The sequence below is a fragment of the Dendrobates tinctorius genome, unplaced genomic scaffold (genome assembly GCF_039654945.1).
Source record: "Dendrobates tinctorius isolate UK_male_01 unplaced genomic scaffold, ASM3965494v1 ptg000003l, whole genome shotgun sequence".
Lineage (NCBI taxonomy): Eukaryota > Metazoa > Chordata > Amphibia > Anura > Dendrobatidae > Dendrobates > Dendrobates tinctorius.
The window spans coordinates 97,369,082-98,344,256 of NW_027361671.1; the positions used below are offsets into that span (position 1 = coordinate 97,369,082).

Genomic DNA, 975,175 nt, shown 5'->3' on the forward strand with positions numbered 1-975,175 from the left:
TGATGCTGTGAGTAATTTAGAGTCACCAGTTATGTAAGTGAAGTCAAAGGTTCTGTGTTACACAAACTCAGAATGGTCACGGGTAAAGTTATGTTTCCTTTTTTTAATGGAAACACTGTAATTTCGATATAGTTTGTAGCAGTCTTGCTAAAAAAAATTCACAATCCTTGTCATTCTTGAAATTTTTTAATACCTTCAATGTTTTCCTTAAGAGCCTCTGAATAAGATTCCAGAGACTTTTTCTCTTGGACAAGAAGCAATCATTTAAAGTAAATAGCATTTAAGTAGCCACTTTCTCCCATTTGGCAACAATTGAGATGTGCATGATCTCCTAGAAAGGTAATGTTAATTGTCATACTCTTAAGGCCCCGTTACACGCATCAATGTCCCAGCGATCCCACCAACGATCCGACGTGCATGGGTTCGCTGGGGCATAGTTAGCTGATAGCTGGTGAGCTGTCACATAGACAGACCCACCAGCGATCAGGACCAGGGAGCAAGCTGGTATCCAAGGTAATCAAGGGGTATCTAAGAGCCACGCGGCTCTTAGATACCCGCTGTTTACATTGGAAACCAGCTCCCAGCGTCGCTGATTGTTGGTCTCTCGCTGTCACACACAGCAATGTGTGCTGGCCAGCGGGAGACCAACGATCAAAAAATGGCCCAGGACGTTCAAGCACGATCAGCGATACCCGGCAGGGGGGCCAGTCGCTGATACATGTCACACACAGCGATATTGCTGGCGAGATCTTTGTGACATCACAAAATCAGCGATCTCGCTGTGTGTCACGGGACCTTTAGGGATAATGTTATGCTTTATATAATTGTCTAAACATCTCCCCCCATCTGAGAACCACACATCTGTATTGGTATTTTTTTTTTTTATAAGAACCCTGCCATATCCTACAGATCAAAAGTATAAAAAAATTAGATCACTAAGGTGTCTCCAATAATTATTGCATAAATTCATTGCATATTTCGACTGATGCAATATTAAGCAACATCAGATTGTTTTGATCACCTTTATAAATAAGGTCCATGGCTGGCAAATGTGCTCCAGTTTCCTAATTTCCTAACTTTATACATGGCATTGGGTGAGTGGAGGGCAGGGAATGAGGAGGTGTATGGCTTTCATTTTGTACAAGAAGGTGGGGCTCAAGATGTACAACATCAAGCAATAAACAGACTGTTGACTTTGACTTTCAGGGGGGGCAAGATGTAATTATTAATACTGTATATTCTCGACATTGTACATGTGGTAGGCCGAATCCTGACTTTTGCTATGAGAACCCTCTAATCTTTTCTATTTAATATCATGTTACAATAAAATTTACATTTAATGAGTACATTGAAGATGTAACATTATTGAAATTGTTTTTTCTCTTCATAATTGCCTCCTTGGAGTTTCTATCTCCATGTGTTGTGTCAAGATTTATAATTCCTAAGTGATTTCATTTTTGGATTTGACATTGAGTTGACTATTATTATCTTTCTTGTGTTTTTCACAGGAGACATTGACTATTATAAGTGTTTCTAGTATTGTGAGTTTAGTTAGCCTTAGAATCATAGAATCATAGAATCATAGAATGGTAGAGTTGGAAGGGACCTCCTGGGCCATCTGGTCCAACCCCCTGCTCAAAGCAGGATTCGCTAAATCATCCCAGTCAGATGTCTGTCCAGCCTCTGTTTGAAGACTTCCATTGAAGGAGAACTCACCACTTCTCGTGGCAGCCTGTTCCACTCATTGATCACTCTAACTGTCAAAAAGTTTTTTCTAATATCTAATCTGTGTCTCCTCCCATTCAGCTTCATCCCATTGCTTCTAGTCTTTCCTTGTGCAAATGAGAATAAAGTTGATCCTTCTACAATGTGACAGCCCTTTAGATATTTGTAGACAGCTATTAAGTCTCCTCTCAGTCTTCTCTTTTGCAAACTAAACATTCCCAAATCCTGCAACCTTTCCTCATAAGACAGGGTTTGCAGACCGGTCACCATTCTGGTCGCTCTTTTCTGAACTTGCTCCAGTTTGTTGATGTCTTTTTTAAAATGTAGTGCCCAAAATTGGACACAATATTCCAGATGAGGTCTGACCAAAGAGGAGTAGAGGGAAATAATTACTTCACGTGATCTAGACTGTATGCTTCTGTTAATACATCCTAGAATTGCATTTGCCTTTTTTGCTGCTGCATCACACTGTTGACTCATATTCAGTCTGTGATCTATTAGTATACCCAAGTCTTTTTCACATGTGCTGTCACTTAGCCCTATTCCTCCCATTCTATATATGCTTTTTTCATTTTTATTGCCCAGATGTAGTACTTTGCATTTCTCCCTGTCTTTTGCCTTACCTTCTGTCTTCTCATACCAGTCTTTTAGCCATAGTGATAAGTAATGTGACTTTCAGGACCAGGACTTGTGTAGTCTGAATTCTATATACACCACTCCTCACTACACTGTTTCCTTATATTTATAGTTAGAGTTGAGCGAAACGTGTCGGTCATATTCAAAAGTCGCCGACTTTCGCTGAAGTCAGGTTTCATGGAACAAAACCCGACCATAGCGTGAGGTTGGCCAAGAGGTCGGTGACCAGAGCGCCAAAGTTGCGTTTCAAAATATGCTTCCAGTGCCCTTTTTCAGCCAATGATGGAGGACGCACAATGTTGGCCCACGCGATGACAAAGGCATCGGTCACCACCATCTTTGAGAAGGGCAAGCAAGTGATTGGCTGGCTTTTTGTGGCATCACAGGGGCTATAAAAGGGCGTGAACGCCGACCGCCATATTACTTATGGCGATCTTACCATAGGGAGAGCTGCTGCTGCTGCTGATTCTGTAGGAAGAGCGTTAGGCATGGAAGAAGAACCAAAAAACTGCTTATGCTGTTAGCGATTTCCACTTACAACACAACACTTTGTGTGCAGTGACAGGGGAGGCTCTATTTTTGTGCATCAGCTCTGTTGGTTATTAGGCTGTCTTATAAGGCTCCCTGATGGCTGCATTGCTGTTTGCACACTGCTGTGCAAACTGCTTTTTTAAAAGCAAAAATACTTTTCTTCATCTTTTCTGCACAGGTACCAATGGTTCATTTTTCCACCCTGTTGTGTGTGCACTGTGCAGCAGTCCTGCTTATTAGGCTGCCTGCGTCCATACTAGCACTGAGAGCATCATTGTCACCGTCCTCAAATCTCTAGTGAGATCCAAAATCTCACCAATCCTATAGAAACCCTCCATCTTGTCATATACCATCCAATTTCAGCCTGTTACATTGAGGTGTAATCTTTCCTGGGCCAGAGACAATAGTTCTGCATCCTCAAATCTATAGTGAGATCCAAATTCTCACCAATCCTATAGACACCCTCCACCTTGTCATACACCATCCAATTTCAGCCTGTTACATTGAGGTGTAATCTCTACTGGGCCAGAGACAATAGTTCTGCGTCCTCAAATCTATAGTGAGATTCAAATTCTCACCAATCCTATAGACACCCTACACCTTGTCATACACCACCCAATTTCAGTCTGTTACATTAAGGTGTAATCTCTACTGGGCCAGAGACAATAGTTCTGCGTCCTCAAATCTATAGTGAGATTCAAATTCTCACCAATCCTATAGACACACTCCACCTTGTCATTCACCATCCAATTTCAGCCTGATACATTGAGGTGTAATCTCTACTGGGCCTGAAACAATAGTTGAGCGTCCTCAAATCTACAGTAAGATTCAAATTCTCACCAATCCTATAGACACACTCCACCTTGTCATTCACCATCCAATTTCAGCCTGTTACATTGAGGTGTAATCTCTACTGGGCCTGAGACAATAGTTGAGCATGCACAAATCTATAGTGAGATTCAAATTCTCACCAATCCTATAGACACCCTACACCTTGTCATACACCATCCAATTTCAGTCTGTTACATTGAGGTGTAATCTCTACTGGGCCAGAGACAATAGTTCTGCATCCTCAAATCTATAGTGAGATTCAAAATCTCACCAATCCTATAGACACACTCCACCTTGTCATTCACCATCCAATTTCAGCCTGTTACATTGAGGTGTAATCTCTACTGGGCCTGAAACAATAGTTGAGCGTCCTCAAATCTACAGTGAGATTCAAATTCTCACCAATCCTATAGACACACTCCACCTTGTCATTCACCATCCAATTTCAGCCTGTTACATTGAGGTGTAATCTCTACTGGGCCTGAGACAATAGTTGAGCATGCACAAATCTATAGTGAGATTCAAATTCTCACCAATCCTATAGACACCCTACACCTTGTCATACACCATCCAATTTCAGTCTGTTACATTGAGGTGTAATCTCTACTGGGCCAGAGACAATAGTTCTGCATCCTCAAATCTATAGTGAGATTCAAAATCTCACCAATCCTATAGACACACTCCACCTTGTCATTCACCATCCAATTTCAGCCTGTTACATTGAGGTGTAATCTCTACTGGGCCTGAAACAATAGTTGAGCGTCCTCAAATCTACAGTGAGATTCAAATTCTCACCAATCCTATAGACACACTCCACCTTGTCATTCACCATCCAATTTCAGCCTGTTACATTGAGGTGTAATCTCTACTGGGCCTGAGACAATAGTTGAGCATGCACAAATCTATAGTGAGATTCAAATTCTCACCAATCCTATAGACACCCTACACATTGTCATACACCATCCAATTTCAGTCTGTTACATTGAGGTGTAATCTCTACTGGGCCTGAGACAATAGTTCAGCATCCTCAAATCTCTAGTGAGATTCAAATTCGCACCAATAGTAGATACACCTTCTACCTTGTTTTACAGTACCATATAGCTGGTGGTATTTTGGGTACATTTCACAAAAATGAGCAAGTATGGTGGAAGATGCCATGGAAGAGGGCGGGGGTTGCCAGCTGTTCCCAATAGTGGTGGTGGTGGTGTTTCATCTGTTGGTAGTGGCAAAAGCACAATAGCACCTAAGGCAGAAGGTGTTGAGCCTGTGTCATCGTCTGGCTCCACAAGGCCTCGAAGGCTCTCTTTTCTGGGAGTAGGTAAACCACTTTTAAAGCCGGAGATTCAGGAACAAGTTTTGGCTTACATTGCTGACACAGCCTCCAGCTCTCTCGCCTCCTCTTCTGAAGTTTCAAAAAATAAAAGCACTGAGTCGTCATTGGAGGCTCCTGGTCAGGAACAACACCTTTCCTTGTGTCCTTCACCCCTACCAAAAGTGAAAGATGTGGCAGGCCACACTACCGATTACTCCATGGAGCTCTTTTCACATACCATGCCTGGGTTAGCAAGTCAAATCATGAATTCCCCAGTCCAAGATGAATATGACATGGAGTGCACTGATGCACAGCCACTGCTAGATTTTTCTGCTGGTACATTCAGTCAGAGCACTACATTGTCCTCGCAGTGTACTGAGGCAGAATCAGACCCTGATGAAACTCAGGTGCCCCTTCCCGCATACTATACCACCTTACAGGGTGACACAGAGGAAGGTGCACATGAAATTGAAGAGGAGGTGATGGATGACCCAGTTGTTGACCCAGATTGGCATCCATTAGGGGAAGAGGGTGCCGCTGCCAATAGCTCAGAAGAGGAGGAGGAGTATCCGCAGCAGGCAACGACATCGCAACAGCTGTTATCTGGCAGGACCGTAGCAGTCCAAAAACATGTTACAAAAAACAAAAGAGTTGCAGGACAGCTTGGCCAGACAGTCAAATTAGCACAGCGTGCAAGGTCTCAAAATGTCTTCCATAGTAGGAAGAGTACCAGGAGGAAAAACAGAGCATGCAGTAAAATTTATATCAAGTTTTATTTAAGTAAAGTACTACTGTACTTTACTTAAATAAAACTTGATATAAGTAGGAAGAGTGCAGTTGTGGCACTTTTTTGAACAAAATCCTAATGATCAGGCAAAAGTTATCTGTAAGAAGTGCGCAAAGACCTTTAGCCGAGGGAAACATCTGAGAAATTTGAATACCAGTTGCATGCTTAGACATTTAACCACCATGCACTTGCAAGCGTTGACGGACTACTAGTGATGGGCGAGTCCTAAATTACTCGGAATCGCTTGACTCTAGCGAGTCCGAGCCCGGGACTCGCTACTCGTTGCGAATCTAGCGAGTCCAATGTTAATGAATGGGGAAGCGAGTCTTAGCGAGTAATGTGCGATTTACAAATCGCAGATGTGTCTCGGAAAGCGCTTGCATTGGCGATTTGTAAACCCCACTCGCAACAGTTTGTTGCTGCTGTGTCCGAGTTCAAACTCGCATTTGTTTGTCTTATTTAGCGCCGATGAGGTGAGGGAAGCGATTTTCTCTAGCACACACCATGCTTTGAGCAAACAGGAAATAATCCGAGTCGAGTTGACATACGCACACACACACAGAGCAATACAGAGCAATCATGGCCCGTGTCACTGTCAACACGCTGCAGTTGATTGATCTGGTGGAGGCTCGGCCCCTGCTTTGGCTCCCCACTGACCCTGCCTATGGGCATAACATCCAGCGGACTACAGCCTGGAGGGAGATCGCTCAAGTGATGTTCCCTGCACTGCTACGGCCACGACCTCGTCCCTTTGCAACCTCTTTTTTGGGAAATTGTGGTTTTTGTGACATTGTTGACAAATGCACAGTCACCGAGATGGAGTTAGGTGGTGCTGTAGGCGTCACTTGCTGGCGGGGTAAGTGTGTGTGCTGACACCTAGCAGTGAAGCTGCACACTAGTCCCTGCACTGTGCACTGCACTGTAAGGCTTGATCCTCCCTGCCTGCCTGCCTACAGTCTACACAGTACTCCTCTGTCCTCCTGGTAGCTCTCAGAAGAGCTGTTTGGGTTTAATATAAGGAATATTGAAGTTTCCCTACACTAACTGACAATCCCTATGATCTTCTCAAGCATCTACCTCACCCTGCTCTATCTCAGATCTCTCAGGAATGTAGAGGAAATGGCGGTGGAAAAGGCTTATATACAGCCTCGCCTCTCATACATGACATAGGCATCACGATGGACAGAAGCCAATCATAGTCCTGCCACAACCAACATTACTGAATATGATTGGCTAACATGCTTGTCCATCTAAAAAAGTTTTCTGACCTAACACGCTAGGCTGTCTCGGAAGCTTTGTAGGAACATAATAGATTCTATATTTGCGAGTCCCGAATCCAGTATACAGGACTCGGGATTCGTAGACTCGCTCAGACTCGCTCACAATCGCTGTGTGTTGACATAGGCTGTCTTGGAAACTTAAATCCTACAAACAATACGGAGATAAAGACCGCAAATAGAGTAAAAAAGTCACTTTATTGTAACAGACTCTTTAGACAAAATGTACAAAATACAGACAAAGAACAAATTGCTCATACAGGGCTCATATGTGGTAACCGCTACTAACACCCTATATATAACAGAATGGGTGATAAGAGATGAAGCAAAGAATCTCAAAGAGAGCCATTCATTATATAGTATATAGGCCCTCACTATGAGAAAACAGAGCTAACACACTCCAAATAGAAAAATAATGTGTAGATAAATAAATGGAGACAAAGTCATACCCATATGTATCTGTAGGTGAGCGCGGCACTAAGGAGAGCAGCCCCGACACGCGTTTCGCGTGGGCTTCCTCGGGGAAACACGAAACGCGCGTCAGGGCTGCTCTCCTTAGTGCCGCGCTCACCTACAGATACATATGGGTGTGACTTTGTCTCCATTTATTTATCTACACATTATTTTTCTATTTGGAGTGTGTTAGCTCTGTTTTCTCATAGTGAGGGCCTATATACTATATAATGAATGGCTCTCTTTGAGATTCTTTGCTTCATCTCTTATCACCCATTCTGTTATATATAGGGTGTTAGTAGCGGTTACCACATATGAGCCCTGTATGAGCAATTCGTTCTTTGTCTGTATTTTGTACATTTTGTCTAAAGAGTCTGTTACAATAAAGTGACTTTTTTACTCTATTTGCGGTCTTTATCTCCGTATTGTTTGTAGGATTTATATTATTGTGGAGGTTCCGTAGTTATTTATATATCCTCAATGAAGGCATATTTGCCTATATGAGTGATGGGTGTGTTTCAGTGGTATATATTCTCATGTCTTGGAAACTTGTAGGAACATAACAGATTCTATATTTGCGAGTCCCGAATCCAGTATACAGGACTCGGAATCGTAGACTCGCTCAGACTCGCTCAGACTCGCTGTTGACAGCGATGTGATATAGCGAGTCTAGCGAGTGAGAAAAAAACTCTGACAAAACACGCCCCCTGAGGAAGAGGACGAAACGCGCGTCGGGGAGTGGGACACGCGGCTACAGACATCCATGTAAGCATGTGGCGTTAATATTGTTTTCCCTGATTGTGGGTTAGCATTATCTGCACACACATTTATTGATTTAGTAGTGCTTTTAGGCTATGTATTTAGTCAGGGCACGCACATTGATTGTGTTGCAAGGAATGCTACCCAGTGGCATCAGTATTTTGTAGGCAGAATGGCCTTGTGATATTCATGCGATGGTGTTCATGAGAAGCCTTTTTTCTTTATACTCACAATAATTGTGATGTGAGTTGATTGTTCATTTTTTGGCTTTCCTCATGATATATATATATTTTTTCATACTTGATGTTAATATCCACCTATTTTACTATTAGCATGTATTTCTACAGATTGTTCTATCTACATTGATTTTCTGGATGCATATAGCAATTGTCGTGTCCTTTAACTGAGGTTATCCACGGTTTTGTTTTTACATGTTTTAATAAAATATATGGTTTTTATATATATGTTTAGTGCTTTTTCTGTGTCGGGGTTATTTATACTACCCATGGGACGGACGGGATTTTGCATTGCTGATATGGCACTTGAAAATTATTTGTTGGATTTCATGTTGATTTAATGTCTTAGAAACTTGTAGGAACATAACAGATTCTATATTTGCGAGTCCCGAATCCAGTATACAGGACTCGGAATCGTAGACTCGCTCAGACTCGCTCAGACTCGCTCAGACTCGCTGTTGACAGCGATGTGATATAGCGAGTCTAGCGAGTGAGAAAAAAAACTCTGACAAAACTAGGATTGCCATTGACTTGCATTGGACTCGTTACTGTGCGAGTAATCACTGGGAGACTCGCCGAGTAACGAGTCCAGCGAGTCCCTTACTATTCGCCGAGTAACGAGTCCTAGCGAGTAGACTCGCCCATCCCTACGGACTACCAAACCTCACGTACCACATGTGCACCTGCTCCGAATGAAGGTAGTCAGCAACGCTACATCTCTTCCCCCTCTGTAAGCCCACCGGTTAGCACACCACCAGCAGCAAATGTCGAGGTGTCGTCGCAAGGGCAAAGCAGTCATGGAATCACAATGTTATTGCTACGAAAGACTGAATCTAGGCCATCAACAACACCATCAACACTATCACCATCACCAACCCTCTCTCAGTCCGCCATGTCCACCGCTAGTTCCACCATATGTAGCTCTCAAGTCCAGCTCACCCTACCAGAGACTCTAAGTAGGACAAGAAAGTACTCATCCTCTCATCCACGTGCACTGGCTTTGAACGCCCACATTGCCAAACTAATCTCGTTAGAGATGATGCTCTACCGGTTGGTTGAAAGCAAAGCTTTCCACGAGCTCATGGCCTACGCAGTACCATGCTATGACCTACCCAGTCGGCACTTCTTTTTGCGAAAAGCCATCCCAGCCCTCCACGTGCATGTGAAAGACTGCATTGTCCATGCATTCAAGCAATCAGTGAGTGGAAAGGTGCACCTCACAACAGATGCATGGTCCAGTAGGCATGACCAGGGCCGTTACGTGTCCATCACTGCGCACTGGGTTAATGTGGTCGATGCAGGGTCCACAGGTAACAGCGGCGGTGGGACAGTGGCAGCCATAGCCCTTTCAAAACTCAGACACATACCTTGCCTGGCACACACCTTGAACCTGGTGGTGCAGTGCTTCCTCAATAATTATCCGGAGTTAACAGCCTTGCTCCATAAGGTGCGAAGACTGTGCTCGCATATCCGTCAGTCACCCGTACACTCCAGTCGTATGCAGAAGCTGCAGCGATTGCTCCACCTTCCCAAGCACCACCTAATTATTGACATTGCAACAAGGTGGAACTCCACCCTGCACATGGTTGAGAGGCTGTGCGAACAGAGGCAGGCTGTAATTCATTTGTGGGAGGATACATGGGCAGGCAGTTTTCAGGCAGACATGGAGTTGTCTGGTGTTATAATAATTGTAATAAAGTCCTTTCTTTTGTGTGCATGGGTGTATGTGCATATATTTATACCCATGCGTGTATGTACTGTATATATGAGTGTGTATGTATATATATATGTATGTATATATGTATCTATGCACATGACTGCATATATGCCATTTATTTTTGCTTAAGACTTTGAAACTCTTTTCAGCTGACTATTGTAAAGACATGGGTGTTACTTTTGGGCGTTACTTTTTGTGAACGTTAGCTGGCTTTCCTTGCCTTGCGTGACTTCTCTGGTAACGTAGATAAGGATTTCTAACAAGCTAAGCATATTCCATGTACTCTTTTCTGCAAACGCAATATGTTTCAACACCCTTTCGGCTTTGCTATTTAAGCTCTTAAGAATATGTATTGAGTTAGACAGAGGACGGCCCACACCTGGTGTGGCCGTCATTCTCTCTCCATGCCGGCATGACCAAATAAAGAAGCATCTTACTTATTCAGGTCTGGACGATTTCTAATTGGAAGACTGAAAATCCCTTGACATTTTGGTGCGTTGGCCGGGAATCCAACACCTTTCCCTCACCGGTGAGTACTGTAAACCGTGCACGGGGGAGTCTGGAACTCCTTAAGTAAGTCCTCCGCCTTGACATTAGGCGTCACCAGGGGCATTAAACAGTTATCCCGGTCTGAGGGAAAGTGACGGATTTCATATAGTCTAAGGATCTCTAGGAATCGTCTGTATCTGAATACAGGTAAGAACATTTAATAATTTTCTTTATTTTCGGTAACCTTGTTAATCCAGTATGAATGTTATTCTTGGAATTGAATGGGAACTGTGATTGTAGACTTTTCCAATTGGGTTTTGTGAGAGGCTCCTGTAAATTGGAAGTTTACATGCAATTGGAGTTATAAGAACTCCTGTAAATTGCTAAGCTCCATAGTGTATGGGGTTTGTTTGTTCTTGTAAAATATTCCGAAGAATAATAGTAATCTTTATTTTTTTTTTTTTATTTTTGAATGGGATGAATGTTATTTTAGGAATTGAATAGGGAACTGGTAGACTTTTCCAATTGGGGTTAGTGAGAGGCTCCTGTATGTTGGAGGTTTACATGCAATTGGAGTTATAATAACTCCTGTAAGTTGCGAAGCTCCATAGATTTGGGGTTTGTTTGTTCTTTTAAGATATTCCTCTGAATAACAATAATCTTTATTCTTTATTTTTTGAATGGGTACAAAGCCAGTGTGAGAAGGCTACTGTGGAATAAAAAACTCCGTGTGCACGTTAAATTGATCTAGATGGGAGAATCGAGGGAGATTCTCGTTAGATTAACCCCTTAATGACAGCCAATATATCTTTTTACTGACCTGAGATATAAGAGAATATCATCCCCACACAGGTGACGATCCAGCAGCTGTTGGCTGTCCACTATAGCTGACAACTTGCTGTATCCTGCTATACTACTTTGCAATAATTCCTGAAAATCACCTGAAGGGTTAATAAACTACCTGACAGAAGTTTTCAATATGTCAGGGGGTGCGGTTTAAAAAAAAAAAAAAAAAAAGGCTACTAAGGGGTTAAGGAATCCGGTATAAGATGAATTTTTGCCGGTATTCTGTTTTGTCTTCTGTACTTTGTTGAATGTTGTTTTCTGTTAAGTGTGCTGTTTTGTCTGTCTTTTAAAATTACATAGAACTAAAACGCCATAAATATATGTTTTATGGTACACATGAGACTCCTTGAATGTTATCTTGAGTGAATGTATGAGGATTGCAATATAAAATCCTGACTGTATTAGGGAGTCCAGTAGGCGTGGTCAACAGTCATGTGTGGACTGGAGACAAATCATAGGTTATTATAGTGGTATAAATCACCTAGGTACACGTCACCTGATCCCCATAGAGAATATTCTATGTAGTTTTGTTATATGTTTTTCTTTTAATAACACAGAGTGACTGAACCATCCTCGTTTCACTGAGGAGAGTCTGCACCTGTGGTGCTCTGAATACCTGATATTAAGAACAGGAACGTCTCTGTATATAAAGAGGCGGTGTCATTGGACTTTATCTCAGCACTTCAGGAATAGCAGTACGAGGGAACTTTACTCTCCTGTCTTATATGTTCTTGTCTGATAATACATGTCTCTGTGTACGTGTGTCTGTCCAGTCTCTAACTGTGGAAGCTGTTGTACATTGTGAGTATATGTATCTGTCATATCAGTGACCATAGTCCTTGGGAACTTTCATGTTTGTTACACTGTGTTGTCACACTCATCCTTACAGGCCTTCATTGGACGGAGGTGGCAAGATATAGAGATACAAGCTGGTAAATATCTAGGACATAGTGTAATCAGTGAGGATTATTTAGACCCTGGATATTAGTAACAGTAATTGTATTGTTGCTATTTTATCTTCTTGTTGACTTATGAATTTCACTGATATTTGTAAAACTTCTTATAAGTGGGTAAAAATCCATTGTGCTCCAGGGTTTATATTGTGTATAGTCCTTATTTTGTTGTTTGTCTTTTTGTGTTTAAGAATTTTATGTAACATCATTATGGGACTTTATCCCATAGATATATATTTTAAGATCTTGTCCTCATTGTAAGGCAGGATTGTTATTGACCATTTCATCTGATGGCTGGAAAGTTATTAAGATTGTACCAAGAGGGTATCCCTGGAATGAGACTGAATATGGTCCTTTTTTATCAGGTACCCAGAGAGAACAGTCTTCAGATCAGATGTGCAATGTGTCCTTATTGGTAACTTATAGGCCTAACTCTTATATATTATGACAAATAGAAAGTAAAGATTGTATATCCCTGACATTGTCTTTTTAGTCTTGACAAACAAGGAGTAGGCACCACCCAGAGCACACAGTCCTGAGATGGGGAGATAAGCTGTTAACATGAGGATTGTTGTGGAATGTGGTTGTGGTTTTGAGATAAGAAGGGGTCACTAGAAGAGCTGAGTCTGTCTTTTGACAGCTGGGTTGTATTTTATGATAAACTTAGTTTCATAAAATGTGAAAATTTGGTACAAGAAAGGTGTAATGAGAGGAAATATTTAATTTGGTTAAAGTAGAAATACATTTATAAAACACTGTATTTCCAGAAGTAACCGTCCTTGTGGGAAGCCATGAGGTCACTTTTCTTGTTGATTCAGGAGCCACTAGAACCTTAGTACATCCAGAAGAGATACCTACTATTGGACTGTCTGCTGCCTGCACTATGGTAAAAGGAGCAAGTGGTAAGACACAGAGAACCATTGTCTACTCCTGTGGAGACACCGGGCCCTCAGCACAGGTAAAAGTGCAATTACACAAATTATATTATCAGCTGTGTGGGAGGGATATGATGCAAGCCCTGAGCCCGGGAATAATTCCTACTGCTGCAGGACTATAGGTGAAATCCATGGCTGAGACAATGGTGCTCCAGAGGTATGGAGAATCTAAATATTATTACAGTCTAGATCTAATAACTGCAGGACCATCCTTTATTACCGAGTCCTTCATGAAGGAAGCAATAGGTAAAGGTATACAAATTTAGCTATTCACATACCTGAACGACTACACTGCACAATGTACTATAGGTATTTATGGGTCCTGATGTAAAATATGAGAATTTTCATGCTCTAGATTGTTCTTTGCACACCATATACTGGTATTATAAAGGGAACTGTGCCATCAGTTGTAAACTGTCAGAACAAATTAAATTGTTGTTTTTTGCTTTTTAGAGGCACCGAGCCACATGTTTCCCTCTCCAGATGTAAAGGTAGATCATGGAAATTCCTTGGTGATTTTGTTGGAGTGTAAAGAAAGTAAAGATGGGAGGTTTTGGGTGATGGCTTATTTTACAATGCCAGACTGCAGGCATGTTTACAAGTGGGACACCATTTCTAAATCCAGTGTCCACCTGCAGCGAGGCAGGGGAACGAGTGAGAAATGCTGATCCTCTCTTGGAATTAGAGGAAGAATTGACCACATACCCAGAATCATTGTGGTCCTCATGACCTGCAGATATGGGATTGATAATAAGGGTGATTATATCCTGTCCAGCTCACCTTGTAACACGGCCTTGTTTCCAGTAGGGATGGCACCCCCATCTGTAAACGAGGCTGTGATAACAAGAGCCGCCACAGTGCCAGACCCCCATACTCTGCTGAATGGCTGTAGGCCGGAACATAAGGTCTTTCCAGTGATATCAGTAATGTCTTCTTCGGCATCCTGGTACATCCAGATAGCCAGGTTTGGTTTGTATTCACATATAAGGGGAGCAGGTATACATTCACCAGTATCCTACAAGGGTACTGTGAATCACCTACTATTGTTTTCCAGGTAAAATTGGCTAACCTAGCTCAATGTGAGTCACCAGAAGACAGCCAGATGCTCTTATATGTGGATGACATGTTATTGGCATTAAAATAAAAAAAATAAAAAATTGGTAACAAAAGGGGTTATCTTTAAAGATGACCTATATGTATAAACTGCCCATTAACCTCCTAAGATATGTCACAGTATTGAGCCATGGCATAAGCTATGTCTCAACAGGAGGGATGGTAGAGATCATATCTTACGTAGTTATGATGTATGGCTTTACTAACTATTAAAAATTTTTTGTTTAATCTGCATTATTTGTGCAAAAAATAATTCCTAATGGAATCTGAGACCAGAGAGAGGACAATGTCCTCACCCTGAATACTTATTCCAACACATTTGTATGGATTTTATTGAACAAGTGTGAGGGAAAAAGTCCGGCCTTGTTATTATGGATGCTTTCAGCAGGTGGATTGAAGCTGTCCACCCTGATGCATTAATGGTACCGAAGGCCCTTCTAAAGGAAATCATACACAGATTTGGGGTTCCAGAAAATATATAGTAAACTAAGTAATGTTATTATTACCTAAAACATTGTCAATTGAGTTGGGAAACCACTGTGCCTGTCATCCTCAGTCAGCCGGACTGGTTGAAAGACCCAGTGCGATCTTGAAAAATAGGTTGACAAAGACCATGCAGGAAACAGGAAAGATTGGTTGCACTGTCTCCTATTGATTGTACTAAATATGTATGTCACACGGACATCGGTAGTGCTGACAGCCTTTGAAGTCATATATGGGAGATCTTTTCTGTTACCTCAGCTAAAATCCTTTAGAGGGATAGATGAGGAAGGTGATTGTACATTAGCAGAATATATGGCTAAGATATTAACTCACAAAGAAGTTGCTACTCGTAGTTTTGTTCCAGGAAACCCACTAACAAAACCTGAGATCGTGAAACCTGCAGACTGGGTCCTTGTGAAGGTGATAAAGAAGAGACACCAGCACCATCCTAAGTGGGAAGGTCCTTACCAAGTCCGTTGGACTTCTCCTACTGTGGTCAAGATTGCTGAGCGCAGCTCCTGGGTCCATCTCTCATACTGTAAACTTATCAGACAGGTAGGGACAGAGTAGGATCTGAATTGCTTGTCAAAGTCCAGCTACAAAGGGAGGTTTTCAATAAGCGAAAGCTAGTCTCAAACTGGTGAAGTCTCCCATTCATTCCCCTACCCGGACAAGACGGTCAGATCTAGCATGTGTACATCAGGGTTAGTCACAGGTATATTCTTCGTGACCATAGTGATGGGAGATTGGAGGGTAATAGACCCAGCAGGAGAGGGAAGTCCAGGGTGGTAGAATGGTTTCAGATTTAGGACTTTAAATCCTACTTTTGAAATCGGGCAGGAGGCCGCCATGTTAGTGGATTTCTGTCTGTTGTATAAATGATGCAGAAATAGGGAACAAGCTGTGAAACTAGCCGAGTCTGATAAGTATGTTTGTGTTATGAGCTCTAATAGCAGAGGGGATGGATGTGTGTGACTAGTGTAAAGCAGCATGGACTGCTTTTTTTATACACTGCCCCTATTGGACAAACAATCAGCAGATTTGGGTTCCAGTATCATCTCTATGCTGATGACACCCAATTATACACTTCTTCCCCTGACATCACCCCTACCCTAATTCAAAATACCAAGGATTGTCTGTCTGCTGTCTCTAGCATCATGTCCTCCCTCTATCTGAAACTAAATCTCTCTAAAACTGAACTTCTTGTGTTTCTCCCCTCTACTAACCTCACTCTACCTAACATCGAAATAACCCTGGAGGGTTCAACCATAACTCCCAAGCAGCATGCCCGCTGTCTTGGGGTCATATTCGACACTGAACTTTCCTTTACTCCGTACATCCGATCACTCAGTCGCTCTTGTCACCTGCATCTTAAAAACATCTCCAGAATCCGACCTTTTCTCACCTTTGAAACTGCTAAGACTCTTACTGTCGCTCTTATTCATTCTCGTCTGGACTACTGCAACTCTCTTCTGATCGGTCTCCCTCTTACCAAACTTTCTCCTCTCCAATCCATCTTGAATGCGGCAGCCAGGGTCATATTTCTGTCCAGCCGCTTCACCGATGCCTCCATCTTGTGCCAGTCATTACACTGGCTACCTATTCGCTACAGGGTCCAGTATAAACTCATCTCTCTCACCCACAAAGCTCTCCACTGTTCTGCACCGCCTTATATCTCCTCTCTCATCTCTGTCTATCGCCCTACAGGTGCCCTCCGTTCTACAAATGACCTAAGACTAACATCCCCCGTAATCCGAACCTCGCACCTCCGTCTCCAAGACTTCTCTCGTGCTGCTCCAGCTCTCTGGAATGCACTTCCCCAGACGATCAGACTGATACCTAGCCCTGACCTATTCAAGCGCGCTTTGAAAACCCATCTCTTCAAAGAAGCCTATCACATCAACTACTCAGCAAGCTAACTTTGCCCTGTTCCCTCCTTCCAAATATTATTCTGAATCTGCACCCTACTATTCATCTGTCTCCACACCCTTCATGCACATGATAACTGCACCTGATACTTGTCTATTGCACTTAAACACACGGGCTGATGACCGGATCATGCAGCTTTATATGAAAATCCCTATTATAATTGCCAGACCTGAATTAACAAGCATTTCTCACCTACTGTGTCCCCCCATTTCCTTGTAGATTGTAAGCTTGCGAGCAGGGACCTCACTCCTAATGTCATTGTTTGAATTGTCTTAACTTGTATTGAATTTATTGTCTGTACATGTCCCCGCTTAATTGTAAAGTGCTGCGGAATATGTTGGCGCTATATAAATAAAAATTATTATTATTATTATGGACAATTGCAGCCCAAGAATAAAATAAAGAAGCATCTTACTTATTCAGGTCTGGACGATTTCTAATTGGAAGACTGAAACTCCCTTGACATCTGGTGTGCAGTGGTCGAAGCTGAAAGACCTCTGTAAAGTCCTTCAGTGTTTTGAGGAATGCACACGGCTGGTAAGCGCACGCGACGCCATCATAAGCATGAGCAACCCACTTATGCGTCTGCTCATGCAAAGTTTGACGCACATTAAGGAGCAGGTGTCTGCAGCCGAGGAGGAAGAGGAGGAGGGAAGCCTTGATGACAGTCAGCCATTTTCTGGTCAGGGAAGTCTCGTGGATGAGGTAGAGCAAGAAGAGGAAGAGGAGTATGATGGGGATTATTATTTCTCCCCTAAGTCTTCTCTTTTCTAGAGTAAATAGACCAAATTTTGATAACCTTTCTGGGTATTGTAATGAACCAACTCCATTTATCAATTTAGTAGCCCACCTTTGAACTCTTTCAAGTTCAGTAATGTCTTTCTTGAGCACCAGCGTCCAAAATTGCACACAATACTCCAAGTGTGGCCTGACGAGTGATTTGTACAGAGGGAGAATTATGTTTTCATCTCGTGTCCCCAGACCTCTTCTAATGCATCCCATGACCCTATTTGCTTTGGTGGCAGCTGCCTGGCACTGGGCACTCCAATTTAGCTTCTCATTGACTATGATGCCTAAGTCTTTTTCCATGTCTGATTTCCCCAGCAGTTTCCCATTTAGTAAGTAATTGTAGCATTTGTTTCTCCTTCCCATGTGCATAAACTTACACTTATCTGTGTTAAACCTCATTTGCCATTTTTAAAGCCCAATTCTCCAATTTACTCAAATCTGTCTGTAGTTGCAAACTGTCCTCCTTTGTGTTAGCTACCTTACATAGTTTTGTATCATCTGCAAATTATATTTTACTGTGTAAGCCATCCACTAGATCATTAATAAATATATTAAATAATAGGGGGCCCAATACAGAACCATGTGGTACCCCACTAGTAACCCTGACCCAATCTGAGTATGAACCATTAATAACCACTCTTTGTTTTCTATCACTAAGCCAGCAACCTACCCATCTACAAATATTTTCCCCTAGCCCAAACTTTCTCATCTTACTTACCAATCTTTTATGTGGGACAGTGTCAAATGCTTTAGAGAAGTCGAGATAAATGACATCCAATGATTCTCCTTTGTCCATTTGAGAGCTTACATCCTCATAGAAGCTGATCAGGTTAGTTTGACAGGAGCGATCCTTCATAAATCCATGTTGATATGGAGTTAAACATTTATTATTAGCTCAAACAATTTAGATTCTGAAATATGGAATGGTGTATGGCCCACAGTATTAGCAGAAAGGATTTAGATTAAAAAATGTGGACTCCTGGGTGGTCCACACAATTAGCATAAAGGATTCAGATTCTGATATGTGGCCCACACTATTAGCAGAAAGTATTTAAATTCTGAAATGTGTCCTGGTGTACAGAACACACTATAAGCACAGATGATTTAGATTCTGAAATGTGGACTCCTGGCTGGAACTCAATATGAGCACAAATGATTTAGATTCTGACATGTGGCCTGGTGTATAGCTCACACTATTAGCACAAACAATTTAGATTATGAAATGTGGCCTGGTGTACGGCCCACAGAAAGGATTTTGATTCAGAAATGTGGTTTGGTGTCTGGCCTACACTATTAGCACAGGTGATTTGGATTCTGAAATGTGACCTCCTGGCTGGACCACAATATTAGCACAAATTATTTAGATTATGAATTGTAGCCTTTTGTATGGCCCATGCTGTTATAAAAAAATAGATTCTGAAATGTGTAATCCAGGCTGGACCACATTATTCGCAGAAACGATTCAGATTCTGAAATGTGGCCTGGTGTATGGCCCACACTATTAGCAGAAAGGATTTAGATTCAGAAATGTGGACTCATGGGTGGACCACATCATAAGCAGAAAGGATTTAGGATCTGAAATGTGGCCTAGTGTCTCGTCCACATTACTAGCACAAACAATTTAGATTCTGAAATGTGACTTGGTGTATGGCCCACAGTATTAGCAGAAAAGATTTCGATTCTTAAATGTGGCAAGGTGTCAGGCCCACACTATTAGCTAAAACTATTTAGATTCTTAAATAGGGCCTGGTATATGGCCCTCACTATTAGCACAAACAATTTAGATTATGAAATGTGGCCTGGTCTCTGGCCCACACTATTAGCACAGACAATTTAGATTCTGAAATGTGGCTTAGTGTATGGCCCACAGTATTAACAGAAAAGATTTAGATTCTGAAATGTGGCATGGTGTCGGGCCCCCACTATTAGCTCAAACTATTTAGATTCTTAAATAAGGCCTGGTGTATGGCCCACACTATTAGCAGAAAGAATTTAGATTCTGAAATGTGGCTGGGTCTCTGGCCCACACTATAAGCACAGACAATTTAGATTCTGAAATGTGGACTCCTAGCTGGACCACAATATTAGCAAAATTCTTTGGATTCTGAAATGCGGCCATTTGTATGACCCATACTATTAGCAGAAAGGATTTAGATTAGGAAATGTGGACTCCTGGATATTAGCACAAATTATTTAGATTATGAAATATGGCCTGGTGTATGACCTACACTATTATAAAACAAACAAAATTAGATTCTGAAATGTGCTCTCCTGGCTGGACCACATTATGCCCATATCATTAGCAGAAAGGATTTGAATGATGAGCGAGCATGCTCGCCACTACTCAGTACTCGCCAGAGCATCTCAGTGCTCGAGATGCTCAGATCTCGACGAGTATTTCCAGGGTTGCTCGGTGGGAGCTCGAGTCCCCTCCCTGAATGTTTGGTGCTCTATAGACAGCCAATGAACATGCAGGGATTGTCTGCCACACACTGTAATGCAGCAGCCATGTTGGTTGTGACATTACAGTGATTGGATGGCCACACAGCATCATCAGGTCTACATCAGACCTGGCACTGCCATGCTCTTCACAGTCTACTCTGGAATCAGGCAGTGTAGGGAGAGTTGCTGCTGAGCTAGGGAGAGATTTGCTTGTTTCTTAGTTAGTGTAGGTTTATCACACTAAATTCTACACATATCCATCTCAACTAACTGTCCTTCTGAAGACTATTCCAGCTGCATAGATATCAGTGCTAGGCAGGCAAGCAGTGTAAGTAGCAGACTGCAGTGCATATAGCAAGAGGGTCCATTCCAGTTGTGTCTGCTGCTGCTTTTACAGATATTTCTAGACAGCTCCATGTATCAGGAGCCAGAAATAATTTTTTTGAGATCTTATTCCTGATTATTTGCTTAAAAAGCAATCCAGAGAACACCGTTTTTCTGCTCCATTTGCTTGTTGGCACTGCAGAATACAGCCAGATCCTTTGCATATTACAGTGCTAAAAATCCATCAATTTAAAACTGTGGTTTGTCTATCATACGGATCACATATGCTCAAAATTCTGCCATTTCTGGCCTCCATTTAAATTTTGTTGCAGTGTGTTAGCAAAGTTATTGGCACCAATTTCCTGTTAAAAATAGTTACTTACAGGCCAGCTATTTATAACTGTGGTATATTCATCACACGGATCCCAAATAAGTTTGCTCCTAATTCAACAATTTGTAATGAACGTGGAAAATATTGTCCTCCATTTAAAATGGGCAAGGCGCATGGCAAGGGATGGGGAACTGGATGTGATGGTGATGGTAATGGTGCATGCAGAGGCCGAGGCCAAGCTGAAATTCTGTCACAACAAACACCCTCATCTCCTCGCCCGACCTTCCTGTTCCAATAACTAGGGGATCGCAGCACATCACTATTGAACCCAAAGCAGTGTCAAAAGGTTGTTGGTTGGATAATGCTTCCAGTCACTTTTCCACCACCACAACCAACCTGTCTTTCACATGGTCAAGTCTCAGTGAGTCTGGACCGCATATTCCTCACCCTGATCCTCTTTCCTCCCACCATGCCAAGTGCCAGGAGACAACTGATCCAACACTTGGACACTCCGAAGAGCTGTTCGCTTTTCCATTTATAGATTCGGGCCTCTCGCCCGGTCCACTTCAAGTGGGGCAAGTGCCCAAATATTTGAGCAGCCACGCGTCATGGAGGAGACCATGGAAACATGTGACAAGAAGTGAACGATGATGAGACACAATTGCCAGAAAGTCAGGAGGAGGACAAGGGTGCAGAAGTGGAAGACGAGGTGGTGGATGATATAGTAACTGACCCAACCTGGCAGGAGGACATGCAGAGCAAGGAGAGCAGTACACAGAGGGAGGGAGGTGTAGCACCCCAACAGGCAAGAAGAATCAGTGTGGTGGCCGCAGACAGAAGGCAGGCAACCATTCCTCGTAATACCAACACGACGGAAGTTGTCAGTACAACTGTTAGGTTTTCCCGAGTATGGTTGTTTTTTAAAGACTCTGCAATAACCCCCAAAAGGCCATTTGTATGACCTGACAAGACAACATCAGCAGGGGTAACAAAACTACCAGCCTGACCTTCACCAGCGTGATCAGGCACATGGCAGCAAAGCACCTGACTTTGTGGGCCGAACCCCAGGGTCCAGGAACAGTGTCTGCGGGTGACACCACTGCTTCTTCTGCTGTTGTGCATGCAAGCCAATCCCCTGTCCATGCTGCATGCAAAGATGCCTCCTGCCCTGCACCTGTCATTGCACACACTCAAATAACACCATCTTCAAGCACGTCCATGTCCTTGTCCCAGCGCAGCGTTCAGTTGTCCATACCCCAGTAATTGGAATGCAAGCTCAAATACGCAGCAAACGCCCCACAGGCCACACTACTAAATTCCCATATTTCATGACTGCTTGTCCTCAAAATGTTGCCTTTTAGGCTCATGGAGATGGAAGCTTTCCTCAACCTGATGGCGGCGACTGTCCCTTGGTACTCGACCCCCAGCCACTACTATTTTTCCCGGTGTGCCATACCCGCATTGTACAAGCACATGTCCCACAACATTAGCCGTACCCTCAACAATGCAGTTACTGGGAAAGTCCACTGTTGTGAGTTCATTTTCCCCTCCGTCACTGAGGCCTGGTGAACTCCCTATTCTAGTGAAGGAAGGTAGTGAGCCTGATTATCAGGCACCTGGGACTAATGAAGACGATTGGCTGAGTGGAGTCACTGACTGGATTTAAGGCAGCCTACGCCCTTTCTGCCCTGCGGGTGATTTCTCTGTGGACTCTTGGACACCAGTCTGATTCCTGCTCTCCTAAAGCTAAGTTTTCTGTTTTGCCTTTTTGCATTTAAGATTTGTTTTTGTTTTTCTTGCTTTTTGGATTCTGCCACTCCCTGCTGGAGTGTGCAGTGTTCCGTTAGCTCTGTCTTCTGAAAGTACCTGAGTGCTGATTTAGTTTTTGAAGCTTAGTTGCTTCAGGGCCATTTTTATATCAGCTTGTTGGCTTTTGTCTCTGATAGGGTTTTGGCAGATTGCAGACAGCAGCCTTCCTATCCGTTCCTATCTAGGTAGTTTTTGGGCCCCGTCTTTGCTCAGCCTGTCTTTCTGTCTGTGTAAGTGTTTTCATCTTGCTTCACCGTCATTATATGTGGGGGGCTGCCTATTGCTTTGGGGTCTGCTCTGGGGCAGTTAGATTTCCCCTTTCCTTCTTTAGGCCTATGTATCTCTCCGGCTGTGATCGAGGGGTCTAGGTCATCGTAGGAACCCCCCACGGCTACTGCTAGTTGTGTTGATAGGTTCAGGAGTCTGCAATCTGATAGTTGCCAACTTCTCTGGTTTTCTGGACTTAGCTAGCATTTCTGTTTTTGCCTCCTACGGTGACTCAATCATAACAGAATCACCCGCCAAACCGCAGATCCTGGGGTACTCAATAGCAGGAAAGAATTGTGTTTAAAAAAAAATAAAAAAAAAAGGAGTGTGTATATTCTTTCCTCTATATCTCTGAGGCCGTAGGGGGAATTTTTTTTTCTCTCAATGGAGATAAAGCAAGTGTCTGATCGTGTGGAGCAGCTCGCTGCTGAAGTGCGAGGAATTTCCGCCTATCTTGCTCGTTCACATGCTGTTGAACCAAAGATCCCCACACCTGATGTATTTTTTGGGGATCAATCTAAATTTTTGAGTTTCAAAAATAATTGTAAATTATTTTTTGCTTTGAAGCCTAACTCGTCAGGGAGCCCCGCGCAGCAGGTTAAAATTGTCATCTCTTTGCTGCTCGGCGATCCCCAGGATTGGGCATTTTCTTTGAAACCAGATGATCCTATTCTGACTAATGTGAATGCATTTTTTCAAGCCTTGGGGTTGCTGTACGACGAACCTAATGCTATTGATCAGGCTGAAAAGACCCTGTTAGCATTGAACCAGGGTCGAGAATCTGCAGAGTTGTACTGTCAAAAGTTCCGAAAGTGGGCGGTCCTTACTACCTGGAATGATAGTGCCTTGGCTGCTCTCTTTCGGAAGGGTTTGTCAGAAGCCGTAAAAGATACTATGGTGGGATTTCCTGTTCACTCTGGTCTGGATGATTCTATGTCTTTAGCCATTCAGGTTGATCGGCGTTTACGTGAACGTAGGATGACACGAGAGGTGTTGCCACCGGTTGAACAGACGTCTGAACCTATGCAATGTGATAGAGTTTTGTCTAAGGCGCAACGTCAGGAATTCAGAAGGCGCAATAAGCTGTGTTTTTTTTGTGGAGATGCCTCACATATTATTTCTGTTTGTCCTAAACGTGAGAAACGCTTTGCACACACGTTTTCTGTCGGTGGGGTTCAGCCTAAGTTTCTTTTGGCGATTACTCTGATCTGTTCTCTGTCCACATTTTCCGCCAAGGCTTTTGTGGATTCGGGAGCAGCGCTAAACCTAATGGACTTGGATTTTGCTAAACATTGTGGATTTCCGTTGACACCTCTGAAGACGCCTATCCCTTTGAGGGGGATTGATGCTACCCCGCTGGCTAAAAATAAACCTCAGTTTTGGACCCAGTTGGTCATGCGGGTCACCCCAGACCACCAAGAAAATTGCAGATTTTTGGTGTTGCATGGTCTGCATGATGCCGTTGTTCTGGGGTTTCCCTGGTTGCAGATTCATAATCCAGTTTTGGATTGGTAGTCTGTGTCTGTGGTGAGTTGGGGTTGCCGGTGTACCTTTAGTGAGGCTCCGGTTTTTTCCACCTCTCCTCAGTCGCATGAGGTTCCTGACTATTTGGCGGACTTCTATGATGTATTTAGTGAGAATGAGTCTGTGTCCTTGCCTCCTCATAGAAGTTATGACTGTGCAATTGAACTAAGCCCGGGGTGTAAATTTCCTAAGGGTCGGCTCTTCAATTTATCTGTACCCGAGCACGAGGCTATGCGGTCCTATATTAAGGAGGCGTTGGAGAAGGGTCATATTAGACCATCCTCTTCACCCTTAGGTGCCGTTTTTTTTTTTGTGGCCAAGAAGGATGGTTCTTTAAGGCCTTGTATTGATTATCGTGCCCTCAATAAAATTACTATTAAATATCAGTATCCGTTACCCCTGATTTCGGATCTATTCTCCAGAGTTAAAGGTGCTTGCTGGTTTACCAAGCTTGACCTCAGGGGGGCGTATAATCTTATTCGCATTAAGCATGGGGATGAATGGAAGACGGCGTTTAATACTCCGGAGGGACATTTTGAGTACCTGGTGATGCCTTTTGGGCTCACTAATGCCCCTTCTGTCTTCCAGTGCTTCATGAACGATATTTTCCGAGACTTTGTCGATAAATTTTTGATTATCTATCTGGACGATATTTTGATCTTCTCCAAGGATTGGGATGCTCATGTGGAACATATTCGGACTGTGTTCCGGATCTTGAGAGAGAATTCTCTGTATGTCAAAGGATCAAAATGCCTTTTTGGAGTACAGAGGATTTCTTTTTTGGGATTTATTTTGTCTCCGTCAACTATTGAAATGGACCCGGCCAAGGTACAGGCCATTTATGATTGGGTTCAGCCCACTTCTTTGAAGGCCCTCCAGAAGTTTTTGGGTTTTGCTAATTTTTATCGGAAATTTATAGCAAAATTTTCTAGTATTGCCAAACCATTGACTGACCTGACCAGGAAGGGTGCGGATGTGTTGAATTGGTCTCCGGAGGCGGTTGCTTCCTTTCAGGAGCTGAAGCGTAGATTTACCTCCGCCCCGGTTCTGCGGCAACCTGATGTCTCACTCCCGTTTCAGGTACAGGTGGATGCTTCTGAGATTGGTGCAGGAGCAGTGTTGTCCCAAAAGGATCCGGTAACATCTAAAATGAATCCCTGTGCTTTCTTTTCCCGAAAGTTCTCTTCATCTGAACGTAACTATGATGTGGGGAATCGGGAACTGTTGGCCATGAAATGGGCATTTGACGAGTGGAGACATTGGTTGGAGGGAGCCAAACATCAAGTTGTGGTCCTCACTGACCACAAAAATTTGATTTACCTAGAGTCGGCTAAACGCTTGAACCCTAGACAGGCTAGGTGGGCCTTGTTTTTTACACGTTTTGATTTTGTGGTCTCTTTCCTTCCTGGAACTAAGAATGTCAAGGCAGACGCCCTCTCTAGGAGTTTCTTTGCTGATTCTCCTATGGTGACCAAGCCTGCTACCATCTTAGGCGAAGGGGTAGTTCTTTCTGCCATCTCGCCCGATTTGAGACTTGCTCTGCAAGAGTTCCAGGAGGACAAACCTGAGCGTTGCCCCAGTGGAAAGTTGTATGTTCCTGACCAGTGGAAGAAGAGAGTGATGTCTGAAGTTCATTGCTCTGCATTGGCTGGTCATCCGGGTGTTTTTGGTACTAGAGATCTGGTGAGTCGCTCTTTTTGGTGGCCCACCTTGTCTCATGATGTCAGGAATTTTGTGCAGTCCTGTGGGACTTGCTCCCGGTCTAAATCTTGTTCTCGCTCTAGTGGGTTGTTGATGCCTTTGCCGGTCCCCAGGAGGCCATGGACCCATATTTCAATGGATTTCATCTCTGATATGCCGGTCTCTCAAAGAATGACTGTTATTTGGGTGATTTGTGATAGGTTCTCTAAGATGGTTCATCTTGTACCACTCCCTAAGTTCCCATCTTCCTCTGAGTTGGTGCCCCTGTTTTTGCAACAGGTGGTTCGCTTGCACGGGATTCCTGAGAACATTGTATCTGACAGAGGAGTTCAATTTGTGTCTAAATTTTGGAGGACGTTCTGTTCCAAGTTGGGAATTCAGTTGTCCTTCTCCTCTGCTTTTCACCCTCAGACCAATGGGCAGACAGAGAGAACAAACCAGACCTTGGAGTCGTATTTGAGATGTTTTATTTCCGCTGATCAGGATGATTGGGTTTCATATTTGCCCTTGGCCGAATTTGCTTTAAATAATAGAGCTAGTTCTGCCACTTTGATGTCACCTTTTTTTTGTAACTTTGGGTTTCATCCTCGATTTTCTTCAGGGCAGGTGGAGCCCTCTGCCTGCCCAGGTGTTGACACAGTGGTGGAGAGAATGCACCAGATCTGGGACCAAGTGGTGGATAAGTTATCTCTCTTCCAGGAAAAGGCCCAGCGGTTTTCCAATCGACATAGGACCATTGGTCCCCAGTTTAAGATTGGTGATATGGTGTGGTTATCATCAAAAAATATTGCTATGAAGGTGGCTTCTCCTAAGTTTAAGCCTAGATTTATTGGACCTTACATGATTTTGGAGATTATTAATCCGGTCTCTTTTCGTTTGGCTCTTCCTGTCACATTTAAGATCCATAATGTGTTCCATAAGTCCTTGTTGAAGAGGTTTGTTGAGCCAGTTGTGCCTGAGGTGGCACCTCCGGACCCTGTATTGGTTGAAGGTAACTTGGAATATGAGGTAGAGAAAATTCTGGATTCCCGTCTGGCTAGACTGAGACTCCAGTATTTGGTTAAGTGGAAGGGTTATGGTCAGGAGGATAATTCCTGGGTCTCTGCCTCTGATATTCATGCCAAAAGATTGATGCGTGCCTTTCATCGGGCTCACCCTGATCGCCCTGGTAGCGTTGTTGAGGGTTCGGTGACCCCTCCTCAAGGGGGGTACTGTTGTGAGTTCATTTTCCCCTCCGTCACTGAGGCCTGGTGAACTCCCTATTCTAGTGAAGGAAGGTAGTGAGCCTGATTATCAGGCACCTGGGACTAATGAAGACGATTGGCTGAGTGGAGTCACTGACTGGATTTAAGGCAGCCTACGCCCTTTCTGCCCTGCGGGTGATTTCTCTGTGGACTCTTGGACACCAGTCTGATTCCTGCTCTCCTAAAGCTAAGTTTTCTGTTTTGCCTTTTTGCATTTAAGATTTGTTTTTGTTTTTCTTGCTTTTTGGATTCTGCCACTCCCTGCTGGAGTGTGCAGTGTTCCGTTAGCTCTGTCTTCTGAAAGTACCTGAGTGCTGATTTAGTTTTTGAAGCTTAGTTGCTTCAGGGCCATTTTTATATCAGCTTGTTGGCTTTTGTCTCTGATAGGGTTTTGGCAGATTGCAGACAGCAGCCTTCCTATCCGTTCCTATCTAGGTAGTTTTTGGGCCCCGTCTTTGCTCAGCCTGTCTTTCTGTCTGTGTAAGTGTTTTCATCTTGCTTCACCGTCATTATATGTGGGGGGCTGCCTATTGCTTTGGGGTCTGCTCTGGGGCAGTTAGATTTCCCCTTTCCTTCTTTAGGCCTATGTATCTCTCCGGCTGTGATCGAGGGGTCTAGGTCATCGTAGGAACCCCCACGGCTACTGCTAGTTGTGTTGATAGGTTCAGGGGTCTGCAATCTGATAGTTGCCAACTTCTCTGGTTTTCTGGACTTAGCTAGCATTTCTGTTTTTGCCTCCTACGGTGACTCAATCATAACAGTCCACCTAACCATTGACACGTGGACAAGTGCTTGTGGGCAGGGAATCTCTCTGACCCAGTCGGACCTTGGGATTGAGCACATCCTCCCGACACCGAGGATTGCAGGCCCCAGGTTAGTCAAGGTTTCCCCCACAGTCTACAGCTTCAGCACCTCATCCTCCTCCTTCTCTTCAGCCTCCATCTCCGAAATGACCACATCAGTCACAAGCTGTAATATCTGCAGCACTGCCTCAGCCCAGTGGCTACAGGCTGTGCTGAAGCTAATATGCTTAGGTGACACAATGCTGAAGAGTTAACAAAACAGAAAATAGAAAACTGTCATCTGGTCCAAATTGTATTAAAAATATATAGATACTTTATTAAATACAATCAAAGAAACAGGCTTAAAAAGGTAGAAGAAACCACAATGCATATGTGCAGTTGCAAACACAGGACCTACAGTTGTGGCCAAAAGTATTGACACCCCTGCAATTCTGTCAGATAATACTCAGTTTCTTCCTGAAAATGATTGCAAACACAAATTCTTTGGTATTATTATCTTCATTTAATTTGTCTTAAATGAAAAAACACAAACAGAATTGTCCTAAAGCCAAATTGGATATCATTCCACACCAAACATAAAAAAGAGGGTGGACAAAAGTATTGGCACTGTTCAAAAAATCATGTGATGCTTCTCTAATTTGTGTAATTAACAACACCTGTAACTTACCTGTGGCACCTAACAGGTGTTGGCAATAACTAATCACACTTGCAGCCAATTGACATGGATTAAAGTTGACTCAACCTCTGTCCTGTGTCATTGTGTGCACCACATTGAGCATGGAGAAAAGAAAGAAGACCAAAGAACTGTCTGAGGACTTGAGAAACCAAATTGTGAGGAAGCATGAGCAATCTCAAGGCTACAAGTCCATCTCCAAAGACCTGAATGTTCCTGTGTCTACCGTGCGCAGTGTCATCAAGAAGTTTAAAGCCCATGGCACTGTGGCTAACCTCCCTAGATGTGGACGGAAAAGAAAAATTGACAAGAGATTTCAACGCAAGATTGTGCGGATGTTGGATAAAGAACCTCGATTAACATCCAAACAAGTTCAAGCTGCCCTGCAGTCCGAGGGTGCAACAGTGTCAACCCGTACTATCCGTCGGCGCCTGAATGAAAAGGGACTGTATGGTAGGAGACCCAGGAAGACCCCACTTCTTACCCCGAGACATAAAAAAGCCAGGCTGGAGTTTACCAAAACTTACCTGGAAAAAGCCTAAAATGTTTTGGAAGAATGTTCTCTGGTCAGATGAGACAAAAGTAGAGCTTTTTGGGCAAAGGCATCAACATAGAGTTTACAGGAGAAAAAAGAGGCATTCAAAGAAAAGAACACGGTCCCTACAGTCAAACATGGCGGAGGTTCCCTGATGTTTTCGGGTTGCTTTGCTGCCTCTGGCACTGGACTGCTTGACCGTGTGCATGGCATTATGAAGTCTGAAGACTACCAACAAATTTTGCAGCATAATGTAGGGCCCAGTGTGAGAAAGCTTCCAGCAGGACAATGACCCAAAACACACTTCAAAAAGCACAAGAAAATGGTTTGAGAGAACGCACTGGAGACTTCTAAGGTGGACAGCAATGAGTCCAGACCTGAATCCCATAGAACACCTGTGGAGAGATCTAAAAATGGCAGTTTGGAGAAGGCACCCTTCAAATATCAGGGACCTGGAGCAGTTTGCCAAAGAAGAATGGTCTAAAATTCCAGCAGAGCATTGTAAGAAACTCATTGATGGTTACCAGAAGCGGTTGGTCGCAGTTATTTTGGCTAAAGGTTGTGCAACCAAGTATTAGGCTGAGGGTGCCAATACTTTTGTCTGGCCCATTTTTGGAGTTTTGTGTGAAATGATCAATGTTTTGCTTTTTGCTTCATTCTCTTTTGTGTTTTTTCATTTAAGACAAATTAAATGAAGATAATAATACCAAAGAAATTGTGTTTGCAATCATTTTCAGGAAGAAACTGAGTATTATCTGCCAACATTGCAGAAGTGTCAATACCTTTGGCCACAACTGTAGTTGTGTTGATGTACCAGTTATAAGGCATTATATCAAATCATAGTGGTAAAAGACCATATACAGTATAAGACTGCTGTAGTATATTCTCCACAGAAAAATAGTGCATCAATATTATATTAAATTATTATATATAGATCACTATCAAGGCTCCCCCAACAGTAAAAGGTATAGATAGACAAAGCAATCACACAGCAGTTATGCATATGCAAATTCAATTTCTAATAAGCATACCAATGGATATCCTGTGGACCACCAGGGAAGCAAAGAGGGGGGAGAGAAGAAAAAGCACACCCACGTCACCCCGCGTTTCGGCAAAGCCTTCGTCAGGTGGCGTACAATGGTGAGGTGTTTAAAAAGGGGCCAGAACCAATCAATATCAACCCGGAAGTGACCAGATGATGGTTTTCTTTTTTCTGTTTTGTTATTTGTAATTTTGGCGATCAGTCCCTGATTTTGTCCGGTACTTGGGTATCATAATGGAGTTTTTTGATATTCAATTTATTAATTACTAATAATGATACCACTATCTTTGTTGAGCTACTTTCTCAATGCTGAAGAGTTGTGGACAGCTCTGAAAGAGCAGGCAGGTCTGTGGCTGACACCGCTTATTCCCGAGGCCGACAGGTTTACTAAAATGGGGCATGTCACGATCCAGGTTGGATCTGACAGAGTAAATGCACAAAGTAACCTTTTTTTCCCTTGGCTGTGTGCCAAGGGTGGTTTTGTCCCCGGTGGCCATTAGGGTCATTGCACTGTGGTGATTTCAGTTGTAGTTTTCCCCCCGGTGGCCATTAGGGTCATTGCACTTTGGTCACCTTAGTTTGTGCACGTAATTAGGTATCAGGTGTGGTAGCTCTATAAGAGAGTACCAGGTGTGTTAATCACTGTTGGTGATAAAGTATTCATTTGCAAGCAAGCCTGGGTGAAGAATGGAGCTAAATGAGAGTCACGGGCAGCTCAGTGAGATTCCTGGAGTGTCAGCTATGGTGTCTGCAAGGAGTGCTGGCATGGCGTGGTGGAGTCGCAGTTATGGTGTCAGCAAGGAGTTCGTGCATGGATTGGTGGAGTGGCCGCTGCGGTGTAGAGCTGCACTCAAAATGCTGGACTTGGTTGCTGAGAGCTGGACTCAAGCATGCTGGACTTTGTGGCAGAAAAGCTGGACTCATTTGCGGGACTCTGTTTCTGGACAGCTGCACGCAGGTGTGGACTCTGTCTGCTCCAAGGCTGCACTATGATGCTGAGAAGGTCCGTTTCTGGACAGCGCACCCAGATGTTGGACACGGTGGAGGAAAAGATGCACGCAGGTGGTGGGCTCTGTTGCTGGGAGCATAAGCAACAGAGTAAAGCTAAGTGGTGTTCCCCTGTTTTGTCACTTTTCCTTATGTGTGTTTAGTGCAGTGGTGGGATTAGTTTCCGCACCGACCAGTTCCCTAGTGAGGGTTTAGGTGCAGGGCGAGTCAGGGTTTGGAGGTTCCTGATTGTTGCCCGGTGTGAAACTGGCCTAGGGAATGCTAGGAGTGTAGAGACACTGACTCAGGGGAGTGCAGGAGGTCTCCACTTCCCCATTCCCTATCGCAGGGCCACCATTGTTATTGTTACCCAGGTTTTCCCTATTCCCCCTGTCTTATTGTATTAGTTACCGGCCTGTGGGCTGCGTCACATAGGACAATTACACATGCCGCGTCCTGTTGTATCAGTTACCGGCCTGCAGGCCATGTCACTCAGAACGGGGCACGTGACAGGGCAGTACCAGAAGGCCCTTGTAACAGAATTATTAAAAAAATTCCCATCTGAAAACGCTGGCAGCAAACGTTACAGTTCGTTGGACAACCAAGGAGTACAGGCGAGAGAGACACAACTCCAATCCAGCAGAGGCAAGGGTAGAGTTGTGAGAGAGTTTTCTCAGACCCTCCCAACGCACAGGCCCTGAGGTGCGTGGTACTCTCACAAGGAGTGCCAAGTTTGGGAAGATGCTGAGGGAGTACCTTGCTGACCATACCAACGTCCTCTGTGATTCCTCTGTGCCTTATAATTATTTGGTATCCAAGCTGGACACGTGGCATGAACTGGCTCTCTATGCCTTAGAGATCTTGGCCTCCTCTGCCGCTAGCGTTTTGTCAGAGCGGGTTTTTAGTGCCACTGGGGGAATTATAACTGATAAGCACATCCGCTTGTCAACTGAAAATGCTGACAGGCTGACTCTTATAAAAACGAATAAGGGCTGGATTGGGCCAGACTTCTCAACACCACCGAATGATAGCAGCGTAACATAAACTCAAATCCAGTGTCTATTTTTGGAAGGTCTATTCCCATGCACCTCTTCACACCCACACATGGGTATATGCTTTCTGATTTTGGCTATTTGTTGTTGTCCTCCTCCTTCTCCTCATACTCATTCTCCACCACCATGTCACCAGGGTGACCGTTGTCCGTGATGCAACACCCACATAATTTTTTTAAAATGTGTTTATTATGCCCCAAAAAAATATTATACAGTATGTTCATATATACCCCCAGGGGTAAATTTTTGTCAGCCCATACACTTAGAGCATGGGCATTACAAGTATAGGCGACCAGCTCCTTTCTAATGGGAACATTTTTTTATGAGGTCCTCCTCCCCGTCTCTTCCAAGGGACAATGGAGTGTCTACAAATTTTTGGCAGCCCTTGCATTCACTGCATAGGCAAACACTATGAGAGACTCATTTCCTAATAATGGGAACATTATTTTCAGGAGGCGCTCCTGTACGTCTTTTCAAAGGGGTATTGGGGTGCGTCCAAATTTTAGGCAGCCCTTGCATTCACTGCATAGGCAAACACTATGGGAGACCCGCTTCCTAAGAATGGGAACATTTTTTCATGAGGCCCTCCTGTACGTCTCGTGAAATGGGTATTGGAGTGCGCCCTAATTTTTGCCTGCCCAGCCACCCAATGCATAGGCAATAACAGTATAGGACACCCACTTTTTTTATAATGGCCCTTTAAGAATAGTAATGCCGACTGATGATCCTATAAAAATAAGCTTTGTGACTTTAAGAGTTACACCTTCATAAATGAAGCAAGATGTGTCTGATGATCTGTAACACACCAAATGGCCAGCTAAGATTGTTAAATTCTACAATGACATTTCCCAGTAAATGCATTTGTATTGGTTGAAAGCAATGGTAACGTTGCAAAATGTATCAAAAACGCTACGTGTGAACATAGCCAAAGTGGTGGAGGAGCATTTTTTTGGAGATCATTTCTTTTGCGTTACATACAAATTATTACCCTGGAAAGGATGTCCCTTAACATATTACTCTATAAAATTCATTTTGTTTTTGTTTTTGTACGTTTTACTGTGTGCCTGTAACAGTGGCGTCACGTTCTGATAACATTGGTCACAGCAGTGATGTAGGAGTCAGAAATGCTTCCGGGGCATTCCCTATGATGTTCCCATGTCGTTTGTGCACTGTCCCCATACATTTCCGATGTTTTGATACCCTAGAAAGATCTCCGGGGGGGGACACTGCAAAACAGCTTGGATTTCCCGTAGACTAACATTGGGCTTGTTGCTTGAGTCGTGTACCCTAGTATTCCAATTTGCTCGACCCGAGCAATGAGCACCTGAACATTTTAGTGTTTGCTCATCACTAGTGATGTTCTTTCTGATGGACACTTTTCCCCTTTTTTCCATCAGCCCCAGACCACCATGAAGACCTCTTCCAGCCATGACTTTTCTGTAGAGTTTACAACAAAAATACATTTGACTTTTTATATTTACAGCACTATTCATACTGTCAACCCAATGCTAAGGGTGCTGCCATCCATCTTCTTCATACTGGACCGTCTTTGTGGCATGGTTACAGTAAGCCTATTAGTACCCCAGATAATAATGCACACACATCTCTTCAAAGGGGCATTGGAGTGCCTCCAAATTTTTGGCAGCCCTTTCATTCACTGCATAGGCAAACACTATGGGAGACCCACTGTTTAATAATGGGAACAGCAAAGCAGAGCCGACTGATGGCTCTCTATGAATAGTGAGTGCCGACTGCTGGCCCTTTAAGAATAGTAAAGGTTGCCTGTTGGCCCTATAAAAATAGGCTTTGTGACTTTCAGAGTCCCTCCTTCATATATGAAACAGGATGTGTCTGATGATGTGTCACACACCACATGGCCAGATAAGGTAGTAAAATGTTAAACTGACATTTCCCAGTGAATGCATTTGTCTTGTTTGAAAGCAATGCTAAAGTTCAAAAACGCATCAAAATCACTACGAGTGAACATAGCCCAAGGTGTGGGGGAGCATTTTTGTTTTTGGCTATTTTTCCGTATATGCAAGTCATTACCCTGGAAAGGATGTTTCTTAATATATTTACCAGTAAAATCCATTTTGGTTTCATTTTTGTATATTTTATTATGGCGCAAGACTCTCATTGTTCACAGCAGTGACTTGGGAGTCAGAAATGATTCCAGGGGTCTTCCCCATGCTGTTCTCATGTCACTTGAGCACTGCTCCCATCGATTTCTGCAATTTCTAGTCCCTCTGCAGACCGGCAGGGGGGCCGCCGGAAAAATGCTCGAGTTTCCCATAGACTTACTGTACATTGGTAGAGCATCCGAGCATTCCAAATTGCTTGACCCGAGCAATGAGCACCTGAGCATTTTAGTGCTTGCCCATCACTAACTGAAATGTGGCCTGGTGTATGGCCCACATTATTGGCACGAATGAGTTAGATTCTGAAATGTGGCCTTGTCTCTGGCCCACACTATTAGCACAGACGATGTAGATTCTGAAATGTGGACTCCTGGCTGGACCACAATATTAGCAAAATTCTTTGGATTCTGAAATGCGGCCTTGTGTATGACCCATACTATTAGCAGAAAGGATTTAAATTAGGAAATGTGGACTCCTGGATAGTCCACCCTATTAACACAAAGGATTCAGATTCTGAAATGTGGCTTTGTCTATGGCCTATACTATTAGCACAGATGATTTAGATTCTGAAATGAGGCCTGGTCTCTGACTTTTACTACTAGCACAGATTATTTAGATTTTGCAATGTGGACTCCTGGCTGGACCACAATATTCACAGAAATTATTTAGATTCAGAAATGTGGCTTCCTGGCTGGACCACAATATTAGTAGAAATTATTTAGATTCTGAAATGTGGCCTACTGTATGGCCCACACCATTATCAGAAAGGATTTGAATTAGGAAATGTGGACTCCTGGGTGGACCACACTGTTAGCAAAAAGGATTTAGAATCTGAAATGTGGCCTGTTGTCTGGCCCAAACTATTAATGTCATGATCTGATGGCTGTATTCTGTTTGGAGTGTTTAGGGATAATCCGGATAGCCTCCTTTTGCCTTCTCTGAGGCTTTTTATAGCCTCCTTGTGGGGCCATGCTTTGTCGGTTATACTTTTGCCCTCGGCTGAGTGTATCGACCCTGGTGTGTGTGTGTCTGTGCCTTGTGCCTGTGTTCTAGCTTGCTTGTGTGGTTCTGACCCGGTTCTGTCCCTCATTGTGATTTTGCCTTCTGATTCTGTACTGTGTATCTGCTTCTCTGGTTTTCTGACTCCTGCTTCATCCTTGACTATTCCTGCTGACCTACTCCTAGTGTACTGTGTTTGCCTGACCTCGGCTTGTCTTGGATTATGCTTGCTCCTTGTGCTCCGTCATTTCCCTGGTGTCCGGTGGTACCTTTTCTCCCTTCTCTGCTCCGGGGTCTCTGTAGCGTCCCACAGTCATCTCCAGCAGCAGAGCACTTGGCCCCGCCTCTTTCCTCTCTGACCCACGGTCACGTGTTGCACGTCCTGTCAGCGCTCTCACTACCTGGCGCTCTGCCTACCCCAGCCCTGCTCCACCGCTGCCACCTCGCCCAGCTCCCGGACGCTGTGAGTACTATTGTTACAGGCCGCCAGGGGCTCCTTGCTGTCATTGTCAGGTCTGCTGCAACCGCAGGTGAGTGCTCACCTGGCGGTTTCCCCTGACAAGTAACACAAATTTTTTAGATTCTGAAATATTGCTCGGTGTATGATCCACACTATTAGCAGAAAGGATATTGATTCAGAAATGTGCCCTGATTAGTGTTGAGCATTCCGATACCGCAAGTATCGGGTATCGGCCGATATTCGCGGTATCGGAATTCCGATACTGTGTTCCGATTCTTTTAGCATATCGAATACCAGAATCGGAAGTTCCCATAATGCTATCAGCCAGTTTGATTTGATTCAGCCAATGAGGAATCCTCAGAAGTGTGGGCACATCCTGTTAGGCATTTAGACATGTTAACTAATGGCATGGCTGTGATTGACTGCTGAAATGATGTCATGATGAACTATAAAAGCCGCTGCCGCCATTTAGGATTCACTCTGCTGTGAATTCAGTTAGGGACAGGCTGCTGTTCAAGACTCTGAGGACAGTTAGAGATAGCGATTTTCCAAATAATATTGTGCTTTACCCAGGCTACATTATCAATCAGTGTAGCTTTCTTTTGCCTTGCAGCGCTGTTCACAGCTGTCTGCAAGGTCTGTGTGAGTGCAGCTCACGCTGTGTATTGTGTCCTGCAGCCACCTCTGGTTGTAGGCAGCTCAGCGTGCGTCACTGCCTCATACATATTTTTCTTTTATTGCTGCTCATTTTTCATTAATTCTCGTATTAGTGTGCATCCATCCGTATCCATATACATTGGTTGCAAACCCTATAGGAGTAGACAGCGGAGGCTTTATGCAGCCTTTCAGTGCTAGTGCCCAGTTATCTGCACTGTTCACGGCTGTCTGAGAGGTCTCTGTGTGTGAGTGCAGCTCATGTTGTAGTGTGTCCTGCAGCCACCTCTGGTTATAGACCGCTCAGCGTGCGTCACTGCCTCTTACATAGTCCTTTTTTGTTATTTTGTAGCTCATTTTTCATGATTTTTTGCTCCTATTGGTGTGCTTCCATCCTTATCCATCTACATTGGTTGGTTGCAAATACTATATAGGAGTAGATAGAGGAGCCTTTTTTCTGGCTTGTGCCCTACAGCTGCAGCCAGATTAGAATTAGCCTATTTTTTGGAGCCTCATCTATTGCATTGTAGGTTACCTTCCTGCATTGTAATAGCTCCAAAGAGTTTGCGATACTATCGCTTTCGCATCTTTGGTCACATCCTTTTTGTTTTTTTGAAAAAAAACACGTAAATAAAGTTTACCAAACACTCCACTTGACAGTTGTGTAGGCCACATTAGCTCATATTAAAGTGCAGTCTCTACACTTTATAAAATTAATGTTTCTTATACCTGTTAGCAGCTGTTCAGGAAAAAGCACACTAAGCCCCCCTTTGTACTTTTCTGCCTATCTTTATCAGTCTACCAAGATGAAGAAGGCAGGGAGTAAGGCACGTGGTCGTGGGCGTGGAGTTGCAGCAAGGAGAGGATGTGGGGATTCAGCAGAGAGAGGACGTGGGGATTCTGTGCCTGCTGCGGGCACCAGTGTCTCAGCATCCCCCAGTTTTACCAGGCAACAGTCCTTTATGCGCAACTTTGTAGGACCTCGCCGTACCCCACTGCTGCGGGACGAACAAATTGAAGCCGTTGTCGGATGGATGGCAGCTAACGCATTGACTTCAATTACTTCCACATACTCTCAGTGCCAGAGCACTGAAGAGCAACCATCTGTCTCTTCACCACCTGCCAAATTGCCCAGGCAGTCAGAGAGCCCCGTACAGGAGCCATCTCATTCTCTACTTCTGTTCTCTGAATCTGTTGGCTTGGAAAGAGGGGGCCAGCCAAGCAGCATTCTAGAATGTGAAGAAGAGGGAGTATGCAGTGATGCGCAACTGCTTTGTCCCTCTGAATCTGAAGAGGCGGGTGGGCCAGTGCCTATGGTCAGTGTTGTGAGTTCATTTTCCCCTTCGTCACTGAGGTCTGGTGAACTCCCTATTCTGGTAAAGGAAGGTAATGAGCCTGATTATCAGGCACCTGAGCCTAATGATGATGACTGGCTGAGTGGAGTCACTGACTGGATATAAGGCTGCCGACGCCCTTCTGCCCTGCAGGTGATTTCTCTGTGGACTTCTAGGACACCAGTCTGATTCCTGCTCCTCTAAAGCTAAGTTTTCTGCTTTGCCTTTTTGCATTTGTGTTTTGTTTTTTGTTTGCCTTGCTGGATTCTGCCATTCCCTGCTGGGGTAAGCTGAATCTCCTTTTGCCTGTTGCTCTGTCTTCAGAATATTCCTGAGTACTGACATAGTCTTTTTGAAGCCTACCATCTTCAGGGCCTTTTTCACTGTCAGTCTGTTGGCTCTTATTTTCATAGGGTTTTTCACGGATTGCAGACAGCAGCCTTCCTGTCCTTTCCTATCTAGTTAGCTTGGGCCCCGTCTTTGCTCAGTCTATCTTTCTGTCTGTGTTGTGTTCTTTCTTCTTGCTTCACCGTCATTATATGTGGGGGGCTGCCTTTTGCTTTGGGGTTTGCTCTGGGGCAGTTTAGATTTCCCTTTCTGTCTTTAGGCTATCTAGTCCTCCGGCTGTGATCGAGGGGTCTAGGGCATCACAGGAACCCCCCACGGCTACTGCTAGTTGTGTTGATAGGTCCAGGGGTCTGCAATCCGATAGCTGCCAACCTCTCTGGTTTTCTGGACTTAGCTTGCATTTCTGTTTTTGCCTCCTACGGTGACTCAATCATAACAGAATCACCCGCCATACCGCAGATCCTAGGGTACTCAATAGCAGGAAAGAATTGTGTTTAAAAAAAAAAAAAAAGAGTGTGTATATTCTTTCCTCTATACCTCTGAGGCCGTAGGGGGAATTTTTTTTTCTCTCAATGGAGATAAAACAATTGTCTGATCGTGTGGAGCAGCTCGCTGCGGAAGTGGGGGTAATTTCCGCCTACCTTGCTCGTTCACATGCTGTTGAACCAAAGATCCCTATTCCTGATGTATTTTTTGGGGATCGATCTAAATTTTTGAGTATCAAAAATAATTGTAAATTATTTTTTGCCTTGAAGCCTAACTCGTCAGGGAACTCCGCGCAGCAGGTTAAAATTGTCATCTCTTTGCTGCGTGGCGATCCCCAGGATTGGGCGTTTTCTTTGAAACCAGATGATCCTATTCTGACTAATGTGAACGCATTCTTTCAAGCCTTGGGGTTGTTGTATGACGAACCTAATGCTGTTGATCAGGCTGAAAAGACCCTTTTGGCATTGAACCAGGGTCGAGATTCTGCAGAGTTGTACTGTCAAAAGTTCCGAAAGTGGGCGGTCCTTACTACCTGGAATGATAATGCCTTGGCTGCTCTCTTTCGGAAGGGGTTGTCAGAAGCTGTAAAAGATACTATGGTGGGATTTCCTGTTCCCTCTGGTCTGGTTGATTCTATGTCATTAGCCATTCAGGTTGATCGGCATTTATGTGAACGCAGGATTGCAAGATGTATTTTTGCCACCAGTTGAACAGACGTCTGAACCTATGCAATGTGATAGAGTTTTATCTAAGGCGCAACGCCAGGAGTTCAGAAGGCGTAATAAGCTGTGCTTTTTCTGTGGAGATGCCTCACATATTATTTTTGTTTGTCCTAAACGAGAGAAACGCTTTGCACACACGTTTTCTGTTGGTGGTGTTCAACCTAAGTTTCTTCTGGCAATTACTCTGATCTGCTCCCTGTCCACATTTTCCGCCAAGGCTTTTGTGGATTCGGGAGCAGCGCTAAATCTAATGGACTTGGATTTTGCTAAACGTTGTGGATTTCCGATGACACCTCTGCAGACGCCTATCCCTTTGAGGGGGATTGATGCTACTCCTTTGGCGAAAAATAAACCTCAGTTTTGGACCCAGGTGATCATGCGGGTCGCCCCAGACCATCAAGAAAATTGCAGATTTTTGGTGTTGCATGGTCTGCATGATGCCGTTGTTCTGGGGTTTTCCTGGTTGCAAATTCATAATCCAGTTTTGGATTGGAAATCTGTGTCTGTGGTGAATTGGGGTTGTCGGTGTGCCTTTAGTGAGGCTCCGGTTTTTTCCACCTCTCCTCAGTCGCATGATGTTCCTGACTATTTGGCGGACTTTTATGATGTATTTAGTGAGAATGAGTATGCGTCCTTGCCTCCTCATAGGAGTTATGACTGTGCAATTGAACTGAGCCCGGGGTGTAAATTTCCCAAGGGTCGGCTCTTCAATTTATCTGTACCCGAGCACAAGGCTATGCGGTCCTATATTAAGGAGGCGTTGGAGAAGGGTCATATTAGACCATCCTCTTCACCCTTAGGTGCCGGTTTTTTTTTTGTGGCCAAAAAGGATGGTTCTTTAAGGCCTTGTATTGATTATCGTGCCCTCAACAAAATTACTATTAAATATCAGTATCCGTTACCCCTGATTTCGGATCTATTCTCTAGAGTTAGAGGTGCTTGCTGGTTTACCAAGCTTGACCTCAGGGGGGCGTATAATCTTATCCGCATTAAACAGGGGGATGAATGGAAGACGGCGTTTAATACTCCGGAGGGACATTTTGAGTACCTGGTGATGCCTTTTGGGCTCACTAATGCCCCTTCTGTCTTCCAGTGCTTCATGAACGATATTTTCCGAGACTTTGTCGATAAATTTTTGATTATCTATCTGGATGATATTTTGATCTTCTCCAAGGATTGGGATTCTCATGTGGAACATATTCGGACTGTGTTCCGGATCTTGAGGGAGAATTCCCTGTATGTCAAAGGATCGAAATGCCTTTTTGGAGTACAGAGGATTTCATTTTTGGGATTTATTTTGTCTTCGTCAACTATTGAAATGGATCCGGCCAAGGTGCAGGCCTTTTATGATTGGGTTCAGCCCACTTCTTTGAAGGTCCTCCAGAAGTTTTTGGGTTTTGCTAATTTTTATCGGAAATTTATAGCAAAATTTTCGAGTATTGCCAAGCCATTGACTGATCTGACTAAGAAGGGTGCTGATGTGTTGAATTGGTCTCCGGAGGCTGTTGCTTCCTTTCAGGAGCTGAAGCGAAGATTTACCTCCGCCCCGGTTTTGCGGCAACCTGATGTCTCACTCCCATTCCAGGTAGAGGTGGATGCTTCTGAGATTGGTGCAGGAGCTGTTTTGTCCCAAAAGGATCCTGTAACATCTAAAATGAATCCCTGTGCTTTCTTTTCCCGAAAGTTCTCTCCATCTGAACGTAACTATGATGTGGGGCATCGGGAACTGTTGGCCATGAAATGGGCATTTGAGGAGTGGAGACATTGGTTGGAGGGAGCTAAACATCAAGTTGTGGTCCTCACTGACCACAAGAATTTGATTTATCTAGAGTCGGCTAAACGCTTGAACCCTAGACAGGCTAGGTGGGCCTTGTTTTTTGCACGTTTTGATTTTGTGGTCTCTTTTCTTCCTGGAAAAAAGAATGTCAAGGCAGACTCCCTCTCTAGAAGCTTCTTTGCTGATTCTCCTGTGGTGACCAAGCCTGCTACCATCTTAGGCGAAGGGGTAGTTCTTTCTGCCATCTCGCCCGATTTGAGACTTGCTCTGCAAGAGTTCCAGGAGGACAAACCTGAGCGTTGTCTCAGTGGGAAGTTGTATGTTCCTGACCAGTGGAAGAAGAGAGTGATGTCTGAAGTTCATTGCTCTGCATTGGCTGGTCATCCAGATAATTTTGGTACTAGAGATCTGGTGAGTCGCTCTTTTTGGTGGCCCACCTTGTCTCATGATGTCAGGAATTTTGTGCAGTCCTGTGGGACTTGCTCCCGGTCTAAATCTTGTTCTCGCTCTAGTGGGTTGTTGATGCCTTTGCCGGTCCCCAGGAGGCCATGGACCCATATTTCAATGGATTTCATCTCTGATATGCCGGTCTCTCAAAGAATGACTGTTATTTGGGTGATTTGTGATAGGTTCTCTAAGATGATTCATCTTGTACCACTCCCTAAGTTGCCATCTTCCTCTGAGTTGGTGCCCCTGTTTTTGCAACAGGTGGTTCGCTTGCACGGGATTCCTGAGAACATTGTATCTGACAGAGGAGTTCAGTTTGTGTCTAGATTTTGGAGGACTTTCTGTTCCAAGCTGGGAATCCAGTTGTCCTTCTCCTCTGCTTTTCACCCTCAGACTAATGGGCAGACAGAGAGAACAAACCAGACCTTGGAGTCGTATTTGAGATGTTTTATTTCCGCTGATCAGGATGATTGGGTTTCATTTTTGCCCTTGGCCGAATTTGCTTTAAATAATAGAGCTAGTTCTGCCACTTTGATGTCACCTTTTTTTTGTAACTTTGGGTTTCATCCTCGATTTTCTTCAGGGCAGGTGGAGCCTTCTGCCTGCCCAGGTGTTGACACTGTGGTGGAGAGAATGCACCAGATCTGGGACCAAGTGGTGGATAAGTTATCTCTCTCCCAGGAAAAGGCCCAGCGGTTTTCCAATCGACATAGGACCATTGGTCCCCAGTTTAAGATTGGTGATATGGTGTGGTTATCATCAAAAAATATTGCTATGAAGGTGACTTCTCCTAAGTTTAAGCCTAGATTTATTGGACCTTACAAGATTTTGGAGATTATTAATCCGGTCTCTTTTCATTTGGCTCTTCCTGTCACATTTAAAATCCATAATGTGTTCCATAAGCCCTTGTTGAAGAGGTTTGTTGAACCAGTTGTTCCTGGGGTTGCACCTCCGGACCCTGTATTGGTTGAAGGTAACATGGAATATGAGGTAGAGAAAATACTGGATTCCCGTCTGGCTAGACGGAGACTCCAGTATTTGGTTAAGTGGAAGGGTTATGGTCAGGAGGATAATTCCTGGATCTCTGCCTCTGATATTCATGCCAAAAGATTGGTGCGTGCCTTTCATCGGGCTCACCCTGATCGCCCTGGTGGCATGGTTGTGGGTTCGGTGACCCCTCCTCAAGGGGGAGGTTCTGTTGTGAGTTCATTTTCCCCTTCGTCACTGAGGTCTGGTGAACTCCCTATTCTGGTAAAGGAAGGTAATGAGCCTGATTATCAGGCACCTGAGCCTAATGATGATGACAGGCTGAGTGGAGTCACTGACTGGATATAAGGCTGCCGACGCCCTTCTGCCCTGCGGGTGATTTCTCTGTGGACTTCTAGGACACCAGTCTGATTCCTGCTCCTCTAAAGCTAAGTTTTCTGCTTTGCCTTTTTGCATTTGTGTTTTGTTTTTTGTTTGCCTTGCTGGATTCTGCCATTCCCTGCTGGGGTGAGCTGAATCTCCTTTTGCCTGTTGCTCTGTCTTCAGAATATTCCTGAGTACTGACATAGTCTTTTTGAAGCCTAGCGTCTTCAGGGCCTTTCTCACTGTCAGTCTGTTGGCTCTTATTTTCATAGGGTTTTTCATGGATTGCAGACAGCAGCCTTCCTGTCCTTTCCTACCTAGTTAGCTTGGGCCCCGTCTTTGCTCAGTCTATCTTTCTGTCTGTGTTGTGTTCTTTCTTCTTGCTTCACCGTCATTATATGTGGGGGGCTGCCTTTTGCTTTGGGGTCTGCTCTGGGGCAGTTTAGATTTCCCTTTCTGTCTTTAGGCTATCTAGTCCTCCGGCTGTGATCGAGGAGTCTAGGGCATCGCAGGAACCCCTCACGGCTACTGCTAGTTGTGTTGATAGGTTCATGGGTCTGCAATCCGATAGCTGCCAACCTCTCTGGCTTTCTGGACTTAGCTTGCATTTCTGTTTTTGCCTCCTACGGTGACTCAATCATAACAGGTCAGCACACCTCAGTACCCATGAGATGATGAGACTCAGGTGCCACTTTCTGGTGCGTACGGTGCTGCCGAGACTACCCAGGAGAAGCAGGTGTTTGAAGAGGGGAGTGTAGATGATGAGGTCCTTGACCCATCATGGCGTGAGGAACAGGAAGGGGGTGGGAGCAGTTCTGAGGAAGAGATTCCCCGAATTGCCAAAACAGGAGGGAGAGGGAGGGGGCAGACTTGGTTGCCTGTAGCCTCCACTTCAGCACCCGTTAGGAGCATTCCTCTTCCAAAAGCCAAAACGGGTGCTCCCAGTGTGTGGTCCTTTTTTGACACAGTTTCAGATGACATTTGCTTTGTCAAATGCAAGCTGTGTCATCAGAAAGTGAAAAGAGGGAAAAGTGCCAGCAACCTCAATGCCACAAATATGTGGAAACATGTGCGGCTCAAGCATGTGGTGGAGTTACAAAGACACACTGAAGATGTAGGCCAACCTACAGCACCACCTACCACTTCTTTAGCTCATGTTGTAGCCTCTTCCTCCAGCTCACACACAGCTGGTTCGGCTTCCTCACAGGATCGCCATGGAAGAACCTTTGGCACTGTTGTCCAGAGACCCAGTGACATTCCAGCCACAGCACCACATTCCCTGTCATCCTCACACTCTACAGCCATGGGTAGCACAGGCATGGGAGAAAAGGAGGGCATACTCGGCAAACCATCTCCGAGCACAGGCTCTGAATGCTGGCATTGCCAAACTACTGGCCCTTGAAATGCTCTCATTCAGGCTGGTGGAGACTGACACCTTCGTAAATTCATGGCATTGGCAGTCCCACAATACACCGTGCCCAGCCACTTTTATTTCAGCAGGTAAGCCGTCCCTGCCCAGCAAAAGCATGTGGAGGGAAAAATTAAACATGCGCTACTAAACGCCATCAGTAGCAAGGTCCACCTGACCACCGATGCGTGGTCCAGTAACCATGGACAGGGACGATACCTTTCCCTCACTGCCCATTGGGTCAATGTTGTGGAGCCGGGTACAGATCTTGAGAGTGGCGCTGTACGTGTTCTGCCAACTCCAAGGATTGCAGGAATCCAGTCTGTACACATTGACTCCTCCTCATACTCCAGTTCCTCAGAATCAGCACTGCAGGAGCCTGTTACGACCGATATGAGCACAGCTGTGGCCAAACGTCAACAGGCCATACTGAAATTAATTTCTTTGGGGAATCGAAGCCACACAGTGCAGGAGCTCTGGAATGCCATCAAGCAGGAGAGCGACGTGTGGTTTGTGCCAGCGAATCTCCAGCCAGGCTTGGTAGTGTGTGACAATGGCCGAAATCTGTTGGCAGCTCTGGGCCTAGGCAACCTCACACACATCCCATGTCTGGCACATGTGCTCAACTTGGTTGTGCAGAGCTTTCTGAGGGACTATCCGGATCTTGATGCACTGCTGCACAAGGTCCGCATAGAGTGCGCTCACTTGCGACGTTCCAGCATGGCAAGATCGCGCATTGCAGCTCTGCAGCGCCGATTCCGCCTTCCGGAACATCGCATCATATGTGACCTACCCACCAGGTGGAATTCAATGTTACATATGTTGGAGCGGTTGTGTGAGCAGCAGGCAGCAGTAATGGAGTACCAGCTGCATCAGGCACAAACAATTCGCACTGTGCGCCAGTCACACTTCAGCACCACTGAGTGGGCCTCTATGAAGGACATCTGCCTTGTTTTGCGTGCCTTCGATGATTCCATACAGATGGCGAGTGCAGATGATGCACTAGTCAGCATGACTGTCCCCTTTATCTGCCTGCTTCAAAAAACACTGCAAGTACTAAGGGAGGAGGTTTTGGAAGAGTTGGAGGATGAGGAGTCACAAATGCCATCTGCTTCTGGACAGTCTGCGCAACGTGGTTCCTCACAAAGGCCTAGGCAGGGGACACTTTGTGAGGAGGATGAGGAGGAGTCAATGGAGGAGGAAGACAACTCTCCAGAAGAGGGAGGTACACAATGCTCTAGTAGTCAGTATGTACAGCGAGGGTGGGGTGATGCAGAGCAGGCAGAGATGACGCCTCAAGCAGGGGACACCGTTTCTTGGGCAGTTGGGAGTCTGAAGCACATGGTTGATTTCATGCTGCAGTGCCTGAGAAACGACTGCCGCATCGCCCACATTCTCAACACGGCTGATTATTGGGTGTACAGCCTCCTAGATCCTCGCTACTGGGACAACTTACAAAGCCTCATAATACAATTGAACCGGGAGCGTAAAATGCGGGAGAACCAAGACACACTGTGCATTCCATCATGTTCTCCATTCCACCCGAGAGCATTGCTGCTAGTGCTTTACAAAGCAGCTCTGTGCGGCGAGGCAGTGGAGGAAGCTCTGCACAAAGAGGGAGCAGAGGCAGCGCCTCAGCACAAGGCAAGACCAGTATGGCCCAAATGTGGCAAAGTTTTGTGTGCCCGCACAAATGTCTACACCATCACAGACGGCTCCAGTCAGCAGGAGGCAACGTTTCTGTCAGATGGTGACGGACTACATGTCTTGCCCTGTCAGTGAACTCCTAGACGGCTCTTCCCCCTTCAAGTTTTGGGTCTCTAAGCTGGATACATGGCCAGAGCTCAGCCAGTATGCATTGGAGGTGCTGGCTTGCCCTGCTGCCAGTGTATTATTGGAACGCGTCTTTAGTGCCGCAGGTGGTGTACTAACAGACCGTCGCATGCAACTATCCTCCGATAACGTTGACCGGCTTACTTTTCTGAAAATGAACAAGGCCTGGAGCATGCCGGAATTTGCCAGTCCTCTTCTAGAATAAATAATTGTTTGGCAACAGTATCCAGGTCTCCTGTTGTGTTCATGTTTCTACCACCTGAACTGGAATCCCTGGGCTCCAACACCGCCAGTTGTTGCTCAGAAGTGCTGTCTGCACAGAGAAAAACACATGCTTCAGTGTTAGTGGGGTTCAGTAACGTCAGCTGCTCCCCTGCTGTGTGTCCGGCAATATCTCCTGCTCCCTCCACATTAACCCCGCATCAGATATTAAACTTGCTCCACGTAGGCCTCAGCCTACACTATGATTGATCCTGGGCTCCAACTCTGCCAGTTGTTGCTCAGAAGTGCTGTCTGCACAGAAAAAAACACTAGCCCCTGTGTTAGTGAGGTTCAGTAACGCCAGCTGCTCCCCTGCTGTGTGTACGGCAATATCTCATGCTCCCTCCACATTCACCCTGCATCAGATATTAAACTTGCTCCAAGTAGGCCTCAGCCTACACCATGATTGATCCTGGGTGCCAACACTGCCAGTTGTTGCTCAGAAGTATCGTCTGCACAGAAAAAAACACTATCTCCTGTGTCAGTGGGGTTCAGTAACGTCAGCTGCTCCCTTGCTGTGTGTCCGGCAATATCTCCTGCTCCCTCCAAAATCACACTACATCAGATTTTAAACTTGCTCCAAGTAGGCCTCAGCCTACACCATGATTGATCCTGGGCTCCAACACCGCCAGTTGTTGCTCAGAAGTTCCGTCTGCACAGAAAAAAACACTAGCTCCTGTGTTAGTGGGGTTCAGTAACGCCAGCTGCTCCCCTGCTGTGTGTACGGCAATATCTCCTGCTCCCTCCACATTCACCCCGCATCAGATATTAAACTTGCCCAAGTAGGCCTCAGCCTACACCATGATTGATCCTGGGTTCCAACACTGCCAGTTGCTGCTCAGAAGTGCCATCTGCACACAGAAAAACACATACTTCAGTGTTAGTGGGGTTAAGTAACGTCAGCTGCTCCCCTGCTGTGTGTCCGGCAATGTCTCCTGCTGCCTCCACATTCAAACTACATCACATATAAAACTTGCTGCAATTAGGCCTCAGCCTGCTTCATGATTGACACTGGGCTCCAACTTCGCCAGTTGTTGCTCGGAAGTGCTGTCTGCACAGAGAAAAACACATGCTCCAGTGTTAGTGGGGTTCAGTAATGCCAGCTGCTCCCCTACTGTGTGTCCAGCAATGTCTCCTGCTGCCTCCACATTTACACTAGTACTGATTTTTAACCATGCTCCAATTAGGCCTCTGGCTCCACTGTCTCTAGTATTTACCCTGTCCTCCAACACTGCCAGTTGCTGCTCAGAAGTGCCGTCTGCACAATCAACACTTGTTCCTGTGTTACTGGGGCTCAGTAACGTCAGTTGATCCCCTGATGTGTGTCCGGCAATGTCTCCTGCTCTGTCCACATTCCCACTACTATTGGACTAGTAGTGGACAGAGCAGGAGACATTGCCGGTAGTGCCATTGGCTCTTGTTCCTTCTGCTGCCCCTCCGGGTTCCAGCACCATCAGCTGGTTCTCGGTAGTGTCTTTGGCACGGGTACTCCCTCCTGCCCAGCCTGGGTCCAGCACGCCTGCTGTTTCCGGGTAGTGTCCACATCACTTTGCCACCAATACGTTGTCCTGTCGTGTTGCGGTCGGGTTAGCCGAGTCTATGGTGCCTCCAGTTTAGGTGCTTCCTATGTGGGCTGCGGGTTCTGGTAATAAAGGCTGGTTCCGTAGTGCCAATAGGACAAGCACCCCCTGTAAGGACTGTGGGTTTCGGTAACTGCGGCAGGCTCGCGGCCTTGCAACTTTGTTTTTCATGGGTACCTTCTGCTACCCATCCAGGTTCCAGTATGGTCAGCTGGTTCTCGGCAGTGCCTTTGGCTTAGGTGCCTCCTTCTTGGTATCCGAGGTCCAGCAACGTCTGCTGGTCCTTGGTAGTGCTTTCTAGCACAGGTACCTCCTGCTTAGTAACCGTGTTCCAGCACCGTCAGCTGGTCCACGGTTGTGCCATTGGCTCTTGTTCCTTCTGCTGCCCCTTCGGGTTCCAGCACCATCATCTGGTACTCGCTAGTTCCATTAGCTCTTGCAGCTTCTGCTACCCATCCGGGTTCCAGCACCGTCAGCTGGTTCTCGGTAGTGCCTTTGGCTGAGGTGCCTCCTTCTCGGTATCCGAGTTCCAGCAGCGTCTGCTGGTCCTTGGTAGTGCTTTCTAGCACAGGTACCTCCTGCTTAGTAACCGTGTTCCAGCACCGTCAGCTGGTCCATGGTTGTGCCATTGGCTCTTGTTCTTTCTGCTACCCATCCGGGTTCCAGTACCGTCAGCTGGTTCTCGGCAGTTCCTCAGCCTTCTTGTACCTTCTGCTACTTTTCCAAGTTCAAGCTTTTGGAAATGGTTTTTGGTTATCACTCTGGATCTCCCTGATGACGACCCTGAAGACGACGACCCTGAAGTCCACCCCGAAGAAGATGACGACCACGAAAACGATGACCCTGAAGACGATGACCCAGAAGACCACCCCGAAGAAGACCAAAAAGATGACCCTGAAGAAGATGACCAAGAGGACAAAAAACATGAAGACAACCACCAAGATACAGAACAACAAGAGACAGAAGACCAAGAAGCAGAAGAACAAAAAGCAGAAGAACCAAAAGCAGAAGAACATTAAGCATAAGACTAAAAATCAGAGCAAAAGATATTATCTAAATTATAAGCAGAAGAAAACTAAGCAGTGTATGGCAGTGAGTCCGTTCCTCCTCGTGGTACCCCTGGAAAATGCTTGCTGCTGCAGGCCAAACTGAACGCAGACAAATCCTGTTGTAAATCTTTTTTGACAGGCAGAACGGAAGGTGTAATCTTCAAACTTTTATAGATAACAACTACAGGAATGCCTGTCACAAATAAGAATATGATGAAGAAGAAGAATAGGAAGAAGATGAAGAAGTAGAATATGAAGAAGAATAATACTTGAATAAGAAGAATATGAAGAATGTAAAAAAAAGAATAATAGGAAGAAGGTGAAGAAGAAGAAGATGAATAAGGTGAAGAAGTTGATAAAAAAGATGCTGCTGCTGCTGAGGATCATGAAGGAGAAAGTGTGGGAGAAGTAAAAAAGAAGGTGAAGAGCATGGAAGTAGTGAAACATACATATCTGACAAAATATATAAAAGGTTAACATAGTCAATATCTTTGTAACTCCGAACATCTTTAAAAAAAAAATTTATTCCTGCTATTCCATTTGATTGGGCTAAACCTCTATGCCTTTAATGTCTCCTCCACCTCCCCCAATACATTCTACATTATTCTTAGTTGTTTTTCTTCATGTAGAATTAACCTACAAGGAAAGAAAGGGTTTTTTTTAATTCCGATATTTCTGTCCCATTGACTTGCATTGGTTTCCGGTATCGGAATCGGCGATACCCGATACTTTCTGGGTATTGGTCCGATCCAATCCAATCCGAAACGATATTTCACGATATCGGATGGTATCGCTCAACGCTAGCCCTGATGTATGACCCACACTATTAGCACAAACAATTTTGATTCTGAAATGTGGCCTGGTATATGACCCACTCTATTAGCACAAATGATTTAGATTCTGAAATGTGGGCTGGTATATGGCCCACACTATTTGCAGAAAGGATTTATATTCTGAAATGTTGACTCCTGGCTGAGCTACACTATTAGCACAAACGATTTAGATTCTAAAATGTGGCCTGCTGTATTGCCCACATTACTAGCAGAAAGGATTTAGATTCTCAAATGTGGCCTGGTGTGTGGCCCCCACTATTAGCACACATTGTTTAGATTCTGAAATATGGTCTAGTCTCTGGCCCTAACCATAAGCACAAACAATTTAGATTCTGAAATGTGGCCTGTTATATGGACCACACTATTAGCAGAAAGGATTTAGATTTGGAAATGTGGCCTGGTGTCTGACCTCTCCCCATACCCTCCCCTCATCAAACAAGTTCCCCCCTGCTCTTCATACAGCACCACTAGCATAGCCACAGTCCTAACAAAAGCATTAGGGGAAACACAATTTACTGAGCTTTGGCCGGATTTTGACAATTTTCAGAAAAAATGCTTGGGGATCCAAATACGAATCCAAATATGCAATGTTTATGCTGAATTTGAGACTGGCAAAGGTTTTCCGAACAAGTTCGTTCATCACTATTTAAGAATTGCTCACTTGGAAAAAGTAAATTGACCAGCAATATGAGCAAGACTCATGTTATCCTCCTGATAATAATGTCATAATCATAATTCAAATAACTTAGCCAAGTTCCCAGGTAGTGTTCGGGCACTGTCATTAATTTATTTATTGCCATCATCACTAGCATCATCTTCATTTACCGCTTTCAGTATTATTTCTTCTCTTCCTCTGCTGTGTTGTCAGTTAATTCATATTTCCTAGTTAACATCTGGTTAAGTCATCTGTTTGGAAACTCAACTCACACTTGTCCAAATTCAAGACAATTGCTGCAATAACACACTTATTGAACTGTTTTTTAGAAAAATGTTAGCATGTTCTCAGCATCAATGGTGGATAAGTGTTCTTCATTAATGCTGTCTTGGAAGTTGCACTCCACTGTCAATATCATCATTGCCCCATCAATTACGACTGGGCACAATATATACTGTACCTCAACAGCATAAGGCAGAATAATGTATCAACTGTCATACTCAATAGCTCTTAGTTAACCCCTTTACTCCCAAGGGTGGTTTGCATGTTAATGTCTGGGCCAATTTTTACAATTCTGACCACTGTCCATTTATGAGGTAATAACTCTGGAACGCTTTCATGGATCCCGGTAATTCTGACATTGTTTTCTCATGATATATAGTACTTCATGGTAGTGGTAACATTTCATTTATATAACTTGCGTTTATTTGTGAAAAAAACGGAAATTTGGCGAAAATTTTGAAAATTTTGCAATTTTCCAACTTTGAATTTTTATGCTTTTAAATCACAGAGATATGGCACTCAAAAAACTTAATAAGTAACATCTCCCACATGTCTACTTTACATCAGCACAATTTGGGGACCAAATTTTTTTGTTAGGAAGTTATAAGGGTTAAAAGTTGACCTGTGAATTCTCATTTTTACAACACCATTTTATTTTTAGGGACCACATCACATTTAAAGTCACTTTGAGGGGTCTATACTGATAGAAAATACCCAAAAGTGACACCATTCTAAAAACTGCACCCCTCAAGGTGCTCAAAACCACATTCAGGAAGCTTATTAACCCTTCAGGTGCTTCACAGGAATTTTTTGAATGTTTAAAAAAAATGAACATTTAACATTTTTTCACAAAAAAATTACTTCAGGTTCAATTTTTTTATTTTATCAAGGGTAACAGGAGAAATTGGACTACAAAAGTTATTGTGCAATTTGTCCGGAGTACGCTGATACCTGATATGTGGGGGGGAGCCACTGTTTTGGCGCATGGCAGAGCTTGGAAGGGAAGGAATGCCGTTTGACTTTTTCATTGCAAAATTGGCTGGAATTCAGATCGGATGTCATGTCAAGTTTGGAGAGCTCCTGATGTGCCTAAACAGTGGAAACCCCCCCACAAGTGACCCCATATTGGAAACTAGACCCCCAAGGAACTTATCTAGATATGTGGTGAGCACTTTGAACCCCAAGGGCTTCACAGAAGTTTATAACGTACAGTCGTACAATTAAAAAATCATATTTTTCCCACAAAAATGATCTTTTCATCTCCAATTTTTATTTTTCCAAGGGAAACAGGACCCCAAAAGTTATTGTGCAATTTGTCCTGAGTACGCTGATACTCCACATGTGGGGGTAATCCACTATTTGGGCACATGGCAGAGCTTGGAAGGGAAGCAGCGCCATTTGACTTTTTTGGCTGGAATTGAGATCGGACGCCATGTCGCGTTTGGAAAGCCCCTGATGTGCCAAAACAGTGGAAACCCCCCAATTCTAACTCCAACCCTAACCCCAGCACACCCCTAACCCTAACCCTTGCCCTAATGGGAAAATGGAAATAAATACTTTTTTTTATTTTATTATTTTTCCCTAACTAAGGGGGGTGATAAAGGGGGGTTTGATATACTATTTATGGTGGGTTTTTATATTTGGCAGCTGTTGCACGCTAAAACACGCTTTTTATTGTAAAATAGTTTATGCATCACCACATTTTGAGAGCTATAATTTTTCCATATTTTGACCCACCGAGTCATGCGAGGTCTTATTTTTTGCAGGACAACTTGTCGTTTTTATTGGTACCATTTTCGGGCATGTGACAATTTTATATAAAAAATAATTATTTTTGCATCGCTTTATTCTGCGAGCTATAACTTTTTTATTTTTTTGCTGATGATGCTGTGTGGCAGCTCGTTTTTTGCGGGACAAGATGACGTTTTCAGCGGTACCATGTTTATTTATATCCGTCTTTTTGATCGCGCGTTTGTTCGGCGGTATGATGATAAAACATTATTTTTTGCATCGTTTTTTATTTTTATTTTTTAAGGGGTTCAATAAAGGGGTTAACTAGTGGGACAGTTTTATAGGGTGAGTCACTACAGACGCGGCGATACCAAATATTTGTACTTTTATTGTTTGTTTTTTTATTTTCAAATAATGAATTTATTAGGGAATCTATTTTTTTTTTTATTTATTTAGCGATTTTTTTATAAATTATTTTTACACTTTTTTTCAACTTTACTACACTGTCCCAGGGGGGACAGCACTGTCATGTGATAGATCACGGATCTGTCACATCACAGATCGCTGTGACAGATCAGTGATCTGACACAGGCGCTGCACAGGCTTCCTCATGCCTGCGCTCTGCAGGCAGTGAGGAAGCCAACTCCCTGCAGACCCCCGAAGGTCCCCATCGCCATATTGGATCTGGGGACCTGCAGGGAAGGAGGCCCCCAGAGCAGCGCAGCACATCGCGCTGCTCCGGGGGTCTCAGGGAAGCACGGAGGGAGCCCCCTCCCTGCGCGCTTCTCTCCTATGCCACCGGTACACTGCAATCATGTTTGATCGCAGTGTGCCGGGGGTTAATGTGTCAGGGGGAGGTCCGTGACCACTCCTGACACATAGTGCCAGGTGTCAGCTGTGATAATCAGCTGACACCTGGCCGCGATCAGCGGCGCTCCCCCCCATGAGCGCCGCTGATCGCGCTAGACGTACTATTCCATCCTTGGGACTTAGGTCCCAGGTCACATGGACGGAATGGTATGTCTAATGTAGGAAAGGTGTTAACTACAACTGACCTGCTTAAGTAGCATACTGTATGCTCACTGTATGGCATCAGATAAACTAGACCATGTGTTACCTCGATATCCACCATTGGCAGGTACAGTAATGAGGGTCACGTACCGCTTACTGCAATCCTTCAACAATGGCTCAAACAAGCTAAGGAATTTTACTTTGGGGCTTTGGTGAAAAAAAATAAACAAAAATTCATAGACTACCATGACTACAATTTTCTTTACCATGATCCTCATTTTAAAAAAATCTGTATTTTTGTATATCAACTGGGGTGAATTACTCAGATAGGACCTTGGGTAACATTTGGCCCTTGTGCAAGGCTTAACAAAAAAGACTAACATTTTTTTCAATCTACAATTTAGACTTCTATGACCATCATGATCCTCATTATTTACTAAAATTAAGGGTTTTGGTGCATTTTCTTATGTGATTTTACCTCCTGGTTCCTCCATCTAGATCTGAGACCCCTGATAAGATTGTTGTTGTAGTGTTATTTTATTCACGTGTATAGGATATAGTCCTAGAAGACCTCGCAGTGTCCCTTTTCAGAGCACTTGGTGGTAAAGTTAGTGAATGTGAATTTCAAAACATTTGCTTATTTCTGCTTTCACTTATAAAACAGAAATGCCAGGTTAATTATTTTTCAATTATATTTTCTCATAAGTGATGCAGTGTATGGATATTTATTTCCTTTTCCTATTGATACAGTATCAGGAATTTATATAAAGATCTAGCACATATTTCCTTCCTTGTTTCTGCATGGATGATGCTGAACTGGAAATCAGCAAATGTATATCCTGATAATAATGAGGCTGTGTCTCTACTGACTGAAAATAGTGGATCTACTGATAATGGATTTGGCAGCTCATTATTTTCCGAAGACGATATGTTAGAAGATATGTTTGTTTTACTATTTGTATTTCTTGCGGCTTCCTGTTTTCTTGACTGGAATAACAATGTGGCATATTGCCAAGCACATGAATTGTAATAGTGAAAATTAGATATTATTTATTTAGAATAACTGTGTGATTTTGTGACATTTTGATACTGACTCTCTAAGGGGCTCATTTACCAAGACAATGATTTCTTCCATCCTTGTCAAAGTAGTATCTTCTTTTCACAAGGTCAGATTATCATCACTGCATTGATAACACCAACTTATTAACCAAACAACTTGCTATAACATTCTCTTTGGAAGCAGAAGAACTAATGTTTAATAATGATATGACTAAGCCCACTGCTATTCAAATTGAAATCTGTGTCTCCATTGGATTTAAAGGAGTTGCCTGTTTCTGATGACCTCCTTATTGGTAGAATGGTTCTATACCATTAAATGATCTCATGAAGTTTTACTGCTTACACTTTTAGTAATCAGCTATAATCGGTTGGCATCTAAATGAGCAGAGGAGAAATTAAGCATTACGTCAAGCCCACTGACATCAGAAGTCCTTTCATGTATTGTTCAGACTTGCTGGGTCTTCCTAAGGCAGAGTCCCATTCTTGTTCTGGCTAATACATAGTAGTCCATAAAATTTTGGACCTATGACATAAAAAAAATAAATATTTATTATACATGAGCAATATGCCGATTTTGCTGAATTTTCCCAAATGACTTGAATTGTGGTGTATAAATTTGCTGCAAATCAATTCACTGAAAGCCCTCTAATAGTGCGGAAAATACGTGTATTACACCTTTGAGGTCTTGTAGGTGTGTAGTAAACCTGTTTTGAGTTCTGTAATGCAAACAAAGCCTTACAAATGTCCAAATAACTTCATTTTGTCAGGTTAGGGAAAAACATAGTAATGAGTGGTAACCAGCAGCATATTTAACTACATACTGCAGTTTCAGACTATTTATATTGTTAAAATGGTCCAAAAATGTTCCCTTTTGGGGGCAATTGCCTTTCTTGCTGTTTTTTACATATAAGCATTGCAAATGGAAGAAGCGTTGTCTTTTTCACATTGGAAGTATCCCTGTTTTGAGAGTAGAGCTTTGTTCTTATGGATCACCCCCAGGGCTGTGGGGTTTACTCGGTACAGTGCCGGTGTGATGCAGCAGAGGTGTAATAGCTCTCCACAGAAAGAGCTGTAGTCCCAGGGCAGTTGTAGTAGATGTTGAGGTAGATGGTGTAGTGTTCAGGCACAGAGATGTAGCAGTGCTGAGTAGGTTGACACAGGAAGAATTCAGAGACAAAGTTGAATGCAGTTCTAAAGCTTTACTCATGTTTCTGTCATACACAGGTGCCTGCTTCAGTGCCGCATCCTCCAGGTGAGGGGCTCAGCAATTTCCAGGCAAGAGGAGTACACCCTTCCAGCACTCCCTTCCGCGTGCCTTTTCTGAACGTCTCCTTACTAGCGCTAATCTGAAGTACTTGCAGTTATGAATTACACTCAAGTTCCTCTTTCTTGCTGTTACTTAGAACTCCACTCGCATGACAGGTAGCTGTAGCCTACTTCAGGGATGCCTTACTATCATGTCCTGGTTCACACATGTTACTACTGTGTCATGGAGTCTTAGGTGAGAATAAAGTGGTCACAACTTCTATTCCTCTGGATTCAGCTGTAGAACCATTAACTTTCACACAGCCTCGGATACCGGCGCCCGGCCTTTGGTGCATAAACTTAGGAATGACTCTGCTCTAGCTCCAATCCCAGCTCTATCTCCACACGTTCTGTCCTTTCCTTTCTATCCTTCTGAAGAACTGATCTTTCTCTTCCTTTCCTTGCAAGCAGCTCCAGCTCACAGGAGGCTGCTGCATATACGTCCGCTCACTCCATCCCTCTCTGGGGAACTACTTAACTTCCTGTTAGTTTTCCCCCTCTTTAGTGCATCCTAAGCTCCACCCACCTCCCAGCACCCTTCATGAACCAAGCAGGGGTCATAGAGGTTGCCCTGTTGTTCTAAGGTTTCCGTGCTGGGTGCAGGTGCTGGAGTCTGGTCCGGTGTCTCCATCTTACCTGGTAGTGAGGCACCACACCTCAGGAGGAGGTGCAGTACCTCTGTGGCGACTGAAGCCTCAGGGATGCCACATACCCCCTGTTAAAAGCAGCACATCTGCGGGCTGTAACAAGTAAGAAAGACAAAGGTATTAATGGAACATATAAAAATTATTTTAGACAGATCTGTTAACAATTATTAGAAAACATCTTCTCCTACAGAGAGGCTCTTTTACTTTAACGGTGCTTAACATAATTTAACACATTACTTTTATTATGCTAATATTATCCTATATATTATTACTATTTCAAAGTGCTATCATCTTCACCTTGTTATTCACTTTCACCATATCAAAAACTCCTTTGGTGACAACCGCCAGTCTAAGGTTCGCCACCTGCTTTAAACATTCTTTATACCATACTTCTATTCACACGTTAGGACTTCTATAACATTTTCTACTAAAAGTGCTTTCAGATACTCACGGTCATATCATATGACACGTCAAATGGTGCCTACTACCAAAATGTATCAATATTCCTATATGTAGCATAATATTACAGTTATATTATCGCTTTTATTATTACATCCAAAAAGACTTATTTATTAAGTGAAGTAGATGGTAGATACTGTTCCAGCCAGTATCTTCAAATGTCCTAGATGTGTGGAGGACCCACTCAAACCTCCAACAGTGGTCCTGGGTAGGCTGCAGGACATCCCTGGTTTCCCTTTAGACCATGTCTTTGGCCCCACCCAACGGGTTTTGCTTCAGGTCTATTGTTGTGATGAAATGATTATTGCTTACTGTCCTAAAAGGCACAAGTAAAACCAAGGGAAATCACCTAAACAGGCGCTGAACTATATACAATAAGAGTGTCCGGATCACACACTGTTCACGATCTCTGAGTCTGTGCCTAATTATTTGAAAAGGAACTGGAAAACTGGAAACTGGAAAACATTTTATGAAATACCCTCCTGGGTAAACTATGTACATTATTAGTGCAAGTTCTGTTCAATTTTTCCTGATTAATGTCACTTCTTAAGGACTGGAAGCATCTGGCTTTTATCGCCTCGAGGGTAAAACTTGGCGTGGTTTTCTTGCTGGGATACAGGAGACTTGCATTCTCCTTGAGTGTTTGTTGTAATGCCTCACTCAATTGGGCTGCAGAAAAGGCTGCCGACTGTGGCACTACAATAGCAGCTTGTTGTGGAATAGCAGCAGGTGACACCGCTGCTGTTGGTGGCTCAGGTGCCTTACCCACCACTGGGTTAACCATGGAAACAACTGCAGTTATGGTTGAGGCTGTGGTGCTTGTGATTGCCCCCTGGTGTTCGGACACATCTATCAGTTTTAGTGCTCCCTGGTGGGCAGACGATATTTTTGGTTTTGGCGCCCCCTTTTGTTCCTGCGGGGCTGTCAATTTGGCGGGAATCCAGCAGACATGAAGAGCATACCATCCCCTGTCTCCAGGATGGTGGGTGAAGGAGACGTATTGCCCCTCAAACAGGTCATGCTCTGGGTGCCCGTGGATTAAGTATGATTCTACATCCCGCCAGTTGACAAAGAGATCAGGACCCCTCCTGGAGTTCTGAATGAAGTCAAACCCCGGTCGGTGTCAAAACCGATGACTTGGCCCCATCCCATAGGGTCGCAGCATTCCAGCTGTTTCCTCTGGACCTGCCTCTTGTGGACGAGGTCCTGTTCCACCAGGGTCCACTTCTGCCTTTGGTGCTCCCTCTCCTACTGCTCAAACTGGAGTACCTGCCTGCGGCAGATCTCCTCTGTGGACAGAGGGAACCCCCTGACTTCATCTCCCTACACTTCTTCACTGAGGAATGCCAGCCTGCTGCACGTGGTGGAAGGTGGCTTTGGTATGGGAGCAGGTTCCAGAATACTCCCCGGGCACGATTTTGCGGTCCCAGGCGACGTCTAGGACAACCTGGCTGAATTTTGGGGTTGGTGGCATCCCAATGGGGCCTAGCAGGGCTTCCCATGTCCCAAGGGCGGCGGTCATACCTGCTCCTCCAGGGCCGCGGTGATCCTCATCAGCCTTCGGTGACAGGGAGACTGGTTCAGCAGCGGGTACCGGTGATGATGGTTCCGGAGATGTGCAGGTGGGTGCCGGTGGTGAGGGTACCAGGATGGTGGACTCCTCCTGAGCAGCCTGTCTTTTCTGCATGAGCAGAGCCTGTTTCTGCTGTAAGCTCCTGTGCTGCTCTTCCACTTCTCTCTCCAGCTGCACCAGGTCGAGATCTGCTGAGGGGCTGGAGCCTGATTCCATGGTATCGGGAGAAGCTGACATCTCTCCACCGCGCTCCACAGGCCTCCTGCTTCTCTCCATCATGGCATCCTGGTACTGTGTCTTCTTATTTGCTCCTTTTCCCACTGCGGAGCTTCTCTCCACCCCCTGGGGGCAGTGTCTTTTTCCTTTGCCACCATACCAGGCTAGGATCCAGACCCCTCTCTGGGTCGGCCATGACGCAGTTGCATAGAAATACAGGCAGGGGAGGTTCATGTCGTTTCGCGCTCTTTCTTGGGTGCTGCCCACACCTCATGGGACCGCCATAGCTGCCATCTTTACAGTCAAAATCACAGTCCAATTCACAATTCAATAAATCTGTTCCTTTGCACATTTTAAGTTTGGCATTACACAAATCAATCAAATCTTCGGCACACAGGACCCGGTGGCACCGGACTTCATTATCCTGTTCGTGACACCAAAATGGATCAGCCCCAGGGCTGTGGGTTTTACTCGGTACTGGGCCGGTGTCTTAGAGGGGAAGTGTTGCGGTGGCAGTGACCCAGTCCGTGGCCCTGAGTGTCCATGTAAACTATGAGGATTGATAAAGTTTATGTGTAGATAAGTTTGTGATGCCACCTGTGGTATCTGGTCAGAAGGGGACCAGCGCTGCAGTGCAGATTCTCTGGGACAGATGGTGTGATGCAGCAGAGTTGTAATAGCTCTCCACAGGCAGAGCTGTAGTCCCAGGGCAGTTGTAGTAGATGTTGAGGTAGATGGTGTAGTGTTCAGGCACAGAGATGCAGCAGTGCTGGGTAGGTTGACACAGGAAGAAGGCAGAGACACAGTTGAATGCAGTTCCAAAGCTTTACTCACATTTCTGTCATACACAAGTGCCCGCTTCAGTGCCGCGTCCTCCAGGTGAGTGGCTCAGCCAACTCCCAGGCAAGAGGAGTACATCCTTCCAGCACTCCCTTCCATGTGCCTTTTCTGAATGTCTCCTTACTAGCGCTAATCTGAAGTACTTGCAGTTATGAATTACACTCAAGTTCCTCTTTCTTGCTGTTACTTAGAACTCCACTCGCATGACAGGTAGCTGTAGCCTACTTCAGGGACTTCTTACAATCATGTCCAGGCTTACACATGTTGCTACTGTGTCGTGGAGTCTTAGGTGGGAAAAAAGTGGTCACAGCGTCTATTCCTCCGGTTTCTGCTGCAGAACCATTAGCATTCACACTGCCTCAGATACCAGCGCCCGGCCTTTTGTGCATAAACTTAGTGCAAGATAGCGCTTGTTATTCAGGTTGGGGATACTCGCTAGGCAGCCGATAAATCAGGTCTGGCACAGGTTTCTCAACATAACTCAGTCCATTCGGTTTATTATGCAGCATAAACCATCAACAGCAACAGAAAGTTCATATCAACACAGCATAACATCCAAGGCAGAGCTCCACTCTGTTAATCCTGTGGTCACACAGGCTTTGTTATGTCCGGTACGCAGGCTCTCTAGCCACACAATTATATCCCCTATCCGGGTTACCTCATAGCTGCTGCTCAGTCCTGAAGTTCATTCCCTCTCCTGGGAACTCTCAGACACATGCAACCAAGATAGTGTCCCCACGTGCACTCAGGAAGGCAGACACATCTTCCTGCAGTCGGTCTCACGAGACCTTCCATACGGACCAATCGGGTCCAAGCATTAACTCATGTGACCTACCTTGGTCACCTTATATGGTCCGTAGCCACGCCCACAGGATCACATGGCTATGAGCTCATCACAGGTCCTACTACCAGTCATACACGTACGCTTTACTTTGGGCACTTTAGACACACGCCCCTGGGTGGATTTGTAGGTGATTGGTGCCACCCATCTCACCAATCTCCTGAAGGCTTCTCCCTAACACATTGGAACAGAACATCAGCAGTAGCACTGCTGATCAGCACATAATCAAGCCTTCATCCCAAGGCCACCCACCTTGGGATACATAACGGTCCTTTAGCACCCTACTCCTGTTACAACGCTGGATGCGCCTGTACACCCATCCTGGGACACCCATACAGCGCCCCCTAGCGGACACAGTGGTCACTACACCACATAAGGAATGAGCTCTGCTCTAGCTCCAATCCCAGCTCTCCCTCCACACGTTCTGTCCTTTTCTTTCTATCCTTCTGAAGAACTTATCTTTCTCTTTCTTTCCATGCAAGCAGCTCCAGCTCACAGGAAGCTGCTGCATATACGTCCTCTCACTCCATCCCTCTCTGGGGAACTACTTAACTTTCTGTCAGTTTTCCCCCTCTTTAGTGCAACCTAAGCTCCACCCACCTACCAGCACCCTTCATGAACCAAGCAGGGGTCATAGAGAGTGCCCTGCTGTTCTAAGGTTTCCGTGCTGGGTGCAGGTGCTTGAGTCTGGTCAGGTGTTTCCATCTTACCTGATAGTGAGGCACCACACCTCAGGAGGAGGAGCAGTACCTCTGTGGTGACTGAACCTTCAGGGGTGCCAGACTTATCTAAATGAATTAACAATATCTTATTCACAAGTCATCCAAACATTATCCATTTATTTATAGAAATAAAACAGATGTTTTGTTTTAACATGAATAAGTAATGGCTTCTCTACATTGTTTGGAAAATGTAACCCTTTTTGGGACAGACAACAGCTTTATTATTCAGAAAATGATTAAGCAATTACAAAGGCTTTTTTCAAGCTGTCCAAAGATGTTTTTAAACTGAAAGAAAGCTTGTCACCAAGACTTTTCAAAAATTAGCCCTATTTGGGGGGATGTTTTAGGTTTGCGTACTTTCAAGAGAGTATGTTTCACATTAGCAGGACAGAATACACTACACACCACAGTCTGGCAGGAGAAGAAGCAGTATGGTTGAAAGCAGGGAGGCCTCAGGCAGTGTGGAGTCAGCAATGGCACCCCAAGCAGCAGCAACAGTAATACAGCATAGATGACATGATGGAAAGGGAGTAAATGCTTGCTGATGAAGGGTGATTGGCTCTTGCAACGGTAGAACAGAGTAGAAGATAGCCATACCATCTGCTTGCCGATCATTGTCTAATAAAATTATTGGCATCAGACAAAGAGGAATGAAAGCTGTTAGATTTTCCATGCTTGCTTTAGATAACCTGGTACACTTGGGTATGACAAAGCCACCAACCATGCTAAATACCCTCTCTAATATTATACTAGAGGCTGGACATGACAATACACCTAAACTGTGCTATTCCTTGCCGTTTGTCCAATCAGTAGACAAAGAAGTCCATGATATCAGAGCTCTATGTTTTCAGTAAACATATGACTGAACATGGATGTTCTCTGCTTGCTGAAGTGCATCTATTTTTTCCAAGGGCAGATAAAACATCTCATCCATCATGTCAAATGTACTATAAACAGAAGCTACAACGAAAACACCAAAGAGTTATACGATAGCCAGCACAGCAATTTTATATATACTAAATATGAACAGTCTCATATATCAAAAACCAAGTGGTATGTTATGCTGGCTGACTAAATGGACAGATTAAGGGCACCAGGACAGTCGGAAAAATACCAACAGCACAAAAGAAGAGACAGAAACCGACCATAAGTCCCAAGAATATAATATATAGTTTATTGATATGACAGGGAGATTAATAGTGAAGAAAAAAAATCAATGTGTAGATAAAAATCAGTATATGCTGAAACAGGGTGCTACTATCCAGATAAAATGACAAACCAATATTGTTAATGTGCTAAAAATACTGTGCAACGTAACATCATGTGCATAAAAAATGTAACCAGCAAGAGTATAAATATCGTGCAAATGTAAACAATGTGCACATTGCAAAAGTAAAGTGCAAGTGCTAAAGGACACACACTACACAAAGACCAGAGCAAAAAAATGTAATAAAAGTGGAAAGGATACAGAGCCAAAGTTGTATAATAACTTACAATGGAAAATGCTCCTGGTCTCCTGGATAGGCACCCTCCCCAACACGCGTTTCGTTACATTTTTTATGCCCACGTTGTTACGTTGCATATACTGATTTTTATCTACACATTGAATCATAGAATCATAGAATCGTAGAGTTGGAAGGGACCTCCTGGGCCATCTGGTCCAACCCCCTGCTCAAAGCAGGATTCGCTAAATCATCCCAGTCAGATGTCTGTCCAGCCTCTGTTTGAAGACTTCCATTGAAGGAGAACTCACCACTTCTCGTGGCAGCCTGTTCCACTCATTGATCACTCTAACTGTCAAAAAGTTTTTTCTAATATCTAATCTGTGTCTCCTCCCATTCAGTTTCATCCCATTGCTTCTAGTCTTTCCTTGTGCAAATGAGAATAAAGTTGATCCTTCTACAATGTGACAGCCCTTTAGATATTTGTAGACAGCTATTAAGTCTCCTCTCAGTCTTCTCTTTTGCAAACTAAACATTCCCAAATCCTGCAACCTTTCCTCATAAGACAGGGTTTGCAGACCGGTCACCATTCTGGTCGCTCTTTTCTGAACTTGCTCCAGTTTGTTGATGTCTTTTTTAAAATGTGGTGCCCAAAACTGGACACAATATTCCAGATGAGGTCTGACCAAAGAGGAGTAGAGGGAAATAATGACTTCACGTGATCTAGACTGTATGCTTCTGTTAATACATCCTAGAATTGCATTTGCCTTTTTTGCTGCTGCATCACACTGTTGACTCATATTCAGTCTGTGATCTATTAGTATACCCAAGTCTTTTTCACATGTGCTGTCACTTAGCCCTATTCCTCCCATTCTATATATGCTTTTTCCATTTTTATTGCCCAGATGTAGTACTTTGCATTTCTCCCTGTTAAAAACCATTCTGTTAGTTGCTGCCCACTTCTCCAGTTTATTTAAATCTTTTTGAATCCTCTCTCTCTCTTCTCTAGTATTAGCTATCCCTCCTAGCTTTGTGTCATCAGCAAATTTAATCAGTTTACCCTCAATTCCTTCATCTAAATCGTTGATAAAGATGATTTTTTCTTCATTATTAATCTCCCTGTCATATCAATAAACTATATATTATATTTATGGGACTCATGATCTGTTTTTGTCTCTTTTTTAGTGCTGTTTATAAACTGTAGCTGTTGCTGATATTTTGGGTACTTGTCAATGAGAAGTTGAGCAGAACAGTGCTGAATCCCAGAAAGAGATGCAATTGGTGAGTATATTGACACACTCACACTACACACCATATACATACAGTATATACACATTTCATGAAAAGATATATTAACCCCTTTCTGACATCTGACGCACTATCCCATCCACAGTACCCGGGCCCGTATGACCGTGGACGGGATAGTACGTTGAGATCTTTAATGCGATACTGTGACTTAAGTCACGGTGATCGCATTAAAATTCCGATGCCATTTCATCTTAGGGAAGATGGCGTCAGCCTCCCGGGCTGCGATCCCGCCCCCCGGTCTGCAGAGCGCTGTGATTGGCTGTTCAATTCTGAACAGCCAGTCGCAGCATTTCTCATTGTTTCAGCCATTCAGATTGGCTGAAACAATGAGGTCCTAGGCTAGGATCGGAGAACCAATGTACTCGATCCTAGAGCCGGTGCCTGGCACCAGCAAAAAGCCCCCGGATTGGCGAAATCGCCGATCTAATTGATCATGCCAATCGCAGGGCACAGCGGCGGTAAATCGCTGCTGTGCCCTGCCAGTACCAGACCGGATCGGTGCTGTATTAGCACCGATCCTAGCCCGGAGCCTGGTGCAGGCCCAGCAGGGCCTGCAGGAGCTGGTTGGCGTGATCGATGTTATCGTCGATCGCACCAATCACAGGGCACAACTGCTATCACGCTGTGACCGCTCTGTGCCCTGCTGGTGACCTGGCCGTGACCTGCATAGGAATCGGAGCTGTGATGGTCACCAGGGCGCCTGCAGGGATTGGTGGGAGCGTTGTAATCATTCGATCCCACCAATGACAGGTCACAGCAGCGATGTGACCACTTTGTGACCTGTCTCTGACCTGAAGGTGACCTGTCTGACATCTCTGCAGGGGTCCTCACTGTATCTGAGGATTCCTGCAGAGAGGTCAGATGCAGCAAGAGCTCCTGTGCTGGGTGTACTGGTGCCATGGCAACCTGTAGCATCACAATCCCTGCAGAAACAAGAAGAGAGAAGAAAGAAAAAAGAACACTACAACTGTTTTACCTGATCCCTCATCCCCTGCCCAATCTATCTTCACCCCAATCTATCTTCATCCCCCAATCCCCCCATCCCCCTTCCCCCTCTTTTTACCCCCCTTCATCCCCTTATTTTGCGCCGCCTCCGTGCGCAGCCGCCGAGCGTTGATCGGTTACGCAGTCACTTATCAAAGCTTGTGCCTGCCGTTTTTCATTTTTTTCACCCCCCTTTATGCCACCTAACTAAAACCCTAACTGTTATTCCCTGCCCAATCTCTCTTCATCCACCCCTATCCCCCTTCCCCCTCTTTTTACCCCCTCCACCCTCCCTTTTGCGCTGCCTCCGTGCACAGCCGCCTAGCGTTGATCGGTGACGCAGTTCACCAATCAACACTCGTGCTCGCTTTTTTTTCCTTAGCCCCCTTTGTGCCACCTCCGCACACAAATCCCACAGCCGCAAAACTTGGATAAGTGACGCATGTCACTTATCAAAGCTTGTGCCTGCCGTTTTTCATTTTTTTCACCCCTCTTTGTGCCAGATAACTACAACCCTAACTGTTGATCCCTGCCTGATCTCTCTTCATCCACCCCAATCCCCCTTCCTCCTCTTTTTACCCCCTCAACCCTCCCTTTTGTGCCGCCTCCATGCACAGCCGCCGAGTGTTGATTGGTGACGCAGTTCACCGATCAACACTCGTGCTCGCTTTTTTTTCCTTAGCCCCCTTTGCACCACCTCCGCACACACATCCTGCAGCCGCAAAACTTGGATAAGTGACGCATGTCACTTATCAAAGCTTGTGCCTGTCATTTTTCATTTTTTTCACCCCCCTTTGTGCCACCTAACTACACCCCTAACTGTTGATCCCTGCCCAATCTCTCTTCATCCACCCCAATCCCCCATCCCCCTTTCTTTTCCCCCTCCACTACCCTTTGTGCAGCCATTGAGCATTGATTGGTGACACAGTTCACCGATCAACACTCATGCTCACTTTTTTTATCAGCCCCCTTAGCGCCAACTCTGCAGCTGCCAAACTTTGATAAGTGACACAGTTCACTTATCAGAGTTTGTGCCTGCCGTTTTCCTTTTTTTTCACCTTCCCCTTGCGCCACCCCTGTGCCCACATACAGCTGCTGCCGAACTTTGATAAGTAAAACAGTTCACTTATCAGCGCTCGTGCCGGCTGTTTTAGACACTTTTATTCTTGCCACCTCCGTGCGCACATCCAGCAGCCTAATTTTGATAAGTGACACGCAGTTCACTGATCAGAGCTAGGGCCTGCTGTTTTAGACTTTTTTTCCACAGCTTTTTCTTTACAAAATAGTCTGTACCAATCACTACCCCCCACTCATACACATACAGTTTTCAATAAAGTACACCCAAGCACCATATTCACACAAAAATGTCATCAAATTCATCCCAACAGCGATTTTCAATGGAGGAGGCATATTCTTTACTTGCCTCCGACACTGATAGCGAGGAAGAGGATCCCACTTTTCTTTATTTTTCTGATTCTTCATTCTCTTCCTCTTCCCCCTCCTCATCTTCCTCCTCGGGTCCTGTGGAACCGCCACGCAGATGCTACAGGACAGAAGATGAGGCAGCACCCACCATGTCCACAGCTGACCCAGCGCTCGCCGTATGGACCTTGCCCCCTGAAAATTACGAGGCACTGATTCCTGATTTTGTGGCAGAATCAGGAATCAAGTTTGACACCACCGGCCTCACAGAAATTAGCTTTTTCAAAGTCTACTAATTTGTACGCTCGTCAATTTTTGGAACAAAACCCACGTTCATCATTTTCAAACTGGTCTCCTGTAGACACAGTTGAAATGATGCAGTTTTGGGGCCTGGTCCTCCATATGGGGATCCTGAAGGAGCCCGAACTTCAGTGTTCCAAATGGTCATGGTCCAAATGCGTTTTGTGGCCATCCTCAAATTTCTGTATTATACTGATAATGCACAGTGTCCCGCACGAGATGACCCCAACTTTGACCGTCTTTTGAAAGTTCGGCCGGTCATCGAACACTTCAACAAAAAGTTTGCTGAAGTGTACGAGCCCTAAAGGGACATCTGCGTGGATGAGCCCTTGGTTCATTTCAAGAGAAGGATGTGATTCCGTCAATACCTGCCCAGTAAGAGGGCCAGGTACGGAATCAAACTCTATAAGCTGTGTGAGAGTACCTCAGGGTACACCTACAGGTTTAGAGTGTACGAAGGGAAGGACACCAGGATTGAACCCCCTGAGTGTCCTCCTTTCCTGGGAGTGAGTGGGAAAATTGTGTGGGATTTGGTGCACCCACTGCTGGATAAAGGTTATCACCTCTACACTGATAACTTTTATACCAGCGTCCCACTCTACAAATCCCTCTCTGAGCGAGGTACCGCAGCCTGCGGTAATGTCCGCAAAAATCAGAGAGGCCTCCCGACGATGCTACTTGGGCAGATGCTCCGAAAAGGTGAGAGCAGAGCCCAATGTAGTGACCACCTGCTGGTGGTCAAGTACAAGGACAAAAGGGATGTCCTTCTCTTGACCACCATACACAGTGATGCCAGCGCCCTCTACACTGTACGGGGTACCTCTACACAGGTCAGCAAACCTGACTGTGTACTGGGGTACAATAAAAACATGGGGGGGGTGTTGATCTCTCCGATCAACTCCTTCAACTGTACAATGCTTTGAGGAAGGCCAAGGTGTTGTGAGTTCATTTTCTAGTCTACCAGTTGTGAGTGGGCCCCAGTGCTTCTGGAACTGAAGGTGCTCGTATTGTACCAGGTCAGCATTTTCCGGGGGTGGTCCCGCCAACCCAAAAGAAAAGGTAAACAGCAAAAAAGGTGTCGAGTGTGTTACAAAAAGGGAATACGTAGGGACACCATTTCTCAATGTGACACCTGCCCCGAAAAACCTGACCTCTGTATGAAGGATTGCTTCAAATTTTACCACACTTCCATGCACTACTAATTTACTTTACCGGAAACATTAGATTAGTTGGGGGCACAACTAGATTTGTTCTTTGGGGGTCTAGTATCCAAAATGAGGTCACATGTGTTTTTTTTCCTGTTTAGGCACATCAGGAGCTCTACAAACAGAATATGATGCCCGCAGACCATCAAAGTCTGCATTCCAAAACATCACTACTTCCCTTTCGAGCCCTGACGTGTGCCTTTCGAGCCCTGACATGTGGGGTACCAGCGCACTCAGGACAAATTGGACAACAACTATTGGGGTCCAATTTCTCCTGTTACCATTGGGAAAATTAAAAATTGGGGACTGAAAGATCATTTTTGTGGGAACAAAATAGGATTTTATATTTTCACGCCTGGGCATTATAATCTTTAGTGAAACACTTGGGGGTTCAAAGCTCTCACCACACATCTAAATAAGTTCCTTAGGGGGTCTAGTTTCCAAAATGGGGTCACTTGTGGGGGGCTTGTACTGTTGCACATCAGGGGCTTTGCAAACGGAACATGATGCCGGCAGACCATTCCATCAAAGTCTGCATTCCAAAACATCATCACTTCCCTTTCGAGCCACGACGTGTGCCCAAACAGTAGTTTTCTCCCACATGTGGGGTATCAGTGTACTCAGGACAAATTGGACAACAACTTTTGGGGTCCAATTTCTCCTGTTACCCTTGGAAAAATTAAAAATTGGGGACTAAGAAATCATTTTTGTGGGAACAAAATAGGATTTTATATTTTCACGCCCGGGCATTATAATCTTTAGTGAAACACTTGGGGGTTCAAAGTTCTCACCTTACATCTAGATAAGTTCCTTAGGGGGTCTAGTTCCAAAATGGCATCACTTGTGGGGGGTTTATACTGTTTAGGCACATCAGGGGCTCTGCAAACAGAACATGACGCCAGCAGACCATTCCTTCAAAGTCTACATTACAAAACGTCATAACTTCCCTTTCGAGCCCCGACGTGTGCCCAAACTGGAGTTTTCTCCCACATGTGGGGTATCAGCGTACTCAAGACAAATTGGACAACAACTTTTGGGGTCCAACTTCCCCAGTTACCCTTGGGAAAATTAAAAATTGGAGACTAAGATATCATTTATGTGGAAAAAAAATTATTAATTTTTCTTCACGCCCGGGCATTATAAACTTTATCGAAACACTTGGGGGTTCAAAGTGCTCACAACACATCTAGATAAGTTCCTTAGGAGGTCTAGTTTCCAAAATGGGGTCACTTGTGGAGGGTTTCCACTGTTTAGGCACATCAGGTGCTCATCAAACGCGACATGGCATCCGATCTCAATTCCAGCCAATTTTAGGTTGAAAAAGTCAAACGGCGTTCCTTCCCTTCTGAGCCCTGCCATATGCCTAAACAGTGGTTCCCCCCACATATTGGGTATCAGCGTACTCAGGACAAATTAGACAACCGGGGGGGGCAGTCGCTGATGAGTGCCACACACAGCGAGATCGCTAACGAGAGGGCTGTGGCGTCACAAAATCAGCGATCTCGCTGTGTGTGATGGGGCCTTTAGATTTCCAAATGAAATTTACTTTCATCTGAAAACAACACCTTGGACCACTGAGCAACAGTCCAGTTCTTTTTCTCCTTGGCTCATGTAAGACGATTCAGGTGTTGTTTATTGGTCATGAGTGGTTTGACACAAGAAATGTGACACCTGTAGCCCCAGTCTTGGATACATCTGTGTGTGGTGACTCTTGAACCTATGACTCCAGCAGCAGTCCACTCCTTGTGAATCTCCCCAATTTTTGAATGACCTTTCCTTAACAATACTTTCAAGGCTGAGCTTATCCCAGTTGTTTGTGCACCTTTTTCAACCATTCTTTTTCCTTCCACTCAGCTTTCCATAAATATGCTTGGATACAGCACTCTGTGAACAGCCAGCTTCTTTAGCAATTACCTTTTGTGACTTACCCTCCTTGTGATGCATGTTAATGACTGTCTTCTTGACATCTGTCAAGTCAGCAGTCTTCCTGATGATTGTGGAGCCTACTGAAACAGACTAAGGGACCTTTTTAAATAGGTCATCAAAATCATATTGTTGGCGTTCAATACCCAACATCCCCTCAGATCAGTTATTTTCTATTCATTTACAGACATATTTAATTACTAGAAATAACTGTATTATTATTATCACTAGTGAAGTCTTTAAAATCAAACATATATATTTTTCTGCTTAAAAAAGCACATTATGTAGTGCTATGGTGAAAAAGATGGCAATTATGATACAATTTTAGCATAAATTAGTTCAAGCTTAAAATTGAAAATGTCAGTGATGTCAAGGGGTGTAAATCGGATAGTTTCTCATATAGTAAGTTTATACCAGAAAGTGTCACTCTGAGTTATTAGTCATAAAGTATGCATTTTTATCTGACAGAATATTTTTTCAGAACCAGGGCTCTTTGAGCTTAAAATAATTGGATTTTAATAACTTAGAGGTAAAATGAATATGCTAAAAAAGCTTTTTTTATTTTAGTTTAGCTTTTTTTTATTTATTTATTTATTTATTTACTTTTTTTATTTATTGAAGATATTGACCCCTTCATCACCCTAGTCTGTTTTCACCTTCATAACCTGGCCAAATATTACAATTCTGACCAGTTTTAATTTATGTGTTAAAAACGCTGGAACAATGTAATGGATCACAGTGATAGTGGTAAAATTTGTCTGACATGACTTGCATTTATTCGTGAAAATATAGAAAATTTGGTGAAAATTTATAAACTTTCACAATTTTCAAACTTTTATTTCTTATGCTTTTAAACCAGAGAGATATGTCACACAAAATAGTTAACAAATAACATTTATCACATGTCCCCTTTACATGTGTATCATTTTTTAAACATAAGGTTTTTTTTTGTTAGGAAGTTAGAAGGTTTAAAAGTTGATCACTAGTGATGAGTAAGTATACTCATTGCTCGGGTTTTCCCGAGCATGCTCGGTTGACCTCCGAGCATTTTGGCGTGCTCGGAGGTTTACTTTTTGTCGAAGTAGCTGCTAATAGACAGCCTGAATACATGTGGGGATTCCCTAACAAACAGGCATTCCTCACATGTATTCAACCTGTCCAGCAGCCACAAGTCATGCAGCTGCGTCGACACAAACTAAATCTCCGAGCACGCCAGAATACTCGGAGGACACCCAAGCAGGTTGTGAAAGTTTATAAATTTTTGCCAAATTTTCTATATCGTATACTCGCTCATCACTATTGATCACCAATTTCTCATTTTTCCAACAAAATGTACAAACCATTTTTTTGAGGAACTACATCACATTTGAAGTGATTTTAATGGGCCTATATGACAGAAAATACCCAAAAGTTACACCATTCAAAAACTGCACCCTTTAAAGTCCTCAAAACCACATTCAATAAGCTTATTAGCCCTTCAGGTTCTTCACAGGAATTAAAGCAATGCGGATGGAAAAAATGAGCATTTTATTTTTTTCACAAAATTGTACTTTAGCCCAAAATTTTCATTTTTCACAATGGAAGGGAAAATGGACTTCTAACTGGGTTGTAAAATTTCTCCTGAGTATGCTGATACCCTATATGTGGGGGAAAACTACAGTTTAGGCACATAACAGGCCTCAGAAAGCAAGGAGTGACGTTTGACTTTTTGAACTAAAAAATGTCTGGAATCGAGAACAGATGCCATGTCGCATTAGGAGAGCACCTGATGTGCCTAAGCAGTGGAAACATCTCACAAGTGGCCCCATTTAAGAAGCTGCACCACTCAAGGAATTTATCTAGATGTGTGGTGAGCACCTTGAGCCCCAAGGTGCTTCACAGAATTTTACAACATTGAACCCAAAAAAGGAAAAATCATATTTTTCCCACAAAAGTGTTATTTTAACCGCAAATGTTGCATTTTCACAAGACTAACAGGATAAATTCACCAAAAATTTGTTGTGCAATTTCTCCTGAGTATGTCCTTAGCCCATATGTGTTGGAAAACCACAGTTTGGGCACATGGCAGGGAGGGAAAGGAGCGCCATTTGACTTTTGGAGTACAAATGTGTCTGGCATAGATACTGGATGTTGTATCACATTGGAGAACCCCTGATGCACCTAAACAGTGGAAACCCCCCACAAGTGCCCCCATTTTGGAAATTTGGAAACTAGACACCTCAAGGAATTTACCTAGATATGTCGTGAGTACCTTGAACCCCCAGATGCTTCACAGAAGTTTATAACAAAGAGCTGTGAAAATAAAAAAATCTAATTTTTCTCCATAAAAATTCGTTTAGCTAGCTTTTTTATTTTCAAGAGTAGCAGAAGAATATGGATGCCAAAATTAATTGTGCAAATTCTCCTGAGAATGCTTGTACCCCATATGGGGGAGAAAACTACTGTTTGGGTGCACGGGAGGGCTCGGAAAGGAAGGAGTGATATTTTGTACAGCAGACCCTGATGGCATGGCCTGTGGGCATCATGTTGCATTTGGAGAGAGCCTAAATGGTGGAAACCACTCACAAGGACAACATCTGCAAGGAGTTTGTATGTTGTCCCCGTGTTTGCGTGGGTTTCCTCTTGGTACTCTGGTTTCCTCCCACATTCCAAAGACATACTGATAGGGAATTTAGATTGTGAGCCCCATCGGGGACAGTGATGATAATGTGTGCAAACTGTAAAGAGCTGCGGAATATGTTAGCGCTATACAAAAATAAAGATTATTATTATTATTATTATTATTATTATTATTATAATTAAGTGACCCCATTTTGGAAACTAGACTCCTCAAGGAATATTAATAACCACAATCTCATAGAATGCAATAGGGGCAAAAAAACGCCAAAAATTAATATGAATACACACAACCCCAGATATTACCAAGGGAAAAGATCTAGATGTGTAGTGAACACCTTGAAATAATAGCTGCATCACATAATTTTACATTGAATTGTGAAAATTAAAAAAAATAGATTTTCCCCACAAAACTGTTGTTTGAGCTCCAAATTTTTTTCATTTTCACAAGTATAGCAAAATTGGTTGTGCAATTTCTCTTGAGTACACCAATACACCAAATGTGGTCAAAAACTACTTTTGAAGGAAAGTGCAGAGCTCAGAAGAGAAGAAATGCCATATTGAAATTAAAATTTTGCTAAAATGTTTTGAGAGTGCCATGTCACATTGGCAGTACCCCTGAGGTTCCAAGCCAGCAGAAACCCCCATAAGTGAATCATTCTACAAACTACAGTGCCTTGCGAAAGTATTTGGCTCCCTGGAACTTTTCACCCTTTTCCCACATATCATGCTTCAAGCATAAAGATACCAAATGTAAATTTTTGGTGAAGAATCAACAACAAGTGAGACACAATTGTGAACTTGAACGAAATTTATTGGTTATTTTAAATTTTTGTGGAAATTCAAAAACTGAAAAGTGGGGTGTGCAATATTATTTGGCCCCTTTAACTTAATACTTTGTTGCGCCACCTTTTGCTGCAATTACAACTGCAAGTCACTTGGGGTATGTCTATCATTTTTGTACATCGAGAGACTGAAACTCTTGCCCATTCTTCCTTGGCAAACAGCTCAAGCTCAGTAAGGCTTGTTGGATATCGTTTGTGAACAGCAGATTTCAGGTCTTTCCACAGATTGTCAATTGGATTCAGGTCTGGATTTTGACGTGGCCATTCTAACACCTGGATGCGTTTATTTGTGAACCATTCCAATGTAGATTTTGCTTTATGTCATTGTCTTGTTGGAAGACAAATCTCTGTCCCAGTCTCAGGTTTGTTGCAGACTCCAACAGGTTTTCTTCAAGAATGGTCCTGTATTTGGCTCCATCCATCTTCCCATCAATTTTAACTATCTTCCCTGTCCCTGCTGACGAAAAGCAGGCCCAAGCCATGATGATGACACCACCATGTTTGACTTTGGTGATGGTGTGTTCAGGGTGATGAGCTGTGTTGCCTTTACGCCAAACATATCATTTGGCATTGTTGCCAAAAAGTTTGATTTTGGTTTCATCTGACCAGAGCACCTTCTTCCACATGTTTGGTGTGTCTCCCAGGTGGCTTGTTGCAAACTTTAATCAACACTTTTTATGGATATCTTTGAGAAATGGCTTCATGCCACTTTTCCATAAAGGCCAGATTTGTGCAGTGTACGACTGATTGTTGTCCTATGGACAGACTGTCCAACCTCAGCTGTAGATCTCTGCAGTTCATACAGAGTGATCATGGGCCTCTTCGCTGCATCTCTAATCAGTCTTCTTGTTTGAGATGAAAGCGGGACAGCCGGGATTTGGTAGATTTGCAGTGGTATGATACTCCTTCCATTTCAATATGATCGCTTGCACAGGGCTTCTTGGGATGTTTAAAGTTTTGGAAATAATTTTGTATCCAAATCTGGCTTTAAACTTCTCCACAACAGTATCATGGACCTGCCTGTTGTGTTCCTTGGTCTTCATGATGCTCTGTGCTTCAAACAGAACCCTGAGACTATCACAGAGCAGGTGCATTTATACAGAGACTTGATTACACACAGGTGGATTATATTTATCATCATTAGTCATTTAGAACAACATTGGATCATTCAGAGATCCACGATGAACTTCTGGAGTGAGTTTGCAGCACTGAAAGTAAAGGGGCCGAATAATATTGTATGCCCCACTTTTCAGTTTTTGAATTTACACAAAAATTTAAAATAACCAATACATTTTGTTCAACTTCACAATTGTGTTCTACTTGTTGTTGATTCTTCACCAAAAATTTACATTTGGTATCTTTATGTTTGAAGCATGATATGTGGGAAAAGGTTGAAAAGTTCGAGGGAACCAAATACTTTTGCAACGCACTGTACACTCTCGATAAATTCATGTAGGGGTGCAATCAGCATGTTGACAGTATGGTAACAGTAAAGAAAGAATAATTATTTTTCACACTAAAATGAGTTTATAGCCCCATGGTCTATTAGCAAAAAAAAACTCTCAGTTTGTTGTGCAATTTATCCTGAATGCGTCGATATACTACATGTAATTGGGAACTACTTTCCAGGCACAGTGCAAAGCTCAGAAAGAAATGAGAGCCATAATTTAATGCAGATTTTACTCTTATGGTTTGTGGGTGCCTTGACCCACTGGAAGACTCCCTGAGGTTCCATAGCAGCAGAACCCTACATAAGTGATCCCATCTTAAAAACTATACCTCTCAATGAATTAATGTCATGAGTGTGTCACACCAATCTGGGAGATCTGGGTGAAGAAGATTACTGCGTATTGTGAATTGCAGATCTTCTGTGTGTTTGGATCCCATTTTAAATTAACTTGGTTTCCTTTAGTGCTGAAGAGCTTAATGCTTTATATGTTGGTCAGAAACATGCAGCTCCATTTCAGCTGCTTCTGATCTGGTCATTAATGTGTCCTATAATAACTGTGAAGATGCTCTCTGTCCGTCAGTGTAAGCTTTGCTTTCTTGCACTTAGGAGACGCTAAGCTAAATAGGAGTTTGCTGTGGCTATTGGAAATTCGTCTTCCTGTGCTGTGTGCTAAAGCTAAGTAGTTGAAGTTTGGAGTTGAAGTTGTGGTGTTCTGTAGGTTGCTGTTGTACGTGTGTGTTTATCTCCTGTTCCCTTTTCCCATTTAGTTTATTCCTCCCTGTCCCTATCCTATTCCCTATTGTGCTTTTGTATGATAGAGGTTTTCTATTATCCCTGTTTTGTCTTTGTGTTTGGTTTACCTTTCATTTCTGTCTCATGCCTCATGTGGTGAGGGAGGGACAGATTAGGATTTTTACGGGAGCATAGTAAAGTCAAAGACTCAGACCTCTCTCTCTACCTTGAAGAGTACTCCTTGGACACAGATAGTATCACAGCTCCATGGACAGTTTGAGGCTCCTCTTCCTTAATGAAGACCATCACAGAATGACATTTTCACCAGACAAAACATTTTGTATCTTGGTATGGAACCCATTATAGTCCTTGCCAAATAAATGCAGGATCTGTTGCTTGATATCATGGGTTTGTCAGAGGCTGCAAACAGTCGCACTGCATCTGGTTGCAGAATATCTCAGTGGTTGACCTTGCAGAATAGTGGCCACCTCCCCTGGTCTTAATGGTGCCACCTGTATCTGGGTGTTTATAACTCCAAACTACCTGTTTTGAGTTGTGGGCGTGATTTCCTATTTGCAATTCTCTACTGAAGTTTTGAGCTGTAGCAGTCTGCTAGCATCCTCTTGGAGCTTATCGTCAGGATCACACAAGTCTGCTCAGCAATAGGTGTGGTACCTATATAGGGACGGAAGGACAGACAGGGTGTTTGGTTCCCCTTCCCTTATCCCTTTGTGTTGCACTTAGTCTATCCTACACTGTGCATGACTTTAACACCTGCCAATCACATTTGCAAAAGAAAAAAACACTTTTTTTTGCTTTTTTTCTGTGTGGGTTTTTCTTATCTTTTGCTGGGTTAATAGATCCTGTTCCTGTGCAGGCAGAGAAGCTGTGAAGGTTGTCACTGGAGGTGACAGAGCTTCTTTCTGAGGTTCAGCAGCAATGGCAGCGGTTTCAGGCTCCTATTGTGGGGGACGTTACAGGTAGATGGGTCCAGCTTGAACCCAAAATTGCCCTTTCAGACAGGTTTTCTGGGGAAAGGGACAAGTATTTTGTGTTTAAAGAGGCATGCAAATTGTACTTTAAACTTCATCCTTACTACTGGGTTGATGCTCAGTTTGCTAGAACTCAAGGGCTCATTTGCAATGCTTTAGCTAAGCCCAATTTCATCTTTGCCATTGACTCAGCATCACTCATGCACAAAGCTTTCACTCACATTGTACATAATGTTAGACTGAGAGTGGGGTCGGTTCATTGTGAAGTAATTCCTTGCTATGTCTTGGACACTCTTCCCACTCCAATTGTATTGGGTTTACCATGGTTGGTGAAAAACAATCCATTGGTGGATTGGCAAGCCAGGGAGGTAATTGAGTGAGGGGATTACTGCCAGGAGAATTGTTCAAATATTTCCTTTTCTTCAGTCTCTAACTTTACCTGTCTTTTTGTCTGGGCTTGAGGACATTTTTTTCTGAGAGGGGGTGTCAGGATTTGTCTTCTCATCAAGAGTATGACTGTCCTGTTAATTTTGCTCCCGGAGCTAAGCTGCCATAATCAAGTCTGTATAATCTTTCCGATCCTGAGAGACAAGCCATGAAGAATTTCATTGCAGAAAGTCTGGAGAAGGGACACATCAGACCTTTATCTTTGCCCTTGATGGCAGGGTTCTTCTTTGTGAAGAAAAAAGATGGCGTCCCTGTTTAGATTTCCAGGAATTAGATCAAATTTCCATCCAATATCCATAACCTCTTCCTCTGATTCTGGATCTGTTCAGCCAGGTCATGGGAGCTAAGGTGTTCTCCAAGTTGGATTTAAGGGGGACCTACAACATAGTTAGAATCAGAGAAGGGAATGAATGCAAAACGGCATTCTACAGCCCTGAGGGTTACTTCGAAAGTCTGGTCATGCATTTCAATCTGACCAATTCACCTACGATATTCTAGCATTTCATTAACAAAATTTTCCATCATTTGGTGGGTAGGTTTGTGGTGAATAGTGATGAGCAAATGTGCTCGCCACTACTCGGTAATCACCCGAGTATCACTGTACTTGGTGCACTCGGCAAGCATCTGCATTTCTGGGATTAGTCAGCGGGAACTCGGGTCTCCACCCAGCATTTTTGGCAGACTTTAGAGACCCAATCACTCTGCAGGGATTGTCTGCCAGGCTATGAAATGCCGCAGCAAACTTAGTTGTGGTCGTGCAGTGATTGGCTGGCCACACAGCATAATCAGGTATATAAGAGACTGGACGCCGCCCTGCTTGGCGCATTCAGCTCCTGATTGAGAGAGTATATTGAGAGCAGCTGCCAAGATAGGGTCAGAATTGGGGATTTCTTAGTTAGTGTGGAGTCTACCATCCTAAATACTCACATCCAGCTAAACCAACGGTCCTTCTAAGGACTAATTCTGGAGTATATAGGTTCCAGTGTTAGGCAGGCAGAGGAGTGTATGTTGCTGTATACACATCAGTGCAAGGCCTGCAGGCACTGTATGTGTGTATATAGATCATTGCATACATCAAAAGGGTCCATTCCCGTCCTGTGTTCTGGTGCTGCTGCTTCTACCTGTGTGATATATTAGCCGTATATAGCTAGACCCTGATGTAGTTGGAATACAGGCCACACATTTTTTGTTCTGGTATCTCCGTGTTAGCTCATATCTGTGCATGCTCAAAGTTTGGCCAGTTTACAGCTGTTTTCTTTCTTTTGCCTGGCTGTCACTTTTGGTTTAATACAGCAGTCTTTAGCCAAAAAAAAATACAGGCCACACATTTATTGGTGTGGTATCTCCGTAGTAGCTCATAATTGTGTGTGCTCAAAGTTTGGCCAGTTTACGACTGTTTTTTTTTTTTTGCCTGGCTGTCACTTTTGGTTAAATATAGCAGTAAGTAGCCAAAAAAATACAGGCCGCACATTTTTGGGTGTGGTATCTCCGTATAGCTCGTAACTGTGCGTGCTCAAAGTTTGGCCAGTTTACGGCTGTTTTTTTTTGCCTGGCTGTCGCTTTTGGTTAATTACAGCAGTATTTATCCCAAAAAATACAGACCACACATTTTTTGGTGTTGTATCTCCGTTCCAGCTCATATCTCTGCGTGCTCAAAGTTTGGCCAGTTTGCGGCTGTTTTCTTTTTTTTTTTGCCTGGCTGTCACTTTTGGTTAAATACAGCAGTATTTAGCCCCCCAAAAAATATAGGCCACACATTTTTTGGTGTGGTATCTCATTTTTCCAGCTCATATCTGTGCATGCTCAAAGTTTGGCCAGTTTACGGCTGTTTTTTTTTTTGCCTGGCTGTCACTTTTGGTTAAATATAGTACAGTACAGTTTGGTTAAATAAATAATAAACCATTATTGAACTACTACTATATCTTGGAATTTTATCATTCGGGCAGCGCGGAGAAAAATCCACATCCTCTCCTGCAGTGTACTGTATTGTATAGTCGGTGACCGATCTGTGGTTCTGCTGCAGCCTATCCTCACTACAAGTGCTTTGACCACCTAATGCCAGGTGAGCAGTTATTTAAAAAAAATTGCTGTTTTATTGTTGGGTAAGACCCTATTTGTGCTTTGTGTCTCCCTTGCCTATGTACTTTTGGTTAACTACAGCAGTATTTAGGCAAAAAAATATACAGGTCACACATTTTTTGGTCTGGTATCTCCATGCCAGCTCATATCTGTGCATGCTTAAAGTTTTGCGAGTTTATGGTGGTTTTCTTTTTTTGTCCTGGGTGAAACTGTACTTATATACAGCACTATTTAGCCAAAAAATAAAAAAATTTAATACAGTCTGTTATCTCAGGCTGAGGCCTGGTGTATTTGTGTGGGAAAAATCTTTGCTTCGCAGGCATACTGTACGTTGGATAGTTCTGTCGGCTAGCCTTGATTTACTCATTATTTTTGGCTTTCAAAAGTGAACACAAAACCTTCAAAGAAATTAATACAGTCTGTTATCTCAGGCTGAGGCCTGGTGTAACTGTGTTGGAAAAATCTTTGCTTTGCAGGCATACTGATCACATATAATTTTTCTCCAAATAAATCCATTTGTATTGAGCTTTTCAAATATTTCAGTAGTCCATTTAAAATGGGCAAGGCAAGGTGCAAGGGACAGGGAAGTGGACGTGATGCTGATGGTGCATGCAGAGGACGAGGCCGTGGCCAAGCTGAAAGTGGGCCACAGCAAAAACCCACATCTTTGCGCTCGACCTGTCCTAGTTTCTAAGGGACCACACCACACCACTATTGAAGCCAGAGCAGTGTGAAACGGTTGTTGGTTGGATAGCGGATAATGCTTCCAGTCACTTAGCCACCACCACCACCATGTCTTCCACACAGTCAAGTCTGAGTAGCCGTGAGTGTGGACCGGATAACACTCACCCTGATCCTCCTTCCTCCCACCATGCCGAGTGCCCTGAGACAACTGACCCCACACTCGGACACTCCAAAGAGTTGTTCAGTTTTCCATTTGGAGATTTGTGACTCTCGCCCGCTCCACTTGAAGCGGAATAAGATGATATTCCATGTAGTGATGGACAAATCTTTGAGCAGCCACGGTCACAAGAGGTGGACGATGAGGAGACACAATTGCCGGAAAGTCAGGAGGAGGAGCAGGGTGCGGATGTGGAAGATGAGGTGGTGGATGACATAGTGACTGACTCAACCTGGCAGGAGGACATGCAGAGCAAGGACAGCAGCACACATGGGGAAGGAGGCATATCAACCAAACAGGCAGGAGGAAGCAGTGTGGTGGCCACAGACAGAAGGCGTGCATCCGTTCCCCGTAACACCAATAGGACGGAAATTGCCATTCCAACTGTTAAATCTTCCCAAGTCTGGTTATTTTTTAAAGACTCTGCCAATAACCCCAAACAGGCCATTTGCAGAACTTGCCATGCCCGCATCAGCAGGGGTAGCAAAACTACCAGCTTGACCACCACCAGCATGATTAGGTACATGGCAGCAAAGCACCTGACTTTGTGAGCCGAACCCCAGGCTTCAAGAACACTGTCTGCAGGTGACAACACTGCTTCTTCCACTGTTTTGTGTACAAGCCAATCCCCAGTTCACCGTGCCTGTGAAGATGCCTCGGACCCTGCAACTGTTGTTGCCCATAGTCAACCAGCACCATCATCAAGCCCGTCTAAGTCCTTGTCCCAGCCCAGCCTTCAGTTGTCTATACCCCAGTCATTGGAACGCAAGCGGAAATACGCAGCCAATGCCCCACAGGCCACAGTACTTAATTCACACATTTTTCGACTGCTTGCGCTCAATAGGTTGCCTTTTAGGCTCGTTGAGATGGAAGCTTTCTGCAACCTGATGGCGGTGGCCGTCCCAAGGTACTCGGTCCCCAGTCGCCACTATTTCTCCCATTGTGCTGTACCAGCATTACACCAGCATGTGTCTCACAACATTACCTGTGCCCTCAACAATGCTGTTACTGGGAAAGTCCACCTAACCACGGACATGTGAACAAGTGCTTGTGGGCAGGGATGGTACATCTCACTGATGGCACACTGGGTTAACATAGTGGAAGCTGGGACCCAGTCAGACCTTTGGATGGAACACATCCTCCCCACGCCGAGGATAGCGGGCCTTACATCAATCAGTGTTGCCCCCATAGTCTACAGCTCCTGCACCTCCTCCTCTTCTTCAGCCTCCATCTCTGAAATTAACACATCTGTCAGAAGCTGGAAGCACTGCAGCACTGCCTCAGCCAAGTGGCAACAGGCTGTTCTGAAGCTAATCTGCATAGGTGACAAACCATACAATGCAGAAGAGTTGTGGACCGCGCTGAAAGAGCAGTCAGATATTTGGATGCCATCGCTGAACCTACAGCCAAGCATGGTCTTGTGTGACAATGGCCGGAACCTGGTGATGGCTCTGAGGCAAGGTGAGCTCACATAGGTACCTTGCCTGGCCCTTGTGCTTAACATCGTGGTTCAATGTTTTCTCAAAAACTACCCAGAGCTGCTGGGTATGCTAGTGAAAGTACACCATCTGTCCATTTTAGAAAGTCAGCTACAGCTTCTGCTTCCCTTGCCAAGCTTCAGCAGCGTTTGCAGCTTCCAGGTCACCGACTGGTGTGTGATGTCCCCAAGCGTTGGAACTCTACATTGCATATGTTGCAAAGGATTTGTGAGCAGAAGAGGGCTGTTGTTGACTACCAGCATCAACAAGGCCATCGATATTCAGTTCAGGCTCGACACATAAGACCTCAGGAGTGGACATGGATGTCAGACATATGTACCATCCTCCAAAACTTTGAGGTCTCCACCAAGATGGTGAGCAGTGATGATACCATAATTAGCGTCATCATCCCGCTTCTCAGCATTCTTAAAACCTCTCTGCTCACAATTAAAGAGGATGCATTGCTGGCAGAGCACGAGGACATGGAGCAAGGAACCATACAGGGTGATTACACTCAGCCCAGCCTCATGTCGCCGCAACATGGATTGGTAGAAAATGAGGAGGAGGAGGAAGAACAGGAGCTACTTTCATGTGCTATAGATGGTACTAAAAGCACAGCTGTCATACTGTCTGTTCAGCGGGGATGGCCTGAGGACAGGGAGGAGGAGGATGAGGAGGAGGACAGCATGGTCAGTCGTGGTAAAGACACGGAAGTCTTGCCTGTTAGCAGTCTGGCATGCATGGCTGACTTTTTGTTGCACTGCATTTCCTGTGACCCTCGCATTATAAAAATTTTCGGTGACACTCATTGCTAGTTGATGGCACTTCTAGATCCATGCTACAAGGAGAACTTTCAATCTCTTCTTCCAGAGGCAGAGAGGTGTACAAAAATGTTGCTGTACTAGGGGGCCCTTTTAGCGGTTCTATAGAAAAAATTCCCATGTGAGAACGCTGGCAGCAGACGTCAGAGTTTGTTGTACATCCAAGGAGTCCAAGCGAGAGAGTCAGAAATACAATCCAGCTGAGGCAGGGGAACAATGGCAAAGTTCTAGGACTGTTTTCTCAGACCCTTCCATCGTGACGCCACAGAGGCAAGGGGTGCTGTCCCAAGAAGTGCAATGTTTGGGAAGATGGTGAGGTAGTACCTTGCAGATCGTACAAACGTCCTCCGAGATTCCTCTGTGCCTTTTAATTATTGGGTAACCAAGCTGGACATGTGGCATGAACTGGCTCTCTAAGCTTTGGAGGTCCTGGTCTGACATGCTACTAGCGTTCTGTCAGAGCGGGTTTTTACTGCCACTAGTGGAATTACAACAGATACAGTGGGGAAAAAAAGTATTTAGTCAGTCAGCAATAGTGCAAGTTCCACCACTTAAAAAGATGAGTGGCGTCTGTAATTTACATCATAGGTAGACCTCAACTATGGGAGACAAACTGAGAAAAAAATCCAGAAAATCACATTGTCTGTTTTTTTTTTCATTTTATTTGCATATTATGGTGGAAAATAAGTATTTGGTCAGAAACAAAATTTCATCTCAATACTTTGTGATATATCCTTTGTTGGCAATGACAGAGGTCAAACGTTTTCTGTAAGTCTTCACAAGGTTGCCACACACTGTTGTTGGTATGTTGGCCCATTCCTCCATGCAGATCTCCTCTAGAGCAGTGATGTTTTTGGCTTTTCGCTTGGCAACACGGACTTTCAACTCCCTCCAAAGGTTTTCTATAGGGTTGAGATCTGGAGACTGGCTAGGCCACTCCAGGACCTTGAAATGCTTCTTACGAAGCCACTCCTTCGTTGCCCTGGCGGTGTGCTTTGGATCATTGTCATGTTGAAAGACCCAGCCACGTTTCATCTTCAATGCCCTTGCTGATGGAAGGAGGTTTGCACTCAAAATCTCACGATACATGGCCCCATTCATTCCTTCATGTACCCGGATCAGTCGTCCTGGCCCCTTTGCAGAGAAACAGCCCCAAAGCATGATGTTTCCACCACCATGCTTTACAGTAGGTATGGTGTTTGATGGATGCAACTCAGTATTCTTTTTCCTCCAAACACGACAAGTTGTGTTTCTACCAAACAGTTCCAGTTTGGTTTCATCAGACCATAGGACATTCTCCCAAAACTCCTCTGGATCATCCAAATGCTCTCTAGCAAACTTCAGACCGGCCCAGACATGTACAGGCTTAAGCAGTGGGACACGTCTGGCACTGCAGGATCTGAGTCCATGGTGGCGTAGTGTGTTACTTATGGTAGGCCTTGTTACATTGGTCCCAGCTCTCTGCAGTTCATTCACTAGGTCCCCCCGCATGGTTCTGGGATTTTTGCTCACCGTTCTTGTGATCATTCTGACCCCACGGGGTGGGATTTTGCATGGAGCACCAGATCGAGGGAGATTATCAGTGGTCTTGTATGTCTTCCATTTTCTAATTATTGCTCCCACAGTTGATTTCTTCACTCCAAGCTGGTTGGCTATTGCAGATTCAGTCTTCCCAGTCTGGTGCAGGGCTACAATTTTGTTTCTGGTGTCCTTTGACAGCTCTTTGGTCTTCACCATAGTGGAGTTTGGAGTCAGACTGTTTGAGGGTGTGCACAGGTGTCTTTTTATACTGATAACAGGTTTAAACAGGTGCCATTACTACAGGTAATGAGTGGAGGAAAGAGGAGACTCTTAAAGAAGAAGTTACAGGTCTATGAGAGCCAGAAATCTTTATTGCTTGTTTCTGACCAAATACTTATTTTCCACCATAATATGCAAATAAAATGAAAAAAAAACAGACTATGTGATTTTCTGGATTTTTTTTTCTCAGTTTGTCTCCCATAGTTGAGGTCTACCTATGATGTAAATTACAGACGCCTCTCATCTTTTTAAGTGGTGGAACTTGCACTATTGCTGACTGACTAAATACTTTTTTTCCCCACTGTAAGTGCATCTGCCTGTCAACTAACAATGCTCACAGGCTGACTCTAAATAAATAAGGGCTGGATTGGGGAAGACTTATGTACACCACCGAAGGAAAACAGAGAAACATAACCTGAAATACATTGTCTTTTTTTTGTGGAGGTGTATTCCCATGCACCTCTTCACAACCACACATGGCTATCCGCTTCATGATTTGGTCTGTTTGGTGTTATCTTCCTCCTTATCCTCATCCTCATCATCCACAGCCAGTAGAACACCAGGGTGAATGTATTCCATGATGTAAAAGTGAAAAATTTCTTGGCAAGGGTGTTTTTATGATGCCCGTTACTAATTTGAAAACAAAACAAATGTTACTCCCCCAGAGGGAACTGTCATAAAACTGAGATGTATGTATATTCTTCCCATTTATTATTATATTTACCATTTTTCCGATCTGGGGAACCACCTCTTATGACCTAGTGTGTACCTCTCCAATACAAAAATAGTGAAATCCTATCTCTGAGCTGTTGCTAGGGACAAACATATCTCGTTGAACATTTTCTGGCTTCTTATCTATGAACCTGTGTTCGCCCCCTCCCTTTTGTTATTTTTTTTCATAGGAGGATTCACATTTTTTATTTATTTGTTTGATTTCAGTATGATTTATCATTATGTCTCCTCATTCTCCGCCACTAGATGACCAGGGTTAAAGGGAAGGTGGCATCAAAAAATTTTGTTTTCAGTAATTGAAAAAATGTAGAAAATTAATGTTTACATTTTCTTAAAGAATATTATCATTTGTTTATAATTTAGTAAAATATGAAAAATAATTTAAAAAAGTTTGGCATTTCTACTTTTTAACACTAGGGGGAGCAGCTACTGAAATTTGACACAAAAACCTAGTGTACATGTGGGCTGAGTCTGCTGGCATGGGTGTGATGTCACTCCTCTCCGCCCCAGCTTCTGGCATAACAGATTCTGTGATAGAGGATAAGTGGAGCTCAGCAGATAGCACTGGGCTACAGTAAAATGGCCCCCAGCCATACCTACAGCAGTGAATTGTGCAGCCCACAGGGGCGTGCCCAGTTCACTGCTAATGTGGCTGCAATGTTAGAGATAGGGTCGGCATCCGACCACTGTTTCTTATGTCCAGGGACTGCCATATTTGCAGACTTTATGTGTCACGTACAGATCTGCAAATCAAGATGTAGCGTCCAGTGACTACATTAAAACATTATTACAAAAAAATAAATCCTAGTTAGTACAACATTTGCTGAAACAGCATGTTTTGTTACTTACTTTTTTTGCAAATATAAAATTGTGGCACCTTCCCTTCAACGTGTTCTGTGCTGCTACCGGCAGTCCAATTTTTGGCAAGGGTGTCTATGATGCCCATAGTATAATTTTAAAAAATTTACCCCCCCATGAGGAAATGTTTGTCATCCCATGCACTGCGTGTATGGGCGTTACAAGTCTAGGAGACCTACTCCTTTACATTGGGCCCAGCTTTTGCTGAGGCCTTCAACAACGTCTCCTCATTCTCCGCCACTAGATGATCAAGTTAACGTGTTCTGTGCTGATACAGGCAGTCCAATTTTTGGCAAGGGTCTCAATGATGCCCATAGTATATTTTGAAAAAATGTACCCCCCATGGGGAAATGTTTGTCAGCCCATGCACTGAGTATATGGGCTGTTGTGAGTTCATTTTCCCCTTCACTACTGAGGCCTGAGGAACTCCCTCTTCTGGTAAAGAAAGGTAGTGAGCCTGATTATCAAACACCTGAGTCTGATGATGATGACTGGCTGAGTGGAGTTACTGACTGGATATAAGGCTGCCGACGCCCTTCTGCCCTGCGGGTGATTTCTCTGCGGGATCCTTGGAGACCAGTCTGAATTCCTGCTCCTCTAAAGCTAAGTTTTCTGCTCGGCCTTTTGCATTTGTGCTTAGACTTTGTTTTGCTTTGTTTTTCTGGATTTCTGCCATTCCCTGCTGGGGTGTGCTGAATTCCTTTAGCTCTGTCTTCTGAAAATACCTGATTGCTGATTTAGTTTTTGAAGCCTAGCTGCTTCAGGGTCTTTTTCATATGAGCTTGTTGGCTTATGTCTTTGATAGGGTTTTGGCAGATTGCAGACAGCAACCTTCCTTTCCTGTTCTGTTCAGCTAGCTTGGGCCCCATCGTTTGCTCAGCCTATCTTTCTATCTGTGTGAGTGTTTTTTCATCTTGCTTCACCGTCATTATATGTTGGGGGCTGCCTTTTACTTTGGGGTCTGCTCTGGGGTAGCTTAGATTTCCTTTTCTGTCTTTAGGCTATTTAGCGCTCCGGCTGTGATCGAGGGGTCTAGGGCATCGTAGGAACCCCCCACGGCTACTGCTACTTGTGTTGTTAGGTTCAGGGGTCTGCAATCTGATAGTTGCCAACTTCTCTGGTTTTCTGGACGTAGCTTCTATTTTTGTGTCTGCCTCCTACGGTGACTCAATCATAACAGAATCACCCGCCATACCGCAGATCCTAGGGTACTCAATAGCAGGAAAGAATTGTAAAAAAAAAAAAAAGTGTGTATATTTTTTCCTCTATATCTCTGAGGCCGTAGGGGGAATTTTTTTTTTCTCTCAATGGAGATAAAGCAATTGTCTGATCGTGTGGAGCAGCTCGCTGCGGAAGTGCGGGGAATTTCCGCCTACCTTGCTCATTCACATGCTGCTGAACCAAAGATTCCTACACCTGATGTATTTTTTGGGGATCGGTCTAAATTTTTGAATTTCAAAAATAATTGTACATTATTTTTTGCCTTGAAGCCTAACTCGTCAGGGAGCTCCGCGCAGCATGTTAAAATTGTCATCTCTTTGCTGCGTGGCGATCCCCAGGATTGGGCGTTTTCTTTGAAACCAGATGATCCTATTCTGACTAATGTGAACGCATTTTTTCAGGCCTTGGGGTTGTTGTATGACGAACCTAATGCCATTGATCAGGCTGAAAAGACCCTGCTGGCATTGAACCAGGGTCGTGATTCTGAAGATTCACCTCCGCCCCGGTTTTGCGGCAACCTGATGTCTCACTTCCGTTCCAGGTAGAGGTGGATGCTTCTGAGATTGGTGTAGGAGCTGTTTTGTCCCAAAAGGATCCTGTAACATCTAAAATGAATCCCTATGCTTTCTTTTCCCGAAAGTTCTCTCCATCTGAACGTAAGTATGATGTGGGGAATCGGGAACTGTTGGCCATGAAATGGGCATTTGAGGAGTGGAGACATTGGTTGGAGGGAGCTAAGCATCAAGTCGTGGTCCTCACTGACCACAAGAATTTGATTTACCTAGAGTCGGCTAAGCACTTGAACCCTAGACAGGCTAGGTGGGCCTTGTTTTTTACACGTTATGATTTTGTGGTTTCTTTTCTTCCTGGAACTAAGAATGTCAAGGCAGACGCCCTCTCTTGGAGCTTCTTTGCTGATTCTCCTGTGGTGACCAAGCCTGCTACCATCTTAGGCGAAGGGGTAGTTCTTTCTGCCATCTCGCCCGATTTGAGACGTGCTCTGGAAGAGTTCCAGGAGGACAAACCTGAGCGTTGTCCCAGTGGAAAGTTGTATGTTCCTGACCAGTGGAAGAAGAGAGTGATGTCTGAAGTTCATTGCTCTGCTTTGGCTGGTCATCCAGGTATTTTTGGTACTAGAGATCTGGTGAGTCGGTCTTTTTGGTGGCCCTCCTTGTCTCGTGATGTCAGGAATTTTGTGCAGTCCTGTGGGACGTGCTCCCGTTCTAAATCGTGTTCTCGCTCTAGTGGGTTGTTGATGCCTTTGCCTGTCCCCAAGAGGCCATGGACCCATATTTCAATGGATTTCATCTCTGATATGCCTGTCTCTCAAAGGATGACTGTTATTTGGGTGATTTGTGATAGGTTCTCTAAGATGGTTCATCTTGTACCACTCCCTAAGTTGCCATCTTCCTCTGAGTTGGTGCCCCTGTTTTTACAACAGGTGGTTCGCTTGCACGGGATTCCTGAGAACATTGTATCTGACAGAGGAGTCCAGTTTGTGTCTAGGTTTTGGAGAACTTTCTGTTCCAAGCTGGGAATTCAGTTGTCCTTCTCCTCTGCTTTTCACCCTCAGACCAATGGGCAGACAGAGAGAACAAACCAGACCTTGGAGTCATATTTGAGATGTTTTATTTCTGCTGATCAGGATGATTGGGTTTCATTTTTGCCCTTGGCCGAATTTGCTTTAAATAATAGAGCTAGTTCTGCCACTTTGATGTCACCTTTTTTTTGTAACTTTGGGTTTCATCCTCGATTTTCTTCAGGGCAGGTGGAGCCCTCTGCCTGCCCAGGTGTTGACACTGTGGTGGAGAGAATGCACCAGATCTGGGACCAAGTGGTGGATAAGTTATCTCTCTCCCAGGAAAAGGCCCAGCGGTTTTCCAACCGACATAGGACCATTGGTCCCCAGTTTAAGGTTGGTGATATGGTGTGGTTATCATCAAAAAATATTGCTATGAAGGTGGCTTCTCCTAAGTTTAAGCCTAGATTTATTGGACCTTACAAGATTTTGGAGATTATTAATCCGGTCTCTTTTCGTTTGGCTCTTCCTGTCACATTTAAAATCCATAATGTGTTCCATAAATCTTTGTTGAAGAGGTTTGTTGAACCTGTTGTTCTGGGGGTGGCACCTCCAGACCCTGTATTGGTTGAAGGTAACATGGAATATGAGGTAGAGAAAGTACTGGATTCCCGTCTGGCTAGATGGAGACTCCAGTATTTGGTTAAGTGGAAGGGTTATGATCAGGAGGATAATTCCTAGGTCTCTGCCTCTGATATTCATGCCAAAAGATTGGTGCGTTCCTTTCATCGGGCTCACCCTGTTCGCCCTGGTGGGGTGGTTGAGGGTTCGGTGACCCCTCCTCAAGGGGGAGGTACTGTTGTGAGTTCATTTTCCCCTTCACTACTGAGGCCCGAGGAACTCCCTCTTCTGGTAAAGAAAGGTAGTGAGCCTGATTATCAAACACCTGAGTCTGATGATGATGACTGGCTGAGTGGAGTTACTGACTGGATATAAGGCTGCCGACGCCCTTCTGCCCTGCGGGTGATTTCTCTGTGGGATCCTTGGAGACCAGTCTGAATTCCTGCTCCTCTAAAGCTAAGTTTTCTGCTCGGCCTTTTGCATTTGTGCTTAGACTTTGTTTTGCTTTGTTTTTCTGGATTTCTGCCATTCCCTGCTGGGGTGTGCTGAATTCCTTTAGCTCTGTCTTCTGAAAATACCTGAGTGCTGATTTAGTTTTTGAAGCCTAGCTGCTTCAGGGTCTTTTTCATATCAGCTTGTTGGCTTATGTCTTTGATAGGGTTTTGGCAGATTGCAGACAGCAACCTTCCTTTCCTGTTCTGTTTAGCTAGCTTGGGCCCCATCGTTTGCTCAGCCTATCTTTCTATCTGTGTGAGTGTTTTTTCATCTTGCTTCACCGTCATTATATGTTGGGGGCTGCCTTTTACTTTGGGGTCTGCTCTGAGGCAGTTTAGATTTCCTTTTCTGTCTTTAGGCTATTTAGCGCTCCGGCTGTGATCGAGGGGTCTAGGGCATCGTAGGAACCCCCCACGGCTACTGCTAATTGTGTTGTTAGGTTCAGGGGTCTGCAATCTGATAGTTGCCAACTTCTCTGGTTTTCTGGATGTAGCTTCTATTTTTGTGTCTGCCTCCTACGGTGACTCAATCATAACAGGTGAGGATGTTACCTTTAGTGGCCATTCAAACCCATTTGTGTCAACTTCTGTGCTTGTTATCAGGCCAAAATCACCAGGGTATGTAAACTTTTGATCAGGGTTGTCATTATGATTTAAAAAGAGAAAACATAGTAGTTTGACAATAAATGGCTTCACCCAACCACTAACCATGACTGGAGAAAAAGTTTTGGTTTTATCATTTATATTCTCTGTAACAACTGTAGGGTACAACTTTCAAGCTAAATTTCTGGCATAAAGCCAGAAGTCTTATGTGTATGTCCAAACTAAAGAATTTTGCACTTGAAATAATAGGATAGAAGCAGAAGTGGACATACTCCTTAAATTTAGAGGGCCAAACAGAGCTGATTGTGAGACACACCTCTTTGTTTTGTTAGAGGAACTAAGTGCAAGCAGCCACAGGCAAGCTTGTGATGAAGCCATAGCACTCTGCAAAGGAAGGGCTACCACACCTCAGTTAAGGTACCGTTACACTAAGTGACGCACCAGCGTTCCTGGCAAAGAGACGACCTGGTAAGGCTCGCTGGTGCATCGCTACATGGTCGCTACATGGCCGTCAAACAGGCAGATTTACCAAACGATGCAGCAACGATCCAGCGATCCGTATAATGACCTCGGAGGTCATTGGTATCTTGTCACACAGCAGCGATTTTGACGACTTCCACCTACCTCCATGATTTCTGAGTCGCTAGCAAGGTCGCTCGTCGGTGTCAAACACAGCGATGCGCGCTGGCCAGTGGGACACCAGTGATCAAAAAATGGCCCAGGACATTCCAGCACGATCAGCGACATCGCAGCGGGGGCCTGGTCACCGCTATGTGTCACATGTAGCAAGATCGCTGGTGAGGTCACTGTTGCATCACAAAATCGCTGACACTTCAGCGATCTCGCTAACGATCTCGTTTTGTGTGACGGGGCCTTTATAAAATGTGCCCCACTAGAATACTGACTGGTGTAATTAATGAGACTGGTCATGAAATAGGTTGAACTATCAAAAAAAAACGGCTTAAAAAAGACATTTGAAATAACATTTGGTTTTAAAAAATAATTCAGGGTGACAAGTTGCTCCACAGCTGAAATACAACGTCTCATATTTGTATTTTGTAAGGTAAGTGTCACACTGCAGCTATGCAGGTAGCTGCAAGCTCCACTAGATGGAAATAGAGTGGAAGGAGGACAGAACGTCTGCAAGAGCAGGCCTGCAGCACTGCAGTGAGGCTACCACCAGGTGTCAGCAGAGTAGTCAAACAAGCCAAGTCAAAACCTAGACTGTCATGCAGTACAAAGGGAAAACACAAGCACAGAGTCAGTGGAGCACCAGAGGGTCAATACCACTCCAGGCAGAAGTACTAGAAGCAAAAGACAAAGTCAGGTCAGAGCCAAGGCTGCGACAAACACCGGGAAATCCAAAAACAAGGGAAACACTCAGATAGGATGAGCATGGAGGATTGAACATACATGGGCTAAGTCAGAAAGTGCAGCAGGACAAATCAGGGTATTACCAGAGTCAGCTACTCACGCCGTAGGGAGAAAATATGACTGACATCCCCTGCAGGATGCAGCTGGAAGAAATAGCAGACATGAACCCAAAACAAGGCAAGGCAAACTTTACCCCTGACATGATCAGACTGGGAAAGGGGCAGACAGGACTCAAAACCCAGACTGGATCATGACAATAAGGCCAGGATACAGCTCCTCCAGCAGCCTATCGATTGTTGCAATCTGAATTCATCAAAAAGAAAAATATTTTTCAGGGTACTGGCATAACTTCACATACAGACAGTGGCAGTGTCCTTTAGAGGCATGTCCTCTCACTAGAGGATTAACACATAATTTAGAATGTCTCCCTAGATCCAGTATGAGTCTAAGAAGCTCACCAGATCTCCTGGTGGACACAAAGGCACATTCAAGAAATCAGGCCAGCAAGTACACCTCTGCTTCGAATATAGCCCACAAAATGGAGCTGGTCCAGTAATATGAACTTAGTGGGGTTGTTTTTATAGGGTTGGGATTGAAGAGGCCCTTAAAGGGAGTCTGTCACCTTTTTTTTTTACTATGAGCTGCCGCCACTGACATCAGGGGCTTATGTATAGCATTCTGTAATGCTGTAGACAAGCCCCCGATGTAACCTGAAAGATAAGAAAAAAGAGTTAGATTATACTCACCCCAGAGTTCGGTCCGGTCTGATGGGTGTCACCGTCCGGTCCAGCGCCTCCCATCTTCATATGATGCCGTCCTCTTCTTTCCTTTCCATTGCAGCTCCTGGGCAGGCACACTGCTCTGCCCTGTTGAGCAGAGTACTGCAGTGCACAGGCGCCAGGAGAGGTACAGTGCCTGCACACTGCAGTATTCTGCTCTGCCCTCATCTGCACAGGAGCGACAATAGGAAGGAAAGAAGAGGACGTCACCGTTAGAAGATGGGAGGCGCCGGATCACAACACCCATCGGACCCAGACCGGACCGCCCCCCGGTGAGTATATTTTTCTTATCTTTCAGGTTACATTGGGGGCTTATGGACAGCATTACAGAATGCTGTAGATAAGACCCTGATGTCAGTAGCGGCAGCTCATAGTCGAAAAAAAAAGGGTGACAGATTCCCTTTAAAGGGAAACTGTCATGTGAAAAAAACTCTTAACCTGCAGATATTGAGTTAATCTGCTAATTAACTTTTTCCTTCCAGCAGTCTTGAGCTTTCAGTGATAGAGGCACAGCTGGCTCAGTTTTAGTCACTTCTCAGCATATAGTGAGCAATGGCTGTAACCATACCTCCGACACTGACTGAAAGCCGACTCTGTACTGATGCACCACTGTCAGTCAGTATCGGGGTGTGGTTATTGTAGCCACTCACTAGATACAGAGCAGTGACTGAAGCTGCATCTCGATGACTGAAAACAGCTGGCTTTCAAGGGGAGTGAAGTCAAGTTCCACCCAGGACCTGGGCTTTCAGTGTGGTGGTCATATGGCTTCAGAACTCTATTAACCTGCAGATTAACCTCATATATACTGGTTAATTGCATTTTTTGACATAACAGGTTCCCTTGGCGAACAGACAACACAATATCACATATACCGTAGATTGCTCACGGATTGCATACGGATGGCATACGGGCCATCGTACAGATTAAAATGATTTGTTTTTTCAAGGTGAAACTCTGAACAATGTTTTATATGCTTGTGTGAACCTACCATTATGAGAAGTATATGGAGACATCATAGCAGATACTCTCCACTCACTGGTTTAGAGAAATGAAAATTAAGCAAAGCCTATAGAGGGAAAAAATTAATAAATTAAAGATACAAGTTATTAATTGGCTGAAAATTGAATCATTTCTCATGTACTCACATGACTATTCTGAAAAGTTACCTGAAATAACAAGTACACTTTAAATGTATCATATTTATTATTCAACAATAGTAACCTCAGTGCTATTTTTTTTTTGTATCTGCATTAAAAAGAGATTTAGTGACAATAAACCTCCTGTATCTCAGCATCTGCAATTTAAGGTAAGATTATAATTGCATGCCAATCTATATTCTGTTGGAAAGAGAGATGGAAGAACAAAAGCGGAGATTAGAAAATCCAGAGTTGTTTAGAGATGATACAAAAATCTGAAAAAAATCATGAATTTAATTAGCAATTACTGTCCTTGGGGGATGAATAATGTACGAAGGTACAGGATAATAGGGAATTTGAAAGTACTTCATTCTTTTGTATGAACATTTTTATACGGAAACCAACATTTCTAAACAGTTGATTTTCCCACTGTAATGCAATTCAAATTCACTGAAAACAGAATGGGAAAGATACTTCATTTTAGTGCTTTAATAATGGATTTTCCAATTACAGAAAAAAAAATGACATTAAAATACAAGAGTATCTGTGCTGTGATCCAGCCGTTCTATAAAGAATTTAGAAGTCAATACATAATTTTTCAACAAGGAAAGTTTATTCACTCTTCTGTGAAATCGGTTTGATTTTTTTTTGCTCTACGTTTAATGCATATTATGCATTTTGATGTAATTCAATTATACTGTACTGAGGTTTTTGAACATAAACCTTACTTGTAAGTTTTCCAGCCTAAGATATTTTAGAGACATATCAATAAATATATGATAATAGTACAAGACAATACATACATAAAACTAGTGATATAATAAAACCTAAGATGAAAACAAAATGATAACATGCCCAATAGTAAGTAAATAAATAGTAATAGTACACATAAATAACATAGAGTACTATGATGGCATTGTTATGCACAAAAAAAGCGTGAAAATCATTCCACAGCAACAAGGTGTACCCAGTTGGGATGGTTTTATCTCTAGAATTAAACCATTCCATGTGTCAGCAGACCTTAATATTAAAGGAGCAGAGCAGAACCCAGACCCAACTGTTCAGACACCTGCCATGGAAAGCCATATAGATAAAATGCCCATCTCAAGTAGGGAGTCCAAAGTACAAAAAACTGAAGCAAAACAAAAGACTTGAGCTGGAATATATGTTGGTATAAGTGCAGTGAGTAGGTGTACATTCACACTGTGGCCAATTAATAGACAAAACCTATGATAAAAACTAAATCATCAAATACCCTGTACTAAGTAAATAATTATTTTTAATAGTACCTGTATAGAACATAGGGTACTTAGTTGACACTTTTTATTAAAGAAACGTAAAATCCATCCATACAACACACATGATGAATGTGTGATTATACTGCTTTTATGCTAAGCATCATTTTGGTAATGATGCTGCTCCCCAAAGGCCCAGTGGATCAACAACATGACACAATACTGGTATTGTAGTTTCTCTTGACAGAAGAAATTTTCCATGAAAAGTAGGCGCACAGACAGAGTTAAATAAGATATTGTGTACCTTATGATAACATTGCTCCAACTGCAACTGCTGATGCATCAACCTCCACTGCCTTCTGTAATTAGGTGAATATTGATGTTTTTTTCTGCATATGACCAAGAAAGCAATGGTTAAACAGAACGTGTTAATCAGACCCTTGGGTAATATCGTCAGAGTTAGTTTTACTGATGCTAAGTTTGAGAAGCTGGGGCATCTTCAGTTGGCTGAGTCTGCAATTTAAAATTAATATCAAGAATCCATCAAAACTTCTCTTTTTTCTGTAATCTTTGGTATCGCTCTCATTTTACATCTTCTTTAATATCTCAGTTGCATACTTTGGAGGCTAAAGCTCCCGTCTCACATAGCGAGATCGCTGAAGCGTCACCGATTTTGTGATGCAACAGCGATCTCGCTACATGTGACACGCAGCAGTGACCGGCCACCCGCTGGATATCGCAGATCATGCTCGAATGTCCTGGCCCATTTTTTCATCGTGGCTTCCCGCTGGCCAGCGCGCATCGCTGTGTTTGACGCCGACGAGCGACCTCGTTGGCAACGCTGAACTCAGGGACGCAGGCGGGAATCGTCAGAAAAGTTGCTGTGTGACAAGGAACCAACAACCGCCGAGGTCGTTATATGGATCGCCGGATTGTTGCTGCATCGCTGAAGAGATCTGCCTGTTTGGCAGCTTACTAGCGACCATGTAGCGAAGCACCAGCGATCCTTACCAGGTCGTATCGCTGTCGGGATCCCTGGTGCGTCGCTATGTGAAACGGAACCCTATCAATCTGTGGACAGGTTAAAGCTTATATTGTCTTAGACTAGATAGAACTTGAGAGAAGTACAGAGTAACCGACCTCATTTACTAAAAGGAAACATAATAGTGGCCTTATCTTTGAAGCTGTGGAAAATGTTTGGTCCTTAATCTTGTAGCTTTCCATCTGAAATTCCCATCTTTTCAGGTACTTAATGTTTTCCCTGTTCAAAATGTATTACTTGACTGTTCACCCTGTAAGAGATTCTCCTCTTTTTGTTATTATTAGAAACAACTTGGAATATGAAGTGCAAAAAATTCCTGTTTCCGATATGGGTGGAGGATCCATACTTTATCTGGTTCACTGAAAAGGTTATTGTTCAGAGGAAAAACTTAGGATTTTGGATAGTAACATCAATGCGGACAACCTGATAAGGAAGTTTCATCAATCTTTTCCTAATGACCATGGAGCAATATCACTGTATGGCAGAGATGTTGGGATACTCTTGTAGTTAGGACTTGTGGTGCTGTCCAGCTACACAAAATAGGTGTTGTGAGTTCATTTTTCCCTTCACCATTGAGGTCTGATGAACTCCCTCCTCTAGTGAAGGAAGGTAGTGAGACTGATTACCAAACACCTGGGCAGCTAGATGATGACTGGGCGGCTGGAATTGAGGACTGGATATAAGGCTGCCGACGCCCTTCTTCCTGGCTGGTGATTTTCCTGCTGGATTCTTGGAGACCAGTCTTATTCCCCCATCATTTGCTCAACCTATCTTTCTATCTGAGTTAGTGTTTTCATCTTGCTTCACCGTCATTATATGTTGGGGGCTGCCTATTGCTTTGGGGTCTGCTCTGGGGCAGTTTAGTTTTTCCCCTTTCTGTCTTTAGGCTATATAGTTCTCCGGCTGTGATCGAGGGGTCTAGGGCACCGTAGGAACCCCCCGCGGCTACTGCTAGTTGTTGTGGATAGGTTCAGGGGTCTGCAATCCGATAGCTGCCAACCTCTCTGGTTTTTCTGGACTTAGCTGGTATTTTGTTTTTTCCTCCTTCGGTGACTCATCATAACAGAATCACCAGCCATACCGCAGATCCTAGGGTACTCAACAGCAGGAGAGAATTGTAAAAAAAAAAAAGTGTCAGAATTTTTTTTTTTTTTTGTGTGCATATTTTTTCCTCTATATCTCTGAGGCCGTAGGGGGAATTTTTCTCTCAATGGAGGTGAAGCAATTGTCTGATCGTGTGGAGCAGCTCGCTGCTGAAGTGCAGGGAATTTCCGCCTATCTTGCTCATTCACATGCTGCTGAACCAAAGATTCCTTCTCCTGATGTATTTTTGGGGGATCGGTCTAAATTCTTGAATTTCAAGAATAATTGTAAATTATTTTTTGCCTTGAAGCCTAACTCATCTTGGAACTCCGCGCAGCAGGTTAAAATTGTCATCTCTTTGCTGCGCGGCGATCCCCAGGATTGGACGTTTTCCCTGATGATCCTATTCTGAATAATGTGAACGCATTTTTTCAAGCCTTGGGGTTGTTGTATGATGAACCTAATGCTATTGATCAGGCTGAAAAGACCCTGTTGGCATTAAGCCAGGGTCGGGATTCGGCAGAGTTGTACTGTCAAAAATTCCGAAAGTGGGCGGTCCTTACTACCTGGAATGATGGTGCCTTGGCAGCCCTCTTTCGGAAGGGTTTGTCAGAAACTGTAAAAGATACTATGGTGGGATTTCCTGTTCCCTCTGGTCTTGACAATTCTATGTCATTAGCCATTCAAGTTGATCGGCGTTTACGTGAACGCAAAACTACACGAGAGATGTTACCACCTGTTGAACAAATGTCTGAACCTATGCAATGTGATAGAGTTTTGTCTAGTGCGCAACGTCAGGAGTTCAGAAGGCGTAATAAGCTGTGGTTTTTTTGTGGAGATGCCTCGCATATTATTTCTGTCTGCCCTAAACGAGAGAAACGCTGTGCACACACGTTTTCTGTGGGTGGTGTTCAACGTAAGTTTCTTCTGGCAATTACTCTGATCTGCTCCCTGTCCACATTTTCCGCCAAGGCTTTTGTGGATTCAGGAGCAGCTCTGAACCTGATGGACTTGGATTTTGCTAAACGTTGTGGATTTCCTATGACACCTCTGCGGACGCCTATCCCTTTGAGGGGTATTGATGCTACTCCTTTGGTGAAGAATAAACCTCAGTTTTGGACCCAGGTGGTAATGCGGGTCGCCCCAGACCATCAAGAAAATTGCAGATTTTTGGTGTTGCATAATTTGCATGATACCATTGTTCTGGGGTTTCCCTGGTTGCAAATCCATAATCCAGTTCTGGATTGGAAATCTTTGTCTGTGGTGAGTTGGGCTTGTCGGTGTGCCCTTGGTGATGCTCCTGTTTTCTCCACCTCTCCCCAGTCACATGATGTTCCTGACCATTTGGCTGATTTTTATGATGTATTTAGTGAGAATGAGTCTGCGTCTTTGCCTCCTCATAGGAGTTATGACTGTGCTATTGAGCTGAACCCGGGGTGTAAATTCCCCAAGGGTCGGCTTTTCAATTTATCTGTACCCGAGCACGAGGCTATGCGATCCTATATTAAGGAGGCATTGGAGAAGGGTCATATTAGACCATCCTCTTCACCCTTAGGTGCTGGGTTTTTTTTCGTGGCTAAAAAGGATGGTTCATTAAGGCCTTGTATTGACTATCGTGCCCTCAACAAAATTACTGTTAAATATCAGTATCCGTTACCCCTGATTTCTGATCTATTCTCCAGAGTTAAAGGTGCTTGCTGGTTTACCAAGCTTGACCTCAGGGGGGCGTATAATCTTATTCGCATTAAGCATGGGGATGAATGGAAGACGGCGTTTAATACTCCGGAGGGACATTTTGAGTACCTGGTGATGCCTTTTGGACTCACTAATGCCCCTTCTGTCTTCCAGTGCTTCATGAACGATATATTCCGAGACTTTGTGGATACATTTTTGATTATCTATCTGGATGATATTTTGATCTTCTCCAAGAATTGGGACTCTCATGTGGAACATGTTCGGACTGTGTTCCGGATTTTGAGGGAGAATTCCCTGTATGTCAAGGGATCGAAATGCCTTTTTGGGGTACAGAGGATTTCATTTTTGGGATTTATTTTGTCTCCGTCAACTATTGAAATGGACCCGGCCAAGGTGCAAGCCATTTATGATTGGGTTCAGCCCACTTCTTTGAAGGCCCTCCAGAAGTTTTTGGGTTTTGCTAATTTTTATCGGAAATTTATACCTAATTTTTCTGGTATTGCCAAGCCATTGATGGATTTGACTAGGAAGGGTGCTGATGTGCTGAATTGGTCTCCGGAGGCTGTTTCTTCCTTTCAGGAGCTGAAGCGAAGATTCACTTCTGCTCCGGTTTTGCGGCAACCTGATGTCTCACTCCCGTTTCTGGTGGAGGTGGACGCTTCTGAGATTGGTGCAGGAGCGGTGTTGTCCCAAAAAGATCCTGTGACATCTAAAATGAATCCTTGTGCTTTCTTTTCCCGAAAGTTCTCCCCATCCGAACGTAACTATGATGTGGGGAATCGGGAACTGTTGGCCATGAAATGGGCATTTGAGGAGTGGAGACATTGGTTGGAGGGAGCCAAACACCAAGTCGTGGTCCTTACTGACCACAAGAATTTGATTTATCTGGAGTCGGCCAAGCGCTTGAATCCTAGACAGGCTAGGTGGGCCTTGTTTTTCACACGTTTTGATTTTGTGGTCTCTTTTCTTCCGGGCACTAAGAATGTCAAGGCAGACGCCATCTCTAGGAGTTTCCTTGCTGATTTCCCTGTTGTGACTAAGCCTGCTACCATCTTAGGCGAGGGGGTAGTTCTTTCTGCCATCTTGCCCGATTTGAGACGTGCTCTGGAAGAGTTTCAGGAGGACAAACCTGAGCATTGTCCCAGTGGAAAGTTGTATGTTCCTGACCAGTGGAGGAAGAGAGTGATGTCTGAAGTTCATTGCTCTGCATTGGCTGGTCATCCAGGTATTTTTGGTACTAGAGATCTGGTGAGTCGATCTTTTTGGTGGCCCGCCTTGTCTCGTGATGTCAGGAATTTTGTGCAGTCCTGTGGGACTTGCTCCCGGTCTAAACCTTGTTCTCGCTCTAGTGGCTTGTTGATGCCTTTGCCGGTGCCCAGGAGGCCATGGACCCATATTTCAATGGATTTTATCTCTGATATGCCTGTCTCTCAGAGAATGACTGTTATTTGGGTGATTTGTGATAGATTCTCTAAGATGGTCCATCTTGTACCACTCCCTAAGTTGCCATCTTCCTCTGAGTTGGTGCCCTTGTTTTTGCAACAGGTGGTTCGCTTGCACGGGATTCCTGAGAACATTATATCTGACAGAGGAGTTCAGTTTGTGTCTAGATTTTGGAGGACTTTCTGTTCCAAGCTGGGAATTCAGTTGTCCTTCTCCTCTGCGTTTCACCCTCAGACCAATGGGCAGACGGAGAGAACAAACCAGACTTTGGAGTCGTATTTGAGATGTTTTATTTCTGCAGATCAGGATGATTGGGTTTCATTTTTGCCCTTGGCCGAATTTGCTTTAAATAATAGAGCTAGTTCTGCCACTTTGATGTCACCTATTTTTTGTAATTTTGGGTTTCATCCTCGATTTTCTTCAGGGAGGTGGAGCCTTCTGCCTGTCCAGGTGTTGACACTGTGGTGGAGAGAATGCACCAGATCTGGGACCAAGTGGTGGATAAGTTATCTCTCTCCCAGGAAAAGGCCCAGCGGTTTTCCAACCGACATAGGACCATTGGTCCCCAGTTTAAGGTGGGTGATATGGTTTGGTTGTCATCAAAAAATATCGCTATGAAGGTGGCTTCTCCTAAGTTTAAGCCTAGATTTATTGGACCTTATAAGATTTTGGAGATTATTAATCCGGTCTCTTTTCGGTTGGCTCTTCCTGTCAAATTTAAAATTCATAATGTGTTTCATAAGTCCTTGTTGAATAGGTTTGTTGAACCAGTAGTTCCTGTGGTGGCACCTCCTGGCCCTATATTGGTTGAAGGTAACATGGAATATGAGGTAGAGAAGATACTGGATTCCCGTCTGGCTAGACGGAGACTCCAGTATTTGGTTAAGTGGAAGGGTTATGGTCAGGAGTAGAGTTGAGCGAAACGGGTCGAAAAAATTCAAAAGTCGCCGACTTTTGGCAAAGTCGGGTTTCATGAAACGAAACCCGACCCTAGGATGAGGTCGGCCACAAGGTCGGCGACTTACGCGCCAAAGTCGCGTTTCAAAAGTTTGTTTTGCGCTCTTTTTCAGCCAATCAGGATCCACGGACACTGTGGGCAACGTGATGACATAGGCACGGGTCACCACCATCTTTCAGAAGGGCATGCAAGTGATTGGCTTGCTTTGGTGGGCGTCACAGGGGGTATAAAAGGGCGTGCACGCCGACCGCCATCTTACTTCTGCCGATCTTAGTATAGGGAGAGGTTGCTGCTGATTCTGTAGGGAGAGCGTTAGGCAGGGAAGAAGACAAAAAAACTGCTTCTGCTGCTAGCGATTTGGCCTGCACAACACACAAGTCACTGTGTGTGCAGTGCAAGGGGAGGCTATATTGTGGTGTATCAGTGGTGTTGGTTGTTGGGCTGCCTTCTAAGGCTTCCTGACACGCTGGCATTGCTGTTTACCCACTGCTCCGCAAACTGCTTTTTTAAAAGCAATCCAATCTCCCTTATCCTCTCGTCACTTTGGTCACAGGCAGCTGTGCCATCGAGCGTGTCACATAGCGCTCAGATATCAGTGGGCCGCACACAATCCACAAGTGTCCAGTGTCCAAAAGTGTACGCAGAGATTCAAAATCTCCATTATCCTCTCGTCACTTTGGTCACAGGCAGCTGTGCCATCGAGCGTGTCACATAGCGCTCAGATATCAGTGGGCCGCACACAATCCACAAGTGTCCAGTGTCCAAAAGTGTACGCAGAGATTCAAAATCTCCATTATCCTCTCGTCACTTTGGTCACAGGCAGCTGTGCCATCGAGCGTGTCACATAGCGCTCAGATATCAGTGGGCCGCACACAATCCACAAGTGTACAGTGTCCAAAAGTGTACGCAGAGATTCAAAATCTCCATTATCCTCTCGTCACTTTGGTCACAGGCAGCTGTGCCATCGAGCGTGTCACATAGCGCTCAGATATCAGTGGGCCGCACACAATCCACAAGTGTCCACTGTCCACAAGTGTACGCAGAGATTCAAAATCTCCATTATCCTCTCGTCACTTTGGTCACAGGCAGCTTTGCCATCGAGCGTGTCACATAGCGCTCAGATATCAGTGGGCCGCACACAATCCACAAGTGTCCACTGTCCACAAGTGTACGCAGAGATTCAAAATCTCCATTATCCTCTCGTCACTTTGGTCACAGGCAGCTGTGCCATCGAGCGTGTCACATAGCGCTCAGATATCAGTGGGCCGCACACAATCCACAAGTGTCCACTGTCCACAAGTGTACGCAGAGATTCAAAATCTCCATTATCCTCTCGTCACTTTGGTCACAGGCAGCTGTGCCATCGAGCGTGTCACATAGCGCTCAGATATCAGTGGGCCGCACACAATCCACAAGTGTCCACTGTCCACAAGTGTACGCAGAGATTCAAAATCTCCATTATCCTCTCGTCACTTTGGTCACAGGCAGCTGTGCCATCGAGCGTGTCACATAGCGCTCAGATATCAGTGGGCCGCACACAATCCACAAGTGTCCAGTGTCCAAATGTGTACGCAGAGATTCAAAATCTCCATTATCCTCTCGTCACTTTGGTCACAGGCAGCTGTGCCATCGAGCGTGTCACATAGCGCTCAGATATCAGTGGGCCGCACACAATCCACAAGTGTCCACTGTCCACAAGTGTACGCAGAGATTCAAAATCTCCATTATCCTCTCGTCACTTTGGTCACAGGCAGCTGTGCCATCGAGCGTGTCACATAGCGCTCAGATATCAGTGGGCCGCACACAATCCACAAGTGTCCACTGTCCACAAGTGTACGCAGAGATTCAAAATCTCCATTATCCTCTCGTCACTTTGGTCACAGGCAGCTGTGCCATCGAGCGTGTCACATAGCGCTCAGATATCAGTGGGCCGCACACAATCCACAAGTGTCCACTGTCCACAAGTGTACGCAGAGATGAGATTCAAAATCTCCATTATCCTCTCGTCACTTTGGTCACAGGCAGCTGTGCCATCGAGCGTGTCACATAGCGCTCAGATATCAGTGGGCCGCACACAATCCACAAGTGTCCACTGTCCACAAGTGTACGCAGAGATTCAAAATCTCCATTATCCTCTCGTCACTTTGGTCACAGGCAGCTGTGCCATCGAGCGTGTCACATAGCGCTCAGATATCAGTGGGCCGCACACAATCCACAAGTGTCCAGTGTCCAAAAGTGTACGCAGAGATTCAAAATCTCCATTATCCTCTCGTCACTTTGGTCACAGGCAGCTGTGCCATCGAGCGTGTCACATAGCGCTCAGATATCAGTGGGCCGCACACAATCCACAAGTGTCCACTGTCCACAAGTGTACGCAGAGATTCAAAATCTCCATTATCCTCTCGTCACTTTGGTCACAGGCAGCTGTGCCATCGAGCGTGTCACATAGCGCTCAGATATCAGTGGGCCGCACACAATCCACAAGTGTCCAGTGTCCAAAAGTGTACGCAGAGATTCAAAATCTCCATTATCCTCTCGTCACTTTGGTCACAGGCAGCTGTGCCATCGAGCGTGTCACATAGCGCTCAGATATCAGTGGGCCGCACACAATCCACAAGTGTCCACTGTCCACAAGTGTACACAGAGATTCAAAATCTCCATTATCCTCTCGTCACTTTGGTCACAGGCAGCTGTGCCATCGAGCGTGTCACATAGCGCTCAGATATCAGTGGGCCGCACACAATCCACAAGTGTCCACTGTCCACAAGTGTACGCAGAGATTCAAAATCTCCATTATCCTCTCGTCACTTTGGTCACAGGCAGCTGTGCCATCGAGTGTGTCACATAGCGCTCAGATATCAGTGGGCCGCACACAATCCACAAGTGTCCAGTGTCCAAAAGTGTACGCAGAGATTCAAAATCTCCATTATCCTCTCGTCACTTTGGTCACAGGCAGCTGTGCCATCGAGCGTGTCACATAGCGCTCAGATATCAGTGGGCCGCACACAATCCACAAGTGTCCACTGTCCACAAGTGTACGCAGAGATTCAAAATCTCCATTATCCTCTCGTCACTTTGGTCACAGGCAGCTGTGCCATCGAGCGTGTCACATAGCGCTCAGATATCAGTGGGCCGCACACAATCCACAAGTGTCCACTGTCCACAAGTGTACGCAGAGATTCAAAATCTCCATTATCCTCTCGTCACTTTGGTCACAGGCAGCTGTGCCATCGAGCGTGTCACATAGCGCTCAGATATCAGTGGGCCGCACACAATCCACAAGTGTCCACTGTCCACAAGTGTACGCAGAGATTCAAAATCTCCATTATCCTCTCGTCACTTTGGTCACAGGCAGCTGTGCCATCGAGCGTGTCACATAGCGCTCAGATATCAGTGGGCCGCACACAATCCACAAGTGTCCAGTGTCCAAAAGTGTACGCAGAGATTCAAAATCTCCATTATCCTCTCGTCACTTTGGTCACAGGCAGCTGTGCCATCGAGCGTGTCACATAGCGCTCAGATATCAGTGGGCCGCACACAATCCACAAGTGTCCACTGTCCACAAGTGTACGCAGAGATTCAAAATCTCCATTATCCTCTCGTCACTTTGGTCACAGGCAGCTGTGCCATCGAGCGTGTCACATAGCGCTCAGATATCAGTGGGCCACACACAATCCACAAGTGTCCAGTGTCCAAAAGTGTACGCAGAGATTCAAAATCTCCATTATCCTCTCGTCACTTTGGTCACAGGCAGCTGTGCCATCGAGCGTGTCACATAGCGCTCAGATATCAGTGGGCCGCACACAATCCACAAGTGTCCACTGTCCACAAGTGTGTGCAGAAATTCTAAAACTCCCCTGTCCTATAGACACCTTGTACCTTGTTTTACATTACTATATAGTTTGTTGGATTTTGTCTACATTTCTACCAAAAATGAGGAAGGCTGGTGGAAGAGGCCGTGGAATTGGGCGGGGGTTGGCAGCTGGTAATGATGGTGTTGGTGGTGGATCTGATGGTAGTGGCAAGAGCAAAATAGGACCAAATGCAGGAGGTGCTGACCCTGCGTCATCGTCTGTCTACATAAGGCCTCGAACGCTTAGTTTTCTAGGAGTTGGCAAACCGCTTTTAAAGGCAGAGCATCAGGAAAAAGTTTTGTCTTACATTGCTGACTCAGCCTCCAGCTCTATCGCCTCCTCTTCTTCAGTTGTAAAAAGTAAAAGCACTGAGTTGTCATTGGAGGCTCATGTTCATGAACCACACCTTTCCTTGTGTCCTTCACCCCAACCAAGATTGAAGGATGACGCAGGCCATACTACTGATTACTCCATGGAGCTGTTTTCACATACCATGCCTGGATTATCAAGTCAAATGGTGAATTACCCAGGCCAAGATGAATCTGACATGGAGTGCACTGATGCACAGCCGCTGATGGATGATTCTGCTGGTACATTCACTCAGAGCACTACATTGTCCTCGCAGTGTACAGAGCCAGATTTTGACCCTGATAAGACTCAGGTGCCCCTTCCCGCACACTATACCACCATACACGGTGACACAGAGAAAGGTGCACATGACATAGAAGAGGAGGTGATGGATGACCCAGTTGTTGACCCAGATTGGCATCCATTGGGGGAAGAGGGTGCTGCTTCCAATAGCTCAGATGAGGAGCATCCACAGCAGACATCGACATCGCAACAGCTGTTATCTGGCAGGCCCGGAGCACTCCAAAGACAGGTTCCAAACATCAAAAGAGTTGCTGGACAGCTTGTCCAGAGGGTCAAAAGATCACAGCGTGCTAGGCCGCAAAATGTCTGCCAAAGTCGGAAGAGTGTAGTGTGGCAGTTTTTTGAACAAAATCCTCATGATCAGGCCAAGGTTATCTGTAAGAAGTGTGCAAAGACCTTTAGCCGAGGGAAAAATCTGAAAAATTTGAATACCAGTTGCATGCTTAGACATTTAACCAGCATGCACTTGCAAGCGTGGACACAACACCAAACCTCAAGTGCCACATGTGCAACTGATCACAACGAAGGTAGTCAGCAACGCTACATTGTTTCCCCCACTGTAAGCACACCGGTTAGCACAGCAGCAAATGTTGAGGTGTCGTTGCAAGACCACAGCAGTCAGGGAATCCCACTGTTATATCAACGAAAGACTGATTCTAGGCCATCAGAAAGAACATCAACTCCATCACCATCATCAACCCTCTCTCAGTCCGCCCAGTCCACCGCTACTTCCACCATATGCAGCTCTCAAGTCCAGCTCACCCTCCCAGACACTATGAGTAGGTCAAGAAAGTACTCAGTCTCTCATCCGCGTACACTGGGTTTGAACGCCCACATTGCCAAACTAATCTCGTTTGAGATGATGCCCTTTCGGTTGGTGGAAAGCACAGCTTTCCGCGAACTCATGGCCTATGCAGTACCACGCTATGACCTACCCAGTCGCCACTTCTTCTCTCGCAAAGCCATCCCAGCCCTCCACCATCATGTGAAAGACCGCATTGTCCATGCACTCAAGCAGTCAGTGAGCGGAAAGGTGCACCTCACAACTGATGCATGGTCCAGTCGGCATGGCCAGGGCCGTTACGTGTCCATCACTGCGCACTGGGTTAATGTGGTGGATGCAGGGTCCACAGGGGACAGCGGTGGTGGGACAGTGCTGCCTAGCCCACGGTCTAGGAAACAGTTGGCTGTAGGCGTTCGACCCTCCTCCTCCTCCAGAAGCGACAGCTCGTCCACAGAGCGCAGTCGTACGAGCACTCCATCTGCAGCTGCCACTGTTGCACACGATGTGTCCCCCTATCGAGCAGCTAGTGGAAAGCGTCAGCAGGCTGTGTTGCAGATGATGTGTTTGGGCGACAGACACACCGCCGAGGTGCTGGCCGAGTACTTGAAGCGACAAACTGAGTCATGGCTGGGCAGTGTACATCTTGAGGCAGGCAAGGTAGTTAGTGATAACGGCCGTAATTTTGTGGCAGCCATAGCCCTTTCAAAACTCAGCCACATACCTTGCTTGGCTCACACCTTGAACCTGGTGGTGCAGTGCTTCCTCAAAAATTATCCGGAGTTAACAGCCCTGCTCCAGAAGGTGCGAAGACTGTGCGCGCACATCCGCCGGTCGCCTGTACACTCCGTTCGTATGCAGAAGCTGCAGCGATTGCTCCACCTTCCCAACCACCGCCTCATTATCGACATTGCAACAAGGTGGAACTCCACCCTGCACATGGTGGAGCGGCTGTGCGAGCAGAGGCAGGCCATAATGCATTTGTGGGAGGATACACGGCCAGGCACTTTGAGAGCAGACATGGAGTTGACAGGCGTGCAGTGGTCGAAGCTGAAAGACCTTTGTAAAGTCCTTCAGTGTTTTGAGAAATGCACACGGCTGGTAAGCGCAGACGATGCCATCCTAAGCATGAGCATCCCACTTATGCGTCTGCTCATGCAAACTTTGACGCACCTTAAGGAGCAGGCGTCTGCAGCCAATGTTGATGAGGAGGAAGAGGAGGAGGGAATCCTTGATGACATTCAGCCATTGTCTGCTCAGGGACCTCTCCTGGACGAGGTGGAGGAAGAAGAGGAGGAGGAGGATGATGGGGATGATTACTTAGGGGAGGAGGATGCATCTCGTGGGGCAAGTGAAAATGTTGGCGTGGCAAGGTCTGGTACAGGGTTTGTACGTGACTGGAGGGATGTGGATTTGCCAGAAAGTGCTCCTCCACCCAGCACTCGCAGTGCATCATTGACACCGGGAACATTGGCCCACATGTCAGATTATGCCTTGCGGATCCTAAAAAGGGACCCCCGCATTGCCAAAATGATGAACGATGACGACTACTGGTTGGCCAGCATCCTGGATCCACGCTATAAAGGCAAATTACAAAACATCATGCCACAGGAGAACCTTGACCTAATATTGGCTAATAAACAAGCAACTCTGGTAAATCGGTTGCTTGAGGCATTCCCAGCACACAGCAGCGGTGATGGTTCTCACACGAGCCGTACGGGCCGGGGGCAGCTTGGCAGAGGTGTTCGTGGTGCACACAGCAGAAGTGGCGTTGGAGACAGGGGTTTCATGACAATGTTGTGGACTGATTTTTCAAATACCGCTCACACAACTGGTAATACTGCATCGATGGAAGGTGACAGGAGACAGCAGTTGTCAACTATGGTTACAAACTACTTTTCCTCCCATATCGATGTTCTCCCACACAGGTCATTCCCCTTTGACTATTGGGCCGCTAAACTGGACACCTGGCCTGAATTGGCCCAATATGCCTTACAGGAGCTCGCTTGCCCAGCTGCAAGTGTGCTATCGGAAAGAGTCTTCAGTGCAGCTGGATCAATCCTGACAGAAAAAAGGACCCGTCTGTCAACCCAAAATGTGGATGATCTAACCTTCATTAAAATGAACCACGCATGGGTTTCCAAGGATTTTGTCCCACCTTCCCCTGATGACACATAGGGTGACAGAAAAATGGCTTGCTTTGGTCCACCTCTTCCTGGTACTTCACCTATTTCGCCTTTTGCATCAGTTGAATGTCCAACATCAACATATGCCACTTTCTAAAACTCCCTAACTGTGCTGCCTCCCCCCCATGGCCGGGGTCACCACCTAGCGCACGACACCGTGCGAGTGCCGTTGCCCTGGACAGGTGGGTAGGCCGACTCTTGGGCGCGGGCACTGGCACAGGGTCCCTCATAGTGCAATCAAGTGTCTCTGACGGTGGTGGTGCACACCCGCCGTCAGACACACCGCTGTACTATGAGGGGCCCAGTGCCAGTACCGACGCCCACGAGTGGGCCCCCCTTGCTTGGCCAGGGCCCCAGCATTTGCAATCTTTACCTCTCCCTGCTCCTCCGCTGTGTTATCTGGGCCGTCAAATCCATACTGTGCCTGACACCGTCTGAGCCTGCCTCCTGATGTATAGACATATATTTTGAATGTGTACGCTATCCATACATGTTATCCGGGGATACGTTACCCCTTCTAAACTTTGTGCAATGACGTGCAATCCATACTGGGCCTAACACCGTCTGAGCCTGCCTCATGCTGTATCGACATATATTTTGAATGTGTACGCTATCCATACATGTTATCCGGGGATACGGTACCCCTTCTAACCTTTGTGCAATGACGTGCAATCCATACTGGGCCTAACACCGTCTGAGCCTGCCTCATGCTGTATAGACATATATTTTGAATGTGTACGCTATCCATACATGTTATCCAGGGATACGGTACCCTTTCTAACCTTTGTGCAATCACGTGCAATCCATACTGGGCCTAACACCGTCTGAGCCTGCCTCATGCTGTATAGACATATATTTTGAATGTGTACGCTATCCATACATGTTATTCGGGGATACGGTACCCCTTCTAACCTTTGTGCAATGACGTGCAATCCATACTGGGCCTAACACCGTCTGAGCCTGCCTCATGCTGTATAGACATATATTTTGAATGTGTACGCTATCCATACATGTTATCCGGGGATACGGTACCCCTTCTAACCTTTGTGCAATGACGTGCAATCCATACTGGGCCTAACACCGTCTGAGCCTGCCTCATGCTGTATAGACATATATTTTGAATGTGTACGCTATCCATACATGTTATCCGGGGATACGGTACCCCTTCTAACCTTTGTGCAATGACGTGCAATCCATACTGGGCCTAACACCGTCTGAGCCTGCCTCATGCTGTATAGACATATATTTTGAATGTGTACGCTATCCATACATGTTATCCAGGGATACGGTACCCTTTCTAACCTTTGTGCAATCACGTGCAATCCATACTGGGCGTGAGAACGGCTGGCGAGCTGTTAAGCAAGCTACAGCACCTGTCCAGACAAGTACAGGGATTCCCTAGCGAGGAGACTTATTTGATTGTTTTCTATGTTGGGACAGCAATTTTTGGGGAGCACTATACTCTGGAGAATGATAGATGGGGCCCACCATACACTGGAACATTCCAAAGGTGGACATCAGACACTGGAGCAGCATTTACAGGGCCCATTATACACTAGAGCATTAGAAATGGGGCCCATTATGTTTGGAGCATTATTTGGGCCCATAAGACAGTGGAGCTTCATCCATGGGGACCAACATATACTGTAGCACTATGTGGAGCTCATCATATACTGTTTCAAACATTATATGGGACCAATGATTTTGTATGGAGAAATAGATGGGCCTCGTCATGAGATGTAAAAAGTGAGGTATTTTTCATTGTACTATACCGCTATTTCTCTGCCGTATCGGAGCATGATGAGTTGTGGTATGTGTTAAAGGGGCGCTCTTTCGCCCAGGGCACATGAAAACCTGCAGCCAGCCCTCCCCCCCCACAAATTTAGCCAAATAACCCCCATTTTTCAGTGCGTAACTTGTATTATGAAGTTAATTAAGGTTGACAAGCTTAAGTAAGAAGAATTGATGCTTTTGGCATTCAAATGGGCACTGTAGGTGTGTTTCCTGTCCTCCTCTCACTGCCGACTTTTATTCCCCATTGACTTACATTGGGTTTCGTGTTTCGGGACGACCCCGACTTTTCCCTATAATCGGACGATCTTGCTCGACCCGACTTTTGGAAAAGTCGGGTTTCACGAAACGAAACGCGACCCTAAAAAAGCAAAAGTCGCTCAACTCTAGTCAGGAGGATAATTCCTGGGTCTCTGCCTCTGATATTCATGCCGAAAGATTGGTGCGTGCCTTTCATCGGGCTCACCCGGATCGCACTGGTGGCATGGATTAGGGTTCGGTGACCCCTCCTCAAGGGGGAGGTACTGTTGTGAGTTCATTTTTCCCTTCACCATTGAGGTCTGATGAACTCCCTCCTCTAGTGAAGGAAGGTAGTGAGACTGATTACCAAACACCTGGGCAGCTAGATGATGACTGGGCGGCTGGAATTGAGGACTGGATATAAGGCTGCCGACGCCCTTCTTCCTGGCTGGTGATTTTCCTGCTGGATTCTTGGAGACCAGTCTTATTCCCCCATCATTTGCTCAACCTATCTTTCTATCTGAGTTAGTGTTTTCATCTTGCTTCACCGTCATTATATGTTGGGGGCTGCCTATTGCTTTGGGGTCTGCTCTGGGGCAGTTTAGTTTTTCCCCTTTCTGTCTTTAGGCTATATAGTTCTCCGGCTGTGATCGAGGGGTCTAGGGCACCGTAGGAACCCCCCACGGCTACTGCTAGTTGTTGTGGATAGGTTCAGGGGTCTGCAATCCGATAGCTGCCAACCTCTCTGGTTTTTCTGGACTTAGCTGGTATTTTGTTTTTTCCTCCTTCGGTGACTCATCATAACAGAATCACCAGCCATACCGCAGATCCTAGGGTACTCAACAGCAGGAGAGAATTGTAAAAAAAAATAAAAAAGTGTCAGAATTTTTTTTTTTTGTGTGCATATTTTTTCCTCTATATCTCTGAGGCCGTAGGGGGAATTTTTCTCTCAATGGAGATGAAGCAATTGTCTGATCGTGTGGAGCAGCTCGCTGCTGAAGTGCAGGGAATTTCCGCCTATCTTGCTCATTCACATGCTGCTGAACCAAAGATTCCTTCTCCTGATGTATTTTTGGGGGATCGGTCTAAATTCTTGAATTTCAAGAATAATTGTAAATTATTTTTTGCCTTGAAGCCTAACTCGTCTTGGAACTCCGCTCAGCAGGTTAAAGTTGTCATCTCTTTGCTGCGCGGCGATCCCCAGGATTGGACGTTTTCCCTGATGATCCTATTCTGAATAATGTGAACGCATTTTTTCAAGCCTTGGGGTTGTTGTATGATGAACCTAATGCTATTGATCAGGCTGAAAAGACCCTGTTGGCATTAAGCCAGGGTCGGGATTCGGCAGAGTTGTACTGTCAAAAATTCCGAAAGTGGGCGGTCCTTACTACCTGGAATGATGGTGCCTTGGCAGCCCTCTTTCGGAAGGGTTTGTCAGAAACTGTAAAAGATACTATGGTGGGATTTCCTGTTCCCTCTGGTCTTGACAATTCTATGTCATTAGCCATTCAAGTTGATCGGCGTTTTCGTGAACGCAAAACTACACGAGAGATGTTACCACCTGTTGAACAAATGTCTGAACCTATGCAATGTGATAGAGTTTTGTCTAGGGCGCAACGTCAGGAGTTCAGAAGGCGTAATAAGCTGTGGTTTTTTTGTGGAGATGCCTCGCATATTATTTCTGTCTGCCCTAAACGAGAGAAACGCTGTGCACACACGTTTTCTGTGGGTGGTGTTCAACGTAAGTTTCTTCTGGCAATTACTCTGATCTGCTCCCTGTCCACATTTTCCGCCAAGGCTTTTGTGGATTCAGGAGCAGCTCTGAACCTGATGGACTTGGATTTTGCTAAACGTTGTGGATTTCCTATGACACCTCTGCGGACGCCTATCCCTTTGAGGGGTATTGATGCTACTCCTTTGGTGAAGAATAAACCTCAGTTTTGGACCCAGGTGGTAATGCGGGTCGCCCCAGACCATCAAGAAAATTGCAGATTTTTGGTGTTGCATAATTTGCATGATACCATTGTTCTGGGGTTTCCCTGGTTGCAAATCCATAATCCAGTTCTGGATTGGAAATCTTTGTCTGTGGTGAGTTGGGCTTGTCGGTGTGCCCTTGGTGATGCTCCTGTTTTCTCCACCTCTCCCCAGTCACATGATGTTCCTGACCATTTGGCTGATTTTTATGATGTATTTAGTGAGAATGAGTCTGCGTCTTTGCCTCCTCATAGGAGTTATGACTGTGCTATTGAGCTGAACCCGGGGTGTAAATTCCCCAAGGGTCGGCTTTTCAATTTATCTGTACCCGAGCACGAGGCTATGCGATCCTATATTAAGGAGGCATTGGAGAAGGGTCATATTAGACCATCCTCTTCACCCTTAGGTGCTGGGTTTTTTTTCGTGGCTAAAAAGGATGGTTCATTAAGGCCTTGTATTGACTATCGTGCCCTCAACAAAATTACTGTTAAATATCAGTATCCGTTACCCCTGATTTCTGATCTATTCTCCAGAGTTAAAGGTGCTTGCTGGTTTACCAAGCTTGACCTCAGGGGGGCGTATAATCTTATTCGCATTAAGCATGGGGATGAATGGAAGACGGCGTTTAATACTCCGGAGGGACATTTTGAGTACCTGGTGATGCCTTTTGGACTCACTAATGCCCCTTCTGTCTTCCAGTGCTTCATGAACGATATATTCCGAGACTTTGTGGATACATTTTTGATTATCTATCTGGATGATATTTTGATCTTCTCCAAGAATTGGGACTCTCATGTGGAACATGTTCGGATTGTGTTCCGGATTTTGAGGGAGAATTCCCTGTATGTCAAGGGATCAAAATGCCTTTTTGGGGTACAGAGGATTTCATTTTTGGGATTTATTTTGTCTCCGTCAACTATTGAAATGGACCCGGCCAAGGTGCAGGCCATTTATGATTGGGTTCAGCCCACTTCTTTGAAGGCCCTCCAGAAGTTTTTGGGTTTTGCTAATTTTTATCGGAAATTTATACCTAATTTTTCTGGTATTGCCAAGCCATTGACGGATTTGACTAGGAAGGGTGCTGATGTGCTGAATTGGTCTCCGGAGGCTGTTTCTTCCTTTCAGGAGCTGAAGCGAAGATTCACTTCTGCTCCGGTTTTGCGGCAACCTGATGTCTCACTCCCGTTTCTGGTGGAGGTGGACGCTTCTGAGATTGGTGCAGGAGCGGTGTTGTCCCAAAAAGATCCTGTGACATCTAAAATGAATCCTTGTGCTTTCTTTTCCCGAAAGTTCTCCCCATCCGAACGTAACTATGATGTGGGGAATCGGGAACTGTTGGCCATGAAATGGGCATTTGAGGAGTGGAGACATTGGTTGGAGGGAGCCAAACACCAAGTCGTGGTCTTTACTGACCACAAGAATTTGATTTACCTGGAGTCGGCCAAGCGCTTGAATCCTAGACAGGCTAGGTGGGCCTTGTTTTTCACACGTTTTGATTTTGTGGTCTCTTTTCTTCCGGGCACTAAGAATGTCAAGGCAGACGCCATCTCTAGGAGTTTCCTTGCTGATTTCCCTGTTGTGACTAAGCCTGCTACCATCTTAGGTGAGGGGGTAGTTCTTTCTGCCATCTTGCCCGATTTGAGACGTGCTCTGGAAGAGTTTCAGGAGGACAAACCTGAGCATTGTCCCAGTGGAAAGTTGTATGTTCCTGACCAGTGGAGGAAGAGAGTGATGTCTGAAGTTCATTGCTCTGCATTGGCTGGTCATCCAGGTATTTTTGGTACTAGAGATCTGGTGAGTCGATCTTTTTGGTGGCCCGCCTTGTCTCGTGATGTCAGGAATTTTGTGCAGTCCTATGGGACTTGCTCCCGGTCTAAACCTTGTTCTCGCTCTAGTGGCTTGTTGATGCCTTTGCCGGTGCCCAGGAGGCCATGGACCCATATTTCAATGGATTTTATCTCTGATATGCCTGTCTCTCAGAGAATGACTGTTATTTGGGTGATTTGTGATAGATTCTCTAAGATGGTCCATCTTGTACCACTCCCTAAGTTGCCATCTTCCTCTGAGTTGGTGCCCTTGTTTTTGCAACAGGTGGTTCGCTTGCACGGGATTCCTGAGAACATTGTATCTGACAGAGGAGTTCAGTTTGTGTCTAGATTTTGGAGGACTTTCTGTTCCAAGCTGGGAATTCAGTTGTCCTTCTCCTCTGCGTTTCACCCTCAGACCAATGGGCAGACGGAGAGAACAAACCAGACTTTGGAGTCGTATTTGAGATGTTTTATTTCTGCCGATCAGGATGATTGGGTTTCATTTTTGCCCTTGGCCGAATTTGCTTTAAATAATAGAGCTAGTTCTGCCACTTTGATGTCACCTTTTTTTTGTAACTTTGGGTTTCATCCTCGATTTTCTTCAGGGCAGGTGGAGCCTTCTGCCTGCCCAGGTGTTGACACTGTGGTGGAGAGAATGCACCAGATCTGGGACCAAGTGGTGGATAAGTTACCTCTCCCAGGAAAAGGCCCAGCGGTTTTCCAACCGACATAGGACCATTGGTCCCCAGTTTAAGGTGGGTGATATGGTTTGGTTGTCATCAAAAAATATCGCTATGAAGGTGGCTTCTCCTAAGTTTAAGCCTAGATTTATTGGACCTTACAAGATTTTGGAGATTATTAATCCGGTCTCTTTTCGGTTGGCTCTTCCTGTCACATTTAAAATTCATAATGTGTTTCATAAGTCCTTGTTGAAGAGGTTTGTTGAACCAGTAGTTCCTGTGGTGGCACCTCCTGGCCCTATATTGGTTGAAGGTAACATGGAATATGAGGTAGAGAAGATACTGGATTCCCGTCTGGCTAGACGGAGACTCCAGTATTTGGTTAAGTGGAAGGGTTATGGTCAGGAGGATAATTCCTGGGTCTCTGCCTCTGATATTCATGCCGAAAGATTGGTGCGTGCCTTTCATCGGGCTCACCCGGATCGCACTGGTGGCATGGATTAGGGTTCGGTGACCCCTCCTCAAGGGGGAGGTACTGTTGTGAGTTCATTTTTCCCTTCACCATTGAGGTCTGATGAACTCCCTCCTCTAGTGAAGGAAGGTAGTGAGACTGATTACCAAACACCTGGGCAGCTAGATGATGACTGGGCGGCTGGAATTGAGGACTGGATATAAGGCTGCCGACGCCCTTCTTCCTGGCTGGTGATTTTCCTGCTGGATTCTTGGAGACCAGTCTTATTCCTGCATCTCAAAGCTAAGTTTCTCTGCTCTGCTCTTCAGTTTTGTTTTTGTTTTACCTTGTTTTTTGGGAGTTCTGCCATCCCCGGCCGGGGGTGAGCTGAATTCCATTTTTGTCTCTGATCTGTTGATATTTTGCTCTGTCTTCAGAATATACCTGAGTGCTGATATAGTCTTTTGAAACCTAGCGACTTCAGGGCCTGTTTTTCCTATCAGTCGGTTGGCTCATTTTGATAGGGTTTTTGCGGATGGCAGACAGCTGCTTTCCTATCCTGTCCTATGTAGTTAGCTTGGGCCCCATCATTTGCTCAACCTATCTTTCTATCTGAGTTAGTGTTTTCATCTTGCTTCACCGTCATTATATGTTGGGGGCTGCCTATTGCTTTGGGGTCTGCTCTGGGGCAGTTTAGTTTTTCCCCTTTCTGTCTTTAGGCTATATAGTTCTCCGGCTGTGATCGAGGGGTCTAGGGCACCGTAGGAACCCCCCACGGCTACTGCTAGTTGTTGTGGATAGGTTCAGGGGTCTGCAATCCGATAGCTGACAACCTCTCTGGTTTTTCTGGACTTAGCTGGTATTTTGTTTTTTCCTCCTTCGGTGACTCATCATAACAATAGGTATAATATCCTGAAACTCATCAAGTATAATTATTTCCCTGCTGTTGCTAATTGGGGAATTCCACACCCTTTTTAAACTCTGAGCATACTGTTAAAAGTTGCCAATTACTGTGCTACGGTGGTATTCTTCTGTTGTGTTCATCCTGTTTTTCACTCAGCTTAAGATCCTATCTACATATATCTTCATGATCTCCCCTGATTTTATCATAGTTTGCCTCTCTTTTTGCTTAACTGACCTTGTGGTATCTGACCACAGTTATACCTCTGACTTTGGTCTTGTCTTCTTATTCTGTCCCCAGTTTTGTCCGTTCTGTTACAGACTTGACTAGTTTAACTATTATTGCCTATGGCTTGCTCCTCCAGCCAGCATGGACTCCATGGGCACAACCCAGGGCAACTCATTGTAAGTCTAGAACCCTGTATAGTGGATAAGGAGTGAAGGTAGGAGTTCATCTCGAATCTGCCAGGCAGAGCGGCTAGCATCAAGTCTGATGAGGTAGCATTTGTGAGCAGACTGCCTCATACATACTTTACATCATGCAAGGTTTTTGTATCTTTTTTCATCAGTTGAAAGTTACTTTGGTTTTCCTATGTTTTACTGTGCATTTATATGGTGTACAGTACTTTAACCCCTTTACCCCCAAGGGTGGTTTGCATGTTAACCCTCCATCAGGAACAATATTCGCACTAACTCGTAATGGAACAATGTGCCTGTCAAGCACAGGCTAGAAAAATGCCTAGAATATCTAATTTTCTCAATTTCAGTGATCTAAAAGTAATCAGAGACCTTCATAGGGATGTAATAAAAGAGACTACACATTATCAGGTGCAAAACAAACCCATTTACTCAACATAAAAGTAATAACTTTGATATACACAAATTTCAAAACTCCCACCAAATAGCCCCCAATGATATCAAGTAACGGTTATTAAAAAGAGAACATTTTGGCACAAAAACATTTTTTAGGCACCTAGAATAATATTACACACAGAATTAATCTGAATTAGATCCTGAAGGTTCCCCAGAAAAAACACATTTGCAAAGCAAAGAGCAAGAATTGCAATACATTTTTGCATGTGTCAGGCAGATTGCATGATGACATTTGAGACATTCATAATTAGAAAGCCTTCTGTTCCCGCTTTCCATGGTGCAGCTGGTGCATCTCCTTCTTTTGGGAGGTGGTACAGGTGTTGGATTTTCAGTATCAATATTTGGGCGGAATCTTTTGAGCCTAACTTGAAGGCCAGAGGGGATACCGATGGTTTTCATACTTCTCCTGCGTAGCTCTCCAAGCATTAGTTCATGGGCCAATTTTTTCAGGTACATTCGTCTACGGAGAGGTTCAAGCTGTTCTTCAAGGTAAATGATTTGTGAATTTATACCACCCAAATTTAGCATAGCGAAAAATATGACCATTGGCCAGCGCTTGGTGTTTCTGCTGACGCTGAAAGTTGAGCACATCTGATCAGCTGTATCAACACCCCCTTTGGTTTCATTATAAAATGTAATAATCTCTGGTTTTTGTTGTGCTTCAGATTTAGGATCGATGGCATCATCATTATGAAGCGTTGAGAGAAGAAGTACATTTTTTTTTTTGCGTGGTACATAGGAAACCAAAACCTTTCCATCATGGAATGCAAACATACTGCTGTACTGTTTTCTCCCTGTCACAGTAACAAGCTGTGGCGGCAATTCTTTTTAAATTTTTCTTACAGTTCACATATGAAAGCTTCTGCGTTTTTAGATAATCAATAAGATCACAATTTGAAAACCAATTATCAGCAGTTATATTGCGACCTGATCCAAATAAGGGCTCAGACATTCTTTTCACAACATCAGTGGGTTTGTTGCTGACACAGTAAGGACCATCTGGCTGTTTTCCAGCATAAATTTCAATGTTGTATGTGTAGGTCTTACTGGCATGAACAAGGGCATACATTTTTATTCCGTATTTGTTAGGTTTTGATGGTATGTATTGACGAAATGCGCATCTGCCACGAAAACCAGGGAGCATTTCGTCAATTGTGACATTTGCCCCAGGGCGATAGTTTATCTTACAGTTTTCCACAAATTTTTGGAATACATCGCGAATTGGAGCAAGCCGGTCATATGTTTTACGTTCGGTTCGGGTAGTTCTGTCATCAAACCGAAGGCAACAAATTAGAATCTTGAATCTTTTTAGAGACATAACAAGGCTAAAATTTTCAATTCCATCACTTTCTATACCCCAAAGTTCCTCCAAACTTTGCCGATTTGCCCTATAAGCTCCTGCAAGGTATAATAATCCAAAAAATGCACGCAGTTTGATTTCATCCATGGGCTTCAGGATTCTGTCACAGATGAACTTGTGCTTTATATTGTCTATATATCGATTAGTGTATATGACAATAGAGTCCAGAATGTCATCCGTGAAAAAAGTATTCCAGCATTCAGCTGCATTTTTTGCATTACGTGCTGTTCCCATAACTGCAGGAAGGTGAGTGATAATATTATGAGGTTCCATACGTTTTTTTATGGGTGGATTCTTGTTCCATTTGTTTTTTATATCTTTTCCCATATAATATGATTCTATATCTTCCTCCTCATCACTGTCACCATCTTGCTCTGTTTCAGAATTTAGTTCACAGACTTCCACCTCATCATGAGAATCAATCTCACTTTCTTCAAAATCCTCATTCATTGTGGGGTCTGCATCATCATCATCATCTAACAGCATGTTTCCCACTTCCTCAACATGATGGGGTTTTGAAAGATCATACATTTTCTTCTCCATTTCAGAAGATAATCTGAAGCAAGAGAGAGAATATGCATTAGGGAACAATGTGCCTGAGAAGCACACTTTCATTTGTAAGAAAATCTGCCTTATTTATATGAAATATCCACAAACCTTTCTCTATCCATTCATAAAACAAGCTAAATAAACAATAGTAATGACTAAAAACATTACATACCAACCTTATAAAGTGTGATGTGTTCGGGACCAATGAGCCTGAGAAGCCAGCACAGCTATATCTTCCTTCCTGAAGCTCTGCAGACCAACTGTGGTATCAGGTTTCACACAGCAGCTAGAGCCAGGAGACTATCTAGAGGGAGGGGGTTTCCTGAAAATCTGGTGAGAAGGGAGAAATGAAAGTAGAAGAGCTGCGCCTGTCAGATCCATTGTTCCTGATGGAGGGTTAATGACCTGGCCAATTTTTACAATTCTGACCGTCACTTTATGAGGTAATAACTCTGGAATGCTTACATTGATCCTCGTGATTCTGACATTGTTTTCTCGTGGCATAATTTTCTTCATGATAGTGGTAAAATTTCTTTGACATGACGTTTATTTGTGAAAAAATGGAAATTGGGCAAAAATTTTGAAAATTTCACAATTTTCCATTCATGCCCTTAAAACAGAGAAATATGTCACACAAAATAGCTAATAAATAACATTTCCCACATGTCTACTTCACATCAGCCCAATTTTGGAACAAAATTTTTTTTTGTTAGGAAGTTATAAGGGTTAAAAGTTAAACAGCGATTTCTCATTTTTACAACACCATTTTTTTTAGGGACCACATCACATTTGAAGTCACTTTGAGGAGTCTATATGATACAAAATGCCCAAAAGTGATAACATTCTAAAAATTGCACCCCTCAAGGTGCTCAAAACCACATTCAAGAAGTTTATTAACCCTTTATGTGCTTCACAGGAATATTTGGAATGTTTAAACAAATGAGCATTTAACTTTTGTTCACAAAAAATTTACTTCAGATTCAATTTGTTTTATTTTACCAAGGTTAAAAAGAGAAAATGGACCCCAAAAGTTGTTGTACAATTTGTCCTGAGTATGCTGATACCCAATAAATGCAGGTAAACCACTGTTTGGGCGCATGGCAGAGCTCGCAAGGGAAGGAGCGCCGTTTGACTTTTCAATGCAAAATTGACTGGAAATGAGATCGGACGCCATGTCACATTTTGAGAGCCCCTGATGTGCCTAAACAGTGGAAAACCCCCACAAGTGACACCATTTTGGAAAGTAGACCCCCTAAGGAATTTATCTAGATGTGTGGTGAGCACTTTGAACCCCCAAGTGCTTCAAAGAAGTTTGCAATGTAGAGCCGTAAAATTAAAACATCATATTTTTTCACAAAAATTATATTTTAACCCCCAATTTTTTATTTTTCCAAGGGTAACAGGAGAAATTGGACCCAAAAAGTTTTTGTGCAGTTTGTCCTGAGTATGCTGATACCCCATATGTGGGAGTACACCACTGTTTGGGCACATGGCAGATCTCGGAAGGGAAGGAGCACCGTTTGACATTTTCAATGCAGAATTGGCTGGAATTGAGATCAGACGCATGTCGGGTTTGGAGAGCCTAAACAGTGGAAACCCCCCCAATTCTAACTCCAACTCAAACAGCAAAACACCCCTAACCCTAAGCCCAAAACTAACCATATCCGTAACCACAAACCTAACCCTAACACACCCCTAAACCTAATCCCAACCCAACCCTAATCCCAACCCTATCTGTAACCTTAACTTTAGCCCCAACCCTAACTCTAACTTAAGCCCAAACCCTAACCCTAATGGGAAAATGGAAATACTTTTTTTTTATTTTATTATTTTTCCCTAATTAAGGGGGTGATAAAGGGGGGTTTGATTTACTATTTATAGCGGGTTTTTAGAGCAGGTTTTTATGTTTGGCAGCTGTCACACTCTAAAAGATGCCTTATATTGCAAAAAATAGTTTTTGCATCACCACATTTTGAGAGCCATAATTTTTCCATATTTTGGCCCACAGCATCATGTGAGGTCTTGTTTTTGCGGAACGAGTTGATGTTTTTATTGGCACCATTTTCAGGCACATGACATTTTTTTATCGCTTTTTATTCCCATTTTTGGGAGGCAGAATCAACAAAAACCAGCAATACATTAATATCTTTTGAGGGGTCATCTATACTGTTCCGCGTGTGGTAAAATTGATAAAGCAGTTTTATTCTTTGGATCAGTACGATGACAGATAGATCAGAGGCCTGACGGAGATACCAGACAGTTCAATATGTAGCCTGTATTTTTTTTTTTTACCCCAAAATAGTGTATAGAACTAGTGTAACAGACAGCAAATACAGTGGAATGGAAGCTTGAAATGCCACAATTTGTAGCCCACAGATAGATCAGGCATCTGACGAAGATACCAGACTGTTCAATATGTGGCCTGTATTTTTTTATTTCCTACCCCAAAATAGTGTATAGACCTAGGGTAACAGATGGCAAATAGAGTGGAATGGAGGCCTGAAATGCCACAATTTGTAGTCCACATATAGATCAGGCATCTGGCGGAGATACCAGACTGTTCAATATGTGGCCTATATTTTTTTTGTTTGCCCAGTTAAATTGGGTCAATAAGTAGGCTAAGACATAACAAAAAAATTCTATGGAGGCCTGAAATGGCACAATTTTGAGCGCAATGATATGTGATGCGTGTGGCGGACAAAACACGGTATAAAATATCTGCCCTGTAGCTAAATAATTTTTTGGCAGCTAAGTATTTTTTGGGCAGCAAAATGGTGTCAAGAAATTCTATAAAACACTCCAAAAAATTTAACAGTACCACAAAAATAGCAGAAATTTTTGTGCACTCAGATGTGATGGCTGGGATGGGCAACTGTCATGAACTCATTTTCTGCTCCACCAGTTGAGAGTTCCCCTTCCGTTCTCCCTTTGGTGGTGACAGGAGGTAGTGTGGTTGGTTTAAGTGGTAGTGATCTGCCACCTGATAAGGAAGATAACGATTGGATCTCTGGAGTATCAGACCTGATATAAGACAGCCGACGCCCTATCTTGGTGCTGGTGATTCAGTCTGCTTCTTAGTTCCTGGACTTCAGCTCTCTTCCAGTCTTCTCAAGTTAAGTTTGTTTTTTGCTAATGTTCACACTTGCGCTTGTTGGTCAATTCAGTTTTTTGTGTAATCAGCCTGCCCCTGCTGGGGCTATGCTGAAATTCCACTCCTATTAATCAGTATTTGCCAATCTGCTTTTTGTCCCTTATTAGATTGGCCTCTTTTTTGTTCTGTCTCAGAATATTTCAGAGTGCTGATATAGGTTAAGAAGTCTAGTGACTTCAGGGTTAATTTTGCTATCAGAAGTGTTGGACATTACTTTTGTAGGTTGTTTTTGGCAGATTGCAGACAGTGTCTTTCCTTTTCTGTCCTTTTTAGTTAGCCGGGCCCCATCGTTTGCTCAGCCTATTTTCCTGCCTTTGTTTGTATTTTCATCTTGCTTCACCGTCAATACATGTGGGGGGCTGTCTTTCCTTTGGGGTCTGCTCTGGGGCAGTTAGTTTTCCTCTTTTCCTGCTTTAGGCTTATGTAGTTCTCCGGTTGTGACGAGGCATCTAGGACCAACGTAGGAACGCTCCACGACTGCTGCTAGTTGTGCGGGTAAGATCAGGTGTCTGCAATCTGCATAGTTACCAACTTCTCTGGTTTTCTGAGACTTAGCTTGTTGTTTTTTTTTCCTCCTCGGTTTCCCATTCATAACAGAATCACCAGCCATACCGCACATTCTAGGGTACTCAAAAGCAGGAAAGAATTGTTAGAGAAAGAAGAAAAAAGTGTCAGAATTTTTTTTTTATTATTCTGTATTTTTTCCTCTTTCTCTGGGGCCGTAGGAGGATATTTTTCCTAATGGAGATTAAGCAACTGTCTGATCGTGTGGAGCAGCTTGCTGCTGAAGTACAGGGAATTTCCACCTACCTTATTCAGTTACATGCTGTTGAACCCAGGATTCCTACTACTGATGTGTTTTCTGGGGATTGGTCTAAATTTCTGAATTTTAAGAATAATTGTAAATTATTTCTTGCTTTGAAGCCTAACTCATTGGGGAGCTCTGTGCAGCAGGTTAAAATTGTCATCTCCTTGCTGCGCAGCGATCCCCAAGATTGGGCTTTTTCTCTGACACCTGAAAATCCTATTCTGACTAATGTGGATGCATTTTTTCAGGCCTTGGGGTTGTTGTATGATGAACCTAATTCCGTTGATCAAGCTGAGAGAACCCTGTTGGCATTAAACCAGGGTCAGGATCCTGCAGAGTTGTACTGTCAAAAATTCCGAAAGTGGGCGGTCCTTACTACATGGAATGATTGGCAGCTCTCTTTCGGAAAGGTTTGTCAGAGACCGTAAAAGATGTTATGGTGGGATTTCCTGTTCCCTCTGGTCTGGATGGCTCTATGTCATTAGCCATTCAAGTTGATCGGCGTTTAGGTGAATATAAAACTACACAGGAGGCGCTGCCACCTTTTGAACAAATGTCTGAACCTATGCAATGTGATGGGGTTTTGTCTAGGGCGCAACATCGGGAGTTTAGAAGGCGTAATAAGCTGTGTTTTTTCTGTCTTCCCTAAACGAGAGAAACGTTTTGCACACACATTTGCTGTGGGCAGTATACAACCTAAGTTTCTTTTGGCAATTACTCTGATCTGCTCCTTGTCCACATTTTCCACTAAGGCTTTTGTGGATTCAGGAGCAGCTCTGAATCTGATGGATTTGGACTTTGCTAAACGTTGTGGTTTGTCCATGACGCCTCTGCAGACGCCCATTCCTTTGAGGGGTATTGATGCCACTCCTTTGGCGGAGAATAAACCTCAGTTTTGGACTCAGGTGATAATGCGAGTTGCCCCAGACCACCAAGAAAATTGTAAATTTTTGGTGCTGCATAATTTGCATGATACTATTGTTCTGGGGTTCCCCTGGTTGCAAACTCATAACCCAGTTTTGGATTGGAAATCTGTGTCTGTGGTGAGTTGGGGTTGTCAGTGTGTTCTTAGGGACGCTCCTGTTATCTCCACCTCTCCTCAGTCTCATGATATCCCTGATTATCTGGCCGATTTCTCTGATGTTTTTAGTGAGAGTAAGTCCTCCTTATAGGAGTTATGACTGTGCAATTGAGTTGATGCCTAATGTAAATTTCCCAAGGGTCGGCTTTTCAACTTATCTGTACACGAACATGATGCTATGCGATCCTATATTAAGGAGTTGTTGGAGAAGGGTCATATTAGACCATCCTCATCACCGTTAGGCGCTGTTTTTTTTTGTGGCCAAGAAAGATGGTTCATTAAGACCGTGTATTGATTATCGTTCCCTTAACAAGATGACGGTTAAATATCAGTACCCGTTACCTCTGTTGTCTGATTTATTCTCCAGAGTTAAGAGTGCCTGCTGGTTTACTAAGCTTGACCTCAGGGGGGCGTATAATCTTAATTGCATCAAGCGCGGGGATGAATGGAAGACAGCGTTTAATACTCCGGAGGGACATTTTGAGTACCTGGTGATGCCTTTTGGGCTCTCTAATGCCCCTTCTGTTTTCCAATCCTTTATGAATGATATTTTCCGAGACTTTGTGGATAAGTTTTTGATCATCTATCTGGATGATATTTTGATCTTTTCTAGTGATTAGGATTCCCATGTGGAACATGTCCGGACTGTGTTCCGATTTTGAGTGAGAATTCCCTGTTTGTTAAGGGATCGGAGTGCCTCTTTGGTGTACAGAGGATTTCATTTTTGGGATTTATCTTGTCTCCATCGACTATTGAAATAGATCCGGCCAAGGTACAGGCCATTTATGATTGGGTTCAGACTACTTCTTTGAAGGCTCTCCAGAATTTTCTAATTTCTATCGTAAATTTATAGGTAATTTTTCTAGTATTGTCAAACCACTGACTGACCTGACCAAGGAGGGAGCTGATGTGCTGAATTGGTCTCCTGAGGCTGTCTCAGCATTTCAGGAGCTTAAGCGGAGATTTACTTCAGCTCCAGTTTTACGGCAACCTGATGTCTCACTTCCATTTCAAGTGGAGGTGGACACTTCTGAGATTGGTGCAGGAGCTGTGTTGTCCCAAAAAGACCCTGTGACTTCTAAGATGAATCCCTGTGCCTTCTTTTCTCCAAAGTTTTCCCCATCTGAACGCAACTATGACGTGGGGAATCGGGAATTGTTGGCCATGAAATGGGCATTTGAGGAGTGGAGACATTGGTTGGAGGGAGCTAGACATCAATTTGTGGTTCTCACCGATCACAAGAATCTGATTTATCTGGAGTCGACCAAACGCTTAAATCCTAGACAGGCTAGATGGGCCTTGTTTTTCACGCATTTTAATTTTGTGGTCTCTTTTCTTCCGGACACTTAGAATGTTAAGGCAGACCCCCTTTCTAGGAGTTTCTTTGCTGATTCTCTTAATGTGACCGAGCCTACTACTATCCTCGGTGAGGGGGTAGTTCTTTCTGCCATTTTGCCCGATTTGAGACGTGCCCTGGAGGAATTTCAGGAGGATAAACCTGAGCGTTGCCCTATGGGAAGATTGTATGTTCCTGACCAGTCGAGAAATAGAGTGATGTCTGAAGTCCATTGCTCCGCATTGGCTGGTGATCCGGGTATTTTTGGTACCAGAGATTTGGTGAGTCGGTCGTTTTGGTGGCCTGCCTTATCTCGTGATGTCAGGAAGTTTGTACAGTCCTGTGGGACTTGTTCTTGGTCTAAACCCTGTTCTCATTCTAGTGGGTTGCTGATGCCCCTGCCGGTGCCCAAGAGGCCATGGACCCATATCTCAATGGATTTTATTTCTGATCTTCCTGTGTCTCAGTGAATGACTGTTATCTGGGTGATTTGTGATAGATTTTCGAAGATGGTCCATCTTGTACCACTCCCAAAGTTGCCATCTTCTGCTGAGTTGGTGCCCTTGTTTTTACAACAGGTGGTTCGGTTACATGGGATTCCTGAGAACATTGTGTCCGACAGAGGAGTCCAGTTTGTTTCCAGATTCTGGAAAGCCTTTTGATCCAATCTGGGAATTCAGTTATCCTTCTCCTCCGCGTTTCATCCCCAGACCAATGGGCAGACTGAGAGAACAAACCAGACCCTGGAGTCTTATTTAAGATGTTTTATATCTGCTGATCAAGATGATTGGGTCTCATTTTTGCTCTTGGCTGATTTTGCGCTGAACAATAGAGCTAGTTCTGCCACTCTGATGTCACCCTTTTTCTGTAATTTTGGGTTTCATCCTCGATTCTCTTCAGGGCAAGTGGAATCTTCATCCTGCCCAGGTGTGGACACTGTGGTTGTGAGAATGCAGCAGATATGGGACCAAGTGGTGGATAAGTTGTCACTCTCTCAGGAAAAGGCCCAGCGTTTTTCCAACCGGCGTAGGACCATTGGTCCCCGGTTTAAAGTGGGTGATATGGTTTGGCTGTCATCTAAGAATATTCCTATGAAGGTTGCATCTCCAAAATTTAAGCCAAGATTTATTGGACCTTATAAGATTTTGGAGATTCTTAATCCTGTTTCATTTCCATTGGCTCTTCCAGTTACGTTCAAAATCCATAACGTATTTCACAAGTCACTGTTGAAGAGGTTTGTTGAGCCAGTAGTTCCTGTGGCAGCACCTCCTGATCCTGTGTTGGTTAAAGGCAATATGGAATATGAGGTAGAGAAAATATTGGATTCTCGTTTGGTTAGAGGGAGACTCCAGTATTTGGTCAAATGGAAGGGTTATGGCCAGGAGGATAATTCTTGGGTCTCTGCCTCTGATATTCATGCCAATAAATTGGTTCGTGCTTTTCACCGGGCCCATCCTGATCGGCCTGGTGGCATGGATGAGGGTTCGGTGACCCCTCCTCAAGGGGGGGTACTGTTATGAACTCATTTTCTGCTCCACCAGTTGAGAGTTCCCCTTCCGTTCTCCCTCTGGTGGTGACAGGAGGTCGTGCGGTTGATTTAAGTGGTAGTGATCTGCCACCTGATAAGGAAGATAAAGATTGGATCTCTGGAGAATCAGACTGGATATAAGACAGACGACGTCCTATCCAGGTGCTGGTGATTCAGTCTGCTTCTCAGGTCCTGGACTACAGCTCTCTTCCAGTCTTCTCAAGTTAAGTTTGTTTTTTGCTAAAGTTCACACTTGCGCTTGTTGGTCAATTCAGTTTTTTGTGTAATCAGCCTGCCCCTGCTGGGGCTATGCTGAAATTCCACTCCTATTAATCAGTATTTGCCAATCTGCTTTTTGTCTGTCCCTTATTAGATTGGCCTCTTTTTTGCTCTGTCTCAGAATATTTCAGAGTGCTGATATAGGTTAAGAAGTCTAGTGACTTCAGGGTTAATTTTGCTATCAGAAGTGTTGGACATTATTTTTGTAGGTTGTTTTTGGCAGATTGCAGACAGTGCCTTTCCTCTTCTGTCCTTTTTAGTTAGCCGGGCCCCATCGTTTGCGAAGCCTATTTTCCTGCCTTTGTTTGTATTTTCATCTTGTTTCACCGTCAATACATGTGGGGGGCTGTCTTTCCTTTGGGGTCTGCTCTGGGGCAGTTAGTTTTCCTCTTTTCCTGCTTTAGGCTTATGTAGTTCTCCGGTTGTGACGAGGTGTCTAGGACCAACGTAGGAACGCTCCACGACTGCTGCTAGTTGTGCGGGTAAGATCAGGGATCTGCAATCTGCATAGTTACCAACTTCTCTGGTTTTCTGAGACATAGCTTGTTGTGTTTTTTTCCTCCTCGGTTTCCCATTCATAACAGGCAACCCTGTTTAAAATATCTGGATTTTCACGCAGTACTATGAGAAGGATATGGCTGTATTCTGCAGTGACAACAAGCAAATGGAAAAAAAGGGGGCTCTGGATTGCTTTGGAATAAAATAATCAGGATTAAGATGCCAAAAAAATTGTTCATGGCCACTGATACCTGGGGCTAGGTATATATGGTCAATATATGTAATAGGCAGCAGCAGAAGACAGTAATGGAATGGACCCTCTTGATGCATGGAATGATGTCTGCCTGCTGCAACACTTACTGCTCCTTCGGTGTCCAGCCATCCGGTACCCCAGGCCTCCGTTAGTCAGTACCTTCCTTACCTGCAGCTGTCCTCTTAGGGTCACCCCCCCTCTCTGGGTATCCGTTCTTTCCTCAAGCTCATCCTTCCTCCGTCCTCTCCTGAGCTGCTCTCTCTTTTCTCTCTCCTCCTGGGTATCTGCCCTGCCCCTGGGACTCTCCTTTTTATCTCCTCCCTCTGGAAATCCCCTTCCCAGTCCCGTGACTCCGTCCACCATGACTGTGGTTTTCCTAGCCTAAAGCTGTTATTGAGTCCTTTTCTCCTACTCTCGGTCTCCATCTTGTGGCCAAAACCCAGTACTACATCGTCCTGTACTACTCCAGCTGTTTTCCTATACTGTACATATATAATAAAGCATAGTGCACATCATCTTTTACATATTCTTTCCACATCAGACAAGTCCATAGGTCAGTCCACCCTCCTACAGCATTACAGTGCATGGCAGACAATCCCTGCATGCTCTAAAGAGCGTCAAACAAGCAGGGTGGGGATAAGAGCTCCCACCGAATAATCCCAGAAATTCTCTGTGCTCGCCGAGTACCACGAATACAGCGATACTTGGCCAAGTACAAAGTAGTGGCAAGCATGCTCGCTCATCACTACTCGGAATGAAACTCAGATAACTATAGTTCTTACAAGTTGGAATTGTTGACGTTAGTATGGGCGATGACAGAGAAGTTCGCCAAGTACCTGTCAGGATCTGAAATCTTGGTACGCACTGACAACAATCCTCTGGCCCACCTAAAAAATGTGAAACGGGGGGCCTTGGAGCAAAGATGGGTGGCTCATATGGCGAAATACCAATATAAGATTGCGTATCAAAAAGGAGCTGAGAATACACATGCCAATGCTCTATCTAGAGTGATGCACAAGTGACCTGGATGTGACTGGGGTGAAGAGTTGGAGGCAGAAGGAATCCCAGGGTTCAGGAACCTCGCCAGGATGTTGGTGGCGACGCAGGTACAGGTCAAAGAGGCATCGGGAAAACACCTGTTGGGATGACCTCGAGATGACTGGGTGCAGCTTCAACAGGAAGATAGTGAACTCGCTCAGCTGAGACAGTCTCCCCAGCCGAAGTGAGAGAGAGAGCCCTGTCCTCAGGAATGCTGCAGTTTCTCTGGCAGTGGAAGAGGCTCAAATTGGAAGATGATTTGCTGTATCGGAAAGTACAGTTGGTACGGGATTTGGGAGTCACCTGGCAAGTGGTGATCCCAGAGAAAACCAAAAGCTAAAAAAAAATATCCTAAAATAAAAAAGTAAAAAATAAATTGCAAAAATTGCATGACGGTAGTAATAATATGCATTTACATTTTGCATACACATTAATTTTTCAGCTCAGACCTGGTTTCTCATTTAGTTCATTGTGTATTCTGCGTGTGACCGCCCTGTTGGAAAATCCATCCTGTGTGGCGCCCCTGAGGGTTCAGTCGCCACAGAGGTACTGCACCTCCTCCTGATTTGTGGTACCCCACCATCCAGGTAAGGTGGAGGCACCTGACCACACTCCACACTTGCATCCCACACAACATAGTAGTGTAGCAAAGCACTCTTTGGTGGCTCCCTGCTTGGAACACGAAGCATGCTGGAAGGTGGGTGGAGCTTAGTCTGCACCAAAAGATTGGGAAGAGTTTAGGATTTAGTCAGTCTGACAGAGGAGTGAGTCTAACAGGGTCAGAAGGAGAGAGAAGATCCCCGGAGTGGGATCGACGAATGAAGTGCTGCAGCAGACCTCAGTGACCTGGGTCTGCTGGCACAGGAAGGAGACATTGATGGAAAGCCTGACTCTTTATAAGAAAGATAGTTTTGTACGGAACGTAAGGAGGAAAAGAGGACTGAGGATTAGGGTTAGAGCAGAACCCTTCTCAAGTTGACAGCGCAAGGCCGGGGTCCGGTCCCCGATGTTGTATGGATACTAATGGTCCTGCAGCAGACACCGTAGTAATAGAAGTTGTCACCACTTTATTCCCACACAAGACTTGGGGGCACAACAGCAACGTGAGTGAGCCGGGACTTGGTAGCAAGGAGTCCCCGAAGCAGGCTACAGCTGTCTGCCGTACAAGCAGAGTTCATAGGAACATCTGACAGGAGGAATTCCAGTGTAACTCAGTACTGAGAGGACTTCACTATAGGCGCAAAAAGGGAGACATTCAGAAAAGGCACATGTTGGCGGAGGGTTGGAAGGGAGTACTTCATCTTGCCTGGAGATTGGCAGAGCTCCTGACCCGGATGACATGGCATGGATGTGGACACCTGTACCATCACAGACTGTGAGTAAAGCTTTGGAGCTACATGCCCTGGTGTCCTCCGCTTATTCCTGCGCCAACACACTCCGCACTGCTACATCTCTGTGCCTGGCACTGCGTCATCAACGTCTCTCCCCTATCTCTTCATCTACACTGACCTGGGACTACTGTACATTCTTTTGATCAAAATTATGTTTACTAAATACCCTTAATATTATTACTACCATCATGCAATTTTTGCAATTTATTTTTTACTTTTTTATTTTAGGATATTTGTATTTTGTTTTTGGCTTTCTCTGTGTAAAGGTCATGTGTTTATATGCATTTACATTTTGCATACACGTTAATTTAATTTTTCAGCTCAGACCTAGTTTCTCAAGTGGTGCTCCCAGAAAAGTTGATCAGTGAGGTGGCCACGAAAGCTCATGCCAGAGAGGCTCACTGTGGCCTGGAGAAGACATTTCAGTGGTTGCAGAAGCTGGTTTTTCATCCCTGTTTGAAGACTGCAGTGGAAGAGGTCTGTCGACAATGTCGAAGTTGTGAATTAGCTAAACCTCCAGAACAGAGAACCCCTATGCAGAAAATTGTGACCTTTGCTCCCCTGGAATTGTTAGTGATCGATTACTTGACCACGGGTTCCGCTCATCTCAGATACGAACATTGTCTCGTGATGACCGACTACTTCAGAAAGTTTGCTGTGGTGACCCTGACCCGGAACCAGAGATTTCATCCGAGTGTACAGGTGTCCAAAAAGGATCCATTCTGATCAAGGCGCTTGCTTCTAAGGTCGAGTGATGGAGGAGCCCCACCACCTGTATCTGATTGAAAAGTCCCTATCATCCGCAGGGGAATGGAGCCTGCGAGCGTTTTAACTGGATGCTGATTCAGATGTTGAGAACATTGTAAGAAGACAGGAAAGTCCGTTGGCCTGAGTATATAGCTGAGTTGGTCTGGGTGTACAACAACCGAGTGCACAGCACCACCGGATGCACACCATACACCCTGCTGTTCGGCTGAAAAGGATGAGAGATTACCGAGCTGGAGTTAAACCCAGTGGAGGACTACCAACGGATGGGGATGACCACCTAGGTCCATGAACATCGACATCATTTATAGATTCTACATCGATTGCTACAGACCAAGTTTCTGGAACTTGAGCATCATAAGATGACACCCCTGCGAGGGACAGCTCTCCAGGCTGGAGACCGAGTATTGGATCAAGTCAAGCAACCACGAGGTAAGTTAGAGCATCGACAGGAAAAAGCTCTGTATTGGGTGAAACACCTAATTGTATCTAATGGTCCCGTCTATGAAGTTCAGCCTGAAAAGGAGGAAGGGGCCACTACCCGATTAGACCACTGAAGCATGCTACATCCTTGCCAGTCACGAGATCCCAAAAAAGAAGAGAGTGTCATGTGTCCCCAAAATGCCCACTCCTGTGGCCTTCGATTGCGATGAAGAAGAACTATCTGCCTCATCCTCTGACTTGGACGGTGCGCTACCCACCAGCCGAGGAGAAGTGCGAGAACTTGAAACTCCCAAGATAGCTGCTTCATTGTATTCGGACCCATAGCCATCCTTGATCACTTAACCTGATTTGCGCCGCACAGAACAAACGACAGCTGGAATACCTCCCAATCGTTATGAACAAGACCAATTTATTTGTCGGCGGATCATTCAAGAGATGGAGGAGTGTCAATGTCTACTGCAAGAACTCTCGTCCGTGGAATGGCGAGCTAAAGCAGAGGTGGGGCGTTAGGAGGAAGACCGGGCTACGACTACCTGTACTGAGCCAGGTCCAGAACTGTTGAGGCTGCCTCCCATGTTGCCTGGGTGAAGTAATGAGGGACAGGACCAATATCATGACCCAGGTAGGAGGAGCGATATAAAAACAAACACATGCGCAGCGGCGGGGTTTTTGGAGCCAACAGACAGCACGCAGCATGGTGAGCAGCATGCTCCGTCTCCTGAGCACTGGTGCTGCGGCAGGCTGCGATTGCCAGCTTCCATTGCCACCAACGATAGCATAAGAGAGAGGTGCCGAGCACCTAGAGACTGTGAGTACTGCACCCGTGCGGAGGAGAGAAGGCCTAGTACCGGACATTCGTTTGTGGCCTTACCTGTCATCTGTGCTACGCCAGCCCATGGTTAACTCCGAGATTATTGCGGGCCTGGTTTGCTTTGACCGCACAAATGCATGGACTAGGGGCTCAGCGGAAGGTACCGGAGACCGACCACTGCCACCAGAAGATGGATCATTGTTTGAAGGAACCCCTCGGTGGACATCTTTCTGGCCATGGCCGGTGCTACAACCCCTGCGGGATCATCTGCGGAGGAGGAACATAAAGGACACAATAAGTTTGACAACTGGACTGCTGTAATTCTACACTTGTTGTTTCTGTTATCTACCCTTTAACCATTTTTTTCCCTGTGAGGAGTTTAATACCCTGTTGGATTAAACCTTAAAAAATTTTAACCCTTGCTCTGCCTCTTGTTTGTCACTGCTACCTGCTTACACTGTCACCAGGAATAATGTTGTTAACCCGCAAATATGAGGTTAATCTGCCGGTTAACAGCGCTATGATGCTCTCTGGTGGCTACACCAAATGGGATGAAACTGAATGGGAGGAGACACAGATTAGATATTAGAAAAAACTTTTTGACAGTTAGAGTGATCAATGAGTGGAACAAGCTGCCATGAGAAGTGGTGAGTTCTCCTTCAATGGATGTCTTCAAACAGAGGCTGGACAGACATCTGACTGGGATGATTTAGCGAATCCTGCTTTGAGCAGGGGGTTGGACCAGATGGCCCAGGAGGTCCCTTCCAACTCTACGATTCTATGATTCTATGATTCTACACGCATCCAAATGCAGCCTAATGCAGCAGGGAGAAAATGACATTTATTCTCCCTGCCTGTATTCGGTATTCAGTCATAGGGGCAAGGCGGCGCCTGTTTAGTCACTGCTTTGGCCGTTGTAACTGCGCCTCCGGCCCTGACTCAGTGTAGAGCCAGTTAATCCCATATCTGCTGGTTAGCAAAGTTATTCCTGGTGACAGGTTGCCTTTAAATGCCAATAACTCCTCTAACTTCCCATGCTAAACTGCAAATAGTTAATTTCCTTGTTAAAAGGAAACATGTCAGCCATTGAAGTGAATGGGAATGTAATTGTCTCTCCTCTATGCTACTTTAAAGAGAACCTGTCAGCACGATTTTGTAATGTGAAGTAAAGACATGGCTATAATGGCGCTGTAATCCACATTAAAATGATACCCTTATGAAGAAGTCAGCTTTGTGGTTCTACTTCAATTAACATTTGAGCTTTTCTACTAATTAGATTTCGGTGCACAGGGGCTGGACTGTGCTCTGGGTCTTCTCCGCCTGCCTCTGTTCTGTGAATGACAGGCCACTGTGAGATTTCAGAGAATACAGGTCATTCACAGACCAGCAGCAGGTGGAAGGGTCAGAGACCCAATGGACAGTCCGGCCCTATGCATGGAAACCTAATTAGCAGAAATCTTGGTGTTTAAAGAAGAACAATAAAGTGGATTTCTTCACCAAAGGTATCAATGTAATCAGTATAACCACTACAGCCGTGGCTTTACATTACATTACAAAATTGCACTGAAGGCTCTCTTTAAAGCTGTGTATGTATTTGTACTTAAAATGAATCTTAAAGCTTCCTCAGTCCCTCCAAACTGCCGCCATGTGTTTATTGCTAAGATTATATCCTTATATGCCAAAATTAAATGTTATAACTGCAGTGGGAAGATGCCAATTAGTGGGTGACTTGTAGTAGGGGCATCATTTACTCACAGTGGGCATGATAACAAGATTTGTTAGAGCATCATCACCCTTGGCTCTTTGCAAGTATCTGCCTCCCTTATAATGCACCATAAGCTGACTGTTCACACCATGGCTTCATTGTCGTAGTGCATATACCAAGGATTGTTGCCCTGATGTACAACTCAGTCAGACGAAAGATTTGCAGCGTTGGCTGTAATGGCTGACTAAGTTCTTTAATCACAACTGTATCTATGGGAATATGCAGTGTGCTGATGAAGCCAGAGGTTGGTAACTCAGCGGATTGCAGGCCCCTGATCCTAACACCACAACTAGCAGTAGCCGTGGAGCGATGCTACGATGCCCTAGATGCCTCGGCACAGCCGGAGAACTAACTAAGCCTAAAGCCAGAAAGGTGAAATTTAAAATGCCCCGGAGCAGATCCCCAAAGGAATAGACAGCCCCCAAACATATATTGTCAGTGAGACAAGATGAGACACAAACATAGGCAGAAAATAGACTGAGCAAATGATGGAGCCCAAACTGTCTAGACAGGACAGGACAGAAAAGATACTGTCTGCAATCACACAAACACCCTAAAAAATCCAAAATATCTCCAACCAGGAATGTTATGAATGGGAAACCGAGGAGGAAAAAAAGACAACAAGCTAAGTCTCAGAAAACCAGAGAAGATGGTATCTATGCAGATTGCAGATCCCTGATCTTAACCGCACAACTAGCAGCAGTCGTGGAGCGTTCCTACGTTGGTCCTAGACGCCTCATCACAACCGGAGAACTACATAAGCCTAAAGCAGGAAAAGAGGAAAACTAACTGCCCCAGAGCAGACCCCAAAGGAAAGACAGCCCACCACATGTATTGACGGTGAAACAAGATGAAAATACAAACAAAGGCAGGAAAATAGGCTGAGCAAACGATGGGGCCCGGCTAACTAAAAAGGACAGAAAAGGAAAGACACTGTCTGCAATCTGCCAAAAACAACCTACAATAATATTGTCCAACACTTCTGATAGCAAAATTAAACCTGAGGTCACTAGACTTCTAAACCTATATCAGCACTCTGAAATATTCTGAGACAGAGCAAAAAAGAGGCCAATCTAATATGGGACAAAAAGCAGATTGGCAAATACTGATTAATAGGAGTGGAATTTCAGCATAGCCCCAGAAGGGGCAGGCTGATTACACAAAGAACTGAATTGACCAACAGGCACAAGTGTGAGCAATAGCAAAAAACAAACTTAACTTGAGAAGACTGAAAGAGAGCTGAAGTTCAGGACCTGAGAAGCAGACTGAATCAGCAGCACCCGGATAGGGCGTCGGCTGTCTTATATCCAGTCTGATACTCCAGAGATCCAATCATTATCTTCCTCATCAGGTGGCAGATCACTACCACTTAAACCAACCGCACTACCTCCTGTCACCACCAGAGGGAGAACGGAAGGGGAACTCTCAACTGGTGGAGCAGAAAATGAGTTCATGACACAGGAATTAATCCGCACAGCAAGAAAATGCATTCATTGTGCACATGCCTGTGTGAACTGCCGCCTAAGAGTGCGTGCAGTATAAGAAGTTCTCCATAGACAGGGGTGCAACTCCAAAGCAATAGGCACAACAACTTCACCAAAAAAGAAATACAAATGGCACTCACCGGTTAAAATCTTCTTTATTCTATTTCTTTAAAACATCGGCATAGGGAGGATGGGAGCAGGAGTGGAGATGACGACAGCTGTTTCGCGCTGCAGTGGCGCTTCTACTGGTCTCAGAGAGGAGTGAACCCAGTCTCACCTCTTAACAGAGGGAGACAATCCAACCCCACCCCCACTGCTTCAACACATATGCAGCAATTATCAGTGACAGTTAAAGTATTTTAGAAAAACAAATAAAAAAAACACATATACAATCATGAAAGCTTATTATAGGAAAACAGACATATCCAATCTCTCATTTAGACCAGCAGATTCTTGTGTCCGAATGCGCATGATCCATATGGCCTCTCTTTTCAATAGAAGTTTTTGTAAATCTCCCCCTTGTGCTGGAAGAGACACCCTTTCCAGGCCAACAAAAGAAAGTACCTCTGGATTTCCTCCATGAGATTCCCTGACATGCTTAATTAGGCGTGGGACACCTTTACCTGATCCAACCGAATTATAATGCTCCCTAAATCTCACATATAGGGGGCGAATGGTCTTACCGATGTAAAAAGCTTTACAACAACATAAAACAACATAAACCACGTGAATTGTTTTGCAGGTGATAAAATCCTTAACAACATGAGACACTCCCCCGATGCACAGTGTTCTATCTACAATATGGTAACTACAGAATGGACAATGTCCACACTTAAAATTACCATGTGAAACACTCTTGCTTAACCAATTGCTTCGTTCCTTCACCATCCGTTTTTTTACTACTATGCCACCCAAGGTAGTACCCCGTCAGACTATTCTGGTCTAATAATTCTCTCAAATCTTATTTGGAAGCAGGTAGAGTCCCACGAGGCTTAAGGATTTTTAAAGAGGCATCACATTTTAGAGATGACCCATTATTTTTGGCTGAATGGCAAAAAATATTTTTGGAATTTTCAGAAAAATTACTGAAATTGGTTTATGAGTTTAATATGAAAAGCTACACTCAATTAGAGCTGGATATCAAAAAAGCAAGGACGAGGTCAAATCTAGACTAATGGATCCACAGTGGTTATCCCTGCATAATAAAATGGACACAAAATTGATTACCATTCAGGCGAATGTGAAACAGGTCAAAAGGGACAAGTTTATCCGTGATAAAGGTGATTATGATTCCAACCGCATTTTTTCATGGAATAAAAATAAGAATGAACATGAGAATGGGAAACCACAAAGGTTCTTTCATTATAAGAGAAATAATAAGAAATATGGTGGAAAGAAATCTAGGAATGAATATCTGACTACAGAGCCTGACTCGAGCGCGCAAGAAGAATCCCTCATTTCACCAGGCTATTCAGAAAAGACTTATGCTAATGCAGCAGATTCCGCTTCGGCGCCCCCTTTAGGCGGAGAACGCGCAGAGGGGGGAAGGGAAGAAGGCGCAGGATGCCAGTGGAAAAGGAAACTTGTGTCTTGGAGGCAGAAACAGCAATAGACTCTTGCGATAACATGGTGTTGAATTTAACTGATCATGCTCTGAATAGCTCACATGTGTCTGTTCTTTCAAAGGGATTGGGCTTTTGTGTTTCAGAAGCGTTTAATTTTGTGGACTTTAAAATAGATCTCTTTAAAGCTATGCGAAAAATTCATTTACACAAATCATTTGCTTCAGGTGTTTCAGAGGTAACAGCATTAGAAGGAGAGAGTCCATGTCAGGTGGGCCCCTTGGGGTTTCTTGCTGGCACTAATTCACTGGCCGATGTTAGGGAGGATGCCCAGGTTTTGTGCAATCTGACTGCTCCAGAATTGGCTCATTCTGCAGATTCAGATCCCTTGAAACCCTTTACAGGAGGTGTACCGTCCACTTTCATGCCCCAGGTGGTCCCTGGGAATGTTATCGATTTATTTGAAACGCAGGTGTTGAGGATGTTGAGTCCATTGTATATCCGACCGCTCCGCCCAATCTGTCGGCCTCGGCAAGATGTGCCCTCAGATTGGTCTGATGTGGTCGTGAGGAACACTGATAAGGGTGGTAATATAGTCCTATTAAAAAGAGAGTAGTATATGATGGAGGCTATGAGATAGTTATCTGACACGTCTACTTATTTAAAATTGGCACAGGACCAGACGATTAGGTATAAGAATGAATTGCGGAGTTTTTTACGGAAAAATGTGGAATTAGGCGTGCTGTCTAAGAAAAAGGCTGAAAGGTTATTACTGGAGTTCCCACGCCGCCCCCATTGGTATTATATTCCAAAGGTGCATAAATCCCCTATTGCTCCACCAGGACGCCCCATTGTGTCAGGGATTGGATCCCTCACAGAACCATTGCCACAATACATGGATTGTTGTTGCGCCCCGTATTGCAAGATATCCCTTCCTACATCAAAGACACTGATGAATTTTTGGGGGCGCTTAGAGGCATTGTATGGCAAACAGGCTTCTCTTTGGTGTCGATTGATGTAGAAAGCCTATACACGAGGATCTCCCAGGATCTAGGTATTGTGGTTTTGAGGAGGATTTTGGGGTCTTTAAAGAGAAGTGACAGTTTTGTCAATTTTGTATGTGAAGGGGTTGATTTTGTTTTAAAACACAATGCATTTAAGTTTGAAGACACATGGTTTTTACAATGCACTGGGACCGCGATGGGAACTCTGGTTGCTTGTACTTTCACGAACCTATTTTTAGCTGTGTTGGAGGAGGACTATGTGTACAATGTGGGGAACAATTTTCTGAGACATATGAGACTTTTTGTGTGCTATGTGGACGATATATTCATGATATGGGACGGACCCCGTGAATCATTTGATGAATTTGTCCAGTGCCTAAATAAGTCCAATGGCATGAATATGTCGCTCACGTCTAGATATGGAGGTCTTAACCTCGATTTTTTTGGATGTACAGATCAGTGTTGTAGATGGTGAGTTGCAGACCAAGGTATTTCGTAAACCCTCTGCCACAAATGCCGTTCTGCGGTTTGATAGCTTCCATTCAAATCATGTAAAACGGTCTCTCCCTTATAGCCAATTATTAAGATTGAAGAGAATTAATAATACCCAGGAAGGTTATAATCAGCAAGCAGAGGAATTATGTGATAGGTTCCGTTGTAGGGGCTATCCTAATGGTCTTCTTAATGAGGCTAAGGCTAGGGCTGATCAGGCAGGAGGTCGCAATCGTAGTCCCGCCTGTGGATCTGATTCGTTTTTTGCTTCAAATTTGGCCCTATGGATCGGGTTATACGATCTGCCATTCGCAGGAATTGGCATATTTTGGAGTGTGATAAGGATATCGTAGAGGTGGCAGCAAGGGGTACCATTATTTCTAATAGACAGGGGACTACCTTGGGTGACATAGTTGTAAAAAAAATGGATGGTGAAGCAACGAAGTAATTGGTTAAGCAAGAGTGTTCCACATGGTAATTTTAAGTGTGGACATTGTCCATTCTGTAGTTACCATATTGTAGATAGAAAACTGTGCATCGGGGGAGTGTCTCATGTTGATAAGGATTTTATCACCTGCAAAACAACTCACGTGGTTTATGTTGTTTTATGTTGTTGTAAAGCTTTTTACATCGGTAAGACCATTCGCCCCCTATATGTGAGATTTAGGGAGCATTATAATTCGGTTGGATCAGGTAAAGGTGTCCCACGCCTAATTAAGCATGTCAGGGAACCTCATGGAGGAAATCCAGAGGTACTTTCTTTTGCTGGCCTGGAAAGGGTGTCTCTTCCAGCACAAGGGGGAGATTTACATAAACTTCTATTGAAAAGAGAGGCCATATAGATCATGCGCACTTGGGCACAAGAATCTGCTGGTCTAAATGAGAGATTGGATATGTCTGTTTTCCTATAATAAGCTTTCATGATTGTATATGTGTTTTATTATTTGTTTTTCTAAAATATTTTAACTATCACTGATAATTGCTGCATATGTGTTGAAGCAGTGGGGGTGGGGTTTAATTGTCTCCCTCTGTTAAGAGTTGAGACTGGGCTCACTCCCCTCTGAGACCAGCAGAAGCGCCACTGCAGCACGAAACAGCTGTCGTCATCTCCACTCCTGCTCCCATCCTCCCTATGCCGATGTTTTAAAGAAATAGAATAAAGAAGATTTTAACCGGTGAGTGCCATCTGTATTTCTATTTTGGTGAAATTGTTGACCCTAAAAAATCCAACACATCTGATATACAAAAAACCTGAGGCCACATGACCTCACCCCCGCTAGATCAGCACTCTGGTGTGAACTTGAAGCAAAGCAAAAGATATTAATATAGCAGGGGACTGAAGAAACTGGCACAAGCTGTAACATATGGAGCGGGGCCCAGCGCTGCCCCCAGCAGGGAGTAATCTGAACCCTCGCAACCAAGCAGAAAGCAAAAACAAGGCACAACCAGATTAGGTGCAAAAGATTAGCAAAAGAGTCACTTAACTGAACCATGCAGATCAGGCAGGAGACTGAAGATCTCAAAATGCACAAGGAGGAAATCACCGGCCACCACTAAGGGAAGCCTGCTCACTTATATGCTTCCAGCCAGTAATCCCAGATTCCCAATCATCATCGTCAGGTGGCAAACTTCCATCAGACTGGCCAACTCCACTACGCCCAGTAACCACCAGAGGGAGCTCCAGCTCAGAAGACTGAGCAAGGGAATTCATAACACCAGTCTGCACAAACCTAGTTTGCTGCGCATTGTTAGGGAGGTGTAGATTGCAAAGACCCGTGATGCTGCTCTTGTAAAACATGCTTTTGCACCAAAAAAGGTGTGATTACAGTATTTGGCTAGTTTCACATTTGCGGTTGAGTGTGCAGCGTATCGTCTGCAATCGCAAATGCATGCAAAAACACATGCAAACGTATGCTAATGCCTTTGTGGTTGCATTCGATAGGACACTGCTTTTTCCACTGGAATTTCCTGGACACAAGCCACGCCCAATGGACGTGTCCTATGTAAATTCTGGTTTACGCTTGCACACACAAGTGCAAAGCGTACTCATGTCGTTGCGTACCCTTGCGATCTCACTGACAGTAATGCTTTTTTTACGCACTTCATCCACAGTCATCGGATGACTGCGGATATTTGACTCCGCAAAAAATGCAGCATGATGCGTTCGCCGCGCCTCGCTGCACACCGTGAAATGACGCAACCATACGCAAATGCAGGTGAACGCATGAAAACGCATGTCCCTGCGTACACCATGTTAAAGATAGGTACCCGTGACGCATGCGGATGTATGCGGATGAAACGCTGCAAACACAACTGCAAATGTGAAACCTGCCTTAGTAGGATGAATAGTTTGGGGAAAATAGCGATGCTACAACAAGTCATCAGCAAATTAGCATATCAGTTCACCACTCCTGTTATAAAATAGATTTTTGGCTTATGAAAAAAATCGATAAGACATTACAAAGGGCTTGTTTATTAGGAAGGGTATAATGCTAGCAATAAATAAATGTTGATGGCTTGAGGAGCCTGAGAAAGCCGTCAGGTCCAGCTGAATAGAAATAATCTTTTAAAATTATATGCACACAGCTGTTCTGGTTTAATTTTTGCTGCATCTTATCTTTTTTAATTATCTTTTGCTCCCCAAATTTTTTTTGCTATTCAGTTTAATTTCAGGCAAAAAGAAAAGATATAATGAGTTTGCTAATGGCTTTATATAAGTACCTGCTGGGCTTAAAATTGTGAGGCCTCTCTTGGGCTGACTCTAGATGACTGTCAAGAAATGCTGAGCAGAATTAATAGATGAAACAAATAGTCCCTTGTTTGTACTGTGTTTTAGGAACCTGAAGGTCTTTGTTCAGGTGTGGATGTGTGCACTTTGTTCCTAAGGGCAAATTGTCTGCATGGGGTCTAACTAATGAACTCTTTTACTAGATAATCCAGTTCTAATCTAGGACAGGGTAAACAAGTGACAGTGGGAGTCTCATTTTGTAGTCATGAGTTCATTGCAAGCATCAGTAACAGTAGCATTTGGTGTTAGTTGATGCAGTGCACAATTCATTCCAAATGCATAATTAAGTTCTTCTATTTTTCAGAAGGTGAAAAACATTCTCCACAACTTCAATCAACCCAGTCAGTGACAAGAAAATAATTTGCAATGCAAATCAGTCTCTCCATTATTGCTCTTAAAGAGGACCAATCAGCTCATTTTGAAATGTTTGTTTTAGTAAAAATTGCATTAAATAAAATAAAACCGTTTTGGAGCTTTTTTTTAGAACTTTGCTTTATACCATTGCCCTATTATTTATCCTGAATCTTTATCTAAAAAATTTACAACTGAGGGTTACAGCTGTGGGTGTGACATTGTATAGACTGACACTGTGCAATCATTGTGGCCAGGTGGGACTATGTAGGGACACACCCTTCACCATTTGACAGTAACCTGACACCTCACTGTGATGGCAGTCCATTTTAGTTTGATTAAGATATATTTGAACTATTTTTTTTTAAGTTGATGATTAGTCCAATCAACAGTGAGGAGGGGATGAAGTAGTCCATAAATGGAGAAAGAAGCATAATTCTAACATTTTTTTTTATAAAGGTTTCTGACATTTGCCTGTACTATCGATTTATACAAAGATTGCTGTGTTACGCACCTAGCCTGGATCCTTGGTTTACTCCACTCATCCTGGTCCGCTTAACTCTGCAGTGCTCTATGCCGCGCTTTGCAGCTGGACCAGCATGCTCCCATGTGAGCATCAGTCCAGGCCTATATGAGGCTCACTGAGACACACCATTGTGTCTTGGTATTTCATTAAGACTTCTGTGCTTCTCGACCTTGATTTGCTACTCAATTTCTCCTTGTCCTCCACCTGCCTGCGGTTTCCTGGTGTCCTCTGCCTGCTTGCGGTTTTCTGATATCTTCCTGCCTGTCTGCTGTTTCCTGACATCCTCTGCCTGCCCGTGGCTTCCTGAAGTCCTCTGCCTGCCTGCGCTTTCCGGCCGTCCACCTGCCTGCCTTCTCAAAATACTGGTTGTCATTTGTAACTTGATTTTCATAAGCTGTCTTGTTGTTATTGATAAATATGTTAGCATAATGGTGGTTAATGTGTTTTTCTTAACCATTAACTTATATCAACAACTTTGGAGATAAGTGGCCCTAGATGACCCTGTTTAAATACATGATTTTGCACCACTCTGTTGGGAAATATTTATGCTGTGTATGTCAAAGGGCGACAACAAGTAGTTGTTGTGTGAATTGTTTGTTATCAAGATTTTTTTTCAGCATGTAACAATCATGTATTGAATTGGTATTGTTAGATATTGGATTCTATAACAAAGTTTGCGAATGATAAGGGTGGACACATTGGTAGTTATTACAAAAGTTACAATCAAAAAGGTTTATCTTTGGCAACTGCTTTAATTTTAGATTTACGAATTTACGAATAAATGGCCATTTTCACATTTTGGGTGGAAGTTTCCTAATGTCAGTTTGTTATTACTACGAGTACATCAGTAAAGTGTGCATGAAAAGACAATGTCATGGTGTTACTCCAATCTGGAGCCTTTGCTTACAGTATCAAATTTGTTGTATAATGTCACAGTGCCATTATAGCATAGACGTTGAATAATTGGCGAATAACATTTTAACACTTTTTTTCTTTTATTCATGGGTCAGGTAGCTGTTCAAGCAACACAATAATTTAATTCAAGGCTGGCATTGGGACTGACAATATCTTGTTAGTTCTGCAGCAAAATAATTGTTACTGTCTATTTGAAATGTGACTTAGAACAATGAGGAGAAAATGTAGGCTGTGATTATAATGTTATTTTAATTCAGATGTTACTATTTATTGAGGGGGAAAAGCAACAGCCAAGTGCTTCTCATACAGAATTAGATACAACAGTTGTAGGCAAATCAAAATAAGGGCTCATTCAGACAACAGTATTTATCTTCTGCATTTGTTCCCTAACTATCTGTATAGTTCTAGTTCTATTAAAGTTAGTCAATTACTGAATGCATACACCATTTTGTCTTGTTGTTCATCCATTCACCTACCATATTTTTTAAAAGGCAGTGTGACATGCAGAAATAGTGCTAACTGCTGTTGCTTCAAAAGCATCAAGCAACTAGGGGGGTTAACACAGTAACAGGAGACAGGGAGTGGTTAGCAGAGCCCCAGGGGGATTGTGGGAAACTTGTTTACATTCTGGCAGCATCCCAAAGGGATGAGTGGTGTATGATCTGTCTCTTAAATACGTTCAGGAAATTGAACCATAGGGACACAGGATTCAATTACAGAGTGGAGCTGGGCTACCCCTATGCTGCTACTGGAGAAAGTCTATCAGGAGCAGGAAGATAAGTACCATAAGAAGTTGTGTTACAGGGATAATCTCCCTAAGCAAACCCTCCCCCTCCTCCATCTCACTGTGCTAGAAGGAATACTGTGCACTGCTGTGCCTTTGTAGAGTCTTAGAATCATAGAATCATAGAATCAAAGAGTTGGAAGGGACCTCCTGGGCCATCTGGTCCAGCCCCCTGTTCAAAGCAGGATTCGCTAAATCATCCCAGACAGATGTCTGTCCAGCCTCTGTTTGAAGACTTCCATTGGATGAGAACTCACCACTTCTCGTGGCAGCCTGTTCCACTCATTGATCACTCTAACTGTCAAAAAGTTTTTTCTAATATCTAATCTGTGTCTACTCCCATTCAGTTTCATCCCATTGCTTCTAGTCTTTCCTTGTGCAAATGAGAATAAAGATGATCCTTCTACAATGTGACAGCCCTTTAGATATTTGTAGACAGCTATTAAGTCTCCTCTCAGTCTTCTCTTTTGCAAGCTAAACATTCCCAAATCATGCAACCTTTCCTCATAAGACAGGGTTTGCAGACCGGTCACCATTCTGGTCGCTCTTTTCTGAACTTGCTCCAGTTTGTTGATGTCTTTTTTAAAATGTGGTGCCCAAAACTGGACACAGTATTCCAGATGAGGTCTGACCAAAGAGGAGTAGAGGGCAATAATGACTTCACGTGATCTAGACTGTATGCTTCTATTAATACATCCTAGAATTGCATTTGCCTTTTTTGCTGCTGCATCACACTGTTGACTCATATTCAGTCTGTGATCTTTTAGTATACCCAAGTCTCTTTCACATGTGCTGTCGCTTAGCCCTATTCCTCCCATTCTGTATATGCTTTTTTCATTTTTATTGCCCAGATGTAGTACTTTGCATTTTTCCCTGTTAAAAACCATTCTGTTAGTTGTTGCCCACTGCTCCAGTTTATTTATATTTTTTTGAATCCTCTCTCTCTTCTCTAGTATTAGCTATCCCTTCTAGCTTTGTGTCATCAGCAAATTTAATCAGTTTACCTTCAATTCCTTCATCTAAATCGTTGATAAAGATGTTGAATAATACAGGGCCCAGGACAGAGCCCTGTGGTACCCCACTTGAGACATTCTTCCAACTGGATGTGCAGCCATTTACGACCACTCTTTGGGTCCAATCTCTAAGCCAGTTATGAATCCACCTATCAGTTGCCTTGTCCATTCCATACCTAGTCATTTTTTCAATAAGGATTGTGTGAGATACTTTGTCAAATTCTTTGCTGAAATCAAGATATACTATATCTACAGCATTTCCCTGATCCACCCAATCAGTGATTCCGTCATAGAAGGAAATTAAGTTAGTCTGACTTGACTTATTAGTTACAAACCCAGGCTGACTCTGTTTAATCACTTCATTCTTATCCAGGTACTGACATACATGTTGTTTAATAATTTGTTCAAAGATCTTTCCTGGTATAGAAGTCAGACTCACCGGCTTATAGTTGCCTGGGTCCACCTTCCCCTTTCTGGAGATAGGAACAACATTTGCTCTTTTCCAGTCTTCTGGGACTTCTCCTGTTCTCCAAGAATTTTCAAAGATTATGGAGAGGGGTTCAAAAATTTCTTCTGCTATCTCCTTCAGTACTCTGGGGTGTAATTCATCTGGACCTGGAGACTTGAATTCATTTAGATTAGCTAAGTGTTTCCTCACTAGCTTTCTGTTTATAGATATCCTGGATTCTTCTATTCCCTTAATAGGACAGTGAAGAACAGTTGATGTTACATTTCCTTTTTGAGAGAAAACAGATGTAAAATAGGAATTTAAAAGTTCAGCCTTCTCAACATTCTGTCTTACCATTTCATAATTTTCATCCTGTAAAAATCCTATAGCATCTATGTCTTTTCTTTTACTTTTGACATATCCCCAAAATCCTTTATTATTGCTTTTGACGTCTCTTGCAAGCCTCAATTCATTGTCAGCTTTAGATAATCTGATTTGTGCCCTACAGGTTCTGCAGACAGCATTATATTCTTCTTTAGATATGCCTCCCTCTTTCCATTTCTTTTTTTCTTTTTAGCATGTGCTTATGTTCTTTGTTCATCCATCCTGGTTTCCTTAAATGCTTCCTATTCTTCCCTCTTTTTGGAAATGTTAACAATTGTGTTTGAGAATTTTATTTTTCAAGATATCCCAGCCTTCCTGGACATTTTTGTCTTTATGGATATCCAGCCATTGGATCCCTCCAATTCTCTTTCTGAGTCCCTTAAAATCTGCCTTAAGAGACTTGAATTGTACTGAATATGATGTGACATTAAACTAGACTGTTCATGTTCATGAGGACTCTATTAGTTGTATCTGTGTGAGCAAGAGGATCCATCTTGTGACTGAGGAAGCTGCAGTATATGGTTGCCTTGAGTAACGGTTTCCCCAGAGTTCCAAAGAATTCATGAGACCTGTTCTGCCCCTATCTGAACCTAGCGGCATGCACATAACAGCAGTATGCTTTATTACAAAACATTTATCAGTATGGAAATCAACAAAATAAAATATTGGCTAAATTCTGAAGAAATACTGACATTATAAAACTTCTATATATAATCTATAAGTATTATTTTTATGTAAAATAAGTATCACATACATAATTCAATATGTATTGAATTCTGAATGAGCTTTAAGGCCTCATTCACATATCTATTTTTCACATATGAGTTCTGTCCTTGGTTTTCACAGATAGCGTATGTAGTTATCTGTGAAGGGGAAAAAAAAGGTATTCAGCTCAACATTAGACGAATTTCTGTGGCTTTGGGTGTGGACTCCAGGATGGTGCTCGGAAAAAGCGGCTATGGTAATCAAATAAAAAGTTCCAGCAACAAACATCCAAATCAGATTGTCGAATAGACGTTAAAACTTCATCTTTATTGCAATGCCTTTAAAAACATACTTGTTGTGAATTATCTTACTTCTGGGCCGGGGCTCCTTCTGGTGGTTACTGTGGGTAGTGGAGCTGGCTGGATTGACAGACGTCTGCCACCTGACGATGATGATTGAAAATCTGGGGTTATTGATTGGGACTATTTAAGTGAGCAGGCTTCCCTCAATTGTTGCTGGTGATTAGTTCTTCCTGTGCAACTTGAGGTCTGCTGTCTCCTACCTGATCCTGCATTTTTCAGTTAAGTTGTCTATTTGCTAATCCTTTGCATCTGATCTGGTTTTGCCTCTTTCTGCTTTGCTGTGCGTGTTCAGGGTGCTCCCTGCTGGGGATGTGCTTGCCCCCTCGACATATGTTACAGCTTGTGTCAATTTGTTCAGTCCCCTGTTATATTAGTCTCTTTTGCTTTAAGTCCCCGTTACATACTGCGATATCGCTAGCAATATCGCTGTAAAGTCACCGATTTTGTGACGTTGCAGGGATATTGCTAGCGATATCGCTGCATGTGATACTTACCTCCGACCGGCTCCCCCGCTGGTTATCGCTGGTCGCGCGAGAAGCTGCTGGACCATTCCTCGTCGGCCACTTCCTGCGGTGCTTCCTGTGGCGCCGACGAGCGATGCGTGGAGCCGGGCGGGAGGACGCAGGATCGCCGCGTCTGACAGGTAAGTAGCGATCCCCGTCCCCTACGATGTCGCTGGTGGGATCTGCCTGTGTGGCAGCTCACTAGCGACCACCTAGCGATGCACCAGCGATCCTGACCGCGTCATATCGCTGGTCGGGATCGCTGGTGCATCGCTAGGTGTAACGGTACCCTTAGACAGTTTGGGCCCCACCATTTGCTCAGTCTATTTTCTGCCTGTGTTTGTCCCTCATCTGGTCTCACCGACAATATATGTTTGGGGGCTATTTCTTTGGGGTTCTACTCCAGGGCAGTTTAGATTTCACCTTTCTTGCTTTAGGCCTAATTAGTTCCCCGTCTGTGTCGAGGCATCTAGGGCATCGTAGGTACGCTCCATGGCTACTGTTAGTTGTGTTGTTAGGTTTAGGGGTCTACAATTCGCTAAGTGACCAACCTTTCTGGTTTACTGGTGGCCTAGCCTATTCCTGCCATCCTCCTCTGTGACCTGTTCATAACACATACTGTTAAAATTGTAAATCCAGGGGATTACGCGTTTCGAACAAAAATGTTTTAAGTCATAGCCATGTCTATGACTAAGAACATTTTTGCTGGAAATGCGTAATCCCCTGGATTTACAATTTTAACAGTATGTTTTTAAAGGCATTGCAATAAAGATGAAGTTTTAACGTCTATTCAACAATCTGATTTGGATGTTTGTTGCTGGAACTTTTTTGTTTAGTCATTACAGTCTACAGGTTGTTCACATGTCCATGTTAGCCTGTAGTCACTTTATCTGCAAAAAAAAAGCCTAAACATGGAGACACGGATGAAAGTAACTTGTACAACTCTATGTGTCTGTGAAAATAATGGACAGCACATGGATGGCATCCGTGTACAGCATGTGTGCTGTCTGTGATTAACATTGTATGTACATTTGTGCTCAAAAGTTTATATACCCTAGCAGATGTTTGCTTTCTTGGCCTTTTTTTCAGAGAATATGAATGATAATACCAAAATTTTTTCTTCACTCATGGGTAGTGCTTTGAGAAGCCACTTACTATCAAACTCAAACTACTGTTTTCTCTGTTTAAATCATAATGACAACCCAAAACATCCAAATGACCCTGATCAAAAGGTCAAATACCACATTTCTTAACACCGTGTATTGCCCCCTCTAAAATCAATGACAGCTTGAAGTCTTTTGTGATAGTTGTGGATGAGGTTCTTTATTTTCTCAGAAGGTAAAGCTGCCCACTCTCCTTGGCAAAAAACCTCCAATTCCTGTAAATTCCTGGGCTGTCTAGCATGAACTGTGCACTTGAGAGCTCCCCAGAGTGGCTCAATGATATTGAGGTCAGGAGACTGAGAAGGCCTCTCCAGAACCTTTATTTTGTTCTGCTGTAGCCAATGACAGGTCGACTTGGCCTTGTGTTTTGGATCGCTGTCATGTTGGAAAGTGCAAGTACATCCCATGCGCAGCTTCCGGGCTGATGATTGCAAATTTACCTTCAGTATTTGCTGATAACGTGCTGCATTCATCTTTCCTTCAACTTTGACCAAGTTTCCTGTGCCTTTGTAGCTCACACATGCCTAAAACATCAGCGACCCACCTCCGTGCTTTACAGTAGGAATGGTGTTCCTTTCATCATAGGCCTTGTTGACCTCTCTCCAAATGTAATGTTTATGGTTGTGGCCAAAAAGTTCAATTTTGGACTCATCACTCCAGATTACCTTGTTCCAGAAGTTTTAAGGCTTCTCTCTGTGCTGTTTTGCATATTGTAGGTGAGAAACTTTGTGGCATTTGTGCAGTAATGGCTTTCCTCTGGCGACTCAACCATGCAGCCCATTTTTCATCAAATGTCTCCTTATTGTGCATCTTGAAACAGCCACATCACTAGTTTTCAGAGAGTCCAGACTTTCAGCTGATGTTATTTGTGGGTTTTCTTTGCATCCCGAACATTTTTCCTGGCAGTTGTGGATAATATTTTTGTTGGTCTACCTGACTGTAGTTTTGTTTTTACAGAGCCCCTGATTTTCCATTTATAAATCGCAGTTTGAACTCTGCTGACTGGCATTATTAATTCCTTGGATATCTTTTTGTATCCCTTTCCTGTTTTATACAGTTCAAGTACCTTTTCCCGTAGATTCGTTGACAATTCTTTTGCTTTCCCCATGACTCACAATCCAGAAGCATCAGTGGCTGGATGAAAGATGCAAGAGTCTGTCTGGATTCCACCAAAGTCACTCAGCTTTTATGCACACACACTGATTACAAGCAAACAGGTCACAGGTGAGGATGTTACCTTTAGTAGCCATTCAAACCCATTTGTGTCAACTTTTGTGCATGTCATCAGGACAAAATCACCAGGGTATATGAAGTTTTTATCAGGGTCATTTGGATGTTTTGGGTTGTCATTATGATTTAAAAAGATAGTAGTTTGACAATAAATGGCTTCACCCAACCACGAACCATGAGTAGAGAAAAAGTGTTGGTGTTATCATTCATATTCTCAGAAAAAAGGTTAAGAAAGCAACAGTTCTGCAGGGGTTTCAATATCATGGAAGAAAACATTGGGAATTTAAATCTCTAATTAACATCAATAGTGATTAATAAATAACAAATTCTTGGTTCAAATTGTAAAAGTACAATAAATCTTTATTAATATTTAGAAAACCAGGCAAATACAAATATAAATATAATCACAAATTACAAAAAAAATGGTAAAACCAGGCAGGCAATAAGACATCCGTGAGGCGGCACGATGGGCAAGTCAAAGCATGCAGTAAGGGACAACAGTATAACGGGTATAGTTTTGGATAAATTATTCAAGTGAATGTAACATAATACCAGCTGAGCAGGCCCTACTATTAAACAAGGTGTCCAATTACTATAACAATAGTAATGTGTAATGCTAGAACAACCCTGTAGTAAATTGATCAGGCCAGAAAGCCTCACTAGGGCTTAATATCCCCAGACTCACCCAAACCCTGATAACATCAGAGCAGTAAAAAGAAAGTCCTCTTACACATGATCAAAAAGTGCCCACATGTCGCACCCAAGCCCCAAGCTGCCGGGGTATATATACTTTTAAGCACTACTGTATGGTATACTGAGACCATCATGAGAAGAATCTGGTGTCCAACCCAAGTTCTAGAAATGAAATGGTCCATAATTGGAAAATATGAATGCAAACAAAAATCCACTTAAAAATGTAAGCGCTGAAAGGGACCTTAAGGGTCATCGTGTCCAACCCCCTGGTCAATGCAGGATTCACTAAACCATCTCAGACAGGTGTCTGTTCAGCCTCTGTTTGAAGACTTCCATTGAAAAAGAGCTCAACACCTCTCATAGCAGCCTGTTCCACTCATCGATCACCCTCACTGTCAAAAATTTATTCCAATATCTAATCAGTATCTTCTCCCTTTAAGTTCCATTCTACTGCTTTTTATGTTTCCATGTGGAATTAAGAATAAGAATGATCCTTCTACACTGTGACATTTCTTCAGATAATTGTAGACAGCTATTACCGTATTTTTGGACTATAAGACGCACTTTTTCCCCAAAATTTTGCCCAGATGTAGAATCTTGCATTTCTCCCTGTTAAACACCATTATTATCCTTCTCAATCCTTAATTTAGCTTCTCTAGTGTTAGCTATTTCTCCTCGCTTTGACTCATCTGCCAATTTGATTAGTTCACCTTCAGTTCCCTTATCTAGATCTTTTATAAAAATGTTTAACAACACTGGGGCCTGGACAGAGCCTTGTGGTACGCCACTTGAAACACTTCCAATTGGATGTGCAACCATTTATCACCACTCTTTGAGTACAATCACTGAGCCAATTATGAATTCACCTAACCATAGCCTTGCTATTCCCATAATTGGTAATTGTGTGATGGTGTAGAATTCACATCTACGACCACCACGCTCTCCAATTGACATCTCTGGGAATGCATCCGAAATGTCAAAATCTCTAGCTTCAGTTATAGAAAATGTATGGGCTCCTTTTAAACGTCGTCGTCCAACCAGTTCAGTATTAGAAGGTGAGGGCTTAGGCCTCTTTCACACTTCCGGTTTTGACAATCAGTCAAGATCCGCCAATTTTGAAAAAAAACGAATCTGCCATTTTTCTTTGCGGATCCGTTTTTTTCCCCATTGACTTTCATTATTGGCGGATCCTGACTTATTGCCGTCCGTTGCATCCGTTTTTTTGAGGATCCGCCACAATATTAGTGTCCGTGAACATCCTCAAAGATTTCTAAACGGAACTTGCAACGTTTTTTTGCCCGGCGGATCCTCCAGACACAGAATTAACCCCAAAATCTGTCTGGGTGCCGGAGAAAAAAATTTCTCTCTCTCTCTCTCTCCTTCCTGGCCAGCGTTTCCTTTAAATTTCCTCATTTTCAGGATCCGTCTAAAAACGGATCCTGTGCCATCCGTTCACATCAGTTGAGAACGGATCCGCTTGTCTGCCTTTTTGGCGGATTGTAACTGATGCAAATAACTGAAGTGTGAAAGAGGCCTTATCAGAATCCTGCCAAGGAACACCAGGCTTCAGTAGTTGCGAGTCCTGTCCCCGTGATCTTCAACGTTATCTTCCTATGGCTTTTCCAGACATTAGTTAGCCTTCGTAATACAGAGACAGAGTACAATACAGAGTACAACTCCAACAAAGAGCACAGAATGACAAATGTGCAAAAATACCTTGCAGTAAGACATATGACAGTAGTCACCAAGTGCTGATAAAAGGTAGTAACAAATACAGGGTATTTAGTCAATACTTTTTTTGCAAAAAAATGTATGCCAAGCTGCTCCACCTCATCAAGGTAACCCGTATTGAAGCAGTCCCTATCTAATGTATTTAAAACCTGAACATATGAAGTGTCTAAATGAGCAGGATTAAGACAGGCGCTTTCTAGTATGGGCACATGGTGCAAGACAGTTCCTTATGTGCATGTCACACAAGAGAGGGGTGGAGTCTCTCAAATCATGCATAAGCACGAAAAAAACTGGATTAAAAGCACACATGTGACATGCACAAATGTGAACAAGTCTGTTCACACCACCCTGACTGAAACACAAACATAAGGAGCTGTCTTACACCACGTGCCCATACTAGAAAGCGCCTGTCTTTATCCTGCTCATTTAGACACTGTTCATATGTTCAGGTTTTAAACACATTAGATAGGGACTGCTTCAATACGGGTTACCTTGACGAGGTGGAGCAGCTTGGCATACATTTTTTTGCAAAAAAAGTATCGACTAAATACCCTGTATTTGTTATTACCTTTTATCAGCACTTGCTGACTACTGTCATATGTCTTACTGCAAGGTATTTTTGCACATTTGTCATTCTGTGCTCTTTGTTTGTGTTTCAGTCAGGGTGGTGTGAACATTGTCCAACAGACAAAAAAAGAAAACCACCATAAACTGGCCAAACTTTGAGAACACACAGATATTAGCTGGCATGGAGATTCCACAACAAAAAGTGTGGCCTGTATTTCAATTACACCTGGGACTAGCTATATATGGCTAATATATCCTACAGATAGCAGCAGCACCAGAACACAGGAAGGGAATGGGCCCTCTTGATGTATGCAATGATCTATATACACACATACAGTGCCTGCAGGTCTTGCATTGATGTGTATACAGCGACGTACATTACCCTGCCTACCTAACACTGGAACCATTATACTTTGGAATTATTCCTTAGAAGGACTGTTGCTTTATCTGGATGTGAGTAATTTGGGATGGTAGACCCCACACTAACTAATAAATCTGACCCTGTATCGGCAGCAGCTCTCCCCACACTATCTCAATTTGGAGCAGAATGTGCCGAGCAGGGTGGCATCTGGTCTCTTATACCCCTGATGATGCTGTGTGGCCAGCCAATCACTGCATGACCACAACAAAGATCACTGCGGAGTTTCATTGCCTGGCAGACAATCCCTGCAGCATGATTGAGTCTCTAAAGTCCACCAAAAATGCTGGATGGAGACCCAAGTTCCCACCAAGTAATCCCGGAAATGCTCGGTGCTCGCCGAGTACCGTGATACTCGGGCAAGTAACGAGTAGTGGTGAGTAAGTTCGCTCATCATTAAGTTTTACATGTTCTTGGGTACATTTCGGTGATATATATATAACTAGGAAAAAGCAGTGAGAAATTTGTCTGGTTCAATCACTCATCCATACAGTTTTATGTGCTTTGTGTTACATTTTACTGTTATATAAAGCGCCCCAAAAAAATGAAATTTGTTTATTGATTCAATTGCTGATCCATACAGTATTACGTACTTTCTGTTACATTTTGTTGTTCATAAAAGTAAAAAAAAACCTTGAAAAAATATTTAAGAATTCAATTATTCATCCATACACTGTAATGTGGTTCTGGTTACATTTTGCTGGTATATTAAACTCACAAAACCATTCCAAAACTTTTAAAGGATTCAATTAGTAATCCATGCACTCTAACATGGTTCCTGTTACATTTCGCTGGTATATTAAACTCACAAAAAGCCTTCAAAACTGTTTTATGGATTCAATGATTCATGCATACAAATTAACATGCTTTGTGTAAAACTATGGTAGGTTAAAAAAAATTTAAAACTACTTGGCTTGGTACAGTTTACAAAATATTGTTGTTTATGAAATTGACTATTGTCATATACACTGTAGAACCTGCTTTATGTGAAATTTTGTTGGTTTGAATTAAAAAACAAAACTGGCCTGTGACATGTGTACACTTTCTTAAAATTTTAATGAGGCTTTCCACTTGTTGCCTTCAAACGTTCATAGATGACCCTGCTTGTAGTTTTTGGCAGGCTTTGCACTGTCCAGAACTTTTATGAGTGGAGAAGTACCACAACTATACTTTGCTCACAATATTTGAATGAGGTACTACAATTGGTGCCTTCAAGGCTGCATGGATGACCTTTCTTCTAATTTTTGGCAGGCTTTGCACTGTGCAGAACTTTTATGAGGGTATGAACACCACAACTATATTTTGCTTACAATATTTGAATGAGGTACTACATTTTGTGCCTTCAAGGTTGTATGGATGATCCCACTTTTAATTTTTGTCAGGCTTTGCACTGTGCAGAGCTTCCATGAGTGTAGGAGTATCACAGTTATACTTTGCTCACAATATTTGAATGAGGCACTACAACTGGTACCTTCAATATTATATGGATGACCCTGATTGTAATTTTTGGAAGGCTTTGCGCTCAGTGCATAGCCTTTATGAGTCTAGGAATACTGCTACATGACAATTTGAACAGAATGTGTATGAGGCCCTCCGTTTTGTCTAATACAGGGTGATAAGAGTCTTTCTTACATCACATTTTTTGTCAGCTCTTGTTTCCTTCATAAATTACACTGATATTTCAAATTTTTTACAAAAAAATTTTAATTTTGGTTTACTTAAAATATATATTTTTAAAATCCTTTATAAATGTTGCCTTATATAAAATTCATTATACAGGAAAGAAGGTTTCTTAACCATTTTTTTCCTGTAAACTCCAATTTCTTGTCAATTTTGATTTTTTTTGTCAGTCCTTAAAGAAGAGTTAAAGTGTGACACCATTGTTCTCAGCAGCGATTTGGGAGTCTGAGATGCTTTCAACAGTCTTCCACATCATGTTTTCCTTCCATTCAGCATTCTTTCCATCCATTTCAACATTATCACAGCATCCCAATCCTCTTTATAGGGTCTGCTAGAAAAATGCTTGGATTTCCCATTGACTCCTATTATACTCTTTACTCGAAACAAGCATTCGAGCATTAGAAATTGCTCGGTTCGAGTAACTCACATCCAATCATTTTAGTGCTTGCTCCCTCAAATAATTACATATTACATACATTAAATAAAACAAACAGACTGGTACAGAGGGGAGAGAACCCTGCCCTCATATGCATACAATCTACAGAGTCATGGGGAATGAGACATTAGGTAGGGAGTTGCACCAGCTCATATTGCATTGAGGTGGCTACAGAGATATTACAGACTGTTGACTTTCCTGAAGATATGAGTTTTGAGATTGTGTCTGAAGGTTCAGTGTGGGAGTAATTGTGTAAGATGGCATCTAAAGAGTGAAGACAATTACACTTGATTAGTGACTGAATTCCAGAAGATGTGAAATTCTCAGGAAAAATCATGGAAGTGATTGGGTTATAAACATATGCCAGCGTAGGACTGTAGGAGAAAAGGTGGTTTTCTGAGACCTGAAGATTACATGTGTGTCAGCATTGAGAGATCAATTTGGAAATGGAGGATTGGCAAAGGACCAGTTAAGACAGCCACAGAAATGCCAAAAGTGAGAATATTATTTTTTTTATTATATCTATAGTATCAAATCCCCAGAAAAATCTGTAGATTTGCCACTATGGATGTCCTTGTAACTTTTGATGAAATTGATGTGGAAATTTGCTACTTGTGAGTCTACCCTTACATAACCTAGTTTTTTGGTATTCATTCATTAAGAAAAATGATGAACAATTAAATAAAGCAATCTTTGAAGTTTTGTAGTTTTTCATAGGAACTAATATGGAAAAGCAAGGCGAGAGGCATCTAAACCTTATTTAAATAAAACAGTAACTGAAATTAACCACTTAATGACTGCATGATGCTGATAAGTGTATTTCCACATTTGCTGAATATGTTCTAAATTCTAGCCATGATTTGAAGATGCATCTTGGGATACCCGAGCTATGGAGAGTCATGCATGAAATAACATGCATTAACACAAAACTAATCTGTATGGAGAGTTCAAATATCCATTTCCTTTTCATTTCAAGGTTGTCTTTGCTTGATCAAAAGTCCAATTCCCTTTTCCCCTAAGTCTTTCTATTACAGAAGGGTGATGTAGCTGATCTGATTTGAATCAAACTATAATTGAAGAAAACTTTTTGTTTCATGGGATACATGTCTGTTCCTGAAACAATTCTTATGATATCCACACCCCGAAAACCCACTTAAGCTGGATTGTATTGGGGTTAAAAAATGAGCAGTGGTATATATTAAAAATAATGTGCCATTTTCTCCCCTAGTGAAACTTGCTCAAGATTCATTAGCAGACTAAGTCCTCTGCTAGGGGTTGTTTAAATATAAAATTGTGTAGATCTATTACAAGTAGAAATAGATTACAATATTAATACACTTTAGTTCTAATAGTGGAACATGACTACATGGATTCTTGATACTCTTAAAGGGATTAGCTGCAGCCTAGACTTCCTCTTCATGTTGAGTTTGTCCGAAGGCGGGGACAGTGATGGCAGCGCTGATTGGGCGCCGGGCATCATCTGTCATTCCCCTGCATCTCAGCTTCAGGACTGTGAGTGCCAACACCACGGGAAGGGTGCTGGCACAGGAGGTGAGTATAGGTTTTATTATTTTATTGGGGCCGAACATTTAGTTTAAGAAGGGGTTGTCCTAGTAGTGGATAGAGATGGGCAAATATTTTAATGTTCAGTTAGATTACGATTAATTGCCGATTTTGCAATATTCACTGATTAACTTATCAAATATTCACTGAACATAACCGAACGCCATTGGAGGCAATGGGAGGCAAAAACAAACTCATACACAGCACCTTCAAATGAGCACAGAAGCTTCCAAAACACATCAAATTAGGAGCAAACACCAGGAAAGTAGCCTCAATTGACCCACAGTACAAATTTTAGAATGGCACAGCAGCAATCAGCCATGCATGGGGTATGAGGGTCTGGGTCAGCATTTACAGCTTTGAATTGAACTTCAAATTAAGATGAGGTGAGTGAGGCATTGGTGTAGGCCTTCTATGCTGAGAGCCTTGATACCATATGCAATAGCTCAACCTGCTTTGATGCTCAGCCACACTCAGGTGGCACAAATATCAGTTTCATAGACTACTGCTGTCAGAAAAATATAAGGCTCATAACATGGGTAGTTGACTCAAAGATAGTGGAGACCTGCCAGTCTCGGAGGCCTACTACTACAGGCAACAACATGAAGGAGACCCAATCAGGATTCACCACATTTTCAAAAATTAGTGGCAGACACCAGCAAAGTGGCACCAATTTAACCAAAGTAGAAATAGTATAGAATCATAGAATCATAGAATCGTAGAGTTGGAAGGGACCTCCTGGGCCATCTGGTCCAACCCCCTGCTCAAAGCAGGATTCGCTAAATCATCCCAGTCAGATGTCTGTCCAGCCTCTGTTTGAAGACTTCCATTGAAGGAGAACTCACCACTTCTCGTGGCAGCCTGTTCCACTCATTGATCACTCTAACTGTCAAAAAGTTTTTTCTAATATCTAATCTGTGTCTCCTCCCATTCAGTTTCATCCCATTGCTTCTAGTCTTTCCTTGTGCAAATGAGAATAAAGTTGATCCTTCTACAATGTGACAGCCCTTTAGATATTTGTAGACAGCTATTAAGTCTCCTCTCAGTCTTCTCTTTTGCAAACTAAACATTCCCAAATCCTGCAACCTTTCCTCATAAGACAGGGTTTGCAGACCGGTCACCATTCTGGTCGCTCTTTTCTGAACTTGCTCCAGTTTGTTGATGTCTTTTTTAAAATGTGGTGCCCAAAACTGGACACAATATTCCAGATGAGGTCTGACCAAAGAGGAGTAGAGGGAAATAATGACTTCACGTGATCTAGACTGTATGCTTCTGTTAATACATCCTAGAATTGCATTTGCTTTTTTGCTGCTGCATCACACTGTTGACTCATATTCAGTCTGTGATCTATTAGTATACCCAAGTCTTTTTCACATGTGCTGTCACTTAGCCCTATTCCTCCCATTCTATATATGTTTTTTCCATTTTTATTGCCCAGATGTAGCACTTTGCATTTCTCCCTGTTAAAAACCATTCTGTTAGTTGCTGCCCACTTCTCCAGTTTATTTAAATCTTTTTGAATCCTCTCTCTCTCTTCTCTAGTATTAGCTATCCCTCCTAGCTTTGTGTCATCAGCAAATTTAATCAGTTTACCCTCAATTCCTTCATCTAAATCGTTGATAAAGATGTTGAACAATACAGGGCCCAGGACAGAGCCCTGTGGTACCCCACTTGAGACATTCTTCCAACTGGATGTGCAGCCATTTACGACCACTCTTTGGGTCCGATCACTAAGCCAGTTATGAATCCACCTAACAGTTGCCTTGTCCATTCCATACTTAATCATTTTTTCAATAAGGATTGTATGAGAGACTTTGTCAAATGCTTTGCTGAAGTCAAGATATACTATATCTACAGCATTTCCTTGATCCACCCAATCAGTGATACCGTCATAGAAGGAAATTAAGTTAGTCTGACATGACTTATTAGTTACAAACCCATGCTGACTCTGTTTAATCACTTCATTCTTATCCAGGTATTGACATACATGTTGTTTAATAATTTGTTCAAAGATCTTTCCTGGTATAGAAGTCAGACTCACCGGCCTATAGTTGCCTGGGTCCACCTTCTTCCCCTTTTTGAAGATAGGAACAACATTTGCTCTTCTCCAGTCTTCTGGCACTTCTCCTGTTCTCCAAGAATTTTCAAAGATTATAGAGAGGGGTTCAAAAATTTCTTCTGCTATCTCCTTCAGTACTCTGGGGTGTAATTCATCTGGACCTGGAGACTTGAATTCATTTAGGCTAGCTAAGTGTTTCCTCACTATCTTTCTGTTTATAGATATCCTGGATTCTTCTATTCCCTTAATAGGACAGTGAATAACAGTTGATGTTACATTTCCTTTCTGAGAGAAAACAGATGCAAAATAGGAATTTAAAAGTTCAGCCTTCTCAACATCCTGTCTTACCATTTCATCATTTTCATCCTGTAAAAATCCTATAGCATCTTTGACTTTTCTTTTACTTTTGACATATCCCCAAAATCCTTTATTATTGCTTTTGACATCTCTTGCAAGCCTCAATTCATTTTCAGCTTTAGATAATCTGATTTGTGCCCTGCAGGTTCTGCAGACAGCATTATATTCTTCTTTAGATATGCCTCCCTCTTTCCATTTTATAAACATTTTTTTCTTCCTTTTTAGCATGTGCTTAAGTTCTGTGTTCATCCATCCTGGTTTCCTTAACTGCTTCCTATTCTTCCCTCTTTTCGGAATTGTTAACAACTGTGCTTTGAGAATTTCATTTTTCAAGATTTCCCATCCTTCCTGGACATTTTTGTCTTTAAGGATATCCAGCCATTGGATCCCTCCAATTCTCTTTCTGAATCCCTTAAAATCTGCCTTTCTGAAATCTAACCTTGATGTCTGAGTCTTCACAGGTCTTCCGCCTCTAGTTATCCAAAATTCTAAAATAGCATGGTCGCTACCTCCTAGGGTCCCAGCCACTTTTACCTCCTCAACCATTTCCTCCCTGTTTATAAGGATTAGATCCAAGGTAGCAGTTCCCCTTGTTTTCTCCCTTACCTTTTGGAAGATAAAGTTGTCAGCAAGAGAGGATAAGAATTTCCTTGACCTGTTAGTTTTGCCTGAGAGAGATTCCCAACAAATGTCTGGATAGTTGAAATCTCCCATGACAACTATGTCATATTTTTTGGAGAACTTGGCCATTTGATGCATAAAGAGTTCATCCATAGCTTCAGCTTGCACAGGCGGCCTGTAGTAAATGCCTACAATGGTGTCCTTTCCATTGTTCTGTCCTTGTATTCTTACCCAAACAGTTTCCACAGAACTCCCAGTCTCTGAAGCTTCAATCTCTGTGCAGATATACACGTTTCTAACATACAATGCGACACCCCCTCCTCGTTTATCAAGTCTGTTTCTTGCAAATAAGTTGTATCCTTCTAGTCTTGTATTCCAATCATGAGTATTGTCCCACCAAGTTTCAGTGATTCCAATGACATCATATTTCTTTTCCTGTGTTAGTAGTTCCAATTCTCCTTGTTTGTTGCCCATGCTTTGTGCATTAGTATAGAAACATTTTAGTTTGTGATTGGTTTCTCTTTCTCCAATATTTTTATTAATTAGATTCTTTCGTCTTTGTTCTTCCTTTCCACTTCTAATAGCAGAGTTCTCAATAGCATTTGTCAGGTGTATGGCTTTTTCTGGTCTTTTGCTTCCCTTCCCATGTTGTTCTAGTTTAAAGCTCTCCTTACAAGGGACTGACACCTTTTCAACTACAGCCAACCCAGCAGATGGAAACCCAATCAGGAGTGTTCACATTTCCAAAAATTAGTGGCAGAAACTAACAAAGTTGCATCAATTTCACCATGGTAGAAATAGTATAATGGGGAGAAACATCTCTTCCACTACAGGCACCCCAGCAGATGAAGACCTAATCAGGAGTCTCCAGATTTCAAAAAATTAGTGGCAGACACCAACAAAGTGGCATCAATTTCTCCATAGTAGAAATAGTAAAATGGGAACTGACACCTCTTCCACTACAGCTAACTCAGCAGATGGAGACTCAATCAGGAGTCTTCAAATTTAAAATAATTAGTGGCAGACACCACCAAAGTGGCATGAATTTCACCAAAGTAAAAATAGGGGAGCAACATCTCTTCCACTACAGCCAACCCAGCAGATGTAGACCCAGCCAAGAATGTTCACATTTCCACAAATTAGTGTTAACATCTGCAGCAGCAGCAACAGCGGGCATAGAAGCCCCACTAAAGATATCACAGACTGCAACTACACAAGATCAGTGTAGTACACTAAAAACTACAATATCACCTAGTCTGAACAGTCTGTTATTAAGGTGCAAAGTCCTTGGAAATCCATGACTTGCTCATCTTGATGAAAGTTAGGCAGTCTATATTTTCAAGGGACAGTGTATCTTGGTAGTAAATATATATACTACTTACTGTAAGTAAAAGGAGGTTAAACAATGTGAGGTCAGGTCCAGGAAATGGCGCAACATGACAAAGGGAAGTCAGAGAGGAAGTCCAATACATGAGCCAAGGTCAGGAGAGACAACACAGATTACAGGGAGCAGGCACAAGCAAAGTCAGGTCACAAGCAAAGGCTCTGAGTCCGGGAGGAGAATCAAGTCAAGCTGGGTCATGCACAGAGCGCAGAGGGATCAATATTCCACAGGCAACAGCAAGTATACGATTGACACTCGGGGATGGAACCGGCATACTTAAGTAAAAGCCTAACTAAGGAAAATGAACACGGGTGATTGCATCACAGACCCAGCACAGACTGACAGCCCCGTCACAAAGTAACAAAATGACAGAAACAGAGTGGAAATCAAGACAGTCGGCTGCACTTATCTGTCAGGACACCATCAGCAGTGCTGAAGACACATTCTGAGAGAACGCTGGCTGCCAGTAATGATAAAACCTACAGGGCTTGAAAGACGAGCTCCGGTCACTCATATATTTTTGAAGAACAAAATGTAAAACTCTCCCTGATGGTATTGATATTGAGTTCTAGATACTACTGCACCAGCCTCTCCAGTCGTTCTCGATGTGTCAGACTTGTACTCTGTTGTGCTAGTGCATGAGCTGGTGTAAAAAATGCGTTAAAGGACTGACAGAAATTAGTTCTGCCACTTACACTACTTCTGGTGCTGCTAATGTTTTGGCCTTGACGAATTGATGTGCCGGAGGTTGGAAGTCTACTGTACAGCTGCAATGCACACTTGGTGCCTCATTGCTGTCATGGGTAAAACCTGTCTTAAGATTGTGTAAATCCATGTTTTAATACAGCATTGTGGGTCCATTTCAAGGGTGGGAAGCATCTGGCAAAATTTACTCTTATAACGTGTATCTAATAGAGTGGCAACCAGTAGTCAGCACTATTTCAAATTTCAAATCATAACTATACGAGAATCATTTTGCAGAGAGTGCAGCAAGAGGCACTCATTTGTCAGGTTCAACTGACCAAGTGAGAGTTATTTTCTGACTGTGGCAATAAATACTGAGATTGACAACAATGACCCCTACACTGTGTACAGCTGTACTCTTCAGATCAATTACCGTTTTACAGCTTTTTATATTGTGTTGTAATCCATACTGAGCCTGAGAGCGTCTGTGTCTGATTCCTGAAATATCTAAGGAGATTTAGAATGTTTAAACTATAATATATATACCTGCTATCTGATGATACTGTACACTTTTTCTACTTTTTATATTCTTGTCTAATCCATACTGAGCCTGTGAGCGTCTCTGTGTGACTGATGGTATATATAGGGAGATTGACAATCATGCTTTGACTGTATAGAGCTGTACGCTTTTGATACAGTACCATATATCTGATGTTATTTTGGGTTCATTTTCTGAAAGATTTTGAAGTTTGGTGGAAAAGGCCGCGAACGTGGGCACGGGGGGCCAGCTGGTGCTGATGGTGGTGGTGCATCTGTTGATAGTGGCAAAAGCACAATAGCAGCTAAGGCAGGAGGTGTTGAGCCTGCATCATGGTCTAGCTCCGGAACACCTGGAAGGCTACCTTTTCTGGGAGTAGGTTAACCGCTTTTAAATCCGGAGCATCAGGAACTAGTTTTGGCTTACATTGCCGAAACAGACTCCAGCAAATATGCCCTCTTCTGAAGTTTCAAAAAATGCAAGCACTGAGTCGTCAAGTGCTGGCTCCTGGTCTGGAAGAACCCCTTTCCTTGTGTCCTTCACCCCCACCAAAAGTGAATGATGCAGCATGCCACACTTCACATTAGTCCATGTAGCTCTTTCTATCATACCATGCCTGGTTATCAAGTCAAATCGTGAATTCCCCAGTCCAAGATGAATCTGACATGGAGTGTGGGCGGCCAGCCAGGGCAGTGGGGTTAATCGGTACCGGGCCGGTGTCTCAGAGGGATGTGTCACATTGGTGGTGATGATGACCCGTTCCGTGGCCCTGGGCATCCATGCAAATAACGTATATAGGTGAATGATACATGACGCCACCTGTGGTTTCTGATCAGATTGACCCACGCTGCAGTGTCGCTTCTCTGGAACAGATGTTGTGGTGCAGCTAAGATGTAGAAGCCCTGCACAGGTAGGGCCGTAGTCGCAGGGCAGATGAAAGAGTTGGTAGATGGTGTGCAGTGCAGGATGTAGCAGAGCCGTGCACCAGGCGCAGGAGAAAGATGACAGACACAGTCGTGCAGTTCCTTTACCTATACTTGGTAAGTGCCGTCCAGGACCCAGAGTACAGATGGAGAAGGAGTTGGTCAGCCTGGAAGCAAATTTGGAATTCTCTCTCTGCAGATAGGTAGTGTGGCCTCCGTTATAGCATCATCTGAGGTACTCGCAGTACTGAGTTCACTGAAGTTCCCCCTGTTGACTCTCTTTTGGAACTTTCTCGTATGGCAGGCAGCCATAGCCTTTTCCTTCTGGCTCACACACGTCGCTGCTGGGGCCTCCGAGCCTTAGTTGGGAACAGAGCATTTACAGCTGCTACTTCCTCCGGTTTCTGCTGCAGGACCGTCAGTGTCCCTACAAACTCGGAGACCGGGATCCCGACCATGCGCTCCAGCTAGGATTGAGCCTTAACTCTGCTCATCCTCCAGCTCCCCTTCTCATGCCCACACACTTCCCCTTCCCTTCACAGACTGCCCTAACTTACCTCCTCCCGACCACAGAGAGCAGCTCCTCAGCAGTCAGGTTCAGAGGTCTCCCTGCTGACCTGGAGTGGGAACTGTGTTGTGTGTTGGTTCAACTGCTAGAGAGATCCTTCGCTGCTCCCAAGCATGACATCACACTCCCTAGGAGGAAGGTAATGCCACTGTGGCGACCGTACACCTTGGGGCGCCACAAGTGCACTGATGCCCAGCCACTGCTAGATGATTCTGCTGGTACATTGACCCAGACCACTACATTCCCCTCACACTCTACACGGCCAGAATCTGACCCTTATGAAACTCAGGTTCCCCTTCCCACATACTATACCACCTTACACGATGACAAAGAGGAAGGTGCAGATGAAAGTGCAGATTCCTTGAGCAGGTGGGGGGGCATACTCATGGGCGACGGCACTGGCACAGGGCCCCTCATAGTATGCAAAAGTGTCTCTGCCGGTGGGAGGGCCCGCCGTCAGACACACTCCCACCCCCACCCGCCGTCAGACACACTGCCGCACTATGAGGGGCCCTGTGCCAGTGCCATCGTCAATGAGTGGGCCCCCCCTGCTTGCTCAGGATTACAGCACTTGCAAATTTGAAATACTTACCTCCCCCTGCTCCACCGCAGTGACATCTTCCGCATTTCCTGACAGTGACATTCTGGTCAGAGAGCACGATGACATCACGTCTGTACGCCCTCTGCCTAAACAGTCCAAGTGCAGTGAGAAGGAAGATGGGGACGACGAGGAGTCCAGACTAGTACAGGGATCCCCTAGCGAGGAGACTTATTTAATTGTTTTCAATGTTGGGACAGCTATTTTTGGGGAACACTATACTCTGGAGAATGATATATGAGGCCCACCATACACTGGAGCATTCCAAAGGTGGACATCAGACACTTGAGCAGCATTTACAGGGCCCATTATGCACTGGAGCATTAGAAATGGGGCCCATTAAATATGGAGCATTATTTGGGCCCATAACACAGTGGAGCTTCATCCATGGGGACCTACATATTCTGTAGTATTATGTGGAGCTCATCATATACTGTTTCAAACATTATATGGGACCAATGATTCTGTATGGAGAAATACATGGGCCTCATAACTCTGTATAGCGCACTATGCGGTGGCCATAATACTGTATGGAGTAATATACTGTCCGTTTTTGGAGCTATTGGAGAATTTAAAATGGATATCAGTCATGAGATGTAAGAAGTGAAGTATTTTTCATTGTACTATACCGCTATTTCTCTGCCATATCAGAGGATCATGAATTGTGGCATGTGTTAAAAGAGCCCAGTGACACTCTTTGGCCCAGGGCCCACGAAAATCTGAAGCCAGCCCTACCCCCCCACAACTTTAGCCAAATAACCGCCAGTTTTCAATGCCTAACTATTATTATAAAGTAAATTAAGGTTGACAAGCTTAAGTAGTAAGAATTGATGTTTTTGGCTTTAAAATGGGCACTGTAGGTGTGTTTCCTGTCCTCCACTCCCTGCCGACCTTGGTTCCCCATTGACTTGCATTGGGTTTCGTGTTTCAGTCGGCCTTCGACTTTTCACGCTAATCGGCTGATTTCGTTCGGCCCGACTTTTGAGAAAGTCAGGTTTCATGAAACCCGACTCGACCCGAAAAACGGCAAAGTCGCTCATCTCTAGTAATTAGGTGTTTGATCCCTGCATGGCTATAGCAGGTGTTGAGGTATAATTTAGATGTGCATGTACTATTGTGTTTCTACTGTTGTTGAGCTGGTGTGAGTTACTAGATATAAATTGTATTACATTGGAATATTCCGGATATACTCGAGTATAAGCCGACCCGAGTATAAGCCGACCCCCCTAATTTTCCCACAAAAAACTGGGAAAACTTATTGACTCGAGTATAAGCCTAGGGTGGAGAATGCAGCAGCTACTGGTGAATTTAAAAAATAAAAATAGATACCAATAAAAGTAAAATTAACTGAGACATCAGTAGGTTAAACGTTTTTTAATATCCATATTGAATCAGGAGCCCCATAAGATGCTCCATACAAAATACACCCCATATAATGCTGCACAAAAGTTAATAATGGCCCCATAAGATGCTCCATAGAATAATATGCCCCATATGCTGCTCCATAAAGGTTATGGCCCCATAAGTTGTTCCATAGATTATGCCCCCATAAGATGCTCCATAGATAATGCCCCCATAAGATGCTCCATAGATAATGCCCCCATAAGATGCTCCATAGATTATGCCCCCATATGCTTCCCCCATAAGATGCTCCATAGATTATGCCCCCATATGCTGCCCCCATAGGATGCTCCATAGATTATGCCCCTATACGCTGCCCCCATAAGATGCTCCATAGATTATGCCCCAATATGCTGCCTCCATAAGATGCTCCATAGATTATGCCCCAATATGCTGCCCCTATAAGATGCTCCATAGATTATGTCCCCATATGATGCTCCATAGATTATGCCCCCATAAGCTGCCCCCATAAGATGCTCCAAAGATTATGACCCAATATGCTGCCCCAATAAGATGCTCCATAGATTATGCCCCCATATGCTACCGCTATAAGATGCTCCATAGATTATGCCCCTATACGCTGCCCCCATAAGCTGCTCCATAGATTATGCCCCAATATGCTGCCTCCATAAGATGCTCCATAGATTATGCCCCAATATGCTGCCCCTATAAGATGCTCCATAGATTATGCCCCCATAAGCTGCCCCCATAAGATGCTCCAAAGATTATGACCCAATATGCTGCCCCAATAAGATGCTCCATAGGTTATGCCCCCATATGATGCTCCATAGATTATGCCCCCATATGCTACCCCTATAAGATGCTCCATAGATTATGCCCCCATATGATGCTCCATAGATTATGCCCCCATATGCTGCCCCCATAAAATGCTCCAAAGATTATGACCCAATATGCTGCCCCAATAAGATGCTCCATAGATTATGCCCCCATATGCTACCCCTATAAGATGCTCCATAGATTATGCCCCTATACGCTGCCCCCATAAGATGCTCCATAGATTATGCCCCAATATGCTGCCTCCATAAGATGCTCCATAGATTATGCCCCAATATGCTGCCCCTATAAGATGCTCCATAGATTATGCCCCCATAAGCTGCCCCCATAAGATGCTCCAAAGATTATGACCCAATATGCTGCCCCAATAAGATGCTCCATAGGTTATGCCCCCATATGATGCTCCATAGATTATGCCCCCATATGCTACCCCTATAAGATGCTCCATAGATTATGCCCCATATGATGCTCCATAGATTATGCCCCCATATGCTGCCCCCATAAAATGCTCCATAGATTATGCCCTCATATGCTGCCCCCATAAGATGCTCCATAGATTATGCCCCCATGTGCTGCAGCTGCTGCATTTAAAAATAAAAAAATTACACTCACCTCTCCATTGCTTGGGGCCAGGTGCCGGTGTCACTTCTGGCACCTGAGATTCACCTGTCGGGGGTCCATCGCTGCTTTCTGCTGTCTGGCATGTCATCTGTCAGTGACGTTCAGACTGCAGGGGGCGTGGCGTGCACTAACCACGTCACCGTGCCCTCTGCTGTCTGAACGTCACTGACAGATGATGTGCCAGACAGCATCAAGCAGTGATGGACCCTTGACAGGTGAATATCGCTATACTTACCCGGCCTGGTGTGGTCTCTGCAGCGCCGTTCTCCCGCGGTCTCCCTTCCTGCCTTCAGCTGTCATGTGGTACCACTCATTAAACTCATGAATATGCGCATATTCATGAGTTTAATGAGCGGTACCATGTGACCACTGAAGGAAGGAAGGAAGGGAGATCGCTGAGAAGCTGGGGCTGCAGAGACTGCGCTAGGATGGGTAAGTATGACTTGACACCCCGCCCCCTCCCCCTCCGACCCCCTGGTGTACATGACTCAGATGGGCTGAAAATGCAAAAAAAATGGGCTGAAAATCTCGGCTTATATTCGAGTATATACGGTAATGGTTTACATTCTTGGTGTTGCTGCTATTATTATCACATAAGATGGTAATAATGTAATAATTCCCTCTTCTTTGTCCTTGAACCTTTCTTTTGTTTGTATTAATCTTTTTAATTATGTCTCAATAAAATCATGCTTTTAATGTTCATGGTACTTCACTTCATTTACCTATACAATAATAGGGGTGAATAGGGTTTTTACTATCAATGTTGGCCTTCAGCCACATGGAAAATCCAGCTTGGAATTAAACGGACTGCAACACTACCATCTGTAGTCTGTTTCAAAACACCAAAACCCAGAGCAGGTTTTCCCTAAACCTGCCTTGGACAACTCGCATGTCCAAGACCTATACTCACTTTAGTCTGCATGCATTGCAAACACAGCCTGTGACTGCAATGCCTTCTCATGGCCTCAATACACCTCCGTGCGCATCCTGGGGGAAACATACAGTGACCCTCACATGTAACACCAGTCATTGCCTCACTATATATACACTGTGTATATATATGTATATATCTATATATACACACATATATACTGTATGTTGTTGAAGCTGTGTGAGAGCTTGTGAGCTGATGGGTTTAATGTTATTAACCGCTTCCTGACCACCAATGGTAGATTAACGTCGGAGCTTACTGGGCTTTGTGCAGCCCTGACGTTTATCTACTGTCAGCGGTTTTGTGCCTCCATGTACTTATAACGCAGGGATCCCGGTGCACAATGAATGCTGTGACCCCTGACCTCATTGAGACCTGATTGGTTCAGGTCCTGATGATGTCAGCATCACAGCAGCTTATGAGAGAGATCGCTGGGAAAGCTTGTTGTAGCAAGGAGCCTTCCCAGCAATCTGACTCATAGTAACGCTGCTCTTCAGAGGAGAAACAGTGTGACAAGCGCTGCTGGCAACAGCTGTGCCAGGCAGCGATCTTGTCACACAGTAATGCTGCTTCTCCTCTGATCTCCTGTCAGTGCAATATCAGAGGAGAAACAGTGTGACAAGTGCTGCTGGCAACAGCTGTGCCAGTCAGTGAGCTTTTCACAAAATAAAAAAGCAGGTACACAGGTTAGGGCTAGGGTTAGTGTTAGAGTTACTGTTAGGGTTAGGATTAATGTTAGGGTTAGGGTTAGGATTATTGTTAGGGCTAGAGTTAGTGCTATAGTTAGGGTTAGGATTACTGTTAGGGCTAGGGTTAGTGCTATAGTTAGGGTTAGGGTTAGTGCTATAGTTAGGGTTACTGTTAGGGTTACTGTTAGTGACCCCTGATCCTGTCCACACAACTAGCAGTAGCCGTGGAGCGTACCTACAATGATCCTAGATGCCTTGGCACAGCCGGAGAGCTAACTAAGCCTAAAGCAAGAAAGGGGTAATCTAAACTGCCCCAGAGCAGACCCCAAAGGAATAGATAGCCCCCAAACATATATTGTCAGTGAGACAAGATGAAAACACAAACGCAGGCAGAAAAATAGACTGAGCAAACGATGGGGCCCACACTAACTAGACAGAACAGGAAAGGAAAGACACTGTCTGCAATCACGCAAAAAACCCTGCAAAAAGTCCAACATGTCTGATGCACAAAAAATACTGAAGTCGCACAACTTCACCCCCACTATATCAGCACTCTGGTATATTCTGAAAGCAAAGCAAAAAGAGACCAATATAACAGGGGACAAAACAAACTGGTACAAGCAGTAACATATAGGCTGTGATTCAGCACAGCCCCAGCCGGAGCTGGCTGACCCACACAAAGCAGAGATAGACAAAACCAGATCAAATGGAAACAGAATAGCAAATGAACCACTTAGCTGAACCATGCAGGGACAGAGCGGGAGACATCAGACCTCAGAAGGCACAGGAAGAAAATCACCAGCAGGAATAGAGGTAGTCAGCTGTTTTAAAGCCCAATCAGAAGCCCCAGATCTCCAATCGTCTTCCTCATTATCAGGTGGCAAGCCTCTGTCAATCAGATCAGCTCCACTACCTCCAGTAACCACCAGAGGGAGCCCAGAAAGAGAACTCGCAACCCCTCTGTCAATCCGACCAGCTCCACCACCCACAGCAACCACCAGAGGGAAGCCAGAGAGAGAACTCACAAAAGTTAGGGTTATTGTTAGGCTAAAGTTAGGGTTTGGGTTAGGCTAAAAGTAGGGTTATTGTTAGGCTAAAGTTAGGCTTATTGTTTGGCTAAAGTTGGGATTAGGCTAAAGTTGGGGTTAGGCTAAAGTTAGGGCTAAGGTTAGGCTAAAGTTAGGGTTAGGGTTGGGGTTAAAGCTTGAGTTAGGATTGAGGCTAAAATTAGGGTTAGAGTTGGGGCTAGGGTTAGGGTTGGGATTAGGGTTAGGGGTGTGTTGGTGTTAGGGTTGTGGTTAGGGTTATGGTTGAAATTAGGGTTAGAGGTGTGTTGGTGTTAGGTTTGTAGTTAGGGTTATGGTTAGGGTTGAGATTAGGATTAGAGATATGTTGGGGTTAGGGTTGGAATTAGAATTGGGGGTTTTCCCTGTTTAGGCACATTAGGGGCTCTGCAACAAGATGCCCACAGACCATTCCATCAAAGTCTGCATTCCAAAACCGAGCTCCTTCCCTTCCGAGCTCTGCCATTCACCCAAACAGTGGTTCCCCCCACATATGGGATATCAGCATACTCAGGACAAATTGGACAACAACATTTGGGGTACAATTTATCCTGTTACCCTTGTGAAAATAAAAAATTGGGGACTAAAATATCATTTTTGTGAAAAAAAATGCTTTTTTTATTTTCATGGCTATACATTATAAACGTTAGTGGAACACTTGGAGGTTCAAAGTGCTCACCACACATCTAGATAAGTTCCATGGGTGGTCTAGTTTCCAAAAGGGCATCACTTGTGGGGGTTTCCACTGTTTAGGCACATCAGGGGCTCTCCAAACGCGAAGTGGCATCCAATCTCAATTTCAGCCAATTCTGCATTAAAAAAGTCATACGGCGCTCCTTCCTTTCAGAGCTCTGCCATGTGCCCAGTGGTTTACCCCCACATACAGGGTATCGGCGTATTCGAGAGAAATTGCACAGAAAATATTGTGGTTAATTTTCTCTTTTTACACTTGTGAAATTTAAAAAAAATTGGTTCTGAAGTAAAATGCTTGTGAAAAAAGTTAAATGTTTATTTTTTCCTTCCACATTCCATTCATTCATGTGAAGCACCTGAAGGGTTAATAAACTTCTTGAATATGGTTTTGAGTACCTTGAGGGGTGCAGTTTTTAGAATGGTGTCACTTTTGGGTATTTTCTGTGATTTTGACCCCCCAAACTCACTTCAAATGTGAGGTGGTCCCTAAAAAAATGGTTTTGTAAATTTTGTTATAAAAATGAGAAATCGCTGGTCAACTTTTAACCCTTACAACTTTCTAACAAAAAAAATCTTTGTTTCCAAAATTGTGCAGATGTAAAGTAGACGTGGGATCTGTTATTTATTAATATTTTGGTTGACCATCCTCTAGAGATGCAGAGCTACCAAAAATAGTTCACATATATATATATATATATATATATATATATATATATATATATGAACTATGAAAAAATTGAAGTTCATTAAACTTGTAAAAATGTCCTTCAAGAGCAAAATGTAGAACTTTTACAATTCTTTTAGCAGCCTCAAAAAACATAGGAAAGTACTAACATCAACTTAGTGTTAAGTCATTGTGAACAAAAACTTATTTGCATAGGGCACGAACAGCTATAATTAATTACCTATTGAACAATTCAAAACCAAATTATAGGAGCCACCAGAAAGTCAAGGAATCACCTGCTACATTACAAAGTTAAAGAAGAAAATAACCGGGTGCCTTTAGTAGTCACCTACAACCCAAATCTGGAAGTTCTAAGGGGAGCTGCAAGGAAATTACAACCTTTACTACAAAAAGATGCCCGATTACAATCCATTTTTCTAGACCCCGCACTACTGTGTTTTAGGCAGCCCCCAAATCGAAGTAGTATCATTGTCAGAAGCTTGCTGGCCTCTCCATCAGCTACAGGAACCTTTCCTTGCAACCAGAAAAAGTGTAAAACCTGTCCATTTATAATGACCACGGACAAGACAAAGATCCCCAACTCACATCAGGACTACAAGATCCCAGCTACTTTCAGATGCATCACATCTAATGTGGTGTACTTAATTATTTGTACTAAATGTCCCACTGGGGGTCTGTATGTGGGGTAGACCAGGCAAAAACTAAGAACAAGTATGAATTCTCATCGCCACACAATAAGAGAAAAAAGAATAGCTCTACCTGTGGCAAAACACTTTTGTATGCCTGATCACAGCACCATGGACATGAAATTACTGGTATTGAAAGGTAACGTCACATCTCAGAGAGCTAAAAAAGTCTGGGAGTACAAACTCATGATGACCTTTGACACTCTCAGTGCAGGAATGAATGTGTCGAATGGATTCATATCCTTTTACATCAATTAAGGAATTTGCTCCTAAGACCATGTGGGGGCATCACAACACATTACCGGACACCAATCAGAGGACAATAAAACTTTCACTCCTTATCTATGAACTGGTCCAATATTTATGGCCATAACTGTCTATCTCTCCTCCATAATGATAGTTCTGCTTCACGTCACTTGTCTTATCTATTGCATTTTTTCTGTGCTGTGTTGTGCATAAATATGTGATTCTTCAGTTTTTGTATTAGTCAATGCCTGATGAAGAGACCTGAGTAATCTCGAAAGCTTGCAATTTGTTAGCATCTTTTCAGTTGGCCATTAAAAGGTATCAACCACTGAGGACCCTATTTTTCTATGGAGATGTAGGCAGAACTGTGCCACATCAGTCTCTGAGGGAGAACTTAAAAAAACATGTATTACTCATGACTTTGTTTTCTCTTCTATTACCAGATGAACAGCAAGATTTATATAGAGAATTTAAATCAAACTAACTGAACGCATGTTATTACACCTCATCAATCATGGTGTCATTTGATGGATATCATAAAAACAGAATGTTTCTTACACCCAACACTGCAGTTTAATATCCTTTGAATTCTATATATAGGTGTTAGCTCTAATTTTCCTTCTAAATGTATTGTTTTTGCCTCCTATATTGTCCAGCTTTATAAATCAAGACTATTTCTAGATTTACCTCTCAAAACCTTCCAGTTTGTCTGCAAATCTAAGTGAAAAAAATTATGCTTTAAATAATAGTAATTACCAAGAAAGTTGCTGAAAATCAAACTATATTTATAGCATAAGCAACAAAAACACACTAATTATACATTTTAAGGCTTTCTCTGGTATAAATAATTTAGATGCTAATGTTATGCAGAGCTCGCCTGCTTCCCCTGGAAAATATATTACAAGTCAAAACTATTTTTATATATTATCCACGTGATATATAATAACACTGTAGACAACTCAAAAGAGGCATCAAGCTTTTGATAATACTATTTATTTGTTTTATTTTGCTTACATCGTTGTTCAGTGCCACACATATATACACTGCATGCTTGTTTTTTACTTATGCACTATGGTATATTTGTAATATAAACGTTATTTCTATGGCTTTTGAAAATTTTCATCTAATGCGCCACTCTTGATTCTATTATATTAAATAAATAAAATTGTTTTATAAGCCCTACATTTTTTCAATCGACAAATCTCATCAATAGACAGTGAGGTCAATTGGTTGTGTTCATCAGGCAAGGGATGTGGCGCTGAAGCATAGCCTCTAGGTCCTGAAATATAGGACCGAATCTCCGTCATTGGGCCTCTGCATGCCACTATTTTGGATGTAAAATGAAATAACTGAGATGCAATTAAAGTGTAGACTTTCAGGTTTAATTAAACGGGTTGAACAAAAATATCCAGTAAAACATTTAAGAATGGCAACCATTTTTCCACAAAACCTCCTCATTGCAGGAGATCAAAAATAACTGGACAAAATAACTTTACCACAAATAAAATTTTAACTTTTAATACTTTGTAAAGAATCCTTTGACTGCTTGAAGTCTGTAAACCATGGAAGTCACCAAACACTTAGTCTCTTCTTTTGTGATTCTTTGATAGGCCTTTATTGCTGTTGACTTCAGTTGTGGCTTGTTATTGGGTCTTTCTTTCTTAAGTTTTGTCTTAAAGGGAAGGTGCCGCAATTTTTTTTTGTATTAAAAATGATTATTTATATAAACAATTATTTTTAATACAAAATTAAACTTTTTAACTTTAATATTTTTTTATTATTTTTTTTGCAGCCACGGGGCGCTGCTATTTTGCTTTGCAGGAGTGTAAGAGACACTTAGACTGTGTGCACACGTCCGGAATTCCCGCGGATTTTATGCGTTTTTGCCTCATTTTTTCGCCGCTAAAACACTGCAAAAATGCATAAAATAAGCAAGTCATTGTATTCAATGGCATTCCGCACATGCTGTGCTAATGCTGCATAGTTTTCCGTGGCAAAATCGCATCGCGGAAAAATACGCAGCAGGGCCCATTCTTTGTGCGGAATTGCGGGAATTCTGCACACATAGGAAAGCATTGTTCCGCTTACTTTCCACATGTGGCTATGGCCACCATGTGCAAAGTAAGTGGAAACTGTGCGGATGGTACCCAGGGTCTAGAGGAGAGGAGATTCTCCTCCAGGCTCTGGGTACCATATCCCTGTAAAAAATATAATTAAAATAAAAAATGTTGCTATTCTCACCTTCCGGCGCCCCACGCAGCGTCCCCAGCTCTCAGCGATGCTCCTGCCAACTCCCGCTCCCAGTGATGCATTGCGACAATGACCTTTGATGACGTTGCGGTCTCACGAGACCACGACGTCATCAAAGGTCATTGTCGCAAGGCATCGCTGGGAACAGGACTTGCTGGGAGCATCACGATGATCGGGAACACTGCGCGGGACACCGGAAGGTGAGAAAAACACCATTTTTTATTTTTTTTATTATTTTTAACTTTATATCTTTCTACTGGTGATGCCGCATAGGCAGCCTCAATAGTAAAAAGTTGGTCACAATCGTCAAATACTATGTTTGACGAGTGTGACCAACCTGTCAATCAGTTTTCTGAGCGATGCTACAGATCGCTTGGAAAACACTAGCATTTTTCAAGTTAATTGCGCTAGCAAAATACTAGTTAAAATGCAGGAAATACATGGGAATTACACATGCGGATTTCTAGCGTATTTCCCGCGGCAGGGAGCAGCGGAATTCTGCAGCATGTGCACATAGCCTTACACTCTGCAAATATGGCTGCCCTGGGCATAGGAGACAGCAGTCACCTGTCGACTCTATAACTTGCATTGAGCAGCTCCTGCTGTGATCTGGGCATGCCCCCCTGGGCTGTCCAGATCACAGCAGAGGGAGGATATTGGCGCCATCTTTCTGGAGTCCACAGTGTATACTGTGAGCTCCACTTTCCTCCTACTGTTTAATTGCAGGAGCATGGTTATAGGAGAAGACCGAGGATGGGAGGCAGGGGGAAGGAGCAGAGCAGGCAGTGAAGTAATTATTGAGGGGGGAGGGGTGAAGAGTCAGCAGCAGCTGACCTGTGAATGCTCCTCTCACTCGCACACATACAGCAGTGAGTTGTCTCAGCTCCTGCAGCTGTGGGGGGTGAGGAGTCTGCACAGCTCAGTCCTATTGTCTGGGATTGTCTGGGTATCAAATCCTCCCATGTATGATACTGACTGCTGAGCCGTGTATCCAATCCCATCCTCTGTGATACTGACTGCTGAGCTGTGTATCTAATCCCACCCTGTGAGATACAGTCTGTTTAACCGTGTATCTAATCCTCTCGTGTGTGATTCTGTATGCTGAGCCGTGTGTCTAATCCCATGCTGTGTGATACTGTCTACTGAGCAGTGTATCTAATCCTCCAATGTGTGATACTGATTGTATTATGTGTGATCTGTATGGAGGTATGTGTGACCTATATGGCAGTATTATGTGTGATCTATATGGTGGTGCAACCTTTCATTTATTGGTATATAACAGTGCCTACTGAATGTTTGCTAAATTTATTTGTTGCATTGAACTCAATACTTACTGCTGTATAGCCATCTTGGGGCCAGTAGAGATGTTATCAGGTGTAAGGCCTTACTAGCATATGGATGTAGCCAGGTCCTGTGCCTTTGATTGTCTAACCTCCCCTGGTGTGCTAGGCAATTGGTAATTTATCCCAAATCAGTTCCCACAATCCCTCTCACCTGATCCTCTACCCAGTCCTATATATTCAGATGCCTTCTAGGGGGGCACGAGTGCGGGTCAGGCATGTGTGCCTCCCTGCAGCATAAGTATCACGGCAGCAAAAGTATCGCGAAAATGCAGTTATTACTACGGCAGTTAGTCTCGACAGGAGTCATGACCCCACACTATCTACCTGTCTCTTTTGGGTATGTCTGCTGAGTAAGCCATTCTTATTACTTGGACCTAGCTTCTCTTAACCTATCTTATTTCTTCACCATGTTTACATATGCCCTCACAGTGTTTGCTCCTTTAGTCCTCACTCTCCTTCGATATCCCCAAACCCCAGCAGCCTCTAACCAAATAATCATCTCCCCTTCCCTCTTTCCTCCCCACCTGACTTCCTCTGCTGAACTGCTCCTCAATGTCAAATCTGTCCGAATGAAACATAAAACAAGCTGCCCACTTTCCTTCTACCATCTGCTCTCCCTTTCTCTGCTTCTCTCACCGCTGGCGACATATCTACCAATCCTGAACCCCCACAGCTCTCACCCCCCACTACTTCCCCTTCCTACCGCTCCCTATCTAATAAGAGCTACCACAATCTTTCCAACTTAAAACCTGTGCCATTGACACCCAACCCCCTGCTCCCTCTCTCGGGTGCACTTTGGAATGCCCGCTCCATATGCAATAAGCTCCATGTGATTCATGACCTCTTTCTCTCTCACAATCTTGCCTTCCTTGGCCTCACAGAAACAATGGCTGACACCCTCTGACACTGCCTCCCCTGCTTCGCTGTGTTATGGCAGCCTCCACTTTACCCACACTCCTCGCCCTGGCAACAGACACGGTGGAGGAGTGGGTCTTCTCCTTTCTTCCAACTGCACCTTCAACCCAATCCCACCTCGTCCCTCCCTAATCCTCCCCTCTTTTGAAGTCCACTCTGTCCGCATCTACTCTCCCTCCAACCTCCAAGTGGCCGTCATATTCCGACCTCTTGGCCCGACCACTGCCTTCATTGACCAATTCTCTACCTGGCTTCTTCACTTTCTTTCAACTGACATCCCCACTATCATCATGGGTGACTTCAACATCCCCACTGATACCCTTCAGTCAGCAGCCTCCAAACTCCTGTCCCTTACTTCATCCTTTGGACTTACTCAGTGGTCCTCCTCAGCCACCCACACAGATGGACACACATTAGACCTGGTCTTCACCCGTCTCTGCTCTCTTTCTAACTTCACCAACTCCCCTCTCCCTCTATCTGATACTCACTTTCTCATCCCTGTCCTCACTTGGCACCCATGTCCAGCAACACGCACACCCCCGCAGAAACCTTGCACACCTAGACACCCATGCGCTCTCTGACTCTATTCTACCACTGGCATCCATATCCTCACTCCATGACACAGACAGTGCCACTGCTTTCTACAATGCCACTCTCGCATCAGCTATTGACACAGTTGCCCCTCTCATTCATGGCAGAATGCGACGTATCAACAGACAACCCTGGCACAATAACACCACTAAAAAGCTCCAGCAAGTGTCAAGGATTGCAGAGCGGCGCTGGAAGAAAACAAATTCGCAAGATGACTTCACCACATTCAAACAGGTAACACTCGATTTCAAATCTGCCCTCACCTCTGCTAAACAGGCCTACTTCACAACCCTCATATCTTCCCTATCTTACAACCCAAAACAGTTATTCAAAACTTTTAACTCCCTCCTCCGCCCACCACTGCCTCCTCCAACCTCCCTCATCTCTGCCGAGGACTTTGCCACACACTTCAAAAACAAGATTGACCAAACAAGGCAAGTCTTCATCACTCAACCACCACAACCCCTTTGTATACCAGACCAATGCCCAAACCCCATAACCTCACTCTCCAACATCACTGAAGGGGAGCTTAATCACCTCTTCTTTAAATCGCACCTCACAACCTGTGCACTTGACCCCATCCCATCCCACCTCCTCCCCAACCTCACCACCACACTTATCCCATCCCTAACCCACCTCTTCAACCTATCACTAACGTCCAGTACCTTCCCTTCTGCTTTCAAGCATGCTGCAATCACGCCTATCCTTAAAAAGCCAACCCTCGACTCAACCGCCATGTCCAGCTATCGCCCAATATCATTGCTTCCATTTGCCTCCAAACTCCTGGAGCAGCATGTCCACGCTGAACTTTCCTCCCACCTATCATCTAACTTGCTCTTTGACAATCTACAATCTGGTTTCCGCCCCCATAACTCCACTGAGACAGCCCTGACCAAAATTACTAACGACCTACTTACAGCTAAATCAAATGGACATTACTCTATACTCCTGCTTCTAGACCTGTCCGCTGCATTTGACACAGTTGACCACTGCCTCCTACTACAGATCCTCTCCTCCTTCGGCATCAAAGGCCTTGCCCTATCCTGGATCTCCTCATACCATTCCAACTGCACATTCAGCGTCTCCCACTCCCACACCACCTCCTCTTCCCACCCTCTCTCTGTTGGAGTCCCTCAAGGCTCTGTTTTAGGACCCCTACTCTTCTCAATCTATATACTTGGTCTGGGGCAACTCAAAGTCCCACGGATTCCACTACCACCTTTATGCTGATGACACTCAGATCTACCTCTCTGGCCCAGACGTCACCTCTCTGCTGTCCAGAATCCCAGCGTGTCTATCAGCCATATCCTCCTTCTCCTCTCGCTTCCTCAAACTCAATGTAGACAAATCTGAGCTCATCATCTTTCCTCCATCTCACAGATCTTCTTTACCCGACCTAGCTACAACAATTAATGACATCACATTTTCCCCAGTACCAGAAGTCCGCTGCCTCGGAGTAACCTTTGACTCTGCCCTGTCCTTCAAACTGCACATCCAAGCTCTTTCAACCTCCTGTCGCCTCCAGCTCAAAAATATTTCCAGAATCAGTCCTTTCCTCAACCCTCAATCTACTAAAATGCTTGTGCATGCCCTCATCATCTCCCGCCTCGACTACTGCAACATCCTTTTCTGTGGTCTCCCTGCTAACACCCTTGCACCTCTCCAGTCCATCCTTAACTCTGCCGCCCAACTAATTCACCTCTCTCCTCGCTACTCCTCCGCTTCTCCACTCTGCAAATCTCTTCACTGTCTCCCATTCCCTCAGCGTATCCAGTTCAAATTACTAATTCTGACCTACAAGGCCATCTATAACCTGTCTCCCCCATATGTCTCTGAACTAATCTCCCGATACCTTCCCTCACGTAATCTCCAGTCCTCCCAAGACCTCCTTCTCTCCTCCACACTTATTCGCTCCTCACCCAACCGCCTCCAAGACTTCTCCCGAATAGCCCCTATTCTCTGGAATTCTTTGCCCCAACAAGTCTGACTATCAACCACATTTGGATCCTTCAGACGGAACCTGAAAACCCACGTCTTCAAGAAAGCCTACAGCCTGCAATGACCCCACTACCTCCTTCTCTCTCACCACTACCGGTGATATCACCTCAACCAACACCGCAACTGCTGCAACCCACCAACCTACTGTCTCCTTCCCCCACCATCCTGTAGCATGTAAGCCCGAAAGGGCAGGGTCCTCTCTCCACTCTGTATCAGTCTGTGATTGTTAGTTTGTTTACTGGAAGTGATGTCTGTAATTTGTATGTAACCCCCTTCTCATGTACAGCACCATGGAATCAATGGTGCTATATAAATAAATAATAATAATAATAATAATAATAATCTATATGGCAGTGTTATGTGTGATCTATATGCCGGTGTTATGTGTGATCTATATGGTAATATTTTGTGTGATCTATATGGCAGAATTATGTGTAATCTATATGGCGATATTATGTGAGAACACTATGGCGGTATTATGTATGAGCTATATGGCAATATTTTGTGTGATCTATATGGCAGTATTATGTGTAATCTATATGGCGGTATTATGTGAGAACACTGGCGATATTATGTGTGATCTATATGGCGGCATTATGTGTGATCTATATGGCGGCATTATGTGTGATCTATATGGCGGCATTATGTGTGATCTATATGGCGGTATTGTGTGTGATCTATATGGCGGTATTTTGCGTGATCTATATGGTGGTATTATGTGAGAACACTAGGGCGATATTATGTGTGATCTATATGGTGGTATTGTATGAGAACTATATGATGGTATTATTTGTGATCTATAAACTGTGTTCCAAATTATTAGGCAAAAAGAGTTTAGGAGTGATAAGGTTAGAATTTTTTTGTTTGTCATTTAAACTCATTGAAGGTGATGTGTGTCAGGGCACTTTATATCACTGAAAGCAATTGCAGATACCTGTACAAATCAGTTTGGCAGGTGTGTCCAAATAAAGGCAAGACAACTTTAAGAAGGCTGTTCCACATTATTAAGCAGCCTACATTTTTTTGCCAAAATGGGAAAGAAAAAGGATGCGTCGGCTGCTGAGAAGCAACAAATTGTGCAGAATTTAGGTCAAGGCATGACTACAATCAACATTGCCAAGACACTTCATCGTGATCATCGCACAATCAAGAAGTATGTAGCTGATTCCCAGCACACACGTGTGCGTGCTGATAAGGAAAAATTGAGGACTCTTTCCAACAGGCAATTGCGTCAGGTTAAAAGAGCAGCTGCAAAAATGCCTTGTCATAGCAGCAGACAAGTTTTTGAAGCTGCTGGTGCCTCCAACATCCCCCGAACAACAAGATGCAGGGTCCTTCAGAGGTTTGCAGCTGTGCGTAAGCCATCCTGTCGACCACCTCTATCCACTGCACACAAGCAGAAACGGCTCCAGTGGGCTAAACGATACATGAAGACTGACTTCCAAACTGTTTTGTTCACTGATGAGTGCCGTGCAACGCTCGATGGTCCAGATGGATGAAGTGGAGGATGGCTGGTTGATGGACACCCCATGAAAACATGGCTAAGGCGCCAACAAGGAGGAGGTGGAGTAATGTTTTGGGCTGGAATCATGGGGAGAGAGATTGTCGGCCCCTTTAGGATCCCTGAAGGGGTAAAGATGAACTCCATAATCTATGTGGAGTTTCTAAAACAGCACTTCCTGCCATGGTTCAAGAGGAAGAACCGTGCTTTCTGCAGCAAGATCATTTTCATGCATGATAATGCATCGTCTCATGCTGCAAATAACACATCTGCATCTCTGGCTGCTATGGGCATAAAAGAGGACAGTGTGGCCACCATCTTCTCCTGACCTCAACCCCATTCAGAACCTCTGGAGCATCATCAAAAGGAGTGTCTATGATGGCGGGAGGCAGTTCACATCTAAGCAACAGCTCTGGGAGGGTATTCTGTCCACATGCAAAACAATTGAAGCACAAACCATCCAAAAACTGACAAATTCAATGGACGAGAGAGTTCAGAAGCTTCTTTCGAACAAGGGGTCCTATGTGCAAATGTAACATCACCTAGAATAAAGTTTTGACTTGAAAACTGTTTGATTTCATTTTGTAATAAGCTGATAATGCTTATAATTTCACAATTGACCATTTTTTTGTTCAAAATAAAAATAAAAAGGTTGAAAACTCTGCTGTGCAATAATAATTTGGAACATGCATTTTGAGTGTTTCTTATTTTTAAAAATATACTGTTTTCATAGGCAGTTTGTTTAAAAACATTGCAATTATACTAGAATATTAGATGACTGGAAAATAACAATGACTGCAATTCATATAGGTATGTTTTGCATAATAGTTTGGAACACAGTGTATGGCGGTATTATATGGGATCTATATGGCGGTATTATGTGTGATCTATATGGCAGTATTATGTGTGATGTATATGACAGTTGTCATACCGCTCTCACCGCATTTCCCCGGAACCGACGACATCACCACTTTCGGCGCCGCAACCGCTTCGGGGCTCCCGTCGGGTGCGCACACGCACATCTCATACTTGATCCTATTGCTGCAACGCTTTGTCTAGGGCGCATGCGCTCACCTCTCTGTCCTGAATGTAGCCGCACCATCTCTATAGTCCTGGAGGACTTGACCCAGAAGTCCCAACACTCATTCCCTATATCAGGTCCCTGATTATTGTTGTGTTTCCTTGCTAGGCAGGCCTGCTTGGCCACTCTCAGTATTCTGGTCCCCTGCCTTGTGCTCTGCCGTGCTTCTTAGTACATGCTTTGCTTCTGTCCTGTGCTCTGTCGTGCTTCTCAGCACACGCTCTGCTTCTACCCTCTGCCCTGCTGTGCTGCCTAGCACACTCTCTGCTTTACCTTGCACTCAGGCGTGCTTCCCAGCACACACCTTACTTTGCCCCATACCCGGGCGTGCTTCTCAGTGCACGCTATACGGACTCCTGTACTTATCGTGCCCCCGCATACACGCCCGGTACTGTCCAGAACCCTGTATACCTCCATGTCCTCGCCCTGCACTATCCATTACCCTGCGTGCTCCCGTATACACACCCTGTACTGTCCTGAACCCTGCGTGCCTCCCTATACTCGCCCTGCACGATCCTATACCCAGTGTGTCCCTGTGTCCGTGCTTTGCACATTCCTGTAACCTGTGTGTTCTCTCCTGCACCTTGCTAGACACACTCTCGCATCTTCTGTGAGCCAGCCACCTGGATCCAGCAGTCATGGTACTTCACCACCGGGGTCTGCCCCTAACACTCCCAGTATAGGGGGTGGTCCTCACTAGGTCAGCTCGCCCTGGGTGGGTTGGTATCGCGACCCAGAGGGTCCACTCCAGGAGTCGTCACCAGGGTCATAACTACAACCGGGGCAGCCAGGGTATTGCCCCGGGGCCCCAACCACCCAAGGGGCCCCAAACTGATGGTAAAAAATTGTATTTTAATACTTTAATTTTTCATAAAATACCCAGCTCCTATATTATTCGAGTTTAAAGTTAATAAAAATAACGAAAAGATCCATGAAAGTGCAAATGTAAATGTTTTTTGTTCGTTTATACTTTAAACGGGGAAACGCTATTTCGCTTAGTAACAGGAGCTCTATGGCAGACAGTAGACTGTTAGCTGATCATGTGGTGTCGCATCAGGTGGTGACTCAGCCAATATTTCAGGCAGCAGCCGCGACGTGACGTGCACTGACATTGAGGTCTTGTTTACCCCAACTGCTGAACTGCTCATTGGCCATTGCTCATCAGTCAGCGGCCAGTGTCGGATCGTCAGTGCAGTCTGTGTCGCATATAGTAGTTGTAGTGCGTGTGTAGGTAGATAGTATTTAGTATTACCATATTTTCTGGCGTATAAGATGACTGGGCATAAAAGACGACCCCCAACTTTTCCAGTTAAAATATAGAGTTTGGAATATACTTGCCGTATAAGACTACCCCTCTTCTACAGTATAATTCCCATTGTGAACCCCACACAGCCTTTCATACAGTATAATGGCCCCTAAATCTCTTCACACTGTATTATGGCCCCCACACAGCCTTAAAGGGACACTGTCATCAGGATTTTGCCATCCCATCTGATAGCAGCATAATGTAGAGATAGAGACCCGGATTCCAGCGATGTGTCACTTACTGAGCTGCTTGCTGTAATTTTAATATAATTACTGTTTTCCCTGCTTCATATTTAGCAGTAAATGAATGTGCTGGACTATTTGATTAGTCCTACAATGTTAATCTCAAACTGATTGAACAGTGTTTTTATGAAAACTACATTGAGCAACCCAGTAAGTGACACTGGTGACAGTGTCCCTTTAAATCGCCCTCCATAAAGTATAAAGGCTTCCTCATAGTCCTTCAAGTATTATCATGCCCCCCACAGAGCCCTCTCAGTATTATAATGGTTTCCACATAGTATAATTGGCTCCGTATATTATAGTGCATCATCCATAGTCACCCATTATAATGCACAATCATAGTGCTCCATATAGTATACTGCAATGTTGTGAACTCATTTTCTGGTCTGCCTCTGGTTTCTGGTGAGGGAGCTGGTTGTGCTGACAGAGGAGTTGTAGGTTCTCTTTCCGGGCTCCATCTGGTGGCGGCAGGAGGTAGTGAAGCTGATCTAATTAACAGAGACCTGCCACCTGATAATGAGGAAGAGGACTGGACATCTGGAGCTCAGAATGGATTTAAGACAGCCGACTCCTTATTCCTATGCTGGTGATTTTTTCCTGCCTCCTGAGGTCTTAGTTTCCAGCTCATTTCCTGCCTTCTCAAGCTAAGTTGTTCTCTGCTTATGTTCTCATTTGATTTGGTTTGGTCTATTCAGTTTTTTGTGCGGTCAGCCAGCCCCGGCTGGGGCTGTGCTGAATTTCCTCTCTAATGTCATTGTATGTGCTAGTTTGCTTTTTGTCCCTTATTAGATTGGCCTCTTTTTGCTCTGTTCTCAGAATATGCCAGAGTGCTGATATAGTAGGAGAAGTCTAGTGACTTCAGGGTATTTTTTGCTATCAGAAGTGTTGGACATTTTTGCAGAGTTTTTTGGCGTGATTGCAGATGGTATCTTTCCTTTCCTGTCCTTTCTAGTTAGTGTGGGCCCCATCGTTTGCTCAGCCTATTTTCCTACCTGTGTTTGTGCTTTCATCTTGTCTCACCGTCAATACATGTGTGGGGGCTGTCTATTCCTTTGAGAGGTGTTGATGCTACTCCTTTGGCGGAGAATAAACCTCAGTTTTGGACCCAGGTGATAATGCGAGTTGCCCCAGACCACCATGAAAATTGCAAATTTTTGGTGCTGCACAATTTGCATGATACTATTGCGCTTGGTTTTCTCTGGTTGCATCTCCAAAGTTCAAGCCAAGATTTATTGGACCTTATAAGATCTTGGAGATTCTTAATCCTGTTTCTTTTCGATTGGCTCTTCCAGTTACGTTTAAGATCCTTAACGTATTTCACAAATATCTGTTCAAGAGGTTTGTTGAGCAAGTAGCTCCTGTGGTGGTGCCTTCTGACCCTGTATTGGTTGAAGGCAATGTGGAATATGAGGTAGAGAAAATATTGGATTCTGGTTTGGCTAGACAGAGACTCCAGTATTTGGTCAAATGGAAGGGTTATGGCCAGGAGGATAATTCTTGGGTCTCTGCCTCTGACATTCATGCCAATAGATTGGTTCGTGCTTTTCACTGGGCCCATCCTGATCGGCCTGGTGGCGTGGATGAGGGTTCGGTGACCCCTCCTTAAGGGGGGTACTGTCGTGAACTCATTTTCTGCTCTGCCTCTGATTTCTGGTGAGGGAGCTGGTTGTGCTGACAGAGGAGTTGTGAGTTCTCTTTCCGGGCTCCCTCTGGTGGTAGCAGGAGGTAGTGAAGCTGATCTAATTAACACAGACCTGCCACCTGATAATGAGGAAGAGGATTGGACATCTGGAGACTCAGAATGGATTTAAGACAGCCGACTCCCTATTCCCATGCTGGTGATTTTTTCCTGCCTCCTGAGGTCTTAGTTTCCAGCTTAGTTCCTGCCTTCTCAAGCTAAGTTGTTCTCTGCTTATGTTCTCATTTGATTTGGTTTGGTCTATTCAGTTTTTTGTGTGGTCATCCAGCCCCGGCTGGGGCTGTGCTGAATTTCCTCTCTTATGTCATTGTATGTGCTAGTTTGCTTTTTGTCCCTTGTTAGATTGGCCTCTTTTTGCTCTCCTCTCAGAATATGCCAGAGTGCTGATATAGTGGGAGAAGTCTAGTGACTTCAGGGTATTTTTTGCTATCAGAAGTGTTGGACATTTATGCAGGGTTTTTTGGCATGATTGCAGACAGTATCTTTCCTGTCCTTTCTAGTTAGTGTGGGCCCCATCGTTTGCTCAGCCTATTTTCCTACCTGTGTTTGTGCTTTCATCTTGTCTCACCATCAACACATGTGTGGGGGCTGTCTACACCTTTGAGGTCTGCTCTGGAGCAGTTTAGATTTCCCCTTTTCTTGCTTTAGGCTTAATTAGTCCTCCGGCTGTGACGAGGCATCTAGAATCATCATAGGTATGCTCCACGGCTGCTGTTAGTTGCGTAGTTAGGATCAGGGGTCTGCAATCCACGTAGTTACCAACCTCTCTGGTTTTCTGTGACTTACCTTGGTCTTGCTTTCCTCCTCGGTGACCCATTCATAACACTGCACCCCCATAGTCCTCCATATACTATAAACATGGAGAGGGGTGATGTGCCAGCATCGTGTGGAGGTGGGTGGAATATGGGGATTGGGATGTGCCAGCACCGTGAGGGTGTAGGTGACATGGAGAGGGATTTGTGCCTGTGTCAAGATGGGGGGTTGGGGGAGTACAGGGGGCAAACTTTCCAGACAGACAATGTCACCCGGAGGACAGGAGACTCTCATTTCAATAATTTCCAGGAGCTCTGCTAGCTGCTAGCTGTCAATGAATGGAAACCTGCTCTGGCCTGGAGAGTCTCATAGCACAAGATTTGTAACAATATGTTAGTCTGGAGATTACAGAGAGTTGGCAAGGCAGGCACAGTGCACACTGTAACAATCTCTCAGCATTGAGAGGAGACAGTCTCAGCAGACACAAATATCTCTGTGACAAACTGTGAGAAGTCCTGCCTCTCTCCAGTCTGCAGGTCTATACTGCTGCGAGGGGGAGGGGAGGATGTCAGGAGGAAGTCTCCATAATCACGCATTCCTCCCGGCTCCGGGTCATGCAGTATCTATCTTCTCAGTGAGTCATCTGCCTCTTGTTTTCAATAATCAGAGCTGTGTACAACCCCCACTCAGTCTCTCCTCACACCCGTGAGGGAGCAATAGTGACTGCTGTACAGGGGTTGTAGTATTTGATGTCTGGCACCTGCTGGGGGAGGCAGAAATGTCAGCTCCAGTCTCTCTCCTCCTGGAGAGAGCGGCTGGACACAGTGCACATATCCTGGGCAGCCGCACTGTCTCTTTGCCAGTAGGAGGCACCCTGCACCTGGCGTATAAGATGACTCCTGACTTCTGAGAAGATTTTCAGGGGTTAAGAAGTAGTCTTATATGCCGGAAAAGTAAAATACGGTACTGTGATTGTGTGTGTTAATAAAACCGTTTATTATTAAACGAATTCGGCTCCAGCCAAGTGGAAATAAAAAAAGAAAGACTGTGAAAAGAAGAAACTTGGAGGCTGAAAAAAGTTTGAAGAACTTAGCAGCATGGCTGGATGTTGAAAACCACTCGACAGGGAATGATATTGAAATCTCACAAAAATTAAATTCAGATACGTAATAACAAGACAACCTTAATAATGATAATGACTCTAAAAAACAAAAATTTAGAGGTGAAGAAGATATAACAGACCCAACCAATGATACACCAAATTTTTGGGAAGATGAAGATTCTGCCTCCTACAATGCTTTTCCTACTGTGATTGAAAATCAAGATAAGAAACGTAGGCTGATAGCGTCTGGTCCAATACAGCCTGGCGGACCATTTCCCAAGGATATCAATCAACAAGGTCGATCTTTTTCAAGTAACTATTATTTTATCAACACAAAGTCAGGGTTGAGGCTTAAAAGAAGTTGGTTATGTTACTCAACAAAATTAGATTGTGTTTACTGCTTGCCATGTTGGCTATTCCCTCAGTCACAGTCGGAAGCACTTGAATACAGAAATCGTGTATTACCTTTTTCAACAACTGGAGTTCGAGACTGGAAGCATATTTCAGAACGTATTTCAGTTCATGAAGCATCCAAAAGCCATACACATGCTTGTGCAGTTTATGAGCAATGGTGGAAACGCGGTACTTTAGAAGGCGTTTTCGACAAAAATGTGGAGAGTGAAAGAAGCTTTTGGCGTAAAGTTCTTGAAAGAATCCTGAATGTGACATTAACACTTGCAACATGTAATCTTGCATTTCGTGGATCTATTGAAAAGTTAGAATAAAGGAAACTTTCTCTCGATAGTTGAGCTTTTGTCAAAATATGACCCAGTACTACAAGAATTGCTTCAGCGTCCGCAAGAGACTGTGAAATACCTCAGTCCTAAAATTCAGAATGCGCTTATTAATCTATTAGCCTTACAAATCAAAGATGAAATTGTAGTTGAGCTTCAAAATTCCTTGTTTTTTTCATTGATCCTAGATACAACCCAGGACATAGCTAAAATTGATCAGATGAGTGAAGTTTACCGGTATGTCAAAATAGTTAATGATGAAGAGGGGAAACCTAATGAAATCAAAATATGTGAAACTTTTGTATCCTTTAGAGAGATAAAAGATCAGTCTGCGCAAGGTCTTGCAAAAGAAATAATAACTTCATTGAAAGAGAAAAACTTAGATTTGACCAAATGTCGGGGACAAGGCTATGATGGTGCTGTAGTCATGAGTGGGGTATACAACGGAGTGCTGCAGCGTATTAAAGAAAAAGCCCCACACGCATAATTTGTGCACTGCGCTGCTCATAACCTTTATTTAGTGTTGAAGGATGCTGTGGAAGAGAACCGAGTGGTGAGCCAGTTTTTTGAAACAATTCAAAGTGTATATTGCTTTTTTGGTAATAGTATTGTTCGCTGGCAAGATTTGAAATCAGTGTACTGCATCGAAGCTCAGCCCGATTCACTGAATTCAAAATCGAAAGTAACACTGAAAACTCTTAATCCAACTCGTTGGTCTGGCAGACAAGATGCAGTGTATGCACTGAAACACAGGTTTTGTGACGTGATGAAAATTCTTACTTGCATAACTTTGACTTCCAAAAAAAGCAAGGAAAGAAATGAAGCAAAGCAGCTAAAGAACAAACTTGAAAGTTTTGATTTTGTATTACATTTGGTTGTGCAGTGTGAAGTCTTAGAGACTCTCAACCTCGTATTGAAATCCTTGCAATATGAAACCATGGACATCTTGTCTGCATATGAGTTATTGGGTAATGCATTGCTAAAGATAACCGAAATGTGTGAAAGGATTTGAAGCACTTGTTTCTGAAGCATCAGATGTGTGTAGTCGATGGGGAAAAAAAAATTAATTTCACCAGAACAGAGTAAGGAAAGTGAAGAAACACTTTGATGAGTTGTTGTCATGTCGGACGCTGTTCACACCACAGCATCCGGCAGGCAGAGGTAGTTCCACCTCCAGCCACTATAGCCTCAGTGGCGCCGGTTTGATCTTCAGGCTCTCGGGGGTTAATCCTGCTGGAGACCAGGTTGGAAGGTTAGTCACGCCCACGGTCTTTAAATAGTCATACTGGCATATGGGCGTCGCCGATTATAGCTTGTGTTTCATACCAAGTGGTTCCGGTCTGGAGTGGAGGTGTTCAAGAGAGAGAGATTCATATCTGGTGTCATATGATCCGTCGTTATCCTTTCTCCTTCCCATATTTGTGTTTAGTTGTGCCCTGTTCACATTACTGTTTATTCCTGTGTGTGTGCGGCGCAGTGCAGTTTAAGTTCTCCCTGTCTGTCATTATTTGTGTGGGAGCTTTGGTGGTGTGACTCCTCACTGGGTGGAGGGTGGAGGGTTAAGTGCAGGGCTGAGCAGGAGATAAGGAAAGGTCGGAGGCTCAGGCATTTGCACCTTCAGCAAAAACCCTGGGTTGAGGGTCAGACAGGGTTTCCCCTAGTAAAAGGGACACCACAGGGGCCCCGGGTATTTCAGCCTTAGTTGAACTAAGCCCCCGTGACATTATAATCGGCCCACATTTTTTCAGGAGTCCATGGATCCATTAGATTCCATAACCCGCCAGTTGGCGGCGCTGTCCATACAGGTCTCCGAGTTGAAAGGGGCAGTTCAGCAGCAGGGCCTGGTAGTAGCAAAGGTGCAAACGGCATCTGCAGGTATCGGTGCAGAGCCGAAGTTTCCGCTGCCAGAACGATTTTCAGGCGATCGCAGCAAATTTGTCGTATTTCGGGAGGCCTGCAAATTATACTTCCGCATGCGGCCAATATCCTCAGGTAATGAGGCCCAGCGAGTAGGGCTGGTGTTGTCATTACTGAGTGGTGACCCCCAAGCATGGGCATTTTCCTTACCAGCTGACTCTGCTACATTTCATTCGGTCGATAATGTTTTTTCTGCCCTTGGGCTCATTTACGATGACCCTGACCGACTGGCTCTAGCGGAATCTAAAATCCGCGCCCTCCGCCAGGGGGAGCGCTTGGCAGAAGACTATTGTTCGGAATTTCGCCACTGGGCTGTAGACACACAGTGGAATGACCCAGCACTGCGGAGCCAGTTTATTCATGGGGTATCAGGGAGGGTGAAACAAGCCCTCCTGATGTATGAGACTCCGGCATCATTGGAGTCTGCCATGAGTTTGGTGATACGTATTGATCGCCGTTTTCGTCAGGGGGCACAGGAGACGCTACCTCTGGGGGAAAACAGAGGTGCAGGTGTGGTTGAAGTAGATGAGTCCCCTGAACCTATGCAGATTGCTGGCGTGGCACAGGTTCAGCCTCGCGCTCCGGGATTCCGGAAGCCCGGAGCATGTTTCTACTGTGGTAAAGGAGGTCATTATGTTAACGTTTGCCCGGTACTACCTAAGAGGGTCACACCGGCGGAAAACTGTTAAGCTCAGAGGGTATGGAGGAGACCCAACTGAGCGTATGCATATCCTCCATGATGGTATCTCAATGTATGCTCCCTGCCAAGGTTATTATCGCCGGCAGAGAGCTACCTATATCAGTGTTTGTGGATAGCGGTTCCGCCACCAATCTCATAGATGAGGAGTTTGCACACACCGCCGGGTTTAAGATCGAAAAACTTCCTCACCCCATACAGGTGGTGACCATTAATGCTGTTCCCCTCCCTCAAGGGGAGATTACTGAGTTTGTGGCAGAGGTGAAACTCCACATTGGGGTCCTACATTCTGAGTTGGTTACATGTAGGGTCCTCCGTAATCTCCCAGCTCAAATGGTCCTGGGTTTTCCATGGCTGTCCAGGCACAACCCGGTAATTGATTGGAAAACTCAGGACATAGTACAATGGAGTGGTTTCTGCCAAGACAATTGCTTGGCCACATGTGTGTCCGCCGTGACGCCCAGCCTGCCGGAGGCTTTGCAGGATTTCGCGGATGTTTTCTCTGAGAAGGGTTGCTCAGAACTGCCTCCACATAGAGCCTATGACTGTGCTATTAGGTTAAAACCCGGGGCCAAATTACCTAAGGCCAGGATGTTTAATATTTCTGGTCCTGAGAGACAAGCTCTGAAAGACTACATCGCGGAGAGTCTGAGCAAAGGTCACATCCGGCCTTCGTCCTCGCCTGTAGCCGCGGGGTTTTTCTTCATTAAGAAGAAAGATGGGGGTTACGCCCGTGTCTGGATTTCCGAGAGTTAAACCAGATTACTATCCGTGATCCCTACCCAATGCCGTTGATCCCGGATTTGTTCAACCAGGTAGCGGGGGCGAAATGGTTTTCCAAGCTGGACCTCAGGGGGGCGTATAACCTCATAAGGGTCCGTCAGGGGGATGAGTGGAAGATGGCGTTTAACACTCCTGAGGGTCATTTTGAGAGTCTGGTTATGCCGTTTGGGTTGACCACCGCGCCTGCCGTTTTCCAACATTTTATTAATGATGTATTTGCTCATGTCCTGGGGAGATTTGTGATTGTATACCTGGATGATATCCTCATTTATTCTAGCGATCGGGACACTTATTTGGAGCATGTTAGGCAGGTGTTACAGTTGCTCCGGGAGAACCAGCTCTATGCTAAGCTGGAAAAATGTTTATTTTTTGTCCAGGAGTTGCCCCTTTTGGGATATATTGTGTCCGCAGCCGGTTTTAAAATGGACACCGCTAAGGTGCAAGCGGTGTTGCAATGGGAGAGGCCGGAGAGTCTGAAAGCACTCCAGCGGTTCCTTGGGTTTGCGAATTATTATAGGAAATTTATAAAACACTTTTCGACTGTCGCCAAGCCGCTCACGGACATGACAAAGAAGGGTGCCGATCTGGCGAACTGGCCTGAGGTGGCTATACGTGCATTTGAGCGTCTGAAGAATAGTTTTGCTTCAGCCCCCATTCTGGTGCAACCAGACGTGTCTAAACCTTTTGTGGTAGAGGTTGATGCATCGGAGGTGGGAGTGGGGGCAGTACTGTCTCAAGGCTCGTCCTTGAGCGAGATGCATCCATGCGCCTACTTCTCCAAGAAGCTGTCGCCGGCCGAACGGAATTATGATATCGGCAACAGGGAGTTGTTGGCCATCAAACTGGCTTTTGAGGAATGGCGACACTTCTTGGAGGGGGCGGCTCACCAGGTCACAGTTATCACCGACCATAAGAATCTGCTCTACCTGGAGTCGGCCAAGCGTCTGTCTCCTAGGCAGGCTCGCTGGGCATTGTTTTTTACTCGTTTCAATTTTCTTGTGACGTACCGTCCCGGGGCTAAAAACACCAAGGCGGATGCTTTGTCTAGGTGTTTTCCGGGGGGAGAACCTCGGGAAGAGCCGGTACCCATCCTCCAGAAAGGGGTAGTGGTCTCGGCTCTCACGACTGAGGTAGAGGCGGAGATTGCCGAGGCCCAAGAGGAGGTACCACCAGGACTTCCCGCCAACAAATCATTTGTACCCCTGCATCTTCGGCCTAAGGTGTTGAAGGAACACCACGATTCGGTACTGGCTGGTCACCCAGGGGTGAAGGGCACCTTAGAGCTGGTATCGCGTCGTTTCTGGTGGCCCAAAATCCGGCAGGACATGGTCTCGTACGTGGCAGCTTGCATCACGTGCGCTAGGGCTAAGTCACCCCGAACCCGTCCTGCTGGCACGCTACAGCCTCTGGGGGTACCCAATAGGCCATGGACAGAAATCTCCATGGATTTTATCACTGACTTGCCAGCCTCGGCAGGGAACACGGTCATCCTGGTGGTGGTTGACCGTTTTTCAAAGATGGCGCATTTTGTGGTGTTGTCCTCTTTGCCCAATGCTAAGACGTTGGCTCAGGTATTTGTGAAGGAGGTGGTCAGACTCCACGGAGTACCGTCTGACATAGTATCTGATAGGGGTACGCAATTTGTGGCGAGGTTTTGGAAAGCTTTTTGCTCTAGGTTGGGGATCAAGTTGTCACATTCATCGGCGTTTCATCCACAGTCTAATGGACAAACTGAGCGCATGAACCAAAATCTAGAACAGTATTTACGATGCTTTGTGTCCGACAACCAGGAGGAGTGGTCTACTTTCCTTCCTCTGGCCGAATTCGCATTAAATAATCACCGCCAAGAGTCATCAGGAGAGTCTCCATTCTTTTGTGTGTACGGTCAACATCCTCAGTTTTGTACCTTACGTCAGGGTGACTCCGGGGGTGTCCCGGAGGAGGATCAGCTAGGAGCCCAATTGTCATCAGTCTGGAGGCGGGTGAAACAGCGTTTGTTGAGCATGAGTGCCAGGTACAAACGGGTGGCTGACAGTAGACGCGTGCCAGGTCCGGACCTGTGTGTGGGTGAATGGGTGTGGTTAGCTACGAAGAACATAAAACTCAAAATCCCATCTTTAAAACTGGGTCCAAGGTTTATTGGGCCTTTTAGGATTTCTGCCATCATTAACCCAGTGGCTTATCGGTTGGAACTTCCTGCGGTGTACAGAATACATAACGTTTTTCACAGGGCTTTATTGAAAAAGGTGGTAGGCTTGGTGGACACGACGCCGATGCCACCTCCAGTCATGGTGGATGGCGAGTTAGAGTTCGAGGTCGCCAAGGTGGTGGACTCTCGAGTAGTGCGCCGTACTCTTCAGTATTTGGTGCACTGGCGGGGGTATGGTCCAGAGGAGAGGTCTTGGGTTCCAGCCTCAGACATACATGCGGATCGGCTGGTCAGTTCTTTTCACCGTCGTCATCCGGACAAGCCGGGTCCTATGAGTCTTGAGGGCCCTGGGGTCCCTCGTAGAAGACGGGGTACTGTCATGTCGGACGCTGTTCACACCACAGCATCCGGCAGGCAGAGGTAGTTCCACCTCCAGCCACTATAGCCTCAGTGGCGCCGGTTTGATCTTCAGGCTCTCGGGGGTTAATCCTGCTGGAGACCAGGTTGGAAGGTTAGTCACGCCCACGGTCTTTAAATAGTCATACTGGCATATGGGCGTTGCCGATTATAGCTTGTGTTTCATACCAAGTGGTTCCGGTCTGGAGTGGAGGTGTTCAAGAGAGAGAGATTCATATCTGGTGTCGTATGATCCGTCGTTATCCTTTCTCCTTCCCATATTTGTGTTTAGTTGTGCCCTGTTCACATTACTGTTTATTCCTGTGTGTGTGCGGCGCAGTGCAGTTTAAGTTCTCCCTGTCTGTCATTATTTGTGTGGGAGCTTTGGTGGTGTGACTCCTCACTGGGTGGAGGGTGGAGGGTTAAGTGCAGGGCTGAGCAGGAGATAAGGAAAGGTCGGAGGCTCAGGCATTTGCACCTTCAGCAAAAACCCTGGGTTGAGGGTCAGACAGGGTTTCCCCTAGTAAAAGGGACACCACAGGGGCCCCGGGTATTTCAGCCTTAGTTGAACTAAGCCCCCGTGACAGTTGTGTGAAGACGAGAAATTAGCAGACCCAAAAACTTGTTTTTGAGTTACTGTGTTCTATCCAATGGTAGACACACTTTGTACTCAACTTCATCGCCGCTTTGAAGGGATGAAAGTTGTTCTTGACTCTTATGAAGTAATACAACCTGATTTTTTGGCCAGTGCAAGTGAAAGAGATATTCACAAAAAAGCTGTTGATTTTGTTAACAAGTTTGCAGATTATGTAACTCCAGTCTTTCCTTCACAGTTATGTTCAGTAAAAAATTAGTTTCAAAAGCAACTGGAAAAAATGAAAAGTGTTAAGGAATTTGCTGATTTCCTAATAGTCGAGCATTCTTCACTTTCATCAAGCTATCCAGACGTTTGCACAGCGTGCATCATGTGTTTGATTGTTCCTGTGACTGTATCTAAAGGGCCTGTTACACATAGCGATATTGCTAGCAATATCGCTGTAACGTCACTGGTTTTTGTGACGCAGCAGCGATATTGCTAGTGATATCGCTATGTCTGATACTTACCTCCGACCGGCTCCCCCGCTGATTATCGCTGATCGCGCGAGAACGGCCTGGGCCCTTTTTCGTCGTCAGCTTCCTGCTGGGCTTCCTGTGGTGCCGACGAGCGACGCGTGGACGCGGGCGGGAGGACGTCAGGATCGCTGCGTCTGACAGGTAAGTAGCGACCCCCGATCCCTGCTATGTCGCTGGTGAGATCTGCCTGTGTGGCAGCTCACTAGCGACCACTTAGCGATGCACCAGCGATCCATATTGTTGTCGGGATCGCTGGTGCATCGCTAAGTGTAACGGTACCCTAAAAGGCTGAAAGATCCTTCTCTAAGCTTAAATTCATAAAAAACTACTTGAGAAGTACTATGGCTCAAGAAAGACTCAGCAGCTTAGCTTTACTTTCAATGATGAGAATGAGAATGATCGAGCTCAACAGATCAACTTTGACAAAGTAATTGATTCGCTTCTCTGAAAGTTAGAAAACAAATGTTTAAGTAGCTGTTTAAAACTGAGCAAACTGGTAACGTTTAAGTAATGTTATATTTAAGTGAACAAAGTATAAATATATTGTTTAAAACTACTTAATATTTAATAAACATATACAATTATTTGAAAATTGTGCAGTATTTGGAATTATTATTCAACTTATAAATTTTTCCAAACATTCACTGAATATTTAACTTCTAAAACTTGCATCATAAACAAAATCTATTAAAGGTCTTGCGGAACGTGGTGAAGCCTGTGTGTTGTATACAACAATGCGTAGCAGGCTTCACCACGTTCCGCACAACCTCTAGTAATTGAAATGTTGAGGGGCCCCACTATGAAGTTTTGCCCCGGGGCCCCGAAGTTTATAGTTACGACACTGGTCGTCACAACGGTATTATGTGAGAACTATATGGCGGTATTATGTGAGAACACTATGGCAGTTTTGTGTGCAAATATAATGGCAGTATTACATGTGACCACTATGGCAGTATTATCTGCAGAAAGGGAAGCCATTCTAGGGTGATTCTGGCGGAGCACCTGCACATGGGTCTGGGGTAATAGAGGGGGCAGCATGACTTCCAATTAGGTGCAGTCAGGGGAGGGCTGGTGAGGCAGATGAAGAGAGGGGTCTCATTTTTATTGTTACTATATGGCTACATTTCCCCCAGCCTGCTTCCCAGCATCAACCCGTTGCCTCGCTTTCACATATCTCCAGGACAGGATGGAGAAGACAAGATCTGAGGAGGGGAATGGGGTCTTTGCATGCAAAGTCTGGATCAGAACAGGTCATCAATCAGCAGAAATGTTTCCTGGATTTCTGTGGAGCAGACAAGCCAACGGTCCATCCATGTGTATAAAACACAGCGCTCTATGTACAATCCCTGGCTGCTCCACACACTGAACAGGGTGCCCCCCATAGACCAGCACACTGCTCTCCTGAAAAATGCTGTGCTGCTGTCACCCTGTTCCCTCCACCATATATCTCCCAGAATCCTTGCTGCCTGCCATCCTCATTGACTGTATTTGTCAGTATAACTTTGCAGTCACAAACAAAATGGAGGCTCACTGTGTTCCTAAATCTCATCTTTTCTTATCCCTTAGCAAACACCCAGAAGGGGAGGAGAGGAGTGACATCACACCCATGTCAACAAACTCAGCCCATATTTACTGCAGGGCAGTAATGTGAGCTAGTTGTACACTAGGTTTTTGTCAAATTTCAGAAGCTGCTCTCCCAAGTGTTTAAAAGTGGAAATACCAAACCTTTTTAAATTATTTTTAATATTTTACTAAATTATAAACAAATGATAATATTTAAGAAAATTTAAACATTAATTCTTTATATTTCAACAGATACCACTGTTTCTGAAGCTGATTCCTCGTGACATATTGTACTTTATGATAGCAGTAAAATTTCTTTGATATGACTTGCATTTATTTGTGAAAAAAATTGAAATTTGGCAAAAAATTTAGAAAATTTTGCAATTTTCCAGCTTTTAATTTTTATGCTCTTAAATCAGAGAGTCATATCGCACAAAATAGTTAATAAATAACATTTCCCACATGTCTACTTTATCAGTACAATTTTGGAACCAAAAGTTTTCTTGTTAGGAAGTTATAAGGGTTAAAAGTTGACCAGCGATTTCTCATTTTTTAACAAATTTTTCAAAACCATTTTTTTAGAGACCACATCACATTTGAAGTGACTTTGAGGGGTGTACATGACAGAAAATATCCAAAAATTACAGCATTCTAAAAAATCACCCCTCATAGTGCTCAAAACCACATTCAAGAAATGTATTAACCCTTCAGGTGCTTCACAGGAATTTTTGGAATGTGGAAGTAAAACATAAACATTTACTTTTCTTTCACACAACTTTTTATTTAGAATTCATTTTTTTTACTTTCGCAAGGGTAACAGGAGAAAATGTACCATAAATTGTGTTGTGCAATTTCTTCTGAGCATTGTGATACCCCATATGTGGGGGAAAACTACTGTTTGGGCGCATGGCAGGGCTTGGAAGGGAAGGAGCGCTATCTGACTTTTTGAATGTAAAATTTGATGGAATAATTAGGGGACGCCATGTCGCGTTTGGAGAGCCCCTGATATGCCTAAACAGAGGAAACCCCCCACAAGTTACACCATTTTGGAAACTAGACCCCTTATGGAACTTATCTAGATGTGTATTGAGCACCTTGAACCCACAGGTGTTTCACAGAAGTTTATAGCGTAGAGCCTTGGAAATAAAAAAAAATCACATTTTTCTCAAATAAATCTTTTTAGCTCCATATTTTTCATTTTCATAAGGGTAACATGAGAAATTGCTTCATACAATTTGTTCTGTGATTTCTCCTGAGTACGCTGATACCCCATATGTTGGGAAAAAACACTGTTTCGGTGCACAGCAGGGCTTTTTATTGCAAAATTTAGTTTTTGGATCACCATATTTTGAGAGCTATCATTTTTTCATATTTTGGCCGACAGAGTCATGTGAGGGCTTGTTTTGTGGGATGAGCTGATGTGTTTATTGGTACCATTTTTGGGCACATGGCATTTTTTGATCGCTTTCTATTCCTGTTTTTGGGAGACAGAATGAACAAAAAAGAGCGGGTCGCTACGGATGCGGCAAAACCAAATATGTGTACTTTTATTGTTTTTTTATTTACACAAATAAAGGTATTTATTGGTATAATATTTTTTTTTCTTTATTTGGGGATTTTTTCTTGTATTTTTACACATTATAATTTTTTTTTTAACTTTATTACATTGTCCCAGTATGGGAAATTGCTATATAATGTCAGATCGCTGATCTGACACTCACCACTGCTGAGTATCAGATCAGCGATCTGACAGGCAGGGATGGAGGCTTCTCAGGTCCTGCTCTCAGCTGGCGCTGAGAAGCCACCTCCCTGCAGGACCCGGGAGGACCTCGCAGCCATCTTGGAGCTGGGGGTCTCCATGGAGACCACTGGAACAACGTGATCGCATCCAGTGGGAGAGCGCACCAAGCCCTGTAATGATTGGGTCACCGAGGAGGAAAGCAAGGCCAAGCTAAGCCACAGAAAACCAGAGAGGTTGGTAACTAAGCGGATTACAGACCCCTGATCCTATCCACACAACTTGCAGTAGCCATGGAGCGTACCTACAATGATCCTAAATGCCTCGACACAGCCGGAGAACTAAATAAGCCTAAAGCAAGAAAGGGGAAATCTAAACTGCCCCAGAGCAGACCCCAAAGGAATAGATAGCCCCCAAACATATATTGTTGGTGAGACAAGATGAAAACACAAACGCAGGTAAAATAGACTGAGCAAACAATGGGGCCCACACTAAATAGACAGGACAGGAAAGGAAAGACTCTGTCTGCAATCACACAAAAAACCCTGCAAAAAATGCCCAACACATCTAATAGAAAAATACTGAAGTCACTAGACTTCGCCCACTATATCAGCACTCTGGTATATTCTGAAAGCAGAGCAAAAAAGAGTCCAATCTAATAAGGGACAAAAACCAATCTGGCACAAACAGTAACATAAGGATGGAAATTCAGCACAGCCCCAGCCGGGCTGGCTGACCACACAAAACTGAAATAGACAAAACCAGATCAAATGTGAACAATAGCAAAAGAACATTTAGCTGAGCATGCAGGGACTGAGATGGAAACCTCAGGAGGCAGGAAAAAATCACCAGCAGGGATAGAGGGAGTCAGCTGTCTTAAATCCAGTCAGAAACTCCAGATCTCCAGTCATCCTCCTCATTATCAGGTGGCAGGCCTCTGCTAATTAGGTCAGCTCCATTACCTCCAGTAACCACCAGAGGGAGCCCGGAAAGAGAACTCGCGACCCCTCTGTCAATATAACCAGCTCCACTACCTTCACTAGTAACCAGAGGTAGGCCAGAAAGCGAATTCACAACAGAGCCCCCTCCCTGTGTGATGCTTCTCTATGCCACTGTCAGTATTGACAGTGGCATCAGAAGGGTTAAATGCACACGATCGGTGCTAGCGGGGTGTCAGCTGTCGTATACTGCTGGCACCTGCACCAGATCACCGCAATGCTCAGCGTGAGGCCACGGTGATCGTGCTGCCATACTAGTACTGCTTCAGGTGGAAATTCAGTTCCTGCAGAGCAGTAATAGTACAGCGAGGGTCGGGAAGGGGTTAATGATACCAACATTCACTGCTGGGTTATTCTGATGCCTAAAAAATGACAGGTTGTAGGGTCGGTGGGCCGGGCTGGGGGGTTGGTCCCTCGATATACCGCACAGTGACGTACAGACACAAGATGATACAGGTTTTGGGTACAACAGGTCCAAGTTTATTCTCTTGCCCTCCGCCTGACGGCCTCCGAAGTACACTGCACTTCAATTCACTTCACTTCACTTATCGGCCCTCCGTTTCCAGGGCCGCTTCCCGCACACCGTACTTTACACCGGGGATGTACATATACGCACCGTCCGCTCTTCACTCTTTGTCGCTCCTGTCAGATCCGTCACTGTGGCCGCCTTAGGCCCGTAAACCAACAGTACTTTTACTGATCAGTCGTGTCTCCCTCAATACGGTATGCTTTACCTCAGTCCCTCGTCTATTCTACGGTACTCTTGTGCCAGGACCACCCCCCTGACTTTCTCTCTCATCAGTCCCCCTGGTTTGGTTTTGCTCACCTTGCACAAACTGTCGTAGTCCTCCTGTCACTTGAGCTCCCCCTGGGGACTGGAACTTTCTGGAACCCTCCTGTCAAATTTATATCATTCCCAGTTCCCTGTAACTCCGCCCCCATGACCAACGATTTCCTAAGCCCTAAGCTGAAGTCAAGTCCTTTGCTCACACTCCTCCCTGCCCTCTAATGGTCAACCCAAGGTACTGCACATCCACTACACTTTCTCAACTGTATCCCCACTGTAGTAACTGACACCTGTCTAAACTGTGCAAACCTTCCTTTCTCTATTCTGACACGTCTGTCCATCCGTCAGGCCACCTTCCCTACAAGGTCTTTGTGGAAGCATGAGATTTCACCATAGGCCAACATCTTTAACCCCCCTTTTCACATTTTTATGAACAGATAATTTTTGTCAAAATTGCTTATCGTAAGTAAACCAAGCAAAACCTCCAAAATTCTTATACGCCTCTAACATGATGTCTAAATGTTGAAATAGACCACAACACTTCTCTGGGACTCTTTCACCAATAATAGAGTTAAAAATTCAAAAGGTTTGAATCCAATTGTGAAAAAATCTTGGGACTCCTCTCCTACGATCATCATCCCTCTCATCATGCTTTTTGTCATGTTTTAAAAATTCTTTAGTAGAAGGTAGAAGAGATAAAATATTAATAAATTCATTCTTCCAGATTTTCTCTTCTACATTCGATGAGAGATGACAACCTAAAGGAGAGACATAGCAAGTCATAGCTTCCTTAAAGCAGGTTTCAATGACACCTTGCGATCTACAGTAAGAGTCACTGCTGAGTACAGTATTACTGTAAGAAACTTGACTGACATTAGGATTGCTAGCAGATTTAGCAAGGGCAACAATCATATAATTAAATACATCACGTAAAAAGGGGTCATTCATGCTAGCATATTGAGAGAGAGGCCCCTCTGTTATCTCACCCATCCTGGATGCCGCTGTCTGTGCTCCTAGGTCTGGCTCTTCTGGAACATCGTCCAATCTTCTTGCTGTAGGGAATTTGTCTGGGTCCATATGTCTTTCTGTGATTTGTCACCCATCAGTACCACAAAGAGGCCCATATTCAGCTGGGTAACTGGCCCTGGAGATTGGTCAGGTCCTGCTGCATCCTGTGATCGCATAACGCTGGTCCTTCCAGCAGATAAACATGGCAATGCTGAAGAAGCCGAACGCCATGAAGTAAAATCCTGAGCCTCTAGCTGGTTGTGGGGGAGAAAATAATTGAAGATGCCCCCTACAGCTCTGGTCCGCGCTGACCCTGTTTTCTGCCTCCTTCTACGTTGCCTGCAGTCATGTTCAAACGGAGAATAGGACACCTGGGGCTTTCGGGTCCTGACTGACATCCTGACTCCTTCCACAGCACCCGACTCTTCCTGTGACTCAGCGCCAGCACCCGTGACAGAAGCAGCTCTCTCTCCTGTTCTCACTTCTTCATTCACAGCTGTTGCCTCTTCTGACAAGCATCTCTGTAGCCATTCTACACCTCCAGCTGTTTGAGACCTCTCCAGGAGATGCTGCAACATGTACTCTATAAACATTCTTCAGTATCCTGTCAGAATGCTAGCGCAGGCACTCTGTCAGGCATTGAATACTGGCCTGACCAGCCTCCCTGCAGCATCCTTCATGTCACTTGGTCCATATAGTTTGGGAAAAGCTGTTTCCAGGTTAGTAACTTCTGCCCAGCAACCTGAACAGTTTTCTCCTGCCATTTTCGTTAACCATTGCAGCTCAAAACAAAGAAAACAACAATTGTTAATACATTTAAAATCAACTTAAAGTTTTAATGTCCTGTAATTCCCATGAACCCCCTTTATCTTACAGATCAGGGGCTAACATTTTCATCATCTCACTGCGATGATTGGTTGTCTTTGTTATCATCATCATCGTTTTCAGTCTGAATGTCAGTTTCAAACCTTGCCTTTGCCTATCTTCCCCTCCTCATCCAACTATTGCTCCTCCTAAGCTTCCAAATCCTGCAGTAAGTAATATGGATTATAAAAATATCTCCAATAGATACTTGGCGGTGATGAATAGTTACAAGTTGCTGCTCTTCCTCCTTCCCCACTTGCCTTCTTGCAAGATAATACGAGGGTGATGACATGTTGATTCCACACATGTCCCTACTGATAAAATTTGTCACCTCTTCAAAGGGTTGTAGGCAACAGGCATCCTTCATTAGCTGCCAATATGAGATTTCAAAATAATCCATGTTACAGTTTGCCTTCTGCATGTTGTAATACGTCACTGCTTTAAGCTGCTCATACAGATGCTGTAACAAGTGATGAATGGACCCGTGGAGGTTTGGGTTCACCAGGTGCACTGAAATAGCAGTAAAATGTTTGGTTGGGGTCTAAACTTGACCTCAAACTTGACCCCAGACTCGAACACTATAGAAGTCAAAGGGGACCTGAACTTCAGGGCTTTAAAATTATTGTAAAATAGTTACAGTCAGGGCTAAGGGCTGCAAAAGGAAACTAAATGGGGGTAAGAGCAGGAAAATTGCCTTTCAAACAAATGTGAATAGGGAAATGGCTTAAAATAACACAAAATTAAAAAAAGAAAAAATAATTTTCGTGACCCAAGAGGCAAAGGTCCAAATGGAGGAGACAGTAGACGTGGTGTATGTGGCAGTGGAGATGGAAGAGGCAGGGAGAAAGGTATCCAACACTGTTTTTGTGGGCTTGTTTTGTTTTTGATAGTGAACTGCCTTAAAAGAACACAGAAATTAAAAGAAGAAATAACAATATAAGACCAGGAGGAGGAGGTTGAGGTAAAGGTGGAGGTTGAGGTGTAAATGGAAGAGGCATAGGAGGAGGATGTAGCTAACACTAGTTTTGTGGGGGGATTTGGTGAGTAATCTGAAAACATGCAGTCTAATAATCTGCTGGCCACTGTGTCTTTATATACAGGCCATATAATACGCTGCACTTTATTGGGTCGAAAAACATTAAGGAGAGCATTAGAGATTAGCTAATACTAAAATGCTCGGGTGTTTTCTGCTCGAACCGAGCAATTACTAATACTTGAATGCTCGTTTCGAGTAACGAGTATAATGGAAATCAATGGGAAAGCAAAGCTTTTTGTTTCGGAAACCCTACAAAGAGGTCTGGGGCCAGCGAAAATGTTCAAATGGATTGGAAAAGTGCTGAATGGAAGGAGAACAGCATGGAGAAGACCTCTGACTCCCAGATCGATGCTGAGAACAGTGGTGTCAAACTTTTACTCCACTTTAATGAGTGTCAATAAAACATTCCAAACCGATGAGAAATTGCATTTTACAGGAAAAAAATGTTAAGAAATTTATTTTTCCTGTATAAGGACTTGTATATAAGGTAAAATTTAAAAAGGATTTAGAAAAAAAAATAATTTAAGTAAACCAAAAATTTTTTTTATTAAATATGAACTTTCAGGTTAATATATGAAGGAAGCTAGAACTGCCAAAAATTTGGGAATCAGAAAGACTCAGATACACCCTTTATTAGACATAAAAGAGGTCCTCATACACATTCTGTTCAAACTAGAAACCACTTTCTAATGACTGTAGTCAGTAAAAACAAGAAGCGATCCAGTAATATTAAAAACCAAATATTTTTTAATAATCCATTAAAAATAGTTAAAGAGCAGTTACAAAAGCAGAAAATGGCCCACCAAGAGAGATGCCAATTAGTCAAAAAACCTAATTATACTTGCTCTTAAACCCCCTATTGTTACAAATGCATAATAAGCATTTGTAGCAATAGGGCCCCCAGAAGAAGCCAATGATGAAACGCGTGTTGGGGTGGGGAGCCGCCACTTGTTTGATCTCCAGGTAGTTATGTAATAATTGCATATATTTCTTGGATGCATACACCCTTCCTTTTGCACTGATAAACTTATTATGCATTTGTAGCAACAGGGGATTTTCTTGTGCCAGGTAATTCTATCACTTGGAAATATTTTACATTTATTGCCTACAGGCTGATATATCTGGTTTAGGATCAAGTATAATTAAGTTTTTTTTACTCTAAGTGGCGTCTCTCATGGTGGGATATTTTCTTCTTTTTTAACTGTTCTTCTGATGGCATTTTTAATGGATTATTAATAAATATTTGGTTTTTAATATTACTTTATCTCTTCTTATTTCTTCTGACTACAGTCATTAGAAAGTGGTTTCTATTGTTAATTTGAAGTGCCAGCTCCGTTTGTATTCTGGACATTGTTGTGCTATTCTGTTCCAACTATCATGTACTCTTAAACTCATAAAGGCTATGCACTTTTGAGGGTTATATCCCAACAAAATGTTCTCCAGACCATGGAATAGTCTATGGATGAGCAATATAGTTATGATACAATTTTGAACAAGTTTCTTGAGGGTTATATACCAACTAAATGTACTCAAGACCATGGACTAGTTTATGTACAAGCAATATAATATCAATAAAATTTCAAGTTTTTTGGAGGCTTATATACACCAACTAAATCTACCCAAGAATATGTAAAAGTCTATGGATGAGCAATATGATACCGATGTTAGGGTTGGGAGATTGCACTTTATTAGTCACTTTATTTAGTGCGATCTCAACCCGGGGTCCACCGTGCAGAGATGTTAACCTGCTTCTAGTGAGCAAAGTCAGAGCAGTGCGGCGAGTAATCAACAAGAACACATGGGGTTAAATGTCACCCTGTGTGGACTGAGTGCAGATTACCCTACTCTGATAGCTTCTCAGAGGGGTGAGCACTGGCCGAGGAATACCAGCTCAGCTAACCGCTGAGTGGCAACAAAAATACAACTAACTAATTCAGCTCTACTGAGTGGCGCAAAAATAAGAGTACCAAGCTCAGCTAACCGCCGAGCAGTGCAAAAAGAGGTGTGTGCTATTTCCCAGAACAAAAGGGTTAAAGCACATGGGTTTGACTGTGCCCTGTAAACAGCCCGTGCTAACTTAACACACGGCCGAGACAGAGTCTCCACCCACACATACAGGACCGTAAATGATCTTAGTGCACTGCCGGGAGCCCCAAAGACCCTTTTATAGACTGCGCTTAAGTCGAGTCACACAGGACCTTGCTCGTAGACCAATCCGGGACTGCCACATCACCGGAGCAGCTGACAACTGACCACCAATGAGAGGTCACCATCTCACGAGCATGCCCAGTAGGGTAATTCCCGGACTTAGCCTCAGGAATGACTGTTCGCCACTGCCTACTGCTAGTTACTATAGCTTAAACTGGAGAGCCAGCAGTAACAAAGTGCACAGCATGAGTCTGAGCAAGATGCTGAGACTGACTTTTCTGCTGATCAGCACCCACTGCAGTCAAAGCTGAATGGAGGACTGCAGAGGGAGAAAAGGCTTGGGATCTACCTTGTACAGATGGAGAATCCCAGCACCTAACAACCAACAATGTTTTTGAGGCTTACATGCAATTGAAATGTACCCAAGAATATGTAAAAGTCTATGGATTAGCAATATAATATCGATTACATTTTTTAACAAATTTTTCGAGGCTTATGTACAATTGAAATTTACCCAAGAATATGTAAAAGTCTATGGATGCGCAATATAATTCTGATACATTTTTTATCATGTTTTTGAGTGTTACCAACGAATTGTATTAAAGAACACGTAATACTGCATGGATGGGCAAAATAATACCAATAAATTTGTGAGCAAGTTTTTTGAGGGTTATATAACAACAAAATATATCCCAGAAGACGGATTAGTGTATGGGTGAGAAATTTAACACAGCAAAAATTTTTAACATTTGTTTAGCGTGTTACATATCATTCAAAATGGACCCTAGAACATGGAATAGTGTTTTGGTGAGAAATATAAATCAGTTAAAATTTGGAACACTTTTTGAGAGTGTTATATATCACAGAAATGTACCCAAGAAAACATAATACTTTATGGCTGCAAAATTTAACCCAGCAAAGTTTGTTATTGCTTTTTCATAGTGTTATATATGACAAAAATGTACCCCAGACCATAGACTAGTGTATGGGTAACAAATGTAATCCAGCAAAATTTTGAAATGCTTTTTTAAAGTGTTATATATCCAAGAAATATAACCCAGACTGCAGAATAGTGTATGGGTAAGAAATATAACCAAGCTAAATGTTTAAACTTTTTTTTGTACTGTTCTACACCACCAAAATGTGACAGAAAGCACAGAGTAATTTATGGATGAGTAATCTAATCTAGAAATCATTTTCAAAGCTTCTTGTGAGTTTTACATTTCACTGTAATGCAATAACACAAGTGTTAAACTATATGGATGATTCATTGAAGCCATAAAACCAGGAAATATTTTTAAAGTGTAGTTAATATATTTATACAGTCCTAAAGGCTTTGCAGAAAGTGCAAAGCCAGGCAAAAAATTACAAGGGGCGCCATCCATAGACTCCTGAAAGGCAACAACTGGCGGGCTTCATTAAAATATTGAATACTACAAACACTATGTGCTGCCGTTATCTGGTGGTGATGAAAATGTGAGCTAAACCAGGTTTTGTTTATTTTCATGAGAGTGATCCTGTCTGCATTCTCTGTTGGCAGGCAAAACTGCCTGTCTTTTATGACCCCCCAGCTGCACTAAAAACCTGCTCAGACAAGACGGTAGCGGCAGGGCAACACAACACCTCCAAGACCTATAGAGGGACAACTCATGCCAGGTGTCCAGCTTTGAAGACCAATAGTTGAAAGTCGCAGCAGAATCCTGCCTCTGATTTGTGTCTCCCTAGCCTCACCTCCTTGGTTGGGCAAAGAAGCTTGCCCCCTGCAGCTAGCTTTGACTGATGGGAATTTTTTCAACATATTTTCCACAATGGCCTTCTAGTATAGCACCCTTTTAGAAGATCTCTCCACCTCAGGAAGAAGAAATGCAAAGTTCTCCTTGTAGCATAGATCTAGCAGGGTGAACAACCAGTACTTTTTCTGCTGAGATAAATAAAAAGCAAGGGTCATGGGAAAGGCATCAGTACAAGTGATGAGTGAGTATACTCGTTAATCGGGTTTCCTTGAGCATGCTCGGGTGTCCTCCGACTATTTTAGCGTCCTCGGAGATTTCATTTTTATCAACGCAGCTGCATGATTTGCTGCTGCTGGACAGGCTGAATACATGTGAGGAATGCCTGTTTGTTAGGAATTCCACACATGCATTCAGGCTGTCTAGCAGCCACAAATCATGCAGCTGTGCCGACAAACACAAAATCTCTGAGCACGCTAAAATACTCAGAGGACACCCGAGCATGAGTAATGAGTATATTCACTCATCACTAATCGGTACATAAAGTCGGCCATATGTTCCTAGCTGCATACAGCCAACACTTCCCTGTCTCCACCATGATGACAACTCTCCTTCTCCTCCTCATCCCTCTCTTCCTCCTCATTTTCATCCTCAGCCCACCCATGTAGTAGAGATGGGATGAAGGTTGTGTGGCTACTAGATTTTGTTGTGCTAGCCACCAGCTCCTGTTCCTCCTCCTCAGCGTCCACCTCCTCATTGTTACCAAATCTGCTCTTAGCAGATGAGATGAGGCTGAGCTGGCTACAATCACTTTGTGTTATGTCTTCCTCCATCCCCACTTGGTCAGCATGCAAAGCTTTATGATTAATTGTGAGCAGCCACTGTTTAAGTAGGCTAAAAAGCAGGATAGCTGTGCTGACTATGGCGTCATCGCCACTCACCATCTTTGTTGAGTCCTCAAGTCTTAGAGAACCAAACAAATGTCAGACATTTATGCCCACTCTTCAGTTATGTGCAGAGGCTGACCAGAATAATGATGGCGATGTTGAAGCTAATACTCAACCAATGGCCTCTTCTGCTCATAAAGCCTCGCCAGCATGTGCACTGTGGAGTTCCCACATGTGGTGACGTCGCACACAAGTGGGTGAGCTGGCACTTGCATGAGCCGCTTGCAGAAATGTGCGCTGATGCGGCATACCTTGACGAGAAGCTCTGGCAAATTTGGGTATGTTTTCAGAAACTGCTGAACTACCAAGTTGAGCACATGTGCCAAGCCTGGTACATGTGTGAGCTTGCCAAGCTTCACAGTCGTTACCAGATTACGACCATTATCACATAAAAGCATGCCTGGTTGGAGGTTCAGCAACAAAAAACACAGATCTGTCTGGTTTGTTATTCCTTTTAATTAGTCTGCCACAATATGCAGTTTGTCTCCTAGACAAATTAGCTTCAGCAGAGCCTATTGACTCTCCACTGAGGCAGTGCTGCAGAGTTTCCAGCTTCCGGCTGATGTGCACAACGTGCTCTAAGATACCACATTGGAAATGGAGGATGAGGAAGAGCAGGTGGGGGTGCAGGAACTGCTATAGGAATGGAGGAAAACCTGATAGAAGTAGGGCCACCTGTTGTGAATTTGCTTTCTGGCCTACCTCTGGTTACTAGTGAAGGTAGTGGAGCTGGTTATATTGACAGAGGGGTTGCGAGTTCTCTCTCTGGGCTCCCTCTGGTGGTTACTGGAGGTTATAAAGCTGATCTGATTAACAGAGGCTTGCTACCTGATAATGAGGAGGACGATTGGAGATCTGGCGTTTCTGACTGGATTTAAGACAGCCGACTCCCTCTATCCCTGCTGGTGATTTTTCCTGCCTCCTGAGGTCTTAGTTTCCAGCTCAGTCCCTGCATGCTCAGCTAAGTGTTCTTTTGCTATTGTTCACATTCAATTTGCTTTTGTCTATTTCAGTTTTGTGTGGTCAGCCAGCTCCGGCTGGGGCTGTGCTGAATCTCCATCCATATGTTACTGCTTGTGCCAGTTTGCTTTTGTCCCTTATTAGATTGGTCTCTTTTTGCTCTGCTTTCAGAATATACCAGAGTGCTGATATAGTGGGCGAAGTCGTGCGACTTCAGTACTTTTCTATCAGATGTGTTGGACATTTTTTGCAGGGTTTTTTGCGTGATTGAAGACAGTGTCTTTCCTTTCCTGTCCTGTCTAGTTAGTGTGGGCCCCATCGCTTGCTCAGTCTACTTTCCTACCTGCGTTTGTGTTTTCATCTTGTCTCACCGACAATATATGTTTGGGGGCTATCTATTCCTTTGGGGTCTGCTCTGGGGCAGTTTAGATTTCCCCTTTCTTGCTTTAGGCTTATTTAGCTCTCTGGCTGTGTCGAGGCATCTAGGATCATCATAGGTACACTCTACAGCTACTGCTAGTTGTGTGGACAGGATCAGGAATCTGCAGTCCACTTAGTTACCAACCTCTCTGGTTTTCTGTGGCTTAGCTTGGTCTTGCTCTCCTCCTCGGTGACCCAATCAGAACAGAATCACCAGCCTAAACCGCAGATTCTAGGGTACTCAAAAGCAGGAGAGAATTGTAAAAAAAAAAAGTGTCAGAATTTTTTTTTATATATATTTTTTCCTCTTTTTCTCTGGGGCCATAGGAGGATTTTTTTTTCTAATGGAGATTAAGCAATTGTCAGATCATGTTGAGCAGCTTGCTGCCGAAGTGCGGGGAATTTCCACCTATCTCGCTCAATCATCTGCTGTTGAACCAAAAATCCCTACTCCTGATGTGTTTTCTGGGGATTGGTCTAAATTTTTGAATTTTAAGAATAATTGTAAACTATTTCTTGCCTTGAAGCCTAACTCATCGGGGAGCTCTGTGCAGCAGGTTAAAATTGTCATCTCCTTGCTGCGTGGTGATCCCCAGGCGGTCCTTACTAAATGGAGTGACGATGCCCTAGCAGCTCTCTTTCGGAAGGGTTAGGCAGAAACCGTAAAAGATGCTATGGTGGGATTTCCTGTTCCCTCTGGTCTTGACGATTCTATGTCATTAGCCATTCAAGTTGATCGGCGTTTTTGTAAACGTAAAACTACACGAGAGGCGTTGCCGCCTTTTGAACGAACGTCTGAACTCATGCAACGTGATAGGGTTTTGTCTAGGGCGCAACATCAGGAGATTAGAAGGCGTAATAAGCTGTGGTTTTTCTGTGGAGATGCCTTTCATACTATTTCTGTCTGCCCTAAATGAGAAAAACATTTTGCGCACACATTTGCCATGGGCAGTGTACAGCCTAAATTTCTTTTGGCAATTACCCTGATCTGCGCCTTGTCTACATTTTCCGCTAAGGGATTTGTAGATTTAGGAGCAGCTTTGAATCTGATGGTTTTAGACTTTGTTAAACGTTGTGGTTTTCCCATGAGACCCCTGTGGACTCCTATCCCTTTGAGGGGTATTGATGCTACTCCTTTGGCAGAGAATAAACCCCAGTTTTGGACCCAGTTGCTAATACGGGTCGCCCCGGACCACCAAGAAAATTGTAAATTTTTGGTGTTGCACAATTTGCATGATACTATTGTTCTGGGTTTTACCTGGTTGCAAACTCATAATCCTGTTTTGGATTGGAAATCTGTGTCTGTGGTGAGTTGGTGTTGTCAGTGAGTTCTTAGTGACACTCCTGTTTTTTCCACCTCTCCCCAGTCTCATGATATTCCTGATTATTTGGCTGATTTTTCTGATGTATTCAGTGAGAGTAAGTGCTTCTTTGCCTCCTCATAGGAGTTATGACTGTGCAATTGAGTTAATGCCCGGGTGTAAATTTCCCAAGGGTCGGCTTTTCAACTTATCGGTACCCGAACATGATGCTATGCGATCTTATATCAAGGAGTCGTTGGAGAAGGGTCATATTATACCATCCTCTTCACCTTTAGGTGCTGGTAATTTTTTTGTGGACAAGAACGATGGTTCATTAAGGCATTGTATTGACTATCGCTCCCTTAACAAAATCACTGTTAAATATCAGCACCCGTTACCCCTGATTTCTGATTTTTTTTCCAGAGTTAAAAGTGCCTGCTGGATTACCAAGCTTGACCTCAGGGGGCGTATAATCTTATTCGCATCAAGCATAGGGATGAATGGAAGAAGGCATTTAATACTCCAGAGGTACATTTTGAGTACCTGGTGATGCCTTTTGGGCTCACTAATGCCCCTTCTGTCTTCCAATCTTTTATGAACAATATTTTCCGGGACTTTGTGGATAAGTTTTTGATCATTTATCTGGATGATATTTTGATCTTTTCCAGTGATTGGGATTCTCATGTGGAACATGTCCGCACTGTGTTCCGGATTCTGAGGGAAAATTCCCTGTATGTTAAGGGATCGAAGTGCCTCTTTGGTGTTATGGTTTGAACAGGGTTCTTACCCTGCACTCACAGGGTTAAGTGTTCATGACCTCTTTCTGGATCTGGGAGGGGTATTTATACTCACTCTTTACCAGGGTTCTCGGTCAGCTATACTGTTGTTCTGGTGTGTCTGACCCCTGGTGTGCGTGTATCTGCGTTGCTTGTTTGCTTCCCGTGTATGACCCAGTCTGTTCCCTCACTCTGTACTCCGTCTCTCGTTTTGGTACTATTGTCTTTTCTGGTTCTGACCTCCTGGCTTGGCTATCGTTACGCCTTTACAGTTTGTCCCTATTGTACCGTCTATTGCCCGTTCGGGTTTTCTGATCTATTGCTACGTCCTGACTATCCATTCTGTCTAACCCTTTGGTACTGTATCGCTATCTTGTGCTTTGACCCCGGCTTCATCTGGTTTCTGTCTCTGTCTATGCCCCTTGGTAACATTGTCCTTTAGTTCCCTTTCTAGGAGTTTCCCTGCAGCTCCTAGCTCTGTGGAGCTTAGGCCATGCCCCCAGCAGTTACGTGCTTCAGGTCCTGATACTCTGAAGCACGCATCATCACCGCTGCTGTCCTGCTCCACAGGTATCTTTGAGCACTGTTTTTGTACTCAGGACACATGCACTGACTCAGTGAGCAAGTGCAGTGCGGGGTTACTGACATTTGGTGTACAGAGGATTTCATTTTTGGGATTCATTTTGTCCCCGTCGGCTATTGAAATGGACTTGGCCAAGGTACAGGCCATTTATGATTGGGTTCAGCCCACTTCTTTGAAGGCTCTTCAGAAGTTTTTGGGTTTTGCTAATTTCTATCGTAAATTTATAAGTAATTTTTCTGGTATTGTCAAACCACTTACTGATCTGACCAAAAAGGGCACTGATGTGGTGAATTGGTCTCCTGAGGCAGTGTCGGCATTTCAGGAGCTTAAGCGGAGATTCTCTTCTGCTCCGGTTCTACGGCAACCTGATGTCTCACTCCCATTTCAGGTGGAGGTAGATGCTTCAGAGATTGGTGCAGGAGCCGTTTTGTCCCAAAAAGATCCGGTGACTTCTAAAATGAATCCCTGTGCCTTCTTTTCTCGAAATTCTCACCACCTGAACGTAACTATGACGTGGGGAATCGGGAATTGTTGGCCATGAAATCGGCATTTGAAGAGTGGAGACATTGGTTGCAGGGAGCTAGACATCAAGTTGTGGTCCTCACCGACCACAAGTATTTGATTTATCTTGAATCAGCCGAACGCTTGAATCCTAGACAGGCTAGATGGGCCTTGTTTTTCACGCGTTTTAATTTTGTGGTCTCTTTTCTTCCAGGCACTAAGAATGTTAAGGCCCTTTCTAGGAGTTTCTTTGTGGATTCTCTTATTGTGACCAAGCCTACTACCATTCTACCATTCTAAATGAGGGGGTAGTTCTTTCCACCATCTCACCCGATTTGAGACGTGCCCTGGAGGAATTTCAGGAGGACAAACCTGAACGTTGCCCTATGGGAAAAATGTATGTCCCTGACCAGTTGAAGAAGAGAGTAATGTCTGAAATTCATTGCTCCACGTTGGCTGGTCATTCAGGTATTTTTGGTACCAGAGATTTGGTGAATCGGTCTTTTTGGTGGTCTGCCTTATCTCGTGATGTCAGGAATTTTGTGCAGTCCTGTGGGACTTGTTCTCGGTCCAAACCCTGTTCTCGTTCTAGTGGGTTGTTGATGCCCCTGCCGGTGCCCAAGAGGCCATGGACCCATATCTCAATGGATTTTATTTCCAATCTTCCTGTCTCTCAGAGAATGACTGTTATCTGGGTGATTTCTGATAGATTTTCTAAGATGATCCATCTTGTACCACTCCCAAAGTTGCCTTCTTCTTCAGAGGTGGTGCCCTTGTTTTTACAACGGGTGGTTCAGTTGCACGGGATTCCTGAGAACATTGTGTCGGACAGAGGAGTTCAGTTTGTTTCCAGATTTTGGAGAGCTTTTTGTTCCAAACTGGGAATTCAGTTATCTTTCTCCTCTGCATTTCATCCTCAGACCAATGGGCCGACTGAGAGAACAAACCAGACTTTGGAGTCCTATTTGAGATGTTTTATATCTGCTGATCAGAATGACTGGGTCTCATTTTTGCCCTTGGTCGAATTCGCGCTAAACAATAGAGCCAGTTCTGCCACTTTGATGTCGCCCTTTTTCTGTAATTTTGGGTTTCATCCTCGATTCTCTTCAGGGCAAGTTGAATCTTCGGCCTGCCCAAGTGTGGACACTGTGGTAGATAGAATGCAGCAGATTTGGGACCAAGTGGTGGATAAGTTGTCCCTCTCTCAGGAAAAAGCCCAACGGTTTTCCAACCGGCATAGGACCATTGGTCCCCGGTTTATAGTGGGTGATATGGTTTGGTTGTCTTCAAAGAATATTCCTATGAAGGTTGCGTCTCCAAAGTTCAAGCCAAGATTCATTGGACCTTATAAGATTTTGGAGATTCTTAATCCTCTTTCTTTTCGATTGGCTCTCCCAGTTACGTTTTACGATCCATAACGTGTTTCATAAATCTCTGTTGAAGAGGTTTGTGGAGCCAGTAGTTCCTATGGCGGCGCCTCCTGACCCTGTATTGGTTAAAGGCAATGTGGAATATGAGGTAGAGAAAATATTGGATTCTTGGTCAAATGGAAGGGTTATGGCCAGGAGGATAAATCTTCTGCTTCTAACATGCATGCCGATAGATTGGTTCATGCTTTTCACCGGGCCCATCCTGATCGGCCTGGTGGCGTGGATGAGGGTTTGGCGACTCCTTCTCAAGGGGGGGTACTGTTGTGAATTCGCTTTCTGGCCTACCTCTGGTTACTAGTGAAGGTAGTGGAGCTGGTTATATTGACAGAGGGGTCGCGAGTTCTCTCCCTGGGCTCCCTCTGGTGGTTACTGGAGGTAATGGAGCTGATCTGATTAACAGAGGCTTGCCACCTGATAATGAGGAGGACGATTGGAGATCTGTAGTTTCTGACTGGATTTAAGACAGCCGACTCCCTCTATCCCTGCTGGTGATTTTTCCTGCCTCCTGAGGTCTTAGTTTCCAGCTCAGTCCCTGCATGCTCAGCTAAGTGTTCCTAGTTGAAAATATCAGCGCAGCCTGTTCCTCCTGTTTACCACGTCCAGGAGGAACAGGCTGCGCTGATATTTTCAACTATTAAGATTTTCCTGCGTTACAGCAGCATTCTGACCATTTGATTACTGGCGTTATCAGTGAATAGCATAAAATGCGCCCTCCTTCAAGCTACTTTTAAACATACTAGCACGTAACTGATGAAGGTCTATATCGACCGAAACGTTTTCTGGTACTACAATAAACTGCCTCACCAAGCATTAAGTTGAGTGCCAGGTTTTCATTTTATCATATATGGTTTGGGAACCTAACTTGGCACCACTACAGTAGTGCACACGGTGTTTTCTACTATCTGAACTTTGCACCGTGGTTCTCCTGCTGTAGCCACTGCACAGCTATGCCAGCCACACATTTCCTGGCTAATCACTGGGTTTTACAGGAAATGTACTTTCCTAAGGGAATGTAAACCGGAAAAAACAACTCTCAAAGTAGGATTAATTTTTTTAAAAATTTGGTGACGGCAAGGAATAGCTTTTTCACTTAGAAAACAGTACTTTTTGTTTCTCCAAAAAGGAGATAATTTTTAGACTGCTTGACAAAAAAAGTTTGTAATTACCTAATCATTTTGTGATTAATTCAATGCTAGTTGAGAAACAGTAACTTCTTCCCTTTTAAAACAGAACACCTTAGCTCCCTAATTAAAGGGATAATTTTTGGACTTCTTGTGCAAATAGCAATCCATTTTCCAATAGGTTGAAGTCACTTGGAAATGAAAAAGGCAGTGTTTGCATAGTGAAGCTCAAAACAGGTCCAATAGACTCCAATGAGAATTCAAAATGTTAAACCCATATTTTAAAAGATAATTAGGAGTTTTTTAATTATGCAAATAAAATTTTAGGGAGCATTTAGCTAAGTGGGCAACATAAAATTTCAAAAGGTCCACTCATCTGTATGTGCTGCGTTACGACCCTAATCAATCTATCATTTATCACCTATTAAATTGATGCAATAAGTGATTAAAGCATCTGACTGGAATATCCCTTTAAACTTTTTGCTGTTTAAGCATTTAATTAATTCTTTATTAAAATATTTTCAATTCACTTGGGAATAGAATGCTGTTTTATATTTTATATCGAATAGAAAATAAACTCTTCTTCCTAAACTACCAGCAAGTTTATTTGGTACAAGCAACCATGTGATTAATTTTGTTTTGCAAAATAAAGACTATAATACTTCTAAACAGAATGAGAAAATGTTTCAATTTAGTTATGGCTAAAACAGTATTCCATCATGATAATACCTACTGTTTGCTGGTATTTCCATGTACTTCTTTTAAGAAATGAGACTCATGAGACTAAAAGAAGTAAGTTCAAAATTATCTTAAACTATCAAAGTGTAGCATAAAAAAGCAATAAAAATGCAGTACTATTCATGATACATAGATAAAGGTAAAGGCGAGGACTCTCCAATTTAATTAAAATATTTATTATTAAAATGTATTTATGCATTATTTAAATAGAATCAAAGTTAAAAAAATATCTTATACTAGCTTAAAGATGTTGAGTCAATAAACAGAATCAATACACATTCTCCACTTTTTAAGCTGAATACCTGTACTTTTACATTTTTACAATGAGGGAATCTATAATGAAAAGATTTTGTTAAACTTGCTTCTCAATGTCTGATCTTCATGACCTAAAAATAGTCATTTACCATATATACTCGAGTATAAGCCGAGATTTTCAACCTTTTTTTTAGGCCGAAAGTGCCCCCACCAGTCTGCTTCCCTTCTCCCCCGGTCCGTCTCTCTTCCCCTGGGGTGTTTTTTACTCTCTCCTTCACAGCAGCAGTGGCAGCGGAGCAGCGCAATCCTGGCATCTATTGAGTCCCGGAGGTACCGTAAGGAGCAAGTGGTAGCCATACTGGCAGTTGGAGGTTGCATACTCCATCATGTGACTGCTTATGTCATGCAGGTCCTGTCAGCTCCACAGTCGCCGCGAGTCCTTGCCACGAGTTACTCATGCTACTGGAGCTGGGAGTGTTTGAAGCGTCTGAGTCCCAGAGGTAGCGGCGTGTTGGTAAAGTATGGAGGAAGCAGTAGCCGTACGGCAGTTGGAGGTTGCGGGCGGCCTGCATTTTCGCTGAGCACACTTCACTTCCGGTTCTGTTCATTATGGCTTATGAATATTCGTGACGTCACCAGAAGTGAAGCGTGCGGCACTGAAAATACAGGCCTCCCGCAACCTCCACCTGCCGTATGGCTACCACTTGCTCCATAAGTTACCGGATTGCTGCTATCTCCGGGACGCAATACATTCCAGGATTGCGCTGCTCCGCTGCCCGCCGCTGCTGCTGTGAAGGAAGGGGTAAGAAACACCCCGGGGGAAGAGAAATGGACCAGGGGGGAGAGGGGAGACAGACCACTTGCCTACATGACTGCTACTCCATAGGTTACTAGCACAACGCTACCTCTGGGGCTCCATACATGACAGTATGACGTTGCTCCACCGCCACCACTGCTGTGAAGAAGTGGGTAAGAAACACCCTGTGGGGGACTCACGGACTGACTGGGAGAGGGGAGACTCGCGGACACAGTAGCTGCTGCATCACCCCCAGCTTATACTTGAGGCAATAAGTTTTCCCGTTTTTTGAGGCAAAATTAGGTGCCTTGGCTTATACTCGGGTCGGCTTATACTTAAGTAAATACGGATACGATAATTACCCAGGGTCCAAGAAACCAAAAACAATCTGCAAGCTAAGCTGGTCAAAGAACCAATTCCTGCAACATAAACACAGCACTTCTGCTGCATAATAGCAAGTAATAACACTTAAGATTATAAACTAGTTCTTAATGTTAATTACTAATGTAATGATATTTACCAGTCAGTAAAGTAGTCAATATAGGTGAGCAAATCCTTAGAAATTCAAATTCGCCAGTTTCTCCAAATTAAAAACAAAAATCCTTACTAAACTTAAATCCTTACTAAGATCCTAATTAACTTAGCCTAAACATTAACCTAAAACATTCAAAATTTTTGGATTAGCCACAAGTCAAAATTACTACATAGATTCCAATTGCACTGAAAATATGTATATGACACTTTGATGTCTCCATTGAGTGTATCCAGCCTAATTCACGCTTGCAATGCAAACACAGCATTAGTAATCTCAAAGTGACCTCAACATACAGTATATAGCTATGGATAAATTAATGGTAACTGGTGGTAACTAGAGATGAGCGAATATTTCAATACAGTATTTCAATATTTGGGTCAGATTACGATCGCCGAATTTGCAATATTCACCGAACGCCATTCAAGTCAAAGGGAGGCAAAAACAAAGGCATGCACAACACCTTCTAACTATGAAAACACATCAACTGAGGGACAGACACTAGGAAAGTGGCCTCAATTCATTCACAGCACAAATTGTAGAATTGCACTGCAGCAATCAGCCAGGCATGAGGCATTGGGATTTGGGCGAGCATTTACAGCTTTCAATTGAACGTCTCAGTAAGATGAGGTGGGTGAGGGAGCAGTGTAGGCCTCTTGTGCCAGGAGCCCTGATTCCACATACAACAGCTCAACCTGCTTTCATGCTCAGTCACACTCAGGTGGCACAAATATATAAATTTCATAGACTACTATTGTCATAAAAAATTAAGAATAGTAACACTGGTAGTTGACTCCAAGTAAGTGGAGGCCTGACAGTCTTGGAGGCCTACTGCTACAGGCAACATGCATGAATGAGACCCAACCAGGAGCCTACAAAAATTAGTGGCAGACACCAACAAAGTGTCATCAATTGCAATAGAGTAGAACTAGTATAGTGGGGACTGACACCTATTCCACTACAGCCAAAACAGCAGATGGAGACTGTAATGGGAAAGGTGGTGGAACCACTGTGCCATATCCCTCAGAAAGCCTGTAGTGGCATAACTAGGTGGCCTACCAAATTTCAACTCAAAAACTGGCGAAAACTGAGACTTAAGGATGGACAATGAGGTGGCACCACGTGGCTGACCGAGAGAAGGTGGCAGCTGACCCCCTACAGCAGGTAAGTTGCTACTGCCCAAAGAAGGGATGAGGAATGCAGGCAGGCACTGTAGGAACTCTGGAACCACAGGTGCAGATGGGACCGGCTGAGTAATAGAAAAGCACTAGCAAGTGCGGGCTGGACCGGGTATTACACAGATGGGCTCTTGGAAGTGCGATCTGGACCGGCTAATGGACAGAAGAGGACAAACAGGTATGAGTAGATGGGCACCGACAGGTAACAGCAGACCGGTACAGAGTAGACAAGCAGACGTGCGGACCTGGGGAACCTGACACCTTGCAAGCATGCAAGGCAAACCAACAACGTAGCTCAGGCACCTCCATAATGGAGGTGAAGCCTTAAATAGATGGTGTCATCCAGCTTTAGGCTGGGAATACCTTAGATTGATGTGGGCGGTCCCTTTAATAGGCAGGGAGTGCACACGCACCATAAGCATAGCGCCTGGTCCTACAACTGAACCTTGGGGGACACTGACACCTAGGTGGCGAGATAAGGAGGTGGTGTGTGAGTGGGAGACACTGAATGTCCTGTCTGTTAGGTAGGAGGAGATCCAACAAAGGGCCAAGTCTGTAACATCAACAGATCAGACAGTCTATATTAAGAGGTCCACTGTGTCAAAGGCAGATGCTAGGTCCAGGAGAAACTGGCGTCGTTTTCATTTGGTGTTTAGTAAGTCATTGGTGACTTTAGTCAGGGCAGTTTAAGGATAAGGGTTGTCAATTCTGAGGACATGAGGCGTGGCAGCAAGGCATAAAAGTGGTCAAGGAAGTGGGTAGGTGAGCCTGGGGGTCAGTATATGATGGCTACTCTGAGGGAGAGGGGATGAAACACCCTGATGGTGTGAACCTCAACAGAAGAATGGCATACAATCAGTGGGTATTTATTTATTTGGTTAAAAACAGTATAGTTGGCAGCGAGGAGTTTAGGATCATCATTGAGATAGCAGTGATCATACAGCGGGATATACACATATTCCATGTGTTCTAATCTGGATGTGAATAAGCCATACGTTCACTATTACTTTTCTGAGAACTAATTATGGTGAACAGCCATGGCCTCCTCAGATTATTCGTCATCCAAACGTGTCATTGTCTGGACGATAGGGGCTAGCTGAGAGCTATTCGCTACCAAGATCACAGCACTTGTTTCTGTATGACTCATGGCCTGTGATTATTGCATGGCCACTCCAATCTGTTGGCCACAGAAATGCATCCTTTCCACCCTGTGGATACAGATGGTTTCCGAAAGATGATGACCGTTGCAGTCCTCCAGTACCTGTTGCCAAGTCACCACTACTTCTCTAACAAAAGATGTGCATGCGATACAGCAGCAAGCCGCAGACAACATCACCTATTCCCTGAAAAATTCTATGTCTGCCAGGGTGCATTTCAACACTGACACCTGGATGAGCAAGCATGGACAGGGGAGTTACATCTCGAAGACTAGGCACTTGGTGACTCTGGTGGCTGTAGGGGCAGTTGGTGAAGGGTCTGCTCCACAAGTCTTGCAATCCCCAAGGCTTGCAGGGCACTTGGGGATGGAGAAATAAACCACTACACACCATAAGTTGGATCACTAAACTACTAGACAACAGAGGTTGGAGAACTAAACTATTAAACAGTTAGGGTTGTAGAACTAAACCAATATACACCATAAGATGGATAACTAAACTAATAGACAACAGGAGTTGGAGAACTAAGCTACTAAACAGCTATGATTGCAGAATGAAACAAATTAGCACCAAAACATGGAGAACAACAGTAATAGACAACAGGATTTGGAGAACTAAACTTCTTAACAGCTTTGGTTGGAGAACTAAACTAGTGCACACAAGGGGATGGAGAACTAAAGCCATAGACACGAAGGTGTCACTAGACACTAAGTCTTGGAATCCCCGGGCTTGCGGAACAAACCTCTGTTTGTAACGGTTCCTTCGGTGCTTCTGCCTCCTCCACCTCCTCTAGGGCCTCCACCTATGCCCTCTCCCATAATTAAGCACACGTTCCACTGCAACACTGCAGAGATAATCCAACCCCATCTCTGTACTTCGCAGAGCTCACTTTAATCAGGCAGTGTTTACATTAATATGCCTTGGAGATCATAGTCATACAGATCAACAGTTGTGGACAGCTATCCATGCCGAATTTGAGTAATGGCTGCCTACACTCAACCTGGAGCCAGGGAAGGCTGTGCGTGATAACGATGCAAACCTGGTGGCGGCCCTATGATGGGCCAACTTTACACATATGCCTTGCATGGTTTGCATCCTCAACCAGATGGTGCAGCAATTCCTCCACCACTGTTCCAGCCGGGATGCACTGCTGCAGAAACCACTGTCGTTGTGCGCTGACTTTCACCATTCCATTTCAGTTGGTATAGAGATCCTTAGGACTACTGGTTAACCGGTTGACATGCGATATGACCACACCATGGAATTAAACTCTGCACATGTTGCCACAACTCTGGCCGCTGCGCCGAGACCTGGTGCAGTATGACATTTTTCATAGCCTGGCACAACGCAGTAGAGATGTGAAGCAATGCACACTTGTATAGTGGACACAGATGAAGGACCTCTGCACCCTTCTGCACGTTTTCTTAATGGCTACTACGATGGATAGCTGTGATGATGTCATCATCAGCATCACTATTACTGTCATCTACGTGCTGGAGCACATTTTAAATAGTCTGTGTAAGGAGGTGATGATGGGAAGTGGAAGAGGAGGAAGCAGAGGAGGAATCCTTTAGGCTTAACAAAATCCAAAAGTTCAGGTCTGTCATCTCCCAGGTGGTTGCCATTGGAGGAACAAATGGAGAAGGACCATGAAAAGGACGAGAAGGAAGAGGTGATGGGCACGCAACAATTAGGAGATGAAGACGATGATGATTCCCTCTATGTTGTCCGTGGTGGTCAGGAGGGGATGGAGGAAGAAAGCTTGAGTGTTATCCCACCACAAACACACTGTGGAGTTGAACCTCATGAAAGAGACTGACCCATGAGCGCCTTCTTGCAGCACTATCTGCAACATAATTGTTAACTGTATAGTTATGAGTCGAAATAGTACTGACTACTGGGTTCTATCCACAATACAAAAACAAATTTTGCCAGTTGCTTTCCCCCCGGAGAGGGAAGTGCCAATGCAGTATCAAAACATGCTGGAAGACAATTTTGACAATGGTTTTCCCCAAGACAGCAGTGAGGTACACAGTTTGCAACGCAGTGATAGCCTTCCAAAAACAGAAAAGTTCAGTCGTCAACACAAAAACATTAGCAGCCTTGCAGCACTGGAGTCCTGTGTTCAAACCACACCAAGGATAGCATCTGCAAAGAGTTTCTATGTTCTACCGTGTTTGCAAGGGTTTAATTATTTTTCTACCTACACAACAAAGACATACAGAATGTAAACTTAGATTGTGAGTCGTAATGGTGACAGTGCCAGTATCGTCTGTAAATGTCTGTAAAGCGAATGTTGAATTATAGGTGCTATATAAGTGAAAAAATAAATTAAATTGATGCTCAGCCAGACTCAGATGGCACACCTGTTAGGATTGGCAGAATGCACCAAATGTAAATTATAATAAGGTGCGTTCGCAACCCGGTGTCCACCGTGTGGTGATGACTAAACCACAGATGGGGGACAATGGCGGAGCATACCTGCAAGTAAGCACCATCATCACACTGAGTTAAACGTTAATCGGTGTGAACAGAGTGCAAAACGCCTGACTCTTACTCCACAGAGCAGTGCAGAAACTGAGAGTACTCTAAGCTATGCCCTGTTAAACATCACAGAAGCATAGAGGGATTCACTTGACGCTAGTGGGGTCCATATAACTAACCCCCCACTATGCTGATGATTTAACCTGCACTGACACACGGTGGCTTTTGAGTCCACACCTGAGGACGCCTGGTGCAGCCACTAAGTTCAAGCGGGAGTTCCCACCCTACACTGAGAAACACACTTGCAGTGCTATTAGCAGCACACATGCACACAGGGTGGTAGCTGTCCCACCTACACACACACCATAGGCTTATCTGGAGAGCCAGCAACAACTACACATACAGAATGAGATTGGGCAAGGCGCTGGGTCCGGAGTCTGTGCTGAGCAGTCATCCCAGTGGCCGAGCCTGAATGGGAGACCACTGCACCAGACAAGGCTTGGGATCTATCTCGTGAAGCTGGAGAATCCCAGTGCCTAACATTACACCCCTCGATCACCCTTTCTCCTGCGACATTTGGCATGCTTAGAAGCATGGATGTGTTTTTGCTGACTGGCTAAAGCTCTAGATAGTACATAGAACTTGCCCGGGGGTACCTGGGCCTTCAGACACAGACTCTCAAAAGCTGCACCGTTTTTGTATGCTCCCCCTTGCCCAATCAATCTGGGGGGAATGGAGGAGCAGCCATGGTATCCCCAAAAGTACCTCATCCATACCCTCCAGAATAACCAGAAAAAAAAGATTATCTCCTGATGGTTTGGAGACACAGTGAGGGAAAGGGGTACTGTCCGATGGGAAATTGGGGTTGGCAAACTTGACCTATTAGCTACCCAAAAAGACATGGGCTTAGGTAGCATTACCAATGGGATAGCGTGCCGTTGGGCAAAGGTAGTGGACAAGAAATTGCCCTCAGCTCTGGAGTCCACGCAAGCCTGCACTGTGAGAGTAACTGGCCCAAAAGTCAGAAAAACCCCAAAAGCCAACTTGGGTGACACCTCAACAGGAACTAGTTAACCCCTAACCAAGGCCACTTGATGCTGTGACACTTTCTGATGTTTGGGACATTTATTGACAAAGTGACCAACTTGCTCACAGGCAAAACAAGTTGGCTGCGGACGTACTGAGTGGGAGATTGGCTCCACTTGAGAGACGTCCATGGACTTTACAGGGTCGTCAACATGAGTTGGGGACACATGGGATTGGCGAAGTTCGGAGCCAACAGAACCCTAGATTTAGTATGAGCTCGCTCCATATCACACCCAGCAGGCCACAGATCTATGCGAGTGGCCACTGATATTAACTCTTCCAAGGAAGTTCGTATCTCCCTAGTGGCCAAATCATCCCTGACATGATCTGCTAAGCCCCTCCAAAGAATAGGTATCAGGACTTTATCTGGCCACTCCAACTAGGTAGCCAAAGTACGAAATTTGATGGCAAACTGGCTAGCCATGGACGAACCCTGAGTTAGAGCCAGGAGCTGCAGTGCGGTATCATGGGTTACTTGTGGCCTCAAAAAACCTTTTTCAGTGCCCAAAAAAATGAGTGGCGCTAAGTATCAGATGATCATCTCGCTCCCATAAAGGCATAGCCCATTCCAACGCCTTACCTGACAAAAGGGTCATTATAAGTCCCACCTTGGTACGCTCTGTTTGGAATCGTGAAGCCAGTAACTCCAGTTGGATTGAGCACTGATTCACAAACCCTCTACAAGCCTTGCTGTCCCCGGAAAATTTTTCCGGCAGTAAAAAAGTGGCACAGAGGAAACAGGAGCCGCAGCAGTAACCTTAGTAGCGGCTTCGGCCGCTGCTTTTACTACCAAAGCGGCAAGATCTACAGCTGAAGTCGCCAGCTCGAGATTGGTCAACCTGCTCTCAAGCTGCTGAACGTACCGCTGAAGACACTGATTGTCTGCCATTGCTAGCCAGACCCTGGTGCTAGTATAGTGGTAGGACTGGCGAAACACACCAAATGTAAATTATAATAAGGTGGGTTCACAACCTGGGGTCCACCGTGTGGTGATGACTTAACCACAGCTAGAGGACAATGGCAGAGCAGAGCCACGAGTAAACACCGTAAACACACCGAGTTAAATGTCACTCAGTGTGAACAGAGTGCAAAGTGCCTGACTGCTACTCCACAGAGCAGTGCGGAAACTGAGAGCACTCTAAGCTATGCCCTGTTAAATGTCACAGAAGCATAGAAAGATTGATGCTAGTGGGGTCCTTATAATTCACCCCCCCACTACGCTGGTGATTGAACCTGCACTGACACACGGTGGCTTTTGAGCCCACGCCTGAGGACAACTGGTACAGCCGCTAAGTTCAAGCGGGAGTTCCCACCCTACACTGCCTGTCTAGAAACACACTCGCAGTGCTATTAGCGGCACACATGCACTCTGGGTGGTAGCTGTCCCACCTACACACACAGCAAATTAGCATGATACTAGTGCACAGGCATGCATCAATGAAAGCCTTTTATACCTTTAGCTCAAGTCCAGACAGACAGGACCTTGCCTGTGGACCAATCAGAAGCTGCCACAACACAAGAGCAGCTGACATCTGAGCACCAATGAGAAGGCGCCACATCATGGACATGCTCAATTTCTCATGGTAAAGATGCCCATGAGAAATTGGACTCCAAAGATGCACATAATCTAGAAGATGGGCTCAAAACAATTTCAGACTCAAATCTCAGTAAAAAAAAATAAAATAAATTAATTTCAATGTGCAACAGCTCTGCAAACAGCACATTTTCAACACCACTAAATGAAAAGGTTGGATATAGTGGGCTGTATCACATTTAGCAGCAGAAAAAAATATATATTTCAATGTGCGTTAGGTCTGCAGACAGCTTCATATCATCACCAGAAAATGACAACGTGGGATACGGCAGGCTGTATCACAACAGAAAAATTATATATTTTTTTGTTTTGTGTGTGAGGTCCTCAGACAGCTTCATATCACCGCTAGAGTTGAGCGAAACAGGTTGGTCAGATTCAAAAGTCGCCGACTTTCACCAAAGTCGGGTTTCACCGAGCGAAACCCAACCATAGTGTGAGGTCGGCCATGCGGTCGGCGACCCGAGCGCCAAAGTCGCGTTTCCCATAATGCTTACAGGCGCCTTTTCTCAGCCAATGAGCAAGGACGCACACTGTGGGCAACGCGATGACATAGGCAGCGGCCACCACCATCTTAGAGAAGGATATTGCAGTGATTGTCTTGCTTTGTGTGGCGTCACAGTGGCTATAAAAGCCCTGACCGCCGACAGCCATTTTACTTCTGCTGATCTTAGCATAGAGAGTGGTTGCTGCCGCTGTTTCTCAATAGGGAGAGTGTTAGGCAGGAAAGAAAAAAGATAGGCAGAAAAGAAAAAATAATCTGTGCTTCTGCTGATAGCAATTGTGCTGTACAGTTAGTGTGCAGTGACAGGGGAGGATTTTTTTGTTTGCAGCAGAACTGGTTATTAGCCTGCCTGATAGCTGCATTGCTCTGTGCACACTGCTGTGCAGACTGCTTTTTACACAGCACTCATAATTTTATTCTTGTTTTCTGCACAGTTACTGAGCATTCATTTTTTCCCACACCGTACGCTCCTCACACACTACCGTGTACCAGCTGGTATCACAGACAAATACATGCTGACTATCTGTGTGTGCCTCCGGAAATAAATCTACGGAGATTTAAATTTTCCCCTACACCGTATTCAGCTGTCCGCTTCTGATACAATACCGTATAATTGCTGTTTGGATTACAGTCAAATCCATACTGAGACAGCATCTGTGTGCGAATCCGGAAATAAATATACGGAGATTTAAATTTTCCCCTACACCGTACTCAGCTGTCCGCTTCTGATACAGTACCGTAAATCTGCTGTTTGGATTATGGTCAAATCCATACTGAGACAGCGTCTGTGTATGACTCTGGAAATAAATATACGGAGATTTAAAATTTCCCCTACACCGTATTCAGCTGTCCGCTTCTGATACAGTACCGTATATCTGCTGTTTGGATTACGGTCAAATACATACTGGGAGAGCGTCTGGGTGTGACTACGGAAATAAATACCGAGATTTAAATTTTCCCCTACACTGTATACAGCTGTATGCTCCTCATAGAGTACCATATATCTGCTGGTATTTTTGGTACATTTTCCCAAACATGAGGAAGTTTGGTGGAAGAGGCTGTGGACATGGGCGGGGGGGGCAGCTGATACTGATGGTGGTGGTTGTGCATCTGCTGGTTATGCCAAAAGCACAACAGCAGCTAAGGCAGGAGGTGTTGATCCTGCATCATCGTCTGGCTCAAGAAGGCCTGGAAGGTTCCCTTTTCTGGGAGTAGGTAAATCGCTTTAAAAGCCCGAGCATCAGGAACAGGTTTTGGCTTACATTACAGAAACAGTCTCCAACTCTATCGCCTCCTCTTATGAAGTGTCCAAAAATGCAAGCACCGAGTCATCAGAGCAGGCTTCTGGTCAGGAACAACACCTTTCCTTGTATCCTTCACCCCCACCAAAAGTGAAGGATTTGGCAGGCCACACTTCTGATTACTCCATGGAGCTCTTTTCACATACCATGCCTGGGTTACCAAGTCAAATCCTGAATTCCCCAGTCTAAGATGAATTTGACATGGAGTGCACTGATGCACAACCACTGCTGGATGATTCTGCTGGTACATTGACCCAGAGCACTACATTGACCTTGCAGTCTACTGAGCCAGAATCTGACCCTGATGAAACTCAGGTGCCCCTTCCCGCATACTATACCACCTTACACGATGACACAGAGGAAGGTGTAGCTGAAATTGAAGAGGAGGTGATGGATGACCCAGTTGTTCACCCGGATTGGCATCCATTGGGGGAAGAGGGTGCTGCTGGCAATAGCTCAGAAGAGGAGAAGGATACGCAGCAGGCATTGACATCGCAGCGGCGGCTATCTGGCAGGCCCGTAGCTGTCCAAAAATGTGGAAAAAAACCAAAAATAGTTGCAGGACAGCTTGGCCAGACGATCAAATTAGCACAGCGTGCAAGCCCTGAAAATTTATACCATAGTAGGCAGAGTGTAGTGTGGCACTTTTTTGACCAAAATCCTATTGATGAGGCAAAGGTTATCTGTAAGAAGTGCGGAAGGACCTTTATCCGAGGGAAAAATCTCCGAAATTTGAATACCAGTTGCATGCTTAGACATTTAATCACCATGCACTTGCAAGCGAGGACGGACTACAAAACCTCAGGTAGCACATGTGCACCTGCTCCGACTGAAGGTAGCCAGCAACACTCCATCGCTTCCCTCACTGTAAGCCGACCGGTAAGCACACCACCAGCAAGAAATGTTGAGGTGTCATCACAAGGCCAAAGCAGTCAGGGAATCACAATGTTTTTGCAACGAAAGACTGAATCTAGGCCATCACCACCAGCACCACCACCATCACCATCACCAACCCCCTCTCAGTCCATCAGGTCCAGCACTAGTTCCCCCATATGCAGCTCTCAAGTCCAGCTCACCCTAACAGACACTCTGAGTAGGACAAGAAAGTACTCATCCTCTCATCCGCGTACACTGGCTTTGAATGCCTACATTGCCAAACTGATCTCATTAGAGATGATTTGGTTGAAAGCGCAGCGTTCCGAGAGCTCATGGCCTGCGCTGTCCCACGCTATGACCTACCCAGTCGGCACTTCTTTTCTAGCAAAGCCATGCCTGCCCTCCACCTACATGTGAAAGACCGCATTGTCCATGGACTCAAACAATCAGTGAGTGGAAAGGTGCACCTCACAACAGATGCATGGGCCAGTAGGCATGGCCAGGGTCGTTACGTGTCCATCACTGCGCACTGGATTAATGTGGTGGATGCAGGCTCCACAGGGGACAGCGGCGGTGGAACAGTGCTGCCTAGCCCACGGTATAGGAAACAGTTGGCTGTAGGCGTTCGACCCTCCTCCTCCTCCTCCTCCTCCAGAAGCGAAAGCTCATCGACAGAGCGCAGTCGCACAAGCACTCCATCCGCAGCTGCCAGTGTTGCACACAAGGTGTCCCACTATCGAACAGCTAGTGGTAAGCGTCAGCAGGCTGTTTTAAAGATGATGTCTTTGGGCGACAACAGACATACCGTGGAGGTACTGGCCGACTACTTGCCGTGATAAACTGAGTCATTTCTGGGAAGGCTACAACTTGAGCCAGGCAAGGTAGTCAGTGATAACGGCAGTAATTTTGTGGCGGCCATAGCCCTTGCAAAACTCAGACGCATACCTTCCCTGGCTCACACCTTGAACCTGGTGGTGCAGTGCTTCCTAAATAATTATCCGGAGTTAACAGCCCTGCTCCATAAGGTGCGAAGACTGTGCTCGCACATCCGTCGCTCACCCGTAGACTCCAGTCATATGCAGAGGCTGCAGCGATCGCTCAACCTCCCAAGCACCACCTAATCATAGACGTTGCAACAAGGTGGAACTTCACCATGCACATGGTTGAGAGGCTGTGCAAATAGAGGCAGGCTGTAATACATTTGTGGGAGGATACACGGGCAGGCAGTTTGAGGACAGACATGGAGTTGTCGGGTGTGCAGTGGTCAAAGCTGAAAGACCTCTGTAAAGTCCTTCAATGCTTTGAGGAATGCACATGGCTGGTAAGCGCAGACGACGCCATCATAAGCATGAGGATCCCACTTATGCGTCTGCTCATGCAAACTTTGACGCACATTAAGGATCAGGTGTCTGCAGCGGAGGAGGAAGTGGAGGAGGAGGAGGGAAGCCTTGATGACAGTCAGCCGTTGTCTGCTCAGGGAACTGTCCTGGACGAGGTGGAGGAAGAAGAGGAAGAGGAGGAGGATGAGGGGATGATTATTTTGGGGAGGAGGATGTTTCTCAGGGAGCAAGAGAAAATGTTGGCTTGCCAAGGTCAGGTACAGGGTTTATGCGTGACTGGAGGGATGTGGATTTGGCAGAAAGTGCTCATCCACCCTCCACTGGCAGTGCATCATTCCCCGCATTGTCAGAATTATGAAGGATGATGACTACTGGTTGGCCAGCTTCCTCGATCCACAATATAAAAGCAAATTACAGAACACCATGCCACAGGAGAACCTAGAGCTAATATTGGCAAACAAACAAGCAACTCTGGTAAACCGTTTGTTAGAGGCATTCCCAGCACACAGCAGCAGTGCAGGTTCTACCACGAGCCGTACTGGGCCAAATGGAAGAAGTGTTCATGGTGCACACAGTTGAACTGGCATTGGAGACAGGGGTTTCATGACCATGTTGTGGACTGATTTCTCGAGGACCATTCACACGACTGATAATACCGAATCGATTGCAACAGACAGGAGACAGCAGTTGTCAACTATGGTTCAAAATTACCTCTCCACCCCTATCGATGTTCTCCCTCACAGTTCATTCCCCTTTGACTACTGGGCCTGTAAACAGGACACCTGGCCTGAATTGGCACAATATGCCTTACAGGAGCTCGCTTGCTCTGCTGGTAGTGTGCTATCAGAAAGAGTCTTCAGTGCTGCTGGAGCAATCCTGACAAAAAGAAGAACCCGGCTGTCGACCCAAACTGTGGATGATCTCACCTTCATTAAAATGAACCATGCATGGGTTTCAAAGGATTTTGTCCCACCCTCCCCTGATGACACATAGGTTGCCAGCAAAATGGCTCGCTTTGTCCTCCTCTTCCTCCGACTTCTCCAATTCCTCCATTTGCAGCTGCTGAATGTCCAGCCTAAACCTCAACATATGCCAGTTTTTCCACATCCCTAACTGGGCTGTCCCCCCAGGGTCGACATCAGCACCTGGCGCACCCGGGCAAGTGCCAGGGCCCTGAGCAGGTGGGGGGACCACTCATGTGCGACGGCACTGGCACAGGGCCCCTCACAGTAGGCCAGTGTCTCTGATGGTGGGGGGGCCCACTCGCCATTACAGACATCGTCGTACTATGAGGGGTCCTGTGCCAGCGTGGTCGCCCATGAGGGGGCCCCCCTGCTTGCTCAGGGCACCAGCAGTTGCAATTCTTACCTCTCCCTGCTCCACCGCTGTGACCTCTTCCGCGTTTCCTGACAGTGACATTCAGGTCAGAGAGCAGGATGACGTCACGTCTGTACGCCCTCTGCCTGAACAGTCCAAGTGCACAGAGCTGTAAGATGGTGATGCTGAGGAGTCTAGAGTAGAGCAGTGCCCAGCGAGGAGAAGTATTTCATTTTCTTAATGTTTGGAGCAATATATGGGGAGAATTATACACTGGAGAATTATATATGGTGCCCATCATACACTTAAGCATCATAGATAGGGCCCATTATACACTGGAGCATCGTATGGGGCTCATTACATATGGAGCATTATATGGGCCCATCATACACTGGAGCATTATAAATGGGGCCCATCATACACTGGAGCATCATCCATGGTGCCCATCATACACTGGAGCATCATATACGGGGCCCATTATACACTTGAGCATTATAAATGGGGCCCATTATATATGGAGCATTATACACTGTTTGCATAATATTTATTAGGCAAGTTGTATTTGAGAGGATTCTTTTTATTATTGAGCAACAACTATGTTGTCAATCAACAGAAAAGACTCAAAAATTTCAAAGCTTCCTATTTTTGGAAGTTGGAGTGGGTTTTTTTTAGATTTGGCTACCTTAGGAGGATATCTGTGTGTGCAAGTAACTATTACTGTGCAGAATTATTAGGCAACTTAATAAAAACCAAATATATACCCATCTCACTTGTTTGTTTTCACCAGGTAAACCAATATAACAACACAAAATTTAGAAATAAACATTTCTGACATTCAAAACCCAAAAAAAGGACCAACAAAGCCAGCTTTCTTTACGATGACACTCAAAAGCCTTCCATCCATAGATTCTGTCAGTTGCTTGATCTGTTTATGATCAACATTGCGTGCAGCAGCCACCACATGCCTCCCTGACACTGTTCCGAGAGGTGTAATGCTTTCACTCCGTGTAGATCTCACATTTTAGGAGGGACCACAGGTTCTCTATGGGTTTCATATCAGGTGAGCAAGGGGGCCATGTCATTATTTTTTCTTCTTTTAGACTAATGGTCAGCCATGCTGTGGAGTATTTGGATGCATGTGATGGAGCATTGTCCTGCAGGAAAATCATTTTTTCTTGAACGATACCGACTTCTTCATGTAACACTGCTTGAAGAAGGTGTCTTCCAGAAACTGCCAGTAGGTCTGGGAGTTCAGCTTCACTCCATCCTCAACCAGAAAAGGTCCCACAAGTTAATCTTTGATGATACCAGCCCATACCAGTACCCCACCTCCACCTTGCTGACGTCTGAGTCAGAGTGGAGCTCTCTGTCCTTTACTGATCCAGCCTCGGGCCCATCCATCTGGCCCATCAAGAGTCACTCTCATTTCATCAGTCCATAAAACCTTACAAAAATCTGTCTTAACATATTTCTTGGCCCAGTCTTGACGTTTTATCTTATGTTTCTTGTTCAAAGGTGGTCGTTTTCCAGCCTTCCTTACCTTGGCCATGTCCCTGAGTATGGCACACCTTGTGCTTTTTGATACTCCAGTAACATTGCAGCTCTGAAATATGGCAAAACTGGCATCAAATGGCATCTTGGCAGCTTCACGCTTGATTTTCCTCAATTCATGGGCAGTTATTTTGAGCCTTCTTTTATCAACACGCTTCTTGCGACCCTGTTGGCTATTTGCCATGAATCGCTTGATTGTTCAGTGATCACGCTTCAAAAGTTTGGCAATTTCAAGACTGCTGCATCCCTCTGCAAGACATTGCACAATTTTTGAATTTTCAGAGTCCATCAAATCTCTCTTCTGACCCATTTTGCCAAAGGAAAGGAAGTTACCTAATAATTAAGCACACCTTATATAGGGTGTTGATGTCATTAGACCACACCCCTCCTCATTACAGAGATGCAAATCACCTGATTTACATAATTGGCAGTTGGCTTTCAAGCCTATACAGCTTGGAGTAGGACAATATGTATAAAAAGGATTATGTGATCAAAATACTCATTTGCCTTATAATTGTGCACACAGTGGTATAGGCCCACTGGAGCATCATATGGGGCCCATCATATACTAGAGCATCATATGGGGCCCATTATATATGGAGCATTATATAGGCCCATCATACAATGGAGCATCATCCATGGGGCCCATCATATACTGGAGCATCATATGGGGTTCATTATTTATGGGGCATCATATAGGGTATGGAGCATTATATGGAACACATATGAGGCCTATTCTGTATGGAACATTATATGGAGCCCATTCTGTATTGAGCAATATATGGGGCCCATCATATATGTATTGGAGCTTTATATGCGACTCATTATACTGTATGGAGCAATATGTGGGGCTCATTCTACTCTACGGGGACCATCCTATACTGAATGGCACATTATATGGGGACCATCATATACTGTAGCATTATGTGGAGCTCATCATATACTGTATGGAACATTATATGGGACCAATTATTCTGTATGGAGCAATATATGGGGCTCATTATTCTGTATGGCGCACTAGGTGGTGGCCATAATACTGTATGGAGGAATATACTGTCTGGTTTTTGAGCTTTTGAATTTTAAATAGATATCAGTCATGTAATAAGAAGTGAAATATTTGCCATTGCACTATACCAATAATTCTCTGCCATATCGGAGCATCATGAATTGTGGTATGTGTTAAAGGGGCCCACTGACACTCTTTCGCCCGGGACACACGAAAACCTGGATCCAGCCCTACCCCCCCCACAACTTTAGCCAGATAACCCCCAGTTTTCAATGCGTAACTATTATTATAAAGTAAATTAAGGTTGACAAGCTTAAGTAATAAGAATTGATGTCGTTGGCATTGAAATGGGCACTGTTGGTGTGTTTACTGTCCTCCACTCCCTGCCGACTTTGCTTCCCCATTGACTTGCATTGGGTTTCGTGTTTCAGTCGGACCTCCGACTTTTCACGATAGTCGGCTGATTTCGTTCGACTCGACTTTTGAGAAAGTCTGGTTTCCTGAAACCCGACTCGACCCTACAAAAGGCAAAGTCGCTCATCCCTAATCACCGCCACAAAATGACAATGTGAAAAACAGCAGGATGTATCACATTTAGCAACTGTAAAAATTTATATATTTTTCTTTAATGTGCTTGAGCTATGCACGCTGTGGAATTTCACTGCTACTAAATAACAAGGTGAAATATGGTATTTGGTAACAACTGGTTTTTTGGTAACAACTGCCCCAAAAATATTTCTTCATGCGCAACAGCTCAAATCACAGAACTAAGTCACCACAGCACTAAATGACAAAGTGGGATACAGCAGGCTGTTTTACATTTAGCTAGTTAAAAAGATAAGATTTAGAACGCTATACTCGTGCATGGAGCACATTGGAAGCAGTGCCCAACACACTTGTATGATATGTGCCCTGCTGGCTTTGTCTGTGGACCTCAGTAATGGCAAAAAAAAAAAATTGCTGGAAGGTCAATTTCACAGCCACACTGGACACTAGCTAGCTAAACTATCTGACTGATAAACAACCGCCTAGCTAACTAGCTAAAATCTGTCTGCTATCAGTGCCAGCATCAGAAACAGTCTCTCTGTGCTGTTACAGTGTCAAAATGGTGCTAACTTAAAATGCCCACTCTTTATATGGAGATGGACATGTGGTTTCAGCAGCCAATGACACAAGCGCTGTGTCAGGACATTGTACATGTTTCCTGCGCCCCTGATTGGCTAGCCGCAGTGTGCACACATAAAGTTAGGAAAAATAAAAAAATCACTGTACTGTACAAGAACGTCACGCCTCTGAGCCCTGCAAACCCTCTTCCCTCATCAAACACATGCCAGACGCTCATGATACATCGCCATTATCGTTGCAAAAGTGCTGAAAATACTTTTGTGGCAACGCAAATATTTTCCTGCGCTTTTTACCGAATGTTACCGATTTTTCCCGATTTTATAAAATTTTGCTTGTGTTTCCGATCATAAATCCGAATGTGCCATATTTGTGCCAAATTTTTGCTTGGTGATCTTTTTCCGAACAAATTCACTCATCACTAGTGGAAACCAACTGCCTGTTCCTCACATGTTAATATTCTTCACTGCTGTGCTGTTACATACAATCTGTACAGTTTATTTAGTGTTTTATGCCTACCTATTCCATGTTTCATTGGTAAGCTATGATATAACCCTTCACTTTCTATATTCACCGCAAAATGGCTGTGGGTTGGACGCTGCGTACATCCGCAGCGTCCAACCAGCAGCAGCCAGATGTTACAGCATAGTGGATGGAATTTCAAGAATTCCGTGCCCACTTTGCGTGCACGGCCACCTACGGCTTTTCTGCGGAGACACACATGTGGCGCGTCTTTCCAGACCGCAGCATGTCTATTTATCTTGCAGATACGCGAGTCTCCATAAGATAAATATCACCAGTGCAATGTATAGGAAGCGGTGTTTCCGCACGTTTCAATGAACACATGCAGAATCACCTGCATTCAAAAGCTGGCAGTGCTTTGGATGCAGCAGACATGTGCTGCATTCAAAGCGCTGCTGATTACTGACCATGAGAACATACCCTATTAGACATGAATTTGATTTGCATCAATTTGTCTGAGAACTTACACAGAGCTGAGTAGGGCTATAATACACTGATCAAAAAAATAAAGGGAACACTAAAATACCACATCTTAGTTATCTCTGAATGAACTATTCCAGTTGCAAATTTGTATTCATTGCATAGTGGAATGTGTTCAGAACAATAAAACATAACAATTGTCAATGTAAAATGAATATCACATGGAGGTCAGGATTTCGAATGATACTCAAAATCAAAGTGGAAAATCAAATTACAGGCTGATCCAACTTCAATGGAAGTGCCTCATGACAAGGAAAAGATGCTCAGTATTGTGTGTGGCCTCCATGTGCCTCTATGACTTCCCTACTGTACAATGCTGGGAATGCTCCTGATGAGGTGGCGGATGGTCTCCTGAGGGATCTCCTCCCAGACCTGGACTAAAGCATCTGCCAACTCCTGGACAGTCTGTGGTGCAACGTGATGTTGGTGGATGGAGACATAATGTCCCAGATGTGCTTAATCGGATTCAGGTCTGGGGAACGGGCGGGCCAGTCCACAGCTTCAATGCCTTCATCTTGCAGGAACTGCTGACACACTCCAGCCACATGAGGTCTGGCATTGTCCTGCATTAGGAGGAACCCAGGGCCAACCCACTGCCAAACCGGTCATGCTGAAGGATGTTGCAGGCAGCAGATTGCTCTCCATGGCATCTCCAGACTCTGTCATGTCTGTTGCATGTGCTCATTGTGACCCTGCTATCATCTGTGATGAGCACAGGGTGCCAGTGGAGAATTTGCCAATCCTGGTGTTCTGTGACAAATGCCAAGCACAAACCCCATCTGTGGACGTTGGGCCCTCAGACCATCCTCGTGGATTCGGTTTCTAACCATTTGTGCAGACACATGCACATTTGTGGCCTGCTGGAGGTCATTTTGCAGGGCTCTGGCAGTGCTCCTCCTGCACCTCCTTGCACAAAGGCAGAGGTAGTGGTCCTGCTCCTGGGTTGTTTCCCTCCTACGGCTCCCTCCATGTCTCCTGGTGTACTGGCCTATCTCCTTGTAGCGCCTCCAGCCTCTGGACTCTACGCTGACAGACACAGCAAACCCTCTTGCCACAGCTCGCATTGATGTGCCATCTTGGATGAGCTGCACTACCTGAGCCACTTGTGTGGGTTGTCCAGTTGAGTCCGTCTCATGCTACTGTACCATGAGTGTGAAAGTACAACCCACATTCAAAAGTGACCAAAACATCAGCCAAAAAGCATTGGTGCTGTGATGTGTTCTGTGGTCCTCACCTGCAGAACCACTCCTTTATTGAGGGTGTCTTAATAATTGCCAATAATTTCCATCTGTTTTCTATTCCATTTGCACAACAGCATGTGAAATTGATTGTCAATCAGTGTTGCTTCCTAAGTGGACAGTTTGATTTCACAGAAGTTTGATTTACTTGGAGTTAGATTCTGTTGTTTAAGCGTTCCCTTTTTTTTTAGCAGGGTATAAAGCATAGGAGCTGTGCACTCCTGCCTCCTGAGATGCACACATCTAGGGGCACGTTCATTGATCATTAGTGGTCTCAGGACCTGTACCCCTATCAATTTGCTTCAAATAAAAGGGACAACTAAATATAAAAAATAGTGACAAAAGATTAGTTGCGTATTGTTTCCAGACAAATGATCAATGGTCCTCTTAATCTGTTGCAATCCCACTGTTTGCCCCAATCTAACATTTTTTCCTTATCTCATGTATAGGTAATAGATATTGTAGGCTGGAATGCCTTTTTTAGTAGTTTTATGAAAAATGCTGCAATATGTTTTTGATGGAGCATATGTTTACATTCCTTCTACACTAGTTACAGTTTAAAGCAAACCTGTCACCTGTTTTGGCCACTATAAAATGCGGCCACTGCCTTTCAGGGCTTATCTACAGCATTCTGTAATAAGCCCCTGGTCCGACCTGAAAGATAAGAAATCTAAATTTTATTATACTCACCCGGGTTGGGGGGGCGGCCCAATGCGGTGCGGTCCGGTCCAATGGGAGTCGCAGGTCCGGGTCTGGCGCCTCCCACGATGCTGGCGTACTTCTCTGCCCTGTTGAGGGCAGAGCACACTACTGCAGTGTGCAGGCACCAGGAAAGGTCAGAGAGACCCAGCGCCTGCGCACTGTAGTACTTTGCTTTGCCCTCAACAGGGCAGAGAAGTACACCTGCACAGGAGTGTGATGCCAGGGACCGATGAAGCAACAGGAGAGCGCATCGCAAGAAGATGTTAGGCGCCAGACTCGGGCCTGTGACACTCATCGGACTGGACCGCACCGCCTCCCCCGGTGAGTATAATAAGTTATTTTTCTTATCTTTCAGGTCGGATCAGGGGCTTATCTACAGCATTATAGAATGCTGTAGATAAGCCCTGAAAGGCAGTGGCTGCATCTTATAGCGGCCAAAACAGGTGACAGGTTTCCTTTAAGAAACTCTTCAAATCCAAAATTTAAATAGTAATATTTTAAGAATATAGGGGCACATATCAAATTAATCTAGCATAATTAATGCTCTAATTTCTATAAATGCCTTAAATACAATAACTGGTTTGGATCATGTTCTATTGTTGCTGTACCATATGAATATCTCTAATTTGCCCATTAGTTTATTTTTAAGATTTTAGGCAGATATTTTGTGTGAACCTTTAAAAAAAATGTACAGCATTGGAAAATAAACATAAGACTAGAAATACTTGCCAGCATCATCATATCTGTGTACAGTAGTGTAACCTATGCATATCACCAGCAGGGTGGCGAGTAATCCTCCTTTACCTCAAGACATAGACTATGACATCCTCGGTACTTATAGCCTCTTTGGTAGCACCAGAGATCGATTACCCACCTGCAGTGATCCATTTTACACATTTGTAGTGAGGATAATACATAATGTATAAAGAATACAGCAGAAAATCCTTTACTCCCTTCAGGCCAAACATATCATTTAGTTTCTATGCACATTGTTTAAATGATATATTTATAGAATAGGATGTGAAGATGAATTAAATGTTCATTATGACAAGGACACCTGAGTGGAAATAAATGGATATAATTTATCATCCCAAGGAATGTATTCTTATTATTTATGAGTGTGTACACAAGCAAAAAAAATAGAAAGGTTCTGCTCTGAAAATAGTTACAGGGGTTGCCCTATGCCTATTGCCCTTTATAAATACCTACTGTATGTTTAAGCCCTAAGCATTTTTGTAATTTGCTTAATAATAAAAGTCCCTTCTATCATCCTTATCCTGCTAATCCCTGTATCTGATCTTTTTTCTTACTTTATTTTCTGTACATTTTCATTTAAGGGAGTCTCAAATGGGATGTGACAAGAGGTTGGCCCTGTAGTCACTTCACCACAGTTTCTACAACCCCCTATAAAATGGAATATTGTCAGGGGGTGGCACTGTGGTCACTTACACCTTCTGTCCCTGCCCCCTTATGACGTGCTGTTTCAGTAGCAGTGATGGAGAAGTGACGGCATCCTCATTGGACACAACTACAGCTTTCATCTGCATCTGCCGCCCACATCTTGAGTGGCCACCACCACAAATCTGTCTCCCCTACCCAGATCTTCAGTCGCTGCCATGCCTGCTTCTGACTCTGCAAACTCTTTCCCTGAAACAAGAGGTTATCAGGGGGTGGTGATTGATGGAGGGTGAGTGACAGCAGTGCCACCGCACAGCTTCTATTATTGCCCTCAAATGAATCATCATTAGGGAGCCACGCTGATGTCACTCACTCTGCTTCTGTCACCACTCCGTTGATGATCATTCATCTAAGGGCAGTGAAAGAAGTAATGTGGCAAAGCTGTTGTCACTCACACTGCTTCTATCACCTTTCCTTGAAGATGTTTCATTTAAGGAAAAGAGGTGACAGTGTCAGAAGTAAGGAATGTCGTGGCACCCACTGAAGCTGCAGTCACTTCTCCATAATTGCTACTAAACCAAGACATCATAATGGAACAGCAGTGAGAGAAGTTGAGATAAGTGACTGCACTATGTCAAAATTAATATAGATAAAACGTAACCTTTAATAATTAATATGATATAAAAAAACAAAGACATCAAAACAAGGTTGACTGTGGCTGGCAAGGTTGGATGGACATCATTTCCCACTGCAACCGATGAAGCTCCTTACTACTCTGACTCATGGAGCTAACCCCTTTTTCCTTCTGGTCCAGGTGATTCAGAAAAGTTTGATTATCAAACATTGATGATTAATAGTGATGGGCAAGCACTAAAATGCTCGGATGCTCATTGTTCGGGTCGAGCAATTTGGAACACTCGGGTGCTCGGACAGAACAGCGAGCCCAATGTAAGTCTATGGGAGACCCAAGCGTTTTTACCGTCATCCCCCCGGGGTCCTTTTAAGGTCTAAAAAAGTCTGAAAATGATGAAAACACTGCTCAAATGACACGGGGACATCAAGGGGATCACCCCTGGAAGCATTCCTGACTCCTAGTTCACAGCTTTAAACAATGTTGTCATAGTTTCATGCCATTTTTACTTGTGCACCAAAAAACAAACCAAAACCAAACCAAAACAGATTTGCTGGCAAATATGTTAATGTACATCCTTTCCAGATTAATGACTTGTATATAAGGCAAAATAATTAACCCCAGACCAAAATATTCCTCCACCACTTAGGCTATGTTCAGACGCAGAGTTTTTGAAGCGTTTTTCAACTTTTACATTGCTTTCAAACAAAAACAAATGCATTCACTGGGAAATGTCATTGTAACATCTACCAACCCTAGCTGGCCATGAGGTGTGTGACACATAAGCAGACATATCTTGTTTCATTTATGAAGGAGTGACTGTTAAAGTCACAGAGCCTATTTTTACAGGGGCATCAGGCAGCATTAATCTGCTTAAAGGGCCATTATTAAACAGTGGGTCTCCTAAACTGTTATAGCCTATGAAGTGAGTGGATGGATTGCCAATAATTATGACGCACCCAGGGGCAGATTATAATGAGGTCAATATGGGCGGTAGCCCAGGGCCCAGTGGTGTGGGGGGGCCCACCAGCCCAGGGTAAATTGCCCCATTATAATCCGCCACCGGCCACCGCAGCCCCTCACTGATAAATCCCTGCTCTGTGCGCACAGGACCTGTGATGAGGTCACAGGAGGGGAGGAGTCAGGGGTCACATGATCAGGCATCTCAGTCGGAGGAGGCCCCTGATCATGCAACTCCTGACTCCTCCCCTCCTGTGACCTCATCACAGGTCCTGTGCGCACAGCCCTCGATGTATGTATGCAGGACTCTGCTGAACTGGTTGTCATCGTGCTGAATGAGGGAAGTATGTGTGGGGTCAGGAAGAGTTTACAGGGTGGATGTAGCTGCATGTGTGTACGAGGTGTACGGAGCAGAGCCACGTGTGTATGAGGTGTATGGAGCGTAGCCGCGTGTGTACAAGGTGTACAGAGCGGAGCCGCATGTGTACGAGGTGTACGGAGCGGAGCCACGTGTGTACGAGGTGTACGGAGCGGAGTCGCGTGTGTACAAGATGTACGGAGCGGAGCCGCGCGTGTACAAGGTGTACTGAGCGGAGCCGCATGTGTACGAGGTGTTTGTAGCAGAGCCACGTGTGTACGAGGTGTATGGGGCGGACCGCATGTGTACGAGGTGTACAGAGAGGAGCCGCATGTGTATGAGGTGTACGGAGCACAGACGTATGTGTACAGAGCTGAGCCGTATGTGTACGAGGTGTACGGAGCAGAGCCGTATGTGTACGGAGCGGAGCTGTATGTGTACGAGGTGTACGGAGCGGAGCCGCGCGTTTACGAGGTGTACGGAGTGGAGCTGTGTGTGTACAATATTTACAGAGTGTGGCCGCGTGTGTACAAGGTGTATGGAGCGGAGCCGCGCGTGTGCGAGGTTTACAGAGCAGAGCCATGTGTGTACTGAGTGGAGCCGTGTGTGTACGAGGCATACAAAGCGGAACCGTGGGTGTATAAGGTGTGCGGAGCAGTGCATGTACAAGGTGTATGATGGGGAGCATTCATACCTCCCAACCGTTCCAGATTTTGAGAGTCTGTGCCACTGCCCTGACTGGGAGCCTACTTTTCCCGCGGACACAGGAGTACACGGTGGAGCTCCGAGGAGCACTTGAAAACTCGCATGTAGCATTCCATCGGAAGTGACTTGCTGGAAGCTGCCCGTAAATGAGGTAATTTCGGGAGGAGATTGCGACGGAACCATGGAGGCACTTCAGGGAAAGCTTCAGATCCATCACCGTGTCCTCCTCCGACAACGCGGACAAGGGATCGCCTTGGACTCGGGGATGTCAGCCATGTGAGTGGATCATGATATGTTCTGCACAAGGAGGCTCAGGTGGGCTCTACAATGTGAGCCAGACTGGTATGGTATCTTTATAGAATTTTTCTTTCTTTCTCTCTCTGCTTCTTTCTCTTTCTCTCTGTTCTTTCGCTCTGTTCTTTCTCTTACTTTTCCCTCCTTCTTTCTCTCTCTCTGTTCCTTCTTTCTTTTTTCTTTCTTTTCTTTCTTTCCCCCTCTTTCTTTCTCTCTATTCTTTCTCTCTCCCTCTCTGTTCTTTCCCCTTTCTCTCTCTCTCTTTGTTCTTTTTTTCTGTCCCCTCTTTCTTTCCCCATCTGTTCTTTCTTTCTTTCCCCTCTTTCTTTCTCTCTGTTCTTTTGTTTTCTCTCTGTTTCTCTCTTTCTTTCTCCTTTCTTTCTCTTTCTCCTGTCTTTCTCTCTCTGTTTTCTTTTTTCTCTCTCTCTGTTCTTTCTTTTCCTCAGTACCAGCCACTGTGCCCACATTACCAGCCACTGTGCCCACAATGCCAGCCACTGTCCCCACAATGCCAGCCACTGTGCCTTCAGTACCTGTCAGTGTGATCAGCAGTGCTAAATGGGTGTGGTTGTGGCATGGACATGGGTGTGACTAGTTGTGAAATGAGTGTGGTCGGGCGGCCGGTAACCAATCACCATAGTGGAAGTCATCTGTTTCCATCAACTTTGTTATATGTGGGCAGTGGGCACCTCTAGTAAGGTGGGCACGAGATGGTGGATCTTGTCACCTCTGCCTCACACATAAGTTACTATGAGGTGTACTTTATTCCTGCCACGTTTCTTCCTTGGCCTACTGAGAGAAATGTTCTGATGTTGAAAGTTATACAACCTGAGGATTGTGCATGTGTGCGCCGCCCGCATGTAGTAATATGTGTGTGTGTGTGTATATATATATATATATATATATATATATATATTTACTTACTCTGACCCCTATATAAACCCGTCCACTTTCCCATGCTCCTGTTCCAATCCTGGGGTCTTTTTTGTCCCCCCTTGGTCCTCCATATGCTGAACATCTGGGACATGACTAACATTGCGCAATGTGCGCTTGTTCGTCGCCAGATGCAGCGTCGTGTCCAGTGTGTGAGGAGACGGCGACTTGTCTGTGGCGTTAACACCTCTGCTGCCATGTTGGGCACAGCCTGTGACGAGGAGCATCTCTTCCTTTGTGTCCGGCCACAGGCTGCACACCGGAGGCTGCTTCTTCTATCTGGGGAAGTTCATGAAGCAGAAGCCTCTGTGTGACTCATGTGAAGTAACTTGTCTGACAGGTCATGGGTCCAGGTCAGCAGGTGATTGCAGACTATTAGCTGGTTTCGATGTTAGGTACAGGTGAGTCAGGACTAGATGTTGGGTGGAAACCTTCCAGTATTTGTAAGGCCTCGTGCACACGCTGAGCATTTGGTGAGTTTTTACCTCAGTATTTATAAGACCTCGTGCACACGCTGAGTATTTGGTGAGTTTTTCACTCAGTATTTGTAAGACCTCATGGACACGCTGAGTATTTGGTGTTTTTTACCTCAGTATTTGTGAGGCCTCATGGACACGCTGAGTATTTGGTGTTTTTTACCTCAGTATTTGTGAGGCCTCGTGCACACGTGTATTTTCTGAGTTTTTTACCTCAGTATTTAAAGGGAATCTTTCACCCTTTTTTTCGGCTTGCAGCTGCTGGCATAGACATTGGGGGCTTATCTACAGCATTCTGTATCTTCTGTAATGCTGTAGATAAGCCTCCGATGTAACCTGAAAGATAAGAAAAACAAGTTATATTATACTCACCGGGGTGTGTGGTCCGGTCCGGTGGGTGTTGCGGTCCGGTCCGACGCCTCCCTTCTTCATGCGATGACATCCTCTTCTCCCGTCCTGTAATGGCTGTGGTGCAAGCGCACTGCTCTGCCCTGTTGAGGGCAGAGCAGAGTCCTGCAGTGCGCAGGCGTCAGGAGAGGTCCGGCGCCTGTGCACTGCAGAATTCTGCTCTGCCCTCAACAGGGCAGAGCAGTGCGCTTGCGCCACAGCCATTACAGGACGGGAGAAGAGGACATCATCGCATGAAGAAGGGAGGCGCCGGACCGGACCGCAACGCCCACCGGACTGGACCGCCCACCCCGGTGAGTATAGTATAACGTGTTTTTCTTATCTTTCAGGTTACATCAGAGGCTTATCTACAGCATTACAGAATGCTGTAGATAAGCCCCTGATGTCTATGCCAGCAGCTGCATGCTGAAAAAAAGGGTGACAGATTCCCTTTAATCCCTTCCTGCACAGTATGCGTCATGAAAACTAGTGACGTCACATGACCCCGTCACATGACCGTGTCACATGACCGGGGGGCCCAAAGAGTCTGAACAGCCCGGGGCCCTGGCTACCCTTAATCCACCCCTGGATGCACCCCAATACCCCTTTCACGAGATGTCCAGGATGGCTTCCATAAATGTTGCATTGAATGCAAGGCCTGCACCCCAATAAGCCTTTGAACCCACATAATGGATGGGCACAGGAAAATCCACTTCACATTATTCATTTTTTACTCCCATTCTGTTTTCTTATGGATTGACTGCAAGGCCTGCCCTGCTACCAAGTCATATGCACCCCAATAAGCCTTTGGACGCACATAGTGGATGGGCACAGGAAAATCCACTTCACATTATTCATTTTGTACTCCCATTCTGTTTTCTTGTGGATTGACTGCAAGGCCTGCCCTGCTACCAAGTCATATGCACCCCAATAAGCCTTTGAACCTGCATACTGGATGGGCACAAGAAAATCCACTTCACATTAATCATTTTTTACTCCCAATCTGTTCTCTTATGCATTGACTGCAAGGCCTGGCCTGCTACCAAGTCATATGCACCCCAATAACCCCAATCCCCCCTTGGAAGGAACATGGAGGAGGGTCTCTTATCAAAAAATGTCCCATTAAAAAGGAGCGGATCTCCTTGACTTGTAATGCCTATACACTATATGTGTTGGCTGGCAAACATGTTCCCCTGTGGGGTACACCTCAACCTTTTCCACAACAAGTATTTAACGCCCAGCAAAAACACCCACCCTTGTAAGGATTTTGACAATGGCTGTAGCAGCATGGTTCACGTTAGCGCTGGTGATCTAGTGGCGGCGCATGATGAGACGTGGAGGAAAGCCTGATTAAAAACTATGCCCCATTTAAATGAGCGGGTCTTAGACTTGGAATGCCCATACACTAAGTGCATGGGCTGACAAACATTTTCCCCTGGGGGAGTAAAATTGTTAAAAATATTTTATGGGCATCATAGACACCCTTGCCAAAAATTGGACTGGCTGTAGCAGCACATAACCCGTTAACCCTGGTGATCTAGTGGTGGAGAATGAGGAGACATAATGACAAATCATACTGAAATCAAACAAATAAATAAAAAATGTGAATCCACCTATGAAAGAAAATAACAAAAGGGAGGGGCGAACACAGGTTCATAGATATGAAGCCAGAATGTGTTCATTGAGATATGTTTGTTCCTAGCAACAGTTCATAGACAGGGATATAAATAAAAAAGTAATATAATAGGATTGCACTATTTTTATATTGGAGAGGTATACACTAGGCCATAAGAGGATGTTCCACAGATAGGAAAAATGTAAATTATAAGAATAAATGGGAAGAATATACGTACATCTAATTTTTATGAGATTTACCCTGGGGGAGTAACATTTGCTTTTGGTTTAAAATTAGTAAAGGGCATCATAAAAACACCCTTGCCAGAAATTGGACTGGCTGTAGCAGTGCAGAATACGTTAACTCTGGCGCTCTTGTGGCGGAGAATGAGGAGACATTGATGAAGGCCTCAGTAAAAACTAGGCCCAATGTAAAGGAGCGGGTCTCCTAGACTTGTAACGCCCATACACGCAGTGCATGAGCTGGCAAACATTTCCCCATGGGGTGTACATTTTTTTAAAATATACTATAGGCATCATAGACAACCTTGCCAAAAATTGGACTGCCTGTAGCAGCACAGAACACATTAACCCTGGTCATCTAGTGGCAGAGAATGAGGAGACATTGATGAAGGCCTCAGTAAAAACTAGGCCCAATGTAAAAGAACGAGTCTCCTAGACTTGTAACGCCCATACACGCAGCGTATGGGCAGACAAACATTTCCCCATGGGGGGTACATTTTTTAAAGACATACTATGGGCATCATAGACACCCTTGCCAAAAATTGGGCTGCCTGTAGCAGCCCAAAACACATTAAACCAGGTCACCTAGTGGTGGAAAATGAGGAGACATAATGATAAATCATAATGAAATCAAAAACAAATAAATAAAAAATGTGAATCCACCTATGAAAGAAAATAACAAAAGGGAGGGGCGAACACAGGTTCATAGATATGAAGCCTGAATGTGTTCAATGAGATATGTTTATCCCTAGCAACTGCTCAGAGACAGGGATATAAATAAAAATATAATATAATAGGATTTCACTATTTTTATATTTGAGAGGTATACACTAGATCATAAGAGGATATTCCACAGAAAAATGGTAAATATAAGAATAAATGGGAAGAATATACATACATCTCAGTTTTATGACAGTTCCCCCTGGGGGAGTAACATTTGTTTTGGTTTCAAATTAGTAACGAACATCATAAAAACACCCTTGCCAAAAATTGAGTGACTTATGCATCACGGAATACATTCACCTTGGTGTTCTACTGGTTGTGGATGATGAGGATGAGGATAAGGAGGAGGATAACACCAAACAGACCAAATTATGAAGACGATAGCCATGTGTGGTCGTGAAGAGGTGCATGAGAATACACCTCCACAAAAAAGACAATGTATTTGAGGTTATGTTTCGCTTTTTTCATTCGGTGGTGTAAAGAAGTCTTGCCCAATCCAGCCCTTGTTCATTTTTATAAGAGTCAGCCTGTCAGCATTGTCAGTTGACAGGCGGATGCACTTATCTGTTATAGTTCCACCAGCGGCACTAAAAACCTGCTCTGACAGAACACTAGCAGCAGGACAGGCCAGGACCTCCAAGGTGAGGAGAGCCAGTTCATGCCACATGTACAGCTTGGATACTCAATAATTAAAAGGCACAGAGGAATCCCGGAGGACGTTTGTACAATCTGCAAGGTACTCCCTCACCATCTTCCCAAACATTGAACTTCTTGTGACAGCACCCCTTGCCTCTGTGGTGTCACGATGGGAGGGTCTGAGAAAACTGTCCCAGAACTTTGCCATTGTTCCCCTGCATAAGCTGGATTGCACTTCTGTCTCTCTCACTTGGACTCCTTAATTGTACAACAAACTCTGACATCTGCTGCCAGCTTTCTCACATGTGAATTTTTTCTCTAATTTCACTACAATGGCCCTCTGGTACAGCAACATTTTTGTACACCTCTCCTCCTTTGGAAGAAGGGATTGAAAGTTCTATTGTAGCGTGGGTCTAGAAGTGTCACCAACCAGTAATGAGTGTCACTGAAAATTTTTTAAATACGAGGATCACGGGAAACGCAGCACAACATAAAGTCAGCCATGCATGCCAGACTACTAACAGGCAAGACTTCCGTGTCCTCACCAACAAGACGACTGACCATGCTGTCCTCCTCCTCCTCCTCCTCCTCCTCCTCATCCTCCTCCTCCCTGTCCTCAGGCCATCCCCGCTGAACAGATGGTATGACTGCAGTGCTTGTAGTACCATCTATAGCGCATGAAAGTAGATCCTGTTCTTCCTCCTACTTATTGTCTACCAATACACATTGCGGCGACATGAGCCTGGGTTGAGTGTAACCTGTATGTTTCCTTGCTCCATGTCTTCATGCTCTGTCTGCAATGCATCCTCTTTAATTGTGAGCAGAGAGGTTTTCAGAATGCTTATAAGCGGGATGGTGAAGCTAATTATGGCATCATCGCTGCTCACCATATTGATGCAGTCCTCAAAGCTTTGGAGGATGGTACATATGTCTGACATCCATATCCACTCCTGAGGTCTTATGTGTGGAGTTTGAACTGAACATCGACGGCCTTGTTGATGTTGGTAGTCAACAACTGCCCTCTTCTACTCACAAATCCTTTCCAACATATGCAGTGTAGAGTTCCAACGCATGGGGAGGTCACACACCAATTGGTGAACCGGAAGCTGCAAATGCTGCTGAAGCACAGCATGGGCAGCTGAATCTGTAGCTGACTTTCTAAAGTGGGCAGACAGACAGTGTACTTTCACTAGCAGATCCAGCAGATCCAGGTAGCTTTTGAGAAAACTTTGAACCACGAGGTTAAGCACATGGGCCAGGCAAGGTACTTGTGTGAGCTCACCTTGCCTCAGAGCCGCCACCAGGTTCCGGCCATTGTCACACACGACTATGCCTGGTTGTAGGTTCAGCGGTGTCATCCAAATATCTGACTGCTCTTTCAGCGCTGTCCAGTCTGGTGCTTTGCTGCCATGTGCCTAATCATGCTGGTGGTGGTCAGGCTGGTAGTTTTGCTACCCCTGCTGATGCGGGCATGGCAAGTGCTGCAAATGGCTTGTTTGGAGTTATCGGCAGAGTCTTTAAAAAATAACCAAACTCGGGAAGATCTAACAGTTGGAATGGCAACTTCCGTCCTGTTGTTATGGGGAACGGATGCACATCTTCTGTCTGCGGCCACCACACTGCTTCTTCCTGCCTGTTGGGGTGATATGCCTTCTTCCCCATGTAACAACAAAGGGGTGGTGGAAAACCACTAATAAGCGACTACAGATCCAATAGTAAAAAACTATACAGCTTTATTAACCCTAGAATGCATAACCATAGAAATCTACACTTTCACATACCTGGGGCCTTTTAGGCCTGTGTGCAAATAACATGGAATAACGCAAATAAAAATACTTTTCAAAGTTTATTTGAAAATTGCAAAGTAAGGATGCATTCCCACTAGCACTGGGGTCCGCTAGGAGGGGATCTGTAATGGATCTGACCTACATTGATTCGCGGCGGATACCGCGTCCATCAGACTCATTTAATAACGAAGGATGGCCCTTGATGCCTCCTCACTTATTGGTCTTTTTTTTTAAGCCCAGTCACTAAGAGCTCACAGTACAGCATATTGTACATTGATGAAGGTCATAGACCGAAACGTCTCAATGTATGTACTGTATTTTATTAAAACCACCTTTCTGCATCAGAACCTATTAGTGTGTGCCAAGTTTATACATATTTAAAAATATATGAACAACTGGAAATTACTAACAACTATATACCTGAAGAATACCTAGAGTTTCAGAATTCTAACTAAAGTAATCTTGCAGAAAATAGAAAACAATTAACCTAGCAGGCCTGCGAGGACCCAGGTATGCGTTCTAGGGTTAAATATTTATGCAGGAAAAGACAAAAACAGTAACAAGTAGGTGCAGACACGGACAAACCTGTGTCAATATTGGGAGAAAACGCTTAGACCCCTGAAACCCAAGCATACATCAATCAATTAGATATAGAAACAGACTCATGGTGGTAATTATGTCTCAAAACAGTGACAAAGTCACTATTACATCGACTCAACGGGTTAAATGTAGCTGCCTTATGGATATCATGTTAACCATTAACCACCAGCCAGGACCATGCTTATTAGCGATTGTTTTAAAGCCAGTGACAAGTGTCATGTGGTATAGGTGCGGGGACCGATGGCATAGGTCCCTGCACCTCTCCCTGTCCCTCTTAGCTGTCACAGACAGCTGTCAGCACTGAACTATCAATGCGTGTTTACACACAGTGATAGTTTAAATTTTAAATCCCTGACGGACAGAGTCCGTCCTGGTGCTGGAACTAACACATCATTGGACATTAAGGGGTTAAAGGGTTCTTTCAAGAAAACAAGTTATCACCAATCCACAGGTTAGGTAGGAGATAACTTATTGATCGGTGGAATCCAAACACTGGAAACTGCACCGATCAGAAAAATGGGGAAATTTTATCCCTGACAGGGCAATTTTATCCCCATTTTATCCTCATTTCAAAATGGAACAGCAGGAGGGATGTCTGACTGCAGCTCAAGTCATCCTCTTTTGGGGCTACATGCGAAAAGCTAAGTGCAGCCCATTTAGGGAATGAATGGATCAGTGATCGAGTCATTCATGCTGCTTCATACTAATAGGGTAAAAGTTGCACATTCTGCAGATCGGTGCATGTCCCAGCAGTCGGACCCCCACCAATCAATAACTTATCACTTCTCCTTTGGCCACATTCGCATGTTCAGCATTTGGTCAGGATTTTACAACAGTATTTGTAAGCCAAAACCAGGAGTGGAACAGTCAGAGGAAAAGTATAATAGAAACGCGTGCTCCACTTCTGCTTTTATCACCCATTCCTGGTTTTACAGTAGCTTTCAAATACTGATGTAAAATTCTGACCAAATACTGAATGTGTGAACATGACATCGAATAGGCGATTGCTTGTTTTCACCATGGAATGCCTGTAAGTCCGTTATTTGCTACTGTGTAATAGTCATAAGACACAGAGGGGTTAAATGCATTTAATCTCTTTTGGAAACCAAAAATCTTCCCTTTATTGGTATCAGAGAAAACAAGTGACCTCCATACACAACGCAATCCACTTTAACAAGACCAATACTATCACAAATAAGAAACAAATACAGCCACACCATTACCAGGATACATATTATCACCACACAGTGACCGACTAATACCATGTACACGGAACAAATACCACCTGTGAGGGAGCGGTACCATACACAGTGAAGAGGCAGTAACCCACAAAATTCAAAACACAAAAGTCTCTTTAATGTGTTTCCTCACAATATTAAAAGTCCATACTACACAAGTGCATATAATTTCAGTGCACATAACTTCAGTGCATATTAGTATCCATTTCACCATTTGCAGTATATATATTATACGGCATCCTTCATTTTGCAGACACTAAACATGCCAGTCTTCCTCTGACTAGTTCCCGTGGGTGTATATATGCTGTATCCACGACTCTTTTTACACAGCAATACATGTTGCAGGCATTACACACACTAGTCCTCCTCTGACTAGTTCCCATGGGTGTCTTGCACCACTGCATCACAGTCTTTTTACTCACACAGCCGTACACAGTCCAGGATTTCCTCCAGATCGCAGCCGGGCACCATATCAACCTGTTTTGCAATCGTTACACATGCCAGTTTTCTTTCGGGCACAGGACATCCATCTCCAGTTCACCTCTGGGCACAGGACTGTCCAAGTCAGGCCTCACTCTGACCCTGACATACCTGAGACTCACTAAGCCCTCACTCAGTTCCTTTAACCCTTTCCTGCAGGGCTTTTATCACAGAGACCTATGGCTTTCAGCCACATGGAAAACCTGGGTCCGGAATAGAACAGACTGCAACACTATGATACTGCAATCTGTTTCAAACACAATATCCAGAGCAGGTTTTCCCTACCTCTGTCTTGGACACTAACATGTCCAAGACTAACACTTACTTTTATTATCAGTCTGCATTGCAGTCACAGCTATGCCCGTGACTGTTGTGCACACCTATGGCCTTCATACACATCCGTGCATATCCTGGGGAGACTATACAGCGACCCCTATCTGTGACATCGGTCCCTGTTTCCCCATTGCAATCGCAGCTATGCCTGTGACAGCAATGCATCCTCATAGCCTCAATATGCCTCCATGCGTATCCTGGGGAGAACACACTGTGCCCCCTAGCTGTAACAGGGGTCACTGCCTCACATATCCCCCTCCCCTGTTCAAACCTGTGGGGTTGATCACTTGACACCCCACATGGACATGAGACAAGGCATGTGCATGCACCTGTGACATCCCCACCCGACACTACACTAAGAAACCGAAGTAGGGACCGGAACCATCGACCGGCGAATGCATCCTTCCCCTTTGCATTTCTCCTCCATAATTCATTACAGAACCACCCACCTTGCCGTTCTTGTTGCAGACACCACACTCAATTTAACATTTAACCGTAGATTTGGGCCTATTTTGGGTGGTCTCAACCTTGTTTATTTTGGGTTCATTAACCCCGCATCTAATGCTGTCATCGAAGTACTCACCTTCGGCCCTCTGGTACCGTTTCCTCCGTACCCTTACCTGTGCCTCAGTGACTCTATCACGCTGAAGCGCCGCTGTCCGCCCCAGCTACTCCGAGCATCCATCTTTAGTACGTCGCAACGAAACCTGAGGGGGGTTGCATTATACTCTGACAGGTGCTGCATTATACCCTGAGGGGGACTATGGATTGCATTATACTATATGGTGGCTGCATTAAACTCTATCAAGGTCCATGGGGAGTGCATTATACTATATGTTCCTTATGGAACCTGCATTATAATGTATGGAGGAGTATTGGGAATGCATAATATATATGAAGGACTATGGTGTGCATCATACTATGAGGAGTGCATTGTACATTATGGAGGACTATGGGGAGTGTATTATACTATATGAAGGGCTATGGGATGTATTATACTTTATTGAGGACTATGGGGAGTGTATTATACTATGTGGAGGATTATGGGGAGTGCATTATACTATAGTGAGGATATTGGCAGCGTATTATACTAAATGGAGTGCTGTTGGGAGTGTATTATACTATATGGAGGACTATTTGGAGTGTATTATACTATATGAAGGTCTATGGGATGTATTATACTTGACGACTATGGGGAGTCTATTATACTATGTGGAGGACTATGGGGTGTGTATTATACTATGTGGAAGTCTATGGGGCACATTATACTATATTGATTACTAGGGAGTGTGCAGTATACTATGTGGAGGACTACAGGGTGCATTATACTAAGCTAGCAAAATGCAGCCTATTTGTCAAGTGATTGGATTGTTTATGCCAGAACCGAAATCATTGTTCTCAGTAGCACATCGCCCGGTGTAACCTGCAGATATGCTGCTGATAACATGATACTGTATGGGGACAGATTGATCTGCTAGTGATCGTTCTGTGCCCATCATTCTTCCTCAGCCAGTGTAAAGAGGCCGGGAAACAAGCGTCAAACGACTTCAGTATTGTCGATAGCGCATATTTAGCGACCTGATATTTGCTAGTAGTTAGTAGTTGTTCGTTCTCCAAGATGTTTGGAACAACCTCCCTACCAAGTTCCTTTAAAAACTGTGTGCAAGTATATATAGAAGAGCTGATATTTTTATGGTGTTTTTGGTCACAACAAATATTGATTTTATTTTTTAGTATAGTATATGAAGTATAATTGTTTGCAAAGGGTCCATGATATTAAAGGGAATCTGTTAGCAATATTTTGCTATGCGATCTGAGGACAGCATGATGTAAGGGTTAAAGCAAAGAATTTAGCAATGAATCTGTGTTTCTCAGCTCTTCTTTGTGTTATATCTAAGAACTTTGATTGTGTCACAACAGTTGCACTCAGTAAACTGATACATTGTTGGAATCAGTGTTTTTTTTCTCCTACCTTATGATGCTCTCAGATGAAGTAGCAAAAACCTGGTTCCAGATTCCCTTTAAAATATACTGGTCCAAAAAATTAAGGGAATACTTTTCCATTTGCAACAGGCTGTTTGTGTTCCCTTTATTTTTTGAGCCGTACACTTTGAAATATCTTGCTTCTCTTAGGGTGAGTTTCCATGGTCTGTAATACATCCGGAATAGCTGCGGATTGAACGCTGCGTACAGCTGCAGTGTTTAATCTGAAGCATCCAGATGTTACAGCATAGTGGGGGGGATTTTATGAAATCCTGTCTCCACTATGCGCCCTAATACGCGGGTGACACACCCACGAAACCGGACATGCAGCACGTCTTTTTAGACTGCAGCATGTCTGTTTACCTTGTGGAGACGCTCAGTCTCCGCAAGGTAAATAGCCTACTCTATGTATAAGCTATCAATGCCAGAGGAGAAAGAAAGAGCCAGTGGTATCTTGAAAGTTATAAATAAAAATCAATATTTATTTTGAAATAGTTAGTAGTAATAACATATATCTGAATGTCAATACACAAGTACCAGTGAAAAATGCAGAGAGGAAAACTATCCCCGAGTGCCCACTTGCCTCTTAGACAGATTAGAGACATATCACATGATTATCAAAATCAGAGTAAGCCAAAACAGTGGATGTTAAATCAGAAGAAATAGCAGCAAAGGTGACGCTGACCAAACCGAGCTTTTAGTGTTATCAAGTGAATCAAGAGCTCAGTATGGAATAAAACAAGTTGTCAGGCTTACCAAGGAGAGACAACAGACACCAGGTGGAGGGTGTGAGGCTCCCCGACGCGCGTTTTGCGGCAACGCAGAGCCGCTTTCTCAAGGGGAAGTAAAGCGGGGTCCAAACAGGACCTTCAAGTAACACCGTGAACTAGGTCACATGGTTATCTGTGGCCAATGGAAGGTGATCCACACGGCGCATGGGCAGTGCGCCGAGGACACCCCACGTACATCAAAGGCGTCACATGCACGGCACCCGCCACGTGGATTAACCCTGTGCATGGCGCACGCGACGTAAAGACGCCCCGATGCCGGCAGGGCCCAAACGGAAGCACTGCCATGCGCACAGTCACCGCCATTTAATAGAGGGCCATAAAGTAAAAAATGTGGGGGAAAGAAGGGGAAGGAAGGGAAATATAAATGAGCTCATATAAATAGGGAATGGAGCTCATGTGTAGCAGCAATACATTATAGAAAAAGCAATACATATGTAAGTGGCTACTATACAAAGACAATTGTGTCATACAAAAACACCATTAATAATAAAAGCTGATACAGATGAATCGATATTTCCACAGAAGATCATAAATAAACTATCTGTGTCCTCCTTATCATTAATGGTGTTTTTGTATGACACAATTGTCTTTGTATAGTAGCCACTTACATATGTATTGCTTTTTCTATAATGTATTGCTGCTACACATGAGCTCCATTCCCTATTTATATGAGCTCATTTATATTTCCCTTCCTTCCCCTTCTTTCCCCCACATTTTTTACTTTATGGCCCTCTATTAAATGGCGGTGACGGTGCGCATGGCAGTGCTTCCGTTGGGGCCCTGCCTGCATCGGGGCGTCTTTAAGTCGCGTGCACCACGCACAGGGTTAATCCCCATGGCGGGTGCCATGCACGTGACGCCTTTGAAGTACGTGGGGCGTCCTCGGCGCACTGCACATGCGCCGTGTGGATCACCTTCCATTGGCCACAGGTAACCAAGAGACCTAGTTCACGGGGTTACTTGAAGGTCCTGTTTGGACCCCGCTTTACTTCCCCTTGAGAAAGCGGCTCTGCGTGGCCATGAAACGTGCATCGGGGAGCCTCACACCCTCCACCTGGTGCCCGTTGCCTCTCCTTGGTAAGCCTGACAACTTGTTTTATTCCATACTGAGCTCTTGATTCACTTGATAACACTAAAAGCTCGGTTTGGTCAGCGACACCTTTGCTGCTATTTCTTCTGATTTAACATCCACTGTTTTGGCTTACTCTGATTTTGATAATCATGTGATATGTCTCTAATCTGTCTAAGAGGCAACTGGGCACTCGGGGATAGTTTTCCTCTCTGCATTTTTCACTGGTACTTGTGTAATGACATTCAGATATATGTTATTACTACTAACTATTTAAAAATAAATATTGATTTTTATTTATAACTTTCAAGATACCACTGGCTCTTTCTTTCTCCTCTGGCATTGATTGTTTTTGAGCTGGTACTTTTTTCTTCTTTTGGACTGGTAATGAGATCTAGCTGTCCAAATTATGCATTGGGAATTTTGGGCTCTATATATAAGCTACGGCGATTCCAGATGTCTTCAATGAGCACATCTGAAATCACCGCGCGTACAGAAGGGGCGTGGCTTTGGGCGTAGCTGGCTTTCCGCTCCATCCAAAGCATACACAAATGCGCTACATGGAGGCGTACCCTAGCAGGGATTTTTCTGGTATATGATATTAATGAGAATGATATTGATGAGAAAAGGAGCTTATCTGCAGTTCTCTGCCGATCAGCAACCATCACACATTCAGCCATGGATACAGCTTAGAACAGCTGATCTGCGGGGATGCCAGGTATTGAACATGATGACATCATATGCCCAGACAACCACATTAAATATAAGGGCTGTAAATTACAGCACTCTGTAAATTAACAATGACATACAACTTGCTCATAAATGACTGACATTTATTAAGGAGATTGCACCTGTTCTGCGACAAAATGCGTCTGGTATCTGTTATGTGAAGGATCCGGTGCTTCTGTCATTTTTTTCATTTTTTTCATTATTCTGCTATGCTGTGCTATTTATTCTAGTAAAATACTTGACAATATGATAGAATCCTGCCTGGCTTTATTATATTCAATGGGATCCAAAAAGTTGTCCGTTACGGGAGGGATCTTGCAATCCCATCATTTTTCTTGTTTTGTTATACTGCACTATTTTTCTGATAGAATGCCAGACTCCATGACGGAAACCTGGCAGATCCTGTTAAAGTCAACGTGGTGTGTCAAGCGCTGCTAGTGTCAGTTACGTAAAGAATCTCGATCGCATCAATGTAAATGAATAGCGCACGTGCATATGAGGACAAAGCCTAATAATATCAGTTTAGAAAATAATTACAGTATGGAGCTTGGCAGCTGATAGTCTTTTTTTACTGAGTGGCACAGCAAAGCGTATTTTTGGAACAGGGGATGATGCCAAGTCTTAGATTTTTGTCTTCATCTGTGCAGCTATGGTACAGTATGTTTGGGGCACAGGATGGGTTCCAGCTGTACAACTAAAGCAATATTATACATGGAAGTCAGATTAATTGAAGTGGACTGCTTCCCCTCTAGGAACTCCACACTGCGCTTTAATCTGCTTCTTGGGAAATTATTACTCGAAGCAGGGATGCAGGGAAGGCTGAATTTTTCACCTTGCAGCTTCACATACTATGAAATGCAAATGTGATGGGTGGCATAATACAAAGTCAGAAATCATGCTTTTCTGCCAATTTTCCCGTTATCTTCCTGTGGTTTTTTGGGAAGAAAAGACTTACAATTTATACTGTGTTTATTATCATATAGAAGAGCTTTGTGGGACAGCTGATTGGCTTTGTCTTTTGCTTTAATCACGTATTGAAAAGGATTTTTTGATTCAGGATTCTACGTCTTAAAATTCAGATACCTAATAGCTCTCAGCAGATGCCCTTCTGAAGAGCCATTCCATGCTCCAATCAACCCTTCTCTGTACTCTGGGAAGTACCCTACGACAATCTGAATTAATCCATTTTTTTTTTTACAACCACAGCTAATTCCATTACAGTTGAGTTAAAAATATTCTGCAAATAGAACTGCCAGGATTATTATTATGCAAAAGTCTTATTGTCCCCGGATGTTCTACAAAAATTATTTGAGGGCAAGTTCTGTGTGCTCCTTAGCATGAATGATTCATTGTGAAAACTTACGACCACAAGGCGATTTCACAAGTCACGTGGAACGGTTTGACCCTAGCTATTTATATGGTAGATCATTTATTGCCCGTCTGATGCAAATCTCATCCAAGCAAAATAAAAAGAGATAGTTTTTTCTTTTTCACTTGAGAATAGTTCTAAGTCTGAGGTTAAACATTCAAATGAAAGTAATTGTTGTGTAAGGCGAAAGAAAATGTAAATAATTGCGATTTCTGTGAAGGAAATTATAGCATAATTATTCCTTTCCTGCTGTAATTCTTGGGTATGTACGGCTAAAATTTAGCAAAGGCTTGTCAGGCTGGCTTTACAAAGTGTACAGTGTCAACGTTTTGCGGAGTTGGCTGCTAAATAATTGCCTTACAACAGCATGCGGAGTGACAGCATTAATATTTTCTCTCCTGAAATCGGTTCGCTTTTGGCATGCAAATTTCCCCTTAAAACCCTGTCTGATATTTAGAAAACATCAGGTGAAAGTTAATAATTGGTAGCCCGTCCATTGCAAATGACAGATTCCTGCACAGCTTTTCCACTGTATGCAAACATTTCCCAGAAAACTGTGACAGTTGTTAAGAAAGAGGCACTCAGTATTGCTGAGCATTCTTGTATTTCACAGTAATTTTCTCCCCAGTTACACAGCTCATACAGATAATGCTAATGCCTTATAAATAATAACAATAATTTTTGAATCGCTAGGCATATACCCATCGCATTACAGTATCAAGAGCAATGGACTGTATGTGCTGTCTTTAACACAAAGAGTGGGTGTAAATGGCTGCACATCCAGTTGGAAGAATGTCTCAAGTGGGGTACCACAGGGCTTTGTCCTGGGACCTGTATTGCTCAACATCTTTATCAATTATTTAGATGAAGGAATTGAGGGTAAACTGATTAAATTTGCTGATGACACAAAGCTAGGAGGGATAGCTGATACTAGAGAAGAGAGAGAGAGGATTCAAAAAGATATAAATAAACTGGAGCAGTGGGCAGCAACTAACAGAATGGTTTTTCGCAGGGAAAAATGCAAAGTACTACCCCTGGGCAATAAAAATGAAAAAAGCATATACAGAATAGGAGGACTAGGGCTAAGCAACAGCACTTGTGAAAAAGACTTGGGTATACTAATAGATCACAGACTGAATATGAGTCAACAGTGTGATGCAGCAGCAATAAAGGCAAATGCAATTCTGGGATGTATTAACAGAAGCAAACAGTCTAGATCACGCAAAGTCATTATTGTCCTCTGCTCCTCTTTGGTCAGACCTCATCTGGAGTACTGTGTTCAGTTTTGGGTACCACATTTTAAAAAAAACATCAACAAACTGGAGCAAGTTCAGAGAAGCGCAATCAGAATGGTGACTGGTCTGCAAACCATACAACGTTTCGGCCATATTGTGGCCTTTTTCAAGTATAACATAACAGCACAAATGGTGGCCTTTTATAGTGTGGCACAGCCAATCATCATTTAGGTAACACCCATCACAGAAAGTCCATACATAAAATACATATAAATACATCCATCAGATACATATATGTTCAATAACACAGTTTATCTAGTCGTTAACAATAATGGTCATATTCATATTAGAAATATTGCAAAAGCATTTCATATATCAACAACAATCCCCAAATCAGCCCACCAATGATCATAATGCATCAAAGGTATCCATAGAAATAGCACACCAATCACTTGCAGTAATACATATCCATATATGAACCGCCAATCCCTAGTCATATAACAGTGGCGCCAACCCCAATTGACCAATCATATGAGGACTCACAAATCCCTATATCGGCAGAGTTCCCTCTCCCTATATGACAACATCCGCCAGAGCCAGGTTGTATCAGGAGCGAGGTCTAATGACGCGCACTACCAGGTCACGGCGCGCGCGCCGCCCATCCCCGCAGGCCTGGTCATGTGACGTCTCCGTCACAGAGCACCGCGCATGCGCGGTGCCATGCAAGGGATCAGCCACACGAACCGCCCACCGGGGAGGACCGCGCACGCGCAGAGGCCCCAGAGCACGCGATCACACACCGCACTCTCTCACAAACCCGCGCATGCGCTGATTGACGAAAACAAGTGTAATACCACACTTGAATAAATGAGTCCACACAGATAGGCCAAAATGCTCCCAAACAACGCAGCATATAAGAGACATTTGGAATCAAGGAACCATATCCATAGTAACTTTAATGATATTCCATACTTCACAAAATTCGCATACGTTGCACATTATGTAGGAGCAAAACTGGGACAATTACAAAAAAGAAAAAGAAAAAGAAACGGAAAAAGAGGGCACGGGAAATGACAGGCAAGAAATAACAACAAAAATTCACAAAGGACAACATCCTCTTCGTAATTCAGGACTGTTCAGTCCCCGTGTCCTCCACTCCATCCAAATATATCACCTATAAACACTAAAAATAAAAAACATTTAATTAAAAGACCATAAAGGCCACATACAGTGGGGCAAAAAAGTATTTAGTCAGTCAGCAATAGTGCAAGTTCCACCACTTAAAAAGATGAGAGGCGTCTGTAATTTACATTATAGGTAGACCTCAACTATGGGAGACAAACTGAGAAAAAAAAATCCAGAAAATCACACTGTCTGTTTTTTTTTCATTTTATTTGCATATTATGGTGGAAAATAAGTATTTGGTCAGAAACAAGCAAACAAGATTTCTGGCTCTCACAGACCTGTAACTTCTTCTTTAAGAGTCTCCTCTTTCCTCCACTCATTACCTGTAGTAATGGCACCTGTTTAAACTTGTTATCAGTATAAAAAGACACCTGTGCACACCCTCAAACAGTCTGACTCCAAACTCCACTATGGTGAAGACCAAAGAGCTGTCAAAGGACACCAGAAACAAAATTTTAGCCCTGCACCAGGCTGGGAAGACTGAATCTGCAATAGCCAACCAGCTTGGAGTGAAGAAATCAACTGTGGGAGCAATAATTAGAAAATGGAAGACATACAAGACCACTGATAATCTCCCTCGATCTGGTGCTCCACGCAAAATCCCACCCCGTGGGGTCAGAATGATCACAAGAACGGTGAGCAAAAATCCCAGAACCACGCGGGGGGGACCTAGTGAATGAACTGCAGAGAGCTGGGACCAATGTAACAAGGCCTACCATAAGTAACACACTACGCCACCATGGACTCAGATCCTGCAGTGCCAGACGTGTCCCACTGCTTAAGCCTGTACATGTCCGGGCCCGTCTGAAGTTTGCTAGAGAGCATTTGGATGATCCAGAGGAGTTTGGGGAGAATGTCCTATGGTCTGATGAAACCAAACTGGAACTGTTTGGTAGAAACACAACTTGTCGTGTTTGGAGGAAAAAGAATACTGAGTTGCATCCATCAAACACCATACCTACTGTAAAGCATGGTGGTGGAAACATCATGCTTTGGGGCTGTTTCTCTGCAAAGGGGCCAGGACGACTGATCCGGGTACATGAAAGAATGAATGGGGCCATGTATCGTGAGATTTTGAGTGCAAACCTCCTTCCATCAGCAAGGGCATTGCAGATGAAACGTGGCTGGGTCTTTCAACATGACAATGATCCAAAGCACACCGCCAGGGCAACGAAGGAGTGGCTTCGTAAGAAGCATTTCAAGGTCCTGGAGTGGCCTAGCCAGTCTCCAGATCTCAACCCTATAGAAAACCTTTGGAGGGAGTTGAAAGTCCGTGTTGCCAAGCAAAAAGCCAAAAACATCACTGCTCTAGAGGAGATCTGCATGGAGGAATGGGCCAACATACCAACAACAGTGTGTGGCAACCTTGTGAAGACTTACAGAAAACGTTTGACCTCTGTCATTGCCAACAAAGGATATATCACAAAGTATTGAGATGAAATTTTGTTTCTGACCAAATACTTATTTTCCACCATAATATGCAAATAAAATGAAAAATAAACAGACAATGTGATTTTCTGGATTTTTTTTTCTCAGTTTGTCTCCCATAGTTGAGGTCTACCTATGATGTAAATTACAGACGCCTCTCATCTTTTTAAGTGGTGGAACTTGCACTATTGCTGACTGACTAAATACTTTTTTGCCCCACTGTATATAAGTATACACCCACAACAAAGGATAATAGCACAACGTGAGGGATTAGGTAACACAAGTATGTAAATTGTAATCCAAGTTCAAACCCCTTGGTTGCAACGTATCAAGAATCGATATCCATCTCAACTCCTTTTTCTTCAACATCTTAACCCTATCACCCCCACGTCTCAATACAGGAACCCCATCTATCACTCTTAGGCTACTTTCACACTTCAGGTTTTCGGCGTCAGGCGCGATCCGGCGTCGTGCCGGAACGCCGGATCCGGCAAATGTTTCTGAAAACCGGATGTGACGGATCCGGTTTTCTGCCGGATCCGTCTTTTTCTGGACAGACAAAACCGGATCCGTCTCATCCGGTTCATCCGTTTTTCTATCCGTTTTTTCGACGGATTACGCCGGATCCGGTTTTTAAAATTGACCCTTGTGGCCTTCCGAACGGGATTGGCTACTGGAAAACTATATATAGCGTGTTCCTACAGCCCTTCTTTGACAGGTTGTAGAGGAGAAAGTGCAGGTTGGAGAGAAGAGCAAGTTACTGGCAAAGATGGATGTTGTGATTGGAAATATTTTGAAGAATTTGGCGGATTTTACAGCGGAGGCGAATCGTTTGAGGGTGATTGTTCTGGAGAAGGAGAGAGCGAGACAGCAGCGCATCAGGCATCGTAGACGACGTTTGTGGATCCACCCCATCACAGCCAAGAGAATGACGCGTGGGGTCTATTCTACACTATGCATGGACCTTCGACGAAACCCGGATAAATTTTTTGGATATGTTAGGATGAAAATGGAGAATTTTGATTACTTGGTGGAGCGCATTGCACACCTCATAAGAAAAGCGGACACCTATTGCCGCTTCTCTGTTTCACCCGCAGAGCGTCTGATGGTGACTTTAAGGTAAGCCACATTTATTGGATGTGATCGCATCAGAGCACACTTTCACTGCAATCTTGTTGGTGGTAATTTGTATCTCCAAGTGTTATAGGTCAGTTTTGGTATGTAATGCTGTGATTTAAAACTAATTTATTGTTTTTTAATTCCCCACAGATTTCTTGCAACTGGAGAATCCCTTTCGTCACTGCATTTCCAGTACAGACTCGGGATTTCCACCATATCTGGAATTGTGAAGTACACATGCCGTGCACTGTGGGACTCCTTAGCTGAAGAGTTTTTACCAGAGCCCACAACAGAGAGGTGGATTGAAATTGCTGACAAGTTTCAACAGATATGTCAGTTTCCAAACTGCTTGGGCGCTGTGGATGGGAAACATATCCGCATTGTAAAGCCAGCTGGATCGGGATCTGAATATTTCAATTACAAGAAATATTTTTCAATTGTCCTCATGGCCATCGCTGACGCGGAATACAAATTTATTGCGGTTGATATTGGGGCCTATGGCCGCTCCAATGACTCTCAAGTTTTCAAACTGTCTGCCATGGGGCGTAAACTGTATGGAAACACCTTCCAGTTCCCACCACCTAGACCGCTGCCGCAAACATCTGGTCCAGTCCACCTATGCCATTTGTCTGTGTAGGGGATGAAGCCTTCCAGCTGTCAGAACACCTTTTGAAACCGTACTCTAGCAGAGGATTGACAAGACCAAAACGCATTTTTAATTACCGCCTCACAAGAGCAAGAAGAATGGTTGAATGTACCTTTGGTATTCTGACAGCCAAATGGCGGGTCCTATTGACTGTGATCAACCTCAAGACAGAAACTGTGGACGAGGTGATCAAAGCGTGCGTGGTACTCCACAATTTTGTTATCTGCAAGGAACCCATTTCCATTGAGGACACCTCTGAAGAAACCACCTTGCAAGATTACCATGACATTACCACTAGAAGTTCTGTGACAGTTTCAGTAATGAGGGACAATTTTGCACTATACTTTATGTCACCTCAAGACAGAGTACACTGGCAGGATGACAGAGTGTGAAAGATTTGTGCCCTAACCAAACTTGTGTACCTTCTGGACCAACAGTATATACCTTTGCCAACCAAAGTTGGCTATCTTGTCATGGTCTCTATTTTTAGCTTTAGGCCACAGGTGTGTACCTGGTTGTGTTTTATGCAAAGTATTTCACCTTTTAACAAAAGTTGTGTACATTGTTAGGAAATCACCAACAATAAACACAACTTTTTAGGTGAAATACTTTGCTTCAAACACAACCAGGAACACAACTGTGGCAAAAAGCTAAAATTTACCCACAGTTATATACCTAGTTTTGAATACCATTTCACCTTTTAAATACCCTGTATTTAACCTTTTTCGCCGCAGAAAGAAATGACAGACAACCAGTGTAAAATAATTTAACTTTTATTGAAAAATGTTTTTTTTAGTAAACTTTTTTAAAATTTTAATAAACTTGTTTAATAAAACTTTGAAACTATAAAACTGGTCATTTTTATTTAAATAGACACATTATAATTCTGTGTAGTGTGTGGTGGAAATACTGCTGTAGGGGCTGCGGGACACTTCGACACTGGGAGTGTGGAGAGAGGACTGGGATCGTGGTGGGGAAGGAACAGTTAGAGGTGAAGGTGTGGAAAAAACTACAGAATGGGTGGACATGTGGGAAGCAGAAGAGGTGGTGGGTGGTGGAGTGGAGGGTTGGGCAGGGACTGTAGGAGCAGATGATGTTGATGGCAAGTTGTATGGGGAAGGAGTTTGGTACGGGGCAGGTTGCTGGAAGTGGGGAGATGTCTGGTACGGGGCAGGTTGCTGGAAGTGGGGAGATGTCTGGTACGGGGCAGGTTGCTGGAAGTGGGGAGATGTCTGGTACGGGGCAGGTTGCTGGAAGTGGGGAGATGTCTGGTACTGGGGAGGTTGCTGGTACTGGGGAGTTTGCAGGTACTGTGGAGGTTGCTGGTGCTGGGGAGGTTGCTGGTGCTGGGGAGGTTGCTGGTGCTGGGGAGGTTGCTGGTGCTGGGGAGGTGGATGGTGCTGGGGAGGTGGATGGTGCTGGGGAGGTGGATGGTATGTAATAGGAGGGGGAGGATGGAAAGTGGCTGGAGGTGGATGGTATGTAATAGGAGGGGGAGGATGGAAAGTGGCTGGAGGGGGTGTAGATGTAATAGGAGGGGGAGGATGGAAAGTGGCTGGAGGGGGTGTAGATGTAATAGGAGGGGGAGGATGGAAAGTGGCTGGAGGGGGTGCAGGTGGAGGAACTACTGTGGTGGGAGGAGGAGGAGGTTGGGAGGTAACTTGCTGGAGAGCAGCGTGGCATGAATGCATTACATGCATCTGCTGGGCAGGAGAGAGCGTTTCCATGCGCTCCACAACAGACCTGAAAAAGGTGTGGTTTGGCGAAGATCTTGCTTCTGAATGCATGGTTTGCAGAAGTGTCTTCACCTCCAGAATGCTGGAGTTGATCTGCTGATAGCCTGCGGATATTTGCTCTGACAAGACTTTGAGACAGTTCTGGAAAGATGCATTCAGATGCAAGAACTCTGGCGCATAAGTCTTTTCCTGACCCCTCTGCCGCTGCCGCCCAGTACCCGCAGGTGTACTAGAGGTGGCAGGGGCAGAAGGGTGGGGTAAAGGGAAAGCGATCTCCTCACCAGCAGCTTCATGTAATGTAGGCGGCCACGATGCTCCTGTGCTGGTGGATGGGACAGATGGGTCGAATGTGTGGGAAGGCTGGGAAGGTGCAGATGTACCGGGGCGGTCGAAGTGTCCCTCGGTGCCGGTCTCCTCAGGGATCGCCTCAGAAGGGTCCAATCGTGCCGGCTCCCGAGTGCTGCTCACCGTGCTGTGGAATAAAGAGAAAAAAAAACAATTAAAATACTGACATGGTATGGCCCTGGCTGAAAAAATTTTTTACATATAACATTTTTTTTCACATGTGGTGTGTAATATTTACCTTCTGGTGAACATTGTTTCCCGGAGGAACGACAGGGCTTCTGCGTACTTGTACTTGCTCCTGCGTCCTCCAGATCCACTCGGGGCCCGCATCTCTTTATTGAACTCCTTCTTGATACGATCCCTCACAGACCGCCACCGATTCACAATTCTGTTCCCTGAAACAAGAAAGGAGTGGTTAGTATACAACATCAGTGTTTCCCAAACTCCAGTCCTCATGGTCCCCAGGGGTCATGTTTTCATGATTTCTATAGTAAATAGAAATCCTGAACACATGATCCGTGGGGACCACGAGGACTGGAGTTCGGGAAACACTGGTTTACATCAAGCAACCGGTACTGTATATACTTACGCTCTTTAATCTGGGCCCGAGCTTCGAGGTCCTCCCAGCGGCCCACAAGGAGAGAACAGATTTCCTCCCAGAGTCGTCGGGTAACAATAAGGTCAGCGTGGCGGCGGTCAGCCATATTCCAGAGCGGCTCCCTTTCTCTGACGAGATCGATGAGGCGGTCCACATCAATCCCTCCATCCTCACCGTCAGAGTCGGGAGCACGCTGTGAAGGCTGTTAAAGAAAAAGACAAAAATAACATAATTAGCCTCCACAACAGAAATGAAATAAAAAGTGCAAAAAAACAAAGCAAAAATATTTATACTTACACGCTGGTGACCGCCGCGTTGCTGTCGCCGACGACCCTGGGAGGCACTGCGAGGACCTCTTGGCCAAGCACCAGATTGGGAAGACTAGAGAAGAAAACAAAAAAAGTTATGTCTTTGGATGTAGGCATTTGTTTGCTGTGTGTGGTCTGCAGAACATTGTTTTCTATGTGTTGTGTGTAGTGTGATGTTGTGTTTCTGCGTTTGATGCAAAAAACTTACGAATTGTGAGCCCACTCCAAGTGTCTGTCCACCCCTTCCTTCTTCTTCTGGGAGCTCCTCTTCATCTTGTGATTCCTGTTTTGAAATAAAAGGCAATGAATAGACATATATTACAGAGAAGATGGATTTTGGAAATAAAAACTTACCGTCAAACGCTGACGATGCGAGGGAGGGCTCCCAGAAGATGTGCTGTCCTCTTGCTGGCCAGACTCCATGGCTGTGGGTGGTGTTACAGCTGCTGCCAGTGAAGCCAGTGCTGCTGCTGCTGCTGCATCTCTTGGGCGGCTGTTGAATAAAGAGAAACAAAGGGCCAATGAATATCTTGATATTCAATAGCCCTAGTTTGGAGGAATGGGGGATTTGATAATTACCGTCTCTCATCTGCTGCTGGCCTCCCCTCCTCAGCATGTTCTATTTGCTGCTCCATTTGGGGTGGTGGTGGTGCGGATGGTGCTGCAGTGGTCTCCTGCCTTCTCCTGCGCCTGGTTGCTGTCTTGGGTGGCATGTTGGGTGTGGCTGTGGGTCCCACTGTCTTGCTTTTATATATGTCTTGTGGGCAGAGCTACTGAGCATGCTCAGACCAAAAAACCGGATCCGGCCGACGGATCCGGCTTTTGCCGGATCCGGCGCATTGCGGCGCTCATAGGCTTTCATTGTGTGAAAAAGCCGGACGCGCCGGATCCGGCGTGTCCGGCTTTTTCGACGGAGACAAAAAACGTTACAGTCACCGTTTTTTCCAGACGCCGGATCGCGACACATTGCCGGATCCGGCGAAAACCGGATGAAACGCATGGCCAACCGGATGAAACGCATGGCCATCCGGCGCGATCCGGCGCAAATGCAAGTCAATGGGGGGGAAAACGGATCCGGCATTGCATTTCGCCGGATCCGGTTTCTGTCAAAAGCGCCGGATCGCGCCTGACGGCGAAAACCTGATGTGTGAAAGAGGCCTAAATCGTAACTGGTTCACTGAATGTCTACACTCTAAAAAATGCTTCGGAATCGGCAACTCCACAAGTTTAGTCCTAATTGTACTCTTATGTTTACTAATGCGGGCCCTAATCTCCATAGTGGTCTCTCCTATATACATAAGCCCACATGGGCACAAAATCAAGTAAATTACAAAACTTGGCGAACACGTATACCTCTCTTTAATAGAAAAATTTTTTCCATTTCAAGGATGATTGAAACTATCACCTTTTAACATATTGCCATAACAGGCACATCCCAAACATGGGAAATTGCCCAGTTTAGGAGGACATATTGTCCTTTGTACGTTGACTTTTGATGAACCAATATCTGACCTTACCAATTTATCTTTAAGATTGTGTCCACGTCTATATGAAAGCAATGGCCTGTCCACAAATTCTGATATCTGAGGCAGACCCTTTTGTAAGACGCTCCAATGTTTGTTCAGGATACCTCCAATCCTGCCACTAACTGGGCAATATGTTGAGACAAAAGGAACACGTCTCATAGGCCCTTTAATCCGCTTATGGCTAGAATCCTCCATCGATATATTTTGAGCCTTAACTCTATAAGAATTAACTCGATCCATCGAGTAACCCCTATTAACAAATTTTGTACACATCTGGTCTAATCTTAGATCCAACTTATCATCCTCTTTGACAATCCTCCGTACACGTAACATCTAACTCCATGGAAGTGACTCCACCATCCGTCTTGGGTGATTACTATCATACACCAAAAGACTATTCCTATCTGTCTCTTTTACAAAAAGATCGGTATACAGAGACTCACCTTTCTTATAGACCAGCGTGTCTAAAAATTGGACCTGATCATAAGAGTGGGTCAATGTAAACTTCAACTCAGAGAATACATTGTTCAATTCATTTTGAAAACCAAGAAGATCCTCCAGACTACCATCCCAGATACAGAAGATATCGTCGATGTAGCGCCACCAGGCCCGAACATGGCACCAGTAGATGGAATTGTACACATACCGGTCCTCGAATACCGCCATATAGATGTTAGCATAGGTGGGGGGGTTCCTGTATTGAGACGTGGGGGTGATAGGGTTAAGATGTTGAAGAAAAAGGAGTTGAGATGGATATCGATTCTTGATACGTTGCAACCAAGGGGTTTGAACTTGGATTACAATTTACATACTTGTGTTACCTAATCCCTCACGTTGTGCTATTATCCTTTGTTGTGGGTATATACTTATATATGTGGCCTTTATGGTCTTTTAATTAAATGTTTTTTATTTTTAGTGTTTATACAGTCATGGCCAAAAGTATTGACACCCCTGCAATTCTGTCAGATAATACTCAGTTTCTTCCTGAAAATGATTGCAAACACAAATTCTTTGGTATTATTATCTTCATTTAATTTGTCTTAAATGAAAAAACACAAAAAGAATTGTCCTAAAGCCAAATTGGATATAATTCCACAACAAACATAAAAAAGAGGGTGGACAAAAGTATTGGCACTGTGCGAAAAATCATGTGATGCTTCTCTAATTTGTGTAATTAACAGCACCTGTAACTTACCTGTGGCACCTAACAGGTGTTGGCAATAACTAAATCACACTTGCAGCCAGTTGACATGGATTAAAGTTGACTCAACCTCTGTCCTGTGTCCTTGTGTGTACCACATTGAGCATGGAGAAAAGAAAGAAGACCAAAGAACTGTCTGAGGACTTGAGAAACCAAATTGTGAGGAAGCATGAGCAATCTCAAGGCTACAAGTCCATCTCCAAAGACCTGAATGTTCCTGTGTCTACCGTGCGCAGTGTAATCAAGAAGCTTAAAGCCCATGGCACTGTGGCTAACCTCCCTAGATGTGGACGGAAAAGAAAATTTGACAAGAGATTTCAACGCAAGATTGTGCAGATGTTGGATAAAGAACCTCCACTAACATCCAAACAAGTTCAAGCTGCCCTGCAGTCCGAGGGTACAACAGTGTCAACCCGCACTATCCGTCGGCATCTGAATGAAAAGGGACTGTATGGTAGGAGACCCAGGAAGACTCCACTTCTTACCCCGAGACATAAAAAAGCCAGGCTGGAGTTTGCCAAAACTTACCTGAAAAAGCCTAAAACATTTTGGAAGAATGTTCTCTGGTCAGATGAGACAAAAGCAGAGCTTTTAGGGCAAAAGCATCAACATAGAGTTTACAGGAGAAAAAAGAGGCATTCAAAGAAAAGTACACGGTCCCTACAGTCAAACATGGCGGAGGTTCCCTGATGTTTTGGGGTTGCTTTGCTGCCGCTGGCACTGGACTGCTTGACCGTGTGCATGGCATTATGAAGTCAGAAGACTACCAACAAATTTTGCAGCATAATTTAGGGCCCAGTGTGAGAAAGCTGGGTCTACCTCAGAGGTCATGGGTCTTCCAGCAGGACAATAACTCAAAACACACTTCAAAAAGCACTAGAAAATGGTTTGAGAGAAAGCACTGGAGACTTCTAAGGTGGCCAGCAATGAGTCCAGACCTGAATCCCATAGAACACCTGTGGAGAGATCTAAAAATGGCACTTTGGAGAAGGCACCCTTCAAATATCAGGGACCTGGAGTAGTTTGCCAAAGAAGAATGGTCTAAAATTCCAGCAGAGCATTGTAAGAAACTCATTGATGGTTACCGGAAGCGGTTGGTCGCAGTTATTTTGGCTAAAGGTTGTGCAACCAAGTATTAGGCTGAGGGTGCCAATACTTTTGTCCGGCCCATTTTTGGAGTTTTGTGTGAAATGATCAATGTTTTGCTTTTTGCTTCATTCTCTTTTGTGTTTTTTCATTTAAGACAAATTAAATGAAGATAATAATACCAAAGAATTTGTGTTTGCAATCATTTTCAGGAAGAAACTGAGTATTATCTGACAGAATTGCAGGGGTGTCAATACTTTTGGCCATGACTGTAGGTGATATATTTGGATGGAGTGGAGGACACGGGGACTGAGCAGTCCTGAATTACGAAGAGGGTGTTGTCCTTTGTGAATTTTTGTCGTCATTTCTTGCCTGTCATTCCCCGTGCCCTCTTTTTCCTTTTCTTTTTTTCTTTTTTGTAATTGTCCCAGTTTTGCTCCATACATAATGTGCAACATATGCGAATTTCGTGAAGTATGGAATATCATTAAAGTTACTATGGATATGGTTCCTTGATTCCAAATGTCTCTTATATGCTGCGCTGTTTGGGAGCATTTTGGCCTATCTGTGTGGACTCATTTATTCAAGTGTGGTATTACACTTGTTTTCGTTAATCAGCGCATGCGCGGGTTTGTGAGAGAGTGCGGTGTGTGATCGCGTGCTCTGGGGCCTCTGCGTGTGCGCGGTCCTCCCCGGTGGGCGGTTCGTGTGGCTGATCCCTTGCATGGCACCGCGCATGCGCGGTGCTCTGTGACGGAGACGTCACATGACCAGGCCTGCGGGGATGGGCAGCGCGCGTGCCGTGACCTGGTAGTGCGCGTCATTAGACCTCGCTCCTGATACAACCTGGCTCTGGCGGATGTTGTCATATGGGGAGAGGGAACTTTGCCGATATAGGGATTTGTGAGTCCTCATATGATTGGTCAATTGGGGTTGGCGCCACTGTTATGTGACTAGGGATTGGCGGTTCATATATGGATATGTATTACTGCAAGTGATTGGTGTGCTATTTCTATGGATACCTTTGATGCATTATGATCATTGGTGGGCTGATTTGGGGATTGTTGTTGATATATGAAATGCTTTTGCAATATTTCTAATATGAATATGACCATTATTGTTAACGACTAGATAAACTGTGTTATTGAACATATATGTATCTGATGGATGTATTTATATGTATTTTATGTATGGATTTTCTGTGATGGGTGTTACCTAAATGGTGATTGGCTGTGCCACACTATAAAAGGCCACCATTTGTGCTGTTATGTTATACTTGAAAAAGGCCACAATATGGCCGAAACGTTGTATTTTGTACCGGCAGAATAAATTTTTGATACAATTTTTCACCCGGACCGGATGCTGTTCCTCTTTCTTATTTGGACTAGTGTTCATTTGGGTCCATGAACCTTTGAACTGGCATCCACCCCTCCGTTGTGCTGTCAGCTGCTTTTTGCTGTTGGTCTGCAAACCATGTCCTATGAGGATCAGTTACAGTGGCCGGTCTGCAAATCATGTCCTATTAGGAACTGTTACAGGATTTGGGTATGTTTAGCTTGCAAAAATGAAGACTGAGAGGAGATTTAATAGCTGTCTACAAGGGCTGTCACATTGTAGAAGGATCATCTTTATTCTCATTTGCACAAGGAAAGACTAGAAGCAATGGGATGAACCTGAATGGGAGGAGATACAGATTACATATTAGAAAAAACTTTTTGACAGTTAGAGTGATCAATGAGAGGAACAGGCTGCCACGAGAGGTGGTGAGTTCTCCTTCCTTGGAAGTCTTCAAACAGAAGCTGGACAGACATCTCTCTGGGATGATTTAGTGAATGCTGCTTTCAGCAGGGGGTGGGACCAGATGACCCAGGAGGTCCCTTCTAACTCTATAGAGAAAACACCCATAAAAAATGAACTTTACTGTTTACTCAAATAGCTAGATATATTACAAAAGAAAAATACTAAAAGCACCTATTTGTCAGGTAGGTTTTGAAACCAATAACCAATAACCACAAGTTAGAATAATTTCCCACCTTTAGTTTTTCGCCATTATTTATAAGTGAATATCTAAAATTGTCCCTTATAGATAAAGACAAGAGAGAAAGACTAGGCTAATAATGGTATGCACATCCATATATAAAAAATGCAAAAACCTTTATTTCACAATGAACACGAATAAGATTAAAAACATTTAAAATACATACATGAAATAATAACCCAACACCTCCAAAACGCCCCACCCATAATGGGCAATAAAGAAACCCCTGTCTAGCAATACAAACAAAGCATAATGCAACAATAAATTACCAGAATATGATTATACAATATAAGCAAAATAATCATGCAAGCATAACGAAATTGATGGATATTAAATATCAAGAGATAAATTCTCCTATCTAGCCTCAAATGTGCACATGGCCTCAAGGAAATCACCAATGCAGGAAAGGACCTGTTTGAAAATGCATAATAGCTGAGGAGCACAGAATGTGCAGTCAAACCATGATCTCCATAGGAATAGCCAGACCTGGACAGGGGCAGCAAAGTCCCAGTGGGGATAAGGAGGAAGGTGGGAAAGGCCCCACACGTATCGCCGCTGCAAAGGCGGCTTTGTCAGGGGAAATTGATCCAAAGCAAAATAAGATTGGTTTAAATATCCTTACCAATAGTCACAAAAGGAAGGGAACACCCAGAAACGCACCTGGTACAGATAATTGCAGCAACTTCCCAAACCAGGAGCCGAAAGTGATAATCATGGTCCAGATAGTATCGTGTGCATTGAGGAGCACAAGATGTTATTGCTGTAACAGAGGTAATCAGCGTGTGTACGAACTAAACAATGTGCAGTCTCCTATATATACCTTGTCCTTATAGATAAAGGGCTAACACATAACACAATAGAAAATGCAAAAAGACAAAGCTTAACAAAACCACACCTAGACCACAAAACTGACACACATATTATGCTGAATAACCAGTGACAAATTAAATTGCTTGTAAGAAAAACAATATTCTTTAATGCTCCTAGATTGAGTCAAGAAAAATGCCTTAATTTGAGCATAGTATAACACACTAATTCTTTTGTAGGGATATTAGTCCCAATATAGATGTAAATGTTCAGACTAACCCTCACAAGAAGGTATTCTTGAGCCAACCAGTTATCCCGTATACTGGGCCACATGAAATACTAGTTGGCCAAGAATTCCATTAGCTAGATATTGTTAATTAAATAGCTAAGAGCTTTCCCTACAGTGTTGTAATAAATTGCTCAATATTAAAGTGCAAATATGCAGTTTTCCCAATGGACTAAAGTGTCATGCATCTACTCAGCATCAGCATACATATAATGAAGGCATGCTAAATAGCCCATATTCTCTGCTATAATAAGACACAGAAAATGCTGTAGTTCCATAAATAGGAAAATAAATAATTCCAAATTGCAGACACAAACATGCCTAAAAAAAACCCTTTGTAGGTCACTTATATGAATATTGTCAATGTCATCGTCCCGTCCCAACGCGTTTCACCCCCTCCTAACTTAAGGGCTCATCAGGGGACCAAAGATAGGAGCATGCCATAATGGCTTGGTGGTCAATTATTGAGAACATTGAGAACTAAGCCTTTATAGCGTGCACCTATCTGTTTTTATAGCAAATATCTGTAAATATAAAGGAACAAAAATACAATATTATACTGTGATGTAATGTATATTTGTAATTCATTTTAACCTTTGACTCTGCCCTGACCTTCAAACCGCACATCCAAGCTCTTTCCACCTCTTGTTGCCTCCAGCTCAAAAATAACTCCAGAATCCATCCTTTCCTCAACCCTCAATCAACTACAGTAAAATGCTTGTGCATGCCCTCATCATCTCCAACCTCAAGTACTGCAACATCCTTTTCTGTGGCCTCCCTGCTAACACTCTCGCACCTCTCCAGTCCATCATTAATTCTGCTGCCCGAATAATTAATCTCTCTCCTCGCTCTTCCTCTGCTTCTCCTCTCTGCAAATCTCTTCTCTCCTCCACACTTATTCGCTCCTCACCTAATCATCTCCAAGACTTCTCCCAAATATCCCCCATCCTCTGGAATTCTGTGCCCCAACACATCCGACTATCAACCACATTCGGATCCTTCAGACGGAACCTGAAAACCTACCTCTTCAAGAAAGCTTACAGCCTGCAATAACCCAGCTGCCTCCTCACCACTACTGGAGCTACCACCTCACCATCACTGGAGCTGCTGCAACCCACCAACCTACTGTCTCCTTCCCCACCATCCTGTAGCAAGTAAGCCCGCAAGGGCAGGGTCCTCTCCTCTCTGTATCAGTCTGTCATTGTTAGCTTGTTAACTGTAAGTGATGTCTGTAATTTGTATGTAACCTCTTCTCATGTACAGCACCATGGAATTAATGGTGCTATATAAATAAATAATAATAATAATATTCCTATTCCATTAAGTTATAAGAATTGTTGTTATATGATGATTATGTATTATGTATGCAACTTCTCCAAGACCATTTTGTGAAGATAATAAAATTCCTATTAGTGCTCTGAAGTTGATCCCTAAAACCGAAATGCAGTCAGCTCTTGGCATCTAGGACTTCACAGTCTCTTCTTGTAACAACCCTGCTGGCGTCACTGCATGGCCTCCCATCCCCCGCACATCAACTTACTCACTGCTCCGGGTCATGCTGTGAATTCTGTCTATTGCCAGTCCTGTGCTCTGTGCCTCTGCTCTTCTGTATGTTTCCTGGCTGTGTGTGTATAGGGGGGTGGCGCCAGAACTCTCTGGTTCTTATGCAGTCAGGGTGCACCTATCTAATCTGTCCCTGACCAATCACCTAGAGCCCTTGACTATTTAGTTCCGCCACACCCACTGAAACATTGCCTGTGCAATGTCTAATCTCAGTTAGTATCTGGCTGCTGAGGAAGCCAGGCCCTGGCCTGTGTATTTCCTCCTTCTCTGGAGGAATACTTCTTGTCTTGCTATGTACCTTGTCTGCCTGCCAGGAGGCTGAATATCCTGGCCCTTGAGTCTTGGTCCCAGTACCTTGTCTGTACTTGTCCTACCTTAGTCTCCCTTTCTCCTTGTCTGTGGCTTCCTTCCCTGCTGTGTCTTTCCTTGTGTCCTCTCCGTCTGTGCATCTGCACCCTTGCAGCTCTGCCTGCTTGACTCCCTAGCCGCTCTGCCTGCTCGGCTCCCTAGCCGCTCTTCCTGCATGGCTCCCTAGCCGCTCTGCCTGCACAGCTCCCTAGCCGCTCTGCCTGCACGGCTCCCTTGCAGCCCGGCCTACTCTGCACTCCTGCCTATATCCATACCTGCACCTCCTGTGTGAACAGGTCCAAATCCTGTTCCAACATACACCACTCCCTCCTGCCTACACCTGCACCTGCTGTGTGAACAGGTTTCTACCTGTCCCTCCTCATGCCATGCCAGTCTGTCCTGTGTATCCAAGCCGTGCCCGCCTGTCCTGTGTCTCCAAGCCGTGCCCGCCTGTCCTGTGTCTCCAAGCCATGCCCGCCTGTCCTGTGTCTCCAAGCCGTGCCCGCCTGTCCTGTCTCTCCAAGCCGTGCCTGCATGCCCTGTGTCTCCAAGCCGTGCCTGCCTGCCAGTGTCTCCAAGCCGTGCCTGCTTGCCCTGTGTCTCCAAGCCGTGCCTGCCTGCCAGTGTCTCCAAGCCAGGTCCCTACCTGTCCCTTCTCATACCACGCCAGTCTGTCCTGTGTCAGCCAAGACGCGAGCGTGACAGTTTGCACAGGCCATGGTCCCCGCTGAGTCCCATGTCCTTTCGCTCTCGGAACAAGATGAGCTTTTTTGCCAGTATGGGCAACCAAATAAAGTTACCCAGTCTGAAGCCCAATCCGTCACTGTTCCACCCACCATTGTGGTCTCCAATAGACTGTTTGCTCAACTAGCTGGCATACCTAAAGTTGAACCTCCCTCGGACCCGCCAAGATATGATGGGGACCCTAAGCAGTGTTGTGCCTTTATGGAGCAGTGCCTACGCTATTTTCAATGGCATGCTCCCTACTTCGCCAGCAATCAGGTAAAGGTAGGATTACTAATGTCCTACCTAACAGGAGATGCATTGCAATGGCTTAACCCCCTTTGGGAAGCAGGGGATCCCATCACCTTGAGCTTACCGGCCTTCTTGGTGGCCTTCTGCAAAGCCTTTGACAAGCCAAGTACAGTGTCTCCTGAAGAGTCTTCCCCCTAAGCTTCCAGGAACGGACAGGACGAAAGAAGACTTGGGCCAATTCATCTTCTCCATCGGTGACCGTCCATTACCCATCTGTTCCTCAACCTGCCAGAGCAGCCCCCCATGCAAGATCCAAGACGTCTAAAAAAAAGGGGCTGGCTAGATTGTCGCCAGAGGCCAGTCCTGAGAAGGAACAACCTGACGGTCTCTGCCCTGTGAAGCCAAAGCTCCAGAACCTTGGGTCAGTAGGACAGACTGCCCTTGGTGAGAGTACCTCCTCTCGACTAAAGTCTGTGACTGTTCCGGTGCCTTGTGGGAGTTTCGGCCCTGCAGATGTAAGTAAGCTGCAAGCCAGACGGAGTCTGTGCGTGGTTCCTGCTCCACTGTTCCAGAATCCTTTGAGGGTGATTGGTGATGGCCGAGCCCTACTTGTAAACAGTCCAGTACTGAGGAGTCAACTACAACTCCTAATCGGAGCGTTATACATGAAGACATTTGTTTTCCACCTGCTGTCCAGTTTGCCCACTGGTCGTTCGGAGCCGGGTACTCTGCTGCCCCTTCCGGTCCAAAGACCCAGCGTGGGGCTGCATTTGGAACTGCCTAGCCAACAGAGGTTCCTAGTTCCACTACTGCAAGGCCAGTTTTCTGTATCATCACCTTCTCCACCTGATCTGCCGGTTATTAAGTCATGGTGTGCTAACGTCACTGAAGAAAAGAAAGCAGTGGCGCCCTCTCCGCACACCTCCGGTGACCAGTCCCCAGGAACATCCCTGTCACTTGATTGTCTTCCCCAGGATAGTGGGCTGAAGATGGATCCTGAGTGGATGCCCTTGGCTCCTCTATGGCCAGTGGGTGAAGGTCCCAGGATTAAGCAGTACTCGTTCGCCAACTTGAAAGAAGTGGCCCAGTCTTTTCCGGGTAACAGGCGGAAGTGGCTCCCCGTATGTATGCCTCCAACTTCCATGTGGCAGGTGGATGAAGAGGTGAGAACAGTGGCTATGTATCTCCATTTTTTATCCATCTGGAGGAGGAGGTCCAATTTTCTTGGAATAACGGGCTAAAAATTGACTCTGTGCAGGTGTCTTCAGTTTCTAGCTGGCCGGCTGATGTAGCAGCGAAGTTTGGAGCTGCCAGGGCCCCGTTTTTTGCCAATATGGAGGAAGAAGTCCTTGCATCCTCAATGTTGGAAGCTGATGGGCACCAAGAGACTTGGCACTCGGTGATTCAGGATGGCACACCTACTTCATCTTACCAGAAGGATGCCCTGTCAGGCTGGACTGTGTGTGGTCCCGTACTCCTTCTTCTGGTCATTCTGGCAGGCTTGAGGACGAGGGGCCGTAAAGGGGGGGTGCTGTAACAACCCTGCTGGCGTCACTGCATGGCCTCCCATCCCCCGCACATCAACTTACTCACTGCTCCGGGTCATGCTGTGAATTCTGTCTATTGCCAGTCCTGTGCTCTGTGCCTCTGCTCTTCTGTATGTTTCCTGGCTGTGTGTATAGGGGGGCGGCGCCAGAACTCTCTGGTTCTTATGTAGTCAGGGTGCACCTATCTAATCTGTCCCTGTCACCTAGAGCCCTTGACTATTTAGTTCCGCCACACCCACTGAAACATTGCCTGTGCAATGTCTAATCTCAGTTAGTATCTGGCTGCTGAGGAAGCCAGGCCCTGGCCTGTATATTTCCTCCTTCTCTGGAGGAATGCTTCTTGTCTTGCTTTGTACCTTGTTTGCCTGCCAGGAGGCTGAATATCCTGGCCCTTGAGTCTTGGTCCCAGTACCTTGTCTGTACTCTGTCCTACCTTAGTCTCCCTTTCTCCTTGTCTGTGGCTTCCTTCCCTGCTGTGTCTTTCCTTGTGTCCTCTCCGTCTGTGCATCTGCACCCTTGCAGCTCTGCCTACTCGGCTCCCTAGCCGCTCTGCCTGCTTGGCTCCCTAGCTGCTCTGCCTGCACAGCTCCCTAGCCGCTCTGCCTGCACGGCTCCCTTGCAGCCCGGCCTACTCCGCACTCCTGCCTATATCCATACCTGCACCTCCTGTGTGAACAGGTCCAAATCCAGTTCCAACATACACCACTCCCTCCTGCCTACACCTGCACCTGCTGTGTGAACAGGTCCCTACCTGTCCCTTCTCATGCCACGCCAGTCTGTCCTGTGTATCCAAGCCATGCCCGCCTGTCCTGTGTCTCCAAGCCGTGCCCGCCTGTCCTGTGTCTCCAAGCCGTGCCCACCAGTCCTGTCTCTCCAAGCCGTGCCTGCTTGCCCTGTGTCTCTAAGCCGTGCCTGCCTGCTAGTGTCTCCAAGCTGAGCCTGCTTGCCCTGTGTCTCCAAGCCGTGCCTGCCTGCCAGTGTACCAAGCCATGCCTGCTTGCCCAGTGTCTTAGCCTGCCTGTTAGTCACACCTGCCTAGGTGTCCTGTTCCCGAGTGGGATCAGCAGCCACAGCCAGACACCACCCTGGAGTGGCACCCGGCAGCTACCTGCCGCACAAGCCTGACCTCACCATCAGAGGCTCCAGTGAAGACTGAGGTAGCTGCCGTAGTTACGCCCCTTCCAGGGTATTCTGGTTTGTGGCACAGTGGGGCCACAACCCCCCGGCTCGCGCCTCTCAGCCAAGGCGCGAGCGTGACACTTCTCTCTGCTCTTGTGTTCTCTCAGTATCATCTAACTAGGACTCCACTACAGTCATCAAACAAGAGCAGTGGAGATGGGTAGTGGACCACTTTAGAATTAGAGACTTCCTTCAGAGAATTTGTGAAAACATCAGACACTGAAAAAACTATATTTTCAAATTCATTGTGCTGCTGTTAAGTACAAAAAGATATGTTTAAACACCCCAACACCTCACCTAATATTTTCCTTGTAAATATTGGTGTTTTAAAAAATGATCATCCTAATAATCATCATCATCATCAATGCTTTCATAAGCAAAATGGCATTTTTCTAAATACACTGAATATGATTATAATATCTTATTACTGTTCACTACTATTCTTCTGACAACTAGTATCACAGAACTATTTATTTGGTTACAGCAGAAGACACTTGTAAAGCTTTCATGTACTAATGGCTGATGAACTGTTCTCAATTCCGCTTGTGCCAATGTGTTACATAGAGATTACATTATAAATTAAATGTTGAGTTATGCCAAGAACCATTAGCGGTGGACAAGCTCCATAGAAAAGGGCAAATTATGCCAGACAAAAAGAGAATAGATGGATGAAAATCACAACTGCCAAAAACTTGATAGATAACTACAAGGGATTTCTGGATAATTTAAATTAGGGTAGATGAAGTACACAGATAAATGAGAAATTCATGAGAACCTTGTCAGTCTGATAGAATGCATGTAAATATAAATTCTAAACCATCCAAGCTCAAAGCTTAAAATTACCAACTACATGAATATTGCTGAATATACTGCATGTACATATTGGCAAATTTGTTACTTTGCTCTTATTTCTACATGTTTGTCATTGAAAGTTTTATCAGCTTTTTTTTTAAATAGGTGATTGGTAGGAAACAAAAGACTCCAACAGAATTACCACTTTAGAGAACAAGCCCACACAAACGAACACAGAATTCCTAAAGTTTCACTGTAGTTAATTTTCCATTACTTCAGAAATATGTAGCAAGCAAATGCAATTGTTTTCTTCAAACTTCTGCTGGTTTTCCTCTTTTCATTGTTTATTCTTAAAAAATTAGGAAGTGTATATCCAACTGGCTATCTCATGTGTTGTAAGGACTGCCCAGTTTCTATATCACCATATAACACTGATTTTTCATATTCAAAGGACTCAGTTGTTCTCAGGGTAGTATAACTAACACTATTATTAGGCAGCTAAAAATTAAAATAAAAAGTAAGACTCTCTGTTCCATTTAGTGAGACTACACTAGCCCCAGCATATTTGTGCTGTTCTTACTCAGGTCTTGAGTAATATTATCCCCCCAAAAAATATGTACATTAGGGATGCCCCCCTTTGTGACCTTTTCAAAATAGATATGTATTCATTTTATGGCCCTCATTCCATATTAATGCATATGTCCGCTTTTGTGGACCCTGAGCAATAGTAAAAGTCTTTCATGTGCTTGTGCTCTCATATAGTAGTAGTGTCCAACATTATGCCCAAATTCAACAGTAAAACACTCTCCCCTATGGCACCCATGTTCTCCCTTTATGTCTTGATACAGTTGAAATATGAAAATTGTGGCCTCATAAATTAATAAATAATGTATGACGCCATAATGTAGTTATTCTTAGTGTTTGAAACCATAGGAGGAAAAATAATGTATTACGCCACATTGGGGGCATTGTTAATAACCTCCATTATGGCACCATGCATTAATAAAGTCTCCCAGATAATATAGTGTACCACATTGTAGCTCCCTTTACACCAATAAAGTCCAACTCTGCGGCCCCATACAGTATATTGTCCCACTTTTGGCACTGCTGTACCATAATGCCTACTCTGTGGCCCCCATATGGTATAATGCCTGTTTCTGACACCACATGTTATATAATATCATCCTCTGTTGCCACATACAGCATATTGTATCTATCTCTGACCCAGAAAAAATCCAGGTAAATCCAGAAATATTTGGATAGTGACACAAGTTTTAGCATCTTAGCTGTTTACCCAAACGTATTTAAGATACAGTTATATAATCGATGTAGGCCAAAGTGAAGACTCTCAGCTTTAATTTTGAGGGTATTCAAATCCTAAATGGATTAAGGGTTTAGGAATTACAGCTCTTTAATATGTATTTGCCTCTTTCGCCCTGAAGCCTGTTTTCACCTTCCTGACCAGACCAATTTTTACAATTCTTACCACTGTCATTTTATGAGGTCATAACTCTAGAACGCTTCAACGGATCCTGGTGATTCTGAGAATATTTTCTCATGACATGTTGTACTTTATGAAAGTGGTAAAATTTCTTTAATATGACTTGCTTTTATTTGTTAAAAAATGGAAATTTGGCAAAAATTTAGAAAATTTTGCAATTTTCAAATTTTAATTTTTATGCTCTTAAATCAGAAAATCATATCGCACAAAACAGATAATAAATAACATTTCCCACATGTCTACTTTATATCATCACAATTTTGGACACTAAATTTTTTTTGTTAGGAAGTTATAAGGGTTAAAAGTTGACCAGAAATTTCTCATTTTTACCACAAAATTTGCAAAACCATTTTTTTTAGGGACCACCTCACATTTGTGACTTTGAGGGGCCCATATGATAGAAACTACCCCAAAATGACACCATTCTAAAAGCTGTACCCCTCAAGGTACTCAAACCCACATTCAAGAGGGGATGGGAATAAAAACGTTAGACACGAACATGAAACCAGATATTATACTGATGAATGATATGAGGTGTGGCAAAGAAGATCCAAAACAACATACTCTGAAGGGAGGTAAGAAAATTTCTAAAACAATCAACAGGGAGGAGATTGGAGCAAAGCAAAATTCTCTAAAATGCATACTTGCAAACACCAGAAGCCTGACAAACAAGATGGAAGAACTAGAAGCAGAAATATCTACAGGTAACTATGACATAGTGGGAATAACCGAGACATGGTTAGATGAAAGCTATGACTGGTCAGTTAACTTACAGGGTTACAGTCTGTTTAGAATGGATCGTAAAAATCGGAGTGGAGGAGGGGTTTGTCTTTATGTAAAGTCTTGTCTAAAGTCCACTTTAAGGGAAGATATTAGCGAAGGGAATGAGGACGTCGAGTCCATATGGGTCGAAATTCATGGAGGGAAAAATAGTAACAAAATTCTCTTTGGGGTCTGTTACAAACCCCCAAATATAACAGAAATCATGGAAAGTTTACTACTAAGGCAGATAGATGAAGCTGCAACCCATAATGAGGTCCTTGTTATGGGGGACTTTAACTACCCAGATATTAACTGGGAAACAGAGACCTGCGAAACCCATAAAGGCAAAAGGTTTCTGCTAACAGCCAAGAATACTTATCTTTCACAATTGGTGCAGAATCCCACCAGAGGAGCAGCACTTTTAGACCTAATACTATCTAACAGACCTGACAGATTAACAAATCTGCTGGTTGTTGGGCATCTAGGGAATAGCGACCACAATAATGTACAGTTTCACTTGTCTTTCGCTAGGGGGACATGTCAGAGAGTCACAAAAACACACAGACATTTAGGAAGGCAAAGTTTGACCAGCTTAGAGATGCCCTTAATGGTTGACTGGGACAATGTCCTCAGAAATAAGAATACAGAAAATAAATGGGAAATGTTTAAGAACATCCTTAATAGGCACTGTAAGCGGTTAATACCTTGTGGGAATAAAAGGACAAGAAATAGGAAAAAACCCAATGTGGCTAAACTAAAAAGTAAGAGGGGCAATTAACAGTAAAAAGAAAGCATTTAAACTACTAAAGCAGGATGGCACCGTTGAAGTTCTAAAAAACTATAAGGAGAAAAATTCTTTATCAAAAAAAATAATTAAAGCTGCCAAAAAGGAAACAGAGAAGCACATTGCTAAGGAGAGTAAAACTAATCCCAAGCTGTTCTTCAACTATATCAATAGTAAAAGAATCAAAAGTGAAAGTGTAGGCCCATTAAAAAATTGTGAGGAAAGTATCGTTGTAGATGTTGAGGAAATAGCTAATATATTAAACACCTTCTTCTCCACGGTATTAAAGGTGGAAAATGAAATGCTGGGTGAAATGCCGAGAGACAAAAAAACCCTATATTAAGGGTCACCAATCTAACCCAAGAAGAGGTGCAAAACCGGCTAAATAAGATTAAAATAGATAAATCTCCGGGTCCGGATGGCATACACCCACGAGTACTAAGAGAACTAAGTAATGTAATAGACAAACCATTATTTCTTATATTTACAGACTCTATAGCGACGGGGTCTGTTCCACAGGACTGGCGCATAGCAAATGTCGTACCAATATTCAAAAAGAGCTCTAAAAGTGAACCTGGAAATTATAGGCCAGTAAGTCTAACCTCTATTGTTGGTAAAATATTTGAAGGGTTTCTGAGGGATGTTATTCTGGATTAGCTCAATGAGAATAACTGTTTAACGCCATATCAGCATGGGTTTATGAGGAATATTTGAAGGGTTTCTGAGGGATTTCAAACCAATCTAATCAGTTTTTATGAATAGGTAAGCTATAGACTGGACCAAGGTGAGTCATTGGATGTGGTATATCTTGATTTTTCCAAAGCATTTGATACCGTGCCACACAAGAGGTTGGTACACAAAATGAGAATGCTGGGTCTGGGGGAAAATGTGTGTAAATGGGTAAGTAACTGGCTTAGTGATAGAAAGCAGAGGGTGGTTATAAATGGTATATTCTCTAACTGGGTCGCTGTGACCAGTGGGGTACCGCAGGGGTCGGTGTTGGGACCTATTCTCTTCAACATATTTATTAATGATTTGGTAGAAGGTTTGCACAGTAAAATATCGATATTTGCAGATGATACAAAGCTATGTAAAACAGTCAATACAAGAGAAGATAGTATTCTGCTACAGATGGATCTGGATAAGTTGGGAACTTGGGCAAAAAGGTGGCAGATGCAGTTTAACAATGATAAATGTAAGGTTATGCACATGGGAAGAAGGAATCAATATCACCATTACACACTGAACAGTAAACCACTGGGTAAATCTGACATGGAGAAGGACTTGGGGATCCTAGTTAATGATAAACAGCAGCGGCTGCCAAGGCAAACAGGATCATGGGGTGCATTAAAAGAGGTCTGGATACACATGATGAGAGCATTATACTGCCTCTGTACAAATCTCTGGTTAGACCACACATGGAGTACTGTGTACAGTTTTGGGCACCGGTGCTCAGGAAGGATATAATGGAACTAGAGCGGGTACAAAGGAGGGCAACAAAATTAATAAAGGGGATGAGGGAACTACAATACCCAGAGAGATTAGCAAAATTAGGATTATTTAGTCTAGAAAAAAGATGACTGAGGGGCGATCTAATAACCATGTATAAGTATATAAGGGGACAATACAAATATCTCTCTGAGGATCTGCTTATACCAAGGAAGGTGACGGTCACAAGGGGGCATTCTCTGCGTCTGGAGGAGAAAAGGTTTTTCCACCAACATAGAAGAGGATTCTTTACTGTTAGGGCAGTGAGAATCTGGAATTCCCTGCCTGAGGAGGTGGTGATGGCGAACTCAGTTGAAGGGTTCAAGAGAGGCCTGGATGTCTTCCTGGAGTGTAACAATATTGTATCTTACGGTTATTGTTAGGTTCTTTAGAAGGACGTAGATCTGGGGATTTATTCTGACAGAATTTTATAGGCTGAACTGGATGGACTAATGTATTTTTTCGGACTTACTAACTATGTTACTATGTTACTATGTTATTAACGCTTCAGGTGCTTCACAGGAATTTTTGGAATGTGGAAGAAAAAAATAAACATTTATTTTCTTTCACAAAAATTTAAATTTAGACCTAATTTTTTTACTTTTGCAAAGGTAACAGGAGAAAGTGGACAGTGCATTTTGTTGTGCAATTTCTCCTGAGCATGCCGTTACCCCATATGTTGGTGAAATCAACTGTTTAGGCACACGGCAGGGCTCGGAAGGGAAGGAGCGCTATTTCACTTTTTCAATGAAAAATATGCTGGAAGAGGGTAAACCCCCCAGAAGTGACAACATTTTGGAAACTAGACCCCTTTGGGACCTTATCTAGATGTGTATTGAGCACCTTGAACCCCCAGGTACTTCACAGAAGTTTATAATGTTAAGTCGAGAAAATTAAAAAAATCACATTTTTCCCACAAAAATCTTTTTTAGCTACAAATTTTGTGTTCTCACAATGGCAAAATCAGAAAATGGACTCTATTGTTTGTTGTGCAATTTCTCCTGAGTTCACAGATACACCATATGTGCTCGAAAACTACTCTTCAGACACAGTGCAAAGCTCTGAAGGGAATAAATGCCATATTACAGTGCAGATTTTGCTGCACTTTCTGGAGGGTGCCATGTGACTTTTTTTACACCTATATTCATAGAATGGTAGAGTTAGAAGAGACTTCCTGGGTCATCTGGTCCAACCCCCTGCTTAAAGCAGGATTCACTAAATTATCCCAGATAGATGTCTGTCCAGCCTCTGTTTGAAACCTTCCATGGAACTCACCATCTCTCGTCGCAGCCTGTTCCATTCATTGATCACCCTAACTGTCAAAAAGATTTTTTCAATATCTAATCTGTGTCTCCTCCCATTCAGTTTCATGCCATTGCTTCTAGTTAGAGATGAGCGACTTTGCCTTTTTTCGGGTCGAGTCGGGTTTCATGAAACCCGACTTTCTTAGAAGTCGGGTCGAATGAAATCGGCCGATTATCGTGAAAAGTTGAAGGCCGACCGAAACACGAAACCCAATGCAAGTCAATGGGGAACCAAGGTCGGCAGGGAGTGGAGGACAGGAAACACACCTACAGTGCCCATTTTAATGCCAAAAACATCAATTCTTATTACTTAAGCTTGTCAACCTTAATTTACTTTATAATTAGAGTTGAGCGATACCGTCCGATACTTCAAAGTATCGTATCGGATGGTATCGGCCGATCTTTAAAAAAAGTATCGGTATCGCCGATTCCGATACCGGAAGTCCCATTCAAGTCTATGGGACTTCCGGTATCGGAATAAGAAAAACCCTTTCCTGCCCTTGTACAGCCTCTCTGGGGTCTGTACGGGCCTTTCGGGGGGCTGTGCCGGCCTGCCAGGGGGTCTGTGCAGGCTCCGGTGGTCTGTGCCGGCCTGCCGGTGGTCTGTGCAGGCTCCGGGGGGCTGTGCCGGCCTGCCGGGGGGCTGTGCCGGCCTGCCGGGGGGGCTGTGCAGGCTCCGGGGGGCTGTGCCGGCCTGCCGGGGGGCTGTGCCGGCCTGCCGGGGGGCTGTGCAGGCATCGTCCGATGGGACTACAAGTCCCATCGGGCGATGCCTGCTACCATGACAGTGATTGACACATTAGCCAATGATGGGACAGTAGTAGTCCCATCATCCGGCTAATGTGTTAAATGTAAAAAAAAAAAAAAAAAAAATTACATGCTACATACATACAACATGCATACTACATACATGCTACATTCATACTACATACTACATACATGCTACATGCATGCTACATACATACCACATACATAACACATATATACTACATGCATGCTACATACATACTACATGCTACATACATACCATATACATACTACATGCATGCTACATACATACTACATGCATGCTACATACATACTACATGCTACATACATACTACATATATACTACATGCATGCTACATACATACTACATGCTACATACATACTACATATATACTACATGCATGCTACATACTACATGCTACATACATACTACATATATACTACATGCATGCTACATACATACTACATGCATGCTACATACATACTACATGCTACATACATACCACATACATACTACATATATACTACATGCATGCTACATACATACTGCATGCTACATGCATGCTACATACATACTACATACATACTACATGCTACATACATACCACATATATACTACATACATACAATACATTCATACAATACATACATAGACATACAGTACATATAACATAGAGTAACATACTTACCAATACTTGTCACATTGTTCCCCGAAGCCATTGTCTTTTCCGTGAAAACAATGGCAGGCAAACACAAACACATAGAAAACAATTACAAAACACCTTAAAAGGTGTCCTAAAGCAGACAAAATGCTCAGAATACATAAATAACATATGGAAAATGGCAACTACATATAGAAAAGAGGTGGAGGAGTAAAAGGAGGAGGAGGAGACACAGATATAGGCATGTCATGCCCTTATGAAGTCAAGAAAGGCTGGATTAAAAATGCAAAATACCAAAAAACTAACAATCTGAAATTGAATACGATCATATACCGTCGGACTTCCCACCATAAATTAGGCCAACTGCCAATTGGGCGGCGTTATTCCCACAAACCTCCGAACAGCGTCCATGAAGGCAAAGTGTTTGGTTTCCGGGGCAGTATGGATGCAAAGCTGAACCTTAAAGGAATGTCCAGAAGGGCACCACCAGGAGTGGAGCCTGTGGCTTAATTCGACTCCACCCGGGAAACCTCAACCATGCCAGCTACAGAAAAGATTGACAGATTGCAAGCTTTGTTGATTCTATGGGTGATGGTAGATGTCCTTTTTAGTTGTGCTAGCGATTTGTCAGCTTAATTCCGTTAACGAACGAGACTCCGGCATGCCCCCGCGGTACGCATCAAGCTTAGTAGAGGGACACGCAAGGCTCTGGCACGCGAGATCGATTAACAACAGGTCTGTCATGCCCTTACATGTCCGGGGCTGCATGCGCGCTACACTGAAAGGTCCAGCGTGTGTCGCTTACAGGTACAGATAACCCGCTGAACCCCGTTAGTGATGGGGATCTGGAATAACAATTCTTCCCTGCGAACAAGGATTTCCCAGTAAGTGCAGGTCAACCGGAATTCTGGAATTAGGCCTAACCGGCATTCCAGAAAAAATGAAAAAATTAGGTGTCCAAACCACAGGTGCTGTAGCTTGCTTAACAGCTGGGCTCCTATGCTGAGTAGCACGCAGTTCTTACATAAACAGGTGGCATAGCTTGGTTTACTGGTGGGCTCCTCTGCTGAGTAGCAGACAGTGCTACAAGGCCCAAAAGGATTTTCTGGACAAGATGTGGTAAAAAATAATTAGAAACACACATGGTGTAGCTCCTTGACAGATGTACTACACCGCTTGCTACAACACACCACTACTATGCCATGAAACAGTCTATTAACATTGAAAACCATTATAAATGTGAAAATGAAGTTACGCTTTTGGTGAACGAACCGTTCTCGAACGGAACCTCGAACAGCCGAATTTTAAGCAAAGTGTTCGAGTTTGGGTGGCTCGAACACCGCCCAAAACAGCTGGAATTTTAACTTGGCGAATAGGTCGACTCGAACACCGCTCATCTCTAATCAGGAGGCAGACTCAGACGTTCTCAAGCCCAGTATGGAATCGACAAGATTGTAGAAAGTTGAGAAAGGGTACAGTATCACCGGATAATAGGTATATATGTAGCATAGTGTACACCTGCCTGAAAAACCTATGTCATATGATATATATGATATATATCAGGAGGCAGACTCAGAGGGTCTCAGGCCCAGTATGAATTTGACGTGATTGTACAATGTTGAGAAAGGGTACAGTATCACCGGATAACAGGTGTATATATAGCATAGTTTAAACATTAAAAACCTATGTCTAAATATATCAGGAGGCAGACTCAGAGGGTCTCAGGCCCAGTATGGATTTGACGTGATTGTGTAAAGTTGAGAAAGGGTTCAGTATCACCGGATAACAGGTATATATGTAGCATAGTTTACACACAAAAAACCTATGTCTATATATCAGGAGGCAGACTCAGAGGGTCTCAGGCCCAGTATGGATTTGATGTGATTGTACAAAGTTGAGAAAGGGTACAGTATCACCGGATAACAGGTATATATAGCATAGTTTAAACATTAAAAACCTATGTCTATATATCAGGAGGCAGACTTAGAGGGTCTCAACACCAGTATGGATTCGACGTGATTGTAGAAAGTTGAGAAAGGGTACAGTATCACTGGATAGCAGGTATATATAGCAAAGTTTAAACATTAAAAATTTGCGTGTATATTTCCGGAGTCAGACAAAGACACTCACAGCCTCAGTATGGATTAGACAAGAATCTAAAAAGTAGAAAAAGGGTTTTGTATTCGAAGTGTACACCAGTATTCACTGTTGGGGTATTTTTCAATCTTCATATATATTTTAGTCTCAGTAAGACAGTCCAGACTCTCCACAAGAGGAAACGAGATGGATAAAAGTACAGACGGAAAGTCGACTGATTGCAGAAATTTTGGAATTACTAATCACGGTAAAAACTCCCGGGAGAATTCTCAGAGGCGATGCTGACTCTCAATTACTTTGTCTGTGGAGACAGCGAAAACAGTTCTTGCGAAGAAAGGTTTGCTGTATTGCAGTACCGTGGAACCCATCACCGTTACTCATCTCCATCAAATTGTGATCACAGGGACAGATGTAGACATTGCCCTCACTGCCTATCATGATCTGTCAGGTAACTTTGGAGTGCAAAAGACAGAAGCCACAGGCCGTAGGCGATTCTATTGGATGGGCATGAGAGGACACATTTAAAAATGTGGGCAGGAATGTCACACGTCTGTGAGTCTCGAAAACCGTGAAAGCTGATGTTAAACCACCACTGCATCTCATTGTGAGTCGACGTCCATAACAAATGGAAGCCATTGATCATCTGAAGATAGAGCCCAGCAGGACAGGGCATAGCTACGTCTTAACCATTATCTATCATTTCACCAAATTTGTATTGGCAGTCCCAGTCAAGTATTTAACAGGCTAGACTACATAGTGGTGGAGCAGGGAGAGGTAAGTATTGCAAGTGCTGGTGCCCTGAGCAAGCAGGGGGGCCCACTCGTGGGCGGCGTTCCCGGCACAGGGCCCCTCATAGTACGCCGGTCAGTCTGACAGCGGGTGTGCACCCCCACCATCAAAGGCACTTGATTCTACTATGAGGGACCTTGTGCCAGTGCCATTGCCAAAGAGTGTGCCCACCCACCTGTCCAGGGCAACAGCACTCGCACGGGTGCATGCGCCAGGTGGTGACCCCGGTCCTGTGGGGGGAGGCAGCCCAGTTAGGGAGGTGGAAAAAATGGCATATGTTGATGTTGTACATTCAGCAGCTGCAAATGGAGTAATTGGAGAAGTCCGTGGAAGAGGAGGACAGAAGCATGACATTTTTATGGCAACCTACGTGTCAGGAGGGGATGGTGGGACAAAATCCTTTGAGACCCATGCATGGTTCATTTTAATGAAGGTTAGATCATCAACATTTTGGGTCGATAGACGGGTCCTTTTCTCTGTCAGGATTGATCCAGCAGCACTGAAGTTTTGTTCAGATATCACACTAGCAGCAGGGCAAGCGAGCTCCTGTAAGGCATATTGTGCCAATTCAGGCAAGGTGTCAAGTTTACTGGCCCAATAGTCAAAGTGGAATGATCGATGAGAGAGAACATCGATATGGGAGGAGAAGTAGTTTGTTACCATAGTTGACAACTGCTGTCTCCTGTCACTTTCAATTGATGCAGTAATACCAGTCGTGTGAGCGGTACTTGAAATATCAGTCCACAACATGGTCATGAAACCTCTGTGTCCAACGCCACTTCGGCTGTGTGCACCACGAACACCTCTTCCATGTTGCCCCCTACGGCTCGTTGGAAAAACATCACCGCCGCTGTGTGCTGGGAATGCCTCAAGCAAACGGTTTACCAGAGTTGCTTGTTTGTTAGCCAATATTAGCTCTAGGTTCTCCTGTGGCATGATGTTTTGGAATTTGCCTTTATAGCGTGGATCCAGGATGCTGGCCAACCAGTAGTCGCCATCGTTCATCATTTTGGCAATGCGGGAGTCCCTTTTTAGGATCTGCAAGGCATAATCAGACATGTGGGCCAATGTTCCAAGTGTCAATGATGCACTGCGAGTGCTGGGTGGAGGAGCAGTTTTTGGCAAATCCACATCCCTCCAGCCACGCACAAACCCTGTACCTGACCTTGCCATGTCAACATTTTTTCTTGCCCCCTGAGAAGCATCCTCCTCCCCAAAATAATCATCCCCATCATCCTCCTCCTCCTCTTCCTCTTCTTCCTCCTCCTCGTCCATGAGACTTCCCTGAGCAGACAATGGCTGACTGTCATCAAGGCTTCCCTCCTCTTCCTCCTCAGCTGCAGAAGCCTGCTCCTTAATGTGCGTCTAAGTTTGCATGAGCAGACGCATAAGTGGGATGCTCATGCTTATGATGGCGTTGTCTGCGCTTACCAGCCGCATGCATTCCTCAAAACACTGAAGGACTTTACAGAGGTCTTTCAGCTTCGACCACTGCACACCAGACAACTCCATGTCTGCCTGCAAACTGCCTGCCCATGTATCCTCCCACAAATGAATTACAGCCTGCCTCTGTTCGCACAGCCTCTGAAACATGTGCAGGGTGGAGTTCCACCTTGTTGCAACGTCGATAATTAGGCGGTGTGTTATGAATGGGTCACCGAGGAGAAAAAAACAAAACAAGCTAAGTCACAGAAAACCAAAGAGGTTGGTAACTATGCAGATTGAAGATCCCTGATCCTAACCACACAACTAGCAGCAGCCGTGGAGCGTACCTACGATGATCCTAGACGCTTCGTCACAGCTGGAGAACTACATAAGCCTGAAGCAAGAAAAGGGGAAACTAACTGCCCCAGAGCAGACCCCAAAGGAAAGACAGCCCCCACACATGTATTGACGGTGAAACAAGATGAAAGCACAAACACAGGCAGGAAAGTAGGCTGAGCAAACGATGGGGCCCAAACTAACTAGAAAGGATAGGAAAGGAAAGACACTGTCTGCAATCTGCAAAAAACCCTACAAAAATAATGTCCAACAGTTCTGATAGCAAAATTAACCCTGTAGTCACTAGACTTCTCCCACTATATCAGCACTCTGAAATATTCTGAGACAGAGCAAAAAGAGGCCAATCTAATAAGGGACCAAAAGCAAATTGGCAAACACAGGTAAATAAGAGTGGAAATTCAGCACAGCCCCAGCCGGGGCTGGCTGACCACACAAAAAACTGAATAGACCAACAAAATCAAGTGTGAACATTAGCAGAACATTAGCTTAAGATGACTGGAACAGAGCTGAAAACTAAGACCTGACAAGCCAGAAGGAATCACCAGCACCAGAATAGGGCGTCGGCTGTCTTAAATCCAGTCTGAGATTCCTGAGGTCCAATCGTCATCCTCATTATCAGGTGGCAGATCTCTACTGATTAAATCAGCCTCACTACCTCCTGTTACCACCAGAGGGAGCCTGGCAGGAGAACTCACAACTGGTGGACCAGAAAAAGAACTCACAACAGTACCCCCCCTTGAGGAGGGGTCACCGAACCCTGATCCACGCCACCAGGCCGATCAGGATGGGCCCGGTGAAAAGCACGAACCAATCTATTGGCATGAATATCAGAGGCAGAGACCCAAGAATTATCCTCCTGGCCATAACCCTTCCATTTGACCAAATACAGTCATATGTTAAAGTTTGGGCACCCCTATTAATGTTAACCTTTTTTCTTTATAACAATTTTGGTTTTTGCAACAGCTATTTCAGTTTCATATATCTAATAACTGATGGACTCAGTTATATTTCTGGATTCAAATGAGGTTTATTGTACTAACAGAAAATGTGCAATCTGCATTTATACAAAATTTGACCGGTGCAAAAGTATGGGCACCTCAACATAAAAGTGACATTAATATTTCATAGATCCTCCTTTGGCAAAAATAACAGCCTCTAGTCGCTTCCTGTATCTATTAATGAGCTCCTGGATCCTGGATGAAGGTATTTGTGACCATTCCTGTTTACAAAACAATTCCAGTTCAGTTAAGTTTGATGGTCGCCGAGCATGGACAGCCCGCTTGAAATCATCCCACAGATGCTCAATGATATTCAGGTATGGGGACTGGGATGGCCATTCCAGAACATTGTAATTGTTCCTCTGCATGAATGCCTGAGTAGATTTGGAGCGGTGTTTTGGATCATTCTCTTGCTGAAATATCCATCCCCTCCATAACTTCAACTTCGTCACTGATTCTTGCACATTATTGTCAAGAATCTGCTGATACTGAGTTGAATCCATGCGACCCTCAACTTTAACAAGGTGCCCAAACCTATGACTGTACTGGAGTCTCCGTCTAACCAAACGAGAAACCAATATTTTCTCTACCTCATATTCCTCATTGCCTTCAACCAGCACAGGGTCAAGAGGTGCTGCCATAGGCACCACTGGCTCAACAAACCTCTTCAACAGAGATTTGTGAAATACGTTATGGATCTTGAACGTAACTGGAAGAGCCAATCGAAAAGAAACAAGATTAAGAATCTACAAAATCTTATAAGGTCCAATAAATCTTGGCTTCAATTTTGGAGATGCAACCTTCATAGGAATATTTTTAGACGACAACCATATCACCCACTTTAAACCGGGGACCAATGGTCCTATGCCGATTGGAAAATCGCTGGGCTTTTTACTGAGAGAGTGACAACGTATCCACCACTTGGTCCCATATTTGCTGCATTCTCTCAACCACAGTGTCCACACCTGGGCAGGACGAAGATTCCACTTGCCCTGAAGAGAATCGAGGATGAAACTCAAAATTACAGAAAAAGGGTGACATCAAAGTGGCAGAACTAGCTCTATTGTTCAGTACGAATTCGGCCAAGGGCAAAAATGAGACCCAATCATTTTGATCAACAGATATAAAACATCTCAAATAAGACTCCAAGGTCTGGTTTGTTCTCTCAGTATGTCCATTGATCTGGGGATGAAATGCGGAGGAGAAGGATAACTGAACTCCCAGATTGGAACAAAAGGCTTTCCAGAGTCTGGAAACAAACTGGACTCCTCTGTCGGACACAATGTTCTCAGGAATCCCATGTAACCAAACCAGCTGTTGTAAAAGCAAGTGCACCAACTCAGCGGAAGATGGCAACTTTGGGAGTGGTACAAAATGGACCATCTTCGAAAATCTATCACAAATCACCCAGATAACAGTCATGCTCTGAGAGACAGGAAGATCAGAAATAAAATCCATTGAGATATGGGTCCATGGCCTCTTGGGCACCGGCAGGGGCATCAGCAACCCACTAGAACGAGAACAGGGTTTAGACCGAGAACAAGTCCCATAGGACTGTACAAAATTCCTGACGTCACGAGATAAGGCAGGCCACCAAAAAGACCGACTCACCAAATCTCTGGTACCAAAAATACCTGGATGACCAGCCAATGTGGAGCAATGAATTTCAGACATCACTCTCTTTTGCCACTGGTCAGGAATATACAATTATCCCATAGGGCAATGCTCAGGTTTATCCTCCTGAAATTCCTCCAGGGCGCATCTCAAATCGGGCGAAATGGCAGAAAGAACTACCCCCTCACCTAGCATAGTAGTAGGCTCAGTCACATTAAGAGAATCAGCAAAGAAACTCCTAGAAAGGGCATCTGCCTTAACATTCTTAGTGCCCGGAAGAAAAGAGACCACAAAATTAAAACGCGTGAAAAACAAGGCCCATCTAGCCTGTCTAGGATTCAAGCGTTTGGCCGACTCCAGATAAATCAAATTCTTGTGATCGGTGAGGACTAGAGTTGAGCGATACCGTCCGATACTTCAAAGTATCGGATCAGAATGGATCGGCCGATATTAAAAAAAAGTATCGGTATCGCCGATTCCGATACCGGAAGTCCCATTCAAGTCTATGGGACTTCCGGTATCGGAATAAGAAAAATCCTGTTTTTCCCTTGTACAGCCTCTCTGGGGTCTGTACGGGCCTTTCGGGGGGCTGTGCCGGCCTGCCAGGGGGTCTGTGCAGGCTCCTGTGGTCTGTGCCGGCCTGCCGGGGGGCTGTGCCGGCCTGCCAGGGGGGCTGTGCAGGCTCCGGTGGGCTGTGCCGGCCTGCCGGGGGGCTGTGCCGGCCTGCCGGTGGTCTGTGCACCCTGTGGGGGGCTGTGCCGGCCTGCCGGGGGGCTGTGCCGGCCTGCCAGGGGGGCTGTGCAGGCTCCGGTGGGCTGTGCCGGCCTGCCGGGGGGCTGTGCCGGCCTGCCAGGGGGGCTGTGCAGGCTCCGGTGGGCTGTGCAGGCTTCGGGGGTCTGTGCAGGCATCGTCCGATGGGACTACAAGTCCCATCGGGCGATGCCTGCTACCATGACAGTGATTGACACATTAGCCAATGATGGGACAGTAGTAGTCCCATCATCCGGCTAATGTGTTGAATGTACAAAAAAAAAAAAAAATTACATGCTACATACATACAACATGCATACTACATACATGCTACATTCATACTACATACTACATACATGCTACATTCATACTACATATATACTACATGCAACATACATACTACATATATACTACATGCAACATACATACTACATATATACTACATGCATGCAACATGCATACTACATATATACTACATGCATGCAACATGCATACTACATATATACTACATGCTACATACTACATATATGTTACATACATACTACATATATACTACATGCATGCTACATACATACTACATACACACTACATATATGCTACATACATACTACATATATACTACATGCATGCTACATACATACTGCATGCTACATACATACTACATATATACTACATGCATGCTACATACATACTACATGCTACATACATACTACATACATACTACATGCTACATACATACTACATATATGCTACATACATACTACATATATACTACATGCATGCTACATACATACTACATGCTACATACATACCACATATATACTACATACATACTACATGCATGCTACATGCTACATACATACCACATACATACTACATACATACTACATACATACTACATGCTACATACATACTACATATATACTACATGCATGCTACATACATACTACATACATACTACATGCTACATACATACCACATATATACTACATACATACTACATGCATGCTACATGCTACATACATACCACATACATACTACATACATACTACATACATACTACATGCTACATACATACTACATATATACTACATGCATGCTACATACATACTGCATGCTACATGCATGCTACATACATACTACATACATACTACATGCTACATACATACCACATATATACTACATACATACTACATACAATACATTCATACAATACATACATAGACATACAGTACATATAACATAGAGTAACATACTTACCAATACTTGTCACATTGTTCCCCGAAGCCATTGTCTTTTACGGAATAAATATTAACATAACAAACCACAAAAATACTCACCCACGATCCGAAGCAGTCCACGAGTGTGTCCCACGACGATCTTGGGTAGAGAACTGCAGCATCAGCTGTTGCTGCCGTTCTCTACGGGCTGCAGGAATCCAATGACGGAAGGTAGGTATCCTTCCGCACTGTATTCCTCCGCCACTTAAAAAAAAAAAAAGTCCCTAGTCTCACTTTATGCCATTGCTGCGTGGGAATTTCCCACACAGCAATGGCATAAAGTGAGACTAGGGACTTTTTTTTTTTTAAGTGGCGGAGGAATACAGTGCGGAAGGATACCTACCTTCCGTCATTGGATTCCTGCAGCCCGTAGAGAACGGCAGCAACAGCTGATGCTGCAGTTCTCTACCCAAGATCGTCGTGGGACACACTCGTGGACTGCTTCGGATCGTGGGTGAGTATTTTTGTGGTTTGTTATGTTAATATTTATTCCGTAAAATACAATGGCTTCGGGGAACAATGTGACAAGTATTGGTAAGTATGTTACTCTATGTTATATGTACTGTATGTCTATGTATGTATTGTATGAATGTATTGTATGTAGTATGTATGTAGTATATATGTGGTATGTATGTAGCATGTAGTATGTATGTAGTATGTATGTAGCATGCATGTAGTATATATGTAGTATGTATGTAGCATGTAGTATGTATGTAGCATGCAGTATGTATGTAGCATGCATGTAGTATATATGTAGTATGTATGTAGCATGTATGTAGTATGTATGTAGTATGTAGCATGTATGTAGTATGTATGTGTTATGTATGTAGTATGTATGTAGTATGTATGTAGCATGCAGTATGTATGTAGCATGCATGTAGTATATATGTAGTATGTATGTAGCATGCATGTAGTATATATGTAGTATGTATGTAGTATGTATGTAGCATGTAGTATGTATGTAGCATGCATGTAGCATGTATGTAGTATTTTTTTTTTTTTTTTTTTTTTTTAACATTTAACACATTAGCCGGATGATGGGACTACTACTGTCCCATCATTGGCTAATGTGTCAATCACTGTCATGGTAGCAGGCATCGCCAGATGGGACTTGTAGTCCCATCGGACGATGCTTGCACAGACCCCCAGACATCAGCACAGACCACCGGCAGGCCGGCACAGCCCCCCGGCAGGCCGGCACAGACCCCCGCAGGGTGCACAGACCACCGGCAGGCCGGCACAGCCCCCTGGCAGGCCGGTACAGACCCCCACAGGGTGCACAGACCACCGGCAGGCCGGTACAGACCCCCACAGGGTGCACAGACCACCGGCAGGCCAGCACAGCCCCCCGGCAGGCCGGTACAGACCCCGGGCAGTCCACAAAGCCCCCCGGCAGGCCCAGCACAGCCCCCCGGCAGGCCGGCAGAGACCCCCGGAAGGCCCGAAATGACGGCGCATCATGATGCGCACACACCGCGCATCATGATGACGTCAGGCTGTCAATCAACTTTGAACTTCCGATATTGAAAAAATATCGGAAGTCGGTATCGGAATTCCAATACAGCAAGTATCGGCCGATACCCGATACTTGCGGTATCGGAATGCTCAACACTAGTGAGGACCACAACTTGATGTCTAGCTCCCTCCAACCAATGTCTCCACTCCTCAAATGCCCATTTCATGGCCAACAATTCCCGATTCCCCACATCATAGTTGCGTTCAGATGGGGAAAACTTTCGAGAAAAGAAGGCTCAGGGATTCATTTTAGAAGTCACAGGGTCTTTTTGGGACAAAACAGCTCCTGCCCCAATCTCAGAAGTATCTACCACCACCTGAAATGGAAGTGAGACATCAGGTTGCCGTAAAACTGGAGCTGAAGTAAATCTCTGCTTAAGCTCCTGAAATGCTGAGACAGCCTCAGGAGACCAATTCAGCACATCAGCGCTCTTCTTGGTCAGATCAGTCAGTGGTTTGACAATACCAGAAAAATTACCTATAAATTTACGATAGAAATTAGCAAAACCCAAAAACTTCTGAAGAGCCTTCAAAGAAGTAGGCTGAACCCAATCATAAATGGCCTGTACCTTGGCCGGGCCCATTTCAATAGTCGATGGAGATAAGATAAATCCCAAAAATGAAATCCTCTGTACACCAAAGAGACATTTCAATCCTTAACAAACAGGGAATTGTCCCTCAAAATCCGAAACACAGTCCGGAAATGTTCCACATGGGAATCCCAATCATTAGAAAAAATCAAAATATCATCCAGATAGATGATGAAAAATTTATCTACGAAGTCTCGGAAAATATCATTCATAAAGGACTGGAAGACAGAAGGGGCATTGGAGAGCCCAAAAGGCATTATCAGGTACTCAAAATGTCCCTCCGGAGTATTAAACGCAGTCTTCCATTCATCCCCGTGCTTGATGCGAATAAGATTATACGCCCCCCCTGAGGTCAAGCTTAGTAAACCAGCAGGCACTCTTAACTCTGGAGAATAATTCAGTCATCAGAGGTAACGGGTACTGATATTTAACCGTCATCTTGTTAAGGGAACGATAATCAATACACGGTCTTAATGAACCATCTTTCTTGGCCACAAAAAAACCCAGCACCTTAAGGTGACGAGGATGGTCTAATATGACCCTTCTCCAACGACTCCTTAATATAGGATCGCATAGCATCATGTTCGGGTACAGATAAGTTAAAAAGCCGACCCTTGGGAAATTTACACCCAGGCATCAACTCAATTGCACAGTCATAACTCCTATGAGGGGGCAAAGATGCAGACTTTCACTAAATACATCAGAGAATTCAGCCAGATAATGAGGAACATCATGAGTCTGAGGAGAGGTGGAGAAAACAGGAGCGTCCCTAAGAACACACTGACAACCCCAACTCACCACAGACACAGGCAGCCCAGTCAGAGTGCTGGATTAGCAGCTATGGTGTCTGCAAGGAGGGCTGGCATGGATTGGTGGAGTGGCAGCTATGGTGTAGAGCTGCACTCAGGATGCTGGGCTCGATTGCTGAAAGCTGGACTCAAAATGTTGGACTCTTTGGCAGAAAAGCTGGACTCATTTGCTGGACTCTGTTTCTGGAAAGCTGCATGCAGGTGGTGGACTCTGTTTGCTCCAAGGCTGCACTATGGTGCTGAGAAGAGTCCAGGACAACTGAGTCAGAGTCCTGGAGTGGCAGCTATGGTGTCAGCGAGGAGTTCATGTAAAGCATGGTGGAGTGGCAGCTATTGGTGCCAGTGAAGATTTCTTGCAAAGCTTGGTGGAGTGGCAGCAATGGTGTAGAGCTGCACTCAGCTGTTGGACTCTTTTGCTGGAAGCTGCACTCAGATGCTGGACTCCGTGGCTGGACAGCTGCACTCAGGTGCTGAACTCCGGATGTTGGACACGGTGGATGAAAAGATGCACGCAAGTGGTGGGCTCTGTTGCTGGGAGCGTAAGCAACAGAGCAAAGTAAAGTGGTGTTCCCCTGTTTTGTCACTTTTCCTTATGTGTGTTTATTGCAGTGGTAGGATTAGTTTCCGCACCGACCAATTTCCTAGTGAGGGTTTAGGTGCAGGGCGAGTCAGGGTTTTTAGGTTCCTGATCGGCGCCCGGTGCGGAACCGGCCTTGGGAACGTTAGGAGTGTAGAGACACTGACTCAGGGAAGTGCAGGAGGTCTCCACATCCCTGTTCCCTATCGCAGGGCCACCTGTTGTGAGTTCATTTTCCCCTTCGTCACTGAGGTCCGGTGAACTCCCTATTCTGGTGAAGGAAGGTAATGAGCCTGATTATCAGGCACCTGAACCTGATGAGGATGACTGGCTGAGTGGAGTCACGGACTGGATATAAGGCTGACGACGCCCTTCTGCCCTGCGGGTGTTTTTTCTGTGGACTTCTAGGACACCAGTCTGATTCCTGCTCCTCTAAGCTAAGTTTTTCTGCTTTGCCTGTTTGCTTTTGTGTTTTGTTTTTGTTTTCCTTGCTTTTCTGGATTCTGCCATTCCCTGCTGGGGTGAGCTGAATCTCCTTTTGCCTGTAGCTCTGTCTTCAGAATATTCCTGAGTACTGACATAGCTTTTTTGAAGCCTAGTGTCTTCAGGGCCTTTTTCACTGTCAGTCTGTTGGCTCTTATTTTCATAGGGTTTTTCACGGATTGCAGACAGCAGCCTTCCTGTCCTTTTCTATCTAGCGAGATTGGGCCCCGTCTTTGCTCAGTCTATCATTCTGCCTGTGTTAGTGTTTTCATCTTGCTTCACCGTCATTATATGTTGGGGGCTGCCTATTGCTTTGGGGTCTGCTCTGGGGCAGTTTAGTTTTCCCCTTTCTTTCTTTAGGCCTAGCTATTTCTCCGGCTGTGATCGAGGGGTCTAGGGCATCGTAGGAACCCCCCACGGCTACTGCTAGTTGTGTTGATAGGTTCAGGGGTCTGCAATCCGATAGCTGCCAACTTCTCTGGTTTTCTGGACTTAGCTAGCATTTCTGTTTTTGCCTCCTACGGTGACTCAATCATAACAGCCACCATTGTTATTGTTACCCAGGTTTTCCCTATTCCCTTGTCTTATTGTATTAGATACCGGCCTGCGGGCCACGTCACATAGGACAATTACACGTGCCACGTCCTGTTGTATTAGTTACCGGCCTGCTGGCCGTGTCACTCAGGATGGGGCACGTGACAATGACAAAGTACAAGGTGTATATAGTATTGGGGAGAATTTGAATCTCCCTAGAGATTTTAGGAGGCTGACCTATTATCTCAGGCCCACTATAGATTACACCTCAATTTAACAGGCTGAAATTGGCTGGTGTATGACAAAGTACAAGGTGTATATAGTATTGGGGAGAATTTGAATCTCCCTAGAGATTTTAGGAGGCTGACAATGATGCTCTCAGTCCAAGTATGGCAGCAGGCAGCCTAATAAGCAGGACTGCTGCACACAAAAGAGTGGAAAAATGAACGTTTGGTAGATGTGCAGAAAAGAGGAAGAAAAGTATTTTTGCTTTTAAAAAAGCAGTTTGCACAGCAGTGTGCAAACAGCAATGCAGTTATCAGGGAGCCTTATAAGGCAGCCAATAACCAACAGAGTTGATGCACAAAAAAGTATAGCCTCCCCTGTTACTGCACACAAACTGTTGTGTTGTACAGTGGAAATCGCTAACAGCAGAAGCAGTTTTTTTGTTCTTCTTCCCTGCCTAACGCTCTCCCTTATTCAGAATCTGCAGCTGCAACCTCTCCCTAAATGCTAATATCGGCAGAAGTAAGATGGCGGTCGGCGTGCACGCCCTTTTATAGCCCCTGTGGCGCCACACAAAGCAAGCCAATCACTTGCATGCCCTTCTCAAAGATGATGGTGACCGATGCCCATGTCAAAGCGTTGCCCACAGTGTGCGTCCTCCATCATTGGCTGAAAAAGGGTGTTGGAAGCATCATTTGAAACGCAACTTTGGTGCTCTGGTCGCCGACCTCGTGGCCGACCTCAAGCAATGGTCAGGTTTCATTTCATGAAACCCGACTTCAGCGAAAGTCGGCGACTTATGAATTTGACTGACCCGTTTTGCTCAACTCTAGTCTCTACAGTTCTGTTGAGGTATAAGTTACAAGCTGCTGAGAATAATAAATCGCTTGGTGGTGATTTTTTTTGTGGTTATGTCACCACTGCAGCCTGTACATATAGACTGTAACTGTAGCACATTGATTGCTGTCCCTGGAAATAATGGTACCTCTGATTTTATTTTTTCTCATTTCAAGCCTATTGACATAAAAAATAACTAAAATAGAGTGAGAAGGAACCAACATAGAGTTCTCACAGTGTCCGCCCTTTTGTGAATAGCCAAATAGAGTATAATGGATCTACAGTATGTGTTATCAGTGGGAAATGTTAACAGCTCATGTATGTGAAAAACTGATGTGTGAATGAGCCATTAGGACTCATCCAAAATCGTTAGGAGACTGTCCAGTAATATACAAAACTGTGTCACTGCACACAGAATCCAGCTAAAAAATACCTACATTTCCCTCCACATGAATCCATTCCTAAGGCATTAATTCTAAGGCATGTAGAGGTACAGAAGCAGGTTCAAAGATTTCTATTGAAGCCCTATCATGGCTGTGTGCAAGACAAAACCGTGTGTATGTTTAGGCCCTTAACCCCTTCACCCCCAAGGATGGTTTGCACGTTCATGACCGGGCCAATTTTTACAATTCTGACCGCTGTCCCTCTATGAGGTAATAACTCTGAAACGCTTCCATGGATCCCGGTGATTCTGAAATTGTTTTCTCGTGACATATTGTACTTCATGATAGTGGTAAAATTTCATTCAAATAACTTGCGTTTATTTGTTAAAAAAATGGAAATTTGGCAAAAATTTAGAAAATTTCGCAATTTTCCAACTTTGAATTTTTATGCCCTTAAATCACAGAGATATGGCACTCAAAAAACTTAATAAGTAACATTTCACATACGTTTACTTTACATCAGCACAATTTTGGATCCAAAATTTTTTTTTGTTAGGAAGTTATAAGGGTTAAAAATTGACCAGCAATTTCTCATTTTTACAACACCATTTTATTTTTACCGACCACATCAGATTTTAAGTCACTTTGAGGGGTCTATATGATAGAAAATACCAAAAAGTGACACCATTCTAAAAACTGCACCCCTCAAGGTGCTCAAAACCACATTCAAGAAGTTTATTAACCCTTCAGGTGCTTCACAGGAATTTTTTGAATGTTTAAAAAAATGAACATTTAACTTTTTTTCACAAAAAAATTACTTCAGGTCGAATTTTTTTAATTTTACCAAGGGTAACAGGATAAATTGGACTGCAAAACTTATTGTGCAATTTCTCCTGAGTACGCTGATACCTGATATGTGGGGGGAACCACTGTTTCGGCGCATGGCAGAGCTCAGAAGGGAAGGAGCGCCATTTGACTTTTTCAATGCAAAATTGGCTGGAATTCAGATTGGACGCCATGTCACGTTTGGAGAGCCTCTGATGTGCCTAAACAGAGGAAACCCCCTACAAGTGACCCCATTTTGGAAACTAGACCCCCCAAGGAACTTATCTAGATATGTGGTGAGAACTTTGAACCCACAAGGGCTTCACAGAAGTTTATAACGTACAGCCGTACAATTAAAAAATCATATTTTTTCCAAAAAAATTATCTTTTCACTCCCAATTTTTATTTTCTCAAGGGTAACAGGACCCTAAAAGTTATTGTGCAATTTATCCTGAGTACGCTGATACCCCATATGTGGGTGTAAACGACTATTTGGGCGCATGGCAGAGCTCGGAACGGAAGCAGCACCATTTGACTTTTTTGGCTGGAATTGAGATCGGACACCATGTCGCGCTTGGAAAGCCCCTGATGTGACAAAACAGTAGAAACCCCCCACAAATTACACCATTTTAGAAACTAGACCCCACAAGGAACTTATCTAGATGTGTGGTGAGAACTTTGAACCCCCAAAGGCTTCACAGAAGTTTATAACGTACAATCGTACAATTAAAAAATCATATTTTTTCCACAGAAATGATCTTTTCACCCTCAATTTTTATTTTTCCAAGGGTAACAGGACCTCAAAAGTTATTGTGCAATTTGTCCTGAGTGTGCTGATACCCTATATGTGGGGGTAAACCACTATTTGGGCGCATGGCAGAGCTTGGAAGGGAAGAAGCGTCATTTGACTTTTATGGCTGGAATTGAGATTGGACGCCATGCCGCGTTTGGAAAGCCCCTGATGTGCCTAAACAGTGGAAACCCCAACAAATAACACCAATTTGGAATTGAGACCCTCCAAGGAACTTATCTAGATGTGTGGTGAGCACTTTGAACCCCCAAAGGCTTCAGAGAAGTTTATAACGCCCGGGCATGAAAATAAAAAATCATATTTTTTCCACAAACATGATCTTTTAGTCCCCAATTTTTTTATTTTCCCAAGGGTAACAGGAGAAATTGGACCCCAAAAGTTGTTATCCAATTTGTCCTGAGTACGCTGACACCCCATATTTGGGAGAAAACTACCGCATGGGCACACGTCGGGACTCGGAAGGGAAGTAGTGACGTTTTGGAATGCAGACTTTGATGAAATTGTCTGCGGGTGTCATGTTGCCTTTGGAGAGCCCCTGATGTACCTAAACAGTGGAAACCCCCCACAAGTGACCCCATTTTGGAAACTAGACCCCCTAAAGAACTTATCTAGATGTGTGGTGAGCACTTTGAACCCCCAAGGGCTTCACAGAAGTTTATAACGCCCGGGCATGAAAATAAAAAAATCATATTTTTTCCACAAACATGATCTTTTAGTCCCCAATTTTTTTATTTTACCAAGGGTAACAGGAGATATTGGACTCCAAATGTTGTTGTCCAATTTGTCCTGAGTACGCTGATACCCCATATGTGGGAGAAAACTACCGTATGGGCACATGTCGGGGCTCGGAAGGGAAGTAGTGACGTTTTGGAATGCAGACTTTGATGGAATGGTCAGCGGATGTCATGTCCCGTTTGGAGAGCCTCTGATGTGCCTAAACTGTTGAAACTCTCCATAAGTGACCCCATTTTGGAAACTAGACCCCCCCCATGGAATTATCTAGATGTGTGGTGAGTAGAGTTGAGCGAAACGGGTCGGCCAAATTCAGAATTCGCCGACTTTGGCTAAAGTCGAGTTTCACCAATCGAAACCCGACCATAGTGTGAGGTCGGCCATGAGGTCGCCGACTTGAGTGCCAAAGTCGCGTTTTCCACAATGCTTCAGGCACCTTTTCTCAGCCAATCATCAAGGATGCACACTGTGGGCAATGCGATTACATAGGCAGCGGCCCCCACCATCTTAGAGAAGGGCATCCAAGTGATTGGCTGGCTTTGTGTGGCATCACAGTGGCTATAAAAGACCGTGCCCACCGACCGCCATCTTACTTCTGCCAATCTTAGCATAGGAAGAGGTTTCTGCTGCTCGTTCTCAATAGGGAGAGTGTTTAGGCATGAAAGGAAAAAAAGTGCTTCTGCTGATAGCAATTTTCACTGTACAACACAACAGTACAGTGTGCAGTGACAGGGGAGGCTATATTTGTGTGCAGCAGCTCTGTTGGTGATTAGGCTGCCTTATAAGGCTCCCTGATAGTTGTATTGCTGTTTGCACACTGCTGTGCAGAGTGCTTTTTTAAAAGCAAAATTAATTTATTCCTTTTCTCTGCACAGTTACCAAGCATTCATTTTTTCACACATTTGTGTGCAGCAGCGCTGGTGGTTATTAGGCTGCACTGCTGTGTGCACACTGCTGTGCAGACTTCTTTTTTCAAAGCAAAAATACTTTTATTCCTTTTTTTCTGCACAGTAGTTACTGAGCGTACATTTTTGCACACACCGTATAGAGGTGTACGCTCCTCACACACTACCGTGTACTGGCTGGTATCACGGACAAATACATGTTATATGTGTGTAACTGTAAAAAAATACACGGAGATTAAAATTTTTCCATACATACACCATATAGAGGTGTCCGATTCTCAAACAGTATCAGATATCTGCTGTTCTTATTACGGTCATATGTACACAGAGTCAGCGTGGGTCTGTGAGACTCCGTAAATACATATACAGACGTTCCCATTTCTCCATGCACCGTATTAAGCTGTCCGATTCTCAAACAGTATTGGATATCTGCTGTTCACTTTACGGTCACATCTACACAGAGTCAGCGTGTGTGTGTGAGTCTCCGTAAATACATATACGGACATTTCCAGTTCTCCATACACCGTATTGAGCTGTCCGATTCTCAAACAGTATCGGATATCTGGTGTTCTTATTATGGTCACATCTACACAGAGTTAGTGTGTGTGTGTGACATTCCGCAAATACATATAGGGACATTTCCAGTTCTCCATACACCGTATTGAGCAGTCCAATTCTCAAACAGTATCGGATATCTGCTGTTCACTTTACGGTCACATCTACACAGACTCAGCGTGTGTGACATTCCATAAATACATGTACAGACATTTCCATTTTCCATACACTGTATTGAGCTGTCCGATTCTCAAACAGTATCGGATATCTGCTGTTCTTATTATGGTCACATCTACACAGAGTCAGCGTGTGTGACATTCCGTAAATATATATACGGACATTTCCATTTCTCCATACACCGTACTGAGCTGTCCGATTCTCAAACAGTATAGGATATCTGTTGTTCTTATTACGGTCACATCTACACAGAGTCAGTGTGTGTGTGACATTCCGTAAATACATATACGGACATTTCCAGTTCTCCATATACTGTATTGAGCTGTCCGATTCTCAAACAGTATCGGATATCTGCTGTTCGCTTTACAGTCAGATCTACACAGACTCAGCGGGTGTGTGACATCATGTAAATACATATACGGACATTTCCATTTCTCCATACACCGTATTGTGCTGTCCGATTCTCAAACAGTATCGGATATCTGCTGTTCTTATTACGGTCACATCTACACAGAGTCAGCGTGTGTGTGTGACATTCCGTAAATACATATACGGACATTTCCATTTCTCCATACACCGTATTGAGCTGTCTGATTCTCAAACAGTATTTGATATTTGCTGTTCTTATTATGGTCACATCTACACAGAGTCAGCGTGTGTGTGTGAGTCTCCGTAAATACATATACGGACATTTCCAGTTCTCCATACACCGTATTGAGCTGTCCGGTTCTCAAACAGTATCGGATATCTGGTGTTCTTATTACAGTCACATCTACACAGAGTCAGCGTGTGTGACATTCCGTAAATACATATACAGACATTTCCATTTCTCCATATACCATATTGAGCTGTCCAATTCTCAAACAGTATAGGATATCTGGTGTTCTTATTATGGTCACATCTACACAGAGTCAGTGTGTGTGTGTGACATTCCGTAAATACATATACGGACATTTCCATTTCTCCATACACTGTATTGAGCTGTCCGATTCTCAAACAGTATCGGATATCTGCTGTTCGCTTTACGGTCACATCTACACAGACTCAGCGTGTGTGTGACATTCCATAAATACATATACGGACATTTCCATTTCTCCATACACTGTATTGAGCTGTCCGATTCTCAAACAGTATCGGATATCTGCTGTTCTTATTACGGTTACATCTACACAGAGTCAGCGTGTGCCTGTGAGACTCCGTAAATACATATATGGACATTTCCATTTCTCCATACACCGTATTGAGCTGTCTGATTCTCAAACAGTATCTGATATTTGCTGTTCTTATTATGGTCACATCTACACAGAGTCAGCGTGTGTCAGTCTCCGTAAATACATTTACGGACATTTCCAGTTCTCCATACACCGTATTGAGCTGTCCGATTCTCAAAAAGTATCGGATATCTGGTGTTCTTATTACGGTCACATCTACAGAGAGTCAGCGTGTGTGACATTCCGTAAATACATATACGGACATTTCCATTTCTCCATACACCATATTGAGCTGTCCGATTCTCAAACAGTATCGGATATCTGCTGTTTTTATTACGGTCACATCTATACAGAGTCAGCATGTGTGTGTGACACTCCGTAAATACATATACAGAGATTGACAGTTTCACAAACAACATATACAACTGTACACTTCTGATACAGTACCATATATCTGCTTGTTGGATTACGGTGAAATACATACTGGGTGAGCGTCTGTGACTCACAAATATATACGGAGATTTCACTTTTTACATACACCTTACACAGCTGTGCGCTCCTCATACAGTACCATTTCTCTGCTGGTATTTTTGGTACATTTTCCCAAACATGAGGAAGTATGGTGGAAGAGGCCACAAACGAGGGCGGTGGGGCGCAGCTAGTACTGATGGTGGTTGTGGTGCATCGGCTGTTTCTGGCAAAAGCACAATAGCAGCTAAGGCTACTTTCACACATCAGGTTTTCGGCGTCAGACGCGATCCGGCATCGTGCCGGAATGCCGGATCCGGCAAATGTTTTGTAAAACCTGATGTGCCGGATCCGGTTTTCTTCCGGATCCGTCTTGTTCTTGACAGACAAAACCGGATCCGTCTCATCCAGTTCATCCGTTTTTCTATCCGTTTTTCGACGGATTACGCCGGATCTGGTTTTTAAAATTGACCCTTGTGGCCTTCCGAACGGGATTGGCTACTGGAAAACTATATATAGCATGTTCCTACAGCCCTTCTTTGACAGGTTGTAGAGGAGAAAGTGCAGGTTGGAGAGAAGAGCAAGTTACTGGCGAAGATGGATGTTGTCATTGGAAATATTACCACTAGAAGTTCTGTGACGGTTTCAGTAATGAGGGACAATTTTGCACTATACTTTATGTCACCTCAAGGCAGAGTACACTGGCAGGATGACAGAGTGTGAAAGATTTGTGCCCTACCAAACTTGTGTACCTTCTGGACCAACAGTATATACCTTTGCCAACCAAAGTTGGCTATCTTGTCATGGTCTTACTATTTTTAGCTTTAGGCCACAGGTGTGTACCTGGTTGTGTTTTATGCAAAGTATTTCACCTTTTAACAAAAGTTGTGTACATTGTTAGGAAATCACCAACAATAAACACAACTTTTCAGGTGAAATACTTTGCTTCAAACACAACCAGGAACACAACTGTGGCAAAAAGCTAGAATTTACCCACAGTTATATACCTGGTTTTGAATACCTTTTTACCTTTTAAATACCCTGTATTTAACCTTTTTTTTAAACATATTTCGCCGCAGAAAGAAATGACAGACAACCAGTGTAAACAATAATTTAACTTTTATTTAAAAAAAATTTTTTTGTGTAAACTGTTTTTAAAGTTAAAAAAACTTTTTTAATAAAGGTTTGAAACCAACCAAATGGGCATTTTTATTACAAAAAAAACATTATAACTCGGTGTAGTGTGGGGTGGAAATACTGCTGGAGGGGCTGCGGGACACTTCGACAATGGGAGTGTGGAGAGAGGACTGGGATCGTGGTGGGGAAGGAACAGTTAGAGGTGATGGTGTGGAAAAAGATACAGAATGGGTGGACATGTGGGAGGCAGAAGAGGTGGTGGGCGGTGGAGTGGAGGGTTGGGCAGGGACTGTAGGAGCAGATGATGTTGATGGAAAGTTGTATGGGGAAGGAGTTTGGTACGGGGAAGGAGTTTGGTACGGGGCAGGTTGCTGGAAGTGGGGAGATGTCTGGTACTGGGGAGGTTGCTGGTACTGGGAAGGTTGCTGGTACTGGTGAGGTTGCTGGTATGTAATAGGAGGGGGAGGATGGAAAGTGGCTGGAGGGGGTGCAGATGTAATAGGAGGGGGAGGATGGAAAGTGGCTGGAGGGGGTGCAGATGTAATAGGAGGGGGAGGATGGAAAGTGGCTGGAGGGGGTGCAGATGTAATAGGAGGGGGAGGATGGAAAGTGGCTGGAGGGGGTGCAGGTGGAGGAACTACAGTGGTGGGAGGTGGAGGTTGGGAGGTAACCTGCTGTAGAGCACCGTGGCACGAATGCATTACATGCATCTGCTGGGTAGGAGATAGTGTTGCCATGCGCTCCACAACAGACCTGAAAAAGGTGTGGTTTGGCGAAGATCTTGCTTCTGAATGCATGGTTTGCAGAAGTGTCTTCACCTCCAGAATGCTGGAGTTGATCTGCTGAAAGCCTGCGGAGATTTGCTCTGACAAGACTTTTAGACAGTTCTGGAAAGATGCATTCAGATGCAAGAACTCTGGCGCATAACTCTTTTCCTGACCCCTCTGCCGCTGCCGCCCAGTACCCGCAGGTGTACTAGAGGTGGCAGGGGCAGAAGGGTGGGGTAAAGGGAAAGCGATCTCCTCACCAGCAGCTTCATGTAATGTAGGCGGTCACGATGCTCCTGTGCTGGTGGATGGGACAGATGGGTCGAATGTGTGGGAAGGCTGGGAAGGTGCAGATGTACCGGGGCGGTCGAAGTGTCCCTCGGTGCCGGTCTCCTCAGGGATCGCCTCAGAAGGGTCCAATTGTGCAGGCTCCTGAGTGCTGCTCACCATGCTGTGGAATAAAGAGAAAAAAAAACAATTAAAATACTGACATGGTATGGCCCTGGCTGAAAAAAAAAAGTTACATCTAACATTTTTTTTCACATGTGGTGTGTAATATTTACCTTCTAGTGACCATTGTTTCCCGGAGGAACGACAGGGCTTGTGCGTACTTGTACTTGCTCCTGCGTCCTTCAGATCCACTCAGGGCCCGCATCTCTTTATTGAACTCCTTCTTGAAACGATCCCTCACAGACCGCCACCGATTCACAATTCTGTTCCCTGAAACGAGAAAGGAGTGGTTAGTATACAACATCAGTGTTTCACAAACTCCAGTCCTCATGGTCCCCAGGGGTCATGTTTTCAGGATTTCCATAGTAAATAGAAATCCTGAACACATGATCCGTGGGGACCACGAGGACTGGAGTTCGGGAAACACTGGTTTACATCAAGCAACCGGTACTGTATATACTTACGCTCTTTAATCTGGGCCCGAACATCGAGGTCCTCCCAGCGGCCCACAAGGAGCGAACAGATTTCCTCCCAGAGTCGTCGGGTAACGATAAGGTCAGCGTGGCGGCGGTCAGCCATATTCCAGAGCGGCTCCCTTTCTCTGACGAGATCGATGAGGTGGTCCACATCGAGTCCTCCATCCTCACCGTCAGAGTCGGGAGCACGCTGTGAAGGCTGTTAAAGAAAAAGACAAAAATAACATAATTAGCCTACACAAAAGAAATGAAATAAAAAGTGCAAAAAAACAAAGCAAAAATATTTATACTTACACGCTGGTGACCGCCGCGTTGCTGTCGCCGACGACCCTGGGAGGCACTGCGAGGACCTCTTGGCCGAGCACCAGATTGGGAAGACTAGAGAAGAAAACAAAAAATGTTATGTCTTTGGATGTAGGCATTTGTTTGCTGTGTGTGGTCTGCAGAACATTGTTTTCTATGTGTTGTGTGTAGTGTGATGTTGTGTTTCTGCGTTAGATGCAAAAAACTTACCAATTGTGAGCCCACTCCAAGTGTCTGTCCACCCCTTCCTTCTTCTTCTGGGAGCTCCTCTTCATCTTGTGAATCCTGTTTTGAAATAAAAGGCAATGAATAGACATATATTACAGAGATGATGGATTTTGGAAATAAAAACTTACCGTCAAACGCTGACGATGCGAGGGAGGGCTCCCAGAAGATGATGTGCTGTCTTCCTGGTGGCCACACTCCATGCCTGTGGGTGGTGTTCCACCTGCTGCCATTGCTGCTGCTGCTGCATCTATTGGGCGGCTGTTGAATAAAGATAAACAAAGGGCTAATGAATATCTTGATATTCAATAGCCCTAGTTTGGAGGAATGGGGGATTTGATAATTACCGTCTCTCATCTGCTGCTGGCCTCCCCTCCTCAGCATGTTCCATTTGCTGCTCCATTTGGGGTGGTGGTGGTGCTGATGGTGCTGCAGTGCTCTCCTGCCTTCTCCTGCTGCGCTTGGTTGCTTTCTTTGGTGGCATGTTGGGTGTGGCTGTGGGTCCCACTGTCTTGCTTTTATATATGTCTTGTGGGCAGAGCTACTGAGCATGCTCAGACCAAAAAAACCGGATCCGGCCACCATTGCGGCGCTCATAGGCTTTCATTGTGTGAAAAAGCCGGACGCGCTGGATCCGGCGTGTCCGGCTTTTACGCCGGAGACAAAAAACGTTACAGTAGCCGTTTTTTCCAGACGCCGGATCGCGACACATTGCCGGATCCGGTGAAAACCGGATGAAACGCATGGCCATCCGGCGCGATCCGGCGCAAATGCAAGTCAATGGGGGGGAAACCGGATCCGGCATTGCATTTCGCCGGATCCGGTTTCTGTCAAAAGCGCCGGATCGCGCCTGACGGCGAAAACCTGATGTGTGAAAGAGGCCTAAGGCAGGAGGTGTTGAGCCTGCGTCATCGTCTGGCTCAGGAAGGCCTTTAAGGTTCCCTTTTCTGGGAGTAGGTAAACCGCTTTTAAAGCCTGAGCATCAAGAACAGGTTTTGACTTACATTGCCGAAACAGCCTCCAGCTCTATTGCCTCCTCTTCTGAAGTTACAAAAACTGCAAGCACAGAGTCGTCAGTGCAGGCTTCTGGTCAGGAACAACACCTTTCCTTGTGTCCTTCACCCACACCAAAAGTGAAGGATGCTGCAGCACACACTTCAGATTACTCCATGGAGCTCTTTTCACATACCATTCCTGGGTTATCAAGTCAAATCCTGAATTCCCCAGTCCAAGATGAATTTGACATGAGTGCACTGATGCACAGCCACTGCTAGATGATTCCGCTGGTACATTCACCCACAGCACTACAATGCCCTCGCAGTCTACTGAGCCTGAATCAGACCCTGATGAAACTCAGGTGCCCCTTCCCGCATACTATACCACCTTACACGGTGACACAGAGGAAGGTGCAGATGACATTAAAGACGAGGTCATAGATGAACCAGTTGTTGACCCAGATTGGCAACCATTGGGGGAAGAGGGTGCCGGTGACAATAGGTCAGACTCAGAACAGGAGAAGGATCCGCAGCAGGCATCGTCATTGCAGCAGTGGTTATCCGGCAGACCTGTAGCTGTCAAAAAACTTGGTAAGAAAACTAAAAGAGTTGCAGGACAGCTTGGCCAGATGGTCAAATTAGCACAGCAGGCAAGCCCTGAAAATTTGTACCTCAGTAGGAAGAGTGCAGTGTGGCACTTTTTTGAACAAAATCTTACTGATGACGCAAAGGTTATCCGTAAGAAGTGCCGAAGGACCTTTAGCAGAGGGTAAAATCTATGAAATTTGAATATCAGTTGAATGCTTAGACATTTAACCAACATGGACTTGCAAGCGTGGACAGACTACAAAACCTCAGGTAGCACATGTGCACCTGCTCCGACTGAAGCTAGCAAGCAAAACTCCATCGCTTCTCCCACTGCAAGGCCACCGCTAAGCACACCACCATCAAGAAATGTTGAGGTGTCGTCGGTAGGCCAAAGCTGTCAGGGAATCACAATATTTTCGTGAGGAAACACTGAATCTAGGCCATCAACACCCTCACCATCACCAACCCCTTCTCAGTCTGTCAGGTCCAACACTAGTTCCCCCATATGCAGCTGTCAATTCCAGCTCACCCTACCAGACACTCTCAGTAGGACAAGAAAGTACTCATCCTCTCATCCGCGTACACTAGCTTTGAATGCCTACATTGCCAAACTGATCTCATTAGAGATGATGCCCTTCCGTTTGGTTGAAAGCGAAGCTTTCTGAGATCTCATGGCCTTCGCTGTCCCACGCTATGACCTACCCATGTGAAAGACCGCATTGTCCATGCACTAAAGCAATCAGTGAGTGGAAAGATGCACCTCACAACAGATGCATGGGCCAGTAGGCAAGGCCAGGGCCGTTACGTGTCCATCACTGCACACTGGGTTAATGTGGTGGATGCAGGCTCCACAGGGGACAGTGGCGGTGGAACAGTGCTGCCTAGCCCACGGTATAGGAAACAGTTGGCTGTAGGCGTTTGACCCTCCTCCACCTCCAGAAGCGAAAGCTCGTCGACAGAGTGCAGTCGCACGAGCACTCCATCCACATCTGTCAGTGTTGCACACGAGGTGTCCCACTATCGAACAGCTAGTGGTAAGCAGCAGCAGGCTGTTTTAAAAATGATGTCTTAAAGCGACATCAGACACACCGCGGAGGTTCTGGCCGACTACTTGCATTGACAAACTGAGTCATGGCAACAAGGTAGTCAGTGATAATTGGTGGAATTTTGTGGCAGCCATAGCCCTTGCCAAACTCACACACATACCTTGCATGGCTCACACCTTGAACCTGGTGGTGCAGTGCTTCCTCAATAATTATCCGGAGTTAACAGCCCTGCTCCATAAGGTGCGAAGACTGTGCTCGCTCATCCGTCGCTCGCCCATCCACTCCAGTTGTATGCAGAAGCTGCAGCGATCACTCCAACTCCCCAAGTACAGTCTAATCAAAGACGTTGCTACAAGATGGAACCCCACCATGCTAATGGTTGAGAGGCTGTGCGAACAGAGGCAGGCTGTAATGCATTTGTGGAAGGATACACGGGCAGGTAGTTTGAGGGCAGACATGGAGTTGTCGGGTGTGCAGTGGTCAAAGCTGAAAGACCTCTGTAAAGTCCTTCAGTGTTTTGAGGAATGCACACGGCTGGTAAGTGCAGATGACGCCATCATAAGCATGAGCATCCCACTTATGCGTCTGCTCATGCAAACTTTGACGCACATTAAGCATCAGGCATCTACAGCGGAGGAGGAAGAGGAGGAGGAGGAGGGAAGCCTTGATGACAGCCAGCCATTGTCTGCTCAGGGAACTGTCCTGGACAAGATGGAGGAAGAAGAGGAAGAGGAGGAGGATGAGGGGGATGATTATTTTGGGGAGGAGGATGCTTCTCAGGGAGCAAGAGAAAATGTTGGCTGCCAAGGTCAGGTACAGGGTTTGTGCGTGACTGGAGGGATGTGGATTTGGCAGAAAGTGCTCCTCCACCCACCACTGTCAGTGCATCATTGACACCTGGAAAATTGGCCCACATGTGTGATTATGCCTTGCGGATCCTAAAAAGGGACCCCCGCATTGCCAAAATGATGAGGGATGTCAACTACTGGTTGGCCAGCATCCTCGATCCATGCTATAAAGACAAATTACACAACATCATGCCACAGGAGAACCTAGAGCTATTATTGGCTAACAAACAAGCAACTCCGGTAAACCGTTTGCTTGAAGCATTCCCAGCACACAGCAGCGGAGCTGGTTCTCCCACGAGCCGTAGTGGGCAAAATGGAAGAGGTGTTCATGGTGCACACAACCAAACTGGCGTTGGAGACAGGGATTTCCTGACCATGGTGTGGTCTGATTTCTCAAATACCGCGCACACGACAGTTAATACAGAATCGATTGCAAGTGACAAGAGACAGCAGTTGTCAACTATGGTTACAAACTACTTCTCCTCCCATATCGAGGTTCTCCTTCACAGATCATTCCCCTTTGATTATTGGGCCTCAAAACTGGACACTTGACCTGAATTGGCACAATATGCCTTACAGGAGCTCGCTTGCCCTGCTGGTAGTGTGCTATCTGAAAGAGTCTTCAGTGCTGCTGGATCAATCCTGACAGAAAAAGGACCCGTCTGTCGACCCAAAATGTTGATGATCTAGCCTTCATTAAAATGAACCATGCATGGGTTTCAAAGGATTTTGTCCCACCTTCCCCTGATAACACATAGGTTGCCAGAAAAAAGGCTCGCTTTTGTCCTCCTCTTCCTCAGACTTCTCCAATTCCTCCATTTGCAGCAGCTGAAACTCCAGCCTACTCATCAGCTTATGCCATTTTTTAAACCTCCGTAACTGGGCTGCCCCCCCCAGGACCAAGGTCACCACCTGCCGCACCCGGGCAAGTGCTGTTGCCCTGAACAGGTGTGTGGCCCCACCCTTGGGCGACGGCACTGGAACAGGGCCTCTCATAGTACGCAAAAGTGTCTCTGCTGGTGGGAGGGCCCAATCGCCGTCAGACATACCGTCGTACTATAAGGAGCCCTGTGCCAGTGCCGTCGCCCACGAGTGGGCCCCCCATGCTTGCTCAGGGCCACAGCACTTGCAATACTTACCTCTCCCTGCTCCACCACGGTGACGTCTTCAGCCTTTCCTGACAGTGACATTCAGGTAAGAGAGCGCAATGACATCTTGTCTGTATGCCCTCTACCGAAACAGTACAAGTGCAGAGAGCATGAAGATGGCAATGCTGAGGAGTCCAGAGTAGATCAGTGCCCATCCAGGAGAGGTATTTAATTTTTTTAAATGTTGGGAGCATTTTTTGGGGAGCAATATACACTGGAGAATGATATGTGGGGCCCATCATACACTGGAGCATCATCCATTTGGCCCATCATATACTGGAGCATTCCAAATGGGGGACATCAGACAATGGAGCAGTATTTACGGGGCCCATTATACACTGGAGCAATAGAAATGGGGCCCATTATATATGGAGCATTATTTGAGCCCATAACACACTGGAGCATCGTCCATGGGGACCAACATATACTGGAGCATTCCAAATGGAGGACATCAGACACTGGAGCAGCATTTACGGGGCCCATTATACACTGGAGCATTAGAAATGGGGCCCATTATATATGGAGCATTATTTGGGCCCATAAGACAATGGAGCATCATCTACGGGGACCAACATACACTGTAGCATTATGTGGAGCTCATCATATACTGTATGGAACATTATATGGGACCAATTATTCTGTATGGAGAAATATATGGGGCTCATTATTCTGTATGGCGCACTAGGTGGTGGCCATAATACTGTATGGAGTAATATACTGTCCGTTTTTTGAGCTATTGTAGAATTTAAAATAGATATCAGTCATGTCATGTAAGCAGTGAAGTATTTTTCATTGCACTATACCTATATTTCTGTGCCGTATCGGAGCATTATGAATTGTGGTATGAGTTGAAAGGGCGCACTGACACTCTTTGGCCCAGGGCACATGAAAACCTCACGCCAGCCCTAGCCCCCCACAATTTTAGCCAAATAACCCCCAGTTTTCAATGCGTAACTATTAATATAAAGTAAATTAAGGTTGACAAGCTTAAGTAATAAGAATTGTTGTCGTTGGCATTGAAATGGGCACTGTAGGTTTGTTTACTGTCCTCCACTCCCTGCCGACTTTGCTTCCTCATTGACTTGCATTGGGTTTCGTGTTTCAGTTGGACCCCAACTTTTCCCTATAGTCGGCCGATTTCGTTTGACCCGACTTTTAAGAAAGTCGGGTTTCATGAAACCCGACTCGACCTGAAAAAAGGCAAAGTCGCTCATCTGTAGTGGTGAGCACTTTGAACCCCCAAGCGCTTCACAGAAGTTTATAACGCCCGAGCGTGAAAATAAAAAATCATATTTTTTTTCCACAAAAATGATGTTTTTGCCCCCCAATTTTTTACTTTCCTAAGGGTAACAGGAGAAATTGAACCCCAAAAGTTGCTTTGCAATTTGTCTTGAGTAGGCTGATACCCCATATGTGGGGGTAAAACACTGTTTGGGCACATAGCAGAGCTTGGAAAGGAAGGAGCATCGTTTGACTTTTTCAACGCAGAATTGGCTGGAATTGAGATCAGACGCCATGATGCGTTTGGAGAGCACCTGATGTGCCCAAACAGTGGAAACCCCCCAATTCTAACTCCAACCCTAACCCCAACACATCTCTAACCCTAATCTCAGCCCTAACCCTAGCCCTAACCCTAACCCTAGCCCTAACCCTAACCCTAGCCCTAACCCTAATGGGAAAATGGAAATAAATACATATTTTTAATTTTATTATTTTCCCCTAACTAAAGGGGTGATAAAGGGGAGTTTGATTTACTATTTGTGGCAGGTTTTTATGTTTGGCAGCTGTCATACGCTAAAAAACGCTTTTTATTGTAAAAATAGTTTTTGCATCACCACATTTTGAGAGCTATAATTTTTCTATTTTTTGACCCACCGAGTCATATGAGGTCTTATTTTTTGCAGGACGAGTTGACGTTTTAATTGGTGCCATTTTTGGGCACATGACATTTTTTGATTGCTTTTTATTCCGATTTTTGGGATGCAGAATGAACAAAAACCAGCATTTCAAGAATTTCTTTTGGGGGTGCGTTTACACCGTTCCGCGTGCGGTAAAATTGATAATGTGCTTTTATTCTTTGGGTCAGTACGATTACAGTGATAACTTATTTATGTCTTTTTTTATGTTTTAGCGCTTTTATGCAATAAATACAATTTTATATAAAAAATAATTATTTTTGCATCGCTTTATTCTGCGAGCTATAACTTTTTTATTTTTTTGGTAATGACGCTGTGTGGCAGCTCATTTTTTGCAGGACATGATGACATTTTCAGCGGTACCATAGTTATTTATATCCGTCTCTTTGATCATGCGTTATTGCACTTTTTGTTCTTCAGTATGATAATAAAGCATTATTTTTTGCTTTGTTTTTTATTTTTATTTTTTAAGGGGTTCGCTAAAGGGGTTTACTAATGGGACATTTTATAGGGCGGGTCGTTACGGACACGGCAATACTAAATATGTGTACTTTTATTGTTTTATTTTTTTAATTCCAAAAAATGAATTTATTAGGGAATATTTTTTTTTTAATTTATTTACCAATTTTTTATAAATAATTTTTACACTTTTTTTAACTTTATTACAGTGTCCCAGGGGGGACCTAACTGTCATGTGACAGATCGCTTATCTGTCACATCATAGATCGCTGTGACAGATCAGCAATCTGTCACAGGCAGTGCTGCAGGCTTCCTCATGCCGGCGCTTTGCAGGCATGAGGAAGCCGCCTCCCTGCAGGCCCCCGAAGGTCCCACCATCATTTTGGATCCAGGGACCTGCAGGGAAGGAGGCCCCTGCAGCAGCGCTGCACATTGCACTGCCGCGGGGGTCTCAGGGAAGCACAGAGGGAGCCACCTCCCTGCCGATGCTTCCCTAAACCCCGGTACACTGCGATCATGTTTGATCACAGTGTGCCAGGGGTTAACGTGTCGGGGGCGGTCCATGACCGCCCCTGACACATAGTGCCGGGTGTCAGCTGTGATAATCAGCTGACACACGGCTATGATCAGCGGCGCTCATCGCTATGACGTACTATCCCGTCCATCGGACCTGGGCCCCTATGCCCATGGACGGGATAGTACGTCAGATGTCAGAAAGGGGTTAAACAATTTATTTGCAGCCTGTGTCTTTCCTGAGGAGTCAGACAGCTAAGTGGCTATTTTTACAGCACCCAGTAGATCAGCAAAACTCTTCTAATATAATGTAGAACAGTTGGATTAGTTGAATTCAATCAATGTAAATTTTTTTTAAAAAATTATTTTTCAAAGTCTCCAGTGTGCACCATAATAAAAATAGAAGCAGATCAATGCTGAGCATCAAAAATTAAAAAAAAAATAAAAAAGGAAATGAAAAAACAAATTAATTTGCTGAATATTTATTCTGGAATATGCCTCAATATTTTTACTGGATCCATGTAATTATGTAAAATCCAGCGCATACATCGTGGATTATCTGGATCCTTTAGTTTATGTGTCATTCATATTTGGTAAGCAGATCTTCACAAATACTCATTTGGTATAGAATCAGAGGGTTCCTATTGTGATTGGCACAATCCTCTAAGGCTAGTTTCACACTAGCGTTTATGAGCGCAGCGACGGCCTGCGCACGGCCGCCGCTAAGCCCCGCCCCCTGCCGCACCCCGCCGGTAGCTCCGCCCACCGGTTCATGACGCTGCATGCGCCCTGCGTCCCCTATCTTTATCACAGGGGGCGCAGGCCGTGCGCAGTATGCGTTTGGCGGCGCATGCGCCTTTTTGACGGTGCGCCGACGCAACCAAACTGCAGCAGGTTGCGTTTGGCGCAGGTCGGCGCACCGTCAAAAGGACGCATGCGCCGCCAAATGCATACTGCGCACGGCCTGCGCCCCCTGTGATAAAGATAGGGGACTCAGGGCGCATGCAGCGTCATGCGCCGGTGGGCGGAGCTACCGGCGGGGCACGGCAGGGGCGGGGCTTAGCGGCGGCCGTGCGCAGGCTGTCGCTGCGCTCATAAACGCTAGTGTGAAACTAGCCTTAGAGCAGCGCTCTCAGTTCTTGCTCTGAGCTTTTCGTACTGCCTCGGAAGAGTGTATTTATGAATACAAGACAAGCTGTTAGCGAGAAATGAATCCACTCCGGTATCAAGTACATATTTACATATTTTCTTCCTGGCATCATCATCTTGTATTCATAAATTCGATTTTGGCCATTCAAGCTGCAGCCATATTTCAAATACAGCCAATTAAATATTCTGTTTCAATGTAATGGTATTGTGCGGTCTTTTATTAGGAAGTTTACATACAATTTTTACATAATTATCTGTTAGTTTTGTGTAAATGGCGTCCATTCACCAAGTATATACAACTTTTGAGAAACAATTAAGTGTTTGCTATAATTAAACTTTCATTGCCTTAACCCCTTAAGGCCCAAGGGTGGTTTGCACGTTCATGACCGGGCCAATTTTTACAATTCTGACCACTGTCCCTTTATGAGGTTATAACTCTGAAACGCTTCCATGGATCCCGGTGATTCTGACACTGTTTTCTCGTGACATATTGTACTTCATTTTAGTGGTAAAATTTAATTCATATAACTTTTTATTTGTGAAAAAATGGAAATTTGGCAAAAAGTTTGAAAATTTCGCAATTTTCCAAATTTGAATTTTTATGCCCTTAAATCACAGAGATACGGTACACAAAAAACTTAATAAATAACATTTCCCACATGTTTACTTTACATCAGCACAATTTTGGAACCAAAATTTTTTTTGTTAGGAAGTTATAAGGGTTAAAAATTGACCAGTGATTTCTCATTTTTGCAACACCATTTTATTTTTACGGACCACATCACATTTGAAGCCACTTTGAGGGGTCTATATGATAGAAAATACCCAAAAGTGACACCATTCTAATAACTGAACCCCTTAAGGTGCTCAAAACCACATTCAAGAAGTTTATTAACCCTTTAGGTGCATCACAGGAATTTTTTGAATATTTAAAAAAAAAATTGAACATTTAACTTTTTTTCACAAAAAAAATACTTCAGGTTCAATTTTTTTTATTTTACCAAGAGTAACAGGAGAAATTGGACAGCTAAAGTTATTGTGCAATTTTCCCTGAGTACGCTGATACCTGATATGGGGGGGGGGAACCACTGTTTCGGCACATGGCAGAGCTCCGAAGGGAAGGACCGCAGTTTGACTCTTTCAATGCAAAATAGGCTGGAATTCAGATCGGACGCCATGTTGCGTTTGGAGAGCCCCTGATGTACCTAAACAGTGGAAACCCCCCACAAGTGACCCAATTTTGGAAACTAGACCCCCCAAGGAACTTATCTAGATATGTGGTGAGAACTTTGAACCCACAAGGGCTTCACAGAAGTTTATAACGTACAGCGGTACAATTAAAAAATCATATTTTTTCCAGAAAAATTATCTTTCACCCCCAATTTTTATTTTTCCAACTGTAACAGGACCCTAAAAGTTATTGTGCAATTTCTCCTGAGTACGCTGATACCCCATATGTGGGTGTAAATGACTATTTGGGTGCATGGCAGAGCTCGGAAGGGAAGCAGCGCCATTTGACGTTTTTGGCTCGAATTGAGATCGGACACCATGTCGCGATTGGAAAACCCCTGATGTACCAAAACAGTGGAAACCTCCCACAAATGACACCATTTTGGAAACTAGTCTCCCCAAGGAACTTATCTAGATGTGTGGTGAGAACTTTGAACCCACAAGGGCTTCACAGAAGTTTATAACATACAGCCGTACAATTAAAAAATCATATTTTTTCCACAAAAATGATCTTTTCACCCTCAATTCTTATTTTTCCAAGGGTAACAGGACACTAAAAGATATTGTGCAATTTGTCCTGAGTGTGCTGATACCCCACATGTGGGGGTAAACCACTATTTGGGCACATGGCAGAGCTCGGAAGGGAAGCAGCGCCATTTGACATTTTTGACTGTAATTGAGATCGGACACCATGTCGCATTTGGAAAGCCCCTGATGTACCAAAACAGTAGAAACCCCCACAAATGACACCATTTTGGAAACTAGACCCCCCAAGGAATTTATCTAGATGTGTGGTGAGCACTTTGAACCCCCCCAGTGCTTCACAGAAGTTTATAACGCCCGGGCGTGAAAATAAAAATATAGTATTTTTTCCACAAACATGATCTTTTAGTCACCAATTTTTTTATTTTCCCAAGGGTACAAGGTGAAATTGGACCCCAAAAGTTGTTGTCCAATTTGTCCAGAGTACGCTGATATCCCATATGTGGGAGAAAACTACTGTATGGGCACACGTCGGGGCTCGGAAGGGAAGTAGTGACATTTTGGATTGCAGACTTTGATGAAATGGTCTGCGGGTGTCATGTTGCTTTTGGAGAGCCCCTGATGTACCTAAACAGTGGAAACCCCCCACAAATGACCCCATTTTGGAAACTAGACCCCCTAAGGTACTTATCTAGATGTGTGGTGAGCACTTTAAACCCCATAGTCCTTCACAGAAGTTTATAACGACCGGGCGTGAAAATAAAAATATTGCATTTTTTCAACAAACATCATCTTTTAGTCCCCATTTTTTTTTATTTTCCCAAGGGTAACAGGAGAAATTGGACCCCAAAAGTTGTTGTCCAATTTGTCCTGAGTACACTGACACCCCATTTGTGGGAGAAAACTACTGTATGGGCACACGTCGGGGCTCGGAAGGGAAGTAGTAACGTTTTGGATTGCAGACTTTGATGGAATGGTCTGCAGGTGTCATGTTGCCTTTGGAGAGCCCCTAATGTACCTAAACAGTGGAAACCCCCACAAATGACCCCATTTTGGAAACTATACCCCCTAAGGAACTTTTCTAGATGTGTGGTGACCACTTTGAACCACCAAGGGCTTCATAGAAGTTTATAATGCCCAGGCATGAAAATAAAAAAATCATATTTTTTCCACAAACATGATCAATTAACAGGAGAAATTGGACCCAAAAGTTGTTGTCCAATTTGTCCTGAGTACGCTGATACCTCATATGTGGGAGAAAACTACTGTATGGGCACACGTCGGGGCTCGGAAGGGAAGTAGTGACGTTTTGGAATGCAGACTTTGATGGATTGGTCTGCGGGTGTCATGTGCGTTTGGAGAGCCCCTGATGTACCTAAACTATTGAAACTCCCCACAAGTGACCCCATTTTGGAAACTAGACCGCCCACGGAACTTATCTAGATGTGTGGTGAGCACTTTGAACCCCCAAGTGCTTCACAGAAGTTTATAACGCCTGGGCGTGAACATAAAAAAATCATTTTTTTCCACAAAAATGATATTTTTGCCCCCAATTTTTTATTTTCCTAAGGGTAACAGGAGAAATTGGACCCCAAAAGTTGTTTTGCAATTTGTCCTGAGTATGATGATACCCTATATGTGGGGGTAAAACACTGTTTGGGCGAATGGCAGAGCTTGGAAGGGAAGGAGCACCATTTGACTTTTTCAACGCAGAATTGGCTGGAATTGAGATCAGACGCCATGTTGCATTTGGAGAGCACCTGATGTGCCCAAACAGTGGAATACCCCCAATTATAACTCCAACACTAACCCCAACACACCCCTAACCCTAATCTCAGCCCTAACCCTAGCCCTAACCCTAGCCCTAGCCTTAACTCTAACCCTAGCCCTAACCCTAGCCCTAACCCTAACCCTAATGGGAAAATGGAAATAAATACATTTTTTTAATTTTATTATTTTTCCCTAACTAAGGGGTGATAGCGGGGGGGTTTGATTTACTATTTATGGCGGTTTTTATGTTTGGCAGCTGTCGCACGCTAAAAGACGCTTTTTATTGTAAAAATAGTTTTTGCATCACCACATATTGAGAGCTATAATTTTTCCGTATTTTGACCCACCGAGTCATGTGAGGTCTTATTTTTTGCTGGACGAGTTGACGTTTTTATTGGTACCATTTTCAGGCATGTATCATTTTTTGATCGCTTTTTATTCCGATTTTTTGGATGCAGAATGAACTAAAACCAGCGTTTCATGAATTTCTTTTGGGGGGTGCTTTTACACCGTTTCGCGTGCGGTAAAATTGATAAAGCGCTTTTATTCTTCGGGTCAGTACGGTTACAGCGATACCTCATTTAGGTCGTTTTTTATGTTTTGTCAGTTTTATGCAATGAAAACTATTTTATATAAAAAATAATTATTTTTGCATCGTTTAATTCTGCGAGCTATAACTTTCTTATTTTTTTGCAGATGACGCTGTATGGCAGCTCGTTTTTTGCAGGACAAGCTGACGTTTTCAGTGCTACCATGGATATTTATATGCGTCTTTTTGATCGCGCGTTATTGCACTTTTTGTTCGGTGGTATGATAATAAATCATTATTTTTTGCTTCGTTTTTTATTTTTATCTTTTAAGGGGTTCGTTAAAGGGGTTAACTAATCGGACAGTTTTATAGGGCGGGTCGTTACGGACGCGGCGATAACAAATATGTGTACTTTTATAGTGTTTTTTTTTTCAAGAAAAGAATTTATTGGGGAATATTTTTTTTTTTTACTAATTTATTTAGCGATTTTTTTAAAATTATTTTTACACTTTTTTTTAACTTTATTACATTGTCCCAGGTGGGACATCACTGTCCTGTGAAAGATCGCTGATCTGTCACATCACAGATCACTGTGACAGATCAGCGATCTGTCACAGGCAGTGCAGCAGGCTTCCTCGTGCCTGCGCTTTGCAGGCAGTGAGAAAGTCAGCTCCCTACAGCTCCCTGTAGGGAAAGAGCCCCCCGCAGCAGCGCTGCACATTGCGCTGCCGTGGGGGGCTCAGGGAAGCACGGTGCTTCCCTTTAACCCCCGGTATACCGCGATCGTGTTTGATTGTGGTGTACAAGGGGTTAACGTGTCGGGGGCGGTCCGTGACCGCCCCTGACACATTGTGCTGGGTGTCAGCTGTGATAATCAGCTGACACCCGGCCGCGATCAGCGGCGCTCACCACGTGGACGCCGCTGATCGCTATGACGTACTATCCCGTCCCTGGGAATTAAGTCCCAGGGCACATGGACGGGATAGTACGTCTGATGGCAGTAAGGGGTTAGTGACACTGATTTTATACTAAATGTTACTATTGATAACCACTTTATTATATACATGAATGCTGCAGCCAATCATTGGCCACAGTGGTGATATTTATGATCTCTTTAATAGAAAATTTACCCATTATCGAAACACTAAGGGTACTTTCACACTAGCGTTTTTTTGCGCTGCGTTTGGAGCGCACATGAAACGCATGTCAAAAGTGCATGCAAACGCTGGTAAACGGTGCGTTATTTTGTATCATTGTGCGCATTACAACAAAATATCACAGCGTTTTTATGCGTTTGTAAGTGTTTTTCATGCGTTTGCTTTTTTTATGCGCAATAAACAGGAGAAAAAATCCTTGAAAAATTCTTGCAACACACTCCACCAATAGGACACCAGTGGGCGTGTCTATGGAAATTCTTTATATAGACCCTGTTTACACCTGAATTCTTCACATTTGCTTGCATTTGACTTGAGAAACATGGGTCTGCGCTGGAAGAGCTTTTACTTTGACTTGGATCTGGACATGAGGACGGCTCAGGCTTATGCCGTTGCTTGCCATGAACAGAGGGAGAGAGAGAGAGGCAGCGAAGACGGCAGCAGCGGCGTATGTGGATACATCCCATTATTGAACTCTGGGAGAGCCGTGGAGCGTACCACACCCTCTACAGTGAGCTACAGGCAAACCCGGAGAAATTTACAGATTATACCCGGATGACCCAAGAAACCTTTAACTATTTGCTTGGTTGGGTCAAAGAAGTCATCCAGAGACAGGACACGCAGCTCCGGCGTGCGATTACTCCTGAGGAACAGCTCCTGGTCACATTAAGGCCGGTTTCACATTTGCATTTCAGGGCGCAGAGACGGCCTGCGCACGGCCGCCGCTAAGCCCTGCCCCCTGCCACGTCTTCGCCGGTAGCTCCGCCTCCGGGTGCATGACGCTGCATGCGTCATGCATCCCCTATCTTTATCACTGAGGACGCAGGCCGTGCGCAGTATGCGTTTGGCGGCGCCTGCGTCCTTTTGACGGTGCGCCGAGCGCAACCAAATTGCAACAGGTTGCGTTTGGCGCTGGTCGGCGCACCGTCAAAAGGACGCAGGTGCCGCCAAAATGCATACTGCCCATGGCCTGTATCCTCAGTGATAAAGATAGGGGACGCATGACGCATGCAGCGTCATGCGCCCGGAGGCGGAGCTACTGGCGGAGGCACAACAGGGGGCGGGGCTTAGTGGCGGCCGTGCGCAGGCCGTCGCTGCGCCCTGAAACGCAAATGTGAAACCGGCCTAAGGTAGGTAGTTTTGCTAAACCATTGCCTGTTGATTTTTCTTGCTTTTGACATGTACTCTTCCAAATCTGGCATAATTACAGTTCTGCCATGTTGGTAACTACAAATGGGTTAATTTTTGGATGGCATGTATTGAACCAAAGGCTGCAGAATTTTTTTTTTTTTTTTAATTTAACGTGTTAAAAAAATTATGTATACACAAATATTAATTATTGTTTTCTTTGTGTCACAGATTCATGGCTACTGGAGAGACCCTCTCGTCACTGCACTTCCAGTCCTGGATTGGAATCTCCACGTTGTCTGGAATTGTAGCGGACACCTGCCGAGCTCTCTGGAACGTTCTTTGTCCCGAATTCATTCCCACGCCAACCGCAGAAAAGTGGTTGGAAATCGCCGAAAGATTCTGGACTGTCTGCAATTTCCCTAACTGTTTGGGAGCGGTGGATGGGAAACACATCCGGATTATCAAGCCCAAAAGAACAGGCTCTGAGTTCTTTAACTACAAAAAGTACTTTTCTACTGTAGTGATGGCGATTGCGGGTGCAGACTGTATGTTTATTGCAGTGGACATTGGGGCATTTGGCCGTGGGAATGATTCGCTGGTCTGTTGAGGTCGGCCTACAGACAGTCAAGGCGCTGGTCAACAGAGTGGAAGCGGTGTTCCATGTGATTAAAACCACGTTCCATGTGGATAAAACCACGTTCCATCAGGGAAAAACCGCTTTCCGTTCTGGCGGCCAGCACCTTCAGGCTGGCCTTAAAGGCCTCGCTCAAGTGCATGAACTCGGGCATGACATTCCTGTCCAAAGCCCTCTGCCGCTGGCTGGTAGTGCCCGCATAACCAGTGACAGAGACCTGGGACAGGGGAACACCTGATGGACAAGCTTCCTGGTCACCAGCTGTCTGTGTTGCTGACCTGCAAGATGCTTCCTGGCTGTCGGATGGCTGGGACGGGTCCGAGGTCGATCGATGAAGAACCGCTCCCGGGACAGGGATAGGTTGCAGGGTGCTGCTCCGAGTGCTGTGGAAATAAAGGGAAAACATGAGTATCATGCATTTACAAGAAGCATCACCTGTGGAATAGAAAAGCACATAGTAATAACAAACCAAAAAAAAAAACACTTACGCTCTGCTGGCAAGGACCGGTCTAAGGAAAGCCAACTCGCGAGGATAGCGGTACTTTCTTCTGCGCCTTGCCGCAGAACCACTCTGAACCTGTCCCTCAGCACAAACATCAGTGTTGAAGCTGTCCTTCATCGAGCGCCAACGTGTGCGGAATTTGTTCACTGTTGGGAAAAAAAAATAAAGAAAAAATTAGAAAATGCACTTAAGGCAACTTAATTATCAGCACACACACCGGATAGAACTTTGCAAACAGTCAATGCTGCAGCACAAATAAAATTCTAGACACAATGCAGTCACTGTTGATACTGAGGACACTGTTATGTTTCCTGCTAAAATATATGTATCAGCGAAAGCAACAGTATCATCCGGAGCAACAGTGAAAACAGGATCAAGACAGCAGTTGAAAAAGCAATCACAGTTTTCCACAAGGCATTGGTGTTTTAAATGCAAGAATTAGTGTTGAGCATTCCGATACCGCAAGTATCGGGTATCGGCCGATATTCGCTGTATCGGAATTCCGATACTTAGTTCCGATACTTTTTTCATATCGAATACTGGAATCGGAAGTTCCCATAATGCTAGGAGCCCGCTCAATTTGATTCAGCCAATGGGGATCCTCAGAAGTGTGGGCACATCCTGTTAGGCATGTAGGCATGTTAACTACTGGCATGGCTGTGATTGGCTGCTGAAATGATGTCATGATGCACTATAAAAACCGCAGCAGCCGCCATTTCGGGTTCACTCTGCTGCTACCTTGGATCTAATCCTTATAAACAGGGAGGAAATGGTTGAGGAGGTAAAAGTGGCTGGGACCCTAGGAGGTAGCGACCATGCTATTTTAGAATTTTGGATAACTAGAGGCGGAAGACCTGTGAAGACTCAGACGTCAAGGTTAGATTTCAGAAAGGCAGATTTTAAGGGATTCAGAAAGAGAATTGGAGGGATCCAATGGCTGGATATCCTTAAAGACAAAAATGTCCAGGAAGGATGGGAAATCTTGAAAAATGAAATTCTCAAAGCACAGTTGTTAACAATTCCAAAAAGAGGGAAGAATAGGAAGCAGTTAAGGAAACCAGGATGGATGAACACAGAACTTAAGCACATGCTAAAAAGGAAGAAAAAAATGTTTATAAAATGGAAAGAGGGAGGCATATCTAAAGAAGAATATAATGCTGTCTGCAGAACCTGCAGGGCACAAATCAGATTATCTAAAGCTGAAAATGAATTGAGGCTTGCAAGAGATGTCAAAAGCAATAATAAAGGATTTTGGGGATATGTCAAAAGTAAAAGAAAAGTCAAAGATGCTATAGGATTTTTACAGGATGAAAATGATGAAATGGTAAGACAGGATGTTGAGAAGGCTGAACTTTTAAATTCCTATTTTGCATCTGTTTTCTCTCAGAAAGGAAATGTAACATCAACTGTTATTCACTGTCCTATTAAGGGAATAGAAGAATCCAGGATATCTATAAACAGAAAGATAGTGAGGAAACACTTAGTTAGCCTAAATGAATTCAAGTCTCCAGGTCCAGATGAATTACACCCCAGAGTACTGAAGGAGATAGCAGAAGAAATTTTTGAACCCCTCTCTATAATCTTTGAAAATTCTTGGAGAACAGGAGAAGTGCCAGAAGACTGGAGAAGAGCAAATGTTGTTCCTATCTTCAAAAAGGGGAAGAAGGTGGACCCAGGTAACTATAGGCCGGTGAGTCTGACTTCTATACCAGGAAAGATCTTTGAACAAATTATTAAACAACATGTATGTCAATACCTGGATAAGAATGAAGTGATTAAACAGAGTCAGCATGGGTTTGTAACTAATAAGTCATGTCAGACTAACTTAATTTCCTTCTATGACGGTATCACTGATTGGGTGGATCAAGGAAATGCTGTAGATATAGTATATCTTGACTTCAGCAAAGCATTTGACAAAGTCTCTCATACAATCCTTATTGAAAAAATGATTAAGTATGGAATGGACAAGGCAACTGTTAGGTGGATTCATAACTGGCTTAGTGATCGGACCCAAAGAGTGGTCGTAAATGGCTGCACATCCAGTTGGAAGAATGTCTCAAGTGGGGTACCACAGGGCTCTGTCCTGGGCCCTGTATTGTTCAACATCTTTATCAACGATTTAGATGAAGGAATTGAGGGTAAACTGATTAAATTTGCTGATGACACAAAGCTAGGAGGGATAGCTAATACTAGAGAAGAGAGAGAGAGGATTCAAAAAGATTTAAATAAACTGGAGAAGTGGGCAGCAACTAACAGAATGGTTTTTAACAGGGAGAAATGCAAAGTACTACATCTGGGCAATAAAAATGGAAAAAGCATATATAGAATGGGAGGAATAGGGCTAAGTGACAGCACATGTGAAAAAGACTTGGGTATACTAATAGATCACAGACTGAATATGAGTCAACAGTGTGATGCAGCAGCAAAAAAGGCAAATGCAATTCTAGGATGTATTAACAGAAGCATACAGTCTAGATCACGTGAAGTCATTATTTCCCTCTACTCCTCTTTGGTCAGACCTCATCTGGAATATTGTGTCCAGTTTTGGGCACCACATTTTAAAAAAGACATCAACAAACTGGAGCAAGTTCAGAAAAGAGCGACCAGAATGGTGACCGGTCTGCAAACCCTGTCTTATGAGGAAAGGTTGCAGGATTTGGGAATGTTTAGTTTGCAAAAGAGAAGACTGAGAGGAGACTTAATAGCTGTCTACAAATATCTAAAGGGCTGTCACATTGTAGAAGGATCAACTTTATTCTCATTTGCACAAGGAAAGACTAGAAGCAATGGGATGAAACTGAATGGGAGGAGACACAGATTAGATATTAGAAAAAACTTTTTGACAGTTAGAGTGATCAATGAGTGGAACAGGCTGCCACGAGAAGTGGTGAGTTCTCCTTCAATGGAAGTCTTCAAACAGAGGCTGGACAGACATCTGACTGGGATGATTTAGCGAATCCTGCTTTGAGCAGGGGGTTGGACCAGATGGCCCAGGAGGTCCCTTCCAACTCTACGATTCTATGATTCTATGATTCTATGATTCTATGAATTCAGTTAGGGACAGGCTGCTGTTGAAGACTGTGATGGACAGTTAGAAATAGCGATCATCAAACATATCTATTGCTCTACCCAGGCTACATAATCCACCACTGTAGCATTTTTTTAGCCCAGCAGCGCTGTTTTAATAGCTGTCTGCAAGGGCTGTGTGAGTGCAGACCCACGCTGTGTAGTGTGTCCTGCAGGCACGTCTGCTTGTAGGCCGCCCAGCGTGTGTCTCTGCCTCATACACATTTTTCTTTTATTGCTGCTTTTTTTTCTCCTGTATAGTGTGCTTCCATACGTATCCATATACGTTGGTTGCAAACACTAAAGGAGTGGACAGCAGAGCCTTTCCGCAGCCTTTCAGTGCTATAGCCCATTTCTCTGCACTGTTTTTGGCTGTCTGATAGGTCTCTCTGTGTGTGAGTGCAGCTCACGTTGCAGTGTGTTCTACAGCCACCGCTGGTTGTAGTCTGCTCAGCGTGCGTCACTGCCTCATACATAGTCCTTTTTTTGCAGCTAATTTGTCCAGATTTTTGCTCCTATATTAGTGTGCTTCCATCCGCATCCATTGTCATTGGTTGGTTGCAAACACTATATAGGATTAGATAGAGGAGCCTTTTTGCTGGCTTGTGCCCTTCAGGGCCAGCCAGACTAGTATCACCCTATTTTTTGGAGCCTCATCAATTGCATGGTAGGTTAGCTTCCTGCATTGTAATCGCTCCAAAAAGTTTGTGATACTATAGCTTTCAAACTTTGGTCACATCCTTTTCTTTTTCCCCCCCAAAAAAAAAAGGAAATAAAGTTCACCAAACACTCCACTTTAGAGTTGTGTAGGCCACATTAGATCATATTAAAGTGTAGTACACACACTCTTAGCCAAATTAGTGTTTCTAATACTGGTTAGCAGGTGTTCAGGAATAAGAACACTAAGCCACCCCTTTTTTACTTTTCTGCCTATCTTTATCAGTCTACCAAGATGAAGAAGGCAGGGAGTAAGGCACGTGGTCATGGCCGTGGAGTTTCAGCAGGGAGAGGACGGGGGGATTCAGCAGGGAGAGGATGTGGGGATTCGGTGTCTGCTGCGGCCACCAGTGACCCGGCATCCCCCACTTTTACCAGGCAACAGTCCTTCATACGCAGCTTTGTAGGACCTCGCCGTACCCCACTGCTGCGTGATGAACAAATTGAAGCAGTTGTCGGATGGATGGCAGCTAACGCATCCACTTCAATGACTTCCGCATCCTCCCAGGGCCAGAGCACTGAAGAGCAACCATCTGTCTCTTCACCACCTGCCAAATTGCCCAGGCAGTCTGAGAGCCCTGGACAGGAGCCATCTCAATCTTTACTTCTGTTCTCAGAATCTGGTGGCTTGGAAAGAGGTGGCCAGCCAAGCAGCATTCTAGAGCGTGAAGAAGAGGGAGTATGCAGTGATACGCAACTGCTTTGTCCCTCTGAATCTGTAGAGGCGGGTGGGCCAGTGCCTATTGTCAGCACAACTCAGTGCTCATCTGATGATGATGAGACTCAGTTGCCAATTTCTGGTGCGTACGGTGCTGGCGAGACAACCCAGGACCAGCCGGTGCTTGAAGAGGGGAGTGGAGATGATGAGGTCCTTGACCCATCATGGCGTCAGCCACAGGAAGGTGGTGGGAGCAGCTCTGAGGAAGAGATTCCCCGAATGGCCAAAAGAGGAGGGAGAGGGCGGGGGCAGACTTGGTTGCCTGTAGCCTCCACTTTGGCACCCGTGAGGAGCAATCCTCTTCCAAAACAGAAAACGGGCGCTCCCAGGACTTGCAGTGCGTGGCCTTTTTTTGACACAGTTGCAGATGACATTTGCTTTGTCAAATGCAATCTGTGTCATCAGAAAGTTAAACGAGGGAAAAATGTGAGCAACCTCAACACCACAAATATGTGGAAACATGTGCGTACCAAGCACGAGGTGGAGTTACACAGACACATTGAAGATGTAGGCCAACCTTCAGCAGCACCTACCACCTCTTCAGCTCGTGTTGGGGCCTCTTCCTCCAGCTCACACACAGCTGGTTCGGCTTCCTCACTGGAACGCCATGGAAGAACCACTGCCACTGTTGTCCAGAGACCCAGTGAAATTCCACCCACTGAACCACGCTCTCAGTCATCAGCACACTCCCAGGCCACTCACCAGCAATCGGTAGCACAGGCATGGGAAAAAAAGCGGCCATACTCGGCAAACCATCCCCGAGCACTGGCTCTGAATGCCAGCATTGCCAAACTACTGGCCCTTGAGATGCTGTCATTCAGGCTGGTGGAGACTGACACCTTCCGGAACTTGATGTCATTGGCAGTTCCACAATACAATGTGCCCAGCCGCTTTTATTTCAGCAGGCAAGCCTTCCCTGCCCTGCAAAAGCATGTGGAGGGAAAAATTAAAAATGCGCTACTAAACGCCGTCACCAGCAAGGTCCACCTGACCACCGATGCGCGGACCAGTAGCCATGGACAGGGATGATACCTTTCCCTCACTGCCCTCTGCAATGCCATCAAGCAGGATAGCAATGTGTGGTTTGTGCCAGCGAATCTCCAGCCAGGTTTGGAAGTGAGTGACAATGGCCGAAATATAGTGGCAGCTCTGGGCATAGGCAACCTCACTCACATACCATGTCTGGCACACGTGCTCAACTTGGTCGTGCAGAGCTTTCTGAGGGACTATCCGGATCTTGATGCACTGCTGCACAAGGTTCGCCTAGAGTGTGCTCACTTGCGGCATTCCAGCATGGAAAGATCGCGCATTGCATCTCTGCAACGCCGATTCCGCCTGCCAGAACATCGCATCATATGTGACCTCCCCACCAGGTGGAATTCAACGTTACATATGTTGGAGCGGTTGTGTGAGCAGCAGGCAGCAGTAATGGAGTACCAGCTGCATCAGGCGCAAACAAGTCGCACTGTGCGCCGGACACACTTCACCACCACTGAGTGAGCCACTATGAAGGACATCTGCCAAGTTTTGCGTGCCTTCGATGACTCAACGCGGATGGCCAGTGCAGATGATGCACTAGTCAGCATGACTGTCCCCCTTATCTGTCTGCTTCAAAAAACCTTACAAGCACTAAGTGAGGAGGTTTTTGAAGAGGTCGAGGATGAGGAGTCAGAAATGCCATCTGCTTCTGGCAAGTCTTCGCAACGTGCTTCCACACAAAGGCCCAGGTAGGGGACACTTAGTGAGGAGGATGACGAGGAGTCAATGGAGGAGGAGAAACACATCTCTCCAGAGGAGGGAGGTACACAAGGCTCTAGTAGTCAGTGTGTACAGCGAGGGTGGGGTGATGCTGAGCAGGCTGAGATGATGCCTCAAGCTGGGGACAGCGTTTCCGGTCCAGTTGGCAGTCTGCAGCAGATGGTTGATTTCATGCTGCAGTGCTTGATAAATGACCGCCGCATCGCCAACATTCTCCACATGGCTGATTTTTGGGTGTACACCCTCCTAGATCCTCGCTACCGGGACAACTTACAAAGCCTCATACCACAGTTGAACCGGGAGCGTAAAATGCGGGAGTACCAAGAAACACTTGTGCAGGCCATCATGTTCTCCATTCCCCCCGCAAGTGTTGCTGGTAGTGCTTTTCAAAGCAGCCATGTGGAGGAAGCTCTGCACAAAGAGGTAGCAGAGGCAGTTCTGAAGGACAAGGCAAGGCCAGTATGGCCCAAATGTGGAAAAGTTTTGTGGGACCGCCACAAACGGCTACACCATCACAGACGGCTCCAGTCAGCAGGAGGCAACGTTTCCGTCAGATGGTGACAGACTACTTGTCTTGCCCTGTTAGTGTACTCCCAGACGGCTCTTCCCCGTTCAAGTATTGGGTCTCTAAGCTGGATACATGGCCGGAGCTTAGCCAGTATGCATTGGAGGTGCTGGCTTGCCCTGCTGCCAGTGTATTATCGGAACGTGTCTTTAGTGCTGCAGGTGGTGTGGTAACAGACCATCGCACGTGACTATCCGCCGATAATGTTGACCGGCTTACTTTTCTGAAAATGAACAAGGCCTGGATCTCACCTGAATTTGCCAGTCCTCTTCCAGAATAAATAATTGGCTGGCAACAGGATCCAGTTCTCCTGTTGTGTTCATGTTTCTATGACCTGAACTTTATTTCCTGGGCTACAGCAACGCCCGTTGTTGCTCAGAAGTGCTGTCCACACAGACAAAACACTCGCTCATATGTAAGTGGGGTTCGGTAACGTCAGCTGATCCCCTGCTGTGTGTACGGCAAACTCTCCTGCTGCCTACAACTTCTGACTACCTCTGATTTAATATGTTCTCTGATTTGCCCTCTGTCTCCACTCTGTTTTGAGTATTTCCTCCGGCCTACAACACCGCCTGTTTCTGCTCTCAAGTGCCGTCTGCACAATCAACACTTGTTCCTGTGTTACCTGGGTCCTGTAACATCTGCTCATCTCCAGAGGTGAGTCCGGCAATGTCTCCTGCTTTGTCTACATTCCCACTGCTTGTAGTGGAAAAGTGGACAGAGTAGGAGACATTGCCTGACTCACCTCTAGGGAGAAGCTGCTGTTACAGAACCCCAGTAACACAGGAACAAGTGTGGGTTGTGCAGACGGCATTTCAGAGCAACAACTGGCGTGGTTGGAAGCCAGAGGAATAACTCGAAACAGAGTGAAGACAGAGGCCTAATTGGAGTACGTTGACAGTTAGTAATAGTCTAGAAACAATCTAAAACTGCCACCATTTAGGCCTCAGCCTACTACCTGATTTTCCCTGGGCTCCGACACCGCCAGTTGGTGCTCAGAAGTGCTGTCCGCACAGACAAAACACTTGTTCATGTGAAAGTGGGGTTCAGTAACGTCAGCTGATCCCCTGCTGTGTGGAGGGCAAAGTGTCCTGCTTCCTCCAAAGTCAAAATACCTCCAATTTACACCTGGCTCCTAGTAGGCCTCGGCCTGCACCATGATTGTCCCTGGGCTCCAACAACGCCAGTTGGTGCTCGGAAGTGCTGTCCACACAGAAAAAAACACTCGCTCATGTGTAAGTGGGGTTCGGTAACGTCAGCTGATCCCCTGCTGTGTGGAGGGCAAACTGCTGCTGCCTCCAAATTGTAACTACTTCAGATTGAAACATTCTCTGATTTGGCCTCTGTCTCCACTCTGTCTCTAGTATTTCCCCTGACCTCCAACACCGCCAGTTCCTGCTCACAGTTGCCGTCCACGCATTCCACACTTGTTCATGTGTTCCTGGTGTTCTATTACGTGAGCAGATCCCCCAATGTGTGTCCAGCACTGTCTCCTGCGCTGTCCACCTTCCCACTGCAAGCGGTGGGAATGTGGACAGAGCAGGAGACAGTGGCAGACACACATCAGGGGATCTGCTGACATTACAGAATCCCAGTAACACAGGAACACGTGTGGATTGGTCAGACGGCTGCTGTACGCATAAACTGGCGGTGTTGGTGGTCACGTGAAATCCTGGAAACAGAGTGGAGACAGATGCCTAATTGGAGCACGTTGACAGTCTGTTGTAGCCTACAAACAATCTAAAACTGCCACCAAGTAGGCCTCGGCCTTCACCATGATTGTCCCTGGGTTCCAACAACGCCAGTTGGTGCTCGGCAGTGTTTTTGGCACAGGTACTCCCTGTTGCCCAGCCTGGTTCCAGCACACCAGCTGTTTCCGGGTAGTGTCAAGGTCACTATGCCACCAATCCGTTGTCCTGTCGTCTTGCGGCCTGGTTAGCCGACTCTACGGTGCCTGCAGTTTAGGTGACTCCTATGTGGGCTGCGGGAACTGGCACTGAAGGCTGGATCCGTAGTGCCAATGGGACATGGACCCCCTGTAGGACTGTGGGTTTCGGTAACTGCGGCCGGCTTGCGGCCTGGCTACTTTGTTTTGGATGGGTACCTTCTGCTACCCACCCGGGTTCCAGCACTGTCAGCTGGTTCTCGCCAGAGACTTTGGCCTAGGTGCCTCCATCTCGGTATCCGAAGGTCCAGCACTGTCAGCTGGTCCTTGGTAGTGCTTTCTAGCACAGGTACCTCCTGCCTAGTAACCGTGGTCCAGCACCGTCAGCTGTTCCTCGGTAGTGCCATTTGCTCTTGTTCCTTCTGCTACCCATCCGGGTTCCAGCACTGTCAGCTGGTTCTCACCAGAGCCTTTGGCCTAGGTGCCTCCATCTCGGTATCCGAGGTCCAGCACCGTCAGCTGGTCCTTGGTAGTGCTTTTTAGCACAGGTACCTTCTGCTTAGCAACCGTGGTCCAGCACCGTCAGTTGGTCCTCGGTAGTGCCATTGGCTCTTGTTCCTTCTGCTACCCGTCCGGGTTCCAGCACTGTCAGCTGGTTCTCGCCAGAGCCTTTGGCCTAGGTGCCTCCATCTCGGTATCCGAGGTCCAGCACCGTCAGCTGGTCCTTGGTAGTGCTTTTTAGCACAGGTACCTTCTGCTTAGTAACCGTGGTCCAGCACCATCAGTTGGTCCTCGGTAGTGCCATTGGCTCTTGTTCCTTCTGCTACCCATCCGGGTTCCAGCACTGTCAGCTGGTTCTCGCCAGAGCCTTTGGCCTAGGTGCCTCCATCTCGGTATCTGAGGGCCAGCAACGTCAGCTGGTCCTTGGTAGTGCTTTTTAGCACAGGTACCTTCTGCTTAGTAACCGTGGTCCAGCACCGTCAGTTGGTCCTCGGTAGTGCCATTGGCTCTTGTAGCTTTTGCTACCCATCTGGGTTCCAGCACCGTCAGCTGTTCCTCAGTAGTGCCATTGGCTCTTGTCCCTTCTGCTGCCACTACGGGTTCCAGTACTGTCAGCTGGTTCTCGCCAGTTTCTCAGCCTTCTTGTACCTTCTGCTACATTTCCAAGATCAAGCTTTTTGTAATTGTCTTTGGTAATCCGTATTGATCTCCATGATGACGACCCTGATGACGACGACCCTGAAGACCACACGAAAGAAGGCCAGAAATATGACCCTAAATAATATGACCAAGAGGACAAAGAACATGAAGACAACCACCAAGATACAGAACAAAAGACAGAAGAACAAGAAGCAGAAGAAGCAAAAGCAGAAGAACAGAAAGCAGAAGAACATTAAGCATAACACTAAAAATCATCATAGAAGAAATCAAAATTATAAGCAGAAGAAGACTAAGCAGTAAATGGGGGTGAGTCCATTCCTCCTCGTGGTGCCCCTGGAAAATGCCTGCTGCTGCAGGCCAAACTGAACGCGGACAAATCCTGTTGTAAATCTTTAGTGACAGGCAGAGCGTAAGGTCTAATCTTATAACTCTTATAGATAAGTACTACAGGAATGCCTGTCACCATAAGAAAATGAAGAAAAAGAAGAATAGGAAGAAGATGAAGAAATAGCATATGAAAATTAATAATAGCAGAATAAGAAGTATATGAAGAATGGAAAAAAAAAATTAATGGGAAGAAGATGAAGAAGAAGAAGATGAATAAGGTGAAGAAAAAGTTGATGAAAAAAATGCTACTGCTGCAGATCATGAAGGAGAAAGTGTGGGAGAAGTACAAAAGAAGGTGAAGAGCATGGAAGTTGTGAAACATACATATCTGACAAAATATAAAAAAGGTTAACATAGTCAATATCTTTTTAACTCCGAACGTCTTGAAAAAAAAAATTGGAATTAATGCTATGCCATGTGATTTGAATAAACCACTATGCCTTTAATGTCTCCTCCACCTCCCACAATACATTCTACATGATTCTTATTTGTTTTCAATTATGTAGAATTAGCCAACAAGGAAATAAAGGGCTTTTTTAAATTCCGATACCGGAAGTCCCATTGACTTGAATGGGACTTCCGGTATCGTAATCGGCGATACCCGATATTTTTTTCGTATCGGGCGATACCATCCGATACGATATTTTGGGGTATCGAACGGTATCGCTCAACACTAGCAAGAATATATCTTGCCAAAAAAACACCAGCACCATCAGGACCATAAATCAATGCAGCAGTTGAAGACACAAATCAATCACAGTTTTCCACAAGGCATTGGTGCTTTTCATGCAAGAATATATCTTGCCAATAAAACACCAGCACCATCAGAACCATAAATCAATGCAGCAGTTGAAGACGCAAATCAATCACAGTTTTCCACAAGACATTGGAAAGACATAAGGACTGAGGTTCTCATCTGTCCTTAGAGCTTAGATGCCATTATTTGTCAGTTTCTCTGGTTAATATCTAGCAGATGGGTAACTCAATTCAATGAGAATGTACTAAGGTTATGGTTGCTATGAGCAATGCTAACAATGTCATTAAAAGAAAGTACTAGTTAAAGGGGTTGTCTAGGACTTGTACATTAATAGCCTACCTTTAAGATGCCCCCATTTACAGAACAGTGACGATGCGAACCCAGCATCCCTAACGATCAGCTGCTTGCAGATTCTACCTTGGTCATATGTTTACAATGTATAGATAGAGCCAATATAGGACAGTGGCTGTTCTTGGGTATTGCAGGTCAACTCTTATTGAAGTGAATGTGATCTATAGGTATTCGTCAACAATATAAAAGTCTTGAGCAACCCTCTGTAAGTCAGCATAGAAGAACGATAAATAATTTATTAAATATTTGCAAGAATAGTGAAAACAAACCAGGGAGTTAGGTGATGGAGGCTAGCCTGAAGCACAATTTTGTACCGTGTAGGTCTACAAAGCCACAAAGAAGTTCAGACTCAGATACTTCAGCTATACCATGAAAGAGGCACCTATAACTAGAACAAAAATTATTAAGGACAAAATGAGTATTTTTAATTTTGGTTAGACAAATTTCAGCATTTCCTATATATCTGTCGCCCAGCATCTCATCCTATTATGAGAACCCACCACTTGCAGATTTGTAGGCAGGGAAAAGATGCAGCTCTTTACCCTGAAGAAATGAGTCTGTGACATTATCTTAGTTGTAAGACTTGATAATTTAAATAATATAGCCTTATTGCCTATAGAATTATTGTTTAGAACTAATTTGTCTACAAATGTATGTAGTATACGTATTTTAGCTTGGGCACGCACAGGCACAAGGTTTTTATAGCAAAACAGAACCCAGTTTATTGTCTTATAAAAACTTTACAGCCCCAAAAATAAGAACAACCTTTCTTTGGCAGAAATGAACAGCAAAACAGTCTTTTCTCTGGGTAAGGCCAGGGTCACACTTGCGAGAGACTAGAATGAGTCTCGCGTCTCAATAACCGGCACTGATGCCGGCACTCGGGACCGGAGTGTGCGGCTGCATAGAAATGCATGCAGCCACACACTCCGGTGTGACCCCGGCCTTATGCAAAGTAAATAATATAATCTCTCCAACAGGCACCTCTTAGTCTCTAGCATAGATTATCCATGATGAACTGTCTTTCTCCAGCTTTAACACAGCACACTCTGCTGAGCTATTCCCAGCTACCTGTAATTAGGCCCTGTAAGACCCATAGTCGAGCATGGGAGGGATCTTTCCCACCCAAGCTCTTTTGGTCCCTCATAAATCCTGGACCCAAATTCCTGGATATAAACATAAAAACCATCTCAATAACACATACCTGACATCAATGACTTTGCCTCCTGCTTTCTTACAGTAAGTTAAAATCAATGTAGTTATACAAAGTGCACATTATTAGAGAGGAAAAAAGAATAAATCTGCAGATGTTTTGATTTCAACAGTAATGATGAAAAGACTGTAAAGTGGTGCTTAAAAGATTGTGAACTCTTCAATTTTACATATTTCTACCAGAATTTCACCTAAAACTACATCAGTTTTTCATAGAAATCCTAAAACTAGATGCAGAGAACCAACTCAAATTAATGAGTTACAAACATTTGGCTTTGTAATTTTAGTAAATGTTAATGGAAATTTAAAAACACAGTCACATTTATTTTTTCATTGTTCAACAGTAATAATATATTTAGGTATTTTTCTTTTTTCTACTGTAGGACTACTGGACTCAAGGAAAACCAGTTTTCAACAAAATAGTAGTAGTTAAAATAAATCATTTTTGGACGATAGTCATACAGTACTTCAAAGTCTAGAGGAATTCCTGAACTGTATGACACTGTACAATATGTACAAGGCAGAGTGATTTTGTGGAATAATTTATGTTCTTGTTTTCCTTGCCAAAATAAAAATTACGCTAATATTGCTTAATTCTTAAACCAAAATAAACGAAAAATAAAATAAAAGCCTCCACAAAGGGTAAATCTATGGGAAAAAATGTACATTTTGAATAGTTTCAACATAGAAAAAATTATGCTAGTCTTGAAGGTACTCAATGTTTAATGTTTCACCAATCATCCATTGCTTCCCATTTTCTTGGGAGTCACCAGTTGTCATTTGTTATTCCTTTTTCCTTGGATTTCTGTATTTCCCACAGAAAATGTTTTATTAACAAACAATAAAAAGAATTAGTAACATATAAGCTTTAGACATAGAATTCTATGGCACCTGTAAATAAAAAAAAAATAACTTTCATCAATAAATGTGTAAAATATTATCATTAAGAAAAATATTTTTTTTAGAAAAAAAATCTGTTTTTTCAAGGAGAAGAGCGCTTGTACTTTTCGCAGTGAATTTGTTGCATATATTCAATCCGGTTTTGCAAGTGAAAAATCTGTAATGTTTCCCAGTAGCTTCAACATGAAAGAGATTTAAACATAAAAAAAATCAATGCTGTACCATGTTGATTTTAAATCCTCAACGCGCGAATTTCTGTTGTGAACCAATTGTAGTTTAGTTGTGGATTTTCTCCATTAAATTCAATGGAAAATTCAAAATTTGCAACAATTTTTTGTGGAATATTCTGTTGATCAGTCATGGATCTACAGCATAATCAACAAGTCCTAAAAAAACACCTTTTCTTAAGATTAATAAAAACTATGCTTACCCTCTCTGGCTATTGGAACACTCCTGTACCTGGCTCCCTGTTGCCATCTGTACAGCCCAGCTGCGTGATGACTTCTTGCCCCACATGAGCTCTGCAACTAATTAATCCACTACAGAGTCAATTAAAATAAATGATTGTCCACCCTTCAGCCATCCATTCATAGACCAAAGTTGGTGCTGTGCATTTCAAAATTGGCTACTATAAAGGGGCAATGAAGTCTTTTTTATTTATTACTAGCTGAAGAGCCATAGTAACTAACTGTGGTTAGTTATAACAAATGATAATGATTATCCTCCATCCCATAGTCCAGTGACCATATACTCATCACACATCCTCCATCCCATAGCCCTGTGCCCATATATCCATCATACATATCCTCCATCCCATAGTCCCATGCCCATATACCCATCATACATATCCTCCATCCCATAGTCCCATGCCCATATACCCATCATACATATTCTCCATCCTACAGTCCTGTGCCCATATACTTATCATACATATCCTCCATCCCATATTCCAGTGCCCATATATCCATCATACAAATCCTCCATCCCATAGTCCCGTGCCTATATACCCATCATACATATCCTCCATCCCATAGTCCCGTGCCCATATACCCATCATACATATCCTCCATCCCATAGTCCAGTGCCCATATGCCCTTCATACATATCCTCCATCCCATAGTCCCGTGCCCATATACCCATCAGACATATCCTCCATCCTATAGTCCCGTGCCCCTATATGAATCAAACATATCCTCCAGGCATAGTCCAGTGCTCATAAACCCATCACACATCTTCCATCCCATAGTCCAATGCCCATATACCCATCATACATATCCTCCATCCCATAGTCCAGTGCACATATACCCATCACACATCCTCCATCCCATATTCCAGTGCACATATACCCATCATACAAATCCTCCATCCCATAGTCCCGTGCCCATATACCCATTATACATATCCTCCATCCCATAGTCCAGTGCTCATATACCCGTCACACATCCTCCATCCCATAGTCCAGTGCCCATATATATATATATATATATATATATATATGTATGATAGGTTTATGGGCATGGGACTATGGGATGGAGGATATTGATGAACGATATATGGGAACAAGACTATGGGATTTACCTCAGTGTTTTAGTATTTAACCTCAGTGTTTGATCAGCATTTTACTTCAGTATTTGGTCAGGGGTTTACCTCAGCGTTTGGTCAGTATTTTACCTAAGTGTTTGATCAGTATTTTACTTCAGTATTTAGTCAGCATTTTACTTCAGTATTTAGTCAGTGGTTTACCTCAGTGTTTGTTTAGTATTTACCTCAGTGTTTGGTCAGTATTTTACATGAGTGTTTGGTCTGTATTTTACCTCAGTAATTGGTCAGTATTTTACCTCAGTGTTTTAGTATTTTATCTCAGTGTTTGATCAGTATTTTACTTCAGTATTTGGTCAGCATTTTAATCAATATCTTACCTCTGTGTTTGGTCTGTGTTTTACCTCAGTGTTTTAGTATTTTACCTCAGTATTTGGTCAGTGTTTTTTCTGTGTTTGATCAGTATTTTACCTCAGTATTTGATCAGTATTTTACCTCAGTATTTGCTCAGTAGTTTACCTCAATATTAGGTCAGACTTTTACCTCAGTGTTTGGTCAGTATTTTACCTCCGTATTTGGCCAGTGGTTTACCTTAGTATTTAATCAGTATTTTACCTCAGTGTTTGATCAGTATTTTACTTCAGTATTTGGTCAGTATTTTACCTCAGTATTTAATCAGTATTTTTTTTCTACGCCAGTAACAATAGAGCACGGCAGTAATGGAGGAGGGGGTGATTAATTTCTGTCAAGTGCTCTCTGCTCCTTTCTGGGAGCTTATGTTCCCGGGAATCCTAGATTTCTCCCACCCGGTCAGTGTCTGCTGAGGTGTTGTGGAGTGGGAAAACTGTTGCTCATAGCAACAAATCACAGCTCAGTTTCTTTTAAACAGCTCTGGTGAAATGAAAGATGCTTAGTTATTGGGTGGGGCTATGTGGAGTGGCCGTGGCCAATAAACACATACATACACATACATACACATACATTCATTTTTATATATATAGATGCTATGCAGTTGTGAAAATTAAAAATTCACTTTTCCTAACTTACTAAAATGCTGATAATCAAATTGGGGTCACAAATGGCAACTTGCAAAAGGATGAGAACTGGAACCGGAAATTTCTCTTGGCTGTAATTTTTCTTTCATTTTCTTGAAGGCCGGAGTTCAGCAATTGGATAATGACTAGTAATTGAAACTGGTGACAGGTTTATCTGGTAAGAAGATGAAGAGGCGCTTTACATACTTACATTGATTTGTCTTCCGTCTCTGGAATGTTTATTAGAAGTAGAAGTAGAAATACAATACATCTCACAAGAATCCTGTCTGATTAATTGAGGCACTGGGTCATTTTAACAATGGCCAATGCTTCTTTTCCTTTAGCAATGAATGTTTACTCTAGACACACAAACACTATAGATGTTGCAAATCAATACAAAGAATACTAGGAATTGTAGGCTTATCTGTTCTTCAATCAAGTGTGGGTGTCTACATCATTTTTTTTAGCCATTGCGCCATGGTTCCTGTCTAATTGCATTCTGGCTTTGATGCAACACCAGCTGGGGTTCAGCTCTCATGTCAACTCCTTAGTGAGCTTGCTGCCACCCTTGTTTTACAGTCATCTCAATGAAACACAAATCTATATTGATTTCGGGGGGAACCAGAGCTGTAAATTACTGGCCATGACTGTCTTGGTCTAACCCAGATGAAAATCTATTGATTATACTCAAAGTCTAAATCTATTTAGCGCAAAGGAAAAACTGTAACAACTCACAAAGAGAGTAATTAGTAAAGCAATATTTCTTTCAACAGTATAATACAGCATTCAGTGATAAGAGAGCGCAAAAGTTGAAAAATGTATCCCTAGCTGTGGTGACCAAAATATACACCAGTATTCCATACAGTATATCTGCCATATAATAACCCCTGGGCCGGATATTGCTGGACAATAATAATAATTTAAAGAGCCAATGCGTTGTATTACTCTTTCAGCACTTTACACAAAAACAATCGAGTGAGGAAGGAAATAACTGCAAGGCTTCTCTTTTGCCTCTTTGAAAATAATCATTTCCTCTAATGATGCAAGATTAAAGAAAATATTATAATGCTAGGAGCAGAATGCTAGGTTTTACTAGAGATTTATTTTATAATTTATTGCAGTCCTGGAAACGTTTCGGCCTATTATCAGCCTTCCTCAGTCTGCTATATAAAGGTAAAAAATATATACAGAAGAAAATCATAATGGGTCCTCATAAAAATAATATACAATGTTGTACAAACATATTGATTAATAATCTTGATGTAAATCACAGGTGATATAATCATATAGTGGTATCTGCATTGTATACAGAGAAATATATATCACAATATATATCACAATATTGAGAGAGGAGAACCAGGTGAAAAGGAAAAATAAAGTTGAAATAAAATTGAAATAGAAGAGAGAGGGGACATACCCGACTGCTATCGTGAAATACTAATCCGGTACCCAAGTAAGGATTCCTATGGAGATCTATGGTGAATCAGGTGAATGGTTATGGTGGTGAAATATCTACTGATGGTGATATCAATAGGTGAATGTTGTGGTCATACCTACTTCAGAATGTCATGTTGATCTAAATGGTATCTCCTATTATTATAAGAGTGGATATACTGATTTAAATGCCTGGGAAATGAAAAATAAAAAACAGAATGGAAAAAAAAAAAAAAATGAAAAAATTGTGCAAAAATTTATTTTTATCTTACAAGGATGAGTATAAATGAGTGGAAATAGTCAGATTTTATACCTTGCAAAAAGGAATATATAACCATACATAGAGAAATGTATAAATCTCCTTGGAGGTATCATGGACGCTTAATCTGTTTGAAACTAGTGCTGTATAGTCCAGGAGGTAAATGGGTCCATATGAAGCTGAGGCACAAAAGGAAAAAAAAACATGTATGCTCAGCAATAAAAAAGCCTCTACCAAGCCCTGTAATTAAGTAAAAAAGGGACTCTGCTGATAAAGCGTACCTTGTTTAGATATGGAGGTGGCATACACAGGTGGGACGCGGTATTCCCCCGCTCGTCAGCTGGCCACGTGTGCCCATGCCAGCAATCCTAAATAATGTGGAGGCGGGACAGCGTCCGCGCTCGCAGGAAGTGGTGAACAGGAAGTGTCCGGCTCACTGTGTCAATCATGCAGAGCCCCGTGTCTTGTGTATAGGAGCTGCCGCGCTCCAATGACAATGGAGGAGAGTGTGTCATATGGGAGGACTGGGAGGAGCTGAGTGAATGGGATTAATCTGAACCTTTGCATAGGGAGAGAGAAAAAAAAAAAAGTATGTAAAAAAGGGAAGCCCTAGCGTTCTTAAACAGTAACGTCCCTAACGATCAGAAGGGAAAACTGTAGTGTTGCAGTAGTGAAAAAATGATGAAAGAATTTAGTGGCCAAATAAATGGGAGAAAAAATTGGAAAAAAAGGGGGACTTAAAATAAGGCTGATTGAAGGTGTAGGTCATGACTAGTGGCTGTGCAAGATTTCCTTTAATGAAAGCACTACAATTACTATACCCGTAATGCTATAGTACAGTATAGTGAAAGGAAAGATGAGGAGTTACAGTTACCAGTATCAATATTTTGCGGTCGGGTGAAAGGGTGATAAAGTGAAGTCCAGATGGACGTGATACGTGAGGATAGCCAATGGAGATCAGTAGAGGCGACTCTAGAATAAAGAAAAAGACAAAATTAATTTTCATAATATCGGTCAATGATTGACAGGTAAATATTCAATCATACAACTTGATATTCAATTCCCTTGTCGCCCACAGGAAACGAACACACAAATATAGCGAATCGGACATCATGGTCATAATTCCACATCATAAGTAGTATTACCAACTTAAAGAGAATTATCCTGAAATCATATGATGGATAATAGGTCATAATCTCTATTTAGTCCCCGAGGGGCAAGTGTTTGCAACTCATGAATCCAATAGGATTCTCTCCGTTTTAATAACCTGATCCGATCACCCCCCCGTCTGGGCATTGGGACATGTTCGATCACTTGGAATTTAAGCTGTGTGACATTATGTCCGTGCGTGTGAAAATGGTGGGGCAAAGGGAGAAGTAAATTCTTACATCTAATGGTCGATTTATGTTTACTAATCCTGTCCCTTATGGCCTGAGTTGTTTCCCCTACGTAGAGGAGTCCACACGGGCATTTAATGAGATAAACTACATAATTTGTGTCGCAAGTGGAGTAGTCTTTAATGGAATATTTTTTCCCGGAATATGGGTGGAAGAATGCGTCTCCTTTTTGTACATTATTACATTGATGACAATGTAGGCAAGGATATGTACCCATGCGAGGATTCTTCAAAAATCTCTGTGTGGATTTTCTATGTCTAGGGCCAATGTCAGCTCTAATGAGAGAATCACGTATGTTGTTGGGCCTTTTATAACATGGGAGAAACGGGTTTTGGAATTCTGGAACCTCAGGGTATGCTGTAGATAATAAGCTCCAATGTTTCCTGATAGTTTTGTGCAAAATGTTAACATAGGGATGATAAATATGAACAAATGGTATCCGTGAAGTTATCTTTCTATGGGTGGTCACTTGTAGCCCCAGAGCCTCAGCTAGTAATTCTTGTGGATAACCGCGTTCCCTGAACTTGGAATTCATCTGCTGTAATCGTATCTTTTGTTTCTCCGGATCTGAGACGATCCTACCGACCCTCGTGAACTGAGATTTAGGGATAGCCTTTTTAACAGCTGGCAGGTGTAAACTCGAGTAAAAGAGAAGGCTATTCCAGTCCGTGGTCTTGGTGTATAGGTCAGAACTCAGATTACCCTGCTCATCTTTAGTGATCATTGTGTCTAAAAAACTAACCTGTGACACACTACTTGTGACGGTAAACGATAGGCCGGGCCAGGATGTATTAAGAACATTAAAGAATATGTCTAATGACTCAGAGGTCCCAGTCCAGATGCAGAATATGTCATCGATGTAACGTTTCCACACCAAGCAATGTAATTGAAATAATGTGTTGGTATAAACTATTTCTTCCTCAAAAGTTGCCATGTAGCTATTTGCATAGGGGGGTGCCATGTTAGATCCCATGGCAGTACCCCTAGTTTGAAGGTAGAAGTTTTCCTCAAACATGAAGTAATTTCGTGTCAGTACTATCCTCAGGAAACGTAATATTAGGTCAATTATGTCCCTGTGTACGTTAGCTCGAGTAAGTATACTATGGACACAATCTAAGCCTTTATCATGTGGGATAGAGGTGTTCAGGTCCCTGACGTCAAAGGAAACTAGTATCGCTCTCGTTGGTATTGGACCTAATTCATTAATTTTCCTAAGAAAATCACTCGTATCTAGAAGAAAAGAAGGTGTATCTTTAATCAAGGGTGTTAGAACTTTCTCAATGAAGACCGATAGAGGAGATAAAATTGACTCTGTGGATGCGACAATGGGGCGTCCGGGGGGATTTTCCAGGTTCTTTTGCACTTTAGGTAGAATGTAAAAAACAGGGGTGATGGGATGGGAATTAGTAAGAAATTCCACTGTTTTCGTGTCTATAATTTTGCGTTGGCAAAATTCTGTTAACACTTCCATGATCAATTCCCTAGTGTCGTATAGGGGGTCATTTTCGTGGGCACACTACATGTAGTGTCCTCCAATACGTTTTCATATAACAATGATGAAACCTCCTTCGGTGGTAATTTAAGGAAATCACTGGGGAGATTCAACTTGGACAGAATATTAGAGGTTTCATCATTGTTATATGAAAACGTATTGGAGGACAATCCACAGAGATTTTTGAAGAATCCTTGCATGGGTACATATCCTTGCCTACATTGTCATCAATGTAATAATGTACAAAAAGGAGACGCATTCTTCCACCCATATTCCGGGAAAAAATATTCCATTAAAGACTACTCCACTTGCGACACAAATTATGTAGTTTATCTCATAAAATGCCCGTGTGGACTCCTCTACGTAGGGGAAACAACTCAGGCCATAAGGGACAGGATTAGTAAACAAATCGACCATTAGATGTAAGAATTTACTTCTCCCTTTGCCCCACCATTTTCACACGCACAGACATAATGTCACACAGCTTAGATTCCAAGTGATCGAACATGTCCCAATGCCCAGATGGGGGGGTGATTGGATCAGGTTATTAAGGCTGAGCTCACACGTAATGTTTTTTTCGCGTTTCCGCGGCTGTTTTAACCGCGCGATTTAGCGGCGAAAACGCGAAAAATAAGCATCCCATGCATTCCTATGGGATTCCGCAATGCTGTGCTAATGCTGCGGTTTTTACCGCGGCGGAATCGCTTCGCGGTAAAAACCGCAGCATGCTCATTAATTTGCGGAATCGCGGCGATCCCGCACCCATAGGAATGCATTGTTCCGCTTACTTCCTGCATGTGGCTGTGCACAACATGCGGAAAGTAAGCAGAACATTTGCAGATGGTACCCACGGTCCGGAGGAGAGGAGACTGTCCTCCGGGCTTTGGGTACCATACCCCTGCAAAAAATACAATTTAAAAATAAAAAATATTGTTATTCTCACCCTCCGATGTCCCGCGCAGTCTTTCCGCTTCTCTTCACGCGAAGTCTCGCGGTCATTCGCGCGACGTCATCGCGAATTACCGCGAGACGTCGCGATCCCGCGAGAACTGACGTCATCGCGGGCATTTTCGCAAAGGATTACTGGGAACGGATGCGCGGGACGTCAGAGGGTAAGAATAACAATATTTTTTATTTTTTTTTACATTTTATTTTTTACTACTGATGCTGCATAGGCGGCCTCAGTAGTAAAAAGTTGGTCACACTCGTCAAACACTATGTTTGACGAGTGTGACCAATCTGTCAATCAGTTCTCCCAGCGATGCTACAGATCGCTTGGAGAACGCTAGCATTTTGCAAGCTAATTACGCTTGCAAAATGCTAGTTTTTCCGCGGGAAAATCGCGGGAATTTAAAATGCGATTTTCCCGCGGACTGGAATTCAGGAATTCTCACGGTAATTTCCGCGAGAGTTCCGGTACGTGTGCACTTAGCCTTAAACGGAGAGAATCCTATTGGATTCATGAGTTGCAAACACTTGCCCCTCGGGGACTAAATAGAGATTATGGCCTATTATCCATCATATGATTTCAGGATAATTCTCTTTAAGTTGGTAATACTACTTATGATGTGGAATTATGTCCATGATGTCCGATTCGCTATATTTGTGTGTTCGTTTCCTGTGGGCGACAAGGGAATTGGATATCAAGTTGTATGATTGAATATTTACCTGTCAATCATTGGCCGATATTATGAAAATTAATTTTGTCTTTTTCTTTATTCTAGAGTCGCCTCTACTGATCTCAATTGGCTATCCTCACGTATCACGTCCATCTGGACTTCACTTTATCACCCTGTCACCCGACCGCAAAATATTGATACTGGTAACCGTAACTCCTCATCTTTCCTTTCACTATACTGTACTAAAGCATTACGGGTATAGTAATTGTAGTGCTTTCATTAAAGGAAATCTTGCACAGCCACTAGTCATGACCTACACCTTCAATCAGCCTTATTTTAAGTCCCCCTTTTTTTCCAATTTTTTCTCCCATTTATTTGGCCACTAAATTCTTTCATCATTTTTTCACTACTGCAACACTACAGTTTTCCCTTCTGATCGTTAGGGACGTTACTGTTTAAGAACGCTAGGGCTTCCCTTTTTTACATACTTTTTTTTTTTTCTCTCTCCCTATGCAAAGGTTCAGATTAATCCCATTCACTCAGCTCCTCCCAGTCCTCCCATATGACACATTCTCCTCCGTTGTCATTGGAGCGCGGCAGCTCCTATACACAAGACACGGGGCTCTGCATGATTGACACAGTGAGCCGGACACTTCCTGTCCACCACTTCCTGTGAGCGCGGACGCTGTCCCGCCTCCACATTATTTAGGATTGCTGGCATGGGCACACGTGGCCAGCTGACGACCGGGGGAATACCGGGGTCCCACCTGTGTATGCCACCTCCATATCTAAACAAGGTGCGCTTTAACAGCAGAGTCCCTTTTCTACTTAATTACAGGGCTTGGTAGAGGCTTTTTTATTGCTGAGCATACATGTTTTTTTCCTTTTGTGCCTCAGCTTCATATGGACCCATTTACCTCCTGGACTATACAGCACTAGTTTCAAACAGATCTTTAAGCATCCATGATACCTCCAAGGAGATTTATACATTTATGTATGGTTAGATATTCCTTTTTGCAAGGTATAAAATCTGACTATTTCCACTCATTTTTACTCATCCTTGTAAGATAAAAATAAATTTTTGCATAATTTTTTCATTTTTTTTTTTCATTCTGTTTTTTATTTTTCATTTTCCAGGCATTTAAATCAGTATATCCACTCTTATAATAATAGGAGATACCATTTAGATCAACATGACATTCTGAAGTAGGTATGACCACAACATTCACCTATTGATATCACCATCAGTAGATATTTCACCACCATAACCATTCACCTGATTCACCATAGATCTCCATAGGAATCCTTACTTGGGTACCGGATTAGTATTTTGTGATAGCAGTCGGGTATGTCCCCTCTCTCTTCTATTTCAATTTTATTTCAATTTTATTTTTCCTTTTCACCTGGTTCTCTCTCAATATTGTGATATACAGTATATTGTGATATATATTTCTCTGTATACAATGCGGATACCACTATATGATTATATCACCTGTGATTTACATCAAGATTATTAATCAATATGTTTGAACAACATTGTATATTATTTTTATGAGGACCCATTATGATTTTCTTCTGTATATATTTTGTACCTTTATATAGCAGACTGAGGAAGGCCGATAATAGGCCGAAACGTTTCCAGGACTGCAATAAATTATAAAATAAATCTAATTTGCAAAGGATTATTTAGTTGAGTGCCAAGTTACTTTATTATTCACTTTGGTCTGGGTGACCTACTTGCGCACCCTGCGGTAGTGCCACACTATATTTGACACTTTTACTAGAGATTTATGACAATATTGTTAGGATTTTCCACAGGGCAGGAATGCTAGAGGATAAGCAGTTTGGGACTTATAAATAATATAAGAAGAAGATGTGCATGGCTAGAATGGCCATATAAAGTATAATGAAAATGATGATTTACAGCATTATTTCTGTATATGTCTTCTGAGATTGGAAAACTCTGAGTAAGGAAACCTATGCTTTCAAAAGTGACATTTGTCTGTGTGCCAGTTTTTTAATATGAATAAATTATTCTCTATACATTCTGTAGAAATTATTGAAAATGTACAGTATGTATGTACAATGTGTAGTAGAGTTGATTATGTTAAGGTTATGCTCTGTCAGTTTAGAGTTTAAAAATATATATGGTATTTCTCACTGAAACAGGTTTTGCTCAAGAATATCCCTGTATTTCGCACCATCCATCTTTCCCTCAACTAGGACCATTTTCCCAATCTCCACTGCAGAAAAACATGCCCAGAGCATGATGTTGCCACCACCATGTTTCACTGTGGAGATGGTGTTCTTGGGGTGATGAGCTGAGTTGGTTTGGTGCTAGACATAGTGTTTACCTTGGCGACCAAAAAGTTCAATTTGGGTTTCTTCTGACCACAGAACCTTCCTCTATACCTTTGGGGAGTCTCCCACATTTTTTTTGCAAACTTAAAACAAGTCTTGCAATTTTTCTGTGTAAGTAAAAGCTTTTTTTCTGCCCACTTTCTATAAAGGCCACTTCTATGGAATGTATGGTTTATTCTGGTCACATGGATATACACTCACTGGCCACTTTATTAGGTACACCATGCTAGTAAGGGGTTGGACCCCCTTTTGCCTTCAGAACTGCCTCAATTCTTCGTGGCAGAGATTCAACAAGGTGCTGGAAGCATTCCTCAGAGATTTTGGACCATATTGACATGATGGCATCACACAGTTGGAACAGATTTGTCGGCTGCACATCCCTGATGCGAATCTCCCGTTCCACCACATCCCAAAGATGCTCTATTGGATTGAGATCTGGTGACTGAGGAGGCCATTTGAGTACAGTAAACTCATTGTCATGTTCAAGAAACCAATCTGAGATGATTCGAGCTTTATGACATGGCGCATTATCCTGCTGAAAGTAGCCATCAGATGTTGGGTACATTGTGGTCATAAAGGGATGGACATGGTCAGCAACAATACTCAGGTAGGCTGTGGCGTTGCAACGATGCTCAATTGGTACCAAGGGGCCCAAAGAGTGCCCAGAAAAAATTCCCCACACCATGACACCACCACCACCAGCCTGAACCGTTGATACAAGGCAGGATGGATCCATGCTTTCATGTTGTTTACGCCAAATTCTGACCCTACCATCCGAATGTCGCAGCAGAAATCGAGACTCATCAGACCAGGCAACGTTTTTCCAATCTTCTACTGTCCAATTTCGATGAGCTTGTGCAAATTGTAGCCTCAGTTTCCTGTTCTTAGCTGAGAGGAGTGGTACCCAGTGTGGTCTTCTGCTGCTGTAGCCCATCTGCCTCAAAGTTCGACGCACTGTGCGTTCAGAGATGCTCTTCTGCCTACCTTGGTTGTAACGGGTGGCAATTTGAGTCACTGTTGCCTTTCTATCAGCTCGAACCAGTCTGCCCATTCTCCTCTGACCTCTGGCATCAACATGGCATTTCCGGCCACAGAACTGCCGCTCACTGGATTTTTTTTCTTTTTCGGACCATTCTCTGTAAACCCTAGAGATGGTTGTGCGTGAAAATCCCAGTAGATCAGCAGTTTCTGAAATTCTCAGACCAGCCCTTCTGGCACCAACAATCATGCCACGTTCAAAGGCACTCAAATCACCTTTCTTCCCCATACTGATGCTCGGTTTGAACTGCAGGAGATTGTCTTGACCATGTCTACATGCCTAAATGCACTGAGTTGCCGCCATGTGATTGGCTGATTAGAAATTAAGTCTTAACACACAGTTGGACAGGTGTACCTAATAAAGTGGCCAGTGAGTGTATACTCCAGTCTCTGCTTGGGAAGTCAGCAGCTCTTTCAGGCTTACCTTTGGCCATTGTGCTGCTTCTTTGATTAATTCACTCTTTTCCCGGGCTCAGACTTTTAGTGGGTGACCCTCTCTTGGCAGGTTTGTTGTGGTATCATGTTCTTTCCATTTGATTATAATGGATTTGATGGTGCTCTGGGGGATCATCAGAGATTGGGACATTTATTTATAACACAACCCTGACTTGTACTTCTCAACAACTTTGTACCTAACTTGTTTGGAGTTCTCCTTTGTCTTCATTGTGTTATTTGGTTAGTGGTGCCGCTTCCTTAAAGAAGCCGGCCACTACTTGGACAACATATTGTCATACTTCTCAATTTGCCCCCATAAAATTATAAAGTTTATACTCACCTACCGTGCTGGCGCTGTTCCCACAGTGTCGGCAGTTGTTCTCCCCTGGCCTCTTGTGTAGTGTTGTGACACATGACGATGGCACCCAATCAGCACTGGCATCACTGTCCCCGCCTTCAGACAAATTGATCACTTCTTCTTCATGATCGATTTGTTTACAACACCCTTGACATTCTCTCAAACAGCTTCATCAGGTTGTTACTAGGAATGGCTAATTTGTGGAATCACCAGCCTTCAGAAAGTATTTCTGATCATCAGGTGTGCTTTGCAGAGACAGTATTGGCGCACAGTTCCACACAGTGTTGAGTCTTATTCCACAGCTATTCTAAGCTAGAATATGGCAAGAACCACTCAACTAAATAAAGAGAAAAGAAATGACAGACCACCATTACTTTAAAGGCTTTGCACCATGAACAAAGTATGATCATGGAATAATAATAAGATCCTGTTGGCCCCCAAGTATTTCCTGTGCACTATAACCTAGCCCCCAGTTGTCCCTAGTAATCCTCCACACTGCCTGAATAGCCCCAGTAGTCCCCCCAAACTGTTTCTATGGGCCCAGTGGTACCCTCATACTGTATGGATGGCCCCCCCATAATTGCCCCTACAATGTATTATGAACCCCCAGTATTCCCCTCACACTATATGGATGGCCCCAAGTCGTCCCCCCACACTGTATGAATGTTCCCAAGTAGTCCCCCCACACTGTATTGTGGCCCCAAGCTCTCACCACACACTGTATTATATCCCCCTGTATTTTGGCCCTCAAACATACCCGGTCATCAGGACCTGGACACTGGAATGGTGTCATGAAATTGGCACAGTGTACCCCTGCATCTGCTGTGTCTCCCTTGTCTCTCCTCCTTGGTTGGGAAAGGAAGCTTGCCCCCTACCGCTTTTATATTCGGATGGGAATTTTTCCAACATATTTTCCACAATGCCCTTCTGCTATAGCACCATTTTAGTAGACGTCTCCGCCTCAAGAAGGATAAATGTAAGGTTCTCCTTGTAGCGTAGGCTTAGAAGGGTGAACAACCATTACTCTTTTTTTCGCCCAGATGAATGAAACTCGAGGGTCATGGGAAAGGCAAGAGTACATAAAGTCTGCCATATGTACCAAGGTCCCTACAGCCAACACTTCCCTCTATCCTCAATGATGATGATTCTCCATCTCCTAATCCTCCTTCATCTCTTTCTTCTCATTCCTCTCATCAGCCCATTCATGTAGGAGAGATGGGGTGAAGCTTGAGTGGCTGCTAATCTCTTTTGCACTAGCAGCCAGTTCCGGTAACTCCAACTCCTTCACATCCCCATTGTTACCCAAACTACGCTGAGCAGATGAGATGAGGTTGGGCTGGGTAGTATCTCCCTGTGTCATGTCTTCCTCCATCTCCACCTGGTCCGCATGCAAAACTTCATGTTTAATTGTCAGCAGCAACTGTTTAAGTAGGTACAGAAGCGGGATCGTTGCGCTAATGAATGCTGACCATCTTTGTGGAGTCATCAAAGCCTTGGAGAACTGCACAAATGTCAGACATCCATGCCCACTCACTCTTCAGTTATTATGTGCAGAGGCTGATCAGAATACCGATGGGTGTGTTAGAGCTTGTATTCCACAACTGGCCTCTGCTGCTCACAAAGCTTTGCCAGCAGCCTTGTCAGCATGTGTAGTGTGGAGTTCCAATGCATAGTGACGTCGCACACCAGTCAGTGAGCTGGAACTTTCATGCGCTGCAGCAGCACTGCCAAAGCAGCAGCAGCTGTAGCTGACATGCAAAAATGGCCACTGATGAGACGTACCTTGACCAGAAGCTCTGGCAAATATGGGTAGGTTTTCAGAAACCGCTGAACTACCAAGTTGAGCACTTGGGCCATGCATCGTAGGTGTGTGGGCTTGCCAAGCTTCACAGCTGCCACTAGGTTACCACCATTATCATGCACAATGCAACAAGAACTGTGCTAAACTGTATGGCTGACTAACTGAATCCATAAAAAAATTTGGAACTTGTTTTGCAGTGTTATATATCAACGAAATTTCACAAAAAACACGTAATACTGTATGGATGAGTAATTGAATCTAGACAATTTTTTCAACACTTTTTGGAGTGTTACATACCACCCTAATGTCACAGAAAGCAACTAATACTCTATGTATGACTAAATGAATCCAGACACATTTTTTATGCTTTTTTGGAGTGTTATACTGTATACCACTGGAATTTAACAGAAAGCACCTAATACTCTATAGATGACTAATTGAATCAAGTCAAATTTTTCAATGCTTTTTTTGGAGTCTTATATACAACCCTAATGTCACAGAAAGCAACGAATACTCTATGGATGACTAATTGAATCCAGACAAAATTTTTATGCTTTTTTGGAGTGTTATATACCACTGATATTTAACAGAGAGCACCTAATACTCTATAGATGACTAATTGAATCCAGTCATATTTTTCAATGCTTTTTTGGAGTCATATATACAACCCAAATGTCACAGGAAGCACCTAATACTCTATGGATTGCTAATTGAATAAAAACAAATTTTTTTATAGCTTTTTTGGAGTGTTATATACCACCATAATTTAATAGAAAACAGCTAATACTCCAGGGATGACTAGTTGAAACAGACAAATTTTCAATGCTTTTTTGGCGTGTTATAAAGCACTGTAATGTACCAGAAAGCACGTAATAATGTATGGATGAGAATTCAATGCAGAAAAAATGTAATGCTTTTTTTGGAGTGTTACATTCCACCGTAATATAACAAAAATTTTGTTAAACTATATGGATGACTGATTGAATCCACAAAATTTTTTTGAATGTAAATATTTTGAACATTTACTTGATGTACTTGTACACTGTAGTGCTAAGATGTTAATGGCCATCAGGAAGCCATATTTTGGTAGCCTGTCTTTAAGGAACCTTTAAGATATTAGACAGTAACAGTTTAGCTTAAATTAGCCTTGTATTTTCTGTAATTTTCTCAACACCTGAACCGCATAGTTTCTAGTGAGAACATGCATGTTTATAGTATCACCCAGTACCGGAGTTTCTTAGTCAGTGTTTAGTAAGAAAGCCTATGTTTATAGTATCATCCAAATACTGCATAGTTTGGTTAATAATGTTTAGTGAGAAATGTCATGTTTATAGTATGATAGAACATTCAGAATCAGGAGAGCTTTTGGCATGGTTTATCCGGTGACGTATTTGTCCGGTGTTGATTGACATCTCAGAGCTGGCCACAAAGTACATGGGATACAGTATCAGACAAATAGAACCTGTCAGAGCTTGTGTAACATTTGTTTACACAGGCATTGTTTTTACAATCAAGACATAAGCTTGGGAAGATTTCAGCTAAAACAGAAGCCTGTTAACCTGTGGACTAAGGGGGGTTTTACACATAGCGATATCGCTATCAATATCGCTATAACGTCACCGATTTTGTGACTTTATAGCGATATCGCTAGCGATATCGCTATGTGTGATACCTCAGCTCCATTTCTCGTTGGGCACTTCCTGTTGGGCTTCCTGTGGCGCCGATGAGCGACGTGTGGACGCGGGCGGGAGGACGTCTTCATCGCGGCGTCTGAAAGGTAAGTATCGTCTGCTGTATCGCTGCTGCATCACTGTGAGATCTGCCTGTTTGGCAGCTCACTAGCGATCATTTAGCGATGCACCAGCGATCCTGACCGGGTCGTATCGTGGTCGGGATCGCTGGTGCATCGCTAAATGTAAAAGGGCCTTAAGAAGGGGATGCCCGTTATTCCACAGTGTGGATATCTCAGGAATTTCTCTGTCCTCGCTGTTCTGCTTCTCACTGTTTATGTTTTCCGGACAGATGATGCGCTATTCCTGGTGAAGTTTTCCTTATGTAGTGTGCAATGTAAGTACTTTATCTTTGTGAGTTATATTATGCAAAAGTGTGCGCAATATCACAGTTTCCTATTTTCTGTAATCATCCAATTATTGTAATAAAATTAATCACCTTCTTTAAAGCCGTATCCTACCCCTTTATGTACTTGGCAAAACATACACTCAAAGAGACAGAAAGAGAAATGGCACGAAAAAATTATAAGTAGGGTCATCCATAGACCCTTGAAAGGCAACAACTGGCAGGCCTTATTCAAATATTATTAAAGTATAGTTGCTGTACTCCTACCCTCATAAAGGCACTGCAGAAAGTGCAAAGACAGGAAAAAATTATAAGACGGGTCATCCAGTCATCCATAGACATCTGAAAGGCAACAACTGGTGGGCATCATTCAAATATTTTTAAAGTGCAGTTGCTGGACTCCTACACTCATATAGGTTGTTCAGAAAGTGCAAAATCAGGAAAAACTATAAGGAGGGTCATCCACAGACTCTAGAAAAGAAACAACTGGCAGGCCTCATTCCAATATTTTTAAAGCCCTCAGCCCCTTGTGTTATCTGCACCATTGCCTGTTCCTGCATAGGAGGTGGTGAACCCCAAGGACAGTCTGATCTATCAAGGGCGGTAGATCGATGCCTCCCAGGCCTGTTCATTCCTAGATAAAAGTTCATCCTGATCCTTTCGTTCTCGGTAACAGTGTATTGATGAGTAATTGAATACAGAAAAATTTTCAACTTTTTTTGGAATTTTATACTGTATACCAACGAAATGTACCACAGAGCATGTAATACTGTATGGATGAGTAATTCAATACAGAAATTTTTTGCCCCTCTCCCTGCTCCTACAACTGTCCCTCCCTAGGCTAAAAGCAGATTTAGCCCTTTCAAAGGCTGTTAGTATAATGGTTCAGAATCAGCACCAGTATCAATGCTAGAGGACTTTTATTCATTCAACTGTGCACACATAGTGAGCTGTGCAATGGCGTCAGTGTGCTAAGCTTGGCAGCGCCAGTCCTTTTATAACTTTATTCCTGATGATATGATACAGCCAGACAATCACAGTAATGCCACTACCATGATGGCTAATGCACTCTGTGTGCCAAGCACATCTAAGCACACAGATACTCAAGTGATATCCAAGTATCACCGAGCACGTTCAATCATCCCTAAATAATACCTCATATGTAGTCAATGACCATCCTTGAGCAGTATACACTTAGTCATTCTTGGTTTTAATAGTATATAGCATCACAGTCAATGATCAATAGTAATACTACATGAAAATTTGACTTTACAGTAAAGTTAGGTTCAATATCAAAAATGGATCCAGGTGCTGTGTGTAGTGCTGCTACAAGCGCTTCTGCATGGTGTCCCCTTCTCCCTCCATGCAGTGATGTCGGCTTGCTCATTGCCCTGGCCCTTGACCCTTGCCATGGTCCCCAGCATGGTCCATCTCCTGCTTCCTGATTCCTGCGTGAGCACCACAGTCCCAGCGGCACACCTAGCATGTGAATGCGTGCACTTCCTTGTTCTTAAAGGGGCAGCATGTATATTTTGCTAAATGCCCTCAGCTTGTTGCTGAGAGGCATATAGCATAACTAGTACACCTGCAAGATGCCTTCCAGCTATTATCTGGGAGGCATCTTGTGTAAAAGACACCCTCTCCTGTAGAGAGTCGCCAAGCAACGTGTAGAATCATTAGTTAGTAAGGTGTACTACTAGTGAGTTGTGAGGTCCCCTGGTCCCTGTGCAGCCAGTGTCCTGGATCTGTAGTCCCCTGGTCTTGGTGCAGCCAGTCCTGTATCCAAAGTCCTCTGGTCCAGGTGTGGCTGTCCGGTATTCAAAGTTCCCTGATCGCGGTGTGGCTAGTCCTATATCCATAGTCCCCTGGTCCCAGTGTGGCCAATCCTGTATTCGTATTCCCATGGTCCCAGAGCTGCCAGTTCCTGAACCTTGTCATCTGGTCCTGGAGTGGCAACGGTCTGAACCTCGTCCCCTGGTCCGTGAGCTGACAATGCCTGAACCTTGTTCCCTTGTCTGTGAGAGGCCTGTGCCTGAACATCGTCCCCTGGTCCAGGTGTGGCCAGGCTATTACCCAAAGTCCCCTGGTCCTGGTGCGGCTCACCTTTTTCCTGAAGTCCCCTGATCTCGGTGTGGCCTGTGAATGAACATTATCCCCGATCCATGAATGGCCAAATCCTGATCCAGTATCCTAGACTGGCATGTTTGAACTAAGCCCTAAATCAGTGTCAGCATACCTGTCCCCTGGGGTCTGCAGCTGCAGTACTGGGTTTGGGCTAGGAGTGGTACCTGGCAACTACAAGCAGCCCAGTCTGCCTCCACCATCAGCTCTACTGAACACCAGGTAGCCGCTTAGCTATGTCCCTTAATGGGCAGGCCCGGCCCTGTGGCACAATGGGTCCACAAGTCCAGAGGCATCACGGTTAGGAATGCCAGTATGCTTGGCCAGGGCCCCCACTGATTCCCAGTACTCACAGCGCTCAGAGCTGCATCAGCAGCTGTACTACCAGCGAGAGAGCCAGTAAAAAAGGTTTTCACATGTGCTAACATTAGATGCCCGACTGGAAGCCCTGACATTTCGACAATCTGTAACTTGTGCTTTGTAATGGAACCCATTCTGTCTGATCTGCCTCGGTATTATGGAAATCTGAAGCAGTGCTGTGGGTTCCTGGAGCAGTGCATGCAGCACTATGAAGTTTTCAACCAGAAGTTTTTCTCAGATTTTGCCAAGGTAGGATTTCTGATGTCCTACTTATCAGGAAATACCCTGGCATGGCTCATTCCCCCTATGGGAGAAAGGGTCTCCTATCATCTCTGACCTGCAGGCCTTCCTGGTGGCCTTACAAATGACCTTCAATGATCCAAACTCAGAATCTCCAGAAAAAATGTTTCTTCCCAGCTACGAGGAGCACACTAGATGGGTGATGCAAGTGAGGAAGCTGTCACGTCTGCCCTTGTAATTTCAAAGACCACCTATTCACCAGCTTGTTGAAGCAGATTCCTATGCAGAATCCATGAATGTTGACTGTGTTTGGCAGACTTAGCAGAAGCCGAAATTCAGATGTGAGATGAGATTGCGGTAATTCTGCAGTTGTATGTAACATCCTGACGGGAATTTGTCCAGTGAAGCTTAAACTCCAGAAGCTTGGGCCAGAGGATGCCCTTAGCGGGAGTATTACATCTCTACAAATGACTATGACTGTATCTGTGGTAAGTTGAGGCTTCGGTTCATTGGGAGAGTTTGTGCTGCAAAATGTGAAGAGTCATTGTCAGATTCCCATCTGCCAGCTTCAGAATTTGGTGAGGGTGTTGTCAGGTATGAGCCCTACTCAGAAACAGTCAAGTCATGTCTAAACTACTCAAGCTCCAGATCGGAACATTAAAGATGGAGATCACCTTCCATGTGCTGTCTGGTATTCCCACCAGTCATCCAGAGTTGAAAACTCAAGGCCCGTTCTAGTATGGAAACCCTGTGTTGTGCTTGGTTGGGGACAGCCAAGTCACAAGAGGTGTCTGGTCCCTAAACACAAGGACAGCCAGCAGAGTTGCCATCTTCTCCATCAGGTCTGCTAGTTGCCGAGTCACAGTTTCCTGGTGTCGCCGAAGAAAGGCTAGTGGAGGCGATGTCCCCACACAGTCCTGATGATTATATCAATGATCTGCCCCAGGAACCTACCCTCCTCATGGATGGTCTTGGAGACCAGACGAGACAGGACCAGAGAAGGTATCTTCCGTTTTTATGGGTGGTCTGGTGAAAAGAAAGTCAAGGCTGTGGAATCTTCCAAGTCTCTACAATCCACCAACCGGGTGGAGGAATTCCAGTTGGTCCTTGAATCCACCGGCGTGGTAGCTGATCTCAACTTACAGAGAGAGGCTCCCCGATGCCCAGTTCTTGGCACAATGCCTGCTTTGTCCTATGCTGGGGATGGCTTGATGGAGAGAAGCATCCTAGTCAAGAAGATGGTGAGAGGTACCACTTTTTTCTGGTGGACAGCATAAGTCGTGGTCGTGAAGAGAAGTCTTGGGAGTCATTAAGAGTTGTCAGCCTCTAACCTCTTGTCAGAAAGTCCTTGCAGGCTTGAAGAAGAGGGGGCATAAGTGGGAGTACTGTAGCGCTGCTACCGACACATCTGCACGGTGTCCCCTGCGCTGTCCACGTGGAGACACTGGCTTACTCTCCGCCCCGGCTCTGGCATGCTCCTGCTTCCTCCTGTGTGCATACCGCAATCCCGGTGGCCTGCCTAGCATGCGCATGCATGCTTCCTTGCTCTTACAGGGGCATCATGCACATCTTGCTAAATGCCCTCAGCATGTTGCTGAGAGGCATTTAGCAAAAGTGGTACACCTGCAAGATGGCTCCCAGACATTAGCTTAGTGGCATCTTGCATAAAAGACTCCCTCTCCTTTAGAGAGTTGCCAAGCAACATGTAGAATCATTAGTTATTAAGGTGTACTACTAGCAAGTTGTGATATCAACTGGTCCTGGTGTGGCCAGTATCCTGTATCAAAAATCTCATGGTCCTCGTGTGGCTAGTCTTGTATCTGTAGTCCTCTGGTCCCGATGTGGCCAGTTCTGTATCCATAGGTAGTCCCCTGGAGTGGCCAGTGCTTGAACATTGTCCCCTGGTCCTAATTTTGCCAATCCTTTACCCAAAGTCCCCTGGTCCCGATGCAGCCAATCATGTCCCCAAAGTCCCCTGGTCCCTGTGTGGCCAGTGCATGAACATTATCTCCCAGTCCATGAGTAGCCAAATCCAATGTCCTAGACCGGTGCGTTTGAACTAAGCCCTAAATTAGTGCCAGCGTACCTGACCCCTGGGGTCAGCAGCTGCAGTACTGGGTTCTTCACATGAGTGGAACCTGCGGGCTACCTGCAGCCCAGTCTGTCTCCACCATCAAGAGCTCCAGTGAACACCTGGTAGTCACTTAGCTATGCCCATTCCTCGGCAGTCCTGGCCTTGTGGCACAGTGGGTCCACAAATCCACATGCGCCAAGGTTAGGGGTAACATTGTGTATCTCCACCTCCACATTTCGCCTAGCTTCTTCCAGGGGCGTGCTAGCTTCTTCTGAAGTGTAGCCTTTGTAGACTTTATGGTTATTTTGGACAGACATATGCTAAATCCTTTTCAAATTAGTCTGTTTATTTTGCTTTGTTTCAAAAGTAAGTAGAATTTCATGTTTCATCTCTGTTACTGACAGTCTAATTAGAAATTAAATTAGAAATGCACCACATTGCTCTTTTTTAAACTAGAAAAAGTTAGGTAAAAACAAATTTTGATATATTTTGATATAAAACAAAACTGTAATTTTCCAAATAAATATATTAGTTGTCCTTGACAAGCTTTAATTTCTTCTGCATCAAAGAACTGAGTTTACTGGTACTGAATAACTTGTGCTGTCAACTTGGGCAGAGCTGCTGAAATCAGTTATTGGCCGGAGTCACACTAGCGAGGAATACAGATGAGTGCTATGCGATAAAACATCGGACCGCTGTTATTCTATGGGGGAGCTCCCATCACCGTTTTCTTCTCAGACGTATTATACGTGCGAGTGAAATCGCATCATGCTACGATTTGCTGCGCATATCGGCTGAGATTCACCAATGTAAGTCTATGGGTGCGAGAAAAAAATCACACACCACACAGACCATCCATGTGACTTGTGAGAAATACGCACCGGTGTCCTTTGAAAAGCTGACAATTCATGTGCGGTGTACAGTAAAATCACACTGACAGGTTACAAAAGAATAGATATGTACACATAGAATACATATATATTTATATATACTGTAGATGTCAGTGACACACACACATATATATATATATATACAGTTGTGGCCAAAAGTATTGACACCCCTGCAATTCTGTCAGATAATACTCAGTTATTTCCTGAAAATGATTGCAAACACAAATTCTTTAGTATTATTATCTCCATTTAATTTGTCTTAAATGAAAAAACACAAAAGAGAATGAAGCAAAAAGCAAAACATTGATCATTTCACACAAAACTCCAAAAATGGGCAGACAAAAGTATTGGCACCCTCAGCCTAATACTTGGTTGCACAACCTTTAGCCAAAATAACTGCGACCAACCGCTTCCGGTAACCATCAATGAGTTTCTTACAATGCTCTGCTGGAATTTTAGATCATTCTTCTTTGGCAAACTGCTCCAGCCAGGCTTTTTTATGTCTCGGGGTAAGAAGTGGGGTCTTCCTGGATCTCCTAGAATACCAGCTGCCTGCTTCTTCCCTAAATAGTTCTTGCATAATTTGGAGGTGTGCTTTGGGTCATTGTACTGTTGTAGGATGAAATTGGCTCCAATCAAGTGCTGTCCACATTGTATGGCATGGCATTGCAAAATGGAGTGATAGCCTTCCTTATTCAAAATCCCTTTTACCTTGTACAAATCTTCCACTTTACCAGCACCAAAGCAACCACAGACCATCACATTACCTCCACCATGAATGATAGATGGCGTCAGACACTCCCAACATCTTTTCAGTTGTTCTGTGTCTCACAAATGTTTTTCTGTGTGATCCAAGCACCTCAAACTTGGATTTGTATGTCATAGTAACATGGTAACATAGTTATTAAGGTTGAAGGGAGACTTTAAGTCCATCTAGTTCAACCCATATCCTATCCTAACTTGCCCTAACATGTTGATCCAGAGGAAGGCAAAAAAAACTCATGTGGCAAACAGTAAGCTTCACATTGGGGAAAAAAATTCCTTCCAGACTCCACATATGGCAATCAGACTAGCTCCCTGGATCAACGCAGTCCATAACACTTTTTTCCAATCTTCCTCTGTCCAATGTCTGTGTTCTTTTGCCCATATTAATCTTTTTCTTTTATTAGCCAGTCTCAGATATGGATTGTTCTTTGCCACTCTGCCCTGAAGGCCAGCATCCTGGAGTGGCCTCTTCACTGTAGATGTTGACACTGGCGTTTTGCATGTACTATTTAATGATGCTGCCAGTTGAGGACCTGTGAGGCGTCGATTTCTCAAACTACAGATTCTAATGTACTTGTGTTGTTGCTCAGTTGTGCAGCGGGGCCTCTCTCTTTTCTTTCTACTCTGGTTAAAGCCTGTTTGTGCTCTCCTCTGAAGGGAGTAGTACACACCGTTGTAGGAAATCTTCAGTTTCTTCGCAATTTCTCATATGGAAAAGCCTTCATTTCTAAGAATAAGAATAGACTGTCGAGTTTCACATGAAAGTTCTTTTTTTCTGGCCATTTTGAGAGTTTAATAGAACCAATTAATGTAATGCTCCAGATTCTCAGCTATCTCAAAGGAAGGTCAGGTTTACAGCTTCTCTTATCAGCCAAACTGTTTTCAGCTGTGCTAACATACTTGCACAAGGGTTTTCAAGGGTATTCTAACAATCCATTAGCCTTCTTACACAGATAGCAAACACAAAGTACCATAAGAACACTGGAGTGATGGTTGTTGGAAATGGGCCTCTATACACCTATGAAGATATTGCATTACAAACCAGACGTTTGCACCTAGAATAGTCATTTACCACATTAACAATGTATAGAGTGTTTTTCTGAATAATTTAATGTTAGCTTCATTGGAAAAAACTTTGCTTTTCTTTCAAAAATAAGGAAATTTCTATGTGACCCTAAACTTTTGAACGCCAGTATATATATATATATATACACTCACTGGCCACTTTATTAGGTACACCTGTCCAACTGTGTGTTAAGACTTAATTTCTAATCAGCCAATCACATGGCGGCAACTCAGTGCATTTAGGCATGTAGACATGGTCAAGACAATCTCCTGCAGTTCAAACCGAGCATCAGTATGGGGAAGAAAGGTGATTTGAGTGCCTTTGAACGTGGCATGATTGTTGGTGCCAGAAGGGCTGGTCTGAGAATTTCAGAAACTGCTGATCTACTGGGATTTTCACGCACAACCATCTCTAGGGTTTACAGAGAATGGTCCGAAAAAGAAAAAAAATCCAGTGAGCGGCAGTTCTGTGGCCGGAAATGCCATGTTGATGCCAGAGGTCAGAGGAGAATGGGCAGACTGGTTCGAGCTGATAGAAAGGCAACAGTGACTCAAATTGCCACCCGTTACAACCAAGGTAGGCAGAAGAGCATCTCTGAACGCACAGTGCGTCGAACTTTGAGGCAGATGGGCTACAGCAGCAGAAGACCACACTGGGTACCACTCCTCTCAGCTAAGAACAGGAAACTGAGGCTACAATTTGCACAAGCTCATCGAAATTGGACAGTAGAAGATTGGAAAAACGTTGCCTGGTCTGATGAGTCTCGATTTCTGCTGCGACATTCGGATGGTAGGGTCAGAATTTGGCGTAAACAACATGAAAGCATGGATCCATCCTGCCTTGTATCAACGGTTCAGGCTGGTGGTGGTGGTGTCATGGTGTGGGGAATTTTTTCTGGGCACTCTTTGGGCCCCTTGGTACCAATTGAGCATCGTTGCAACGCCACAGCCTACCTGAGTATTGTTGCTGACCATGTCCATCCCTTTATGACCACAATGTACCCAACATCTGATGGCTACTTTCAGCAGGATAATGCGCCATGTCATAAAGCTCGAATCATCTCAGATTGGTTTCTTGAACATGACAATGAGTTTACTGTACTCAAATGGCCTCCTCAGTCACCAGATCTCAATCCAATAGAGCATCTTTGGGATGTGGTGGAACGGGAGATTCGCATCAGGGATGTGCAGCCGACAAATCTGCGCCAACTGTGTGATGCCATCATGTCAATATGGTCCAAAATCTCTGAGGAATGCTTCCAGCACCTTGTTGAATCTCTGCCACGAAGAATTGAGGCAGTTCTGAAGGCAAAAGGGGGTCCAACCCCTTACTAGCATGGTGTACCTAATAAAGTGGCCAGTGAGTGTATATATATATATATATATATACACTGTGTATATGTATATATATATATGTATTTACATTGCAAAGAGAGATAGAATAACAATGACAGGTTAGAAAAGAATAGATATATACGCAAAGAATACATCAGAGTATGTATGTCAATTTCCAGCTGCAGCAATGAGACTCATGGGTCTTTCCCACCTGGTGATCAAGTTCCTGCACGGAATGGATTAGGAGTAAATCCTTCAATAGGAGAACAAGGAAAAAATCCAGCAAGGACACAGCAAACCAGGATTGGAGTAAAATAATAGTTTTCTATATTTCTTCAAAAAGTTTAAAAAGACGACCCACAAGGATCAGGAACCAGAGTGCATGGCAGAAATAAACGCAAATGGGACTATGCGTTTCGGCGACTTAATCCGCCTTCTTCACGGTCCAAACCTGAGGTTCACACAAAGAATACATATATATTTATATATAGATGTCATTGACACACGCACGCACACACATATACACTGCTCAAAAAAATAAAGGGAACACTTAAACAACAAAAAATAACTCCAAGTAAATCAAACTTCTGTGAAATCAAACTGTCCAATTAGGAAGCGACACTGATTGACAATCAGTTTCACATACTGTTGTGCAACTGGAATAGACAACAGATGGAAATTATTGGCAATTATCAAGACACCCTCAATAAAGGAGTGGTTCTGCAGGTGCGGACCACAGACCACATGAGATATTGGACTGCAAATGGTCCATATTTTGTTCTTGCATAGGGGCCCTTTTCTGTCTGTATCTACAAGTGTGTGGGGGTCTGTGTATATATATATATAAATATATATATATATATATATATATATATATATACAGCTCTGGAAAAAATTAAGAGCCCACTGCAAAATTTTCAGTTTGTCTGATTTTTCTCTTTATAGGTATATTTTTCAGTAAAATGTAAATTGCTCTTTTATTCTATAAAATACTGACATGTCTCTGAATTTCCAAGCACTAAATTTTGTATTTATTTTCAGAAAATGAGAAATGGTCAATATAAAAATAATGCAGTGTTTGCAGACCTCAAATAATGCTAAGAAAACAAGTTCATAATAATTTGGAAACAACAATACTAATGTTTTAACTTGGGAAGAGTTCAGAAATCAATATTTTGTGGAATAACCATAATTTTTAATCACAGCTTTCATGAGTCATGGCATGCTTTCCACCAGTCTTTCACACTGCTTATGGGTGACTTTATGCCACTCCTGGTACAAAAATTTAAGCAGTTCTTCTTTGTTTGATGGCTTGTGACTATCCATCTTCCTCTTGATTACATTCCAGAGGTTTTCAATGGGGTTCAGGTCTGGAGATTGGGCTGGCCATGACAGGGATTTGATGTGGTGGTCCTTCATCCACATATTGATTGACCTAGCTGTGTGCCATGGTGCATTATCCTGCTGGAAAAACCAGTCCTCAGAGTTGGGGAACATTGCCTGAGCAGAAGGAATCAACTGTTTTTCCAGGATAACCTTGTATGTGGCTTGATTCATACATCTTTCGCAAAGTTTAACCTGCCAAATTCTAGCTTTGCTGAAGCATCCCCAGATCATCACCGATCCTCCACCAAATTTCACAGTGGGTGCAAGACACTGTGGCTTGTACGCCTCTGCAGGTCTCTGTCTAACCATTAGATGACCAGGTGTTGGGCAAAGCTGAAAATTAGACTCATCAGTGAAGATTACCTTACTCCAGTCCTCTATGGACCAATCCTTATGGTCTTTTTTCAAACTTCAGCCTGGTTCTCCTTTGCTTCTCATTGATGAAAGGCTTTTTTCTAGCTTTACATGACTTGAGCCCTGCCTCTAGGAGCCTGTTACGAACTGTTCTTGCTGTGCATTTCACCCCAGCTGCCATTTGCCATTCCTTTTGTAGGTCACTTGATGTCTTCCTGCGGTTGCTGAGTGACATTCGAATAAGATGATGGTCATCCTGGTCAGTGGAGAGTCATTTTCTGCCTCTACTGGTCTGTAGCTTTGTTGTCCCCAATGTCTGCTGCTTGACCTTGTTGTAATGGACTGCCGTCTTAGAAATTTTAAGGATGGATGCATCATGACGCTCACTGTATCTCTCTGCTAGTAAAGCCAGAATTGAGCCCTTCTTTCCTTCACTCAAGACTTTTCTTTTCAACTGCTCAGGCATGGTGAAAAGTTATATTTTCATTCCTATTACTTTTGGGATATTTCTAGCACTTTTTTTTGCCATCCAGCTTGTCCTATTGCAAGAGGATTGTTAACACCACAGCAGGGTTTTTTTCCTTTGTTAAATAAGTTTTGGTTAAGGTGATCACCTAATCAGAAGCACATTAAGTAGAATGAGGTGTCCTCTGATTGGAATTCAACTGACACTACAATGGATTGGCTGTCAGACATGTAGAAAAGCTGATTTTTAGAAAACTGTGCAGTGGTCTCTTACTTTTTTCCAGAGCTGTATATATATATATGTATTTATATTGCAGACAGAGATTGATAGAAGAATAGCCGGTAATTCATTTGTCGGCTTCTGTAAAATCACTGCAGGAGCCGAGAGGATAGGAGAGATGGATAGTCAAGCCATATAGAATAGGTAGATATATACATGTCAGTGACAAATACAATTAGTATAGTGTGTGCAAAATTCTGGACATGTATTTAATGAATAGAAGATTCTTTTATGGAAAGAAATGATGTGGGGTCCCCCTATAATTAATAGCTAGCAATGGCTATGCAGACAGTTGAGGGTTGATGTTAATAGCCTAGAAGAGGGCCATGGATCCTGACCCCCCCTCCCTGGCTAAAAACATCAGCTCTCAGCCGCCACAGAAAAGGTGCATCTCTAAGATGCGTCAATTCTGGCACATAGCCTTGCTTTTCCCACTGCCCTGTAGCAGTGGCTTATGGGGTAATAGTTGGGGAATTGATGTCACCTTTCAGGTGACATCAAGCCCTGAGGTTAGTAATCGAGACACCCCTACAAGACACCCCTATTACTAACCCCATAGTCCAATTGTAAAGAAAACACAGACACCCTTTAAAAAATCCTTTATTTGAAATAAAGACACAGACTCCTTTATTATTCTTAGTTAAACCATACTTACAAACACACATAAGCCCTCGTTCTGCTGTAATAAATATAAAATAAAAAAGCAACAATATACCTTACCTGTCCATCGTTGTGTCCCACGCCATAATCCATATCTAGGAGATATACATTTTTTAACCTGGACGGTACTAAGATGCAACCGTCCCAGGTGAAAAATCACTGGTGAATGATGAGATGTTGCCAGCGCAGCCTCAGTGACTAGCGCTGACGTCACTGAGTCTGCTCTCCCTCACAACCTGACCCACGCTGAACTCTGGAGCGTGGGAAAATGTCAGTTCATTTTCCCACGCTCCAGACTTCAGCGCGGGTCAGGCTGTGAGGGAGCGCAGCATCAGTGACATCACCGCTATTCACTGAAATTATTCTCGCAGCCGGGCTGAACTGCTGTGACCTCAGGACCATGGGAAAATGCCAGTGATGAGGTCACAGCAGTTCATGCTCAGTGTCTTCATAGCAGATCACTGTGAGAAATATATATATGTTTTGAAGAATATTTCATTTTAAAACAATTTGTCAATGACAGATAACTGCTGTATGTGAAAGCTCATGTTCAAATCGCATTGCATACGGAGTGCATACGGATGTCATACAGATACCAGATGTGAGGAAATTGCATCATCGCATTGCAAACGGATGACATAAGGATCCCCATACAGCGAACACTCCTGCGATTCTCGGCCAAGAAAATCGGAACGATTTTTCATGCTGCAAGTGTGACTCCGGCTATTGGCTGCAGCACTGTTGAAATGATGTCAACACTGTGGGCAATAGCTGACACCAGTGGAACTGGCAGAGACTCAATGCTGGACTTGGGGAGGGTGAGTAAAGCCCAATGTGGTTTGTTTTTTTTTAAACAAACTGCAGATTGGATTTCCAAAATGGTAAAATAAATCTCTTTTAATAACAATATAATCAGATTTCACCAACCCAAAACAGCTTAATGTCCACTGTATTAAATAATTGATTTAAATTGGTATCAATTGAAGTGTTTGGAAATATTTTTTCTATATTTATGACTTAAATGGATATTTCCTTTATATATTGTTATGGCATATCTCTAGTACTTGCCATCAGCATATTGACCTCTACCTGTGTAGGGAAATGCAAAAACATCTTTGAATGCTCCCATAAAGTCAAAAAAGTTTTTTTTCTTGCCTGTGAAGGAAGGACCAGAGCCTCTGTGGTAGCATGAAAGGATCACTGACAGCATTGCTTCTTCAGGGATCATATGTCAGCTGCCAATGGGGAAAGCAGACTGATTCTGATCATAACCCATGACCAGCAGCACCTGAGAGGAATTATGGAAGCAAAAATATTGAAAAAGGTTTTTTTATGCTAGAAACACTGTAGATTACAAACAGTAACAACTTTTAAGAATTATTTTTATGTATGTATTTAATTTTTAAAATTAAGAGAATACCTCTATCATCAATCCTAGCAGCTGTATCCCAACCAAGATTTGCAGGTACTTTTTCCTTCACGCAGAAAAGGAAAAAAGGTTCAGTTTGCTGCCATAGTCCTGTATCTAACAACCTTGGTCAAGGAAAATTGGCTTGTTGTCACTTCATGCCTACCCTCTTGGAACTCTGAACTCAAAGCTATGTACTCTACACCCGTCCCAACTGTTCAACAACTGATGACATATTCAAGTAACAAGAGTGTAGCGGTAGTAAAATCCACTTAATTCAAACTGGAACTATAACAGTTGGCTGTCAAAAAGGAAAGGTTGTTGTCTCTAGTCACAAATTTGTCAAGAGTAGACTATTAGTTAAAGGGATTGTCTGGGCTTTCTGTATAATTGTGTGTGTACCTAAGATGCAGCATGTTGACAGAATGTAGTATACTCTATGTCAGCGTTCTGCACGGTGTCCTAGGTATCATACATAGTCTGGTGAGAAGCTCTGTCCCGATTCTGAAGGAGCTGTTCACACCCTGCTAGAGTTTTCCTGTCTGGCAGAGAGTGGTCATAAGTTAACTGCCCCCAGTCTCTACAAGAGCCTCCCACTGCCTCCTGCTCCAGCCTCCCCTGCAACACACATTGCCAGGCACCAGGGAAATAACTCGGCTGATTGGACGAACCAGCAAGGAAAAGGCTTCTACAGTACATAGGTGAATGTAACGTGCTGTGTCCATCCATCACTCACCTACAGTTGTGGCCAAAAGTATTGACACCCCTGCAATTTTGTCAGATAATACTCAGTTTCTTCCTGAAAATGATTCTTTGGTATTATTATCTTCATTTAATTTGTCCTAAATGAAAAAACACAAAAAGAATTGTCCTAAAGCCAAATTGGACATAATTCCACACCAAACATAAAAAAGAGGGTGGACAAAAGTATTGGCACTATTCGAAAAATCATGTGATGCTTCTCTAATTTGTGTAATTAACAGCACCTGTAACTTACCTGTGGCACCTAACAGGTGTTGGCAATAACTAAATCACATTTGCAGCCAGTTGACATGGATTAAATTTGACTCAACCTCTGTCCTGTGTCCTTGAGTGTACCACACTGAGCATGGAGAAAAGAAAGAAGACCAAAGAACTGTCTGAGGACTTGAGAAACCAAATTGTGAGGAAGCATGAGCAATCTCAAGGCAACAAGTTCATCTCCAAAGACCTGAATGTTCCTGTGTCTACTGTGCGCAGTGTCATCAAGAAGTTTAAAGCCCATGGCACTGTGGCTAACCTCCCTAGATGTGGATGGAACAGAATAATTGACAAGAGATTTCAACGCAAGATTGAGCGGATGTTGGATAAAGAACCTCGACTAACATCCAAACAAGTTCAAGCTGCCCTGCAGTCCGAGGGTACAACAGTGTCAACGCATACTATCCATCGGTGTCTGAATGAAAAGGGACTGTATGGTAGGAGACCCAGGAAGACCCCACTTCTTACCCCGAGACATAAAAAAGCCAGGCTGGAGTTTGCCATAACTTACCTGAAAAAGCCTAAAACGTTTTGGAAGAATGTTCTCTGGTCAGATGAGACAAAAGTAGAGCTTTTTGGGCAAAGGCATCAACATAGAGTTTACAGGAGAAAAAAAGAGGCATTCAAAGAAAAAAACACGGTCCCTACAGTCAAACATGGCAGAGGTTCCCTGATGTTTTGGGGTTGCTTTGCTGCCTCTGGCACTGGACTACTTGACCGTGTGCATGGCATTATGAAGTCTGAAGACTACCAACAAATTTTGCAGCATAATGTAGGGCCAGTGTGAGAAAGCTGGGTCTCCCTCAGAGGTCATGGGTCTTCCAGCAGGACAATGACTCAAAACACACTTCAAAAAGCACTAGAAAATGGTTTGAGATAAAGCACTGGAGACTTCTAAGGTGGCCAGCAATGAGTCCAGACCTGAATCCCATGGAACACCTGTGGAGAGATCTAAAAATGGCAGTTTGGAGAAGGCACCCTTCTAATATCAGGGACCTGGAGCAGTTTGCCAAAGAAGAATGGTCTAAAATTCCAGCAGAGCATTGTAAGAAGCTCATTGATGGTTACCGGAAGCGGTTGGTCGCACTTATTTTGGCTAAAGGTTGTGCAACCAAGTATTAGGCTGAGGGTGCCAATACTTTTGTCTGGCCCATTTTTGGAGTTTTGTGTGAAATGATCAATGTTTTGCTTTTTGCTTCATTCTCTTTTGTGTTTTTTCATTTAAGACAAATTAAATGAAGATAATACCAAAGAATTTGTGTTTGCAATCATTTTCAGGAAGAAACTGAGTATTATCTGACAAAATTGCAGGGGTGTCAATACTTTTGACCACAACTGTATCTATCCACACACACATCCACATCCATTCATACACCCATCTATCCATCCACACACATGTAGGGTCGGTGGGCCGAGCTGGGGGGTGGTCCCTCTTCTTATCACGCAGAGATAAAACAGAGACAAGATGGAGGCAGATTCTGGGTGCAACAGGTACAAGTTTATTTCACTCGCCGTCCGTCTGATGGCCTTAGAGCACACCGCACTTTCTTTACCTCATGGCCCTCCGTTTCCAGGGCCGCTTCTTACACACTGTACTCTATACTGGGGACGTGTATTCATACACCGTCCCCTCTGCACTCGTCGACGCTCCTGACAGGTCCGTCCCTTTGGCCGCCTTAGGCCCATAAACTAACAGCACTTCCACTGATCAGTCGTCGTGTCCAACACGGTGTCCCACACCCAGTGTCTCGTCTCTTCTGCGGTTCTTCCTGTCAGGACCACCCCCCTGACGTTCTCTCTCCTCAGTCCCCCTGGTACGGTTTTCCTCACAGTGCACGAACTGTTGTAGTCCTCCTGTCACTGGAGCTCGCCCTGGGGACTGGAACTTTCTGGAACCCTCCCTCAGTATTTATAGCACTCCCGGTCCCCTGTCACTGTAACTCCGCCCCCCATGACCAACGGTTTCTAAAGCCCTAAGCTGATGTCAAGTCCTTTGCTCACACTCCTCCCTGCCATCTAATGGACAACCCAAGGTACTGCACGTCCACTACACTTTCCTAGCTGTTTCCCCACTGCAGTAACTGACACCTGTCTAAACTGTGTAAACCTATCTTTCTCTATTATGACACGTCCGTCCATCCGTCAGGTCACCTTCCCTACACTCCCCCTCCCTTTGTCCATTGTCTTCCTTGACAATCATCATCCCTGCCTTCGTCGTTCTGAAGCTTCACCTACACTCTGTTGTCGGACCAGCTGTTGGGCCAAACCCACTACCTGCGGGGGCCGAACCATACCCAGAGCACTATGCTCTGAGCAGCCTACTGCTACTCACGAGCGCGCACGCCACATGACAACGTCTTTCAAATTGGGCTAGGTACACCCATATTCTCTCTATGGCGTGTACCTTCCCCTACTCTCCCCTACTGTCACCTTCCACTATTCGGTACGCCATGATCGAGGTATCACACCTACCAGATCATTACCAGCACCCGCCTTCCTCCTTCAGGGGTGTCCATGGTGTTGGAGACCTGACCTAGGACGGCTGTCTCTCTCACGTCTTCCAACTCTTTTACCCTTCATTCAGTTACATGTCATGGTCGGCGTCTCGGTCTCCCAGACCCTCTTCACACATAGACCCCTCTTCGGATCTCACACTTCCCGTTGGTCCCACAGACCTTCCCTTACCCGGACCTGTTGCATTTTACTTTGGCATATTATACATTACACAACTTTATAATAGCACAAGTACCCATTTTTATATATTTTTTTTTTCCATTTTCTTTTGCTTCTAAAACCAACATATAACACGAACATTGCATGTCTTCTTTCCCCCCCTTCCTTGGACATGGACACTCCCTCTCTTCTATGTATCCCCGCTCTGTCAGGCTAACAAGTAAACATGGACTATCCTGTAAGAGGAACATAGAAAAACAGAAATAAAAATCATAGATAAACATTTTTTTTTTTTAAATCTGACCGAGAACTGTCCTTGTGACTTGCACAACGGTGCAACGAACTCCTGACAGTTCAATCCACCTTCTGGTGGTCAGTAGTAAGGGCCCCACAGCCGTGGAACCCCTGGGGAAACCAAGAGTGTCCATCCAAGTCCTTTTCACGGGGGTTCTCTTTCCTCAGACTCCGCCAGTACTGCCACCGCGTAATATCCGCGGGGGCAGTATTCCTTATAGTAGGAAACGGAGTCCCCTTCTTTCAGGGCCCGGCCATGACGTATGGAGGCTACATTCACTTACACTTTTTGGCCAGACTGGTCACGAATAAAACCGTACCCCCTGTCCGTGTTGGTGTACACCAGCCGTCACCCGGGATCTTTCCACCGCCATGCCAGCCTCCCCTTTTGAGTGAAGCAGGCTCCATACCTCCCGCTCCCGGATCTTCTTCTGTTTTATCACCTCCGCAACCCAAACGGAGGGTGTCGCGCCAGTCCCAGAGTCCGGTGGGCGGGACCTTGCCGAGAAATGGAGTGGGACAGAGGCGGCCGATGGTTTCTACGGCCCAGCAGCTGCTGGGGCTGGGTGGCGGATGGGAGCAGCCGTGTTTCCGGAGGGCTGGTCCACAGGGCCTGTCAACAGGCCGCAGCCGGTTCTAACGCTGGCATAACCGCGGCCGCAGGGTAGGCCGCATCCAAAACTTCCAGCAGAGCCGGAGTGACGGCCGGTTCTGGTGATAGAGCTTTTTCCGGCCGAGGGAGCACAGCCATGTCTTCTGCAAACGAGCTCCGCCCTGGTGACTCCGGGCAGGATGGCTCAGGGATGGGGGCAGGGGCCTCGCTCAACTCCGCATATACCATAGGTCCCTCTGCAGCCAGACCTTCCGGTAATCCGGAGACTGCTTGCTGTGGCAGAATGATAGGGGCCGCTTGTGAAGCCGCCGGCAGAGCCGGGGGAACTCTCACCTTCCCCGGCACCGCGGTCTCCGTCACGTCACCATGCAGCTCCTCCCGCAGTCTCCGCTCTCCAACTCCGTGTTCCGTGGGCCTAGCCTCCAGGCTCAGGCGCTCCATGGGGAAGTTCTCCGCCGGTATCAATGGCAGCCGCTCCTTCTGGCTCCGCACGGGCTCCGCACCAGCTCCGCTTCTTGTCCAGGGACCCGGGGATGACGTGTTCTGGCGCAGTCCATTCTCTCGCCACCATTGCCACTCCAGGCGGCCGATGCCCCGACACCCGCAGCGTCTCTTACCGACTGGTGGGCAGCAATCAAATGGCGCCTCTCCACCCACCTGTCTGGGTCCAATACATGGAAGCGTCGGTCTCTGGGCACAGTCTGCTTCCCTTTGGGGGACGTTGGAGGGGGTCCCAGTCCATTCTGAACAACTGCAAACACCCGGACCTCTCCTTTGCGCTGAAGCGACACCGCCATACTGCACAGTACCCGGTACCGCCCCGGATCCTCTGCTGACCACGCAGATCTGTCACAGCGCTTCCAATCCATATCCCACAGGTTAGTTATTTGTAATCCACTGGTGTCTTTATTCCAAGCAGCACAGTCCAAATCTCTTTCCATTATTTGAGGCAGGCCTGCCGCAGAAGATGGGGTATTAGCGGCGGCGATCCTGCCGACTACACCAAATGTAGGGTTGGTGGGCCGAGCTGGGGGGTGGTCCCTCTTCTTACCGCGCAGAGATAAAATAGAGACAAGATGGAGGCAGATTCTGGGTGCAACAGGTCCAAGTTTATTTCACTCGCCGTCCGTCTGACGGCCTCAGAGCACACCGCACTTTCTTTACCTCACGGCCCTCCGTTTCCAGGGCCGCTTCTTACACACCGTACTCTATACTGGGGACATGTATGCATACACCGTCCCCTCTGCACTCGTCGACGCTCCTGACAGGTCCGTCACTGTGGCCGCCTTAGGCCCATAAACCAACAGCACTTCCACTGATCAGTCGTTGTGTCCAACACGGTGTCCCACACCCGGTGTCTCGTCTCTTCTGCGGTTCTTTCTGTCAGGACCACCCCCCTGACGTTCTCTCTCCTCAGTCCCCCTGGTACGGTTTTCCTCACAGCGCATGAACTGTCGTAGTCCTCCTGTCACTGGAGCTCGCCCTGGGGACTGGAACTTTCTGGAACCCTCCCTCAGTATTTATAGCACTCCCAGTCTTCTGTCACTGTATCTCCGCCCCCCATGACCAACGGTTTCTAAAGCCCTAAGCTGATGTCAAGTCCTTTGCTCACACTCCTCCCTGCCATCTAATGGTCAACCCAAGGAACTGCACGTCCACTACACTTTCCTAGCTGTTTCCCCACTGTAGTAACTACCACCTGTCTAAACTGTGCAATCCTATCTTTCTCTATTCTGACACGTCGTCCATCCGTCAGGTCACCTTCCCTACACACACATCCATACACATCCATGCATGCATCCATCTATCCACACACACCCATCCATTCAGAAACACATCCATACACACACACATCCATCCATCCAACCACACACATCTATACACGCATCACTATAGACTGAGATTCTGCAGCAGCTGAAGTAAATTGTGTGGTATATATACTCACATACACATCACTACAGACTCTTCACCTCACAGTACTCGTATGTCAGGGGTAATATGGGGACATATGTAGCTCAGCAATGTGGATGTGATGTGGAGACACATGACACTCTATCACCACTGTGGATGTGATGTGGAGACATGTGATGCTCTATCACCACTGTGGATGTGATGTGAAGACATGTGATGGCTCTATGACCACTGTGGATGTGATATGGAGACATGTGACGATCTATCACCACTGTTCATGTGATGTGGAGACTTGACGCTCTGTCACTTCTGTGGATGTGGAGTAAAGATATGTGAAGCTGTGAATGTGATGTGGGGACACATGACGCTCTATCACCACTGTGAATGTGATGTGGGGACATGTGACACTCTATCACCACTGTGGATGTGATGTTGAGACATGTGACGCTCTATCACCACTGTTCATGTGATGTGGGACATATGATGCTTTATCATCACTGTGGATGTGATTTGGAGACATGTGAAGCTCTATCAGCTCTGTGGATGTATTATGGAGTGATTTTGAAGTTTTCCACAGACATGGGACACTGTTATTTCCATTACTGGAGTGATGACACAGGTCAGCACAGGGGCAGATTGACAGGGCAGAATGTGCAGATGGCGTGCTGGACACTGAGACCGGGCAGTACCTGCTCTGGCTGTGAAGTTAGATAATAAAGCACAAGGAGCTGTCAGGTTTGTAGAGCCGCCGGTAAACAAAGTGGGTGCAGAGAATGAAGTGAAATTCAGGAGGAATGAGAGGCAGAAACAAAAAATAAAATGTATATAGTTTGTTGTATATTACAATACAGCACAGATTAATTAGCTTAAAAAAATTGGATTTCAGGGTCACACAACCTCTTTAACCCCTTCACCCCGAGCTTGTTTTCACCTTCATGACCGGGCCAAATTTTAAAATTCTGACAAGTGTCATTTTATGTGTTAATAACTATGGAACGCTTCAACGGATCTCACTGATTCTGAGACTGTTTTTCCATGACATACTATACTTTATGATAGTGGTAACATTTCTTTGATATGCCCCCTGTACGTAAACGATTGCCATGACATATACAAGTGCTTCTGACTAAATTAGAACATCATCAAAAGTTTAAACTCATATATTATGTAGAGTCATTACAAACAGAGTGATATATTTCAAGTGTTTATTTTTGTTAATGTGGATGATTATAGCATACAGCCAATGAAAACCCAAAAGTCATTATCTCATTAAATTAGAATAATTAACAAAAAACACCTGCAAAGGCTTCCGAAGTATTTAAAAAAAGTCCCTTAGTCTGTTTCAGTAGACTCCACAATCATGGGGAAGACTGATGACTTGACAGATGTCCAGAAGGCAGTCATTGACACACTCCACAAGCAGGGTAAGCCCCAAAAGGTCATTGCTAAAGATGCTTGCTATTCACAGAGTGCTGTATCCAAGAATATTAATGGAAAGTTAAGTGGAAGGAAAAAGGGTGGTAGAAAAAAGTGCACAAACAACTGGGATAACTGCAGCCTTGAAAGGATTGTTAAGAAAAGGCCATTAAAAAATGTGGACTGCTGCTGGATTCATTGCTTCAAGAGCCACCATACACAGACCTATCCAGGACATGGGCTACAAGTGTTGCATTCCTTGTGTCAAGCCACTCATGACCAATAGATAATGCCAGAAGTGTATTACCTGGGCCAAGGATAAAAACATCTGGACTGTTGCTCAGTAGTCCAAGGTGTTGCTTTCAGATGAAAGTACATTTTGCATTTTATTTGGAAATCAAGGTCCCAGAGTCTGGAGGAAGAGTGGAGAGGCACACAATCCAGGGTGCTTGAGGTCTAGTGTGAAGTTTCCGCACTGAGTGATGGTTTGTGGAGCCATGTCATCTGCTGGTGTTGGTCCACTGTGTTTTATCAAGAGACTAAAGTCAGCACAGCTGTCTACCAGGAAATTGCAGAGGACTTCATGCTTCCCTATGTCGACAAGCTTTTTGGAGATGGAAATTTAATTCTTCAGCGGAACTTGGAATCTGTCCACGCTGTCAAAAGTACCAATACCAGTTTAAAAAACAACAGTATCACTGTGCTGGATTGGCCAGCAAACTCACCTGACCTTATCCCCATAGAGAATCTATGTGGTATTGTCAAGAGGAAGATGAGAGACACCAGACCCAAAAATGCAGACGAGCTGAAGGCTGGTATCAAAGCAAACACCTTCCATAACATCTCAGCAGTGCCACAGGCTGATCGCCTCCATGCCACGCCTCATTGATGCAGTAATTGATGCAAAAGGAGCCCCGACCAAGTATTGAGTGCATGTACTGAACATACATTTCAGTAGGTTTGAAAATCATTTTCAAGCTGGTGTTATAAAGTATTCTAATTTACTGAGATAATGACTTTTGGGTTTTCATTGGCTGCAAGCCATAATCATCAACATTAACAGAAATAAACACTTGAAACGGATCACTGTTTGTAATGACTCTATATAATATATGAGTTACAATTTTTGTATTGAAAAACTGAAATAAATGAACTTTTTGATGATATTCTAATTTAGTGAGAAGCACTTATACGGTATATACTGCATTGGTCTGGAAGTCCTTCCTGACCATGACATACATATACTACAAATGTCGGGAAGGGGTTAACATCAGTATTTTAGTAAGTTTAGTATGTACAGTTGGAAATTAACAAAAGTAACAATCCAAGATGAATTACGATAAGTATACAAATATACAGTATTTATTACTGGAGAAAAAATTTTTTAATAGAGAAGTGATTGTCCTTTGAAATTCTACTTTAACTGAAAAACAAATAGCAGCATAAAAAGTGCATTCCTACAAAAATGCATACCAAAAGAGAATCAGCAAGGTAAAGCTAGGAAACTGAAGGCAATTACAACTTAAACTTTGACAAGGAGTAAACCAGTGTGATTTAGAGGATGTGCTCAAAAGACTATAAAGTATTACTAAGGAATTCCCTATGCTTTGTCTTGTGAGCCACATTTAGGAACTTGCAGCCCTTGATATATGTATACATCCATACATGTATTGTGGATTGTGTGCCTCTCCACTCTTCCTCCATACATCTGTGACCTCGTCTCCCGGTACTTTCCTGCACGCAACCTCCGATCCTCACAAGATCTCCTTCTCTACTCCCCTCTTATCTCCTCTTCCCACAATCGCATACAAGATTTCTCTCGCGCATCACCCCTACTCTGGAACTCTCTACCACAACATATCAGACTCTCACCTACCATCGAAACCTTCAAAAAGAGCCTGAAGACCCACCTCTTCCGACAAGCCTATAACCTGCAGTAACCACCGATCGACCAAACCGCTGCACGACCAGCTCTACCCTCGCCTACTGTATTATCACCCATCCCTTGAAGATTGTGAGCCCTCGCGGGCAGGGTCCTCTCTCCTCCTGTACCAGTTATGACTTGTATTGTTTAAGATTATTGTACTTGTTTTTATGTATACCCCCCTCACATGTAAAGCGCCATGGAATAAATGGCGCTATAACAATAAATAATAATAATAATAATAATATGTAGAAGTGCCTGAGCAACAGTGCATTTTACAGTGACAACATGTTGATATGGAATCGCAAAGGTAGATAAAGGGTTACCAGGTGAAGTAACTGAATGGTGCACAAATATCCTTGGTCCAAGCACAAAAAGGCAGATTTATCTGAAGTAGGAAACACACAGCAAGGGAAGACATCCATATTTATGAGTCTCTTTAATCTGTTAAGGTATTGTTCTTCTGAGTAAAGTTTATTCCCTGTGAGGCAGGCGAACAGTTCTCACTTTTCTAAGTAAAAGGGAATATGACTGAGCTGGTTTTCAATAATAGCAAAGCCTTTTAGTGTTGCATTGAATATGCTTAATGCTCACTAAAAAGCTTTAGCATTTAAATTATGCTATTTTGAAGGCTTTCTAGGGTCATAAACTGCATTAACTCCAAGCAGTTTTACTAAAGACATTGGTGAAGCGAAGAGATAAAGAAAATAGATCTATTTTACAATATTACTGTCTAGATTCTGTAATTTGTTCTTTTGTTTCTTTTCTAGTCAGTGGTTTTGAAAAATTGGCAATTTTTCTAACACTTAATGATGCGTTTTTAACAGTGGCAGAAAGGTGTATGCGTGCAGTACATATTAATATTGCTGTGTGTGTACACAATTTATACTCTTTCATGTTTGCCTTGTGAATAATCTCTGACCACTAAGTGGAAAAAGAGAAATAAAAAAGGAGAGGACCGGAAATAACAAGTTGTGAGATTACATGAAAGGTGTAATACACAGATATTTGGAATACAAAAGCAGCATTTACTAAAAACACGGACTGCCTACGTGCTGAATAGAGTAACTGAACTATATAGATCAGTGGCTATGCGCTAAAATGTCAAGGTAAAATAACTAAAATAAATGCTGCCATCAGACCTGAAGGTATAAGTCCAAAGAGTTCCGCTCCAATTTGTGATTGTAATTAGAGTTGAGCGACTTTGGTCGGATCGGGTTTCATGAAACAAAATTTGTTTCAGATGAAACTGGTCCGACTAGGGCAAAAAAAGTCGGAGTTTCGTCCGAAACCCGACCCCAATGCAAGTCAATGGGAAATAAAAGTCGGCATTGAGCGGATGACATTCATGATTCATGAAACCCGATCCGACCAAAGTCGCTCAACTCTAATTACAATCACACGATCGCTCAACTCTAATTGTAATACCTCTATGTTAGGAGACGTACTTAGAGTAAATGTCAGTAGATAGCCATAGATTTCTCCGTGCTCTGTTGGTTGCGTGGATCAAGCCAAAGTCAGTGGTGCTATTAGTGCTCGGCATTCCAGCCGGTGAAGCTGGATGAAGCCTCGCGCAATAGAAAAACTGCAGCCCTATGCTGTAGTGACGTCACTAGCTATGGACTCCTATGCAGGCAAAAAAGTAGGTAAGTCTCTAATCCATAGTAGTGAGTAGTGAGATTGTTTATTAGCAGTTAGGGAGTTTATTAAGATTACTAGAGGTTTTAGTTCACTAAGTAAATATAGCTAATAATTGAATTAAAGTGGTTGTCCTAGCCACACCCAGGCCTGATTACTGCCACATCTGTTCTCATTCAAAAATCACTTAAATAGGAAATGCCGGACAAAGTGAAGTAGACCAAAAGAGCCTCAAAAGCTAGACATTTAGAAATGACTTTATAACCTTTTCCTGATAGATCTCAATTACTGTGTTTCTCTTCTGTTTCAGAATTTCTTTGGATTGCGGCATGATGTCTAGCTTTTGAGGATCTTTTGGTCTACTTCAGTTTGTCAGTCAGGTCCTATTTAAGTGATTTTTTTTGACTGAGAACAGGGGTAGCAGGAATTGGGCCTGGGTGTGGCTAAGGAATTTGAACTCAGCTTCCCAAAGATGTGGTGAACCGCCATTAAGTTACGTTTTAAGGGAGGGAATAATCACTTTTTCACACAGGGCCCTGTAGATTTGGATTTTTTTTTTGCTTAATACTAAAGACATTCATTTGAAAGCTGAATTTTGTTTTTACTTTTGTTATCTTTGTCTAACTTTTTGTCTTTCTTTTTCAGACCACTGTAAAGGGCCTTTTACACATAGCGATATCGTTAGCGTCACCGATTTTGTGATGCAACAGCGATATTGCTAACGATCTCGCTACATGTGACACTTATCTCTGTCCAGCCCCCCCGCTGGCTATCGCTGATCACGCGAGAATGTCCTGGGCCGTTTTCTTCTCGCTGGAGTCCCGCTGGCGCCGATGATCGACGCATGGATGCAGGTGTAAGACGTCATCATCGCTGCCGTCTGACAGGTAAGAATGACCACCGAGCATCGCTGCATCGCTGGTGAGATCTGCCTGTTTGGCAGCTCACTAGCAACCATTTAGCAATGCACCAGCGATCCTGACCGGGTCGTATCGTTGTCGGGATCACTGGTGCATCGCTAAATGTAACGGGACCTTTAGTGTGGCTTATCGGCAATGGCAGCAGTGGAAGAAAGTACAAGTCCAATGGATCAGGGATCAGGGTATCTGCTTGAAAATGGACACAGTCTATGTACAGTGGCATGTAAAAGTTTGGGCACCCTGGAGAAAATTACTTCTATTATGAACAGTTAAGCAAGTTGAAGATGAAATAATCTCTAAAAGGTCTAAAGTTAAAGATAACACATTTCCTTTATATTTAAGTAAAAAAAAATATATATATATAAATATATACATATATATATATAAAACTGAGTGTGTGTATCAAGCCACGCCCATTCCACATAGCCCCACCTACTCCACATAGCCACACTAACTCCACATGCAAAGTCCCGTATAATAAATATCTAATATATATACAGTATATATATATATATATATATATTCGTATAAATATATGCAGGGTGGGCCATTTATATGCATACACATAAATAAAATGGGAATGGTTGGTGATATCACCTTCCTGTTTGTGACACATTAGTATATGGGAGGGGGGAAACTTTTCAAGATGAGTGGTGACCATGGCGGCCATTTTGAAGTCAGACATTTTGGATCCAACTTTATTCTTTCCAATGGGAAAAGGGTCATGTGACACATCAAACTTACTGCTAATTTCACAAGAAAAACATTTGTGTGCTTGGTTTTAATGCAACTTTATTCTTTCATGAGTTATTTACAAGTTTATGACCACTTATAAAATGTGTTCAAAGTGCTGCCTATTGTGTTGGATTGTCAATGCAACCCTCTTCTCCCACTCTTGACACACTAATAGTGGCTCTGTCTGACGGGATGATGTGGGATATTAGAGGTAGTAGTCCGGTGGCTCTGGCTGATGGGATAATGTGGGATATTAAGGATAGTAGTTCGGTGGCTCTGGCTGATGGGATGATGTGGGATATTAGTGGTAGTGGTTCGGTGGCTCTGGTTGACGGGATGATGTGGGATATTAGGGGATGTAGCCCGGTGGCTCTGGCTGATGGGATGATGTGGGATATTAGAGGTAGTAGTCCGGTGGCTCTGGCTGACGGGATGATGTGGGATATTAGGGGTAGTAGTCTGGTGGCTCTGACGGGATAATATGGTAGTAGTCCGGAGGCTCTGGCTGATGGGATGATGTGGGATATTAAGCTGAATGTGGTTATATGAATTGGAAGGGGCTATGCACTCAGCTTTATATATATAGATATAATCATTTTAGTTACATAGCTACATAGTTTGCAAGGCTGAAAAAAGACATTTGTCCATCCAGTACAGCCTATATTCTGTCAGAATAAATCCCCAAATCTATGTCCTTCTAAAGAACCTAATAACTGTAAGATACAATATTGTTACTCTACAGGAAGACATCAAGGCCTCTCTTGAACCCCTTGACTGAGTTTGCCATCACCACCTCCTCAGGCAAGGAATTCCAGATTCCCACTGCCCTAACAGTAAAGAATCCTCTTCTATGTTGGTGGAAAAACCTTTTCTCCTCCAGATGTAGAGAATGCCCCCTTGTGACCTCCACCTTCCTTGGTATAAACAGATCCTCGGAGAGATATTTGTATTGTCCCCTTATATACTTATACATGGTTATTAGATCACCCCTCACTCATCTTTTTTCCTAGACTAAATAATACTTATTTTGCTAATCTTTCTGGTTATTGTAGTTTCTCCCATGCCCTTTATTAAAGTTTTCACCATCCTTTGTACTCGCTCTAGTACCATTATATCCTTCCTGAGCAACCATGCCCATAACTGTACTCAGTATTCCATGTGCGGTCTAAACCAGGGATTTGTACATAGGCAGTATAATGCTCTCATCATGTGTATCCAGACATCTTTTTATGCACCCCATGATCCTGTTTGCCTTGGCAGCCGCTGCCTGGCCCTGGCTGCTCCAGGTAAGTTTATCATTAACTAGGATCCCCAAATCTGTTATGATTGGGTCACCGAGGAGGAAAGCAAGACCAAGCTAAGCCACAGAAAACCAGAGAGGTTGGTAACTAAGTGGATTGCAGACCCCTGATCCTATCCACACAACTAGAAGTAGCCGTGGAGCGTACCTACGATGATTCTAGACAACACAGCTGGAGAACTAAATAAGCCTAAAGCAAGAAAGGGGAAATCTAAACTGCCCCAGAGCAGACCCCAAAGGAATAGTCAGCCCCCAAACATATATTGTCGGTGAGACAAGATGAAAACACAAACGCAGGTAGGAAAATAGGCTGAGCAAACGATGGGGCCCACACTAACTAGACAGGACAGGAAAGGAAAGACATTATCTGCAATCACACAAAAAAACCTGCAAAAAATGTCCAACACGTCTGATAGAAAAATACTGAAGTCACTCGACTTCGCCCACTATATCGGCACTCTGGCATATTCTGAGAGCAGAGCAAAAAGAGGCCAATCTAATAAGGGACAAAAACAAACTGGCACAAGCAGTAACATAAGGATGGAAATTCAGCACAGCCCCAGCCGGGACTGGCTGACCACACAAAACTGAATAGACAAAACCAAATCAAATGTGAACAATAGCAAAAGAACACTTAGCTTGAGCATGCAGGGACTGAGCTGGAAACTAAGACCACAGGAGGCAGGAAAAAATCACCAGCAGGGATAGAGGGAGTCGGCTGTCTTTAAACCAGTCAAAAACTCCAGATGTCCAATCGTCCTCCTCATTATCAGGTGGTAGGCCTCTGTTAATTAGATCAGCTCCATTACCTCCTGCAACCACCAGAGGGAGCCCAGAAAGAGAACTCACGACCCCTCTGTCAATATAACCAGCTCCACTACCTTCACTAGTAACCAGAGGTAGGACAGAAAGTGAATTCACAACACAAGTCCTTCTCCATGTCAGATTTACCCTGTGGTTTCCCATTCAGTGTGTAATGGTGATATTGCTTCCTTCTTCCCATGTGTATAACCTTACATTTATCACTGTTAAACCGCATCTGCCACTTTTCGGCCCAAGTTTCCAACTTTTCCAGATCCATCTGTAGCAGAATACTATCTTCTCTTGTATTGACTGCTTTACATAATTTTACATAATTTTGTATCATCTGCAAATATCGATATTTTACTGTGTAAACCTTCTACCAGATCGTTAATAAATATGTTGAAGAGAATAGGTCCCAACACTGACCCCTGCAGTACCCCACTGGTCACAGCGAGTGAGAGAATATACCATTTATAACCACCTCTGCTCTCTATTACTAAGCTAGTTACTTACCCATTTACACACATTTTCCCCCAGGCCTAGCATTCTCATTTTGTGTACCAACCTCTTGTGTGGCACGGTATCAAAAGCTTTGGAAAAACCAAGATATACCACATCCAATGACTCACCTTGGTCCAGTCTATAGCTTACCTATTCATAAAAACTGATTAGATTGGTTTGAAATCCCTCAGAAACCCTTCAAATATTTTACCAACAGTAGAGGTTATACTTACTGGCCTATAATTTCCAGGTTCCCTTTTGGAGCTTTTTTTTAAAAAATTGGTACCACATTTGCTATGCGCCAGTCCTGTGGAACAGTCCCTAAATATAAGAAATAATGGCTTTGCTACTATATTACTTAGTTCTCAGTACTCGTGGGTATATGCCATCCGGACACGGAGATTTATCTATTTTAATCTTATTTAGCTGGTTTCGCATCTCTTCTTGGGTTAGATTGGTGACCCTTAATATAGGGTTTTCTTTGTCTCTCTGCTTTTTAACTAGCATTTCATTTTCCACCATGAATACCGTGGAGAAGAATGAGTTTAATATATTAGCTTTTTCCTCGTCATCTACAACCATTCTTTCCTCACAATTTTTTATGGGGCCTACACTTTCACTTATGATTCTTTTACTATTCATATAGTTGAAGAACAGTTTGGGATTAGTCTTACTCTCCTTAGCAATGTGCTTCTCTGTTTCCTTTTTGGCAGCTTTAATTAGCTTTTTAGATAAAGTATTTTTCTCCCTGTAGTTTTTTAGAGCTTCAACTGTGCCATTCTGCTTTAGTAGTTTAAATGCTTTCTTTTTACTTTTAATTGCCACTCTTAATTCTTTGTTTAGCCACATTAGGTTTTTCCTAATTCTTGTCCTTTTATTCCCACAAGGTATAAACCACTTACAATGCCTATTTAGGATGTTCTTAAACATTTCCCATTTATTATCTGCTTTCTTATTTCTGAGGACAATGTCCCAGTCAACCAGATTAAGGGCATCTCAAAGCTGGTCAAACTTTGCCTTCCTAAAGTTCAGTGTTTTTGTGACTCCCTAACATGTCCCCCTAGCGAAACACAAGTGAAACTGTACAATATTATGGTCGCTATTTCCTAGATACCCGATGACCTGCAGATTTGTTATTCTGTCAGGTCTATTAGATAGTATTAGGTCTAAAATTGCTGCTCCTCTGGTTGGATTCTGCACCAGTTGTGAAAGATAATTTTTCTTGGTTAATAGCAGAAACCTGTTTCGCAGGTCCCCCATAGCAAGGACCTCATTATGAGTTGCAGCTTCATCTAGCTGCCTTAGTAGTAGACTTTCCATGATTTCTGTTATATTTGGGGGTTTGTAACAGACCTCAATGAGAATTTTGTTACTATTTTTCCCTCCATGTATTTTGACCCATATGGACCTAACATCCTGATTCCCTTCGCCTTAAAGTGGACTTTAAACAAGACTTTACATAAAGACAAACCCCTCCTCCTCTATGATTTTAACGATCCTTTCTAAACAGACTGTAACCCTGTAAGTTAACTGCCCAGTCATCGCTTTCATCTAACCATGTCTCAGTTATTCCTTCTATGTCATAGCTACCTGTAGATATTTCTGCTTCTAGTTCTTCCATCTTGTTTGTCAGGCTTCTGGCATTTGCGAGCATGCAGTTTAGAGGATTTTGTTTTGTTCCAATCTCCCGCCGGGGAATGTTTCAGAAATTTTCTTACCTCCCCACTGAGTATGTTGCATCCGGTCTTCTTTGCCACACCTCATATCCTTCATCAGTAAATTTTCTGGCTTCATGTGTGAGTCTAATGTTTTTCTTCCCGTCCCCTCTTGTTCTAGTTTAATGGCCTCCTAATGAGTATAGCGAGTCTTCTGGCGAATGTGTGTTTCCCAGGTTTGTTGAGGTGTTGTCCGTCTTTGGCGAGGAGACGGACTACACCACGGTTAGTTAGTTAGCTACTATGCCCAGGCAACGCTGGGCTCTTCAGCTAGTATATATATTCATCTTTTACATTTTTAAAATTACGAAAAGGGAAAAAGGCAGGGTTAATACCTAGTGGCACCCCTTGCATGCACTGCTATTTTGAGGTCTAGCCACAGATTTTCAATTATAATACCTTCAGCTTGCACCTTTTGGAGGTTGTCTATTGCGGATTTTGACGTGTGTTTCGGGTCATTATCCATTTGTAGAAGCCATATTCTTTTCAACTTCAGCTTTTTTTACAGATGGTGTTATGTGTTTTGCATCAGGAACTTGTTAAAATTTAATTGGATCCATTCTTCCCTCTACCTGTGAAATGTCTCCTGTGCTTTTGGCTGTGACACAACCCCAAAGCATGATTGATCTACCTCCATGCTTAATGGTTAGCGAGAGGTTTTAACTTCATCGGTCCACAGGACTTGTTTCCAAAATGCAAAAGTCTTGTTTAGATGTTCTTTTGCATACTTCTGATGCTGAATTTTATGCTGAGGAAGCAGGAGAGGTATTCTTGTGATGACTCTTCCATGAAAGCCATATTCGTGCAGGTGTCTATAAACTATAGAACTATGTACCACAACTTTAGAGTCTGTAAAGTCTTTCTGAAGGTCTTTTACAGTTAAGCCGGGGTTCTGATTTGCCTCTCTAGAAATCCTAGGAGCAGCTCTCATTCAGATTTTGCTTGGTCTTCCAGGCCTTATCTTGATTTTCACTGTTCCTGTTAACTGCCATTTCTTAATTGCATTTCGAAATGAGGAAAGGGCAACTTGAAAATGCTTTGCTATCTTCATACAGCCTTCTTCTGCTTTGTGAGTCTCCACCATTTTCATTTTCAGAGTGCTAAGCAGCTGATTAGATATCTAAAAGAACCCATATCTGCTTGTATTTTGGCACAAAGTTAGAGGAGACTGTGTTTTTATAAAGCTGACATTTCTTAATGATGATAGTGAACAAGCCATAAATATAACAGGTTAATTAAAACCTGAAATGAGCCCATTTGGACTCCCTTTCAAAAGCTGTAAAAAATTCCCCATTTTGTTGTCATAGAGAGGGTCTAAAAGAGTGGTTATCCAATACTCATCACTTTGCTTCATCTTAATAATACGCCTGTCCTCCCACAAACATTGCAACACACAGCTTGCCATGCATGCAAGCACACCCAAGTGTTCCACTATTTTAATTAGATCACTTTGCTGTGATGGTTGGTTGTCATGGCCAGCATTATTGTCAACATCTTTTTCACTTTGGCTGTCTGCCTTGTTCCTGCCTGCACCAAGTCTATGTCCCCTCCACATCCACTGGCTGATGATCCACGTCTTCCTTATACTCCTCCAAAACCTGTAGAATTAGACATGAACCTGAGGGTCCCCAACAGACACATGGTTGTGTTGAATAGGTGCAAATTGATGTTCTTCCTCCATTTCCTTTTGCAAGCTGGTGCGTGTTATTTCCAGGATAAATATTAGCGAGATTACATCACTGATTCCACATGTGTCCCTACTGACATAATTTTTCATCCTGCATTAGCTTCCAATTTGGATCACAAATTAACCCATGCTCCAATTTGAGTGCTGCATAATGTAGTTCGTCACATCTTTACGCTTTTCATACAACCACTGCAACATTTATAACATTGAAGTCCAATGGGTTGTGGAGCTTAAATTAGGTAGCACTCTGGCAGCCACTTTTTTTTCGTTTGCAATGACAGGACGGTGTGTTTCGTCACATAATGAGCTTAACCTCAAGTAAAGAGATATACCCACGGAAAGTAATTTGCAGCAATATCAAGCAGTATTGTGGCACCTACAGGTTTTAAATGCGAGTAGTCAAACACTTTAAAAACCTTGACCTTATTTAGTTCTATAATTTTAATATTTTTAACATAATTTAAGGAAGCCAAAAATGCTGCATTACAGAGTTGCTACATGTAGGTTTACAACCCGAAACAAACATACGGCAACAGTAGGCAATATGATCATGGGGTGTATGGAATCTAAAGTAGACAATTAAAACAGGTATTCAAAAAAAAAAGCAGATCTTTTATATTAGAGGTGAAAAAACATGGCCACGTGCCTATAGAAGATAGGACTAGAAAATCTCTGCAGAATCTCCGTCCTAAAGCAAGCAATTGCAACTGGCTGCCAAATTCAGGTGGCATATGTATGAGTCTAATATCAGATAGTTAAACAGTTGTGTTAAAGGTTAAGGATTATGAAGATTTTACTTTTAAAATATAGAAATTAAACAATAAAAATTCAAATTTGGCTTGAACGTCTGAAATACAGGAATCACCCTTTCAATGACATGCAAGCCTTGAATATATAATTTTTAGGTGCATAATTAGCAACAAGGGATTTACTACTGGTCCTCCTTGCTTGCACTGTGTGAAAAAAATACAGCTATTAAGCTGTTGTTACTGCAGTATTTGACAAATCAATTAGAGTTGAGCGAAACGGGTCGAAAAAATTCAAAAGTCGCCGACTTTTGGCAAAGTCGGGTTTCATGAAACGATACCCGACCCTAGGATGAGGTCGGCCACGAGGTCAGCGACTTACGCGCCAAAGTCGCGTTTCAAAAGTTTGTTTTGCGCTCTTTTTCAGCCAATCAGGATCCACGGACACTGTGGGCAACGTGATGACATAGGCACGGCTCACCACCATCTTTCAGAAGGGCATGCAAGTGATTGGCTTGCTTTGGGGGGCGTCACAGGGGGTATAAAAGGCCGTGCACGCCGACCGCCATGTTACTCATGCTGATCTCAGAATAGGGAGAGCTGCTGCTGATGATGATTTTGTAGGGAGAGCGTTAGGCAGGGAAGAAGACACCAAAAACTGCTTCTGCTGCTAGCGATTTTGCCTGTACAACACACCAGTCACTGTGCAGTGCAAGGGGAGGCTATATAGTGGTGTATCAGTGGTGTTGGTTGTTGGGCTGCCTTCTAAGGCTTCCTGACATTCCTGCATTGCTGTTTACCCACTGCTCCGCAAACTGCTTTTTTAAAAGCAATCACAATTTTTTTTTTGTCCTGCTGAGAAGAAGAAAAAAAAACTGCTTCTGCTGCTAGCGATTTTGCCTGTACAACACACCAGTCACTGTGCAGTGCAAGGGGAGGCTATATAGTGGTGTATCAGTGGTGTTGGTTGTTGGGCTGCCTTCTAAGGCTTCCTGACATTCCTGCATTGCTGTTTACCCACTGCTCCGCAAACTGCTTTTTTAAAAGCAATCACAATTTTTTTTTTGTCCTGCTGAGAAGAAAAAAAAACTGCTTCTGCTGCTAGCGATTTTGCCTGTACAACACACCAGTCACTGTGCAGTGCAAGGGGAGGCTATATAGTGGTGTATCAGTGGTGTTGGTTGTTGGGCTGCCTTCTAAGGCTTCCTGACATTCCTGCATTGCTGTTTACCCACTGCTCCGCAAACTGCTTTTTTAAAAGCAATCACAATTTTTTTTTTGTCCTGCTGAGAAGAAGAAAAAAAAACTGCTTCTGCTGCTAGCGATTTTGCCTGTACAACACACCAGTCACTGTGCAGTGCAAGGGGAGGCTATATAGTGGTGTATCAGTGGTGTTGGTTGTTGGGCTGCCTTCTAAGGCTTCCTGACATTCCTGCATTGCTGTTTACCCACTGCTCCGCAAACTGCTTTTTTAAAAGCAATCACAATTTTTTTTTTTGTCCTGCTGAGAAGAAAAAAAAACTGCTTCTGCTGCTAGCGATTTTGCCTGTACAACACACCAGTCACTGTGCAGTGCAAGGGGAGGCTATATAGTGGTGTATCAGTGGTGTTGGTTGTTGGGCTGCCTTCTAAGGCTTCCTGACATTCCTGCATTGCTGTTTACCCACTGCTCCGCAAACTGCTTTTTTAAAAGCAATCACAATTTTTTTTTTTGTCCTGCTGAGGTACTGAGCGTGCATTTTTTCACACCATACAGCGGTGTACGCTCCTCACACAGTACCGTGTAATGGCTGTTATCACAGCCACAGTGAAGCTATCAGTGAGTCACTCTGTGAGAATAAGTCGAGGACATGTTCAGTTCTTACAGACCTGCACTCTAGGGAGATTCCAATTCTGCCCAATTCTACATACACCTTGTAGTTTGTGATACACTAGCCAATATCTGCCTGTGACATAGCGCTCAGATACTCAGTGGGCCTCACACAATCCATAAGTGTCCAGTGTCCACAAGTGTCTGCAGAAATTCAAAATCTCCCTTATCCTCTAGTCACTTTGGTCACAGCTCTGCCATCGAGCCTGTGACAGAGCGCTCAGATACTCAGTGGGCCTCACACAATCCATAAGTGTCCAGTGTCCACAAGTGTCTGCAGAAATTCAAAATCTACCTTATCCTCTAGTCACTTTGGTCACAGCTCTGCCATCGAGCCTGTGACAGAGCGCTCAGATACTCTCAGTGGGCCTCACACAATCCATAAGTGTCCAGTGTCCACAAGTGTGTGCAGAAATTCAAAATCTCCCTTATCCTCTAGTCACTTTGGTCACAGCTCTGCCATCGAGCCTGTGACAGAGCGCTCAGATACTCAGTGGGCCTCACACAATCCATAAGTGTCCAGTGTCCACAAGTGTGTGCAGAAATTAAAAATCTCCCTTATCCTCTAGTCACTTTGGTCACAGCTCTGCCATCGAGCCTGTGACAGAGCGCTCAGATACTCAGTGGGCCTCACACAATCCATAAGTGTCCAGTGTCCACAAGTGTGTGCAGAAATTCAAAATCTCCCTTATCCTCTAGTCACTTTGGTCACAGCTCTGCCATCGAGCCTGTGACAGAGCGCTCAGATACTCAGTGGGCCTCACACAATCCATAAGTGTCCAGTGTCCACAATTGTCTGCAGAAATTCAAAATCTCCCTTATCCTCTAGTCACTTTGGTCACAGCTCTGCCATCGAGCCTCTGACAGAGCGCTCAGATACTCAGTGGGCCTCACACAATCCATAAGTGTCCAGTGTCCACAAGTGTGTGCAGAAATTCAAAATCTCCCTTATCCTCTAGTCACTTTGGTCACAGCTCTGCCATCGAGCCTGTGACAGAGCGCTCAGATACTCAGTGGGCCTCACACAATCCATAAGTGTCCAGTGTCCACAAGTGTGTGCAGAAATTAAAAATCTCCCTTATCCTCTAGTCACTTTGGTCACAGCTCTGCCATCGAGCCTGTGACAGAGCGCTCAGATACTCAGTGGGCCTCACACAATCCATAAGTGTCCAGTGTCCACAAGTGTCTGCAGAAATTCAAAATCTCCCTTATCCTCTAGTCACTTTGGTCACAGCTCTGCCATCGAGCCTGTGACAGAGCGCTCAGATACTCAGTGGGCCTCACACAATCCATAAGTGTCCAGTGTCCACAAGTGTGTGCAGAAATTCAAAATCTCCCTTATCCTCTAGTCACTTTGGTCACAGCTCTGCCATCGAGCCTGTGACAGAGTGCTCAGATACTCAGTGGGCCTCACACAATCCATAAGTGTCCAGTGTCCACAAGTGTCTGCAGAAATTCAAAATCTCCCTTATCCTCTAGTCACTTTGGTCACAGCTCTGCCATCGAGCCTGTGACAGCGTGCTCAGATACTCAGTGGGCCTCACACAATCCAAAAGTGTCCAGTGTCCACAAGTGTCTGCAGAAATTCAAAATCTCCCCTGTCCTATAGACACCTTGTACCTTGTTTTACATTACTATATAGTTTGTTGGATTTTGTCTACATTTCTACCAAAAATGAGGAAGGCTGGTGGAAGAGGCCAAGGAATTGGGCGGGGGTTGGCAGCTGGTAATGATGGTGTTGGTGGTGGATCTGATGGTAGTGGCAAGAGCAAAATAGGACCGAATGCAGGAGGTGTTGAGCCTGCGTCATCGTCTGGCTACATAAGGCCTCGAACGCTTAGTTTTCTAGGAGTTGGCAAACCGCTTTTAAAGCCAGAGCATCAGGAAAAAGTTTTGTCTTACATTGCTGACTCAGCCTCCAGCTCTATCGCCTCCTCTTCTTCAGTTGTAAAAAGTAAAAGCACTGAGTCGTCATTGGAGGCTCATGTTCATGAACCACACCTTTCCTTGTGTCCTTCACCCCAACCAAGATTGAAGGATGACGCAGGCCATACTACTGATTACTCCATGGAGCTGTTTTCACATACCATGCCTGGATTATCAAGTCAAATGGTGAATTACCCAGGCCAAGATGAATCTGACATGGAGTGCACTGATGCACAGCCGCTGATGGATGATTCTGCTGGTACATTCACTCAGAGCACTACATTGTCCTCGCAGTGTACAGAGCCAGATTCTGACCCTGATGAGACTCAGGTGCCCCTTCCCGCACACTATACCACCATACACGGTGACACAGAGGAAGGTGCACATGACATAGAAGAGGAGGTGATGGATGACCCAGTTGTTGACCCAGATTGGCATCCATTGGGGGAAGAGGGTGCTGCTTCCAATAGCTCAGATGAGGAGCATCCACAGCAGACATCGACATCGCAACAGCTGTTATCTGGGGGGAAAAATCTGAAAAATTTGAATACCAGTTGCATGCTTAGACATTTAACCAGCATGCACTTGCAAGCGTGGACACAACACCAAACCTCAAGTGCCACATGTGCAACTGATCACAACGAAGGTAGTCAGCAACGCTACATTGCTTCCCCCACTGTAAGCCCACCGGTTAGCACAGCAGCAAATGTTGAGGTGTCGTTGCAATGCCACAGCAGTCAGGGAATCCCACTGTTATATCAATGAAAGACTGATTCTAGGCCATCAGAAAGAACAACAACTCCATCACCATCATCAACCCTCTCTCAGTCCGCCCTGTCCACCGCTACTTCCACCATATGCAGCTCTCAAGTCCAGCTCACCCTCCCAGACACTATGAGTAGGTCAAGAAAGTACTCAGTCTCTCATCCGCGTACACTGGGTTTGAACGCCCACATTGCCAAACTAATCTCGTTTGAGATGATGCCCTTTCGGTTGGTGGAAAGCGCAGCTTTCCGCGAACTCATGGCCTATGCAGTACCACGCTATGACCTACCCAGTCGCCACTTCTTCTCTCGCAAAGCCATCCCAGCCCTCCACCATCATGTGAAAGACCGCATTGTCCATGCACTCAAGCAGTCAGTGAGCGGAAAGGTGCACCTCACAACTGATGCATGGTCCAGTCGGCATGGCCAGGGCCGTTACGTGTCCATCACTGCGCACTGGGTTAATGTGGTGGATGCAGGGTCCACAGGGGACAGCGGTGGTGGGACAGTGCTGCCTAGCCCACGGTATAGGAAACAGTTGGCTGTAGGCGTTCGACCCTCCTCCTCCTCCTCCTCCTCCAGAAGCGAAAGCTCGTCCACAGAGCGCAGTCGAACGAGCACTCCATCTGCAGCTGCCACTGTTGCACACGATGTGTCCCCCTATCGAGCAGCTAGTGGAAAGCATCAGCAGGCTGTGTTGCAGATGATGTGTTTGGGCAACAGACACACCGCCGAGGTACTGGCCGAGTACTTGAAGCGACAAACTGAGTCATGGCTGGGCAGTGTACATCTTGAGGCAGGCAAGGTAGTTAGTGATAACGGCCGTAATTTTGTGGCAGCCATAGCCCTTTCAAAACTCAGCCACGTACCTTGCTTGGCTCACACCTTGAACCTGGTGGTGCAGTGCTTCCTCAAAAATTATCCGGAGTTAACAGCCCTGCTCCAGAAGGTGCGAAGACTGTGCGCGCACATCCGTACACTCTGTTCGTATGCAGAAGCTGCAGCGATTGCTCCACCTTCCCAACCACCGCCTCATTATCGACATTGCAACAAGGTGGAACTCCACCCTGCACATGGTGGAGCGGCTGTGCGAGCAGAGGCAGGCCATAATGCATTTGTGGGAGGATACACGGCCAGGCACTTTGAGAGCAGACATGGAGTTGACAGGTGTGCAGTGGTCGAAGCTGAAAGACCTCTGTAAAGTCCTTCAGTGTTTTGAGGAATGCACACGGCTGGTAAGCGCAGACGACGCCATCCTAAGCATGAGCATCCCACTTATGCGTCTGCTCATGCAAACTTTGACGCACCTTAAGGAGCAGGCGTCTGCAGCCAATGTTGATGAGGAGGAAGAGGAGGAGGGAATCCTTGATGACATTCAGCCATTGTCTGCTCAGGGACCTCTCCTAGACGAGGTGGAGGAAGAAGAGGAGGAGGAGAATGATGATGGGGATGATTACTTAGGGGAGGAGGATGCATCTCGTGGGGCAAGTGAAAATGTTGGCGTGGCAAGGTCTGGTACAGGGTTTGTGCGTGACTGGAGGGATGTGGATTTGCCAGAAAGTGCTCCTCCAACCAGCACTCGCAGTGCATCATTGACACCGGGAACATTGGCCCACATGTCAGATTATGCCTTGCGGATCCTAAAAAGGGACCCCCGCATTGCCAAAATGATGAACGATGACGACTACTGGTTGGCCAGCATCCTGGATCCACGCTATAAAGGCAAATTACAAAACATCATGCCACAGGAGAACCTTGACCTAATATTGGCTAATAAACAAGCAACTCTGGTAAATCGGTTGCTTGAGGCATTCCAAGCACACAGCAGCGGTGATGGTTCTCACACGAGCCGTACGGGCCGGGGGCAGCTTGGCAGAGGTGTTCGTGGTGCACACAGCAGAAGTGGCGTTGGAGACAGGGGTTTCATGACAATGTTGTGGACTGATTTTTCAAATACCGCTCACACAACTGGTAATACTGCATCGATGGAAAGTGACAGGAGACAGCAGTTGTCAACTATGGTTACAAACTACTTTTCCTCCCATATCGATGTTCTCCCACACAGGTCATTCCCCTTTGACTATTGGGCCGCTAAACTGGACACCTGGCCTGAATTGGCATAATATGCCTTACAGGAGCTTGCTTGCCCAGCTGCAAGTGTGCTATCGGAAAGAGTCTTCAGTGCAGCTGGATCAATCCTGACAGAAAAAAGGACCCGTCTGTCAACCCAAAATGTGGATGATCTAACCTTCATTAAAATGAATCATGCATGGGTTTCCAAGGATTTTGTCCCACCTTCCCCTGATGACACATAGGGTGACAGAAAAATGGCTTGCTTTGGTCCACCTCTTCCTGGGACTTCACCTATTTCGCCTTTTGCATCAGCTGAATGTCCAACATCAACATATGCCACTTTCTAAAACTCCCTAACTGTGCTGCCTCCCCCCCCATGGCCGGGGTCACCACCTAGCGCACGACACCGTGCGAGTGCCGTTGCCCTGGACAGGTGGGTAGGCCGACTCTTGGGCGCGGGCACTGGCACAGGGTCCCTCATAGTGCAATCAAGTGTCTCTGACGGTGGTGGTGCACACCCGCCGTCAGACACACCGCTGTACTATGAGGGGCCCAGTGCCAGTACCGACGCCCACGAGTGGGCCCCCCTTGCTTGGGCAGGGCCCCAGCATTTGCAATCTTTACCTCTCCCTGCTCCTCCGCTGTGTAATCTGGGCCGTCAAATCCATACTGTGCCTGACACCGTCTGAGCCTGCCTCCTCATGTATAGACATATATTTTGAATGTGTACGCTATCCATACATGTTATCTGGGGATACGGTACCCTTTCTAACCTTTGTGCAATCACGTGCAATCCATACTGGGTCTAACACCGTCTGAGCCTGCCTCCTGATGTATAGACGTATATTTTGAATGTGTACGCTATCCATACATGTTATCTGGGGATACGGTACCCATTCTAACCTTTGTGCAATCATGTGCAATCCATACTGGGCCTAACACCGTCTGAGCCTGCCTCCTGATGTATAGACATATATTTTGAATGTGTACGCTATCCATACATGTTATCCGGGGATACGGTACCCTTTCTAACCTTTGTGCAATCACGTGCAATCCATACTGGGCCTAACACCGTCTGAGCCTGCCTCCTGATGTATAGACATATATTTTGAATGTGTACGCTATCCATACATGTTATCTGGGGATACGGTACCCTTTCTAACCTTTGTGCAATCACGTGCAATCCATACTGGGCCTAACACCGTCTGAGCCTGCCTCCTGATGTATAGACATATATTTTGAATGTGTACGCTATCCATATATGTTATCTGGGGATACGGTACCCTTTCTAACCTTTGTGCAATCACGTGCAATCCATACTGTTCCTAACACCGTCTGAGCCTGCCTCCTGATGTATAGACATATATTTTGAATGTGTACGCTATCCATACATGTTATCTGGGGATACGGTACCCTTTCTAACCTTTGTGCAATCACGTGCAATCCATACTGGGCCTAACACCGTCTGAGCCTGCCTCCTGATGTATAGACATATATTTTGCATGTGTACACTATGCTATCCATACATGTTATCCGGGGATACGGTACCCTTTCTAACCTTTGTGCAATCACGTGCAATCCATACTGGGCCTAACACCGTCTGAGCCTGCCTCCTGATGTATAGACATATATTTTGAATGTGTACGCTATCCATACATGTTATCTGGGGATACGGTACCCTTTCTCACGGGTTTTTTTGTGCAATCACGTGTAATCCATACTGGGCGTGAGAACGGCTGGCGAGCTGTTAAGCAAGCTACAGCACCTGTGGTTTGCACACGTAAGTTTTTCATTTTTTCAGGAATGACGGTTAGGCCTAATTCCGGAACTGCTGTTGACCTGCACTTACTGGGAAATCATCGTTCGCGGGTAATAATTGTAATCACAGATCCCCATCACTAACGTTGTTCAGCGGGTTATCTGCACCTGTAAGCGACAAACGCTGGCCTTTTCAGTGTAGCGCACATGCAGCCACGGACATGTAAGGGCATGACACACCAGTTATTGGCCAATCTCATGTGCCAGAGCCTCACGTGTCCCTCTAGTAAGCCGGACTCGGACCGCGGGGCATGACGGAGTCTCGTTCGTTAACGGAATTAAGCTTGCAATGTGTGCATCTGTTCTGTAGCTGGCATGGTTGAGGTTGCCTGTGTTGAGTCAAATTATGCCGTAGGCTCCACTCCTGGTGGTGCCCTTCTGGACATTCCTTTAAGGTTCAGCTTTGCAACCATACTGCCCACGTAAAACAAACACTTTGCCTTCATGAACGCTGTTTGGAGGGTCATGACTCGTGGGAATAACGCCGCCCAATCAGTTAACCTGCTAGAGAGATCTTTCGTTGCTCCCAAGCATGACATCACACTCCCTAGGAGGAAGGTAATGCCACTGTGGCGACCGTACTCCTGGGGGCGACACAAGTGCACTGATGCCCAGCCACTGCTCGATGAATCTGCTGGTACATTGACCCAGACCACTACATTCCCCTCACACGCTACACGGCCTGACCCTGATGAAACTCAGGTTACCCTTCCCATATACAGTTCCATCTTACACGGTGACAAAGAGGAAGTTGCAGATGAAAGTGCAGGTTCGGCCCACCCGCCATCAGACACACCACCGTACTATCAGGGGCCCTGTGCCAGTGCCGTCGCCAACGAGTGGGCCCCCCTGCTTGCTCAGGATCACAGCACTTGCAAGGTTGAAATACTGTGCAGTGAGATGGAAGATGGGGACGACGAGGAGTCCAGACTAGTACAGGGATTCCCTAGCGAGGAGACTTATTTGATTGTTTTCAATGTTGGGACAGCAATTTTTGGGGAGCACTATACTCTGGAGAATGATAGATGGGGCCCACCATACACTGGAACATTCCAAAGGTGGACATCAGACACTGGAGCAGCATTTACAGGGCCCATTATACACTAGAGCATTAGAAATGGGGCCAATTATGTTTGGAGCATTATTTGGGCCCATAAGACAGTGGAGCTTCATCCATGGGGACCAACATATACTGTAGCATTATGTGGAGCTCATCATATACTGTTTCAAACATTATATGGGACCAATGATTCTGTATGGAGAAATAGATGGGCCTCGTCATGAGATGTAAAAAGTGAAGTATTTTTCATTGTACTATACCGCTATTTCTCTGCTGTATCGGAGCATGATGAGTTGTGGTATGTGTTAAAGGGGCGCTCTTTCGCCCAGGGCACATGAAAACCTGGAGCCAGCCCTACCCCCCCCACAACTTTAGCCAAATAGCCCCCATTTTTCAGTGCGTAACTTGTATTATGAAGTTAATTAAGGTTGACAAGCTTAAGTAAGAAGAATTGATGCTTTTGGCATTCAAATGGGCACTGTAGGTGTGTTTCCTGTCCTCCTCTCACTGGCGACTTTTATTCCCCATTGACTTACATTGGGTTTCGTGTTTCGGGACGACCCCGACTTTTCCCTATAATCGGACGATCTTGCTCGACCCGACTTTTGGAAAAGTCGGGTTTCACGAAACGAAACTCGACCCTAAAAAACCAAAAGTCGCTCAACTCTAAAATCAATCAATTCAGTCTCACTGAGTGACAATACAGTAACAGCAGTACCATTTGTCACTTAAATGTTTCGATTAGTTTGCAGAAACTGAGACTATCACTCCCATTTTCTCTAATCCTGTCCATGACATCATCACAGAAGGTTGCCTGCCCATCCTTATTAGAGACAGGAAACACAAGCAGTTTAAATAGCCCCACCCTTCCCTCCATCCTCAGTGTTTTTCTTGTCCCTAGGGCTGAAAAGATTTTCAAGGAAGGCTGTGGATGGCCATCTTTAGGTTGGGTCAAAATCCAGAAAAATCAAACCTGACAACTTCTATCAAGAAAGTCTTCTTAGAGATCCTGTTCAATTTTCAGGATCAGATCTTCCAGTAACCAAACAGCTGCATGTAAAATCCAAAATTTGCATCCTAAGGAAACAAAAGACAATGTCTATGAGATTGATGATGTCAGCCCTGGGGTCTATGGCAGCATGCATCTAAGCAGTTCCCTGGGCTCAGGCTCATACAAGAGTTCTACAAAACTTCATTCTCTCTCAGTGGAACAGAACTCGAGGTTTAATCAGCAGAAGAATCCACTTACCTTATAGTGTAAAAACATCACTCGGTTTGTGGCTTAACCCAGAGAATCTGCTGAAAGGAATATCATGGATTCAGCATCCCCGTTCATCAGTAACCACAGATGCCAGAAAGATGGGTTGAGGAGCGGTTATATCTCAGGTCGCCTTCCAAGGTGTCTGGCCAGAAGACAACTTGGAAGGTCGGGCATACCTCAAATTACAGAGAATTAAGAGCCGTGGAAGAAGCCCTCAAATCAGCAAAATCTATGCTACAGTAAACACATGTCAGATTCTATTCAGGCAATATGACTACAGCGTTTCACCTGTGACATCAAGGGAGCGAGAACCAGCGAGTGTGAACACTTCACACTGCTTATCTATGAACTGCTCCAATATTTATGCTTATCTCTCTCCCATAATGACTATTCCGCTTCACATCACTTGTCTTATCTATTGCATTATTTCTGTGCTGTTTTGTGTATAAATATGTGATTCTTTAGATTTTGTATTAGTCTAGCCTGATGAAGAGACCTGCGTAGTCTCGAAAGCTTGCAATTTGTTACCATCTTTTCAGTTAGCCATTAAAAGATATCAACCACTGAGGACTCTCAATTTTAAATATTCTTCTATCTACTAGCTAACACGGTACAAAGATATATATCTTTCCTCTATTCTTTAGCTGTTCAGAGAACTATCCACTACTATCTGAAACACATGAAAAAATCACATGAAATCTTGGAGGTAGGATCTGAAAGTTTTTGTTCAGTACTGAACTACAAAAAAAAAGGAAAAAAGCTTGTAAAAGTTCCCTGGCAAACTGGATCAAGAAAGAGATCATTGAGTCATATAAAAGCCAAGACCTATCTCCTCCTGAATCACTGAAAGCTCATTCCACCAGAGCTATGTCTGTGTCCTGGGCCAAAAGGGCTAGTGCACCCATCAAGCCAATCTGTAGAGCTGCCACCTGGTCCTCAGTCCATACCTTCACCAAACACTATAGATTAGATTTAATGTCTATAAAAGAATTAGTCTTTGGCAGGAAATTTCTCCAGGCTATTGTCCCTCCCTAACATTATTACTTGACATTTCTCCTGTGGTGCTGTCATGGAGAAGATAATAGAAAGTAGAATTACATTTACCGGTGATTCAGTTTCTAGGAACCCTCCATGACAGCACGGAGATCCCCTATTTTTGATTTTACAATTATTTGATTCCTTGGTGTTAATAAACATTTTGAGCATTTACACTGTGTGGCCCTTTAGAAAAAAATTGAGGATGGAGGGAAGGGTAGAGCTGTTTAAACTTCTTGTGTTTCCTCTCCATAATCTCCATAATTAAAATGGGGAGGTAGTGCTGTCGTGGAGGGTTCTTAAAAACCGATTTACCGGTAGGTGTAATTTTATTTTCAATTTAGTACATCAGCACTGAAATAGAATCATAGAATCATAGATGGTAGAGTTGGAAGGGACCTCCTGGGTCATCTGGTCCAAACCCCCTGCTCGAAGCAGAATTCACTAAATAATCCAAGACAGATGTCTGTCCAGCCTCTGTTTGAAGACTTCCGTGGAAAGTGAATGCACCACCTCTCGTGGCAGCCTGTTTTACTCATTGATCACCCTAACTGTTAAAAAGTTCTAATATCTAATCTGTGTCTCCTCCCATTCAGTTTCATCCAATTGCTTCTAGTCTTTCCTTGTGCAAATGAGAATAAAGATGATCCTTCTACCATGTAACAGCCCTTGAGATATTTGTAGACAGCTATTAAGTCTCCTCTCAACCACAAAAATGTCCAAAAACATACTAATGCGGTAGGGAAACCTTCACCATAAAGGACTTCCCAGCATGCATAAAGTACAGGGGTGTGTGAAATATATAGACCAAAAAGTGGATACAAAGTATCCTGAGCACACCACTCACAAAGAGAGATATATCATGAAAAATACATTTTATTAAGTAAATTCATATCATAGATAAATAGACAAACAAAATACAAATAAGAGGAAGGAATGTATACCCAAGTGAAATACACACAAATACAGGAATAAAGGAATGGATGGAGGTAATTGTGTGTCACAAAATTTCATTGAAAAAGCTAAAAAGGCGAAACGTGCGTCGGACTCCAGGAATTCTGTGAACAGGCGATTAAATGGGTATGTGCTCATGTTATATGTGATTACCAGCATGGGGATTTTTTCCTCTATATGGCACTTTGCACTTTACAGACCACTATGGGTCTAGGTGGATATAAGCTTATAAGCTGATATATTTTTGCACTTTTCCCATTACCTGTATCCACTCCTTTATTCCTGTATTTGTGTGTATTTCACTTGGGTATACATTCCTTCCTCTTACTTGTATTTTGTTTGTCTATTTATCCATGATTTGAATTTACTTAATAAAATTTATTTTTTATGATATATCTCTCTTTGTGAGTGGTGTGCTCAGGATACTTTGTATCCACTTTTTGGTCTAAAACCCCCTTTACACACTGCGATATCGCTAGCAATATCGCTGTAAAGTCACCGATTTTGTGACGTAGCAGCGATATTGCTAGCGATATCGCTGCATGTGATACTTACCTCCGACCCGCTCCCCCGCTGATTATCGCTGGTCGCGCGAGAAGCTCATGGACCATTCCTCGTCGGCCACTTCCTGCTGGGCTTCCTGTGGCGCCGACGAGCAACTCGTGGAGCCGGGCGGGAGGACGCAGGATCGCCGCGTCTGACAGGTAAGTAGCGATCCCCGTCCCCAGCGATGTCGCTGGTGAGATCTGCCTGAGTGGCAGCTCACTAACGACCACCTAGCGATGCACCAGCGATCCTACCGCGTCATATCGCTGGTCGGGATCGCTGGTCCATCGCTAGGTGTAACGGTACCCTAAGTCTCCTCTCAGTTTTCATTTTTGCAAGCTAAACATTCCCAAATCCTGGAACCGTTCCTCATAGGACATGGTTTGCAAACTGGTCACCATTCTGGTCACTCTTCTCTGAACTTGCTCCAGTTTTTTTATGTCTTTTTCAAAATGTGGTGCTCAAAAGTGGACACAGTATTCCAGATGAGGTCTGACCAAAGAGGAGTAGCGGGCAATAGTGACTTCACGTGATCTAGATTGTATACTTCTCTTAATACATACCAGAATTGCATTTGCCTTTTTTGCTGCTGTTGATTCATATTCAGTTTATGATCTATTAGTATACCCAAGTCTTTTTCACATGTGTTGTTGCTTAGCCTTATTCCTCCCATTCTTTATATGCTTTTTCATTTTTATTGCCTAGAAGTAGTACTTTGCATTTTTCCCTGTTGCATTCTGTTATTTTCTGCCCACTGCTCCAGTTTATTGATATCTTTTTGAATCCTCTTTCTCTCTTCTCTAGTATTAGCTTTCCCTCCTAGCTTTGTGTCATCAGCAAATTTAATCAGAGTACCCTCAATTCCTTCATCTAAATCACTGATAAAGATGTTGAACAATACATGGGCCAGGACAGAACCCTGTGGTACCCCACTTGGCACATTCTTCCAACTGGATGTGCAGCCGTTTACGATCACTCTTTGGGTCCGATCACTAAGCCAGTTATGAATCCACTTAACAATTGCCTTGTCCATTCCACACTTAGTCATTTTTTCAATAAGGATGGTGTGAGATACTTTGTCAAATGCTTTTCTGAAGTCAAGATATACTATATCTACAACATTTCCCTGATCCACCCAGTCAGTGATTCTGCCATAGAAGAAAATTAAGTTAGTCTGACATGACTTATTAGTTACAAACACATGCTGACTCTGGTTAATCACTTCATTCTTATCCAGGTACTTACATTTATGTTGTTTAATAATTTGATCAAAGATCTTTCCTGGTATAGAAGTCAGACTCACCGCCTATAGATGCCTGGGTCCACCCTCTTCCCCTTTTTGAAGATTTTGAAGATAGGAGCAACATTTGCTCTTCTCCAGTCTTCTGGGACTTCTCCTGTTCTCCAAGAATTTTCAAAGAAATAGTACACAGCAATCACACTAGGTCATTTTCCATATCCTTGCTTTGTTGTCTGAGCTCCTATCCCTATACAGAACAAGCATAAAATCACGTTGCCCTTATCTTTTATACTTGTTGACATAGCCCTCTCTGATTGGCTTGGCTGGATCATGTGATTGCTGCATGGCATTATATGGAAACCAGTGCAGCTGTGCATGATGCTATTGGCATGTTTTCTGAGTTTTAACAGCGTGTTAAATGGCGCTTAACTCGATCCTCCGTGGATCAATCTGCTCTTTTGAACAAGTAAACATTTCTAAAATTGAGAGATTCAGCTAAGAAGACAAGGATTGACTCCATTGGAAAGAGACTGGACAACATAGTATACATCAGAGATTTGCACAGTAATACAAAATTGCTAAAAGGAACATAAACACTTCCTTTACAGTTGCCAAAAAAGCACTTTAACTCCTAAAAGAACAGACTTAATTTTGCCTTAATGTCCCAATTTTTTTTTCCATTTTTTCATTGTCACAATTCAAGAGACATAACTTTTTTAAATTTCAATAAAGTATAAAGACTTGTTATTTTCTGACATGAACTATATTTGTCAGTATTAACTCCCTATGGAATTAATCTGCTGTTGTTTCGTAATATTTTAAATTATGCTCTTTTCAATTGCTACATAAATAATGCAAGTTTATTCTGTGGGTTAGCGCGATTATGGTGAAATCAAAATTACGTAGTTTACTAGTTATATGTATACGTTCTTACTCTTTTACTTTTCTAAATAATCTGTTTAAAAAAATATTTTTATGTGTTACCAGTATGTTAACCATTTTCCCATCATCTGCACTATTTTACGATTTAGTTTTTAAATGACAAGTTCATTGGTCCCATTTTCAGGTAGTGATTTTTTTCACCACTTTATTACATTATTTAGAGGTGGAATGAACACAATCAACAGTAATTTTGACTATTTTTATACACATTTTTTAAACTATTTAACATGTAGTATAATAAATATATTTCTTTCTGCAGGTAAATATGATAATGAGAGTACCAAATAGTTTTAGTTTTTTAATGTTTTACTTATTTTTCTAAAAAAAAATATGGTACTATTTCCCATGTGGGATATATTAAAATACAGTTTTATAATACGCGTTGATACTATTAGAGTGAAACTCAATTTATCATTATTTTCATGTTTCACTACTTTTGCAAGACAAAATCACATAGGAAACCAAATGTTCTATTTTCTGCATCATTTTGTTAGTCATATTGATTTTTTGGTTTGGGTTTTTTTTTCTGCAAAAGCTTACTTAAAGGCAACTTGTTAGGTCTCCCGTGCCCCCAGAAACAGGATTTGTTTCTGGATAGCAAAATACCTTGCTTAACAATCCCTTTATTACATTACACACATAAGCAAATCTTCAGAAAAAGTATTTCTAAAGTCCGTTTAAAATATGTAAATGAGGTCTTTGACTAGTCGATGGGGTGTTAGTGTCCCCATGGAGCGCCAGAGCACGCGCGGCACCGGCGTGAGAGGACCGTGGTGTACTCCGTACCAGGCCCATCGACTTCAACGGGGGGACGGTGTCACGGTGGCGGCAACCCAGTCTGAGGCCCTGGGGCGTCCATTAAATAAAAATGATGAAAGGGGAAGGAGAAAAGTTATTGGTGATGTGGTATAAATGAAGATAAAGTTTATAGACGGTTAAATACGTGACGCCACCTGTGGTATTCTGGTCAGAAGTGACCAGAGCTGCGGTGTTGTTCCCCTGAGACTGTTGATGTGGCGCAGCTGAGGTGAAAATAGCTCTCCACAGGTAGAGCAATAGTGCCAGGGCAAAGATGTTAGATTAATAGTCAAAATGGCTGTGAATGTTGGGGTGCAGAGAAATGAGAAGAGGACACAGAGAGGTGCAGTTTCTTTACCTTTTACTGGTAATTGGTTGCAATCTGGAGTACCACATACAGGTGATGGAATGAGTCCGGCTCACCTGGAGGCATTCAGGGGATCCGCTTTGCCAGGTGGGGATTTTGGACCTTCCTTCTGCGCTTTGTGTGTGGGTCTCCGCTGTTTATAACTATGCTGCGACCCTCAATTGCGTGATGATTTCACTAACCTGTACGGCTGTCAGCATGAGCCTATTCCACGGGTACCGTCCTTTACACCGTCAGCCCCGGGCTCCTTATCTGCTGCCATGCCCTCAGGTGTGCAATGTCGCACAGGAATTTACAATCCCCTGTACTTTCAGATTCTGCGATCAGGACATACAATTCCTGACCACCAAGGACTCTGACGTCCCTTTTCTCTCTATTAGCGCTTCGCTCTGGGGCTGCTATATGCAGTTTGTAGCTTCCCCAGAGCCTCTCCGTCTCTGCTCGTGTCCTTTTCCTCTTCACTGATCAGCTCCCTGCCTTGAACTGACAGGATCTTCCAGAAAGATCTTTTTACCTCACGTTTAACTGTCTTGTCATTTCCTCACAGCTCACAGCTGCTCTCATTTCCATGACAACCCCCTCATCTCACTTCTAGCTGACTCACCAACCCCCTGTGCTGGCCAGAATTTATAAGGCAACTCCCTTTTCTGACCTGCAGCAGGAATTGTGATTTAATCTATGTTACCTGGCATGGGGGTCCCCTTTCTGCCTCCAAGCATGACTTCACCTCATAGAGGGAGGCAATGTCATTGTGACAACCGGACTCTGGGGTGTCACACCCAGACTAGTCAACCCACTAAGCATGTTATCACAGCTCTGTGGGCGTGATAACATAACTTACAAGCGCTGGAGTCATCGCCAGCACTATACATACCTTGCCCGTGCGTGACTTCTTTCCCTTACTTCATTGATCCTGTGAAGCCAGGTGTGTGCCTGGCTTCAGAAAGGAGCACTGTGCTTGATCATAAGTCTTCATTTCTGATTATACCTGACAAATTCCCTTTAACCCCTTTCTGACATTAGACGTAATAATCTGTCCATGTGACCTGGGTCTATCTGACGAAGGACAGATTATTTCGTCTATGTGATCACCCGTGCACACGGGTGGTGTGCAGGCGATCGCCGCTGGGTGTCAGCTGATTCTGACAGTTGACACCCGGCAGTAAGTGTCAGGACCAGTCACAGACCACTCCCAGTACTTTAACCCCCAAAATGCTGCGATTGAACGAGAGCTGGCAGAGGCATGACATCCCCTAAGCCTTTGGATCAGATACCTCGTGACGTGACGCGGGGTCCTCATCATTGCTATGGTGACCTGATGTCATCATGACGACATCCGGGTCACCAGAGGTAAGAAAACATGCTGATCATGTGCAATGCATGACCAGCAAGCTTTTCTGTCAGTGCAGAGCTGACAGTTTCTACAGCATGGGGGGATCAGCTTGCAAAAAATGATAGACCCATAGCAGGACTAAGTAAAAAGGTAAAAAAAAAATTAAAAAAATTAATAATTTATCTATAAATAAATATTTGAATGAAATAAAAATATATAAACAACTAAAGTCCCCTTATTGGGTATCAGCACGTCCGCAACGACCCAACCCATAAAACTGTCCTAACCCCTTTAGTGAACATCATAAAAAAATAAATAAAAAGCAAGGCAAAAAACAATGCTTTATCAGCATACCCTGAGCAAAAGGTAGAATAAAGCGCAATCAAAAAGACAGATATAAATATACATGGTATTGCTAAAAATGTCATCTTGTCCCGCAAAAACCAAGCCACCATACAGCTCCATCAGTAAAAAGAATAAAAAAGTTATAGCTCTCAGAATAAAGTGATGTAAAAATAATTTTGTTTATAAAATAGTTTATATTGTGTAAAAAAGACAAAACATAAAAAAACAAATAAGTTGAGTATCAATGTAATCGAACCGACCCAAAGAATAAAATTGTCTTATCAATTTTGCTACACATGGATCAGCATAACTCCCCCCTCCCAAAAAAAAAATCCTGAATTGCTGGTTTTTGTTCATTCTGTCTCCTAAAAATCGGAATAGAAAGCGATTAAAAAACAAGTCATGGGCCCGAAAATGGTGTCAATAAAAACTTCAAATCATCCCACATGAAGCAAGCCATCACATAACTCTGTGGGCCAAAATATGGAAAAATTATAGCTCTCATAATATGGTGATGCAAAAACTATTTTTTGCAATAAAAAGCATCTTTTAGTGTGTGACAGCAGCCAAACATAAAAGCCCGTTATAAATCTGGTATTGTTGTAGTCGCACCGACTTGAAGAGTAAAGTTACCAAATCATTTATACCACAAGAGGAATGGTGTAAAAAATAAATAAAACCATTTCTTCACCTACTGTTGAGTTTTTCATTCCGCCTCTCAAAGATTGCAGTAAGGCCCGGCGCACATTTATCCTGCTCTCTGTGCTGAGCACTTGCATCGGGGTTTCTGTGTAAATCTCTGAAATACATGATTCAGACGGTACCTCTGGCTTAAGATTCCCTATAATGAGGCAGATGGATGCCCTGTGGATGCCGTATTACCTTTGATCCGGCAGTATCCGTCTTTTTAGGATTGCATAAAAGTGCCGTCGGCCACAGTTTTGCGCACTTCTGAAAAGAAGGACAATGCTGAACAGAGGCCAGATGGAGTCCAGAGTAACTCTGTCGCCTCATTATAGTGAATGGATCTCTCGGGGGGTTTATCTGAATCATGTCACTCAGAGATTTAGATGGAAACCCCAAATTAAGTGGTCAGAATAGAGCGCCGGATAACTTTGATCCAAAACATTGTGTAAAATGTTCCCAATAAAAACTTCAGCTTCATCCACAAAAAAAGCTAGTCCTCACTCAGGTCTGTCATCTGTTAATGGAAATATAGGGGCCTTTACGTTACGTTACTTATAGTACAAAAGCTCTGGAAAAGCAAAGTGACTCCTCACTCGCCAAAAGAAATTCATCAAATTCTGTGCTCTCAAATCCAAATGGCCCCTCCATTCTGAGCCCCACAGTGTACCTAAACCACATATAGTGTCCACATGTTTGGCATTTCTGAAGCGATGAGAGCCCACCAAACTTACGGGTGCATGCCTCCAGAAGCACAGGCTGTGCATAACATACTGGTGCAACGTACTGGTGCAATTTTCACTTGGCAACATTCATTGCTGCTTGTTTCTGGAAAATGACCATGGAGTCAAAATCGTCACAACACCTGTAGATAAATTCCCCAAGAGGTCTAGTTTCCAAAATGGGGTCGCTTTAGAGGGAATTCTGCTTTTTTAAGTGATGAGGTGCTCTGTATATGGAGTCTGCAAACTATTCTAGGAAAATCTGCACTCTAGGATGCAAATAGCGCTCGACTCCTCCCGAGTCTCTCCGTATGGCTAAGTAGTTCTGTACAGCCACATATGGGGTATTGCCACGTTCAGTAGAAATTGTGGGACAAATTTTGGTGCCAATTTTGCCAACTTCTTGTGTGAAAATGTAAAATATGGGGCTAAAACAAAATTTTGGTGGTAAAAATGCAGTTATTTTTTCTTCACTGCCCAATGGTATAAAATTCTGTGTCACACACCTGATATCAATATGATCACTGCACCCCTAGATGAATTCATTGAGAGGTGTAGTTTGTAAAATGGGGTCACTTATGGGGAGCTCTGCTTTTCTGGCTCCTCATGGACTCTCCCAGTTTGTCATGGCACCTGCAAACCATAACAGTAAAATCTAGCGACCTTGCCTAATGAGTTTTCAACTGTGCCCGAAAAATATTTCTAGATTACATGTAAGGTGTTTGCACACTCATCATGAAAAAATGGACCTCAGTATATTAAAAAAAAAAATTAAATTAGCCCTTAGAAAAATTAAAAACTTGGGGCTAAAACAACATTTTAATGGTAAAAATGTAAATTATTGTGTCTTCACAGTGGTATAAAATTCATTGAGGAGTGTAGTTTGTAAAATTAGTTCACATATACAGGGTTTCTGTTGTTCTGGCACCTCAGGTGCTCTGCCAATATGACATGGCACCCTCAAACCATTCCAGCAAAATCTGAACTCCAATATGGTGCCTCTTCCCTTCTGAGTTTTGCACTGTGCCTCAAAAGTAGTATTCCCCCACATATCAGTGTACTCAGGAGAAATTGCACAACAAACTGTATTTTATCCTGTTACCCTTATTAAAATGCAAAATTTGATGCCAAAATATCGTTTTTGTTGGGAAAATGTGATTTTGTTATTTTCACGGCTCAATGTTATAAACTTCTGTGAAGCACCTGGGGGTTCAAGGTGCTTACCACGCATCTAAGTGCATTCCTTGAGGGGTCTAGTTTCCAAAATGGGGTCACTTGTTTGGGGTTTTCACTGTTTATGCCCATCAGGGAATCTCCAAACGGAACATGACATCGGCTAATGATTCCAGGAACAGTAGCTTTCTCCCGCATATGCGGTATCGGCGTACTCAGGAGTAATTGCACTACAAATTGTATGGTGCAATTTCTCCTGTTACCCTTATGAAAATGCTCCCTTTCAAGCTTTGCTGTACGCCCACATAGTGGCTTTCTCCCTCAAATAGGGTATCGGCATGCTCAGGAGAAATTACACAACAAATATTGGGGTCCATTTTTTTCCTGTTACCCTTGTCAAAACAAAAAAAATTAAAATCAAAAGTCAACTTTTTGTGGAAAAAAGTTAAATTTTGATTTTTTTTTTTTGTTTTTTTTTTTAATTCCTGTGAAGCAACAAAAGGGGTAATGAACTTCTTGAATGTGGTTTAGAGCACCTTGAGGGGTGCAGTTTGTAGAATGGTGTCATGTTTGAGTAATCTCTATCATATAGACCCCTCAAAGTGACTTCAAATTTTGATGTGGTCCCTAAAAAATTGGTTTTGTAAATTTAGCTGGAAAAATGAAAAATCTCTAGTCAGCTTTTAACCCTTACAACTTCCTAACAAAAAAAGTTGGTTCCAAAATTGTGCTGATGTAAAGAAGACATGTGAAAAATGATATCTATTTACTGTTTTGTGTGACATATCTCTGTGTTTTAAGGACATGAAAATTCAAATTTGTAAAATTGCGAAATTTTCTGAATTTTTTGCCAAATTTCCATTTTTCTCGAAAATAAATGAAAGTCATGCCGAAGAAATTTTACCACTATCATGAAGTACAAAATTTCTTGAAAAAACATTCTCAGAATCACTGGTATCCATTGAAGCATTCCAGAGTTATTACCTCATAAAGTGACAGCTGTCAGAATTGTAAAAATTGGCCCAGTCATTAACGTGCAAATCACCCTCAGGGATAAAGGGGTTAACAAGGGATTTGCATGAGCTGTAGTGTTATTATTGGTACCATTTTGAGATCTATACATCTTGTGATAATGGATGAATAAAAATGCCAATTTTGTCACCGTTTATTTGTTGAGGCGCTTACTGCAGACTGAGGCTGGTTTCACATTAGCGCTTTTTAAGCGCACGCACGGCCAGGGGTAGCTCCGCCCCCAAGCCGGCTCTCTGCCCGGCGTGCCCGCCCCTTGCTTGTAGCGCCGCCTCCTAGCGCACAGCGGCACCTGCGATCGGCGCACCCTATCTTTAGCATAGGGTGCGCAGATCGTGCGCAGGCCGTGCGCTAGTTGCGCTTTGACCTGCGCTGCGCACTTTTGACGGTGCGCCGAGCACGCCGAAATCCGAAAAGTTTGATTTTGGCGTGCACGGCGCACCGTCAAAAGTGCGCAGCGCAGGTCAAAGCGCAACTAGCGCACGGCCTGCGCACGATCTGCGCACCCTATGCTAAAGATAGGGTGCGTCGATCGCAGGCGCCGCTGTGCGCTAGGAGGCGGCGCTACAAGCAAGGGGCGGGCACGCCGGGCAGAGAGCTGGCTCGGGGGCGGAGCTACCCCCGGCTGTGCGTGCGCTTAAAAAGCGCTAATGTGAAACCAGCCTAAGTAATTATATTATTTTCTTGGGACGTTTGTTTTTTGTTGTATCAAATGTGAGACAGTGACCGGCGTTGTTGTGAATGGCCTGTATGTGTCGCAGAGGAGGAGGTCCTCTGCGCTGTAAGCCTGAAATGTTTCTCTGGCACTTTTAGTTCCACGAGCCATGCTTAGTGTATAAGGAGCTGGGCTTGCAGGGTTAGTCAGAGAGCTGGGAGGGTCTGGCTAACCACACACCTCTCATCAATGGGTGTGTCTCATATGTTATAATGAGACTGTGGTTTTGTCACAGTGGCTCTGTGTTGGAAGGTCCTGCATGAATACAGGTTTCCTGGAATGCACATGAAGGAGGCATGTGTCTGCTATCAGTGTTGGGGGAAGATACCATCCTTCTGTGGGTCTGGAACTGATGGATGTGAGCTTGTCAAGCAAGTCATAGTACGGGTCATGGATCCCAGTAAGGCAGCTTCCCTGGAAGTCAGGACCCATGTGATGCCAGCCTGTGAAGACTGCAGCACTCCCAAGCAGGTAACCAAGAGCATGGGGGACTGAGTGCACTGATGAGGGTGAGTTAATGAACTGTGCGGACATAACCACTGTAATAACCCTGCCAGCATCACTGCATGGCCTCCCATTCCTCACACACCAACTTACTCACTGCTCCAGGCCTTACTGTGTGTTCTGTCTGCTGCTGGCTCTATGCTGTGAGCCTCTGGCTTCCTGCCTGCTCTCTGCATGCTTCCTGACTGTGTGCATAGGGGGCGGTGCGAGAACTCTCTGGTTCTTATGGAATCAGGGTGCACCTGTCTAATGTGTCCCTGGTCAATTACCAAGAGGCCTCTAGTATTTAGGGCAGCTCCACCCAGTGGAACGGGCCTGTGCAATGTCTTAACTCTGTTAGTGTCTTGCTACTGAGTCTCCAGGTCTTGTCCTCTTTCTCTGGAGGCTTGATTTCTAGCTTTGCCTTGTACCTGCCTGTCTGCCCTCTAGGAGGCAGAATATCCTAGTCTCTGTGTCTTTGTTCTTACCTTGCCTTGTACCTCTCTGTCTGCCCTCCAGGAGGCAGAATATCCTGGTCTCTGTGCTGCTGCTCTTGACCTTGTCTCATACTTGTCCTTGCCGCCCTCCAGGAGGCAGAATATCCTGGTCCCTGTGTTTTTGTTCCTGTACCTTGTCTCGTACCATTACCTTGCGTCAGCTCAGTCCTACCTCTGTCTCTTGGTCTCCTCATCTGTGGCTACTTTCCCTGCTGTGTCTATCCTTGTGTCCTCTCCATCTGCTTGTTCCCGTACACTTGTGACTCTGCCTGTGCTCCGTACTCTTGCAGCTCTGCTTATGCTCTGCACTCTTGTGGCTCTGCCTCTGCCTGTGCTCCATACTCTTGTGGCTCTACTTATGCTCTGCACTTTTGCAGCTCTACTTGCTCAGTACTCTCGTGACTCTGCCTGTGATCCGCACTCTTGCGGCTCTGCCTGCTCCGTAGTCTTGTGACTCTGCCTGTGCTCCGTACTCTTGCAGCTCTGCTTATGCTCCATACTCTTACGGGTCTGCCTGTGCTCCACACTCTTGCGGTTCTGCCTGTGCCCTGCTTCCGCTGCTGCAAAACCTCTTGCTGCAAACTGCAGCTTCTCTCCGCAGTCTTGCAGTTCACCTCCTGTGTGAACAGGTCTCTCTACCTATTCCTTCATACACCATTCCTTCCTGCCAGTACCAGTACCTGCACCTGCTGTGTGAACAGGACTCTACATATTCCTTACACCACTCCTGCCTACCCTGTGTCTCAGCCGTGTCTGCCTGCCCTGTGTCTCAGCCGTGTCTGCCTGCCCTGTATCTCAGCTGTGCCTGCCTGCCCTGTGTCTCAGCCGTGCCTGCCTACCCTGTGTCTCAGCCGTACCTGCCTACCCTGTGTCACAGCGTGCCTGCCTACCCTGTGTCTTAGCCGTGCCTGCCTGCCCTGTGTCTCAGCCGTGCCTGCGTGCCCTGTGTCTCAGCCGTGCCTGCCTGCCCTGTGTCTCAGCCATGCCTGGGTGCCTTGTGTCTCTACCGTGCCCGCTGCCAGTGTCTCACCCGTGCTTGCCTGCCTACTCTTCCGAGTGTCAGCCGTGCTCTTCTGCCAGTCGTGCCTGACGCCCGCACCTGTCCTAGTGCACTGCACTACATGAAAGATTGTTTATTGTGAAAAATTGGGGATTTTACATTTTAAACATTTAGAAACACTTTGTAATATTTTGTTTACACTATTTTTAAGTCCCAAAAGTGAACTTGAAAAAGAGACCCTTTTACTGCATTGATAATAAATGCATTATCCAAATACCAGTGTTATACTGACAGGCAGCTTAATTGATGGCGAATCTTGCACTATTAAGATACGATCTATGAGGCTATTGCTAGGCTTCTGGTTGCCATAGCAACCATCAGTTCCTGGCTTTTGTGATGTGGGCAGCCAATGAAGTGATCAATGGAGCAATCTCCCTCTGTCAAACTCCTTACATGCAGTGGTTGCACTATTAACAGTGCAAGAGTTAAATGAGCTGGTGTAATGAAGGCTCTTATCTCTGGTAGCAGGGAGGAATGAGCACTGTTAGACAGCTGGAGCCCTGAGATCATAAGTCCTAATGTAAAGTGGCACTTTCTTCAGGATATGAAAGCCAGTGTTGTGAAAACAAAAATGGTTAACCATCTTCAGCCTTTTGGAATAAATTTCCGTTAGTAAAAAATTTAACTATCATATATTTCTACAATGAAAACATTATAACTAAAGATGAGGGGATTAGTTTGCGGAGTATCAAGCTCAAGTGAAATTTTATAAAATTCACAGTTCCATGCAAATTCAAACAATCTGCTATTCGATACACTGTTCTATTGCCAAATTGGTTTAGAGACTAGTGATGGGCCAGCACTAAAATGCTCGGGTGCTCATTGTTCGGGTTGAGCAAATTGGAATACTCGGGTATTCGGACAGAACAACGAGCACAATGTAAGTCTGTGGGAGACACAAGCATTTTTTACCGCGTTCCCACCAGGGAGTACTTTTAGGCTCTAAAAACGTCTGAAAATTATGGAAACCCTGCTCAAATGACATGGGAACATCATGGGGATCGCCCCTGGAAGCATTCCTGAGTGCTAGTTCACAACTTTAAACAATTTTTTCAGAGTTTCATGCCATTTTTACCGGTGCACCAAAAAACATACCAAAACGAAACCAAAACATTTTTTGCTTGGAAATGTGTTAAGCAGCATCCTTTCCAGGTTAATGACTTGCATACAAGACAAAATAATTAACCCCAGACCAAAATGTTCCTCCACCACTTGGGCTATGTTCAGACGCAGCATTTTTGAAGTATTTTTCAACTGTAACATTGCTTTCAACCAATACTAATGCATTCACTGTGAAATGTCATTGTAACCTTTAACAACCCTAGCTGGCCATGTGTTGTGTGACACATAAGGAGACACATCTTGTTTCATTTCTGAAGGAGTGACTGTTAAAGTCACAGAGCCTATTTTTACAGGGGCATCAGGCAGCATTAATCTGCTTAAAGGGCCATTATTAAACAGTGGGTCTCCTAAACTGTTATAGCCTATGCAGTGAGTGGATGGGCTGCCAAGAATTACGACGCACCCCAATACCCCTTTCATGAAATGTCAAAGAGGCTTTCCCTAAAAAATGTTGCATTGACAGCAAGGCCTGCCCTGCTACTAAGTCATATGCACCCCAATAACCCCAATCCCCCTTGGAAGAAACATGGAGGGCATCTTAACAAAAAATGTCCCATTAAAAAGGAGCGGGTCTCCTAGACTTGTAATGCCCATACACTAAGTAGTTGGCTGGCAAACAGGTTCCCCTGTGGTGTATACCTCAACCTTTTCCATAACAAGTATTTTAAACCCAGCAAAATAACCCACCCTTGTTCGTGTGACAACTCCTGGAGTGGACCCCTGGGCCGTGATACTAACCCACCCCAGGTGAGCTGACCTAGTGAGGACCACCCCTATACAGGGAGGGTTAGGGGCAGGCCCAGGGGAATAAAGTACCATGACTGCTGGAACCAGGTGGCCGGCTCAAAGGAGGCATGAGAGACGGTGTTAAGCAGGGTGAAGACGGGGAACACAGAGTATAGGAATATGAAAAGCGTGCTCTCGGGGCACGCTGGGTATGGAAGTGCGTAGAGCATGTACATGGGGGCACGCAGGGTACAGGATGGTGCAGGTCGCATACTGGGAAGCACGCCTGGGTACAGGATGGTGCAAGACGTGTACTGTGATGCACACCAGGGTACAAGACAGAGCAGAGCACGTGATGGGAAGCACATCTGGGTACAAGACAGAGCAGAGCGCGTGCTGGGAAGCACGCCTGAGTACAAGGTAGTGGACTTGAGTACAGCGAGCCACCATGCAGGCACCAAGAAGGCCTAGCAAGGAAGCAAAAGCGATAATCAGGGGCCGCCTACAGGATGATTAGGTGGGAAGACGTGTGATTTTGGTCAGTAAGGAGGTGATGTCAGGTACAGATAGGTAGATGTGCGTGTCATCGGCGTAGTGATGAGATTGCAAACCGTGCCATTACATCAGCTGTCGCAGGCTGAAATTGTAGATGGAGAAGTGTAGGGGTCCTAGAACTGAGCCTTGGGGAACACCGAAAGACAGGTGTCAAGGTGAGGAGGTGGTGTGAGAGAGGGAGACAATGAATGTCCCCCTAACAGTCTTGTTGGTTTTTAAAGACTCTGCCGTAACCCCAAAAAGGCCATTTGCACCACCAGCCATGCCCTCATCAGCAGGAGTAGCAAAACTACCATGATCAGGCACATGGCAACAAAGCACCTGACTTTGCTGGTTGAACACCAGGCTCCATGAACAGTGTCTGCGCGTGATACCACTGTTTCTTCCGCTGTTGTGCATGCAAGTCAATCCCCTGTCCATGGTGCATGCAAAGTTGCCTCCTGCCTGCATCTGTAGTTGCACACAAACTCAACTAGCACCATTAACAACCACGTCAATGTCCTTGTCCCAACGCAACATTCAGTTGTCCATACCCCAGTCCTTGGAACGCAAGAGGAAATGCGCAGCCAACTCTACAGTACTAAATTCACACATTTCTCATCTGCTTGCACTTGAAATGTTGCATTTTAGGCTCATGGGAGATGGAAGGTTTCCACAACCTGATGGCGGTGACCGTAACTAGGTACTCGGTCCACACCCGCAACTCTTTCTCCCTGTCTGCCATCACGACATTACGCAAGCAAGCATGTGTCCCTCAACATTACCCAGGCCCTCAACAATGCTTTTACAGGGAAAGTGCACCTAACCACAGACATGTGGACAAGTCCTTGTGGGCAAGGACAGTACATCTTGCTGATGGCACACTGGATTAGTGTAGAAGAAGTCATGACCCAGTCAGATATTGGGAGACCATGTCACAAATGTATGGAGGAGACAGGTTGTGCAAGGCTTTGTATGTCATAGTTAGGTTTTTGAACTGTAGCCTATAGGCAATAGGAAGGCAGTGAAGGGCCTAGCAGAGAGGAGAGGCTGGGGAATAGTGGAGGGACAGTTGGATTACTCTGGCAACCTGGTTTAGGATAGATTTGAGTGTTGCAAGAGTGCTAGAGGGGAAGCCAGAGAGTAGAAGGTTGCAAAAGTCGAGCGGGAGATCATGAGGATGTGCACAAACATTTTTGATGTTTCTTGGAATGTACAGATCCAGGAAATGTTTAACAGTTGTAGTGGGCAGGAGGAAGCAAGGGCTTGGATATCTAGCTTGAAAGAGAAGGCAGTGTGGAGGATCACCCCAAGGCCACAAACATGCGTGACTATTTGTCCCAGTGTGCCGTCCTGACATTACACCGGCACGTGTCCCACAACATTACCTGTGCCTTCCACAATGCTGTTACTTGTTAAGTCCAAACACATAGACAAGTGCTTGTGGTCAGGGATGGTACATCTCACTGAGTGCACACTGGGTAAACATAGTGGAAGATCGGGGCCCACTCCGACCTTGGTATGGTTCACGTCCTCCCAACCCAGAGTATTGCGGACCCTTCATCAATCTTGGTTGCCCCCACAGTCTACAGCTCCTGCACCTCCTCCTCCTTCGCTTCCTCTTCAGCATCTATATCCCAAGTACCACATCAGTCACAAGCTTGAAGCTCTGCAGCACTGACTCATCAAAGTGTCAACAGGCTGCGGTGAAGCTAATATGCTTAGGTGACAGACAGCATAATGATGAAGAGTTATGGACAGCGATGAAACAGCAGGCATATCGTTGGATGAGACCGGTGAACCCACAGTCAGGCATGTTTGTGTGTGACAATGGGTGTAACCTGGTGGCTGCTCTTTGGTGAGGCGAACTCACACACATGCCATGCCTGGCTCATGCGCTTAACCAAATTGGTCAATGTTTTTTGCAAAGCGACACGGAGCTGGCAGATCAGCTGGTAAAAATATAATTGTTATGAATGGGTCACCGAGGAGAAAAAACCTAAACAAGCCGAGTCACAGAAAACCAGAGAGGTTGGTAACTATGCAGATTGCAGATCCCTGATCCTAACCACACAACTAGCAGTAGCCGTGGAGCGTGCCTATGATGATCCTAGACGCTTAGTCACAGCCGGAGGACTAAATAAGCCTAAAGCAAGAAAAGGGGAAAACTAACTGCCCCAGAGCAGACCCCAAAGGAAAGACAGTCCCCACACATGTATTGACGGTGAAACAAGATGAAAGCACAAACACAGGCAGGAAAATAGGCTGACCAAATGATGGGCACCAAACTAACTAGAAAGAATAGGAAAGGAAATACACTGTCTGCAATCTGACAAAAACCCTACAAAATAATGTCCAACACTACTGATAGCAAAATTAACCCTGAAGTCACTAGACTTCACCAACTATATCAGCACTCTGTAATATTCTGAGACAGAGCAAAAAGAGGCCAATCTAATAAGAGACAAAAAGCAAATTGGCAAATACAGATAAAAAAGAGTGGAAATTCAGTACAGCCCCAGCCGGGGCTGGCTGACCACACAAAAAGCTGAATAGACCAACAAAATCAAGTGTGAACATTAACAGAAAAACTTAGCTTGAGATGACTGGAACAGAGCTGAGAACCTAGACCTGAAAAGCCAGAAGGAATCACCAGCACCAGAATAGGGCGTCGGCTGTCTTAAATCCAGTCTGAGATTCCTGAGGTCGAATCCTCATCCTCATTATCAGGTGGCAGATCTCTACTGATTAAATCAGCCTCACTACCTCCTGTTACCACCAGAGGGAGCCTGGAAGGAAAACTCACAACTGGTGGACCAGAGAATGAACTCACAACAATAATGCTCTAAATACCCATTTTAGAGAGTCAGCTACAGCTTCACCCGCCTTTGCCGTGATTCAGTAGCACTTGCTGCTTTTGGATTACCGACTGGTGTGTGATGCCCCCAGGCCTTGGAACTCTTCACCGCAGCTGTAGGAAAGGATTTATCAGCAGAAAAGCATCAACAAGGTTGTCGGTATTCAGTTCTGTCTTCACACATAACATCTGAGGTGTGGACATGGATGTCTGACGCGTGTACCATCTTCTAAAACTTTAAGAAATCCACCAAGAAGGTGAGCGTCAATGACAGCATAACTAACATCTCCATCCTGCTTATCTGTGTTCTAATTTGAATATTGAAAGTTATTACAGAGCAAAAACATATTTACAGTTTAACAGTTTCAAACACAAAATAACAACAATAACAATAATCCAATAATTAAACATAAATAAAACTACCCTGCTCGTGACAGCTTACAATCTACGCTAAGTAACAATGATAACAATAATTTAAGCCAAAGAAAACAATCCTGCTCGTGACAACTTACAATCTAAAATGCGGTAGGGGAGCGTAAAACTGCAGGGGTGTATTTACAAGATTTACAAGAAGGTATTTACAATGATGTTTGTACTATGATCTTACTGAGGTTCATTGTAAATGTTGTAGGCTTGAGGACAAGGAGGAGGAGGACAGCATGGTCAGTCATCCTGTAGGTGAGGACACGGAAGTGTTGCCTGTTAGCAGTCTGGGACGCATTTGGCTGACTTTATGTTGCACTGCGTTTCCCGTGACCCTCGCATTATAAACATTTTTGGTGACACTCATTACTGGTTGGTGACACTACTAGACACACGCTACAAGGAGAACTTTCAAACTCTTCTTCCAGAGGCAGAGAGGTGTCCAAAAATGTTGCTGTACCAGAGGGCCCTTGTATCGGAATGACTGCAAAAAATTCCCATGTCTGGCAGCAGACGTCTGAGTTTATTGTACAACCAAGGAGTCCAAGCGACAGAGACAGGAGTACAATCCATCTCAGGCAGGGGAAAAATGGCAAAGTTCTGGGACACTTTTCTCAGACCCTCCCATCATGCCGGCACAGAGGCAAGGGGTGCCGGCACAAGAAGTGCAATGTTTGGGAATATGCTGAGGGAGTACCTTGCAGATCGTACAAATGTCAACCGGGATTCCTCTGTGTCTTTTAATTGTTGGGTATCCAAGCTGGAAACGTGGAATGAACTGGCCCTCTACGCCTTGGAGGTCCTGGCCTGCCCTGCTGCTAGCGTTCTGTCAGAGGGGGTTTTTAGTGCCACTGGTGGAATTACAACAGATAAGCGCATCCGCCTGTCAACTGACAATGGACAATGCTGACAGGATGACTTTTATAAAAATCAGCAAGGCCTGGATTGGGACAGTCTTCTGTACATCACCGAATGAAAACAGCGAAACATAACCTCAAATACATTGTATTTTTGTAGAGGTGTATTCTCATGCACCTCTTCACAGCCACACATGGTTATCCGCTTCATGATTTAATCTATTTGGTGTTATCCTCATCCTTATCCTCATCATCCACAACCCAGTAGAACACCCGGGTGAACTTATTCCGTGATGCAAAAGTCACTCAGTTTTGTGCAATGGTGTTTTTATGATGCCTGTAACAAATTTGAAACCAAAACAAATGCTACTCCCCAGGGGGGAACTGTCATACAAATGAGATGTACGTATATTCTCCTTTATTCTTATATTTTCCAGTTTTACTATCTCTGGACCATCCTCCTAGGACCTAGTGTATAGCTCTCCAATAGAAAAATATTGAAATACTATTATATTATGTTTTAATTTATATCCCTGTCTCTGAGCTGTTGCTAGGGACATACATATCTCATTGGACACATTATAGCTTCATATCTATGAACCTGTGCTCGCCCATACCTTTTGTTTTCTTCTTTCATAGGTGGATTCACACTTTTTATTTATTTGTTTGATTTCAGTATGCTTTATCATTATGTCTCCTCAATCTCCGCCACTAAATCACCAGGGTTAACGTGTTCTGTGCTGCTACAGGCGGCCCAATTTTATCTTGGGTGTCTATGATGCCCATAGTATATTTTTTAAAAATGTACCCCCCATGGGGAAATGTTTGTCAGGCCAGGCACTGTGTATTTATAAGGAGAGTCACAGACTGGCCAAAAAAGGGAATTTATGCCTAAAATGCCTCAATTTTTGGCACACGGATGTATGAGGCATATCAGAGACAGACCCCACTCTAAAATGTGGCCTGTTTTTTAAAAGAATGCAACCTAGTGCTGTATATAAGTACAGTTTCACCCAGGAAAAATAAAGAAAAGTGCCGTAACCTGACAAAAGTTTGAGCACACACAGATATGAGCTGCAATGGAGATACCACTACGACAAATATGTGTTTTTTTTGGGGGTGGGATTTTTGGCCTAACTAGTGCTGTATATGTCAGTTTCACTCAGAAAAAAGAAAAGGGCCGTAAACTGGCAAACGTTTGAGCACACATAGATATGAGCTGCCATGGAGATACCACTACAACAAATATTGAGCGCACACAGATATGAGCTGCCATGGAGATACCACTACGACAAATGTGTGCCCTTTTTTCTTTGGCCTAACTCTTGCTGTATATAAATACAGTTTCACCCAGGAAAAATAAAGAAAAGCTCCGTAAACTTGCAAAACTTTGAGCACACACAGATATGAGCTCGCACGGAGATACCACTACAATAAATGTGTGGCCATTTTTTTGGCAAAATACTGCTGTATTTAAACAAAAGTGACAGCCAGCCACAAAAAATAAAACAGCAGTAAACTGGCCAAACTTTGAGCAGGCACAGATATGAGATACCACACCAAAAAATGTGCGGCCTATATTCCAATTGCACCTGGGGCTAGCTATATATGGCTAATATATCCCACAGGTAGCAGCAGCACTAGCACACAGGAAGGGAATGGACCCTCTTCATGTATGCAATGCTCTATATACAAACATACATTGCTTGCAGGCCTTGCACTGATGTGTATACAGCAGCGTACACTCCCCTGCCTGCCTAACACTGGAACCTATATACTTCGGAATTAGTCATTAGAAGGACTGTTGGTTTAGCTAGATGTGAGTATTTAGTATGGTAGACCCCACACTAACTAATAAATCCCCAATTCTGACCCTATCAAGGCAGCCGCTCTTGTGTGGGCTCCCGCGGTGAATGCGCAACCAGAGAGGGAAAGCCAGCTAGTGAGAGCAGATATTAATAACCTTGAGAGGGACCATTGTTTTTGCCCCCCCCGGCTACAAAAATCTGCCCCCATACACCCCAGAAAAGGTGCATCTATAAGATGCGCCTCTTCTGGCACTTAGCCTCTCTATTCCCATTGCCCTGTAGCAGTGGCTAATGGGTTAATATTAATGGGTTAATGTCACCTTGCTATTGGAAGGTGATATTAAGCTAATTAATAATGGAGAGGTGTCAATAAGACAAGTGTCAGAAAAGGTGCATCTTATAGATGCGCCTTTTCTGGGGTGTCTGGGGGCAGATTTTTGTAGCCAGAGGGGGGCCAAAAACAATGGTCCCTCTCAAGGCTATTAAAATATGCCCTCACTCACTGGCTTTCCCTCTCTGGTAGCGCATTTACCGCGGGAGCCCACGCAATTTTTTTCAACGAATTAACCCCTTTAGTTAAGACCTACATGTCCCAAATTTTACACACAAACCCTAATCTAATTATTAGTCAGGGACATATAAAAAAATCAATGAAATGGTTTACTGTATGTCAACCATGTGTCATTTCATGTCGGGTTTTGGATTGATTTTACAGAAGCCGGCAATTGAATTAGCGGCTATTCTGCTATGTAGAACTCTATGAAATGCAAATATATATATATGTGTGTGTCTCAATGACATATACACTCACTGGCCACTTTATTAGGTACACCATGCTAGTAAGGGGTTGGACCCCCTTTTGCCTTCAGAACTGCCTCAATTCTTCGTGGCAGAGATTCAACAAGGTGCTGGAAGCATTCCTCAGAGATTTTGGACCATATTGACATGATGGCATCACACAGTTGGCGCAGATTTGTCGGCTGCACATCCCTGATGCGAATCTCCCGTTCCACCACATCCCAAAGATGCTCTATTGGATTGAGATCTGGTGACTGAGGAGGCCATTTGAGTACAGTAAACTCATTGTCATGTTCAAGAAACCAATCTGAGATGATTCGAGCTTTATGACATGGCGCATTATCCTGCTGAAAGTAGCCATCAGATGTTGGGTACATTGTGGTCATAAAGGGATGGACATGGTCAGCAACAATACTCAGGTAGGCTGTGGCGTTGCAACGATGCTCAATTGGTACCAAGGGGCCCAAAGAGTGCCCAGAAAAAATTCCCCACACCATGACACCACCACCACCAGCCTGAACCGTTGATACAAGGCAGGATGGATCCATGCTTTCATGTTGTTTACGCCAAATTCTGACCCTACCATCCGAATGTCGCAGCAGAAATCGAGACTCATCAGACCAGGCAACGTTTTTCCAATCTTCTACTGTCCAATTTCGATGAGCTTGTGCAAATTGTAGCCTCAGTTTCCTGTTCTTAGCTGAGAGGAGTGGTACCCAGTGTGGTCTTCTGCTGCTGTAGCCCATCTGCCTCAAAGTTCGACGCACTGTGCGTTCAGAGATGCTCTTCTGCCTACCTTGGTTGTAACGGGTGGCAATTTGAGTCACTGTTGCCTTTCTATCAGCTCGAACCAGTCTGCCCATTCTCCTCTGACCTCTGGCATCAACATGGCATTTCCGGCCACAGAACTGCCGCTCACTGGATTTTTTTTCTTTTTCGGACCATTCTCTGTAAACCCTAGAGATGGTTGTGCGTGAAAATCCCAGTAGATCAGCAGTTTCTGAAATTCTCAGACCAGCCCTTCTGGCACCAACAATCATGCCACGTTCAAAGGCACTCAAATCACCTTTCTTCCCCATACTGATGCTCGGTTTGAACTGCAGGAGATTGTCTTGACCATGTCTACATGCCTAAATGCACTGAGTTGCCGCCATGTGATTGGCTGATTAGAAATTAAGTCTTAACACACAGTTGGACAGGTGTACCTAATAAAGTGGCCAGTGAGTGTATATATGTATTCTATATGTATATATCTATTCTTTTGTTTGCGTTTTAACCTGTCATTGGGCTTCATTATATGTCCATTTTGCAAGCCAGCGAGAAAATCTCATCAGATAGATATCACAAGGATGTCAAGTGGATGATACACGGACGCTCAGATGCGAGAAAATCGCATCCTCGCATTCCAATCGGATGACAGGCGGATCACTGTTCATGAAACATTTGTGCGATTGTGGTCCGTCAAAATTGTGTGAGACTCCAGTCTAAGGAGGAGGACAACATCAAATATGCCAAATCAGGAAGCGGATACCCATGTGTGGTTGTGAAGAGGTGCATGAGAATACACCTCCACAAAAAAGACAATGTATTTGAGGTTATGTTTCGCTGTTTTCATTCGGTGCTGTACAGAAGTCTTGCCCAATCCAGCCCTTCATTTTTATAAGAGTCAGCCTGTCAGTATTGTCAGTTTACAGGCGGATACGCTTATCTGTTATAATTCCACCATCGGCACTAAAATCCCGCTCTAACAGAACGCTAGCAGCAGAGCAGGCCAAGACCTCCAAGGCGTAGAGAGCCAGTTAATGCCACGTGTCCAGCTTGGATACCCAATAATTAAAAAGGCACAGAGAAATCCCAGAGGATGTTTGTACGATCTGCAAGGTACTCCCTCAGTATCTTCCCAAACATTGCACTTCTTGTGCAAGCACCCCTTGCCTATTTGCCGGCACGATGGGAGGGTCTGAGAAAACTGTCCCAGAACTTTGCCATTGTTCCCCTGCCTGAGGTGGATTGTACTTCTGTCTCTGTTGCTTGGACTCCTTGGTTGTACAGCAAACTCAGACGTCTGCTGCCAGCATTCTCACATGGGAATTTTTTGCAGTCATTCCGCTACAAGTGCCTTCTGGTACAGCAACGTTTTTTTACACCTCTCTGCCTCTGGAAGAAGAGATTGAAAGTTCTCCTTGTAGCATGGGTCTAAAAGTGTCACCAACCAGTAATGAGTGTCGCTGAAAATTTTGATAATGCGAGGGTCATGGGAAACAGCGCAACATAAAGTCAGCCCAATTCATCCCAGACTGCTAACAGGCAACACTTCCATGTCGTCACCAAGGGGATGACTGAGCATGCTGTCCTCCTCCTCCTTGTCCTCAGGCCTACAACACTTACAACGAACCTCAGTAAGATCATAGTACAAACATCATTGTAAATACCTTCTTTTAAATACACCCCTGTATTTTTAAGCTTGTAAGATTGTAAGTAAGCAGGATTGTTTTGTTTGGGTTAAATTATTGTTATTGTTGTTACTTAGTGTAGATTGTAAACTGTCACGAGCAGGGTAGTTTCATTTTGGTTTGATTATTGGATTATTGTTATCATTGTTATTTAGGACTGTTGTGTTTGAAACCGTTAAACTGAAAATATGTTTTTGCTCTATAATAACTTTCAATATTCAAATTAGAACACAGATAAGCAGGATGGAGATGTTAATTATGGTGTCATTGATGCTCACCCTCTTGGTGGATTCCTCAAAGTTTTGGAGGATGGTGCAAATGTCAGACATCCATGTCCACACCTTAGATGTTATGTGTGAAGACAGAACTGAATACTGACAACCTTGTTGATGCTGGTAGATTAGTCACCAACTACCCTCTTCTCCTGAGAAATCCTTTAATACATCTGCAGTGTAGAGTTCCAAGGCCTGGGGCATCACACACAATGTGAGCAAGAATCAGCAAACGCTGCTGAATCATGGCAAGGGCGGATGAAGCTGTAGCTGAATTTCTAAATTGGGTATTTAGAGCGTTGTATTGTTACCAGCAGATCTACCGGCTCCGTGTCACTTTTCAAAAAACATTGATCAATTTGGTTAAGCACATGAGCCAGGCATGGCACGTGTGTGAGCTAGCCTCGCCAAAGACCAGCCACCAGGTTCCACCCATTGCCACACACAAACATGCCTGGCTCTTGGTTCACCAGTCTCATCCACTGATATGCCTGCTGTTTCAGAGCTGTCCACAACTCTTCAGCATTGTGACGTTTTCCACAGAAGCATATTAGCTTCAGCACAGCCTGTTCCCGCTTTGATTAGGCAGTGCTGCAGTGCTTCCAGCTTGTGACTGATGTGCTATCTTTTTGAACTACAGGCTGAAGAGGAGGCGAAGGGGGGCAGTGCACTATGCACCTGTAGTGCTGACACTGTGTCAAAATGCAGCAGACAGACCCGGTGACCTATAGGCATGGGGCCAGCTTAAGAGAAATCGGGCAAGACATCAAATAATTTTGGCATGGACAAGCAACGCATAGGAGGCTGAGTAGCATGCTCCATCCTTAGAGCAGTGGTGCTGCAAAGGACAGTCCCCATTGTCTCAAACCAATAAAAGCGGTACTGCTTTTGGCCAGTAACCTCCAGAGAGCGAGGCGCCGTGCGCTCCTTGACCGTGAGTACAGCGCATGTTCGCAGTAGAGGACAGGGCGATGGGAGTGTCTGAGAAAAGTCTCCCCAAACTTTGCTAGTGTTCCACTGCCTTTGCTGTGCCTGGCTGTGGGTTCTGTCGTCTCAGCCACCGATCTGCCTGCTCTTTCAGAGCTGTCCAAAACTCTTCAGCATTTTGGGGTTGGTCACAGAAGCATATTAGCTTCAGCACAGCCTGTTCTCACATTCATTTGGCAGTGCTGCAGTGCTTCCAGCTTGTGATTGATGTGCTACCTTTTGTAGCTGGAGGCTGAAGAGGAGGTGAAGGAGGAGGAGGCGGTGCAGGAGCTGTAGACTGTGGAGGCAACCCAGATTGGCGTAGGGCCCGCAATACTCGGGGTTTGGGAGGACGTGCACCATACCAAGGTTGGAGTGGATTCCGGCTTCCACTATGTTAACCCACTGTGCCCTCTGTGAGATGTACCATCCCTGACCACAAGCACTTGTCCACGTGTTTGTGGTTAGGTTGACTTTCCAAGTAACAGCATTGTGGAGGGCACGGATAATGTTGTGGGACACGTGCATGTGTAATGCCAGGACGGCACACCGGGACAAATATTCAAGCATGTTCATGCCCTCGGGGTGATACTCGACTCTGCCCTCTCTTTCAAGCTTAGATCCAAGCCCTTGTCTCCTCCTGCCCATTACAACTCAAAAACATTTCCAATAAAATTCAAAAATGTTTGTGCACGCCTTCATGATCTCTCTCCTCGACTATTGCAACCTTATACTCTCTAGCCTCCCCTCTAGCACTCTTGCACCACTCAAATCTATCCAAAACTCTGCTGCCAGAGTAATCCAACTGTCCCTCCGTTATTCCCCAGCCTCTCCTCTCTGCCATGCCATTCACTGCCTTCCTATTGCCCATATGCTACAGTTCAAAACCCTAAATATGACATACAAAGCCTTCCACAATCTTTCTCTTCCATACATCTGTGACATGGTCTCTCAATGTTTGACTGGCTCATGACTTCTTCTACGCAAGCCTAGTGTGCCGTCAGCGAGATGTACCGTCCCTGCCCACAAGCACTTGTTCACGGGTCCGTGGTTAGGTGCTCTTTACCTGTACCAGCATTGTTGATGGCCCGGGTAATGTTATGGGACACATGCTTGCTTGTCTAATGTCATGACGGCAGACTGGGAGAAATAGTGTCGGGTGGAAACCGAGTACCTTGTTACGGTCACCGCCATCAGGTTGCGGAAAGCGTCCGTTTCCCACGAGCTGAAAATGCAACATTTCGAACGCAAGCAGATAAGAAATTTGTTAATTTAGTACTGTGGCCTGTGGGGCATTGGCTGCATCTTTCCGCTTACGGTTCAATGACTGGGGTATGGACAACTGAAGGCTGCGCTGGGACAAGGACGTGGACGTGCTTGATGATGGTGCTATTTGACTGTGGTCAATGGCAGGTGCAGGGAAGGAGGCATCTTCGCATGCACTGTGGACAGGGGATTTGCTTGCACGCACAACAGTGGAAGAAGCAGTGGTATCAACCGCAGACACTGTTCATGGAGCCTGATGTTCAACCAACAAAGTCTTTTGCTTTGCTGCCATGTGCCTGATCATGCTGGTGGTGGTAAGGATGTTAGTTTTACTACCCCTGCTGATGCGGCCATGGCCGATGCAAATGTCCTTTTTGGGGTTATAGGCAGAGTCTTTAAAAAACAAGAAGACTGGTAGGGGGACATTCATTGTCTCCCTCTTCCACACCACCTCCTCACCTCGACACCTGTCTTTCTTTATTCCCCAAGGCTCTGTCCTAGAACCCCTACTCTTCTCCACCTACACCTTCGGCCTGGGCCAGATGATGTAATGGCACGGTTTGCAATATCATCACTATGACGATCTACCAATCTGTACCTGACATCACCTCCTTATTGACCAAAATCACACGTCTTCACATCTAATCGTCCTTCTTTTCTGCTCGCTTTCAAAAAATTAGACATGGACAAATCAGAATACATCATCTTTCAAGCATCTCGCGTTGATTACACCTGAGAGCTGTGTATGCCTCATTCGGTACCACTTTAGTAAGAGGTAAACTTTGCCATAGAGAAAATGATTTTCCTGATATTCACTGCCTTTTTTGAACATTTTTGGCAGATGTGATCTTCATCTTCTTGGTGTGGATGTGGAAGTTTTCTAAGTCGTCATCAGTACCATCATCGTCCATATGTTGTAAATAGGAAATCAGGTTTTTCAAAGGGTCGTGGTTATGTTGGTTTTGTGGAATTCCTTTAACAATGTTGGTTACACTCGGACAATTAATTTTAGACTGTGACATTTGTATATTATTGTTAATATGTATGGGTGAAGATGAAGAAGCTTGTGCCACGGGTGTGTTTATAGTTACGGATGGTGCAGTCCTCTTTAAACTTAGTTTTTCCCGAGCATCCATCAGTTTGTTTGGTTTTCCTCCAACACTGATCTACTTTATATAAGTCAGCATCTCATGAACATGTTGCACTTTGCCCTTTATACAGACATGTGCGTGTTTGGCAACATATTTGGGATGGGCATTTCTTAGGGCGAGTCTCACACACGCATCTGGTACACCGATCTTCTGACGGGCATGAAACCGATTCTGGTAATTGATGGTGGCTAAACGACAAATCATTGTTGGCTGTATCCTGGATGTCATACCTCCCATAGCCACTGCTGTTATTAATCATGCACTTTCACATTCCTGTCATCATCATGTTCTTTTTCCAGATCAATTCATCCGATTCGTCCGCCATATTTTTACTAAAAACCTGCACCTTCCGAGCAGCAACTGTGTATGAAACCACGTTACAGTTTTGCAAGGTGTTTATGATGACCCCACAAAAAAAGGCCACACTATGTTGATATCTACCCCCAGGGGGAAATGTTTGCCAGCCCATACACTTAGTGTATGGACATTCCAAGTCTAGGAGACTGGCTCCTTTAAATTGGGCATAGTTTTAAGTCAGACCTTCCTCCATGCCTCATCTTCCACCCCCACTAGATCAACAGGGTTAATGTGTTCCCTGCTGGTACAGCCAGGGTCAAATTCCAAACTGTTACGCCGCTCTCACCACGTACCTCTGCAGCTGGTGCACTCCGCCAGACTTCTTCACTTCCGGTCTCACGTCCAGCGCTGAGGTCCTGTAGGGTGCGCGAGCGTGCTGCGCGCTATTGACTGCGGCTGCACACCCGGTACCAGGTACCATCGTACACGCTTGCGCACAACCCGCAGCTCTGACTGCGTCCGCATTGACTCTGACGTCTCTATGGTCCCAGAGGACCTCACCCAGAAGTCCCGGCGCGCGTTCCCTATATCAGGCCACCTCTTCCTGTAGGCGGTACCTGATTATAGCTTTTGCTTCCTTGCTAGGCCTTCTAGGTGCCTGCATGGTGGCTCTCTGTACTCAGGTGCGCTACCTTGTACTCTGGCGTGCTTCCCAGCACGCGCTCTGCTCTGTCTTGTAACCAGATGTGCTTCCCAGTACACGCTCTGCTCTGTCTAGTACCCGGGCGTGCTTCCCAGTACACGTCCTGCACCATCTTGGACCGTGTGTGCTCCTGTGGACACGCACTTTTGTACACAGCGTGCCCCGACTACACGCTTTACATATTCCTGTATCCTGCGTGCCCCTGTCTTTACCCTGCTAAACATGGTCTCTCATGCCTCCTTTGAGCCAGCCACCTGATTCCAGCAGTCGTGGTACTTTATTCCCCTGGGACTGCCCCTGATGCTCCTTGCATAGGGGGTGGTCCTCACTAGGTTAGCTCGCCCGGGGTGGGTTGGTGTCATGGTTTATTCAGGATTCTGGACAAGTGGTGCCGGGGTTAATAGGGAGAGCCTATCTTTGGGGTCAGGGAGGGTTTTTATAGCTTCATATGAGCACCCCTCCCTGTCGTTTATACTCCTAGTGTGAGTGTGCCCGACCCTGCTCCATTTGTGCCTCTCGCCTGTCCTATAAGTTTGCCTGGTGTATGACCTGTTTTGGACTCGGTTTACGGTTTTTGGATTCTGACTTGGTACCTGTCTGCCTGACCCGTGTATGACCCCCTGGCTTTGTCTTGTCCTCTCTACGTCTGCTCCTCTGGTACCTCTGCTGCTATCTCGTGTTCTGACCCTCTGCTTCTCCTGACTACCCGCTGTCTCTTGCTCCTGTACTACGTTGCCTGACCCGTGCATGACCCCTTGGCTCTTCTGATTACGGCTATTAATTTATCTCTGTAGCTCTGATTCCTCTGACCAGCACTGCTGTACCTTGGAGGTGAGCTCCGCCCACTCCCCTGATGTGCGGTCACATGGTAGGAAGGTCCTGCGGGCACTGAGAGCTTCTCTGCCGCTCCTCCCCTCCCGCAGGTCCTGGAGCAGGATTTCTTACCCGACGCCGTTCTTCTGCCCGGTTTCTGTGACTACCGCGCCTCCAGTGCATTAGCTATCTTAACCGGGATCTCTGCCACTTGAAAGGCACATCACTCCTGACTGCAGTCACGGTAAGCGTGACAGTTGGTATCACGGCCCAGAGGGTCCACTCCAGGAGTCGTCACACGAACAAGGGTGGGTGGTTTTGCTGGGTGTAAAATACTTGTTATGGAAAAGGTTGAGGTGTACCCCACAGGGACATTTTTTGTTAAGAGGCCCTCGTCCATGTTTCTTCCAAGGAGGGGATTGGGGTTATTGGAGTGCATATGACTTGGTAGCAGGGCAGGCCTTCCAGTCAATGCATAAGAAAACAGAATGGGAGTACAAAATGAATAATGTGAAGTGGATTTTCCTGGGCCCATCCAATATGTGGGTTCAAAGGCTTATTGGGGTGCATATGACTTGATAGCAGGACAAGCCTTGCAGTCACTCCATAAGAAAACAGAATGGGAGTAAAAAATGAATTATGTGAAGTGGATTTTCCTGTGCCCATCCAGTATGTGGGTTCAAAGGCTTATTGGGTGCATATGACTTGGTAGCAGGGCAGGCCTTGCTGTCAATGCAACATTTTTTATAGAAGCCCACCTGGACAACTCGTGAAAGGGGTATTGGGGTGCGTCGTAATTCTTGGCCACCCATCCACTCACTGCATTAGCTATAACAGTTTAGGAGACCAACTTTTTAATAATGGCCCTTTAAGCAGATTAATGCTGCCTGATGCCCCTGTAAAAATAGGCTCTGTGCTTTAAGAGTCCCTTCCTTCATAAATGAAACAAGATATGTCTGCTTGTGTGTCACACACCACATGGCCAGCTAGGGTTGGTAAATGTTAAAATTACCTTTCCCAGTGAATGCATTTGTTTTGGTTGAAAGCAATGTAAAAGTTGAAAAACGCTTCAAAAACGCTGCGTCTGAACATAATCCAAGTGGTGGAGGAACATTTTGGTCTGGGGTTAATTATTTTGCCTTATATACAAGTCATCAACCTGGAAAGGATGTACCTTAACATATTTCCCAGAAAAATCTGTTTTGGTTTCGTTTTGGTATGTTTTTTTGGTGCACAGGTAAAAATGGCATGAAACTCTGACAACATTGTTTAAAGCTGTGAACTGGGAGTCAGGAATGCTTCCAGGGACGATCCCCATGATGTCCCCATGTCATTTTAGCAGTGTTTCCATCATTTTCAGACGTTTTTAGACCTTAAAAGTGTTGGCATATGCAACAGAAATGGACTTATTCTTTATGTAAAGGAGGACTTTATACTATTTACACTAGCCTGACAGCAGATGATGATAGTGTGAAGTTATATGTTTGTTGTCTTGTGGGGAGGGAAGCTCTTTTGTTGATGTTACTTTTACTTTCGCTTTTGAGTGTATTATGCCAGCAGCACTGGCTGTGTGCTACTGAATTCTCTTATCTCATGTTTACCCATAAGAAGTAAATGCTGTTTACTCAAGATAACTTGCTCAGAGAAGTTCTCTGATGTCTGGGTGGTCATTCTCAAAAGATACACTCTGCTACAAAAAGGACCCCCAGGGGGGATCGCAATAAAAATACTCAGGTCTCCCATAGACTTACATTGTGCTCGTTGTTCTGTCCGAGTACCCGAGTATTCCAATTTGCTCGACTCAAACAACGAGCACCTGAGCATTTTAGTGCTCGCCCATCACTAGAGAAGAGAGGATGCTGCCCGCGAGGGCTCACAATCTACAATTGAATCAAATAGAATCAAACTTTTCAGGTTGCACTTGGTCTGTGAAAGTTGAATGAATGAAACCAGCTTCAGATAGTTCACCACACTACACAATGTATTTGTACAGTAGGAGGCTTCCCTCTCTTGGGCTTGGGCCACAAAATAAACTCTGGTTAGGTGTAAACCAGGTTTATTCTATACTGATTGAAAACAGCCTAGGACAGATGTAAGTAGTAACTGAGAAAAAAAATGTTGCATTGTTTGAGACTTCCCATTCATCTACAGAAAATATAAACCCATTTAAGTCAAGAAAACAAGTTCTATGAATATTTTCATAGAATCATAGAATCGTAGAGTTGGAAGGGACCTCCTGGGCCATCTGGTCCAACCCCCTGCTCAAAGCAGGATTCGCTAAATCATCCCAGTCAGATGTCTGTCCAGCCTCTGTTTGAAGACTTCCATTGAAGGAGAACTCACCACTTCTCGTGGCAGCTTGTTCCACTCATTGATCACTCTAACTGTCAAAAAGTTATTTCTAATATCTATTCTGTGTCTCCTCCCATTCAGTTTCATCCCATTGCTTCTAGTCTTTCCTTGTGCAAATGAGAATAAAGTTGATCCTTCTACAATGTGACAGCCCTTTAGGTATTTGTAGACAGATATTAAGTCTCCTCTCAGTCTTCTCTTTTGCAAACTAAACAATCCCAAATCCTGCAACCTTTCTTCATAAGACAGGGTTTGCAGACCGGTCACCATTCTGGTTGCTCTTTTCTGACCTTGCTCCAGTTTTTCTTTAATTAAAGTCAAATTAGACTTTTCTGTTCCTACCTTCTAGGTATTTGACATCACATCTTGTTGCTGAACATACAAGCATTGTAATTCACTTGAAAGCACAGAAAGCAAACTTCACATGAAGTATTCCACTCTTCTTCGTAATCACAGAAGCGAGAGGCTAATCTTTCTGCATAAGTGGAATATTTAAACCTTGGCTTTTGTCTCTAGCTTGAATAATCTTTTTATTCCACATGCTAAAGGAAATAAAAATTACCATTGTCTATGGGAGATAAGATTGAAGATGCTTCCTTTTTCCCTTGAGGGAGTTTATCAGTTTATAGAACAGTATTTTTGACCTTTGTGATTTCAGTGTTAATCTTAAAACAAATAGACCGAGCTCTGCTGACAACATATTTCACAAGTTAAATCTATGTGACATTTTCAAAACAGTTTTTCGTTAGTAAAGAAAATGTATATAGTTATACACTACATGGAGAAAAGTATTAGGAAACCTACACATTTCACCTACAGGAACTTTCATAACAGCCAAACAATATGAAGTTGATTCTCCGTTAACTGCTAAAACAGCTTCCACTGTTCAGGTAAACGTTCTACATGATTTTGTGTGTGTCTGTGGGAATTTTTGACCATTCACCCAGAATAGCTTTTGTCACGTCAGACACTGATGATTGACAAGAGGGCATGACTTGCAGTCACTATTCTAGTTCATCCCGTAGGTGTTTCATGGGGCTGAATTCAGGGGTGACAAGTAGAATTCTTCCACAAAAAACTAGCCCAATCATGTCTTTTATGGACCTATCTTTGTGCACTGTTGACAGTCATGCTAAAAAAAGAGAGCATTCCCTAAGCTTTCTACAAAGTTGGAAGCTACAATTGAACAAAAAAATGTTTTGGTATGTTAAAGCATTAAGACTCTTCACTAGAATTCAGCAGTACAGGTCATCCTCTGTAACACTGTAAGGGTGTGGACAGTGACTGTCGTGTTCCTGCCACTGAAGACAACAATCACACAAAAGTGAATAGTGTCATGTACTTTTGTACATGTATTGTAATATGTTATAATGCATAGTGTTTTAGGTAAAGCTGCTGAGTAAGTATTGTGAAGGTTAATGCCTAGTGTGAGTAATATACACTCCAGCAAGAGTATAGGGAAAGCACAGGATAGGATATAGTTTAGTGCTTATGACAGAGACAGATTGTGATTGTAGGTATTTTAAGGCAAGATAAAGTTAATGTTTTGGGACTAGCCCAGATTGGGAGGGAGCTAGAGCAAGTAAAAGGGAGTAGGGAGTGTAAGGTGGCTGGCAGACACATAGTGGATGGAAGATATGTATCACAGAGGTGTATGTCCTCTGTGATATAAACCTAGAAGTAATGCTCCAGTACATACAGTACAAAGAGGGGTTAATCAGCCATATTAGGGACAGGTCTTATTGTGACCAGATGAAGAGTTAGGGTGGGATGGCTGCTCACCATATCTCCACCCCTGGGTGTGGTTCACATTGTAAAATGGGACTTGTCTATCTCACACATGATTCTGTATATGGAGGTGTAGAAACTACCCAAAGAGAAAAAGCAGTCAAAGATCCATAAAAACCAAAAATTTTATTAAATAATGTAAAATATCATATAAGGACATACGGTGTATGGTAGGGAAAACAGGAATGTGGAGCATAATGGTCAAAAAAAGAGACCAGCCACACTGCAAGCATCGCACCAGGAATAAACATATAGATGTAAACAGAAAAGCAATAGTGAGACAGTGGAAGGATGGCACATATTGTTATGCTAAGGAGTGTATTAAAACATCACCATATAGCCAAAGGATGGTATCCTATTATATGGCACACAACCCTGCCCGTACAGAACACATGACATCCATGACTGATGCCATATAAGGCATCAAGAACAAGAGCAAAAGTGAATATAGTTATACCTGGAAGCAGTGGTGGCAGTGGGGTTGGTCCGGTCCCCGACGCGCGTTTCGGAGCCAGAGGGCTCCTTCCTCAGGGGGCGTTAGGGAAGGTACGACCACCCAGGTTTAAATAGCGCGCGCCTGACCAGAGACCATCCGCGCGCACAGGAGGTCCGCCCCGCGCCGACCGGATCCATGCCGTGACGTCACCGGAAACACGCGGGCCCACGTGATCCAGCGCGTCAGGCAGAGAGCCAGGGCAGACGCGCGACGGACACCGCGCATGCGCACGGGCAGCATCAGGCAGGAGCCGCCATATGTAAAGAGGGCAAAATAGATGGGCAAATAAGAATATGTAAAAAGAGAGCAAAAGTGAATTGTGCATATATGAATGCATCATACCACCGATACAATGCAAAATACTAGTGCACAGAGGGGTATATCTGCAAGGACCATGGAATAAAATATAGGAATGAAGTAATGGATCACATAAAAAACAAAAAACACGCACAAAATATATATGGGAAAAATGACGTAACATGGAAAAAATGCCTGAATCAATATGTATATCGATGCAGCACAGACAATGCGTAAGACACATAGTGCACCGTATACTGCAAATGCTCATAAACAGGAACCCCATGAATTTAGATAAATACACACAGTGCATAGACAGTCACATGCGTGATATGTGCAAGATACACGCACATGAGTGACGCACGGTGTGGAAATATAAAGGATAACTATATGTATGTAAATGGGATAATGCACAATAATACAAACAATGAATACAAAAGTAACAGTACAAAATACAAAAATGCACACAAAAGATAAATGAAAAATGAAAAATGAAAATACAAAAGATATACAAAAATATGCCGGAAAAAATGCATATACGGAGTACATATGTCAAAGATGGATAATACCCAGCCCATCAAGTAGGTATATAGTTAAACCCATATCATGTGGGCATAGACGCATGTGAGATCACAAAGTCTTCATCATAAATGGATCCATAGGACACCTTCCATGGTTCACGAAGACCTCAGAACCTTCCCAGAAGAATATATATCATTCAAGCCACTGGAAAATGAATGAAGAATAAAACATAAGTAAAAGTACGAGACCAAAAGCTCAAAAATGGAATAAATGGATGAGTTACAAGTAAGGAGCATACGAAATATTTTCGTTTAGACCACGTGGGTGGATGGTGCCTAGTGTCCAGATCCATCTGGTTTCGGACCTAGCCAGCCTATTAGATAATTTACCACCCCTTATATTGATGTTAAGGGCATCAATGCCCCTTATTCTTAGGAGTGTGGCATTGCACCGGTGAAATTCTTTGAAATGCCTGGGTAACGTCTTCAGGCTTGAATCGTCGGTGCAGTTGGCAGCCGCCGAGATCCCCAAGACATGTTCCCTTGTGCGTACCTTCAATTGTCGCGTGGTCATGCCCACATAGATGAGCCCACACGGACATGTAGCATAGTATATCACGTACCGAGTGGTACATGATATACGTTGCTTGATGGAAAACGTCCTAGTACCATCAAAATTAGTAAATGAGGTACTACGCTCAATATTGGGGCAGGCTACACACCTGCCACAGGGGAAGCAGCCATGTCTAATTGGATGATCATCTAGAAAAGTGTGAGCTGGATGATCGACATAATGACTAGCCACCAATTGATCACGTAAGTTCCTAGCCCTTCTATAGGAGATAGATGGATATTCTGGGAGAAGTTTGTTCAGGATAGGGTCCACCATGAGAATAGGCCAAGCCCTTCTCAATACATCCCGCATTAATCCATGTTGGGGATGGAAAGAGGTAACAAATCTCACTACCTCACTACCCTTCGATTTATTGCGGTCCCTGTAGAGTAGCTCATTGCGAGTTGAACGTCTGGCACGTTGATAGGCCTTTTTTATACTCCGTTTACTATAACCACGTGCTAAGAATCGAGCTCTTAATTCATTAGCCCGATTTTCAAAATCGATATTAGTGGAACAGATACGGCGGAGACGTAAGAACTGTCCCACAGGGATAGCTTTGATGAGATGATGGGGGTGACAGGATGAGGCGTGGAGCAGAGAATTGGTGGATGTCTCCTTACGATAAATATCAGTTTGAATGATCCCTTGTGAATCCTTTTTGACAGTGACATCCAAAAAATTAATTTTTATGGAATCCCACGTCAAGGTCAACCTGATGTTCAGATCGTTGTCATTCAAATTGGACGTGAATTGCAAAAGGTCGGTGGAGCTGCCCTGAAAGATAAAGAAGATATCGTCGATGTAGCGTGCCCAAAATGGGACACGCTCAATCAACCCCTGTTTATCAGACAGAAAGAGATCCCTCTCCCACAGCCCCAGGAAGAGGTTGGCATAGGACGGCGCAAAGGCAGCACCCATGGCAGTCCCCTGGAGCTGCAAGAAGAAGGACCCCTTAAACACAAAAAAGTTGTGTGTGAGGGTGAACTCTAAAAGCTCCAGGATGAGGTCCCTAAGTCCCATGGAGATGGTAGAGGTGGATAGATAAAATCGTACGGCACGTAGGCCGTCGATATGCTTGATGTTAGTATATAGGGACTCAACATCAACCGAAGCAAGAAGAGAATCACCCTCCAAGCAGAGTCCATCGACCTTCCGCAAGAGATCCCCAGTGTCCTTGAGGAAGGAGGGCAGATTAGATACTAACGGCTGAAGATGATGGTCAATCCATTTATTAATATGCTCGAGGAAATTCCCACGGCCAGATATAATGGGTCTGCCAGGTGGTGATCTGATGTCCTTATGGATTTTGGGTAGGAGGTATAGAGTAGATATAGTAGGTTCTTTTACAGTAAGTGCCGAAGCCAGTTCTTTGGTGACAATGCCATTGATGACGGCCCTGTTAATGATCAAATCCAATTTGGCAGAAAAAGCTGAGAGAGGATTATAGGTTAATTTTTTGTAGCATACCGGATTGTTTAATTGCCGGAATGCCTCTCTCTCATACATTGTTATCGGCCAAATCACCACATTGCCACCTTTATCGGCTGGCTTCAGCACTACATCAGGAAGATTTTTAAGATACCTTAACCTCCCCCTTTTCTTCCTTGTTCAGATTGTCACACCGACCATATTTAGGAATCTTCCTAAACTCGTCCGTCACCACACGCACAAAAAGATCTATGCTCGGGCATGATGTAAATGGAGGGAATTTAGTCGATCTGGGACGAATGGATGGGGGAATCTTACCTCCCTCACCATCATGTTCAGCCGCCAACACCTCCAAAGTTCTTAATGCCTCCTGCTCCTCTTCTGTGGGAAAAAGACACTGGAGATCATTATTAAAGAAATATCTTTTGAAGAGCAACGACCTGGCAAACAGGTTGAGATCCTTCACAGCTGTGAAAGTATCAAAGTCAGAGGTAGGTGAAAAAGTAAAGCCCCTTTCCAACAACGACAGATCAACCCTTGTGAGGACATGTTGACTAAGATTAATCACCTTATTGTCCTTCTGATATGGCTCAGGTTGATTCCTAAGATGTCTTTTGTAAGGGTGAAACGAGTGGTCTCGTAATTTGCGGGACCCCCCAATGTCATAGGATGAGGCCGAAGCTTGAGACACATCAGATTGCCCACTTGCAGAGGTGACTGAAGTATTAGAAACAGAGCGTTGCAATTTGGAATTATTGCCATTTCTCCATAAGTAGACTTTTTTCATCTGATAATCCTTAACATCCCTGCTGAATTTGTTCAAATGGTTATGCTGGATTTTTTTAACCACCATATCCATAGATTTCTCTAAATCAGTTTCAAACGATTGAATCTTATCAGGAGAACAGCCCTTACGGATCTCCTCCTGACATAAATCAATGGATTTATCAAGCGTCTCTATATTACCAGAGTAGAGATTCACCAAAAGTTGCAGAAAGGCTTGAGAACACAAATTAGATGCTTCTTCCCATTTCATGATGAAAGTGTCATCCTCGATGGGGAATGTGGGGATGACTTTGACTCTCAAACCTCTGGGAATCATCTGATTTGCTATGTATTTCTCTAGGAATAACCTGTTCCACCATAGTCTAGAACGTTTGAGAAGTAATGTTTTCATATGTTGAAGTTTAACATCCCAACTTGAATCAACCATCTGTGGGGTACTGCTCCCCCCAGAACCAAACACCTGGTCCACTTGATCGAGCCAGACTTTGTCTCTTGCCCGATAGTCCATCCCGTCCGCAACCAAAATACCTGTGCATAACACAGTGAGAATATAATACAATAAGTAGGGAGAAGACATAGTACTGTGGAGGCCGGAAAGTATATAACTAAACGGCCATAAATTGTGATCAATAATATATATTGTATATCATGATCCACATATTAGGACTATCCAATAAAAAGGACACTGCACATTCAATAGAAACTACCCAAAGAGAAAAAGCAGTCAAAGATCCATAAAAACCAAAAATTTTATTAAATAATGTAAAATATCATATAAGGACATACGGTGTATGGTAGGGAAAACAGGAATGTGGAGCATAATGGTCAAAAAAAGAGACCAGCCACACTGCAAGCATCGCACCAGGAATAAACATATAGATGTAAACAGAAAAGCAATAGTGAGACAGTGGAAGGATGGCACATATTGTTATGCTAAGGAGTGTATTAAAACATCACCATATAGCCAAAGGATGGTATCCTATTATATGGCACACAACCCTGCCCGTACAGAACACATGACATCCATGACTGATGCCATATAAGGCATCAAGAACAAGAGCAAAAGTGAATATAGTTATACCTGGAAGCAGTGGTGGCAGTGGGGTTGGTCCGGTCCCCGACGCGCGTTTCGGAGCCAGAGGGCTCCTTCCTCAGGGGGCGTTAGGGAAGGTACGACCACCCAGGTTTAAATAGCGCGCGCCTGACCAGAGACCATCCGCGCGCACAGGAGGCCCGCCCCGCGCCGACCGGATCCATGCCGTGACGTCACCGGAAACACGCGGGCCCACGTGATCCAGCGCGTCAGGCAGAGAGCCAGGGCGGACGCGCGACGGACACCGCGCATGCGCACGGGCAGCATCAGGCAGGAGCCGCCATATGTAAAGAGGGCAAAATAGATGGGCAAATAAGAATATGTAAAAAGAGAGCAAAAGTGAATTGTGCATATATGAATGCATCATACCACCGATACAATGCAAAATACTAGTGCACAGAGGGGTATATCTGCAAGGACCATGGAATAAAATATAGGAATGAAGTAATGGATCACATAAAAAACAAAAAACACGCACAAAATATATATGGGAAAAATGACGTAACATGGAAAAAATGCCTGAATCAATATGTATATCGATGCAGCACAGACAATGCGTAAGACACATAGTACACCGTATACTGCAAATGCTCATAAACAGGAACCCCATGAATTTAGATAAATACACACAGTGCATAGACAGTCACATGCGTGATATGTGCAAGATACACGCACATGAGTGACGCACGGTGTGGAAATATAAAGGATAACTATATGTATGTAAATGGGATAATGCACAATAATACAAACAATGAATACAAAAGTAACAGTACAAAATACAAAAATGCACACAAAAGATAAATGAAAAATGAAAATACAAAAGATATACAAAAATATGCCGGAAAAAATGCATATACGGAGTACATATGTCAAAGATGGATAATACCCAGCCCATCAAGTAGGTATATAGTTAAACCCATATCATGTGGGCATAGACGCATGTGAGATCACAAAGTCTTCATCATAAATGGATCCATAGGACACCTTCCATGGTTCACGAAGACCTCAGAACCTTCCCAGAAGAATATATATCATTCAAGCCACTGGAAAATGAATGAAGAATAAAACATAAGTAAAAGTACGAGACCAAAAGCTCAAAAATGGAATAAATGGATGAGTTACAAGTAAGGAGCATACGAAATATTTTCGTTTAGACCACGTGGGTGGATGGTGCCTAGTGTCCAGATCCATCTGGTTTCGGACCTAGCCAGCCTATTAGATAATTTACCACCCCTTATATTGATGTTAAGGGCATCAATGCCCCTTATTCTTAGGAGTGTGGCATTGCACCGGTGAAATTCTTTGAAATGCCTGGGTAACGTCTTCAGGCTTGAATCGTCGGTGCAGTTGGCAGCCGCCGAGATCCCCAAGACATGTTCCCTTGTGCGTACCTTCAATTGTCGCGTGGTCATGCCCACATAGATGAGCCCACACGGACATGTAGCATAGTATATCACGTACCGAGTGGTACATGATATACGTTGCTTGATGGAAAACGTCCTAGTACCATCAAAATTAGTAAATGAGGTACTACGCTCAATATTGGGGCAGGCTACACACCTGCCACAGGGGAAGCAGCCATGTCTAATTGGATGATCATCTAGAAAAGTGTGAGCTGGATGATCGACATAATGACTAGCCACCAATTGATCACGTAAGTTCCTAGCCCTTCTATAGGAGATAGATGGATATTCTGGGAGAAGTTTGTTCAGGATAGGGTCCACCATGAGAATAGGCCAAGCCCTTCTCAATACATCCCGCATTAATCCATGTTGGGGATGGAAAGAGGTAACAAATCTCACTACCTCACTACCCTTCGATTTATTGCGGTCCCTGTAGAGTAGCTCATTGCGAGTTGAACGTCTGGCACGTTGATAGGCCTTTTTTATACTCCGTTTACTATAACCACGTGCTAAGAATCGAGCTCTTAATTCATTAGCCCGATTTTCAAAATCGATATTAGTGGAACAGATACGGCGGAGACGTAAGAACTGTCCCACAGGGATAGCTTTGATGAGATGATGGGGGTGACAGGATGAGGCGTGGAGCAGAGAATTGGTGGATGTCTCCTTACGATAAATATCAGTTTGAATGATCCCTTGTGAATCCTTTTTGACAGTGACATCCAAAAAATTAATTTTTATGGAATCCCACGTCAAGGTCAACCTGATGTTCAGATCGTTGTCATTCAAATTGGACGTGAATTGCAAAAGGTCGGTGGAGCTGCCCTGAAAGATAAAGAAGATATCGTCGATGTAGCGTGCCCAAAATGGGACACGCTCAATCAACCCCTGTTTATCAGACAGAAAGAGATCCCTCTCCCACAGCCCCAGGAAGAGGTTGGCATAGGACGGCGCAAAGGCAGCACCCATGGCAGTCCCCTGGAGCTGCAAGAAGAAGGACCCCTTAAACACAAAAAAGTTGTGTGTGAGGGTGAACTCTAAAAGCTCCAGGATGAGGTCCCTAAGTCCCATGGAGATGGTAGAGGTGGATAGATAAAATCGTACGGCACGTAGGCCGTCGATATGCTTGATGTTAGTATATAGGGACTCAACATCAACCGAAGCAAGAAGAGAATCACCCTCCAAGCAGAGTCCATCGACCTTCCGCAAGAGATCCCCAGTGTCCTTGAGGAAGGAGGGCAGATTAGATACTAACGGCTGAAGATGATGGTCAATCCATTTATTAATATGCTCGAGGAAATTCCCACGGCCAGATATAATGGGTCTGCCAGGTGGTGATCTGATGTCCTTATGGATTTTGGGTAGGAGGTATAGAGTAGATATAGTAGGTTCTTTTACAGTAAGTGCCGAAGCCAGTTCTTTGGTGACAATGCCATTGATGACGGCCCTGTTAATGATCAAATCCAATTTGGCAGAAAAAGCTGAGAGAGGATTATAGGTTAATTTTTTGTAGCATACCGGATTGTTTAATTGCCGGAATGCCTCTCTCTCATACATTGTTATCGGCCAAATCACCACATTGCCACCTTTATCGGCTGGCTTCAGCACTACATCAGGAAGATTTTTAAGATACCTTAACCTCCCCCTTTTCTTCCTTGTTCAGATTGTCACACCGACCATATTTAGGAATCTTCCTAAACTCGTCCGTCACCACACGCACAAAAAGATCTATGCTCGGGCATGATGTAAATGGAGGGAATTTAGTCGATCTGGGACGAATGGATGGGGGAATCTTACCTCCCTCACCATCATGTTCAGCCGCCAACACCTCCAAAGTTCTTAATGCCTCCTGCTCCTCTTCTGTGGGAAAAAGACACTGGAGATCATTATTAAAGAAATATCTTTTGAAGAGCAACGACCTGGCAAACAGGTTGAGATCCTTCACATAATATATGTAACAAATCTCACTACCTCACTACCCTTCGATTTATTGCGGTCCCTGTAGAGTAGCTCATTGCGAGTTGAACGTCTGGCACGTTGATAGGCCTTTTTTATACTCCGTTTACTATAACCACGTGCTAAGAATCGAGCTCTTAATTCATTAGCCCGATTTTCAAAATCGATATTAGTGGAACAGATACGGCGGAGACGTAAGAACTGTCCCACAGGGATAGCTTTGATGAGATGATGGGGGTGACAGGATGAGGCGTGGAGCAGAGAATTGGTGGATGTCTCCTTACGATAAATATCAGTTTGAATGATCCCTTGTGAATCCTTTTTGACAGTGACATCCAAAAAATTAATTTTTATGGAATCCCACGTCAAGGTCAACCTGATGTTCAGATCGTTGTCATTCAAATTGGACGTGAATTGCAAAAGGTCGGTGGAGCTGCCCTGAAAGATAAAGAAGATATCGTCGATGTAGCATGCCCAAAATGGGACACGCTCAATCAACCCCTGTTTATCAGACAGAAAGAGATCCCTCTCCCACAGCCCCAGGAAGAGGTTGGCATAGGACGGCGCAAAGGCAGCACCCATGGCAGTCCCCTGGAGCTGCAAGAAGAAGGACCCCTTAAACACAAAAAAGTTGTGTGTGAGGGTGAACTCTAAAAGCTCCAGGATGAGGTCCCTAAGTCCCATGGAGATGGTAGAGGTGGATAGATAAAATCGTACGGCACGTAGGCCGTCGATATGCTTGATGTTAGTATATAGGGACTCAACATCAACCGAAGCAAGAAGAGAATCACCCTCCAAGCAGAGTCCATCGACCTTCCGCAAGAGATCCCCAGTGTCCTTGAGGAAGGAGGGCAGATTAGATACTAACGGCTGAAGATGATGGTCAATCCATTTATTAATATGCTCGAGGAAATTCCCACGGCCAGATATAATGGGTCTGCCAGGTGGTGATCTGATGTCCTTATGGATTTTGGGTAGGAGGTATAGAGTAGATATAGTAGGTTCTTTTACAGTAAGTGCCGAAGCCAGTTCTTTGGTGACAATGCCATTGATGACGGCCCTGTTAATGATCAAATCCAATTTGGCAGAAAAAGCTGAGAGAGGATTATAGGTTAATTTTTTGTAGCATACCGGATTGTTTAATTGCCGGAATGCCTCTCTCTCATACATTGTTATCGGCCAAATCACCACATTGCCACCTTTATCGGCTGGCTTCAGCACTACATCAGGAAGATTTTTAAGATTTTTTAACGTATATCATGTACCACTCGGTACGTGATATACTATGCTACATGTCCGTGTGGGCTCATCTATGTGGGCATGACCACGCGACAATTGAAGGTACGCACAAGGGAACATGTCTTGGGGATCTCGGCGGCTGCCAACTGCACCGACGATTCAAGCCTGAAGACGTTACCCAGGCATTTCAAAGAATTTCACCGGTGCAATGCCACACTCCTAAGAATAAGGGGCATTGATGCCCTTAACATCAATATAAGGGGTGGTAAATTATCTAATAGGCTGGCTAGGTCCGAAACCAGATGGATCTGGACACTAGGCACCATCCACCCACGTGGTCTAAACGAAAATATTTCGTATGCTCCTTACTTGTAACTCATCCATTTATTCCATTTTTGAGCTTTTGGTCTCGTACTTTTACTTATGTTTTATTCTTCATTCATTTTCCAGTGGCTTGAATGATATATATTCTTCTGGGAAGGTTCTGAGGTCTTCGTGAACCATGGAAGGTGTCCTATGGATCCATTTATGATGAAGACTTTGTGATCTCACATGCGTCTATGCCCACATGATATGGGTTTAACTATATACCTACTTGATGGGCTGGGTATTATCCATCTTTGACATATGTACTCCGTATATGCATTTTTTCCGGCATATTTTTGTATATCTTTTGTATTTTCATTTTTCATTTTTCATTTATCTTTTGTGTGCATTTTTGTATTTTGTACTGTTACTTTTGTATTCATTGTTTGTATTATTGTGCATTATCCCATTTACATACATATAGTTATCCTTTATATTTCCACACCGTGCGTCACTCATGTGCGTGTATCTTGCACATATCACGCATGTGACTGTCTATGCACTGTGTGTATTTATCTAAATTCATGGGGTTCCTGTTTATGAGCATTTGCAGTATACGGTGCACTATGTGTCTTACGCATTGTCTGTGCTGCATCGATATACATATTGATTCAGGCATTTTTTCCATGTTACGTCATTTTTCCCATATATATTTTGTGCGTGTTTTTTGTTTTTTATGTGATCCATTACTTCATTCCTATATTTTATTCCATGGTCCTTGCAGATATACCCCTCTGTGCACTAGTATTTTGCATTGTATCGGTGGTATGATGCATTCATATATGCACAATTCACTTTTGCTCTCTTTTTACATATTCTTATTTGCCCATCTATTTTGCCCTCTTTACATATGGCGGCTCCTGCCTGATGCTGCCCGTGCGCATGCGCGGTGTCCGTCGCGCGTCCGCCCTGGCTCTCTGCCTGACGCGCTGGATCACGTGGGCCCGCGTGTTTCCGGTGACGTCACGGCATGGATCCGGTCGGCGCGGGGCGGGCCTCCTGTGCGCGCGGATGGTCTCTGGTCAGGCGCGCGCTATTTAAACCTGGGTGGTCGTACCTTCCCTAACGCCCCCTGAGGAAGGAGCCCTCTGGCTCCGAAACGCGCGTCGGGGACCGGACCAACCCCACTGCCACCACTGCTTCCAGGTATAACTATATTCACTTTTGCTCTTGTTCTTGATGCCTTATATGGCATCAGTCATGGATGTCATGTGTTCTGTACTGGCAGGGTTGTGTGCCATATAATAGGATACCATCCTTTGGCTATATGGTGATGTTTTAATACACTCCTTAGCATAACAATATGTGCCATCCTTCCACTGTCTCACTATTGCTTTTCTGTTTACATCTATATGTTTATTCCTGGTGCGATGCTTGCAGTGTGGCTGGTCTCTTTTTTTGACCATTATGCTCCACATTCCTGTTTTCCCTACCATACACCGTATGTCCTTATATGATATTTTACATTATTTAATAAAATTTTTGGTTTTTATGGATCTTTGACTGCTTTTTCTCTTTGGGTAGTTTCTATTGAATGTGCAGTGTCCTTTTTATTGGATAGTCCTAATATGTGGATCATGATATACAATATATATTATTGATCACAATTTATGGCCGTTTAGTTATATACTTTCCGGCCTCCACAGTACTATGTCTTCTCCCTACTTATTGTATATGGAGGTGTGTAGACATCCTGGATTGTGTGGCTTTGCTAAAACACTAAGAAGCTAGATTCTAAGCCAAACGGGCGAACCCACACTATTGTTAGGACTATTTACTTTAGGTTTCAATTTTTGTATTTAAGTTTTCCTGTGATGTGGTTTATGAGGACTGAAATAAAGCAGGCAGACTTTTAAATAGAAACTGTTTCTGTGATTTCTTATATCACGCCCAAATGAGTAGCATTGTTACATTTGGTGTTAGAAGTGTGGCAAGTGTTCCCATGAAACACGAGTGATTGCTACAGAATTGCTGTATGTCTTGGGTGAAGGGTGCAACGTCAGACAGCATTAAATGTCTGGTGCAAGCCCAGCAGCAACACCACGAGCAAGAGATACAGCAGCAACAACAGCTGACACAACAGGAAACAATCTGTTTATACATCAGCTCCAGCAGCAGCACCAGAAACAGCAGCAGCAACAGCAAAACCAGTACTTGCAACAGTAGCAAATTGACTTACTCACAGAGGGGGTTCGTGGTGCAGCAGCATCTCCAACCCAAAGGTCAGCTGATGCTTTCTATGTCCAAAAGACAGTGAGGAGAGCCTTGCAGAAAATGACCTGGGTTGACGACATAGAGACCTTTTCAACTGTTTTCAAAGAGTCGCCAATAGGGAAAAACTCCCAACAGAACAGTGGGCAGTTGCATTCCCGTGCGGTCTGCGGGCACGTCAAAACAACGCATGTGGATACATCCATACATAACACATGTCCCTGTGCATCCAATGTAAAAGCTAGGTAAGTAGGATGCATGCGAAAGTAGGCGGACCATAGACGGAGCTTAAGGGAAAAAGTACGCAGCCATACGCAGACCAGCCAAAAGCTAATGTGAACCCGGCCTAAACTCTGAGAATGATTGCTAGCCAGGGGCCCAGTTTACATAGGAGATGGGAGTGGCTAACAGTGCACAGCTGAGGGCCGAAATGCAGGAAAACCTCCAGGAGCTTTTAACTGAGCAGGTTAACCCCTGCACTGCTACAAGAAATTTACCCCATTTAATTTGAAGGTGGAGTGCTTCTAATCAGTGCACGAGTAATAGAAATCAGACACTGCAGTCTTCTGGCTCTTCTTTGTCGAGGAATACCCTTGAATCTCACTTCTACGATGGACCTCCGGAACCCCAGACCCAGGTTTATCCGGGTATGCCACATGAAAAAGCCGTATCAGTCTGGCAGCATGGACATCAAATGCTGGCACCCACATCCTCTTTTCAGGACCGTATCCCTTCCAGTGTACCAAATACTGAAGCAACTGGTGAGCTAAGTGAGAATCAACAATCTTAGCTATCTGGAATTCCACATTTCCATCCACAACGACAGGAGGTGGCGGTACCAGTGATAGCACAGAGGACGCAAAGCATTTCTTGAGTAGAGATAGATGAAACACATTATGAATCGTAAAAGTGGGCAGCAAAGCAAAGCAGAGTGCTACGAGAATGACGAAGGCCACAATCTTATAAGGACCGATGAACCTCATATTTGGACCCCATCGTCCTCAAATTATCAAGAATCCCTTGCCACACAGACGTAATTGATGATTAAAACCGTTCCTCTTCAGGTATACCAGAAGGACAATTCCTATTAAATGAGTTGAACTGAGGATGAAAGCCGTATGTCCACAAAAAGGGGACTTACCAGTAGAATCAAGACAATGATTATTTACCGCAAATTCAGCTAGAGGTAAATAAGTAACCCAATCCTTCTGATTCTCAGACACAAAACACCTAAGATAAGTCTCAAGATTCTGGTTAATCTGTTCAGTTTTCCCATTAGATGTCAGGTGAAATGCTAAAGAGAACAACAGATGGGTCCCAAACAAGTGCAAAACGCCCTCCAAAATTTGGAAATCAACTGCACCCCCTGGTCAGAAACAATATCTGTAGGGATCCCATGTAATTTTACAATCTCACTGATGAAAATTTGTACCAAGGACTTGGTGTTAGTAAAGTGGGTACCACAATAAAATGTGACATTTTACTGAATCTGTCCAGGACCACCAAAATTACAGTATTACCTGCCAACACAACATTGACAGATCATTGAAGCCATACACGTGATACATAATCAGAGCACCACATGAAGACCCCCACAGGCTGCCCCGGAGCACGAGCATATAATTAACTCAAAACTGAAAATAACAATTAAACAACAGCCACAAGATGGATTTTATCACCAGGTATCATTGAAATCAGTATAACGACACCAACCTGACACTTGGTGTAGGTTACTGAGCACAATTCTTCTGACAGTTTCACTTTAAGAGCGATAATGAAATCTGTCGAAAGTGTGTTTTGGGGTTCACATCACATCTACATTATGTTTTACATAAACTTATTTCCTTCCATTTGTGTGCTTTGCAAATATCTATTGTAATGGAGGAATGGAAGCTTTGCTCCTGCCAATCAGCACAGCAATTCTCTTCTGAGCAGAGAGATGTTTGCCAGCTGCACACTATAGAAGATGCATGTGTAGTGCAGGAGGTGATGATTGTAAAGGATCTGCAAACACACAACACCTCCTTTATGAAAACCAGTGCTGGCAAAAACTAGATTAGATGTTTCCAATGCTAGTGTACGAAGTGAATCCGTTAGTCCGCTGAGTTCTTATTGTGGACTTATGCTTACATATAAAGGCCCCATAGAACACCATATTCATTTTAAGCAATCCTAGGCATCTGGAGAGACACTATGGACCCAGTGCAGTTTGCCCTTATTATTAAGCTGCACATTTGTAATATGATAGCACTGTATACATGAAGCCTTAGCATATGCTGAAACTTACTGGAGTGTTTTCTTGAGTTTATTGCAATACACTGGGGCAGATTTAGGAGACTATAGACACCACAATTATACACTGCAGGAAGCTACATACTCTGGGATTTCCTGAAGTACCCCTTGGTCACCAAAAACACTGAGTAAGGCTAGTTTCACATTAGCGTTTACGGCCATAGCGTCGGGCTGCGCACGGCCGCCGCTAAGCCCCGCCCCTGTCATGCCTCCTCCGGTAGCTCCGCCTATGGGCGCATGACGCTTCATGCGTCCTGCATCCCCTATCTTTAGCACTGGGGACGCAGGCCATGCGCAGGTATGCGTTTGGCGGCGCATGCGTCCTTTTGACGCTGCTCCGACCGCACCAAATTGCAACAGGTTGCATTTGGCGCTGGTCGGCGCAGCGTCAAAAGGACGCATGCGCTGCCAAATGCATACCTGCGCACGGCCGGCATCCCCGGTGCTAAAGATAGGGGACGCAGGATGCATGCAGCATCACGTGCCCGTAGGCGGAGCTACCGGAGGAGGCGTGGCAGGGGGCGGGGTTTAGCGGCAGCCGTGCGCAGGCTGTCGCTGCAGCCTTAAACGCAAATGTGAAACTACCCTAAGAGGATCTGTGGTCGATTTATTACTGGGATGTCTGGCCAAGATTGAATCGTGATGAACTCTCAGATGGAGATTCACAGTCACAAACAGTTTACCTAACAGACAGGCAGCAGGGGCATCCTCCTGAGCGAGCGTCAACATCCTCTTTTTCAAGAAGAATTATTTCCTGTTGCTAAATGTGATATAGCCCACCATATCTCACATTGTACTCCAAGGGCAGTTCAACAAGCGGGTTCAGCAAATTCAACAACAGGTTCAGGTTCTGGAGAGCATGGAGAGCCTGTGTGTTGTGACTGGCACACAGCTGTGACACATGCAGCTGCAGCCCCCAACAGCTGATTATCGGGAGCGCTCCAGGTATCCAGGTTCCAGATGCAGATTTTTTGGTAAGGGCTATAGCTTGCTGAATAAAGAGGGAGATGACGATGTTCGCTCATTTCTAATTATCAGCAGAGCTACTGATGACAGAACTCTGATGTATGAGCAGTTGGAAAGAATTAAAAATTAGACCACCTGAACAGACATACTAAATAAACCAGGTTTCCATGCATGTTTATATACTACCCTTAATTGCACAAGTCTAAAGCTAAAAAAGTGTTTTTGTTCAATATCAGGTAATTTGTAGACTTGATTATTGCCCTCCTAAAAAACTGACTTTCAGTTTAAATGGGTTGTTCTGTACTTTATATTGATGGACTATCCTTAGAAATGGTCATCAATGTAACATATGTGGAATTGTGACACTCAGCACCCCCACCAATCAGCTGTTTTCCATGCAGCAATGGGTGGAAGTAATCATTTGTGGAGCACAACTACACAGCACTGTTGTCATGATCCAGACCAGGGTTGGAGTCCTGCTTTCCCTTTTTCCTGGTCAGGTCATGAAGGGGTTAACCTTTCTCAGCCTCAGTCTGGGTTTAGGTTTACTACTTATCGCCACTGCTTCCTGCAGGCTATGTTGAATATAGTTTTGCCTAGGGCTGCTGTAGCTAACTCAGATTGCCCTGATTTGTCCTCCTGTGTTTGCTGTCTCTGTTTTCCCCCATTCCCTCTTTGACTCAGTGTTCCCCTTTAGTGTATTGACCTCCCAGATCTTACTTGGCTTGTATCCTGACCTGCCTCTGTCTTTTGGCTTATCCGCTCCTTACTGCTACTGACCTTCTCGGCTTGTCTCCGAGTTTCTTTTATTCCGCTTTGTACTGCGCTACAGTGTGTTGCTGGACTCAGCCTGTCTGACTAATCTGCTGCCACCTGTGGTAGCCTGACTGCTGCATTGCAAGCCTACTCTGTTTGGGTGCAGTTCTGCATCCACTTTACTGCCATCTAGTGGAGCCTGCCCCTGTCTGCAATGCAGCAGCCTGACAACTGTCAACTGTATAGTAGCCACAGTGTGATACTAAAAATCCACTCCTATTAAAATGAATAGATGTTGATACATTACTTATCCATGGTCATTACATGCAGTAGGGAAAAAAAGTATTTAGTCAGCCACCAATTGTGCAAGTTCTCCCACTTAAAAAGATGAGAGGCGCCTGTTATTGACGTCATAGGTAGACCACAACTATGAGAGTCAAAATTAGAAAACTGTTATGCCCATTATTGTACAGCAAGTTAATTCATAGTGTAGTACCAGTTATAACCATTAGATGTCATTATTTTCTCATTTATCCTGTTCCTGGTTAAAGTGAGCATTTCTCTTTAACAGTGTGTTCTGATTAGAGAAAAAAAGGGAGAAATTCCCAGCTTCCCAAAGATCCATAATTTATTGTGTAAAAACAAAGTTAACAGAGTTCACACGAATGTCAGAACGATGCGTTTCGAACACTAGACCTGTGTTCTTTTTCAAAAAGGTTTTTGAAAAAGAACACAGGTGTAGTGTTCGAAACGCATCCCTCTGACATTCATGTGAACTCTGTCAACTTTGTTTTTACACAATAAATTATGGATCTTTTGGAAGCTTGGAATTTCTCCCTTTTTTATTCTTGATTGAACACATGCTGGACATGTGTTCTCTTGCTCCCACACACCACAAGCTGCAACAGTTGAGCTGGTTGGATCTTTTCTTTTTGTTCTGATTAGAACCGCCCCTTCTCGGGCAAAAAGGCTGGCAGACATTTTCCCCCAGACCTTTGAGTCTTACACACGTGTTCCTGACTCCCTACAAAGCACTGCTCCTTACCAGCGGATTCTGGTGAGGATCAAAAGTACCTGTGCGTTATGTAAGAATCTGTATATGCAGCCACCGTGCAATGTACTGTGTAGTTAGGTATATTGTGCAATGTATCCTGCAATTTATTATAATGCTTTTGCACTGCTTACAGATAGATTGTCTTCTGTATAGAGAAGAACAGTGTTGCAGCATTTCTGTGTTATGCTATTCCTGTGCAGTTTCTGTAAAGCTCAGTTACTGATGTTAATTACACCCTGTATCATGCTGTTGTCTCTGTTATCTGCCAGTACTGATACACTGTTTATTCCCTTGTAGTTTTTACCACAATATCATCTATAATCGTCCACTCTCACATTGTACACATCATCCATTATTGTCCACCATCATCGTTCACTGTTACCAAGTTCACATCATCACCTCAATAAATATAAACTTAAGCATCCATACAGTCTGTTTACTGAGAAAGTGAATGAGGTTTAGCTCTATGCTGAAATCCACACAGCACCATACGTGAAGGAAGGCAGAACAAAAACAAATACAGAACATCACCTTATCTGATTTGGGAAGATGTATTTTGCAAATTATGGTGGAGTATAAGCGATTTGTCATTAACAAAAGTTCATCTCAATATTTTGTTATATATCCTTTGTTGGCAATGACAGAGGTCAAACATTTTCTTTAAGTCTTCACAAGGTTGGCACACACTGTTGGTAGTATGTTGTCCCATTCCTCCATGCATACCTCCTCTAGAGCAGTCATGTTTTGGGCCTGTCGCTGGGAAGCATGGACTTTCAAATCCCTCCAACGGTTTTCTATGTGGTTGAGATCTGGAGACTGGCTAGGCCACTCCAGGACCTTCATATGCTTCTTACAAAGCCACTCCTTTGTTGCCCTGGCAGTGTGCTTGGGATCATTATCATGCTGAAAGACCCATTCACGTTTCATCTTCAATGCCCTTGCTGATGGAAGGAGGTTTGCACTCAATCTCACGATACATGGCCCCATTCATTTTTTCATTTAAGGATCAGTCATCCTGGTCCCTTTGCAGAGAAACAGCCCCAAAGCATGATGTTGCCACCCCCGTGTTTCACAGTAGGGATTATGTTCTTTGGCTGTAACTCAGCATTTTGTCTCCTCCAAACACGACAAGCTTTGTTTTTACCAAACAGTTCTACTTTGGTTTCTTCAGACCATATGACTTTCTCCCAATACTCTTCTGCATAACCCAAATGCTCTCTAGCAAACTTCAGATGGGCCTGTACTGGCTTAAGCAGGGGGACATGTCTGGCACTGCAGGATCTGAGTCCCTGGCGTCGTAGTGTGTTACTGATGGTAGCCTTTGTTATGGTGGTCCTAGCTCTATGCAGGTCATTCACTAGGTCCCCCTGTGTGGTTCTGGGATTTTTGCTCACCGTTCTTGTGATCATTTTGACCCCACGGGATGAGATCTTGCGTGGAGCCCCAGATCGAGGGTGATATCAGTGGTCTTGTATGTCTTACATTTTTTTATTATTGCTCCCACATAGAGTTGAGCGACTTTGGCCGGATCGGGTTTCGTGAAACCCGAATGAAACAAAATAAGTTTCAGATGAAACTCGTCCGACTAGAGCAAAAAAAGTCGGAGTTTCGTCCGACTTTTATTTCCCATTGACTTGCATTGGGGTCGGGTTTCGGACGAAACTCCGACTTTGTTTTGCTCTAGTCGGACGAGTTTCATCTGAAACTTATTTTGTTTCATTCGGGTTTCACGAAACCCGATCCGACCAAAGTCGCTCAACTCTACTCCCACAGTTGATTTCATCACACCAAGCTGCTTGCCTATTGCAGATTCAGTCTTCCCAGCCTGCTGCAGGGCTACAATTTTGTTTCTGGTGTCCTTCGACAGTTCTTTGGTCTTCACCATAATGGAGTTTGGAGTGTGACTGTTTGAGGTTGTGGACAGGTGTCTTTTATACTGATAACAAGTTCAAACAGATGCCATTACTACAGGTAATGAGTGGAGGATAGAGGAGCCTCTTAAAGAAGAAGTTACAGGTCTGTTAGAGCCAGAAATCTTGCATATTTTTAGGTGACCAAATACTTATTTTCCACCATAATTTGCAAAATAAATCTTGCCAAATCAGACAAGGTGATGTTCTGGATTTGTTTTCCCATTTTAACTCTCATAGTTGTGGTCTACCTATGATGTCAATTACAGGCCTCTCTCATCTTTTTAAGTGGGACAACTTGCACAATTGGTGGCTGACTAAATCCTTTTTTTTTTTTACCCACTGTAGTTGACAGTGTTGTGTAGTTCTGCTATGCAACTGACTACATCTGGCCACTGCCAGCATTGAGAACAGCTGTGTCATGCTTCTAGCCAAAGCAAAATGGCACACAACGAGACAGAAGGGGAAGGACAGGGGCACCCCAATACATACCCTGCATCACCCTGAACTCCCTAGCATCCCTACATGGGTTCTTTCACCCCGTTCAGGGATCACATTAAGATGTGGGGTCTTACCATAAATACCACTCTAATTAGTGAGTAGGACAGCAGGAATGCTAGTCCTGCTCTAACGTTATGACACAGAGGGGAAACGGAGAGGGATAAAAGAAAATCACAATCCAACAAAAACACTCTCAAACAATCAAGTTGGAAATAGGGAAGTAGAGGGTGAGGCAAACAAATGGGAATAGAGACTGGGAGACACACACACAAACCAACCACAGGGAGTCATCTCCTGAATCAACTCCAAACAACTGCTCCTTTCCCAACATGCTCCTCCAGCTCCAAGCCAGGTAGTTGCCAGTGATCACTGGCCACAACTGAATATTAGAGGAGAGCATTTAAACCAAAAATAAGTGAGGAACTCAGAACAGCTGAGTCAACTCAGGATGGAGAGCTCCAGGAGACAAACAGGACTATTTAACCCTTGCAAGAATAGTGCAAGGAAAACCTGAACTGCTAACAGGAAGGTGAAGCAGTTCTAACCAGCACAGATGTACGTGTAAGCAGGAGCTGTGATGTTCTGATCCCACTCTGTCGCTGCATCCCCATAACAAGCTGATCGGCAGGGGAGCCGAATGTCAGAAATCGACTGATCTTATGTTGATGACCTGTCTTAGGATATGCCATCAATATAAAGTGCTGGACAACCACTTTAATTGCTGCATCAGGACAAAAATCTAACTCCATAAGGCTGCATTCTACCTTAATTAACATAATGTTTCTAATCTAATGCATTGTCAGTTCACCTGGGTGACACATAACTACAATTTACAATACTTACATTTGATAGACTAAGATCTATGACAGCTGCAAACTACAATGAACTCCACTAAGCTCAGAGCTCCATCTTCTGCATTAAAGTGGAAGGGCAAATTGCAAAACACTGTCTATACTGTATATAAAGTTACTAGTGCTCAATTTCATTATCAAGGGAACACTGAAACTTTACTTGTTCTTTTCAGTGGCTTTCCAATTCATTCTCATGAATCTATTGTATATTTGAAAATGGAAAAGTATGAAACATATATACTACAGTATTTCTAAAAACAGAATGTAATTTCTTTGTAAACATTGCCCTCTAATGGCAGATAAAAGAAATTGTGTGCAGACATTCAAAACTTTAAGGTTTATTTTGCATTTATTTCTATTGTTTATTTATTTTCTATGATACATAATTTTATATATATTATTATTATAGCGCCATTTATTCCATGGCACTTTACATGTGAAAGGGTTATACATAATAAAAACAAGTACAATAATCTTAAACAATACAAGTCAGTGACAGGTACAGGAGGAGAGGGGACTCTGCCCACGAGGGCTCACAATCTACAATGGATGGATGAGGATTCAGTAGATGGGGTAGAGCTGGTTGTGCAGCGGTATGGTGGAATAAAGGTTACTGCGGTTGTAGGGTTGTCAGAATAGGTTGGTCTTCATGTTCCTTTTGAAGGTTTCCACGATAGGTGAGAACCTGATATGTTGGGGTAGAGAGTTCCAGAGTAGGGGGGATGCGATTTTGGGAATAAGAGGGGGAATAGAGAAAGACATCTTGTGAGGATCGGAGGTTGCATTCAGGAATGTACCAGGAGCCTATGTCATAAATGTATGGAGGAGAGAGGTTGTGGATGGCTTTGTATGACATTGCGAGATTTTGAACTGGAGGCTCTGGGTAATGGGGAGCCAGTGCAGGAATTGACAGAGAGGAAAGATCAGGCAATAGCGGGGATACAGGTAGATTAGTCCGACAGTATAGTTTAGGATAGATTGGAGGGATGTGAGAGTGTTAGAAGGGAGGCCACAGAGCAGGAGGTTGCAGTAGTCGAGGCGGGAGATGATGAGGGCATGGACTACGGTTTTTGCAGATTCTTGATTAAGGAATGTACAGATCCGGGAGATATTTTTGAGTTGGAGTCGGCATGAAGTGGAAAGAGTTTGGATACGTGGTTTGAAGGAGAGATCAGAGTCCAGGGTTACGCCGAGGAAGTGAGCTTGTGGGAATCAGGAGAGTGAGCAGCCATTGACTTTGATGGATAGGTCTGTTGGGAGAGTTGACTGAGATGGAGGAAATATGATGACTTTTATTTTGTCTATGTTAAGTTTTAGAAATCTAGCATAGAAGAAGGAAGAAATAGCGGACAGGCATTGTGGAATTCTAGTTAGTAAGGAGGTGATATTGGATCCAGAGAGGTAAATCTGTGTGTCATCAGCAAAGAGGTGATACTGAAAGCCATGGGATTCAGAGCTGTCCCAGGCCGAAGGTATAAATGGAGAAGAGCAGGGGACCTAGAACTTAAACTTGAAAGACACTCACAGATAAGCACCAAGATGAGGAGGTGGTGTGTGAGTGGGAGACACAAATTATCTGGTTGGTTAGTTATAAAGAGAGCCAAGATAGAGCCAAGTCTGTGATGCCAAGAGATGAGAGAATCTGTAGTAAGTGGGAATGGTCCACTGTGTCAAAAGCAGAGGACAAGTCCAGGATGAGGAGGACAGAGTAGTGTCGCTTGGATTTGGCAGTTAGTAGGTCATTAGTGACTTTAGTCAGGGCAGTTTCAGTGAAGTGATGTGGTCGGAAGCCAGATTGTAACCAGTGAAAGAGGGAGCAGGAGGAGAGGTCGGAGGACAATTCAAAATGGACATGTTGTTCCAGTAGTTTGAGGCATAGGAGAGAAGAGATATGGGGTGATAGCTAGACAAAGAGGATGAGGTGAGAGAGCTTTTGAGGATGGGTGTGATCGAGGCAAGTTTGAAACGTGAGGGGAAAACACCAGTTGTTAGTGACAAATTGAAGAGATGGATTAGGGTTGGGATGAAGACTGTGGTGAGGATTGGGATGAGGTGGGATGGGATCGATGCGAGAGCACAGTTGGTGAGATGTGATCTTGAGTGATAGAGAGGAAAGTTGATCTTCTGCAATGGCAGAAAAGCTGGTTTTGAATATTTTATCAATAAATATTTATATGGTAATGACCTTACCTAATATTGTGTAGGTCCCAACATGCTGCCAAAACAGCTCTGAATCAGGGATGCATAGACTCAAAAAAATCCTGTACTGTCACCTAGACATTTGAAGAAATGTAACGGGAGTGGAGGAACCACTCTGCCATTGTCTGCGTAGAGAACGGACGCCATCGCGGTCATTCTCGCAAAGGATTGCTTGTACTGGGAGCGTGGAGACAGGCGGGAAGGCTGCGCGGGACGTCGGAAGGTAAGAATAACAATATTTTTTATTTTTTTTATTATTTTTTACATCCTATCTTTTACTACTGATGCTGCATAGGCAGCCTCAGTAGTAAAAAGTTGGTCTCACTCGTCAAACACTATGTTTGACGAGTATGACAAACCTGTCAATCAGTTCTCCAAGCGATGCACCAGATCGCTTGGAAAACGCTAGCATTCTGCAAGCTAATTACGCTTGCAAAACGCTAGTTTTTCCACGGGAAAATCGCTGGAATTTAAAATGCGGTTTTCCCGCTGAAAGGAATCCGGAATTCTCGCGGTAATTTCTGCGAGAGTTCCGCTACGTGAGAACGTAGCCTCACTCTTCACTAGAACCCCTGATGGTGAGGTTAGGCTTGGCTCTTAATGGACACCAGGTGCTGCTCCAGGTCAGACCACAGACTCACAGCAGCTGACCCCCAAGGTTTTGAGGGAAAATACAGCTGATGCAGGCAGGCATGGCAGGAACACAGGAACTACAGATGCAGATGGGTTCGGCTAATATACAGATTGGTACGGCATGTGCAGGCTGGTCCAGCTGATTGATATACATGTTTGTTATCTGCAAACTTATAATGACCTAGCAGGTCACTTTTAGCTTTTAGTGAACATGATAAAGAAACAAAAAATTGTGAAATTGCACTTTTTTTTGTAATTTCACCACACTTGCATTTTTTGTGGGGGTTTTCCAGTACACTATATAGTAAATTTAAAGGTGTCATTCAAAATTACAACTCGCCCCACAAAAAACAAGTTATGGCTGTGGGAACAAGTGGAGCAAAAAACGAAAACGCAAAAACCGAAAATACCAAGGTTGTGAAGTGGTTAAAAAATATTTTTTTTGTTTTATTTTTTAAAATCTTTTTTACTTAGTCTCTCTACGGGACTTCAACTTTTATCATTGTTCACTGGTATAATGCTTTCCTGTCATGTTACACTGGCAAAAGTCTCTTAAGTCTGGAAAGCTTGCCACAGCTCGCAGACCCCGAGGTCATCAATGACGACCAGTGCTGTTACCCTGATAACAAAGAGAAGGGGTTTGTTATCAGAGTAACAGCACTCTGTGCCTTGAGAGAATTTAACACTATGGGATTTCTTAGATATTTTTAAGCAAAGGCAATTTATAAGCACAGAGACACTTTATTCTTCTACATGGCAACAACTTCAGTGTCTTCATGCTGGTGCCTCCCAATAGCAAGTACACTCTCCTGATGATTTCTCCTAACGGGGAAAGAAAAGCGTTGGGAGGGAACCTCTTTTTGGGATAATGGCTCCACTTGGGTACTGCCCTTGTTAGGGCAGGAGCAACTGCTGAGGTCACAACAGAGCAGAGTGAGTGATGCTTCTACCCGTATGGATGTGACCCGGAGAACAGTCTGCAGTTCAATTAGGTGAGATCAACGATGTTTCTTGCTTTTTCATTCACTGTATTGCACTTGTGACACTTCTTTAGTCCTAGTAGCACTAGTCAGATACGTTAGCTAGCATTCTTACTAAAGGATGGGAATTCTTTTTGTTGTTTGTAGTATCTTGATAGTATGTGTTAGGTTTGGATTTGGGCTCTTGCTGCACTGCTGAATTTTTAACAATTTAAATAAAAGTTCATTTTTAATAGTATCCTCTTCAGTAGGTTGAATGTGTTAATAATACTGAGAAGGTACCCTGATAAAGACAGAAACAAGGGCCTTTATTGCTTAATATTCTTGTAATTTCATAGCAAAAGGTAACATTTTTAGTTTATGTAAAAAATATTTGACTACATATGACACATGCACTTGTCAAATATTTTTTTGTTGACTTTAGATAATGCATTTAACCAATATGGACATGGAATGAGTATGTTCAACATTACATTCTCATATTGCAGTTAAGGTAGTAGTAGAAAACCTTGGCACTCCGATATTACTGAGACATCAGTTATAAATCTGTGGAATCACATGTACTGTAACAATCAGGCAAAACTAACAGGTCAAGGAAATTCCTATCCTCTCTTGCTGACAACTTTATCTTCCAAAAGGTAGGGGAGAAAACAAGGGGAACTGCTACCTTGGATCTAATCCTTATAAACAGGGAGGAAATGGTTGAGGAGGTAAAAGTGGCTGGGACCCTAGGAGGTAGTGACCATGCTATTTTAGAATTTTGGATAACTAGAGGAGGAAGACCTGTGAAGACTCAGACGTCAAGGTTAGATTTCAGAAAGGCAGATTTTAAGGGATTCAGAAAGAGAATTGGAGGGATCCAGTGGCTGGATATCCTTAAAGACAAAAATGTCCAGGAAGGATGGGAAATCTTGAAAAATGAAATTCTCAAAGCACAATTGTTAACATTTCCGAAAAGAGGGAAGAATAGGAAGCATTTAAGGAAACCAGGATGGATGAACACAGAACTTAAGCACATGCTAAAAAGAAAGAAAGAAATGTTTATAAAATGGAAAGAGGGAGGCATATCTAAAGAAGAATATAATGCTGTCTGCAGAACCTGCAGGGCACAAATCAGATTATCTAAAGCTGACAATGAATTGAGGCTTGCAAGAGATGTCAAAAGCAATCATAAAGGATTTTGGGGATATGTCAAAAGTAAAAGAAAAGTCAAAGATGCTATAGGATTTTTACAGGATGAAAATGATGAAATGGTAAGACAGGATGTTGAGAAGGCCGAACTTTTAAATTCCTATTTTGCATCTGTTTTCTCTCAGAAAGGAAATGTAACCTCAACTGTTCTTCACTGTCCTATTAAGGGAATAGAAGAATCCAGGATATCTATAAACAGAAAGATAGTGAGGAAACACTTAGCTAACCTAAATGAATTCAAGTCTCCAGGTCCAGATGAATTACACCCCAGAATACTTAAGGAGATAGCAGAAGAAATTTTTGAACCCCTCTCCATAATCTTTGAAAATTCTTGGAGAACAGGAGAAGTGCCAGAAGACTGGAGAAGAGCAAATGTTGTTCCTATCTTCAAAAAGGGGAAGAAGGTGGACCCAGGCAACTATAGGCCGGTGAGCCTGACTTCTATACCAGGAAAGATCTTTGAACAAATTATTAAACAACATGTATGTCAGTACCTAGATAAGAATGAAGTGATTAAACAGAGTCAGCATGGGTTTGTAACTAATAAGTCATGTCAGACTAACTTAATTTCCTTCTATGATGGAATCACTGATTGGGTGGATCAAGGGAATGCTGTAGATATAGTTTATCTTGACTTCAGCAAAGCATTTGACAAAGTATCTCATACAATCCTTATTGAAAAAATGACTAAGAATGGAATGGACAAGGCAACTGTTAGGTGGATTCATAACTGCCTTAGTGATCGGACCCAAAGAGTGGTCGTAAATGGCTGCACATCCAGTTGGAAGAATGTCTCAAGTGGGGTACCACAGGGCTCTGTCCTGGGCCCTGTATTATTCAACATCTTTATCAATGATTTAGATGAAGGAATTGAGGGTAAACTGATTAAATTTGCTGATGACACAAAGCTAGGTGGGATAGCTAATACTAGAGAAGAGAGAGAGAGGATTCAAGAAGATATAAATAAACTGGAGCAGTGGGCAGCAACTAACAGAATGGTTTTTAACAGGGAAAAATGCAAAGTACTACATCTGGGCAATAAAAATGAAAAAAGCATATACAGAATGGGAGGAATAGGGCTAAGCAACAGCACATGTGAAAAAGACTTGGGTATACTAATAGATCACAGACTGAATATGAGTCAACAGTGTGATGCAGCAGCAAAAAAGGCAAATGCAATTCTGGGATGTATTAACAGAAGCATACAGTCTAGATCACGTGAAGTCATTATTGCCCTCTACTCCTCTTTGGTCAGACCTCATCTGGAATATTGTGTCCAGTTTTGGGCACCACATTTTAAAAAAGACATGGACAAACTGGAGCGAGTTCAGAAAAGAGCGACCAGAATGGTGACCGGTCTGCAAACCCTGTCTTATGAGGAAAGGTTGCAGGATTTGGGAATGTTTAGTTTGCAAAAGAGAAGACTGAGAGGAGACTTAATAGCTGTCTACAAATATCTAAAGGGCTGTCACATTGTAGAAGGATCATCGTTATTCTCATTTGCACATGGAAAGACTAGAAGCAATGGGATGAAACTGGATGGGAGGAGACAGATTAGATATTAGAAAAAACTTTTTGACAGAGTGATCAATGAGTGGAACAGGCTGCCAAGAGAAGTTGTGAGCTCTCCTTCAATGGAAGTCTTCAAACAGAGGCTGGACAGACATCTGACAGGGATAATTTAGGGAATCCTGCTTTGAGCAGGGGGTTGGACCAGATGGCCCAGGAGGTCCCTTCCAACTCTATGATTCTATTCTATTCTATGAATCATTGGTCCTTACGGGACCTTATTCATGGCCATCAGTCTCCTCGTGTTGAAGTTATGTATGCTGATGAATTGTCAGGATACTATACTTCTGAGAGAACAGATCAGCAATACCACTACATGCTACATATATTTGTTTAAGGTATCATTAAATTAGGAAAGCATGAGACGGCACATGTAATGAGGGATGAGGGAGTGGCGTCAAGCCACTTTGCCTTGGATAATGCATTTTGCGGGGCTGTGAGCTAAAATTTTATCCAGCTAGCCACACTCAGCACTTTCAGAATTTGTAGGCTACTTTTATTGTATCGACAGTCCAAAAATGATCCCTTTTTGGTGGTATATGCATGTTAATGCAGCGGTTTATAAATAAATGGTGCAAAGGGAAGCTTTTTGCACAAGCAATCTAAAAATTATCCCTTTAATTGGGAAGACATAACTGGTATACTAATTTAAGCATGAAAGAGTTATCATTTTGCAACTAGGATTAAATAATTCCTTTTTGGGGGTCTGCAACTGGTTTGCTAATTACAGAATTAGTCAATTACAAAGGATCCTTCTCAAGGTAACTAAAAATTATCAGCTTTTTTTAGAGAAACAAAAAAAAACTACTGTTTGCAAAGTGAAGAAGCTATTGCTTGTTATCACCAAGCCTTTCCAAAAATTAGCCCTAATTTGTAAGCTGTTTCATATTTGTGTACCCTCAAGAAAGTACATTTCCCAGAATCAGTAGTACTGCTTAGCAATATGAAACACAGTGGTCAGCCAGTGGTCTGCCAGCTAGCGTGACTGTGCAGTGTCTGCTGTAAGAGTAACACTGTAGAGAGTTTGATGAGGCAGGCACAGAGATGTGTGGAAGTTTAGTGCCAGCCAGAGCAGACCCAGCATCAGCAGCATTACAAGATAGACATGATGGACAGGGAGTAGATGACCTTTTTGTTTACTGAGGTCTCACAGTTTGTGGCATGGTCAGAAAAACCATGCAGCCCATCATGTCATATATATTATATTGGCTGTTGTTTGTAATTTTGCGAAAGAAAATTACACTGATGAAAGTGAAATCATTTTAATTTTAAAATGTAAAAAATGTAAACAATTTTGCCCTTTCTCACACCAGATGCAGTCACAATAATATTGAATTCCAGCCACATTTAGAAAGAAGCTGAGTTCATTGAATGTTGTATCAAAAAAATTAATACACATAGCAAGATACATTTTCTTGAAATAAAAATAGAATTTTGTGCCCAAACCCAGAAAGGATGAATTTTTAGTAAAATAAACAATGGCGACTAGGTATCTTCCATTATAGGAAATCTGACAGCAACTTTTTGCTACCTCATCTGAGGGGAGCATGATGTAGGCAAAAAGACCCTTAATCCAACAATGTATCACTTAGTTTACTGAATGCAGCAGTTCTGACACAATCAGAGGTTTTAGATTTAAGGCCCCGTCACACACAGCGAGATCGCTAGCGAGATCTCTGATTTTGTGAAGCATCAGCGATCTCGCCAGCGACATCGCTGTGTCACACACATCAGCGTCCACCCTCCCCTGCCGAGCATCGCTGATCGTGGGCCTTTTTTTAATCGTTGGTCTCCCGCTGGCCAGCATGCATCGCTGCATGTGGCAGCGGGAGAGCAACGATCAGCGACGCTGTACACTGGTATCTAAGGTAAACAGCGGGTTTCTAAGAGCTGTGCGGCTCTTGGATACCCGCTGTTTACCCTGCAATATTATTTACGCTGATGAGGGTGAGCCCTTAAAAGGACTCTGTCAGCAAAGAATGATTATTCAAACCAAGTATAGGCACTCCGTGCACCATGGCATGGCCAAACATTTAAGTGCACCTTCCCACCTGCTTGTTTTCTATCACTGATCTTCTCTGGCTCTATGAAGCCAGACTGTCAATCAAAAAAATGGGGCTGGAGGTGGAGATAGAGGGAAAACAAGCAGGTGGGAAGGTGCACTTAAATGTTTGGCCAAGCTACGGTGCACCAAATGTCTATACTTGGATTGAACAGTCATTCAGTTTTGATAGTCCCTTTCATCACACATCGCCTGCGCTATGTATTGCTGAAGCCAATAACCTCCTCCTCTGATGACATCACCTCCGCAGTTCCTCTTTCTTGTGCACCAGAGAATTATCATCATCATCATCCCTGGTTACTCTGACAAGAGCATCAGTGGGGATATTGGCATGAGCTCCTTCCATGTGCCCGATTACCATCTTGAAATTTTCTATGGCCTAAAGGGCTATTATCACTGCCAATGCCCGAAGACCCACAAACATAGTTTGTCACTATAATTCTGTTCTCCATTTTCTCTGAACACTTGTCATCTGAGAAAAAAGGTTAATTGTTCATCTCTTCCAATAAATCAACTTGAAGAAGTTGTTCTGGTGCAGTATGTTCCACAGCTCTCTAGGGTGCTGTGAATTAGGGGACTATGGGGCAGAACAGAAGCTGGTGTCATTGACAGGTTGGAAATTCCACTCTGTACAACATTAAGTGTTATGGCAGCAGAGGATGCGGGTGAGTGGTGTTTAGTTTTATTTTTTAATTTGTAGGGGAGATTTGTTTGGTTTAAAAGTCTCCCATCCTTAACAAAAGATGCTTAACCTTAAATAAAGAGGTCACTATGTAGGTAAATGTGCAGAAAGTAATGCGAAAGAACAACCAGGAGTATTGTGCCGCCTACGACTATAGCTATGACTAGTCAAACAGCTGCAAAAGCTAAACTCTATAAAAATTTAAAAAACAATAATTTTGCACTATTTGTTTTAAACAATGACGATCCTCCCCTTCAACCAAACTTAAGTGCAATTAAGGAAACTGAAAATGGTAGGCTACAAAGTTTCTACACAAATGTATTTAAACAAATATGTGGCAACAGTGTGCAGTATGGCCCTCTGACAAAGGCTCTGCCAAAACGTGCATTGGGGTGAGTGCAGGTCCTCCTTAGATCCTTTTTGCCCCCTTAACTACATCAAGTGAGGTAGCTATATATGTCATATGAAGGGAGAATACATATTTACCTTTAGTATGCTGATTACATGTCATGCATTTGTGTATAGGCTTTATGGGGTGTTGCAGTTACTGTTTAAAATGTATTATGGTGTTTATATTGAAAGAACCTAAGGTATACTGAACCCCCCTGTTTGGATCCTTGTGATTGATGTGCGTCCATTTATTGCATACCTGCATTATATTCCCTCCTCCTTCCCCTTGTATTTGATTTATTGAATAGAGTTTTGTACTTTTTATTAACACTCAGGACTTTTTGATCGTCTTTTTTTCTCCTGTCTAGTATGGTCTTCGGATGTATGGTATACAATTAAACCATACATGAAAAATAAAAACTATTTTTTATATTAAAGGTGAAAAAAGCAAGGCCATATGCGTTCACAAAATAGTATGGGGCCCAAAAATGTAGTTGAAATCACGTGCCAAAAGCAAGCACCTGCAACTGGCTGCTGTATTCATGTGGGGTGTGCGTGTGCCTATTATGCAACTATTAGAGCAATGAAGCAGGCTAAAAATATTAAGGATTATGAAGATTTCTCTTTAAAAAAAATTGGCTTGCTCATTTCAATATACCAGAGTCAATTCAGATTGTGGTACGAGTTTCGATTTTTTTAGCAATAAGAGTTTTATAATAATAATAATAATAATACATTTTCTTTCTATAGCGCCGACATATTCCGCAGCACTTTACATTTCAGAGGGGACGTGTACAGACAATAGACAATACAGCATAACAATAATCACATAGATCTTAACAGATACCAAGAGGAATGAGGGCCCTGCTCGCAAGCTTACAATCTAGGAGGAATAAAAAGGGAGACACAAAAGGTGGGTGGTAACAGTTGCCTTGATTGTATGGACCAGCCATAATGTTAAGTGTGTAACAGTACAGATGCAGACGGCTAATGGATGCATAAAGCATGTGGGAACATGATGCGGGAAATCTGGCTATGGTAAAAACATTTGGCTGTACCACATTGGGATAGATTAGGTTAATTGTTGTGAGTTCATTTTCTGGTCCATCAGTTGTGAATTCTCCTGCCAGGCTCCCTCTGGTGGTAACAGGAGGTAGTGAGGCTGATTTAATCAGTAGAGATCTGCCACCTGATAATGAGGATGACGATTGGACCTCAGGAATCTCAGACTGGATTTAAGACAGCCGACTCCCTATTCTGGTGCTGGTGATTCCTTCTGGCTTGTCAGGTCTTGGTTTTCAGCTCTGTTCCAGTTATCTAAAACTAAGTTTTTCTGCTAATGTTCACACTTGATATTGTTGGTCTATTCAGTTTTTTGTGTGGTCAACCTGCCCCGGCTGGGGCTGTGCTGAATTTCCACTCTTATTTACCTGTATTTGCCAATTTGCTTTTTGTCCCTTATTAGATTGGCCTCTTTTTGCTCTGTCTCAGAATATTTCAGAGTGCTGATATAGTGGGAGAAGTCTAGTGACTTCAGGGTTAATTTTGCTATCAGAAGTGTTGCACATTATTTTTGTAGGGTTTTTTGCAGATTGCAGACAGGGTCTTTCCTTTCCTATCCTTTCTAGTTAGTTTGGGACCCATCGTTTGCTCAGCCTATTTTCCTGCCTGTGTTTGTGCTTTCATCTTGTTTCACCGTCAATACATGTGTGGGGGCTGTCTTTCCTTTGGGGTCTGCTCTGGGGCAGTTAGTTTTCCACTTTTCTTGCTTCAGGCTTATGTAGTTCTCCGGCTGTGACGAAGCATCTAGGATCATCGTAGGTACGCTCCACGACTGCTGCTAGTTGTGTGGTTAGGATCAGGGCTCTGCATAGTTACCAACCTCTCTGGTTTTCTGTGACTTAGCTTGTTTTGTTTTTTTCTCCTCAGTGACCCATTCATAACAGAATCACCAGCCATACCGCAGATTTTAGGGTACTCAAAAGCAGGAAAAAGTTGTTAAAAAAAGGGTCAGAATTTATTTTTTATATTTTTTCATCTTTTTTTCTGGGGCCGTAGGAGGATTTTGTTTTTCCTAATGGGGATTAAGCAATTGTCTGATCGTGTGGAGCAACTTGCTGCTGAAGTACAGGGAATTTCCACCACCTCATACAGTCACATGCTGCTGAACCTAAGATCCCTACTCCTGATGTGTTTTCTGGGACTCGGTCTAAATTTCGGAATTTTAAGAATAATTGTAAATTATTTCTTGCCTTGAAACCTAACTCATCGGGGAGCTCTGTGTAGCAGGTTAAAATTGTCATCTCCTTGCTGCTCGGCGATCCCCTGGATTGGGCTTTTCCTCTGACACCTGAAAATCCTATTCTGACTAATGTGGATGCATTTTTTCAAGCCTTGGGGTTGTATGATGAACCTAATGCTGTTGATCAAGCTGAGAGAACCCTGTTGGCATTAAACCAGAGTCAGGATACTGCAGAGTTATACTGTCAAAAATTCCGAAAGTGGGCGTCCTTACTACATGGAATTATAGTGCATTGGCAGCTATCTTTCGGAAGGGTTTATCAGAGACTGTAAAAGATGTTATGGTGGGATTTCCTGTTCCCTCTGGTTTGGATGATTGTATGTCATTAGCCATTCAAGTTGATCGGCGTTTACGTGAACGTAAAACTACACGGGAGGCGCTGTCACCTTTTGAACAAACATCTGAACCTATGCAATGTGATGGGGTTTTGTCTAGGGCGCAACGTCAGGAGTTTAGAAGGCATAATAAGCTGTGTTTTTTCTGTGGAGACATCTCTCATACTATTTCTGTCTGCCCTAAACGAGAGAAACGTTTTGCACACACATTTGCTGTGGGCAGTGTACAACCTAAGTTTCTTTTGGCAATTACACTGATCTGCTCCTTATCCACGTTTCCACGAAGGCTTTTGTGGATTCAGGAGCAGCGTTGAATCTGATGGATTTGGACTTTGCTAAACGTTGTGGTTTTTCCATGACGCCTCTGCGGACGCCTATTCCTTTGAGAGGTATTGATGCTACTCCTTTGGCGGAGAATATACCTCAGTTTTGGACCCAGGTGACAATGCGAGTTGCCCCAGACCACCAAGAAAATTGTAATTTTTGATGCTGCATAATTCGCATGATACTATTGTTCTGGGTTTTCCTTGGTTGCAAACTCATATCCAGTTTTGGATTGGAAATCTGGGTCTGTGGTGAGTTGGGGTTGTCAGTGTGTTCTTAGGGACGCTCCTATTTTCCCCATCTGTCCTCAGTCTCATGATATTCCTGATTATCTAGCCGAATTTTCTGATGTATTTAGTGAGAGCAAGTCTGCGCCTTTGCCTCCTCATAGGAGTTATGACTGTGCAATTGAGTTGAGCCCTGGGTGTAAATTTCCCAAGGGTCGGCTTTTTAACTTATCAGTACCTGAACATGATGCTATGTGATCCTATATTAAGGAGTCGTTGGAGAAGGGTCATATTAGACCATCCTCGTCACCTTTAGGTGCTGGGGTTTTTTTGTGGCCAAGAAAGATGGTTCATTAAGACCGTGTATTGATTATCGTTCCCTTAACAAGATGACGGTTAAATATCAGTACCCGTCACCTCTGATGTCGGATTTATTCTTCAGAGTTAAGAGTGCCTGCTGGTTTACTAAGCTTGACCTCGGGGGGGGCGTATAATCTTATTTGCATCAAGCACGGGGATGAATGGAAGAATACTCCGGAGGGACATTTTGAGTACCTGGTGATGTCTTTTGGACTCTCTAATGCCCCTTCTGTCTTCCAATCCTTTATGAATGATATTTTCTGAGACTTTGTGGATAAGTTTTTGATCATCCATCTGGATGCTATTTTGATCTTTTCTAGTGATTGGGATTCCCATGTGGAACATGTCCGGACTGTGTTCCGATTTTGAGGGAGAATTCCCTGTTTATTAAGGGATTGAAATGCCTCTTTGGTGTACAGAGGATTTCATTTTTGGGATTTATCTTGTCTCCATTGACTATTGAAATGGACCTGGCCAAGGTACAGGCCATTTATGATTGGGTTCAGCCTACTTCTTTGAAGGCCCTCCAGAAGTTTTTGGGTTTTGCTAATTTCTATCGTAAATTTATAGGTAATTTTTCTGGTATTGTCAAACCACTGACTGATCTGACCAAGAAGGGCGCTGATGTGCTGAATTGGTCTCCTGAGGCTGTCTCAGCATTTCAGGAGCTTAAGCAGAGATTTACTTAAGCTCCAGTTTTACGGCAACCTGATGTCTCACTTCCATTTCAGGTGGAGGTAGATGCTTCTGATATTGGTGCAGGAGCTGTTTTGTCCCAAAAAGACCCTGTGACTTCTAAGATGAATCCCTGTGCCTTCTTTTCTCGAAAGTTCTCCCAATCTGAACGCAGCTATGACGTGGGGAATCGGGAATTGTTGGCCATGAAATGGGCATTTGAGGAGTGGAGACATTGGTTGGAGGGAGCTAGACATCAAGTTGTGGTCCTCACCGATCACAAGAATTTGATTTATCTGGAGTCGGCCAAACGCTTGAATCCTAGACAGGCTATTTGGGCCTTGTTTTTCACGCGTTTTAATTTTGTGGACTCTTTTCTTCCGGGCACTAAGAATGTTAAGGCAGACGCCCTTTCTAGGAGTTTCTTTGCCGATTCCCTTAGTGTGACCGAGCCTACTACCATCCTAGGTGAGGGGGTAGTTCTTTCTGCCATTTCGCCCGATTTGAGACACGCCCTGGAGGAATTTCAGGAGGATAAACCTGAGCATTGCCCTATGGGAAAATTGTATGTTCCTGACCAGTGGAGAAAGAGAGTGATGTCTGAAATTTATTGCTCTGCATTGGCTGGTCATCCAGGTATTTTTGGTACCATAGATTTGGTGAGTCGGTCTTTTTGGTGGCCTGCCTTATCTTGGGACGTCAGGAATTTTGTACAGTCCTGTGGGGCTTGTTCTCGGTCTAAACCCTGTTCTCATTCTAGTGGGTTGCTGATGCCCCTGCCGGTGCCCAAGAGGCCATGGACCCATATCTCAATGGATTTTATGTCTGATCTTCCTGTCTCTCAGAGCATGACTGTTATCTGGGTGATATGTGATAAATTTTCGAAGATGGTCCATCTTGTACCACTCCCAAAGTTGCCATCTTCTGCTGAGTTGGTGCCCTTGTTTTTACAACAGGTGGTTCGGTTACATGGGATTCCTGAGAACATTTTGTCCGACAGAGGAGTCCAGTTTGTTTCCAGATTCTGGAAAGCCTTTTGTTTCAGTCTGGGAATTCAGTTATCCTTCTCCGCGTTTCATCCCCAGATCAATGGACAGACTGAGAGAACAAACCAGACCTTGGAGTCTTATTTGAGACGTTTTATATCTGCTGATCAGGATTATTGGGTCTCATTTTTGCCCTTGGCCGAATTCGCACTGAACAATAGAGCTAGTTCTGCCACTTTGATGTCACCCTTTTTCTGTAATTTTGGGTTTCATCCTCGATTCTCTTCAGGGCAAGTGGAATTTTCGTCCTGCCCAGGTGTGGACACTGTGGTTGAGAGAATGCAGCAGATATGGGACCAAGTGGTGGATAAGTTGTCACTCTCTCAGGAAAAGGCCCAGCGATTTTCCAACCGGCATAGGACCATTGGTCCCCGGTTTAAAGTGGGTGATATGGTTTGGTTGTTGTCTAAGAATATTCCTATGAAGGTTGCATCTCCAAAATTTAAGCCAAGATTTATTGGACCTTATAAGATTTTGGAGATTCTTAATCCTGTTTCTTTTCGATTGGCTCTTCCAGTTACTTTCAAAATCCATAACGTATTTCACAAATCTCTGTTAAAGAGGTTTGTTGAGCCAGTGGTGCCTATGGCAGCACCTCCTGACCCTGTGTTGGTTGAAGGCAATGTGGAATATGAGGTAGAGAAAATATTGGATTTTCGTTTGGTTAGACGGAGACTCCAGTATTTGGTCAAATGGAAGGGTTATGGCCAGGAGGATAATTCTTGGGTCTCTACCTCTGATATTTATGCCAATAGATGGGCCCGGTGAAAAGCACGAACCAATCCTGATCGGCCTGGTGCCGTGGATGAGGGTTCGGTGACCCCTCCTCAAGGGGGGGTACTGTTGGGAGTTCATTTTCTGGTCCACCAGTTGTGAGTTCTCCTGCCAGGCTCCCTCTGGTAGTAACAGGAGGTAGTGAGGCTGATTTAATCAGTAGAGATCTGCCACCTGATAATGAGGATGACGATTGGACCTCATGAATCTCAGACTGGATTTAAGACAGCCGACTCCCTATTCTGGTGCTGGTGATTCCTTCTGGCTTGTCAGGTCTTGGTTTTCAGCTCTGTTCCAGTCATCTAAAGCTAAGTTTTTCTGCTAATGTTCACACTTGATTTTGTTGGTCTATTCAGTTTTTTGTGTGGTCAGCCTGCCCCGGCTGGGGCTGTGCTGAATTTCCACTCTTATTTACCTGTATTTGCCAATTTGCTTTTTGTCCCTTATTAGATTGGCCTCTTTTTGCTCTGTCTCAGAATATTTCAGAGTGCTGATATAGTGGGAGAAGTCTAGTGACTTCAGGGTTAATTTTGCTATCAGAAGTGTTGCACATTATTTTTGTAGGGTTTTTTGCAGATTGCAGACAGTGTCTTTCCTTTCCTATCCTTTCTAGTTAGTTTGGGACCCATCGTTTGCTCAGCCTATTTTCCTGCCTGTGTTTGTGCTTTCATCTTGTTTCACCGTCAATACATGTGTGGGGGCTGTCTTTCCTTTGGGGTCTGCTCTGGGGCAGTTAGTTTTCCCCTTTTCTTGCTTCAGGCTTATGTACTTCTCCGGCTGTGACGAAGCGTCTAGGATCATCGTAGGTACGCTCCACGGCTGCTGCTAGTTGTGTGGTTAGGATCAGGGATCTGCAGTCTGCATAGTTACCAACCTCTCTGGTTTTCTGTGACTTAGCTTGTTTTGTTTTTTTCTCCTCTGTGACCCATTCATAACAGTTAATGTGTTGAGGCGGTAGGCCAGTCTGAATAAATGAGTTTTCAGGGCACGCGTAAAATTGTGGGGATTGGGGACTAATCGTATTGACCTGGGAAGTGCATTCCAAAGAATTGGCACAGCACGTGTTTAGTCTTGGAGACGGGAGTGGGAGGTTCTGATTATTGAGGATGCTAACCTCAGGTCATCAGCAGAATGGGGGGCGCGGGTAGGATGGTATACTGAAACAAGGGAGGAGATGTAGGGTGGTGCTGAGCCATGAAGAGCTTTGTGGGTGAGGGTAATAAGTGTGTACTGGATTCTGGAGTGGATGGGTAGTCAGTGTAATGACTGACACAAGGTAGAGGCATCGGTGTAACGATTGGCGAGGAATATGATCCTGGCAGCAGCATTCAAGAGAGATTGGAGGGGGGTGAGTTTGGTAAGAGGGAGACTGATTAGAAGAGAGTTACAATAGTCGAGACGAGAATGAATAAGAGAAACAGTAAGAGTTTTTGCGGAGTCAAAAGTAAGAAAAGGTCGAATTCTAGAAATGTTTTTGAGGTGCAAGATAACAAGAGCCAGCCAGTGATCATATGTGGGGGAGAAAGGAAAGCTCAGAGTCAAGCAAGACCCCAAGACAGCAGGCATGTTGCTGGGGAGTAATAGTGGAACCACACACGGAAATGGCAATGTCGGGTATAGGTACATTAGTAACGGGAGGAAACACAAGGAGTTCAGTCTTTGACAGGTTCAGTTTCAGATATAGTGAGGACATGATGTTAGACACAGCGTTTAGACAATCGCTGGTGTTTTCTAGAAAGGCAGGCGTGATGTCAGGAGAAGAAGCATATAATTGGGTGTCATCAGCATAGAGATGGTACTGGAAACCAAATCTACTGATTGTTTGACCAATAGGGACAGTGTACAAAGAGAAGAGGAGGGGGCCTAGGACTGATCCTTGAGGAACCCCAACAGTAAGGGGAAGATGAGAGGAGGAGAAGCCAGCAAAAAATACAGTAAAGGAGCGGTCAGAGAGAAAGGAGGAGAACAAGGAGATAACGGTGTCCTTGAGGCCAATGGAACGGAGCATAGTGAAGAGGAGCTGATGGTCCACAGTGTTGAATGCTGCCGAGAGATCCAAGAGAATTAGCATGGAGTAATGACCATTTGATTTAGCTGTTAGTAGATCATTAGAGACTTTAGAGTTTTAGAACTGAACCTTCGTTATTGCATTGTGTGAAAAAACTAAGCCATTAAGGTGCTGTTACTGCATTTAATCACATATCATGGGTAACTGTACTGCTACAACAGTGCCCCATATATCACCTGAATCTTTGAATTCGTATCCACAGATTGAGACTATCAATACAATTTTCTATTTCATCAGCACTGAAGTAGAACACCACAATCACATTGCAAGTTTATCTATGCCTATGAAATGTGTTCTGAGCAACTATTCATATATCGTCGGCATAAAATAGTATTCCTTGGCCAACCACTATCTTCTATACTGGATATGACCAGACTCACCCTCCCACCCATGATTAGCTGGGCTAGGCTGCTTGATATGATTGCTGCAGGGCATGCTCACTGAGCCTTCAGCATGGGCTGGGTTTTTTTTTTACGATCATTGTGAATCAAATTTTAGTTTGTTAGAAGTTGCTTGGAAATGCAAATTTCAGGATATTTGAACAATTCACTCATCTCTACCACCAACCCATTAAAGTCTTTTATTGTTTCCATAGCTGCTCCCTAAATCTCCTGCACCATATGACGGCGGCTCTTTCTTGTCCACTCACACAATTTACCGTTATGCTTACATTAAGAATAGGAACTATTAGAATCTAGTTTTGAGTCTCATAGACGTGCATTGAGAAAGTGACCTTAGCCCATATAGATGATATTGGGTCACAATTAAAGTCACATGATGTAGGAGAGGATCAGAGCAGTAATGGAAACAGCAGAAGACCGCAATAGGTTAGTAGTTTAATGCGCACAGTGTACGCACATTGCTAACGGAATGATAGTGTAGCTAAAATTAACTACTAGCATGTAAAAACCATTTTCCATATCAGAGGGGTTCAAAGTCATTAAAAATAAATTCCTGCATTTGATCCTATAACATTTATGTCTTGACTGCATTTTTCTGGAATGTTCAGACAAATATTGCAGCATCAAGTACTATAATATGTACGTGATTCTAGTTAATTTTAATTTGCAACATGCCATTTAATGTTTAATTTATTTAGAACTGCAGAAGTAGAACATCAAGAAAACTCTTATGGCATACATATAGAATATATTCTTCTGTAGCTAATATTTCATCAAAATTGCACAGAGCACTGGAGGGTTGTCATAATGAATATGCAAATAGCTAACTGTTTCTGCATATGGATGCCCTGCCGTTTTCGCTAACATAACAGATGGTCTTTGACGTATTTCAAGCCAAAGGATTCGAGGTGACAGAAACAATAATTTTGAGGCAATCATAAACTATCTTTTTAATCACCGATCAAGGCAACTTTAGCCTGGTTAGGACTTCATCTAATGTGTTGAATTTTATTTTTATTGCTTTTTGGATGCCAAATTATTATGGTCAGGGTGAACTTATTTTACATATTCTAAAAGTGGATTTCAATTATCTTAATATCACAGAGTGAGTGTGTTTTATGTTTTCTCAGGAACTATAAATAATTGTAAATGATAATTAGAATTAGTGTCAGACATGTAACTAACACAGAATAGTAGAACTGAACTTTGTTTTCTTGCAAACATATTTTTGCAGCTCTTTAAGCTCTGCTGTACTTCAAACCTGTTTTCCTGTGAGATGGAACCGGCAGATGTGTCAGTTAGGCCAGGGTCACACTTGCGAGTGTGATGCGAGAAACTCGCATCAATACCCGGCACTGCTGCTGGCATTCGGACCAGCTGCATTCTCCGGTCCCAAGTGCCGGCGACAGTGCCGAGTATTGATGCACGAGATTCTCGCATCACACTCGCAAGTGTGACCTCGGCCTTATAATCACACACAGCTCTGCAGTGAGCTCAGTAGTGCAGAGAGCGGCCATCACACTGGCAATTCCCTCTTTTATTCAATATAAGCCCTGTGGGACAGATGCTCATGCAGATATACCATTACACTGCTCAAAAAAATAAAGGGAACACTTAAACAACACAATGTAAGTCCAAGTAAAATAAAAGTGAATTTTCCAGGGCTAGAAGGATTTTTTCTAGTGATGAGGGCTTCTGCACAGAGGGAACCATGATCAGTAATATATTGATGGACAAGAGATACAATAGATAAAATAATAACCGTGCTTTCAATCATGCAAAAAATACTCCACGTCACAATTTACTGTACACTCGAGATAAATATAAGAATTTTTCTTCCTTTTCGCCTTCTGCCTTCACCTTCTCCACGCATATAGTGCACAGTTCATTACCAATACACTATTCACATTCACCATTATTGAAGGTGGGTGTAAGTTTGTAGCCAAAAGAGGTCGGTCACTTGGTGACTTCTTGTCACCAAGTTTGATCCATAGCCCTAAACCATCTTCTCCTTGGATTTTCATTACAGGCTTTTTTAAATGTGCTACCAGCAGATGTAATGTGTGCTGAATTGCAGATAACAGAAAATGCATCTTCTTTTCTACACAAGGCATATCCTATCAAATTAAATCATTCATTAATGGCGATTGTGTAATTTACTGTATTCAGTGCAACAGGTGTCAATTGTACTATATAGGCTATACCACCCCAAAATTAAAAAAAAAAAGGATAGCTGAGCACATTAGCAATATTGATAACAATAATTCTGGATATTCTGGGGCAGCAAAACATTTCATCACTGTGCATAAAAAGTGATGTTTCTTGTTTTTCATTTTTTGGTATCGAGAAGGTAGATCATCCTGTCCACGGGGGTGATTGTCAGAAACAGTTTGGCTTTATGCGAAACCTTCTGGATCCTGCAACTAGAAACCAAATACCCCCACTGTATTCCAGAAATGATCTCTTCTTTATTTATTAGAATTTCCCTTGTATGTAATATGTTTACCAACTACTCAATTATTTATCTACTGTTTATTCTATGGCATATTATGAATTTATTTTCTGTGGTCTTTGGTTGTATTTTTTCTGCGGTCTTTGGTTATATTTTTTCTGCATTAACTCTTTCTTGGACTAAAAGCAGCTGATGTTTTCTTGTTTCAATTAGATTAATTGTTCTCACCGGTTTATGAGAATTGTTATAAATAGTCATTAGAGATGAGCGAGTTTGTTCGGATTTGGTTCCGAATACAATCGGATTCGAATATTAATTTTGCAATATTCGTCGAACACAGCCGAATGTCATTAGTCAGTTGGAGTAAAAATTACCGAATATATTCGGAAACGATCATTACACTTACATTCGGCACGAGTATTGTTGGAATATGGCTCGAATATGTCAAAATCAGATTTGGGGACAAAATCCGAACAAATTCGCTCATCTCTGCTCAGAAGGTATTTGTATATAATTGAGATATGAGTCTGTTGTCCAGCTACAGCTGTTCCATTGACTTAATGCCATCGCTCTTAAAAGATATCATGGTGCAGATCAGGACGACATTAGAGGCTCAAACGGCACTGAGACTCTGCAGTAAGCTGCATCACACATGATACACAGAGATGTGATGACAGAGTGGGAGTTACAGAACAGCAGTGCTTTAACTCTGATCTGCTGTATATTATCACTGGTACCCAAAGATACCAGATGCAAAGCAAAGAACTTTAATTTTTCTACTCACATCTAAATGAGATCTCAAAGACAGTGAGGACTTGGTACAGAATGTATATTAGTACTTTCTATACCTCCTGATATGGCATCCACCTTTCCGTAATTTGTACAAAATGGCAGCAGTAGCCAGGGAACGACGTAGGAGCTGAAGAGCCACATGTTAGTCATGAGTTGCTGTTTGTGAACCATGCATTGTAATATATTGTTCAGTTTAGAAAAATGGATGTGTGATCAATACAAAGGAATGGCACATGACTTATTCCATCCAAAGACCTCACAAAGGACCAGGGGACATTCAACATATGTGGAGGAAAGGCGATTCTGGCTGGTAAATAGGAAGGGGTTCTTAAATCTTTACAGTTAGAGTGAGGAGACTGTGGAATACTGACTGCAAGAAGTAGCAATGGCAGACATTATCAGCATTTAGAAATGGGCTAGATTTATTTTTTTTAGAATAAATTACGTGTGCTACAAATAATTTAGCGATATAAAGTATATAATTGGTGGAGAAAGGTTGAACTTCATGACTGTCATGACTGTCTTTTTTCAACCTAATGTGGTGTAGTTACCACTATGTCAGCTAGGGGGCGCTGTGTGGGTGTCCCAGGACGGGTGTACAGGCACATTCAGTGTGGTAACAGGAACAGGGTCCTAAATGACCATTATGGGTCTCAAGGTGGGTGGCCTTGGGATGCAGGCTCCAGGGTGTATTGATCAGCAGAGGTACTGCTGATCTTTCTGTTACACTGTGTCAGGGAAGCCTGTGTGTGTCTATACAACCTTTAGTGATGTCATAGCCATGTGATCACCTGTGGGTGTGGTTACAGGGCTATGTAATTGAGGTGTTTGGCACATGTGAGAGAGTGAGTCTGTCTGAGTGTGGACAGACTTCCATGTGTCCAGGTTGGACACTACAGAGGTTGTATATGGGGAGGACTACACCTCCCAGCATGTGCTGAGACTCTCGGTCCGAGTCTGAAGCCACGGACGTTTATGTTCTTTTGTGCCTAAGCTAGAGGCTATTTTGGTGATACGCTGATTTATGGTTTATGGAGCAAATAAACCTCATGAATTTTGGGAAGAACCTGTCTCATGATTGTCTCCCGCTGCACCTGAACGAGTCGAATCCCTACACTATGTAACTATATAAATGAACAAAATAAACAAATTCAACACATTTACTTGTGTTTTTCTTTATTGGACACATCACATAAGGAAATCATTATGTTATATCTGCATGCAAAGGAAGACAGGTTCTTTTCTAAATTCTTGGTAACATAAGTTAGGTCACTTTTTCTGGTAAATTCACATCATGCTCTTTGAAATGCAAACATCAGCATATAAGTGTCTGCACCATTTCAGTCCATATGTGCATGCGTTATTTACAAAGAAAAAATTATTTCTGCTCAGCTGATGTGTCTGATAATGGCGCATCCAATCCAGTGAAATAATGTACAGGTGAATATGGAGAAATTATCCTAATCTCAGTTTATCAGAAAACACAAATATTAACCAGTTATTGACTGTTTTTCAGACAATTAACACAGAAAACACAAAGTGATAAGAAAATTTTTAACCCAGGATATGCTATTAGTAATCCTATTTTTTCTTCTAGTAATAGTAGTAGTATAATAAATAAAAAAGGATCATGTCTCTTACAATCACAATTTATGTACCACATAATTCATGTCGATTAATATATTGGTTGTATCAAGGACAGATTATTAGCACGTCTTAGCTTCTTCTGTTATACCTTGATATAAGCAAATTGAATTGAATTCACTTTGAATTTCGCCAAAAAAATCAGATTTGCCTGGTCACGTTTCCGAAACTAAAGAGCTTTTTATTTTCTTAGTCTGCACAATCCTTTAAAAAAATTATAAGGAACATCACAACTGATAGGATTCTCTTACTTCAGTAGAAAATAGATTTAATTGATTGCTATTAGCGTGGCCAGAAATATCTTGTACATTAGGCCTCTTTATGAAAAAAGAGCCTTGCTGACCATAACAGCCAATCAGAGCTAAGCATTCATTTTTTTAGACGACTATGGATAAAAATGAATGTTGTTCTGTGATTGGCTAAATTATGATAAATAAGATCTTTTTACTTTTAATATATAATGTTACATTACTTGTATTTATGTACACTTATTACCTTTTACTTATTTTGTGGTATTATTGTTTTTACACAAACTGAACCGCATTAATAATGTCTCGAATGTTATAGGCTGTAATGCATTATTGCACTGGCTTTAAAACAATTCCATTACATTTTGTATAGATTTTATAAAAAATATTACAAATCCAGACAAAGAACTTCTTCAGGAGTGATGATTCTGCTGGATGGATCACAAGTAATGTTGGTAAGACTATACACTATTGGACCTCAATTCTGAAAAGTTTCAAAAGCAACCCAAAACTCCTTGCAGCAACCAAAAAGAGCTCAACTCTCTTAAATTTCTATGAAAAAAAAAGAAATTTAAGAAAGCCCAGTGGTTGGTTGCACCGAGGCCCATTTTTCTGCGACACAGATTTAGTGATTATAGCCGAATAAGTTTTGTAAAGCTTTGGTGTGGGAAAAAGAAAACTTATATCTGGATAATGTTCTTTGTTCTTATTTCATTGCACTTAATTAAAAAAATAGAAAAAGTCCCAGAGTAATTAGAGTCAAGACAGACCAACATAAGCTTTTTTTCATACTACCACCATTAAGCACCGCAACAATACAGAGGTGACACTTTACAGGTTAGATTATCAAGTATACTAAGTATACTAGTAAACTTACCCTGTTAACGAAACAAGAAACATGATATCCTATGGAAAAAATTCTATAATATATCTACATTGATAAGCATTTGAACCCATGCAAATGGCACCAATGCTCTAGCACTGAAGTTCTAGTGAGAATTAACATTCTTTAACATCTGCTAAGCAAAGAGTTACTAGGCCTAAGAAAAAAGCAGGGAATTATTACTTGGGTTATGTGTTGAGACAGTCCTAGAAAATTCAAGACTTTGAGGATTTCATGCCAAGTTGAAAATAGGAACTAAATTGTGGATACCTACTCAACATTTATTATCCAGTTCAACTATAAAAGAAAAAGAAAAACATAGCTAACCTTCATATAAAAAAGTTGCCGAAGAGCTGAAAATGGTGCACATTTTTTATTAAAAATGACTATTATTAAATCTCCCACCATAAAAGCAAATGTCACTCTGCTGGCTGAGAACAGTTTTGCAGCAAAAACAACATATCCATTGTTCATGCGAACACTGCAGCCATTGACTGATGCCAGCAGTGATATTTGCATGCACAACATGTGACCTTTTAGCCCAATAATAGACCACGGTGGTCATATGGTAGACATGACTCATCATTGCAAAACTGGAAAGGACAACCGGCAGTGCTGGGATTTACCCAGTGAGTGAAAGTCATTTTCATTTTTTATTATTTTTCTACCCTTAGGCAACTGTCTCAAAATCCCATGCACTCCCATAAATATTGAAGATTCTCCCAGTGGAGCAAGTATAAAGTTAGGTATTTATAAGGGTATTCAGACCAAGTCTCTTTATAATGCAAGACGAACAGTATACTGAACCTGAAATCCCATGAAAATGCTCTTTCTGTAATTGGTCATTGAGTTCTTAAAGGTGATAAGAGTCAAGGTGACTACATTGAATATCAGTCTAGTAACCTGTTATCAGACAAGGACTAACTGACTTCTCCCTTTACAAAATTAAAAGCCCAAATGGAGTAAAGAAAAACAAGAGGTTAAAGTGAGTCTGACAATTTCATAGTCACAAATATGAGATCATCAGTTAATCCACTTTGAATCCAGCTGTCCTTTCCTCTAGCATCATAGATCATTGTAGCACTAGCGAAGGCATCTATAGAGTCACCTTGATCAAATCTAAGGTCTAAACAAGCACAATATAGTTCATGCTAAAAGTCTTGTAATTTATGTTGGGACACCTCAGAGAAACAGTCAAAATTTTAATACAAAGGGTCATAGAAAAGAGATGATTTTTTTTATATAGATTTCACTTTATTAAAGAACATCAGACTCTAAACCAACGTGTCAGCCTCCCACGGTGTATTCCCATTAATATATTGTGTGAAAAGGTTAATGAGTTAATACCTTAATGTCTAATGAAAGAATAAGTTTAGCTTCACTAAATAAAGTATAGGAAACTTCCACTCACTATATCCCAATTCTGTTAGTATTTGACAAGCTTAATATTTCATATAATTACCAACATTTGCTATGTTTTTATTTCTTACATGATTAATATTTTATTGCATTCTTCATTACTGCTGTGTGACAAATTATGTGAACTATACCCATGTTTATTGATGACTGAGTTATTGCTCATATGAATTGGCTCAAATATTAAAGGGGTTGTCCGACCTTAGGATGCAAGTCCGCAGTCTATGTGACTGCAGACTTGTGAATCTAGACTGCGCGTTGTGACTGTTCTCCAGTGCCAGAGGAGGGAGTTGGCTGTCATGTGACCGCAAGTGTGCAATTTACATACTTCCGTCCAGATTCCAGCTAGACATGTCCAGCCTTGCTCAATACATTTACATTGGGTGGCGCACGTTTAATCTGCTCATGATTGAATTTATGCAAATTGCACACTTGCGGTCACCTGACTGCCGCTCACGGCACTGGAGAATCCTCACAGTGTGCAATGTGTGTGCGGAGAATTCACAAGTCTGCAATCACATAGAGTGACTGCAGATGTGTAAAATAGGTAAAGAAGTGTGTTTTTTATTGGGATTATTTAAATAAGTGAAGAAATTAAAAATGCAAAAACATAGGATTACATTATGGGAAGAAAACGAAGTATCAAACGGCAGTATGGAAACCACTTGAAATATTATCTTCACCACATACATTTAACTTAATTCTCCATAGATGAGATGGAATTACATGGCTTGATTGATTTTCAACAGAGATGGACGTGTTACTATAGGTATTTTGAACCCTTAGGTGGTAGTGCATGTTTTAGTAACAGTCTTGGTACGAGAGAACACAGGCTTAGCAGTATCGAATTCACCAGTCCTAAAAAAATAATAATAATCACTTGATCAACTGCCTGGAGATGCTTAGACCCTTTAATTCAACCTAAAGTGTAACTGACTAACTGGGCAAAAAGTTTCCCAAAAAGCTTTACTTATTGGAACGTTACAAAGAATGTTAAGGAGACACGCCATTGTTCTCTATTACATTATACACTCCCTATGCCAACTGAGACGACATGACAACAAAGCAGCATTGGCATAAATAACCTATCAGGGGCACTGGAAATCCAACTATCAACCACAGCAGGTGACCTCTGTAACCACAGTATTTAGGCAAGGACATTTTTCCCTATTACTAAATTTCTCTACAGCCATATTTAACAATAGAAATTAATGTAATATAGAAAACTGCACTTTACATTGGAATATTTCATCTCTATAGTATTCTCTGAGAACAGCACTGTTAGATGAATTTCACTTTTGATTAAAACAGAGGAGGAGCAGGGCATGGGTTCCCCGCTTGAAGACCAGAAGTAGAGATTATAAGTCATATCTTTTCTTTTACGATGTTCTAGTTAAATTCATATGGAAAGTAGATGAACTATTTGCAAGTTCAAACACAACTTTAGAGAATAGATTTCATGAAAAGACTTGAAAAGTCCTGCATAATAGCAATATTCCATAGCGTTTAGTTTGAATTACTTTGTAATGAATATATCATATGACATTAAGTGCAGAAATTTTGTGCCCCACATGGAAAATCCTTCTGGGTTATCAATTATTTTCAATAGCATTTATCTCTTTTTTAGCCCCTCCACCAAAAACTTTAATAACTCTAAGGGATCTTCCTGCTGTCATTGATTTTTCTTGAATGCAAAAACACAGTCTGAGTTTCATCAGTATTTTTCATCAGAGTATTATCAAACTTTTGGCACAGTTTCATCAGTTTTTCTTTGATAAAAAAAATAACAGAGGTTTTTCAACATTCTCATATCAAACAAATGGCATCTGATTTTTTTATGGACTCAGACCTGCATTGGAAAGATTGATCGAAAGCTCGGATCGAAGTACAACAAGTCTCCGTTTTTTTGTGAGTATCACCCAGTCAACAAAAATGCACAGATGTGTGAACACATCCATATGGCATAATAGGTACAAGTACTATCTGTGAAAAACACCGATCAAACTCGCTAGCGAGACTGACATCTGTATGGGCCCTAATACCAGGGATGTTGGTGCCCAACTTCCCCAACAAGCACATGGTCAGTCCACCCCACTAGGTCATTGTACATGTACTACAGAATCACCTAGAAAAAAAAATTATTCATCTTGTGCCACTTATATAAAAAGAGGGTGGTATTGAACTTTTGCGACTATTACAGTTAGGGTCTCTGACTATTAGTTCTAGTGAAAAAAACAGCAATTCCGACAACTAGAGAATAACAAGTGCTGCGGAAGTTCAATCTAAACAAGATAAATGATTTTTGCCCTATTTTTTTGTAAAAACATTTCATCAGAAGAATACATTATATCACCAGCTGGAAAATTGAAGAACTTGTATCCGAATATATAGTTGTTTTGTGCTCTGAAATATCATCTTGTCACTATATTACATAATGTGGCGCAGGAGACCCCGTACCTGTCAGATAAGCAATCACTATTCCTACTACAAGACAAAATGTGCACAGTTAGATATGTAAGATTTGTTTGTACAAAGACATTGTGCCTTATTAAAGATTTGAATAAAAATAAAGTTCCATTTTATACAGTATATGTTTCTTTAGAATTCAACAGCAATGGACATAAAGGTTTGCCATGTAAGGAGGTAATGCAGCACTGGGCAGAACAACAAACACGGGTATCGTTTCTGTCAGCATTTGCCCCAAGGACATACACAAATGCGGCTTTTTTTTTTTTTTTTTTAAATTGAATAAAGAATATACTAATAGCAACTATCTTATTTCTATCGCTAAAAGCTATAAGTGTGAATGCTCTGGAAGACAAGACAGAAAAAGTTTACAGTGACTTGGTATTGAGCATAAATGCTTGTGAAACACTGCATCTGTCTCTTAATCGCTTGCTACGTGATTTTCATTCTGTAGAACATGCCAGCGTTCAATCTTCTTATCTTTGTTCTTCAGGCACTCATACCAGTGTTTCAAGCGTTCCCCTTTGGCATTGATGCCCAGCTGACAACCACCTGCAGGGAGACATTAAAGAACAGACCTTACTTTAAAATAGGAATAATATCCTCTCAAATATTTTAGAAAGCTAATTCTTACAGCACACATGGAGGTCAGAGTCAGAGACGGTGACCTATTTTTACATTTTATTTTTGATTCTTAAACCTATGATTGCTTAACCACTTATACAATACACTGCCATGCTTGTAATTCATATTTCAGCTTACAGCTCACATCTGCCATACACTAACTTGTCAAAAAATATTTTGGAATTAAAACAAACTTTAGTTATTATTTGTATCAGTAATGATGATTTGTATAGGTGATAATTTCCATAAACATGTTCTTTTCTATGTACTTATTGTAATTGCTTTTTAAAATAATGATTCCCTTATATATCTATTTTGAATAGCACTTATACCTATTGCATGGTAATTAAGTTTTCATTAGGCATTCTTTAAAACGGAACAGTATCTACCATGCAATCATGTTGCATTCATGCTTGGGCAACCAATAATTAACTTGTCTCATCATAGACACACTATCTAAGATCCACATCAAAATCAGGTAACTTTGATGATTCATTCACTACATTTAAATTGTTTATGCATGGTAATTAAATTTATATGGCTTACTGCCAGAGCAGTTGTCACTTTTTTATCTCCCTATCCCATCCTCACATTAAATAGTATTTGCTAAAGGTAAAAACTTTAGACTAATCAACATTCATAAGTTGCTTTGGTCCGCCTGATGGAAAAGATGGGACAACTTAATTTATTTCACTACAACATAATTGAAACTTTCCCTAGTAGTTTTGGGTCAATGGTGGACATAGCATTGGTGCAGCCGCACATGGGCCCACTACCATCTCAATAGCAGATGGAATTACTCAATATGATGAGATATTGGAATGCAAAAAGCCCATATATTGATCTTGCCCAGGGGTCCTTTTCGTCTGTGTCAGCCAGTGTTGTGGGTTATGTACCAATAAGTTAGTAGGAATTTTCTTACAGAGCTCAAGGTTTTTTTTCCATACTTCTAGGAAAGGACATATTTCCCCATTAATTAAGATTCAGCAGTTAGGTAGACAAAATGATCAGATTTATCCATGGAACTGTTCTGCACCAAAAGTTTCCAGCAACCTCGGACACTGCTCACTATTTGGTGTTGTAGTGTTGTAAGGGGAAGGAACTAACTAGGCGGGAACTTTGGGCGCGCGGGATGCCTGTGAGGTAAAATCAGCTGAGAAGCCTCTGGGCAGAGCAGAGCCTGGGACAGCAGAGCGCTTTGACAGGAGACCATCGACTGAGTACGGCTCAGACACCGCTGTCCCAGCTGACATCACTGTTCTACCTGAGACCGCTGACACAGCTGACAACACTGACACAGCCACCCCCACTGACAGTACTGACCGTGAGAGACAAGGTCTGTGAACGGGACTTAGGCGTGTGTCGATTCGGCACATCAAACCGGGCTGCCCATTGTAAACTGTGTTTGGGCAGTGCTGCAAATCTCCATAGTGTTGGGAAACTCACCGCTGAGGATAAGGATGTATCCCTCTTCATCACCTCATCTGCTGGACCCAAGACCCGCAACAGGATCCCGAGGATTCGCTGCCATCGTCAGGACCATGGGAGGACACCACCAAGATACTACATCATTTACCTCAGGATTGTGATAAACCCTCACTGCGACGCAATCTAGGCAGCACCAGTCACAGACAGAAGTTCAACCGTGACTGGCGCCTGAGTGATAAGTAATATTTTAGAGTGATAAGTTATATTTTATTGTATTGTCAGCTTTACTTGTCCCTGTTCTTTAAGTTATCCCCATTAGCCTTTTGCTGTATTAGGGAATATTATCTTTCTGTTTTCTCCCTGTGTGCAGTTTCTACTGTATAATAAACCCCTTTCACCCTTTGTCTGTGTGCAGTCCGTTACTGCATCCTACGTGCCTGCAGTCTCTTCACACTGTAAAGGAGGCTCACTAGAAATGTGGACTTACAGTGGGGAAAAAAAGTATTTAGTCAGTCAGCAATAGTGCAAGTTCCACCACTTAAAAAGATGAGAGGCGTCTGTAATTTACATCATAGGTAGACCTCAACTATGGGAGACAAACTGAGAAAAAAAAATCCAGAAAATCACATTGTCTGTTTTTTTTTCATTTTATTTGCATATTATGGTGGAAAATAAGTATTTGGTCAGAAACAAAATTTCATCTCAATACTTTGTGATATATCCTTTGTTGGCAATGACAGAGGTCAAACGTTTTCTGTAAGTCTTCACAAGGTTGCCACACACTGTTGTTGGTATGTTGGCCCATTCTTCCATGCAGATCTCCTCTAGAGCAGTGATGTTTTTGGCTTTTCGCTTGGCAACACGGACTTTCAACTCCCTCCAAAGGTTTTCTATAGGGTTGAGATCTGGACACTGGCTAGGTCACTCCAGGACCTTGAAATGCTTCTTACGAAGCCACTCCTTCGTTGCCCTGGCGGTGTGCTTTGGATCATTGTCATGTTGAAAGACCCAGCCATGTTTCATCTTCAATGCCCTTGCTGATGGAAGGAGGTTTGCACTCAAAATCTCACGATACATGGCCCCATTCATTCTTTCATGTACCCGGATCAGTCGTCCTGGCCCCTTTGCAGAGAAACAGCCCCAAAGCATGATGTTTCCACCACCATGCTTTACAGTAGGTATGGTGTTTGATGGATGCAACTCAGTATTCTTTTTCCTCCAAACACGACAAGTTATGTTTCTACCAAACAGTTCCAGTTTGGTTTCATCAGACCATAGGACATTCTCCCAAAACTCCTCTGGATCATCCAAATGCTCTCTAGCAAACTTCAGACGGGCCCGGACATGTACAGGCTTAAGCAGTGGGACACGTCTGGCACTGCAGGATCTGAGTCCATGGTGGCGTAGTGTGTTACTTATGGTAGGCCTTGTTACATTGGTCCCAGCTCTCTACAGATCATTCACTAGGTCCCCCCCCGTGGTTCTGGGATTTTTACTCACCGTTCTTGTGATCATTCTGACCCCACGGGGTGGGATTTTGCGTGGAGCACCAGATCAAGGGAGATTATCAGTGGTCTTGTATGTCTTCCATTTTCTAATTATTGCTCCCACAGTTGATTTCTTCACTCCAAGCTGGTTGGCTATTGCAGATTCAGTCTTCCCAGCCTGGTGCAGGGCTACAATTTTGTTTCTGGTGTCCTTTGACAGCTCTTTGGTCTTCACCATAGTGGAGTTTGGAGTCAGACTGTTTGAGGGTGTGCACAGGTGTCTTTTTATACTGATAACAAGTTTAAACAGGTGCCATTACTACAGGTAATGAGTGGAGGAAAGAGGAGACTCTTAAAGAAGAAGTTACAGGTCTGTGAGAGCCAGAAATCTTGATTGCTTGTTTCTGACCAAATACTTATTTTCCACCATAATATGCAAATAAAATGAAAAAAAAACAGACAATGTGATTTTCTGGATTTTTTTTTCTCAGTTTGTCTCCCATAGTTGAGGTCTACCTATGATGTAAATTACAGACGCCTCTCATCTTTTTAAGTGGTGGAACTTGCACTATTGCTGACTGACTAAATACTTTTTTTCCCCACTGTACTTGGTTACTAATGGAATTGACTTGGGGATAAATTAGGAAGAAGAGTTACAAGAGACATCTAGGAGAGGATTGTTAGAAGCCTGAGAAAATGGACGTGAAAACTATCGCAACTTGTCAAAGTCATCCGTTTATGCAAGAGTGAGAGAAGGGATATAAATATAAAATGTGTGGTCTTCTGCAGTTGGCTACTGTATATAATTGTAGACAGCCATTCAGACCCATTGTGGTGCACCATGTTTGTTGGAGTATGGTTCCATGTAGACTGCACCAACAGCCACTTCATGATCTAAAAATTACAGTTTAATGAGCAGCTACTTGAACTGTGCATGTAATAATCTGATGAAAATGTGAGCACAACCATACACAAAAATTTTATGCACTGTCAAAAGTTGCTAAAACTAATGAAATGCAACAGTAAACAGAGTACCCACTTGATCACTTTTGTGTGCTATTCTGATTGTTATACAGTCAATGCTACCTGGGTAACATGCAAGTAATTGATGTACTATTCAGCATATTTGACCATCTTACCTATATAATCATTAGATTTTCCGATATCATAGTCCCAGACTGATATATCTAGCTGTTTCTTTGCCAGATCATTGTGTTTTACATCAAAGAAGAATTCCTATTAAGAAGAAATAGAAAAAAAAAAAATAAGAGAAAAGGTCAGTTTAGCAATCCGTCATTTACTTTTGATAATTGGTTTAATGTGCTGCTTAAGACAAAAATAAAATCTGTTGCAGTTTTTAGCCAGTTTTTTTATTCAAATATAGAATGTAACACAAAATTTTAATATAAAATTATAATAAAGTAAACAACCATAAAATCAACTGATATATGCTACTTTGATGTATTGTACCAATAGAGGAAGCTTACTGAGTACAGATCTTCTCGAGCTGAGTTCACAAGTCAGTCTATAATTAGAGGCCTTTTGTCTACAGAACATGCCTCCCCCATATCCTGACAGTTTAGAGTTAAGCTGGAGTCACACATAGCGACTTACCAGTGGATCCCAACAACGATATCAACGTGTCAGGATCACTGGTAAGTCGCTATGTGATCGCTGGTGAGCTGTCACACAGACAGCTTCACCAGCGATCAGCACGCCGACGCCGAGGTGAGGAGCGAGCCCAGGAGCAGTGGACAAGTGTGCCTGCTGTTCCAGTCCTCCACCAGCAGAGGGTGCGCCTGCATCCCTGGCCTCTCCTGGCAGCGTCCTGCTGCCTCCTGGTCCCCAGCGTGCGGCGGCGGCAGGTACACTCTCCGCGGGCTCCTGGTCCTCAGCGTGAGGCGGCGGCACCTGTAACTCGCTGGTAACTAACGTACACATCGGGTATCCAAGGGACACGCGTCCCTTGGATACCCGATGTGTACATTAGTTACCAGCTGATTGCTGGTCTCCCGCCTGTCACACGCAGCAATGCGTGAGGGCCAGCGGGAGATCAGCGACGAAAAAAATGTCCAGAGGTTTCTTGCAGCGATCAGCGATACCGGCAGGGGGGCCGGTCGCTGATCGCTGTCACACACAGCGATCTCGCTGGTGAGATCTCTGTTGTGTCACAAAACTTGTGACTCAGCAGCGATCTCGCTAGCGAGATCACATGTGTGATGGGGCCCTTATCTTAGTCACAACAGGTTTAATAGTCTAAAGTCACAAAAGAGAATCCAGCTGTCATCTTTCAAGAGCTTAAAAATAATGAAAGTAGAGAGACAATGATAGCATTGTAACTCACATGAATCCTGCATTAAGATATTCACATTTTTAAAACATTAAAAATCATAACCCAATGGCTATCCATTTTCTAAAAGTATGTAAATGTTTGAATTGCCTTCATGACAAATTATGAATACAGTTATGCGCCTGGTTGATCATATGCAAAACAAAAGAAATGAGCTGGAACAAATGTTGGTATAATTGCAATGTGCAGGTGCATATTCACACTGTAGATCAGTGTCAGGTTGGTGCTGTTATACTGATTAAAATGATACCTTGGTTGATGAAATCCATCTTGTGGTTGTTGTTTAATCTTTATTTTCAGTTTTCAGTTAATGAGATTCTCGCGCTACGGGGCGGCCTGTGGTGAGGGGGGGCAGAATGTGGTGCTCTGCTTACTCATTTATCTGTATTGGGTTATGACAGATCACTGATCCACATGCACCCACAGGCCGCCCCGGGGCACGAGCATATCATTAACTGAAAACTACAAATACAGATTAAACAACAACCACAAGACAGATTTCCATCAACCCAGGTATCATTCTAACCAGTACAATAGTGCAAACCTGACAGTGTCTGTAGTTTAATGCTGAAAATCCTGCTGACACGTTTGCTTTAACAGACCAAACTTAAGGTAAATGTAAAATTAACAAATACCATGCAATAAGTAAATAAATTAATAGTACATGTAAATAATATAGAGTACTTAGTTGAAACTATTTTGATATAAAGAAAATAAAAAAGCCAACCCACTGCAGACAAGGTGTACACAATCAGGATGAACCATAACTCTTGTAGGTCACCTCGCTATGTGTTAACAGGCTTCAAAATAGATGGGGAAAGAGCAGGACCTAGGTCAGACTGTTTTGCACCTGTTACTGAAAAGCTATATAGACAAAGATCGCAGCTCGAAAAAGGGGGAGCCATGCCTCGGTATGTGTAAAGTACAAAAAGCTAAAGCAAAACCAAAGAATTGAGCTGGAACACCTTGGTGTAAGTGCAATGCGTATGTGCACATATACACTGTGGCCACTGGGTGATCATATGGTCACATTAGCTGTTTCCGCATAATTAGTGGGAGAATGACTGTACTTCTGCTGCATTGGCTAGTTTCTTGGACTCAAGAAGAACTTATTTGTTGTGAAAGATATTGCTTGCCCAATTTAAGATTTGAGAAGAAAAGGAGGCAGTTTGTTTTACCTCGAGATTGATTGAAACTGGCAGCCCAAGTTTATCTAATATTATTTTCTGCTAAGGGATACTTTAGCAGTCTTCAGTCTTATGGTCACTTCCGATTAGAGGTCTTAAACTAATGTTTGTCTATTCAAAAGCTATTGTATCAAACTTCCAAGAACTAAGCATATTTGAAAATGACTGCCTTGTTCTTCAAATCTGTATTGTTTGACGCTAAATACACCAATTTCTAAATGTCGTCTCACCTCATTGAATTCAGGATTAAGAGTCTTTTTTTTAATTTGAGTCTTCTGCTTGGACTTCTTGCCTCCGTCAGGTTTTAGCCAACTGTAATAAAAAAAAAATGTAAAAATATTTTTGCATACACTATAATACATTGGATACAAACAACACATTTTCATTTTTTAGATCCAAATGAGTACATGGGTAGTTCCCATTTCAATTTTATTTAACTGTAGAACGCACAACTTCAATCCAGTAAATCATCCTACTGGACAACTGGGAAAGAGACATAGCTAAACAATTTTGCACAAGACTGCCATAAAACATCTACCCACACCTTGAAGACAAGTATTAATGTATCACTTACAGGGGCCAAGATTAAGGAACTTAGGATATGGTCCATGGTCCCTTCTAGGGTACATAAATTCTTTCCCTAGGTGTTCCCTAATTCTGTCAATGCACGAACAAGGCCATCACTTATCACACTTAGTGAAATTATCCCAAAGTTAAAAGATTATGGATTATGAATTCAGGGATATATTTTTGTTTTCAATCACCTCCACCAAATGAGCACAATCCACAAATACAATCTCATACATATTCTCACATCTCCTTAATTGGTACTGGTACTTAATTGTACTGACCTAGAAAATCATATTTCCAGGTAATTTTTTATCGCACAATTGCTACTATTGTAGGGATCCACTCTCTCAGGTAGGCATTAGGTAGTGTTTACACAGGGAATGAGGTTTGAGCCAAACATGTGCAGTTTTATTGCTTTAATAAAACTCCAAGATTCAGATCCAAAACACTGTTTAAATTTATGCACAGTTCACTGTGACATCGGCGGCTATGCCCGCCGATGCCCCTCCAGCAGCAGCGCACGCCACAGCGTCTCCTTATCTACGCGCCCCCGTCCAGGCGCGCGCCCATCCTACGTTCCTCCTCACAGCTGCTCCTGGCACCCGCTCCCTGTCGTGCGCGCGCCCCTCCCGCTCTCTCCCTCCAGCGGTGGGCGGCGCTGAGGGGCAGGACAGGGGGACGCACTTCCGGGTGCTAGGATACTTCAGGCGTCCTCGCTAGGTGGAGGACGCCTGATGATCGTGTAGCCTCCTGCACCCTCTGGCCGCTACAGTCCTCTGTAGTTCCTCTTGTCCCTACTCTGCTCCCCCGCCGTGCTCTGTGCTACAGTCCACTGTTGTTCCTCTAGTCCATGCCCAGTCTCCCTGCCGTGCCCTGTGTTACAGTCCTCTGTAGTTCCTCTTGTCCATGCTCTGCCCCCCTGCCGTGCCCTGTGTTACAGTCCTCTGTTGTTCCTCTAGTCCATGCCCTGCCTTCCTGCCGTGCCCTGTGTTACAGTCCTCTGATGTTCCTCTAGTCCATGCCCTGCCTTCCTGCCGTGCCCTGTGTTACAGTCCTCTGTTGTTCCTCTAGTCCATGCCCTGCCTCCCTGCCGTGCCCTGTGTTACAGTCCTCTGTAGTTCCTCTTGTCCACGCTCTGTCTCACTGCCTTGTCCTGTGTCTCATTCCTCCATCTGTCAGTCCCGGGTTCGTATCAAAGCCATCCTTCTCCCTAGTCCTTATTTGTCCGTGGAGCCGTCCCTCTTGGTCCGGCTGTTGCGCTTCCGTCCCCTGTGGTCCTGCCCCAAACGATCCCTGTATAGGGGTCGGTCTTCACCTGGAGTGCTCGGCCCAGGGGCTCCGGATCCGCAATCCAGAGGGTCCACTCTCCGACGTAGCTCTTAACTAAAAAACGTCACATTCACATTGAACAGGCTGCAGCTTCCACTTATTTCTCTGCAGCTCCAACACAAAGACTGCTCAGCTTTCCTAGCTGACCCATGCAGTCTCCATTCAGAGAGAAATCCTGGCTTGTCACTCTCATAGCTACAGCTCACAATTTTGGCTGGTCACTCAATAGCTTCAACACACTATTTTATGCTCAACATCCAGTAGACTGAAACAAGGTGAAGCCATTTCTTGGTTCTTAGTCAAAGGTAGTTAGGTGCATCTATTCACAACCTGCAGTATTTAACAATACTACCCAACCTTGCTGCACTATAAAAAGGAAGCCTAAAAAATAATGGTGATTTTTCTTTTTTTCCCATCATTTCATCCCTCTTAGGATTTTTTTTTTACTGCTTTTCAGTACATTTTATGGTAAAAATTAATGGAGTCATTAAAAAGTACAACTTCTCTCATGATAAAAAACAAGGCCTCATATGAGTATGTTTATTAAAAAATAAAGTTAATTTTTTTTGAAAAAAGAGAAGGCAAAAAAAGTAAAAACATGCCCAGTCATAAAAAGATTAATAATTTATGCTTAAGTGGCAATATGGCAAGAAGAACTATGGACCTATGGTTTATATATTCTTAAATCAGAATTATTCAACCTTAAAAGAAGCTGTTCAGGTATTTAAAAAAAAAAAAAACAGGCAGCAGCATATAAGATAAACCACAAAAATACCTATTAAATACCATACACTGTGGCAGCCAGATACAGTTTAAAAAAAAAGACTATGGCTACAATTCAACAAAGTGTTTATGCCAGAATTCTGGCATAAACACTTTGAAAAGTCAAAATATTTTTGTGCAACAAGTATTTGTAGAAAAAAAATTGCAACTCATGCCGCTATCAGCCAATTGTGCCAAAATGAGCATAGACGGGGTGGATGGAACGAGGTAACGCCTGCCTGACAGATACATCAAAAAGTGTTGGAATACATGACACCAGAAATGTTACTCCAGTCACTGACTGGAATTATATTTCTGGTGAAGTGTTCCGAGGTGTAGGCAACTGATCAGATGTGCTAAATTCATTTAGTGGTTGGTGTCTCTCAGTGAATTCAGAACATCTCATTCATGCATGCCCCACATAAGACTGGCATAAGAGATGTCATTTCTAATGAATCGGGGCCAAAAAGGTTTTTGAAAATCATACACTCGGTTGCCACAGAGTGTGTGCACGTGAGGAGTGACACTACTTCTTGCCATTTGTGACTTGTATAATCTATTTTCACCAGTTTTCATCTCTGCAAACTCTCTAATTTTCAATTAATTCCAAGCTTGCAGCAAGAGACTAGCTACTGCGAGGTCTGCCATATTTGGCACACAGAAACAGAGTGATTCCTGCACTTTAGTCCTTAGTTCACACAGAAACAGAAGTAGCAGAGGCATGGATGAAATTATACAGCATTACAGAGTAGTGTAGATGTGAATCCAGCTCAGAGGTGAGTCAAAAGACTTGTTAGAAATCTAGAGAGCTTTCTCACTCTATTTGTCACTCCTCATTCTTCCCATATCCAAAGATTGTAATAGTAGGTGTAACCTTACACATTACTGTGTGCTGGCAGTCAGTCTTGTCTTGACGAGATAGAGTTGAACTGTTTTTTTTTTTTCTGGATGGATTACAAATTCAGAAGATGGGGGGGTGCAAAGAAGTGACTCAAAACTGGAGAAAGAGGTCAAAATCTCTGATAATATTTATTACAAAGTTTCTCATATAGCCCCATGATATTGATTTATGGTGTTTGTTGATAGTACAGTTACCATTCAATTGGAGTTTTTACTCTATTACTCTAGCATTATTGAAATATGTGATTTCCAGCTATAATACATTTTATTTGATACAGTAAACAGATTATTGGAAATTATATTTTCAGTAAGTTAAATGATACTGTCAGTTACTTACAGTTTAACAAACGGATCAGAGTAGCCATTAGCGTCCATTGCTGCCAAGTGAACACAGCGTACGACCCCAATAATCAGCCCTCCTTGTTGAGTGTTGTACATGAGAGAAAGTAGAATCTTTCCCCTGTCTTCTACATCGCCTCCACGATCTGTCTGCAAAATTAGAAGTTGATGACACGTCTTGCTCATACATGCCAAAGTTACATGAAAAAAGGGGACCGTTATATAAAAAAAACCCAAACAACTCAACTCAATACATTATGACGAACCAAATTAGTAAGATCGGTGTTTCTTAATATCAGTAAAACAAGTTCTGTGTGTTCTACTACATTTTCTCTGATAGATCACATACAGTGTAAAATTTTCAATCAAAATAGTTTTTAAAAAAATGCTCCTATGTCGAGATATCGCTGTTACATTCTGGTTATAGTGTGAGCTGTGTTTTTTTCTTGTTTCTAAACTCTTACTCCGAACATCCATTGTTGTAATTAGAGTTGAGCGACTTTGGTCGGATCGGGTTTCATGAAACCCGAATGAAACAAAATTTGTTTCAGATGAAACTGGTCCGACTAGGGCAAAAAAAAGTCGGAGTTTCGTCCGAAACCCGACCCCAATGCAAGTCAATGGGGAATAAAAGTCGGCACTGAGTGGATGAATGTCAAATTTTGTTTCATTCGGGTTTCACAAAACCCGATCCGACCAAAGTCGCTCAACTCTAGTTGTAATGTGTCCAATGTTGGAGGTAATAGATGCATAATCTCGCTGTCAGACCTCCTGTACACAGGCAGTTGAATGATTTCCGTTATTTTGCAGACTGGGCAATAAAAAGGCAAGCAAAGAAGCAGCTCTTTCTTACTATTCATTTTGACAGTGACTCGAAAGAACAGCAGGGGGCAGTATAATAAGGATCTAACAAGAGAGGAGACATGGGAGGATTTTCCTTATTTGTAAATTAAGCCATTTTAAAACTTGTGCTTGATGTAATCTAACAGAGAAAATGTAAATTTAGAGGGGACCTGTCAGTAAATTCACGCTGCATGATTGCAGCCAGGTATATTTTTCTTTGAAACGCTTTGACACTTCAGAGAAGACAGATTTAAAGATCCAGCCATGAATCATAGGCAGAGGCGACACTAGTCTGGTGCTGCCCCCAGCCAGCTTCTCCCCACAGTAGTTTAGCAGGTCTTCTCCTCATGTGCGCTGTTGTCCTGCCAGAAATCGGATAACCAGCTAGTATAGCTCATGTGTCTATTAATTAGAATAGGACACATTCATGGTGTCTGACCATGGTCTCAGCAGCATCTTTCAATGCCCCATGCATCATAGTAACACAGTAGCAGGAAAATACAGATAAGTCAAATACAATTTTACCTCCAATTATTAGAAACTGAACCTCTCAGGTGATTTATGCTGCCCAAACCACCATGATTGCGGCCAGGAATATTATTCTCTGAAACACTCCAGCGTTACTTTGAATATCTGACCAGGAGCAGAGAAGACTAGTCTCTGCATATGGTCCCCAGTCGGCTCTTCCCAGCATTGAGTGACAGGACTCTTTCATGCTTGTATGTAGGGAGAGACCTGTCAATCACCTCTTGCAGCACTAGGAAAAGCTGGCTGGGAGCAGAGTCAGACTAGTCTCATCTCTCGCGATGGAGCCTGGCAAGATCTTCAAAGTGTACGTTCTCTGAAATGCTCCAGAGTTATAGAGAATAATATACTTGGCTACAAGCTTGCAGGCCTGAAGACTAAATTTATTACAGGTTCTCAGCCTGGAGTCTGTTAATTTTTTGTAGTGATGAAAGAATTTGCACTTTCTTGTGTGCACTTGCATATATTCATCATAATCAATTAATTATGATCAGAAAAAGTTTGCCTTAAGGTACTGTCACACTTAGCGATGCACCAGCGATCCCGACCAGCGATATGACGCGGTCAGGATCGCTGGTACATCGCTAAGTGGTCGCTAGTGAGCTGCCACACAGGCAGATCTCACCAGCGACATCGCTGGGGACGGGGGTCGCTACTTACCTGTCACACTAGGCGATCCTGCATCCTCCCGCCCGGCTCCACGCTCGACGCTCGTCGCTCATCTCTCCACAGGAAGCGCCGCAGGAAGCGAACAACGAGAAACAGTCCAGCCTGTTCTCGCGTGATCAGCGATAAATAGCGGGGAAGCGGGTCGTAGGTAAGTATCAGACACAGCGATATCGCTAGCAATATCGCTATAATGTCACAAGTTATTGCGATATTGCTAGAGATATCGCTTAGTGTGACAGGCCCTTAACCGAATGTCCCTGACACCAGTAGTCAAAAGTAAGCAAGTAGGGTGTGTGTGTGTGTGTGTGTGACTGTCTATGTGAATGATCACACGCACACACCTGCCCTTGACTGTTACCTTTAGTTCCTGCCTGGACCAACAATTGCTCACCACAAGGAAGAGGATGAGTCAATCAGTGGAAAAAAATTCTAGAAAAGTTTCCATTTCATTAACCCATTTACTATTTACTAGCAAAAGTCTGATTACTAGTACTGTGAATTTATTCTATGGTGTGACGAATGGAGAGCACAATTTACCTGATCAGCCTAAGGCACCAAGATGCGTTGTCCTGTCACTGACTAGGAAACTATAAATCTGACCTGACAGGAAATGATCAATTATAAATTGCTGTTGGCAAAATTTTCCCATGTTGTTCTTGGACTGTTAAAAATTGCATAGAAAATGGATGCTAAAATCCTAAATTCTTCTTAGTAGAAAGCAGTGAAGGATCATTATGCTACTGCACATTATTTTTTACAGATAATTCACTGTGGTGTGCGCAGTGATAATGTGGATATTCTTATTTTCCTATGTAAACCAAATAGGAAAAAGTGCTGTGATTCCAGGGCATCGCCACAGAGCTAAGACAAGGGTGTATGTGCTGCTTACAAGCCGAAGAACAGCTGCCAGAATACTCACTGCTCCCCATGCCAGGACTATGTGTGTGGAGAGCAGTGAGTGTACGTTGCTCTTTAGTAGCATGCACAGTGTCAGCCTCCGACTTCCTGCAGCTGCTGGGCTGCTACTAAAGGGAATGAATATTCACTACATTCCACACCTAAGGGAGTAATGAGCAGTAAATATTCATTCCCTTTAGTAGCCTGCAGCTGACACTGTGCCTGCTACTGGCGTGGGGAGCAGTGAGTATTCCGGCAGCTGTAATTCAGCTTGTAAGCAGTGCACGACATCCCTGTCATGTGCTCCTTACAAGTAGAAGCTGAGCGGAGGAAAGCAAGTGTAATGGCTTGGGTTTTTTTCTATGTTTTTCTGATGGGGCCCTGCATACCATGATGGGGATGGGGCCAATCATACAAGGATAAGGATAGTGCCACACATACCAGGATGCTATTAAACAGAAATGAATGTTCACATCTCTCCATGGTCCATGGACGTGGAATGCAGTGAATATTAATTTCACTTTAGTAGCAGGCACAGGAGTAAGCCGCAGCAGTCGTCTCTTGCCTCCTGTGATCCGCTGCTTCACCACTGTTGCTTCCCCACCTCCCCACCACAGCCAGAGCAGGTACATTTGTACTATAAGATGCATCCCCCATTTTCCTCCACATTATTGGAGGAAAAAAGTGCGTCTTATAGTGCAAAAAATATGGTAATCAGGTATGTGTCCTAATATAGTAAGTCTTAGATTTGGCTTAGATTTGTTCTCGTAAAAAAATGTCTAGCTAAGCTACGGTTCAAAATCCCATTTTTTATATTATATCTATTTTTATTTATTCTGCAATGAAGAGGTTGTGTAGTCCTTCCCACATACTGTTTATTACAATCACATTCAAGCTGATAAACCACAAAGGATATTCCAAAATGAAAAACTGATTAATAATATAAGACTCTCTGGTTGTCATTGAAGTAAATGTTGACCACCCAAATCAGCTACATGATTTATAAGAGTCATATTCCTCTCGAAAATGACACATGGATTTAGGGGTAGAACCTTTGACAGTAAATGGTCACTTTGAATAATGGACCAATCTTTGGACAATGCAGTTCTGATGTCATGTCGGACGCTGTTCACACCACAGCGTCCGGCAGGCAGAGGTAGTTCCACCTCCAGCCACTATAGCCTCAGTGGCGCCGGCTTGATCTTCAGGCTCTTGGGGGTTAATCCTGCTGGAGACCAGGTTGGAAGGTTAGTCACGCCCACGGTCTTTAAATAGTCATACTGGCATATGGGCGTCGCCGATTATAGCTTGTGTTTTCATACCAAGTGGTTCCGGTCTGGAGTGGAGGTGTTGCAGAGAGAGAGATTCGTATCTGGTGTCGTATGATCCGTCGTTATCCTTTCTCCTTCCCATATTTGTGTTTAGTTGTGCCCTGTTCACATTACTGTATATTCCTGTGTGTGTGCGGCGCAGTGCAGTTTAAGTTCTCCCTGTCTGTCTTATTTGTGTAGGAGCTTTGGTGGTGTGTCTCCTCACTGGGTGGAGGGTGGAGGGTTAAGTGCAGGGCTGAGCAGGAGATAAGGAAAGGGTGGAGGCTCAGGCATTTGCACCTTCAGCAAAAACCCTGGGTTGAGGGTCAGACAGGGTTTCCCCTAGTGAAAGGGACACCACAGGGGCCCCGGGTATTTCTGCCTTAGTTGTCCTAAGCCCCGCGTGACATTATAATCGGCCCACATTTTTCAGGAGTACATGGATCCCATGGATTCCATAACCCGCCAGTTGGCGGCGCTGTCCTTACAGGTCTCCGAGTTGAAAAGGGCAGTTCAGCAGCAGGGCCTGGTAGTAGCAAAGGTGCAAACGGCATCTGCAGGTATCGGTGCAGAGCCGAAGTTTCCGCTGCCAGAACGATTTTCAGGCGATCGCAGCAAATTTGTCGTATTTCGGGAGGCCTGCAAATTATACTTCCGCATGCGGCCAATCTCCTCAGGTAATGAGGCCCAGCGAGTAGGGCTGGTGTTGTCATTTCTGAGTGGTGACCCCCAAGCATGCGCATTTTCCTTACCAGCTGATTCTGCTACATTTCATTCGGTCGATAATGTTTTTTCTGCCCTCGGGCTCATTTACGATGACCCTGACCGACTGGCTCTAGCGGAATCTAAAATCCGCGCCCTCCGCCAGGGGGAGCGCTTGGCAGAGGACTATTGTTCGGAATTTCGCCGCTGGGCTGTAGACACACAGTGGAATGACCCAGCACTGCGGAGCCAGTTTATTCATGGGGTATCAGGGAGGGTGAAACAAGCCCTCCTGATGTATGAGACTCCGGCATCATTGGAGTCTGCCATGAGTTTGGTGATACGTATCGATCGCCGTTTTCGTCAGGGGGCACAGGAGACGCTACCTCTGGGGGAAAGCAGAGGTGCAGGTGTGGTTGAAGTAGATGAGTCCCCTGAACCTATGCAGATTGCTGGCGTGGCACAGGTTCAGCCTCGCGCTCCGGGATTCCGGAAGCCCAGAGCATGTTTCTACTGTGGTAAAAGAGGTCATTATGTTAACTTTTGCCCGGTACTACCTAAGAGGGTCACATCGGCGGAAAACTGTTAAGCTCAGAGGGTATGGAGGAGACCCAACTGAGCGTATGCATATCCTCCATGATGGTATCTCAATGTATGCTCCCTGCCAAGGTTATTATCGCCGGCAGAGAGCTACCTATATCAGTGTTTGTGGATAGCGGTTCCGCTACCAATCTCATAGATGAGGAGTTTGCACACACCGCCGGGTTTAAGATCGAAAAACTTCCTCACCCCATACAGGTGGTGACCATTAATGCTGTTCCCCTCCCTCAAGGGGAGATTACTGAGTTTGTGGTAGAGGTGAAACTCCACATTGGGGTCCTACATTCTGAATCGGTTACATGTAGGGTCCTCTGTAATCTCCCAGCTCAAATGGTCCTGGGTTTTCCATGGCTGTCTAGGCACAACCCGGTAATTGATTGGAAAACTCAGGACATAGTGCAATGGAGTGGTTTCTGCCAAGACAATTGCTTGGCCACATGTGTGTCCGCCGTGACGCCCAGCCTGCCGGAGGCTTTGCAGGATTTCGCGGATGTTTTCTCTGAGAAGGGTTGCTCAGAACTGCCTCCACATAGAGCCTATGACTGTGCGATTAGGTTAAAACCCGGGGCCAAATTACCTAAGGCCAGGATGTTTAATATTTCTGGTCCAGAGAGGCAAGCTCTGAAAGACTACATCGCGGAGAGTCTGAGCAAAGGACACATCCGGCCTTCGTCCTCGCCTGTAGCCGCGGGGTTTTTCTTCATTAAGAAGAAAGATGGGGGGTTACGCCCGTGTCTGGATTTCCGAGAGTTAAACCAGATTACTATCCGTGATCCCTACTCAATGCCGTTGATCCCGGATTTGTTCAGCCTGGTAGCGGGGGGCAAAATGGTTTTCCAAGCTGGACCTCAGTGGGGCGTATAACCTCATAAGGGTCCATCAGGGGGATGAGTGGAAGACGGCGTTTAACACTCCTTAGGGTCATTTTGAGTCTGGTTATGCCGTTTGGGTTGACCACCGCACCTGCCGTTTTCCAACATTTTATTAATGATGCATTTGCTCATGTCCTGGGGAGATTTGTGATTGTATACCTGGATGATATCCTCATTTATTCTAGCGATCGGGACACTCATTTGGAGCATGTTAGGCAGGTGTTACAGTTGCTCCGGGAGAACCAGCTCTATGCTAAGCTGGAAAAATGTTTATTTTTTGTCCAGGAGTTGCCCTTTTTGGGATATATTGTGTCCGCAGCCGGTTTTAAAATGGACACCGCTAAGGTGCAAGCGGTGCTGCAATGGGAGAGGCCGGAGAGTCTGAAAGCACTCCAGCGGTTCCTTGGGTTTGCGAATTATTATAGGAAATTTATAAAACACTTTTCGACTGTCGCCAAACCGCTCACGGACATGACAAAAAAGGGTGCCGATCTGGCGAACTGGCCTGAGGTGGCTATACGTGCATTTGAGTGTCTGAAGAATAGTTTTGCTTCAGCCCCCATTCTGGTGCAACCAGACGTGTCTAAACCTTTTGTGGTAGAGGTTGATGCGTCGGAGGTGGGAGTGGGGGCAGTACTGTCTCAAGGCTCGTCCTTGAGCGAGATGCATCCATGCGCCTACTTCTCCAAGAAGCTGTCGCCGGCCGAACGGAATTATGATATCGGCAACAGGGAGTTGTTGGCCATCAAACTGGCTTTTGAGGAATGGCGACACTTCTTGGAGGGGGCGGCTCACCAGGTCACAGTTATCACCGACCATAAGAATCTGCTCTATCTGGAGTCGGCCAAGCGTCTGTCTCCTAGGCAGGCTCGCTGGGCATTGTTTTTTACTTGTTTCAATTTTCTTGTGACGTACCGTCCCGGGGCTAAAAACACCAAGGCGGATGCTTTGTCTAGGTGTTTTCCGGGGGGAGAACCTCGGGAAGAGCCGGTACCCATCCTCTAGAAAGGGGTAGTGGTCTCGGCTCTCACGACGGAGGTAGAGGCGGAGATTGCCGAGGCCCAAGAGGAGGTACCACCAGGACTTCCAACCAACAAATCATTTGTACCCCTGCATCTTCGGCTTAAGGTGTTGAAGGAACACCACGATTCGGTACTGGCTGGTCATCCAGGGGTGAAGGGCACCTTAGAGCTGGTATCGCGTCGTTTCTGGTGGCCCAAAATCCGGCAGGACGTGGTCTCGTACGTGGCAGCTTGCATCACGTGCGCTAGGGCTAAGTCACCCCGAACCCGTCCTGCTGGCACGCTACAGCCTCTGGGGGTACCCAATAGGCCATGGACAGAAATCTCCATGGATTTTATCACTGACTTGCCAGCCTCGGCAGGGAACACGGTCATCCTGGTGGTGGTTGACCGTTTTTCAAAGATGGCGCATTTTGTGGCGTTGTCCTCTTTGCCCAATGCTAAGACGTTGGCTCAGGTATTTGTGAAGGAGGTGGTCAGACTCCATGGAGTACCATCTGACATAGTATCTGATAGGGGTACGCAATTTGTGGCGAGGTTTTGGAAAGCTTTTTGCTCAAGGTTGGGGATCAAGTTGTCACATTCATCGGCGTTTCATCCACAGTCTAATGGACAAACTGAGCGCATGAACCAAAATCTAGAACAGTATTTACGATGTTTTGTGTCCGACAACCAGGAGGAATGGTCTACTTTCCTTCCTCTGGCCGAATTCGCGTTAAATAATCACTGCCAAGAGTCATCAGGAGAGTCTCCATTCTTTTGTGTGTACGGTCAACATCCTCAGTTTTGTACCTTACGTCAGGGTGACTCCGGGGGTGTCCCGGAGGAGGATCAGCTAGGAGCCCAATTGTCATCAGTCTGGAGGCGGGTGAAACAGCGTTTGTTGAGCATGAGTGCCAGGTACAAACGGGTGGCTGACAGTAGACGCGTGCCAGGTCCGGACCTGTGTGTGGGTGAATGGGTGTGGGTAGCTACGAAGAACATAAAACTCAAAATTCCATCTTTAAAACTGGGTCCAAGGTTTATTGGGCCTTTTAGGATTTCTGCCATCATTAACCCAGTGGCTTATCGGTTGGAACTTCCTGCGGTGTACAAAATACATAACGTTTTTCACAGTGCTTTATTGAAAAAGGTGGTAGGCTTGGTGGACACGACGCCGATGCCACCTCCACTCATGGTGGATCGCGATTTAGAGTTCGAGGTCGCCAAGGTAATGGACTCTCGAGTAGTACGCCGTACTCTTCAGTATTTGGTGCACTGGCGGGGGTATGGTCCGGAGGAGAGGTCTTGGGTTCCAGCCTCACACATACATGCGGATCGGCTGGTCAGTTCTTTTCACCGTCGTCATCCGGACAAGTCGGGTCCTATGAGTCTTGAGGGCCCTGGGGTCCCTCGTAGAAGACGGGGTACTGTCATGTCGGACGCTGTTCACACCACAGCGTCCGGCAGGCAGAGGTAGTTCCACCTCCAGCCACTATAGCCTCAGTGGCGCCGGCTTGATCTTCAGGCTCTCAGAGGGTTAATCCTGCTGGAGACCAGGTTGGAAGGTTAGTCACGCCCACGGTCTTTAAATAGTCATACTGGCATATGGGCGTCGCCGATTATAGCTTGTGTTTTCATACCAAGTGGTTCCGGTCTGGAGTGGAGGTGTTGCAGAGAGAGAGATTCGTATCTGGTGTCATATGATCCGTCGTTATCCTTTCTCCTTCCCATATTTGTGTTTAGTTGTGCCCTGTTCACATTACTGTATATTCCTGTGTGTGTGCGGCGCAGTGCAGTTTAAGTTCTCCCTGTCTGTCTTATTTGTGTAGGAGCTTTGGTGGTGTGTCTCCTCACTGGGTGGAGGGTGGAGGGTTAAGTGCAGGGCTGAGCAGGAGATAAGGAAAGGGTGGAGGCTCAGGCATTTGCACCTTCAGCAAAAACCCTGGGTTGAGGGTCAGACAGGGTTTCCCCTAGTGAAAGGGACACCACAGGGGCCCCGGGTATTTCTGCCTTAGTTGTCCTAAGCCCCGCGTGACATCTGATTGATTTGAAGGACTGGTTGAAGGTTCCTACAGTATACAGTAAAGCCATATTTTAATTTGATATTATCGGGTTCAGATTTGGTCTTCTTATCGTTTCCCATTGTACTGATGTGGTTTTTGTTAATTTTGTTGTTTTTTAGTAAGGATTTTGTGCGATTAAAAGTATCTTTAAGAATATTTTTAAGGTGTCGTTTTTCAAGGAATCTTCTTTTCAATATCATTGAGTCACTTAAAAAAAAAAATCTGTATCTAGAGTACAGTTCTTCCTAATCCTCCAATATTGTCCATATGGAATATGTTGGATCCATTTGGGAAGACAGTGGTTGCTTGAAAATTCAAGACACCTGTTGACAAGGACATTTTTGAAGCTTGTCAAAGTTACAATATTAGTAACTGTGGTGCATTTGTTCGGAGACCTGGGCAGAAGAGCGGTGCTGCCCCTTTTCAGGTGATTTTTACAATATTCCCCTTACTGTCTTTTGATATTTTGGAGGTTTAAAAAAATCAATATCATGTTCGAAAAAATAATGGTGCATTTTGGTTCCTATGGGACATTTTACTGTGAACATAGCAATTTGCAGCAATTCAGAAAGTTTTGGACAGCATTACCCTAAACAGGTGATCTCATGTGTAAAAGCCCTGACAAGGGCAAACTTGAAAATTAGAGCTAATTGCCATGTATAGAAAAGCTGGACCAGATGGGACTTCACTTTACAATTATAATCAGGGTCAGCTTTTGAGATGTAACAAGGGTAATAGGAAATGGGGCAATGACCGAGCTGCAAAAAAGATGATCTGAATAAACATAGTGTATATTTTAACATTTTAGAGAAATTACTTTGTTCCATGCCGGAGTCTAAATTAACTCCATTTATTATCTATGCAAAGGTGTCTTGACTGACGCTACAATGTGCAATCATAGACATAGGGAATTATGCAGATGGCGCCTTTAGCAGGTGCTTCCAGCTGCTGTAGAAGGGTAATGGTGTTACAATATCATCCCAGTGTAGGCAATGATTTTTGTAACCAAAGTATATGCTGTATCGACAAAAATAATGGCAAAATGGAACGACAAAAAAGGCGCATGCATATACATCCTAACTGAACTGAAGATTGTCCAAAAAATTAATGTTACATTTAACAGATTGTTAAGAATTTTTCTATTTAATAAATACTGAATGGAAATCTTTATATAAATTAAGAGTTGATCCATAATTGAATATGCGCTTTTTTGAGGGGTAGAGGGAGGATTATTTTCTCCTTATTTCTAGTTTTTTTTCCTGCCAAATTCATTATCTTGCTTTTGCAAGTCTTTGGGAGGTTTACACCCCACATGCCCACATCAGACATTGCCTCTTTGAACCCTGCTCATAATAGGTACTGTTCACATGGTCAGGTTTTAAATACATTGGATAGGACTGCTCTGAGGGGTATACTTTGGCGTTGGTGGAGCGGCTTTGCGTACATTTTTTGCAAAAAAAGTATTAACTAAATACCCCGTTTTGTTATCTTTTTACTAGCACTTGCTGTTCATTGTTGGAATTTTTTTACAGTAGAGTATTTTTTCACATTTGTTGTATTGTGTTTCTCTGTGTTCCAGTCTCTTGGTGGTGTGAACACTGACATACAGACTTGTTCACTGTATGTGCATGGCCCATGCGTTCGTTTTTATATCAAATTCATTATCTATTCAGAATCTATTTTTGACCCTTAAAGGGAAATTGTCACCTGGTTTCTCCTACTCCATCTGAGAATAGTATGATGTAGGGGCACAGAATTCAACAAAGTGTCACTTACTGGGCTGCCTGCTGCAGTTTTGGTAAAATCACTGTTTTATCTGTGGCAGATCTAGCAGTTCTCTGAATGCTGAGCTGTGCATAACCCCGCCCACATCACTGATTGACAGATTTCTGTGCACACTGTGTATAGGAAAAAAATGCCAATCGGATGTGAGGCCGGAGTTATACAGAGCGCATTAATATGGAGGACTACAAATGACAAGTTTACAAGTTCTCTAGTGATAATAAATAAACAGTAGCAGTAATTTTTCAAAACTACAGCAAGCAGCCCACTGCTGGAATTAGGGTCTCTGTTTCTACATTATATGTTGAAATTATTTAGCACATACCTAGTAATTGATTCCCTGTAAGTTCCTTGCAACTTTTCATTTATATCTGTCAGTGTAAGCATGGTTTTCAGATGCCTGATGTTTTTCATTAATTCATCATTTGACACTTTTTTGGGACAAATTTACTCATCTATCACCCTGGTATATTTTTTAAGGTTTTGCCTTTTTTTTCTCAGTTATAGACTAATCCGGAAATTCTTTTCTGTATTATGTATTATGTGACTTAACTCTAAGCCTACGTTCCCATGATGAGCATTTGGTGAGTTTCTGAAGGTGTAGAAATTCTGCACCTATTTTTGAAATTAGGTTACCTATGGTTTATTAATGAAATTTTGTGTGCTGTATTTTAACATATGTTTTTATCGCATTGTTGGTGTGTCACGCTTTAAATAAAGCCGCTTTGTTTTTGATGCTTCTTGGTATTTGGCTTTGACAAAACTTTATTGATTTACTTAGGTGTGGATTACGGTATTTTTTTTATGCATTTCAGCCACAGAAACGCACTAAAAGCGCATTTGTATTTTATACCTGCGGATTTTCCGCATCTAATGCAAGTTTAAGGAGAAAATCCACACAAAAAACTCATGCACATGCTGTAAGAAAAAAAATAAAAGCACAGTGAGCACCAGATTTCTATAAACCCATCCACATTGCTGGAAGCGTAAGATGCTGCGTTTTTGATGCAAGAAAAATACGCAGCATCAAAAATGCACAAAAAGCTCATAGTGATAATGTAGCCTACACGAGTAAGAGAGCGAGAATTATTATTGAATTTGTCCTAAATTCATTAAATATCATGTTGCATTTTGTCCTGAGGGAAAAAAAAAAGCATATGACAAAGGAAAACAAAAACATAATGGATCAGAGCCTGTGTTTAAAAAAATCTATATTGAATTAATTCTTCTTATGGCAGATTTATGGGTACAATTGTTTGAAGACTACACAACACATTTCGAGGTAAATACATTTCTCTTATCCTATCAGTTTCTACCAAAATATACACCTGGATTCTAGACTAGGATTGCTGGATTGGTTATGGTCATGCAGTTACACCACTATGGTCTTACATTGTCTGCGAGAATCCATTAGACAAACAATGTGACCTGTCCCATCACGTGAAGTGTCACGCAGGTCTCCTGTTTGGAGTCCCATAGTAACTCAAGACAAGTGCACAAACTTTTATTCTTGGGAACAAAAATGAAAGCCATTGTCTATAATATTAATATACTGTCAGTTTATACCAAATATTTCATGCTACATATGTAGCATTTTATTAAATTTGGGGCAATATAAGTCATTTTCACAGCATGAGAAAAGATGCATCTTTAAAAAAAAAAATTGATAAAGTCCCCCTCATTGCTTTTTAATGCTGATCAAAAGACGATCCCCGACTAGAAATAATTTTTGGAAACCATTTGATCAGCATTCCCTAAAAACATTCATTTGCTTTTATAAACTTACACAAATAGATGTTTATGAAGTAAATGATTAGACTGCAATATTGATATTCTACAGCAGCGAGAGCTAGTCAATATGGGATGATATTTTTAAGCAACTATATAAAGGTCATTAAGAAGCAGTTTCCTAGCTTTGGATTTAAGGCACCTACAGGCAGAGTTATGAGAGGTCAAACTAATTCGGCCATCCAGTCTGAGTCTTATGAAATGACTGTGACCTTCTTCTAACTTATTTGGTACACAGACTTCTTACGATTCATTAAACTGGTACATAATCCAATTTAGTATATTTTAGGCAATAATGAATGATGGCCCTGCTGACTTTAGCTCCAGGGCTTTTTGTGCTTCTCCTTATTACAGTGTTCACTATTGCTCTTCTCAGAGACTGGTGCCAAGAATGATGAGCAATCATTCCTCTTGGTATGATACAATGTATAACACTGGCAATATTTTTATTCTACCATTATTAATTCATAAATTATAAAAAAAAAAAATATATTGTTTATGTTTAGACCAGTACAATATGTGAAATACAAAGTAAATACATGTATACAATTTACAGAAAAAAACATTGAAAAAAAAAAATATTTTACTTTGAAAAAATAACTCAAAGAAAAGTTTGGAAAGTATGCTGTCATAGAGGCTTCCGGCAGCCAACTCTAGTGGGGTTTACTGCAGCAGCATAATGATCACGGTCAAAGAGGGTGCGACCATCACCAGGGGCCATAGAAGAAGGGGGCGTAATCAGTGGTGGGGTGGGGCTATTGTGGACTCATGAATATGGAGGACGACATGGCAGCAAATTTACTAGTTCTCTAGTGATAATTTCTTGCTGATTTAAACATTAATTTTATCAAAACTACAGCAAGCAGCCCAGTAAGTGACACATCTTTGGACTCAAGGTTCCTGTCTCAATATTACATTGCTCTCAGATTAGGTGATATCCAGAACTTAACAACCCATTTATATAAAAATATTTAACTTTTATTATTATAGCAGTCAAATACTCAGTGAAACGAATATTACATATACTGTATAAACTATATATATATACACACACACTATATATATATATATATATATATATATATATATATATATATATATATATATATATATACACACACACTCACTGGCCACTTTATTAGGTACACCATGCTAGTAAGGGGTTGGACCCCCTTTTGCCTTCAGAACTGCCTCAATTCTTCGTGGCAGAGATTCAACAAGGTGCTGGAAGCATTCCTCAGAGATTTTGGACCATATTGACATGATGGCATCACACAGTTGGCGCAGATTTGTCGGCTGCACATCCCTGATGTGAATCTTCCGTTCCACCACATCCCAAAGATGCTCTATTGGATTGAGATCTGGTGACTGAGGAGGCCATTTGAGTACAGTAAACTCATTGTCATGTTCAAGAAACCAATCTGAGATGATTCGAGCTTTATGACATGGCGCATTATCCTGCTGAAAGTAGCCATCAGATGTTGGGTACATTGTGGTCATAAAGGGATGGACATGGTCAGCAACAATACTCAGGTAGGCTGTGGCGTTGCAACGATGCTCAATTGGTACCAAGGGGCCCAAAGAGTGCCCAGAAAAAATTCCCCACACCATGACACCACCACCACCAGCCTGAACCGTTGATACAAGGCAGGATGGATCCATGCTTTCATGTTGTTTACGCCAAATTCTGACCCTACCATCCGAATGTCGCAGCAGAAATCGAGACTCTTCAGACCAGGCAACGTTTTTCCAATCTTCTACTGTCCAATTTCGATGAGCTTGTGCAAATTGTAGCCTCAGTTTCCTGTTCTTAGCTGAGAGGAGTGGTACCCAGTGTGGTCTTCTGCTGCTGTAGCCCATCTGCCTCAAAGTTCGACGCACTGTGCGTTCAGAGATGCTCTTCTGCCTACCTTGGTTGTAACTGGTGGCAATTTGAGTCACTGTTGCCTTTCTATCAGCTCGAACCAGTCTGCCCATTCTCCTCTGACCTCTGGCATCAACATGGCATTTCCGGCCACAGAACTGCCGCTCACTGGATTTTTTTTCTTTTTCGGACCATTCTCTGTAAACCCTAGAGATGGTTGTGCGTGAAAATCCCAGTAGATCAGCAGTTTCTGAAATTCTCAGACCAGCCCTTCTGGCACCAACAATCATGCCACGTTCAAAGGCACTCAAATCACCTTTCTTCCCCATACTGATGCTCGGTTTGAACTGCAGGAGATTGTCTTGACCATGTCTACATGCCTAAATGCACTGAGTTGCCGCCATGTGATTGGCTGATTAGAAATTAAGTCTTAACACACAGTTGGACAGGTGTACCTAATAAAGTGGCCAGTGAGTGTATATATACACACACACATAAATACACACAGTACATACATATACATACACATATATACATACACATACGTACACATATATACATACACAGTAACACAGTTGTTAAGGTTGAAGGGAGACTTTAAGTCCATCTAGTTCAACCCATATCCTATCCTAACTTGCCCTAACATGTTGATCCAGAGGAAGGCAAAAAAAACCCCATGTGGCAACAGTAAGCTTCACATTGGGGAAAAAAATTCCTTCCCGACTCCACATACGGCTATCAGACTAGCTCCCTGGATCAACGCAATATTAAGGAGACTAGTGTATATACCCTGTAATATTATACTTTTCAAGAAAGGCATCCAGTCCCTTCTTAAATTTTAGTAGTGAATCACTCATTACAACATCATATGGCAGAGAGTTCCATATACACATACATACACTACCGTTCAAAGGTTTAGGATCACTTAGAAATTTCCTTATTTTGGAAAGAAAAGTCTTTTCCAATGAAGCCAACATTAAATGATTTAGAAATACACTCTATACATTGCTAATGTGGTAAATGACTATTCTAGCTGCAAACGTCTGGTTTGTAATGCAATATCATCATAGGTGTATAGAAGCCCATTTCCAGCAACCATCACTCCAGTGTTCTTATGGTACTTTGTGTTTGCCAACTGTGTAAGAAGGCTAACGGATGGTTAGAATACCCTTGAAAACCCTTGTGTAAGTATGTTGGCACAGCTGAAAACAGTTTGGCTGATTAGAGAAGCTATAAACCTGACCTTCCTTTGAGCTAGTTGAGAATCTGGAGCATTACATTTGTTGGCTCCATTAAACTTTCAAAATGGCCAGAAAAAGAACTTTCATGTGAAACTCAACAGTCTATTCTTGTTCTTAGAAATGAAGGCTATTACATATAATAATAATTAATAATAATAATAATAATTTTTATTTATATAGCGCCAACATATTCCGCAGCACTTTACAATTAAGCGGGGACATGTACAGACAATAAATTCAATACAAGTTAAGACAATTCAAACAGTGACATTAGGAGTGAGGTCCCTGCTCGCAAGCTTACAATCTACAAGGAAATGGGGGGACACAGTAGGTGAAAAATGCTTGTTAATTCAGGTCTGGCAATTATAATAGGGATTTTCATATAAAGCTGCATGATCCGGTCATCAGCCCGTGTGTTTAAGTGCAATAGACAAGTATCAAGTGCAGTTATCATGTGCATGAAGGGTGTGGAGACAGATGAATAGTAGGGTGCAGATTCAGAATAATATTTGGAAGGAGGGAACAGGGCAAAGTTAGCTTGCTGGGTAGTTGATGTGGTAGGCTTGTTTGAAGAGATGGGTTTTCAAAGCACGCTTGAATAGGTCAGGGCTAGGTATCAGTCTGATCGCCTGGGGAAGTGCATTCCAGAGAGCTGGAGCAGCACGAGAGAAGTCTTGGAGGCGGAGGTGCGAGGTTCGGATTACGGGGGATGTTAGTCTTAGGTCATTTGTAGAACGGAGGGCACGTGTAGGGCGATAGACAGAGATGAGAGAGGAGATATAAGGCGGTGCAGAACAGTGGAGAGCTTTGTGGGTGAGAGAGATGAGTTTATACTGGACCCTGTAGCGAATAGGTAGCCAGTGTAATGACTGGCACAAGATGGAGGCATCGGTGAAGCGGCTGGACAGAAATATGACCCTGGCTGCCGCATTCAAGATGGATTGGAGAGGAGAAAGTTTGGTAAGAGGGAGACCGATCAGAAGAGAGTTGCAGTAGTCCAGGCGAGAATGAATAAGAGCGACAGTAAGAGTCTTAGCAGTTTCAAAGGTGAGAAAAGGTCGGATTCTGGAGATGTTTTTAAGATGCAGGTGACAAGAGCGACTGAGTGATCGGATGTACGGAGTAAAGGAAAGTTCAGTGTCGAATATGACCCCAAGACAGCGGGCATGCTGCTTGGGAGTTATGGTTGAACCCTCCAGGGTTATTTCGATGTTAGGTAGAGTGAGGTTAGTAGAGGGGAGAAACACAAGAAGTTCAGTTTTAGAGAGATTTAGTTTCAGATAGAGGGAGGACATGATGCTAGAGACAGCAGACAGACAATCCTTGGTATTTTGAATTAGGGTAGGGGTGATGTCAGGGGAAGAAGTGTATAATTGGGTGTCATCAGCATAGAGATGATACTGGAACCCAAATCTGCTGATTGTTTGTCCAATAGGGGCAGTGTATAAAGAGAAGAGGAGGGGGCCTAGGACTGAGCCCTGCGGGACCCCGATAGTAAGGGGACGAGAAGAGGAAGAGGAGCCGGAAAAAGATACAGTGAAGGAGCGGTCAGAGAGGTAGGAGGAGAACCAGGAGAGGGCCGTGTCCTTGAGGCCTATAGAGCGGAGCATAGTGAGGAGGAGCTGGTGATCCACAGTGTCAAATGCGGCAGAGAGATCCAGGAGAATCAGCAGGGAGCAATGACCTTTCGATTTAGCTGTTATTAAATCATTAGAGACTTTAGTGAGGGCAGTTTCAGTAGAGTGTAAAGAGCGGAAACCAGATTGTAAGGGGTCGAGAAGAGAGTTATCCGAGAGATAGCGGATTAGACGGGAGTGGACCAGGCGTTCCAGGAGTTTAGAGATGAAAGGAAGGTTAGAGACAGGTCTGTAGTTAGCAGTGCAGTTCTGGTCCAGGGATGGCTTTTTAAGTAAAGGGGTTATGATGGCATGTTTAAATGAGGAGGGAAATATACCTGAAGAAAGAGAGAGGTTAAATATTTTAGTCAGGTGAGTGGTGACCACTGGTGAGAGAGACTGCAGGAGCTGTGAAGGAATAGGGTCACTGTTGCAGGTTGTAGGCCGAGCAGAAGCGAGGAGCTTGGAAACTTCTTCTTCTGAAACAGGCTCAAAGATGTCTAGTGAGCTTGAGGTGCGGCAGGGAAGGGGATCCAGGCACTGAGGAGATAGGGCTGAGATATCCTGATGGATGTGGTTGATTTTTTCTAGGAAATAAGTGGCCAGATCCTCACCGCTGAGGTTGGTGATGGGGGCCTGTACTTTAGGTTTCAGGAGGGAGTTTAAGGTTTCAAAAAGTCGTCTTGGGTTGTTGGATAGTGAGGTGATGAGGGTGGTGAAGTAGGATTGTTTGGCCAGATGAAGGGCAGAGTTATAGGTTTTGAGCATGAACTTATAGTGGATGAAGTCTTCTGCTAAGAGAGATTTTCTCCACTGCCGCTCTGCACACCTCGAGCAGCGCTGAAGAAAGCGTGTTTGCGTTGTGTGCCAGGGCTGCCATTGTCTGTGTCGGGTCTTTCTGCATATAGAAGGTGCTGCTTCATCTAGGGCATTCTTCAGTGTATTATTGAAGTGTGACAATGCTATGTCTGGACAGGAGAGGGTGGAGATGGGGGCTAAAGATGTGTGGAGATTGTCCCTAAGCTGTTGGGTATTAATGGTACGTGTATTCCGATAAGTGTGGTAAGTGGGGGTGTTCCGGGTGAGGAGACAATTCTTGACAGAGAAGGAAAGAAGGTTGTGGTCCGAGAGCGGGAGGGGTGAATTAGTAAAGTCGTGCAGCGAGCCGGGACGGGAGAAAACCAGGTCCAGAGTATTCCCGTCCTCATGTGTAGGAGAATTAGTAAACTGTGAGAGGCCGAATGAAGAAGTTAGAGAAAGAAGATGAGAGGCAGACTGGGAGAGCGGATCATTGATGGGGATGTTAAAGTCTCCCATGATGAGGGTGGGGATGTCACAGGATAGAAAGTGAGTAAGCCAGGTGGTGAAGTGGTCTAGAAACTGGCAGGAGGAGCCTGGAGGGCGATAAACGACCGCCACTCGTAAGGAGAAGGGCTTAAAGAGTCTGACGGCGTGGACTTCAAAGGAAGGAAATGTAAGTGAGGGAACCGGGGGGATGACCTGGAAAGCACATTGTGATGAAAGGAGCAAACCAACACCTCCACCCTGTCTGTTCTCAGGTCTGGGGGTATGTGAAAATTTTAGCCCACCAAACGAGAGAGCGGCAGCAGCGGTGGTGTCTGAATGCTGGATCCAGGTTTCTGTAATAGCCAGAAGGTTAAGGGAATTAGAGAGAAAAAGATCGTGAATGTAAGTCAGTTTGTTACACACAGACCGTGCATTCCAGAGAGCACATTGGAAAGTGAGAGGAGAAGGCATGCACTGAATGTTAATGAGATTAGCAGGGTTTCTATATGCAGATGGAGGAGAGTAAGGTATGCTGGTGGAGGGAGGCCCAGGGTTGGGGGAGATGTCACCTGCAACTATTAAAAGGAGAAAAAACAGAAAAAGCAGGTGGTGGGATGATTTGTATGAACGTTTTGAGTGCTGCATGGTGGTTTTGGATGGTTTGGTGTGGGTAAGAAATGTCAATAGAGCCTCAGAGTTATACATGGGAGAGGGGAAAAGGGAGGGGTGGATATGCAGAGAGTGCACAGAATGTGTAAAAAAAGGGCAGGCGAGTTGTTAGAAAGCAGAGGTGATGACAAAAAGCAGCAGGTTGATATGATCAATGCAAATGTAGTATGACTGACCAAGAAGCATGCGTGCATGAAAAACTTATGCACCTTACCTGTCTCCTGCCCTGTCCAACTGCATTGTCTAACTGCAAAACACTTGATCCTGTTGCACTTAATATCTGTTGCACGCGTGAGCCCGCACGCGTGCTATCCCAACCAGAGCTAAATATATATGAAATGAAATGTCTGCTAGCTTCAGCCACCAAAAGGCCACAATCAGTAATTAACCAATTAGCACAAGGCCAGAGCAGGCATTACTATGCAGAGTAAATAACTAACGCTGGACAAGGCCATCAAACAGAGAAAGGGAAAAAAACCTTTCTACACTTCAAAGCAGAAACCAAATAGTTAAAAAAAAAAATAAAGACCCACCACAGGAGTGATGGAATGAAATACCATAAAAATATCTGGCAATAAATGATGCAGTTCACACTTGTCAGACAGCATACATGGATGATGGAATGAAATACCATAAAAATATCTGGCAATATATGATGCAGTTCACACTTGTCAGACAGCATACATGGATGATGGAATGAAATACCATAAAAATATCTGGCAATATATGATGCAGTTCACACTTGTCAGACAGCATACATGGATGATGGAATGAAATACCATAAAAATATAAGAAATTGCCAAGAAATTGAAGATTTCCTACAACGGTGTATACTACTCCCTTCAGAGGAAAGCACAAACAGGCTCTAACCAGAGTAGAAAGAGAAGTTGGAGACCCCATTACACAACTGAGCAACAAGAAAAGTACATTAGAGTCTGTAGTTTGAGAAATTGACACCTCACAGGTCCTCAACTGGCAGCTTCATTAAACAGTACACGCAAAATGCCAGTGTCAATGTCTACAGTGAAGAGGCGACTCAGGGATGCTGGCCTTCAGGGCAGAGTGGCAAAGAAAAAGCCATATCTGAGACTGGCTAATAAAAGGAAAAGATTAATATGGGCAAAAGAACACAGACATTGGACAGAGGAAGATTGGAAAAAAGTGTTATGGACAAACGAATCCAAGTTTGAGGTGTTTGGATCACACAAAAGAACATTTGTGAGATGCAGCACAACTGAAAAGATGCTGAAAGAGTGCCTGACGCCAACTGTCAAGCTTGGTGGAGGTAATGTGATGGTTTGGGGTTGCTTTGGTGCTGGTAAAGTGGGAGATTTGTACAAGGTAAAAGGGATTTTGAATAAGGAAGGCTTTCACTCCATTTTGTAACGCCATGCCATACCCTGTGGACAGCGCTTGATTAGCGCCAATTTCATCCTACAACAGGACAATGACCCAAAGCACACCTCCAAATTATGCAAGAACTATTTAGGGAAGAAGCAGGCAGCTGGTATTCTATCTGTAATGGAATGGCCATCGTAGTCACCAGATCTCAACCCCATTGAGCTGTTGTGGGAGCAGCTTGACTATATTGTACACAAAAAGTGCGCATCAAGCCAAACCAACTTGTGGGATGGGCTTCTGGAAGTATGGGGTGAAATTTCACCAGATTACCTCAGCAAATTAACTGCTAGAATGCCAAAGGTCGGCAATGCTGTAATTGCTGCAAAGGGAGCATTCTTTGACAAAAGCAAAGTTTGAAGGAGAAAATTATTATTTCAAATAAAAATCTCTTTTTTGAACCTTGTCAATGTGTGGACTAGATTTTAAATTCAATTGGCAACTCATTTGATTAATAAAAGTATGAGTTTTTCATGGAAAACACAAAATTGTCTGGGTGACCCCAAACTTTTGAACGGTAGTGTATACTGTATATATGTGTATATATTGCCTTGTAATGTTTTCATTTCCTGTTTTGTCCAGATATCCCCATATCCCACAATTCCAAGAGGATGAAGTTCACCGACCGCCATATTGGGACACCCAAGTGATGGGTGTCTCAATATGGAAACTGCTGCTGGTACCAACCTATTGCGCGGTACCACAAGCGGAACACCATCGCACTGCGCCTGCGCGAATTCCACGCAGGTAGAGTAAATCATTCAGCTGATCCCAGTGGCAGATGCACGACGTGTCTACAGGCAGAGGAAGCCGGTCACATTAAAGGGGTTTTCCCACAAACTAAAGTTAATTTTAAAAATTGTCTGTGTCTGACCGTGTACGGAGCATACCACATCTAATGGGTAGGGGAGGAAGCAAAAGACAATACTGACATTAAAGCAGGGGATCATAGAGGATTTATTTTGTGAGGTAAAATATTTCACTGACTGTTTTTAAACAGTATTTTACCTCACAAAATGTATCCTCTGTGATCTCCTGCTATAATGTCCACATTTTCTTTTGATTCCCCCCCTGCTAGGAGCTGTGGTATGTTCTGTACACGGTCAGACACAGGGGTGAGAGAGCCAGAGAGCACAGGGGGGAGACAGCTCAAATGGGAGAGTACATGAGGGGATAACACAGCACAGGAAGGAGAGAGACAGCGAACAAGGGGGATAGCACATGGAGTAGACAGGTCAAAAAAGAGAGCACAGATGGGAGAAGTCAGCACATGGCGAAAGAGAGAGTGGATAGGTGGGTGAGCAAATGGGGGGGGATTCTCAATGCTGCAAAGCCTGCCCCCATCGTGACATTACCGCCCTCCCAATGCGATAGCATCGGGCCTCCATCTAGCATATATATCCTGAAAATTTATCCAGGAAATATTAGAAACAGACCCAGATTTGTATCCAAAATTGGAAGTAACACAGTCAGTAACATAATATAACTATCAATGTAGCATGACCACTTGAAAAAAGATTCACCAGGAATATAGGGAAACAATAGACACTGGTGCATTGGCATTTGGGATGAGTGAGCTAAATGCTTGGGTACTTGTTACTCGAGTCGAGCAAATCATAATGCTCGGGTGCTCGACCCAAGTAGCAAGTATAATGGCAGTCAATAGGAAACTCGAGCATTTTTCCGGCGACCCCCCCCAGAGGTCTGGAGGGGGTCTCAAAATTGGTGAAAACTATGTAAACTGAAATGGCATGGCATGGGGAAGACCCCTGGAAGCATCTCTGAATCCCAGGTCGGTGCTAAAAACAATGTTGTCAGAGTATTACGCCACTTTTACAGAAGACAATAAAACATACTAAACCAAAGATGAAATGGATTTTACTGGAAAAAATGTTAAGAAACATTCTTTCCAGGATATTGAACTGTATGTAAGGCAAAAAAAAAATAAGAGCAAAAACATGCACCTCCACACCTTGGGCTAAGTTCACATGCAGTGTTTTTGCACGTTTGCATTGCTTTCAACGGTGAAAAAAACATTCCAAGGGAAATGTAATTTTATTATTTTAATAGCCTGCCATGTGGTATGCGAGGCATAATCAGACACAGCTAAATCCATTTTTTTTTTGCAGGGCCATCACTATTTGTAGAGGGCTATCAGGTGGCCCTTTCTATTGTTAGAGGGCCAGCAGGTGTTTTGTGGACAGAACAGACCAAGATAGTAGAATTATTTGCTTTACCAAAAAACTCTGTTTACTGTAAATGGAATGAGGCCTACAAATAAGAGACCACAGCAATTGCTGCCAAACATGGTGGAGGTTTAAATATATTTTGTGGTTGTTTTGCTGTCTGTGGCCCTGGATGCCTTGAAATGTGAAGATTTCCAAAGGATTTTGGGTCGCAAGGTAGTGCCCGGGGTTAGAAAGCTGCATTTGTATCGTCGTAGGTCATGGGTCTTCCAGGAGGACAATGACCACAAACATACTTCAAGAACCACCCAAAAATAGATGGAAACAAAGCATTGGAGAGTTCAGAAGCGGTAATTCCAGCTACAGTAGCGTACAGTCTCCCACCACTACGTCCTACATACAGATGCTACTGTGAAACGTTGAATGGTATGGTATGGTACAAATTAAATCACTTAATTTTTCCCTACTTTGATGAATTTCAGAGTACAGATGACCGTAAAAAACATGAATCAGTCAATGAGTGCATGGAAAGAGACAGCAGCAAGGCTTACAATTTATAAGGCAATAATCCCTCACAAGATGCTTGTCATACAGTATACATAATGTCAAACCTCACCCTACACGAATTGCAGATAAGAGAGGTATTGTTATGACAGAATAGAATCTATTTGAATTAGCCCTGAAAAAAAGCAATTCCTATAATGTAGCAGCATTAAGGATGTTTTTTTCATCACTCCTTCTGGGGAATATTGTGGAGCGTTTCGCATCTACTCAGCCATATATGGAGGATACCAGGATCTTCTGTACTTACTGTACATACTGTGCAGTCCTGGCTATGAAATCTTGTATTCAGTGTGAGAACTCCCTATGTGGCGACCACCTGACAGCCCACAAGGCAACTGGATCATATACTAATAGAAATCATCGGCTCTTGGTTTAAAAAAAAAATTTCCTGCAACTAGAAGGTGGATCCACAGAAAAGCATTTTTTTTCATTACTAAAGAGTGGGTCTCGTACACTGGTAAAGCATATGCACTAAAAGCAAGGGATGCCAAAAATTAGAAGGAGACACTCCAATACTCCTTTGAAGAGACATAGTGGAGGGCCTCAGAGAGCACTTTCTTCCCTTTATTAAGGAGTTGGGCTGAATATATATATTTTCTAGGTAGACCATTAAAAACTGCTAATGCGGGCATCAAACATGCTTAAAAAATTGATAGTGAGGGTAATGTGATCACCCTGTTGATGTAAGACGAGACAAAAAAAGACAGAATCCTGAAGCATTTACCCATGTTTGGGTGGGAAGGGCTACATGACAGCAGACCAGAAAAAAAAAAAAAACACAGGATTTGAATTTATATTCTTCTGCTGTCATCTGATGGTGTACAGAAGTCTGGCCCAATCCAGCCCTTATCGGTTATAATACCACTGTCAGCACTAAAAACACGCACTGACAAAACGATAGTGATAGCACAGGCCAGGACCTCCAAGACATAGAGAGACAGTTCATGCCACATGCCTAGCTTAGATACCCAATAGCTGTAAGGCACAGAGGAATAATGGAGGACACTGGTACGGTCAGCAAGGTACTCCTTCAGCATTTTCCAAAATGTTTCCCTCCTTGTCAAAATAGTTCATGAATTGATGCTTGAGTGCTGGGAGAGTCTGAGAAAATGGTCCCAGTCCTTTGAGAGTGTTCCCTTGTCTCTGCTGCATCTGCTGTTGTGAATTCGCTTTCTGGCCTACCTGTGGTTACTAGTGAAGATAGTGGAGCTGGTTATATTGACAGAGGGGTCGCGAGTTCTCTGTCTGCTCAGCTAAGTGTTCTTCCGCTATTGTTCACATTTGATCTGGTTTTGTCTATTTCAGTTTTGTGTGGTCAGCCAGCTCTGGCTGGGGCTGTGCTGAATCTCAATCCAAATGTTACTGCTTGTGCCAGTTTGCTTTTGTCCCTTATTAGATTGGCCTCTTTTTGCTCTGCTTTCAGAATATACCAGAGTGCTGATATAGTGGGCGAAGTCATGCGACTTCAGTATTTTTCTATCAGACGTGTTGGACATTTTTTGCAGGGTTTTTTGCGTGATTGCAGACAGAGTCTTCCCTTTCCTGTCTAGTTAGTGTGGGCCCCATCTTTTGCTCAGTCTATTTTTTTACCTGCTTTTGTGTTTTCATCTTGTCTCACCAACAATATATGTTTGGGGGCTATCTATTCCTTTGGGGTCTGCTCTGGGGCAGTTTAGATTTCCCCTTTCTTGCTTTAGGCTTATTTAGATCTCTGGCTGTGTCGAGGCGTCTAGGATCATCATAGGTACGCTCCACGGCTACTACTAGTTATGTAGATAGGATCAGGGGTCTTCAATCTGCTTAGTTACCAACCTCTCTGGTTTTCTGTGGCTTAGCTTGGTCTTGCTCTCCTCCTCGGTGAACCAATCATAACAATCTGGTGTGTGTCTCACTAGTCTCCACTCCTTGGTTGTCCAAGGAACTGTGACCTCTGCCACCAGCATTGTCAGATGGGAATTTTTTTTTTAAGAATTCTTCAACTAGGGCTTTCTGGTATTGTACCATTTTATTAAACCTCTCCACCATGGGAAGGAGAGATGTAAAGTTCTCTTTGTAGTGTAGATCTAGAAGGGTGACTAATCAGTAATTAGTGATGGCCAAAATGCATACAACGGGAAAGACAGTCTAACATAAACTCAGCCATGTGTGCCTGACTGCCAACAGCCAAGACTTCCCTATCCCCACCAAGATGGCGACAGTCCATGTTGTCCTCCTCCACATCTTCCCTCTCCTCTTTGCCTTCAGGCTATCCATGCTGAACAGGCGGAATGAAGTTGGTGTGGGTACTCCGTCTGTAGCTAGGCAACCAGATCCTGTTCCTCCTCCTCCCCCTCATTATCACTCAATACGCGTTGAGAAGAATAGATGAGGCTTGGCTGTGTAGCATCACCCAGTATAGTTTCTTGCTGCATCTCATCTTGCTCTGCCTGCAAATCCTCCTCTTTAATTGTGAGCAGAAAGAATTTGTGAGAAGCGGGATGGTGACACAGCTCACCATCGTGGTCTAATGCGCAAAGTTTTGGAGAAAGGCACAGATGTCAGACTGCCATGTCAAGCTCTTATGTGTGGAGGCTGACCAGAATACTGATGTGAATAGTGTAGCTAGTATCAACTGCTGCCCTCTGCTGCTCACAAAGTCTAACCAACATATGTAACGTTGAGTTCCAAAGTGTGATATCGAACACCGGATGGTGACATGGACGTTGCAAACATTGCTGTAGAACTGTCAGGGCGGCGGCAGCTGTAGCCAACTTGCAGAAATGGGCACACACGTGGCATACTTTCACAAATAGCTCAGGCAGATCTGGGTAGGCTTTGAGAAACCGCTGAACCACTAAGTTAAGCATGTGGGCCAGGCATGGTACGTGTGCAAGGTTACCAAACTCCAGAGCTACCACCAGTTTACAGCTATTGTCACACATGCCTGGTTGCAGGTTGAGGGGCGATAGCCACAGATCAGTCTGGTGTGTTAGACCTTTCAACAGTCCTCAGAGTGCGATTTGTCAACCAAGCAGATTACTTTCAACACAGCTTGTTGTCGCTTGGCCAAGGTTGTGCTGCAGTGCTTCCAGCTTTCGACTGATGTTGACGTTTGTGAGATGGAGGGTGAGCCAGAGAAAGAGGACAAGGAGGAGGTGGTGCAGCAACAGCTGTAGAAGGAGGGGGCAGCCTTGTTTGAACAAGGGCCCACAATCTTCGGTGTTAGTAACACGTGTACAGTTCCAGCATCCGACTGGGTCCCAGCTTCCACAATATTTACCCAGTGTGTCATCAGGGAAATGTAGCATTCCTGGCCAAAATCATTTGTCCAGGTTTCCATGATTAAGTGGACTTTACCAGTCACAGCATTGGTGAGGGCATGGCTGATGTTATGGGACATGTGCTTGTGTAAGGCGGGGATGGCACACTGGGAGAAATAGTGGTGGTTTGGGATTGAGTATCAAAGGACAGCCACAATCATGATGTTGCGGAAAGGATCTGTCTCCACAAGCCTAAACGGCAATATTTCCAGGGCAAGCAGTCTGGAAATGTGGCCTGTTGTGAGTTCATTTTCCCCTTCGTCACTGAGGTCTGGTGAACTCCCTATTCTGGTGAAGGAAGGTAATGAGCCTGATTATCAGGCACCTGAGCCTAATGAGGATGACTGGCTGAGTGGAGTCACGGACTGGATATAAGGCTGCCGACTCCCTTCTGCCCTGCGGGTGATTTCTCTGTGGACTTCTAGGACACCAGTCTGATTCCTGCTCCTCTAAAGCTAAGTTTTCTGCTTTGCCTGTTAGCTTTTGTGTTTTGTTTTCCTTGCTTTTCTGGATTCTGCCATTCCCTGCTGGGGTGAGCTGAATCTCCTTTTGCCTGTTGCTCTGTCTTCAGAATTTTCCTGAGTACTGACATAGCTTTTTTGAAGCCTAGCATCTTCAGGGCCTTTTTCACTGTCAGTCTGTTGGCTCTTATTTTCATAGGGTTTTTCACGGATTGCAGACAGCAGCCTTCCTGTCCTTTCCCATCTAGTTAGCTTGGGCCCCGTCTTTGCTCAGTCTATCTTTCTGTCTGTGTTAGTGTTTTCATCTTGCTTCACCATCATTATATGTTGTGGGCTGCCTATTGCTTTGGGGTCTGCTCTGGGGCAGTTTAGATTTCCCCTTTCTTTCTTTAGGCCTATTTAATTCTCCGGCTGTGATCGAGGGGTCTAGGGCATCGTAGAAACCCCCCACGGCTACTGCTAGTTGTGTTGATAGGTTCAGGGGTCTGCAATCCGATAGCTGCCAACTTCTCTGGTTTTCTGGACTTAGCTAGCATTTCTGTTTTTGCCTCCTACGGTGACTCAATCATAACAGTGGCCATTTAGCATTGTAGCCTGCAGGTGGGTGGCTGCATATTTACGCTTGTGTTCCAAGGACTGGGGAAGGAACAACTGAACCCTGCACTGGGACAAAGATGTGGACATGGTTGCTGACGGTGGTTACGGTGGTTGCAAGTGTGCAATGACAGGTTCAGGGTGGGAGGCATCTTCGCCTATGTATTGGATACAGGATTGATGTGCCTGTAGAACAGTGGAAAAGGCAGTGTTGTCACTCACAGATACTGTTTCTGGAGCCTGGCATTCATCCCAAGTAGTCGGGTGCTTTGCTTGCATGTGCCTGAGCATGATGGTGGTGGTCAGGATGGTACTTGTGGTACTTGTGCTGCTCCTGCTAATGCTAGCATGGCAGGTATTGCAATTACCATTTTTGAGTTAACTGGACTGTCTTTAAAAAGCGCCAGACTCGTGAACACCTAAAACTTGGCTTGGCAACTTCACCCGTGTGGGTGCTCTGGGGATCAGTTGCTCACCTTGTGCCTCTGGCCACCCCACTGCCTCTTCTTGCCTCCTGTGGTGCTGTGGATCCCTCCCCCTGTGTGCTGCTGTTCTTGCTCTGCATGTCACCTTCCCAGGTTGGGTCAGTGACTTTATCGTCCACTACCTTGTCTTCCGCTTCTGCACCCTGGTCCTCCTTCTGACTTGCTAACATAACACCATTTGTTGACAAATGTGTCTCATCATCATCATTCAGCTCTTGTGACAGTAATTGCATTTTTCCACTGTCACCTTCTTGTGAGCGTGGCTGCGCAAATATTTAAGCATTGCTACATGCAATCTCCTCAAGTCCCGGTTGGAACGGGCAGGTCAAGAGGCCAGAATCTATCCATAGAAATGTAAACAGCTTTTTGGAGCGTCCATGTGTGGGATCACTTGTCTCTGGGCACTTGGCATGGTGGGAGGATCAGGGAGAGGATCATGTGGTCCAGATTGAATCACAGCTACTAAGACTGGACCGGGTGGTAGATAGGGTGATGCTGGCAAAGTGACTGGAAGAATTATCTGCTATTCATCCAATAACCTTTTCACGCTGGTCTGGCTTCAAGAGTGGTGTTCCTCGCCCCAATACAAAGTGGGACAGGAAGCTAGATTGACATGATGTGCGTGTTTGCTGTTCTCCCGCAGCAGGCACAGTTTCACCCTGCCCACATTGTCGGCCTCTGAGTTCACCATCAGCATCACGTTCATTTCCCCGACCGTTACCATGCGCCTTGCCCATTTTAAATTACGGAATCATCTATATATTTTGTAGGGACATACTTAGGAATATTTGAGGGTCAGTCCTTGTTGAGTGAGGGTGCAATATCGATACCTATTAGGATGCCAAACTCCATGGTAAGGTAGAGATCATATTCTGTAGGGATTTTTAGAGTCTATACCAGTGTTTCCCAAACCCTATGCTTACGGACCCCAACACAACATGTTGCACAGGTGATGGAATTACAATTAAAGCATCAGAAACAGGTTCTCTCATCTGTGCAACAGTAAGGAAATCCTGAAAACATGTTGTGTTGGGAGCTGTGAGGATGGGGTTTGGGAAACACTGGTCTAGACAAATTGCTTGACACCTGTACCCTTTTTCCCTATGCTGAGCACCTCACATGTTTCATAGGTGTTTATCATGTGTTCCTTTAAAGCTGAAGTGGAGAATTCTTAAGATTAGGAATGAGTGGACCCGTGGAAATTCAGGTTCGTCTGAACTTTAGTCCAAAGTTTGATTCAGGTACCAGAACTGTATCCAAACTTGAACCTGAACCCGAACCCAATTTAAATCTATTGGGACTCTGGAGCTGAAAAATGTCTCTCTCCCTCTTTCCTCCCTGAACTACCGAACTGTAAACCAGACTTCCAGAAGTCAGTGTTAGTAGTTCAGTACCGGACACTAGGTGTTTGTTATGAACCCTGAACTTTACAGCTTGAGTTCGCTCATCTCTACCCAAGATATCAAGTTATCAATGTTAATAAAAGACTACATTCCTTATGCCATCCTCATCGTAGATAAGAGTACATGCCATGTGGACTTAGATTTTCTCCATATATTTGAATGTGGTCTGGAGCAGAGAAAGTACATACAGTATACACTAAATGTGGATACAAGTTTTGCAAGGAATCCAACAAAATGTCACTTACTTCATCTTCATAAAGAGCCATGCCTCTAACTGATCCTGTAGTTCCAGCACGTTTCATCTGAAATAAAAGCAAAAAGAAATGTCAATTAGCTAACATACAATGAGAAATCATAACCAATAAATGTAAAAATTCCAAAAAAGCAGGTCAGAAAACAAGCTAGCAAGAAATAATACCAGCATAGGCCTCCACGCAATTGGTTCTATGAGATCGCATATTGCATGGAGCAATGTCCATCTGACCAGAAGTAGACCTACTGACAGCATGATATATAGAGTACGAGTTTAGTATAGTAGATTAAAATCCAATTGCATCCATTATACATATTTCTCCAATTGTTATTCTAGTTTACCTTGACTTCCTTGTACAGCTACGTTAATCAAACTGTCATGAGAGTACTTATACTCAGACTATATTGTTATAAGAGCACTTTATTGGATTTTGATGCATGTTTTGAATTATATATTTGGCAGAGAGTTTCCCGCAATTTCACCAAAATCCACAATAGATAAATCATGTGATAGAATTTAAGAAAGACTTACTGTATTATGCTTTATTAGAAAGAAAAATTATCTTTTGAATTTATCTACTTATCTTCCCACAAATACACCTTGAAATGCAACTCTGGGGCCACATTTAGTAAACTTTGGTCAGTATGTTGCATTAGTATTTGTATCTAAAAAAAAAAGCTGTAGTGGGTCCAGAACAAGAAAGATAAAATATATTCATAATACTTTCTTCTGCTTATGTTGCACTCGTGAGTGTGGCTCACAAATATCTCTACTAAATACTGATTGAAATACGAATATAAAATACATTAGCATGAAATTGTCCTTCAGCATAACGCATAAAATGTCAAAACTAACAGTAAAAATAGCAACAACAAAAAACATACCGGAATTACACGTTCCAGGCAAACATTGAAATTCTTTTTCAGATTTGGTTTTAGCTTCTTCAGGGAAAATCTTGTCTCACCAATAAATTCATTGTGGCCAAATTTGTCCTCATCACAAACAGAAATTCTGGAAGTAAAGTGGCAAAATTTGCATAATATATTGAAGAATGCATAAATCAATATTCTAGCATTTAGTATGACAAAATAATCTGAGGTTAAAATCTCAATACTCTCTGAGCAATAACATTTCATGTGGGAAAGAGTATATATACCTTATCTATCTATATAGTTATACTTGTATATAGATAGATAGATGGCCTACACAAGGCCTCACGCACACGTCCATGTTGCACAAACGTGTTCTATTCGTGTTCTTTAAATGGAAAATGTACTCACTATAGTCTCTGGTGCTATTCACGGCTCATGTGTCTGTGCAAAACTCATGAAAAAATTACTGTTTTTCTCTAGTCTCATGGATGAAAAGTGTCAATACAAGTCTATGGTCTGTGAAAAACACACACACCACAGGGATTGCATGCATGTCCCATCCATGTGATGTCTGTATTTAACATTGCAAAGGATAGGAGTAGCTTTGCAATTTATTTATCCATCCTTGAAAAAAGCTGATGACACACTGATGGTAAAAACAGACACATGGACCACACACTGATACAAAGCAATCCAAAAAACTGATGACACTGGTACCATTTTTACACGTTCATGTTTAAACACGGATGTGTGAATGAGGCCTTAGTGTGATTTTGGAGTGCAGTACATGTATTCCTGTATTCCTTAAGTACAGCCTATGTTTAGCAGAATCAAAATGGTTAAATTAGTGGAGAAAGCAGGAGACTTTTTGAAATGACTTGTCAGGCTGCTTCATAAATCTCTAATAGTTCACAAAGTCTACTAATTGGAATGGAGTGCTGCCCTCGTTACCAATATAATCAATATCTTTGAAGACCTTGTATCTTGAGGAGTATTAGTGCCAAGCTTCGTAACATTGCACTGTATTTGTTACAATCAACCATTCGAGCAACCTTACCTAAGTGTCTTCCTCTGTAGTTCTTCATCTGTGATGCCATGATACACCAGAGTCTCATTCCATGCTGGGTTACGAGTGTTTCTGAGCGTTTTGGTGCGCAGTTTGTTTGCCTGAAATCAGGAGGGATATATAACTTTTCATTAAACTGTTTTGCCTAGATATCTAGTTTTCAGCATTGATAATATTTTATGTCATAAACTTAGTCAATTGGGGGTTGCTTATAGGACTCACCACTCATATGATGAAATGCTTTATCTCACATATCTATGAACAGCAGATAGCGGCCATATAAGCTCTTCCTACAAAAATTGCTGAATGATACAAAATAGTCAGGGTGCTTCTACACCGGCCAAATATCATGAATCTGCATAGGAATTAGCCAGTATAAACAGGTTGCCAATCACCTGATGAACAAGCAAAATGTTTGTTTGCTGGATGCAGTTACTTTTAAGCTTGCATAAAAATCATCATTCTCAACAAGACATTGTCCTGTATAAACAGAACCTGTACTGCTGTCTAGTGATGGGCAGACCCGTGGATGTTTGGGTCAGTCAGGTTTCGGCCAAACATTAGAAAGTTTGGTTCGGGTACCAGATCAGTACCAGAACTTGAACCCTAACCCAGACCCCATTCAAATGAATGAGGGGCCAAACATCCAGCGTTTTCTTGCTGTCATCTTTATGACAGCGCGAGAAACACCGGCTCTTACATGTTACCACTGGTCACAGCGCTGTAGTTCCCACGCTGTCGCACAGATGACAGCTTGTGAGCCAGCAGCTATGGCTGGGGGTGAAAAGGTTACAGCCGGTCACAGATATCAGTTGATGAGAGTACTGTTCTCATTATCATTTGTCTGGTCTTGCTGATAGTAGCAAGAGCAGGAGTACGATGAGGAGTGTACTCATCAGCAGGCACCTGTTTATTTAGGTAATAAATAAATAATTAAAAATAATGCCATGGGTCCCCCCTTAATTTTCATAACCAGCAGAGGCAAAGACGATGCTGGGGTTGATGTTAAGATTCTGTGAAGGGGCCAATAGCTATAAAGGTTCCCAGGCTATTAATATCAACTCACAGCTGTTTCCTTAGCGTTTACTGGTTATTATAGGGGAGACCCCCCAAAAAATGACATTTGGTCCCCCTTATAATTAATAACCAGCAAAGGCTAAACAAGACAGCTGCAGGCTGATTTATTATTAACCTAGGAATGAGCCACAGATATTTGCCCCCTCCGAGACTAAGAGCAACCCTCAGCCACGCCAGAAATGGCACATCCATAAGATGATCCAATGCTAGCTCTTAGCTTTGCTATACCCACTTCCTATGGTGCGGTGGCAAGTGGGGTAATATTTGTGGGGTCGATGTTAGCTGTTTTATGGCCGCTGTAATCAAGCCCAGGGGTTAGTAATAGAGACGCATCTATACTAAACCACCATTACTATCCCAGTCCTTTATTTGAAATAAAAACTCCCCGACCTTCTTTTACCAAAGTATTCAACAAAAAAGCAAATTTACACTCACCTTTCTGCCGATAATCCACTAAGCCCATGTTCCATGATGCTCAGGATGGTTTGGTGAGCGGTCACATCAGTGATGTGATGTCTCACCATGCCAACCGGAACACACTGAGCTAAGCATAAAAAGTGCGGCCTGTGACGGGCATTGACCTTAATCACCACCGGTCACAAGCAGTCACATTCTCATGGTCAGTTCACTGTATCCTGGAGCCAGGGCTGAGCAGTCGCATCATTTCACCACTCAGCAAAGCATCCCTATGTAGCAGAGTTGGAGCACATTGTGGGACATATGGATTATCGGCAGACAGGTAAAGAGTACTGTGATTTTTTATTTTTCCATTAATAAATGGGTAAAAGAGGGTTATTGTGGGGGGAGTATTTTTTTGAAGGACTTTTTTCTGTGTGTTTCTTTCTTTTGATTACGGAGTTAGTAATGCGGCTGTCAAACAGAAGGCCTTCATGTCAGCGGACATAAAACAGATGACATCAATCTAAAAATGATTACCCGACTTGCCACTGCACCAGAGAAAGAGGGAAGAACAGGGCAAAATGCCACAATTCGTACATCTAGTAGATGTGCCTTTTCTGGGGCATCTCTGGGCTGCTATTTTTAGGCTGGGGAGTACCGATATCCAGTTGGAGAATATCATACCCCTGCTGTTTGCTTTAGCTTGGATGGTTGTCAAAAATGGGGGGACACCACACCTTTTTTTTATTATTAATTCAAACAATTTAAAAAAACAAGCCTGGAGACAGCTACTATTTTTGATAATCAGCCAAGATAAAGCCGACAGCTGAGGGCTGCACCTGCAGCTGTCAATTTTACCTGCACTGGTTATCAAGAAAAGGGAGACCTCTATGTTTTTCTCCTTTTTTTTTTTTTTACATACTGCTTACTGTGCATGTATTTTTGGAATAAATAAATTAATTAATTGACAAAAATGACTTGGCATCCCCCTTAGTTTTCATAGCGAACTGAGAGAAAGCCGACGGCTGGGGGCTGGTGTTAATATTCTGGGAAGGGACCAAGAGCCTTAAAGATTCCCAAGCAATTAGTATCAGCTGTTTACTTAGCCCTTACTGCTTATTATAGGGGAGACCCAACCCAAAAAAATGATGTGGGGTCCCCCCATATTTACTAACCAGCAAAGACTAAACAAGATAGACGCAGGCTAATATTAAAAGTAATGAATGGATACGGACTTCCTCATAGACTAAACATCAGCCCACAGCCGCTCGAGAAATGGCATAGCTGTTAGATGTGTCAATTCTGGCGCTTTTCCTGGCTTTTCCCACTTGCCCTGGTGCAGTGGCAATTGGGGTAATAGTACTGGGGTTGATGTAAGCTTTGTAATATAAGCTGACATCAAACCCAGGGGTTAGTAATGGTAAGGTGTCTATAAGACATTAACCACAGAGTCAAATGTAATAAAGACAGAGTCAAGTCCTTTCATTTAAATAAACCCACAAAGTCATTTATTTTAAATAAAAACTTCCAATCTCTCTTTTACCCATTTATTCAATAAAAATAAAAAAGCAAAGCTATACTCACCTTTCCGCTGACAATCTATTAATCATCATGCTCCACGATTATCCGATCGTTTCGTGAGCAGTCACATCAATGATGCAGAGCCTGAGAGTTGTGACCATCGTTGATGTCATTAAGGTTACCGCCGGCAACTTCAGATGCATTCTCACGCTCAGTGTCTACCAGCTGACACGGTGAAAGATTGCATCACTGATGTGACCACTCAAACCATCCAGATCGTCGTGGGACATGGGTTTAATGGATTTTCGGTGGAAAGGCGAGTGTAACTCTGCTTTTTTATTTTTGTTGCATAAATGGGTAAAAGAGGGGAGGGAAGTTTTTTTTTTTTCAATTAAAGGACTTTACTTTGTGTGTCTTTATTAAATTTGACTATGGGGTTAGTAATAGAGGTGCCTTATAGATTCCTCTCCATTACTAACCCCTGAGCTGGATGTCAGCAGCCATAAAACAGCTGACATCAACTCCACAACTATTTTCAAGTGGTAAGAACAGAAGCTAAGCACCTTCTCTGGGGTGGCTGCGGGCTGCTATTTTTAGGCTGGCCCTTTCCCAATCTGAGAATACCAGTCTCCAACTATTTCTTTTATCTTGACTGGTTATCAAAAATGAGGGGGACCACACACCATTTTTCCTTTTTAATTATTTATTTAAATAATAAAAAGAACAGTATGGGGATCCCTCTATTTTGCAGCCCACAGCTGTCTGGTTTACCTGTGCTGGTTATCAAAAATAGACAAGACCCCATGTTTTTTTTTTGTTTTTTTTACACAGTTTGCATGGACCAATCACAGCCATGACAATATTTGACAAGTATGTGCTTGAGTTGAAAGTGTAACAGAACAATCTATTACCAATCGTTCTGTGAACATGGGAAGTGCCATCACCCTGTCTAAACAGGATATTAAATGACTGCGGAGCAGCAAAGATTTAACCAGTCGATGGTTTGTTCAAGGCGCAAGTCATTAAGTAAAAACGCCCCCTTAAGGTACTGTCACACTTAGCAATGCACCAGCGATCCCGACCAGCGATATGATGCAGTCAGGATCGCTGGTGCATTGCTAAGTGGTCGCTAGTGAGCTGCCACACAGGCAGATCTCATCAGCGACATTGTAGCGGTCGGGGGTCGCTACTTACCTGTCACACTAGGCGATCCTGACGTCCTCCCGCCTGGCTCCACGCTCGTCGCTCGTCTCTCCACAGGAAGCGCCGCAGGAAGCTGACGACGAGAAACAGTCCTGGATGTTCTCGCGCAATCAGCGATAACCAGCGGGGGAGCGGGTCGTAGGTAAGTATCAGATATAGCGATATCGCTAGCAATATCGCTATAACGTCACAAGTTATAGCGATACTGCTAGCGATATCGCTAAATGTGACAGTACCTTTAGTCTATGGACTGATCTAAGATTTATAGCACATCTATGCCATAAGGGTTAATCAATGTAAAATTTACTTAAAGTTCCATACTTATTTAATCTAGTGACAGGCGAACGTGTGGATGTTTGGTTTCGGCCAAACGTCTAAAAAAAAGTTTGGTTCAGGTAGCAGAATGGTACCTAAATCCGGACCCAATTCAGATGAATGAGGGGCATGAACATCTGTTTTTTTGCCACACTGTCATCTACATGACAGCACAGCAAACACGAGCTCTGAGTAGCAGTAAAATCATTACCGCTGGTCAGAGAGCTGCGGTTCCCACGCTGTCAGACAAAGTGAGCCAGCAGCTGTGACCAGTGGTAAAAAGATTATTGCCGTTCATAGGCGTCGGCTGATGAGAGAGTACAGCGAGAGCAGACGCCACTGATGGGAGTATTCATTAGCCGGTGCCTACATAAATAAATTAAAAAAATGAAGTGGGGTCTCTTCTATTTTTGAAATTCTATTTGCCGAACATAAACAAGGACTTCGTTGAGAAATCGGTGTTCTGAGTTCATGCACAAACACTAGGTATTTGGTATGGACCCCAAAGTTTACTGTTCGGGTTCACCCATCTCTACCTGTAACTTTAATATATTCACCCCTATAACTTCAACAGAGAGTTTTAAAAATATAAAGTTTAGTAATAATATTTTTCCATTTTTTGGCCTCCTACATATACACTATTCTCTCAATCTCGTAAAAAAAACCATGAATACCAAACATTTTTCAAAGTGTGTTTTTTTAAAGTGTTGTTAGGGTTGATTTTGTAAAAAAAGAAAGCAATACCCTGAATGCTGAATATGTAAACCATTTTATTTAGAAAGAAACTCCCATTAAAAACACTAAAGAATACTGCAAGAAAAATTACTGCAAAAAGCTGTGTGTTCAGTTTGCAAAATTTAAATAACATTTTCTAAAATATCAAGATAGTATATTCAGCAACTTTTGGTCTCAATTTTCAACATTTGTAGACTACGGATACAGGCAATCCTCAGCTAGCAAAATATATAGAATTTGCAGCACAAAAAAAAACTTTCCTCTTTCCATAGAAATGTCCATTTTTAGCCTTTTTTAGCATATTTCAGGTGAACTAAAGCATTGTGAATATACTTAAAAACCAATGTGCCATTCTTTCACGGCACAAGGAAAAACCTCCAGTAAAGTGTTGCACTTAGCAGTGGCTATCTACTGGATAATTAAGACACATTTTTTGCTACATGAACATGACCTAATAAAATCAAGCAAAAAAAAAATGCAGGATCAATGATTTTGCATATTAGCATGTTTTCACCTTAAACGTTATGCATGTCTACAAATAATGTCTAAGGTAAAAAATACTGCTATTATCCAAAATATCTTGATTTCTCATCAATGGTCAAATGGAATCAACTTTCTTTTTTGTTTCAGTGGCATTCATTTTACCTTGCTGGCTCCCGGCAGAAGATGCAGCTTCACATATGGGTCAGCTAAACCATTTGAGTCCATTGGTTTTAGTCCCTTGAATAAAACACATTAAAAAAGTATTAAAAACTTGCACATATGCTCATCCTTTTTTTGCCATCATAAGTTTTCTATGATAAGGCTGGTTTCACATTTGCGTTTTTTAGCGCTGGAAAAAAACGCACACCTGCGCATGCGTTTTTTCCCCTATATTTAACATGGGTGCGCATACCTGCGCACTGGTCAGCGCATGTATGCGATTTTCATGCGCTGCGTTTTTTTGGGGTGTGCGTTGGGATTTTCCAGACACAGCATGTTGCATTTTTTGGCCCTGCAAAAAAGCGCATGCGCACATATGCGCACGTTTTGCGCTAAAAATGGCCATTATAGCCTATGGATGCGCATATGTGCGCACTGGCATGCTCATGTATGCGTTTTTTTGCATATGCGTTTTTTTTTTTAAACCATGGAATTTAGGGGTTTGGGTTAGAGTTAGGGTTAGTTAAGGGGGTTTAGGGTTAGGGTTATGGTCAGGGTCAGGGTTAGGGTTAGGGTTAGGGTCAGGGTTAGGGTTAAGTATGGTTTTGTTAAGGATTAGGGTCATGGTTAGGGTCAGGATTAGGGTTAAGTATGGTTTTGTTAAGGGTTAGGGTCAGGGTTAGGGTTAGGGTTAGGGTCAGGGTTAGGGTTAGGGTTAGGGTCAGGGTTAGGGTCAGGATTAGGGTTAAGTATGGTTTTGTTAAGGATTAGGGTCAGGGTTAGGGTCAGGATTAGGGTTAAGTATGGTTTTGTTAAGGGTTAGGGTCAGGGTTAGGGTTAGGGTTAGGGTTAGGGTCAGGGTTAGGGTTAGGGTTAGGGTCAGGGTTAGGGTCAGGATTAGGGTTAAGTATGGTTTTGTTAAGGATTAGGGTCAGGGTTAGGGTCAGGATTAGGGTTAAGTATGGTTTTGTTAAGGGTTAGGGTCAGGGTTAGGGTTAGGGTTAGGGTCAGGGTTAGGGTCAGGATTAGGGTTAAGTATGGTTTGGTTAAGGGTTAGGGTCAGGGTTAGGGTTAGGGTTAGGGTTAGGGTCAGGGTTAGGGTTAAGTATGGTTTTGTTAAGGGTTAGGGTCAGGGTTAGGGTTAGGGTTAGGGTCAGGGTTAGGGTCAGGGTCAGGGTTAGGGTTAGGGTTAGGGTCAGGGTTAGGGTTAGGGTCAGGGTTAGGGTTAGGGTTAGGGTCAGGGTTAGGGTTAGTAAAGTCATGGTTTGGGTAGTGGAGGGGCCACCTAAAAATGTTGGAAAAAAACGCAAACGCGGTAAAAACGCGCTAAAAACGCATACAAACGCATAAAAACGCTGCGTTTTTTTCATGCATGCTCATAAAAATGCTTGAAAAAAACGCAGCAGTTGTATGCTTATGTATGCGTTTTTTCAATGCGTTTTTTTGCGGGAAAAACGCGCTGCAAAAAAATGCAAGTGTGAAACTAGCCTAAGAGCCTCCTTTCTGGGTGCAGCTAACTAGAACACAGGAGGTTTTGTTTATTTTTCACCACATATTGAAATCTTTCCATCTACAATATCATATGAGAGTACTTTTTTGGGGTGCATAATCATACGTTTTATTTTAAGATGAGGGGTATGGAAAGATTCTGTGAGTCTTCATATTCGCATAACTTTTTCATTTTTCTGTTTTTTATCGCTGGAGCTGTCTGATGTCTTGTTCCTTACTGGATGAGTTGTAATATTCAGCAGTACCATTTATGCAGATAGGACATAGTGATTAGCTTTTATTCTTTTGTATAAGAAAAGTGACGGCGTAAAGAAAAATTTTTTTTAATGTTCACCATGTAGCACTAATGGATCCTATACTGAATAATTGCAACAATAAAAAAGCCAGGCAGTCAACAGAACCCAACTATAATTTGGAAGATAACTATTGCATGAAAAGCAGTTTTAAATGTAGCAATGCTGTCCTCGTGTGCTTATCCCTCACTAACTAGATAGTGTCCATGAAATAATAATAATTAATCTTTATTTTTATATAGCGCAAACTTATTCCACAGCGCTTTACAGTTTGCACACATTATCATCGCTGTCCCCCCGATGAGGCTCACAAACTAAATTCCCTATCAGTATGTCTTTGGAATGTGGGAGGAAACCGGCGTACCCGGAGGAAACCCACGCAAACATGGGGAGAACTGTTATGAATGGGTCACCGAGGAGGAGAGTGCAATAGGCTATGCCACCAGAACACAAGAGAGGTTGGTCGCTCAGCGGAATGCAGACCCCTGAGCTTAACAACACAACTAGCAGTAGCCGTGGAGCGTTCCTACGTTGCCCTAGATGCCTTGTCACAGCCGGAGGACTAACTAAGCCTAAAGACAGAAAGGTGAAATCTAAACTGCCCAGGAGCAGATCCCCAAAGGAAAAGACAGCCCCCAAACATATATTGTCAGTGAGACAAGATGAAGCACAAACACAGACAGAAAATAGACTGAGCAAATGATGGGACCCACACTGACTAGATAGGACAGGACAGAAAAGGCACTGTCTGCAATCACGCAAAAACCCTAATAATTCCAACATGACTGATGTACAAAAATACTGAGGTTTGAACAACCTCGCCCCCCCTATATCAGCACTCAGGTGTGAACTGGTGGCTAGCAACAAGCTAATACAGCAGGGGACTGAGCAAACAAACACAAGATACAAAAATACAGGACAGGAGCCAGCAGCCCCAGGGGGAGCAAGCTGACCCCTGACAGCAAGGCAAAAACAGATGCAAAGGGTTTAGCAAATGACACTTAGCTGAAAAAATGCAGGATCAGGCAGCAGACAGAAATCCTCAATAAGGAAAGAAAGGAGTATCACCGGCAGTCACTGAGAGAAGACTGCTCGCTTATGTAGTCCCAGTCACTACCACTGCTCCTCCAATTATCTTCTGCAGCTGTATCCACCAGAGGGAGCTTTGCCTCAAAAGTCGGATCAAGAGAGCTCACAACAGAAAACATACAAACTCCTTTCAGATGTTGTCCTTGGTGGGATTTGAACCCTGGACTCCAGTGCTGCAAGGGTGCAGTGCTAACCACTGAGCCACCATGCTGTCCTTCAAATACAAGGGCAGCAATATTGTCATGATCTCAGTGCGGGTTTGACTCGCACATGTGGGGTTAATGTCTGGAACCAGTGCTGATGACTGGCATTTCTGGGGTTAAAGATTGTGATCCCAGTGCAGGCTTACCTGCACACCTGGGGCTTATGATTGTGGCCTCTCCCTGGTTCTGGGAAAGCTTCTTATAGCTTCAGGACGCTCCCAATCCCTGTCAGTTATACTTTCGCCCTTGGCATTGTGTGGTGACCCCTGAGTGTGTTGGTGCTGTGTTCTTGTTTATCTGATACTCTGTGTACGACTCGGTCTGTTCCCTGGTTACTGCTTGTTGGATTCTGCTTGGTACCTTCTATGTCTGTTTGGCTTTGACCACTGCCTGTCCCCGACTATCCGCTCTGTCTCATCCCTGGTACTTTATTGTTATCTCTGTGTATGACCTGGTTTGTCTGACTTTGAGCATTCCTGTGTAGTATTTTGTCTATCTCTGACAGCAGGATGCTAAGCCCCACCCCCTTGCAGTCACATGACCGTAGGCCCTTCACTGCTCACTGACTTTAGCTTCTCTAGGTCCTGTTTGCTTGAACTATCCGACCGTGTCTGACCCCGGGCCCCTCTGCAGTGTAGGTGAGTCCTTGCTCCACGGTGGCTGCACGCCGGCACTGACAGGACCGTGACAAATATCAGTTCTCCAGTAAGAGCACTCATGGAAGGACTAGGTAATGGAAAAGGAGCTTGTGCCTACATGGATATTCAAAGTATAAAAACACTGGTGAGTATACTTGCTTTAAATTAAATTAAGTGCCTTGCTGAGAGAGCAGTCATTGAAATCACACTGGTGACGCTGCATAGAATAGTGTGTGAACCTGATGACTCAGTAGTCAGCAACCTTTTTTAAATGGAATGTATCTCAACGTTTTCGTTGGTTTAACAAAACTATTTTCTGCTGGGAAGGATGCAGGCTGAGTTTCTGGACTTGCATCAAAGACATATATCAAAATACTTGGCACGCGACTCCACTCTTGCTTGGACACCCGTATTTCATTTTTTGAGTGCCTTTTATGTACTTTTATTGCATCAAAGACAGGGACCCAACATATGACATAATATTACATCATATGTCTGGATGGAGTACAGTGCATTTTTTAAAGGGAACCTGACAACTCATACATACTGCTCAACTCATGGACAGTAAATATCAGATTCTGCCTACACTACTTCAGCCACATATGTTTAACTCTGAAACACTGAGGTGTTTCAGAGAAGTACATAATAGCCGTTGGGGACCGAAAAGCACAGGAAACTCGGACAGTTGGGTTTTCTCAGTGGCTTTTCCCCACCCTCTGCCCCGAAGTGACAGGTTTCTCTATACACACATGAGCGGGAGGGAAAAGCTGCCAGGTACCCGTTTGTCTAACTAGCTTCCCATGCGCTTCCAGTGGCTCTTGCTTCCCATGCATTTCTAGTGGCTATGAAACTATGTTCTTCTCTGAAATGCAGCAGCATTTCAGAGTTAAACATACATGGATGAAGTCATACAGTCAGTGCTTGATATATGCTGCCAATGGATTGGGCAGCATGCATCAGCTGTCAGGTTCCCTTTAAAAAAAAATTGCAATTTTCTTTTCCATATTGTACAATCTTTTTGAAAAATAATAATTAGAAATCTAGACATTTTTACACTGGTAACTGGGGCTTTTTAGACTAATCCTTCCTGTTGTTAGAAGTAATTCACATGTACCAGCAATAATCAGACACTAACCATATATTTTGTTTTGAAGCATCTAAAGGGTATGTGAAGGGGTTATTGTGAATAGAGGGGGACCTGGGTCAGCTATGACATAGCCTGTAGGGAATGGGATCCTTTGTTATCAGCTGTGTATAGACTGTTTCTTTCAGTCCTGCCTCTGATAAAGAAAATACTGTATATTTTTTTCTGAATGGACAGCAAGTGTAAAAAGCCACAGTTGGTAGCATGAAAATTGCAAGTTACTAATTTTGTTATATTTATTTATTTTTCTAAGAAAGATCGAGATAAAAAAAATTATAAAAATGTTTAAGTACATGAAACACGAAAACCTGATTTAAACAATAGGTCATTTCCTTGATGACAAATTCCCTTTAACTGAAAGTTGGGATATTTTATTTAACTGGATAACCCTTTTAAGCCACATTCCCAAGTTGAATATTTGATAATTTTTTACCTCAGCATTTGTAAGCCAAAATCAGGAGTTGAACAGAGGAAAAGTATAATAGAAACAAGTAAACACTTCTGCATTTTTCACCCACTCCCGATTTTGGCTTACAAATCCTGAGGCAAAATACTGATCAAATACTAAACACATCATAATTTTGTAGTTTTGCTCCATTTTCGTATTTGCTGAACTCCAACGTGAATGGGAAGTGCACCAAGGCCTTAAAGCTACGCAGGAGTTGTGCTGCCTGGGCCACAAAAAATACTGCAAATAATGTACTGGTGCTAAAAAGTTGAGAAATAAAGGGAATAAAATGTTAAAACCTGTTCAATTTTTCAAGCATCTTTTAAGCTTCACTTAAGCACCAATTACTCAGCCAACACCAGTATCACAGCCAACACCAGCACGTCATGCACAATGTGGGAAAAACTAAGTGCAACACGAGCGCATGAGAGGAAGGAAACCCAGACACTATGGAAAGGGTGAGTGGAGACCCCTAGGCAGATCTAATTACACCCTACCTGCCCTACTGTCCCTAAATTAGTTCCTCACCATTCGTCGAGCAGGAAACCTAAGCCCTGTATCTCCCTACAGCTAAGCCCTGGATAGGGAGGGGGTGCGATCTGCACTGGTCAGTCCCCACTGTAAACTAAAGACAAAAAGTTAAACAGACAAGGGGAATGAACTTAGCTTCAGCAGACTCAGAGAGGTAACACCAAACATCCTCAAACAGCTGCAGAGAGGAAGTTAGCTGACTGCTATAGCGCCAAGCCTTCACAAGGGAAAAATGTGAATATCACCGGCAACTGTCTGCAGCAGACTGGGGATTTATGAACACCCATGTCCAGGTGTGACAATTAGAGCCGCAGGGAGGTTGTCGCTGGACGCAAGAGCCAGAAGGATTAAAGAGGTGTCCGAAATGCCAAACGCAGAGACCTTCTGCAGCCAGTAGAGTGACAGTCTGCTGCACCTGACACACCCGTGGCACAGCATCACAACCAACACTGGCATCACAGCCAACACAGGTCTCTCAGTAGTACCACAATACCAAGAATTCTGGAGAAGTCAATAACAATTAGATTTTCCTGTTTATTTTATTTTGCTTCATAACTGTACATTACTTATAAGATTCCCCCTTCAAGTGTTAAATAAATGCAACTTAATGTGTTAAATTTGGAGAACAGAATTAATCTTGTAGGTAATACTTGCAGACATTGGGTTGTCAGAATACCCAGAGTTAGTTGTGTGAAATTGATACTATGCCAAGTTAAGGCCTCTAATTTAATCTTAATGACATACTAAAAATATAACGTGAGAAGTAGGAACATTTTAATTACTTTAGTGTGATTATAAGACAGATTGTTATATTCTAACAGTATACTGTGAAATTGTGTTACAAATAGGTACAGAATAAACATAGTATAATTAGGTGCACTGAGAAAAAATTTGCAATAAAAAGAACATGATAAAGATGATGGTATGTATTGTAATAATAATATTAGCCTTTTTAAAGGCAACGGCTACCATGTAAAGTTTTGTATTCAAGTCTCTCATATTTGAAAGGCGCCTTCTCCCAACAGCAGTTTTAAGATCTCTCCACAAGTGTTCAATGGGATTTAGATCCAGACTCATTGCTGGCCACTTCCAAACTCTCAAGCGCTTTGTTTGCATCCATTTCTGGGTGCTTTTATAAAAATGTTGGGGCCATTGTCCTGCTGCAAGAACCATGACCTAGGATGCAAACCCAGCTTTCTCACACTGGACACTACATTGCGACCCAAAATCTGTTGATAATCTTCAGATTTCATGATGTCTTGCCAGTCAAGGAACCCAGTGGCAGAGGCAGCAAGCAACCCCAAAACATCTTTGAACCTCCACCATTTTTGACTGTAGGTACTGTGCTTTTTTCTTTATAGGCCTTATCACATTTTCAGAATGACATGCTTTACCAAGAAACTCTATTTTGGTCGCATTTGTTCACAAGATGCTTTCCCAGAAAGATTTTGGCTGACTCCTGTACATTTTGACAAACTGCAGTGTAGCCTTTTTTAGGTCTCTGTGTCAGCAGTGGGGTCCTCCTGGGTTTCCTGCCATAGCGTTTAATTTTGTTAAAATGTCAACGCATAGTTTGTGCTGACACTGATGCACCTTGAGCCTGCAGGCTAGCTTGAATTTCATTGAAACTTGATTGGGGCTGCTTTTCCACCATCCAGAATATCCTGCATTGCATCCTTTCATCAACTTTTCTCTGTCTTCCACGTCCAGGGAGATTAGCTACAGTGCCATGGGTTGTAAAATTCATGATTATCCTGCACACCATGGATCAAGATCCCTGGAGATGGACTTGTAACCTTGAGATTGTTGATATTTTTCACCAATTTTTGATCTCAAATCCTCAGACAGCTTTCCTCTTCTCTTTCTGTTCTCCTTGCTTAGTGAGGCACACACAGACACACAACGCAAAGATTGATTCAATTTCTTCCCTTTTTATCTTGTTTCAGGTGTGATTTTCATATTGCCCAAACCTGTTACTTGCCACAGGTGAGTCTTAATGAGCATCGCATACTTGAAACAAAGTTGTTTACCCACAATTTTGGAAAGGTGACAAGTTTATCCAACCTATTTTTACAGTTTTGTGTGAAATTTTGTCCAATTTCCCTTTTTCTCTTTTTTTGTGTTGTCCCAATATACACAAAGAGTATAAACATGTGTATAACAAAACTTGTGTAATTGCAATAATTTTCTGGTAGAAATACTTAATTCTCTGGAACAATTTCAAGCGTGCCAACACTTTCAGCCAGAACAGTAGTTCTTCATATTAATTCAAATGATGATTTCTCATTAATGGAGGGATGGACTGATAATATAAAGGTATTGCTGGACTTGTCTTTGAAAGAGTTACCTGCAAATGTAAATAGTTTAGGAGGTGAAATTCTGTTGACTGATTCCCTTTAATTCATCTATAATTTATATTTGAGTTTTCAGTTTGAAAAGAAAATGTCTGTCTCCTAAGTCAAATTAAAGCAATGCAAAAAGACAGGCTCCATGTTGTTATTACATCTTAACCCCTTTACTCCCAAGGGTAGTTTGCATGATAATGACCAGGCCAATTTTTACATTTCTGACCATTGAGGTAATAACTCTGGAACACTTCCATGGATCCTGGTGATTCTGACATTATTTTCTCGTGATATATTGTACTTAATGATAGTGGTAAAATTTCTTTGATATGACTTGCTTTTATTTGTGAAAAAAATGGAAATTTGGCAAATTTTGAAAATCTTGCAATTTTCCAACTTTGAATTTTCATGCCCTTAAACCACAGAGATATATCACACAAAATACTTAAGTAACATTTCCAATGTAATATCTGTCCCCTTACCTCCGCGGGACCCCCGCTCTCACTGTGCTCCCCACTGCTCAGCCCCAGCTCCTGGTAACTCTCCTGCTCTTGCTTCCTGGAACGTGGCCAACAGATCTCCAGGGATGACGCTGAGGTGGCATGCATGCTACCGGTCTCTTAAAGAGACAGCGCACATTTTTTAAATATGATTCTAACCAATAGTGTTATAGTGTGCACTATTTCTGGCTCCTCTGCCATAGAGAGGGTGTCGGAGCAACAAGTGTTTCCTATTGCTAGTTTCCGATTCTTGTACTGCTGTGCCTGTATTCAGTCTGAAGTACAGCTTGTGTACTGCCAGGACCCAGCTAATACTATTTGTCTTCTCAGACTACTAGTGGCTCTCTACTCCGTACTGGAATGATACCAGTGCTGTTTGGGCAAGAGCCATTCCACTCAGCCGTCCGTCACTCCGTTTCCCTGGACGATGTCAGTACTGCCTGTGCCAGCTCCATCCCGTGCTGCCGTTTCCCGTCTGTCAAGTTCATTGCTAGCTGTTATCTCTGCCTGATCACCTGTTCAGCTGGGTCAGCTTCTACGAGTCCGGGGTCTAACTGGAGGTAGCACCTACATCCCCAGAACACTCCAAACTGATCCTCTTCGAGGGGTCTTACTACAGGGGTCTGGGGTTCACATAGTCATGCCCCCTTCGGAGCCCCCGGTTCGTGGTCCCGAGACTCCACAAAAATAGCAATAAACGAATGTGCACTAAAACATCTGTGCCTGCACTTTCATTTGTTACATCCCACAGGTCTACTTTACTTCAGCACAATTTTGGATCCAAAATTTTTTTTTGTTAGGAAGTTATAAAAGGGTTAATAGTTGACCAGCGTTTTCTCATTTTTACAACAAAATTTACTAAACCATTTTTTTGGGGACCATATCCCATTTGAAGTCACTTTGAGGGGTCTATATGATAGAAAATACCCAAAAGTGACACCATTCTAAAAACTGCACACCTCAAGGTGCTCAAAACCACATTTAAGAAGTTTATTAACCCTTCAGGTGCTTCACAGGAATTTTTGGAATGTTTAAAAAAAAATGAACATTTAACTTTTTCACCAAAACTTTACTTCAGATCCAATTTGCTTTATTTTACCAAGGGTAACAGGAGAAATTGGACCAAAAAGTTGTACAATTTGTCCTGAGTACACTGATACCTGATATATGCAGGTAAACCACTGTTTGGGCGCTTGGCAGAGCTCGGAAGGGAAGGAGCGCTGTTTCACTTTTCAATGCAAAATTGGCTGGAATTGAAATCAGATGCCATGTCGTGTTTGAAGAGCCCCTGATGTGCCTAAACAGTGGAAACCACACAATTCTAACTCCAACCCTAACCCCAACACACCCCTAACCATAATCACAACCCTTACCATAACCCTAGCCACAAACTAAACCCACCCCCCTAACCCTATTCCTAACTTTAGCCCCAACCCTAACTTTAGCCCTAATCCCAACGGGAAAAAGTAAATAGTTTTTTTTCTATTTTATTATTTTGCCCTAACCTTCGAACTGTTCTTGTCATGCACTTCACCCCAGCTGCCATTCCTTTTGTAGGTCACTTGATGTCATTCTGTGGTTGCTGAGTGACATTTGAATAAGATGACGGTCATCCCAGTCAGTGGAGAGTCGTTTTCATCCTCTGCCTGTCTGTAGCTTTGTTGTCCCCAATGTCTGCTGCTTGATCTTGTTGTAATGGATTGCAGTCTTAGAAATTTTAAGGATGGAGGCAACATGATGCTCACTGTATCCCTCTGCTAGTAAAGCCAGAATTGAGCCTTCTTTTCAACTACTTTGGCATGGTTAAAAGTTATTTTTTCATTCCTATTACTTTTGGGATATTACTAGCACCTGTTTTGCCATCCAGCTTGTCCTATTGCAAGAGGATTGTGAACACAACAGCAGGGTGTTTTATACTTTCCTTGGTTAAATAAGATTTGGTTCAGGTGATCACCTAATCAGAAGCATATTAATTAGAATGAGGTGTACTCTGGTTGGAATTCAACTGACACTGGAATGGAATGGCTGTCAGACATGTAGAGAAGCTAATTTTTACAAAACTGGGGAGTGGTCTCTTAATTTTTGCCAGAGCTGTATATTACTATTAATAGTGAAATGAAATGAGCTAAAAAGAGCAAACAGAAACAAATTAACCATGCCCAAAAAAGAACTACCAATGTAGAACTATTGGCTACACTAATGTTCTTTCATCATATCAGTTAATAGTTTGTACATACCTGCACAAATTAAATTATATGCTTCCACGCTATGCTATGGATATCAATGTATAAATGACTTCACAATCTAAATAATATAATGGTATAAAAAGGGTTCATAAAAATGTAGGTGATAAAGCGGATACAGGTGATGTAATCAGAATACATATTGGCCAATGCCTTAAAATGGATTGATCAACTCATTTTGTTTCTTGGACCTCTCTTTGTGCCATTCCTCTTTCATTCATCCTGAAGTTTGTTGGTGGAACTTGCTGTATATTTGCATTTTTATGTTTAGCACTATAATAACATATCATGGGCATGGCTAAAGCAAAGGATCTGGTCCCAATCCATCAGCAGCAGGTGTCAGCTTTAAATTTCCACTCAGATTATAACGACTCAGTGGTGCTGTAGCATATACTGTAGTTTTTATTAATGCTGCTTCTACAGTTGAAAAAAATTCTTCTAACTATACCTGCCTTTAGTGAAACACTCCCCTAGAGGCTACAAATCTAATGCTGTATTAGTTTACATCAATGCAGGAAAGCCATTAAAGCCGGGGTCACACTAACCGACGCAAAATACGGTCAGTATTTTACATGTGTAATACGGATGAATGGCCCCTAAACAGTGCTCCGTATGTCATCCGTAATCAAGGTGTGGTCGCGTATTTTGCGCATGTAAGCATCCGTATGCAATCCGTATGTAATCCGTATGGCGAGATTTTCTCGCAGGCTTGCAAAATGGACATATAATGGAGCCCTATGACAGGGTTTCTAACAGAAACCAAAGAATAGATATAGACACATAGAATGCATATATATATGTATTCTATGTGTATATATCTATTCTTTCGTTTCTTTATTAAAACTGTCAGTGTGAGTTTACTGTATAGCGCACTGAATTGCCGGCTTTGCTAAAAGACACCGGGTGCGTATTTCTCGCAAGTCACATGTGTGGTCCGTGTGTAATCCGTATTTTTTGCGCACCCATAGACTTGCATTGGCGTACTACGGCCGTAGTACGCTGACAATCGCAGCATGCTGCGATTGGCACGGAGCGTAGACTACGGATGAGAAATATACGGCTGGTGCGAGGGACCCCATAGAGAATCATTGGTCCGTGTCTAATGCGTGCTTTTAGCGCCTCTCACTCGGCCGTATTCCTCGCCAGTGTGACCCCGGCCTTAGGTGTATCTTGCTGCATAATTATAGCAGAGACATCCTGTAATGCCATCTGCAAAGATCAAGGCTTCCTATTTTCAGATTTGTTAACTTACATAATAGAATTGATATATATACAGTATATATATTTATATCTTGATTTACCATGGAGTTATAGGGTAAATTAGTCACTTTGTGTCACCTGAATCCAGGTTGTCCTTAATCGGTTAATTGTTACCTAAGAAGGTGGATAAAAGTTATACTAATGTCAGGAGGGTTTTCCTATTTCAACATATTTAACCCCTTCATGACCGGAGGTATCTTCAGGTTTCTATTTTTGTTTTTTGCTCCCCTTCTTCCCAGAGCCATAACTTTTTTTATTTTTTCGTCAATATGGCTATGTGAGGGCTTGTTTTTTGCAGGACGAGCTGTAGTTTTGAACGACACCATTGGTTTTACCATGTCATGTACTAGAAAACAAGAAAAAAAATTCCAAGTGCGGTGAAATTGCAAAAAAAGTGCAATCCCTCACTTGTTTTTATGCTAAAACTGACCTGCCATTATGATTCTCCAGGACATTATGAGTTCATAGACACCAAACATGTCTATGTTCATTTTTATCTAAGTGGTGAAAAAAATTCCAAACTTTGCTAAAAAAAAAAAAAAAAAAATTGTGCCATTTTCCGAGACCCGTAGAGTCTCCATTTTTCATGATCTAAGGTCGGGTGAGGGCGTATTTTTGCGTGCCAAGCTGATGTTTTTAGTGATACCATTTTGGTGCAGATACGTTCTTTTGATCGCCCGTTATTGCATTTTAATTTTGCGGCGACCAAAAAAACTTAACTCTGGCGTTTTGAATTTTTCTCTCGCTACGCCGCTTAGTGATCAGGTTAATCCTTTTTTTAATTGATAGATCAGGTGATTCTGAATGAGGCAATGCCTAATATGTGTTTGTGTGATTTTTTTTATTGTTTTATTTTGAATGGGGCGAAAGGGGGGTGATTAAAACTTTTATTTCTTTTATATTTTTAAACTTTTTTTTTTTAATTTCTGCCATGTTTTAATAGTCTCCGTAGGAGACTAGAAGCTGGCACAACTCGATCGGCTCTGCTACATAGAGCATACATTAAGCATCCCATTCTTATAATGCATTCTGCAATTTTTGTGCACATGATGCGTTTTTTCTGCAACAAAAACGCATCGCGGTAAAAACGCATCGCGGTAAAAACGCAGCATGTTCATTAATTTTGGGGTAAAAAACGCATTTCCAACTATATTCTATGAGAATGTGGATGCTCCATAAAAAAACACACAAAAAAAACGCGTTTTTCCTGTGAAGGAGTCCGGTTTTTAGTGAGGAATTTTCTGCCTTCGTGGGTACATTGCCTTATAGTTATCTAACATTTATCCTATTCATTAAAAATGGATAGTTGCAGAATACCTGCCGATTGGCAAGGATCTCTATTGGTGAAAGTATGTGTTGACATCAATGATGTAGCTTAACTCATGGCATGGAAGTAAGCAGCACCAAAATAGTCCCTTAACTGTCGTTTTCTAAGTACTTACCTTAGCTTTTATGATGGTACACTGAAGAGAGTTATTGGCTTGGTCATATAAAAGACTGAACTCCAAAGCTCCCAATGTAGCTGTACAAATGAAAGAGAAAATGACTTATTTTGTGTAATCCAAATCATACATGTAATTATATATATATATCTATATATATGTATCTATCTACTGTATCTCTCTCTCTCTGTATATATATATTATATACACATACACACATATACATATACACATACATATATAAATCAAGAAAAAAGGGCAGCACTACCAAAATAATACAGCAGGTGCAAAACCTATTCAGCAGTGTCCAACAGTCAAAATGACAAAAGGAAAAAAAATAGGCAGCACTCAAATTAAATGCTTGACAAAGACGGATCACCGTTGAAATGTTGCCATCTGAGGATCAGTAAAGTATCCACTTTTTTCACATTTAATTTGAGTGCTGCCTATTTTTTTTTCCTTTTGTCACATACATACATATTATATATACATACATATTATTTATATATATATATATATATATATATATATATATATATATATATATATATATATAATATATATATATATATATATATATATAATATATATATATATACACACATATATACATACACTCACACATGCATACACACATCCAGGCACAGACCAATTCTCAATATAGTAGAAAAATGATGAAGAAGACAGCACTCCTTTTTTAGAAAAATATATGGTGGTTTAAATAGCCCATATGTGTTTCTGCCACATTTCGGCTCAAGGTGTACACACACAATAATATATATATATATATATATATATATATATATATATATATATATATATACACATACATACACTAGCTGAAGAGCCCGGCGCTGCCCGGGCATAGTAACTAACTGTGGTTTGTTATAGAAAATTATAATTATCCTCCATCCCATAGTCCCATGCCCATATACCCATCATACATATCCACGATCCCATAGGCCCGTGCCCATATACCCATCATACATATCCTCCATCCCATAGTCGAGTGCCCATATACCCATCACACATCCTCCATTCCATAGTCCCATGCCCGTATACCCATCATACATATTCTCCATCCCATAGTCCCATGCCCATATACCCATCATACATATTCTCCATCCCATAGTCCCATGCCCATATACCCATCATACATATTCGCCATCCCATAGTAGAGTGCCCATATACCCATCACACATCCTTCATCTCATAGTCCCATGCCCATATACCCATCATACATATCCTCCATCCCATAGTCCCGTGCCCATATGCCCATCATACATATCCGCCATCTCATAGTCCCATGCCCATATACCCATCATACATATCCTCCATCCCATAGTCCCGTGCCCATATACATATCCGCCATCCCATAGTCCCATGCCCATATACCCGTCATACATATCCTCCATCCCATAGTCCAGTGCCCATATACCCATCACATTCTCCATCCCATAGTCCCGTGCCCATATACATATCCTCCATCCCATAGTCCCGTGCCCATATACATATCCTCCATCCCATAGTCCCATGCCCATATACCCATCATACATATCCTCCATCCCATAGTCCCGTGCCCATATACATATCCGCCATTCCATAGTCCCGTGCCCATATACCCATCATACATATCCGCCATCCCATAGTCCCGTGCCCATATACCCGTAATACATATCCTCCATCCCATAGTCCGGTGCCCATATATCACACATCCTCCAATCCATAGTCAACCATTATGACATCATAATGAGCGGCGGCAGGGCTTGCAACCTTTGATGACATCAGCGTCGCCATGGCAACCATTGTGACATCATAATGAGGGGCGGGGCTTGACACGCACACACTGCTTCCCCAGCATGCTAATAGGGGCATTGTGACATCATAATGAGGGGAGGGGCTTGACGCACACACACTTTTCCCCACAGTATGTAGATAGGGGCAAAATTGTTTGGTGAATTGGAACGCGCGGGGTTAAAATTTTGCCTCACAACAACTTAGGATGCTCTCGAGGTCCAGACGTGTGACTGTGCCAAATTTTGTGGCTGTAGCTGCGACGGTGTGGATGCCTATCCCGGACATACAAACAAACATACACACACACACACTTTGAGCTTTATATATTAGATACACACACACACACATATAAACACCCACATAATATATATATATATATATATATATACATACATACATACACACACACAGTTGGCAGAATACTGTTGGAATATGTTGGGTGCAACAACTTCATTCCTGTCTATGAGTGTTTAGCTGCTAGATTTGTATGCTGTTCATTAAGGTAGAACACAAAAAAACAAACTGCCAGAAGCTCACACAGGGAAAGCATGTGACTGTATTTCCTGTTTTTTCCTGTGTCTGAGAGAAGCAGCTCGCGGTAGATGCTGCACATATAGAGACACACAAATGATTTATTCCTGATCTGTTAAGCTTATCATATATTGTTCCTGTTTGTTCCTGAATAAAGGAGCTCTGTTGTCACATGCTTGGCGAGTAATCTGAATAATCAACAGCCAACAGGTTATGGGACCAGAGTGACACAGAACGCCAGAATAACACAGCAACAGAAGCCCAGAGCAGAAGCAGCACAGAGCAACAGAGAAAATGTCCACTAGCAGCAATCCTGTCAAGTTCTCAGTGCCAAGCCTCTTTAACCAGAACTATCAGTCCTGGAAATTCAAGGTGAAGATGCTGCTCATAAGAGAAGGTACATGGAAATATACTCAGGAGCAAGTGCCTCATTCATTACCAGATGATTGGCTAGAGAAGAATCAGAAAGCACAAAGCACGATCTCCCTCAGTATAGATCGAGTGTGCAACTGCAAAGGAGATGTGGGATGAGTTACAAAAAGTGCATGAAAGATTAAATCTCAGCAATAAGCTTTATCTCATGAGAAAGCTGTATCAGTCTAAGATAAGTGATGGACAGAACATGCAGGACTGTATAAGAAACACCCTACAGATTGTTGAGCGTCTCAGGGGTATTTAAGAAGAAATTAAAGATTTTCAAGTTCCTGCACTTCTATTAAGTGATCTTCCAGAGAGTTATGACCCACTCATGACTGCAATAGATGCATGGCCAGATGATGAGCTGACACTAGAGTATGTTAAAGGCAAACGTGTGGATGAATTCAAGAGAAAAACGCAGCACGTAAGCAGCAGTAATGAAACCAGAACAGAAACAGCATTGAAGTCACAAGATTTCCCTAAATATAAGAGCAATCTAAGAGAAATTCGTGAATATTTTGTCTGTAAGAAGCCCGGCCAATTTAAAGCAGACTGCAGAATTTGGAAAGCAAGAATGAGTCAGCTTAAAAAGCAGAACAGTCATCAAAGGGTGTAAACAACTGTAAACGAAAATTCTGCATGTGTTGAAGCTGCATTTAATACAATTACAGGCCCATCTGCAAAGCTTATATGGTGCATAGATTCTGGTGCAAGCAGTCATATGATAAATAACAAGGATTTCTTCACTAGCATTAATCAAAGCAAGACAGAAATTAGCATTTTAGCTAATGGTCACTATATGATTTCAGAAGGAGTAGTAGACCACTACCTCCACTGTCCAGTTTCCTCAGCACAAAGCAGAAAGATCCCAATAAAGGATTCTCTCTATGTTCCCAGTCTTGAAAGCAATCTTATTTCAGTAAAGAAGCTCAAGAAAAAGGGGAATGTAGTTAATTTTAAAGATAACAGCTGCATCATCTCAAAGAAGGGTCACACTCTTGCAGAAGGAAAAATCCAAGATTAACTTTATCAGCTAAAATGCAAAGAAAGAGTGTACAGTGCTAGACCAGATCTACATAAGAACTGTATCCATGTATGGCACAGATGTCTTGGGCACAGAAGCAGTAAGGAAGCTAGCTCAACTTGCAAATAGTATTGAAATCAACCAGTGTAGTCAAATGATGAAGTGGACTAGCTGTCTTAAAGGGAAAATGTGCAGAAAATCCTTTCCTAAAATAAGTACCACTAGATCTGCACAGCCTCTGGATCTGATACATACAGATGTATGTGGTCCAATGAGTGTTCAAACTTCTAGTAAGATATTTTCTCACATTTATTGATGACTACTCCAGATATACAGTTGCCTACCTGCTTCACAGTAAGGATGAAGTTCCACAGAAACTTGTAAGAATATCTTGCTGTAGTGTTTAACAAATTTGGAAGAATGCTAAAAGCCCTGAGTGCAGATAATGGAACCGAATATACAAGTGGTAAGGTGCAAACCATTTTGAAAAAGGATGTTACATACTACCATTCCATACAATGCAGAACAAAATGGCATTGCAGAGAAAGAACTGCACTCTCTGTGAAAGTGGAAGGAGTATGTTGTTTGATGCGAATCTACAGTACTTACAACATATTGAGGGGAAACCATCATGACAGCTTGCTATCTTCAAAACAGAGTGCCAGGTAAAACCACAAATAAAACTCCATATTTATCAGGATATTTGGAAACAAAACTTTTTTGTATGTTCCCAAAGAAAATGTTCCAAGTGGGAATCACACGCAAAGTAAGAAAGTCCTGATGGGCTATAGCGAAACTCAAAAGGGATACAGAATCCTGCACCCAGAGACCAACACAATAACAATCAGCAGAGATGTAGCGATTGATGAAAATGCTGTATCGCTCAAATTGCATGAAGTTACACCAGTTATGCAAGTCAAGAAGTAATTTGGCTGAAACAACTTTTGGAAGATTTCGGCAAGCCATTAGCTCAAACAACAGTTATCTATGAGGACAACCAACAATACATTAAACTTGCCAGCAGTGAGAAGATTGGTGCAAAGACTAAGCACATTGATGTAAAACATCACCACTTATGTGACTTACTGGACTTAGTGGAACATGGTGTACTCGAGTTTGATTATTGCAAGTCTGACAAGATGATAGCTGATTATATGACAAAGCCATTATCAAGAGCCAAGTTTTTGGACTTCAGAAGCGCAATGGGACTAAAAGGATAAGTAGTTGTTGCCTGGGGGTGTTGGAATATGCTTGGTGCAACAATTCCATTCCTTCCTATGAGTGTTGCTAAAAAAAAATTCTCAGAGGCTCACACAGGGAGAGCATGTGACTGTATTTCCTGTTTTTTTCCCTTGTCTGTGTATGAGAAGCAGCCTACTGTAGATGCTACACAGAAACACACAAATGATTTATTCCTGATCTATTAAGCTTATCATATAGTGTTCCAGAGAGACTGTACTGGACCCTCGGCCCTCGGGGAAGGCCGAGATGACGAGGTGACATGCGAACATAGGAGCTGGCAGGGCTGGTAAAGAGATTAAAGGGTTAATGGCTCAATATGTGTCAGTTTTAATAAAGTTGATTCATAGATTTTTTTATATTAGAGTGTGCACTTTTTATTAGCTAGTCCTTTCTCTCCTCTTGGTTCTTTACTCAGCATTAGTACCTACGTGGCACCTCCTTTTTTCATTTTCTTGACTATTTACGCTATATTTGTGGTGCGCCCTTATTCCCTACATAAGTAGCTGAAACTCAATGTTGCCCAGTGACAGCCCTGAAACCTCAAAGACCTGAAGATCTGTGTGGAGGAGTGGACCAAAATCCCTGCTGCAGTGTGTGCAAACTTGGTTGGGAACTACAGGAAACGTCTGATATCTGTAATTGCAAACAAAGGTTTCTGTACCAAATATTAAAGGGAATCTGTCACCCTTTTTTTGGCCTATTAGCTGCCGGCATAGACATCGGGGGCTTATCTACAGCAAAAGAAAAAAACACATTATATTATACTCACCGAGGTGGGCGGTCCGGTCCCATGGGTGTCGCCGTCCCGTCCGGCGCCTCCCTTCTTCATGCGATGACGTCCTCTTCTCCCATCCTGTAATGGCTCCGGCGCCGGTGCATTGCTCTGCCCTGTTGAGGGCAGAGCAGAGTCCTGCAGTGTGCAGGCGTCGGGAGAGGTCTGGCACCTGCACACTGCAGAATTCTGCTCTGCCCTCAACAGGGCAGAGGAATGCACCTGCGCCGAAGCCATTTCAGGACGGGAGAAGAGGACATCATCGCATGAAGAAGGGAGGCGCTGGAAGGGACGGCGACACCCATCAGACCGGACCGCCCACCTCGGTGAGTATAATATAACGTGTTTTTCTTCTCTTTCAGGTTACATCGGGGGCTTATCTACAGCATTACAGAATGCTGTAGATAAGCCCCCGATGTGTATGCTGGCAGCTGCAAGGCCAAAAAAAGGGTGACAGATGCAATAAAATTATATAAAAATAAAGATTCTTCTCTCACAGTTGAAGTGTACGATAAAAATTACAGACCTCTTCATTCTTAGCTGATGGGAAAACTTGTAAAGACGACAGTGTATCAAATACTTATTTTTGCTGTGTGTGCATGTGTGCGTATATATTATACAGTTGTGGCCAAAAGTATTGACACCCCTGCAATTCTGTCAGATAATACTCAGTTTCTTCCTGAAAATGATTGCAAACACAAATTCTTTGGTATTATTATCTTCATTTAATTTGTCTTAAAAGAAAAAACACAAAGTATTGTCCTAAAGCCAAACTGGATATAATTCCACACCAAACATAAAAAAGGGGGTGGACAAAAGTATTGGCACTGTTTGAAAAATCATGTGATGCTTCTCTAATTTGTGTAATTAACAGCACCTGTAACTTACCTGTGGCACCTAACAGGTGTAAGCAATAACTAAATCACACTTGCAGCCAGTTGACATGGATTAAAGTTGACTCAACCTCTGTCCTGTGTCCTTGTGTGTAACACATTGAGCATGGAGAAAAGAAAGAAGACCAAAGAACTGTCTGAGGACTTGAGAAACCAAATTGTGAGGAAGCATGAGCAATATCAAGGCTAAAAGTCCATCTCCAAAGACCTGAATGTTCCTGTGTTTACCGTGCGCAGTGTCATCAAGAAGCCCATGGCACTGTGGCTAACCTCCCTAGATGTTGACGGAAAAGAAAAATTGACAAGAGATTTCAACGCAAGACTGTGCGGATGTTGGATAAAGAACCTCGGCTAACATCCAAGCAAGTTCAAGCTGCCCTGCAGTCCGAGGGTACAACAGTGTCAACCCGTACTATCCGTCGGCGTCTGAATGAAAAGGGACTGTATGGTAGGAGACCCAGGAAGACCCCACTTCTTACCCCGAGACATAAAAAAAGCCAGTCTGGAGTTTGCCAAAACTTACCTGAAAAGGCCTAAAACGTTTTGGAAGAATGTTCTCTGGTCAGATGAGACAAAAGTAGAGCTTTTTGGGCAAAGGTATCAACATAGAGTTTACAGGAGAAAAAAAGAGGCATTCAAAGAAAAGAACACAGTCCCCACAGTCAAACATGGTGGAGGTTCCCTGATGTTTTGGGGTTGCTTTGCTGCCTCTGGCAAAGGACTGCTTGACCGTGTGCATGGCATTATCAAGTCTGAAGACTACCAACAAATTTTGCAGCATAGTGTAGGGCCCAGTGTGAGAAAGCTGGGTCTCCCTCAGAGGTCATTGGTGTTCCAGCAGGACAATAACGCAAAGCACACTTCAAAAAGCACTAGAAAATGGTTTGAGAGAAAGCACTGTAGACTTCTAAGGTGGCCAATGAGTCCAGACCTGAATCCCATAGAACACCTGTGGGGAGATCTAAAAATGGCAGTTTGGAGAAGGCACCCTTCTAATATCAGGGACCTGGAGCAGTTTGCCAAAGAAGAATGGTCTAAAATTCCAGCAGAGCATTGTAAGAAACTCATTGATGGTTACAGGAAGCAATTGGTCGCAGTTATTTTGGCTAAAGGTTGTGCAACCAAGTATTAGGCTGAGGGTGCCAATATTTTTGTCTGGCCCATTTTTGGAGTTTTGTGTGAAATGATCAATGTTTTGCTTTTTGTTTCATTCTCTTTTGTGTTTTTTCATTTAAGACAAATTAAATGAAGATAATAATACCAAAGAATTTGTGTTTGCAATCATTTTCAGGAAGAAACGGAGTATTATCTGACAGAATTGCAGGGGTGTCAATACTTTTGGCCACAACTGTATGTGTGTATATATGCTGTATATAGGGAGTGGCAGATGGGATTTGGGATTTGCATCTGTTTACACATATGAAAACGGATTTCAGAAATCTACTTGTGTTTTTTTTCCTCCAATGCTACAGAGCTCTTTGTGAATGAGTGGAAAATGAGCCAAATTCTTTCTGGCCCATTAACAAACAGTTTGTCATCTTCAGCACCTGTTCTCAGGAAGAAGAAGAAAATCAATGAAGCATCTGACTCTTAAAGTAGCTCTAGAAAACACTAAGTACTTCCCTACAAAGCATGGATTGCGATACTCTAGCTATTGTAAAACCAATCTTTAGCATATGTTTTTTCTTTGTTGCTCTAACATGGAATGGAAACAGCAGATCATTAGAACTCATTGTTCATCTCTCCAGCAATTTGTTGATCTTTCCATAATGACACTAATTAAATGAAAATGGCACCCCCCAAAAAATGTGTAGAAATGCTAAAAATATTGTACATTTATGTATTTTTCCAATTATATGTCATGGAAAAAAAATCCTTAAATTAAATTCTGTTTTATTTTTTTTTAGAGTCTGTCTCATCACAAACTGAGTCACAAAAATAAAAGCGGGTTTTGCCAGGGCACGGGGTATGTAGCAATGTGTGTGGCTGCACAAAAGAGCAGTATTCCATGTAATATATACTGTACTTTATAATATTATGCTAATTTTTTTCCAAACTTAAAACATTGTGATTATGGGTAACTCTAGTCTTCTCTATGGAACCTCATAGTGTTTGCGTAAACTTTTTAGCTGTTATTAATATGAATCTCTTTGGTTGGTATGGTCCATATTTATCTACTTTCATTGTTATTCTCAGTCTTCAATATCTCAAACCCTTCCTGAGAACTCACTTGCTTCATCAGAATCATAGCTGTTAGCTTCCTCCTCTTCTTCTTCTTGTGGTTGTGTCTGCCGGGCAGGAGCCGCTGTGACTGCTGACGGCACAGCAGCAGAATATGATAAAGTTTGACGAAGGGGCCTGTCCTCTCTAACACTTTGTGCTGTGAATCCACCAGGTTTATCTTCCCTAGATGCCGCAGATGGATAAGATTGTTCAGGCAGTTGAGAAGCAGGAGGACCACCTACGAAGACAGTAAAGTTGAGTATCTTCATAATTATTATGGTTACCTTGCTGTAAGCTATATGAAAAACTTTAAAGCAACACTCCAGTGTTTTTTTTTTAATCTTAGCGGTGGAGTGGTGCAACTAATTGAAGTTCCCTGACTCTAGAATTATACTTACCAGCCACAGTCTTCAGTTGCTCCCACCACTCTGGTCCCATTTCGTCGACTGGTAAGCACAACCTTTTACTGTTTGGAAGTCAAAGGTAACGGTCACAAGCTCTCAGTGTAAGGCCGGGGTCACACTTGCGAGAAACTTGCATGAGTCTCGCATCTCAATACCCGACACTGCTGCCAGCACTCGGACTGAAGCGTCAGCTGCATAGAAATACATGCAGCTGCACACACCGGACCCGAGTGCCGGGTGTTGAGACAGGAGACTCGTGCGAGTTTCTCGCAAGTGTGACCCTAGCCTAAGTCTATGAGAGGCTCATTCTACCTCTCACAGACTTACACTAAGTAGTGACTTCCAGATCGCCCAGTAAACACTGGAACGATCCGGCAGGTCACTAACTGCAGGATACCGTCAGGAGAAGTGCCAAAAACAGCTAAAGATGGTGGTGGGTAAGTGGTGGGGCAGAGGACTTAGTAGCACTACTCCAGAACTGAAATCCTGGAGTACTGCTTTAAGCAACTGACAGGCTTCTGTAACATCCAACACATGCGACCAATAAAATACCTTGAAATTAATTATAGAAAATCTCTATTTGAGGGTATTTATGTATTGAGTAGAGTTGAGCGACTTTTGGTTTTTTAGGGTCGCGTTTCGTTTCGTGAAACCCGACTTTTCCAAAAGTCGGGTCGAGCAAGATCGTCCGATTATAGGGAAAAGTCGGGGTCGTCCCGAAACACGAAACCCAATGTAAGTCAATGGGGAATAAAAGTCGGCAGTGAGAGGAGGACAGGAAACACACCTACAGTGCCCATTTGAATGCCAAAAGCATCAATTCTTCTTACTTAAGCTTGTCAACCTTAATTAACTTTATAATACAAGTTACGCACTGAAAAATGGGGGTTATTTGGCTAAAGTTGTGGGGGGGAGGGCTGGCTGCAGGTTTTCATGTGCCCTGGGCGAAAGAGCGCCCCTTTAACACATACCACAACTCATCATGCTCCGATACGGCAGAGAAATAGCGGTATAGTACAATGAAAAATACCTCACTTTTTACATCTCATGACGAGGCCCATCTATTTCTCCATACAGAATCATTGGTCCCATATAATGTTTGAAACAGTATATGATGAGCTCCACATAATGCTACAGTATATGTTGGTCCCCATGGATGAAGCTCCACTGTCTTATGGGCCCAAATAATGCTCCAAACATAATGGGCCCCATTTCTAATGCTCTAGTGTATAATGGGCCCTGTAAATGCTGCTCCAGTGTCTGATGTCCACCTTTGGAATGTTCCAGTGTATGGTGGGCCCCATCTATCATTCTCCAGAGTATAGTGCTCCCCAAAAATTGCTGTCCCAACATTGAAAACAATCAAATAAGTCTCCTCGCTAGGGAATCCCTGTACTTGTCTGGACAGGTGCTGTAGCTTGCTTAACAGCTCGCCAGCCGTTCTCACGCCCAGTATGGATTGCACGTGATTGCACAAAGGTTAGAAAGGGTACCGTATCCCTGGATAACATGTATGGATAGCGTACACATACAAAATATATGTCTCAGGAGGCAGGCTCAGACGGTGTTAGGCCCAGTATGGATTGCACGTGATTGCACAAAGGTTAGAAAGGGTACCGTATCCCCGGATAACATGTATGGATAGCGTACACATTCAAAATATATGTCTCAGGAGGCAGGCTCAGACGGTGTCAGGCACAGTATGGATTGCACGTGATTGCACAAAGGTTAGAAAGGGTACCGTATCCCCGGATAACATGTATGGATAGCGTACACATTCAAAATATATGTCTCAGGAGGCAGGCTCAGACGGTGTTAGGCCCAGTATGGATTGCACGTGATTGCACAAAGGTTAGAAAGGGTACCGTATCCCCGGATAACATGTATGGATAGCGTACACATTCAAAATATATGTCTCAGGAGGCAGGCTCAGACGGTGTCAGGCCAGTATGGATTGCACGTGATTGCACAAAGGTTTGAAAGGGTACCGTATCCCTGGATAACATGTATGGATAGCGTACACATTCAAAATATATGTCTCAGGAGGCAGGCTCAGACGGTGTCAGGCACAGTATGGATTTGACGGCCCAGATTACACAGCGGAGGAGCAGGGAGAGGTAAAGATTGCAAATGCTGGGGCCCTGCCCAAGCAAGGGGGGCCCACTCGTGGGCGTCGGTACTGGCACTGGGCCCCTCATAGTACAGCGGTGTGTCTGACGGCGGGTGTGCACCACCACCGTCAGAGACACTTGATTGCACTATGAGGGACCCTGTGCCAGTGCCCGCGCCCAAGAGTCGGCCTACCCACCTGTCCAGGGCAACGGCACTCGCACGGTGTCGTGCGGTAGGTGGTGACCCCGGCCATGGGGGGGAGGCAGCACAGTTAGGGAGTTTTAGAAAGTGGCATATGTTGATGTTGGACATTCAGCTGATGCAAAAGGCGAAATAGGTGAAGTACCAGGAAGAGGTGGAACAAAGCAAGCCATTTTTCTGTCACCCTATGTGTCATCAGGGGAAGGTGGGACAAAATCCTTGGAAACCCATGCGTAGCTCATTTTAATGAAGGTTAGTTCATCCACATTTTGGGTTGACAGACGGGTCCTTTTTTCTGTCAGGATTGATCCAGCTGCACTGAAGACTCTTTCCGATAGCACACTTGCAGCTGGGCAAGCGAGCTCCTGTAAGGCATATTGGGCCAATTCAGGCCAGGTGTCCAGTTTAGCGGCCCAATAGTCAAAGGGAAATGACCTGTGTGGGAGAACATCGATATGGGAGGAAAAGTAGTTTGTAACCATAGTTGACAACTGCTGTCTCCTGTCACTTTCCATCGATGCAGTATTACCAGTTGTGTGAGCGGTATTTGAAAAATCAGTCCACAACATTGTCATGAAACCCCTGTCTCCAACGCCACTTCTGCTGTGTGCACCACGAACACCTCTGCCAAGCTGCCCCCGGCCCGTACGGCTCGTGTGAGAACCATCACTGCTGCTGTGTGCTGGGAATGCCTCAAGCAACCGATTTACCAGAGTTGCTTGTTTATTAGCCAATATTAGGTCAAGGTTCTCCTGTGGCATGATGTTTTGTAATTTGCCTTTATAGCGTGGATCCAGGATGCTGGCCAACCAGTAGTCGTCATCGTTCATCATTTTGGCAATGCGGGGGTCCCTTTTTAGGATCCGCAAGGCATAATCTGACATGTGGGCCAATGTTCCCGGTGTCAATGATGCACTGCGAGTGCTGGGTGGAGGAGCACTTTCTGGCAAATCCACATCCCTCCAGTCATGCACAAACCCTGTACCAGACCTTGCCACGCCAACATTTTCACTTGCCTCACGAGATGCATCCTCCTCCCCTAAGTAATCATCCCCATCATCCTCCTCCTCCTCCTCTTCTTCCTCCACCTCATCCAGGAGAGGTCCCTGAGCAGACAATGGCTGAATGTCATCAAGGATTTCCTCCTCCTCTTCCTCCTCATCAACATTGGCTGCAGACGCCTGCTCCTTAAGGTGCGTCAAAGTTTGCATGAGCAGACGCATAAGTGGGATGCTCATGCTTAGGATGGCGTCGTCTGCGCTTACCAGCCGTGTGCATTCCTCAAAACACTGAAGGACTTTACAAAGGTCTTTCAGCTTCGACCACTGCACGCCTGTCAACTCCATGTCTGCTCTCAAAGTGCCTGGCCGTGTATCCTCCCACAAATGCTTTATGGCCTGCCTCTGCTCGCACAGCCGCTCCACCATGTGCAGGGTGGAGTTCCACCTTGTTGCAATGTCGATAATGAGGTGGTGGTTGGGAAGGTGGAGCAATCGCTGCAGCTTCTGCATACGAACAGAGTGTACAGGCGACCGGCGGATGTGCGCGCACAGTCTTCGCACCTTCTGGAGCAGGGCTGTTAACTCCGGATAATTTTTGAGGAAGCACTGCACCACCAGGTTCAAGGTGTGAGCCAAGCAAGGTATGTGGCTGAGTTTTGAAAGGGCTATGGCTGCCACAAAATTACGGCCGTTATCACTAACTACCTTGCCTGCCTCAAGATGTACACTGCCCAGCCATGACTCAGTTTGTCGCTTCAAGTACTCGGCCAGCACCTCGGCGGTGTGCCTGTCGCTCAAACACATCATCTGCCGCTCAAACACATCATCTGCAACACAGCCTGCTGATGCTTTCCACTAGCTGCTCGATAGGGGGACACATCGTGTGCAACAGTGGCAGCTGCAGATGGAGTGCTCGTACGACTGCGCTCTGTGGACGAGCTTTCGCTTCTGGAGGAGGAGGAGGAGGAGGAGGAGGGTCGAACGCCTACAGCCAACTGTTTCCTATACCGTGGGCTAGGCAGCACTGTCCCACCACCGCTGTCCCCTGTGGACCCTGCATCCACCACATTAACCCAGTGCGCAGTGATGGACACGTAACGGCCCTGGCCATGCCGACTGGACCATGCATCAGTTGTGAGGTGCACCTTTCCGCTCACTGACTGCTTGAGTGCATGGACAATGCGGTCTTTCACATGATGGTGGAGGGCTGGGATGGCTTTGCGAGAGAAGAAGTGGCGACTGGGTAGGTCATAGCGTGGTACTGCATAGGCCATGAGTTCGCGGAAAGCTGTGCTTTCCACCAACCGAAAGGGCATCATCTCAAACGAGATTAGTTTGGCAATGTGGGCGTTCAAACCCAGTGTACGCGGATGAGAGACTGAGTACTTTCTTGACCTACTCATAGTGTCTGGGAAGGTGAGCTGGACTTAAGAGCTGCATATGGTGGAAGTAGCGGTGGACAGGGCGGACTGAGAGAGGGTTGATGATGGTGATGGAGTTGGTGTTCTTTCTGATGGCCTAGAATCAGTCTTTCGTTGATATAACAGTGGGATTCCCTGACTGCTGTGGTCTTGCAACGACACCTCAACATTTGCTGCTGTGCTAACCGGTGGGCTTACAGTGGGGGAAACAATGTAGCGTTGCTGACTACCTTCGTTGTGATCAGTTGCACATGTGGCACTTGAGGTTTGGTGTTGTGTCCACGCTTGCAAGTGCATGCTGGTTAAATGTCTAAGCATGCAACTGGTATTCAAATTTTTCAGATTTTTCCCTCGGCTAAAGGTCTTTGCGCACTTCTTACAGATAACCTTGGCCTGATCATGAGGATTTTGTTCAAAAAAGTGCCACACTGCACTCTTCCTACTTTGGCAGACATTTTGCGGCCTAGCACGCTGTGATCTTTTGACCCTCTGGACAAGCTGTCCAGCAACTCTTTTGATGTTTGGAACCTGTCTTTGGAGTGTTACGGGCCTGCCAGATAACAGCTGTTGCGATGTCGATGTCTGCTGTGGATGCTCCTCATCTGAGCTATTGGAAGCAGCACCCTCTTCCCCCAATGGATGCCAATCTGGGTCAACAACTGGGTCATCCATCACCTCCTCTTCTATGTCATGTGCACCTTTCTCTGTGTCACCGTGTATGGTGGTATAGTGTGTGGGAAGGGGCACCCGAGTCTCATCAGGGTCAAAATCTGGCTCTGTATACTGCGAGGACAATGTAGTGCTCTGAGTGAATGTACCAGCAGAATCATCCATCAGCGGCTGTGCATCAGTGCACTCCATGTCAGATTCATCTTGGCCTGGGTAATTCACCATTTCACTTGATAATCCAGGCATGGTATGTGAAAACAGCTCCATGGAGTAATCAGTAGTATGGCCTGCGTCATCCTTCAATCTTGGTTGGGGTGAAGGACACAAGGAAAGGTGTGGTTCATGAACATGAGCCTCCAATGACGACTCAGTGCTTTTACTTTTTACAACTGAAGAAGAGGAGGCGATAGAGCTGGAGGCTGAGTCAGCAATGTAAGACAAAACTTTTTCCTGATGCTCTGCCTTTAAAAGCGGTTTGCCAACTCCTAGAAAACTAAGTGTTCGAGGCCTTATGTAGCCAGACGATGACGCAGGGTCAGCACCTCCTGCATTCGGTCCTATTTTGCTCTTGCCACTACCATCAGATCCACCACCAACACCATCATTACCAGCTGCCAACCCCCGCCCAATTCCATGGCCTCTTCCACCAGCCTTCCTCATTTTTGGTAGAAATGTAGACAAAATCCAACAAACTATATAGTAATGTAAAACAAGGTACAAGGTGTCTATAGGACAGGGGAGATTTAGAATTTCTGCACACACTTGTGGACAGTGGACACTTTTGGATTGTGTGAGGCCCACTGATATCTGAGTGCTATGTGACAGGCTCGATGGCACAGCTGCCTGTGACCAAAGTGACGAGAGGATAATGGAGATTTTGAATCTCTGCGCACACTTTTGGACACTGGACACTTGTGGATTGTGTGAGGCCCACTGATATCTGAGCGCTATGTGACACGCTCGATGGCACAGCTGCCTGTGACCAAAGTGACGAGAGGATAATGGAGATTTTGAATCTCTGCGCACACTTTTGGACACTGGACACTTGTGGATTGTGTGAGGCCCACTGATATCTGAGCGCTATGTGACACGCTCGATGGCACAGCTGCCTGTGACCAAAGTGACGAGAGGATAATGGAGATTTTGAATCTCTGCGCACACTTTTGGACACTGGACACTTGTGGATTGTGTGAGGCCCACTGATATCTGAGCGCTATGTGACACGCTCGATGGCACAGCTGCCTGTGACCAAAGTGACGAGAGGATAATGGAGATTTTGAATCTCTGCGCACACTTTTGGACACTGGACACTTGTGGATTGTGTGAGGCCCACTGATATCTGAGCGCTATGTGACACGCTCTATGGCACAGCTGCCTGTGACCAAAGTGACGAGAGGATAATGGAGATTTTGAATCTCTGCGCACACTTTTGGACACTGGACACTTGTGGATTGTGTGAGGCCCACTGATATCTGAGCGCTATGTGACAGGCTCGATGGCACAGCTGCCTGTGACCAAAGTGACGAGAGGATAATGGAGATTTTGAATCTCTGCGCACACTTTTGGACACTGGACACTTGTGGATTGTGTGAGGCCCACTGATATCTGAGCGCTATGTGACAGGCTCGATGGCACAGCTGTGACCAAAGTGACGAGAGGATAATGGAGATTTTGAATCTCTGCGCACACTTTTGGACACTGGACACTTGTGGATTGTGTGAGGCCCACTGATATCTGAGCGCTATGTGACACGCTCGATGCCACAGCTGCCTGTGACCCAAGTGATGAGAGGATAATGGAGATTTTGAATCTCTGCGCACACTTTTGGACACTGGACACTTGTGGATTGTGTGAGGCCCACTGATATCTGAGCGCTATGTGACAGGCTCGATGGCACAGCTGCCTGTGACCAAAGTGACGAGAGGATAATGGAGATTTTGAATCTCTGCGCACACTTTTGGACACTGGACACTTGTGGATTGTGTGAGGCCCACTGATATCTGAGCGCTATGTGACACGCTCGATGGCACAGCTGCCTGTGACCAAAGTGACGAGAGGATAATGGAGATTTTGAATCTCTGCGCACACTTTTGGACACTGGACACTTGTGGATTGTGTGAGGCCCACTGATATCTGAGCGCTATGTGACACGCTCGATGGCACAGCTGCCTGTGACCAAAGTGACGAGAGGATAATGGAGATTTTGAATCTCTGCGCACACTTTTGGACACTGGACACTTGTGGATTGTGTGAGGCCCACTGATATCTGAGCGCTATGTGACAGGCTCGATGGCACAGCTGCCTGTGACCAAAGTGACGAGAGGATAATGGAGATTTTGAATCTCTGCGCACACTTTTGGACACTGGACACTTGTGGATTGTGTGAGGCCCACTGATATCTGAGCGCTATGTGACACGCTCGATGGCACAGCTGCCTGTGACCAAAGTGACGAGAGGATAATGGAGATTTTGAATCTCTGCGCACACTTTTGGACACTGGACACTTGTGGATTGTGTGAGGCCCACTGATATCTGAGCGCTATGTGACACGCTCGATGGCACAGCTGCCTGTGACCAAAGTGACGAGAGGATAATGGAGATTGGATTGCTTTTAAAAAAGCAGTTTGCGGAGCAGTGGGTAAACAGCAATGCCAGCGTGTCAGGAAGCCTTAAAAGGCAGCCCAACAACCAACACCACTGATACACCACAATATAGCCTCCCCTTGCACTGCACACACAGTGACTTGTGTGTTGTGCAGGCCAAATCGCTAGCAGCAGAAGCAGTTTTTTTGTCTTCTTCCCTGCCTAACGCTCTCCCTACAGAATCAGCAGCAACCTCTCCCTATACTAAGATCGGCAGAAGTAAGATGGCGGTCGGCGTGCACGCCCTTTTATACCCCCTGTGACGCCCACCAAAGCAAGCCAATCACTTGCATGCCCTTCTGAAAGATGGTGGTGACCCGTGCCTAGGTCATCACGTTGCCCACAGTGTCCGTGGATCCTGATTGGCTGAAAAAGAGCGCAAAACAAACTTTTGAAACGCGACTTTGGCGCGTAAGTCGCCGACCTCGTGGCAGACCTCATCCTAGGGTCGGGTTTCGTTTCATGAAACCCGACTTTGCCAAAAGTCGGCGACTTTTGCATTTTTTCGACCCGTTTCGCTCAACTCTAGTATTGAGCATATAAAGAGGAACTTTAATAAAATTTGACATGTTGAACTGGACACACCATACAACAGTGGGTACAGAATGGAATAAAATGTTTTGGGGCTTTTTGGAGGGGGTGTTGTTTTACCTCTGAATTGCAGAGATATTTGCAATCAAAGTAGTGGCACTTATTGAGTTAACTTTAGTTATGTCCAAGTGGGTGTTATCAGATGCATTTCACTGGGGTCTGGGTACTTCTTCTCCCGAGTTGCTATCTGACAACTCGTTAGGCGGCAAATACTTTGATTACTAATGGAGGGGCGAAATAAAAAAAAATGTTCTACTCCCCTGTGCCGCCATTATTGCATCATGTTTCCAGTTCAACATGTAAAATTTGTTGAAAGGTCCTATTAAAGAGTAACTGTAGTTTTAATTTAGATTTCATAATTCAATAGTACAAATGAAAATAAGCAACTCTTTAATACATCTCATCAGAAAAATGTGCTTCTTTATCTGCCTGAATCCATCATCGAAATTCTCAATTTTGAGGTTAAATCTGTATTCAGTGAAGACCTTATTGAGATAGGAGATGGCGGTTGCTATGGATACAATTGCATGTAGATGGCGGAAGGAGGAGCTCCAGAGAGCTCCTCCCTCCTCTCCCTTCTAGCTAGATAAAATCTCGTCAGTAGTAGCTGTCATCTCCTATCTCAGTAACGTCCTCAATGAACACAGATTTTACCTCAGAATTGAGAATTTCGATAATAAATTAATTTTGGCAGAGAAAGCAGCACATTTTTCTGATGAGATCTATTACAAAGTTGCTTGTTTTTACGTTTACCAAAATGACGGTTACACTTTAAGTTTATTGTATATTACATAATCAGCCAATAAATATCTTTCAGTGCCCTTATTATAAGTTAACATTTCCTATGATGACTAAATGTGCAAAAATAATGAGTCAATACCTTGTCCATCTGGAAATCTGTTGGCTGGAGCTGGCCTTGGTGCTGATCTGCCACTTGCTGGAGGAGCTGCTAATCAAAATATGTAAGCACTTTTAGGCTGTGTGCCCACGTTGCATTTTTGTAAGCGTTTCCGCAGCGTTTGTGCCAGATCAGATGCTGCAGAAACGCTTACAAGATGCTTCCAATTAATTTGCATGCATTTTTGGCTTTTTGTGCCAATGCATGCGTTTTTAACCACTCAGGAATCGCTTAGCAGCTAAAAATGCAGCATGCTCATTAATTTCCACATAGCTGAGCGTTTTTAGCATTCCCCCAATGTTCCCAGAAAATGCGTGTCAAAAAACCGCGCAAGAATCGCGCGGAAAAAGGCGCGCGTTTCCTGGGAAAGGGGATGCGATTCCTGAGTGTTTAAAAACGCTAGCGTGGGCATATAGCCTTAAAGTAAATCTCTCAGTTGGTTTTTCTATGTAATCTGAGAGCAGATAATGTAGGGGCAGATACCATGATTCCACAGATGTATCACTTATAGGGCTGCTTGGTGCAGTTTTGATAATAATTCTGTTTTCTCTGTTGTAGATCTAGCAGTGGTCAGAATGCTGAGCTCTGTAAAACCTGCCCACACCACTGATTGGCTGCTTCCTGTGTTCACTGTACACCACTGATTGGCTGCTTCCTGTGTTCACTGTACACCACTGATTGGCAGCTTCCTGTGTACACTGTACACCACTGATTGACAGCTCTCTGTGCACACTGTACACCACTGATTGGCAGCTTCCTGTGTTCACCGTACACCACTGCTTGGCTGCTTCCTGTGTACACTGTACACTGATTGGCTGCTTCCTGTGTACACTGTACACCACTGATTGGCAGCTTCCTGTGTTCACTGTACACCACTGATTGACAGCTCTCTGTGCACACTGTACACCATTGATTGGCAGTTTCCTGTGTACACTACTGATTGGCAGCTTCCTGTGTACTCTGTACACCACTGATTGGCAGCTTCCTGTGTACACTGTACACCACAGATTGGCAGCTTCCTGTGTACACTGTACACCACAGATTGGCAGCTTCCTGTGTACACTGTACACCATTGATTGGCAGCTTCCTGTGTACACTGTACACCACTGATTGGCAGTTTCGTGTATACACTGTACACCACTGATTGGCAGTTTCGTGTATACACTGTACACCACTGATTTGCTGCTTCCTGTGTACACTGTACACCACGGGCGTATCTAGGGGGGGCAGCCGGGGCAGTTGCCCCGGGCGCAGCCGGCAGGGGGAGCAGTCCGGGCCGCCTAATGCAGCGGCCCGCAGTGTCCTCCCTGGCAGCTGCGTTCTGCCGCCCCCCTGGCCTGAGAGTCGGCGGTTCTCTGTGCCAGCTGTCAAGCTGACAGCTGGCGCAGAGAAGGTGCATGTGCCGGCTCCCAGGGAACAATTGTACTGGCGTCTGTATAGACGCCAGTACAATTGCAGCTCTGACCGCCGGGCCAGAGATAAGTCAGCAGCGTGACATGTCATGTAATCACGCTGCTGACGTCACTCCCCGGCGCCCAGAGTGAACGCTCAGCGCTGGTGGTAAGTGTGCTCCAATGTGGAGCTGAAGAAACCACCGAAGATGGGGGGTGTTAATGTGTGGCAATGGGGGTTAATGAGTGGGGATGGGTTTAATGTGTAGTGGGATTAATGAGTGGGGTTGGGGTTAATTATGCGTGGGGGGGTTAATGAGTGGAGATGAGGTTAATGTGGGGATTAATGTGTGGGGGGTTAATGAGTGGGGATGGGGTTAATGTGTGGGGGTTAATGAGTGGGGATGGGGGTTAATGTGTGGGGGGTTAATGAGTGGGGATGGGGGTTACTGTGTGGGGGGTAAAGAGTGGGGATGGGGGTTACTGTGTGGGGGTTAAAGAGTGGGGATGGGGGTTACTGTGTGGGGGGTAAAGAGTGGGGATGGGGGTTAATGTGTGGGGGTTAAAGAGTGGGGATGGGGGTTACTGTGTGGGGGGGTTACTGTATGGGGGTAAAGAGTGGGGATGGGGTCAATGTGTGGGGGGTAAAGAGTGGGGATGGGGGTTACTGTGTGGGGGTAAAGAGTGGGGATGGGGGTTAATGAGTGGGGATGGGGTTTTTTAATGTGTCTGAGGGATTTGGAGTGTGGATGGGGGTTATTTAATGTGTGTGGGGAGATTTGAGGACACAAAATGAAGAGTATGTATGTATGAGGGCATGTATGAGGAAACAGTATGGGGGTTGGGTGAAGACAGTATGGGGAGCAAACGGGTTAATGTATGTGGACACAGTATGGGGAGTCAGGGGTATGTGTGAGCAGACGGTATAGAGAGTGAGGGGGTAAATATATGATGAGACAGTATGGTGAACACAGGGATGTTAGAGGAGGGAGGGAAATAGTGTGAGGTGACAATATATTGCAGATATTTGTATTTAGGGGCATTATAATGACACTTCTATCTTTAAGGGCATCGTGTGGAGATTTGCTGCAGAAGACCGGAGAAGATGAAAGTCTGCAGAGGCCGCTGTGGATGAGAAAACTCATCATGGGGTCTGGATAAGAAGAAGAAAAGGAGAACGCCTGCAGAGACGACGTCATCTATAAGGTACCTGGATGTAAATGTTATTTGTGCTACTGACTTATTCTCATGTTTTTATTTGTTAGGAACATTAAAGGGGTTGTCCAGGTTTGTGCTGAGTCTGCAGTTATTCTATGTGACTGCAGACTTCTGAATTCTCACAGTGCTCACTGAACGCTGTCAGGATTCTCTCATGCTGGTAATTTACATACATGCGGTCACATGCTGACTAGACATGTGTGGCCTCACTCAATGAAAATGAACGGAGCGAGGCCGGGCACATCTAGTCGGAATGTGGCCAGAAGTACATAAATCACATACTTGTGCTGATATGACTGTACATCAGCAAGGGAGAATCCTAAGGCTGTGTGCACACGCTGCGGATTTTGCTGCGGTTCCGCAGTGGTTTTGGCCGCTGCGGACCCGCAGCAGTTTCTACTGCGGTGTACAGTACCATGATTCCCCATGGGAATCAAAAACCGCAATGCAGACGGTGCGGAATTTTCCGCGCGGATTATCTGCGGTTTTCAATCCGCAGAAAGAATTGACATGTCAATTCTTTCTGCGGATTCTCCTGCGGTTTGCCATCTCCTCCATTGAGGAGATGAAAAACCGCAGGGCATATGTACTTGGTGTGGGGGGGGGGGGGGCGCCGAACCAAATTCTTGCCCCGGGTGCCAGGAAGCCTAGATACGCCTCTGTGTACACCACTGATTGGCAGCTTCCTGTGTACACTGTACACCATTGATTGGCAGCTTCCTGTGTACACTGTACACCACTGATTTGCTGCTTCCTGTGTACACTGTACACCACTGATTGACAGCTCTCTGTGTACACTGTACACCACTGATTGGCAGCTTCCTGTGTACACTGTACACCACTGATTGGCAGCTTCCTATGTACTCTGTACATTGTCAGCAAGCTGCCAATCAGTAGTGGGGGCAGGGTTACAATGATTAGCTGGACTGGCCTACACAAGACCTAGTCAGCAAGTGATAATCTCCTGTTGATAAAACACTTATTGTATTGAAACTACACCACACAGCCTAATAAGTGACACATCCCTGGAATCAGGATATCTGGCCCTGTATTATGCTTCTTTCAAATTAAATAGCAACAATCTGCTGACTGATCCCCTTTAAGATTTGAACTGATGATATTTACATTGCAATTAGCAAACAAGGATACACATCGGGGAAATATAGTAAAGAAATCAAACAAACCCTTTGCAAATGTTCTTTTAGAGGAGGGTCACACAAATGTTTTGGTCCAAGAGTCAAATTGTCATACTGAACCAATCCCAAGGGCCAAATCCAAATTTAAATTTTTTACTTTCTGTGACATTTATGATACATTTAAAGTACATGCCATAAATGTCTGATAAAAGTCTTCTTACCGCACGTTCACCATCTCTAATAGTAGAAGTAGTTTTTTTTTTTATAAAGAATTTAGAAATAGATTTTGATCCTAAATCCACATCTAAAACGCATCAAATACAGCAGATTAGGTTTCTGATCGATTGAAATGGTAAGCTCCTACAGTGCACACATTCCTTTATTAACTCCATGGCAGCCGCTGTTCGGCTGAATCTGCGTGGAAACAAAATTACAAAAAATCTTGGCAATTTTTTTTGCAACATTCGAATAAAGTTCCACCTCACTTGAATATATTCACACGTCTTTACTTCTCTCAAGCAGACAAGCATTTTGGGGTCTTTATGGTTGGGGTCCACACAGAATGACATCACAGGATACATGGGCCCCCCGGTTGTGCGTTCCAATTTTAGACTGCTTTTCCTCGCATGCTATAAGTACTCATACCCTTTATCTCTTCAATATGGACCATAGCTAAAGGGATATTCCAGTTGGAAGCATTGTCCATGCCCACTAAATATGGTCTTCAGCCTTATGCATTTGAATACTGATGTGCTGCAATACCTGATGAAGCTCATTCATTGACAGATACATTTTTGTATGATATCAGGGAAGACATCTGGAGAGTATATACCTTGCTGAGCAGACTGTACACTGGAGCTCTGACTTGCAGGCTGAGCGGGTCTAGCATTTGGGCCCATGTTGGCACGTCTGGCACCTTCGAAAACAAACAGAAAAGTTTTATTGTGGTATTGCGTTGTAGTATGTGCACAGTAAATAATATCTTAAGTCAACCACTGTTCGAAAAAAAACTATTCCTACATGATAGTGCTAATCAAATGCACAATAAAATAGGGCAGAATTGAATTACTAGTGTATCACCTAAAAAAGAAAACTTCCATGTGCAAATAAATGTGTTTCGTTTCTGGAATTTAATTTCTTGCTACCAAAACGCTGCCACGTCTTCTGCTTGAATTGATGGGTGCTATATACTCTTATTTTGACGTATACTCAAAATATATCCAAGCTATCTCTCCTTTTTCTCTTCTTTCCATCTTTTTATTTTCTGTTCGGCAGTATTCACATATGGTGTTGGTGGCTCAATATTATGGAGCGCCAGGCTCTTGATGTATGAACAGTGACATACTGTATTACAGAGCACTGCCTTTCGGAAGAACAAATCTATAACACGTTATATAAGGGAATATACATTTTTTCACATTTAAAAGAAAAACAAGAAATTTGTTGCTGGACTGTAGTTGAAATCAGAGGTCAGCAGCGATACAACAAGCCCCAAACACTTATATGGCTGTAAAGAGTTTGTACAGAATCACATAATACGGTAGCGTGCATGGAGTCTCATTAACATAATCATGACCCAATGCCTTGTATTTCTTCTTGGAAGTAATGGCATTCCGCTAGGAATCTCATAAATCCTTAGAATTAAGGGGTCATTCTGCTAATTTAGTGATTTCTTGTAAGTTTTCTATGACAGTGCAAGGAAGTGCAGCATGACCCCAAGTCAAAAAACGATAAAGGTAGCACCATGATTTACCAAGAATGATTACACTAGAACATTGAAAATGCATTACTGCCATAAAAAATGGGAAAAAAGGACGAAAAAAAAAAAAAAAAAAAGCTACATAATGTATATACGAAATATTCAATGGAAAAAAATTGCTATGGAGAATACAGTAAAACAAGAAGGTACTTAGGGCATAGATTGGCCAATATATGTGAGCCCAACTGTCATGTCAAGGCGTCCTTTGAAAGTTGGGTCCCTGCCTGATATGTCACCTCTCCTGGGCAAAAAAGCCCAGGCACCTGCTCACACTAGCTTGGATGTGCTGGTCTTTTTCTATACTTGTTTCATAGCCCAAGTCAATACATCAAATTACCTGTAAACTTAAGATTAAATTCAGTATGTTTACTTTAAAGTTAAGAGAGCACACATGACTGAACACAGGAGCAGTTTCCAGGAACTGTCAAAATGTTGGATTGTCCTTAAATAAAAGTATACATTTACATTCACCTTTTGGATCATCAGAGAAGAACCCATCACTGAAGTTGTGACACAGTAATGCAGGAAATCAGAAATATGAACACATTCTTTGTAGAAATGAGCCGATCTTTTGAAAAATTGAGTCTGATGGCTCCATCAAATTTTTCCAAAAATTTTTGTCTTACAAAAATTAAAAAAAATAAATAAATTAAATAAAAATCAACATACTGTAAAAAGATAATCACTGAGGCCTGGCAATGCTGTCCTTTTCCTTGCTTGCAATAAATACTTTAACTCAATTAAGGACTCAATTTACTGTATCTAGTGTCATGTTAAGGAGTAAATCTGATAACAGAAATTACATTTTTATATTTTAGGGTTTTTTTTTCCACCCACTCCTTGTCCTGTGTGGTAGTGCTACAGGCAAATAACGATAGTGATCATTGTAATGTTTGTGAGATGTCAGAAGCAATAATCAAACAATTAGATTTTCTGAAGATTATTCTGCGAGCTCCAGGCAGGTCATTAAATAAAGCCCCGGTTACACACGGCGAGATCGCTAGCGATATCGCTGAAGCGACAACGATTTTGTGCCGCAACAGCGACATCGCTAGCGATCTCGCTAAGTGTGACACGCGGAAACGACCGGCTCCCTGCTGCGATGTTGCTGATCGTGCGCGAACGTACAGGATCATTTTTTGATCGCTGGCGTCACGCTGATCATCATGCATCGCTGTGTTTGACGCCCCTTATCAACGACGAGCGACCTCGTTGGCGGCTCTGAACTCATATAGATAGCGCTGAAGGACGCCTATTCAAAGTCTGAATCGCTATTATGGACAATGTGTGACACGGTACCAATGATCGCCGTGGTCGTTAGTGACATCGCTGATGCGTCGTTATGAAGATCGGCCTGTATGACTGCTTACCAGCGATGCACAAACGATCTTAGCCAGATCGTATCGTTGTCGGAATCGTTGGTGCGTCGCTACGTGTAACGGTACCCTAAGACTCATGTAATCAAGAATGTTATTTCTTCAGATAATCTTTGTTTGTTGTATCCCTCAGCAAGCATTACATTGCAGACTTACTTAAATGTATGTGATAAGGATGTATATAGTATGGCACACGTAAAATGAACAGTTCGGTTAGGATTAATTCACATAGGTGACAAAAAAAAACCAAAAACACAAAAATACCTTAGCTTCCCTTCTTCAAGATCATCTGGTCAATATGTTACACAGGAGTAGACTGACTTGTCTTTATATGAAACTTATCTATAGCCTTACTAAATATTTCACCGTACTACATGTATGACTCCCATACACTCAAGATTTTTAGCCCAATAATTAATAATTTTCTAGCATTTTTTAGTAGTGGACAGGTGTAACCATGGGCCTTCTGACCGGATTGCAGCTATACAGCTCCATAAGTAGCAAGCTTTGATGCCTAGTGTGTTCTGACACATTTCCATCATAGCTAGTATTAGAAGGGATCTGTCATCACAGAATGACTGTTCAAACCAAGTACAGATACTTGGAACACCCTTGGCAAGCCAAACAGTTCAATACATCTTCCTACTGTCTCGTTTTCCATTTTTCTCCATCCTTCTGTGGCTTTACAAAACTAGAACTGTCAATTAAAATCAAGGGGGTGAAGATAGAGGGAAAACAAGTAAGTGGAAAATTGCATCGAATTGTTTGGCCACATCAAGGATGCACCAAGCACCTGTACATGGTTTGGACAGTCAGTCAGTGAACAGACTCTATTTAAAGAGACTCTGGTTTAAATAGTTATTCTGAGATAACAAGTACAGGCTCTCTGTGCATCATGGCGGGGCCAATAATTTAAATATACCTTTCTAACATGCTTGTTTTTCATCTATCTTTGCTTTATCAAGCCCGAGCCATCAATCACAGAGGAGGGGTGGAGATAGAGAGAAATTAGTAAGTGGGAAGGTGTATTTAATTGTTGGCCATGTCAAATTGCCTCTGAGTGCCTGTACTTTAAGTAGTCTGTACAGTTAATTTTCTGTGAGATTGGGCCAGATTGACTGAACTGGTTACATCCAACTACTGGGTTTCTGACCAGAGCCAATTGCTTTTTGCTTTTTAGGCAGGCAGGCCAGGTCTTCTGATCAGAGCATTTCCACTTTTCAGGGATGTGTGAAACCAGTCTTAGCATTCATCTCCAGTACAGATCCATGAATCTCGAGTACCCAGGATCTTGTATCCAGTTTATTTTTTGCTGTTGTACAACCCACTTTTAGTAGATACTAACAACTGCACATCGGGTGTAGACCATTAGATGTTTTTGAATCTGAACCAGTTTTCTAGCCATGACAGTTTGGCCCTCTTCTGTCATCCAGATCCTTATACTTGCCAATGTTTCCTTGTGTCCTAATAAATCTTATTGCTTTACAGGTGCCATTGTTATGATATATTCTCAGTGGTTTCAAGGTAATATATCAGCAGGTTTTTGCTATGTAATCTAAGAGGAGCATAATGCATGAAATGAGAGCCTGATTACAGGGATGTATCATTTTCTGGAATGCTGCTTGGTAGAGTTGAGCGACTTTTGGTTTTTTAGGGTCGAGTTTCGTTTTGTGAAACCCGACTTTTCCAAAAGTCGGGTCGAGCAAGATCGGTCGATTATAGGGAAAAGTCGGGGTCGTCCCGAAACACGAAACCCAATGTACGTCAATGGGGAATAAAAGTCGGCAGTGAGAGGATGACAGGAAACACACCTACAGTGCTCATTTGAATGCCAAAAGCATCAATTCTTCTTACTTAAGCTTGTCAACCTTAATTAACTTCATAATACAAGTTACGCACTGAAAAATGGGGGTTATTTGGCTAAAGTTGTGGGGGGGTAGGGCTGGCTCCAGGTTTTCATGTGCCCTGGGCGAAAGAGCGCCCCTTTAACACATACCACAACTCATCATGCTCCGATACGGCAGAGAAATAGCGGTATAGTACAATGAAAAATACTTCACTTTTTACATCTTATGACGAGGCCCATCTATTTCTCCATACAGAATCATTGGTCCCATATAATGTTTGAAACAGTATATGATGAGCTCCACGTAATGCTACAGTATATGTTGGTCCCCATGGATGAAGCTCCACTGTCTTATGGGCCCAAATAATGCTCCAAACATAATGGGCCCCATTTCTAATGCTCTAGTGTATAATGGGCCCTGTAAATGCTGCTCCAGTGTCTGATGTCCACCTTTGGAATGTTCCAGTGTATAGTGGGCCCCATCTATCATTCTCCAGAGTATAGTGCTCCCCAAAAATTGCTGTCCCAACATTGAAAACAATCAAATAAGTCTCCTCGCTAGGGAATCCCTGTACTAGTCTGGACTCCTCGTCGTCCCCATCTTCCATCTCACTGCACAGTATTTCAACCTTGCAAGTGCTGTGATCCTGAGCAAGCAGGGGGGGCCCACTCGTTGGCGACGGCACTGGCACAGGGCCCCTGATAGTACGGTGGTGTGTCTGATGGCGGGTGGACCGAACCTGCACTTTCATCTGCAGCTTCCTCTTTGTCACCGTGTAAGATGGAACTGTATATGGGAAGGGTAACCTGAGTTTCATCAGGGTCAGATTCAGGCCGTGTAGCGTGCGAGGGGAATGTAGTGGTCTGGGTCAATGTACCAGCAGATTCATCGAGCAGTGGCTGGGCATCAGTGCACTTGTGTCGCCCCCAGGAGTAAGGTCGCCACAGTGGCATTACCTTCCTCCTAGGGAGTGTGATGTCATGCTTGGGAGCAACGAACGATCTCTCTAGCAGGTTAACTGATTGGGCGGCGTTATTCCCACGAGTCATGATGACCCTCCAAACAGCGTTCATGAAGGCAAAGTGTTTGTTTTACGTGGGCAGTATGGTTGCAAAGCTGAACCTTAAAGGAATGTCCAGAAGGGCACCACCAGGAGTGGAGCCTACGGTTAAATTCGAATCCACCTGGGAAACCTCAACCATGCCAGCTACAGAACAGATGCACACATTGCAAGCTTAATTCCATTAACGAACGAGACTCCGTCATGCCCCGCGGTCCGAGTCCGGCTTACTAGAGGGACACGTGAGGCTCTGGCACATGAGATTGGCCAATAACTGGTGTGTCATGCCCTTACATGTCCGTGGCTGCATGTGTGCTACACTGAAAAGGCCAGCGTTTGTCACTTACAGGTGCAGATAACTCGCTGTACAACGTTAGTGATGGGAATCACTGATTACAATTATTACCCGCGAACGATGATTTCCCAGTAAGTGCAGGTCAACCGCAGTTCCGGAATTAGGCCTAACCGTCATTCCTGAAAAAATGAAAAACTTACGTGTGCAAACCACAGGTGCTGTAGCTTGCTTAACAGCTCACCACCAGCCGTTCTCACGCCCAGTATGGATTACACGTGATTGCACAAAGGTGAGAAAGGGTACCGTATCCCCGGATAACATGTATGGATAGCGTACACATTCAAAATATATGTCTATACATCAGGAGGCAGGCTCAGACGGTGTCAGGCACAGTATGGATTTGACAGCCCAGACTACACAGCGGAGGAGCAGGGAGAGGTAAAGATTGCAAATGCTGGGGCCCTGCCCAAGCAAGGGGGGCCCACTCGTGGGCGTCGGTACTGGCACTGGGCCCCTCATAGTATGGTAGTGTGTCTGACGGCGGGTGTGCACCACCACCGTCAGAAACACTTGATTGCACTATGAGGGACCCTGTGCCAGTGCCCGCGCCCAAGAGTCGGCCTACCCACCTGTCCAGGGCAACGGCACTCGCACGGTGTCGTGTGCTAGGTGGTGACCCCTTCCATGTGGGGGGGGGAGGCAGCACAGTTAGGGAGTTTTAGAAAGTGGCATATGTTGATGTTGGACATTCAGCTGATGCAAAAGGCGAAATAGGTCAAGTCCCAGGAAGAGGTGGACCAAAGCAAGCCATTTTTCTGTCACCCTATGTGTCATCAGGGGAAGGTGGGACAAAATCCTTGGAAACCCATGCATGGTTAATTTTAATGAAGGTTAGATCATCCACATTTTGGGTCGACAGACGGGTCCTTTTTTCTGTCAGGATTGATCCAGCTGCACTGAAGACTCTTTCCGATAGCACACTTGCAGCTGGGCAAGCGAGCTCCTGTAAGGCATATTGTGCCAATTCAGGCCAGGTGTCCAGTTTAGCGGCCCAATAGTCTAAGGGGAATGACCTGTGTGGGAGAACATCGATATGGGAGGAAAAGTAGTTTGTAACCATAGTTGACAACTGCTGTCTCCTGTCACTTTCCATCGATACAGTATTACCAGTTGTGTGAGCGATCCGTGAAACATCAGTCCACAACATTGTCATGAAACCCCTGTCTCCAACGCCACTTCTGCTGTGTGCACCATGAACACCTCTGCCAAGCTGCCCCCGGCCCGTACGGCTCGTGTGAGAACCATCACCGCTGCTGTGTGCTGGGAATGCCTCAAGCAACCGATTTACCAGAGTTGCTTGTTTATTAGCCAATATTAGGTCAAGGTTCTCCTGTGGCATGATGTTTTGTAATTTGCCTTTATAGCGTGGATCCAGGATACTGGCCAACCAGTAGTCGTCATCGTTCATCATTTTGGCAATGCGGGGGTCCCTTTTTAGGATCTGCAAGGCATAATCTGACATGTGGGCCAATGTTCCCGGTGTCAATGATGCACTGCGAGTGCTGGGTGGAGGAGCACTTTCTGGCAAATCCACATCCCTCCAATCACGCACAAACCCTGTACCAGACCTTGCCACGCCAACATTTTCACTTGCCCCACGAGATGCATCCTCCTCCTCTAAGTAATCATCCCCATCATCATCCTCCTCCTCCTCCTCTTCTTCCTCCACCTCGTCCAGGAGAGGTCCCTGAGCAGACAATGGCTGAATGTCATCAAGGATTCCCTCCTCCTCTTCCTCCTCATCAACATTGGCTGCAGACGCCTGCACCTTAACCCCTTACCTACAATTGATGTAATATTCCGTCCATGTGACCATGGACCTAATTACCATGGACGGAATATTACGTCATCGCGATCAGCGGCGCCCACGTGGTGAGCGCCGCTGATCGCGGCCGAGTGTCAGCTAATTATCATAGCTGACACCCAGCACAATGTGTCAGGGGCGGTCACGGACCGCCCCCGACACGTTAACCCCTTGCACACCACGATCAAACGCGATCGCGGTGTACCGGGGTTAAAGGGAAGCATCGGCAGGGAGGGGGCTCCCTCCGTGCTTCCCTGAGCCCCCCTCGGCAGCGCAATGTGCAGCGCTGCTGCGGGGGGCTCTTTCCCTACAGGCCCCCGGATCCAAGATGGCGACGGGGGCCTTCGGGGGCCTGCAGGAAGCTGGCTTCCTCAGTGCCTGCAAAGCGCAGGCATGAGGAAGTCTGCAGCAGTGCCTGTGACAGATTGCTGATCTGTCACAGTGATCTGTGATGTGACAGATCAGCGATCTGTCACAGGACAGTGATGTCCCACCTGGGACAAGGTAATAAAGTAAAAAAAAAAAAAGTGTTAAAAATAATTAAAAAAAAAAAAAAAAAATCGCTAAATAAATTAGTAAAAAAAAAAAAAATATTCCCCAATAAATCCATTTTTTCAAAATAAAAAAAACCAAAAACAATAAAAGTACACATATTTGGTATCGCCGCGTCCGTAATGACCTGCCCTATAAAACTGTCCCATTAGTTAACCCCTTTAGCGAACCCCTTAAAAATAAAAAACGAAGCAAAGAATGATTTATTATCATACCACCGTACAAAAAGTGCAATAACGCGCGATCAAAAAGACGCATATAAATATCCATGGTACCGCTGAAAACGTCATCTTGTCCCGCAAAAAACGAGCCGCCATATAGCATCATCCGCAAAAAAATAAAAAAGTTATAGCTCGCAGAATAAAGCGATACAAAAATTATTATTTTTTATATAAAATTGTTTTCATTGCAAAAAACCGACAAAACATAAAAAACGACGTAAATGAGGTATCTCTGTAACCGTACTGACCCGAAGAATAAAAACGCGTTATCAATTTTACCGCACGCGGAACGGTGTAAACGCACCCCCCAAAAGAAATTCATGAAACGCTGGTTTTTGTTCATTCTGCGTCCCAAAAATCGGAATAAAAAGCGATCAAAAAATGTCACGTGCCCGAAAATGGTACCAATAAAAACGTCAACTCGTCCCACAAAAAATAAGACCTCACATGACTCGGTGGGTCAAAATACGGAAAAATTATAGCTCACAATATGTGGTGATGCAAAAACTATTTTTACAATAAAAAGCGTCTTTTAGCGTGCGACAGCCGCCAAACATAAAAACCGCCATAAATCGTAAATCAAACCCCCCGTTATCACCCCCTTAGTTAGGGAAAAATAATAAAACTAAAAGAAAATGTATTTATTTCCATTTTCCCGCTAGGGTTAGGGTTAGGGTAGGGTTAGGGTTAGGGCTAGGGTTAGGGTTAGGGTTAGGGCTCAGATTAGGGTTAGGGGTGTGTTGAGGTTAGGGTTGGAGTTATAATTGGGGGTTTCCACTGTTTGGGCACATCAGGTGCTCTCCAAAGGCAACATGGCGTCTGATCTCAATTCCAGCCAATTCTGCGTTGAAAAAGTCAAATGGTGCTCCTTCCCTTCCAAGCTCTGCCATGTGCCCAAACAGTGTTTTACCCCCACATGTAGGGTATCAGCCTACTCAGGACAAATTACAAAACAACTTTTGGGGTCCAATTTCTCCTGTTACCCTTAGGAAAATAAAAAATTGGGGGCAAAAATATAATTTTGCGGAAAAAAATGTTTTTTTTTATTTTCACGCCCAGGCGTTATAAACTTCTGTGAAGCACTTGGGGGTTCAAAGTGCTCTCCACACATCTAGATAAGCTCCGTGGGGGGTCTAGTTTCCAAAATGGGGTCACTTGTGGGGAGTTTCAATAGTTTAGGTACATCAGAGGCTCTCCAAACGCACATGACACCCGCATACCAATCCATCAAAGTCTGCATTCCAAAACGTCACTACTTCCCTTCCGAGCCCCGACGTGTGCCCATACAGTAGTTTTCTCCCACATATGAGGTATCAGCGTACTCAGGACAAATTGGACAACAACTTTTGTGGTCCAATTTCTCCTGTTACCCTTGGGAAAATAAAAAAATGGGGACTAAAATATGATGTTTGTTGAAAAAATACGATATTTTTATTTTCACGCCCGGTCGTTATAAACTTCTGTGAAGCACTGGGGGGTTCAAAGTGCTCACCACACATCTAGATAAGTTCATTAGGGGGTCTAGTTTCCAAAATGGGGTCACTTGTGGGGGGGTTCCACTGTTTAGGTACATCAGGGGCTCTCCAAACGCACATGACACCCGGAGACCAATCCATCAAAGTCTGCATTCCAAAACGTCACTACTTCCCTTCCGAGCCCCGACGTGTGCCCATACAGTAGTTTTCTCCCACATATGAGGTATCAGCGTACTCAGGACAAATTGGACAACAACTTTTGGGGTCCAATTTCTCCTGTTACCCTTGGGAAAATAAAAAAATGGGGACTAAAAGATCATGTTGTGGAAAAAATAAGATTTTTTTATTTTCACGCCCGGACGTTATAAACTTCAGTGTAGCACTGGGGGGTTCAAAGTTCTCACCACACATCTAGATAAGTTCCTTGGGGGGTCTAGATTCCAAAATGGTGTCATTTGTGGGGGGTTTCCACTGTTTTGGTACATCAGGGGTTTTCCAATCGCGACATGGTGTCCGATCTCAATTCTAGCCAAAAACGTCAAATGGCGCTGCTTCCCTTTCGAGCTCTGCTATGCGCCCAAATAGTCATTTACACCCACATATGGGGTATCAGCGTACTCAGGACAAATTGCACAATAACTTTTAGGGTCCTGTTACCCTTGGAAAAATAAAAATTGGGGGTGAAAAGATCATTTTTGTGGAAAAAATATGATTTTTTAATTATACCGCTGTACGTTATAAACTTCTGTGAAGCCCTTGTGGGTTCAAAGTTCTCACCACATATCTAGATAAGTTCCTTGGGGGGTCTAGTTTCCAAATTGGGGTCATTTGGGGGGTTTCCACTGTTTAGGTACATCAGGGGCTCTCCAAACGCGACATGGTGTCCGACCTGAATTCCAGCCAATTTTGCATTGAAAAAGTCAAACGGCGCTCCTTCCCTTCTGAGGTCTGCCATGCGCCGAAACAGTGGTTCCCCCCCACATATCAGGTATCAGCGTACTCAGGACAAATTGCACAATAACTTTTGCAGTCCAATTTCTCCTGTTACCCTTGGTAAAATAAAGAAAATTGAACCTGAAGTATTTTTTTTGTGAAAAAAAGTTAAATGTTCATTTTTTTTTTTAATATTCAAAAAATTCCTGTGACGCACCTAAAGGGTTAATAAACTTCTTGAATGTGGTTTTAAGCACCTTAAGGGGTGCAGTTTTTAGAATGGTGTCACTTTTGGGTATTTTCTATCATATAGACCCCTCAAAGTGGCTTCAAATGTGAAGTGGTCCCTAAAAATAAAATGGTGTTGCAAAAATGAGAAATCGCTGGTCAATTTTTAACCCTTATAACTTCCTAAGGAAAAAAAATTTTGGTTCCAAAATTGTGCTGATGTAAAGTAAACATGTGGGAAATGTTATGTATTAAGTTTTTTGTGTGCCGTATCACTGTGATTTAAGGGCATAAAAATTCAAAGTTGGAAAATTGCGAAATTTTCAAAATTTTCGCCAAATTTCCGTTTTTTTCACAAATAAACGCAAGTTATTTGAATGCAATTTTACCACTAACATGAAGTACAATATGTCACGAGAAAACAATGTCAGAATCACCGGGATCCATGAAAGCGTTCCAGAGTTATGACCTCATAAAGGTACAGTGGTCAGAATTGTAAAAATTGGCCCGGGAGTTAACGTGCAAACCACCCTTGGTAGTGAAGGGGTTAAAGTGCGTCAAAGTTTGCATGAGCAGACGCATAAGTGGGATGCTCATGCTTAGGATGGCGTCGTCTGCGCTTACCAGCCATGTGCATTCCTCAAAACACTGAAGGACTTTACAGAGGTCTTTCAGCTTCGACCACTGCACACCTGTCAACTCCATGTCTGCTCTCAAAGTGCCTGGCCATGTATCCTCCCACAAATGCATTATGGCCTGCCTCTGCTCGCACAGCCGCTCCACCATGTGCAGGGTGGAGTTCCACCTTGTTGCAATGTCGATAATGAGGCGGTGGTTGGGAAGGTGGAGCAATCTCTGCAGCTTCTGCATACGAACGGAGTGTACAGGCGACCGGCGGATGTGCGCGCACAGTCTTCGCACCTTCTGGAGCAGGGCTGTTAACTCCGGATAATTTTTGAGGAAGCACTGCACCACCAGGTTCAAGGTGTGAGCCAAGCAAGGTATGTGGCTGAGTTTTGAAAGGGCTATGGCTGCCACAAAATTACGGCCGTTATCACTAACTACCTTGCCTGCCTCAAGATGTACACTGCCCAGCCATGACTCAGTTTGTCGCTTCAAGTACTCGGCCAGCACCTCGGCGGTGTGTCTGTCGCCCAAACACATCATCTGCAACACAGCCTGCTGACGCTTTCCACTAGCTGCTCGATAGGGGGACACCTCGTGTGCAACAGTGGCAGCTGCAGATGGAGTGCTCGTACGACTGCGCTCTGTGGACGAGCTTTCGCTTCTGGAGGAGGAGGAGGAGGAGGGTCGAACGCCTACAGCCAACTGTTTCCTATACCGTGGGCTAGGCAGCACTGTCCCACCACCGCTGTCCCCTGTGGACCCTGCGGTCTTTTACATGATGGTGGAGGGCTGGGATGGCTTTGCGAGAGAAGAAGTGGCGACTGGGTAGGTCATAGCGTGGTTCTGCATAGGCCATGAGTTCGCGGAAAGCTGCGCTTTTCTCCAACCGATAGGGTATCATCTCAAACGAGATTAGTTTGGCAATGTGGGCGTTCAAACCCAGTGTACGCGGATGAGAGACTGAGTACTTTCTTGACCTACTCATAGTGTCTGGGAGGGTGAGCTGGACTTGAGAGCTGCATATGGTGGAAGTAGCGGTGGACAGGGTGGACTGAGAGAGGGTTGATGATGGTGATGGAGTTGGTGTTCTTTCTGATGGCCTAGATTCAGTATTTCGTTGATATAACAGTGGGATTCCCTGACTGCTGTGGCCTTGCAACGACACCTCAACATTTGCTGCTGTGATAACTGGTGGGCTTACAGTGGGGGAAACAATGTAGCGTTGTTGACTACCTTCTTTGTGATCAGTTGCACATGTGGTACTTGAGGTTTGGTGTTGTGTCCACGCTTGCAAGTGCATGCTGGTTAAATGTCTAAGCATGCAACTGGTATTCAAATTTTTCAGATTTTTCCCTCGGCTAAAGGTCTTTGCGCACTTCTTACAGATAACGTTGGCCTGATCATGAGGATTTTGTTCAAAAAAGTGCCACACTGCACTCTCCCTACTTTGGCAGACATTTTGCGGCCTAGCACGCTGTGATCTTTTGACCGTCTGGACAAGCTGTCCAGCAACTCTTTTGATTTTTGGAACCTGTCTTTGGAGTGCTCCGGGCCTGCCAGATAACAGCTGTTGCGATGTCGATGTCTGCTGTGGATGCTCCTCCTCATCTGAGCTATTGGAAGCAGCACCCTCTTCCCCCAATGGATGCCAATCTGGGTCAACAACTGGGTCATCCATCACCTCCTCTTGAATGTCTTGTGCACCTTCCTTTGTGTCACCGTGTATGGTGGTATAGTGTGCGGGAAGGGGCACCTGAGTCTCATCAGGGTCAGAATCTGGCTCTGTACACTGTGAGGACAATGTAGTGCTCTGAGTGAATGTACCAGCAGAATCATCTATCAGTGACTGTGCATCACTGCACTCCATGTCAGATTCATCTTGGCCTGGGTAATTCACCATTTCACTTGATAATCCAGGCATGGTATGTGAAAACAGCTCCATGGAGTAATCAGTAGTATGGCCTGCGTCATCCTTCAATCTTGGTTGGGGTGAAGGACACAAGGAAAGGTGTGGTTCATGAACATGAGCCTCCAATGATGACTCAGTGCTTTTATTTTTTACAACTTCAGAAGAGGAGGCGATAGAGCTGGAGGCTGAGTCAGCAATGTAAGACAAAACTTCTTCCTGAAGCTCTGGCTTTAAAAGCGGTTTGCCAACTCCTAGAAAACTAAGCCTTCGAGGCCTTGTGGAGCCAGACGATGACGCAGGCTCAACACCTCCTGCATTCGGTCCTATTTTGCTTTTGCCACTACCATCAGATCCACCACCAACACCATCATTACCAGCTGCCAACCCCCGCCCAATTCCACGGCCTCTTCCACCAGCCTTCCTCATTCTTGGTAGAAATGTAGACAAAATCCAACAAACTATATAGTAATGTAAAACAAGGTACAAGGTGTCTATAGGACAGGGGAGATTTTGAATTTCTGCAGACACTTGTGGACACTGGACACTTTTGGATTGTGTGAGGCCCACTGAATATCAGAGCGCTATGTCACAGGCTCGATGGCACAGGTGTGAAAAAAGTGACTACAGGATAAGGGAGATTTTGAATTTCTGCACACACTAGTGGACACTGGACACTTTTGGATTGTGTGAAGCCCACTGAATATCAGAGCGCTATGTCACAGGCTCGATGGCACAGGTGTGAAAAAAGTGACTACAGGATAAGGGAGATTTTGAATTTCTGCAGACACTAGTGGACACTGGACACTTTTGGATTGTGTGAGGCCCACTGAATATCAGAGCGCTATGTCACAGGCTCAATGGCACAGGTGTGAAAAAAGTGACTACAGGATAAGGGAGATTTTGAATTTCTGCAGACAGTAGTGGACACTGGACACTTTTGGATTGTGTGAGGCCCACTGACGCTGTATGGTGTGAAAAAATGCACGCTCAGTACCTCAGCAGGACAAAAAAAAAAAAATTGGGATTGCTTTTAAAAAAAGCAGTTTGCAGAGCAGTGGGTAAACAGCAATGCAGCTGTCAGGAAGCCTTAGAAGGCAGCCTAACAACCAACACCGCTGATCCACCACAATATAGCCTCCCCTTGCACTGCACACACAGTGACTGGTGTGTTGTACAGGCAAAATCGCTAGCAGCAGAAGCAGTTTTTTTTTCTTCTTCCCTGCCTAACGCTCTCCCTACAGAATCACCAACCTCTCCCTATGCTAAGATCAGCAGAAGTAAGATGGCGGTCAGCGTGCACGCCCTTTTATAACCCCTGTAACGCCCACCAAAGCAAGCCAATCACTTGCATGCCCTTCTGAAAGATGGTGGTGACCCCTGTCTATGTCATCACGTTGCCCACAGTGTCCGTGGATCCTGATTGGCTGAAAAAGAGCGCAAAACAAACTTTTGAAACGCGACTTTGGCGCGTAAGTCGCCGACCTCGTGACCGACCTCATCCTAGGGTCGGGTTTCGTTTCATGAAACCCGACTTTGCTAAAAGTCGGGTTTCATGAAACCCGACTTTGCTAAAAGTCGGCGACTTTTGAAATTTTTCGACCCGTTTCGCTCAACTCTACTGCTTGGTATAGTTTTGATAGACTCCCTGTTTTATCTGTAGAAGATAAGTGGTGTATAACCCCACCCACTCCCCTGATTGGCAGCTGCTCGTGTACATAGTCATCAAGCTGTTAACCCCTTAAGCCCCAAGGGTGGTTTGAACGTTCATGACCAGGCCAATTTTTACAATTCTGACCACTGTCCTTTTATGAGGTAATAACTCTGAAACGCTTTCATGGATCCCGGTGATTCTGACATTGTTTTCTCATGACATATTGTACTTCATGATAGTGGTAAAATTTAATTCATATAACTTGCGTTTATTTGTGAAAAAAACGGAAATTTGGCAAAAATTTTGAACATTTCTTAATTTTCCAACTTTGAATTTTTATGCCCTTAAATCACAGAGATACGGCACACAAAAAACTTGATAAGTAACATTTCCCACATGTTTACTTTACATAAGCACAATTTTGGAACCAAAATTTTTTTTTGTTAGGAAGTTATAAGGGTTAAAAATTGAACAGCGATTTCTCATTTTTGCAACACCATTTTATTTTTAAGGACCACATCACATTTGAAGCCACTTTGAGGGGTCTATATGATAGAAAATACCCAAAAGTGACACCATTCTAAAAACTGCACCCCTTCAGGTACTCACAACCACATTCAAGAAGTTTATTAACTCTTTAGGTGCGTCATAGGAATTTTTTGAATATTTAAAAAAAAAAATGAACATGTAACTTTTTTTCACAAAAAAATACTTCAGGTTCAATTTTTTTTATTTTACCAAGGGTAATAGGAGAAATTGGACTGCAAAATTTATTGTGCAATTTGTCCTGAGTACGCGGATACTGTTTCGGCGCATGACAGAGCTCGGAAGGGAAGGAGCGCCGTTTGACTTTTTCAATGGAAAATTGGCTGGAATTCAGATCGGACACCATGTCACGTTTGGAGAGCCCCTGATGTACCTAAACAGTGGAAACCCCCCACAAGTGACCCCATTTTGGAAACTAGACCCCCAAGGAACTTATCTAGATATGTGGTGAGAACTTTGAACCCACAAGGGCTTCACAGAAGTTTATAACGTACAGCGGTATAATTAAAAAATCATATTTTTTCCACAAAAATGATCTTTTCACCCCCAATTTTTATTTTCCCAAGGGTAGCAGGACCCTTAAAGCTATTGCGCAATTTGTCCTGAGTATGCTGATACCCCACATGTGGGGGTAAACCACTATTTGGGCGCATGGCAGAGCTCAGAAGGGAAGCAGCGCCATTTGACGTTTTTGGCTGGAATTGAGATCGGACACCATGTCGCGTTTGTAGAGCCCCTGATGTACCAAAACAGTGGAAACCCCCACAAATGACCCCATTTTGGAAACTAGACCCCCTAAGGAACTTATCTAGTTGTGTGGTGAGCACTTTGACCCCCCAGTGCTTCACAGAAGTTTATAACGACCGGGCGTGAAAATAAAAAAATTGTATTTTTTCCACAAACATGATCAATTAGTCCCCAATTTTTTTATTTTCCCAAGGGTAACAGGAGAAATTGAACCCCAAAAGTTGTTGTCCAATTTTTCCTGAGTACGCTGACACCCCATATGTGGGAGAAAACTACTGTATGGACACACGTCGGGGCTCGGAAGGGAAGTAGTGACGTTTTGGAATGCAGACTTTGATGGAATGGTCTGCGGGTGTCATGTTGCTTTAGGAGAGTCCCTGATGTACCTAAACTATTGAAACTCCCCACAAGTGACCCCATTTTGGAAACTAGACCCCCCCACGGAACTTATCTAGATGTGTGGTGAGCACTTTGAACCCCCAAGTGTTTCACAGAAGTTTATAACGCCCGGGAGAGAAAATAAAAAAATCATTTTCTTCCACAAAAATGATATTTTTGCCCCCAATTTTTTATTTTCCTAAGGGTAACAGGAGAAATTGGACCCAAAAAGTTGTTTTGCAATTTGTCCTGAGTAGGCTGATACTCCATATGTGGGGGTAAAACACTGTTTGGGTGCATGGCAGAGCTTGGAAGGGAAGGACCATCATTTGACTTTTTCACCTCAGAATTGGCTGGAATTGAGATCAGACGCCATGTTGCATTTGGAGAGCACCTGATGTGCCCAAACAGTGGAAACCCCCATTTCTAGCTCCAACCCTAACCCCAACACCCCCCTAACCCTAATCTCAGCCCTAACCTTAGCCCTAACCCTAGCCCTAACCCTAACCCTAGCCCTTGCCCTAACCCTAATGGGAAAATGGAAATAAATACATTTTCTTTTAATTTTATTTTTTTTCCCTAACTAAGGGGGTGATAACGGGGGGGGTTTGATTTACTATTTATAGCGGGTTTTTATGTTTGGCACTTGTCACACGCTAAAAGATGCTTTTTATTGTAAAAATAGTTTTTCCATCACCACATATTGAGAGCTATAATTTTTCCGTATTTTGACCCACCGAGTCATGTGAGGTCTTATTTTTTGCGGGACGAGTTGTCGTTTTTATTGGTACCATTTTCGGGCACGTGACATTTTTTGATCGCTTTTTATTAAGATTTTTGGGACGCAGAATGAACAAAAGCCAGCGTTTCATGAATTTCTTTTGGGGGTTGCGTTTACACCGTTCCACGTGCGATAAAATTGATAAAGCGGCTTTAATCTTCAGGTCAGTACGGTTACAGCGATACCTCATTTAGGTCCTTTTTTATGTTTTGTCGGTTTTATGCAATGAAAACCATTTTATATAAAAAATAATTATTTTTGCATCGCTTTATTCTGCGAGCTATAACTTTTTATTTTTTCGCTGATGATGCTGTATGGCGGCTCGTTTTTTGAGGGACAAGATGACATTTTCATCGGTACCATGGATATTTATATGCGTTTTTCTGATCGCGCGTTATTGCACATTTTGTTCGGCGGTATGATAATAAATCATTAGTTTTTGCTTCGTTTTTTATTTTTATTTTTTAAGGGGTTTGCTAAAGGGGTTAGCTAATGGGACAGTTTTATAGGGCAGGTTGTTACGGACGCGGCGATACCAAATATGTGCACTTTTATTGTTTTGTTTTTTTTATTTCCAAAAAATGAATTTATTCTGGGAATTTTTTTATTTTTCTAATTTATTTGGCGATTTTTTTTAAAATTATTTTAACACTTTTTTTTTTTAACTTTATTACATTGTCCCAGGTGGGACATCACTGTCCTGTGACAAATCAGCGATCTGTCACAGGCAGTGCAGCAGGTTTTCTCGTGCCTGCGCTTTGTAGGCACTGAGGAAGTCGGCTACCTGCAGGCCCCCGAAGGTCCCCATCGCCATCTTGGATTCGGGGGCCTGCAGGGAAGGAGCCCCCAGCAGCAGCGCTGCACATTGCGCTGCTGTGGGGGGCTCAGGGAAGCACGGAGGGAGCCCCCTCCCTGCCGATGCTTCCCTTTAACCCCCGGTACACCGCGATCGTGTTTGTGCAAGGGGTTAACTTGTCGGGGGGCGGTCTGTGACATTGTGCCGGGAGTCAACTGTAATAATCAGCTGACACCCGGCCGCGATCAGCGGCGCTCACCACGTGGGCGCCGCTGATCGCTATGACGTACTATCCCGTCCCTGGGAATTAAGTCCCAGGGCACATGGATGGGATAGTACGTCATATGGGATTAAGGGGTTAATCAGTGGTGGAAGCGGGGTTACACAGATTAGATGGACTGCTGTGCAAGTGACAGGCATGTTAAACTCTTACTGATAAAACACTGGTTGTAATGAAACTACAACAGACAGCCTAATAAGCGACACATCCCTGGAATCAGGCTCCTTTGCTCTATAGTATGCTGCTCTCAGATTAAATGGTAAAAACCTGCTGACAGATCACCTTTATTTGTCAGGGCTGATTATATATATATATATATATATATATATATATATATATGTACACACACACATACACATACATGCATACACACACACATACCAAAGCACAGAGGACATATAGGGAGTTTACATACAATATTTTAATGGGAGATTAGAGATAGTTAATATTTCTATAAATAGAAAACTTTATAAAGCAACTAAATTATTTCTTTGATGTGTTTTCATAAGAATTTTCCAATTTTCCATAAGATTTTTCTTGGCCTTTAAAACTTGTCCGCAAGTCTGCCAATTAACCTACACAACCTACTATCGTCTGTGCTGTACAGAATGTCATTCATCAGCTCCCATCACAAAAATGGACCGTAGCCATGAGAGAACATTGCTGGGTTTTGGGACAATGAGGACATGTTAAGAAGTCAATCCCCTTTTTTTCTTCTCATATAATACCTCAGGGATATATTCAGCATCCTGAGCAATGCACTCTTACTAATGGACTTTATATACACATATCCTTTCTCCTAGACAAACCAGGAAACAAAGCCGTACATGAGCCTTAAGGGCCTGTCACACTAAGCGATATCGCTAGCAATATCGCTATAACATCACTGCATTTTGTGACGTTATAGCGATATTGCTAGCGACATCGCTATGTCTGATACTTACCTCCGACCGCTCCCCCGCTGGTTATCGCTGATCGCGCGAGAACGTCCTGGACCGTTTCCCATCGTCAGCTTCCTGCTGTGGAGACGAGCGACACGTGGACGCGGGCGGGAGGACGTCTTCATCGCCTGGTCTGACACGTAAGTAGCGACCCCCGACCCCTGCGATGTCGCTGGTGAGGTCTGCCTGTGTGGCAGCTCACTAGCGACCACTTAGCGATGCACCAGCGATCCTGACCGCGTCATATCGCTGGTACATCGCTAAGTGTGATAGTACCTTTACAAGCCTTCATTTTATCAAACCTGTGTGTAGAGATTATGAGGAAGCAAAGTGACTAATGTGTCCATTTGCAAAAGTCTATATAGGAACACATCACATTGATTGAATGATATTTTTTAAAGCTTTAGCACCTTGTGGCATGATATGTCTAATAGCAAAAACCGTAAGAGGATTTGCAGTATGTACCAAGTGCAGATGATTATTTTGTCAAATAAAGATTATTTTTGTGTGTATTTATTTCTTTTGACTGCTGGGTTAGTAATGGGGGTATCTAACAGACCTCTCCCCATTACCAACCCAAAAGCTTAATATCAGCGTCAGCTGCTCACATCAACCCCACAATCCCATTACTCAATTGCTACTGCTTCGGGGTAACGGGGAAGAGCTGAGGCTAAGTGCCAGAACTAGCGCATATTACGGATGCACCATTCCTGGGGCAGCTGAGGGCTAGTCTTATTAGGCTGGGCAGGGGAAAATATCCATGACCCTTCCCAGGCTAGTAATATCAGCCCCCAGCTGTCTGCTTTGCATTCAGTAGTTATTAAAAATAAGGTGGACCCCAAATCGTTTTATTATTTATTTATTAACAAGTGCAGTAAAAAACATTTGCAAGGCACTGCTCCACTCAGACCTCTGCCTCCTTGTTCCACATTATACCGCATTTTGCAGATTATAAGATGCTGCGGATTGTAAGACGCACCCCAAATTTTGAGAAGAAAAAATAAGAAAAAAAAACTTTTTTTTTAATAAAATGGTGGTGCTTCTTATAATTCATGCGTCTTATTGCTTACCGGGGGTGGTGGCTGCGGTGAAGCGGGGTCCCAGGATTGCGGCTGGAGGAGGCAAGAGTGGAGTGTTGCTGCAGGCTAGGATGCTCAGGCTAGGATGTTCAGATCTGTGGCGCGCTGCTGCGGGTGTCCGGTGCTGCGGGGGCTCTGCCGAACACCCCCTCATCCCAGCCTGCATCCTGCAGCAATGTTCCACTCTTTGCTGCTCCAGCAGCGACCCTGAGACCCTGATCCCCTGTGGCTGGTAAAAAAGACATCAACAAACTGGAGCAAGTTCAGAAAAGAGCGACCAGAATGGTGACCGGTCTGCAAACCCTGTCTTATGAAGAAAGGTTGCAGGATTTGGGAATGTTTAGCTTGCAGAAGCGAAGACTGAGAGGAGACTTAATAGCTGTCTACAAATATCTCAAGAGCGGTCAAATTGTAGAAGGATCATCTTTATTCTCATTTGCACAAGGAAAGACTAGAAGCAATGGGATGAAACTGAATGGGAGGAGACAGATTAGATATTAGAAAAAAACCTATTGACAGGGTGATCAATGAGTGGAACAGGCTGCCATGAGAGGTGGTGAGTTCTCCTTCAATAGAAGTCTTCAAACCGAGGCTGGACAGACATCTGTCTGGGATGATTTAGCGAATCCTGCTTTGAGCAATCCTGCTTTGAGCAGGGGGTTGGACCAGATGGCCCAGGAGGTCCCTTCCAACTCTATGATTCTATGAGGGATATCCACATTATAAGATGTACCCCCATTTTCCTCAAAAATTTGGGGGGAAAAAGTGCATCTTATAATCCTAAAAATTCAGTGTATTTTTTTTATTCTAAGTTATTTTAAGTAATTTTTCTATCAATATTTGTTTACAGGGCAATTGTCCTTCTCTTACCCCCATTTTGCTTCCTTTTTCAGCCCCCTGGCCCTTACTACGACCATTTTACAGCATCAAAGTTCAGGTCCCCATTGACATATATGGGTGTTATGGTCAGGGGACAATTTATGGTACCACAACCGAACATTGGACTAAAGTACGGTTGAACCCAGACTTCCACAGGTCAGCTCATCCCTACTTATTTTCTTATTATGTGGACACATAATTCTTTATTGAGAATTGTATAAAGCTGACAGACCAGGTCTAGAAACAATTAGAGGGTACAACAAGGTACGAATAATGTTTAACAGGATGCCAACCACCCTTTCTGAGAATCCCCACAAAGTAAAAGCATCCCCCTAATATAGTAATGATATGTGTGGGATTTCTTTGCTGATTGACACCCCCTCCCAGCTCAACCCTTTACCGGACATGACACAAACTGTACAACAGACGTATGGTACGTGATCATTTACATGTATATTACTGAAGTAAGTAAATGTTATTCTGTATGAGTGTCACCATTACTACTACACATCTCCCTGTTCAGTATTAGTGGATTATATAACTTTGGATTGTATTTTATATGTATCTATATTGCCTGTGCTATCTTTAGCATATCGGATATATCTGGAGAGCTTTATTACCACTTTATTATACAGGCTGGCAGCCCGTCAGATATCATCTGTACTTTGTGGTATGTTTTAGATGTTCTCTTGCCTGTCAGCTTTATGCAATTTTTAATACAGAATTCTTAGCATTTGGATTTTTTTTTTAAGCCCTCTTGCAGTTTTTACAGACTACTTTTGTTTCTGCTGTTCATTTGTACTAAAGTGGTGACTTTGTATCATTTATTTATAATCATTTACAGCCAATTGTGTGAGTTTCTTATTATGGCTATAATCTGAAAATAATGCAAAACTTAAAAATATCCTCTCTCAATCAATGATCCAAAGCTATTGCCATCGATGCTGTTTTGACCCAATAACCTACACAGGTATACAATACTATTAAAGTAAATATCAGTTTGTACAAACAGTGCTCCTATTATAATATACCTGCATTTTGTTCTAAACTTGGTCAATAGACTGGATACAAGAATTACACAATTAAAGAAGAGCCTGTTACATTGCACATGGAGTCAAAGAACCACATATGTCTGGGTTACTTTTTGTAGATAAGCCATAGCTATCTGTGCCAGATGAAGAAGAATAGCAAAAATGAATTCCTTCAATTGGAAGTGAAAAAAGAAGAAATATGCAGCACTCACCGATATAGCTGAAAAACTGTGCGTCTTTTTTTCACATAAATTCCATCAATAGATGTGTGGACATGCAGGACGTTAGAGGAATGCTAGGGGAGGGAGGTGCCGGACAACGGTCGTTTCGCGATTACTCGCTTCTACGGGTCCAGGTCCTCCAGATTTTATCAAAAATTAAAAATAAAATGATTGCAAATAATCATGCACACATCATAAGTGGCTACGCGTTTCCAAAATTCAAGTGTCCTTTATCAATGCTACAGATGACATGTCACTAGAGATGAGCAAGCACTAAAATGCTCAGGTTCTCTTTGCTCGAACAGAGCATTTCCTAATACTTGAATGCTTGTTTTGAGTAACAAGTATACATCAATGAGAAAGTCAAGATTTTTCTGGCAGACCCTAGAAAGAGGTCTGTGGGACAGTGAAAATGTTCAAATGGATGGGAAAACTGCTGACTGGAATGAGAACACCATGGGGAAGACCCCTGGAATCTTCTCTGACTCCCAGATCACTACTGAGAACAATGGTGTCCCACTTTTACTGCATTTTCAGACATGACAATAAAACATTCCAAACTGACTTGAAATTGCATTTTACAGGAAAAAAAATGAACATTTTTTTCCTGTATCATGACTTGTTTACAAAGCAAAATTTTAAAAAATACATAATTTAAGTAAACCAAAATTGTTTGTTTTTATTAAAAAATAGGGAATTTCAGTTTTGTTTATGAAGAAAGCAACTGACAAAAATTAGATACTCAGATACACTCTGTATTAAACATAAAATGGGGCCTCATACTAATGATGAGCGAACGTGCTTGGATAACGTCTTATCCAAGCATGCTCAGGTGTTATCCGAGCATCAGGAAATGCTCGTTTATTATGTTAAGTCCCTGTGGCTGCCTGATTTGCCACTGTTAGACAGCCTTAACACATGTTACATTGCCTGTTTGTTAGGCAATTCCCACATGTGTTGCTGCTGTCTAACAGCCAAAAATCATGCAGCTGGCAGACAAGAAAATAATATACAATCACTCCCAGATCCTTGGATAAGACGTTATCCGAGCATGTTCGCTCATCACTACCTCATACGCATTCTGTTCAAATTGTCTTGTTTTGGTACTGCTAGACTCATAAAGGATATTCACTTTTGAGGGTTATATACCAAGAAAAAGTACTCCAGGCCATGGAATAGTCTATGGGTAGGCAATATAATTACCGATACATTTTTTAACATGTTTTTTGAGGCTTATATACCACCGAAATGTAACCAAGAAGATGCAATACACTATGGATGAACAACATAATATCGATACATTTTTAAACAAGTTTTTGAGGGTTATATACCAAGGAAATGTACTCCAGACAACGGAATAGTGTATCGATGAGCAATATAATAACAAAATTGTTCACAAGTTCTTTGAGGGTTAAATACCAATGGACTATAGTATAGACCGTGGAATAGTCTATGGGTGAGCATTTTAATACCAATATATTTTTGGACAAGTTTTTTGATGCTTCTATACCACTGACATCTACCCAAGAACATGTAAAAGTCTATCGATGAGCAATATAATACTTTTTTTAAAAAGTTTTTCTGTGGGTTATATAGCAACAAAATGTACCCAAGAGCACATAATAGTGTATGGATGAGAAATATAATATCAATACTATTTTTCAAAAGTTTTTTGAGGCTTAGATAGCAACGAAATGCACCAAAGAAGACATGGATGAGCAATATAATACCAATAAATATTTTTGACAAGTTTTTTGAGGCTTATATAGTAACGAAATGGACCCCAGAACACGTTATAGTGTATGATTGAGCAATATAATACAGATAAATTTGTGAACTTTTTTTGAGGGTTAGATACCACTGAAATGCACCCAAGAAGACATAATACCCTATGGATGAGCAATATAATAGTGATTAATAGTGATAAATTTTCAAGCAAGTTTCTTGACGGTTGTATAACAGCAAAATGTTTCCCAGAAGATGGAATAGTAAATGTCTGAGATATTTAACACAACAAAATTTTTTAACATTTTTTGGAATGTTATATATCATAAAAAATGTAACATAGAACAGAGAATAGTGTTTTTGTGAGAAATGAAACCTAGCAAAAAATGATAACGCTTTCTGGGAGCATTATAAATCATAAAAATGTATCCAAAATCCCATAATACTCTATGGTTGTGAAATTTAACCCAGCAAAATTTGTTAATGCTTTTTTCAAGTGTTATACATGACAAAAATGTACCCCAACCACAGAATAGTGTATGAATAAGAAATGTAACCCAGCAACATTTCTTTTTTTTTTTTTTGCAGTGCTATATATATCCAAGAAATGTTACCCAGACTATCAGAATAGTGTATGGGTAAGAAATGTAACCAAGCCAAATTTTTAAAGGTTTTTTTGGGACTGTTTACCACCAAAATGTGACAGAAAGCGCATAATATTCTATGGATTAGTAATCTAATCCAGAAATATATTTCAATGCTTTTTGTGACTTTTACATACCACCAAAAAGCAATAATAACCATGTTAAACTGTATAAGTGACTAATTGAATCTATAAAAAAAAATTAGAATGTAAATGTCATGGTCCAGTTCGGAGTTTATCTTCTGCTGTCTTCACTCCGGACTGGTCATGCGGGGGTTAATCTCCTCAGCCTCGTTCTGGAGCTAGCTGGGCTATTTCAGTCTCTCACAGCCTGCTGACCAGTGTTAGTGATAGTTCAAGCTTCCAGTTTAGAGCTTCTGACCCTTGTACCTTGGTGATCCTCCTGCCTTTGACTGATATTCAAGTGTATGACCCGGACTGATCTCTGACCCCATCTCTTGGTATTCGTCTCTGCTGTTACGTTCCCTCTCTGGCATCTGACCCCCCGGCTTGTACCTTTACCACGTATTTCGTCTCACGTTTTGGACCCCATGCTCATGTTCTGGCTTTCTGACTCTCGGCTTGGTATTTTGACTACGTGTATTGCTGCTCCTTCTGGTACATCTGCTCCTGCTAGTTTCTGACACGGTTCATCTGACTATTCTGTCTCATTACCTGTGGCACCTGTGCTGTTGCTCAGGGTTGTTGCTCTTAGTGTGTAACCTCTCTTCCCTCACCAGCTCTACCTGGTGGAGGTTTCACTACATTATCACTAACCTATACTTTTAAACGGGATTTTGCACTTTTTTTTTCTTTGGTCATGGATCTGCTGCATAACTTGGCAGATCAAGTGTCCAGTTTGAGGCAGATGGCGCAGGACTTTTCTGTGAATCATCAATCCCTTGTCATGTCTCATACCCACTTACAGAAAGAACTGACTCAGACTATTAAGACCATGCAGGGAAACACCTCTCATATTGTTTGTCCACCAGGTGACTCTGCAGATGTTATTATGCACTCTCCTGAACCCTCAGTTAAACTTCCTGACACCATTTTTGGCAAAAAGGATACATTTCACAAATTCAAGGAGAGTTGTAAATTATGGTTTTCTCTTAGACCCCGATCGTCTGGGGATGAGACTCAGCGGGTGGGGATTGTTATCTCCTTACTTAGGGAGGGTCCCCAATCCTGGGTTTCTCGTTGCCCCCTACTGCCCCTGAACGGATGTCGGTAGATAGGTTCTTTGAGGCCCTAGGGCTTATCAATGATAAACCAGACTGTTAGGGTGGCAGAGGACACTGTTATTCGTGTGGGGCAAGGGAAGATCTCAGCCGAATGGTACAGCTCCGAATTCCGTGATGGTCCACTGAGGTGTCCTGGGATGACTCCGCACTGAGATGTCTGTTCAGGAAGGGACTGTCAGATTGCTTGAAGGACGCTCTGGCTCTCCATCCACCTCCCAGCTCATTGGAGGAGGCTATGACTCAGGCTATCCGTATGGATCGGAGACTGCGGGAGAGAGGTGTTACTCGGCGAGGGTTTCCGTTTTTCCCTGCTAACCCTGATGTTTTGCTTCCATCTGAACCTATGGAGGTGGGAGCTACCAACCCCCAGGAGAAGGAGAGGAAACAGCGACAGGATGGAAAGTTGTGTTTTTACTGCGGAGATCCCGGACATTGGAAAAAAGACTGCCCCTCCTGTCCTCCGACTAACAAGCGGCTGAGTTAGGGTGATAATTGTGGAGGTCACTCAGACTCTCAGGTAACTTTTTCTTCATTTTCAAAGATACTGCTAAAGGTGGAACTTGGTGTTGAAAATGGCTTTTTCCATATGTCGGCTTTTGTAGACTGTGGGTCATCCCTGAACCTGATTGACTCTAAGCTGGTGGCTCGCTGTAGATTAGGGACAGTTAGGTTGGGGACTCCCTTAAAAATTGTGGCTTTTGACTCTACACCTCTCACTAAGGATGGTCTCCATTTCATTTCTAAAGAATTCACCCTCAGGGTGGGGGCCCTAAACCAGGAGCGCATGTCATGCTTTGTTTTGGATAACCTCCCTGCTGGCCTGGTGTTAGGGTTTCCCTGGTTGCAATGGCATAACTCGGTTATTGACTGGGGTCCCGGGATATTGTTAAATGGGTACCTGGTTGTTCTGAAAATTGTCTTGCTACTGTGTCTATGTCATCCGTCAGTCTGGAGGGTATTCTGGAGTACCTGAAGGATTTTGAGGATGTGTTCGCCGAAAAGGAGGCTCAGGTTCTACAACCACACTGTCCATTCGATTTTGCCGTGGGTCTTGTTCCCGGTGCCAAATTGCCCAAAGCCCGGCTGTACAATCTCACCGGCCATGAGCGGTCTGCTATGAAGGAGTATATCTCTGAGAGCCTCCGTAAAGGGCATATATGGCCAGCTGTCTCTCCCGTGGCAGCGGGGTTCTTTTTTGTAAAAAAAAAAGGATGGTGATTTACGCCCATGCCTCGATTTTCGAGAACTGAATAAAATAACCATAAGAAACAGTTAACCTCTCCCACTGATACCTGATTTGTACAATCAATTGTGGGGCAAGTTGGTTCTCTAAGTTGGACCTCAGGGGAGCATACAATCTCATCCGTGTGCGGGAGGGGGATGAATGGAAAACTGCGTTTCTCACCTCTGAGGGTCTGTTTGAAAATTTGGTTATGCCCTTCGGTTTGACTAACGCACCAGCAGTATTCCAGAATTTCATTAACCATGTTTTTTCTGATTTTATTGGACGCTTTGTAGTTGTTTATCTTGATGACATACTCATATATTCTTCTGATAGACGAAGTCATATTGGTCATCTTCATGCGGTTCTCCAGAGGGTCAGGGAGAACTCACTCTTTGCCAAATTGGAGAAATGTTCATTTTTTACTCAAGAATTGTCCTTTCTAGGGGTCATGCTGTCCGCTGAGGGGTTTCGTATAGACCCTAGGAAGGTACAGGCCATTGTGGATTGGGTGCAACCCAGAGATCTCAAGGGTCTTCAGCGATTTCTGGGTTTCGCAAATTATTATAGAAAATTCATCAAGGGGTACTCTCAAGTGGTCAAACCCCTCACCGATCTCACCCAAAAGGGGGCGGATCTCAAAAACTGGTCAGCTCCAGCTGTGGCGGTGTTTTCTTTGTTAAAAGAATGTTTCATGACTGCTCCGGTACTGGTTCAACCTGACTTGTCTAAACCATTCATCATAGAAGTGGATGCCTCTGAGGTGGGAGTGGGGGCTGTGTTGTCCCAGGGGCCCACCACATTAACTAACTTAAGACCTTGTGCCTTCTTTTCTAAAAAATTTTCCTCTGCTGAAAGAAATTATGATGTGGGTAACCGAGAGTTGTTGGCCATTAAATTGGCTTTTGAAGAATGGAGGCTTTTTTTGGAGGGGGCTGTCCATCATATCACTGTCATTACAGATCACAAGAACCTGTCTTACATCGAATCCGCCAAATGTTTGACTCCGAGACAGGCAAGGTGGTCACTTTTTTTTCCCGATTTCAGTTCTCCATCACTTTCAGACCAGGTTCCAAGAATGTGAAGGCGGATGCCTTGTCTCGCAGCTTAGATCTGGTATCGCCTCCTGAGCCTCCTTCCTCCATTCTTCAGAGCAGGGTGGTGGTGGCTGTGGTGTCCCCGAGATTGGAGCAGGAGATTCGTGAGGCCCAATCTCTTGCTCCTCCATCCATACCGGAAAATAAGCTCTTTGTGCCTGTCCAGTATCGGTTAAGGGTGCTTCAGGAGTTCCACGACTCAGCTGAGTGGGCATCCTGGAATCTCGGCCACTCGTAAAGCCATCACTAGGCTGTTCTGGTGGCCCTCGTTGACTGCTGACGTCACTGGTTTTGTGTCCTCCTGTGAAATTTGTGCTCGCGTGAAAGCCTCCCACAACTGGCCGGCCGGGGAATTGGTGCCACTGACAATTCCGGATAGACCGTGGACTTACCTGTCCATGGATTTCATCACCGATCTCCCACCCTCTAATGGCAAAACTGTGATCTGGGTAGTTGTGTATAGGTTCAGTAAACAAGCACATTTTGTACCCTTAACGGGCCTTCCTAATGCTGAGACTCTATCTAAGCTATTCATTGAGCATGTGATTCGGTTGCATGGTGTGACTGTCAGTGTGGTGTCTGATAGAGGGGTGCAATTCGTGGCAAAATTCTGGAGAGCTTTTTGTAAAAGGCTGGGCATCAGTCTGACCTTTTCATCAGCCTACCATCCCAAGATCAATGGTCAGACTGAAAGGACCAATCAGTCTTTAGAGCAGATCCTGCGGTGTCTTGTCACATCCAGACAGGATGATTGGTGCTCTGTGATACCTATAGCAGAATTCACCTTCAATAATCGTGTCAATCAGTCTACTGGTATTTCTCCTTTCTTCTGCAACTATGGGTTTCACCCTCATTTTGGTGAATTCTCCAGACTAGATTCGGAGTGTCCAGGGGCTGATTCGGCCTTTTTGCGGTTGGAGGACGTTTGGAGGGAGGTTCAGAGAAACATTGGGGAGGCTCAGGGCAAATATAAATTTTTTGCGGATAAACGACGCTCGGTGGGGCCAACTTATCAGGTGGGGGATAAGGTATGGTTATCCACCAAAAACATAAGGCTGAAAATTCCCACTGCTAAGTTGGGTCCCAAGTTTATTGGTCCGTATGAGATTTTAGAGGTGATTAATCCTGTGGCCTTTCGCCTGCGTTTGCCTCCGTCATTACGGATTCCTAATGTGTTCCATAAGGCGCTTCTGAAGCCGTCGGTGCCTTCCTCTGATGAGTCTCCCTCGCACCAGCCGCCTGTTATGGTAGATGGTCAGACCAAGTACGACGTGGAACAGGTGGTGGATTCTCACATGCTCCGTCGTTCACTTCAGTACTTGGTCCATTGGAAAGGATACGATCCTGAGGATCGGTCATGGGTGCCGGCGCGTTCGGTCCATGCGGATCGGTTGGTCCGGGCCTTTCACGCTCGTTATCCAGGGAAGCCTGGGGGTCCAGTGGCCCCCCATTGAGAGGGGGGTACTGTCATGGTCCAGTCCGGAGTTTATCTTCAGCTGTCTTCACTCCGGACTGGTCATGCGGGGGTTAATCTCCTCAGCCTCGTTCTGGAGCTAGCTGGGCTATTTCAGTCTCTCACAGCCTGCTGACCAGTGTTAGTGATAGCTCAAGCTTCCAGTTTAGAGCTTCTGACCCTTGTACCTTGGTGATCCTCCAGCCTTTGACTGATATTCACGTGTATGACCCGGACTGATCTCTGACCCCGTCTCTTGGTATTCGTCTCTGCTGTTACGCTCCCTCTCTGGCATCTGACCCCCAGGCTTGTACCCTGACCACGTATTTCGTCTCACGTTTTTGGACCCCATGCTCATGTTCTGGCTTTCTGACTCTCGGCTTGGTATTTTGACTACGTGCATTGCTGCTCCTTCTGGTACGTCTGCTCCTGCTAGTTTCTGACTCGGTTCGTCTGACTATTCTCTCTCATTACCTGTGGCACCTGTGCTGTTGCTCAAGGTTGCTGCTCTTAGTGTGTAACCTCTCTTCTCTCACCAGCTCCCCCTGGTGGAGGTTTCACTACAGTAAATATTTTGAAAGTGTAGTTTATGTACTAATACAGTCCTAAAGGCTTTGCAGAAAGTGCAAAGCCAGGCAAAAATTGTAAAGCAGGGTCATCCATAGACCCCTGAAAGGCAACGACTGGTGGGCCTCATTCAATTGTTGAACATTAAAAGCACTTGATGTGCTGCTGTCATCTGGTGGTGTGGAAAAGTGTGGGCTAATCCAGGCTTTGCTCATTTTTATGACTGTGAGCCTGTCAGCATTCTCAGTTGACGGGCGAAAGTGCCTGTCTGTTATGAACCCCCCTCCCAGTGGCACTAAAATTCGCTACGGTAGTGGTAGGGCAGCACAACACCTCCAAGGCATATAGGGACAGTTCATGTCAGGTATCCACCTTTAAGACCCAACAGTTGTAAGCCGCAGAGGAATTGGGGAGTACGCTGGTTTCGTCGGCCAGGTATTGCTTGACCATCTTTAAAATTGTATCCCTTCTTGTCAAAAACACCCAGTCATCACTCTGGGCTGGTGTCCTTAAATTGACTTATGCCTTTGACAGTGTAGCCCTGCCTCTGCTGTGTGGTTCCCTGGCCTCTCCTCCTTGGATGGGGAAGGAAACTTTCTCTCTGCTGCTAGTATTGTCTGATGGAAATTTTTTCAACATATTTTTCACAATCGCCTTCTGGTATAGCACCATTTTAGAAGACCTTTCAACCTCAGGAAGTGGAGATGCAAAGTTTTCCTTGGGTCTAGCAGGGTGAACAATCAGTTCTATTTTTTGGACAAGATGAATGCAAAGCCAGGGTCATGAGAAAGGTAGCAGTACATAAAACAGGCCATATATGCCAACCTCCATACAGCCAAGACATCCCTGTCTCCACCATGAAGATGACTCTCCATCTGCTCCTTCTCATTCCCATCATCAGGCCATCTACATAGGAGAGACTGGACAAAGGTTGTGTGGCTACTAGCTTCCTTTACTCTCCTTCCTGCTCCTCAGCATCCTTCTCATTGTTACCCAATCTGCTCTAAGCAGATGCGATGAGGCTGGGCTAGCTAGAATCTCTGTGTTATGTCTTCCATCATCCCCACCTCATACAAAGCTTCATGCTAAATTGTGAGCAGTAACTGTTTAAACAGGCACAGAAGTGGGATTGTTTATCTGACTATGATGACATCGCCACTCACTAGCTTTGTGAAGTCCTCAAACTCTTAAAGAACAGCACAAATGTCAGACAGCCATGCCCACTCTTCAGTTTTTATGCGTGGAGACTGACCAGAATACCGACGGGCGTGTTGGAGCTGGTACTCAACCACTGGCCTTAGCTGCTTACATAGCCTTGCCAGCATGTGCAGTGTGGCATTCTAGCATGGGGAGACATTACACATTAGTTGATGAGCTGGTACTTGCATGCACTGCAGCAGCACTGCCAGAATGGTGGCAGCTGTAGCCGACTTGAAAAAATGGGCACTGATGTGGCATACCTTGACCAAAAGTTCTGGCAAATCTGGGTAGGTTTTCATAAACCGCTGAACTACCAAGTTGATCACATGTGCCAAGGATGGTACGTGTGTGAGTTTGCCAAGTTTCACAGCCGCCACCAGGTTACGCTCATTATTAGAGTTGAGCGAAACGGGTCGAAAAATTTCAAAAGTCGCCGACTTTTGGCAAAGTCGGGTTTCATGAAACGAAACCCGACCCTAGGATGAGGTCGGCCACGAGGTCGGCGACTTACGCACCAAAGTCGCGTTTCAAAAGTTTGTTTTGCACTCTTTTTCAGCCAATCAGGATCCACGGACACTGTGGGCAACGTGATGACATAGGCACGGGTCACCACCATCTTTCAGAAGGGCATGCAAATGATTGGCGTCACAGGGGGTATAAAAGGGCGTGCACGCCGACCGCCATCTTCTGCCGATCTCAGTATAGGGAGAGGTTGCTGCTGATTCTGTAGGGAGAGCGTTAGGCAGGGAAGAAGACAAAAAAACTGCTTCTGCTGCTAGCGATTTGGCCTGCACAACACACCAGTCACTGTGTGTGCAGTGCAAGGGGAGGCTATATTGTGGTGTATCAGTGGTGTTGGTTGTTGGGCTGCCTTTTAAGGCTTCCTGACAGGCTGGCATTGCTGTTTACCCACTGCTCTGCAAACTGCTTTTTTAAAAGCAATCCAATCTCCCTTATCCTCTAGTCACTTTTGTCACAGCTGTGCCATCGAGCCTGTGACATAGCGCTCAGATATCAGTGGGCCTCACACAATCCAAAAGTGTCCAGTGTCCACAAGTGTCTGCAGAAATTCAAAATCTCCCTTATCCTCTAGTCACTTTGGTCACAGCTGTGCCATCGAGCCTGTCACATAGCGCTCAGATATTCATTGGGCCTCACACAATCCAAAAGTGTCCAGTGTCCACTAGTGTGAGAAGAAATTCAAAATCTCACTTATCCTCTAGTCACTTTGCTCACAGCAGTGCCATCGAGCCTGTCACATGGCGCTCAGATATTCATTGGGCCTCACACAATCCAAAAGTGTCCAGTGTCCACTAGTGTGAGAAGAAATTCAAAGTCTCACTTATCCTCTAGTTACTTTGGTCACAGCTGTGCCATCGAGCCTGTCACATAGCGCTCAGATATTCATTGGGCCTCACACAATCCAAAAGTGTCCAGTGTCCACAAGTGTCTGCTGAAATTCAAAATCTCACTTATCCTCTAGTCACTTTGGTCACAGCAGTGCCATCGAGCCTGTCACATAGCGCTCAGATATTCAGTGGGCCTCACACAATCCAAAAGTGTCCAGTGTCCACAAGTGTCTGCAGAAATTCAAAATAAATCTCCCTTATCCTCTAGTCACTTTGGTCACAGCTGTGCCATCGAGCCTGTCACATAGCGCTCAGATATTCATTGGGCCTCACACAATCCAAAAGTGTCCAGTGTCCACTAGTGTGAGAAGAAATTCAAAATCTCACTTATCCTCTCGTCACTTTGGTCACAGCAGTGCCATCGAGCCTGTCACATAGCGCTCAGATATTCATTGGGCCTCACACAATCCAAAAGTGTCCAGTGTCCACAAGTGTCTGCTGAAATTCAAAATCTCACTTATCCTCTAGTTACTTTGGTCACAGCTGTGCCATCGAGCCTGTCACATAGCGCTCAGATATTCACTGGGCCTCACACAATCCAAAAGTGTCCAGTGTCCACTAGTGTGAGAAGAAATTCAAAATCTCACTTATCCTCTAGTCACTTTGCTCACAGCAGTGCCATCGAGCCTGTCACATAGCGCTCAGATATTCATTGGGCCTCACACAATCCAAAAGCGTCCAGTGTCCACTAGTGTGAGAAGAAATTCAAAATCTCACTTATCCTCTAGTCACTTTGGTCACAGCAGTGCTATCGAGCCTGTCACATAGCGCTCAGATATTCATTGGGCCTCACACAATCCAAAAGTGTCCAGTGTCCACAAGTGTGAGAAGAAATTCAAAATCTCACTTATCCTCTAGTCACTTTGGTCACAGCAGTGCCATCGAGCCTGTCACATAGCGCTCAGATATTCATTGGGCCTCACACAACCCAAAAGTGTCCAGTGTCCACTAGTGTGAGAAGAAATTCAAAATCTCACTTATCCTCTAGTCACTTTGGTCACAGCAGTGCCATCGAGCCTGTCACATAGCGCTCAGATATTCATTGGGCCTCACACAATCCAAAAGTGTCCAGTGTCCACAAGTGTCTGCTGAAATTCAAAATCTCACTTATCCTCTAGTCACTTTGGTCACAGCAGTGCCATCGAGCCTGTCACATAGCGCTCAGATATTCATTGGGCCTCACACAATCCAAAAGTGTCCAGTGTCCACAAGTGTCTGCTGAAATTCAAAATCTCACTTATCCTCTAGTCACTTTGGTCACAGCAGTGCCATCGAGCCTGTCACATAGCGCTCAGATATTCAGTGGGCCTCACACAATCCAAAAGTGTCCAGTGTCCACAAGTGTCTGCAGAAATTCAAAATAAATCTCCCTTATCCTCTAGTCACTTTGGTCACAGCTGTGCCATCGAGCCTGTCACATAGCGCTCAGATATTCATTGGGCCTCACACAATCCAAAAGTGTCCAGTGTCCACTAGTGTGAGAAGAAATTCAAAATCTCACTTATCCTCTCGTCACTTTGGTCACAGCAGTGCCATCGAGCCTGTCACATAGCGCTCAGATATTCAGTGGGCCTCACACAATCCAAAAGTGTCCAGTGTCCACAAGTGTCTGCAGAAATTCAAAATAAATCTCCCTTATCCTCTAGTCACTTTGGTCACAGCTGTGCCATCGAGCCTGTCACATAGCGCTCAGATATTCATTGGGCCTCACACAATCCAAAAGTGTCCAGTGTCCACTAGTGTGAGAAGAAATTCAAAATCTCACTTATCCTCTCGTCACTTTGGTCACAGCAGTGCCATCGAGCCTGTCACATAGCGCTCAGATATTCATTGGGCCTCACACAATCCAAAAGTGTCCAGTGTCCACAAGTGTCTGCTGAAATTCAAAATCTCACTTATCCTCTAGTTACTTTGGTCACAGCTGTGCCATCGAGCCTGTCACATAGCGCTCAGATATTCACTGGGCCTCACACAATCCAAAAGTGTCCAGTGTCCACTAGTGTGAGAAGAAATTCAAAATCTCACTTATCCTCTAGTCACTTTGCTCACAGCAGTGCCATCGAGCCTGTCACATAGCGCTCAGATATTCATTGGGCCTCACACAATCCAAAAGCGTCCAGTGTCCACTAGTGTGAGAAGAAATTCAAAATCTCACTTATCCTCTAGTCACTTTGGTCACAGCAGTGCTATCGAGCCTGTCACATAGCGCTCAGATATTCATTGGGCCTCACACAATCCAAAAGTGTCCAGTGTCCACAAGTGTGAGAAGAAATTCAAAATCTCACTTATCCTCTAGTCACTTTGGTCACAGCAGTGCCATCGAGCCTGTCACATAGCGCTCAGATATTCATTGGGCCTCACACAACCCAAAAGTGTCCAGTGTCCACTAGTGTGAGAAGAAATTCAAAATCTCACTTATCCTCTAGTCACTTTGGTCACAGCAGTGCCATCGAGCCTGTCACATAGCGCTCAGATATTCATTGGGCCTCACACAATCCAAAAGTGTCCAGTGTCCACAAGTGTCTGCTGAAATTCAAAATCTCACTTATCCTCTAGTCACTTTGGTCACAGCAGTGCCATCGAGCCTGTCACATAGCGCTCAGATATTCATTGGGCCTCACACAATCCAAAAGTGTCCAGTGTCCACAAGTGTCTGCTGAAATTCAAAATCTCACTTATCCTCTAGTCACTTTGGTCACAGCAGTGCCATCGAGCCTGTCACATAGCGCTCAGATATTCAGTGGGCCTCACACAATCCAAAAGTGTCCAGTGTCCACAAGTGTCTGCAGAAATTCAAAATAAATCTCCCTTATCCTCTAGTCACTTTGGTCACAGCTGTGCCATCGAGCCTGTCACATAGCGCTCAGATATTCATTGGGCCTCACACAATCCAAAAGTGTCCAGTGTCCACTAGTGTGAGAAGAAATTCAAAATCTCACTTATCCTCTCGTCACTTTGGTCACAGCAGTGCCATCGAGCCTGTCACATAGCGCTCAGATATTCATTGGGCCTCACACAATCCAAAAGTGTCCAGTGTCCACAAGTGTCTGCTGAAATTCAAAATCTCACTTATCCTCTAGTTACTTTGGTCACAGCTGTGCCATCGAGCCTGTCACATAGCGCTCAGATATTCACTGGGCCTCACACAATCCAAAAGTGTCCAGTGTCCACTAGTGTGAGAAGAAATTCAAAATCTCACTTATCCTCTAGTCACTTTGCTCACAGCAGTGCCATCGAGCCTGTCACATAGCGCTCAGATATTCATTGGGCCTCACACAATCCAAAAGCGTCCAGTGTCCACTAGTGTGAGAAGAAATTCAAAATGTCACTTATCCTCTAGTCACTTTGGTCACAGCAGTGCCATCGAGCCTGTCACATAGCGCTCAGATATTCATTGGGCCTCACACAATCCAAAAGTGTCCAGTGTCCACAAGTGTCTGCTGAAATTCAAAATCTCACTTATCCTCTAGTCACTTTGGTCACAGCAGTGCCATCGAGCCTGTCACATAGCGCTCAGATATTCATTGGGCCTCACACAATCCAAAAGTGTCCAGTGTCCACTAGTGTGAGAAGAAATTCAAAATCTCACTTATCCTCTAGTCACTTTGCTCACAGCAGTGCCATCGAGCCTGTCACATAGCGCTCAGATATTCATTGGGCCTCACACAATCCAAAAGTGTCCAGTGTCCACTAGTGTGAGAAGAAATTCAAAATCTCCCCTGTCCTAAAGACAGCTTGTACCTTGTTTTACATTACTATATAGTTTGTTGGATTTTGTCTACATTTTTACCAAAAATGAGGAAGGCTGGTGGAAGAGGCCATGGAATTGGGCGGGGGTTGCCAGCTGGTAATGATGGTGTTGGTGGTGGATCTGATGGTAGTGGCAAGAGCAAAATAGGACCGAATGCAGGAGGTGTTGAGCCTGCGTCATCGTCTGGCTCCATAAGGCTTCGAAGGCTTAGTTTTCTAGGAGTTGGCAAACCGCTTTTAAAGCCAGAGCATCAGGAAAAAGTTTTGTCTTACATTGCTGACTCAGCCTCCAGCTCTGTCGCCTCCTCTTCTTCAGTTGTAAAAAGTAAAAGCACTGAGTCGTCATTGGAGGCTCATGTTCATGAACCACACCTTTCCTTGTGTCCTTCACCCCAACCAAGATTGAAGGATGACGCAGGCCATACTACTGATTACTCCATGGAGCTGTTTTCACATACCATGCCTGGATTATCAAGTGAAATGGTGAATTACCCAGGCCAAGATGAATCTGACATGGAGTGCACTGATGCACAGCCGCTGATGGATGATTCTGCTGGTACATTCACTCAGAGCACTACATTGTCCTCGCAGTGTACAGAGCCAGATTCTGACCCTGATGAGACTCAGGTGCCCCTTCCCGCACACTATACCACCATACACGGTGACACAGAGGAAGGTGCACATGACATTGAAGAGGAGGTGATGGATGACCCAGTTGTTGACCCAGATTGGCATCCATTGGGGGAAGAGGGTGCTGCTTACAATAGCTCAAATGAGGAGCATCCACAGCAGACATCAACATCGCAACAGCTGTTATCCGGCAGGCCCGGAGCACTCCAAAGACAGGTTCCAAAAATCAAAAGCGTTGCTGGACAGCTTGTCCAGAGGGTCAAAACATCACAGCGTGCTAGGCCGCAAAATGTCTGCCAAAGTAGGAAGAGTGCAGTGTGGCACTTTTTTGAACAAAATCCTCATGATCAGGCCAAGGTTATCTGTAAGAAGTGCGCAAAGACCTTTAGCCGAGGGAAAAATCTGAAAAATTTGAATACCAGTTGCATGCTTAGACATTTAACCAGCATGCACTTGCAAGCGTGGACACAACACCAAACCTCAAGTGCCACATGTGCAACTGATCACAATGAAGGTAGTCAGCAATGCTACATTGTTTCCCCCACTGTAAGCTCACCGGTTAGCACAGCAGCAAATGTTGAGGTGTCGTTGCAAGGCCACAGCAGTCAGGGAATCCCACTGTTATATCAACGAAAGACTGATTCTAGGCCATCAGAAAGAACACCAACTCCATCACCATCATCAACCCTCTCTCAGTCCGCCCTGTCCACCGCTACTTCCACCATATGCAGCTCTCAAGTCCAGCTCACCCTCCCAGACACTATGAGTAGGTCAAGAAAGTACTCAGTCTCTCATCCGCGTACACTGGGTTTGAACGCCCACATTGCCAAACTAATCTCGTTTGAGATGATGCCCTTTCGGTTGGTGGAAAGCACAGCTTTCCACGAACTCATGGCCTATGCAGTACCACGCTATGACCTACCCAGTCGCCACTTCTTCTCTCGCAAAGCCATCCCAGCCCTCTACCATCATGTGAAAGACCGCATTGTCCATGCACTCAAGCAGTCAGTGAGCGGAAAAGTGCACCTCACAACTGATGCATGGTCCAGTCGCCATGGCCAGGGCCGTTACGTGTCCATCACTGCGCACTGGGTTAATGTGGTGGATGCAGGGTCCACAGGGGACAGCGGTGGTGGGACAGTGCTGCCTAGCCCACGGTATAGTAAACAGTTGGCTGTAGGCGTTCGACCCTCCTCCTCCTCCTCCTCCTCCAGAAGCGAAAGCTCGTCCACAGAGCGCAGTCGTACGAGCACTCCATCTGCAGCTGCCACTGTTGCACACGAGGTGTCCCCCTATCGAGCAGCTAGTGGAAAGCGTCAGCAGGCTGTGTTGCAGATGATGTGTTTGGGCGACAGACACACCGCCGAGGTGCTGGCCGAGTACTTTCAGCGACAAACTGAGTCACGGCTGGGCAGTGTACATCTTGAGGCAGGCAAGGTAGTTAGTGATAACGGCCGTAATTTTGTGGCAGCCATAGCCCTTTCAAAACTCAGCCACATACCTTGCTTGGCTCACACCTTGAACCTGGTGGTGCAGTGCTTCCTCAAAAATTATCCGGAGCTAACAGCCCTGCTCCAGAAGGTGCGAAGACTGTGCGCGCACATCCGCCGGTCGCCTGTACACTCCGTTCGTATGCAGAAGCTGCAGCGATTGCTCCACCTTCCCAACCACCGCCTCATTATCGACATTGCAACAAGGTGGAACTCCACCCTGCACATGGTGGAGCGGCTGTGCGAGCAGAGGCAGGCCATAATGCATTTGTGGGAGGATACACGGCCAGGCACTTTGAGAGCAGACATGGAGTTAACCGGCGTGCAGTGGTCGAAGCTGAAAGACCTCTGTAAAGTCCTTCAGTGTTTTGAGTAATGCACACGGCTGGTAAGTGCAGACGACGCCATCCTAAGCATGAGCATCCCACTTATGCGTCTGCTCATGCAAACTTTGACGCACCTTAAGGAGCAGGCTTCTGCAGCCAATGTTGATGAGGAGGAAGAGGAGGAGGGAATCCTTGATGACATTCAGCCATTGTCTGCTCGGGGACCTCTCCTGGACGAGGTGGAGGAAGAAGAGGAGGAGGAGGAGGATGATGGGGATGATTACTTAGGGGAGGAGGATGCATCTCGTGGGGCAAGTGAAAATGTTGGCGTGGCAAGGTCTGGTACAGGGTTTGTGCGTGACTGGAGGGATGTGGAATTGCCAGAAAGTGCTCCTCCAACCAGCACTCGCAGTGCATCATTGACACCGGGAACATTGGCCCACATGTCAGATTATGCCTTGCAGATCCTAAAAAGGGACCCCCGCATTGCCAAAATGATGAACGATGACGACTACTGGTTGGCCAGCATCCTGGATCCACGCTATAAAGGCAAATTACAAAACATCATGCCACAGGAGAACCTTGACCTAATATTGGCTAATAAACAAGCAACTCTGGTAAATCGGTTGCTTGAGGCATTCCCAGCACACAGCAGCGGTGATGGTTCTCACACGAGCCGTATGGGCCGGGGTCAGCTTGGCAGAGGTGTTCGTGGTGCACACAGCAGAAGTGGCGTTGGAGACAGGGGTTTCATGACAATGTTGTGGACTGATTTTTCAAGTACCGCTCACACAACTGGTAATACTGCATCGATGGAAAGTGACAGGAGACAGCAGTTGTCAACTATGGTTACAAACTACTTTTCCTCCCATATCGATGTTCTCCCACACAGGTCATTCCCCTTTGACTATTGGGCCGCTAAACTGGACACCTGGCCTGAAATGGCACAATATGCCTTACAGGAGCTCGCTTGCCCAGCTGCAAGTGTGCTATCGGAAAGAGTCTTCAGTGCAGCTGGATCAATCCTGACGGAAAAAAGGACCCGTCTGTCAACCCAAAATGTGGATGATCTAACCTTCATTAAAATGAACCACGCATGGGTTTCCAAGGATTTTGTCCCACCTTCCCCTGATGACACATAGGGTGACAGAAAAATGGCTTGCTTTGGTCCACCTCTTCCTGGGACTTGACCTATTTCACCTTTTGCATCAGCTGAATGTCCAACATCAACATATGCCACTTTCTAAAACTCCCTAACTGTGCTGCCTCCCCCCCCCATGGCCGGGGTCACCACCTAGCGCACGACACCGTGCGAGTGCCGTTGCCCTGGACAGGTGGGTAGGCCGACTCTTGGGCGCGGGCACTGGCACAGGGTCCCTCATAGTGCAATCAAGTGTCTCTGACGGTGGTGGTGCACACCCGCCGTCAGACACACCGCCGTACTATGAGGGGCCCAGTGCCAGTACCGACGCCCATGATTGGGCCCCCCTTGCTTGGGCAGGGCCCCAGCATTTGCAATCTTTACCTCTCCCTGCTCCTCCGCTGTGTAGTCTGGGCCGTCAAATCCATACTGGGCCTGACACCGTTTGAGCCTGCCTCCTGATGTATAGACATATATTTTGAATGTGCACGCTATCCATACATGTTATCAGGGGATACGGAACCCTTTCTCACCTTTGTGCAATCACGTGCAATCCGTACTCGGCCTAACACAGTCTGAGCCTGCCTCCTGATGTATAGACATATATTTTGAATGTGTACGCTATCCATACATGTTATCTGGGGATACGAAACCCTTTCTCACCTTTGTGCAATCACGTGCAATGCATACTGGGCCTGACACCGTCTGAGCCTGCCTCCTGATGTATAGACATATATTTTGAATGTGTACGCTATCCATACATGTTATCCGGGGATACGGTACCCTTTCTCACCTTTGTGCAATCACGTGTAATCCATACTGGGTCTGAGAACAGATGGCGAGCTGTTAAGCAAGCTACAGTACCTGTGATTTGCACATGTAAGTTTTTCATTTTTTCAGGAATGACGGTTAGGCCTAATTCCGGAACTGCGGTTGACCTGCACTTACTGGGAAATCATCGTTCGCGGGTAATAATTGTAATCACAGATCCCCATCACTAACGTTGTTCAGCGGGTTATCTGCACCTGTAAGCGACAAACGCTGGCCTTTTCAGTGTAGCGCACATGCAGCCACGGACATGTAAGGGCATGACACACCAGTTATTGGCCAATCTCATGTGCCAGAGCCTCACGTGTCCCTCTAGTAAGCCGGACTCGGACCGCGGGGCATGACGGAGTCTCGTTCGTTAACAGAATTAAGCTTGCAATGTGTGCATCTGTTCTGTAGCTTGCATGGTTGAGGTTTCCCAGGTGGAGTCGAATTAAACCGTAGGCTCCACTCCTGGTGGTGCCCTTCTGGACATTCCTTTAAGGTTCAGCTTTGCAACCATACTGCCCACGTAAAACAAACACTTTGCCTTCATGAACGCTGTTTGGAGGGTCATGACTCATGGGAATAACGCCGCCCAATCAGTTAACCTGCTAGAGAGATCCTTCGTTGCTCCCCAAGCATGACATCACACTCCCTAGGAGGAAGGTAATGCCACTGTGGTGACCGTACTCCTGGGGGCGACACAAGTGCACTGATGCCCAGCCACTGCTCGATGAATCTGCTGGTACATTGACCCAGACCACTACATTCCCCTCGCACGCTACACGGCCTGAATCTGACCCTGATGAAACTCAGGTTACCCTTCCCATATACAGTTCCATCTTACACGGTGACAAAGAGGAAGCTGCAGATGAAAGTGCAGGTTCGACCCACCCGCCATCAGACACACCACCGTACTATCAGGGGCCCTGTGCCAGTGCCGTCGCCAATGAGTGGGCCCCCCCTGCTTGCTCAGGATCACAGCACTTGCAAGGTTGAAATACTGTGCAGTGAGATGGAAGATGGGAACGACGAGGAGTCCAGACTAGTACAGGGATTCCCTAGCGAGGAGACTTATTTGATTGTTTTCAATGTTGGGACAGCAATTTTTGGGGAGCACTATACTCTGGAGAATGATAGATGGGGCCCACCATACACTGGAACATTCCAAAGGTGGACATCAGACACTGGAGCAGCATTTACAGGGCCCATTATACACTAGAGCATTAGAAATGGGGCCCATTATGTTTGGAGCATTATTTGGGCCCATAAGACAGTGGAGCTTCATCCATGGGGACCAACATATACTGTAGCATTATGTGGAGCTCATCATATACTGTTTCAAACATTATATGGGACCAATGATTCTGTATGGAGAAATATATGGGCCTTGTCATGAGATGTAAAAAGTGAAGTATTTTTCATTGTACTATACCGCTATTTCTCTGCCGTATTGGAGCATGATGAGTTGTGGTATGTGTTAAAGGGGCGCTCTTTCGCCAGGGCACATGAAAACCTGGAGCCAGCCCTCCCCCCCACAACTTTAGCCAAATAACCCCCATTTTTCAGTGCGTAACTTGTATTATGAAGTTAATTAAGGTTGACAAGCTTAAGTATGAAGAATTGATACTTTTGGCATTCAAATGGGCACTGTTGGTGTGTTTCCTGTCCTCCTCTCACTGCCGACTTTTATTCCCCATTGACTTACATTGGGTTTCGTGTTTCGGGACGACCCCGACTTTTCCCTATAATCGGACGATCTTGCTCGACCCGACTTTTGGAAAAGTCGGGTTTCACGAAACGAAACGCGACCTAAAAAAACAAAAGTCGCTCAACTCTACTCATTATCACACACAACCATGACTGGTTGGAGGTTCCCCAGTAAAAACCACAGATCTGTCTGGTCTATTATTCCTTTAAGTAACATAGCACAGTGTGCGGTTTGTCTTCTTGACAAATTAGCTTCAGCAGAGCCTGTTGACGCTTTGCTGAGACAGTGTTGCAGAGATTCCAGCTGATGTGAATGACGTGCCCTGAGGTAGCACATCGGAGATGGAGGATGAGGAGGAGCAGGAGGGGGTGCAGGAACTGCTGTAGTAGGTGGAGGAAACTCTAATGGAAGAAGGGCCAGCAATCCTCAGCGTCGGGAGCAGGGTGTGACTTGGCCCCAGCCTCCACAGTTCACTAAGTGTGCCGTCAAGGAAATGTAGCATCCTTGGCCACAAGCCCTTGTCCACGTGACGGTTAAGTGGACAATCCCAGTAAGTGTGTTAGAAAGGGCACAGGTGATGTTCCTGGACATGCCACACAGGGAGAAAAGGTGGCAGCTGGTGACCGAGTACTGAGGGAAGGCTGGCATAAAGAAGCCGAAAACAGCAATATTTCCATGGCAAGCAGCCTGGAAATGTGTCCGTTTAGCCTTTGGGCCTGTGGGTGGTTGGCTGCAAACTTTCTCTTTCATTACAAAGCCTTGGGTAGGGACAGCGGATCACTGTGCTGGAAAAAAAGGATTTAGAATTGCATGTTGATGGTAAGTCAGAAAGTGCAAGGATAGTTCCAGGGCAGGAGGCATCTGCACTAGTATTTTGGACAGGAGATTGGGAAGCACCTGGAACAGGGGAAGAGGCAATGGTGTCATCCAGTGGAACCAATCGTGGACCCAGGGGTTCGGCTCACTGAGTCGGGTGCTTAGATGACATGTGCCTGATCATTCTGGTAGTGGTTAGGTTGTTTGTAGTCAGGCTCATGCTGATCTTTGCATGGCACAGGTTGCAAATGGCCATTTGGATTGTCTCCCACTGGGGAACACCTAACTCTTTGATGGAGAAATATAGGAGTGTCTGTGCTCTGTCGAACAGTTGCCTGCCTTCTCCCTCTGGTCACTCCACTCTCTCTTCCTGTCTGTTTAGGTTCTGCCGATCTCGCCCCCTCAGCACTGCTGGCCTCACTCTGCATGCCAGCTTGCCAGGTTGGGTTGGTGACTTTGTCATCCACCATCTCATCTTACACCCCCGCACCCGATCCTCCTGACTTCGTGACTTAACAACAACAAGACTTAGCGGCAACTGAGTCTCATCATGATCTTCCTACTTAGCCAAAACTTGCTGTTCCCCACCATAATCTTCTTGTGGCTGTGGCTGGTCTAAGTTTTGTGCATCACTACACAGCATTTCCTCCTGTCCCTCTTGGAGCACGCAGGTTGAGAGGCCACAATCAAGAAATGTTGTTGAAAAGAGCTCGTCAGAGTGTCTTAGAGTGGGATCATTGTTCTCCAGGGACTCAAAATGGTGGGAGGAAAGATTATCAAGATAAGGATCAAGTGATCCAGACTGTAGGCTGGTGAGAATGGACCATGTAGAAAACTGGGTAGTGCTGCCAAGCCTGCTGCAAGCATTATCTGTTATCCAACCAACTTCCTGTTAGCACTGTTCTGGCTTTAGAAGTGGTGTACCACGCCTCCCTGTCTGTTGTGGATGTGCGTGTTTCTTGTGCTCCAGCCACAGGCGTAGTCACACCTGCCCCATGTCCTCGGCATCTGCGTGAACCATCAGCAGCACTTCCACTTCCCCGTCCCTTACTAATTTGTCTTACACATTTTGTAATTGCTGGGTCTCTTGCTCAAAGTTTATTTTTAATAAAAGAAAAAAATTGATCACCTGCAGCAAAGTGGTTTTTGGGAGTTTAATACCACCGTAATCTAACAGAAAGAATGCAAAAGTGTGTAGATGGCATTCAAATTAAATCCAGAAAAAATGTTTCAATGCCTTTTGGAGTGTTATATCATAGAAATGTTCCCCAAACCACGTAATACTGTATGGCTGAGAAATGTAAGCCTACAAAAAAATTTAAATGCTTTGTTTTCAGCTTTACAGATCACAAGAAATTACCCCCAGACCACGGAATACAGTATGGATGAGAACTGTAATCCACCCAATTTTTTTAAATTTTTTTGTAGTGTAGTGTTAGATAATATCACAGAAATTTACTCAAGACCATTGAACAGCGTTTAGGCAAGAAATGTAATCCAGCTACTTTTCTGAAGGCTTTTTTTGAGAATTCGATATAACAGAAATGTATCACAGAGCACGCAAAACTGTATGGCTGAGATTTAACTCTGCAAAATGTTTAAATGCTAATTTTGGAGTGTTATATGTAAAAAGAAAATTAATCCAGAACAGAAGAGAGTATGGGTAAGAAATTTAACCCAGGGAATTTTTGTAATGATTTTTGGAGTGTTATATACCACAAAAAAGTAACAAAAATCACATAATAATCGAGGGATCAAAAATATATTCAAACTACACCCCCTCAAAAAATGTAGCTATATATTTGGCAACAGACTGCGCAGCCCGAATTCCTGTCTACTTATTATATTCAGCCACTCTCCCTGCTCCTGTGACTCGCTCTCCCTTTCTAGGCTAAATGCAGATTGTATGTGATACAAACAGCAAACCAATCAATCAATTAGCATGATGGCTCAGTTTCAGCACCAATATGAAAATTACAGACCTCTGGTTCATTATATTGTGCACACACAGGCCTTGACAAGCACTAAAGACATATAGCCAGATATAGTGCTATTTCTCCAGTACTTGCACAAGACAGGTTATTCTGAAAAGTTGCGCAAAGTATATTTACCATTTAAATACTTAATTAAGAGTTAACTTTCTGTATCATTATATCTTTTTTACTTGTTCGTTTAAGAATTGCTACATCTATATAGTGTACTCTCCTGTTAGATAGAGATAGAGATATATATATATATATATATATATATCTATCTACAGTAATAATAATGTCCGTCCAGCCTTACTTTGTATAGCTATGTCCCTTATTTCTTATTATATACTGTAGAGAGCATGGTCCATTATAACATACTGCCCTACTTTATTATGTGATGTCCATTATATACTATATTGTACGCTCTTAAAATGTATAGTGCTTTTAATTATGATATAATGTCCTCTTATATAATGTATAGTGCAGTCCATTATTCATAGTGACCTCTCTTTTGTTAGTGCCATCTTTTACTAAATAATTGTATTATTTACTAGTGTTCTCCCTTATCATATATAGTACCAATCATTAGAGTATGTATGTCAGTGTCCAGCCGAAACGCGTAGTCCCATTTGCGTTTATTTCTGCCATGCACTCTGGTTCCTGATCCTTGTGGGTCGTCTTTTTAACCTTATTGAAGAAATAAAGAAAAGCATCATTTTACTCCAATCCTGGTTTGCTGAGTTCTTGCTGGATTTTCTTTTTGTTCTCATAGTGCCAATCATTATTATATAGTATCCCATCTTATTATGTATAGCACCACTCACTGTTATATAGTGTAGTTTTATTATACACCGTATACTTTTGTCTCGTATTACATAGTTTTCTCTGTTATTTATAGCACCATCTATTTAAATACTGTGGCCTAGTCTGGTTAGTATCTCACCTGGTGACTAATGAATAATGGGAGGCAGATATAAAAGGATGCCAGGTGGTTGTGTGAGTGTCTCAGCTGGGGGACACAGAGAGCCTGTCTGTGTGAGAGACACATGTGAGTGAAAGCAGTGCCCACTGCAACTGTGGTTTGGCTGGACGGGAGAAGCCCGCCAGTTGGTAGTTAGGTTGTACCTTGTTTAGTTAGAGCCGGACAGGCAAGGATTTGTTTTATGTTTTATTTCTTTGTGCATTGCTTTCACCTTTAATAAACCTGACCCAGTGTCAGTTATACCCGAATCCCGGCTGTGCGCCTGAGTTTCATGCTGAACGCATGTGACCTTTGACCCCAGCAAAGGCGATCCCGGAGTGTTTTATCACATTGTGGTGGAGAACGCGGGCATCACGTTGGAAGCATGAGCATGGAGGACGTGGTGAAAGCGCTGGTACAGTCCACCGCCGTCCAGCAAGAAGCTAATCGGGTGATGATGGCCCAGCTGAAGGAGTTGGTGGACATGACAGCTACCGATCGTTCGCTTCTCCAGCAGGTGGTGCAGCGCCTGGCAAGCTTACCTGAGGTTAACCTGGAAGCCGAGTCGAGAGTGATTCACGTGAGTCGGTACTGGCAGAAGATGACGACCGAAGATGACGTCAAGGCATACCTGACCACGTTTGAACGGACGGCGGTGCGAGAAAAATGGCCGAAGGCACGATGGGCCGGCCTGACTGCCGAGTTTCTTTCCAGTGAGGCCCAAAAGGATTATTATGACTTAGAACCTGAAGCCGCGCAGGACTTTGACAAACTGAAAGCAGAGATCTTGACCCGGCTGGGAGTGACGACCGCTGTCCGTGCACAGAGAGTGCATCAATGGACTTATCAGCCGGATAAACCACCGTGGTCACAGATGTTCGACCTGATCCACGTGATGAAGAAGTGGCTACAACCCGAGGTGCTGACAGCGCCAGAGATAATCCAGAGAGTCGTCATGGACAAGTACCTGAGAGCTCTACCGCCAGCCCTGAGGAAGTGGGTAAGCCATGGAAATCCTATGACGGCAGATCAACTGGTGGATCTGGTTGAACGTTACTCCGTGGCAGAAGGACTCCGAGACTACGCTACCCCTCCTCGTTCTTCATCATCTCCATGTGGAACCGGTAAGACTGTTCTAGGAAGTAGTGGAGAAGGAAAAATTCCTAAGACAGTGGGGGAGGAAACCGGGACTGCCCGCAATGCGAGGCCGAGAGTAACGAACTATGGTCTAAGCAATGGGCCCGTTAGGTGTTTCCGCTGCCAAGAGATGGGCCACATTGCTGTGAACTGTCCGGTCACTACTGAACCCATGCAGTGCGACGTCACAGACTCTAAAAAACACATGTCTATGGTTGCACGGGTAGTGAGTGTGAATGCCGGTCAAAAGGATGTGGAAAAACACTTGTGTGATTTAACTGTCGATGGCAAAAATGTGGTGGCATTGTTAGACTCGGGAAGTGTGGTGACTCTGGTGAAGGCTAGTCTGGTGTCAGCCCCGACTGGACCATCAGACAAATTTTCTGTAACGTGTGTGCATGGAGACACCTGTTCGTACCTCACCACGGTCATTTGCATTACTACTTCCTATGGGTCTGTGCAACATAAAGTGGGACTCGTCCCTGCGTTATTGCATGATGTTATCTTGGGCCGGGATTTTCCCCACTTCTGGCAATTGTGGGAGAATCAGTTGATGCCCTCGGGTAATAGTGGACATGATTCTCCTCCCAGGGCGCGTGTGGGTCCCGAACCCCTGGAAGAGGTCTCCCCAGAAGACTCGGGGGAAGAGTCTGCTGGAAATGACCTGCAGTTCCTGTTTTCAGTCATGGCGGGTGATATGGAGGAGGCCAGGGAAGAGGAGGAGGCCGACAGCCGTCCACCTCCCCGTTTGCCGGATTTGGAAGTTCAGAAAGATGACTTCCAAAGCGAGCAAATAAAAGATCCTACCCTTTCTCAGGCTAGAACAAATGTAAAAGTGATAAATGGGGTACCCGTAGAACCTGGCTCTAGGCTGGCATATCCTTACATGGTCCTGGAGAATGATTTACTATATCAGATAGAGAAAAGGGGGGAAGACACGGTGCAACTATTAGTCGTGCCAAAACCCTACCGGTGGCAGGTGCTGGACCTGGCCCACGGACATGTGATGGGAGGTCACCTGGGTGTCCAGAAAACCACCAAAAGGATATTACACTGTTTTGTTTGGCCAGGCATGCATCACGATATTCGTGTATATTGTGAGTCTTGTCCTGACTGCCAAGCCTCTGCGCATAAGCCCCGGTTCTGTAGCCCTTTGGTACCCCTACCTATTATTGAGGTCCCGTTTGAGAGGATTGGGATGGATTTAGTTGGGCCCCTTCCACGGTCTGCACGTGGACACCAACATATCCTGGTCATTGGATTGGATTATGCCACTCGTTACCCGAAGGCCATCCCTTTGCGTAACACGGCCACCAAGACGATTGCCAAGGAACTAGTGCATGTGTTTAGTCGGGTCGGTATACCAAAACAGATACTCACCGACCAGGGGACCCCCTTTATGTCCAGGGTAATGAAGGAGCTCTGCCGGTTGTTACAAATCGAACCGTTACGCACATCCGTGTATCACCCTCAAACAGACGGGTTGGTCGAACGGTTCAATAAAACTCTGAAGCAGATGCTGAGAAAGGCGATAGACAAGGATGGGAAGAACTGGGACTATTTACTTCCGTATTTGCTTTTTGCCATCAGGGAAGTGCCCCAGTCTTCCACGGGGTTCTCGCCTTTCGAGTTATTGTACGCCCGACGTCCTCGCGGACTGTTAGAAGTCGCCCAAGAATCCTGGGAAGATCAGGTCACTCCGTTTAAAATGGTGATAGATCACGTATCCCAAATGCAGGACCGTATTGCAGGACCGTACTGTTATGCCTATCGTCAAAGAACACATGATGCAGGCCCAGGGAGCCCAAAAAAGAATCTATGATAGGGGCGCCAAGATCCGTACGTTTGCACCCGGAGATAGGGTGTTGATCCTGGTCCCCACGGTGGACAGTAAGTTCCTAGCAAAGTGGCAGGGCCCCTTTGAGATTAAGGAAAGAGTTGGTGAAGTAAACTACAAAGTATACCAGGCAGGTAAACGGAAACCTGAACAGGTTTATCATGTAAATCTGATAAAACCCTGGAAAGATCGGTCTGCCTTGTCAGCGGAGCTGGCCCGTCCCATCTGCTCGCATACCGTACCGGAAGTACGGGTTGCAGAAACTCTCTCGGAGCGGAAAAAGACTGAGGTCAGGCAGTTTCTACTTCACAACCAAAAGTTTTTCTCAGAAAAACCCGGGCAGACTACGCTAATGAAACATGACATCGTAACGGAACCTGGTGTCACAGTTCATGTGAAACCCTACAGATTTCCGGAAGCGCGCCGTGAAGCCATTTCCCGAGAAGTGAAGGCAATGTTAGAATTAGGTGTCATTGAGGAATCGCACAGTGCTTGGTCCAGCCCGATTGTGTTAATTCCTAAACCGGACGGCACAATCCGGTTCTGCAATGACTTCAGGAAACTGAATGCGGTCTCAAAATTTGATGCCTACCCTATGCCCCGGGTCAACGAGTTAATAGATCGGTTAGGAAAAGCCCGGTATATTACGACCCTAGACCTAACAAAGGGATATTGGCAGATCCCTCTGGCGGAGGCTGCCAGAGAAAAGACGGCATTTGCTACGCCGGAAGGTCTATTTCAGTATGTGTATATGCCGTTTGGACTGCATAGAGCACCGGCGACCTTCCAGAGACTGATGGATCGAGTCCTGAGGCCACATAGGCAGTACGCTTTGGCCTATTTGGATGACATTGTCATTTACAGTTTGGACTGGGAGACTCATCTCCAGAAAGTACAAGCTGTGATAGATGACCTGTGGGAGGCAGGTCTAACCGCGAACCCCAAGAAATGTCACATCGGGCTAGAAGAAGCCCGGTATTTGGGGTATGTAATTGGGAGGGGTGTTGTTAAACCCCAGGTTGATAAGATTTATGCGGCTCAGGACTGGCCGCAACCTGTCAACAAGACGCAGGTGCAAGCCTTTCTGGGGATCGCCGGCTATTATCGCCGGTTCATAACCAATTTTGCAGCCATCGCTACCCCCCTGACGTATCTTACCAAAGGTAAAGACTCCGTCATGATTAAATGGAATATAGCGGCTGAAGAAGCCTTCCATAGCCTAAAACGGGCACTTTGCTCTCAACCCGTACTGGTGACTCTGGACTTCCGCAGCGAGTTTGTGGTACAAATGGATGCCTCTGATACTGGTATCGGGGCCGTACTGTCACAAGTGAGGGACGGAGTGGAACACCCAGTCCTCTATCTCAGCAGGAAGCTGAATAAACATGAGCAAAAGTATGCGGTAGTAGAAAAAAAGAGTGCCTAGCCATTAAGTGGGCTCTAGAGGCCCTCAAATATTACCTGGTGGGCAGAAAGTTCAGGCTGATTACTGACCATGCCCCTCTCAAGTGGATGCACTTGCATAAGGAACGGAATAGCCGGGTGACCCGGTGGTTCCTTGCCCTGCAGGCCTACACTTTTACGGTGGAGCACCGCCCAGGGGTACAGATGGGGAATGCAGATGCCCTGTCCCGAGTGCACTGTTTGGTGGGTGTCATTGCTCGACCAGAGTGGTCTGAGCAGAGGGGGGAATATGTGAGAATCATGTGGGAATAGTGGATGAGGGCAGGTATATCTCGCCCAGATACCTTTCCTATGTGGCCTAGTCTGGTCAGTATCTCACCTGGTGACTACTGAATAATGGGAGGTGGATATAAAAGGATGCCAGGTGGTTGTGTGAGTGTCTCAGCCAGGGGACACAGAGAGCCTGTCTGTGTGAGTGAAAGCAGTGCCCACTGCAACTGTGGTTTGGCTGGACGGGAGAAGCCCGCCAGTTGGTAGTTAGGTTGTACCTTGTTTAGTTAGTGCTGGACAGGCAAGGATTTGTTTTATGTTTTATTTTTTTATGCATTGCTTTCACCTTTAATAAACCTGACCCAGTGTCAGTTATACCCGAATCCCGGCTGTGCGCCTGAGTTTCATGCTGAACGCACATGACCTTTGACCCCAGCAAAGGCGATCCCGGAGTGTTTTATCACAATACATAGTAACTACATAGTTTCCACACTTACCATATAACTGTATCTGTGTGTGGTTTTTGCTTGTCTGGGGTGTGGTTTGAATTTTTTTTTTTAAATGCTATATGTTGGGCAACACATAATGCAAAAACTACTGCTAACCACTTTTCCGCTATCATTTTATTATCTTGCATAGTTGGCACTGAGCAAATGTGTATTTATGTGACACAAGACCACTCCCCCATTAGTTAACTGATCACATATCAGTTCAGGTGACTGAAGGATTCATATCTTCAATCTGCTGATCAGATTGAAATATAGTTTCTTACTGGTTTAATCCTGTTCTTTCTGGATTTAAGAGCCCGGTAAAAGTTTCTACTCTTTGACTGACTGATAGTTATCTGTCAATGCACACTTAAGGGCCTGTCACACTAAGCGATATCGCTAGCAATATTGCTATAACGTCACTGGTTTTTGTGACGTTATAGCGATATTGCTAGCGATATCGCTATGTCTGATACTTACCTCCAACCGCTAACCCGCTGGTTATCGCTGATTGCGCGAGAATGTCCTGGACCGTTTCTCGTCGTCAGCTTCCTGCTGGGGCTTCCTGCTGTGGCAACGAGCGACGCGTGGATGCGGGCAGACGTCTTCATCGCCTCGTCTGACACGTAAGTAGCGACCCCCCGACCCCTGCGATGTCACTGGTGAGATCTGCCTGTGTGGCAGACCACTTAGCAATGTACCAGCGATCCTGACCGCGTCATATCGCTGGTCGAGAACGCTGGTACATCGCTAAGTGTGACAGTACCTTTACAGGTAAGGTTGTCATTCACCAATAAGAACACCTGGTGGATTCCTATGTCTATAGTGAGCAGGAATATAAAGGGATTGTCTGGAACAAGCTTAATCAACTGCATAATGGCTGCAGTGGTTGTACTGCAGATCCATCACTATTTATTTGAAAAGGAGCGTATGTGCAGTACCTGGCCACGGCCACTGTGGACTTGATGGGGCTGTGCTATGCAGCTAGGCAATGGATCACATCTGGTCGCCACTAGCACCGGGATCAGCTAATCAGCGGGAATGCTGGGTGTCTCATTCACATTGATCTGGTATCGATGACCTATGCTCAGGATAGTAGAAGTGTAGTTCAGCAATATACACAGTCAACATAACTCCCATTTATTTTGACTCTCATTGCAGGTTGATGAGGAATCAATTAACATCCAGAAGATTACTGAGAAATCTGGAAAATCTTCTGCAGACTCTGCCGATGCATATTTATAAATAGAGGAGGCAACCAGATTCATGGAGTGTTTTTTTGTTTTTTGTTTTCTCCATAACTGTTTTGAAAGATAACTGTTCTGCATTGCAGATAGTGCAATGGATCACTATCTTATTACCAAACTCTGGCCCATGTTTTGAATGTGTATCTGGACTACTTCCCGACCGGACATTTCCCTCTCTGAATGCCTGTCTGCCAAGTACAGAAGTTAAACCATTTATATTACAATTTGTGAGGGAGATTTTATGCTAGAATTACACATAATCATACAAGTAAATCATATTAAAGATTGGGAGAGATCAATTTATATGCAATTATAGTGTTTAGTTGCTTCAGAGATAAGGTTATATTATTCATTCTGCTCATTTAAATGCACTAGGCCATTTATATTATTTTTGCGCATTGGAAAATGGATTTTGATGAAAGAGGCATAGAAGCATGTATATGACTAATGCTGAAACAAGAATATAACATCCTCTTACTACTAGATAAAGTCACATTTAAGAGGAATGACTTAACATCACAGATAGGAGTAAAATAAACACACAGCAGACAAGGTTATGATGTACCGACATACCAAGGGACCACGCACAGCATGTAAATGGACACTAATTAGTGTGCCAACTGTTCTGGCGAGCAACTTTAATAAGTAAACACTGCAGTGCCTCGCCATTCTGCAAATTATTTATTGACACAGGTACCCAGAATGTAATAATGGCCTCCGCAATAAGTTCAAAGTAAAAGATATTGATCTTCAAAAAAATGTTATAAATTGCTTCTGGGGTTAAAGGGAAACAGTCATGGAAAATAACTCTATTAATTGCAGATGTGGAGTTAATCTGCAGGTTAATAGCATTCTAGTACTGTGCGGAACATACAATGAGAGCCCAGATGCCGGGATGAAATGACCTTTGCAACCCCGACAGCGTTCGGCTTCCTGTCATAGGGTGGGCCGTCATGGTTTGCAGCACCACTGTGCATAGAGAACATCGACTGTAACTGCACCGTCGGCACTGACTGACAGTTCAGTATTAGAAACAGTTGTCAGTCAGGGCCAGGGCGCAGTTACAGCCAATGTTCTCTATACACACGGTAGTGATTGAAACCGTGATGACCCACCCCTATGACTGGAAGCAAACGCTGCTGGGGGAATTAAGTTCACTTCCTCCCAGCATCGGGGTTTTGAATGCGGGCTCTGAAGGCAGGTGTCGCACAGTGTTAGAACGCTATTACCCACATATCTACAGTTTAATAGCATTTGCTTACATGACAAATTACCTTTATTTCTTGTTGTAGTGACAACAAGTTTTAATATTTAGCTTGGAGGATCCTGCAATTAAGTGGGTTCACTTTCTGGAGTTCAAAATTTCCAAATATGTTACCAACTCTTTCACTTGGTGAAGTTCTGATAAGGGGTGTAGTGTAGTAGTGTCCACGCTGTGCAGTGATGAGGCAGTGACCCAAGCAAGTTCAAAACAAAAAGGGTTTTAATGTCCAACAAAAACTCACTCAGTGCACAGCACGCTGTATCTTCCGGATCGCAGCCGGGTAAACAAAACGCCAGTCCAGGGCAGTTGCCATGAGTGATGTACTGCCGGGTATGCAGGGATGGTTGCCAGTCCCTTTGGCTCCGCTGGCCCTGTGTTAACTCACACAGGGCATGCTCTGCAGATCACCTGCTCTGTTTCCTCACCAGAGCAACACTGACCAAATCAATCCCCCCAGCAGGGTTTTTTTTTTCCTTTTCCAACCTGTGGCCATAGGCCACTCATAAGACCTGGGCTGGAGGAAACGGACCGGACCCCACTACCTTCCTGCAGTCCGTTTTAAAAATAAAAGCCCATACCGGGTTTTCCTAAACAAACTCCTTGGTCCAAATAGCTTGACCAGGTTCAAATTTACTTTTATTCTGCCCTGCGAGTCACAAGGCCATTGCTGTGATCACAAGGCACTCCAGCGGATCTAATACATTTCAGAGCACATCCTGGGGGACACACAGTGACCCTCACATATGACACCGGTCACTGCCTCACAGTGGATAGATCAGCCTTGCCTTCTCTTTCTTTTTTCTTGTTCTCTTTCATCACAATGGTGAAGTACTATGGTTGTGTAATTAAAATGTAATTTTGATAATATTTTCATGTTTGTATTTTAATTTTTTACAGACATCGATGTTTGGTATAAATGATAGTTGTCAAAATAAGTTAGCCTCAGATCAAGCCAACGGTAGTGAAACTAGAATCAGGCTTAAAGTGTAATATATATTTTAAAGCAGTTTTTAATTAATCTATTGCAAGTAGAATAAATATAGACCATTTACAGAATAGCGTTTGAAAAATTATCCAAGCAGCATCCGGAAAACTCAGGCGATTTTCAACAAATTTTCATCCGTATGTCCATTTTTTTAACATGTGACATCCATGTGCGATCCGTTTTTATACATCTAGATTTAAAAAATGTACATGATCAAATACAGTTTGTTAAATTAATAGAAATGTATCCATAAAAATCAGATGCCACATGTATGTTCTGTGTGGGATAAGATTTTTTTTTGTTACACTTCCATAAGCTTAAAAGGGTGATTCTCATCCGTATAGACATGAATGTAGTGTATGCTACCACTTTTTTTGATCGAGTGAGTCATATTGAGAAAAAATTGTTTATCTAACAGTCTTTTTGAATAAAATGGATGAATGTGCTGTTGGTATACGCTCGTCTACATGAGCCCTTATTTTGAGCATTTGGAACCTCCCCAACTATTGGAATGGTCTTTGGAGTGTACTACAAACTTGACTCTCTTTACTGGATTCGTATTTATTGAGCTCCATTGTTTGTTTTTTACTTCTGTAATATTTAGCTGTTTCTATAAAAATCTTGTTAAAACTAAAGGATTTTTTTTTAACACATTTACTCTTTTTTGTGATTTTATTTGTGGGGGAATGGTGGTGGTGGTGGTTGTAAGTTAGTCCTAGTTGCTTATACTAACTGGTAAATCAATTGCTGAACAGCATGTGGATACGGGTGCGTCTCCTGCCAATGACATTTTCCATTCGAGGTATAACATTCTACATTATCAAGTGTCCTTGTTTTGCCCTATATAATTATTCATTAGAAAACCTAAAGGCCTTCGTTATGGGTAAAAGCAATGGACACATTTGCTTAATTTTATTTTGAATGAAAAGTCATTTGAAATTTGGCATTAAGAACTTCAATAAGGGATTCTTTGTAAATGAAGAACATTGAAGGCTTTTTTTTAGCATAAAGAGAATATCATACTTCAAACATAAGTAAAACTGACTTGAGACTCTTGAAGAAAATTAAAATGAAGTAATTAAAAAATCCACGATTTTATTTTATTTTTTAGTTCTGTATTGTCATGGCACTGTCGTGTCACTAATCTGCAGCACACACTCAAGGAAAAATAAGGTAAAAAAAACAAGGTCGGTACCCATTATTAATTAAACTCTTATTACCCATCTAAGAAAGAAGTCTGGGAAGTGGTTATCCTATCAATACTATATAGGTGTATGGAAAAGTCTAAAGTGTCCGTCTAGAAGTGAGGCATACTTAGGTTTCCTTTGAATCATACATGCTGATGTTGATTATTTTTTTTAGGAAAGTCAGGAGTTAATTTAAAAGGAAGGTATAAAAGGAATGAGTTTTCCCTTTTCTTTGAAATTATCTACTTTGATTGGCACATAAAAGGGTATAAAAAATTGCATGTCAAGTGTTTTTAAAAATAAATCTTTCATTTGATGGAAAAATAAAGAAAATGGCAAACCTCCAGGACTTCTGCTGCTGTCATTTTCTGCAGTGTTGTAACTGTAGTCCTTTCCATCTTGGTCAGTTCCACCATAATCTCCATCATTTACGGTCATTCGTGACTCGGGTTGCTTACGCATTGGAGGAGGGCAATTTCCCCTGCCGGATTGTGCAGTAGTTGAATCATTGCCTAAAAGTAGATAAATATGATTTAACAATACTTTAAGGGCTTTTTCTAAAGGACACAGTTGATAAAAATGAAGTGTATTGTGCTGGAGAGGCCGTCACACCCATGTCTTACATAAACTGCTCACTAGGACCTGAGAAAAAAGACTTGCCAGAAGACATGTCAATGGTTCATGGTTGTGGGAGCAGGACACGGAGGACCTCCTACTACTTACGATATCCATGACACCTCATGTGATTAGTAGACCCCATAAATTATAATGCCATGAAACACATGCATGAAATTGCAGGGACTGCTAAACATAAGAGGCAGTAGGAATGCTGCAGCTAATACACAGTGATCTGGTGGGATGGACATGGCCTGGGTCCTGCAAATCTTTTTGCTCAGCTCTAATGCTCAGTCTAAATGCAATGGAGGGGAATTGAACAGCTTCTACCAGGTTTCACAGCATCAGGATATCCAGTGATAAATTTTCATCAGGGCCAAAGCATGAATGTCCAAAGTCGTCTTTCCCCTAAAAATGTTTGTGACTTCTTGTTGAAAAGTCACACCTCAAATGAGAATATAGCCAATACAATTCACAGCTCTTTTTTAAATTTGGTTAAGCAGTGAAACAGATGTCTCATCCTCTGGAAGAAAAAGTAAAAAAAAAAAAAAATAAAATCGTATTTCAGCCAGGCAGACTTACTTTAAACAGGATACGTAATGTGAGCCAATTCACTTGCATTGTAGCTAATAAGGTATAAATTATATTAACTAATGGTTAATGTTCAAAGGACATTTGAAATCCAGTGGAAATTTCAGTTATCTATTATAGCATTAGTGGGATGTCATATTCAGTTCCTTTACAACAAAAACGACACCTACTGTTATCCAACTGATCTATCTTTCCCGTGAAGGTGTCTTCTTGTCTTCCTTTTGCTTTAATAAGATTTAATTGCTCATGGAAGTCAGCTTTACAGCCCACGGAATATGAGCTTGTTAGAGAATTATCGGAATACTCATTTATTCTGCAACTGAACCCAGGCATCAGTAATATGATTGCAAAATTCTGCTAAGATTCCTATCCAAAATGGATTTAGAAGGTGAATCAGAGTTCTATGGAGGAGGGGAGTGTGTAAAAAAAAAAAAAGTTCACACATATACCACAACCTAAAGGTTCTGCTTGGAAATTCTCAGGACAAATGTGATGAATTACAAGAGCATTAAAAGTAGCTAGAGTATGGAAAAGAATTCTAATTGTGTTAAGAAGACTGACTCCTATACAGAAATGTCACGTTTTCCTAGGTAATTGCTAACAGTAGGGCTCAATATCTTTAAAATACATCTCAGATAACAGAACACCATCTTGAACAACTAATGCACATTTATCGGGCCTGTTGCAGATGTGGTCAAAATACCAAACTAAATAATGTAATAGATGAATTCTGAGACAGAAATACCACTGAACCCATTTTAGTCAATGGTGCTCATCAAATAACAGTGGTGGCTTTGAGCACTTACTTAATTTTGCACAGAGAATGAATGGAGCAGCAGTTAATATTTTAACAGGGCCGGTTTTAGGCAAAGTGGGGCCCCAAATGCTAACAAATTGCACCATCACACAGAAACATTTTGGTTGTACTTACATGCACTGATTTCAGGCCACTAAAAGAGTGTGATCGACAATATTGACGTAATTTCCTGCTTGTTTCCTAGCCTCTTTACACTGGCTGAGGAACAATGATGGGGACAGAATGATCACTAGTAGATCAATCTGTCCACATACAGTTTCATCTTAGCAGCATATCTGAAGTTTTCACCAGGCGATGTGCTGATGAGAACAATGATTTTTGTTCCGGCATAACCAATCCAATCACTTGATGAATAGGTTGCATTTTGCACTCCCCTAGTCCTCTATATAGTATAATACACCTCCATATAGTATAATGCACTCCCCCTAGTCTTCCATACAGTATAATACACTCCCCATAGTCCTCCATTTAGTGTAATACACTCCCCATAGTCCTCCATATAGTATAAAAGATGCCCCATAGTTCTCCATAATGCACTCCCCATAGTCGTCCATAGAGTATAATGCAGTCCCCATATAGAATATAATTATGACCTAATAAAGTATAACACAGCCTCCCCCATAGAATATAATGCAGTCCTACAATATAATGGCCACCACGTACTCACTCGCTCACTGACATATACTGTATTCATGGGCATGGAGAGCAGTTAATATTCATTTCCTTTAGTAGTGGGCACATGGGATTAACCAGCAGCAGGAAGCTATTAAAGTAAAATGAACATTCATTGCTCTCCACTCCTATAGTCCCTCCCATCTCTCAGCACCAGCTTGAGTGCATAGTAATGGGAAGAACTATGGGCATGGGGAGCAGTGAAAATGAATTTCACTTTAACAGCAGGCACAGGCTTTAGCCGCAGCAGCTGGCTGCTGCCTCCTGTCACCCGCTGCTCCGTTGCTGCAGCTTCACTGGCACCTACGGGCCCTCCTGACTCACGGGCCCCATAGCAGCTGCATGGTGGGCAGCTATTAGCGACACACCACTGGCTGGGGGCAGGGGCGGACACTAATAGCTTGGGGCCCCTGTGCAAAAAATGTGTCTTGGCCCCCCTCCCTACCCGGCACGATGCTTATGATGGCAATCTGGCAATAGGACCCTGGAGCCTCGGGCTCCAAGAAACAAGGCAGATTGGCCTCACTTTTACTTCTATTTGGGCCCCCACACCTCTGGAAAAATATATACCGTATGTTTATATTTTTTTGCTGAGATGGAGATTATATTATATTTATATATATATATATATATATATATATATATATATATATATATATATATATAATACATGGTATTAAGAAATAGGGTATGTAAACTTTTGATCAGGGTCATTTGGATGTTTTGAGTTGTCATTATGATTTAAAAAGAGAAAACACAGTAGCTTGACAATAAATGGCTACACCCAACCTCTAACCATGAGTGGAGAAAAAGTTTTGGTATTATCATTCATATTTCCTGACAAAAAGCAAAATTTTTGCCGGGGTATGTAAACTTTTGAGCACAACTATATATATATATATATATATATATATATATATATATATATATATATATATATATATATATATATATATATATATATATACACACACACACACACACTGTCTGTGTAATATATATATATATATATATATATATATATCCATTAGCATTTGGTTCTGCTGGTTCCAGCGCAGTCAGACTTGCAGTCAGGTGACAACTAGTGTCCGCTATGTTAGTGAATAGAACACCGTAAGGTATGGCTGACTCTAGTTGGCACATGACAGCAAGTGTGCAAAGCTCCTCCTCGTGGTTATGTGATTACTGCTGGAACCGGCAAGGCTCAATCATGTATATACACTACCATTCAAAAGTTTAGGGCCACTTAGAAATTTCCTTATTTTTGAAAGAAATGCAGTTTTTTCCAATGAAGCTAGGATTAAATGATTCAGAACTACACTCTATACATTGTTAATGTGGTAAATGACAATTCTAGCTGCAAACATCTGGTTTGTAAGGTATATAATGCAATATCTCCATAGGTGTATAGAGGCCAATTTCCAACAACCATCACTCTAGTGTTCTTAAGGTACTTTGTGTTTGCTAACTGTGTAAGAAGGCTAATGGATAGTTAGAATACCCTTGAAAACCCTTGTGCAAGTATGTTAGCACAGCTGAAAACAGTTTGGCTGATTAGAGAAGCTATAAACCTGACCTTCCTTTGAGCTAGTTGAGAATCTGGAGCATTACATTTGTTGGTTCCATTAAACTCTCAAAATTGCAAAAAAAAAAAAAAGAACTTTCAAGTGAAACTCGACAGTCTACTCTTGTTCTTAGAAATGATGACTATTCTATGCGAGAAATTGCTAAGAAACTGAAGATTTCTTACAACAGTGTGTACTACTCCCATCAGAGGAGAGCACAAACAGGCTCTAACAAGAGTAGAAAGAGAAGTGGGAGGCCCCGCTATACATCTGAGCAACAACACAAGTACATTAGAGTCTGCAGTTTGAGAAGTTGACGCCTCACAGGTCCTCAACTAGAAGCTTCATTAAATAGTACACGCAAAATGCCAGTGTCAACGTCTACAGTGAAGAGGCGACTCCGGGATGCTGGCCTTCAGGGCAGAGTGGCAAAGAAAAAGCCATATCTGAGCATGGCTAATAAAAGGAAAAGATTAATATGGGCAAAAGAACACAGATTGAACAGAGGAAGATTGGAAAAAAGTTTTATTGACAGACGAATCCAAATTTGAGGTGTTTGGATCACACAGAAGAACATTTGTGAGATCAGAACAACTGAAAAGATGCTGGAAGAGTGCCTAACGCCATCTGTCAAGCATGGTGGATGGTCTGGGGTTGCTTTGGTGCTGGCAAAGTGGGAGATTTGTACAAGGTAAAAGGGATTTTGAATAAGGAAGGCTATCACTCCATTTTGCAACGCCATGCCATACCCTGTGAAAATGTGGACAGCACTTGATTGAAGCCAATTTCATCCTACAACAGGACAATAACCCAAAGCACACCTAAAAATTATGCAAGAACTATCTAGCGAAGAAGCAGGCAGCTGGTATTCTAACTGTAATGGAGTGGCCAGCGTAGTCACTAGATCTCAACCCCATTGAGCTGTTGTGGGAGAAGCTTGACCGTATGGTATGCAAAAAGTGTCCATCAAGCCAAACCAACTTGTGGAGGGGCTTCTGGAAGCATGGGGTGAAATTTCTCCAGATTACCTCAACAAAATAACTGCTAGAATGCCAATGGTCTGCAATGATGTAATTACTGCAAAGGGAGGATTCTTTAATGAACGCAAAGTTTGAAGGAGAAAATTATTATTTTAAATAAAAATCTTTTTTTTGAACCTTGTCAATGTCTGGACTAGATTTTAAATTCATTTGGCAACTCATTTGATTAATAAAAGTATGAGTTTTCATGAAAAAAACCAAATTGTCTGGGTGACTCCAAACTTTTGAACGGTAGTGTACTATATTACATTATATGTCTGGTATCTGTATCATCTGGTATCTGCTCTATTCATTGTCTATAGAACTGATGGAACTAGCCGAGTGCTAATAATGGAGAGAGTAGAGGCTGTATGCACAACTCTGCTCCATCCAGGATGAGACTACAGAACCATGTCTGGGGGCCCCAGTGGTCAAATCCCAAGTGGTCACACATACACCGTACATACATACAGCATACACACATACTGCACATACATACCTATACCGTACATACATACACCATACATAATAGACACATATACCATCAAGCATACACAAACTGTTCATACACACACATACAGTTGTGGCCAAAAGTATTGACACCCCTGCAATTTTGTCAGATAATACTCAGTTTCTTCCTGAAAATGATTGCAAACACAAATTCTTTGGTATTATTATCTTCATTTAATTTGTCTTAAATGAAAAAACACAAAAAGAATTGTCCTAAAGCCAAATTGGATATAATTCCACACCAAACATAACAAAGAGGGTGGACAAAAGTATTGGCACTGTTCGAAAAATCATGCGATGCTTCTCTAATTTGTGTAATTAACAGCACCTATAACTTACCTGTGGCACCTAACAGGTGTTGGCAATAACTAAATCACACTTGCAGCCAGTTGACATGCATTAAAGTTGACTCAACCTCTGTCCTGTGTCCTTGTGTGTACCACATTGAGCATGGAGAAAAGAAAGAAGACCAAAGAACTGTCTGAGGACTTGAGAAACCAAATTGTGAGGAAGCATGAGCAATCTCAAGGCTACAAGTCCATCTCCAGAGACCTGAATGTTCCTGTGTCTACCGTGCGCGGTGTCATCAAGAAGTTTAAAGCCCATGGCACTGTGGCTCACCTCCCTAGATATGGATGGAAAAGAAAAATTGACAAGAGATTTCAACGCAAGATTGTGCGGATGTTGGATAAAGAACCTCGACTAACATCCAAACAAGTTCAAGCTGCCCTGCAGTCCGAGGGTACAACAGTGTCAACCCGTACTATCCGTTGGCGTCTGAATGAAAAGGGACTGTATGGTAGGAGACACAGGAAGACCCCACTTCTTACCCCGAGACATAAAAAAGCCAGGCTGAAGTTTGCCAAAACTTTCCTGAAAAAGCCTAAAACGTTTTGGAAGAATGTTCTCTGGTCAGATGAGACAAAAGTAGAGCTTTTTGGGCAAAGGCATCAACATAGAGTTTACAGGAGAAAAAAAGAGGCATTCAAAGAAAAAAACACGGTCCCTACAGTCAAACATGGCGGAGGTTCCCTGATGTTTTGGGGTTGCTTTGCTGCCTCTGGCACTGGACTGCTTGACCGTGTGCATGGCATTATGAAGTCTGAAGACTACCAACAAATTTTGCAGCATAATGTAGGGCCCAGTGTGAGAAAGCTGGGTCTCCCTCAGAGGTCATGGGTCTTCCAGCAGAACAATGACCCAAAACACACTTCAAAAAGCACTAGAAAATGGTTTGAGAGAAAGCACTGGAGACTTCTAAGGTGGCCAGCAATGAGTCCAGACCTGAATCCCATAGAACACCTGTGGAGAGATCTAAAAATGGCAGTTTGGAGAAGGCACCCTTCTAATATTAGGGACCTGGAGCAGTTTGCCAAAGAAGAATGGTCTAAAATTCCAGCAGAGCATTGTAAGAAACTTATTGATGGTTACCAGAAGCGGTTGGTCGCAGTTATTTTGGCTAAATGTTGTGCAACCAAGTATTAGGCTGAGGGTGCCAATACTTTTGTCTGGCCCAATTTTGGAGTTTTGTGTGAAATGATCAATGTTTTGCTTTTTGCTTCATTCTCTTTTGTGTTTTTTCATTTAAGACAAATTAAATGAAGACAATAATACCAAAGCATTTGTGTTTGCAATCATTTTCAGGAAGAAACTGAGTATTATCTGACAGAATTGCAGAGGTGTCAATACTTTTGGCCACAACTGTATAAAGTACATACACACATACCATACATACACACATACATATACCGTACATACATACAGATACACATACCTTACATACCATACATACTGTAAGGTAGCGCTGTCATTCAAGGTTGGGGACACTTGCTTGGCAGCCAAATAATCACATCCGGCACGGGTTTTCCATAAAACAATAACAATCCATACAGTTTATTCAGGTATCATAAACCCGCAGCAGCAACATAAAGTTAATATAATCAGCATAGCGTTCATGACAGAGCTACCCTCTGTTAAACCTGTGGTCACACAGGTTACGCAATGTCCAGTACTCAGGATCTTCAGCCTCACAGATATCTCACCCCATCAGGGTTACCTCATGGCTGCTTCAGCTCACTGCAGACATTCATTCCCTCTCCCTGGGAACTGTCAGACGCTTGCAGCCATTACTCACAGCATTCACGTGCTGTCAGACAGGAAGCCCCATCTCCCAGCGGGACCTTCCACAACGGACCAACCGGGACCAAGCATTCACTCCATGTGACCTACCCTGGCCACCTTATATGGTCCGTAGCCACGCCCACTGGGTCACATGGCTATGACCTCATCACAGGTCCTTCACACACACACACAGTCTTTTACTGCCAGCATTTTCTGACACACCCCTGGGTGGATTTGTAGGTAGCTGGTCCTGCCCGTCTCTCCAGCTACCTGAAGACTTCCCTAAGACATTGACATGGAACCTCAGCAGTATCACTGCTGATCAACACATACACAAGTCTTCATTTCAAGGCCACCCACCTTGAGATACATTACAATCATTCAGCATCATACTCCTATCAGGACACTGGAAATGCTTATACGCCTGTCCTGGACCACCCACAGCGCGCCACCTAGCAGACACAGTAGTCACTACACCACAATATACATAGTTACACATACATATACCATACATACACACATGCAGCTATATACACATTCAGTATACACATACCATACACATATACATACACATCATGTACATAGATGCACATAAAATGCATATATACTGTAAGGAGGCTAATGGCTGCATAGCCAGTGGGAGGTATGTGTCACAGGGATGGCTGCTCCTTGTGATGTAACTCGGAGTATTTGTCTTTAGTGCACGTAAGCAATAAGATGTCATTTAGGACACCTTTGTGTGGTTTGCGGGTAGCTATGAGAGATGGGAAAGTCTGGCTACCTACATACCTTGAAAAGGGTGTGGTTACAGCCTACATAATGGAGGCTGTTCTTTGGCACATGGTCTATGTGCAGAGAGGGAGAAACCTTCCAGTGTGTGTGGCTCCAGACCGAGCCTGCCTGCTGGACATTGCCCAGCCTGTGTGCCCACAGGCCTGAGGAAGCAGAACCCGAATAAGGACATGTTGGTGTTGTTTTGCCTGCTCTGAAGGACTTTTACCTTTTGTTGATGCTTATGGGTTTATGAAATAAATAAACCCGCACAGACTGTCAGTAAACGCACCTCCTGTTTTCATCCTGCCCGAGTGAGTGCAACCCCTACAGTTGGTGCCAGACTGCGGGCATCAGTACAGGAGGTACCTGGGAGGATTGCAACGGGTGGCTTGCAGGGGATTGGTGGGTCCACAAACTCAGGGCAGCTTGATGTGGATTAGCCGGTCCTCGAACTCTGAGTGGCTTGCAATGGTCGGTGGGTCCACGAAGTCTCCAGAGTGGAGCCTTGCGAAGCAGTGCAGAGCCGAGCAGAGCCTCACTGTCTGGAACTGTTAGGGTAGATAGACTGCCATGCACAGGCGGTGAGGGGCCTGAGAGGACCATGGGGAGTCCACGGTATACACCCAAGGAGGGATGGTTGCCCGAAAGAGGGTGGAGTCCCAAAAGGGGACAGTGATCCAAATATGAGTGGTTGCCCACACAGGGGTGGAGTCCAAAAAGGGGGTGGTGACCCAACATGGATGGTAGCCTAAAAAGGTGTGGTGTCCCAAAACGGGGCGGCGACCCAAAAAGGGGCAGCAGCAAATGCACTGAAGGACTGTTGCCAGGAACAATGTTCAAACAGTGCTTGTCCAGGATTATGTACTGTATATACTGTATATCTGACAGGATGTCACAGAGGTTTACTGTGGAAGTCAATGTAGAGCATGTGAGTGGACTTCTGGACTCAGGGAGCCCGGTCACCATGGTGAGCACCACACTTCCTGTCTATCTGATTCCCGGGAAGAAGATGGAAGTCCACTGCATCCATGGGGTCCAGTAGGGATTATCCGGTGTCCAGAATAATCATTGAGACGCCCACGATTAATACTAGCCATGACGTCTCTGTAGTCCAGAACATGCCATACCCTGTTGTAATAGGCCTGGACTTTGAATGGTTTTGGGACTTGTGGGAGGAAAGGAGAATGTCTGATTGCTCAGAGGGGAGCCGAAATGACCCTACGGGAGCCCCACCACAGCTGACGGTAGTGGTTCTTGATGGTGTGATGCATAAAGAGGAGGAAGTAGCGCCTCTAAGGTCGATAGTCCGGAGTTAGGGGTGACTGGAAAGAAGTGTGGGTCTGACCAACTCTGGGACTTAGCAGAGGGGACCAACAGTGTGACCATTGAAAACGGGGTAGCTCCAGCAAAGGGGTCTGACACCTGTTAAAGTGAGGACTTGTTGTACCAGAATGACAGGGTGAGTAGTGGTGACTCCCATTCAGACTGTGAGTTGAGAGGGAAAGAGTGTGGTAAGGAGGAGCCGGGTATAAATGGCAAGTCTTCCTCTCATCGCCGGGGACACAGTAGCCGCAGAAAGGCATGACAGGCTACACCCGCTGAGGAGGGGGATGAAGAAGAGTCAGGGTCAGGCGCCAACAAGGTTAATGTTCTTGATAAGAGGTCACTTTACCACTGGCAAACCCTAGCACAGAGATAGTCAATGACACATGGAAGATAAAACTGACACACTGACACAGGGTGGCGGAAGAGATCCCAAAGCGAAAATCGCAGTAGGAGGAAGAACTCTGAGCAAAAACGGAGAGCCTGCAGACAAAGTTGTCCGAATCGACCGCTGGCACTCGGCAACAAGAGGGTCAAATCGACAGCTTCCGCCAGGTGGAAGTGCACATCCAAAGACTGGGAAGAGCGCATGATGAGGTCTGTCAGTAGCTGGCGAACGAGAGGTTGAAGGTGCCGAGCATTGAATCCACTAACTCTGTACAGCTGGATCAGGTGTGTTACCTGGAGTCTGAGCTCTCAGCAGCCAAGGCTCAGCTCACAGAGAAGGAAGCGCAGGAACAGAAGCTCCTTCATACCATCCGCTCTACCGAGGAGAAGCTGCATTCTGCTCGGCAGGACTACACAGAACACGTCTCAGCCGGCAATGTCCTGCTGCAACAAAGTGCAGGAATTCCAGGACCTCACCAAAGAGTTGTCTCGTGAGAAGAAAAAAGTGGCAGATTTACAGCATCTGAAATAACAGAAATCTGAGGAAATCACGACTTTGAAGTAAAAAATAAGTTCAATGAGAAAAGCGAGGAAACAATTGAACAAACCCCCTGGGAACTGTCCACCGACTTGGAGAAGAAGAACGCATGCATCAGAAAGGCCCATGAGAAGCAACAGCAGGAGCTTCTCTGGAGAGAGAATGAGCATCGCTGCTTGGCAAGAGAGCAGGATAAAGTTCTCCAAGAGCTCAAATCGAGCAGGAGGCTAAGCAGAAGGCTAAGGCCCAGCTCCAGAAGTGCATGGATGGCCGGAAAACCAAGCTCTCCTCTCTACAAAACAAACTGTCGTGCTCTCTCGATATAATTGCAATAAAGGAAAGTGAGCTGGAGAGACAGACCAAAAAAGTGGCCTCCAGGGAGGAAGAAATCCAGCAGGGGAAGTGCCACGCAGACAGCATCACAAGGGAGGTCGACTTCTTTAAAAACTGCTCTAACTCTCAGGACAAGAAAATCAAATGCTATGTCTAAAAAGGTGAGACTTCGCTCTTCCAGTGCACGGTAGAGTGTTATGAATGAGTCACCATAGGAGGCAAAAACAGAAATACTAGCTAAGTCCAAAAAACCAGAGAAGTTGGCAGCTATCGGATTGCAGACCCCTGAACCTATCAACAACAACTAGCAGTAGCCGTGGGGGGTTCCTACGGTTCCCCAGATCCCTCGATCACAGCCGGAGAACTAAATAGCCTAGAGACAGAAAGGGAAATCTAAACTGCCCCAGAGCAGACCCCAAAGCAATAGGCAGCCCCCAACATATAATGACGGTGAAGCAAGATGAAAAAACACTAACACAGATAGAAAGATAGTCTGAGCAAATGATGGGGCCCAAGCTAACTAAATAGGACAGGATAGAAAAGCTGCTGTCTGCAATCCGCCAAAACCCTATCAAAACAAGAGCCAACAGACTGATAGGGAAAAAAGCCCTGAAGACGCTAGGCTTCAAAAAGACTATATCTGTACTCAGGTATTTTCTGAAGACAGAGCAAAAAGACCAAAAGGAATTCAGCTCACCCCCAGCAGGGAATGGCAGAAATCCAGAAAAACAAGGCAAAATAAAACCAAAACACAAATGCAAAAAGCAGAGCAGAAAACTTAGCTTTTGAGGAGCAGGAATCAGACTGGTCTCCTAGAATCCCTCAGAGAACACACCAGCAAGGCAGAAGGGCGTCGGCTGCCTTATATCCAGTCAGCAATTCCCATCACCCAGTCATCATCTCCCTGCTCAGGTGCTTGGTAATCAGCCTCACTACCTTCCTTCACCAGAAGAGGGAGTTCATCAGACCTTAATGGTGAAGGGGAAAATGAACCCCTTGAGGAGGGGTCACCGAACCCTCATCCACGCCACCAGGGCGATCAGGGTGAGCCCGATGAAAGGCACGCACCAATCTTTTGGCATGAATATCAGAGGCAGAGACCCAGGAATTATCCTCCTGACCATAACCCTTCCACTTAACCAAATACTGGAGTCTCCGTCTAGCCAGACGGGAATCCAGTATCTTCTCTACCTCATATTCCATGTTACCTTCAACCAATACAGGGTCCGGAGGTGCCACCCCAGGAACTACTGGTTCAACAAACCTCTTCAACAAGGACTTATGAAACACATTATGGATTTTAAATGTGACAGGAAGAGCCAACCGAAAAGAGACCGGATTAATAATCTCCAAAATCTTGTAAGGTCCAATAAATCTAGGCTTAAACTTAGGAGAAGCCACCTTCATAGCGATATTTTTTGATGATAACCAAACCACATCACCCACCTTAAACTGGGGACCAATGGTCCTATGTCGGTTGTAAAACCACTGGGCCTTTTCCTGGGAGAGAGATAACTTATCCACCACTTGGTCCCAGATCTGGTGCATTCTCTCCACCACAGTGTCAACACCTGGGCAAGCAGAAGGCTCCACCTGCCCTGAAGAAAATCGAGGATGAAACCCAAAGGTACAAAAAAAAAGGTGACATCAAAGTGGCAGAACTAGCTCTATTATTTAAAGCAAATTCGGCCAAGGGCAAAAATGAAACCCCATCATCCTGATCAGTGGAAATAAAATCTCAAATACGACTCCAAGGTCTGGTTTGTTCTCTCCGTCTGCCCATTGGTCTGAGGGTGAAAAGCAGAGGAGAAGGACATCTGAATTCCCAGCTTGGAACAGAAAGTCCTCCATAATCTAGACACAAACTGAACTCCTCTGTCACATACAATGTTCTCAGGAATCCCGTGCAAGCGAACCACCTGTTGCAAAAACAGGGGCACCAACTCAGAAGAAGATGGCAACTTAGGGAGTGGTACAAGATGAACCATCTTAGAGAACCTATCACAAATCACCCAAATAACAGTCATCCTTTGAGAGACAGGCATATCAGAGATGAAATCCATTGAAATATGGGTCCATGGCCTCTTGGGGACCGGAAAAGGCATCAACAACCCACTAGAGCGAGAACAAGGTTTAGACCGGGAGCAAGTCCCACAGGACTGCACAAAATTCCTGACATCACGAGACAAGGCAGGCCACCAAAAAGACCGACTCACCAGATCTCTAGTACCAAAAATACCTGGATGACCAGCCAATGCAGAGCAATGAACTTCAGACATCACTCTCATCTTCCACTGGTCAGGAACATACAACTTTCCACTGGGACAATGCTCAGGTTTGTCCTCCTGGAACTCTTCCAGAGCACGTCTCAAATCGGGCAAGATGGCAGAAAGAACTACCCCTTCGCCTAAGATGGTAGCAGGCTTGGTCACCACAGGAGAATCAGCAAAGAAGCTCCTAGAGAGAGCGTCAGCCTTGATATTCTTAGTGCCAGGAAGAAAAGAGACCACAAAATCAAAACGTGTAAAAAACAAGGCCCACCTAGCCTGTCTAGGGTTCAAGCGTTTGGCCGACTCCAGGTAAATCAAATTCTTGGGGTCAGTGAGGACCATGACTTGATGTTTAGCTCCCTCCAACCAATGTCTCCACTCCTCAAATGCCCATTTCATGGCCAACAGTTCCCGATTCCCCACATCATAGTTACGTTCAGATGGGGAGAACTTTCGGGAAAAGAAAGCACAGGGATTCATTTTAGATGTTACAGGATCCTTTTGGGACAAAACAGCTCCTGCACCAATCTCAGAAGCGTCCACCTCTACCTGGAATGGGAGTGAGACATCAGGTTGCCACAAAACTGGGGCAGAAGTGAATCTTCGCTTCAGCTCCTGAAAGGAAGAAACAGCCTCCGGAGACCAGTTCAACACATTAGCACCCTTCTTAGTCAGATCAGTCAATGGCTTGGCAATACTAGAAAATTTTGCTATAAATTTCCGATAAAAATTAGCAAAACCCAAAAACTTCTGGAGGGCCTTCAAAGAAGTGGGCTGAACCCAATCATAAATGGCCTGCACCTTGGCCGGGTCCATTTCAATAGTTGACGGAGACAAAATAAATCCCAAAGATGAAATCCTCTGTACCCCAAAAAGGCATTTTGATCCTTTGACATACAGGGAATTCTCCCTCAAGATCCGGAACACAGTCCGATCATGTTCCACATGAGAATCCCAATCCTTGGAGAAGATCAAAATATCATGCAGATAGATAATCAAAAATTTATCCACAAAGTCTCGGAAAATGTCGTTCATGAAGCACTGGAAGACAGAAGGGGCATTAGTGAGCCCAAAAGGAATCACCAGGTACTCAAAATGTCCCTCCGGAGTATTAAACGCCGTCTTCCATTCATCCCCATGCTTAATGCGGATAAGATTATACGCCCCCCTGAGGTCAAGCTTGGTAAACCAGCAAGCACCTTTAACTCTGGAGAATAGATCCGAAATCAGGGGTAACGGATACTGATATTTAATAGTAATTTTGTTGAGGGCACGATAATCAATACAAGGCCTTAATGAACCATCCTTTTGGGCCACGAAAAAAAAAACCAGCACCTAAGGGTGAAGAGGGTGGTCTAATATGACCCTTCTTCAATGCCTCCTTAATATAGGATCGCATAGCCTCGTGCTCGGGTACAGATAAATTGAAGAGCCGACCCTTGGGAAATTTACACCCCGGGCTCAGTTCAATTGCAAAGTCATAACTCCTATGAGGAGGCAAAGATGCAGACTCATTCTCACTAAATACATCATAAAAGTCCGCCAAATAGTCAGGAACATCATGCGACTGAGGAGAGGTGGAAAAAACCGGAGCCTCACTAAGGGCACACCGTCAACCCCAACTCACCACAGACACAGATTTCCAATCCAAAACTGGATTATGAATTTGCAACCAGTGAAACCCCAGAACAATGGTATCATGCAAATTATGCAACACCAAAAATCTGCAATTTTCTTGATGGTCTGGGGCGACCCGCATTACCACCTGGGTCCAAAACTGAGGTTTATTTTTCGCCAAAGGAGTAGCATCAATCCCCCTCAAAGGGATAGGCGTCCGCAAAGGTGTCATAGGAAATCCACAACGTTTAGCAAAATCCAAGTCCGTTAGGTTCAGGGCTGCTCCCAAATCCCCAAAAGCCTTGGCGGAAAATGTGGACAGGGAGCAGATCAGAGTAATTGCCAGAAGAAACTTAGGTTGAACACCACCCACAGAAAACATGTGCGCAAAGAGTTTCTCTCGTTTAGGACAGACAGAAATAATATGCGAGGCATCTCCACAAAAAAACACAGCTTATTACGCCTTCTGAACTCCTGACGTTGCTCCCTGGACAAAACTATCACATTGCATAGGTTCAGACACTTGTTCAACAGGTGGCAACACCTTCTCGTGCAGTCCTTCATTCACGTAAACGCCGATCAACCTGAATGGCTAATGGCATAGAATCGTCAAGACCAGAGGGAACAGGAAATCCCACCATAGTATCTTTTACAGCTTCTGACGAACCCTTCCGAAAGAGCGCTACCAAGGCATTATCATTCCAGGTAGTAAGGACCGCCCACTTTCGGAATTTTTGACAGTACAATTCTGCAGAATCTCGACCCTGGCTCAATGCCAACAGGGTCTTTTCAGCCTGATCAATAGCATTAGGTTCGTCATACAACAACCCCAAGGCTTGAAAAAATGCGTTCACATTAGTCAGAATAGGATCATCTGGTTTCAAAGAAAACGCCCAATCCTGGGGATCACCACGCAGCAAAGAGATGACAATTTTAACCTGCTGCGCGGAGCTCCCTGACGAGTTAGGCTTCAAGGCAAAAAATAATTTACAATTATTTTTGAAATTCAAAAATTTAGACCGATCCCAAAAAACACATCAGGAGTAGGGATCTTTGGTTCAGCAGCATGTGAATGAGCAAGCTAGGCGGAAATTCCCGGCACTTCCGCAGCGAGCTGCTCCACACGATCAGACAATTGCTTTATCTCCATTGAGAGAAAAAAAATTCCCCCTACGGCCTCAGAGATATAGAGGAAAAAATATACACTTTTTTTTTATACAATTCTTTCCTGCTATTGAGTACCCTAGGATCTGCGGTATGGCTGGTGATTCTGTTATGAATGAGTCACCGTAGGAGGCAAAAACAGAAATACTAGCTAAGTCCAAAAAACCAGAGAAGTTGGCAGCTATCAGATTGCAGACCCCTGAACCTATCAACAACATCTAGCAGTAGCCGTGGGGGGTTCCTACGGTGCCCTAGACCCCTCAATCACAGCCGGAGAACTAAATAGCCTAGAGACAGAAAGGGAAATCTAAACTGCCCCAGAGCAGACCCCAAAGCAATAGGCAGCCCCCAACATATAATGACGGTGCAGCAAGATGAAAAAACACTAACACAGATAGAAAGATAGGCTGAGCAAATGATGGGGCCCAAGCTAACTAAATAGGGCAGGATAGAAAAGCTGCTGTCTGCAATCCGCCAAAACCCTATCAAAACAAGAGCCAACAGACTGATAGGGAAAAAAGCCCTGAAGACGCTAGGCTTCAAAAAGACTATATCAGTACTCAGGTATTTTCTGAAGACAGAGCAAAAAGACCAAAAGGAATTCAGCTCACCCCCAGCAGGGAATGGCAGAAATCCAGAAAAACAAGGCAAAATAAAACCAAAACACAAATGCAAAAAGCAGAGCAGAAAACTTAGCTTTTGAGGAGCAGGAATCAGACTGGTCTCCTAGAATCCCTCAGAGAACACACCAGCAAGGCAGAAGGGCGTCGGCTGCCTTATATCCAGTCAGCAATTCCGTCACCCAGTCATCATCTCGCTGCTCAGGTGCTTGGTAATCAGCCTCATTACCTTCCTTCACCAGAAGAGGGAGTTCATCAGACCTCAATGGTGAAGGGGAAAATTAACTCACAACAGTAGAGGTACCCGAGGATGTGCGGGAAGCTTGTGCCAGTGAGGTTGTGCATGAGGCCTTTAGAAATGTAGTGGAAGCATGTAGTGTGAACTGGGCGCCAGAGTCTAATCAGTTAGAGATACTGTCAACTAAGGAAGTCACGGTGAAGCGGGTGGCTATCCTGAGTGACATGCATCTTGTTGAGGATCTTGTTGAGGAATGAGGAAGCCGCTCAACGTCTGGAGCATGCAAAGAAAGTCTAAGGTCGGTGGGAATTGGTGGAGGACATCATTCAAGTGCCCAGGAATCTGGTGGGAAAAATCATTGGGAGACTTGGTAATGCAGGAGATCATAAATAAGTCTGGCATGGCGAGAGTGAGGATTCCGGTTGATGACAAAGCCCAAGTAACTGGTGAAGGTGGGATGGTTCCATTCTTCATTGTCGGATCAATGTAGAGCTCGCAGAATATCCAAATACTCCTGGAAGATCGCACGTCATACTTGAGAGGTAGAGCAGTGTTGTGAGTTCATTCTCTGGTTCACCAGTTGTGAGTTCCCCTTCTGGACTCCCTCTGGTGGTGACGGGAGGTGGTGTGGCTGGTTTGATCGGTGGAGATCTGCCACCTGAGAATGAGGATGACGATTGGATCTCAGGATTCTCAGATTGGATTTAAGACAGCCGACGCCCTATTCAGTTGCTGGTGATTCCTTCTGGCTTGTCAGCTCTTGGTTTTCAGCTCTGTTCCAGTCTTCAAAAGCTAAGTTTTTCTGCTAATGTTCACACTTGATTTTGTTGGTCTATTCAGTTTTTTGTGTGGTCTGCCAGCCCCAGCTGGGGGTTGAGCTGAACTTCCACTCTTATTTATCAGTATTTTGCCAATTGGCTTTTTGTCCCTTACTAGTTCGGTCTCTTTTTGCTCTGTCTCAGAATATTTCAGAGTGCAGATATAGTGGGAGAAGTCTAGTGACTTCAGGGTTAATTTTGCTATCAGAAGTGTTGGACATTATTTTTGTAGGGTTTTTTGCAGGTTGCAGACAGTGTCCTCCCTTTCCTGTCTAGTTAGTTTGGGCCCCATCATTTGCTCAGCCTATTTTCCTGCCTGTGTTTGTGCCTTCATCTTGTTTCACCGTCAATACATGTGTGGGGGCTATCTATTCCTTTGGGGTCTGCTCTGGGGCAGTTAGTTTTCCCTTTTCTTGCTTTAGGCTTATGTAGTCCTCCGGCCGTGACGAGGCATCTAGGTTCATCGTAGGCACGCTCCACGGCTACTGCTAGTTGTGTGGTAAGATCAGGGATCTGCAATCTGCATAGTTACCAACCACTCTGGTTTTCTGTGGCTTAGCTTGTTTTGCCTTTTTCTCATCGGTGACCAATTCATAACAGAGCAGCTGAAGAGAGCTGCAGAACCCACTGTGGGGGATGGGGACACAACAGAGAGAACTGATAACAGCCCCCTGCTACTGCCATGCTGCCCCGTGCAGTGAGCCTCCTCCACAGACGTCTTCTCTAAGATGCTGCTGGGAACAGAACAGTGGAGGGAGCAGAAAACCCCCTGTAAGTCTTGCTCTTCCTCCACTGTTATCCCCTGTGTGCTGTGCTCCTCTGACTACAGGTGAATACTCACTATTGGCACATGCCATGCAGGAGGACAGAGACGGCAGCCAGTGAGTGACCTCATCAGTCTGGTGGGAAAAGTGTTCTTTGGCCAGAGTCTCTCCCTGCATGATATGCCCCCTTTTTGAACTACTGCACTCTGCGTGTCACTCTATCCAGTCCCTCCGACTCTGGGTATCTACATGATTATGGGAGGGAGTGAGATGGGCCAGATGCCACATGACACCGGGCCCCACTCACTCTCGCCCGCAATCTTGACTGAGTAGCCCCATAGTGGCTGCATACTCTGCTGCTATGGGCAGTACGCTCCTGCCGGCAGGGGCCCCCTCCACCTCTAGGCCCTGGTGCAGTTGCACCTGTGGTATGTCACGTCCACCCCTAGTCTGCCTGCCCCTAATGCCAGCCCTGCATTTTAGGTAGGAAGAAAGGTTCCCTGTTTAAGTGGGAATGTCAGTGATTGGACCCACATTGATGACATCAAGAGATGTCGCGTTAACTCTAATAATTGAGACTCTTAAATGAAAACTAACTTTTTACCTATTTTCCGTGCATGGAAAACAAACATAAGTTTCACATACTTCATATACAGACGTGTTGGGGTGTTTATGTTAATGGCTCCATCCGAATACACATATACAGGCCTGGGAGAAGTGTGATTTTGGCTACTATAAAGTTTGCTGTCATTTTATTGCCATTTGTTTCTAAGTTTAAAATGTAACACAAATAATTCGATATCAGACTAAAGAGATTAGGAAAAAAAAAAAAAAAAAAAAACAGTTTACAGCAGAAAGTTTATCCAAGTGGAGGTTGTAGCAAAAACATTGTGATATGATATACTTATCTATATTATGTATCTATATAACTATAACAAAACACTTATCAGCCATCTGTATGAAATGTCAGCCTCAAGCCCTGAAGGTACTGTCAATCACTATCAGTAGCATTTAATGCTTGTGCCTACGTACCCAAACCAAATGTGTTCTAAAATGTAACCAAATATTAAATGGATGAGTCGAAGAGATGTTTGTTATTTTAAAGAAGCACACTGAACAAGTCTTTCTGAAATGTCTGCAGTGTAGTTTAAGTGCATCAAAATACTTAACGATCAGCAGCATCCCCAGTTTCCAGCATCACGCCGGGCATCTTCTGACACATGTGATTTCATTTCCAACCAGCCGGATCACTCTAGTGTTTGTGTGTGAACCAGATGGTGCTTATACACTGTAACCCTTTGGATATATTAATATAATACTCCACAGACTTGCATTGTAAAAGTGACTTCCAGTTCACACATTCCCTGTGTGATCCAGCTGTTCGGAATTCAAGTAACATAAGAGTTAGAAGATGACCAGAATGGCGCTAAAAAGCAGGGAAGATGGGATTGGGAAGCATTTTAATTTACCATACTACACACTAGAGTTGAGCGAAACGGGTCGGTCAAATTCATAAGTCGCCGACTTTCGCTGAAGTCGGGTTTCATGAAACGAAACCCGACCATAGCGTGAGGTAGGCCATGAGGTCGGCGACCAGAGCGCCAAAGTCGCGTTTCAAATGATGCTTCCAGCGCCCTTTTTCAGCCAATGATGGAGGACGCACACTGTAGGCAACGCGATGACATGGGCATCGGTCACCACTATGTTTGAGAAGGCCATGCAAGTGATTGGCTTGCTTTGTGTGGTGTCACAGGGGCTATAAAAGGGCGTGCATGCCGACCGCCATCTTACTTCTGCCGATATTAGCATTAGGGAGAGCTGCTGCTGCTGATCCTGAATAAGGGAGAGCATTAGGCAGGGAAGAAGAACAAAAAAACTGCTTCTGCTGTTAGCGATTTGCACTGTACAACACAACAGTTTGCGTGCAGTGACAGGTGAGGCTATATTTTTTGTGCATCAGCTCTGTTGGGTATTAGGCTGCCTTATAAGGCTCCATGATATCTGCATTGCTGTTTGCACACTGCTGTGCAAACTGCTTTTTTAAAAGCAAAAATACTTTTCTTCCTCTTTTCTGCACAGTTATCAAGCGTTCATTTTTCCACACTTTTCTGTGCAGCAGTCCTGCTTATTAGGCTGCCTGCTGCCATACTTGGACTGAGAGCATCATTGTCAGCCTCCTAAAATCTCTAGGGAGATTCAAATTCTCCACAATACTATATACACCTTGTACTTTGTCATACACCAGCCATTTTCAGCCTGTTAAATTGAGGTGTAATCTATATTGGGCCTGAGATAATAGTTCAGCCTTCTAAAATCTCTAGGGAGATTCCAATTCTCCCCAATACTATATACACCTTGTACCTTGTTTTACAGTACCATATAGCTGGTAGTATTTTGGGTACATTTTTCCAAAAATGAGGAAGTATGGTGGAAGAGGCCGTGGAAGTGGGCGGGGGTTGCCAGCTGGTATTGATGGTGGTGGGGGTGGTGGAGCATCTGCTGGTAGTGGCAAAAGCACAATAGCACCTAAGGCAGGAGGTGTTGAGCCTGCGTCATCATCTGGCTCCACAAGGCCTTGAAGGCTCCCTTTTCTGGGAGTAGGTAAACTGCTTTTAAAGCTGGAGCTTCAGGAACAAGTTTTGGCTTACATTACTGACACAGCCTCCAGCTCTATCGCCTCCTCTTCTGAAGTTTCAAAAAAATGAAAGCACTGAGTCGTCAGTGGATGCTCCTGGTCAGGAACAACACCTTTCCTTGTGTCCTTCACCCCTACCAAAAGTGAAGGATGCGGCAGGCCATACTACAGATTACTCCATAGAGCTCTTTTGACAGACCATGCCTGGGTTATCAAGTCAAATTGTGAATTCCCCAGTCCAAGATGAATTGGACATGGAGTGCACTGATGCACAGCCACGGCTAGATTTTTCTGCTGGTACATTCACTCAGAGCACTGCATTGTCCTCGCAGTGTACTGAGCCAGAATCTGACCCTGATGAAACTCAGGTGCCCCTACCTGCATACTATACCACCCTACACGGTGACACAGAGGAAGGTGCACATGAAATTGAAGAGGAGGTGATGGATGACCCAGTTGTTGACCCAGATTGGCATCCATTGTGGGAAGAGGGTGCTGCTGCCAATAGCTCAGAAGAGGAGGAGGAGGATCCACAGCAGGCATCGACATCGCAACAGCCATTATCTGGCAGGCCCGTAGCAGTCCAAAAACGGCTTACAAAAACCCAAAGAGTTGCAGGACAGCTTGGCCAGACGGTCAAATTCGCACAGCATGCAAGGCCTCAAAATGTCTTCCATAGTAGGAAGAGTGGAGTGTGGCACTTTTTTGAACAAAATCCTAATGATCAGGCAAAGGTTATCTGTAAGAAGTGTGCAAAGACCTTTAGCCAAAGGAAAAATCTGAGAAATTGAATACCAGTTGCATGCTTAGACATTTAACCACCATGCACTTGCAAGTGTGGACGGACTACCAAATCTCATGTACCGCAAGTGCACCTGCTCCGAATGAAGGTAGTCAGCAACGCTACATCGCTTCCCCCACTGTAAGCCCACCGGTTAGCACACCACCAGCAGCAAATGTTGAGGTGTCATCACAAGGCCAAAGAAGTCAGGGAATCACAATGTTATTGCTGCGAAATACTGAATCTAGGCCATCAGCAAGACCACCAACACCATCACCATTCCTCTCTCAGTCCGCCATGTCCACCGCTAGTTCCACCATATGCAACTCTCATGTCCAGCTCACCCTACTAGAAACTCTCAGTAGGACAAGAAAGTACTCATCCACTCATCCTCTCCCTTCATTCCCCCTCTGCTTCTAACTGAATGGGCACGCGATGACATCACTTCATTGTGTGCCATGCTGTGCCAGCAGTGGTGCCGATAAGAAGCGTTGCAGAAGCCAGAACAGCTGGGGAAGTATTGTTTGCGTGTGTATGCATTGTAGTGTGTGTAGTACTGTGGGGCTGTATTATTGCGTGTGTGTGGGGCTGCATTATACTCTGTGCAGGGGACTGCATTATACTGTGTGTGTCTGCATTATAGTGTGTGTAATACTGCTGGATTTGGGGGCTGCATTATACTGTGGGGGGGCTGCATTATACTGTCTGGCGGTTGCATTACACTGTGTGTGTGGGGGCTGCATTATACTGACCTGGATGAGGACATATCTACAATATGGGGACCTGGATGGGGACATGATTACAATATAGGGACCTGGATGGGGACGTGATCACAATATGGGGTAACTACAATATGAGTGCAAATTTGTTATTACCACATCTATAACGTCCAAAGCTCTAAAAAAATAAAATAAGCATGGCAAAAATGTGAACAAGGTGTATAGATAAAAAATGATATCACTAAAAATGTCACTTTGTCCTTCAAAGAATGCAGCCCCCCAAATTCATTTTTTTTGTATATGCGGCCCATGTACCCAGCCGAGTTTGAGACTCCGGGTCAAATGTGTATAGGAGCCCTGGACAATTGATCATCAGAGAAGATGCCAATCGGGCATGTTTAATTTTAGATTTTGTTCTCGCTAGCGAGATCGCTGTGTGTGACAGGGCCTTTAGACTGGCCAAAAAGAAGGTCCTCTATCGAGTCCATGCAAAAATAGGCCCCAAAAGGTACAGGACAAGACTTTATTGGAGTCTACATACACACTTAGTTGCTGCTCAATACCTCAAATTGGAACTTTATTACAAAATTCATATAGTGTATAGCACACAGATTTAAAAACACATGTTAAAATTCATATTGGACAGTGCTCAATACAGTACAAAGAGGCAACTGCAATTACTTTAAATTACAAAATTATTCAGAATAATAACCAAGGGTAACTCATATCACAATCACAAAAAGTTGAAATATCACTGGTACAGCAACTACACAGCAGATCCATACTATTGTCACCCACTGAATGCAATATTGCCACAGCATCAAAATCACACAGCCCAGCACTCGTATATGTCATGTTATGTTCTCTCTTTGTCATGTATGGTCTCTTTACATGGTGAGTAGTGGTAAGTCTGTTCCACATCTCCCCTGCCTTTCCTGTGCCATTAAGGTGATATTCTTGAGGATGCCATCTTAGATGCAGAAGGACCAGAATACCCATCTCACTGGAGGAGGCAGCAGGGGGCAAATGGATGGCAACAATTAGGGTGACTAAACATGATATATGCATAGTCGTTCTCATTCTCAGGAATGAAGGTAGCTAAAATCACAATATCGCACACCTTTCTTGCACTACAGGGTCCAGAATCGAGAATATGAAGTGCTGTTTGAAAGTGCACTCCATACACATTCAATAAAAATGGATTTGCCATCTAATCTGTTTGAAAGCTATTTGACTAGGGGGATAGATGGATCTGGCCATTGGAAATTCAACAGCTGATTATTTTATTCAGTGGTGAGATAAGCCACTGCCAGAGGAGTGTGATGTAACCATCTCCGATAACTCCTAAAATCTCTGCGCTCCTGTGTGTTAATATGTATCGGGGGCCTTAAGGGCTACCTTAGCTCACCCTGTGTCTATAAAAAGGTTTACTCATTTCTTACTAGTTCTCCTTATACAACATTCACTTGTTCAGTATGTGATCAGTATTTTACCTCAGTATTTGTAACTCAAAACCAGGAGTGGATGAAAAATCCAGAAGTGGTGATGGGTTTCTATTATACGTTTCCTCTGATTGTTCCTCACCTGCTTTTTGTTTATAAATACTCATGTAAAATACTGACCAAATACTGAACGTGTGAATGTGGCCTTATTGTGAAACACATAAAAAAAAATGTCAAGTGTGAGTTCTTTGTATTTTGAATCTATACTATAACAATCAGACTATGAATTCACAAATGTGCCAACACGTGCCACTGGCCGATTTTCAATCATAGAAAGTATTGAAAAATGATGTTATGGAATGACTGCATTTAACCAATCTTTTTAACTGTGATACTAGGATGTTATCTAGTATAAAAAATAGGTAATACTGGGTCTCTTGGGATGAAGACTTTGCCTCCTTCTTTAAGCAGAAGATCGATACGATCAGAGAAAGCTTTGGCCGCAGCCCCCAATGCCCCTCTTTGCCGCTCAGCCCTGTTCTTCCAAAACCAGCTTCTCCACCATGACAGAAGATCAGCTCTCCACCCTCCTGTCAAGATCACACCTCACCACTTGTGTGCTTGACCCGCTCCCGTCCCACCTCATCCCTAACTTTGCCACAGTCTTCATTCCAACTCTAACACACCTCTTCAACCTTTCACTTACAAATGGTGTCTTTCCCTCATCCTTCAAACATGCCTCAATCACACCCATTCTCAAAAAGCCCTCCCTCGACCCATCCTCTGTGTCTAACCATCGCCTGATATCTCTCCTCCCTTATGCCTCAAAACTACTGGAACAGCATGTATATCTTGAACTGTCCTCCCACCTCTCCTCCTGTGCTCTCTTTAACCGGTTACAATCTGGCTTCTGACCACATCACTCAACTGAAACTGCCCTAACTAAATTCACTAACGACCTATTAACCGCCAAGAGCAAGCGACACTACTCTGTCCTCCTTCTCTTGGACCTGTCTTCTGCCTTCGACACCGTGGACCATTCCCTCCTGCTGCAGATTCTCTCATCTCTTGGCATCACAGACTTGGCCCTATCCTTGATCTCATCATATCTAACAGACCGAACATTTAGTGTCTCCCTCTCACACACCACCTCCTCACCTCGCTCCCTATCTGTCGGTGTTCCTCAAGGCTCAGTCCTTGGACCCCTACTCTTCTCCATCTACACCTTCGGCCTGGGAGAGCTCATAGAATCCCACGGCTTGCAGTACCACCTCTACGCCGATGACACGCAGATCTACCTATCTGGACCTGACCTCACCTCCTTACTGACCAAAATCCCACAATGTCTATCTGCTATTTCAGCCTTCTTTTCTGCTCGCTTTCTCAAACTGAACATGGACAAAACAGAATTCATCACCTTTCCCCTATCTCACTCTACCCCTCCACCAGACCTATCCATCAATGTCAATGGCTGCTCTCTTTCCCCAGTTCCGCACGCTCGGTGCCTTGGGGTGATCCTCGACTCTGCCCTCGCTTTCAAACCCCATATCCAAGCCCTTGCCTCCTCCTGCCACCTCAAACTCAAAATTATTTCCCGGATCCGCGCATTCCTCAGCCATGAAACCACAAAAACATTAGTACACGCCCTTAACTCCCACCTCGACTACTGCAACCTCCTACTCTCTGGCCTCCCTTCCAGCACTCTGGCACCACTCCAGTCTATCCTACACTCTGCTGCCCAACTAATCCACCTGTCTCCCCGCTATTCCCCTGCCTCCCCCCTATGCAAAGCCCTTCACTGGCTTCCTATTGTCCAGAGGCTCCAGTTCAAAACCCTAACCATGACATACAAAGCCATCCACAACCTGTCTCCCCTATACATCTGTGACATGGTCTTCCAGTACCTACCCGCACGCAACCTTCTATCCTCTCAAGATCTGCTTCTCTACTCCCCCCTCATCTCTTCTTCCCACAACCGCATACAAGACTTCTCCCATGCTTCCCCCATACTCTGGAACTCTCTGCCGCAACACATCAGACTCTCACCAACAACGGAAACCTTCAAGAAGAGCCTGAAGACCCACCTGTTCTGACAAGCCTACAGCCTGCAATGATCCTCGGTCTACTGAACCACCGCACAACCAGCTCTACCCTCTCCTAGTGTATCCTCACCCATCCCTGTAGACTGTGAGCCCTCACAGGCAGGGTCCTCTCTCCTTCTGTACACGAGTATCCCTTGTCTTGCACATGTTTATTGTACTTGTCCATATTTCCCCTTTTCCCTGTAAAGCGCCATGGAATAAATAGCGCTATATAAATGTACAATAATAATAATAATAATAATAATAATAATAATGATGATAAGGGGCTAGTAGCAAATAGGTACTGTAAATTTAACCAACAGATTCCCATAAGTTTAGATTTACTTTAGTGCATGCTTAAAAATATTTAGTATTCTATATTTGCTTTTTCAACCTTCACTAATCTGGCCCCAAACAATTTTATACATATAAAACCTCAAATAGGTATACTCCCTCCCTTGGTCAATCACAGGCTCTTTGCAATTATGCCGGTGATGTTTTGACTACATCTAATCATTGAGCTCAGAGGATCATGCTGAATACCTCAGCAGACAGAAGGTGTTGGACCCAGGGAGGGTGAGTAGTGTCCCTGCACTATTAGTTATTTTATGCGTATAAAAGTATTTTTCAGTCAAGATTTGTGCAGTTAGAAAACCCTTTTTAAAAGCTTTGGGTCTTTACATGCATTATGAGATGTTTATGACAAACCATTAGAACCCTACACACCTACACACACATTCAAAGAAAAGGATCTTGTCTACTTCCATAAACTTAAAGGAATTTTCTACTTTTAGGAAAGTGTAGCCCAAACATTGTAAAATACCTAAAATAGCAAACAGAGCAGGTGTTTGCCTTCTCAGGGTCTATCACTGGCTCTCATCGTTACATAAAGGGCTCGCTCACACTGGCAAATAACACGGCCGAGCACTATCCAATGTTTTATTGGCTAGCACTAGGCCCAAAATAACACGGCCGAGCGCTATCCAATGTTTTATTGGCTAGCACTAGGCCCAAAATAACACGGCCGAGCGCTATCCAATGTTTTATTGGCTAGCACTAGGCCCAATGTTATACTATGGGGCAGTGCAGATCGGCGATTATTTTCTTATGCCAATTTGGCATGAGAAAACAGTTGCAGCATGCTGCGAATGACTCCCATATTTGGATCATGCGCATCCATACAAGTGTATGGGTGCGTGTGAAACATCAGACTGCAACTTGGATGTCATCAAAGTGCAGTCCGATGTACGTGCACAGAGACAATGGAGAAGATTGAGAAATTAAGTTCTCCATCTTCTCAACACCTGTGCTGAGATTCGCTCATGCGAGACAATCGGATCACACTCCGATGACACTCGGCTCAAACTCTGACAGCTTTTGAGCAGAGAGTCAATAGTAGAATTGGCCTGATTTTCTCTCATGAGAGAATATATGCCAGTGTGAGTGAACCCAAACAGTTACATAGGTCAGGTGGCTAGATTATTATTTATAACCTACAATGCCATTTGTTGTGAGGAAAGCAACCTGCCCATTTTTAAAAGATGTTATAGTGCCTGCCATTACCACATCTTACTGTATCAGTAGTCAGACAGTGGAAGGCCCTATGTTGTGAATTCCCTTGCTCGGACTTCTGAGCTGAAGCTCCCTCTGGTGGTTACTGGGAGTAATGGAACTGGCCAGGTTGATGGAAGTTTCCCCACCTGACAATGATAATTGGGAACCTGGGATTACTGGGTGGGAGCAAATAATTGAGCTGGCTGCTCTTGGTGGTTGCTGGTGATTTCTTCCTTGTGCATTTGGAGTTCTTTTGTCTCCTGCCTGATCTGCATGGTTCAGTTAAGTGATTCTTTTGCTAATCCTTTGCATCTAATCTGGTTATGCCTTTTTTTTGCTTTCTGCTTAGTTGCTAGGGTTCAGCGTACTCCCTGCTGGGGGCAGCGCTGGGCCCCTCTCCATATGTTACAGCTTGTGTCAGTTTGTTCAGTCCCCTGTTATGTTAGTTTATGTTAGCATCTTTTGCTTTGCTTCCAATTTATACCAGAGTGCTGATCTAGCGAGGGTGAGGTCGTGTGGCCTCAGATTTTTTGTGTGATGTCCGTCTGCGAGTCTGGGCTGCAGTAAGACAGCACCCCAAGCAACCCTGATACCCTTTACCCCTATACAGGGATCTGGATTTACAGCAGAGCCCAGGAGGTAGCTGTCTGAATAAGAGCAGCGGACCAGAGCAGGACAGTGGCCAGAAAGGGGTTAAAAAATGGGACCAAAAGCGTAGTCTGGAATCCAAGTCTAAACCAGGTGGGCAGCAGAGGTACAAAAATGGCAGACAGTAGCAGAGTCAAATCCAGGCCAAGGTCAGAGTCATAAACCAGGAGGGAGGCAGAGGTACAAAATCGTCAGGCAGGAGCAGAGTCAGAAATCCAGGCAAATGTCGGAATCAAAGGTAGCAAATAAACTAGCACACTGGGGAAACCAAGACTATATCTGGCGGCCTGCAAGACCAGCCCCAAGGTATTTGAGGGATCAGATCATCCCTCACAGGTTCACGGTCTGATGACGTCATTAGGACCGCCCCCAGGACCAGGCCAGATGGTGATGCACCAACCCCTTCATGACCGACAGAGGAGCGCAGCCTGTGGCCGCCAGATGCCTGCGGAGGAGCCTCCTCCCTGTCAGCAGCACCCACGGGCGGACCATGGCACCTCCCAGTGGCTGAGACAGGAACAGCCGTCCCCGAGTTTGACCGTGACATGACAGTCCGGTGCCTCCCAAGGCCAAGACCGGAATAGCAGAGCTCAGGTCTGACTGCGACGTGCCAGTCTGGTGCCTCCTAGTGGCCGAAGCAGGAACAGCAGTCCCTGTATCCGATGGCGATGTGACATTTTGTACAGTATATCAGATGTGTTGGATTTTATTAGGGTTTTGTGCGTGATTGCAGACAGTATCTTTTCTGTCCTGTCTAGACAGCTTGGGCCCCACTGTTTGCTCAGTCTGTTCTTTGCCTGTGTTTGTGTCTCATCTTGTCTCACCGACAATATATGTTTGGGGCTGTCTATTCCTTTGGGGATCTGCTCCGGGGCAGTTTAGATTTCACCTTTCTGGCTTTAGGCTTAGTTAGTTCTCTGGCTGTGACGAAGCGTCTAGGGCATTGTAGGAACGCTCCACGGCTACTGCTAGTTGTGTTGATAGGATCAGGGGTCTGCAATCTGCTTAGTTACCAACCTCTCTGGTTTTCTGGTGGCTTAGCCTGTTCCTGCCATCCTCCTCGGTGACCCATTCATAACACCCCAACTGTAAAGAACCCTTTCCTATTTAACTGCCTTTCCTCCACCCATAATGAATGCCCCCTGGTCATTTGCAAGGTCTTTAGAAGGAATAAGTCATGTTCCCTCTGGTCTTAGTATTTTGGCTACAGTAGTTAACTCATGTCGACAGTGCTCATCACGGCTGTAGCTAATCAAGGATCTCAGCAGCCGGGTGAGGTAGACACACAGACCACTGAGTTCAGGGATTGACTACAGCAATGTTGCATTCAGTCTTATCTGTTCCCTGCCAAGATCCATGTAAAATATCACATATTTTTCACTGATATACAGTATTGAGAATGAATAAGGAACATTCTATAAATACGTTGCTCAAAAATCGCAACTAAAAAAAGAAAAAAAAAAACTAATCTAAAACTCCAGCTGAAAATGGGTCATTACTGGGTCGCAATCGCTAGACAATCACGTTGATCTAGGACAGGACATGGATGCTGAAAAAACATATCTCCAAAACTAAACGCACTTATTCCGACAAGTCACAAACCTCATTTCCTACTTTGCCTTGCAAATGTTGAATTTGATTAAAAAAACCTGAATAGAGCCTCTGATTGGCATGGAAATTTCAGAATCTCATTTCCTCAATTGTCTCTCATTACTGACAAATTATGCACATGAAAACCAAAATGTGTCTTACTATGTATAAGTAGCACGGGAGAAAACAAATTGCTTTCTAAAATTCAAAGTTTCACAAAGAAGTAACAATCCTCTTTGCAAAGACATGAGATTTCAAGTGGTTCATTTTCAACTGAAGACTAATCCCTTGCTAGACCACAAGAAGAACAGCATTCAACCTTGGTTGCCATAGCAATAATCACAACTGGAAGATAATTCTGAATTAATTATCTGCCATACAACGGGGAGACACATTACCAATAATGTATCTGTCTTCATCTTCAGTTTCTCTTACCGTAGGATTCCTGGTCTGGTTGAGCCGTGATCTCTGCTTGACCTTAAACAAAAACAAGCATAAATTCAGTGTATTAGCTGGAAAAAGTGAAATACAATGTAATATTGACACAAAGGCAAAATATTTTTCATTTTAATGGGATACACTTAATAACCCCTTAAGGACCAAGCCACTTTGTAGGTTAATGACCAGGCCTTAATTTTGAAATCTGATGACTGTCAGTTTTTGTGGTTATAACTCTGGAACACTTCAATGGATCCCAGTGATTCTGAGATTGTTTTTTCATGACATATTGTATTTTATGATAGTGGTAAACTTTCTTCAAAATTTCTTGTGTTTATTTGTGAAAAAATGTAAATTTGGTAAAAATTTTGAAAATTTCTCAATTTTCAAACTTTTAATTTTTAAGCCCCTAAATCAGAGCATTATATCACACAAAAAAATTAATAAATAACATTTCCTACATGAATACTTCGCATCAGCACAATTTTGAAAACATAATTTTTTTTTTTGTTAGGAAGTTATAAGGGTCAAAAGTTGACCAGCGAGTTCTCATTTTCCAACAAAATTTACAAACCCATATTTTTAGGGACTACCTCACATTTGAAGTGACTTTTGGGGGCCTATATGACAGAAAATACTCCAAAGTGACATTATTCTAAAAACTGCAGCGCTCAAGGTGTTCAAAACCACATTCAAGACCCTTCAGGTGCTTCACAAGAATTGAAGCAATGTGGAAAGAAAAAATGAACATTTAACTTTTTTTTTTATTTTCTGAAGGATATCAAGAGAAAATGAACCACATTATTTGTTGTGCAATTCCTCCTGAGCACGCAGATACCCCATTTGTGGAGGAAGACCACTGTCTGGGCGCACAGCAGGGCTTGGAATGGAAGGAGCACCGTTTCATGTTTTGAACACAAAATTGTCTGAAATCGAGAGCGGACGCCACGTCGCATTTGAAGAGCCCCTGATGTCCCTAAACAGTGGAAATCCCATACAAGTGACCTCATTTTGGAAACTAGACCCCCTCAACGGACTTGGCTAGATGTGTGTCGAGCATCTTGAACCACCAGGTGCTTTACAGAAGTTTATAATAGAGCTAAGAAAATTAAAAAAAAAAAAAAAATTTTTCCTTCAAAATTTTTCTTTTAGCCCCAAATTTTTTATTTTCTCAAGGGTAACAGGAGAAAATGGACCACAGAATTTGTTGAGCAATTTTATCATGAGTGTGCCAATACCCCATGTGTGGGTGAAAACTACTTTTGAGGCACAGTGCAAAGCTCAAAAGGGAAGGAGCGCCATATTATAGTGCAGATTTTATTATTATGGTTTGAGGGTGCACTGACCCACTGAGAGAGCCCCTGAGGTGACAGAACAGTAGAACACCCCATAAATTACCACATTTTACAAACTACCCCTCTTAATGAATTAATCTAAGGGTGTAAGGATCATTTTGATACCAAGGGTGTGTCACAGAATTTTATACCATTGGGCAGTGAAGAAAAAATAATTATATGCTAATAATAATACTTTGGGGTTTCCATCTAAATCTCTGAGCTATGTGACAGATGAAACCCCTGATTGATCCATCCACTATAATGAGGCAGCAGAGTTACTCTGGTTTCCGTCTGACCTCTCTTCATCATTGTCCTTCCTTTCAGAGGTGCACAAACCTGTGGTGGATCTCGTTTTAATGCAGACCTAAAAAGACTGACACCGCCAGATCGCAGGTCCTATGGCGTTCACAGTGCCTCCATCTGCCTCATTATAGGGAATCTTCTGCCAGCGAATCTGTCTGAATCACGTATTTCAAATCACGTATTTCAGAGATTTACACAGAAACCTGTGTACGCGCTCAGTGTAGAGGACAGGATAAATGTGCGCTGAACCTTACTGCTATTTTTGAAGAGGCAGAATGAACAAATCCACAGCAGGTGAATGATTGGTTTTATTTTTTATGCCGTTCCTCCTGCAGGATAAATGATTAGGCGATTTTATTCTTCGGGTCGGTGCGATTACAGGGATACCAGATTTTGATTTTTTTATGTTTGGCTTTTGTCACACACTAAAAGACATTTTTTTTGCAAGAAGTTTTTGAGAGCTATAATTTTTCCATATTTCATCCCACAGAGTCATGTGAGGGCTTGTTTTTTGCGGAACAAGCTAACTTTTTTATTGGTACCATTTTCGAGCATGACATTTTTTGATTGCTTTCTATTGTGATTTTTGTGGAGGAAGAATGAACAAAAACCAGCAATTGAGGAATTGTTTTTTTTTCCTCAGTTCTGCGTGTGGTAAGTCAGTATGATTACAGCAATGACACATTTGTATTTTTTTTATGTTTCGGCGCTTTTACATAACAAAAACTTTTATAGAAAAAAATAATTATTTTGGCATTGCTTTATTCTGAGAGCTATAACTTTTTTTTATTTTACCGCTGATAGAGCTGTATGATGGCTTGTTTTTTGCAGGACAAGATGGCATTTTCAGTGATACTACTTTTAATTGCATTCGTCTTTTTGACTGCGTTTTATTCCAGTTTTTCCTAGCGATATGATGATAAAGCATAATTTGCTACTTTTTTGTTGTTTTTTTTACAGCGTTCACTGAAGGGGTTAACTAGTGTGACACTTTCATAGATCGGATTGATCTGGATGCGGCGACACCAAACATGTAGTTTTTTGTTTATTTTTTTTACATAAAAATGTGTATTTATTAGTGGATTTTTATTATTATTATTTTGAAAAAAAATTTGTTTTTCTTTTTTACCTAGTCCCGTTATGGGACTTGCACTTATTTTGCTTTGATTGCAGGTACAATGTATTGCAATGCACTAGCATTGCAGTGCATTATACCTAAACTGAAAGCTTCTGACACCATAATGTCGCGGGGACACTGATCTGAAGGCAGAGGGAGCTCCGTCCATCTGCCTCACTCCTGAACGCTGTGAACACGCTCGATCATAGCATTTAGGGAGTTAATAGCCAAGGGTGACACTTAGGGTACCGTTACACCTAGCGATGCACCAGCGATCCCGACTAGCGATATGACGTGGTCAGGATCGCTGGTGCATCGCTAGGTGGTCGCTAGTGAGCTGCCACACAGGCAGATCTTACCAGCGACATCGCTGGGGACGGGGATCGCTACTTACCTGTCAGACGCAGCCTCCCGCCCGGCTCCACGCGTCGCTTGTCGGCGCCACAGGAAGCCCAGCAGGAAGTGGCCGAGGAGGAATGGTCCAGGAGCTTCTCGCGCGATCAGCGATAACCAGCGGGGGAGCCAGTCGGAGGTAAGTATCGCTAGCAATATCGCTGCAACGTCACAAAATCGGTGACTTTACAGCGATATTGCTAGCGATATCGCAGTGTGTAACGGGGGCTTACACCATTGCTGGCTGTTCGTGCAGATGCTCAGCCACTGGTAGAGCTGAGCTGCTGCACTAATCGGGCAGAGGAAGTGCTGATATTTCAGCATCTCCTGCGCTATCATGCTGTGATCGGTCAATCAGATTGACTGACCGATCACAGTGATCTGGGTGCAGGACCGACAGCATGGGTCTTTGCACCTCTTCCCGTGCCTCTTAGCTGTCACAGACAGCTGTCGGCACTGAACTGTCAACTGTATGTTTACACTCAGTGATAGTTTAAATGCATGACAGACACAGTCCGTCCTGGTGCGGGAACTGACACCCGGCCATGATGGCCTGTGTCCGTTGTTGGACGTTAATGTGTTCAATAAGCAGTTTGGAGTATATCACAATGTTTTCCTGAGCAAAAGAAAAGATTAAGAAGAAATATATTCAATGGGTGGTCAATATATATGATGGAATATTCCTATTGTTTTCAATCTTTACACTTATTTATAATTAAAACCTCAACTAAATGAAGCTAAATACATTATTCATGTAGAGAGCGATACATTGTCTGAAAAATGTGACAAATATGTGACTGCAGTGTCAAACTGGGGTAACGGGCCACCTAGTAATTCTAATACTGGTACCTGGGGATCCCCATTCAATTGCATGCAATATTACCTGACCCCAATTCACAAACTTACCTATGTTTCTGTCACGATCCGTTTTTGGATTCATGGCGGCTCTGGTTCCACTATAATTTAAATGTAGCTTTTTTCCTTTCAGGCCAGCAGGGGTTAATGTCAGTTTTCCTTGCTGGCTAGGTCAGCTCATGTGGGTGGTGTCCACTCCCACCATCCTTTAAATAGTCACCTGAAGCATCAGGTGACTGTTGGTGAGTAATTCTATGGAGACCAGCCTTGCAGTTCTTTGGTGTCAGCGCTGCGTCAGCTACTTCTGGAGTTTGAGGTTCTATTTCCGTGTTCTCTGCAGTGTGGAGCTTGGCAGTGGAGTCTGGAAGCTAAGTGTTGTGTTTTTACCTTGTCTGTCTCATGCTTGTCACCACCTCCTGTGTTGTACCATCTGCAGTGCTGAGGCTAACGACCTTGCTGGCCAGTGAACTAGCCAGGGCAGTGCGAGGTGACAGCGAGGGATGAGATTCGTGACGGCAGCGGGGGGGCGAACCCGCATAGGTTGTTAAGGGAGTGCAGGAACAGGCTCAGGTTGGAGTTCAGGAGGTGTCCCATCCCTCATTTCCTATTGTGAGGGCCTTCCTCTACCCATTTCCATCCTATTGAGTGTGTATTGTGCCATCCGCTGTCCGACCCCCTATGGGATTGTGACAGTTTCTATAAAATATACTGGGTAGTTTGTTAAAGGTAACACATGCACTGAGCTAATGCCCTGCTAAATGCTAAAAACAGAATCACTTGGATTTGTTGAAGCGTTTCAGAGTTATTACCACATAAAGACACAGCTCAGTATTGTAAAAGTTCTCCTAGTCAGGAAAGTGAAGACAGGCTTCGGAGAAAAGGGGTTAAAGAAACATTGGCTAATTCATAGGAATAGTTTAGTAACTGTCACATTTTCCATAAAGTAGATACCAATAGAGTTGAGCGAAACAGGTCGGTCAGATTAAAAAATCACCGACTTTCGCCAAAGTCAGGTTTCTCCGATCAAAACCCGACCCTAGCGTGAGGTCAGCCATGAGGTCGCCAATCAGCGCACCAAAGTAGTGTTTCACATGATGCTTTCAGAGCCTTTTCTCACCCAATGATGGAGGATGCACACTGTGGGCAACGCGATGACATGCACTGCGGCCAGCACCATCTTAGAGAAGGGCATTGAAGTGATTGGCTGGCTTTGTGTGGCGTCACAGTGGGTATAAAAGGCTGAGAACGCCGACCGCCATCTTACTTCTGCCGATCTTACAATAGGGAGAGGTGCTGCTGCTGATTCTGAACAGGGAGAGAATTAGGCAGGGAAGAAGAAAAAAAAACTGCTTCTGCTGATAGCGCTTTTCACTGTACAGTTAGTGTGCAGTGAAAGGGGAGGATTTTTGTTGTGTGCAGCAGCGCTGGTGATGATTAGGCTGCCTTTTAAGGCTACCTGATAGCTGCATTGCTGTGCGCACACTGCTGTTCAAACTGCTTTTTTCAAAGCACTCCAAATTTTATTATTTTGTCCTGGTGAGTTACTGAGTGTTCATTTTTTCACACACCGTCTAGCGGTGTACGCTCCTCACACACTACCATGTAACGGCTGGTATCACGGACAAATAGAAGCTATCTGGATGTGACTCTGGAAGAAAAAGCCGAGGAGTTTGTCCATTTTTCCAGACCTACACCTTAGAGTCGTGTCCATTTTTCAAACAGTTTCGTATATCTGCTGTTTGACGGTCAAAACTAGACAGAGACAGCGTGTGTCAGTCCGTATACAAATACACGGAGCTTGACAATTTTCCTTACACACATCGTATAGAGCTGTCCGATTCTCCAACAGTATTGTATATCTGCCATTCGCATTACAGTCACTTTTATACCAAGTCAGTGTGTGTGTGTGACACTCCGTAAATACATATATGGAGATTGTTAGTTGCACAAAAATCGTATACAGCTGTACACCTCTGATATAGTTCCGTATATCTGCTTGTTGGATTACGGTCCAATACATGCTGTGAGAGCGTCTGTGACTAACATAATATATACGTTGATTTAATTTGTTTAATACACCTTACACAGCTGGACGCTCCTCATACAGTACCATCTCTCTGCTGGTATTTTTAGTACATTTTCCCAAACATGAGGAAGTATGGTGGAGAGGTCATGGACGTGGGCAGGGGGGCGCAGCTGGTACTGATGGTGGTGGTGGTGCATCGGCTGGTTCTGGCAAAAGCACAATAGCCGCTAAGGCAGGAGGTGTTGAGCCTGCGTCAACCTCTGGCCCAAGAAGGCCTGTAAGGTTGCCTTTTCTTGGAGTAGGAAAACCGCTTTTAAAGCCGGAGCATCAGGAACAGGTTTTGGCGTACATTGCCGAAACAGCCACCAGCTCTATTGCCTCCTCTTCTGAACGGTCGAAACCTGCAAGCACGTAGTCATCAGTGCAGGGTTCTGGTCATAAAAAACCCCTTTGCTTGTATCCTTCACCCCCACCAAGAGTTAAGGATGCGGCAGCCCACATTTCAGATTACTCTATGGAGCTCTTTTCACATACCATGCCTGGGTTATCCAGTCAAATCCTGAATTCCCCAATCCAAGATGAATCTTACATGGAGTGTACTGATGCACAGCCACTGCTAGATGATTCTGCTGGTACATTGACCCACAGCACTACATTACCCTCGCAGTCTATTGAGTCAGAATCTGACCCTGATGAAACCCAGGTGCCCCTTCCTCATACTATACCACCTTACACATTGACACAGAGGAAGGTAAAGAGGAAGGTGCAGATGACCTTGAAGAGGAGGTGATGCATGACCCTGTTCTGGTCCCGGATTGGCATCCATTGGGGGAGGAGGGTGGCGCTGGCAACAGTTCAGATAAGGAGAAGGATCTGCTGCAGGCATTGACATCGCAGCAGCGGTTATCTAGCAGGCCCGTAGCTGTCCTAAAACGTGGAACAAAAACTAAAAGAGTTGCAGGACAGCTTGATCAGGCGGTCTACTTAGCACAGCGTGCAAGGCCAGAAAATTTATACTATAGTAGGAAGAGTGCAGTGTGGCACTTCTTTGTCCAAAATCCTACTGATGAGGCAAAGGTTACCTGTAAGAAGTGCGGAAGGACCTTTAGCCGAGGTAAACAAATCAGAAATTTGAATACCAGTTGAATGCTTAGACATTTAATCAACATGCACTTGCAAGCGTGGACGGACTACAAAACCTCAGGTAGCACATGTGCACCTGCTCCGACTGAAGGTAGCCAACAACGCTCCATCGCTACCCCCACTGTAAGACCACCGCCAACATTAAGCACACCACCAGCACTAAATGTGGAGGTGTCATCGCAAGGCCAAAGCACTCAGGGAATCACAATGGTTTTGCAACACAACACTGAATCTAGGCCATCACCACCAATACCATCACCATCCCCCTCTCACTCCATCCGGTCCACCGCTACTTCCCCCATATGCAGCTCTACAGTCCAGTTCACCCTACCAGACACTCTGAGTAGGACAAGAAAGTACTTATCCTCTCATCCACGTACATTGTGTTTGAACGCCTACATTGCCAAACTAATCTCAGAGATGATGCCCTACCGTTTGGTTGAAAGCAAAGCTTTCTGCAACCTCATGGCCTACGCTGTCCCACGCTATGACCTACCTAGCCGGCACTTCTTTTCTCGAAAAGCCATCCCTGCCCTCCACCAGCATGTGAAAGACCGCATTGTCCATGCACTAAAACAGTCAGTGAGTGGAAAGGTGCACCTCACAACAGATGCATGGACCAGTAGGCATGGCCAGGATCATTACGTGTCCATCACTGCGCACTCGGTTAATGTGGTAGATGCAGGCTCCACTGGGGACAGCGGCGGTGGAACAGTGCTGCCTAGCTCACGGTATAGGAAACAGTTGGCTGTAGGCTTTTGCTCCTCCTCCTCGTCTATCAGCGAAAGCTCATCCACAGAGTGCAGTCGCACGAGCACTACATCCGCAGCTGGCAGTGTTGCACAGGAGGTGTCCCACTATCGAACAGCTAGTGGTAAGCGTCAGCAAGCTGTGTTAAAGATGATGTCTTTGGGCGACAACAGACACAACGCGGAGGTACTGGCCGACTACTTGCAGCGACAAACAGAGTCATGGCTGGGCAGTCTACATCTTGAGGCAGGCAAGGTAGTCAGTGATAACGGCCGTAATTTTGTGGCAGCCATAGCCCGTGCAAAACTCAAACACATACCTTGCCTGGCTCACACTTTGAACCTGGTGGTGCAGTGCTTCCTTAATAATTATCCGGAGTTAACATCCCTGCTCCATAAGGTGCGAAGACTGTGCTCGCACATCCATCGCTCGGCCGTACACTCCAGTCATATGCAGAAGCTGCAGCGATTGCTCCACCTCCCCAAGCACCGCCTAATCATAGATGTTGCAACAAGGTGGAACTCCACCCTGCACATGGTTGAGAGGCTGTGCGAACAGAGGCAGGCTGTAATGCATTTGTGGGAGGATACACAGGCAGGCAGTTTGAGGGAAGACATGAAATTGTCGGGTGTGCAGTGGTCAAAGCTGAAAGACCTCTGTAAAGTCCTTCAGTGTTTTGAGGAATGCACACGGCTGGTAAGCGCAGGCGACGCCATCATAAGCATGAGCATCCCACTTATACATCTGCTCATGCAAAGTTTGACGCACATTAAGGATCAGGCGTCTGCAGCGGAGGAGGAGCAGGGAAGCCTTGATGACAGTCAGCCAGCCATTGTCTGGTCAGGAAACTGTCCTGGACGAGGTGGAGGAAGAAGAGGAAGAGGATGAGGGAGATGATTATTTTGGGGAGGAGGATGTTTCTCACAGGGCAAGAGAAAATGTTGGCGTTCCAAGGTCAGGGACAGTGTTTGCGTGACTGTAGGGAAGTGGATTTGCCAGAAACTGCTCCTCCACCCACCACGGGCAGTGCATCATTGACACCTGGAACATTGGCACACATGTGCGATTATGCCTTGCGAATCCTAAAAAGGGACCCCCGCATTGTCAAAATGATGAGAGATGACGACTACTGGCTGGCCAGCATCCTCGATCCACGCTACAAAGGCAAATTACACAACATCATGCCACAGGAGAACCTAGAGATAATATTGGCAAACAAACAAGCAACTCTGGTAAACTGTTTGTTTGAGGCTTTCCCAGCACACAGCAGTGGTGCTGGTTCTCCCACGAGCTGTAGTGGGCACAATGGAAGAGGTGTTCGTGGTGCACACAGCAGAAGTGGCGTTGGAGACAGGGGTTTAAGGACCATGTTCTGGAATGATTTCTCAAGTACCGCTCACACTACTGCTAATACTGCATCGATTACAAGTGACAGGAGGCAGCAGTTGTCAACTATGGTTACAAACTACTTTTCCTCCCATATCGATGTTCTCCCTCACAGGTCATTCCCCTTTGACTATTGGGCCTCTAAACTGGATGCCTGGCCTGAATTGGCACAATATGCCTTACAGGAGCTCGCTTGCCCTGCTGCTAGTGTGTTATCTGAACGAGTCTTCAGTGCTGCTGGATCAATCTTGACAGAAAAAAGGACCCGTCTGTCGACCCAAAATGTTAATGATCTAATCTTCATTAAAATGAATCATGCATGGGTTTCAAAGGATTTTGTCCCACCTTCCCCTGATGACACACAGGTTACCAGAAAAGTGCCTCGGTTTTTTCCTTCTCTTCCTCAGGCATGCCCAACTACGCCCTTTGCAGCAGCTGAATGTCCAGCCAACACATCTACATATGCCAATTTTTAAACCTCCCTAACTGGGCTGCCCACCCCTCCCCCAATGGCTGGGGTCAAGACCTGGCGCACCCGGGCAAGTGCCGTTGCTCTGAACAGGTGGATGGGCCCACTGATATCCGACGGCAATGGCACAGGGCCCTTCATAGTTCAATACCCACTCGCCAACAGACACACCAGCGTACTATGAGGGGCCCTGTGCCAGTACAGTCGACCACGATTGTTTGTGCCCCCCCTGCTTGGTCATGGCCACAGCACTTGCAAGTTGAAATACTTACCTCTCCCTGCTCCACCACTGTGTAGTCTGGGCAGTTAAATCCTCTACAGGTACGGCCACTAGAAATTTGGTGTATTGATCAATGATGGTTAAGATGTAGCTATGGCCTGTCCTGCTGGCCTCTACCTCCAGATGATCAATGGCTACCATTTGAAATGGACGTCAACTTACAAGCGAATGCAGTGGCCTTTCACAGTTGTGATATTCACAGACGTGTGACATTTCTGCCACCATTTTTCAATGTCTCCTCTCATGCCAATCCAATAGAATCGCCTGTGGCTTCTGTCTTTTGCACTCCAAAATGACCATACATCATGATAGGCAATGAGGACTGTGGGTACATATCTCCCTGTGATCACAATTTGATGGAGACGAGTAACGGTGATGTGATCCACGCTACTGCGATAAAGCAATCCTTTCTTCCCAAAAACCTTTTTCGCTTTCTCCACAGACACAGTAATTGAGGGTCTGCATCGCCTCTGCAACATCTACTGAGAGGTTTTCCCGCGATGAGTAATTCCAAAATTTCTGCTAACATTCGACTTTGCGTCTATACTTGTATCCATGTAGTTTCCAGTAGCGGAGATTCTTGACTGGCTTACTGAGATTGAAATATATACGAAGACTTATAAGTACCACAACACTGTATACTGGTGTATGCTATGAATACCTTTCCCTTTTTCTACTTTTTTAATTCTGGTGTAATACATAGTGAGCCTGTGAGTGTCTGTGTCTGACTCTGGAAGTATAGACGGAAATTTAATCCTAGACTGGACATACCTGGTATATGCTGATACAGTACCTTGTTTAAAAAATTTGTATTAAGGTATCATCTGTAGGATAACCAACTGTGGGGGGGACCCTCTTCTTGCTGCAGACAAACACGAGACTGAAACAGAGTTTGTTTTGAACAGGTCCGTTTTTAGTGCCCATCCTTCTGTCGACAACAGCAATTCACCACAGCCGTTTCACATTTCTCTGTACACAGGCCCCGGTACCTTCACTTCCTTTGTAACTATAATCATGGCGTCCTCTGTGGCTCTTCCACTGTGGCTGGCCTAGGCCCAACCACCACAGCGCTGCACCAGTCTGAGCACACCGTCCGTATGATCGCCCCAGGCCGTCTTTGTCTGCGGCTACCGTCCTCTGGGCCACTGCCCCATGACCGCCTCAACTGTCAGTCCTCTCTGGAGCCTTTCCACTGTCTCTATTTTCTCAGCAGAACTTCCTCTTTACTGTGCTCCCTTCGCTGACTGACTCTTCCAGAACCTTCCCTCAGCCTTTTATACTTCCAGTTCTGGTAACCCCGCCCATCATCACCTAACAGTTTCTCTGACCAATGGCAGCTATTCAGTCCCACTCCTACACTCTCCACTGCCCTCCAATGGGCAAGCTAAAGCACTGCACCCTTTCTCTTTATCTTAGCGGTTTCACACCTACACTGCGCTACACCTCTGCTTCTCACTACAGGCTGTTTTGTCTGTCAGTCCTCCTTCCCTACATCATCCATAGTGAGTGAGTGTGTGTGGGTTACACCTTCTATATATACGGTGAATCGGAGAAACAAATTTTTACACTATACTTGATACAGCTTGTATCTTGTTATACAGTACCTTTGTTCGACATTTAGCATTAAGGTCAAATCCATACTGTGTAAGCGTCTGAGAGTGACTACGGGACTATTTATATGGAGATTTCAATTGTACCCTAAAAAATATATACTTGCTATCTTGTTATCCAGGATTTTTTTTACAACATTTTTCATTATGGTCAAACCAAACTGAGTGATCATCTGAGGGTGACTACGGAAATATATACCGATATTTTCAATTTGGCCAACTCTGTATACAGCAGAACGCTTCTGATACAGTAACCTTTTTAGCTATTTAGATTCTGGTGTAATCCATAATGAGCCTGTAAACGTCTGTCTATTACTCCGGCAATATATTTGGAACTTTAAGATTACCCCAACACTGTATACAGCTGTACGCTTGTGTTACATAACCCATTTACAGCTTTTCATGTTCTTGTGTAATCCATACTGTGCCTGAGAGCATTTGTGTCTGCCTCCTGAAATGTATACAGAGAATCAGAATGTTAACACTATACTATATATACCTTGTATCTGGTGATACTGTACCCTTTTTCAACTTGTTATTTTATTGGGTAATCTATACTGAGCCTGTGAGCGTCTGTGTATGCCTCATGAAATATATATATGGAGATTTACTGTTATCCTTAGACTGTATAGAGCTGTACGCTTCTGATACAATACCATATATCTGCTGGTATTTTGGGTCCATTTTCGAAAACATGAGGATGTATGGTGGAAGAAGACGCGGATGTGGGCGTGGAGGGCCACCTGTTACTGATGGTGGTGGTGGTGCATCTGCTGGTAGTGCCAAAAACACAATAGCAGCTAAGGAAAGAGGTGTTGAGCCAGCGTCATGGTGTAGCTCTGGAAGGCCTGTAAGGCTCTGTTTTCTGGGAGGAGGTAGACTGTTTTTAAAGCTGGAGTATCAGGAACGGTTTGTGGCCTACATTGCTGAAACAGCCTCCAGCTCTATCGCCTCCTCTTCTGAAGTTGTAAAAAATGCAAGCACTGAGTCGTAACTGCAGGCTTCTGGTCAGGAGCAACCCCTTTCCTTGTGTCCTTCACCCACACCAAAAGTGAAGGATGTGGAAGCACACACCTCAGATTACTCCATGGAGCTCTTTTCACATACCATGCCTGGGTTAATTAAAAATAGGGCCCATCATGTACTGGAGCAATGTAAATGGGGCAGATCAGACACTGGAGCAGCATCTAAGGGGCACATTATACACTGGAGCATTACAAATGGGGCCCATTATATATGGAGCATTATTAGGGCCCATGATACACTGGAGCATCATCCATGAGGCCCATCATGTACTGGAGCAATGTATATGGGGCAGATCAGACACTGGAGCAGCATTTAAGGGGCACATTATACACTGGAGCATTACAAATGGGGCCAATTATATATGGAGCATTATGTGGCGCTCATCAGATACTGTATGGAACATTATATGTGACTAATTATTTGGTATGGAGAAATATATGGGGCTCATTATTCTGTATGGTGCACAATGTGGTGGCCATAACACTGTAAGGATTAATATACTGTCCTGTTTTGAGCTATTGTACAATTTAAAATAGATCAGTCATGTAAGCAGTGAAGTATGTGTCATTGTACTATACCTATATTTCTGTGGTGTATCGGAGCATCATGAGTTGTGGTATGTGTTAAAGGGGCGCACTGAAACTCTTTGGCCCAGGGCATATGAAAACCTGGAGCCAGCCCAACCCCCCCCACAACTTTAGCCAAATAACCCCCAGTTTTCAATGCGTAACTATTATTAGGAAGTAAATTAAGGTTGACAAGCTTCAGTTATAAGAATTGATGTTTTTGGCATTGAAATGGGCACTGTAAGTGTGTTTACTGTCTTCCACTCCCTGCCGACTTTGCTTCCTCATTGACTTGCATTGGGTTTCGTGTTTCAGTCGGCCTCCAACTTTTCCCTATAGTCAGCCGATTTCGTTTGACCCGACTTTTGCGAAAGTCGGGTTTCATGAAACCCGACTCGACCCGAAAAAAGGCAAAGTCGCTCATCTCTAGATACCAACATGTTCATTTAAATTATCCAATGGTTTTATTACCTCGACTTTGGCCACGGGGGTAGCGTTTTTGTTCTGGAGCTTGAGCTTCTGTTGTGGTTGATTCACTTGGCGGATTCTGGGTTTTTTGCTTGCTCACTGGCATTGGTTGTGGAAGTACATGTTTTGGAAAGCCTTTAAAGAACCATGCTCCAGATCTTTTCCATACCTAAAGATATTAGGAGAAATGTAAATGTGTACTCATTATGTGGGTTCTTCACCATTTACATATCTGTATAAAACTGAAGGCTGGGGAATGGCATAGCATGACTTGTTTCCCTTTTACTGATGTCAACACAGTGACGATCCAGTTTGAACTTAAAGTCATATAAGGCTGGCAAAAAGATAAGATGTAATTCCTCATAACGATAACACATACATGACACATTTATGTTGATATGCCATAAATACTTATTATGGGAATACCCTTTATGTTAGAGGTTTAGACCAGAGAGAGCCTAAAGTTTTATCTCCATAGAACCCAAACATAAATTGGTTTTATGCTATGCCAGACATCCCAAGGAAATCATGCTTTAAAAAGGTAACCATTCATGTCCAAAAATGCTATGTACCTGCAGATATAGAGATAATCTGCTGGTAAATGGCGCTAAAATCATGGAGCACTTCTAGAGTTTTACTGGAGCAGTGACTAGACAGAAAAAATGAACTTATATTCTCCCTATAGCCACTTGCTTCTGGTCATTGGTGTGGCACAGAGAGCTGGCACAGTCACCGCTCACTGCAGAATGAGTGTATATTAATCACTCCCTGGCACAGTGATTTGCAGTCTGCTCTACAGAGTATGTCTAACAGATCTAATGAATGACAAGATAGTAAACCAAAAAACTGTTCCCTAAAGTATGCAATCTCAGAGTATTTGCTGCCTCTTTTTAAGGCTTGATCCGGTTCTAGACTGAAAATTACCATTGCGGTGGTCCGAGATCAAAGACTTTCTCAATCTAACCTTTCACATGTGTAGCTACCTAACATGTATCAGCTCCATACTTTTATTACTATTCAATTAACATTTTTCAAAGCAGCTATTAAATGTAAGCTTTCAAATGTGAGGCCTCCTCTGCCCCCCACCCCAAAAAAAAGTCTGCTGGAAAATGCTTAAATTCAGGATAATATTGCAAAACTGAAATGAATGTAAGCTTTACAACCTCATTTAGACTACAAACAACATTTGTGTAAGTTCTGATCTGTAAGGAAGAAAGATTAGCATGGACAATATTGTTGTTGAAATGTACAAGTATTTTTGAGATATTTATAATGTAGCTATTATTTGTAAGTCAATTTCAACTAAACTTAATTTTGAGTTTTTCAATGCTTATCATTGGAAAGTGGCAACATAACAAAAGTGCTGGTGCAGTCAGTATTGGGATGTGGAGCATGTTCTCCAAGTGTACAAATCAGGACTTGTACATGTGACACTTACCTCACGCTGCTCACTACATATTTTGCAAAGCCAGATAGAATGGGGGCGACTGTTGGTCTGGACTCCACACTTTGTGCAAACATTCTGTTAAAATCAAGTATAATATTCTAAATTAGCATTAGAAGTAGTAGGAAGGGTAGTAGTGACATAAGCTAGATAGTAAAAGCCTATAATAGACAGATATTCCGATTAAGTTTCCTAAAAACAATACATTAGAAAAAACAACTGTTAACTATCCTTAAATTCTCAAGATTCATTTTGCTAATATTCTGAAATTGACCTATTGTCTCATTATGGAAGCTATATATTGCTGCTTTTATTTCCTGAAATTACAGAAAACATTCTTTAAAAACATTTTGTATAAAATACTGTAATTTTCAAAATATTGAAATTTTGAAACGGCTCCAAATCATAAAATGTTATGCTGCTGGTTAGAAATAATGATAATGACCTTTTTGCAGTCTTCACAGACAACACACTTTGATCCAGGCAAGCCCAACTGCTCTCCACAAAGAATGCAACGATTAACACCATCACCCGTCACCGTCTTCCTCATATCCTCTAATCGGTCCACCAACCGCCTGGGGAAAACAAATTCAGTTACTTGACTTTTTCTCTATACCAATCCATGTATTTTCTCTATTATATCACTTATGTAATGTCTTACCAAGGTAAGGAAGCAGAAATTCCATTTCGCACTGAAACTGAATAAACAAGCGAAGAAGCTTTTTAAACCTAATTAATAAAAAGAACTGAAATCAAATGGGTTACAACTGCATTGTCATCAAAAGGAAGATTATGAAAAGGAAATCCAATAATTGTGGTTTATTGGTCAATGTGTTTCAAAGTATCAAACTTCTTCATCAGGACAGCCACAGATTGCAGTGGTTTGCCCTGATGAAGAAGTTTGATACTTTGAAATGCATTAACCAATAAACCACAATTCTTGGAATTCAGTCTCCTCACCACGCTTCCGACAGCGTCGCAGTTTTAACCCATTTGATTCCATTTCTTTTTGTTTCTATTGTTGTGGGTCTGCAGCCGCCTATGCCTTTATAATGGTTGTGAGCACACAACTCGACCAGGTGAGCATTTTTGCCCATATTTTCCCAAAACATTATTTGGCTAAGCCTCTATTGCACTTATTTGTTTTTTGTTTTTCTCTATTGCACTTTTTGTCTTTCCAGCTCTTTACTTTAAAACCAAATTAATGACATTTCATCTAATCTTTTAGATTTGAATTTTAGTTTAGTTTTATCCATTGTTCATAAAAGTAGGCTGTGTGAGGGATGCACTAGTTCTTCTTAACCCTTTCACGCCAGAGCCTGTTTTTGCCTTCATGACTGGTCCACTTTTTTCAATTCTGACCAGTGTCACTTTATAAGATCATAACTCTAGAATGCTTCAACAGATCCCAGTGATTCTGAGAATGTTTTCTTGTGACATATTATACTTTTTGATAGTGGTAAAATTTCTTGATATGACTTGTGTTTATTTGTTTAAAAAGAAATGGGAATTTTGTGAAAATTTTGAAAAGTTCCCAAATTTCAATCTTTTAATTTTTATGCCCTTAAATGAGTGTCATATTGCACAAAATAGTTAATAAATAACATTTCACATATGTCTTTCAGCACAATTTTTGAAACATGATTTTTTTTTTATTAGGACGTTATAAGGGTTAAAAGCTGACCAGCGATTTCTCATTTTTCCAACCAAATTATCAAAACCATTTTTTTTAGGGACCACCTCACATTTGAAGTGAGTTTGGGGGATCAATGACAAAAAATACTGAAAAATGACACCATTCTAAAAACTGCACCCCTCAATGTGCTCAAAACCACATTCAAGAAGTTAATTAATTACGTGCTTCACATGAACTGAATCAATATGGAAGGAAAAAATGAACATTTAACTGTTACAAACATTTTAATTCAGAACCAATTTTTTTTTATTTTCACAAGTGTAAAAAGAGAATATGAACCACAAAATTTGTTGTGCAATTTCTCCTGAATACACTGATATACCATATGTGGGGGTAAACCACTGTTTGGGCGCACGGCAGAGCTCGGAAGGGAAGGAGCACTGTTTGACTTTTTCAATGCAGAATTGGCTGGAACTGAGATCGGACGCCATGTCATGATTGGAGAGCCCCTGATGTGCCTAAACAGTGGAAACCCCCCACAAGTGACCCCATTTTGGAAACTAGATCACCCAAGGAACTTATCTGGATGTGTGGTGAGCACTTTGAACCCCAAGTATTTCACTAAAGTTAATAAATGTAGAGCCATGAAAACAAATAATCATTTTTTTTTCCATAAAAATGATCTTTTAGCCCCCAATTTTTTATTTTCACAAGGTAACAGGAGAAATTAGACCCCCAATTTGTCCTGAGACTGCCGATACCCTATATTTGGGGGTAAACCACTGTTTGTGCGCACGGCAGGCTCGGAAGGAAGGAAGCACTTTTTTAATGCAGAATTGGCTGGAATTGAGATTGGACGCCATGTCATGTTTGGAGAGCCACTGATGTGCCTAGACAGTGGAAACCCTCCAATTCTAATTCCACCCCTAACCCTAACCACAACCCTAACACCAAACACACCCCTAACCCTAAGCCCAACCATAACCCTAACCCCAACACACCCCTAACCCTAATCCCAACCCTAGCCATAACACTAGCCACAAACCTAACCCTAACAAATCCCTAATCCTAATCCCAACCCTAACCCTAACTTTAGCCTAGCACTAACTTTAGCCTAACCCTAACTTTAGCCAAACACTAACCCTAACTTAAGCCTAACACTAATCCTAACTTTAGCCTAAGGGTCCCGTTTCACATAGCAACACACCAGCGATCCTGTCAACGAAACGACCTGGTAAGGATCGCTGGTGTGTCGCTACATGATCGCTAGTAAGCTGCCAAACAGGCAGATCTCTTCAACGATGCAGCAGTCCGATGGTGATCCATATAACTACCTCGGCGGTCGTTGGTACCTTGTCACACAGCAGCTTTTCTGACGACTCCCGCCTGTTTTCCCAAGTTCTGCGTTGCCAACGAGGTTGCTCATCGGCGTTAAAAACAGCGATGCGCGCTGGCCAGCGGGACACCAACGATCAAAAAATGCCCCAGGACAATTCGAGCACGATCAGCGACATCGCAGAGGGGGCCTGGTCGCCGCTGTGTGTCACATGGAGCGATATCGCTGGCGAGATCACTGTTGCGTCACAAAATCAGTGACGCTTCAGCGATCTCGCTATGTGAGATGGGGCCTTAAAACTAACCCTAAACTTAGCCTAACAATAACCCTAACTTTAGCCTAACCCTAACCTGCCTTATCTGTTTTTTAACTTTAAAACAAGATCGCTGACTGGCACAGCTGTTGCCAGAAGTACTTGTAACACTCTTTCTCCTCTAATCTTTCACTGACAGGAGATCAGAGGAGAAACAGTGTTATTATGAGGCAGATCGCCCAGGAAAGTTTGTTGCTACAACAAACTTTCTCAGCGATTTGTCTCATTGGCTGGTGTGACACTGACATCATCAGGACCTAAACCAATCAGGTCTCAATGAGGTTGGGGGTAACAGGAAGCATTGTGCGCCGGATTCCCCTAGTTATAAGGTACATGGGGTCCCGATCAGCACAAAACCGCCGACCGTAGACAAGCTGTGTGACTATATCCTTACAGTTAATGTTACATGGAAATAAAGTCTGGAAGTTAGCTCTCTCACAGAACAAAATAAACTATCTTGTAAGTACAATCTATTAGAGGGGCTGCCACATTGGTAACCATCACTTCAAGGATCTTTGCAAAATGGAGCATTGCCTGTAAGACATCATCACAGGAAGTATCTTTAAGGAGAATCAGTACTTCCCCCCCCCCCATTAACTCAACTTCCCAAAACAGGACTTCTGTAGTGAATTTCTGCCTTTGCACTTATTTCTGGGTAGGTTGAAAGGCTTGCTACGCTGTAGAACATTGGTTTATGGCCTAGATACTAGTGATGAGCGAACATGCATGGATAATGTGTTATCCGAGCACACTCGTGTCCCATTCAAGTATTTTCAACGTGCTAGAAAAAAAATGCTCGAGTCCCCAAGATTGCATGTCTCACGGTTGTTCGACAGCTGCAACACATACAGAGATTGCCTAACAGGCAATCCCTGCAGGTGTTGCGGCTGTCGAACAGCCGCAAGACGTACAGCGGCGGAGAGTCAAAAGTTTTTTAAAGCACACCAAAAATGCTTGATTAGGACACAAGTGTGCTCGGATATGACATTATTCATTCACACACACTCATTACTACTAGCTACCTCTCTTAGGTGATTCTCAAGTGCAAATTTTCTTGGTGCATGAATACAGATGTATGCTTCGACTTTCACTGCTATACAATTCTGTAAACTTTGTACAATGTTTATTCTAAACTCTTCTACAACAAAACAAACTAAATTACTTATCTGTTGGACGTAGCCTTGATGTGGAGGCTGAGTGCACAAACCACCATCACTAAAAATAGAATAACCATGACTAGATAATTTAGTCACTCCGAAGACAAGCCTCAGGAGATGAAATTAGGAATCCTAGATTCAGGGACGCTTCATGCGCTCCACTTGTGTGGTGACCTATATCCAGCACAGAAAATGGAGTACACAAAAGGAATGAAGCCCTGCCTGTACTGCGTGTGTTCTCTCCCTGGTGTGTAGAGATGCAGCCTGTGTTTGATGTATATTTCATTTATCGTACAAATTGTCTTTTGGGAAAACAGATAATAAGCACAGAACTAGGAACTAGGATGAATGAACAAACCTGAAAACATTAGCCAGTAAAAGACACCATCTAATTCTACATTTTATTGCATTATTGTGGGATTAATAAATTTGAAACAAAAATGAGGAAGACCGATTATACGTTGCTCCTAGGGCTGCAAGAACCAATAACAGCCAAGAAATAGTTAGCTCGTAGATTTGCAGAGAATTTGTCAGCAGGTTTTTGCTATATAATATGATAGCAGCATAATATAGGGCAAGTGTGGCGCCTCTGAGGATTCAGTTGCCACAGAGGTACTGCACCTCCTCCTGAGGTGTGGTACCCCACCATCCAGGTAAGTTGGAGGCTCCTGACCACATTCCAACACTTGCATCCCACACAACACAGTAGTTCAGCAAAGCCTCATTGCGGCTCCCTTCTTGGAGTGTAGCAGAGCACCTTTGGTGGCTCCCTGCTTGGAACACGAAACGTGCTGGGAGGCGGGTGGAGTTAGAATACATAAAAGAGTGGGAAGGTTTAGGAGTTCAGTTTCAGTTCAGAGTCGGAGGAGAGAAGATACCTGGGAGAGGGATGGAGGAAGGAGGTGCTGCAGCAGATCTCAGTGACCTGGGTCTGCTGGCACGGGAAAGGAAAGAAGGAGAAAGACATTGAACAGAAACCTGATATTCCAAAAGAAGGAGAGGCTAGTACGGAACATAGGAGTAAAAGGGAACAGAGGATGTGGGTTAGGAGAGAACCCTGCCTAGAAGTTCTGAGCGCAATACCGGGGCCCGGTCCCCGAGGTTGTATGGATACTAATGGTCCTACAGCAGACACCGGTGGAGTAGTGGGCTGTAAATGCTCTACTCCCATCTAAGACTTGGGGGCACAACAGCAACTTGGATAGTGAGCCAGGACTCAGGAGTAAGGAGTCCCCGAAGCAGGCTACAGCTGTCTGCCGTACAAGTATAGTTCTTGGGAACATCTGTCAGGAGGAACTCCAGTGTAACTCAGTACTAGGAGTACTTCACACCAAAGGCGCTATAAGAGGAGACGTTCAGAAAGGCACATGTTGGCGGAGTGTTAGAAGGGAGCGTTCCATCTGACCTGGAGGTTGACTGGGTCCCGACCCGAAGGACACAGCACGGAGGCAGGCACCTGTGTGTACTACAGACTGTGAGTAAAGCTTTGGAACTACATGCTCTGGTGTCCTCCAATTATTCCTGCGCTAACACACCCTGTACCACTACATCTGGGTGCCAGTTTCTACACCACCTGTGCCTCTCCTCTACCCCTACATCTACACTGCCCTGGGACTACAGCTCCACCTGTGGGGAGCTTCACCATCTTGGCTGCAACATACCACCAGTCCCAGAGGATCTGCATGCAGCGTTGGCTTCACATCTCACTTGCCGAATACCACAGGTGGCATCACAAACTATTCATTTTATCAACTACATTCCACCATTTCAATTCCCCCATTACTTGGGCGCCCAGGGCCACGGACCGGGTCACCGCTGCTGTGACACATCCCGCTGACACCGGCCCGGTACCGAGTACCCCACAGCCCTGGGAGGGCGACCCAACTTGGCGTCACGAACAGGATGACAAGACCCGATGCCATTGGGTTCTGTGTGCCTAAGACTTAAAGTTTTTGAAAATGTGCAGAAGACCCAATTTAATAGACTGTAAAATGAACACTAAAAATGGCCGCTGGCACGGTGAAGAAGGGCGTGATAACATGGGAGGCCCTAAGAAAAGACCGCGAACTGTCCTGGGCCTCCCCTGCCTGAATTACTCTGCAATGGTGACATGGCCCACCCCCCGAGGGGTTCGTATACTGGCTTGGTATGGAGGAGCTGGAAGAAGACGCCGCCCCAAGAAGGAGGAGCGGAAGCCAGTGGCGGGAAAGGAGCCGAGACAGGAAGAATGCCAGAACGCCAAGATGGAAAGAGAAAAGAAGTCAGAAGAATGGGGGGAGGAGAAGCCACTCGCCCCCAGGCCGCCCCTGCGGAGGATACGACCACTGAGACACCCTCTGCAACGTCCGCCACTACCTCAAAGCAGATATTGCCATTGGATGAGCCCCGTACGGAGGAGGTAAATGAGGGTTCCGGAGCAGAATGGAGGGCCGGGACCGCGTCCCCGTCTGGACCGGGTGCGGTTGCATAGGCCTCCACCGACGGCTCTGGCAGCAACTGGCCTTGCTCCTGCCCGAATCCAGCTGCGATCTGCCCCATCAGCAACACCGGGAGTTGTGGCTGCCGCCGTCCACTACCAGGTACCGGGACTGGGGAGCCTCACCTGGGAGCGCAAGGTATAAATTACTGCCCCCGACATGACCCTAGCCTTAGGAGCGGAACCAACGAATAGGAATGGCCCAAATGACCTCTGCCGGCAACCCCAGACTGCAGTGCCGCTAGCTGAGGTCCCGATGGACACAGAAGAATCGGACTCCGAGGTACCAGCGTCAACGCCGGCTGAGTCACCAACAGCAGCCGAAGTGCCATCGGTGGTAGCAGACATGCCGTTCCCGCAGGCAGTTGACATTTCCATGGCCCTTTCAATTTCCCCGACCAGTCCCTATCTCATCCTTGAGAGGCAGAGTACATGCAATTGCAAAGCAACCAGCAACAGGAGGAAGACACCCAAAGTATCTCCCCCGGAAGCAGTTCCAGTAACCAGTCTCCAGAAATCCCAGGAGGAGACCACCACTAGCAATCTCAAGCAAAAATAACTCTCGTTACCCAGGAGGGTATTTGCACCGCTGTGCCTTTTGTTTCCTATTTTGATCATCATGGTTTAGTTTTGTCTTTCCAGTTGTTGCCCAGTTTCATTGGCAGCCTTCACATTTGAACTGCAGAGATCATGAACGCTGAGTGGTCCAGAACTGTTAATGTAAATAGTTGCACCTCTTTAGGTGCCCTCTCTTGGTTTTACATAGACACTTTGCGAAGATAACGTCTACCTCATCTGGAGCATGACTCCAATCAAAGGACACTGCAAGAGATCCCGGCTGGGAGCGGTGTCAAGTTTTAATGTGAAGTATTTGATGATGTATCTTATGATAGCTTTCATATAAGATGTAGGAATGTTTTAATAAAGAGATAAGAGATTTGAATAAAGAATGAAGATTTGGAAAATGTAGGTGATGAACCAGGTATCAGCGGTTATCACTTTAAGCTAATGACAGAAAGGTAGAAAATGTGAAAAAGGAAAGATGATGAAGAAATAGGTTGATGAGGAAACTTGCACTTTTGAATTAAGACTTTAAATAACTAACTAAGAATTGTTTGCAATGTTCAAGAATGAGTGCCTCTCATATTGAGAAGATTAGATAAGAAATGTTTATTAGCCATATAAAAATTTGTATGTTCCTGTATTGTCAACTTTGTTTAACTTGCAGCCCACGAACATGCTGTGTTTAACGGGGGGGAGTGTGGTGCCCCTGAGGTTTCAGTTGCCACAGAGTTACTGCACCTCCTCCTGAGGTGTGGTACCCCACCATCCAGGTAAGTTGGAGGCTCCTGACCATATTCCAACACTTGCATCCCACACAACACAGTAGTTCAGCAAAGCCACATTGCAGCTCCCTTCTTGGAGCGTAGCAGAGCACCTTTGGTGGCTCCCTGCTTGGAACACGAAATGTGCTGGGAGTCGGGTGGAATTAGAATACATAAGAGAGTGGGAAGGTTTAGGAGTTCAGTTTCAGTTTGAGTTCAGAGTTGGAGGAGAGAAGATCCCTGGGAGAGGGATGGAGGAAGGAGGTGCTGCAGCAGATCTCAGTGACCTGGGTCTGCTGGAACGGGAAAGGAAAGAAGGAGAAAGACATTGAACAGAAACCTGATATTCCATAAGAAGGAGAGACTAGTACGGAACGTAGGAGTAAAAGGGAACAGAGGACGTGGGTTAGGAGAGAACCCTGCCTAGAAGTTCTAAGCGCAAGGCCGGCGCCCGGTCCCCGACGATGTATGGATACCAATGGTCCTACAGCAGACACCGGTGGAGTAGTGGGCTGTAAATGCACTACTCCCATCTAAGACTTGGGGGCACAACAGCAACTTGGATAGTGAGCCAGGACTCAGGAGTAAGGAGTCCCCGAAGCAGGCTACAGCTGTGGGGAGCTTCACCATCTTGGCTGCAACATACCACCAGCCCCAGAGGATCTGCATGCAGCATCAGCTTAACATCTCACTTGCCGAATACCACAGGTGGTGTCACGAACTATTCATTTAATCAACTACATTCCACCATTTCAATTCCCCCATTACTTGGGCGCCCAGGGCCACCGCTGCTGTGACACATCCCGCTGACACCGGCCCGGTACCGAGTACCCCACAGCCCTGGGAGGACGACCCATAACAATATCACAGACCGCATACTAGGTACCCACTGGTACATATGCATCAGGGCCGGTTTTAGACAAAGTGGGGCCCTAGGCAAAAGTTTAAAGTGGGGCCCCAAATGCTAACATTGTAAAATCATACATTTAGGTTACATTACATGAGCAGGATGCGGATACAGTTAGCAGAGGGGCCAGGAGCCAGTGCTGGCACTGTGGACCCCATATTCAGGGCCTTATATCGGCCAACGTGTCTGCCACTATTAGCATTACACAGGAGCGTTACTAGGGTCAGAAAAGATTGGGAGGGCCCAAGCCCCAAGACAAAGAGTTGTCCTCCTACCCACCTCTTAAAAAAAAAAAAAAAAAAAATTAACACTGCAGATAACACAGCAGGGCTCCCAACCTGGATCCAGCGGGATAGTCCCAATTTTGACACTCCCACCTGCGGGATTGTTGTTTTCCCGCACTGCAAATCAGCCGTCACGCCCACCTGTCATTTCAGAAAGGACTGTGTACCGATCGCCATACAATTCCCTCTATGCACAGCACACTCCAGAACAGAAGCCCTCCCCGACTCACGTGACCAGTCACATGACTGTGACCTCATCCTATGTAACACCAGAGAGCAGTAATAACTCTCTGAGAACAGATAATGTAGTAGATGTCACCTGCAGTCCTATGTAACACCACAGATAGTCTTACTCTGAAACGCTATGGCTTCACATGCATTTTTTTCAGTAGCCAAAACCTGTTCAATTGGCAGTAAAAATGTTGCATTCAAAACACCTGTTTTTCTGCTTGTTTTCTGATGTTCTTTACACTTTTTCAGCTTTTTTTTTTAATGTGAGGATGTTTGCTTTGTATACAGTATGTTTAAGGCCACATTCACATGTTGAGCATTGGGTCAGTATTTCACATCAGTATGTGCAAGTCAAAACCAGGAGGGTGATAAATCCAGAAGTGGTGAAGTGTTTTTATTAGGCCATGCTAATTATGCAAATTGTCTCTTCAGAGAGGAAGAGGACTAGAACTCTAGTGCCACCTATTGGAGGTAGCAATCCTAAAAGGCAATGTTGACCCTTTAACGAGCCTAGTTACATGACTTAGGATAAAAGCCAAGCCAGAATCTCCATTTGCAGACACTGTGTTTCGGGGTACTGCCCCTCATCAGTGCAAAGTGGGAGAAGATCTGGTTTGGCTGTGAGAGAGGCGTCTGACCGATATCCAAGAAGTATCATTTCTCCTTGCGGAGAATAACATGCTAAGCATGTCGAGGTGAGGAGACTTAAAGCTGCAATGCTCCTCTGGGAAATATGCTAATTATGCAAATTGTCTCTTCAGAGAGGAAGAGGACTAGAACTCTAGTGCCACCTATTGGAGGTAGCAATCCTAAAAGTCAATGTTGACCCTTTAACGAGCCTAGTTACATGACTTAGGATAAAAGCCAAGCCAGAATCTCCATTTGCAGACACTGTGTTTCGGGGTACTGCCCCTCATCTGTGCAAAGTGGGAGAAGATCTGGTTTGGCTGTGAGAGAGGCCATGTGCACACGTAGTGGAAGGTGCTGCTGATTTTTCTGTGCAAATTTGGAAAAATTTGCAGGTAAATCCGCAGGTCAAAGACCTGCATTTTATCTGTGGATTAGCCTGCGGTTTTCCCCTACGGTTTGACACCTGGTAATGGAGCAGGTGTAAAACCGCTGCAGATTCCGCACAAAGAAGTGACATGCTATGGATTTGAAACCACAGAAAAATCTGCAGCATGTGCACTGTGTATTTTGATTTCCATTGAATACAATGGTACTGTACACCGCATTAAAAACTGCTGCGGATCCGCGGGCCAAAAACGCTGCGGATCCGCAGCAGAATCTGCAACGTGTGCACATGGCCTTATACTTTTCCTCTGTTCCACTGCTGTTCTGCATTACAAATACTGATGTGAAATACTGACTAAATACTAAACATGTAAAAGAGACTTAATAGTTTAATTCACCAAAACCACTTAAAAAATTGCAGCAAAAAATGCCATTGCAATATCTACAGCTTTCTTTTTTATATTCTTTTATTGCTTTCTACAGATGAAAACACACTGAAAGAAGTGACACACTGCAGATTTAAAAAGCGCTACAGTTCAGAAATTCAGTCAGAAAAAAAAAACAAGTGCATGCAGGAGATTTCAAAAATCTCATATGTTTTGCTGGAACTTTAAAAAGCAGCTTTTCACATGGGTAACAGGATAAAATGGATCCTAAAATTTGTTGGGCAATTTCTCCTGAGTACACCGATACCGCATATGTGGTCATGAACCACTGATTGGGTGCACGGCAGGGCTCAGAAGGGAAGGAGCGCCATTTGACTTTTCGAATGGAAAATATGCTTGAATATTTAGCAGTTGCCATGTCGCATTTAGAGAGCCCCTGTGTGCCTAAACATTGGAGCTCCCCCACAAGTGACCCCATTTTGGAAACTAGACCCCCGAAGGAACTTATCTAGATGTGTGGTGAGCACTTTGAACCCCCAAGTGCTTCACAGAAGTTTATAACGCAGAGCAGTGAAAATAAAAAATCATTTTTTTTTTTTTGCTCAAAAATGATTTTTTAGCCCACCATTTTTTATTTTCACAAGGCTAACAGGAGAAATTGAACCACAAATGTTGTTGTACAATTTGTCCTGAGTACAGTGATACCCCATATGTGGGGGCAACCACTGTTAGGGAGCATGAGAGAGCTCAGAAGGGAAGGAGCGCCATTTTGGAATGCAGACTTCGATGGAATGTTCTGCGGGCGTCATGTTGCGTTTGCAGAGCCCCTGATGTGCCTAAACAGTAGAAACCCCCACAAGTGACCCCATTTTCTAATCTAGAACCCCAAGGAGCTTGTGTAGTGAGCCCTCTGAACCCCCAAGTGCTTCACAGAAGTTTATAAACAAAGAGCCATGAAAATAAAAAAATAAAAAATTTTCCTCAAAAATGATCTTTTTAGCCCGCTATTTTTTATTTTCCCAAGGGTAACAGGATAAATTGGACCCCAAAAGTTGTTGTCCAGTTTGTCCTGAGTACGCTGGTACCCCATATGTGCGGAGGAATCTTTGTTTGGGCGCACGGCAGGGCTCAGAAGGGAAGGAGCGTCATTTGACTTTTTGAATGGAAAATTAGCTCCAATCGTTAGCGGACACCATGTCGTCTTTGAAGAGCCCCTGTGTGCGTAAACTTTGGAGCTCCCCCACAAATGACCCCATTTTGGAAACTAGACCCCCCTAAGGAACTTATCTAGTTGCATAGTGAGCACTTTGAACCCCCAGGTGCTTCACAGAAGTTTATAACGCAGAGCCGTGAAAATAAAAATATTTTTTTCTTCCTCAAAAAATGATTTTTAGTCCACTATTTTTTATTTTCACAAGGGTAACAGGATAAATTGGACCCCAAATGTTGTTGTCCAGTGTGTCCTGAGTATGCTGGTACCCCATATGTGGGGGGGACCACTATTTGGGCACACGTTGGAGCTCGGAAGTGAAGTAGTGACGTTTTGAAATGCCGACTTGATGGAATCGTCTGTGGGCGTCATGTTACGTTTGCAGAGCCCATGATGTACCTAAACAGTGGATACCCCCCACAAATGACCCCATTTTGGAAACTAGACCACCCAAGGAACTAATCTAGATGTGAGGTGAGCACTTTGAACCCCCAAGTGCTTCACAGAAGTTTATAACGCAGAGCCGTGAAAATAAAAAATATTTTTTTCCACAAAAATAATTATTTTAGCCCCCAAGGGTAACAGGAGAAATTAGACCCCAAAACTTGTTGTGCAATTTTTCCTGAGTATGCTGATACCCCATATGTGGGGGTAAGCCACTGTTTGGGCACATGTCGGGGCTCGAAATGGAGGGAGCACCATTTGACTTTTTGAGCACAAAATTGGCTGGAATAAATGGTGGCGCCATGTCGCGTTTGGAGACCCCGTGATGTGCCTAAACAGTGGAAACCCCTCAATTCTATCTCCAACCCCAACCCACCCCAAACCCTAATTCCATCCCTAATCATAACCCTAACCCCAACACATCCCTATCCTTAATCCCAACTCTAACCCTAACCACAAGCCTAACTGTAATCCCACCCCTAACCCTAATCCCAACCCCAACCCACCCCTAACCCCAATCCTAATTCCAACCCTAACCCTAATTCCAACCCTAACCCTATTTCTAACCCTAATTCCAACCCTAGCCCTAATCCTAGCCCTAACCCTAATGGAAAAATAAAAAAAAAACATTTTCTTTATTTTATTATTTGTCCCTACCTATGGGGGTGATAAAGGGGGTGGTGATTTACTTTTTTTTATTTTGATCACTGTGATAGTTACCATAGTGATCAAAATAAATGAAACTGCAGCGCTGCAGATTCGATTTGGCGCACTGCGCATGCGCCCGCCATCTTCCAAGATGGCGGCGCCCATGATGCTGGACGGCGGGACACCGGGACGGCTAGAGGGAGTTCGGAGGCACCATGGAGGGTGAGAGGGGGTGATCGGAGGGCAGGGGGGAGCGGAGGGAAGGTGGGGGGGCAGATTATGACGGCGGCTGCCGATCGGTGCCGTCAGTCAGTGTGGGGGGAGGTCGGGTCTCGGTCTCCAGCCATGTCTGATGCTATTTCAGCATCGGCCATGGCTGGATTGTAATAATTCTCCAAATTTCATTGGTGAAATATTACAATCGCTCTGATTGGCAGCTTCACTTTTAACAGCCAATCAGAGCGATCGAAGGCACGTGGGGGCTAAGGCACGCCCCCTGGGGTTAACTATGAAGGGTCCTTTGTGTGCGGGTCAGGTGACCTTTCAGTGACCCCGGTCACCCGACCCACAGGTGGGCAATCAATTCATGATGCCACATAGGCATCATGGGTCGTATTGGCACAACTTTTCTTGACGCCTATGTGGCGTCAAAGGTCGGGAAGCAATTTTTTCCACCCGTAGAAAGCAATGAATAAATTTTAGAAAAGCTGCAAATGTCGCAACATTGTTTTTCGCTGTGTTTTTGGTGAATAAAACAAACTTTATTAAACATGTACTGTAGACAAAATGAATACTATACAAAAAAAAGCAAAAGCTCAAAGGGTATGTATCCACAATCAGTAAACTCTGGGTGCTGTGTACATCCGCAGCATCCAACCTGCAGCGGCCAGATGTTACAGCATAATGGATGGGATCTCAAGAAATTCCATGTCCACTATGCATCCACATACGCCCGCACCTCACCCGCAGAGACAGACATGCAGCGCATCTTTCCAGACCGCAGCATGTCAATTTATCTTGCAAAGATGTGAGTCTCTGCAAGAGAAATCTCACTCATACAATGTATAGGATGCGGAGATTCCGCACGGTTCAATGAACACATGCGGAACGTTCAAAAGATGGCAGCACTTTAGACTGAGCGCATGTCCGCTGCGTCCAAAGTGCTGCCATTTCATGATCGTCTGCACATACCCTAAAAATTGGTATTTTGAAAGCAGTGTTTTTACTGCCAAGAGAGCAGGCTTTGGCAGCAAAAAAAAAAGCACCAAAAACGCTGATTCAAATGCACACCTGTACTATATATATATGTATGGTTTACCCTTATTATTTCACATGGGAAATCATTTATTTCCATATAATAAATCCCCTGATTCAGCAGACAATATCCCTGTCTTGTGTCATCCAGACAATAGTGAAAGGAGGTCGCCCTGTCACATTACAAGCAGTGATTAGTGACTGTGGTCAGAGCCAATGCTGATCGCTGCTGTATGTGGCTGTGAATCTTGATCCTACAGCAATCAGCACAGTACAGTACAGTAAATCACTGTACTCTGACATTGCTGCTCTTACCAGGTTCTGTGGCTTCACTTCGGCATATCCATTCTCAGGACAGTGCTAGGAGCAGCCATGATCAGGACTCAGAAGGAGACATACAGAGCTTCAGGCATCTTCCTGGTTGTCACTGTGCTGTTATCTGCCCCTCCCCCTCATTCTCAACTTTTAACCTGACTGCAGGGAGAAAGAGACAGGGGGGCTCAAGGGGCTTTGTGAGAGACACTCCAAGACTTCAGAGCAATGCACAGCATTATTCACTGCTGTACACCCTCTGGGCACTTGATAAATGGGCTGCAGACACAGAGGGCCCCCTTTGTAGGTGGGGGCCCCAGGCATCTGCCTGGTCTGCCTATCCCGAACACTGGCCCTGATACGCATCCTGTGCAGTGCAGACGAATGGGGTTGGCAGATTCCAGGGACAGAGATAGAACGGCACGCAACCACCAGCAAACAGAACCTGCAACATATGACCACAAGGGGCGGGACCGGTGCAGAGCCAACAGCAGGAGAGTAGTCAGGCCCAAGCCAAAGGAGTCAGGAAACCGGGAGAGGCAAAAACAGTACCAAGGGGACAGACAGAATGGATAGTCAAACCACACAGAAGTCAAAGAACCAGACAGTATCAAATCAGCAGGCAATTACAAAATGGGAAACAGACTGGTTCAGAACCAAGGTATCATACATGAGAACAGGCACAAGACACAGGCACACAGGGGTCAAGTTAACTCAGCCGAGAGCAGGAGTATAACTGACAAGGATTTGAGCAACCTGAGGGTATAAAAAGCCTTCCCAGATCCAGAGAGAGGCCACAATGATTAACCCCTGATGCACCAGTCCCAAGACGGCCATAGGATCATGACAAAGAAAGCCTGATTCCAGGGATGTATCACTTACTGGGCTGTTTGATGTTGTTTCCAAAGAATACCGATTTTGTCTAATGTGAACACAGCATAGCTAATTCTTCTGCTTTGTGTATAAGCTGGTCCAGACCCCTGACTGGCAGCTTCCTGTGTACACTGTACATTGTGAGTAAGCTACCAATCAGTGCTGGGGGCGGGGTTAGACAGATTAGCTGGACTGCTGGTCCTATGAGCTGCAGTCAAATATTGTTAATCTCTTGCTGATAAAACACTGTTTTCATTGAAACTACAGCACACAGCCTAATAAGTGACACAGCCCTGGAATCAAGGACTAATGACCAATATTATGCTACTCTCAGATTAAGTAGCAAACACCCAGTCATCAACTATTTAAAAATATGTGGAAAATTGACCTTTATTAGTGATGAGAGAGCATGCTTGAATAAGGCGTTATCCGAGCATGCTTGTAAGCTAACAGTGTCTCTTCGGCGTGCTCGAAAAATATGTTTGATTCCCAGCAGCTGCACGTCTCAGCTGATTAACCCCTTCATGACCCAGCCTATTTTGACCTTAATGACCTGGCCATTTTTAGCAATTCTGACCAGTGTCCCTTTATGAGGTAATATCTCAGGAACGCTTCATCGGATCCTAGCGATTCTAAGATTGTTTTTTCATGACATATTGGGCTTCATGATAGTGGTAAATTTAGGTTGATAATTTTTGTGATTATTTGTGAAAAAAAATCAGAAATTTGGAGAAAATTTTGCAATTTTGCAATTTTTAATTTTTATTCTGTTAAACCAGAGAGTTATACACAAATTAGTTAATAAATAACATTTCCCACAGGTTTACTTTACATCAGCACAATTTTGGGGAAAAAACTAAATTTTGTTAGGAAGTTATAAGGGTTAAAGGTTGACCAGCGATTTCTCATTTTTCCAGCAAAATTTACAAAACCATTTTTTTTTAGTTAGTGACCACCTTACAATTAAAGTCCCTTTGAGGGGCCTACATGACATAAAACACCCAAAAGTGACACCATTCCATTAACTGCAGCCCTCAAGCTACTTAAAACTACATTCAAGAAGATTAACCCTTCAGGTGCTTCACAGGAACTAAAGCAACGTGGAAGGAAAAATGTACATTTTAATTTTTCCAACAAAAATATGTTTTTAGCCTCAATTTTTTCATTTTCACATGGGCAACAGAATAAAATGTATCCTAAAATTTGTTGGGCAATTTCTTCTGAATACACCAATACCTCATACATGGTCATAAACCACTGTTTAGGCGCACAGCAGGGCTCAGAAGGGAAGGAGCGCCATTTGACTTTCTGAATGGAAAATTAGCTCCAATCGTTAGCGGACACCATGTCGCGTATGGAGAGCCCCTGGGTGCCTAAACATTGGAGCTCCTCCACAAGTTACCCCATTTTGGAATCTATGCCCCCCCCCCCCAAGGAACTCATCTAAATGCATAGTGAGTACTTTGAACCCCCAGGTGCTTCACAAATTGATCCGTAAAAATGAAGTACTTTTTTTTCACAAAAATTTTTTAGCCTCAATTTTTTCATTTTCACATGGGCAACAGGATAAAATGGATAATAAAATTTGTTGGGAAATTTCTCCTGTGTACACTGATACCTCATATGTGGTCATAAACCATTGTTTGGGCGCATGGCAGGGCTCGGAAGGGAAGGAGCGCCATTTGACTTTTTGAATGGAAAATTAGCTCCAACCGTTAGTGGACAACATGTCGCATATGGAGAGCCCCTGATGTGCCTAAACATTGGAGCTCCCCCACAAGTGACCCCATTTTGGAAACTAGACCCCCCAAGGAACTTATCTAGATGTGTGGTGAGCACTTTGAAAGCCCAAGTGCTTCACAGAAGTTTATAACGCAGAGAAGTGAAAATAAAAAAAATCATTTTTTCCTCAAAAAATGATTTTTTTAGCCCTCAATTTTTTATTTTCACAAGGGTAACAGGAGAAATTGGACCCCAAAAGTTGTTGTCCAGTTTATCCTGAGTACACTGGTACCCCATATGTGGGAGGGATCCATTGTTTGGGCACACATCAGGGCTCAGAATGGAAGTAGTGACGTTTTGAAATGCAGACTTTGATGGAATGGTCTGCGGGCGTCATGTTACATTTGCAGAGCCCCTGATGTGCCTAAACAGTAGAAACTCCCACAAGTGGCCCCATTTTGGAAACTAGACCCCCCCCAAGGAACTTATCTAGATGTGTGGTGAGCACTTTGAACGCCCAAGTGCTTCACAGAAGTTTATAACGCAAAGCCGTGAAAATAAAAAATCATTTTTTTCCACAAAAATAATTTTTGAGCCCCCAATTTTTTTTTTATTTTCCCAAGGCTAACAGGAGAAATTAGACCCCCCAAAGTTGTGCAATTTTTCCTGAGTACACTGATACCCCATATGTTGGGGTAAACCACTGTTTGGGCACACGTCAGGGCTTGGAAGGGAGGGAGCGCAGTTTGACTTTTTGAACGCAAAATTGTCTGGAATCAAGGAATCAATAGTGGCACCATGTCGTGTTTGGAGACCCCCTGATGTACCTAAACAGTGGAAACCCCTCAATTCTAACTCCAACCCTAACCTCAACACACCACTAACCACAATCCTAACCCCAACACACGCCTAACCCTAATCCCTACCCTAACCATAGTCTTAATCCTAATTCCAACCCTAATCCTAATTCCAACCCTAAACCTAACCCTTACCCCTATTCCAACCCTAAACCTAACCCTTACCCCAATTCTAACCCTAACCCCAACCCTAATGTAAAAATAAATATATTTTCTTTATTTTATTTTTTCTCCCTACCTATGGGGGTGATAAACAGAGGATTTATTTACTTTATCATTGATAGGGTTTATCACAGTGATAAAAATGTACCTGGAGTGAATGAACGAATCTGCCGGTTGGCAGATTCGGTGTCTGCACTGCGCATGCACCCGCCATTTTGGAAGATGACGGCTCCCATGGATGAAGACGGAGGGACATCAGGACTCGAGAGTTACCAGGAGGGGGAGGCATTGGAAGGCAGGGGGAAGCTGAGTGCAGGGGATGCAGAGCAGATACTGATGGCAGCAGCAGATCGCCCCCGTCAGTCAGTGGTGGGTAGATCGTGGTCTCCAGCCATGGCCGATGATATTGCAGCGTCGGTCATGGCTGGATTGTAATATTTCACCAAGTTTCACTGGTGAAATATTACAATCGCTCTGATTGGCTGTTTCAATTTCAACAGCCAATCAGACTTATCGTAGCCACGGGGGGGGCACAAGTCTTCCTGTATCTACAGCTCAGGTGACCTTTCAGTGACCCCGGTCACCCAACCCGCAGGAACGCGATTTATACCATGATGCTTACGTAGGCATCATGGGTCGGGAAGGGGGTTAAGAGACACAACACATGCAGGTATTGCCTATTTGTTAGGCAATCCTTGCATGTTTTGTAGCTGTTGAACAGCCGTGGGTCATGCAGGTACTCGAACATATTATTTGAGCACACCAAAGACACATGGTTAGCATATGAGCATGCTCGGATAATGCCTTATCTGAGCACGTTCACTCATCACCAAAACTTTAGCAATATTAATTCATGGAAGCAGTTCTAGACATCATGGTAACAATTATTGAATTATTATGTGAAAATAAAACTTGATTCAATAATAATAAGATAATATAGAAGGATTTTTTTCAGGTTTGACTTTGTTTTCAAGGATTGTGTTCTCCAAAGATATTTTTTTTTCCTGGGTATACAAGTTTTTAGATACAAATTTGACTGAAATTTAACATCACCTTTTATCCAAAAGAACCACAGGGTTACAATCAAAACTGGGCCATCCAAAACATAAACGAATGGATACAGTAAGCATTCAGGCAGCCAAATATTAACAGAATGAATTCTACATTTATAAAATATATTCCGTACAATCTAAAAAACTGATTTGGGATTTTTTTATCCCCTGGATGTGTCCTTAAAATGGTTAAAAAAAAAGCAAAATTGGCTTTCTACCAAATACTTAAGACTCTGGGCTGGCTTATCTGTGTACCAATGTCTTCCATCTATACCCAAGACACAATCCAATGATATCCCATTTCTGTGAGACGGCCTGTTTAAAGTATATGATCCTAGGGTAGAAATCCAATTAGTCAAAGGTAGAGTTGAGCGAAACGGGTCGAATAAATTCAAAAGTCGCCGACTTTTGGCAAAGTCGGGTTTCATGAAACGAAACCCGACCCTAGGATGAGGTCGGCCACGAGGTCGGCGACTTACGCGCCAAAGTCGCGTTTCAAAAGTTTGTTTTGCGCTCTTTTTCAGCCAATCAGGATCCACGGACACTGTGGGCAACGTGATGACATAGGCACGGGTCACCACCATCTTTCAGAAGGGCATGCAAGTGATTGGCTTATTTTGGTGGGCGTCACAGGGGGTATAAAAGGGCGTGCACGCCGACCGCCATCTTACTTCTGCCGATCTTAGTATAGGGAGAGGTTGCTGCTGATTCTGTAGGGAGCGCGTTAGGCAGGGAAGAAGACAAAAAAACTGCTTCTGCTGCTAGCGATTTGGCCTGCACAACACACCAGTCACTGTGTGTGCAGTGCAAGGGGAGGCTATATAGTGGTGTATCAGTGGTGTTGGTTGTTGGGCTGCCTTTTAAGGCTTCCTGACAGGCTGGCATTGCTGTTTACCCACTGCTCCGCAAACTGCTTTTTTAAAAGCAATCCCAATTTTTTTTTTTTGTCCTGCTGAGAAGAAAAAAAAACTGCTTCTGCTGCTAGCAATTTGGCCTGCACATCACACCAGTCACTGTGTGTGCAGTGCAAGGGGAGGTTATATAGTGGTGTATCAGTGGTGTTGGTTGTTGGGCTGCCTTCTAAGGCTTCCTGACAGGCTGGCATTGCTGTTTACCCACTGCTCCGCAAACTGCTTTTTTAAAAGCAATCCAATCTCCCTTATCCTCTAGTCACTTTTGTCACAGCTGTGCCATCGAGCCTGTCACATAGCGCTCAGATATTCATTGGGCCTCACACAATCCAAAAGTGTCCAGTGTCCAAAAGTGTGTGCAGAGATTCAAAATCTCCCTTATCCTCTAGTCACTTTTGTCACAGCTGTGCCATCGAGCCTGTCACATAGCGCTCAGATATCAGTGGGCCTCACACAATCCAAAAGTGTCCACTGTCCACAAGTGTGTGCAGAAATTCAAAATCTCCCTTATCCTCTAGTCACTTTTGTCACAGCTGTGCCATCGAGCCTGTCACATAGCGCTCAGATATCAGTGGGCCTCACACAATCCAAAAGTGTCCAGTGTCCAAAAGTGTGTGCAGATATTCAAAATCTCCCTTATCCTCTAGTCACTTTTGTCACAGCAGTGCCATCGAGCCTGTCACATAGCGCTCAGATATCAGTGGGCCTCAAACAATCCAAAAGTGTCCACTGTCCACAAGTGTGTGCAGAAATTCAAAATCTCCCCTGTCCTATAGACACCTTGTACCTTGTTTTACATTACTATATAGTTTGTTGGATTTTGTCTACATTTCTACCAAAAATGAGGAAGGCTGGTGGAAGAGGCCGTGGAATTGGGCGGGGGTTGGCAGCTGGTAATGATGGTGTTGGTGGTGGATCTGATGGTAGTGGCAAGAGCAAAATAGGACCGAATGCAGGAGCTGCTGACCCTGCGTCATCGTCTGGCTGCATAAGGCTGAGTGCAGACGGAGTTTTGAGCCCTGCGGATTTTTCCGTGCAGAATGGAAGAAAACCGCAGGTCAAATGACCTGCATTTTTCCTGCGGATTTCTTCCATTTTTCACGCGGTTTTCATGCGGTTTTTGTGCGGTTTTCCATTGCGGTCTTCCCCCTGCGGATTTGGTAACAGGGGAGATAGAAAACCGCACAAAAGAAGCAACATGCTGCGGATTTTGTACCGCAGGAAAACCGCGCGGAAAAATCCGCAGCGTCTGCACAGCGTTTTTTTTTTTCCATTCATTTTAAAGGTACTGTACATCACAATGCGGATATGCAACGTTTCTGCGCGGTAAAATCCGCTGCGGAAACGCTGCAAATCTGCATCGTGTGCACATGGCCTTTGGCCTCGAACGCTTAGTTTTCTAGGAGTTGGCAAACCGCTTTTAAAGGCAGAGCATCAGGAAAAAGTTTTGTCTTACATTGCTGACTCAGCCTCCAGCTCTATCGCCTCCTCTTCTTCAGTTGTAAAAAGTAAAAGCACTGAGTCGTCATTGGAGGCTCATGTTCATGAACCACACCTTTCCTTGTGTCCTTCACCCCAACCAAGATTGAAGGATGACGCAGGCCATACTACTGATTACTCCATGGAGCTGTTTTCACATACCATGCCTGGATTATCAAGTGAAATGGTGAATTACCCAGGCCAAGATGAATCTGACATGGAGTGCACTGATGCACAGCCGCTGATGGATGATTCCGCTGGTACATTCACTCAGAGCACTACATTGTCCTCGCAGTGTACAGAGCCAGATTCTGACCCTGATGAGACTCAGGTGCCCCTTCCCGCACACTATACCACCATACACGGTGACACAGAGGAAGGTGCACATGACATAGAAGAGGAGGTGATGGATGACCCAGTTGTTGACCCAGATTGGCATCCATTGAGGGAAGAGGGTGCTGCTTCCAATAGCTCAGATGAGGAGCATCCACAGCAGACATCGACATCGCAACAGCTGTTATCTGGCAGGCCCGAAGCAATCCAAAGACAGGTTCCAAACATCAAAAGAGTTGCTGGACAGCTTGTCCAGAGGGTCAAAAGATCACAGGGTGCTAGGCCGCAAAATGTCTGCCAAAGTAGGAAGAGTGCAGTGTGGCACTTTTTTGAACAAAATCCTCATGATCAGGCCAAGGTTATCTGTAAGAAGTGCGCAAAGACCTTTAGCCGAGGGAAAAATCTGAAAAATTTGAATACCAGTTGCATGCTTAGACATTTAACCAGCATGCACTTGCAAGCGTGGACACAACACCAAACTTCAAGTGCCACATGTGCAACTGATCACAACGAAGGTAGTCAGCAACGCTACATTGTTTCCCCCACTGTAAGCCCACCGGTTAGCACAGCAGCAAATGTTGAGGTGTCGTTGCTAGACCACAGCAGTCAGGGAATCCCACTGTTATATCAACGAAAGACTGATTCTAGGCCATCAGTAAGAACACCAACTCCATCACCATCATCAACCCTCTCTCAGTCCGCCCTGTCCACCGCTACTTCCACCATATGCAGCTCTCAAGTCCAGCTCACCCTCCCAGACACTATGAGTAGGTCAAGAAAGTACTCAGTCTCTCATCCGCGTACACTGGGTTTGAACGCCCACATTGCCAAACTAATCTCGTTTGAGATGATGCCCTTTCGGTTGGTGGAAAGCACAGCTTTCCGCGAACTCATGGCCTATGCAGTACCACGCTATGACCTACCCAGTCGCCACTTCTCTCGCAAAGCCATCCCAGCCCTCCACCATCATGTGAAAGACCGCATTGTCCATGCACTCAAGCAGTCAGTGAGCGGAAAGGTGCACCTCACAACGGATGCATGGTCCAGTCGGCATGGCCAGGGCCGTTACGTGTCCATCACTGCGCACTGGGTTAATGTGGTGGATGCAGGGTCCACAGGGGACAGCGGTGGTGGGACAGTGCTGCCTAGCCCACGGTATAGGAAACAGATGGCTGTAGGCGTTCGACCCTCCTCCTCCTCAACCTCCTCCAGAAGCGAAAGCTCGTCCACAGAGCGCAGTCATACGAGCACTCCATCTGCAGCTGCCACTGTTGCACACGATGTGTCCCCCTATCGAGCAGCTAGTGGAAAGCGTCAGCAGGCTGTGTTGCAGATGATGTGTTTGGGCGACAGACACACCGCCGAGGTGCTGGCCGAGTACTTGAAGCGACAAACTGAGTCATGGCTGGGCAGTGTACATCTTGAGGCAGGCAAGGTAGTTAGTGATAACGGCCGTAATTTTGTGGCAGCCATAGCCCTTTCAAAACTCAGCCACATACCTTGCTTGGCTCACACCTTGAACCTGGTGGTGCAGTGCTTCCTCAAAAATTATCCGGAGTTAACAGCCCTGCTCCAGAAGGTGCGAAGACTGTGCGCGCACATCCGCCGGTCGCCTGTACACTCCGTTCGTATGCAGAAGCTGCAGCGATTGCTCCACCTTCCCAACCACCGCCTCATTATCGACATTGCAACAAGGTGGAACTCCACCCTGCACATGGTGGAGCGGCTGTGCGAGCAGAGGCAGGCCATAATGCATTTGTGGGAGGATACACGGCCAGGCACTTTGAGAGCAGACATGGAGTTGACAGGTGTGCAGTGGTCGAAGCTGAAAGACCTTTGTAAAGTCCTTCAGTGTTTTGAGGAATGCACACAGCTGGTAAGCGCAGACGACGCCATCCTAAGCATGAGCATCCCACTTATGCGTCTGCTCATGCAAACTTTGACGCACCTTAAGGAGCAGGCGTCTGCAGCCAATGTTGATGAGGAGGAAGAGGAGGAGGGAATCCTTGATGACATTCAGCCATTGTCTGCTCAGGGACCTCTCCTGGACGAGGTGGAGGAAGAAGAGGAGGAGGAGGAGGAGGATGATGGGGATGATTACTTAGGGGAGGAGGATGCATCTCGTGGGGCAAGTGAAAATGTTGGCGTGGCAAGGTCTGGTACAGGGTTTGTGCGTGACTGGAGGGATGTGGAATTGCCAGAAAGTGCTCCTCCACCCAGCACTCGCAGTGCATCATTGACACCGGGAACATTGGCCCACATGTCAGATTATGCCTTGCGGATCCTAAAAAGGGACCCCCGCATTGCCAAAATGATGAACGATGATGACTACTGGTTGGCCAGCATCCTGGATCCACGCTATGAAGGCAAATTACAAAACATCATGCCACAGGAGAACCTTGACCTAATATTGGCTAATAAACAAGCAACTCTGGTAAATCGGTTGCTTGAGGCATTCCCAGCACACAGCAGCGGTGATGGTTCTCACACGAGCCGTACGGGCCGGGGGCAGCTTGGCAGAGGTGTTCGTGGTGCACAAAGCAGAAGTGGCGTTGTAGACAGGGGTTTCATGACAATGTTGTGGACTGATTTTTCAAATACCGCTCACACAACTGGTAATACTGCATCGATGGAAAGTGACAGGAGACAGCAGTTGTCAACTATGGTAACAAACTACTTTTCCTCCCATATCGATGTTCTCCCACACAGGTCATTCCCCTTTGACTATTGGGCCGCTAAACTGGACACCTGGCCTGAATTGGCCCAATATGCCTTACAGGAGCTCGCTTGCCCAGCTGCAAGTGTGCTATCAGAAAGAGTCTTCAGTGCAGCTGGATCAATCCTGACAGAAAAAAGGACCCGTCTGTCAACCCAAAATGTGGATGATCTAACCTTCATTAAAATGAACCACGCATGGGTTTCCAAGGATTTTGTCCCACCTTCCCCTGATGACACATAGGGTGACAGAAAAATGGCTTGCTTTGGTCCACCTCTTCCTGGTACTTCGCCTATTTCGCCTTTTGCATCAGCTGAATGTCCAACATCAACATATGCCACTTTCTAAAACTCCCTAACTGTGCTGCCTCCCCCCCCATGGCCGGGGTCACCACCTACCGCACGACACCATGCGAGTGCCGTTGCCCTGGACAGGTGGGTAGGCCGACTATTGGGCGCGGGCACTGGCACAGGGTCCCTCATAGTGCAATCAAGTGTCTCTGACGGTGGTGGTGCACACCCGCCGTCAGACACACCGCTGTACTATGAGGGGCCCAGTGCCAGTACCGACGCCCACGAGTGGGCCCCCCTTGCTTGGGCAGGGCCACAGCATTTGCAATCTTTACCTCTCCCTGCTCCTCCGCTGTGTAATCTGGGCCGTCAAATCCATACTGTGCCTGACACCGTCTGAGCCTGCCTCCTGAGACATATATTTTGAATGTGTACGCTATCCATACATGTTATCCGGGGATACGGTACCCTTTCTAACCTTTGTGCAATCACGTGCAATCCATACTGGGCCTAACACCGTCTGAGCCTGCCTCCTGAGACATATATTTTGAATGTGTACGCTATCCATACATGTTATCCAGGGATACGGTACCCTTTCTAACCTTTGTGCAATCACGTGCAATCCATACTGGGCCTAACACCGCCTGAGCCTGCCTCATGCTGTATAGACATATATTTTGAATGTGTACGCTATCCATACATGTTATCCAGGGATACGGTACCCTTTCTAACCTTTGTGCAATCACGTGCAATCCATACTGGGCCTAACATCGTCTGAGCCTGCCTCATGCTGTATAGACATATATTTTGAATGTGTACGCTATCCATACATGTTATCCGGGGATATGGTACCCTTTCTAACCTTTGTGCAATCACGTGCAATCCATACTGGGCCTAACACCGTCTGAGCCTGCCTCCTGAGACATATATTTTGAATGTGTATGCTATCCATACATGTTATCCAGGGATACGGTACCCTTTCTAACCTTTGTGCAATCACGTGCAATCCATACTGGGCCTAACACCGTCTGAGCCTGCCTCATGCTGTAAAGACATATATTTTGAATGTGTACGCTATCCATACATGTTATCTGGGGATACGGTACCCTTTCTCACCTTTGTGCAATCACGTGTAATCCATACTGGGCGTGAGAACGGCTGGCGAGCTGTTAAGCAAGCTACAGCACCTGTCCAGACAAGTACAGGGATTCCCTAGCGAGGAGACTTATTTGATTGTTTTCAATGTTGGGACAGCAATTTTTGGGGAGCACTATACTCTGGAGAATGATAGATGGGGCCCACCATACACTGGAACATTCCAAAGGTGGACATCAGACACTGGAGCAGCATTTACAGGGCCCATTATACACTAGAGCATTAGAAATGGGGCCCATTATGTTTGGAGCATTATTTGGGCCCATAAGACAGTGGAGCTTCATCCATGGGGACCAACATATACTGTAGCATTATGTGGAGCTCATCATATACTGTTTCAAACATTATATGGGACCAATGATTCTGTATGGAGAAATAGATGGGCCTCGTCATGAGATGTAAAAAGTGAGGTATTTTTCATTGTACTATACCGCTATTTCTCTGCCGTATCGGAGCATGATGAGTTGTGGTATGTGTTAAAGGGGCGCTCTTTCGCCCAGGGCACATGAAAACCTGGAGCCAGCCCTCCCCCCCACAGTTTGTAGCCAAATAACCCCCATTTTTCAGTGCGTAACTTGTATTATGAAGTTAATTAAGGTTGACAAGCTTAAGAAAGAAGAATTGATGCTTTTGGCATTCAAATGGGCACTGTAGGTGTGTTTCCTGTCCTCCTCTCACTGCCGACTTTTATTCCCCATTGACTTACATTGGGTTTCGTGTTTCGGGACGACCCCGACTTTTCCCTATAATCGGACGATCTTGCTCGACCCGACTTTTGGAAAAGTCGGGTTTCACGAAACGAAAAGCGACCCTAAAAAACCAAAAGTCGCTCAACTCTAGTCAAAGGGTGTCATGGAACAGTTTTGCAGGATTATGATACACAGCCTTTTTCACAAGAGAGCAAGACTACTGTAGAATACTTTATGCAGCAACGAGGTTTGCTGCTTCATAAATCATTTCATTAGAACCCTTTCAGGGCTTTTTTTTGTTTCAAATGGATTTATGTGAATGAAGCTAATTTATTGTGTTATAATACATTGTATAACTTTCTAACATACTAATTTCTTACTTTTTTCATCTTATAGATCTGTTTGCAGTCAGTTAATGGAGGTAATCCTACTTTTTATTAAGCAGCAATGAATCCATGCTGAAAATGTTTTGCTTCCAAAAGTCTGAGGATTGTCAAACGAGAATCCCTATACATCTTTTGCATATAAGAAAGATTCAGTTAAGATTAGTTTTCAGCATGTGTATATTAATTGACCATAAGCAGAATCTGCGCAATGGAGATCATGATGTATACACGAAATTAAGGTCAAAATCATTGACCGTAGAATCTTGTAAGTTGCTTTACTGCCAACAAGAAATTCATTTAGGACAGCTATAGTTAAAGGATTCGAAACTTAAAAAACAATAACAGCTGGAAACGTATTTAAATAATAAAATGACCATTATCTTTTCAATCTCAGGGATGAGATTATGTTTATCATTGATGTAACCACTATAGATTATTGAATCTGTTGAAATTTAAGTCAACCAGGTTCGATAACTTTTCCCAAAAGTTTGATTTCCAGCAAAAAGATTTGCCGCTAATCACAAGTATTCTAATTTCCTGAAAAGATGTGTATAACACTCGGATCTCATAGGATTGTATTCAACCCCATTTAATCTCTTTAGCTCAAACACAGCCTTAAAGAAGTACTTCTCCCATCAAACTATTTATCCTCTTAATATATTGAAATCATCAATTATAAAGCACTGTGTACTTACTACTGCTCATTTTGCCTTTCTACCCAGCTAATTCTTCTCTTTTCTCTGCTCTGTGTAGAAACAGAAATTCTCTTGTCCCTGCATTTATGCTAAGTGTCCACGTTGCAGAAATGCTGCGGAATTGTCCGCAGCATTTCAGCAACTACCCGCCGCAGATAAAACGCATGCGGAATTCCCATGCGCTTTCCCGCAAAACACAAGCATTTTGCAAGCGTTTTTAGCTTGCAGAATGCTTGCGCTTTTCCAAGCGATTTGAAGCATCGCTTGGAAAAGTGATTGACAGGTTGGTCATACTTGTCAAGCATAGTGCTTGACAAGTGTGACCAACTTATTACTATTGGTGCTGCCTATGCAGCATCAATAGTAAAAGATAGAATGTTAAAAAAAAATTAAAAAAATAGGGATATACTTACCCTCCGTTGGCCCCCGGAGTCGTCCCGTCTCTCAGCGATGCTGCCAGCAACTTCCGTTTCCAGGGATGCCTTGCGACAATGACCTCTGACGTAGCATCACGCGAGACCGCTACATCATCAGAGGTCATTCGCGCAATGCATCCCTGGGAACGGAAGATGCTGGCAGCGTGGCTGAGAGGCGGAAGGACTCCGGGGGCCGACAGAGGGTATGTATATACCTATTTTTCACTTTAATTCTATTTTTTACAGGAATATGGTACCCAGGGCATGGAGGAGAGTCTCCTCTACTCCAGACCCTGAGTACCATCCGCACATGAAGCGCTCACTTTATGCATGGTGGGCATAGCCACATGCTTTAGGTGAGCATTTCAATGCAATCCTTTGGCGGCGGAATCACCGTGATTCCGCAGAAATAATGGACATGCTGTGGATTTTACCGCTATGCGATTCTGCAGTGGTAAATTCCACAGCATTGGCACAGCAACTGCGGAATCCAATAGGATTGCATTGGGATGCATTTTATTAGCGCTTTTTAAGCATTTCTGCTGCTGCAAAAACGCAGTAGAAACGCAACATGGGCACACAGCCTTTTCATTCCCCTCTTCAACCCCTGACCCAGATGCTTCACTCTTCACCCTGCTAGGGACTTTTGCAGTGTTGCTAGTCATGCAGGGAAAGTTTACCTACTGTTTCTACATAGAGCTTAGAAGGATTTAGCTAGTCTGTTTTGAATCATGTGATGTCATAGACCTAATGGAAAAGAGAAGAATTATCTGGGTTGAAAAGCAAAATGGGCAACTGTACGTACACAGTGCCATATAATATGATGACTATAATATATTAAGAGGATACAAATTTTGATGGGAGGAGGAGGAGTGCTTCTTTAATAATGGAAATGTGTTTTCTCTACTGAAATTGTAAGTCACTATTGACTGATAGTCGCTTTATTTCATTTTTTTTTTAAATTAAAACTATTCAAAAATTATCCCTCAGATGTTTGTGGTTAGGTTGTTAGACTCTTCTGTGCAGAACACGGACTCAAGCCAATGGTGTTGCTGTTAGAGGTAACATCATACTGCTGCTGGTTATACCTCTCCTATCTCTCTCCCTCCTATCAATTGAATCTTTGTATTATTCTCAAACTACAACACATATTTCTCACTGTCGATGTTATTTAACACATTGCTGTATCAAATATTTGTCTGGTATTTTAAAGGCTCTCTTTTCCCATCTCTATTTCTGAGCTGTAAACTCTCACTAGCCTAAAATCACCTTGAAATGGCTTCTGCATTCCCTGCTTAGGCTTTTATTCAAGCTGTGATATTTCCTCCTGAATGGCGGGGCTATACTGTGTCATGTAATAGCTGTAAGACATTATGGGGAAAACCCTGTGTGGTGAGGCCTGAAACCATGTGAGCCTTCTGTGACTGATACAATCTTTTGCTCTAGGAAAGAAAGGCACCAGGCATTTTTTTTGTGTTTTTCCTTAACTTAAATTCTTTGAATTATCCACCAGAACCTGTGAATTTCATAAGATTCAACTTGCATCAAATATATTTGATCATCTCTAGTGACCACTGCAACCAATTAATTATCTCAATACACCCATGTCATACATGCAAATGTGAGAGCTGCAGTAAATGATTTATTACAGCAGGCATATGAATGATGGATGTGATGTCATCATCAATGCACAACCAACATGAAGCAATGGAGCAGCAAAGCACTGAAAATGTAAGCAATGGTTATATTACTATACATTTCCATCTGTGTCATTTAAAAACAAAAATTTTGATTAACAGTATTTTCCAGTTCACTTTTAATTCAAGCTATAGTTTGCCAAAGTATCTAAATACACTTTTAGTAGGAATAAGAGGCAACTTTATTTTCAGTGTAAACAGGCAAATATTTGATAACCCAATTATGACTAATGTCTTCCTATAATAATCCAAATGTAATCATTGTTTAAAGGTATACCTAAATTATTACGATCCTATACACTGTTTTGTAAATGCCTATAAGAATTCACGCTTCAAAGTCTTTTACTATGATGTGCACTTTGTATCAACTTTGGCTGTCAAATCTTAAGAAATGGTTCTTTACAAGATTGTCTGATTTAGTAGCTGGATTTAAATCAAATTCTTTACTAAAGAATTCAAGGGGTTGGATTACAACTGGCAGCTTCTTTTATATGGAATACATTGACAATTTTAATGTTTTCACATTTTAAGTGCTATTCCCTTAATTAATGCACTGCCCCTATAAAACAATACTTCCACTATTGTAGATCTGATGTATCTTTCATTTTAAATGGACTAAGATATCTTTAAAACTTGAACCAAGAACAACAAAAACAATTTAAAGATCTTTCAACTCTCCCAACACAACCACTTTATGAAATCATTATATTTCTTGAAATAATTGGGGAACATCTTTTCTTGCAACGATGTTGCCTTGATCCTCTGTTATATATGAATAGATCAACAACTGGTTATCAGTTGGGGGTGGGTTGTCCCTCAAGACACTGTTCCCACCAGTTCTGACACAGGGAAACTGACAGCGAATGGTAATGCCCACTTTGAATATGTTGATAAATATTGAAGAGGAAAAACAGCCAAACCAGAGTTAATAAAAAAAAGCATGCCCCAGAATTGTTACTTCATGGAATTTTAACTATCTACTAAAGATGACCTAGAGGACCCTCATCCGGTAGCTACATGAGTACTCCATGATTGCTGGACAGGAGCTCTGTGAACTACCTCCTACCTGTCAGCATCCCACTTTCCAAGCCTGCAAACTAGAAAAGAGACACTGGGGACTCTGGCATGTAGAAGTTGGTTTGCAGGTCTCCTATCTGGTGGCCACCTAATACGGATACCGTACCAGGGTCCTGAAAATCTAGTCACTCATTGCTAGTATCTAGTAAAACAGACAAATTGAGTGGCAACAAGTTCTCTTAAACTTTTAATGGCTATGTCCTCTGTATTTCACACACCAACACCTTCAGCCTGGAGATTTTAGTTCCAGAGATTCAAAAGCAACTCAAAAGTCAATAATCAAAAAGAACAATAGGCGCAAGCAGTGTTAAGACAGTAAATATAGTAAATTGTGTTTACTTGTGCATAATTAGTAGCTGTAAGGTCACCTTGATGATAAGTATAAGCTGGTTCCAACATATTTTGGTGATACATTTGGAAAATATTTATTTACCTATTATTTTGAAGCATTTTCATTAAAAGGCACTTACTTTTCTAATACAGTCCCCGGACCAGCTTCTTCCCTGCTCAAGTTAATTGACAAATCTCACCCATATATGCACAGTATAGGGAGTGACCTGTCAATCATCTGGAGCTGGATTCCAGCTTGGGGGGCCACATTGGATTAATTAGCTCTCTCCCTGTGGTCCACAGCTGGCTTTTTACTGTAAAATATGCCCGGCTGCAATCTCGCACCCAGACTGTGATTTAGATTTTCCGTAGTTTGGGTAGCATGAATCTGATGACAGGTTCCCTTTAAATTCTAAAGGTCTGCAGTCAGAAATGCTACACACATCTATTCCATCAAGTGTAAGCAATTTACTAGCTTTTGCATTGGATGGAATATTTTTTGATTAAGCATATTATATGCTGCATCAGTTGACTGTCAGGTACGATATGAACAGCACACCAGATTTTCTACTTAATTATTTATACGGCTTAGGAGCAGAATGCCTAGAATAGCTAATAAACAGAAGGCCTTGGCGATATAACTAGTCTTGCAGCTATAAGCATGATGCATAATTACAATGTATACCAACAGAAGGACAAATAGCAAATTATTCAATTATAAGTTGAAACATTTATAGATATGTACATGAAAAAGAGGATAGGCTGTAACAAATTTTCAGAACCAGGGCTCATTTAGAGATCCACGCCTATCGTTCTGAGCACAGAATGCATGCACGGACTGGCCGCAGGACTCCCTACAAGAGGATGACAGCTTCCTATATTGTATTTCTATGAGGCCGTCACACTCGGGTGGGAAGAATGGCAGCCAGTCTGTGCCTTGAGCTCCATTCTTGGACCAATTTGTTTGGATATCTGAATGAGCCCTAATAAGCACAGATAATAAAATAATAAAGTGCTCTTTTGTGCATCAAAGAAACAATTTAATCAGAAAAAAAAACTTTCCCAATAGAAAAAGTGTTTTAGAAGGTTTTTACTTCCAAATGTTGCATTAACATGTCTGAGGCACAATTGTCAAATGGTACATTTTTCACCACTACATTTACACCTGCTTTTGGACTTTGGTAGAAGGCTCTTTCGCAGGCTCAGTCTTTATCACCAAAATAAAATGCTAAGCATGTTGCTCTATTTTTTTTCTGATAAAATGAAGCACCTTAATGGAACTCAAATAAACCCATTTATTATTTAAGTATGCGTAAACTCCTTTTTTCTATTCCTATAACAAAATAGAAAACCAGATCTCAGAACACTAGTGTGAAAGTAGCCTAGCACTACTACTAATACAGAAGATTTATAATGTCCAAAACAGGTTTATAATATATCAAGGACCTGAATATTTAACATTAGTGGAAAAAAATATTTAATTTAATAAATCACGTACTATTATAAGCAGAAACTACAAATTTTAGCACTTAATCTGTCAGCAGGTTTTTGCTATGTGATATAAAGATATAAATAAAATAAAAAATATATATATAACTTGAAGGAGCTGGCGCTGTTTTGACTTGAGGAATAATAATAATAATTTTTATTTATATAGCGCCAACATATTCCGCAGCACTTTACAATTAAGCGGGGACATGTACAGATGATAAATTCAATACAAGTTAAGACAATTTAAACAGTGACATTAGGAGTGAGGTCCCTGCTCGAAAGCTTACAATCTACAAGGAAATGGGGGGGACACAGTAGGTGAAAAGTGCTTGTTATTTCAGGTCTGGCAATTATAATAAATAGGGATTTTCATATAAAGCTGCATGATCCGGTCATCAGCCTGTGTGTTTAAGTGGAATAGTCAAGTATCAAGTGCAGTTATCGTGTGCATGGAGGGTGTGGAGACAGATGAATAGTAGGGTGCAGATTCAGAATAATATTTGGAAGGAGGGAACAGGGCAAAGTTAGTTTACTGAGTAGTTGATGTGGCAGGCTTGTTTGAAGAGATGGGTTTTCAAAGCGCGCTTGAATAGGTCGGGGCTAGGTATCAGTCTGATCGTCTGGGGAAGTGCATTCCAGAGAGCTGGCGCAGCACGAGAGAAGTCTTGGAGACGGAGGTGCGAGGTTCGGATTACGGGGGATGTTAGTCTTCGGTCATTTGTAGAACGGAGGGCACGTGTAGGGCAATAGACAGAGATGAGAGATCAGATATAAGGTGGTGCAGAACTTTGGAGAGCTTTGTGGGTGAGAGATATGAGTTTATACTGTACCCTGTAGCAAATAGGTAGCCAGTGTAATGACTGGCACAAGATGGAGGCATTGGTGAAACGGCTGGACAGAAATATGACCCTGGCTGCTGCATTCAAGATGGATTGGAGAGGAGAAAGTTTGGTAAGAGGGAGACCGATCAGAAGAGAGTTGCAGTAGTCCAGACGAGAATGAATAAGAGCGACAGTAAGAGTCTTAGCAGTTTCAAAGGTAAGAAAAGGTCAGATTCTGGAGATGTTTTTAAGATGCAGGTGACAAGAGCGAGTGACTGATCGGATATAGGGAGTAAAGGAAATGGGCAAAAATCCCAGTGGCAAGATGTGGAAAGCTCATAGAGACTCATCCAAAGCAACTTGCAGTTGTAATTGTAAAGGAGGCTCTACAAAGTACTGACTTTAGGGACTTGAAGAGATATGCACACTGAAGTTTTCATTTATTTTGTCCTATTTGTTGTTTGCTTCATAATAAATAGAAAAATAAATGTTCATAATTGTAGGAGTATTCTTACCATGAACTGATGCAAACCTTCAAAATAAAAACAAAACAGTGAAATTCCAGCTTGTGAAGTAGCAAAAACTATTGAAATATGGTAAAATGTATAAAAAAATCATAGGAAAAAAGAAAACAAAGGCCATGAAAAAAGCACGTAAAAATAGGAATATAGTTCAAAATCTAAGATTCAGTATATAAGCCATTTTAAAATTTACAGAGCTGTGTCAGCTGACCATTCAAAGTAGAACTATAGAATCCTGGAATATGTTGGCAATATTTTTGGTTTTTCAATTGCTTTCAATCAGCGTGAATGGATGACTTAGGGTATGTGCACACATTCAGGAATTGGTAGTGCTTTGGACACAGGGCATGTTCGTTGCGTACATAGCGCTGCTGTCTATTGATCGCAGGTGATTCACCACATCCAATACATTGTATGGGTGAAATTTCTCTTGCAGAGGCTCGAGTCTCCGCAAGATATTTAGACGTGCTGCAGTCTGGAAAGATGCACCACGTGTCCGTCTCCGTAGGTGATTTGCAGAAGTCTGTGCATGCATAGTGGATATAAGATTTCATAAAGTCCCATCCACTATGCTATTACATCTGGACCCTGTGGGTTGGATGCTGCACAAGTACACAGAGTTCAACCCGCAGCGTTTACTGATCGTGTGCACATACCCTAAGATTGGAAGCTAGGCAATACTGTCAGGGCTCTGTTCTGAGATTTGCGTAGGTGTTTCACAGACTCAATCTATTGGTCTGAGATAACATTGACTGTTATATATGATACAACAAAAATAGCTTGTATTAATGTAGCATCCAGAGGAGGCATGCAAGTGTCTCTCAGAGACCAATTTATAACTGGAAATCTCCTGTTCCCTAGAGGAGCACACTTTCTCCTGTACAGGGCGCCTGGGAATACATAATACAACATGCTCTAGAAAAGATATATCTATATAAAGTAATTTTTCCAGCAGATTATCATATTCTGCTAAAAGTCATATAGAAACACTTTCTTGTTAATATTGTAAGTGAAAAGCCACAAACTGGCTACCGAGTATTACCTAAACTATCACAAGATTAAACTCATTTATCCATATGGAGATAATAAATCCTTTCTTACATATTTGTCAATTTGAGGTGAAAAGTGAATGGCCTTGTCCCAAAGGTGTGTAAATTATAGTAAATTATCAAGCTGTTGACAAATTTCATGCCACAGTTACACGCCATGCCTGTCTCAACATGTCAACGTTCATGAACATATTCATTCTAAAAATTTATGAAAATAATGATTGTTCAGATTATTAAACACTTTATGAATGTTATAAAGATGGACTGATCACTCATGTGCTGTTTACACGAGTGTATAAAACATCCTCCAAGTTTCATCCAGAAAAAACGGGCGATTTTCATCTGAATTGTCATCATGTGCAATCTGATTTTATACATCAGCAGTTATTAAAATTTACAAGACCAAATACAGTTTCTTATGTTAATAATGGCAACCTAGCGTAAAAATAGGATACTATTGGATCCGATTTTCTATTTGCACCTATAGACTGAACAGAGTTCTATAGACTGAACAGAGTTCTGCTACATACAAATGATGATCAGATCGTCTGTATGTAGCAGAATTGCTCACTTGCTATGAGCGCCACCACGGGCGGCGCTCATTGCAACCCGGCAGTGACAACCATAAAGGTCTGCTGGAGACTTCTGGTTGTCATGCCAACCCATCAATGACTCACGATCATGTGACGGGGTCGCTGATGTGCGGGATTTCCGGCGCGCTTACCGGAAGTGTGTGTTAAATGCCGCTGTCTGAGTTTTACAGCGGCATTTAACAAGTTAATAGCCGCGGGTGGATCGCGATTCCACCCTCGGCTGTTCCGGGCACATGTCTTATGTTCAAAACAGCTGACGTGTACAGGTAAAGATATGGGCTCAGCACCGGAGTCTAACATCAGCGTACATTTACGCCCGATGTCTGAAAGGGGTTAATAAACTAATTTAGTAAATCATCCCAAATTTTAAGAGATCGTAATGTTCCTGTAATTTATGCGTTATTGAGTAACAAACAGTACTTGATAAGCTCCAAGATTCGAAAATGAAGCCTACAGAGATTTGATGCAAGTGTGTCATAGAGAGAGTGATGCACCTCTCTGAACCATTATCAAAATAGCAAGCAGGAATGAACAATATAACAGTAACTAGCTTTTATCTAGCTTGTGCAGTTCTCAATTCCTTCTTAATAAAGCAAGTATGCATCAGTATACTTGCCTGTTCTGAAGGTTGGCAGGAAGAAAGGTCAGGAAGCTGGGCCAGAACCAGGAGGTACAAGTAAGAAGATATTTTACAACTTCTTACAGTTTGTGTGTTGAATGAGGTTAGGCAACAAGTGTCATGTTGGATGGTTTCCTGAAAAATGCAATGTCCAGAACATTGTGGCTGCACTACATTTGGGCAAAGTAACACATAATCCATGCATCGTGTATATCATAAGTTTGATTCTGCAAATTAAAACACAAGTCAGGTTAAAGAAAGAGGTGCCTAGGAGAGCATTTGGACATTTTAACTGTTCTTAGGTAATGGACATGCTCCAGGCTTTGTAAAAACAGAAAGGTATGCTTTAACACTGCCTGATTTGCAAAGTTATTGTGAGGAAAGAGGGAGACACAAGCGCAATATAGGGTCTTATCCCACAAATAAAGTAAGCGGTTTGACAAAAAACTGCTCACCTGGTAGTAGGTATTCAAATCATGTATAGATAAGGGCTGCCGCAGATCTACAAGTCGGTCACCGACTATATGAAACAGAACTCTGCAAAGGAATATGTGGATTTCGTCCGCGCTGCCCAAATGATGAAATTCCAGAAGGTTAATAAAGTTTGACAGTGGTTTATTCTACGCATTTCAAGGTTTTTTGCAACCTCTTCTTCAGGAACTACCACATGAAGCATACATAGGTGGTGCATTAAGTACACACAGATTTAAAAAAAAAAAAAAATGAGCTCCAAACAGTCAGATGACACATGTCAAAGTTCATAGTTAGCAGACAGTATAAAAATTCATAGTAATAGTTAGAAGGAACAGCAACTTCTAGATGTTCTTCCTTCCTGTGTGGCTTTTAGGGACCCTCAATGACAATGTCACATGCAGCAGGATAAGGAAGAGTAGCAGCAATGAGGAGGTGAATATTCACTCATCACAGGCAGAAGACCATGCTCACAATCAATGTGATGGTGATACAGATGCTGGCTATGATTAACAACAGAGACTTCAGTCATGCTGGTGAACATGGCAAGCTGCATGTGGTGGTAATTCTGGCTTCTATTCGGAGCCAAAATTAGCATATTAACAGAGTAAGCTTTGTATCCTTGTTGTCAGTTTTTTTTTGCTAAGCAGATGCCTGTTGACTGCATGCTTGACTATGAGTTTCACCTTAGCTTCCCACAGAGTCAATGCTCCCCACACCTGTGCAAGCGCTAAAGCTACAAGCAGCTGAAGCAGCTGCATCATTTACAGTATGAATGACATGATGGACCTCAAGTTTTATCTGTCACTGCGCCAAAATCATGCACATCAGCAAAGATGCAATTCAGAAACACCCACGTTCAGTTGTGTCCTTTATCAGGTAGATCAACCAAGCCCTGACCCCATGCACTTATGGATAAGCAGATTGGAAAAATTGGTAAAAATTGGCCCAGTTTGGTGTGGGCGTAATTTTTTTTCCAACATCAGAGGTTATTCAGAATGGCAGGTGTCTGCCACATCCAGGCTGACTAGACTGTCCTACAGGCGTGTGAAAAATCTTACATTTGTCAAAATAAATCAAGCATTAATCAGTATAGATTTTCATTCACCTACAGCAGATGCCAATGACTAAATTGACCATAACATCTGCCTATTATGTTCTATACTCTTCTGATGCTGCCAATTCCTATGACTCTATGCAGTCGGGCATCTCCTTACTGCCTGTCCATCTTTTTTTTTTTATATACTGTGTTGTTACTGCTGGGGCTGCCATTGCTGGCCATACAGAGTCTCATGTATTCTGATTGTTCATTATGTTGTATACTGTGCTATTTACTGCCACCATCACTGTTGCTAGGAAACCGCACATCTTCTGCCTGTCCATCAGGTTCTATATTTATGCAACACTACTGTTGGGATCCTCACATTGTACTGGGTAAATATAAGCAACTTGAAACTGCTCCCAAAAGGGGATTCTTTTTGCCAGCTTGTTAAAGCAAAATTGCTTTTTCACTTTTCAGACAACAAATCTGTTGCTTGTACCAAAAGAGGGATTATGTTTAGAAGATTTGTTAAAATATTTCTTTAATTTCTAATCAAGCCTGTTTCTCACTCAAGAAAAGGGAACATTTTTGAATAGTTTGCTAAGATCAATTGACTCTACATGGAGCATGCTGTCTTTGTGACTAGTCAAGAAGATTTACAATTTTTACAAGAAAAATGTATTGCTGCCAATAAAATTTTCCAAGATTGTTGTCATAGTGAAATAAGCATTGACTTTTTCATCTTTTTGTGTTTCCCTCACAGAAATGCAAGTTTTCTTTCAATATTGTCATGATCCTTCTGCCAAAAATATCTTATCCTACAGACAGGCGCTTAAACCCCTTGTCTCTACAGTCAATTTTCATTTTTATGCTTTTTTAACATCCTTCCAAAAGCCACAACTTTATTTTTCCTGTCTATATAGCTGTATGATGGTTTGTTTATTGCAAGACAAGTTTGAATGACATACATTTTACCTTAAAATTTACTGACAACTAAAGATAAAAATTCCAAGTGGAATGAAAAGGTCAAAAAATGCAATTCTGTCACTGCTTTTTGGGTTTTTGAATTTATGGTATTCTACGGATGGTAAAAACGACCTGACGTGATTCTCTAGGGCAGTTTGATTACAGCAATACCAAACTTATATCATGTTTGTTTTATTGAAGTGGTGGAAAAAAATCGAAGCTTGTAAAAAGAGTTGGGCTTGAATAGAGACTTTACTAGACCCTTTACTTTATTTTTTATTTTTGGCAATGGACCATACGGGCATTTTTTTGCATGGCAAGCTGATGATTTCAATGAGGCTAATTTTGGATACCTCCAATGTTCTGATTTTTTTTGTTGTTTTTTTAGGGAGGTGTAACACCATTCTGGAGTTTAGATTTTTTTCCCTTTACAGAATCTGATATATTGGTTGATTAACTTTATATTTTTGTAGACCAGACTTTTATGGCTGCAGGGACACAAAACATGTTTGTTTGTTTTGTTTTTTTTTAAAGTTTTTTTATATTCATTTTAAAAAGGTGGAATTTTTGCTTTAATTTTTTTAGTTACGTTAAGGGACTTACATTGGTTGATTACTAGTGCTGTACTCAGCAGTAACACATTAAAAATTGTAGTCTCCTATTAAGCTCAGCATGTTGCTTGGCTCCACAGAGATATCAAGATGGCAGCAAAAAGGGCAAGTCTCCGGCAGCTGAATGTGAATGCATATATAAAATTTGCTTACTTGTGCAGCCAATATACAAATTCTGATTTGATTTTGTTTGTTTTTCACCTGTGTTTCTTTATTCATTGCATCCATGTGTGCTCCTTTGTAGTTTTGCTGTCTTCAGTCTGAATTTGCAATGAACACATTCCAACAACAAGGAAAAAAACAAATGGATATTGATGACTAGTGAAATTTCATTAATACAGAGCTAGCTGAAAACTCATTTAACCATCTCCATATGGTTCAAAAAAAAGTATTCTGCTAGAAAATTAGCACAGGAATAGGGCAGTCTAGTTAAAAATAGGTTTGCTGTATAAGATCCACTTGTCGAAATAAAAAAAAAAAGATGCCTAGGGTGTTTGAGAAATTGTGTCTATTATGATGGAAAAAGTAATATGTTATGAGTGACTGATGAGCAATGAGTGATGAGGACTGATCAGCAAATTATAAGTGACAAACTGAGTGATTAGTGATGATTGCAAAATGATGATTTTAATACTGAATAGCAGGGGGCAGGAGCAGAGTTAGCAGCAGGAAAGATGAGTTGTGAATGATCATCACTCTGACACTTGGAACTATCTTGGCATTGTAAGCACAAGCAAAGACTGGTGAAATCATTGAATGCAAAAAAAACATTAAATGTAAATATATGCAAAGCATTTACAGTATGTGACACTTGTAATGACACCAACAACTAAGGACCACTAAAGGGACTACTAAATTAAATGTTATGGGATATCTGGATATCAAATGAAAAAACAAACTTCTTTATTATATAAAGATTCTGTATGATTTTTAGTGTTTTTTTTCAACTATTTTAGTCCTCTTTAAAATCACTGAGTAGACGCTGTACATAGATCGTTTTGTAATTTGTGTAATTTCAGGATATTGCAGTTAACACATCAATATCTAAATAGTTTCATTACCATATAAATGCACAAAATTTAGATTTGGTATCTGTATGTATAAGCAAACCTGCATGGAACATTAAGAACCATTCACAACATTGAAAGAGGACCTTTAGTGGATTTTCATATTTTAAGCTGAGCACCCCCTCTAATTCCCGCGGCTCCACTTATTCTGGAACAGGTTTTCTTTTTCTTCTGAGCCCCTCCATGCCAAAGTTATGCCCTCCACTAATTCTCCCTTCAACCAACTGGGTGTATACCACAGAACTGCTCTGTGGCCATGACAAAGTTTTGATTGTCCAGCATCAGAGAAGAAAAATAAATTGTCTACAGAAAAGTTCTTACACTCAGTTGGTTGACGGTAAAATTTGCAGTGTTATTATTACAAGGGGTCATAATTGTTTTTGGGGAGAAAAAAAAGTGTATGAAAAGAAAAAAAAGTGACTGTTGCAGAATAAATGGCGCAGCACCAATTTGAGGTTGTACTCCGCTTAAATGAAACATTCCACTGAAAGCTTTTGTTTAAAAGAGGGAAGGAAATTTTCTATAATGACCTGATGTAGTGATATTGATTGACAGCTATTAGTATAGAAAGGATGCATTTACATTGGTTAGTTATCTTGAAGAAGGGTTTCAGCTAATTTGCAGATAACCAGCCAGTATAAACGGGCTGCTAATGAATGAAACCGCTCATTCGTAGGGTGAAATTATCTTTTGGTGTGCTTAAAAATCATCATTCTCGGTAGCACATCTTGTGTAAACAGGGCATATGCTGCTGATAACAACGGTATTCAATGAATACAGAACCATCTAATACTGTTCTGTCTTCTCGCATGGAAAGTTAGCCGTTCAAAGCAGACCAACTGGCAAACATATAGCCAATTGTCAGTCATTTAACCCCTTACTGCCATTGGATGGGATAGTATGTCCAATGGCAGTACCCCCTCTTTGATGTGGGCTCCGGCGGTGAGCCCACATCAAAGCCGAGACATGTCAGCTGCGTTATAGGTGCGGGTGGAATTGTAATCCACCCGCGCCTATTAACTAGTTACATGCTGCAGTCAAACTCTAACAGCAGCATTTAACAAGCACTTCCGGACATCCGGCTGGAAATGCGCTCACCGGTGACCCCCATTACGTGATTGGGGGTCATCGGTTCGTCGGCACAACAACCAGAGGTCTCCTTGATTGTTGATGCCGGATTGCTATGAACACCACCCTGCAAATGGCTTTCCTCCTGTTGTGAGTTCATGTTTCCCTTCACCATTGAGGTCTGATGAACTCCCTCCTCTGGTGAAGGAAGGTAGTGAGGCTGATTATCAAACACCTGGGCAGCTAGATGATGACTGGGTGGCTGGAATTGAGGACTGGATATAAGGCTGCCGACGCCCTTCTTCCTGGCTGGTGATTTTACTGCTGGATTCTTGGAGACCAGTCTGATTCCTGCAACTCAAAGCTAAGTTTTTCTGCTCTGCTTTGCACTCTTCAGATTTGTTTTTATTTTGCCTTGTTTTTTGGGAGTTCTGCCATCCCCGGCCGGGGGTGAGCTGAATTCCATTTGTCTCTGATCTGTTGATCTTTTGCTCTGTCTTCAGAATATACCTGAGTGCTGATATAGTCTTTTGAAGCCTAGCGACTTCAGGGCCTGTTTTTCCTATCAGTCGGTTGGCTCATTTTGATAGGGTTTTTGCGGATGGCAGACAGCAGCTTTCCTATCCTGTCCTATGTAGTTAGCTTGGGCCCCATCATTTGCTCAACCTATCTTTCTATCTGTGTTAGTGTTTTCATCTTGCTTCACCGTCATTATATGTTGGGGGCTGCCTATTGCTTTGGGGTCTGCTCTGGGGCAGTTTAGTTTTTCCCCTTTCTGTCTTTAGGCTATATAGTTCTCTGGCTGTGATCGAGGGGTGTAGGGCACCGTAGGAACCCCCCACGGCTACTGCTAGTTGTTGTGAATAGGTCCAGGGGTCTGCAATCCGATAGCTGCCAACCTCTCTGGTTTTTCTGGACTTAGCTGGTATTTTGTTTTTTCCTCCTTCGGTGACTCATCATAACATCCTCCTATATTACAATTGGCTCCAATATTAAATTATCTCTGGAAAGAATTGGCCATCCAGACATATTGCTTGCATGTTTATGAAATTTTCTCTGTAGAAATAACAGAAGATCAACCCTCCTAAACAATCCTAAACATGCAGGCCATAGTAAGTTGAATAAAATGAAACCTTGATATCTGCTATTTGCTGTCTTATTCCACTATGTTTTTATAAAGGTGTTGTGCCACGAACAAAAGTATATTTTACTCAATAGATCTTGGAATCATAATAAGTTCCAAAACTGGTTGTGTATAAAAAAAATGTTCTTGTCCTGAGAAACTTATAAGAGTGCCCCAGTGTAATGGCTGTGCAAGAACAGGTCAGATACACTATAGATACTGGCCAGGTAAGGAAGAAAACGACTATACAGACATTGCAGTAGGGGATCACAGACGGTTCTTTTTGTGAGTAAAACATTTCATTGCCTGTTTTTAAACAATATTTTAGCTCAAAGAAAGAATCGGCTGCTATCCCATGCTGTAATTTCTGTATAGTCATTTGCTTCCTCACAAGGCCAGTAGCGGTAGTTTAGCTGACCTGTTCTTGCAAGGTCAAACACAGTCGGGGAACATTTATAAGTTTGTTTTGGGACAAGAACATGAATTTTAAAACGCATCCAAATGTGGAACTTATTTTTACTCCAATATCTGTTGATTAAAATATACTTTTGTTCAATGCACAATCCCTGTAACCCCGTTACCACCCCCCCCTTCAAGCCTGTTTTCACCTTCATGACCAGGCTAAAATTTACTATTCTGACCAGTTTTTGTGGTAATAACTCTAGAACACTTCAAAAGGATGACAAGGATTCTGAGATTGTTTATTCAAGACATTTTGCACTTCATGACAGTGGTAAAAATTTCTTCAACATCACTTGCTTTTTATTGTGAAAAATAAAACAGAAAATTTGGTGACAATTTTGTAGTTTTCAAATTTTTTATTTTATGCCCTTAAATCAGAGTTATGTCACACAAAAGAGTTATTAAATAACATATCCCACATGCCTACTTTACATCAGCACAATTTTGAAACTATTTTTTGTTAGGAAGTTAGAAGGGTTAAAGGTTGACCAGCAATTTCTAATTTTACAACAAAACCTTTTTTTTTTTTTAGGACCACATCACATTTAAAGTGACTTTGAGGGGCCCCATATGACAGAAAATATCCAAAAGTGCACCCCTCAAGGGTAGCAAAACCACATTCTAAAAGTTTATTAACACTTCAGGTGCTTCATAGAAATTAATGGAATGTGGAATGAAAAAAAATTAACATTTAACTTTTCTTCAGAAAAATTTCTGAAATTTTTTTATTTTCACAAAGGTAACAGGACAAAATGGACCACAAAATGTGTTGTGTAATTTCAAAACTACTTTTGAGGTATAGTGCAAAGGTCAGAAGGGAAGAAGCGCCATATTGGAGTTTCGAATTTTCTGGACTGGTTTGAGGGTGTCATGTCACACAGAGAGCCCCTGAGATGCCAGAACAGCATAACTCCCAATAGGTGACCCCATTTTGCAAACTACACATCTCAATAAGTTCATGTAGGGGTGCAGTGATCATAATAACACCACAGGTGTGTCACAGAATTTTATACCATTGGGCAATGAAGAAAAAATAACTACCACCAAAATTTAGTTTGAACCCCAGATTTTACATTTTCACACAGGAAAATGGGTAAAAATGGCACAAAAATTTTCCCACAAGTTCTGCTTAATGTGGAAATGCTCCATATGTGGCAGCACAGTCCTGCTTAGTCACACGGCGAGACTCAGGAAGGACTATGCACTATTTGCTTCCTGGAGGGCATATTTTCCTAGATTGGTTTGCGGACTCCATATACAGAGTTCCTAAGTGCTAAAAAAGTAGAATCGCCCCTCAATTGACCCCCTTTTGGAAATTATACCCCTTTGGGAACTTATAAATAGGTGTAGTAACTATTTTGACTCCAGAGGTATTTTCCAGAAACAATCAGTAGTGTATGTTGCTGAGTGAAAATTGCAAACTGCCATTGTTGTCCACAGTACATTGTAGTCCCCAGTATGTTGTAGTGACCAACACATGCTTCTGGGGATATGCACCCATAAATTAGGCGTGCTGTCATCACTTCAGAAATGACAAACATGTGGGCTCTTAAGGCAGTTTTGGCACATTGTGGGGCTCAGAAGAGAGGGGGCATTTGGATTTGGGAGCACAGAATTTGCTGAATTTCTTTTGGGGAGTAAGAAGCCATTTCACTTTTCCAGAGCCTTTGTACTACCCGTAACATGGAAGCCCCCTATATTTCCCATAACAGATGATGGACCCAAGTCGGGACTTGCTTTTTTGTGGATTGATTTGAAGCTTTTTTTGGGTACATTTTACATAACATTTGGGATTACGTTTATCCTGTGCTCTGCGCTGAGCACTTATATTGTGGATTCCATCTAAATCTCAGAGTTTTGCGATTTCAATGAAACCACCGAGAGATCTATTTACTATAATGAGACAACAGGTTTACTCTGGCATCTGTCTGGCCTCTGTTCAGCGTTTTCCTTTTCAGAAGTACACAAAACTATGGCAGACCGCTCTTATGCACGCCTAAAAAGACAGACACCGCCGGATCACAGGCGGGTTCCATCTGGGGGTTCCATCTGAATCATGAATTTCAGAAATTTACATGGAAATCCCAGTGTAAGCACTCAGCATAGGGCGCAGGATAAATGTGAGCCGAACCTTACTGCAATTTTTGTGAGGCAGAATTAAATAAATCAACAGCAGGTAAAGAATTTATTTTATTTCTTTTTTACACTGTTCCATGTGCTGTATAAAGTGATTAGATGACTTTATTCTTTAGGTCAATGCGAGTAATAAATAATAATAATCTTTATTTTTATATAGTGCTAACATATTCCACAGTGCTTTACAGTTTGCACACATTATCATCGCTGTCTCCGATGGGGCTCACAATCTAAATTCCCTATTAGTATGTCTTTGGAATGTGGGAGGAAACCGGAGTACCCGGAGCAAACCCACACAAACACGGAGAGAACATACAAACTCCTTGCAGATGTTGTCCTTGGTGGGATTCTAACCACTGAGCCACCGTGCTGATCATACAGGAAATTCTTACCCAATAAATCCAGCACTACCACACGCAAAGCGGCCCCAACGCGCGTTTCGCTTGGGCTTCCTCAGGGGGCTATGAGGAAGCCCAAGCGAAACGCACATTGGGGCCGCTTTGCATGTGGTGGTGCTGCTGGATTTATTGGGTAAGAATTTCCTGTATGATTGTATTTTGGCACCCTGGATTATTTGGAGCTAGCTAACTTGTTTATAGATGATTCATAATAAACGTACAATTATATATAAGTAGTCTCCTATTTTCTTAGTGGCCATAAATTAATTGGGATAAGATTATGTGCTATTTTTATAGATAATTTTAAAAATTTTCTATACTCAGTCCACATATATATTATAGAGCCTACCATACTGTTACTGTTCATGTCCTTCACATATATATATTTTCATGTGTTATTTTGAACAATGTGTTGTCCTATTAATATTTTATGATATAATATTAATAAAATTTGATATTCTATACAGGTCTTTGTACTCTTTTTTTCTGCGGTTTGATAAATTGTTCTGAGTGTTCCTGTTTACCTGATACAGTGATCTTATTACATTTGTTTTCTGGTAGTTTTTAGTCATTTTCAGTTACATGACCTTTTTTGATCGCATTCTATTCCGATGTTTGAGAGGCAAAATGAACAAAAATCAGACATTTGTTTTTTTGGGGGGTTGTGTAGTGCTGCGTGTGGTAAAATTGATAAGGCAGCATTATTTCTTGGGTCAGTACGATTACCGCAATGCCACATTTATATTTTTTTTATGTTTTGCCACTTCAATACAATAAAAACTATTTTATAGAAAAAATAATAATTTTTGCATCGCTATATTCTGAGATCTATAAATTGTACTTTTCAGCCGATTGAGCTGTATGGCCTGCAGTTGAAAATTAGTTAGAACATGTAATGTGCATGATCTAACTATCGTGCTAGGGCCTGATGACTCAGATGTAGTCATGATTACATCGGGTCACCATGGCAACGATCGTGCCCCCGCAATGACTTTGTAGAGGCACTGATCAGATGGCAGAAGGGTCATTTAGGGGGTTAAAGTGCAGGGCACAGTGTGGGTGTCAGTGCAAAATCGCCAGGACGAATCTATACATCTAAAGTCAGTAAGTACCTAGCTAGCAAGATTGCAGTACACTTGTTATGAGGTGCTCAAGTAGGGTCCATAACGTTAATAGTGCATCTAGAAAAATTTGGCACTCAAGCAGATGTAAAATGTTTTAATTGTTTTAATCTAGAAAGATGGCGTGCACTCAAGTCTAAGTAACGAGGTGCAGGTGTAATGGACCAATAGGTCCTATTACCAATAATAGTAGAGTTGAGCGACTTTTGGTTTTTTAGGGTCGTGTTTCGTTTCGTGAAACCCGACTTTTCCAAAAGTCGGGTCGAGCAAGATCGTCCGATTATAGGGAAAAGTCGGGGTCGTCCCGAAACACGAAACCCAATGTAAGTCAATGGGGAATAAAAGTCGGCAGTGAGAGGAGGACAGGAAACACACCTACAGTGCCCATTTGAATGCCAAAAGCATCAATTCTTCTTACTTAAGCTTGTCAACCTTAATTAACTTCATAATACAAGTTACGCACTGAAAAATGGGGGTTATTTGGCTGAAGTTGTGGGGGGTAGGGCTGGCTCCAGGTTTTCATGTGCCCTGGGCGAAAGAGCGCCCCTTTAACACATACCACAACTCATCATGCTCCGATACGGCAGAGAAATAGCGGTATAGTACAATGAAAAATACCTCACTTTTTACATCTCATGACGAGGCCCATCTATTTCTCCATACAGAATCATTGGTCCCATATAATGTTTGAAACAGTATATGATGAGCTCCACATAATGCTACAGTATATGTTGGTCCCCATGGATGAAGCTCCACTGTCTTATGGGCCCAAATAATGCTCCAAACATAATGGGCCCCATTTCTAATGCTCTAGTGTATAATGGGCCCTGTAAATGCTCCTCCAGTGTCTGATGTCCACCTTTGGAATGTTCCAGTGTATGGTGGGCACCACCTATCATTCTCCAGAGTATAGTGCTCCCCAAAAATTGCTGTCCCAACATTGAAAACAATCAAATAAGTCTCCTCGCTAGGGAATCCCTGTACTTGTCTGGACTCCTCGTCGTCCCCATCTTCCATCTCACTGCACAGTATTTCAACTTTGCAAGTGCTGTGATCCTGAGCAAGCAGGGGGGGGCCCACTCGTTGGCAACGGCACTGGCACAGGGCCCCTGATAGTACGGTGGTGTGTCTGATGGCGGGTGGGCCGAACCTGCACTTTCATCTGCAGCTTCCTCTTTGTCACCGTGTAAGATGGAACTGTATATGGGAAGGGTAACCTGAGTTTCATCAGGGTCAGATTCAGGCCGTGTAGCGTGCGAGGGGAATGTAGTGGTCTGGGTCAATGTACCAGCAGATTCATCGAGAAGTGGCTGGGCATCAGTGCACTTGTGTCGCCCCCAGGAGTACGGTCGCCACAGTGGCATTACCTTCCTCCTAGGGAGTGTGATGTCATGCTTGGGAGCAACGAAGGATCTCTCTAGCAGGTTAACTGATTGGGCGGCATTATTCCCACGAGTCATGATGACCCTCCAAACAGCGTTCATGAAGGCAAAGTGTTTGTTTTATGTGGGCAGTATGGTTGCAAAGCTGAACCTTAAAGGAATGTCCAGAAGGGCACCACCAGGAGTGGAGCCTACGGTTAAATTCGACTCCACCTGGGAAACCTCAACCATGCCAGCTACAGAACAGATGCACACATTGCAAGCTTAATTCCGTTAACGAACGAGACTCCGTCATGCCCCGCGGTCCGAGTCCGGCTTACTAGAGGGACACGTGAGGCTCTGGCACATGAGATTGGCCAATAACTGGTGTGTCATGCCATTACATGTCCGTGGCTGCATGTGCGCTACACTGAAAAGGCCAGCGTTTGTCGCTTACAGGTGCAGCTAACCCGCTGAACAACGTTAGTGATGGGGATCACTGATGACAATTATTACCCGCGAACAATGATTTCCCAGTAAGTGCAGGTCAACCGCAGTTCCGGAATTAGGCCTAACCGTCATTCCTGAAAAAATGAAAAACTTACGTGTGCAAACCACAGGTGCTGTAGCTTGCTTAACAGCTCGCCAGCCGTTCTCACGCCCAGTATGGATTGCACAAAGGTTAGAAAGGGTACCGTATCCCCGGATAACATGTATGAATAGCGTACACATTCAAAATATATGTCTGTACATCAGGAGGCAGGCTCAGACGGTGTTAGGCCCAGTATGGATTGCACAAAGGTTAGAAAGGGTACCGTATCCCCGGATAACATGTATGAATAGCGTACACATTCAAAATATATGTCTGTACATCTGGAGGCAGGCTCAGACAGTGTTAGGCCCAGTATGGATTGCACGTGATTGCACAAAGGTTAGAAAGGGTACCGTATCCCCGGATAACATGTATGAATAGCGTACACATTCAAAATATATGTCTGTACATCAGGAGGCAGGCTCAAACGGTGTTAGGCCCAGTATGGATTGCACGTGATTGCACAAAGGTTAGAAAGGGTACCGTATCCCCGGATAACATGTATGAATAGCGTACACATTCAAAATATATATGTCTGTACATCAGGCGGCAGGCTCAGACGGTGTCAGGCACAGTATGGATTTGACGGCCCAGATTACACAGCGGAGGAGCAGGGAGAGGTAAAGATTGCAAATGCTGGGGCCCTGCCCAAGCAAGGGGGGCCCACTCGTGGGCGTCGGTACTGGCACTGGGCCCCTCATAGTACGGAGGTGTGTCTGACGGCGGGTGTGCACCACCACCGTCAGACACTTGATTGCACTATGAGGGACCCTGTGCCAGTGCCCGCGCCCAAGAGTCGGCCTACCCACCTGTCCAGGGCAACGGCACTCGCACGGTGTCGTGCGCTAGGTGGTGACCCCGGCCATGGGGGGGAGGCAGCACAGTTAGGGAGTTTTAGAAAGTGGCATATGTTGATGTTGGACATTCAGCTGATGCATAAGGCGAAATAGGTCAAGTCCCAGGAAGAGGTGGACCAAAGCAAGCCATTTTTCTGTCACCCTATGTGTCATCAGGGGAAGGTGGGACAAAATCCTTGGAAACCAATGCATGGTTCATTTTAATGAAGGTTAGATCATCCACATTTTGGGTTGACAGACGGGTCCTTTTTTCTGTCAGGATTGATCCAGCTGCACGGAAGACTCTTTCCGATAGCACACTTGCAGCTGGGCAAGCGAGCTCCTGTAAGGCATATTGGGCCAATTCAGGCCAGATGTCCAGTTTAGAGGCCCAATAGTCAAAGGGGAATGACCTGTGTGGGAGAACATCGATATGGGAGGAAAAGTAGTTTGTAACCATAGTTGACAACTGCTGTCTCCTGTCACTTTCCATCGATGCAGTATTACCAGTTGTGTGAGCGGTATTTGAAAAATCAGTCCACAACATTGTCATGAAACCCCTGTCTCCAACGCCACTTCTGCTGTGTGCACCACGAACACCTCTGCCAAGCTGCTCCCGGCCCGTACGGCTCGTGTGAGAACCATCACCGCTGCTGTGTGCTGGGAATGCCTCAAGCAACCGATTTACCAGAGTTGCTTGTTTATTAGCCAATATTAGGTCAAGGTTCTCCTGTGGCATGATGTTTTGTAATTTGCCTTTATAGCGTGGATCCAGGATGCTGGCCAACCAGTAGTCGTCATCGTTCATCATTTTGGCAATGCGGGGGTCCCTTTTTAGGATCCGCAAGGCATAATCTGACATGTGGGCCAATGTTCCCGGTGTCAATGATGCACTGCGAGTGCGGGTTGGAGGAGCACTTTCTGGCAAATCCACATCCCTCCAGTCACGCACAAACCCTGTACCAGACCTTGCCACGCCAACATTTTCACTTGCCCCACGAGATGCATCCTCCTCCCCTAAGTAATCATCCCCATCATCCTCCTCCTCCTCCTCTTCTTCCTCCACCTCGTCCAGGAGAGGTCCCTGAGCAGACAATGGCTGAATGTCATCAAAGATTCCCTCCTCCTCATCAACATTGGCTGCAGACGCCTGCTCCTTAAGGTGCGTCAAAGTTTGCATGAGCAGACGCATAAGTGGGATGCTCATGCTTAGGATGGCGTCGTCTGCGCTTACCAGCCGTGTGCATTCCTCAAAACACTGAAGGACTTTACAGAGGTCTTTCAGCTTCGACCACTGCACACCTGTCAACTCCATGTCTGCTCTCAAAGTGCCTGTCCGTGTATCCTCCCACAAATGCATTATGGCCTGCCTCTGCTCGCACAGCCACTCCACCATGTGCAGGGTGGAGTTCCACCTTGTTGCAATGTCGATAATGAGGCGGTGGTTGGGAAGGTGGAGCAATCGCTGCAGCTTCTGCATACGAACGGAGTGTACAGGCGACCGGCGGATGTGCGCGCACAGTCTTCGCACCTTCTGGAGCAGGGCTGTTAACTCCGGATAATTTTTGAGGAAGCACTGCACCACCAGGTTCAAGGTGTGAGCCAAGCAAGGTATATGGCTGAGTTTTGAAAGGGCTATGGCTGCCACAAAATTACGGCCGTTATCACTAACTACCTTGCCTGCCTCAAGATGTACACTGCCCAGCCATGACTCAGTTTGTCGCTTCAAGTACTCGGCCAGCACCTCGGCGGTGTGTCTGTTGCCCAAACACATCATCTGCAACACAGCCTGCTGACGCTTTCCACTAGCTGCTCGATAGGGGGACACATCGTGTGCAACAGTGGCAGCTGCAGATGGAGTGCTCGTACGACTGCGCTCTGTGGATGAGCTTTCGCTTCTGGAGTTGGAGGAGGAGGAGGGTCGAACGCCTACAGCCAACTGTTTCCTATACCGTGGGCTAGGCAGCACTGTCCCACCACCGCTGTCCCCTGTGGACCCTGCATCCACCACATTAACCCAGTGCACAGTGATGGACACGTAACGGCCCTGGCCATGCCGACTGGACCATGCATCAGTTGTGAGGTGCACCTTTCCGCTCACTGACTGCTTGAGTGCATGGACAATGCGGTCTTTCACATGATGGTGGAGGGCTGGGATGGCTTTGCGAGAGAAGAAGTGGCGACTGGGTAGGTCATAGCGTGGTACTGCATAGGCCATGAGTTCGCGGAAAGCTGTGCTTTCCACCAACCGAAAGGGCATCATCTCAAACGAGATTAGTTTGGCAATGTGGGCGTTCAAACCCAGTGTACGCGGATGAGAGACTGAGTACTTTCTTGACCTACTCAGTGTCTGGGAGGGTGAGCTGGACTTGAGAGCTGCATATGGTGGAAGTAGCGGTGGACAGGGCGGACTGAGAGAGGGTTGATGATGGTGATGGAGTTGGTGTTCTTTCTGATGGCCTAGAATCAGTCTTTCGTTGATATAACAGTGGGATTCCCTGACTGCTGTGGCCTTGCAACGACACCTCAACATTTGCTGCTGTGCTAACCGGTGGGCTTACAGTGGGGGAAACAATGTAGCGTTGCTGACTACCTTCGCTGTGATCAGTTGCACATGTGGCACTTGGTTTGGTGTTGTGTCCACGCTTGCAAGTGCATGCTGATTAAATGTCTAAGCATGCAACTGGTATTCAAATTTTTCAGATTTTTCCCTCGGCTAAAGGTCTTTGCGCACTTCTTACAGATAACCTTGGCCTGATCATGAGGATTTTGTTCAAAAAAGTGCCACACTGCACTCTTCCTACTTTGGCAGACATTTTGCGGCCTAGCACGCTGTGATCTTTTGACCCTCTGGACAAGCTGTCCAGCAACTCTTTTGATGTTTGGAACCTGTCTTTGGAGTGCTCCGGGCCTGCCAGATAACAGCTGTTGCGATGTCGATGTCTGCTGTGGATGCTCCTCATCTGAGCTATTGGAAGCAGCACCCTCTTCCCCCAATGGATGCCAATCTGGGTCAACAACTGGGTCATCTATCACCTCCTCTTCTATGTCATGTGCACCTTTCTCTGTGTCACCGTGTATGGTGGTATAGTGTGCGGGAAGGGGCACCTGAGTCTCATCAGGGTCAGAATCTGGCTCTGTACACTGCGAGGACAATGTAGTGCTCTGAGTGAATGTACCAGCAGAATCATCCATCAGTGGCTGTGCATCAGTGCACTCCATGTCAGATTCATCTTGGCCTGGGTAATTCACCATTTGACTTGATAATCCAGGCATGGTATGTGAAAACAGCTCCATGGAGTAATCAGTAGTATGGCCTGCGTCATCCTTCAATCTGGGTTGGGGTGAAGGACACAAGGAAAGGTGTGGTTCATGAACATGAGCCTCCAATGACGACTCAGTGCTTTTACTTTTTACAACTGAAGAAGAGGAGGCAATAGAGCTGGAGGCTGAGTCAGCATTGTAAGACAACACTTTTTCCTGATGCTCTGGCTTTAAAAGCGGTTTGCCAACTCCTAGAAAACTAAGCGTTCGAGGCCTTATGTAGCCAGACGATGACGCAGGCTCAACACCTCCTGCATTCGGTCCTATTTTGCTCTTGCCACTACCATCAGATCCACCACCAACACCATCATTACCAGCTGCCAACCCCCGCCCAATTCCACGGCCTCTTCCACCAGCCTTCCTCATTTTTGGTAGAAATGTAGACAAAATCCAACAAACTATATAGTAATGTAAAACAAGGTACAAGGTGTCTATAGGAAAGGGGAGATTTTGAATTTCTGCAGACACTTGTGGACACTGGACACTTTTGGATTGTGTGAGGCCCACTGATATCTGAGCGCTATGTCACAGGCTCGATGGCACAGCTGTGACAAAAGTGACGAGAGGATAAGGGAGATTTTGAATTTCTGCAGACACTTGTGGACACTGGACACTTTTGGATTGTGTGAGGCCCAATGAATATCTGAGCGCTATGTGACAGGCTCGATGGCACAGCTGTGACAAAATTGACGAGAGGATAAGGGAGATTTTGAGTTTCTGCAGACACTTGTGGACACTGGACACTTTTGAATTGTGTGAGGCCCAATGAATATCTGAGCGCTATGTGACAGGCTCGATGGCACAGCTGTGACCAAAGTGACTAGAGGATAAAGGAGATTTTGAATTTCTGCACACACTTGTGGACACTGGACACTTTTGGATTGTGTGAGGCCCAATGAATATCTGAGCGTTATGTGACAGGCTCGATGGCACAGCTGTGACAAAAGTGACGAGAGGATAAGGGAGATTTTGAATTTCTGCAGACACTTGTGGACACTGGACACTTTTGGATTGTGTGAGGGCCACTGATATCTGAGCGCTATGTCACAGGCTCGATGGCACAGCTGTGACAAAAGTGACGAGAGGATAAGGGAGATTTTGAATTTCTGCAGACACTTGTGGACACTGGACACTTTTGGATTGTGTGAGGCCCACTGATATCTGAGCGCTATGTCACAGGCTTGATGGCACAGCTGTGACAAAAGTGACTAGAGGATAAGCGAGATTGGATTGCTTTTAAAAAAGCAGTTTGTGGAGCAGTGGGTAAACAGCAATGCCAGCCTGTCAAGAAGCCTTAAAAGGCAGCCCAACAACCGACACCACTGATACACCACAATATAGCCTCCCCTTGCACTGCACACACAGTGACTGGTGTGTTGTGCAGGCCAAATCGCTAGCAGCAGAAGCAGTTTTTTTTTCTTCTCAGCAGGACAAAAAAAAAAAAATTGGGATTGCTTTTAAAAAAGCAGTTTGCGGAGCAGTGGGTAAACAGCAATGCAGGAATGTCAGGAAGCCTTAGAAGGCAGCCCAACAACCAACACCACTGATACCCCACTATATAGCCTCCCCTTGCACTGCACACACAGTGACTGGTGTGTTGTACAGGCCAAATCGCTAGCAGCAGAAGCAGTTTTTTGTCTTCTTCCCTGCCTAACGCTCTCCCTACAGAATCAGCAGCAACCTCTCCCTATACTGAGATCGGCAGAAGTAAGATGGCGGTCGGCGTGCACGCCCTTTTATACCCCCTGTGACGCCCACCAAAGCAAGCCAATCACTTGCATGCCCTTCTGAAAGATGGTGGTGACCCCTGCCTATGTCATCACGTTGCCCACAGTGTCCGTGGATCCTGATTGGCTGAAAAAGAGCGCAAAACAAACTTTTGAAACGCGACTTTGGCGCGTAAGTCGCCGACCTCGTGGCCGACCTCATCCTAGGGTCGGGTTTCGTTTCATGAAACCCGACTTTGCCAAAAGTCGGCGACTTTTGAAATTTTTCGACCCGTTTCGCTCAACTCTAAATAATAGTATATTCACCGCACACTCAGAGGAATTTTAATGCCAACAAGTGTTCATTTTATTATGTACAAAACATGTGGGAGCCAAAAAAGAATATATAGCACTAGATGGAAGCGATATACACATAACGACGTTTCATGCATGACGCCTTTGCAGCCAGGCGCGGGAGCGCCGCTCTAAAGCACTACAGCTACAGCCGTCTTTCTTGGGCTACTCTATTGGGAGTTCTCTTCCTATTTATTCAAAGATCCGAAACCGGATTCAGCGATAAACTGATAAAGGCTCGGGCTGAGCCGAAACGTCGTTATGTGTATATCGCTTCCATCTAGTGCTATATATTCTTTTTTGGCTCCCACATGTTTTGTACATAATAAAATGAACACTTGTTGGCATTAAAATTCCTCTGAGTGTGCGGTGAATATACTATTATTAATTGTTTTAATGGCAGTGAAGTTCTACAAATGCAGACGTTTTGGTCAGAAAAGACCTTCATCAGTGTACTAGAATGAATTAAAAAAAAAAAGAAAATCATAAATCCAAGGTTGCAATATACCATAAATAATAACAAGAATATAATAATGTCAAGACCTAAACATCAAAAATAAACACTTAAATCGTTGAATAAATTATTCAAAATATATATGAAAATCTATATCTGCATCTAGAAAATCTTTATCTGCATCTAGAGATAATGAAGGAAAGAAAACCATACCATACTGCTTTAAGAAAGTGAAGCAAAAGACAGTGTCCGGTAGTGTATCATCTGTGAAAGATCACATGAAAATAGAAGAAAAATCAACATTCGCGTGTACTTTGACTTTACTTTAAATGGGATAGCTGGGACTTTAAAAAAAAAAAAAAAAAAAGTGCATCAGGAACTAACAGGCAGATAGTTGCTAACCATCGGCCTGTTGTGTTCGGCACCATTCTCCACTGGCACAGAGCAGTCACAGACTTCCACTGACATTATCATGTCATGCTGATTGACAGCCTGCTCCTCGAAGCCTAATTGGGAGCCGACTGTCAATCAGCATGACGCCAGTAGCCAGTAGTCCTGCCCTGTCAACAGGAAGATATATTGCTGCTCTGTTGACAGGGAGTAGCTGAATCTCTGGCAGGAGCGATCAATGACAGGCACCAGCTACAACAGGCTGGTTGATGCCTCTGCTAGCAACTACATGCCTGTTACTGCTTACTCGCTTTTTTTTTTTTTTTAGGTCCCGGATATCCCTTTTAATAGGTCTGTAATCTCATCCTGCTCCAGTAGAACATTTCTCTTCACCACCATAAAAGGAAGATATCTGACTTGTTTTCAGTGGTTGTTGAAATTTCAAATGATATATATATGGATGAGGCTGACGAACAGAGCATTACAGTTGGGTTGATTTTAATGTGAAGTATTTGTTTGTTTTTTTATTGTGGAATAGTTGGGAATCCAAAAGTGGCTTAAATGAAACCTGTAAATGTAATGTATTCTTATGAGGACCTGAGTAACTTCGATAGTGAGAGACATGCTAAACCAATGATCCCCCACTTGTACCTCTGTGCACCCTTTCACTTTGTCCGCTACTTATGGACAATTCTTACATAGACTACCATATTTTAAGATAATGAGGTTGTAAATGGTGAATTATTTATCGTGTAAGTCACCTACAACGTTGTAGTCACCTACAACCCAAATCTGGAAGTGCTAAGGGGAGCTGCACAGAAATTACAACCTTTACTACAAAAAGATGCTCGATTACAATCCATTTTTCCAGACCCCCCACTACTGAGCTTTAGGCAGCCCCCAAATCTAAGAAGCATCATTGTGAGAAGCTCCCCGTCTTCTCCCACAGCTGCAGGAACCTTTCCTTGCAACCAGAAAAAATGTAAAACCTGTCCATTTATAATGACCACGGACACGATAAAGATCCCCAATTCACATCAGGACTACAAGATCTCAGATACTTTCAGCTGCATTACATCTAATATGGTGTACTTAATTATTTGTACTAAATGTCCAACTGGGGGTCTGTATGTGGGGGGACAGGGCAAAAGCTTAGAACAAGGATGAATGCTCATCATCACACAGTAAGAGAAAAAAGAATGGATCTACCTGTGGCAAAACATTTTTGTATGCCTGATCACAACACCTTGGATATGAAATTACTGGTATTGAAAAGTAACTTCACATCTCAGAGAGACAGGAGGGTCTGGGAGTATAAATTTATGATGACCTTTGACACTCTCAGTGCTGGAATGAATGTGTCGCATGGATTTATGTCTTTTTAAATCAATTAAGGAATTTGCTCCTAAGACCTCGTGGGGCATCACAACACATTAGGAGACCCCAATCAGAGGACAATAAAACATCCAGACTCCTTATCTATGAACTAGTCCAATATTTATGTTTCTCCCTATCCCATAATGATAATTCTGCTTCACGTCACTTGTCTTATCTATTGCATTTTTTGTGCTGTATTGTGCATATATATGTGATTCTTCAGAAGTTGTATTAGTCAATGCCTGATGAAGAGACCTGAGTAGTCTCGAAAGCTTGCAATGTGTTACCATCTTTTCAGTTAGCCATTAAAAGATATCAACCACTGAGGACTCGCAATTCTGAATATTTTTCTATCTACTGGCTAACATGATGCAAAGATATACATCTTTCCTGTATCATTATGGGATAGGGAGAAACATAAATATTGGACTAGATCATAGATAAGGAGTCTGGATATTTTATTGTCCTCTGATTGGGGTCTCCTAATGTGTTGTGATGCCCCCACAAGGTCTTAGGAGCAAATTCTTTAATTGATGTAAAAAGACATAAATCCATGTGACACATTCATTCCAGCACTGAGAGTGTCAAAGGTCGTCATAAATTTATACTTCCAGACCCTCCTGTCTCTCTGAGATGTGAAGTTAATTTTCAATACCAGTAATTTCATATCCATGGTGTTGTTGTGATCAGGCATACAAAAATGTTTTGCCACAGGTAGATCCATTCTTTTTTCTCTTATTGTGCGATGATGAGCATTCATCCTTGTTCTAAGCTTTTGCCCTGTCTCCCCTCACGGTACAAAGATATACATCTTTCCTGTATCAAAATGGATGATGTGGTTGATTTAGCCTGTGACTACAGAGTGCATGCTTAAGGAAGGAGAATGCCTGTTAAAATGTCGAAGTGCGACTCCATAGCTATGTGTCTTTTAAAAACATCTGGATGCCTCGTTTAACTAGGGTTGAGCATGATTGGCTAATTTTTGCATTATACACAGTCTGTCTTGCAAATATAGATTGGAAAACACGCATTTTAAAAACAAACTAAGAACTGCATCTTTGAATATTTCCCTGCGACTTGTTTATATCAATAGAAGTTTTTGTATAAGGCACTATCCAACCTAAAGCCTTCCCTTGCCAAAAAGATACCAACAATAAGCCTGCTTGCTCATTGTTTTTTGCAGCAAGAATAGCATTTTTTCTTAATACACAGAAAAAGAAATTTAAGCGAATGTAAAAACTAGATAGAAAGATAGATAGTAAATTAAATGTAATATTGTGTCAGATATTTGTCTGCTCCAATTATTATGCAATGGGTGGGTTATCACCCTACCTATCATTAATTTTGGAATGCATTGTTTGCCTTAGTTGTCATGAAATAATTGGATCTGTCCATATGATTGGAAAGTCACAGCAGCTGTATAATTTCAATTTATTCTGCTTGTCATAAAGATAAGAAGTAACAAATGCCTTCACAATTATGCCAACACAGACCAATCCTGATATAAAAAGGTTAAAATCTGCATATGTACCAACCCAGTAACAGATATTCCTAGCAGCTAGACAGAAAGAGAATATGTGCGCCTTGACAATTTTCATAGCCTAGAGACAAGTTTCCTTTTTCTGGGGTTTGCTTTCCAGCCACAAAACCTAATTTTTACCTTAAAGTGCACTTGTCATTTCAAATTTTTTTAGCTGAAGCTGTTGTGTGGGTACACAAATAATATCACTTTGATTTTACTTCTATTATGTTTTCTCTCCTCTGCAGGCTTCAGACACAATTTTCAGTTTTCTTTGACCTAATGGGTGGAAACTAGCTGCTATAATGTCTTCTATACATAGTACATAAAGAGATCAATTCCTGCTCTTGTTTTTCTAGAAGACACAAAGAGAAAAAAAGCAGCAACAAAGTCATACCGCAGTACTGAGCTGTGTGGCTGTGAATCCAGCACTGAGGTAAAATACACTTGCTGAAAGCAACAACACTATCTCATTGTTTCTGCCTTGTTTCACGGTGCCGCATGCTCTCCACCTCTCTTCTTCCAGTTAATAGGAGTTGTAAGCGGATACTTCTGTGAGCTAGTTTTAAATCATGAAAAAAAGAGAAAATTTGACAGCTTTCCCTCCTATCGGCCAGCAATCAGGAAAAATAGTTGAAGTTGAAAAATTTAACTCCCTGATTCTTAGTCACAATGTTCAAAACCTATAATAACTCGCATGTATAAAAGACCTCTCGTCTAATCTTTTTATGGAATATACACTAAGAAAATGTTTTTATGAATTTTGAAACAAATATTAAATTTTATCTATTCCCATGGGCTGGATTCCCTACCACCGTAAAAGCAAAGCAGACTACTAGCTCACAGAGAGATCCAAGACAATTTGAGCTACTTTTCAGAAATTGATGATGATGAGTACAGTAGGCAAAAGGACCAGAAGAATGGATCACACCAATTGGAGAAAAAAAAGCACATTTCTCCGAATTGATGTGAAATAAAGTTTTTACATTCACCTCTACTAATCTAATATATAAAGCTCAATGTGGGTGGGTGTGTATGTATGTGTGTGTGTGTATGTCCGGGATTGGCATCCGCACCGTCGCAGCTACAGCCACAAAATTTGTCAGTCACACGTCTGGACCCCGAGAGCGTCATAGGCTATGTGGTGAGGCAAAATTTTAACCCGCATGTTCCAATTCACCAAACAATTTTGCCCCTAGGGATTGACATCTACATAATGGGGAAAAAGTGAAAGGAAAAGTGTTGGAGGCAAATTGACAGCTGCCAGATGTGAACAAGGGGGATTTAAAGAATTAGAGCGATGGCGCCAAAGAGTATATACCGTACAGTTGCTAAGGTGGGGCCCTGACATGGGATACTCACCACACACGGGGATATGAACACACATACACAAAATGCGCCACACACTACCACGTGCTTCAATACATATACCACCCTCGGCACACATTTCACCACACATACACCAACCTCGCCACATAAAAATCGAAACACAAAAGTCGCCACTCAAAACTCGCCACGCTGTCCCAGAGCTGTTTAAAAGATGAAAAATGAGCTGTGATTGGTTGCTATCAGCAACAGTTTTCTCTGTAGACAGTTGTGGTGACTGAGGCCTATTATTCTTATCATTTCTATGGTGTTATCGTCCTTCTGTAAAGCTGGAAATAACACAATTTATTACCGTGCCAACACAGACCACCCTCTGACACAGACTGCAGGGGGAGCCCAGTATCACACAGGATAGGATTAGATACATGGCTCAGCAGTCAGTATCACACAGGAGAGGATTAGATACACAGCTCAGCAGTCAGTATCACACAGGATAGGATTAGATACAGAGCTCAGCAGACAGTATCACACAGAATAGGATTAGATACACAGCTCAGCAGTTAGTATCACACAGGATAGGATTATAGGCACAGCTCAGCTGTCAGTATCACACAGGATAGGATTAGATGCATGGCTCAGCAGACAATATCACACAGGATAGGATTAGATACACAGCTCAGCAGACAGTATCACACAGAATAGTATTAGATACACAGCTCAGAAGACAGTATCACACAGAATAGGATTAGATACACGGCTCAGCAGTCAGTATCACACAGAATAGGATTAGATACACGGCTCAGCAGTCAGTATCACACAGGATAGGATTAGATACAGAGCTCAGCAGACAGTATCACACAGAATAGGATTAGATACACAGCTCAGCAGTTAGTATCACACAGGATAGGATTATAGGCACAGCTCAGCTGTCAGTATCACACAGGATAGGATTAGATACACAGCTCAGCAGACAGTATCACACAGAATAGTATTAGATACACAGCTCAGAAGACAGTATCACACAGAATAGGATTAGATACACGGCTCAGCAGTCAGTATCACACAGAATAGGATTAGATACACGGCTCAGCAGTCAGTATCACACAGGATAGGATTAGATGCATGGTTTTTATGTGCAATAGAATCATTATAATTTGTTATAACTAACCACAGTTGGTTACTATGCCCAGGCAACGCCGGGCTCTTCAGCTAGTATCTATTATATATACAGTATGATCTAATATATAAAGCTCAATGTGTGTGTGTGTGTGTGTGTGTGTGTGTGTGTGTGTGTGTGTGTGTGTCCAGGATTGGCATCTGCACCGTCATAGCTGCAGTCGTAAAATTTTTCATAGTCACACGTCTGGACCCCGAGAGCGTCATAGGCTATGTTGTGAGGCAAAATTTTAACCACGCGTGCTCCAATTCACCAAACAATTTTGCCCCTATGTACATAATGGGGAAAAAGTGTATGTATGCATGTATGTCCGGGATTGGCATCTGCACCGTTGCAGCTACAGCCACAAAATTTTGCACAGTCACACGTCTGGACCCCCGAGAGCATCATAGGCTATGTTGTGAGGCGAAATTTTAACCCCACGCATTCCAATTCACCAAACAATTTTGCCTATTATTCTCATCATTTCTATGGTGTTATCGTCCTTCTGTAAAGCTGAAAATAACACAATTTATTACCGTGCAAACACAGACCACCCTCTGACACAGACTGCAGGGGGAGCCCAGTATCACAGGATAGGATTAGATACACAGCTCAGCAGTCAGTATCACACAGGAGAGGATTAGACACATGGCTCAGCAGTCAGTATCACACAGGATAGGATTAGATACACAGCTCAGCACACAGTATCACACAGAATAGTATTAGATACACGGCTCAGCAGACAGTATCACACAGAATAGGATTAGATACACGGCTCAGCAGTGAGATTCACACAGGATAGGATTAGATACACGGCTCAGCAGTCAGTATCACACAGGATAGGATTAGATACACGGCTGAGCAGTCAGTAACATGACAGGATTAGGTACAGCAGTCAGTATCACAAAGGAGAGGATTAGACACACGACTCAGCAGTCAGTATCACACAGGATAGGATTAGATACACGGCTCAGCAGACAGTATCACACAGGATAGGATTAGATACACAGCTCAGCACACAGTATCGCACAGAATAGTATTAGATACACGGCTCAGCAGACAGTATCACACAGGATAGGATTAGATACACTGCTCAGCAGTCAGTATCACACAGGATAGGATTAGATACACGGTTCAGCAGTCAGCATCACACAGGATAGGATTAGATACACGGCTCAGCAGACAGTATCACACAGGATAGGATTAGATACACTGCTCAGCAGTCAGTATCACACAGGATAGGATTAGATACACGGCTGAGCAGTCTAACACGATAGGATTAGATACTTTCTGCTGAGCTGTGTATCTCACAGGAGAGGATTAGGTACACAGCTCAGCAGACATTATCACACAGGATATGGTTAGATACACAGATACACATGTTGTTTATCAAAAGGCTCTTGAATGAGTTGAAAATAAAATACTATCAATACTTGGGTAATTGTTTAGTTAATTTGTGTTGCAGATCTGTAGTGTTGAAAATGTGAAATGTTTTTATGTGTAATATAATCATTATAATTTATTATAACTAACCACAGTTAGTTACTATGCCCAGGGAACGCCGGGCTCTTCAGCTAGTAATTTATAAAACGTATGTTGAAGTGACAGTGACCATTTAAGCTTTGTTTGGTTCTCTTTAAGTTTACTAGATTTCTAACTAAGAATGTTACAAAAAATATGCATACACCTTTACATTTTCATGAATATCTAAAGTATGCAGCAATGCCATCAGATTCCCACCAAAATAGAAGTAATATTCTAGCAATATGCCATAATTTTTTGTGATGGAATTAACCCTTTCACCTTATGACCATGTGCATATGCATTTATGCCAATCATGTCTTCGTATTTGATTTCAGATAATCTGATATAGCAATAAAGTAATTGCAATGTCTTAAAGTGGTTGTTCACTACTAGGACTACCCCTACTTGATGTAAAGGTTTGTCTCCCAAGTTTGATGCCTGGCGCCCAGTTACTGCTGGCATCATTGTCCCCACCTCCGTATGATTTGAACATGAAGAGTCCGAGATTAGCTGCAGCACAGACTACTTCTTGTTCATGTTCAATTCGTACAAAGGCAGGGACAGTGATGCCAATGCAGATTGGGTGCCAGGCTCACATGTTACAACAACCGCTCAGGAGACCCAGCAATGTGAGTGCCAATACCGCTGGAACGGCGCCAGCACAAGAGGAGAGTATAAGCTTTTTTATTTCATCCAGCCAAACATTTAGATCAAGAAGGGGCTGTCCTAGTAGTGGACAACCACTTTAAAATATTCAGATCTCACATTAGTCTTGTCAGACTAGGTCATCGGAAAATGAATACTGTTCTATGCAAGCAATGCTAGAAGCTTTTAGAAGAATAACAGTTTATATAACATACTAGATTATGGATTATCACACCTCTTGCCATGTTAACCCTCAACACACACACTTCTCTCACCTTTCACCATCTCCACTCACTCTTTCACTCCACATACAACCCCTTCTCTCACTCCGTCTCTCATACTCACGCTGTCATCGCCGCTGCTCCACGATCCCCGACATCTTCTTCCGCCGGTACCATCCTGGATCCAGACATTGTCCACGCTGGCGACATGTTCTTGCGGCGACGCCATCTTGAGTATCATGAAATCCCGCGATACGCAAGATGGCATCGCCGGAAGAACATGTCGCCGGGATCCAAAATGGCGTCGGCGAAATCTCGCGAGTTTTCGCCGATGCCATTTTGGATCCCGACGTCGTCCTCGCCGGCGACATGTTCTTGCGGTGACGCCATCTTGACTATCACGGGATTTCTCCGATCCAAAATAGCGTCGCCGCAGGAACATGTTGCCGGCATGTATGCCGTCGGGATCCAAAATGGCGTCGGCGAAATCTCGCGAGATTTCGCCGACGCCATTTTGGATCCCAACGTCCTCCACGCCGGTGACATGTTCTTGCGGCGACGACATCTTGACTATCGCGGGATTTCGCCGATCCAAAACATGTCGCCGGCGTGGAGGACGTCTGGATCCAGGATGGCGCCGGCAGAAGAAGATGTCGGGGATCGTGGATCAGCGGCGATGACGGCGTGAGTATGAGAGACGGAGTGAGAGAAAGGGTCGTATCGTATGTGGAGTGAAAGAGTGAGTGGAGATGGTGAAAGGTGAGAGGAGTGTGTGTGTTGAGGGTTAACATGGAAAGAGGTGTGCGGTGACGTCACCGGTTACAACTGGACGGAAGTTGTTACAAGCGGAAGCTGCTTAGGGCATTTATTATAGATATTTGCTTCTTTTATGAACAACAGGGCTCCAGTGAATTTTAACCCTTGAAGTCGTTAACAGATTACAAAGCGTCTTTTTCCAGCAGCTTAGGAATTTGCTAGAATTCAGTAAGCTATCACAATTTTAACACAAGCAATTCTGATTAGCTGCAAACGGTAATAGAACCACCTTTCATACAATTTTACAATACATTAATTAAAAGCTTCTAAACAAGAGGTCTAGGTACCGAGAAAAATAAAAAAACATTCCACCCGTATAAAGAGCTGCAATAGCTGTTCTCACCCAATTCGTTCTTGCTCCATCTCTTCCATTTTGGAAGCTCTAGCTATAACTCTGTTGATAATTTCTTTCTCTTCATCAGTTAAGTCTTCATGTTTTCTTTGACGATCACCCTGATTAGCTTGGTGTACAGACCAGTTGGCATCATGTCTACAAAAGCAAGCAGAATATTTACAAGTCAATATATATTGCAGTGCCTCATGCCTTTACATGAAGAAAAACTACATGTAAGAAATAAAATATAAAAGTTTCAATAAAATAATGATTTACGGAAAAAAGCGGAATTCATAGAAGCTTTTTGTGGTTTGTTGAATTGATGTCTATTAGAGATGAAAACCTAAATTTGATTCAAATCAAATACACTAGCCGATCTTGCTCAGTGTGGAATCTGTCACCGGAAGTTGCAGGCCTATGTAAATGGCCTAGGTCCAGTCCGATGGGCGGTGTTTCTTCTTTTTTCTCCACCCCATCCATGGCCCGCATCCATGCTCTTCTCCGGTATTTTTCTCGATCGCTCATGTGTGCGCAAAGCAATCTTGTTTTGTGCACGCGCAGTATGCTTTGTCCAACTACAAGCAAAGCTGAAAGTCATTACTGCGCATGCGCAGGTACACTATGTCCCGGAACACAGCAAAATACTTCCGGGACATAGTGTACCTGCGCATGCGCAGTAATAATTTTCGGCTTTGCCCGCAGTTGGGCAAAGCATACTGTGCGTGCGCGAAGCAAGATTGCTTTGCGCATGCGCGAACGATGGATTAGAATACCGGAGATGAGCGTGGACGGGGGCCACGGATGTGGTGGAGAAAAAAGAAGAAACACCGCCCATCGGACCGGACCCAGGTCATTTACATAGGCCTGCAACTTCCGGTGACAGATTCCCTTTAAACTACATACATATTCTAGAATACCCAATGCGTTAGAATCGGGCCACCATCTAGTATTTATGTAAAGATTGAACTTCACGGAGTTTCCAGTTACCCAACATTAAAATGGTGTGCCTTTTATAAAATAAAGTAACACTCAACATATGGGGAAAACTTATTAAAATCCTCTAGAGCAAGGTTGCTGCTCTTCTACTCATCAAGTCTGTACAATAGGCATTCCCTTTTCTTTCCTGGGCAGCTCACTACCACCATTTGTACATGCTCAGATTCTCATAGACTTTTATTGTCAATGAAGTCTATGAGAAGTTGAGCATGCATTGTAACAAGCAGCATTCACTTTGCATGGCTGCTACCATCCACAGACTTCTATGGGCCCCATTGGCTTCAATAAAAATTAAAATGGTCAAAGAGGATCAAAGTACGCAAATCGCTGTAGAGCAATTCATTGCATTAGTTTTTACACAAGCAATGGGCAGCATATGACCACCAAGTAGTAACTATAAATTTTACAAGAAAATCAGGAGCACTTGCATTTTAGAATTACCCCAGACATATATTTTGTATATTATACATAGATAATTCATATGCGATTTGAGATGTACTTATTATTATACGTTTTCTTATCAATAATACCTACAGTTGCCATAATCTCAACTCTATTCAATCCTCCAAATGCTTTTATAGTACCTTGTATTGAATAAAGCAAAGGTATAACAATATTTTTCTACCTGACCTGAAACATTAGCTTGCCCTCAGCATCTATTATTTCCACTCCATAAGTTAGATCTACAAGCATGAAAATGGTTGTTGACATTTGAAAAAAAGAAAATCTAGATGATTCTGTGCAATAATGCTTTTTTTTTTATCAAAGCCAGGCCTTATCTGCTTATTTATATTTAATCGTTTCAATTACAGACAATTATTGTCCCACCTATGATCTTACTTTGATTCAGTCCATTCTCCTGTATAAAGCTCTATCAATATACTTTTCCAAAGGTAAAACGCAATTATAGCAATACAGAATAACATTTATCTTATGTACAACAGCAGGAGCAGTAGAAAAAAAATGCTTTATTTATAGTCGCTGCTGCTAAAGGCACAAAGGTTGCATACAACCCAAATTAGAGAGCGTGACTGACATTGTGGCTACAATTATATGGCTTTGGTTAGGCAGAATGAGCATGTAGCACGCTCCACGATTTCAAAGGGAATCAATGGATAGAAAGGAAAAAAGGGCATCCCATTTTATTAGCAGATGTATACTTCCCAAGTTTGAGAAATTGGAAAGTGGGACACATACTGCACTGGAGCAATTTTTATTTTACACTAAACTAGAACCCTAACCTAAGTCCTTCATCTTTGAGCACACAGAAATATTGCTGCAAGTGAAAGCCATACATGTTCCGACACATATGATATCCCTTTCATAGCGTCCCACACATATTATGATGCCCTCACACATAGTATAAAGCCCGCACACAGCGTATGACAGCCTGCCAGCCCTGCCACACACAGTATGATTTATTTATTTTGCTCATTTATATAGCGCCATTAATTCCACAGCGCTTTACATACACTATCTAAAATTCCCTATTTTAGACTTTCCCCTAGTATGTCTTTGGAATGTGGGAGGAAACAGGAGTACCCGGAGGAAATCCACGCAAACATGGGGAGACCATACAAACTCATTGCAGATGTTGTCCTTAGTGGAACTTGAACCCAGGACCCCAGCGCTGCAAGGCTGCAGTGCTAATCACTGAGCCACCATGCCAGCCCATGCACCTACATCCACTACATACTCAGTATGATCACCCACACAGAAACCAACACACAATATGAAGTTCCTAAAACCCCTCACAGAGCCCCCGCACACCTTTATGATGCCTCCTACAGTTCCTCCAACACAGAATTATGCCCCCTCATCCACCACACAAAGTATGAGGCCATCACAGCCACCACACGCCATTATGCCTCCACAACCTACCACAAATTATGATGTTGGGTCGCTCACCCAGGGCTGTGGGGTACTCGGTACCGGGCCGGTGTCAGCGGGATGTGTCACAGCAGCGGTGACCTGGTGGTGGCCCTGGGCACCCAAATCAACGGGGGACTGTAACTGGCGGAATGTAGTTAATGGAATAGTTCGTGACGCCACCTGTGGTGTTCGGCAAGTAGGATGTTAGGCCGACGCTGCATGCAGATCCTCTGGGGCTGGTGGTTTGTTGCAGCCTACATGGTGTATCTCCTCACAGGTGAAGCTGTAGCCCAAGGATGCAATGGAAGAGGAGAGGTGCAGGCGGTGTGGAGAATGGTACCCAGCTGTAGCGGTGCTGAATGTGTTAGCGTACAAAAGAATGGAGGACACGGGGGCTTGTAGTTCCAAAGCTTTACTCACAGTCCGCTGTACACACACACACACACACACACACACACGTGCCTGCCTCCGGGCCATGTCCTCCGGGTCAGAGACTCAATCAACCTCCGGGCAAGTTAGGATTCTCCCCTCCAACACTCCGCCAACATGTACCTTTCTGAACGACTCCTCTATAGCGCCTTAAAGTGTGAAGATCTCCTAGTACTGAGTTACACTGGAGTTCCTCCTGACTGATGTTCCCAAGAACTCTACTTGTACGGCAGACAGCTGTAGCCTGCTTCAGGGACTCCCTTCTCCTGAGTCCCGGCTCTCTATCCAATTGCTGTTGTGCCCCAAGTCTTAGATGGGAGTAGTGCATTTACAGCCAACTACTCCAACGGTGACTGCTGCAGAACCATAAGTGTCCATACAACCTCGGGAACCGGGCCCTGGCCTTGCGCTGAGAACCTAAAGGCAGGGTTCCTCTTCTAACCCACGTCCTCTCTGCTCTCTCTACTCCTTCGTTCCGTACTTGTCTTTCTTTCTTATGGAAGCTTAGGTTTCAGTTCTACGTCTTTCTCCTTCTTTTCCTTTCCCGTGCCTGCTGGCTCAGATCACTGAGGCAGCTGCAGCACTCCTTCCTCCATCCCTTCTTCCAGGGATCCTCACTCCTGTCTGAGTGACTTCCTACCTGACTAACCTACTGTCAGACTGACTCTGTCATCCTACACTGTCCCACTCTTTTATGTATCTTAACTCCACTCACCTCCCAGCACGTCCAGTGTTCCAAGCAGGGAACCACCAAAGGTGCTCTGCTACCCTCTGAGCAAGGAGCCGCAATGTGGTTGTGCAGAACTACCCTGTTGTGTGGGGTGCGAGTGTTGGAGTGTGGAAAGGAGTTCCCACCTTACCCGGATGGTGGGGCACTACACCTTAGGAGAAGGTGCAGTACCTCTGTGGCAACTGAGCCTCAGGGGCGCCACAATGTCTCCACAAACAAACAGTATGATGCTACCAGTGTCCACTCCACACTGTATGATGCCCCCAAACAAGCACCTTATTTGTCTGTGTGTTCTTCCTCTGCTGCCAGTCCAGTTATCTGAGAATGTTATGTGATATGAAGGTCCTTGCAAATCCATTTCAAAGACAGAACAGTTCGGTAGAGATCAGATTTTCGCAAGACACTAAATACATTTGAAGTCCTGACATTACCCCAACCTTTCAGAACAGCTACCCAAATTTGGGACTGTTCTACAGAAGCTGTGTCTATGAGGTGAGCTTAATTTTTGATGGCACTTTATGGGTTTATATGTGATGTTATCCGGCAAAAGAGATCCTGGGGCCTCAATGCCAAGGGTTAGGAAAATGTCAATGAAAGAAAACATTGAGCCCTGTATTGGTCTGGCCTGACTTTTCTGACAGCCTTGGCTTTAGTAAGAACACTGGTCACAATGCTGATATTCCACACTGTATAGGGAGAGCTTAGCTGTCTTGAGGCTTATGAGTAGGTCAGGAAAGCTTAATGCTGTTCTGAAGTAGACCGAGTAGAAAGCGAGGTTAAATCAAATAAATCTGGAGAGACAGAAAATGCAAAAAGTATCTTACCTGGTAAAAAAATGAAATAAAATATTGTAGGTACGCTCATCTGATTGGGTTGTGACAGTCACAACTCCTATAAAAGCATGCTGCTGCCGAACCACCAATAAAATGTCATGCAGAAAATGAGGAATACTGTGTCCACACTGCCCAAGGTTCAAAGGTGTAGTCACACACAAGGTTAAAGCGCGAATGTGGTTTATTGTGTCAATGCATTTCAAAGTTTCCAATCCTCTTCATCAGGACCAAACCACAATTTTTCAAGGTTTCCAAACCTCTTCTTCAGGACCAAAGTGGTTTGATCCTGATGAAGAGGTTTGGAAACCTTGAAACACATTGATGCAATAAACCGCATTCATGCTTTAACCTTGTGTGTGACTACACCTTTGAACCTTGAGCAGCATGGACTCTAAGCGACCATATTCCTCATTTTCTGTATAGAAGTAGAGTCTAAGATAGGGTTGTTAGGAATAGGGCTGGGTGTATGATTAACCCTCACTCTATTTACCTGATAAACGTCAAGTTACATAGACTGCACTGTGAGCTGCCATTGTTCCTATTTCAAGTTGTACGAACAGTGTGAATACAACACAGAATAGTGTGGGAAGTTAACTTTGGTTTGTTCTTATTGATAACGTACAAGTTACAATTTAGATCGTTCAAGTGTTTTGCATTGCCTAAAGTGAAAAGCAATCAACAAGCGTAATAGTCCCTCTAGTGTGTAATGCAACCAATTTCTGTGCCCAAAAGTACAAATTATAACTTTTAAGCTTTTTGTGTCAGTATGATTAACAAAAGATAAAAAGTTGCAGACTGAAGTTGATTAAACTAAACACTTTCTAAGACAAACCATCAACCAAGATCTTAGCAGTGTAAGAATTCAAACTTTTATATGTGTCCCACAACATTAGCTATTAAAAGGGAACCTGTCACCAGTAAAATCTCTACTAACCTGCAGATATGGGCTTAATCTGCAGGTTAATAGTGTTACTAACCTGCCCGGTTCATGCAAGTTGCCGAATGCTGCGGGGAGAAAATTAACTATATTCCGACCTACAGCATTCAGTTTCAGTGATGGGAGCGGTGCTGGCGCAGGTTCAGTCATCGCTCTGATGATGCAGAGCGGCTGCTGTAACTGCGCCCTCAACGCTGACCAACACAGACTCTGCATTATGGCTGGCAGTCAGTCCTGTGGCCGCGGTTACAGACTGAATCCATGTTGGTGCCACCCCCGTGACTGAAATCAAATGCTGCTGGATAAAATAAAGTTAATTTTATCCCTGCAGCATTCTGATATGTACTGGCACTGGGCAGGTTAGTAAAGCTATTAACCTGCAAAATAAGCCCATAGTTGCAGGTTAATAGCGTTTTTGCTGGTGACTGGTTCCCTTTTAAGGTAACAAACTGCAGAAGGCATCCCCTCCCATTGATCAAGAATGTACCATATGTGCTACGTGTGCAGCTTTATAGAGGAGCCTAGTAGGTAGATGGGGCCACATACACAAAAAATATTTCCTTATTGTTTATAAGAATTCATATAAGAAATGGAGCTGAAGTATTATAGTCCATAATTATTGGTGGACTATTTGAGAGACCAAAAGCATTGGTTCTGGCCTAAATAACTAAGATTAAGGCCTTTATAGTGGTCTTGCATATAGCGGTTTCCTGTCTACTTCTATATGTCTGTTACTTTCCTTTACTGCTGTCTAATATGGGCTTTACTTCTTGAAATCTAATTTTTTTGGACAGGTTTGTATCCCAATTACATTTATCATTCACTTCTAGGTTTAGTGATACATTGATTAATAAAGTAATAAGCAGAGCAATAATCATTGTATGCCAAATTTAATGATAGAAAAAAATAAAGTTTAAAAGAAATTCCCCCAAAATAATATTTATCCCAAAAGTGTATGATTTTTCCAGCAGAAATACATAAGATGCACTAGGTCATTCTGCAGCAACATGAATTTTATCTGTAATTATCACAATTAGCCTTCCTGTTCATAAAACAGAATGAAATGTTGCCACAGAACTTCCCTGTTGCATTAGTAGGCAATTACAAGATCTGGGTTATCATTATTTGCTCTGCCTCATTACTTGCACAAGAAAAACCATCTGTGTCATGTCATAAAAAATGCCATTCCTTTCTTCATTCCCTGCCTATTTCTAGTCACTATGGCCCATTCTTCGAGTGATATTCTTCAAAGATCTTTGGGAAATGCAAACAAATATGAGCACTGCACAATACATGCCAAAATATAGCCAATAATACATTAGGTGAAATATTTTTGAATATGAATAGTAATTTATGTGAATGACTCAAGTCCCATCATTCTAATTTTATATTAAAGGGGTTGTACCAGCAGAGACATTTTTTGACATTTCCGAAATGCAATAATTGTCCAAAAGATGCATGTCCAGCAGAAGGGCCCTGATGCCTTCACAGAAGCAAGGATGGCACATGCAAAGTTCTTTCTAGTTCTATGAAGTGCTGAAAATTGCTGCAATGCATTGGGATCTGCATTTATGGCTTATCCCCCCAATATGCCATAACATCCCTGATGGGGCAACCTCTTTAACCAGAAGTGGGATCTTGGTTTCTGCAAATAAAATGTATTCATTGAATAACAAGTTAATGGTCCCAATCCTTCAGCTTTTATGCCAAAATTCTGGTGTAAAAAGCTTTCAAAATGTGCAAAGTTTTGGCACAATGCAAGGCTTTGCTAAAATTTGGGGACTTTTGGCACTCACAATATTGTCGCCGAACTCCGACAAAGACAGCAGAGCTTACTCTAGCCCCAGTGTTCTGCCCTCTTAACAGGGCAAAGAATGTTTTATTATTGCTGGGTTAATTATAGCAACATCTAGTGGTGGCTGAATTTATAGCAGTGTCTTCAATAGCATTATAAAGCCTGTTACTTTAACAGAAGCAATGCGCTATGGAATTAAAGCAGTGTTTTGTGGGAAGGAAGCAATGTATTCTGGGATGAAGAAGGGCCATTTTGCTTCTGTGGATCTCATAGGATGCACATGTTATATTGTCCTCCTGTGTAACCTTTGTTTTTCCTGCAACTTCTCTACTTGAGTCACTACCTGGCTAAAGCATATCTGGTAAGCTTAATCTTTCTTGCAATGCAGTGATTCAGAGCGGTGTTATTTACTGTCTAGCAGCCAAGAGATGTCATTAACCCTTTAGTTGCCAATTCTCAGTAAATGTAATCATAAACGAATGTATTCCTATGTAATGTTTGCATCTCAATGTACACTTCTGTGATTGTGTTAGCTATGATCATCTGCCCAATACTTATGCATGTTATTTGTATTCCTTGTAGTTTTACCGCGCATGTTCTATACTCTTCACAAATAAACAAGTTAGACTACAGAGAACAGTCTGCTTATTTTGGAAGACAGAGCTGTGGTTTATACTGTATGCTGGATTGCACATCGTGTCAGCGTGCCTGAAGGCAGAATACCCAGACCTCTTAATGAGTCAGTAGTGTCTAACTCAAGAATGCCCTAAAAACATGAAAACTGCTGGTCTTGAATCAGGGCCACTGTTTACTTTCGAGGCATAAAAGTCTGTCCTTTTCATATAACGGATGCATAAATGTTCCACTTCTTATAAAAAAAAAGTTCTCATAATTCACCTGTAATAAACCCTGCACCTGTGTTATCATCAAACTATGCAGAAATCTAATATTATCAGTGTCACTGTTGGAATTAAAATATGCAAATTTCCTCTTCAGAGAGGAAGGGGACTAGAACTCTAGTGCCACCAAAGAATGTAGCAATCCTAAAAGTCAATATGGAACCTTTAATGATCCTTTTCACATGACTTAGGATAAAAGCCAAACCAGAATCTCAATTTGCAAACATGGTGTTTCGGGATGTTGCCCCTCCTCAGTGCCAAGAATGTAATCTGACTTGGCTATATGAGATGCTTCTGACTGGGGCCTAATGGGTTATGTTTCCTTATGTAGAGAGTGACATGCCAGTGTTGGATTTAGAATTTCGGCTATATGTCACATTTTTGCCTGTGTGTATTTGCTCAGCCAAATTAATTGGACTATATGACATTTTACATTGAAATGTGTAGCTCATTTAGTAGGTCAAATTCTGTAGGTAGGTCTGGGAATAGTTTTCAGGTGCACCTTTTATGCCTCAACATCCCATACACATGCAACTTGGTACATCCAAGCAAGCATGTGCTTTCAATGGGGAGAGAAGAATGACCACTGAAAACCACCAGCTTATTTTTCATGAGAACAAGGACAGTATTTGTAATTTGACATATCAGTCCTACTTCTCCATGACATCACCCATCTTCCAAAAATTAGACGGCCCCAATACAGAAAAAGTCTTCTGGTTCTTCAAAAATCCACGGGCTTGAGCAGCCTTGTTCTAAAGAGTAGGTGCAATGGATAGGAAAGTGTCTCGTTTTCATTTGTCAGAGCCATATGTACAAAGACAAGAGACTGAGTCTTATTCCACATTTCATAGTTCAAGTGCTGACACCATAGAACAGCCTCCAATCATGTGTACCATTAAAAGCAAAACACGCTGGGAGGCAATTATTGCTTTATAATGAAATACACAAGCCTTGTCCTAACACATGTACATGTATAATTAGCTTGCTAAATAATAAAACTATATCACTACAATTGGCTCATAAAAATTCATGATTCAATACAAGCTCCTCCATCAATCCATAATAAGGATCTTAATTGGCTATCAACACAATGAAACACTGAATTAATGTAGGAGATCTATTAGAGATTACTGTAATGCATATATCTTGAGTAGCAATTTGATCACCGATTCTTTTTTCTCGATGCTCTGTGTTTCTGTACCGACATCTCATCTTATAATTACATTCGAGGCAAATGGCTGATCTAAATGCTGAAATGTTGGGGCATGTAATTCCTAAGATCCTGAGGCTGCACTTGCCTTTTTCCATCAGACTCGCATGTATGGTTTTAACATGCTGGCAGCAAAGTTACTGTACATAAAGTTGCATTTTATTATTTATTTTCTACAACATAATCAAGATGTGGTTACTCATGGTTCACACTTGAAAAAAGTTATAAAGAAACCATGTGGTGTGAGTATACTGCAGACCATAAATGTTTCATATCTACTGCACCTATACTGTTACATTGAAGATATAGACTAGAGGAAACTTTGTGAGGAAGCACATCTATCTGGTTAGATACCTGTAACTACCAATATGCTATGGTTATTCATGGGTAATAATAGTAATGCATTTTAAAGCCAAAAATAGCATGTAATATTTTCCAAACATTTGTCACATGCCCTTAGTTACATCTTCATCAGGTATACTATTCCAGAAATAAACTAGAACCTTCTTGTTCCTCAGTCAATCATACATACAGTGGATGCAATCAAAATATGGGAAAAGTTCTTAGATCTTCATGCCAACATGGAATCAATTTATAAGGCATTAGAAACAATTAAACATTGTAAAGACAGTCATCAAAAAGTGGCTAAAACTTGGCAAAACAGTGACTTTACCATAAAAAATGGGCATCCATAAAAAAAATGATGAAAAGACAAGAAGAAGCTTAATCCAGGAAGCTGCCAAGAGGCCAACAGCAACATTAAAGGAGCTGCAGGGATTTCTGACAAGTTCTGGTTGTGTACTGCATGTGACAATCATTCACTGTATTCTACATATATTTGGTCTGTGGTGTAGGGTGGCAAAACTGAAATATTTTCTTTCAAAGAGAAACATCTAAGCCCAGCTTTATTTTGACAAAACCTACATCAAGTCTGCAAAAATCATGTGGGAAAACATTTTGCAGTCTGATGATACTAAGGTTGAACTTTTTGGCCATAATTCCAAAAGATGTGTGATGAAAGCCAGCACTGAGCATTACCAAGTAACACTATACCCACTGTGAAGCTTGGTAGTGGCAGCATTATGCTTTGGAGCTATTATTTGCAGCTTGAACTGGATCTTTAGTCAAGGAGAAGGGAATTATGAACAATTCCAAATATCAGTCAATTTTACAACAAAATCTTTAGGCATCTGAGAAAAACCACCATGGTTACTTACCGGTAGCCGGTTTTTCCGGAACCCATGACAGCACCACCTGAGAGAGGGATCCGCCCCGCCAGGACAGGAACCTACTGAGACATAAGGGGCGGCACCTCTCCCCCGCTTCAGTTGGGTTACAGAGCATTGAGAGGACTTCCCGGTTAGTTACATGTTTAATCCAACACCACAACACTCAAAACACCCTACTAATTGTGCACACCATACAGTGAAAAAGGGGGGGAATGTACGGGTGCTGTCATGGGTTCCGGAAAAACCGGCTACCGGTAAGTAACCATGGTGGTTTTCCCTTCACCCATGACAGCACCACCTGAGAGATTTTTGGAGACTTCGAAACACCTTAGGGAGGGACCACCGCTTGCAGCACCCTTCTACCAAAGGTTAAGTCAGCAGAGGAGGATAGATTTAATCTATAGTGCTTAAAGAAGGTTGAAGGTGAGGCCCAGGTAGCGGCCTTACAAATTTGTTCGATTGATACCTCTGCCTTTTCAGCCCAGGAGGTCGCCACGGCTCTGGTGGAATGAGCCTTGATGCCGTCAGGAATCGGGATACCACTAGCTGAATAGGCTACACTAATGGCTTCCCTGATCCATCTAGCAATAGTCCCTTTTGAAACCCCATAGCCTTTCCTGGCACCCTGAAAAGCTACGAATAGGGACTGTGACCTCCTCCACTGGCTAGTGGCAGATATATATTCTACAAGAGCTCTTTTAACATCCAGACTATGGAATTTTTCCTCCCCCAGATTTTTTGGATTTTCGCAAAAGGATGGAAGAACAATTTCCTGACCCCGATGGAAATCTGACACTACCTTGGGCAGATAACTGGGGTCTGTTCTTAACACTACCCTATCCTGAAAGACTTGCGTATAAGGAGGATTTACTGAGAGAGCCTGTAAGTCGCTTATCCTGCGGGCTGATGTGAGGGCTACTAACAGGATCGTTTTTAGGGTCAAAAACTTTAGGGGTAGCTGATGTAATGGCTCATACGGTTCTTTTGTAAGGGCTTCTAACACCAGGTTTAAATCCCAGGGGGCTATTCTAGGTATTGGAATAGGCCTAGCTCTATGGCAGGATTTAATAAATCTGGCTATCCACCTATCTGATGCCAGTTTGCAATTGTAGAGCGCCCCTAGTGCCGACACCTGAACCTTAAGTGTGTTTACTGCTAACCCCATCTGCAACCCAGATTGTAAGAACTCTAGGATGTCACTAATCGGGGGTTCTTTCCCTAACGGCTTACCCAAGAACTGTAGGAACTTATCCCATGTTCTGCCGTAGATGTTAGTAGTCACCGGTTTCCTGCTTTTTAGCAGAGTGGCCACCAGCCCAGGGGAGAACCCCCTATCTATTAAAAGCGACCTTTCAAATTCCACGCCGTCAGATGGAATCCTTTGACCTGAGCGTGCAATATTGGACCCTGAACTAGTAGGTCCGGGATTTCTGGCAGAACCCAAGGATCGGAGAGGGACATCTTCCGTAGCAGAGCGAACCAGGGCCTTTTTGGCCAAAATGGAGCTATTAGAATCACCCTGGCTTGATCGTTTCTGATTTTTCTTACCACAGTCGGGATCAGAGCTACTGGGGGGAACGCGTAAGCCAGTCTGAAGTTCCACTGGATGTGCAATGAGTCCACTGCCCATGGGTTTTCTCTTGGGTTTAGAGAGCAGAACCTTTCTGTTTGCCTGTTGTGCTTGTTTGCAAAGAGGTCTATCACCGGTTCCCCCCAAAGCTGAATTAACTTTTGAAAAATGGATCGGTTTAGCGCCCATTCTCCTTGCCTCAGGGTATTGCGACTCAGGAAATCTGCCTCTATGTTTTCTGCCCCTTTTATGTGTAGGGCTGTCACGGAGTGTAGGTGATCCTCTGCACTGCTCAGAATGTCTGTTGCTGCTTCCATTAAGGAGTGTGATCTTGTCCCTCCTTGGTGGTTGATGTATGCCACTGCTACCTTGTTGTCTGACATGATGCGTACATCTCGACCCTGGAGTAGCGGAATGAAGTGGTTTAGGGCCTTGCCCACTGCCCACAGTTCTCTCAGGTTGGAGGATGCCTTCCTTTCTTGAGGTGTCCAGGAACCCCGACCTATGAGGCCCCTTAGGTGTGCCCCCCACCCCGAGGAGCTTGCATCTGTTAAAATTATATCTGTCGCCTGTCTGTCCCATGGTATTCCAAAGGTCAGATTTGTCTCGTTCAACCACCAGTTGAGAGAGTCTCTGGTTTTTAAGGAAAGCTCCAGCTTTCCTTCCAAACCCCCTCTTAGCGATCTTTGTGCTCTTAGTATCTCCCCCTGGAGTTGCCGGGTGTGAAACTGAGCCCACCTGACCGCCGGAATACAGGATGTTAGGGTACCTAGCAGGGACATTGCTTTTCTTAATGTCATACATGGTTGGTTTCGGCCCGCCAAGGCCAGATTTTGCACCTTCTCTATCTTGGACTCTGGGAGCAGACACTCTTGCCTTTCTGAGTCCAGTATAAATCCTAGGAAGGTCTGTTTCTTTAGGGGTTGTAATTTTGATTTTTTGAAATTGACTATCCACCCTAACTCTTGCAAGGTGTTGATCACCTGAGTCAGCTGTGCTGTACAGTGGTCCTCTGAACTGCCCACTATAAGAAAATCGTCCAGGTATGGTATTATGACCGTATCGTGAATCCGGAGAAAGGCTGTCACTTCCGCTATGACCTTGGTGAAGACCCTCGGGGCTATGGATATGCCAAACGGAAGAGCCCTGAACTGAAAGTGCCTTAGTGTGCCCTGAATATAAAGCGCTACCCTCAGGTATTTCTGGTAATCTGGATGGATAGGGATGTGGTAATACGCATCCTTTAAATCGACTACGGCCATGAAACAATCTTGATGTAGCAGCTTCACTGCCGTAGTTACTGATTCCATCTTGAAGGTCGGGTTCTTTATCCATAGATTGAGGCGTCTGAGATTTATGATTGTCCTGAACGACTGATCCGATTTTTTTATTAGGAAAAGGGGTGAATAAAACCCCTTTCCTTCCTGTAAGCGTGGCACCTCGGACAGTACCCGCTTGTCTATCAGGCTCAGGATTTCTGTTTCTAAGGCCAGTTGTTCTTCGGTGATCTTCCTGATAGGTGTGATGACGACCACGGATTTTGGCTGACGAATAAAGGGGATTTTCAGGCCTTCTTTTAGGATGCTCAGAATCCAGGTGTTGGAGGAGATCTTTTCCCAGGCCTGGAAAAAGAGTGCCAATCTCGCTCCTACTGGAATACTGGCGTCACTGTGGTGACTTTTTGGAGGTGGAGGTGCCTCCACCAAACATAAACCCTGATTCTTTCTTCTTTTTATCCTCCCATCTTCTTCTGTCAGCGGGAGGACGCCCTCTATTGAATCTCCCCCTCCGAAAGGGCTGTCTCCTCTGATCCATAGGGAATCTGGGGAAGCCTTTTTTCTTATCGCCTGCTTTCTCCAGAATATCGTCCAAGTTCTTGCCGAACAGGAATCGGCCATCGCAGGGGAGAGAGCACAATTTGGCCTTGGACTGAAGGTCACCCGGACAGCCCTTAAGCCATAACGCGCGTCTAGCAGCATTTGATAGTGACGCTGCTCTGGCTGTCAATCGCATAGAGTCCGCCGAGGTATCTGCCAGAAAAGCCGCTGCCCCGTGCAAGAGATACATGTCTGATAAGATCTTCTCTCTTGGGACCCTTGACGCCAGCTTCTCTTCTAACTGCTGCAGCCAGATCATGAGGGAGCGTGCCGTGCAGGTGCCCGCTATCGCCGGCTTAAGACCTCCTGCTGTCGCTTCCCATGCGTGCCTCAAATATGAGTCCGCTTTTTTGTCTAGCGGGTCTCTAAGAACCCCTGCGTCTTCCAAGGGCAGGGCCGACCTTTTGGAAGACCTGGACACCGCTGCATCTATTTTTGGGACTTTGTCCCATATTTCCGTATCCTTGTATTCAAAGGGGTATCGTCTCTTAGAGGCGGATGGAAGGGCCCCCGATTTTTCAGGCTTTTTCCACTCCTTCTCAATAAGCGCCTGGATTTTCGCTTTTACTGGAAAGGTTCGTTTTTTCCTCTCCTGAAGCCCCCCAAACATGACGTCCTCTAGGGTTTTAGCCGCCCTTTCTTCCTGTAGGCCCATTGTGGTTCTAATGGCCTTTAGGAGGGCATCTGTATCTTCTACAGGGAAACATGGCTTTCCCCCTGTGTCACTATCTGAGGAGTATGATTTTTCTGCCTGAGATGATACTGATGCGGAATCTGAGGGGGAACTAGGGAAATCCTTCCTGCTTTTTTTCCCTTTTTTCAATAAGGACTTAATTGAGCCTTCCATTTCTGACCTGAGGGCAGATATTAGATTGGCTGCGAAACTAGGCGCTTCCTCCGCCATAGTCCGCTGAATGCACGAAGCAGAGAGATCTTTTTGCCAGTCTCTTGCTAGGGGAGATTTACATATAGCACAATCCCTATTGTTCTTCTTGCTTCCTGCTTTTCTGGGCCTTTCCTACAGGGTGAAGCATACAATAGAAAAACCCCCTATTAATATACTGCTGACATTCACGAAGATCACTCACCACCCGTAATCAAGGGTACCGGATTTGGAGGCTGCGTCGGAGCACCTGACCCACGCTCTTTGGACCTTGAGGAGTGCCCCGACCTGCGGCTGGGGCGACTGCTGCTTGAATGGCTTCCATGCTTTCTGCCAGAGGGCTGTGAGGGAGGCAGGGACGCTGAACGTTCCTGCTCGGACTCCATCTTGCACCGCCGATCTACAGCTGTCTTTCCCCTTTTAAATTGCATGCCTCCGCCTGGTGAGCGTCTTCCTCCCCTCCCCCCTGCGACCGCCGGCCCAGCGCTTCAGAAAGCCGGCCGGCGTCGCACCCGGCGCCATTACACCGTCGCCCTCTGCTGACGTCAGCCGGCGCACCCAGCATTCCAAGCGCCGCTGACGTCAGTGGCCGGAAGACGCCAGCGTCTCTCCCCTACCACGGGGATCGAGATGCGGCGTGCGCGAGGGGAGGGCGGCGCGGTGGGGGCTTCCCGGAGCCACCGGGATCCCATCCACGCCCGCACGAACCCGGAGCCCCAGGGACCCCGGGGACTGCGCTTCCAGGACCCGACGGCCGGCGCTACAGGTAAGCTACCTGTTCTTCCCGCGCCGGGACGGGCCTGGGTCTTTATCTTTCTCTTCGCCCATGACAGGCACCGCCACAGTGGGATTCCTTCCAGGACAGGAACCCAACTGAAGCGGGGGAGAGGTGCCGCCCCTTATGTCTCAGTAGGTTCCTGTCCTGGCGGGGCAGATCCCTCTCTCAGGTGGTGCTGTCATGGGTGAAGGGAAAACCTGAAGATTAAGAGGAATTTCACCTTTCACCACGACAATGACCATAAACATATTTCAAAAATAACAAAAGAATTACTTCGCAAAAGAAGATCACAGCTTTGAAATGGCAAAGCTAGAGCCTAGACCTGAATTCAATTAAAAATCTGTGGGTTGACCTGAAAAAGGGCTGTCCACAGTAGATGCCCTCCCAAACTTAGTGGGTAAAGACTCCTACCCGAAAAGATTGCGGTCACAAAAATGTAGTCAAAAAGGGAGTTTCAGCAAAGTATTAGTTTAAGGGTTTGCATATTTATGCAACCACATTATTTTAGTTCTTTATTTTTCTTTTTGAATTTTGACGCAAAAATATTTCAGAATAAAGTCCAACAAAAGAAAAAAGAGTTTGCTTTAATTACAAATTGCCTCCAAATTTGACTTCAGATGATAGACGAGCCATCAGAGACATCCAGGGTGTCACGTCCGCCATGTCTGTTTGTCTCAAGAACTCCTGGAGCGATGTGCATGCGCATGTTTTGTCTGCTGTCCTGCATTTTCGCTAGAGCTGTGTGCAGACTCACCTCATGTCTGAGCTGCAGGATCCCTGCGTTTCTGCTCTGCCTTCTGTGATCTTCTCGTCATGTCTGGAGTCCTTGATCATGTGATGTTTCTTAAGATCCTGCACTGTCTGGTTCTGCAATCATCTCGTCATGTCTAGAATCCCGGATCATGTGTTCTTCCTAGGATCCTGCACTGGTTGGTTCGGTGATCATCTCGTCATGTCTGAAACCCTGATCATGTGACGTTTCCTAAGATCCTGCACTGTCTGGTTCTGCTATCATCTCGTCATGTCTAGAATCCCGGAAGTGCTCCCCTGGTCCTGACCTGGAGGAGGAGGTGCTATGCCCTATATCAGGCCGCCTCTTCCTATGCTCAGGGCCTGATTATTGTGTTGCTTCCCTGCAAGGCTCTGGGTCTGTGGGGTTGCTCCCTCTATTCTGTGCCCTTGCACTTTGCTCTGTAGTGCGTCTCTGCACACGCTCCGTGCTCGTATTCCGCCTCTTGTCTTGTGCCATGTCTTGTGTTGTCTCTCGTGCCATGTTTGTCTTTGCCTTGCTTTGCCTTGTAGTCCTTCTGCTGTTCTTTGTCTTAGTCTGTTTTGCTATGTCTCGCCTTAGCTATGCTTTGACTTGTAGTCCTTCCTGTGTTCTCTGCCTCGCCTGTTTTGCTATGTCTTGCTTTTGCTATGCTTTGACTTGTAGTCCTCCCTGTGTTCTCTGCCTTGCTATTCCTTGCTTTGTGTTCCTCCCTATGGTCTCAGTCTTTGCTTGCTCTGCCTCGCTCTCTCCTATGGTGCTCTGTAGTGCTCCCTGGCACACGCACCATTTCTCCTCTCCTTAGTGCTCGTTTCTTTGTCTAGTCCCAAGGTCTTCCCTTGGCCCGGCTCTGGGCTTCCGCCTACGCTCCGCTGCTAGACTCTGTCCTCTCTCTGACCTGGCTCTGTTTCTGCCTGTATTCCTTGCCTTGTTCCCTGCCTTGTCCTTGCATTGAACCCCGGCGTGGGTTCCCCTTGGCCGTCTCCTGTGCCGCGGTGCCACGTGTTTGTGTACTGCCGTGTGTACTGGCCAGTATGGCCGCCCCCTGCTTGGCTTCTAGCACGCAGCCCTTCCTTGTGCCCTGGCGTGGCTCCTAGCACGCACCCTGCCTTGAACCCTTGCGTGGCTCCTAGCACGCACCCTGCCTTGAACCCTGGCATGGCTCCTAGCACGCACCCTGCCCTGAACCTGGCGTGGCTCCTAGCACGAAGGTTCCTTTGCCCCCTCCTGTGCCTTAGTCGTGCCTCGTGCTGGCGTTACAGCCGTGTGCATTGGCCAGTGAGGTGTGCGTCCCTGCGTAGCTCCTAGCACGCAGCCCTGCTCTGAACCCTGGCGTGTCTCTACACGCACTCTGTCTTGTGCCTTGGCGTGTCTCTACACGCACTCTGTCTTGTGCCTTGGCGTGTCTCTACACGCACTCTGTCTTGTGCCTTGGCGTGTCTCTACACGCACTCTGTCTTGTGCCTTGGCGTGTCTCTACACGCACTCTGTCTTGTGCCTTGGCGTGTCTCTACACGCTCTCTGTCTTGTGCCTTGGCGTGTCTCTACACGCTCTCTGTCTTGTGCCTTGGCGTGTCTCTACACGCTCTCTGTCTTGTGCCTTGGCGTGTCTCTACACGCACTCTGTCTTGTGCCTTGGCGTGTCTCTACACGCACTCTGTCTTATCCTATGCTTTGGCGTGGCTCTACACACGCACCCTGTCTCGTTTGTGAACCCTGGCGTGTCCCCTACACACGCATCTCGTTTGTGAACCCTGGCGTGTCCCCTACACACGCACCTCGCTTTGAACCCTGGCGTGTCCCCTACACACGCACCTAGCCTTGGACCTTGGCGTGTTCCCTAAACACGCACCCTGCTTGGATATCTGTCGTGCCTCCTTGCCTGAACCCTGGTTTGCCTGCCGGATGCCCGGAACCTGCCGACCGTTGCCAGAGGTCCGGAACCAGATGACTGCGGCCTGATGTCCGGTGCTGACGTCCGCAGCCTGATCCCTGGACCCTGTCGGTTTGCCAGCAGTCCGGAGTCCGATGCCATTACCTGTGCCTAGGCGTGCCATCTGGCACGTACCATGTTATGGACCTTGGCGTGCCCACGCGCGCACCTTGCACGTTTTGCTTGTTTACTCTGTATGTGATCTTGTGTTATTCTAATGAAGATACCTTGCACCTACGTCTAGTCTCGTCTTGCTTCCTGCTCGTCCTTGTCGTCAGACACTCGTCTAGTGTCCCCTGAGCCGGCCGTCTGGTCCCAGCAGTCGTGGTGGCTCACCCCCTTGGTCTTGCCCCTGACACTCCCTGTATAGGGGGTGGATTCTCACAAGGTCAGCTCGCCCTCGGTGGGTGGGTGCCACGACCCAGAGGGTCCACTCAAAAAATGGGCTCAGCAGGAGCTGAGTCCGTCACACAGGGTTGGTCTGACACTGTGGTTCGCTCCGCAGACAAGGGTGGAAATGTGTAACTTCTTACAAAGGAATATTACATAGCCGAAGCACTTAGACAGCTAGCGGACACCAACACTTACTCAAAATTGACAGCAGATCCAACAAATAAATTTAAAAATGATTTACACTCTTTTCTGAGAAAGCAAGTAGAGAATAATAAACTCTCCAAAAAAAGAGCAGAAAATGTATTGCCCGATTTCCCCTGAAAAGCACACTGGTATCACATACCCAAGATCCATAAGTCTTTATCCCAACCATCGGGTCATCCCATTGTGTTTGGGATAGGGACTCTGACTGAGCCCCTGTCCCAGTACTTTGATAAGCTATTGTGCCCTCTACTCAGTGAAATTCCATCATATGTAAAGGACACTAAAGATCTGTTGTACATAATTAGTGAATTTGACTGGCAAGATAGTTTTCACTTGGCCTCTATTGATATAGAGAGCCTTTATACCAGGATCCCGCACAACTTTAGGGTGGAGTCCATAAGACAGATTCTTCAGAATACTGACAAGGATATGACAACAATGGATTTTATTTGTGAACGCTTGATCTTTATTTTGATGCATAATGTTTTCAGATTTGGCGATACTTGGTATAGGCAAACGAAAGGAACGGCGATGGGGACGCCAGTCGCCTGTACGTTCGCAAATTTGTTTGTTTCCATTTTTGAAGAAAGACTTGTGTAGTCTGTTAATAACCCTTTTCTGAAACATCAGGCTTTTCATTCGTTATGTGGATGATATCCTTGTAATTTGGGATGGCACTGAGTCGGAGTTTAATTCTTTTGTGGAGTATTTAAACATGGAAAATAATATGAGGTTTATGTCCCAATTTGGGAATTCTTCCTTGGAATATCTGGACGTCAAGTTATTTATTGAGGATGGTGTGGTTCACATGGAGGTTTTCCGTATACCTTCCGCATCCAATTCTCTTTTGCACTATGAAAGTGCACATCCACAATATGTTAAAAACTCTTTATCCTATGGAAACTTTTTGGGGTTGAAAAGGTACAATACTAAGAGAGAGGGCTTTGAAAGACAGGCTCAGGATTTACATAAAATATTTTCTGACAGGGGGTATCCCGATTCTGTCTTAGATTCAGCTAGGAAACGGGTAGAAGGAAGGGATACTGTATTGTCGAAAAATAAAAACCATGGGAAAAATAGTCAAAATAACGCTAAGTGTTTCATTTTCTGCTTTAAATTTGTTCCCATGGACAAGCAGATTAGATCGGTGATAAGAAAAAACTGGCACCTGTTAGAAAGAGATAAAGACCTGGCAGAATTAGTTAAGAGGGGCCCCCTTTTTGCTTGCCATCGCAGTGCTAATTTAAGAGATCTCTAGTGCAATAATTGTCCATTTTGTCAATTTAAACTTACTGGCAATTCTATGAGGGTTGGTCCCATACAGCACGAAATTCGTCAATTCATTTCTTGCAAAACCTCATTTGTAGTTTACACTGTGTTCCAAATTATTATGCAAATGATATTTTTCTCTGATTTTCCTAAATAGTCGGTACAAATGACAGTCAGTCTAATAAAAGTCATCACCGGTTAGAGTATACATCAAATTTTATTGACGAAACCTCCCAATAATAACAGTATAATCTCCAAAATGAATAAAAACTCAAAATGCACGGTTCCAAATTATTAGGCACAGTAGAATTTCTAAACATTTGATATGTTTTAAAGAACTGAAAATGCTCATTTGTGGAATTTGCAGCATTAGGAGGTCACATTCACTGAACAAAAAGGATATTTTGGAGTTAAATAGCTTAACAGGCCAAGTTACATGTTAACATAGGAACCCTTCTTTGATATCACCTTCACAATTCTTGCATCCATTGAAATTGTGAGTTTTTGGAGAGTTTCTGCTTGTATCTCTTTGCATGAAGTCAGAATAGCCTCCCAGAGCTGCTGTTTGGATGTGAACTGTCTCCCACCCTCATAGATCTTTTGCTTGATGATACTCCAAAGGTTCTCTATAGGGTTGAGGTCAGGGGAAGATGGTGGCCACACCATGTATCTCCTTTTATGCCTATAGCAGTCAATGACTCAGAGGTATTCTTCGCAGCATGAGATGGTGCATTGTCATGCATGAAAATGATTTTGCTCCTGAAGGCACGTTTCTGCTTTTTATACCATGGAAGACAGCTGTCAGTCAGAAACTCTATATACTTTGCAGAGGTCATTTTCACACCTTCAGGAACCTTAAAGAGCCCTACCAGCTGTTTCCCCATGATTCCGGCCCAAAACATGACTCCTCCACCTCCTTGCTGACGTCGCAGCCTTGTTGGGACATAGTGGCCATCCACCAACCATCCACTACTCCATCCATCTGGATCATCCAGGGTTGCTCGACACTCATCAGTAAACAAGACTGTTTGAAAATTAGTCTTCATGTATGTCTGGGCCCACTGCAACCATTTCTGCTTGTGAACACTGTTTAGGGGTGGCCGAATAGTAGATTTATGCACCACAGCAAGCCTTTGAAGGATCCTACACCTTGAGGTTCGAGGGACTCCAGAGGCACCAGCAGCTTTAAATATCTGTTTGCTGGTTTGTAATGGATTTTTAGCAGCCACTCTCTTAATCCAATGAACTTGCCTGGCAGAAACCTTCCTCATTCTGCCTTTATCAGCACAAACATGTCTGTGCTCAGAATCAACCACAAATCTCTTAACAGTACGATGATCACGTTTAAATTTTTGGGAAATATCTAATGTTTTCATCTCTTGACCAAGGCATTGCACTATTTGATGCTTTTCAGCAGCAGAGAGATCCTTTTTATTTCCTAAATTCCTTGAAACTTGTGCCCTTCTTAATAATGTGGAACATCATTCTTAAGTAGTTTTCTTTTAATTGAGCTCACCTGGTAAACTAATTATCACAGGCATTTGAGATTGATTTCAGTGATCCAAAGAGCCCTGATACACAATACCATCTATGAGTTTATTTGAAAAACAAAAAATAACATCTTTATGACACTTAAATCCAATTTGCATAATAATTTGGAACACAGCGTATATTCTTTATTGTCTATGTGTTTTTTTTCTATATATGTAAAACAATCCGTCACCTATACTAAGGCTTTTGTGGATTCAGGAGCAGCGTTGAATCTGATGGATTTGGACTTTGCTAAATGTTGTGGTTTTTCCATGATGCCTCTGCAGACGCCTATTCCTTTGAGGGGTATTGATGCTACTCCTTTGGCGGAGAATAAACCTCAGTTTTGGACCAAGGTGATAATGCGAGTTGCCCCAGACCACCAAGAAAATTGTAAATTTTTGGTGCTGCATAATTTGCATGATACTATTGTTCTGGGTTTTCCCTGGTTGCAAACTCATAATCCAGTTTTGGATTGGAAGTCTGGGTCTGTGGTGAGTTGGGGTTGTCAGTGTGTTCTTATGGACGCTCCTGTTTTCTCCACCTCTCCTCAGTCTCATGATATTCCTGATTATCTAGCCGATTTTTCTGATGTATTTAGTGAGAGTAAGTCTGCTTCTTTGCCTCCTCATAGGAGTTATGACTGTGCATTTGAGTTGATGCCTGGGTGTAAATTTCCCAAGGGTCCGCTTTTCAACTTATCAGTACCCGAGCATGATGCTATGTGGTCCTATATTAAGGAGTCGTTGGAGAAGGGTCATATTAGACCATCCTCATCACCTTTAGGTGCTGGGCTTTTTTTGTGGCCAAGAAAGATGGTTCATTAAGACCGTGTATTGATTATCGTTCCCTTAACAAGATGACGGTTAAATATCAGTACCCGTTACCTCTGATGACTGATTTATTCTCCAGAGTTAAGAGTGCCTGCTGGTTTACTAAGCTTGACCTCAGGGGGGCGTATAATCTTATTCGCATCAAGCACGGGGATGAATGGAAGACTGTGTTTAATACTCCGGAGGGACATTTTGAGTACCTGGTGATGCCTTTTGGGCTCACTAATGCCCCTTCTGTCTTCCAGTCCTTTATGAATGATATTTTCCGTGACTTTGTGGATAAGTTTTTGAACATCTATCTGGATGATATTTTGATCTTTTCTAGTGATTGGGATTCTCATGTGGAACACGTCCGGACTGTGTTCCGGATTTTGAGGGAGAATTCCCTGTTTGTTAAGGGATCGAAATGCCTCTTTGGTGTACAGGAGGATTTCATTTTTGGGATTTATCTTGTCTCCATCGACTATTGAAATGGACCCAGCCAAGGTACAGGGCATTTATGATTGGGTTCAGCCTACTTCTTTGAAGGCCCTCCAGAAGTTTTTGGGTTTTGCCAATTTCTATCGTAAATTTATTGGTAATTTTTCTGGTATTGTCAAACCACTGACTGATCTGACCAAGAAGGGTGCTGATGTGCTGAGTTGGTCTCCTGAGGCTGTCTCAGCATTTCAGGAGCTTAAGTGGAGATTTACTTCAGCTCCAGTTTTACAGCAACCTGATGTCTCACTTCCATTTCAGGTGGAGGTAGATGCTTCTGAGATTGGTGCGGGAGCTGTTTTGTCCCAAAAAGACCCTGTGACTTCTAAGATGAATCCCTGTGCCTTCTTTTCTCGAATGTTCTCCCCATCTGAACGCAATTATGACGTGGGGAATCGGGAATTGTTGGCCATGAAATGGGCATTTGAGGAGTAGAGACATTGGTTGGAGGGAGCTAGACATCAAGTTGTGGTCCTCACCGATCACAAAAATTTGATTTATCTGGAGTCGGCCAAACGCTTGAATCCTAGACAGGCTAGATGGGCCTTGTTTTTCACGTGCTTTAATTTTGTGGTCTCTTTTCTTCCGGGCACTAAGAATGTTAAGGCAGACACCCTTTCTAGGAGTTTCTTTGCCGATTCTCTTAATGTGACCGAGCCTACTACCATCCTAGGTGAGGGGGTAGTTCTTAATGCCATTTCGCCCGATTTGAGACGCTCCCTGGAGGAATTTCAAGAGGATAAACCTGAGCGTTGCCGTATGGGAAAATTGCCTGTTCCTGACCAGTGGAGAGAGAGAGTGATGTCTGAAATTCATTGCTCCGCAATGGCTGGTCATCCAGGTATTTTTGGTACCAGAGATTTGGTGAGTCGGTCATTTTGGTGGCCTGCCTTATCTCGTGATGTCAGGAATTTTGTACAGTCCTGTGGGACTTGTTCTCGGTCTAAACCCTGTTCTCGTTCTAGTGGGTTGCTGATGCCCCTGCCGGTGCCCAAGAGGCCATGGACCCATATCGCAATGGATTTTATTTCTGATCTTCCAGTCTCTCAGAGAATGACTTATCTGGGTGATTTGTGATAGATTTTCAAAGATGGTCCATCTTGTACCACTCCCAAAATTGCCATCTGAGTTGGTGCCCTTGTTTTTACAACAGGTGGTTTGGTTACATGGGATTCCTGAGAACATTGTGTCTGACAGAGGAGTCCAGTTTGTTTCCAGATTCTGGAAAGCCTTTTGTTCTAATCTGGGAATTCAGCTATCCTTCTCCTCCGCGTTTCATCCTCAATCCAATGGACAGACAGAGAACAAACCAGACCTTGGAGTCTTATTTAAGATGTTTTATATCTGCTGATCAGGATGATTGGGTCTCATTTTTGCCCTTGGCCGAATTCGCACTGAAGAATAGAGGTAGTTCTGCCACTTTGATGTCACCCTTTTTCTGTAATTTTGGGTTTCATTCTCGATTCTCTTCAGGGCAAGTGGAATCTTCGTCCTGCCCAGGTGTGGACACTGTGGTTGTGAGAATGCAGCAGATATGGGACCAAGTGGTGGATAAGTTGTCACTCTCTCAGGAAAAGGCCCAGCGATTTTCCAACCGGCATAGGACCATTGGTCCCCGGTTTAAAGTTGGTGATATGGTTTGGTTGTCGTCTAAGAATATTCCTATGAAGGTTGCATCTCCAAAATTTAAGCCAAGATTTATTGGACCTTATAAGATTTTGGAGATTCTTAATCCTGTTTCTTTTCGATTGGCTCTTCCAGTTATGTTCAAGATCCATAGCGTATTTCACAAGTCTCTGTTGAAGTGGTTTGTTGAGCCAGTGGTTCCTATGGCAGCATCTCCTGACCCTGTGTTGGTTGAAGGCAATGTGGAATATGAGGTAGAGAAAATATTGGATTCTCGTTTGGTTAGACGGAGACTCCAGTATTTGGTCAAATGGAAGGGTTATGGCCAAGAGGATAATTCTTGGGTCTCTGCCTCTGATATTCATGACAATAGATTGGTTCATGCTTTTCACTGGGCCCATCCTGATCGGCCTGGTGGTGTGGATGAGGGTTCGGTGACCCCTCCTCAAGGGGGGGTACTGTTGTGAGTTCATTTTCTGGTCCACCAGTTGTGAGTTCTCCTTCCAGGCTCCCTCTGGCGGTAACTGGAGGTAGTGAGGCTGATTTAATCAGTAGATATCTGCCACCTGATAATGAGGATGACGATTGGATCTCAGGAATCTCAGACTGGATTTAAGAAAGCCGACACCCTAGTCTGGTGCTGGTGATTCCTTCTGGCTTGTCAGGTCTTGTTTTTTCAGCTCTGTTCCAGTCATCTATAGCTATGTTTTTTTGCTAATGTTCACACTTGATTTTGCTGGTCTATTCAGTTTTTGTGTGGTCAGCCAGCCCCGGCTGGGGCTGCGCTGAATTTCCACTCTTATTTATCTGTATTTGCCAATTTGCTTTTTTGTCCCTTATTAGATTGGCCTCTTTTTGCTCTGTCTCAGAATATTTCAGAGTGCTGATATAGTGGGAGAAGTCTAGTGACCTCAGGGTTAATTTTGCTATCAGAAGTGTTGGACATTATTTTTGTAGGGTTTTTGGCAGATTGCAGACAGTGTCTTTCCTTTCCTGTCCTTTCTAGTTAGTTGGGGCCCCATCATTTGCTCAGCCTATTTTCCTGCCAGTGTTTGTGCTTTCATCTTGTTTCACAGTCAATACATGTGAGGGGGCTGTGTTTCCTTTGGGGTCTGCTCTGGGGCAGTTAGTTTTCCCCTTTTCTTGCTTTAGGCTTATTTAGTCCTCCGGCTTTGACAAAGCGTCTAGGACCATCGTAGGTACGCTCCACGGCTGCTGCTGCTAGTTGTTGTGGTTAGGATCAGGGATCTGCAATCTGCATAGTTACCAACCTCTCTGGTTTTCTGTGACTTATCTTGATTAGTCATTTTCTCCTCGGTGACCCCTTCATAACAGGTGTGTAGCTTTTTTGCACTGTACGCATGTGGAGCTACAATATTGGACATAAAGTACCGTATTTTTCCGACTATAAGATGCACTTTTTTCCTCACAAATTTTGGAGTGAAGTGTGTGTGGGGCGTCTTATAATCCGGGTGTATGTTATTTTATAGTCTGGTTGTGGATGGGGGAGAGTGTGGGGGCCAGCAGCAGCAGGGAAGCTGAGCACAGGAGGCAGTTGCGGTTGCTGCAGCTAACACTGTGCCTGGTGCTAAAGAAAATGAATATACCCTACTCCCCATACCCATAGTCCCTCCAACCTCTATGCAGTTTAGCTGATACCAAGAGATGGGAGGTACCATAGGTATGGAGAGCAGTGAATATTTATTCCATTTAATAGAGAGCATACAGTTTGCTACATCCGCTGGCTTCCTGCAGCTCCTGGGCTATCACGTGTGCCCGCTATTAAAATTAATATTCACCACTTTCCAACACCCTTGGGAGTGGAGATCAGTGAATATTCATTCTCTTTAATTGCAGGCACAAGTGATTACCCAGCTGCTGCAGTGTGAGGGAGCATGGCCATGACTTCATGTGCTTTTACACGCTGAAATCAGTTGCTGGCATCAGCACAGGATGAAGCACTGTGAATAAGAGGAAGAAAGGTGAGTATAATCCTTTTTTTGTATGTGTGCGCCATGATGGGGGCCATGGATAACAGGATGGGAACATGGTGGACATGGATACCAGGATGGGGACATGGTGGCCAGGAAAAACAAGATGGGGATATGGAGGCCATGGATACCAGGATGGTGATACGTGGGCTATAAATACCAGGATGGGGATATGGGTACCATAAATACCACGATGAGAATATGGGAGCCAAGGATACCAGGATGGGAATATGGGGATCATGGATACCAGAATGGGAACATGGGGGTCATGGATACCAGGTCGGTGATGAGGCAATGCATACAGGATAGGGCCATATAGATACCACGATGAGGATTGTAAATATATATATATATATATGTTTTTATTAAGGTAGCTTTTGTTATTAAGGTTGGGGATACTCGCTTTGCAGCCAAATAACCAGATCCGGCACGGGTTTTCCATAAAACATCAACAGTCCATGTGGTTTATTCAGGCATCATAAACCAAAGCAATAGAAGGTTCATATCAAACAGCATAGCGTCCATAACAGAGCTCCACTCTGTTAACCCTGTAGTCACACAGGTTATGCAATGTCCAATACGCAGGCTTTCTAGCCTCACAGTTATCTCACCCCGTCAGGGTTACCTCATGGTTGCTTCACCACACTGCAGACATCCATTCCCTCCCCTTGGGAACTCTCAGACACGTGCAGACATTATACACACAGGCACTTCAGGAAGGCAGACATCTTCCAGCAAGACCTTCCAAACGGACCAACCGGGTCCAAGCATTCACTCATGTGACCTACCCTGGTCACCTTATATGGTCCGTAGCCACACCCACCAGATCACATGGCTATGACCTCATCACAGGTCCTACAAGCACAATCACATAGTCTTTACTATAGGCGTTTTTAAACACACACCCCTGGGTGGATTTGTAGATAGCTGGTCTCACCCGTCTCACCAGCTCCCTGGAAAGCTCTCCCCGACACAGTGTAGCAAAAGCTCAGCAGTACCTCTGCTGATCAACACACATATTCAAACTTCCATCCCAAGGCCGCCTACCTTGGGATACATAACGATCATTCAGCATCCTGCCACTCATCCTCTCTCCTGGGACACCCACACAGCGCCCCCTAGCGGACACAGTGGTCACTACACCATATACCTCCCCCCTCTGTTCAAACTTGTGGGGTTGAACACACAACATTGCCCCGAGATCTCGAGACCGGGCACTCATTACACCTTGCTCAACAGGTCGAGAGAACAGTCTCCGTCTGTCATACTGGGTCATCCATACCTTAGGCCTCCCCCGCCCCCAGCGGTCAGAATATCGGCCTTGGTCTTTGGCCTTCCAGTCACAGTCTGTCTGCGTCATCAGACACTGTTTAGTCTCCATCCTTTCTCTATCTGTTCCATTCCCTGACCGGCTCTCCTGGTTGGCACGGTCATACGTATTAGTTGAGCCTACTGTCATGCCTAAGTCAACTCATTCAGTGTCTCACAGGGGCTAAGGTCTCTCAACCTTGAACTGCCTGTCGCACTGCCACTCGCAGACTTCTAATGTCCTTGCCTTGGTGTTAGTTTTCGGCCACCTGCCATGTCACTTCTTGGAGGAACTCTTCGGGTCTTTACATCTTGGGCTGAAGGCGGCCGCCACCTGGTGTTCCATACCACTTTATTGATCCGCAGACGGTCCAGCCTCAACTGCTCAATCTCTTGCAGGTACCCCATTCGATACTCCAAGAGCATCCGAAAGTTTCTCAGGCTTTCCACGGAGCCAACCACCATGATGGGAATCCTACTCTCTTCACTGGATACCTGGTCTTCATCATCAGGAGGGAACCTCACCCTCACCACACCGGAGATATTTACAAGGTCTTGCATTACCTTCCCGAGTCTTCCAATGATTCTCCCAATCAGACCTTTGGGTACTGGAATTACATCTTTCCGCAAACCCAGCCGATCCATAGCCTCTCTTGCTAACTCTAGGCAACGAGCAGCTTTCATATTACTCCGCCTGACCAACTACTTGGTGTGGAGACATTGCAAATGCATCTCTTTCAGGACAGCTACCCGGTTTGCTGTATCTTCCCTGGCTGATATTATCACCAACTGCGGAGTCTCAGGTGCCCAGTGCACCTTACACGTTTTGACGGCGTCCTTAAAAGCCTGATGCACCCCTTCCTCAGCACAGGCTTCTTGCATGTCCTCGGGCATGTCAATCACAGACTTGAAGGTCATGGTCTTGCTCTCTTCCTGGACAGAAGGCTCTGGCTTTACCACGGACACTTCCCTCACTACAGTTGACCCGACCGGGTGACTGTCTTCTTCAGTTCTTAGCTCACAAACTTCATGAAATTTTATCTCTTCACGACCTTTTGCCAAGATGGGTACTGGCAGTTCCGTCTTGTTATCACTCGTGCTCGGCCGCTGTAAGTCTTCGTCCAAGCTCTTCTCCCGCAGAAGACCTTTTACTACTCATCTGAGTTCTTCCATCTCTTCCCTAAGGGTCTTGTTCACGTTTTGCCACGTTGACAGGTGACCTCTGAGCTCCAAGACTTTTCTCGAGCCCCTCCACCCTGTGCTCGGCCATTTGTCTCTGGACCCTTTCTCGTTTGACATGTTCTTCCACTGTCTCTTTTATCAGCTGTATCTCATGATCCTGTTCTCTTTTGGCCAGCACGTGTCACACTACGACTTCTTTAATTATATTGTCAAAGGGTACCACTGGGTCAGCCCCGTCAGTCGAGTGAACCCTCCAGTTACTGTCCACCAATGTGTCTAGTCCAGTCGTCTCATCTCCCAGCCCACCATCCGTCATGTCACGAGACGTCAGGTCCGTAAGTTGGGCAGATGAACCCCTTCCTCCGGTCATTTCTACATCTGACCTGTCCACTTTAGGAGGCATCACCGTCTCAATGTCGGTTAGCCCAACAGTAGAAACGTCTCCATCCCCCCACCATATATCATCAAACAAGACAAAGTCCCAGCCCTTCTCAAAGGGATGCACTAAGTTTGGTGGCATACTACCACCTTGGCACTTAACCCCCTTTGTCATCTCAATCATGACTCTGTCCACCGTATAGTTCACAATGACCCCATGGTCGCAGCGAACCCTGACTTTTTTCTTGGTCAGAGATAAAACAAGAGGAGTTCCTGTCAGAGTCACCTGACTCCGAGTCCAGCCTACCAGAGACTCCTTCCCGGTGCAGCATCATGGTACACACCTGTGGCCCATCGTTATCTGGAAAATACATGCCGCACTCTGGAAAAAAAAGTCATACACACACTGCGGTTCCCCAAACATGAACACTGAGGTACCCAGTGCTGCCCCTTTTGAAAACTCGGCCCCTTTCTGGACCACCATCCCAACTTGGGCCACCGCCCCCTCTGGGACTCCACCCCTTTTTGAGTTACCACCCCGATTTGGGTCACCACCCCCTTTCGGGATTTCCCCATGTCCTTTCTACAGGTCTCCTTAGACCACAGTTCACACGACATAGTTTGTCACTTTTGGGCCCGTACTGGCCCTTTAAGTACCATACCACACAAGTTCTTGTTGGCACCACCACAGCTCCTGCTGTGACCGATCTCTGACACCTCTGGCTGCTGCTCACACAAAGCTGCTGGTGTCCCCTTCGTAACCCCGCCGAGTTACAGCAAGCCGCTTGTCCCCTTCGTAACCCCGCCGAGTTGCAGCAAGCCGCTTGTCACCTTCGTAACCCCGCCGAGTTACAGCAAGCCGCTTGTCACCTTCTTGACTCCCCTGAGCCACCGCAAGCTGAGTTGAGAAAAGAGAAAAAAAACACACAACTCACGTGTCCTGTCTGTGTGCTATTCAGGACGTCCATCTCCTCCTGAGACCGTCCAACACACAGGGCATGCCGGGTGCTATTCAGGGAGCCGACCCTCCTCCCAGGGTTTCCCAACACACCAGCCTCACAAGGTCCAGGGGCTCAGCGGGTGCTGTTCAGGACATCTGTCTCTGCCTGAGACTGTCCAACACTCACGCCTCACCAGGTCAAAGGTCACAGCACGTGTTCCAGGGATCCGATTCTTCTCCCAAAACCTCCTAACACTGACCCTCCAGGACCTTTGCACACTGAACCCTCCAGGTACAGTCTCTCTCACTGACTCCGGTCAGTACAACACAGGCACCAGTCTGTTACCTGTGTCGGCCATACAGTTTCTCGGGTACTACTTATCCACAGAGGCACCCTATAGCAATCAACAGTTTCTTTCACTGACCCCGGTCAGCACATCACACGGCTTTCACGACCGTCACCTGCTGGCCACGCAGGTTCTCGGATCCCTCTACCGCAGAAGTGTCCTATAAGTCTCTTCCACTGACCCTGGTCAGCATATCACACAGCTTTCAAGACCGTCTGCCCTCCTGGCTCAGCGTTGCCAGCAATGCAACATGTGCTGTTGGAACCGTTGCCCTTAGCAACCGAATTTTGCAGTCCTCGTCCGTTACCCCTAGCAACAAGGCTACAACACTGTCCATAGCATTCTCCACCAATTGTAAGGTAGCTCTTGTTATTAAGGTTGGGGATACTCGCTTTGCAGCCAAATCACCAGATCCGGCACGGGTTTTCCATAAAACATCTACAGTCCATGTGGTTTATTCAGGTATCATAAACCAAAGCAATAGAAAGTTCATATCAAACAGCATAGCGTCCATGACAGAGCTCCACTCTGTTAACCCTGTAGTCACACAGGTTATGCAATGTCCAATACGCAGGCTTTCTAGCCTCACAGTTATCTCACCCCGTCAGGGTTACCTCATGGTTGCTTCACCACAGTGCAGTCGTCCATTCCCTCACCTGGGAACTGTCAGGATCCTGTCAGCGCCAGCGTGCAGCCTCCACTGAGCAGGGACTCACCCGCACTGTAGGGGGGCCCGGGGTCAGGTACAGCCGGAAAGTACAGATACACAGGACCTGTGGACGCTGAAGTTTAGCAAGCAGTCACAGGACCTACGGTCCTGTGACTGCAAGGGGGCGGGTCTTAGCGTCCTGCTTTCAGAGGTGGCAGGATTCTATACAGAAATAGTCAGAGTCAGGCAAAATGGGAGGTCATACACATAGATATCAGTAAAGTACCAGGGATGAGACAGAATGGATAGTCAGGGCCAAGCAGAAGTCAAAACCAAACAGACATAGAAGGTACCAAGCAGAATCCAAAGCAATATCCAGAGAACAGACCGAGTCGTACAAGAGAATCAAGCAACCAGAACACAGCACAAACACACTCAGGGGTCACCACACAATGCCAAGGGCGAAAGTATAACTGACGGGGATGGGAGCGTCCTGAGGCTATAAGAAGCCTCTCCCAGAACCAGGGAGAGGCCACAATCATAGCCCCAGGTGTGCAGGTAAGCCTGCACTGGGATCACAACCTTTAACCCCAGAAATGCCAGTCATCAGCACTGGTTCCAGACATTAACCCCATGTGTGCGAGTCAAACCCGCACAGATCATGACAGGAACTCTCAGACACGTTCAGCCATTATACACACAGGCACTTCAGGAAGGCAGACATATTACAGCAAGACCTTCCAAACGGACTAACTGGGTCCAAGCATTCACTCATGTGACCTACCCTGGCCACCTTATATGGTCCGTAGCCATGCCCACCGGATCACATGGCTATGACCTCATCACAGGTCCTACAAGCACACTCACATTGTCTTTACTATAGGCATTTTTAAATACACACCCCTGGGTGGATTTGTAGGTAGCTGGTCTCACCAGCTCCCTGGAAAGCTCTCCCTGACACAGTGTAGCAAAAGCTCAGCAGTACCTCTGCTGATCAACACACATATTCAAGCTTCCATCTTGGGATACATAACGATCATTCAGCATCCTGCCACTCATCCTCTCTCCTGGGACACCCACACAGCACCCCCTAGTGGACACAGTGGTCACTACACCAATATATATATATATATATATATATATATATATATATATATATATATATATATATATATATATATATATATATATATATAATATCTTTTATAATATAATATGCACACACCAGGATGAGAGATATTAGTACAGAATTGGGTGACATAACCCCTATAGCAGTGTCAGCAGCGGATCCCCCCTCTATAACAGTGAGTTATGACCACATTTCTTGCTTCCATTTTTTATATTTCTTATTCCTCCTTTAAAACCTAGTTGTGTCTTATGGTCTGGTGCCTCTTATAGTCAAAAAACTGTGGTAGATGTGATGCTGTTTTACTAGGGAAGAAAAACTAAATTTTGCTAGCCTAGGGGTGTGTAGACTTATTTTTAGCCACTGTAAATGTAAACACTATTCACATTTTACCATCTTCAATTGCCTAGTTTGTTTGAGATTGTGCCCATTTTAATGGTATGGTCATTTCTGGGCTTTTAGCAGTAGAACCCAATATGGTCATCTAATGTTATTCAGTTCAAGTAATAATAGCATGTTCTTCTGTAAATAAACTATGTAGGAACTCAAATATGGTTATTTGAGTTACTATCGCCTTCTACTAGCTGGGTAATTCTCAGGATTAAAGGATTAGATATTTGTATTTTAAGAAGTTAATCTAACTAATAAAGTCCCAAATCTACTAATGATGTTAATTATAATAACAGAATAAGTTTTTTTCTTATTAAAGTCAGGATTGTCTTTAAATAAGATGATGAAGCCTATATTTTGAAGGCCACATCCGTTAATAACGTGTTAGCACAAAGAAAAAAAAAACTAACATTTTTTAACAAAAATGGCTTATGCCATGAGATTCAACTTTTAAAGTCAGAGCTTATGCCAAATAGTGTGGTTTAAAGAGAAGTGAGAAAGGATGTAATTGTGAAAAAATGAGTAAACATCAAGTGTGATAATTAGGGACCCTAATGACATAAATCTGCATTTCCCTCTCCGTGGGTGGCACCATAATAACACCCCAGCAGCAGGTACGCTGTCTGGGTGTTATGTTTGAAACTAATCTCTCCTTCACATCCCATATACAATCTCTTGCCCGCTCTTGCTGCTTACACCTAAAGAACATCTCTAGGATCCGCCCTTTTCTCACCATGGAAACAACAAAAATCCTCACTGTCGCCCTGATCCACTCCCACCTGGACTACTGCAATGCTGTTTTAATTGGCCTCCCCATTACTTGACTTTCCCCTCTCCAGTCAATACTTAATGCAGCAGCAAGGGTCATCCATCTGGCTAATCAGTACTCGGACGTGTCTGCTCTTCGCCAGTCCTTACATTGGCTGCCCATTCATTATAGGATCCAATTCAAAGTACTTGTTCTCACCCACAAAGCTCTCCACAGTGCAGTACCCCCCTACATCTCCTCCATCATTTTTGTCTATCAGCCTAACCGACCGCTGCGCTCTGCAAACAACTTTCGACCAACCTCGGCACTAATCCGTACCTTCCACTCCCGACTCCAAGACTTCTCCTGCGCTGTGCCAATCATCTGGAATGCTTTACCCCAAGAAATTAGAACTATCCACAATTTGAATAGTTTTAGGCGCTCCCTCAAAATGCATTTGTTAAGAGCGGCCTATCACGTTCACTAATCCAAGTCATTTTATGTGCAAGTGTGCGTGTGTAGCCGATTCACCAGCTCCATCTATCCCTCTCTCCCTCAAGATGGCTGGACCACCATTGTATATACATCATTGTAAATACACACCTGTACTTTGCACCGCCCCCACCTTATTGTAGATTGTAAGCTCTCATGAGCAGGCTCGTCTTATTTTGCTTTAATGATTGTATTGTTAATGTTGTTACTTATAACTTGTGTTTTGAAACTGTTCAACTATAAAGCGCCGCAGAATATGTTGGCGCTATATAAATAATTATTAACATTATTAATATACCAAATGTGGCCCATAAACCATATTCTTATAGCAACTGAACTGGAATATTTGAATTAATCTGTAGCACTGAGTATAGAGAACTTCACATTTACTTTTACCACTCCCGCCTTAAAGCCACATTAAGCATTCATGTGATTGTACAAGAATGTTATTTCAAATCTGATTATTATAGTATATTAGCATTATTATTCCTGCATCCAAATCATGAACAAACAGTGAAACAGTGTATTATCTCCAAATTATTGGAACATATTTGTATGCAGCTTTCTGTAATTCTACATAATTTAATTGTACAACATTTTTCTCATCCATGATGAATCCTAACGTTAGAGCTCTGAGAAACAAAAAAAAAAGCTTTGGTTCATTGCAAATAAAACATACATAAACCAGTTAGTGGAAAGTGATCTGGAAACTCTCATCCCCTTTCCAACAACACTTAACACACAACAACATAACAAATATAACAATATAACAAATATAGCAAAGTTATCTTCTAGACAGTAAAGAGAAGTAATAACCGATGGACAAAAAACAAAACTCATTGGTAATAATTTTTTACTGAAATGTCTGGGTGGTTGTCACGATAATATGAGTATGCTCAAATCCTAAGTACACTTTGAGAACTTTACACTGTATTTACCCATTAGGTTTGTGTAAAGTCCATATGCTGCAGCAACGATCCCCCTTACAATTCACCCCCACACAAGCGACAGCACTACTTCTCTACCTGCCTGCGTGTAATTCTCTTTCTCCCTCCCTCAGGAATGTGTGTGTGATTTCTCCCACCCCTCCCTCCTGCATACAGCTGGGAAACTAAAAGTAAAAAGTAGGAGCACATGGCTTCAGATCTCTTTGTTCCTTTAAACTGGTATATGATCATGCAGATTAAGCCTGCAAGTAGGACAAATACATTTTTGGCATGTGCATTGGTAGAACCACCCACCAGTGAGTTGTTTAAGCTCTGGCACCAGCAGAATCTGAGAAATGGATTTCTACTTAACTGGGTCATACAGCCACTTCATATTTAGACTTAATGCCAATTTCATACTCAGATAATGGCTCTGCCACCACTCTATGAGCCTCCCAGCCCGAGGTATGACAGTTATGAGTTTTTAAGTAACTGTTGGACAAGGGGAGTACATTCCATAGCTCCGCCCACTCAATGAGGTTATGAACAGTGGGAATAAGATTACGAAGCCCAATGAGAATGGTGTCTTTTGCCTGGGGATCCAGCTATGAGAGGCTATGCATTGTGACATGATGAATTGGGACAGTTCCCCTCCCCCACCAACCATGGCGTGCCATTAACTGAAACATGTAAGCTCATCTTTAATCCATCTTTATTTTGTAATTGCCTGTACATACTGTTGTCTAATTGGTAACATGTTTTATATACTTTTGTAAACACTGCCTATTTCTTTTTGGAGAAAAAGCTATAATATTTACTAGTTTTGTTTTCCTTGCTCTAATAACTTATTGCCACATCCTCCGAACTAAATGAATGCTACTGATGGGGTTGGCTCCTGACCTGATATTAATCATAGGAACTAGGAGCTGGTGGCAGCGAAGTGTTCTGGGCTTTTGGAGAGACTCTGGCAGTGATGGACAGAGATTTATAAGTGTATTTCCCGCCTGAGACTGGGAGTAGTTATATCGATCTCACTGCAGCATGCCCAATAGCCAGTACATAGCAAGGTGGCCCTCCTGGCGACTACTTATCCTAGATGTAGTTCCCCGACTGACCTGAGGGTAAGGGGGCACCAGAGGGTAAGGGGGCACCGGAGAGTTGCAAGTTTCAAACCAGTACTGGAAAGTGGGATATAATAAATCTCCTAACAAACTGGGGCAACCAAACACCCCCCAGTTCATGACAGTGGTCATCAGCAAGATAAGGATCTTTTTAAAAATACAGCCAGGACTGGACTGGCCATCTGGCAATTCTGGCAAATGCCAGAAAGGCCTGTCTGGCCGTGGGCTGCCTTGTCTGCTATGTTGTTAGCAGAATCGGTTTTGTCAACACACCCATACTGTTAAGAGTTGTGATGCAGCACAAAGTCACTTACCCAGCAGGCCATGGGTGTCATTACAAATATTGATAATGTAGTAAATCTTGCTTTCCTCCATCCAGGGTAATATTAGCAATATATCCCAATCTGGTGCTGGGGGACAGTAACAATATGGGCCTGGGTGATTTCAAATGCCTGGGCTGAATTTCATCTCCAGTCTGTACCTGAATACAGCAAATGGAGCAGTTGTGCTAGACACTGTTCTCTACAGCTCCCATTACTTAATGATTATTTTCTTTTTAATTTCAATGGATGTTAAATTCAGCCTGTCACCGTTTCCGCTCTGCCATAATACCCAATGAGTGTTGGTATATGTGGGAAACATCACACCGTGCAAATTTACTGAACTGTGTCCGAACTTTGCTGAAAAAATGCTCGGGAATCCAAATCTGAAAGGTTTGTGCTGAAATTGAGATTGGCGATAGTTTTCAGAACAATGTCGCTCATCTCTAATGCAGACACCATTATGAACTTTGCACCTGTTAAAGTGACAGTGACAGTAACCATAATGCATTGGGTGCGACTGTTTTAAATTTAACTCAACTGGTTCACTATTTGGTGTATGAGTATCTCCTTTTTTTAACCCCTTCACCCCTGGGAAATTTTCCATTTTTTCCTCCCCTTCTTCCAAAGGCCATGACTTTTTTATTTTTCGAGTAGGCAAAAAAACACAGCACTCCAGAGAAAAAAAGGAAGGTTGTTCGGTGCTCAAGTAAGGTTTCCAACCCATGAATATGTACAAAAATACTTGGCACTCAAAAATGAAGAAGCAGTATATTCTTTATTTAGCATCCAGAAAAAAATAGACTCATATCGTATGAAAGTTTTCGGTCCAACAACGGACCTTCATCAGAAGGGTTTTTTGGTTTCTTTTGTTAGAAAACTGCAAAAGATACCGATAGGGTAATAGATATCCTTAGGTGGTAGCAAAGTGTATGCTGCTGGTATTATATAGAGGCTGGAACACGAGTCTATCTGGTTGGAATTAGATAAATGTGACTGGATAAAGCAGGGCTGCAGGAATGGGTTAACAGCGCTAGGAGTGCAGACTCTGCAAACAGAAACAGCGCTTAGTGCCTGCAGGAAAAATCCAGGGTGCCGCCGTCCTCCTCAGACTTTTCTGAGTGTAGCAATACCAAATATTTGCATTTTTTGTTTTATTTTTTATGGGGAAACAGCGGGGTGACTTGAACTTGTGTTTTTTTTCATAATTTCAAATTATTTCCTTTTTTTTTTTTTTACTGCATTTAATATTTCCCTTGGGTGACTTGAAACTGCAATCATCTGATTGCTTGCACTATCCAAAGCAATGCATCTGGCTGTCATAGCAACACATTGGCACCCTGTGATCATGTCACGGGTGTGCCGATGGACACATGGAATGATGCTCCCCTCTGCCGGTGCGCGTTAAATGCCGCTGTCAGAGATTGATAGCGGCATTTAACAGGTGAAATCAGCCATCATCTGCCAGGAAAGATGCGGGTTTTGGAGTACAAGCCGATATAAAAATCAGGAACATGATAAATGATATAAATGTATTTTATATGTCGTGAAATGATTAAACAAAACCACCAGTGTTTGATCTGCGAGACTGGCAATTTTAGCATGTAGGCATCGTTGCTTTCTTGTGCTTTAAAGAAAGCCAAGAGCCATGAACGATGCTCATCCTAGAAACCATTAGTGCGCATACATATTAAAAAGTCCATTTACTAACTGGGACACTTTTTTGATATCCAATTAAAACCATGCTACATCACAACTCATTCTGGGCATAAGTTGGTACTTCCACTAGAACATAAAATAGGGCCACAAACAAAAGTGTATTTTAATCAATAGATTATGGAATAACATTGTTGTTCAGCAAGGAATGGGAGACAGTTGCAGGTTAATAAAGGGTGATACAATCACCTGACCGAACACAAACCCAGCACAAGGGGAAAAAGACCAGCAGCCAGAACACTACAAGAAAATGGCGGATAGTCACAAACTAAACAGATTCTAACAGTACCTCCCCTTTAACGAGGATCCCCCCGATGCTCTAGACCAAGCCTTATTTGGAAATCTCCTGTGAAAAGCCTTAATCTTGAGGCCAAGATGTCCACAGCTTTTACCCAGGAATTGTCCTCGGGACCGAAACCCTTCCAGGACACGAGATACTGTAAGCCTCCTCTGTGCCACCTGGAATCAAGAACGCGTGAAATCTCAAACTCACAGTCCTCATCAATTGGCGGAGCAGACGGCATAGCCACCTTATCAGGCGTGTCAACTTTCTTCAGCAAAGAAAAACTGAATTAATTTTCCAGGCCGAAGGAATGTCCAATCTGACCGCTGCCGAGTTGACAATCTGAACCACTTTGAAGGGTCCTACAAACTTAGGCCCCAACTTTTTCGAAGGGATCTTTAAACGCAGATTCCTAGAGGACAACGAAACCATGTCCCCAACAACAGACCTCGCCTCCCTTCTTTTTTGTCAAAATAATTTCTTAGACCTCCTATCAGCCTGATTCAGATCATGGCGCACACTGGTCCAAACCCTTTCCAGATTTCAAGAAAAACTCTCCTCCTCAGGAGAGAACACCCAGCCGAAGAAGACGTATGATTATTGAGAGCAAACTCAGATAATGGTAGATATTCCGACCACATCTCCTGATAGTCCGCTACAAAACATCTCAAAAACTGCTCAACATCCTGGTTCTTCCTCTCGGTCTGTCCATTGGACTCTGGATGATAACCCGACAAAAATGACAAATGAACCTTAAGTCTGTCACAAAAGGCACGCCAAAATCGAGCCACAGACTGTGGTCCCCTATCGGAGACAATGTCCGTTGTGACACCATGGAGTCTGACAAGCTCTTTCACAAATGCCCTGGCAAGTGTCTTAGCGCAGGGTAATTTAATGAATGGAACTAGATGACACATCTTACTAAACCGGTCTACCACAACACAAATGACAGAAAAACCCTCAGAGACCGGCAGGTCGGTGATAAAATCCATTGCAAGATGTGTCCATGGGGAACTAGGAATCTCTAATGGGCACAGCAACCCTGCCACTGGAGCATGAGAAGCCTTAGACCTAGCGCACATGGTACACTGACGCACCCACTTGAAGATTTCACTTAGCCACCCCGGCCACCAGAAATTCCGGCCGATCGACTTTCTAGTTTTGGCAATCCCTGGGTGACCCGCCAAACAAGACTCATGACATTCCGTAAGCAAAGCTCTCCTCAGGGCTTTAGGCACAAATAATTTTCCATACGGAGTGTTGGTTGGTGCTGCATCCTGGGCTTTAAGAATGCTATTTTTCAACTCAGAACCTAAAGTTGCCACCACCTCTTTCTGCAGAATAGATTCCTCCTTTTCAGTATTAATCGCTGGGGAGAAACTTCGAGACAAAGCAATAGCTTTAACATTCTTTATCCCAGGGATATGTCACAGAGAAATGGAACCGGGCAAAAAACAATGCCCACCTGGCTTGACAAGCATTTAAACGTTTAGCAGCATCCAGATAGATCAGATTTTTTTGATCAGTAAAGACTTGTATAGGGTATCTAGCGCCCTCCAAAAAATGTCACCAATGCTCAAACGCAAGCTTAATTGCCAGCAATTCTCTTTTCCCAACATCGTAGTTGCGTTCCGCCTCTGAAAATTTCTTAGAAAAGAACGCACAGGGATGTACCCCATCCTCTCCTTTCTGTGACAGAACAGCCCCCACTCCTACTAATGAGGCATCCACCTCTACCAGAAAGGGCTTAGTCTCATCTGTCTGGATCAAAACAGGAGCAGAGCTAAACTTCTCCTTGAGATGCTCAAAGGCCTTAACAGCCTCAGGGGACCATTGGACAGTATTTGCACCCTTCTTAGTCAGATCAGTAAGGGGTTTGTCGATAACAGAAAAATTCTTTATGAATTTTCTGTAATAATTAGAAAACCCCAAGAATCTCTCAATTGACTTCAAGCATTCAGGTTGAATGGTATTGGCCACTCCAATACCATCTGAACCATCACTAGGTCCATCTCAAACCCATCACTGGAGACAATGTATCCCAAAAAGCTAATTTTCTGTACCGCAAACTCGCATTTCTCCAGTTTAGCAAAGAGTGTGTTTTCTCTTAGAATCTGCAGAACCTCGCAGACTCTTTGCCAATGCGACTCCAGATCGGGCGAGTAGATCAAAATATCGTCTAAATAAACGATAACACTCCTACAGATCAACGGCCTCAGAATGTCGTTGATGAAATTTTGAAAGAACGCCGGAGGATTTGTAAGGCCGAAAGGCATCACTAGACACACAAATTTACCTTCTGGGGTATTAAAGGCTGCCTTCCATTCATCGCCTTCTTTAATTCACAGCAAATTATATGCCCCACGGAGATCAATCTTAGAGAACCACTTGGCTCTGACTAATTGGTTAAACAAATCCGGAATTAGCGGAAAGGGGTAAGACTGCGCACAGTGATCTTGTTAATCTCCCTGAAATCCAAACACGACCCAAGTCCCCTATCTCTCTTTTTGACGAAAAAGAATCCCACAGCCACAGGGGACTTGGAGGGTCTTATATGACTTGCAGCAAGACTAGTCTGCAGGTACTCCTTTAAGGCCTCCCTCTCGGGGATTGTCAAATTAAATAAACGACTATTAGGGAGAGTAGCACCTGGATCGAACGCAATAGCGCAATCGTAATCTCTATGCGGTGGTAGAGCTTGTGACTCCACTTCAGAAAATAATTTCCAGAATTCTTGAATGGCTTCAGGTAGCTCATTTTTCACCACTGCAGCGATGTGTACACCACAACATTTCCCATAACACCCCTGACCCCAGGATCTTATAGTATTTGACGACCAGTCCAGTACAGGATTGTGCACTTTTAACCAGGGTAACCACAGGATGACTGGAAAAGGCAATTTATCAAATACAAACAAATCTAAAGAGTCCTGGTGCTCCATATTCATAGTGAGTGGAAACCTGGTGACCTCTCGGGAAACGCACCCATGCTCTAGCGGAGTGTTATCAATCGCCATTACAGGAAAAGTAGATGATAAAGGTTCAGACTCAATCTTATACTTATCTAGAAATTGTTGATCGATTAAATTCAGTGCAGACCCACAGTCCACCATCACTTGAAAATCCATAGTATGACCATGACACATAGAACTACCAGAAAAAAACTCCTGCAGACCGTAAAAATGCAATACAAGCGGGAGGGTTACTCTGACCCCCTTTTTTTTTTTCTTTTCCTGATTTATGCGACCTTCACATTGCTTGATAAAATGGCCAGTCTTACCACAATAAAGGCATAACCCCTCAGAGAACCTTCTCTCCCTTTCCTGGGAACAAGAAGACATTGCGCCAAGTTGCATCAGTTTCCCATAGTCCACGGGGGTCTCTTAAGAGACAGGATCCAGCAGAATCGAAGCCTTCTCCTCATTCTGCCTGTCTCTCAATCTTCAATCCACCCTGATGGCTAACTGCATTGCAGCCTCAAGTGTAGCAGGTGCAGGGTATGCAATGAGCAAATCTTTAACCCTACAATTCAGACCTGTTAAAAATTGACTTTTGAGTGCTGAGTCGTTCCAGCTGACCTCTGCAGACCATCGTCTGAACTGGGTACAATATCCCTCAGCGTCACCAGAACCCTGTTTCAGCCGTCTGAATTTTGTGTCAGCTGTAGTGTTTTTTTTTTTTTTTATGTTTTCTCAGGCTGGACAATCTGTTATAGTTCTGCAGCACAGGAATAGGGTAGGATGGGGAAAACTGACCCTGCACTGAGACTAGGCTGATAGCCTACGATGGGGTGGGCGACCCATTCCTTGTGACTAGACCCACCGACGATCCTAGGTTAATCTCAAGCGAAGACATATAGATAAGGGGAAGGGGGTCCCTGAAAGATCTAAGGAATGGGTACAAAAACGGGTCACCTCCTAATAGAAAACAAAGAGAAGGCTGCAGAAACAAACTGAAAACAGAAACTAAGACTAGCAGAACCAGAGGTCCCAGAACTGCACTAATTAAACACACAGGAGGCAAAGCAAGGCTCCAAGCCAGACTTCAAGCTGATTAACACTGTTGTCCAGCCAGAAATGGGAGACAGGTGCAGGTTAATAAAGGGTGATACAATCACCTGACCCAAGACAAACCCAGCACCATGGGAAAAAGACCAGCAGCTGGAACACTACAAGAAAATGGCAGATAGTCACAAACTGAACAGATTCTAACACCTTGTCTGAGTTTATCCTGCAGGCTGCAAGGACAAAGCCCTCAAGATATATGCAATCCTGGATAATCAAAGTAACAGGTCCCTAGCCAGGTCCATCTTATTTGACAACTTCAGCATTGAAGGCCCTGGTTCTCCCTACACCCTGAAGATGTGTTCAGGTACCGTTGAGATGGCGGGGAGGAAAGCAACCGGATACAAGGTGGAGTCCGTAGATGGTAAAACTTGCCTATCGCTACAGACCATCCTGGGGTGCAACCAGATTCCAGACAACAGGTCAGAGATACCTTCATCGGAGGTGGCGACACATCACCCCCACCTGAAGCGTATAGCCCACCTGATACCAGAGGTGGATCCAGAAGCCCCAATAGCTCTACACCTGGGAAGAGATCTACTACGAGTCCACAAGACTAGAGAATGTATAAACGGCTCCAAGAACGCTCTGTACTCAGAGGCTCGACCTTGGATGGGTCATCATAGGAGACATCTGTCTAGTGGGAGCACACAAGCCGGCCTCATTCAACAGTATGCTTACCAGCACACTCGAAAATGGACATCTGTCTCTCAGCCAGCCATGTTACAAAAGTCTGCTGGTAAACGAATTGCAAAACAGCGCTCCCCTACCTTGCCCTTTCTCAGTACTTACCAACGAAGACCACGCCTGTGAAGGTGAACAAGACCACATGGAATGTACAGTCTTCCACAGGACAAAGGAAGAAGACAAGGTAGCGATGTCCATGGAAGATAGGATGATAGACAAATAGTCAAAGACAAATCGAACAGTTGGGTCGCACCTTTACCATTTCGACCTCAGAGAAGGTGCCTACCCAACAACAGGGAACTGGTCTACAGCCGATTCATCTCCCTCAGAAACAAGCTTCAGAAGTCACCTGAGATGAACGAACACTTCTTTACCTTCATGGGGAAGATATTCCTGAACAACCACACAGATTGCACCTGCACTTCGGCCCTCAGAGGAGTGTTGGTACCTGCCCATCTTCGGAGTATACCATCCTAAGAAGCCAGGTCAAATAAGAGTGGTATTCGACTCAAGTGCCAAATCTGAAGATGTTTCATTGAATGATGTTCTACTGTCGGGTCCAGACCTCAACAACAGACTTCTGGAAGTACTACTCTCTTGCCACAGAGATATGGTGGCATTTATGGCTGACATACAACAGATGTTCCGCTGTTTTCTCGTCAAAGAGGAACACAGAAAGAAACTACTTCAGGTTCTTCTGATATCGTGACAACAGTCCGGACAAAGACATGGCAGAATACGGAATGAGGGTGCACATCTTTGGAAACAGCCCTTCCCCAGCAGTCGCTATCTACGGCCTTCGAAATTCCTCCAAAGAGGGCGAAGAAAAGTATGGGTCAGACGTCAGATCCTTCGTCGAAAAGGACTTCTACATAGACAACTGTTTGAAGTCCAAACCAACAAATGAGGCTGCAATCAGTCCACTAAAAAGGGCTCGAGAAATTTTCGCTCAGTCTAACCTATGGTTACACAAGATTTCCTCCAACGGCTGAGAGTTGATGGAAGCCTTTCCCTCTCAAGACTATTCCAGCGATCTAAAGGACCTAGACCAAAGCATCCACTCCCTTTCCATGCAGCGGAACCTTGGATTGCTTTGGGATCTGAAGACGGATGCCTTCAGCTTCCAGATCAGTAAAGACGAGAAACCTTTCACGCGCAGAGGAGTTCTCTCTTTCGTGAATAGTCTATACGACCCTCTGGGATTCGTAGCTCCAGTAACTATCCAAGGAAAAATTATGCTAAGAGACCACCCAAGACATGTCTGATTGGGACGATCCACTTCCAGCAGAAAAAGCAGATCTGTGGGCAGAGTGGAGGAGGTCTCTCGAGGCATTGACCGACCTTCGTGTGAAACGACCATATACTCCTGTGCCATCAACAGAAGTCAAGACACAAAGACTTTGTATCTTCTGTGATGCATCAGTCAAAGCAATCGCAGCAGTAGTGTACTTCAAAACCATAGACGTAAACGAACAGAGCCACATCGGGTTTGTGATGAGCCGGACTGAACTGGCACCACTCCACGAACACATGATACCCAGACTGGAACTCTGCGCTGCTGTCCTCGTAGTTGAGTTGGCTGAGCTTACCTCAGATGCGATGAATCTGGAGACTAAAGATGCAGAGTTCTACACCGATAGCAAGGTGGTACTGGGATACATCTGCAATGAAACGCAACGCTTTTAGGTCTACGTCAGCAATTGGGTACTGAGGATAAGAAGATCCACCTGCCCTAATCAGTGGCACTATGTACCTATTCATCACAATCCTGCAGACCATGCGACTAGATCCATTGCTCCAAGTCATCTTAAGGACACTACATGGTTCACAGGCCCCGCTTCCTTGTACCGTTCGATGCCCCACATCAGCAGGCCTGATACGTTCGAACTAGTGAATCCAGATGCCAACGAAGAGCTCCGTCCTCGAGTGTCTGCTCTGCATACAGGGATTTCAAGTCATCACCTGGAATCTTATCGGTTCAGCAGATTCTCAACCTGAAAGTCACTTGTTCGAGCCATTGCTTGTCTACTTCATGTGGCCAAGTCCTACAAGTCAGCATTACCTGCAAGCCAGAGATCTTGTAAAGGTTGGCATCACTGCAAGCATGCATTTACCGCCCTCAACCAGGAAAGAGCCAAGGTTATAATACTTTGTGTTGTACAAAAGGAAACCTACCCAGAAGAATAGACAACCTCAACAAGGGACTACCCATTCCTGGAGACAGCGTGCTAAAGGAGCTCGATCCAGTTGTTGACCAAGACGAGCTGCTGAGAGTAGGTGGCAGTCTTCAAGAAGCCAAGGTAGAAGTTTCAGAGAAACACACACCCATTAATAATCCCAGAATGTCATCACAACCCTGCTCATTCAGCATCATCATGACTTAGTGAGAAACCAAGGACGTTTGTTTACCGAAGGGAATATGCGGGGCGGCTGGTCTATGGATAGTCGGTGCAAAGAGAAGCGTTAGCAAACTCATTTTTAACTGTGTACGTGTCACAAACTCCATGGCATGCTCCAAAATCAAAAAATAGCCAATCTTCAATCCGACAGACTTAGTATTGAACCCCCCTTCACCAACGTTGGACTAAATGTATTTGGTCCTTGGTCCATGGATACTCGATGCACTAGGAAGATCAATACTGAAGCAAAGTGTTGGGCAGTTCTATTCACTTGTCTGTCCATCAGAGCCGTTCATATCAAAGTAATCAAATCTATGGACACTTCAAGTTTTATAAATGCATTTCGATGCTTCACCGCAATCAGATGCCCTGTGAAGCATATTCGCTCTGACCGAGGTACGAATTTCATTGGAGCGGCAAGAGAACTCCAAATCCCTTCCAATTTAGACATCGCTAATGTTGAAAGGTACCTAGGCCAAACATCCAACACGGCGATGTTGTACTTGTCAAGACAGTCAGGCACGTCAAAACGAGTGGCAACTCGACCTAGTCACCAAGCCTCTTCCCAGCAAGGATGGGAAAGTGCGCAAAGTAGAGGCCAGAGTGTGCAAACTTGGGGAGAACAAACTGTTCCTCAGGCCAGTTACTGAACTTGTGTTGTTATTGTCCCCAAAAGAACCAAATAGTGGCATCCGTTGATGACAAGTGGGGAGTGTTCTGCCCATTTATGTGCAGCAAGTATTTTCATAAGTGCTGTACCAGCTATGACTATTAGATGTCATTATTTGTCCCCTTTTTTCCTGTTCCTGGATTTAGGAACCGCTCTCTTTAATAATTTGTTCTGATTAGAACCACCCCTTCAGTTTACCCGGGCTAGAGAACTTGTGGCCATTTTCACCCTGGATCTGAGTTACACACACGTGTTCCTGGCTCTCCCTACAAATCACTGCTTCTGTCAAGCGGATTCCGGTGAGAGTTAATACAGTTAAGTGTTTGTGCAATGTATCTGTGCTATCTAGCCATTATGCAGCCACCGTGCAGTGTCTTATGTGAGGTATATGGTGCAATGTATTTTCCAGCTAGTTTTATTGCTCTTTGCACTGCATGTAGATAGATGCATTTCTGTTTAGGGTAGTGCAATGCTGGCAGCCTAAGTTTGCTTTAGATATCCCTCTTAACTGCATTTATGTGTTGTATTGTGCAACCTCTGTAATACTCCTGTTAATGATGAAATAGCACCCTGTATTATTGCTGTTGCTTTGTTATCTGTCAGTACTGATATACTTTCTATTTCTTTGTTGTTTTTACCCGTTCTCATCCACCATTGTGGTTCACTGTTACCAAGTTCACATCATCATCTCAATAAATATAAACTTAAGCATCCATACAGTCTTTTTACTGAGAAGTGGATGAAGGGTTTAGCCGTATGCTGGAATCCACACAGCATCATACATGGAGGAAGGCAGAACAGAGGGAATAGTGAAGGGGAAGAAAATAAGGTCCTAAGTACAGTCAATGATAACATTAAATCTAATAAGAAAGTGCCATCTCCAGAAAATAATACAACCTAAAAACAAATTTAGTCACCAGATTTTCACTACCCGATCTAAGAGAATCATGAAGTCGGGGACTTAGACCTGGATTCCAGTGATGTGTCACTTACTGGACTACGTGTTGTATTCTTTATAAAATCAGTCTTCTCTGCTGCAGATTTACCAATCCTCTGAATGCTGAGCTCTGTATAACTCCACCCATGCCACTGATTGGCAGCTTTCTGCCTGTGCACAGTGTACACAGAAATCTGCCAATTAGTGGGGAGAGTGGAGTTACATGGAGTTCATGAATGTGGAGAACTATATGGCGGCAGGTTTACTGGTCCTCTAGAGATAAGTCCCTGCTGATAAAACAGTGATTTTATCAAACAATAAGAAATTCAAATATTTATCACTGGCACCATCTGTAATCACCATACACTTCACCTGCCACAGAGAAGTCTCCTTGACCACTACAGGATTAAAATGACATACAACAGAAAGCTAATGGCGAAAAGTAACAAGGTGAAAGTTCAAAATGACAACTATGCCCTAGTACAGAACCAATAAAAGAAGACACATGACTTTACTGAGGATATTCACATGGATTCATCCACTGGTTGTGTTATAGACTGTCCAAATGTCCAATAGAAGGAAAGCAGCCATATACTGTATACATCGTGTCCACTCTGGTTATACAGTCCACAATATGCTTGACTCTCTAAATGCTTCTTAAGAAAGTGTCCAGGCCATTAGCTACTATATCAATGTCCATACTCCATACAACGAAGGAGAAAGCTAGAATGCATCGGATTTTGCAGTGTGATGGACTTAGCTGTACCTTGTAGTCAATTACGGTGACGTCACCATCAGCATTCAGAGTTCCTCTTGCGGAGTACGGACATTGAGATAGAAGTTGCAGGCCGGGGCACTTTCTTAAGAAGCATTTACAGAGTCAAACATATTGTGGCCAGCGTAACCAGAGTGGACACTATGGATATATGATGGGTTTTGTCCTATCAGACAGCCGATATCGCAACCAGTGGATGAATCCATGTGAATATCCTCAATAAGGCTACTTTCACACTTGCATTTTTTTGCGCTGCGCAGTGCAAACACACATAAAAAACGCATCATGCGTTTGTGTGCGTTTTTTGCGGTCGTGCGCATGTTTTTTTTAAAAAACGCATGCGTTTTTTGCGCTGACATGTGCATTACCATGCGCACGTCAGAGCACCCATAGACTATAATGGGTGTTTGGGTGAAAAAAAACGCTTTGCGTGCGCATGCGTTTTTTTGGGGACAAGTCGGACGCACAAAAAAAATGCAACATAATGCATTTTGTGCGCCCGAGCGCACACTACAAAAAAAGTATGCGCATACAAACGCGTACAAATGCATGTGTATGCGCACCCATGTAAAGTATAGGAAAAAACGCATGCTTTTTTGCGCAAAAAAACGCAAGTGTGAAACCAGCCTTAGGCTGTTGGTGGCTATTATTTATTATAGCACCATTTATTCCATCGCGCTTTACATGTGAAAAGGGGTATATATAACAAAAATCAAGTACAATCGAAGCAAAACGAGTCACCAACTGGTACAAGAGGAGAGAGGACCCTGCCTGCGAAGGCTCACAATCTCCGTTATTGATTAATATTAGTGCATCGTTGTAAGTTTGAATTTTCACCTTGTCACTTTGTGCAATTAGCATTCTATTGTATTGTCAAGTATTTGATTTTATCAAACCTATACATACACTCCTTTTTTGTAGTGATCTTAATTAAAACTACAGCAAGTAGCTCAGTAAGTGATACATCATTGGAATCAAGGTTTTGGTCTCTACATTATGGTACTCTCAATTTAGGTGGAAAAAACCTGCTGACAAATGCTCTGAGTAACCTCCTCGTCGATTCACATGTCTACTAATTTCAATTTGATCTCGTATTTGTGATACCAACAGTCTGCTGCATTATTCTTGCTTTTATAACTCATTGGGATCTTGTAAGATTCATTAGGTAAAAAGGATCAGTCATGGCTCTGTTAAAGCGTAACCATCGTTTTAATTTGTACTTCATAAATCAATAATACACATGAAAATAGCCAACTTTGTAATAAAGTTTATCAGACAAATTTGCTTCTTTCTCTGCCAGAATTGATCAGTAATTATCAAAATTCACAATTCTGAGGTAATTACTTAGGTCCCAAAAAAATGAGAAAGGTACTCAAGGAGTGATACCTTTATTGGCTATCTCTGGTTAGCCAATAAAGGTATCACTCCTTGAATACCTTTCTCATTTTTGTGGGACATAAGTATTTACATCGATTTTTCTGGCTAACACGGTACTACAATATTATTTTGCATTGTACATCAATTCTGAGGTAAAAATCTGTATTCAGGGAAGACACTTCCCCATCACTGAGCTATGAGACGGTGGTTGGTGCTGATAAAATTCTATATAGATGGCAGGCGGGAGGAGGAGTGAGGAGCTCTGCCTCTAGCTCCTCCCTCCTTCCATCTACATAGAATCTCATCAGCACCAACCACCATCTCATAGCTCAGCGATGGGGACGTTTCTTCCCTAAATACAGATTTTTACCTCAGAATTGAGAATTTTGATAATGACTGGTCAATTCTGGCAGAGAAAGAAGTGATTTCTCTGACAAGATGTATTACAAAGTGGCTTATTATCATGTGAATTATTGAATTATGAAATAAAAATTAAAACAAAAGTTAATCTTTAACACTAAGCAATGAAGAAAAGGTGAGCAGAGACCTGGATCTGTCAATTGTAATATTTTCGATTTATATACAGGGAGTTTCATATATTGGAATAATGAATTCTAAGCGCAGCAGGTAATAATTTAATGCGGATAATGTGATATTGAAAGTTACAATGTAAAGGCTTTTACGAGTATATCCTACAAATAGACATAGAAATATAAAGTATAACTACAAAAAAAAACCAAAATACTTACTGTCCTTTTTCACTGTGAGCACAAGAGAAGGAAAATAAGTAAATTAAAACAATGCCAATCATATATCTCAATCATAAAAAAAAATCATTTTATATAGACAAAAAGGCTATTTACATTTCTGACCCAAAACATTGTTTATGGCATCTTATCCTTTAACTCTTAATGACGCCTATGTTGTAACAAATGATCTTTAGTTCAATGAGTCATTCAAACTTCTGATTTTCATTTACATGTCCTAGCCATGTTTTCCATGGAAAGAACATGTTACTATAATAGTCTATGGGGCTATTCACATATCTGTCTTTTTGAGGACACAGTGTACACAAAAAAATCAATGAAAAAAGTAGACAACCATTTTTGATCGGAATCAAAGATCAAAACTCACCAAATGCAAGTCACGGGTGCATGAAGAAAAAAAAAATAGCACTTAGAAGCCATCTATGTGCTGGCCGTTTTTGTGCCTCAGTGTGCTCCCAAGAGTAGGCTCCGATATTATTTTGCTATAGTGGACACAGTGACCACAATTGGATGCAAATCTAATTCAGCACACTGATGAAAAATAGCCTCTTTTCTCATAAGCAAAAAAAAATGGACATCTGTATGAGGCCTTACCATCATTGGAAAGAAAAAACCCTAATTCAGGGTATGTCTATTCATTCCGCTGCTTGTAAGGCTAAGTGCACACGTACCGGAACTTTCGTGGAAATTACCGCGAGAATTCCGGAATTCCATTGCGCGGGAAAATCGCATTTTAAATTCCCGCGATTTTCTCGTGGAAAAACTAGCATTTTGCGGCCTCAGTAGTAAAAGATAGAATGTAAAAAAAAATAAAAAATGGTGTTATTCTTACCTTCTGACGTCTCGCGCAGCCGTTCCCAGTAATTCTTTGCGAAAATGCCCGCGATGACGTCCGTTCTCGCGGGATCGCGATGTCTCGCGGTTATTCGTGATGACGTCGCGCGAATGACCGCGAGACTTCGTGATCCCACGAGAACGGACGTCATCGCGGACATTTTCGCAAAGGCTTACTGGGAACGAGAGCATGGAGAGAGGCGGGAATGCTGCGCGGGACGCCGGAAGGTGAGAATAACAATATTTTTTATTTTAAATTCTATTTTTTACAGGGATATGGTACCCAAAGCCCGGAGGACAGTCTCCTCTCCTCCGGACCATGGGTACCATCCGCAATTGTTCTGCTTACTTTCCGCATGGTGTGCACAGCCACATGCGGGAAATAAGCGAACAATGCATTCCTATGGGTGCGGGATCGCCGCGATTCCGCAAATTAATGAGCATGCTGCTGTTTTTACCGCGAAGCGATTCCGCCGCGGTAAAAACCGCAGCATTAGCACAGCATTGCAGAATCCCATAGGAATGCATGGGATGCTTATTTTTCGCGTTTTCGCGGCAAAATCGCGCGGTTAAAACCGCCGCGGAAACGAGAAAAAAAAGCCACGTGTGAACTCAGCCTTAGAAGATTGAAATAGGAGCAAATAAAGCATTAAATATGCCTCCCTCCAAGCAAAACAACCTTAACCAGCCTGCCATCTTTAAATGAAACAGTTACAAGTCTTAAACTTGACATTTTTTATTCAATCAGGTGTTTTTTATTGAACCACTTCTACTTTTTCCAGTTTTCAGCCATTCTTCCTCCCTCCAGGAACAAATCTTATCCTAGTCTCACCTATCACAAACGTTCTCAAACTCATGCAAAGTATTGCGGTAATTTTTTATACATCCCTACTTCATGCCTAATAATTATACGATTAATACAAGTTACAAATTCAGAAATTTTGGGAGGAGAGGCATAGATCCATTTAGATGCAATGAGCTTTCCAACTGCATGCATACCATACCCATGTGTTTAGGGTTATTCAAAAGAAACAAAAGGAGGATTATTCCAGCTTCATAAAAATCCATTTTTATTTGAACATGATAAAATCAAATCAGGTTACAGAGTTACAGTCACATGATATTCCATATAGCAACGCGCTAACGCGCTTCAAACACTAACGAGCCTCTTATCTAGCTACATAGGCTAGGTTTCCAAAAGTATTTAAAAATTAGCATGACCAAGAAGATTTACCTCACATGTCACATGATCAGTTGGGAACATATGCAAATTTAAGCAGACAAAATATAGTATAGGGTCATTATCCATCTTATCGTCCACCTGGCCTAAGAAGCAAATTTTTGGATCTGCTTGTAAATAAACTTTATATACACTTACTATTAGGCACAATAAACCTTTCCTAAAACTACCCAGCCTGAAGCATTCACAAAGCATATGCATTAAATGGGCATCCACAATGTCACACCTCTAGCAATTTGAGGTAGATCGGACCTCACGTTTATGAAATGATTACAGCATCTTCTGTACTTTGCACAAAGATATATAACTTGATACTTAACTCCAAGATAAAATTGGATCCCCCAGTGATATCATCCAAAGGATCACCCACTGTGTGAGCATATCTATCACATTCTTGGTGTCTGCCAGTAGCCACATGTTGGACAGACCAAAGTCCCTCCCAGTGCAGCTCTTCTGACAGGTCATGCAGGAATTATCAGCCAGTGATGGTCTCATCCGTGTGCAGGACACCAGGGACATCTGGCAACTAAACTGTGATTTGAAAGTCCATGGGCAAAGACAGAGTACCAGTATAATAGACAGGTTGAACAACTGGAGGTCATGTAGGCACGTCTATTCATATGCTCTCTCAGGCCACGTCTACACCTTCACTCATGACAGCTTTATTAGAAATCACCTTACATGTATCTATTAGTAGAATATTCTCAATTGAAGACTTTCATCTCACAAGGTTTTGATCTGCATTCATAGTAGCGTAAGGGGTTGTAATTATATATATAATTTGCCTTAAATTGTCTGCCATACACTTCCGTCTGGATGTCCCCGAATCCCACAATCCACCGCGCCGCACTGGAAGTACGCTGACCGCCACTTTGGTACCCCCAAGTGATGCCACTCGGATCCAGGATGCAGTTGCGATCCCGAACGCCGCTGCAATCTCGACCGCCGATGGGATCCCAGCTGCTGCTCGGATCCAGGCCACTGCTGCGATCCCGAACGCCGCTGCGATCCCGACTGCCGCTGGGATCCAGGCCACTGCTGCGATCCTGACCGCCGCTGGGATCCCGGCTACCGCTCAGACCCTAGCTACCGCTCGGATCCAGGCCGCCGCTGCAATCACGAGGCTGTGAAAGGGGTGTAACGAGGGGGTATAAAGAGAGGGGTGTAATGAAGGGGGTATAATGAGAGGGTGTATTGAAGGGGTGTAATGAGAGGGGAGTAATGAGAGGGATGCCGCCGCCGGACCCCCACCAGGACCCAACGCCTGACTACACACATCAGATCCCACCGCTGCCTACCCACCCACCTCCATGCAGTCACAGCCAGCAGGAAAGACCGCGGCTTGAGGCCTGTGCTGGAGATTGGGTGTGGCCACCCTCTGGTGGTGCCACACACCATCTCCAGCATAGGCCACAAAACACCGTCTTTCCTGCCGGCTGTGAGAGGGGTGTAACGAGAGGGTGTAATGAGGGGGGAGTAATGAGAGGGATGCCACCGCCGGACCCCCGCCAGGACCCACCGCCTGACTACACGCGCCGGATACCAGCGCTGCCTGCCCACCCACCTCCGTGCAGTCACAGTGGGCAGGAAAGACCGCGGCTTGAGGCCTGTGCTGGAGATTGGGTGCGGCCACCCTCTGGTGGCGCCGAACACAATCTCCAGCACAGGCCGCAAAACACAGTCTTTCCTGCCGGTTGTGACTGCACGGAAGTGGGTGGGGGGCCGCCACCCCCAGCACTACAAAGCTGCCCCCATCGTGATGTTACTGCCCTCCTGATGCGATAGCATCGGGCATACATCAAGTATTTATATCTCAAAAAAATAAAGTGAACACAAACAAGAGTATAACTCCAAGTGAATCAAACTCCTGTGAAGTCAAACTGTCTCCACTTAGGAATCAACACTGATTGACAATCAATTTCACATGCTATTGTGCAAATGGAATAGACAATAGATGGAAATTATTGGCAATTATCAAGACACATTCAATAAAGGAGTGGTTCTGCAGGTGGGGGACACAGACCACATCTCAGAACCAATGCTTTCTAGCTGATGTTTTAGTCACTTTTGAATGTTGGCTGTGCTTTCACACTCGTGGTAGAATGAGACGGACTCTACAACCCACACAAGTGGCTCAGGTAGTGCAGCTCATCCAGGATGGCACATCAGTGCCAGCTGTGGCAAGAAGGTTTGCTGTGTCTGTCAGCATAGTGTCCAGAGGCGCTACCTGGAGACAGACCAGTACACCAGGAGACATGGAGGGCAACAACCCAGCAGCAGGACCGCTACCTCCCCCCTTTGTGCAAGGAGGAACAGGAGGAACACTGCCAGAGCCCAGCAAAATGACCTCCAGCAGGCCACAAAGGTGCGTGTGTCTGCACAAACAGAAACTGACTCCATGAGGATGGTCTGAGGGCTGTTGACATTTGCCACAGAACACCAGGATTGGCAAATTCGCCACTGGCACCCTGTGCTCTTCACAGATGAAAGCAGGTTCACACTGAGCATGTGACAGAGTCTGGAGATGCCATGGAGAGCGATCTGCTGCCTGCAACATCCTTCAGCTTGACCGGTTTGGCAGTGGATCAGTAATGGTGTGGGGTAGTATTTCTTTGGAGGGCCGCACAGCACTCCATAAGCTCACCAGAGGTTGCTTGACTGCCATTAGGTACCAAAATGAGATCCTCAGACCATATGCTGGTGCGGTTGGCCATGGATTCCTCCTAATGCAAGACAATGCCAGACCTCATGTGGCTGGAGTGTGTCAGCAGTCCCTGCAAGATGAAGGCATTGAAGCTATGGACTGGCCCGCCCGTTCCCCAGACATGAATCTGATTGAGCACATCTGGGACATCAAGTCTCGCTCCATCCACCAACATCACTTTGCACCACACACTGTCCAGGAATTGGCGGATCCTTTAGTGTTATGAATGGGTCACCGAGGAGATAAAAAACAAAACAAGCTAAGCCACAGAAAACCAGAGAAGTTGGTAACTATGCAGATTGCAGATCTCTAATCTTACCACACAACTAGCAGTAGCCGTGGAGCATGCCTACGATGTTCCTAGACACCTCGTCACGGCCAGAGGACTACATAAGCCTAAAGCAAGAAAAGGGAAAACGAACTGCCCCAGAGCAGACCCCAAAGGAATAGATAGCCCCCACACATGTATTGATGGTGAAAAAAGATGAAGGCACAAACACAGGCAGGAAAATAGGCTGAGCAAATGATGGGGCCCAAACTAACTAGACAGGAAAGGAAAGGCAAGTCACTGTCTGCAACCTGCAAAAAACCCTACAAAAATAATGTCCAACTCTTCTGATAGCAAAATTAACCCTGAAGTCACTAGACTTCTCCCACAATATCAGAACTCTGGAATATTCGGAGACAGAGCAAAAAGAGACCGAACTAGTAAGGGACAAAAAGCCAATTGGCAAAATACTGATAAATAAGAGTGGAAATTCAGCTCAGCCCCCAGCCGGGGCAGGCTGACCACACAAAAAACTGAATAGACCAACAAAATCAAGTGTGAACATTAGCAGAAAAACTTAGCTTTAGATGACTGGAACAGAGCTGAAAACCAAGAGCTGACAAGCCAGAAGAAATCACCAGCAACTGAATAGGGCATCGGCTGTCTTAAATCCAATCTGAGAATCCTGAGATCCAATAGTCATCCTCATTCTCATGTGGCAGATCTCCACCCATCAAACCAGCCGCACCACCTCCCGTCACCACCAAAGGGAGTCCAGAAGGGGAACTCACAACTGGTGAGAATGAACTCACAACACTTTAGTCCAGGTCTGGGAGGAGTTCCCTCAGAAGACCATCAGCTGCCTCATCAGGAGCATGCCCAGGCATTGTACAGTAGGGAGGTCATACAGGCACATGGAGGCCACACACAATACTGGGCCTTATTTTGAATTGTTTTAAGGACATTACATTCCACTTAAATTTTGGGTGTGACTCCAAATCCAGGCCTCAATTGGTTAATAAATTTGATTTCCACAGAACAAAGTATGCAATGAGAATATTTCATACATTCAGATGTAGGATGTGTCATTTGAGTGTTCCCTTAATTTTTTGAGCATATATACAGTATATCTATAATGTAATGTCATTCTACTTGGAAGATGCATGTAGTACCCAAAGTTAGCCACAAGATGGGGTACATTATAGTTGCAGTTATAGCATATAAATAATTAAGATAGGAGGGGCACGGTGGATTTCCTTATAGAGTCAGTTGGGGCCAGGGCACCCGTTCAGCTCACTTAGGCTAACTAGCCCCGGGCAATACCATACTACTCAACGTTAAAGAAGTATAAGGCCCAGCCACATAGTATCCATGGCCAGGACATCATCCGAAGGAGCAACAGCAACAGTGCTAGCGGTGCAGTATTAGTGAGACTGCAGTTGCTAGAGAAGACTGAGCAGTACGGGCAGGTCGCTCATCATGTGGCAGCTTATTGCATGGGCTGATGCCCTCAGGACTGGGGCAAAATGGCTGAAGGAGTCCCCAAATGGTCCATCCTGGAAGCGAGCTTAGTGACAGAGAGAGAAAGGGACAGAAGAAGAGTTGCACATTGTGAAACCTGATATTGATGCTGGAAAGAATGCTGACATGTGTACAAGATTCAGTAAAGTTTCCTATTTGAAAGTTGAGTTGGACTGTGGCTCAATTTGTAAAAAAACTGGACCGAGAAAACGTCCAGAAACGTACAGAGGATCTTAACAGTACTGTTGAAGGAGCCACAGGTATGCAACGCTATGGACAGTATGTGTATGTGATGGGAAGCCAGGGCACAGATGCCTCGGTGTCCTCTGCCATGACTATGGCCCTGGCCCTCCCCCACACTTGATGTAGTCAGCAGGATGCTGACACCATGCAATGCAGAGAAACCACGAAGAAAGGAGAAACTGATTCCTTAAATTGGCCAGAAAAAGTGAGGATGAACAGGTCATGAATATTAATGGAGAAACTGATGTTTTAATTGTGACTGGAATATCGGATGTGACTGACAATGTTGTGGCAAAGATGGCAGCCATGAAGATGGAGGAGTTTGGTGCCAAAAAGAACAAACCACCATGATGACACCCTTTGTGGGCGTGACCGTGGAGAGATGGCGAGAAAATCTGACCAGCAACACCCTTTGTTCCACCTATGGTGGGCGTGGATGAAAAGCAAGAGACCCCGCCCTCTAACACCCAATGCAGCTAAATGGGTGCAGCATCTGGAAGCAACCCCACCTTGGAACAGGTGAGGCCCAGAAGAAAATCTCTTGTGTAGCTGCGGTAGCCTAGGCCTCATTGAATGGAGATGGCAACAGATGGAAGAGGAAAAGACCCGACCTGGATGACTGAATGGAGTCGCAGATTAAGTCTGGACCGACCGGTTCCCTGTACCTGTAGAAGAGCGCTGCCAGAGCTGGAACATCGTCCTCGGGAGCCGTGACTTCATCAGGAGCCAGAACGACATCATTGGAAGCCTGGAACCTCTTTGCCCAGAACCAGTGCTACAGTCTCAGCGGGGACTGGAAACAGAGACCGCCTCGAAGGAGCCCGCGCCGGAAGTGAAGGCCGAGCCAGAACTTCAGTCAACACCGGAGTGCGCAGCTGCAACCGCGGAAGAATACAGCGGGCCCGGGATGAGCACGGTCAGTGCTAGCAAGCAGCAGAGGGAGAGTGCACCACGACCCTTGACCGCGGATGGATAGTCCCTGCCTCAGCCTGCTGCTGCAGGAGCTGTTGCCCGATCCCTCACCCTTAATGAATGGTCTGCATCTTGATTCAGTAGTTTACTATTTGAAAGTTGAGTTGGACTGTGGCTCAATTTGTATAAAACCGCACCGAGAAAACCTCCAGAAATGTACAAAGAATCCTGACAGTACTGGTGAAGGAAAGATGAGGATGATTGACCTCATGGAGATCAACATCCGGCACTGCGGAGACACCATCACGTGTTTCTCAACGCAGTGATTCTAGAGCACTGCCCCCATCCCTTATGGGAAATATGTAAAACATGCAAAATATATAAGCCGCGGAGACACCATCACATATTTCTCAACGCAAGCAATGACTAGCCAGGTCTTTCACCGGGAAGGAACAACCACGGGAAGGGCAGTCTCCAATGAAGGAAACCACCTATGCCAAAACATGGTATCCATCCACAGACAGCTGTTTCGGGGTATTGCCCCTCATCAGTATGGAGTAGGAAACTGGCTAGTAGGAGCAATGCCTAGTAAAAGACTAAGAAAAGATGAGGATGATTGACCTCATGGAGATCAACATCCGGCACTGCGGAGACACCATCACGTGTTTCTCAACGCAGTGATTCTAGAGCACTGCCCCCATCCCTTATGGGAAATATGTAAAACATGCAAAATATATAAGCCGCGGAGAAACATGTGATGGTGTCTCCGCGGCTTATATATTTAGTACTGGTGAAGGAGTCACAGGTATGCAGAGTTATGGACAGTATGTGTATGTGATGGGAGGCCAGGGCACAGATGCCCCGGTGTCCTCCGCCATGTCTACGGCCCTGGCCCTCCCCCACACTAGCATCAGTGATGTCCCATTTATAGCTTGTGAAAATTAAAGCAAATCACTTGGATCATCAGCCTTATATCCTGTACATGGCCATGATCGCTGAGCTCTGAGATTGACTGCAGTGGTCTTATGTAGCTGACATGATGTCACCACTGCAACCATGTTGACAAAGACTAGCAAGGAGCAGCAGACAGCCAGTGGTTCAGCAATTTAGATTGTGAGCTCCACTGAGGATAGGTACTAATTTGCCTTCCGAATATATGAGAACTATATAATATAAATTATAATATAATATATAAAAATAAACATTAATTCATGCTGCTTAAATTGCTAATGTTAGCGACAGTCCATCTAAAAAATAACTGCCCTATATAAATACATACATAGTGTAAATGGAGACATGCAGAAGTAAGCTTTCATGGCTTGACATTAAAGAAAGATCACAAAATTGAAAAAGATCATGATAAATGGTTTTCTATAAAAAAGGATCAGTGTCATAGATTATATTAAGTAAATGGGGCATTTTTCTAACTAATCAAAGATGATAAATATGAACCATTTAAAATTAAAGCAATTTATTAATTTCTGACAACAGACAATAAAGATTGGGCAATTAAATGTATTAATATTTCTACAAGCAGAGGAAACCATTCAACTCAAACTGGAGTGATTTATCAAGTCATAAATATCGGCATAAAACTGATATCTTAATGAAATGCTAATTGCCTGCTTGTAATTAATAATGCCTGGTGATGAATAATAAGCAGATTTTTCACATGGCACTCCTTGATTGATAAAATATGCACATTATATGGATTTCTTTAAAAAAAAGTAAACGAGTAAATCAGTTTATTCCCAAGAAATGTGTTAAGCACTAAATTAGATTAGTCCATTTTATAGCTAAATTGCATTAAAATGTCTCACAATGGCAGAACCAAAACCATTTGCGATTATGGAACAGAGATCTATTTTATAGTTGTATCTATTATACTGTACACAATGTTTCTATAGTTTTAGGTTATCTGCTTGGCATGGCACTAATTTTAATTTAGAAAATATTGTGTAAGGTCATTTACAGGAAAATGACAGGAAAGGTATGTGTGGCGCCCCCAGGAGTATGGCCACCAGAGTGGCTTTGCCTTCCTCCAGGGGAGGGTAATGCCATGCTTGGAGGCAATGATGAGTCTCTCTCGCAGTCAATCTATGCATGCAACACAGTTCCACTCCAGGCCAGCAGGGGGAACTCTGAACCGGGATTAAGGGGAGGAGTGCTCTCTGAGGGCCAAGAGGAAGGAGTGGGTAGTTAGTCTGCGGAGGGTGAAGTGTGCAGACATGTGAAAGGAGCGCTGAGATAGAGCTGAGAGGAAGAGCTCATCTCTGGAGAGAGCGCATGAACTGGAGCCTGGTCTCCACAGTTGTACGGATACTAACAGTCCTGCAACAAACACCAGAGGAGTAGAAGGCTGTAAATGCCCTACTCCCATCTAAGACTTGAGGGCACAACAGCAGCTTGGATAGTGAGCCGGGACTCAGGAAAGAGGAGTCCCCGAGAGAGGCTACAGCTGTCTGCCGTGCAAGTGAGGTTCTTGGGAACATCTGACAGGAGGAACTTCAGTGTAACTCGGTACGGGAGATCCCGCAAACAAGCGCTAGTAAGGAGACTGCACAACCCATCTGCTGAGAGTGAATTCCTGAATTCCTTCCAGGCTAGCCTGCTCCAATACCATTTTTAATCAGGACCCTGGACTGCAGTTATCAAGTAAAGGTACAGAAATTGCACAAGTGTTTTCTCTGCTTCCTACATTTCTGGAACCGCTACATCCCCGTGCCGACCACATCTACACTGCCCTGGGACTACTGCTTCACCTGTGGGGAGCTTTTACACCTTTGCTGCACCATACCATCAGTCCCAGCGGATCTGCATGCAGCGTCGGCTTAACACCTCCCTTGCCGAGCACCACAGGTGGTGTCACAAACTATTCATCTAACTACATTCCACCATTCACATCTTCCTATTATTTTACTTGGGCGCCCAGGGCCACGGTCTGGGTCACCGCTGCTGTGACACATCCCACTGATACCGGCCCGGTATCGAGTACCCCACAGCCCTGGGAGGGCGACCCATATGTGCTATCAGATTTTCATTGTTTTTCAGTGTCCAATTCTAATAAGCTAACAAATACCGTGTTCCCCGTCTCATGACAGAGATAGGGGAAAATATGGTCACATTAACATTCCAATTGATTTAATAATATATACAATTTGTTTTATGTATTGATTCATAGTGTTTACCTAGTACCGAGTACCCCACAGCCCTGGGAGAGCAACCCAATTTGGCATCACGAACAGGATTACGGAGCCTGGTACCCCCCGGGTCCTGTGTGCCATAGACTGTGTTTGTGTAAAAGACTGTGTGTGAAATTGGCGCCAATTGCCGCTCTGCTTGGCGCGCGTGGGAAGAAGGGGCAGGCCTTCGTGGGCAGAGCCTGCCACAGAGCGCGAAGAAGTGAAGTGCCACGCGGGAAGAGAGGACAGCGCGCGAGAAGAGGAGGAGCTGAGGCCTACAGCCCGGAGCATCGGGCCTGCGAAGTGGCCACCGGTGAGCTCACACAACCCCGGCCTTGGCTAACGTTAACTAGGGGGGGGAAGAGAATGTCCGCGCCACAAGGCGATGCAGCGGTGGACACCGACGCCAACCCTGCAGCGCCGCAAGGAGGAGCGCCCGCCGCAGCGGTCCCCATAATGCTGCTGTCTATGCCCCACATACCGGGAGCGGCCTGGCTACCGCATACTCGGGTGAGTCACATACCCTGAGTGAATTTAAAGAGAGCCTGTGCAGTTTGTTTAAAGTCTACCCTCTGTCTGAGAACCAGAAAGTGAATATCCTGATTGGACAGCTAACGGGTGCAGCGCAGAGAGAAGTGAAAGCCTGGCAGGACACTGATAAAGAGACTGTTGCAAAGATCCTGGCCAAGCTGAGAAGTACCTTTGACACCCGCACTGCAGCTAAAATCAAGATGAGGTTCTTTGGTTGTAAACAGAAGGTGCAGGACAGTATAAGGGACTATGTTCTCAACCTGCAGGAGGCACTGCGAGCAGTTAAGCAAGTTGATCCTGACAGTGTGAAGGAGGAAGATAAACTGTTAAAGGAGCAGTTCATGGAAGGACTCCTATCCAGTACCCACAGAGGACAGTTGCGCATCATAACCCTGCAAAACCCTGATCTGGACTTTGCTGATTTTAAGGACAGGGCTATTCGGGTACTGCAGGAATCAACTGACAGCAGTCCAGTGCCCCCTAGGCGCCCAGCGATCACTTACCACCAGGAAGCAACATCTTTCCCTTCCCTCCCTGTGGAGGTTGATGCACAGACTCTGGATAAAGATCCAACTGAGGAGCTGCGTCTTCAGGTCCAGGAGTTGACAAAAGGGATGGCTGCATTTGCCAAAACCGTGCAGTCCCTGCAGGTGTCCTCCAAGGAAAAGATCCAGCTTGCTTCCAGTCCAGAGGATGTCCCGTGGCTCCGGAGGAGGAGAACCCCGCAACTTCGATGGAGGAACAACGATCGCTATGACCAGGACGGACGTCCCATCTGTCGTCGCTGCTACAAGGCCGGTCATCTTGCAAGATTTTGTCCTTTAAACAAGCAACCCCTGGGGCAGAGGTCCAACCCTCAGGAGTAGGACCGCAAGGCCCAAAGAACTGGAGAGCCAAGTATGTGGGAGGGAGACCGATCCTTCCTGTGGTGATTGACGGCATCCCCATGAACGCTTTGCTGGACACTGGCTCCCAGGTGACCACTATGCCGTACATTCTGTACAAGAGGTATTGGGCTGATTCAGAACTTACCCGTAGCCCAACTGATGAACTGACAGTAGTTGCCAGTGATGGTCAGTCTTTGCCGCAGATAGGATGTAAAGAGATTACTGTTAAAGTTGGTCAGGTAGAGCTAAAATCTCAAGGTCTGATAGTTGTTGATATTGATCAACGTGAATGTAATCCCATGATGACTCTTGGTACAAATGTAATTGAAAACTGTCTGTCTGAGGTTATTGTCTTGTTGCAACAGGTGGCTGAGACTGCTGGTTCCAGTGAACACTGAGTCCTGCAGAAGGAGATCAGAGCCCTGATGCAAAGACAACAGGTAGAATTCTCTGGCGGAGAAATTGGCAGTGTCAGAGTGAGTGATCCCTTCCCCATTGCAATACCCCCCAGATGTGAAATGTTGGTTTGGTGTCAGGCAGCTACAGGTCTTAGAAGGAGAGATTACCAGGCATTGGTAGAGCCAGTATACTCCGATAGCAGGCCCACTGTCCTGACAGCCAGAGAGGTGGTTGATGTACGAAAGGGGAGAGTGCCTGTACGCCTTTTGAATTGTGGGGAAGAGGAGGCCACGATACCTCGGTATGCCACAGTTGCTAAGCTGCTCACTGTCAATAACAACTCTTTGCAGGCGGCAGAGCCCTTGGTCTCATCCGATCAGGTGGAGGACAATGGCTCTGTGAAGCAGATGGAGGAGTGGTGCCAGCAACTGCTGGTGGGAACTGACTTTACGCCCTCCTACCAGAAAAATGGGATATACAGAGTGACACAAGAGTATGAGCAGGTATTCAGCAAACAGCCCCTAGATTTTGGGCAGGCAAAAGGGGTTCAACATCATATCCCCACTGGAGACCATCCACCCATAAAGGAGAGGTACAGACCTATACCCCCAACACAATACCAATGTGCTAAGAGTATGTTGAGGGAGAAGAAGGAAGCTGGGTGTCATGATCCCAGTGCAGGTTTTTTGAGCTGCACACCGGGGGTTAATGTCTGGAGCTCTGTGCAGGTTTTGACCTGCACACTTGGGGTTAATGATTGTGGCCTCTTTCTGGTTCTGGGAGAGCTTCATAAACCCCTGGGTAGCTTCAATCCCTGCCAGTTATACTTTTGCCTTTGGCCTTGTGTGCTGACCCCCGTGTGCCTGTTTATTGCTATTGCTTGTTTATATGGTTCTGACCCGATTCTGTTTCCCGTTGTGAGTTTGCCTGTTGATTTTGTACTGCGTTATTATCTGTGTATGACTCATTGCCTGTGACCTGACTACTCTCTGCTCGCCCCTCTTGTACCTTGCAGCTATCTGTGTATGACTCATTGCCTGTGACCTGACTACTCTCTGCTCTCCCCTCTGGTACCTTGCAGCTATCTCTGTGTGTGACTCATTGGCTACGTCCTGACTATTCTCACTGTCTATGCCCCTGGGTAACTTTGTCTCGCAGTTACTCTGCTAGGAATTGTCTTGCAGCTCCAAGCTCTGTGGAGTTTAGGCCACGCCTCTAGCAGTCACGTGCTTCAGGTCCTGCGGCTCTGAAGTGCGCATCTATTCGGTTGCTGCCCGCTCCACAGGTAGCTTTGGAGCACAGTTCGCTTTACTCAGGACACGCGCACTCGCTCAGTGAGCAAGTTCAGTGCGGTGTCTCTGACATTATAACTGGCCTACAATTTTTTTTTTTCTCTCCTCACTGCTGCAGCATGGACCCAATGTGTGCTTTATCCAAGCAGGTGAAAAGCTTGACTCAGTCACTGCAGAAGCTTAGTTTGGAACACCAAGTTCTGGCCCTGTCCCAACGGCGGGTTGAGGACTCAGTTCAGGGGGTACTTTCCGCAGGCTTCCAGCAGGTGGGGAATAGAGATGTCATTTTAGTCCCACCTGAATCCCCAGTTAAATTGCCAGATATATTTTCTGGTAACAAGGATGATTTCAGGGCATTTAAGGAGGGCTGTAAGCTTTTTTTTTTTTTCTTTGAGACCCCGCTCCTCTGGGGATGAGAAACAGAGGGTGGGGGTGGTGATGTCCCTGCTTAGGGGGTCCCCACAAGCCTGGGCATTCTCGCTTTCCTCTTCTGCCCCTGAGAGAATGTCTGTGGATGCATTTTTTTAAGCCTTAGGGCTTATTTATGATGAGCCTGATAGAGTGCGGTTGGCTGAGGACAAAGTGATGAGTGTCTGTCAGGGGGAGCACTTGGCCGAATGGTTCTGTACTGAATTCAGACGTTGGGCAGCCGAGATTTCCTGGAGTGACGCCGCCCTGCGGGGGCTGTTCCACAGAGGCCTGTGTGAACGTCTGAAGGATGCTTTGGCACTTCATCCTCCGCCTGACTCCCTGGAGGATGCCATGGCCCAAGCGGTTCGCATGGATCGCAGGCTGCGGGCATTATGCAACGGGAAACGCCCTTATTTTTCAGTGGAGATGAGACCCAGACTCTTCCTATGGCTATGGAGGTGAGCGCTGTCACCTGTGAGGGAAAGGAAAGAAGACGCCGTCGGGAAAAGCAGTTGTGCTTCTATTGTGGGAAATCTGGACATTGGAAGAAGGACTGCCCCTCCTGTCCGTCATCCTCCAAGATGGCGGGAAACAACTAGGTCTGGGTAGTAATCGAGGAAGCTACCCAGACCTTCAGGTACAATTTTCCTCATGTGCAAAAATGGTGCTGCAGGTGGAACTGGAACTTGGTTATGGTCCTGTTCAGACTACTGCTTTTATTGACTGCGGTTCGGCTGTGAACCTGATTGATACCAAGGTTATGACTCTTTATAAGATAGGGACAGTCAGGCTTCACGATCCTGTTAAACTTGTGGCAATTGACTCATCTCCTCTTACCCAAGACGGTATTTGTTGCAGGTCTGAACTTTTTTCTCTAAAAGTGGGTTCCACTCATGTGGAGAAACTAAGTTGTCTGGTGGTAGATAACTTGCCTGCAGGACTGGTACTGGGGATTCCTTGGCTTCAACGCCATAATCCTACCATTGATTGGGTTACACGGGAAATCACTCAATGGGGATGCAATAATAAATGTGGTAACCGGGGACATCTTGTTAACGCTGTTAAATCTGTGTCTGTGTCGTCTGTCGATCTGGAAGGTATTCCGGAGTACCTGAAAGATTTTGAAGACGTTTTTTCCGAAAGTGAGGCTGAGGCGCTGCCACCACATAGACCCTATGATTGTGCCATTGATTTAGTACCTGGAGCCAAGTTACCTAAGGCTCGATTGTTCAATTTGTCTGGGCCTGAGCGCCAAGCCATGAAGGAGTACATAGCTGAGAGTCTCCGCAAAGGGCATATCAGGCCTTCTGTGTCACCTGTGGCAGCAGGGTTCTTCTTTGTGAAGAAAAAAAGATGGTGGTTTGCGGCCGTGCCTCGACTTTCGGGAACTGAACAAGATAACGGTTAGAAACTCTTACCCGCTTCCCCTCATCCCAGACTTATGTAACCAGTTAGCTAGGGCCCAATGGTTCTCCAAGTTAGATCTGCGGGGGGCCTACAATCTGATAAGGGTTCGGGAAGGGGACGAGTGGAAAACGGCATTCCTCACATCAGAAGGACTCTTTGAGAACCTGGTAATGCCATTTGGGTTAACTAATGCACCTGCTATTTTCCAAAATTTCATCAATGTTGTGTTTTCTGATCTGATAGGCTGTTTTGTTATTATTTATTTGGATGATATTTTGGTGTATTCCCCGGACAGTCAATCTCACTTGCAACATCTAAAGACAGTTCTCCAGAGACTCAGGGAGAACCAATTGTTCGCCAAATTGGAAAAGTGTTCGTTTTTTGTACAGGAGCTGTCTTTTTTGGGGTTGATTGTGTCCTGTGAGGGGTTTCGTATGGATCCTAAGAAGGTGCTGGCGATCGCTGACTGGGTTCAGCCTTGAGATCTTAAGGGGCTCCAGCGCTTCTTAGGATTTGCGAACTATTACCGGAGATTCATTAAAGGTTTCTCACAAGTGGTTAAACCACTCACGGATCTTACCCAGAAGGGAGCCGATGTAAAAAAATTGGTCTGTCCTCGCTAAGGAATCCTTCTCAGCGATTAAGAAATGTTTTATGTCTGCCCCGATGTTGGTGCAACCTGACCCGTCCAAACCATTCATTGTGGAGGTGGATGCTTCTGAAGTGGGGGTGGGGGCTGTGCTATCCCAGGGTCCGGCCACCCTTACCAATCTCAAACCCTGTGCCTTCTTCTCCAAGAAGTTCTCTTCAGCTGAGAAAAACTATGATGTAGACAATAGAGAACTTCTTGCGGTCAAGCTGGCGCTTGAGGAATGGAGGCACTTTTTGGAAGGGGCGGCTCACCCTATCACGGTTGTCACAGATCACAAAAATTTGGCATACCTTGAATCTGCTAAGAGTCTTACTCCTAGACAGGCCCGTTGGTCACTTTTTTTTCACGATTTCAGTTCTCAATTACTTTTCGACCGGGGTCCAAAAATGTTAAAGCGGATGCCCTGTCCAGAAGTTTTGATCCAGTGTCTCCCCCTGAGCCGCCGTCCTCCATTCTTCCCCCAGGGGTGGTAGTGGCGGGGGTCTCAACTGAGTTGGAACAAGAAATCCTAAGGGCTCAGGCCCTAGCTCCGGCAACCAGGCCAAGCGATAAACTGTTTGTTCCAGATTCATTGCGGCCTAGACTTCTGCAGGAGTTTCATGATTCTAGGCTGAGTGCTCATCCAGGTATCAGAGGCAGTAGCCAGGGGTTTTTGGTGGCCTTCATTAAGGTCCGATGTCAAGGAATTTGTTTCTGCTTGTGGCATGTGTGCCCGTTCCAAAAGCTCGCATAACCGACCGGCTGGGGAACTCATACCTTTACCGGTTCCTGATAGGCCATGGACTCATCTTTCCATGGATTTTATTACCGGCCTTCCACCTTCCAGAGGTAATACCGTGATCTGGGTGGTGGTGGATAGGTTTTTTAAACAGGCCCATTTCATTCCCTTGGCAGCATTACCTTCAGCAGAAACATTGTCAAGGTTGTTTGTGCAGCATGTGGTCTGATTGCATGGGGTACCCCTGAATGTTGTGTCTGACAGAGGTGTGCAGTTTATGGCCAAATTTTGGAGGGCGTTCTGTATGAAATTGGGCATCTCACTCTCCTTCTCGTTGGCATATCACCCGGAGAGCAATGGTCAGACAGAACGCACCAATCAATCCCTGGAACAAATTCTCAGGTGTCTGACCTCCGCCAGACAGGAGGATTGGTGTGATGCGTTACCGTTGGCTGAATTCGCTTTTAACAACCGGGTGAGTCAGTCCACCAACATGTCCCCATTCCTGATTAACTATGGCTTTAATCCACATTTTGGGGAGTTTTCTCGGGTGGATTCCAGTTGTCCAGGAGCAGAGGGGTCCGTTCAACGGTTAAAAAACCTCTGGGCTGAAGTCCGGCGTAATATCTCTCGGGCCCAGGGGAGATACAAATATTTTGCGGACAAAAAGAGAGCCTCGGGAGACATGTTTCAGGTGGGAGAGAAGGTTTTGCTCTCCACGCGTAACATCAACTTAAAGGTACCATCAGTTAAGTTGGGACCTAAGTTCATTGGTCCGTACGAGATTATGGAGATAGTCAACCCTGTGGCATATAGGTTGCGTCTCCCCGCCTCCTTAAAAATATCTAATGTGTTCCATAAGTCTCTGTTGAAACCAGCAGGATCTGTCAAAGAGAACTCTGAGACTGTTGTTCCTCCAGTGCTGGTGGAGGGTCAATTGGAGTATGAGGTCGGACATATTGTGGACTCTCGGCGGGTGCGCCGCTCTTTGCAGTACCTGGTCCATTGGAAGGGATATGGACCAGAAGAGCGCTCATGGGTCCCTGCTCGCTCGGTACATGCAGATCGCCTGGTTCAGGCGTTCCATGCCAAGTACCCGGGGAAGCCTGGGGGTCCAGAGGCCCCCCGTTGAGAGGGGGGTACTGTCATGATCCCAGTGCAGGTTTTTTGAGCTGCACACCGGGGGTTAATGTCTGGAGCTCTGTGCAGGTTTTGACCTGCACACTTGGGGTTAATGATTGTGGCCTCTTTCTGGTTCTGGGAGAGCTTCATAAACCCCTGGGTAGCTTCAATCCCTGCCAGTTATACTTTTGCCTTTGGCCTTGTGTGCTGACCCCCGTGTGCCTGTTTATTGCTATTGCTTGTTTATATGGTTCTGACCCGATTCTGTTTCCCGTTGTGAGTTTGCCTGTTGATTTTGTATTGCGTTATTATCTGTGTATGACTCATTGCCTGTGACCTGACTACTCTCTGCTCGCCCCTCTTGTACCTTGCAGCTATCTGTGTATGACTCATTGCCCGTGACCTGACTACTCTCTGCTCGCCCCTCTTGTACCTTGCAGCTATCTCTGTGTGTGACTCATTGGCTACGTCCTGACTATTCTTACTGTCTATGCCCCTGGGTAACTTTGTCTCGCAGTTACTCTGCTAGGAATTGTCTTGCAGCTCCTAGCTCTGTGGAGTTTAGGCCACGCCTCTAGCAGTCATGTGCTTCAGGTCCTGCGGCTCTGAAGTACGCATCTATTCGGTTGCTGCCCGCTCCACAGGTAGCTTTGAGCACTGTTCGCTTTACTCAGGACACGCGCACTGGCTCAGTGAGCAAGTTCAGTGTGGTGTCTCTGACACTGGGGTTATCAGAGACAGTTGTAGCCCCTGGGCAGCTCCCATAGTTTTTGTAAAGAAAAAGGATGGTACCATGAGAATGTGTGTTGATTACAGGAAAATTAACAGCATTACACATAAAGACGCCTACCCACTACCTAGAATTGAGGAATCATTAGCTGCACTTAAAACTGCTGACTACCGTATATACTCGAATATAAGCCGAGATTTTCAGCCCATTTTTTTGGGCTGAAAGTCCCCCTCTCGGCTTATATTCGAGTCATATACACCGGGGGGTCGGGGGGGTCAGGTCATACTTACCCGTCCTGACGCTGTCTCTTGAGTCCCCAGCTTCTCCGCGCTCTCTTCCTGCCTTCAGCGGTCACGTGGTACCGCTCATTAAAAACTCATGAATATGCGCATATTCATGAGTTTTCATGAGCGGTACCACACAAGGCAGGAAGAGAGAGTGTGGAGAAGTTGGGGGCTCAAGAGACAGCATCAGGATGGGTAAGTATAGCGACACTCACCTGTCCTGCGTCCATGGCTGCTTGCTGCTGTCTGTCATCGGTCAGTGACTTCAGACAGCAGAGGGCATGGTGACGTGATTAGTGCGCGCCGCGCCCCCTGCAGTCTGAACGTCACTGACCGATGACGTGGCAGATAGTGGTGAGCAGCCATCGACCCAGGACAGGCGAGTATCTCAGGTGCCAGCAGTGACACCGGCACCTGACACCCTGCGACGGAGAGGTGAGTATGTAATTTTTTTTATTTTTACATGCAGCAGTGGCAGCACATGGGGGCATAATCTATCAAGCATCATGGGGGCAGCATATGGGGGAACAATCTATGGAGCTTCTTCTGGGGTCAGCATATGGGGGAACAATCTATGGAGCTTCTTATGGGGTCGGCATATGGGGGAATAATCTATGGAGCCTCTTATGGGGTCAGCATATGGGGGAATAATCTATGGAGCTTCTGGGGACACCATATGAGGGAATAATCTATGGAGCATTTCCCACCCTAGGCTTATACTCGAGTCAATAAGTTTTCCCAGTTTTTTCTGGCAAAATTAGGGGGGTCGGCTTATACTCGGGTCGGCTTATACTCGAGTATATACGGTACTTTTCCACTTGGACCTCACTAGTGGGTATTGGCAGGTTCCCGTGGCAGAGGCAGACAAGGAGAAAACAGCATTTACTACTCCAATGGGTCTCTGTGAGTTCAATTATATGCCATTCGGGCTCTGCACAGCCCCAGGAACATTTCAACGGCTGATGGAGTGCTGCCTAGGACACATGAACTTTGAGACGGTCCTGTTGTATCTGGATGATGTCATTGTTTTCTCCAAGACCTATGAAGATCATCTGGAACACCTCGCTGAAGTGTTTGAAGCTTTGTCTAATTTTGGCCTGAAGGTGAAGCCCTCCAAGTGCCACCTCCTGAAGCCCAAGGTGCAGTACCTCGGTCATGTGGTCAGTGCAGAAGATGTGGCACCAGATCCTGATAAGGTCACAGTCATCCGGGACTGGCCGAAGCCCAGCAACCTTCATGAAGTACGCCAATACCTTGGACTGGTAGGCTACTACCGAAGATTCATCAAAGACTTTACTGAAATAGCCACCCCTATGCCAAATCTTCTGGTGGGGCAGTCCAAGAAGACCAAACAGAAAAATTCCACCTTTGAATGGACTGAAGAGTTGAAAAGGTCCTTCACCAGATTGAAGATGGCTCTCACCGGAGATGAAGTTCTGGCCAACCCAGATTATGACAAACCCTTTGTGCTGTACACGGATGCCAGCAACGTTTGACTAGGAGCAGTACTGTTGCAGGTACAGAATGGGAAAGAAAGAGTGATCTCCTACGCCAGCTGGAAGCTGCGCCCCACTGAACGAAACCCTGACAACTACAGTTCTTTCAAGCTGGAGTTCCTTGCCATAGTCTGGACTGTCACCGAAAGGTTCAAACATTACCTAGCCTCTGCCAAGTTCACTATCTTCATGGACAACAACCCGTTGACGCATTTGGACACTGCAAAACTAGGCGCACTGGAACAGCGATGGATGGCTCGGCTGTCCAACTATGAGTTTACTATCAAGTACTGGGCAGGGCACAAGAATGCCAATGCTGATGCGCTGTCCAGAATGCCTAACCTACCAGATGCAGGAGAAGACCCTGAGGCTCTTGAAGAAATAGAGTTACCTACCTTCCACCGGCCACTTGCGTCCCAGCGTGCTCAAGGAGTGAGAAACAGACAGTCTGGCTTGAAGGAGGTCACCCTGAATCCATTGCCCCATCATGACAGGGCAGAAACGCAAGATAGTGACCCTGCAGTCTGCCTGGTGAAGGAGCTGCTCCTGAAGAAACCCAGCAGTTGTGGAAGGAGAGGCTGGCTGTTCATTTATGAAGGGAAGCTGTGTCGGAGGAGTATCAATGCCCGTACTCATGAGCTGGTTTGGCAGGTGATAGTCCCAAAGAGAGAGGCATCAATGGTCCTGGAAGCATACCACAATGGAGCTGGACACTTCAGATGGAAGAAGTTGGAAGCCGTGCTCCAGGAGAGATTCTACTGGGGTGATATGAGGAAAGCCATTGAGAGGTGGTGCCGGGAGTGTGGACAGTGTAACCTGTGCAGAAAGGATCGAAACAGCCAGAGAGCTCCTCTACAGCCAATCATCACCAAACAGCCCCTTGAGTTGGTAGCCCTGGACCATGTGAAGCTGGTTCCAAGCCGGTCAGGCTACATCTATGCTCTTACCATTGTGGACCACTACTCAAGATTCCTGGTAGTTGTGCCTGTCAAAGATCAGACAGCCAGGACAGCAGCCAGAGCATTTCAACAGCACTTCTGTAGACCGCATGGATATCCTGAAAGAGTGCTTACAGATCAAGGTCCAGCTTTCGAGGCAGAAGTGTTCCAAGAATTCTGTAACTTGTATGGTTGTAAGAAGATTCGGACAACACCGTATCACCCACAGACCAATGGCATGTGTGAGAAGATGAACCAGGTAGTGATTGACCTCCTGAAGACTTTGCCCTTGGAGGAGAGGAATCTGTGGCCAGAGAAGTTGCCAGATCTGGTGGACCTCTACAGCCATATTCCAGTAAATTCCATCAACTGTACCACAGCTTACTTAATGAGAGCAAGACCTGGTAAACTGCCTATTGATTTGGACATGGGAGTCCTGACGCCCGAAGTAACGTCACCAGATGCTGACTGGGATACAGAAAGACAACAACAGTACAGAAGAGTTCAAGAATGCGTTGAAAAGAGTCTAGCCCGGGCAAGACAAAAGCAGGAAAAGCTTTACAATCAAAATGCACCTGCCGTTCCTTTGTCACCGGGAGAACAGGTCTTAAAAAGGAAGAGAAGATTGCACAAATTGGATGATCAATGGGAAGCTGAACCTTATACCATTCTGCCCTCAAACTCTGATAATACCAAGGTATGCCTTATTAGCAAAGATGGAGGAGAAACCTCAGCAGCAATATCAAGAGATCGCCTGAAGCGATGTCCTGACCTGCTGAAGGAAAGAGTGAAAGAACCAGATAACATCCAACCCAGAGAGGAAGAAGAGAAGGTCAGCACAATACTTGGGGAATTCCCTGCAAATTGGACTAAAGTAAATGATGCTATAGTGGTGCCAGTGTTGACATTTCCCCAATTGGCAGCACAGGAAGATGTGACTAAAGGAAATTCTGAGGATCAGGTAAATCAGGCAGCAGAAGCCACACCAGCAGTGGAGCCAGAGAACCCTCGCCCTGCCAGTGGTGAACCTGTTATGCCCCTGGTGAGTCTAAGAGTTCACGGACAATCTAGGATCCCTGTGCCATGCAGAACCCCCAGTAGTGTATCCAGTACATTACCCACTACACCAGTATTACGCAGGTCTACCCGCATTACACAAGGGATACCACCCATTAGATATCGTATGTAGATAAATGTAAATGTTGAAATTGTATGTGTATATATGTAACTGTTTTTCAAGTTTTGTGCCTACAGGTAACCTGTAAGAGTTTCCTTTAGATTTGCCAGTTTTATTTTATGGACATTGTACCACAGGACTTGTGTGGCCACCAATCTGTATATAGTTCACCATTTGCCCAGGAATGGACCATGGACATTGATGCTTGGACTTATCATCATAGGACCATTTTTGAAGCTCTCGGTTTTTGTAGCTTTTTCATTTTTTTTAAATCTTGTACAATTATTATTGTTTAACTGTTTATATTTTTCATGTTTTTATTCAGCCCAGGAGTGCTGACTTGCACTAGGGGGGAATGTGGTGCCCCCAGGAGTATGGCCACCAGAGTGGCTTTGCCTTCATCCAGGGGAGGGTAATGCCAGGCTTGGAGGCAATGATGGGTCTCTCTCACAGTAAATCTATGCATGCAACACAGTTCCACTCCAGGCCAGCAGGGGGAACTGTTGTGAGTTCATTTTCCCCTCCGTCACTGAGGCCTGGTGAACTCCCTATTCTAGTGAAGGAAGGTAGTGAGCCTGATTATCAGGCACCTGGGACTAATGAAGACGATTGGCTGAGTGGAGTCACTGACTGGATTTAAGGCAGCCTACACCCTTTCTGCCCTGCGGGTGATTTCTCTGTGGACTCTTGTACACCAGTCTGATTCCTGCTCTCCTAAAGCTAAGTTTTCTGTTTTGAATTTTTGCATTTAAGATTTGTTTTTGTTTTTCTTGCTTTTTGGATTCTGCCACTCCCTGCTGGAGTGTGCAGTGTCCCGTTAGCTCTGTCTTCAGAAAATACCTGAGTACTGATTTAGTTTTTGAAGCTTAGTTGCTTCAGGGCCATTTTTATATCAGCTTGTTGGCTTTTGTCTCTGATAGGGTTTTGGCAGATTGCAGACAGCAGCCTTCCTATCCATTCCTATCTAGGTAGTTTTTGGGCCCCGTCTTTACTCAGCCTGTCTTTCTGTCTGTGTAAGTGTTTTCATCTTGCTTCACCGTCATTATATGTGGGGGGCTGCCTATTGCTTTGGGGTCTGCTCTGGGGCAGTTAGATTTCCCCTTTTCTTCTTTAGGCCTATGTATCTCTCCGGCTGTGATCGAGGGGTCTAGGTCATCGTAGGAACCCCCACGGCTACTGCTAGTTGTGTTGATAGGTTCAGGGGTCTGCAATCTGATAGTTGCCAACTTCTCTGGTTTTCTGGACTTAGCTAGCATTTCTGTTTTTGCCTCCTATGGTGACTCAAACATAACAGGGAACTCTGAACCGGGATTATGGGGAGGAGTGCTCTCTTAGGGCCAAGAGGAAGGAGTAGTTAGTTAGTCTGCAGAGGGTGAAGTGTGCAGATGTGTGGAAGGAGCGCTGAGATAGAGCTGAGAGGAAGAGCTCATCTCTGGAGCCTGGTCTCCACGGTTGTACGGATACTAACGGTCCTGCAACAGACACCAGAGGAGTAGGAGGCTGTAAATGCCCTACTCCCATCTAGGACTTGAGGGCACAACAGCAGCTTGGATAGTGAAAGAGGAGTCCCCGAGAGAGGCTACAGCTGTCTGCCGTGCAAGTGAGGTTCTTGGGAACATCTGACAGGAGGAACTTCAGTGTAACTCGGTACTGGAGATCCAGCAAACAAGCGCTAGTAAGGAGACTGCACAACCCATCTGCTGAGAGAGAATCCCTGAATTGCTTCCAGGCTAGCCTGCTCCAATACCATTTGTAATCAGGACCCTGGACTGCAGTTATCAAGTAAAGGTACAGAAATTGCACCCCGCTGTGTTTTGTCTGCTTCCTACATTTCTGGCACCGCTACATCCCCGTGCCGACCACATCTACACTGCCCTGGGACTACAGCTTCACCTGTGGGGAGCTTTTACATCTTTGCTGTACCATACCATCAGTCCCAGCGGATCAGCATGAAGCGTCGGCTGAACACCTCCCTTGCCGAGCACCACAGGTGGTGTCACAAACTATTCATTTAACTACATTCCACCAGTCACATCTTCCTATTACTTGGGCGCCCAGGGCCATGGTCCGGGTCACCGCTGCTGTGACACATCCCACTGATACCGGCCGGGTATCGTGTACCCCACAGCTCTGGGAGGGCGACCCATATGTGCTATCAGATTTTCTTTGTTTTTCAGTGTCCAGTTCTAATAAGCTAACAAATACCGTGTTCCCCGTCTCATGACAGAGATAGGGGAAAATATGGTCACATTAACATTCCAATTGATTTAATAATATATACAATTTGTTTTATGTATTGATTCATAGTGTTTACCTATAGTAAGGTGGCTGTCAGACACCTAGTGGTAAAGGTACTGTCACACTTAGTGATGCACCAGCGATCCCGACCAGCGATATGACGCTGTCAGGATCACTGGTGCATCGCTAAGTGGTCACTAGTGAGCTGCCACACAGGCAGATCTCACCAGCGACATCGCAGGGGTCAGGGGTCGCTACTTACCTGTCAGACGAGGCGATCCTGACGTCCTCCCGCCCGCGTCCATGCGTCGCTCGTCACACAGCACAGCAGGAAGCTGATGACGAGAAACGGTCCAGGACGTGATCACGCGATCAGTGATAACCAGCGGGGGAGCGGTCGGAGGTAAGTATCAGACATAGCGATATCGCTATAAAGTCACAAAAACCAGTGATGTTATAGCAATATTGCTAGCGATATCACTTAGTGTGACAGGCCCTTTAGGAGATAAACTTGGAGTAATGCTTTAGTACATATAGGGATAAAAGGGATTAATCGGCCATACCAGATTAATTGTGAGCAGCTGTTGGGAGAGACGGCTGCTCAACACATCTCCATGCCTTAGAACATTTAGAGACGTTTGTCTCTCACATGGCTATGTATATTGAGGTGTGCAGATCTCCTGAATTGAGTGCCTAAGTGACTAAGGGCCCCATTACACGCTTCAATGTCCCAGCGATCCCACCAACAATCCAAAGTGGATGGGATCGCTGGGACATAGTTAGCTGATCGCTGATGAGCTGTCATGTAGGCAGACTCACCAGCGATCAAGACTAGCGAGCACGCTGGTATCCAGGGCAAACGTATACATAGCGTCTGCTGTATGGCACTGGGAGCTCACTGATCATTGATCTCTCGCTGTCACACGCAGCAATGTGTGCTGCCCAGCGGGAGACCAACGATCGATTTATGGCCCAGACCATTAGGCAACGATTAACGATCAGCCAACTGATCGCTGATCATTGCTACGTGTCAAACGCAACAATGTCATTTTGACGTTGCAACGATATCGTTCACAATATCGTTGCATGTAATGGGGCCTTAGGAGCCTGAACTCTAGGCCAGGCAAGCTAGCCAGCACTATTGTATGAACTTTAGGTTATACGTATTTTGTGCCGGACAAGGGCTGTATTTGAGTTTCATGTGATGTGGTTTATGGGGATGGAAATAAACCAGCCGGACTTTGAATAGAAGTGGTTCCTGTGATACCACAGATCACTCCCGAGTGAGTAGCATTGCTGCACCATATAAATCTCACTACCTTATTCAATGTTTAGATGTGTGCAAAATCAAATGCATAAAATTCCAGGAGGAAGGAATGTCAGAAATTTTAACTCCTCTAAAACATCAAACTTACAGTGGAGCCCTGTAAAATATAATCCAGTTGATCGCTTTATAACTCCAAAGTGCTTCTTCAGCAGCAAGAAATTGCATTTTAAAGTTCAGTCTTGTAGTACAGGGTTTCCCAACTCCAGTCCTCAAGGCACACCAACAGATCATGTTTTCAGGATTTCCTTAGTATTGCTCAGGTGATAATTGCTTCACCTGTGCAATACAAAGGAAATCCTGAAAACATGATCTGTTGGTGTGCCTTGAGGACTGGAGTTGGGAAACCCTGTTGTAGTACATTGAGGAATGACTATGCATTTACATCTTCTTGACCTCCACTGTGTTCCTGAGCAGGCATGACCCTCCCATGTCCGAAGATTAGTGGCCAAGGTACAAGAGGAAATGATTCTCCAGTCAACCAGGAGAAGGTGCTGCTAGTTTGGTAATACAGCAGAAGCTAAAAAGTTGTAAGTGCATTAGCACATCTCTGTGCACTTCCAGAATGCACTGAAGCAGCACTTTAGAGTCAAAGGATTTAACTGGCTTATTTTTTAAAGGTCAACAGAATTATATTAATGGTTTGTGGTATAAAAGTTTAAATCGGCCTCCTTTAAATGAAAATATATTCTTGGTTTAAGATTAACACACTGGCGCCAGTCCACTTGGACAGAGAAGGAAGGTCCACAAGCTGATAAGAAAAGAAATACACCGCGCTATACTGGGAACTGAAAAAATAATATAAGTGAGTACTTACTTACTGGTGTGTGAAAAAATCACGTGGTGGTGGATGTACAGCGGTATTCTGAGACTATTCACCTTGTTATAGATGTATATTGCCTTGCATTTGGATGCCAAAACTGCTGAGTAGATAATATAGGGTTAAACGGGGGTGAGCCCGTTAGTGTGTTTCAGAGGGAAAAAAATATATAAATAAATAAAATAAAATATGAACTAATCTTGATTTACTCACTTAAGGAAATCAGAACCATATAAAATACATGCTGTAAATGTAGCCATTGCCAAGTATTAAGATTGGAATGTTGCAGCCTGTTTCTGATGTAAAAAAAATATAATAGTTTTAAAATAAAATGAAAAGAGGGGGATAAATAGATGTTTGGGATGATAACTGAATGCTGACATTACTGCATGCCAATTTCAACAGGCGAGGTCAGAATGATTAATCCTGGGCAAAACAAATGATGGCACAGGTCCTGCAAAGTGAATGAGCGTTAGTGACAGCTTGTGCCCACTAGTGGAACGAGGTGCTTGATTCTGGTGCACTTACTTGCAGGGCCAGTGCTGCTCAGTGAGGCAGGCTTGGGTGCTCAGCGTGGGGGCTGGGGCTGCTGCTGCTAATCCGTATGGACGTGGAGACCGCCGCTGCCTCGCGCACTCCGGCCGAGAGCAACGCTGAGGGACTCAGCGTGTGATGGGACAGGGCTAGCGTGACATCACACTGGGGGTAAAACGGTGGCTCAAAGGCAGCACAATACCGACATGTTTCGAGAGATAGCTACTCTCTTCATCAGGTTTGTCCCCCTCTTTTTTTTTTTTGTGTTTCATTTTATTTTTCAACTATTATATTTTTTTACATCAGAAACAGGCTGCAACATTCCAATCTTAATACTTGGCAATGACTACATTTACAGCATGTATTTTATATGGTTCTGATTTCCTTAAGTGAGTAAATCAAGATTAGTTCATATTTTATTTTATTTATTTATATATTTTTTTCCCTCTGAAACACACTAACGGGCTCACCCCCATTTAACCCTATATTATCTACTCAGCAGTTTTGGCATCCAAATGCAAGGCAATATACATCTATGACAAGGTGAATAGTCTCAGAATACTGCTATACATCCACCACCACGTGATTTTTTCCACACACCAGCAAGTGAGTACTCAGTTATATTATTTTTTCAGTTCCCAGTATAGCGCGGTGTATTTCTTTTCTTATCAAAATATATTCTTTTCCAAACAGAAATGTTCCTTGATTTTCATCATTAATTTCAGGCTCAAATGTTTAATACTTATTTAATTTAGTAACGTATTAACCAAATCATGTACAACAAGAAGATACCCATCATCCTTTAACCATTGCTTGCCTCAGTCCTGCTATAGACATAAACTAGACATTCTCTTTATTCTGCCCATCTCTGGCATTCCTCTTCATATATGAGTTTTATACAAGAAAATGTATATGAGGAACAAAATATGGCCCGAGTAATTATTTATTTATTTTAGAGGACCTAATTGCATTTTTCTAATCTCGTAAAAAGGGTTTTTATGAAAAAAAAGATTGTGCAATTACAAGAGGGAGCCCTGTGAACATCATATTGATAAAAGAATATCTGCACTAGGAATTAACGGCTATGCTTTCATTGCGCTGGAAAGGACTTGCGGTCTGAGATTGCTACACTGGGTCTCTTGCTCTACTTGTAGGCTGTTTTTACATTGTAGAATATACATTTATATTCTTTTAGTGAGAAGCATATTTAGAGGTAGATAAGATGATCACCTTTCAACCAGGGCAATGTCTTCAAAAAACAGCCTCTTTAACCAATGTTACACAGAAAATATACAGTACAACCACAGGTGACGTTTTCTGGCAATCAGCTGTTCATTGTGGGTGCAACTTCTAAAATCCCCATAAAATAGCTAATATTGAGGGTACTGGTTGTGGTTGACCATTCACTTTTCTTGCAGTGGACATTGCAGAGGGAATTGTGTTACTGTTCAAATATATGGGCAATCATGTACAGTATGAACCGGCAGGATTGGCCACAGCAATTTTGGTTCTCAACTCTAGTAATTGTGGGGGGGGACACCCAAGTGTGAGACCATCCACTCTGTGGCAACCATTAGAGTTGAGCGACTTTTGTTTTTTTAGGGTCGCGTTTCGTTTCGTGAAACCCGACTTTTCCAAAAGTCGGGTCGAGCAAGATCGTCCGATTATAGGGAAAAGTCGGGGTCGTCCCGAAACACGAAACCCAATGTAAGTCAATGGGGAATAAAAGTCGGCAGTGAGAGGAGGACAGGAAACACACCTACAGTGCCCTTTTGAATGCCAAAAGCATCAATTCTTCTTTCTTAAGCTTGTCAACCTTAATTAACTTCATAATACAAGTTACGCACTGAAAAATGGGGGTTATTTGGCCACAAACTGTGGGGGGGAGGGCTGGCTCCAGGTTTTCATGTGCCCTGGGTGAAAGAGCGCCCCTTTAACACATACCACAACTCATCATGCTCCGATACGGCAGAGAAATAGCGGTATAGTACAATGAAAAATACCTCACTTTTTACATCTCATGACGAGGCCCATCTATTTCTCCATACAGAATCATTGGTCCCATATAATGTTTGAAACAGTATATGATGAGCTCCACATAATGCTACAGTATATGTTGGTCCCCATGGATGAAGCTCCACTGTCTTATGGGCCCAAATAATGCTCCAAACATAAAGGGCCCCATCTCTAATGCTCTAGTGTATAATGGGCCCTGTAAATGCTGCTCCAGTGTCTGATGTCCACCTTTGGAATGTTCCAGTGTATGGTGGGCCCCATCTATCATTCTCCAGAGTATAGTGCTCCCCAAAAATTGCTGTCCCAACATTGAAAACAATCAAATAAGTCTCCTCGCTAGGGAATCCCTGTACTTGTCTGGACAGGTGCTGTAGCTTGCTTAACAGCTCGCCAGCCGTTCTCAAGCCCAGTATGGATTACACGTGATTGCACAAAGGTGAGAAAGGGTACCGTATCCCCAGATAACATGTATGGATAGCGTACACATTCAAAATATATGTCTCAGGAGGCAGGCTCAGACGGTGTTAGGCCCAGTATGGATTGCATGTGATTGCACAAAGGTTAGAAAGGGTACCGTATCCCTGGATAACATGTATGGATAGCGTACACATTCAAAATATATGTCTCAGGAGGCAGGCTCAGACGGTGTTAGGCCCAGTATGGATTGCACGTGATTGCACAAAGGTTAGAAAGGGTACCGTATCCCCGGATAACATGTATGGATAGCGTACACATTCAAAATATATGTCTCATGAGGCAGGCTCAGACGGTGTTAGGCCCAGTATGGATTGCACGTGATTGCACAAAGGTTAGAAAGGGTACCGTATCCCCGGATAACATGTATGGATAGCGTACACATTCAAAATATATGTCTATACAGCATGAGGCAGGCTCAGACGGTGTTAGGCCCAGTATGGATTGCACGTGATTGCACAAAGGTTAGAAAGGGTACCGTATCCCCGGATAACATGTATGGATAGCGTACACATTCAAAATATATGTCTATACAGCATGAGGCAGGCTCAGACGGTGTTAGGCCCAGTATGGATTGCACGTGATTGCACAAAGGTTAGAAAGGGTACCGTATCCCTGGATAACATGTATGGATAGCGTACACATTCAAAATATATGTCTATACAGCATGAGGCAGGCTCAGACTGTGTTAGGCCCAGTATGGATTGCACGTGATTGCACAAAGGTTAGAAAGGGTACCGTATCCCCGGATAACATGTATGGATAGCGTACACATTCAAAATATATGTCTATACAGCATGAGGCAGGCTCAGACGGTGTTAGGCCCAGTATGGATTGCACAAAGGTTAGAAAGGGTACCGTATCCCTGGATAACATGTATGGATAGCGTACACATTCAAAATATATGTCTATACAGCATGAGGCAGGCTCAGACGGTGTTAGGCCCAGTATGGATTGCACGTGATTGCACAAAGGTTAGAAAGGGTACCGTATCCCTGGATAACATGTATGGATAGCGTACACATTCAAAATATATGTCTCAGGAGGCAGGCTCAGACGGTGTTAGGCCCAGTATGGATTGCACGTGATTGCACAAAGGTTAGAAAGGGTACCGTATCCCTGGATAACATGTATGGATAGCGTACACATTAAAAATATATGTCTCAGGAGGCAGGCTCAGACGGTGTCAGGCACAGTATGGATTTGACGGCCCAGATTACACAGCGGAGGAGCAGGGAGAGGTAAAGATTGCAAATGCTGGGGCCCTGCCCAAGCAAGGGGGGCCCACTCGTGGGCGTCGGTACTGGCACTGGGCCCCTCATAGTACAGCGGTGTGTCTGACGGCGGGTGTGCACCACCACCGTCAGAGACACTTGATTGCACTATGAGGGACCCTGTGCCAGTGCCCGCGCCCAAGAGTCGGCCTACCCACCTGTCCAGGGCAACGGCACTCGCACGGTGTCGTGCGCTAGGTGGTGACCCCGGCCATGGGGGGGGAGGCAGCACAGTTAGGGAGTTTTAGAAAGTGGCATATGTTGATGTTGGACATTCAGCTGATGCAAAAGGCGAAATAGGTGAAGTACCAGGAAGAGGTGGACCAAAGCAAGCCATTTTTCTGTCACCCTATGTGTCATCAGGGGAAGGTGGGACAAAATCCTTGGAAACCCATGCGTGGTTCATTTTAATGAAGGTTAGATCATCCACATTTTGGGTTGACAGACGGGTCCTTTTTTCTGTCAGGATTGATCCAGCTGCACTGAAGACTCTTTCCGATAGCACACTTGCAGCTGGGCAAGCGAGCTCCTGTAAGGCATATTGGGCCAATTCAGGCCAGGTGTCCAGTTTAGCGGCCCAATAGTCAAAGGGGAATGACCTGTGTGGGAGAACATCGATATGGGAGGAAAAGTAGTTTGTAACCATAGTTGACAACTGCTGTCTCCTGTCACTTTCCATCGATGCAGTATTACCAGTTGTGTGAGCGGTATTTGAAAAATCAGTCCACAACATTGTCATGAAACCCCTGTCTCCAATGCCACTTCTGCTGTGTGCACCACGAACACCTCTGCCAAGCTGCCCCCGGCCCGTACGGCTCGTGTGAGAACCATCACCGCTGCTGTGTGCTGGGAATGCCTCAAGCAACCGATTTACCAGAGTTGCTTGTTTATTAGCCAATATTAGGTCAAGGTTCTCCTGTGGCATGATGTTTTGTAATTTGCCTTTATAGCGTGGATCCAGGATGCTGGCCAACCAGTAGTCGTCATCGTTCATCATTTTGGCAATGCGGGGGTCCCTTTTTAGGATCCGCAAGGCATAATCTGACATGTGGGCCAATGTTCCCGGTGTCAATGATGCACTGCGAGTGCTGGGTGGAGGAGCACTTTCTGGCAAATCCACATCCCTCCAGTCACGCACAAACCCTGTACCAGACCTTGCCACGCCAACATTTTCACTTGCCCCACGAGATGCATCCTCCTCCCCTAAGTAATCATCCCCATCATTCTCCTCCTCCTCTTCTTCCTCCACCTCGTCCAGGAGAGGTCCCTGAGCAGACAATGGCTGAATGTCATCAAGGATTCCATCCTCCTCTTCCTCCTCATCAACATTGGCTGCAGATGCCTGCTCCATAAGGTGCATCAAAGTTTGCATGAGCAGACGCATAAGTGGGATGCTCATGCTTAGGATGGCGTCGTCTGCGCTTACCAGCCATGTGCATTCCTCAAAACACTGAAGGACTTTACAAAGGTCTTTCAGCTTCGACCACTGCACACCTGTCAACTCCATGTCTGCTCTCAAAGTGCCTGGCCGTGTATCCTCCCACAAATGCATTATGGCCTGCCTCTGCTCGCACAGCCGCTCCACCATGTGCAGGGTGGAGTTCCACCTTGTTGCAATGTCGATAATGAGGCGGTGGTTGGGAAGGTGGAGCAATCGCTGCAGCTTCTGCATACGAACGGAGTGTACAGGCGACCGGCGGATGTGCGCGCACAGTCTTCGCACCTTCTGGAGCAGGACTGTTAACTCCGGATAATTTTTGAGGAAGCACTGCACCACCAGGTTCAAGGTGTGAGCCAAGCAAGGTATGTGGCTGAGTTTTGAAAGGGCTATGGCTGCCACAAAATTACGGCCGTTATCACTAACTACCTTGCCTGCCTCAAGATGTACACTGCCCAGCCATGACTCAGTTTGTCGCTTCAAGTACTCGGCCAGCACCTCGGCGGTGTGTCTGTCGCCCAAACACATCATCTGCAACACAGCCTGCTGACGCTTTCCACTAGCTGCTCGATAGGGGGACACCTCGTGTGCAACAGTGGCAGCTGCAGATGGAGTGCTCGTACGACTGCGCTCTGTGGACGAGCTTTCGCTTCTGGAGGAGGAGGAGGGTCGAACGCCTACAGCCAACTGTTTCCTATACCGTGGGCTAGGCAGCACTGTCCCACCACCGCTGTCCCCTGTGGACCCTGCATCCACCACATTAACCCAGTGCGCAGTGATGGACACGTAACGGCCCTGGCCATGCCGACTGGACCATGCATCAGTTGTGAGGTGCACCTTTCCGCTCACTGACTGCTTGAGTGCATGGACAATGCGGTCTTTCACATGATGGTGGAGGGCTGGGATGGCTTTGCGAGAGAAGAAGTGGCGACTGGGTAGGTCATAGCGTGGTACTGCATAGGCCATGAGTTCGCGGAAAGCTGTGCTTTCCACCAACCGAAAGGGCATCATCTCAAACGAGATTAGTTTGGCAATGTGGGCGTTCAAACCCAGTGTACGCGGATGAGAGACTGAGTACTTTCTTGACCTACTCAGTGTCTGGGAGGGTGAGCTGGACTTGAGAGCTGCATATGGTGGAAGTAGCGGTGGACAGGGCGGACTGAGAGAGGGTTGATGATGGTGATGGAGTTGGTGTTCTTTCTGATGGCCTAGAATCAGTCTTTCGTTGATATAACAGTGGGATTCCCTGACTGCTGTGGTCTTGCAACGACACCTCAACATTTGCTGCTGTGCTAACCGGTGGGCTTACAGTGGGGGAAACAATGTAGCGTTGCTGACTACCTTCGTTGTGATCAGTTGCACATGTGGCACTTGAGGTTTGGTGTTGTGTCCACGCTTGCAAGTGCATGCTGGTTAAATGTCTAAGCATGCAACTGGTATTCAAATTTTTCAGATTTTTCCCTCGGCTAAAGGTCTTTGCGCACTTCTTACAGATAACCTTGGCCTGATCATGAGGATTTTGTTCAAAAAAGTGCCACACTGCACTCTTCCTACTTTGGCAGACATTTTGCGGCCTAGCACGCTGTGATCTTTTGACCCTCTGGACAAGCTGTCCAGCAACTCTTTTGATGTTTGGAACCTGTCTTTGGAGTGCTCCGGGCCTGCCAGATAACAGCTGTTGCGATGTCGATGTCTGCTGTGGATGCTCCTCATCTGAGCTATTGGAAGCAGCACCCTCTTCCCCCAATGGATGCCAATCTGGGTCAACAACTGGGTCATCCATCACCTCCTCTTCCATGTCATGTGCACCTTCCTCTGTGTCACCGTGTATGGTGGTATAGTGTGCGGGAAGGGGCACCTGAGTCTCATCAGGGTCAGAATCTGGCTCTGTACACTGCGAGGACAATGTAGTGCTCTGAGTGAATGTACCAGCAGAATCATCCATCAGCGGCTGTGCATCAGTGCACTCCATGTCAGATTCATCTTGGCCTGGGTAATTCACCATTTCACTTGATAATCCAGGCATGGTATGTGAAAACAGCTCCATGGAGTAATCAGTAGTATGGCCTGCGTCATCCTTCAATCTTGGTTGGGGTGAAGGACACAAGGAAAGGTGTGGTTCATGAACATGAGCCTCCAATGACGACTCAGTGCTTTTACTTTTTACAACTGAAGAAGAGGAGGCGATAGAGCTGGAGGCTGAGTAAGCAATGTAAGACAAAACTTTTTCCTGATGCTCTGCCTTTAAAAGCGGTTTGCCAACTCCTAGAAAACTAAGCGTTCGAGGCCTTATGTAGCCAGACGATGACGCAGGGTCAGCACCTCCAGCATTCGGTCCTATTTTGCTCTTGCCACTACCATCAGATCCACCACCAACACCATCATTACGAGCTGCCAACCCCCGCCCAATTCCACGGCCTCTTCCACCAGCCTTCCTCATTTTTGGTAGAAATGTAGACAAAATCCAACAAACTATATAGTAATGTAAAACAAGGTACAAGGTGTCTATAGGACAGGGGAGTTTTAGAATTTCTGCACACACTTGTGGACAGTGGACACTTTTGGATTGTGTGAGGCCCACTGATATCTGAGCGCTATGTGACAGGCTCGATGGCACTGCTGTGACAAAAGTGACTAGAGGATAAGGGAGATTTTGAATTTCTGCACACACTTGTGGACAGTGGACACTTTTGGATTGTGTGAGGCCCACTGATATCTGAGCGCTATGTGACAGGCTCGATGGCACTGCTGTGACAAAAGTGACTAGAGGATAAGGGAGATTTTGAATTTCTGCACACACTTATGGACAGTGGACACTTTTGGATTGTGTGAGGCCCACTGATATCTGAGCGCTATGTGACAGGCTCGATGGCACAGCTGTGACAAAAGTGACTAGAGGATAAGGGAGATTGGATTGCTTTTAAAAAAGCAGTTTGCGGAGCAGTGGGTTAACAGCAATGCCAGCCTGTCAGGAAGCCTTAGAAGGCAGCCCAACAACCAACACCACTGATACACCACTATATAGCCTCCCCTTGCACTGCACACACAGTGACTGGTGTGTTGTGCAGGCCAAATTGCTAGCAGCAGAAGCAGTTTTTTTTTCTTCTCAGCAGGACAAAAAAAAAAAATTGGGATTGCTTTTAAAAAAGCAGTTTGCGGAGCAGTGGGTAAACAGCAATGCCAGCCTGTCAGGAAGCCTTAAAAGGCAGCCCAACAACCAACACCACTGATACACCACTATATAGCCTCCCCTTGCACTGCACACACTGTGACTGGTGTGTTGTGCAGGCCAAATCGATAGCAGCAGAAGCAGTTTTTTTGTCTTCTTCCCTGCCTAACGCTCTCCCTACAGAATCAGCAGCAACCTCTCCCTATACTAAGATCGGCAGAAGTAAGATGGCGGTCGGCGTGCACGCCCTTTTATACCCCCTGTGACGCCCACCAAAGCAAGCCAATCACTTGCATGCCCTTCTGAAAGATGGTGGTGACCCGTGCCTATGTCATCACGTTGCCCACAGTGTCCGTGGATCCTGATTGGCTGAAAAAGAGCGCAAAACAAACTTTTGAAACGCGACTTTGGCGCGTAAGTCGCCGACCTCGTGGCCGACCTCATCCTAGGGTCGGGTTTCGTTTCATGAAACCCGACTTTGCCAAAAGTTGGCGACTTTTGAATTTTTTCGACCCGTTTCGCTCAACTCTAGCAACCATGTGTCAACCCCTTAAATGCCAACAATAGTAATACACGTGTACCGTGTAAACGCATACATAAAGTAGGAATATATTGTTGTAAGCAATGCTTTATATATATTGTGGGTTTTTTTCTGCAGAATATCCACCAAGTGCAGTGGGGTGTTTGCTGCCCTTATAGATCTCCTGCTTCTTTGCCTTTTTCCCCCACTTACTGCCTGCCTCCTTTATGTTGGACAGGTCACTAAAACATGAGATACAGTTGGCAGATGGGGAAAAGGCAGAGAAGCAGGAGAGCTGTAAGTGCAGCGTACACCCCACTGCACTTAGTACAAGTTTAAGCAGCATTAAAGCGCCTTTATATATATGCCATTAGTTAGGGGGATATAAAATCCTGATGACAGATTCTCTAAGTGTCTCTAAGTGCAGAATCCCAGCATCTCAGCATTAAAAAAAAATTGTGCTTTAAATCTGAACCAAAGCCATATTTTAATAAAAAGGGGAAATGCATTTAGAAAATGCAATAATCACAAAAAACAGCAGTTTTATATGGAAACATGGCCTTATTCATTGCGCAGGAATTTGATTTATGAGAACATATGATATATTTGTTTTCTGATTCGTATTGATCGACTTTCATTCATTATTAATTGTATTCATTATTATTTACCCTATGTATTCAGGCATGCATAGTTTTCAGGATCTGTTCTAAAGAGCTGAGAGAGAATAAACTCTTTCCACTTGCATGATCTTATTTAGTGTGATTTTTGTTATTGTCACTATAGTATATTGATAAAAATAATATTTCAAAAATGTTGGTAAGACTATTAATCTATCTTTCAGGATTATTAGGTGAAGCTAAAAATGTAATGGTTATTTCCACTGTATCCTGTGTGGTCTTTGAAATATCATTTCACACTAGTTTTGTATTTTTCTCCTACTTTTTTTTAGTTGTTTTTTATATTGATCAAGTCATATAATCGAACTGCTAGTTAACCATCACCTAAATTCATTATTTCTAATTCTTATCTAAATAATTAATGGAAACCAAAGAAAATCAAATGGAACACTTACTTGGATCGAAGACCCATTTGTCTGTCATTGGGACACATCCAACGGTTAGAAGAGTTTCCAATCACGGTGTCGGTCATTGTTCCTTAATACCTATTCAACAAATATAGAATAATATGGTCAAAATAATATGTGCAAACAATCTACTGAAAGTTTTGTTGGTATCGGATGAGCTCTTTTACCATTTGCAAAAGAAACTCAACTGTTTAAACAAGAAAGAAGTAATCTAAAAATGTTAGTGAAATACATGCAATAAAATATAAACTAATTAATAAAACGCCATAGAATGCCAATTTTCACATTTATTTTTGGGTTCAAATTTCTACTAAGTACTAAGATTTGAGACAAAAGTAAAGCAGTAAAGCTATTAATTCTGAGCTTTAATAAAGCAAAAAAAAAAGTCTCCATCCACTGTACATTCGCAAGTTTCATGGATATTGAACAACATTGACATACGTATAACAAGTGTCAGTGTGGATATTCATTTGCGGTTATATGTTTCTATTTATTAGCAATATTAGACAGAAAAAGGCTAATCATACCAAGAAAGTAACCCAAAATATGTAATTGTTAGGTCTTGCACACTACTTGCTATACAATTTTTCTATAGAGACTAGAGTTATTTTTCCCCTCTCAGGTCCATTCATGTCATGTAATACTACAAAGATATTCCCTGCTAAAAGCATGGCTTCTATACTCACAAAGGGGCAAAAGCAGCAGCTTAAAAACTTCCTAAAGGTCTATAAAATGGATTAGTGGTCTCCTTACAAGGTCTGTGAATTCGACAATTTTGTAAGCATGAGACTTTGGTTGTTGCATATTTTCTACTTATGTTGTAGAACATCTACTGTACAAAAATGGTGTATTTTGTCACCAAATATATTTAGGGTCTGCTCCATTAGAAGACATAGGGTTTCTTAAATTGTGATATATTTGGCAGGAAGTGGAAACAGAGAAGACTCCTCTCTATTCAGGACAATTGTAGCCATTAATATCAGCTTAACTAGGAGCCACCATGTAGAGAAGTTGTCATTACTATCCTGGTATGGGTTGTGATTGTGCTCGAGCTGGAGGGAACTGTTGGCAAGGAACAATTTATGTGGTTGGAAGTTATTGGGCAGCCATTTAGGAATTAAGCACCGAATACTGTATAATGTTGGGAACATCCAAAAGAGTGACTGGTGACTTCAATTAAGTATTAGCATATTTTTTATACATTTACTGAGTATGATGTGACCGATTTATATTAGAATTATTTAAATTACTGATGTACCTGTAATTTTATACCATCAGTTTCATATAGCCACTAGCATTTAATGACTTATTATAAAACATTAATATAAGACAGAAATTGTTGGGAAAATAAGGACAAAATGTGCACACGTTGAGTATTTGGTGCAGAAACCTCTTGGCAGGAAAAATGTGAAGGCAAAAATGCTTTTGTTTTTGTTGCAGATTTTTTCCCCATTCATTAGTATGGGCGAAATCTGCAGCAAAAATGCTGAAAGAATTGACCTGCTGCAGATATAAATCACAAATAAGCAATGTGTGCATGAGACTTCAGAAATCTCTTTCACTTTAGTGGCATCAGGAAACCCTTCAGGTTTCGTGAGACACTCGATTGGAAAAAACGCAACGTGTGCACACAGTTTTTAAGGCAAAACCTTTACAAACAAGGACTGTACACTAATCCTCCATGTTACGCAGAGCACTAAACTAGCATGTGATTACTTTACGTGTACAGTATGCAGCTGGCTATAGCATGGCTAATCATACAATTACTAATAACTTAATTGTCAATCTAGATCTCGTATTATCTCCATAGTTGGTTATCTCATTATCAAACAACTATGTAAAAATAGAAAAATAATGTTGACTCATCTGAGACGCTTTCATTCAAAATCCTAAACTTCCCTGGATAGGGTTTTCCCTGCTTCATGCTTATACTCTGCTATCTAATAAATATGTAAAATAAAATAGTGATTTATTCCCAAAATAGCTACTTTTAGATAAATTAATTCATAGTTCATTTTCTACTGTTTGCTGTTGATTACAGTAGTTATTTGCAGTTTGTCTTTACAACCAATACCTTATTACCATGTCTCATAGGAGTTGTGCCCTAAAGTAAAATCCCTAATGGAGAGCTGATGACTATATTGTGTCTTGTTTTAGGCTAAGGAAATATTCTAAATGCCTTCTCTCCCCCTAGTACACTTTGGATGAACCTATAGACTAAGCTTTCCTGATACTGTAGCAATTTCAGGCTTAGCAACCCAATATACCCTTTGGGCTTGCTATAATGTTAAACTGGTTTAATGAGATGAATTAATGATAAACTTACACAGATTTTGTTAATTTTAGTAAACTCCTCAACTATAGTAATGAAGCAACATCATGTTAGGTGGTGAGGCCAATGCATAGGAATCCTGTTCCATACAATGGTTTAACCCCCTTGGGCAATGCTCGGAGTTTTCCATTACTAGAAATCTAATACAACGCTCTACACACACTGACATAGCCATCGATTTTCAATGGCCTTTTGATTGGCTATGTCAGATTTCTAGTAGCAGAAATCTTGGAATAGAGCTCAAGTGATTTATTCACTCAATAGATCAGTGGCGGGCTAAGACCACAGACAGGTCTCATTTATGGATGACGTAAGAATAATTATTTGACTGTATTTTCCCTTTATTATGAACACTTTGCACAGATTTGTTTTAACTTTGACATCAATTACTACTTGTTTCTGTAGAACAGAAAAATAAAATCCTAATTGGAGCCATTAAGGGCATGTCACACTAAGAGATATCGCTAGCAATATCGCTATAACTAGTGACGTTATAGCGATATTACTAGCAATATCGCTGTGTCTGATACTTGCCTACGACCCGCTCCCCCGCTGGTTATCGCTGATCGCGCGAGAATGTCCAGGACTGTTTCTCGTCGTCAGCTTCCTGCGGCGCTTCCTGCTGTGACGACGAGCGACGCATGGAGCCGGGCGGGAGGACGCAGGATCGCCTGGTGTGACAGGTAAGTAGCGACCCCGTCCTCAGCGATGTCGCTAGTGAGATCTGCCTGTGTGGCTGCTCACTAGCGACCACTTAGCGATGTACCAGCGACCCTGACCGCGTCATATCGCTGGTCGGGATCGCTGGTTTATCGCTAAGTGTGACAGTACCCTTAGTTGAATGTTGAAACACCACATGAAAACTTTAAAAGGGATAAAAACATCTATATCTGAATTAACCCCCTGCTACTTCTGCATCTGTTGCTATGTGGCTTTGCATGTTCATTGAGGACAACATAGGGCAACACAAACGCAGTTTGGTTAAGTGATTGCTGGGACCTGTCCTACTGGTCCTGGAAAGGAGCTTGTGGGTTAATACTGAATATTTTTAATCTAATTAGCTACTTACTGTGATCTTTGGATGGGGCACACTATTTAAACCTTCTGCAGCTTCTCTGGCAGTGTTGCCAATTATAAGTTGTTCTTAACCTGGTCTGTTTTGTTTAGTCCTATATCCTGAATCTCCTGGTGTTTTGTTCCTGAATCATAGCTGAGTTTTCTGAATAGCCAACTGTCTTGCCATTCTGTACCTGTCTTTGACCCCTTGGTTTACACCTGGTACCATGACAATTCTCAGCCATACCTGGGCCCTGTGCAAGTCTAGATCCCTGTATATGGGTTAATGGTTCCCCTAGGACATGCTAAACGGAGTGGTTTAGGAATAACCTTTCCATAGAAACCTTATTAAGAGGTGTCAGGCTTCAACCTACAGTGCACAGCTAAAACTATACCGGAAAACCTTAAAAAGCTTGTCCACTACTAGGACAACCCCTTCATGATCAAATCGTTTGGCCAACATAAAATAATAAAGCCTGTACTCACCTTCCGTTCTGGCACTGTTCCCACGGTGTTGGCACTCACTCTCCTGGGGCTCCCGTGTGGTTGTTGTGACATGTGACCCCGTTGCCCAATCAGCACTGGTGTAACTGTCTCCACCTCTGGAAATATCGAACATGAAGAGGAAGTCCGCGCTGCTGATCTCAGACTTCCTCTTTCTGCTCAGTTCGATAGGTGGCGGGGACAGTGACCCCAGCCTCACGTGTCACAACAACCATGCGGGAGCCCCAGTAGACAGAGTGACGACACCATCAGAATGGCGCCGGCACAGGAGCAGAGTGTAGACTTTATTATTTTGTGGGGGCCAAGCGAGGGGTATGTGAAGTTATCCAAGTTGTGGACAATGTCTTTAATTTTTTTGCTACTGTAATGAAACAAAATAAAGAAACTTTTTGCCACTGTGCCAGAGAATTTACTAATGTATATACAGTTAGGTCCGTAAATATATTTTTACAGTAACCGAATCTTCATTGTTTGGGCTCTGCATGCCACTATTTTGGATTTAAAATTAAACAAATTAAAGGGGTTGTACAAAAATATTCTGTGAAACATTTAGAAAGGGCAACCATTTTTTCACAAAGCCTCCTCTGTTATGAATGAGTCACCGGAGGAGGAGAAAACAAAAATACAAGCTAAGTCCAGAAAACCGGAGAGGTTGGTAGCTATCGGATTGCAGACCCCTGATCCTATACACCACAACTAACAGTAGCCGTGGGGGTTTCCTACGGTGCCCTAGACCCCTCGTCACAGCCGGAGAACTACATAAGCCTAAAGAAGGAAATGGGAAATCTAAACTGCCCCAGAGCAGACCCCAAAGCAATAGACAGCCCCCAACATGTACTGTTGGTGAAAAACAGATGAAAACACAAACACAGACAGAAAGACAGGCTGAGCAAACGATAGGGCCCAACTAACTAGATAGGACAGGACAGAAAAGATGCTGACTGCAATCCGCAAAAAGCCCTAACAAAAATGTCCCAACCGTCTGATAGGGAAAAAGGCCCTGAAGTCGCTAGACTTCAAAATCACTATATCAGCACTCAGGTATATTCTGAAAACAGAGCAAAGATCAACTGATCAGAGACAGAAATGGAATTCAGCCAGTCCCAACCAGGACTGGCTGAATACAAACACTAAGAAAACCAGACAAAATCTCATGGAATAATAGCAGGGCAAAAACCTAGCTTTTAGTAGACAGGAACTAAGCTGGATGCAAGAGCTCAGAGCAGAAAGGATCACCAGCAGCCCTGCAGGGCGTCGGCTGCCTTATATCCACTCAGAAATTCCAGATGTCCAATCACACTCCGCCTGTTCAGATGACAGGTTCTTCCCATCCCAATCAATTTCACTACCTCTCTTCACCAGCAGAGGGAGTTCATCAGACATCAAAGGTGAAGGGGAGAATGAACTCACAACACTCCTCATTTCATGAGCTCAAAAGTGATTGGACAAATTAACTATCAAATAAAATGTTAATTTTTTCAAAACCTTTGTAGAGAATCTTTTGCAGGCAATGATCGGCTTAAGTCTGGAAGCCATAGACATCAAACACTCTATTTCCTCCTTTTTTATGCTTTATAAGGCCTTTACTGCAGCTGACTTCAGTTGTTACTTCTTTGTGGGTCTTTCTGCCTTAAGTTTTGTCTTAAGCATGTGAAATGCATGCTGAATGGGGTTGAGATCTGATTGACTCAGCCATTGCAGAATATTCTACTTTTTTCGCTTATACTACTGGATTGCTTTCGCAGTAGATTTCAAGTCGTTGTCCCATCTGTACTGTGAGGTAGTGTCTAATCAACCTTGCTGCATTTGTTTGAATGGGAGCAGGGCCGGCCCGAGAGATTACGGCGCCCTAGGCGAAGCTATTTTGTTGCGCCCCTACTATTCTTGGCAGTAGATTAAAACTTGGGATATAAATTTAGGAGCAAAATAAACCACAACAACAATGATTAATTAACTCTCTTCTAACTCTTTAATCTTCTGAGAAGTTTTATAGGACAAATATATACAAAGTAATCAATAACACAAAACAAAAACGACCATAGGTAATTAAAATTTTTGTTTCCTTGCCTTTTTTTTTGAAAAGGATGACACTAAGTCACCGAGATTAAATTGTTTAGCAACTTCAGATTCTATCGAAATTGTTGCCAACCCAACCAACCTCTCTTGCGTCATATTTGCCCTTAAATATGTACACTTTTCTTTCCATCCCTAAAACATTTTGCCTTTTGAAAAGATTTTTTATAATTTTTTCTATTTTTTCTCTGGCGCCCCCTTTGGGTCGGCGCCCTGGGCGGCCGCCTAGTTCGCCTATACATTCGGGCCGACCCTGAATTGGAGCAGAAATTATACTCCTGCATACTTCAGAATTCATCCTGTTGCTTCTGTCTTCAGTCACATCATCAATAAATACTAATGACCCAGTTCATTTGCAAGGCATGCATGCCCATTTCGTCACACAGGCGCCACCATTTTTACAGGGGGTGTGTGGTGTGCTTTGGATCATGAGCCATTCTAAGCCTTCTTCATACATTCTTTACCCCATCATTCTGGTACAGATTTATCTTCATTTTATCTGTCTAAAAAACACTTTTTCAGAACTAGGCTGGCTTCTTTGGATGCTTTTTGGTGGATGGCAAGGCATACATCTCTCTTGACCCAAAAGCACATGAAAAGTCAACTTCATTATGCTCAAGAACATGAAAATAAACCATAGAAACTTGGGGATTTTGTGGAGTAATGAAACAAAACTTTTCAGGCCTGAGGATCAGTAGTACTGTATATAAAGAGGAAAAATTAAGTTTAACGTGAAAAGAACACACTGCCTACAGTGAAGCATGGTAGGGGCGCGTTGATGCTTGGTGACAGCTTTGTTCCTGTGGCACTGTCAAACTGCAGCATGTAGAGGTGAAGATGAATTCAATAAAGTATCAGGAATTCCTAGGATAATAAGTTATCCCCTCTTTAAGGAAGCTGAAGCTTGGCCATCATTAGACCTTTCAACTGGACAAAGAACTCAAGCATACCTCAAAATGCACAAAGGCTTGGTTTCTAAAGAAGTCCGGAAAGATTCTAGAGTAGCCATCACTGTCATGAACCCCATAGCAAATCTTCAGTGAAATTTGATGAAGGCGGTCACAGCACACACATGCAAGAATATTAGTGACCTGGAGGCCATTTCCCTAGAGGAACTGGCCAAGATTGCTCACAAACACTGCAAGAAGCTATTGTCTGGATACAGTTCGGTCCATATATATTTGGATAGAGACAACATTTTTCTAATTTTGGTTCTAGACATTACCACAATGAATTTTAAATAAAACAAACATGCAGTTCAAGTTCAGACTTTCAACTTTCATTTGAGGGTATCCACATTAAAATTGGATGAAGGGGTTAGGAGTTTCAGCTCCTTAACATGTGCCACCCTGTTTTAAAGGGACCAAAAGTAATTGGACAATTGACTCCAAGGCTATTTCATGGACAGCTGTGGGCAATCCCTTCGTTATGTCATTCTCAATTAAGCAGATAAAAGGCCTGGAGTTGATTTGAGGTGTGGTGCTCTCATTTGGAAGGTTTTGCTGTGAAGGAAATCAGCGGTCAAAGGAGCTCTCCATGCAGGTGAAACAAGCCATCCTTAAGCTGCAAAAACAGAAAAAACCCATCCGAGAAATTGCTACAACATTAGGAGTGGCAAAATCTACAGTTTGGTATATCATGAGAAAGAAAGAAAGCACTGGTGAACTCATCAATGCAAAAAGACCTGGGCGCCCACGGAAGACAACAGTGGTGGATGATTGCAGAATAATCTCCATGGTGAAGAGAAACCCCTTCACAACAGCCAACCAAGTGAACAACACTCTCCAGGAGGTAGGCGTATCAATATCCAAATCTACCATAAAGAGAAGACTGCATGAAAGTAAATACAGAGGGTTCACTGCACGAGGCAAGCCACTCATAAGAATCAAGAATAAAAAGGCTAGTCTGGACTTTGCTAAAAAACATCTAAAAAAGCCAGCACAGTTCTGGAAGAACATTCTTTGGACAGATGAAACCAAGATCAACCTCTATCAGAATGATGGAAAGAGAAAAGTATAGCCAAGGCGTGGTATAGCTCATGATCCAAAGCATACCACATCATCTGTAAATCACGGCGGAGGCATGCATGGCTGCCAGTGCCACTGGGTCACTAGTGTTTATTGATGATGTGACACAGGACAGAAGCAGCCAAATGAATTCTGAGGTATTCAGAGCCATACTGTGTGCTCAGATCCAGCCAAATACAGCCAAACTGATTGGTCGTCGTTTCATACTACAGATGGACAATGACCCAAAACATAAAGCCAAAGCAACCCAGGAGTTTATTAAAGCAAAGAAGTGGAATATTCTTGAATGGCCATGTCAGTCACCTGATCTCAACCCAATTGAGCATGCATTTCACTTGTTAAAGACTAATGTAATGAATGAGTCACCGTAGGAGGCAAAAACAGAAATACTAGCCAAGTCCAGAAAACCAGAGAAGTTGGCAGCTATCGGATTGCAGACCCCTGAACCTATCAACAACAACTAGCAGTAGCCGTGGGGAGTTCCTACGGTGCCCTAGACCCCTCGATCACAGCCAGAGAACTACATAGCCTAAAGACAGAAAGGGAAATCTAAACTGCCCCAGAGCAGACCCCAAAGCAATAGGCAGCCCCCAACATATAATGACGGTGACGCAAGATGAAAAAACACTCACACAGATAGAAAGATAGGCTGAGCAAATGATGGGGCCCAAGCTAACTAGATAGGACAGGATAGAAAAGCTGCTGTCTGTAATCCGCCAAAACCCTATCAAAACAAGAGCCAACAGACTGATAGGGAAAAAAGCCCTGAAGACGCTAGGCTTCAAAAAGACTATATCAGTACTCAGGTATTTTCTGAAGACAGAGCAAAAAGGAATTCAGCTCACCCCAGCAGGGAATGGCAGAAATCAAGGAAAACAATGCAAAACAAAACCAAAACACAAATGCAGAAAGTAGAGCAGAAAACTTAGCTTTTGAGGAGCAGGAATAAGACTGGTCTCTTAGAATCCCTCAGAGAGATCACCAGCAAGGCAGAAGGGCGTCGGCTGCCTTATATCCAGTCAGTAATTCACGTCACCCAGTCATCATCATCCTGCCCAGGTGCTTGGTAATCAGCCTCACTACCTCCCTTCACCAGAAGAGGGAGTTCATCAGACCTCAATGGTGAAGGGGAAAATGAACTCACAACAGACTAAACTTCAGACAGAAAGGCCCACAAACAAACAGCAACTGAAAACCACTGCAGTGAAGGCCTGGCAGAGCATCAAAAAGGAGGAAACTAGGCATCTGGTGATGTCCATGAGTTCAACACTTCAGGCAGTCATTGCCAACAAAGGGTTTTCAACCAAGTACTAGAAATGAACATTTTATTTACAATAATTTAAATCTGTCCAATTACTTTTGGTCCCTTTAAAAACAGGGTGGCACATGTTAAGGAGCTGAAACTCCTAAACCCTTCATCCAATTTTAATATGGATACCCTTCATCCAATTTTAATGTGAATACCCTCAAATGAAAGCTGAAAGTCTGAACTTCAACTGCATCTGAACGGTTTTGTTTAAAATTCATTGTGGTAATGTCTAGAACCAAAATTAGAAAAATGTTGTCTCTGTCCAAATATATATGGACCTAACTGTATGTGTAACTTTTTTAGCAGGTCATAAAACTCAAAGACTCTCTATTAAAGGGAATCTGAGAGCAGCATGAAGTAAAAAGACCCTGAATCCAACGATGTATCACTCAGTTTACTGGGTGCAGTGGTTCTGACACAGAATTTTTAGATTTAGCATGAGGCAGATCTGAGAAAGTTAACCCTGCTCACACCAGGCTCCCTACATACATTCCTATAGACCCTGAACTGCTTATCACAGAAAGGGGCGGAGTAGAACCAGGAGGCAGCACTGCTGTGTCCCAGCAATGATAAAATCTTGTTGCTAAAACTAAAATTGCAATTAAACAAAAATAAGGAGGTGGATGAGAGCAGCGTGGATGAAAATTGTGTTTAACCCCTACAGCATGCTGTCTTCAGGTTACATAGCAAAACCTACTGACAGATTCCTTTTAAGTACTAAAGACACTTATGATGGGATTGAATAATTCAAAGATTGCAGTGTGTGGTAAGTAAAAGTGGCATTTTGTGTTGATTTTTGAGAAACTACTGGTTTTATTAGTTTTGTTAAGTTATTTAAATTGTTCTTGTTGCCCTAGTTTATTGCAAACAGCAGAAAGTTTGTCAACTATACTAACGAACCTAATGAGCCATTCTGATCACAACTCCAAAAGGACATGCTTGATATATGTTACCTATTGTCCCACATGTAAAAAATGCATTATGTAATTTCATAAGATAATATAACAATGTATACTAGTCACAGGAGTTGCCAGACAACACTTTGGGCAAGCCTATAATAGAACCCTATATATACACATTTGTCAGGGTCCCGTGCAAGTGAGGGGCCCGCAGACTTCAACTGGATGTGCGCTCTCGGATGCATATTCAGCTGAAATGCAGTGTGACGCAAGTGTCAGTGCTCTGCAATACATGTTGTCGTCAATCGGAGGCCAGCAGCTGACATCAGCATGCACATGACTGGTGGCGCATATCAGTGACGTTATGTACTAATGTCGCTTGCACGGTGAAGTCAGCTGCTGGTTTCAGAAGAGGAAGCTATGCAGCGATGAAGCAGAGGGAAGGAGAGTAGAATTATTCATTTTTTCTATGCATTAAAGAACAGTAGCAGAATTGGACTCATATACCAGGATGGGGAACATATAAACATATATCAGGAAGGGGCCTAGAGTAAGGGACATGTATACCAGGATGGGGACCAGGATAAGGGGGATATATATATATATATATATATATATATATATATATATATATATATATATATATATATATATACACACACACTCACTGGCCACTTTATTAGGTACACCATGCTAGTAAGGGGTTGGACCCCCTTTTGCCTTCAGAACTGCCTCAATTCTTCGTGGCAGAGATTCAACAAGGTGCTGGAAGCATTCCTCAGAGATTTTGGACCATATTGACATGATGGCATCACACAGTTGGCGCAGATTTGTCGGCTGCACATCCCTGATGCGAATCTCCCGTTCCACCACATCCCAAAGATGCTCTATTGGATTGAGATCTGGTGACTGAGGAGGCCATTTGAGTACAGTAAACTCATTGTCATGTTCAAGAAACCAATCTGAGATGATTCGAGCTTTATGACATGGCGCATTATCCTGCTGAAAGTAGCCATCAGATGTTGGGTACATTGTGGTCATAAAGGGATGGACATGGTCAGCAACAATACTCAGGTAGGCTGTGGCGTTGCAAAAATGCTCAATTGGTACCAAGGGGCCCAAAGAGTGCCCAGAAAAAATTCCCCACACCATGACACCACCACCACCACCAGCCTGAACCGTTTATACAAGGCAGGATGGATCCATGCTTTCATGTTGTTTACGCCAAATTCTGACCCTACCATCCGAATGTCGCAGCAGAAATCGAGACTCATCAGACCAGGCAACGTTTTTCCAATCTTCTACTGTCCAATTTCGATGAGCTTGTGCAAATTGTAGCCTCAGTTTCCTGTTCTTAGCTGAGAGGAGTGGTACCCAGTGTGGTCTTCTGCTGCTGTAGCCCATCTGCCTCAAAGTTCGACGCACTGTGCGTTCAGAGATGCTCTTCTGCCTACCTTGGTTGTAACGGGTGGCAATTTGAGTCACTGTTGCCTTTCTATCAGCTCGAACCAGTCTGCCCATTCTCCTCTGACCTCTGGCATCAACATGGCATTTCCGGCCACAGAACTGCCGCTCACTGGATTTTTTTTCTTTTTCGGACCATTCTCTGTAAACCCTAGAGATGGTTGTGCGTGAAAATCCCAGTAGATCAGCAGTTTCTGAAATTCTCAGACCAGCCCTTCTGGCACCAACAATCATGCCACGTTCAAAGGCACTCAAATCACCTTTCTTCCCCATACTGATGCTCGGTTTGAACTGCAGGAGATTGTCTTGACCATGTCTACATGCCTAAATGCACTGAGTTGCCGCCATGTGATTGGCTGATTAGAAATTAAGTCTTAACACACAGTTGGACAGGTGTACCTAATAAAGTGGCCAGTGAGTGTATATATATATATATATATATATATATATATATATATATATATATATATATATATATATATATATATATATATATATATATATATATAGATCAGAATAGGGAAAATATATACCAAGATGGGGGACATATATACTAGGCTGGGCCAAGGATGGGGGACTTATACACCAGGAAGGAGCACAGGATGAGGCACATTACTACATAATGGGGATGAGGGGGCAACTCATATGCCCTTATAGGATCTAGAACACTACATGGACCTATACATCTGACCAACCTGCGAGAGTGAGGTGTATGTCGGGGCCATGGGTCTACATTTTCCATCAGGGCCTTTTGGACTCTAGTTACGTCACTGACAGTGGGTAAAATACAGTTTTCCCAGTGCAAACACCAAATGTCCCTCGTATACAGTGTGAAGTGAGCGACCCTAATGGCATCTCATGTAATATCGATATATACATACCAAATCTATGCCTTAGTGCATAGTGGTCATCGAACTACATGGTGGCAGTATTTTGGTTACACAGGACATGCTAAGAGACATGTATATACACACGTGTCTTAGCATATCCTGTGTAAGGCTACTTGCACACTTGCGTTATCAGTCGCAGCACTCGGCCACCGCTAAGCTCCGCCCCCCGCCGTGCCCCCTCTGGTCAGCTCCTCCTATGGTCGCATGATGCTGCATGCGATCAGAGTATCCTATATTTAGTGTTGGGTACGCTGGCCGTGCGCTATGGTTTTGCCGGCGCATGCGCCCTTTGAGCGCTACGCCAATGTGCGCCAAATGCACCATTTTGCCTAACTGAAATACTGCCACCATGTGGTTGGATGACCACATATCTCACTAAGGCATATATATGTACATATAGGCGCCAATTTGACATTAACTGTTTATACTGTAGATTCTGCATTGAGTTCATACATTGAAGTGCACATGGGAGAAGTTGGTTGCATCATCCAATCGCAGTGCACTGTTACACTGATTTGGCTAGTGCAGTAACATACAAAGGTACCTCTACATTGATTTGTCCATTGGAAATTGCTGATGTCTTTGCATTACTACTATTATTTCCAATCCCACTAACTCAATTACATGAGCATAGATATATTGCAGTCGTTGTCCTGGGACAAGAACTCTGGCCTTAAGTGGATGCATTTTCTATTACAGTCACCGTCCTGAGATGGGAAATCTACTAGTCTTTGCATATTATTCACCTTTACTGATAAAGAAGCTGGTTTGATATACCGCCTGTGCTCTATATCTCCATAATTAAAAATATCTGACTGCAGCGAGTGAGGCGGCTTAACGATATGTAAATCTGTTTTCACATGACAGGAGTTTTTACTTTAATCTACTTCAGCAGGTTTCCCTTTTCGCTGATCCCTGCTGTGTAACGCAGCCCACTTTTACAAGCGAGAAGTGTATGATCAGCAGAACTACTTGGCATCTGGGTCGCCCTCACACCCAGGGCTGTGGGGTACTAGGTACAGGGCCGGTATCTCACAGGGAAAAGTCACAGTAGCGGTGACCCGGTCCGTGGCCCTGGGCACCCATTGTAAATGCTCAGTGTGAATGTGTTAGTCGTGACGCCACCTGTGGTGTTCGGCAATGTAGATGTTAAGCCGACGCTGCAGACAGTTCCTCTGTGACAGATGGTGTGGTGCAGCAGTGATGGTATAGCCCTCCACAGGCAGGGCTGTTGTCCCAGGGCAGAGTGGATGTAGCGACACTTAGATGGTGTAGTGTCGGGCGCAAGGGATGTAGCAGTGCTGGGCAGGTTGATGTAGGAATAAGTGGAGGACACCAGGGCATGTAGTTCCAAAGCTTAACTCACAGTCTGTGGTGGCTCAAGAGCCCGCATCGGTGCCGTATCCTCCGGGTCAGGAGCCCAGCCAACCTCCAGGCAAGATGAAGCACACCTTTCCAACACTCCTCCAACTTATGTGCCTTTTCTGAACGTCTCCCTCTTAGCACCTTTAAGTGAAGTACTCCTAGTGCTGAGTTACACTGGAGTTCCTACTGTCTGATGTTCCTATGAACTCTACTTGTACGGCAGACAGCTGTAGCCTGCTTCGGGGACTCTCTGCTTCTGAGTCCCAGCTCTCTATCTCGTTGCTGTTGTGCCCCCAAGTCTTGTGTGGGAATAAAGTGATGACAAACTTCTATTCCTCCAGTGTCTGTTGCGGGACCATAAGTATCCAAACAACCTCAGGGACCAGACCCCGGCCTTGTGCCTAGAACTTGAGAGGGGTTCTCCTCTAACCCTCAATCCTGTGTTCTCTTCCTCTCCTCACGTTCTGTACTAATCCTTTCCTTCTTATGGAGAGTCAGGCTTTCTTTCAGTGTTCCTTTCCTGTGCCAGCGGACCCAGATCACTGAGGTCGGTTGCAGCACTTTCCCTCCTTCATCCCTCTCAGGGGATCTCCTTACACAGGTCCGACCTCGTCAGACTCCTGTGACTGACTCTCTATATCCTATCCTCTTCCCGTGCTTTAGTGCAAACTAAACTCCACCCGCCTCCCAGCACGCTTCATGTTCCAAGCAGGGAGCCACCAAAGGGTGCTTTGCTACACTACCGTGTTGTGTGGGATGCAGGTGTTGGAGCATGGTCAGGGGTCTCCACCATACCTGAAGGGTGGGGTACCACACCTCAGGAGGAGGTGTAGTACCTCTGTGGCGACTGAACCCTCAGGGGCGCCACACATCCATAGAACATTGAGCATTGACAAATCGCATCCAAACTACAGCAGCCAAGAAATTGCGGCTATTACAACTACTGCATCTATTCCTCAGTATTTCTAATACAGCATTAGCCATAGGCTGGCAGTAAGAAAATTAGCTTATGAGTTGTTGGCTGGTAGGGCTTAATAGCAAAAAATGATAATCACTGTCATTAGCATATGCAAATGAATGGCTTTACCACAACTGCAGAAAAAGAAGCCTCTTAGGATTGCTTCGGTATAATATCTACTGTTTCCAGACCGTTCTCTCCTTTACTAAAATGCTAGTTTATTTTGGCTTAACATATCATCCTAACTTCTTAAGTAATCCCATGATTTATTTGCATTCCTAATATAATTTATATTACTAAAACCTATGAGATTGCTGTGCAACATAATGGTAATATCCACTTTTTCACTTAAACAGTAAGCATGGTTCTACCTTTTTTCAATAAATAGTACATTTTTGCTATTTTTGCCTCCTGGATTTTTTGTCATACTCAAAATTCTCTATTCATGAGTAAAATCTGTCTTCAGTAAATCCAGATTTGCTCATTACTGATTTAGGAGCTGGAGCACATCATTGTCTATGGAGAACTGTAACGGTTTCAGTAGAATTTGCCGCAGAATGTCAGTCCGTCTCGAACGCCTCCTCCCTATTCTATAGAATTTTAAAAAGCACCAACTACCATTTCCGATCTCAGGAATGGGAAAATCTGTCTTCGCGGAATAAAAGTTTCACAGATTTTTCCCCATGTATTAAAAATGAAAGCTGAACCCAGGAGGCAAAATCAGCTAATTTCTCTGATAAGATAAAGTTCAAAATTGCTTATTTTCACTTGTGCTATTGATTTCTGAAATAAAAGTTTAAATGATGGATGCTAAGCGATGGTTGCAAAGTATAATTTAAAATTAAATAAGATATTCAAATAAAATCCAGTGATTCCCACACATGGTGGAAACAAAATAAATTAACTAGGCTGCAAAATTTATCTACTCACTTTAAACTAATGCCAAAACAAGACTTCATCACAAAACATCAAGTACCAAGGTCTGAAATTTTTAGGTTAGAACAAATTTTCCATTTTTTACAAAAATTAACTGCAAACTCAGCGAACTCTAAACCTACATCTTATGAACTAAAATGTCTATATGACCCATTGGGAAATGGTCTTATATCCCATCTTTACTCTATATTTCTACAACCTAGGGAGTGCTTGAAAATGAAGGTTATGGAACAATGGGAGGAAGATTTACAAATCTCCCTTACACCTCAAAGGTGGTACAAATGCTATGAAAATATAGTAAAAGGTAGTAATCAAGTTTCACTCACTGAAACGTCCCTTAAATTGTTTCACAGAATACATTATGTTCCCAGTTTCCTACACAGCGTTTACCATACGGTACCTGGCAATTGTTTCAGGGGTTGTGCTGATGACGGAGACACACTCCACATATGGTGGACATGCCCGATAGTGAAGTCTCTCTGGAAAGACGTCATAAAATTAATCAACACTGTCCTGAATAAGAAACTACTACTAACACCGACAGTGTTACTTCTAGGGGACAGACCAATCCATGCCAATAAAAAAACATGCCAACTTATTGATTTTATTACTATGGCAACTAGAAACCACATGGAAAACTAATACGTTGTCAATATTACAGGTGAAAAAACGAGGTGACCTAATGATGCTGTATGAAAAAATAGAAGCCACTAGATCTGACTCTTTTGATGTTTTCAAAGGTATATGGGAACCTTGGATCCAGGCGCAAAACAATGATGATCTACCTAGAATGATATCCCTATCCATGTAATATATAAATATAGTTATTATCACTGTTGAACATAGGACATGAAACAAATGTTCCACTATTTCGCGTTGACTCATTTCTTAATAACAGCACTCATTGTCCATCCTCCCTCTTTCCCCCTTCCCCATTAACCCTAACTTAGTTGTGTTAAGACTGTTATTCTATAGTTTTATAAAGCTAAGACTATGATAATAAAGATATTGTATATTTTTCCATTTATCCTGTCACATATGTCCCCCTGCAAGGGGACCCTTGTGCTTTGATATCAATGTCTTTCATGTTAAAAGATATTCATGTTTTCGATAAAATCGTTGAAACTAAAATCCATTGATTCCATTATTATAGAGAACAGTTATGGATACACTAAATTTGATATAAATAATAACAGTAAGCAGAATATTAACTTTCCAATAGTATTTGTAGTCTGCAGGATTTTCAGCATGTTCGTGAAATAAACAGTCCCACAGAAATCAGGTAGTATGATAGAAATCCGACAGAGAATACAGAGGTTCATTTCCTCTACAGCAGAGCTCCCCAACCTTTCTGACCTTGAGAGCCACATTCAGCTCTGAGAGAGGATTGAGAGCCACATCCAGCTTTTGCCCCACTCACAATAGTGAAACCCAGAGCCCCCTATTAAAAGTATAATGACAACCAAAGCTTTTCCACTGAAATAACACCAAGGCAGTGTGCCAAGCTCCCGAGTTTCCTATATTACCCCCATTCAGATCTGCTCTTCTATGCAGGGCTATACACAAAAGTAACCATCTACTCTTAATAACTATTAGCTACACCTGGTGATAAGCCGTGAGACACACATCTTGGGTCTGCGAGCCACATGTGGTTCTCGAGCTACAGGTTTGGGACTCCTGTCCTAGAGGCTTGTGAATGCCTGATGGGTGAGGCTTAGAAAAGGCAAAGTCTATCTATATTTGCTGTGGTCAGATGAAGTTGCATACAGTGGTAAGACACTTTTACTATTCTATGAGAAGGACATTACTATACCCCTGTATACCTATGAACCTGAAAGAGAATGAATTGATCCATCAGTTTCCAATTTAGGAGGTTCTCTACACTATAAACATTACTAGAGGAGAATATCTCCATAATACAGTGACGGGTAGGGGCAACCACAAGTGCATACAAAATGCCCATGATGCCACTTGCCAGCATAAGGGTATGTTTTCACGTTCCGGATTCCGAGCAGTTTGGACGCAGCGGACTCCCGCCCAGCCCAAAGCGCTGCCCCCTTTTGTATGCGCAGTGATTCCGCATGTGTTCATTGAACATATGCGGAATCACAGCATCTTATACATACTTAAGAAAAAAATAGAAGCAGTCATAGAATCCCATAAAAAATGATATCTTTATTAGCTACAAATAGTTAAAAATACATCCACTACAATACAGGGGGCAGGAAAATTGCACACAACAGGTGGTCACACAGTATGTAAAGGCATATGGACCGAGTCCTCCACAACAAGAAATGTTTTCCTATATTTGCAAAAAATCGGTGTAGGCAAATAAAAATAAATGCGCACGGCGCATAGGTAGGATAGATATGGGTATGCTAAAAGTTATGATGCTTAATTATCAAACAGCTAGTGCCCATATACCCCAATAGGAAAATTACTATAACATAGAAATAGACTCCCATATACCTCACCTACACTAACCATGGCACATACTCAATATCATGCAAATGCAAAGATATACCGCACCAGAACAATAAATATGGCACATAATTAGTACAGAGAGTATCCGCAATGTCCAAAGCACAAGCTAATTGCAGCGCCAGGACAATTGCAAGTGTGAAGAAGCAGCCAAACACCAAGATCTACATTACCTACTAATAGAGGATGTTGTAGATGACTAGAACGTCAGCCTTCCCAGAAGCGCGTTTCGGAGCGCGAGGCTCCTTCCTCAGTATTTTTAACTATTTCTAGCTAATAAAGATGTCATGTTTTTATGGGATTCTATGACTGCTTCTAGTTTTTTCTTAAGCATGCTTTATGCAGTTTTCCCGGTATGTGTCCGTTAAATACACATGAGTGAGTGGTAGGTGGCAATCTGCATTGATATTGTTGAAATAGTTTCCTATCCACATGTGTTATGCTTACCACTATCTACTTATGCATCTTATACATAGAACGGTGCTATTTATCTTGCGGAGACTGTACGTCTCCACAAGATAAATAGACATGCTGCGGTCTCTAAAGACGCACTGCATGTGCATATGCACGGGTCTGCCACCTGCATCTTTGTACGCATAGTGGAGATGGGGTTTCATAAAATCCTCTCCACTATGCTGTAACATTTGGACGCTGCGGATTGGACGCTGTAAGCAGCGTCCAATCCGCAGCAAATCCTGACGGTGGAAACATAGCCACCAAGGTGCCCTTAGGGTAAATGGCTCACACTATTTATTTTCAGCGCTGTGGTCTTGGATTCAAATCCCACCTAGGACAACATCTGCAAGTAGTCTGCATGTTTTGCATGTGTTTGTGTGGGTTTCCTCCGGGTACCCCGGTTTCCTACTACAAAGACATACTGATAGGGAATCCTAATGGGGGCAGTAATGATGAGGTCTGTAAAGCGCTGTAGAAATAATGATGCTCTATAAGTGAGTAAAATAAATACAGATATATACTGTTCAATGTTAATTGTTTATATTAATATTCATTATTTGTAGTAAAGTATTACGCATAAGGAATATATAGAGAGCTTATGAAAAACATAACTGAGTTTCACATGAGGATTGGTTCTTTCGATAGAATGATGCCAAGATATATTTAGCAGGAGTTTTATCCATGGTAGATTATGTGCTGCCACTATCCTTATAGAATTCAGATAGGTAGGCAACACTTAAAGGGAATCTGTCACCCCATTTTAGCCCTATAAGCTGCGGCCACCACCATTAGGGGCTTATCTACAGCATTCTGTAATGCTGTACATAAGCCTCCAATGTAACCTGAAAGATAAGAAAAACACGTTAGAATATACTCACCGGGGGGCGGGGGCGGTGGGTGTTGCGGTCCGGTCCCTCCCATCTTCATACGATGAGGTCTACTTCCTTGTTTCTCCCTTGGCTCCTGCGTAGGCATACTTTCTCTGCCCTGTTGAGGGCAGAGTAAAGTACTGCAGTGCGCAGGCGCCAGGAAAGGTCAGAGAGGTCCAGCGTCTGCGCACTGCAGTACTCTGCTCTGCCCTCAATAGGGCAGAGAAAGTATGCCTGCGCAGGAGCCGAGGGAGAAGCAAAAAGGAGGACATCATCGTATGAAGATGGGAGGCGCCGGAATGGACGGCGACACCCATCGGACCGGACCGGACCGAACACCGGAGTGAGTATAATCTCTTTTTTCTTATCTTTCAGGTTACATCGGGGGCTTATCTACAGCATTACAGAATGCTGTAGATAAGCCCCTGGTGGCGGTGCCGGCAGCTGATAGGTAAAAAATGGGGTGACAGATCCTCTTTAAACTGCTCAGGAGAAATTGCTAAAAAAAGAGGATGACCTATATATTTGGAGCCGGATAAATATCAAATACCCTATATAGCCCAAAGAACAGTTAGGAAACATTGTCGCATAGTGGAATATAATTTTTATTTCTACAGTATAGTGCCAACATATTCCAAAGCGCTTTACATTTTAGAGGGAATTTGTACAAGCAATACAAGTATCACAGAATAACCCAAATCAGATACCAAAAGGGGTGAAGGCCCTTATCACTTACAATCTATGAAGAAATAGGGGAGACACAAAAGGTAAATGGGATGTATGGTATGGTCCATCCATCCACATAACGCTGCATGAACCGGTCACCAGCATAAATACATATATACATCTCTACAGATCCATAAAAAAAAAAAATACGAATGGGAGCCAACTACCAGTATTTTTATACACACATGAACCACACCAAATGTCAATGACCACAAATTTGTAATGTACACGAAACAGTAAATCTCCAACCCTTTCATGGATCTGGCTGAATCAGAGACTGATCTTACACCAATGAACGCCAAACAAAAACTAAAGAAGTGAGTTTGTCATATTGGCAACACTACATTAATTCAGAGGAAAGCATCAGAACATTCCTATATTTTATTAGTATATGTTACATTTTCATGTAGCTAGCACAAATAGAAGATAGTGTTGTGCTGTAGGTATTGTAAGGGATATATAATATTTTTCACAGCGTGCTCATGTTCTTATTAGAAAGCCTTGTTCCGCAGGGTGCTTGGCAAAGTAGCAAAAAATGGTTTAGGAAACATGGAGACTGCTGTGACTGTAATGTACAAAGTGGCACCGGACTGCCAGCTTCATTACCCTTCTCGTAGGAAGCAGTGTTTCACCAAAATATCTTGTTAAATAGGACCTGTCAGCTCTCCTGACCCATCTGTGCATTCCTCCAAATTTTTTTTTTTTTTTTTTAAGAACTCTGCACTGAGCCTTTCTACTCACCCCTACATGAAATTTACGGATAAATTGATAACTCGCTGTTAATACCTTGGGGTTTAACCCCAAAAAATCCTAAGAAATCCGATTAGAAGAGAAGTTATTCTCCCTAAACTGAATATCCCTTATTATTCTCTAATAAACATAAGTTGTAAAAAATTTTAAAAATATATTTATTTATACTCCCCTTACTCTCCAACCCCTCAATGCCTCACAGTCACCCATCCAGTTCTTGCTGCATCTTCCCAACACCGGGAGCGCTGAATCCCTGGGTCTCTTCATGTTTGGTCGAGGACTTACAGCTCTCAAAAGGCTTCTTATGATTCTGTGCCGGCATACGTAAGCTCAAAACCTAAGACATTAGTGATTGGCAGTCCATCTCTTTTTGGTGATCTGGCTCTCATAGCTCCTCTCACAAAGAAGAGCCGGGTCTTTTGGATCCTAAATGGATTCATATTAAATATGTCTTCACCTATGGTTAACACATATTTAAGATGACGTCAATATGGCTGAAACTCCACCCACTAGTGGTCAAAACCGTACCCATAGACAGCCAGCCAATTAAATTCATGAATGGGCGGGGTTTGTTTTGAATGGGCGGGGTCACATCGGCCAAAGTTGGGAATTATACACCCAGTGAGAGAAATTAAGAGAATTCAGTGGCTCTCACTGGGGTGCCGACTCCCATCATTCACAACAGGGAGTCAGCTCTTTGTCTCGGATCGTTCACGAATGAACCAATTCTATAGGAACCGTGAAGCATGGAGGAGGAGGTGTGATGGTGTGGGGGTGCTTTGCTGGTGGATACTGTTGGGGATTTATTCAAAATTGAATGCATACTGAACCAGGATGGCTACCACAGCATCTTGCAGCGGCTTGCTATTCCATCCGGTTTGCGTTTAGTTGGGCAATAATTTATTTTTCAACAGGACAATGACCCCAAACACACCTCCAGGCTGTGTAAGGGCTATTTTACCAAGAAGGAGAGTGATGGGGTGCTACGCCAGATGACCTGGCCTCCACAGTCACCAGACCTGAACCCAATTGAGATGGTTTCAGGTGAGCTGGACCACAGAGTGAAGGCAAAAGGGCCAACAAGTGCTAAGCATCTCTGGGAACTCCTTCAAGACTGTTGTAAGACCATTTCCAGTGACTACCTCTTGAAGCTCATCAAGAGAATGCCAAGAGTGTGCAAAGCAGTAATCAAAGCAAAAGGTGGCTACTTCGAAGAACCTAGAATATAAGACATATTTTCAGTTTTTTCATGCTTTTTTGTTTATTATTATTGTTATAATTCCACATGTGTTAATTCATAGTTTTGATGCCTTCAGAGTGAATCTACAATTTTCATAGTCATGAAAATAAAGAAAACTCTGAATGAGAAGGTGTGTCCAAACTTTTGGTCTGTACTGTATATATAAAAAATAAAGTGCAGTGCATATATATAACAATTGTTATTCAATAAAAGTGCTTTAAATAAGTACTCAACCATATAGTCTGAGTGGAGATAGATGGAAAATTATAAATGCTCACCAGAGTTCATAATGTGTGTGCCGACTCCGCCGCACCGCACTCCACCGCTCCAATTATAATCTATGTATCCTTCAATAAAAGACACCTGTATAGACGCATTACTATTGGTGCATGGATGATGATCGCTCCATATTAACCCCCTGTTACTCCCTTCCCCATCACTCCCTGACAAAGCAACGTGTGAAACGCACATTGGAGTGCGGGGTGGCAGAGTCGGCACACAAATTATGAACTCTGGTAAGCATTTAGAATTTTCCATCTATCTCCACTCAGACTATATGGTTGAGTACTTATTTAAAGCACTTTATTGAATAACAATTGTTATATATGCACTGCACTTATATATAATATATATATATTTTCTCTTTCTATTTATTGATTTAAGTGGAGTGGAGATATACATCTGAATAAATTATAGTGGTGTGAATACTGTCATACAGACTTATTCACTGTGTGCATGACCCATGTGTTTTTGTCTAATTGGTTCATTTTCAACTCTAGTTCCCCATTCATTTATAATAGGAGACCTTCATATTCATTTTACCTATATAGTTGCGCTATTGCCGCTCTCTCTCAGACTACATACAATACTCACATGCTATATGAAAGTGAATATACTATTTCTCCGTATTGTAGAAATCTCCTTTTATATAAAACATAGAATTCGGGAAACTATCAAGGTGCCTATTCGTATGGAGTTCGTTAACTATAGTGATATTCCACTATTATACAACCTCAGCTGAACCGAAATTAATGAGAAGAATTAAACCATCATGTTTATTTATGTCCATTATGAACTTCCCCTTGGATTAATAGGCATTTTTACCCTTCGCCACGACAGCACCCACTGGAGGTATCGGATCCGCCCCATTTGGAACAGGAAACCCTACAGGAAAGATAAAAGGGGGCGGTCCGCCTTTCCTCCTCAGTTTTTGGTTTCCTGTTCCAAACGGAGCCACGATATCCTTCAGGAAAGAATACCTGGACCAGGCATGCCGCCTGTGCAGTCTCCATGCGAACGGCAGGGGCTGCGGTCCGGAGGCAGCGTCGGGGGAGATTCCGCTAGATGCTCCCCCCTCGTCTGGTGAACAAAGGGTGATGACGGGGTCCGGGGAGGGCCGCCCCGTCTCACCCAGGAGAGCGCCGGTAGGCACCGGGACGCACCGCTACTGGGAGCGGTAAGAGCGCCAGTGGCGCAGAAGAAAAAAAAAAAAAAAAGAAGAGGTTTTTTTTTTTAAAAATAAAAGCGCCAGCAACGGTGGCAGTGCATAGTGAGGGGGACCGCATGGAGAGCGGGGGCCGCACATCAAAGCGGCGCGGTAGCCGGCCGGCGCAGCAGCAAAAAAGGCAAATGCAATTCTAGGATGTATTAACAGAAGCATACAGTCTAGATCACGTGAAGTCATTATTTCCCTCTACTCCTCTTTGGTCAGACCTCATCTGGAATATTGTGTCCAGTTTTGGGCACCACATTTTAAAAAAGACATCAACAAACTGGAGCAAGTTCAGAAAAGAGCGACCAGAATGGTGACCGGTCTGCAAACCCTGTCTTATGAGGAAAGGTTGCAGGATTTGGGAATGTTTAGTTTGCAAAAGAGAAGACTGAGAGGAGACTTAATAGCTGTCTACAAATATCTAAAGGGCTGTCACATTGTAGAAGGATCAACTTTATTCTCATTTGCACAAGGAAAGACTAGAAGCAATGGGATGAAACTGAATGGGAGGAGACACAGATTAGATATTAGAAAAAACTTTTTGACAGTTAGAGTGATCAATGAGTGGAACAGGCTGCCACGAGAAGTGGTGAGTTCTCCTTCAATGGAAGCCTTCAAACAGAGGCTGGACAGACATCTGACTGGGATGATTTAGCGAATCCTGCTTTGAGCAGGGGGTTGGACCAGATGGCCCAGGAGGTCCCTTCCAACTCTGCGATTCTATGATTCTATGATTCTATGATTCCTGACCCCCCGGAAGTAATGGTTGAACTTCCGGGGCGGGATGGCTGAGAGCGCGTCGGGGCATGCGCGCGGTGATCCCAGAGAGGAGGAGCAACTTCCGGGGGGATGGCAGGAGGAAAAAAAAAAGGAATTATTTAAACAGCGGCGCAGCTGAGCAGCGATGCAGCAATGTCGTCCCCAACGGAAGCCCACGCTCCAGCGGGGGATTCTGCAGGAGGTAGCTCCACCAGGGACCGCAACACCGGCCGCAGGAATGAAGCAGGAGAATCAAGGCCTAGGACGGGATCTCAGCCATCTGATCCGGTAATATAAGGCTTCACTGGGTGAGTGTGCAAAGTATATACTCTGCCTACTAAGCTGACCTCTCCCCCCCCCTGCCTTGGTGTCCCCTTCTAGACCAAGAAAAAGGATAAATCCAAGCATAAAGAATGTGCGTTATGCTCTGAACCTCTCCCTGACTCCTACCCTAAGAAGCTCTGTAAGCAGTGCACCAGAGAGACAAAGCAGGGGGCCGCATTGTCGACAAAGGACATAAGAGCTATAATCAGGGAGGAGATACAGGCTATTAACCGCGCCAAAACTCCCTCAGAGACTGGCAGCAAAAAGCAGTTAACCCTCAGCTCAGAGTCAGAGGAAGAAGGGGGGTTAATCTCTGACTCTTCACTCACATCCTCGTCATCAGACATGGAGGGACGGTCATGTTTCCCCCTGGATAGTGTGGACAACCTAGTCAAATCGGTGAGAAGCACTATGGGGTGTGAGGAACCAACGGGTGCCCAAACCGCACAAGACATAATGTTTGCGGGATTGGCGGAAAAGAAAAGGAGAGCGTTCCCGGTAATACCGGCAATTAAGGCCCTAATAAAGAGGGAATGGGAAAAACATGACCAAAGAAGTTTTCTCCCATCAGCCTCAAAAAGAAAAGTATCCATTTAGCGATGAGGAGCTATTAAAATGGACCAAAGTGCCAAAAGTGGATGCCGTTATAGCCTCTACCTCGAAACAATCGGCTATTCCAGTAGAGGACGCAGGCTTGTTGGCAGACCCGTTAGACCGCAAGGCAGAATCATTGAAGAGGTCTTGGGAATCTACCACGGGTATTCTTAAACCAGCGGTAGCCAGCACATGCACCTCTAGATCTATGCTCGTGTGGTTGGACCAGCTGGATCAACAAATCGAGCAAAAGGTGTCCAGAGAAAAATTACGGGCCGCTATCCCGTTAATTAGAGGGGCAGCTGCCTTTATGGCTGATGCGTCGGCGGACACTCTACGGCTGGCAGCAAGATCCGCAGCTCTGGTGAACAACGCCAGAAGGGCGTTGTGGATGAAGAGCTGGAAGGGGGATGCGCAATCAAAGGCTAAGATTTGTGCAACCCCGTGTGAGGATGAGTTTCTCTTCGGGAAAGCCCTAGACGAGATACTCGCCAAAGCAAAGGAGAGGAAGAAGGCGTTCCCTGACTCTTCTATCCCTTTCTATAGGAGAACCTTTAAGAGGCGACCGTTTGGAAGAAGGAGGCAAACGGAAAGATCAAATAGATGGGCCGCAAAAGAAGAGAAACAAAAGGGTACCATGTTCAGGGGTCCAACATTCCGAAGGGAAAATAGAAATTAAAAAAATCAGACCCACCTGTAGGGGGTAGATTACGGTTCTTTTATCCAAAATGGGAACAAATATCCTCAAACCCATGGATCTTGGGTATTATTAAAGAAGGAATGAAAATAGAATTCCTTCAAAACCCTTATGATTTCTTTATCCTAACCCGCCTTAACTCTATGGCCCAACAAAAGGCCCTCGAAGAAGAAATTCGGAGCCTACTATGCAAGGGGGTCTTAGTGGAGGTCCCAGAGGGACAGGAAGGTAGAGGCTTCTACTCTCCCTTATTTTTAATTTCCAAACCAGATGGTACGTTTAGAACAATTATTAATTTAAGGAAGCTTAATACGTTTATAAAAAATTATAAGTTTAAGATGGAATCAATCAGATCCACCATAAAGCTTCTCTTTCCAAATTGTGTGATGGCGGGAATTGACTTAAAAGATGCTTACTATCATCTTCCTATCCATAATAGATACCAAAAATATCTAAGGGTCGCAGTGGTGTTCGATGGCAAGGTCCGTCATTTTCAGTACACAGCCATGCCTTTCAGCCTCTCAACAGCGCCAAGAATCTTCACCAAGGTGATGGCAGAGGTGATGGCCTATGTTCGTCAAAAAGATACTTTAATCGTACCTTACTTAGACGACTTCCTAATAATCGGGAACTCAGATACCCAATGTACCGAAAGAGTGGCTGATGCAATCTCATCTTTGCAGGACCTAGGCTGGATCATCAATATACAGAAGTCCAGGCTCGTTACGCAATCCCTCCAGATGTTTTTGGGGTTCCAATTGAACTCCATAACCCAGAAATGTCTACTTCCTCAGGTAAAGATTGCACTAACAAAAGAGAAAGTAGAGGCAGCCACAGATAGACCACGCATGTCTCTGAGAGGGGCAATGTTGCTATTGGGGTCGCTAGATTCCTGTGCCCCTGCAGTCCGGTGGGCCCATTATCATGTCCGCACACTTCAGCATCAGATCCTCCAGGAGGAGAGGCGACATGGTGGTCACCTCGAGAGCAAGATAACTCTAACTCAGGAGGTCTTGACTTCTCTCGAATGGTGGTTAGATGATGACCATCTATCCTCAGGAGTCCCATGGGTCATAGTACCATCTGGTATCCTAACCACCGACGCTAGCCCCCAAGGCTGGGGAGCCCATATGGGGAATAGCTTTTGTCAAGGAAGATGGAATAGAGAGGAAAGAGAATACTCGTCTAATTTAAAAGAACTGACAGCAGTATACTATGCTGTACATCATTTCCTTCCACAGCTCCAACAGAAACATGTCAGGATCCTGTCGGACAACACCACCACAGTGGCCTACATAAACAGACAAGGAGGTACTCGATCAGAGACTCTGATGTCTTCTGCGGCAAGAATCTTATACTTAGCCGAAAGCAATTTGTTGTCCCTCTCAGCTCTTCATATCAGAGGAGAGGACAACCAAGAAGCAGATTTCTTAAGCCGACACACACTTCGGCAAGGGGAGTGGTGCCTCAATCGCCAAATCTTCCAGAACATAGTAGCTCTATGGGGGCATCCTCAAGTGGACCTCTTCTCCACAAGGGAAAACAGACAAACAAAGACCTTTGCTTCCCTGTCTCCAGCAGATCACCCAGACATACTGGATGCCCTCCAGGCCTCATGGAAATTCAAGCTGGCATACGCCTTCCCTCCATTGATTCTCCTGCCACAAGTGATTCGGAAAATCAGGGAGGAAAAGGCGAGAGTAATCCTGATAGCACCTTTCTGGCCCAAGAGACCGTGGTTCTCGTGGCTACGAATTATGTCAGTGACAGATCCTTGGGTTCTCCCCTCAAACCCCAACCTACTCTCCCAAGGCCCTTTCTTCCACCCTCAAGTGGACAACTTACACTTGACGGCGCGGAACTTGAAAGGCACCTATTAAGGTCAAGAGGGTTTTCGCAATCATTAATTACTACGCTCCTACAGAGCAGGAAGCAGTCCACAACCCAAATTTATAAAAGAATATGGAAGAAATTCCTACAGTTTCATACAGCATCTCATACACCAGAAGTCCCGATAGTTCCTATCTTAGAATTCCTACAAAAAGGGAAGGAATTGGGCTTGTCAGTAAACACACTGAAAGTACAGGTGTCTGTGTTGGGGGCGCTGTATGGCCATAATATAGCAGGGAATAAGTGGATATCACGATTCATTACAGCATGTGAAAGAATAACTCCGGTTCACATACCCACAATCCCTACATGGGACTTAAACTTGGTGTTAGATGCCCTGACAGAAGAACCTTTTGAACCGATAGATACGATATCCCTTAAATATTTATCATTTAAGACGGCCCTCTTGGTAGCACTGACATCCGCTAGGAGAGTGGGTGATATCCAGGCCCTGTCCATAGATCCACCCTTTTTGCAGGTATATCAGGATAGATTAATATTAAAGCCAGACCCCTCATACCTGCCTAAGGTATCAACAAAGTACCATAGGTCTCAGGAGATACTCCTCCCAACCTTCTTTGAATATCCCTCCACTCCGGAAGAGCAGAAATTCCACACTTTGGACGTCAGAAGAACTGTCCTAAAGTATATTGAAAGGTCCGAGAGCTGGAGGCAGTGTAGGGCTCTCTTCATTTCTTTTCAGGGCCATAAAAAAGGGTATGGAGTCACAAAGAGCACCATTTCCCAATGGATCAGGGATGCCATTCGTTTAGCCTACTCTGCAAAAAATGAAGAACCTCCGGAAAACATCAGAGCACATTCCACCAGAGCAATGGCGGCCTCCTGGGCGGAGAGGGGAGACGTTCCAATTGAAACCATATGTAAGGCGGCAATTTGGTCATCCCCTTCTACCTTCTATAGACACTATAGACTTGACCTTTCGTCTACTTCTGACCTAAGCTTTGGCAGGACTGTCCTTGGCACGGTGGTCCCACCCAGGTGATGGTCTCTGGAATCTCTCCAGTGGGTGCTGTCGTGGCGAAGGGTAAAAAGCCGGATTACATACCGGTAATGCTCTTTTAATGAGTCCACGACAGCACCCGCTCACTTCCCTCCCTGCTAGAAATATCAATATTAAAAGTATATCTGCTAAAGTTGGATAAGTAAAGTTATAAGTACAAGACATTGCCTAATCCTTGGCGGTCCTCCTGGTACTCTGAAATGCAAAACTGAGGAGGAAAGGCGGACCGCCCCCTTTTATCCTTCCTGTAGGGTTTCCTGTTCCAAATGGGGTGGATCCGATACCTCCAGTGGGTGCGGTCGTGGACTCATTAAAAGAGCATTACCGGTAAGTAATCCGGCTTTTTTCAAGGGTATCCATTTGTCTCATATGTACCAATACTCCACACTTACTCCTTCAGCTGAACCAAAGATAGTGGAAAAAAACAAATCTCCATACTTATTTACATCTACAATTAGTTTCCTTTTAAATTAATAGGCACTTTTCCAATTGATATCCACTAAATAAAAATGCTAATTTATTCTTCATGGCATTTAAGTTATTGGTTGCTAAAGTCCTCAGGAGACAACAATCATTGTATAAGGCTTAATAGAGAGCATAGTGCAAATTGAAAACAACCTTAAAACCATTTTTTACCTGATATTAGGGTCTCTAAGTAATTTAAACCAAACTGCATACCAAATCTGATCATTTACAATATGATATACACAAAAACCATTTGATACAATTCTTCCGCACCTCAGTTTCATGGAGCAATAATGCCCATTTTTTTCACATATTATATACTGTATTTTTACCGGCAGTAGATTATTATTATAAAAGTGGTGGTATAAAGACAAGCAGCTTTGCAATTTTAATGTTATTTAAAATCCTTCTTGTGAATAAAAGTAATGTTTGATTTTATTGTTTAATGCTCATTGCCTAGGTTACAGACCATTGCTGCAGTCTAGCAGTGTGTCAGAGCATGTACAGTGGTTGTACAAGATTTTTCTAATAAAAAAAAATAACGACCGATCAATGACTTACTGCTGTTTATCACGAACCCGAGACTTTCACTACCCGTGGTAATGAGGGAGTTTGATGGGTATAGCAGGGTAAATAACTTTAAAATCAATCCATCTAAGTCTGAGATACTTAATATTACGGTGCCGAGTTGGGAGAGGGTGGTGCTACAAAAAAAACTAATTTCCGTTTCAGTGGTGTTCCACATCAATACACTATCTGGGGGTACAGTTGACATCAGACTTCCCAATTATATCAGGCCATCTTCGCTCCTCTTTTAACACGTATTACAGACGATCTTCAAAGATATGGGAGAGCTAGGTTGTCCTGGTTTGGTAGAATAAATGTCACCAAAATGGATATTCTCCCCAGACTGTTGTACCTGTTCCAGATAGTCCTGGTGATACACACAGGTACATTATTTAAGCATCTAGACAAAGTCTGTAGTAATAAAGAAAAAGAAACTAAATGTGATGTACAAGAACCACAACTTAATGAATATGTGTATATGAAAGACTTAATAAAAAACAAAAAGATTATGACAAGATAATGTTTATTATTATAAATTCATGCACAATATACAACAACAATGCATAAAAAAATATATATAAAAATATATTATATGGCAAAAAAAATCCCACAATGTATTAATGATCTGATTACATATTATGTTAATCTCACCACTGTATAAAAAAGTTTATTGTAGTATGAATCAAGCATATACAATGATCCCCAAATGAAGCAGCAAAAAAATATATGAATAAAATATGTATAAATGTGAGTGCATCAAAAATGGTGAAGTAAAAAATATGTGATAAAGTACAACAATAAAATTGTCAAATATGGATCGCTATACCAAAATTTGTAATAAATAAACAAAAAATGTGACACTGATATGTGTAAAAAAATTTTTGCTCAGAAGTGAAAAAACAAAAAGTTGTGAAAATATAGGCTGCTAAGATAATGGGGTAAAATGTACTAGACTCACATGGGAAGTGCTAAGACATGCAATTATAGGAGCGCTTATATAGACAAATTTCTGACACTGTGTGAAACGCTATGTAATAATATCCAACGTTTCTACAATACAGGAGGCATATGACCTAAAAAATAAGATGAACTGCCATATAGCGCTATTAGGTAAGAATAAGCCAACACAGAGAATTAATATATGGCACTAGACCATGTAGCGCCATATGGTAGAAAAGGAGTCAGCACAAAAGTACAATTTATAGGAGCGCTTATCTAGAGAAGTATTTAGCGCACCATATGTAAAATGGACAAAATCTCGAGCGCTTCTCTAGCACAAAAGGCTTGTAACCCAATATAATAAAGTAAACTGCTATGGAGCGCTATATATAAAAAATGGGCAAACACAGGAAAATACTGTGCAGCAATGTGCAATGAATAAATATCAAGCGCTTAATAGGAAAACATATAGCCTGATATAATGAGATAAATTGCCATATAGCGCTATGTAGTAAAAATGGGCCAGCACAGGAATGCAGTCTATAACATTATGCAATGGATAGAGTGTCTAACGCTTAATAATAGAAAAAGCATGTAGCTTAGTAGAGCATGGTATATTACCCAGTGAGCTGAATAAGAGACAGTGGTGGAAGCGGGTTGCCAAGATAACGCGCCCCGACGCGCGTTTCGGAAGAACTCCTTCTGCGGTGTTCCTTTTCTTTTTCAAAGTCTGTAGTAAGTTCATATGGGGACTGAAGAGACCTCGACTTGCTCACTCACTACTTAGCAAACCAAAATCAGAGGGAAGCACGGGCATGCAGAACTTGAGAAACTACCATCAGGCAGCCATAGCGATACAGGCCTTGGACTGGCTTCATAATCAGGGAGGAAAACAATGGGTCTCAATAGAAAGGTCTCTTTCACCACTGGCACTGACTTCACTACTTTGGACCCCTAAGATACATTGTAACTGGACCAACTCCCTACCTTTTCTGACACGTGATCTACTTAAAATATGGGACTCCTCTATTTTGGCATGGAGTTTCTCAAACAGCCCCGGTCCCATGATCCCAGTGTTTGACAATCATGAGTTTCCCCTGGATGTTGGAGTAGGGTCGTTTTTGGTGTGGTCCAACACGCCTAAACTCCAACTGATGCACATCTCTAGGACATTAGAGAGACGGCAATCATTGGCAGAACCAAGGGAGGAATTTGCAAATCTCCACATCTTATGGTTTACGTATTTGCAACCACGTTCCTTTGTGTTGTCCCTCCAGCTGGCTCCTTTAAACGAGATAGATCTGACGCCACTGGAATCATTGATGATGCAAGAGACGAGCCCTGCACACTCAGTCTCACAAGCATACTCAATTCTTATGTCAGAGAGAGCGGAGAATAAGTCATGGTTTGCCTTGGATTGGGAAAGGAAGACTGGGCTAGAGTTTTCTTTTGAGCAATAGAAAAAAAAGCTTTCTTTTGTGCACACAGGCTCCCTTTGGCTTGTACGGCTCAGGAAACAAACATTAATCTTTTAACTAGGTGGTACAGATGTCCAGCCCACCTTCATAAGATATATCCACTGGTGTCTGTCCTCTGCTGGAGATGCGAGGCATCTGAGGGTACCAAACTCCACATCTGGTGGGATTGTCCACCAATTAAAAGACTTTGGAATAAGGTCATTCAAATTTATTGAAAGGTTTCTGGTGACATCATTCAAAGTAACCCACAGCTGTGCCTACTGTCAATGATCACAGTATGCTTTTCTATGTTTCAGTCTTTTGGTAGTGTGAACACTGTCCTACAGACTTGTTCACTGTGTGCATGGCCCAGGTGTTTGTATTTACTGTCAATGATCTGAGGTTCCTTCAGGAGCATAGAGGTCGGACTCCTAAAACATTGCACAACGGCCACTCATGCTATAATTCCTAGGAAATGGCGTTCTAAGACAGCCCCAAGTATCGGGGATTGGATAGTTGAAATGGATTTCCTATGTAGGATAGAGAGGCTATCCACCGTTACGACACTGTGTGAGGATACATTTTACAAAACGTGGCAGGAATGGATTATGGTTCGCGAATCGCCTGAATTCCTAACACTATTGGAGACAAATTAGCGGAGTAGGGTAGAACAGAGAGGCAGTTCACACAAACGGGAGAGATTCAACGCTCCTCATACTTCATCCCTCAGTTCCCTTCTCTCCCCCCCACCCCCACTTTCTTCCGTCCTCTTAATCAGAGCCCCCCCATTTCCTCCTCTTTTTTCTATACTTTCTATTACCTACTGTACACTCTTCTTTTCATTCCATTTTGTCTATCGGATGTTTATGTTGATAAGGAATGTGATACTCAACACAGCATTATGGCAATGCTCTGGATAATCAATTAATGGTTATTTAGTGAATCCTACTCATGTAAGGCGGTTATGCTTTACTTGATTGTCTTGCTGTTTTACTTGACTGTTTTGCTATTTTTTGCTTTTCCTTGTCCTTGCATGGATACTTTTTGTATGGTATATATGAAAATATTCAATAAAAACTGTTTAAGAATAAAAAAAAATGATCTAAAGCTAACTGGATCTTGGGAGTGTACGATGTATGTGGTCAACTTGTGTATCACCGTGCTGTACCGATGCTGCATTGGAGAGTGCACAGTTTGGTCCAACTATGCCGCTGGATGGCACTGCCTGTGGCAAACAAGAACCTGGGAGGCGACTAAAATCACACATGCAGTTTTTTTGCATATTAATAGAATACAGAATACAAAAAAACTGCATCAAAACCTGCACGATTCATCGAAGCCTAAGGAAAAGTTAATCCAATCTTGTAACTATGTCAGAGATGGAAACTATCCCGAGCAAGGTCAGCCTGATTGAGACACAAGGCAAAAAAAAAAAATCTATGCATTAAAGTATATTATGTGCTACATTACTACATGTTACTGTGAAAAACAAGTATGGTTGTAAAATGTTAGAAGTGGATATTTGCAGCTGCGGCTCCCTCATTAACACTAAGATGTAGGGATGGTTTCACATCGTAATTGGAATGTACTGAAGTGCAAATAACAGACACTGCGATCGCTTGCCTTACAGATCACAATCAATATGACAGAATGACAGAAGAACCCATGTCATGCTTCATGAAATCCACAGGATTTGTCCAATGCACACAATCCTCAATTAGAAACAAATCCATTGCATATAATGCAAAATCATCTATTTCAATGTAATATTACTCAGAGCAAGAAAACAATGGACATCGGCTACGTCAAGTCCTCCATTTACATCTGGAGGTGTCCTAGATCTAATCCATAGGGTTTCTTGAGAATATGTAAAGTGTGCTCCATGGTAGCGAATGCTTTTTTCGAATATTACTTAGCATATGAAAACAGAAAGGCTATTTATACCCATTAATGGAACTGGTAGATGTTTAACTCTTCTCACCCTGTTTAGCTTTCATATGGCTCGAAATGAGTATCAGTCTTGGCTTGTTTAGCTCCATTTACATGAAGCGATCGGTGCGGCATGTGACGGTAAAATTTTTAGTGCGGTCGTTCAATCGCATATATTTCCAGCATTGTCGGTGACCCCTCACTGCTTATAGGGTCACTATTGAGCACTGCATCGTGTGGCTACTGAAATAGGCTTACACACACTCACAGGCATCTGGAAAAGCTACAGGCAATTCCACATGTAAAACTACCTTTTTAATATTCACACTATTTCATCTGATCTGTACAAAGAACACATTAAGGCAAAATAGATAATGAAGCAGATTACCAGTCCGATCACAGACTGATTACCAGGCTTCTAATTGAATGGACGCATGAGAGCCAATGTGTCTATCCCATCTTGATGCCAATAGCTTTGGTATAGTGTTTCAATAATTGTATTTCATCTAATCAAAAAAGTTAATTAAAAATTATATAAAATGCTGACATTCTCATTCCTTGCAGGTATTTGTCTACATAGCAGATCACTGAGTTGCAATTATAAAAGCTCAGGCCATTAATTAAATAACTAAGACTTAACTCCAGTAGTTATCTGTATTAGGCCAGATGGACATACTGTATCCATGATGTATCATGAGTATGGACCGTGAGGCACCGACCGGCCCTGAATCTCCTGATCTAAACTGGACAGCCTCATTAGGCCAAGGTCACACCAGCATTTATCCTCTCATGCGAGATAATTGGGCCGATCATGCCAATTTCACTCTGAGTTTGATAATAGTGTGATCGGATTTTCTCAGATGAGAAGATGGAAACATTTATTTTTCTATCTTCTCCATTCTGTAAGTGTGCGGAAATCGGATTGCACTCAGAGGAAAACATCAGACTGCACTCTGATGACATCTGACTCATTGGCTTGCATAGCCCAGTGCAATCCGATAATCGGAACCAACTCAGGCATGCTGTAATTTTTTCCTCGAGCTGATTCAGTCCAAGGGGAAATCAATCTGTCATTGGTCTGAGTGCGATCCAATGTTTTGTTGGCAGTCACAGGCTGTCGGATTCAATCAGGAGAGCCACAGCCAGTCCATACATTGCGGTGTATAGTCGGAGGTGTGAGTTAGACTTTGTGCAGCCACTCATGAGTAATGGATATCACGTGGTATCCATTTAAATAAATATTCAAACATGCAATACATGACTTTGCGATAATTATCGGGGCAGGAGCAGCTCTTTCTTTGCAGCAGCGGCATTCTCTAAACTGGGGATGCTCATCTACAGTTCTCATATCCACTGCGCACGAGCTGCCGAGTCCATCCTTGGCTGAAGCGGTTACGATCACTGTCTACATCACACACCTCATGCAGCAGATCCACAAAAACCAGAGCAGTGATGGAGAGACATCACTAAACCCAGGGAAGGGCAAGTAACCACTGTGTTATTTAATAGTTGTGAAGCCTTTGGTATATTACACATTTCAAAAGGATAACCCCTTTAAGCATGTGAAGTTATGGCCCGTAGTAAAGATATATCAGTGGTGAATTTTGAATCCTACTTAAATGAACACTGTTTTACTAGAAAAATTGAACATGTAATCTGAAATATGTTGTCATACAGGCTTTCTTGTAGATCTTACTTATACATTACCATCTTACTTATTTAGTAAGGCATGTTCTACTTTACTCATACAAATAGTTCCAGTGCAGTAGTTTCAGACACAGTGAAAAAACACATTTTCTGTGGGCTGTTTGGTGTGAAAGGAATGGTGCAACCAGATATTACATTAAGTGCCAATTTAGAGGCTTAATTTAACGGCACTTCCATAAATACATCATATCCCAAACAGAAAATTGGAAGTTTATGCCAATCAATATTTTAAAAAACTCTTTATTAAACACTTTAAAATACAATTAATTTCAGTGGAAATATACGTTACAAAAATACACTGTTCAAAAAAGACAATACATGTTCCAAAATTAGTACCAAAATAACAAATGGTTTTGTGGATGCCCAATCACAGAATAATAAATCCTTACTACATCACATAGATTATACCAACAGTGGTGTCTTTTCAAAAAATCAATCCTAAGGACTAAGAAGATATGCACTTGTCCAGGGATATAAAACAACCTTTTATACATATATAACTAGAGTTAATAAATGTCGTCTGAAGGTTATATCCAAAAAGAATGCCTAAACCAAGCTAAATAGCCATAATGCTGGTTCACATATCAACAATAAGGTTCACAAGTTATTTTCAGTGAACCAAACATAAAATACGGTATGTAGCAATTATGCTTATTAGACTGATACAAAATAAGTATTAGGCTATGGAGTATGTAATTGATTATGCTGGCCACTAATATGAGTATGCAAATAGCAAAATACAAATAGCCTCATACATATATGCCTAAAGCTAGTGGGTGTCACATGAAAATTAAGTCTACTCAATAATTTATAAAGGGTTAATTGCCTGAACCAGGCTAAATAATCCTAAAACTGGCTCACCTATTACCCACAAGAGCTCAAAAAAGGACAATCAGCAAACCAAAAAATAGTATATGTAATTTTGCTTATTTTTAATTAATACAAAATAAATATTAATTGCATCTACTAGTTAAAATGGCCACAAAAAAGAGCTTATAGATAGTGGAGGCTCAAGAAGTGAGGTAATAGATCATAGCAAGGTGCAACATTGGGGCTTATTACAAATGTTAAACACGTGGAATCATTTTTTTTTCCATTTTCCAGTGCATCACACGGTAAAATGAATGGTGTCATTTGATAGTGTAATTCATCCAGCAAACAACAAGCCTTCGTAAGGCTATGTGAACAGAAAAAATTATGGCTTTTGGAAGAAGAGGAGGCTACACACTAAGCATTTTAGAGATTTAGGAGCTTTCTAAGGGCCAATGTTTTTCCGCAAACTCCTGCTCTATATATTAATTAACTTAAGTACTGGACGATTTCTTTTTTCTGTTTTTTATTTTTGCTTTTATTTTTTCATCTACATAGCCATATTAGAGCTTATTTTTGCATGACAAATGGTAGTTTTGCTTGACACCGCTTTATCAAGTTGGATTAAATGGCGGGGAAAAAAAAAAAAAAACAATTCCACTAATGTTTTTAGGTTTCATTTTTATGGAGCTTATTGTATGATAAAATCAAACTGACAATATGAATCTTTAATATAAATATGTAAAACTGTAGTTTCTTATTTTAGTGACTCTGAAAATTATGAACTTTGTAGAAAGAACAAAAAAACCTCCGCACCGCCAGCAATCCGCATCTTTCTGATGAAGGTCGGTACACAGGACCGAAACGTTAACATTTTCTAGATTCACAATATGGATTTATTGGATTGCATGAATAAACAAAACGTTTTCTTCTTTCACTTCATCCACTTGAGTGCCAAGTTTTCATCTTCCTATCCTTAAGGTAGATCATCAATATAAGATTGTAAGGTAACTTATGAGCATAATATTTTCTATCTTGCCAAAATTTTTATAAATTGTTTGGTTGGAAGAAGATCTGAAGCATGCAGAGGATATTATAGTAGGAATCGTATAACAATTGCATTTTCCATAGTCAGGTTGAGATTTTACTCCAGTTTAGGTTTAAAGAGGTTGCCCACTATTTTATCATTGATGACCTTTCCTTAGGATAGGCAATCAATGCTTGATCAGTCGGGACCAAACACCTGGCACCAGCTGTTCTTAGTGTCGTTGGCCGAAACTACTCAGTTGCGGCGCTTCTCCACCTTCTGATAATGGGTGCAGAAGAGTACTGCACATCCGCCTCCTATTGATTTGGTCATCAATGATAAAGTAGTTGACAATCTCTTTAAGTACATAGGTTTAAACACCCGAATAGCTGTTTGTAACGCTGCGGAAGTGCAGTATAGCGCAACCTTCACCAGGGGATGCTGGTGAGGGAAGAGAGGTTTCACACACACAGCACCACTGGGCAGCAGCACAGGTGCCAGCTGGTGACAAAAGAGTAGTCAGATGAGCCGAGTCAGAAACAGTCAGTAAAAGAAGTACCAGAGGTCACAGCAATACATGAGATGAAATACAAGGCAGAAGTCAGAGCCACATGGGAGACGAGATAACCAAGACGAGAGACAGTCAAACAGGTCAGAAGACAAGCCGGGTAACATACCAAGAGGTCAAGCATAGGGAGCAAACACTAAGACAATGGGGGTGGCAGGAAAGGGAAGTCATGGGAACAGAGTCAATGGACAGAGGGCAAAACACAGTATCAAGGGGTCAGCTACTCTAGCCTGGGAGCACGAACTATCACTGACATTGGTCTGCAGGCCGCAGCAGACTGAAATAGCCACACAGTACCCAAAACGAGGCAGAGAAGGGTAACCACGCATGACCAGACCGGGAAGAGAACAGCAAGAAACAAACCCCAGCCTGGATCATGACATTGTTGAAATGCAGTAACTAGGAACAGCCACTACTTAGTCAAAGTATATGTGCTGTTTGGCTCCATTACTGTACACGCCTGTCTGCTTGTGCCAAAGCCAGCTAAAATTGGTGGGAGCGCCAAACTGCAGACCCCACTAATATTATGGAAAGGCCATTAATATAGTATTGTTGATATACATTCTGCTAATGCAACTCCCTTCCATTGCAATGTAGCTTAATGATAAACTTCAAATGCAAAACTTCTGACAATGAGAAGAAAATTGACCTAAATATTAATATTGCCAAACTACTACTAAGGCAGGCATTCGTTTATGCCTTTCCACAGTCAAGTTTAATGTGATGACAAATGGCAAATATAAATTAACTTGACTTGCTCTTCGGCTATGGAAATATATTCATAGCGTTCTCATGATGAGATTTATGGATGCTACAGTAGCTGTGATGTTACGTTATCTAAAAGCTTATTTGGCTTTTGTTGGTGACCTCTGGGTATATTCCTTAGCCTTTGTCTGAGATTGCACAGGGGATTTTGTTACATCAACAGGGTAGTTTGCGAAATCTCTTATCGTCATGTCCTAAGGGAAAGTTATGCCGTTACTTGTGAGCATAACATTTTCTCTCACCAGAATTTTTATGCGTTTGTGGTTGGAAGAATATCTTAAGGGTGCAGCTCGCCGCAGAGAATATTATAGTAGGAATCTCAACAATTGCATTTTCCATGGGCCAGTTGAGATTTTACTCCAGATTAGGTTTAAATACATAGCAGGGACGTGCTAAAAATATAGATAACGTGACAGGACAGAACATTGCATAGAATCCTTTGTAGAGAATCCCCACGTGTTTTGGCTAACAACCGCAAATCATGCAGCCATGGGGACGCAAACATAATATATGAGCACACCCCAAGATACTCGGATAACACTTGAGCGTGGTCGGATAAGATGTTATCCAAGCACATTCACCCATCACTAGTCACAAGCTCTCTATGCAAGTCTACCCTTGTTCTGATCTACAAGTCTTGTTCTAGTTCTAAGAAGTGTTATCTTGTTCTAGCCCAGATGGACATTGAGAAGTGACCTCCTGTTCACCCACCAAACACTGGAGCAATCCAGCAGGTCACAAAATGCAGAAGACTACCGGAGTGGTACTGGAGCGCCCTCACTCACCAGGGCTGTGGGGTACTCGGCACCGGGCCGGTTGATCATCTTAACGGAAGTTGTCACGGCAGCAGTGACTCGGTCCGTGGCCCTGGGGCTCCATTACAAAAGGGGTTGTTTCAGCGTGCTTATGGTGGTTAATTTTATAAGTGATTTGTGACGCCACCTGTGGTGTTCAGCAATTGTTAAGCCAACGCTGCAGACAGATCCTCTGGGACAGATGGTGTAGTGCAACAATGATGTTATAGCCCTCCACAGGCATGGCTGTAGTCCCAGGGTAGTGTAGGTGAAGTGACACTTAGATGGTGTAGTGTCGAGCACCGGAGGGATGTAGCGGTGTCGGACAGGCTGGCGCAGGAATAAGTGGAGGACACCAGGGCATGTAGTTCCAAAGCTTTACTCACAGTCTGTTGTGGTACAGGTGCCCGCATCCGTGCCGTGTCCTCTGGGTCAGGAGCTCAGCCAACTTCCAGGCAAGATGAGGTACTCCTTTCCAACACTCCGCCAACATATGTGCTGTTCTGAACGTCTCCCTCTTAGCACCTTTAAGTGAAGTACTCACAGTACTGAGTTACACTGGAGTTCCTCCTGTCAGATGTTCCTATGAACTCTACATGTACTGCAGACAGCTGTAGCCTACTTCTGGGACTCCTTCTACCAAGTCCCGGCTCTCACACATTGCTGTTGTGCCCCCAAGTCTGGTGTGGGAATAAAGTGGTCACTACTTCTATTCCTCCGGTGTATGCTGCAGGACCATTAGTATCCATACAACCTTGGGGACCGGACCCTGGCCTTGCGCTTAGAACTTGGGAAGGGTTCTCCTCTAACCCTGGTCCTTGGTTATCTTCGGCTCCTCACGTTCCGTACTAATCCTTTCCTTCTTAGGCCTCTTTCACACATCAGTTTTTTGCCTTCAGGCGCGATCCGGCTTTTTTTGGAAAAAACGGATCCGGCAAAATGCAATGCCGGATCCGTTTTTTCCCCATTGACTTGCATTAGCGCCGGATCGCGCCGGATGGCATTGCGTTTCATCCGTTTTTTGCCGGATCCGGCAACTTGTCTCATTCCGGCGTCTTGAAAAAACGTCTACTGTAACGTTTTTTGTCTCCGGCGAAAAAGCCGGAAGCGCCGGATCCGGCGCTTCCAGCTTTTTGCTACAATGAAAGTCTATGGGCGCCGGAATGCGCCGGATCCAGAAAAAGACGGATCCAGCAACCGGATCCGTTTTTTTTAAGTCTGCGCATGCTCAGATCCAATTGGCCAGCCGCCAGGAACAGAGACGGATCCAGCAAAAAAACAGATCCGTTTCTACAGTTCTCCAAAATTTATGCCGGATCCGTTTTTTCTAAAAAAAGCCGGATCCTGCCTGACGGCAAAAAACTGATGTGTGAAAGTAGCCTTAAGGAGAGTCAGGCTTTCTCTCAATGAAAAAGGAGAAAAAAAGAAGGACCAAAAAGGGAAATGCACACCACCAATATGTAGAATTGCAAAAGGAGTTTTATTGACAACACTATTTAAAAACATATAAAAACACAAATATGACAAACCCACCGTTAACCCTGATCTGTGCAGAAAGTGAAAAATGAGTCATATGCATGTCATACCGAAATGGAAAGGAGGGCATAATAATAAAGTGCATTTATATCAACATAATACTTATAATCCCACCGTAGTGCCCCCTATAACATGCCAAGATACTAGGATCACAACAATCTAAAAGACTCAAGGTAAACAGCCTCCAGGTAGGATACAACCAATAAACATGCCAGCCACGATTGCCATATAGAACAGCACCATACAAAAGGTACCAAGAATTGCACCCAGGTCATAAATAGAATGTGTGACCAATGTATACACAAAATTGTGCCAGAATATATCCCATGCCGCAAGATGGAACCTGCACAAATAATGTGCTGTAAGAACAAGCCACAAAGGTGACAGGTAAGTATCACAAATGGGAGATACTATATGCGCAGCAAATACAAGAACGTGGCAAATGAGTATCACAAATAAGAGATATTATGCATGCAACCAGTGCATATCGGTGATGTCAGCACTCCAAACACTGGAGGCAACAAATCACACAAAGCAAGGCAAAGCATGATGAATAAAGTGACACTTCCCCTGACGAAGCTGTCTGAGCACGGCGACACGCGTTGGGTTCTTCCCACCTGTTACCTAATCTGTTTTGTCGCCTCGGTATGGATCTCTTATTTTATTCTATATGGCAATCGTGGCTAGCATGTTTATTGGTTGTATCCTACCTGGAGGCTGTTTACCTTGAGTCTTTTAGATTGTTGTGATCCTAGTATCTTGGCATGTTATGGGGGGCATTACGGTGGGATTGTAAGCATTATGTTGATATAAATGCACTTTATTATTATGCCCTCCTTTCCATTTAGGTATGACATGCATATGACTCATTTTTCACTTTCTGCACAGATCAGGGTTAACGGTGGGTTTGTCATGTTTGTGTTTTTATATGTTTTTAAACAGTGTTGTCAATAAAGATCCTTTTGCAATTATACATATTGGTTGTGTGCATTTCCCTTTTTGGTCCTTCTTTTTTCTCCTTTTTGCTTTAGATTACCATGTGACCATTAATCTGCACCCCCGCTATTTGATACTTTGTTCAATACTAGCTGTGCACCCTTTTTTTCTATATTCAGGCTTTCTCTCAATGTCTCTTTCCTGTGCCAGCGGACCCAGATCACTGAGGTCAGCTGCAGCAATTCCTTCATCCATCCCACTCAGGGGATCTCCTTTCACAGACTGACCTCGTCAGACTCCTGTGACTAACTAACTAAATCCTATCCTCTTCCCGCTCTTTTAGTGCAAGCTAACTCCACCCGCCTCCCAGCACGCTTCGTGATCCAAGCAGGGAGCCACCAAAGGGTGCTTTGCTACACTACTATGTTGTGTGGGATGCAGGTGTTGGAGTGTGGTCAGGTGTCTCCACCTTACCTGGATAGTGGGGCACCACACCTCAGGAGGAGGTGCAGTACCTCTGTGGCGACTGAACCCTCAGGGGCGCCACAGTACTTCTAAGAGAAGGCGCAGGCAGTCAATTATAATACTACTGCTGTTTTTTCCTGCATTTTTTGCCATAAAGTTTACTGTCCCAGCAAAAGTAAATTAGCTTTCTGAAATCTCAAACTTTGCTTACTTGTGTTTCACCCCTTCCACTGTCTGGGAAAGAGTAAAAAAATACACCCAAAAAAAGCATGTTTTTATGCAGTATTTTTCCTGACACGTTTTGAAGCACAAATGTATGAAACAAATACTATGTGTGTGCATACCTTTACAGTTTTCAGTAATCATGAGAAATTCGCAATCCAAGATCAGCCTATCAGCTTTGCTTCATGTACAGGCTCATAAGGAAGCCTAGATAAAGCAGTGTAAAAACGCGCGTTTAGATGGGCTGAAATTTAGTTCCATTTACTGTGGCCTGTCAACAAATGCTAATGGGAACAGAATTCTCGTTTGCACAGACACAGATCTATACTAAATCACTCATCGCACATAGCTGGCCTAGCTGGCAGTGTGCATGCTGTTTACACAGGACAATGCACTTCCAAGAATGATGATCTTTTATGCTGTGCAAAATTTCACCCAATGAACAAGTTTGCTCTTTGATCGGATGATTGGCAGCCTGTTTACACGACAAGATAATCGTGAAACAAGCATATTTAAACAGTGATTATTCATGATTATCTTTCAGTGTAAATACCCCCCTTAAAGCACCACTCGACCAATTCTGACTGATCAGAAGTCAGAGGTAATGGTCACAACTTCTCAAGGCAAATCTGCGACTCATTCGGGCCTCGCTCTGGCTCTCAGACTTCTATACCACCATTCTTATTGGTTATCATGGTGCAGAACAAGACAACATTGTAGACTGGATGGAGGTCTATCCTCTCCAACAAAAAGTCCTACTTTTACATTGGATGCTATGATAGCTAGACTTGATCTATTCTTCCTGCAGGTACGTCTCCCTGCTTTTCAAACTCTGCGATGAACCTCAAGCTGACAGCCAGCACAGAGAAGCTGTGCGCGCCGGCTCCCAGAGAGCAATTGTACTGGCGTCTATACAGACGCCAGTACAATTGAAGCTCTGACCGCCGGGTCAGAGCGATGCCAGCAACGTGATCATGTCATGTGATCATGCTGCTGACGTCACTCGCCAGCGCCAAGGACACTGGTGGTAAGTGTTCTCCACTCTCTCTGGAGCTGAAGAACCACCAAAGATTAAGGGGGGGCACGTTATGTGTGGGGGGGCTATTTAATGGATGGGGCACTTTATGTGTGGTGGGATTTTGAGTGGGAATGGGGGATTATTTAATGGGTAGGGGGATTTAGAGTGGGGATGGGGGGTTATTTAATGTGTGAGGGGAATTGGCATGGGGATGGGAGGTTATTTAATGGATGGGGCACTTTATGTGTGGGGGGATTTAGAATGGGGATGGGGGGTTTTAATGTGTGAGGGAAATTGGCATGGGGATGGGAGGTTATTTAATGGATGGGGGCACTTTATGTGGGGGGTCATTTTGAGTGGGGATGGGAGGTTATTTAATGTGTGGGGGGATTTAGAGTGGGGATGGGGGTGCTTAAGGTGTGGGGGGATTTAGAGTGGGGATGGGGGGTGCTTAACGTGTGAGGGATTTGGAGTGGGGATGGGGGGATTTAATGTGTGTGGGGGGATTTGAGGACACAAAATGAAGAGTATGTATGTATGTATGTATGTATGAGGAAACAGTATGGGGGGGTGAGTGGGGGATGGGTGCAGACAGTATGGGGAGCGAACGGGTAAATGTATGTGGACACAGTATGAGTAGCGATGGGAAAAATGTATGTTGACACAGTATGTGGAGTGAGAGCGATAGGATGTGTTCAAACAGCATGGGGAGTCAGGGGTATGTGTGAGCAGACAGCATAGAGAATGAGGGGATAAATATATGAGGAGACAATATAGTTAACTGGTAGGATGTTAATCGAGACAGTAAGAGGAGGGAGGGGGACAGTGTGAGGTCACAGTATATTGCAGATATTTTTATTTAGGAGCATTATAATGACACTTCTATCTTTAAGGGGATCGTGTGGAAATTTGCTGCAGAAGACCGGAGAAGATGGAAGTGTGCAGAGATGGCTGTGGATGAGAAAACTCATCATGGGGTCTGGACAAGAAGAAGAAAAGGAAAACAACTCCAGAGACGATGTCATCTATAAGGTACCTGGATGTAAATATTATTTGTGATACTGACTAATTCTCATGTTTTTTTTTGTTAGGAACATTAAAGGGGTTGTCCAGGTTTGTGCTGAGTCTGCAGTCATTCTATGTGACTGCAGACTTCTGAATTCTCACAGTGCTCACTGAACGCTGTTAGGATTCTCTCGTGCCGGTAATTTACATACATACATACAGTCACGTGCTGACTAGACACGTGTGGCCTCACTCAATGATAATGAGCAGAGCTAGGCCAGGCACGTCTAGTCGGAACGTGGCCAGAAGTATATACTGTAAATGACATGCTTGCGATGACATGACCGTGTACTCTTGCCACCGGTACGGGAAAATCATACAAGTATGCAGTGCATTGGTTGTGAGAATTCAGAAGCTGCAATGTCAGGATTCAGCTCTTCAGGTTCCAGTAGTCATGACATGGACACTTCACTCATATGGGATTTTCAAACTTATGGTCCTGTGACAACGAGCTTCACTTCCTGCTTCTCTCAGTTTTTTACTGAACATTGAGAGCATTAGGAAGAGCAGCTCGTCGGTACATGACTAAAAGCCCCTTTACATTAAGCGATGCACCAGCGATCCCGACAACGATACGACCCGGTCAGGATCGCTGGTGCATTGCTAAATGGTCACTAGTGAGCTGCCACACAGGCAGATCTCACAGCGACGTAGCGACGCAGCAGCGGTCGTTACTTACCTTTCAGACGCAGCGATCCTGACGTCCTCCCGCCCGCGTCCACGCGTCGCTCGTCGGTGCCAGCAGGAAGCCCAGCAGGAAGCGCCCGACGAGAAATGGAGCTGCGCGATCAGCGACAGACAGCGGGGGAGCTGGTCGGAGGTAAGTATCACACATAGCGATATCGCTGCTGCTTCACAAAATCGGTGACGCTTTAGCGATATCGCTATGTGTAAAGGCCCCGAGTGCAAATCGCATGTGAGCTTGGGGAGGGAGGCGCCGAACCGAATTCTTGCCCCGGGTGCCAGAAAGCCCAGATACACCTCTGTTGTGTATTCTCTTTCTGGGGTCCCACCTCATCCCAAACCTCAACCTAGTCTTGATCCCAACCCTAACCCATTTCTTTAATCTGTCAATATCAACTGGTGTCTTCCCCTTATGCTTCAAGTATGCCTCGATCACACCAATCCTCAAAAAGCCCTCACTTGACTCATCCTCTGTCTAGCTTTTGCCACATATCACTTCTCCCCTATGCCTCAAAACTACTGGAACATATCCATTTTGAACTGACCTACCACCTCTCCTTTCACTCCCTCTTCAACCACTTACAATCTGTCACCAATGACCTACAAACTGCCAAATCCAAGCAACGCTACTATGTGCTCCCCATCCTGGACATGTCCTCTGCCTTCAACACAGTGGACAATTCCCTCTTACTACAGGTTCTTTAATCTCTTGGCATCACAGACTTGCTCCTATCTTGGATCTTCTCATGTCAAACAGAATGGACCTTCAGTGTCTCCCACTCACACACCACCTCCTCATCTCACCCCTATCTATCTGTGTCCCCCAAGGTTCAGCTCGAGGACCCCTGCTCTTCTCCATCTACACCTTCGGCCTGAGACAACTCAGAGTCCCAAGGCTTTCAATATCACCTCTATACTAATGACACACAGATCTACCTTTCTAGACCTGATATTATCTCCTTACTAACCAGAATGCCACAATGTCTGTCTGCTATTTCATATTTCTTCTCTGCTGGATATCTAAAACTTAACATGGATAAAAGAGAATTCATCATCTGTCCTACATCTCACTCAACCACCTCCCCACCACCAAAGTCAATGGCTGCTTACTCTCCCCAGTCCCGCAAGCTCACTGCCTCGGGGGTAGCTTTTGACTCTGATCGCTCCTTCAAACCCCATATCCAAGCCCTTTCCACTTCCTGCCATCTCCTGCTCCAAAATATTTCCCAGATCCACACATTCCTTAGCCAAGAATCTGCAAAAACACTAGTGCATGCCCTCATCACCTGCCTCAACTATTGCAACCTCCAGCTCTGTGGCCTCCCCTTTAACACTCACACCCCTCCAATCTTATACTTCATTGCCAGACTAATCCACCTACCCCCCCCATTCCCCGGCCTCTCCTCTCTATCATTCTCTTCACTGTCTCCCCATTGCCCAGAGACTCCAGTTGAAAACACTAAAAATTTAATACAAATCTCCCGGTACTTACCTACATGTAACCTCCGATCCTCACAAGATCTTCTTTAGTCCTGTCACGGTCACGTGTGTCTGGACGCAGCGAGTACCGCAAGGTGAACCCATGTGACACACGTGACCCTGGATACACCGCCTCCAGTGGGGCGAATTTAAATAATAAACACGTGCATCTGGATACACCGCCTCCAACTGGCAAATTTAGACATTACACGTATATACAAGTCTGGAAACCCCGCCTCCAGTAAGGCGAATTTAAGCAATAAGGGAAACATTAACAATGATGGGCCCTGCGATAGGGAATAGGGAAGTGGAGACCTCCTGAGCTCCCCTGAACCAGTGTCCCTGCAGTCCTAACGTTCCCTATGCCGGTTCCGCACCGGGCGCGCAACAGGAACCTAAAAACCCTAGCTCGCCCTGACCTAAACCCTCACTAGGGAATTGGTCGGTGCTGAAACTAATCTCACCACTGCACTAAAACACACATGAGGAAAGATGACAAAACAGGGGAAACACCACTTAGCTTTGCTCTGTTGCGTTCGCTCCTAGCAACAGAGCCCACCACCTGCGTGCATCTTCTCCACCCGGACCCATCACCATAATCGGATCCATCACCATAGTGCAGCCTTGGAGCAGAGACCACCACCAATTGCAGCAGTCCAGTAACAGAGTCCCAATGATGAGTTCAGCTTCTGCCCAAAAAGCCAAGCATGCTTGAGTCCAGCTCTCAGCAACCATGTCCAGCATGGTGAGTGCAACTCTCATCATTGTCGCCACTCCACCAGGCCATGCAAACACCTCCTGCCGACACCATAAACTGTGACTCCACCACGCCATGCCAGCCCTTCTTGCAGACCACATAGCTGCCACTTTTCCCCTCTGGCTGGGCAGGACTCATGTTCAGCTCCTTCCTCCCCCAGGCTTACTTGCAAAATGACACACAATATCACCAACAGTCATCAAACCCACCTGACACTCATTTATAGAGCATCACACCTGTTTTGTAATTAAGTGCACATTAAACCAAAGAAACTAACGTGCACTACCACTCACCACCACAGGGGCAACTCAGAATGAACGACACCACGTGTGATACTTCTAATGGCCACCGGGGGCAATCACATCACTTTGGCACCTAGCCAAAAGGAAAAAAAAAAGTTCAGCTTTGTCCATTTAAACTGTCAGATCCAGCCTGGATCATGACAAGTCCATTCTTATCTCCTCTTCCCACAAATCGCATACAAGATTTCTGCAGTGCATCCCCCCTACTCTGGAACTCTCTACCCCAACATAATCACTCTCTCCTACCATGGAAACCTTCAAAAGGAACCTGAAGACTCACCTCTTCCATCAAGCGTACAACCTGCAGTAACCCTTGTTCTATCATACTGCTGCATGACCAGCTCTACCCTCATCTATCTCTTATAGACTGTGAGCCCTCACAGGTAGGGTCCTCTCTCCTCTTGTACCAGTTGGTGACTCGCTTTGTTCAATGTTATTGTACTTGATTTTTTATTCTGTATACATCTTTTCACATGTGAAAGCGCCATGGAATAAATGGCACTTTAATAATACATAATAATAAGTCTGGAGACCACGTGAGCAACGCAATAGGCTTTAATGAGGAAATGACACACTGTTCCTACTTCCGGGACTATTCTATGAGGTAGCAAAGTACTGTTAGCTGCACTCCTCTAGTCATTCCTGGGACACCAACAATCAGCATTGCATTGATTTCGTTGTGGAAACAGTGGAATAGCCATTTCCCCAGTATCACAGAAGCCATTTTGACAACACCACATCGAATACTGTTCCTGCTATTAAGATTTGTATGCTTTCAGCGTGGCAGTACATTCCTCATTCAACCATTAATAATAATATCCTCATTGAGATCATAAATTGAGATATTTTCAAAATGTTTTCATATTTTCCTCATTTACATATCAGTATGTTAACATGTCTATTGATCCCATAATTTCGTAACGTTTCCTTCTCGGGGTTTCAGTTTCCATGTTGAGGAGTGTGTATACATACACCCTTGATTGTGTGCAACTTTGAATTCATCTTACGCCTAATTCACAGTTTGTGAAAAAATTGTACCGGTGTCATCATTGTTTTGGATCAGTGTATAGTCAGTGTGTCTGTTTTTAATATCAGTGTGCATCAGTGTTTTTCATGGATGGATAAATAAATTGCAAAGCTTCTCCTACAGTTTGCAATGTTAATTACACACAGCACACTAATTGTACACAGAAGAAATCTGTTTGTTGCGCAGATTTTTCACTTTCACGTAGCCTTGTATTGGCACTTTTCATTCGCAATACCGGAAAAAAAGTGACATTTCTCAGCGAGTTTTGCACGGACATACTGGTCTAGGGAAAAAAAAAAAAAAAAAAAAACACACACTAAAAAACAAAGGACATGTAACCAGCACCATAGATTGTAATGGGTGTGTTTTTTTTTATCTGTGAAAAACATGGATAGAATGTATATGTATATCACGGTCATGGATGCCTGATGGAGGCTGTAAAATGTAGAGTGTTTTAACCCCTTCATGACCAAGCCTATTTTGACCTTCATGACCAGGCCATTTTTAGCAATTCTGACCAGTGTCCCTTTATAAGGTAATAACTCAGGAACGCTTCAACGGATCCTAGCGATTCTGAGATTGTTTTTTCGTGATATATTGGGTTTCATGCTAGTGTTAAATCTAGGTCAATAATTTTTGCGTTTATTTGTGAAAAAAATTTGGCAAAAATTTCGCAATTTTCAAATTTTGAATTTTTATTCTGTTAAACCAGAGAGTTATGTGACACAAAATAGTTAATAAGTAACATTTCCCACATGTCTACTTTACATCAACTAAATTTTGGAAACAAAATTTTGTTAGGAAGTTATAAGGGTTAAAAGTTGACCAGCGATTTCTCATTTTTACAACAAAATTTACAAAACCATTTTTTTTTTTTTTAGGGACCACCTCACATTTGAAGTCACTTTGAGGAGTCTATATGGCAGAAAATACCCAAACGTGACACTATTCTAAAAACTGCACCCCTCAAGCTACTCAAAACTACATTCAAGAAGATTATTAACCCTTCAGGTGCTTCACAGGAGCTAAAGCAACGTGGAGAGAAAAAATGGACATTTTAATTTTTCCAACAAAAATTTTCATTTAGCATCAATTTTTTTCATTTTCAAATGGGCAACAGAAGAAAATTGATCCTAAAACTTGTTGGGCAATTTCTCCTGATTACACCGATACCTCATATGTGGTCATAAACCACTGTTTGGGCGCACAACAGGGCTCAGAAGGGAAGGAGTTTTTGAATGGAAAATATGCTGGAATATTTAACGGTTGCCATGTCACGTTTTGAGAGCCCCTGTGTGCCTAAACATTGGAACTCCCCCACAAATTACCTCATTTTGGAAACCAGACCCCAAGGAACTTATCTAGATGCATAGTGAGCACTTTGAACCCCCAGGTGCTTCACAAATTGATCTATAAAAAAAATATACTTTTTTTTTTTTCACAAAAATTTTCTTTTAGCCTGTTTTTTCATTTTCACATGGGCAAAAGGATAAAATGGATCCTAAAACCTGTTAGTTATCACCTGCAGCTCTTTAATATTTCATCACCAGTTCATGCACCGAATTTTTGGATTTAACACGTAGAGCGCGAGTGTCCATTTTCCATTTATAGGATCCTAAAATTTATTGGGCAATTTCTCCTGAGTACACCGATACCTCATATGTGGTTATAAACCACTGTTTGGGTGCACGGCAGGGTCCAGAAGGGAAGGAGCACCATTTGACTTTTTGAATGGAAAATTAGCTCCAATTATTAGCGGACACCATGTCGCGTTTGGCGAGCCCGTGTGCCTAAATATTGGAGCACCCCCACAAGTGACCCCATTTTGGAAACTAGACCCCCCAAGGAACTTATCTAGATGTGTGGTGAGCACTCTGAACCCCCAAGTGCTTCACAGAAGTTTATAACGCAGAGCCGTGAAAATAAAAAATCATTTTTTTTCCTCAAAAAATCATTTTTTTAGCCCGCAATTTTTTATTTTCACAAGGGTAACAGGAGAAATTGGGCCACAAAAGTTGTTGTCCAGTTTGTCCCGAGTACGCTGGTACCCCATATGTACGGGGAACCACTGTTTGGGTACACGCCGGGGCTCAGAAGGGAAGTAGTGGTGTCATGTTACGTTTGCAGAGCCCCTGATGTGCCTAAACAGTAGAAACCCCCCACAAGTGACCCCATTTTGGAAACTAGACCCCCCAAGGAACTTATCTAGATGTGTGGTGAGCATTTTGAACCCCCAAGTGCTTCAAGAAGTTTATAACAGAGCTCTGAAAATCAAAAAATCATTTTTTTCCCACAAAAATAACATTTTAGCCCACAATTTTTAATTTTCCCAAGGGTAACAGGAGAAATTAGACCCCCAAAGTTGTTGTGCAATTTTTCCTGAGTACGCTGATACCCCATATGTTGGGGTAAACCACTGTTTGGGCACACGTCGGGGCTTGGAAGGGAGGGATCACCATTTGACTTTCTGAATGCAAAATTGGCTGGAATCAATGGTGGCGACATGTCGTGTTTGGAGACCCCCTGATGTGCCTAAACAGTGAAAACCCCTCAATTCTAATTCCAACCCTAATCCCAAAACACCCCTAGCCACAACCCTAAACCACCCCTAACCCTAATCCCAATCCTAACCATAACCCTAACCCCAACACACCCCTAACCCCAATCCCATCCATAACCCTAACAAGTCTAACTCTAATCCCAACCCTAACAACAACCCTAATTCTAACCCTAATGGAAAAATAAAAATATTTCAGCATCGGCCAAGGCTGGATTGTAATATTTCATCGAATATCATTGATGAAATATTGCTAACGCTCTGATTGACTGCTGAAAGTGAAACAGCCAATCAGAGCAATTGTAGCCACGGGGGGCAAAGCCTCCCCCCGGGGTGAAGCACAAAGCCTCCTTTCCCTGTGGGTCAGATGACCTTTCAGTGACCCCGGTCACCCGACCCGCAGGAGGGTGATTTATACCATGCCACCTACGTAGGAGTCACTGGTCGTATTCGCACAACTTTTCATGACGCCTATGTAGGCGTCATTGGTCGGGAAGGGGTTAAAAAAACATAGGTACATGGGCTTCATAAATGTCACTTTCAGTTTAAATTATCAAGTTGGTCTATGTATTTGTAAGGGGTGTGCAGATGGCAGATTTCTCCCCCTGCACCTTGATGCATATCTGCTGGATCAAACCGGGTACGCTGTGCATGTTTTACTAATGTGATTATGTGTATATGTCATTTATAGTATACATGTACATGTGATTTAATGTTTATATACCTGTATTGTGTTAGGGACAAAGGTAGGGACAGTTAGCAACATAGTTAGGCCTAATGTTTAGCATAGTATGAGGTTATCTGAAGTATAGTGCAGTGGGGGCACTATAGAGGCAAGGATGTAGATTTAGATGTAAGATAAGATAGTTAACTGCTTTTAGACAGTAGTAATAATTGTGTAACCTAATAGGAAGCTAGCTAGTGGGAGGAGTTAGTTCTGAGGTAACTGGATTGTTCTAGAAAGAGTTGTGGAGAATTGCGAGGTAAAGAGTGAAGTGAACAGAAGCAGTGCCAGAGGGGGAGACACAGGGAAGTGAAGGCTCGGACTACAGAAATGATGGAAACTGTCAACAGGAAACAAGTGGGACTGGGCAGCCTGAGGGAACAAATGGCAAGGCTTTTGGGCAACTCCCGAGATGCTTCTAAATGGAAGTTGAATGGGGAGCCCCTGGAAGAAGTGGGACCGTCATCTCAGTTATCTGAGGTACTGGGTATCTGGAAACCAGATCTTGTGCAAGAAGACAGTACTAGGGAGAGTCTAGAGAAGGAAGTTTCTGTGTCATGTGGAAAATACTGGACTGTAACTGCTGCAAGTTTAAACGAATTAAGTAAAGTTTTTCAAAAATGAACAGAGACTGACAATACTCGTCTGTATGTGAGAAGAAAAGGAACCCTGTCTTCTGAGGAGAACGCTGGCCCTCAAGTGGGTGAAACCACTAACACACACAGTACATCACACAATGGACATTCTGATTTTACAGTAGCGGAGGGTCAGGGTGTGGAAGAGTTAAAGCCCCTTGCCATGACTGACACCCTGGCCCCGTTACATATTAATGGAAGAAACATCAATTTGACCCCATATCCACAAAACGTTGAGAGGTTTCACAATACGATAGAAAACTACCACAAACTGGAAAAATGTGATTTCTGAGGTTTGGAACATACTATTTACAGAACAAAGGGAACACAAATGCATTTTCCTATAGCAGTGGTGCTTGACTGAACATAGCGATTTGAAAACAATCGATGTTCACGAGATCCAGGGCTGAAAAAATAAGTCCATTATTGGCCTGACCTTGGCCAGTTGCCATTAAACGGGATAGCACATCCCCCACTAATAAGATCACATCAAAAGAATAATATTGTGTCACTGTATAACAAAGACAGCATGATTCCATCATTGAAAAATTAGAAGATTATTTCTCTGAAAGCTACTGGAACTGCACAACATATTTCTGCACACCATATTTCATTATCATGAGGATATATCCAAGCTCTTTATCGGGACACGGATTATTTGCTGTTGGGGTATTGACTGAAATTCTGTACAGCATTTGGCGTTTGCATGGTTTCTTATCAGTCAGCATGGTTTGTCCTTACAAGTGTCTGCATTTACATTACTGTGCATTGTCAGTGTAATATGAGCAGATCTGGGCTTGTAGACATTGTAGAATAAGTGCCTGCAACACAAACTACACAAGTAATAATACAAACTACTGCAAAATGCAGTAGACAGGCTATACTATACCAAGAACGAATAGAAGATCAGAAAAACTATTTATACTGGTGCACATGAATGATTGCAATTTGTCATTACTAACATCATGATATGCATTAATAAGAATTCACAATAGTGATAAAAACAATAAATATATCAACAAATTACTGACTCTTAGGGTATGTTCACACATGGTGTTTTTGCAGCTTTTTTTCTGTGGCAAAAACACTGTTTTACAATACCATGGATAAATAAATACAACACACCTGAAAACCACATAAAATCAGTAATTCTAGGGGAAAATATAGTTAGAAATTATATCTATTAATTACCAGGTGTGCTGGATAGAGGAAATGAAAAACCGTTCAATTAGGAATAAAGCAAAGAATATCCCATATACGGAGGACCAAAGAAAATGTCAGACTAAAAGAAATTCAAAATAAAAATGCCTTTATTTATGTAAGTGGCAAATAGTAGTACAAGATATGTGCACGGATAGAAAATTATTTGTAAATAAAAAATAAAATATAATAAATGAGAGATTTTTTTTTATATATATATATATATATATATATATATATATATATATATATATATATATATATATATATATATATATATATATATATATATATATATACACACACATACACACACACACACGGACCAGTTGAGGTAAATAGTGAATCAATCCGTGATGTTATATATTCCAGGTAAAAAATCCCAAATGAATCAAAAGTGATTAACAGGATTTTTAAATAAAAATATAGATCCAATAATTCATAAAAAGTGAACAACACATTTAGTGGTTGCACATATGAGTGCAGTTAGTGTTAAAAAGTCCCATCAATATGGAAAAACCGTTTAAAGTGTCCTAGTGCAGATGAAAATCATAAAGTGATACTGTGCACCGAAGGTGCAGGAATGGGATAAATTACTGTGGTATATGTCTTTAAGGTCCAGCAGGTTGCTGACACAGCGCACAGTCCCACTCCTGGATTTGGTTTCCAAATATTCATTTTCTTAACCCCTTAAGGAAGTGGGAATTTTTTAATTTTTGTTCTTTAATTTATTCCTCTCCTTCCAAGAGCCATAAGTTTTTGATCGGCATAGCCATATGAGAGTTTGCTTTTTACAGGACAAGTTGTGGTTTTGAATTACACCATAAAATTTACCATATAATAAATGAGAGAATTGCAAAAAGCATGTCTGTTTTTTTTTTTGTTTTTTTTAATTATTTTAGTAGTGGAAAACAAAAATCAGAAATCTGTAAACAGAAAAAAATGGTTTGTGTTGCAGTTTCTAAAACCCATAACCATTTTATTTTTCTGACTATAGAGCTTCTTTTGTGTCTTGAGAAGTTTTGTTTTTATACCATTTTTTAGGTACATGACATTTTGATTACTTTTCTTGCTTGATTTATGTGGGAAAGCAGCCAATTATAAATCTGGCTTGCCGATATACTTTTTTCTTTTCAACATTTAAGATACAGTTTAAATGAGTGTTTGATAAATGAGACGAGACATTTTTGGACAAGATAGCAGAGATTAGACTACAGCACTTAACAGGTTAACAACTGTAGGGGAGTGAATTGAAACGTCCCTTTAATGCCACCTCCCTTTTAAGGAGTTCTAACATAAATATATTGTAAATGTTGTATAGATATAATTATTCTCCGGTACTGCTACACCATTGTGTATTACCGCCACATTATATGTGTTACCATTTTGTACATATATTGTATTATGTTTTGCATATTGATATATGTGTAAGGTAAACCAGTGCATCCTTCGGGTTCAATAGTGGAGGGCACTAACAGTATTGAGTTCATAGATATGGGTAAGCGTAGTTCTGTTGTGGGCCACTAGATGGGGTATACTAGTGGGCCTTGTTAGGTATAGCTGTTAGGAAGTTCACATAGGGGTTAACTGTAGGAGGAGCTGCTATGGGTTAAGTGTAGGCTATAGGAAAAAGACAGAAGGGCGAGCACACCCAACAAGTCCACAAGGGCTCTAAGCCATAGCAGCTACGCAATGTTGTTGGAAGAAGAAAAGCACGGACACAGTCAGACGGGTGCTGGATAAGACCAGAGCAATCGGGAAATTGCAGTTTATGACAGCAGCAGGAACAGAAAGGAATACGTGGTCCAAAAGTCATGCAGGGCGCAGAATATTCACCATGTGGCAGATCTTAAATAGAACTGAAGCTTGCAAGTCTGGGGCGAAGCAGATGAACGGGATCCTGTTATGAATGGGTCACCGAGGAGGATGGCAGGAACAGGCTAAGCCCCCAAAGACCAGAGAGGTTGGTAACTAAGCGGATTGCAGACCCCTGATCCTATCCACACAACTAGAAGTAGCCATGGAGCGGTCTACGATGCCCTAGATGCTTCGTCACAGTCAGAGAACTAACTAAGCCTAAAGACAGAAAGGTGAAATCTAAACTGCCTGGAGCAGATCCCCAAAGAAATAGACAGCCCCCAAACATATATTGTCGGTGAGACAAGATGAGACACAAACAAAGGCAGAGAACAGACTGAGCAAACAGTGGGGCCCAAGCTGTCTAGACAGGACAGGACAGAAAAGATACTGTCTGCAATCACGCACAAAAACGCTAAAAAAGTCCAACACTTCTGATATACAAAAAACTGAGGTCACACGACCTCACCTCCTCTAAATCAGCACTCTGGTATAAACTGGAAGCAAAGCAAAAAGATACTAACATAACAGGGGACTGCACAAGCTGTAACATGTGAAGCAGGGTCCAGCGCCACCCCCAGCAGGGAGCACGCTGAACCCTAGCAACAAAGCAGGAAGCAAAAAAAAGACAAAACAGATTAGATGCAAAGTATTAGCAAAAGAATCACTTAGCTGAACAATGCAGATCAGGCAGGGGACAAAAGAACTCCAAATGCACAAAGATGAAATCACCAGCAACCTCCAAGAGCAGCCAGCTCAATTATATGCTCCCATCCAGTAATTCCAGGTTCCCAATTATCGTCGTCAGGTGGGGACTTCCATCCACCTCCACTACTCTCAGTAACCACCAGAGGGATCTTCGGCTCAGAACTCCAAGCAAGAGAATTCACAACAGGATCCCCTATGTCCTGAGGTCCTACAGGAGTGATGCTGCGGTACCGCCAACGGCGCTAATATCCCATAATGTGAGTGAGGATACAGAAAGTAAGAAAAGGAAAGTGCAGGAGGAATGCTGTGTGGACTGTAATGTAACTGATGTGTCCAGGACCGTTGAAAAGAACAGTAAAAATCATTGAGTTGACTTCTGAACCGGTATCTGTGTCCGTTATTTCAATGTTAACCACTGAAACCAAGTGTACAGGAGCTGGGTCGCACCACAGTGGAATCCCTGTCTGTGGAACAGCACCCCAAACAGGTACGCTGGTAGAAGTTGATAGTTTTCCTTTGGGAAGAGGCTAGGACACCAGAGCCCCAGTGTCCTCGGCTGCGACTACTGTCCTGGCCGCCTCTTACACAACCACAGGTGGAGCGGGAAAGATGTGGGCTTGCTTTGACCGTCTCTATTGCAACGTGCATACATGCGGTCACGTGACCAGCCACATTCACCTGCAACAGTAAATAATCATGACAAATGTGAAGTGCACATGCTGTAAGAAATCAAGCGTCTGCAATAGAGATGAGCGAACTTGTTCGCCAATATTAAAGTCGGCACAAACCTTGCACATTCGCGTTGGGATTCTAGAGCATTTTCCTCATATTTGGTAAATTAGCTAGTTTCCACAAATACTTTTGTTAGGACTTTGGCTAGGATAGTGGTGCTGCAAGATGAGCAGGGGGGGGGGGACGTGTTTATGAGGGGAGGGGGGAGGGAGAGATAAGAGTAGCTGCAAACTATTTTTTATTAACTTAATGTGAGGAGATTCTGGCAGTCAATCAGTGTGCATAAGCATCCACAATGTCCAGACACAAGAGCTTTTGTCACTGGCTGCCAAAGTCACATGTTCCTCTCGATATAAAAAGGGGATATGTTGTTTTTGCACAAAGAGGCTGCTCCTGCTGCATGTAGTCTGATAATTAGCTAGTCATTTATTGTCAGCTAGTTAGGTTCCTGTGACAAATCGACCTTCCAGCATCTATATCGTTTGTGCTAATAGTGTGGTCCAGCAAGAAGTCCACATTTCTGAATCTAAATCCATTCTGTTAACCCCTTAATGACTGACAATACGTCTTTTAACTGACGTGAGATATAAGAGAATAGCATTCCCATACAGGTGACAATCCAGTAGCTGTCAGCTGTTCACTATAGCTGACAACTTGCTGCATCAGCCACGATCATTGTTTGCACCATCCAAATCATTTTAACCCCTTAGATGCTCTGTCACTAGTGACAACATCATATAAATGGTTAACAGAGTGTGGGGGCTTCCTCTTTATCCCCATCGGCATCTTGAGATCTTGATTGTGTGGTCCTGATGTTTTCCATGGCAATTCAAGACCAAATAGCGGCCTTAGAGTCTGACGGCTGTTGTAACCTGTTCAGAAGTTAGCGACATTCAGGTGGTAAAAATACACATTTTCATTTCTGTCATGCCACTTTGCATTATTTCCTGAAAATCACCTGAAGGGTTAATAAACTACCTGACTGCAGTTTTCAATATGTCAGGGGGTGCTGCTATTAAAATGGTATAACTTTTGGGGGTTTTCCAATGTATAGGGCCCCAAAAGGCACTTCAAACCTGGATAGGTCCCTAAAAAAATAAATTTGATACATTTCCTTGATAAAATGAAAAATTACTGCTACATTTTTTAACCTCCTAAAATGCTAACAAAATAAAAGAACATTTTACAAATGGTGCTGATGTAAAGCAGGCATGTGGAAAATCTTGTTTATGAATGTTTTTCTGTGGTATGACAATCTGGATTAAAGAGATAATCATTCAAAGTTTGAAAATTGCTAATTTTTTAACATTTTTCTCAAGTTTCTGATTTTTTTTATAAATAAAAACAAAACATATTGACCTAAATTTACCATGATCATAAAGTACAATGTGTCACAAAAAAACAATCTCAAAATCACTGGGATTTGTTGAAGCGTTCCAGGTTATTACCCCATAAAGTGACACTGGTCAGATTTCAAAAATTTGGCTCTGTCACTAAGGGGTTAATAGTGTGTTCAGACACCAGCCCACATATCTGAATCCTTTCTGATAATAGTTTTGTCCAGATACACGAGCTCAGCAAATAAATACTGATTTCTAATTTAATGACAGGTGACTGACAGGTTTGGGCCTAGGGTCATGAAACAAGTGGCTAAAAGAGGGGAAGGGTACATCCAACATGTGGGAAAAAGCGCGGTCATGCTGGAAGGGAGAATAGGCTTGGTGTTCAAGGTGTATGTGGGTTAGGTGGTAATGACAACATCTGTTACTTGACCGGCTACTCGACTCCCTTTCTTTGGCAGCCACATTGCGGTACGCCTTGTTGATGAAGGCCAGAAACAGCATGTGCTCCAGTGGATGGCAAGTGCTGCATTGAAAATCATGCTTTTTGGTTGCTGCAATCCCACAAAAAATGCTCCGACAAGATATCAAAATTTCATATCTATCCCAAAATGATATAAATAACAAGGTTGCTTCAACCCACAAGGAAAAAGCGATCACACAGTTCCATTGACTGAAAAGTTAAACGGTTATGAGTCTCGTAAAATGGCGACAAAATCCCTACTTTTTTTTTAAAAAAAGGATTCGGACTTTTCATCACTAAAATAATGAAAACACAGTACGGTAATCATAGTGATGGGTGGAATAATATTGTGAGGTAATTTTTACCACATAATGCAAACCCTAAATATAATTCCCAAAAAACAAGTCAGAGATGCATTTTTTCCCCAATTTCTACCCATTTGGAATATTTTTCCCGTTTTCTAGTACACTATGTGGTAACGTGAATGGTGTCATTCATGACAACCACTCGTTCTGCAACAAACATTATGGTTCCGGGAAGAAGGGAAGGAAAAAAACAAAAATTAAATAACCCCTTTGTTTTTTTTTTATGCTTCCTGGCATTCAGAATACCCAAACTTTATTAATACAGTCATGTGTGAAACATACTAAAAATCCATATGCATTTCATTACCTATGGATTTTCAGGAGTCTGTTATGGGTTCCAGATATAGTTTTTAATTGCATTTAAAGTTAAAGACTGAAAATATTGACGTACTGCAGTAAAGAAAAAAAAACGCCCCGCAGCTCAAACACAGAAAATAAAAAAAAAAAAATCAGTGAATGAAATTTTTGAAATATGATTAATTTTGCTAGTACTGTAAAATCTGTTTGTTTTTTTTAAGCACAAAAAAAATGCACTGAAAAAATGCTACAAAAGTGTGTGGACATACACTAATACTCGGTGTGCCTGCAAGAATTATTGACCTGTTGTGGTTTTCAAAAATGCACCGCACGTCAGTTTACATAGCATATAAAAAATTTTAAAAAAGTACAGTGGATATGAGCTTTCTATAAATCCCATCCAATTTGCTGGAACAGTTAGAGGCTGGTTTTTTTTTTTTTTGCCCAACAAAAATATGCAATGTCAAATGTATCTACTTAAAAGGCTTGTACATGCTCAGAATAACCCTTTGATGGGTGGGTTCATCTGAAGCACTGGTGGCAAATTCATCTACTAGAGCAGGGTTCCCCAACTCCAGTCCTCCACAGGTGAAGCAATTATCACCTGAGCAATACTAAGGAAATCCTGAAAACATGATCTGTTGGTGGGCCTTGAGGACTGGAGTTGGGGAACCCTGTACTAGAGGATATAACGGCACTTGGCTTTCTTCATTGAAGTCTATGGGAGTTAGGAAAGTGCTGAGCAACCACCACCTATGAAGCATATGTTTCATAGCCGGTGACCATTTCATAAGTATGCAAGATAGACTAACTCCTTTAGCATATGTGCACACAGCGTCTTTTAGACTCCAGAAAATCCACCAATTTTTCAGAAAAATACCAGCGGTGTTTTTCATGAAGCGTCTTTCTTGACATTTTTATCCCATCATTTTTGCTACACAAACTTTGTTTTCCGGAATGTAAACTTACATAGCAAGCATCTTCCAATCGGAAACCACCCAAAAGAATGAACATGCTTCTTCTTTTAGCAGTTTCCTGGCTTTCAAAGGACTGAAGAGGTTAAAATAAGCTATAAGAAAACAAAATGTATGTACAGCAAGTCATTTTCACATTGCCATGCATTGGGTTTATATATATATATATATATATATATATATATATATATATATATATATATATATATATATATATATATTTGTCTTATCATGTCTGTCACCAAAATCCTGCGTCGCTGATTGGTCGTGGCAGTTAGGCTGTGACCAATCAGCGACAGTCGCTTAGTCGTCGCGGCAACACGGCCACATTGCTTATTGTACAGGCACATTACAGCCGTTAAAGGCATCACTGCTGCATCGCTCATTACACAGGCACAGTCCTGTACATATACAACACATTAGGTAACAGCAGAACAGTGACTGCAGCTCTGGTTGTAACAGGAGTATATTAGGTAACAGCAGAACAGTGACTGCAGATCTGGGTGTAACTGGACTACAATACATTAGGTAACAGTAGAACAGTGACTGCAGATCTGGGTGTAACTTGCGTACAATACATTAGGTAAGAGCAGAAAAGTGACTGCAGCTCTGGGTGTAACTGGAGTACACTACATTAGGTAACAGCAGAACAGAGACTGCAGCTCTGGGTGTAACAGGAGTATATTAGGTAACAGCAGAACAGTGACTGCAGATCTGGGTGTAACTGGAGTACAATACATTAGGTAACAGCCGAACAGTGACTGCAGATCTGGGTGTAACTGGAGTACAATACATTAGGTAACAGCCGAACAGTGACTGCAGCTCTGGGTGTAACTTGAGTACAATACATTTGGTAAGATCTGAACAGTGACTGCAGCTCTGGCTGTAACAGGAGTATAATACATTAGGTAAGAGCAAAATGGTGACTGCAGCTCTGGGTGTAACAAGAGTATATTAGGTAACAGCAGAACAGTGACTGCAGTTCTGGGTGTAACTGGAGTACAATAGATTAGGTAACAGCTGAACAGTGAGTGCAGCTCTGGGTGTAACTTGAGTACAATACATTTGGTAAGATCTGAACAGTGACTGCAGCTCTGGCTGTAACAGGAGTATAATACATTCGGTAAGAGCAGAATGGTGACTGCAGCTCTGGGTGAAACTGGACTACAATACATTAGGTAACAGCAGAACAGTGACAGCAGCACCTGGTGTAACAGGAGTATAATACACTAGATGTTGGCTCAATTCTATCGCATCGGGTATTTTAGAGTCTCTGTTAAAATAAAAAAATAGTTATATACTCAACTTCTGATGGCCCCCGGACTCTGTCCCTGCTCTCACCACGCACCCGGCATCTTCCGGTTCCAGCAATGCTTAGCGAGAAGGGCTGATGATGACGTCACTCTTGCGAGAGCGCGACGTCATCAGAGGTGTTTCGTGCAATGCATTACTGGAACCGGAAGATGCCGGGAGCGTGGAGAGGAGAGAAAGAGTCCGGGGGCCGTCGGAAGGTGAGTATATAACTATTTTTTATTTTAACAGAGACTCTAGAATACCCGATGCGATAGAATCGGGCCACTATCTAGTTCTTAATATTAGTTTATCACTTTTTGGGCTCATTCACATAACCGTATTTTTGGTCTGAGTGTTACCTTTGGAAATAAACAGACAGCACTTGGAGCAATATTATTCAATGGGGCAGTGCAGATGAGTGATTTTTTTTACTGACCAGATGTGGGGGGGGGGGTGGGCGGAGAAACGGACCCACTGTATGGCATCCGATTTTTAGAGAAAGCCGTTTCCCCCGGCAAAAATAGTGTCAGGGACATCATCCCAAGTTCAAATGGTCTCAGATCAATGATGGCACAATCTGTCTAGCCACCGCACGCCTCTCCCATTCCCGTTAGATCTCTGAGACACGGGTAATGAGACTCAGTGACTGGTGTGCTAGCTTTCATTCTCACATGGTCTCCCGATACATGTGAATTTCCCAGGAGATTAGCGTGAACGATCAGCGTGCTTCTCCTCTGACAATTGGCACAAACACCCATCTGCGGTAGCTTGCAGCAGTGCAACAAGCAGAGTGGGTTGAGTTGAAGTGCCAAAGATCCCAACACCGACAGGTGTATCAGATCTCCGGCACCCATATTAATTTACTATAACATTTACCAGACGGCGGCACAAGCATCCATCTGCTCTAGCTTGCATTAGCACAACAAGCAGAGCGGGTTGAGCTGCAGTGCTGACGATCCCCACAGTTAACACTGACAGGTGGATCGGGGATCACTGGCATCCATATTAATTTAACAAGAGTTTCACAGAGCTATAAAAACTAATCCGCTGGTAATTTAGGAGTTATCAATAACTATTAAAGTGCTGCGTAATAGAAGCCCCAGAACCTAATACTATAACTGGAATATATACAGTGTGACAATGTTGGTAATTTTAACATCAAGCCAATGGATTCTCTTAATGCCTCTAATAAATGGAAACCCAGCCCATTATTATAGGGTCAGTGGCTGGGATTTCATTTATATCATAATTCTGAGATAAATTCACTTGGGAATTAGTAGATCATAGTGGTGCTTATAAAATAATAACTCACACACTATGATCCAATATACATGTTATGATAATTTCATTTAAAATAAAAGGATAACTTCTAGACCGGGGTCACACTTGCAAGTGCAATGCGAGAAACTCGCGCAAGTCTCTCGCCTTAATAACCGGCACTGCCGCCGGCGGTTCGGACCGGAGCGCTCAGCTGCATAGAAAGACATGCAGTCGCACACTCCGGTCCCGAGTGCCGGCGGCAGTGCCGGGTTTTGATGCGCGAGTTTCTCGCATTGCACTTGCAAGTGTGACCCCGACCTTATTCACAATTCCCTTATTTCCCCCCCTTTTTGATTTTTACAGATACATTGCAATTCTAAAACATATGAAACTGTAAAAGGTCCTGGTGAATGATTAATAGCTGCTGTAAAAAACAGATTGCATTTGGAATGAACACACATGACTATGAAAATTGTAGATTCACTCTGAAGGCATCAAAACTATGAATTAACACATGTGGAATTATATAATTAACAAAAAAGTGTGAAACAAGTAAAAATACATCTTATATTCTAGGTTCTTCAAAGTAGGCACCTTTTGCTTTGATTACTGCTTTGCACACTCTTGGCATTCTCTTGATGAGCTTCAAGAGGTAGTCACCGGAAATGGTTTTCACTTCACAGGTGTGCCCTGTTAGGTTTAATAAGTGGGATTTCTTGCCTTATAAATGGGGTTGGGACCATCAGTTGTGTTATGCAGAAGTCTGATGGATACACAGCTGATAGTCCCACTGAATAGACTGTTAGAATTTGTATTATGGCAAGAAAAAAGCAGCTAAGTAAAGAAAAATGAGTGGCCATCATTACTGTAAGAAATGATGGTCAGTCAGTCTGAAAAATTGGGAAAACTTTGAAAGTGTCCCCAAGTGCAGTGGCAAAAACCATCAAGCGCTACAAAGAAATTGGCTCACATGAGGACCGCCCCAGGAAAGGAAGACCAAGAGTCACCTCTGCTGTGGAGGATAAGTTCATCCCAGTCACCAGCCTCAGAAATTGCAGGTTAACAGCAGCTCAGATTAGAGACCAGGTCAATGCCACACAGAGTTCTAGCAGCAGACACATCTCTACAACAACTGTTAAGAGTAGACTTTGTGCAGCAGGCCTTCATGGTAAAATAGCTGCTAGGAAACCACTGCTAAGGACAGGAAACAAGCAGAAGAGACTTTTTTGGGCTAAAGAACACAAGGAATGGACATTAGACCAGTGGAAATCTGTTCTTTGGTCTGATGAGTCCAAATCTGAGATATTTGGTTCCAACGACAGTGACGCAGAAAAGGTGAACGGATGGACTCTACATTCCTGGTTCCCACCGTGAAGCATGGAGGAGGAGGTGTGATTGTGTGGGGGTGCTTTGCTGGTGACACTGTTGGGATTTATTCAAAATTGAAGGCATACTGAACCAGCATGGCTACCACAGCGTCTTGCAGCGGCATGCTATTCCATCCGGTTTGCGTTTAGATGGACCATCATTTATTTTTCAACAGGACAATGACCCCAAACACACCTCCAGGCTGTGTAAGGGCTATTTGACCAAGAAGGAGAGTGATGGGGTGCTACACCAGATGACCTGGCCTCCACAGTCACCAGACCTGAACCCAGTTGAGAAGGTTTGAGGTGAGCTGGACCACAGAGTGTAGGCAAAAGTGCTAAGCATCTCTGGGAACTCCTTCAAGACTGTTGTAAGACCATTTCCGGTGACTACCTCTTGAAGCTCATCAAGAGAACGCCAAGAGTGTGCAAAGCAGTAATCAAAGCAAAAGGTGGCTACTTCGAAGAACCTAGAATATAAGACATATTTTCAGTTGTTTCACACTTTGTTAGTTATATAATTCCACATGTGTTAATTCATAGTTTTGATGCCTTCAGAGAGAATCTACAATTTTCATTGTCATGAAAATAAAGAAAAAAACTTTGGTCTGTACTGTGTATATATATATAAAAAACACACACATATACATATGTGCTTGTGAGTCTACCCTTCCTGCCAAGTTTCAGGTGGAATTTAAAAAAAAGAAAAGAAAAAAGTTACGTCCACATACCCATTTCAAAAACCATTTAACTTCAAGCACTCTTTACTTGTAATTGTAACACTTCATAGATGCAATATTTCTAGCATTTTTCAAGATCTATTAAGTCTATAAGAGAAAAAATACTAGAAATGTCACATCTTGAGTACGTCGCATAAAAAAAAAAAAAAAAAAAAACCACAACACAACAACAATGCCAAAGCCACTGTAAATGGAGGCGCTAGAAAAGGCATTGGGCAAATTAATCAAAGCTTTTACATCACTTTTTGCAGAGTAGCTAAAAAAATCTGCGGCTTTTCTCATTTGCATGCCACTTTGGATCAGATCTGCCAAAATGGACAGAGCCGGGGTGAATACAGGGTGTGATCACGCCCGCCCATCCAGTTCAGGAAAAGTGATGACATTTGTTTATGACAGATATGCTATTCCAATCTCTGAATGGTGGAGCACTTCTGGCTTGGCACGGCACACAGAGGTGCACACCTCTTCTACTCCATCAAGACTGGCATAACGTGAGCGTGCACTATACCAATCTTGATGAATCAGCCCCATTGTGTGTAGTGCATTTTATGTGGCATTTCAGTCACTGCTTATTATTTTGACAGGTTTACAGTAAAAGCTATTATGTATTCATATCCATAATGTATTTTGATCTGTAAACTAGTGTTATATTATCTTATATTTTCCACTCATATTTTTTATGGTTTTCCAATGTGTCCAAGAAAAATCTTAGCTCTGATTTTTTGAGTTGGCCAGAAAAGCTTAGCCTTCCAGCTGTGTCTTCATAAGGTCTCTAATGGGTTAATCTATTCAATAGTTTTCTAGGTTTCCAAAGCTCCCAGCTCTCTTTTTTAATCAATATTCTTTCCCGTAATCCAGCCCCTGACACTGCACTAAGCCTCCAGACATCCCCAGTCACAGTCTGATATAAGGGGAATATTGCGATTGTTCAACCTCTTGGCAATCTTGCAGTCTTTCAGCATTCCAAGTGCTGTGGCTGGACTGGCAATTACATTTTCAATTTATTTGTCAATTAGGATCCCCTGGTTACTTTTTTCTCCTACAATGTGTGTCGCTGATACCTCCTGCTACCTTGCTGTAATGCCCATCAGTTTGAATTACCCAGATGCAATGGATTTGGCATGGCCCTATTGTAATACGCAGCCTTCGTGAAATCACATGAGAAGGTTCATGAATTGCACCAACATGTATATACCACAAAAGCAATATTGTATTTGCAAAGATTATTTCCCATGTCATCTTGGGTTTACAGTTGCAATCAGAATTATTAAAAGCCCTCTGCAAATTTGTTTTTTGTTTTTTTTAATTTGTTTTGTTTTTTTAAGGAGTTTTTGAAAACTTTATTCTGGTTGCAATAAACCAAAACAAATTAAAGGTCTTAACACAACTAATAGAACAAGTGGCTTCCAAATTCACAAGGGCTTTTCATAGTTCGGCTATGTGCAGCCTGAGGTTTGTTAGGTGTCAAAAAACCATGTCTCCTTCAAGCCAAAATCTCTTCAAAAAAATCTACTTTTTAGGGAAGGTTTTGGAGTTTTTCTTTTCCTGAAGCAATTTTGAAGAGTTTTGGAAGAGGGTTTTTTTTTCCCCTGAAGAGACCGTTTTGCTGCCTTTAAATTTGACAGTGCCTGGTTTGGAGAGATTTCCTAATATGAACAGCAAAGTGGACTTGAAGCAGCTTTTGAGGAGGGTTTTGAAGAGGATCTACTAAGAATAAAATCCTCAAAAACTTCAGTGAACACACCCTTAGTAAAGCACCCACTTGGTTGTTTTGATCTCCTGCAAATATGATCCACAGTCAGACACTACTGTATCTTCTCGCAGGATTCGTGAGGATTCTTAATTCATTCCTAATGAGCAATTACCTCCAGGTCTCTAATATTGTGTATATACTGTAACTGCCTTCTTTAATCCCCGTCAAAGATTTGCTATTGGGTTAAAACCAGGGCAGCCATCAGGGCATGACAGCCCTTACTGCTGTATGGGGCCCGGTGAATAGCAGTACAGAAGGGGGGCCCGCATGTCAGGGGCCCCACTCCTGTTCTTCTAGTCATCGGGCTCAAATTGCTGTGCACTGCGGCCGGGCCCCAAGTGCTGTGCGCTGTGGCTGGGCCTGCGGCACACATCAGAAGAGCCGCAACAGCGGCCGACATTAGATGAGAGCTGTGCAGAAGTGGAAGAGGTGAAGGACCTGTGGTGACGTCCTCAGCTCCGCACCCTGATCATATGACGTCACCACAAGTCCTTCAGCTCACAGCGGCAGCTGTATCTTCACTACAGGAGCGCGGCCAGGTAAGAATAAAGTTTTTTTTTTTTTTATTTAATTATTGAAAGCTTCCAATATGTTTCCCTTGTGTCTCCATCCTGCCAGGGCAGATTGAAGGCACATGGGCAGATTGGAGTGTGACACTGGGGGCAGGATGGAGACATGGGGCAGAATGGAGACACGGGGCAGAATGGAGATACGGGGCAGAATGGAGATACGGGGCATGATTAGAGACACGGGGGCAGGATGAAAGTCATGGGGGCATGATTGGAGACACGTGGGCAGGATTGAAGATACAGGGGGCAGAATGGACATACGGGGCATGATTGGTGACATGGGGCAGAATGGAGATACGGGGCATGATTGGAGACTCAGGGGGCAGAATGTTGACACGGGGGCAGTATTGGAGATACAGGGGGCAGAATGAAGATACGGGGCATGATTGGAGACACGGGGCATGATTGGAGACACGGGGCATGATTGGAGACACAGGGGGCAGAATGGAGATACGGGGCATGATTGGCGACACAGGGGGCAGAATGAAAGACATGGGGGTATGATTGGAGACACTAGGGGCATGAGTGAAGACACAGGGGGCAGGATGAAAGACATGGGGCATGATTGGAGACACTGGGGGCAGGATTGAATACACTGGGGGCAAGACTGGAGACAGATGGGGCAGGGTTGAAGACAGATGGGGCAGGGTTGGAGACAGATGGGGCAGGGTTGGAGACAGATGGGGCAGGATCATGGGGCAGGATGGATACGACGGAGACAGATGGAGCAAGATGGGGAAATCATATGTGGCAGAATGGATACTCATGAGGGCAGGATGAGAGAACATATGGCTGAAGCCAGGAATGAGACACACGGGGGCCAGGATGGGGGATATTATTACCATAGGGGCTAATTAAGGGATATTATTACTGCAGTGATGTATTTATTTTATTTTTTGAGAATATTGTTTTAAATGGGGGGGCTGTCCTGTTACTGTGTAGAGTGATACTGTGTTGCATTTTTTTCTTCATGTGGTGTAATGTAGAAGTTGGAAAAAAAATAAGTAATGTGTTCTGCAAGTGGAGTTCTAGATAACTGTTATTTCCTGCAGAGACGAGTCCTGGCTGGAAGACGTGATGGCGATCTGTGCTGGATGAAAGATGAAAAGCAAAGATGAAGAACTTTGCGGTAAGCTTAACATCTGTTGTGGGTAAAATTTTTGAAGGGTTTCTAAGGGATACCATTATGGAATATCTCAATGCTAATAAATGTTTAACTCCATATCAACATGGATTTATGAAGGATCGCTCCTGTCAAACTAACCTGATCAGCTTCTATGAGGATGTAAGCTCTCAAATGGACCAAGGAGAATCATTGGATGTCATTTATCTCGACTTCTCTAAAGCATTTGACACTGTCCCACATAAAAGATTGGTAAGTAAGATGAGAAAGCTTGGGCTAGGGGAAAATGTGTGTAGATGGGTAGGTAACCGGCTTAGTGATAGAAAACAAAGAGTGGTTATTAATGGTGCATACTCAGATTGGGCCAGGGTTACTAGTGGGGTACCACAGGGTTCTGTATTGGGCCCCCTACTATTTAATATTTATTAATGATCTAGTGGATGGCTTACACAGTAAAATATCAGTATTTGCAGATGATACAAAACTATGTAAGGTAGTTAACACAAAGGAGGACAGTTTGCAACTACAGACAGATTTGAGTAAATTGGAGAATTGGGCTGAAAATGGCAAATGAGGTTTAACACAGATAAGTGTAAGGTTATGCACATGGGAAGGAGAAACAGATGCTACAATTACTTACTAAATGGGAAACTGCTGGGGAAAATCAGACATGGAAAAAGACAGGCATCTTAGTCAATAAGAAGCTAAATTGGAGTGGCCAGTGTCAGGCAGCTGCCACCAAAGCAAATAGGGTCATGGGATGCATTAGAAGAGGTCTGGGGACACGAGATGAAAACATAATTCTCCCTCTATACAAATCACTCGTCAGACCACACTTGGAGTATTGTGTGCAATTTTGGACGCCGGTGCTCAAGAAAGACATTACTGAACTTGAAAGGGCTCAAAGGCGGGCTACTAAAATGATAAATGGAGTTGGTTCACTACAATACCCAGAAAGGTTATCAAAATTAGATCTATTTACTCTAGAAAAGAGAAGACTTAGGGGAGACCTAATATATATGTACAAGTATATCAGAGGGCAATACAGAGATCTCTCCAACGAACTGTTTGTACCAAGGACTGTGACAAGAACAAGGGGGCACTCTCTTCGTTTGGATTAAAGACAATTTCTGCACCAGCATAGAAGAGGGCTCTTCATGGTAAGAGCAGTGAGGCTCTGGAATTCTCTTCCTGAGGAAGTGGTGATGGCCAACTCACTGAATGAATTTAAGAAAGGAATGGATGCTTTTCTTGTGGGTAACAGTATAGAAGGTTACGAATAACATAATATTATAGGTAGATGATTGACCCAGCTTAGGGGAAGGAATTTTTTTCCCTATGGAGAAAATAGGCTTCTACTCTGTGGGTTTTTTGCCTTCCCCACGATCAACAATGCAGAACAGCTGCACTAAAAATAGGCTGAACTAGATGGACATAAGGTCTTCCTTCAGCCTTCAAAACTATGTTACTATGTAACTTCACCTAGAGACGTCACTGGAGAGTTAGTGTGTTACCTATACACTGACACTATACACAAAGCTCCTGTGTATAATGTCATGGATCACTGTATTACCTGTACACAGACACTGCATACTAAGTACAGATCTCCTGTGTATAATGGCACTTATGGTTGGCACTTATGGTGACATTAGTATTGTGATTTTTTTTTTTTTATTACTGATCAGTATTGTAGTATTCATTCACTATGTGGTGGTAATATGTGGTCTGGACGTGGTGTAGCGGTATTTGTTCCTTGTATGTGGTATTATTTGGTCACTATGTGGTGGTAATATGTGGTCTGGTCATGGTGTGGCGGTATTTGTTCCTTGCATGTGGTATTATTCGGTCACTGTGGTGGTAATATGTGGTCTGTACATGGTGCGGTGGTATTTGTTCCTTGTATGTGGTATTATTCGGTCACTGTGGTGGTAATATGTGGTCTGTACATGGTGCGGTGGTATTTGTTCCTTGTATGTGATATTATTCGGTCACTGTGGTGGTAATATGTGGTCTGGTCATGGTGTAGCGGCATTTGTTCCTTGTGTGTGAAATTGGTCATTTTAAATATTGAAAAATAAATAAAAAGATATCTAAATTGTATTGCATATTTTAACAAATATTTAATAGGTTACAGTAGAGTAGGGCTCGGCCAAAAGTGTCTACCGTTTTATGGTGGTGGCTTAAAAAATCTTTTGGCCAAAACAAAAGCTGCTAGCTATATGTGTGATCTGGAGATGGGAACTGTTAATGTGTGATAGGTGAGAAGTGGAGTTTTCCAAAGAGAGCGTGGTGGGACTGTGGACAGTTCGAGGGGTGGAGCCTGGGTGGAGTCTCAAGGGGGCCCTGAAAATTTTGCCAGTATGGGGCCCCGAAATTCCTAGTGGCAGCCCTGGTTAAAACTGTTGCAGCCACTCCAGAATAACTTCTGAAAACAAGCTATGGTGGGCTTAGAGATAGGTTTGGGATCATTCCTCTGGTAGAGGGACTAATAAAGACAAAGCTACAGCTTCCCAATTAAAAAAAAAAAAAGCAGTTTTTCCTGTGATTTCATGATACTTGATTTATTCAATCTTGTCCTCACCATGCTGCAGGCTTCCAGTGCCAGAAAAAGCAAAGCATCCTTGAGCATCATCAAGCCTGTTAGGCAGGGTGTTCTTTTCCGTGTATGCTTCACACTTTCTCCTACAGACATATTGCTGATACATAGGCCTTAAAGGGAATCTGTCACCCCAATTTTTGGCCTATAAGCTGCGGCCACAGCCATCAGGGGCTTATCTACAGCATTCTGTAATGCTGTAAATAAGCCACCGATGTAACTTGAAAGATGAGAAAAGAAGAGTTAGATTATACTCACCCCGGCATCCGGTCCGATGGGTGTCGCCGTCCGGTCCGGCGCATCCCATCTTCTAGCCGACATCCTCCTTCTTACTTCTGCTGCGGCTCCTGCGCAGGTGTACTTTCTCTGCCCTGTTGAGGGAAGAGTAAAGTACTGCAGTGCGCAGGCGACGCACCTCTCTGACCTTTCCCGGTGCCTGCGCACTGCAGTACTTTACACATGCCTACGTACCCAGTGTTAAAGATAGGGTACGCACGCCACATGTCGAGGTAGGCGGAGCTGACGGGAGGAGGTGCAGCCGTGGGCAGAGATTCACAGAGGAAATCCGCAGCCCTCCGGCACGTCTGCCAAACGCTAGTGTGAAACTAGCCTTATATTATTTGTTTTGAGCTACTTAAATTATTCTTGTCTCATTGGTTTAAGCAGAACGTTTGTAAATTGTTAATTTACTTAAATGTACCTAATTTTCAAAAGGAAGTTAAATAAATAATTACTTCCATGAAACTTGCTGTGCCCTAAGCCGGTGTTAATCTATATGTAACGTAGTGCAAGTGCAATTATTTACCGATTGCCCGCATTCCCCAATTTCCAGTGCTGCCAAGTTCCTCTTTTCACTACCCCTTCATTGCCCGAATGTCATAATTATACGAGGCCTCCAGAGCTGAAACTTGGACTTTTAGGGTGTTAACCGCAAGTCTGAACCTGCGCCCTTTCTGCAGGAGCTCTACTATGGCAGGGATAAGACCCTTCCCGGAAAGGTCTGCTGAATGGAAATTTAAAGCTTTCCCTGCAAGAGGGTGCCAATTAAGTCATCTGAGAAACCCCTTAGCTTCAGTAACTACCTATCAAATTCTGTGCCGTGAGGCGTAGACCTTTGACCTGAGGGTGGTAACAGGGTCTTTGCGAGCGTAGGTCCCAATCCAGAGGGAGAACCCATGACATGGCTCTCAGCCATGAAACCCATGGCTTTTTGGCTCAAACGGGCTATTAAGATGACTCTCGCTCCTTATTGCCTTATCATCCTGGTAACAGTTGGTGACAGTAACATCGGAGGGTCTGGTGAAGGGCGTCTAGTACATCCAAACTGTCTTTTCTGTACAGTGGAGCGAACCTTTCGACCTGCCTATTGGCCCTTGTAGCAAACAGGTCTATCTCCGGCATGCCCCATATAGCCGCTATCATCCTGAAGATGCGCCAGCTGAGCACCCATTTCCCTTGATGCAGGGTAGTGTGGCTGAGGAGGTGTGCTCTGGAGTTGTCCACTCCTCTGACATGGAGAGCAAACAGGGACAGGCTCTGAAGTTGTTTACTACCCTGACCAGGAGGGTCAATAGGCACAACAGGTGTGTTTTGGCTCTCTGCAGGATTCTTTCTGAGGTAGATATCAGAGTTCATGACCGTATTCCTCCTCATACTGTGAAGGTACCATACCATGAAGCATCATGAAGTAATATGAGGCCATATGAAGTACCATGAAGCACTAATTACCATGAAGCACCATGAAGCACCCTGAAGTACTATGAAGTACCATGATGCAATATGAAGCACTATGAAGGTACTATAAAGTACCATGAAGTAATATGAAGCACTATGAAGAAATCTGAAGTACTATGATGCAATACTAAGTATGATGTAGTACTATGAAGTACCATGAAGTAATATGAAGTATTATGAAGCAAAATGATGCACTATGAAGTACTATGAATTACTATGATGAAATATGAAGTACTATGATGCAATACTAAATATGATGTAGTACTATGAAGTACCCTGAAGCAATATGAAATATTATGAAGCAAAATGATGCACCATGAAGCACTACGAAGTACTATGATGCAATACTAAGTATGACGTAGTACTATGAAGTACCATGCACTACTATTATGCCATCTGAAGTACTATGATGCAAAACTAAACATGATTAAGTACTATGAAGTACGCTGAAGCAATATGAAATACTATGACTTACTATGATGCAAACAAGAAGCACAATGAAGTCCTGCTATGACATACGATGGCGTACTAAGACATATCATGAAGTACCATGGAGTACCATGAAGCAATATGATGTGCTATGGCACACTATGATGCACTATGATGCCACCAGAAGTACTAAGAAGTACTATGAGATATAATAACGTACTATGATGTATCATGAAGTACCATGGAGTACCCTGAAGTACCATGAAGCAATATGATGCAATATGGCATACTATGATGCAACCAGAAGTACTATGAAGTACTATGATGTACTATGACATACCACGAAGTACCATGAAGCAATATGATGCGCTATAGCATTCTGATGTACTATGATGCAACCAGAAGTATTATGAAGTACCATAACATACCATGAAGCATTATGACGTACAATGAATTATATCATTGGCTGTGTGTGCTTCACTCTTTGCGCCTTTTTCTTTTTCCTTTTGATTCATCTTTGGCGCATGTTTGCACCGGGCCGTAGTATTTGGTAATTTATACAGTGGTGTCCACCTTTCACTGCATATCTTTCGTACTATGAAGCACCATGAAGTACTATGAAGTCCCATGAAGAATTCAATGATGCAGTATGATTCATAGAGGCGCTATGATGTAATACGATGTATCCAGACTCTATTATACCATATGATATACATAGGCTCCATGGGGTACAGATAGACTTACGGCCCCGCTTGAAGGTGCCAAACAAGAGAACAGGCCCACAGTTACATTCAAGGGGCACCCTCTCAGAGTTCCAGATAACCTCCACTCTGAATGGTACATCTCAATTGTCAGAGTGACCTCACCCGAAGGAGCCAATTAACGATCCGCAGCTGGCAATCTTCACGGAGACAAGGTGCTGGATCGTGCCCTTTATGGGTGGAGTAGTTAAGTTGCAAGAAAAGGTCTAAACTATAAAATCGAACCATACGCTACAGAGTCATTCTGAATTCCCCCATAAGGCTCTGTGCAGACAAACATGCAATTAACTGAAGTCAGATCAAAATATGTTGCCTTACCAAGGCATAGAAGCCCATCTCTGTAAGCATACCTCAGCACTTGTGTGTGTGCCCCTAGGACTGCTACCAGTATGCTGCTGTCTACCAGGATCTATGACTGGTATTCCATTCTGGTACTTGCCTGGCTTCCAGCTACTTAGCTGCTGCCATCTAACAAGAGCAGTCACATTCGGACTGGAATGACTGCCGACCCTCGGAGAGCAGGAGGAAGAGTGAGTGAACTCCTCCAGACTGCTTCACTGACCCCTGCCGAGTGCTGTAGCCACCAATTGCAAGCTGAGGGTCCAGCTATACTGAGCTTCCCCTTCAGGGAGTAGGGTGAGGTTAGACCTTCGGCCTGTGCACTTTTTTTTTTTTTTTCACACATCAACCAGATCAGGGATCTTCAGCTGGTCTCCCACTCTGGTAATTGCTCGGCCTTCATCTGCTCAGCAGCGACCTAAAGAGAGCAGCCTCGCGTCTCCTTGATGATTAACACATGGTACCGGCTGTGGAAACTCAGCCTAAGACGTGGTCTGTTTCACCGTCTACCACCTCTTTCCGTGGAACCTCTCTTTCTAGAGCGTCCACTCCTTCCGCTGCTCTACGGTAGCACCACCAGCACTTCATGTGAGTGTACCTTGCACCGCCATACGAGGCGTTCTGAGACGTGGTTCGCTTTCCTGTCTATCACTTTTATCCATGGCCATATGAGGCCTTCAACTGCAGACCATCTGCGCAAACGCGTGCCAGTTCCACTCCAGCCATATTGTGCTGTATCCATGTGCGAGGATGGCCACACCTGGACCCCTGCCTCACGCAGTCATTATCAGCCGAGGGGTGAGTCAATCTGCCGCGGCTCTCATCGTCCCTCTGGGACTCAGGCCCACCATGCCAAGCCGCCGGCTGCTGGCTTTCTGCGCCTCTCATACGCGCCAGGACGGCCTCTCCCGGTCTACGCTGTCAGACCTGACCATACCACTGACCATCGGCAAGGAGTCAGGTATGGAATCAGTGTTCAGCATCTTACCACGTCCTTTGTGAGCTTGGTGCTCCATTCCCGACCTCGCGTCATACCTGGGGGTGCCGGTAGCCTTGACGCTGAGTCGCGCTCTCACCCTGAGCCAGGACGCTCTGGTCCATAATGTGTTCTCCAAGGGGAGTCTCCATAGGTGCTGGCTCCTGCCACTCTATGCACCGTACGTGAGCCAGGCACACCGTTACCAGGCCTCATGCTGCATTACCAGCTATGGGGGGAATTGAATATCAGATTTTCCCCGAAGCTGCTTCCAGCTCTGGGGCCCCTGCAGCTCATATGGATGCTGTACAGGCGGCAACCAGGCCAGGTATCCTCTTCTCTCTATGGGTTCCTTCAAGGAACAGGAAACCAACTGAGGGAGCGAGGGGGACTGCCCCTTTTATCTCTCTGTAGGTTTCCTGTTCCTAGGGTCGGATCCCCTCTCAGTGGGTGCTCTTGTGGCGAAGAGAAAAATCATAACTTTGCAATGCCTGGGGATCATCAAATAAAACATACAGAATAGACAAGTACTGATATTAATGAACAAGTATGTTTCTTAATTTCATTCACATCTGGTTTAGAGTATCATCATGAGTAACTAACATTTATGAAATTAGCTGTACTTTTGTTTGTTACAGTAATAATAATTCAAACAGTTTTAATTAGCAAAAATATATATGCAATTAAGCACATGCCATGGGCATTTCTAGGAACAAGTTGAATTAATTCATGTTAGACTGAAATAAGTTTCAAATAGAAAGGATGAATGAAGCCAGCTTGAAATATTTAACCGCCTAGTCTTATCTTGTAAAATTACGGCATATTGCTTTGTGAGATGGGGGTTTGATCTCTGGATTCCCCATTGATCTATATAAAATTTTTCCCTGCACAAATCTGCTACAGAAATATAGTAGAGTCCAATTCAAGTTACTAAGGGCCATGGTGCCGTTGTCTGCACAGATTGTGATGACCTCGTAACAACCAGTATAGTGATCTTATATTGGTTATTAGGGACTTTATGCCTCATTATCATAAAAACACATTAATTCTGAATATTGTGTGCACAGAAAGTCATGCAGTCACAGGTTGGGGGGGCCGGCTCTAAGAGAGATCCAGACCCCTAATAACAAGATAAATCTTTCTTTAACCATTCCTGCATATCAATTACTCCAATATACATGGCATTTAATTTTCAAACTACAAGATAAATAGATGTAAAAAGAGAAAATAAGTTGTCAAAAAAAAAAAAAATAGATTAATAAAACTATAAAAAAAAGCACGAGTTTAAAAATATAAGAAAAATCCGGACATTCGAGTGGCTGACCAACTTCCCCTCCAAAAAAAAATTATGAAAAGACAGGATATGTATTAATAAAATAAATAAAGCTATACTCACCATCGTTAAGCCCCATCACTCTAAGGCAGGACCTTTGGTGGTGTCTGCCATGACACAAAGTGATGACGTCCCAATGGGAAATCGCTGGAAATCAAATTTTTGGGAAAAATTCAGCCACGTTGGAGAGCTCAATTTTCAAAAGATTTGCTCATCTCTACTGCCAAGATCTGTGATTTACCGGTACCTCGGATAATTGAGAGTATGGCTTCTTTTATCATTTTATAAAATGCCCTGTGTTATTATGATTTGGGGAAGTCAGACAACCCCATTAAGTCACAAAATGTGTGATATTAAGAGAATTAAGGATGAAAGTAAAAAAATAAAAATACATTTTTGTGCAAAGTAATAACTATAATGCAATGATGCTCAACAGCTTACTTTAATAAAACTGCAAACACGCATTAATGTTGTAGATGTTTAGAAGCTTAGAGGTCTATTGGAAAGGCCCAGCGTTAAAACATTCTCACTAGTTTAAGCACAAATACTAAAAGCCTTCACACGTACACAAGCTACTTCATATATGATCAATACATTAGAAACAAATGTAGCGCACAAACTCATTGTATCTTGTCTGAATGGGAAAATGAGGGCAGTCAAGTTAAAAGACTGCAATGAAGTAGTGTTTTTCCAATGGGGCATGGCTGATGATGGTGTAGCTACTCTGATTAATCACCTACAAAATAATAATGATTTTGTGTTTAGGTTATTTATCTGCTGCTTCAAGAGCCAGACTCCCAAGAGTGAACATTATAATACATTTGCACCACCGGTTTTAATAGTATACTGCACAGTGCATGGAGCAAGGCATAGGCTTTATTCTACATTAAAAGAAGGATAAAATATCGCCTCGAGGCAGAACATTTCATAAGAAAATATTAAGTTAATAGCTGTGAAAATTAAAAAGGTGGAAAGTAACATCAATACTGTACATGACGTTATTCACGTCTATAAGAGAGAGTTCCGTTAATCCTGGCAAAGGCATATGAAATCTGTAAAATTCGCCTGGTCACATGGATTTTTCCGGTTAAGTCAATTAGGAAAAAAGTTTTTTTCTGCAAATTTAATGTCCCTTTTTCTGCTCTACAGTCTCCCTAGACCTCGGGGTATAATAAACATAAGATTTAAATAATAAAAAAATCCTTATACACCTTTCTGCTCACCTCTCCAGTCCCTCAGCTCCTCAACATCACCTGTCTTAGTCCTCATTGGTCTGATCCCAGACCTCTTATGCTACTCTAGACTTTTTGGCTCTGATATGTGTGTGTAAGGGTGTGACAGGGACAGTCATACACCTCTCCCACTGAAGAGAACATTATATGGTTTTATTGTGTGTAGATCCTAATAGGCACTAAGGTGTGCAGTTAATGTATATTGTAACATATAGGGTTAAGTACAGGACACAGGTATAGATAAGCAATGTGAAAGTGCAGTGGTGGGCACTATAGAATTAGGAAGTAGATAGGTACAGGTTAATAAACAGTTAGTGTTTTTGAGAACTGCCTAGATGGAAGGGGCTGTGTCAGTTAATTGGTGGGACACTTCCAGATTACAAGCAGTCTGAGGGAGAGGTGTGAATTGAGATGGAGAGATAGCAACAGTGGAAAAATACAAAAAACACAAGGAGCACCAGCTGTTCAGCAGCAGGAGAAAGTCAGCCATAAACTCTTAGCGTACATTCCTGGAATGTTTGAGCCAACAGTCCAACTTAGTTACTTAGAAGTGTGCCTCAATATCTTCCTAGAAGAGGAAGTTGGATGAGGGGGGAAAAAAAAAAAAAAAAAAAAAAAAAAAAAAAAAAAAAATCGCATGAGGGAGTTAAGATGGGACCCTTGGAAACTGCAGATCCAGGCAATACCATTAGCTAGTGAAGCCAGGCCAGGAAGGGACTGCTCAGGATAGGCAAACATCAGATCGTGCTGTGTTATGGACTTTGAAAGCAGAAACTTTTGTGCCAAATACCGTGTATCTCATAATGATGAAAATGAATGGTTAAGTAAAGTTCTTTACTATTTGATGTCCCCTAATGTGTGTGCGGTGGTTTCTGAAGCTGAACAACCAGAGAAGGCAGAGGCCCGTGATCAAACCACAAGTACTGCACCCCACACACACACATGAAATTCGGAACACTGTTTACTTGTAGTGTGTCAGGGTTTGGGAACACAGAAGCTCATCGCCCATGACTACCACCCTGTGCCTCTTACATGTAGGGAGGGTTCTCTGCATGGGCTTGTAATGTCACTGCATACATCATGACATCATGATATCATCAAAGCCTGATGGCCCAGTCTAGCATGAGAGGCCCGGGAATTTCATTTTGAGCAGCAGCGATAAGAAAAGGCAGAGAGTATCAGATAGGCGATGTTGAGGTTTGGAAGAACGAGAAAGTAGTAAGAGGCAAGGAAATTATAAAGATTTTATTTTGATGGCCTTTTATGGTTTTAAAAAATGGAAACATTGGCTACTATTCTTCTGAATCCACGCACTAGTGAATTACAAAAAAAATCTGTGTTTTGGCAACTGTGGACATTTATAAAAATTTAGTAAAGTGCAATTCCACACAAATTATATTCATTCAGCTTATCTGCCCATATGGGCTTGCAAGACCTGCCCAGCCATAAATTAGGTTCGGCTCCACAAATTGTGCAAAATAATAAAAATAAATACCTTGGCAAATACTGTTACCTTTCACAATTCTTGCTCCATCTGGACAGATTTATAACAGTAGCCACTGACCACTAGAGATGGGGGGAGGGGGTCGATTTGCAGGACTCGGGTCCATCAGCCAGGTAGCAGTAATCTGTCACCACTGAATGGGAGGCCTGTGAATTTCCTTACCTCCTAGTTTTTTGCTTATAAGCCAGGCTGGAAAGCCAGAAGGTAAGGAGATTCCCAGGCCTTCCGTCCAGTAGTAACAGATTGCTGACCTGGCCGGTGGACCAGAGTCCCACAAGTCGATTTTCTCTTCTCTAAATGACAATAATGTAAATTATACAGAGCTTCAAGGTACACTAGCTCAGAATTCGACATTAGTTATATTTGCAGTGGAATGAAAACAATCTCTTGTTGGAAGGAGACCAAGTAGCAAACACCAAATGAGAAATGATAGATGGTCTATTTAAAAAAAAACAAAAAAAAAAACTTGCAACTCTAATCACTACCTTATGCATCTTCAGAGACTTTCTAGAAATATTCACAGATTTGTATGTAACTGACTGCATTATTGCATCTTATAGGCTTAAAGTGTACCTGACAGCTGATATATGTTGCCCAATCCACGCAGCATGTATCGACACTTGCTGTATAAACTCAGCCAGGTATGTCTGACTCCGAAACACTGCAGCATTTTAGAGAAAGTCATACTTTACAGCACGGCTTGGTCCCCGGCAAATATCAGACTAGTCCGGCAGGCTGGTCCCTAACGGTTTTTCCCCGCCAGCTATCCTGGAATGACAGGTCTATTTTTATATGTGCATGGCATGCAAAGGTTTTGAATTTGTCACACAATCTATGAATTCCATGAAGTTGCAGAAACTCTGAGCCTCTATACAGCACCCATGCACCAGCCTCTGCTACAAGAGCACCCTGGGGCCTACTGTATGTTCAGTCAAAATACATTTCCGCCAACAGCGAGTTACTTTTTTGTTTTTTTTAACATCTCAGAATGCATAAGGCATCCTCAAACATTCACAACTGTTAGCATTAATCTACAAAGGTATTTTCTCCAAAGGTATTTTCTTTATCATAATGCCCGTAACGTAAACAAGAAAAAGACAAATATGTAAACCTTATGAAATCCATAACCAATTATCTATGCAAATTGTACTATACAAATAAGATTAAAGTTTTTGAGTGTCCCCAACCTGTAGCTCGGGAGCCACATGTGGATCTTTGGCCCGTGACGTGTGACTCGCAGTTTACTGCCAACTTGGCGAGTTATCACCAGATGTAGCAAACAGCTATTAAGAGAAGATCTCTAGATGGTGAATTTTGTGTGTTGGCCTGCACAGAAGAGCAGATCTGAATGGGGGTAAGATTAGAAACCCTGGAGCTGGGAATATTGCCTTAGGGCTGAGTCAGACGGCCCTATAACTCGTGTGAGAATCGCACATCACACTGCACGGACTGGCCGGCACCTCTCCTGACCGGAGCAAGACAGCATGATGGGTTACTATGCAGCTGACAAGCTCAGGTCAGGAGAGTCGACAGCCAGGACGAGGTTTACAATGCGATTCTCACATGTGAAATAGAGAAATACGGCAGTCTGTCTCTGCCCTTAGTGTGATTTCAGTGGAAAAGCTTTTGCTGTCATTATACTGGTAATAGAGGACTTTGGATATCACTACTGTGACTGAGGCAGGAGCTGAATGTGGCTCATGACCCTCTTTCATAGCTGAATGTGGCTCTGAATGTCAGAAGCGTTAGGGCCCTGTCACACATAGCGACTCACCAGCGATCCCGACAACGATATCAACGTGTCAGGATCGCTGGTGAGTCGCTACATGATCACTGGTGAGCTGTCAAACAGACAGCTTCACCAGAAATCAGCACCAGCGACGCCAAGCGCGCGGCGTCGCTGTGTACTTTAGTTACCAGCGCGCTGATGCAGGGAGCTGGTAGCTAAGGTACACATCGGGTTTCTAAGGGACGTGCGTCCCTTAGATACCCGATGTGTACCTTAGTTACCAGCTGATCGCTGGTCTCCCGCCTGTCACACGCAGCGATGCGTGCTGGCCAGCGGGAGTCCAGCGATCAAAGAAATGTCCAGGGCTTTCCAAGAGCGATCAGCGATACCGGCAGGGGGGCAGGTCGCTGATCGCTGTCACACACAGCGATCTCGCTGGTGAGATCGCTGTTGTGTCACAAAACTTGTGACTCAGCAGCGAGCTCGCTAGCGAGCTCGCTGCTATGTGTGACGGGGCCCTTAGGCTATGTGCACACATTGCGGATTTTGCTGCAGATCCGCAGCGTTTCGTTCCCTGCAGGTCCGCAGCAGAATCTGCTGCATTGTACAGTACCATTTTACCCTATGTAAAATGGAAACCATTGTGCACACGCTGCGAATTTTCTGCGCAGTATTGCTGCGGTTTCAAATCCGCAGAAAGAAATGACATGTCACTTCTTTTCTGCGGATACTGCTGCAGTTTACCATCTCCTCCATTGTAGAGGTGATAAACCGTAGGGCAAAACCGCAGCCTAATCAGCAGGTAAACCGCAGGTCTTTTGACCTGAAATTTACCTGCAGATTTCTACAAATCCGCAGGGGGGAAATCCGCAGCTCCAAAAAATGTGTGTGCATATAGCCTTAGGATTAACCCTGACAAAGTCCTGACCTCAGTTAAAGATGTCAGGAGTTGACAAAAATACAACAAGAGGAAGCATCTGGCACAAGTCACGACACCTGGTCAGATAGTTAATGCAACTTTTCTATTAGCTATAAAATAATACCTTTAACTTGCATCTGAAACATAAAAGGTTAAAATTATCCTGACTACCTAGTGTTTCTGATAAAATATACAGCTGACACAATTTAACTGCTTTCTGAGTTTTCTATAAAGCACTCTAAGGAATTGATGTTGGGAAAAAGTGCTGTTATGGCATTTCTTGGCTGAAGCAAACATGCATTTAAAGTACAAGTCCATTAATTATACAGTTTCACTTAAAAGAAGAGCTTGCACATCCCTTGTCTACATTGGAACACTCTGAAAATGACGGTCATGACGCCTTCCCAAGTAAAATTACTTTTAATACAGTGAACAGTCCTTGGTTTGTTAGATTGTATTTAATATAATTATGCTGCATGACAAAGGCCACCTGCTATTACTGGTCTATGCTAGAACACACAGATAGACCAAACTGGAAAGCTTGAGGCTATATTCACATCATTTTAGGCTCCTGCAAATGACTCTGAGGCTTACACCTGAAGCCCTGGAAAATGCAATTCAGAAGCTTGTGCCAATGTGACCATTGACTTTACCCCTTCACGACATGCACCGTACATGTACAGAGCATTTTGTGTCTCTCCCTTCAATGTGGACTCCGGCAGAGAGCCCACATCTTTTCCGGATCCACCCACGGCTGTTATCCTGTTAACTACCGCTGTCAATCTGACGACAGCAGCATTTAATGTGATTGCGTCAATAATTCTGCCGATTAGCGCCCGTGTCGCATGACCGCGGATCGCCGATGGGTTGGCATGACAACCCGGGGTCTGCAGTAGACCCCTGTGTTTGTCATTGCCGGATTGCTATGAGCGCTGACCTCTAGACAAGTGAGCATTTTATAGCAAGTGAGCATTTCTGCTGTCACCCATGGTAACTGGACAAAGAGGTCCAGCATGTTTAGTGACAGCGTATTAAAGCCGTGTACTATGTGAGGTTATGGACTATGTGTAAGCCAGTGAGGTATAACAGCTTACGGTGTGGTTTATGATGGCACAATATACTGCCTTGGACTGTTTTAAGTGAAAGTGTTCAGGTATGCATCAATATCGCAGCCAAGTGAGTGTCCCCCAATACACTCAGTGAGCGCTACCTTACTATATTATATATATATATATATATATATATATATATATATATATATATATATATATATATACATACATATACAAAAAGGACAGCCTACAGTGGTTTTCAAAGTATTTTATTTTAGTCATTTTTTGTTTGCTTCTGTTGTCTACAAGTTTGGTTGGAACTTTTTATGCACAGCAAAAAAATCTACTTACTAATTCATTGTATACATTAATGCTTCACTTAACTTCTGGTATCAACATTTCTCAGATTGTCCATTTCAGTATGCAATGAGAATTTTTGACGAACTCCACTGGGGAAGCTAAATAAAATAGAAAGATCTCCTTCCATTGTTCCAGAAACCGCACTGCATCTGTCTAGTTTGGAGACCAGTTCCATCGACAGCATATAAAATAGAGGTCAGTGTTTATAGTATTAAAAGGAACCGGACTTTTAACAAAAAAGATGAAATTAACCTGCAGATATTGGGTTAATCTGAAAATTAAAAGCATTCTAAAGCTTTTCTGTCGCAACAATTTAAGGCTGGCTACAGGGGACTGTCAGTCAGGACCAGGGCAAGGTTACTGCCGTCACCCACTGTATACTTAGTGGTGACTGATGCCATACTGGTTGCGCCTCTAAGATAGAAGGCCAGAGGTTTCCAGGAAGGATAAGTATATTTCCTCTTCATATCTTGCCTTTCAGTGCAGCAGCTTTAAAAATGCTATTAACTTGCAGATTAAACCAATATTTGAATGTTCAAAGTGATTTTTTTTTTTTTTTTATTATGGCAGGTTCCCTTCTAATTTTGCCTGATCCACTCATCTCTGATGATTGGCCCTAACAGAGCACTGCTCTACTCCAGCTCAGTCTTCATGTCTCCTCAGGAAATAGAGAGATCACGGTTATCGATGGACTTCTCTATTCTAACCACCTAGTTCCGTCCTCTGCGGTTCCTCTTTTGCTTTTTTCTCGGACACTTTGCCTCCCCATAAAGACCCACCATGTCTACGTGCAAAAAGCAGTGCAAGTTCAACTGCCAATCACAACACTTTCATGGGCTCCATTCCATGTCACACTCCACAAACCAATTAACCTTTTTTCAAACACAGCCGATACAGCTCTCCTTGGACATATATATATTGTTCTGGATTTTATCATACTGACAAAATACTATTAAAAAAAAGAAAAAGAATTGGGGAAAGAAAATCCCTCTTCTATACAAAGGGTATAACATTTTCAGATTGTATAATTTGCACTAAATTTGTCATCATGTGTCCCATTTTCAGCACCGTCTGTTATATATACGCAGCCATTTCATCAAAAGATTCTTCCAAATAATTCCATTTTCTGTAAAGTCATGCCATGATAAAAAGCTCTTATTTGTGTGAATGTCTTACCGATCAAGTCACTGTAAAGACAAACCTAATTGAAGTTTATGATCCTGATTATTAATGCATGGTGCATGTCATATTGATGTAAATTCAAGTGTGAATACATTCTGTGCACCCATCTGTTTTATCATCTCAGCCCTGTACACAAAACAAATAGCCAGGGCTGCATTCCAGAATCACACCATTCTAATCAGACTGAAGACAATCGAGATTGGATCAACCTGAATAAATGATTTTTCCAGTTTAATTAAACGGCATTATCATGAAAAGATAAGACTAAATGAAAATTGTAACCTAAAAACCAAAAGGCCCTGCCATTACATCATCGCATTTTATGCTCTTTTTGGAAAGACTCAGGCTTTGACGGGTACTACGCTAAATTATTTATTATGTCAGCATAATTCTGATTATATTAATAATTGATAAGGATTTTTACTTTTACATGACTTTATCTCAAAAGGATTTCTACATCGTAAACTGTTAATGTCATTCAATTCTGAAGCCGTGCATCTACGACATGGTGGTCTGTGCTGCACGAAAGTCTACTCTATTTAGACGTGAAAACAGATCGGTGACATCACTGAACTAAAATAAACTTCATGACAACAGAACAAAGCTAAAATATTTCAGAGAACATTCAGAAGAATTTAAAGTAGGAACCTTCGTTGTACTTTTAAGTCCAGGGACTTCGTTTGTTTACATTGACCATTCTGGATATTTTTATGGTTAAAATAGTGCAGCCGGCAACACTATTCCTAATATCCAAAAATTTGGAACCCTGTGTGACTGCGTGATGTGACGGTTCAAAAGACTTCAGTAACAAAGTGACTGCAGACTTGTAGCCAAGGACGCTTTATTGGAGTCCAACATAGGGTATTCATTTACAGGTATCCACTGGAAAGAAACCTAGCTTAGCCGACATCATTTCAATAGTCAAAGGCGTCCTAAGGGTCGGTTTACACGTACCTACTGGTGGCATTAGAGGACCACCAATCAGTTGTTTAATAGCCTATTTAAACAAGCAGACCACAGTAAGGCTACTTTCAGATTTCCATTTTGAAGCATCAGGCGCGATGCGGCGAAAAATGTAAAAACCGGATCCGGCGCCTGTTGCCACCGGATCCGGCTTTTTTCCCCATAGGCTTACATTATCACTGCATTGCGCCTGATGGCCATGCGGCGTGTCCGGCTTTTGCCGGAAACTGCAAAAAAATGCCTGTCCGGCGTCTGTTTTTTGACAGCGCCGGACCGCTTTTTTGCAGAGCGCATGCGCAAAGACTCTCTCCCTCTCCCGCACCATATTCAGCAAAAACATGATTTGGCGGGCTGCGGCTTCTACCGGATCAGGTTTGACAACTTTTCGCCGCAGCCCGCCAGATTTAAAAATCTGAAGTCTGAAAGTAGCCTAAACCATTCGCGCTGAGCAATCTAATAGATCGCTCATTGTGTATAGGCTGTGGACTAAGATTGCAAGGGCAGGGCCATCTCCCCTCTGTACCTCTCGGTCATGGTTAGTTTGTTCACAGTAAATTATATTTGTATCCTGTATGTAACCCCTTCTCATGTACAGCACCATGGAATCAATGATGCTTTAACAATAATAGCCTGACATTCTTCTCGGCAGCACATGTCCTGCTTACACAGGATGATGCACCTCTGAGAACAAAGATCTTGATCTGAGAACAGAAGACCATTTCACTGATGAATGAGCATTTTGCTCATTAATCAAGAAATTGGCAGCCTGTTACATCCACTCAGTTCTTACGAATCTTTCAGTGTAAGGGTACCATTACACTTAGCGATGCACCAGCGATCCCGACAACGATATGGATCGCTGGTGCATCGCTAAGTGGTCGCCAGTGAGCTGCCACACAGGCAGATCTCACCAGCTACATAGCAGCGGTCGGGGGTCACTACTTACCTGTCAGACGCGGCGATCCTGACGTCCTCCCGCCCGCGTCCACGCGTCGCTCGTCGGCGCCACAGGAAGCCCAGCAGGAAGCGCCCGACAAGAAATGATCTAGGACCTTCTCGCGCGACCAGCGATAATCAGCGGGTGAGCCGGTTGGAGGCAAGTATCACATGTAGCGATATCGCTAGCAATATCTCTGCTACGTCACAAAATCGGTGACTTTACAGCAATATTGCTAGCGATATCGCAGTGTGTAACGGGGGCTTTACTGTAGCTTAACTCTCCCCCATCAAATCAAGAAAGGTAAGGACATAACCGGTTGGATTACAATACAAAACACTTTTTACATAGCTGGAAAGAGCTACTGGAAGAGGTGTTTGACATTGGTTTACAACACTTTCCCACTTGCCATAGTCTTTCATTTCAAGTAGGCTAAAGTAAAAAGATTAAAAATTAATTCAGTGCATATTTTGTGCCTATTATTTGTATTTATGACCGGTATGTCTAGGAGTTGTGCTCTTTTCAATCACAGGATTCAATATCTGGTAATATACTCCAGGCTCTCACAGTGCTGGAAACAGAAGGGCCAGGAGATACTGTCAAAAAAAGATGTATAATCTCAAAATGTCATTTTTTGTAGTGGTTGTAGATTTGCCAGCGTCGCTGATTTTTTTTACCCGAGAATTTAATTTGTAGCAAATCTCAATACTTCAAACTTCTGATTGCCTGGCAAATATGTATATAACCTCTTGTGAAGAATATTGGAGATATAATTCCATGTCAATAATTTGTATCTTATTTGGCATGAGATTATAAAAACTCCTTCAGTCTGCAGTTGTAACAGAACAACTAGCAGCAGCAGGGGGAAATCAAAGGGCTATGAGTGACAGATCTCACACCTTGCCCAGCTTAGAGCATAACAAAAGCCTTGTATGCCCTGTGGATATCATGCTTTAAATTTTCATAATACTGATGACAAAAACTAGGCAAAAACAAAACTGAAGAAAAACATGATAAACAAAACAAAAAGTCACAATGGTGCTAATACCCTCCTGGGTAACAGTTAGTTATTGTGGAAATGTTCTTTAGTAGTGGTCTCCTCCTGGGGTGGTGGAAGCTGATTTCTTTGGCTGCTTCCAGGGGAGAACTTCAGATTTTCCTCTTCCTGTTGGTTGTTACACACTGGATGAGGTGGTAGCTGATGGAGCTGCTGCCTGTGGTACAGCAGGGGTGGTGACGTGTACCATTGGATGTTGAACTGGAATAGAGGTGGCTTGCTTGGCTTTGGCGGGTACAATTACCACAGTAGGAGGTATTCCTGCCGGGGGAACATAGGCATTTTCCCTCTTGTAGGCCGCTATGAAGTCCTCCGGTATGCGGCGCGCATTCAGGGCATACCAGCCACAGAGCCCCTCATTCCGGGTGAAGGTAACATATTCTCCTGGGTGCAAGTCACGACCTGGGTGTCCCCTCTGGAGGTGGGACTCTACATCCCTCCGGCTGAAGAAGAGGTCAGAGATCCTCTGGGGGTCCGAGATGAAGCCAAACCCCCGTTCTTGGGGTCAGGTCCTTAATGTTAACCATCCTGCTGAGTGCCGGGTACCATAGTGACCGGCACAGACCCTTTCTTTCCAGTCCATGTCAGGGCCAAGCACTGCCAGTCTCCGCTGTTCCCGTTCCCTCTGCTCGACTGCCAGCTGGCGGATAGTCTGTTAGCATCTGGCCTCCGTCTCCTCCTCCCGGGACCGGCCTCTACCCACAGTGGACAGGGGTACTACTGCTAGGGGTTCAGGTGTTTCCCCCCAGGGACTAGAATCACGGTCCCAGACCAAGTCCAGCATGACCTGCCCGGACGCTGCAGCAGCTGTGCACCCTGAGGCCTTTCCAGCTGCAGGGGCGGCGGTCATACCTGGAGCTTCCCGGTGGTGTCTTGGCTCCGGTGCAGGCATCGGGCAGCAGCGGTGGCAACTGGTGCCACCCGGTCAGAGGCGGGAGATGGCGGTGGAGCGGACGGCGTCTCCGGTTCCGCAAGGGCCTCCGGTGGGACCTGCGCAGCTGCGCCAGGTCCAGGCTGGAGTTAAGCTTCTTCCTGCTCAGCTCCCGGGCCCTCCAGTAACTCCTCCTGGCAGACAGCACTCAGCGGCGGATGCAGCGGGGAGATGGTGACTGGCGCTGCCTGGGGGAGAACCAGTGCATCGACGGGGGGCACCGGTGGTAAAGGTACCGTTGGTGTAGGCCCCGCCTAGGCGCGCTGCAGGTTCTGGGTGCAGAGAGCCTCTTGTTTTAGCCGCAGGCGGTGGGTCAGCCGGGCAATTTCGTCCTCCAGCTGCTGGCGGTCCATTGTGGAAGCAGGGTCGGAGCCTTCAGCTACTGCGCCCGGGAAGTTCAGCTCAACCTCCTCACGCTCTTCGGGCCTCCTTCCTTCTTCCATCATGGTATCCTGGCATCCTCTCTCCTTCCCGGGCTCCTTTCCCGCCACAGGACTTCGCTCTTCCTTCTGGGGGCGGCGTCTTCTTCCTACTCCTCCATACCAGGCCAGTATACAAACCCCTCTGGGGGTGGGCCATGTCGCTGTAGCATAGAAGTTTAGGCAGGGGAGGCCCAGGACAGTTCGTGCTCTTTTCTTAGGCCCCCCCATGTGGTCACGCCCTTCTTCACCACGCCGGCTGCCATTTTGAGAGTCCATTTAACAGTCTACAATTTTGGTTATTTTGCACATTCTCAGCAATTAAGTCCAATAAATCTTCTGCACACAGAACCCGGTGGCTCTGGGCTTCGTCATTCTGTTCGGGGACGCCAAAAATGGATCGCCCTCACCCAGGGCGGCGGGGTACTCGGTACCAGGCCCGTTGGGTTCAATGGGAGATGTCACGGTAGCTGTGACCCGGTCCGTGGCCCTGGGCGTCCATTGTAAAATGGGGAATAGAGTGGATGATGATGATTAAAGTTTATAAGTGAATGATTCGTGACGCCACCTGTGGTGTTCGGCAATGAAGGTGTCAAGCCGACGCTGCAGACAGATCCTCTGGGACAGATGGTGTGGTGCAGCAATGATGGTGTAGCTCTCCACAGGCAGGGCTGTAGTCCCAGGTCAGTGTAGATGGGGAGAGAGTGAGGAGAGCATAATGATGCAGTGTTAAGCACAGAGATGTAGCAGTGCTGAGTGTGTTGACGCAGGAATAAGCGGAGGACACCAGGGCATATAGTTCCAAAGCTTTACTCACAGTCTGTTGTGCATACAGGTGCTCGCATTCATGCTGTGTCCTCCAGGTCAGGAGCTCAGCCAACCTCCAGGCAAGATGAAGTACTCCTTTCCAACACTCCGCCAACATATGTGCCTTTTCTGAACGTCTCCCTTCTAGCGCCTATTTGAAGTACTCGCAGTACTGAGTTACACTGGAGTTCCTCCTTTCAGATGTTCTTAGAACTCTACTTGTACGGCAGACAGCTGTAGCCTGCTTCGGGGACTCCTTGCTACCAAGTCCCGACTCACTCTCACAGTCTCACCTAGTCAGACTCCCTTAGTCCTAATGAGCTCCCGCTCTCTTGTGCAGACTAAGCTCCACACACCTCCCAGCACTCTTCGTGTTCCAAGCAGGGAGCCACCAAAGGTGCTTTGCTACACTACTATGTTGTGTGGGATGCAGGTATTGGAGTGTGGTCAGGTGTCTCCACCTTAACTGAATGGTGGGGTACCACACCTTAGGAGGAGGTGCAGTACCTCTGTGGCGTCTGAGCCCTTAGGGGCGCCACACAACCTTATTAGTGCTCAAATGACCTCAACCTATTCGGCTAGGAGAAAAATGATGGAAACTAGTGGTGAACAATAAAAGTATTTGGGTGGCATGTAAGGGTCTAATATTAGACTATTACAACAAGGAATTGTGCAAAAAAATAAAATTAGTAGACAGTTGCTTTAAATTTTATAGAATGTAGAGAGTAGACAGTTGCTATTAAATTTTATAGAATGTAGAGGTTTTTTTACTGTTTTAAATAAATAAATTATGGCTTGTCCATCTCAAACCAGGAAGCACACGTTCTCGAACACACAAATCAAGGTTTAAGGATTTTTCTTATATAGAAAATTCAGACAGAGTGGTAATAAAATACCCTCATTGTTTGCATTGTAGGAACAATAGAAAAAAAAATGTTTAGGTGTGGTTACTGCAGTAAATCACAGATCAATCAATTCACAGTCACAATGATTATGCAGATGCAGCACTTCTCTTAATCTTTGGATTATTAATCATAGGCCTGGACTACCACTACCATTTTCAATGTGTTTCAGTTGTACACCAATCAGATTTTGGCCTTTTTGTATGTTTATCTATTATGAAATGTCCGTAGGCTACAAAGCCTAAAGTGAACGTTGCTTGGCCAGCCTTCATGTTTTATAGTGGCTGTGATAGCTCTTTCTGATTGGCTGCCTAGACCATGTGATGTGATAGCTGCAAGGCATTATGGGGAAGCCCGAATGGCCATGCTCTGGGCTGTCATGAGCCTGCTTTCTGGCTGCTTCAGTCTTAAGCAGTAAAAAAATACCTGGTGCCAATGCACTAATATTTTGCGATCCTTATGAATTGAATCACAAATTGTTCAAATACGCAGGGACCTATGAATTTCAGTAAATGAGACTCAAAGTCAATTCACAGAAGATCAATTTTTGACAATTTTTTTGGCATTTTTCACATACAGTTTTGAAATACAGTTGTGAAAAAAGTGTTTGCCCCTTCCTGATTTCCTATTCTTTTGCATATTTGTCACACTTAAATGTTTCAGATCACTAAATGAATTTAAATATTAGACAAAGATAACAAAATAAAGTTTTTTAAATGAAGGTTTTTATTATTAAGGGAAAAAGAAATCCAAACATACAGGGCTGTTGTGAATTCCCTGGCTCAGACTTCTGAGCCGAAGCTCCCCCTGCTCCCTCCAGTGGTTACTGGAGGTAATAGAGCTGACCAGATTGACAGAGGTCTGCCACCTGATGATGATGATTAGAGATCTGGGGTTACTGATTGGAGTATTTAAGTCTGCAGACTTCCTTCAATCCCTGCTTGTGATTGCTTTCCTGTGCATTCTGAGTTCTGATGTCTCCTGCCCTGATCCTGTATTGTTCAGCTAAGTGGTTATTTGCTAATCCTTTGCATCTGATCTGTTTTTGTCTCACTCTGCTTGTTGTGCGGGTTCAGCTTGCTCCTCTGGGGGCAGTGCTGGACCACCGCTCCATATGTTACAGCCTGTGTCAGTTTGTTCAGTCCCCTGTTATATTGGTCTCTTTTGCTTTGCTTCTAGTTCATACCGGAGTGCTGATATAGTGGGGGCGAAGTCGTGTGACTTCAGTGCTTTTTGTACATCACATGTGTTGGATTTTTCAGGGGTTTTGCGTGATTGCAGACAGTGTCTTTCCTTTCCTGTTCTGCCAAGTCAGCTTGGGCCCCATCATTTGCTCAGTCTACTTTTCTGCCTGCATTTGTGTTTCATCTTGTCTCACCAACAATATATGTTTGGGAGCTATCTATTCCTTTTGGGGTCTGCTCCGGAGCAGTTTAGATTTCACCTTTCTTGCTTTTGGCTTAGTTAGCTCTCCGACTGTGCTGAGGCATCTAGGGCATCGTAGGTATGCTCCACGGATACTGCTAGTTATGTGGATAGGATTAGGGGTCATGGAACATTCATGGAACCATAAATTCTGCTGTCTACCAAAAAATCCTGAAGGAGAATGTACGGCCATCTGTTCATGAACTCAAGCTGAAGTGCACTGGGGGTTGTGTAGCATGGCAATGATCCAAGACACACTAGAAAGTCCACCTCTGAATTGCTTAAGAAAATCAAAATTAAGAGTGGCCAAGTCAAAGTCCTGACCTTAATCCAATTGAGATACTGCGGCATGACCTTAAAATGTTCAGAAAGCCTCCAATGTGGCTGAATTACAACAATTCTGTAAAGCTAAGTGGCCCAAAATTCCTCCAGAGCGTTGTAAAAGACTCATTGCCAGTTATCATAAATGCTTGATTGCACTTGTTGCTGTAAAAAGTGGCCGAACTAATTATTAGGTTTAAAGGGCAATCACTTTCACACAGGGCCCTGTAGGTTTGGATTTCTTTTTTCCTGAATAATAAAGACCTTTAGTTAAAAACTGCATTTTGTGTTATCTTTGTTAAATATTTCAGATTACCATGCAAATTTAAATATTCAAGTGTGACAAACATGCAAAAGAATAGGAAATCAGGATGGGCAAACATTTTTTTCACAGAGCTGCATTTAATTTGCATCTTTTTTAAAGTCTATGTATTCGCCTATTTGCTTTTCTTTTTAATGTTCAGCATTATGGGCAAGTTTTGGGGTTTCCAAATGTTTTCTGCCAATTCATCAATTGTGAATTTTTAAACAGCTGTAAAAACTTTACACAAATATACCCTCACTGAAGTGATTTAATTTATGTACATCTTAGATTAAGCAAAATTTTGGGAACATTTAAGTGGAACATGCGACTTTTTGAGCAAAAAAAAAAAAAAAAAAAGTTAACCCCTTTCTGACATCTGACGTACTATCCCGTCCATGTGCCCTGAGCCCGTATGCCCATGGATGGGATAGTACGTCATAGCGATCAGCTGTGCTCACGGGGGGGGGGGCGCAGCTGATCGCGGTCGGGTGTCAGCTGATTATCACAGCTGACACCCAGCACTATGTGCCAGGAGCTGTCATGGACTGCTCCCGGCAAATTAACCCCAGGCACACTGCGATCAAACATGATTGCAGTGTACCGGGGGCATAGGGAAGCATCACGCAGGGAGGGGGCTCCCTGCATGCTTCCCTGAGCCCCTTGGAACAACACGATGTGCTTGCGTTGTTCCGAGGGCCTCCTTCCTGCAGGCCCCCAGATCCAATATGGCCGTGGGGGCCTTCGGGTCCTGCAAGGAGGTGGCTTTCTCAGCGCCTGCTGGTAGCATGTGCTGAGATAGCCTCCTGCACTGCTTGTTAGATCGCCGATCTGACACAGTGCTATGCAAAGCGTCAGGTCAGCGATCTGACACAATATAGTAATGTCCCCCCCCCGGGACAAAGTAATAAAGAAAAAAAAAAAAAAAAAAAGTGTAAAAATAAAATTTTTAAAAAATTCCTAAATAAATTTAAATATATATTTCCTAATAAAATTATTTTTGTAAATAAAAAAAAACAATAAAAGTACACATATTTAGTATCGCTGCATCCTTAACAACCCGCCCTATAAAACTGTTCCACTAGTTAACCTCTTTAGTGAACCCCTTCAAAAAAAAAAAAAACACAAGGCAAAAAACAATGCTTTATCATCATACCGCCGATCAAAAAGTGCAATAACACGCGATCAAAGACGGATATAAATAAACATGGTACCGCTGAAAATGTCAACTTGTCCCGCAAAAAACGAGCCGCCATACAGCATCATCAGCAAAAAAAATAAAAGCGTTATAGCTCGCAGACTAAAGCGATGCAAAAAATAATTTTTTATATAAAATTGTTTTTAATATATAAAAGCACCAAAACATAAAAGATTTTAAAAAAATGCGGTTTATAAACCGCAGCAAAACCACGCGGAAAAAAATGCAGCGTGAGCACAGTGGTTTTTAAAACCCATAGGGTAACATGGAACTGTACCATGTCTGCGGAACTGCAGCAGTTCCGCAGGGCCAAAAACGCTGCGGAACCGCAGCAGAATCCGCAGCGTGTGCACATAGCCTAAGGCTATGTACCCACATATGCAGAAAATTTCTGCATGAAAACCAGACTCCTTCACAGAAAGGGCGCGGAAAAAAATGCATCAAAAACGTGTGTTTATGCGTGGGAAAAAAATCCCACGCATAAACACACGTTTTTGATGCATTTTTTTCCGCGCATCCCCAGACACATAGAAAATAGCTAAAAATGCGGACTTTTCCGCAAAATTAATGAGCATGCTGCGTCTTTTACCGCAAAGCTTTTTTTTTTTTTCGCGGAAAAAACGCATCAATATGCACAAAAATTGCAAAATGCATTAAGATGAATGGGATGCTTCTTTTGAGCGATTAAGCGTTTTTGCCAGTAAAAACACTTAAAAACGTGAAGAAAAACGCTTACGTGGGCACATAGCCTTGATATCAAGATGAAAACCTTTGTGACTCAAAAAGTAGATTTATATGAAGGTTTCATATCTGTCAACACCATTGTTTCTAGAAGTCAGTTGGAATATTCTAATTTTGGACTACCATTCAGCAGACTTGCCTTGTTATTACTTGTCATATAAACTAACTGATAAACCAGTCAATGGCAATTTGGTTATATGACACTCAAAAATAAAGTACCAGATTTATAAGCTGCACATGATAATAACCCATGTTCAGATGACATGTATTCTAGGAAGACCCAATGCCCCCTATTTAATTCTGCTAGAAGCATTTTGCTTCCTGCCTTAATGGAAACAATCCATTATACAGTTTGGGGGCTAATGTGAGGGCCATTTTACAGTGTGGGTTCTACTGTGAGGGCTTCTGTGAGTCATACTGTGTATTAGGGCTAATGGGAAGACATCATAGTATGAATACAAGAGCTCTGGAGGTATTATACCATGTAAAAGGCTGGTTGCACATTTGCGTCTGTGTGGGCAGCGTTTGAACCGCAAAGATCCGCATGCATCATGCGTACATATATTTAACATGGTGTAAGGCTAGTTTCACACTAGCTTTTTTTGCGCTGCGCTTTTGCGCCGTGCAAACGCATACAAAAACCGCATCATGCGTTTTGTATGCGTATGCTGCTTTTCTGCGCATGTGTTTTAACCATTTTTTAGCCATTTTTACTCTTAAAATGCATGCGTTTTTAAATGCCATGCGCACATCTGCGTTCCCATAGACTAATGTGTTTTTTTTGCGCTTTCCGTGCACATGTATTTTTTTGAGACAGGTCAGACGGACCAAAAATGCAACAGGTAGGGTCTGGGGCACTTGGGCACACACTACAAAAAACCACATGCGCGCGTAAAACGCGTACGAACGCGTGCAAATGCTAGACCATGCGCACCCATGTTAAAGATAGGGGAAAAGGACGCATGCGCATGTATGCGCAAATATGCAGCACAAAAAAAATGCTAGTGTGACACCAGCCTAAGCAGGGACATGGGTTTGCATGCATTCCCATGCTTTTGCGTACGCATGCGTCGTTTCATGGTGTGCGGCGGGGAACGGCGAGCGCAACATGTTGCATTTTTTGAGGCATCAAATATGCGCAGGCATGCGCATGTGGATGAGTGCTTAAAAAAAAGAAACACATTACGGTCTATGGGAACGCATTGGTACGCAAGGACATGCGTACTTCAGAATGAGCAGGTCCAGAAAATGGTTTCATCCACCCCCAAAACAAAGTTGTATAAAAGGAATTGTGGAAACTGCAAGGCCATTACTTTCAAGAACCTTTGAAAATGTGTCTCTCTCACTGCAGTCTGTACTTTGTACAGGTAGTCTTCGACTTACGACGTTGATCCGTTCTTACGCGGCGTCGTAAACCGAATTTCGACGTAAGTCGGACCATACGTTCATACAGTACCATAATAACAGTACTGCAAACACTTAGCCTATCCAAACACCTATCCTAACACAGTACCTTACATAATCAACATAGGTACAGTAAAATATTGTACAGTACGTTTATTGAAATACTGTACGTGCTGTAACAGTAATAAACAGTGTACAGTACTGTAATAAACAAAGATAATTCCAAAGAGAGAACAGGCTTATTGGGAGGAAGCTGCTGGAGGTACAGGATCTGTTGCAGGATCTATTGCAGGCCTCTCTACCTTCTTGAAGTACTGCTGCAGGTTAGTTTGGAAGGAGACCATCTTCTTCTCCTCCAAGATCTCCTTGTAACACCTAAGGGAATCCATGACTCCTCTGGCAACCCTAGTGTACCTTTCCATGTTGGGATCCTCAGCCTCAAACCTTGACAACCCTTCCTCTATCAGGGCAAAACCTCCTGCCAAGCCCTGCCTTGTAAATCTCTTAGGTTCTGGGGTTGGTATGTCTTCCTCTATCATCTGCTTCTCCAGTTGAATAAGGTCCTCAGCAGATAACTCCTCTCCATGAGATGCCAGTAGCTCTGTGACATCATCCTCCTCCACCTCCAGATTCATTGTCTTTCTCATATCAACAACGTTCTTTATGACACTAGTCACTGACTCTTGGACCTCTGTGACATCATTCACAAACTGGGGACAGTTTTTTTCCCACACACCATTCATACTGGTCTGCTTAACCTCATCCCAGGAATCAGCAATGTTATTCACAGCATCAAGGATGTTGTATGTTTTCCAAAAGTCCTTTAGAGTCAAGTCCTTATTCTTGTCAGTTGCTGCTAAAGCATTACCAATGACCCTTCGGAGGTAGTAGGCCTTGAATGTAGCAATGACTCCTTGGTCCATAGGCTGTATTAGGGCAGTGGTATTAGGTGGAAGGTAAACCACCTTGACATTAGGGTTAAAGTCATCCAGATGGGCAGGGTGTCCAGGGGCATTGTCCAGAATTAGCAACACCTTAAAGGGGATAACCTTGGAGGTACAATACCGCTCCACGCCTGGCACAAAATGGTTGGTGAACCAGTCAAACACTGCAAGTGTCACCCATGCCTTCCTATTAGACTCCCAGATGACTCGTAGTTGACCCTTCAAAATACCCTTGAGTGCCCTTGGATTCTCAGCCTGATACACCAGCATGGGCTTCAGTTTGTAGTCGCCAACAGCATTGCCCCCAAGAAGCAAAGTCAGTCTCTCCTTGCCGACTTTATGACCTGGTGCTGACTTCTCCTCTTTGGCAATGTACGTACGGTTAGGCAAACGTTTCCAAAACAAGCCTGTCTCATCCACGTTGAACACTTGTTGAGCACAGTAACCACCCTCCTCAATTATCTCAGCCAATGCTTTAGGAAACTCAGTTGCTGCTTTCTCATCAGCACTAGTAGCTTCACCTTGCACTTTAATGTTATGGAAATTGGCACGATCCCTAAACCTCATAAACCAACCCCTACTCGCCACAAATTCTTCACCTTCACTTCCTTCCCCCTTTTCTGTTTTCAACGCCTCAAACAGTCGCCTAGCCTTCTCCTGAAAAACCATAAGGCTCACAGGGATACGACGTTGATTTTGGTCTTTCAACCAAAGCACCAATAATCTTTCCATCTCAATAATAAACCCACTATGCTGCTTTGTTATCACTGTCGCTTTCATAGGAGCATATCCTTTCACATGTTCAAGGATTCGATCTTTATCCTTGATAATCGTAGCAACAGTCGAACGACTAAGTCCTAATGACCTGCCAATTTCTGTTGGTGTTTCCCCCTAATCAGATCGCCTTATGATATCCACTTTCACCTCCATGGTGATGGCCTTCCTTTTCTTTGATGCACTGGCATCAGAATAGTCTGGCTTACGTTTGGGAGCCATAATGAAGGGCGTTATGGCATGCAGGAGACTCGTCTTCCTCGTGTAACCGGGTACAGTGTGCAGTACAGGACTGTATTCTTCCGCCGCTGCACGTAGTTCAACTTACGACGCAAAACCGCGTAAGTCAGAATAAGGTGTCGTATAAAGCGTCGTAACCACGAAACGACGCAACTCGTGACCGTCGTAAACCGAGGGCTAACAGTACTTTTTTTTTTTTTGTTCCTTTTAGACTGGTTGTCTCCTGGTGCTGGCGTCTATCCTGGTGCTGCCATCCTGGTGAGGACAACACTGTCTATGTAAGTACAGAAGCTTTGAAAAGGTCTGCCTCAATTTTTTTCTGTTCCTTTTAGACTGGTTGTGTTGTGTCCTGGTGCTGCTGGACTACTGCCTGTAATAGAAGTATTGGTGTCCATTTTTTTTTTTGGGGGGGGGGCTACATTGTGTTTGGCTCTTAACAAGTTTAATTTTTGTTATCTTTTTTCCTGTAGTGTTTCACTTGACTGCTGCCTGCTCTTCAACCATGTCCTCAAGTGAAGAACTGACTGTTTCCCATGGACATGACACAGATTATGTAATCACATTTGCTATACTGATTAGTATGTATTGACTGGCAATACTATAAATGTGTTAAATCATGTAATTTCTTTTCAGGTACCTTCCACTGATGAAGAGCAGGAGCAGTCGAGTGGAAAGGATTCTTCCCAGGGTCGTCGGGCTCATATGTCTCAGGAGGAAAGACGGGGTGCAAGTATTCTTTTCATCAGCGTTGTAATTGAATTTTTTTCAGTTTTACTTAAAATTCTTTTGTTTTATTTGATCTATAGGTTCCACAATGGGAAGAAGCTAAACAGGAAATTGACAACGATCAACTAATTAACCTTGTGCAAGAGCGAGTACTGTTGTGTGACACCCGTGATCATCAGCACTCCGACATGGTTGTAATTCGACGACTCTGGGAAGAAGTGGCCAAATCGCTGTTGCATGATTGGGAGAATGTGCCACGCCACGTACCAGAACTGATTTTGATAAATATTGCAATAGGGTGTGACGCGCCTGTGAAACTGTAAATGTTGGTGCTTTTAATTTTTTCCCCCTTCACATTGAAGAGAATAAGAGTCTGTTGGCGCTCGATTAAGGATCGCTCCAACAAGGACATGAGAACAAGGTTAAAAGTGGTGCTGCTCAAAGGATAAGAAAATACAAATACCACCATAACCTTGCTTTTCTGAGGCCTGCGCTTGCGAGTATCTTGTGTTGTCTTACTATTTTTTTTTACTAATGTTTTTCTTTTATTTTTACCACAGAACCTGGTGCAGCACAACACAACCTGGATCATCCTCTGTTGTCTGATCGATGAGGGGCCGCTTCAATGAACAGATGCAGTCCCAATCATCCACCAGCGATGTAGCAACCTGTCAGGCCTCACAGGCTGAGGAACAGGCAGCTGCCGGTCCATCAGGTTTTCCCCTCTCCCAGCCCTCTGCCGCTGCTTCTGTTGGGTCTCCTCGTCAGCGGCAGAGGGCCTGGGAGAGGTCACTCACGCCCGAGTTTATGCACTTAAGCTCAGTCTTCCAAGATGGGATTAAGGTGCTTGGTGATAGACAGAAGAGTGGGTTCAACCATGTGAACACACTTACACAGGATGTCAACAAACGCCTTGACCGCCTGGAAGCCAACCTTGAGAGACCGGCGCAACATTTTTTTCCGCAATAGAGCGGGAAGTGTGGAAAAAACTTATGCCTCAATTGCAGCTAAACATCATGCAGGCCTGCCAGGCTTCTTACAGCCACGCATTGCAGCAGCAGTCTCAAAGCTACTAGCCGGAGGATATTACCAGAAGCCGAACATATACTTTACAGCTCCCACAGCACCGAATTATCCTCCACCACCACCACCTCCAGTTCACAGATCCACAACGTTGCCGACTTAATCATCCCTGCAGCCAGCAGCATCCACCACGCTCGCAAGTTCAGCACCATGCCAGAAGACTGCTAGAGAGGCCATCACTTCCACTCGGCCAAGAAAACGAGGGACAAAAAATAAACAGATTTCCACCAGGACGAAGACCCGGAGGCAAAAAACCCTGCCAAATTTGGACCAACCACCTCCACCCTCATCTAGCAATATGTCTCTGTTGTCAAATGTGTCACTACCTTGGAAAAATTACTGGAAAACATTGGAAATATCGAACGCATGCGCATAAATGTAAATGAATGCCAAAACACATGCAAACGCAGCTTTTTTTGCATTCATGCGCCAAGATGATGCGTATGAATTCATTTGCATGCGTTTTTGCATGCGTTTGCGCATGCGGATGACACGCTGCGGACTCAAATGCTAATGTGAACCTAGCCTAACAAAGCTGTATATTGGAGAGCTGTACATTGGGGGTTCAGTGGACATTATTAAATGTTAAGTGGGCACTTAAGAAGCATTATTATTAGGCTAGGGTCACACGAGTGCATTTTCGCTCATGCAAGAGAATTAAGCCAATAAAGCAAATGACACTTGGCTCCAACTCTGCCAGAGTTTGAGCAGAGTGTCAATGCACAGATTTTCTTACATGACAGAATTGCAGCACAGGTGCAGAGGAGATGGCGAAACACCTGAGTGCAGTCAGATGTTTCACATGCACCCATAGACTTGTATGGGTGAGTGGGATCAGATTCTCGAGTGTACTTTCAGCATGCTGCAATTGTTTTCTCATATCGAATGGACTTGAGAAAATATTCACTGACCTGCACTGCCCCATATTATAACATTGATTGGAGAGAAACACGATTTTTAATCTGATTGCACTCTTCCGATTTATACGCTCATGTGAGGAAACACATATAGGGGCACTCAGTAATATGGTTGTCAAAAGGAGCAACATGTGGATACATTTTTCTAGTGCATTTCCACATGGTATTAATATTTTCTACAAGGCAATTTTTACCATCTAGTGGGCACAAAAGCTGGCATTATTACTATGTAAATGTTGGCAGCGGATTATTCAGGATACTCGCCATACCTGTGACAACAGAGCTTCTTTATTCAGGAACAAAAAAAATATATGATAAGCTTAATAGATCAGGAATAAATCATTTGTGCGTTTCTATCTGTGCAGCATCTACAGCAGGCTGCTTCTCTCATGCACAGACGCAGGAAAAACAGGAAATATAGTAACATGCTCTCACTGTGTGAGCCTCTGGGAGGTTTGTTTTCGTTCTAACTTTATAAACTGCATACAAATCTAGCAGCTAAACACTCAGACAGGAATGGAGTTGTTGCACCAAACATATTCCAACACCCCCACTCAACAACTACTTATCCTGTTAGGCCGGAGTCACTACAGCGAGATTCAACCGAGTCTCGCAGGTTAAAACCAAGCTCTGGCACCGGCACTCCGGAGCGGAGCGTGCAGCTCCATGTATTGCTGTGCGGCTGCACGTTCCGCTCCGGAGTGCCGGCGCCAGAGCTTGGTTTTAACCTGCGAGACTCGGCCGTATTTCGCTGTGTGTGATCCCGGCCTTAGTCTCATTGTGGTTCTGAAGTCCACAAACTTGGCTCTTGAAAATGGCTTTGTCACACTCGCAATAAACAAACTCGAGTACACCACGTTCCACTAAGTCACATAAGTGGTGATGTTTTACATCAATGTGCCTAGTCCTTGCACTAATCTCACAGCTGGCAAGTTTAATGCATCCTTGGTTTTCCTCATAGATAACTGTTGGTTGAGCTAATGGCTTGCCGAAATCTTCTAAAAGTTGTTTCAACCAAACTACTTCTTGGCTTGCATAAGCAGCAGACATGCTGTATTTTCTAGGAAGGGGAAGGGGAAATTTGTGCTCACCAAAATAGTCCTGTAAGCCGGTCGTGCCTAGGGATCAAATGGCTGACCACCATGTGTTGCAAACATGAAAAGAGAAGGAAGATCTGGCACTGGAGACTTGATAAAATCCACGATGAGTTTTATTCACATAATTTCATGTTAAAACCATAAAGGGGAAAACAGACCCCCACGCCTGACGCGTTTCGAACCTTACACCAGGTTCTTCCTCAGAGACATGAAACAAAACAGTTCACAAAATGATTATAAACATTCCTAATCAGCAGAGGGACTCCACACATGTGTATAATCAAAGAGGCAGACAACTAAGCCCTCAAATCACTGGTGGAGTCACTCCCTTGCAAGAAGAAAGAAAAAAAAAAAAAAAAAAAAAAACGAAAAGACCTAAACAGCAACAATGGACAAGACATAGAATATATAAAAACATGTGCAATACACACGTATGAATGCATAAATACATAGCAACTTTCAAATGACAAAAAAAAAAAAAAAATACGTGTGTATTGCACATGTTTTTATATATTCTATGTCTTGTCCATTGTTGTTTAGGTCTTTTCGGTTTTTTTTTGTTTGTTTTTTTTTCCTTTCTTCTTGCAAGGGAGTGACTCCACCAGTGATTTGAGGGCTTAGTTGTCTGCCTCTTTGATTATACACATGTGTGGAGTCCCTCTGCTGATTAGGAATGTTTATAATCATTTTGTGAACTGTTTTGTTTCATGTCTCTGAGGAAGAACCTGGTGTAAGGTTCGAAACGCGTCAGGCGTGGGGGTCTGTTTTCCCCTTTATGGTTTTATCATGAAATTATGTGAATAAAACTTATCGTGGATTTTATCAAGTCTCCAGTGCCGGATCTTCCTTCTCTTTTCATGTTTGCAACACATGGTGGTCAGCCATTTGATCCCTAGGCACGACCGGCTTACAGGACTATTTTGGTGAGCACAAATTTCCCCTTCCTAATTTTCTAAATATACTGACTAACTGTGCTCCCATCAAGCCACACATTTGTTAACATGCAAGCCGGGACTAAAAATATTACAGCAACTTGCTTGTTAAGAAGAAAAAAAGCTGATGAATTATTTGGCATTTCCTCTGATAATGAGGATAAGATTAGTATGGACATGCATTCACTTTTCTCTGAGTTGGAGAGAAAGATGACTTCTCACCTTAAAACCTGGTGGGACTCAGTGACTCTTGAGAAATACATTAGTCATAAGATGATACCGCGAGGTTTGAGATTAAAAAAGGTACCGACTGTGATTTATAATGATACCTTTCTACAGAAGTGGAATGATATTTTGAGTGAATGCTCTTTGAAAATAATGTCTCTTATTGTGGAGGAAGAATCTGTCAAATTGACCAACATTGAAGCTTCCATCAAAGATTTGGAGTCTAAGTTGGATGTATTTTCTGATCATATGACATTTTCTAAGAGCTATGAACGATTACATGCTAATATTGATAATTTGGAAAGCGGCATTACAATGTCCAAGAAAAATAAGTTCCTGCGTGATCGCAGGGACTATGACTCTAATATGGTTTATGCTTGGAAACAATTCACTCCGTATAAGCCTAGATCTATTCTCAAGAGGAATCAATCATTCCGTAGTAACAACATTAGTTTTTCCTCATGTGAACAGTCATTTAATTCACCTACTACTTCTGAGGGTTCAATGGACTCTAACCGGGTGTTACCTTTAACATCACACCCAAAAAACGATCAAAGAAAACAAGGCGAGGTGGACGCCGACGTAAGAAGAAAGCATCAATATGGTCTGCGGAATGTGAATCATTGGAGGAAATAAACGGTAACATTGCTGCGTCTGATGAGTTTACAGTTATAAACATTTCAGCTACCATACTGAGTGAAGCTCAGCTGAGCGTTTTGAAGAGAGGACTTTCCTTTGTTCCTACATGTAGAGGGGATTTGTTTCAAACATTATGTGATGTCAATCGATTCGTGCGATTATTAACAGTTAAGAGACATTTCTTTACTCCTGATTCTGGTATTGGTAATCAATTTTCTGATATACAGTATCATCCTTGAATTCAAACAATGTTGATTTGTTGCCACTTGCTGCTCCTGTTAGAGATCAAATTTTGTTTGACATGTTGTCTAGTTTGGAGAACACAAATCAACATACAGCAGTACAATGTGACACAAATGTACAGATATCTAACCCCACTTTTTATCCCCTGATATCTAGAGTGCCCATTATGGACACTTTCCAGAGGGCAATAGAACGTGATGTTAAATCTCTGTTGGATTCAGATGTGCAGTCTTGTATGAATTTATCTGCAATTGAGCAGCATGCGCTTCATTTACTAAGTAAGAACCAACATATAGTGGTCCGCCAATCAGATAAAGGGGGGTCAGTGGTGATTCTAGACTCACTACTATATCGCAATGAAATTTTATCCATGTTATCTGATATTAATACATATCATCCTCTCAACAATGATCCTACAAGCTGTATTCAGCAGGGTTTATCTGTGATTTTGCAGGAGGGTCTTGCTTTGGGAGTATTGGACAAGCGTATGGCTGATTTTTTTTATATGTGGATAAACCAGTGTGTCCTGTATTTCACGCCTTACCCAAAATTCATAAAGGCGTGTTTCCTCCACCTTTCAGGCCCCTAGTGGCCGGTATTGGAGGGGTTAATGAAAAACTCTCCGAGTGGATAGATAGAAAATTACAACCTTTGGTTTTGAAAACACCAGGTCACATTAGAGACACTAAACAGCTTCTGCAGGCACTTCAGGAGGTTGCATGGGGGCCTCACCACACATGGATAACATGTGATGTTGTTGCTCTATATTCATGTATACCTCATGATTTGGCATTATCTGCTGTTTCCACCATTTTGACTGAAGAAAGTAATTTCAGTTCTGATCTTAAAAAATTTATCATTATGGCGTTACAACATCTTTTGAATACTAATTTTTTCAAATTTGACACTAAGTACTATCTTCAGGTGTGTGGCTGCCCGATGGGGTCAAAATTTTCTCCTACTCTGGCCAACTTATATGTCCTTTTGGGAGAAGAAATATATATATATATATATATATATATATATATATATATATACACACACACTATGGATAATCCCTATTTAGACAATGTATTGTGGTGGGGGAGATACATTGATGACGTGATCCTATTGTGGTTTGATCGTTGTGATGTATCTCCCTCTCCTGGCATGCTTAAGTTTTTTGAGTATATTGGGACTAATTCTTTGAATATTAAATTCACCCACGAAATACATGGCATTTGTGCCACATATCTGGATGTTAAAATTATGGGAGATGTCAAAATGGGGAATATATATACTTCCCTATATAGAAAAGATACCAGTGGTAATGCCATATTGCATGCTGATAGTTGTCACCCGCCACATGTGATACGAAATTTACCGTTGGGTGAATTAATCCGTGCCAAAAGATCATGCTCTAATGACGCTCTTTATGAATCCGAACGTCGTAAAATTTGCACCAGGCTATCAAAAAGGGGTTATAAGAACTGGATGTTAAATAGGGCTATTAAAAAAGTGGATAACAAAACCAGGAGTAGTTTATTGCAGAATGACATGGTACACACTAATCAAAATAAAAATATTCCCACTTTTTCTACCGCTTTCAATTCAGATTACAAGGGTGTTATTAAAATCATAAATAAACATCTTCCCTTACTGCATCAAGATCCAGTCTTATCGCAGATATTGGCTGGTGGACATAGGTGTGTTCCAAAGAGAGCTAAAAATTTGAGTCATTTTTTGTCCCCCTCATTGTATTTGTCTGATTGCACTAAACCTACGTGGTTAAATTACTTGGGCAATTATAAGTGGTGAAAAATTGTGTGGTTTGTGTCGCTATATGGATATTACAGATAAATTTGTTAATTTTAGTGCACAACAAACCTACAAAATTAAAACCTACATGAATTGCAACACCACACATTTAGTGTATATGGCAGAGTGCACATTGTGCAGTTTATATTACATTGGCTGTACCACACGCAGCCTGAAGAGGAGACTAAGGGTACGTGCACACGCTGCGGAATCCGCTGCGGATTAATCCGCACGGATTTTGCAAAAACCGCAGATAATCCGCAGGTCCAAAGACCTGCGGATTATCTGCGGTTTTGCCTGCGGTTTGGTCCTGCGGATTCACTATCTCCACAATGGTGGAGATAGGAACCCGCAGCGGTTTCCGCAGAAAGAATTGACATGCAATTCTTTCTGCGGATTCAAAACCACAGCAAATCCGCGCGGTTTTTTCCGCAGCGTCGGCACAGCGTTTTTTTTTTCCCATTCAAATGAATGGTACTGTACACCGCAGCTAAAACTGCTGCGTGTCCACAGCGGCCAAAACCGCAGCGGAAACGCAGCGGAATCCGCAGCGTGTGCACACAGCCTAAGTGAGCACATCACCGCTTCTAATCCAGAGTCTATGTCCAGTCGTAGGAATGTGTCTGGCTTGTCCAAACATTTCCTTGAAATACACAAGGGTAATTTATGCAGTCTTAAAGTTAAGGGAATAGAACGGGTATTGAAACCCCCCAGAGGGGGTGACTGGGAACATTTACTACACTGTCGGGAAGCCTTCTGGATACTTGCGCTTGATGCACGATATCCACAAGGTTTAAATTATAGAAATGATCTTATGTATTTCTATTGAGTGCTGAGATTTTTTTTTTTTTTTTTGTCATTTGAAAGTTGCTATGTATTTATGCATTCATACGTGTGTATTGCACATGTTTTTATATATTCTATGTCTTGTCCATTGTTGTTTAGGTCTTTTCGGTTTTTTTTTTTTTTTCCTCTTTCTTCTTGCAAGGGAGTGACTCCACCAGTGATTTGAGGGCTTAGTTGTCTGCCTCTTTGATTATACACATGTGTGGAGTCCCTCTGCTGATTAGGAATGTTTATAATCATTTTGTGAACTGTTTTGTTTCATGTCTCTGAGGAAGAACCTGGTGTAAGGTTCGAAACGCGTCAGGCGTGGGGGTCTGTTTTCCCCTTTATGGTTTTATCATGAAATTATGTGAATAAAACTCATCGTGGATTTTATCAAGTCTCCAGTGCCGGATTTTCCTTCTCTTTTCATGCTGTATATTCTGCTTCTGTAGAAGACAATGCGCCTGATACCTGTTTTTTGCTGGACCAAGAAATTGAATTTTCTCCTAACTTGAGCAAGTAACAACTTGTTGATTTCCGATCACTTGAATCTCCAGCCCAATCTGCATCCACATAACCTCTGAAAGGGAGATCTCCTGATGCAGACATCTTAAGATTTAGCCTTTGAGTTTCTTTGAGATATTGTAGAATTCTCTTAATAGCATTCCAGTCTTTGGCGTGGCTTGCTTACACGTCGGCACAGAATTCTGACTTTGGCTGTGATATCCGGACGAGTTGTGGTTGCCATGTACAGAAGCACCCCCACTGCTTGTCTAACTTTCATTGCTGGGAAGCAGATCTTCTCCTTCCAACTTTAAGTAGAATGGATCCATTGGTGTTGACGCACCTTTGGTTTCTAACATTCCAAACTAGTTTAGTATTGCAGAAATTTTAGAACTTTGGTTGAGAAGAAAACACCCATCTTCCTCTCTCAGGATTTGGATTCCCAAATAATATGGTATATTTCTAAGGTCCTTAGTCTCAAAGTGCTGGTTGAGAATTTCACCTAGCTTAGCAATTTCCTTTTCATCTTGATGACAAATGATTACATCGTCTACATATAGGAGAACATACATCCATGCCTTTGCTACATTGTTCGTATACAAACATGGACCAGCTTGAGATCTTTTAAATCCTTCATCCATCAAAACTTTGTTCATTTTCGAGTTCCAAGCTCTTGCTGACTGCTTAAGTCCATAGAGAGATTTTTGCATTTTACAAACAAGGTGCTCTTCACCCTTTTTAATATATCCCTCGGGTTGGCTCATGTACAACTCTTCTTCAATGTCACCATGTAGGAAGACTGTTTTGAGGTCATAATGTCTCAGTGTCAACTGCAGCTATGGACATTAAAGTTCTGAATCTGGGTTGCTTTGCAACTGGAGAAAAACGTAGCATCATAATCTTCACCATACATTTGAGAGTACCCTTTTGCAACCAATCTTGCCTAAAACTGGTGAACTTTACTTTGAGTCATATTTGTTTTTGAAGACCCACTTACATCACATAGCTCTTTTTCCTTATGGTAGCTCATTAAGCTCCCATGTCTGGAGTTGATGAATTTAATACGCAAATTGCCTCTTCAGAGAGAAAGAGGACTTGAACTCTCTAACGCCACCTGATGGTAGTAGCGATCCAACAAGTCACAATCAACCCTTTAACGAGTCTTGTAATATGACTTAGGATAAAAGCCAAATCAGAATCTCAATTTGCAGACACGGTGTTTCGGGCTATTGGCCCTCGTCAGTGCAAAGTATGAGAACTGATTTGGCTAGGTGAGAGGCTCTGGACTGAGGTCTAAGGGGTTGATGAAGGGACTCCATCTCCTCATTAGCGGCATTTATCCACTTCTACTTCTTGTGAACAGGCAGTTTTTGCATTTCTTGCCGTGACTGTGGCTCTGGTTCAGGGAGTGTTCTGACCATATAAGAAAGGCATCTAGCAGGGGATACCTTTGCTTGGCCTTTCTGATCTCCTGACTGGAGGTTGACTTGGTTCTTCTGTGGCTTCCTTGGTGGCTTCAGAGCTTATCCACACTTCAGTGTTTTCCTTGTCAGTGTCTGTGTTTGGTGATGGAGATTCTTGTTCCTGCTTCTTAGGTTGAATAACTGGTGTATCTTCATGGAATTTGAGCGATACAAAGTTTTCATCAATCACTACATCTCTGCTGATTGTTACTGTGTTGGTCTCTGGGTACAGGATTCTGCATCCCTTTTGAGTTTCGCTATAGCCCACCAGGACTCCTTGATTTGTGTGTGATTTCCACTTGGAATGTTTTTCTTTGTGAACATACACAAACATTTTGCTTCCAAATGTCCTGTGGTGCTTCAGGTTAGGCTTCTCGCAGTTTCATAGCTCATACGGAGTTTTATTTGTGGCTTTACCTGGCACTCTGTTTTGAAGATAGCAAGCTGTCATGATGGCTTCTCCCCAATACGTTGTAGGTATATTCGCATCAGACAACATACTTCTTCCACTTTCACCGAGAGTACGGTTCTCTCTCTCTGCAATGCCATTTTGTTCTGGGTTGTATGGAATGGTAGTCTGGAACATGATTCCAACCTTTTTCAAAATGGTTTGCGCCTTACCACTTGTATATTCGGCTCCATTATCTGCACGCAGGGCATTTGACATTTTTCCAACTTTGTTAAACACTACAGCAAGATATTCTTCAAGTTTCTTTGGAACTTCATCCTTACTGTGAAGCAGGTCGGCGACTGTATATCTGGAGTAGTCATCAATAAATGTGAGAAAATCTCTTCTTGCTAGGAGTTTGAACACTCTTTGGACCGCATACATCTGTATGTATCAGATCCAGTGGCTGTGCAGATCTAGTGGTACTTATTTTAGGAAAGGATTTTCTGGACATTTTCCCTTTGAGACAGCTAGTCCACTTCATCATTTGACTACACTGGTTGATTTCAATACCATTTGCAAGTTGAACTAGCTTCCTTACTGCTTCTGGGTCTCTGTGCCCAAGACGTCTGTGCCATACATGGGTTCAGTTCTTATGTAGATCTTGTCTAGCACTGGACACCCTTTCTTTGCATTTTAGCTGATAAAGATAATCTTGGATTTTTCCTTCGGCAAGAGCGTGACCCTTCTTTGAGATGATGCAGCTGTTATCTTTAAAAGTAACTTCTGCAGCTTTAAACACATACAGAATCTTCCTTTACAGCCGTTTTAACCCTTTGATTGTGCTGCTTTTTAAGCCGACTCATTCTTACTTTCCAAATTCTGCAGTCTGCTATAAGGTGGCCAGGCTCTTTGCAGACAAAACATTCATGAGTTTCTCTTAGATTGCTCTTATATTTATGGAAATCCTGTGTCTTTCATGCTGTTTCTGCTCTGGATTCATTACTGGTGCTTACATGCTGCATTTTTCTCTTGAATTCATCCACAAGTTTGCCTTTAACATACTCTAGTGACAGCTCATCATCTGGCCGTGCATCTAGTGCAGTAACGAGTGTGTCATAACTCTGGAAGATCACTTAATAGAAGTGCAGCAACATGAAAATCTTTAATTTCTTCTCCAATACCCATGAGCGACTCAAAAATCTCTAGGGTGTTTCTTATATAGTCCTGCCTATTCTGTCCATCACTTAGCTTAGACTGATACAGCTTTCTCATGAGATAAAGCTTATTGCTGAGATTTGATCTTTCATGCACTTTCTGTAACTCATCCCACATCTCCTTTGCAGTTGCACACAGTATATGCACAATCTGATCATCATCTACACTGAGGGAGATAGTGCTTTGTGCTTTCTGATCCTTCTCTAGGCAATCATCTGGTAATGGATTAGGCACTTGTTCCTGAGTATAGTTCCAAGTACGTTCTCTTATGAGCAGCATCTTCACCTTGAATTTCCAGGACTGGTAATTCTGGTTAGTGAGGCTTGTCACTGAAAACGTGACAGGATTGCTGTTAGTGGACATCTTCTCTGTTGCTCTGTGCGGCTTTTCCTCTTGCTCCTGTTGCTGTATTACTCTGGGGTTCTGTGTCACTCTGGGCACATAACTTGTTGGCAGCGGATTATTCAGGATAATCTCCAAGTATGTGACAACATTGCTTCTTTATTCAGGAACAAACAGGAGCAATATATGATAAGCTTAATAGATCAGGAATAAATCATTTGTGTGTCTCATCTGTGCAGTATCTACAGCAGGCTGCTTCTCTCATACACAGACACAGGAAAACAGGAAATACAATCAAATGATCTCCCTGTGTGAGCCTCTGGGAGTTTTTTTTTTTTTTTAATTCTAACTTTATAAACAGAATACAAATCTAGCAACTGAACACTCAGACAGAAGTGGAATTGTTGCACCAAGCATATTCCAACATTAAGGGGCACAGTGGTGGACATTACTATGTGCAGTAGTACAAGGAGCCCTGTTATTAGTCTGCAGACTGGTCTCTACCACTATATGTCACCATACTCCAGTAATATTAGTGTGCCACATTAGTTGTAATTGGGGTTACTGGTTAGTGGCCCACACAGGTGTTTTGCCCCCCTGAGCTATGTCTCAGAAACAAACCCTAAGACATAACATTGTGAGCCATTACTTGGGAACTGCTTTCTCCCCCCCCCCCCCCCTCTACATAACCTGTAGTGAGAAATATTACAATTGTCACTAACATTTGGGTAAGTTACATCTCCAATTTAAATTCATTTTTCTATACAGACAACCTAGGATTATTCAGTATCGAGCTGCATTGTAAAATTGTAGATTTAGAATAAATGACTATTGATTTTACATAATGTCACCATATATCAGATCAAACACAACAGACTACAATGGAAATACACACAAAAGACAGAGCAGAATTCATGCAAATCATTTTATGCATATACTGTACAGCCACCACCTGAAAGGGCCTCTTTTACAGTAGTCTACCAAGCTGTGAGTCCCATATCACTTGGGCATAGCAGGAAAAATACCTTTGATAATTCCAACAAACAGTTTAGTCTGTTCCGATGGCGTTGCTGGTCTTGCTTCCGCTCCTCCTCTCACCAATCACCGTCTTCCTGCTTGCTTCATATGGCTGATGCGTCCTACATCATTCAGTTTCCCCTAATCAGGAGTACTTCTCTGCCATGCTGAGGGCAGAGCAAAGTACTGTAATGCGCATATGCTGGGAGAGGCCACAGAGCGCCGATCACCCAGAAGTAAAAATAGGGCATGCGCATTACAGTACTGCTCTAAGTGGGGCAGGACACAATACGCCTGTGCACGAGTGTGGGTGGGGGACACTGTAAAACTGATGTAGGACATGTCATCCACATGAAGCAGGGCAAGAGGCCTGCAACCAGAGAGCAGGTGACGCCGGAACAAGACCAGCGATGCCCGTTGGACCGAGACACACTGTATTTGGTGAAAAATAAAAGGTATTGTTTGTGCTATGCAGAGGGGATTGGGGACTTATATACAGCTTACTAGAACACTGTACAAGAGGCCTTAAAGGGAATCTGTAAGCAGGAATTTTTCTATGTAATCTGAGGACAGCATGAGGTAGGGGTTTAAACACAGATTTTTATGATGTGTCACGTCAGGCTGTGTGCTGTTTACTTATAATGAAGCTTTTATCACCTGGTGTTGATCCTTGCCTGGACTGCTGCAGCTTGTGCATGCTAGTCCGACTCCACCCCCTCCTGTGAAAACCAACTTAGTGTCAATAGACTTTGTACACAGAGAGTGTGGTGTGGACAAGGGCAGCTTTCTGAGCTCTGCTTCATCCTACATCTAAAACCTCTGTCAGAACAGCTGCACCCAATAATCTAACTTCTATGATTCTATTCTGTCTGAGAAAGTTAGCGAATCCTGCATGGAGCAGGGAGTTGGACACCATGACCCTGGAGGTCCCTTCCAACTCTAACATTCTAGGATTCTAAGTGATACGATGTTGGAATCAGCTTCTCTTTGCCTACATCATGCTACTCCCAGATGAGGTAGTAAAAACCGGTTGACAGATTCCCTTTATAGGTAAGATAAGGTTACAATAATGTCTCATAATAAAGCATTTGGAGAGATACATTTCTTGCAAGTGTTCCATGTCTCCAGCATGGATTATTTGCTTTTCTATCTTAGGAATCCTGTATTTGTTAAAGTAGTAAATGTCATTTTATTTTTATTTTCCCCATAAATAAACAATACATGAAAATGAGAAACTGTAATATATCTTAATAGAGAAATCTGCTTCCTTCTCTTCCTGGACTGAACATTCATTTTCAAAATTCTCAATTCCCAGGGAATATCTGAACACACGTCCTTGTTAGAGAGACGAGAAAGCAGTTGGTGCTCATATTTCTATGGAGAGCTATAACTATTCAGGAGACCTTGCAGCAGTCTGTGCCTGCATTTAGCTCCCACCTCCATAGAAGTTTAAAAGCTCCAACTGTCATATCCTCGCGCAGTAATGGGAAAATATGTCTTCACTGAAAACAGATTTTACCCATTAAGAATAAAAGATCAATCCAGAAGGCAAAATAAGCTAATTTATCTGATAAGCCATATTACAAAGTTGATTTTCTTCATGTGTACTATTGATGTGAAATAAATATTAAAGGGGACCTGTCATGTGAAAAAACGCTATTAACCTGCAGATATCTGGTTAATCTGCAGGTTAATAGCATTCTGAACCTGCTTGGCATCAGCGCTTAGGGTCCTGCTGCTGGGAGGAAATGAACTATATTCTGTTGGCAGCATTCAGTTATAGGAGTGGCGCAGGTGTGGATTCAGTCACCGCTCTGTGCGTAGAGAGCAGCAGCTATAACCGCGCACATGACACTGACTGACAGCAACTCAGCATTAGAGCCGGCTGTCAGTCACCACTGCTCTGTGCATTGTGAGCAGCAGCTGTAACCGCATACCCGACACGGACTGACAGCAACTCAGCATTAGAGCCGGCTGTCAGTCACCACTGCTCTGTGCGTAGAGAGCAGCAGCTATAACCGCGCACGTGACACTGACTGACAGCAACTCAGCATTAGAGCCGGCTGTCAGTCACCACTGCTCTGTGCATTGTGAGCAGCAGCTGTAACCGCATACCTGACACGGACTGACAGCAACTCTGCATTAGAGCCAACTGTCAGTCAGAGTCGGGGGCGCGTTTACAGCCTCCAATCTCTATACACAGCAGGGTCTAATGCTGAGCCATCTGTCAGTCAAAGCCAGTCACTGAAACCCAGAATGGTGACAGAAGCCACACCGGTGCCACCCCTATGACTGGAAGTTGAATGCTGCTGGGAGGAATAAAGTTAATTCCCTCCAGGCAGCAGGACTTTAAGTGCTGATGATGTATGCTGTCAGAATGCTATTAACAGCGTTTTTTCATGTGACCAGTTACCTTTAAAATGACAGATATTCTTGTATACTTTTATTTTAATGCAATATATACACACACATTGTAAGGCTACTTTCACACTTGCGTTTTTTTGTGCTGCGCACCATGCGCAGTGCAAATGCACATAAAAAATGCATCATGCGTTTGTGTGCGTTTTTGAATGCTTTTTTTAAAAAAAACACATGCTTTTTTTGCGCTGACATGCGCATTACCATGCGCATGTCAGCGCACCCATAGACTAATGGGTATTTGGGTGAAAAAAAAAAAAAAAAAAAAAAAAAAACACACATTGCATGCGTTTTTTTGGGACAAGTCGGACGCAGAAAAAATGCAACAGGGTGCATTTTGTGCGCCCGATCGCACACTACAAAAAACGCATGCGCATACAAACGCATGTGTATGCGCACCCATGTAAAGTATAGGGGAAAAAACGCATGCTTTTTTTTGCGCAAAAAAACGCAAGTGTGAAACCAGCCTAAGTAAGGCCATTCAACGCAAACTGAAGAATGTGTGACGTAAAGCCGAAATGATTTCACCAAAGGAAGACTGCTCCTCTGCCCTGCATATAACAGAGGCCTTCCTTTATGGCGCACACTACCACTGTTTTCCCTCACGCAGTGGGAGTTGCTGGCATTTCCTGCTTGCTCAATGCAAACAATGGACACGTCCAGCAGGCGCTGCGTCCGACCGCACAGTCAGTGCCGAGACTGATGAGCTCTTTCTTTCACACACAAAAAAAAGGATAATTGTGAGAGAACACATTGAATCTTCCTATCTGCATAAAATCAGATGGTGAGCACTTGGCCCTCGAGAAATGAAGCAACAACTGGGGAATAATAGTAAATGACTCCTGTCTTCTTCCATTATTCAGTCTCCGCCTATGAACACTCCGGCTCGCCGGAAAACTTAACCCTTTCATAAAGATATATTTCTGCATGACTTACCCTTGGCTTTCTAAAATACCCATCACTCTTCTATTACTTCTACATGACTGGCCAGCTAACAAGGGAATTCATTACAACTTTGATTTATTAATAAGATTCATTATTTTTTATGAGTGGTCACTTTGCATACTGAGAGGGAAAAGTAGTTAACCCCATTATTCACATGTAAAGCACCATGGAATAAATGGCGCTATAATAAATAATATGAATTTAAAATCGGCGTTTAATGCCTCTCGCTATTAATGTGCCAAAATTATCTTGATTGGGCCATGCAATATATTAATAGTGAGTGGTAAATGCCAAGGTGATTTACCATACAAACATATATTTAGATTTACAACCTGCAAAAAAGGTAAAAGTACAATATGTTACTATATGACAAATTGGCTTGGCCTTTTGTAGTAACAGATCAAGTCACCTATAAAATTACTGCCAATCTTCTGTCACCAGAGTTTACTGGGCTGGCTGATTTTAGACCTTTTAAAAGTAATGTAAAATTGCAATATGGAAATAAAAAATCATGCTACATTGTACAGAGATCCATCTTGCTTAAAATGTGGGATGAAGAAAGGTGAATTGGATTATAAGCTATGGAGGTGCTTATTGATTAGGTTGTTACAACTATTTATAGAATCAATATACACCACCTGGATCCAAATATCTGATCTAGGATGAGATTTTTTGGGGCATCTATCAAGAGAAAAAAAAATAGTGAGATTAAACCTTCTATATTGTGCCAAGAAAATGATTATAAATTGAGAAAGAAGGTTAATGTTATACAGAGGCGTAGCTAGTGATTCAGTTGGGGGGGGGGGGGGCGAAAAATCTCAGTGGGCCCCTAACCAGTAACCCTGATTACAACTCAGGTGGCGCATCCAGTGGCAGTAGCTCTGGATGGGCCCCCTCAGAGCAAGTACAGTATCTGCTCTTCTATGAGGGCTACTCACATACCGCAAGTCACCATCTGGAGAAGTGCCCTTCTTATCTCTGTGCTATACCTGGTGCTAGGGCACCAAACTGGCAGATAGCCGTGAAGCATACATCATGGGTCCGTGAGCAAAATGTGGCTACATAGCCACAGCTTGAGGACCCCTACTATAGGCAGTAAGGGCCAGATTCATCGTTTGACTTTTTTTGTGACCTTCTTTATTCTGTCTTGATTAACATTGATATTAAATTCTTCAAAATGGGCAAAAAAAACTCCCATTTCCTCTTTATCTTATGTCATCATGGAGAAAAAAGTGACATACTCCATTAAAATTTCATAAGCAGCTCTAGCAGGTATGATGTAAACTTGTGCAAAAATGTTGAGAGGTTTAAAAAAAAAAAAAAAAAAAAAAAAAAAAGTTGAAATTGATGTAACAGACGTACAGAAAACGAAAACTACTCCCATGAAGATAAACATTCAGATTCAAGGAAGGAATTTTTATGGATTAAACGTGCGCTACCAGACCATCACTCCTCACAAGTTGTGTAGTTAATACATTTATTTCCCTACGCGTTTCAAAGTTAAAAACTTCTTCCTCAGGGGATGATATGACATATCATCCCCTGAGGAAGAAGTTTTTAACTTTGAAACGCGTAGGGAAATAAATGTATTAACTACACAACTTGTGAGGAGTGATGGTCTGGTAGCGCACGTTTAATCCATAAAAATTCCTTCCTTGAATCTGAAGATTTATGGCCACGGCGTGGTCATTTGGATGTGCAGCAAGCTGACATTGTTCCTTTATGCCTGTTACTCTCCTGCAGAGGGTGAGTATAAACCATTGACTTATATCTGTGTTTTCTCGGGTAAGACCCTATTGCGCTCTTTTTCTTTCAGTTTCTACTATGAAGATAAACATAAAATAGACTTAAAAAGGCACAAATTAAAGAAAAATTTGATGCACATCAAAAAATAGGCAAAAAAATAAAAAAATTGGCACAAATGCAATAATGAATTGGGCCATTAATGTTTTCTTTCCTGCTAAACCGAGTTTGTGTCTATGGTGGAAGAGACATTTTAATTTTTTACATTTTTTTTTTTTTTGCTTGCTGGAAGATATGCATCTCTTACAATAAGATTAAACACAAAGGGTTATGTCAAAGACAAAGTTTCCAATCCATGTGGTTACGCATTACCTTTGAAAAATTAGGTCATTAAGAGTGTACATGATGGCATGCAGTTAACATGGCAATCATAGTCAGGCTCCTAATTAGCTCATTTTTCAAAAGACAGGTCCATGAGCTACTGAATGGGCTTCAAACCACTAACCATGCAATATTGGTGTGATGTCACAGGTGACTGGATACTCTGCCTCCAGTAGGGCGAATTTCTGTGACACCCGTGACCCTGGCTACACCGCCTCCAGCAGGGTGAATTTAAACAAAGAATCGTGCAGCCAGATACACCGCCTCCAGCAGGCGAATTTCAATAGTTACACGTGTATCTGGATACATCGCCTCCAGCAGGGTGAATTTACAGAGATAAGGAAAACACCAGGGAAACCCATACAATGGAAGGCCCTGCAATAGGGAACGGGGACGTGGAGACCTCCTGCACTCCCCAGTCAGTGTCTCTACACTCCTGACGGTCCCCAGGCTGGTTCTGCACCTGGCGACGAGCAGGATACCTAAAAACCCTAGCTCGCCCTGCACCTATTCCTTTCTAATGAATTGGACGGTGCCGAAACTAATCCCACCACTGCACTAAAACACACATAAGGAAGGTTACAAACAGGGAAAAACCACTTAGCTTTGCTCTGTTGCTATTGCTCCCAGCAACAGAGTCCAGGACCTGAGTGCAGCTTTCCTCCTGAATAGCTGCTACTTCACCAAGGCTTTGTCAGAGCTGCAAGGAACTCTTCTCTAGCTCCTTCCTCCACCAAGGATGGTTGGAAATGACCAATATCACCAACAGTAATTGCAACCACCTGACACTCCTTATAGGCAAGAACCAGAGCAATCACACCTGCTAGTGATTCACGTGTAATACCACTAGCCACCACCAGGGGCAAAGCTAGAACTAAAGACACCACTGTGTAATGACCCTAATGGCCACCGGGGGCAAAACTAACTTTAAGCAAACTGCTTAAAGGAAAAAAAAAGGTTACATGTGCTTTTATCTGTCACCATCCAGCATGGATCATGACCAAAGGTATAGCAATCTGCAGTTCACACATGAGGAAATCTGTTTATTTTATAACATTTGCTGCATCTATGAAAGTAACAATGTTGTCCCAAAGTCTTATCAATCGTGTAAAAACATAAGTGACACCATTAGGATCAACAATAGCTGCAACCTAAAGCCTCTTAGACTAACATTCCATAAAATCAAATTACAAAAGTTATGGCAAATCCTAAACACTCTTTGCAAGTACTGATGTGAAACAAATATACCGGAAGGTTTGTTGTATGATGTGCTCTTTTGCAGACTTCTATTGGATATTTTAGTAGGCCAAGCCAAAACTTTAATTTGAAATTTTTAGTTTTGTTTCTTAGCCATAAAGGAGATTGGAACTCATGGTTCTTTCATAAAGTGATAGAACAGTAAGGCTGGTTTAGGATGGTTTCACATTAGTGCTTTTTAAGCGCACGCACGGCCGGGGGTAGCTCCGCCCCCGAGCCAGCTCTCTGCCCGGCGTGCCCGCCCCTTGCTTGTAGCGCCGCCTCCTAGCGCACAGCGGCGCCTGCGATCGGCGCACCCTATCTTTAGCATAGGGTGCGCAGATCGTGCGCAGGCCGTGCGCTAGTTGCGCTTTGACCTGCGCACTTTTGACAGTGCGCCGTGCGCACCAAAATCCGAAAAGTTCGATTTTGGGAGGCGGCACTACAAGCAAGGGGCGGGCACGCCGGGCAGAGAGCCGGCTCGGGGGCGGAGCTACCCCCGGCCGTGCGTGCGCTTAAAAAGCGCTAATGTGAAACCAGCCTAAGAATGATATATGGTATGTAACAATAGGTGACTAAAAACAGCAAAAAAATAAATAACACACCACTAAACACATTTTTACATTAAACTCTTGCATAACAAGTCAAGACTTCCAAATCTACTGAATCTGACTGGGTGATTAGGGATATCATATAGCAATAATCATGTTAGATAGAATCTCAAATAAATACAAGTTATAAAGCAAAAATTGGAAGCATATATAGCTTCCCTAAAGCATCTTCAATGCATGCCAAAACTATTGTGAACAGTAATGGCAAATAAGATATATTTTGGGTGTCCATTCATCTGTGATAAGTGTTTAGAACAGTGGTTTGGTTATATGGTCGCAGTATATGAGTTAGGAGTCCATAAATTACCACTTTTCATTAATCTGTTCATAAAACAGTATCCAAGCATTGGGATTGACTAAGTATCTGTTTTTTTCATTCCCAAATATGTTAGCCATATGTTGAAGGGATGGGGGGGGAAATACACACTATTGGTGTCACGTTGCCTTTCACGTCGCTCTCACCTGGGGGCGGGACCTAGGGCCCGATGTCACCTCTTCCGGTGCCACGGCCGCTCCGGGGGTCCCGTTGGGTGCGCACGGGCACTTCTCGTACTTAGTTCCATGTCTGCACAAGGTTATTTGTGCGCGCTCTTCTCTGCTCTGCCTCCGGTCATGTCCTCTCTATGGTATTGGAAAACCTGACCCGGAAGTCCTAGTGCTCATGTGCTATATCAGGTTACCTTTTCCTATGGGAGGTGCCTGATTATTGGTGTGCTTCCTGGTTTGGTCTGCTTTGCTCTTGCCTGGCTGTGCGCTGTATTCGGGTCCTCTGCCTTGTGCTCTGTTGGGTCTCCTGGCACATGCTCTGTTCCTGTACTCTGCCTTGCGCTCTGCCGTGCCTCCTGGCACATGCTCGGTTTTTGTATTCTGCCTGGTGCTCCGCTCCTGCACTGTGTTCAGTCGCGCCTCTCAGCAAACGCTCTGCTCTATGCTCTGTTCTGCCTCCTGGCACTCCTCCAGCCTAGCCTTGTGCTCTGACATGCTTCTTTGTGCACGCTCTGTCTAACTCTGCACTCTGACGTGCCTTTCTTTGCACGCGCCCTGCTTTGCTCGCACCCGGGCGTGTTTGTTGGTGCGCGCCATACGTGCTCTCATGTATCCGCCTTGCACTATCATGTATCTAGTGCACTCCCGTGTACTCGTCCTGTACCCTGCGTGTTCCTGTATCCACGCTTTGCACGTTCCTGCAGACACACTCACTCGTGTCTCCTGTTAGCCGGTCACCTGGTGCCAGCAGTCGTGGTACATTACCCCCTTGGGCTTGCCGGCCACCTGGTGCCAGCAGTCGCGATACCTTACCCCCTTGGGCTTGCCCCTGACACTCTGTTTAGGGAGTGGTCCTAACTAGGTCAGCTCGCCCTGGGAGGGTTGGTGCCACAACCCAGTGGGTCCAATACAGGAGTCGTCACAATTGGGATTTTAATTTTTGGAATTTTATATGGCTCTAGGGGAGAGTTATTCTTATTTGCAGGAACGTTTTTCACTACTGAGAAGGTTTCTCAATGTTGCAAAGATTTCCAACTGCCGATCATATTGTCTCCCCAGGATCAGCTACTGCCAGACATATTTGACAATGGCTCTTTCATGAAAAAACACAGGTGCGCTCGGCTGCACAAACGCTCCTGTGCATTTGGAGATACGGCAGCTGGCCAAACGACTGGCCGAACCAATGTTTGGCCAACAGCCATCTAGTGTATATGGCAGCCTTAAAAATGATGTAAAATTTTAGGAATTGTCTGGTTGTAACTATTTGTGGTGCACCTAGTTAAGGTAAATGGGACAAGTATTTGTAACATGTGATGTGGTAGTTAGAGAAAGCTGCTCTTCATATAAATGTAGTTTTAATTCAAAAACTGTTTTATGTGTGGATTAGCACTCTCATTATGTAAAGCAAATGGTCTAAAGGAACATGGAGACTACAGGAGCCGTCACTGGTGTCATTTTCAAGGAAATAAACCTAGCAAATCTAATAGCATACCACCCGTTACTTTGTTCTTTTTAGACAATAAGTAGAGAATAGAGATGAGCGAACCCCTGGAAAAGGTTCGGTTCGGGTACCCTCAGCTTTCAGAGTTTTCAATAATAGAGGTGTCACCACACCAGTTAAAAAAAATAAATAAAATAAAAATTAATTAAATAATTTGAAAAAAAACGGCATGGGATTCCCCCCCCCCCCCCCCCCCCAATTTATGACAACCAGCCTTGCTAAATCAGATACCTGGGGGCTGGTATTCTCAGGCTGGTAAAGGGCCATGGATATTGAACCACCAGCCTAAAAATAGCTGCCCATAAAAGGCGAATCTATTAGATTTGCCAATTCTGGCCCTTTGCTTGGCTCTGCCCACTTGTCCTGTAGCAGAAGCAAGTGGGGTAATATTTGTGGGGTTGATGTCACCTTTGTATTGTCTAGTGACATGAAACTCATGGTTTAGTAATGAAGAAACGTCTAAGATGCCTATCCATTACTAAGTCTATAGTTGTGTTGTAAATAAGCACACAGCCATAATAAAGTCCTTTATTTGAAATTAAAATAATCGCCGCTAGCAGAGGAGAATGTTGAGAGTTGTATTCAACTGGATAACATCGAGAGCAGGTGGCAGCTGATAGGAGTATTCATCAGCCGCTGCCTGCGCAATAATTAAACAGCGTTGGTTCCCCTGTATTTTTGATAACCAGCCAGGCAAAACGGAATGTGTGTTAGGTGAGCATAACGGTGTTTGTTTTTTTTTAAATAAAAATGGAAAACTGTTTTGTTTTAATTTCAAGTAAAGGACTTTATACTTGCTATGTCTTTATCATACAACTATAGGATTAGAAATGGTTAGGTGTCTTATAGATGCCTCTCTATTACTAAGCCATGGGCTTGATGTCACCGGACAATACAAAGGTGACATCAACCCCACAAATATGAACCCCACTTGCCACCGCTACAAGGAAAGTGGGAAGAGTTGGGCAAAGCGCCAGAATTGTTGCATCTAACAGATACGCTTTTTCCATGTCTCCTTACCAGCCCCCAGTTGTCTGCTTTAGCAAGGCTGGTTGTCAAAAAAATGGGGGGCACCCCACGCCATTTTCTTTTTCCAACTACTTCTATAAATAATTTTAAAAAAGTGGCATGGAGACCCCTCTATTCTTGAAAACCAACCTTGCCAAATTGACAGCTGAGGGTTGCTGACAGCAGCTGTCAGTTTTGCCTGGCTGATAATCCACACAGTTTTTTTTTCATTTATTTAGAGCGCATGGGAGTATTCATCAGCCGCCTGCTCTTGCTGTTATTAGCGGCAGCAGGTGTAGGCTGAAGGCAGTAGTAGTCCCATCAGACGCTGCCTGTCTTACTGCTATCAGTTGAACTGACTGACTAATTGAACGGAAGTAAACTTTTTACCTTTGATCACAGTTGCAGGTTGTCATTTGACAGCATGGGATCCGCGGCTCTCTGACCGGTGGTAGTTATTTACAGTCCCGACGGTCATAATCACAGCTGCAGGGTCACACTAACCTCTGACAGTGTGTCCTCGCAGTGCTCTGACCAACAGCAATGATCTTACCGGCAGTTCAAGTCGCCGTAAGATCACAGCCTTAGTGGAAACTCGATCATTTACCAACTTTTGCGGAAAATGTTTGGGATTCTGAACACAAATCCGAATTTGCAATGTTTATGCTGACTTTGAGATTGGAAAACGGTTTCCAAACAAGTTCACTCATCTCTAGTAGCATATAAGACTGAAAAAAAAATTACAGTGATTCCATGAAAAGGTACAAAAAGAAAAGAGAGAAACAAGGTAACACACAAGTAGGCAAAGAGTTATAAAGTAAAGAGGAAAAATAACAGAAATACCTAAATGTTTCCATCTAAAGTTGTTGTACAGCTTCCTTGAGGGTAGATAAGGTTTATGGATCACACGGAGCTTGACTGACCCATATATGAGAACACCTTCCCACTTTTTAACTCATATTCTATATGCCTGTTCTGGGCTCTACTGTAGTTTCCTGGATATCCTAGATCACATTATGAAAATTGCAGGGCTCTGACTGGATTGTGGGCAAACAATAAGGGTAGTACATTGCATATTAAATATATAGTTTGTTTTTTTCTACCTCCCCCTCCCTTTAGTAAATGACAGATGTCCAGCTTGCCTACAGTGGACCATCTGAGAAACCTTTAAAGCCCTGGCTCACCAGGCCAAGGTGTTAGGAATAGGCCCAGTGGCGGATTAAGTGGACTATGGGCCCGGGGCTGTTCATAAAACCTGGGCCCCTGTACCCCCCTTCCCACCTGAGCGCTGCGGTCCCCGTGCGGGAATTGACAGCCGTACGGACCGCAGCACTTGGTTTGCTGCGGGTCCATACGGAAAACCCGCCACCATTCCACCACGTGTGGACATGGCCTAAAAAGACGTTGCACATAAGCTGTAGGCCTACGGCCAATACGCACAAAATCGCCCAACGTGATCCTGGCCATAGGGGATCCACTTTAATGTCCCCACTTTAATTTGAAGTCCCCTTACTTTATCCATTGCAGTCCCCTATCACCCACTCACTTCATCTGCAGTGCCGCTTCATCATTTGCAGCCCCTTATCCCCCCTTCCATTTCATCATGTGCAGTCCCCTTCCCCCCCAACTTCATGTGCAGCCCCACTCCCCCATCATCATGTGCAGTTAATTTTACCCCCACATCATGTGCAGTCCCCCTTACCCCCACTTCATCATGTGCAGTCCCCCTTACCCCCAATTCATCATGTTCAGTCCCCTTTACCCCCAATTCATCATGTGCAGTCCCACTTACCCCTTAATTCATCATGTGCAGTCCCACTTACCCCTTAATTCATCATGTGCAGTCCCCCTTATCCCCTTAATTCATCATGTGCAGTCCCCCTTATCCCCCACTTCATCATGTTCAGCCCCACTCACCCCCCCTTCATCATATGCAGCCCCACTCACCCCCCCTTCATCATATGCAGCCCCACTCACCACCCTGCATCATGTGAAGCCCCCACTCATCCCCCCTTCATCCTGTGAAGCCCCACTCATCCCCCCCTTCATCCTGTACAACCCCAGTCACCCCCCTTCATCCTGTACAACCCCAGTCACCCCCCTTCATCCTGTGTAACCCCACTCAACCCCCTTCATCATGTGAAGCCCCCACTCATCCCCCCCTTCATCCTGTGAAGCCCCCACTCATCCCCCCTTCATCCTGTACAACCCCAGTCACCCCCCTTCATCCTGTACAACCCCAGTCACACCCCTGCATCCTGTACAACCCCACTCAACCCCCTTCATCTTGTGTAGCCCCACTCACCCCCTTCATCATATACAGCCCCCAGTCAGCCCCCCCCTTCATTGTGTACAGCCCCCACTCACCCCCTCCCCCATTTAATTCATTTTATAAATAAAAAAAAATAAAGTTCCCCATACTTACCTCACAGCCGGCTCGCTCCCCAGCAGCGCCTCTGCTTTCAGCATCCTCCGGGACATGTCGGCGCGTGCACGATGACGTCATCGCGCACGCCCGACATCTGACCCAGAAGTACAGCCGGAGGGAGCCGGAGCTGAGCAGCCGTCAAGGTGACGGCCGTGCACAGCTCCCGGCCCCGGCCTCATAGAATGTGACGCGGGCGGCTGTCTGCGGCGTCACAGCACAGGGCACGGCCGGCACTGTACAGGTGCTGGGGGAGCGGCCCGGGGGGCATTTGCCTCTCTGACACCCGGCCCAGCCCGACCCTGCCCCTGGGCCCCCAAAAAACCTTGGGCCCGGGGCGACCGCCCCATCCGCCCCTATTAAGATCCGCCACTGAATAGGCCCCATCCTCTTCTCTCTATTGTAAATATCATAGAATAATAGCCTAGAAAGAGGCACTTCCAAATATTAATAAATCCTAAAAAACAGATAGGAAGCTGAATGCCATAAAATGCAATTTTATTTAAACAAATACTAAAATCAAAAATTAGTACGATGATATATTTCAAATGAGGGCAAACATATGCAAAAGACAGGCCTAGATAGAGGTACACATGGGTTTCAAATACATATATATATTTGGATCCTATCAGTTTATACACAAAAAGGTGCTGCAGGAGTATTTGTAAGGAGGAGTGTCTTATATTAGTAAATGGAGTCAAATAATAAAGGCTTCCTATATAAAAGTCTCCTTAAGTATCTCCATATTACAGATGAACAAAACGGTCCTGAATCAAAAAAACCTCAACGGTTACAGATCAGCTAGATTCCTATTTGCGATGGCCATAGCGCATATCGGCCGTAAAAAAGTGCATAGTGCATCTGATGGGGCATTCAGCTTCCTATCTGTTTTTTGGAATTTCTTCTCTCTATTGGACAAACCATCAGCATATTTAGTTTCCATTACCATCTATATGCTGATGACACCCAATTATATACATCAACCCCACTGTAATACAAAACACCATGGATTGTCTGTTTATTATCTCTAACGTTATGTCCGCCCTCAATCTGAAACTCTTGTTTTCCCTCTGCTAAACTACCTATACCTGATACTGCAGTTTAATTGGTTGGTTCACCCATAACTCCTATCACTGTCTTATGGTCGTATTTGACACAGACCTTTCCTCTATCCTCAGTATCCAATTACTCTCTTGCTCATACCAACTGCACCTTAAAAACATCTCCAAAATCTAACCATTTCTCACCTTTGAAACTGCAAAGACCTCTTACTGTTGCTCATTCATTCTCATCTGGACTACTTCAACACTCTACTAATCAGTCTCCCTCTCCTCTCCAATCCAATCCATACTCAATGCACAGCCAGAGTCTTCTTTCCGTCCAGCTGCTACAGCAAAGCCTCCACTCTGTGCCAGTCATTGAGCCGATTGTTTATCCACTTCAGAATACAATATAAACTTATCACTCTCACCCACAAATCTCTGCATGGTTCTGCACCACAATATATCTCTTCCCTCACCTTTGTCTTTCAAGCTACCCATGCTCTTTGTTCTGCAACTGATCTCAGACTAGAATCCTCCATAATTTCTCTCATCTTTCATCAGTGATTACTTTTCCCCAGGTCACTTTTGGCTCTCAGATTTTATCTAGTGCAGGCTGGAATGAAGAGTCACCACTGATGTCAGTTTAGGGGCTTGTCAATATTTCAGATCCAGTAAGCTAACATCAGTTTGCTTTTCCCGATGCATGCCTTTTCTGCTCCTCCCTTACCTAGGTGCACCCCTAACCCTACTAATCAGTACCTGACACCACTGAACAGTCACTATTGCCCACTAATCTTTATTAAATGTGTACACCAATTTATTTTAGCCACACAAGCTCAGTGAAGATTAGAAATCATTCACAGTAGGCATGAACAGCTCTAGCAAAGTGAAGCAACACTTAGTAGGCTGGGGGATCAGTGCATGGGTAAGAGAAAATCAAACTGAGCATGTATAGAGAAAGCAGACCTGCACATGCTCATTTGAAGTGAGAAAAACACCAGTCCTGAAAATGAAATATGTGAAGAAATGTCATTCGAGCATGATGGAGGCTTCAAACAAGGCATAGTTGGAAGTGGAGGAATTTTGATGAAAGGAATTGAACTAAGGAGGAGCAATATCTGGGCACTAGTATATATTTTTTAGTTCATGTAAACGTACTTTCACATTATGGATAATGTGGGCTTCTGTTTTTGTATCAGATAATGCTTTTAATGTAATTTAGCCATTTTCTTGTGGTGTACTTTAAAAGGGCTATTCTTATTTTATTAAATAGCTTTAGATAGTGAGAAAGCATAAAAATAAGCAAGTTTTCTATTGACTTTCATTTTCTATCTGCTGTCATTCTCCTTCTGTAAAAAGCTTTTCTCTTACATATTGTACAACTGGGTTCCATTCAGCACCTTCACCAGTGCCTGGCCGAGTGTGCCCACATTCCAGGAGAAGAGTTAACTACTTAGATCCCACCACTTCTCTCTAGCCCATTTGATTTATTTACAGCAGTTAACTGATCACCTCCCCACATCTTCCTCTCAGCTCCTAAGTGGATATAAATCTTTGCAGAATCAAGAGCTTCCACTTTCGACTGGTCTAGAGCAGTTCTCCGAATCACAGCTCTCACTTTCTTGTGATGTGTGCTTGTTTAAATGCAATATTATCTCTACATGTAAATACAGTGATAACAATTTAGACTTCAGAACAAACCACTGATACCTGAATGTGTTACAGCAGAACTAGTGATAAGCTTTTTAGTTCTACTAATGCTACAATCCTGCCACTCACACGTTCAGTATTTTACAACAGTAAGCCAAAATCAGGAGTGGGTTAAAAAAATGTGGAAGTGATACATGTTTTTGTATTATACTTTTCTGCTGATTGAAAGCCAAACTCAGGAGTGGAACAAACACTTAAGTAAAATACTGACCAAATACTGAAAATGGCCAAAGGAATAGTTCCCCTCCTCCCCCCTGAAGCCAGGAAATAAGGAGACAGCAATACTGGGAGCGACTCAAGAGACAACTTGAGAATAGTGCACCCCCCCCAATTTATTTATAATTGTAATGTATAGTATAGAGATAGTTTATTACCTATCCCCACATAAGCAACAATGGACATCCCCCATTAAGTTTTCTCTCTTGGAGTTTGTATGTTCTCCCTGTGTTTGCGTGGGTTTCCTCCGGGCAGTTTCCTCCCACATTCCAAAGACATACTGATAGGGAATTTAGATTGTGAGCCCCATCAGGGACAGCGATGAATGTGTGCAAAACTGTTAGGCGCTGCGGAATATGTTAGCGCTATATAAAAGCAAAGATTATTATTATTCTCTCTCTGGTGGGCAGTAAGGGCCACCACATCTATTTATATAATAGTCTTGTAATGTTTTCATTTCATGTTCTGTCCAGATGTCACGGTATCCCAGAATTCCAAGCGGAGGAAGTTCACCGACCGCCATATTGGGACACCCAAGTGATGGGTGTCCCAATGTGGAAACTGCTGCTGGTGCCAACCTATTGTGCGGTACCACCATCAAAACACCATCGCACTGTGCCTGCGCAAATTCTGCGCAGGCACAGTGAATCATTTGGCTGATCCCGGCTGCAGATGCGCAACGTGTCTACAGGCAGAGGAAGTCGGTCACATTAAAGGGGTTTTCCCACGAATGAAAGTTCATTTTAAAACTTGTTAGTGTACGGAGCATACCACATCTCCTGTGCAGGGGAGGATGCAAAAGACAATACTGACATTACAGCAGGGAATCACAGAGGATTCATTTTGTGAGGTAAAATATTTCACTGTTAAAAGATATTTTACCTCACAAAATGTATCCTCTGCGATATTATGCTGTAATGTCAGTATTGTCTTTTGCTTCATCCCCTGCCCAGGAGCTGTGGTATGTTCTGTACACAGTGAGGCACAGGGGGTGACAGCTCAAATGAGACAGCATACAAGGGTAGAACACAGCACAGGAAGGAGAGAGACAGCAGACAAGGGGGATAGCACATGGAGTAGACAGGTCAAAGAAGAGAGCACAGACAGGAGAAGTCAGCACATGGGGAAAGAGAAAGTGGATAGGTGCGTGAACACATGGGGGGAGAGATTCTCAATGCTGCAAAGCCTGCCCCCTTTGTGACATTACTGCCCTCCCGATGCGATGGCTTTGGGCCTCCATCTAGTAATACTATATTTCCTTGCAGCAGCCTCTGGAGAGAAAATGTCTAACCAATGGAATTTCCATAGGAAAAATTTGATTTCCAGGGATAGGAGTAGAGCTACTTCCATTTGAAAAAGGATTGTCTTCATGAGACATCCAGGCTCAAGGGAATATACAATAGCAGATAAACATGCTGCTTTCTCCCAGGACGGTGGCACACCTGTCCTCAGGTTATGGGTGGTATTGCAGCTCAACCCTATTCACTTTGAATGGAGCAGAACTGCAATAGCAGACGCAACCCTTTGGCAAGTGTGGCCAAATATCTGGAAGAAAGAAACCATGTTTTTTTTCTAATGCTGTGTAACCATTTAGTGCATAAATAATACACATTCATACCAGTCTCGTCAAATGAATCATTCCGTGTTTAGTCTTTCATTGGAGGTCAAAATACCAATACCTTAAAACTTTGATTCTGAAACGTGTCTACAGTCATCCTCATACACATTACATAGTCATCAGATCCCGCCTGCTCTCATCCAATCTGTATGGGCAGATATTTTACAGAAAGCTCATTCAGAATATAGAGCTTTGGTTGATCCAATAATCAAATTTTTAGCCATGACGCTATAACTGAGTCGATCTAAAGGCAAAACATGTACCCAAAAGAGGATGTTACCTCCATTATGACAACTACATGTTCTCGTTCTATACTGCAGAAGATTTACTGTAAATGAATGAAATATACTAAAATCTCAGCTGTAATAGTATCACTAATTCAGTGTCACCAGAGAAGCATTGGTGCCATCACTGAAGTTGTTAAGGCAATGACTGGACTCAATAGACACAGAGGGTCAAGTTATCTGTAACCCCAAGTAGCTCATATATCATTATAATCCTGTGACCCGCAGTTAATTGACATGTATGGAAGAGCAAACAACTTTCACCAAACAGCAAAGTAATAATTTTAACTGAAGAAGAGATTTATATATATTTTTTTTTTTTATTAGACATTACAAGATGAATAATAACCATCTTCAGAGATCAGCCATCTCCAAACCGTAATTTGTTACCTGTGTTACAGAAGGCATAAAGATTGCATTATGCTAAATGACAAGTATTTTATTAATGGTTTCCCTTTTCATGAATTCAATGAGATTTTCTTTACCACACCCTGCACTTAATTCCAGTGTTGAATGGAAAATCATTAGCCCATGGTGGTGGAGTCCACTATATCCATCCATGGTGCATTTCATTTCCAGTTCCCTTACGCTATAGCAAACAGGAAACATACAGTACATCCAGCAGTTTTTCACCCAGGAGGAAAGCTGGTTGGAAATCTAAAATGCCTTAGATCAATCGGTAAGACCTTCTGTCATATTGCATTTCTAAGGTTTATCTTGAATCCCTTCATAAGAATTCAGAATGCCATGTGTACATAGACTTACACTGCAGTTTCCCCCATAGTCCAACACTGGTTTATTGAGTTCAAACACTGATTTACACTAAAGGGAATTTGCAGTGAAGGGGAAAAAAAAAAAACCTCAGGAGACGACCTAAAGGGTTAATGCTAACAGCTGAATTTTGCACCCAAAAATCAATTCTAATCTGCATAATAATTACCATTCAGAAGCAAAGTATTGCATCTCATATAACAAGTTTAGAGAATAAACATTACAAGGAGATAAAGCAGCAAGAAAAATAAAATGTACATGTGAAAAATAACAAAGGGAAAAGAAAAAAAAAAAAAAAAAACTATCAAGAGTCAATTGCAGAAGGCAACACTGTCTTTTAAAGAGCTTGCAATCTACTGCTAGAGTAGAAAGCAGCATCCAATATATTCTTATCCAAGTTTTATTGCATTCAACCAGCACATGAGAGGTTAAAAGACTGGTCAGACCTGCTAAGCTGTTTTTAACCCTTGCGATGCATCTGCAGTGGAAGGGTTAAACTCTTCATGTTCCTAGACAAAGGCGCTGATGAACCCCTGCACAATGCTATGCAGCACACATCTGCAAACTTGCTGCAAAATGGGTCTGTCAAAATGCGGCACCAAGTCCTGCTGCCTTATATTACTGGTGCAATCTATAAAGAAGCTCCACCACCATCTCTACCTGCCTGAAAGACATCTCCTGGCAGCAAGAAATTAGTGGTTTCCTCCCATAAATTACTAGTAGTACAGTGATTCTAGGGATTCCCATTGCAATCAATAACCCAAATAGAAGCTGCCTAAGTTCATAGACCCGGCTGGTTACATAGACTCCCTTCCAGCAATGTCCCTGACATCATTACATAATATGGGATACAAGTTCAGCACCATGCAATGAATGTCTCAGCAGGCACAGCATTGTATATGGCAGGGAGAACGCAATCCTATTATCAGATTCTCATTAATGAGACACCATGAAAATACAGGGCCACAAGAGATTTCCGTGCAGATTGCCTTTACCTTTCCGGTTGAGCGGAACAGCGGTGGAAATTGTAGACCCAATCCCTCTTCCAGTAGAGAATGGTGTATGGAATACTGCCTCAGCAGCTGCAGTAGCCTTTGTTGAGTTGCCTGGAAGGTAAAAGACAAAGCAAGAGTAGAGAGAGGTAAAAGAAAGTGCTACACTACATTTCCACAGCTGACTGGTCTATGGGAAAAAAAGCAAATGCTCCTGTTGGATCCCTTGCTGGGAAGGCAATGTATGCGCACTCTCCTGGGCTGGGAATACTGGGAGAATCAATACACCTCATCAGCCAGAAGCAGTTCGCTGCAGAACACGCCTGGTTATGCTATGAATGAATCCCCTCGCACAACATGGCATGGGAGTGATCTGCACCCACCATTCATGGGTTTCACAGCTCAGCCTTCTAGATCACTCATCTCGTCATATATAAGATGTGTGCTGCAAGCGTCAAATCCACCTCATTATATCATTAATTCATTAGCAACATGACATAGGAATAATAATATGCAGATGTAGCATTTTTTTTTTCCTTTAAGTAGAGGAAGCGGCTTTATTCCGAGCTCGCCCTTATCTACATGACATTAGCTTTACCATTATGTAAGTAGTGATATACTTCATTATAACGGCTCATTAGCTGCTGCCTACAATGCTTGCCCAAGTGTGTGAGATCGGACGCTATGGACATGGCCGCCGCATGCTATCGCATTTAGTGGGTGACATTTTCAAATACCTTATCTATGGGAACAACGCGGACAGCTGCACGTATCAATTTATAGCCCATGATGGAGTTTGCCTTGATGTTTTAATCAGAAGTATAGCGATAAATGAACCGATGCCATAAAACATTCGTCGCCCCCCTTTCCCCTATACTGAAGAGTGTAGTAAGACAAACACAATATAATTGAATAACTAATACCAATACAATACATTTATAGATTCCCATCATCTTCCATTAGATACAAGCTTCATAAACATTCAATTTATCGGTTGCAAGAAATCAGCATAAATTAGTTGTGACCAAAAAAAACTAAGGACTGAGCGAAAGGAGAAATTTACCCAGAGAAATGTTTCACTATGATGGGTTTACATGGCTGTGCTTTTCACGCATGTTCAGTAGTCCATGATCAGAGGCAAAAAGTCCATAGCGGCAGCTCCTGATAGTTTACACTACTGATGTATTTTACAGCAGGTACAAAAAATTTCGTAAAATCTCATGCCCTTTGCTGGCACTGTAAAACAAAGCAGATTTTCAGCAAACAGATACAGTATGCAGCAGAGAATTTGCAGCGTTTTCACACTGTGGGAACTTAGCCTTATGCTGGGTACACACGAGTATATACAAACATTTTCAGTTTTACATCCAGAAACAGCAGACTATTTTTCATCTGCATTTAAGCCTGTATGAAATCAGTATGTTCATTTTGTCCATCTGTATGGCATCCGATTTGTACATGAACAATGAAATAAAGAAAAATGCAGTTGTGATCTTGTATGTGATCGGTTTTTTATGCCCTGAATGCCTTAAAATGTGCTAGTCGGATCAAAGAAGTGCTTGCTTCAATTTTGTACATGCAGACAGAGCCGGACTGGCCATCTGGCAATTCTGGCAAATGCAAGAAGGGCCTGTCTGGTCATGGGCTGCCTTGTCTGCTACGTTGATAACAGAATCTGTGTTCTCACAGCACCCATACTGTTAAAAGTTGTGGCGGAGCACAACATAGCTGACTGCGTCACTTACCCCAGCAGGCCACGGGTATCATTAGAAATATTGGTCTTGTACTAAAATTGCTTCCTCCACCCAGGGTAATATAAGTAATATATCCCATCTGGTGCTTGGGGACGGGGACAGCATGGGCCCGTGTGATTTCAAATGCCAGGGCTGAACTTTAGTCCCAGTCCATACCTGCATGCAGACCATATGTCCATATGTAAAAACATTCATGTGGAGGAGATGGAGAAATATTTTGATCAGAGTGTTATTACCATAATCGACCCGATTCTCTCCTTGGGTCACATTCACATTTAGGGCTCAGACAAGGGTATAAATTGGAAGACAGCAAAGCTAGAAAACATCAACTTGCACTCTGACCAGTGTTAGTAAATGAGTGAGTGCTCATCTGCAAGTTCTTCCTCAGCTCTAATTGGACTGAGGAAAAAAATAGCAACATGCTGTGAGTGGATGTGATAATCGGTTCACACACGCCAATGCAAGTCAATGGGTGCCATCCAATTTTTACTCAGACATTTCAAAGGAAACCCGACATTTCATCAACCAATTACAGTAAATTCACAGCCCGAACCATCAGAATAGATAAGTAGATAGAATAGAAAGATGTCATGTGGAAATTTAATGTCACAAGCTCACTACATATCAGAATAATAAGCTAGTACCCTTTATTGCCTTTCCTGTGGAACTAAAGGGTGTATAGCCTTATTAAACCAATTAAATACATTTTTTTAAAAAAATGACGTGGGAGTCACCCCTATTTTTAATAACCAGTTAAGAGAAAGCAGGCAGCTAAGGGCTGATATTAACCATGGACCTTCTCAGCCTATTAATATCAACTCACAGCTGTTTTCTTTGCTTTTGATGGTTATAAAAATGGGAAAACCCTAGAAAAATGATGTGGGGTCCCCCCATAGATAGATAGATACATAGTAGGGTAGATAGATAGCTAGATAGATATCCGTGAGATATATAATTAGTGAGTTGCATGTGTAACTTATTATACATGTATTAAGCTAATAAATAAATGAAAAAAATGACGTGGGGTCCCCCCATTTTTGATAACCAGCAAAGGTAAAGCAGACTGCTGTGAGCTGATATTATCAGGCTGGGAAGGTCCATGGTTATTGGACAATTCTCAGCCTAAAAATACTAGCCCTCAGCTACCATAGAAGTGGAGCATCACATTAGATGCTCCAAATTCTGGCACTTTGCCACAGCTCTTCCCTATTGCCCAGGTACGTTGTCAATCAGGGTCATGGTAGTTGGGGATGATTTCAGCTGTGATTTGTAAAAATTCACAGCTAACATCAAACCCTGATGTCAGTAATGGTGCGATGTCTATCAGACACCCCCATTACTAACCCAGTAATCATAAAAAACCACACACACAAAATATAGCGCTCATCAGAGTCACCGAGTCTCACAGAGGGTACCGTGACTGAGTGACTCTGATGAGCATTATCATTACTAACGTCACTGCTGTTGAAAGACGTCAGGTCTCGTGGAGTACAGCGTGAGATGGCGACTCTGCTAATCGGTGACATCAGTACCTGTCGACTGTGAATAACAGTAACGTTACTGCTATTCACAGTCGGGGCCGGATTCAGTGGACTACGTGGGAACATTTTTTTATGAATTGGTGAACGAGGGAAAGTGTCTAGTTCTTATTTCTCACTTTCTATGTTTTTCAGGTTTCCATTTGCAGACTACGTCATATTCCCAGGATTACATTGGACCTGCATGATTTTGTTGTTTGTTTTTTTAAATAAATTGGTGAACGAGGTAAAGTGTGAGGGGGTGTTTATTCAAATAAAGTATTTTTTGTGTTTCTTTTTATTACTGCGTTAGTAATGGGGGTGTCTGATAAAAAACACGTGTTTCTGGTGCATTTCTGCCTGCGTTTTTTATTGATTTGAGTAAAGTGAATGGTGAAAAACGCAGGGCAAAAACGCACAGAGAATTGACATGCTGCAGATTATATTCTGCACCAAATTTGCAAGTCAAAAATACTCAACGTGTGCATGACACTTCAGATTTCTCATTCACTTTGCTGGAATCAGGTTTTGCTTCAGGTTTTGCCCCAAATCCGCGCAGAAAAAACACACCAAATTTGCAATGTGTGCACACAACCTAAATTTTTTAGCAAGTTTTTTGAGGGTTATACACCAAAAAAAAACATACAGAGATACTGCCCAGCCTAATCTCATCTTATTTCATATGCTCAGCGCTGATTGGGTAACAATGAGGAGGTGGAGCCTGAAGAAGAGAAGGAGGAAAAGGAGCTGGTTGAGTGCAAAAGAGGATAGTACCCACACAAGCTTCACTCTGTCTCTCCTACATTGGTGGGCTGAGGATGGGAATAAGAAGGAAGAGAGGTAGGAGGTGATGGAGAGTAGTCATCATTTTGGAGACAGGGAAGTGTTGGCTCTAGGGACCTTGGCACATATGGCAGACTTTATGTACCGCTGTCTTTCCCGTGACCCTCGTGTTACATTCATCTTGGTCAAAAAAGAGTACTGGTTGCAAACTCTGCTAGACCCATGCTACAAGTAGAACTTTGCATCTCTTCTTCCTAAGACAAAGAGGTCTTTTAAAATTGTGCTATAACAGAAGGCCATTGTGGCAAATATGTTGAAAAAATTCTCATCAATCAACGCTAGTGGCACGGGGCAAGCTTCCTTGCCCAACCAAGGAGGAGAGGTAAGGGAGAAGCACACCAGGTACATCAGAGGCAGGGGTACACTGTGAAAATTGGGCCAATTTCATGACACCAGCTCAGCATCCATGCCTGGTTGACCAAACCAGTGAACACCCTAATTCCTCTGAGATCTTCAGCTATTGTGTCTCAAAGCAGGACACCTGGCATGAGCTGTCCCCCTATACCTTGGAGGTGTTGTGCTGCCCTCCCGTTAGCATCTTGTCTGAGTGGATTTTTAGTGCCACAGGGAGGGTCATAACAGACAGACGCTTTCGCCTGTCAACAGAAAGTGCTGACAGGCTCACTATTATAACAATGAACAAAAGAACCAACAGAAAGAAACCTGATTAAAGAGTTAGAAATTAAGAGTATTATATTGCAAAACCTTTATTTGTGTACATTAGGGTATGTGGTGGCAAAGAAGAAGAGCGTATGCAAACATTTTTGTATCCCTGATCACAGCATTATGGACATGAAATTACTAGTATTAAAAGGTAACTTCAAATCTCAGAGAGACAGAAGAGTTTGGCAGTAAAAACTTATGACAACCTTTGACATACTCAGTATAGGAGTTAATGTGTCGAATGGATGTATGTCTATTTACATCGACTAAGGAATGAGCTCCTCAGACCTTGTTGGGGCACCAAAATCCCTGACCAGACCCTAATCACAGGACAATAAAACCATCACACTCCTTATCTATGAACTGTTCCAATAATTACAGACACAACTGTTTATCCCTCTTCCATAATGATTGTTCTGCTTCATGTCACTTGTCTTATCTATTGCATTATTTCTGTGTCCTGTTGTGTATAAATATGTGACTTCATGTTTTGTGTTATTGTATGCCTGATGAAGAGATCTGAGTAGTCTCGAAAGCTTGCAATTTGTTACCATCTTTTCAGCTAGCCATTAAAAGGTATCAACCACTGAGGATCCTCAAAACTTAATATTTTTCTATCTACTCGCTAACACGATACTAAGGTATATATCTTTCCTGTGTTATAATAAAGGATTTAGGCTTTTATACACAGTACACATTGGTCTGTTGTGTAGCTTAGTATAAATGCAGCCAGAAATAAGAAATAAATTGTGTAAGGCTGGAGTTAGACACAACATATAAAAATACGGACAGTATTTTACAGTTGTAATACGCAGAAATGTTCCCTGAACAGTGATCCGTATGTCATCCGTTGTCAAGGCGTGGCTCCATTTTTTGCACATGTAAGCATCCGTATGTCATCCATATGGCATCTGTACAGCAGTCTTTTCTCGCAACCTTGCAAAAATGGACATTTAATGGTTTTGAGGCCTGAAAATAATTTAAATCATCATCACAAACCCTATTTATTGCCTCTGCACCAGGTGGCAGCCTCCAATCTGCCCATTTTGTTGCTGTGCTTGTGTTGGTGTATTGGTGGTTTGTTGGCAACATGTCAGACAGACTTAGGTTCACCCCAACTGAGCGTGTTCTATACAACTGGGTTTTGTCACGCCGCTTTGGCCAGCCATACCCAGTGATTGTGGATCCGAGGAGGAGACGAATGTGGGTCCATCCGCTTTTGAGGCAACGCCTCACTAGAGGCTATTTCCACCGGCTCTATACATCTCTTCGGACTCATCCCGACAAGTTTTATCAATATTGTCGCATGGGCCTTGCCACCCTTGATGTTTTGTTGGAGACAGTGCTCCCTGGGATCACCTTTCAGGACACCAGGATGCGCAAATGTATATCAGCTGCGCAATAACCAGTTGGACCTACCATCACCACGACAGCTTTCAGGCTCCAATCAAGATTCTGTGCCTTATGTCTTTGTTGCAGATGAGGCCTTTCAATTAACTTGGCATGTAATGAGGCCATATCCCCGTCGAAACCTGGACCACCGGCGCAGAATCTTTAACTTGCGATTATCACGCGCACAACGTCTGGTGGAGTGCACCTTTGGCATTCTTTGTGCCAAATGGCGGGTCCTCCAGTCAGCCATTCAGCTGTGTGAAGCCAACGTAAATTAGGTCATCAAGACATGTGTGGTCCTACATAACTTCACACAAATTCATGATTGCTCCTCATCTGATGGTGCTGAAGGTGCGTTGGGCAATGTGGGTAGGCCTAGACCACATGTGTTCCCTCACCGTCGTCCTCTCTCTGGACTGAAATTCCGTGATGTTTTCACCAATTATTTTGTAACACCTCAGGGTGCTACTCCCTGGCAAGAGCATGCTGTATCTATGTTGTAAGTGTCAAATGTTTGTGTATATAAATATCATTTTTCCCTTTAAGTTGTTGTGTGTTTTCAGTTAAATTATCTTCTATATTTTCTATTTTTGATCTTAAAAGTTATGAAGCCAATAAGAGACAAAATTTGGCATTTGGGAACTTTTTATGGTGCCAAAAGCAAACATTTTTTTAACGGAAACAATATATTTCAGTCAAAAGGCCCATAAAAATTTGGGCATACCTTTTTTTAAAGATTTGTAAAACCAAAAATTTTAACAGAAGCATAAATTTGCAACAGCAAAATCAGACACAAAAAAATCTTACAAATCTTGGTAGGTTGGGGGAGGTGATGGCGGGAGTCCAGCCTCTGTTTGTTGCTGGATTTGTTGGCCATCTTGTCCTTGACCCTGTGTGGGTGCATAATCTTGGCCATGATGTATGATGTGGCCAGGATCATGTTGCTGAGTTGCAAAGTGGCCAGAGGGATACTGGAGATGATACTCCTGGGGGTTGGGCTAGCCACGTGAGTCATACCCCTCAATATGGCCATGTCGTCCAAAGCCAGGTTGGGACCAGCCTCCAACACTGGGTCTGAACAAGTGGCCATATTGGGCAGTTGGGTTATAGGCTGCCATTTGGGCCTGTGGTGGCCAAGGTTGGGTTGGGGGGATGGATTGAGGTGTAGGCACATGTGTAGGAGGTCCTCAGATCCATATTGAGTATGCACTTCTGGGTTGGGGGCAATTCGGAGCAGGTTACGGGGTGACAGCTGCCACCACTCCAAAAACTCAAATGCCTCATATGGGGTATTGGGGTGTGTGCATGCATCAATGAGGATCTGAATGTATCCTCGCACACGTAGCCTCACCTCATGGGTAGGGGGTGGAGGTACCAGTCTAGGCTGTGGGAATATTTCTCCTCACCCTCATCCAGGGCAGCCCTGGACAGGTAATTCAGCACCCCCGTGTTAACATGCCTCCAGGTATCAGAGGCAGGGATCTCTCTCCTTCATCTCCCACGGCGGGATATGACATCAGGCAGGGGGAAGGCCTCAAGACGCACAGTAGGGCTGCTGCTGTTGCCCTGGCCCTCAAGGCTGCTGGGTGCTGGTGCAGCTGCTGGTACAGGTGCAGGTGCTGGTGCAGGTGGTGCTTGGTGGATGCAGCTGGAAGGCTCAGAAAATGGGTCAGCCACCTCTTCACCTCCCCCGACCAGATCTATAATGGCCTCAGAATCTGACTCTGTCTCCCTCTCAGTGAGGTTGGAATGAGATCTGTTTTGAAATGTGATAGAAAAAAAAGGTTGGAGATATGACCCTAAAAACAATATGTGTAATGTGGTGTGATGTATGTACTTACGGTCTGAGATCCAGAATAGGAGCCAGAAATGCCAGCCGGTCGTAATATATATACTTCCATATGATCGGTGCTGCATCCCCACTCCTGGCCCGCTGCTGACGTTCCCGCCTGTACTGGTTGCGGATGCTGTGTCAGCATCTCATCACATCTTCCACTGCAATGTGACACAATAATTTTTAAGGACATTGCACAAATTTGAGCAAAAAGTGTCTAGACATTTAACATAGTCTTGTGGCCTATAATAATTCAAAACATAACTGCGATTACACAGAATGAGCCACAAATACACATAATAGGATTTTAGAGGCTAATGGGAAAACGTGGTATTTAGTGCAGCTAATAGGTGTCACGGGGCAGTATGGGGAAAACCAGAGACGTGGAACCAGGGCCCCTGAACTGCCCCTCAGGCTAAAGAGGTGCACTGACTTTCCTTAACTTGGGGGTACACTTAATGGTAGTGAGGCCCAAGTCTCCGACCTGTCCCTATCTCCTGTTAAGCCCTGAGCTAAAGCCCCAACCCCCTCCCCAGGAGGTGAGACATGGAAAAGATGTACTGCACCAATAACACAAAGGAAAGATACAACAGACACCACGGGGTCAAAGCAAATGAACAACAAAACTTATCTTCCTCTGCCGTCATGCACCAGAGAGCAGAGTTAGGCACCAGAACAAGGGGATAGCTGGAGCTCCACTGCGACACAGCCTGCTCCTGAGTCCAGCTTGGTTGGTCTCCAAATGAATAATATCACCAACAGTGGGTGCAGCACCTGATGACCCTTTATAGGATGGAGGGAGTGGTCACACCTACTGACTGATTAAACATGTAGTAACACCAGCGGCCACCAGGGGGGGACCCAGCAGCAGACTCACTAAACTTGTAGTAACACCAGCGGCCACTGGGGGCAAAAACCCATATTAACCCCTGAGGTCCAGAAAGGAAAAAGGTTTATATAAGAGAATCCGGACTCTGACACAGATCCAAAAATGGAATGTGACAATAGGATTTAGCAAAAATAAGAGAACTTACTAATTTGTTGCTGATCCTCACGTGAACGGTCCGCAAATACTGGAAACATTTGTCCACAGATGCGCCTCCATGCCGCCTCTTTTCTGGCCCGGTCGGAGTAATGTGCATCCCTCTGGTCCGAAAGTTCTGGCCTTTCTTGGACCAGAACAATAAGCATCTCGACATTTATGTATTTAGACATGCTGCAGGACGGCGTGGAGGCGTTCTTCCAGGATCTCTGGAGCGCTTTTTGAGCTAATTAGCATGTCTAAGCTTCCTGATTATGGCTTGGCCCATTTCCTGTCACCTGGAAAAGTCTTGCGTGTTTCTCGCAAGTCACAAGCGTGGTTCGTGTGTAATCCGTATTTTTCTCGCCCCCATAGACTTTGATTGGTGTATTTTTGGAGGAATACGCTGAGAATCGCAGCATGTTGCGATTTTCTCAGCCCATAAAATACGGCCGAGAAATATACGGCTGATGGGAGCTGCCCTATAGAGAAACATTGGTCCGTGTGCAATGCGTGGTTTTAGCGCCTCTCACTCGTCTGTATTTCTCTATAGTGTGACGCCGGCCTAATGTTTCATAATTTTCAGATTCCTGCAGATTAGTATTCTACAGCTCTGTTGCTGTATTATTAACCCTGCTGTCTCACAACCCTGTGTTCACAAACTGCTTTTCTGAACCTTAAGCTGCAATTATATTTGACAATTGAACTCACATTTAAGTAAGGCCATGCTGTACGAGTCTCTCATTTTCATTCAGTTTCCTGCTGTCTCTAGTAGTTTATGAGAACCCTACATAGGCAAACTGGGAAAAACTATTAACCATATCAAAGGTAAAGATTGATAATTATGTTTCTCGAGTGTCTGAGTAAGGTAAACTCAGCTGCTAAACTTTACGTATTACTTGTAGTTCAGTGGTTCTAGAACAATGATGAGCAGAATAGCAGAGTTGTAGCAGCAGAGTGGAACCCATTCAATGTAAAGTAACCGAGAGTGGTAGTCATGACCGAGCTGCTGCCTCATTATGACATGTCGTTTAATTTTTTATTTTTATTTATTTTACTCATTTATATAGCGCCATTAATTCCACAGCGCTTTACAGACATTATCATTGCTGTCCCCAATGGGGCTCACAATCTAAATTCCCTATTAATATGTCTTTGGAATGTGGGAGGAAACCCACGCAAACACGGGGAGAGCATACAAACTCCTTGCAGATGTTGTCCTTGGTCGGATTTACAAGAAAATCGTGTCCCAGTCCCAATGTGTCCAGTTTTTGGTGTATCACACTCACATGTAGGCCACAGACCACCTGTAGGGGAAGTGGACTGACATATGGACCTGTCTGCAGTGGGAAGGTAATGGATAGTGTGCTTTAGGTGGACTGTTGTGTTGAAAGAAGGAGACAGCTTGAGATAGGGGAGATGGGTGTAATACTGAAGTTTGGCCGCAAGATGGCAGTAGAGAGCTGTAAGAAAAGGACTTAATATCAGCTTATGGCTACGAAACCACACAGTCATGGGGGGCGGGGTTATGGGAACTCTAGGGGGAATTCTCAAGGAGGGGGATAAAAGGAAGACAGAGAGTTCTAGAAGCGGTCAGTCCGGCGAGAGGAGCTCAGGAGAGGAAAAGACCAAAGGGAGAAGTGGACAGAGAAGAAGCTCCGGAAGGGACTGACAACTGAGACAGTCAGGGGGGGTGGCCCTGACAGGAGGAGCCGCAGATGGAGAAAGAGCCTGGGGTACCACAAGACGGACGGACTCGGACGGGTGAAGCGCTGTGATGGTAGGCCTAGGGTAGCCACAGTGAAAGATCCACGAGGGACGTCATTCAGGAAGACAGAAGAAAGGGAAAGGTACCCGAGCCTGTGTGCGGAGCTCATAGAATCATAGAATCGTAGAGTTGGAAGGGACCTCCTGGGCCATCTGGTCCAACCCCCTGCTCAAAGCAGGATTCGCTAAATCATCCCAGTCAGATGTCTGTCCAGCCTCTGTTTGAACACTTCCATTGAAGGAGAACTCACCACTTCTCGTGGCAGCCTGTTCCACTCATTGATCACTCTAACTGTCAAAAAGTTTTTTCTAATATCTAATCTGTGTCTCCTCCCATTCAGTTTCATCCCATTGCTTCTAGTCTTTCCTTGTGCAAATGAGAATAAAGTTGATCCTTCTACAATGTGACAGCCCTTTACATATTTGTAGACAGCTATTAAGTCTCCTCTCAGTCTTCTCTTTTGCAAACTAAACATTCCCAAATCCTGCAACCTTTCCTCATAAGACAGGGTTTGCAGACCGGTCACCATTCTGGTCGCTCTTTTCTGAACTTGCTCCAGTTTGTTGATGTCTTTTTTAAAATGTGGTGCCCAAAACTGGACACAATATTCCAGGTGAGGTCTGACCAAAGAGGAGTAGAGGGAAATAATGACTTCACGTGATCTAGACTGTATGCTTCTGTTAATACATCCTAGAATTGCATTTGCCTTTTTGCTGCTGCATCACACTGTTGACTCATATTCAGTCTGTGATCTATTAGTATACCCAAGTCTTTTTCACATGTGCTGTCACTTAGCCCTATTCCTCCCATTCTATATATGCTTTTTTCATTTTTATTGCCCAGATGTAGTACTTTGCATTTCTCCCTGTTAAAAACCATTCTGTTAGTTGCTGCCCACTTCTCCAGTTTATTTAAATCTTTTTGAATCCTCTCTCTCTCTTCTCTAGTATTAGCTATCCCTCCTAGCTTTGTGTCATCAGCAAATTTAATCAGTTTACCCTCAATTCCTTCATCTAAATCGTTGATAAAGATGTTGAACAATACAGGGTCCAGGACAGAGCCCTGTGATACCCCACTTGTGACATTCTTCCAACTGGATGTGCAGCCATTTACGACCACTCTTTGGGTCCGATCACTAAGCCAGTTATGAATCCACCTAACAGTTGCCTTGTCCATTCCATACTTAGTCATTTTTTCAATAAGGATTGTATGAGATACTTTGTCAAATGCTTTGCTGAAGTCAAGATATACTATATCTACAGCATTTCCTTGATCCACCCAATCAGTGATACCGTCATAGAAGGAAATTAAGTTAGTCTGACATGACTTATTAGTTACAAACCCATGCTGACTCTGTTTAATCACTTCATTCTTATCCAGGTACTGACATACATGTTGTTTAATAATTTGTTCAAAGATCTTTCCTGGTATAGAAGTCAGACTCACCGGCCTATAGTTGCCTGGGTACACTTTCTTCCCCTTTTTGAAGATTGGAACAACATTTGCTCTTCTCCAGTCTTCTGGCACTTCTCCTGTTCTCCAAGAATTTTCAAAGATTATGGAGAGGGGTTCAAAAATGTCTTCTGCTATCTCCTTCAGTACTCTGGGGTGTAATTCATCTGGACCTGGAGACTTGAATTCATTTAGGTTAGCTAAGTGTTTCCTCACTATCTTTCTGTTTATAGATATCCTGGATTCTTCTATTCCCTTAATAGGACAGTGAAGAACAGTTGATGTTACATTTGCTTTCTGAGAGAAAACAGATGCAAAATAGGAATTTAAAAGTTCAGCCTTCTCAACATCCTGTCTTACCATTTCATCATTTTCATCCTGTAAAAATCCTATAGCATCTTTGACTTTTCTTTTACTTTTGACATATCCCCAAAATCCTTTATTATTGCTTTTGACATCTCTTGCAAGCCTCAATTCATTTTCAGCTTTAGATAATCTGATTTGTGCCCTGCAGGTTCTGCAGACAGCATTATATTCTTCTTTAGATATGCCTCCCTCTTTCCATTTTATAAACATTTCTTTCTTCCTTTTTAGCATGTGCTTAAGTTCTGTGTTCATCCATCCTGGTTTCCTTAAATGCTTCCTATTCTTCCCTCTTTTCGGAATTGTTAACAACTGTGCTTTGAGAATTTCATTTTTCAAAATTTCCCATCCTTCCTGGACATTTTTGTCTTTAAGGATATCCAGCCATTGGATCCCTCCAATTCTCTTTCTGAATCCCTTAAAATCTGCCTTTCTGAAATCTAACCTTGACGTCTGAGTCTTCACAGGTCTTCCTGCTCTAGTTATCCAAAATTCTAAAATAGCATGGTCGCTACCTCCTAGGGTCCCAGCCACTTTTACCTCCTCAACCATTTCCTCCCTGTTTATAAGGATTAGATCCAAGGTAGCAGTTCCCCTTGTTTTCTCCCTTACCTTTTGGAAGATAAAGTTGTCAGCAAGAGAGGATAAGAATTTCCTTGACCTGTTAGTTTTGCCTGAGAGAGATTCCCAACAAATGTCTGGATAGTTGAAATCTCCCATGACAACTATGTCATATTTTTTGGAGAACTTGGCCATTTGATGCATAAAGAGTTCATCCATATCTTCAGCTTGCACAGGCGGCCTGTAGTAAATGCCTACAATGGTGTCCTTTCCATTGTTCTGTCCTTGTATTCTTACCCAAACAGTTTCCACAGAACTCCCAGTCTCTGAAGCTTCAATCTCTGTGCAGATATACGCGTTTCTAACATACAATGCGACACCCCATACGACACAGCTCATTGTGCAGCAGCTGTGTGGTGCGGTGGTCGTCGAGAGGATGGCCAATAAAGAGGACCTGTTGGACGCACTTCAGTCTCTGTCTCAGTCTGTTCGCGGCGGTAAGAGGACCACCCCCAGGTCGGCCCACCTACCTACACACCCATGCTTCCAGGCCTCTATATTCCGAAGCTGCCACACATAACTCAGAAGACATGCAGTTCATATTAACCAAACATTTACTGGACAGTACAAGTTCATCAGATAGTAGCACGCAGTATCAGGCTCAACACGTCTTGTTCCATGTTTCCTTGACACAGTGTGTTTCCTTTCACAGTCCATTTCCAGCATTACCATCTATTCCTCATGGACTATCCCTACTTGGCTATTCTTGCCTGCCCCAGGAATTTCCAGTCCAGTACCACAGTGCGCCCCATACGCCTGGGGATAAGGCACTCTTTCCAGTACTTATGCCGAGCCCTAAACTTTGGACATTGCAGGAATGTCCACAAGGGATTCTAGTTAGGCCTCCCACTGCCATGAATGATAGCTTTTCAATGCCGCCAGCAGCCCACTGCACTTGAACTTGACCTTAGTTACTGTACTTCCATATCTGACTAACTGTGAGGAAGTAGTCTGCTTTATACTAGCACTAGCCCCATCCCATTGAGGGCTAGTCCCAAACGTTAACTGTACCTTATAATATGTCCTCAGCTAACTAGAGTTACTATCTTATACAAGTATACACTAAGCCTATTGCCATTCTCTTACATCCTAATCTATATCTTAACCTATGCTGTATACTACCACAACACATGATATTCACTGTATACATGTTACACTTATACAGTATATTACCTCTACATTACTCATGCTCTATACATTGTCACATCACAATACATAACACAATATATACAAAAGACACATAAAACTATATACATAGACTCGATTGGTGACTTCAGGGATAGGAACTCGTTAGTACAGTCCATCACTCTTACAGCAAAAAGGTGAGATTCCAGTGGTGATACAGTGTAAATTTCCTGCGATAGCAAAGTAGAAACAATGCAAGAGAGCTGATTTTGAAATGGTAGTACAATCTAGCAGAGCTGGGAAAGCTGCATTAATGACAAGTGATCTCCTGTTGGGTTTAAGTGACTCAAAGAGATGAAGTCACAGAAGCACCAGTACATTCCGAAGTTAGAAGAAAAGAAGTGACTTTCCGCTGCAGAGAGTGGACAAAATGATCACCATTGGACCCAGGGACGGTTAGTAACATGTATTCTATACCTCCCAACTTTCATAAAAGAGAAAGATGGACAAACTATATTGTGCACAAAATTTTTGGTCATGCCCTTAACCACCCCCCCAGCAACCACCATTCATTTCTTTCTACCATGGCAGGAGGAGATGTCAGAGGGGGCATAATGGCAGTGAGTGACATTCAGCAGACCGACCGGGACACTTGGTGTACATCCAAATTTAGGACTATCCCACTGTATCCTGGACAGTTGGACCTTTGGATTTATTATTTGTTCATTCATTCATAGGTGTAGCAGCCAGAACTTTTAATTTTTGCATAAGCTTCACTATATGAAGGCTTCCTTTATGGCAAGACAAGCTATATTTTGTTAATTACCATTTTGCCAAACTCGTCTGTAAGGTTGTGCCCACATGTAGTGTAAATACTGTATTTTTTCTGCTGCATTTTTTGCACAGAAAATCTGATTCACTTAAATGTATAAGCAAAGTGGAAATGATTTTCGGAAAACACATGTCAAATGTACGTCTAAACACACTGTTGAACTGTGCTTTCTTTAGTGTGTTTTTTATCTATAGACTTCCATGAGGAGTTTGAAAAATGCATGTAAAAATATCAGCGGCAAATATAAGAAGAGAATCAAAGCTTTTCTGTGGTAAGAAAATGTTAATTAAAATCTGCACCCAGTAAGTAAGCAGCAAAAATGCAATAATCAGAGAATATTGTTTATTGTATAGTGTAACATAGTAACATAGTAACATAGTTATTAAGGTTGAAGGGAGACTTTAAGTCCATCTAGTTCAACCCATATCCTGTCCTCACTTGCCCTAACATGTTGATCCAGAGGAAGGCAAAAAAAACCCATGTGGCAAACAGTAAGCTTCACATTGGGGAAAAAAATTCCTTCCCGACTCCACATACGGCAATCAGACTAGCTCCCTGGATCAACACAATATTAAGGAAACTAGTGTATATACCCTGTAATATTATACTTTTCAAGAAAGGCATCCAGTCCCTTCTTAAATTTTAGTAGGGAATCACTCATTACAACATCATATGGCAGAGAGTTCCATAGTCTCACTGCTCTTACAGTAAGGAATCCGCGTCTGTGAGTATACTTAAACCTTCTTTCCTTGAGACGTAGAGGATGCCCCCTTGTCCCCATCACAGGTCTAAGAGTAAAAAGATCATTAGAAAGGTCTTTGTACTGTCCCCGCAGATATTTATACATTGTAATAAGATCACCCCTAAGCCTTCGATTCTCCAAACTAAATAACCCCAAGTGTAATAACCTGTCTTGGTATTGCAGACCCCCTAGTTCCCTAATAACCTTGGTCGCTCTTCTCTG

At 43.8% G+C, this 975,175-nt stretch overlaps 1 protein-coding gene across 6 annotated transcripts; it reads right to left on the reverse strand.

Annotated features, from left to right (window-relative positions):
• Positions 1–479,160: 479,160 nt before the first annotated feature.
• On the reverse strand, positions 479,161–959,451 carry RPH3A (rabphilin 3A). 6 transcript variants are annotated; one of them, XM_073562255.1, is made up of 21 exons: positions 959,410–959,451; positions 959,030–959,140; positions 827,110–827,199; positions 738,628–738,774; positions 673,794–673,923; positions 673,343–673,426; positions 671,908–672,073; positions 658,173–658,214; positions 627,873–628,043; positions 570,901–570,984; positions 566,306–566,374; positions 556,391–556,621; positions 547,485–547,564; positions 533,843–533,917; positions 527,939–528,048; positions 526,894–527,020; positions 526,002–526,058; positions 495,633–495,784; positions 491,965–492,046; positions 489,337–489,433; positions 479,161–485,210 (listed from the first exon to the last, which is right to left on the reverse strand). In XM_073562255.1, exons 3-21 carry the CDS (start codon positions 827,184–827,186, stop codon positions 485,080–485,082), a joined length of 2,112 nt encoding a protein of 703 aa, XP_073418356.1. In that variant the 5' UTR covers positions 827,187–827,199; positions 959,030–959,140; positions 959,410–959,451; the 3' UTR covers positions 479,161–485,079. The 6 variants fall into 6 exon arrangements, with proteins under 6 accessions (XP_073418356.1, XP_073418414.1, XP_073418472.1 ...); XM_073562313.1 differs by lacking the exon at positions 959,410–959,451 and adding an exon at positions 888,600–888,699 and having other exon boundaries at positions 959,030–959,373; XM_073562371.1 differs by lacking the exon at positions 959,410–959,451 and adding an exon at positions 904,941–905,024 and having other exon boundaries at positions 959,030–959,373.
• Between the last annotated feature and the right edge of the window lie 15,724 nt (positions 959,452–975,175).

Bases quoted from the DNA above. Each gene is read 5' to 3' on its own strand.
- RPH3A (XM_073562255.1), bottom strand. From the start codon at position 827,186: ATGACCGACACCGTGATTGGAAACTCTTCTAACCGTTGGATGTGTCCC. The intron at 673,427-673,793 runs GTCATTATCATT...TGATTTTAACAG, and splicing joins TCTGTGAAGACTGCAAAAAG to AATGTTTGCACAAAGTGTGG. The intron at 628,044-658,172 runs GTAAGAGAAACT...ATCTACTTTTAG, and splicing joins ACCAGACCAGGAATCCTACG to GCAATGATTCAACTACTGCA.